This window comes from Leopardus geoffroyi, chromosome B1 (genome assembly GCF_018350155.1).
Source record: "Leopardus geoffroyi isolate Oge1 chromosome B1, O.geoffroyi_Oge1_pat1.0, whole genome shotgun sequence".
In the NCBI taxonomy this organism is placed as follows: Eukaryota; Metazoa; Chordata; class Mammalia; order Carnivora; family Felidae; genus Leopardus; species Leopardus geoffroyi.
In genome coordinates this window covers 201,555,587-202,677,852 of record NC_059327.1, presented here as the reverse complement: position 1 = coordinate 202,677,852, position 1,122,266 = coordinate 201,555,587, and the positions used below count along the sequence as shown (strand labels likewise).

The 1,122,266-nt window shown below is 58.9% G+C and overlaps 9 protein-coding genes and 4 long non-coding RNA genes across 52 annotated transcripts; 6 read left to right on the top strand and 7 right to left on the bottom strand.

Annotated features, from left to right (window-relative positions):
- Positions 1–1,438: 1,438 nt before the first annotated feature.
- TRMT44 (tRNA methyltransferase 44 homolog) lies at positions 1,439–31,509 on the bottom strand. Of its 3 annotated transcripts, XM_045474694.1 has the most exons (12): positions 30,879–31,509; positions 29,962–30,076; positions 22,892–23,111; positions 21,352–21,420; positions 20,459–20,566; positions 18,726–18,797; positions 14,383–14,489; positions 12,888–13,071; positions 10,949–11,019; positions 10,611–10,762; positions 8,315–8,431; positions 1,439–2,369 (listed from the first exon to the last, which is right to left on the bottom strand). In XM_045474694.1, the coding sequence occupies exons 1-12, from the start codon at positions 31,465–31,467 to the stop codon at positions 2,140–2,142; spliced, it is 2,034 nt and encodes a 677-aa protein (XP_045330650.1). In that variant the 5' UTR covers positions 31,468–31,509; the 3' UTR covers positions 1,439–2,139. The 3 variants fall into 3 exon arrangements, with proteins under 3 accessions (XP_045330650.1, XP_045330649.1, XP_045330652.1); XM_045474693.1 differs by having other exon boundaries at positions 10,611–11,019; positions 30,879–31,508; XM_045474696.1 differs by lacking the exons at positions 29,962–30,076; positions 30,879–31,509 and adding an exon at positions 24,673–24,703 and having other exon boundaries at positions 10,611–11,019; positions 22,892–23,082.
- Positions 31,510–40,322: 8,813 nt separating this feature from the next.
- On the top strand, positions 40,323–82,635 carry ACOX3 (acyl-CoA oxidase 3, pristanoyl). 4 transcript variants are annotated; one of them, XM_045474690.1, is made up of 18 exons: positions 40,323–40,520; positions 46,635–46,792; positions 47,090–47,323; positions 48,646–48,720; positions 49,085–49,174; positions 51,658–51,801; positions 56,182–56,270; positions 58,837–58,933; positions 60,525–60,707; positions 62,368–62,490; positions 63,997–64,117; positions 66,324–66,446; positions 66,628–66,741; positions 71,674–71,789; positions 76,041–76,215; positions 77,273–77,340; positions 79,501–79,587; positions 82,166–82,635. In XM_045474690.1, the coding sequence occupies exons 2-18, from the start codon at positions 46,649–46,651 to the stop codon at positions 82,283–82,285; spliced, it is 2,103 nt and encodes a 700-aa protein (XP_045330646.1). In that variant the 5' UTR covers positions 40,323–40,520; positions 46,635–46,648; the 3' UTR covers positions 82,286–82,635. The 4 variants fall into 4 exon arrangements, with proteins under 4 accessions (XP_045330646.1, XP_045330647.1, XP_045330645.1 ...); XM_045474689.1 differs by having other exon boundaries at positions 40,346–40,520; positions 79,444–79,587; XM_045474691.1 differs by lacking the exons at positions 76,041–76,215; positions 77,273–77,340 and having other exon boundaries at positions 40,333–40,520.
- Positions 82,636–99,549: 16,914 nt separating this feature from the next.
- Positions 99,550–103,112, bottom strand: LOC123583741. Its single transcript, XR_006704992.1, has 3 exons — positions 103,016–103,112; positions 102,238–102,439; positions 99,550–99,993 (listed from the first exon to the last, which is right to left on the bottom strand). It is a non-coding gene; the product is annotated as an uncharacterized LOC123583741 (long non-coding RNA).
- A 23,335-nt stretch (positions 103,113–126,447) lies between these two features.
- Positions 126,448–156,324, bottom strand: HTRA3 (HtrA serine peptidase 3). 3 transcript variants are annotated; one of them, XM_045474685.1, is made up of 9 exons: positions 155,705–156,324; positions 145,576–145,675; positions 142,652–142,874; positions 139,975–140,169; positions 139,308–139,340; positions 137,937–138,051; positions 129,725–129,773; positions 129,172–129,267; positions 126,448–127,573 (listed from the first exon to the last, which is right to left on the bottom strand). In XM_045474685.1, exons 1-9 carry the CDS (start codon positions 156,216–156,218, stop codon positions 127,408–127,410), a joined length of 1,491 nt encoding a protein of 496 aa, XP_045330641.1. In that variant the 5' UTR covers positions 156,219–156,324; the 3' UTR covers positions 126,448–127,407. The 3 variants fall into 3 exon arrangements, with proteins under 3 accessions (XP_045330641.1, XP_045330644.1, XP_045330643.1); XM_045474688.1 differs by lacking the exons at positions 126,448–127,573; positions 129,172–129,267; positions 129,725–129,773 and adding an exon at positions 136,074–136,838 and having other exon boundaries at positions 155,705–156,323; XM_045474687.1 differs by lacking the exons at positions 126,448–127,573; positions 129,172–129,267; positions 129,725–129,773 and adding an exon at positions 136,951–137,155 and having other exon boundaries at positions 155,705–156,323.
- Positions 156,325–159,800: 3,476 nt separating this feature from the next.
- LOC123596231 lies at positions 159,801–165,884 on the top strand. Its single transcript, XR_006711614.1, has 2 exons — positions 159,801–161,933; positions 162,395–165,884. It is a non-coding gene; the product is annotated as an uncharacterized LOC123596231 (long non-coding RNA).
- Positions 165,885–177,357: 11,473 nt separating this feature from the next.
- On the bottom strand, positions 177,358–225,350 carry SH3TC1 (SH3 domain and tetratricopeptide repeats 1). The gene is made up of 18 exons (XM_045474684.1): positions 225,227–225,350; positions 204,950–205,171; positions 200,901–201,028; positions 200,065–200,170; positions 199,171–199,317; positions 198,308–198,512; positions 197,506–197,582; positions 196,573–196,768; positions 193,901–194,034; positions 192,201–192,242; positions 191,168–191,251; positions 188,863–190,521; positions 186,673–186,853; positions 185,518–185,668; positions 183,044–183,166; positions 182,227–182,377; positions 181,251–181,447; positions 177,358–178,894 (listed from the first exon to the last, which is right to left on the bottom strand). The coding sequence occupies exons 2-18, from the start codon at positions 205,137–205,139 to the stop codon at positions 178,637–178,639; spliced, it is 4,029 nt and encodes a 1,342-aa protein (XP_045330640.1). The 5' UTR covers positions 205,140–205,171; positions 225,227–225,350; the 3' UTR covers positions 177,358–178,636.
- Positions 214,334–217,291, bottom strand: LOC123596229. Its single transcript, XR_006711613.1, has 2 exons — positions 216,826–217,291; positions 214,334–214,557 (listed from the first exon to the last, which is right to left on the bottom strand). It is a non-coding gene; the product is annotated as an uncharacterized LOC123596229 (long non-coding RNA).
- Positions 225,351–243,839: 18,489 nt separating the features above from the next.
- Positions 243,840–389,643, top strand: ABLIM2 (actin binding LIM protein family member 2). Of its 24 annotated transcripts, none has more exons than XM_045474663.1 (23): positions 243,840–244,034; positions 283,854–283,997; positions 292,131–292,314; positions 300,170–300,285; positions 306,375–306,501; positions 309,200–309,293; positions 319,481–319,568; positions 321,976–322,034; positions 328,019–328,096; positions 334,824–334,970; positions 337,389–337,421; positions 339,253–339,373; positions 342,866–342,964; positions 349,283–349,384; positions 349,827–349,880; positions 355,028–355,147; positions 356,187–356,239; positions 356,965–357,106; positions 368,465–368,526; positions 373,499–373,553; positions 374,987–374,994; positions 375,204–375,284; positions 387,843–389,643. In XM_045474663.1, the coding sequence occupies exons 1-23, from the start codon at positions 244,025–244,027 to the stop codon at positions 387,954–387,956; spliced, it is 2,091 nt and encodes a 696-aa protein (XP_045330619.1). In that variant the 5' UTR covers positions 243,840–244,024; the 3' UTR covers positions 387,957–389,643. The 24 variants fall into 24 exon arrangements, 23 of the variants coding, with proteins under 23 accessions (XP_045330619.1, XP_045330617.1, XP_045330616.1 ...); XM_045474661.1 differs by lacking the exon at positions 243,840–244,034 and adding an exon at positions 268,427–268,539; XM_045474660.1 differs by lacking the exon at positions 243,840–244,034 and adding an exon at positions 279,109–279,175 and having other exon boundaries at positions 356,968–357,106.
- An 8,305-nt stretch (positions 389,644–397,948) lies between these two features.
- AFAP1 (actin filament associated protein 1) lies at positions 397,949–545,962 on the top strand. 7 transcript variants are annotated; one of them, XM_045474654.1, is made up of 21 exons: positions 397,949–398,157; positions 429,753–430,010; positions 452,979–453,166; positions 453,444–453,559; positions 459,758–459,886; positions 461,777–461,874; positions 473,198–473,306; positions 482,565–482,776; positions 486,136–486,315; positions 498,200–498,295; positions 500,950–501,031; positions 506,263–506,412; positions 512,877–513,088; positions 517,698–517,843; positions 524,904–525,021; positions 528,410–528,667; positions 530,792–530,906; positions 535,108–535,272; positions 536,892–537,082; positions 539,342–539,503; positions 541,830–545,962. In XM_045474654.1, the coding sequence occupies exons 4-21, from the start codon at positions 453,529–453,531 to the stop codon at positions 541,854–541,856; spliced, it is 2,481 nt and encodes an 826-aa protein (XP_045330610.1). In that variant the 5' UTR covers positions 397,949–398,157; positions 429,753–430,010; positions 452,979–453,166; positions 453,444–453,528; the 3' UTR covers positions 541,857–545,962. The 7 variants fall into 7 exon arrangements, with proteins under 7 accessions (XP_045330610.1, XP_045330608.1, XP_045330611.1 ...); XM_045474652.1 differs by lacking the exon at positions 429,753–430,010; XM_045474653.1 differs by lacking the exons at positions 397,949–398,157; positions 429,753–430,010 and adding an exon at positions 448,446–449,162.
- Positions 545,963–555,168: 9,206 nt separating this feature from the next.
- SORCS2 (sortilin related VPS10 domain containing receptor 2) lies at positions 555,169–1,018,289 on the bottom strand. The gene is given in 28 exon segments (XM_045474649.1): positions 555,169–557,620; positions 560,537–560,640; positions 565,522–565,624; positions 566,233–566,332; positions 568,878–569,003; positions 569,994–570,106; positions 571,319–571,442; positions 572,363–572,496; positions 572,802–572,988; positions 578,148–578,319; positions 580,217–580,345; positions 581,082–581,215; positions 582,177–582,297; positions 587,726–587,747; positions 587,750–587,832; positions 588,679–588,770; positions 594,440–594,516; positions 598,254–598,356; positions 605,872–606,018; positions 612,912–613,091; positions 620,546–620,635; positions 623,938–624,056; positions 627,719–627,783; positions 631,787–631,860; positions 642,282–642,446; positions 735,803–735,902; positions 832,380–832,447; positions 1,017,783–1,018,289. Coding segments are annotated over 28 exon segments (3,489 nt in total). The 5' UTR covers positions 1,018,275–1,018,289; the 3' UTR covers positions 555,169–557,555.
- Positions 710,460–728,732, bottom strand: LOC123596224. 4 transcript variants are annotated; one of them, XM_045474657.1, is made up of 3 exons: positions 727,403–728,732; positions 713,807–713,985; positions 710,460–713,659 (listed from the first exon to the last, which is right to left on the bottom strand). In XM_045474657.1, the coding sequence occupies exon 3, from the start codon at positions 712,423–712,425 to the stop codon at positions 711,319–711,321; it is 1,107 nt and encodes a 368-aa protein (XP_045330613.1). In that variant the 5' UTR covers positions 712,426–713,659; positions 713,807–713,985; positions 727,403–728,732; the 3' UTR covers positions 710,460–711,318. The 4 variants fall into 4 exon arrangements, 2 of the variants coding, with proteins under 2 accessions (XP_045330613.1, XP_045330614.1); XM_045474658.1 differs by having other exon boundaries at positions 710,460–713,985; positions 727,403–727,849; positions 728,009–728,732; XR_006711609.1 differs by lacking the exons at positions 710,460–713,659; positions 713,807–713,985 and adding an exon at positions 721,982–723,184.
- A 183-nt stretch (positions 1,018,290–1,018,472) lies between the features above and the next one.
- On the top strand, positions 1,018,473–1,027,112 carry LOC123596225. The gene is made up of 4 exons (XR_006711610.1): positions 1,018,473–1,018,837; positions 1,020,697–1,020,793; positions 1,023,437–1,023,572; positions 1,024,803–1,027,112. It is a non-coding gene; the product is annotated as an uncharacterized LOC123596225 (long non-coding RNA).
- Positions 1,027,113–1,112,463: 85,351 nt separating this feature from the next.
- Positions 1,112,464–1,121,220, top strand: GRPEL1 (GrpE like 1, mitochondrial). The gene is made up of 4 exons (XM_045474648.1): positions 1,112,464–1,112,746; positions 1,115,288–1,115,450; positions 1,116,711–1,116,792; positions 1,119,578–1,121,220. The coding sequence occupies exons 1-4, from the start codon at positions 1,112,685–1,112,687 to the stop codon at positions 1,119,922–1,119,924; spliced, it is 654 nt and encodes a 217-aa protein (XP_045330604.1). The 5' UTR covers positions 1,112,464–1,112,684; the 3' UTR covers positions 1,119,925–1,121,220.
- Positions 1,121,221–1,122,266: the final 1,046 nt, after the last annotated feature.

Sequence of the window (1,122,266 nt, the reverse complement as noted above, 5' to 3'; positions counted from 1 at the left end):
GTGAGCCGGGCTCTGGAGAGGGGCGAGGGCGGAGGCTGCCCGGGCAGAGGCTGCTCTCTAAGGGCGTGACTGCCGGCCACGCACGGGGCAGAGGGCTGGGCGCCCGGCCCGGTTCACCTCCACCGCTTCTGAGGCACTCGCGAAACCCCATGTTCCGCACCTGCTGAGCTGTCCCCCTGGCGCGTCCTCGGAGCAGGCCCAGGCCGCCACCGACAGCAATCATCTGGACACATACCCCCGCAGACGCGCGTGTGGTGCGCCTGGCGACCCCACAGTGAGCGTAATGCCTGCCGCTAGTGGCCTGGGTGGGGGCACCATGGTACTCGTAGCCAGTAAGAAGTGGCAGCTGGAACCAAGAGGCTGCATCCAGGGGACGGGCCTACCCAGGCATCTGTGCCGTCCTGGGCGGCATGTAGGGAGTCTGTAAGGTGTGGTGAGTCAGCACAGCACCCGGTCTGGCAGGACCCTTGGACACCCACCTCAGGACAGGGGTCTCCCAGGGCACCCACGAGAGGGCACCCCCTGACCCCAACGAACACACATGGCAGAGAATGCAACCTTGGGATTCTTCAGGGCGAACCGTCCGTCCCAAAACTTTGGGGGGCGGCCCATTTTCCCGAGGGCACCTCACCCACTCTGGGACTGGCAGCTCCGGGGCTGGGGACAGAAGCACAGACCACAGAAACCGTGGCTGTCGTGGTATCGCTCCCTCACGTGGTAATTAAAGCGGGAGCTGCCCCCCTGGCCTGGCTGGGGCCACCCGCCTGTGCAGGGAGTCCCGGGCTCACGTCTCCCTGTTAGGAGGTGTTCTCCTTTCGAGGGGAGGGAAAGGAGGCTGCTTTGGGTCTGATCCCACGGCAGGGAGGCCGGGAAGCTCGTCTTGACGGGAATCGTCCCATACGTGCCAGGCAGCGAGTTAAGGGAAATCTCAACCCACCGGCCTCACTGACGAAGGTACCTCATCTCCGTGACAGAGGCCAGAGATGGGGAGGCTGCGGCCCCAGTGCTGGGACCCCGGGCCTTTCTCCTTCCACTCTGCCAGGCGTGACTTCCCACACCAGGCAGGCATGTCCTGCCAACGCGGCAGGAGGGGGCTCCGCCTGCACTGGCCAAGCCCATCAGAGCCCGGGGGGGGCGTCACCATGGCCGCTCAGGCCACCCAAGAACTTCACGCGGGGAGAGGCTGGGGGCGGGAAACAATGCAGCCCCCGGGGCCCACTGGACGCCCCTCCCACCCCTGGCCAGGCTGGCCAGGCACTTCCCGGGCTGCACCAAGCTGAGGCACCGCTCAGGGAAAGGGAAGAATTTACTGTCGTCGCCAGAGGCGAACTGCGAACACCCACACGACGAAAGGCCACCAAGGTACATACGTACACTGTGCGAAAAGTGAGCGGCAGGACCGTGTGTGTCGATGTGGCCTTTCACGTAAAACCAAAAATAATTTTAAACACAAACACGTTGGATTTTTTTTTCCCAGAATACAAACAATTACTAACAGCACTTGGAACAAAACCTAGCAGGGAAGGAAGGGCAGGAGCAGTTTTTGCCTTTCTGTGATAATTGTTTTCTGGCCTTGCTTTGTATTCCTTAGGGTTCTTTTTTCACATCACCTAGAGCGACCCAGCCAAAGAAATGAGGGCCGTTTCTTGCTCTCTGTAACTAAAAATAACCTGCGCAACCATGTGCTACAGCTTTTCCAAAATACCAGCGTGGTGACCGACCCCCGGGGCAGCTGAATTTCCAGCGCAGCCGGGGCGGCAGGAGGGCCACGCTCCGTGGGGCAGGCCGGCCGTCACACAGGAGGGGTCAGGCGAGCCAGGACGGGGCCCCTGAGAGGGCCGGGCGGCCAGGCACTTGCCCCACCTCCAGAGCTAGATGCGACAACAACTCCCGTACGCTCTTCCCAGGTCAAGGTGCTGGACGGTTAGGGGCGACCTCGTTCACAACGCAGACCCAGCACTCAAGACGGGGTGGCGGCCTGAGTGTCTGTGACACGGAAGGCCACGCTCCGGCGGAAATCCGGGGGCCGCTCACCCAGCCAGCTCGCCCTGCTGTCCCCAGAGGAGCCGGCGCGCTCCCCGCGCCCTGGCCCCCCCCCCCCCCCCCGCGCCAGGCCTGCACTCGCAGGGCGGAAGAGGCTCACAGAACCTGCTTCCTCCCAGGGGTCTGGGCCGGCCGCAGCTCCTCAGGCCCGTGGGCAAATGGGCAGCAGTCCGAAGGCAGAGCGCAGCCGTCAGGGTGGTGGCTGAAAAACCAGCACAGGCGGGTTTTGAAAGCTTCCGAGAACAGTCTGCGTTTCGCTTCCGGCTGCCGCTGCTTCCGGAACCTCTCCTCTCTCCAGTCGCGAAGGTGAACTCGCCCGCTCCGAACTGTGGTTCAGGACAGAGAGAGAGACACGGCCCAGGCGTTACCCTCCAAGTCCACCAGCCCACCGGGACCGGTGCTCACAGAGCCCGACTCTGGGGCGGCGGCGCCCCAGCAGGGAGGAGACCAGGCGTGGAGATGGCGAGCCAGGCCGCAGCCCCGCCCGACACCAGCAACGCAGCCTACGGGGGAGCACTGGAGGCAGAGCCCAGCAGGGAGGTGTGAGGAGGGGGCCGAGGGAACAGGCAAGGAGCGAGGTGGAGGTACGCCAGGGCGAGGGCGCCTGCAGGGGCCACGGTCAGGGGTCAGGAGCCGTCAGGAGGCATGAGCTGCTCACCGGCGGCAGGGGTCACCGGGGGCAGGGGTGAAGGGACACAGGGAAGCTGAGGGTCTGCTGCTGACAAGACCCAGGACGTGACCACGGGGACAAGCGGCGGGGACGGCAGCAGGATGGGCCTGTGGGAAAGGAGGCGGAGCACCGGGAGCCCGCGGCATGAGAGCGGAAGTTGGGGAACTACGCTGCCATCTGTCCCGGAGAACCTCACCGCTGCGCGAGAGAGGAAACGAGCAAGGTCCTTTCTGGGCAGGCGAAGAGGAGGGTTTGCTGGTGCCCCCATAACCAGAGCCCCCAAACGCAAACAGCGGGTCGGGGAACAGCGGGTGGGGGACAGCGGCCGCGTCAGCAGGGATTCAGAGGCCGGCCTGGAACGCGGGGGGACAAGGCCCCAGCAGCTGACCGGGCCCCGCACCAAGCTGCCTCCCGAGCCGGTCAGCACCACTCGGGCCGAGACTCCCCACAGGCTTTCAAGGGGCCTTTCTCCCCCAGACGCCAGCAACTCCACAGAAACACGGCCAAAGCCGCTCACTGCATCCTGGTTTTCTTGGAAGCTGTGAGACCACTGGAGACAGAAAGGCTCGGGGAGAAATAAAAGAAGCCTACTGAACAAACCTGGCTCTCCAACCGCTAATGAGACCGTGAGAGCACAAATTAAAGCTCGGATTTGCTTTCAAATCACCTCGTGTGATTCCAACATGTCCTCACAGACTGCCGTGTATGAACCATTTGCCCTTAAAGCAGAGAAAGGGCTGTGGAGAGGCGCCTGTGCATGGAGGGGCTCACTGGAGGGACTCCTCGTTGCGGGCAGCCAAGGGCACCTACTCCGGGCCTGGCACGACTGTCCCCCTCCTCGGAGCTGGCCTCCTGCCTACTCCCCACAAGGCTGATGCCTGGGATCAGTCCGGGAGCTCAGGTCAGGGAAATGTCACTGGGATCCACTGAATGCTCCCACAGCCGAATGCCACGGCCCCAAAGCATGCCCCGAAGGAGCCTTGGAGGCAAGACTCCCACCAGATGCCCGGGGTGTGGACCCCAAAAGGCAAGGAGCCCTTGGCCCGGCCCAAAGGCTCAGATGTGTTCAAGAGAAACCTGGGGGAGAGGGAGGGGCGTGGGCCCTGCCTCCACGGGGGTCCCTCCCCTGAGGACAGGCTGGCTCCTGACAGGCGCTCCACAGTGGTTTGGTGAGTTAAGAGGGCACCCAGCCGCATTTCTGGAGCAGGGTCAGGGGAAGCGGGGGCCCAGCCAGGATTTCTTTTTTTTTTTTTTTTTTACGTTTATTTATTTTTGAGACAGAGAAAGACAGAGCATGAACGGGGGAGGGACAGAGAGAGAGGGAGACACAGAATCGGAAACAGGCTCCAGGCTCTGAGCCATCAGCCCAGAGCCCGACGCGGGGCTCGAACTCACGGACCGCGAGATCGTGACCTGAGCCGAAGTCGGACGCTCAACCCACTGAGCCACCCGGCTGCCCCTTCCCAGCCAGGATTTCTAAGGCCCGAGGAGCGGGCACTGATGACAGAGGATCGGCCCTGGCACAGGAGGACGACACGCTCCCGCACACCCCCAGGACACAGGGCGGCTCCCGACACCCCCCTCCCATCCCGGGTCGGCCCGTGCGGGGCACCTGAGGGCGCTCGCGGCCCTGGCTGCACACACGCTCCAGCCAGCCCACGGGTCAGACCACCAGCGGGATTCCCCACGTGGAAACACGCCCCCGACGCCACCACGGAACCCCAGGAACAAGATGCGCTCCACCCTAGCTCACTTATCCGACGTTTGTTTCCTCCCGAAGCTTCGCTTCCTCGGAACCTACTTACTGGTCCATCCCCTCCCGCTCCTGACAAGCAGACGCTGCCGTCATCAGAACCCTCCTCCGGGGATCGGGCTGTAGACTGTTCCCGAAACCCCGTGGACGATCTACCGGAGCAGTGCCCTGTGCTCAGGCCCTGATCACACGCGCCTCGGGTGGCCAGTCCAGCCTCAACATTCAAGACTCGGGGCAAGTCCCAGAGCTCAGCTGCGGCCACATGTGCAACACGGTCGGCACCGTGAGCACAGGCCACTCAGTTGGTACCACGCCCGCGACACCCCCGGCAGGCCTTCCTGGCCCCTGACCACAGCACACACCAGGCAGGCCCCGAGGTGGCTTCCTCCCATGGCGCACGGCGCCGGAGGAACTGGGGGCATCCCAAGTTGATCCGATCCCTCAGTCCCGTAAACACCACCAGAGACTAGCCACCCTGGCTTAAAACACCCTCAAGAAAATAGGATAAAATAAAACATCCTCAGAGGTAAGACCGGCCTCACTGCATATTTTCGGCATGACTGCAAGCAGAATGTTTACTCAGAGCTCAGCCCCGAAGCTGCCTACTTGGAAGTATTTCCAAAAATAAACGTGCCCCCCGACGTCAACTGCACAGAAAGCGATGGTATGCGTGCATATTTATAATGGGAAAAAAAAGGCACAATTTCACGAAGGCAAACAAAACAACGCACTGGGAAAAAACAGGAGAGCGGCCCTTCCCGGTTACAGTAAGTATTTTAATCGACAAAAGCCTCGTGAAACAGCAGATTCCAGGCCGCTGGCCAGAGCTCAGCTGGAGCAGGAACTGCCAGTTCGGGAAGGGCCGCCCCGCTCCCCGCTTCTCCACCCCCCAGTGGGGCTGCCCGTCCCGGGGCCTCGGCTTTCGCAACCACTCCAAATATGGGGCCTCCAGCACTGCTTACGAGGCCTGATGCCATCGTGAGCGTTTCCCCAGCAAGGTCAGGCCCAAACGAAAACAGTCTAGCTCCACAAGGGCAACCAGGCCACCCAAAGGCACTGCAGGGGTGCACACCCGAGCTCTCCCATGCACACGTAGGGGCCGTGAGCACCCCAGCTCTCCTATAGGGACCTCACACGCTGGAGCTCTCGCATCACACGTAAGGGGCCGTGCACACCCGAGCTCTCGCATGCACACACACAGGCAGGGAAGAGAAGGTGGCCGTACTCAACTCCCTTAGGCTGGGAGAGGACAGAAGTGCTTCCGTCAGCTGTGGCCACCTGCCCTGAGTCGCCACCCGACCACCCTCCTCAGCAGCAGCACAAAGGTGGGGCTGTGGGGACTGGCCCGGATTCTGGGGCTCAGACAGCTGCCCGCATCCCCCTCGACAAGGCCCTAGGGCCTCCTCTCATCCTACCTTGAGCTCTGCTCAAATGGCACCGCACGGACTGGGACTCCAGGACGCAAGAGTCTGCCCCCAGTCACCACCCCCTGCGAGGAAGGATCGGGTAGGCGTGCCCTCCTCACGGGGCTACTTTCCCTTCTCCATCCTGAGACATGGGCTCCCAGCTGCCTCTCGGGCTACGGAGCAGCCGGGCCCATCCACAGGTAGCTCACGGTCTACCCAGTTGAGGCAGTGAGGTGACCGAATACGGGAGGCCGTGTGACAGAAGCTCACGCAGACTCTGGGAGCCCAGAGAGGCAGGACTGGGTGGGGCGGACAGGCAGCAGTTTAGGGAAGATGCCCGGCTATGGTCCGGAACTACGGCTATGCCACCAGAGAGGCCAGGGCCTGACGTGGGGGCGGGGAGCAAGCAGGCAGCCTTGGGGACGGACAAACACCATCGTGACAGACACACAAGCCGGGGAGCCACGTTGGGGGGGCCGGAGGGGGGGTGGTTAGTCTGGCAGAAGCGGGTGGGGCCGGGGCGGGCAGGAGGCAGGAGGCAGGCAGGGAACGGACGCCGCGTGCAGCCCTCCAGGAGCCCCACCCGGCAGGGGAAGGTGGGCCCGGGGGCACGTCGGCAGCCCCTGCCGGCCTGGTCTTCTCTGGCCCTCACGTCCTCAGCACGTGTTCCCGCACCTCCGCCCGGAGCCACCACTCTGCACATCAACCTGCCATCTGCAGCCCCCTGCACCCCTACACCCGCCTCCCAGAAAGGAGCGCGAGCCCACACCAGCCCTTCGTGGGACACCTCACGGTGGAAACAGAACAAAAGCTGCTTCCACGTAGGAAGTCCTGAGGAGCCGGATGCGGCGCCGCGGGGGGGGGGGGCCTGAACAGGGCCCCGCACTTGGCCTTGAGGCTCCGGACACGCCACAGAAGAGGCACACAGCCGGCGATGCCACAGCTGGACGGGGGGTCGGCCACGCGGGGTCACCGCTTCCCTGCCGCCACAGAGGCCAGACCCTCCCCACGGCGCCGCCTCCCCCACCCCTCCGTCATCACACCGCAAGCCTCCTCCTCCCCAACTCAGAGCCTTCGCGAAGGCTGCTCCTGGGCCTCCTGACCGAGTCCCAGGCGAGATGTCCTTTCCCGAGCACAGCCTTCCTGACTCCTCCTGCGCAAGCGCGCCCATGGCACTACGGTGGTGCGAAACGCCACCACCTTCAAGGCCACTGGCTGAGGCACTCGCAGGTAAGACAGCAGGCAGGCCGGGACGCGCTCTAAAACGCTTCCATAAAGATCAAGGGAGGAAGGAGATCTCAAAACAAAATATAACAAGGTATCAACCATCGAGACGATGGAGGTATGTTTGCAAACTCGAAATAGGGCCACCTGGGTGGCTTAGTCAGTTGGGCTTTAGCTTAGGTCATGATCTCACTGCTCGCAGGTTCAAGCCCCAAGTCGGGCTCTGTGCTGACAGCTCAGAGCCTGGAGCCTGCTTCGGACTCTGTCTCCCTCTCCCTCTGTCCCTCCCCTCACACTCTCTCTCTCTCTCTCTCTCAAAAATAAATTAAAACATAAAGAACACTCCAAATAAGGGAACTTCTTTTAACGCCAAGCACCCATGTGAACGCTTGTCTGTGTCCCCACCCACCCGCCCCGCCCCCCCGTCAGACCACAGACCCCAGGAGGCAGGGACGGCAGCTGCCCAAGTGAAAGAGCACAGGCCCTGGGCCCTCGTCCTCCCGACGGTCCCAGATGCCCAGAGCCCCAGGGCAGGAGGGCAGTGCCAGCCTTGCTCCAAGGGCACAGTGCACGCGTGCCGCCAGGGGAGCGGGCAGGAATCGGGGGCTCCCTCCTCTATCTGCCCAGGGCCCAGCTGGGACCCCGGGACGCTTCCAGTCTGCAGGCGGCCAAAGGCCAACACAATTAGCAACTCCCCACCCAGAACGTCCTCCAGTGGCACGGAGCCAGCAAGCTTCCGGACTTGGTCTTCCTTCTGTGTGAGGCGTGAGCACTCACACAGGCCAGGTAAGGCCAGGACTGGGGGTGGGGCTGCTGTGCCCGACGGGACCAGAGGGAATCAGAGAAGAGGCGTGGCTAATGTTCCCTGGGGCAGAAGACGCTGAGGCAGGCGCAGGTCATGGGCAGAGAAAACTCTGTTCTCTTTCTCCCACCGTCCTAGGAATCTCAGACTCCTCTAAAGTGAGCTTTACTTAATAGAAAAAGCAGCGGGGGGAGGGAGGCACCTGGGTGATTCGGTCGGTTAAGCGTCAGACTCTTGATTTTGGCTCAGGTCGTGAGATCGAGCCCTGTGTCAGGCTCTCCTCGCTGAGTGTGGGAGCCTGCTTAAGGTTCTCTCCCTCTCCCTCTGCCCCTCTCGCTCGTGTGCCCGCACTCTCAAACAAAAAAAAAAAAAAAAAAAAAAAGGAAGAACCGAACCTCAAGGCTCAATCCCTTTACCTTCAAACACCTGATGGTTGTTTTTGAGCAGCGTCTGCAAGCCTCCACATTCCCGCTTCAGCCTCCGCAGGGTCTCCCCGTCCAGCTCACTGGCTACATCCGCCAAGGAGAGGCTTCCTGTTGAAAAGCGGGTTTCCCCGACACCAACAGAAAGGCTGTCAGGAGCCGTGAAACCGGCTCGCCGCTGGCCCTGCTCTGGTTCCGTCCGCTCCAGCCCCTGGCGCACGTCGGAGGGAGAGACCGTGGGCAGAGCCATCGCCACCGGAGATGCGGGGGCCGCCCACCCACCAGGCCCGACACCCCGGGGCTTACCTACTCCCACCCAACGACTCTGCAGGAGCCTCCCCCACAGAAAACCAGCGCTCGGGCTCGGCCCAGCCCAGCCCTGGGCACCCAGGGGAGGCGGCCACCCTGTGGCTGTGATTCCACCTATCAAAGCCCAGCCGACCTTCAAGATGCCCCTCTAAGCCACCTCAAACCCACTCAGAGCAAGCAGGAATCGGCTGGGACAGCCCTCCTGCCCCTCCTGTGCCCCGCCCTGCACACGCTCCCGGACCCTGATGCTCATGCGCACTGCTCCGCGCTGCCTCCCAGTTGCTCATCCTCAGATGTGCACGCGCCTTGACCCAACCGTGAAGGCAGGGACCACCCCCTCCTGCCCTGTGGCCCCTCAGCCATGCCCTGCAGAGGGCAGACCCCAGACTGAGATCACTCAGGTCCAGGGGCCTGACCCACTCGTACTTCACACAGGTGCAGGCTGGAGAGGTCGCTAAATTCCAGCACCGAAAGGCGAGGGGACCACCTTGGGCTGAGAGGCCAAGGGCACACGTCCAACCTCAGCGGAGCGTGCTTCTCCCGCAGGGCAGACGGGGCAGGCACAGGGGCGGAGGGGCCACCTCAGGCCAGCCCCAGACCACGAAGACCCAAGGGGCGGGGGCGGGGGGGGCGGGGGGCGCACCAGCCCTGCCGGTGTTTCCGACAGGCGGGCAGGCCCGTGAGCTGAGGCCCGACGACCAGAGCCGCCTGCCGTCCAGCCCGGAGCCCGGGACAGAGCCAGGGTGCCCACGGCAAAGGTCCGTCCCCGGCATAGGCCAGCGCCTCCTGAGTTCAATCAAGCCCAGAGGACCCAGCAGAGGACAGGACTATCCTGGGATGGGAAGGCCAGGGTTAGGGTTAGGGTTAGGGTAAATTTGCCCGAGTGTCTCTGTGGCCCCTGCCCCCCTGCTGTGGCTCCCTGCCCTTCGAGGCCTGGCCAGAAGCACCCGCCCCCCGCCCAGCTTGCCCCCGCCTCAGCAGGGCGCACCGGGAAGTGAGGTGCGAACCCACACAACGGCCCACGGCCCCTCAGGGCTTGTGCACGGTTCACGGATGGTCAGCAGCTGGAGTGGGGAGTGGGGTGGGGGGTTCTGGCCAGGACGGCCACCTCATCCCTCGAGAGGCTCTTCTGATCAGACGCCACCAGGGTGGGGTGACCCACAGAGCAGAGGAGGCGCTCCGGGGCGCTGCCGCGTGGCAAGGTCACAACAGCCAGGGAGGCCGAGACGGTGAAGACACCAGGCAGGACGTCACGGGCGAGGGAGCCCGGGCTCGCCGCCTCCTCCCTGGCCCCCCACCCACGGGGCCAGCCAGGCAGCAGCCCCCCTGACGGGCTGAGGGAGGGCTCCTCCAGTTCCTCCAACGACCTCAAAACCTCACAGGCGAGTCTCCGGCGCCGCCAGACCCAGCCAGCTCCACAGCGCCCTCTGGTGCCGACCGCCAGCGTCCCGGTCACAACTTTACAAAAATCCTCAAAACCCACGCTTTGCTCCTTCTCTTGAACGCCACTCGAGAACAATCAGATGTCATTTTCTCCCTTTTATCATGTCTGATTTTTGCCATTTGGGGGATTTCAAAGAGAACTACAGTAACAAACCACAACATCTCCAAAACGATATCTTATATTCAAGAGGACAGCACGCTTTTCTGGCATTCAGAAACCTGCTTCTGGTTTAAATAATTTCCATAGAGGGAAAATGAGTGGCTCTACACCCAGAAGCCTGGACACTTCCGTAAAGGTTAATCATGGGTCCAAAGACTACCACTCTGCTCTCACCTCCTTCCTCTGAGGGAGCGGAGTCCCTTATGTTAAAAGGAACTATGAGAAAAAATTCTAAACCAGCGTGTAAGTGGTCTATTATCAACACCTCTTCAAAATACATGTAATCAAAAACAACCACAGGATTCCAAGTTGGTCCCAAAGGAGGGCGAGCCACTGCCCGAAACCCGGCAGGCACGCGGCAGGGTCCCGGGGGCCTACCTCCTCGGTTCCAGGCCTTCAAGCTCCCGCTCGGAGAACTTCCTGCGCACGGCCGCTCTGCATCCAACAGCAGGCGTCCCACTTGCAAAACCACCTGGTCAACAAAGTCTCGAGGGAGGGCGGCGCAATTCCTCACGCGCTCGGCTTTTTCTCTAGGGTGAAATCCAGACAGCCAGAGTCCGGCGGCCCGGGCCTCTGCCCCCTCCTCGGCGGCCCCGGCGTCCAGGGCCTGGCGCCCGTGGGGGCGACCCGCACGTGCCACAGCGGCCCGGGGAGGAGGATGGGGAGGCTCCCGGCCAGGCGGGCTCGCGGGGCAGCCCTGCCTGCTATTGATGTACCGGGTTCTCTGCTCATCCATGAGGGCTTCTCCGGTGGGGGGGTATGTTCTGCGTTTCCCAATGAGACAAACCTGCATGTGAAAAAAGCAGAGTGTTTTACCAGGATCCTGTGGCAAGTCACGTTTTCCATTCGCATCTCTCTTGAAATTACGTTCAAATTTTAGACGCTTACGGTGAAAGAAATGCTTATTTTAAAAGCCAACACCAATACCAGTGTCCCAAATAAACCGAGAGCCAAAGCCCACCAAGAGTCTCGCGGCTCGGACACTCAGAGACCTACGAGACACGTACGAGTCCACGTGCACCGAGCTCACAGCCGTGCCTGTTCTGAGCACAGCGCTCGTGGGAGCCTTCATCCGGCGCCCCCTCCCTCAGGTGCAGACACGGACGGCACCCAGAGCTCTCAAAACGGACGTCCCTCTATCGACCTTGCCAGAGGGGAGGCAGCACTTGGCACGGCACGGACGTCCGTTCCGTGCACTGTCCTTCCCGCGTGTCCACACAGGAAGAGGACGGCTGCCCGCGCACTGGAGCCCCCGGGAAGGACGCTGCCCTGAGCACGGCATCTCACGAACTACACAGCCAGCTCAGGGGCCACGAACGACAGCGAATCTAATTACACGACAGCCGCCCCTGACCGCTCTCCGGCCCTGCCACCTGCCGGAGACATGATCCGGGGCTCGTTCCCTGACGTGCCGGGCAGAACCAGTGCTCACCAAAGAGCTGCCACCTGTGGACATCTGCTCTTGTGTTTGCCCCCAGAGCCACAGGGTGACGAAAAGCTGAGGCTCAGAGAGATTAAGGACTGGCGCGTGGTCTCCAGCAACTAGTACTGGAGAGACCAGTGCAAACACCCACCCGCGTGACCCGAATTCGAGCAGTTGGCAGAATCGATCCCAGCCTCAGCAGGGCGGTTTGCCAAGGCAGAGGGCATTTAGGAGGAGGACATCGTGGCTCTGAAGCAGGGTCCCCAAGAACGCTCTCACGGTGACGTGAGCAGTGGCAGCATCGGCAGCAATGACGTACCTGCGGCCATCGTGGGCCCCTCTCGGCCACCTCGGAGCCCTTCGACGAAGGCACCGTTCTATCTAGTCTGTGAGACGAGCCCAGGAGGGCCCCCCCTCCCCCCGGACAGACGAGGGCACGGATGCAGTGTGTGATGTGCCCCGGAGTTCACGGCCAGGCGATGCCAGGGCCGAGAGTTCACCTAAACCTGCCCTGGATCCTTTGTGCCACATCGAGCGATCAAACTCACGATTTGGATGTGACGGGTTTCTGCGCTTTGCTGACGGTAAGGAGCCTGACAGCCACAGAGTCTGATAAGAGGAAGCTACCGACACGAACACAGGCTGACGGTGGCACCTCCCTCGACTTCTCCAGGGGACTGGCCCGCTGGCAGGGTCACGGGGGGCAGGTGTGCTGCGGTCACAGACTGTGGCAGGGGCGGCATCTGCCTGGGCCAATCGCATCGCAGGTACGTCGGAATTACTGAAGCGCGGAACGAGACGTCGAACCGCTCTGAACCTGGAACCAAACTTCAGGTTCGGCCCGTGACTGGGAAACCCGAGGACCCCGGAGGTGGTGAGCGGCCTCGGACAAACTAGCTTAGGACGTTCCACACGAGTCCAGCCGACGCCCACTCTGGGAAGGTCCCCTAGGGCCACTCACGGTTTCTGGGAAGGAAATGAGGATTCGGTGAGGGCTCCCTGCAGCGCTGCTGCGGGCCTGGGGAAGGAACTGCCAGAAGGCCTTCAAAGCCGGGGTCGCGGGGACAGAACGAACCCTCTGACCCCCACCAGCGTCCGAGATGCCGGAATCGGCACAGGCTTTCAAACATCACGGGGTCCCCTGTGGCTCTGCGACACGGCCCCGGACCCTCCCCCCAGAGGCCAACGCCGCACCGAGGCCACCGAGGACGCCCCAAGAGGTCAGGACGCACCCTTTTGGTGGAGGGAATGCGCAGGCAGTCCTCCTGGACGTGGAACCCGCAGGCCAGCCCCACCTCAGCCACGAAATCGAGATACTCTCGGTACTGAGTCTTCCTGCTCTGCCTCCGGGCGTATTTCCCCACGAAGTCAAAGAAGCAGCAAGGAAGGACAAAGAAACGGCAGCTGTAATTAGACCTTCAAAAACAATCCCCAAAACAAGAACACTCAGTGCAGAGCCACGTGGCCATCGTGCACCGCGGTAAAGCAGAAGCATCTGCTCCCCCTGGCTGTTCCGGAGCAGAGCCCGAGCTCCAGCTGTCCCTCACTCTGCTCCCAGAGACGACGCGGCGTGGTCTATGCCTCCTACGGACCAGGAGCCTAACTGTCTATACAAAGTGCGTTCCACTGCGTTGTTCTTACTGACTTGAAACGTAAAACTTCCCAAAGTGTTTTGGGATTTCGGCTGGGAGTGAGATCTCAGAGGCGGGCACGGGAAAGATTACGTTAAGACTCGCTCCGTGAGCTACACTGCTCCTCGAGAGCTGAAACAGTTCACCAGACGCCTGGATCAGGAGCCACGGCAACAAAATACCCAGGCCCGCCACCATAAGCTGCGTGTTCACAAGGTCCCCGCCGACCCAGAGGCACGGCCACGGGCGCAGCCCCCCTCTGTGAGCATCAGTACTGCTGTGAGGCGTCTCTGTGTTGGCAGATTTTCCCTCTGGAGACACTCACTCCTGTTATCAGAAAATAACTTTGAAAACATGACCTGTCTCCCTGGACAGAAATACTGCAGAAATGGTCAGCTTTCGTCAGCACTATTCAGATGTACTTTGATGTTTTCTAGCCATATCTCAAACGGTAAAATAAAGCAGTTAGATGGGGCGCCTGGGTGGCTCAGTCGGCTGTCCCATTTCGGCTCGGGTCATGATCTCACAGTTCCTGGGTTCGAGCGCCACGTGGGGCTCTGTGCAGCCAGCTCAGAGCCTGGAGCCGGCTTTGGATTCTGTGTCTCCCCCTCTCCCTCTGACCCTCCCTGGCTCACGCTCTCTCTGTCTCTCTCTCAAAAATAAATGTTTAGGGGCGCCTGGGTGGCGCAGTCGGTTAAGCGTCCGACTTCAGCCAGGTCACGATCTCGCGGTCCGTGAGTTCGAGCCCCACGTCAGGCTCTGGGTTGATGGCTCAGAGCCTGGAGCCTGTTTCTGATTCTGTGTCTCCCTCTCTCTCTGCCCCTCCCCCGTTCATGCTCTGTCTCTCTCTGTCCCAAAAATAAATAAACATTGAAAAAAAAAAAAAATTAAAAAAAAAATAAATGTTTAAAAGTTTTTTTAAGAAGCAGTCAGAATCTAAGCCTAAACCAGCACGTTCGGCACGTTCTCCTCCCCACAATCTGAACGAGCTCCGTGTCCAGTGCTCCACAGCCGCAAGTGGCTCCTTCTGGACAGTGAGGTTTAAGCAACAAAATCCCTCCTGCCGCCCGCCCTGCTGTGCGGGACACTTACTCACCTGGCTGCGATCACAGGTATCCACGGTGTCAGTTCATCGGAATGGTTACCAATTACCCAGTCAACGTCAGGGAAAAGGGTCTCATCGCTGGGTGTGATTGCACCTTCCTAAAAGAAAAACACAAGATCAGACCACTATTTAGTAGAGCAGCACAGAGCTACTGAGGCAAAGGCCCCAAGGAACCGCAGCTTGCTTGGGGTGACCTCAGCCCCTCGGGGCCCATGGGTACAGGCGTTCCCCTGAGCACAGGGCCCGCGTCTGCCCAGGGGGCATGAAATACAGCAACTTACAGCATCATCACTAGAGAAACTAAAAATGCTGATTACTAATCTTTTGGATCCTTAAACATGTGCTTCTCAGGGCACCTGGGTGGCTCAGTCGGTGAGGCATCCGACTCTTGATCTTAGCCCAGGTCATGATCTCAAGGTTCGTGATACACAGCCTCGAGCCGGGCTCTGTGCTGACAGCGCAGGGCCTGCTGGGGATTCTCTCTCTCCTTCTGCCCCTCCTCTGTTCTCTCTCTTTCAAAATAAATAAGCAAACATAAAAAAAAAAAAAAAAGAGTGCTTCTCTACATGAACATGCACTGGAGCTACAGGAGAGGGGACACAGGAACTGTATCCACGTGGGCAGAATACGGGGGCAAGAAAGTGGAAGCAAGTTGGCCTGAAGTTGATCTGCTGAGAACCACAACGCATCCCACAACCTCCAGACCCGTGAAAAGTGAGGGGTGAGGCCAGAAAAACTGCCAGAATTTACGTAGAAACAACAAATATGCTGCTATCATGTGATTATCTTTTATAAACACTCAGAAGCCAAGTAAAATCCCACTGAGGAGGCGTGTTAACCGTTCTGATAACCTCTGTAATTAGGCTGAAAACAACTTCATTTTGTGATTTAAGAACTTTACATAAACACCCTATTCTTTCTGCTAAGCAGCAGACCATCACCCATGATTCAAGTCCGGGCCCAATAGCAGGTCTGTTGGTAAGAGCTGGAGACAAAAAAGATACACGCGACCACTCAAAATCCTCCTTGTTTTAAAACTGAAGAACGACCCCCCGAGGGAAGTAGGCACACCTGCTACCCCCCGGCCAGAATAAAGCGGGAAGGCGTTAGGACAACACTCTCGTCCAAGGCCGTTCCTTACGACAACAGAACCATGCGCCTTTTGCAGACGTGATCTATACAAAAGTAGAATTTGAATTCTACAATCTTTCTGGTTCTTAAATTCAGCATCTGTGCTTCTATTTACACACATATTAAAATTCGTGTATTTCTGTTTAAATGGCCTGCATTAACAAACACATGGTTTACAGTTCACGACCGCCATCATCACAGTTACAGCCACTGGCCAACGGCACGTCAGACGAGGCCTGTTTCATCAACATCTTGAACACAGCAAATTGTAGCAGTTCCCCCTCCTATACAGCATCATAACACAATTAAGACGTTTTGTGATCCGTGCAACATGTTATTTAAAACAGGTGTTTTGGGGGGCGCCTGGGTGGCGCAGTCGGTTAAGCCTCCGACTTCAGCCAGGTCACGATCTCGCGGTCTGCGAGTTCGAGCCCCGCGTCGGGCTCTGGGCTGATGGCTCAGAGCCTGGAGCCTGTTTCCGATTCTGTGTCTCCCTCTCTCTCTGCCCCTCCCCCGTTCATGCTCTGTCTCTCTCTGTCCCAAAAATAAATAAACGTTGAAAAAAAAAATTAAAAAAAAAAAATAATAAAACAGGTGTTTTGGGGGCACCTGGGTGGCTCAGTCAGTTGAGCGTCCGACTTCGGCTCAGGTCATGATCTCGCAGTCCATGAGTTCGAGCCCTGCGTCCAGCTCTGGGCTGACAGCTCAGAGCCTGGAGCCTGCTTCAGATTCCGTGTCTCCCTCTCTCTTTCTGCCCCTCCTCCGCTCATGCCCTGTCTCTCTCTCTCTCTCTCTCTCTCTCAAAAATAAATGAACAGTAAAAAAACTTTTTTAAACTAGTGTTTTTTTCTTAACAGTCTCTTGCTTACAATCAAATAGGGTTTTTGGAAGAAGCTGTAAACTCATGCTCAGCCATTGTACGGACTGTCCCTGTTCGTGGCAAAGACTCACACACCAGGACGTGTATACAAACACTCATACTCGCCAACCAAAGCACGCTCCTTTCTGGCTGTGTTCCCCTGCAGCAGGTGTAACAGAAACGTGGTCAGCATCCAGCCTCACGCTGCGCATGAGAACAGGCAGGACTCAACACCACGACTGAAGGTCCAGGTGTAACAAGAAGATCCACATGAGATGAGAACCCAGAACCTTCTGAGCAGGCCTGGAATGAGCGGGCTGGGGCAGTTTCCCCCTCCACAGAAGAGTCGGGGTGCTGGGGAACCTCAAATAAAGAACTAGAACCTTCTCCCCGTTCTCCAAGGGGCACCTCATGCCAGCCAGCTCTGCCCTGGGGTCACGACTAAACAGAGGGCCTGTTCAACTGCTATTTGAACTTCTTACCCAAAGAAATTATTCTGCTTTTTCACAGAACACAGGGACACAGGGAATTCTGAAACCAACCACGTAGCTCCTGTGGCTCTGCTCATCGGCCTCACGCTAAACCCAGAGCCCGACTGACCAGGTGACGCACGGTCTGTGTGCACCTGTCTGCACGTCTGCACAGCCCCCCCAAGTCCGTTGCCCGGCTCCTCAACTTTCTTCAAACCTGGGGCTTTTCTCAACGTTTTAACCTATTTTGATGTATGAATGTATAAGCAAATGCAAATTCTTACATCACAAAGCAAAACACAAACACACAAGGAAAACTTGAGCGAAGCCTGCAATGAATCTCCCTCTGGAGGCTGATCTTTCTTATTTTTTGCAGTATTTTTTTCAATATTATTCTCAACTTTCAAAGTGAGGCAGAGAGAAAAATACAGAAATGGTGTCAGTTTTATTTCCTATTTGCAGATGGAACGACGGAGCTGAGCCCTGCCTCACGAGGGCAGCGGGGCCGCGGGAGGGCTGAGAGAGCACCCACCGAGGCCGTGAGCTCTGGGGCGCCAGGCTCTTCTCCCGGAAATCAACACACGAAGAGTCCTGTCGGCACTCTGCCCTCTGGGGAGGAGAACCCGTGTCCTGTCCCACCCTGCATTTAAGTCCAGGACGAAGGCCTTGAGGCAACCGGGGCAGCTGAGCAGAGCTGGGTGGCGGGGAGGAGCGAAGGGCGTGGACCCCACCGCTGAGCACCCCGCCGGCCGGCCGGCCAGCTCGGAGGCCTCGACCAGATGCCGACACCATCCGCACCTGACGTGGGAGTGCCGAGGGGGCCGGTCACTTTCCCCCTTGGGACACATTCTGATTGGTAGCAGGGCGAGGGAGCGACTCCAGAGCAAGGCGGGAGTGACCTGGGTTCACCCTGGCCCCACAGGCATGGGCTCAGAGCAGATGTGCCGCCCCTGTCCGCGGCCCCCCAGCCGGCTGCATTTGACCTTCTCTCCCCGGACTTCTCACCACCAGCCCTCCTGCAGGGCGGCCCTCCTGGGGCCACCACGCACACAGCAGGACCTGCCCCGCAGTGGCACCCTCGCCCTCCCCGCCCCGCTCAGGTCTTCAACACTGCTCCACACGTCACAGCTGGCGCCCCGTACCCACGCTGTATCTGGGGGCGCCTCCCACCCCCGTGAGGGCAGCACGTGCATCAACACCTGAGAGTGCCTGGCAGGACGACGGCACTCAAATATTTGGTAAGTATGCAAATCTCTAGTTTTTTCTGTTTTCCTGAACGCGTACCTTACGGCATGCGAAATTCTTCCTGAAATGAAAGTGTTTGAAAGAAAACCTTTCTGAAAACCAACATGACAGTATCATTAAAAACGTTTTAGGGGCGCCTGGGTGGCTCAGTCGGTTGGGCATCCGACTTCGGCTCAGGCCATGATCTCGCGGTCTGTGAGTTCGAGCCCCGCATTGGGCTCTGTGCCGACAGCTCAGAGCCTGGAGCCTGTTTCAGGTTCTGCGTCTCCCTCTCTCTGCCCTTCCCGTTTGTGCTCTGTCTCTGTCTCAAAAATAAATAAATGTTAAAAAAAAAAAAAAAAAAAGTTTTAAAGTTTGGCCTATGACAGATTTGTCTTAAGTGGATTAAGGTTTATTACCTAAGATTTCTGCACAAAGATTTACATAACGTAACTTGTCATCCAAAAACACAGTCGAGAACAGGAGGTGGGACAAACAGATATGCCCTGCGGGCGGCGGGGACAACAGAGGATGGACACCTGGCCCCGTGTGAGGACTGGGTAACACGCACCAGGCCCCTGGACACTCGGCAAAACAAGGGTCACCAGGGGGCAACCCGCCGGGCTCAAGCAAGTGAACAAAGCCAGTACCTCTAAGCAAGTCTGCGGTCCATACACGTCCCAGATCTTTCTTCTTCGGACATCGATCCCTCTGCCTGGGTGCTGAAATAGTTTCAGAAAGCCAAGGTTAACGGCAGCGCATTATTACAAACTGGCGAGAACAGATCCGACTCTGCAGGTACTGCCACCGGCGTGAAGCACAAGAGACCCTCAACCTCCGCGGTTTCTCGGCAATGCCAACAGACACCCGCGCCCCTCCAAGGCGCAGGTTAAGAACCTGTGCCCCGCTAAGGGTCACCGGGAGTCTTCACGAAGGGGAAATGCAGTCAAGGAGTGGGCACACGTCCAGGGCCAGGGCCCCAGAGTCAAGTGCAGACCCCAGCACGTCTGCCCCTCCGGCTTGCCGGCAGGCAAGGCTCGTCCTCCTCGGCTGCTCCTTACCAGGCACGCCGTGCCCGCGCCCACCAGCTCTCCAGGGCAACCGTGCTTATTTCCAAGTCAGGCGGAGAAGGGGATGCACAAGGAACCCCGTCCTCCTCACCCACCAGCCTGCAGTCACCACCTGATGTGCCGACATCCCACAGACAACTGGGGCACAGCTGTTAGAATTACAAACTCAGTTTTCTATTTTGTTATTAATTTTTGTTTATTTTGAGAGAGAGAGCACGTACAAGAGGGGGAGAGGCAGAGACAGAGGGAGAGAAAGAGGGAGGGGAGAGGAGGGAGAATCCCGAGCAGGCTCCGAGATGTCAGCACGGAGCCCACCATGGGGCTCGAACTCACGAACTGTGAGATCACGACCCGAGACAACATTAAGAGTCAAATTAAGAGTCGGACGCTTAACCAACATAGCCACCCAGGTGCCACGACCTTGTTTTTTTTATAGAGCAATTAAAAGTACATTGTAACAGCCCCGTTTTAAGTTCCTACAGTGGTGGACAGAACGTCTCTGAGACAGGAAACAATGCTACCCTCAGAAGAAATCAGCTCAATCAGCTCAATCAGCTCACGGGGCGGGGCGCCTGGGGGGGCTCAGTCGGTTGAGCGTCCGACTTGGGCTCAGGTCATGATCTCACAGTTTAGGTTCGAGCCCCGCGTCGGGCTCTGTGCGGACAGCTCAGAGCCTGGAGCCTGCTTCGGATTCTGTGTCACCCTCTCTCTCCCCCTGCCCCACTCACACTTTCTGTCTCTCTCTCAAAAATAAACATTAAAAACAAAACCAAATCAGCCGTGGTCCCCGTGACGAAGTGTGAAGCTGCCAAGCTAAGGCGACTCCGCTCGGCGACTCCACAGGAAGGCTGACGCCAGCCGGAAGCACCAGCCTGGGCGGGTCGTGGCTCGCACTTTACCGCTCCCGGAGGCGGCGGCTGCTCTAAGCACTTCCTGCCTTTACTTCACGGGTCCAGAAAATGGCGCAAGACTCGGGATGGCAGTGTTACATCACAGTGTAAAAACTGTCCTCCGAGCTGGACTTAAGCTTCTGGAGGGCAGAATCCACCTTGCCTTCCACTCCCTTCCAGTGTCCCGAAGAGGCACCTGACAGCAGAAACCGCCGTGCCGTGGGCTCTGTCGTTCTACAGGCGCGCCCGCGAGCCCTGTTCTACGTGGCGCGAGGGCCGCCGGCTCTCCTCAGTCACGAGTCTGACAGCCAGGCAGACTCTGGATGCGGCTCGTGCCGGCAGAGAAAGGGCTCAAGGGCCCTCGGGCTGGACCGGAAGACACTCTAGAAAAGGAGCCAAGACGGCCAGGGAAGGGCACTTTACCCCCTCGGCGCTCAGGATGTGAACCAGGAGACCGTTTCCGCATCCTAGGTCAACAAAGGACTGCTTGGCTGTCAGGCCCAGCTCAGCTCTTTCTTCTTCCCACAGAATCTAGTTTAAAAAGACAAAAAACAAAAAAACAATCAGTTCCTGATTCACTTCTTCCAAGAGTAATTCAGACACAAACCCCACGTGGGATTACAAATCACGTTTCCAAAACAGGTAGAGAGGCCTCGTCTGTGGCCCTGGGCTTCTGTGCGCGTGTCGGACAGGTGAGCGGAGGGAGCGGAAGGGGGGTCGGCCCCTGCTCTTGCCTGATGCTGTGGGGGCATCGAAGCTTTCTTCTTCCATCAAGAGTCCGCATGAAAGTGGTCACCTCTGGGCAAGAGCTTTACAGATTATTGTTTGTTGGTGTCCTCATGCTTTCTCTATGTTCTTCAAGACTATCTACTTTGATAATCAAAGCAAGATATGCTGTTTCTAAACGGGCGATGAGAATCACAGAGGAAAGGAAACTGGAAATTATCTAGTCTACAATCAAGACTGGTGAGCTAGCTAAGGGAAGATTCAGGACTGGAAGGCAAGTGCCTATCACATGGGCCCCGCCAGCAGCGAGGGCCACCCAGCGTGTCCACGGCGACGGTGAATCAAGCAGGCACCTGCTAAGCTGGAGTCCCCGCAGCTCGGCTTCGCACGACTCAGACTCATTCGACACTCACGCAAAATCCAACCGCTGCACCTGTTACCGGCCTGGCAAGCAGAACCAGACACGCCCCAAGGTAGGGGATTCGATACGTGCTGTTCCCTTCGGTACGCGCTGTTCCCCGCTGACAGCTTCTGCCAGTGGCAACCTTGCCCCGCCCCACAGGAGCCTAGATGACGACAGCGGTCCTTACCAGCAGGTAGGCAGCAATAGCCACATCTTCATACACAAACTTTTCAGGGTCAGTAACTTCAGGCCACACCTGAGAAATCAATAAGAGCGTATGTAAATTGTTCTCCCAGCACCTAGCCATCTTGCTACACTTAAGTATCCCCATAAGGCACAAGTCAAACTCATCAGGCCGTAAAACTTAAAAAAAGAAGCTCATTGCAAAGCAGACACTTATGATCACTCTGCTGCAGTAAGAGATTCGCATCAAGACACATAAAACTTGTACCCTGGATGCATCACAGGACCCGTCAAGGGCAATGCCATCCAAGGCAGGATTTTCCAACAAGGACAACACATGTAAGACATTCAGAGGAGACCACAGGACATCAGGGGAAAGCTCTCGGCCATGCCATCCCTGATGTTTATGTGGATGAGGAAAATGAGCAAGGTGCCGGGCGAGGAGAGCGGAAGGGTCAGGAGGTCAGAGCTCTAGCCCTCTAGTCTGTTGGTGACTGGCTGTCAGCTGGTCCCCATCTCCCTATCTGTAAAGCAGGGACAAAGCCTGAGGGCAAAACCTCAGCCGCCACACAGGACAACGGTCAGGTGCTCTCAAAGCTGTGCGACGCCAGCTGCACAAGCGTGACACGCCATCGTCGAAACTCGCAACGTGCAGAGGACCTCTGGCAGAAGAGGAAACACCAACGACAAGGTGACACATTCTGTCCTGTTCTGGATTCTGTTTCTAGGCATGGGCGATTAGGCAGGGCAGTCTGCGTGACTCAGGACAATTTCAAAGGCTGGAATAACAGAAGGTCCTTTCTTGAAAGAACCGAACAGTTAGTAAGATAATGAAGGCCTCACAGACCAGCAGTCCCCAGCTTGGGTCGGCCAGGTGCCCTAATGAAGGGTCACTGCCTCCAGCCTGTGACCTTTGGGGCACCCTGTTACACGACCACAGGTAACTGAGAAAAAAACCACACGTGGAAAGGACAGGTCGTGGTTCCTTCCAGGAACAGGGCCGGACCCTGGCAAGGGCACAAGAGAAGTTCAGCCCCATTAGTGACGCTTTATTTCTTCCTCTGGGTGTGAACACAGACGTCTGCTGCTACCTTCTTTTTATGTCTTCAATATGCAGTGATAGACGTGATCTGAAATGTATCTCCTTTCGGAAAATATATGCTTTCGTACTTTAAGTTTTTATATATTCTCCTTAAACATCCTTAAGCACATCCTAAGGAAATGTGGCAATTCAGTAACTAATCTTTAAGTATTTTCAATTAAATATTCCCTTTTATTCACTTGGAAAAAAATTCACAGAGCGCAAAAGAGAAGATCCTTCTCCGTAACACATCTGTCAATATTTTTGCGGTTCGCATCCCTACAAACGTCGAAGTACAGCCTGCCTGCAGTGGGGGCCCATAAGTGGGCATGTTCCGCCGTGATGTCTGCGTCGGGATAAACTGGAAGGTCTACGGGAGAAACGACCGTACCCGCCTGACCTGTTGTCTGGTCACTGTCACCCATCGGAACAAGGGAGTCACAAATGTTTTCCCCAGAGTTACCTTGACCATGTCTTTATGCTTCTCCTTAAGCGCCTGGTAAGTCTTGCTGTATTCGATGATGGAAATGAGGGACAGGGTGCTTTTAAACCCACCTTTCTTGCTCCCCACAGACCACCTGGCCAGCCTGGCCAGCAGCTCTTCCCCCAGCCAGGCGGGTTTGGGGTAAACAGTTCCGTCTGAATGCCATCTTTCTGGACAGAAAATTAAAATAGATATGAACCTTTAAAAATAAGAGAAACATGAATAAGCAGGGCTGGTTTCAAGTCCTATTTTTACGTTAACCATTTACCCCAAGAGTAGAGTGCATGTTAACACAGCTATTTGACCTTAACACAACGATTTGACCTGAAACCCAAAAATCTGGAACGAGTTGCAGAACTTTCATCCAATGGAGAAAAACACACGTTTTAAAAGCAGGAAGACTTCTTCTCCTGCCACGAAGATTAAAGATGCCTTTGCCCATCCCACAAATCCCATCACAAGGATCGACGACCAATAACAAAGCCCCTCTTACCGTCTGCCTCACACACTGACTAGCCAGCTTCCCAACGTCCAAGGATTCTCCTCCCATTCTCATCTTCCACATTTTCACAAGGGCAACTCAAATGCGAGCACGCCGGTCGCTAAAACTCACTGGCCCAAGAGCTGAGTGCTCAGTCACAAAGCTAAGCACAGGCACAGCCCCGGGCAGCTCACAGGTTCACTGTCTCCGCGTGTCTCGGGGCCCAGGCCAGCCCGCAGCTCCGGGTGCGGGGACCCACGGCACACAGGCCGCACAGCAGGCCCTCACCGTCTGCGTGAACACAGGAGCAGAAGCTCACAGTACCCCTCTGAGGACCCAACGCTGGTGGCACAATAAAGGGGAGAGCAGCACGGAGCTGGTCAGGCAGAGAGAGAAGGGGCCCCTGAGAGTGAGCAGAAGCACAGGCAGCCGGATGAGAGGGGCAGGGCTGGGGAGGGCGTAAGGGGACAAGGGCAAGCGGCCAGTTGCCCCAGAGGGAGCAGGGACCTGCAGGCTTTTGGCCAGCGTGCGCGTCGGAGGGACACAAGTCATTCCTAAGTAACAGGCCCCGATTCTCCACGACAGATGCACCCCCGCGAGGTCACGATGTGGCGAGAGCCTGGGCAGGACTCGGGCTGCACCCCTTTTCCACTCCCTTCACCTTGGAAGCTCTCCCGCTGGGGCCCGCACACCTTGTCAGGCCCTTCCCTGCTCTTCCCTGGGCCTGGGTGTCCCCAGAGTCCCCACGGCTACTCGCTCATCCGCTCAGGCCTCACGTGCGATGTCCCCTCCTCGGAGGCATTCCCCACGCACCCTGCGTGGACCGGATACGACACCGTTCCCGTGTCCCCTCGTTAGGGAAGGCAGAGACCCACTTCACCTGTCACTCAGCACTAGCTGGTGGCAGAGCGTGTAGATGTGTCGCCCCACGAGACCCGCTCACGGCTCTACCCGGTGCTGGGCACGCGGCGGGCACACGCCAACACTGCCGCGAAGGAAGGTGCCGGTGGGGAGCACGTGTGGCGGCCCCACCAACTCCCATTTAACTGATGCTCGGTATCTGGTCCCGGTGCCCAAGGGGATGTGAGGGACGGCTGCCCGGTGGGGCAAGGACAGGAAATGCCAACGTGGAAAGATGGGGAGCGGGCAGCCGAGTCCGAGTCCTCAGGACGTCAGCCCAGAACGTGACCACGACGCATCACCTGCGCTGGGCACTGCTAGGGCCGGGCCCCGCTGGGCGCCCTCACCACAGACCCGAGCAGGAGCCTTCAGTGCTCACCTAACAGCTCTGCCATCAGTACCCCAGGCGACCGCCACGGGAGACATGGCTTTCCCCGAGGCGCCCGCGCTCGCTGAGGCAAGGGCCTGGGGCCAGGTCCCTCGGGCAGTCTCTTGAAAATTCAAAGAGGCTTCACCCGTGGTTCTTGAGGAGGGGGGGCCAACGTGGCGAGAAGTAAGGGGATCCACACTTCCTGTGTCTCTCAGACAAAGAAGTGCTGAAGCCAAAGGACTTTGAACCCCAAGAGTCTGGCAGGAAAAGAGGCTGAAACTACCGGGAAGAAAACGGGGAAACTTGAGAAACGTAAGTGGGTGACTGTGAACTGGGGGAGATAAAACGGGCCGTGTCGCACGGAGGGGAGGGACCCCCTTCTTGCGAGAGACAAAGGGAAGGGAAAGAACGGCTGGGGAAGCGCAGGGCTGTATCTGGACGAGAGAGAAGCCTCGGGCTGGGACTCAGAGGGATCCCACCTCTAACCGCGGGGCTTTCATCGGACTGGGGCCGGCTCCCTGTTCACGCACCTGGGGAGGAGGGGAGCCGGCCGGGTTCGGTGTCGGTCAGGGGCGCAGTCCGCAGTAGGAGAAAGCGGCCCCCTCCCTGGAGCGCTGCGGGAAAAGACAAAGCCTGCCTGCGTCCGCCACCCCCGGGGTTCGGTGGGGAGGTTGGTAGCGAGGCCCACGGTAGGAGGCGGTCCTCCCTGAAGTGCCGGGGCACAGACACGGCCAGCCGGGACCACGTATCAGGCCGCATGGAGAGGCGCTTCCCCAGCACCAGAGCACACGAAGCGGGACTTTGAATCCTAGCCAAGCGCAGGGTCAGGGCAGTTGGCGGAGCGAGAAGGACCGCCCCATCTGCGCCCGTGGCTCAGTGAGGACGACTCAAACGGGGCCTACCAAGTCTGCGGAGAAGAGACTGGGGGATCGCCGTCCCCCCCCCACCCCACAACCACCACCACGGTGGGGCCTCAGGGATCAGTCCTGGGGCCCACGGTGAAGGCGGGACCAGCCCACACCAAACCACGCCCCTCCGCACTGGGTGACCGCGTATCTCCCGGAGCTGGACACACCCTGCGGACGGTTCCCCCAGCCCAGCGATGCAGCGTTGCCTGGATTAACTCTAGGTCACTTCTGGATATGGAGATATATTCTTGCCCACCCCCCCATTTCTCCTCATCTCTTCCCTCCCCCAGGCTGGTTACTCTGGTTATTGGTCTGTCTAAACAGACAAATTTAACGCATTCTCTTGACACGTGTTCCACGCCTCCTTCTTTACGCTCCTTTCTCTCTCTCTAGAATAATCAAGCCGTATAGTTTCTCTGTCTGGGTAACTGTATCTTCCTTTCTTTTTCCCCGCCTCCTTCCTTATTCTCCTCTCTCTCTCTCTGGACTAAGCCTTTTAGTCTCTCTGCCTGGTCAATGTTTATCCCCCCCCCCCCCACTCCTGTCACTTCTCTCTTTGTCTGTTCTCTTCCGTCAGCACCTCTACCCTGTTCTTTACTTGTAGTGGGTGTCTCTGGTTTTCTGCTTTTGGATTGTTTTTTGTTTTTGTTTACTTGTTTGTTTGTTTTGTGTGTGTGTGCGTGTTTTCGCCTCCTGTCTGTCTGTTCTCCTTTCCAGGGCTACTCCAAGGAACGAATCAAAGCACACCTGGTGGAGGGTCCAAACCATCACTATGAGTAGGAAAGAAAATAACCAAAGTCACAACAACAGAGAGCAAGTAACAATCTCCTGAAGGGCCAGGCCCCGGACGGCATGGGACCCTCCTTTCATACAGCAGTGCCGGCACGGGCAGAGGACACAACAAGCTCTGAAAAGGCAAAAGGGACAGAAAAGTAGCTGAAACGACGAAACGAAGAATTCTCCTCAAGAGAAACTCCAGGAAGAAGTGATAGCTAACGAATTGATCAAAACAGACTTAAGCAATATAACTGGACAAGAATTTAGAATAATAATCATAAAATTCATTGCTGGGCTTGAAAAAAGCATAGAGGACAGCAGAGAATCTATTGCTACAGAGATCAAGGGACTAAAAAATACTCCCGATGGATTAAAAAATGCCACAAATGAGGTGCAAAATAGAATGGAGGCAGCCACAGCGTGGACTGAAGAGACAGAGGGTAGAATAGGGGAATTAGAAGATAAAGCTATGGAAAACGAGGAAGCTGAGAAAAAGATTAAAAAATCCAGGATTACGAGGGGGAGAATTAGAGAACTAAGTGATTCAATCAAATGGAACAATATCCATTATCAAAGGAATTCCAGAAGAAGAAGAGAGAGAAAAAGGGGCTGAAGGTGTACTTGAACTAATCATAGCTGAGAACTTCCCTGATCTGGGGAAGGAAAAAGGCATTGAAATCCAAGAGGCACAGAGAACACCCTTCAGAGGTAACTTGAATTGATCTTCTGCACAACATATCGTAGTGAAACTGGCAAAATACAAGGATAAGGAGAAAATTCTGAAAGCAGCTAGGGATAAACACGCTCTAACTTATAAAGGGAGACCGATAAGACTAGTGGCAGACCTATCTATGGAAACTTGGCAGGCCAGAAAGGAATGGCAGGAAATCTTCAATGTGATGAACAGAAAAAATATGCAGCTGAGAATGCTTTATACAGCAAGTCTGTCATTCAGAATAGAAGGAGAGATAAAGGTCTTCCCAAACAAACAAAAACTGAAGGAATTCATCGCCACTAAACCAGCCCTACAAGAGATCCTAAGGGGGATTCTGTGAGTGAAATGTTGCAAGGACCACGAAGGACCAGAGACATCACTACAAGCATGAAACCTACAGACACCACAATGACTCTAAACCCGTATCTTTCTATAATAACACTGAATGTAAATGCACTAAATGCTCCGATCAAAAGACATAGGGTATCAAAATGGATTTTTTAAAAAAGACCCATCTATTTGCTGTCTACAAGAGACTCATTTTAGACCTGAGGACACCTTCAGATTGAAAGTGAGGGGATGGAAAACTATCTATCATGCTACTAGAAGTGAAAATAAAAGTGGAGAAGCCATACTTGTATCAGACAAACTAGACTTTAAAGGCTGTAACAGGAGATGAAGAAGGGCATTATATAATTATTACAGGGTCTATCCATCAGGAAGAGCTAACAATTATAAATGCCTATGCGCCAGATACGGGAGCCCCCAAATACATAAAACAATTAATCACAAACATAAGCAACCTTATTGATTAGAATGTGGTAAGTGTAGGGGACTTTAATTTTTTTTTTTAACGTTTATTTTTTATTTTTGAGACAGAGAGAGACAGAGCATGAATGGGGGAGGGTCAGAGAGAGAGGGAGACACAGAATCTGAAACAGGCTCCAGGCTCTGAGCTGTCAGCACAGAGCCCGACACGGGGCTCGAACTCACGGACCGCGAGATCATGACCTGAGCCGAAGTCAGCCACTTAACCGACTGACCCACCCAGGCGCCCCAATGGTAGGGGACTTTAATATCCCACTTACAACAATGGATAGATCATCTAGACACACGGTCGATAAAGAAACAAGGGCCCTGAATGATACATTGGATCAGATGTATTTAGAACTCTGCATCCCAAAGCCACAGAATATACTTTCTTCTCGAGTGCACATGGAACATTCTCCAAGATAGATCACATACTGGGTCACAAAACAGCCCTTCATAAGTATACAAGAATTGAGATCATACCATGCATACTTTCGGACCACAATGCTATGGAGCTTGAAATCAACCACAGGAAAAATCTGGAAAACTCCAGAAGCATGGAGGTTAAAGAACACCCTACAAAAGAATGAATGGTCAACCAGGCAATTAGAGAAGAAGTTAAAAAATATATGGAAACAAACGGAAATGAAAAATTAAAAATAGACCTACCCTATGACCCAGCAATAGCACTGCTAGGAATTTACCCAAGGGATACAGGAGTGCTGATGCACAGGGGAACTTGTACCCCAATGTTTATAGCAGCGCTTTCAACAATAGCCAAATTATGGAAAGAGCCTAAATGTCCATCAACTGACGAATGGATAAAGAAGATGTGGTTTATGTACACAACGGAATACTACTTGGCAATGAGAAAGAATGAAATCGTGCCATTTGCAGCAACGTGGATGGAACTGGAGGGTATTATGCGGAGTGAAATAAGTCAGGCAGAGAAAGATACCGTATGTTTTCACTCATATGTGGATCTTGAAAAACTTAAGAGAAGACCATGGAGGAAGGGAAGGGGGGAACAAAAAGTTAGAGAGGGAGGGAGGCAAACCGTAAGAGACTCCTAAATACTGAGAACAAACTGAGGGATGATGGGGGGTGGGGGAGAGGGGAAAGTGGGTGATGGATGTTGAGGAGGGCACGTGTTGGGATGAGCACTGGGGGTTGTATGGAAACCAATTTGACAATAAATTATATTTAATATAAAAACAAAAACCAAAAACAAAGAGGCTTCACCCAGGTCCTAAGAATTCCCAGCAAGCTTCTCTGCCTGCAACAGGTCCCCAGGAAGCCTAGGCCCCTCCTCAGAGGTTCAAGAATTATTAAATCCATTTCACAGATGGGAAAACTGGGAGCCACAGAGGCGACATACCCAAGGCCACACTGCTAAGGGGGAAACCCAGCCCTTTCTGACCTTTCTGACTGCAAAACCAGGCTTCCCACTGTACTCCTCTCCTTTCTACAAAGCCATGTGCAAAGCCCCGTCTGATGAAACAGACACAATCCTCAAGGCTGTTCTGGAAAGTATCTGTACTCTCCAGATGTGGCTCTCAGGAAAACATCAGCGGCAGAGCCGTAAGTGAATTTACCCTCCCTCCGACTCGGTCATTTAAAAAAACACCAAACAGAAGTCAACCAGATTTCACACTTGCTGGACAGGCCCAAATGCCACACGGAACTACGGGGTCCTGCCCAAGTACCACTCGTGTGAGAAGCACCACTGGGTACCCACTCCATCCCAACCATGGGGGAGCCTCAGCAGGAAGGAAAAAAGGAAGCTTATACTCACTCAAGTTACCGAGCTGCAAGAAATAAAATGAAAGGATTTGCAATTCTTTGACCTGGACGCTAAAACCGGTTGCTACTAGTTCTCAAGGCTTCACGGAACAGGAAGAACACAGACTCAGGCCAGGCGGTGACCGCCCCACCCCCACACAGGGGCCAACAAGGAACAAAGTCTCCCAGGAAGGTTCTCACACCGGAGCTGCCCCTTCAGTTCTCGAAGGGCCTGAATGTTGCAGCTACTCAAACACCCGCCTGAAAACAAAGTCCCGGAGGAGGAAGCCACTATTCAGTTCTTACCATTCTTCTTTGCTCCGACCCAGCCGGATTTGATACACGTTGCTTGTCTCAACCTTTACGTTCCCTTTGTCATCTTCTTCCAAAGGTAAAAATGTTACAGTTCCGTTGAGGACATCTGGGGGAGCGGGACACAGGGACAATCAATTAAACAGTTTGTCAGCATTTTAGCAGAAGCGTCAATAAAAACAGTAATAAATCAGCAGGCTTCTGCTCTCCCATGGCTTTTCCTGGCTCCATTTACCATAGCGCCCAGGAGGTCAGACATGCTCATATGTCCCATCCACTGCTGCATCCCGAGCCTGCACGGTGCCAGGCGCACAAGGGAGAAAGCAGTCCTAAAGCCGGCAGTCCTGGGGCGCCTGGGGGGGCTCGGTCGGTTGAGCGTCCGGCTTCGGCTCAGGTCATGATCTCACAATCCGTGAGTTCGAGCCCCGCATGCGGCTCTGTGCTGACAGCTCGGAGCCTGGAGCCTGCTTCGGATTCTGTGCCTCCCTCTCTCTCTCTCTCTCTCCCCCCCTCCCCTGTTGTGCTCTCTCTCTCTCAAAAATAACCTTGAAAAAACAAAAAACCCGGCCCTCCTTGTAGAGAGGAGCACTGCCTCTCCCCTGCAGCGAAGCCGATCTGGTAACGCTGACGTCCACATCTGAAGGCCTCAGGGGCACGGACTCACCCCAATCCTCTGTCTTTCCTTAACTGTCACTTCTCTCTCTGCGGAGCCCCCCCACCACCTCCCTACTCCGTCCCTCTCCCTTTCAAACGCCGGTCAACTCTGCACAAATGCAGGTGGAGCTCAGTTCAGGCCCCACACCTCTCCCTACTGCAATAATATATTTGTAATTAAAATCTGTATCTCTCCTTGCCGCTTTCACGCGTCCGCCTTGATCTCCGGCACCTCTCGCTACCGGAAACACTCCTACCTTGCACGACAACTTCTCTCCTCGGTGCAGCAAGCGGGCAGAGCGGGCTTGTTTTCGGGATGACGGTTCTGAGAACCACGTCGAGCTCGCTCGGCGCCTCTGGCTGCGATCCCGCACGGGCCCCGGTGAGGAAGGCCAGCAACTCGTGGCTGCCGCCGGCGAGGCTTCGGGAGAAATCGTCCCACAGAGAATCCAGATCCCAGGCGGAGAAATCGCCCTCCCCGGCTCCTGCCTTGTCGGGCTGCCAGGGGCCCTCTACGAGCAGGGGCGCCGCGGCTGCTTCCCCGGGGCCCTCCCCTTGCTGGCGCCGGTGCCGGGACTCCTCGGGCCCGCGACCCGGGCCCCCCTCGGGGGGGCGCGGACCCCGTCCGGCCGCTCCCGGCTCCTCCTGCTCGGGGCCCGCGTTGGGCCTGCGGCCGCGGGGCGACACCCGGGGCAGGGCGGCCCTCCGCCGGGCCTCCAGGCGGACGCCACACAGCCGCTTGTTGGCCACCTGCGGCTTCTCCAGCCACACGGCCACCGCCTCCCAGAAGCCCCCCGGGAGCAGCTCCCCAGGGTCGCGCACCGCCGCCCGGCCCACCTCAGCCATAGTCCAACCGCGCCGAGCTCCCGGCGGCGGCGCGCCGCGATGACGCACCTGGCGGCGCGGCCTGTGACGTCACGGGGCGGGGCGCCGGGAGCGCGCAGGGGCTAGCGCGCGGGCACGCGCCTCTTGCAGGGTTCCTGTCCTGGGCCTGCTGGGGACGGCCGGTCCTCCAGTGTCGCCCGGGAGGACCCGGGCCCGCCGAGGGGGACCCACATCTCCAGCAGAGCCTGCCGAGTCTGTCCGTTACCAGAAGCCCCAGATAGCCCTCGTCCTCTGTGTGCTTTCGTCCCTCCTGTTGGGACTTTTGCCCTTCGCTGAAGAGTCTCTGTGGGAATCCAGAAGAAGGGAACCCTGACCCAAAGCGGGTGATTTGTCGGAGACACGAGCACGTACCCGTTTCTGTGGAATTCAGTGAGACCTAAAGGAGGCATGGAACCTCGTCGACACAGCCGTTCACGCCATCCCTTTTAGTCTTGGACCGTGTGCTTGATTTTCATGCTGTCTCTATGGTCAATCTTAAAAAACGAAGAGCCCCCCCATTTTACTAGCAAAACGAGTTTGTTCGGGAAGAGCAGAGAAGTTGCAGGCCCGGCCGTGCAAGCTACGGTGAGCCAGGGCCAAGTCTGGAGACACGAAGGAAAATTCAGCGTATGTTAGGTTTTAGGAGGAAACCGGGAGGGAGTTTTAAACAAAAGTTCAGGGGAGAAGAACACGAGGTTTGAGGTTGGACAGTTTCTCCCGGGCTGCAAGCCATGCTTCCGCGTGGTTGCTGGGGTGGGCTGGGGATCTTCCTTCTTTCTCTTAAAAGTAGGAGATGGAAATCCTATGTGCAAAATGTCCTCTCTTGTTCAAATGATTCTTCTCTGCTGGTGTTCCTGGCTGCAGCCCCCTCAGGGCACCTTCAGGGCCACCTCACTCCATTTTAATGAGGCTTTCTTCCTTTCCCGGGGCTGCTGGACTTTGACATGGTTTTTCAGGCAGGACATAATACAACCCCTAACTCTTTCCCAACAGGTGTAGCCTGGTTAGAGCACCCGCGATGAATCATTACAGATCTTACCCGTTGCTGATATGTGGTGGGAGGTCTGGGGGAGGGGGGAGCAGACCTGGGTGCGCTAAGCATTGAGAATGCAGAGCTAATTAAGACCCGGCATTTGAGAAACCTTCAGGGCGACCATAGAGGCAGACCTCTAAGACGATGGCTTTGGAACATGAGAAGTGCAACATTCAACACAGGCACGGGGTTCAGAGGTTACAGGAAGAGGGAAGTTTTCTATGATCTAAGGCTCTTCCGGTCTTGAGGGGAGGATTCAAGCCAAGGCTCAGCACGGCCTTCTCAGCAAGGCAAACTCAGTCCATACACCGGCACCCACTGTAGTCTAGAAGGCAATGGGGAAGCGCAGGGGGATGGGGGGGGAGGGCCGGCCTCCCTCCTACAGGCAGTGATCGTAGCGATTTTGTTCCAGTGACGCTTCAGGTCACTTTGACACCAGGCACCTCTGACGTGTCCTGCATGTGGGACTCCACCCAGGTGTTGGGGGTGGGGGGATTTTCTTGGTAACACACCTTCACTACTTTTCTAGGAGCATGGGAGCTTCCTCCTCGGTCCCCAAGGACTCTGTCTTGGGATGCCTTTTAACCCCCTGGAAACAATTCGGGAAAGGACTAATGTCCTCGAACTCTGCGTGGCCTTAGTAGGGACCCAGCAGTTAGATCTCTTCTGCAGGGAACAGGGCAAATGGACCGAGGTACCCCAGGTCCAGGCCTTCATGCCTCTAAATCGGGGCCTAAGGGCCTCTTATTATCTTTTTTTTAACGTTTATTTATTTATTTATTTATTTATTTATTTATTTATTTTTTGAGACAGCGAGAGACAGAGCATGAAGGGGGGAGGGGCAGAGAGAGAAACAGAATCGGAAGCAGGCTCCAGGCTCTGGGCCATCAGCCCAGAGCCCGACGCGGGGCTCGAACTCACGGACCGCGAGATCGTGACCTGGCTGAAGTCGGACGCTTAACCGACTGCGCCACCCAGGCGCCCCTGGATCGATTGACTTTTAAGTGGACCCAGGTTGAACATAATTTGAATTCCATCTAATTTAAGTTTGAAATGGACACGTCGTTAGAGTTATCAGCATTAAATACGAAACTCGTGTTCTACCTAGGTTTGCTAAAGGTCAAATAAGCTCGTGATCTCCGTTGAAATTAGCAAAAGGATGACTCGATACAATGGTGGCTTTTGTCTCTAAGTTTTCATGGGTAATTGTTAGGGTAGCTTTCAAAGTCTTTGGTAACCTGAAGCTTCAAAGTTTCGTTTGGATGATAAATTGGGCTTGAATCCATTGGACATCTAAGTCTTTTGTAACTAGGATAAAATGCTAGAGCATTGATTACTGAGCTAAGGTTTATCTGCTTTTGACTCCTTATTGCAGAGAAACTAAGGATATTTGGGTCTGTTGGAAAACATGCTTTGTGCTTACGTGTATCCACAAATTTGCCATCTAAAGAATTCTGGTGTAACAGTTCACGATTGGTTACTACTTAGTTTTCCCCGGAGACTATGGTTCCTAAGCATTAAAATTCTGCCAAGTGTAATTGAGGCTGACGGAAATAAGGGAAGCAACTGTAAGAAAGATGTAAGGTGTGGAAATACATTTGTGTTGAAGGTAAAAGAAAGTAATCTTATCCTAAACGAGACCAGTTGTTGGGAGAGAAAGGGCTCCGGGCAAAATCTGAACGCAAAGGCAAGTGGTGGAAGTTTTGTGAAGGGAAATCTTTGGAAAGGAATTCTATGTGTGCTCACGACGGACTAAGGTTGAAATGAATGGGTTTTTAAAGTTTACTGGAATAGGGTTGAAATTCTGCCTTCTCTCGGATACAAAATTTTCTTAGATTGTTGGTCTGCTCTTGGTAAGAAAATGTGCGCAGAACTGTTTCCTCATTTCTTTGCCCAATTTTTGTGTTTTACTTTATCAGGTCTCTGATGATCCGTAACCTTCTTTAACAGGACACCGTTGGAAATACAAGGCTTTGACTGCAGTGCCATATTTGAGAGGGACATACATGGTGTCAGATATGACCGAACAGCGTTAGGGAACTAAGGCTGACTTTCTGAAGCATGGCACCAGTAGGGTCCCTTGGAAATGTTGGCCTGATACCTTGCTTCCAGAGTTCCCAGCAGCCTCACCAGGTGAGTACAGCATGTCACTTCCTGGCAGGTGCAGGAACCTCAGGATATCTTGGGGACCTGGTGAAGAGGAATTCACCCAAATTTACAGGTATTGCAGGCCTGTCTGATGGTAAGTACTTGGCTTGGCTTCTGGGCCAGAGAGGCTTTTAAAAGTTCAGTTGAGATTCCTTATAAAAGTTTCAGCAAAGGCAACTTTAAGAGATCTACATGGGGGCACCTGGGTGGCTCAGTAGGTTGTGTGTCCGACTTCAGCTCAGGTCATGATCTCGCTCCTCATGGGTTCGAGCCCCGTGTTGGGCTCCGTGCTGACAGCTCAGAGCCTGGAGCCTGCTTCGGATTCTGTGTCTCCCTCTCTCTCTGCCCCTCCCCTGCTCGCACTCTGTCTCTCTCTCTCTCTGTCTCAAAAAAATAAATAAACATTAAAAAAAAATTTTTTTTAAGAGATCTATATGGCCAGTCACTATTTTTGCTGAGCTTAGGTAAATAACTAGGCCACATTTGTTAAAATTGGCCTTGTTTTTGCAAACAAATTAGTCTTAATTTGACTCTCTCTGGAAAGAAGGGCGACTTGAGAGAGGAAAATCATGCGTACGTTAAGTTCTCGTCCTGGTTTGTCTTTGAATGTTTGTTGTTTGCCTCAGCTAGACAACTTGAGGTACACTTAAGAGAATCTGCCACAGTAGGTCAAGTACAGACAGTCTTCATGCTTGTATTCTGTGGGGGTCACAGGCCCCCACGGGCATATGATGACTTGAACAGCTGGAAAATGAGGTGGATTCCCCAGCAATTGTATAACTCACCTGTCACCTCGACCAACTCCGCGTAGCCGGGATGACAAAATTGCTCCTTAAAAACCAAAGCAGACCCCCCTCCGTGGGAATAACTGTGGACTTGTGGAGACAATGGATGGTTCCCCTTTCCCTGTGATTGGTTTGGACGGTGCACTCGGGAATGCCCTTATGTCCTGAGACAAGTCTCCCACTTGCCAGGGATTCCCCATAATGAGGATATTGTGAAGGCTAGCCCTCAAAGAGGCCTTCTTGATGGTCTTATCCCTTAGCCACATTTGTCCTAGGAGCCACCTCTATTGATGTAAAGTTGAAAATAGAAGCATTAGCCGAGCATACAACAGCCCTCCTGGGAGCAGAAGCCTCAGAACTCACTACAGGACCGTCCTTGCCAGTGAGGAACCCACATCGGGTCCAGGGTGTCTTAGAGACCAAAGGCCACCAACGGATGACCAGAGGCTGAGTTATTAAATACCAGGCTATGGTTATAAACACCCCTGAAATAATACTTCAAACCTGTCAGACTTTCGACTCAGCTGCCCTTGTGCCTGGGCCTGATGGTCGTACTTCTGCGTCAGAACACGACTGCTCACAGATGATTGTTTATCCTAGCCGATCAGACGTAAAAGACTCCCGTATTGAAAATGCAGACAACAGTTGGCTTAAGCGATGGCAGTAGGTTCATGGAAAAGGGCGTAAGAAAAGCTGGGCACACTGTGGCCAGTCTGCTGCAGACTGTTGTGGTCAAAGCCCTCCCAGCAAATACGTCTGCCCAAAACGCAGAGTTGGTAACGCTCATTCGTGCTTTACAGGTGGCAAAGGGCCTCAAAATTATTATCTATACCGACTCCAACTATGCCTTCCTAGTCCTATGTGCCTGCGGAACACTGTGGAAGAAAAGGGATCATAACCAAGCCCTGACTCCCCAAATAGAGGCCTGAAATGTTTACTCTTCTTGGGGTTGTATGCCTACCTAAGGAGGTAGCTGCAATTCTCAAAGGACATCAGAAGGATAGGAACGTAGAATCTGAAGGAAATTATTTGTCAGGCTATGTGGCCAAGAGATGGCACAGAATAAATATTAAGTCCTATGCCGGTCTTAAGTCCAATGAAGTCCATAACTCCAAGCTATTCGGACAAGGACATTCACGTAGCCCAGGAACGAGGATACTCAAAAAATGCACAGGACTGGCTTGTTAATAATCAGGGAAAAAATCTTTACACCCCCAAAAATAACCAAAGGAAGATAATACAGGGGTTATGCCGGGCTACTCATTTGGGTGAAAAGGCCTTGGAACAGATGGGTAACAACACCTTCGAGGGAATTAACCACTCGCACGAAGCGGGCCTGTCAATCATGTGCTACTCGCAGGCAAGCAAACCCAGAGGGTGCAATTCACTCCCCCCGCCCCCTTGAAGGCCAGTTCCCAGGCAGCAGACATATCCTGGAGACTGCCGGCAATTAGATTTTACACACATGCCATGTTGTAAACGATACAAGTACCTATTGCTTTATGAAGACCCCTTTACTAGATGGATAGAGGCCTTTCCTTGTAGAACAGAAAAGACCACTGAAGTGACAAAAACCTTGCTAAGAGAAATCGTCCCTCAATTTGGACTCCCTTAGTCCTTTGGACTGTCCTTTAAAATTTTTAAAAAATGTTTATTCATTTTTTTCTTTTTTTTTTTTTTTAATGTTTATTTATTTTTGAGACAGACAGAGACAGAATGCAAATGGGTTGGGGCAGAGAGAGAGGGAGGCACAGAATCCGAAGCAGGCTCCAGGCTCCGAGCTGTCAGCACAGAGCCCGGCGCAGGGCTTGAACTCACAAGCTGTGAAATCATGACCCGAGCTGATGTCGGACGCTCAACCGACTGAGCCACCCAGGCGCCCCAAGATGTTTATTCATTTTTGAGAGAGAGACAGGGCGGGAGCAGGGGAGGGGCAGAGAGAGAGGGAGACACAGAGTCTGAAGCAGGCTGCAGGCTCGGAGCTGTCAGCACAGAGCCTGATGCGAGGCTCAAACTCACAAACTGCGAGATCATGACCTGAGCTGAAGTCAGACGCTTTACTGAGCCACCCAGGCGTCCCATAACGGACTGTCTTTTATTGCACAAATAGCTCAGCAAATGGCTCAAGCCTTAAAAATTAATTACTATTTTATGTTTGGCCTGGCATTCACAGTCCCCTGAAAAGTTGGCTTCCAGACCCGAATGACCCTTGCTATCCTCACTGCAGCTCAAGGAGGCCCAGAACCAGATGGCTGGCTCCCAACAGGGCCCAATGGCTATGCAGCTCTAACCTGTGGCCATGGCTTCCCCCAGGCTGGATAGTACAGGCCACTGTACTCTGGGTTTTGTCTGCCCGGACCCATTATCAAAACCATTACCAACATAGCTAACCCTCCAAATTTAAAACGACAGTGGACACGCTCTGTTTCTAAGGCATGACCACGGAGCATCCAGCTTTGTTCCCTCTCTGGGACTGGAGGATGTTGTTTGGCACGTGGAAGCTCCTAATAAGTATGCAGCCAAAGTCCTAAATGACACAGAGTAGCGTTTCCCTAAGAAACACCGAGATAACACAAATGCATAAGGCAGTGTTGCAAAACAGAATGGCGTTAGATGTCTGAACAGTTGCGCGAGGTGAACTGAACTCGTACTCTCATAAACACAGAATGCTGTGTGTACATTCCAGATGGCCACAGGAATATTTTTGGGTTTCTAACTGACATGAACACTCAGATTGGCTCTTTAGAAGGTCCCTGTCTTTCTTGCAATGATTGGTTAAACTCTTGGACTGGAGAGGATTTTTATCAACTACCAAAGGACTCTTATTTGCGCTTATTTTTAGTTCTATCATTATTATTATTATTATTTATTTTAGAGGGAGAAACAATGAGGGGAGAGGGGCAGACGGAGAGAGAGAATTCCAAGGAGGCTTGATGCTCAGTGTGGAGCCCAACATGGGGCTCCGTCCCATGACCCTGGGATCATGACCTGAGTGGAAATCAAGAGACAGATGTTCAGCTGGCCACCCAGGCACCTGACGAACTTCTTTTTCCTTCTGCTATTCAAATCCTGTTTTGCTGTTATCTCCCTTGTCTCTCCACCTGGTGCTGAGACCCCTTGGCTGCCATAACTTCCAGCCTACAGATGACCCCTTGCACTCAGGAAGATCTGTACATGCGATCTCCCTTGGATTCAGCTGCCTCTGCCTTCCTTCCAAAAGTCCCTAACCCCCATCCAACTTTAAAGTATATAATCCGTTGTCTGTTGCAATCCCAGGGCAGCTCTTTTCTGCCCACAGTTCCTGTCCCCGTGCTTTAATACAACCACTTTCTTGGGGCGCCTCGGGGGGCTCAGTAGGTTAAGTGTCTGACTTTGGCTAAGGTCATGATCTCACGGTTCGTGAGTTCGAGCCCCGTCTCGGGCTCTGTGCTGACAGCTCGGAGCCTGGAGCCTGCTTCCGATTCTGTGTCTCCCCCTCTCTCGGCCCCCCCCATGCTCATGTTCTGTCTCTCAATAATAAATAAACGTTAAAAAAAAAATACAACCACTTTTTTTGCACTGAAGACATCTCAAGAATTCTTTCTTGGCCGTCAGCTCCGAACCGCAACATTTTCCACATATCCCAACTGGAAGTCTGGTTTGGATGGGAGTAACAGCTTCACAACTGTGAAGACGCGTTGTCACGGAACAAATGAGAAGCTATCGCAACGTGCGGTGGGAACAGAGACAGACTTTCCAAGTGTCAGCTGAGCATCTCCACGAAAATCGCCCACCGGCATCTTAAATGTCACACATCTCAACACCGAACTGGTCATCCTTCTCTTCCCACGACCACTCTGCCCATCTTTCAGTTCCCTTTCAACGGAAACTTTCTGACTTCTTCCTTGTTCTCTATGCGGCGAATTGCCAAATGCAGTTGACTCTGATGTGATTCGATGTGATACGGGATCCAGGAATGAAGGGTCAAGAGAGAATTCTTGAGATGTTTGTTATGCATTAAAAAAAAAAAAAAAAAAAAAAAAAAAAAAAAAAAAAAGGAAGGAGGTTTATTAAAGCTTGGGGACAGGGCCCACAAGCAGAAAGGGCTGCTGCCCTGGGATTGTGGGAGCAATTGAGTATATACTTTTAAGGCGGGGTGGGGTGGGGGCGGGGGGGGGGGTACGGGTGTCAGGGATAAAGGGAGTTTCCGAAAAGACCTTCATGTGTCCAAGGTGACTCACAGATCCTGGAGACCTGGCAAAGCTAAAGCGGTTTCTCTGCTAACAAAGGCTTTAACTTTGAAACCACGTGGAGTTCCTGGGGGAATGTCACACTCTGCCTGCCTCAGGGATTTGTCAATGGGTTCCCGGCTAGAAGGACATTTGATTCTACCTATGTTTCCTCTGGCCTTTGATCTCCACATCAGGTTGGAGCTCTATGAGGCAGGCTCCCATGCCCTGCGTGTCTTAGCTTGGACCTCCCCCCCCCCCCCGCCCCCCAAACAGCCCGGGACCAGGATTTGGGTGCAGGTGACCCGGCGGCAGGAGAGAGGCCCGGGGCAGCGAGGCGGGGTGGGGGCAGAGCGCGGGGCTGCGGACTAGCGCGCGCGGCCGGGGCGCCGCTGCCGGGGGACGCTCGCGGGGACTGGGCAGCAGGCTGGGTCTGGAGCGGTCTCGGGCACCTGCTCCAGCTGGGTCACCGGAAAAGGCGCAGGCTCCGCCCGGGGGTGTCAGGCCGGCGCTCTGGAGTCGGCCCCGGGCGCCCGCACGTTAGGCAAATACCCCGATGCAGTTAGAGAGCGGCGGGGAGGAGCGCCCGCCCGCGCCCAGAGGCCGCCCCGCCACCCTCCGCCGTGCGCCGCCTTTTCGCTGAGCCGGGAGGGCGTGGGGGCGGCGCGGGGTGATGACGTCAGGGCCGGACGGTGGGCCGGAGGCGGTGCGCGCTTGGGCCAGGCCTTGCAAGCGCTCTGGCCAGCTCGTCCAGGCTCTCGCAACCGCTCGACCGCGGACGTGCGCGCGCTCCAGAGGGCATTTATTGGGCGCCCGCTGTGTGCGCTGGACCAGCTGCCGGGAAGGCGACCGAGATCGAAGGTCGGACTCCGTGGGGCCGCGGGGCGCGCGTGGCAGGGGACGGAGTGCCTGGCCTGAGGGGGGGGTCATCCTTCTCTTCCCACGACCACTCTGCCCATCTTTCAGTTCCCTTTCAGCGGAAACCTTCTGACTTCTTCCTCGTTCTCTATGCGGTGAATTGCCAAATGCACTTGACTCTGATGTGATTTGATGTGATACGGGATCCAGGAATGAAGGGTCAAGAGAGAATTCTTGAGATGTTTGTTATGCATTTAAAAAAAAAAAAAAAAGGAAGGAGGTTTATTAAAGCTTGGGGACAGGGCCCACAAGCAGAAAGGGCTGCTGCCCTGGGATTGTGGGAACAATTGAGTATATACTTTTAAGGCGGGGTGGGGTGGGGGCGGGGGGGGGTACGGGTGTCAGGGATAAAGGGAGTTTCCGAAAAGACCTTCGTGTGTTGAAGGTGACTCACAGATCCTGGAGGCCTGGCAAAGCTAAAGCGGTTTCTCTGCTAACAAAGGCCTTAACTTTGAAACCACGCGAAGTTCCTGGGTGGGGTCGGCAGGTGCAAAGATCCGGGGACACAATCCATCCCCGCGGTGGGTTGCTGGGGACCCGGCCGCTAAGCGTGCGAGACAGTTTGAGGAGTTCGGATGTTGCCCCCCGGAGGTCACCACACAGCTGTCACCTAAAAGGAGGATGATCAGATCAGATCCGCATTTTAGAGTCACCTCTTGTGCCCCCGAGAGGAAAACTGAGCGAAGGCGGCTGTCGTTCTTGTACCGATTCCCTGCCGGGGACTGCTCCAGTGCCCCTGTGAATTGCAGCAGCCTGGATACTAGACAGCAGACTAGCGTTTCCGTGTGGTCACCCTGACACACAGAAAGGTGAGGTGACAGGCTGAGTTCACCCAACTCGGAAGCCAGCGCTGACTTTGGCATCTCACGTCAGGCATTGTGGCTTCGGAATCCTTGGTTGGTAACAGCTGCACAATCTTGTGGTGATGTTGGTGACCACTGGTGGCATGGGGACCTAGGGATCTTACTGGCTGCTTTGGGTCATGGGATTTGAGACCGGGTGCGATACCAGCTGTAGATCTTGGGCGAGTTTACTCTAACAAGCTCCAGTCTGCTCATCTGGAAAATTAAGAGTTGGAAAGTTAAGAGTACTGATAATACGTGGCGTCACCAGCACCGTTGAGATCATGTAACTTCTTTTTTTTTTTTTTTTAATTAACGTTTATTTATTTTTGAGACAGAGAGAGACAGAGCACGAATGGGGAGAGGGTCAGAGAGAGAGGGAGACACAGAATCAGAAACAGGCTCCAGGCTCTGAGCTGTCAGCACAGAGCCCGATGCGGGGCTCGAACTCACGGACCGCGAGATCATGACCTGAGCTGAAGTCGGACACTTAGCCGACCGAGCCCCCCAGGCGCCCCAGAGATCATGTAACTTCTTAACGCCCACCTGCACTCAGTGATTGCTCAATGATTGGACAGTATTGTGATCGATTTAATAGCTGCAGAGGGAAATGATTCCGTAGCCATTATAGAGGTGCAGTGGAGGGCTTGGTAACCAACTAGGTCTGGGGGCAAGCAGAGAAGGGGAGTCCAGCGTGGCACTCAGGTTTGATAGCTCCGGTAACCCGTGGGAACTGGCAGTGTGGACCTGGGTCTGTGGAAGGAAAGGCTGGGTCAGGGAGCCCTGGGTTTGAACATTCAGAGCTTGCGGAACTGTAGAACGTGAGAGGGGAGGGGTGTCCAGGAAACTGCCAAATGAGTGTGGGGGTCTCATTTCAGGTCTGTGAAGCCTCCTCCGTGCATCAGGGACAGTTTCAGCAGGTATTGCAGAGTGAGAGTGTAGCCGAGGCTGGGAGTCTGCAAGGAGCCAGAGGGGAGCAGGAAGGCACAGCGGTGTGGTGTCCTGGACCGCAGGGAGGGAGCACAAGGGAGTCGGGAAAGACCAAGTTCCCCTTGGACTTTATAGCTCGTATTTTTGAGCACTTGGTTTCTGCCAGAGCTGTGCCTTACTTTCTTTTTGTTTTTAAAAATTTTTTTAAACATTCATTTTAGAGAGAGAGAGAGAGAAACGGCATGAGCAGAGCAGGGGTGGAGAGAGAGGGCAACGCAGAATCCGAAGCAGGCTCCAGGCTCTGAGCCGTCAGCACAGACCCCGATGCGGGGCTCAAACTCAGGAAGGGCGAGATCATGACCTGAGCTGACGTCGGACGCTTAACCGACTGAGCCACCCAGGTGCCCTCGGTGCCTTACTTTCAAAACAGTCTTGCTTTGTGGAGATCTAACTCAGCATGCAATCCATCCATCTCAACTGTACAATTCAGTGCTGGATTTGCAGAGTTGTGCAACCATCATTCCTACGTAGGGATGTTGCTTCACTCCAAAAGAAGTTTCTAGGATGTTTCTTCACTCCAAAAGAACCTTGGCCCCGTTAGGAGTCCCTTCCAGGCTCCTGGCAGCTGCTGATCTCCTTTCTGTCTCGACATACGTACCCGTGCTGAACGTGAACAGTTTGCATCGGTGGTCACGGCACGGATGACCTTCTGTGTGTGCCCTCTTTCCCTTAACGTAACGTTGTCCACGTTCATCAGTTCATCGTGTTGTAGCAAAGAGTATTTCATCCTCTGGGAAGAAGACATTGTGTTTATCCATTCATCAGTTGATGGATGTAGGAGTTGTTTCCTCTTTTTGGGGTATTATAAAAATGCTACGAGCGTTCCCGCACACAGATTTGTGCGGATGTTTCTTTTCTCTTGGGCGTATACCTGGGAGCGGAGTTGCCGGGTCACGTGGTGACCGTATATTTAAACTTTTGAAGAAGGTGGATGGGCTCTAATTTCTGCACGTCCTCACCCGTCCTTGTCATTTATCCCGTGGATCGTGGCCATCGTGGTGGCTATGATGTGCTGTCTTACTATGGTTTCAGTTTGCTCTTTCCTGATGGCTCGTGATATTGAGCGTCTTTCCATGTGCTCGTCGGCCATTGTGGTGTCTTTGGAGAAACTCTATTTGAGGCCTTTAAATTGGGTTATTTGCCTTCATTACTAAGAGTCTTCGTACAGTCTGGGTACAAGTCCCTCATCAATACGTGATTTGCAAATAACTTCCATTCTCTGGTTTGTCTTTTCACTCACTCGTTGGCATCCTTTGCAGCAGAAGATTTTATTTTTGTTTTTGGATGCAGTTTAAGTTAGCTAATTTTATAGCTTGTGCAAGAAGGCTTTGGCTCCCCTCAGATTGTAAAGATTGACTCCTACATTTTCTTCTTAGAGGTTTTCGTGTTAACTTGTACATCTAAGTCTGTGTCCCTTCTGAGTTCAGTGGGGTGTGTGTGTGTGTGTGTGTGTGTGTGTGTAAGAGTTGGCCCTCATTCCTTTGCACGTGGACATTGGGGTGCTGGCACCGTTTGAGAAAAGACTGTTCCTTCCCCGTGACGTTGTCTTGGCGTCCTTGTCCCAAAGCAGTTGACCCTACATTTCAGGGTTTACTTCCAGACTCTCAGTTCTGTTCTGTCCGTCTACACACGTGACTTTCTACCGACGCCATGATGTTTTCGTCACTGTCACTTCTCAGCAAATCTTGGAATCCGGCAGAATGGATTCTCCAGCTTTGCTCTTTTTCCAGACGTTTTTGTCTATTCCGGGTTCCTTAAATTTCCACATGGATCTTAGGATCGGCTTTTCAATTCCCGCAGAACAAAGCCAGTTGGGGATTTTGACTGGGGCCACAGGGGCTCTGCAGATCACTTAGGGAGTGTCGGCTTTGCGACGACATCAAGCCCTCTGATTCGTGAACGAGGGGGGTGCCTTTCCGTTTATTCAGGTCTCAGGTTTCTTTCAAAAATGCTTTACACTATTTTTTTTTATTGAATTTATTGTTTTCGATGCTGTTGTAAGTTGAATTTTTTCTTAATTTCATTTTGGAGTTATCGCTGGTATATAGAAATACAGTTGATTTTGTAGCCTGTAAACTGAGCGAACTAATTTGTTCTAACGGTTTTTTAGTGGGCTCCTTAGGATTTTCTATATACAAAATCATGTCACCTGCAGATAAGAGAGAGGTTTCTGATTAGGAGGCTTTTGATTTCATTTTCTTGCGTAACTGCGGTGGCTAGAATGCCCAGCACTGTGTTGGTTAGGAGGGCCGAGCGGACATCTTCGTCTTGGTCCCGATGTTCAGAGAAAGGCGACGAATCCTTACTGAAGTGTGAGGGTAGGCTGTGGGTATTTGTAGACACCCTTTACCAGGTGGGGGGAGTTTCCTCCTGTTTCCACTTTGTTGAGAATTTCTCACGAAAGGGTGCGGGATTTTGTCAGATGCTTTTCCTGCACACATTGGCACAATCGTGAATGTCTGTCCTTTATTCTGCTGGCGTGGTGTCTTACCCTGATTGACTTTCAGATGTTGACCTGGCCTTAATTTCCTGGGGCACGACTCCCTTGTCTCCTGCTGGCTTCATGGGATACCCTGTTCCTGTCTTTTGGAAAACACTGTGGACATGGTATTTTTCTTTAAATGTTTGCTACAATTCACAACTGAAGCCCTGTGGCTTTTCTTTGTGGGCAGTTTATTGATTTTTTTTTTCACATTTATTTATTTTTGAGAGACAGAGCACAAGTGGGGGAGGGGCAGAGAGAGAGGGAGACACAGAAGCTGAAGCAGGCTCCAGGCTCTGAGCCATCAGCACAGAGCCCGACGCGGGGCTTGAACTTACGAGCCACGAGATCATGACCCGAACTGAAGTCGAACACTCAACCAACTGAGCCACCCAGGCACCCCTCCCTTTTGAGTTTTTTTTTTTTTAATGTTTATTTATTTTTGACAGCACGAGCTGGGGAAGGGCAGAGAGAGAGAGGGAGAGAGGGAGAGAGGGAGACACGGAACCTGAAGCGGGCTCCAGGTTCTGAGCTGTCAGCACAGAGCCCGATGCGGAGCTCGAACCCACGAACTGGGAGATCATGACCTGAGCCCAAGTCGGACGCTCAACCGACTGAGCCACCGGGTGCCCCAGAATCATTGTTGTTTCCTGAGGCTCGGTAGTAATGTCCCCTTTTGGATTGGCTCAACCTAGCTAAAAGTTTGTCAATTCTGTCAGTCTTTCCGGAGAACCAGCCTTTTGTTGGTTTTCTCTGTTGCTCTCCTCTTTTCTGTTCTGGTGATTTTTGCTCCCGTCTTCACCGTCTAACATCTGCTTGCGTTTGGTTTAGTTTGTGCTGATGCTTCTCCATCACAAGGTGGCGCCTGTGGAGGGGGACTCGGGCTTGGGAGCTGCCCTTCTGCAGCCCCGGGAGCCCCAGAAAGTGCCGGCTGAGCTTCAGATTCTCCATCCCTCAGCAGGGACGTGAGCGTGGGCTTGCGCTTTGGGGGAGGGTTCCAGAAGAGACAGTCCACAGGGCATGGTCCAAGAGGGCGCGGTCCCCAACAGCCACTCGGGTGCTCAGAAGGCCCTGTTGCCCCTCTCACGCGGAAACAAACACATAAGGTTGTTTCATCAAGAGATTTGTTTCATCAAGTTCCCATTTGCTTCTGGGTAAAATTGAGTAACTCAGAACCCAGCATCCTAGATGGCGTCCACCGGGGCGGGGGTGTCCACGCCCCGGACTCCGCTCTCCCGCCGCTCCTCGAATCCAGTGGGAATCCACGGCGGGAAAGGAGCAGTCCTCTGAGAAGACCCGGGAGGATTGTTTGGTCAGGAGGGCTGGGCTGCAAGGTGCCCGCTTCGTGGGTGGGAAGCCAGACGTGTGTCCGTCGGGAGAGTTCGGGACAAAAGGCTGTGTTCAAAGGCTCTCTGGCAGGTGTCCTGTGCCCTGGCGGGCCGTCCTGTGCGGCCAGAGTGGACTGGCCGGTGTTGGCCGGACTCCAGAGGGAGGCTTCCCGGACCGCGGGGTCGATGGCCTTCGGGGGTGCGTCCGGTGGCCCCGAGAGGGCGAGGCGTCCTCTGGCTTCAGCTGCCCGGGGCTGCCTCCTGACCTTCTCTCTGGGGAAGGGGGGCACGAGGTCTCAGGCGGTGACCGACCCTTGCCGGCCCTTCCAAGTCCATCTGTGTTAGTCCCGCTTGTCGCGCGGCTGCGGGCGGCCGAGTGGGCACGGCGGCCGACTCCGGTGTCCGCGTCCCGCAGGCTGACACGGTGCGATGGCGGCCCCGTCTGAAGGCGACGCTGCCTCCCTGCTGCCGGACCTGCCCGGGGGACCCCTGCAGGCCTACCGCACCCGCGCCTCCTTCTGCTGGAAGGAGCTGGCGCTGTTCCTGGAAGGCGAGGACATGCTGCGCCTGAAGGTGAGGCTCCAGGCGGCGCGCCGGGCGTCTGGCTCGCGGGCACAGGGGGCCGTGCGGCCCCTAAGGACCCTAAACACCCTAGCTGGCCCCCGGCCTGGCCCGTGTCCTCGGAGGCCCCCCCCGCCCCGGGCGAACACAGGTTGGTTAAGCTTCTGAGGCCTCACGTCCCCGTGCCCGCGGCCGGAGGGGCCTTCATCCGCCCTGGGGTTGCAGGGGTCGCCCGTGTCCCGCGGCACCAGCGGCCTCGGGAAGAGCCTTCGCCTTCGAGCCGGCCGTTCCCGTCTCCCGCATTTCCAGAAGAGCATCTTCTCGGCCCTGGAGGACGACCCCCTGTTCGCCCGCTCCCGCGGCCACGAGCTCTCCCTGGAGAAGCACCGAGAGCTGACCTTCCTCCGCTGCAAGCGGGTCTTGGAGCGCGCCCTCCTCCGCGTGGAGGACATGGTGCGGAACCCGCTGTCCGTGCTGACGCTGATCGCCTGCCTGGGCACGTACGACTGGTCCCTGGCTCAGAAGTTCCTGCTGCACCTGCTGGTGAGTGGGCGGCGAGGAGGCCGAGGGGATCGAGCCCTGCACGCCCCACGCGGGGCGGGGGAGGGCGCCGTCCGGGGCCGGGCGGGAGGAGGAGGTGCGAGGGAGGGTCCTCAGCGCACGAGAGGCAGGCGCTGCCCGCGGGGTGTGGCAGCGGCTGCTGTTTGCTCGCTCGTAGGGTTTCGTGGGGGGTGTGTGTCTGGGGGAGGTTTCTTTTTAAAAATTTTTTTTTTTTTCAACGTTTATTTATTTTTGGGACAGAGAGAGACAGAGCATGAACGGGGGAGGGGCAGAGAGAGAGGGAGACACAGAATCGGAAACAGGCTCCAGGCTCTGAGCCATCAGCCCAGAGCCCGACGCGGGGCTCGAACTCACGGACCGCGAGATCGTGACCTGGCTGAAGTCAGACGCTCAACCGACTGCGCCACCCAGGCGCCCCTGGGGGAGGTTTCTTTAAGAGATTACTTTCTTGGGGCTTGAACTCTCGACGCTGAGACCAAGAGTCACGTGCTGTTTGTACCCACGGAGCCAGCCAGCCGTTGCTCTCTTAAGAGATTTCTAGAAAATAATATAGGAGGGGCGCCCGGGGGGCTCAGTCCGTTGAGTGTCCGACTTCGGCTCAGGTCATGATCTCACAGTCTGTGAGTTCGAGCCCCGCGTCGGGCTCTGTGAGGACAGCTCGGAGCCTGGAGCCTGCTTCGGATTCTGTGTCTCCCTCTCTCTCTGCCCCTCCCCTTGCTGATACTGTCTCTCTCTCTCTCAAAAATAAACATTTAAAAAAAATAAAAAAATAATATTAGGAAACAAAACCAGAGATTAGAATGTGTGGGCAGATCTTGTGATGTTTGAAGGGTAAGTCCAGCTTCTTCCGGCTGTGTGTGCAAATTTGCATACGTGAGTCCTCGACGGGAGTGCCATGCAGTGAAAACCCCAGAAGAGAAGGAGCTTTGGGGGACTCTTTTGCTTTTATGCCAAAAAAACTTAAAAGAACCCCCCCCCAAAAGCCAAAAACAAGAAGGGAAGGGAGAGCAGGTCTGGGGAGACGCCAGTGCCCCCCGCTGGCACACGGGCGGAAGTGGGGAGGTGTGTGTGGCTGGGTGGGACATGTGGCCCGTGTGCACCCTTTTCCCTCCTCTCCCCGTGTCCGCGGCCCCTGGGGGCCTCCCGAAGGCATCTGAAGTGTGAAGTACCAGACGCGGATTCCATCCCCCCCCCCCCGCCCCGATTCCCTGCCACGGGTGTCAAAGCGCGTGTGGCTCCTGAGGCCCCGGGACCTCAGGACTCCTTGACTGCCACCGGTTTCTCTGATGATTCTATGTTTTCAGGTTTTTGGATTCGCGATTTACAAGTCTGGCTCCGAAAGACATTTAGAATACCTTCCCAAGATCCTCAACATGGAGGTGAGCTCAGAGTCCCGGCGGACCGTGAGCCCGTGGTCCCCAGATGTCTCTGCAAAGGGCCGCGTGCCAGAGGAGGCTCCGGGGGGCCGTGTGCGCCGAAACCCCAGCACCCGGTGCATTTCGCTTGTTGCCGTCGAAGCGAGGCCTTCCCTTTCTTTCCACGGCCCTGGCAAGGCGGCTGTCACCTCACCTAACCCGCCGTCCTCACAGGCTGGGGGACGAGGTGTCCCTAACACCCTGGTGGGTTGGGCGGGGGAGTGGGGATTTAGTGCTTTGACCTGGGGTTTTGTCCTTCGAGGAAGGACAGCAGCGGGTCCCTCCTGGAACCTTTCTTGCCTTACGTTGTTTTGTGCTCCCGCGTTAGATTTTTGGATGTTTTGCTGTGACTGAAGTAAGTCACGGGAGTAACGCCAAGGCCATCAGAACGACCGCTCACTACGACCCCGCCACGGAGGTAGGTGTTACGTGCGCGTCGCGTGTGATGCGGTGTCCTTACGCCCAGAAACGCGTCTTTAGACACGCGTGCTTCTACCGTGCACACGGAGACTCCTCACCCGGGAGGGTGGCGGCTCCTGGGGGGAGAGGTTCCTTTCTTCGTTCACCTGCCTGCTGGGGTTTGGACGCGGCCCGGTTCGTTTACAAAACCAACAGCGTGAAGAAGACTCTCCCCGGCGCCGGTCTTTGCTGGCTGCCCCTGCCCCCTGTGTGCGCCGGGCTCCGCCGGCCGGGGCCTGCCTCGTCCACTCCTGCCCCCGTGTCTGGCCCCTCCGGCCCCACCGCCCTCCTGCAGCCCGTGGCCCGCGTGCAGACGTGCGTGGCGTTTGTGCCGTTGGCCGCTGCCTCCCGTGTCCGCGTCTCCGTCTAGCACGTCCCTGTGCAGGTGTCGGTCGCACCACGGTGCACTCGCGGCTTTGTCCTCGCTCTCGGGGAGACACGTGTCCGCAAATGGGATCGTGGTTTATCGGGTGGTTGGTGGCGCGGAGGGAAGGGAGGGCAGGGAGAGGATGGGGCGCACGGGTCGGGAAGCTTCCGCCCGTGGCCTCTGTGCTGTGCCGCTCCCACCCCCTGGCCCCTCTCCCACCGCCGGGTCAGTCTCGTCCGCTCCTCCGAGGACTGCGGTCCCCGCTGCTTGTTCTGCACCTGCCCTAGTGTTCCAGGAGCCCTTCGCCTGCCCCTTGTCGGTAGTGTGGTTTGCAAGAGTCCGTGTAACGGAAACTAAAGCCCTGTGCTTGTGTATTTGCTTCTCATTCCTTCCTTCGTGCGTTCAGTGATGTGGGCTCCATGCACACTGTGTGCTGAGGGGCTGTGTGCCAACAGAGCAGAGGCATGAAGCCGAGGGGGGCTGAGGCGGGGCAGGGCAGGGCCAAGGGGAAGGTGGTCGTGGTGCAGTGCAGCGATGGCCTTGGCGTTACTCCCGTGACTTACTTCAGTCACAGCAAAACATCCAAAAATCTAACGCGGGAGCACAAAACAACGTAAGGCAAGAAAGGTTCCAGGAGGGACCCGCTGCTGTCCTTCCTCGAAGGACAAACCCCCCAGTGGCCCGTGGTCCCGTGCACCAGAGAATGGCGGGCAGAGAGCCATCAGCGACAGCCCTCTTGGGTTTTTTATTGGCCTTTCAGCCCCCAGGTACCTTTATCCGAACCCAGGTTTTGCTGGCCCGGCCCCGTCTCTTTTCTCTGCCCTCTGGTGCCGAGGGCTCTCGGTGCTAAGTGGGGAGGCGGAGAGGGCAGAGCCCACGTGGCCTCGGGGCCTGGGCGAAGCCTGGCCGTCCATGGGGCAGCCTGCTTCTGACCTGCTTCCTCTTGGCACCTGTACTTAAGTGAGCATGACGTCGGAGCGGGGGAGATCGGGAGCCCGAAGTCCTCTGTGGGCCGCTGGTTGGGCACCTGCTACGTGCCGGGCACTGCTTTCAGGGACCGGGCAGCTAGCGGTGAACGTGACACGTGAATCTTTGCTCTGGGGGATCCCTCGTGCCAGAGCGGAGACACGGACGGACAGCCGCAAGAAGTTAGGTGTGCCAGGGGGCCATCGAGACCTGGAGGGGATGGTGGCGGTATGCCACGTGCAGGGAGGACGCCCGCAGAGGGGGGAGCAGAGGGGGGACTCCAGTCCCCCATCCCCCTGCTTTTCTTCAGTGGGGCGTCACACGGTGCGCTTGGAGGCCATGACCCCGTGCACACCGCTGGGCGGCACGAGGGGGCTCCCCGTGTGCCCTTCACAGCTTCCCACCTGCGGGGAGGACACCCGCCAGGGTCTGCCCGCAGTGGCCTGCAGGTTACACGGGAGGCAGCTCGCCGTCAGACTCTGGCTTTGTCCAGCTGTCAAGCCCCCCGCCCAACCCTGGAATTGCTCACAGGCTCCCCTACCCCACCCGACTCATGGACCCTCCCGGCCCCCAGCCAGGGCCCCCGCCCCGTGTCTCCCTTGCTCGTCTCCTGCCTTGCTGAATACCCGGCGAGCCTCCCGGCCCCTCCCGTGACCCCCGGGTTCACTCACCCTGATGTCTTGAGGTGCCTTGTGCTCCTGGGCACGTGGCCCTCATGGAGCTCGTAGGCGGGGCGGGGCGGGGGGGACCGTGGGAAAAGAAGGTCTGTCGCTGGTCAGAGCCCAGGGAGGGGTCAGGGAGGAGCTCACAGAGGAGGGGCCGTGGAAGACGAGCGTCACGGTGACCGCTCCCTGGGCACCGGCCGGCTTCCGGAGAAGTTGGCGTGTATTTCATCGTCTGACCCCGGAGTGGTTTTCCGTACCAGTGTCTTCGTTACGTCACAACACCCAGGGATACGCTCCGTGTACGGGGCCCCCCCTCGTGCCACACGGGAGCTAAAGCGTGCGCTCGGTTCGGGGACTTTGAGCAGAGAACGGGGGATTCTGCACGTGTTTGACTTTTCATTGCAACTTGGACTACGGCTCTAACCTTCCTTTTCCCCTTGGCAGGAGTTCATCCTACATTCCCCGGACTTCGAGGCCGCCAAATTCTGGGTCGGCAACATGGGCAAGACGGCCACCCACGCCGTGGTGTTTGCCCAGCTGTACACGCCCGGGGGCCGCTGCCACGGCCTGCACGCCTTCTTGGTGCAGGTGAGGGGGCTCTCGGCGGGGTGGTCTCACCCACGGGCGCTCGGCTTCACCGGCAGGCGCCTTCATCGCGGCTGGGGCGGGGGCGCCCCTGGCTTCCAGTGAGCATGCGGCAAGGACGCGACGGACGCCCTGTAACGCACAGGACGGCCCGCCCACCCCCAAGAGGCAATTATCCAGCCCCCGATGGCGGTGGCCCGGGCTTGGTCAACCCTGGTCTAGACCTGAGGTCATTTGAGGCAGAGTCGTGCTGTTCCTCCGGCGGCCACGTCGCCATCTTTCCAGACACTCTTCGCAGACCTGGGCTTCCCGGCCCCGCCTTCCTGCGGTTCTGACCCAGCACGTCCGACGTGGGCTCCCGTGCCGACCTAAAGTCTGACTCCAGGGCCTTGACGTCTCCTGTTCCCGGGCCACACGCAGCAGCTACTGCCACGGGGGAGCCTGGGACCGATGGCCAGGCCTGGGCTTCCTGCCTCCCTGGTGGGGCCTGTCTCCTGACCGCCCGGGGCTGCTGCGGTGTCCCTGAACCCGGAGCTTCCAGAAGCTTGTCCGGACTTTCCTGTCCTGGCCACCTGGATCCTGACCGAAGCCCCGCTGCCCTGCACCCCAACCGCACTCTGGCATTCTTGTTAAGACCTTCCGGGTGAGGGGCCTCTCGGAAGAGAAGAAAGTAAGCCATGTCCCTTTGTCCTCATTGAGGTGAAATTCAAGTAATACGAAGTGAACTGAAATTCAGGGGCCTTTGGTGCCTTCCCAGTGTCGGGCATCCGCACCCGCGTCTAGTCCTAAAGCGTTTCCGTCTCTGGGAGGGCGCCCCGCACCCTTCCTCGCCATCCCCCCCCCCCCCGCCCCGGCAACCGCTCACCTGCTTTCTGCCTCCACGGATTCGCCTGCACTGGACGTTCCACACGCAAGGAACCCTCCAACGTGAACCTCTGTGCCTCAGCCTGTTTTCTGAAGGCCATCCACGTTGTCAGAACGTGCTCAGTATGTGTTAGAATTTCCGTGCTTTGTAAGGGGGGGGGGGGATAAGCCTTCGTGTGCATGGACCGCAGTTCGTGCACCTGGTTGCTGATGGGCATTCTGGCTGTTTCCACCTTGTTTCTGTCGTGAATAACGCTGCCGTGAACGTTCATGAGCACCTGTCCGTCTGACCACGTGTTCTCCATTCTCGGGGGTCCGCACCCAGGAGTGCAAGTGCCGGGTCCTGGGTTGGTTCCATGTTTAACTGTTGGAGGAACTGCTGTCCTGCTTTCCACGGTTCTGCCAATTTATACTCCCGTCGGTAGCGCGTGAGGGTTCGGATTTTCTCATATCCTCGCCAACACGTATCTTCCTCTTTTTCTTAAATATGCACACGAGTGGGCATGGTAGTATTTGTTTTTGTTTTTGTTTTTTAACATTTATTTATTTTTGAGAGAGACAGAGACAGGATGCAAGTGGGTTAGGGGCAGAGAGAGAGGGAGACACAGAATCCGAAGCAGGCTCCAGGCTCCGAGCTGTCGGCACAGAGCCCGACGCGGGGCTCGAACCCACGAACCGTGAGATCATGACCTTGAGCCAAAGTCGGATGTTTAACCGGCTGAGCCACCAGGCGCCCCTGTTGTGCTTTTGATGTGCATTTCCTTTTCCTTTTTTTCTTTTTGGAGAGTGCGCACAGGGGAGAGGGGCAGAGGGAGAGAGAGAATCCCAAGCGGGCTCCACACTCAGCACGGAGCCCGACGGGGGCGGGGGAGGGGGGGAGGCTCGATCCCACGACCCTGGGGTCACGACCTGAGCTGCAGTCAGGAGTCCGACATTCCACCGACTGAGCCACCCAGGTGCCTCTTGATTCGCCTTTTCTTCGTGACCAGCAATGCTGAACATCTTTTCGTGTGCCAGTTGGCCACGTGTGTATTTTCTTTGCGGAAATGTCTGTTCAAGTCCCTTGGCCTGTGGAAATAAGCCAAGACCTCCCTTATGGGAAAGGCAGAGGTTGTGTGCTCGGAGCTGCCTGGAGGGGGAGGTTTGGCCACTGTCCCTTGGGAGGTTGGGGCAGTGACTGAGTCTGGCCAGGGCAGTGGGCTTGGTTTTCTCAGGCTGGTCCTGGGTTGGCAGCAGGACAAGAGGAGAAGCTGTTAGCTCCCCGCCGAGCTAAGTGACCCCATCTCTGAGCGACCGTCACAGGCGTCTTGCTCGGCCGCCTGCACTGTTTGCTGCGGGTCGTGGGTCAGAGCTCCAGTGTCACCGGTCGGGAGGCCGTCCATCGGTGCCATACGTTCCGTCTCTTTCAGTCTCGTTTCTTTTCTTTCTTTGAGTTTGTTTATTTCGAGAGAGAGAGGGAGAATGCGAGTGCGTGCAAGCAGGAGAGGAGCGGAGAGAGAGGATCCCAGGCAGGCTCTGCACCGTCAGCCCCGAGCCCGGGGATCGTGACCTGAGCCGAAATCGGGGGTCGGATGCTCCACTGACTGAGCCCCCCAGGTGCCCTCGGTCCATTTCTGAAGTGGGCGGTTTGTCTCTGTTGTTGGGGTTTGAGAGCTCTCCGCACGTCCCGGAGGCCGACCCCTTATCCGGTAGGTGGTTGTCTCCCATTCCGCAGGTCGTCTTCCCATGTTCTTGTTCGTGTCCTTGGAGGCGCAAAGGGTTTTAATTCCAGCCCCTTTTTCCCTTGTTGGCTCGTGTCCTTATTTTCCAATTCACATCGGAGCCACTGCAGACCACGTTCGCCTCAGGCCGCCCCTGCTGTTTCTGGGTGTGTGCGTGTGTACCCGACGTGAACTTCTAGGGGGAAACTGGCTAGCTTTCGGCCCTGTTCAGTCTTTCTGTGCCGTGGTCGAGAGCGCCGTGGTGTTTTAGACTCTTTACGCACCGCGCTCTAGGGACTCAGCAGGACTGTGTCGTGCCTCCATCCAGGGGAGCATTTCCGAGGCCGAGTGTGCGTCAGGCCGGGGCTCGCGGGGGGCGGGGCGGGGTGGGGGGGCGCTTCCCTGTCCCCGTGGAGGGAGAGAGCTTGAAAGGAGTGATCACAAGACTCTTCTAGGGTTGCGACGCACCTCACAGGTCGCGGCCGATACGGCGCGATTTGTCGCAGGTTGGTTCTATACCAGGCGGGGAGCCTTCGCAGACTGTGGCAATGTGACGCGGAAATCCACGCGATCAGGTTTATTTGAGGAGTTTGACATTAACGCGTTCTGCCGGGGACTCAAGTCCGCCTCCTTTCCTTCACTGGGAGGTCAGTGCGGTATTTGTGGCCACTGCGCCATCGTAGATTTCCCCGTGAACCGGAACCCACCCTGGCGGTATTCTTGTGTGCGATGACCCGGAACTTTCTTTCCAGCGATTTTTCTATTTTAAAATGTTATGAAAAGGTAGGGCCTGAACTGTCACTGGGTCTTACCGAAGAGTCGGAAGGGGGAAGAGTGTTTGCGTTGGGGGTTCAGCCTTTGTTGTCCCCAAAATACCGTTATCGTGATGATCAGTGTAGGCAGAAGAGTGTTCCTCTAAAATAAAAGTTCCCAATAGTGCAGACTCAGTATTCCAGCTCCCAGACGCTGTTGACCTTCGGGCTGGGTGATCCTCTTGTGGTGGGGCCGACCCGTGCGCTGGATGCCTGGGGCGCCCTCTGGGAGGGACAGCCAGCCGGCCTCAGGCGCCCTCGTCCCCGGCGGTCGGGGGGAGGGTGCCGGCTCCCAGCGGGTGCGGAATCGCCCCCGTGAAGGTGTTCGGGGGGGACGCTCCGTGTCCCTGCACGGAGCTCGCCCAGTGAGGACTGTCGGCTCGCCGCGCCTGGACTTAGGGAAGCGTGTTTACCGGTCGCCCAAAGCCAATCTGAGGATGGTTCTCCCCCCGCACCCGGCCATCTTGTCATTCGCTACAGCCCGGCGCCAGCCCTGTGGCCGACTTGAACGTGACATGGATGTTCCGGACGGCCTCCAGGCTGCGGGGACTCCTCAGCTGCTGGCCCGGCACCGTGGTAGCCAAACGGCACGAACCGACGCCTTAAAACAACAGGCGGTGACGGTCCTGGAGGCCGGGAGTCTGAGATCCGTGTCGAACCCCCCACCCCCGCCAGGTTCTAGGGGACATCTTGTTCCTGCCTCGTCCCAGCCCCTGGTGGCCACACCCTCTTCTCCCCACGTCCTCCCCTCCTCTGTCTCTTACAGGACACTTGTCATTGGATTCGGGGCCCAGCTGGGTCATCCGGGAGCCCCTCGTCTCCAGATCCTTCACTTAATTACAGTCGCAAAGATCCCAGACGAGGTCACGTTTCTGAAGGGCACCACTTACCCCCTGCAGACACACGAAGGGAGCCCACGGCTCAGTCACCGGGGTTTTGTAACGTATCCTTGAGATTTTTGTGTGGTCCTAACAGTTGCCGTTTGCGGCTCTCTGTGTCTCGTACAGATCCGGAACCCCAAGACCCTTCTTCCCATGCCGGGGGTGATGGTTGGCGACATAGGGAAGAAGCTTGGGCTGAACGGCATCGACAACGGGTGAGTGTGTGCCCGGCCCCGATGGCCGCGGTCTCCTCTGCAGGGTCATTAACCCGAGGGTGCTTGCTCGGCTCTCTGGTGCCTGCTGATTCCAGCTTGGGAGCCACCAGGACCCTCAGTGCTGTCCTCACCCTCCCGGCCGCCTGTGGGGCCAGGAAAGCGTGCTGGGACGCACACGTCACCTGTCACTTGAGAGCTGCGTCACATACCCTGTGTCACACCCTCTCTCACATGCACACAGATCGTGTCCAATGCACCCTGTGTCCCACGTACCCCGTGTCATATACACATCGTGCTGCACACACTCTGGGGTCACACACCCTGTCACGCCCACACCCGCGGGCTGGCCACCATCTGTTTCTGGAACAGATTTTGTGGTCCGCACGTGCCCAGACGAGAGTGTGTGAGATTGTGCTTTCGGTCGAACTCCAGCAAATACTTGCACAAGTAGAAATGTGGCTCAGCCTTGTTCCAGCTCCTGTGGCACGACAGGGGAAGATTTTCCACTCCTTAAAAAGGGCGCTTGGAGTTTTCAGTCGTGCTCGAAAAAGCATTCCTCAGCTTTCAAGCAAGAAGCTGGAGCTCTCCGGGGGTGCTGGCGCTCAGTCTGCTCTTAAAAGGCGGATGGCTGCCCTCACTGCCCGGCGGGGGGGGGGACCCCGTCTGGGCCTCGTCTGGGCCCCCCGCGGCCTCCACCGCGCCCAGTCGGAGCCACCCCACGAGGCCCGGACAAGGCGGCCGATCCCGGCAGGGCCTCAGAGTCTCCCAGCGGGGCCCGTCTGCCGCTCCTCTTCGTCTCGTGCTCGGGAGGGGGGCCCGCGGAGGTTGGAGGTCCCCAGGGGCCGAGCATCCCTCACCTGCAGATCCCCTGGGTGCCTCCTAAGGAATTTGGGAGGGGGCCCCTCCTGCCCGCCCTGCGCACAGCCCCGTCTCTGCTCTTCCCCGGGGTCCTGGAAGGCCGGCCTGGACGCGGGGAGTGGCGTAGAGATCAGCGGCACCCAGGGGATAGCGTGTCACCTGCTGTTGGCCCGCCTCGTGGCTGTCTCAGCATCCGCCAGGTGCCAGGCCCGATGGCCCCGTCATAAGAGGGTGAATCGGACCCACAGAAACTGGCACTGAGAAGTAGGTGGCTGAGCAAGGACGCGGACAGCAGGCAGTCACTGCAGAGTGGGGCCGCCCTGCAGTGGTGCGGGGAGAGGGCCGGTACCCCCTGCAGGGGGGTGAAAGGAGAGGCCTGACGGGCCTCTGGAGGGGGTGGCGGGCTCTGAGGGCCACCTGCACGGGGACCACGGGAGAGCCTGGCCTGTTTGAGGGTCACGGCGGGCGCCCCCCGGCTCTAGGCAGGGCCCCTCTCCCCACCTCTCTCTGAGGGGCTGGGGGCTTGAAGGGACTGGTGCGGGGCGTCCCCGTTCCGGTCAGCAGTTTGGAAAGGGCCGTGCTCCCGCGTGCAGGACAGACTGAGGACGTGGCCCGGCAGAGAGCCCAGCGGTGGTTGTGTCAGTGAGCCGGGCCGGAGGGGGTGGGCGCTAGACGAAGACGGACGGAGGGAGGAGGTGGCCAGGACCCTGCTTGGGCAGAACTGGCGCCCTGCTCCCCTCCGGCTTGATGACGCCATGCTTTAAACGCCGTCTCCCGTGGGTGAGCCAGAGAGCGTTCTGGATGGCACTCAAAGTGCTCTTGGTCATGAGATTGGTCGCCGTGGGAGCTCTCGATATTCACAAGGTGGTTTGGGGTTTTTGTTCAGGTTATGGAACATCCAGTCCTCTGCCTGACCTTGTCCCTTAGACAAAGGAATAGGCTTTCCCAACCTGACAGCCGTAAAAAATAGCTTCCCTAAGTGACGTGGGAGTGAGTTGGCTCTTCTCAGAGTTTCAGAAGACACGGATTTGTTTGCTTTTGGATCACTGATACGGTAACGGTGTTCTTTTGTGTCACACGAGAGTTCAAAACCTTAAGTTTGTTGATTTTTCACATCGTATCGTGGATTCTGGTATGAAATTGAAGGGTGAGAACCTGAAAAAAATCAGTTGTCTCCTTTTTCCTTGACCGACCAGCTTTGTCCCAGCGGCGTCAGGAACCTGGCTCGTGATTCCCAGTATGCGGCCGTTGTTTTGGCCCAGAGCCCTGCCTCACGCACACCACATTTTTTCATTTAACCTTTTTAAAAAAACATTTTCTTTTAATGTTTATTTACTTTTGAGACAGAGACAGTGAGAGCAGGGGAGGGGCAGAGAGAGGGGGAGACAGAATCCAAAGCAGGCTCCAGGCTCTGAGCTGTCAGCACAGAGCCCGACTCGGGGCTCGAACCGTGAGATTGTGACCCGAGCCGAAGTCAGACACTTAAGCGACTGAGCCACCCAGGCAGCCTCTATTGAAGCTTTTTAGCTAGAAAAACTCGTTGAAATTTCCTGTCTCTGTTATCTTCTCCCATTTTCTTTTTCTTTGGGGGATTGGCACCCTTTTGGCTTTCCTTTGCTCTTACTTGACTGGGTTTCTGGAAGGAGAGGAGACTGATGTCAGGGCCGGAGCCTCGTGTCACCAGAAGTCCTGCCGTATCTCCCCACAGATTTGCCATGTTCCACAAGGTGAGAATTCCTCGCCGAGCCCTCCTGAACCAGACTGGAGACGTCACCCCCGAGGGTACCTACATCACCCCCTTTAAGGTACAGGGGAAGCTCGCGGGTGGAAGGCCCTCTGCTGCACAGGACGCTCCCGGGGCTTGCCCAGAGACCCACCCCAGCTGGGTTGGCCAGTGGCAAACCCCGCTCGGTTCAGGTTCCAGCGTCACCAACAAGGAAGGCGGCACTTGGGTCCCCTGCACCCCCAGGGCATGATGCCAGACGCTGCTCACCCCCCCAGCCCTCCAGGGCTGGTCAGGGAGGCTGCCCCCTGCTGGTGCTGTTCCCGCAAAGGGTTTAAGGGCGTGTGGCGGCCATCCCAAATGGGGGTGACAGTGTTCTCTGGTGTCCGGGGCTCACCACATCCCGGAGTCCTTTGAGTGATAGACACACAATGGTCACGGACACACTGGAGCGGTTGGTCGCCTCCCGGTGTCTGAGGTCAGGTGGGCCCGTCGGAGGAGGACTCTGTCCAAGGACACGCACCGCCTGACTGGAGTCGGGACGGCAGGATTGGAAGGAAGCGTGGCAGGGGCGCTAGGGACGAGAAATCAGCACGAAACCAGAGTCTCTTCGGAACGGAAAGAGTAACATCAACCGTTCGCTAGACGCTAACCAGACGGCGAAGGGATGGAAGGCACACGAGGAGGGGACGAACGGAGCAGGTGTGGGTCAGAGGCTGGGAGGCCCGAGGGAGGGGTCCGCGGAAGGCGCAGCAGAGGCCGAAGCGGCACGAGAGGAGGCAAGTGTGGGAGCAGCAGGGGCGAGGAGCGTCCGAGGATGGGGAGAAGACCCGACCGAGGGCCCGTGCGGCACCAGGGACGAGTCAAGGGAGCTCACGCGTCAGACACGCCGCAGAGACATGAGAACGTTTCCCAGAGACGCACCCGGGATCTCGGGAGAGGGCGCAGCTCTGGCTCCCATGGAGGGAAGCTCCCTGAGCCTCCGGGTTTCTGCGTGCGAGGAGGCGGCGGGGTGCGCGTGTGGGGTGTGGGGAACACCCTCCGGCAGGCGCGGGCCGGTTCCACCGTGGGTGTGACTGCGGAAGAAAAGTCTGAAGAATGAAAGAAGCGAAGCCGGGAGAGGCGGCAAGAGGTGAGGGAGGTCGGGGTGCCCGGAGGAGTTAAGACTGGCAGCGGGATGTGCCCACGGCACCACCACTGTGGGACACGGTGCCCGGGGCCCTGAGGTCTGCGGCGGATTGACACGGTGCCCGTGAGGCCGTTAGCTGTCGTGAAAGAACGCGTGAAAAGATGCCATCAGGAAGGTCGTCTTCCGCGGGGAGGGAGGATTCTGGGGCACCGGGGGTCACGGGAACGGGACGCTGGCACCAAGTGGCGACGCCTCGGCGCCGGGTCCCTGCTTCGTGCTGGGCATGGCTAAGCCTCGGGGGGGGCTCCAGGCGGCTGGGGGTGGCGCCCTGTGGGGCACTCATCCCTCCTCCTGCAGCCGGAGGGTCCCTGCTGGGGGCCTTATGACACCTGCACCTCCGCAGCCCGGCCCGCCCGGCGGTCCTGGCCTGGGGGTGCACGGCGGGGGGCGCCCAGGGGACCATCGGGCGCAGCCGTCTGCGTGCTGCTGTCCCCGAGGCCGCCGGGAGTCCCGCTCGCGCTCACCACGTGTGCTTTCCCTGTAGGACACCAAGCAGCGCTTTGGGGCGTCCCTGAACAACCTCTCCATGGGTCGGGCCATCATCGTGGCCATGTCCGTCGTGAACTTAAAGCTGGCCGTTTCCATAGCCCTTCGTTTCTCAGCCACACGGCGTCAGTTCGGGCCGACAGACGAGGAGGAGGTACCGGTGCTCGAGTATCAGACGCAGGTACGGCTGTGGCGGGCGTCCCGGCCTGTCCCTCCTGTCGCGGGGGCACCTGCGGGTCTCTGAGCCGCTGCGCTCTGGCTGCTGGGGGGCCGTCAGACCCCGTCAGGCAACGGTCAGGGCAACTGACTGGAAGGAGCCTGGCCGCTGGGCAGGAGGCTTCTCGAACCTGCGTTTTCGGGAAAAGGCGTGTGTGCGGTGGCCCGAATGAGGCCCTTGGGAGAAGCGTGTGCTGGTGAGGCTCCCGTGCGGTTGCGCGCAAAGCCTCCGCGGGGTCCGGCGGTGGCGGCTCATCCCGGCCCCCACTCTCTGGCTCCCTCACCACGTCCTGAAGAAGCAACCCCGCGGGAACAATCCGCCGCAGCAGCCGGGCGCTCGGGCCGTTTGTGGTGACAGCATTTAGAGTAGCGGGAGGGATGCTCCTCCGGCCCGTCCTTGGGGACGAGGCGGCCTGGATGCCAAAGGGGGCGCGGTTTTATCCCGGGAGCACGCGGTGCTTGTGCGGTATCCGCCCTTCTCACGCCCGGCCTCCACGCTTCTCACACACCTTCCTGGCGCACTTGGCCTTCACCGGGTGGGGCGCAGTTCCCAGTTCACAGGTGGGGGCATTGACGGTCAGACAGGGGGCTCCTGTCCGAGTCCGGCAGCGAAGCCCGGCCCCGTCTCGGGCCGAGCACTGTGGAAACGCAGGGGTGTTTGAGGGAGAGCCTGAGGGAACCGTAAGAGAATCTGTTTCTTCTCCTGCTTCTCACCGTGGCCGCGCGCCTGTTTTCGTAATAAGCAAACGAGGAGAAGCAGAACGTCTGGTTCACTTCTGTGTGGCACACGCCGTCCTTTCCCCGCGAGCCCCGTGGCCTTTGCGAGGTCAGCGCGCCCGACTGCTGGTCATCGAGGGTGAATCACGGTCCGGGAGCCCGCTTGGGCCACGAAGCTCGGGCTCCACCCTGCTGGCCGTGTGCCCTTGAGCAGGGCCGCCTTGTGCCGCCTCCCCGGGGTCTGGGTTCCTCACGGACCAGAACCGATGACACCTCCTCGTGGGGTGGCAATGAGGATTATATGCCCGAGTCCACGGAGAGCGGTTGGCAGGATGTGTGGCCCTCTGTTCCGTAAGCGGTAGGTGGGGGTGGTGCCCGTTTGCCGGGTCCCTTCCCGCTTTTTCCTCCACGCCCTTCCAGCCGTGCGGCGCTGGGCGTGCAGAGACCCCCTCCCTGCCCGGGCGGACTCCTGGCCCCCTGTGGGGCTCACTTTCCCAGGTGGCTGAGGGGTCATCACTTGGTCCCTGGTGGGCATTCAAAGCATAAGCGATCACCTGTGCAGCCCGGCGTGGTGGGGGGGCCGATAGTCACCCTCCCAGTGGTCCATTGGTGAGACCCCTGAACCTGCTACACAAAGAGCACCTTTGAGTGAGGCTGAGTTGGGTTCCCTGCAAGTGGGCGGGGGGGTGGGGGTCCCTGAGGGGGACGCTGGGTTCCCTACGAGGCGGGGGTGCGTTTTCTGAGGAGGAGTTGGTTCCCTACGAAGGGAGGGGTGCTGTCTCTGCCTGGGGGGGGGGCGCTCTCCGCCAAGGGGGTGGGTTCAGGAGGAGGAGGGTGTTGTCTGCGAGCGGGGGCGGGCTCTGTGGGAGGACCGTGCTGTGTTAACGTAAGCGTCTCGTCGATTTTAGCGATGGCGTTTACTTCCCTACCTGGCGGCTGCGTATGCCTTAGACCACTTTTCCAAATGGCTCTTCCTGAACTTGGCGGAGTTTCAGCAAGGCCTCATGGGAATGGACCGCAGCACCAGGCAGGTGAGAGGCGATTCTCTTTTCTCCGCGGTATCGAACCTCGTTAGCTGTCGCCGAGGTTGAACGGCACACGTCAACCCGTCTTCCCGAACGACATCTGTCCGTCCGTGGCGGCCTCGTGGGGCGAACGTGAGGCGTGTCCTTAGCCGTGCCCCGCCCCCCGGCTCAGGACCCCCAGAATCCTCGCTGTGGTGTGGACCGTTCGGGTGTGCGTCCGTATTCCTGCTCCTCAAGGACGGGCTGACGTGACTCCTAATTCCAGTCCGTGAGCTCAGCTGGCCTTCTGCTTTTGAAAACATGATGAGTTTGCACAATCCACGATACTGGCCTCTCAGTAGATTTCACAGCTCCGATCCTTTCGTAAACAATCCTGCAAAGGCTGAATCCAGCTGACTGGAGTTGAATGGACAGTCAAGGATTTATGCCAGATTCGAGCGTCCGCTGAGCTCAGGCACTGTGTAAAGTCATCCTTGGCTGATTCCTGTGTAAACAGTTTACGAAGGACTTTCCATAGTCCCTCACGTTGCCTCCCGGGCACGAGTGAAATGTGAATCACGAGAAAACAGGTTTGAAAACAGGTCAGAAATCCTGCCGATCGGTGTGAAGTCCAACACCCTAAAAAGCCTGTATCAAATTAGCACGTTTTGGAATATTCAGCGTAAACATCCGGGAGTCGGGAGGCGGCCAGCAGGGTGCACTGCTCGGCAAAGCACAGGCCCTGGGAGCACGGGGATTAAACGTGTTTTTCCCCGGCATGAGTCACTGAAGCTTCTGCAGCTGACATTGGAATCATCCCGTTCGTAACGTTCTAAAGAGTAACCACGCTTTATTCTTTCCGAAACCCAGCGGTTTAACCGGCGCACGGCAGGGCCTGGGAGTGGCCCTGACGTTTTCAAGTTGAAAACATTGGCAAAACAGACCATCTCATTTAGCGGGGGTGCGTGTTCATCTCTCTTGTTTCTGTGAAACCTCAGGTGGAAGCAAAGGGTGAGACCCGCCCCGAGACGCTGGCCGGGACACCCTTACAGAGACGCCTGTGGCTCCCTGTCACCCCCGCTGTCTCCTGTGCCCCGGGCCCGCCCGCCCCTCTCCTCAGAGGGGCGCGCCCTCCCCACCCCGCCTTCGGTTCTTCTCTCCTCCGCAAGTGCTCCGTTTCAGGTTCACGAGCTTCACGGGAAGTGAGCCGTGATGGACTCCTTGCTTCTGTGCTTTGCGTCTGTGATCACCCTTATGCCCCTGGCGTCTATTTGCTGCACAGAGCCCCGGTCCATCTGCTCGTTGCCATGGAACTGTCTGTACCACAGTGTAGCCACTCGGAGGTGAACCCCCCTTTTCAGGTTAAGGTGGTTTTGTTTTTTACTTTCTCCCGCAGCTGTCGTGTGTCTTAGATTAGACTAGGGGACGTGAGCCTTCGACGCTAGGGGCGAACTGACCTCTGACCTCTGGTCATCTCTTGATGAAAAGAGGTCAGCCTCTTTTCATCTCTTCTTGTCGATTTCCTCTCCCAAGGCAGAGCTCGGACGTGAGACCCACGCCTTGGTGTCGGGCAGCAAGCCCCTGGCTTCGTGGACTGCGCAGCGGGGAATTCAGGAATGCCGGGAGGCGTGCGGAGGACACGGCTATCTGGCGGGTAGGTCTCGAGAGGCGTGACGGTTTCCCGTCCGTAGCCCTCCTTTTGACTCAAGGGGTCCGCAGACTGCAGCCAGGCGCCCAAAGTCAGCCACCGCCGGTTTTTGCGAATAAAGTTTTATCGGCACGTGGCCACACCCATCCGCCCATGGGTTTTCTGTGGCCGCATTCGCACGATGAACGGAGTCGAGTCGTCTGCGTCGAGCCTGAGATCAGGCTCAGCGTCTGGCCTTTTCCAGAGCAAGTTTGCTGACCCCCTGGCCTAGACACATCCCTGCGCTCTCCGAGGCCTCATGTTGCCACGTCTGAGGAGAGACGGTGTGAAGGGCCCGCCGACAACCGGAGCAGAAAGCACGCGATCCGTTCGTTGAGGCGTAACTTTTCGGCGACTGACCTGGCGGTAAACTACCAGCAGGTTTTGTTCTGGTGAAAAATTCTCAAACGTAGGAAAAGAGCGTTTCGTTTGGGCAGCTGGTGTGTGGTAAGGAGAGCAGGCAGCCGACAGCCTCTGACCAGCTCCTGCCCTGCCAGTCACGAGCCGCGCGGCCACGGGCCCGCCAGCTAGCCTTGCTGTGCCTCAGTTTCCTCACCTACGAACCAGGGTCGACGGGAGCGTACCGCGACACGGGCACGTGCGGTGCTTATGTGAGTTGATACACGTAAAGCGGTTGGCACCGCGTCGGGCCTGTGGCACGTGGCCGGGGGCCACGTCACCGTTGGAACTTTCAGTACTCTCGCAGATGCCGTTATTATTCGTGAGCTTCCCGTGGGCCACTCTGAAATAATTAAAAAAAAAAAAATTAACGTTTATTCATTTTTTTGAGAGAGAGACAGAGCGTGTGCAGGGGAGGGGCAGAGAGAGAGGGAGACACAGAATCCGAAGCAGGCTCCAGGCTCCGAGCTGGCAGCACAGAGCCCCATGCGGAGCTCGAACTCACCGCGAGATCGTGACCTGAGCTGACGTCGGACGCTTAACCGACTGAGCCACTCAGGCGTCCCCTGTTCTGCAATAATTGACGGGCAACATCCAGTTACTCCCAGAAGGCCATGCGCCTCCCAAACAGCAGAACGCGACAGCCTTGTTTCAGCGGATACCTTCAGAAGCGTTGCAGGCTCTTGCCGAGCTCGAGCATGTCAGTGACGGGCTGTGGATAATCACGTGCTCTCGGCGAGGATCTGTCCCGTTCCTTGTCACGCGGCCGTCCCTCGGCTGCCTCCGCCTCCCCCTTCCCTGCTGACGAACAGGCGACCGTCGCTGTGCCGTGTCACTCACCCATGTTGTCCTCTGTGCAGCGTTCTGTAGTTTCTGTCGTTACGACTCCTGGAGTCCCTGTACACAGTTGGCCGTTTTGGGCCGTAAGTGGGATAATGAACTTGAACGTGCAGCAGTGCAGACGACAAGAAACTCCTGTGTCCGTGTCCTGTGTATAAACGCCAGCCGCAATGGGCGAGACCCGACTCAGCGGGGCGGATGTCACGGGCCCTGTCTAGGTTTAATAGCAATTGCAAGTTATTTCTCCGTGGCCTCGCCCGACTGTTTCTGTAGGGAGGTCTCTCTACGGCCTGGGGCACCGAGTCAGGGGAAAACGATCAGGGTGGCACAGGTGACCACAAGCCCGGCGGCGGCTACAGAACCTCGTGCGCCCTCTCTGGCCCTGTTCCCAGCAGCGTGTGAGCCTGGGAGGCCCCCGCTTTTCCCTCTGGCTCCTCCTGGCCCAGCCTGGCCTGTGGAGAACATTCTCCGTCAGAGGACGGAGACCCAGACGGGAGGGTCTGGAAAGCGTACCTTGTAAAACAGGCAGAGGGACGAAGTCCCGTGGTCGGCGGGAGAGACAACAAAAAAAAGCTGAGCGTTGTCTTCTGATACCTGATGTTTCTTGTGTAAAAAAATTCCACGGGGTGGGCAGCTCCCCTGAGGGGCCCGTGTCTGTCAGCGACCCTCGCGAGGCCCGCGGTCGGCAGGGGAGAGGGAGACGCGGGCGACGCCGGGCATTTCTCAAGCGCCGCACCGTGGACGTCGGGGGCCTGGCTGCGTGGCTCCGTGTGTCCCCTTAAAGGCAGAGCAGCCAGGCTGGGGGGTGGAGACCCGGCTGGGGAGGAGCGGGGCCTCGGCGGCCTCGGAGCACGGTGTCTCGGTCGGGCCGGGGGACGGTGGCAGTACCGTCCTGCGAGCGCAGGAAGTGATGAAGCGTGTGGCTCCGTTGCAGTGAACCGCCTGGGCGACCTCAGGAACGAGAACGACCCCAACTGCACGTACGAAGGGGACAACAACGTCCTGCTGCAGCAGACCAGCGGCTACTTGCTCGGCCTGCTGGAGCTCCGCCTCCAGGGTAAGGCCCCGCCCCCGCTGGTGCAGCTGGGCCGTCTGGGCCCCACCAGGCCAGCTCGTCCACCCGTGTCTGCAGGAAGGACGTGTGTCCTCAGGCAGTGACTCACCAGCTTCCGGTGGGGGGGGGGGGGTCAGCGAGGCGGGACGGCGTCTGTCACTCCAGGTCCTGGGTGTGCTTGTAGGTGGTGCTCGCCTTGAGAGCCCTCTGGGGACCGTGGACTTTCTGGAAGCCTATCCCGACATCCTCGACCAGAGGTTCTCGTGCCCCAGTGGCACCGGCTGCTTGGAGTCGTCAGGTGAGCACGCTCTCTCCCCATCTCCCTCCCCTCGTGATCCTGGGGGGCACACCGTACCGCAGTGGGGGGCTTTGGTAGGGCCTGCAGGCGGCTGGTCGGTTCCCGTGTTCACCCAGCACCTCCCCGGCCCGACTCCTGAGTCGGGTGCTGCCTCCCCCCTCTGAGGGCGAAGACGGAGAGGCTCTGGGTTCCTGCCTCGCTGGGCAGCTGGGCTCCTGCCCACCGGCTGCCCCTGTGACTGAGCCGTCTTCACAGGAAGCTGGGGCCCTTTTGCTCAGGGCCTTTGCACGTGCCGGCCACACTGGCATCACCTCCGCGGCCCCCGCCCTGCAGTGTGCCCACCCCCCTCGGCCTCTGCACAGGCTCAGCGGCCATGACCTTTGGTGCCCGTGCTCATCTTGCGTGGCCGTGACGGCCTGGCTGGGGGGTAGAGCCGGCCGCGACCGGGTTCCTGCTCTCACGCGACATTATGGTCCAATAGGGACGGGCCTGTGCAAAGGAGCAGGGGCTCTGCGTGGCCCCACACACTGGGCTTGGCTGCCCAGGACAGCCCGTCTGAGATCTCAGTGACACGGGCGGGTGGCCACGGGGCGGGGGCGGGGGATGTGCCCAGCGGAGCGTGTGCGTTGATCCAGGGCTGGGGGAAACACGGGACTCTGGAGAAGAGAGCGGCTGACTGACGGGTCTGTGTGTGCGCTGTGACAATTCACTCTGGAACGTCACCCTGGAGCGAAGGCCGCGCTGTCCGCCGTGGGAACACAGCAACACGAGAGAACATGGGTGTCCCGGACGGGGCGGTGGCAGTGCTGGTGGGAGGCAGTGTGAGGCGGAGCGGCTCTGGTCGCGTCCCCCGCTCCGTCCGGTCCCCTCCATGTCCCCACGCTCCCCCGGCACCCAGGCCCAGGAAGGTCCAGCGGCGCGTCCGTGGTGTCCGCGCCGAGCCCGGGTCAGGCCCGGCCTGTTGTGCTCCGAGGCCCAGCACCAGCCCCCCGAAGCCCCCGGAGGAGACTCCCACAGGAACAGGGCTGGAACTCGTGCCCGGGCCTGCGCCTCCCGCGGGGCCCCGCTCAGCTTTTCGTCAAGTCCCGTGTCAGACACGCGGCACTCGAAGCCACAGCAGAAACGCCACTGGTCTCACCGTCATCCGACCTGTGAGCACCGAACGCACCTGCTTCATTCGTCCCCAAAATGCCGGTTTCCGCGTCCTCGCGGACTGCCTCTGTAGGCTGGCGGCGAGGCGGACCTCGGAGCACGCGTCCTGGGGGCCGGAAAGGAGCCGCTCTTCCGCTGAGCCTCCCGGGACCTGCAAGTGCAGCCCACCCGCCGGGAGAGCGAGAGGGCGCCCGGCCGCCTGGGTCTGCTCCGGCCCTGCCCGCCTCAGCCCGCTGGCCACGCCCGGGGCAAGAGCAGCACCCGCCTCTCCAGGCTCTTCTCTTTTTTTAAACGTTTATTTATTTTTGAGATGGAGAGCAAGCGGGGAGGGACAGAGAGAGAGGGAGAGAGAGAATCCGGAGCGGGCTCTGCACTGTCAGCGCACAGAGCCTGGCTCGGGGCTCAAACCCAGGAACCGTAAGGTGATGACCTGAGCCAGAATCAAGAGCCGGACACGTAGCCAACTCTTAACCCAGCAGCCGCAGGGGGAAAGGCAACTTCGTCCAGAAGCACAGGCGTCCCCGGGTGGGCAGGGACAGGCTCTCGTGGGGACGCTGGGCACCGCGCTCCTACCGTGCTTGTGTTCGGGACCCGTCGGCCACTGCGGTAAACGCAGCCACGCGTGGCTCTGGCCTCCCCAGACTCACCGTGAGATGCCCTTTGTTCCCCTGACCGCTGTCAGCAGAGCGCCTGCGGCGTGGGAGGAGGGCAGCTGCATCAGGAGACCCCAGAGTGAGCGTCCCCTGGGGTCCGGGGGCCGCTGGGTCCTCTGGGTACAGGAGCTGCCGCCCGCCCGCCAGGGACCGAGAGCCCGAGACATCGCAGCAGCTGTGGGTGCTGGAACCGGCCGCACACTGTCCGCTTGGCCCCGCGGGGCACGCACTGCTCACGTCTCCCTAGAGGGGGCTGGGCCGGGTGGTCCCGGCCGGTCTAGCCCACGTCAGCAGCCGGGGCAAGAGTAGGACCCAGGCCGGGCTGGCTTCCCAGCTGGCTCTCCTCCATCGTCATCCAGGAAGCTTCTGCCCTAACCGCTTGATTTCTCGTTGGTCGCCACGTTCTGTCACAGCTTTCCAGACAGTAAGTGACCTACAGGTCTCCGTCTGCCCTTGTACACATGGTGGGACACGCTTGAAGATCGATTTCAGATGGTGGCAGGGCTCCCCAGCCCAGCATTGCTACAGAACGCGCCGGAAAATAACCTAATGCCTCTCGTGACATCAACGCCACCAGAATTTTTCCCCAGAAACCATCACCCGTCGTGAAACCAGATGGAACACAAGCGGTCTGCCAGCTGTGTGACGTCCCCAGGACTCCGCACGGGTCCCCCCCGCCGCCCCTCGCAGACACGGAAAGCCGAGGCAGCACCTGCGAACCCGCGGCAGGACACGTGCCCGGACAGAGTCGTGTTTTCCCTGTGACTGCCCTGGCCTGCATTTTCGGGAGGAAACAATGCAGCAGAAGTTCCTTTGGCGACAGCGCCCGACCCCGAATGCCGACGTTCCTCTCCGCGCACGGAGGAGGCAGCGTGCGGCGCGTGGCCGGCCCCTTGTCCCTGGGGCGTGTGGCCATCACATCCCACACGTGGGCCCTGGCTTGCGTCGGCTGCGTCCTTGGTAAAGAGTACGTGAAATCTTCCTGACCCTCGAGCTCTGTAGGACCGGGACACGAGACCCTTCAGTGCAGAAGCAGCCTGCCGGGAAGGTGCAGAGGGTCTCCTTCAGGGGCGGGCGGGGGTCACGGCTCTGCCTTCCACGTCTCCCCGCTTCCTCTGACCTGCAAGCCAGCGTGTGTGCCGAGGACGGGTTTCGCAAATGTCCCGGCGCCTTCGAGGACCTGTGCTGCCACCTGACACGAGGCCCGGTTCTTTCCTTTCCGGCTGATCTCCAGTTCAACCTGCGCTTCTGACAGCCGTGGGCGCACCAGGCAGAGGCTCGCCTCCTACCACCCGTTCAGCGGGTTCCGGGCCGCAGTCACGGAGCTCAGGCTCTGGAGTCCACGAGACCTACGGCTGGGCACTTGGCCTCTCCGAGCCTCAGTTTCCCCTGCAGTACACAGTCGTCCCCACGCTGCTCTGGGTGGGGCCCGGCCCACGGTGCGCTCTCACTGGGGGCCACCGCTCCAAGCCCTCCCTCGGGAGGGACGGAGCAGGGAGATCTCAGCTGTCTCCCCGACGGCCGGCTCCGCGGAGGGTCTTGCAGGTTTAGAGGAGGCCGTGTGGGAGCACCGGGTGTGGGGGCATGGACGGAGAGCAGGCCACACCCAGACCCTGCCACGCCAGCCCGGGGGCTGGTGCCAGTCAGCCGAGCCTTGCTTTCTGGGCGCACTGAGGTTGGGGCCCCACCCTGGAAGGGGGGATCGGCCAGGAAACGGGGGTCTAGCAGAGGCAGTGTCGGGGGAGGCAGAGAGGTGGTTGGAAGGTGGCTGGCCGGCCTAGAGGGGCTTGCTGGACGGAGGGCTGGGTGAGAACAAAGCCCCCCGGGGGGGGGGGCGGGGAGGGGTGATGACACGGGGCGTCCTGGTGTCACTCGTGGAGCCAAGTGCCCGGCGGGTATGTCCAGATGCCCCGGGACCAGGGGGTGGGGCAGGGCTGCGCTCGCTGCAGAGGCTGGGGGTGGGAGGTCCTTCCTGCCTCCCCCAGCCTCCAGGGCCCCCGGCACTCCTGGGCTCATGGTCGCATCACTCCGTGTCTCCTCCATGCCCTATGGCCCTCCCATATGTGTATCTCCCCTCTGACCCCATAGGACACTTGTTGGATTTAGGGCCACACTCTCCAGGGGAGTCTCTAGAATCCTTAGCTGCTCACGTCTGCCTTTTCCCAAGAAAGACACTTGCAGGCTTCGCGTCAGGACGTGAGCGTGTCTTTTGGGGGCCCCCACGGAGCCACCACACCTGGCCGGACTCTGGCACGGGCTCGAGGAGGCCCCAGAGGAACCGGGGCCGCCGTGTGCGCTCGGCGTGTGAGCTTTGTCTCGGCCTCGTGAGTGAGTTTATCTGTGCTTTCACGGACCTCTCAGTTGTGCTGAGACAGTCGAGTGTCCGCGGCAGGGCCCCGGCGAGTGCCGCCTGTCTTCCCCGGGAGTGGGCTGTGTGACGCAGGAGGAATCCCCAGGACCCTCCGCCCCGGCTTTGGGGCCAGACCCAGCGTGGCCAGGTCCCCGTGGTCCCTTCTGGGGGCCCCGCGCCGAGGGCAACCGCTGAGCAGAAGGGCTCCGGGGCCAGGGGGCGCCCTGCGGCCTTCCCTCTTCCGGCCCCTCCCAGCACGTGCCTGTCTGTCTACACTCTGTGGTGGCACCTCCTTTCTTGCCTAGAGCTCCTTGGGAGGAAGGCGCGTAGGCTGAGGCCCCGGGAGGGCCAGCGAGAAGCCCCCACTCCGCTGCCCGCTAGTCCCAGGGAGACGAAGGGCCGTGCTGGCCAGTGAACAGACACCCCTTCCTCCCGCCACTCGCCCGCCATCTGCCGCGAAGCCGTCCTCTCATCCGTGCAGATCCGTAGTGACACTGAGGCGACGTGCCCTGTCTCGTCACCCAGAACCTGCCGCCAACCCAAAGTGGCTTTGTGGCCCCATGGCCTCAGTCGGAGCCAGAACGTGCCCTCCCGGTGCCTGTCCCAGCCCGAGGCCGTGCCCTCCCAGTGCCTCCGTGTCCGTGAGCCGGGCCCGCCTCGCACTCTCGCCACGAAGATCACTGTGCAGCCTGCACCCTCTGCCCCTCCCGCCCGCGTAAGTGCTCTGCACACGTGGGTGCTCTATCGCTACTTTCTCTTCTGTGTCTTGTCTTGAAGTCCCGCTGGCGGCGTACGAGTGGCTGGTGTGTTACTTGCTCCGAGAGAGTGTGCAGAAGGTAAACCAAGAGAAGAGATCAGGAAGCAGTGACTTTGAAGCAAGAAACAACAGTCAGGTATGCTTGTTCTGAAAATTGCTTTTTGAATTTGCTTTGGATTTCTGTGCTGCCCTCTCCCCGTAAGCTGAATGTCCTGCTGGTGGCCGGCCAGGCCCTCCTGCCCTGTGCCCTCACGTGCACGACCTGTCTGCACCCTAGTTTGCTGCAGGGACCTTGCTGGATTGTGGGTGTCGCGTTTAAAGTGCTCAGTGTCCTCGGGGCGCCTGGGTGGCTCAGTCGGTTGAGCGTCCCACTTCAGCTCAGGTCATGATGTTGTGGTTTGTGGGTTCGAGCCCCGCGTCGGGCTCTGTGCTGCAGCTCGGAGCCTGAAGCCTGCTTCGGATTCTGTGTCCCCCACTCTCTCTGCTCCTTCCCCACTCATGCTCTGTCTCTCTCTCTCAAAAATAAACATTCAAAAAAAATTAACAAAACAAACAAAGTGCTCAGTGTCCAGAGCTGTCACTATTGGAGCTGGGACACTGGGCTCTGGGGCCAGGCACCAGCCCTGGTCCCTCCCAGCCGACCGGCGACAGCTTGGTGACTCACGTGAGGTCCCACCGGCCCTGCACTTGGTCGCTCTCAGGTCATGACTGCCCTTCTCAAGGAGCCTTGGGTCCCAGGGTGGCTTTGGTTCTCGTGTTCGGTCAGGGCCAGCTCCTGGGTTCCGGAATCCACGGTATGGAGGCAGCCTGCTCTAACACGCCTCCTGGCGTCAGGAGCTGGCCCGTCATGACCCAGGGTGTTGTTGGGGAGGCCATGGATGAAGGAAACAAGAAGTCTCTAGAACTGATGGCGTCCCCTCTCCTTGGTCTCACTTCGTGAGGCTCTGCGTCGAGAACTCGGCGTCCTCATCCGCGCATCTGCAGGTGCCCCCGCCCCCTCCCGTTACACTGGGACGGCGGCTTCCGTGCTCGGGTGGACGCGGCCAGAAGCAAAGCGGGTGGTGTCTCCCGGGGCCTGCCGCACACACCTGCCCAGGTGTGGAGCTCAGGGAACAGGATGGCGTCTTGATCGGAAAGGCCTGGAAGAGTAGACCCAGGTCGGCCCCAGGGCCTCAAGGCAGCGAATTCAGCAGGTGGCTGCAGTTAGTAAACTGTAGCTCGTGTCACAATGACCAAAACTGGGGGCAGGGAAATGATCCTTGTGGAATGGCTGGGGCCACGGCAGGCTTAGTCTTTTGGACAGCGACGGCAGCACGTTAGCTTGTCCCGCGTCCCTCCGTTCTCTGCCTGTCAGGCCGTCACTGTTGACATGGAACAGGTCCTCCATTTCTGGAGGGGAGGAGGGTACAAAAGGCACCTCCGTCCGGATGCCAGAGAGCTTCCCCGGGGGGTGGCTGTGGGTCTCCGTGCTGTCCCTCCTCCCCTGTGCCCGACACCCTGACGGCGGGCCCCGAGCAGGGGCGCAGCCGTTTTAGAAATAATTCACCCTTAGACCTTCACTGAAGGACCTCGTAGCAGCATTTCAGTGAGCGGCATGGCTGAAAAGGACGGAGAGGCCAGCTGGCCCAGCCTGGGTTCTGGGTCCAGCAGAGGTGGGGTGCCTGGGGAGAGCTGCTGAGCTGACCGGCACTCAGAAGCTGGGGTGTAGCACGGGGAGCAGCCGTGAGGCCTGGACGGGAGGTAATGGCCCAAGAGCAGTCTGCATTTTCCGCACCTGGTCTGGATCACGGAGCATTTTGAGAGCGAGCACTGGGTCGTTTCCGACAGCCGAGAGCTCTCACGGCCGGGGCTGGACGTTCATGTGTCCCAGAGAAGACGCCGTCTCTTCCCGTATCATGACTGGAGCAGCAGGACGGCGTGAGAAGAACGTGTCAGGGAACGCTGATGCAGCCTCGGCGTGGGGGGACCAGCCTTCTTAAGACAGGAAACCCAGAAGCTGTAGGAAAAAAAACCGTCAGACCAGACTATGTAAACTTTCACTGTTTCTACCAACAAATCGGGAGACAGACCACAGACTGGGGCAGCACGTACAGGATGACCCACAGACAGCGTCCCCGTGAGGGAAAGGGCTCCCGGGCGGGGAGCCAGCCGCTGGCCCGAGGCGGCAGGCACGACAGTTGCTTAACCTGAACCAGGGCCACACGGGTCGAAGGACAGTGACCGGCGGGTCATGGAGGGAGCGAACCTGCCGTGCCCTTGGGGGCAGACGCTGGCTGCTCTCGTGTCGTCCCAGCACGAGCTTGCCGGGACTCGGCGGGGGAGGCCGCCAGAGACCGCTGCCGTTCTGCTAACCCGCCGCCTGCCCGCTCACAGTAGGCTCTCGAATAGTTGTGTTTATTGCCTCTTTGAGCCGAGTAATCCCCTCCCGGGCTCAAAGTGAGAAAATGTGAACAGGTGGGCTGCAGAGACCCCCTCCCGGAGCCCCCCCCGCCCCGTCCAGAGCCGTCTGCCTCGCAAACGCAGATGAGCTTTCCTCCCCCAGCCACACACGGGCCCCTCGCATATTCTCGTCTCGTGCCGGCCTCTCTGATGCGTAAGGAAATCGAGGCCAAGAGCAATGCCCCGGCTCAGCTGTGCCGACGTCCACACCGGGACAGTTAGGAGTTAGTTTTTTGCCGGAAGTATCTGTCGCTTGTTAATGTGCAGATATCCTCAGTGATCAGAGCACAGCAGAAATGAACACCCGGACCCCGATTGGTTTCTACGTCGCGGGGGTGGGGGCTCGTGGGAGAGGGGAGCCCGGCACGGGGGACACTGCGGAGAGGGGACAGGGCTGGGGGCAGGGTCCATCCCTCCTGACTCTGCACGTGTGACCGGCCCTGCCTCTGAGTGCTCGCCGTCTGCAAACGGGGTCCCAGGTCCATTGCTGCGTAGTGACAGGTGACCCTCGGCCACATCGGGTCCGAGGTGTGCCTCGTCAGACTCCCAAAGGGGACAGTTAAACAGCACGGCCCTGGAGGGTCAGAAGACCGCTTGGGAGCTGAACAGCAGAGCTGTGGCCCCACCGCGTGTCCCCGGCTAGTGGAGGTTGGGGGAGCAGGGGCTCCATCCGGACCCGTCCAGAGGCAAGGGGCCCCCCACGGTGTGGACACGTGGGCAGACACTTCTCGGTGGGACGGGGGCCTGTCCTGTGCTCTGTGTGGTGCTCAACAGCGCCCCCACCTCTACCCACGAAGATGTCAACACCACCCCTGAGTTTTGAGAACCGGAGATGTGTCTGAGGTGGCAGACGTCCCTGGGGGCAGACTTAAGCGAGCAGAGGGCCCCTGACGTTGAGTGCAGCGGTCCTCGGGGGGTCTGGGGCCGCAGCCAACGGAAGCAGACCTGCCCCCTGGCCCACCGAGTCTCAGAGGCCACAGGCCTCTCCCGCTGGGCCGCGCCTCCCTCACACAGGCGTCCTGCCTCCCTGGCCATCTGGACCTAGACCGTGCGGCCCTCACATCGTGGGCTCCACAGCCGTCATTGCGCAGATTCTCAGGTGACGCGCGGGGTGGCCGACGCCCAGCCCGCGGAGCCGTCCCCGCGTAGACGCGGCCCCCCCCCCCCCCCAGGCTGCCGTGCGAAGGCGCCACCTGCTGGTTATAACAGGTCAGGTGATGCCAGTGCAGTTTTTCTGATTTAAAAAAATCCGGTCAGATGATCGAGTGGAGATGGAGAAGAAAAGCTGACGAGCAGAGCTAACAATGACTGGCAGGTACTTCGGATGCCGGGTAAAAAGGGAGACACCGGGCCCAGAGGTCTGCAGTGACCTCCTGCTCTCACAGACCCAGCCAGTATCAGCACCGCACCCGCAGATGAGACCCGGCCGGGGGTGGCCCCACGCCTTGGCTGCCTGTCAGCCGTCCCCGAACTTGTGGACAGATGTGTGAGTGGGATGGAGAAACGGCTTCCTCAGCAGCCCAGGAGAGGGGGCACAGCGTCACCCCGAGGGGCTGGCCCGGGTCGCCCGGCGACTTCTCCGTGGCTCCGGGCGCGGAAGGGGACCCACGGCGTGCCCTCGTGCCTCCTGGGGGCGCAGTTGTGGCTGTGTGCTCCAGACGGGGCCGCTGACGCCGGCTTTCCCGAGGCCTCAGCGTAAACGCCAGCTTCGAGCTGGGCATTCTGGCGTGCGGGCCTGTCCGCAGCGCTCCCGCGGGGAAGTTTCTCACGCCGTAACGCCTCCGTGCACCGCCTCGCCTGCTGTCGTCGTCCCCGCATCCGGACGTGCACCGGAGCTCAGACCTTCGTCTGTGTTCCCGAGGGTTTCTTCCACCGGAAACCGCTGTGACGGGAGCCCCGGCCACCCGCTCACGGGGGTCGGTGGCCCCGGGCCGTGCTCTGTTTTAAGGTGTACCGCTGCCGTTCCCTGGCCCTGGCGTTCCTGGAGCTGACGGTGGTGCGGAGGTTCCACGAGTACGTGCACCAGCCCAGCGTGCCACCCCCGCTGCGGGCCGTGCTCCAGCGGCTCAGTGCTCTCTACGCCCTGTGGTCCCTGAACCAGCACACGGCCCTGCTCTACCGAGGTGAGGCCCTGCGGCCGCCCCTGAGCCCTTCTCCCCGCCCTGTCCCGCCCCGGAGTGCAGCCTGTTCTGTCCGGGAGGCTTTGCCTCCTCGTCCTGAGCGGTCCTCACAGGCTGCATGAGCCTGTGGGCAGATGAGGAGCTCCAGCCCCGTGGTAAGAAAAGTGGCATCAGGACGATGTTGCCGACGTAGTTTCGCTTTCACTCAGGGTCCCTTTGAAGTCCACTTCCAGTTCAGAGAATATTCCAGAAGGCCCACGTTAGCCAGACAGGGAGTTGGTTACCCGCCCCTCGAGTCCCATAGGTCCTACGTAGACACAAGCCCAGGCTGCTGGGAGGCACCCTCAGGAACGCCCAGCCTGTGGACCCAGGAGGGCAGCCTGGAGGAGGTGGTGTGCGGGCTGATTCCCGGGAGACTGGTGAACATGGGGCAAGCCTGAGCTTCTCAACCTGTTTTCGTTATTGTCCTTCCAAGGAGAGACTTTAGACCTTTTTCCCCAGTCTCCCTCCGGACACGTTAATGCTGTGTCTGTAAGTGTCCTGTGCGTGCATCCGGGCTGGTGAGGAGTCAGCCTGTGTGCCATACTCCCCTTGCCAAGAACCAGGTTCCCCCTCGGGGCTGGTGTTGCCCCCGGAGGCCACGAGAGCTCAGGCGAGGCTAGCAGAGGGGAGGGCGGTTCAAACAGAGGGTGTGGCAGGTGCAGGGCAGGAGACTGCGTGCTTTACGACACAACTCCCAGTGACGGGCAGTTTCCATCACAAAAGGCAAAGAAGAGATTCTGCAGCAAATGTGCTCTCAAATGCACAGGCTGCATGCTTGGGCCCACTAGACGCCACCGCAAGCCGGCCACGGTGGTGGCCGCGGCCTCCAGGCTCATGCGCAGTGATGGGACAGGGACGTGGGAGCCCTGGCCCCGGCCAGCGTGTTCCTGGAAAAGGGCTGCAGCCGGGCCTGCGTGGCAGGGAGCCCTCCTGCGGCGGGGGGCGGGGCGGGGCGCCCGGAGAGGCCCATGTGGCCGCAGGGCACCCGTGCCCAGTGTGACCCGCCCTCTGCTTACAGGTGGCTACTTTTCTGGTGAGCAGGCGGGTAAAATGATCGAGAACGCCATCCTCGACCTGTGCGCACAGGTGAGTCGCGATCACCCTCCTGTGATTCACCCGCGTTCCGGGTAACCGCTGCCTGGTGACACACACACACGAGCGTGCGTGCGACTTTGGGCCAGAACGGGAAAATATGCCCGTGTCAGAAATGTTAGGCAAAGAGTGATTTTCGGGGAGCGTCTTAGAATCCGGACTCTGTAATACACTGTTTTACAACTACCTTGGTAATTCTTTTTTCGAGCCTTCCAAGGTACTCGGTGGCCAGCTTAAATTCATTTCGTGGCTTATTTACTTATTTATTTAGGTACTTAGCGCACAGGAGCGAGTGGGGAAGGGGCAGGGAGAGGGAGAGAGAGGATCCCAAGCAGGTTCCGTGCTGTCAGCGCATCGCGGAGCCCGACCTGGGGTTCGATCCCTCGAACCATGAGCTCATGACCTGAACCGTAATCAGGAGTCGGACGCCTAACCGAGCCGCCCAGGTGCCTCGTTATTTTTTTGTGTCTTGTACTCTTTGACCTTTGTCATCCAGAAAGGTCAGGTGGGTCCAGCCCCCGCTTTATGTTCGTGTGGCACCGTGTCCAGTGGGAACGTCTACGGGGGTGGACGTGTCCTGGGGCCGTGCTGTCCCCTGTGATCACCACAGCCCCGTGGGCGGCTGGCAGGTGAAAGTGTGCCCGGTGTGGCTGAGGGCGTCTGTCCTTACTTTGAACCGATTTGCAGTTAGAGGGCCACACGTGCTGGTGCTGCCCTGTCGAGCCCCCGCAGGTAGCTGCGTCCTCTGTCTTCCTGACGTTGGGCAGTTAAGTCAAGGCCCTGCCAGCATTTTATCAGACGTCTCAATGGCCGGTGAGGGGCCACCTCATTTGTCCCCTCCCCGTGCTCGGAGCTGATGTAGTTCCAGGTGACCCCTCTCCCCGGACCCCTCGTGAGTGTGGTCCCTCTGCCTCCTGGTTTCTGGATCAGCGTCTGTGGCTGCACCGCCCCGGCGTGTGGCCACGTTTACTGTTCCTCGAGCAAAACCAGCGACCACAGGGATTTCCTGTGTGGGCTCCGCGGGGGCCAGCTGCCGTTTACAAAGAGTGCGGCGGGTGTTCCTCTGCTCTCAAACAGCTGAGCCCCCCGAGCCCCCCGCCCGGTGACCGTGACCCCCGCAGGCCAGGTGGTCACGTGCACAGCGTGCAGCCGACGCCTCGTCTCCGTCCACCGCCTGGCAGGGCCAGGTCCCCATTCTCGCTCGGGGAGGCCCGGGTCAGGCAGGCGGAGGGGCGCCAGCCCGGTCCGGTGGTTCACGTGGGCATCGTGGGCGGGTGTGCGGCCTCGGCCGAGGTGCGCCACCGGTGAGACGGAGACCCCACGCACGGCCCCCGAGCCGGACCGTTTCCTTGTCTGGACGAGGGGCCTCGCTCCGCGGACGGCTCCAGGCTTGTTCATCCGAGGCCCGAGGGGCAGAGGGCACGCAGCCGCGGGGCAGACGGGCGGGGACGCTAAAGAGCTGCCTCTGAGCCCCGCGGGTGTTCTCCTTTCCTCTGCTTCGCGGACTCCGTTGTTCCGCGCTGGCCGCCTGCTTGCCTCCATCGCTGAGGCTGCCCCGCTCCAGGGCTCTGGTCAGCGCAGCCGGGACCCTTCACGGTTATTTTGGGAAAAAAACGCTTCTGCATTTCAAGAAAGCTCTTGGGAGGCTCCTCACGTAAGTTCCACGTGTCCAGTGAAAGGTGACTCGCACGAGGGGAGAGTCATAAAAGCGCTGTGCACCAACAGCCTTCGTGGGACAGCCTTCCGGGCCCCCGTAAACACCTTCCCCGTCACATTTTTTCCGGACATACTTTCCTCTGCTGTGGCGGCAGCTGCCCAGATGGGTCGGGATTCAGACACAAATCTCGGAGGACGGCTGCCAGTTAGCGAGCCCGCAGGACGCTTTTACGAGGGGCCCCTACCTTACTGAAAAGCAGTTAACACGCTGGAAGTCTTGAGTGATTAGCAACGTGGTGAAAATATTCAGACGCGCCCCCGGGGGATCTGTAGTCCAGGCCAACGAAAAGATAATGCGTTACTGGCCGAGCCGCGCGCGCCTGCTGTGGTCAGCGTTGCTAGCGGGTCGTGGCAACAGGCGGCCCGGGCTCTGTTTCTTAGGGGTCGCCATGGAGATTTGCAGGGGTTGCCAGGCATACGGACTTTGTTTCCCAACAGCTGAAAGACGATGCCGTTGCCCTGGTGGACGTGATCGCCCCTCCCGACTTTATCCTGGACTCACCGATTGGCAGAGCCGACGGCGAGGTGAGCGCAGCTGTCCCCCTGCGGCCCGGCGGGAACCGCCGTGTGTCCGAGCGCGAGCGGGGGCTGCTCTGGGGGCTGGTGGTGGCTGTGGCAGAGCCCAAGATGCTGACGTGGGCCCGGAGCGCCCTGGCGCCTTCTGGGGACTTGTCACGCTCGGGCGGTGGTGGAGGAAGCGGCCGGGAGACGTCTGGGGTGACTTAGCCATCCTGCCCCCCCAGCCCGCCTTCCTCTGAGATGGGGGCGGCGGCACCACCTTCGTCGGCCCGGGGCGCCAGGTCAGCACAGGCCCTCGTGCGGCCCTCGCACTCACACCCCCGGGGGCCTGTTCCCGTGCTGGCTCCTGGCCCCTTCTGGCCACCGGGCGCTCACCCCTCGTTCCTGCACTTCCCGGCAACCCCCCCTCGGCTCCCCGATCTGTCCTGTCGCGCCATGCTGCAGGATGATTTCTTAAAGTGATCTCGTCCAGCTGCTCTTCTGTTGAGCCCTCATACCGGAAACTTCAGGCACGGCCCTTCCCACACCTCCAGCCTGGCGGCCTGACCTCTGCCTGGTTCTCCGAGGGTCATTTTATGCCGTGCTCCTCCGGCCCTCTGGACTCCAGCCTCACCATCCCTCTCTGTTGTGGTGTGTGAGCTTTCCCACCCCAGGGCCTTTGTACCTGCTGTTCCTGGAGCACTTCCATTCATCGGGTCCAAGCAGAATGCCCCCCTCAGGTCTTCTCTGGCTCCAACCAAAGTGCCCCCCCACAGGCGTGTGACCCCCCCCCCCCCAGGCGTGTGCCCCCACCTTGTCCTGCCGTGTGATCCTTGTGCTTGTCACTGAGCCAGCTCATAACCCTGTGTGCTGGCTGATGCTCACGGGTCTGTTCAGCACCTCCCAGCACCGCGCTACCAACAGGCGGCCCCGTGTTTGCCCCTGTGTTACCGCGGGGACGTTTCAGTGTGTTAAAGTCACTTGCCTGAGGTCTCGCGACTGTGGGCAGTGGAACAGGACTGACTCCCACCTGACCCCCGACCCCGAAGACCATGTGTTTTCCGTGGGGACACGTGCCGCTGACCCAGGCTCTGTTTCGATGGAAATCGGACAAAAGGGGACAGGACCCCTGCACGTGTGCTCAGGGGAACGCTGGACTCGGTACTTTGCAAGATCACATCCGGGAAGGGGGCACGGCCCAGGCCACACGTGCGGTTGGGATGGTGCACTGGGCCCCGGGGTGGGCAGGACAGAAATCCCCCGTTGACTCAGGCTGGCAGGGGGCAGTGGCCTTCACGGAGGCCTGCCGTCCTTGCGCTGCAGGGTTGGGCGTCTGGCCCCCTCCCACACGGGGCATGTCGCACTCCCATCGTGCCGGGGAAAAACCCACCCTCCGGAGAAGCCAGGTGGCCTGCCCACAGCTGCCCCGCCAGGGGCAACGGAGCCAGGGTTTGGGGACAGATCTACTGTTTGGAGAGGAGGCAGGAGGCCGAAATGGGTCCCCGGTGTGGCCAGGGCCCCCTCGGGCTCACAGAGGAGGACGTGCCGACGAGGCCACGGGAGAGGGCTGGCCTGGGCTCGTGGGGGGCGCGTGAGGAGGAGACACGGCAGGGGCGGTGGCGTCACAGAGCGCGGGGACGTGGCCGCCCCCGGGGCCCCGAGCACAGGGGGGCGTTGGCGCTCGCAGAAGGCGCCGGTGCGGCTGCCCCACTCGAGCCCGTGCCCGTGCGGCTGCCCTGCAGAGGCAGCCAGGCTGACGGGCAGGAGAGCGACCGGTGCCCGGGGGCACGTCCCGCAGTGTGGGGGCTCCACGGCGGGAACCAGAGCCGGCCCGAGGCTCACCTGTCGGGGTGGTTTCTGTGACGCACACCGTAGCCAGGTGCTGCCACGTGAGACGTTTGTCTTGAGTGAACGAGCACAGCCGCCAGAGGTTATTAGAGACGATCGTTAAGCGAAGCCCGAAGCTCCAAGCGGCCACGGAGCCCGTGCACCAGGCGAGCCCGAGTGTGTGTGTCTGGGAGGGGGCAGAGCAGTGTCGGAGGCAAATTGCAGGCGATTCTCCAAAGTAAAATCTGTCGATCCCAGCCAGGCACAGTGTAGGCCCCTTCCTTGTCTCCGCGGGCTGGAGGTCAGCCTGGGGGCCGGGTTTGGGGTGGGCGAAGGACCAGCCACCAGCTCCCGCGACGCTCACGGCCTTTTGTCCGGGATGGCGGCCGCTCTCCTTGTCCCGCGGGGCTGCCCAGCGGGAGGCAGTTGAGTGTGGGGGTCCCGGAGGAGGCGGCAAGCCGGACAGAGGGGGACAGTGCGTGCCGGGCGCCCGCCCTGCCGGCAGCCGCGTGGGGACAGGGCATGTCAGGGCTGAAGGCTAGTGCGCGCTTGCAGAGTCCGGGCAGGAGGCGTGAGGAGCCGTCTTCGTAAACGCGTTCTACCCTTTGCTTTCGGTTAGAGACAAAGATTTCCCTGAATTAGATCCCCTTCAAGTTTTCTAAAAGGTGACAGAACGTCCTGTGTTTTCAGCAAAAGCTAACGAGGGGGTTTGCGTCTGCCCCCTCGGCCGTTCTCAGGAACCTTGCGTATCGTTCACGCGTGTGCTCCTTGTTCGCAGCTCTATAAAAACCTCTGGACCGCCGTCCTTCAGGAGAGCCAAGTGCTGGAACGGGCATCGTGGTGGGCGGAGTTTTCTGCCAGTAAGACCCACGTGGAAAGTCTGAAGTCGAGGCTGTAGGCGCAGCGGCACGCTCAGCTGAGTCTGAGTGAGCTCATCCAGCTGATGAGGACATTGACCCCAAATGCTGGTTCCGGAAGATACTGGAAATGGCTGCCGCCTTCTGAACGCTCGTCTGATGGTCCTGTGTCCGTCCCGACTCCCGACCTCACCGGGAGGGCTCAGCCCCGGAGCGTGGGGCCGGACGAGGCCGCCAGCCGCTCATTATTAGAGGTTCTCCGGTCGGATGACCTTTTGCATTCTGATTTTTCTACAAAGCTCTGCTTCACTGAACGCTTAATGATGCCAGCGTGATGCTTTTTGTTAACTCATGTGACTTTATCAGGTAATTAAATTGTATTTTAATCATACCCGGATGACGTAGTGTTAGATGTTTAAGGAGAAGAAAATCTATTTCATGACTTCCTTACGCGAACATAGAAGTTTCCATCAAGGAAGTGTTTCCAAAGAAAAAAGACGCGTGACACCGGTCTGGTCAGTTTCAAGTCCTGACCCGCCGGCCGTGTGCACGTTGCTGTCTAGCGGTCTGCTGCTCGGGGGGGGTCCGTTGCACAGTCAGCCAGCGGCTCGGAGCTCCCCACGCCGCGCGTGAGTGCGAGCTCCTTCCGGCGGGGGCCAGGTCAGAGGTTGCCAGACACCCACCCGGTCACTTTGTGTCCCGGCTCCAGGTGACGGGCTTGGGGGCCCTTCTCCGTTTCGGGGGTCTGCCCCTTGGCCCGAGCGCAGCAGGCGCACACGACCCAGGCGCCCGCAGAGCAAAGGTGGTACCAAGCGGACGAGGGCGGAGTCTTATCTTCCCAAACAGCCCAGAGTGGCCCTGAGCTCTGTTTCCAGCTTCGGAAACCCCCTGGGTGGTGACCCTGACTTCTCAAGCCTCAGCCGCCATGCCTAGGAAAGCGGGACCCCACCCCCACTCCCCGAGCCCCCAGGGCAGCCAGGAGCACATCAGTGGCTAACAGGGGCGGCTTCCGATGAACACTTACTACGTGCAGGCGCTTTGCTGTCCCCACCTCCTTGGACCCTCAGACGACCGCGTGAGGGGAGTCGTGTTACCGTGCCCGCTGACCCCCAAACGCCTAAATCACCGCCATGGGCCAAACAGCCAGGGAGTGCGGGGCTGGCCCGGGCACGAGGTCCCCTGCGTGGCCGTCCCAACGTCGTTGGTCCAGCACGGGGCTGGCACGGAGCAGGCGCTCACTAGAATCGGTGTCCTCGTTTTAAGCAGGAAGCAATCCAATGTCACCCGAATTTAATATGCCTCCCGGCGGGCGGTGGGTGGTTTTTGCCAGCAGCCCCAAAGGGGTAGTCCGGGTCGAGGGTGCTGCGTCTAAGGGCACCACACATTGGCTCTTGGTGTCACACGTGCAGCTTCTCTGAGGGTTTGCTGTGACGTCCGTCCATCAGGAATGTCTTTGTCCCTGAAGCACGGCAGCTGGCACGTCATACAGACTGGAAATCCGGCCGTGCGGCCGACACGTGGCCCTTGGGCACTGGGAACCGTCAAAGAAAACAACGCCACTCTCAGAGATAACCCCTGGCCATGTGTTCATTTACTCTGGGGCCAAAGGGCAAAGGATTCGGTCCCTCGTGGTCCTGATTGGCCGGATCGGCCCCCACCACTCTGAGGCACGAACGTTGACGGACTTGTGCCCACCGCTTGGGGCCTGGTGGGTGGTTCATCCCTGGGGCGCCCCATTCCCGAGGCCTCCCTCTGTGTTTGTGCACTCGCCCCTGTGTGTGTGATTCCCCTAACAGAAACCAGGGTCATCCTCTTGCCGCACTCCCTTTCCTGCTTAAAGCCACACCTCGGGCATTCCCCTATCCGGCAGCACGAAGGTTCAAGTCCACAAGCCTCCCGAGGGATGCGGACGTTAGGGTTTCTGCTCCAAGCAGCTCCGTGCACGGGTCCGCCCCTGGAGGCCGGCTCGCTGGGACCAGCGCCTTGAGGGTGGGGTTTGTGATGCCACGGTGGAGTCACAGATGGTGCGCCAGGGTGGCCAAGCATAGGGTGAGAGCCAGGCGGGGCCAGATCGCCTGGGCGGATCCCCGTGTGTCCCTGGTGAAACCGCACGCACCAAAGTCTGCCGGTTCTGCGGTTTGTCGGCATTGAAATGGGCTGATGCAGAAGCAGACACAGGCCTGGCCCGCACACGGCACCTGGGGTGGGGGGTGTCTCTGTGTTACCACACTGCTCCCTCGCCCCTCCCTGCAGTGTCCTCCTGGTTCCAGTCTGAGAGGTAAGGAGCCCTGACACCTCCTGGGCAGGTGCACCCTTCTCTGGCCCCCACTGAGGCTGCACGGGTCTTTTCATCCATTTAGAGACTGTTTCTATGTGTTCCGTGATGACTGTCCCTTCTTGGTTTTTTTGCCTAACAGAGCCTTTCGATTTTACGATATTTTGTTGATTTTAAACATACTTTTTACATATTAAGGACAATAAACCTGAACATATATGTGTGGTCTATATGACTCTTCCTTATTTATCATCTGCCTTTTAATTAATTTCTTCTTTTTGCTTTAACATGATGTTTAAAATAAAATTTGAAATCTTATATACATAAAACTAAGAATCTTTTCTGCCCCGGCCTTTGAGGTCATGCTTGGAAAGTTCTCTCCCACACCAAGATTGTTGCTATTTTCATTTATTTTTCTCAGTGTGCATCACAGTATTTAACTGACCAGGAAGTCACTTGGAGGTACGGTGTGAGGTAGGGATCCAGGATCGCTGGCCCCTTGCATGGACCAACCAGAACGGCCAGCTGCATCAAATGCCAGGATCATGGATGTTCCAGGGCCTATTTCTGCCTTTTCCTGGTTTATTGTCTTTTCTCACATCAGCTCCTCCTGTTTCCGTTATTGTGGCTTCCGTACTTTTCAGTATCCTTTGGAACAGGTAAAGCCGCGTTGCTCATCTTTTGAAAAACATTTCTTAAGTATGCACATTTTAAGTTTGGTATCGTTTTGTCCTTGCGAGCTCTCCCTTCCCCAGATTAATGAACCATTCTTTGGAATTCGGGGGTTTTGTTTAATTTATAGATCACTATCAGGAGAATTTATATCTTTAGGGCGAGTAGTCTTCCCACCTAAGACCATTTTTTCAGGTTTTTAATAAAAGGCTGTCGTGTTTTGGTATGTTTACTTTGTAACTGGTCCCTTTCAAAAAACCATAATTATAATAGTCTTTCACTGATTCTCTTCAGTTTTCTCTGTATGTCATTGGCAAATACCGATGGTTTGGCCATTACCTTTCCAAAACTCTCACCGGGCATTTAACCTTCCTGGCTAGCATCTGCCAGCCCTGCCGGAACAGTTTACTTACAGGTGATGGTGGCACCCTTTGTCTGGTCTCAGACGTTCAGGAAATGCCTTCAGTGGTTTGCGTTGGTGCGATGCTGGGGGGCAGGGCGGGGCGAGGGGGATGTATGGCAAAGACAGACAAAGGCAGAAGACCACGCGAAGGACCTTCTCTCTTTGCACACAGGTGTGTGCTCGTGGCCGGATGTCGGACTCCCCGAGGACAACGGCTGCAGAGTGGGGTCCTCTCTCAGACGAGGAGCCGGCCCCCTGCGGCTACGTGGGGCCGGGGGGTGGATACAAATGGAAACCACACCAGCATGAAGAAGAACCCGCCAAACCCCATCATCGTTTGTGAGAGCCCATTAGCATCCTGGGATTGAGGTCTTCCTTGTGGCCACCACGGTGGCTGTTGGGCCCTCTGTTATCGTGGGACGTGTCATTGATGTTTGGTGACTGTCACTTTTGATGTGCTTCTGATAGCCCGGCCTAAGTCTAGTCACCTTTACCCCGGTCTTTTTTATCCCGTCGGGACCACCCCTCCCACAAAGTCAGCATGCACCCAGCACCCAGCACCCAGCCGCACCTGGCACCATGCAAGGGCAACGGGCGTGCGTCCCGTCCCCAAGCCTCCCTTCCGCGAGACTTGGCGCACGCAGCCGTTTGGACATTGCCCACGCTCCATGCGGACGGTGTCCCGCCAGACGGTGGGCCCTGTCAGAAGACACAGGAGGCCACACGGCTTCAGGCAACGGCCTCCAGGCACAGGAGCAGCTCAAGGCAGGCCACCCGGGCCGACAGACCCCACGCAGGGAGCCCCGGCGTCAGACCGGCCCCCCGGTCACCTGCAGAACAGCCCTGCCGGGTGGCTCCTATGTGTGTGAGGTCCACTCTCCATGGGGGGCAGGAAGACATCCTCAGTCTCTGGATCGGGGACTCCTGGCCACGTGGTGCAGCCCAGCGAGCCCACGCAGCCCCTGCTTCGCCTTCGCATTCTCCCTACGGCCACCTGCCGTCATCGACACTTCTGTGCGGGGACTCTTCTCGGCTGTGGGCACTGATCCTGAGTCCAGGAGGTCAGGGAGGCCCTGTGAGAACCCAGGGGTCCTGCCGGCTGCCGGGAAAACTCTCCTGCCCCGTTTCCCTTCAAGCGCAAGGACGGACCTCAGCTGGTTCCTGTCGCGCCAGGCTGCCCAGCGGCCCAGGGAGGTGGCCCAGCTCTGAGAGCCCCAGAGGCAGGCAGTCCTGGCCCCGTGAAATGGTATGTGAGCGCAGTCACTCCCTTTACGCGCTCCCGCATAGAGCTAGGTTCGCCAGTCTCTTGGGGAGGGGCCCACGTTGTGCTGCACTGTTTGCTTTGCAAGAGGAAACCTGAGTGTGTGCCTACAAAGGCCAGAGGCTTGGGGCGTGAAAACAGGACGCGAGAACAGTCCCTGGGTGCGTGTCCCAAGTGCCCGAATTCAGTTCGCAAACAGTTCTGACATCTCTCGAGATCTTCCCCCTGAGCAAGGCTTGCAGAAACAAAGTCAGTTTTCGGGACTGTTTTCTCGGGTCATCGTCCTTAAACGCCCTAGCCCGATGTTCCATCTGGCAGCCTGGAGAGGCCGGTGGCAGCTTCTGGAGAGGACCAGCTTTGGAGGTGGGTCCAGGTTCAAGGCCTGTGTGGTCACTGGGTGTGGAGGCTTGGGCACACTGCTTCCCGTTCCTGAGGGTGTTTGCTCCTTTATAAGTCATAGCCCCGAGCATGTGGAAGGCCTACAGCTCACTGACCAGGACCCTTGTGACCGGGCACTGTGGCCAGTGGTGCTGTGCAGAGTCTGAGGACCCCCACCTCTCTTATGGGCCTGGATTCTGGGGAGAACGGGGTAGCCAGTGACCCTGGGGACGGGAAGAGCCGTCCCATGGCCTTTACAAAGATGCCAAGATGGGGAATGACCCTGTGTGGTCCCACCAGCTGCCCACACGCGCCCAGGGGCCAGCTCTGCCCTTGGCCTCCAGCCCTCCCACCTCAAAAGAGGGTCTTTTCCGAGAACCAGGGTGGCCACAGCAGGAACTTCCCGTGGCTCCAGGCTGGCCCTTTCCCGTGGATCCTGAACCTGCACAGAGGGCCACCCCTTGGGCGCGCCCTGGTTACGTGGTCTTTGTCTCCGTATGGGCACCCCCAACACCCGGTCATCAAGGGCCAGGGGTCTGGTGGGCAGTTCGCTCCATCCCTGGGTGCTGCTTGGCTGCCCACGTGACTTTCCAGCCCCAGGATAGCCGCTGGGCGCCGCGCCTGAGCCTGGCGCCCTCGGTGTCCTTCCTCGGGGCTTCTGTGTGGATGCGGGTGTAGGACTCGGAAGGATCTTGCTTCCCACTTCACGTGACAGCTACTGCGGCCCATTACTTTCCCTGCCCAGCTGTCCCCCTTTTCCCAAAAGGGATTACGTGACATTCCTCCTCCTCCGTGTCATAGCCCAGAATTCCCTGGAAAACACGGACTGGTTTGTGGTCAGTCTTCCCACCAGCCTGGAAGCTCATTAAAGTCAGGGATTGGATTGGGTCTGAATCCTCCATTGTCTTCACGCCCAGCACAAGACCACTCATGGGAAGTGTTTGGCAAGCACTGAAGGGAGGCATGGATGGATGGATGGGTGGATAGATGGGTGAGTGGGTAGGTGAATGGGTGAGTGGATGGGTGGGTGGGTGGATGGATGGGTGGGTGAGTGGGTGAGTGGAAGGATCGATAGAAGGGTGGATGGATGGGTGAATGTTGGGTGGCTGGGTGGGTGGGTGGATGGATGGATGGATGGGCTTGTGGATGGGGGGGGTGGGTGGGTGGACAGATGAATCAATGAGTTAAATGAAAAAGATGAATGAGTAAATAAATGAATGAAATGAATCAATGAATGAATCAATGAATGAATGAATGAATTGGGTGGGTCTAGATATTGCACAGGGAAGGAGGACCATTTTGGCCCCAAGTTCCTTAGCGATGGGCATATACAGCTATGGTCTCATCACTCTACCAAGTGGGGCGACTCACCCCTCCCCATAGGAGACATGGGCTTTCCTGTCACTAGCCTGGGTTTGTGCTGTTGCTTCGGCCCCCACGCTGACCCCTCCCCACCCCTGCCACCTTTCCAGCCCCAATGCTGGCTGCAGCTCCTGGTTAGCCGCCCCTGGGTGGGGCTGCCTCCCTCTGGACCAGGGAGGGGGTTCTTGTTGAGCCCCTCACAGGGCCCCGCCCATGAGGTGCTGGGTGGAGGGAGGGGTGAGCAGAGGGGTGGACGCGTCCTTCACCCCAAGGACGGATGGAGTCCCATCTCCAGCAGGCATACCCTGTGGACAGCCTCAAAACTGATGCTGGAGCCCAGACAGAGCTCAAGAGCCGGTGAAAAACCCGTTTTTCATCTTGCAACGTCATTGCAGTTGAAATTCTTTAAAAATCATCCCAAGGAGAAAAGCGCAAGTCGCAGCTCTCCTCCAGTCCCACGGAGCGGACAAATGTTGTTTCCAGAGATGCTCGCTTGCCAGTTGCAGTAACTGAAGCCTTTGAGGCAGGCGGTCTATTCCCGTGGAGAATATCACGTGGATGACAGGACGCGGGATGACGGTTTGTGAGCACGAACTCCAGAACTGCCCAAGGAGGCTGCGGTCGCACATGCTCAGCCCGTCACTCCGCGCAGGGTGCAGGCCCTCCGTGGGGACCCGTGCAGGAGGGGGCCGGCTGCCGGGCAGGGCGAGTGGAGGAGGGGAGCTCCGCAAGAAGGACTCTGAAGTCCCGGGTCTTGTGGCCACGGTGCTTCCGATCTCGGCTTTTACGCCCTCCTTCCCCGGAGTAACAGCCACCCGAGGTGTTATGGCCGAACCGTGTCCCCGCAAACCCATATGCGAAGCCCTCACCCCCAGCATCTCAGAACGTGACCATGTTTGGAGATGGGGACTTGACGGAGGTGATAATGAGGTCACGTGGGTGAGTCCTGATCCAGTGCAACAAATGTCCTTGTAAGGAGAGTAGGACACAGACATGCAGAGGGCCGGCCATGCGAGGACACGGGGAGAGTGATGGCCGTCAACACGCCAGGCAGAGAGGCCTCTGGGGAACCAGCCTGGATCTCAGACTCCCAGCCTCCAGAAGCGTGAGGAGAGAAGTTTGGATCTCCACCCATTTCCGAGAAGGAAACTGAGGCAGCGGGTGGCGTGGCGGCTGGCCCAGGGTCCCTCTGACAGTGGGGCGCATGCACGCGGGGTGTGTGGATTTCAATTTCTGGTTCTGCTGCCCGGAGGGAAATAAGGGGAAACGTGTGTCCAGGGAATTCACGGGGCGGGTGGACACTGGGCCACACGGATGTTCACGGGGAGGCGGCGGGAGACGTGTGCGTGACGCTGGCTGGGGAATCAGTGTCCACTTGGGGCCCGCCACACAGCCAGCGTCAGAGCGAGGACGTGGGCCCTGAGGGTGGGCAGCGGCCCACAGGCGGGAGCTGGGCGCAAACCCAACCCCCCCTCCTCCACAGCGCAGGCCCCCAGCAGTTTACCGTCCACGTGTCACCTGGTTCGAGAGGTGGGGGTCATCCCCATTCTCCAGATGAGGAGGCTGATACCGGGACGGCCTCAGTGACCAGCCTGCGGTCACCTCGGGGAGGGCTCCCTCGGGCGAGGGGCTAGTCCAGAGGAGGCTCCGGGACTGCTGTGTGCAAAAAAGAGCAAAGGGAGACTTTCTGCCCTGTGGTCTGTCTGGGTGTTCTGTCTGTGGTAAGCTCTTCCTTCTAGAAGGTTCCTTCCCTCCACCCTCTCCTCAGGCCCTTCCAGCCACACTGGCATACCAGGGGGTCACAGGACACAAGTTGGTGGTTCTTTCTGGAGCGTTTGGGGGTGGGCAGGGAGTGTTAAAGATTTAGGAAAGACTCTGTTACAGAATAGAAAGCCCGAGGAGTTTGGGATGGTCCGTCCTCACTGGACCGTGAAGAAGGTGGGTGTCCAGTCGGCATGCCCCTGGTGCACTCACTCACCTGCCGTCAGGTGAGCCCCTGGGGGTGCGAGGAGCCGGGTTTACAGCCAGGCAGACCCAACCTCCCAGAGAGGGCAGGCGGTACAGGGCACTCAGGGACAGGAGGCCACAGAACCCTCACCTCTGCGCCCCTCCGACTTCCTGTCTGCGGCCACGGTGACGGTGACGGTGACGGTGATGATGACAGCTCTGCGGACGGTGCCCGCCCCCATCCCAGGGTACCCCACCCCTGCCTGGCTGGCCTTCGGCGGGCCAGGCGGCCGAGACCTCGCTTCGCGCAGAAAGCTGTGACAGCAGTCCAGCCAGGGGGACACACGGTCCTTTGTGGGGACAGGAGGGAAGCAGGCATGGGCGTCCTGCCCAGCTGCTGGCATCAGACGGGCGTCTGGTCTGTGTTTGCTCCCTGTCTTCCCGCAGCCAGGCTGGAGAAGTGCCCCTTCCACCGGCTGCCGGGGAGCGACCATGTCCTTTTCCTGGTGTGCTCCAGGACCAGGACCACAGTGGTTTCAACAGACCCCGGCCTCCGACCAGGTACCACACTTCCCCAAGCCCCCCTGAAAACTCCGGGGGCATGGGGGTGCCGTGGCCACCAACACCATGGGTGCCTGGGCCTTCCAGTCCCTCCCACCTCCACCAGCCCCTCCTACCTCCATCTGGTCCCTCCCCCAACTTCCATCCCCGGCCCCACCTCCACCCAGCCCCTCTCATCTCCTCCAGCCCCTCCCACCTCCATCCGGTCCCTCCCACCTCCACCCAACCCTCCCACTTCCACCAGCCCCTCCCACCTCCATCCGGTCCCTCCCAACTCCACAGGCCCCTCCCAACTCCACCCAACCCCTCCCATCTCCTCCAGGCCCTCCCACCTCCACCCAGCCCCTCCCATCTCCTCCAACCCCTCCCATCTCCACCAGCCCCTCCCACCTCCATCCAGTCCCTCCCCCAACTTCCATCCTGTGCCCCACCTCCACCAGCCCCTCCCACCTCTATCCAGTCCCTCTCATCTCCACAAGCCCCTCCCACCTCCACCCAACCCCTCCCATCTCCTCCAGGCCCTCCCACCTCTACCCAGCTCCTCCTATCTCCTCCACCCAGCCCCTCCCATCTCCACCAGCCCCTCCCACCTCCACCAGCCCCTCCCACCTCCACCAGCTCCTCCCACCTCCACCCAACCCCTCCCATCTCCACCAGCCCCTCCCTCCTCCACCAGCCCCTCCCACCTCCATCCAGTCCCTCCCCCAACTTCCATCCCCTGCCCCACCTCCACCAGCCCCTCCCACCTCCACCAGCTCCTCCCACCTCCACCCAGCCCCTCCCATCTCCACCAGCCCCTCCCTCCTCCACCAGCCCCTCCCACCTCCATCCAGTCCCTCCCCCAACTTCCATCCCCACCCCACCTCCACCCAGCCCCTCCTACCTCCACAAGCCCCTCCCACCTCCATCCAGTCCCTCCCATCTCCACCCAGCCCCTCCCACCTCCACGCCCCTGCCCCACTTCCATCCTCCCACCTGCCGCCATCCAGCCCATCCCACCTTCACCCCCCTCCCTTACTTCCATCCTCTTCCCCCACCTCCACCGAGCCCCTCCCACCTCCACCCAGCCCCACCCCCTCCTCCACCCAGCCCTTCTCACATCTACCAGCCCCTCCCCCTCCCCCACCAGCCCCTCCCCCACCTCCACCCAGCCCCTCCCACATCCACCAGCCCCACCCCCCCATCTCTCCCGCTCCCGCTGGACATCCACTCGCCCCTCCCACACTCACCCAGCACCCCCACACTCAGCAAGGATGACTATGTCTTCGCTCCTGCCAGATGTCCGGGTGTGTCCTTCCTGCCTCCCTGCTCCGTCCAGCTGCTCTAGGTTCTTACTGAGCGCGTCTGTCCCAGCTGCACACCTCCCCCCTGTTCGGAGCCCATCCTTCCGGCCCAGTCTCCCCAGGTGTGTCCAGCACAAACCCGAGCCCAGCCCCAGCCCGAGGTTTCGCGGGGGTCCCACTGCCCTCGGGCAGGAGCCTGGACTCCCCGCCTGCCTCCCGCTGCTGCCTGCAGCCCCTCCTCACACCGCTGGGCCTTGGCACGGCTGCTCCCTCGCCTGGAACGCCCTTCCTGCCGCCCCCGAGAACTTCCCCCCGGCGTCCTGGACCTCCTGGGAAGCCACTGCCTCTCGCTGAGCCCGCCAAGCGCCTGTCGCCGTGCTGGGCACATGCTAGGTGCTCAGTAAACACGGGCGGAGTTCCAGACGGCTGCGGCTGGCTCAGGCCCCTGGTGAAGGAAGCCCCAGAACATTTCACCACCTGTTACCTTTGCATAGACTTTGCGCCAGGGCAGAAGCCCCCGGATACCTCTTCCGGGTGAGGTCACCACATGGGAGCAGACCCAAGCCTCGAGGACAGAGGGTGACAAGACAGCGGGCTCCAACGGTTGTGGTTTGACCAGCCCTGGGCCAGCGCGCAGACCTGTCCGGCCCGCGCTGGACTGGCTGGGGGTGGCCACGCGTGATGGCTGAGTGGTGCCCCCCCAGACGTGACATATTTGGACATGGGGTCTTTAAAGAGGTGACTAGGGTAAAATGAGGTCGCTAGGGCCGTGTCCTTATAAAAAGGGAGATTAGGACACAGACACAGGGGCACAACCACGTGAGGATGTGGGGAGAGGACGGCTCCCTGCCAAGGAGAGAGGCCTCACGCCTTGACCTCGGGCCTCTGGCCTCTGGAAAGCGTGAGAACAGATGTTAGCGTGTCGTTCTTTGTTATGGTGGCCCCGGGAAGCCAGTTCACCACACCTCCTAGGTTGGGCAGCGGGTGTCAGCGGTGGGGATGGGGCTTCTGGGAAGGTTTCGGGAAGTGATAGATTCTGGGAAGCCCCTCTGCCCTCCGCCACCTGCCCGCCTGGAAAGGCGGCGCCTGCTTTGAGACCATGGGGGCCGCCAGGGTCAGCGATGGGCAAAGCAGTGACAGCAGAAGGGCCCCTGAGTGGCCATCTGAGTCCCAGGCTGCTTGCTGGTGGGAGAGACCCGCTGTTTAGGCCCCTGCAGGGCGGGTGTCCTGTCCCTTGCAGCGCTCCTGGCTGACCAGCACAGGCCTGGTCTCTCCGTCCCCCCCTGTAAGGGGCCGGCTTCTTCCCCGTGCCCACGCTTGACCACCGGCCCATCTGGGGCGCCTGCACCGCAGGCCCCAGGCCACAGAGGCACCAAATCCAGAGGACCCTCCTACCTCTCGCCGGTCGTCAGCAATCACTTCTGCCAAGCCGACCTTCTTTGTGACAACTGTTTGGGGAGGACGGTATTGACGACTACGTGTCTGGGCTGTGACACTCATCCTGCCTGGTCCCCGCCCAGCCCCTTGGCCCCTGGGGCACGAGGCCTCGAATGCTTGTCATCGGAACCCCAGTGTCCTGTGGTGGCAGAAGGACCCAGGGCCCAGTTCCTTGCTGTGCGGTCTGACACGAATTCCTGGCCCTTTCTGGGCCTCGGTTTCCCCACATGCAGACGGTGGGAGGTCCAGGGTGCAAGTGAGTGGAGACAGAAGGGCAGGCGGCTGTTTGTCCCTGTGTTTGGAGGGCTCTGGGAGTCCCCCTACCCCAACCTGAGCTCCATCCCGGTGGACTCACGACCTTCGCTTGCAGCTGGGGAGTCAATCCTAATTAGGCTGTTCAATCTCAAGGTCGTTTCAAGCTGCGTCTCCCCACCTGTGCGCCAGGCCAGCCAGGGTCCGGCTGCCAGGAAGGGAGAGGTGGGGGCTCGAGCCGGCCCTGACACCTGCCTCGCCAAGCCCCGCTGCAGGGGTGCGGTGGGCTTGCGGAGCACGCGGAGGGCTTCTCTCTTTGCTACTGACCCCGATCTGCAGCAAACTCTACTGCTACCCTCAAAGCCCTCTGGGCAGCAAGCACTCGGAACACAGCGTGTCTAGGGCGAGTGTGGGGGTCCTTGGGGGGTGGGGGGGGTGGGGAGCCCTACAGGGCCTGGCTGCTGCACCACCCTGACTTGGGAGCCCCTGACCCTGCCAGCTCCCCGCCGTGCCCCTGCCAGGGCCTGCCTCGCACGCTGCTGGAGTCCTCCGTGTCGGTCCTCGGCCCCTCACTTCTGTTGTGACCTCTCGGCCCACAGGACGAGGAGAGCAGGCTGCTCCTGGCCACCCCACCCGACCCCCCAAACTCTCCTGGAAGGGCCCAGGAGGGCAGGGACCCACCCGAGCAGGCAGCGGCCAGGGCCCAGAAGGCCCTGTCCCGTTCGTTCGGCAGATGTCCTGAGGAGATGGGAGCCCAGAGGGTGACGGGAAAGCCACAGCCTTCTTCTCCGGACCGCAGTGCTCAGCTCTCTCTCTGTGTGACGGACGTCCGGCCAGTTGCCCGGGCAGATTCACACTGCTCCTACTGACCAGGCCGCGTGAGCAGAACCCGGCCTGCTTTGTCCCCTCCCCGCACCCCCACCCGGGTCACTGCACCACCCAAGCGTGGCCGCTCGGCGCGGACGCGACGCCTTCTGTGTCCGGCTGCGCTCACTCTGCCGTGCATCTGGGAGAAGCGCCCAAGTGACGTGTGTGGCTGGAGACCGCCGCGTCACGCCCCGTGGTCTCCGCCGTGCGGCCGCACCTCGGTTTACCCGTGCGCCCGTGGGTGGCCGTCTGGGCCGTGTCCGCGCGGCTGCCCTGAGGCCGTCCCGGGTCTCTGGGTGCACCCGGCGCGTCTCCGCTGGGAGCTCACGGCGGGGGGACCGCACGCGGCCTGCTCCTCGGCCCCCCGTCTCGACACTGCCTCCTCTCTGGCGGTGCAGAAACGTCTCGCCGCGGTTTCGGTCCGCGGTTCCCCGATGGCTGATGAAGCTGAGTGAGTCGGGGGGGGGGGGCCCCACGTCGCCTCTTCCCACAGCTGACGGCGACACCCCTGCGGAGGGCGCCTGAGCCCGAGGATTTCAAGACGCAGGCTCTGGCGCCCGGGGAGCCCAGCCCTGCAGACCCGGGGCGGGGGCGGGGTGTGGAAGAGCCAGGCAGCGCGGAGCAAGCTGGGCTCCAGCTCCTGGAGGTGGGCACTCCCCTCACCGGGCAGCGCTCCTCCCCTCCCCCGGGGCCCGGGCCCGTCCCCTGCCTGCTGCAGGGTGTTCCCAGGCTAGGCCTGTGTCCTTCCAGGAAACCCTCAGCTCCTGGCCCAGCTGGGGGCTCGAGGAAGACCCCCCAGTGGGGCCGTGCCCCGGTGCCCTGTGCGTTAGGAGGCCTCCGCCTTCCCTTCTGCCACGGAGCCTCGGGCCCCCTTCCCGGCCGTGCCTCAGTTTCTCCGGCTCCTAAACGCGCGGGTTTGAACTCAAAGCTCTAGCACAGGCCTTCCAGCTGAGAGCATCTCTCTTGGTTAAAACCATACAAACCATATAAACAAATTCCATGAGGTTCCAAAATCCGAGGACAAGCGCCTCACTGCATGGTGCTCTGCACACCCCCTCCTGCAGTGAGTCTCCCGGGCTGACCCATCCTTCCCTTGTTTCTTCTGTTCACGCTCCACTTCTGGTGTTTCCCGTGGCGCCGTGCAGCGCTCGTGCGGACCTTGTAAACGGCTGCGTACTATTCCATCCGGCCAGTCGGCCCCGTCCCTCGGCCCTTCCCCCGCCGCTGGACCCGCAGCCTGCGTTCCGGCTCCTGGCGAACGGCACAGCGAGGGTGGATGGGCGACTGCGTGCACGTCCCTCTCCTCCACGTATTTGGGACTATTTCTTTAGGATGCACTCCCAGAAGCAGAGTTTCTGGGTTGCGGTCCACGAACGTTTTTGTTGTTTAACGGCTGATCTAAGTTTCCATTTCAGACTCATTATCCCAATTTATAAAGTCAACAGCAAAGCATGGGACGCGGCAGCCAGCTCACCCCCCAGTGCCGGCTCTGCTATTCCAGAACGTTTTGACTTCATGGCTGGAAAGAGACCCCCCGTGGGTTTAGCGTGCGTGTGTGTGTGCGTCTCCTGGCAGCGGGGACAGCCCTCGGGTGGGGCCGCGTCTCGGGGGAGCCAGGCTCAAAAGAGGTTTTATTCTCTGCTCCTCGAGGAGACCGACCCTTGGAGGGAAGGTCTGCCCACCGTGGGAGAGCGCTGGGCAGGTGCCAGGGCCCCTGGGTTCCCGCCTCCCCTGGACCAGGCAGCCAGAGCCAGGTCCCCAAGAAAGTAGCTTGGCCCGGCCCCCTCCTCCCCAGGAAGGCGCATCCTTGGGATCACCAGCTGGATTCCCAGGGGACCCTCGGCCCCCTGGTACCTGGGCCTGCCGAGGCTCAGGGTGCTCCCTCCCTCTGGGGCCCTCCTGGGACCGCTACCCCCCGAGCCAGCCTCCAGGCCACCGGGCAGCTGTTGCAGCCTCCATGCTCCCGCTGCTCTGGGGGCCCAGTGGCGGCGCCTCGGACTGGCGTTCAGGGCCCTTCACGTGCCGGCCTCCAGGGACCTCCCTGTGTCCCCTCTGGGCCCTGGACCGGGCACCGCTCTGCCTCTTGGCCCTTTTCTAAGCCGGACGCAGGTACCCTGGAGGGAAGGGAGCTGGCATGTTGCTTCCGGGGCTCAGGCACATGATGGCAGGCCTGTGGCACCTCAGTTCCCCCATCTGTGAAATGGGACAGCGTCCCCTATGTGGCGGGACTCCTTCAGGATTTGCAGAGATGGTAGGCCAGGCTGGCGTTAGAGGTTCAGGAGATGCTGACCGTCACTGCTGCTGTGGCGAGCGGGGCCCCAGAGTCGGGGGGGGACGCACGGCGAGCGGGGTCCCAGAGTGGGGGGGGGGGGGAATGCACTGGGCGAGCCGGTCGGAGTGCTCCACCTGCAGGGAGGGCTCCCGTCACGGGAGGACGGAGGAGGGCCGGTGCCCTGCTGGCCTGAGTCTGAGGGACCGGGTGGTCGCCTTGATCGTGACCCCTGGAGGGGGCAGCGCCATCCAGCCCGTGCGTGGGATCGCTGCCGCCGGCCCTGCGGGAGGGGCGTGTTTCCAAGTTTCCAAGCTGGGCTTGTGGTATCAGAAGTTTCTCCAAAATACCCATTTGCTCTTGGCCGCGCAGCTGTTTTTCCTTAAAAAGAAAAACACAAATCAAACCCAAAACAACCAAGTGGGGCTTCAGTGGCGTGCTGGCCAGGCTGCTGTCGGAGAGCGAACAACGCGAACAGCTGTGCTGGCCAATTTCGGCTTAAAGGAGCTCTGGCCCTCCCTGCTGAAGTCGCTGTGTGAAGGGCCAAGCGCTGTCCACCCACAGTCCCATCAGGCCCCCCTGAGGACAGAGGGGCAGCGGGGCCTCCCGCTCGGAGCCTTTGCGCAGGCTGTTCCCTCTACCTCCAACACACTGTTCCCTCGATGTCCTCCCTGCAGCTCCTCCTGTGGGGGCTCTTCCCACCCAACCCCCGCTCCCTGCCTCTCACCCATCCGTGAGACGCATCTGCTTCCGTCCCACGGACGTGCTGTCTGTGGATGTGGGCTGGGCCACGGCTCCGTGGTTCTCCTCGGGGTCTCTGAGCCCCCTGTGCATACGACAAGCATCTGGTTACTGCTGGTTGCACGAAGGCCTTCGTGGACTGGGCACCTGCTGGTTCCCTGGGCCTCGGGCCTCTGCGATCGCCTCTTTAAAGCTTCATGCAATTAGCAGGGAGGTAGGATGTCCTTGCGGAGCCCACGCTAATGCTGGTCATTGCAACACCCCGTTTCTGAATTACACAGCCAGGCAGACTCAACCCAGCCTCACCTCCTCTAGGGAGCCCTCCTGAGCCCTTCCCCGTGCTTCCCTCCATCAGAGCCCCGCTCGGGCTGGCCACCCCCACCCTGCATCTGCCCATTCTCTGACGGCCGTTCCGGGATGCGGGGCACAGGGAGCAAAGCAGGGAGCCCCTGCTCCTGTGGCCCGGACATCTGGGGGGAGAGGTAGATTCAAACAGGAAATCATAAGGAGAAACTGTTAATGAATAAATGCATAAAATGCCAGACAGCAGCACGTTCTGTGGGAAAAGTAAAGGGGAGCAAGGGCAGAAGCAGGGAGATGGTCAGAGGCTCCCGCAGGGCCATCCCAGCTGCCGCTCGTGGCTCAGAGCAGCAGAGGTGGGGAGAAGGTTCTAGATCGTCTGCAGGTGGCACCTCTAGAACTTGCTGGTGGGTTGCACACACCATGTGAAGAGAAGGGAGTGACGGCCACGGTCCAGTCAAGTGGAAGGAGGGGCGGATAGTCCCCAGGATGGAGACCCCGGCGGTCAGTTTGACTTTGAAGGTGGTGGGGAGGCAGGTGGGCAGGGCAGGCTACAGAGGGGCTTTGCCTGAGCCCTGCTGTGCCCTTCGTGAGCCTGGCCACCTGGAGCGAGTGACAGCTCCCGAGTCCGGCTTCCCAGCTGTGCAAGGGAGACACGGCCCCGCCGGGCGGCTGTGGGAGAGCAGCCTGGCCTGCGCGGAGGAGCCCTCCACCAAGGGGTCCAGGTGGCCGCCGTCCTCCCGAACGTGTGTCCTTCACCCCGTCCTGGGCCCCAGCTTCCTGGAGCCCCGGGAGTCATTCGGGGCCCCAGCTCAGATGCCACGGGCCGACCTCATGCCTGCACATCCTCTCTGCCTCTGGCTTCGCGGGCGCAGCAGTTCCAGCCCCTCGTCCCCGAACCTGGGGACCCCTCCACAGGGACGTATGCGGGTGGGGCCCTCGTCACTGCAAGGGTGGACCTGAGGAGGGGGTGCCCGTGAGCGGGGGGGGGGGTCTGTGAGGAGGGGTGCCCCGTAGACAGAGGACAGGCCGGGAGGGACGTGCTGTGTCCACAGTGGCCTGGGACCCCTCCCGTGGGCAGAGCCCGAGGACGCGGCCCTCAGTGGCCAAACCCCGAGCCTGGCTTCACTTCTCGCCAAGGTCCTTCGCTCGGCTCTTTCTAGAAGACAAAATAAGCTGGTGGGAAACCAGCATCACTAGGCCTGGTGACTAGTCCGGCGGGTGGGTGGGGGGGGGAGGTCCAGCATCTCCACAGTCCGTGCCTGCCCTGCTGGGACCAGCCGGCCGCTGTGCACCATCAAGAGGGTCCCCTGGTCTCCTTTCCCCCCACTGGGCCCTCGCCCCTGCCTGCTCCTTTCCCCAGTGGCCTTGGCCTGGGGTGTCCTCCGGGAAGCCTCCCCTGGGCCCCCCACCCCTGGCTCCTTCTCCCTCCAGCTGAGCCTGGCCTAGCACCCTGTTTTTTCTAATGTCTGCTCCACAAAGCTAGAGAGCTCCCCCGGTAACAGGCTCCGTTGTAGGCAGCCAACAGAGAGTCGCGTGCCTCGTCCCCAGGCTTTCTCTCGTTCACGGAACAGGAAACCCAAAGCACCGAGAGGGCAGGTGCCTCGCCCAGGGTCACACAGCCGGCAGGGGTGGAGTTGGGGTTCAGACCGGCGCTGGGCTCCAGCATCTGCCGCCTTCTGCCCTTGCTTGCCCTCAGCCCCGGGCACGGTTGGGTCCGCCCACGACAGAGCGGGGGCTCCTAAGAGTATGCAAAATGCAGGAGCGCTCAGATACGATTCTCCCCACTTTCCAGGGGAGGAAACTAAGGCCCAGGCAGTTAGCGTGTCCCTTGTGTGTCCTGAGAGGCTGCGTCCAGACTGGAGCCAGCCGTCCTCTGAGCCCCAGCTGGCCCGGCCCCGGGTTTGAGGCCAAAGAGTTGACGTGTGCGTGGGCTCACCCCAGGGCTTGGTCACCCCACCTCCCTGAACCTCACCTTTCTCAACCTTGGGCGATTGGGGTGGGAATTCAGTCCTATAAGCCAGAGTGCCCTGAACTTTAACCTCCCCGGTAACGGTTGAATGCAGATCCCGGGTCAGTGGGACTCACCTTACCGTCAGGTCTCGGTGGGGGGGAAACCAAAGCTGCCTGATGGCAGCCCATGCTGTAAGCAGCAAGGACGAGACCAAGCACCCAGAGGCCCTGAGCCAGCCCTCCACCCGTGTCACTGCCTGGGGCACCCGGGCACACGGGGCTTGGGGCAGATTTAGGGCTTAGCAAACCGAGTCCTTTGTGTTGGCCATGGAGCTCACAGGGAGACAGAGTGTTCACAGCTGTTGTCAGAACTGCAGAATTTGCCAGTAATTTGGAGAGAACTGGCCCGAGTGCAAGGGACAGCTGCCCGTGAGCACGGATCCGTATCCTCTCTTCCCCGAGCGAGGAGTTGTTTGCTCTCGCGCTGGGGGCAGAGGCACCAGGCATTATATTTTTCTCGGAATATAAATGAGTCCTGGGCCTCACTCCTATGACCCTCAAATGGGAAAAAAATCGCATCGGCCCTACATCTGGTGGCAGAATCAGGAGGACAAAGCTCCAGCATGGCATGAGGGCTGGCCACATGGGCCCATAGCACCGAGCACCAGCTGGTCCCCGGGCCTGGGCCCACAGCCCCCGCACTCAAGGGACTCCAGTTAGGATCTAGGAGGAGGCAAGAGCAAGGTGCCGGAACCCCCCCGTCCCCGTCCACACGGCCTCTGCTGCTGTGACTTTCCGGCGCATCTCAGGGTGTGAGCCAAATGTCTTCCTCCTACACAGCACACGACACCGGGAAGGGGGACATGACCCCACACAGTGGCGACCCCCGGACCCATCTATCTGCTGGACTCTGAAGTCTACACCCTCCACCAGGAGCCTGTGGCCCTGAGATCTCATGCTTCCCCCTCCCCCTGCCTCTCCGGCTGGGACAGCTCCCCATCCCCCTCTGGGACACACGTCTCAGGCCACCGTCCGAGCTGTTCTTTTCCACGGCCCGCAGGACAGCTTTCCTTCTGTCTCATTTTACATCAAAGCTGTATGCGCTTGTGATCTAAGGAATTATATCATTCCCAAGGCTTGTTATGAACCCGCCCACTACACCAACTATTCTTCCCCAGAGGCAACCACTTCCTTTTTCCTTTTGAAACTAATTCTTTGGTTGTTTATGTCTGTATTCCAAAATAGCCTTCTTGTGTTGCCGATTCTTGCTTTTTTCAGCTTGGTCAATAGTACTGACTTCCTTTATGGAGGAGAGGCACTAGCTTGCTCTCATCCCTACTCCCACCCCACACACACCTTCTCATCATCCCTCCCGATCACAGAGAGTGTGGTGTGGAGTGGATTCATATGATCATGTAAATGTAACCCACAGCAGAGCCAGCAGAGCCAGGTCATATATGATGATCACTTTACCCGCCTTATGTTTTTCCCCCTATAGTTATCAATCGCTATGTTATTTTATCTGGTTTTCGTGTGTGTGTGTGTGCTTATTCCTAACTCAACACCAAACTCTTTGTCTTGTCTAAATCTCCAGACCTTTGGGGGCACCTGGGTGGCTCAGCTGGTTAAGCGTCCGACTCTTGATCTCAGCTCAGCTTTCGATCTCGGGGTCATGGGTTCAAACCCCTCGCTGGGCTTTGCGCGGAGTGTGAAGGCTACTTAAACAATAAACAAGTAAGTGCCCAGAACTTTGGACACACCAGGTGTTCTGCATCTTGCTTGGTCTGAGTTGACTCCCTCGTGGGGCAGAGGTCATGCTCTGTTGGCTTTGGCGTCTGGCAGGGACCTGCTTCCTGGTTCACAGATGGCGCCTTCTGCTTATTTCTCACAAGGCAGAGGGGGTAAGGGGGGCACTCTGAGGTCTTTTTGGTAACAGCACTGATCCCATTCTTGGGATCTCATGACCCAAGCACCCGCCAAAGGCCTCCCCCTAACGCCGTCACATTGGGGGTTACGGTTTCAACGTACGAACCTGGGGGTGGGGCTGCAGATATTCAGTCTATAGCACTGGGTAGAATTCTAGTCTGGAAATCATTTTCCTACAGAAGAAGCTGGGCAGGGGCCAACTGCATAGTACTGGCTCATCCCCTTCTTGTCAGTGTAGCCTTCGTCAAGTCCAAAGCCGTTCCCACTCCTAATTCCTTATAAGTGACCTTGCCCTCTTGTATTACCTACTGAAGAATAAAAAATAAAAATAAGTTAACTGTCGAGCAGTCTCATTTGGCCCACACTCCTGTGTCCTTCAACTTAAAAAAACAAAACAAAACAAGAAAAGCCAGTCTCGGTCTCCTCTTGTGGTCACGGGAGCTGGACTGCAAATCCAGAAATAATCAAAGGAACAAATCATGGCTGTGTTTTCCCCTCAAGCCCATCAAGTGTGGAGCTGCGGGAACGTAATGAAAACTGCCATCAGCCCACTGTTGTCAGGAATCTGGCCCGTTGGGTCTGCGTGCTGTGGGCGCTGGCCGTAGGACCCTGGGGAGTGAGCCTGGCACCAGTGGGCCCGCGGGGGGAGCGGCCAGCACTGTCGTCCCCGCACGGGACACCTGCACCTTTCTGGAACACACCTGGCTGCCCCCGCATCAGCCCCTTGGCGCTCTCCGTGGCCCTCCCTGCTGGTGACAGCTGACCTTCCAACTCGGGGTGGCCCCAGAGGCCCTCCCCCGCCCCGTGCCGTGGGCGATCCTCTGGGAGGGGAGCAGACTGTCCCCTCCTCCCACCTACCTCGGGTTTCAGTGTGATTATCTCACCTACAAGCACCGGTGGGAAGGATAAAATCACTGGGCTGCCTTCCTAGCTGTGCAGACCGAGGTTAAGGGCTTGGGCCTCTGGGCCTCAGTCTCCTCATCTGTCAAGTGGGGAGAAGAAAGCTACTTTGAAAATGAAAGCAGTTAACAAGATGCGGTTTGACAAATGCCTGGCACACAGCAGGTCCTCATGTTTGCTGCAGAACAGTCTGCCAAAAAGCCGGGGGTCCTTGGTTGGCCCAAAGGCTCGTGACAGACCCCAGAGGCTCTGCCTGGAGAAGCCCCAGGCTTGTCTGACGTAAACCGCAGCCCCCTTGGCCCCGGCCCCGGAACTGCAGCCTTCTGGGATTGGAGAGGCTCCTGCCAGGAAGGGCTGGGCCGCCAGCTCCCTCTGGTTCTCATTAGGACTCCTCACCCCCCTCCCCTGCTGGGCCGCATCCCTCCTCACAGTCGCCTTGGGACCCTCACGGCCCAAGTCCCTGCAGCTCGCCAGGGTCAAGCCAGAGGACTTGAACCTTCCAGAAAGGAGGTGGAATACAGCCAGACCCCAGGCTGGGCCGGGGATGCTGAACCAGGTGGCCTGCGGGCCTCCGGACGTGGGTGAGGACGGGCTGGGCCGGGCAGACCCCGAGACAGAGGCAGAGACTGGGAGGCAGGATAAGGAGCCGGCCCTTACCTGAGGCTCTAGGGGACCCCAAAGGGTGTGCACTCCCTAGAGGTGGGGTTGAGCGAGTGGGTGATGTCAGGACAATTTCTGGGTGACCGGGGTGGGGCAGGTGGGGTTGATCGGTTGGGTATCTAGGAGGTCACTAGGCACCTGGTCAGGCGCTGGGACAGGGCTCCCTGTGTCCCCAAGGCCTGCCTTGGTGCTCCGATCACCCTTTCCTGGGTCATGGCTCTTGGGTCTTTATCCTCAGGGTCCCCTTCCTGGGCAGGCCACGGGCGGTCCACGGGTCTAAATCACCAGGGCCTCGGGTACCGAGGCCTTTGTGGGAGACTCGAGCAGATGTTCAGCAACCTCCACCCTCTTCACCAACGCGCTTTTGCGGGTGGGTAGTTTCCCTCCGTGACAGCTCTGCCCGGCGTTCGGGCAGGTGGGGTGGGTGGGGTGCCCACGGCTCTGGCCGGCCGGTCAGGGCCGGCACCTCCGGCGGGCAAGGGCACACACAGGCCCACAGGACCCTGCATATGTTCAGCTTTAAGTCCTTTTGGAATCAGAAGGAAACGTGAAGATATGCATATGTAATATGAAGATATGAATATATAATAAGAAATACGGCCTGGGCACATTCATCTTTGGACTAACATGGCTGTAAGATACGATTAAAAAACCTTTGTTTGGGGGCGCCTGGGTGGCGCAGTCGGTTGGGCGTCCGACTTCAGCCAGGTCACGATCTTGCGGTCCGTGAGTTCGAGCCCCGCGTCAGGCTCTGGGCTGACGGCTCAGAGCCTGGAGCCTGTTTCCGATTCTGTGTCTCCCTCTCTCTCTGCCCCTCCCCCGTTCATGCTCTGTCTCTCTCTGTCCCAAAAATAAAATAAACGTTGAAAAAAAAAAATTAAAAAAAAAAAAAAAAAAACTTTGTTTGGTGTATGTAACTTATTGTCACGTCGGCTAACATACGGCGTATGCATTGTGCTCTCGGCTTTGGGACTAGATTCCCGTGATCCATCGCTTGCATACGACGCCCGGTGCTCGTCCCAGCACGTGCCCTCCTCGATGCCCGTCACCCGTTTTCCCCACCCCCATCCCCCCATCAACCCTCAGTTTGTATTTAAGAGCCTCTTATGGTTGGCCTCCCTCTCCGTTGGCCTCCCACGTTTCCTTCTTTTCCCCTATGTTATCTGTTGACTTTCTCAAATTCCACAGAGGACTGAAATCATAGGATATCTGTCTTTCCCTGATGATATGATATTTATCTATCTTTATCTGTCCCTTGCTCAGCCTAATTACCTCTAGTTCCATCTATGTTGTCGCAAATGGCAGGATTTCATCCTTTTTCATCTCCGAGTAGTATTCCATGGGCTGTGTATACACCCCACCTCTTCTTTATCCATTCACCAGTCAGTGGACATTTGGGCTCTTTCCATAATCTGGCTGTGATTTGTGATGCAAATCTTCTGATTACGACTTTCGGGCGCAGAAGACCCTCACTGGGTTCGTTTGGACCCGCTCACGACAAGGCGTCGAAACGTGACTCAAACCAGCTTAATCTAAAAGGGCAGTTGCCTGACTCAGTGGCTGATACGGGCACAGCTTGTTCCGGGGCCTGGACAGAGTTGTCCGGGCCCAGGCCCCACCTGTGGCTCTCAGACCGGCTCTCTCCTCCCTCGGCGGCCCCCTGGTGCCAGCTCAGCCGGCAGTGTAAGGAACGCCCCTCCGTGACCCTGGGAGCTCCTGGCCGGTTAGCAGCAAGTGGGGGTTTCTGTCCCTGGGGACCTCCCAGTGACAGCGCTGGGCCGGTGCACGAGGCACTCAAGCAGTGCTCTTGGGGGTGCAGACATCGGTCTTACCTGGGGGCCAGTCCCCCCACTTCCTTTCTTCTCTGCACCGTGCCAACCCCAGGTAAGCTTCAGGAACCTTCCGAGGGCAGCCTCCTTTGGTTCTGACAGGTTTTCGGGTGGGAGGTGGCTGTGCCTGCCTTAGGCCACCAGGACAGGCTCCAGTGTCCTGGTCCAATGGACGTGGCGCTTCCCGGGGGGGTCTGAGGCTCACACGCTGCTCGTGCGGGACGTGGCGGGGGTCGGAGGCAGGAGGAGGCTCCTCGGTGAGCTGGCGGGGCACCGCCTGTGCTCAGTGGCCCGCATCTTCCCGGGGCTTGGAGGGCGCGAGGTGCATGTGAGCACGTAGGTGTGAGTTCGGTCTGCTGTCACGCGCGCTGATGACCTCCTGTCTGTTCCCCGCATCCTCCCCCGCCCCCGGGGCTGCAGGCCAGCCCAGCCACGGGATGCGTCGCCGGCCACGCCTCGTGGTGCCTTTAAAACAGGAGGTGTTGACGCCTCTCTGAGCTGGTCCCCTTTGTGCCCGTGGGGAGACTGAGGCCTGTGGCCCGTGACCCTGCTTCACGTTCCGTGGCCTTCGGGGTCTCCCTGTCTGTGGGTCCGAGGCGGCTCGGACCCCACACCTATGCAGCTCGCCTCCCTCTGTGCCCTCCCGTGGGCCACAGGCCCGGGGACTTCTGCGCCCGGCTTGCTTGCGACCACGCGGCTCAGACCCTAAACGGCGCCCAGCTGCTCACAGGTGATGGGTGTCACGTCTTCGCCGTCGGAGCCTTTTGCAGACTTGCCGGCCTGTGACCGAAGGCAGCCGTCTCTGCCCGGGGGGGCCACCCATCCGCGGGACCGCGTGTGACCCTCCACGGGCGTCTCTGGCTGTAGGTGTTTGACCGTAAACAAGAGACGCCCTCTGTCCCTGTGACCTCATCTTTCCTTGGCTCTCCCAAGCCGTCCGTTGGCAGGACCCCAGGAGCGCAATCAGGGCCCGAGGACCTTCCATCGCTTCCCTCGGACCCCTGGGAAGAGGCTGGCTTGGGGTTCTCTCCTAGTGCACGGGGTGGGGCTGCGGCCCTGGGCGGGGAAGGGGCTGGGCAGGGCTGCCCGGTGCCCCCCTCCCCGTCCCCACCGCTCGCCGTGCAGAGCGTCTCCCCGTTAAGCCTGCCCTCCACACCACTTGGCACCCGGTGTGCCCTCACCGCGTGGGCACCAGACCGCGGCCGGGCACAGACAGTGCCTCATTCACCCAGGTCTGCCAGCTACAGGATCACAGCTACGGCCAGGAGAGGGCACAGGAGGTCCTGAGTCCGCCTCGGGCGGGCTGTGGGGTGGGTGAGCGTGCCCCCTTCCCACCTCAGACATTCTAGAATGGTGATCCGCCACTCACACCGGGCAGAGAGGGGGAGGGGCTTCTGCCGGGAGGCAGGCACTGTGCCAAGCACTTGACCACCGGACCTGGGCCGTCTCTGAGACCCTTCATGCTGACTCTGTGAGGTGGAGACTTGAGGACCCGTTTGACAGACGAGATGAGCTGACCAACTCAGGGTCTCACGGGCGGGGGCGGGGGGATCAGGATGCCAGGCCACGCCCCTGTGGCTCCAAAGCAATGCCCCCCGGGTCACATGGACTTTCTAAGGACAAGAAGACCCAAAGACCCCCTGAAATCCCACCAACGAGACTCAGGCTGCGCAAAGCCTGGCAGAGCCTTTTGCGTGGTGATGAGGTCCAGAGGTGACCCCAGGGGCGAAGGTCGTCCGTGGTCCAGCGTCCACGGTCGAGGCCTGCACCCCGGGCGGGGCTGGGAGGGGGAAGAGGGGACCAGGGTGCAGCCCGGGGGGAGGTACCCCCTCTCAGGAGGCAGCATGCGCTTGTGTGGCCCTACAAGGCGGCACCTCCCTGAGTGCTGTGTCCTGAGACCCCTCTCCGCAGCCTGTCCCGGCCCTGATCAGCCACCGGTTTTTGGCAGAGGGGACAGAGCGGGCGAGGCAGAGGGAGAGAGAGTGGGCAGGATTCGGGAGGCAAGGGCTACTCAGAACGTGAGGGCCACCCTAGAGCTCCCCCTGCCTCGCACAGAGGGGTCTGGGCCGTGGTTCCAAGAGTGGTTCTCCCCGAAGGGCAGCATTGTTGTGACGTTGTCCGGTTTTGATTTCTGGTTCAACGCACTGTATTTCTTTCTGATCGTAAAAGTAGCACATTCTCACCCGACACCATGGATTAGTGGGAGCCTGGGTGCTGGGGCCACATCGTGGACCCACCTGCAGTGTCAGGCTTCAGGCAAGTTATGTCTCAGTCTCTCCAGCCACACGCAGGGGCACGGGGTCGCCCCTGCCTTCTGCACGGTGACATTCCAAGATCCCAAGGTTCGGAGTTCCAGAATTCAGCATGTGGGGGGTTTTTTGGCAGGGGGTGCTATGGACTGAATGTCTGTGCTCCCCCCGAAATGACACGGTGAAACCCTCACCTGCAGCGTGGAGGCAGGAGGAGGGGGGACGATGCCCCTCGGGAGGTGATCAGGTCGTGAGAGCAGGGCCCCGTGACAGGATTAGTGTCCTTACAGGACGAGACGGAGGGGGTGATCTCTCTGGGCCACGTGAGGACGCGGCAAGGAGGTGGCCGTCTGCACACGGAGGAGAGAGGATCGTTCTGCCAGTGCCTCGATCGAGGCTTCCGGCCTCCAGAACCGCGGGGAATGGATGTCCGTTGGTAAAGCCCCCAGACCCCGGTGACCTCTTGCAAGAGCCCGAGCGGACCAGAAACCCGCCCTTTCTTTCCCACCCCGCCCTCGCTTGGCCGGCCACCTGCTCCCTTCTGGTTTCCCGGGGGACACCGATACCCAGGCGGGTCCCAGCGTGGACGCGCAGGGCACAGGGTTAACCGGGTGCCCACTCTCAGCGGTGTGCAAGTGCAGGGCTGCGCCCGTCACGGCCCGAGGCCCCACCCCCCAGGGACTGTCTCAGCCGCTGTGTGCCCGGGGGCTGCAGGGCCCAGAGAGGGCAGAGCTCTGGATGCCCAGAGCTGCCGGGCATCCTCGCCCTCGGCTTCCTCTGCCCGGCCTCACCTGTCTTGAGTGTGTGTGGAGGTCACCCACCCGTGGGGACACCCAACAGTGGCGCCTGGACTCGGGGCAGCTCCCAGGACTTTTCCCCTCACCCGGACCCCAGGTGACGGCCGGGGCCCCTGTTCCCGCACCCACATCCCAGGGCCGGCATCCCGCCTCCCGTTTTCCTGAGAAGTCACGGCCCGAGGGCTCAGGCACAGGACCTGCCTCCCCATCCCTCGTGGCCTCCCCGGTTCCACTGGCCTCCTCCCCCCGGGCCTCTCTACCCACCTGCCGCGGCTCCCCGACCTCTGGCCGCAAACGTCAGTGTCCACGTCTAACAGCTGTCCCACTTCCTGGCCGGTCTCAGCGCAGGGGCTCCTGAGGGGTACGGGCACCCCGGGTCCGTCTCGGGGTCCCGGCTGTGGGAGACACACTGCCTGGGATGCATCTCCACCCTCCTCGGTTGGGGCTGTCACCACTCGGTCCCAGAGGCTGGGCCTCTCTGTCTTCCTTCTCCCCCAAGAACCCGACCTGGGGCTGGCATGGCACCACCCCGGCAGAAAACCTTCCCTTGTTTCCCAAGGAGCCCCAGGCCCTGTGCAAAGATGGGACCCGGTGGCCTGCCCCCATCCCCCAGGGAGCGTCACCCTGATGTGGAGGCTCTGAGTGGGGCGGCATTGTGCGTTCATTCATTCGTGATCCCTAGGCGTGGCCCCAACTCGGGCGGGGTATGATGACAACTGGGCTCACAGATGGGGGGACAGAAAGGGGTGAGGGAGAACGTAAAGTCACTCAGGAAAGACCAAACGTAACCCGGTTCGGCGGCTGGACTACAAGACGGGCAGAACCAGGCTCTGCAGTCAGAAGTCAGGTCACACAAGAGAGCAGGGTTCCCGGCTCCCGCACTGTGGACCCTTGGGGCCAGATGATTTGGGGGGGGGGGTCACCCTGTGCATCAGAGGACGCTTAGCATCACCCCTGGCCTCCACCCACTCGATGCCAGCAGCGCCCCCTCGGTGTGACAGTCCAGACTTCCGCAGACACTGCCTGATGTCCCCCGGGGGTAGCTGGGATGCATGGTCACCCCCGGTGTTCCTGGGGAGCTGGCATCGTCCTCCCTCAGATCTGAGGCCGGGCAGGTGGTGCGTTTGTGTTGCGAATTCACCAAGCTGTCCGCTCGTCAGCAGAGACCCGCTCCGTAGGTACATCACAGCCGGGACAAAGTCCGGAACGAAAGGGATCCCGGCAAACAGGACGGAGAGGCCACAGGCCTTCGGGGTCTCCAGCGGCCGCCGGCTCTGAGGGTGTCGGCCCGGGACAGAGTCTCAAAGAGCCCCCAAAGGAATCAGCTCGGGGCTGCTTTGAACACGTAGCTGTGCGCCAAGGTCAGCCCCGTGCGCTCAGGCTGGGCCACGGCTGGCGGCGGGGCTCCCGTCCTGACCCCACGCTGGCAGGCGAGTCCTGTGCTCCGAGTCCCCAGCGCCTGGCACACAGAGCAGGCCTCAGCGATGACCCCAGGCGGGCGCGGCTGGCACAGGGACACGGTCAGCCGCTCCGACGTGCGCGAGCTGTCTTCTGGGCTCCCTGCTGAGCTGCTCCCACGCTTTTGCGAACAGAAGACAAGTGTCTCTTTATTGTCGTTGGCGGTGCTAAGAGTGAGCCTGGGGGGTCAGTCCTGGGGGTGGCTGGCGGGTGTGGGGTCTGCACGCCCGGGAGACCAGGCAGAATCACAGCCGTGCTTGGAGGGGGGCTTCGCTTCCGCGCGGCCCGGCAGGACAGCGAGCCCGGGAGCCACGCACAGTGCGACATCGGGGCTCAAGCCTCAGGCGACGGAAAGCTGGATAGTCGGGGCGGGGGGAGGGACCCCATGTCCGCAGCCCGGGAAGCCCCGGGACGGTCCAGATGCCGGTTCCCCGACTCGATCTGCAGATTCAGAGCAGCCCCCCGCCCCCCACGCCAGCAGGTTACTCGGTGGACCTCGGAGACGACCGGAAACCCGCACGCCTCGTCTCTGCAGGCTGACGTCAGGAGTATTTTCATCGTCTTCTTTGCGCTCTCCTGATTTTTCTGCTACGGACCGTGTTACTTTTAACACTAGAAAAGGGCAATCAGCATATTAAGTTTTTGAAGGAAGAAACGCAGAAAGAGGGAACAGGCAGGCCGGGGCCGGGGCAGATGAGTTTAGCAGCAGAGCGTTTCGAGCTGGCTGGACGGGCCGGCAGGGCCGCTGGGGCCCGCTGTCCCACGTCTCCTTCCGGCGTCTGGCAGCCCCGGGCCGCGGGCTCTGGAGGGAAGGGAGGCCCGCGGTGAAACTTGACCCGGGCTGGCCTGGGACGTGGGCCCCTCTGTCTCCTGCATCCGCACAGGCCGGGGCAGGGGGGCGGGGGGACGCCTGGGAAGCAGTCTGCCTTCTAGTCTGGCTGGGCTGCGAAGGGATGAGTTCTCCAGCTGGGGTCCTTTCTTTTCAAAGCCCTTTAAAATAGATGATGGGGCAGTTCTTCATGGTCAAGCCCCATCCTCAGGGCCCACCGTGCAAAGGGCCTGAGGAGGCCTGAGGGCAGTCAGGAGCCGGCCCCTCACACTGTGCTCGGCCTTCAGGGCCTGGCTCCCGGGCCGCTTCCTCCAGGAAGCATCCTCCCCACGTTCCTGGGCCTGCAGTGCTCAGTCCCCAACCTGCAGTCCTAATGGGCCTCACCTGCCCTGTGCCGGGTCGCTGGCTCTTTCTCCCTTTGTGGGGGAGGCTGGACGACCCAGCCGACCTTGGCAGGGGAGCCGGGAAGGGAGGACACATGCCTGGCATGGTCCCACGGAGGCACGAGGGAGCTGGTTTTATCCACAGTCATCCCTCTCTGGCCGTAGGCTGCTCTTGGCTGTTGCCTCTCCGGCACGTGGGGCCTGCCCCGGCCACTGGCTGGCACACTGCCAGGCTGGTCCTTTGGCCTGAGATCAACGTAGGCAGAGGCAGGAGTGACGGGATGGTCTGCAGGCGAGCTGGCCAAGGTGTGGGGATGGGCCCCACCACACCTACTCCTGTGTCCTCGGGCAACCGGACCTCACGCTGCACCCCCGTGGCCTTCTCGGAGACGGCGTTTGAGGAACAGCGCGTGCCCGGGACCCAGGGGGGCCGCGGGCCCCTTCCCTGAGCCCCTCTTGCCTTGGGTCTAGAGCAAGTACTCGCGGGGGTTTGATGAAGGAAACAGCAGGGAGGGTCCGTGCCAGCTCTAACCCAGTCCTGGAGCGGCCGCAAAGCAGTCACTCGCTCAACCGTTCCTGTATCTGCCTGGCCGTGAACCTGAGCCTGTCGCAGCGGCCGGCAGCGGCTCAAGAGGAGGACCCTCGGTCCCCGTAAACCGGACAAAGGCTGGGGACGGGCGGCGGCTTTGCAAGCAAGCCGGGCGCACGGAGCTCACAGCTGGACTTCGGAATCAGATAGATACAGGCCCACCCCAGCCCCGCCACCTTTGTGCTGTGTGGCCCCGGGGCAAACCCCTCTCCTCTCTGAGCACCTCTCCTTGTCTGCAAGATGTGGGAAAGAAGTTGTTGACAAAGTCACGAGAGAACAGCCCGTGCCTCGGGGGCTCAGATGCCTTCCTCGCGGTGAGTGGGCCACACAGCATCGCTGCTGTATCGGGCAGCTGGGTGGAGCTCTCGTTGCCTGGAATGTGCTTCCAAGAACAAAGCGCGCTACATTCCAACCCCTTCTTCTGTACAAAGTTTTCGATGTCTGGTTTTGAGGGAGAGTGTGCGAGAGGGGGAGGGGCAGAGAAAGAGGGAGACGGAGAACCCGAAGCAGGTTCTGCAAGGTCCATGCGGAGCCCGACGTGGGGCACGAGCCCGTGAACCATGAAATCACGACCTGAGCTGAGGTCTGACGCTCAACGGCCTGAGCCACACAGGCGCCCCTCACCCCTTCTAAAGAAGGATCCTGACCCCCTGGAGGGACACCGACCTTAGCCGTCCCCTGCTTCTGCCGAATGTGATGGACGGCGGCGGATGGATGCTCAGGAGACAGCTGGCCGGGCCTGCCATCTCCAGCCCCGGAGGAGGGGGGTGTGCAGCCCCCAGGCCACGCGAGGGGCTGGGCAGAGAGCTTGGCTCGTTTGCAGAGATGAGGAACGCACAGCTTGGCCCTGGCCCTGGTGCGGGGACCCGGGTCGGGAGCGCTGGTCCCTGGGGAGTGTGACGGGTGAAACGCTCACCTTCTAGAGCAGGTGGCACGTGGGCCTGCCCGAGAGCCTTCCCGCCAGACAAGCGGCCCCAGGGAGAGCGTCTGAGTAGGGTGACCCGTCAGAGGCAAGGGAAGTGATGACACTTTTCACCCTCGCCCCCCACCGCCCGCCCCTAATCTGTCCTCAGCCCCAAAGAGGGCTCGTTAGCCACGGACCCAACAGACGCGTCTGTGAGCACCTGTGTCTTTGCACAAGCGTGTAGGTCTCCGGGACGGGTTTCTGGGAGTGGCGTTGCTGGGCCAAAGGGCATGAGCCTTCAAACCCTTAATGGATGGACGGAGCCAGACCGCCCTACGAGGTCACACACCCATGGCCTGTGTCCCCACCTGGCCTGCAGTAGACCTCCATCCTCTAATCCGCCCGTCGAGGTAGGGTGGCATCTCATGGCTGCTGTCGCTGTCGTTGTCCTGGTCCCCGGGAAACCTGGGACCACTTTCCTCAGGGGAGCTTCGTGGACACTGTCCCCAGCCTGCCTGTCATACTTCCTTCCGAAACGTCAGGGACAGATCCCACGATCTGCATTTGACAGGGTGTTTTGAAACAGACTCAGAGGAGGTCCCTCACCCAAGGCCACACAGCCGGTTCCAGGTCCCACGCCGGTCCCACCGCGAGAGCAGCACGGACGACGTAGTGGCTGGCCATGGGCACGTGCCCGGCACATGCTTCCCTCTGGGAACCGTCACCTAGGGCCTGGGCCAGCAGGGTGAATTCTGGGAAATCTCCAAGCTCGGTTTCTTTTGGAAATCACTGATGGGGTGTTAGCATCGGGCCGGATGCATATCCTATGGGACACTACGGGACAAACGTATGGAAGCCGTTGACCGTCCTGGGATACTCTGTGGGGAAGACACCTCAGCACGCTTGAGTCAAGAAAGGCCTTCATGGCCCGCGTGTCTGCTGGGCCTGGTGCCACTGGGGGAGACTCTGGGAAACAGGACAAGGGACTTGATATTCTTTGGGGACACCTGGGAGGAGGAGAGAGCAGCATGGGCAGCTGGAGTGGGGTCAGAGGGGAAGGTGGCTCCCAGCGAGGCCCGGGGTTCCAGGAGGAGCCCACCCTCCTTGGGACTGTATCTTCACGTTGTTGCTGTAAGACTGGGATGTGATTTCCTTTCCTTCCCTGCTCCCAACAAAATAGCTTCAGCACTTCAACGTTTTCCTCTTCTATCATTAGGCAAATAGATTCTTCTTGAGGAACACTGAGGACAGTAGAGAAGATGATGGGGATGATGATGGGGATGGTGAGGATGACGGTGGCCGCAAATATTTTGGGGACACTTATTAAGTGCCAGGCAGAGGTTTAATTTTATTTGACCTGAATTGTCCCATTTAATCCTAACGAATCTTCTCCGAAGCGCACGTCATGATTGTTCCCAGCGTGAGTCCCATGCCTAGGTAGCTCCAGGTGATACACCTGCTCTTGAAGGAGCAGGAGTCTAAGGGCAGTGAGAGCGGAGGCACCTCGACATTCCGAGACCCACAATCAGCCCTGTGGGGAGGGCCTGCTGTTCTGCTCCACAGGCGCAAAAACCGAGGCCCGTAGACGGAGAGTGACTTACCCGGGGTCACAGAGCTGGGATGGCAGAGACGAGGTGAGGACTTGGGTTTCACTAAGCACGTAGGGCCGTGCCAGGAAGGCAAAGATGAACCAGATGGGCCCTGGCCTCAAGGAGCCCCGTGTCACGGGAGAGATAGGCAGGTGAACTGACAGGAGGGAAGGAGCAAGGAGGCTGCCCCCTGCCAGGTGGTCTGGAGGGCTTCCCAGAAGAGGCGGCATTGGGAGACAGGGAAGCAGGCTCAGACCGCGGGCCCCTGGAAGCCAGCAGGCAGGCTCTTGTACGTGTTCTCCCCACATTCTAAGCTGAGCCTCCATCTGAGCCCCAGACCTGCCGTGCAGGGTCCCGGCCTCAGCGGCCACCTTTCCCAAACCTATTTTTAGACCCAATTCAGTTCTAAACGCAAACACATTGTCAAGATAGTGGCCAACTTGGGTCCCATCCATGAACCTTCTCTGAGACGCCAAAATAGAAAATGGCTCTATTTGTGGATGACACGGACTGTTGGCAGAGGTGTTGACTCCCGGTGGACGGAGGCCAGATTATGGCCCAGCCCTTGGATGACCCGACACATCGATGCTTCCTACCCAAATACAGTATAAAAATGCGTGCACAAGTGTGTTGCAGTTCATCTCGCAAGGAGGCAACTTTCTCCTGGGGCAGACCGGGCTGCCAGCGGACCTCAGGGAGAGAGCACGGGTCCTACTCGCTTGAAGTGAGAGCCTACTTACTCCATATAGTTTATTTTTGCTTTTTCCAAGATAGAAAGCCACTGGGTGGGGGCTGGGAGGACCCCAGCCCTTTTGGACCATCTTAGTGATATCAGTCCCACGTTGCTTATCACACGCGCACTATGGGCGGTGGTTATGCCAGATACCTCACCTGCATCTGACCTCAATCTCCACAGCCATCCCGTGATGAATGCGTTATTATCCCATTTTATAGATGAGAAAACCGAGGCTCAGGGTGAGTTGTTTGCTTTACCAGCTAGTAAGTGGGAGGCTTTGGATTTGCATTCAGGTCTGTTGAACCGCGGAGATCCCGGGTTAATTTCTCCATGACACTGTTTCTCTCTCTTTGCGAAACTTCCTCCTCCCGTTCATCTCCAAAGGCTAGGTCAAATGTCACCTCCTCAAGGAAGCAGGTCTCACTTGCCAGGCCAGGTGGGGGACTTTCTCAGCAGTGATGACACCGAGACACCATTCCTGCCAGACCGTGAGTCCCTGGAGGCCAAGGACCGCGTGCGATCATCCCTGATCCCTGTCATGTCCTGAGCCCAGCCGGGACAACCCGCTCAGAGAGGTCTGGGGATGCAGTGAAGGAACGAATGAAGCTTTTCTTTCCACAGCGGGGGAAACCGAGGCCCGGGGGGGGCAGGATGGTGTTGGTCAGAGGGACCAGGGTTTAACGGATGCACTGGCACTTTTTAGACATTTGGTGTGGAGCCTTGGTTTCTCAAGCGTGTTTGGGGGTGATGGCGGTGCTCCCACAGGGGGCCGGGGTGGCATCAAACTGAGGATGAGCCCTCTGGCGCCCGGCACACAGCTGGCACACGTCAGGCTGCACAGATGACCGTGTTCGCTGGTGTGCAAAACCAGACCTCCATTCCACACAAGCCAGGGGAAGCTGATCGTCTTGTTTCACCCACATAAAGTTCCAGTGTGCCCGGGGGGGAGGGGGAATCTTTTTTCACTTTTCAAAACTGGGGTAAAATCTACAGAACTTAAAATCGAATGTTTTAACCACTAAAAAATACCTCGCTGCGGTAAAATACACACAACACAAATTGCCCAGCTCAGCTATGTTTTTCAGCATCTGGGTCAGTGGCGTTCAAGTGCATTCCCAGAGTTGTGTGGCTTCCTCACCCTTCATCCCCGGAGCACTTCCTACTTCCGCAGCCGAAACTCCGTCCCCCTGAGACTCTCCATTCCGCCCTCCCTCGTGCCCTGGCACCTCCCTCCCCATCTGCTCTCTGCCTCTGCGGACCTGACTCCACGGGGGGCCTCGATGACACGGGATTTGTCCTTCTGTGACCGGCATGGACCGTATTGGATGGACCCGTCCCTCCGTTGGTGGATATGGGGGTGCTTCCAGGATACGGCTTTGGGTCCCCGTCCTCTGACTCTGGGAAAGATGCACGAAGAGGTCATGACACGGGGCGCTGGGGCGTCGGCAACCTTACCGAGCACCTGCCCCGGGAGCACGTGCACCCTCGGAGCGGCCCGCGCTGGGCCCGCGCAGGCGCGGCGTGGGCAAGTGCGTGCACGCAGATCCACGCACACGCACACACGTGTGCGTGCACGGGGCACGGTGTCTGCGGGCGGGGCACGCAGAAGGGGTGGGCGGGGCACGCAGAAGGGTGGGCGGGCCGACGGCTGCCGGGGGCACCAGGCACAAGAGGTGTCGAAGCACCATTGGAAACGCGGCGCTGTATTTGTTTCACTGCACGCGCAGCAGGAACATCGAATGTGCCAGAGCTCTTCGCGGGAAGACAACTGTGTGTGGCAGCCGCCGCGTGTCTGCGGAGCCCTAGGGCGAGGACAACGCCCCTCCGCAGAGGGCCAGCCGGCCCGGCGCTCGGCACTCTGCCCGCCACTCACAGCCGTGGACCTTGCTCTGCCTCCTCCCCCTCCCCCTGCTCCCCCTCCCCCTGCTGCCAAGTACCAAAGACAGAGAGAGGACCTTAAAGCGTCTGGAGGGAAAAGAGCACTGACCCGCAGAGGAGTGGTAACCCTACGGACCCAACGCCCCCGTCACGGCCACCGAGGTGCCGCGGCTGCTTACGGTGCGCGGAAGGGCCCCCTGCATGCCAAGAAGAGTGCCGGAAACGGACACGCCAGGATGCTACAGTGTACCGGGGCTGGGAGGGAGGTCCACGGCTCGGCCGTATTTTCTATGCTTTGCTGTGCGCTGGAAATACTTCACAAATTTTTTTCATGTTAAAAATACCAGCGAGGCAAAAAGCCTTGAAAACGTGTCTTAAGGGCTGCCAAACTTCGAACCTCCTGCAGCATCTCACGTGTCTGCCTGCCCCGGGGATGTGTCCATCGGCCGCGGGTGCTCTCGGTTCCCGTGCACGCGCTCCCCCCGTGATGGTCCGGGGTGACCGCACAGCGTCTTATCACAGGTTCCTGCCACTGTGCTCAAGCACTTTGCACTCACTCAGGACACGGCCCCCCCCTCGCCGAGCAGTCCTTGGCCAGTGACGCTGGGGACTGGACAAGAGTGCCCTGTCCCTTCAGGCGGACAGTGCTGTGTGGCTCACACCGTCTTCAAGGGGTGCCACGGCAGTGACCCGCTCACTGGCCCTTGGCTTCCTTTCCTTCCCTGTCTAAACTTCGCACTCGTCACAGTGCTTCTGGAAGTCACTTCTCAAGTGGAGCACTCGCACCCGAGTCCTTGTCTCTGGGCCTGCCTCTGGGGACCCAGCCACGCTGGTGGCACAGGCAAGTGACCAGCTCCTCTGAAGATAAGAGGTCTCCAAGGGTGGGGTGGCGCCCCAGGGGAAGCCCTCCGCATTTTGTCAGTAAGCAGACGGTCCCGCCTCCTGCGTGCCCTCAGTGAAGCCTGGCAGGAGGCACAGTGCCCGGCGCCCACAGACCACAGCCCATGTCTCAGCGGGGAAACCACACGGCTGCCACTCACTTACGTCGATGAGTCAAGCCCCCGAGTCGCGTGTTTCAGCAGATAAGCAAGGACCAGCTGACACGAGAGAAGAAGCAGCCAGGAGAAGGACAGAGGTGGACCAGCAGGGCTGACTCCAAAGAAAATGAAGTTCACTCTGATTTCCGACGCGGGTGACTTGAAACCATAGTAATCGCTCCCCTGGAGAGATCTGGCGTCCATCAAACAAGAATTGGTTACTATAGAAAACAGAAAAAAGAGGCAGTCCCAGGACAAGAGCTTATGGAAAAGTTAAATAGAATCAAAGAGGGAAAAGTCAAGGAAATCTTCCTGAGTTAGCCAACGACAAAGAAATGGAGAACGGGTGTGATAGAGGGGGAAAGGCTAATAACACATTGTGAGTGCCAGGCACTGTGAAGGGCTTTAATTATTTAATCCCCAGCTGAGAATTATGACCATCTTCATTTTACAGATGAAGGAACTGAGGGATGAGAAGTCACCTGGGCGTGGTTGCCCAGCTAGAAAGTCACAGAGTTGAAATTCAGATACAGATTGTCTGGTCCCAGACTCTACACTCCAAACACAATGTGCAACATCGCCTGAAGGGAGGTCCAGAAAAAACAACCTCGATGATGCAGCTGTGTTAGGGGGAAGTTATACCTTCCAGTGCCTACATTAAAAAAGAAAGGGGGTGCCTGGGTGGCTCATTTGGTTAGGCAACTGACTTCCGCCCAGGTCATGATCTCGCGGTTCGTGGGTTTGAGCCCCGCGTCGGGCTCTGTGCTGACAGCTCAGAGCCTGGAGTCTGCTTCAGATTCTGTGTCTCCCTCTTTCTGCCCCTCCCCTGCTCGTGCTCTGTCTCTCAAAACTGAATAAAAGTTTAAAAACATTTTTTAAAAAGAAGAGACACCAATTAACCCCCACCCCCAAAAAAGTAGAAAAAATAATAAAAGAGCAGAAATGAATGAAATGGGAAACAAAGCAAGTACATGGTGAAAAGGATCAACAAAACCAAATCTTGTTTTGTTTTGTTTTAAGAGTAATAAATTTATACCCTGGCAGGACTACTCAAGAAAAAAAGAAGACAAAAATAGTGATGTCAAGAATAAAAATGGGGACATACTGTAGAAACTGGAGACAATTCAAGAAATAAAAAGAGAAGGGATGCCTGGCTGGCTCAGTTGGTGGAGAGTGACTCTTGATCTTGGGGTCGTGAATTCGAGCCCTCATGTTGGGTATAGAGATCACTAAAAAAGAAATAAAACTTAAAAAAATAAAGGAGGGCCTGGGTGCTCAGTCAGTTAAGCATCTGACTCTTGATTACGGCTCAGGTCTTGATCTCATGGTTGTGAGATCGAGCCCTGTGCGGGACTCTGTGCTGGGTGTGGAGCCTGCTTAAGATTGTCTCTCTGTCTGCCTGGCTCTCTCTCTTTCTCTCTCTCTCTAAAGGAAAAAAAAACTAATAAATGAAAAGAGGAAATTATGAATAATGTTATGCCACTACTTTGAAAACTTAGATGAAATGAATACATTCCCAGAGAAAGGTGACATACCAAGCTGACAGAAGAAGAAATAGAAAGTCAAAACAGTCCCATGACCATTAAAGAAATGGAAAACCATCATTTAAGTGTTCCCACAAACGAAACTCCAAAAACAGATGTCTATTCTTAAGTTCTATCACCACTTAGTAGAAAAATAATGCCAGTCTTATACCAACTTACCTAGAGAAGAGAAAAAGAGTAGACACTGCCCAAGTCATGTTAAGAGGTCACTGTAGGAGCAAACTCCAGTGTGAACATTAGGAAAAAGGAAACATATAGAACTATTGCACTTACGAACACAAAAATCTCAAACAAAATATTAGCACGAATACGAAAAATGATAAGACTTCATGATAAAGTTAGGTTTTGTCCAGTAAGTCAAGGTTGGTAAAATATTTCAAAATCAATGCATTTCAATACAGTAACAGAAGAAAGGAGGAAATCTTATCATCATTTTAATAGAAGCAGAAAAGTTTATGTTAGCATCAGTATTGGAGCATAATAAAACTTAGCAAACTAGGAATAAAAGGAAACTTTCCTAAGCTGACAAAGCGTCACTACAACAAACCTACAGCAAACATTATTTTTAATGGTGAAACATTGACAGATTTCCTTTTGAGATCTGGAACGAGATTAAGATGTCCATTCTCATTATTTCTGCATGACATTGAACTTGAGGGTTAGCCGGTTCAGTGGGGCGAGAGGAAGGAAAAGGTATTAGGATTGAAAAGGAAGAAATAAAACTCATTATTTATATGTGATATGATTGAGTATGTAGAAAATCCAAAATAATCGATTGGGAGAATTAACAAGTGATTTTGGCAAGAACGTTGTTTATAAGTCCAGTATAAAACATGATAAAAAAAATAAGAAGAAATCATAAAAACAAGTCAATATACCAGCAAGAGTAAGGAAATTTAAAACAAATTTAAAGGATACCATTTATAATATCAAGTGTAAGCCATTTACACAGAAAACTATACACTATTTGGAGAAATTAATGGAAATGTGAATAAGTGGGGGAATACCCAAGTGCATGTGTCAGAAGCCTGAATATCACAAATGTCGCCTCTCTCGGAACTAATCTATAGATTCAATGCCTTTCTAACTAAATTCACACGCGGTGGAACTTGGTTAACTTATTCTAAAACATGTGGAAAAGCAAAGAACCGAGGATAGGTAAGCATTCTTGATGGAAAAGCGCAGCGTGGCGGTTACCGCGCTGGACAACAAAGTAGGTCATAAAGGCCGAAATAACTGGGACCGGATGGTGTTGGGGCGAGGACACCGAGGAGGATCAGCTGGGCGGAAGGAGTCCAGAGACAGACCTACATGCACACGGGGGGCTTGGTTTATGACAAAGGAGGAAAGCAGTGCCTTTCAGAGAAATGGTTTGTGGGAAAACCAGGGGAACAAATGAAACTTGACCTCTCCCGTGCACCACACACAAAAGTCAACGCCAGCTGGATCGCGTATCTAGTGTAAAATGTAGAATAATGAAGTGTCGGGAAGCTAACCGGAAGGTAGGGACCTCGGGGTAGGAAGACGCTTTCTAGATCAGGCATGAAGACACTAGCTATAAAGGAAAAGGTTGGTAGGTCGGGCTGTTAAAACCAACCTTTCTGTTCGTTAGAGGACGCCATTTGGGGAGTGAAATGCAAACTGTAGATAGGAAGAAGGCATCTGTGGCGCACGACACAGAAAAGCGTTCATTTCGTGGTAAGAGAACTATCCAGCAAGGAGGAAAAGGCACGTCGAGACAATCAGCAGCCGGCCAGACGTGAAAGGTGCGCGACAAGGACACACGCCTGAACGGTCCACGGATGTTTGAAAAGTCGCCCGACCTCCGAGGGGTCGTGAGAGTGCCAACCGAAATCCGGAGGCACCCCGCTCTGTGCCCACAGGATGCCTCAAATTCAAGGCTGACCGCATACGTTGCTGCAAATTCGTAAAACCACTTTGGAAAGCTTGGGTTTCTACCAGAGCTGATGATACGTCCACCCAATGACCTGGTTGCTTCTCTCCCGGGAACATGGGCAACAGAGATGCTCACACAAGTCCCCGGAGACACGCGCAGAGAGGCACGCGTGTGCATGGCGGCCACGGCCCCACTCTGAAGCAGCCCGAGTGTCCGTCAATGGGACACCAGGCGTGTGCCAGCCGGATGTTGCCCCATGATGAAAATCAACGCACTACCTCCACGCGCAGCAGCCTGGACTGATGTCACAAGCACGCTATCCGGCACAAGCAGCCGGCCCCCAGTGAGTATATGCTGCGTGATTCCATTTACAACAGTTAAAGAAGCGGGCAACACCCAGCTCGTGTCGAGCGACGCACGTACAGGCGCTAGAGCCGCGAGGGAACTCAAGGGGTGTTCACCACGAAGCGCGGTTGTCGGGAGCCGCTGGCGGGGACCAGGTGGTGCTGGGGGCTGTCAGGGCTCTTGACGCGGGGGTGGCGACGCGCACCTGGTTTCTGATAATGCGCGCGACCCCCGAACAACACGGGTTGGAACTGCAAAGGTCCACTGAGCCGCAGATTTTCTTCCATAAATACAGAGCAGCGTGTAAACGTATTTTCTCTTCCTCGTGCGTTTCTCGGTAACATTTTTTCCTCTAGCCTACTTTATTATACAGTACATGGCACGTACGACATGCAAAATAGGTGTTAATCAACTTTCTTGTTATCGGTAGGGCTCTGGTCAATAGCAGACTATTAGAAGTTGTGTTTTGGGGGAATCAAAAGTTGTATGTGGATTGTTTAGGGGCGCCCCGGGGGGCTCAGTCGGGCGCCAGACTTCAACTCAGGTCACGATCTCACGGTTCGTGGATTCCAGCCCCACGTTGGGCTCTGTGCTAACAGCTCAGAGCCTGGAGCCTGTTTCAGATTCTGTGTCTCCCTCTCTCTCTGCCCCTCCCCCACTCATGCTCTCTCTCTCTCTCTCTCTCTCTCAAAAATGAATAAAATTAAGAAAACTAGAAGTCGTATGTGGATTTTTTTTTTAATTTTTTTTTTCAACATTTATTTATTTTTGGGACAGAGAGAGACAGAGCATGAACGGGGGAGAGGCAGAGAGAGAGGGAGACACAGAAGCGGAAACAGGCTCCAGGCTCTGAGCCATCAGCCCAGAGCCTGACGCGGGGCTCCAACTCCCGGACCGCGAGATCGTGACCTGGCTGAAGTCGGACGCTTAACCGACTGCGCCACCCAGGCGCCCCCGTATGTGGATTTTTGACTCAGTGGGGGGTCAGTGCCTCTAACACCCATGATGCGCGAGCATCAGATGTACATTCAAATGTCAGGCTCGGGCCCTTGTCTCTGTCACGCTTCACAACGACAATGATTCTGAAGACATGAAAACGTTTCAAGCATCTTTCAAGCATCTCAGTTCTTCAATCCCCTCCCCCGGACTCCTTTGTGAAAACAGTTACTGGAGAAAACATTTCGACCGAAATGAAAAAAAAAAAAGAAACTTGCAAACGAGGAAGAAACTGAATCCAGGAAAAGGAGGCGGAGCCCTGACGTGTGCAGCGAGAAGAAATGTCCGCAAGGGCACAGGATGCCAAAAATTGTGTGATTGAGGGCTGAGCAGTTCCACGGGCATGTGTCATGTGCACGCTCACGAAGACCGCGTGCAAGCCCGTCTGTGCCCTGTGGATGCTCACATGTGCCGTGTGCACACGCACGTCTGTGTGCACACTCACGTGGGCCGTGTGCATGAATGTCTGTGCCATGTGCGCGCTCGTGAGTGCTGTGTGCACATTCACATGGGCCGCGTGTGCACACGTGTCTGTACGTGCACACGCACGCCTGCTGTGTGTGCACACATCTGTACGTGTGCGTGCTCACACGGGCCATGCACACATGCATGTCTGTACTGTGCACGCTCACGTGGGTCATGTGCACACATGCATGAGTGTGCACGTGCACACTCACCTGGCTGTATGAGCACGCACACACACATATCTCCGTGTGCGCACAGATTCACGCGTGCTGTGTGTACACGTGAGCTGTCACATCCCGATTACGTTGACCCGGCCAGGGTCGGGAGGGCCCGGGTTTGGCGTCTGGGAGGACTGACGGAAGTGGGCCGGGGGTGCGTTTCTACAGCTGGCCAGCCCTGGTCTCTCCTCTGGAGCCGAGAGGGTAGCGGGCGGCTGCCTGGGACAGGGAGGTGCCCGTGTGGTGAGCACTGTGTGAGGACATCAGAACCAGTGTCACTGGGCTGAAGTCAAAGTGTTGACAGGGCTGGTTACTCCTGGAGGCTCCAGGGGAGAACCCTTTCCTCCAGCTTCCAGAGGTTTCCTGTGTTCCCCAGCCCCTTCCTCACATCCCCTCCCCAGCCTCTGCTTCCGTCCTACGTCTTTCACTCTGACCCTGCGGCCTCCTCTGATAAGGACCCTGTGACCCCGGAGGCCTGTCTGGTCATCCAGGATAACTTTCCGTGTCAGGAACCTTCACTTGACCGTGGCTGCAAGGTCCCTCTGGCCGCGTGAGGTGACGTCCCAGTTCCCGGGTTCTGATGCGGACGTTCAGAGGGAATAGGGCCCGCATGGGGGTGCCCAGGCAGGGTCCAGGTGGTTGGAGCGCCTTGCACAGGGCGGGGCTGGAGGAAGCAGGGGGAGTGGAGGGAGAGAGCGCAGAGCCGGCCCCCAGAAGACCTGAAGAATGTGGACCAAGAGCAGGGCAGCCAGGGGACAGGCGTGTCTACACCGACAGGGGGCTGGGGCAGTGTCGGCAGGCAGGCCCCCCGCCCCGGCCTGCCCGGGCGCTGCTCAAGCCGGGGGAACACTGCCGGGTGCCCAGCCGCCTCCTGGCATCTGATTCATTCCACAGCCTCCTTGTCTGGTCACCTGTGGTCTGGACCCACTAATCCCCTTGGGGGTGGGGAGGGGCCCCGGAAGGAGGAAGACGCGGTGACCCTCAGGCTACGCCCCTCCTGGAGACCCTGGCCCGACCCCGAGTCAGGCAGCGGATGTTTGTCTTGCTGCGGCCCAGGCCACAGCTGTGCGCTCCAGCCCGGCCCCGGGCCCCTGGTGGCCGGCCACGCGCTCATGTGTGACCCCGAGTCCTCCTCTCTGGGCCTCCGTTCCCGCCGCTGTCCGATGGGGCGTGTGGACTCAGGGACCTGTGAGGCTCCTTCCCGTCCCGTCCTGCCTGGATTCCGGGTGTTTACGAAGGGCCCCCACGGCCACGACGGGGTGCTCCTGCCCGAGGACGCTGCCGTTGCCGGCACCCCGTGCACAGGTCCCAGGACAGATAGCGGAGGGGCGGGCCGCGAGCCCAGCCACCCGGGGTGGCGTCAGGACCCTGAGGGTTGCGCAATAGCTCCAGCGGCAGCTGGCGGGCTCTGGAAAAGTTGTTTTTCACCGGGTGCAGCTGGAGGAGCGTGAGGGAAGCCAGCTCGTCGCAGCTGGGGGCCGGGGGCAGGCTGGGCGGCTGGAGGGGGACAGAGGGCCCCAAGGCCGCAGGGCCCACCCTCGCTGCACAGCCCCCAGCACCAGGGGAGAAAGTGGCCGCCTTGGATGCAGCAGCACAGGGGCCGGGCCCCCAGCAGGGTCCGCCAGACGGGGGCAAGGGCAAGACCGCAGCGCAGGCCCGGCCGACGCCTGAGCCCAGAGAGCCCCACATCCCACCTCCCGCTTCACCGGCGGACCACCTGAGGCCGGGGGTGGCTCTTGCCAGCCAGCAGGCTGGTGGCAGGGAGTGACGAGCTGTGAAGTGACATTTGGGGGCACTTTTGAGGCCAGACCCCGAGGCAGGAGCCTCCCACGTGGCATTTAATCCAGTGTTTACTATGGCACAGCAGGTGCCGACCGGCCGAGCCCGGCTCCTCTCTGGGCACCACCGCCTTGCTGCTCCCCGCATCTGTCCCCTCCCCGCCCTCCCCTCCAAAGTCAAAGGTTTCTGGCAGCGGTGGTGGGGAAAGGGGCGATGCTGACGGTTGGGGCGCCACTGATGTCCTCGGAGGCCACGCTCAGGGGGCCCGATCCATCCCGGGGGCGAAGTCTCCCCAAATGCCCAAGGTCCCCGACAGCAGGGGCTGCAGCCCCGCCCACGACCGCCACCACCTGTGAGGTCTCCTGCAGCCGCAAGGGACGGTTCTGGGCTCACCGTCGGCCCAGCTGCCTACGGCCCTCTGCCCCTCGGCCGGAGGGTTTTCTCCAGCTCTGCGGACAGCAGCTCAGCCACACACAGTGCACCGCCCCCCCCCCCCCCCCCCACCGCGCGGGGACCCAATTCCCCTCAGGGCAGACCCAGGGCCCCGGTGCGGCCCGGGTGTGGGGAGCGGCGCTCAGTTCACACGCTAACCGGAGCCCCAAGATGGCAAAACCGGGGTGCTGAACCAGACACGGCGCCCTCGTCAAAGCTGCTCGCAGCAATTTCTGGTCCTTCTGCCGAGTGCCCTGTGGTCTGATCCCCGCCAGCTCCTGGTGTGCCTGGGTGTCCTGTGCATCCCTCTAGGTACCAAACAGAATCCCGGCCGCTGCCGCGGCCATCTGAGGCCACCCTCTAGACCTGCCCCGTGGGGGGGGGGGGGGGGGGCGGGTCATTGAAACACGGGCCTGTCCAGCCCCAGGCTCCCAGAGCTGGAAAGGGCTCGAGGTCCTGCGGTTGTCCAGCCGCCCTCAGGGAAGGTGGCCGGTGCTCACGCGGCTGCCCAGAGGCAGACCCTGCCCCCTGCGAGGCTGGGACCAGCGGGGTCTCCATCGCCCCGGGCTTTGCGGCCCAGAACCCAGGCCCGGCCCCCTCCCGCTCAGACCTGCTGGGCGCCCCACCCCTCCCCCTGGTGCCCCCTACTTGCTACCCTGGGTGAGCTCCTGCCTCTCCGTCTCTTCCCGCCTCGCCCCGCCATCGCCATCGCTGGCGTCAGGACTGGTGGCAGGAACAGCTGTGGCTGGGGCCGGGGGTCAGGGGAAGGGCTGCCCTCGGCGCCCCTGCCGGCCAAGGACCATGTGCTTGTAAACTTTAATTTCCATACAGTAGAGAAACACACAGTACAAGCAACATGGGGAATCCATTGTACAGCAAAGGCCACCGATGCACCTCAGAACACACGCGCGCCCCTCCCCCCCACGCCCCGCCACCTGCCGCTTCACGCAGAACGGCACAGGGGAGGAGGAACCAGCTTGGTCCTTGGAACCCCAACCCCCGTCAAGGGGCTTCCTCTGCCCGCCGTCCCAAGGCCACCTCCAGGAGGACAAGCGGCCTTCCAGAGGGTGTCAGGTGCTCTCTGCCCCTGGCCAGTCTCTCTCCTGCCACAGGGCTTGGCCGGGAAGCCAGGGCGCCTCCGCTCGGCACCTGCTGTGGGCCGGGTCCCCACGCTTGACTCCCCGAGTCAGACACGGCCGCCCCCCAGGGCCTCCAGGCTGGTGGGGTCACAGCCCTGGTCATTCAGTGCGGTGGGCACTGTGGTGTTCAGTGGGGGGGGGGGGGGGATGGGAGGCATTCCTTGCGGAGGATGGGCTCGGGGACCGACCTGAGCAGGTGAGTCGGAGGGGAGGGAGGGGTAGGAGTAGGTTGGACGTTTGGACACAGGTATGGACAGGTGTCGAGGCAGGGGTGTAGGACAGAAGGTGGGGGCTGCAGGGAACTCCAGAGGAGTGTTCTAGATATCCCGGGCACTTGGAGGGTGGCCCTCAGGAGCATCTGTACGCGGGGGACATCCGGCTGCCCCCGTGGCACTGTGATGAGGGAGCCGACCCCCCGAAGGCTGAGAGGCAGGTCCCTGGCCAAGCCCTGCCTGCGGCGCTGCCCCTGGACAGCCAGGAGGGGGCCTCTGGCTCTGCTGAGGACCATCCGTGGTCCTTCGTCCCGACCCCGTGGGAGGCAGCGGCTCCGGACGGGACCTCTCGGCTGGCACCTGTCCTGGGCCGCAGGCTCTGGCACTCGGCGACGTGGGGAGAGCTCCCCCTCACAGGACCACCTCGGGCGCGATGCTGAACAGGAGGTCATCATTCCCCCGACGCACCTCCAGAAGCAGAGGGGACTCCGTCAGGACGGCCTCCTGCAGCTCGCTCGAGTCCGCCAGCGGGCGCCCGTTGACCTTGACGATGATGTCGCCATCTTGGATGCCCCCCCTGCCGACGGAGAGACACCCGGTCACCGCACATCCCTGCGAGGTCAGGACCCCGCTCGGGGGACGATCTGGTTGAACAGCAGCGGTTGAAGAAAAACCACTTCCGCAGGTGAGAACAGCACCCTGACTGCGGGGTTCCTACCCCAGTTGAAAACCAACGTCCTACGAGGGCCAGGGCTGTGTCAGCCTGCTTCTTCTACACGTTAGGAGGGCTGGGTCCAAGTGTAGGCTGCCACCTTCCTAGCTGGGCTGCCTCAGGCCAGGCACTCGGCCCCTTTGAGCCTCGGCTTCTACACCTGCAGCCCTATGTGGGGACACGCTTTGCAAATTGCGAGGTCCAGGCCGCGGTGAGGGTTGACTAAGGCGTTGCGTATGGAACGCTGATTCACGCCGTGGCCATCGGCTGCCACCGTGGTCCCTGGTCCCACCGCGCTGGCCCTGAGGGCAGCCGCCTGCTGAAACCCTGAATAAGGGGCCTGAGCTGGGTGCTGACTCTTTGCCCTCACGGATCTGCGTTCCAGCAACTTGTCCTGTAGGCCGGCTGCAGACCGAGCGCGTGTACTGGGGGCCCATGTCCTCCCGCACAAGCAACACGGCACGTGCAAGAGGAAGGGGGTCCTCGTGGGGTGAAGGGGCCCCGCAGGGCTCTGGGCCCGCCTGCCTGGTTCCTCTCCACTCCACCGCCTGCCCTCGCGCCCCACGGCCCGTGAGCTCGACCTCCAGCTGTGGGAATTACCGTTTAGACCACTGACGAATGCAGCCCACCCTCCAACAGCGGAGACCTGGGGCAAAGGAGGGAAGGGGCTCGTCAGAGCCCCTCTGGGCCCGGATCGGCCCACAAGCGTGCCGGGCCCGTGCCGCACCGGCTGCCTCAGCTCATGGTGTTGGGAACAGTCAGTCTTTCCCAGCACTCGGTGGTCTCAAAGGAAACGGGGCTTTATCTCATCTGAGCTTGACCAAGTCTCCTCAGGGGACAAAGAGTGGGCTGAATCGTGTCCATCTTGCAGACAAGGAAGGAGGCCCAGGCTGGCGGGAGTCAGGCCGGCATGGGGTTTGAGCTCTGGGGGGGGTCTCTACTGCTCTGTCTCCCCAGACCCAAAGGAAAGGACATTCTGGGGGCGCCTAGGGGGCTCAGTCGGTTGAGGGTCCGACTTCAGCTTAGGTCATGATCTCACGGGTCGTGGGTTCAAGCCCCACGTCGGGCTCTGTGCTGACAGCTCAGAGCCTGGAGCCCGCTTCGGATTCTGTCTCCCTCTCTGCCCCTCCCCTGCTTCCACTCTGTATCTCTCTCTCTCTCTCTCAAAAATAAATCAATGTAAAATGACAATAAAAATAAAAAGAAAAAGAAAGGATATTCCGAACCAAGGATGGTGACTGCCAATGCCCCAAGGAGAACTTTATCTTTCCAGCCTGCCCCTGGCTTAGACGACAAGCCAGAATCCCACCTGACACATCCATGCCATATCACGTGCCAGGGGGCTCAAGGTCGTACAAGGTCACCGAGGCGAGCCCACCCTTGGCCTCATGCCCACCCAACCCCACCCACCAAGATGTCTGCTGGCCCCGTCCAGCCTTCCTGCTTCCTGTAGGGCAGTCTACCTCTGAGAAGGTGAGTTTGGAACCACCTCCTGCACGTAGATCCCACTGCTGACCGATGGGAAGTCTGGGTCGCTGGCTTTCAGTTCTTCCAGCAAACTGAAAAGGCAGTTCCGCGGTTAAGGCACGTCTGCCCCCATCCTCACGTGGGGGCGGCTACAACCCCCAAGCCCCTGGAGCCCCCAGAAGCTGGGAGAGGCAAAGAAGGACTCTCCCCTCAGAGCCTTCGGTGGGAGCGCGTCCCTGCTGATGCCCTGATTTGGGACTACTGGCCTCCAGAAGTGTGAGAGAAGGAAGTTTGTGGTGATTTGCTACGGTAACCACAGAGGCTTCCTGGAGGAGGCAGCACCTGAAGGGAGCCTGAGGGAGCTGAGGAAACCTATGGGACAACCTATGGCACTGCAGGGGAGGGACCGGCCTGAGCCCAGGCCTGGGAGTGCGCGTGCGTCTGGCCCACGGGAACACCTGCAGGCAGCCAGGCATGGCTGGACAGGGTCTGGGAGGAGGAGGGAGGGGAGGGAGGGGCAGCGGGAATGCATCATCCTTAGACACTCACCTCGGGGTGATGGTCCGCATCCGTATGCCGATGAAACGCTTCTTCCAGTCTGGGAACAAATCATGACAAGACTCCGTTAGAGCCTCTGTGAAAACCTCTGCCTTCCCTGAGGGGCCATGTGAGGACTAAATTTCCCCCAGGAGCCAAAAAAGCAGCGGGAGTCATTTGTGTAGTCACAGGCCTAGAGCTGCTTCTCTCCTCTAGGCTGCTCTTGAAGGGCTGGGAGATGTCCTGCCTCATCTGGTGGCTTCATGCCCACCCCCGCCCTTAGGACCCACACACCCATATCAGCTCCCACATCTGCTGTGTCATGAGACCCACACCCAAACCCTGGTGGGCACTGGAGCTCTCCTCTCCAGCCTTATCTCCCAGATTTCCCAGACTTGCCTGCTCAGATCTGAACTTGTCACCTTCTCCTGCCTTCCCCATAAATGATATTATTAGCCGATAATGCCCAGTGAGCACTAGCCACATGCCAGGCCCTCTGTTTAGAGCATCATACACACAACTTCCCCCTGGCTGCTCCAGCCTGTGACTTAGAAGGTGTCCTAGACCCAGAAATAACATTTACTTGTCTTGGACCATAAAATATGTCTCAGTACATTTTAAAATGTCCTATCATAAAAACATGCTCTCTGACCACAGCAGAATTAAAGAAGTCTCCAAGAACTTAGAAACGAAATAACATACTTCTGAACAACCCATTTTCAAAGAAGAAGTCAAACAGGAAACTAGAAAGGATTTTCAACTAAATAAAAATGGCAAAACGACGTATCAAAACTTGTGAGATGCAGGTAAAGCAGTACGTGGAGGGCAATGAATAGCACCAAAGTGCCCATATCAAAAAAGAAAAGGGTTTCACATCAATGACCTCAGCTTTCACCTTAAGAGCAAGAAAAAGAAGATCAGATGAAACCCAATGTAAGCAGAAGAAAGGAAATACCAAAGATTGGAAATCCGTGAAGTAGAAAACAGAAACATAATAGAGAAGATAAAACTTTAAGCTTTCAGCCACACTGGTCAACCAAAAAATGAAAACAAGGAAAAAGGAAAAAGGAAAAGAGAAGATAATTATCCTCACCAGGACCGCGAGGGGTGACATCGTCACGGATCCCACAGGCATTAAAAGGGTCGTAAGACATAACAATGAATAACTTGATGCCAATACGTTTAATGACCCAGACAAAATGCACACGTTTAAGTTTCCAAACTGCCAAATCTCACTCATGAAGCAGCAGACAACCACGTAACCTCACCTCTATTGTTAAAAACTTAATTTTTAGTTAAAAATCTTCCCACAAAGAAAACTTCAGGCCCAGGTGGTCCCACAGGAAAATTCTACTAAATGTTTAGGAAGGAAATAGCACCGACTCTGCACAAACTCTTGTAGAACACTGAAAATGAGCAAATACTTCTGGGGTATCGTGATTTATAACGAGAAATATGTATTCTGATGTTCGTTTGTGGTTCCCAGCACACACCCCCTAACACTTTTGTAATCCCTGTGATAAAGGCTCTGGGGACATCTTTTGCTGTCAGATCCTGAAATGGTGACAGTGACAAATGTGAGATGGGTTTCTTCTGTTACCTACACCACAAGCCCCTTGCAACCACTCCTGAGTATACGTTAGTGAGTGATTTTGAGAAGCCCCTAAGGAAGGGGCTGGTTGCTAGGGAAACCTACCCATGTGGCCAAGGGTCAAACTTTCAGCCCCGACTCCCAACCTGCCTCTGGGGAGAGGTGAGGGGCTGGAGGATGACATAATCACCATGGCGGGGATGTAACCAATCATGCCTACACCATGAAGCCTCCATTCAAGCCCGAGAGGGTGGGTGGGAGAGGTTCCCAGTTGGTGATTCCTCGGAAGCACTCTGTGCCTCTCCCCAGACCTGCCCTGTGCGTCTCTTCCATTGTTCCTGAGTTACTCCCCTTTATACATAAAATGGTCATCTAGCAAGTAACTGTTTTTCTGAGCTCTGTGAGCCGCTCTACCAAATGATCCAACCCGAGGAGGGGCCATGAGAACCCCCAGTCTATAGCCGGTGGGTCAGAAGCACAGGTGATAGCCTGCACTTTTGATTGGCATCTGACTTGGGGGGCAGTCTCGTATGACCTTGATTGTGGGGTCTGACACTATCTCCAGGCAGACAGTGTCAGGCTCAGGGGAGAACAATAGGACAGCTAGCTGGCTTTGGGAAGCCCCTCGCATTTGGCCCCCAGGGTGTCAGAAGCGACGCAGTGTCATGGCAGAGAACTGAGGACAGATAAGAGGCACGGGAGGGGAGTTTTTCCTAAACAACTTCCCAACTATCATCCCGATACTAAAACCAGAAAACTAGACCCACACCCCTCTGGAAGACGGCTGCAAAAACCCTGTAGACATTTTCAGCGAACCAAATCCAACAATATGGAAAAAAGGATAATACCTCATGAGCAAGGGGGCTTTATCCCAGGAATACAAGGATGGTTCAACCCTCAAAACTCAGCCAACACAATTTGCCACATTAACAGACTCAAAACGAAGACCGTCGCCTCCAAAGGTCTAGAAAAAGTGTCTGACAAAATCTTCTAGCATCTGTGCCTTCTAAAACCCACGAATGGAAGGGAACTTTTTCCACCTGGGGCGGGACACCTGCGAGAGAGCTTGAATGAGCATTCTGCTTACTGGCAGAAGACTACAGACGTCTCTCCAAGGTCAGGAACAACGCAAGGACATCCTCTCTCACCACTTTTATTCAGTGTCTTATGCAGGCTCTGGCCAGACAAGAACAAAAGAAAAGCCATCTGGACTGAAAGAAAGAGGCAAAAACTGCCTCTATCCACAGACTGCAGAATAATCTGCGTAGAAAATCAGATGAGGACACCTGGGTGGCTCAGTCGGTTAAGCATCTGACTTCCGCTCAGCCCATGATCTCACAGTTCGTAAGTTCTGGGGGAGGAATTGACAAGCCGATTCTGAAATCCATACAGAGGGGCGCCTGGGTGGCTCAGTCGGTTAAGCATCTGACTTCCGCTCAGCCCATGATCTCACAGTTCGTAAGTTCTGGGGGAGGAATTGACAAGCCGATTCTGAAATCCATACAGAGGGGCGCCTGGGTGGCTCAGTCGGTTAAGCATCTGACTTCCGCTCAGCCCATGATCTCACAGTTCGTAAGTTCTGGGGGAGGAATTGACAAGCCGATTCTGAAATCCATACAGAGGGGCGCCTGGGTGGCTCAGACGGTTAAGCACCCGATTCTTGGTTTCGGCTCAGGTCAGGGTCTCACGGTTTTGTGAGGTCGAGTCCCGTACCTGGTTCTGTGCTGACAGCGTGGAGCCTGCTTGGGATTCTCTCTCTCTTCTCTCTCTGCCCCTCCCCTGCTCATGCTGCTCTCTGTCTCTCTCAAAATAAATAAACTTAAAAAAATAAATAAAATCCACAAGAAAATGCAAAGGATGCAGAAAAACCAGACCGACTTTGGAGGCGGGACAGATTGGGAGGGCTGACGTTGCCTGACCTGAGGACACTGCAGAGCTGCGGAAATCCGGACGGACAGACAGACAAGTGGGGCAAGACAGGCTCATTTTTTTGTTTTGTTTTGTTTTGACAAAGGAGCAGTTTAGGGGAGAAAAATACACAGCGCCAGAACAACAGACTATCCAAAACAAAAACAAACAAAAAAGAACGTTGATTCATACTTTGCGCTATTAAAAAAATTAATTCAAAATACACCATCGTCCTGAGTCTAAGACCTCAAAAAGTAAACTTCTAGGGGCGCCTGGAGGGCTCTGTCAGTTAGGCATCTGACTTCAGCTCAGGTCAGGATCTCACGGTTCTTGGGTTCGAGCCCCGCATCAGCTGTGCTGACAGCTCAGAGCCTGATGCCCGCTTCCGATTCTGTGTCTCCCTCCCTGCCCCTCCCCCACTCACCCTCTGTCTCCCTCTGTCTATTGAAAACGAGTGAACGTTAAAAAATTTTAAAATAAACAAAAAACAAAACAGAGTAAACTGCTAGAGAAAAAGGTAGGAGAAAATATTCCTAGCCTTTGGTTAGCAAACATTTCCTAAATACAACACCACACGCACGATCCATTTAAAAAACTTTGTTAAATGAGACGTCATAAAAATTCACAAAACTTCTCTTGGAAGACACCGTTCAGGGAACGAAAAGTGAGGCCACGGGAGGAAACGTTTGCAGCTCGTCTCTCTGACGAAGGCTCCTATCCACAATGCTCTCAAAACCTGCTAAGGACACAGACAGCCCAATCTTTTTAAGTGGGCAAAATATCTAAACAGATTTTTCTGCACACAAGATCGATGGACGGGGCCAGGTGGCTCCGGGTGAGGGGAGGTCAGAGCGGCGGGGCAGCGGGGGGGAGGGGGGGGGTGGCGGGGCTGGGCCCACGGGTCTGCAGTCCGGGCGGCTTGGGTGTTCACCCTCAGCAGGTGCAGCCTGGGAGGGCTTTGGAGCAGAGACGGCCGTGGTCTGCCCTAAGTTTGGAAAGCGCCCCTCAGCCGGGAAGGTGTGTGGGGGTGAGGACAGCGGTACATCCCAGGCTGGGGTGCCGGAGAGGGAGGAAAGGGCCAGGCTGTAAATCTGGGAGTCACCCCCTAGATGGCACTTCAACCCTTAAGGCTGGGCGGGGTCCTCAGAGGAAAGGACAAGGGCCCTGCACAGAGGCCTGGGCCCCGCATCCCGCTCCCGATATGAGCGCCGGCCCCTGGTCAGCATTGCTCAGAACCCCAAGGTCATGCTTCAAAACAGGAAGGAGCCCGAGCCTCCTGTGCTTGTGCGTGAGCAGGCCCCTGGCTGGGCAGAAGTGCAGCCCTGTCACCCGCCAGGCAGCCGCCATCGCGTTTGAGTCCTTGGTCACAACCCCGCTCGGCACCCAGCCCGGAGCCAGCGGGCCCAGCCCCACGCGGCCTCTCCCGAAACACGGGCGGTGGGGTGGGGGGCGGTGCAGGGTGGCCTGACTGGGTCCCTTTGTCTCCTCCTTCGCCGGGACGTCACCTAAATGCGAGGGTGCCGCGTGGCGCTGGGGACACGGAGGTGGGCTGGAGGTCCTGGCTCTGTGTCTTGCTAAATACCTCGTGCAGCCACTTTGGACCCAGGCGAGGCGACAGTCAGTGCAGGAAACGAAACCACGGCGGGGGGGGGGGGGGGGGGGGGGAGGGAGGACTTCGGTCCCGAGTGCTCCCTGTGGGGAGACAGGCAGCTCCCCACACCGCCCGCGTGTTCGTGTCGCCAGACGACGCACTGAAAGCCGTCGGCTGCAGGGCACGTGAACGTCACCTCAGCATGAAAACCAGCCAAGCCACGGAGAAGCGCGGGTCTGGGGCTTTGCGGGCACCAGGGCTGATCCCTGAGGGGCCCCCTGAACCCGCCTCCCGGCCAACGCCCCTCCGCCCCAGCTCCAAGTTCAAGCCTCACCGGGGACCCCACCTCTCCTCCCCTGCAGCTGCCACACCCCAGCCAGGCCGCCAGGAAGGCAGCGGGGCCCCTCGTGGTTCCCCGCGGTGGACCCCCCGCCCGGCACCCGCGGCTGCCTGCCAGCCCGCGCCCCTCTCTGCACCCCTCTCCCGACCCTCTGCCGGCCTCCCTACTCTGACGTCACCGCGTAGGCTGGCGCTCCCGTGCCCCTCCCCCCTCCCCCCCCCCGCCCCCGCCCCAGCTAGAACAGAACCCCCCCAGGGGCCGAGGCTCCGCGAACATTCGAACATTCGTCGTCGCCTCTGCTCCGAGACCCACCCTGCAGTCCAGAAAGCGGACTGACGGTCCCAGCCACGGAGCTGGGAGAGCGCCCAGCTCAGGTTCCAGGGACACTAAAGCCTGCGGCACCTTGAAGAAGCGACGATGGGTTCCAGGGCGCAGGCCCTGCCCCCCCCACCCCCTGCTCCTGCCTCCTGCCGCCTCCCCGTCTATGGCACGCGGTGCCCCGAGTCAGCCTGTGACTGCGGCCGGGGAACATGCACGGCAGTGCCCGCCCCCAGCGCCTCCCTGCACCTCTCCCCGGGCGCACGGGACACAGAGACCCCTGGGGCCGGAGGTGAGCGACGTTTCCACTCCCCAGGCTGGGCTGAGCACTGAGGATCCATCTTCCACAGTTCACGGGGGGGGGGGGGGGGGGGGGGGGGGGGGGGGGGGACCCTCAGCCAAGCAGCCCTGGGGGTGCACGCAAGTCCCAAGGCTGGCTGAACCCCCAAACCCTCGTGAGCCCCGAAGCTGAGACAGGACCAAGAAGGGCTCCTTGACATCTCCCGAATTTAACTTAAGGATGGTCTGTTTTAAAGAACTTTGGATTATACTCTGGTTTCTCTTCAGATCGTGTAAATCTTTCGCCTTTTAAAGAACTTTAGATTAACTGGGCTTACGTATTTTGAAACTTTTATTAAGAAAAAAAAAAGCAAGAGTGAACACGTCAAGCTCAAAGGTTTTAAATTATAGATTCAGTCACCCCGCTAAGAATTACTGGGCTCTTTGATTAGTCCACATGTCCTAGGGGAGGTGACAGCTCTGGGGGCAGGGGATGACTGTTTCCCAGGGTGTCCGGGGGACGGTCACAACAAAGGAATGAACCCTGGTGGCCCCCGGCGGGCTCTGGCCCGAGAGCGGAGAGGAACAGAGCTACAAGCGAGGAGACACTACCGTCCAGTTTCCCGGAACAGTCACCTGACGACTCAACCTGCACCACATGCAGACCCACCGATTTCCAGGAGGCGGCCAAGGCCAAAGGCACCACTGGGGCAGAGGGCAGTTACACCAGGGGCACTCAGCTACTAGGGAAAGGACCAAGGCTGTGACAGCTATGAAGGTGAAGCCCTGGGCTAAGTCCTGAGCTCCCCAGCAGCCAAGGAGTAAAGGGCTCCAAAGGGTTGGATGGCGCCCTGTCTAAGAGAAGAGGCCGTCAGCCTCTCTAGGGAAGGCCGGCTCTGCCCTGGCTCCAGGCCGTCTTCACACAAGGGCCCCCGATGAACCAAACGGTGTTCTCGCTCGAGAGTAGTTCTTCAGGTGACCAGCCCTCACGGCACCGGTCGCGGCTGCACTGGGTTCCGAGTGCTTGGCTGGTGGGACCGTTGGGGATGGGGCAAGCATGAAGAGGCCCCCTGCTCTCAGCGAACTGCTGGTGAGGGGGCTGGGAGGAGACAGGGGAGCAGTCTGAAGGTGGGAGTGGCGGGGGGGAGGCCTGGGCGGCGAGCAGGTGGGCGCGGGAGACAAAACGGCGGGAGGGAGGCGCTCACTTGGGCTAAAATGAAAGGCAGGAGGGTCGAGGCCGCCAGGAAAGCTCCTGAGATCAGGAGACACGACCCTACTTTGGAGAACAGCCGTGGCCACCAATTGTAAGAAGGCGCTTGGCAGGCCCTCACTGGGGAGTCACCTGTGCCTGGCCAAGGCCCACACCGAGTGGATGCCCCTGGCTGTCCAGAAGCGGGCAGGGGAGGCTGGACATCCCTGTGTGGATGGGGATGGAGAGAAGGGGCTGAGAGAACATGACTTCCAAGGATCAGGGGCTTGGGCACCACCGCTTTGGAGTCGAGGATACCTTCCCGGGAAGTCGACCCGACCAGCAGACTGAGGGGGGCAGTGTGCGGGGATGGGCGGGTGGGAGGAAGGAAAGGAGGGAGGGAGAGATGGAGGGAGGGAGAGATGGAGGGAGGGAGAGATGGAGGGAGGGAGAGATGGAGGGAGGGAGGAAGGAAAGGAGGGAGGGAGGGAGGAAGGAAAGCAGGGAGGGAGGAAGGAAGGAAGGAAGGAAGGAAGAAAGGAAGGAAGGAGGGGGAGGGAGGTAGGAAGGAAAGGAGGGAGGGAGGGAGAAAAAAAGGAAGACAGGAAGGAAGGGGAGGGAGGAAGGAAGGAAGAAAGGAAGGAAGGGGAGGGAGGGAGGAAGGGAGAGAGGGAGAAAGGAAGGAAGGAAGGAGGGAAGGAAAGAAGGAAAGAAGGAAGGAAGAAAGGAAGGAAGGAAGGAAGGAAGGAAGAGAGGAAGGGAGGGAGGGAGGACAGACGGACGAGTCTGCAGCCGCCCAGAGAAGTGGAGCCTGGGGAGCCCAGGTCACTGGAGGCGGGTGGTGGGTGGGGACAGTCTCGCGTGGTGGGGGTTGCACGTGGACAAGAAGCCCGGGGCGGGGGGTACAGAGAAGGAGGCCGTGGCTGAGCGGGCGGGGGCCCCAGGGCGCCGGGGGACAGCTCGGAAGGCCGGCGTCCCTGCCCCGGCAGCCCCGGGGTGGCACCGTACCTTTGGCGTGCCTGTCCTGGAACTCCGTGAGGAAGCGTGTGATGCGGTCCGAGGGGATGGCGAAGGAGATGCCGGCCGCAACCTTGAGCGTGTTGATGCCGATGACCTCTCCGTCCTGTGCGGGGGGGCCGTCCGAGGGGGCGGTCACCCGGGGAGCCCGAGCCCCGTGGCCGCCGCCCGGTTCCCGTGGCCAACCGGCGGTCACCGCCCCCGGAGGGCTCCCGGAAGCTGTCCGGGAAAGGTGCTCCGGGGTTCGCCTCCGGGCCAGGGACCCCTCACCTCTCCCTCCAAGCCGGACCCCTCCTCTCCCTCGCCAGAGAGTGTCGGTACGGGAGCTCGCGGTCCGCCCCGCGAGGAGGACACCCCCAGCAGCATCCCGGGAGCCCAGACGGGGGGGGGGGGGGGGTGATGAGGCATACGCACCCCTCTCTGCCTTCCTTCTAGAAGCGCGGCCGGGGGCGTGAGGTCGGGGCGGCTCCCGGCATCACCCGCCCCCTCTGCGCCCTGGGAGCTGTCCTCTCCCGCCGCCCCCACCCTGCACCCCTCGAGGCTGCAGCCGGGGCCCCGGACACACCTCGCTCTTGACACCCTCCCGGGAAGGCACTCCTCTCCATACCCAGCACGCACCCCTGCGCCGGCTTTTCTGGCCTCCAGCCTGAAGCCCACCCGCACGACTTTCTCGAACACCAGTGCTGCGGCCTTCGTCCCGCTGAGCGTCTGACCCCTCCCGCTCGTGCCGTGCTGCTCCCCGGACCATCTTTCCCCTGCAACCTCAGACCCTCGGTCTCCACAGTGCAAGTTAGATGCTCCCTCCTCCAGGAAGCCCTCTCTGCCTGCATCCCTGCAGAGCCCCCTCACTGCTCCTCACGTCACACTTGCCCACGGGAGCTCCCCAGGGCGGGGAGGGCATCCAACAATTCTCAGGGCCCAGAGCCGAACTGATTTCTGAAGTGAACTTTGGGTTGATTCTGGAAATCTCCCCTGGGATGGGAATGAGCCTGACTCTGGGGCCCAAGGCAGACCTGGGGCAGGGGTGACCCAACAGGGCTGGGACGGAAGGAGGACGCCCCCACACCCTCGCACGTAAACGCAAAGATGGGGGGCCCAGAGCCGTGACCGGCCGTGACCTGTGTCTCCCCTGCCCCACGTCCTTGATGGGCATGTGGTCCCTGCCTGGCTGCTGTTCTGGGTCACCCTTACTCAGCATCCCTGGGGACTTGGGGGGGCCGGGCAACAGGCACTTGGGGTCATGCCCTCCCCCGGGGCCCCCAGCCCGGCCACCGGGTGCGAAGATTCAAGGTACATCTTCGAGGTTCCATCCCCGCCTTGGGGCCGTGCTGCCATGTGAGTGGAGGACTTGGGGACACTCACCAGGTTCACCAGGGGTCCCCCGGAGTTCCCGTACTGCAAGGGAGGAAACGAGACGTTAGCTGAGCCCTGAGCCCCTCGCGGGTTCCTGAAGCTCTGTCTCCCGAGCCCTCCCTGTTAACCAGCACAGAAGACGGGTACTCGGATTTTACCCCCAACAGCATCGAAAGGCCTCACTCCTGCCCCCATTTCACAGGTGAGAAAGCTGAGGCCCCGGAGGCCACGTGGACGCCGTCTGGCCTGGGCCAGAGCCCTCTGCACACGCCACACGCCTCCAGATTCGCCTCACGGGGTACAGTTCTTCCCCACCCGCCTCGAGGGGTCTCTACAAAGACTAACATTTCCAGAAGAGCCCGAACCACGGCACACCAGAGAGGTGGGTGTGGGGCGCCTGGGCAGAGCGCGCCGTAAGCCCCCCGATTCGGTGGCAACACTGAGGACGAGAAAAGCGAGGCTGACAGGGTGAGTGGTTCGGGCGCGGCTACGCCTCTGTGTCCCCCAAGGGCTGGCCCGGGTCAGGAATGAAGCCGCCGACTCCCAGGGCGGGCCTGGCGCCCGCGTGCAGAAGTCACAGGGAGTCCAGGCTCCGCTCAGCGCAAAGAAGGACCTTTCTAGCATGCGGGCCGGGCGACGGGGAGCGAGCCCCAACGGAGGCCCCGCGAGGACTCACGTTGATGATGGCGTCCGTCTGGATGTAGTCCATGTCTGAGTCCCGGAGGCCCAGCTCCTTGCCGTCCCGCTGGGCCGTGCTGACGATGCCCGTGGTCACCGTGTTCTGCAGGGCAAACGGACTGCCGATGGCCACCACAAACTCGCCGGGCCGCAGGTCTGCCGAGTGGCCCAGCAGCAGGGCCGGGAGCTTCTTCTGCAGGGGGGACACGGGGAGGGAGGCTCAGCTGTCTGCCTTGGGTGAGACTGGAGCCAGATCAAGGCCGGGACGGTCCCAGGAGGGCCGGAGCGGCTGGAGAGACCCATCGGGGGTGAAGGGCAAGGCAAGCTGCCAACTCAGACAGAGGCCGGGCTGGCCTCCAGCGGACCCGTAGCAGGAGAGACCCGGGCTGGAGTCCTTGGAACAGAGCCTCAGCCGCACCAGTGACCACAGGGGTCCCCAGGTGGGCTGCAGGGGTCACACACACGGAGGAGGCCCACGGGGTCCGGCTGGGCACAGCCTCTGAGGTCATCGAGCTCAGTGGTTCGGTGGCCACAGGTCCCTCTGAAAGTCTGACAGGGGCTACGAATGCCGTCAAAAATGCACCACACACAGACTGATGCCTAGGACTGCAGGGGCTCTGGAGCCCTAGTTTTGGAATCCTTGATCCAGCTCAACCAGATCTCCCGATGTAGACACACAGGGAAACTGAGGCCCAGAGCGGCGAGGTGACTCAGCCAAGCTCTGCCATCACCCCCTGCCCAGGGAGACGCCTGCCCACTCCAGTTTCACGTGGAGCCAGCCGTCTGTCTGTCTGAGTCCACGGCTGGGCCGGCAGCTCTGAGGGCCAGCCGTGTTGGGGTCGCCTCCGTGTTCCGGAAGCTGCAGGAGACATGCTCAGAGGGGGTGCTCCTGGGGGGGCTTAAGGTGCCCAAGTGTGCACAGTGGCGAACGTGGAATCCACGGCGGCCGAGGCCCCGTCGCCAGCACCTCCGTGAATCTGGGGGTTCGGTGTCGCACGCCTTACGTCCGAGGCCACCACCGGGGAGGGGCACTGTTTCTGGGGGCTCCCGGGGGACGGCAGTCACTTGCAGACAGAAAGCTTTAAGAGAAGGTGCCAGCGACCGTCCTGTCCCGATCGCGGGGGGCCTCCCTCTAGCTCTGGACAAGGACCCCACACGTCGGACCCTCTGAGCACCCGGTTCTGTGTGGTCACTCCCCTTTCCTTCCTGGCAGTGGCCTCCTCTTTCTGCTCCAGCCACCATGCCACTTAAGGTCTTCTGTCCCAGGGCAGCTCCCAGTACAAACGGGGGGACCTGTGAACGGGGGTGAGGCGAGCCGGCAGGGCTCCACTCGGCCCTTCCTCACCTGCCCGCGTGGCCGCGGGGCCACAACCCCCCCAAGTCTGGGGGGGCCACCACACACGGGACCCAGAGGCTGAGGCAGCTCCCGCTGGGAGGTCGTGCAGGCCTTACTAAAGTCCACCAGCCCCTGGGGCCACGGACGGCTGCTGCGTGTGCCCCTCGGGATTGTGCCGCGGCGCCTGGAACAGGAGAGACCCGGCGACCGCCAGACCCACGGTCCAGTCTGGCTCTGCGTCACCCTGTGGGGGTCCTCGGCAGGGGCTGCACCCTGTGGCCCTCGGGCCAAATGCAGCCTGCTGCCTGTTTCTGTTTTGTAAATAAAGTTTTATGGGGACACGGCCACGGGCTCGTGTGGCCTGTGGTGGCTGCATCGTTGAGAGGCGTCCCCAGAGGGCCCGGACCCCACAAAGCCTCGAAGTGCTTACTATCTGCAGCTTCACCGAAGACGTTTGCCAGCCTCTGTCTTTGAGCACACCCCATGCCCCGCCCCAGCCTCAGTTTCCCCATCTTTAGAATGGAGGTGGTGTCCCCGGGCTCAGTAACTGCCGTGGGGAAGGGTCCTGTTGGGATAAGCCTCTCCTCCTCCCTGGATCGGGCAAGAAGGAGCCTCCTCACAAAAGATTCATTATCACCAAAACCACACACTTTCATTCAGAAAGAGCAGAAGCCGGACTCCAAGTCATCCAAGCCAGACTCACCAGCACAGACAGCCGCCCGGTAACCGGCCTCACGGCAGGGGCAGGCTGCCGTCACCGAGAGTCACGACCACAACACTGGACGTGCCCTGCCCCGGCTTAGCCTGACCTTGGGCAGTGACTTAACCTCTCTGACCTCAGTGTCCCCTCGGAAGCAGCAGGACACCGACGCCCCTTCCGTCAAGGGCGGTGGGGCGCAGGCACAGTGCCAGCCCCTGGCGGTGACGCGGGACGGCTGTGGCCCCACTGTGGGCCCCGCCTGGCCAGCTGGGGGGACGGGATGTGGAGGGACCGGGGCGTATGTCCCGGAGCTCCGGGCCAGCGTCCCATCAGCCCCACGGGGGAAGCTGCCTGTCCTGGAGTGAGCCGGGAGGGACGCAGGCAGCCCTGGGCCTTGGAGGACGCCCCTTCGCGAATGACTTGGGGGCACATCGCTGGCCGGCGGGCGGCAGCCCGGCTCTGCTCGCACACGGCAGCTCAGGAAGCAGGGGCGGGGGGTCTGGAGACCCCGGTTCTAGGCTGGCCCGCCCCGTGGCTGGGCCTCGGTTCCTCCGAGCGTCCCACAGGGAGGTCGGGCCGAGGCGACTCCGAGCGCTGGGGTCTGGGAAGGCGCCCCCGCCCCGCCCGCCGCCCACTCACCTTGGGGTGGATCTGGATGGTGGCGATGTCCGACTTCTTGTCGATGTCTTTGATGGTGGCCTCGTACGTGTCTCCATTCTGCAGCTGCACCTTGAGCTGCTGCCGGCCCGAGACGGCATTGGAGGTGGACACCACGTGGGCGTTGGTGACGATCAGGCCGGCCTCCGACATGATGAAGCCCGAGCCGCTGGACAGGGGCACGTTGCGGCCAAACAGGGGGTGTCTGCGGGGAGCGAGCGCGGGCGGGGGGGTGGTCAGGGCGGGCGGGGGCCTGCTGGAGGGGACTGGAGCCCCGTGGGGGGTAAGAGAACGCGGTTCGGGGCCCCCCACCCCCACCCCGCCCTCAGGCCCAGCCCTGCCAAGCTTCGTCTGCGGCCTTGGCCGGCTCACTTAACGCCGGGCCCTCTTCACGGCCTCAAGGGGGGTGGTGACCTCTGACTTGCAGTCTGCCGGGAAGGGACACGAGGCCCACGCCTGGCAGGCCTGTTAGGACAGGCGGGCACAGAGCTAGAGCCAGACAGGCCGGCACTCTAATCTCAGGGCCGTCCTGCTCATTACCTGCCTGGCCATGGGCAGGCCTCAGTCTCCCCAGCTAGGAAATGGGGCATCCACCCTGCTGGGTGTGACGCCTGTTGTCCAAAGCGCCTGGGGGCAGGAAGCCACTCAACAAACAGGGCTGGGGGACAGCGCAGCAGGTGCCGGGGTCCCCAGGGGGGTACTTCTCCGCGGAGGGGCAGATCGGACCGTGCAGGGAAGGGGCAGTGTTGGGGCGGTCGTGTTCCCACCCCGCCCGGTCCCTCCCCTGCCCCGCACCTGCCCTGAAGCCCCAGACGGCGTGACAGGCAGCGCTGGGGGCAGGCTCTGCTCCATGATGACACCAGGTGTCATCCTTCTGGGGACTCGGGGCGGAGGGGACAGCGGACGGTGCAGGGTGGGGTGTGTGCTCAGACACAAGCAGACGCCGGGCCCCGGCCTCTGTCTCCGTGACCGGGAGCAAACGGTCAGAGGTCAGAGTTCCCTGATGCGTGACCACGCCCAGCCGCCCGCAGGGCCAAGAGGGAACCACGGCCGCGGCTCAGGACCCTCTCTGGGGCGGGTCGCCTCTGGGACCCCCGAGGGGCCTGGACGGGGCAGGAGAGAAGGAACTCGAGGGTGGGGGCTGTCTCAGGGAAGTGAGGGTTGCACAAGACCCACCTCGGCGGGCAGGACCGGTGACCAGAGCCAAGGCCACCGGGCACCCCGAGCCAGACTCCCCGAGTGATTTAATGCTCACGACCACCCTACATGATAGGAGGCCTTCAGTTTGCGGGTGGGGAAACTGAGGTCCAGGACTTGAACTACTTCTCTGGGTCAGGCAGGCAAAGGGCAGAGCAGGGGTTTCAAGCAGGCAGCCTGGGCACTCGGCCCCAGGGGGACCATGGGATCTGACCACTCACACGGGCCGTTGCCCCCGCCCCCCAGCTCCGTGTGGCCCTGGGCGAGGGCTGCGCCTGGCCACACCCCTGCACCCACGGCTAGGGTCTGGCGCTTGTCTGCTGGAGGGGCCTGAGGCGGGCCCGAGGCAGCCCCGGGGCCTCCCCGCCCAGGCCGGGGTCACAGCCAAGGCTCCCAAGCTTGATGAGCATCTCATCTGTGTCTGGGATCTTGCCCGCTCGGTCTCGTCCACCCACTCACCCACCCACGTGGACATCGGCCTCGGAGGCTGATGTGGCACTGGCATTGCCACCTGGCCAGACTGGGCTACAGTCAGCAATTGGCTGGCTCGAAGCCTGGTGCCCGGAGCCTTCTGGAAATACACGGTCCTCGTCTGAGCCACTGGCAAGGCCAGGGACATACCACTTAGTGTGTCCAGTTGTAATTTCCTCAATGATATGTCTCAGGGTCTGGAGGTTGCAGAAAGGGCAGTAAGGGGTCAGCTCTCGGGTCTGAGAGCCCTGGGGTGAAACCCCGACTTGGCACTCAGCCGCTCTGTGAGCTCAGAGAAGTTTCCAGGCCTCTGCTCCACACCCAGAAAATGGGAACATCAAAGCTTAGCTTCTGGGGCTCAGCCCTGAGGGACAGCAGTCCGTCGGGGTACCGTCTCAGTCAGCACTGAGGGGTGGGCCCCCCGGGCCTGACTCTTGGGGTGACTCCTGTGAGTGCCCGGCTGTCTCCACTAAGAGGTGGGCATTCACCAGGGCTGTTTAGACAGATGCAGGCAAAGTGGCCAAGGGGCCTCAGCTTGCCGCGTGGAGCACCATCAGGGGTGAGCACTGTCCTCACCCTCCAGAGATGGGGGCAGTGACGTCCGGGAGCGAGGGCTTCCCCCGGGCAAGCTCCACGCCCAGGGAGCAGGGAGCCCCGTGCTGGGGCCAGGAATCGGGGTGTGGGGGATTCTGCCCACCCCCAGGGACCGGGTGGCCCCCGGACCCTCTGCGCCTCGGTGTTGGCATAATGGCACCGGCCGGCCTCCACCCCTTGGGACAGCGCTGCCGGGGGACGGGGCTCTGGCCCTGCATGCCTCATCTGGGCTGTCTGGAGGCCCCCTCCCACACAGGGGCCACGAGGTTAAGACAAGGAAGAGGAACCCTGAACGTGAGACGTCGCACTGTCAGCGTCTTCTCTCTGGGGAGTACAGGATGCCCCGGGAGACCTCAGGACTGCCCTGAGCGATCAGCCGTCGGGGCCCCGGAGCTTCCCAGAAGCAGCTCTGACAGTCTCAGGGCCACCAGAGCTGACTCCGCGGTGAGCCTGCTTAGCACGCCCTGGCGCTGTGAGGTCGGTATCCCCCCACCCCACTTGGCGGGGAGACCAGAGTCAGAGAGGGGCCGCCCTCCCCAAGGGCGCCAGGTGTCGGGGAGGTCTGCCGGACCCCACGTGCGCTTGGCTTCGACCGCCCCCGTGCTAGAACGGGGGTGGGGGGTGCCCGGGAGGGGTTCGCACACCTCAGGAAGAGCTCTATGTGGACCACGGCCGGCGCGATCTTCTCCACCACGTCCGCGATGAAGTTGAACTTGTACCTCGGGCTGGTCAGCTGGTGGAGACCTGCGCTGGCAGGAACAACCAGGCGCATTAATGAGGCCCAGACACCGCCAGCGGTGCCCCGACCCCCCCCCCCCGGGAAGAAGCTCCAGCAAGGACCCCCCCCCCAGGCTCAGAGCCCCTCAGGGATGCCCGACACTCAGCCCGGTGACACCCAGATATTTGGGAGGGGGCTCCCTCGTCCCAAGAATGGTTACTGTGGAGTCTCCTCACTGGATGCGATACCACCCGGCGGGCCGGGAGGCTCAGAGATGTCAGGACACTTATCCTGACGTGACACTTGAGCCAGACCTGAGCCAGCCCCCTGGGCCCTCACCCTTTCTCTCACCCAGAGCAATGCCCTGGCGTGAGGCCACCGTCCCCTCCCCCGCCGGCTCTGGCCCATCCTCCAGCCCATGCTAGTGCCGTGATCGGGCAAGGTGACAGCAGAGGTCCCCGGCCATCCCTTCGGAGCTGCCCCGGTCTGGCGCTGGGGTGGCCCCCTCCCAGGCCCCGCGGGACTCCGGATGTCTGCGTCGCCAGGGCCCCCCATCCAACTTGGCCGGACCCCAGTCCGACTTTCCAGGCGGTTCATGAACCCCCTGGAACCTTTGCCGGCTCAGATTTCTGCTGCTGTCAGCAGTGGGGGCCGCCGCCTGCCGGGACCGCAGGCCTGAGGGATGTGGGTGGCACCGGGCCCACACCCCTTCGGTCTCCCTGCTCGGGCATGTGCTGAGCTCTCTCCGGTCGCAGCCAGAGACTGGCGGTACCTGGAACCGGGCCCGCCCGGCACTGCTTGTAAGCGGCTCCCCGAATGAGCCAAGTGCTGGGAGTCCCGCAGGCCGGGCTTGGCTGGGCAGCCCCACTTCCGGCTGTGTGGCTTCAGGCAAATCACTCACCCTCTCTGGGCCTTGACTCCTAGTCTGAAAATGAGGCTGAAGGTGCCCCCCCACCCCCGACCTGTGGGAACCGGGTACGGATGTGACTTGTGAGCCTAACCCTGCACCCCGGGACTGGTGCTGGCGAGCAAAGAGGGCTCTGCCCGTGAAGTCCAGTTCTGGGAGGTGAGGGGTCATCAGGGTTGAGTGAGAATCCGGATTTTTCCGTTTTGCCCAGAGGGACAGGAGGTAAGGCGAGTGCAGCCATCATCGGTGCTGCATAAACATCTGGGGCAAATGCAGGGCTCTCCACACCCCGACTCGTGTCCCCACGTCCAGGAAGCAGCCAGGGCAGGGGGCACTGCCCCCATCTTAAAGGTGGGAAAACTGTGGCTCCCCGAGCTCAGTCCTCTTGCCTGGAGATGCGTCTCTAGTTAGAGAAGGCAGGTTCTGAGCGCAGGCCGAGGGCTCTCCTCCTTAGGGGTCCCGAGTGTCCGTTATGCCTGAACCGGAGAGAGCCTCCCTCGGGGTCCAAGGTCAGAGGTGGGGAGGAGCCCCCCCCCCGCCAGTTCTGTGATGTCTGCTTCTCAGCCAGGCAGTGGGCGCTGGGCAGGGGGGCCCAGGCCACCGTGGTCAGCCTGAATCAAAGGCTGCCTGTCCGGGGTGGCCAGAGCCTGCCGGCCACCGCGAGGCCCCTCACCCATCAAAATGCAGGTGGCCAGGGGCTACCTGGCCTGGGAGCCCTCTTCCTCCGGGTGGCAAACCCTCGGAGGGGCGGGGTGTAAGGCTCAGAGCTCACATTAACGGGGGCCCCGGGGCAGGGCCCACTGTGGGCCAGGGTTCCTTCCACGCGCCCAGCATGCCATCGCGGTCGGAGTCTGTATCTCTACGCGGGATCGCTAATTCTCCCTGACGCTCTGCGACCGAGGCCGCCAGGCAGCTGGGGGGGCTGGGCCCAGCTCTGCCCTCTCCACCTCGAGGCAACCCCCCTGGGAGCCCACGTCATACTCTGGCCTCCGGGCACAGGGAAGGAAACCAGCCACAGAGTTGCTGCCCTGTCCAGGTTCCAGTCTCTGACGAGACGTGCCTGGCCGGGCAGTTCCTGTGCCCTGGGGACCTCAGAGGACCCCGACCCAGGCCCTTGTCTCTTCCACCGGGTGGGCGTTTGGCAGGGTCTGCCGGCTTTCCCCGGCCGAGGCTCGCGCCCACCGTGCTCTGCTGGGGCGGCCAGTCCCCGAGGGCCCAGTCAAGGGTCACCCTCTCCCTGCTGTGTAACCTGTGGGGCCATTTACCCCCAGTCTCTGCTCCATCACCCACCGTTCTGTGCCTCACCTGCACAGACCATTCCCCACTTCCCCCCGCAGGACGCGCCAGCTTGTCCCGGGCACAACTCCAGTGCCGTCTCCTCCAGGCAGTCCCCCGGCAGGCTCCTTCCAGCCAGCGTGAGTCTCTCCCTCCTGGGGTTCCCAGTGTAATGCCCCACCCACGGCCCTGCCTCTCATGCGGGGTCTCTGTGTGCACCTGAGTTCAGGCGAGTCGGGCACAGCACAGCGTGACGGGGGACGGGGCACAGCAAAGCCCAGAGGTGCCCCAATCCGGGTCCCAGGGACTTCAGAGCCTGAGTCCTCCCTGACCCAGAGCCTGGGGCACCCCTCCGAGGCTCCTGGGTCAGCCAGCTGATGACTAGAGCCCCGCCGGGCCCTGTCCCTTTAAGCAGAGCCCCGCGGTGGGCGGTGGGGAGGGGGTGGTGGGGCGGGGCAGGCCTGTTTCCTGGTCCTCCTCCCTACACACAGATGAATCACCCCATGAATCAGTGGGAAGGGAGGACTCGGTTCCCACAGCCTCTTTCCACATGAAAACCGTGGGCCCCACGGCTGGAAAGCAGACTCTGTTTATTTGGGCTTTTGACAACCCCCACCCCCACCCCCTCCTCCAGCCAAAGTTCTGAAGTCAACAGTCAGTCCCCACCAGATCCAGCCGTTAGCCTTTGTCGTTGTTGTTGTCGTGTTTTGTTTTCAAAAATAAACTGTGACCCACGGGCTCTGGAAGGTCCAGTTCGTGCGGAATTTGACACGGCAAAGCAATCGAGGCCAGGCGTCCAGGGGGGCCTCCCGGGAGAGGAAGGGACACGGCCAGGATGGGACGGACTGGGGACATGGGTTGGCAGGGAGAGAAGCTGGGCGTCAGGGCTCCACCCCAACACCCTGGCGTGGCCGAGCTCCCTGGAGGGCTCAGGGACGGTGGCAAACCCCGAGAGAAGACTTCACTATGTGCCAATTCTGGAGAGCCATACTGCCACGGAACAACAGAGGGGGAGACCAAGGCCCAGAGTGGGAAAGTGACCAGCCCAGACATCCCGCCGGGCCGCCCTATAGTGTTGTTACACAGGCTGTGGACTGCACAAGCCCAGGACCATTACTGACGAAGGTCTCCGCATGACTGGCTTCCCTTGGAGTTGGGCAGTGCACAGCCCGCCCGACTACGCATTACCCCTCCAGCGCGTAACAGGCACGGAGACCCAGTTCTGGCCCTCTCTGAGGTCATTGCCTTGATTCCATCAGAAGAAGCCGCCACCTGTCACGCCGTGGTTAGCTGTGAACTGGGATGGAAGGGCCGTGGGCAGATGACCGCAAAGCCTGGGCCTATGCGTCCGTAATGCTGAACACAGCTTGTAGCCCAGATGATGACGTCTTAGTGGTGCCTTCGAGGCCCAGGTTCTACCTGCACCTGTCGCTCTCCCCTCTGGGCCCCCGGCTCCCTTCCTTTGTTCCTCGAGCCCAGGCCTGCACCCCTCCTCCGGGGAGCCTGCCCTGACTTGGCAGGCTCAGTGACCACTCTCACCCCTCTGGGTCCCACAGCGCCTTGTAACACCTCCCTTCCCGAGGCATGTCCTTCTGTCCCCATGGCCTGGGCGCCCCAATCCACAGCACTGAGCAGGGAGCAGTGAGACAATGAGTGAATGAGCAAGGGGGGGGGTGCATGGATGTTCTACAGGGACCGGGGCGCTGTCCCAGGGGACCCCCCACAGCCCCCAGCCCCCACCTGCAGGCCACACTCACCCATCTGAGGCGGGCTCTGAAGCCCCAGGAGCCACCTCCAGGGTCTAATTAGCCCCCAGAGCCAGGAACAGGAGCGTCCGATCCCACTGTGGCTCCCAGGGGCACCAGCACCGCTGTCCGTGGCCCTGGGGCCCCAGGCGCCTGTCCCTGGAATGCAGGCCTCCTCCCCCGTGGGTCCCTCCCCACAGCCGCCATCCACGGGCTCCAGGCCCGTGGTCCGGTGAACTCTCGTGGCAGTTCTTCAAGGCAGGTGTCTCTGCCCATTTTGCAGGCCAGGAGAACCCCCCCACCAGGGCCCAGAGCCAGGTCCCTTGACGCTGACCCCAGGTACCTCCTCTGTCCCGGGCTGGTCCTCAGCCACTGTGCCTGGCTGTCCTGCCCGGGGGCGCCTGACCTGGCCAGTCCTCGCCTTGGGGCCAGCCTGGCTCCTCTAATGTGCCAACATCATGGAGGAGAGGCCCTCCCACCGGCCTGTCTGGACTTTTTCAAGGTGGGTATGCAGGCCAGTCGCCACGGAAGCCAAGGTGTGCTCGGCCCCCGGCCCTCCCCCGACAGGAAGCCCTCCCGGCCCTGTTGGGTCCATCAGCGGCTCCTCTGGGCTCAGGCTTCCCAGCCGGGTCCTGGGAAGTCCCCTGGGCATGTGGCAGCCCTTCCACAGACATTGCCTTCCGGCACCTTCTCTCCCTCGACTACCTACCTCTCCTTCACCCTCACGGTTATGGCAGGAACACCCAGCCGTCGGCACTCAGTCTGCTGGCGCTCAGGGCTGTTAGCCTTTACGCTGTGCCAAGCGCTTTGGACTCCTCGCCTGACTGCTCAGTGGCCCAGCGGGAAGGACACCACTGCCGTCCCCACTTCACAGATGAGGGATCTGGGGCGCGGAGAGCTTAGGAGACCTGCAGGTGGTGTAGCTGGGACTCAGCCCTGAGAACCGAACAGGGTCGCAGGTCTGGCTCTGCCCGTCACGCGCTCCAGGGTGAAAGCATACAGTTGGGCAGGTTGGACACTGCACATCTCCAAGGGTTCACCTGCTCCCCCCTGCCTCTAGACCTGGTGTTCGGTGTAGGGCACACAAACATGCATCCTGGCCACACCTTTGCTGCACTGAGGACAAGGGACCTGCGACTTCATTCTCTTCCTCACCTGCTTATTTAACAACCTTATCAAAATCAGACAGAAAAGCCACTTCCCCAAGGCGCTGGAGGTCTGCCTCGCGTGCAGAACAGCACATGGAAAATCAGGGGAATCTGGGCGTGGGCAGAGCTGTCCCTCCCCAGCTGGGGTAGCTCGATGCCCCCGCTAAGCTTTTTCTTCTAACGGGCCATGAAAATAAGACCTCAAGAATGTGTGTTTAAGGCTTTGACAGCCTGAAGCACAAGCCCAGCGTCTCCCCCTTGACCTTGGGGAACCCGGGGGCCTTCCTCCCTCAAGGCGAGGCCCGGGAGGAGGCCTGAGACCCTCGGGCAGGACACAGTGCTCACTCCGCCAGGCGCCCACCCACTTCCTTGTCTGGTTTGTGCAAACCCCAGGCCCCTGGGGAGGCCGCGCGAGTGTGGCTGGGCCCCGTCTCCCCCAGAGCTCCTGGCAGGCGGGTGAGCTGGCGGACGACTGAGGGGTGCCCGTCAGGTGCATGGGGCCAGCGGGTGGAGCCTGGAACACCGTGGGTCCAGCTCACCCAGCACAGGGCTCGTCTGGCTGAGCTGCACAGCTCCGGTCATCCTCACGTGGCTGCGTGTCTCCCCTGGGTCCCCTCGGATACGAACCCGGAGGCAAGGACGGGGCTTCGGATCTGGGCGGGGCCCATCGCTCCACCGGCCTCACGGGTCGCGGAGGGCCACCACAGGCTGGAGAGGGCCCGCGGCCCGTCCGGAAGCGAGGCCGTGCGCGCCCGACGGCAGTGGGAGCCATGGCCAGGCTTTCAGCAGGGAGGCCCAAGTCTCGTCACTCCCCCGGGGCCGCTGCGTGCAGGTGCATGGCAAGTGGAGACGCCCGAGCGGGCAGACCCCAGGGGTTGCTGTGGGGTCCCGGCCACGCCTCTAGGCTTATGCCGGGAGCACAGGGGGTGAGGGTGCTTCCCGGGCCCAGCCTGGTCGGCGAAGGCCAGCTGCACGGCACCCCGGGTCTCAGGCTCCTCTCTGCGCGGGCTCCTGGCTCAGGAGCCGCCAGATGCTGTGTCTCAGCCCTGCCATCCAGGGTGCAGGGAGCGGGGGGGGGGGAGGGGGGTGCGGGGAGCGTCATCCTACCTGATCAACAGTGCAGAATTCCACACACAGGAAGCTGCTAAGGGGATGAAAATCAAACACCAACCAAAGCTCTTAATAAATAAAACAAGGGAGAGACACCGTCTGAACCTGCACCAGGCTCGCACACGGAACACAGATTCCTAAAGGCCACGTCGTACGCTGCCCTTGGGCTCTAGGTTTTGAATTAATTGTACGCACCAAGGCCTATTCGTCTGCAGGGGCGGGCAGAGAGGCTTTGAGGGGCAGGGACTCTGGCTAAGTGCAACAGGGAGCCTCCTCCCTCCACGGACACAAGGAACACATTTACGTCTGTGTTTATCATCCCGGCGACAGACAGGTATTCACGCCAGGGAGCGGTTCTGTCTACCGTGGAGATGGGAAAATGCAAAGCTCCCGGAAAGGTGGTGAGGCCCCATCGCTGGGGGTATGCAAGGAGGGTGGGGATGGAAATAAGGCAGATGATCCGGGTCAGAGAGGTGATGTGAGGGTCTAGAGGGGCCCCGGGGTGTGCTCGTGAGGCTAATGAGGGGGTTGCAAGGTGCGGTGATCAGGGAAGGCAGCTCAGGGGTGGGGGGTCGTCTAGGTCCAGACAGATGAGGACGTGGCCACATGAAAGTGAGAAAATGGGCACTTGGGCTGCAGCACAGCATGTGCAAGGGCCCTGAGGTGGGGAGAAGGGCAGGCTGGAGCACGGAGGATGAGGTGGCCGTGCGGGGTCGGGTGGGGGGACCAGACGGCACGGGGCCTCGGGGGTCGGGTCAGTGTCGGGGAGCTGCCGAGGGGGTCCTGCCGGTGACAGGCAGAATGGATTTACCAAGGCCATCCTGGCTGCCGCATGGAGGAGTGGCGGGAGGGAGGATGAGGGAGGTGAGCGGGGAGGCCAGTGGTGCGGGGACAAGTAGGGCACTGGTGGCTTGGGGGACGTTTCCAGGCCGAAGACTCGCCTGTGGCTTGTAGGTAAGGAACGAGGGAGGGTGACAAACACTCCTGGCTTAGACTTCCCGGTAGAGGACCACGGCCGGCAGGGATGCAGGGCTCCAGCCCCGGGAAGAGGCGGGCGCTGGAGACTGGCCCTGAGTCATCAGCGCCGTGCATCTGAGGGCGGGCCCAGCGAGGGGACAGCGGGCGGGAATTCTGTGCAGAAATGCCCGGGCTGGGCAGCGCCTCACCTGCCGTCATGTGTAGACATCACCCGGTGCCTTCTGGCTGGACCCTTGGGAGGGCGGGGGAAGGGAGGATGCTGCTCTATGGCGGCTGAGCCCAGGGGAGCTGACCTGACTCCAGGCCCCGGGGTTCCTGCGGTCCCCTGCCTGCAGAACGAAGCCTGGGACCCACGACGGTGCCGCTTTCCAAGCCAGCCAGAGCCGAGGCCTGAACAAGTGGCCTCAGACCCCCTTGACCCCTCCCTGCCTCACCGAGCGCCTCTGCGGTGCCTGAAGGGCCAGACTGGCAAGGCCCGATGAGACGGCGCTGGCCCGAGACCCCGGCGCAGCAAGGACTCCGCAAGGACGAGATTCTGCACGCGTAGCCGGCAGAAACCTGGGCGTCTGAGGTCCCTGTACCAAGGGCCAGGAGTGAGGGCGGGGCCACACTGCGCGAACGGTGCTCACGGACCCCAGCCCCGCGCCCTCCCCACCCCTCTCTTTAAGGCCCCCGCTCCCCCCACCCCGAGGCTCACAGGGTCCCGTGCCCGGGGGGACCTTGCCCTCTGCCTCTGCTGTGCTGCGTCCCTCCCGCCGCCCCCTCCTTTGCTGCGAGAGCTCCCGCTCACCGTCCACGGCTCGGCACAGAAGCTGACTCCCCGCGTGAAACAGAGACGGGGGTGGGGGCAGGAGTCCTGGCAGTGACAGTAACATGGGAACTAACACACGGTCTGCGGATCAGCCATCAGGGGCACGTGCCCACGCACCTCGGCCGTCAGTCCCCGCCCCCGCTCTCCCCGTCAGCCTCACTGTCATCAGATGGGAAGGGGGGCGGTAAGCAAGCTGCCTGAGGCCATGCAAGCGGCCGTGACCCCCGCGCTGGCAGCCGCCCCCTGTGCACCGGGCGACCTGTGCACCTGTCTGCCTTCAGGCTCTTGCCCTCTTCTCACCCTCCCACGTGTCTCCCCGACCCTCAGGTGTCTCCAGGGCAGGGCGTGGACAGGGTCGGCCCCATCCCAGCGCCCTTGTCACCAGCCGGGGGCCAGCTGGACACACAGGGAAGGTGCTTTACAAACGTGGACTCGATCAGTCAAGAAATGAGGGTTTCCAAATGCTCAGACGGCCTCCAACCTCCCTGCCTTCCCCGCCCCCAGCCCTGGAGCCTTATTCTAAGAGCATCCCCCTAAGAGACTCAGGGTTGGGGGGGGGGGCGGCATGGACACAACCACGCCGTAGTGGGCAGGCTCCAGCCCCACCCCGAGCCCCCTGTGTCTCAGAGGCATCGGCGTGGCCTGAGATGGGCCCGCCAGTCCCAAGCCCCAGGGCGGATGGGCCACCCGCGAGGGGGCAGTGTCTAAATACCCACCACCCGTCTCTGGGACTTTGCCCGGCACCGGGCTCTCATCCCTCACTCTCCTGGGCACCATCTAAACACAAGCCTGACCATATCACCCTCACCTCCCTCCAAGCCCTTCACTGGCTCCCCCAAACAATCACACTTAGGCCTATCTAGTGTTTCCCGGACTGGGTTCCTCGGAACCCCCGTGTGCCAGGAGGTCATATGTGTTCTGCTGACACCTTCTTGGAAAACGCTGGGTTTTATTATTTTTGTGTGTGTGGTGTGTGGGGAGGGGGCGTCTGACCGCAGGTGTCCCCGGAACTTCTGACAGACTCAGGCATCAACTGGGGAAGTCCGGCCTGCAAGATGGAGTCCAAGCCATTGGCACGACACTTATGGCCACTCGTCACCCATCCCTGCCGACCTGCCAGCCCTGGGTGTCACACACACACACACACACACACACACACACACACACACGCTCGTGCGCGCACTGCTCCCTGTTCCTGGAGAGCCCTTCTCTACCGCCGCCTGGAACATCCGTCCCTGGCGTGAGATTCAGTTCAGATGCTTCTCATCCCTGAAGGGCTGCAGGTGATATACTCCCCACGGGGCTCCCAGGGCCACAAGCCTGTCCTCGAGGTTAGCGTCTCCTGCCCTGAGGCTATGAAATGAGGGCCCACACCGGGCTTGACTCATCCCCCTGACCTTGGGGCTCAGCGCCCAGCACACCGCGACCCCAAGTACCTATTGGACCAACGCCTTCCTAGGAGGCGCCCCAAACAGATAAAGGGACGGCAGGGTTTTCTAGCATTTTCTTCCACGCACAGGGTCCAGCTGCGTGGCAAGAAGCAGCCCTGGGCCAGCTCCGGGTGGGGGGAGGTCGTCCTGGGGTTTGGAGGGACAGAGGAATTTCCTGCCTCAGCAGCCTGTCCCAGGAGGCCCCGAGCCAGAGACCCCACATGCTCCATCACCATTCCCAACAGCCCTCTGGAGACCGGCACTCTAAGACCAGCTCAAAAGAAAGAGAACGCTGGATGTCGCTCAAGGGAACATCCGGACTGGGTGAGATGTAAGGCCAGGAAAGACTGCCTTCCACCCAACACCCCCGGGGCGGAGCAGAGCGGAATACGGGACCCGCGGAAAGGATACGCAAGACAGGTACGTGTTGATGAGACCAGACCCCTTGGTGGTCAGGAGAGCACCGACTTTCCCCTTTAAACCACTTCTGTGACCCTGGGCCTCAGTTTCCCCACCTGGAAGACCAGGGGTCCGGCTAGATGATTTCCAAAGGGCCTGCCCACGATGCCCAGCCTGGGCCGACCTCCGGGCTCCTCGCCTCAGTTTCCCCGGAAGGGGCCTCCCCTTCCACCCCGTGCCCCCCTCGCTTACCCGACGGGCAGGCGCCCTTCTGCAGCTGGCGCACGGGCGTCCCGGAGAGCTGCAGCGCGCGCCGGCTGGCCGCCTGCAGCGCGCACACGCTGGCGTAGGTGTGCCCGTCGGTGCCGCACACGGCGTGCGCCCAGCGGCAGCGGCACACGCCGCGCGCGCACTCCAGGCTCTCCCCGCACGGCGAGTCGAGGGGGCGGCCGCACGGCTCGCCCTCGCTGGCGGCGCACACCAGGCAGCAGTTGCACTGGTCGGGCACGTAGCCGCCCGGACAGCGGGGACTCGGGCACCGGGACACGTCGCAGCGCGCGGGGCACGACGCGGCCGGGGGCTCCCGGGCCAGCGCCAGCGCGGCCAGCGCGGCCAGGAGCAGCGCGCGCGCCTGCATCGCGGCCGGGCCGGCGTCCGGCCGCAGCAGCGCGGGGGACGGGCCGGGGACCAGCGGGGGCGCCGAGGCGGTGCTGGGGCCGGGCTGCGGCCGCCTGCGGAGGGGACGGGGAAGGGCGCGCCGCCACATGCGCCGGCGGCTCCGGCGGGCGGGCGGGCAGCGGGACCGCAGGGGCACGCGGGGGCGGGGACCGGAGAGGCGCCCGCTCCTTCTGGGCCGACGCTGCGCGCCCGGGGCCCCGCCGCACTTAAAGGCGCGCGCGGCCCGCCCTCGCTGGAAGGGACGGCCCGGCCCCTCGGCCAGCCCCGCCCCGGCCCCCGCCGGCCCCCGCCCGGCCTGGCCTTCCGGGGCCTAGACCCAGCCGGCCGGCCTGGCCTCGGAAACGCGGGCGATGGGTTTGCTGGGGGGCCTGAGGGGCGGAGCCGCGGGCGGGAGGAGCCACCAGGGCACAGGCCTCTCTCGGGCGCTCCCAGAGTCCCGGTGCCAGCCGCGTCCCTGTCCGCGCCCAGGATTCCTCTCCCCGTGGAAATTGACAAGCCCGGATCTCCCTGCCCCTCCTCCCCAGCGCGTCCCCCCACCCCCTTGCCCCAAGTCCGGCTTGGAGGTCCAGCAGATGTCACCCCGGCCTGGCTCCCCACCTCCACCAGGGACAAACCCTCAGGAAGCACCGCCCTAGGCCCGGACTTCCCTCCTCAGAGCTTGGAGGGCGCGACCTCTTACTGACACGCCTGACCCAGTTCTGCCTGTCTGGGGGTTCCGGCCCTCAGCGCTCTGTGACCCTGGCAGTCGTCCGCAGCTCTGTGCCTCAGTTTCCCCCTCCACCAGAGGGGAAGGAAGAGCACTTTGCTAGCTCACAGGATTGCCGGGAGAAGCCCACGGAGGGGTCAGGGTACGGGACTCGCCTCTGGCAGGCGGCAAACCAGGAGCTGGTCACCACGTCGTGGAGCCGAGGCTCCGGAAGCAAAAGCCAATCAGCCAGAGTGGCGGCGCATCGAGCAGGGAAAAAACGCCCGCGCGCCAGCCCTGGGGCCGGAGATCCTCACCCTGTTTGTGTCGTCAGCCCCGCCGGGCACCTGCTGAAGCCTGGGGAGGCAGGCTGTCTCTCAGAAGGACGCTTTTGTAAACGCATGAGACACACTGGGCAGCATCGCAACGGAAAGGAGCTGCCCAAACGCAGAGATTAAAATAGAGCAACAGAAATAAGCCTGTGATGGACACACGGGCCTCTTTGTGAACGTGTTAAATCACAGCGTCTGGCCAGGGGCGGGGTTACCAGCCGAGATCCGCAAGCAGCGCGGAGCAGAAGGGACGCTTGGGGTGCCCGCAGCAGCCACGGTGGTCATGGAAGCACCTGTGGCTTCTCTCGGCGACGGTCACAGGCGGCTCCGTGGCTCGAGCCTACCTCGCCACGGAAGGAAACGCTGCCCTTCAGGGAGGGGCGTTGGTGACCACAGAGATGTCGGTTCTCACCCAAGTTTACGGACACCCAGGGTGGGAACCGCTGGCCAGAGGAAGGGACGCGGGGCAGGCGCTGGGGGGCCCCCGGCCGTGAGCACCATGGGGTCCCAAGAGGCAGTGGCCGCGAGCATGGATGACAACAGGGCGGTGGGGTGTGAAGGGAGGCTGGGGCTTCCTCTTCTCAAAGGGGCAACAGGGACATGTGCTTTTGCCCCCCAAAAACCGGAAATGTCTTTTTCTTTGAAGACGTGGAGAATTTCAGGCCCTTTCCTGGAATGACCCCGAACGCCAGGGGTTGGGGACTCCGGGACTGGGCTCCTGGTTTGCATCTCCTGCCGGACGGGCTCAGGCCTCAGCGGTAGAGGGAGTGGCCCGCCCAATGGGGGCATCGTGACCCAGAGCAGACCCTTCGTAGGGGTCCCATCATGCTGCAGATGCCCATCCCTCAGGGCAGTGCTTTCTGGTGCCCGGATTCTACAGGGCCCAGAAGAGCAGAGACCTCAGGAGGGGCCAAGAGCTCACTTCTTCCCACCCTTTTTTGTCTACAGATGGGGAAACTGAGGCTCCCCCAGGGCCGGCCGCTGCTACAGACCGAGCTATACGGCCCTCCATAGCTACTGCTGCTCCTGGGCCCTGGGGACTCTGCATACGTTGTTTGGCTCAATTTTCACGGTGCCTAGGAGGCTCCGGAAGGCGCAGGTCACAGCGTGTGGCAGGCTGGGACTCCAGTCTGGGTCTTTCTGCCAGTCCGAGCTCTTCCGTCCAGACCGCACTGCCCCCAACGGTCACCTATGACTTTTACAACCGCCTTGCAAAGGGGTGTTTACTCCTAGCACGGAGCGGGAAACCGAGGCCCAGAGTGAAAGGAAACATACAAGCTTCCCTCCTCCACTTGGACGGTGGGGTGTGGTTCCTGGGGTCGCCTTTGTGCGCCCCTGGCGTGGGCAGGCTGGGCTCACGTGGGCTGCAGCGAGCACGGGTTGGCCCCAGGCCCAGACCTCTGCTGGAGTCTGTTTCCAGATGTCAGGAGCCACTGCCTGGGAGACAGTGGGAACAGCGCCCCCTGCTGCTCGTGCTCCTTCCTGCCTCCCACTCAGGGAACCAGGACCCCCCCCCCCCCACCAGGAGCTTGGGGTGGGGGAGGCTATGGGACCCCTTCCGGGGCATCTGAGTCTCTCCCAGAGCCCTGCCCTCCCGTGGGTGCGTGTACAGGGAACGGGAGGCAGGTTGTCCGGCCTTCACGACTGGGCTCTGCGGGTGTCCCCGGGCACCCTGCCAGGCCCTCTCTGGTCCGCCACTGTCATCCGCTCTCCGACACTGCCCACAAATGCTGGACACTATTTTGTTGGCATAAACGTGTCATCCATTCGCGTGCATTTACTCCCCCTCACCGCTCCCATGTTTAAGGCTCTTCGTGAACAAGAACAAGAAAAAAAGAGAAAAGAGAAACAGAGCAAAGCAAATAAAGGGGGGGGGGGAAGGGAAGAAACATAATGGGAAGCCAGAAAGGAGGGTAATATGCAAACCGTTATTACCACAAGAGGATATTTTTAGTGCATGCCCATAAATTTGTCTCCGAGCTTCCTTGTAGCCAGGGCAAAGAGGGAAACGTGATGTCCATGTGATGGAAATGAGCCCATTATCCCAAGCAGCCTATTGTTTCTCACTGTTGAGGAGAGAAGGGTCCCCCGGGGAGCCTCAGAAACAAGATGCTGCCGACGTCCTGACAGCATGCTCCGCGGTGGGGCCTGTGTGGCTCCTCGTGCAGTGTTCCTCGGTGGGGACCCAGGCCAACACAGCTCAGGGATCCCGCGAGACGCTCCATTGGTCAGCAGGCGTGACCTGCATTCTCCTGGGGGTTTGCCACTCCTTCGGCACTGGGGCCTGCGCTTGGCAGAAAGTTGTAGAAGCTAAGTCGGGAGCAGGGGCTGAGATCCTGAGGTTGGTGGGAACCACCTCGCCTGCCCACTCATGAGCACACGTGCCCCACGCCAGGCCTCCGCAGGTGCCACACGGCCACAGGCAAAGAGATCCACGAACCCTTGTTCCGTGAACGGGCCGGGCTCAGCCCATGTAGTTTGGGGCACACAAGACAGCAGGGCAAGAAGGTTCTAGAAGAGGGGAGAGGGTCTGTGGGGACTGAGGGCCCTGGAAACCGTGTAGCAAGGGCCACAGATGCTGCCGTGGGACCGTCTAAGAAAACGTAGCTCAGGGACTGAGGCGTTGTCCCCAGGTCAGCGCTGGTGGGGGGGGGGGGGGGGCTGGCGTCACGACAGCAGAAGCCGGCCGGAGGGTGGTCCTGGCCCTGCACTCTGCCTTATCTGTGAGCTCGTGACAAGTGCCTTCTGGGGGACACCCTCACATTCTTGGGCAAAGGGGGATACTTTCAGTGGGGCTCTGGGTCCTGCACCTTTCAGAGGGTTCTTGCTGTAAACAGTGACCTTGCCTCTGGGGTGCAGTTATGATACGACCACCATCTAGGTCATGCCCGACCCGGCTCCAGGCGGCAGCCCCTTGCAGAGAGGGACAGTGTCTCATCTCCCCAGGGCTGGAGCACGCTGGGCGTCACACGGTGTTACCACCCACGATTGGAATGGAATTGAGTGCATCCGGGCCGGACCTGGGCTGGGCCGGGGTCTGCCTCCCCTCCCCCCCCATCCCGGGGCACCCCCTGCCGTGCCTCTAGCTCTGCAGAGAGCCGGACGGGGTTGCCGGGCCCTGGTCCTCGGGCCGAGCTGTCCAAACGCCGGGCAGGCTCTACCCCGTCCCCTGACCCTCGTCCAGGCCTGGGCTTCACATGGGGTGAGGTCATAGCTTATGTCACTTGGGGACCTCAAAGACCATCCCAGGCCACACCTCAGCCTGCGATAAGACTCATCAGCCCACATCAGTGGGTGACTCAGAGGGTGGGGTGGCCAGGGGTCAGTGACCTGGGAGCATCTGTCTGCCGTCCCCTCCCCTTGGCATCCACCACACTTAGAGGAAGCGAGTCCCTCTGAGAGGACGACCTTACCCTTCCCGGGGGGGAAGGAAACCTGGGGGCCTGGCAGGGGGCCACTCCAGGACCCGGGGATTGGAGGGCCTTCCTGAGTGGGTGGCATTCGAGAGGGGCTCCGACCACCAGGGCAGGGGCTGCAGGAAGGGGGTGCAAGAAGGCAGGACACCTGGAGGGACAAGATGATTCCTCAGCTCCCGGTCCTTCAGGGTCAGCGACAGAAAGCCCCGCTCCAACTGGCCTCAACAAAAGGGAATTGACGCGGTGGGCTGGCATCAGGTATGGCCCGATCCAGGGACTCCCAATGTCCTCCGGCCCGTGTGGATTGTGTTCCCCTGGTGCTGGCTGCATGACGGCCACCAGCAGAACCAGGCACCGTGCTCCAGGGTGAGTCCCCAGCAGCCCTGCAGAAGTCTCAGTGCATCTCATTGGCCCTGGTGGCTCTCCTGTCCATCCCTGACCTAGTCACGGAGGCAACAGAGTCCGGAGCTGCGTCCCGTCCGTGTCTGATCACCTGCGGGCTCGGCGTTCTCCAGAGGACGATGGTCCCCGCTGGCAGGAAGGTGTATCCAGAGACCGAGCTGACAGAGGTGCTGGGTGACTGCACCGGGAGACGTGAGCATCCCCTTCCCAGGCTTCCTGGCAGGGCCTCTGCTCACACACCTCTGATGACGGGGAGCTCACCGCCATCAAAGCAGTCCCTTCGGTTACTAGAATGTTCTTCCTTTGAGTTAAATTCTGCTCCTGTAACTCCCACCTTTGGACTCCGCTCGACCCCACAAGGCTGTAGAGAATACATCAGTCCCCTCATGGACAAAAGGAGGCCATAAACACCTGAGGCGGGTCCCCAGTTCTTTCTTCTCTAGTCATTTGCTAGGTGACCTGGGGCCCCAGTTTCTTACCTACTGGAGGATGAGAAGAAAGAGGCTTCCTCCTGGGGCTCCCAAGAGCCAAAGGAGGAGATGGGTGGGGTGCTAGGATGCCCCCCAAGATTCCTGCCCCTGGTATGCACACCCTGCGTAATTCCCTTCCCCTTGACTGTGGGTGGGCCTGACCTAATCAGGCAAGCCCTCAAAAGGAACTGGACCCTTCCTGAAGTCAGAGGCTTAAAGCGTAGACAGCTTGGAAGTTCGAGGGGCCCAGGAAGCGGGCCGCGGGGCAAGGACCTGGGGCAATCTCTAGGAGCTGAGCAGACCCCAGCTGACAGCCAGCAAGAAGATGGGAACCACAGTCCTGCAACCACGAGGAATGAATTCTGCCAACACCCGAAGATGCTTTCCTCGCTGAGCCTCCGGTCGGGGTGCTGCCGGCCGACCCCCTGCGAGACTTTGAGCCAGGACGAGCCACAGCGTGCCAGCCTCTTGACCCACGGAGACAGCGAGGCAATGAAGGTGTGTGGTTTTAAGCCACTAGGTTTGCGAGGATTTGTGACGCAACACAGAAAACAAATAAGGGGGAAGAGGGCTGGGTGAACATATGGCAGCGGGAGCACGTCAGGGGAGGCATGGAGGGGTGGGAGGGCAGATGGCCGGACGAGGGTGGGAGCGGGTCCTGGAGGCGGGGAGGGACCCCACTGCGGCCAGGTAGAGTGGAGCCGCCCTCGAGCTCTGCCCTGCTCACCCGGCTCTGCCCTCCTCGGAGCTTTTCCTTAAATTCTGGGAACAATGCCACCCAGGGTGCCAATTATACCCATTTCGTGGAGGCAGAAAACTGAGCTAAGAGAGTCTAAGTGGCTTTCCCAAGGCCCCTGAACCATTGGATGAAGGACTCAGGATTAGGGAATGGTTGGGTCCGACCCCAAAGTCCGTGCTCTTTTCTCAGCACTACACTTCTGTTCGTACCCGTTTTATAGGAGGAAAACCGAGGCCCGGGAAGGGCAAGTGGGTTGCTGAGACAACCAGGCTAATCGACATAAGGTCACGGGGACTGAGCCTCTCCCCTGCAGCGGCGCGAACCCTTTTACCACGTCCTCCGAAGCAGCTGCTGTTACTGACGTGCTCGTTTCACACATTAAGAAAGCGGGGCCCAGAGAGGTCCAATGACGTCCCGAGGTCACACGGCAAGCGAGCCACAGAATCCGGATTCAAACCCAGGCAGCGGGACTGGTACCTCTCGTGCGCAAGTTGGTTGGGAACTAGCCGACGCCGAGGCCCAGGCAGGGAGGCTGAGCCAAGATGGGCAGGGTAGGGGCCCGGCTGATGGAAATGATGAAATCGGGGCCCCCGGCCAGCAGGGCTTGGGCTCTTCCTTTTAAGACAACAACCCTCGGCTTTGTCTGCAGCCCAGGCCCTTCTTGGAAATCACCCCACCCTGCCCCATCCCCCACGGGGGAGGTGTTGGACGTGACCCCTCTCCTGGGAGGATACGGCCTGTCTGTTCCGTCAGGCTCGGCTGCTCTCAGGACCGCCAGCCCCACCCACCGGGCTGGTGGCCGCGGGCCTCCACCGCCTGCCTCCCGGGAGCCGTCCGGCCTTCAGGCCCCGAGGCCCTTCTCCGGCCTCGTGGGAGCCTCGGGCCGGGCGATGCCCCGGGACAGTCACTCTGGCCGTCCAGGGTGTCAGGCATGGGCAAACCTGCCAGGAGCCACGGGCAGGAGTCTGGAACCCCTTTCCCTGCGCCCCTGGGCCGAGCCGCTCTTCAGACCCCGTGAGCTGTGTCCTCCGGGGTCCCCGCGGGCCAGCTGTGTGTGAGCCAGAGACAAAATAGCTCAGAGCTGAGGGCGAGGGGGGCGCTGATGGCCGTCTGGGGCCCCCCTCAAAGCTTTCACGTGGTGACAGGACACAGGTGCCCCCAGGAGCCCCCCTCCAACGATCCCAGCGCCAAGTCATTTCTGGGCGACTGCTGTGTTCCCTGCAGTTTGAGTCCCCACGTGTCCCGGTGGAGGGTCTCCTACCATTCCCACGTCACAGGGAAGAACACTGAGGCTCAGAGAGCTTAAGTGACTCGCCCCAGGTCACACAGCGGGCCCTGATTTGGGGGGGCGGTGTGGGCTGGGGAATACCGAAGGTGCTCAGTTGGAGGCTGGGGTCACGCAGTCACAAAGTGACGTGCTCCGGGCCAGAGCTAGAGCCCCCCCCCCCCACACACACACCCAGGGGTCGTCCCAAGGGGCTTGCATACCTTCCGGGAAGGGAGCGCCTCTCACACACCCCCCGGGGCAGCCTGCCTGCCTCGTTCTTCCAGCATCTCCTCTGTCGGCAGCGCCCCACGCCCCACGTTGTCCTGCCAGGCTGGGGTCCCCACAGCTCCCTGGGCCTCTCAGCCTGGACCCAGCGCCCACCCTGCAGCCACTTCAGGTTGGGGCCGCAGGTCACGCTGTCTTCCTAGAACTGCTCCCCACTTTCCCAGTCCACAGGAGCCAAGTTTCAGGTCCTAGCGCCTTTCAAGGGTAGGCCCTGATTGGCCCAGCGCATGGGCATGTCCCGCCCTCCTTCCACGGTGATTGGTTCAGGTGTGGGTCCCCTAACCCATGAGAGTCAATTCCACTTAAGGAGCCAGTTGCCTGAGCTTCTGGCTGGAGGAGATTTTTCCCTCCAGCCCAGTCTTTTTCTTTCTTCAGATGTGAGAATCAGGACCCGTGACTCTGTAACCATCTGATGACCTTGAGGGGAGTGTCTGCCTTGGCACGAAGCCACATGAGAAGTGGAACTGAGAGGAGAGAAAGAGCAGAGCCTGGATCCTGGATCCTGGATCATGCCACGCCTGAAGCTGTACTCTGTTCTCAGTGAATTAAGTCAATAATCAGCTGGGTTGGGTGTCCTGTGGTTACCCGCAACTTAGATTGTTGCACAGAGGCCTTGTGCAGCTGGACCCCGACAGTAAATATAGATTCACAAGGAGCACTCAGCCCAGGGGCGGGGGTTATGCACCTACTGTTTACAGAGCGCCCATGATGTGCTGGGCACTGTCCCCTTTATGTGCACACCGGGCCCCCACTTTACGCGTGGGGACCTGAGGCTAAGGCCTGTGAAATGGCGGCTGGGGCTTGGCCCCTGCTTTGTCTCACCCAGAGCCTGTGTGGCTCCCCCTCCCCAGGCGGCCCGACCCCAGCGGCGGCCCAGAGCCCGGCCTCACTGGACATCTGGAACCGGGAGCATCTGGCTGCAGGCGGGAGGCCCGGGCATGGCTGGCGCCCGGAGCTCGCGGGGGGCGCACGGTGTAACCACAAGCCAGCTCCGTGACGCAGCCGGCTCCCGACCCCGCGTGCTCAGGCTCTGACGCGTCCTGCCTGCCATGTGACTGTCAGAGCCCCCTCTCTCCTCCTTCGCACGGGCACACCTGGCCTCCGTACTCTTGTGCCACTCAGAGGCTGCCAGGGCACCAGCCGACCAGCCGGCAGAGACCGGGGCCCCGGGCACTGAGTGCCCCCCTCCTTGAGGGCAGCTGCGCCCCACGCCTCCCACCCTCCTGGACGACGGTCTCTGCCCTCCGCCTACCTGTCCCGCCTTTGGCTTTCATCCACCCTCCGACCCGCCCTGCCCCTGCCCCAGGTCCTGGCTGGCAACCCCTCGTTCCCAGGACGCCTCACAGCAGGGACTTCCTCCTCTGTCCCTCTGGGGTTCCGACTGCACACCCCATCTCTGGCATCTCCGGTTTGGAAAACTGTACCGGCTTCAGTGGCACGTGATTCACACGCCACACAAAGTACACGCGTCCGTGCGTTTTCATGTGTTCACAGACGTGTGCAGGCGTCCCCACACTTAATTTTAGGACGCCCCCGAACAAACCCTGCGCCCGTTAGCTGCCACTCCCCCCCCGCCCCCCAGCAACCAGTAATGTGCCTCCTCTGTCCCTGCAGACCCGCCCTCTCCGGACATGTCAGGCACGTGGAGCCCTACAGGCGTGGCACCTGTCGGCGCTCTGTTCCCTTTCACGGCTGCACAGGGGGTCCACCGCACGGACACGCGACGCTTGGTTCATCCAGTCACCGTCAAGGAGCATTTGGGAGCGCACTCCCGGGAGCAGAATTGCCGGGGCTCGCGGACCGACCTCTGGAGGAGCTGCCAGCCCGTCTTCCCGGGTGACCGTAGTGCCCTTCGCCCCCGCCAGCAGCGCCCCGGGCTCCCGCCCTCTGCCTCCTTGCCAACCCTTGCTACTTTCCGTCTCCTAAAAATGCTTAAAAGTCACCCTAATATATGTGAAGGGCGTCTCTTTGTGGTTTCGATTTGCATTTCCCTGACGGCTCATGATGTTTGTGTGCTTTTCGGCCATTTGTATGTTCTCCTTGGAGAAATGTCTGTTCAGATCCTTTGCCCGTCCTTAAATTGGGGGGCCTTTTGAAATTATTGAGTCGCAGGAGTTACCTGTATGTTCTGGATAAAAGTCCCTTATCGAATATATGATTTGTGAGTAGTTCTCTCCCATTCTATGGGTTGTATTTTAACCGGTGTCCTTGAGGCACAAAAGTCTAATTTTGATAAAGCCCAATTCGTCCGTTTTTGTGTTTGCTCGCTTGTGTTTTTAGGTGTCATATCTGAGAAGGCCTAGCCTACCCCAACGTCACGAGGACACCTGCGTTTTTCTCTAAGGGCGATAAAACCTTGGTGCTTGTCTATGGGCCTGGGACCCCTTCGGGTCATTCTGTGTGTCGTGTGAGGTAGGGGTCCTGCTGCACCCACATGCATCCCCGCTGCACCCCTGCACCCCTGGCATCCCCTGCACCCCTGCATCCCCTGCACCCCCACATCCCCTGCACCCCTGCACCCCCTGCACCCAAAGAAGACACAGATGGCCAGCACCACGAAAGATGCTCAGCACCACTCATCATCAGAAAATACAAATCAAAACCACGGTTAGATAGCACCTCCCACCTGTCAGAATGGCGAAAGTCAGCAACTCAGGCAACAACAGGTGTAGACGAGGATGCGGAGAAAGGGGAACCCTCGTCCGCTGTTGGTGGGATCGCACACTGGTGCAGCTGCTCTGGAGAACAGTGTGGGGTCCTCACAAAGGTCAAAACAGAACTACCCTACGACCCGCTTCAGGGATGGACCTAAAGGAAGTGTGAGCGGGCTACGGAGGGTTCTCTGCGCCCCCGTGGTCTTGGCAGCATCATTCACGCAGCCGAGACACGGACGCAACCCCAGCGTCCACCGAGGGACGAGTGGGTAGGGGGATGTGGCGAGTGTGGACGATGGGGCGTGACTCAGCCGTGAGACAGACGAACTGCCAGCGCTTGCGACGACACGGACGGACCTGGGGTGCACGGAGAGAGACAAACAGCGTACGACGGTGCCCGTATGTGGGTCTACGGAGGTGGAGCTCGTCGGGATGGAGAGCAGAGCGGGCACTGCCCTGCTGAGGGCGGTGGGGGTGGGAAATGTTTCTTAACTGCTTCTGTAAGCATCATATATATATATATATATATATATATATATATATATATATATAAAATTTCCTTTTAAGAAATCCTTCTCTGGGTGCCTGGGAGGCTCAGTCAGTTGAGCATCTGACTCTTGATTTCGGCTCAGGTCATGATCTCGAGTTTCGTGGGTTTGAGCCCTGCATCGGGCTGCATGCTGACAGCACAGAGCCTGCTTGGGAATCTCTCCCCCCCCCCCGGCCCTCCCCTGCTCTCTCTGTCTCTCTCAAAATAAACACACTTAAAAAAATAAAAGAAATTTAACAAGCCTTTTTACATCCTTATGCAAAAGAGTGAAGCTGGACCCCTACCTCACACCATATCCAAACATTCACTCAACGTGGATCGAAGACCTAAACATAACAGTAAGACAATAAAACTCTTGGGAGAAAAATTAGAGAAAAGCTTCAGGACGTTGAATTTGGTGACTGTTTCTTGGATAGGACGCCAAGGGCACAGGCCTCCGTCAAAACGGAACCCCTTGTATGTCAAGGACACAATCGGTCAACGGAGGGAACAGGCGACCGACACATGCACCTGCTGGTGGCACATCTGACGAGGGGCGAGTGTCCAGAATGCACGGGGGAGGTGACCGCGCTCTGGAGATGCTGGCGGTCGCACGTTATGAATGCACTTCATGCTGCCGAACTGTATACCTAAAAATGGTTCAAAGATAAATTTTATCTTAAATATATTTCACCACAATTAAAAAGACATCACGGCTCCTTTAACAGGACGGAATGGTCCCGTGCTCTAGCCAAGGTCAGCCTCGGCCATCCCATGCGACCCCTTCCCGGTCCCCACCTCAGGCCTGTGCCCACACTGTCCTTCTGCACGGCCACCTTCCTTCCACCTGCCCCTGTCCCTAAGGCCCGGCTCAAGGTCCTGTCCTCCACCCACACAGTTGTACTCGGGACCCCAGGCAGGGAAACGCCCATTCTGGGGTCACCGGGCAGGCTGGTGCCCAGGGTAGGTCTGACGCCAGTGTTTCTCACCCACGCCCAGCCTCCCCAGCCCTCCCCGGGCACCTGCTCCCGGGCACGTAGCCGCGTCCTGGGTGGCGTTGCCCCGGGAGGGTCTCAACCGTGCCAGGTGCCCAGAGCCTCGTTCTGTGTTCACTGCGGCCACGGAGTCCACTGGAAGGAGGGTGTTATAAGGCCACGTTTCCGTGAACGCGGCCCCCTGGGGCTGCTCTCCAGCAAAGCTGCCCTTTGCAGCCCGGTGACAAGCAGAAGTGATTCAGGGTGTCCCCGTGCGAGGACAGCGGCGTGGTCTCTCGTACCAAACCGAGTGAGGCTTCAGGGCAAGGTCCCTGCCCGCTCACCCCAGCCCGCAGCTCGCTCTTTCAGGGTGGGGCGGGGAGAGCCGGACGCACAGTCAGGGACAGACTCCCCTGCAGAGAGAGCTGCTCGCCGCCGGGCTCCAGGGCTCCCAGGACCTCTCCTGAGGAAGAAGGCTTCACATAGCGCTTAGCTGGGGGTGTCTCTCCCCACGGCCCTTTCAGTCCGCCGAGCCCTGGGATCGCCTCGGAGGCCACACGGCCGTTGCTCAAGGAAGTGTGCCCCACGGGGCACAAAGGCTTCATGCTTCGTGAAGAGGGTGTCCCCGGGGTGAAAGAGACGACAATATACACGGAAGGGCCGTATGATGCCTTTTTGTAAAAATCAGAAAGGGCATGCGCCTACTCGTCCCTCCTATCTGGGTCTGGGAGGAGATTCTCCAAACTGCGCCTCTCGGAGGCGGGACTCGGGCTGATTTTTCCTTTAACGATTGCCTTTCTCTACACAGACACGTACTGAGGGTACGACGGTCGAGAGTTACTTTGGAGCCGTGTTCGCGTGTGTGCACACGTGTGTGCGGGTGTGCGCGTGTGCAATGTAGGCGTGGGTGTGCACGCACACACCTGTGTGCACATCGTGTGAGTTCGAGCGGTGTGGGCAGGTGTTGTGGGAACGTTGCTCCGTCTGGCTGCGTGTCAGTCTTTATAGGCCGGTCACTGTCTTCTCCAGCACACAGTCCTGGTCCCCAGGGCCATTCCCAGGGCCAGGAGGAGGGTTCTTCCCAGACTTGCGGTCCTGGGGTTGTTTCCGGAGGGGGGAGGGGGGCTGGCCGCCTCCAGCTGGTGGCCGGCGGGCGTCTGGGATGCTCAGAGCTCAGGACTGACCTCCGACGCCCGGAAGGCGGAAGGTCAGGTCCACCAATAACCTCAGGGGAAAACACTCACTTTCCCATCTGTCACCGCAGAGGAGCAGAGCTTGGCCGGGCTGGGAAGCAGCCGCCTCCATTGTACAGATGTGGAAACTGAGGCCCAGGGAGAGCATGAAACTGGCCCACATCACGGAGCTGGTGAGCGGCCGCGGGGCACGGACTCCTGGGCTCAGAGCTTTGCCACCACCCCAGGCTCCAGGTGGACGTGATTTGGGGGGACACTATTCAACCCGTTCCCTGTCCTCAGGCTCTCTCCAGGCTCCCGAGGCAGATTTCCAACCTCTTGGCAAATAGCACTTGCTGTTAATTTCTCGGCCCACCCCCCCATTCCCGGTGCCACTTCTGTCCCCCAGCCGCAGGCCCGCGGCCCTCATGAACGTGAAAGAAATGAGCCATTAGTAAGCAAAGTGTCAAAACAGACACGGGTGATGAGGGCGGGTCCTCCCCTCACCCCTCCCAAAGGAAAGGAAACCCAGCTCTCAGAATCCAGACCCCAGACCCAGAACAAAGGAGCCCTCGGGCGGAGACAGGGTCACACACACCGTGGAGGCCCTGAGCCGCCGGCTTCCCCGGAGGAAACCGCCAGCTTCCGCCTGGGCTCCTGCCTCCCACAGGGCCAGCCGCGCTCACACGGGCCAACCTTCCCAGGGACCCACCACTGCCGGGAAGCCGGTCTCCGGTCTCCTTCCCAGGCTCCAGGACAGGCTTCCCCCTGTCCCTCCCTCGGGGGGACTCGGGCGGCTGGTATGGAGGGGACCGGCGCCCCCTGCCCGCCTCCGTCTGTGTTTGGGGGGGGGCCCACAGCCAGGGGTCTACCTGACATTACACCCACAGCCCCGCCTCCCTCACTGCCCTCTATGGGGCAATGGAGGGGGGCTGAATGGCCCTCGACAGGTGGGAGCGGCAGGAAGACGACCCCCCCCCCCCCAGAAATGTCCACGTCCTAACCTTGGATCGTGTGAACGTGACCTCATACGGCAAAACAAGGAGTTTGGAGATGAGTTTACGTGAAGGATATGAAGAGGGGGGTTATCCCGGATTAGCTGGTGGGTCCGACCTGGGTTCGAAAGCGTCCTTCTCGGGGGTGGGGGGAGCAGAGTGTGAGCGCACACACGGGGTGGGGTGCACCCTGGAAGGTTCCAGAGACACAGCCACCGGCCCAGCAGTGCGGCAGCCCAGCCCCCGAACCGGAAAGGGCAGGAAGCCATTGTCCCCGGGCCCCCGGAGGGAGGAGCCCCAGCCGACTCCCCCATTTCAGAGTCTGGTCCCCAGACGGTGAGAGGGTAATTTCTGTCGTTTTAAGCCCCCCCCCCCACATGTGTTACAGTCGCCACAGGAAGCTAACACACTCTTACCCTTGAACAAATGAATATGAAGTTAAAAAAAATCCTGAAATACTGACTCGCAGTCCAGACCCCTACATCCACCTGCCGCGTTTCCCTCACCCCTGCCCCTTCCCCCAAAGGACCCACCCAGCCCGCGGAAGAGAGGGACGTGCCGGGACCAAGCCCACCAGCGCAGGAAGCCCGGGCGGCGGGAAGGGTCGGACGAGCGGAGACTCGGTCCCTCGGTGGTCCCCAAGACTGCCCGCTGGACTCTGGACTTTCAAAAATTCCAATGCCGGGTCTCCACCTCGGGCCAAATGACAAGAAAGTCAGGCCCCAGTGACTGCAGAGACCGTTCGTAGGGACCCAATCACTTTGGTTTTATTTGTGTATGTATTTTTACTGTTTACTCATTTTTGAGTCAGAGTGCGCAGCAGGGGACAGGGGGGGACAGAGGGGGGGACGGGGGGGACAGGGGGGGACAGAGGATCTCCGGCAGGACAGCAGAGAGCCCGAGGTGGGGCTCAAACTCACGTACCGCGAGATCACGACGTGAGCTGAAGTCAGATGCTTCACCAACTGAGCCCCCCTGGGCGCCCCTCACTTTGGTTTTAAGGGTGGCCACCTTAGGATGGGAACTTGGCCAACTGGGGATGTGCCTCCCCTTGCCCTCGCTTCTCAGGGGTAACGGTTGGCTCAGCTGCCGAGGAGACACCCCCAGCCCTGGACGCCCCTGCTGGCCGTGGGGTCTGGTGCTGAGGCGGGGTGTCCCATCCTGCCGGCCCTCGCTCACACCCTCCTCGAGGGGGCTGCCAGCCGGGTGCCCCCCGGAGGACTCTCAACACGTCCACGGCCTCCATGTCGGGGGGTCTGACAGGCCATTGCCCTCGGCCAGAGTCGCTCTGTTGCTGGAGCCGCGTCGGATAACGTTCTTCCTGCCACCCCGATCTGATTCCCTAAGGGAGTTCGGGGGCCCCACTGCAGAAGGGGCCCTTTGTAGTCAAAGTCCCCCCCCTTGGCCCAGAGCCTCCCCCACTCCCAGCGCCCCCACGAGAGGGTGCTTTTGTTAAATTGGTGAACCCGCGTGGGTACGCAGCCCCCAGTTCACGTCAAGGTCCCTCTCGGCGTGTGCCTTCCGCGGGCTCGGACACACGTGTGATGGCAGGCAGACCCGCCGTTATGGTCTCGCGCGGCGCGGCCCACTGCCCTCAACACCCCTGGGCTCCGACCTGTTCTGCCCTCCCCGGCCCCCAGCCCCCGGCCACCGCTGATCTTACCGTCCCCGCCGTCCTGCCTGTTCCGGAATGTCCCGTGGATGGTCGGCCACACGGCGTGCAGCCTTTTCAGACTGGCCGCTTGCCCTCAGTCGTGCGCGTCCACACTTCCTCCGGGTCTCTTGCCGGCTTGATGGCCTCCAGACTTTGCTCTGAGCCCTACGAGCCCAGCCCTCCCAGAATTAAAAACAAAACCCACCCGATGTCGAGGGCTGCCGAGCGGGGCCGGCACGGGGGAGGGGAGAAGGGGTGAGGGGTGCCGGGGAGGCTGCTACAGGCTCAGGACAGCCGGACAGCGGCGTCTGCTCCCAGAGCTGCCTTCAGTGACCTCGGGTGGGTCCCCGAGATTGGCCAGGCTGGGAGGGTCCCTTCCGCGGGAATCAGCCTCAAGGTGGCAAACCTCACGCAAGTCGAATCAGAATGGCGGTCGTCGGGGGCACCTTGTTTCTCCTGCCGGCGGCCTCGTGTGTTCGCCAAGGGGGCTCGGCTGGCTACGCGGAGGCCTCGGGGCTCCCGGCCCGCGGTAAGCAGCCGAGCCCTGAGCGTGCAGCTGCCTGCGTCCTGCACGCTCATGTGCAGCGGCCAGAGCCGCTCAGGGGGGAGGAGACGCCGTCTCTGCAGGGAAGACAGTACCCGACCTCCTATCACATCTGCCGACACAAAGGTGCTTCGGCACGAACCTGGACGTCTCCCGGGGCGCCTGCGTGAGGCTGGCCGGGGACTGTGTGTGCACGTCTGCTGTGGCATTTGCCCCTTTATTTAAAACGGTCCACCCTGTGTGAGTGTGTGTGTGTGTGTGTGTGGTTACATTGTATACACATGCGTATATATGCTGTACGTATCACATATAGTAAACACACACACACACACACACACACACACACACAGAGTTACCCCCGCTCGGGACACATGCAGGTGTCTTCTCCAAGTCTGTGTCTTGTCTTACCACCATGTGCGTGATGTCTTTTCATGCAGGATGACTTATCACTTCTTAAAAATGTTTATTTAGGGTCGCCTGGGGGGCTCAGTCGGTTGTTAAGCGTCCGACTCGGGCTCAGGTCACGCTCTCGTGGTCCGTGGGTTCAAGCCCCGCGTCGGGCTCTGTGCCGACAGCTCGGAGCCTGGAGCCCGCTTCAGATTCTGTGTCTCCCTCTCTCTCTGTCTCTCTCTCTCTCTCTTAGAAAATAAATAAAACCATTAATTTTTTTTTTAAGTTTACTTATTTTTGAAAGAGAGAGTAGAAATCGGGGAGGAGCAGAGAGCCCACTGTGGGGCTCAAACGCACGAACAATGAGATCACAACCTGAGCCGAAGTCACGAGCTGGACGCTTAACCGACTGAGCCCCCCGGGTGGCCCCCACTCATTTATTTTCCTTGGTTTGATGGTTTTCTGTGACCTTCAGGACCAGGTGACTAGAAGTGGGGGGGCACCACCCGGCCCCCCTTGGACCCACACGGAACCCGTTCAGGCTCCACGGAGGGGAGAAAGCCCTCGTGAGCTGGGGCGGGTCTCACTTGCTGAGGGTGTTTATCCCCGGGGGGGCTGGGAGGACACAGAATGCCTTCCTGCATCCGCCGAGTGGCTCCGGGGTCCTCTGTGGGTCTGTCCCACGGTGTTGGCGGACATTGGGGTGCAGCCAGATGAGCGGCTGAGTCCAGAGTGCTCTGGTTCCCCAAGAAGGTCCCTTCCCGCACCGGGAGGACCGTCCCCCAGGGCCAGGCAGAAGCGGGAGGCGACCCTGCCCAGGCAGGACCGTCTGGGCCGTGTCCTGGAAAGCAGATGTCCCTTTGGTCAGGGCCCCCCCAACCTTGCACTGGGCTCCAGGATCCAGGCCGAGGCAGGAGCAGGTGTCTGTCGTGCTGGACCGAGAATTCCGGGGGGCATCAGCCGTGACCGCACTCTGCAGGATCCTCCCTGCTGGCCCGCGGGCCTTGAGCCTGGGTAAGGACGGGCTCAGGGCCGGATGTGCACAGGGGCTGCCCCCATGGGGCAGGGTGGTGCAGAATGTGAGGAGAGGGGCCTGCTCTGGGCCTGTCACCCCCCACCCCCGCCCCCGCGCCCTGTCCTGCCCCAGGGGTGGGGCCTGTTCTGGAACCTGAGACAGCTTGGGCTCCCTCCCTTGCCCTTCTCTGAAAACCCCGCCCAGCCCTCCTCTAGCCTCACCACTTCCCCAAATTGATGGGTCTCCAGAGAGGTTCCCCCGCCCTGCAGACAGGCGCACCAGAGCCGTCACAGACACAGAGCCCACCCTGCGTGTTCCGGGGGGGACGCCCCTGTTTCCCGGAGACACCCCGGCCCCGTGTTCCCTCTTCCCCGGGACGCCATGCAAACCCGGCCCAAAGCCACAGAGGTTGTGAAATGCTTTCGGTTCTGGCTGGAGGTGAGGGCCGGCCTGGGGAGCACAGGCGAGGGTAGACGAGGGCCATGCTCGCAGCTGGAAACGGCTGCCCCGGGGCGACGGCAAGGCCCCGCACCGCCCCTTGTGTCCAGGGGCCAGGCCCACCCGAAAGATCCCCCTCTGCTCGGGGGACCCAGACCGTCTGGGTCCCGCAGCCGTGCGGAGGGTGGCTGAGAGCCCAGGGTCCCGACGCCCGGCCCTCCCCGTCTCTCCTTCCTTAACTGCAGGTGTGGGAGCCAGGCCCAGGCCTCACACGTGGACGAGTGGAGCCCGGAGAGCACGGACAGGTGGGCGCACAGGTGCACAGGCGAGGACGGCGCTGGGGAGGGCAGCCAGCGGCGAGGCTGAACGCGGCCCCTGCAAGGTGGGGTCAGGCTGCAGGGCCGCCTGGCCTTTGGCCTTGGTGTGTGTTATCCGAGCCTCGTAGCAAATGATCACGAACTTATCGGCTGAAAACGACACGCATTTGCTGCTTCACACTTTCTGGGGGTCGGGAGTTGGGCCCGGCTCTCTGCTCGGGGTCTCAGCCGGCTGCAGTCAAGGTGTCCGCGGGGGCTGTGATTTGAGCCGAGGATCGGGGACCCCTCCCAAACCACATGGTCGTTGGCAGAACTCAGTTCCTTGTGGTTGCAGGACTGAGGTCCCCGTGCTCGAGGGCGGCCGCAGGGGACCCCGGAGCTCCTTGCCATGTGGCCCCTCGACGGGAAGTTCACACCGTGGCTGTTTGCTTTCTCAGGGCCACAAGGGGAGCAGCTTAGATCTACTCCTTGCTGGGAAGGCTCGACCCTCTGTTAGAGGGATCGCCTGGTTAGGTCAGGCCCACCGGGATACTCTCTTGTTTGAGTAACGCCGTCCACTGATGAGACATAATTACATCCGCAAACCCACTTCACCTTTTCCATGGAACATAACCTACTTCTAGGAGTGAAACCCCATGGGTGCAGCTCACTCAGGGAAGGGGGTTCTCCAGGGCCGTTTTGGAATTCTGCCTTCCGTCTGGGGGAAAGCACACCCTGTCCTCTTTCACCTTGTCACGTCGGCCGTGGTGACCCCAATAAGCCCCCGTTTGTTACGGCACCCGTGTTTCGAAAGCCGCCGTCAACCCTCCTAACACCTTGGCACGGAACTTCTCTCGTCCTTCGCGTACAGGAAGCCGAGGCTCGCGGAGGGCAAGGCCCATCGGCACACGTGCCTTTGCCGGGCGTTCCGGGTCACACAGGCGCGGAGAGAAGCAAAGCCTGGGCTCGCACAGACCCCCCGCCCCGCGGCCGGCAGACAGGTTCCCCGAGCCGTGCAGCCGGTGGCCGACAGACCCCCTCCCAGGCCAGGTGCATGCGGCCCGGGAAGCTCGGGCTGACACCCCCCCCCCCCCAACGCAGCTGTGACCACGGGCCACGCAGACCTTCTTGTCCCCAGCAGAGTGTCAGGGCCGCCGAGACACCTCTCCTTGGCGAGGGAGGGCCCTCTGCAGCCGGGGGTCCAGGTCTCCCTGAGGGGGGCCCTCCCGTCGCCAGAGACCCGGCCTGGGAGAGCGCCCAGCCTCACACCAGGCACGCCCACCGCCCGCAGCTCCCGCCCGCTCCCTGTTCGCAGGTGATGGGGCTGCCGTCGCTCCACGGTGACGATGAGGATGACAGATGCTGTGTGTCCTTGGGACGGTCGCTATCCCTCTCTCAGCTTCAGTTTCCCGATCCAAAGCCAGGGCCCGCCTACGCTTGGGTCAACATTTGTCCCTCGTAAGAAGCCGGTGCCGAGAAAGAGGTGGTCTCCACGGAGGCAGAGACGGCCAAGCCGGGGTGGGGACGTCCGGGACCCTGAAGTTAGGAAGTGGGGCTGTGTGACCCTGGGGGGGTTGCCTTCCCTCTCTGTTAGGGGAGGTGGATGGGAGTCTCCAGGGACCCCTGGCAAGGAGTGGTTTTATCCCTGGCCCGGGGGCTCCTCCTGCAGGAGGGGCCATTTGTCCCCCCTCATCGTCCCCACGTGGCTCAGCCCTGAGCACGGCCTGCAGCAGCTGGTGATCCCGCACGCGGGTCCCCGAACGGGCCCGGTGGAGACGCCTCCTTCTACGGCTGGGGCAGCGGGGCTCCTGGGCTGCGTGCCCAGTTGGCGCACGGGTGCCAGGCACGTGCCCGTCTCACACGCGCTCTGCTCCAAGAGGGGCTCCGGGGTTACCGCCTGGGGCCCTGGTCTCTGAAGGGCCCCCCCGCTGCCCGCCCCCTCCTTGCTCTGGCCGAAAACGAGGGACTGGCCGCCCAGCTCTGTGCCTGGCACATGCTCTCTTCTTCCTCAGGACCTTGCGGTAGGTTTGGTTTTGGTGACAGATGAAGAAGAGACTGAGGGTCTGAGACGCTAAGAGACCCGACCAGTGACTCAGCCTTTGGTTCAGAGTTCGGGAGCCTGCGGTTGTTGGAGTGCATCCCGTGGTGCATCATCAGAAGGAAGCAGGCAACTCTTAGCCCGGGGTCGGCACCGAGCCCTCGGCTCCGTGAGTCCTCCCTCGACCCCCGTACGGGGGCCATCGGTCTCGTTTTACTTTCGACCAAAACTGGGGCTTCAATGAACTCACCCCAAATCCCCAGCCTCTGAGTGGGGGGGGCTGCGGGTGGAAGCCAGGAGTTGAACGACAGAACGTGCCCTCGGGGTCACCAGGCCTGTTGCCCCAGGGCAACGGGGAGGGGGGGTCCCAGCGGGCAGGGGTGGGGCGCTGGGAACCCCGGGCGGGAGGGGTGAGGGCCACAGCTGGAGGTCAGGGAAGGCGCGGGTTCTGAGGCAGGTGGTGGCCCCCGAGTGACCTGCCCAACAGTCCGACCCGACACGGGGAGGCCGCAGGCCCAGCGCGGGTCGTCAGGTCGTCCTGTTTTCAATTACAGCGCGGCCTCCTCCCATGTTCCCCTCCCAGCGACCGCGAGAAGCCAGTTTGGGGTCAAGGTTAGAAGCTTCCCTGGCTTCTGCGCCAGCTTCTGGAAGGCTCTCTGCTGCCCCCTGGTGGGAGAGGCCGGGGCGGGGCCTGCAGGCCGCCTCTGAGCCGGGCAAGGCGGGGGGGCTCCCCCAGACCCCAGGGGCAGAGGCAGGAAGGATAGTGGAGGGCCCCTGGCGGCCTCAGTTTCCCCTTCTGCTAAAGGAGGGTCGTGGAGGAGGGGAACGAGAAGTGACGTGGGCGGTGTCTGTGGGGAGACGAAAAGGTATCCGAACCAGGCACAGGCGGGTGGCTGAACCACATCTACCTGCCCAAAACGCCACTGAGTCGGTCACTTTAAATGGTTCGTTTGATCTTACGTGAATGTCACCTTGTTACCAAAATAAATTAAAGAAAAAGAGATCAGAACAGTGCCGTGCGGGTGAGAACCACTTGGGACGCCCACGGCCTCTCTGAGCCTCAGTTTCCCTGGCTGTAAGTGGAGGGTTCCTGGCATGTGGGGGCCCAGATGAGCCCCTAGACGCACTCACAGCAGCACATTCCGCACAGGGCTGGAGGCCCCCCACCCCGGCCTGGCTGGCTGGCGGGGGCAGGTGGGGGTGAGGGAGCGTGTGGGCCGCGTTCCCCTCGCTCGCCTTCGGGATGCAGGAAGGGGCAGAGGTGCAACGACGTGCTAACACCTTCTTCCAGGACACACCCCTGGGTCCTGATGCTGACACATCCCCCCGAGGTAGGCGGGGAAGGTGGTACCGTGGTTACCGCTCTGCCCCACCTACCTGCTGTGTGATGGCGGGCAGGGCACCTACCCTCTCTGTGCCTCGGCCGGAAATGGAGACAATAACAGACCCAACGGTGCGGGCCCGGTGAGGTCGGCGTGAGGGTTAAAGGCAGAGCACAGAGCCTGACACACAGTGAGGGCACGGGGAAGGGGGAAGATGCCCAAGGGATCCCACCACCGCCTTCCGCTCTGACAGGCCAGGAAATGGGTGCGAGGGGCGTGATTTGCCTGAGGCCACACCGCGCGGGGCCAGCAGGGGGACCTGGCCCGGGTCGGTCTGACTCAGTCCTTCCAGCTCACAGCAGCAGGGCGGGCCCCTGGGGACAGGGCTTGGTCCCTGGATGCTCCCCAGGCGGTAGGCCAGGGGAGGGGGCCATGCGGGCTTTGGCAGGCTGCCGCAAAATCGTTTATTGCTATCAGACCCCTACCATCCTGCCTCTGTTTCCCAGAAAATGAGCCTCCCAGAGACACTAGGAGAAGCGAGGACAGGGGACCTCAGGGCGAGGGGCCGGGGGCCAGCCGGGGCGGACAGGGGTCCTCAGGGCGAGGGGCCGGGGGCCAGCCGGGCGGACAGGCGTCCTCAGGGCGAGGGGCCGGGGACCAGCCGGGCGGACAGGCGTCCTCAGGGCGAGGGGCCGGGGGCCAGCCGGGCGGACAGGCGTCCTCAGGGCGAGGGGCCGGGGGCCAGCCGGGCGGACAGGCGTCCTCAGGGCGAGGGGCCGGGGGCCAGCCGGGCGGACAGGCGTCCTCAGGGCGAGGGGCCGGGGGCCAGCCGGGCGGACAGGCGTCCTCAGGGCGAGGGGCCGGGGGCCAGCCGGGCGGACAGGGGACCTCAGGGTGAGGGGCCGGGGGCCAGCCAGGGCGCCCGCCCCCAGCGCTGCCCCGGGGCCAGGTTGACTCTGCGGATGTTGAGCTCGGTGGCGAAGGTCCTGGCCTTCTGGTAGAAGAAGAGGGACTTCTCGCGGTCCAGGAGGAAGTTGTGGTAGATGGTGGCCAGGCGCGTGTAGATCTTCATCTGGGCCTTCTTGTTGCCGAGGTCCACGGCCGCTGCCAAGGCCAGCTGGTAGTACCCCGCCGCGTCAAAGGGGTCCTGAAGGAGGCCCGACGTTAACACGCCCCCTGGCTGCAGGCAGGGGCTGGCCGGCCTGTGTCCCCAGAGCTGCTCCGTGCCCGGCCCCCCATCACCTCCACCCAGTCCCCCCCGACGGACCACTCTAACTGGGACAAGCCCCAGTTCAGCAGCCCTGGCTCCTCCCTGCCCCCACACAGAGAGAGGATAAAAGCAGGTATGCAGAGCAGTTCAACAAACACTCCCGAGCCCCTACCAGGCACTGGACCCCGTGCAGGGCAGGAGCCACGGCTGACTCTGGGGCCACGTCGACCACAGGGGTGACCGGCAGCCGGTGGCAGCCCCGGGTGGCACCTGAGTCAGCCTGAGGTGGACTTGGAGGGCTGCCTGGAGGAGGGGACAGCTTCACTAAGGAGCTGGCCAAAGTGGGTGGTTGGGAGTTGTGTATCAGTGTGCCTGTGTGTGCGTGTGGACGTGTGGACGTGCACACCTGTGCCTGGAGCAGCCAGTGGGCGGCAAACAGGATTCACGCCCAGATCTGTCCCGTTCCAGCCTTGTTTTTTCGTCCCTGAGGCCCCGCGTACAGATGACCTCGATTCAGGGAGACCATTGGCAAAGATGCCCATGGCCCCCCAACCTCTAGAGCGGCACTTGCCCAGGCCTGTCCCCTACAGGGGGCTCGGAGGAATCTCTCGCCCTCCTGGGCACGTGGCTGACGGTGTGAAGTCGGCCCGTGGCCCCTGATGGAATTTCCAAGCCGTCGTCACGGTGAGGACAGACGTGGTGTCGACAGAGTGGCCGTGGTGCGGCTGGGAAGCTGCCTGGTCCCAGCCTCTCGGGCTCAGGGACCTGGGCTTCTCAGCTGCAGCCCTGCCCCGTGACACCGTGGAGAGATAAGGTCCCCGTCCCCACAGCCTGGGCGTCAGATCAGCTACCTCTGGGCCTGCAGCTGCCCCCGGCCCAGCCTCCTGACCCCCATCTTAGACACCTTTTTTGCCTCCCAGCCTGTTTCCCCCTCTTGTACAGAGCTGCTTAGGAATCAGTCACACGGGACCTGGGGCAGGTCCCCCCGCCTCGGATGGGCCAGGGGTCAGGGGCATGTATTGCAGACGACAGAGGGCTCTGGGTGTAAGAGCTCAGGTGAGGCTGGCCACAGTCCTGCCCCACCGCCAGGCTCCGTGGCCCCGACACAGGGGAGGGCCCGGCCCAGAGCCCAGCCTAGGACATAGACATGTATGCAGGTCGCAGGGCCAGAGGCTCGTGGGTTCTAGGATCCCGGGCACTGGAGCCCCACGGAGCTCTGCTAATCCTACCCTGGTCAACTGACCGTGCCTGGCCCTCAGCCTCTGCCCTGCCTCCAGGGGGCTCCACTCTTCTAGAACAGTAAAGCGTTCGCAGGCAGAACCAACCACACAGAGCCTGGGTCACGCGGAGCCTGGGTCACACAGACTGGAAGGTAGTGAGGCTACGTGGCAGTACCCCCCCACCCCCCCCCCCCCGCCCCGGCCGACAGGCTCCCCAAGAACCACCCAGCGGACACTGGAGGCTGCAGTGACCACTTGTGACCACCAGGTGTCATCGGTGCACAGCCAAGGCTGCCCCGGGGAAGGGGGTTGGGGGCTACCAACTGGGTGGGGGTCTTCTGGCGCCACCCCAGCTCCGAGGGGCCATTCAGTGGGGAGGGGGAGGGAGAAGTCAGCCCCTGGGCTCGGGCACCCGCCCTTCAGCCGACACGGAGCAGGGACACCGCGCAGGGACGACGCTAGGCCCCGGGTGGGGTGATGGGGGCCCCTGCCTGTGCAGGCGAGTGATGGAGAGACATCTCCGGGTTCTGGTCTGTGAGGTCCCAGCTCCAGCGCCTCCAGCCCCCACAGGGCAGGAACTGCCCGGAGTGGTGTCCCTGCTACAAACCCCCGGGGGACATGGGGACTCGGGATTCCAGGAAGGAGTCGCTCTGCCCACAGCGGTAGGCTTCCTGGAGGAGGTGCCGGGATCTGGGTAGCACCCTACAACCTGGGTCTCTGGTGGGTCTCTAGTGACTCGTCCCCCTGCCCCCGGAACGTCCTGTCCCCCTCCTACTGCCTCGGCGGCTAACTCCTGCTTGACCGTCACGACTCGGCTTTGCCGTTACCGTGCCCGGGAGGCTCCCCCGACTACACGGCCGTGTCTGCTCTGACCCAGCGGCTGCCAGGGTCCGTTCACACGTCAGCCGCCCCCACGGGCTGGGGGAGCTCCGACGGCGTCTGCTGACCTTGCCTGTGCCGCAGAGCCAGGCCCGGAGACGCCGGGGCCCTGGGGCCCGTGTGCGGTCCCCCTCCATGTGGGGGCAAGGGCTCCCGACGCGCCCGAGCCCCGCCTCCCCGCCGCCCGCGCCCACCTTCAGGTCGTAGAAGATGATGTCCCCGAGCACCAGGTACACTTTCACGTAGTACAGCGTCTCCTCGGCGAACTGCAGGGGCGAGCTGCAGAGCGACAGGGCCTTGAGGTAGAAATGCTCTGCCAGCTCGCCGTGGCCCAGCCGGTGGTGCAGGGCGGCCAGCCGGTGGTAGGCCACTCTCTCGTTCAGCCGGTCCCCTAGGGTCGCAGGGGAGGGGGCACGCGTGAGGCTACGGCTGCGGGTGGCGGCGGGCACAGGCCAGCTCCGGCCCCCAAGCCGGCCGCTTCCTGTCCCGAGACTCACTCTTCCCATCTGCACAATGGGCCTGATATTGCAGGCTCGCTGTCCGCCTCAGGAAGGTGGACCTGCCCATGGGGCCTGCTCTGTACCTGCCCGTGGCGCCTGGAAGGGGTGACGGGGAGCCCCAAAGTCAGGCAGTCGCAAACCCCGGGGCTCGGTCCACCCACACACACGACGACGCTCACCCTTCCTGGTGTATGAGCTGCTGCCCCCCCCCCACGCCCTCCTGATGTCTCCAGATCGTCCCCCTTCCAGGCGAGCACTGTGGGGTCTGCACACCCAGTCCCGTCTCCGAGGGGAAGACAGGTGGCTGGGAACAGCACAGTTAGGTGCCCGGCAGTGAGGGGATCTCGCCAGCCAGGTGACAGCGGGGCTGGCTGAGTGTGGCGAGGAACAAGGGTAAGGGACGGCACGCAGACAGGCGCGTGCCAGGGCTGGTGACAAGCCGGGGTGTCCAGACCGCGGGGCATGGTGGCCGGCCTTGGGGGTCAGCTGGCCAAGAAAGCCCAGCCACCCCGTGAGTGTGACGTGTCCCCCGGGGCATCCCAGCCCGCCTGCACGGAGGAGGCGGCTTGCAGACGGAAGCAGCCCCGCATGCGGGCCGGGTTCCATGGCCTCGGGCCTTCTGCGCCCACCCTCCAGGTCTCCCCCGCCGGGGCCGGGGTGCAGGGCTTACCCAGGGTGATGCTGAGCGCCAGGGCCATGTGGGCGAACTCCAGGCCCTCCCGGGGCGCGTCCAGCTCGGCCAGCAGTGCCACCAGCTTGTTGCACAGACGCAGCTCGGCCTCCTGGTTCCCTGTGGTGGAGGCCAAGGGCAGCGCCCGATCCTGCCACACGGGCGGGTGGGTCAGGCCTCACCCGCGGCGGCCGGCCCGGGACCAGCACCCCCTCAGAGCCCCGACCGCACGCTGGGAGCGTCCTCCCCATCATCCCGCTGTATCTGTGTTCGGCTCAGAGAGGTCCTGGCAGCCCCAGGGCACTGAGCCACCAGCAAGCTGGGATGTGGCCTGCAGCCCATCTGTCTCAGCGGCCTGGGACCAGCCCGTCCCCGGACGGTGAGAGCCTGACCAGGAGGGCCCAACCCCGTGCTCTAAAAACGCACGTTTCTCTGTTCCCCAGGGCTGAGCCGCAGGCCGTGAGCTGGGCGGGCAGGCACACGCAGACCTGGGCCCCGGGGCTGTGTGTCCCGTGATACACCCCTGTGCCTCTCTGAGCCTCAGTTTCCTCATCTGCGAAGTGGAACAGGACTGGCCTCCCTGAGGTGTGAGGTGCTGTAAGCCTAAAGCTGCCTCCGTCCCTCAAACGGCCTCTCCTTTCTCTGTCCCTCCCAGGTGAGGGTGGGGGACAAGATCATCCCAGGCGAAACCACCAAGCAAGTAAGCGGGTGCGTGGGGCAGTCCTCCCTCCTGGCGGGAGGCCTCCGCCGCCATCCCCCCCAAACTCCCATGGAAGGCGCCCCCACCCCTGAGGCCCACCCTCACCGCCCGGCTCACCCGGTAGAAGGACACGGCTTTCTCCCGCTCCCAGGTCCCGTTGAAGAAGATGTCCCCAGCCGCCTCAAACAGCTCCAGCCCCAGGTTGGGGTCCCCCGTGTACAGGGCTGCGTTCTGGGCCACCTGCGGGCGTGCAGAAGCTCTCGTGAGACCCACAGGGCTCCCCCAGACCCTCGAGGCAACCCCGAGGACCCACAACACGTGTTCCGGGTGACTCTTTCCTTTCCTTCCAGAGGGACTGGCCTTGTTCAGTCCCTGTTGCAGCTGGGGACATCATTTCCCCCTATGTCCCATGGGGAGGCCCGTCCAGCTAGGGCGCCGGGGGTCCGCAAGTGCGGGCTGCTGAGGAGTTTGGGAGCCAGCTCAGAGGTGGCCTCCGGGTCCCAGCGGTCACACCCAGACCCCGGCATTCTCTCCGCTGGGGTCCCCTCCACTGTGTCCCTCCGTGGCCCTTAGCAACACCTGCCTGTCTCTCCGAGCAGACGACTAAGACTGCTGCTTCTCTGCTGCATCTGGGGCCCAGCACGGTGCCTGGCCCATAATAGGTGCTCAACAAACACCAGCTGAGTGGACAAGAGTGGCCTAGCCCTGCCGGCAATCCAGAACCTTCCACAGTCCCATGAACCTTCAGCCTCTGCCCCTGTGAATCCCTTACTGCCGGGAAGCCCTCTTTCCAGTTGGGCACTGGCCCCACGCACCCTGCACCCCAAACCGACCGGAGCTCACCCTCCCGGCCCCTCTGTGCACAACCGCACCCCTGCCCGCAGCCCCGAGGCGCCTGCCCCCCGTCAGCGGTGAGCCCCGGGACCCTCGGCCCATGGCCCAGGGAAGCACACAGCGAGCGCTCAAAAGTGAAAACACTCATTGGCCTCACGAGCCTCTCAATCTATTCCAAGTCATGTCAAGCTTGGAACGCAACTGGAAACGGAGCTTCTGTGATAAGTGGGTTTTTTAAGGAGGCACGCCATTTGCCACTGAAGAAAATTCTTCTGTGTGCCAACGCGGTGGACGCGTCATTTGCACATTTATTGAGCGCTTGCTGTGTACCAACACGGTGGTGGCCGTGGTGAGGGGCACACGCCTCCGGCCCCTCGGGGGTATCAGATTGTTGTGGAAGATGCCGGGCAGTGGGGGTCCAGGGCTGGGAATCCAGGGCTGGGGGTTCAGGGGTGGGGGTCCAGGAGTGGGGGTCCATGGCTGGGGGCCCAGGGCTGGGGGTTCAGTGGTGGCGGCCCAGGGCTGGGGGTCCAGGGGTGGCAGTCCAGGGCTGGGAATACAGGGATGGGGGTCTAGGGCTGGGGGGTCCAGGGGTGGCGGTCCAGGGCTGGGGGTTCAGGGCTGGGGGTCCAGGGCCAGTAATCCAGGGCTGTGGGTTCAGGGGTAGGGGTCCAGGGCCAGTAATCCAGGGCTGGGGGTTCAGGGGTGGGGGTCCAGGAGTTGGGTCCAGGGCTGGGGGTTCAGGGGTAGGGGTCCAGGAGTGGGGGTCCATGGCTGGGGGCCCAGGGCTGGGGGTCCAGGGGTGGCAGTCCAGGGCTGGGAATACAGGGATGGGGGTCTAGGGCTGGGGGGTCCAGGGGTGGCGGTCCAGGGCTGGGGGTCCAGGGCTGGGGGTCCAGGGCTGTGGGTTCAGGGGTAGGGGTCCAGGGCCAGTAATCCAGGGCTGGGGGTTCAGGGGTGGGGGTCCAGGAGTTGGGTCCAGGGCTGGGGGTTCAGGGGTGGGGGTCCAGGAGTGGGGGTCCATGGCTGGGGGCCCAGGGCTGGGGGTTCAGTTGTGGGGGCCCAGGGCTGGGGGTCCAGGGGTGGCAGTCCAGGGCTGGGAATACAGGGATGGGGGTCTAGGGCTGGGGGGTCCAGGGGTGGCGGTCCAGGGCTGGGGGTTCAGGGCTGGGGGTCCAGGGCTGGGGGTCCAGGGCTGGGGGTTCAGGGGTAGGGGTCCAGGGCCAGTAATCCAGGGCTGGGGGTTCAGGGGTGGGGGTCCAGGAGTTGGGTCCAGGGCTGGGGGTTCAGGGGTAGGGGTCCAGGGCTGGGAATCCAGGGCTGGGGGTTCAGGGGTGGGGGTCCAGGAGTGGGGGTCCATGGCTGGGGGCCCAGGGCTGGGGGTTCAGTGGTGGGGGCCCATGGTTGGGGGTCCAGGGGTGGCAGTCCAGGGCTGGGAATACAGGGATGGGGGTCTAGGGCTGGGGGGTCCAGGCCTGGGGGGGGGAGGCCGGGCTGGGGTTACAGGGTGGTGTTCCTGCGTTGGGATTACAGGAATGGGGGTCCAGGGCTGAGGGCTCCAGGGCTGGGGTCCCAGGGCTGGGGGTCCAGGGTTGGGGTCCAGGACTAGGGGTCCGGGGCTGGGGTCCGGGGCTGGGGGCCCAGGGCTGGGGGTCCAGGGTCGGGGTCCAGGACTAGGGGTCCGGGGCTGGGGGCCCGGGGCTGGGGGCCCAGGGCTGGCCGCAGGGGTGGGGATGAAGGACAGGGCGCCCCAGCACCTGGAGGTACACGTCTACCAGCTCGTTCTGCTGGAGGATGTAATAGATCTTCCCCGCCTGCAGCCACGCGTGCGCCTCCTTCTCCTTCTTCTGCAGGTCGATGAAAATGCCCAGACTGCGCTTGGTGTAGTCCAGCGCGGACCTGTAGGCCCTGGGATTAGAGCGGGGGTCAGAGCGCGTGCTCCCGGGCCGGCTGTCCCCGGGGGAGCAGACCGGGCTCTTCCTGGTTCCCGTCTGTCGGCTTCGGTTTCCCGGCGAAAGTAAGGGAGGCTCTTTGGATGGAAACGGGGACGGGGAGCGGGCCATTCTGTCCTTGCCCCACTCCCCGGACACAGGTGCGACCTCTCTGGGTGCAGCGGGGAACGTGTGTGTGGGCAGAAATTGAGAGACAACCTAGGCCAGTGGTTCTCAAACCCCAGTGTGGCCGCGGGACCCTATTCCCAGGGTTTCTGCCGCAGCAGGACTGGGGTGGGGCCCGAGAATGTGCTTTTGCAGCGAGCTCCCGGGCGATATTCTCTCCCACTTGGAGAAGCAGCGATCAAGGTCACTGCCCATCGGTCGTGCTGTGAAACTGAGGCCCAGGTGGGAGGGGCAGAGGCCCCCCAAGTCCTGTGGAAACTTGGCTCCTTCCCTGCCTCTCAGTGAGTCCCCAGCCGGGAGGGGTGTTACCCGTGACGTTCCCGGGACCATCCATCTGATCGGGATGGTCAGTGTGGGCGTCACAGGGGACAGAGGACCCTGAAACCCTGCCCCGAAGAAGCAGGTGGGACAGCCAGGTATGTCCCTGCGGATGAGAACCCTTCAGGTACACGGGGCCACTGTCCTCACATCTGAGGGGACAGCTGGGAACAGACTGCCTGGCCCAGAGCTGGGCTGCCTGGTGGACACTCAGGGCAGGCAGCGGTCAGCTTACAAAAGCCACTGTGTCACGAAGAATGGCCCAGAAACGCACGGTCTGCCTCCACTGTGGTGTGTACGTGGAGACGAGGGGCACCCTTCAGGGGAACCCTGTGCCACGAGCGCTGGTGGGGACACCCCCAGGCCGGCCAGCTCGGAGCTAATCTGACACTAAGGAATGAAGTGGTCCCTGAGGAGGGGCCACCCCAGGACCAGGGCCGGGGTCCTCCCCGCCCCGCCCGCAGAACCGGCCCTCACCGCTCGGTGCCCAGGGACAGGTAGAGCCGGCTGATGGTCTCCAGGAGCTGCCCCTCCAGCACCTTGTCCGCCACCCTGCGGGCCAGCGACAGCTGGAACTCATGGTAGACGACGCACTGGGCCTCGCTGGGCATGACCGTGCTGTAGAAGTGACAAAGCCGCTGGACGGCACACAGCTGGCCTGGGCGGGGAGAACGAGAGGAAGGCATCGCCGTCACGCACGGCGGTGACATCTGCAGGGTTTGAAGGCCCCTGCCGTGTGCCTGCCTCCCCCATGACTCTAGTGGGGTCAGTGCAGCGGGGAAACTGAGTCCACACCGGCTACGCGATCCGCCCCGGGCCGCACAGCCAAGAGCACGCCGTGATGAGCCCGCTGGGGCACGTCGCAGACACGGTGCTGACCGCGTCTACACGTCCCGGGCCCGGGGGTCCTGGCCAGCCTCTCCCACCGCACCGGGCTGCCCGCTTCTGCTTCACAAAACCCCTCCTGGGGTGACGGACAGGGGCTGGCTTCACCCCACGCCGACGAGGCAGGGAGCACCGGGCTGCCCATGCCGCAGGCGGGCACACTGAGTCCGGGGCACACAGCACGCAGTGGCGCTGCGATTCAAACCCAGCTCCCGGCGTTCCGGAGCCAGCGCTCCCTCGCGAAGCCAGGCTCCGGCAGAGAACGGCCGGACGCGCTCCCCGCCAAGCGGACCACCGACAAGGGCACAGAAGATCAGAACAACACGGTGACCGGGGAGACCGCACATATCGCGTTCTCAGTCGCCAAATCACCGGGCGACGCTCAGTAAATGTGAGAGCCTGACGTCTTACAGAGCATGATCTCCGGCGACGGCGGGATGAAACCAGGAATCGGTAACGGGCGGGAGTTTGGGAAATCCACGCATACGTGGACGTGACAAACGCACTGCCAGACGGCCGGGGGTCGCGGGAGAAATCGCGACGGGAACCGGAAGGTACTCTGAGATGAGTGGAAGTAAACGCACAGCAGACCCTGACCCTGCGGGATGCGGGACGCGGGACAGCCGTGTTTAGAGGGACTTTCTAGCCGTAAATGCCTACCTTAGAAAAGAAGAAAATTTTCAGACGCCAAGTTTAAGCTTCTGCCTTAAGGAACGAGAAAGACAGGAGGTAACTACATCCAAAGCGAGCAAAAGGAAGGAAAAATAAAGATTCAAGAGTAAAGATAAAATAGTGACGTTGAGAATCGAAAAAACAAGAGAGAAACGAATGAAACTGAATGACGGATTTTTGAGAAGATTCACAAAATGGACTCATCTGCAGCCAGACTGAGAAGAAAAGGCATAAATGATCGGGATTAGCCGTGAAGGACAGGATGCTAGCACCGGCCTTACAGAAGGGTTTATGCCAACAAAGGGCAACCCAGATACAACGGATGAACCCGGGGAGACCCAAGCTGCCAAAGCCAACTCAAAAAGGAGCAGAGTGGCCCTCAGGCTCCTCGAGGTTCAGCATGGGGCAGAGGGGACAACAGGCCTGTGAGCACAGACAGGACCCGCCCGAGGCCACCGGGCACATCTGGGGACCTAGCTCTTGCTTCTTTCTGGAGATCCACAGGGTCCCCTTCCAGGCTCCGTGAGCGTCCGAGTGTTCTACAACCCTCAACGGCTCCCCAGGGCTCCCGGGAAAAATGCCAAACCGCAGTCTGGGGTCCCTGATCCCTGCCCAGCGCCCCCAGCCTAGGTGCTCGCCACCCGCCACCCGAGGCACCCACCCCAAACTCTGCATCTCCCTGCATGGCCCAGCTTTCCCCAGGGCCTTTGCACGGGCTTCACCGTCTGCCTGCCCTCCATCCTATCTATGCTTGGCTAAACCCTCCTCCACACGGAGGTCCCACTAGTCGGGACCGGGAGCCCCCGTCGTCACGATGATACCCCCTTTTGCGGCTCCCGTGACCCGGGCATCTGTTTCCCACACTTGGCGACCGGCCCCTGTGAGGACCGCACGGGTGCCGTTTGTGGCTGGAGCCTGCACAGAGCCTGGCGGGCGTGCTCCCACGAGAGCCGCCCCGCAGCCGGCCTCGGAGGCACCCGCAAGTAGCTGCGGGTTCCCGCCATTCGACACGCTCGACGGCGGGAGAGTCGAGAGCCCCGGGCGCGCCCTGGACGGACATGGGGAGAAGACGCGTTTTCCTTCCGCGAAGCCAGCGTGCCCGCCACTCACCTTCCAGGTGGTCCATCTCCGCGGCGACCAGAAAGGCCCACTCGTAGTAGCACTTGGCCTGCCGGGCGCGGGCCCTGCGGGCGCACAGGCGGCCCAGCCGCAGGAGCACGCAGGTGAAGTCCTGGCCGCCCTCCCCGCCGGGCAGCCGCGAGAAGAGCTTCACGGCCTCCCGGCAGTAGTGCTGGGCCAGGCCGCCGGCGCCGGCCCGCAGGCACAGGGCCCCCAGGTTGGCCAGCGCCACCGCCTGGTTCCTCCGCCGGCCCCGGCCCCGCGCCACCCGCAGGGCGCGGTAGTAGCCCTCGGCCGCCTGCCGGGTCCTGCCCGTCCTCGTCAGCGCCACGGCCGTCATGTTGGCCATCACGCCCTCCCGCTCCGCGCCGGCCACCGCCCCGTCCCGCACGCACTCGAGGACGCCCAGGGCCGCCGGGCTCCGGCCGCCGAGCACGTGCAGCCAGGCGAGCGCCAGCAGGTAGTCCAGCGCCAGGCGGCTCCCGGCCCCGGCGGCTGCCTCCGCGGCCTGCGCCATCAGGGCGACGGCCCTGCCGTGCTGGCCGTGGCCGCTGTGCAGCCGGGCCAGGCTGGCGCACAGGGGCCCGCGCAGCGCCCGGCCCGCGCCCGGGCCCAGGGAGGCCAGCGCCCGCCGGAGGTGGGGCGCGGCCTGGGAGGGCGGGCGGGGCAGGCGGGGGGCGTTGCGCAGGACCAGGTCCACGCTCCGGAGCGAGCCGCGCAGCGAGGCCCGGGCCCGCAGCGAGGCCGCCCTGACGCAGCCCAGCGCCAGGCGCGGCAGGCACCGCCGGCTGTAGGTGTCGGCCAGGAGCAGGTAGCAGTCGGCGGGCCAGGCGGCCTCCGGGGAGCCCCAGGCCTCGTGCAGGAGCAGCAGCCTCTCCAGGAAGGGCAGGGCCTCCTCCGGCTGCCGCAGGCGGGCGTGGTGCCTGGCCAGCAGGAAGCAGGCCCGGGCCTCGGCCTGCGGGCTCCGGCCGGCCACGGCCCGCCGCAGGGCGTGCGCCAGCAGCTCCGACCCGGCCTCGGTGCCGCAGCCGTGGCCGGGCGTCCCCAGCAGCAGGGCCGCGGCCTTGGGCGTCACCTGCGCGCACCTGTCTCTGTTCCTCTGCTTCAGGTGGATGGTGGCCAGGCTGCAGTACACGGCCGCCACCAGGAAGAGGTCGCCGAAGCGGCCCCCCAGGGCGCCCAGCGCCTCCTCGAAGTACACCCGGGCCTGGGACAGCTTGAGCCGGCGCACGCACAGCCGCCCCAGGAGGAAGCAGACTCTGGCGAGGGCCATGGGGAGGCCGGCCTTCTTGGCCGCACCCCGCGCCCGCGCCAGGAGCCCGGCCAGCTCCTCCTCGTCGGTGAGGCCACCGCACACGGCGCTCAGCCCCAGCAGGGAGAGGTCGTACAGGCCGCGGAAGCAGGCCTTGTAGCCGGGCGCGTCCAGGAACAGCAGCAGCGAGCCCAGGGCCTCCGGGTCGGTCCGGTCGGCCCCCGCGTCCAAGCAGAAGGAGGGCTCCTCAGGGTCCGGTGGGCTCGCGCCGCCGGAGGCCGCGCAGAGACCCCAGGACTCTGGCTCCTCGGGGCAGTCCTGGCGGGATTTGAATTCTTCCAGAATGTTCTTCACCTTCTGTAGGGTCTCGCGTGGCTCTGGGTCCAGGTGAGGTGATTCTGCAAATCGCCAAAACCCCCGGGTGGATGAGAGGCCGATCTGGGCCTAGGCCGGGGTAAGGGACAGACATCCCTCCGAGCCTCGGCACCCCTGTCAGCTGCTGCCCGAGCCTCCCCTACCTGAAGCCCAAGATTTACGCACAATGCCGAGCCCAGCGCCTCGCACCCGGTGGGGACTCGGTCGTGGTTATGAGAATAGGGATCGATCTGGCCGAGCTTTTTGCCGAGTGACCCTTTCCGATGCTTCCTGTTTGAGAGCACCGCTCAGCGACCAGGGTCCTTTCCCCTCCAGGAAAAGCCACTTAACGGATGGACACGTCCACATTCCTGGCTGCCCCCGCCTCTGTGGGATTTCCTTAGCACTTGGGGGTCTCCCGTCGGGTGCAGGACTCCCGTGAAATCATCATGGGCCAACCAGAGCTATGGGGCAGCACGTGCTCAGAAGCCACCCCCAGAACTGATGAAACCCGCTTCGATGGAGGACAATGTTTGGGTCCCTGGTCCAGCTCTCGCCCGGGACCACGTCAGCTAGCACCCCCTGGGTCTCCACCTTCACTCTGGCTGCTTCGAGAATCTGAGGCCCACAGTTACTAAAGGGTTAAGAAGGAAAGGGACGAGGTGCTGGAGAACCTGGGGGCACCCGTACCCAAAAGAGCCTGTGTGCGGGGCTGTTGGCTTTGGATGGGGTCCGTACCCGAAGACACAGCCAACGAGCAAACAGCTACGCTTCCTGCTGGAAAAACACGAGCTTAAAGGGGAATTTGTTTGCAAGGAAAGAACCAGAATCTAAAGACTCTTCTGTTTCGAGTTCACATAAAAAATATGTTCAAAACGAACGCTCTCTTTATTCGTCCGTAAAGTCGAGGAATAAAAAAGAATTCGGTGTGGTTCAGCAGCAAACGTCTGACCTGACTAATCCAACGTGTAGGTGCGAATGCGCCCCAACCTCGCCGCCCCCACCCCCTCCCATCCCGGCGAGTCCTGCCCTCCTCACCCAGCAGAGGCCCGGGCTGGAGGGAGGGCCCGGAATGCCCCCAGATGTCCTGAGCCTCCCCATCGAGTACCCCAAGTGGCCCTTCCCTGTTTGCGCTTAGGTGGACCCCAAAGGGTCCTCGGGCATTCAAGTCCCCAGGTTCTCCCCGATGCAGACCTTCTGTGGGGGGGTCAAGATGGAGGTGTGGAGGGAGAAGGAGGGGGTCTCCCTTACCAGCTCCCAGGGGAAGAAGCAAATCTTTGAGGGGCTTCTCTAGCGTGAGACTCCAAATCCAGCCCCCCGCACCCCCTGCGCCCTCCAAACCCAGCATTTCACTTTCTCAAAGCCGAGAGTTTCAGATGCTCTGGGTTTCAAGAAAAGAACCCATGGCCAAGTACAGGCCCAGGACCCCCACCTCAGCTGGGGACAGAGCGGGGGACAGCCACGGCCCGGGCAGTGGAGGGGATCCCCCCCTTAGCTGGAGGGCTGGTGTGTTTTCAGGGACCACGACCACAGCAGGGGGGAGCTTTGCCCTCATCTCATCCCCTCCCCCTGCAGGACGGACCCCCTCCCGCCTTCCCCGACGGAGGTGTGAGGTCCCCGCCCAGAGCCCCATCCGTACCCAGCTCTGTGGCTTCTGCCGGGCGTCATACCCCCGGGTCCAGCCCCTTGCCCGGAGGGACGCTGCCGTGGGGGGACAACCCACCTTGTTCTTCCGGCGGCTCAAAGTCGGTCTCTTCTAATCTGTCTGAGAAGGGAGAGAACAGAGGCGTCACCCTCCGGCCAGCACCTCCAGGTCGGGGCCACGTCGGGACGGGTGGGGACACCAGGACAGAAACACTCCAGTGACCTGAGGGGCTGCAGGGCTGGGGGGATCCCCTGGTCAAGAGGCCAAGCCCTTCCCTAAGCCTCAGTTTCCGCCTCCTGAAAATGGGCTGGCGCGAGTTTGCTGGGAAAAGACGTGTGAGGTGTGATGTCAACTCTGACAAATGCACAGGGTCCGGGAAGCTAAGGGGCGCCCGGCGGAAGGGGGCCCCCAGAATGTCCCCCCGAGTGGGGGGCTGACGTAGGTGCTAAGGTCAAATTTAAGTTTGCCTGTTTAGCAAGAGAGACCAATTTGTGGGACCCGGAAAGTTTAACTCTGTTACTGGTGGAAAAGTTCCCGATGTGCAAGTTGTGTCTGCTCCAGGGCCGCGAGGAGTGTGTGTGTGCGTGCACATACGTGTAACTGTGCTCGTGTGTGTGCATGGATGTGTAGGTGTATGTGCATGTGGATGTGTGTGCTGCCTTATTTGAGTGCGCGTGTGTGTAAGTATGTGCACGCGTGTAAGTGCGCGCGCGTGTGAGTGTGCACACGTGTGTGTGCGCGCTGTAAGTGCGCGCGCGTGCACGCGCATGTGTAAGTGTGCGCGCGTGTCAGTGTGCACGCGTGTGAGTGTGCGCGCATGTGTAAGTGTGTGCGTGTGTGCTTCATATGAGTGTGCTGCGTGTGTTGTAAGCGTGCATGCACATGCCGCACGTATGTGTAAGCATGGGTGCACATGCGTGTGCTGCAGATATGTGTGAGTGCGTGTGCACACGTGTATACTGTGCATGTGTGTAAGCGTGTGTGCGCACGCGCATTCACCTTCGTGCACAAGATGAAGGAACCGGCTAGATTGCACCCCCTGCCCCAGGCAGTCCCCCAGGGGGTCTGTTCCTCTGTCGCCTCTGCTGCCGATGACACGGCTCCCGCCCCCGCCCCCCCCACGGCAGCTGACAGAGGGTCCTTCCTGAGCGCAGGGCAGCACAGGGAGAGGGAGCAGCACCGTCTTTAGGGGCTGGTGGCCCTGGGGTCTGGCCCCGGTCCCTGGCGGTCAGGCAACCAGGCCAGCCCACAGCCACGCGAGCCCGGGCTCCTGGTCCTGTCACAGAGGGCGGTCACTGTCACCCAGACTGGCGGAGCAGCAGCTCGTGAGCAGCGGGCCGGGCCCCGGTGCACGGCGGGCACGCCTCGCGGCCACTGCGGGCATCTCCCTACCGCTCGCCCTGTCCCCCTCTCTGCCTGTGGCCCGCTGCCGTCCCTACGGGCCCCTCAGGCAGCAGCAGCACCTGTGTGGTCACCTTTAGGTGCCCCGGGGCAGGCCTTCTTGAAGGGACACGGGGAGGGGCGTCCTGAGCGGAGCACGGAAGCCAGAACAGTCCGCGCTCCGCGGAGGGGACAGGAGCCCGAGCAGGCCTGGTGCCGGCCGGCTGGGGCTCGGGGTCTCCCGGTTCAGCTGCAGACCCTCTTGTCCTTCTGGGAACCTGCCCACAGAAACCGTCCTAAGCACCCAGGGTCTGATGCAGGTCCTGCGACGTCCCCGCGGCCAGGGGGAGGGGAGGGAGGAGCCGTGCCCCCCGCCCCCGCGGCGCCCTCACACCTACCCAAGCTGTACACGGTGCACGTGTCCGCGCCAGACATCCTCCTCAGCAATTGCCTGGCGTCCTCGTCCGAGAAGCGCCCTTCGTTGCCGAAGAACGACCTTTCTTCCTCATCGAGAAAAATCACGTTTTCCAGCCTGGAGAAAAGAAGGTGCTTTATTTACAACGGCACGTTTCCTGCCCGAGACCCCCATCTACTCTCTGGTGTGACAGACACCCCCGTCACACCTGCTCTGTGCCCGGCGGCCAGGTCACCGGGACAAAAACAAAATAGATCCAGCCCACAAGGCCCGCCTGGTCCAGCTGCAGGCAGACGGCCAGGAGCGGGAGAGGCTGCTACAGACACGGCGGGTCGTGGCAGCCGGGGAAGGTGAGCTCCTGGGCAGCCTCCAAAGCCCCGCTTCAAGTGCCCCTTCCCCTGTGAGGCGGGTTGTGACAGCCGCAGGCAAATGTATGTATCGCACGTGCGTGTGTGTGCACGTGGGTGTACACAAGTATGTGTTACAAATGTGTGCGTGTGCACGTGTGGATGTACAGGTCAACCCCTTCGCGTCACGAGCTCCCGGGCTCCCCACGACGCCCAGCACAGAAATGGGGCGCTCCCGTCCCTGCCAAGTCAGGGAAATGAAAAACGGGAAGGGGAGAAGGGAGAGAAGGAACAGGCATTTTTTGCTCGTGGGACTAAATCCGCAGCGTTACGTGAAACTCTGAAACGCGCCTGGAAGCTGGAAGGAGCTATTTTGAGACGTTAAAGAAAATCTCAGAGTAGCGTCTGGTACATTCAACAGAACAGGCCCGTGTGCCTCAAAAACGTCAGTGTCCTAAAGGACCACGAGACGAGGAGGAGAGGCTGGTGGCACGAGGCCTGGAACTTTCTCTGGTTGTCCGGGACACGACTGGGACGCTGGCAAACCCCGAGTGTGGCCTGCAGGCCGCTGTTCCGTCACCGTCCCGATCCCGAAGGGTGCGCGGCGGTGCCCAGCCGGGCGTCCTGGCTTCAGGAGACACGCGCCGCGCCACTCGCCGGGAAAGGGGTATCCTGCTCACAACCCACCCCCGACGGCATCAGTACGAGAAGGAAAAGGGGAAGACGAATGTGACAATGTGCCAACACTTGGGTGATCGGGGGGGGGGGGGAAGGGATCAACCTCCCTAACTCTGAAATTTGGCCAAAATAAAGGAAAAGAGCAGAGGCACCAGGAGGTGGTGCATTAAACAAAGGATGAAAACCCAGGGTCTGCAACAGGCAAGATGTGCAGTCGGTGTTTGCGGAGCGAATGAGGGGGTCCGCGGGGCTTTTCCAGGCTTCCTGTCCAGGCCGCGGGACGTCAGGGCCAGAGGACCCCTGAAGACGGGCGTGGGAGGCCAGGTCCAGACCCAGTAAAGGCCCTGTCCCTACGCCCACCTTCTCTGGGCTCATGACTGAGGTCTCGACAATGATGCTTCAAGCCCAGGGGAACGGAATTGCCACCCAAGGATGGGCACAGCTGTGCCCACTGACCGCTCCCCCAAGGACACCCCTGCTGCTGCCCAGGGCCGCACCGTGGGGACACTCAGAATTCTCCAGAAGGGCAGGGGCGGGCATGCCACCAGCAGGGTGTGGGGGGGGAGGCCCACAGGGAGAGGAACAGGTCCCCAGGGATGAGCCGTCGGAGACGGGGCCTGGGGGCCAGTGAGAGCCCCAGGAAAACTGGAGGGCAGGGACGGAGGGGGTGTCTCATGTAGGGGCACACGTGTCACAGCAGACTCGTTCCTGAAGGGGCCTGACGGCAAGGGGCAGCCTTTGACATCGGCGGTCACCAGGGTCTGTGTCGTGGGGGGCCTTGAAGGCCAGGCCTAGAATCTCGAGCACCTGACTTCAGCTCAGGTCATGATGTCGTGGTCTGTGAGTTCGAGCCCCGCATCGGGCTCTGTGCTGACAGCTCAGAGCCTGGGGCCTGTTTCAGATTCTGTGTCTCCCTCTCTCTCTGCCCCTCCCCTGTTCATGCTCTGTCTCTGTCTGTCTCAAATTTAAACATCAAGAGAAGAGAGGAGAAGAGAAGAGAAGAGAAGAGAAGAGAAGAGAAGAGGAAAGAAAAGGGAGTGGCAAGGTGTATGGGGGTGAATAGTGTCCCTCAAAATTCATGTCCACCTAGGACCTCGGGAGGTGATTTATTCAACGAAGGGTCTTTGCAGATATAACCAGTTGAGGTGGGGTCACACTGGGGCAGGGTGGGCCCTAATCCAGTGACTGGTGTCCTTATAGGACGAGGCTCGGAGACACGTGCTGGGGTGAGGAGGCCGTGGGAAGACGGAGGCAGAGACGGGGGTGACGTGGCCACCAGGAGCTGTAAGGAGGGCGCCTCCAGAGGAAGTGGGGCCCTGTGGCACCGTGACTCTGGACTCCTGGCCCCGTGGGCTGGGACGGAATCTCCGCCTGCTGAGCTAAGCCCCCCCCCCCCCCGCGTGGGATGCCGTGTATTTCAGAGAACAGCCCCGGGCTGCACTTGGAGGAGGGACACGAGGGGTCCAGGTAGGAGGCTGACGGCAGCCCTGGGGACAAGGGAACAGGCGCCCGGGCGGTGGCGAGGGGGAGGGTCAGGGGTGCCATCCGGGACCTCGTCCACGTGTGTCACCAGGCTGCCCCCGGGGGTAGGGGAGCGGGCTCGGGAGAGGGCAGGGCCTCAGCCACTCACTCAGACACTTGGCCCTGCACACTGATGACACTCGTGCGCACAAACCCGACCTGGCCCGAGGCCGTGTGCCGGCCCAGGCACCAGGGCAGGCCGGGCACCCGGGCGCCCAGGACCTCGATGACGTCACCGCCTCGGAAGGTCAGCTCTTCAGGCCCGGAGCCCTGGTAGTCTGCCACTGCTGAGGCCAGGCCCACCGCTGCGGAAAGGAGGCCACGAAGTCAGTGCTGGGGGCGCACCCCGGGGCTCTTGTCCAAGAACAGCTGGTCAGGGTTGCCACGAAGCGTGGCCGCTGCACCCAAGGGGCTGGACATCTAGGGGCCCCCGGAGGGGGCGCTTCCTCCGCACAGCGAGCATGGGAAACCGAGGCCCAGAGACATGAACTAACTTGGCCCCGGGGCCGTCAGCCCCGGGCTGGCCCAGGCTCTCCCTCGGGGCCTCGCAGCCACTTCACAGGCATACAGGGCCCTGCCAGCTTGGGGCAGAGCAGAGAGCACTGGACCAGCAGCCCCAGTCAGAGCCCCACTCTGGCCTTGCGGGAGAAGACCCAGCACCTAAGCCTCCAGACCCTCATGAGCTCACACGGCAACATCAGCGGGAGCCTAGCCCACCCGTCCCAGGGCCCTCTGAGGTGTCTCAAGTGCGGCTGGAGAGAAAACAGTACTTGATGGGTGCTCTGTGAATGGGACCCTCGGGGCTCCCCGGAGGCAGCGACGGGGACGCGGCCCGGCTTCCCCGCACCCCGTGCGACGAAATCCGGGCCAGCCGGTGGACCTCTCTGAGCTTCGTTGTCGCAGCATGAGCTGCAGGGGATTCTAGCTACCCCCTCTGGCTTGGGGAGGATTCAGGGCCAGCACAGAAGCTTCCAGAAGGCGGGTGCCCGCCCCTCCTTGCCCACGCCTTTCCCAGGGGAGAAAGGCCAGCGAAAGCATTTACCCATCAGCGGAACGTCCGACGTCACAGGGCCGCTCACGGAGTCGTCGACGGGGTCCCAGGCGACCCTGAGGGCCCACCTGGAAGGATTTCAGATGTGAGGCGAGTGGACGATGCGTAGACGGGACAAGTCAGCGGCCCCCAGGGACCCAAGTAAATTTCACCACTTGCCACCACTATGCACATACAGGCACACACACACCTGCCCAGGTGGGCAGCCTCAGACCTCGGTATGTGGCCGTGCCTGCAGGGAGTCCCCTGCCCCTCCTCCGGCTGGCCTCCTGAGAAACCTCCCTCCATTAGCCCGGGGCAGCAGCCAAGCCATTGCCAACTACTTCACAGATTCTAAACATCAGGTCATCGACTTTCTCTCTTTGCTTTGGCTGCCAGGAAGCTCCAAGCCAAGTTAACGCCCCACGCTCAGCTCCTGAACAAGAACTGGCATGCTACCCAAGCTTCCTCTGCCTTGGTTTTCATTTGTACAGATTTCCACATGCCTCCTTCCTACGGGTGCACGGTAGGCAGCTGGCTCCCTCGGTGCCATCGAATGCCAGCCCTGCCAGGGAATGTCAGCGTCCCTGGGCAGCTCGCAGCCCTGAGGCCCAGAGCTGGGCTCACTGTCACGGCCACACACCGGAAGCAACAGGCAGGGTCGGGACCAGGTCTGCCCGGAGCACCGTCCAGCCGCTCTGGCTGAGGCCGGACCAGCGCCTGGGGGCGGGGGGCGCGCTGGGGGCTCCAGGAGGCCTGACGACACACAGCACGGGGACCGGCCGGAAGCGGAGACACAAAGGTCGGTACCTACTGATGAAATGGGATCAGAGGTTCCGGAGCGGCCACCGCTGCCGTGTCCTGGGAGCACGTGCCGGGGCTGGGCGCCTTAGAGTCCGCTGCCGGGGCCGCGTCTCCCTGGGGGACCCCCGCGGCTCGCCTCAGGGGCTGCGGGCCTGCGCCCCGGGGGCTGGTGGTCACTCTCACGTGGCGGTCGGGACACAGGACAAAGAAAGGGCCTTCGAAGTGACAGACAGTGGCCTTCAGTGTGGGACCCACCCGTCCCCGCCAGGCTGCACGCGTGAAGGCAGTCCTGCGGGGTCTCCCCAGCCCCGGTCTCTGCCGCCCCCCTCCCGGACTGGAAGGCCGGCGCCGGCCTGGAGTCCCAGCTCTGCTCACACCTGCCCGGGGAGCCTCGCTGAACCTCAGACCCTCGGGGCCTCAGTTTCCCTTCCTGTCGTCCCCAGGGTCCTGTCTGCCGGGACCACCGCTGGGAGCCCGGCCACAGCCGGCCGCCTTTCTTCTCGTCCGCAGCCAGGGCGAGACCGGCAGCTGCGTGTTCTGTTTGCTGCTGACCCGACCCAATGACAAGGTCACCTCGGCGCTCAAAGCAAGACCGCGTCGGGTCAGGACCCCGGGATGGCGGCGCCACTTGGCAGAAATGCTTTTTCTCTTCTTTTCTGGGGGCCTGGCCAGGTTTCTACAGCGAAGTGACAGGGCCTGGGCGCTTCATGGCTGGGGTCCCCCCCCGCCCCCCGCATGCTCCTCCCTGCACGAAGCCCCCGTCCGTCCCGGCGTGCACGCCGGGGCCTCCAGGACCCTCCTGCGGCCCGTGGCCCCTGTGGCCCCAGCATGGTGTGCCCCCGGCCAACGTCACCGTCACCATGCAGCACTCACCCTCCTGGGCCAGGAGAATCTCCTGTGTCCGTGTCAAGGCCTCCTGGTCCACGTGGACTTGGATGGTCGCCTCCTCGTCTTCGCTGGGCGCAAGCAGCCAGAAGGCCTGGTCCACGAGCAGGTTTTCCAGGCAGTGGTGAGTGAAGCCTGGGGGCCAGACGGGCCTGGTGACCGGCAGGCCCCAAAGGGAGACACGGAAACCTTCACAGGCCGGCGCGGGGGGAGCCCTGCCCTGCCCTGGGACCTCGAGGTGCCGTCTACAACCCAGGCAGCCCCAGGTCTGACCACCTGGGCTGTGAGTGGACCGGCCGTGACCGTGGGCGACACACTGGACTTCTGTGACCCTCAGTGTCCTCGTCTCTGAGAGGGGACAAGAGCCTTCAAGGTCGAGTGTGCTGGGGGGTTGGCATAGGCCCCGCTCAAGGTGTGCAAGACGCCATTGCTCTCATTGTCCACTCTGTCCGTCCTCAGACCCAGGTGGTGGGGCGAGGTCCCCGAGAGGACGCGGCCAGACCCTCACGGATGCCTCCCAGCGGGCTGGGGGCGCTTTAGAAACAGAGCGCTTTGGATGAGCTGGAAATAACCCGGTCTGTGCTCAGCCAGTCTGAGCTCAGCGTCCCCTGAGGTCTGGCCGTGCAAAGCTACCACACGGTGCAACATCAGGAGGAACTCGGAGCGCAGCCCAAATGTGGGCACAGACGGGCATGCCTCTGTGCCCCCACCCATCACGCCATTTCCCCCCCCGAGAGCAGGTGAGCGAGCCCCACTGCCCAGGCCGTCGTGAGCAACCCTAACCTGAAGCCTGATCTGTGATATAACGTGCTAGGCGTGTGACAAGTGTCCTCGGGGGGCGGGGGGTCCCCATAACCAGCTCTGGGAAGGTCACCACCTTACCAAGAGCGTGGTAAGTGGAGAACTTCCAGATCTCTTCGAAAGTCTTAAACGACACCACAATCCGGTCCTGGTCACTGTGGATAGACAGCAGCCTGGCCGATAACTCCTTATGGGGAAGAAACAGTCCCGGGGGCCGTCAGGCATCCGACGGCCCGGAGGACGGAGCCGCTCGACAGAAACATCGTGAGAAATGACCCAGGCAGGGGCGGAAGCACAGAGCCGATTCCTTGACAGCCCGAGGCCGGGGCCCTCGAGCCAGCCGTGGCTCCCCAGTGCCTCTGCCCAGCCCTGCTCCTTCCCTGAGCCCCTGGGGGCTCACACTCTGGGCCCCGCTCTCGGTGACTCCGCACCAGGGACAGCAGGCTCTCGGGCAGGCTGCGCTCTCAGCCCCGTGCAGCCCCTTGTCTCTCCCAGCCCCTCCCGCGGCACTGCTGCAGATGTCCACGCTCACCCTGCACCCGTCTCCTCCGACCCCCGTCCCGTGAACTAACTCCCCTGCTGGTGACGGGGCACTGGAATAACACCAGCAGGTACAAGGCACAGCGTCGTGTGTCCTGGGGAAGGGGAGCTCCCAGGGCTCCACCTGACACGCTGACGATGGAAGCCACTCTTGTAATCTGGAGCCCGACCCTCCGTAAGCGACCCGCGGGATTCGGCCGCTTGCCTGGCCCCACGAAGGGCGGCCAGTCCCGGGGCCCCGCGCTCGTGCTCGCGTGCCGTCTGGACCTCCCCCTCCTCCCGGGGCCACCTCTGGCCTCTGTCCCCGTTCTCAAGCCCGGAGCCCCTGCACCTTCGCTCACGCGGGCTCGTTTTCCACCCAGAGGAGCCAGACTCACCCCCAGCACGCTGGCCACTTCCCGGCTGTCATTTTCCAGCAGGCGGAGCCGGGCCCGCATTGCCCGCTGCAGGCTGGGGTCTGGAAGCCCCGTCTTCCTCCGCACGGCCAGCAGCTGCAGGGTCAGGTCTGGAAGGGGCCAGCGCCCAGCGAGCACTCAGCAAAGTCACGGGAGTCACCGTGACCTCCAGCCCCGACCTCTCCCACCGCCGAGCTCCAGACGGGGGCGTTCGAGTGTCAGCAGGCACCCCAGAACCCACCGTCCTGCCCCCAAACTGACCCTTCCGCCTCTGTCCCATTTCCAGAAGGGCCCCCAGCCTCCTCCCTGCAGACCAAGGACACCTCCCTGCACCACACAGCTCATGGGTCCACCAGTGAGTTGTAAAACCAGGCCCAGCCCACCGTGGCACCCCTCCCCGGGGCCCCAGGTCATGCCCCCCCCTCCAGACCATCCTCTGGTCCGCAGAGAGCCGGGGGGTCCCTGACACTGAGCTCTGGCTCGCTGTCTGCCCCAGCTCTCGGCACCCCCCAGGCAGTGCCATCCGGTGTCCTGAAGGGCGGCCGCCAGCCGTGCGGGGCCGTCGAGCTCTTGAAATGTGGCCAGTGCATCCGTGGGAACTAGATTTTAAATTTTATTTAAGTTAAATCAGAACAAAAACTGCGTGGCTGTATTGGCTGGTACAGCTGCAATTATTTTCCATTATCAGATAAACTAAGACACAAACCCTTCCCACCTTCCCACCAGCAGAGCCTTGAGCCTCTGGCCCTGCTCCCCCCACCAGCCTCTTCTGTCCCTCCCATCTAGCCTGAGGCCTCTCGGCTGCCCTAGGACATCAGGACATCCCCCACCCTGCCCCAGGGCCTTTGCACTCACCACATCCTCCACCTAAAGCACTCTCTCCCAGATCAAATCCTGGCCTGCCTGCCTGGCTGCCCTACAATTCAGATCTCGGCTCAAGTGCCCCAAGCCCACCCCCACCCCTGTCCTCCTAAGAGGCCTCCGAACCAGGCTACGGAGACCCCCAGGGCATGGACTGCTCCAAAGAGGTGGAGGGGGATGATGCAGGAGGAGAAGAGAGGGGGAAGGGAGAGAGAAAGGTGGGGGCGGAGAAAGAGAAGAAGGGAGGTGGGGAGGGGAGTAGAGGGGAAGGGAGGGGAGAGAAGGGCGGTATGGAGACTTCTGGAACCTGGAGTCGGCCCCACTCCCCCAGCAGGAAGCGTGGCCGACATTTCACAACTGGTTCTAAGATGTGCCCCTGCTCCCGTAAGAGGGCGGGGCTGCAAACCAGACCCAGAAATAATCTGCCGCTTGCTTAACCCGCCCGGTCGTCCCGAGTGACCACAGGCAGAGCCGGCTGCCCGGAAGGAAAGTCGGAAGAGGAGGGCGGCGAGGCAAAGGTGAGCCACGAACAGCGCTGGGGTTCCTGTGCCACCACAGCTGGGGGTCAGGAGCAGGGGCTCAGGGGTAGGGGGCTTCTGTCCGCCCCTTCCCCCCGCACCACCCAGGGCTGCCTCCCGCATTTGCGCCCCGCAGAAAGCCCCCTGGCCCTCGGGGCCCCCTCCCCAGACGTCAGTCCTCGGCCGCCGCTCCCAAGGGCCCTGCTCCTTCCTCTGCGTCCCTAACCCGGTCATGTCCCACCTGTGACGCCTCCCCAGCGTGTCACTTCCCCTGCATGTGGTCCAGCCTACTGGGCCGTGTCCCCTCCTCGGGCAGATGCAAACACAGACTCCACGGAAGCCCTTTCCAAAGGCAGACAAACTCCAGCCTTCGGGCCCCAAGTGGAAATGCAGAGTCCTGGGCCCTCCCCCAGCGGGGCTGGATGGGGACCTGGGCACGGGACCCGGCCATCTGCATCTAGGCAGTCTCCCTACCCCCACAGCGATCCTCAGGCAGGAAGTCTGGGGACCACACTTTGAAAATCACTGGGTTAGGGGCGCCTGGGTGGCTAAGCGTCTGACTTCAGCTCAGGTCATGATCTCAAACTCAGGTCCGTGAGTTTGAGCCCTGCATTGGGCTCTGTGCTGACAGCTCGGAGCCCGGAGCCTGCTTGGGATTCTGTGTCTCCCTCTCTCTCTCTCTCTCTTTCTCTGTCCCTCCCCTGCTCACACTCTGTTTCTTTCTGTCTCAAAAATAAATAAACATTAAAAAAAAAAAAAAAGAAGAAGAGAAAATCTCTGCATTAGACTTTCCTGAACCCGCAGGCCATGGGACAGTGAGGCTGGGCGCAAGGGGGGGTGCCCAGGGACCCCACATTCACGTCCCCACCCACACTGAACCCTGTGGCGCCATGTGGCATGTGAGGACATCTACCTGTGGGGCAGGTTCCCATCTAGCCGGGAGGGGTCCCAGCAGCCGGCCCAGAGCCGCCAGGGGCCGGGGAGGCATCTGTAACACAGCAGGTTTGGGGATCAAGGTCAGAACAGGCACAACCCCCCCCCAATATTTCTGGAGGAAAAGAGGTGTGTCCGCACACCTGCGAGGTGACGAGGACGGGGTGGGTGTGAGGGTCTCCCTGTGCTGCAACAAACAGCACGAGTGTTGTCTTGCTGTGCCGGAGTCTAGAAAGTTCTCACCGGCTAAAACCAAGGTTTCGGCAGAGCCGGCTCCTGCTGGAGGCTCCGGGGGGTGGGGTGGGGGGGGGGTGGTCTGTCTCCAGCTCGTCCGCCCCCCTCGATCTCTGGTTCTTCCTCCAGTCTCAGAGCCAGAAGCCCGGCAGCCTCAGTGTCTCTGATTCTGCCCCTGAGGTTTTTTTTTCCCATCTCAGGATCCTCGACTTACCCCCACCCCTAAAATCACTTCTGCCATACGTTCTGGGGATTAGGACGTGGACTTCTTTGGGGCCACCGTTCTGCTGACCCCAGAGGAGAGGTGACAGCCCGGAAGGAACCCAGAGTCCGGGGCAGACAAGGCTGTGTGCTGATCAGTCCGCACCAGTCATTGACCGAGGGTGAACCGCGCCCCCTCGGCCTCGCGAGGTGAGTAGGGCGCGGCTGACAACCCGGCTAGGGTTGTGGAGACACCCCGAAGTGCAGGGTCGGTGGAGGGGGCTCACGCGGGGGCCAGAGGGGAGGACGGGCTCTGCAACTGAGCGACAGCCAGGCGTCTGCTGACCGGGCAGGTGTCTGACTGCAGGACCCCTCCCCCTTGGGTATCGGCACCCAGGAGGGCCACCCTGGCCCCTTCCGTGTCCCTCACACCCGGAAGGACCGAGATGACAGACGTGGTGTGCCTTGTGAAGCTCTGTTCCCATCCTCCCAGCGCATCCATCATCCACTGGCCACTCAGCTGGGCATCTCCTTGGGCAAGCCCCCTTTGGGACACCCCCAACGGGCAGCCAGGCAGGGGACCGGGAGGAGGGAGGAGACGTGAGGACAGGGGAGCCTGGGGAAGGGCAGGAGGCACAGGCCGTCCCTGCCTCGGGGAGGGTCTTTCCCCTCCTTCCCTCATCTCCAGAGCCCAAGGAGGTAGACAGCGGGGTCCTGGAGATCACCTTGCCACCCCTCAGGTTCCCAAGTGGGGAAACCGAGGCTCAAGTCAAGCCAGTGACAATCAGGATTACACCAGGGCCCGGGCAGGAGCGCGGCCATGCTTCTCAGAACAGCCTCCTGAGCCCACGTCTCTGGGTTCATCTCCCCGCCCCCCCCCCCCAGAAAGAGGCCCGGCCCGGTCCTTGCCCGGTCCTTCCTGGCCACTGGGCCCCTCCCAGGGCGTTCTCCTCAGAGGAATGGGGCTGTCCCATGCTGAGTAACCCCAGGGCTTTATGTCCTGAGGACAAAGCGGGACTGCGGGAACGCAAAGGTTTGTAACAGAGCCATTCATCGAGGTGCAGCCGTTCGAGAACTTTCCCAGCCCCCTTCCCCTTCGCCAGGCCAAGTTCTGCTATCGCGGACACGCGCCCCTGGAGAAACACTAGCTGGGCCCCCGTCTCTCGCAGGGTGAGAGGGCACTCACTGGGCACGGGACTCTGTTTCCACACACACCCTGGCCGCAGACACGGCTCCGTCCGCGGGCGGCTGGACAACAGGGAGGACGGTCCGAGCTGTACTCACCACCTCTGACCACAGCCTGGGCTTCCTCGGGCCCCACGCGCTCCCAGGCGACCGACGAGCTCACGGCCACTCTCTGGACCTCGTGGCCGCGGCCACCGCCTCCCGAGGGCCCCGCAGGCCCCCTCCCCATCGGGGCCGGCCCCTCACCAGCCGCGTCCCCTGGGCCCTCCATGACGGGCGGCGGCACCATCAGCACCGGGGGCTCCGCATGCCCGCTGGCCGCTGTGGGGAGAGGAGAGGGTGGTGGTCAGCGCTGAGGCCTCTCCGGGAACACGGGTGCCCACGGAGAGGCCGCCACAGGGGCCGGGGTCAGGAGAGAAGCCTCTGCTTTGCCTGGAGGGTGTCTGCTTCCTTTCAGAGGTCTGTGCGTCACTGCCTCCCCGGCTAGAACGACCCTCCGAACCCCCAAGCCCCCAGCCACGGGCTCTTCCCGAGACGCGTGCGGCGTTTGCCCGGTGAGGAGGCCAACACCGGCCTCGCCTGCAGGTGGACAGACGGGGCCCCGTTCTTGCCGGCCCACGGGCCACCAGGAAATAGCTCAGAGCCCGACCCGTCCTGGTGCTCGAACATCCCTGCAAGCGCTGGACGGATGTGTGGGAACAGGGAGCAGAGAAGTCCTCGCGGGGCACCCGGCACCTTGCATTTGAGATGAGTCCCCCCTCATGTCCCGTCCAGCTAGCGCTGAGACGGACTCCCCCAGAGGCAGTCACTCGGGTCCGACTCGCACAAGCCTCAGTGTCGCTGTGAGTTCCCAAGAGATCCCGTTGCCCCTTACAGCGACCCCCTCGGCTCCAGCTGGCTCAGCGGGCTCGGCCTGGGCTCTCGTGGGGCCGCTGGAACGCGGTCCCATCCCACTGGTCAGGAAATGGGCCAGGTTCCGGGCCGCCGCGGAGGAAAGGAAGCAGGTGGGGGACGGCCGGGAAGGAGGAAGTGGCCGAGGCAGAACCAAGGTGGATCGGGCCACTGCTCCCCACTCCGGGCGCCCTTGGGCCTCCCAGCCCCCCTCCCCCCCCCCCCGCCCCCCCACCAGGAACTGTCATCAAGCTTCACTCGTGCCTGGGGTCAGAGATGAGAGGCTGTTACAAATGGACACACGGTGCTCCTGGGGTGGGAGCTCTGTCACCACTCAGGACACAGGGCAACACAGAGTCCCCTTTCCAAAGGAAGGGGGGGGGGTGGTGGCAGGGCCAGGGCTGAGGAAGGGAGGGGAGGACTCCCAGCTGTGGCCATTGGGACCGGGTGCAGCCAGGTCTTGGGGACACAGGTGGCAAGGGATGGCCCTGCTCGGTCACGTTTCACATGGAGGTCGGTGAAACAATGCTAGGACGCACAATTAAGGGAATCCCCCTTATTTCGAGCCTCCCTGATCCCTGATGATGAGCTATGAGATTTCAAGCCAAAGCCGGAACAGGCCGGCGGGAATCCCCTCTGCACAGAGCACACAGAGACAGGAAAACACCCCCGGCCCCCCTCTCCGGGGACAACAATGCCAGCGTGGCTTCCTCCCGGCCCACCCCCTTCCCGACGGAGGCTGGGGAGCAGGGCCCGGGCAGCAGCCAGAGAACTCGGAGGCAGCAGCGTGGAGCCCCCAGCCCGGACAGCCCCACCGGCCCCCGGCCCTGTCTCCCCACCGCACCTGCTGCCCATGGCGGGAGGCAGGACGCACACCGGGGCAGCCGGGGAGGCGCCGTGGGTCTGGGGTGCAGCCCAGGTGAGGTGAAGGCCCCCAGAGGCGTTGAGCACCCCCACGAAAACTGAGGAGCCACTGAAGCACTTAAAGCCCGGAGCAGCGGGTTTGGTTCTGTGCCTTGGAAAGTTCCCTCTGGCCCTTGTGCAGAACGAATTGAGGAGAGTGGAGACAGGGCCGCCCTGGGCCTCGGGTTTATTTCCTCCCCTCAAATTTTCACCAAAAACAAAGGGGCAGCTGGACCTTTACTAGACCCAGTGTGGAATATTTTCACAACTATTTACACAACCCCATCCGTTCAAAGCCCCTGTTCCCGCCTCCCTCCAGACTCCCCAAACCCGAGGACTGGAGAGCGAGCCGGGTTCCCAGAAAGCCACCCGCACGTGCCAGGGCTGGTTCCGGGGCAAAGAGAGCTCTCCTGACGCTGGAGGTGAGGGCAAGGGCGCCGGGCAGTCAGGAGGGGCGCAGGCGGAGGTGGGGACCGCGTGTGGAGGGGCTGACAGGTGGCCGTCCATGTCGCCAACGGCACGGTGGGGCAGAGCCCCAGAGACAGCCAGACGTCCGAGGTCGCTGCAGCCCTACTGTCCCAAGGGGGGGCAAAGCATGAGTAGCCTCACAGCTGGGCGAGTGGAGAGCGAGGGCGGGGGCCCAGACCTCAGGCTCCCACCCCCTGACCCCAGGGGACAGGCCGACCCCTCCCGCCTTGTGCTCCTCCCAAGCTGAACAGGGTCACCGGTAAGGCCCCCGCCCGCCCTCCTTCCTGGCCTTGGGGATTAGTGGTCAGGGCTCCCGCGGGAGCCCCTGCTCGGCCCCCGACACACTCAGTCCAGCCACACGTGTCCTCCACGGGCTGGGCACCAGCAGGCGTCCCAGGGGCACTGGGTAAGCAGTGGCAGCTCGGCCGGCGGCCATGCACGCCCCAGGCTCCCGGACGGTGACTCGGGGGTGGGGGGGCCTCGGCCCCCAGGGGCTTTGCCCGGCCCACTGTCCCGCGGACCCTCCGTTTCATTCCCCGAAATGCTAGAGCCACTCCTGCCGGGGCCTTCTCAGCCCATTCCAAGCCAGGATTGCCTCTACAATCCGAACGACAAAGGCGGAAAGAAGGAAACGTCGGAACAGCCACAATAGCTGCAGAGGCAGGGCTCCCCGTGTTTCTGGTGCCCCTCGTGTGGCCTTGCCAGACAGCCCCTCACTATGGAGAAACAGGGACCCTCCCCCCCTACAGGGACCAACACTCCCCCAGCAGCCCAAGGCCCCCAAGGCTTACAGAGGCGATGCCCCTGCCCCTCCTCCAACCGGGACCTGATTCCCATCTGAGGGGCACAGCCTGGGGGGGGGGGGCAGGAGGCACCTGACCCAGGGAGCAGCCAGCACCCCACCCCCCCCCCGCACACGGCCAGGCCCCGCAGCCCCTCCCCTCTCCAGGGATGCTGCCAGGGCCCGGGGGAAGAAGCCCACTGGGGTCTGCAGTCACCCAGGGCCGTCTCCCCACAGCCTCGTCACTCAGGCCCTGGTGCCTGCACCCCCTGCTCCCCGCACCGTCTCCCTCCTCGTAAAGCACGAGGCCCCCTCCGCATCTTCCTGGATATGGCTCCGCGTGCCGGCCGCCCGCCCCAGCCCCCAGCCACGTCCAAGCCTCAGTTGATTCTTTCCCTCCTCGCCTCACCAACGCTGCTCCCTACACCTGCTCCCGCACCACTGCCCGCCACAGGTGGATGTCAGGATCGGGGCGCTCAAGGGGCTTTGAGGTCAGTCCGCCGTCCTTCTGCCCTTCCATTGCGCAGCCCACGCAGGGGCCCAGGCCTCCCACCCCGCCGGCCACGTCACCCTTCAGGGGACAGGTCCGCGTCCCCACCTTGGGTACAGGAGGGGCCCCGGCAGCCGGATGTCAGCCTTTCGTTCTGCCTGCCTCTGCCCGCGGGTCAGGACTCGCCCGTCCGTGTGTGCGTCCGGGCCCATCGTCCGGGCTCCCGGCAGCCTCAGGGACAGCTTCCTGAGGAAAGGGGAGGCTTCCTGGGCTCACAGACCCTCCCCCCTGCTCAGTGATGGATGTGCCCGAGCAGGCGGGGCCCCCAGTGACAGGCCTCAGCCCGGGGTTCCTAGTCGCGGCCGGAGATGAGGAAGTGAGCCCAATCTCTGCCCAGAGTTCCCTCCCCGCTGGTTCCTATAACGGCCTTGCCTGGCCTCACAGGCCGTGGCTCCTGCCGTAGACACGGCTCCCACACTGCCGGGGCCGCTGACCTGCGGTCCTGGGGGGCTGCTCGCTGGTCACCATCAACGGCAGACTCTCCCTTCCGGCCTTTCCCTCTCTGTTCGGTGTATCTGGGACAAACCCAGGGGGCACCTGCTGAGTCCGCAGCAGCCCCCAGGCCCTGGCCAGCGCCCAGCCCAGGAGGGGGGAGTGTGGCCCCAGAGCACCGACACGTGGGGTCGATGGGCCAGGAAAGCCTGCGTGCCCCCCTCAGCCCACCTGGAGGGTGAGAACGAAAACTCGCGCCTCACGGGGACGTCGACGCAGTGAACAGATGGTACTCCAGGGTGGCAGCTGGCACTTAACAAGTGTGGGTTTAGCAGAGGGCGAGATCGTACCCTTCCAGCCCGGAACACGTTCAGGGAGGTCTGGTCGGAGCATTCACTGGGCTCGTACTGAACAAATACCTTGTGGGCCCACGCAGACCTTGTCCAAGCTCCAAGAAGCATCTCTTCACAGCTGTCTGGTCACCCCGGGACTGAGGTGACCAGTGTCCCCCAGATTCGTACCCACCAGGGAACCTCAGAAGGCGTCTTATAAGAAGAGGAGGGACACAGACAGACAGACACGGGGTGGGGGCCGTGTGACCACAGAGGACAGGAGGAGGATGCGGCCCACCGCCCAGGAGCGCCTGGAGTCCCAGGAAGAGGCGGGAAGTTCCCTCCCCTGGAGCCCCTGGAGGGAGCTGGACCCTGGAGACACCTTGAGTTTGGACCGTGGGGCCCTGGACCGCGAGAGAGTCAGGTCATCGCCGGCCGCCGCGTGTGGGGCTGCGTCGCGGCAGCCCCGGGGAACGAATTCACCTGTGACCCCCGCGCCTGCTTTCTCTGCCGGGGGCAGGGTGGAGCTCACCCACGTCATGGGATTTTGTGAGAATCAAGTCAGAACGGCCCGTACGGGATGCGTCGTGGTCACGGACAGCGGTGTTGACGTTCTGAACAGACAGCACCCCCAAGTGCTAACCAAGCACGGCCGTTTAATCTTCGTGACGACCCAGGGAGCGGGGGGTGGGGGCTGCCACTGTGCCCTTTTCACAGGTGGCCAACCTGAGGCTTACAGCCAGGGACCCGGCCCCGCCGGCGGGGCGGGGGGAGCACCCATAGGATTCGAACCCAGAGGAGCTGAGTGCAGCACCTGTCTCGGGCCCCCGCCCCGCCTCCCGCCAGGAGTCCAGCCACAGAGCTGGGGGTCCTGGGGCACCCGGAGGGGCCACTGGAAGCTGGGAGAGGGTCTCAGTTGGTGTGCTGGGAGCACGTACCCAGGGCAGGACCTGGCGTTGGAAATCCTGGGCCCGTGTCCTCCCCCACGACCGTCTGGTGGGTGCCCCTGGTCAGGGCACTCGCCCCATCTAGTTGACGGAAAAGAGGCCCAGGGTCGGTGACCTCGGAGGGGCCAGGCCACCACGGCAGAGCCACCCTGGGCTGTCTTGGGGCGTCTCCTGCGGCGTGTGCCCGAGGTGGCACCGTTCCAGGGCGGGGGACGAGACCCCTGAGACCCGGAATCCCTTATCGCAGGCCTCGTGCTCAGCCGGGGGACAGGCCAGCTGAGCGCCCGCATGGAGTGGGGTCAAGCGAGCTCACAGAAGCCAGGCTGGGCCAGCATTCCAGAGTTCCGGCTGCCGTCTACTAACGGGGACCCGGACCTCCGGGCTCCCCAGGCCACAGCTCTGCTCCCACGGTCCCAACACAGCAGAAAAGGCTTCGAGAAATCCAAAGTTGAGAGGCTGTTCTTAGACCCCGCCGTGCGCGGCAAGACCCGGCTCCGGGGCCAACACCTGCCCCGCCCGGCCCAGCGCCCCCCATACCTGCTCCCGCTGCTCAGATGCCGCTCCCCGCCCAGGGTGGGGGGGTTGCAGCAGGACCGCAGGCCCCCGGTGGCGGCTCCCGGCCCCTCGCTGGCTGGCCCCCGCAGGCTGTCTCGGCAGCCGGGCCGGCCGGCCGCCCACAGCCCAGCTGTCTGCACGGCGGCTGCCACCACCCCCTGCTTCCTGCCACACTTCCTCCCTGCGCCCCGGGCCGGTGGCGAGAGGTTGGCCCAGCGCGCCTGGCGTTGATCATTAGCTCCTCCCTGGACCAGCTCCAGGCCCGGCCGCCTGCCCACCGCCCAGCCCCCAGGCTGTGAGAGCCGGGGAACCACCCAGGTTCCAGCCTGGGCCCCGGGCTTGGGGAAGTGCACCAGCCGCTGGCCGAGCGGCCCCGCCAAACCTCAGCCCTGCTCTGTTCCTCTTCCACTTGCCCCACACGGACACACACGCACGGACACACGTGCAGCCCCGTTCCTCTGCCAGGCGCTACCCCAGCCCATTGGCCCGCCAGGGACAGATCGGGGTCGGACCACAATTCTCCTTGCTCCCTGACTTCCCACCGGCTCTGGGCCCCACCTGGGGACCTGGGCTCCCCTCACCAGGGGTGGGGGGAAGCTAGGCAGGGAATGAACTGGGGTCAGCCCGCAGCCCCGTCCTCCCGTGCGCTCACTGAGGCAGGGGCCCGGCTCCAGTCGCCGGCCCCAGCCGGGCCCCAAGAATCACGGCGGGAAAGCCACCTTCTCCCCTGTCCTGTGCTCAGACGGGCCAGGCTTTCACACCTGGCCTGGATCAGACCAGGAAAAAAATCTCCAGTTCCGTAGAAATGTGACTGTCTCACACACAGTGAAACTGAGGCTCAGGGAGGTCACGTGATATGCCCAAGGCCAGTGACGATTAGAAGAGCCCAGAACGGGTCTGACAGCTGCCAAAGCCCCGAGGCCGGGGTTTCTAAGGGCCGCACTGCTGACACTTGGGACGATCACTCTTTGCCGTGGGGAGTGGCTGCTGTGTAGACGTGGGATTTCAGCAGCACCCCGGCCCGGCCAGCAAGATGCCCGGACCACCCACAGCCCAGCTGTGACGGCCACACACATCTCCAGACATTAGCCACCTGGGGGCAACGGTCCTCACCCTCCTGCCTGCCTGTCCTTCCTCTCACCGGCTCCTAGTGTCACCCACGGCCACCCAAAGTTACCAATTCCCCTCCCTCCCTGCGGGGCCAGAGCCCAAGTGCCTCACTGGGTGGAGCCGGCCACTGAGGCCGAGAGCAGGCGGGGGGCTCCCTCTGGGGGCTCCAGCAAGTCACGGGCACGGCCATGCCCGGCACACGCCCAGCCCGGCCACCCCGCCCGCTGCACAGAGACCCCACAGCGGGAGCCAAGGGTCAGGGGGAGGCGTTTTCACAGTCTCCTTGGCCGCGGGCAGATCTGACGCTCCTCTGTGGGTCCCAGGGGCCGGAGTAGGGGGTACAGCTGCTTCCTCGGGCAACTCCGTCCCTCTGGGAGGTGTGGCCTTGTCTCCCTGGAGGGACAGCTGTGAGGGTCACACTGCCAGTGTCCCAGGGCTGCCGTGACAGAGCTCCACAGACCGGGTGCCTCCGTCCCTCCCCGTCTGGACGCCGGAAGTCTAAATCAGGCCTGGGCGGGCCTGCGCCCCCTCCCGAGGCTCCTTCCCGCCTCTTCCAGCTCCCGGGGCCCCGGGTGCCCCTGGGCTCCCGGCCACGTCGCTCGGGCTCCCCCAGCAGCACGTGGCCACCCCTGCGTGTCTCCTCTTCTCTTCCCCCAGGCGGTGCTCTGAGGTTCCCGCGGGCCACCATCCCGCCCAGGACCCCTAAACGCCCGTGGGAGTGGGGAGCAGGCTCAGGACAGGGCAGCTGGTGAACGCTCACACCCGCCTGCCTGGCCACAGCGCCGCCCTCTGGCCACGCCTCAGCCACCCGTCGTCCTTCAGGGGCGCGTCCTCCTGCCCATCTCTGGGAGGCCTCAACAAGGTCCGGGTGCCCTGTCCTGAGGCTCCTCCGGGGCGAGAGTCCTCACTGCTCCTTCCTCGCAGACGCCTGCCTCTCCGTCTCCCCACGCGCATTGGAAGTTGGATTCTCCTTGCCCCCCCTCTGCAGGATGGGTGCTCCTCCCCTGCGGCCACTCTCCGGGGCGGGCCTGCCTCCCCCATCCAGACACAGGGGCCCCAGCCCCCTTTGCAGGGCAGCTGGCCACCTACGGATGCCCACGGACGGGCCCACAGCACCCCCGGGCCCCCCTGTCACCCCTGCGGCCTTCTCACCGGAGGGGAGAGCTCCTACCACAAGGGGTAGGAGGTGGGCACCTGCGTCCGTGGACAGCACCTTGAAGGTCAGCTCTGCCGCGCTGGCCACACGACCTTGGCGTTTGGGATTCGCACGGAAGCCCCAGATGGGGTCAGATGCTATTCCGCGGTCTTCCTCTCGGTCATCACGAGGATGAAACTAGACGCAGGAATTGTTCTAACAGACCAAGTGCAGACAATTGCTACAGCTGCACGTAAATGTCTGTTCATTTTACAAATGCCCGTGTCCAGGCTCTCCGGTGGCCGAGGCCCACGGGCACCAGGGGCACAGCTCTCCAGGCAAACGAGAGCTCTCGGCTGCCCACCCCTCATTATGCCCCTCGCAGCCCGGGGCTGGCCTGTGCCACGGCCCGGGGGACCCCGGGGCCTGCTCCCGGGCACCAGCACGGAGACCTCCCTCTCCGCCCCCTGCGTGCCCCCCACACATCCCCCTGCTCCTCTCGGCCTCCACCCCAAGCCTGTGAGGTGGGACCCCCGGCTCCCCAGCCTGTGCTCCAGAACCCCACCGTGCGCACGACACCAGATGCGTGGCCGCTTCTCCCTTTGTTTTTCTGGAAATTGTGCTGAACGAGGTCTCAGATGGGCTCCACATCCATAACAGGGTCTGGACACACTTCCTCTCCTGGCCATTGTCCCCTGCTGCGGCCCGAGACCCCGCATCCTGTTTGTCTCCGCAGCTACGCTCTTGGTCCAAGGCCAGGGGTGGGGGTTTCCCAGGGCCTCCCCGGGCGTGCCCAGTGTTCGTCCACGCTGCAGAGCACTCAGACTCCACAGGATGCACCCCAATTCCCCACGGCACACCCCAATCCGGTGTCTCGACTTTGCACGGCGCGCCCGGACTCTGCTGATCGCACTGACCCGAGAATGCAGCCCTAAGCACAGGGGTGCCCGATTCTGCACCGTGCACCCCCAACTCCGGAGTGCACCCCAATTCCGCAAGTGCACCCCAGGAACCCTCCAGAGGAAGAACACGAGCTTTCTAGGTCAGGGGACTTTGCAAACAAGGGTCCCTCGTGGAGGCTGGGTATGCGGCCGGCCCACACTGCCCAGGCTGTGAGTCCCTCTGGGAGAGCCTGTCACTCCCGGGGCCTCGCTGCCCCCCTTGCAGAAGGTGGAGTCCCACGTGGAGGTCTCTAAGTGCCCTCCCCCCACCCACACATGCCTCAACGGCTCTGGTGCCTAACAAGGCTGCGGTAATAAATCCCATCACTCTTGCCAAGAAGATGCTAGATGCGTGGGTTAGAGCCCTCCTGGTGTGAGTGAACCCGGAGAGCAAGTCCGGTCCGAGGCCGGCATTTTGCAAGTCATCAGACCCCATGCTTCGAGCACCACAGTCTGATTTTAACTCTCTCGGACGGCAATTCTGCCCCTTTTCACATCACAGGGACCGGCCGATGTCTCGCTGAATCGTAAGGTGCGGGGGGCACGTCTGGAAGCTGCCCAGCTGTCCACAGACTACAGTGTCCGTAGAGCTTTTCCGAGCACCTGCCTCTGGGGCCCGCCTTTCCCCTCCTCCAGGAAGCCCGCGTGCAGGTATGAGGGTGCTGGATGGAAAGCAAACCGAACCTTGAGGGCGGCGCTTTCCCCGACAGAGGGGCGAGCACGTTTGGGAAGCGGGATGGCTCGTGTCCCGCATTTTGCCGCTCGGGACGAAGAGACACGTTTTCTAGCCAGTGTGGAAGCCATGGGCACGACTCCCCGCACCCGGGAGAGCACGCGTGTCCGCGGAAGGCCGGGGCCTGACACACCACAGCCCACGCTCAGGGTGGGAGGCTGGCCTGGCCTGTGCCCTCTGTGCGGCCTCGGGGAATCGCACAGGACTCGGAGGACACGGAGGCTCAGAGAGGGGACAGGGGGAAGGAGCCGCACGGGCAGGGCCTCCCCGAGGGGTCACGTGGACGGTTATGCTGAAGCACACAGAGCCTGGCACTCTACGTCCCTTGACCACACGCTGTCACTCGGTCCCTGTCTCCCCAGTGTCCTTTGCAGGGAAGACGGTCTAAGGCTTCCTTCCAGATGGAGGCTGTCCCAGGTGGCCCTGGGAAGTACCCAAACCGGTTATGTGTCCTTCCCTTGGGAAAGTCTGCACCACCCAGGGGACCAGCCCCCAGCCCAGCCCAGCCCAGCCCAGCGGCTGTAACTTCCAGGATGCTCTCCCAGGGTTCCTGGCGGCCCCTCTCCCGCCCTAAATCCGCCTGACTCCACCCTGGACCCCACCTTGTGATACAGGCAGAGATTTCTTTCCTCCGCGCCCTTAGGCAGCTCCTGCTGAACCCGAACCCGGGGCGCTGACTCACCCTTGCTCAGCGGGGATGGAACCCCGGGCTGCAATCCAGAGCTGGGACGCCGGGGGCTGAGGGGGCCCTGCCTTTCACCCTTCGCTTATCTCTTATTGTTTGGCTCTTGGGGCAGATAGCAACAGCTGTGGTCAAATGAAGATAAAAGGCGATTCTGAATTTCGTCACGTCCTCCTAAGGTATTTCCAGTGCTCTGGGACTGCGACCCAGGCCTCCCCCGGCCCAGCTGGGCTCCCCAGGACACCCTCCCTTGCCCGTGGCCCAGCGTCTTGCTAGATCCCCTACTCGATCTTGAGATAGCTCTGCTCTCTGGGGTTTGACGCTACCCGCCCCCCACCCCCATCAACGATCTTGGCCCTCCCATCTCCGCTCTGCCTTCCAGGCTCCCGGCCATCAGGTCCCACAGGCAAACTGGGGAGACAGACCTGGAAAGAGACTGGGACAAAGTAGCACGGTCCTTACAGGGGCAAAGGGAAGCCTGGGACGGAAAGGAGAGGAGGAGAGAATCAAGGAAGACTTCTTGGAAGTGGAGGCCTCTGGGCTGAGTCTTTCAAGACGAGGCCAAGAGGGGGTGCTGCAGAGGTCTTCCCGGGGCCAGGGCCAGACAGAAGAGCCCTTAAACCCAGCCTCCACCTACACACCCCGTATCCAGACACGTAGCTCTGCGGCGTTATGGAAGCTGGAGAGGCCAGGTCACGCTCTTGCCCCCAGGGTTAATCCACAGCCGGTCAGAAGGGTGAATCTCAGGAATGCAGAGGCCCCCAGGGGCGGTAGGGTAGGGCGCGCGACTTCTCCCTACTCCCTGGGCTCTGGGTCTCTCCAGCCGCCCTGGACGGTAGAAAACAAGACCCGCTGAGGCCACACGGGCAGTTCTAGAGCGGAGGCGACGCTTTCTCATCAGGCGGGTCCGGGCCAGGGGAGCGTGAAACAGAGGATACCACGTAGGCGGTAGGCGGCGTTCACGCAAATGGTCCACAACAGGTGCACCTTGTACAGGTGAGACCTTGTATACAAAACAGGGGTTGGATCCGGCCCTCAGAGTGGGCCCTGCTCTGGAGAATGGGTGGGGTGGGCACACGTGGAAAAGCATCTCAGGATCCCCGCCCCCCCCAACCGAGGCAGGAAGGAGCCAGCCCACAGGCGTTCCCTGCCGCCCTGGGATTGGGATGTACAAAGGTTCAAGCGGAGCGGGGGGTGGGGGCCAGTCCTGGCGCCGGGGACGGGGCACAGGCTTGGAGCTGGCACAGGGGAGAGTACAGGAAGCTGCGTCCTGCCCCCTCCAACCCCTGGTCGTGGCTGTACCTGCAAACACAGTTACATTGTCAACTATCAGCGAGAACCAGCACTTCGCGTGTAGGAGAGGAGCGTCAAATAAACCCAGGTGACTGGGGAAAGAAAGCGAGACTCAGGAAGAGAAGGCCCCTCAGCCAAGGTCGCGGGAAACAGGGTCCCCAGCGTTCCCGTGGTCCACGCTGAGCAACACCCCGTCGTCTTTCCCGGTCTCTGGCTCCCCACCTGTGTGATGCAGATGTGACCCGGCCTAATGCAATTTTCCAGACAGGCAAACAGACGGGGCAGCACGCACCCTCCGGGGCCCATGTCCCTGAGCCCCACCCGGGTCTAGGAACCCGGAAGGTCGGGCTGGACATGCCCGGGTCTGAGGACAGATGCATTGGGGAAGGAGACAGACTCCTCGAGCCTGGAGCCTGGCACCCAGCTGCCACCGGCCACACAGAAAGGGCCAGAACGGGGCCGTGCTCAGCAAGGCACCGCCTGTGTTTGTTATTTTTGGCCTCAGCGGCTGAAAATGCCCCAATCAAAGATGAGCAAAGCTCGAGTCGGCGAGATTTCAGGAACTGCTCTTTGCAAAACAACAATACTGGGACCAAACAGGCCTGTGATGACTGACGGCCACCCCGGGCCGGGTCACAGGCTGCAGGAAGCTGTCAGCAGTTCCCGAGCCTCGGCCGGGACTGATGACGCTCCCCGCCTCCTCCCCACCCTCCCCCCCCCAGGTCATGACCATCCGGCCTTCACGCCAGGGACTCGCTGACTCGGCCGGGCAGGGCGGCCCGAGAGCTGGCCGGGCGCTCCTCCAGACCACGCTCCCGCATCTGGAGCGGCCAGGGAGGCCAGGTGCTTCCAGAAACGGAGACTTAAGTGGGGTGCCCCTCCTTGCACCCCAAATAATACGCCTTGGGTCCTCAGAGGAAGCCGGTTAGAAGGCATAGAGACTATCTTCACTGCCCGCCTAGGGAGCCTGTGCCTCACGCCTGCAGGGGCACCACGGTGCCCGCCAGCTCTCAGTAGCCCCCTCCTCGACGACGGATGGGGTCCCAAGGGGCCACACGGCTGCGAGTGGCCAAGTCTCAGGAGCACCCCGGTTTCTCCCTTTGTGGTACAGGCGCGTCCTACCCCCCGGACCGTCTGGCTGTGGGCCGTGGGGTGACCCAGGGCGGGGTGCACGGAGGAGGCGGGAGTAGCGGCCCGAGGCGCCCCGGCTTACAGACGAGACCCAGGGACACCCTGATCCCACCGAACCTCGCTCCCCAGAGCAGCAGCATTCCTGACTCTGGGTGTGGGACCCCGGCTGGAATTCTGGACATTCCCCGGAGCCCAGTCACCAGGGGGCGGATCTGGAAACTCGCTTACGCAAACATTAACCCAGCAGAGCACACACTTCCCAAAGGCCTCCCGGGCGTGAAGGTGAAGTCCTCCCAGCCCCGACCCATCTCCCTGGAAACCAGGCCCAGGTCGGGGCAGTTGCGGGGGGTGGGGGGGGGGGGCAGGCTTAGGCGGGAATTTCCGCAGGACTCACTCCCGAGGCCCCCTTGGCCTGCGTTGGGACACGCAGGAGGGTGGCCCTGTCAGCCCCCAGGTCGCTGAGGGCATTCGGGGGGCACGTATTGTTTGGCTACGTCCCCTCTTCCCGCTCCCTTCCCAGCAGCGCCTCCTTCCCTGCTCAGCCCGGCCTCGCCCCCCCACCCCCACCCCTGCCTCAAAACCAGCCTCGTCCAGGCCACCGGCTCCCGCCACGTCCGCCTCCCTGTTTTCTGGGTCCAATGGGCCATATGCCCCCTCCGAAGGCCTCTTTCTGCATCTGCCCCGGCCACACCTCTCCGCCCGCACCGGCCCTGTGCGCTCACACAGTTGGGGACTTCTGGAGCCGTCTGTCTGTCTGTCCACACTGGTGGTTCCAGGGTGCCATCTCTGAGCCCTGGGGGCGGAGCTGGAGCACAAGGCACTCCTCTTGGGGGGACCTGGACACCTGCCCCCCACGGCCCCTGACCCGTGGCCATCTGAGCCCCCGGCCCCGGCCCTGCATTTGCATGTCCCTCTCCCTGGTCAGCTTCTCCACCAGGCTCTGACCGCCACTCGCCAAAGCGTCCCGCTGGCCCTGCCTCCTTCAGCCTCCCCTGAGCCCCCCCCTGCCCCAGCCCCCAGCGCCCTGAGCTCGTCCGCACTGTAACTGGGGTCTCCGTAGAGGCTGTCGCTTGGTTAACCCACGAGGACCCACAACGGGGGCGCCTCAGGGGCGTCGATGGGCTCCACACGCGCTTGTGAAATGACGGAGACACAGAGCCGCTGAAGGGCGCGGTGGGCGGCCCAAGCCCCGCAGGACCCTGAGCGCCAGCCTGGGAGCACAGATCTGCCTGCCGGGCGCGCGGAAGGGGCAGATCCCTGAACGACGCCCCTCGGAGGCCCTGAGCCCTACAGACGCTGACCTTTTCCACCTGCCCATTATCCAGGGGCTCCCTTTCTTCCTGGCCTCCGGGGGGGCAGCTGGGCGGACCAGACCCGAAGCGAGTGTGAACGGCACCGGGCGGGCCCTGGCCACAGCACTTGTGCCCTCTGACCCTTGTCACAGAGACGGGGTCAGGGTCACAGCCTCCTCCGCACGGCCCGCCATGGGCTCTGAGCCCCACACCTGTGCCTGTCCCACGCCGGCCGCCCAGCGGCGAGCTCTCATGGGCCGCGTCACGGCTTCCGCGACAGCCTAGCGGCCACCCCCAGGGTCCCCTCTCACTCGCTGTGGGATGTGCACCTCCTCCCCCTCCCTCTCCTGCGTGCGGAGAGCGTAGCTCTGGGGTCCAGCCACCCCACGCACCGGTTCCCGCGGACCCGACGCTGGCTGTGCGCAGCGTGCGGAGAGGGTCGCCCAAAGCAGAGCTGTCACGGTCATTACTATACAATGAGGGCAGGGCTCGGGGGCTGCAGCACCGCCCAGCCCAGGGTGTCAGACAGCCCCGCCTGCAGAGCCCTCAGCCTACTGGTGACAGCAGCCAACGAAACGTATGGAGACAAGACAGCACAGCTGGAGCGACGGTGACAGGGGATGCCCAGAGAGGCCGGGGCCACCACACGGCCAGGATCCCGCCTGGGGACAGCTGGGGAGGCTGCCTGAAGGAGGCGCTCGGAGTCACGCCTGGGCATGTGAGTTACATCCCCCAGCTTGAGCTAAACACAAAGCCTAGGGCTTCTTATGGCCCCAGAAAGTAGGAAGTGGGAGGGAGGGAGGGAGGGACAAAGGACAGACAGATGGATGGATCCCACCCTGGTGGGATGATGTCAAAGGGACACAGGAGCCAATCAAGAGCTCCCAATGGCCAAAGCGAGAACACTAGGAGCATCAAAATAAAGTAGAATCAGGTTGTAACCCAAGGTATAACATAGACATCCTCAGCTGGGCCTGGCCTCTCCTCTGAGTCCCCATCATCGCCCACCCCACTCACCCCATCAGGGAGGACAGGGAGCTGCCCGCACGTCACCCCTCTCGGCCCTTCCCCACCGTGAGCGAGGGCTTTGCACGGGATGCTCCTCTGCCTGGAGCACAGTCTTCCCTCCCCGGCGAACTGTCATGCCTCCTTCCAAACACGACTCGGCCATCACCGCCTCTGGGAGCCTTCCGGGATTTCTCCCGCTTGTGGGAGGGGTTGGCAGAGGAGGGGAGGGAGTGCTTTGCCTTTGCCCTGTCCACCTGGGCCCGGCCGACCCTCCCACAGCTCAGCCCTCACCGCACCCCTGCCAGTCTCCCAGAGCCGGCCGAGGGCGGACAGGCACTGCGCCCTCTAACATGGTGCCCCGTGCCTGGCGGGGGCTCAGCGACGTCCTGTTCACTGACCCGAATCCCAGGCTAACGGGCGCCTTGGGTGAGTCGTTTGCCTGTCAGCCTCAGGCACCCTATCCATGGGCAGGACAGGGTCTGGGACGGGGGCGTGGGTGCCCCATAATTACGGGAGACAGCCCGGTGACGCGGGGCCACGCTCAGGGCCGAGCGCCGGGCACCTGCAGACACAGCCTCTTTTTTTTTTTTATCTAATTGTATCTAAAACAGTTCAGATTTAGAGAAACGTCGCCCTGAAAGCACGCAGCTCCCACACACCCACACCCGGCGTCCCCTGCGGTTAACGCGTCCCATGCCTGTGGCACGCTTGTCACACTTGGTGAACGAGTCACACACTGACTCGTCATTATTCGCCGAAGTCCACACTTGGTTCAATTGCCTCCGTTTTCCCCTGATGTCCTTCCAGTCCTCAGAGCCACCGAGGGCACCACCACGTTTGAGTGTCCCTGCTTTTCATGACCTTACTTTTGGGAAGGACTGGCCACAACCATGTTTGGGGAATGTCCTTCCGTCGCGATTGGTCTGGTGTTTCCCCATTTCAAAAAAAAATTTTTTTTAATTTATTTTTGAGAGAGAGAGAGAGCAGGGGAGGGGCAGAGAGAGAAGGAGACACAGAATCGGAAGCAAGCTCCAGGCTCTGAGCCGTCAGCACAGGGCCGGACACGGGGCTTGAACCCACGAACCGTGAGATGGCAACCTGAGCCGAAGTCGGATGCTTAACCGACGGAGCCACCCAGGCAGCCCCCAAAAAAAATTTTTTTTAATGTTTATTTATTTTTGAGAGAGAGAGAGACAGAGACAGAGTGTGAGTGGGGGGGGGAGCAGAGAGAGAGGGAGACACAGAATCTAAAGCAGGCTCCAGGCTCCGAGCTGTCCGCACAGAGCCCGACGCGGGGCTTGAACTCACGGACCGCCAAGATCATGCCTTGAGCCGAAATCGAGAGTTGGATGCTTAACCAGCTGAGCCACCCAGGCGCCCCTTCTCATTTCCAACAACCAAACCTGCTGCTGACCTGTTGCCGAGTCGGGCCAGGCCTGGGCCCCGCTGCCAGCGGCTGTTTTTAGCCGAAGCGCGCCTGAGAAGCCGGCCCTCTCAATGCGGGCCCTACCCCACGCCAGAGGAAAGACCGAGCACCCCTCAGAAAAGCAGTGGGACCGGGTCCTGTCTGTTAAGACAGAGCAAATGATGCTCAAGCTCCCCAGCCAGGCGTGCAAAACGATCCCAAGGGACTCGGTCACCTCCCGGTTCAGCGAGACTGGGCCTCGGTCAGCCGGTGCCCGGGACCAGCGTGAGGGCGGGCGAGCCACCAACAAAACCGCAGCCCTGAGTGGCAGCCCCACCTCCGGAATTCCCCGGGGCACACAGCCACCCACCTAGGAGATGGCGGGGCTGCCAGGGCGTCCAGGCTCCTTACGACAGCTGCTCCTGGGGAATAGCCCGGGCGTGGGACTGACGTCGCTTCAGCCAGCACCCAGCGGCCAGCAGCACAGAACGGGAAGCTCCCCACGGCCGACTGGGCAAGGTCCCCGAGACCCAGCGGGGGGGGAGACTGAGGTGCGGGGGTCTTGGGCTCTAAAGGGGGTCGGAACGCGTCTGCGTTCGCTGGCGTTTGTGGAGGGAAACCGTGAGGGGAAGAAAGGAGCAGGGGGGTCGAGTAGGTGAAGCGAGGGCATTTTGCCGGGCGGGGAACCTCGTCACCGGATGCTCTGACACCTTGTGCACACCACGTGTGCCGATAAGGACACGGTAGGAGGTCAGGGCTGCCGGGACGGGTGCGGGGGGGCGGAGCAGGGGTCCGTGTTACCGAGGCGTGAGCCACCCTCACTGAAGGTGGCGGCGGGTGGGCCAGACCGAAGCCAAAAGGAGCCACACGTTCTCACCGGGCGCCAGCCAATATCGCCGCTCAGCGCGGGGCAGGGGTGACAAATTCTCAGACTTCTGTACACGTGCCGAGCCGCTGGAATTTGAACAATTAAGTAAATGGACGGTGGATGGTGAAAGCCAGGTTTGTCACTGTTGGAGTAGGGTTACAGAAAATCAAGGAGAGGGGCTGGAAGAATCCATACGGTGATGGATGACGGGCGGGGACGTCAGGTCTCAGTGAATATAGACACATTCTGCATACGGAAGTGCTTACATCGGTGTATGTGCAAAGTACTTAGTAGACGGGTTAGACGCGCACGCGCTGACTTGCAGATACGTGCACACGCACGGGTCAGTACACTCATACTTGCAGATCTGTGTGAAAAAGAGAAGACCTAGGTAGCCGCAAGCACGCCCAGAGTGCAGACAGATCTTGGTTCCTAAGACCATCCTCCAACTGAGGGAATCAGGACCCTTGGAGAAACGGCGGGCTCTAGGACCAGGCCAGCAAAGGGCCAGGGTGGGGCCTGGCTCGTGGCGTCACAGAGGAAGGAAGTGAACGAGTGGGTGAGCGAATGGATGAAATGCCACCAGGATGGGGTGAGTCGAGGGGACACAGGAGTCCACTGAGAGAGCTCCCAATGGCCAAAGCTAGAAAGCTTTGAGCGACAAAATTAATTAGTATCAGATTAGAACCCAAATCACAAGATATCCATGAGTCTATCCAGGATAAATCCATGAGCAAATACATAAAGGCGGGAGAAGGGACAGATCTCTCCCCTGCAGAAGAACCTCCAGGGATCTACGTGGAGACACCACCCCCGAGGAGGGGGGCCCCCTCCCCAGTCCTCAGGTGGACACCGAGCGCCGTGACCTCCCGCTAAGAGCGCAGCGCGGGACGGCGGGGAGGGGGCCGGGCGGTGGGGAAGCCCGGCAAACCCGGCCGCGGCCGGGGGTCAAGGTCAGCATCCCAGTGACGGCGGGTGCCCTTGACGGGACGCGAGGAGAGGGCACTCCGCCACCCCGGTCTTCCTCCCGGGGACCCGCGATCCCCGTGTAAGCACGGGAGACGATCAGACGAGTCCCGGCCGAGGGACCTCGCACACACCCCCTGGCCGGGACTCCTTGCAGAGATCGTCACAACATGGCAAGTCTGAGGAGCCGGGAGACGGGCGGACAAAGCGTCACGTGACGTCCTGGGCGGGCTCCTGGGCAGGGAGGGGACACTAAGGGGAAATCTAAGGGAATCTGAGCCAAGGATAGACTTTACTTAAGAATAAAATCTGGTGGCTCAGTCAGTTAAGTGTCCGACTTCAGCTCAGGTCATGATCTCATAGTTCGTGGGTTCGAGCCCCGCATCGGGCTCTGTGCTGACAGCTCAGAGCCTGGAGACCTGCTTTGGAGTCTGTGTCTCCCTCTCTCTCTGCCTCTCCCCTGCTCTCTCTCAAAAAATTTTTTGTTTATTAAAAAAACAGAACAATGGACCCATACTTGTGCACCAGCTGAGGCAAATGCACCCTTCTAATGTAAGACGTCAACGGTCAAGGAGACTGGGTGGGAGGGTATGAGAACTCTGTGCTAGCTCGGCAGTGGTTCTGTAAATCTAAAACTGTTCTGAAAGGTGAAAAAGGTGGAACACCAGGATGCGGGTGGAGAGGGAACCATTAAGACCCACACACACTGAGGGTACAGCCGGGCCTGCAGCCGACTGCCTGGGGCGAAGTCCCAGGTCCACTTGCTGTGGCCCTGGGCCAGCCCAGGAGCCTCCCAGCGCCGCACCTGCACCTTCCTCAGCGGGGCTCAAGGACACCGAGGCAGCCCTTGGGCGGCCCATCCTAGCCCAGCCGCTACCCTCCAGGGGTCTCGGCCACATTGCGGCACCCAGAGCCTCAGGCCTCTCCGTGTGAATCAAGGAGGAGGAACCCTCACGGTCGGTCCCGAGAACCCTGCAGCCACTGGGGAGGGGGACGGTCACAAGGGCCCTTGTGCCTGTGCAGAAACTGAGGCTCAGAGCAGAGCAGCACCTGGGGCCACGGAGGGGCCCCTCACCCCAGTCAGCCTGTGCCAAGTCCACAGCGGGGGTCGCAGGACTGTGGGGGCAAGGCCCCTCCCTGGTCGCGTCCATATCTGGCCCCATTCCTCTCCCCGCGGCCCTTCCCTGCTCCAAGCCTCTCTCAGGCCCACCTCTGAAGGAGCTGTCGTCCCTGGGGCCGGCAGGGCGACAGGGACTTTGGCCCCTGGGGGCTGAGATGGCGGCTGGAGAAAGAGGGGGGCAGAGAGCAGGGTGCTGAAGTCCAGGCAGGTAGGGCCGCACCAGGGCGAGGGAAAGCCAGGACCCCGGCCCCTGCCACCAGCCCAGGGCTGTGGCTCCTCTCCATGGTCATCAGCACAGACGGAGGCCGCTGACCGAGTGTGGGCCTACACGGGGCCCCCGTGACTCTCTCACCCTACAGACAGGGACACTGAGGTACAGAGGGGCAGGGTCACTAGCTCCCAGCTGCTGGGCCAGGATCAGAACCCCTGGGCCCACTGTCTCCTGAGCCCTCCCGGGGCCCCAACCTGGGGGCAGGCACATCCCCCCCTCACAGTGGCCACCGCGACAACATCCAGCGTCACCTGCCGGCTCTCAGCTCCTTTCTCAGGCGTGGGGACACCAGGCTGGCCTTTCCTTGGCCACCTGAATCCCGGCCTGAAGCAGTGCCCGCCCTGCTGCTCCCCGACCAGGCGGGATTGGAGGGCACGCCCCACGCACGCCCTCCCCTGACCCCACCTGTCCAGACAGGTGAGCCGGAGGCAGGCCAGGGGCCGCCGCGTAGGGGTGGCTCCTCCCGGGGCAGATCCAGCCCAGTGGCTGGGGACTTACCCTGCCAGGGGGCAGACGCTGCCAGCGAAGGAAGGGAGGGAGGGAGGCTGCCTGGGTCCCTCACCTGCGGCTGCCGCGGACACTTGCCTCCTGGTCCCGGGCCCCACAGGTCGGTGGGTCCAGCCGGGGCAGGATGCACACGCTTTAGGCCCCCAGGCTCCAATCAGGTGGCCCGATAGTCGCCCAGGTCATTGGTCGCGCCCACGACTACGGCCCGCCCCTCGAGTCTCCTCCCCCCTGACCTTCCTCCTCCTTATCTGCTCGGAAGTCCCCGGTCAGCATTCCCGAGCTGGGAGCGGAGGGGTGGCCTGGGGGGAAGTGCAGGCTCCAGGCCTGGTGTGCGGGAAGGAGGGGGGGGGGGACCCTCAAGGAGGAGGGAGGCCTGGCCCCTGCACGGCTACAGGGGGCGGGGACAGCCCACAGCTTAGCTGGGCTGAAGAGAGCTCGCCCCTCCAGGGGGCCCTGCTTCCTGTAGCTGGGCCTGGGGGCAGCCGGCCGGGCACTCAGCAAACACTCATTCGACACCTACTGTGTGCCGGGCCCAGCCTGAGGCCAGCTGTGGGTCAGCGAAGGGGGGCAGGGTCTCTCGTGTGGGGTCCAGAGAAGCCCATATTTGCTCATGATGAGTCACCTGCCGTGTCCTTAAATTTGGAGTCTAGACTCCAAGGTCCGGCCCAGAAATCTGGATTTTCAACAAGTTCCCAAGTGACTTTTGACACCCCCCGTCCCCACAGGGCGCGGCTACCTTCAGATTAAGCGACAGGTGGGCGCTGACCCGCCCAACCCCGTCCCCTCCGCAGACCCCTGACCGCGAAGGGAGGCAGACACCTGCCCTACCTCATCAGTGCTCGTGAGGATAAGTGGCTCGCGACTGTTGGGGGCGGGCACCCCAGCTGTGCATTTTCACCAGGCATCCCGGTGACTCTCGGCCACGGGAGGTGATTCCTGCCGTCGCGGGCGGAGGTGGGCAGGGAGTCACTGGCTCAGTTAGGAGTCGGGACACACTGGGCTGTGGGGCCTGAGCGCCCGTCCTCGTCACCCGTGGGGACGCGTGAACGAATGACCTAGGCGGTGTCTGAGGCGTTCTCCGCTTTGCGAGAGCGCGGGGTAGGGTTCTGCACGGCCCTGCCGGTTGACAGCCGATGGCCCCGACGCTGTCCAGTCTAGAGACCTTCCCGCAAAGCCTCACGGGCTTGTCCGTGTGTCCGGTGCTGTCCCAGGACGGGGCTCCTTCCAGGGAGGACGGCTGGGTCCCAGAGCTGCCACCCCCGTGAGGGCCACCCACCGCCAGCTGCCCTCAGCACGTGCACGAGACTTCTGAATTCCTCTCAAGGATCCAGGGGGTAGAGATCACACAAGGAAGCCAGACGCCCCGCTCTTCCGGAAACTCCAAGAGCCTGGCTGCATGGGGCGGCTTTCCCGCCTGGCCCACTCGGGGCCGGGGAGCTTCCCAATGCCCACGGTCACGTGGAGGCTCCACCGATTCACTAGGTGGCATCCTGCAGGGACTGAGCTGTGACCCCGCTTTTCCAGGCCTAGTGGGGGCCCAGCGGCCAAGCCCCGTGGCTCGGTCCCCAGGAACCTGTTGGGCGTCCTGGGGCCCTTGGGGATCCTCCTTTGATCTCAAAGGCTCTGAGCACCCCACCAGGTCTGCCCTGGGCCCGCTGCCGGCTGGGACAATAAAGGCCCCAGGCCACACAGCAATGTGGACACAGTCTGATCCCGAAAGTCTGCAAGCAGGGGTCCTACTGTGGGACTTTCCCCTGCTGGAGTCTTGGGGTCTAGGAGCTCTGCCCACCCCCTACCCCGGCCTCGCGGTTTCTCTCACGGGACCACACCGGGTCAGGGCCCCTGTACTTTTTTTTAGTGTTTATTGTTATTTTGAGAGAGAGAGAGAGCAGGGGAGGGGCAGAGAGAGAGAGAGGGAGAGAGAGAGACAATCCCCAAGCAGGCTCTGCACGGACAGCAAGGAGCCCGACGTGGGACTCAAACTCACGAACTGTGAGATCACGACCTGAGCCAAGATCAAGGGCCGGAACGCTTCACCGACGGAGCCCCCAGGCGCCCCAGGGGCCCTGTGTTTTTAATCCCGGCTCCATACAGACAATACACAGCCATCTCTGGGCCTCAGTTTCCCTGTTTGCAAGCTGGAAGTGTCTGTGCTGGGAGCCCTGTGGGTCAGACCACGGGGGTCACGACTCCTCCTCATCTGCGTGTGTGTGGTCCTGGCTGAGGGGCCCGTGTGGGGTGGCCCAATGCCTGTCCTGCTCTTGGAGAGAGAATTCTGTCGGCGACACAGCGGTGTCCCACAGGCCCTCTGACCTAGTGTTGATGGGCTAAGGACGCGTGTAAGAAGCCCCAGGGCCTCCTTGGTGTGGATGAGGTGGCCGGCCGCCGTCTCGCCTCGGGCACAGGCGCCAGGGGGCCCCGAACTCCCTTGAAAACAAGTCACCTAAGCCCTAAATGTATTGTCTCCGTCCTTTAGAGACCATATTAGAAATCCTGCTTATTAACAGTAAAGCCAAGGGCACCTTCCTGTCCGCAGCCGGGGCCCTAAAGGGCTGGCCCGGCCACCTGTCCCCCGAGGGGACACGACTGGACGGGGCAGCCCTGAGGGCCCATGCGGTCACACTGGAGTGAGGGAGATGCACAGAAGCCAGGAGATCCCAGGAAATGAGCGTGTGTGTGGAGAAAGGGCCGCACGGACCTGTTTTCCTGTGGGATACACAGCGCTGAGCTCCCTGCGGCCAGCGAGACAAACAGGCCGGGAACAGGGGACCACGAGGGGGACAACCACCTGTACACTTGAAAGGGTGTTCTGCACGCCCCAAGGAGCCGGAGCGTGGTGCTTCTGACGGGGCCACAGGGCTGTCCTCCCCACACCCCTTGTGCGGGGGCCGGGGACTCTCAGTGGAGGGGCGGGGGTGCTGGGTCCTGGCTGGCCCGTCACTGAGCCCAGGAGGACATTCTCCACAGCATCCTCCGGGGTGGGGCGGACCGCGGACGACTGGAGCCCCTTTTTGCTTTTGAAAATGCTCTTTAGAGGAAGCAGCAAAATCAGACTGGAGAAAACAACATTCACAACGTAACCTGAAGGTGATTATTTCTGTCATCAGGGAAAGCGATCAGCCTGAGAATGAAGACCGTCTTCTGCACGCAGGTTTGTGAACGAAGGCGGATCTGAGCAGGTCTGTGAGCCTGAGGATGCAGCAGGGACTTGAAATTCGGGCTCCTGGAGCCGGTGGCCTCAGTGGCCCCAGGCTGGAGGCCCCCGACACCATTGTGAACAAGCCCACGGGCGAGCCCGGGGAGCCTGGGGGACGGTTCTCTCCGAGTGGCTTGGGACGAATCCCCCGCACAACTGGGCCTCGGTATTCCCCGTCCAGATCCAGACATCAGGCCAGCTCTCTGCAGGTCCCATGTCCCCATGTCTGTCCAAACCTAGAGGGACGGCTCCTACTCACCACTGCCCTCTAGTGGAAAACCAGAAGACGGAGCACAGAGACCATATTGGTCACCGGCTCTGGGTCCCCTGTGGGCCACCCCCATGGGGAGGCCGGAGGCCCTGTGGTTGTGACCGCCCCTCCTCGGTGACAGCAATGGCTCACCCAGGAAGTGGCGGGCTGGGGTTCGCCTGGTTCTCTCCCCGCCCTGGATCCCCGACTCTTATCACACAACGGCATTACTAGCTTAACGACGGATGAGAATGCCCCGGCCTGGGCTCACATGGGTCACCCCACCTGTCCACAAAGCCCCCCTGGAGGTCGGGCTTCTGGTCTCACCCGCTTAAGAGTGAAGGGTGGAGAGAGGACGCAGGGAGCCCGAACTCACCCAGCTGGTGAGTGGGGCCCACTCACCCCACAGGCAGGACCCCACAGGTAGGACTCGGGACCAGCCACAAAGTGGGGATCACAGGGTCGTCAGCTGACTGCGTCCCGGTGACAGCCGCGTGCTAGCTCCAGCCGCTGGAGACGGGCAGCGAGCTGAGTGATGGAGAAGAGAAACAGGGCTTTCAGCTGGCAAACCTGGCCTGGGTCCCGCCTGCTCCAGACATCAGTAGGACACCCTGGGCAGATGTCCCGTCCTGGCCCAAGGGACATCTGTGAAGTCAGGAACCGGCCCCGCCGGGCCATGCCAGGACTCGATGCAGCGACATCCACCCATGGAGTGGCCGCAGGTCCCCTCCCTTGGAGACTGCAAATGCCGCCCCACCTGGACAGGAGCAAGCCGTCCCCTGGCTGCACCCTCCTTGCGGGGAGGGGTGGGGGGAGACAAATGCACCTGACCCTGACAACTTAGGTTGTATTTTCTTGAGTCAGACGCTTAACCTCGCTAAGCTTCCGTTTTTATCTCAGAAATGGGCTCATGGGTGAGCCAGCTCAGAAGTGATCCCCCCTGGCGGAACTTTGGAGGGGACCACGGCCCCGGCGACGGCCTGACCGCAGCCTCACGAGGGCCCTTGAGTCACAGAACCTGTGGGACAAACGTTTCATAAGCAAGCCAGCACAAACCACAGGGCCCACCCCCCACTCACCCGGAGGGTATGTACCTGAGGGAAGGCGCGAAAGGCGGTTCACACAATGGTGGTGGCACCGAGCACTCTTGGGGTTTGCACATCTATTGACGCTGACATTTGCTGGCTTCCGGTTGACCCTGGGGGCACACCTTCCTCGTGCCTCGGTTTCCCCGTCTGTGCAGTGGAGCCAGCAAGCTTGGGGCTGGAGGGGGCAAAGCGCAGGCGATGTCCACGGTGCAGGCGGTTGGCGGTGCTCCGAGGCCAGGTCTCGGCTTGCCGGAAGGTCCGCTCCCTTCCCCCACCGCCCCGGAAAGTCAGCTCCTCATTTGGAGAAGGAAACACAGGACCGCCGCAGGTCTGTTTGCACCTTGGTAGAGCAAATGACAAATGGGACCTGATTTTCTGGAAAGACGAGGGAGAGTCTCATAAATGCTCTGGTGGCCCTCTTGGTCCTCGAGATCCACTAAAAAGCGCCTGTGATCACAAATCCCTTGATCTCGGTGGTGTTCCTGGCTCCGTTGATGGAGGCCCGTGTGACTGCAGGCAGGGTGCTCACCTCCTCTGAGCCTGGGTGTCCCCAGTCGTGACACGAATTGCCCATGGACCAGTAGACAGGCAGTCATGCCTGAGTTCTCTCCTCCCCACTCCCACCTGCCCCAAAGAGTCCACCTGGGAAACCTCAGGTCCCCTCAACTGCCTTTTCATCGGAGTCCCAGAGTTTTTTGGGTTTTTTTTTTAATGTTTTATTTATTTTTGAGTGTATGAGCAGGGGGGAGGCAGAGAGGGAGGGGGACGGAGGATCGGAGGCAGGCTCTAGGCTCTGAGCTGTCAGCACGGAGCCCGATGTGGGGCTTGAACTCATGAACCACGAGATCAGGACCCAAGCCGAAGTCGGACGGATGCTCAACTGACTGAGCCACCCAGGCGCCCCGAGACTTTTGAAATCAATCAATCAAGCAATCTATCAATCAATTATATAAAACCTTCAGGTGCTGCTCATCAGGGCAGGTCCTGACTGATAGCTTAACCCCCTGCAGATTTCCCTTCTTCTGTCTTATTCCTCCTCAACCACATTGTCATCATCCCCATTTTATGGATGAGTAAACTGAGGTTCTGAAGGGTCAGGAGGCTCGCCTGGGTCACACAGTACAGCTGGGACCCTGCTGGGGCTGAGCCCGGGTCTCCAGCACTCCCGAGTGCTGCATCTTCCAAGGACCCAGGAAGGCCAGCACAGCAAGGCCACGGGTGAGGTGGGGACCCAGGAGACCCCGAGGAAAGCACAGGGGAGGGGAGGTTCCCTGGGGCATGCCGGGTGCTTTCCCTCGCTCTGGCCCGAATGCCTGGGCTGTCTTTGCCAGGCCACCCGGACCTCCGCTCTCTGCCTTAACCTCCAAGGGGCAGGCATGGTGGCCTCAGTTCTGGGCAGCTGCGGGCCGTTCTGTCCAGCAGGCGAGCTCTGCAGCAGAAGATCCTGGTCAATAAGCCACCGGGAGTGACCTCTCCGGAAGGACAGGCCCAAGCAGGCAGGCACTTCCTGCTCTCTGAGGCCCTCACGCAGTGAAGGGGCAGGGCCGGCTGTGGCCGACATTCCAGACCCCAGACTGGCCCCGTGCACCTGTCACGTGCCAGGCCCTGCAGGGCACCAGGGCGGGCCTGGGTCTCCGGTCCCTGAGCTGCCACCTCCAGAGATGTGAGCCTGGGAAGGCCTGTCTCCCGATCAGCCTCAGCGTGCTCACCTGGGCACGGGGATCATCGCACAGAGTCAGGCGAGGAATGTGAATAAAGTATGTGTGTCCGGCACGGGGAGGGCCCCTGTTTGCTGTTGTTTTTATTATTTTTACCAGTTCTACATGCGCAAAAGTGTACTTTGCTTGGGCGCACAGTTATGTGAATTTTAATGCTCACGTACTCACCCCACGGAATTCGAAACAATTCTGTCACCTCTCCAAACCAAGCCCTTTAACGATGAACTCAATGCCTTCACCAGGAGGCAGCCAGCTGGTGGCTCGGCCTGGATGCCCGCTGGCTCTGCGTGGCCTGTGGGTCCGAAGCCTGTGCAGCCGTGTTTGGATCCGCCCCCCCGGGTGCTTGATGAGGATCCTCCTTCAACGGACGGTAGCTGGGACCCTTCAAGTCCCTTCTCCGCCAGGCCCGTCTCAGAGGCGTGTCGCCGAGAGAGAGAGAGCCCTGCTGTCCGTCAAGTTCCCCGTCCTCCTGGCCCCTGGGGGACTTCTGTCCCCCGCCTGCCTCCGCAAGGAGCCTGTCAGGTGGCTCTACCCGGAACCAGAAGCAGAACCAGAACCTGAACTCCCCGTCCCGACGTTTGCTCTCAGTAACTTCCCACCGCTGGAACGAGGCTGGTGCTGCGCAGAGGCCTCTCTCCTCTGTCTCCTCACTCTCTCTGTTCCTCTGTCTCTCTGTGTATCTGTCTCTCTCCCCCTGGCCAGACGCAGGAAAGCAGATGGCTTGCTGTTTAGAGAGCGGGTCTGGCTACTCGTTACCTGCAAGAATCCCTGAGCCCCCCCCCCCCATTTCTCCTTCACAACAGCCTGCGAAGGGCCTGGAAAAAGGAGGCAACAATAATCAAGGTGCAGGTTTCAAAAGTGGATTTCAGGAGGGTGCTCTCCTTCCTCCGCTCCTGTCCCCGCAGACACCACACCCCCTCGGCCGGCACTTGGGAGGGGGGCCCGGTCTCCCCTGCAGCCCTATCACTGGCCGCTACTCACCGCTGTCCCGGGGCACAGAAGAACCGCGAGACCCCCGTGATCCTGTGCGTGGCAGACGTGCCCTCCGGCCCCCACCGGGCAGGGGCCTCCCCGGCTCCTTGGGCTGAGGGCTGATCGCGACCCCCGGTACAGTCACTCTTTGCCTTGTGGTCCGTTGGGACGAGGTCCTCGCTAGCAAGTTTCAGCTTCAATAGAGTCTTTGTTCTGTCCCCTGGTGGGATCATCGCCATCCCCTCCGACCACCCCGGGCCAGGACCGCCGACCCCACGGAGCCGGAGACCACAGAGCGGGCAGCACAAAGTCTGCCAGCCGGCCCCTGAGAATGACTGGCAGGGGCCGATCTCGCTCCCACCCTTGCTTTCCGGCCCCACGCACGGCCTGTCGGCTCGGTGCACACCCCACACCCTGGAAAACAGGAAACACAGCAGAAGGTGGGGCGCTGAGCCTCGGGTGGGCCGTCCCGTCAGCTGGCCGCTTCCCAGAGAGTGGGTCCCACGGTCTGGGGTTCCACGTCACACCTTCCATGCTGCAAAACGGGACCCTTGGTCTGAGCGCCTTCCTCGGCAGTCTGTATGGACAACGTTGTCAATTGACCCCGGTCTGTATGGTTTTCTGTCTGCCCTGTTGGGTGGAGGATTGGGGACCCAGGGAACACCTGCAGGGGCACATATCTCCTTTCATCTCTCAGCTCACCTCTAAGGGGTTTCCCTGACATACAGTGGATGATAGCCTTTTCTCCCTGCGTCTTGCCTGGAGTAGAGTTGAAAGATGTCACCTTTCTCTCCGGCTCTGACGAGGGGTCAGGTAAGCCAGAGGCTCTCGGGGATTCCCCAAGCATGCCAGCCAGACCGGGGGGGGGGGGCAGGTGAGAGGTGAGGGCCCCCAGGATGATTCTGCCGCTTAAGCCAGGACCAATCCAAACCCTGTGACATCTGGAGGGAGATCCTATCACCGTTCTAAACGTGTTTATTTCAGTGAGTCACAAACACTGTTGACTTAGGGGCTTGGGGGTATTATAAACAACAACAAACTCAAATCCAAGTACTTAAACAAAAAGGTCTTCCTTGGCTCTTGGATCTGGAAGTCCAGAGGTAGCTGGGCCTCGGGATTGGCTGGATCCAGGGGCTCTGGCCCCACTTCGCCACGATTTCCTCTGGCTGGCTTCCCGAGTAGGGACAAGATTGCAACAGCTGTCACTGGGGTACATGTGCCACCACAACATCCAGACTAGGACGGAGGGAGTCTTCCCGAGCTCTGTCTTTAGGCTGAGGACGTCTTTTCCATCATTCCTCAGCAAACCACTGCTCACATGCCATTGGTCTGAACTGGGTCACGTGCCATTCCTGGAGAAAGTCCTGTGTCCAGGGAACGCTGGGTGCTGACTGGTGTAGCTGATCTGTGTCAACCTTAGACCCATCGGAACCTTCTGAGTGGGGGCCGGCTGCTGGGAAGTCCGTGGGCTGTGTGGAGGAGGAGTGGTGGCCTCTGAACAGAAACCTGGGCACTGTGAGAAAGCAAGAGCAAGGGAAGGGGGAAGTTAGATAAACAGCAGTCAGGACACGGAGGCTAAGGAGCTCCTGACGGGCTGTCCACTGTCTCCACGCTCACATACTTAATTAGATCGTGATCACAAACTGTACAGCCTCTGACCCTGAGACCCCAGCTATCAGGAAGGGTGGGGTATGGTTAAAGGCCTGTGGGAAACTGTCCCTTCCCTTCTGTCCCTTTGTGTTGGCTGAAAGTGCCAGGGTGGTCTTTGCTGGGGGCATTGTCTGTCCACCTCTGTGGGCTGGCATAAAAGCCGGGATGGCTGGGACTCAGGACTCCTGGATGCTGTGCCCTCAATTAGAGGAATCCACTGCCGGGGCCAGTGAACAGAAACTGATGGACTTTGAAACAATAAAGCTTCCCCCCCCCCACCCCCACCGCCGCCTCCCGAACAGTATCCTGGGAAGTGGACGGTAGTGTGAAAATTAGTAAAGGAAACGTGGTTTACAATGGAGTCCGGTGGCCAGCGCGGGGAGCTCTCAGCCCTCCCCCTCCCCGTCAATTGCAGACCCAAGGGAAAGAGAAGAACCTTGCAGGCGGATTCCACCTTGGCCAGTATTTTACTAACCCAGCAGGAAGAAGGAAGGTTTCCTCCTCCCCCAGCAACAGTTCCAGCCAATGAGAGCATGCCACAGTCCAGCCAATAAGAGACTGCCAGAACCCAGCCAGTAAGGGACTAGCACAGCCCAGCCAATCAGAGACTGCCACAGCCCAGCCAATGAGAGACTGCCACAGCCCGGCCAATGAGAGACTGCCACAGCCAGGCCAATGAGAAGCCACTACACTGCCAGCTCCCAGTTTCATCCAATAGACTTTCAGTTTACAATAGTGCCCCCCCCCCTCCCCGCCCACCACTATAAAAGAGCCCCCACGGTTCTAAGGAGTCACCTGTGGTTTTAGTCTGGCCTCTTGATACGGGTTAGCGATTGTCTGCTGTGCTCCAAAGAAACTCGTTTTGCTGATAAGTTAACTAGTAGTTTTATTTTTTAAGGTGATCAGTAGCCAATCTTTTCCGTGAAATTACGTGCCACTTTCCTGTTAAAAAAATCGGCCTCTTCATGACCACAGCCAAGTTCCTTCCGGGAAACACTCGCTTCTCACCTGCCCTGTGCCAGGCCCTCTGTGCCCTGGACGCTCAGTCAGCACCCAGGCCTCTGGCCAGCTCCCCACGGGGACAGGAAGGAAGGGACGGTTCGGTCTGCTGCCGGGTGAACAGGACAGCCACACCTCTTCTCTGCAACTGTTTGTAGTCATGTAGACACAGGACGGCGTGTAACTGGCCCGTCCCTCTCTCTGCTGGGGCTCAGGGGGGACTGCCCTCGGCTGGTGTCCCCACCCGGGGCAGGGGTCAGTGGAAGACCTCAGCCCCAAGTTCCTGCTATTCTCTACCTCATTTCCCTTCACCCCACTTCCTTAATCACTGTTTTCAAATCTTTCTCTGTGAGACACCCCAAGGACTCTCCAGAACAAGTTAGGGCCCCAGGAACTGGAGTTAAAACATCGAATGAAACACAGTCCCCTGCCTGGGCTGTCCCTCCAGCCCCATCCTTTAGCTGTCCTTCCTGGTCCTTCAGATCCCAGCTTTTCTCTGAGGATCTCACAGCATCCAAAGCTCACCATCTCGTGCGGGACACGAGGACGCTCATCAACGATTTCATGTGACCAGACCTGTAATAAGAGGAGTGAAACCCAGAGGAGTACCCAGCTCAGCTCAGGGGTCAGGGAGAACCTCCTGGAGGAGGTGGTGTCTACACCAGTTCTTACGGATCGGTAGGGCCAGGAAGAGGAGGAGAGGAAGGCCTTTCAGTGGAGCCGTGGGACCCAGGTCCGGAGGTGGGAGGTCCAGAGGTGGCGGGATGCGAACAGGGCTGGGGGGTGAAGTGGGTGAGGACTGCAGCACTTGGGGAGCTGTGACCCACGGAGGCCCGAGGCAAAGGGATGGATGGATGGACGGGTGGGTGGGTGGGTGGATGGGTGATGGATGGAAGGAAGGAAGAAAGAATGCATGGACAGAGGGATGATGGGTAGGTAGGCAGGGGGTAGATATGGGTCTCTTTTAAGGAATCGGCGCATGGGATTCTGGGGCCTGGCAAGCACGAGATCCCGGGGGCAGGCTGACGCTCGGGCAGGAGTCGACCCTGCAGTCTTGAGGTGCAATTTCTTCTCCGGGAAATCTCAGTTTGTTTTGCTCTTACGGCCTTGAAAGGATTAGATGAGGTCCCACCCACGTTATGGAGGGCAATTTGCTTCCCTGGAGGTCAAATGATAACAGATGTTAACCACGCCTGCAAAATAACCTTCGCGGCCACGTCCAGAGGAGTGAGTGTTTGGCTGATTGGCCGGGAACCTCAGCCTGGCTGAGTTGACCCGTGAAACTGACCATCACAGAAGGGGCTTCCTCCCCACGAGGGTGGGTGTGCATTTGCCCAGGGAGGGAGGGAGGAGGGGGGCCCTGAGACCCCCCAGGGAGGGAGAACCCAGTGATGGACACCGGGAGGGGCGAGAGCAGGAAACGATGGAGTGTTCTGGAAAGGTGGTTGGTGTGGGACCTGCAGAGACAGCAGATCAGCTGCCAGAGGGGGCCGTGTCCACAGGATGGAGCCCCAAGGGGGTCCTCGGTGTGTGGCTGAGCGCAGCTGGGCGGGGATTGGAGGTGGTTTTGAGTGAACGGGAGGGGAGGTGGTGCAGACAGCGAGTGTAGACGCTTCTCCCAGAAACATGACCAAGATGATCATGGGGTGACGGGCAAGCTTGGTCCGGGGGGCACTATTTTGCTTTTGTTTTTAATATGAAAACACCAGAACATGCATCTTTTAGCATTGCCCCAGACAGTGGCGTTTGGCATTGTCCTCAAACCCCTCAGTCCTGTGTCTGCTCCCAGTGGCTTGGTTGGAGCCCCCCAAAATTCTAGTGGAGAGTGCCCTGTGCTGGCCGTCGGAAGGACGCTCATCGGGCCTCAGCCAGGCCTGTCCTCGCTGGTGACTTCCGCACGTCGCTTAGCCTTGGTGACCTAAGGCCCCTCGTGCGTCAAACCACGCGGTGCTCACCGTCAGGGCCGGAAAGGGCGCTGGAGCGAGAGGTGGTGAGGACAAAGCCCTTGGCAATCCTGCAGGAGGCGAGGGGGTGAAGGTCCTCCCCAAAGCCCACCCCTTGCTCACGCTGGCAGCTGGGGAGGACGGTCCTCGCCTGGGCCCTCTCCCTGCCCCAGGAGGCGGGACTGTTCCTGCGCACAAAGCCTGGGGCTGTGGTGCCGCGTTGAGAGGTGACGTGTCTTGCTTTGATGAGCCTGGGGGTCAGCGGCGGCCGGGACCGGAGGCGAGGAGGTGCCGCGTGAGGCTTTGTCGGGAGCCCTCCGCTGCCCAGAACAAGAGGTGGTCTCCCCATCCGGGAGGGCTGCCCTGGCGTCCCCTATGAGGCCACGGGCTCACCTTGTCATCAACAAGCTGGGGACAATAGTGGACTCTGGCCTGCTGGGACCCGACTCCTAGTGTGACCTTGTCCGTCTGAGCCCCTGTTTTCTCCCCTCCCACCGGGAGGCCTTAGACCTGAAGGTTTCCTCCCGGGCCCTTATGGAGCACGGTGCTGGGTTGGATTGGGCCCCCAAAAGAGAGGTTCAAATCCCAACCCTCAAGGACCTGTGAGGTGACCTTATTTGGAAATAGGGTCTTCGTGGGTATAACGGGCTAAGACACGGCCCGGCCGGATTAGGCGGGCCCTAAATCCAAGGACTGGCATCCTTGCAGGGAGCACAGGGACGGCATGGGGAGGCGAGGTTGGAGTGGGGCAGCCACACGCCCAGGAGTGCCAGGAGCCCCTGGGAGCCGGGGGAGGGCGAGGAAGGACCCTCCCTGGGAGGTTTTGCGGGGAGCACGGCCTGCCAGCACCTCAGACATCTGGCCTCCAGGACAGCGGGAGGACAACTTCTGTGTTCTGTGGTGCGTTTTGTCACACGGCCACAGGGCGTGATGCAATCCCTCTGCACATTCCCGTGGCTCCCGGGGGGCCCGGACCGCCTCTTGCCGGCTCACCTCTCCGGCTTCCAGCACCGCAAGGTGCTGGGTAAATGTGTCTCCGCGCCTCTGAGCTGCTCTCACATGCTCCCGACTCCCCCCGTCTGCTTCTGCCGCAGAGGCACACAATTTCATCAGGCGAAAGGCTATTTGATCGGCAGCCCAAACGCCAGGTCTTGCGCGGAGTCATTTCCAGGACGAGGCCCGTATCTCCGACTTCATTCCATCACCGTGACCAGCCGGCTCCGTGACGGCAAAACGTTGCCGGGTCTGCCGAACCCGGAGGTGGCGAGGGTAGAATGACTGGTGGCTGCAGTCGGGCAGTGCACCCGTGACCGCCCCCCACCCCCACCCCCAGCACACTCCTCCTTCCCGCCTTCCCCGGGAACTCAGGTGGCCGTAGGCGTGGGACGGTGAGGTTGGGCTCGAGTCAGCTGGACACTCGAGGTGTGTGATGTCCATTTGCGAGAGCAAGGCTCTTGCAAGACACGAGTCACAGGTTATTTTAATTTTATTTTTTACATTTTATTTATTTTTAATAGAAAGAGACACAGAGCACAAGTCGGGGAGGGCCAGAGAGAGACGGAGACACAGAATCCGAAGCGGGCTCCAGGCTCCGAGCTGTCGGCGCAGAGCCCGACGGGGGCTCGAACTCACAAACCGAGAGATCATGACCTGAGCCGAAGTCAGATGCTCAACTGGTTGAGCCACCCCAGCGCCCCAGTCACGTGTTGCTTTTACCCTTGGCTTCATATGGCATGGTTTTAAACTATTGAGTGCCTGGAAAGATCCCACAAATGAAAACATATTTCATTTGTTCCCCCGCTTGGCTGTGAAGTAAATCAATTTTGGGGCTGTATTTGGAGGGGAAAGAAGGACAGAGAAACCCACAGCTTCAGCCAGACTGTGCCCGGAGGGGCCCTGGGGTCATTGAGGGCTACCAGATGCTGTCTATTTCCGCTGGCCACCGTGTGACTTTGACTGGGGGCTTCTGGCACAGTTGGGTTTTCAGGGCGACACCTTTCTAGACCAGGCCCCGGGGGATCCCAGCCACTCTGTGCTGCTCTCTGTAGAAGCAACTTGTGGGAAGCCTGAGCAGACCCAGGACAAGGTCAGGAACACTGGGAGGGGGGCTCAGGGGAGTATGACCTCTTTCCTTTTGGAAAGAGCTGAGCGAGGGGTGGCAAAGGGAACCACGGCCGGGAGCGTGTTGAAACCACGATTTAGTGGCTACTCTCCTCTGCGTTGGAGACCCCAGGGTGCTCTGCGGACCCTGAGATGCTCTGGAGACCCCAGCACGTGCCAGAGACCCCAAGATGACCAAGTCTTGCCTGGCAAGCTTGGCGTCTGGCTGGGGAGCCAGACAGGAGCCAAATGGCAAGACCGGGGAGTGATGTGGCAGTGACGGGCAAGGCCGCGGGGAGCAGAGGTGGCCCCTGGCTTAGTCAGGGGGGTTTCTCCAAGGAGAAAGTCTCCATCGAAATCCAGAAGGTGAGCCTGAGTTATCCAGGTGAGGGTGGGAGCATTTCCAGCAGCCCAGGGAGCAGCGGGCCTGGCATAGTTTGGGGCCCAGAAAGGCCTGCTCCACATCCTTGGCCCAGGACGCTCAGCCTTGTCGCTTGGCTTCCCGGGTGCCAGACCTAGAAGGCACTGTCCCAAAAGCCCACAGCCTCCTCCAAAGGGCCTGGCTCTTCCACTTGGGAATAGATTGCGTTGGGGTAAGCTAAAGTCTCAGTGTCCCTAGCTGTAAAATGGGGATATGATGGTGATGCCAGTAAGGAAGGGTTCATGGGCACAGAGCTGTCCCAGGTCTTGGCTGCCCGCCTGGCCTGGCTTGGCCCTGGGCATTCTGCTCAGGGGCCGTTTCCACTGCCCCTCAGCTCCCACCATCTGAGCATGAGGCTGGTCCCATGAGGGTGAGACAAAAGCCCTCCATCCAGACTCTTCTGTCCCATAGGAGTAGCCCCCTGGCCCAGGGGTCGCTGACCCCTCTGCCTCCCAGCCCCTCCTGGGCTGTTCTCGAGAAACCCGACCCAAATCTCTACCTGACCCAGACTGTGTGAGGTCAGCCCCTGGGGGCCACCCGGCTCTCCACCCAACATGCTGTACGTCCCAAGGCCTTCGTGTGTCTCAAAAGGGCAATAAACATTTTCAGGACAAATGCCCCCAATTTTGAAGCCATTTGCAGGCCCGTGGCACGGTGACAGGTGCCTGTGCTTCTCACAGGAGCATTTATCATGAAAAGAAAAGGGCCTTTCCCCGGGGTTCTGACCATCCCTTTCCAGCCTCCTGTGCAACCCAGCACCTGCCTGTCAGCACCGGGTAGGGCGGTTCGTGGGCCCAGGTGCTCTGACATCTTGGCCCAATGACACCGCCGTCCTCCTTGGAGCACGGCCTCAGAGCAGCGTCCACACCTGAGAGCCTCCAGATCCCAAGGCAGCCGTGACAGTGCCAGAGGCAGCAGGCTGAGTGCCCGGGGCCCATCCGGGAGGGACAAAGGCCAGTGTTGCAGGCCGGAGGCTCCGGCCAGCGCTCCGACCTAGTCCACGAGAGTCTTGGAAATCTCCACCCCTTCTGCGCTTCCCCGACGTGAGGCCCGGCCAGGTTTTGTCCCCTTTCCAAGCCAATAGGGTACAAGACCACAGCCCTGCTTCAAGGGGGTGGGAAGGATTAAATCAAATGGACCATGTAAGTCCCAAGGTGGGAACGGTGAGGCAAAGGCATGTGGGGCAAGAATGGGCATGGAGCTGGGAGAAAGGGCCAGGGGGCCACTGTCTGGGGCACCTGTAAGGGGCTGGAAGACCCCAGTGAAAGCTGTGATAAGCACTTGAGGTGGGGGGGGGCCCTCAAGGAGCAGCTGAAGCCCCTTCCTTGTCTGCCAGGGGCCCAGAACACAAGGGTGTCCCTCTGTCTGCAGGTGTGAGCCCAGCAGGAGGGGGCTGGGGGGAGGAAGGCAAGCCCCCACCGCCTTATGGCTCCTTCTGTATCTGCGCCCACCCAGCCAGCTGTCCCTTGACTGTTAGCCTGGAACCTCCTTGTCTCAAGGAGCCCTTGAAGGTCCTCTGACACCCCCCCCCTTGCCTTCAGGGCCTCAGGTGGCATCATTTTCTATAATGAGTCATGTGACTTGAGAAAAAAATTCTTCTCATTTTTTTAAAACTAGAACAGTGCCCAGTACACTAAAGGTGTTCATTAAAGGTGGATAGATGGATGGATGGATGGATGGATGGATGGATGGAAGGATAGAGGATAGAAAGAAGGATGGATAGATAGAAGGATGAATGGATGATCGAAGGAACGAAGGATGGATGGATGGATGGATGGGGGATGGGTGGATGGATGGATGGATGGATGGAAGGATAGAGGATAGAAAGAAGGATGGATAGATAGAAGGATGAATGGATGATCGAAGGAACGAAGGATGGATGGATGGATGGATGGGGGGTGGGTGGATGGATGTAAGAAATACACGCGAGAAAAGAAAACAGTCTTTAGGGGAGGTGATGTGTCTCCCGGGTCTGTTTTAATAACAATGGTGATAATAACACCTATGGGGCTCTGACTTCTTGCCAGACACTTACATTACTCCGTTATTCTCCTAACAAACCCTACTGGGGTTCATACTGTGCTTTGAAAGGTAAGAAAAATGATGCACAGAGAGGGCGAGCAAGTTGCCCGAGGTCACATCTGGTTCACGGTACCAGGGATGAGAACCAAAGTGTGGGTCAGTCTATCCAATCAGCCAGTGTCGGCAGGTGCTGTGCAGGAAGAGAGGACACGCGAGCAGGCCTGCCCCGGTGACAGGTCCCCTTGCCGGGGCACCTGCTGAGGGCGGAGGGCTGGCAGCATAGCCACAGACCTGGGTCAAGCCCCTCCCTTACCTCTGATTTGCTGGGTGACTCTGGGCAGGGCCTCCTTGGGCCTTAGGTTCCGTCCTCTTGAAAGAATGTGCCAGAATCACATGACCCTGAGGTCTTTCCGGGTTGAAGACTGCTGTGACCCCCCACCCCCTTCCTGCTGTTTCATGCCAGCTCCATGGGGAGGCCCGGGGTGGCCACACAGCAGGCTGAGCTCTGGGACCAGCCAGGAACCAGGCTAACCACACCCACCCTGACTCACACCCGCATCCACACCTTGGTTTTTCCCACGGCCGAGTGGTGTGACCGCGGCCTCCCTGCCGTCCTCACCAAGCTCTGCGGAGGAAATCATATGCTTCCAGGAGGTTCCTAGGGATCGTTGGAAACACGGGGGTGCTGATGATTCTGCCAGGGAGGAAGCAGGACTGCGGGGGGCTCGGCAGAGAGCTTCCTGAGGAGGGTGAGCGGTGGCAGGGGTGCTCCCACCCTCTCCTGCCTCCATCCTTCTCCCCCTTCACTCCACAGACGTTTGTGGGGATTGTGGGGAGAGCCCGCTCTGCCACAGACCCCGTGAAAGGCACTGAGAACAACAGTAATAATGATGGCATGATAATGTCCAAGACATTTATCGATCTCAACTCAGAGGCGTGCACGGCATACATTAGCGTGCGTAATCCCCAGAACTGTCCTGTGAGGCAGGAGCTCTGTCTGGTTGGATGATGGACACGAGGCACCTTGCACGAGCAGGTGAAGCTGGGCTCCCTACCAGGTGGTCAGACCCCAGGCTCCTCCGTCCCTGCTGGCCTGCATCTGCCCGGCCAAGACCGATGACCCAGATTTCATGCTTTCAGCCGACTTCGCTCATCGGTCCTGATGCCCACATAAGGGTCTTGCTCAGGGTCGCATTAAGAGGGGAAGCCAAGCGGGGAGGGAGGCATCGGACCCTCGCACCACACTGCGCTTGTGTTCTGGGGAAAAGCCCAGAACAGGGATTAGAGCCTGCAGCTGCAGGGCCAGCCACCCGGGGAAGGCCTCCTGGGGTTGCTAGGGCGCCCGGCCGGGCCTGACCGGCCTTGCCTGTGGCCGGTTCTGCTGGGCTTGGGCTTTCCCGGGAGTCCGGGGTAGATGGGCCAGAGAATCTGCTCCCGCTTCGGTATGCCATTCAGAGTCCACGTTTTCTGCGGCCAGCCCTCCTTCCCTTGTTGACTGCATCTCCCAAGCCAATCGTCCTCCCGTCACCTCACCCCGCCGTGCCAGGCCCCGAAGCCTGCCTCCCGAATGCTCCTCCAGTCCAGTCGCCTGCACCCCAAGGGCCCCTTTTGTCAGTACCAGGCACCAGCGGGTTCTGCCCGCTCCCAGTCCTTTCCTGACGCCCACCCCTAGTCCTTCCCTCTTCAGGACCCGGCCCCCGCCCCGTGCTGGGCGTCTGACGTCACAGAGGGCAGTCGGTGACAGCGGGGGGGGGGGGGGGGCTGGGGCCGGGGACTACCGTGGGGTAGGACGCGGCCCCTCCTAAGGCGCCAGCCAGTGCAGCGCGGCGGGAGCCTGCGGTGTGTTGCCCTAGACCTGGAGTCGGGAGCCCGGCGCCAGCCCGCGCCCCGCCTCAGTTTCCCTGTCTGCACAACTGGGGGAGGCGGGGGTTGGCCCAGGTCTTCAGGCCCCCTGCAACTCCACGACTCAACTGGAGCTGCACCAAGCTCTTGTCCCTTGGCTTCTCTCCCTGTCACTCCCGGGCTCTCGGGAGCCGCCGCCAGCCAAGGCGCCAGCCAGGCCGCTTTGACAGCCCCGCAGAGACCCACCGGCCGCGGCGGGAGGCCGCAGCGGCGTCGCCTGGCTGCGCGTGCGCGGGCCGCGCTGCCTGCCGGGACTTGTAGTTCGTCCGTGCGGCGGCTGGGCCGCGAAGGCGGAGCGGCGGGGGCGCTGCGCCTACACTTCCCAGGGCGCGTCCTGCCAGCGGCGCGGCGGGGGCGGAACGGGGCGGGGCCGCGCGAGGGGGCGGGGTTGGCGGGGGGCGGGGCCGACGGGGCGGGGCCGGCGCGCCGGGGGGCTGCGGCGGCGCTGCGGGCGGGCGCGGACCTTGCCCGGGGCTGGCGGACCCGGGAACCCGCGGGCTGGCGGGCTGGCGATCGCGCGGGCGCGGCCCCTGCGGGCAGGAGCCTCGGGCCGCCGCAACGCCGGACCGCCCGCCTCCCTGCTGCCGCCGAGATGAGTGCAGGTGAGTGTGGGGACCGAGGGACCGGCGCGTCCCCGAGCTGGGTCGCGCGGCGCAACGAGGGCTGTGGGGGCATTCTGGGGCTGCACCTGCAGCACCGAGGAAATCACCCAGTGGCTCCACCCAACTCTTGTCCCGGGGTCTTGGCAAACCCGAGGGGCGGTCCGCAGCCCCCTAGCCCCTGCGCCTGCGGCGCGCGCAGCTCTGCAGCCCCGGCCGGAGACCCCTTCCCACCGCGCCGGGCCGGGTGGCTGCGCCCGGCTGTCTGGAAGGCGCCACTTTTTTGCTTCTCACGGGTCCCGGGTCGCTGCAGGTTGCAGAAAGCGACCGGGTCCGGGCGGTGGGGCGCAGGGCCGCCGCAGACCCTGCCACGGAGAGGTGTGATGACTTGGGGGGCTTTGCGGCAGGGGGTGCCGCCCTTGCGCTGCGCTCGCGCCGCCTGAGCAGGGTGGCGGGGGGGGGGGCGTCAGGCCGACCCCCGGCGTCCTGGGCTCTTCAGCTGCAGGTTTGGGGGCACAGACCCCGCAGGTGTGTGCGACCCGCGCCATCTCCCACCGCTCGGCATCTCGGGCCCGCACCCCTGCGCGTCCCCCAGGCTGCCTCCCGCCGCACCCACCGGATCTGACAGCCTCTGTGTGGCCCTGGAAAATCCCACAGCGTCACAAGCCGGCCGCACCTACTGCGCTTGGGTAAACTGAGACCTACAGCAGGGAGGCCTTGGCATGAGTCTGGTGCGCGGCCAGAGGGGCCCGGATTTGAGAGTCTCCTGTGGCCTGGCACTGGGCGGAGGGTTGGTCCGTACCTTCCCTGGCAGGGAGGGGCCGTCACCCCATTTTTCAGGGTGCGACCGAGGCTCACCAGGCTTGAGTCCCTTGCTCGGCTCACGCAGCGGAGTGGGGATTCAAACCTGGTGCTCTCTGCCTCCTGTGCTCTCTCCTCTGAGCCTGTCTCGCCAAAGACTGCAGTATGGCCCTTGGCCATGGTGCAGAAACCACCGGGACAAGCTGGGGGGAAATGGGACCAGGGAGGGAGTGTGCATTTAGCGAGTGCTTGCCCCGAGCTCTGCTCTTGGTTTAGGAGGGCTGTTTCCAGGGACCCATCTCGGCAGGGGAAATAGTCCCCTCCCCCTCCAACCAAGGAAGGAGGGACCGCACTGGCAGTGGGCGTTGGGAGAGTGGCTGAGAGCAAATGGCAGGCAGCAGGAGGCAGAATTCTCTAGAAGAGGATTTCTGAAATGGCCAACCTGTTCTCTGGAGGTGGCTGGGGAGCGGGGCGCCCTGAGACCCGGCAGAACCTGCAGACACATTTATCTAATGGCAGGTGGGGATAATGACAGGGTGCACACAGGGTAATTTTAGGTTTTCTGTGATCATAATTGATGGCTCCGTTCCCTCCTGTAATCAAGGGGAACCCTGGAAGGAGCACCGGCATTTGTGGTTGTCTTGGGAGAGGGGCTCTGTGGGCACCGGGGCCGTGCGGGGTCGTGAATCCAACGAGCAAGGGGGCTGGGGTTTGAACCGTGCTGTCTGCCTGGTGGCAAATTGTGATCTTGGCGAATGGTGGCACCTTCCTGAGTTCGGCTTCCTGGGGTGTGAAAACAATATTCCTGGTCACCTGGAGCGGATGAGATTCGAGTGGGAAACCCTGCACACAGTGGGTCCTCAGTAGCTTGTGACGGTCATTGCCAGGCGGCCACGTTCCCTTGTCTTTGTGAGTTTACCCAGCCCTTTGGAAATGCCAGCGCGCCTGCTCCCATCCACCTGTGGCTCGTGCCCCAGATGTGTCCCCGGGCTGTTACGTGCACCCCACACCGCAGTGGGGGGAGCGGTGGTCCCGCGTGCCTGGCGCCTGGCTCTCGTGTGTGGCCGCTGTGCACATCTGGCGGGTCAGGGGCTTCCATCCTCAATGAGGGCAAGTGCCCTGATGCCCTCCTCCCGCCAAGAAGACTGGCATCATCCCAGAGCTTGGTGCTAACAGGTGTAGGTGGGCATCACTCTGTCCGGCATCCAGCTGCCCAGATGGGCCCTTTGGGCAAAGCCCGAGAGTCTGTACAACCTTCCCGGGTCACAGGCTCCCTCTCCTCCATGCCACCAGGCTGCAGGCACATCTTCCTTCAGTTACATGATGTGGGTCACCTTTGAGATGGCTTGGGTATGGCCTCAGGGCCCTATGTATTTGCCTGCTTGGTTTGTGGCCTGTTATTCTGGGTGGCCAGGGAAATTGTCAGAGGCGGCATCCTGTGTCAGACCTAGATCCAGATCCCACGCGCTAGCTATGGGTTCCTTGTGCCTCAGTTTCCCTGTGGTATGGAGGGAATGCCCTTAGCTCTGCACGTAGCCTTGGCCTGCTGGCACGGGGGCCAGCAGATGAGGAGGTGTGGTGGTCTCCTGAGCTTGCAGCCTGTGGGGTCACAGCGGGCGACGTGGGGTTGAGGGGAGTCCCTGATCTGGGAGGGGCCCCAGGGCCAGCTCTGATGGATGCCAGGTCCTCGAGCAAGACCCATGCTCTGTCTGGGCCTAGATGCCGTCCCTGGCGGCTGCAGGCCTGGCAGGTGGGCATCCCCCAGCTGCTCAGAGGCTCCTGGCTCCTGGCCGGTTGGATCAATGTGCCGGGGCCGCCATAACAAAGCACCACAGACGGGGCGGTTTAACCACAGACGTTTATTCTCTCGCTTCTGGAGGCGGGAAGTTCAAGTTCAAGGTGAGGGCCTGGTTGGTTCCCGCTGAGGCCTCCCTCCTCGACTTGTAGACGGACCTCTTCTCTCTGTGTTCACAGGGCTTTCCTTAGGTTTCTGTCTGGGTCCAGATTTCCTGTTCTTAACAAGGGCACGCCACTCATGCTGGATTGGGGCCCACGTGACTGGCTTCGTGTTACCTCAATTACGCCATAGAGTCCCTCTCTCCAAAGGCAGTCCCCATTCTGCGTGACCAGGGGTAGGGCTTCAGCATGTGGATTTGGAGGGAGGCACAGTTCAGCCCCAAACAGGTGCAGGGCCAGGTGGAGAGCCTGGGCGGCCGGCTCCACTGTCCTGAGTTCATGGCTGCCTGGTTAAGACCACGCAGCTGCGAGGGATCTGGAGAATGTCGGGGAGCAAACCCACTCACATGCATAGAGGGGAAGCTGAGGCCCGGAGAAGGGAAAGCAACCGTCCAGGGTCAAGGAGAGAGTGTGGCAAAGCCAGAACCTGAGCCCCGGTCCCCTACTCTGGTTACCACAGCCCTGGGTATTTGGAACAGAGACACAGCCCTTCACCTAACCCGAGTGTGGACAAGGACCCACTGTGGGTAGCCGCAAAGGTGCTCACATCCGTGCCACAGGAAGTTAGCAGCTGCCTAAACGTGGAGGGGAGTGACGAGATACCAGCCCGCCGTGCGGTCACTCGTTCGGGGGGCCCATGCTTACCGCACGCCTGCCGTGTGCCCGGCACAGCTCCAGGCCCCCCGGGAAGAGCAGTGGACAAGAACAAACAGTCCGCATCCCGCTGGAGCGGCTCACAGCCTGGGGGTGGGGGGAGCATTCTAGTTAACAGTATGTGAGGAGGTTTTAACGTTGGGAGAAACGCTTAAGCAGACAAGTTTAATTTAGACAAGGGCGGAGGGCAGGGTTGTACGTCATCCGCGATCTCCAGGCTGCAGACACAATAAAGGAGGAAAAGCCAGGGGACACGCGTCAAGATGTCCGCAGTGGCCTCTCTCGTGGAAAGAGGACAAAGAAGGTTCCCCACGTCTGCATCTTTATATACTCTCTGCGACTTTCCCAAATTTTCTTCATTGCGTATGTTCTCCTTTTGCAGTGAAAGTGGGAAAGGAGTGCTGCCGAGTCTAAGCAGGGCGCACGAAGTCCGTGACTTGGTGGGAGTTCCAGAACATTCCGTTCTGCGGGGGCCGCTGTCCTTTGGCTGGGAGTGGGGGTGGACGGTGTTAGGGAGCTTCCCACAAGCAGGGGCACTGGTGCCTGGCTTCTCTGCATGACTCTGTCAGAATCAGGTGCAGAAGACCAATCATCCTGACCCAGAAATCCATCTGAAAAGGGCGGTTTCCTCGCCCGAGAACCAGCTGGCACGCTCTGGCTCTGCAGGGGCATCCCTGAGTCTGACCTGTTTCCTCTCGTGTTCAGGGGCACCCCCTGACCTACCACCCAGGACCTTTGGATTCTGTCGTTGAGGTTAATTTGGGGTTAGATGGCATATTTTCTGGAATCAAGTTCTGACTTTGGTGAACTCTTTTTTTTAATGTTTATTCATTTTTGAGAGATAGAGACAGAGCATGAACAGAGGAGAGGCAGAGAGAGAGAGAGAGAGGGAGACACAGAATCCGAAGCAGGCTCCAGGCTCCGAGCCATCAGCACAGAGCCCGATTCGGGGCTCAGACCCACGAACCGTGAGATCGTGACCTGAGCCGAAGTTGGACGCTTAACCCACTGAGCCACCCAGGTGCCCTTGACTTTGATGAACTCTTGGCGAGTCCGGTCTTAACTGTCCCAGAAAGGGGAGTGTCACCCTCGCTTATGGAGAAGTCACCCGTCTGGGACCCTGACTCCCCAGAGCATCACCTGGAGTGTGGGAGAGCTGAGCTGCGCGGAGGAGATGGGCGCCTCGGGGTGATGACAGAAGAGGGTGGGAAGGGCCCCAGCCGGCAGGGTGTGTCCTGGCACCAGGGTCCTCGGCGGGGCCAGCCGTGGTGGCCGACAGCAGCAGCTGCCAGGACTCTGGCCCCTCCCCTCCGCACCGACACGGGGACTTCCTCACACCCCTGGCTCTGCCCCTGCCTCGAGAGGACAGGACAAGGCCTCCGCTGAACTCCGGTGTCGACATTCCAGCTCGGTCACCTGCTGGCATTATTGATTGTGGAACCTCTGTGTGCCTCCGATGCCACCGCCCCCAGGGGTCTGGGGTAGGGACTGAGGGTGCAGGTCCTGACGTGTGGGAGAGGCTGGAGAAGTCACCTAAAATAGCCGCCATAGGAGAACACGGTGGTGTTCGGATCGCGGCTCAGTTGTCGATGACGACCACGTTGGGAGCCACGGAGGGGACCGGCCAGATGTGTGCCGACTCGCATGGGCGGAAAGCCTTGGGCCTCAGGGCTGGTAGGACGCGGGGCAGAGCAACCTGAGCGGAGCGTCTCTGTTTACTCGGGGATGTTTCCATTGCCGCGGCCTCTAGGGTGTCAGGAAGCACCATACTTCAGTGTCACCGCAGCCACGGCTCACGGGACGCTCCCTCGGGCCCCACGCCCGGCCAGATGCTCCTGAGTTCTCACAGTGCTTCTCAGGGCTGCCGGGGTGTCCCCATGACCGGAGGGAGGTGTCCCCGTGACGGGAGGGGAAGCAAATACCCAGAAGGGCCTGGTGGCCGCCTGGCGTCGCGCCACACCCGGGTTTGAACCCCATGTGCCCGGACACTCCTCTTCCCACGTGGGTGGGCTCCGTGCGCCCACCTTCCCCCCACTGCCCCCTGCGCTTGCCTGAGCTGGCTTTTCCTGCCATTTACTGCCCCCCAGTAATGCGTGGCTGAGAGTTTGGGTTGGATACGGCTTGGCCATTTGGGGCATCGTAATAATGCTTTGTAGTGACGGGGGGACTACAGGGTGCATCTTGTCCCCTGGGCCATGAAGCATATTTGCATCGTTCAGGTGTAGCACCTGCGTTCCCAGAGCCAGGGGGGCAGAGCCAGACTCCAACCCAGCTCTGTCTGCCTCCAGAGGGCACGCTCTTTCCCCTGCCTTCTCCAGGGGCTCCCGCCTGGGGTCCTGGCACCACCCAGAGATCCGCATCCACATGGCTCAGACCACAAGGGAGAATTTCACTCCATCAAGCCTGTAAGCCTCTCTGTAGCCCGGCCCCACTGGCCCTGGTTCTCCCTTCTCCCAGGTCCCCGAGACCTTCTAGAGCAGCAGCCACGACTGCCCCGCGTCCCCGCTGCGGCGCCCGGCCCAGCCCCCCTGGCATCATCCAGCCCCATGGGTCGTGCCTCAGCTCCCAGGAATCCCAGCTCCACCCACCCGGGCCGCTGTGTGACGTTGGGCAGGCTGTCTTCCCTCTCTGGGCCTCAGCGTACCCATCTGTAAAGACAGGGCCTATCGCCACCCTCAGGGATGTGACCCGCTTCTGACAACCCTGTCCCCCCTCCACTGTCCCCAGAGAGATGGTCTGAGCTTGAGGCTGAGCCAGCATCTCAGGGAAGCATGGCCCCCATCATCCTTTTCTGCCACGTAGAGCTCGTCTGACAATTCGGTGGCAGGAAGCACTTGGCCTTTACACGGAGGCTCCCTGATGTAAGGGGGCTTCTCCGCAGCCTACCAGGGAAACCACGTCTGTGGGCGTCTGCCTCGTACCTGAGCCGGGATGCCCGCGTCCTCCCTGTCCGTGGGCAGGACAGGGGAGGGCGGAACGTGTGCTTTGCATTTCGTGGCGCTCACTTTCCCTTGGCTGCAGCCAACAGCAAGCCCCGCTGGGTGCCGGGGCTGGTCCTGGGCGCCTTCTGCCTCCGTGGGCTCCTCGGCTGGTGGCAGCCCAGCCAGGCTTCTACTGAACAGGAGCTGCTGCGAAAGGACGCGTTTGGGGGGCTCTGTGCACCATTTGCCTCACCTGAAGATTTCTAAGCAACGAGAGAGGCCGTGTTGATGCCTTGGAAAGTACCGTCGGTGGCTTGGGGGTCAGGCTGACCTGGGCTCCAGTCCCAGTTGTCATCTGCTGGTTGGGTCCCGGCATCTGGGTTGCTTAGCTGCTCTTTGCCTCAGTTTCCCCACCTATAAAGTGGCGATAAGAGCACCCCAGCCTTCTCCAGTGTTTGCCAGCATCCAGAGCCTCTCTCTGACCCTCTGCCCCTCCTCGGACGTGGGCGGCCCCAGGATCCTACCGGAAGATGATGTCTCAGTTGGGGCTGCAGGTGGGTGTGAAGTTCAAGAAGGAGGAGTTGCCAGGACCATCCCCGTGGCCCCCACTTCAGGTTCAAGTCATCCATCAGGATGACTCCCCCCCCCCCCAGCCTTTGCCCTGTGATGGCTGCAGTCCACGTGCCCCTGGGGACAAGGACGTGGGTCCAGGCAGACTGCTGGGGGAGTGACCCCAGGAGGCACAGGTTGGGAAGATGAGGGGGGAGAAGGAAAAGGGGGAGAGTGGGGGCATTCGCATGGGTGGGCAGCTCCTCAGGGCAGTCCCGTGTTGGGGGGAGTGGGATGCTGGGGTCTTTGTCCTGCAGGGTGGGCGTGGTACCCCCCCCCCGTCTGGTCCAGGGCCAGCGAGCGTCCACCGTGCTGTGGGGGAGCCTCAGGTTGCAAAGCAAAGTGGTGCATGGGTTTGCAGCACGGAGGGGTCAGCCAGCTCCCGTCCTTGTCTGCCACGGGAGACCTAGGGGTCACCGCAGCTGCTGCACCCGCTGTGGCTCCCATGTGCTTCAGATATGGTCCAGCCTCAGCTCGGGGCCACCTCCGTTCCCAGCCATCAGCAGCCCCTCCAGGGCTCAAAGCCATTCCAGAATGTTCCAGAATGCTCCCTTAGTGTTCCGATGACCGTTTATTGCGCACCCACTGTGTGCAGAGTGCTGTCCTTGCTCGTGGTGCCCAGACGCCCTTGCTTGGCTTTTTCCTGCCGCTTTCTCCACCGGCCCCCCCCCTGGCCCCCGTGCTGGAGCTCCTCCCCCTCAGTCTTCCAGGCTTCCAACCAGAGCTCCAGACCGGCTGTGATGCTATCCCCACTCTCTCGGGGCCTTCGCTGCCCTCCCTCCGCAGAGCTGGTGGGCGGTGGGCAGGGCTGGGTCTCCTGCTGAGGACCTGTGTCTGGTCCCCGCTGCGTGTGACCCAGGGCTAGGTCCCGCCCCTCCCCCAACGCCTCGTCTGGGACGGTGCGGTGAGCTGAGTAATGGCCCCCTGAAATGTCCCTGTCCTTGTCTCCAGAACCTGGGCCTATGTTGGAAAGGGACTTTGCAGATGGGATTCAGTTAAGGACCTTGCCTTGGGGAGACTACCCAGTGGGCCCCTCGTGATCCAGGCCCCTCCGGAGAGGGAGGCAGGAGGCGGAGACGGGAGAGGAGGGCCGAAGCAGAGGTCAGAGGAGGGGGGACCGAGGAGGGTCTGGGAGCCTAGGCACCAGGCGCCTCCAGAAGCTGGACGGGGCGGACGAGGGGTCCTCCCCGGGAGCCTCCACGAGGAGCCGACCCTGCGGACCCATTTCAGACTCCGAACCCCAGACCTGTGAGATGACGTCTGCTTCAAGCCTGTAGGTCTGTGACCATTTGTTGCAGCTGCTGCCTGCGACTCCGACGGCCCACGTTCCCCACCTTCCCTGCTGCTGGGTCGGGAGGCCCAGGGAGAGGCAACATCTGCAAAGGGGGGATTGTTCCCGACCTCCTCAGGGGTGCGAGGCTGTGTGGTGTCAGCGCACGCACGTGGCCAGGGCCTCCTGGTCCTGGCGGTGTTTGGGGAGCACCTTCGTGAATAATGAATGTGCGAGGACTGCCCGTTGGAAGAGGAAAGGCAGGGAGGGGCCGGCGTTTACCGAGAACCTCCGGGCTCCTGCTCTGGCTCACGTGGGCCTCTCGGTGTCCAGGGCGGTGGGGTCGTGCCCCAGGCTCTGGACGCCTGGCCAGGGCGCCCGCTCACTCACCGGGCGGGGCCTGCGCACGGATGGTCCGTGCTCTGAGCGTTCCTCCTGATTAGTCCCAGCTTCCTGACTGGGTGGGAAACCGGGGCTGGACGTCCGTGGTGTGTCCCATAAGTCACCAGCCCGGATTCCAGCCTGCGAGCTCCTGGATCCAAACCCACGTCGCCCCTGCTCACGTGGCCTCGCCCCTGCTCACGTGGCCCTCTTGGACCTCAGCCAGCCTTCCTCTCTTGTGGCCAGTGTCAGACCTGACCCCCAACATCTGTGCGGTTTCAGACGGTCCACGTCTGCGGGGTCTGGAGCCAGGCATTTCTCTAGTTCTGGGGGCACAGTCTGGCACCCCCCGGGTGGGTGGGGGCAGGGGGATCTCACACAATCTGCTTTCCCCCGGTACCGGGTGAGCCTGGGTCTCGGGATGGTGCGTGAGCGGCTCTGGGGTCGGTGGGAAGACATAGGACGGTCTGGTGGAGAGGTGAGTGGGTCCTGGCTGTGGCTGCGTGCCCCCCCGCAGGTGCCTCCACCCTCGGAGGCCTCACCCCTCACGTGCCGTTGGGGTTGGGGGCGTCTTCCGGGGCCCTGCCAGCCCTGCACCCGGGTGTGGGCACCTCGGGACACAGGATTTGCTCTCAGGCAGGCAGGTGATGGCAGTGGCCGCGGTGTTTCCCACCCGGGGCCCCAGCACCCCGAGCACACCTCCCACTGCCCCTGTGACATCTGGGGCCTCTTGCCCGTGTGACCCCTTGGGCGCTGTTCAGCCCTCTGGGTCCCTGCCCACTGCCTCCCTCACCCACCCGCCTCAGGAAAAGCAGCAGCTGGTCAGACCGAAACGTGAGAAACGTTTCTGGATGCGCAGCCCTGCGCCGGACACACGGAGGGCGCTGGGCAGACCAGGGCGGCAGGGAGCCTTCCCCGTGGAGGTCACAACCCAGACAGACAGGGAACAGGTGTATCAGAACCTGGTGGGAGGCAGAATGGGGACGGGACAAGAGGAATCGCGTCCGTATGGCATCAGGGAAGGCTTCCTGGAGGAGAGGGCACGGACTTGAGTCCCAGGACCAGCACGTGAGTGGTGACTCGGGAGGCAGGAGGCTCAGCACGCAGGCAGGGAGGTGGGGAACGAGGGTGTCCGGGCATCAGCAGACCGTCCAGTGGGGCCAGAGTGGATGAGCCGCACGGGAGGGGTCAGGCCGGGCGGTGAGGAAGGAGTCAGGACGGCGACCAGGTGTGAGTGCCAGTGGTGGGCCCAGAGCCATGGCGCTGCCTAATGTCTGCCGTCCTGCCGTGGTGCCAGCACCCCCGTGTTCAAGCCCAGATCGACTCGTGGGCCTCCGAGGCCCCCCGATCCGCCTCCTTGTTTGTCGTTCTGATCTAGTGGTTCGCCTCCAACTGCAACCGGGCCTGGCCTGCCAAGTGCTCGGGGAGTAGTTGTGGGGTGCGGGGTTACACGCATCAGCTCCCTCACACACGTCCCGGGGTGCTGCAGAAATCAGGAAATGCGATATGTGTACAAGAGGCCCGGCATCCAGCGAGGCGCCTCCCTGCCTGTCCCTAATGGGGGAGGGAGTAGGCTGCAGCGTGAGTGTGGCTAAAGGGCAGGGCAGTGTGGGCGTGGCTGCAGGGCCCAGAGGGTGCTGTGGGGTGCAGCCTGGCCACGGGCTACTGCACGGGATGGGCGGGGGCCCCAGTGCCGGGTGGGTGGGGGCTCCTGGTGCTGGGGGACGAAGGGTGGCGGTGCCCCGTCTGCAGGCCACCCGGGACTCGGGCTGCCTTGATTGCTCTCCCCTGCAGGCCCTCTAGTTCCCTGCTCGCTCTGTCCCCCTGGCCAAGCCGGGCCCCCCGAAGCCTGTAAGGCCTAGGGCTGGCGTGACACGTCCCGCCACCGATGCTTTCTCTTCCCCTCCTCCCTCGGCCTCCGTCTCCTGCACCGCGGTCCCTTCTCTGTCTGTGTCCTTGTGGGCAGTGGCTCAGCCAGCAGGCTTTGAAGGAGCCGAGAGGACTTTGGACAGCCAGTGGCTTACGCGCTCGAGCCCCGGGGCGGGGAGGGGTGGGGGCCGGGGAGGGCCTCTAGGGGGGCTCGTTGCAGCCCAGCGCAGGAAGCTTTCCTAGCAGGTGATGCCGTCGGCGAGGTCACGGGGCTGGAGAAGAGGGGACTCAGCCCCCCCTCACTGGAGGGCGATGCGCAGCAATAATTTCCTCACCATTCTGGAGGCCAGCAGGCCGCTCCCCCCAGCGTCACCGGGCTGAAGTGAAGGTGTCAGCGGGGCCACCACTCCCGGGGGCTCCGGGGAGAACGCACTCCTTCCTCTTCCAGCTTCTGGGGCAGCGACCCCACATCCCTTCCCGCCCGTCTCCCCTGCCTCCCTCCCATCAGGACCCTCGTGAGTGCATCAGGGCCCGCCCGGACCATCCAGGACGGTCCCCATCTCGAGACCCTTAACTGGATCGCACCTGCGGCGGAGGGCATCCCCCAGCATCCGGCAGACGGCCTCGGTGCCCACCGCTTCTGGGACCCGCACTTGTCCTCTCCCTGTGGGGTCTCCAGCCCGGCAGAGGGTTTTCGAGGATGACTTCTCATTGGGAAAAAAAAAAAAAAATGCGACTCTTAACTTGGCTAAATTTAAACTTCCCCAAACCCCGTGAGCTGGATCCCGTCACAGACTGCCGACTGGGGCGCCAGCTTCAGGGGAGCCATCAGGCACACGCACGAGCCTTAAGTACATCCGCGCCCTTTGGTAGAGGAATCGCTTCTTCGGGACTCTTTCTGCAGAGGCTCTGGAACACAGACACGGGTCTACACCCGGGCGGTCGGCCGGCGCAGGGCGGGCACGCTGTGCACCGCGGCCGTCCCGCCCCCAGAGCGCGGGGCACGTTCATCACTGTCCGTCCAGTGGGGGCTCTCAGACCCGCTTCTAAATGGGTTGTATTTGTTGGCGTTTCCTGAGCCGGACGTCAAGATGGAGAAGATCCTAAGATATGTGCTAACTCGACGGATAATAAACAGCCCTTTGTATGTCAACGTGCGTTTTTAGTGGCCCGAGGGGCGTTGCTTTACAGTCGGGCAAGTCTCCTCAATGTCCGGCTTGAGAGGCGACGGCTGGACTTCACGTCCGGCCTGTGTCCAGCCGGTCCCGATGCCGCACGTGCCCTCGGGACGAGGTGCGAGTGGACCCGGGAAGCAGCATCTGAATCTTGTTCCGAAACTGGCTCTGACCCCGCCCCACTCCCCGACGGGGTCTCGGCCCCCCGCGCCCCGGGGCTCCCCGCCCACACTCCTTGGAGAGCCGCCGCCGGTCGAGGCGGGGTGCCCTGCAGTCGTGACGGTGGTGGTGAGGGGTCGGCGAGCCCACGCGTCAGTGCTGGCGACGGGTGAGGAGCAGGGGACGCGGAATCCCACGCGCCGCTCCGTGTCCGCGACGCACGCACGGAAGACGCGCCGGGAGAAAACGCAGCACCGCGCGGGAGGGTCGCGGGCACCTTTTGCGCCCCGGCTGACGCCGGGCTGCTCCTGCCAACCCACTTTGAGGACGCGCAAGGGGCAGGGTTCGGCTCAAGGAGGCTTGATTTGAGCGCAGCTGCCCGGCTCTCCGGCCCCAGCGCCGGCTCCGGGGACGCAGTCCCCATTTCGGGAGGAGCGTGCTCGCCGTGGGTGGCACGACGCGTGACCAGCACGGGAGTTTCACGCGGGCGTGTGCGTCGGCTGCAGTTACAGACGGGAGCGGGCTCTGCTCTGGAGCAGATTCCAGGGTGGTCCGTGAGGAGAGAGCCGGGGTGCCCGCACCCCGCCGAGCTGCAGCAGAAAAGCTAAATAAAACCCGGGCCTGTGCCGGTCTCCGCAGGGGCCCCCGCCCCCGCCGCCGCGGCCGGAGCTCGGGGGAGCGATTGATTTGTCTAATAAAAATCAATGTCTGCTGCTTGCAGGGCATCTAGTAACGCCGGGCCCGGCGGAGAAGTCGCGGATCCCCGTGGGGCGGGGGCGAGGCTCCCACGCTGCGCACAGGGCGCTCTGGCTCGGGACGCGCCACGTGCCCGAGGTCAGGCGGCTGGTGACGAGGGGGCGGGGTTCACACGGGCCTGGCCGGCTCTCGGGAGACCCCCCCCCCCCAGTGCCGCCTCCCCCAGGGACACGTGTCTCCTCGTGAGGTCTCCAGATCGTCCGGCTTCTCAGTAAAAGGTGCCGGGCGCGCGGTGAGAACGGCAGTGGCGAGAACGAGAGCAGTGGACAAGTATTGGCCATTTGGCCCCCCCCCCCGGACTGAGGGGTGGCGGCCACATGCCTGTTTTGCAGGTGGGGACGTGGAAGCCAGGCGGCGCGGAGAGGGCCACCTGGAGTCCCCGGCTGGCAGGTGCAACCAGCATTTGCCCTCGGGCGTTCTCTTTGGACTCTGGGCTCCCGCTGACCTGTGACGTGCTTCCTGTGATGTGCACCAAATGTGGGTCAGCTTCCCGCCGACGCCTCCTGAGACCCTCTGCGACCCTGCGTGACCCGTCCCTGAGCTCAGAGCCTGCGTTGGTTCTTGTGCGTGTGGGGTTTTCCTCCACACCTCAGCTGGCCGAGGCGGGGGGGCTCCTGACGCTCCGACGGCTGGGCTGGGGCTGGGCTGGGCTGGGGCTGGGGCTGGGCTGGGCTGTTGGCGGTGGCTGTCACTGCCCGGAGCCCTGGGGACGGGGTAGGAAACATTCTGAAAGGGTCTTACACAGAAACCGTTGCTTTTCTTAAAATAGGACCCACAGCCTCCAAGGTGGGTACCTTGGAAAGGGCATCTTGCCAGAAAGTGGGGTCCTGAGGGCCGTTTCTGCCCCGCCCCGGTGGCCTGGGGACCAGCACCGATGTCCTGCTCTGGGCTCTGATGCCTCCCTTCCTGGACCTCCTCGACTGACTTCCTATTTCCCCTGTGAGGACCTGCCTCTCCCTGGTGGGGGAGACTGATATCAGGAAGGACACCCCCTTCGCAGGAGACCCTTCCCTCTGCCCCAAAGGCGGGGCCCCGCCCTGGGTCCTGTGGGCGGCACGGCAGCATCTTCCAACTCGTAGCCAACCAGCCCAGTGTCCATGGGGGAAAGGGGGTGGGCAGAGGCGGTGGCTTCACTTGAGTGTATCGATCTGCTGGCCAGGTGCTGGAGGTGACCCTGAGTTAGTTCCTCCTCCAGGCATAATGAGAAAGCCAGACGGTACGTGATGAAAACACAGCATGAGAAAGCACTTCTCTGGGGACAGAGAGAAGCCGGCTAGTGAAGCTGCTGGGAGAGAGAAATCCTGGCAGGCTTCCTGGAAGAGGTGGCATTAAGCAAGTAGGTGTCAGCCAGACAAAGCCGTGGGGAGAAGGGCGCCCCACAGCAGGCACAGAGCCCTGGAGGAGAGAGTGGAGGGTGTGCTGGAGAAACTCCACTGGTGTCGGTGCCCCAGGTTAGGCCCTGGGTAAGGTGCCAGGGCCCCACAGCCCTGTCTGCCTCTCCTGTATGTGGTCTTCCTGCGCCTGTTTGGCATCGCGCTCGCAGGTGGTGTTCAGGGAGCATGTGAGGGGCTGAAGAGGCACAGGGGAGAGGAGGGGAGAGGGAGGACTTCGTGCTTCCGCAGGCACAGACCCTGCGTCTTCTGACAGGGCTGCTGGGGTCCAGGGTGCTGGCGACTCAGCCAGTGATGCCAGGCCAGGCCAGGTTTAGGGGGCTGTGGGTGTCACGACCCCTGCAAGAGAGATATTGCCCAAGAGCTGGCGTGCCCGGCTCAGGGAGGGCTTGCGGGTCCCCGTGCAGGGGAGAGGGAGGCGGGAGCAACACAAGGGACGCCGTGCTGAGGCCCCTCCTCGTCCTCCCCACCTGCTGCCGAGCTGTCTTCCGTGGCCCTTTGGCCCCTCTGGACTGGGGTTCCTCGAGGATCACGTGGGGTCAACCTCCTCTGAGGGCTCCGAGGGCGCTGTCTCGGGGAGGGAGGTGGCACCGGCCGGGCGGGAGAGAGGCTGGGCGTGCCGGCCAGCCCCTGTTCTGGAAGCCCGGACCCCCCCCTCCCACGCAGCAGGCTGACCCCGCAGCCCGTCCACAGCCCTCCGTCACCCTCAGCTCTCCTGAGAATAGCAGAAGCGGCCCTTTTTCAGGCTTTCCCCATGTCATTAGATCTGTGGCTCTGTGAAGCCAGGGGACACAGGTGACAAGGGCGCGTGCCCGCTGCGTCTGAGGTGAAGAGCCATCTCAACGGCTACGGCGCTCTCCCCGCCCGGGGGCTGCTGGGGCGGTGACGTGAGGCCCCCCAGACCCCCGCCGTCTGGAAGTCCGGTCCGGCGAGGGAGGCTGGCAGGGGACCAGACAGGCACAGGCCTTAGTGCCTCAGTGCCACCTAGACCAGCGGGACTCAGAGACCAGGGAGGGGCCTCGGGCCAGTCCGAAACCCTGGTGACAGCCGGGCCCCGGCTGTCCCGGTTCTGGAGTAGAACCTTCTCCATTCCCCACGGTGTGTCCGACTCCAGGGACCGCGGCAGTTTGGCAGTGGGCGTCTGTGGCTGGCGGTGGGTGGGGACGGTCACTGGCCTCCGTGGCAGCAGCAGGGGAGTGTTGACCGGCGGGCAAGGAGGGGCCTCCCCACCACCGCTGCCACGGAGGAGCTGGGCCCCTCCCCGGCGTCTGAGCTCCGTGGCAGGTGCCGGGCTGTTCGTACCCCTTCCTGCTCAGACACTCGTCCGCTCTCTGTCCGAGGTGATGGAACCATGCGACACATGGCCGAACATCAGCAAATTTGGAATGCGGAGGAAAGGAGGGCGAGCCAGTGCGCTGAGCGCGTCGTCGACAACGGTCCTCCTACTTAGAACCCAGAATCACGCTGGCAAACGGGGCTCCCGTGTGCAGACCCGCGAGGGACCTGCCCCGAATACTGAGCACAGCGGATCCACCCTCCCCCGCGGTGTCCTGTGCGGCCGCTGAATTATTCAGATATCGATTACTTGACTCAGCTTGAACAAAGAGACCCGAGTCGCATCCGTGGCTGGCAAAGGCCACTTCCCTGCGTGCCCGCGAGCTTCTGGCGAAGGGAAATGAATTGCAGGCAAACGCTGAACCAGGCCCCATGTGGCCGTGGTCTTGCGAAGGAGGACGGTGGGCTGGTAATTAACTGCAGGGCACGTCCGGGCCCGGACTGGCGGGTCCCCACGGGTCTTCTGTAAGATTGTAGTTCATGTTTCTTCCCAGCTCTGGGGTGTTTGTGACACTGTTAGTTTTTCCAGAATCCTCGGAAATACTCAGGGCTCTGGGGTGGAGGTGGGGGAGGCAGGACGCTGAGGCCACAGGGCCAGAGTCAGGGCTGCCTGTGCCCTGGCCCGGGCCCCCCCCCCCCCCCCCCGCCCTGAGATGGCTGGGGGTGGGGGGAGAGGGAAGGGGGATGGGTGGGGGCAGGGTGGAGGTCGGCTGAGCTCAAAGCCGGGTGGGATCACCTTGGAGGAGCAGTGCCCGCCCACCTGCCCCACAGCAGGTGACCCCAATAATTTCAATGAGAAAAGAGGCTTTAAAAGACGAGGTTCACACACCCAGGCCCCGTTTGCGCTCACGGGAAGTGTCCTGGTCCTCACCACCTCCCAGCGGCCTCTGCGCTCCCTGACGCCCGCCTGACACCCGCCTAACTGGCCAGCCGGAGCGTGCCTCTCTGCTAAACTCTGTCACCAGCCTTCCACTGCCTCCCACACGCATCTGGGTACCACTCTGGCCAGAGGGGACCTTATGGGGGGGCCCCGAGCATCCAGTTTTGCAAAAGCCGACTGATGAGCAGAAAAGGAAAAATCTGTGACTCCCAGCAACACAGGAACGCCCCCAGGCCCCGCTGCTGTATTTTCTCCTGGCTCTTGCCTCTGCGCGGACCCTCAGGTGGCACCCCGTGCTTTTCTCCTCGACCTTCCGGAAGCTTCTACGGCAAGTAGCATCGCAGCGACCGCGGGTGGCTCTGAGCGGGTTTTCTGTGCTTCGTTGACCACATTCTCTCTTTCCTTCACTAGGTGGACAGTGTTTCCCGTTTTGTTTTTTTGTGTGTTTAACATGTTTAAATTGAGATAACATAGACATGATATAAAGCCTACATTGGTGTCAAGGACATTCACATTCTTGTGAAACCTGCACCACCCTCCGTCTCCAGGGTGTCTCCATCTCCCCAACTGAAACCGTGTCCCCTGAACTGATTCTCTGTGCGCCCCGCCCGCAGCGCCTGGCGACCTCCATTCTGCCTTCGCCGGGCATCGGACTGCTCTGGGGACCTCAGATGTGCAGTCACACGGTATTAGTCTCTGCCGCTGCCTCGCTGCACTGACTGTAACGCCCGTCCTCCAGGTCCGTCCACGTGGCGGCAGGTGTCGCCAGGTCCTTCCTGCTCCAGGCTGGGAGACGCTCCATCGGGTGGAGCGCGTTGTGCTTCGCCGTTCGTCTGTCGATGGGCACCGGGCTGCTTTTGGCCACAGGGGTGCCCATACCCGTTCTCCTCCGCTTCCTCGGGCATAATCCAGATTTCGGCATCGGGGGCGGACTCCGGGGCTCGGCCGAGGGGCTGAGACCCGGCCCCTCCCCACCCCACTGCCCGTCACCTCCTCGTGAGCACCGGTGCCCAGGCCGTGGCGCTGAGCTCCTAGGGGTCCCTCCTCTCACCCCTGCAAGTTTGCTTCAGGGGCCCGCCTTCCCTTCCGCTTCCCCCCTCCATCAGCCAGCGTTTGGGTGGCCTCCAGCCGGCTCTCCCTGACCTCCCCCCACCCCCCACTAATGCACCTGTGTGTCCTCTTGTCTGGGTGCATCTGTGCCCTTTCTGTCCCCCTCCCTCGACCAGGGATTCCACGGGAGGCACTTCAGCACCCCTCCCCCACCCCTCTCCACCCCCACCGTGTTCCCCCCACCCCTCCGCCCCAGAGCCAGCACACATCTGCTGCAGCCCAGAGGCCTGAGCTTTGGGGGGGGGGGGGTGGGGGGGGCATGACCCCGGGCCGCAGCTCCCAGGAACTGGGAAAGCGTCCGCATGAGAGCAGGGTGGCCTGGGGCTCCCCGGGAAACACAGCCCCGTGCTTGGGAAAGTTGCAGGGCCCAGGCGCTGAGGCGTAAATTTATCCACACTGAGCTGGAAAACATGCTGCCCCTTCATTCCCCCGCTTCCCTGGTCCCGGGAGCGTGATTCATAGGCCCGCCCTGGTCGGCCCCCTCACGGCGCCCCGTTGTCTGGGACGCAGGGACGCTGACCCACGGAGCAGACCCCACGGTGGGCGGCAGGCGGCGGCTGGGGCCCCCCCTCCGTCGTGCTTTGGGGGTTTGCCGCCCTGGGCACAGCATCGACTGGCACGTTCTGCTTTCATTGCGTAATTAAATTAAATTTACCATTTTCACCATTTCCGCGTGTCCAGCTTAGTGGCCTAAGCGCATTCACGTTGTCGTGAGGCCGTCCCCACCCTCCTTCCCAGAACTGTTTTGTGTCCCCGGACTGACACGGGGCTCCCCGCCCCCGGTCCCCACCGGGGACCCCTCCGGCCCCTCGTGGAAGTGGGATCCTTGCACTGAGCCGAGTGTCTCCAGGGTTCATCCGCGCCTGGCGTGCGTCAGAATTTCCTTCCTCTTTCGGGCCGAACAACATTCCGTGGCGGGGACGTGCCACATGTTGTTGATCATCCACCTGCTGGTGGCCCCCCCGGGCTGCTCCCGCTTCGCCTGTTGTGAATCATCTGCGGTGGCCACGGGTATGCGGTCCTGATTTGACGGTCCCATCAGCAGCTCTGCGGCCGCTGGCCTCACGACCGTCCCGTGGTCCCGCCCTCAGCAGGGCCCGGGCGCCAGGCCCGCCCGGGGCACGTTACGCGTGGCTCTTGGGTTTCCCTCCCCACGGCCTCCCGTGGCTGGGCGCCGTTTGTGTCCCCGGTACACAGAAGACAAACTGAGGCCGGCGAGGTGCCGGGCGCTGGATGGAGGAGTGGCCGTGTGCGGGACCCACATCACCTCTTTCCCCAGAGCGCGTCCAACGGCCCGTCTGCGTCGGTCCATTCGCTGGCTAGCGCGTTGGCTCGTGGAAGCCCCAGGGGTCCCACCCTGCGCCCCGTGCTGGCTCACACGGGGGGAGGAACCGGGCCAGGGGTGAGGGGGTTCGGGCCCCGCGGAGGTGAGTGTCTGCGCCCGTGCAGACCCGACAGATGGCCGGGGCCGGAAGTGCTAAATGGAAGTAACTTCCACCAAACCGCTCTCCCCAGGGCCATCCCGATTCCTGCCTTGGCCCAAAGGAGGCCTGAGTTCCCGGTCCCGCCCCCTCCCAGCCCAGTGCCGGGCAGGGCAGCGTGTCTGTTCCTCTTTGCCGAGAGGGGGGGAAGCAAGCCCCCGCCCCCACCTTTGAGCTGCCTTCCCGGGGACTGGGGGCGCCGAGAGCCCTTTCTCCATTTCCGGGCCATTTGTGCCTCCTTTCCTGTCCCTCCTTTGCCTATTTTCCTATCGGCTGCTCATCTGTGTTTGTTGACTCGGGAGGCGGATGGGTGTGTGGACTGCGCTTTGTCAGGCCGGGGGTGGCTCCCCGGTGATGCCGGTGCAGGATGGCACCCCCACGGGCCGAGGGGGGTGTGTGTGTGTCCGGGGGTGTCGGTGGCACAGTAGCCCGGCTGGCAGAAACACGGTCCCGCCCCCCAGCTCACCCTTCTCGGTGGCTGGTCTGCCCTGCAGGCGGCTCTGGGGGCCACCGAGGTGTCCCTGGGCCTCCTGCAGCTTCCTGTGGCCCCAGGCTTCCCAGCTGCTGACCCCTCCGCCGGACCCACGGCCCCTCTGCAGCTTTCTCTGTCTCGTTCGGAAGCCGGCAGAATTTGTTTGATTCTTTGTTTATTATTTTTATTTTTTAATGTTTATTTTTGAGAGAGAGAGAGAGAGAGTGAAGGGGGCAGGGGCAGCGAGAGAGGGAGACACGGAATCCGAAACGGGCTCCAGGCTCCGAGCCATCAGCACAGAGCCGGACGCGGGGCTCGAACCCACGAGCCGCACAAACCGTGAGATCGTGACCTGAGCCGAAGCCGGACGCCTAATCGACAAGCCACCCAGGCGCCCCTCCCCTTCAGATTTTAGAGCCCAGCCCTGCTGTTGCCCTGACTCGGGAGCTCGGCCTCCCGAACGGTGAGAGCACAGGTGTCTGCCGTTCAAGCCCCCCAGTGTGGGGTCACTTGTCACCGCAGCTGCGGAAACCTGATGCCGTCACCAGCTGGGAAGGACAGACGTCATTTAGCAAGCGCCACCGCCTCCCAGGCTGGGCACCAGGTGCCTTCACCTACAACCTGTCATTTGTCTCCCTGCTACCCGGCAGGTAGGCATCCCCGTTTTACGGACAAGGAGACTGGGGCTCAGAGAGGTTATGTCTCTGGGTCAAGGTCACCCAGCTGCTCAGCGATGATGGAGCTGGTTGCACAGCCAGGGCGGCCTGAGTTGCAGGAGGGGAGGGGAGGGAAGCGGCAGGTGGACGCAGACGGGCGCGGCCTTCTCTTTTCCCGCTGTGGATTGCCGGGGGCTTCCCGGCAGAGGTGTCCAGCATGCAGCTGGCGCTGGGGGCTGAGTGCTCAGGAGAGGCCGGGGCTGGGCCCTGGAAATCCTTGCTCAGGGCCCGGACGGTGTCGCAGATCCCTCCAGACCCAAATTTTTATGCCCCTGAAAAAGCGTCGGTGTCTTCTTTCTTTTAAAGTCACCTTGAGAATCTGTGCCATCTGCTGGAAAGTTCCAGGCTCCCATCTCATTTGTTTCTCGTCTTTGAAGCAGATGTGAGTGAACAACAGAGCGGTGATTGGTGGGGACTGAAGGATCCTGCCGGAATGTGGGGCAGGGGTGTGCCGGGAGGAGGGGGAGGGAGCCCATAGGATCCTCACTGGCAGAGATGCTGGGGCCGCCTGGGACCACACACTCCTTTCCTTTTTGGTCGGAGCCCCTTCCCAAGCCGCCTGATGCACCCGACTGCTCCTGGAGTGCAGGCTGCTGTGTGGGTGGCAGGGGAGGACTGTCCACGGGGCAGGGTGGCCGGGACCACATCCTCGAGCGTGCGTGTGTCCTTCCAGGCACCTGTCAGCCCCGCCCACCCACGCTGTGCAGAAAGAGCACCTTTCTCTCTTTTCTTTCGATCACTTTGTTTCACTCGGGCCCCCCTCCCTGGCAGGTGTGGATGCTGGGCTGGAAGTTTCTACACGCCAGGTGGCGACCCATTTGTGGGCGTGAAATCAGTTCAGTGGGTCACATCGGCACTGGTTATGCAAGAAGGGGGACTGGCTAGAGAAACGGCAGCGCCCGTCGCGAGTGATAAAAGTAGGTATTGTTTGGTGAAAAACAATAGTTATATATTTACGTGCGGCATAAACCACGGCTGTGTGTGGTGACCGAGGAATGAGCCCTGCAAACTGTACCGCGTCTTTGTCCACGGGACCTAGGAGTGCGGCCGTATTTGGGAGGCGGTTTTTGCAGATGGGATTAGAGGAAGGATGTTGTGATGGGGGGATTATCCTGGATTAGCCGTGTGAGCCCTAAATGTGATCGCGGTTATTCTTAGAAGAGGAGGCGGAGGGAGGGTTAGGGACAGACGCACAGAAAACAAGAACACGTGACCGCAGAGGCAGGGATGGGGGTGATGAGGCCACAGGCAGCGAGGGCCGGCTGCCCCAGAGGCTGGAAGGGGGGCGGGGGGGGGGCAGATTGTCCCCAGAACGGCTGCGGCCCTGCGGGTACCTTGAGTTCGGCCCAGCAGCACCGATTCTGGACTCCGGGCCTCCGGAGTAGCACCCCGCGTAAAGCACCCCAGTTCCAGAACGTTTGTTACAGCCGCCGTGGGAAGCTTACGCACCGTGGAACACGCAGCCCCGCGCGCAGAGCCCCACACCCTGGCTCGGGGCCCGTGGCTGGCTGGGGCTCCACGTGGTGGCCCTGCTCTCGCTCGAACCTTCCTCCTGGGAGCAGCACGCTGGCTCGGGAACGTTCTCCTTGTTCAGAGGCAGCAGCTCGATAGGACAGGCGGAAACGTGTGAGGCCTGTAGGCATGGCTGCACGCGGTCACTTCCGTCCGAGGGTCACTGGCCAAAACCAGCCACGTGAGCAAACAGGAAGTTACCGGGCAGGAGAGTGCTCTGTTCCCCGGGGTAGACTCCGGGAAGGTACAGGCACACCTGTCCCCCGGGACCTCTGTCTGGGGGACACGTCCGATTTATGTGTTGGCGTGGGAACAGTTGGGAAGCCGCTGGCCAGTGACACAGAGCCCGGTGCATGGTGCTTGCTCCCAGGGCCCTTGATCCCGAGGTCGGGGGGTGTCACGGCCCCGCTCTGCCTGTCAGCTCAACTCTTCTGAGCTTCTGGCTGGAAGTTTCTAGGCGGGGCGGAAGCCTCACCTGCTCACCTCACATCTTCGGAGGAAAAGGGGGGCTCATCCTGCGGGGTCTGGGGAGGGGAGAGGGTGGCTCCCCCAAAGCCCCGTTGGTCACAGCCCCAGGATGGGATGTGCAAATTGCAAACTGGCGTAAGCCCGTCGGGGTCCCGGTCCCTGGCCTTCAGACCACATGGTTGACCTTGAAGGCTGAGGCCTATGCCAAGGGGTGAGACTCCCCCGCGAGGCTGGGAATCTATAACCTTCCCTCCCATTGGGCGCCCGCCACACTGCGCCTCCTGCCCGCTGCAGAGCCAGTGGGGAAGGGGCAGGGCGTAGGCACCCGCTCCACGCCTCGGGCCGGGAAGCCCACCTGAGGCTGTGGAGGAGGAAGCCACTAGTCTCTGGACCCCGGGCCTCTGTGGGTGAGGGTTGTCTCCACCCTCAGTGTCCCCGTGAACCAGGGGCAGCCTCCCGGGGACCTGACGGCCACTGCAGATGGGGACGCACGGTGCAGTGGGGCCGGGGCTCCGTGGGGTGATCGGTGCCGGGGCCCAGGCAGCGGGGGGCCGGGACAGACACCTGGAGAAGAATGGAGCCCGGGCCTGCACTAGGATTTCTGCCCGAGGGTCCCAGCGTCCACGGAGCCCCCACCGTGATGCGGCCCCCCTCTCCTGGGGGGCTGATCCGACAGCATTGGGGCAGATGGCCCTCCTCACACGTGGGCATTCTGGCCCCCGGCCGAGGTGGACTGAAGGTATGCGGCCTTGGGGGTCCCTGGGGGTGACTTTGAGGAGGGGACCCGGGGCTGAGAGGCTCAGAGAGGGCATAAGACAGAAGCTGGCCCCTGCCCACCTTCCCACTGCACCGAGCACCCCAGCCTCATGGAGCGGGGGGTCCTCCGCACTCCTAGACGTCTCCTGTCCAACCTCACGCAGGCTGTTCCTTCCCCGTGTCCAGCCACTAGCTGCCCCTCGGCCTCTGCATGTCCACCGGCCCCTTCCTCCGGGGCGCCCTCTGGGGCACCGGTCACTCGCAGAGGGCTCTGCCAGACCCCCCGACTCACAGCCCACAGCCCCCTCCTGCTCACCAGAGCCAGCTGCGCCCCACCTGTCTCTCTGCCTCAGTTTCCTCTTGAAGACGACAGGGACACGATGGCTCCTGTCTCGGGTATGGGGCAGCACGTGGGACTTGCTGGGTGCCCAGAGGGGCGCTGAGGTCGTGGTCACCATCCTCGTTTCTGTGCGGAGCGGGGCACGGGGACGCAGAGCACGGACGGCAGAATTGGGGAACAGGAAACTCCTCTCGTTTATGAGCCAAAGAGGCTATAACCCTGTGCCCCGGATGGATGATTTGTGCTCACGGGTGGGTCCCACGGGGCCCGGTAGTGACGGCCCAGACAGCCCTGGGGGTTTCCTGCGGTGGCCTGAGGGACACCAGCCCCAGAGACCAGGCGGGGAGGAAGACGCGTCAGACCGTGGCGACGGGTGGCAGTCAGATTAGGTGAGGAAAGCCCCATCCCGGCTGCCAGCACCTGCTCCTGACTCTTTAGAGCTGGTGGGATGGGGTGTTTCCTGCCGGGTGCCTTCTCAGGGGTCCCTCGGCCCGCCCAGCGCTGCACCAAGGGCCGCTGGTGTCACCCCAAAGCCTGTTAACGGTGGTTATTGATGACCGGTGTGCACACACCTGTGGGTCCCCTGTGGCCACATGCTGGGCCCAGGCCTGTGCTTAATGTGCACGTATAACTCCGGGACCGAAGCCAGCAGAGGGGCTCTGAGGACGTGCAGCGCGTCAGCTGGACCCCCCGGGGCCCCGGCACCGCCGTTCACGACCAGCGTCCTTCCCGAGCCTCAGTTTCCCCTCTGGCACGTTGGGGCCGTGCAGTGGGTTCAAAAGGTCCGCCCCGAGTCACGTCCACCCAGAAGCTTGGCCTGTGACCTTATCGGGAGTAAGGGTCTTTGCTGGTGGCATCAAGACAGGGTTGGAAATGAAGTCATCCGGGACCAGGGCGGGCCCCAAATCCGGTGACAGGCGCGCTCACCAGAGACACGAGGGGATGGGCACGTGGACACGCGGGGAGAGGCCACGTAAAGAAAGAGGCAGAGGTTGTTGTGACGTGGCCAGGAGCCCCGGGAGCCTCCAGAGGGAGCGCGTGCGGCCCTGTGAACGCCCGTCTGGGGCTTTCGGCCTCCGGAACTGCGGGAACGTAACGTCGCACGTGAAGCCCCCCGTTTGCGGGGCTGTGCCGGGCAGTCCCGGCACACGGGCCGTGGCGTCGCGCTGCCCGCACCGGGCACACGGGGGCAGGAGATGGGCCCGGCCCCTCCACCCCCGCCCGTGTCTTTCCAAAGTCCCTTTCCCGGACGCCCGGGAAACAGGTGCACCTTTGGGGGTTGGTGGGAGTCTATTTCGGTGTGCCGGGAAGGGGTTGGCCCTGCCCTTCCTCGGGCATGTGGATGGCAGCTGCCACGTGACCTTCTGGAGAGTCCGTGTGGAGACGTGCCGGCCCCGGAGACTCTTCTGCTGGTTCAGCCGCAGCCCGCAGCCTCGCCTGGTGCCGGTCCCCGGAGAGGAGGCCACGCTCCGTGGGGATGCCGGGAGGAGACACAGGTAAAGCTGGCAACTGCCCTTTTGGCCGAGACCTTCCGGGCGGAGGGGAAAGCTTGAGCCCCACCAGCAAGCTTTGGGGGGTCTGACACGAAGGGAGGCGGTCTAACGGAGCGCCGCTGTTTGTGAACGTGGTGAGGGCCAGCACTTGTGAGCGCCGACTGTATGCCAGGCTTTGGGGACTTTCCGTGACGGTGTCTCGATGACAGCCCTGTGGAGTGACCCATCTCACAGACGAACAGGCCGAAACCCGGGGAAAGGGAGCTTGGACCCCCAGGAACAGAGGGAGGCGGGGAGGTACCAGGAAGAGCTTCTGAAGCCCGGGCGGTGGGGGGAGGGGGTGCAGGGCCTGCCTCCCGCAGGTGCCACGCCTCATGGGGCCTCTGTCTGGGCACGAGTGGGCACCTCATGTCCAGGCGGCTGGGACAGATCCTTCCCCTCACTGGTTCTTCCTGCAGAGTAGGGGCCGGGACCCCCTCACCCCTATCTCCCCGTCCTCGCCTCACACTCCGGGGTAGCTCTGGGGCAGCGTGGCCCGGAAGCTGACCGGTGAGACACGAGCCCCTCTGGCCTGGCCTTGCTGCGCCCTGGACAGGGCACTTGGCCGCTCCCGGGGGCGCCCCAGCGACCCCCCCCACCCCGTAACCTGAGGTTGATTGTGGCTCCCTCCCCTGCCCGAGGTGTCTTGAGCGGACACGGCGGACATTTGACACTCGTTTCCCCGAAGCTTGTGGCTTCGCCCCCACTGGCCGTGCTGACGGCACCAGCTGGCTTGGGGTCAGGTGACGTCCCCCCGGCCTGGCGGGTGTGCCGGATTGTTCTGAAACCCACAGTGGATCCCGGGAGCCCAGGCATGTGACCACGATGTGCGTTTCTCCAGTGGAATTTCCATGCTGACGCGGGATGGGTCTCCCTGCTCAGCCGGACACACCGTGTCCTTCACATCGGACGGTGGGCGGGGATGCTGGTGGCAAAGGGCGAACAGGGGTCATGAAAGGTGGCCCAGACCCTGTGCAGTAGGGACCACTGTTCCCGGTTCACGGGTGAAGAAATGGCATCTTGTGATAAAAATTGCAGTAAAGGAAATGTGATTCTATTTATGTAAGATTATAGTAAAAGCTAGAAACTAAAAATGCTGTGGATCCCTTAGGAAAAAACAAATCAGGCTAAATCTCTGTGCTCTCAGATGAAGCGGTGCTTTCTTAGAAACGACAGCACGGACACAGCCAAAGAAAACGCAAATAAATTGGATGTCGTCAAAATTAAACATTCTCATCCCACGAAGAACATTATGAGGAAGATGAAAACAGCTTGCAGATCTGGAGACGGCTGTTGCCAGTGTTGTACGTGATCAAGGACTTATGTGTGGAACGTGCACACAACCCTTATAGCTCGGGTCTCCAGAAAGACAGCACATTAAATGGACGAAGGGTCTGAAAAGACGCTTCTCCACAAGAGATTTTCAAGTCTGAACAAGCACACGAAAGGTGTTCAACGTCACTAGTCGTGGGTATGGGCAGCTCCCACCTGCTCAGTGGCCGTGGTCGGAAAAACAAGGATGTGGGGACTCTGGATGCTCGCCCCCTGCGGCTGGTAGGGATGGGAAATGGCAGAGCCATTTAGCCAAAGGTCTGGCGGGTCCTCAAATGGCTAAACACGGACTCACCGTGTGAATGGCCACTTCCCAATTCAGACGTACCCAAGGGAAATGGACTCACATGTCCACACAAAGGAGATCGTGCCCGGATGGTCACAGCAGGCCGAAAAGTGGGAGCAACCCTAGAGCCCATCAACTGGCAGGTGGATGCGTTTGTAGGATGGAATGTTAGTGGCCGCTAAGAGCCTTCAGCCCTGACTCACGCTCCAGTGCGGATGAACCGTGGAAGCCAATCTGTAGAGACAGAAAGTCAATTATCAGTTGTCAGGGGCTGGGACAGAGGAGGGATGGGGGGTGACGGAAATGGGCGGGGGAGTCTTTCTGGGACGATGAAAATGTGCTAAAATTGATCGAGGCGACCGACACCCTACTCTGTGAAAACAGATGATGCCTGAACAACACAGGTTTGAACCGAGCGGGTCCGTTTATATGTGGATTTTTTTCAGCAAATATACATACAACACAGGAAATGTGTTTTCTCTTCCTTATGATGATATTTATTTTATTTTTTTTAATTTTTTTAACGCTTATTTATTATTGAGAAAGAGACAGAGCATGAGCAGGGGAGGAGCAGAGAGGGGGAGGCACAGAATCCGAAGCAGGCTCCAGGCTCCGAGCTGTCAGCACAGAGCCCGACGCGGGCTCAAACCTGAGATCATGACCTGTGCTGAAGTCGGACGCTTAACCGACTGAGCCACCCAGGCGCCCCCCGATGATATTTTTTAAATTTTTTTTTCCAACGTTTATTTATTTTTGGGACAGAGAGAGACAGAGCATGAACGGGGGAGGGGCAGAGAGAGAGGGAGACACAGAATCGGAAACAGGCTCCAGGCTCTGAGCCATCAGCCCAGAGCCCGACGCGGGGCTCGAACTCACAGACCGCGAGATAGTGACTTGGCTGAAGTCGGACGCTCAACCGACTGCGCCACCCAGGCGCCCCCCGATGATATTTTTAATAGCATTTTCTTTCCCCTAGCTTACGCTATTGTAAAACCCCAGCATATAGTACATGTAACATACAAAATACATGTTAATCGACTGTTTCCGTTGTCCGTGGGCTCTGGCCAATAGGAGGCTAGTAGTCGTTAAGGTTCTGGGGACTCAAAAGTTACGCTTGGGTTTTCAACTGCATTAGGGGTGGTTGGTGCCTCCCACCCCATGTCGTTCAAGGGTCACCTTTACACCAATAATCCTAAAGTTGTGCATTTTAGGCAGGTGAGTTGTGTGGCATGTGAATTGTAGCTCAATAAAACTTTTGTTTGAAGTGGACGCGGGCCACCTTCTGGAGAGCGGCGTGGGTCCTGGGCGCGTGCTCAGGGTATTGTTTTTGAAGAGAGTGCGTCTGGGACACGAGGGCGAGGCGTCGGTTCTGTCCCCCGGGAAGATTGTGTTGTTGTGTCGTATCCTAGGTCATAGCATGTCACACGTCCTAGGTGTGCGTGTGTGCGTGTGTGCGTGCGTGTGTGTGTGTGAGAACACATACGGATAACGTCTCGTTTGTGGCTCACGGGACCGCCTGCTGGGATGGTCACGGTGGCTAATGTCAGCGTAGAAGGTTAGCAGGGATTGTAATTTTTCAACTTCTGTGTGCTGTTTGGGTCACCAAAAAGAAGGTATTTTTGTTGGCGAAACCTAAGGAATTGTGGTCTCGGGGGGCGGGCAGCGGCTCCGGGATGGGCTCCCACACGGCACCGCGTGACATCAGAAGGCCACACGTCTGGGCCCGTCCGGGTGGAGCAGGGGCCCGTCACCGCGGACGGGCTGTGTGACCGGGCATTGGTGACCCTGGAGCGCCTGAGCTCAGAGGCGGGTGGGGTCTGTGGCTGTTGGTTTGTGCACCGGACCCTGTCAGTGTGCGTGAAATGCCCCGGGAGACGCCGGGGTGATGGGCGGCGTGGTGTGTGTGTCGAACTGATGTCCTGCACGTCTCAGCTTTCCCTGGGCCCCGGGCCAGCACTCTGGATGCCTGGTTTTAATTAGACTCAGGACATGCTTCCCCTGCCACGGCCCTTCCGTGGCCCAGCGAGCAGGAGGAAAGCGCAGAGGGGCCCGCACGTGAGTGGGGGAAGGGCCCGAGGAGACAAACCCCCGTCCCCGTTCCAGCTGCAGCTGTGTGATCTTCCCAAGCTGCTGAGCATCTCTGAGCCCCAGGCTGCTTATCTGCAGAGTGGGGTGGTCACAGCTCTCGGGGCCACAGCGGACGGGGGGCATCGTCACGCCCTGAGCCCGCCCGCGTCTGCTGCTATGCCGTTACAGCCCCCAAATCACGGGAAGCTGAAGTTTGCCTCTGCCCGCTTGTAGGTCAGCGCTGGTGGTCGCCCCCCGCCCCATGACTCCAAGGGGACTCCCAACCTCACCCCCAGACGCCGCCCCACTGGGCAGATGTGTCTCAGGGGCTCCCATGAGCGTCTGGTGTTATCCTCCCCAGGCCCTGGCGGTCCCACGGAGGAAGGAGGGAGGGCACGGAGGCCTGGAGGGGCACGGCTGCCCAGCAGAGGTGAGAACGGGGGCCCACAAGCCCCGGCCAGACGTCCCGCAGGCTCCCCGCCCCTCCAGGCTCACCCCTGCGTCCTGGTGGCCTGGGGTATCTGGTGTGGTCGGATTCCCCGGCCACGATTTTCAGATGCAGACTGAGACCCTTTATCACCAACACAGACCGCTAAACAGGCTGGTAACGCTCACGTTTCCTGGAGAAAAGTGACATCGCCCAGCGGGCCCCTCGCTGCCCTGGACGCTCGCCGTGGGCGGGGGAGGTGCCGCACGAGCCCCGAGGAGCAGGTTGGGGAATTTTAACTTGAACTCTGGCGTGGACCCCGCAATGTGCTGTGGGTTTTGGGGGCTCGGGCACCAGTAGCTACTTTTGGACGCAGGGATCAGGGTCTCCACGCACCATGCGAGCGTCTGGAGGGCCTGGGATGGGGACGGCCAGGCCAGGCACTGGGGAGGGGCAGGAAGGGACTGAAGACCCCGAGTAAGGGCTGCTGGCTGGCAGGGAGGAACGCAGAGGCCCCGAATCCCACCTGGGCAGAGGAGGGTCCCTCTGGGCCCGTTGGGAGCCGCAGCCGGGTCTGGAGGTTAATCGGGTGCTTGTTCCAAGGGCCATGAGCCCCCCCGTCCCCAGGCTGCTCAGTGTCGGCAAAGACGGTGAAGCTGGGAAGCAGGTTTGAGGAGCAGGGGCCCCGTGGAGGCAGACTCGACTGTCCTTCTGGAAGGCCACACACACCCGCCAGGTCCCTCGCGCGCCTCCCCCCAGCATGGCACGGTGGGCAGGGGAGACCTGGGTCCAGTCCCGGCCTGGGCAAGTGGCTTCGCCGCTCGGAACCTCTGTCTGTCCATCTGTAAAGCTGCCACCAGAGGCCGGTTCCCAGTTGTGTGAATGAAGTGACGACTGGAGGAGAGGTGGCCGGTGCTCACTGGGCCTCAGGAAATGAGCAGCGTCCTCGTGGGACACAGACAGGGAGGCGAGGTCAAGGGGGGACAGTGACCTCTCAGACCCCTGTGGCCACCCCTGCCGGATCCAAAGCCAAGGGCGCTCCCAGGGGCTTGGACTTGCCGACGGTGTCCAGTGGGCAGCTGGGCCCCCGTCCGGGCGGGGTGTCTCCGGGTCACGGCTGCAGCCCTGTCTTCTGAGTCCTGGGCTGCACAGGCTGGTGATCCTGACTGGCCGGGGTCCCGTGGCCGCTGGCCCAGCGGGAGGGCCTCGGCCCTCACAGACCTCGGTGGGAGGCCACAGCTGGGGCCGGAGGTCACGTGGCCCGCGTTCCTGTCTCAGCTGTCCCCCGTCCCCGTATCCTGCTCTGGGAGCCGATCGGGGACGGAAACCGCCCAATGCAGTGCCTGGCACTTAGCCCGGGGAACGGGAACCGAAGGATGATGTCACACATGTCATTGTCACCCGTGCTGATGCCCCGTGCAGTGCTTTGAGTCATCGGATACGTGTCCTGTTCCCGTTAGATTTGAGGAACGTTTACTGGGGCGTATGCCGGGTACTGGACCCTGGGTGTACGTTCCGACCCAGACAGAGTCGCTTACTGCTCTAGAGGTGACCACCCTGGCCTGTGGCCACGTGACCGGAGGGTCAAGTACCAGCCTAGGGGCCTGGAGACCCCAGCCCTGAGCCCGGCCTGCCCAGACTCTGTGTGACCTGGGCGGGGCCCGCCCCTCTCTGCCATTGGCCGTTCCCCCTGGGCCTGTGTGGGGACAGGACGGGCCCAGATGCCCTGACCTTCCGGAATGCCGCCCGTGAGGTCCTCAGATGCCTCTCCGGTCAGGAGGAGCCGCTCTTCCGGCAATGAAATAATACCCTCGGGGACGTGGGTGGAGAGGCCTCCCGGACCAGCTGCTTGGAGCGTGGAGCATCCTGGGAATTGCCAGGAGCCCCGGCTGAGGCCTGCGGGAGGCCCTGCGGCCAGCCTGAGCTTCCGGGGGCTGCTCACGGCCGCGTTGCCCCCCGCTTCTGCCTCGGGAAGGAGCCCCGCCCCCCATGGGCCAGCCCTGCCCCGTCGCCCTCCTCAGAAAGCCTGGCGGGGGTGGGGGGGTGGCGGGTAACATCATCGTCCCCCTGCAGATGGAAAACAGGCTCGGGGTGGGGGTGGGGCACCAGCACATCCCAGGCCTGGCTTCCAGCTCTTTCCACCCGTGGGGATAGTGGATTTGTTTCCTGGGGATGCAGTAACAAAGTCCTACCGACTGGGGCTTGTCCAGCAGATGTCGGCTCACATTCTGGAGGGGGGGGGGCCCTGAAATCAAGGTGTCGCCAGGGTGGGGTCCTTCCGACGGCCGTGAGGGAAGGACCTCTCCTCGGCTTGCAGACAATTGTCCTGTCTCTGTGTCTGCACGTGGTCCCCTCTGTGTCCTGATGTCCACTGTGCATAAGGACAGTCGTGTTGGAGCAGGGCCACCTGATGATCTCACTTTAGCTTGACCACTTGTGTAAAGACCTTGCCTCCAAGTCAGGTCATATTCTGAGGCGCTGGGGGCTAGGGGGTCAACGTATGAATCCGGGGGGACACAATTCAGCTGTCACAGACGGGCTCTTTCCGTGGCCCCTGGGACCCCCCCTTTTGACCACACACACTCTGCAGGGAGGGAGGGAGACAGGGCCGGCTTTTCATCCCTCCCCCCATCAAGTATGAGGCTCATTCCAGGCTCCGTGGGGCTGCCTGGTGTCCCCTCCCCCAGGCTGTGTGTGGCTGAGAGTGACTTTGTGGGAATGTGCTCCCATCTCCGGGCAGGAAGAACCACGGGGCAGCAGGGGTCTGAGCTCCGTCCGCCGGGATCCAGACGCCGAGCTGCTGTCACTCCGATGGAGAGTGATCTCTGACCCCTGGCCTCCCTGGGTCTGGCGGGGTTGACCCTGTGCAGCTCCCCCAAAGGGCCCGCAGCAGTGCCCTGGGAGCAAGGGGCCCACGTCGGGCGGGGTAGCCCAGGATTCACACCCACACCCAGGCCTCTCGGACGGGGAGCGTGACCCAGGCGGTCTGAGGTGAACTGGGTCCTCTGTTCCCCCAGCCCCGTGCTGGCCTTTAGGGGGCCTCGGAGACAGACGGGAGCCCCCAGGGGGGTCTCCAGCAGAGGCGGCCAGAGGTTCACTGGCCGTTTTGGAGAGGAGATGTCGCTTGTTCCAGGTGGCAGTCGGTGGCCCAGGGGGACCCCCCTGCTGCGACATCGAGAGGAGCCAGTGCCCAGAGCGCCCCCCAGGGCGTGGGGCTCAGCACGCGGGCTCCCCGTGAGCGCGTTGTGGGTACAGAGGAGGCCTGAGAGGTCAGTCGTCTTCACAGGTGAAGGGGCGGGAGCCACACTCCCAGGAGACGGCGTGGCGGGGGCCGGGGCTGGTGCTGGGACCGTCGAGGACAACTTTGGGAAAGGGTCTGGGATCAGCAAGCAGTGGGGGAGAAGTCAGGGAACCAGGTGGGCGCGGGGCGTGGAGGCGTGGGGGTCCCTCGGGGACATGGGTCCTATGGGCTGTGGGCAGGGTATTGAGCAGGTCGGGGACCCGAGCAAAGGACCTGACCTTGCTGGTGCTCAAGGCCGCCTTCCCTGGTCCTGCCACCTTGCCAGAGCTTGTCTTGGGGGCTCTGTCGTCCGTGCTGTCCCCTTGCTGTGAGCCCATGGGCTCAAGGGGACAGTCTCCCACCAGGTCCAAATGGGGACCTCCCGAGACACTTGGGACTTTGGAGCCAGGGTAGGTTGGCGGGAGGAGGGCAGACCGGGGATTGAATCTTGACTCCACCCTTCCTGGCTGTGTGGCCTTGGGCTGGTTGGCTTACCTCTCTGAGCTTGGTTTCTCACTCTGCCAAAAGGGCACAAGAGTGTCTACCCCAGGGTGGCAGGAAGGACTCCAGACAAGGTCATGCCAGACTTTGGGCATTTCCTTCCCTGAATCAAAGCAGCCAGCACATCCTCGTGGGACTTGGGCTGTGGAGGGAGGGACGTTCCTGTGTCTGGAGAGGTCTGGAGTGAGCCTCAGGCCGGCTGTGGGCAGAGGGGGGAGGCACGCCATGTCGGGACTTGGCAGGGGATTCTGGGGGTCTGGCTGTGGTTTTCTGTGGCCGAATAACACGCCGCCCCAAATCTTCAGCACCGAACGTGCATTCTGGGACATTCACGGGTTCCGAGGGTCGGAAATCCAGAAAGGGCACGGCAGGGGCGTTTTCTGTCCTCTCCACGATGTCTGTGGTTTTGCCTGGGAAGACGTAAAGACTGGGGGTGACCCGAGAGCTGGGGATGACGGAGCCCCTGGAGGCGTCGTGGCTCACGTGGCTGGTGGCCCACGTGGCTGGCGGCCAGAACAGCTTCACGTGCGTGCTGCGTGCGATCCCTCTGTATTTGGGGTGGTGGTGCTTCCTCACAGCGTGGCCTCTGGGCTCCAAGAACGAGCGTCCTTAAAAGCAAGTTTGTGGCGTCATGATCTGGCCTGGAAGCCACGTGGAGTTGTTTCCATCACATTGTTGGCCGAGGCCGTCCCCAGACGTCCACCCGTGTTCCCGGGGAGGGGTCTCACACCCCGACACTTAGTGGGAGATGTGGTAAAGCCACATTGGAGAAGAGCTTTGTGGCACGGGCATCTGCCTCCAGGAACTGCTCGGAGCGGTGAGCGTCCAGACCTCCAGAAGGAGGGGCGGTCACATCGCCGGATGCCCAGGCACGCGGTGTGCAGGTGGAGACGGGCACCTGTCCGAAAACGTTGCAGTTCAGTGTGGTGTGTGTTGATTCGTCCTATTTCTCGAACGCCTAGCAGGTGCCAGGCGCTGGGCTGGGTGCGGGGCCCCCGAGGGTGAAGGGGACGTTCAGCGCAGTGGGGTGAACAGGAGAGGAGTCTCGGCTCAGCCACCCAGCAGACACTTATCGCCGTGTCCCCGGCCCTGAGCGGGGCCCAGGGGACCCCCGGTGGCTCTGCCCCCGGACGTCATGGTGTTGGGCAGAAGTTGGCCGGGAGTGTACAGCAGTTTAACATGCTCAGTTCTGCCTGCGAACGTTTGTGCTGAGCCCACGTCCCCGTCCTAGAACCCGGTCAAGCAGAGCTGATCGCTGCCGGCCGAGTGCAGTCTGGTCCTGGGGCAGGTCAAGGGCTCGGGTGGGCGCACTCAGCCCCACAGAGAAACCAGAGGCCACATCTGTGGGGAACCGGCCGAGGGCCAGGTCACTCCCGGGGGGTGGAGGGAACAGCTTCCCACGAGGTGCCATCCCCGGGGGGACGGGGGTCCCTGCGGTCCGATGGTGTGGGTATCGAAACGGGCCTGCGGGTGGCTGCTACGGGAGTTCAGGCGTCTGGCGCAACGAGCTTCTGGGTGGGGTGTTTCTGTCCCCCAGCTCCGTGCCCTGGAGTGCAGACCCCTGGGGGCGGGAACTGCCCCGAGCTCGGCAGGGAGCAGGTACCCGCAGCATCTTCGCTGGCGCTGGTGGAGGACTGGATGAATGAATGACTTCCTGGAAGGGTCAGACAGGATCGCCCCTCTGGCCCGTCTGGGGAGCCTGCTTGCTGGGCCCAGGCTGCCGACGGCCTCGGAGAGAACGGCCAGCTCCGTGATTATAATTAGCAGTCGGCCCGTAAGTAGGTTAGCGAAGGGAGTGCTCCCGTGTGATTTGAAGTGATTTTCCGACACGCAGCACTGGGGAGGGCGGCGGGAGAGAGCGGGACCTACTCCTGACCTGAGGCACAGCCTATAAAACAGCGTTCTGAGGGCAGGGCAGACAGACCCGCCGGGGCACGGGGGTGGGGGCGTCATTAACTCTGGACTTAGAAAACCAGCGCCAAGAAACACGCGTGCCGGACGGGTGCGCAAGCCACAGGGATGCTTATGGCCACGGGGGGCGTGTGAGAGCCATCTCCCCCAAACCCGGCCCAAGGGACACACACTTCCCAGACTTGGCCCCTGGCCCTGGGGGCCTTCCACGCGGAGGGAGGCGGGCACACAGGCCGACGGGCAGGGGCCACCCAGCGTGGTCGGGACTGTGATGGAAATGAGCACGGTGCCGTGCACTTGCTGAAGACCCAGAAGGCACCTGCCTACCTCGTGTCACCTCCTCCCAGAAGTTCTCCTTGATTGCACACAGGTCCATGCCCCCTGTGTGCCTGGGACCCACCCTGGGTGTATCGGAGTCTCAGGAGTGGGTGTGCATGCATGGTTTATGAGGCTATTCGATATTAGAACACAGTCACGCAGTTTGGAACCCCGGCCGGTGGTTTGCGGGATGCAAACAGCAGAGGGGAGATTACAGCGAAGCCATCACGGCTGGCAGGGCCGTGGGGTCCAGTCAGAACCGGAGCGCACAGGGTCCCACGTCCTGTACCGAGGTGCGTGTCCGTCCGGGGCAAACCCTGCACCAGATGACCAGGGACTGTGGGTCTTTGGCCCCGCCAGGCACAGCCAGCTCGGGCTCCAGCACGAGCTGGACCCTCGGGGAAGGAACAGAACACCAGCACCAACATGAGAAAACGGAAGCAACGGCTAGAAATGTCCCGAGGATCACGGACGGCAGGTGCCTTGCGGTCTGGGAAGTGGGGGATGCATCGGGGTCCCCCATCTGGGAATGCCTATCCCCATCGCGGAGGTGGAAACAGGCTTCGGAGGGCATGTGACCTGCCCGAGGTGTCAGGGCCAGGGAGGGGCATAGCTCGCGTCAGTACGGCTATCCGGCCCCCCCCCACCCCCTCCGTCGTCTACCCCACCACGTCACGAGGTGACTGGAGCGTGGAGGCAAATCTGGGGACATCTACAGACGAGGCTGGCGTGTGAGCCGAGGCCTGGCCCTCTGGGAGCTTCCGGTCTCCCTCCTGGCAGCCTCCTCCCCGTCCCCACCCCCAGCTGCGGGGAGGCCCCTGAGATCTGGGGATGTGGGGACCACCAGGCCAGCTTTGCACCAGGGGCTTCCTCGACTTTAATGGAGTCTAAAACAATTCCTCAGGAGACCAAGCTCCAATTTATAGATGTGAAAACTGAGGCTTCTGGGGATTCGGTCAGCTCTCCAAGGTCACGCGGCCGCCCCCGGATGTCACAGCCCGCCCTGCTGGCTCCCGTCCCAGCTCCAGCAGCACACGGCTTCTCCTGGAGAGAGAGCACGGTCGCAGCCTGGAGGGGCTGCCGGGCATCGCGGGGGCTGTGGGGCCGGCCCCCGGTCAGGGCGCACTGGCCGCGTCCCTCCCCTGTGACCGCAGGCATTACGCAGTGATGGCGCCTGTAGTAATTTCTGTTCCCTGCGAGGCCCCCCGGTGCTGGGATTTCACTAGCACAGGGGGATTAAATGGCCACAGCCCTTTGTGGGATGATTTGTGCCACTCGCGTTTATGTTTTACGTGATGATCACGGCTGGGGGTCTGTAGTGCGAAGAGCCCGCTGTGCGTGTGGTTAGGGCTGCGGTGTGGCCGTTCTCTCTCTCTCTCTCTCTCTCTCTCCTTTTCGTTTAAAAATTTTCCCCGACATCGTCTCCTAGAGTGGCCTTCCGTCCATAGCAACACCCAACAGACAGCGGGGTTCCCATGGACGCCACCCCCGGAACTTTCCGCTGGGGTTTGCATCTTGCGGTGGTGGGGTGTGCTTGCCGTAGAATGAGCTGAAGTTTCCGCTGGGGTGGCTCCGGGCGGGACGAGTGTGCCGTGACAGGTGTCCCCACGGGGGTCTCGTGGCCGTAAACGCCCTCTGTGTGCCCGTTCACCCCTCCTGCCCCCACGCCCTGGCGACCGCTGATCTTTGTTTCCCGTTTCCATGGTTTTGCCTTTTCCAGAATGCCCTGTGCATGGGATCCTACAGCCCCGTAGCGGGCTCGTTCTCTTGGTAACGTGCATGTAGGATTCTCCCTGTCTTTTTGAGGCTTGGTAGCTAGTTTCTCGAGAATTCTCTTTTTTTTTTAACGTACTACCCACACCCCAGACACCAGTCCTGGCCAGAACAGCCCATCCCTGTCCCGGGGCCGAGTGGAGAAAACCCTGGGTGTCGTCACGCGCCGGGCCTGGGCCATCTCTCCGGGCCTCAGCTCCCTCAGCAGCATCAGGGACAACAGCTCACCGAGGACACATATCCCGGCGTGGTCTGCGTACGGGGGTTTCTTGCAAGTGGGCATGTGCAGGACGCGCAAGGGGTGAGTCCGTCTCGGGGGGTCAGAGGGCCCACGCCACAGATCTGCAGGATTCACGGGTGGGATCCGGGCAGGTGCCCGGCCGGAGGGAACACCTGTGCACGAGGCCCACGGCTGTCTCCGTGGCGCAGTGTCTTCTTCCCGCCACCAGAGGGCAGCACCACCGCTCTCACCGCCCCGGAGGTCCCAGGAGGCTTTAGAGGGTCCCCTCCTCCGTGGGCAGGGTCGGGTCCCCTCAGCAAAGCGTGTCTTAAAGCAGCTCTGCCCGCAGGTCAGATATATCTCCAGGAGCCAGGCAACTGAGAGTGTCAGGCCGTGTGTTCTGGAAAATGACAATAGCTATTGTGCACCCAGCCCACATCCTAGCAACGCTCTGGGGCAGGTGATTGAACGAGGCAGCCGGGCGGAGGGACAGCTGCGTGGAAGGCTGGACGTTCCAGGTCACAGCACGTAGGAGGTGAGGCTGGGGCAGCGCCCAGGCCATCTGCCCCCACGGCCTTCACTCCCCCCCCCCCCCCCCCCCAGGACTCTGACAGTGACCTTCCCTCCCTGGACTTGAGCCAGATCCCAGCAATATAAAAACTTGCTTGTCTGCTCACGGACAGACGATCGGCTGTTGTCCTTTGTATGCCTGACAGATGAGAAGATAACAGTGTCCAGTGTCGAGGATCTCAGTCCTCCCTCCACCACCCCCCCCACCGCCCCCCCCCGCCCCTGCACAGTCTCCATGGAGCCTCGGAGGAGGACAGGGTGACTCCATAGCCCGCTGGGCCATTCACTGGCTTCAAACCCGGATTCCAGCGGCTCATCCCGCAAGGGGAGTCTTAAATTGAAGCCCAGTCTTGAATTTCGAGTCTTAAATTCAAATCCTGCCGTCTGCCTTCTTCCGCTAATTTTATCAAGTCGTAGATGAGACAACTTCTGCACTCATTTCTGCAGGAAGGAGAATCACAGGGAGAGCCCAGTGTTGGCACTTCAGCTAGAGGGGGGAGGGTCGCTGTGGCTGCAGGAGGGCAGCAGAACTCGAGGGGCCTCGCCGGGCTCCGCACCCGCAGTCTGCTGTCTGGATCCCTCTGGAGGCACAAGGCAGGCACTGAGTCCCGGCCCAGGGTGCCCAGGGAGACGCCAAATTACTTTTCATGCCGCTCCCCTCCTTTCCTGCACCTGCTTCTCGTCCCCAGATAGCCGGAACCCTGCTACCCTCGGGGTGTTCACAGCGTTCTCCCCCTCAGACAGCCTGCTGTCCCCAGCATGGCCCGCTCCCCCTCTGCCACCCATGCAATGTCCCCACCTCGGGCGGGGACCGCAGCAGAGAGGAACCCTGCCCTGGTGGATGGGGGGCCGCCGGGATGCGGGGTCCTGGGGGGCAAGGGGTAGGGGGGGAATTGGATGGAGAAATGTCCTTCTCTGTCTGGCGTGACCTCCTTGATGTTTACGAGGAGACCCCGAGGTGTGGTGCTCGTTCAAAGCTGGCGTTAGACAACCGTGTTCGTGGGTGTGCGTGGGTACAAGTAGCTTAATGCTCCAACGAAGTGTGGCAGGTCCTTCCTCGGCCACCCCACACCCCTCAGCCCACCTGGGCTCTCCCGCAGGCTTCCTGCCCCAGGTACACCACCTGCACCCTGTCCAGACCAAGAAAGGAGGGTGGCATTAGAAGATGTGAAAATAGGGGCGCCTGGGTGGCTCAGTCGGTTGGGCATCCGACTTCGGCTCAGGTCATGATCTCGCAGTTTGTGAGTTTGAGCCCCGTGTCGGGCTCTGTGCTGACAGCTCGGAGCCTGGAGCCTGTTTCAGATTCTGTGTCTCCCTCTCTCTCTCTGACCCTCCCCTGTTCATGCTCTGTCTCTCTGTGTCTCAAAAATAAATACACATAAAAATAAATAAAACAAATAAAAAGAAGATGTGAAAATAAGCAAAGACCCCCAGATGAGAAAGTCAAAGCTGTCTCCCCAGCACTGGCTGGAGTGGGGGGTCGTCCCCCCTCACTTGCGTTTGCCAGAGCCCCAGAGGCGGGCAGAGCAGTGGGGGGGCTTCCCAGAGGAGGAAAGAGGCTGGGGTGGGTCTGATGGGAGGCTGGGAGGCCGGAGAGGCTGGGAGGCCAGGAGGCCGGGAAGTCCGCTGAAAGGGGTGACCACACGGCTGGTCAGGGAAGCAGGTTTGGCTTTCTCGGGTTGGTCCTGAGTCGGAAGGATCCAGCTGGCTCAGGTTCCTGCGTGGGCCATGCTCTCTGCCCGGCAGGCCTTTGTGCCAGCCTCCAGCTCTGCCGTGGCCGGCTCCTCCCTGTGTTTCAAGCGACTCTGCTGGTCCCCAGCCCCTGGGCCTCCCCCGGCATCAGCTGTGCCCCTTGGGCTGTCTTCACCGCCAGGCTGGGGCTCCTTAAGGGGCTGGCCTGCTGTGGGCCCCTGTGTCCTGTCCGCTGGCCTCCACAGGTGCTTTTGGAGGATGTGGGAGAGGAGCATATGGCCCCCCCAGACCCCAACAGCCCCAGAGCCGGGCCCTGTGACCATCCACCCCGACCTGCCCCTCGGTGGGTTTCTACACCTCCACAAACACCCCAGGCCATGGCTGGCTCGAAGGAGGGCTGCACCAGTACTCAGGGTCACGTCCCCGGGACACAGAGGGACTTTGAAGCATGCTCCAAGGAGGACCGTGGTTATTGCTGTTGCAGAAGAGAGGACTGTGGGTCTCCCGGCTGTAGACGGGATGCCCGGCTCACTGGGTGGGGGGGGGGGGGGGGCGGGCTGCTTCTGAGGCCCTGCCGGTCAACGCAGCAAGAGACCAGGATACCCTTTGGGACGGGGTCGAGATCTCCCCACCACGGCAGGCGCGCACACAGCGATGGGGGACGGATGGCCCACGTGTGGGGCGCCAGAGACAGGAGCCGCTCACTGGGGTTGACCAGATGGCCTCAAGTTACCCGATTCTCTCTGGTCCCCCAGGAAAGAAGACGGGCCTGTGCCCTGACGCCCTATGGGGCTTGAGCTGGCGGCGGGGGGGGGGGGGGGGGGGGCGAGCGCAGTCACTGGTTTACTCACCTGCGCCTGGTGTGTCCCACCCTTTAACGTGACCTTTCTTCCCCCGGCAGTGTCGGAGCCCCAGGCTGCTCACAGCCCCCTGGAGAAGTCGCCCAGCACGGCCATCCTGTGCAACACGTGTGGAAATGTGTGCAAGGGGGAGGTGCTGAGGGTCCAGAACAAGTATTTCCACATCAAGTGCTTTGTCTGTAAAGGTGAGCATCTCTGGTCTCTGTTCTTTGTCCCTGCTGAGACGGGTGAGGTCTTGTGAGGTCTGGGGGTGGGGGGTGAGGAAGGGTCTGGAAGCTTCCGGGAGGGCTTCGCAGAGGAGGCGGTGTTTGGGCTCTGACTTGGAGTGAGGAGGAGCCCGTCAGGCCAACCCAGGCGGCAGGGGCAGGTGCACAGGGTGTGGGGCGCAGGTCGGCGGTTTGACTGCGGGGTGCTGCAGGGCCAGAGGGGGATGGGGCTGGGGGCCCAGGCACCCCCCTGTGCCAGCGGCCCTGCGAGGGACCCGAGACCGTCCCTCGAGGGGGCGGCTGGGGCCTGGAGATGTGGGAGCCTGTCCAGGGCTGGATGGTGGCCTCGGATGAGTCCCGGGCAGGGTGCCGGGCGGAGTGCCGTGGGAGACTCGGGGGTCCTGCGGGGGGCCAGTGGCCCAGGGAAGACCCGAGCGCCCCCAGCGGCCCCCACCCAGGGACCTCTGGGGCGACACCATCTCCGGCAGGGGTGGGAGCGTCCTGGGACCCTCGGTCTGAGGGTGACCCTGGCCCTGCCCGTCAGAGGGGCACAGCCTGGAAGTGGTGTTTTCTGGGAAAGGACGGGGCAGCGCCGTGTGGGCGACCCTGCAGCGTCCTGGGGACACCACCTCTGCCTATGACGCGGCTCCCCCGCTGCGGACCATGCCCCCACCCGTTCTGTGGTCGGTGCCCCACCCCCGGGTGGAGAGTGCCCACCCCCCTCGCCTGAAGCTTCTCCTTTTCATCAGAGCTTCCCAGGGATTTGTCTGGGTTACTTCTCTCTACTGTCCAAAAGATCAATTTGCTGTGTCCGAAAAGCAAAATCCATTGAAATGCTCTTTTTTGACGCTGACTTTAAAAGACGGGGGAAGTGGCCGCCGTGTTTCCAAGGATGGTCCGTAAGCACAGGCCTTAGGAACGCGATAAAAGGCATCAGAACGGAGTCCTGGTTTGACCCGGGGGGGGGGTTGGGAGGAGGGGAGCCCCTGCCCTCCTACAGCGTCACCGGGGACAGATCGCTTTGTCCTCCGTGAGCGGCCCTGGAAAAGCCGCGGCCCCTTTGTCACGGCCCGCGGGCGGGTGGTGCTGGCGGGCACCCGGGACGCGCCTCTGAGTGCCGCGGCCGCTCCCAGCGCTTGCTGTGGGGGTGGCACGGGGGGCAGGAGCCCGTGGGCATGCGGGCCCCCTTTCGAGACGGCTGCCCACACGCGCAGGCAGCCACAGAGCCTCACGCTGTGCCGGGCGGCCGTGCCCAGCGGGGCCCCTGCCCTTGGCGGTGGGGGCGTCTCTGCTTCACCTGCTCAGAACGACGTGGGGCGGCTGAGGTTGCCTGCAGGCTGGAAAGAAGCTGCGTTTGTTTAAGCGTGAAGGTTACACGGCCTCCGATTGGGCTTCTATCCGGTTTCTCTGAAAGTGCAAAGCCTCTGAGTCAGTGAGGGCACTTTGGGATGAATAAAAATGAATACCCAACTCCTAATGTCTTCAACAGCATGGATACTTATCATCTGGTTTTTAACTCTTATTTAGTTTTGAGAGAGAGAGAGAGAGAGAGCGAGCGAGCAGGGCAGGGGCAGAGAGGGAGGGGGACAGAGGATCTAAAGCAGGCTCTGTGCTGAGTGGAGAGCCCGACGCGGGGCTCGAACCCACGAACTGTGAGATCATGACCTGAGCCGAAGTCGGACACTTAACCGACTGAGCCACCCAGGCGCCTCGGATGTTTATCGTCTTAACGTAAAGCCTGGAAGTGGCCCCTTTCCCCAGAGTTGGGTAACTTAACAGCTCAACAGGGTCATTAAAGATGCAGGTTTCTTCACTGCCCCACCCCCACTTTCCCTCGCCCCCCCCCCCCGCCCCCTGCATCCTGTGCATGGCAGAGGTGCCTCTCCTCATGGTCTCAAGGTGGCTGCCGTAGCTCCAAGCATCACATCCTCACAGGACAGTATCCAACTCGGGAAGAGGGATAGACACAGGCAGAGGCCTCCCTGCTCACATGATTCTCCCTTCTTTGATCAGGGAGAACCCTTTCCCTGAGGCTCTCCCAAAGACTTCTAATATGGCTCATTGGCCGGAACCGGGTCACGTGTCCACCCACAGGGCCACAGAGGACCAGGAAGGAGGATGGCGATTCACAGAGACCAGTCATGTCTGTCCCTGGGTGGGCATGTTGCCAGGCGCCCACAGCATCTCACAAGAGGCCCCGGTGGGATGGGTTCTTGCCACCTTGGCACGTGTTTGGCGTGCCTCAGTTTACCTGGGAGAGCCCACGAGATAATTATGTAATTACACTCTGCCTCATGGATGCCCCAGGCTTGGGCTTTGATGCTTGGAGGTCTGGGTTCAAATCCCACCCCTGCCACCACCTGCTCGTGTGGGTCCTACGCACGTTTCTAACCTCGGGGTTTGTGCAGCAACACTTCTCGGGCAGCTGCCACACTCAGGCGGTGTTCTGGGTGCTTGAGATGCATCCGTGAGCACGACGGACACCCTTGTTCTCATGGAGGTCACGTTCTGGTAAACGGGGGACGGACGGGAAACACTGGGCAGGGTAGACACATCTTACCATGTGCTAGAAGGTGCCAGGCAGGAAGGGAGGAAGAGGGGCAGAGTTGCTGTTTTCCGTTGAGCAATCAGGGTGGGCCTCACAGAGGAGGTGACCTGAGTGAAGACCTGAGGGACGTTTGGGAAGAGCCTTGCAGCCAGAGGGAGCGGCTGGGACGAAGATGAGAGAGCAGGGTGCGTGCCTGGTGGAAGCGGGAAAAGTCTGGAGCAGAGTGAGCGATGGGGAGGGGTCCTTGTGAGGCTCTTGGCTCTGGGGCCCAGGGACAGTGGACAGAGGAGGGCCCCGGTCCACCTTCGTTTCCCCAGACCTCTGTGCGGAGGGCCACGGTGGGCGTGGGGAAGGGTCCAGGGGCCGGAGACTGGTGTCCACCGTGCGGGGACGTGGGATTCCGGCTGTGTGTAGGGATCTTGTCGGCTCTACTCCCACACTGCAAAACGTGACCAAACGTGGAAGACACCCAGCACGTAGTAGGTCCTCAAGAAAGAAGTGAAAGCATGTTTACCAACAGCTTGAAATTTGCCTGGAGAACCCAGTGTGGTCCCCTTGACTTTGTGTGTGCGGCCAAGGTCTGCGCTTTTAGGACCCTGGTTCTTGACTGCACCCTGCTCGTAGCGCCCTGGAAACACAGCCCCGGCCCCTAAGGGACGACCACAGGAGGCCACATCCACCCGTGATGCCCAGCAAGCAGGCGTTTTCGGATCCGAGAAGCAGCAGGGCTGAGCAGGACCGTGATGGCGGGAAAGTCCCCCCGGGAGGGAAGGAGGTGGGCAGGGCAGCGAGCCCACTGGCTCTGCCTGTGGGGTCGACCGCAAGGGCACATCTCTCTGGGACCGCCACCGGAGAGCTGCTCTGGGCACCTGGGGGTGACAAGGGAGTGGTACAAAATGCCCACGTTCTCTCCCTTTGGGGTGCCCCCGGGGCATTTATGAGAAACCAACCAGCGGCTTCCAGAACCAAAGGAAAGCTTCGTCTGCCGGCCCCGGGCAGGTGTCCTTCTTCACAGCCTGCCCCTCACAGGGCGATCCAGGACCCGCGGGCCCCGTGGCAGGGAGGTCGCTCTGGGGACAGGGGCCTTTTAGTACAGATGGAGGGTCCGGGGCAGAGATCGGGGTGAGCCCTGGCTGGCAGTGGCCGTGAGCCCCGAGCCAGGGCACTCAGATCAGGCCGCGGGGCCGCCTCCGTCGTTTCCTCGTGCTCTGATGTTAGCGGCTGCCTCCTCCCTCCTCCACCCACCAGCGCAGGGAGGCGTAAGGGAGAGTGGGAACACCCCCCAGGGGCCCCCCCAGGGGACTCCTGTCGGGTTCGGGTCGGTAGGCAGCCCCTCCATCCCGTCCCTCGCGAGTCTCTTTGATTGGAGGTCTCCTAACATACACTCCTCTGTGTCCTGATTTATTCACCTCCCAGACCGTGGGCGCCCTTTCCCCATCATGCAAATCCTTCCACATCAGGTTCAGTATCTGCCCCGATTCCTCACAGGCAAGGCCAGCGGTGACCTTGGCCATTCCTCTGCTGTCGGACATGTAAGCTGGTTCCGTCCAGCGCTGAGCGAACCCTATGTTACAGGGGACGACTCGGAGGTTCAGAGAGGCTAAGTAGCTCGCCCAAGGTCACACAGCTGAGCAGCGGAGGGAGGATTCTGGCCCAGGCGTTAATTGCCTACGTCGTTTGCATCGCGGCTGCAGCCTACACTGGCCAGCAGTGCTCTGTGGGTATTCCTGGTCATTTCCTGGGAGTGAAGTCCCAGAAAAGAGATTGACGGGTCGGGGGGCAGGGGCGGTTTTCACGTTCTGTAGCGTCCCTGCTAAGTGGTATTCCGGGCAGGGCCCCCCACCCCCGTTCCCCGCTCCTGTTTCTGGAGAAGGACCACAGTGAAGGCACAGGACCGAGCCTCGGGGAGGCCTCTGCAGAGGCCCAGAAAGGTTAAGGAACTTGCCCAGGACGCACAGCCGAGGGCACAGGCGGAGCTGGGGTCCAGAGCCAGGCAGCTCCAGCGTCTGGGCTCAGCTGCTCAGCTGACGTCTCACCTCGTCTGCAGAGCTCACATCTCCTTGGAGAACCGCTCTGCTCTCCACAACTGGCACACCGCACGTGCCACCCTGTGGCCCGGGCGAGGGGTCAGGGAGACCCAGGAGAGGCCCATCACCCACCTTGTGTGGGAGATGGGAGCTGAGCTGAGGGGGCTCCCCTCCCCGCGGGGCCGCCGGAGCCCCCGGGCAGCAGGCGACGGGGCAGGTGGTGGGCACTGAGTGGGGTGTGAGCTGAGGGGGGCTCTGCGGACCGGGCCGAGCGGACCGGGCCCCGGGAGGACCCTGACTCCCAGAGGTTCAGTCTCCAGACTCCAAATTTCCGCAAATGCTCTTCCGAAACCTGAGCCCCCAAGAAGGCACCTGTCCGGAAGGAAGGCCACCAGGCTTCCCCTCGCCTCCCAGACTCCCAGGGCACCAAGAAAAGTTTCCACGGTCGGGGCTCCCTTGACCGGACACCGGGTGTTCCCCTCGGTCAACACCTTCCGTGGCACCAAGAGCTTACGTAGAAAGGTTTTCTCTGTCTCCGATGACTTATCCAAGTTTATAATGTATGTGTTACTTTGCTAGCTTTCTACTCATCTTAGTAAAAAAAAAAATAACTCAATCCAAAATAACTTATTAAATATTTAGAGCCTTGTGACCACAAGACATTCCTAAGAAATCAATGTCCACGTTGACTCTGGAATTTTTTCCTGCGGAGAAGACGAGGCGGCACTTCCGGTCTTAAAACACGTTACATTCGCGTGCGGTTCTTTGGGGAAGTAGAAGGGAACTAGGCTTTCCAGGCAAAAGGGGGACAAGGTGAAGTTTCCACTTTTACGAATGCTGGCTGTGGGCTTTGCTAGAAGATGCTGGCGGTCTCGCTCTGGCAAGACCTCCCTAGGGATGTGCTCGAAAGGAGGACGTGAGTTAAAGTGAAAGATGCCGATACTCAGATCCCCCAGAAGCAGCATCCTTTGCAATCAATTAATGTTTTGATGAAAAATTTTAAGTGCTGATGCAATACCATGATGAAGGAGGAAGGAAGGAAGGAAGGAAGGAAGGAAGGAAGGAAGGGAGGGAGGAAGAAAGGAAGGGAGGAAGGAAAGAAGGAAGGAAGAAGGAAGGAAGGAAAGAAGGAAGGAAGGAAGGAAGGAAGGAAGGAAGGAAGGAAAGGAGGAAAGAAGGAAGGGAGGAAGGAGGGAGGGAGGGAGGAAGGAAAGAAGGAAGGAAGAAGGAAGGAAAGGAGGAAGGAAGGAAGGAAGGGAGGAAGGAAGGAGAGAAGGAAGGAGGAAGGAAAGGAGGAAGGAAGGAGAGAAGGAAGGGAGGGAGGAAGGAAGGAAGAAAGGAAGGGAGGAAGGAAGGAAGGAAGGAAGGAAGGAAGGAGGGAGGAAGGAAAGAAGGAAGGAAGAAGGAAGGAAGGAAGGAAGGAAGGAAAGGAGGAAGGAAGGAAGGAAGGGAGGAAGGAAGGAGAGAAGGAAGGAGGAAGGAAAGGAGGAAGGAAGGAGAGAAGGAAGGGAGGGAGGAAGGAAGGAAGGAAGGAAGGGAGGAAGAAAGGAAGGGAGGAAGGAAGGAAGGAAGGGAGGAAAGAAAGAAGGAAGGAAGGAAGGAAGGAAAGGAGGAAGGAAGGAAGGAAGGGAGGAAGGAAGGAGAGAAGGAAGGAGGAAGGAAAGGAGGAAGGAAGGAGAGAAGGAAGGGAGGGAGGAAGGAAGGAAGAAAGGAAGGGAGGAAGGAAGGGAGGAAGAAAGGAAGGGAGGAAGGAAGGAAGGAAGGGAGGAAGGAAAGAAGGAAGGAAGAAGGAAGGAAGGAAGGAAGGAAGGAAAGGAGGAAGGAAGGAAGGAAGGGAGGAAGGAAGGAAGGAAGGGAGGAAGGAAGGAGAGAAGGAAGGAGGAAGGAAAGGAGGAAGGAAGGAGAGAAGGAAGGGAGGGAGGAAGGAAGGAAGAAAGGAAGGGAGGAAGGAAGGGAGGAAGGAAGGAAGGGAGGAAGGAAGGAAGGAAGGGAGGAAGGAAAGAAGGAAGGAAGAAGGAAGGAAGGAAGGAAGGAAAGGAGGAAGGAAGGGAGGAAGGAAGGAGAGAAGGAAGGAGGAAGGAAAGGAGGAAGGAAGGAGAGAAGGAAGGAAGGAAGGGAGGGAGGAAGGAAGGAGAGAAGGAAGGAGAAAGGAAAGAAGGAAGGAAGGAAGGAAGGGAGGGAGGAAGAAAGGAAGGGAGGAAGGAAAGAAGGAAGGAAGAAGGAAGGAAGGAAAGGAAGGAAGGAAGGAAGGAAGGAAGGAAGGAAGGAAGGAAAGGAGGAAGGAAGGAGAGAAGGAAGGAGGAAGGAAAGAAGGCAGGAAGGAGAGAAGGAAGGAAGGGAGGGAGGAAGGAAGAAAGGAAGGGAGGAAGGAAGGGAGGAAGAAAGGAAGGGAGGAAGGTAAGAAGGAAGGAAGGAAGGAAGGAAGGAAGGAAGGGAGGAAGAAAGGAAGGGAGGAAGGTAAGAAGGAAGGAAGGAAGGAAGGAAGGAAGGAAAGGGGGAAGGAAGGAAGGAGGAAGGGAGGAAGGTAAGAAGGAAGGAAGGAAGGAAGGAAGAAAGGAAGGGAGGAAGAAAGGAAGGGAGGAAGGTAAGAAGGAAGGAAGAAGGAAGGAAGGAAGGAAGGAAAGGGGGAAGGAAGGAAGGAGGAAGGAAAGAAGGAAGGAAGGAAAGAAGGAAGGAAGGGAGGGAGGAAGGAAGAAAGGAAGGAAGGAAGGAAGGACAGATAGATGTGGTTTTCAAGACTCTGCTCGGGGGCTGTGACCCAGGAGGACCCAGGACTGGCCCAGCTGGCAGGGTCTGGAGCTGCAGGGGCGCCCTCTTGGTCCCCAGCAGGGAGGGGCTGGGCCAGCCAGGGAGAGCATAGGCTGCTCCCTCTGAAACCGTGCATGGCTCCCACGTGCCCCTGGGCTGGAGGGGGAGTGTGGGGGGCGGGGAGGGGAAGGCATGGGTGTCCCGGAGGCACACGGCAGGCTGCCCTGAGGCCAGTCGCCCCGTTCCCCACCTGGCAAAGTTCTCTGAGCCCCTCCGCGGGGCTCTTCCTGGGGCCAGAAGTGTGTTTAGGGCCCAGGGGACGAAAGGATTTGTGCTCAAGTGACCATGGCCTGTGGGAGTCTGTGGGAGTCTGGCCTTGGGAGACAGACGTGAGACGTGGAGACGGACATTGGAGGGGGCGTCGGGACTTCCTCGGTGGCCTGGGGACAACCACAGGGACGCGTCTGCCCTCCGCCCCGCGGGGCTTCCCGCCCAGGACGGGGCGCCGTCCGGGCCCGCTGTGTCCCGTGCTGGGAACGGCCCGGGGAGCGGAGGGTCTCGGGGGGGGCGTCAGCGCTCCTTCCCTGCCGGGGGGCCGAGGGGGCTGGCGAGGCGGCCCCGACTCCGACTCCCGGCCCGGGTGGGGGCCGCTCTTCCGGAAGCTTCTGCAGGAGAGTCCGTCCGCTGGGCGCGCCGAGACCCGCGTCGGGCGGGGGGAGGGGGAGGGGGCCGCGCGCGGCGGAGCCGCCCCGGGGTCCCCGCCCTGCTGACCCCGCGGCCGCCCCCCAGCCTGTGGCTGTGACCTGGCCGAGGGCGGCTTCTTCGTGCGCCAGGGCGAGTACATCTGCACGCGGGACTACCAGAGGCTCTACGGGACCCGCTGCTTCAGCTGCGACCGGTTCATCGAGGGCGAGGTGGTGTCCGCTCTGGGCAAGACCTATCACCCCGACTGCTTCGTGTGCGCCGTGTGCCGGTGAGTGAGGCCGCGGGCTCCCCGCGCCTTCCCTGCCCTTCTCCCCTCCCTCTGTCCCTCCCCCTCCCTCCCCCTCCCTCCTTCTCCCCTCTCCCTCCCTCTCCCCTCCCTTCCCCCTTCTTCTCCCCTCCCCCCTCCCCCTCCCTTCCTCCTGTTGGGCCACACACAGCTGGGAGCAGAGGCAGGTCCCAGCCCGGACCTGCACGGGGGCACATCTTCGCCCGGCCCCGACCCTGCAGGCGTCCACCCCTTGCCCCCAGCACAGGACCAGGCCCCCAGGCCCTCTTTCCCGGGGGGCACAGAGTGCAGCGGGTTCTGGGCTTCTGGGAAGGAGCTCCCTCCCCGCCCTCCGCGGCCCCCTCGGTCAGCTCCTCTCCCGCCGGCACTCTCCACACATTACTTCTCTTGCGTTGGTGCCTGTGGAGGCCACACTTAGCCCCTCCGCAGCTGCCCGTGTCCTCGATCTGTGGGTGGCACCCCACCAGCCCCCCGGGGGCAGGACCCCCAAGCGTGAGCGTCTTCCGGATCTGGGGAAGGGCCCCTCCCTTGCTACGCTCTCCCCAGCCGCGACCCCCACCGAGGCTTCAACACGTGCCTGCTTGGGATCCCGCCGCGGCCTCCACGCCGGGGTCCCCGCCTCTCTGTCTGTCGCTCCCCCTCGCTGCCCCCCTGCCCGGCATCTGTGAGAAAGTCCGGGCTCCTCAGCCTGGCTGAGAGGACTTTGCAGTCTGGTCTAGTTCATTCATTCATTCATTCGCTCCTTCCTTCCTGCAACCAGTCTTTTTAAGCACCTGCGTGCGCCTGGTACAGGGCCGGTGCCGGTGACTCAGAGGCATTAGCCCAGACTCTAAGGGCTCAGCACCCAGAGACCCTGAAGTGCGAGGGTGCACCGTCAGGGCCTTTCCTACCCTGGGGGGCAGCTCCCCTCCCTCGTCAGGGCACCACTGTGCCCTGCACAGGTGCTCACCTGGGCCCCACGGCACCTTCCCAGCAGCACGTCTGTGGAGTTGCGTGCGGGCAGGGGCTGGGCCTGCTTCCTCTGTGGTGCCCTGTGCCTGGCCCAGAGCAGGGGTGAGGCGGAGGGTCGCTGGAGATAGACCGAGGGCCTGATCCTCATGGCAGGGCCACAACCGGCTCCCCTCTCTGCCCTGCACCTCAGGGGGCTTAGCAGGGAGGCCAGAGCACCCTGCCCTGGCCAGAGCACAGGCCAGTTTTCTCACGAGCACCCGGCCCCCAGACACGTGGCTCCAGCTCCCAGGAACATGTTCCATTTCTGAGAGACAAAGAATAATAATAAAAAAAACTCCCCAGAGTTAACTTCTGCTCTGTGTTCTCTGTCTCACCACACCCAGTTTCAAGGGCAGTTTTTGAGCTGTTGGCTGTAGCTACAGCCTTTGTGCCAGACAGAAGTGCCAGGGAGGTGCAGAGACAGGGGAACGATGACAAGGGACGTTTCTAATGAGAGTCACTGTGCTCTCAGGCCACGTTCAGGCCAAAGTTCCCATCAGGACTATCAAATAGTTGGTTTCTGTGCACGTAGCTTAGAGACGAGGAGACGTGGTCACCGCTGGCTGGAAGGATCACCTCTGGACAATCTCCTGTTTTGAAAACAACAGCAGACAGTTCTGTCACGCTGCATTGACTGCGTTGCACTTACCACCCTCCGTACACGACTATAAAACTGGACAAAGTACACGAAACAACTGTTTTCAGGCACCGGAGCACAGGCTGCTTGGGACTCAGCCTGGGGACACAGGCAGCAGACTCTGAACATACCCAGCTTTGTGCCCGGAGACAGTTTCTGGAGCCGTAGTACCAGGAGGGGAGACCGAGTCAGGAGGCGGTGATCCGAGCAGCAGGAGCCGTACTCTGGAGGGGAGGGGGCCCCGCAGAGCGAGTGCAGAGAGCAACGTGGGCGCGCCTCTGAGCCTTTGACTGGACACAAAGCCACCCAGGCAGAGAGGACGTTTCACCAGGTGGACAGAGAGTGACCAGATCACGGTAAGCTGAACCGTTCCCAGGGCTGGGAGACGTTCAAGTTGTGACCGGGCTGTTGAACAGCCAGGTACGCAGTGGGGATGCCAAAAGGGTCGTGCCTGGTTAGTGGGGCTAAAATAGCCTGCGCGCGAAAGCCGCAAACACCTGCTGAAGGGAAGAAGAAGGTCAAACCCACAAAAGGTCGCGCTGATCTGCAAATGAGCCTCTGCCGGAACAGACCCAGCACTCTCCATAGGAAGAGTGGGGTCCAGCCCTCGGCATCATAGAATGCGGCGCCCGACATCCGATCAAATAGTACCAGTCACAGAAGAAGCTGGAAAATGAGACCCAAAGCCAGGAGAAAAACGAGTCGATAGAAGTAGACCCAGAAATGAGAGTGATGTGAAAGTAGCAGCCGGTGGCTTGAAACACTTTGGAAATATGCTTCGGTATTTAAAGGAAAATGTGAATATCAGTGGGAGTGTTACAGGACGTATGAAAAGAAACCAAGTGGAATTTCTGCAAATGAACATTACAATTTCTGAGACGAAAATTCCTTCAAAGGAATTAGCAGTAAAGTATTGCAGAGGAAAGGCTTGGTGAACCTGAAGACAAAACCATAGGATCTATTCAGACTACAGCAAAGAGACAGAAAAGACTGGAAAACATGGGAACAGGTTCAGGAATCTGAGAATAAAGGATCTTTTTACCTGTCCAAGGGGGGGGGGGGGGTCCAGGAGGTGGGGGAAGAGCAGATAATTGAAGAAATAATGGCTAAACAATTTCTAGTTTGATGAAAACTGTTAACCCGTGGATCCAGGAATGTTGATGAATCTCAAGTAGCATAAACACAACAGAAACCTACTAAGCCCGTCGTAATCAAATTTCTGAAAAATAGTAACAAATCTAACAAGGAGCAAGAGGGGAAAAAAAACCCCGCACATCACAGACAATGGAACAAAGGAATTATTACAGACTTCTCACCTAAAACTATGCCCAACAGAAGACAATGGGCTAGTATCTTTAAAGACTTACAAGAAAGAAATCAAACAATTCCATGCCAAGCCTCCCGCCCGCCCTCCCACACACCGAAAAAGGAAAAAAGAAAAAAGCAAAACACTTTCAAAAGTGAAGGCAAGACCACTAAGGAATATGGGGTTTCTTGCTTGGGGCGATGACAAAGTCCTCAAATTGATTGTGGGGATAAATGCCCAAGTCTGAGTACCCTAGAAACCACGTTGAATGATATGAATGTCACACAGGCACCCCTCACTTTGTTGCCCTTCAGTTTATCGTGCTTTGCAGACACTGCGTGTTTTACAAATTGAAGGTTGTGCCAGTGCTGCATCGAGCGAGCGCGTCGGTGCCATTTTCCGACAGTATTTGCTCCCTTCGTGTCTCTGTCACCTTTCGGTCATTCTCACAACATGTCAAGCTTTTTCAGTTTTATATTTGTTGGGCTGATGTGTGATCAGTGACTACGACTTACTGAAAGTTCAGGTGACGGTTAGCATTTTTTAGCAACAAAGTACTTTTTAAGGTATGTACGTGGTTTTTTTTGACTTCGTGCTACTGCACATTTAATAGACCACAGTGTAAACATACCTTTTCTATGCCCCGGGAAACCAGAAGATCCATTTGACTTGCTCTATTGCAATATTTGCTTTATTGCAGTGGTTTGGAACTGAACCCGTAGTATCTCTGAGGGATGCCTGTAGTGTGTGATTAAAATGACATCAATAAATGTGTCCCCCCCCCCAAAAAAAAATAATGAAAGCAAAATAAAGACTTCTGTCAGCACACAAAAGCTAAGAGAACTTGTTGCCAACACACCCGCGTGACGGGAAAGTTAAAGGAAGAAAAATAATGTCAAAAGCTATCAATAAAGTTCCGAAGCAAGCCATCAGCTGGTAGATAATATATATCTGATGAGGCATCGGCATCCAAATATGTACAGAACTTCTACAAGTCAGCAGCAAGAAGGTAAACCAAAATCCTATGGAAAATGGGCAGAAAGGTTTAACAGACACTCCACAAAAGAATATAGACGAATGGCCATAAGCACATAAAACAGTGCAGATTGAAATGGTGAGGAACCATCAGCTAGCCACCAGAACGTCTAGAACGGAAACAGAAGGTAACGGCGATTGTTGGCGAGGGCATGAGCCTGAAGGAACCGTCACGTGTTGCTGGCGGGAATGCAAAGTGGTGCGACCTCTCTGGAGATCAGTTTGGTGGTTCATTACAAACTTAATCACAGAGTTAGCATATGCCCCAGGTACGTACCCAAGAGCAGTGAAAGCACGTGACCACAGAATGACTTGTCACTGAACATTCTTAGCAGCTTTATTTGTAACAGCCCCAAACTGGAAAGAACCCAGAGGTCTGTCAACGGTGAATGGAATCGTGTTCCTCACCTGTCCGGGGGAGCACCGCTCAGTAGTAACGAGGTGCAAGCTACTGATGTGTGCAGCATGCGAGTGACTGTCAGGGGCAGGACGCTGAACCAGACATCAGAGGCTATGTCCTGTGTGAGTCCATGTAGATGTAGTTCCAGAAAAGGCATATCCGATCCATGGCGACAGAATGCCCACCACGGTTGCCTGGGGTCAAGGGTGGTGGTGATGGAGGGTGGGGGAGTCATTACAGAAAATCACAGGGGACTTTTTGCAGTGGATGGAATGTCCCATATCATGACTGTGGTGTTGATAACATTAATGGGAACATTTGTCAAAGTATATTTCAATAAAGTTGAGCTAATACAATAATAGCTATCATTTATTCAGCCCCTCATGGTCCCAGGCAGTATGCTAGAGCTTTCCATACAATTGGTCCAATGGAGGGATGGATGGATGTGGGTGGGAATGGATGGATGCATGGATGGATGGATGGATGGGTGGTGGATGGATGCATGGTTGGGGGATGGGTGATGGATGGATGGATGATGGATGGATGGATGGATGGATGGATGGATGGATTGGTGAATGGATGGGTGATGTATGGATGGGTGGATGGATGGATGGATGAGTGGATGGATGGATGGATGGGTAGATGGGTGGATGGATGGATGGGTGGATGGATGGGTGGGTGATGGATGGATGGATGGATGGATGGATGGATTGGTGAATGGATGGGTGATGTATGGGTAGATGGGTGGATGGATGGATGATGGATGGATGGATGGGTGGATGGATGGATGGAGGGATGGGTGGGTGATGGATGGATGGATGGATGGGTAGATGGGTGGATGGATGGATGGGTGGATGGATGGGTGGGTGATGGATGCATGGATGGATGGATGGATGGATGCATGGGTGGATGGATGGATGGGTGGATGGGTGGATGGATGGATGGGGGATGGGTGGATGGCTGGATGGGGGATGGGTGATGGATGGATGGATGTGGGTGGGAATGGATGGATGCATGGATGGATGGATGGATGGGTGGTGGATGGATGCATGGTTGGGGGATGGGTGATGGATGGATGGATGATGGATGGATGGATGGATGGATGGATGGATGGATTGGTGAATGGATGGGTGATGTATGGATGGGTGGATGGATGGATGGATGAGTGGATGGATGGATGGATGGGTAGATGGGTGGATGGATGGATGGGTGGATGGATGGGTGGGTGATGGATGGATGGATGGATGGATGGATGGATTGGTGAATGGATGGGTGATGTATGGGTAGATGGGTGGATGGATGGATGATGGATGGATGGATGGGTGGATGGATGGATGGAGGGATGGGTGGGTGATGGATGGATGGATGGATGGGTAGATGGGTGCATGGGTGGATGGATGGATGGGTGGATGGGTGGATGGATGGATGGGGGATGGGTGGATGGCTGGATGGGGGATGGGGGATGGATGGATGGATGTGGGTGGGAATGGATGGATGCATGGATGGATGGATGGATAGATGGTGGATGGATGCATGGTTGGGGGATGGGTGATGGATGGATGGATGATGGATGGATGGGTGGATGGATGGATGGGTGGAAAGATGGGTGGGTGATGGATGGATGGATGCATGGATGGATGCATGGATTGGTGAATGGATGGGTGATGTATGGGTGATGGATGGATGGATGGATGGATGGATGGATGGATGGATGGATGGTTGGATGAATTGCAGCCCGATGAGACAGGTATTTTCAGTCTCACTTCACAGGTGAGAAACAGGACTCAGGGTAAGTAACCTGCTCTGGGTTACACAGCCAGAGACCCTGTGAGTGCACATGCAGGGAAGGTGAGGACCCCCCACTCTGTCCTAACACCGCACATTAGCAGGCCAGATGCAAGAGTCTAAGAGGGAGCAGCAGAGCACAGCGCTGACCACAGGTGACACAGCACAAGGCGTCAGCTGTGAAGGTTCCGGGCCCCGAACAACCAGGTCTGCAGGGCTGTCTCACAAGCCTGGGGAGATAGGCCAGCTCAGCTTGTATTTGTCGTCGGTCCCCAAAAGCAGGAACTGGCCCAGTGGGGACCCGAGAACACACCTGCTGAATGACCACCGGCTGCACAAGGTGGGGGCGATGGCAGGCTCTGTTGGGGGGACCCCTGCTGCAGGGTTCGGGCTGGCCTGGGGCCGGTGTGACCGGGCAGGCCTCGTGGGGAGGCCAGCCGGGTGAGGACGGCTGAGTTAGGCCTCCTGGGGGCCTCTGGTCATTCACTCTTTCACTCACCCATTCACACATTACCAAGCACCTGCTGAGCGCCTGGGGTGTGCCATGGACTGTCCAGCCCTGAGAAGGCAAAGTGGAGACGACACAGGTTTAACCAGAGGAAAGGGCATGTGCTGGTCCAGGCTCCTGGCCCAGAGAGTTCTGCAGGCTCCTGGCCCAGAGAGTTCTGCAGGCTCCTGGCCCAGAGCACGGCTTCTCCGGCCAGGCTGAGCTGGGGAAGGAACGTGGCCCGGGGGCTGCCAGGAGCTCAGAGGCAGCAGGTGGCCGGGATGGGACACGGGCAGGACACTCGGGTCCGTCTTCCGGCCCCTGACTGCAGGTGGCCTGTCCCTGGCTCACCAGAGAGCAGCCACCTTCCCGGAGGGGAGGTCCTCGGTGAAGGAGGCTAGTAGGCTCCCTGCTGCCCCTTCCAGCCTGGCTCAGGGCAGCCCCGGGCCATGACCTACCTCGCACCGGGGCTGGGATTCAGCTCAGCAATCCAGGTAAACGATATTTCAGTGGGGTAGTTTCAAAAATTAAACTGTCTACAGTTTACAAGGCACTGACTTTTTAGAGGCCTCAGTAGGTAAATCATGCGGCTCTGCAGCGAGGCAGGCCTTGCTTTGACTCCGGTTCTGACATGCGTCTGCTGTGTGTCCTTGGAAATGTTAACTATCCTCTCTGAACTTGGGTTTTCTCACCTAGGGAGCCAAAAATGAAGCAAACTCCAGCTTGGACAAATGTCCTAAAGTTATTAAATGAGGCATGCATGTGAGGCGTCTATGGTAAGACGTGGCAGCTGGCATAGAGTAGGTGCTCAATAAATGCTCGCCGTTGCCATTATCATTGAACTGATTTGGACACAGCATCCTGGGCGGTCAGAGGAGGCAGGGTCGAATGGAGGAGGGAGTCGCCGACGCTGCCTGGTTGGTTGCCATGAGTCAAGCACGGGGCTGGCCCTCGCTGCCCCTCACCGAGGCGCTGTGATTCTGCCTGTTTGCACAGAGAGGAAACTGAGGCTTAGGTGTGGGCGACTGGCCTGGGCTCGCAGCAGGCCAGGGGGCCCTGCGTGTCCTCAGCCTGCGGCACCCGTCTGCGCGAGGCCCCTGGGGAAGCGGTGGTATACGGGGCAGGGGGGTCTCGGTCCCCCACTCCGGGAGAAGAGCCGGAGGCAATGCTGGCCGGTCACACGTTCTCTTATTTCAGGTTGCCCTTCCCGCCTGGGGACCGAGTGACCTTCAACGGGAAGGAATGCGTGTGTCAGAAGTGCTCCCTGCCCAAGACAGCGGGCGGCAGCGTGCACCTGTCCCAGGGCCTCTGGAGTAAGTCGGCACCGAGCGGCATGTGGGGGGAGGGGGTGGCTGGCTCGCGGTGTCCGGGAGGGACCTGACCTCCCGGGGCGCAGGCCGTGGGAATGAACCCCTGACTGTGGACAAACACAGGAAGGGGACCAGGGACAGAAGTCTCTGGGGCTCCTGGACCTCCAAGCGTTCGCGCAGCCGTGCCCTCCCTGCCACACGCCACTCCTCCTTTCAGCCCGGCTCCAGCCTGCCTCCTCCAGGAAGCCTCCTGGCCTCCTCTGGTCCTCTCCCTCCAATGCGCGCGCGCGCACACACACACACACACACACACACACACACACACTGAGTTCCACCTTCTAGAGCTCAATAATGATAGATAATTCTAGACCTTCCAGAAGGTCTTTGGGGGAGCCATTAGGAGAGCACTGAACTCTGGGCTCCTGAGGTCAGGGGCTCCCGGGTTAACTGCTACACACACACACACACACACACACACACCCGCCCTGCCCAGAGCTAGGCCGGGATTTGTATGCAGCAGGTGCTCAAGGCATGCTTGTTGGGTGCGGAAGCAGATTGTAAGGAATCAATGTGTGCTGAGTGCAGGGCAGCGAGAGGGCGAGGCAGGGGCTCTTCTGCAGACCTGCAGCTCTGCTGGGCCGGACGTGGGGCGCCGGGACTGGGAAGGGGGCCCCGCACTCCCGGGCCTGCTGCTGCCTGGTTCCCTGGGCAGGATTGGAGTTTCCGAGCCCACCCTGCGTGCCACGGTCACTGTGGTGTCCCCAGTGCCTGAGTCACGTGTCCCTTGACAGAGGAGGGCTTTGTGCTGACGTCTATCACAGTTCATTCCTGCTCCCTCCCGCCCCCGTTAAGCACCTTCTTCTTCCTCGCCCACCTTGTCTGCCACGTTGAAAATCTCTCCAGGAGAGATTGTACCTCCAGCCTGCCAGAAGCTCGGTGCTCCAGGGCCTGGTAGTAATTTTACTCTGGAGGGAGGCGAAGCCCTCATCTCTTGGGGAGACAAACTAGCAGCCACGCCAGTTGGTGAGGCTGTTGCTTTGGGGCTTGCTGGGAGAGTCCTCCATTCAAAGATTTCTCTCACGCTGAGGTCTGCATTGATTGAACTCCTGGGGATTTGCTTCGCAGTTGATGCTATTATAATTAAATCTGAAATAGTAATTAAAAGCTCTAACAAGCAAGATTAGAAGGGGGGAGATTAGTTTCAACAGTTTGTCCAGAGCTCCCCGGCAGCCAGAGTAAAAAGAGAAATGTGCCTGACTACAGACTCCTTGTCTAAGAATTTTTTGAGTTGGAAAAGGCTCTGCCCTTTCCAAATATAAAAGTATTTTAAAATACCAAATTTACATTTCCAGAGAACAAATGCTCCCTTGACCCCCAGGTGATCTAATAATGTAACCTGCCCCATCTTCCAGTCCGCACTGAAAATCTCCCGCCTAGAACCTTTTTGGTGTCTGGGGAGTGTTAAACATTCACCACCAGCTCCTGCCTCCTATGTGGATATCTGCAGAATCCTCCCAATCAATCCCCGCTTCCTTGTGTCCCCAGAGCAGCCCCGTCAGGCAGGATGCCTCCTCTCCGTCCCAGAAGTGTCCTGAGTCGGGCGGGGAGGTGGGTGTGTGTGTGCCAGGAGCCGGGTGTCCCGCTAGGCTCGAGTCAAGGGCTTCAAACTCCAAAGCAGGGGTGCAGGTGGCCTTTGTTCTGAAACTTGAAACACAGGTTCCAGTGGGTGGACATCGAAAGGTAGACACTACAGGACAGGGAGAGAGCGGGCAGCCACCCGATCCTTGTGAGTGGCCCAGCGGGGGGCTGCTACGTGGGGGGACAAGGGACGGAATGAAGCGGGAGAGACGGACACCAGACGGCAAAGCCGTGCCCAGTCCCACTGCATCCCGGAGGCAATGAGGAGCCATAGATGGCTGTTGAGTGAGGGATGCCAGGAGAAGCTTGAGCGGCGGCGTGGTCGGCCCGCAGGTCGCGGGGCCGGAGGAGCGCGGTGGGCGGAAGGGGGAAGCGGCTCTTCCCCGGGCAGCTGTTGAGGTCGGAGTCCAGCTGGAGTCCCGGGGCTCTGAGCACCCCTCAGCATCCCTCTTGGCTCTGGCCCTGTGCCTGTTGCTTAGCAACAGGATAAGCGCTCTGCACTGCACGCCCACGCTGTTCCATCCCTGGAGGAGACACCACTCCTTCTGAATCTTGCACAACGGCTTCTGCCCTGGGCTGCCTCCCCCGCTGCCCTGAGGAGGGTCTCCTCCCCGAGAGCTCTTTTTGCTTTTCCCCCACCCCCCCCCCCGCTTCCCCTTCCCTGGGCTCCCCCCTCCCCGGCCTCCAGCTCCGAACTGGGAGCTGGGAGCTGGGGCTTGGAGGCCCCTCCAGAGTCAGGAGGGGTGGTGCACCCTCAGCAGGAAGGGGGGTGGGGGTGAGGGTCCACGGCCCTCCCCTCTGAGACCCGAGGCCTGTGGCCCTTGGGGCTTCCCCGTCTTCTGCCCGAAAGAGCCTATGTTGCTCAGGTGCTCAGGGGTCGGCGGTGGGGCCCTGGAACCCCAGCCCCCTCGCTGGCCCGCTGCTGCCTGGGAAACGGGGCAGCGAGGCCGTGAGGTCGCATGCCCAGTAGGGTACGGTGACGGCTCTGTGCCCTTAATGGGGTGCTTCTGTCTTAGGGTGCGTCTGCCTTGGGGGGTGCTGCGGCCCCCAGGAGTCAACACGCTCTCGCCCCCGCGCTGCCGTCCGGGGTGGGTGTCGCCAGCTCAGCTCAGAGCCCCGGTGCGTGGGGCCACACTCGGTCCGGTTTATCTTTCCCTGCCGTTGCCCCAGGCCCTTCCACTCAGTCCGGGCTTTCAGAGAAATGACGGGCCCCCTCAGGACGTGTCGGGCATTTTCGAGTTTTAGACGTCAGTCGGCTCCGTGCTTTCAAAAGTCAATCTCAGATCCGACTCTGAGCCCTTCCCTGCTCCCCGACCCAGTTTGACCTGGGGGCCAGTGGGTGACGGTGGGTCTGTCCCGCCATGACCATGACCGCCCTCCCCCCCCCCCCGCCCTGTTCACAGCCAGGCTTCAGAGAGGCCGCCCCGCACGTCCTGTGTCCCACGCAAGTTAGCGGCAGAGCTGAAGATCTCATGACCACGTCCGCTAGAGGGGGGAGCGCTTTGGGGCAGACAGGAAGCTGTCTGGAACTTTCTAGAAGGGTCATGCTGGGGCAGCGGCCCAGGCTCAGCCTGTTGCTGTGACGGCAGAGCCAGTCCCCTTTGCCGACAGCTGTTGTCGGCAGGATTCATCACAGGGGGTTCTGTACTGTCGTCTGCAAAGCCGTGCAAAGCTATGCTGAGCTGCAGTCGTGTTTGGAGAGTGGCGATTGCTGTTGCCATGGCAACGGTCCTTCCGGCAAGCGCTCTGGCCTCGGAGTTCACAGCCCACTATTAGCGAGGCTCTGCCCCAGGCTCGCTGGGGTGGGTGTGGGGGCCCCATCCTCCTGCAGACACAGCTGGCACGCTCCGGGAGCCTCTGGACCCCCCCCCGGGGCCGGACAGGCGCGAATATCATAGCAGGCGGGGTGACAATGTGGGAGATGTCCTCAGGTGGCTTCCTGCAGGGAGCTGGGCCCCCGGGTCTTCCGGCAACAATCACAGCGTTGGGCCTCTTGCGCGTTTATTCAGTCATCAAACACATCCACGGGCCTGTGGCCTCATAACAAGCGTGTGAGCCTACACTGCTGTTGGCCCCGTAGAATGCACCCCCTTCGTACTGGGCACAGAGAGGCCAAGTGACTAGCCCACAGTCGCACAGCGGGTGAGGGCAGCCAGGCTCCAAGGGCCAGGTTTCTAACCACTGCTCTACCCTGCCCCCTCCCCCTCCCCCTGGCCCTGGACACAATGCGGTGTGGCCTCCAAGCCCGGTTTCTCGACTCTGGAGCCACTGACGGTTGGGGCCGGATGACTCTGTGCGGTGGGACCATCCTGCACGCCGGAGGGCACCGAGCGGCGGCCCTGGCCTCGCCCGCCAGGTGCCTGGGGCATGCCCCCCTCCAGCGGGGACAATCAAAAGTGTGTCCAGACATTGCCAGGTGTCCCCTGGGGAGCACAGCCGTCCTCGGTCGACAGGCGGTGATATGGAGCTTACAGGGCGAGCCCGCAGTCGAAGCCAGCCCGCGGGAGTCCGGAACTGGCGAGCAGCCGTTGCCTCTGCGCTGCTGGGGACCCACGGAGGTCGAAGGTTGGGGAGGGGCTCTGGGTGCTTCCTGAACTTGAGAAAGGAGGGCGTTCTCTCGGTCCCCACTCCTTCATTCACGCGTGCGCGCGCGCGCACTCATTGGCCCAGCGTTCTCCAGCTGCCGGCCGTGCTGGGCCTCGAGGGGCCCCAGGTGAGCGAGTTGCCTGCTTCCCCCGCCCGCAGTCTTGGAGCGGGACTCTGTTCTTTGGGCGTTTGGTGCGCAGTTTGCGTGTGGATTTGGACCGTGTGATAATTTAGGAAAGCCAGAGCTTGACCAACGGTTCTGTGGGCGTCAAATGGTTTTTTTTCTGAAAACAATAGGACGCTGCCATCTGCCAAGGAGAAGAGCATTTGTGGAGCCCCCGCCGTGCGCCAGGCCCGTGCGTGCCCCCCCCCGCCACCCTGTGCCTTTGTGTTTTGTCATTCGATGGGATGGCCCCCCCACCCCCAGTGAGGACACGGGGCCCAGAGGGGACAGAGCTCGGCCCAGTGCGGCCCCGTGAGCCGTGGGGGCCAGGACCGGTAGCCAGGCCTGTCGCGCCCTGGGCTACCCTCTCTCATCTCGGGGTGCGGGGTCCCCGCTCGGCCTGCGAGCCCCTTGGCTGAGCCCGGGTTGCTGCGGGCTCCTGTGGGCCGTGGGGGCCGTTTGCCAGATGCCTTCTCCTTGTGTCTGCTCATCAGGACCCTGCGGGGCCCCCGAGGCCCATCCTGCCCCTGACACACCCAGATGCACACACACACACACACACACACACACACACAGGGACGTGCTCACACAGACATATTCACATACACACACAGACACACTCGTACAGGGACACATTCATACAGAAACAGACACACATTCCTATGTGTGCACACAGACACATACAATATTCTCACACACACATTCACGCACAGGGTCCCATTGTTTGCACACACACACATTCACACAAAGACGCAGATACACACACACACGCACCCCAGGCAGGCGATGCCGCCCGTGTCTGTGCCCGAGGCTCCCCTCGCCTGGCTCCACCCCGTCATCCTTCAGCACAGGTGACACTGGCTGGGGACCGACCCCGGTGTGGTCCCCAGGTCAGGCTTCAGAGGCCTACGCGCTGAGGGGAGGGCCTGGGACCCAGGGGCCATTGAGCAGGGAGGGGCACACTGGGAGGGGCAGCGGGGGCGTGGGGAGGCCAGTGCCCCGACGGGCGGGGGCCACGGGGTGAGGGGTGCGTATCCCCTGGGGGCGGTTCGCCAAGGGAGGGGCCCCCCAGGCTGACCGCCCCGGGCCCGGCTCAGACGCGGGCTGAGGCCCGGAGCACAGGTGGGGACAGGGCGGTCTGTATCGGGGATGCCGATGTCTGTATCGGGTACAGACAGCCGCGGGAGGAAGTCCAGACAAGTGGGTCGGGAGGGCTTCCTGGGGGGGTGGCAGGCGAGGGCCCAGAGGAAGGAATGGCAGGGGTGATAGCTCAGACCTCCCTAATGCAGTGCATTTCCTCGGGGGGCACGTTGGCCGGGTCACTTAGGTTCACTCTGCTTTAAGACAGAGGAGGACACGCTGCCCGCCCCTCCAGGCGGCCCCCACCCTGCAGTGTGGTCTTGTCCCAGGACACACCCGCTGCCAGGCCCTGGCCCCGTCCTCTGCAAGGCAGGGCCCTTTCCGCTCCCAGCCCAGGCTGCATGCAGTCGGCGCTCAACGCCTGCAGAGACGAACCTCGTGGCTCGTTTCTCGGCACTTGTGCCGGCTGGCGTGTAGCAGGGTCCCTCCAGCACAGCCAGCTGGACTGTCCCCTCTGTCCCCTCCCACAGACCGTGGGCACTTCTGAGCCCGGAGACCCGGCGGGATAGGCCCCCACGCCTCCTGGCCCACGATGGCCATGTCTGTGTCCCGTTCTTTCTTTCAGGTTGCGGGGGCTGCGGCACGGAAATTAAGAACGGCCAGTCCCTGGTGGCTTTGGACAAACACTGGCACTTGGGCTGTTTTAAATGCGAGACGTGTGGGAAACAGCTGGACGCGGAATACATCAGCAAGTGAGTGGTTGGCCCTCCCGCGTCTGCCTGTGCTGACGGTGCCTCCCGGGGCCGCGGCTGCCCCGTGGCCCGCGCGGCCCAGGCCCCTGCGTGTCTGTCCCCCCGCCCGGCGCCCCCTCCCACCAGCCTCGCCTCCATAGTGTTTCCGTGGATCGAAGCAGAGACCGTGGCCCCCACCTTAGCCTTCGTAAGATGCCTCCCTCCCTACACCCGTCCCCGGGGGGTCACCCTCCCGTGGTGCCCGGATCGCCTGCAGAGTGCATCGTGAGCGCCGGCTGACCGCAGCAGCGGGAGCGAGGGGGCGAGGGCTGACCAGCCTCAGCTGTCACCGATGTGGTGGCTCAACCCCACACTCCAGCTTGGGCGGTCCCTGGGCATTGGGCAGCTCCCCCTGGCCAGCCCGGTGTCCCCACACGTGCAGCCCGGATGCAGTGATGGCTGGTTTGCGTGGGGGCTGGAGGGTACATCTCATCAGAAGGCCGTGCAGAGGGAGCCTCTGGTGGGGGGGGGGGGTCAGCCCCGAGCAGGAGCAGCTGGCTTGCCGGGGGGGGGGGGTGCATTTGCTGGGATCGGCGGACCGAGTCAGGGAAGGCCCCACCGTGGCACAGAGTCGGGGGGAGCTGAGATGTGCAGTCTCCTTCCTGCAAGTCAGGGGGCTCTGTGGGCCGCTAACATGGGGGACCCTGCTGGCTCCTGATGCCGGAGGGAGCGGGTCCGTCACAGGAACCCACCGCACACACACCCTCACGCAGGAGTACCGGCCACACCCGGGGAATCGGAATCAGGCCGCCGACGTGCCAGCTGCTCTCGTGCTCTCGTGCTGCACGAGGCCACCCCGGGGGGGCAACGGGGCAGAGGGGGCGCGGGGTCCCTCCGTCTCCTTCCTCACGGCTGCGTGAGAGTGCACGCTTCTCTCAGAACAAAACGTTTTCAGTTAAAGCCCCCAAGCCCAGACGATCCAGGCTGGATGGGGCTGCGGGAGGTACCGGCCGTGCCTCTGTCGTAGTAAAGGAAGGGGTGACTCACGTGAGGGCAGCCCGGGAGGCCGAGCCCTCGAAGGCACCATAGCGAGCGCCCAGCCCCCAGCGCTGGCTGCCTCTGGAGCCCACCCACACGCACGCCTGTCACTCAGCGGCCTTCAGAGCTGTCCCAGAATTGTCGGGGAGGCTGCGTGGGTGTTGCCATGGAGACGTTATCTTTGAACCTCCTGGGTTTGGGGCACGACCGTTCCCAGTGGGGAATAACAGGGGCCCTGAGGTCAGCAGGCCTTTGAAAGCAGATCCTGAGGGCTCGATTTACAGGCTCCTCTGCTGGAAGGCAGCGCTTCCTCCCTCCGAGGCTGGGGGGTCGGACAAATGCCCTGTGGCCACTGCGGCCCCCGGGGCTTGAACCCCCCCCCCCCCGACCCTTCCTCTCCTGCCTGAGGCCTTGGGACCTACAGAAGGTCCAGAGCTTTGAGGGAAAGACAGCGGCATTAGCTGTGGTCTCCCCACAGCTCGAGAAGCTTACCCCTGTCGGCAGCTGGAAACCTGGAAACCAGTCACGACCACACTGGGAGGAACGTGGCAGCTTCAGCAGTGGGGGTGTCCCCGCGTGCCCGTGGCCTCCGCGCCCGACTCCCGCTGGGCGGGGCTGAGGGCCAGCCCCGGTCAGCAACGACAGCGGCCTCGGCCACCAGCCGGCGAGTGCCTGCCCTGTGCTAGGCGCTGACCACATCTTCTCTTCTTTAGACCTTACGGTCACCTCTCCCATTTCACAGCTGGGGAAGCTGAGGCTCAGAGAGGTTAAGGGACCTGCCCAGGGGCACACAGCTGGGCCTCGGCGTTTGAGGGCAAGCCTGTTCACTTCGCCGCCACACGGCCTCCCGCCGTCCTGTGTTGACCTCAAAATGGTCATTGCAGTCGCTGGTAGAGCGGCTCCCACCATGTGTCCCGTGCTGTGCCGGGCGACGTGCCTGCCCTGTGTTCTCTCGTCAGCACCCCGAAAACCGGGCCGAAGCCCCCCCCAAGCCCGCCCAGTACTCGGGAGCAGTGCCCCACACGCGGCGTGCCCCACGCCACGAACAGCACCCGCGGCAGATACGCGTGCCCTGTGGCCCTCCCGCTCCCTCCCTCGCAGCCGGATGCCTCTGCCACCACAGCCGGGGACCGTGAGGGTCGTCCCAACCCAGCCCAAGTGCCAGGCCCTGATGGGGGCACGTTCGTCACACACCCTTTGTGGCTCGTGGTTTCGTAGGGCAGCCCGGACCCCTCTCGGAGGGAGTGGGAAGCCACCTGCTGAGTAAATAGGCCGCCTCCCACCCAGATGCCGAACGAACGTGGGACAGAATGAACCGGAAGCAAGAGCCACGTCCCTGGAAACATCTTCGATGTCCCAGATACGGCTTTTATTCTCTCGGCTGAGCCTCCGGAGGCGGCTGCCAGCTCTCGCTCCGCCGCTGGGCCCAGGGCTCCCCGCTCTGTGCGCCTCAGTTTCTGCCCCTGTAAAACGGGCCCCTCTTCCCGGTATTTCTCGTGGGGCCAGGGCGGCGGTGGAGGAGGTGTGCTGGCACCCAAAGCGCCCAGGAAACGCTGTTGGTGGCCATCTGGAGTAGGAGGAAGTGGCATTTCCCCCTTTGACGCGGTCCCTGTCGTTGGCAGTGGCTGTGGGGTCTCGGGGGCCCCGGCCCCGCGCGTCCTGACCGCCCGTCTCGTTGCAGGGACGGGCTGCCCTACTGCGAGACCGACTACCACACCAAGTTCGGCATCCGCTGCGACGGCTGTGAGAAGTACATCACGGGGCACGTGCTGGAGGTGAGTGGGCCTCCGGGCGCCCTCTCGGGGCAGGTCCTGCTCTGTGCCTCGCGCGGCGCCCCGTGTTCCTGTGTGTGCGCGCAAGGATACGTGCCCCCGAGCCCTCGCCGCCTCACTCCTCTCGGCTCTGCCGGAAGACAGCTTCCTCAGCCTTCCGGGGCCTGCTCGCCGAGGGCCACCTCCTCCAGGAAGCCCTCTCCGGACACTGTCTCCCCTGTGCCCTCTGCGAGCTGATGGAGTCGGTGGGAAGGGTTGAGATCTGGGTCCGGCCCTTTCGCATCTAGATGGGGGTCTGAGACCTGGAGGAGGTCCAGGAGGCAGGACCGGGTGCCCGTAGGAAGCCTAGAGTGGTCTCCCGGCAGGCCCGGTCACACGGCAGCCACGGGGCAGGCAGGCTTTCTGGGGCGCCCACGCTGTGTCTTTTGATCCCGGTGGGGGTTACGTGGCTGTGTCTCTTTGTGAAAGTAACATATATCATGCACTTCGGTACATTTGTTCCCAAGATACGTCTCATGGGACGACCGAGCCCCAGCCACCTGGTTGTCAGACCCAGCTCGTCCCCGTATCCATTCTTCAGCCCCTCCTTGGCTGTGTCCATGGGGAAGGCACAGGTGACGGGGGGCCTCAGGGGACAGGGAGGGGGGTCACAGAGGAGCCCCCGGGGGCGGGAAGATAGGGGGCCCCCCCGGCCATCCCTGACAAAGGCTTTTGAGCCACGGAGTGCCTGGGGGCCAGGAGCAGTGGGACACGTGGGGTGCCCCTCGCGTCCCCAAGGATGTCTGCCCTGCCTGTACCCACAGCCAGTGCCTGGCCCACGAGCGGGGTCTCAGGTGCTGCAGTGGAATCATACCTGGAACTCTGAGTTGCTTTTCTCGAAATTACACCTGGCATCTGAGTGGCGGGGACAGAGTTGCTGCAGGCCCTCAGCCCCACCTCTTTCCACCCCAGCCCTCTCTTGCCCCTGCACCCAGGGGTGGGAAGGGGAGAGGAGAGAGGGGTATCACACCCACAGGCAGCAGACCTGTCCCTCTCCTCATTCCCGGGGTGGGAAACCCTGGAGGCCAGCATGGTGGGGGCAGCCCTGCCTCTGCGGAGGGGCCCGAGGATGGGTGTGGTCACACGCGTGCGGACTGGGGACAGGGTGCAGAGGACAGAGAAGGGGAGAGCCGCGGGTAATGTGATCAGGGGCAGCTTCGCTTCTCGGCTGGTTTCCTTCCGGTTTTTTCTCTCTTGACGTAATTACAGTTGAGACCAAACCGTTGATACGTTGTATTCTGATTCTGTCCGGTTCACGTTTCCTCCTTAGCAGATTCTCCTGTTTTTGTTTTTGTTTTGTAAGATGGGCTTTAAAATTTTTTTTTTTAATTTTTATTTATTTACTTCTAATCTAATTTATTGTCAAGGTGGCTAACATACAGGGTGTAGAGCGTGCTCCTGGTTTTGGGGGCAGGTGCCTGTGTTTCATCGCTTACATGCGACACCCAGTGCTCGTGCCAACACGTGCCCTCCTCAATGCCCATCACCCATTTGCATGGGCCTTTTTTCAAACCGCTCGATTGGAACATAGCTCACGTGCGGCGCAGTTGACCGCTTGAACGCGTGCCTCCGTGGCCGTCAGTTTCTGCGTGGACGCACGCACTCATGCCGTTGTTTTAGAGCGTTTCCAGCACCTCCAGGAGAACCCGACGTCCTGGCTGTCCCCGCCCCACCCAGCCCTGACACCACGTCCCTGTCTCTCTAGACTTACCTGTTCTGCACATTCACACAAATGGGGTCAGACGGCGGGTGGCCCTCTGACTGGCTGCTTTCTCACGGGGCGGGTTTTCAAGGCGCGTCCATGCTGAGCGTGGCTCCGTCTTGCATTATCTTCCACCGTAGGACTATTCCAGAACCCAGTAAGCTGATGCTTTATTGTCAGACGGAGCATGGCTTCCTAGTTTTTTTTCTTTTTTTTTTTTTTTTTACCACAATAAACAGCACTGAGACGAACATGTTTTTTTTTTGCATTTCTAATTTTTCTTAAGATTTATTCCCAGAAATGTCGAAGTTCAGTCAACAACTATGAACTTCGCAAGAGTCTTGATGCTTGCAAAGCGCTTTCCAGAAAGATCATTCTAATTTACCCTCTTACCTGCAGAACTTGGTGTCCCATCCCCCACGGTGAGTGTGGTCTCTGTGGAATCCGAGCTGGTTCGACAGCTGGGAGCGTGGGTCCTCGCTCGCTCTCGTGACTTTCTTCCGGCCCTTGAACCTGGTCTTTCCGACGGCTGAGCGGACCCCAACGCCTGCATCGTAGCCGCTTTCCACGCGCTGCCTGGTTCCACACGGGGTCTTTGACCTTCAGCTCTGTCTGGGCATGCGGGTCACGTGACGAAACTGTTGGCATTTAGTCTGAGGGCGTCTTTTACCCTGTTAGCGGGGTAGTGACCATACCTAACGCTTATACCCACACTCCCCGAATCTGTGGACGGAGGCTACGCCCTCTCTGGGGTTCCACGTGGTGCCGTAAATATTGGGGACGGGACTCCACGGCCAGCAGCTCAAACCGTTTCTCTCTGTTCCCTGCGAAGTTTGGTCCCAACCTTCCGCTCTCTCCTGGGCTCCCCGCGCATCTGTGCTGGGCTGTCGGCCGCCTCCAAGCAGGTGGCCGGGCCAGACTGGAACCCAGGCCGCCCGGGCTCCCGGTGCTGTCCAGTCCCCTCGCGGGGTGTGAACGCTGGTTTGCACTTGGTGTTGGCACCGTGCCCCACTGGGATACCTGACGGCTGCCAGCGGGGCGCGTCTCGGCTCGGGGGGTGCTCTGTGGTGCGTGTGTGGGTCTAGCCTGGCCTGCTTCCTGGCAACCGTGGGCTCCGATCACTGTGCCCTGGGGCAGGGGTGGACGCCTGGCCTAGACCCTGCTGCCTGCCCTGACCCAGAGAACACTCCGGAACCTCAGGGACTCAATGAGACGTCGTGTGCAAAGTGTTCTCCAGCCCAGTAACGGGGGCTGGGGGGCTTCCTTATTGTCCCCGGGCAGTCGGCGGGGCTCCCCTTGAAGGGTCGAGGGGGAAGGGTGACCCCGTCTGCACCGCGGGGCCTGATGCTTAACGCCGGGCCAAATACAGAACGTGGGGGCTCGGCGCCTGAGCCCCTCCGGTGCACTCCGGTTTGCCCTCGGGCAGGGGACCGTCCTCATTGCGAGGAGCAGGAGGAAAACAGGTCCGGGTTTTCCTCCTCATCGGTGGAGGATACGGGGCCTCCCAGGGAAGATTCCTGCTTTTGTTCGCGAGCTCCCTGGCGCGGCTGAGTCGGCGGGCTCTGCAAAGCTCTGAGCAGCCTCCTCGCGAGGTGGCAGCTGCGGGCGGGCAGAGACGAGCCCGACTCCGCGGAAGGGGAGCAGCCGCCGCGGCGGCGTCACCTGAACTTGGCCCAGAGCGTGCTGGCGCCCCGCCGGGCGGGCCGTGGGCTCTTGGGGGCAGCCGGTGGCGGGTGGCAGGAGAAAGAAGGGAGAGGATCCGGACCGCTGGCTGAAGGCGGGGGCTGGCCGTCCTCACGGGCACGCCGTCCGTTCCAGCTGACTGTCTGGGGCGCGGGCGCCGGAGAGGGGCCGCGGGGGCCGGCCGATCGGACCGGGCTCTGTCGCGAGGACCCCGTGCAGGTAGGGAGCCTGGCCGGGCGCTTCGGAGGGCCGGTGGTGAGGCCGGAGGAGCCACGCTGGGTTGCAGGAGGGTGGGCTCGCGAGGAGCTGGGCCACGTCGGCCAGGTGAGACCCCCCCCCCGACGCCCCTGTCGTCCCCCCACCCCGTTCTGTCTTCCCGTGAGATGCGTGTCACACTCAGAGCTTTCCTGCCCTCGGAGCCCGGGCCCCCCTCCCCGCCCGCGGGAGCCATCGATCTGTGCCGCATCTGTGTGCGTCGGGCAGCATGCCATCTCAGTGCCAGGCGCCCCAGAGCCTGCCTGTCTGCCTGCGAAGTGTGCGTTCGGTGGCGACGGTGGGGCCCTTCCTCCCCCTGCCTCAGTTACTCCCAAATATGCAGCCTCCCTTTCTGCGTGTTTTCTCGCATCCTGCGTGTCTCGGGGCGTCCCCTGCTGCGCGCTGGGGCACGGGTGGAGGAGCCTCGTGGGTCTGGTGGGGACTCGCAGGGGCCGTCTGCCCCCACCCTACTGCCGAGATGGGCGTCTGGGAGTGTGGAGAGGGCTGGGGTGGGGGGGGACCCGGGCGGTCCCCCTCCAGGGATGGAGTCGCCCCCGGGGCAGGGCTAAAAGGTGGCTGGAGAACTGCCTGCCAGGGACAGCGGTGTTAGCCAGACCAGCTAGACCAGAGTCTGATAAGGGGGTGCTGAGTGAGGGAGAGTCCCTGGCTCAGTCCTCCCCATCACCCCACCCCTGCCTTATTCTCCTTTGGCTGGAATGCTTCCCTGCACAGGTGGGAGTGAGCGGGGGCGGGGACTGGCCCTGCCCTCCTTAACCCCTGCCTTGCTGCTGTCTGAGCCCCACCTGCCTGGCGCAGCCTGCCTGTCTCCATGGTAACCAGAAGCCCAGGGTACCTCTGGGACCACTAATGAATTCCTCCCTCCCTCTCTCCCTCCCCCTGCCTGCCTTCCCGTCTTTCCATCTCCCTCAACCCACCACTCACCTACAGACCCTCTGAACATACGCTGTGTCCCCCTCCCCCCACCCACCCCGGGCTGGAGCCTGGGCTCGATGCCTCCCCGCTAGGAGCCCTGGTGGGAGGGGGCACCCTGGCCAGCTCCCACCCTGGGTCAGGCAGCCAGCTAAACGTTTCTGCACTCCACGTAAACCACCACTGCCACTGCGGGGCATCGGTTATTTGCTTTCTCTTGTCTTCCTTCGGCATGTCCCATTTTACCCTCCTAAGCGGGTGTGACTTTTATCACTGGGAGAAAATAAACCATATGTTCCAAAGAAATAAATGCATTATCTCAGGACAGAAGCAAAGTCAACTTCCCCAGGCCCTACCTTGTCCCTCTCTTTTTGCAATTTAATGACTGTGTTTATTTAACAAACATATTCAGAACGAATACCTGTTTATCGTAAACTGAAAAATCATCCGTAATAAATGACATCACCCAGACTAACTACCGTTAGCATTTAGAAATCACCATTTTAGGTTGTGCACACACGTACACAGATGAACACAGGCACACACACACACACACACACAAATATACACACAGATACAGGAGTGCATACACAGACACACACAGATACAGGGGCACACGCAGGTATAGACACACAGACATACACACGTGGATACACATAGACACACATTACAGACACACACAGATACACGCAGATACACCCAGATATACACGCGGACACAGGCACACACAGACACACACAGACAGAGACACAGTGTGCGACTTGCTCTTCGCCTCATACCGTGCCCCTGCTCATGCATCCAGTAACGCCGGGCAAGGGCACTGAGCAGAGGCCTTTGCTGAGGGCTTCTTAGAGCCGTGATACGCAGATATGCCCACGGACACACCCAAAGGTAGAAGGGATGATTCATCTGCTCCCACACTCACTTGGTCCAAACCCTCCTTTTGTCCTGTAGGGGCCACTTAGGAACAACTTGCCTCTACCAGCCCACTCCTGGTAGCTGCTCCAGGGCCTGGGGGACCGTGGAGAACAAGGGGACAGCAGTGCGGTGCTCCTGAAAGGCATGACCTAGATGGGGCTCGATGGTGGGAACGAGGGAGAGGGAGCAGGAGAAGGAGAGGGAGCGCGAGGGAGCGAGCTGGCTCAGCCCGGCGACATGCGTTCCGGGCAGAGACCCCACCCTGAGCATGAACACGTGGGGTCGGCCGCGGGAGAGTGGCAGGGGGAGACGTCAGGGCTTCCCTCGGGGGAGGGGACTGCAGATGGCCCAGCGCTTGGCCTGCCTGGCCCCGCATGGCGAGGAGCTGGGCTTCTTGTGGGGAGGTGGCTCCCGGCAGGAGGGCATTTGTGCAGCTGCCCTGGGAAGTCTGTGCGGCTCCTGCCGAAGGTTTTCATGAGCTTCGAGGTAGATTTCGTTATGTCGGCTGGTGACGAGAGGCCTTTTAAGATCCGGACTCAGTTCTAGGCAGTCAACGAGGAAACTCAGCTTTGAATCGGGCTGGAGGATGTGGATGCCTGGCCCCCGGGAGCCGTGTGGCCTGGTGGGGGGCCTCAACGAGGCACAGGCCCCGCCCTCGGCGGTCTGGAATCCAGGGATGAGGGGACGCCTGCCTCACACGTGCCGGGCATGTCACGGTCTAGGGCTGTCCCTCTGTGCTGTCGTGGCCGGGTGAGGAAGGGAGGGGCGGGGGTCTCTGGAGGCCAGAGGCACTGCCCCCAGTCCCCGGTGCTGGTCGCCCCTGCGTGCCGGCCGTGGGCTGTGCTCCAGGCTCGGCTCCCACTTGGTTCTGAGTAAGACATGGCGTTTTTTGCGTGCCCCTGGAACCAGAGTTCCTGCGTTCCTGATGAGCGTTGTTCTGTCTCATTAACGATGACAGCCGCTTGTCAGAAGGCACAAGACATCTTTTTAAAACCACGCACCGAAAAATCTCATGGGCTTTTAATGTTCTTTAAAAACACCTGAGCCATCTTGAGAGACCCACCTGGCAAGGGGCTGGGCCACCTGCCCGGCGGGGGGCTGGGCGACAGGTACTGGCGTTCGAGGCCTTTCCTGCGTGGCAACTGGGAGGAGACGCCTGCGAGAGCAGGGGTGCGGCAGTGTTCCGATAACGCGGAATGTCCGGTCACTGTGGCCGCGGCGGGGGTTGATACGAGGAGTGAGGGTGCCTTGACTTTTGACTCTATCGCCCGTCCTGGGCTGCTGGGGCTGCTGCAGCCACACTGGACCCTGTGCGCTGAGACCCCAGGCCGCGTCCTTCCTTATGCAGCAAGCCACAATTCAGGTGCCGGCCCATTCGGTTCCTGGGGACAGTTCCCCCCCCCCCACCCCCGGACCGCAGACGGCCACCAGATTCTCCCTGTGTCCTCACGTGGCGGAGACAGAGCTCTGGCGTCCCACCTTGACATCAGGGGCCCCACGAGTCAGGTCTCCTTCCCTTCTAAGGCTGGCTAATATTCCGTTGTGTGGATGGGCCACATTTGGACCGTTTGCACCCTGTGGCCTCTGAAAATCACTGCCGTGGACGTTCACACGCGGGCTGCGGGGCAGACCTGGGTTCGCTTTGCTTACCACGACCGTCGGTTTTCTCACTCCCACCAGCAGAACTGCTGGGTCACGTGGTAACTGTGTCACCTTCCCAGGCGCCGGGCGCTGCCCCAGGCGCATCCCTGCCGCAGATGCACGGGGGCCCCGGCTGCCCCACGTCCTCGCCGGCGCTGACTTCCCGCTCTGGCTCGGTTCGCTTTGACTACAGCCGCCCTCACGGGTGCGGAGCGGCCTCTCGTTGGGCTTTGGATCTGCGCTCCGTCCGCGATGGCGATGTGGGGGCATCTTCTACGTGCTTCCTGGGCGTTGGTGCATCTTCTTTGGAAAAATGGCTCTTCTGGTCCTTTGCCCGTTTTCTCATTGGACCGGTTTTCTCTTTGCCGCCGGGCTGTAAGAAGTCTTTATTCTGGATGCGAAGCCCTCGTCAGATCTCCGATTTCAAATGTTTTCTCCCCTTCTACGGGCTGTCTTTCCACGTTCCCGACAGCGTCCTCAGATGCGCGATAGTTTTAATTTTTGTGAAAAGAAGAATCTGTTTTTGTTGTTGCTGCTCACGCCTTTGGTGTCAAACACAGGGCTCTGTTGCTAAATCTGGGGTCGCGAAGATGTGCTCCCGTGTCCTCCTCTAAGAGACGTGTAGTCTCGGCTCTTAATTTAGGTCATCAATCCGTTTTGCGGGAAGAGTCTTTGCTGGCATGTCCCACAGAGGAGGGCGCAGATCATACGTGCGCAGCTTGGTAAATGCCCACAAGCCAGACTCGTGGGTGTGCCCGGCACCCAGGTCAGGAAGGAGGATGTGCCCAGCCCCCCGGGGACCCCCGGGGGCAGCCACCACCCTGACGAAGCAGACTCGTCTGCCTCATCCTGAACTTCACGCGGATGGAATCCATACTCTTCAGTGTCTGTTTCTCGACTCGCTCTCAGGGAGTCTCCGTGTTGATTGCCTAGGGCGGGGACTGGGGGGGCATGTGAGGTTGGGGTCAGCACCCTGGAGCCGGGACCACCAGGCCGGGGGCTGAGAGGCCACAAAGGGCCACACTCCTGGGCTCCACTCCCGTTCTGCCAGCTGTGTGCTGTGTGACCTTCCCCAGCTTCCTCCACCTCTCTGTGCACCATGCGGAAAACGAGGACAATAATGTGCCTCGTAGGGCTTCTGGAGGGTGGAGACATGTAGCGCGCAAAAGGGCCTCCGCTCGAGCTGCAGTAACGGTCGCCGAGTTGCCGTTATTTTTGGAGGTGGGGACGTTCGCCAGGCCGGGGACGGGAGCGCTTCCCGGATGACAGAGAGTGTGGACGCAGGGCCGGCCCCCTCACAGCGGCCCAGGGCTGCGTCTCCACTCCGGATGAGTCTCATCCGCCTGGTTGGGGTTTCGAGCCTGTTGTCTTAGAAACCAGCCCCGCATTTTTCTCTCTCCTCCTACTCAGGTGTAGACCTGACACGTAGACGCCTCGGGTACACCCCACGGTCTGTTTTCCCTGCAGGGCCAGCTTTCTCCTGCACGCGGCTGTCACAGAACTCCTGCTGTTTGAGGTCACGGAGTCTGCCCCCCACCCAGGGTGACGGCGGGGGCCCTGGGTGAGGTGGGTGTGAGGACAGGTCCAGGGGCACAATGTTTAAATCACTGCAGGGCCGCCCGGGGGGCTCAGTCGGTTGGGCGTCCGACTTCGGCTCAGGTCACGACCTCGCGGTTCGTGAGTTCGAGCCCCGCGTCGGGCTCTGTGCCGACAGCTCGGAGCCTGGAGCCCGCTGCGGATTCTGGGTCTCCCTCTCTCTCTGCCCCTCCCCCGCTCGCTCTGTGTCTCTCTCTCTTTCCCAAAAATAAATAAACGTTAAAAACATTTTTTAAGTCCCCGGAATGGCTGCTTTGCCCTGGTTCTGCCTGGGCCAGGGCTGCCGTGTGACCTGCTCCCCCGACAGACCCCCACAACTAGCAGTGGCCGTGGCGGGGTCCTGCCCCCCAGGTGGGGAAGAGGGAACTTCAGGAGCCCAGGAGGGAGGAGTGCCCGGGAGGCTTTCAGGAGGAGGCACCTTTGAGATGAGATAAAGAACGTTCAGGGCCCCGGGCAGGAGCGGGGGCGGCACTCCCGGGGGAAACAGCTTCCTGAGGCCTCAGAGCCGCAGACAGCGTTGGGGGGGGAGGGCACAGCACCTTGGCGTTTTGCCCGGAGACGCCGGTGGGCCATGCCCGTGGGCACCCCACTCGGGAGGGGAGCGAGCTCTGGATTCCTCCTCGCCCAGGGGTCACCTTGGGCCGGGCTTCCGCCGGGGGCACCAGTGATGGGGGGAGCTGTTCCTGATGCGGCTCCCCCACTCCCAGCTCCTTCAGGGAACCGGTTATTACCAGCTCACGCCCCGGGAGTGATGCTCAGCCTTCTTGCCATTCTGGGAGAGAGTGAGGCACGGGCTTTCGCGCGGCCCGCCTTCCCCAGGGTGGAGGGCATGGCCAGGAAGAGGGGCCCAGTACGCTCTTCTGGGGTGACTGCCCTGCACCACGTAGAACGAAGCCAGACCAGCCTCTATAACCTGTTCAGGTCATTCCGGTGTTAATATTTCCACCTAGTCCGATGGTGGTGTTAGGAATTATAAAAATAGTAGATGCTCAGTGAGAAACCTGAGCAGTACAGGGACCCGTGGGACCGTGCTTAATCGTCTTTCACCCCACTCGTCCTGTGCCTCCACCTGGGGAAATCACGTTCGCTCCAGCCTCCCCTCTGCCGTCCCCCACCGCCGCCCCCCTGCCAGCCTCAGAGATGGACGGGACCGGGCCCCCCTGCCTTGTGAGGATTTGCGGGGCGATAGCCCTGCTCCCCCGGGGACGTCGGGCGGCACGGCTGGGTCTCTGCTCCCCCCACTCAGCACCCCAGAAAGCCTGGGAGCACCCACGGGCCCGGACTCTCCGCGGTGCCGTCCCGAGCCCCCGGGGCGCACGGGAGGCCCCACCACACCCTCTGCTTCTCCTGAGGACCCCGCGTGCGGGCGTGCTCCCTTGACCACCCTCCCTTCAGCGGAAACACCTCTGCTCCGTTCTTCCCACAGGCAGGAGAGAAACACTATCACCCCTTGTGTGCGCTATGTGTCAGGTGTGGCCGGATGTTTGCGGAAGGCGAGGAGATGTATCTTCAAGGTGAGCACCCGACCATGCCGCCCGGTCCCCTGGGGCCGGGGATTGCTGGCGGGTCACCTGCGGTAGCTCGAGTGCTGCTTGGGAAGCCGGCCACGCAACCCGGGGCTGGGGGAGCGGAGCCCGAGCGGGCTTGCCCGGGTGACACGGTGGGATGGCGGGCAGCGTGCGGGAGGCACCCGTGGGACCTGCTGATGGCCGGGACGTGGGGGCGGGGTGCCCAGGGCTGCTCAGACCTTCCCCCAGAGGATGGGCCCCTTCTCTGCGGCCACCATTTCTTCTCAATGCTCCCTCTGTGTCCAGCGTCCCTGGAGGGGAGCAGAGCGGGGCTGGGCGGACGGCAGGGCCACACACGGGCTGTTCCATGACCTCACGCGGTGGTCCTCCCGGGGCGGTGTGTCAGACAGGCCTGCCTTTCTGAGCCGGACCTCGTGGGCTGATGTCAGCTGGGACGGCCTCGTCCCCAGCGTCCCCTCTTGTTCCTCAAGTCGCTGCTTGAGAGTCCGTGAAAGGGGTCCTTTGCGCTGCCCCCACCCCCCCCCCCCCCCCCCCCCCCCCCCGCTGCTCGGATGTCTGGGCGGGAGGGGCCCCTTGCCCCGGGCACCACCCCTGCTGTAAATAGTGCCTTCAGGCCTGCCCGACACCAAGCATGGGGACACGAGCTCGCCATCAAGGGGGCCCCAGTGTCAGGGAATAAAGATGCTCGTCATGGCTCTGGGCTGAGGCCGGCGCCCCGTGTCTAAAGCGGGCCCTCCCGTGACTTTCTGTGGGACCTTGGAACCAGTCCCACCCCTCTCCCAGCTTCAGATTTCCCGGTCGGTGTGACAAGGGGTCAAAACCCAGGTCGGAGCTTTTCAGTGGTACACTGTGGAACCCCGGAGTCCTGTGGCCAGGGGGCCCTTGGGGGGCCCGGCCCCCACCCTGCCTGGTCCGCCTGGATGCTGGGGCGCCGTGAAAGCATTGACAGGTGAATCCTGTATAGCCGAAGCTGTATGAAGCAGGGGGCCCGGTGAGCCCTGCAGCTTCGAGGATGGTGAGACAGGCCGCCCCCTCCCCACTACCGTGGGCAACACCTTTCCGATAAATATGACGGAGGGGCTGTTGAGTCCCAGGAATTGTCGGGGAGACCTGGATGAAAATAATAACGAGATGCTATTTCCCCCCATTCGATTGACAATCGAAGGGCACACCCACGTGGTGAGGAACCTGGCCGGTGAGGCAGGAATTGGGAAATTGCCTTAAAAACGCCCACACCCTTTGAGCCGAGACTTCACTTTTTGGAGTCCTCAAGTAGGAGGGACGTGTTAGGACTTGGGTGCTGTGGACCCCCTCCCCCCCAACGGGACTTAGAGAGAAAACCCCACATCCCAGATTCATCCTCTTTCCACGTGGTGGAATGCCACGCAGCCCTTAAGGGTTACGCTTCTGCTGTTTAAGTGTATGAGGGAATGTGCAGGACTCGAAAACAAAGCTCCCAAGACATAGAAATACGTACGTACAACATGATCCACATTCTGCGACCAACGCACGCGTGTGCCCGAAGGCTGCCCGGCCAGAAGTGGCTCGGAGATTATAGACGGTTTTCATTTTCTTACTTATATTTTGTTGGGGTTCTTTAATTTTTTTTAATTTTTTTAATGTTTGTTTATTTTTGAGAGAGAGAGAGAGAGGGGGGGAGGGAGCATGAATGGGGGAAGGACAGAGAGAGAGAGACACACACACACAGAATCCGAAGCAGCTCCAGGCTCTGAGTTGTCAGCACAGAGTCTAACGTGGGGCTTGAACTCATGAACCGTGAGATCATCACCTGAGCCGAAGTCAGATACTTAACTGACTGAGCCACCCCGCCACCTTATTAATTGTTAATAAGGGCCATCAATTACTCATCTATGACTTTTGTCATCAAAAACGGTTGTCAAAAATGACTGTTTTACACACACACGCACACACACACACACAATTAAATCGTGGTCTCCCTAGGAGCTCCAGGCCCATGCAGATGTTTTCCAGGGAGGGACAGTGATAAGTTCCACCCCCAGGCGTTAGCTCCTGTGACCTGGGAGGCTTTGCAAGCAGGAGATAGGATGTAGCACTTTCCTTCACATGCACCTGTCAGCCCCATGAGGTGCCAGGCTCTGTGTGCCTGGTCTCTGGGGTGGAAGAGACACCGCCCCCTCCTGGCTGGGGCACAAACCCACACACAGAGCCACAGGGAGAGGGAGCAGGGGGTCGGGCTGAGGTCCAGGGGGGCCCCGTAGGGGGAGCAAGTGCTCTGGGCCCTGGAAGGAGGGCTGACCTGTGCCGGGAGTCCCAGGGGAGCGCCGCGGACGTACAGGCGGCCTCCGACTCTCGCACGGCCCCTGCATCGCGGGAAGGGACACCGAGCGCTTCCTCTTGGGTCTGTCCGCAGGTTCCTCCATCTGGCACCCGGCGTGCCGACAAGCAGCCAGAACTGAAGACAAAAACAAGGTGGGTGGAATTTACGATCTGCTCCCGTGCGTTCTTCAGCGCCGTGTGTGGTCACCCGCTTCTGTAGACTCACCGGCTGGTCACAGCCGCCCACGGGCCAGGCAGCGCGAGGCCTGGGGGTGCTGAGGTGTGCCGGGTGGATCCACCGAGGGGCCGGCGCGAGGTGGGGCACGCCCGGGCCTCCCGGGGCCTCCCAGCGCTGGCCCGCTGACCTCCCCACGGGTCCCGTGGACTCGAGGGCCGCAAAAGCTTGGGGACAGCTCTGACGTTAGCAGGTCTCCAAATAGTCTCCAGACTGCCCACGCTTATGACACCAGCTGCAAGTTTGAGGGGCCCCAAACTGCCCTCGGTCTCCGTCGTTCGTTGGAAAGACTCACAGACACGCTGAAGGCTATCCTCGTCACGATTATGGTTTATTGCACGAGAAATCAGCCAGAGAAAGAGGGCGCGGGGCAGGGTCCGGGTGGGGTCCAGCCCCAGAGCCGCTCCTCTCCCGCGGAGACAGGACGTGGCACCCCCCCCCCCGCCCACGCGTGACCGCACGCGCCGGGTATTACCAACCAGGGAAGCTGTGTGTCCAGAGATCTTACTGGGGCTCCACTGACTGACTGACTGATTGCCACATGGTTGATTTCACCCCAGATCACACGGTGTCTCTCTGGTGCCGGCCCCACCCTAAGCCTGTTGGGTGAGGGTGACCCCCTCCCCGAGCAGACAGTCTATCAGGTGGACACAGACCACCCCTCAGGGTCGAGGGCGCAGGCCAGGGCTCTCTCTGGACAAGGCAAATCCCTCGCTGCCCAGAGGCCCAGCTGGGCGCCGGGCACAGAGGCGTCACGGTGAGGAAGAAGGGTTGCCCTCTTGGGACCGAGTTCTAGGGAGAGACGGAAATTGACTCCCAGACGAGCGATGATGCAACAGAGGCTGGTGTCGGGGGCAGGATGGATGGTCAGGCAGGGCCTCGGGAGGACATGAGATGGGAGGTAGGCCTGCGGGATGAGCCGGGGCGGCCCTGGCGGGAGGGAGCGGGGAGGGCTGCCGGTGGGCAGGCAGAGTCCCCTCGCCCTTAGCCCTGCAGCGAGGGCGGGGCTCAACCGGCAAGCCCCAGCTGGGCCCATCTGTGGGACTAGAAGGTTTTTGGAATTTCCGTGAGGCTGGATGGAGAGCCCATGGGCTCAGGCCGCTGAGGTTCACAGGGCTGTTGGCTGGCGGAGGAGACGCTCCTACGGGCCCCCGCAGGATGGGTGGGCTCCCCCAGGTCGGCCGTCGCTTGCCAAGCCTGTTCCGAGAGACCCCAGCAGAGGGAAGTGCTCCCGCATCCTGTAGAAACTGAGTCCGGTGGGTTCGGAGGCCCCTGCTTCTCACGCACTCGCTCACGGTGCCGCCTCTTTGGTTTGTCGTTCATTCAGCAGAGCTTTACCCAGCGTCTGGCTGTGCCGAGCCCTGTTCTTGGCCCGGGGCCCAGAGGTGACCGAGTCCTGCCCCAGAGTGCTGGGGACACGGGGAATGGGTGGGCACACAGGGACGCCCAGCCTGTCACCGGGACACGAGGGCAGGGGGCCCTGGGCCGGGGCAGGAGGGCTCCGTGGAGGAGAGGCGCCTCCTCTCGCGTCCCCTGGCCTCCCCTAACCCGTGACAGCCTCGCATGGTTGCTCAGCCCCTTTCCGTGGACGCCGGGCCGGCCCGAGGGAACTGCACCTCTGAGCTCTCCTCTTCCAGCCTGACGCTTCCTTCTGCCTGCCAGCTCGTTCCTCCCGATTTTCAAGTAGTGCCAGTTGCTTTTCTCTGAGTTGTCAAAGCGCCTACACAGGGCTCTGGTTTAATTCGGGTTCAGATGGTCGCCTTTGATGGCCACAGAGAGGAGGTCCACTCAGCGTTAAGCGCTGGTGGGCACAGACCTCCATGTGGCCACTGCTCCGGCCTCGGGCCTGGGGGGTGGGGAGAGGCAGGGGGCCCGGCCCTGGGTACAGGGAGCCACAGGAGTGGAGGGCGGGGTCTTGTCCCCTTGGGGAGGGCAGGTCTGTGGCCGCTGGACCCTGGCTTGGGCCACTGCCCATGTCTGCTGAGACTCAGGAGGCCGAGGGACTGATGAGCGTGCAGAGGGAAGCAAGGGGCGGGGGAGCCCGACAGCCTGGGAAGAGACCCCGGGGGCTTCAGCGGCCGGGCTCACTGTCCCCTGTCACCCTTCCGGCTAGATTCCTGGGATTTGGGCTGCGAGCCGCCCGCCTGGCCTGCCCCCTGCCCCTCAATCTCGGGGACTGAAGCTACTGTGCCCTGGGGGTTCCCCCCCCCGCTGCCAGGGGTGGGGTGCAGAGGTTGTGAAGGATGGCGCCCCTCCCCAGGCCCTGCACCGGGGGACTGTGTGAAGGTGAGGAAGGGGGACAGGCCCACATGACGGCGGTCCTCCCAGCTACAGGGACACAGAGCCGTGGAGACGGTGGCTTCCTGTGGCTGCTGTAATGAATTACCGCAAATTTAGTGGCTTAAAGGAGCACAGATGTATCCCCTCCCTCGGAGGCCGGAGGCTGAGGACAGGCCAGCAGGGCTGTGCTCCCTCTGGAGGCTCCAGGGAGAAGCCCGTCCTCATTCGTTGCCACATCTGGAGCCTCTGGGGTTGGCTCCCGGCCCCACGTCCTTCAGACCCCGCTTTCGTCGCCACATGGGCCCCGGCCCCCCAGCCTCCCTCAAACGACCCTGAGACCCCAGGGAGCCCACCTCCCATCTCGAGCTCCTTCCTCCCATCGGCAGAGACCCTTTGGTCACACGTGGGCATCCTCATGGATGTTACTCTGCTCCCACGGTGACAGGCTATGCCCGGTTGGTCTCGTTCACGGTCAGGGTCACAGTAAGTGGCGGGCACGCCCCACTGTGCACCGCATCCTCTCACATCATACAGCCCACGATTCCCTCCATAACCCGCCCCCGTGCCACCCCGGGCACATCCCTGCCCTCACAGAGCCAGCGTCCCTGACCCGGAAGTGACCGCGGGGTCCTGTCTGCGGGACTCCTCCCCGAATCCCAACCCAGAGGCCTATCGGAGGGACCTGCCGGAGGGACCCCACATGCCAAGAGGCCTCCAGGCCCGTCTCCGGAACGTGACCGGGTTAGAATGGGGGACCCGGGCCAGCCCGCTCAAGGACAGGTCGGGTGGCCAGCCCTGCTCGTGGCCTCTGGACCCGGCTGCGAGGCTGGCCTCGGGGCCTGCGGGGAGCCCAGCTCCCTCTGCTCTCAGCCCAGGGGTCCGCCCGTGATGACCGCAGCCGCCGGCCCGAGGAAGGGAGGCCCTCTGAACAGTGGACGGGGAGAAGGAGAGGGGGCAGCCGGAGCTGGCTTCCTGGGCTGTGTCTGTACAGACGCCTTGGGAACATCTGGGGCCGAGGCCGTCCCATGAGGACAGCTGTCCCCTCGGTGCTGCGCCCTGGGGCTGGCACGGCTCGGGGCCCGCCCTTCTGTGTCCTGGGACGGCATCCAGGCCCCGGCCGTGCCCTGCTTGCCCCTCACTTCACCCTCCCTCGCTCCAGCCCCTCAGAGCCTCTTCTGTCTCGCCTGAGAAATGAGAATAGACCCGGGCGGGGCCGGGCGGTGAGTGCCCGGGTGACAGGAAGGCAGAGCCCTACGTGTCCTGTGTTGCTTCCTGCAAGCTGGTCGGGGAGCACGAGCCAGCAGCCCCGGCCAGCGTTGGGTCAGCGTGGCGGAGCCAGCCCCGGAGACACGCAGCAGAGGCGGCGTGGGCCTCGCTGAGTCTCTGGTGGGGGGTGATCCAGACAAGAGGCACCCGCCAGGAACTGGCCAGCAGCCCCGTCATTTACCAAGGGGTCCGCCCCTGCCAGGCTCCGGGACCCGTAGGACCAGCTGGGTCCCGGCCTCCCAGTTGCTCTCCAGCAAGAGAGGCCGGCCCTGGGGTCCCTGCAGGGACGGGCGAGGAGGCAGAGGGTACTGTGTCCTCCCTGACCGCATACCCCGGGGGCACGGCCGCTCCCCAGGGCAAGGATGGCCCCTGGGTGTCTGCTGAGGGCACTCAAGGAAAGCCTTCCGGAAGGCTGTGGCCCTCACTGCCCGTCCCCGGCACGTCCTTGGTCATTGGGTCACTCAACACACAGCCGGCCCGTGAGTGCCCGTTGGCTGGGTGGCGGAACACAGACGCGGGAAAGACTGGCGGCCTCCCTGCCCTGGAGGCACGTGTGGGATGAGGGGGCTCCCGCAGGGTGCCCCCCGGGCGACGGGGAGGGGCGGCCCCCCTGGACGGGCCTAGGCGGCAGGGTGGGGGAGAAGATGTCTTCCTGGAGCCGAGCCTTGGCAGGTGGTGCGGGAGGTGGGTCTCGGGGCCTGTGCCTGGGGAGCCGGGGGTTCTGCAGGGCACTGAGACTGAGGGATTGTTCTAGAGCCTGGCCGAGGGTGGCCCCAGGCCTGCCAAGTCGCTGGAGAAGAGCTCCAGGGGGCCTGGAGCTGGGGCCCAGCGGCCCTGGGAGACAGGGCAGGCCCGGAGGGGAGGGGGCGGCCCCACGCCCGGTCCTGGAGGAAGCCGTACCCAGGAGCGTGGAGGGGGCGGCCGGCGCTGATGAGCGGGCGAGCGGGCGCCTCACCGAAGAGGTGAGCCCCGGCATCACGCCCTCTGCCTCTTCTCTTTCCTCCCCAGATGCAGAAGCAGGCTTGCAGTCAGGTTTCCCCGGGCACCACCCCCTGTACCTTGCAGGTTTGTCCCTCCCACTGCCGTGGTGGCCTCGCATCTGCTCCTGGTGTTGCCCTGTCCTTGCTGCTGTCCTGCCGACAGTGTAGGAGGTGCTGGGCATCCTCCAGCTGGGAGGGCAGGGCTCCACGGCCCGTGCCAGTGTCCTGGGGCCGCTGTGTACAATGGTGCAGGCTGGACCCTCAGCCGGCAGGGATTTATTCTCTCCCGGTCCTGGAGGCTAGGAGTCCTGGCTCAAAATGTGGGCTGGTTGGTTCCCTCTGAGGCCTCCTCCTTGGCGTGTAGACGGCGGTCTTCTCCCTGTGTCCTCACGTGGTCGTCTCCTGTGTGCATCTGTGTCCTGATATCCTCCTCTTGTAAGGACACCGGGCCCACCCTAGTGACCTCATTTTACCTTAATTACATCTTTAAGTGCCCCGTCTCCAAACATGGTCACACTCTGGGGTGCCAGGGGTTAGGGCTTGAACATGCGAGTTTTGAGAGATATAATTCAGCCTGTGATGTGGCCCCTCCCAGGGCCACTGCGGCAGGCGTGGGCCACCGAGAGGGATAGAGACAAGGTAGGAGGCAGCCAGCCGGAGCTGTCAGGAGGCAGGGGGAGGCCAGGCAGGGGTGGAGGCTGGACCAGGAGGGGCGAGCACGTCCTACCGGTGGGGTTGGACGGACGCCGGTATGAGTGATGGGAGCCGGGGAAGAAGGGTGTCCACGCAGGGTTGGGAGGGCCTGGCGTGCGGAACAGAGGAGGGGCCTGGGGAAACTGTTGCCTCCGGGGAAGCAGGCGATGTGGCCCAGGAGGGAGGAGGGGCAGGGGTGGGCACTCGGGGAGCAGGTCACAGATGCGGTGGCCGCAGAGTCTGACAGCAGAGGACCGGGCTGGTGGAACGAGCTAAACACGCCCCCACCCCTATAACCTAGGTGGAAAATAACATCTCCGAGCAGCAAATTCTGGGTAAAAGGGACGGCCTTGGCCTCTGGAGTGCGCAGGATCCCTTGCTCTCGTCCTCCGAAAAACAGATCATTTCTTTGCGTGAAGCGGGTGATCATCGGAGCGTTTCCAGCGGCACGGAGAACGTGCTGGTCGGCTCGGAGTTGGCGTCACCTGCCGCGTGTCTGATTATAGCTTTCCAGCCGCTCATTCAAGCCCACGTGTTTATTTTAAGAACTCTTTCAATCTGAAAAAAAAAAAAGTGTCGTTACTGGCATTTCTGTCGGAGTGTGACCTGTGATAATTGCATCTGGAAGGTTCTGGAATCAACATATTCTGCTTTCAGTCTCCTCCTGTCGCCTTCCTTTCCAGGAAACCAGGAGTTCCTCAGAGAGCATCATTTCTGTCCCTGCTTCCAGCACCTCGGGGTCTCCGAGCCGCGTGATCTATGTGAGTTGGACAGTGGGGAGGCCCGTGGTGGGAGGGTCCGGACCTGGGTCATGGCCAGGGGTGCCCTTGGGGGCCGGGGCGTCCTCAGGTGCTGGGGTGCAGAGCCGGGGCTCTCGCCGCGGCCGTGGGGTGCAGACCGGTGCAGACTTCGTGAGGTTAACTCCAAGCTTTCGGTGAGGACCATCACGTGACCCCGCAGCTCCTGGGTGAGGTGGTGGTGGTGCCCAAAGCGATGTGCTCACAACTGTTGTCCATAATGGTGTCAGCTCAACACCGCCTCCCTGTCCTGCAGCTAAGGCTTGCCCGAAAAAGTGATACTCGGCACACGGGGGACCGGGCTGGTGTCACCAATAGGCGTGCAGATCTGCACCTGCTACCTGGGAAGCGTTTCTAACGTGCTCCTACGAGAGGCCTGTGAAGGATAATCTATGTTATGCGGTCCCGTTTTCATGAAAGAGTGTACGTGTGTATGCGTGTGTGTGCGCATACGGGTATATATGTGTATGGGTGTGCATATGTGTGTGCATATGGGTATATCTCTGTACAGATGTGTATATACATGTATAAATGTATGTGTTGACATATGTGCATGTGTGCATATGGCTACATATGTGTGTGGGTGTTTGTGTGTATGTGTGTGCATATGGGTATATGTGTGTACAAATGTATGTGTGTTTACATACGTGTGTGTGCGCATATGGGTATATGTGTGTACAGATGTGTGTGGGCGTGCACATATGAGGATATACATGTGTAAATGTATGTGTTTACATATGTGTATGTGTGTGTATGGATATATATGTGTATGGGTGTGCATATGTGTGTGCATATGGGTAGATGTGTGTACAGATGTATGTGTGTTTACATACGTGTGTGTGTGCATATGGGTATATCTCTGTACAGATATGTATATACATGTATAAGTGTATGTGTTTACATGTGTGCATATGGCTACATATGTGTGTGGGTGTTTGTGTGTATGTGTGTGCATATGGGTATATGTGTGTACAAACGTATGTGTGTTTACATACGTGTGTGTGCATATGGGTATATGTGTGTACAGATGTGTGTGGGCGTGCACATATGGGGATATACATGTGTAAATGTATGTGTTTAATATGTGTATGTTTGTGTATGGATATATATGTGTATGGGTGTGCATATGTGTGTGCATATGGGTAGATGTGCATGCAGATGTGTGTGGTATGTGCATATATGTGTGTATGCACGCACATGGTATACACATGTGTGAATGTATATGTTTAAATATGTGTATGTGTGCACGTGGTATATGTGTATATAGGTATATCGTGTGTGCACAGATTTATATGTACATGTGCATATGGGTATATGTATGTGAAAATATGGATTTGGCAGGACCTAACCCAGCCCATAGTGCATCGCTGTCATTAAAAATAGTAATCGTGATAGGATCTTTCTAAATGTTTATTTTTGAGAGAGAGAGCGAGAGAGAGACAGAGACAGAGCAGAGAGAGAGGGAGACACAGAATCCGAAGCAGGCTCCAGGCTCTGAGCCATCAGCACAGAGCCCGACGCGGGGCTCGAACCCACGAACCGTGAGATCGTGACCTGAGCCCGAGTCGGACGCTCAGCTGACTGAGCCACCCAGATGCCCCAAACACGAACCACTCTTTTAAACACACTGGTGTTTGTGAAAGACCAGGTATTGTGACCGTGCAGTGAGCAGAGACACTGGTCACCGTTGTCACAACTACTTGCAAGGCTCCGCACCCGTCCACGGTGGCGCTTACTGGGTGTGCCTTCGACTGAAGCAGACGGGCCTCAGGCCGGAGCACCCCGGCCGTCCCTCCCCCATTAGCGTGGTGTCCGCTCCCAGTTGGCGCACATCCTCGACCTCCCTCACCGAGGAGGCGTGAGTCCTGCGAGACGAGCCCTTCCTATCTCGGGGCTCTGCCCTGCTTTCGCTTTCGTGTCTTTCCTGGCATCTGCTGTTGCCCTACTGTGCGCCTGACCCCGTGCTTGCTGCCGGACCGCGGGAGGGTGGCCCTGGTCCCCGTGGCGGCTCGGTGTGCTTGGAAGGATGCCAGCAGTCCGGCAGCTCACCGGTGCGAGAGGAAAGATGAATACCATTGTCACCCGCCAGTGCCCTTGTGGCCACTGTTAATATTTTGGAGCATGCCCCGTGGGTCTCTGGGTCCCTTTTCTCTCTGTGTATTTTCTTTTAACCACAGTGAGGTCACACTGAATTATTTGTTGCAGCCTCTGTTCACCATGGCAGTAAGTCAGTAACTAGGCATAGCGTAACATCAGCATTATTGCGTTATGACGTATTATTATCGACAGCGCATCGTAAGTATGATGTCCTGTGTGGCCGTGTATTGTTATTGTTTATTATGCCAGGTGGAGTGTGGGAGAGAGAAAGGTGCAGGGAAACCACATGAACCTGTACACACGCCCCAGTGGCCCTCCGCCAGTCAGAGAGCCTGTTGTCACGGCGACCGCCGAAGGCTTCGGCGGGGGAGGCAATGGGTCTGTGAGCCCTGCTGGGCGGGACAGATGCTCAAGAGCCAGGCGGAGCCACTTTCCAGGGTGGGAGCGGGCAGTAATGGTGCCATCAGGCCGCCTCTGCGGTCCCTGCTGTCAGGGGCTGACCCAGGGCAGGGCCGGCCTCCCTGACCCGGGCACCGCGGGGCTGGGACGGCCGCGGGCAGATGCTCTGATCGGGGTGGGATCCCGAGGCAGGGACTGGGGGGGAGGCACCTGCAGGCCTTGCCCCGCCCCTCACTCCACTGTCAGCTTGAATTTGATGTCCGCGGAATCCAGCGGGTGGACAAGACGTAGGTGGTGTCCCCATTTTACATGCGGAGACGGAGGCCCAGAGCGTCCTCCTGACTTTGGCAAATGCCCCGTGGATTTTAATTCAGTTCTCAAGCACGTCCCAAGGACCTTGCCGTGCCGGGCACGGAGTCAGGGAGAATGACTCCATCATGAATCAAAGAGACTCGGTGGGGCCCCCAGGAGCCGCAGGCCCAGACAAGGGGAGACAGACGTGCCCACCAACGTCCTCACCTTGACTTAAAGGAGACAAACACAAACGTGAAACCAGATGGCGGAGGGGAGCAGGGACGGTCTCCCAGACAGGGAGGCCTGGACTGGGTCTGGAAGAACAGCCAGGCAAAAGGGACTGGGATGGGCGTGGCCAAGAGACAGAGAGACAGAGAGAGAGAGACAGAGAGAGAGAGAGGGAGCGCACGGGAGTGCAAGCTCACAGCAGGTGCCAGGCCCCCGGGCTCTGGATGGCTGGGCAGCCATAAGGAGCTCCCTGTGGCAGGTAGCATGGCTCTGAGGGGCAGGTCACTAGGATAGGCAGAGGCACAGGGTCCCCTGAGGGACAGCTCAGAAGTTCTGATCAGGGCCCATCCCGACTACAGACAACAGACAGAAATTTTTAAAAAAATTTTTTTTAACGTTTATTTATTATTGGGAGACAGAGGGACATAGAGCGTGAGCAGGGGAGGGGCAGAGAGAGGAGGAGACACAGAATCGAAAGCGGGCTCCAGGCTCCGAGCTGTCAGGACAGAGCCCGACGTGGGGCTCGAACTCAAACTGCGAGATCATGACCTGAGCCGAAATCGGTCACCCAACCAACAGAACCACCCAGGTGCCCCCAGACTTAGGATTTGAACTCAGGTCCTCAGAACCCTGCCCAGGCTCCAAAGGGAAGACTCAGAGATCTGAGACCTCACACATTCACTCTCTCAACCTGTGTCACAAACAGCAGCGTTCACCCCGAGAGCACCCACCAGACTCATGAGAGCCCTGGGGTCAGGTGGTCAGGGAAGGCTTCCTAGAGGCGGTGGGCTGGGGCTACTGAACCGGGGGCTGAGCCTGGCATGCGGGGGCACAGGGAGGAGACCCCTCAGGGCCAGCAGGCTGGGAATGTCAGCAGCGCACTTGGGGAACCACAGCCAGGGCTTGCGTCACCCACCCAGAGGGGCTGGAGGGCAGGGTGTCGTCGCTGGGGCTCCAGAGACGCGGCCCTGGCAGGGAAGAGGGCGATGGTGGGGAGCACGGCTCTGGAGTCAGACAGCCTGGGCCTCTTCCCACCCACGCCTCCCTGGCTGTGTGACTCTGGGCGAGCTACCTAACCTCTCTGGGCTCTGGACTCGTCGTCGATGAAGTGGAGCGACCGTGGGTGCCCCCAGCACGGGCTCGCTCTGAGAATTTGGTGAGCCAATAATAGAAGGCTTAGTCTCGTGCCATCCCGGGCAAGAGCTCGTGGTATCGGCAGTTGCCGTTGGCGACGTTTGTTCGGAGCAAGTGTGGCAGGAAGGCCCCCAGGAGGCTCTTGCTGGGTCCAGATGTGAGCGGTGAGGGCCTGGACCAGAGCCGCCTGGGCTGGAAAGGGACAGCTAGTCGCACAGCGGACAGGAGCGTGGGGCCCGTGCCGGCCCTGGTACGGATGCTACGGGACGCCGGGGTCGAGTAGAGGGTTCTCTCCGGGTCTGGGGAGAGCCGAGCCGGTGGGGGCAGCCTGACCGCCACCTTTGCCCGCGGCCGGCAACGCCAGGCTGAGACGGATCCCGAGAGGGGAACGCGGTGGGGAGGAGGTGACCCCGTGCGTCGGCTCCAGGACGGGTGGGCACGTGGGCACCTGCAAGGGGAACGTGGGGACCGACACAGATAATCGTCCCCGCCGTGACCGCTGGGGGTCAGGTTGCGTGTTTGCTCCTGCCCAGCTCTAGCACCTGTTTGAGCCCGCCGTGTGCCCCCAGGCAGCCCCCGGAGCCAGGCAGGGGTGGCAGCCGGGGGCAATAGCCTGGGAGCAGTGGGGCGGTGCAGGGGGGAGGCTGGGCCGAGTCACAGGGGAGCAAGGGACCAGGGGGCCCTCGCCAGCGCAAGCAAGTGTCACCAGTGAGCGCCTGCCGTGGGGCGGGGCGCGGTCCTTGCCCCACTGAGCCCGGGGCCCAGCCGGCCTGTCAGTCGCCAGGCACTTTGCTGCCATATCTCAAGAACTCAAAATTGCTGCGGGTGCGTGTGTGTGTGTGTGTGTGCATGTGCGTGTGTGTATAGGTGTGTGTGCGTGCGTGTGCGCGTGCATGTGTGTGCGTGTGTGCATGTAAGGGTGTGTGTCGATGTGTACTGGTTTGGGAGGGTGCCGTTATGTGTGCAAGTATGTACTATTGCACAGGAGTGGGTGTGAGTGTGCGTGTGCGCGTGTGCGCGTGCATGTGCATGCGTGTGCGTGTAAGGGTGTGTGTCGATGTGTACTGGTTTGGGAGGGTGCCGTTATGTGTGCAAGTATGTGCTGTTGCACGGGAGTGGGGGGTGTGCGCGTGCGTGTGCGTGCAAGGGTGTGTGTCGATGTGTACTGGTTTGGGAGGGTGCCGTCATGTGTGCAAGTATATACTGTTGCATGGGAGTGGGTGTGGGTGTGTGCGTGCGTGTGTGTGCGTGCGTGTGCGTGTAAGGGTGTGTGTCGATGTGTACTGGTTTGGGAGGGTGCTGTTATGTGATCAAGTATGTGCTGTTGCACGGGAGTGGGTGTGTGGGTGTGTGTGCGTGTGGGTGTGTGTGCGTGTGCATGCGTGCATGCGTGTGCGTGTAAGGGTGTGTGTCGATGTGTACTGGTTTGGGAGGGTGCCGTCATGTGTGCAAGTATATACTGTTGCATGGGAGTGGGTGTGGGTGTGTGCGTGCGTGTGTGTGCGTGCGTGTAAGGGTGTGTGTCGATGTGTACTGGTTTGGGAGGGTGCTGTTATGTGTGCAAGTATGTGCTGTTGCACGGGAGTGGGTGTGTGTGTGTGTGTGTGCGTGTGTGTGTGTGTGTGTGCGTGTGCATGCGTGCATGCGTGTGCGTGTAAGGGTGTGTGTCGATGTGTACTGGTTTGGGAGGGTGCCGTCATGTGTGCAAGTATATACTGTTGCATGGGAGTGGGTGTGGGTGTGTGCGTGCGTGTGTGTGCGTGCGTGTGCGTGTAAGGGTGTGTGTCGATGTGTACTGGTTTGGGAGGGTGCTATGTGATCAAGTATGTGCTGTTGCACGGGAGTGGGTATGTGGGTGTGAGTGCGTGTGTGTATGAGCGAGCGTGTGGGCCCGGGTGCCGCGACCGTGCATTGGCGTGGGTGTGGGAGTGAGGGTGACCGGTGCGTCTGCAAGTGTGGTGTGGGAGAGGGTGTGGGTTGTGCAGACGTGTGTGCCAGTGTGTGGCCGGGGGCACGAGCCAGTAGGCGGCTGGGTAGGTGGCTGACTTCCACAGTCTTAGGACGTTCTCTGTGCACGCGTGTGGGTGCAGAAGCGTGTACCCGGTGTTTGCACACTTGCTTGCGTCGCACACCGTGTGCGTATAGACGCGTGCGTGCGTACGTGTGTTTGGGCGGTGGGCCGAGCCTCACGGTCCGCCGGGCTCCGCACCAGGCAGGTCACGGGCTCCGTGTCTCTGATCCCCGAGCCGTCCCTGTGGAAGCTTCCGGCTCGGCGTAGGGGGTCTGCCTGAGGGACGCTTCCTCAGGACCACGTGGTCTTCCGAGGTGGGGCCGAGGGCCTCAGGCCCACGTGACAGACACACACACACCCACACACACCCACGCCTTTGCCCCTTCACCCCGTGTCACCGCGACGTGGCTCTGGGGCGGGGCCCGCCGTCCACACGGCTGCCGGAGCACCTGCTGCGGGCCGCGTCCCGGGGCCACTGCCCTTGGGGTGTGGGGCCGACGGCGCCCTCTGCTGGCTGTCTCCTCTCAGGCGAAGCTGGGCGATGAGATTCTCGACTACAGGGACCTGGCTGCCCTTCCCAAAAGCAAGGCCATCTACAACATCGACCGCCCCGACATGATCTCCTACTCGCCGTACATCAGCCACTCGGTGGCGGACAGACAGAGCTGCAGCGAGGTAGGGCACCTGCGGGGGGGGGGGGGGGAGGGGTGCCCATGGCAGGGGCCCCGTCCGCTTCCGCCCCCTCTGACGGCCTGTGCGCCTCCCCTTGAGGGAGGCGGCAGCGGGTCCCGCCCCTAGCCTCGCGGGCCACGTGCAGCAGGCTGAAGGGCTGAGTCGAGAGGGGCCCCCTGAAACGGGAGGGAACGCGGGAGACGTGCCCGTGTGTAGCAAAGTGCCGGGAACCGAGCGACAGTCTCCTTTTCTTCGGTTCGGGACGATTCCCCTCCTGCGTGAATCGTGACCTTCTCCTCTCTCCAGAACATTCCTGGCCTGGCCGCCGTCCTCAGCGGCTGGCCTGCCCCTAAGTCTCGTGAATTCCTTGTGTTGGTTCGACCCCCTGTTTGGGGCGCAAATGACCGGTTCCCTCGTGTCCGTGGGCAGTGTCCCTCCGGGGTGACTCTGCTCCTTTTCACACGCAGCCCCTGCTGATTTTCCCTTGTCTTCGGTGGTGTTGAGGCTTGCGTGTGGCTGTGGGCGCCCGGGATAGACGAGAAGAGCATTTTGCCGGCTGTCGGCCTGAGCGTGTGTGCTGTTCGTGTGTGGGCGACCCAGACGGGCCCTCCCCTGGGGGCAGGAGAACCCGGGACCTTTGCACATCCCCCCCGGGGCCTTCCTGTTTGCTTCTCTGGGAGCGAGGCTGAGGCTCGGGGACACCATGCTCGTGGGCGGGTGCAGCCACGGAGGCAGGTGGGAGGGTGAGACGGACCCCATTTCCCTTGCTCCGCGGCCAGCAGGCACCCCTCCTGACTGGCTTCTGCCGCAGGGGACCCCTGGGACCTGAGGACCAGGCGATGAGCCCCGTCAAGAGGCAGGGCAGGGAGCGGTCATGGACCTGGGCTCTGCACGGGGCTTTGGCATCCAGCACCGGGTCCAGGCTCCAATGGACAGCGCCGGAAGAGGGTCAGAGAGGTCAACGCCCTTGGCCGTGGTCCCCCAAGTGGCGAGCCCCAGCCGAGACAGGATCCTTTCTGCCCCAGAGACCCCATTCTGGCTGTTTCCTTAACCGCCCCTCACGCCGCCTCGAAGACAGGGGAGCCAGGTCCAGAGGGCCGGGTTCAAGTTCCCCGTCGACCCGCTGGCAGCCGTGCGACACCCCGCCCTCGCTGGTTGGGGCCTGAGGTTTCCCGCGCAGACGGGGGCTGGGGAGGGCCACGCGCGCCTGTGGGCGCGGGGCGTGGTCGCTGCCCGTCCTGCTTCCACGGGTCACATGAATGTCGGCAGACACGCACACGGTCCGCGCTGTGGCCTCTGACCCTGCACCCCTCCAGTGGGGCGCGCTGTACGCGAACGTGGGTGCTACCCGCGGGGGGGCGGGGGTGGGGGTGGGAAGGGAGGTCCCGGGTCAGATGTGTTCACACTGACGCTCTCCTGCCAGATGCAGGGCAGCCCGGGGCACAGAAATCCTCTGTTCAGGGACCGGTCATGCTGTAGTGCCACGGTCCCTACTCCCCCAGGCCTGCTCACTCTGCACTGACACCGGGCTTTCCTGTGTACCCGTGGCCCGTGGCCCCACACCTCGGGAGTGACTGTCCCAGGATACAGATGAGGACGCAAGGCTCAGGGGCCGTGCGGCTGACAGAGGCAGAGCCCTGTCACCAGGGGTCACCAGCTCTGGTCACCGTGGCCCCCCTGCCGGCGTCTGCCATTGTCCTGAGGTGTCAGAGCCCCCTCACTCCCTCAGCTCAGGGCCCCTGAGGGCTCCCCCCTCTCCAGGCCCTGCCACACCCTGGCTGGGAGCCTGCTTGGTGCCAGTCTCCCCGGGGACCCTTCTGTGGGCACATGACGGGGTGGGGACTGGGAAGCCACAGGAGGCTCAGGGCACCGCGCTGAGCAGACTTGGGCCTCAGGGCTGGAATTCTCTGGAATGGCAGCCGTCCAGCCGTTGAGCACCAGTGCGGGAACCTCGCAGGGAAAGGAGAGCAGGCTGGACGCTCAGAGATCTGGCTTCACCTCTCGGAGCCTCAGTCTCCATTCTGAGGAGAAGGAAACCCCACACCCCGAGGCCCCGAATCACCCTCCTCTTCTCCGGGCCCCTTTTCTCTCCTTTCCGGAGAAGGCCGAGGCAGATGGACTCACAGGATGTTGCCACCCTGGGCCCTGACCGTCTCCCTCTAGGAAAATACGTCTTCCCGGGAGAGCAGTGGGCGTAGGGTGCACTCAGAGAAGTGTCCTGGGGAACCTCTTTCCTGGGGTGCCATTGACCCTACCTCTCCAAAAAGGTCTTGGCTCCTGTGTCGTGTCTGGTGGTGGGTTCCTTGCCCATTTGGAGGAGGGTCTGGTCGTGAGGATGTGTCTGTGCCCTGGGCTGTTTCCTCTTCCCCGCGTGACTTCCCGGTGCCAAGGCACTAACAGGCCACTCTGTTGTGTCCACAGTCCCCACAGGTACTCTCGCCAACACCGACAGAGGTAACTGCCTGCTCCCCGGCCCGCCACCCTCCCACCCAGTTTGCTCATGGTGCTTCCCCCCCTCCCCGGGTTATAAAGATAACCGCCACGGCACCCCCAGCAGGGCCTCTGTGGCTCCTGCCCGTGGGGTCTGGGGCCACGGTCCTTGGTGGCCGGAAGTGCCGTCCTCGGCGTCGGTTATTTTTATAATCCCGTCTCATCACATCTCATCTGCATGCCCCCTGTGCACCTGTCGGCCCTGCAGTCACAGACACGTGGAACATGGCTCTCTCGAGGTCTGGGTCATGGCTTTCTTCTAAATTTTTTTTAATGTTTATTTATCTTAGAGAGAGAGAGAGAGAGACAGAGCATGAGCATGAGCAGGGGAGGGGGAGAGAGAGGGGAGACACAGAATCCAAAGCAGCTCCAGCCTCCGAGCCATCAGCACAGAGCCCAACGCGGGGCTCGAACCCACGAACCGTGAGATCCTGACCCGAGCCGAAGTCAGATGCTCAGCCGCCTGAGCCACCCAGGCGCCCCATGGCTTTCTTTGGAGAAAAACCCCGGGAGCCTGGGTTAGCCCAGGGCCCATGTCACTCCTCTGAGTGGGACGAGGAGGCAGCCAGACCCTCGCAGATGAATATTCCAAAAGCGTTCCTCTGTTAGATTTATAGTGAGCGGCTCTGGGTCCCTGTTTCCCAGCCTTAGCCAGTGACGTGGACAGCCGTCAGTCAGACTTCCATCTGCACTGGCGTCGGACCCTCGGGTCCAGGAACGCGGCGACACCGGGACGGTGGTTAGCTCGTGTGGAGCTTCTACAACCACACGTGGCCGGCGAGCCCCACGGACAGGCTAGGCGAGGAGACAGGGCGCCCGTGGGCTGGAAGCCGGCCCGAGGGGCTGAGCAGAGGACGGCCAGAGATGCCACCACCCCTGGGGCGAGGGGGCCCCTCACCGTGGGTGGGGACGAGCCACACGGGCTCAGGGCCCGGCCGGCAGGTGCGGTCGCAGCACGAGGGCCGGCCTGAGCAGAGCCTGGAGGCGGGTGTGCGGGCAGGCTTCGGGGACGGCGGCTCAGTGGGTTCGGTCGGAGGGCAAGCCTCAGGAGGCAGAAGGTAAAGCCCAGAAAGGGCGAGAGCCGGGAGCGCCAGACCCACACTCTCGTCGCCCGTGCTCGTCCCCGTGCCGGCCTTCAGGGCCCAGCCAGCGGCGTCGGCCCCACGGCATCCTGGGCCGTCTCACGACTGCGGCCTTCGTGCCCTGCAGCCTGGCCGTCCCCCGTCCCTGCTGCCGGGTCATCTCATGCCGCCTGCCGCCCGCTCCAAACGGTTGCCTGTCCTGCTTGAACGGAGTCTTGTGGGCCAGTGTTTGCGGGTCCGATTCAACCGAGCCTTCGGGCCTGGGAGGGGTGCTGTGGTGCCTCCCAGGCCCGGGGGCCCCCGTTGTGGGGCAGGTGGGGGCGGGGGTGGAGAATGCAGAAGCTCAAGGTTCTCAGAGACCTGGCGGTTGTCAGGACCCCGGGTGCCGGAAAGGGGGTGGGGCAGGAGCACAGGTGCAGCCAGGTCCCTCCTCCACCTTTTGGGGAGCCCAGACACAAGGAGGGGCTGATGGGGACCCTGCCCTCTGGGATCCGGGGGCACAGGCCAAGGCGGGGTGGTGTCAGCGCCAGGTCAGGCCCCCACCTGGCCCTCCAGATGTGCCCCGGCAGGTGCAAAGGCTTTCACCCTGAGGCCACGTTGAGTCAGCCCCGAGGGTCTGGGGGGCGAAGGCCAGGAGGAGGGTGGGCGGCGGGGCGGGGCGGGGCGGGCAGTGCCCTCAGCTCCTGCGTTCACCAGGCCGCCTTCCCTCCCAGGGGGATCAGGACGACCGTTCGTACAAGCAGTGCCGGACCTCCAGCCCCAGCTCCACCGGCTCCGTCAGCCTCGGGCGCTACACCCCGACCTCGCGGTCGCCCCAGCACTACAGCCGTCCAGGTACTTTGCGCCCGCGGCTTCCCTGACCCCGGATGAAGATCTGCTTCCTATTGCCCTCCCTCTCTTTCGAATCCGTGCCTTACTTTACACACCTGGTAAAACGACGGGCCGGGCGTGCGGTTCCCGGTGGGTGACGAGAGAAGCTGTCCGTTTAACTTGCCCATGGTGGTGGGCGGGGGGACGGCAGAGGCAGCTGGTGAACCCGCGGGTCAGAGGGGCCGTCCGGGAACATGCAGGCAGCACCAAGCGCTCAGAGCCGAGCTGGTGTTTCGGTCACGGGCGGCAAGAAGGTTACGGAGCATGAGTGTTGGAGACCAGAAGCCCGTCAGTCCCGGGCTCACCTGGGGTCTGAGGGGCTTCGAGCCGTGAGGACGGCGTCAGCGGCCAAAAAGAGAGCCAGCTTTCTTCACGCGCAGCTGGGTTGGTGGCCCCAAAGACAGCCCCGTGGAAATTGGCGAGAGGCCAGGGGCGGCCCGTCCCCGCAGGGGGACGCCCGGTGCGGGGTGCTCCCCCCCCCCCCACCCAGCGCGCCTCCTTCCCTGCCTGGCGCCCGGCTGCGTATTGCTGTCCCTTAGCTTTGAAAGCCCATCGCTGCCCTCGGTGTGTCAAAGCCGCAGGATGCTCCATGCACACTCTGCCTTCGTGAGGGATTTTTCCAAGCCGCTTCCTCCGTGGCGGCTGCTGCATGGCGCCATTTCCACGTCCATGGACTCTGGCTCTTAGTTTCACAGCCTTTGTGGAAAAATCAACTCATTCGTCTGCAGTTCTTTCCATTGACTCCCTGCTATGTTCTTGGAACGTCCCGCTCACTGGGTGTCTGGAAAGTGGATGAGTCAGTGTGTGTGTGTTGGGGGGGGGGTGTGGATGAGTGTGTGGGTAGATGGATGAGGGAGTGGCTGTGTGGATGAGTGTGTGTCTGGGTGTGTGGGGGTGAGTGAATGAATGAATGAGTGTATGAGTGTGTGTGAGTGTGTGGGTGAGTGAATGAGTGTGCGTCTGGGTGTGTGTGTGTATCTGGATGAGTGGGTATGTAGGTGAGTGTGTGAGTGTGAATGTGTGTAAATGGGTGTGCGTCTAGGTAAGTGTGTGGGGGAATGTGGGGGAGTGTGTGTGTCTGGATGAGCATGTGAGTGAGTGGGTGAATGTGGGTGTGTGTGTGTCTAGGTAAATGTGTGCGTGAGTGTGTGTGGGGTGTGTCTAGATGAGTGTGTGAGTGGGTGTGTGTAGGTGAGTGTGTGGGTGAGTGTGAGCGGGTGTGTCTGGATGAGCATGTGAGTGAGTGGGTGAGTGTGGGTGCGTCTAGGTAAATGTGTGAGTGTGTGGGTGCGTGAGTGAGTGGGTGAGTGTGGATGTGTGTGAATGAGTGTGTATCTAGGTAAGTGTGTGGGTAAATGTGGGTGGGTGTGTCTGGATGAACATGTAAGTGGGTGAGTGTGGGTGCATCTAGGTAAATGTGTGAGTGGGTGTGTGAGTGTGTGGGTAAGTGTGAATGTGTGTCAATGAGTGTGTGTGTGTGTGTGTGTGGGTAAGTGTGTGAGTGTAGGGGAGTGTATCTGGATGAGCGTGAGTGGGTGAGTGTGAACGTGTGTGAATGAGTGTGTGTCTAAGTGTGGGGGGAGTGTGGGGGAGTGTGTCTGGATGAGCGTGTGAGTGGGTGCATCTAGGTAAATGTGGGAGTGGGAGTGGGAGTGTGTGGGTGAGTGTGGATGTGTGTGAATGAGTGTGTGTCTAGGTAAGTGTGTGGGTGTGGGTGGGTGTGTCTGGATGGACATGTAAGTGGGTGAGTGTGGGTGCGTCTAGGTAAATGTGAGAGTGTGTGGGTGTGTGTGTGGGTGAGTGTGAATGTATGTCAATGGGTGTGTGTGTCTAGGTGTGTGGGTGAGTGTGAGTGGGTGTGTCTGGATGAGTGTGTGAGTGGGTGGGTGTGGGTGCATCTAGGTAAATGTGAGTGTGTGTGTGTGAGTGTGAATGTGTGTGAATGAGTGTGTGTCTAGGTAAGTGTGTGGGTGAGTGTGGGTGTGTGTGTGTGTCTGGATGAACATGTGAGTAAGTAGGTGAGTGTGGGTGCGTCTAGGTAAATGTGTGTGTCTGTGAGTGAGTGTGTGGGTGAGTGTGAATGTGTGTCAATGAGTGTGTGTGTCTAGGTAAGTGTGTAGGTGAGTGTGCGTGGGTGTGTCTGGATGAGCGTGTGAGTGGGTGAGTGTGGGTGCGTCTAGGTAAATGTGTGAGTGTGTGGGTGTGTGGGTGTGGGTGAGTGTGAACGTGTGTCAATGAGTGTGTGTGTCTAGTTAAGTGTGTGGGTGAGTGTGGGTGGGTGTGTGTGTCTGGATGAACATGTAAGTGGGTGAGTGGGGGTGCGTCTAGATAAATGTGTGAGTGTGTGGGTGTGTGGGTGAGTGTGAATGTGTGTCAATGGGTGTGTGTGTCTAGGTAAGTGTGTGGGTGAGTGAGTGGGTAAGTGTGGGTGTGTGGGTGTGTCCAGGTAAATGTGTGAGTGTGTGGGTGAGTGTGAATGTGTCAATGGGTGCGTGTGTCTAGGTAAGTGTGTGGGGGAGTGAGGGGGGTGTGTCTGGATGAGCGTGTGAGTGAGTGGGTGAGTGTGGGTGCGTCTAGGTAAATGTGTGTGTGTGGGTGAGTGTGAATGTGTGTCAATGGGTGTGTCTAGGTAAGTGTGTGGGTGAGTGAGTGGGTAAGTGGGGGTGTGTGGGTGTGTCCAGGTAAATGTGTGAGTGTGGGGGGGGTGTCTGGATGAGTGGGTCTGTGGGTATGTCAGTGAGTGGGTGAGTGTGAACGTGTGTGAATGAGTGTGTGTCTGGGTAAGTGTGGGGGGGAGTGTGGGGGAGTGTGTCTGGATGAGCGTGTGAGTGAGTGGGTGAGTGTGGGTGTGTCTAGGTAAACGTGTGAGTGAGTGTGTGGGTGAGTGTGTGGGTGGGTGAGTGAGTGTGTGGGTGAGCGGGTGAGCAGGAGGGTGCGGGGTGAAGGGCAGTCAGCGTCCTCGCGCGCCCTCTCTGAGGGCCCCTCTCCTGACCCCCGACCACCGTCCTTTGGGTCACCTGGGCGTGTGGCCGTGCCTGGCCGGGTGGCCACCTCCGAGAGCTGAGACGTGCGCCTCAGCGGGGCGAGGCCGGGCGACCGTTCCCGTGCGCGCTCGCCCCGGCCTAGCCAGCCGCTCTCCGCCTGTCCTTGATCCCACGGAGCACCCCCCCACCCGGGGTGGAGTGACAGGCAGGCCTCCGGGGGCCGGTGGCAGCCATCAGGCCACGCCGGGGGCTGCCGCCCTGTCCCCTAGAGAGCGGGGCCCCCCCCCAGCGGGACCCGGAGCCGACCGAGCTAAAGCGTCCTCGGTGACTCCCCCTCAGGTGCCTCAAAATGGTGCGCTTTCTTCGGGAGAGGAAGCAAAATGTTCCTAGCAGAGCGGGGCCTAGGAATATTTTGTGGCTTTGCGGCCGGCGAGCACGGGGGGGACTCTGACTTGCTCTCTGTTGCCCGCAGCTGGTACTGTGAGTGTTGGTACCAGTAGCTGCCTGTCCCTGTCCCAACACCCAAGCCCTACATCCGTGTTCAGACATCATTACATCCCCTACTTCCGAGGTAAGGTGCGCAGTGCCGCGGGCTGTGGGCGCTCGCAGGGCATCCCGCCACGCGTCTGTGTCTCGCTGTCCCGTGTCCGCCGCATGGCTTCCCCGAGCCCTGTGTGTCCGCCCGTGCCCCTTGCTGTGTGTCTCGTGAGTCCAGCTCCGTCTCTGTCGGTGTGTAAATGTTCCTGGGAGGAGGACGTGGGCAGCTCGTGGCGAGAGGAGTGAGCGGTGAGGGCGGAGCTCGAGCCGAAGGGACGGGAGGCGAGGCCGTCCCCCGGCGCCCGGCCCCGGGGCCCATTGTGAGAGCCCTCGCCCGTTGCCCGTGTTCCTTCCCACGTCAGCTGCCAGGGGCAGAGGGACCGCTCCCGGCCGTTACCTAGAGCAAAGCACAGGAGGCCGTGACGTGTCCGTGGCCTCGGGCTCAGGGTGGCGGGGGCAGGATGCGCCCGGACAGGCTCCGAGGTCCCGCCTCCTCCCGGGGTGCAGACCGCCCGCCGTTCGCATCCCTGCACGGGCATCGTCGGACGCAAATCACGCCAGGGAGATGGCCAAGCTCTTCTCCTGCACGTTGGGAACTGAATTGCGTCCGACTCGTGTGTTAGAGCCCCACCCAGCAGCGTGACCGCCTCTGGAGATGGGTCCTCGGGAGGCCGTCAGAGTTACCCCAAGTCACTAAGGCGAGGCCCTGTTCGGTGGCCTTACGAGAAGCGGAAGGGGCACCAGGACGTCTCTCTCGCTCTCGCTGCACGTGCTCGGGGGAAAGACCGTGAGGCCACGTGAGGCCAGGGCGGCCGCCTGCGAGCGGGGAGGTGGGCCCTCGCCGCACACCAGACCCCGCCACAATTTGGCGTGGGACTTGCAGCCTCCAGAACCGCGAGAAACACGTGTCTGTTGCTGAAGCCGCCCGGTGCGGCACTTTGTCGAGAGGCCCTAGTGGCCGGAGACAGCCTAGGAAGACCCTCGAGGCGTTAGAGGAAGCAGGTGGGATGTTCTTGCTGACGCCCCCGAGATGCACGAAGTCCCCAGCCCGTACCGCGCCGGGTGGAAGACGTCCGACCCGAAGGGACCGGGAGGCGAGCCAAGCTCAGCTGGATCGTTCCACCGTGTGTCGGTCTCAGACGGGGCTCGTCGGAACTTGTGCGTCCCCCGCGTACGTCACGGGGCGTGTCGGTGCGAGCCCTGTCAGTCGGCTGGGAGGAGAGCCCCTGACCACCGCCACGGGTCCTTCCGGCGCCTGTGCCGGCTCCGCTGGTCGCGCTGACTCTCTCGAAAAGCAGCAGAGCCGGAAATGGTGCACCCCCCCCGCCCCCCCGCGTGGGAAAGCCGGAAATGGTGCGCCCCGCCCCCGTGCGTGGGAAAGCCGGAAATGGTGCGCCCCGTAGGTCACCAGGGAGACGTGTCTGCTCCCTTTGCTCACACGTCCAAAGGCCCTGGGCACACGGCTCCCCCCCCCCCCCCAACAACCACCGCCACCTGCCGTGGCCCCGTTTTGGGTGGGGCTGTTCCCCCGGGGGGCTCTGGTCGAGGCGTGGCCCGCAGACCACAGGCTGGGAGCAGACCCTGTGAGCCTCCTCTGCTCCTTTCTGACCCTCCACCTTCGAGTTCTTTCCGTGCCAGGGTGAGGAGAGCCACGTGGACCCTCGGCCAAGGGCAGCGCCCCGGGCGGCGCCTCAGACCTGCAGCATGCCTGCTCCGGGCGGGTCGGGGGGAGCAGCACCCCGTCCTCAGCCCCGTTGAGAGGGGGCCGGGGAGAGGCAGCCCCATTGTCCTCAGACAAGAGCAGCGAGGCCCTTCCCTCCATCCCGTGTGGGAGAAGACTGTGCAGACAGACCCCGCCCCCCGCCCCCAAAGTATGGTCCAGAAACTATCTCCTGGCTGGGCCAAGGGCATCCCTCACGGGCAGGGGCTCAGTCCCCGGGCGGTGCGGTGGCCGGGTGGGTGGACACAGGCACCCGCCCAGTGTGGGGCCTTTGAGGCCCGTGTCTGCCCTGGCTTGGCCACCAATTCCCTTTGTCAGAGGTCAGACACAGCCTCCCCACCCTCCTCTCGGGGTCAGACGTGGGGGAGCCCTGACCCCACGGCTCTGCCCCACGCCCGACTTCCAGGGCCATGTGTGACCTGGGGTTTGCCCAGCCTCTTTCCAGGACTCACCCCAGAGGAGCCCGAGGCTCAGAGGCACCCGGGCCCTGAAATCCCAAAGCTCCTTGGGACAGACCCGAGTCAGGCTCCCGTTCACAAGCCGTGTCCACCACAGGTCCCGGGTCCATCTCAGAGGCCACACCGAGGGAGCCTGTGCCCTCCTCCTTGATGCTCGTTCAGCCCCACGCTCTAGTGCGTCCCAGCCTATGGGCGTTCCAGTGGCCAGCTGTGCCCACGGCCTGCCCTCCTCCAGCTGGTCACGGCCCTGGGTCTACCCACAGTCCCCGGAAAAGCTGTTCCTGGCCTCTCCTCATCCCTCCTTAGCATCCCTGACTCCACTAGGTGGAAATTTCCCTAAGAATGCTGCTGTGGCCGGAGGGCTCCCCGAGGGGAGGCATGCCCTCCCCACGGCCAGCACCTGCCCTCACCCGTTGGATGCTGACAAGGGCCCCTTGCTTCCCTCCTCTTTCCCTGCTGGACGCCCCTCCCAGTCACACCTACCCACCCCTGCCTCCGTGCCTAGGGCTGCCCCTCCACCAAGACCTTGCCCACAGCAGCAGTGCTGATGGTAGTCAGGTACACTTTAGTATGAATTCCGGGCGGTGTGAGGCTTAAGGCTGACCTCTCACCTGTTAAGGAGCGGGCAGGTGTGGGAGGCGGTTGCTGCTGGAATCTCTTCGCTGGGCAGCTGCCGCTTACCGCCCAGCGAGCCTCCTCCCCACGAGGCGTGGGAGGGAGAGGAGGGAAGGGGCTTCTGGTGCAGAGCCTCGGGTCAGGGTCCTCTTCCCACCGCTTGCTGCGCCCAGAGGTACCTCTCCATCTGGCCCCAGTCCCTGGGCCATGCACCTTACTGGGTGGTCGTGGTCGAGGCTCAGGGAGCCTGTGGCGGAGCATCGCACACGCGAGGACCCGCCCACGTCTCGGCGTTCGTCCTTAACGCTCCCCGGCGCACGGATGGCCTTGCTTCTGGCCGCCTCGAGAGGAGCCAACTGGGGGCAAAGATGGGACAACTGAAGAGTGGACTGAATGAAGAGGATTGACTGTAACCCAAGGTGTGAGATGAGGGTCCGTGAGTCCACGCTGACACGAGTACATAAAGGCGGGAGAAGGGACAGATCTCTCCCCTGCAGAAGAACCTCCAGGGATCTACGTGGAGACACCACCCCCGAGGAGGGGGGCCCCCTCCCCAGTCCTCAGGTGGACACCGAGCGCCGTGACCTCCCGCTAAGAGCGCAGCGCGGGACGGCGGGGAGGGGGCCGGGCTGTGGGGAAGCCCGGCAAACCCGGCCGCGGCCGGGGGTCAAGGTCAGCATCCCAGTGACGGCGGGTGCCCTTGACGGGACGCGAGGAGAGGGCACTCCGCCACCCCGGTCTTCCTCCCGGGGACCCGCGATCCCCGTGTAAACACGGGAGACGATCAGACGAGTCCCGGCCGAGGGACCTCGCACACACCCCCTGGCCGGGACTCCTTGCAGAGATCGTCACAACATGGCAAGTCTGAGGAGCCGGGTGACGGGCGGACAAAGCGTCACGTGACGTCCTGGGCGCGCTCCTGGGCAGGGAGGGGACATTAGGGGAAGTAAGGAAACCCGAACAAAGTGTGGCGTTCAGAGAGTACCAAAGTGGCAATGCACGGCTGTGACGTGGGCCCTGAACCGGCGGGGACTGGCCAAGAGCACACAGGAGCCTCTGCACAGCCTGAAACGGCTCCAAAATAAATCACTTACTTAACTTTTAAAAGGGAGAAGCACCCCCCCCCCCCCAGTAGAGCTCAGGTTCTGCCCTCCTTCCTGAACTGCCTCCAGAAGCCACGAGCCTCCTCAGAAGGGGCTTCTGTGCCTTTTCAAAGTCACCGCCCAGCCAGGCTCTCCTCTGGGTTTCCCACATCCGTGGTGACATCAGCGGTTTGCGGTTTTTACCCTGAAGGCCCACGGGGGAAGCTGGCCCCCGGGGCATGACGGGAGCCTCTAGAGGGACCCGGCGAGCGGGCCAGAGCTGGGTCTCACCGGGGCCCTGGCACCTCGTCACCCAGGCCCTCCCGGCCCCGCCCTCCTGCAGATGGCAACTGAGGTGGTGGGAGCCCTGCAGGGCCGACGCGGGCCGAGCACCGCAATGGGCCCTGGAGGCTGACGTTGGCCGTGTGCGATCGTGAAGTGACGAAGCGAGTCCAGAGAAGGGAGTGGCCAGCAGTGGCCTGTTGTCTTCCGGGGAAGCTGGGTACTGGAGCCTTGACCCAGGAAGGGTCTTGACTAGCGGGGAAGATCACAAAGGGGGGTTCTGGCGGGGGCGGAGAGGGGAAGGAGGGCTGGGGGACGTGGGACAAGGTGGCAGAGTTTGGTGACCAGTGCGTCCCTGGATGGCAGGTGCGGGCGGGCATGACGGGCCACTGTTTCTGTGTCCCCACCTGCCTCTGGGTCTTGTGCCCTGTGAGTACCCGAGGGACGCTGCGGGCGCTCCCCAGACAGATCGGCACATGTACACGGGGGCTTGCGTGTGATGTAAGAGGGCACCGCACTGTAGGCTTGGGGACTGGGGGGACAGGAGCCCTCAGGAGCCTATGTTTGATGGCCTGGGGCCGCCTGGGCAAGAGCTGGGTGGACCAGGGCCAGTGAATTCCGGGCAGAAGGAAACGAGCTGTTCGAAGCCCCCCGGATTCTACGGGCCAGCCGGGAGCACGCCCAGCTTAGCCGTGACACCCCAAATGCGCCGTCCTCCGCTGCTCTGGAGCTCATGCAAGTGGAATTTTTCAAGCCTGTGCTTCCGCCACGTTTCTCTGCCCTTGGGGATGGATCCAGTCGCAGCCACAGTTGGTAGAACCAACCCGCGGTTTCCTTTGTGTGCGTGGGGCGTGGCTTCCCCCGGGAGCTGAGAAATGGCCCGGATTGGCGAAGAGCTCTGGAAGGCTCTGTGCCGCACACTGGAGGGGCGTGGCTCAGGAGAAGGCGGGGTTCACGCTGCGACAGGGGGCGGTTACCTGCCTGAAAGGCCATCGGCGCCAACGGGTGAAATTGGAGCCCAGGCGTGGGAAGATGCTCGAAGCTGCGGTCAGCAGCCCGTTTTGTGGTCTCAGCCCACACAGGCGTGCCCGCACGCCCTCCCCGGTTCCCAGTGCACCTGCTCCGGGCCACAGCTCGCTCTGAGCCCACGCCCGCCGCGCCCTCCTTGTTAGCCACCGTGCGGCCCCCTGCCAGGCCACTCCCAGCCCCGCGGAAGGGCTGCTTCACTTGGGGTCCTTGGGGTCCCATGCTACAACGCCCAGAGCTCCTCCCGAGGCAGGAGAGCCCCTTGCGTTCGCCAGGCCGCGATCTGAGGCAGCACAGGGTTCCTGAGGCTAACGGGAAAGGAAACGAGGTGTGCCTTATGCGTGTCTTGCTAAAACGAGCCGTAAACCTCATCATCCAAAGTGTTCAGTGCCCATCGCATTCTGTCTATCATGCCATTCCTCAAATAGGTACCTGTAGGGCGGGGAGGTTCCCCGGGGGCAGGGGGGCGGGGGGACTGTGGCTGCCTAAACTTGTGACTTGATAATCCAACCTTGTTCAAAACTCAGAAATTACAAATCCACCCGGGACAAGGAATCGGAGCCAGAATTGGAGAATTTTCGCTTGATTTGCCAAAAATAGCTTTATTCGGGAGCATGGCAGCTGACACCATCTTTCTCTTATTCTCCTGTGGCTCGTAAAAGTCTCCTCCGTGGCTTGGAGGGACAGATTCTGTGATCTTGCGCTGGATGATTAATCCGCGGGTTTTCCAAGCAAGCGGCATCTTCTTACACAAGGATACTCAGAAAGGGAGGCTTTGGTTTTGGTGACTTTGCAGTTTGCTGGGTGCAGGCATCAGCCGTGGCTGAGCAGCGGGCCAGCTGTGCACCCCAAGGAGAGTCGGGGGCCAGCCCAGAGCCAGGCCAGCCTCCCCATGAACTAGCAACCAGCAAACCCTTTGCCCTCGAGGCCACTATTCCTTCGCCACGGGGCCGTTGGACGGGGTCCACCCAGGTTGGATTAACAAGCCATGGGGCCCGGTCTGGAAATGTCAGCGGGGGCCACCCTCCTTTCCCTGTGCAGAGGGGTGGGGGTGGGGGGCCCCACCAGGCAGGGGAGAGGGCTCGCGGGGAACAAGTGTTCCTATTTGACGTACTCTCGTTTCCCTTCCCCTTCCTCCCTTCTGCCCGTCTTTGCTCTTCCGTCTGGAGGCAGTGAAAGTGGCCGGAGCACCCCCAGCCTCTCGGTGCTCTCAGACAGCAAGCCTCCCCCCTGCACCTACCAGCAGGCTCCTCGCCACTTCCACGTCCCAGGTAGGCACCCAGGACGCGTGGTCGGGCTCGCCACGCAGAGCGTCTGTTTGCACGGAAGGGCCGTGGTTCCCAAGCCTCTCCGCCCCCCCGCCCCCAATTCTGCGGGTTTGCACACCCCGCAGCTGGCGTGTGTTTGAGCTTCTCCCGAAGCCATACAAGCACCAGGGAGACGTTTTTGCCCTCCTGGAAATGTGCTGGAGGGAAGGCGCTGTCCGGCCGGCTGTGCACCTTAGCCGCCTCCCTCCCTCTGCCCCTTGAACTAGGTTCTGGCATCGGGCTGGGCGACGCTTAGCTTGCGGTGTGGGTCCCGGGCATCAGTCACCTGTGGGGCGCCAGATCCTTTCTGGCCGCTTAGGATCTGGTGCCTGAGGGCTGACGTGGGATGGAAACCTCCAGTCTGCTGGCTCACCCTGCTCTTTCTCCTCTCTCTCTTCTTTCCCAGACACTGGCGTAAAAGATAACATCTATAGGAAACCCCCCATCTACAAACAGCATGGTACAGTCAGCCCTCCTCTGTCGCTGGCTCCCTGCATGCCTGTCGCACCCTCTTGCTGTGACCCGATGGGCGATGGGGAAGGCACCGCGGGCAGTCTCGAATGTTACATGTGTTCGCTAGCGGGCTCCCCGGAGCCTCTTCTCAAATCGCTACAGAGGGTGCCCCTGAGTAAGGGCGCCTCTGTGTGTCGTAAGGCCGAGGCTGACACGCGTCGCTGGGCTCGGGGTGGGTGTTCACAACCGAGAGCGGGTTTCCATGAAAACTGCTTCGCTTTTTTAAAAATTGACTTAATGTTTATTTATTTCGGGAGGGAGACAGAGCATAAGCAGGGGAGGGGCACAGAGAGAGAGGGAGACACAGAATCCGAAGCAGGCTCCAGGCTCCGAGCTGTCAGCACAGGGCCCGACGCGGGGCTCGAACTCACGGACCGCGAGATCACGACCTGAGCCGAAGTCGGACGCCCAACCGACTGAGCCCCCCAGGCGCCCCAACCCTGTTTCACTCTGAGTGAAGCAGCCAGATTGGCTTTAACCAAGGTGGTGGGGGACAAAGGCTTCTTGGACCACAGCCCAACCCGGCCTGATTTTTGGAAAACACAACAAACCAGATTTAGTCATTTATTCCCGCGTTTTAGGAATTTCTGACGATAGAATGAATAGCTAGTTTTCAGGTAAAGAGATTGTTGCCTCAACAGGTAGGGGCTGGGGACGTCTAGCAGCGAGAAGGTCCCTCCAGCCCCCAGTTTCCCTCTCTAAGCGAGGGGACTGCCCGCCTCCGCTCCACCGGAGTCTGCCCACCTGGGACAGGTGCACAGGCAGCACGTGGCTAGAGCCACGGATCAGGAAGCAGAAGGCTCACGGTCTCCCCTCTGTTTCTTGATGGAATTTCTGGGTGATTTGGGCATGTTAGTTCACCATCCTGAGCCTCTGTTTCCTCATCTGCAAAATGGGACCGAGCCCTCCGCCCCGCCCTTTCCACAGGCCGGTTCTGAGAGCAGATGGAATAATGAAGGTGGAAATGCATTATAAACTGTGACGTGCTGTGCACGTGACGGGGAGATGGGAAGAGGAATTCTCACATTTACAGTCCTTGTCCAGATGCACCCAAAGAAAACAGCCACGTCCCATGTGGACCACTGCATCACTCACTGTGAGACGGAATCCTATAAGAGTGTGCTTTCTGTGACTTACTGCTAAATCAGTGCTCTGACCGTACAGACAACAAGGTTCTTACTTTTTCCTTGATTGCAGTAGGCCCTGTGCTTTGCACACGCACTTGTCTCCTCTTCCCAAGAAGGAAGAAGATGGATTCCACTCTCGGGTGCCGAGAGGGCGGTGACTTTCATACCGCGGCCTCTCAGCCGGGGAAGCTTGGAGCACAGATCTCCCAGAGGGATCAGAGAGGGGTGGGCTAGTTAGACGCCAGGGCTCTTAGAGATTGTCCAGACCAGCCCCCTCTTGTTACCGGTGGGGAGCCTGAGGCCCAGCTGAAGGAAGGAGCCGTCGCGTGAAGTGCCGTCTTTACATCACGGCACCCGTGTTCAAGCCTGCGTGGAAAGCGGCGTGTTCTGTTCTTGGCCCACAAGTGGGATTCACAGACTTGGCCTTTTATTAACCCCACACATGTAATTAACGCACGTGGTGTAGGAGGGTCCGGCTCCTTAGAAAGTGGAAGAGGCCGTAAATCAGATAATGAACCTGCTCAACGACATCTGAAAGCCAGTTCGGCGCCAGAGGACTTCCGACATTAAGTCCTTTGATTAGATCGCCCAAGGGAGACATTTGATTTTTACTGTTACCAGAGATAATCCTGGTGCTGTTGTTTCTAAACTGGATACGAAGGCCCCTCCTACCCAAAAGCGAGTGAATTCCAATATAACGGAGCCCCGAGCCATGACTGAAGCCCATTGATTTCGGGCATCTGGCATGTCGAGTCTTTTATGAAGGAAGCTCTGTGGACGACCTACTGTCCACTGGGCATTGGCCACATTCCAGGGATAAACACGAATGAAGTCTCTCCCTTCGTGCATGTACGTGGGCTGTGATTGGAGGGGTCAGCATGGGCACGCACTGTCCTTGACCAGGCTTCCTTCCGTAGCACTCGGAAAATGATGGTTGTGTTAGGATGCATTTGGTTTTGAACGTATTTGAGATGTTTGGATTACAAGATATCCCCCATCCAGGTGAGCGCATCCTGTCGGAAGTATGTGTGTGTGAGCGCGTGTGTGTGTGAGCGCGTGCGTATGTTGAGAGTGTGTGTGAGTGCGTGTGTGTGCACCCCCCCCCCACTATGTTGAGCAAAGTGACCACCCATCATCTCGCAGGAGAGAGGAGTGTAGTTCAGGTTTCAGAAGCCATTCTTTGACTCTCCACCTGTCTTGGGACCCTCTGGGTGATGATGTTAAGTCACTGGACCATTTAACTACTTTAAGGTGATATATCCAACCAGTTTAAAAGTCACGTTTTTTTTTAAATTTTTTGTTTGAGTTTATTTATTTTCAGAGAGAGACAGCGTGAGTGGGGGAGGGGCAGGGAGAGAGGGAGAGAGAGAGGATCCCAAGCAGGCTCCACACCGCCAGCACAGAGCCCGATGCGGGGCTTGAACTCACGAAACCGCGAGATCACGCCCTGAGCTGAAACCAAGAGTCGGACGCTTAACCGACTGAGCCACCCAGGCGCCCCTAAATATCAGTTTTTAATCAACGCATTTACTTTCCAATTCCCTGTTTCCAACCCATAAAAGGTTTTTGTCGTGGTTGCTTTTAATTAGCATCCCGCTTTTCTGGGGCTCGCGTCCCATTCCTGTTTGGGGGAAAGCGAGCCCCCAGCCTGCCGGCTGAGGACCAGGGCGGTTAGCGCCCCATCGGCCGCCGTGAATGTATCCCTGCTCTGCACAGACACTCCACGGTGTCAGTGCTTCTCCTGTTGGCCACTCTGAGGGGGGCACTGAGCCTGGGGACGAGAAGTGGCCACTCTGTGGCCCAGCTGGGGCTCACCCCCAGGTCTGCCTGACCCCCGACCTCCAGCCCCCGACCTTTCTGCTCTCATATAGCATTTAGGGCCCGACGGTATATTCTTGTACTGTATCCGTTCCAGCTCTGCTTGGTTGTCATTTAACGGCTTGAAGAAAAAAAAATAGTAAGACAGAAGAAAGGAAGCAAAAGGGAGTGAATGGAAAATAGGGGGACAGGCCAGGCCAGGACGAGAAAAGCCCTTTCCTGTACAGTCAGGGACAGACGCGGAGCAGGGCCAGCCGTGGGATGCTGAGTGCATGCAGGACCAGGGCGCTGTGCTGGGGAGCCCGGTGACCTTGGTGAGGCAGGCACGGCTCCGGCCTCGGCCGCTCCCCGTCCCCGCCTGAGAGTGGGCTCCAGGCTGCTCTGCCATCGAGCTTTGACGCGAGGCGCAGAGCGGAGCTTTCCGGCGGTGGATGCCCCGCATGGGGCAAAGCTGTGCTAGGTTTCAGACTGCTCCAAATGAATTCCAGAGGAAAACAGAACACGTTCCCCGCACCCCACCCCCCGCCACCTCCCAGGAAGCCGAGTGTCCAGACACAGGCACAGGACTTGCATTTCCCCAAATGCTGTCTCATTTGTAAGCCAACAGAGCTCTCGGCCGGCGGCCGTGGGAGTCGAAGTCCCTGCCCAGGAGCCCTGCACCTGCAGCCGCCCCGCTGGCGAAGGAAGGGTGCTCACTCCATCCTCCCGCCCGGGCCAGACAGCAGACGTGGCCCCGTGGGGCATGCGCGCTGTTCCTCTGGTCCCTGGTCTGAAACGGGAAGCGATCGCTTCTCATGCGTGTCTCTGGGATTCCTTTGTGGTGAGGTTGAGTCTCGTCTTGGGGGTTTGGGGAACGTGTCTTGGGATGAGAGGAAAGAGAAGGCAGGTGGGCTGTGGGTCCAGAAAGAGACTCGGAAGCCTGCCACCCTCCCGGGGATGCCTCCGACGGAGGGTCCCCGGGGCTGTCCCAGGAGGGCTCCTCACGGCAGACGCATCCCAGGCTCGGAGGGAACTGCCTGGTGTCTTAGGACAGACACAACCCGATTTCCTGGCCGTCTTCTGCCCACACCGTGAGACACCCTACTGCCAGTCGGCCTCAAAGCTGGCCTCTTGTTTTCTCCTGATTTTTCCAGACCTCTCCCAGTGTGTTACCGCATCCACATACGTTATCTCACAGATCCTTGCAACTTGAGGGTGGGCGTCACTTGCTCACTTTACAGATCAGGAAACTGAGGCTCGGGGTTGTTAAGGAAGCAGGCCACAAACAATGCAAAACTCTGGGTTCCTGTATTTTCCTCCCCCTGCTTCCGCATCTTAGAATCTGTCATGTGTGTCTCCGGCTGGCACACTTAGCCTTTGGAAGGCCCCCGGAGTGAGCCTGGCTCTAAATTGTGTACGCGCATCTGGCAGAGACTCGGCAGAGAAACTTGCTAAATCCTGGCGGGATTCTTCCTCGTCGGGTGGTGGGGCCATGTTTTGAACCCCGAGGTCGCTCTACAGCCGGCACGTGTGTGGCCCACCCTGTCACCCACGGCTGTGTGACCTCCTCAGGCCCAAGATGGCCTCTGGTCCCTGTGGCCTGAACTCCAAGGGCTAGGATTTCACGTCCCAAAGAGCCCCTTGGCTTTTTTTTTTTTTTTTTTTACACTCGCAAATTACCCCCACTGTGGGGTAATTTGGGGGCCCCCGAGGGCTCGTGAGGGGTGCGCTCACTGACTCACCCGTGAACCCAGCCCTGGAGGCCTTCTCTGGGCTGGGCGATGGCTGTGCTCCCAGGGCTCCAAGTAGCCACTAGCCTGATTGTCCCCAGGGCTTGCTGGGCCGCTGGCTGCCAGGAGACTTGGCTGATGTACGGCCAGACCCTCGGGGCTCTGCTACCCAGCGAAGGCCGTTGTCTGGGCAACGGGCGAGCCCTGGCTGGTGGGCATGCGTCCGCCTCGGTTCCCTGCCCCCTGCTCTCTGCCCGTCACGGTGCTTGTCACGCAAGCTGGCTGTAAATTGGCCTCCAGGAGTGGAGAGAGCAGGGTTTTCATTTTCACGCTGGAAAATCACCGTCTCTCCTGGAAGAAGGAGAAACGGGTGGCCATCAGGAGTAATGAGACGTCAGCGTATCCAGAACGCTCTTCAACTGTGACCTTATCTTGTCAAGGTCCTGTAGCCCAATCCCCAATTTCCAAGCTCTCGGGCCTGATGTCAGTCTTGTCCTTGGTGGTGCACAAGGCAGGGTGCTCCAAAAGGCTAGAAGGTCCAAGCCCTCTGCGGGCTGCAGGTAAGAAGCCCACCCCTGGCATGTCCTTCCCGTGGCCTCGGTCCCCGTGGAGGGTGGGGAAGGACCCTGGGGTTCTCCTTTCATCGTCCGTGCATGGGGGTCCGTGTTCTTGTATGGGAAGTCCCGAGTCAGATCCTGAGAACTGTCGGGATGCCCTTGTACGATTTGCTTGATCAGACGTCCTTGGAGGTGATGTCAGCCCAGTTGGGTGACAACCCCCACCCCCACCGAGAAAAAAAAAAAAAAAAAAGCCCAGTGGAGAATACAGACTCCTTCCTCCTCAGCTCCGAAGAGCTCTGTTGGTAGGCACACTACTGCAAAGTGGACTTTTGCTTGCTCGAGTCCGCTGAGGTCGCCTCTGGCTGTATGTCGTCCCTCCTTTCCTGCTCTTCGAGGACCTTCTCCAGGGGCAGAACTCACGGACCGTTGTGTGCTCTGCGGGCGGCAGGAAGCGAGGGGGGCAGACAGAGGGAGGACTTTGGAGACAGACCATCTGGGTTCAAATGTCAGCCTCTGCCACCCCCCCATCCATGGTCTTGAGCAAGGCCATCATGTCTCTGAGCCTCAGTCTCCCGATCTGTGAAAGGGGTTGCATGGGCATGAGCGGTAGTGCCTTACTGGCTGAGTCGGACACAGTAGGCGCTGGTTGGCCAAAACCTCCTCTTACTTTATGTTAACCTGGGAAAGCAGAGAATGCGTTCTTCCAAAGGCCAAGTGGCCGCATCGGAAAGCACGGCTCGATCTCTCTGTTGTGTGTGGAGGGCGGGGGATTGGCTGGAGTTTTAAGAGCTCATCACTGTGCACACCACTCTTGGTTTTAAGAATCGTCACACGTGAGGGCGCGTGGCCGCTGCCCACGGTGTCCCCGCGGGAGCCTTCTCCAGCGTGTCCTGTCCCCCAGCCCTGAAAAGGCACTCGTAGTGTTGACCTTGGCTTGATCACCCTCTGTCTCTGAGTACACTGTGGAATGGGAATGCTGTGGCGGGGAGGCGCGGCCTAGATGATGCATTGCCCTGACGAGCCGCCTCTTCCCTTCCAGCCGCGAGGCGACCGGACGGAGAGGACGGCGGTTTCGAGCAGGATAACAGGAAGGTAATACGGGGGCAGGTCTGATTTAAGGCCACCCTGCCCGGAGGGAGCCTGGTTTCGTGGGGATTCTCCAGCGGAAACCTCAGGTCCCCTCGCTGACATTCTGCTCCTGGTTGGGTCCCACGAGGCTGTACGCCCCAGGGGCCAGATTTACGAGGTGCCCCCCGCCCCCAGCCTCCTCCTCACACGCAGGACTAGCTCGTCTCCTGCCAAAGTCCCCCTTAGGTGCCCGTGTCCCCTTCCTGGTTCTATAACTGAGCAGATGTCCGAAAATAAAGGAAAATACGTCGGCGTGTGTTCTGGGGGCATCTGGGGTGATTGCTCGAGATCGGGCTCGGTGGAGTGCTCCGTAAAGGGTCCGAGGATAAATATTTAGGGCTTGGGGGCCGTGCCGTCTCTGGTGCGGCTCCTTTGCTGTGAAAACAGCCAGGGGTGGAGCGTGGAGTCACGGGCACGGCCACGTCCCGCAACGTGTCAACTACGAAAGCGGGCTGCGGGCAGGGTTTGGCCCCCGGGCTGAGTTTCCCCAGCCGCCCCCGGCTGGAGAGCCAGGGCCCTTGTCGTCAAGGGAAGGAGGCGTGTGTGGCGAGAGCCCACACTTGGCTCCCCGCCCCCCATGCACCGCCGCGAGAAGCCCTGACCTCCTCGAACCCGTTTTCTCATCTGTAAAATGGGGCAGTGCCATAGCCGATGACCTGGAAATTCACGTGACTTGTTTTTTCTCTCAGCAGAAGACCAGCTGGCTGATTCTCAAGGGGGACGCAGACACTAGGACTAATTCTCCAGACCTAGACAGCCAGTCTTTGTCCCTCAGTAGCGGGACCGATAGAGACCCTCTCCAAACAATGCAAGGGGACAACTTTTACTCACGTGAGTGGTTCTTTTGAGCAAAGAGCTGTACGTGTGGCTTGAAAGGCCTCGCAGCAAAGGGGCCCCACAGCCTGGAACCCGTCCCCCCAGATCCAAGCCTTGCTCATTAAAAAAAATTCATAAGAGCAAACCAGGTAGGAGTGAGGACCCTTTTCTGTTTGAGTTTCCCTCGGACATCGTTAGCTGGCGAGCTGTCAGCGGGCATGCTGGCTTGTCTCCTGGAACGTTCCGGAGCTGGCCAGAGCCCAGAAAGCCAAATGGGGCTCCCGGGCTCTTTGGCAAAGAAGGCGTCTCGGGCCGCCAGGCTGGAAGCTGAGGGCCTGTTTCCCAGAGCAGACGTAAGCATGGTCCAGGCAGGGGAGTCCAGACTGGGAGTCAATGACAGGGCACTGCCACCCGGTGCTGGTCCTGAGCAGAGATCCGGGGACTGGGGGCTTCCCGTCCCCAGGGAGCACAGATGACGACTGCCTGGCTCTGGGGGCCGTGAGGGCTGGATTAGGAGTGGTTTTCAGATGTAGGGCGAGGCTCCACACGGTATTCTAGAGGCTGTGAGTTCCCGGGGAAACCACGGCCAGCTACAGGGGGATGCCCCCGGAAGGTCTGGACGTGGTCTTCGGGCCCCAGAGGGGCCGTGGGTGGTGCCCGGTGGGTGAGCGTGAGGCGGAGCGCGAAAGCGAAGGATGGGGACGGGCGTGAGAAGGCAGAGAGCGCAGCGGATGCCGGCTGGGCCGCTCCTTCGTCGCGGGGCCTCTGTCCCACCCACCTGCCTGGCCGGGCGGGTAGAGACCAGAGGAGGGGACACGCACGCACAGCCAGCGCTCTGCCTGGCCCATAGTAGGTGCTCAGCGAACAGACTGTCATTGTCATCCTCACCTCCATGACTGAGCCGTAACGGGGCTGACAAATGAAAGCCTTCGCGGGCAGGGGAGGGGTGAAGAAGGCCGGGCATCGCTGATGGTTGGAAAAGAGCCCCAAGCACAGCAAAGACGCACCGTTTCGTGGATGAGTTTCGTAAGCAGACATCTGTGAGCCCACCCCAGCCCCGCCTTGCGCCTCCGGCCCTGCCTGGGGTGCAGCCTTCTAAATGTGGGGATCTCTGGGCCAGGGCAAAGGGTGGATGTCACCGCGGGAAGGCCACACCAAAGCAGTCCCCCAGAGTGACCCGTCCACCACGGGGGCACCCCTCCCGGCTGCCCGTACCGCCCGCAGGCGGGGTGCAGGCCCGGGGCCGGTCCCAGCACGACCCACCGACCGGGCACCCGCAGTCCGTCCCCCAGCCTGTCTCTCCTCCAGGCACCCGGCGCCCTGGGTGGCGCAGGACTGACACCCGGGCCCCGGGCCGTTGCTGCTTTGTGTTCCCTAGTTCCTCACGGCAGCTGTTTTGGAAGGCGGTGCCTCCAGCCGCCCTCCTGTGCCCGGGTGTCGTGGCGTTCCCGGCGAGGCCCAGGGGCTCTCAGGAAGCCAGTGTCTGGGGACGTCAGGGTGGCCCTTTCCAGCCTTCCGCCCTCTTCTTGCTGAGCGGGGCTCGGCCCCTCGCCTCCCGCTGACCCAGGGATCCCCACTTAGGCTCGCAGGCCACCCGCGGGAGGAGGGGCACCACGCGGAGAGAAGCCGAGGCAGGAGACGGGCTGCCGGTGGGGACCTCCTCGTGCCGCCCGCCTGCCGTGTGCCGCATGCATGCTGCCTTCACCCCGGGAGCGGTGTGAGCTCGCCTGCACCTTCTGCAACCAGGTGCCTGGGGGGTCCCAGAGCTGGAGGACCCCGGCTAGGCCCGAGGCTGTGTGCGCTGATTTGATCGGCCAATCACACACCCGCAAGGTCTTGTCTCGGCCCCACCCCCACTGTTGCCGCCCCATCACTGGGGCACAGGCAGGCGACCACAGATTGGGGGAGGGGGGTGCTGGTGCTTCTCATCCGGGCACACCTGGCCTTCAGGAATCACCTGGCCTGTGCCAGAATCCACCATCTAACTGGGGAGGTTCCTCCAAAGTGCATACAACGTGTGTGTGTGTGTGTGTGTGTGTGTGTGTGTGTCCTTCCCTTTACCGATGCTTGCTTCTGGCAATCACCATGGTTCTGTCATTCCTTCACTTTCTACGGTGTCCCGATGTCGGCTCCTCTGAGCAGGAAGCCCACTGTGCTGTCACACGTGTCCTGAAGACACTGCCTTGTTTACCGATGTGCATGGACCCAGGCTGCTGGCCATGCCCACATCGAGCGTGCCTTGCCAGCTGCCAGCCGATTGAGAAATTCAGGCGGGGGGGGCAGCACCCAGAATCCGAGGGCCAGGTCCCCTCTTTGCCCGGGGCTCCTTGGACTATCCCCGAGCAGCTCCCAACGTGAGTGCATCGACACCGGTCCCATTGGGAAATGACTGTTCTTGAACGAAGCAATTGCACACGGCAAGGCACGCCCAGCCGCGTCCCTGGGACACCCATCTGTAGCGCGCCCAAGGAAGGTAGGATTGTGACACTCAACACAGTGGGCGCTCAATAAATGTTTGTTGAATTGAGATGCATTAAATTCAACGGGTATTTATTGAGCACCCACTCTGTGCCAGACGCTGTGTGGGGCGCGAAGGGGGGCACCGAGAAGACGAGAGCGGCCCCCGCCCCGGAGAAGCACACAGGGCGCGAGAGAGGCGGAGACGCCGGCGGGAGCGAGCACACGTGCATCCCGCCGCCACCCACCGGGGGCCTCCGAGGGCTGACGGGGAGGGGGCACGGCTCATGCCACCCATGACACCATCGGCACATCTCACCTGGGGCTGAGCTCATCATTCAGTGCTTCATCCATCCCTCCACCAAACATTTATTGAGCACCTACCATGTGCCGGACATGGTGCTAGGCAGCGGACAGGCGGAGGGGAGTGTGGCACAGGGAAGCAGATGACGGAGGCGCAGTGACAGAGCAGCGCGGACCCCCCTCCTTTGTGGCGGCGGCTCTCCGCTCGCACCGTCACCCCTTCTGAAGAGGGTCTCGTTGAAATATGAGAGACTGCTTTTATTTTCCTTTATCCTACACCCAGGGTCCTATCTGGACCGTGTGTTTGGTACGTTGTGGCACCCGTGAAGCTGACTTTTGCACGGGGACGGGTGGCACGGAGCGCTTGTTAGAAGCAGAGGGTCTTGAGCCCCCAGAAGAACACGAGGCGACGTGAGCCCCCTTCCGCAGCCTGGACCCTGCGGACGGGCCTGCTGCCTGCCCTGGGTCCCACGTTCCGAGCCCCTGAGGTTCTGCCTTCTCCTTTGAGGTCCCCCACGACGCCCTCTGCGTGGTCAGGGGGGTGTCGGCATAAGACAAAGCCCCAGCCGGCTGGAGACCCCACCCGGAGGACTCAGGGACCCCTAGAAAGACCCCGGTGCTTCTGAAGGAACAGGCCCTTCCTCAGGCCCCAGCACATGTGAGGGACGGAGAAGGGGCCAGGGGGGCGGGGCGGGGGGGGGAAGCTCTGCTTTGGAAACTGAGGCAGCACAGATGGTGGTCCCTGTGGCTTTGGCTTTTGCGTCCCCTTCTGTGTGTCCCTCCCTGTGGAGTCCCGTGTTTGATGGGACGCGCTGGTCTTTGCCCGGGGTCCTGGTGTGGGGCCTGGCCGCGGTCGCCTCCCTGGGTCCCTCCCAGCGCCCACGGGCACGGGGGTTAGGAGACAGGGCTCTGCGGCAGCTTGCTACCGGCCTGAGGTTTGGTCAGAGATGGCCTTTCTCCCGTCCCCTGTCACTCCTCTGGAGTTGCAGGATGGCAACAATTGCTCCCACGTGTCCCAGTCCACGACTGAAAGAAAGAGACCCCGATTCGCCGTCGGCCGGTCTCATGACAGCATCTGGTTCACGTGGGCCCCGCGGCCCCCCGGGGGTGGCTCCACAAACCTCAGGACTGAAGAACAACGTCAGGGCTGTTTCCTCCCTCACGACGGGCCAGACGAGGCCCTGGGGGAGGGCGCCACCCTCCCGACCTTCGGCAGACACCTTCCCGAGCACCTTCCGTATTCAGGCCCCACCCTAGGTGCTGGGGGTAGAGCAGAGGCCCGAAGAGATGACACCCTGGCCCGAGGAGCCCAGCTGCTCGTGGGGTGGGGGCTCAGGAGCAGAGTTAGAAACTAAGTTCCATCAATGCCGTGCAGGTAAGGAGGCCAGGAGGTGCTGGGGACAGTCTTCAATACGGCGGCCGGGGAAGGGAGACCATATCTGAGCGAGACTCGAGGGGGTATAGGCTCGAACCAAGTGGACGCTTAGAGGAAGCCTGGCAGGCTTGTGGGTGGCAAGGGGGCCCGTGTGGTAGGGGCGAGGGCTGCGATGCGCGGGGTCATGGGGGACTTGGTCACCCGGGGACGACTCCAGCCTGGCGTCCAAATGGATCTGTGGCCCTGGAGGGTTCCCGGCAGAGCCCTGACCTCGCCGGGCCTGAGTGGGGGCACGAAAGACCACATGAGGTCATTGCCATCTTCCAGGTTGGGGGACAGTTACTGGGAGGGTGTCCTGTGGGTGTGCGTTCCTAGCAGAGGGTTCCTTTGGGGAAGGTGTCCTGGGGGGGTGTGTTCCTGGGGGAGAGTGTCCGGGGACAGGGTGTCCTATGGGGAGGCTGTCTTGGGGGGGTTTCCCTGGGGGGGCATCCTGGGGGATTGTCCTAGGGGAGAGGGTCCTGGGGGGGTGCTAGGGGGGTGTCCCCGGGGGGTGTTCTAAGCAGCACACGCGGCGTGTAGAAACGAGCTGAGGTGAGAAGCGGGGTGGCCATTTGGGAAACAGGAGGCCAGGGGAGTGGCAGGGGAGGGACCAGCCGGGACCGAGTTGGTCTGTCGTGGTGCCAGGAAGCTTCTCTGTCTGCTGAGGAATGGGCCAGCGGTGCAGGGGTGCGGGCAGGGGGACGAGGCAGTCCGTTCTACGTATGGAAAACCAGGACAGATGGGCAGCTTCACAGAGGGTAGAAGGGAGGCTGCCAGGCCAGGAAACGAGGGATTGGGGTGTCCACGGAAGCAGCGGGGAGCCCCTTGAGTGGTCTGAATGGCAGGACCCTGTGTGAGCAGGTAAGGCTCGTGTGGCCGGGGGGACGGAATCAGGAGTGACGTGGGGTAGATGGAGGTGCCTTTCTTCAGAGAGAGGGAGAGAACCAGGTGGTTCTGGGAGGAGCCCATCGAGCCGGAAGCCTGAACATCCAGGCCCAGCTGGAGGCGGGCGGACGGGCTGGGGGCTCAGGAGACGTGTGAGCTCCCAGCAGAGTCCCCGAGGGTCCCCAGCGCCCGGAGGCGAGTGGGTAGCCTGAGGCCCAGGCCTTTCCGCAGACGTGTGCCTGATAGACCCGTGTTCCTGAGATCGCAGCACGTTCTCCAAAGGGTCTGAGGCCCAAATTAGGTGTGGTCCTCTGGGTTTACTCCCAGCTCCCTCTGGGTCCTTCTCCTGTTTCTCGTCTCTGCTGAATCCTGGAGGAAAGGGGAGAGAAAGAGTGGGCGGGCGGGCAAGGCGCCGTGTTGGGGCACAAGGAGACCCAGATGAGCCACTAGGGATGAAGACAGCCACGGCTAGGGGAGTGGGCCACGGAAGCCAGAGGCGGGGGAGGGGGGGCGGCCACCTGATCAGCAGGTGGTTAGGTCGGCTGGCGTGGAGGCTGCTGGGGAGGGCGTGGCCAGCCGCATCTTTCTACAAGACCGTGACCTCCAGCTGCATGGACAGATGGCTCTCTTTCTCTGCTCCCGTCCAGGCCCTAGAAAGAGCAGTGGACCCGCCAGATGTCACGGAGGGGACCCTGACCCAGAAAACCCTGTTGGCCCCTCGTCGCTAGAGACCACCCCGGCTGCGAGAGTGGGGCACCCCCGGGCAAAGCCCACCGCCCTTTGATGGGGGTTGGCTGGGGACTCTTTGCTTTTAGCCAGATCCCCTGTGTAACCGCTTCCCAGCAGGCCTGCCCTCAGGGACCGGGCAGGATGCGGCGTCTGAGTGGTGGGCAGGGGCACAAGCCAAAGGCAGTGCCGTGTTCCTGGAAAGGAGCCGATGTCTCAGGTCACACCGCTCAGGGCTTCCTTTGCTCCCCTCCGAATCTGCCTTGGGGTCTTGAGACACCCCCACCCAGCTGGAAGCTGGCTCCCCTCCCCCACCCCAGGCCGGGAGCACTTGATCAATGACCGTCTGTGTCCTTTCTCCCCCGGGGACGGGGACGGTTAGCGCCTGGGGAGCGCTCGCTTCTCAGTGCTCGGCAGTGCTGTGCGCTGGGCTTCGGGGACCAGCCCCCTCCTCTCTTCGTGGGACACAGCATTGCTTCTGGTGGGGGGGGAGGGGGCATGACAGTGGCTGCCGCTGATACAGGCAACAACGGTGTCCACGAGGTCACAGGACGGGCCGGCAGGGAGTGCCAGATCCGGTGCTGGTCCACTCGGACGTGAATCCCAGCTCGTCACTTGCCTCGTGACTTCGGCACAAAAGCAAACTTGTCTGCTTTGAAAATGGCCTCGCCAATGGGGATGATCCAGTCGTCCTGGGAGGAAGCACCTGGGCTTTGGGGGCTGACGTGTGGGCACCCGGCATCCCGCGACCTGAGCCTTGGGGGATGTCTCGGCAGAGCGCGGTCAAGTCCGCGGGTCGCGGTGAGCCTTCCGCGGCCCCCTCTCGCCGGCTTCTGAAGCCTGGAGCTTGGACCATCTTCAGGCCTCCTGTTCACGGTCAATCGGGGCGGAAGGCAGTTCCAGCCGGTGCAGGACCCAAACCTGTGCAGGGCCACACAGCCGCAAAGTCGCGGAGCCACGCGTCGGTGGAAAACCCGTCGTGGTTCTGGCAGAGCTGACAAAGGTCTGCCCAGGGAAGCACCGAGAATGCCTGGAGGCTGTGATGGTCTCGGCTGCTCTCCAGCTGCATCGGGACCAGCCGCCCGCGCCCGAGATCCTCCCCTTGAGGATACTCCAACCGGTCGGAAGCCAGCCCAGAAGAGGCCCAGACCCGAGGAGACCGGGGCCCTGAGAGCGGTCCCGCAAGACGCCAGGGGCAAGTCTGACACCGGTGGGCTTCTGAGAGGAGGTGGCAGGGGAGCCCGTTTGGCGAGGACTCGGGGACGGGTGGGTGTCCAGCACCTGCAGAGCTGATGAGACTGACGACGACCCAGCTGCCGCCTCGTCCCAGGGGCAGTAGACCTGCCTTCTCTCGAGTACACACAGCGGGCACTCTTCTGGCCACCCAGTGTCATCTGACACGCAGGTGCCTGGAAGTCCCCCCCTCCCCCCTGCAAAACCCACACCAGGCAGAGCTGCTGGAGCGGAAGGGATCACTGGATCCTGAAGCCGGAAGTCCCGGGCTCTTGCCGTGTCCTCGCTGTGAGCAGACCTTGACCTTTAGGGGTCACTTGTTCTCACTAGGCTCCCGCTTCCTCACCCGTAAAGGGAGGCCATGTGTAATGGGAAGGCGTATGAGGGTCAGGTAAAGTCTCTGAATGTGTGCGGGGACTTTTTAAACGGGTGGCTCTCAACCCTAGCTGCACATGGGGTCCCTGGGACCTCTAAAATCCACTGATGGCTGGTCCCAGCCCCAGAGAGACCAAGTTTGACGGGTCTACATGGCAGCCTGGGGGGGGAGAGAGTGGACCCTCCCCTACTATCCCTGCTGGTCCCCACTACGTATAGCCAAACCCCACCCCCCCCCCGGAAACAATACAGCAGACAGATCACAGAACTCTCAAGGGTGGAAAGAGGAGGTGGGCTGGACCCCAGGACTCGAGGGAAAACACGGGACCCACGTCTCCCACCTCCCATGCAGTGGCACCAGGGGCCAGGTAGACGTCTCGCTCCCCTGGCCACACCAGCAGATGTGAAGCGGGAGGCCCGCTGGCTCCTGGCAGCCTGGAGGGTGGGCCTGGGAGGCCCTCTCCACCACAGCTGGCATCTCCCACCCCCACCTCGGGGCACGGAGCCGCCAGGGAGGCCCATCTCGCCCCCCAGGCAGTGCCGACAGGCCCCGGCTGGACTCGGCCGGTCGCAAGGGCCCTTGACAAATGTTCTGAAAACTGGCTTGTCCTCGAAGCCGCATCCCCCACAAACCCCATCTGCCAAACCCAACCAGGTGGCAACGGCCTCCGTGGGAGGGTTTCCTGGGACCCGGCGTCCTCGTCCTCTGACGCAAAGTCTCAGATGTCTGGGAGACGATAGAGGACTACTCCGAGAGCCACGAAGATGACAATTTGGGTAAAAACAAGCAACAAACACGACATGGAGAAGGACTGGCTGTTGGGGCGCCTGGTGGCTCAGTCCATCGATCCTCCGACCTCGGCTCACGTCACGACCTCACGGTTCGCAAGGTTGAGCCCCGTGTTGGGCTTTCTGCTGTCAGCACGGAGCCTGCTTTGGATCCTCTGTCCCCCTCTCTCTGCACCTTCCTGCTCGCTCGCTCTCTTTCTCTCTCGCACTCACACACACACATAAATATTTAAAAAACGAACTGGATGTTGGGGTTCCCAGACTAGGACTTTGAGTGCCAGCAATCAGAAGAACACTTCAACAAGCAAGTACAGATACTCTGGAAACAACCAAAAATTAAAAAAAAGAGCCAAACGGAAACGATAGAAATGAAAAAGAAAATAATCAAAATTTAAAAATCATCATGTGGATTCAATAACACAGCAGCAGAACATGACAGAGGAAAGCCAGTGGTCCCGTAGATGGAACAGCAGAAGGGACCCGGTCGGCACAACAGAGAGAAAACAGCAGGAAATAAACGAACGGGGCCTCGGAGACCTGCGGGGCAATGTTTGTAGCATTGGAGTCCCAGAAAGAGAGAAGACAGTGGGTTGGAAAAAGTACTCAAAGATGTGGCCGAACACTTACCAGATGTGGCAAAAGACATAAACCTACAGGTTCCAGAAACTGCGTGAACCCCGAGTGGGATGAGTCCAAGGTAATTCACTCCAGAACCCATCACAATTGAACTTCTAAAATCTAAAGACAGAGGGTCGAAAATCCTGAAAGCAGCCGAGACAGAAGACAGACTCCCTGTAGGGAAACGCCGGGCTGGAGGCAAGCATTTCTCATCAGAAACCACGGGGGTCGAAAGAAAGTTGCTAGTCCGCGTGAATTCCCTATTGGGGGAGCACGTCCTTCGGGAATGAATGGGAAATGCAGAAATTCTCGAAGGAAAAGTAAGACGTTTTCACCAGCAGACGTTCTTTCAAGAATTGTGCGCGGAAGTGGTCCAGGCAGAAAGGAAATGCTAAGAGAAGGTTGGAGCTTCTGAACAGAAAGCCCATCGGAACAGGCAAAAAATGGGGCAAACGTGATTGGCTCTTCTTTTCATGAGTTTCTGAAATCCTGTTTGAATCCCGGTGAAGCGAAATTTCTAACGTTATCGGATATGGACGCTCAAGGTAGGTGGAAGAAATAGCTGTGACAAGTGTCACTAAAAAGGAGAACAGGGTGGCCTCTGGGGAGTAGGGTCTCTGCACGAGAAGCAGTAAAATACAGGGGCTGGCACATGGCGGTCTGAACAGGGGACATTGTAACAGCCGTCCATGTGACAGCAGTGCCTCCAGGTGACGGCTAGAGGTGAGGGCATTGCTGTTCTTGAGGCCCTAAAGCCGTGCTTCCCGAACCGTAGTGCCCGTCACGATGCCCCGGAGGGCTGGTGAAAACCCAGCTCACGGGACCCCAGCCCTGGATTCTGATGCAGGAGGTCGGGGGCGGGGCCTGAGAACTTGCCTTTCTCACCAGTTCCAGGTAAGCCGATGCCGCTAGTCAGGGACCCCACTTTGAGAACCACTGTCCCGGCATCTTTGGCTGATAAGGGCCTCCTGTGTCTCGGCGGAGGGTCCCTCAGATCCTCCACCGGACAGCCCCACGTCCCCACGTGTGCCTGGCTCTGTGTGTAAATTAGGAGGGACCCCAGGACTGTGAGTCAGGAGGCCTCATTCGCATCACGGGGCTGGGCGCCCTCGGGCAGCCCCCCCCCCCCCACGATCTCTGAGCCTCGATTCGCCTTCTGTAGAATGGGCAGATAGTTGATGACCTGGAGGAGGCTTGAGAGAGGCTGGGAGGAAGAGGGACGGCAAGAGTGGGGCTGGCCCCTCGCCCCTCACCCCACTTCTGTCTCCCCTTCCCCCTGTCTCGTGTGTCAGTTCATGTAAAATCTCGCGTGGCGAGAGGGCGCCTTTGCTCAAGGAAGCTTGAGAACCCTGCCCTCGATGTGGCAAAAGGCCCTTTCTGACCCGCATCCAGGGCCTTCCCACAGGCCACCCCCAAGTCCCCAAGACCGGTTCCCCAGCTGAGGCATCGCCTACAGGCTTGCTCGCAGAATGTCTCCTCTGTCCTCACAGACTCGGCGAGGACTCCCAGAGACGAGGGCGTCTGGATAAGTATCCTTTGCTCAGAGCAGGGCCGTCCTGGAGTGGGTGGGTGGGCAGTTCTGTGCGCGGCACCCAGCTCATCCGAGGCCCTGTCCTCCACCCTTGGTCCGGTGTGCACAGAGACGTGCTCCGCCCCCCGCCGGGCCCAGCAGCCTGGAGGCTCCCGGGGTATGTTGCCGCCTGGGCTGCTGGGTCCCGGCCCGGTGCTGGGAGCCAGGACCCCCGGATGGAGCAGACGTGGTCCCTGAGCGTGAAGGGCCCACGGGGACCGGGGACAAGCCTCCTGAAGGTGCTCCCCCAGAGTGGGGGTGGCCCGGCTCTGCCACTCGTCCTCGCCTTCAGGACGCATCCCACGCTCCCGTCTCGGCCAGAAGGACGTCGCAGGGAGCCTCCGCGCTGCCCTCTCCAGGCATGTGCTGCAGGGGCGTAACTGGGAGATCTTAGACCCCGGGGCCCACGCGGGGCAGCCGGGGACGTGAGCCATGGAGGTTGAGCAGGTGTGGGGGTCCCACGGTCTCAGGCCAGCCCTTCTGTGCTTCAAGAGAAGCTGGACGTTAGGCTTTTAACGTGACCCCCCACAACTGCAAACAGCTTAAGGTCTTTTAAAAAATAAAATAGTTTTCCTGCCACCTTCTGCTGGCGGCAGGCCTCCGTGTGCGGCCTCTGGGACAGGAGGGCACAGCCCTACCCTGCACAGGGGTCCTGACTCTGCCCCCAGCTTGCCGGGTCCACCAGGCGAGGAGCGCGGCCTGGGGGACCGGTGGCACCAAGGCCTGAGGCCGTCAGAGAACACAGGTGCCCACCGGGACCAGGGCTGGGCCCCAGGGTGTTCCTGGGGTCCTCGGCGGGCTCAGGGACATCACGCCCTTGCTGGCTTCCTCCTCAGTCAGCGCCCTGGAGACAGAGGCCACGACTGAGGGGGGGGGGGGCGTGACCTTCAGGGGCCTTTCTGGGTGTCACCACCCAGCCCCGCCGGCCGGGGCTGAGCCTTTCCTCCCCTGCCTGGCCGAGCCTGCGTGCGTGCGTGACAGAGCTGTGCTGTGTCTGTTTCAGGATCCCCCTATTCCAAATCTGACCCTCTCCCAGGACACGGAAAGAATGGCCTGGACCACCGGGTAGGTACTCGACCCCTCCCTGGCTCGAGGTGCACTAACCGTCACCCGCCGTGAGCCTGAGCGCGGGGCCCACACGGCCAGAAGGAGGGGCCCGGGGACCCTGCTCGCCCACCACCTCTTGCCTGCTGTCCCCAGGGGCCCTGCTGTCGCCCCTGCAGACCAGGGCCAGACCAAAACTGGGACACCCCCCTCCCCTCTGAACCCGGCCCCCGGCTCCCAAGGAGACCTCAGTGTGGGGACAGGGGGAGACAGGGGCCACCCAGAGTGTTCAGATCCTCTGAGGCCCCTCCTGGCCCACGTCCTTCTTCTGTGACCCAGAGCCTATCTAAGGACCTTAAAGGGTCGGCTGGGTCGTGAGCAACGTGAACCGAGGACCTACATCCGTTTCGGGGGTGTCGTGACCATCAGGACCGTCACCGCTAGTGGTGTCATTAACATCTGTGACTATTATCATCCCCGTTATCGTCCCTAATGATGCCGTTTCCACCTGTGATAATTATCGGATCCCACACCATCCATGTCCTTGGCTTTCTCTGGCTGCCCCCCAGCGAAAGGCTGGTTTGACCTCCTCGCCTGGTTTTCCCAGTCTTGGGACATGGGAATGTGAGCCCGGGTAGTTTGGCACCTGCCTTGTCCCCACGGGAGGTCTGGGCTCATTTTTGTTGCTGTTCCTGTGGCTTCACTAGTCCCCAGTGAGGACTGGGGTGGGGCAGGTGTGATGGCACCAGAGGCCCCCACCCCCGCCCCCTGGCAACAGCCCCAGGAGACCCGCGGTCAGGCAGCCTCTGTTGTCTGAGGACGTTTGTCTAAAACCGAGGCAAGTCGTTCCGCAAGAGAAGCCGCTCAGAAGTCACCCCCTGTGGTACCCTGCAGTGGTCTTGGCAGTAAGTGTATAATGCTGGGGACAGCCTCCCCCGGTCCCCCAGGGCAGACCTCACATCCAGGGTCCCAGACTACGGGACAATCCAAGAACAGGGATGCCTCGGGCATTTTCTCCGCCTTCTTTGTCCTCCTCAGGCTCTGGCCCACCTGCTGCTGTGTCTGTCCTGGGCCCAGGCACCTCTGCATGGTTTGACTCTAGTGAACCCCCTCTTGCCACTAACCGCACCCGCGTTCTAGAAGGGGCCGAGTCAGGGCACACGCATGCGGCATGCTTCCCTGAATTTCCTTCTAAGGATTTCTCCAGCCTTTGTCCTCAGTGGACGGCGGGGAGGGCACAGGGTGGGCGGGAGATGTAAACCCTCGGGCTCGGGGTTAGGCGTCCTGAAGGTGGTGGGGAAACCATCCCAGAACGTTCTCCGCACACGTGGAACAGCTCGGGGGCCTACAAGGGCGGTGTGGCTCGGGGGGCCTACGAGGGCGGTGGTCACAGGCTAGGGGGCCTACGAGGGCGGTGTGGCTCGGGGGCCTTCGAGGGCGGTGGTCACAGGCTAGGCCATGCCAAGGTGCCCCACCCCCCACGCCAAGTCCTGGGACTTGCCCTCGTTAAGAGAGGAATTCTCCACACTCTGGTCTTACATCATTGGTGCCTGGGCCGTGCATCCTCTGGGGAGATGCCCTCCTTGGTACATGCTGGAATGACCCGGATTGATGCCCCAGAACCTGCAGAGAAGGCTGTGGCATCACACGCCCACCCCCACCCCAAAAGAGCTGGGAACGGCTGATCCAGATGCCCCAGCATGGATGCAATGTTCGTTCCCTCTCCTAGAGCTAGTGAGAGCAGGGGCTCCAAAGCACAGGTGCACTCAGACCAAAAACCCATGACCGCCAACCACAAGGGAGCAGAGGAGAAAAGTATGAAAGAAATTACGTACCAGAATTCTACAAGAAACAGAAGAGCCTGGTATGAGCAAAACTTCTGAAGCTTAGCTCTGAGCTTCCTAGCGGCCAGGGCAAAGAGGCAAATGGGACTGGCTGTGTACTTCTCATCTGGTGGGAAGAAGGAACTCAAGTTCATCAGGGGGAGACGGAGGTTTCTAGTTCTTGCTCTGAGAGGGATTTGTCACAAGGGGTCACCACCCCGTGTCCCAAGGCTCCTTAAAATACCCTGATAACCAGCCTGCCACAAAGCCTACCTGTGGTAGCTGCTCATCTCCGTGGAAGGACCAGGGCAGTGGCCCCTGGTGGCATTCCTGTGGCTGGCAGGGTGGCTCCCACTGTGCCGCCTGGTCTGCTATTAGGAGAACGACCGCCGGCCACCTGATGGCAACGAGGAGCGTAATTGAATTCTCCAAGTAGAAGGCAGAGGCTGTCACGTTGTAGTAACAGCAGGCAGAGGGGACGCTAGTTTGTGAGGACACACGGTATCGGGCAGGTATTGCCTTCGTACGTGAAAATGCCCCGAGCCACCCGGCAGTGCCGGAGACCCGGCTCGAATACAGGGCGGCAGGCAATTGGAACATGGCTTTTGAGCTCAGACGTGCGGATCCGTTGAACCAACAGGCACGGGAAGCGAGTGGCGCGACTGCACGGTGCAGACGGCAAGCAGCCTAGGGGGTCTATGGGGAACGCGTATCTTGCGAATCAGGTTTCCACGTGTCCATCAAGCGTTTGCCGAAACGTCTGTGTACAAGGAAAGCCTTGGCGAAGAAGTCTGAGGTTTTCCAGCCGTGACCCTGGAAAGCACACGTACCGCAGTCAGCCCTCGGTTGGCCCCCAGCTCTGCCACCGGCTCCGGGCGCGTTTTCGGGCCACCCGCTCGCATTTCCTGAGGCTCTCCTTCCTGGTCTTTGAAAACATCACCCTTGCCTCTCGAGGGCGTCGTGAGGACCCGCGGCCGTTAAAGCGGGTGGCGTCTTCTCCTCCGTGCGCTCCACGGCACGGTTCCCACACGGGGAGTCGTCATCAAGGCAGAAGCCCCCTGCCCTTTCTTGCTCCCACACGGGTGGCTGTTGGCACATTCCGACGGGAGCCTCCGCCGGAAAATAACGGTGACCGGCCACCGTTCCTTTCCTACCGCTCACAGTTGCGGTCTGATTTTTGAGAAGTGAAAGAAAGGCATGGGTTGAAACGGTCACAGTTCTGAGGATTCGCTGTAGGACCTCGGGCTCGTTGCTTGACCTCTCTGAGCCTCGTCCGTAACGTGACATGATGGTACCCGTCTCCTGGGTTGGCAGCAAAGATTGTGGGATGTATCTGGAGGGCGGCTGGCGCACGGAGACTCCAGCCAGTGGGAGGGGTTACTAACTGGTTGCCTTTAAATTCCCTGGGGCCTCTGTTGAGACCCGTAGGGGCATCAGCCAGGGACGTGCCTATTGGCATCGCGTTCCCGAGGCTCCCCTGGCCACCCCATCTCTGGAGGAGTAACCACGAGACTCCCTTGCACCAGGGAGGTCTTGAAGATCTCAGACGCTTGGAGGACCACGGGGAGACCGCTCTTCCCCTGCTGTGGACTGATCCACGGGCCCCGGCCCTCCACCCCTCTCTCCTGGGAGTCTCCGTCTGGTCTCAGAGCCTGGCAGACTACGGGGCGCTTTTGCTGCTAAGAAAGGGGGCTCTAACTGCCCAGGTCGGCGGCGGGGGCCTGTGATGCAGGGCAGTGGGCACTAGGGGGAGGCATTTCTCTTCCGCACCACAGGCCGGCCTGGCGAAGGCAATGGACGCAGGTTTGCCTTGCGTTAATGCGGGAAGAGGTTCCCCAGCCGGACAGGCGCCCCCTGGGGGTGCTTCCCGGTGTCCTGAGAAAACGTCTCAGGAAAAAACCCCAAGGAGAACTATTCTGTGATGGTGGTAAAAGGGAGTGGAGGCTAATGCACCTGGCTCAGGGTCGTGAGGCCAGCGAGGCACCCGCCCAAAGGCTCGGTCATCAAAGTAAATAATGGTCCAATGCGATGCCTTCTCTTTTTTTTAAATAGTGATTGATCACAGGTGTTATTTATTTATTTGTTTGTTTATTGAGAGAGCGCCTGCAGGGGAGGGGCAGAGAGAGAGAGAATCCCAAGCAGGCTCCGGTCTGTTAGCGCTAGGGCCTGACCCGGGGCTCGAACCCGCGAACCACTCCTATCACGACCCGAGCTGAGATCGAGAGGCAGGGGCAACCGAGCGAGCCATCCAGGCGCCCCTGATGCAGTACCTTTTAAAATCCAAATTAATTCGTGGTGAACAAAACGCCAACGGTTTCTGTAGAGACTGGCCCCAGGCCCCCACCCGTGCTCGCCTGACTCACCACCCCTGTTTCCCCTGTTGGGCTGCAGGACCGTGGGCTGGGGGCTCTCCGGGCTGGTCTCTGCCCCCACACTCCCTGGGACTGCGCCTGCCCCTCGACCGCCGCTTGTCCGCGGCAGGAAGCGGCACTGAAGGCGCTCTCCCCGTGGCGCAGTCTGGGGCGAAGCGGTCACCTTGAAGGTCAACCCCTGAACCCAATTCCGGAAGCTCCGGCCGCGAGCGCCCAGCCTGTGTCAGACCCCGCGTAGGCGCTGGGCCTGAGGAAGCGGTGCTCTTCGAGCGGCTCAGCCCGACTGGCGGTGCTCGCACCAGGCGCAGGAGGCGGGGGTAGAGATTCAGGGGCTCGGCACCCGCTTTACGGGCCCGGGCCCTGCTCAGCCGTTGCAGGATGAGTTTTTCAGGTGGGCTTGCGGGGTCGTGATGCACCGAAATGCCAGCTTGCCGATGAATGCCGCGAAGCAGGGAGGGCGGCCCGTGTTTTCCGAATGTCACCACCTGAGTGCCCCACGCAGGGCTCCGTCCAGGGGCTGTGCCGGCCCGGCACGCGGGAGCGCTGGGGCCCTCGGGGTCCGGTCTCCGTGCTGTGCGGGGCCCAGAGAGCAGGTGTGCGGGCATGGCTTGAAGGGCGGCAGGAGAGCCGGGCCAGGCAGGGTCCGCGCAGGCCTGGAAGGGGCGGGAGGACCTTCTGGAGCCGTGGCACCGGGGGCTCCTGGCTGCCCGCCCTCCTCCCACCTGGGCCAGCACCACCAAGGCGCGGCCACCCGCCCCTACAACCTGCCTCCTGCCGCCCTCTCTCTTTCTCTTCCAGAACGCCAATCTGGCCCCTTGTGGAGCAGACCCGGATGCCAGCTGGGGCACGCGAGGTACAAGACGCGGGGACCCCCGTGGGTCCCTGGCTGGGGCAGGGGTCACTTACACGGTTCCATGAGTGTCATCCTGACCCGGGCCCCTCCAGGGCCAGCTGGCAAAAGGCTCTGAGCATCGTGCGGTGGGCGGATCAGGGAGGGCGCGTGTCCACGCAAGGAGCACTTTACCTCCATTCTCAGGTTACCGAAGGTGCTCCCCTTGCTCGTAGTGCTCCCGCTCCTACTTGAGGGGCTCCCCTCGCTCCTGGTGCTCCCTCTCCTGCTCCCCTGGTTCTCTTCTCTCCCACCTCAGGTGCCCCGCTCCCCTACCTCAGGCCGTCCCTTCTCTGCATCCTTGAGAACAGCCGACCCTGTCCTGATATGTTTGTCGCTCTGGTCCCTTGGGGAGAGAGATCTGTGTTGGACTAAGCCTCCCGTACCAGCACCGAGGACAAGCCAAACACCCACTGGCAAATTTTGTGGCAGTAAGGGAGGAAGTCACAGCAAAAAGCCTCTGGGGTCTGAGCCGAATGGATGCGGGTCACCTCCTGCCTCCCACCCTTGCTGGCTGTGTGGCCTCCTGGCATTCAAACCTGGGAGGCTGCTGTTCCTGGAGTGACCCTGCTCGTATGGCAGGTGCCTGACCAGGGGCTCTGCTAAGTTGGAGCCCATCCCGCGCAGGGCCATGCCGCTCACCCCTGTCACCCCAAGAAAGACAGGGAGCGTGCCCTCAGGGGCGGGTTCACGACAGACAGAGGAGCGATGGGGTGTCACGGCCGGCCCCCTCCACGTGGCTCTCCAAGCTCCCGGGCTCAGAGCTGGCATGTCAGGACGTCGCATGGCATGCTGGGAAATTTGGGGACCGACCCCTGTCACCCAGGCCCTTGTCGGGGCCTCCCTCCCAAGACCAGCTTGTGGCCCAGGTCTGCTTTCTGTGGGTTCTGCATGGTCCCCGAGGCCCTCCTATCCATACGAGTTTGTTCTTTGACATGACGAATTTAGTCTGATGGAAAAGCCTTTAAAAAAGCGTACGGAACTCAGTAGTCTAACAGGAGGACCTAGGGGGTAGGAAGGTAAGCAGTGCCCCCGAGACGTCTGCCCCGGAATGCCCGCTCCGCAGGTGGGTGAATCGAGGCAGGCAGCTTTCTCAGGGCGGCCCGGACCGCCAGGCCGACAGAACCACGTCCGAGGAACACAGCACTGCATCCAGCTCCCAGTCTGGCCTCCAGCCTCCTGACCATGCCTCCTGCTCTCAGTTTCCCTCTGGAGAATCTGCTCCCTGGGGGACTAGAGCCCCGAGTGCAGGCCGCCGGGGGTGGGAGGCGGGCACGCGCAGCCGACTGCAGGGGGCGGGGAGGGGGGTCCCCAGGACGGGAGGCTGCTCCCACCTTTGGGATGAGTTCCCACGCTTCCTAAACCACCACCTGTGGTCTCTGCTCCTTCTCTTACAGAATACAAGGTAAGAGGGGCCGCCCGCTGCCACGCCGACCGCTTCGTGCCAGGCCGCACCTGCCCAGGTTAAAAGTTCCTTTTGTTGTGCTTTCGTATGAAATGTGTATGTCAGACGCAGACGCAAGTATGTATCTTCGCGTTGGCCTTGGGCTCGGCTCTTCGGTCCCGGCTCGCGCCTGCTTCCTGGGGTGAACCTGTGGTTTCTTCTCCCGACAGGTCTACCCTTATGACGCCCTCATTGTCACAAACCGAATTCGCGTGAAACTGCCCAGAGATGTGGACCGCACGAGACTGGAGGTAGGAGGGCGTCTCCGGCCGGGACGTTCGTTCCGGCTGGGTGATCTTGGGCGCACTCCTGTCCCTGCTGTCAACACTCGGCCCCCTCCCGCGTGTTCCCACCGCGGCCTCAGCGCCAGGGCCCCTCGTTGTCTGAAAGGCTGGAGGACGGTGGGCGCGTGCCCCGGTAGAGATGGCTTGGCAGAGGGCTCTGCTGTTTGCAGGGGTGCTGAGTCAGTAGTGCCCGTCTTTTCCCCAAGCACTGGTGTTGAGAAGGCGGTCGTAATCCACGGCCTCTCGTTTGACCACGTCCACACCGATCTAGGACAATAAGCCGGTCTGTGCGGAGCAGGTGTAGGTTTAAAGAAGCAACGGGATGTCAGCACGGGGTAGGTGTTTAGATAATCTTTGCCGAGCCCTTGCTATGAGCCGTAATCCCCACGATTGTCCTACAAAGTAATTAACGTCCATCCAGTGAATTTCACCTCCTGAGCCCTGTCACAAATGTTTTGTGGCCTGTTAATGTCCGTTTTGCTGGGAGTGCGGGGTCTGGAGGCTCCTGAAGGCCCAGGGCCCCCTGCCCCATCGGTGACCCAGAGCTGGGCACAGAGTGGGTCCCGGAAGCGTCTCAGGCATAGCGTGTGTGCTGCTGGTCCCAGACCCGCCAGACGGCCCATCTGGGAGGGAGTAGTAGGGACCCGGACGCAGCCGGGGGGCACCCAGTGACACCCGCGGGCTCAGCCGGGCTGCCAGGGGAAGGCCAGGTGGCCACCCACGATGGGACGGACGGAGGCCAGGCGTGGAGAGCTGGGTGGGGAGTGGGGACACGTCCACTGCTCAGCAGGAAACACTGAGCTGGCCCTTGAAGGAGGGACGAGATTCTCACCTGCAAAGAGGGGAGAACATAGGTCTGGGCCCGGGGACCCCAAGTAAAGGCTTCAAGGGGGGATCTACAGGATGTGCCCTGGGTAAGAAGGGAGCCCTCTCGGTGAGACTGATGGGGCACAGACCTCCGTGCACAGCCTTGACGATGAAGACACTGCTGTCCAGCGGCTGGGTCCCTGGGCTCCTTGCCCGGGGCCCAGGGAACGGCATCGCTTGCGGGGGGAATAGTGGTGGCGGTGAGGGCTACGCAGATGCTGGCGCGGCTGCAGCCCTGCAGGGAGGCACATCGTGCCGACGCTTTCTGTCACGAGTGACGAGAGCCTGCCCACGTGACTCAGGCAGAAAGGGGGTTACCAGCTCATAGGATTGATGGGTCCCTTCCGGGTGGCTCAGTCATATCTCGGGCCCAGCGTCTCTCCTGCAGTCTCTTGGCCGTATTTCCTGTGTCCTGGCCGCTAGACCGACTTTGACCTCACCTCTCCCAGGCTCAGAGTCTGCAGAGAAGAGGTCAGTGTGCTCTGTCCGCCCTCTCCTACCTTCTCTCTCTCCCTCTCTCTCCAAAGTCCTAGCCTCATCTCCGCCTCTGGGCGGGTGATCTGACCACCCTGAATCAACCAGCTTGTCCGGGGGGCTGTGATGTCCCCTCTGGCCAGGCTTGGCCGCCGGCCCTGGAGCAGGGGGACAACTCCGAGCTCTGGGACTTGGTACTTCAGCTTAGGGCCAGACGCCTGCAGAGAGGCGGGGAGCTGAGGCCGGGGATGAGGGGACAGTGAGGCCCGGCAAGCCCACGGACGCCGCAGTCGGGCAGCGCGGCGAACCCACCCAATCCTGCCGTCATCCAGGACACCGGGGCATCGTGCCGGGCAAAGGACCACAGAGCCAAATGACACACGAGCTCCTCTCTCAGGAGACTGTCCATGTATCAGGACATTTGGACCTTACCCCACAGCAAAGCAAAGACGTGTAGAAAGTTCTGACCTGTGGGGATAAGCTCAGGTGGCCCGTGGGGTCAGGGGTGGCCAGCTGGGAGCTGGTGTGTGCGTCCAGGGGAGGGGAGCCGCGGAGCCCCCAGTCCCCGATGCGGCTCCTGGGACGTGGGGGCCCTCGGAGAACACACGCGAAAGCTGCCAATGCGGGAGGGCCATCTCACGCCGTGGGGGTGCCTGCTGTGGGGAAGACAGGGTCCTGGGCAGCCTCCGCAAGGGGCTCACGTTTAACAATCCCTACTTTCTCTGCAGGGGACACGCTCCCTGGCTCCTGCTGAGTGGAGTCCTTGTTAATTGTGCGGTCACGTCCCCAACCTGGAGGGTTCCTGTTTGCTGCGCGTCTTTGCTCCTTAAAGGGCCAAGACCTGTGGGCTGGTTGCCCTCACCACAGGGCCGAGCTCAGAACGGGATGCCTGGGGCTCCTGGCTGAGCAGCGTTAGGACTAGCTGTTTCCCTCTTGGGACTGGGGTGCACTGCAAATGACGCCCGCCTCCCTTTGCTTTTTAGTAAATACGGCACGAAAGGGGCAAAATAGCGGTTGACAGCTATCAATATTTCCTTTTAACAAACTCTGAGGACTGGTGTTGAGTTTCATCATCCAGTCCCCAAGAACACATCCAAGGGTGCATCTCTGTAATCCTTGTCTTCCCCGTCTGAGCCCAGCCAGGAGGCAAACTGGAACTGTTACCACAGGTGGGGCTCGTCCCACATTCTTCGGGGCTCGGAGCTGGGAGGTGAGTGGGGAGTGGGGCAGGAGGGGCCACATCCCAGCAGGACACGGGGGACCCTGATGTTTTTACGTCAGGGGAGGGAGCTGTATTTTTTTTCTTTTTTTTTTTTTTTTTAATGTTTATTTTATTTTAGAGGGAGAGAGAGACAGAGTGAGCAGGGGAGGGGCAGAGAGAGACACACACAGAATCCAAAGCAGGCTCCAGGCTCCGAGCCGTCAGCACAGAGCCCGACGCGGGCTCAAACCCGAAAACCGCGAGATCAGGACCTGAGCCGAAGTCGGACACTTAACCCACTGAGCCACCCAGGCGCCCCGAGCTTTATTTTTAACGTAAAAACAATTTCTAACTCTTGTAGAACCTCAGAAAAATACAAAGAAGAATGCAGACATCACACGGAAATCCCCCAACGAGTCATAACTCCTATTAACTCCGTGGTGGACATGTTTCCGGAAATCTCTTTTTGCATAAACACGGCCGAGGTTGCATAAAGTTTGCATAAAGACGGCCGAGTCCTATTTTTGATGAGTAGGTACACGCTGTCGACACAGTGTGAGGTCAGCTTTTTTCTTTTAAGTTTGACGTGAACGTTTTCTCTGCCAGTTGACGTAGAGCTACTCGTCCTTTTAAACAGCTGGATGATGGTCCCACATCCACACATGGGAGGGTCCGAAGGGCCAGGCTTCTGCTCACGCCCCCACGAGCCGTGGCTCGGTCACGTGGCCAAGCGCCACGCAAGGCAGGCTGGGCGTGCTAGGTGCCCAGCGAGAGGAAAGGGTGAATCTGGTGGACAGCTGGTGAGCCCGGCACATCTCTGTAGGGTCCGTCTCTGGAAGGCGGACTGTTCCGTCAGCTTCCCGCCCCTTCCTGCCAGAGCGCTCAGCTGACTCTCTCACGCATTCGGTGAGTATGTGGCACCGAGCTGGGTCCTGGGATGTGTGTGTCGCGCAAAACCCGGCATGAGCTCTGCCCTCCCAGAGTCAGTCTGACCGGGGAGACGGAATCAATCAACCGATAACCCAAATGAGTATATGTAATTATACACCAAGATAAGGGGTTTAACGGGAAGGAATGTGGGCCCGTGAGCCTTTGAAAATGGGTAAAAGTTAATCGGATGTATAAGTGTTGTGTGTGTAGAGGTGTGTGCGTGTCTGTAAGGTGAGGGAGGCACATAGGAAGAGAATTCCAGGAAGCGCAGACTGTGTGTGCAAAGGCCCTGGGGTAGGAGGAAGCAGGGGCTATTTGAGCAAGAACTTTAAGGAGACTCAGGTGGCTGTAGTTGAGCAGGGTGAAGGCAAGGGTGGGGCCAGGCCGTTCAGGGCCCTGGGCCATGGTAAGCAGTTGGGATTTTAGTTTTAAGAGCAACGGCTTTTAGGTGGGGGAGCCACCTGATTAGGTTTGTCACTGAAAGCATCAGCGGGGCTGCTCTGTGAGGCCTGGGTTGGCTGTGGGGATGCAGGGAGACCGTTTGGGAGACGATTGCGCCCTCCAAGCAAGACATGCTGGCATATTGGTCAGGGTGGTGGCAGCGTCGTTGTGAGAAGTGGGCAGCGTGGGGATTTGGGCCCTATTTGGGAGGTCGAGGGAGCAGGACCGGGTGATGGAAGGTGCACTGTGGGGTGACGGGCGTATCTGGCGTGACTCCAGGGTGTCGGGAGGGGGTGGCGGTCACTCGGAGCGCGGTGAGACCGGACCCCGATGATGGTGGACACTACGAGGCTTGGCCGGGGGAAATTCAGGATGCTTATTAGCCCAGGAAAACAAAAGGTGCCACATAGCTGCCCTTAGCATGTAGTAGGTGCTCCATAAATGTTGGTGACGTATGCAGGGGGACGATAACCTTCTGCGGCTCTGGAAGTGCAGTCAGATGAACCGTGTGACCCCCCCCCCCCCCCCCCCCCGCAGAGGGCAGGGCAGGGGTCAGCAGGCAGACTTCCAGGGACACCCACCTGGAGCCTGGCTGAACGTCATTCCCGAGATCCAGGGCTCTCTGTCCTAGAGGGTCTGGCCCCTGGTTCCCAGTACCCGAGGGCCTCGTGCCTGGGAGGACCTCGGGCCCTTCCTGATTTGGCGGTGCCCCTCCAAGGGTCTGCTTCCAGGAGCTTCCAGTCTGAGTGGAAGGAGCTTTGCCTGTCCCTGGGAAAGACCCAAGTATCCTGAGACCTCCCCGCACACCTCTGCCTGGCACTTGCCGAATGACATCACCATCCCGTTCGTCCGTCCGTCTCCACATCCTGGTGGAGAGAGAGCTCACCCAGGGTCGGGATGACCTGGGTGTGAATTCAGTGTCCGTAATGTCTAGCTATGTGACCGCAGGCGGGTTCCTTCATCACCCTGAGCCTGACTTCTCCCCTGTCAAATGACATTGCTGTGCCGATCGTGCTGGCTGGTTTGAGCGTTTATTCTGTTGTTCAGAGGTAGTCGTTAAACACCTCCTGTGAACAGGCCCCAGGCAGGTGCAGGGTGGGCACAACTCAGTTATTTTTTCCACATCACCTCACTTTACCAACCTGAGATTGAGCCACATAGATGACTATGGATTAGAATACGCTTTTCGTGGAAACGAGGGTTACAGAGTGGCCGACACGACGGTGGCTAAGAACTTCAGAAAAAGCAAGGTGGCTGTGTGTGAAGGGAGGGGGCGTCAGCGGAGGCCCAGCCACCAGGAGGAGAACGGGAACCCCTTCCTGAGGCCCCGTGCTGGGAGTAAGTAGGACTTCGGAGAATGTATCGGGTTCGGTTTATTTAGTAAGTACTTCTCCCGCCCGACTCTGCACCGGGCTGTTCCAAGCGCGTGGCACGTTGGCCCACTGGGTTTTTACCACGCGATGCTGTGGCCACTGAGGGGGCCCCGGGGCTGGCGGGCAGCTCGAGGACTTCCCAGCCACGCTCATGACAGGCGAGCTGAGATTCAGGCTGAGGCGTAGGAGCTGGTGCCCTGTGCTGTCTTCCTGGGTTCCAGTCTGGAGAATGAATTGCTAACCTCTCTTCCGTGCCCCGACTCCCCAGCGCACGTCGAGGGACGTTCTGCTCCTCAGGGAGGGCGGTATATCAGCCAAGGTCCTCCAGAGAGACGGAGTCTGTGGGAGATAAAGGGGTGAGCAGCCAGACAGACACGGACACGGGCACGTTTGCAGGAATTGGCTCACGTAGCTGTGGCGGGGGCTGGAGGGTCTGAAATCTGTAGGGCAGCCTGGAGTCCCAGGCGGGATTTGACACTCTGAGGCACAATTTCTTCTCCGAGAAGACTCTGGTTTTGCTCTTAAGGCCTCCAACAGGCTGGATGAGGCCCCTTCGGTACTGAGGGCAAACTTTACTAAAGTCCACAGATCGTGGGTGTAAACCACATCTATAGATGTCTTCATAGCAGCCCCTAGATCAGTGTTTGGACGAACAGCTGGGCCCCATGTCTGGCTTCTCGTCTGGCCAGGGGCCTGGTGAGTCACTGGAGGGTCCCCCTGACTCAACACCTCTGGGGTCTGCAAGTACTCAGGTCCGCGGGGAGGGGGGCAGGGTGGGGGAGGGAGTGGCTCCTTGCAAAGGAGTCTTGTGGTTTCTTGACTGCCTCCACCAGACCTTGAGGCTAAATGCACACCTTACTTTGCTCCAACAGTAAGAGCCCAAGTGGGAATGTGCCTGAAAAATAAGGACCCTGTGCTAAGAATACCTCCTTTGTGTAAACCCATCCAACCGGTCTGGTGAGAATCTGATAGGCTGATGTAGACGGGTGGCGATACTCACGGGTGGGGTGCATCTGAGGGGCTGCACCAGAAGCTAGGACTCCAGGCAGGGCCTCCCGGGTCCGAGCATGAGCAGTCCTTGGAGGCCAGGCCATGGCACGGGTGGAGGATGGGGAGGGAGGAGGGAATGGCAGGGGAGAGTAGGGTAGGGTGGTGGAACCAGCCCAGATGGAGTGGAGAGGAACCTGGGAGGCAATATGACAGGGACGTGAGAACACAGATTTAGATTCAGGAGTATGCATGGCCAACATGGATTGTCCCTGGAAGAGGGTGGGAGACCAGGCTGCATAGACAGGCCCGTGCCCACCCTCGTGGAGCCGGAAGCCACGTGAGGTCAGCCGGGGCCTGATCAGCTAGGGCAGCCTAGGAGGGCCTGCTGGAGGAGGGGACATTTGAGCTGGGACCTGTAGGATGAGGAGGATTGAAGCCCTAGGGTGGCAAAGAGCCTGGAATGTTCTAGAACCCACCATGGAGCAGAGTGGCGGTGGGAGAGGTGGGCAAGGACACACTGACGGTGATGCAGGACCTTGAGGCCACCTGACAGCCTCGTCACTCTGCCCAGCATAGCTTCCGTTTCTTCCCTACGGCATGGGCTCTGGGCGAGGTCATGTGACTGCCTGTGGGGCATTTCCAGAGCCCCCCGGCACAGGCAAGCACTCCCCACACAGTGGCAGCCATTGTCATGATGATGACTGTGTCACAGTGATGGTGATGTCACGGTGACGATGACGTGATGGTGATGTCATGCTGATGATGCCATTGAGATGGTGATTCGTGATGAGGATGTCATGATGATGGTGATGTCGTTACAATGGTGACGTCACAATGACGATGATGCTGTTGCAATAGGGATGTCGTGATGGCCATGGTGCCATGGTACGACAATGCCACTAGAAGGGGCTTCCCGCTAAGGGGCTGAAACTTCAGAGTGTGGGCCCCCCTAAGCGGGACTCCCCTCTGCAGTAGGGGCCCCTCTTCTTGGAGGCTAAGCCGTGGGATTGAGCAGAACTGCACTGTGAGGGGCACCCGGGTGGCTCAGTTGGTTGAGCATCCGACTCTTGATCTCAGCTCAGGTCTTGATCTCCGGGTCCTGAGTTCAAGCCCCACGTTGGGCTCCGTGCTGGGCATGAAGCCTCCTTAAAAAAAAAAAAAAAAATGCACCTTGGAGCCCAGTCCTCCAGAGAAAAGCGGCCCACCCTCTGGCCCAGGCATGGCAGGCTGTGCAGGCCTGGGGCTTGAATCTCACCGGGTCAGCCCACACCAGTGGCCGGTGGGGGGCGGGAGGAGCAGGCGAGGGTCAGCCAGTCCCCTCCCAGGGGCACAGCCGGGCTCAGAGAAGTGAGGGGCAGCCGGAAGTGCCCTGCTGAGGGGAAGGCTAGAGGAGGGGCAGGCTGGTCCCAGCAGGGTGGGGGGCGCGGGGTAACCCGACCCTGCTGGAGCGGAGGCAGCATGGCTGGGCTACCGGCTACCGGGCCTGGTTCCAGGCTCCCGGGCTCTTAGGCCTGGCCCTGTGGCTTCCTGACTGTGCCACCTTGGGCGAGGCACAGGACCTCTCTGAGCCTGGGTTTCTCGAGGCAATTAAACGAGAGTCTCAGGGTGCGGGGGTAGCAGCGAATGTGGTGAAGGCTCTCACCACTGCCTGGCCCGTGGTCCTCAGTCAGTGCAGGAGAACTGTAGGGTTTGCGTTCCTAACCGGGGTCCCTACCTGGGCCCAGGGTGTCCACGGAGCTCCCTGGCGTGACATGAAGGGTGTATGAGTGACATGTTCCTACTGGGATGGGCCACTTCGCCAACGTCACACAGGGTCTGTGAGGCAAAACGGTTGGGGGTTTCTGCCACAAAGCGGTGGTGCGGATGTCCGGGCCTCGGGGCCGGCAGGCCTGCGCAGGGGGGCCCTTCTTCCGCTGGGGGGAAGCTCTGTGGACCTGCCTGGCTGAGCCGCACGGTGGGCAGTGCTGCGGGGGGCACACAGCTCTGGCGCCTCGGGAAGAGCCCTGGGCCCCTGGGCAGAGTTCGGAGTGCCAGCGCGCCGAGCGCGGGCTGTGTGACACAGGGGCGTCCCCTGTCTGCGGCTCAGTCTGCAGCCTCTGTGCCTTGTACACGCATACTGATCACCGCCCTCCCCTCCGTGCGAAGCAAAACGGGAGAACACGTGTGCGCGCATCAGCGGTCGCGGGCTGTTCCTCCTGCCGGGAGCAGGTGGTTAGTCCGTATGAGTCTCGTGTTCGGGAAGCCTCCCCTGGTTGGTCCAGGTCACAGAGTGAAGTCAGAGATCCATTTCCCTTAGGAAACAACCTTCTGGCCATGAGATGCCAGCAGAAACATCTTTAATGCCTCAGAAGGCATCGAGGCTTCCGGGTCATGGGTGTCTCCTGGACAAGGCCCCCCTGGGCCACCCCTAGTCCCGGGGCTCCCACAGGGACCAAACCGCTCTCTGAGCGCCTCCCCACCTGTGTGAGATAACTGTGGGGTGAGGGCGGCCTGGTCAGGTTTATTTCTGTGTCCCGGCAGCTGTCCCCACCACCCCACCGGTGAATAAAGGACAGGCCCAGAGCAGGCACCGAGCTCAGCCTGCACACACCCACCCCCAGCGATCCCGCAGCCCACTGGTGCCTGCAAATGCCCTGTGCTGGGTCCTGGGCACAGGTGGGGGAGTCCCCATCTTTCCCCGGGGTGGCCGTTACTGAGGGAACCACAGTACGGGGCGCTCAGCACCTGCCAGGCTGTTCCTACTGCTTCATTTTCGGGAAATTTGCATGCGGTGCATTAAACCCAGCCTCTACTGAAAACCAAGTGAACCTGGGATGTAATAAATTCTATTTAAAGCAAAGGTGCTAAGTACCCAAGACTCAGCCCTTCCTGGCTCCTTTAGTACATTTCCTATCACCCACGCTCTCGAGGTTACGAGCACCGACCGCACCTGTACAGGAGGAACGTCCTAGGACCCCGTGCTGCTTGGTCCCTCTTTCCAAGTCTGCACTCAGTGACGTCACGATAGCAGCTTGAACCTGGGGGTGCGTCCTCACACGGTGCAAAGAGGCCTGCGGGCTCTGGGAGCCTCCGGTGAGGGTGCCGTCAGGGGGCGCTTCCCGGAGGAGCTGAGATCCAAGGCCAGGTCTGAAGAGTGAGCGGGAGTTGCCTGGGCACATGAGGGGGGGCCGGCCTTCCAGGAGCGCATGAAGGCGCAGACGTGCTTGTTCCCATTTTACAGAATCGTAAGTGAGGCGAAGTCACTCAGCACAGCTGGACAGGGATGGAGCCGGGACGGGAATCCTGGCGTGTCCGGTTCCTGGGCTGCCGGTCTTTCGGGATGCTGCCCTGGGGGGTCAGATGCAGGCCGACCCCCAGCAAAGCGTGTAGGGCCCCCCTCCCGCCCTGCTGACAAAATGGCCTCCTCCCCAGGGGCACTTTCTGGGGAAACCGGGGTGCTCCGGGAGTGAGGCTGTGCCTGAGCGAGGCCAACCCACCCCTCGAGAAAGGCTCCGCGCCCTGGGCTTGCCTCCTGCCGGCTCAGGAAGGAGCTTGGCTAGGCCTGACCTTGGCGGGCACCTGGAGGTCGGGCCGCCCTGCCCCCTGGAGAAGCTTCAGGAGCCAGGGCCAGGGGAGTGGGCCCAGGCTCAGAAAGCTGGCCACGGGGGTCAGGTGTACCCCACATGTCCCGCCCGCTGAGGGGCACAGGGTGAAGGGGGTGCGTGAGTCTGCCACGCGGCCTGGAGCCAGTTTATCTGGTATGCCAATGAACAGGGCCCCTCAGCTCCTTGTTGCCTAGGCAACAGTGGAGACACATCCAGGCTAGCTGGGCACTCAGGACCCACAGCTGGGGCTGGGGTGGGGCGAGGGGGGTGGAGACAGATACCTGCCGGGCATTCCTCATTTGAAGCTCGGCCGGCCCTCCCGGGTCCTCAGGGAGCCAAGTTCTGTTCTCGCTCTGCAGATGAGGCTGGGGGTCCCTGCTAGCCTCTAGGGCTCTCCCTTACCCCAAGGGTTCCCCAACCCAGCTGCCACCAGCCGCTCTGGGCTCTGGGAGGCATGTGACACATACGGGCTCCCGGGTCCCGTGCCACTAAGCCTACCTGGGTAGGCAGTTCTCAGCTCTGGCGAGCACCCAGGGGGTTGCCAAGGCCTGCGGGGCCGGGGACTCGGCTGGGACCCCATGTAGCCTCCCCCCTACTCTCTCCTAATCCCACCATCATCGGGCTCCTGTCTGCGGCAGGAATGCAGGACGGCATCATCAAGGTTGAGAGCACTCGCCTCAAGCTCACCCCAACCCATCCCTGGGGGGGGCTGGCACTGGGAACAGGTGGCCTGTGGGCAGGCTCCAGCCTGGCTCCTCCCCGTCCCCCGGGGGGCCTGCCTACCTCCCTCCTGCCACTGCTCCACCACATGGCAGGTGTACAGGTCCCGAGGGTGTGTGTTTCCGTGACCACAGCGTTTCTGACTCAGTTCCCAGGGCGTTCTGGTACGGAGAGTGGAGGTGAGCCGCCTGGGCCCGCAGTCAGGGGTCCGTGGCTCCTCAAGTGCCTCCCCACCAAGTGCCCCGGCTTGGGGGAGGCTCCCAGACGCTAGGTGCACACTCGGCCCTCAGCACTGCCCTCCCCACCTTCCCAGCCAGGGTGCTGTGCCCCTCCCCGCTTCTCCCTCCCTCGTATCCCCTACCTGGCTCCCCCCAAGGGCCCTTAACCGCCTCGCCACTGGGATCCCTTCCTGCTCTGCAAGACCATCTTTGGGCACCTCTCCAGTCGCCTCAGGCCTCCCCCTGCTCATTGCACTGAGGACAGCACCGAGGAGGCGGGTCGCCTGCCCCGGCACCAGCTTGGGGCTCTGAGCTGATTCCTGTTCATCTGCACACGTGGTACCCGCCCAGCCCACTCCCCCGGGGGCCTGGGTCCAGAGCCAGTGGGTGTCGAGAAGAGTGAGATGCTTCTCCTCTTGGCTTCCTCGTCCACATCTCGGTGACCCTGCAGTATTCGGGAAGGCTGTGATGCGGTACCCGGAAGCAGGGGTGCTGTTGTCCGACGACAATCCTGTATCTCCGCGGGCTGGCTGTGGACTTCTGAGCACTCCAGGTCCACACCGTGTAGGTGGTTCATTTCTGGCAGGATCCCTTCCGGTCTGCAAGTTCAAGATACCAGCGGGCAGCTGCTGGCTTCTTCCTGGCAGAGACTTGCTTGATGGGGTGTCTGTGTGTGTGTGTGTGTGCGTGCGCACGTGTGCACGCACCCTGAGTACTCTGGGCCTGGACCCGACAGATAGGGCCTTCTGTGACCCAGCACAAGACAGAGGGTGTCCTGAGCCCCGTCCTGTGGATCTTGGCGGCATCCGGCCTGCACCCCCCGCCCCTGCCACACGATGCGGGGATCTCTGTGAAGCCGTGAGTGGTGACGACTGACGTGTATGCTCTCTGCAGGGTTCCCGACGTCTTCACATCCACTCCTCTCGGGATCATCGCAACCTTTTATATGAGTAGTTTAGTGTCAGAGTCAAGGAAAACGCGTTTGGGGCAAGAATGGGGAGAGTCCCATAAAATTCTCCGTCGTAACCACTTCAAAGTATGCAATTCAGCGGCACCTAGCCGATTCCCCACGTGGTGCGGCCACCGCCTCGACCTAGTTCTGGAACGTTTGTGCAGCGCCCCCCGCCCTGCTCCCGGAAAGGGAAACGCTGGCCCTCTCCAGCCCGGTCCCTCCCCAGCCCCCCGCAGCCGCACATCTGTTCCTGGTCCCTAAGGATTTGCCTGTTCTGGACACTTCCTAGCTATGGAGCCACACAGGATGTGCCTTTTGTGTCTGGCCTCCTTCCCTCCGCCTCCCGCTGCGTGTCCTGTTACCGCGCAAGTCAAGACTCCACTGCCGCTGATGGCCAGACAACACCCCACCGTGTGTGTGCACCACGTCTTGTGGATGCATTCGTGCCTCTGTGGGCAGTTGGGTCGTTTTCACGTTTTGGCCTCGGCGAATAACGCCGCTGTGAACACGGGTGTGCAAGGACCCGTTTGAGTCCTGTTCAGTCGGGTCCCTCAGCGAGGGTCTTTCCCTGCGCTTGGTTATGTGCACTGCTAAGTGGGAGCGGCAGGGATGCAGAGGGAATCAGGGACCTGGAAGGCCCCGGGCCCGCAGGGAGAGCCCCCTGCGTCCTTGACGATGCCGACCCTGGCTCCGGACAGCCCGGCGGTGCGGACGGAGCTGGCCCGACAGCAGAGTTGCTAACCGCTCCTCTCTGGGTCTCCCGGTTTGTTTGCAGAGGCACCTGTCGCCCGAGGAGTTCCAGGAAGTGTTTGGGATGAGTGTGCAAGAGTTCGACCGCCTGGCCCTCTGGAAGAGGAATGACCTCAAGAAGAAAGCCCTGTTGTTTTGACGGCCTCCAGCGTGCCAGCGACAGAGCGTGGGACAGCTGGCGAGAACCACAGAACCCCCTCCTTCCGCACCTGGCTCTGGCTTCTCTGTGTCCCTGCGGGCGGGCGGCGGGCCCCTGGAGAGGGCGGGGCGGGAGGCTGGGGCGGGAGGATGTTCCAGAGCGGGTGCGGCCTCTAGTTTCTGCCAGCTACGCTCCTGCCCCTAGTTCAGAGCCCAGACGCCTTGCTTCGCGCTGCACGTGTAACCCACATCACGGAGGGGCTGCAAAGATGCTCCCGGGGCTCGAGGAACATTTACCTTGACCGTGCGGCGCCCCCCCACCCCCACCCCTGTGCAGTGCTCCACCCCCCGTGATAGGCCCTGGGGGGCACGGAGGTGCCTGGGCCTTGGGATTTGAGGAGGTCTGTCAACGACAGACGCTGGCACGACACAATCACGGGTGGGTGGGCCTATGGCTCCCAGCGCCTGCTCCCCGCCCCCCTCCCCCGCTTGCTCAGCCCTGGGGAGGCACAGCCTCGCGCACAGACAGGCCAGGCCTGGCCGGGGAGAGCGCTGAGGAGCACCCAGGGCCGCTCGAAGCGAAGCGTGGGGTGCATGATGTTTGCCGCCGTTTGTGACGAGTCTGTTTTTAGGGACAACCGTCCACCGGACAGGGTACCTTCTGCCGGGGCCCTCCGTGCACTGCATTTTTCTTCCAAATCATCCCCTAGATGCCTAAATGATATCTTTAAAGTAACACAGAAGTTTTTATTTTATTAAAAAGCATAGCCTACTTAAACATAAGATGACATAGATAGAGTTCCATTTTACGGTCCCGCGGAAGGGGAGCGCCTCCGGCCTTACTCTCCAGTGTCCGGTCCTGTGTGCTTTCGCTTCCCCGTGTGCTCCTAGCGCACACGGCTCCTTGTCGGGTTTCTTTGCTTTTCTTCTTTTTCACCTGCCACACCAGCCCTCGGCCACGTAATGCCGTTTCTAAGTATGCGTGACGTGTCGCCATCACTGTTTGCCTGGCTGTTATTTTCCGCATCCCGGAGAGAAAAGATTCTCCTCTGATGGCCAAAGCCCCGGAATAAAGGATTTCCACGCACCCAGCCTAACACCCAGTGTAGCTCTTGGGGTGCCCTTTTGTGACATGGCCGGTGGTGCCCGCCTTAGCCCGGTGCGTGCGTGGTCCCGAGGCAGGCACCGGCCGCCGGGGAAGGAGGAGGGAGACACCCCCCCCCCTTTTCTGACCTGCCCGCTCGGCAGCAGAAGCCCGGCCGGGCCCCCCAGCTGAAAGGCGTCCGCGTCTGTAATCGGGTGCGGGTCGGGGCGCGGTGCCTGTCGCAGGCGGCTTGTAGAGTGGGTTGAGAGGTTCGCGAATCGGTAGGAAGGTGTCACCGAAGTCTGTCTTCCCTGTCTTCTGTGGAGCTGTGTCTTTCTGTGCGTCCTGAACGCCCGTCCGTGAGTCAGTGTTACTCAGATTCTTCCGGCCCCCGCCACGCACCCCGTCGTGCACCGGCTCCTCACCGGCCCGGCTCGGCCGGGGGGGGGGGGGGGGAGTTTCTAGCACCTAATGCACTTCCTTCCACTTAGCAGAGCCTGAGCAACTGGAAACCCCCATTTTTCTCACTAGTGCAATGTCATGTCAGCTCCCAGGGGAGCCCGGAAAAATAAAGGTCGGTGTATCCTAACTTGTGAAGGTCAAAGCCGCTTCTCATAAACGTGTGTCATTTCTAACGGCACGGGCTGGCGCCCGGGGAGACCGCCTGCTGAAAGCAGTGGCCCTGGATGGGCACAGGGTGGGGGCGGTGCCTCGAGGGGCGGGACCCCCATCCACATGGGACACCCCTGTCTCAAGACAGCAAGTCAGAGGCACTTGCCAGCCAGCACCAGGCGCCAGTGATGGGGGGGGGGGTGGGAGCTGATGCCTGTCCCTGTCGGGCTGGGGAGACCAACCAGCAAACAAAGACAAGACTGACCGCTGCCCTCCGGAGGGGCCCCCGATACACCCAGAGGTCAGTGAAGGGCATTCCAGGCTGAGGGAACAGCAGGAACAGACACAGTGAGCTGGAGATAGCCTCTGAGGTTCTGGAAAGTTCCGTAGCTGGTTAAGGCTGGAGCACACCGCTAAGGAAGGGAGGAAAATGCAGGTGGGGCTCCCTCGAGGGAGGGCCCAGCAGGTCTGCCCCCCCACAGTCGCCAATGCCACTCTGGGATGAAACGTCCCCTCATCTCTACTTTGTTCAGACGACTGACTACTCAGACTCAGTATACCGAGAGACTCCTATGACAAAACACCGTTGACTGGGTGGCTTAAGCAACACACATTTGTGTCTCGTCGTGGTGGAGTCCGGAGGTCCAAGATCGAGGTGCTGGTGAGACTGAGTAGTGAGAGCCCACTCCCTGGCTTGCTGCCACTCACCATGTCCTCCCTTGGTGGACAGAGATCACCCGTCCATTCTGCCTCATCTTCCTAGAAGGGCACGGTCCCATGGTGAGGGCCCCACCCTCACGGCCTGATCATCTCCCAGAGGCCCCATCGCACCGGTTAGGGCTTCCATGCGCTTTGGGTTTTCCCCCTAAAAGCCGGTCCACGTGTACCCGGTCGGCCCATCTTGGCAAATGGCACAACCGTATCCCCCGTGGTAAACGGCACGCTTCCCTCAGCCCCCGAGGACCCAGCAGAAGGCCTGACTCCACGGCAGGTATCCCCCTTGTGTCTTTCCGCCTCCTCAGACCCTGTCACAGAATCGTTCACGCCGGCGGCCCGTGCGGGAAGGAAGGCGGCTCCCTTACTGCCGACCTTGGGAGGCTGGTGTGCACCTGGCCGGGCCCAGGCAGACTGGGGCACGTGGTCGCCCCGACCACACTGAGCCCATGCTCACCCCTCCCTGGACGGACACAGCACGTCCCAGGGTCCCTGCTTCTTCCCCAGGCGAGGCCCTTCTCTACCTTCTGGGCTCAGCTCAGAAGTTCCTAAGTCAGACGGGCCGCTCGCCGGCCCTGTAGAAAGTCCGCCCCGGGCCCGTGCTGGGATTCGCACTTGCCCCTGTTCTGTTTATTGGCTCCTTCCCTCCACCACCGGTAAAGCCAAGCGGGCGGACAGTTTTACAGTAGTTTGACAACAGTGCCCTGCGACCCAGAAGTTTCGTTGGGCTGTTTGGTAGCGAGGCAGGAGCCCATCTGGACGCTGTACTTTGCCCCAAGGTTGGCCTTCTTAGTTCCCAGAGTAGAAACCCGTCTACTACATAAGGAGCATCGCAGAACTGGTTTCCATCCCCTTGTCTCCCGCTCCCGGACCCCCACCTTCCGGGTGCAAGACACCCCGGCGGCCGGAGAGGTGGCTCACCTGTGCTGGGAGTTCTGGGACCCAACACAGCCCTCTTGGGGGGGGGGGGGGGTGTCCCTAGGGAGCACGCTTTGGAAGAGTTTAACAAGAAAGGACATCAGTGCCACCCTAGTGGCCACCAGGGGCTGCCAGGCTAGTGGGGAACTAGGTTTCACGAATAATAGAGGCTCCCTTTCCTTCTGTCTGAATCATGAGGCCCAGGGAACGTTCTCAGCTGGACATCTTTCCGGAGAGTTCCACCGAGCAGCCCTACCTGCTGACAGCTCTTCCCGCCTCTGCCCCCCGAACGTGTCTCTACTCAACACTTAGATGCCACGTCATCCCCTCTGGTCCATCCCATGCTCAAGAGCCCATAGAAATCTGTCTGTAGCACACATTTGCCCATGAGCCTGGCTGCCTCACTGGGGCTCTGGGGCCCGTTCCCCGACTGCTTCACTGGCACCGCCTGGCCACTGACTCCCTCCACAGACTCCTCCTTCCCCCTCCCCTCATACCCTTGTTTCTCAGGCAGCACCTTCTCACCTCCCTCCCAAACACAGTGCCTTTTGCAAAGGCTCTTTGCCCCAACTAGCAAACCCCTATCCATCCTTCAATACCCAGCTGAGATACTATCTTCTCCACAAAGACGTCCATGAGATGCCCCTCCGCCCCCCATTGTTATCACTCTTCCTTCCGTCCAGATAACCTCGTTCCTCAGCAAATACTCACTGAACTGGGCATGAAAAAGACACCGTCCCTGACCCTCAAGAGGAGGAAAGGTACTGTGGATTGAACTGGGTGCCTCACAAGTTCACACACTGACCCTGAGCTGGGGGAGGGGCGGGCATACCCTCTATCCTGTCCGAAATCTCTGCTGTCATTGACCTCCTGCCTTGGACTCTATCTGATCCATCTTCCCACAAGGGGGCCTTCTTCCAGCTGCCCTGGGTCACCGACTCCAGGCTGGCTCCTGACAGGACCCCTGTCCCCAGCGAGTCTGAGCATGCACAGACCCCAGTTGTGCCAGCTTACAGTCTTTGCCCCCAGCACGTGAAGGCCTCAGGCGTGCGGGGGTTGCTGGGAACTTGCTTTACGGGCCCCCAGCACTGGTTGGGGCTAATATTGGGTTAGATGCTCCCAACAAGTCCTACGAGGCTTTGGCGACCCCCTTCCGCCAGCTGCCAGTAGCTCAGTCATTCTCGCCTGCCTGAGTCTTTTCTAACCTTCCCTGCACTAAAAAACTTGATGGTCTTTCACATGTCTCCAGGATTTTTTTCTGCCCTAGACAAGTCGATAAAAAGGACAGCCTTTCGGTTTGGGTTTATGGTCACTCTCTGGACTCAGATGTTCTCAAGAGAGCCCCGTAGCACAGTGGGCAGTGGGGAGGCATCCCCCCATTCCCTCTGGGGGGTAAGGCCATTCTAGCTCTGTGTCCATCTCTTCCAATGCTGACCAGCTGTGGCTTCCCCCAGACCCCCGGCTCTGCTGAGGAGGGGCAGCTGCCTTACAATCAAGAGGTCAATCGAGAGGTCAGCTTTTGGGGCAGTGGCTCACCCCCTCCTCTGGGTGCTCCCAAACGCACCTGCTGACCCATTTTCGTCCAGAGCAGTGCAGCTCTCTGCCTCAGCCCAGCCACCTATGGCCTATAGTCGCCTCTAACCTTCCTTTCCAGTGGCTTCCCAGACCAATACTTGTGTTTTTCTCTGGGAAAGGAATTCTGAGGTTTGCTCTTAGAGCACTGTCTCTGCCCCTCTTCCTTTGCCATGAGCTGTCCCCGGGAGAAGAGGTTGGAGGGGCCAGGCCTGGGAGAAGGAGAATGATATGGGTGCTTTTGCCACAATTCTGGGGAGAGCTGCAAAGGCTGAGGGGGGCTGTGGATTCCGGAAAGACAGCCAGCAGGACCTGGAGGTTGGGTGTGGGGACGGGGGAGAGGGTGGGACCCCACTCACTGGCAGGGCAATGGGGCAGATGCTGGAGCCACTGGTGAGTGAGAAACCTGAGAGGAACAGCAGGTCTGGGATGTGGAAGACAGGTGCGGGCCACGGCGTGTCCCGGGTGAGGTGCCCAGGGGCTGCCCCATGGAGGTGCCCCAGGCACCGCTGGGCTGACAGGCTTGAGACTCGGTGGATGGAGGTGGCAGGGCGGGACGTTTGTGAGGGATGGCCAGAGTCAGAGGCCCTCACGAGCCATCCCTGGGGACGGTGCAGAGTGAGAAGAGGGGACCCAGCGGAACACTGGCTTTTTGTGGACTTGGACTTCCTACGTCTGGTGCAGGAAGAATGGAGTGCAGAGGTGACCGAGGAGGGCAGCAGGACAGGGAGGGAGGCAGGCAGGTGTGGTACAGCTGAGGCCGAGGGGAGAGAGGGTTAACAAGAGGGCAGATGGCAAGGTGAGATGCAGACCGACGGATGAGACATGGGACGGAACCGTGTGGGGGTGGAAGAGGCAGACGGGCACCAAGGCTGGGACACAGAAAAGCACATGCTGGCCGTATGTGCCCGGGTCTGAATGCGGGAGGGACTCTGGGCAGCAGTCAGGAGGGCGAAAGAGGAGACGGAGGGCTCGTTCGCATGGATGAAGGTCTGGGTGCTGATCGATTGTTGCAGGGTGGTCAGAGAAGGTGGCAACTGAGTCGATCCAGGGGAGGCGAATCCGTCCTTCCAGGCTGCTCCCTGCTCCCTCTAGTCCCAGAATCTAGGAAGACTGTGTCAAAGGCATCATGTTGCTTACCTTGGCATAGAAATATTTCATAATCATGTTTTTTCTTCAAGAGACTTGTTACTGGAAAAGTCTGGGGGTCACGAACCCCACCAAGTAGCCCTTCGCAGTATCAGACTAGGTCAGGAGCTTCCCTAAAGAGCATTGGTGCAACTTTGGGGTCATTAAGCCCTGATTTATTTTCCTGTTGAATGAATGCTCTCTTTCTATTAGGACTGGGGTGGCAGGCAGGGATTGGGCTTATTTTCTGAGGTTCCGGGAGGTCCCAACATCTTATTTTCATATAGGACAAACCTTTCTACTAGTCAGAGCTATGAAACCTGCCCAGACTGGTTCACTGCGTGGTGAATTTCGTGTCAGTGATCGTGGGGCCCGAATAGGATGGCCACTGATGAGGAAGGAGAGAGTCAGGCTGGGTTTCTCCATGTGACAGACACGTGTCGAATGCCTATATATGTCGGTTAGGAGTTCCGTGAGTAACAGAAAAATTGACCAGCACTGGCTGACACAGCCAAGAGGGTTTGCTTTTCCTGCTCCACAGGGAATCTGGAGGCAGGCGATTCCCTATCTTGATCCAGTGGCTCCAGGATGGAAGAGTCAGGATCTGCTTCTGACTTTGCTCATGGTCAAGTGGCTGCTACGGGTCCAGCGGTCACATGTGTGTCCAAAGGTAAACGAATGAGCTCCACTGCCGAGAAAAAGCAGCATCAGCGGGTCTACCCCTTTTCTCGAAGAGGAACACCTTCTCTGGACGCTAACGGTGTGCCGGTAGATCTTCACTCATCGGCTTTCTGGGGGGTGGGAAGGAGGAAGATAGTCCTGATCTATAGTCGTTACCAATTTCTGCGGCATAAATCCTCCCACCACATCTAATTTCAAGCTACCAACATGCCGTTGCTGGCGGCAGCCATGAGAACAGATGTCGGTAGCACCACATGATATAGAATTTCTATCATACAGTAGATCTAAAATCTTCAGTAGCATAGATAGTCACAAACCACAGTAAAACGACTAGGAGCCAATTCTGGATATTTATTTTTGATTTTTTTTTTTAATGTTTATTTTTGAAAGAGAGAGACAGAGCGTGAGCAGGGGAGAGGCGGAGAGAGAGGGAGACAGAATCCGAAGCAGGCTCCAGGCTCCGAGCTATCAGCACAGAGCCTGATGCGGGGCTCGAACTCACGAGCCGTGAGATCACGACCTGAGCCGAAGTCGGACGCTTAACCCACGGAGCCACCCAGGCGCCCCAATTTTTGATTTTGATATAACTTTTGTTTTTGATATAACTTTCATTGTAAGTGCATATAATTTAATTTTTAGGTAGCCATTTTGTTTAATAAGTGACTTTGCACAATTCCCAAACGGTGAACAATCAGCTCTCAAGGCCTGCTCCAAATTGGCCCCAGGGCACCAAATGCTGGAAACCTTTCAGCCAACTTCCACCAGGTCTCACTGGCCAGGACAATGTCACATGGTCCCCTCAGGCTGCGAGGGAGGCTCGGAAGACAAGACGCTATTCAGATCTATATGATGGAATATGGCCAAGGAAAAGGGGTCAGAGAGGACAGTGGGGCCAGCCAGCAAGCTGACTGCTTGGTCTCCTCCAACCGACTGCCCTAGAACAGGACTGTGCTGGGCATTTGGAGCACAGTGGGGAGCGAGGCAAAGTCCATTCCTGTTCTCATGGGGCTTTCAAGTTCATAAGAAATAATCACAAATGTAGAAGCGTAACACAATGCACACATTTCTTTTTTTTTTAAACTATTTTTAAAAATTTATTTCCTTTTTTGAGAGACAGGGCAAGTGAGCAGGGGAGGGACGGAGGGAGCGAGAGAGAGAGAGAGAGAGAGAGAGAGAGAGGGAGAATCCCAAGCAGGCTCCGTGCTGTCAGTGCACATTCCGACGCAGGGTTTGATCCCCTGAACCGTGAGATCACGACCTGAGCCGAATCAGGAGGTGGACGCTTAACCCATTGAACCACCCAGGCACCCCCATGATGCACACATTTCGTAACTAGTTTCTGAGTTAGAGTTTGGCACGTTGTAGCTGGGTCCTCTGCTCAGGGTTCACCAGGCTACATTCAACATTTTGGCTGGGCTGCATTCTCACGTGGAGGCTTCACTAGGGGAAAACCCATTTCCAGGCTCATGCAGGTTGCTGCCTGAATTTATTTCTGCGGGCCTGCATGACATGGGGCTTAGCTTTTTGCTGACTATAGGCTGGAGAGTGTCCTCAGGTCTTACAGACTATAGGCCAGGTGGGCTTCCCCAAGGCCATCTCACCCAGCATGGCAGGTGACATCTTCAAAGCCTGTAAGTGTGACCTCCTTCCTGGGGAAAGTGACACTTAGGGAGAGACTGGAAGGGTCAGTAGGAGGTGGCTAATACAGGGAGAAAAGTGTGTCAGGCAGAGGGCAGCGTGTGAGAAGGTCTGAAGCTGGGGTGACCATCCTTTGTTGAAACTACTGTACTCCCTGGGATTTTATTTTCCTGTTCTCTGAGGACATCCCCAGACCACGGGGGGGGGGGCGGGGGGGCCCTGGTTGGAGAGGAATAGGGAAGCTTCTTATATTCGTGGAGGAATTTGTCTGGCAAATCAGCTTGGAAGTCAGGCTTTCAGTGTTGTCCGTGTGTGCGAGTGTGTGCGAGTGTGTGTGTGTGTGTTTCTGCATGTTCAAGTGATGAGTGAGTTGAGGAGGACTGAGGACAAAGTGCAAGCTAGCATACCCCCGCCCCGCCCCCCCCCCCCCAGGTGGGATGTGTGTGTCACTCCTCAGGCACTCCCGGCTGCCCAAGGACAAAGGAAAGGAGAAAACGAATGTGCAGCTGATAGAGATCACAGTCCTGCAGGACTTGGGTTTACTAAGCTCTTAGTTTAGAAACATCTTAGTAAATTACAAGAAAAAGGCAATCTTATCAACAGCCTCATCTCCAGAAACCCATAGACTCAGTTTCCTGGAGCCCCAACATCACCCTTCCATAGTGATACGGGGAACAAAGGCCGAAGGAAATGGCAGGTAAAATTTAATTTATAGCCTGCAGCCCGTTGACAGATACTTAAGGCAAATACAGAGTAGAACGTTTCTCCAGGAACCCCCTGCTGTCATAAGGTTAATGCCTCAGTAGAGAGACGACAACCTTAGCTTGACTATAGCTGGGCCTCCGGCAGCTTAGGACTCCTCGTTAGCACATCAAAGTCCCGCTGGAGGCCTCCCTTTGACTTTACTTCCCCAACTCCGTAGTGTAAAACCAGCCAATCTTCAAAACCCCAGCGCAGCTCTTCCAGCCCTTGGGTCCTGTCCCCGTGCTTTAATAAAATCCCCTTTTTGCACCAAAGAGGTCTTCGAGAATTCTTTCTTGGTCGTCGGCGCCGGCCCCCCCACCATCACCCGCAAACCTCATCACAAGGAGATGGGACTTTATCCATTTATCCATCTGTCCTATTAGCATTCGCTGAGCGCCTTAGGGCACCGCGCTCTGTTCTGTGCGCAGAAATGAATCAGAGTCCGACTCTTGGCTTGTCCTAGAGAGAGATCACGCTTCACTGAGGGTGGGGGGTGGGGTACCCACTCAGGCAAGTCCAGCTGGTGCCGTGACAGAGTGGCAATGCAGACAGGGACCGCACGAGGGAGTGAGGGAAATAAGACACTCCACGGTGATTTCAGATTTTAGCCTGAGCGACTGGGTGGATGGAGAGGCCATTTACCGAGAACGAGAAGAATGAGCTTTGGGCTCCGGCTGAGCACACAGCCTGCCGAGCAGATTCTGAACGGACTGGGCCGCGGACTCACCGGGCCGGCCCCAGCGAGACCCCCGCAGCCCCGCCCCGGCGCGGCCCCGCCTCCTCCTTTGTTTCCTTCGGCCCCGCCCCCTGCGCGTGGCTTCCTCCCCATTGGTCGGGAGGTGGGCCCCGAACGCCGGGCGCCGCCGGGGGCGGGGCGAAGGGGCGCGGGTGGGGCGAGTGCGCCTGCGCGGTGCCTGAGGCCGGCCGCAGCCTGGCGCCGGCTGCTGCTCCGCGCGGAGCCCGAACCCGAGCCCGAGTCGGAGACGGGCTGAAGCGGCGGCTTAGGCGGCCCCGCCCCGGGGCTCCATTGTTGCGGCGGCCGCGGCTCTGCGGGCTGCCCGGCTCTGTTCCGCTCGGCCCGGAGCGAGCGCCGCTGAGGCGGTGACCTGAGGTGAGGCGGCGGCGGCGGCGGCGGCGGCGGCGGGGCCGGCCCGGCCCGAGTCCGGGGTGGGCAGGGGTCTTGGGGCCGGGCGAGGGTCCGGAGCCGGTGGGGGGACGGGGGCTGGACGGGGGTCTCGGGGTCCGACCGAGCCCGGGACAGGCAGGGGTTCCGGGGCCGGGCGAGGGTCCAGGGTCGGTGGGGTCGGGGGCTGGGCGAGGGTCTCGGGGCCGGATGGGGTCCGGGGCAGGCAGGCGTCCCGGAGCTGGGTGAGGGTCCGGAGCCGGTGGGGGCCCAGGGACTGGACCGGGAGTCTCGGGGGCCGGCGAGGGTCCCGGGCCGGTGGAGGGACGGGGGCCGAGCGGCGGGGCTGGCCTGACGGAGGTCCCGGGTGGCAAGGGTCCCGGGCCCGGCGGGGGTCCGGAGTTGGGCGAGGTTCTTCCTCGGTGGGGCACAGGCGGGGGCTCCGCCGACCGGACCGGGGTTTCGGGGCCGCGCGCAGGCCCAGGGGTCGGACGGAGTCCCGGGCGGCGGGGGTCCCCGCGCCGGGTGTGGCAGGTCCAAGCGGGGCACCCGCGGGGTCGCAGCCCGAGGTGGCAGCCGCCACCCTGAGCCTCGCAGGACCAAGATCGGGACTGACCCCGCGGTCGCGCATCCGGGGCGCCCGGGCGTTGTCTCCGCCTTGGGTGGCACCCAGGGGGCTCTGCGCCTGCTGCGACCCCGCGTGGCCCCCGGCGTGAACGCCCGCGGGGCTTCTGATCGCTGAGAGCGGGGTTCCGGCTCCGGCCTGGCTCCCCCTATGGTGTGGCTGGTGCACTGTGTCGGTGAAGGTGGGTCTGCGTCGGCCCTTGCGCGTGGGGAATCCGGGACGTCCTGCGTGCTGTGTCCTCCCTCCGCCCATGGTGTGGCCGCCTTACTGTGTCTCACTGAGGGTGATGGCAGGGACTGTGAGCGTGCGGGTCCTGGTCCTCCTGAGTGTGAGCGGCGCTGTCTTTCTGCCCCCCTCCACAACTGGTCAAGTGAATGTGTGTTACCCACGGTGGCCCTGCGTGGACCCCTGCCGCCGGTGTCCTGGCCACCCTGTGAGTTGGGAGACTGCCCCTGCCCGCCCCCCCCCCCCCGCCCCACCTGGGGGCTTGCAGGGGTGTGATCCCACCCCTGTGAGTGTGTGTGTGGTGGCCTGTGCGGTGAGGGCGTCCTTGTGTGGGTGGTGGCTCCCTGGCAGGGTGTAGCGCGGTGCACGGGGCGCAGCTGGCCTGGGTAGGACAGCTGACTCCCTTTTTCATCGCCTTCGGTTTTCTTCCGCCAAATGAGCAGAAATGGGGAGCGGCATCGCAGGGCTGCCCTTCTGGAACCCACCCCTCTCCCTGGCGGGTCCCTGGGGACCGCGAGGCTGTCACTGGCCCGCCCAGGACCGCGCAAGTCAGGCCGCCGCGTTTCCTGCTCCGGTGCCAGAGCAGGCTCTGATTGGAGGGAGCCGAGCCCCTCTGCCCGGTGCTTCTTGATTTCTTCCGTTAGGATTGGGAGGGAAAAAAAAAAAAAAAATCTGGAAAGCCAGATTTAACTTTGCAGCTTTCAGCGCCTGGAGAGTCGAGGGAACTCTCACAAGAATTTGGCGGGCTGGAAAACGCATTTGAAGGAGGAGAATCCACACCCACGGAACGAGGCCAAGGCAGTTACAGTTAGAGGTCAAGTCGGCCAAGGGATAGCCAGGGTGAGGCTGTGGTTGGAGAAACTCAGATTTCAAGACTGGATGCCCCGTCACCTAAATAAAGCGGAAACACCGACAGTGTCCCCGGGATGAGTCTTTTCCCTGGGGGATGCACAGCTGAACAAGACAGCCTCTTCTTTTCTTTAAGAGTGTGGTGTTCTGGCCCAAGACAGAAGACTGAGGTGCAGGCAGAAGTAGTTCTAATGGCCGAACTGAAATGCTTTGTGGGCAAGATAGCGTGTAAATAGCAGTACTGGACGAAATTGTGCTAAAAAGGCAGCTGTTGCTTTTGTAAAACCCAGAAGGTGCAGACCCTTGTCTGTGTTCCACTCTTCCCAACCCCGCCGCCCCGCTGCTGTAGTTCTGACCCCGCCTACCCCTTCTTACCTGCCGCTTTCAGCAGCATCTCCTGTCCGAAACCTTCCCTGAAATCTCTGTCCTGCCCTTTGTGCTCCTCAGGGACAGAGTGGTGAGCCGTGGCAGAGCCCGCCGGATGCTCCGGTAGAGGTGGGCACCGTGTGTGCGCGGAGCTGAGAAGACGTGTTCTTTAAACGAGGGAGCTTCGTTTCTATACCGTGGTTCCACGTGTCAGCTCTCCAAAGGGTTCGCTGTTTCTTCCTGCTGTTTGCCGCACCGTGCCTACAGGGTACTGGGTTGGCATTTATGCCTTCTAATTCTGGCTCCAGAGTGGATACTGTTTGTTCCTGCAAAGCCACCCCTCTGGGCATCACGTTCTTCCCCTCTGAGAGTCTTAATCGAGGGAAGAAACTTCTCAGCCCTAATTTTTTAAATTATTTCAACAGAATAGAGCAGAGGAACGTTCTCTTAGCAGGAGTGTGTAAAAAGTGGAGATCTTTGAAGGCGTAGGATCCAAAGTGGAAGTTCTTTTATTTTCTTTTTCTTCGGAGGGTTTAGTCGCATGGGTGTATACTTTATCTCAGATTTGAGGACCAGAGTCTATGATGGAAGCTTAAGCAACGTTTTGATCTTTCTTCGTAACTATGCTGTCCTTGCAACATCTTCACCGTATCAGATTGATTTGATGTTTTCCTTAATGAGGTTGGGTGCAGAACTCGTGTCTGGAGCATTCAGTCGATCGTTTGAGTGCCATGTGTGCCATGTGAAGGCTTCCGTGTGTCCCGTCTCTAGCAGAGATGTTAATTTGGGGAGTTGGAAATAAGTGGAATTTGGGAGTGCCTTGAGTAGGTGTGTGTGACTTCAGGAAAAGGCGCCAAGCACAGTGTAAAATGGTTACTTGCAAGAAATTACATCCTACGTTAAATGGCCTGTAAGGAAACTCCAGTTCTAAGGAATATGGTAATTAACCCTTTCAGCTGTTAATCTCCTCTCCAATGTATCTGTTCCGTAAAATGGGAATTTGGTGTGCTTGATTCACTGAAAGCCACTTGTCTGTCTGTAGAAAGGATACACAGTTTTCTCTGATATTCTTGTGTGGACGATTCAGGGCTTAAAAATAGGGGATAGCTGTGTGGTTGCGGTGCCGCTGAATTAAGATTTCTCACTTCACGCAGTCTTCACGCAGTAGGAGTTTGGTTCCTTTTTTCGGTTTGCAGTCTTAATTAAAAAAAAAAGGTACTTTGTTACATGCGGCATGTGGTTGGTTTTGTTAGCGATTTCATTTTAGGAGGGGCCTTCAGAAACTCCACGGGATCTTCTCTGCCGTTTTCTTAGGATGCAGTCATGTCCTCACTGAAAGCTAACTGGTTAATGCTCATTTTGCTTCGAGAAGACCCATTTATTTTGTGTGTAGCTGGCTGGGTTCGTATATGGACCCAATGGAAAGGAGCCTCTCGGGAATGGAATGCCCGGGGATAGAGTTTGGACTCTGCATTTCAAAGCTGTCCTCTCTTGCTCTTTACTGAGGGAAGAGAGGACCCCTCCCCCTCCCCCAGGGGCCCCCACCCAAGGCCTCATTCATCCCGCTTTAAAGCCCTGATGGTGCTTCCTTTTTTTATGATTATGATGTTCTGTAAGTCACCTTTTGCTTTTGCGTATCACTTGGCTCAAAGTCAGCCTTTGGTCTTCAGGCCTACCCTCCACCCCACGCCCCGTGTCACCCACCAAATGGATTTTCTTCTCTCTTTTCCACTTTAAAGTCCTTACCGTACACGTGCCTGTGATTAAGCCTCGAGATCCTCGAGATCCTTTTGGATGTTGGCAAGATGTAAATCCGGGTGACGCACCGAAGGTCACTCACTTGGGATCTTTTGGACGGGATACGTCAACGAGAGACGTGCTCCCGGTGAGGCTTTCGTGACGTTCGAGTGCTTCCTGGGGACTTCAGTTCCCTCAGCTGTGAAATGGAGTTAGCCGTTAGGTTGCTTCTTCGATGTCGCTCAAGAGATTGTTCTGAGGATGAAACGAAATCAGGAATGTGGCGGAATTTGTAAGTTGTAAGATATTTTGTTGCCAAAGATTTAAAAAAAAAAAAAAAGGGCTTGATTACGAATTTAACGAATCCAAGTTTTTCAGACGTACATATGAGCCCTTATGTGAGTGTATCGGGCACCTTCATCCGGATTGTTTTTAGTCTGTAATTGGCATTGTTGTTGGACACTTCAGCATTGTGGGGAAGCACCGCGTGCAGTTGCCCCCCTTTTCCGGAAGCAAGGCTCCCGGAGGCGTGGAACCGAGCCCTTAACAGTGTCTTCAGTTTTGTGCCATCCCGTGGGTGCTCCTTTAACGAAGCATACTTTCTTGAGGTTTCAGTACCTGAGCGACCTGTTGAGGTGGGAAAAGGCGATAGGCAGTCTGAGGTCAAGGGCAGCCAGGCATTCCTGCCGTTCACATGAGAGAGCAGCGGGCATCAGTGCAAGCCTGATTTCAGCACCCAGTTTTTCTCGGGCCGCCCTCTCCATCGGCCAGGCTGCCCTGGAAACTGCAGTATCGCAGTTTGTCTTGTTCTCCCCCTGCCTTTTCTTCCTCTCCACCAACCACTCTGTGCCTCTGAGCTCCCAGGCATGGCAGTGGGAGGAATACGGAGGCTAATAAAGCACAGCACCGGTCCTCAAAGAACCCACTTTTTATGACGGTGTAACGGTCACATAGCTCAGCAGACGTTTGTACAGGTTATCTGTGACATGCCCGAGTACTGCGGTCAATGTGCAAATACAAGCTGGGGCGCGGTGACTTCTCTGGGAAGAGCTGGGGCTCCACAGTCCAGTGGGAGAAGCAGACCTGGGTGTCATTTCAGTGCGGTGCAGTTAAGTGCCGCCATAGGTATGCAGGAGAGTTTGGGGGCCGGGTTGGTGCACGCAGTCCAGCATTTATTCTCCTGCGTGGCGCTTAGAGTTTATCGGGCAAGGCAGGCATTGGGATGTTTCTAAGTTGAAGGGCAGTGAATTACCCCAAACCTGAAATCTGCAGAATGTTCCGGGCAGTTTGTAATTCCCCAAATCTGCATGTATCAGAACAGGTCCGTAATGTGTTGTGTTGGACGGCCATCCTTGCCTGTTGATTTGCCTGTTGATTCAAGTCCGTGTACTCTTGTTGAATATGTCAACAGCGTGACCCACACTCTGCTGGGTTTTCTCGCATCGACCACCGTATGGGTCTCCTGCGGCTGCTGTAACAAATTACCACAACGTTAGTGGCTTCAAACTACACGAATTTGTTATGTCATTGTTCTGTAGGTTGAAAGTCTGCCTCTGGCTTCACCGGACAAAAAACAAGGCATTGGCAGGACTGTGTTCCTTCCTGGAGAATCTGGGGGAGAATTGCTTCCAAGCTCATTCAGATTATCGGCCGAATGTAGTTCCTGTTGGACTGAGGCCCCCGTTTCCTTTCTGGCTGTCGGCCGGAGGGCCGCCCACGGCTCCTAGAGGCCTCTTCTTTCTGGTCCTTGCACACAAACCCCTGAGCCCAGAACCAGTAAGGACCACCGAAACCTGCCGCAGCTCTGCCATATCTCTTCTCCTGCCTGGAGAAAGTTCTCTGCTTTTAAGGGTCCATGTGATTAGACGGGGCCCACCTAGGTAACCCAGGATAACCTCCCCATCTAAGGCCTGTAGCAAAGTCCCTTTGCCATGTAATGCGATCTAGTCACGTTCCAGAGATTGGGTCATGGGCGTCTTTGGGGGCCATTACTCTGCCTCCCACGAGTAGCTGATCTAATTATGACAACATCTGATCAAGTTGTTGTTATCCTAGTTAATATATAAGTTAACTAAGGCACCAGAATTTTAAGCAAATTGGCAGGGCTGTTAAGATTCCTAGTATATGACAGGACAATTCTTCTGACTCGCTGTTGTGCTGGGGGTGGGGTTTTTTGCATGAGAGACAGGTCAGTCAAAAGCCAAGAAACTTTTTTGCTTTGGAGTATTGAAGTGGTCCGCTCTAATTAGAGAAGTTTTGCCAAGAAGTCATTAGAGTAATTCCTCTATTAGAAAAACCACCCATGGGGTGCCTCTATGGCTCAGTTGATTAAGCATCCGACTCTTGGTTTCAGCTCAAGTCATGATTTCATGGTTTCGTGGGTTTGAGCCCTTTGTAGGTCTCTGCGGTGACAGTGCGGAGCCTGCTTGGGATTCTCTCTTTCTCTCTCCCTCTCTCTGTCTCTCTGCCCCTGCCCCACTTGGCCTGTCTCTCTCTCTCACAGTAAATAAATAAACTTAAAAAAAAAAAAGGTACTTGTTGGGATGAGCACTGGGTGTTATATGTAAATGATGAATCCCTAAATTCTATTCTTGCAATCAGTATTACGCTCTATTTTAACTATCTTGGATTCAAATAATAAAAAAAGAAAAAAGAAAAGAAAAACCACTCATGTGGGGCATTTGGGGCCTTGTCTTTTCAAGGTTTACAGGAAGGACTGACCCCATGGGGTAGAGTGCATGAATCCACATCCATTTCTAGAATGGAAACAGCTGAGTCAACCCAACAGGGAGTCACATTCCTGAGTTTAAGAGTCTGTTTCACGGCTGAGGCAAAACCCAATAAACAACGTTTGCACTTGGATTGATAGTTGGGAATGAGGTGCCTTTTGTGGTCAGGGAAACAACTGGTGACAGTCACCAGCACGTACTCAAACGAGCATGACCGCATTTGATCGCGGAGGTGTTTTTAATGATTGTTTCATAAGGATGTTTTTTCTTTTACGATAAGTGACAAGCTCTGATTTGAAATAAGCTGCCTGTAAGAAAGAAGAATCTAGAATTCTAAGGCTTTTAGGCTGGCCTTCAGGAATTCAGGAACGGCCTGTAATCCTGGGCAAACATTTTGTGTGTCTGTGCTTCCTGTGCGTGTTTAGCGGGGAGAGGAGTTCCAGTTTGCCATTCAAAGGGGTTGGGTTCCAGACCGTTGAAGAACATATCGCTCAATGTGATATTGAGTATCAGATTTTGTTTAAAAACTTAATACTCATTTTGACCAAAGTTATACAGGCTCATAGTTTTAAGAGTCAAAAGTTCTGCGAGACTTAGAACAAAAACACAGCCATCGCCTGCTCCACCCTTCTCCACCCTGATTCCTGTTCCTCAGAGGCCATCATTTTAATGCTTCAGCTCTTTCTTCCAGAGTGTGCGTGTGTGGAACATCCTACTACTTAGAAGCCAATTTGGGTCACTTATCCCACCCCTTCCTCTCACTGCCACCTCTTTGCGCCCTGTGCTCCCTGTGCGATTATGTCAAAGGTTCTGCTGAAGTATTCAGCAGCACTTATTACAACTGTGGAAACGTTACTCACAGCTGAGATGTTTAGTCTGTTTTGATTGCATTTCCTTTCTTTTTCCTAGAGTTTGCTTTGCTTAGTTTTTTTCGTATCTGTGCTTTATTCACCCCTCACCCCGGCAGTGCAAATCTCCTCTCAGTACATCCACAGGCACCGGGGAATCATCCATTTTATCCTTTTCTTAGGATAACTCTTCTGAACCTCCCATCCTGCTGCCTTTCCTCTCCAGTGGTTGCTTGCTAGGCCTGCTGCCACTGTCCTCTTAGACCTTCCCCGTCACCCTGAGAGAGAGCTCCTTTCACTCTCTGGGGTCAGGATCCCTCCTTTTTAAGTTTTGTCTCTTACTTTGGTTTCGCATGTCCACCAGTAGCTGTCAAAAAATATACATACATACGTACATACATACGTGCATACAGAGTTGAGATCTTATATAATGTTGGAATATTTTCTTCTCTTTGTTATATTTTCCTTTCCATGTTCTTGGTCATTTGAGTATAGAGTTCTGGGCTAGAAAGCATTTTCCTGCAGAATTTTGAAGATAGTGCTCAGATCCAGCCTCCAATGTGATGGTCAGTGTGTCCAAAGCCTTTCCTTTGCATGTGACTCGCGTTTTCTTCTGCATGATCTTTTAGGCCTTTGTTCTTCCAGGTGTTTAGAAATTTTGTGATGGTAATGCCATGATGTGGGTCTTGTTTTTGTTCCTTGTGTCGGACACTTGGTAAGTCTGTCCCATCCGTGGACGCCTGTCCTTTATTCTGAGCATTGAACTCCTCTATAGGTCTGCGTTCTTCTGTTTCTTCACTTCTTTGTCTTTTGTTTTCCTTTTTTGGAAGATTTCTCAAACATTTTCTCCAAACTCTTCTATGAATTTTTCATTGTTACAATTTAAAAAAATTTTAAGAACTCCTTTGTAATTCCTGAAAAAAAATATTGTATTTATTTAGAGAGACAGACAGAGAGAGAGAGAGAGAGAGAGAGAGAGAGAGAGAGAGGAGGGTCAGAAAGAGGGAGGAGAGAGAATCCTGAGCAGGCTCTATGCTGTCGGTGAAAACCCCAACCCAGGGCTTGAGCCCATGAAACTGTGAGTTAATGACCTGAGCTGAAATCAGGGGTTAGACACTTAACTGACTGAGCTGTCAGGTGCCCCTATATATATTTTTTAAAGTCCCATCCTTTCTTGTTTCAAGGATGTGGTCAGATGTGGTTTTATTGTGCTCCTCATCCTGGAGGAAAGGTTTATTTAAAAAAACCTGTTTTTTAATGTTTGTTTATTTTTGAGAGAGAGAGCCAGAGCATTAGTGGGATAAGGGCAGAGAGAGAGAGAGAGAGAATCCGAAGCAGGCTCCAGGCTCTGAGCTGTCAGCACAGAGCCCGACGCGGGGCTCGAACTCAATGAACCTGAGCCCAAGTCGGACGCTCAACTGACTGACCCACCCAGGCGCCCCGAAAAGGTTTATTTTTAAATGGCTTCTCGGGGCGCCTGGGTGGCTCAGTCGGTTAAGCGTCCGACTTCGGCTCAGGTCATGATCTCGCGGTCCGTGGGTTTGAGCCCCACGTCGGGCTCTGTGCCGACAGCTTGGAGCCTGGAGCCTGTTTCGGATTCTGTGTCTCCCTCTTTCTCTGCCCCTCCCCTGTTCATGCTCTGTCTCTCTCTGTCTCAAAAATAAATAAATGTTAAAAAAAAAAAAGGCTTCTCAGTTGGATTATCTAACACAGCCTGAAATATTGGATAGTAGTTTCAAGAATTACCTTTCCACTCATTATCCGTTTTCCAATATGGAAAAGAAGTGACCTTTCAATCCTTGGAGGTGTTAGAACACAGCTTTTGTATGTTTTCAAACACCCTCTTCCAACGTGTTCCTTCCCTGCCCGTGTCATAGCTAAGTTGTGCCCTCGCTTTGTAAACCTCACGTTGTCCGCTCAGGTCTGTGTGCTGCTGCGTCAGTGAGTTCAGTTTTGCTTGAACAGGTGCATGCTAGTCGATGGCGCCCGTGTGTGTGGCATGCGGTGCCGCTGGAGGCAGATAGCACCGAGGAAAGCTCCTTTGGGGGTCAGTTTTTAATCATAAAAAATACTAAGAAAAGGCAAAAAGACGGGGTAATAGTGATGGGTTCTTGTGCTGGACACTAGGTAATGGTGCCGCAAAAACTAGGGTATTTTTAGCCACGGTGGGTGGAGTTGGGTTTGGGGCTGTCAGCCCGTGTGGAATGTTCTAGCAGGAGCTGTGTACAGAAATGGCTTCTTGGGAGCAGGACACAGGCCTCCTCGTGGGTGTTTGATGAAGACACGCGTAACAGATATCCAAAGAGAAAAGGGGAATGCGTTCGAAAATTGTTCTGGAATCCTGTATTTTGAATGACTCTTGAACAGTAGAGGATTTCTGGAACATTTACAGCAAGGAGTTCTCAGTTCTGGTGTGACGGTGACAACCAGGATGAATCTTTTTTTTTTTTTTTTTTTTTTTAATTTTTTTTTCAACGTTTATTTATTTTTGGGACAGAGAGAGACAGAGCATGAACGGGGGAGGGGCAGAGAGAGAGGGAGACACAGAATCGGAAACAGGCTCCAGGCTCTGAGCCATCAGCCCACAGCCTGACGCGGGGCTCGAACTCACGGACCGCGGGATCGTGACCTGGCTGAAGTCGGACGCTTAACCGACTGCGCCACCCAGGCGCCCCTACAACCAGGATGAATCTTGAGGACATGTGGCTTGGTGTTTTCTCGTTAAAATCCCCTCTTCCCGATTAACTCAGATTTGTGTGTTAAGAGGTCATACGTCACTTGATGTTTTTCTCCAGATGGGTTATTTGGATTTTCCGGTTCTTGAAGAGTGGCCCTCTGTGTCAGTCTGTTCAGGCTGCTGTAGCAGAATACTGGAGACCGGGTGGCTGGCAAACAACGGAAATCGATTTCTGGAGCTGTGCAGGCTAGAAGTCCAAGATCGGTTTGCTGGCAGGTTCAGTGTCCAGCGTGGGCCCGCTTCCTGGCGTCCAGAGGGTGTCCTCTTGCCGTGTGTTCCTGTGGCGGAAGGGCGATGGGGCTCTCTGGGGTCCCCTCTATAAGGGCACTGATCCCACTCAGGGGGGTCCACCCTCATGACCCGATTGCCTCCCCAAAGCCCTGCCTCCTAAGACCGTTCATTTGGGGGTTCAGTTTCAACGTGGGAATTTTGAGGGAACCCCCCGCTGAGAAGCTCAGACGTGCCGTATCTTTATGATGAGGCAGACGACAGGGGTGGAAAAGGAGACTGTGGTATTCATGTTGGAACTTCCGGATTCTGGAGTTCTGTGTCCCCTCCACCCTCAGGACCGCCTCGGTTGGTTGAGTGCTTTCCGGGTCCCACGCACCTGTCTCTCGCTTCATCTCTGCGGCCACTCCGCGGGGTCGGCATGTCCAAATCTTGCAGGTGTTGTCAGCGCTGGATCGCCTCTTTTTCGGTTCTCGTGACAAGAAGAAAAGCTGGCAATGCTTTCCAAATGGTGATTCTCGTGAACTCGGCTTACGGGGATCATGTCACAGGGCGTCACATCCTCACGTTGTACACCTACAACCGGTACGCTGTTATGTCTCAGTTGTATCTCAGTTTAAAAATTTTTTTTTTTATGTTTATTCATTTTTGAAAGAGAGAGAGCACAAGCAAGGGTGGGGCGGAGAGAGAGGGAGACACAGAATCCGAAGCAGGCTCCAGACTCCGAGCTGTCGGCACGGAGCCCGATGCGGGGCTCGAACTCTCGGACCGCGAGATCATGACCTGAGCCGAAGTCGGGTGCTCAACCGACTGAGCCATCCCGGGGTCCCAGTTGTATCTCAGTTTAAAGACAAGAGGTGAGGAGACGTTGAATAACTTGCTCAAGATCACAGGGGAGGTGGGATTCGGATGCTAACGCCCAAGCCTGGGCACGGCCTCTGTATGTGCTGGGACTTTCTGGTGTCTTGGCACCAAGTTGACTGGTGTGCCCAGGGACTGTCACGATGGAGCTGTCCAGGGTGCAGCTCAATCGCTCATGGCGACTCCTGCCCGGAGGCCGAGTGGCTCTTGTTGCCTTTGACCTGCAGGGCGCCCGCCCCTCGTGGTGCTGCAGGTCGTCCGTGTCCGTGCTCCCTGAAGTCCCTCCCTCAGCCGTGTGGCAGGTTGGGCACCTGTCTGTGGGGAGGATCCCAGCCCCGGGGCGCGCGGCAGATGCTGGCAGAGGCAGGAACCAGATGCTTCGGGCTGCAGGGGCGCGGATGGGAGGGCAGAGGACACGGTTCTGAGGTGGGCCGTGGAGCAGGAGTGGGACTGCCACAGTGGCACCGAGCAGCCGAGGCTCTCAGCTGTGTGAAGATTCCAGCCGGCCGGGCCCACTTGGGTGGCTTTCCCTGAGTTCTCTGCGTGCTTAGTGCAGGGAGGAAGTTATCACGGCAAAGGAGTCCTCCGGACGTCGTGACCGCATTTAGAGTTTTCGATGTTCAGCCCATTGGGCCGGCCTGGGCCGGGAGACAAGAGCCTGTGCCTCCCTCCTCGTTGGACACCTGTCCGGCGAGGCCCAGTCGAGTGTCGCCACGCCTGTGCCCCCGATGCCAGCCGCGCCTGTATTTGGGGAGTACGAAGGGAGCTGCTGTTCAGTGCGTGGAGAACATCGCACGTGGTGCTTGGTCCGTCCTCTGGGTGAGACAGCCTCACAGATCCAAAGGGTTCTTACTGCCTCCTCGACACCGAACCCTCCATCGTCCCGCCGCGGAGGGCACTTCTGAAGCCTCCGAATGCCGGCAGTCTGTCAGCTGCCTGCCGAGCTCAGGGAGAGCTGTGGGGGTGATGGCAGAGACCCAGGCCCCCAGACCCGGGCTGGCTTTCTGGCTCTGCCACTCAGGTCCTGGCCGTGTGGAATCTGGGGCTCATCGGGGACTTCTGTGAGCCTCCCGGACCACGTGGAAACACCCCTGCTTGGAAAGGGGAGCGGGGGCGCGGGGCGACGACCACCAGGAGCTTGGTGTGGGCGAGGCGTGCGGCGAGCGCTGAGCGGGATGGGACCGATCGGCGTTACCGGCTGTCGTCACGGCTCGCCTCCGGTGGGAAGGGGTAAGGAGCGTCACCCAGCCTGGGTCGTTGTGGCAGCGGTGAGGGCTGGGAGCCTGCGACCTGGGGCGTGTTGCCGTCGGCAGCGAGATTTGGAGCGCTGCTGTGCACCCACGTGCCGGCCCCCTCAGGGCCGCCTGGGCCGGTGCGGCGGGGACCGGGGGAGTTGCCGTGCCGCCGAGGCTGCCCGGGGCCCCCGGGGCCAGCGCGTGGGTGCTGCGGGAGGAGGGGCTGTGCGGCCGAGTGCCCGGGTCCTAGCTCCGCACGGAAGGCACTCGGAACGGTGTGGCCGATGAAAGTTTTGTTGTTGGTGCCGAAGAGGAGTTGAGAAGGCGTTACTGGGGGTGCGTCCGAGTTGCTAAAAGTGGAAGTAAGGGCCGACATGGGAAAATCACTTTCCGGTGACGGGCCGGGGAGTGTGAGTTGGAAGGACCTACGCCTAAGCTGAAGACTGGAAACAAATGTTGTCCTTTGGTGACCCTCCGTGAGTCTGGATGCCACTGCACGTCGCTGAATGAAAGGGGCCGGGGCGCGGGGTCATCAGCCTCGTCCCGAGGCGTCTGCTGCTCTGTCTGGGGGAGAGGTGGCCGGGGCGACGGTGCCCACAGCTGGGAGTAAGTGTGAGCTACTGTGAATACAGCGTCCCCTTTGATACAAGCCTAGTGGTAAATAGTAGTTGTATTAAACATGAAGACAGAGGCGTAGAGGTATCGGGAGGTTTTCAAGGTCACACGGTTGTGAGTGGAAAAATGAAAGGCTGACGCACTGTGGGTTTTCCCCCCAAAGCCCTCGAACTTTCCTTAACACTTGGTCGTTCCCTGGCCGTGCGGCAGCGACTGAGAAGTCCCAACACGTGGGGCTTTGCGGCAAGGACCGGGGCGGGGGGGATATGACGATGTCTGCAGACCTGGGATATGCCGCAGCGGGCTTCTAAGTTACAGAGTGCCCACCTGGAGAAAAACCCCTGCTTTTAGACCTTTTTGTGTGGAAACAGATGAAGACCAAACATGAGAAAGGCAAAAGCTGTTGATTCAGCGCTGGCTGGAGCAGGGGGTCAGCCACCCACACTTGTGTTTGGAGGCGGGCAGAGCAGTGGGGGAGCTTCCCAGAGGAGGAAAGGGCGCTCGGGTGGGCCTGATGGGGACTGGGGGGGCTGGGAGGCTGGGGAGGCCAGGGAGGCTGGGGTTGCTCAGGAGGCTGGGGAGGCCCACTGGAAGGGGGCGTCCATGCGGCTGGTCAGGGCAGTAGGTGTGGCTTTCTCGGGTTGGTCCTGAGTCTGAAGCAGGACAGAAATTAGGGAAGCTGTCCGTTATCGATCAAGTCCTGGCCGAAGGTCACAGGGGTCATTGTCTGGGTTCCTGGACTGTGATTAGAGACAGCAATCTGACTTCCTGCAGATCTGACTTACAGCTCCCTGGGCGGGTCACTGTGGGTAAGGGACTAGTTTCCTGGGTGGGTCACTGTGGGTCAGGGGGTAGGTTGTTGTAGGTGAGGGGCCGGCTCCCTGGGCGGGTTGTATCAGACTGTGGGTCAGAGTCGTGTGTATACGTGGTCTGGCCCCTTGTCTTTGTGTAGATTCAGTCTCTCATCTTTCTCTTGAGGGTAACAATATGAAATGACAGATGTGTTGGGAATTCTGTAGAAATCGTATGGTCTCTGGAAGTTTTTCACACAGACATTTAAATCAGAGCGACTGTGCACTCTGGGGCCATCACCTCGGAGGTTTAAGAGGCTTCAGTAATATTCCCCTGGTATCACTACACTTTTCATTCATTGTTAGGAAAGTCGCCTTTGTCCGCAGCTGGCTCTTGACTGTCCATTGTGTGCTGGACCCACATCCCTGCGGATGTCATCTTTTGTGCCCTTCACCGTTGGTCTTAGCTTGTCCGCCTGGCCAGTGAAGTTTAGTTTTCTAACCTTTGTTGGTACTAAAGTACGGAACTGTGGGTCAGCTCACTGACTGCACTGGCAAACTGGGAAGCGGGGAGAAGCTAGCGTGGTTTTGGTGGTAAAGCCGGGAGTAAAAGTCTGTGTACCTGCCACAGTGTGACTGAGGGAAGGCTAAATGTGCAATCTGCAGTGAAATAGTTTTCCTTTAAATGTTTCTTCATTCACTTAAAAAAAAATTTTTTTTTAACATTTATTTATTTTTTTGAGACAGAGACCGAGCATGAATGGGGGAGGGTCAGAGAGAGAGAGGGAGACACAGAATCTGAAACAGGCTCCAGGCTCTGCGCTGTCAGCACAGAGCCCGACGTGGGGCTCGAACTCACGGACCGCGGGATCATGACCTGAGCCGAAGTCGGGCGCTCAACCGACCGAGCCACCCAGACGCCCCTTCTTCATTCATTTTGAGAGACGGTGAGAGTGCGAGCAGGGGAGGGGCAGAGAGAGAGGGAGACACAGAATCCGAAATGGGTTCCAGGCTCTGAGCTGTCAGCACAGAGTCTGACGTGGGGCTCAAACCCACAAACCCCGAGATCATGACCTGAGCTGAAGTCGGACGCTCAACTGACTGAGCCACCCAGGCGCCCCTTATCACAGAAATTTTATTTATTTAAAAAAAAAATTTTTTTTTAACGTTTATTTTTGAGACAGAGAGAGACAGAGCATGAACAGGGGAGGGGCAGAGAGAGAGGGAGACACAGAATCGGAAACAGGCTCCAGGCTCTGAGCCATCAGCCCAGAGCCCGACGCGGGGCTCGAACTCACGGACCGTGAGATCGTGACCTGAGTTGAAGTCGGACGCTTAACCGACTGAGCCACCCAGGCAACCCTTATCACAGAAATTTTAAATTGGCCTTTATGGTTATCATCAATGTAAACAATATTAACTTATTTACATATAATTTACCTTTTTTCCTATTCATTTGCTGTTTCCACATGATCGAAAGGGTGTTGTTACGGGCCCCCCAGATTCACGTGGTGAAGCCACATGACTGCCAACGTGGTGGAGTGAGCCTTTCAGAGGTAGATAGGGTTAGACGAGGTCATGAGGACAGGGCCCGGTCCGATGAGATGAGGGTCCTTGTAAGAAGAGACAGCGGGGAGCTCGCGTGCTGTCCCCACGATGAACCCACAGCGAGGAGACTTGCCAGGATCTGCATCGACAGGCACCTTGATCTTGGACTTCCAGCCCCCTGAACTGTGAGGAATACGTTCCTGTCGGTCATGCCCCCAGTCTGCGGTATTTTGTTATCGTGGGCCAAGATGGTTAACACAGACATGGTTCTCGAATGCTGCGGCCTGGATTTAAGTTGGCAGTGCTATAGAAATAAATGCCTGGTGCTTGTACGCAGAGAGCACTGTGATTCCAGGGCCAGTACCCTCGGTCAGTCTCCCAGTTGTGTCTTGTCTGTATTAGGATAGCTTCCTAACCCCTCTGCAGCCTATCATGTGTCTGGATTAAATCACATACGGTATCCTGCTCTTAGCATTCCACGTCTGTACAGACCCCCTTTGTGGTCTTCCGTTGTTAAGACGCGCAGATTCCTTGGCTTGGCGTTCAAGGCCTTCATGATCTAGGTGCAGTCTACACATGTGGGCTTGTCTCTCTCTCACTGTCACCAACCTTACACTCCAGCTCGTTGCATAAGCCCTTTCCTGAAGCCCCGCGTGAGAGCCCTGCTTACGGTTGAGCTGTGAACGGCTCCCTTTCCGTGACCGCTTCTCTGACACCCCGATTAAAATTGCGCCGTCATGGGGCGCCTGGGTGGCGCAGTCGGTCAAGCGTCCGACTTCAGCCAGGTCACGATCTCGCGGTCTGTGAGTTCGAGCCCCGCGTCGGGCTCTGGGCTGATGGCTCGGAGCCTGGAGCCTGTTTCCGATTCTGTGTCTCCCTCTCTCTCTGCCCCTCCCCCGTTCATGCTCTGTCTCTCTCTGTCCCAAAAATAAATAAACGTTGAAAAAAAAAAAAATTAAAATTGCGCCGTCATTTTGTTCCTTATTTAATCAACACGACGATCCCGTGGGGTCACTATTAGTAGTCACCTTAATTGCTCTTGTAGTCAAGTCAAAAATGCTTGCTTTAGTCCTGGATTTTGAGTGTGTTGTACAGGCAGCGGGGCGGCGTTCAGAAGGGGCCCCGCTCCAGTCCCCCGTCCGCCTCCTGTAACCGCGTGACCTGCTACGTTTGCACCCTCGCGAGGTGGTCTGAGCGCAGCCAAGCATTGATGGAGAATTGTGTCTTCTTTTAAAACCACGGATGTAGGTGTAACCTAAACACTATTTCCTGCCAGTTCCCTACTGCTAGACGTTTAGGTGCTTCCCAGTCTCTTGGAAGAAGAAACAGTGGGTCTTCTTACTGCTGGATCGAGGGGCGTGCACACCTGGGGTCGAGACTGGTGATGCTGTGTTCCCTTTCATCAGGGTTGGGCCGTGTTACCCTCGCCCTGTCGGTGTTTGAGAGTGCCTGCCTTCCACACCCTTGACAATGCAGTATGTTCTCAAATGTGTGTTCCTTGCCAATCTCATAGCTAGGTTAAAAAAAAAAAAAAAAATTGGGCCTATTTTAAAGAGTAGGGAACCGAAGCCAAGAGAGATTACGTAGGTAATTTGTCTGGTCTCATATAGGTGGGTAAGCCGTGACCTGAACTTAAGCCTTCTAAATTTCCAAATTTGTTTGCTTTTGCGGCAGGCTGGCATAAAATATATATCGCCTTTCACAAGTTAATAATTATGTACCACTGTTTTGTCCTCCTCCTGGATTATAAGCCGTGTGTGTGCATGCACGCAGAAGGGAATTTTCAGAGTGAGAGAATTTTTTCATTGAGTCTAGTCAAAAGGCAGTGCAGGTGGGAAAATAATATAGGTTTTTCTGCTTTTAAATCTCAAACCGTATCTAAATTGTCTTGACTCTTCAAACCATTTGATACAGATTTGTTCTAAGGGAGAAGTCTAGACCCTTTTTCTTTTAGGGATTGTGGCTTTCTTGATAAGAGAAAGGAAACCTTGCTAGGAACCCTCTCAATTTGTAGACGTTGCCTGTGTTAATTGTATTTGCCATGTGACTTACAAGATTGTTTTGGGAAGCAGGTACGTTTAGCAATTAAATCTGCTTCCTTGATAATTAAATTCTTTTTTCTTCTTTCCTTTATCCAGTGTAGCGACAGCCTGAAATCTGTGTATAAAGCCACTGGGTTTTGCTGACATCCAGAGAAGGGTGACTCCCCCCACCCCCAAACATGGACCACCGCATACCACACTCTGAGTTTCTGCATACCAGAACGATTTTGCATAATAATCATGGTATCATCACACTTCCCAGATATGTGAACTGAGCATGTGTGTGTGTGTGTGTGTGTGTGTGTGTGTGTAATTCCCATAGGTATGGTGTGTATGTGTGTGTAGAAACGTACATTCATTTTTGTGGTGGGAATCAAATGGTACCGTTTAAAATGGCCTTTCCGACAAATTCCAGAGAGCCCTCTCACCCCACAAGTTCGGAGGTTGTAGGTCCACGGGTAACGTGGACGCAGCCTGTCTGCTGGCCCTGCACCTCGACGACCCTGTTTCCAGTGTTGTGGATCTGTTCAGAATTTGCTCATCAGACTTCATGCTTCCCCTCAGGGGGATTGTTTCGTTTTGTCTTGCTTTTTGTGTGTTCTGATGGCTGACTCATCGTAGTCTGTGTGAATTCCCTTCCCTCTCAGCTGCCTTCTCTTTCCGATGGATCGTCAGGAAGTCTCCTCCGAAAGTCCTGCTTCTCCAGCAGCCGGTGTTCGGGACTCTGGGCCGCGCAGTCCCAGAGGGAGCATACTTACCCTCTGGACGTTCAGCGCTTTCAGGGCGAGCCAAGCCTAGGAGCAGTTTTTGTGGGACTGGGTGCCAGCACCCCTCTGGGGGTCGGGAGACCTGGCCTTGTCCTGCCGCAGGCGGTGACCCGCCGAGTTACCAGAGACGTGTCGTGTCCGCTCCCGGGAGAGTGAGGATAGTGTTTGCTGAGCTGCCTCCCGGCGTGGGACTCCCCGACCCGCTGTCTGCACTGTGCCAAGCGCGGTGGAAATGAGCACGCGTGAGGCGCTTTTGTGACCACGAGGCATTGCGGTCCAATTTCAGACGCCAAGGGACGGGCCACCCGCGCTGGGCACGGGCGCACGCTGGTGGAGTTTGGAAGGGCGGTTCCAGATCCCGCAGGGTGGGTGACGGGACCCCAACCCCCCGGCCCCGACCACGCTGAGGGAGACGCGTGCCAAAAGCTGAGCTCGCGTAGAAAATTCACCACGTCCGAGTCTTGGGTTATCGCCCGAGAGAGAAGGTGGAGGGACGGTGCTCTGTGTTCACAGGAAGTTGTGCTGTGGCTCCCGGGCGCTCGTCACACCTGGGCCCGACACCCGGGTTCGCTCGGCTTCACTGCGCCCTCCTGATGCAGCCCGCTCCTTCGAAGGGTGGCGGGCAATCCCTTTGACGAACTTCACAGGGGGCATAGATGCTCACTGAGGACAATCCCAATAGTTCCGTGAGAAGGAGAGCGAAAGGTGGATGCTTCTCTCACGGCCTTTGGGGTAATAACCACTAGTAGTATTTGGGGTATTTCCTCCCGGCCCTTCTCCAGCGTACGTGCACATACAAGCGTGCCTCTTGGAGGCGTTTGTAAAAAGACATAGCGAGCACCTGACACACGCTGTTCACACCTCCACCCCAGGGGTTGCGGGGCCGTCCTTCTGTGATGATGCCTGCAGATCGGATAGACTCTCTTGCCCTTGGAGCGCTGGCCGGTAACCACTAATGATAACGACCTTTCCTGGGCGTCTGTCGGGTGCCTGGCCCTGTACGCCGAGCTTGTTTCACGAGTTGGGTCACGTGGTTTCTCACGACAGCCCTGTGGGTGCGCGTGGCTATCGTCAGCCTTTGTCATTTTACAGACGAGAAAACCAGAGTAGAGAGAGGCATAGCTGCCTGCCCCAGCTCGTGGCCTCATTTCCAAGAGAGAACGCTTTTGAAAAGGCCCCTGTTAAGTTAAAGCAACTGCCGTTTACTCATTTCAGGGAACATTCACTGACTGCATCCCGTGCGGGGTGCCTTCCGAGGAGCGGCTCCTGAAAGCGTGTTTGGGACGGGGGGAGGGGAGAGCCCGCCGGGGGCACAGGGCCCCACAGGTGCAGGGAGGGACGGGCCCTGTCAGGGAGAAGGGGTGCAGAGGGGAGGTCTCTGGGTGGTCCTCGGGACGGCCATTTCTGCCACATCCTGTCCAGGTCTTGGACGCTTTTCAGAGATTCGGTTTGGGTCCTTACGATAGCTCACCCGACACCGAGTGGCTGTGATTTCAAACCGCCTGAGTCAAGGTCAGTGCTAATGCCCCTCTGGTGGGGGAACTGTTACCCCAACCCTGTGGGAGTCACCCGGGACTAGACTGTTTGCCTACAAGTGGCTAAGTGGGTTTGATGCCTGCTATGGTGGATTAGACTTTCCTGCTCTCTCGCACTTGGGAGACATTTCACTCGTCTGTGGGTTTTGCTGAGGGGCCGTGGGGGTCAGGCTAGCAGGGCTCTGACGTTTGTGGGTTGATACACATGCTTTGCTAGCGCAGTGAGAAAGCATTATGGAATGTGCAAAGAGACAGGACAGAGCAGGGGACACGGGCTAGGGGTCCCCGTGACTGGGGTGTAAATGTTTCTGTGACCGGGCAGCATCTGATTTGTGCCCACGCTGTTGGCTTTCCGCTAGGCACTTTCTCTGCTATTTTGGCCAGTTTTATTTGGGTGTCTCCTGTGCAGAAGGCATGACCTCAGCCTCTGCCACCAAGTATTTATAGCAGTTGGTACCTCCTATGTGGGTCACTTTCTCTGCTGTGGTTTCTTTAAGGAAATTGTAGCTCTCTTACCCAAAAGCACACCCCGCCCGCCCATTTCAAGGTGTCAGCCTTGAACCCATTTCTGAACACCTGGGGAGAGGCTGTCCTGAGTTGGGGGGGGGGGGAGGCACCTGCCCGCTCCGACTGGTGGGGCCCGATGATTGCCTGAGTGAAGGAGGTCGGCAGTGAGTGCCGTCAGCGCATCTCCCTCCGCTGTCTCCCTCTCTTCCTCCTCCTCCCCTGTGTTTTGCTCTAAACGTTTCTTATTAAAAATTGAGCAAGTTTTTTGTTGTTGTTGCTGTCCTTTGCTAACCGCTAACCGCATGTGGGGTGAGCCTGGGAAAGCGAAAAAGAAAGTTTTCACTTCCCTTCGATGACCGTGATGCTAGGTCCGGAGGGGCTTACTGCGTGCCGGGCACTGTGAGGCCACGAGGCCCACATTCGCTTTCAGTTCGCACTGTTCACTGGCCGAGAGAGGTGGGGTTTATCCCCGACTGCTGATGAGGGCGGTTAGCTCCAAGGGGTTGAGGGAGCCTCCCAGAGTCACAGAGCCGAAAGTGGCAGTGCGGAAGCCAGCACAGATCGTCTGAGTCAGAGGATGTGACCCCACGGGCTCCTGACTCCTGGAGGGTCCAAGAGCTGAACGTGGGTCAGAATGGCCACGAGGTGGTCGCCTTTTCATAGCTTTGCCATTGACCAAACTGCCCTGCGGTCACTGAGTGCAAAGTGTTCTCATGTTGAGCGTGTAGACGTCAGCCCTAACGTTTCACAAGAGAGAGCACTTCAGGTTTGCGTTAGCACAGATGTTAACTATCCGCTCACGGCGTTTATGGTGAGGACCTCTTCCCCCAATAAGTGGGAAACAAACCCTAATCAGGACACACACATGCCCGTTGTTTTCCTCGCTGCATGTTTTAGCTGGTTGTTTAGGCTTCATTTGTGATATTCATGTCAATAGTATCCACCATAGGTGGAAATCAGAATTTTAAGGTAAGAATACTCAGAACTATGCTCTTTCAAACTTTGAAACTGGACACTTCACATTGCCCCGAATAGAGTTGGAGTTAAAGTTTCCCAAACAAGACTCACCTGTCTTGGGGTGAGGTCCTGGCATCGCTCTCGCTGCATCGCAGAGTGGAGCTGGTGGCCCGGAGCGCCTGGCCATCCGCGGGCCACCAAATGAGCCCTGGCCTAAGTCTCAACCGTAAACAAGAATGAACTCAAGGTGGATTGCAGACTTAAGTAGAAGATGTAAAACTATAAAACCTGAGGAAGAAAAACAGACATCCTGGAGATGTAGGGCTTGGCAGGGAGCCCTCACTCCCGCCGCGCAGTGACGCGCGGTCCGCGGAACGGAGAGCTGGTGGGCGGCTTCATCTGCGTTAAAAGCTTTTGCTCTCCCAAAGAGGAGCCGCAGACCGGGAGGAGATATTACAAGCCGTGTATATGGTAAAGGACCCTTATCCAGAATGCGTAAAACTCTCTCCAAGTTCAGCAAACAAGCAATGCAGTTAGAAAACAGGCGGAGGACATGAAGAGCCCTTTCGTCACGGAGCACGTGCAGGTGGCCAGCGCGCACTCGAAAGGTACTTGAACTTCACCAACCGTCAGGGAAACGCGAACTCGACCCCAGCGAGGTGTCACGACGCACCTGCGAGAGTGGCCAGCATAAGGGCTGGCGGGGACGCGGAGAAACGGGACCCCTCACACGTGGCCTCGGGGGAGGGGGGCGGTGATGGGACCAGAGCTGTGGACAGCAGTCTGGCAGTTTCTGACGAAGCAGAACAAGCCACCACCGCGTGACTCAGCAAGTGCCACCCCCCCCCCCCACCCGGGCGTCTGTCCCCGGGACGCGCAGACTCGTGTTCACGCAGAGCCCACCCACAGGAGTCCCGGCGGCCTTACCACACGGGAGCCAGAAACCGGAAACGCCCAGGTGTCCTCCAGGGGGCGTCTGGTCGAACAGTGGTGCAGCCACGGTGTGGAACTCGACTCCCCGGTGACAGGGAGCAGGTCACTGACACGCGTCACCACCTGGGTGAGTCTCCAGAGAATTACACTGAGTGAGAAAAAGCAATTTGCAAAGATTTGATACTGTAAGATTCCATTTATATAACATTCATGAAGTGACAAAATTACAGAGATGGTGACCAGAGGAGGGTCAGGGCTTAGGAGGCAGGGAGGAGATGGGAGGGAGGGAGGTGTGGCTGTAAGGGGGCCACAGGAAGGGTCCCCGTGGTGGGAGAAATGTTCTGCATCTTACCCATGTCAGTGTCAGGATGCTGGCGTGATGGTCCCTGTGGTTTTGTGGGACGTCACCCCGGGAGAGATTGGGTAAAGAGTACATGAGATCTCTCCGTATTTGCTGTTACAATGGCATGTAAATCTACCATTATTCCAAAATAAAAAGTTGAATTATTGAAAAGATACTGGTTGCTGAGCATTTGATTTCATCATCCATGGGAAAACTCTTCTAGAGGATATATGTATGGACTTTTTGGCCCTTTAAAAAATTTTTCATGTTCTTCCAAAAAATGTTATATGCACATTGCAAAGAAATCAAATAATGCAGAAATATACACAGATAAATGTTTTTTAAAAAATTACCCAAAACTCGCCCTTCACAAATTACCATAAATGTAAAGTTTTTAAATACACTCTTTCTGTCCCCACACATTTAATTTGTTCTTTCCTTCTGGACACTATCAGGGCAGTGCTCGCCCTCATTCTGGCATCAGGAATCCAAAGCTTGGAGAGTTTGGGGGACTCGATCAGCGTCGGGTACCGAGATAGTGTCCAGAAACAGAACCAGCCCCCGAGTGTTAATAGTGCCTCACCTGGGGCCTGCCCTGCCTCTGTCTTCTCCCTTGTCCCTCACCGTGGCCCTTTGGTCCACGTACATACCACTGTCACTCGGGGGCTTGTTGGAAATCAAACTGTCGTGGCCCTCACCTTTGGACTTGGGACTTTTGCTCAGGTGACCCCTGCATGGTCCTTGTGATGCCCTGGAGGACTGAAGGTGCCGTGCCTTCTGGACGACGTCGGAACGGTGGGTGGGGGGGGGCCCTGAACACTAGGAGATGTGAGCGACCTCAACCGCTGCTTCTGCGGTTCCCGCCTAGTCCTCGCTTCCGTCGTGATTCACGGACTGACCATTTGTGCAGTTCGCCTCCCTTGTTGGCTTTGAGCTCATGTTTAGCAGCACCTTGTGGGGGCTGATGTGGCACCCGGCACATCCAGACGCTCGGATGCTTGTGGACGAAGTAGGTGAGTCTGTGAACTGAACACGGTTGTTGATGGTGGCCCGGTTTCTGTCCCTGCCTCCGGAACCCAGAGACCCGCTACCTAATGGCCGTTTCCACCCCGGTCCATTTCCTTCCTTCCTCCTGTTGTCTCTTCCGCGGACATCCCCGAAGTGTGTAGCCTGTGCTGGACTCTGGAATCAAAGATGGTGAAGTGGGTTCCTCACTTGGTCCTCATGCTTCTCAAGTCAAATATTCCCTCATTTCTCCTCCAAGCTGCTTCTCCTGCCCTGGTTTTACTTGGTTAGCGGCGTCCGTCCTCGTCAGCCCTTTCCACTGGAAGCCTCCCCCTTCTCGCTCGCTCCCCTTCCCCCGTCCCGATGTCTAACTGGACTCCATGCGCATTGCTCGTCTGTGTGGTCCCCCCGTTTCAGCCCTGGCTTGGCACCTCGCCCGGCCGCGGCTGCACTGCCGCGGTAGCCAAGTTCACTCTCTCTCTGCCTCGTCAGAGAGCTCTCTGCACCCATTCTGCACGTTGCTGTCAGAACCCACGCAGACCATGCTGCCCTGCGTAGCCTGCTCGGGTAAGCACATGCTTTCTGATGGAAATGCTGGACTTGTCCCCGGCGTGGCGAGGGCCCTGGAGGACAGACCTGCTTTCTGCACTCCCGAGAGGAGGTGAGGGTCTCTGCCGGGACCGCGGGGGGATGCTGGCAACAGGATGGGTTCTGGAATCAAGAGACCTTGTGCCCCAGTTCCAATAGTAGCTGGGCATCCTTGGGAAAGTCCCTGAGGGTCTGTGACGTTTGGTGACCTCATCTAAAAAGTGGGCACAATGAAACGCACTCAGTGTGTCACACGAGGTTGCCAGGAGGCACCTGCGTGGTGCACGGTGGAGATGCTTTGCCGTCCAAACCTCACAGACGCGGGGACTGGCGCTGGGGGAGCAGCATTTCTGGAATTCTTGTGTGAAACTCTTTAAAGCATGTCTGCCTGGTGACCCCAGTGAGCACCTGTGTTGCACATCCTGTGTCATGGGCGGGGGGAACGTGTTCTGTTTTATGCCGAGTTAGAGATGCCCCACCGGACACCCCCCCCCCCCCACACACACACACTGACCTAGAGAGAGAAGGCTCTTTCCTGCCTGTATTTGGTGGCATTGCCCGAATGCTTTAGGGATGGGAATGCGCAGTGAATTCTGGAGAGGAAAGCTGTCTTCCCTGCTGGCTACCCAGTCCGCACTCCTGGGGAGGACCTGCGTGGAGTTGCTCTGTGGTAGTGGCCAGAGCCTTTCCTAACCCATCTGCCCACAGAAGTGAGCAGTGGGACAAGCGGGAGATCTGCTAGAGACAGATGGATGCGTTAGCCCCGTGCATCTGTGGCCCTCCTGGCCTCGGAACGACCCGTGACACTGGATAGCTGTCTGGGGACCGCTGGGCCAGCCGAGGGCGGGAAGCAGCCAGAGGAGGAAAGGGAGCCATCGCCCAGGGGGAAGGTTCCTAGCCTCCCTGTGATAGTGTTGGCCTCGTCTGTGGCGTGGCGACCGACAGCCAAGGGGTCGGTGACGGTTAGAGCCGAGGGGGCTCGCGGTAAACGGCAGCTGGGAGTCAGTGGGGTGTGCAGCGAAGAAGGTGCCCCGGGTGCCTGCGGAATGGATGAGCGATCGCTGGCGGTACCCCTTCTTTCTGATGGTGTCCCCTTGGCTGTCGTGTGCGCGCCCTGGCCACCTGGCCGGCTGATTGCTGCCTTCTCTGCTCGCACTTTTGATCCTCGGGAGAGGGAAAAGGTGCCTCGGGTACTTCACTGGTGGACGGCAGAAAGCCCTTTTTTTTAGACCCTGGAGCCTGAACTAACTCCTGCATTGATGCTTTACCCTCTCATCAGCTGCTGGCCCGACCGTGACCGGGGAGAAGAGACTTACCTGCCGGGACACTGCTCGTTGTTCGGCAGTGGTACCAGGACAGGAGTCCCCGGCCCCCTGCCCCCCGGCTGAGCTCTGCCTCTCTCGTTTCCACTCTTGATCCAATGGTGAACCCGCAGGGCAGCCGGGCACTCTTTCTGGGGGAGGGCGCACGTGGAGTGTGACAGCCGGCCACGCCCTGAGGTTCTCATTTCTGCAGCCTCTCACGGCCCAGAGTGAGTCCCCTGGCTACTGACAGGGAGGCTAAAGGAAGTTGTTTGTATGTAAACTTACACAAGAGCACTTTTTCCACTGGCAATTTATTTGGTTTGGACTGGAATACATCTCTGACGTTAGAGTCTTTATCCTAAAGGCAGAGAAAACTGTAAACCCTTTTTTTGGGGGGTGGGGTGGGTGGCGAGCACTCTTACTCAGCCTGGGTCCCTCAGACTTAAGAGTTCCAGCGAGTGTTTGGGGAGCTGAGCCGAAGCATGCGAGAATCTGGGGCAGTGGTTCCCCACCCTGGCTGCGTCCGGGGCCGGGGCTCTGGGAAGAGCTGCGTGCTCCCTGCACACCGGCTGAAATAGGCTCTTCAGGCACGGAGCCTGGGCGGCTGTAGGTCTGGAAAGCTCCCCCTGGTAATCCCGATGGACAGTGAAGGTTGAGAACCAGTGTCAAGGTTGAGTGGGCGTTCCAGGTGGCACGAGTGCCCCCTGCTTTCCCCAGCTCAGACTGGCTTTGGGTGCTGTGGGCCGATTAGAGAATATTGTGCAAATAGATGCCACGTTCTGTGAACATCTGCCAGTGATTCTGTTTATTCCGGGGTCTACCCACCCCACTTTCCTTCACAGAATAATTGGAGGTAGTTGTGCAGAATTACACCAGACTACTGGTTTGATTGGCACAAAATGGTCTCGTGTGTGAGGTGCTCTATGGTACTGATTGTCCTCGTCTGTTCCCGCTCCGTGCCACACAGCCATTCATGCGGGGACCGGGGAGGCAGGCTGCCTGGGTTTTGCTAACTGTGTAATTTGGGGCAAGTTTTAAAACTTGTGTAGACCTCACTTTCTTCATCTATGAAATGGGATGACAGGAGCCCTTATCATCTCACAGGATTGTTCTGATGTTTAAATGCAAACATGTCTTGGGACACCTGGGTGGCTCAGTCGGTTGAGCATCTGACTTCAGCTCAGGTCATGATCTCGCGGTCCGTGAATTCGAGCCCCACGTCGGGCTCTGTACCCACAGCTCAGAGCCTGGAGCCTGCTTCCGATTCTGTGTCTCCCTCTCTCTCTGCCCCTCCCCCACTTGTGCTCTGTCACTCTCTCTCTCAAAAATAAGCAAACATTAAAAAAGACAAATCAATACAAACATGTCTGAAAAGCGTATAGCTTGGTACCTCTTCCTAGCACATGGTAAGTGCTCAGTAATTTCCATGATCTTGTAATGGAAATATCAGAGCTGATAAATTGGTCAAAGAGAATTCATCCTTAGCCCTTGCAGTTCTAACTGGTAGGGTTAATTCACCACTTAAATGTCGGCCTCTAGAGTACCTTGAATTTCAAATGAGTGTAGCCACGGGAGTTCCTCATTGGAACGTTGCCCCTAAATGCTGGTTTTAGTCTGTATTCATGAGCAATCCTGGAGCCTTACCTCTTTCTTTGGTTTCTTCTCCTGCACACTGCTCTGCGGTGACTTCTGGCGCGGAAGTCCCCATACAGCACCTCATCAGCGGCCGAAGGGACGTGGTCACGCACTGTAGGACGCATGTGTTATCCGCGGACCGCCTGGTTAGGTGCATCCCTCAGCGGCCAGGGCTGGTTTTTCTCTGCTTTCTCACCAAACCTAATCTTGTTTTCATCTGTTCCCCATTAGACTCCAAGCTCCACAGGAACAGGGACTCTGGCTCCTGTCACTGCCAGGTCATCTGCACTTGGCCGTGTCTAGCACATAGTAGGTGCTCACGAAATACTTAGCAAATGAAATCTAGGAGAACACAGGATAAATCCGCACGATAAGATTTAAGCCGTGTGGTATGAAACCTCATCAACAAAACGTAGTGAATTGGTTTTGTTAATGCGGGTTTAAAATGTTTGAGTAGCTGAGTTCATTATTACCGAGTGTCGCATAGGCTGGGCATTGGGGATAGAAAGGTGATAACAGCTGATGCCTGCCTTCGCGGACTTGCGGTCTAGGGAGGCAGGTGGACATGTGGCTGTGCTATATATACGGTAAGTATTACGATGAAGGGCGCGCTGTGGACCACAGGGCGGGTTTGTGCTTCATGAACACAGGCAGCAAGTCAAAATGCAGCTGAAGTTACACGTTCATGCTCGTACAGTTGATGGGAAGTGCCTGTCTTTGAGTGAATGAATAAATAAATACATAAATACATGAAAGGTGCTAAATAAACTCTTGAGTGGCCTTCGTGTGGATGGAGTGGCTTTCGCGTGGCCCTTGCTTTACCTTTCTTCCTCAGGAAAAGAGAAAGGCAGAGCAGTGCTGCTGCAGGGGCTCTGGAGTGGGGCCGGGCCAGGGGGTTCTGGCTTCGGCTCTGTCACTAGGCCAGGCTGTCCTGCAGTCAGCTTGCTGTGCTGTAGCAGGAGGGTTGGGCCGTTCGATGCGCGTGGCCTCTTTTAGTTCTGACCCCAGACTCATCGTCTCCAGCCGTCTTCCTTGGGAGTGGAGAAGGAGTATGGCAGCCGGGGAGTTGTTTACCTACATTCACTGGGACCTCGCAGCCTGATTTGGGGGGAAAGCCCCGGGAGAAGTGTTGCTTGCCCATCTGGCGCCCAGCTGAGGGGGGCACGCAGGCGTGTTAACTTTCCGTGGTGTGAGTACAAGCTTCGGAAAGGTCAGAGCGCCACTGGAGTCAGCTGGAGAGAGGCAGAGGACAAGGTGCCACGGGTGACAGTGAGTGTGCTGGCAGCGGGGTTCTCTGGCTCTTCCGTGAATTCGTTTCTCAGGGACTCTGACGTCAGACGGTTTCTGTGGTTTAGGCCGCGAACATCTCGTATCGTCACACGACCCTTGAGTGCCCTCTGCGCTCTGCCGTGCCCTTGCGCTCTGCCGTAGATGCCAGCTCCTGAGTCGAGCCGTAGACAGCGCCTTGGTTGCTTAGCCGTGCTGTGAGTTTGGATGACTTCAGGCCCATCCGGGAAAGACAAAATGTGGTCTTGCAGCGTCAGTGGGCTCTCTCAGTCAGAGAGCTTTGTCATCCCTCAGCGGAGTGACACAACACAGGTCCTGAGCTGTCTGAGGCCCTCCAGCCCTGGATGCTGAGGTTGCCCAATGACACTGCCTGTACTCCAGGGGTGGGAGAATGTGGGAGGAACGTGTGTTGCAAAACTCAGGGGATTTTTTATATTTATTTACTTTTGGGAGAGTGCAAGCAGGGGCGGTGCAGAGAGAGGGGGACAGAGGATCCGAAGCGGGCTCTGTGCTGACGGGCTGACAGCAGCAAGCCCGACGTGGGTCCCGAACTCCCCAACTGAGAGATCGTGAGCTGAGCCGAAGTCAGTTGCTCAACCGACTGAGCCACCCAGGAGCCTGGCAAAGCTCAGTTTTACATGGTTGTTGTTAATGGTGATAATGGCTTCTTACATTTGTGTTTCACTTCACGGTTCACAAACAAGTTTACAATCCATCGTCTCATTTCACCCTCTCTGCAGTTCTGTGAAAAAGGCAGGTCAGTTTTTACATCTCTTGTTTTTCCAGTGGTTTTATTGGTGCTCCCAGAAGATCAGAGACTTAACCAAGGACTGTCATGCACAGCATGGTGACCTTAGTTAACAATACCATTTTGCATATTTGAAAGCTGCTAAGAGAGTAGATCTTGAAAGTTCTCATCCCGAGAAAAGGAAATTTTGTAATTGTGTGCAGTAAGAGATGTTAACTAGATCTACTGTGGCGGTTGGTCGTGACACATACAAATATCAGATCATTACGTTGTACCCCTGAAAGTAACATAATGTAATATGTCAGTAGCACCTCAATTAAAAAAATAAAATAAATAAAGAAGAGTCTTAACCAAGGTCATGGACCGAGCTAGGGGCCCTGGGGGCCCTGTGTCTTCCTTGCTGTGCTACCAGGGCTCTGGGCTACGTAGTCTCCTAAAAACCCGTCGCCCATTTGGGGAGTTCTTGGGGTGTTTCTGCTCCGTTTGGAGGCTTTCGGTTTCCTGTTCTCTGTTCCTTCCTCCGGATGCCTGGATGTTCCTGAAGCTCCCGGGTCGTCCCTGTGCTTGGGGGCCTTCCTCGCCTGCACGTGGTGTGTGTGTGCTAACCCCTCTGGACGAGCCCTTGACTACAGGCGCCTCCCCTGTGCCTGCCCCCACACTTCAGCTTGACCCCATGTGCACCTCTGATCACTTCTTATAGAATAAGGGGTGTTCTGGGTGCACTGGGTTCTTTTTTTTTTTTTTTTAAATTCAAGTTAGTTAGAGCCAAAGCTAAGCAATCAGCACGCTGCTTTAAAACTGTGATTGTGTAGCCTTCCCTCCCCCAGCGCGAGCTCCTCAAGGGTGTGGCCACACCACGTCCCTCTGTGTTGTCACCGGGCAGCTGGGTGGGTGTCTGGGGCATGGTCAGATTCAAGTGCCTAAATTCAAGTAAGGCCAGCAGAGGTGTGACATCTGGAAAATGACAAAGCCAAAGGAATTTTTACCTAAGATGTTCACAAAAGAATGTTTTAGAAGGTTGACCTGTTTCTTAGTGGGAGTTTTAGTTTCGGCCCAGAGAGCAGCTGTGTGCCCAGAAGGCTTTGGGGTTTCGCTGTGTGACAGGTGAAGTTAATTGTAGTGTGACCATGTTATCCTTCTGTGGCTTCAGTAGACCTTTCTCCCAAATGGAACAGCTTTTTCTATGAAAGTCACCCTTCCTGTTGGAGACGTGTCCCAGGAGTGCTGTGCAAGGATCTCCTGTTGGTTTAAACCCAGAGGTTACCTGCCGAGAAGCATACCCTCTGCTTTCGGCTCAAGGAGCAGAGTCCGGTTTCTGCCTCCATGAGCGAAGGGCAGCAGAGCATCCTCAAGGCCAGACCGCAAGACACTCACTCGTCTGCATCGTGGCCGTTCTCGAATGCTGTCTCAGGTGTCTGTGTTGGGATTTCCGTGAAGCTTTGGGAGCCGAGCAGGGATGTGCACATTACGGCGTTAATGGGCTCTGCTTGGGTCTGTTCCTCCCCGCTGACCGGCTTCTCGGAATTTGGGCAAGCCACACAGGGTCACCGAATGACCCTCCTTCTCTCTTATGCTTCTTTTGAAGGGTTTTTGCAACAGCCAGTAACGTAATATGGAAACATATGTAATTATTTTGGAAGCATGTTTAACTTAGTCACGCACTGAGCGCTTGGCACTGTTTTAATACCGCCAGAATGTGGCATCTGAAAGTTACTTGGGAATGCTGCTGGAATAAAATTCACTAGGCTTGCCGAGGAGGAGAGAGGAGTATCTGGTCAGGGAGAATCTTGCTCAGCTTACCGACGTGCAGATTAGAGTCTCATTTACATCTTCTCAAAGGCCCTAAGATTCGTATGAATTATTTTACAAAAGTGATCTCCACAGTTCAAAATATTTTCTGTGGCTGGGCATGGTTCTGAGAAAGTCACAGACATTGGTTCATTAAATTCTCATTACAGCCCCAAGAGGATTGTAATCCTGCTGTTTCGGTCCTTATCTTACAGCTAAGGAAACTGAGGCACAGGGAACGGAAGGAACTTGCCCGAGGTCACAAGGCTCTCGTGTGATAGTCCTGGGATTGCAGCCTGGGCCTCAGTCCCAGAGTCTTTTCTCTGAGCCCCCACTGGGAAGCTGCACCTGCCGTGACCACACCTTCCGCACGATTTCTTCCTTGAGTGATCAGTACACCCTCTGAGCTCTGCCGAGCCACATCTGTTTTATTTACCGCCGTACTCCCTGGGCCGGACACATATGTGTAATAGCCGACACATACGAGGCACTTGTGGAATGATTTTGTGATATCAGAGTGGTTTCTGACATTAATATCTTCACACTAAACAAAACTCTTGTACCTCTGTTTTCTCACCTGACCCTTACAGCTGTGCGGTAGGCAGTGTTTTCCCTCCCCTTTTACACAAGAGAGTGTCACCCTGTGGATGGCATCTGGTCGAGTCATGGGTTGAGTTCCTGGTTACATATCTCCCCTGCCGCCCCCAACTCCATACCTGTTTTGTTTTGTTTTTTTTTTTTAACTTTCAGATTCTTCTGAAATTCTTTCTTTGGTGAGGGTCATCAGAAGGAAGCACAGGTAAGAAGATTTCATGATCTTCAAAATTCAGTGGCGTTAAAATAAGAAACTGTCTTGACAAGAACTGTCACGCTATCTGCTGGGGGTGCTTGGAACAGAGATCTTTGCGTTACAAACAAAACAGTGCCTGCCCGGAACCATGCCAGAGGTGAACTCAGACTATCTGGCTTGTTCGATTGGGGGTAGAGCTGGAAAGCTTGAGGACACAGGTGAGTTTTTGTCCCAGCACTTCCCCCCCAGGACGCCCGTCCCACCGTGGTTCTTCTGCGTCCTCTCCCACCCTGCTCTGCTCTCTCCCTCTAGCTAATGCCAGTGCCCTGGCGTGCGTCTTCTTATGGCCTGTGTGAATATCAGAATTCCCCTGTATGTAATCTGAAAATTGATACGTAGGCGAAATAAGCGAAACAGAGCTTTTAAAAGAGTGTAAGGCACCTTCTGGATCGTAAAGGAGACACATGTTCATAGTGGAATGTTTGGAAACAAGAGGATACAGAAGAAAATAGGTCTCAGAAGCAGAAATCACCGCTATGGACGTTTCGGCCTTGTGCAGAACACTGACGTCTGGGACTTCCTCGTCAGGACGGCGCCCACCACCGGGACTGGGTAGGGCAGCTCACTGTGCCTGAGCGGTTTTGCGCAGACAGCACGGTGCGCGTCTACACGCCCGCTTTCCTCCCGGGAGTCTGGAACCGGTAGGTGCCAGGCAGAGGGGGGCCCTGTGCCCAGCCCCCGACGAAACCCCTGACGCCGGGTCTCTCGTGAGCTTCCTCGTGACGGCACTTCCCACGTGTGTCCTGTGTCCTGTGTCCCATGTGACTCTGCTGCGAGGGAGACTGGAGGCTCGCACCTGCCACCCTTTGCTCCCGGCGCCTTTCCCTTTGCTGAGGGTACTTTGTGTCTTCTCGCCCTGACGGATCTTAGCTCCGAGTACGCCTGTGTGCGGAGGCCCCTCGGGTCCTCCTGCCCGTCCTCGAACCTGGGGTGGTCTTGGGGACCCTTGACCAAGGCCTGTTTCTTGTCTGTTTCCAAGCATAACAATATGGTATATTTTTTCATAAAACGGGTTTTATTTCTTTTTGAGATCTCTCTTTTTTCCCACAAACACGAGTGAGCATTTTGTCATATGTCGTTAAATGTTCTTTCAAAACAGGATCTGCACTCAAATCGTACCTTCAGCGTCTATGCGACGTGGGATGCTGGAGTCTTGCAGTTCATGTGCTGCTGCGGGTAACGAGAGTCCTTGTTTGTAGTCAGGGTGCATCCCAGCGAAGGTTGTTCCTGGGGCGGGGTGAGAGAGGGCGCGGGGGTGTGTGTGATCTTGGCAGACACCGGTAAGGGTTCCTGAGAAAGGCGGCTTCCACCGGCCCAGGTGTCAGCCGCGCTCGAGAGTAGCCGTCCCACCAGCTCCTCTCCAGTGCCGAGTCTTAGCAGTGAAAGCAGTTTGTCAGTTGGATAAATACTAGACGGTATCCTTTTGATTTGCGTTTTTGACTATTAGTGAGGTTTCAGTGATTGATTTTCTTTTCTGACTTGCCTGTTGGTGTCTTTTGCCTAGAGAGTTTCTCATCCCGTGCTCAGGTATCTTGTGACTATTCTGGGCCGGGGTAGTGACCTCCCAGGGAAAAGCCTGTATCCCTACTCCGCTGGATCCGCCGGGGCCTCTGGCGTGGCTTCCGGTGGGAGGCGTGACTTCTGATGCCCGTTAATGAGGTGCATCCTTAACCGAAGCCCCGATGTACGCACTGGGGTTGGTACTCACCACGGGAGAGAGCCAGCGGAGTCCTGCGGAAGACAGACCCAGCGGTGGCGGTTTCTGTGGGGGAGAGTGGCAGTGAGGGGGCCCTCTGTACATTTATCACTTTCTGTAGTGGTACACACATCTCCACCAGGATGCAGGCGTGTGTATTCCTCATGAAATCTACAGCTCAGAATGTGAAAGCCTTACCAAGTGAACTAATCCCCAGTGATTACGAAAGCAACTCGAGACGGTAGTGCGGACAGGAAGGCACAGAGGGGGACCGTGCCGGCTGCAGTGGCAGTGCGGAGGCAGATGTGGGGGGAGGATGTCAGGGTCAGCAGGGCGAGGGGCAGGGGGGAAGCCGAGGAGGCAGCGGACTGCGATGCGGGTGTTCAGAGCCTCGGCTGGCCTGGGTGGTGTTCGGGAGCAGGGACTGCCCGACTGAGCGTCCCCTTTCGGACTGACGTCGTCAGGCCTCTTCCCCCCTTTCGGGGTTCAGGCTGCCGGGGGGAAGGGTGGGGCCAACCCCAGAGAGCTGGACCACGCTCCCTGCAGCACGTCTCTGCTCGAAGAGGAATCAAATACCACGTTTGTGTCTACCGGCAGCTGACCCCGCGTGGGCACGCGGAGCTGGTGGCCGGGATGTGCGTCTCGAAGCTGGGTTTGTGGGACAAGCCGAGTCTTTACTTTGATGGTTTACGTGAGGTGGCAGGGAGGGCGTGCCATGGATTGCGGTGGGTGCAGTAGCTGAAGCCCCCCAAGCCCCTCGGGCGATAGAGCAGTGATGGATGGTCTCTCACTCGTGTGTGCGCAGCGGGCTTCTTTCTACACCCATGGAGGCGGCTCTGGGGGGATGTGTGACGTGGTCAGCACCGGCTGTCTCGGAGGAAGGGGTTGGGATTGGAGATTATAGCGGAGGGAGAATTTCACTGTTTTGTATGGATCCGAATCCGAATATTTGCTATGTGATTATTTCATGAGTCTTGGTTACATTTAAATTTTAACGTTTGTAATGAAAGCAGCATGCCCTTTTGAAAATTGGGGAAAAAAGCACGAAATGGTCTGTGACCACAATCTTTCTGTGCTTCAGTTTCCTCATCTGCAAATTGGGGAATGATATGGTACTGATTTTATAGGGTTGTAATAAGAGTTCAGTGAGATAAAACTCAAAGCCTGGCACCTCCTGAGTGCGTAATAAATTACTTCAACATTCGGGGGGCACCTGGGTGGCTCAGTCAGTTGAGCGTCCGACTTTGGCTCAGGTCAAGATCTCATAATTCACGAGTTCGAGCCCCGCGTCGGGCTCTGTGCGGACAGCTCTGAGCCTGGAGCTGCTTCGGATTCTGTGTCTCCATTCTCTCTGTTCCTACCCCACTTGCCCTCTGTCTCTCTCTCTCAAAAACGAATACACATCAGAAAAGTTAAAATAAATTCAACGTTCGAGAAGAAAGAGAACGTGAGTGGGTCATCTTGGCTTCCGCTGTATCATTGTCTCTGGGCTGTGGTGGTCTGAATTCAGCCCCATGTAGAAACGCGATGGAAAAGAATTGCTTTGGGTATCGGGAGACTCTGGCCGTGGACGGGGCTCTCTCCTCGCGTGTGACCCCGTGTGCGATGGGAGCGGAGGCTCGTTCGTGTGGCTGGGGTCCCCGTGGCGGGGCTGCCGGGAGGGCCCCAGGACATGCAGCAAACACGCCAGCCGTGGCATTACGAGGAGGAGCAGGTGGACACGGGAAGCAGAAGTTTCCAGAGAACACAGCGCCGCCTGCCCTGTGCGGAGAGAAGCTTCCTCCCCTGTTCCTTTCCACCTTAAAGGAGAACCAGCCGGTCCGGATCCACCCACCCAATGCCCCCGTGTGCTGTGTGCGCATGTCGATTCGGCCCCTTGCCGTTTGCCGGATCACAGCGGCAGCCGTGGAAGGGCCAGCTTGCCTCGATTTGTGGGTCTGGGTGTTTACGCTCTTTATACACAGAAAAGGCGTGGAAGGCCGTGTGTGGCAAGCTGGCAGATCCAGCAAAACGCGGACGGTTCCGTTGGCACGGTTTGCTTGAGCACGGGCTCAACGCAGTCCCATAAACAGACACATCGGCCCGTATTTCAGAGCTTCTCTTAAAAAAAGGCGTTCCGCCATCGGCCATATGGCTTACGGGTTTTCCTTGAAATGCGTGAGTTTGATGGTCAGACATCTGAAATCCGAAGCCGTAACCGTCTTAAAACAGTTTTATCCGCCCCCCCCCCCGCCCCCTGTTTCCATTAAGAGAGGAATCGAGGGAGCACCGTGTCACTTTACATAGGCTTTTGTCAGTCTGTCCTATTCCCCGTTGACCTGTCATAACGTCAGCATCTGTGCGGGTGGGGCGGAGACCCTTTTCTCCTCTTTCCCGTTGCCTTGTCCTCTCCGGCTTTGATCCCTCCCTTTGTCTGTTCGCACCTACAGAAACGTGGGCTCGAAGACCTGGGTTATTGTCTCACGGCCGCTGCTCTGTCGGCCGTCCTGGTGCACCGACGACGAGTGTCTGTTGCGTGAACGTGCTGGCCGAAACGGCTGCTCTTGTGCCGTGTCCTGAAACAGGCTTTTAGAAGCTGCGAGAAGAGGGCGTGGAGGCCGCGAGCCGCTGGGGCCGCACGGGTGGCTGCGGGATGTGTCGTCAGCCCACATACTGACGCTGCAGGAGGGCGGGGTGCGTGAGCGGAAACGTGTAGACCACGTCTTCGGGAAATTAGCTGACGGTCACAGCTGCCACGTGTGTGCGTGTGCAGCGTTGCTGGGGCTCGGCACCACAGCCCTTTCATCCCGGTGCAGGTGGAAAATGCGGCGTGAGGCACCAGAAAGTGGCTAGGCCAGTGTCGCCTGGTTGCACGGGGGCCGGAGCCTTTCAACTGCTCACCTCACCGCCCGCCTTATAGCTCGGACCATCCTCCCTGACTCTGAATATGCAGTAATGGGGAGAAACGTACCCCGATGTCACGGGTGCAGAGAAAAAAAACCCAGCAGCCTAGAATCATGTTCACAAGTCTTGTACCTAGAGAAAGTAGTGATTTTTTTTTTTTTTTTACCATGCCTTTAAATTTCCCAATACCTTATCTTTTCTCCTAAGTTTTATAAAACAGTACAAAAGAAGGCGTTTGGGGAACAGCGACTTGAGAAAAAGGGGAAATGTCAGATAGACAATTGCCGTTTTTATTTTATTCTCAGCCTAGAAATTAAGCACTTTGGACTCCTGTGTAAGGTACAGCTTGAACTATTGTGTGGCCAGTCATTACGCATAATTTCAGAACAGCAGGTGCAAACACCAAATCTGCCCTCTAATGGCGGCCTTATTAATTTTAAATTCAAATGGCAGGAGAAGCAGATGGCGAGGCGGGCTGCGTATTTAGATGTTTGGTCATTGACAGCTCTTTACTTCCGTGCATTATGTTGGACCCGGAGGCTGGCTGAGCTCACAGAGAACTGATCGTGATCTGTCGCCTCGCCAGCTGGGCTCTTTTTCACGCTGGGTCCAGAAGGGTTGCTCTCCTGCAGTCAGTGAAGATAGGTTGCTGATTGTTTTGGAATCACGACGGGTTATTTATGCCATCCAAAATTCTGAGGCAAAGCTGTCAGATGGCTGTCTTCTGTATGTATTTCAAATCCGCATTTCAAGTGTACGTAAGCTAATTAAGGTCTTCTTTAATGGGTAATTGAGCATATTATTGATCGATGTGCAAAGAGGTGTCCGTACTCCGCTGCATGGTCCCTGGCACTTTGCACGAGGATGTGAGCCTTAGAACGTAAGCTGGACTTTCTGAATGATTACCCAGGAGTGAGGCCGAGCACCGAGAGGAACACTTATTAAAACGATATCCCTTAATTTTGTGCAAGTGCGGATTTTACAGCAGTGTTTAAAAGGCAGCAGCAGAATTGGCCCAGCACCCCCACCGCCTTGTGTAAAAATCCACAGGTGCTCTCCGGGCCGGTGTGCTCCCTGCCTTTCTCACCACAGGCTGTGCACCTGCTCTCCTGCTTACCTTCCCTACCTGTTCCCGCTCCTCTGGGCTCTCCTCAAAGGGGGCGGTCTGGCCACGGCTTCCCTGAGCTGCGTAGGACTGTGGCCTGAAAAGTGGCCCCACTGCCCGCCTGCCGTCCTGCGGGGGCCAGCCTTGCCAGCTGCTGCGGTCTGGTCACCGAGTGGCACCGAATGCACGTCGTTCTATAAAACCGGAGGCCACAACGGTGGCAGGAGAGATCGCTTCGTCAGGATGCTCTGGGCATTTTAATCATGGGGGAAAGTCATGGGAAAATATGTGATTCCTGAAATGTGGTGTCAGAGGGAAGTCAGGGACTTGCCGTGGAATGACAGCGGAGGAAGGGAGTGGAGGGGTAACAGGCGCGCTGGCATCTAGTGACTGGGCACTTCCTCCGTGTCCCTGCTGGGTGCAGGCGGACACGCGCCCACATCCCACCTGTGACTTGGAATCTGGCCTCGCAGTCACGTTTCAAGTGCCACGGTCATGTCCCTTCTCGTGTGGCAGGTCTGCAGCTGCGTTCAGCCCTGTGGAAGACACTGTGGTGCTCCTCGGGGAGGTGAGTCCTGCCACCGGGGTCCTGGACCAGGCCGTGCCACCCTTTCACTGCAGCCTCGCAGCCAGGCCGCCTTTGGACCTGCTTCTCGAGCCTCGAAGTCCTGTTTCCTCTGCGTCCTGCACATATTCAGTCCGTCATTCGTTGTTGAGTTTCGCCGAGTTAACCGCGTTGTGGCTGTGTGACCAGACTCCCGAGTCCACGCACGGCAACGTGGATGCATTTCGTGGTCTTCAAGGTCCCGCTTACAGTTTCTTGTGGGCTGTACGACAGGCTTTCAGAATCACACTCTGGGTGCCGCGTTCATGAGGGTTTACTTGTCAAGGCTACTCTGGTCAGAGCCTGCGTAGGGGGAGCAGGGCAGGCGGGGACGGGGGCGGTGGTCTGCCTGCTGCCAGTGCACTCTCCAGCTTGTTTGGCTGGGCCACTTTTCTGACCTTGTGGGGGTTGTCTCTGCATTAAGTTTGCAGCTAATGCTGGAAGAGTGGCCATTGGCATAGAGATACTAGAAGGACAGTTTGCTAAATAGACTGCACTGGAGAAATTTATTTTTATGTTTTATTTTTTAAATTTTTTGAATGTTTATTCATTTTTGAAAGAGACAGAGACAGAGTGTGAGCAGGGTGGGCCAGAGAGAGAGGGAGACACAGAATCCGAAGCAGCTCCAGGCTTCGAGCTGTCAGCACAGAGCCCGATGTGGGGCTTGAACCCACGAACCGTGAGATCATGACCTGAGCGGAAGTCGGACGCTTAACCGCCTGAGCCCCCCAGGCTCCCCTGCGGTGGAGACATTTATGCACGGGCAGCATGGGAGGCACTCTGGTGTGTGGCGTGTTCTTTACGGCCTCTCCTTGCAGCATTACAGATTTCTGGAGGATTCTGTGATAACCGGAGTCGCCAAGGGTGTCATTCTTACGGGCTGTAGGCAGTCAGGATTTATTCGGTGTTAATGTGATAGTGGCGGTGTTGTTCCTGGCCACGTATGTGAATTAGACGTTCTCCTGGCAGGGCCGCCGGAGGCGTTTGCTGTGGCTCACGCTTGAGGGGGTACGTGCACTTGGACCGGTGTGGACCGCGAGCGAGTGAGACCCAGCCAGGTGCTCTCAGCCCAGTTGTTCACCCATCACTGTTCCACCTGCCAGTCAGACTCCGGACGATGTCCCCTCCACGCACAGCCCCCCACTCACCCCCACGTTCACACCCCCTCACATGCACGCACCCCACACCCACGCACACACAGTCCACACTCATACCCACGCTCACACATACACACACCCCACACTCACCCCCGCAACCCCCACGCTGACCCCACCACCCCACGTGCACACACACAACTTCCTTCTTAACTCCCTGGGCCCTGGGCGGCCACTGTCAGGTCTCTATTTGCCTTACCTGCTTCCAGCACTTTCCCAGCCCACTGGCCCTCTTGTTCTTACCTCCCAGTTATCTGTTGTCCCCAGTCGGCCTGCTGGCCTCGGCTTCTGGTGTTGGAGGCTCTTGGGGCTGGGAGCCACCCTCACAATGATCAGGGTTTTCCAGAGCTCGTTTTATCAGGCCCCGGGGATGGGAGAGAGGCTGAGGCTTATCGGCCGTGCACGCTGTTGGATAACGATGGGACTTTGTCCTGCACAGGGAGACTTCGGCGTGCATGGTGGTAAAGAACACGTTGACTTCTGCCCTTCTGGGGAGAGACGGTTTGTGACCTGAGCCTTGCTTCCAACCAGAAAAGCATGGCTTGCACACCGTCTTGTTGTGTTACTGAGTATTGCTGGACGAGCTGTTCTTGACCTGCTCGCTCACTCGTCCACGGTTTATTGAGCTGGGCCTGTATTCCTGCTGCCCCTGGGACTGGCCCTGAGGGAGTGGATGGCCTGGGCGCACACATGTGCACAGAGCCTTGAAAGTGTGGTCACGGGGTGCCTGCAAGACACAGGACTGAGGTTCTGGGCCGCCTCGCCGAGCTGCGTGTCCCTGTAGCCCTGCGTCCCCGCCAAAGCACGCGTCACGTTATTCTGAAATTCTCTGCTTGTGTATCTGTCCTTCCCGTTAAACGGAGAGCTCTCGCAGGACAGTCTGTGGGACCTGCGTCCCCTATTTTTACACCCCCCTTGCCAAGCTCGGTCCGACCAAAGAAAGACAAGGGCTCTTTACCGTTTTCTGAAAATCAGCGGGGCTGAGCGGAGGGGTCCCCCCAGTTGGGGGGCTGCAGGGAGACAGGATGGACTCCGAAGGAGGGAGTGAGTTTCGTTTGGTTTTGTTTTTCACTCTTTCATTTGAAACAACTCGGACTTAGGGAAAAGTTGCAAAAATCACACAAAGAATTCCTGTATGCTCTTCAGCGGATTCCCCAGACATCTTAGATTTGTGCTTCCGCCCTCCCTCCTTCCCTCTCTTTCTTTGTCTTGTTTGTGTGTGTGTGTGTATATTCATTCGTTCATCCGTTCGTTCGTTCATTCATTCGTTCCCAACTGTTTCTAGTGAGGCTAGGTTGCAGGGGTGAGGTGAAGAAGTGGAGAGGAGGTGGGTTGGGAGCTCTCTCAGCAACCTGGGCTGGCGAACGCAGAGGTTGGGCCTGGTGGGAAATGACAAGGGAGGCGAGAAGCGGGTAGTCTGCTGTGTTTTCAAAGGAGACCCCGTAAGATGTGCTGACCGGTTGGGTGAGAGGCTTCGCGGGTTTTGGCCTGAGTGACTGGCAGGCCGGCGACGCCATTACCAAGATGGGGAAGGGCCAGCAGGAGCCCTCGCGCCAGGGGGTCGGTGGCTGGTGGCAGGGCTAGGACTGAGGTGCAAGCCCGAGGCCCTGGAGTGCGGGGGGCAGGGGGAGAGGCGGGGAGGAGCAGAAACCAAGACCGCAAAGAACATGAGCAATTCACATAGGATTAGCTGATTTGATTCACAAGCAAAGAGGCAACAAAGGTGTAGGGCGTCTCCCGCTCACTCCTGCGGGACGGGGCCTGCCTGTGTCACACGGTGTCCACCACGTGGACAGCAGCTGCCTCACGTCGGCAGGTACACTGAGCTCCCTCTCATGTCCCGGTTCTCCTAGTGCGCCATCTGTGTCCCCTGGCCTTCGCTTTCACAGCTGTTTGTCACCTGTCCCCTGCGCCCGAGTGTCTCCTGCATGCGATCCCATCTCTCTGGCATTCCTCAGGAAGGCTGGATTCGGCTCTGTTTCCCCACAGAGGGCAGCTGGAAGTGTGGACGGGGTCTCAGCTCAAGACGGGAATTTAGGGGCCGTGACAAATGGTAGTTAGATTCATGGAGTCGGAGGAAATCACCCGGATGAGTGTGATGATGAGGGAAAAAGCCCCGGGTCCAGGAAGATGCATGGCAGTAGCGGAGGAGGCCCGTCAACCGAAGGGAAGGAAGCGGTATCTCGGGAAACACAGGAGAAACCGTGTCCAGAGGGTGGGCGATGGGGGTGTGGTCAGATGCCGTCCCGTCGATGAAGTGAGGACGGTCCCGGGGGGGGGGCGGCGGGACGTGGGAGCCCAGCACAGTGGGGAGGAAGGGAGTTGGGGGCGGTGTAGACCCCTCTTTGGAGGGAGCTGGTGGATTAAGTAAGGTTACTCTAGATGGTTTGTCACGATGGCGTGAGCAGGACTTAGTTCATTCTGTATCCTCTGGATCCTCATCCTGGGGGGCGGGTTAACGTCCTACACCCAGAAAACTAAGTGTGTGTTAGAAATCTCTGAATTGTGGCTTATGCTGTATTTTGGACACTGTGAGGGACATGTTTTCCTGCAGGAATAGGGCCCTTTGCATCGACTTTGAAAAGAACTACTTCGAAGAGGGACACACACTTTCACGCGGAAATGGTAACGTGACGGCATAGTTTTCTGCTTTACTGAAGCCAGGATTACTGAGCTGGGGGTTCCTGAAGTTGCTGGTACTTTTACGAGGTTGCTGTGGTTACTCTGTCACTTGCGAGCCTTGTGTCTTCGAGCGACTTACCCTTCCAGGAAGCCCTTTCCTCTTCTGTGAAATAACGTCTCCGCAGATACTACCGTCATTTAAAGCAGCGTTATGACGTGTTTGGAAGAGGGGTTCTCACTAGGTTGGGGGGGGCTCTCGTGACATCTACAGGGGAGGTGAGGCTTGGTGTCTCCGGGCAGACGCCTACAGTTCACTGAGGCCGGACTGCGTAGCCGCTGCTCCGTTCTAGGCAAGTTGCTATCGTCTCGTTTAATCCTTGTACCTGCCCTTTAAAGCAGAGATTAAACTTTACAAAATGCTCTTTTACAGATAATTATACTGATGATGGTGATGGTAGCGGTCACGGTTTGCTCACGGCTTATCCGGTGCTAAATGTTTCACCAGGCACATCTCAGCAGAGCCCTGGTGGCGAGGCCCTGTCCTTCGTTCCCATTCTGCAGAGGGAGGAGCGATGATGTCGCCGTGTCCTCGAGGCCACAGCTAGGAGGTGGGGGAGTGGAATTTCAAGCCAGTGGCTTCAACTCCGGAGTCCGCTGGTTCTGTGTGTGACCACAATTTCGTCATTGCATTTTGTCAGAACCCGAATCTCATGTGTCCTGGGAGCTGGCAGCTCCAGACCCTGAGAAGCTATTGTGAGGCCAACCGTCTCCTTTAATTGACTTCCACTGACACACAGACATATGTTACCCAGCCTTTGGTGCCCACCGGCCCTCCCCATCCACACGGGCGCGGTGGGGGCCCCATCTGCCAGGGGGTAGGGGCAGGGCGACAGATGGCCTTTCAGTCCGCTTTCCCCGCAGACAGACCCGTCGGCCCCGTCCTCCCCGTGCGGTCTGAGCCTCGGTTCTGTTCCTGCTGTCAGGAGCCCCAGAGGAGCACAGAGGGACCCGGATGGAGGTAGAGCCCGCGGCCTTGGCCCTTTGCGATGACCAGACGATAGGACCAAATTCACCCGAAGCCCTAACGCCAGCTTCTCCGCTGCTGGGCTGCTCCCTCACTGTGAGTCGGGTTTCCATGCGGGGCAAGAGCAGTTGTGGGGGCAGGTGGCTCGGGTGCACGTCACGTTCGGCCGGTGTCCCCGTGAGGCCGGCTCCACACTCTCAGCAGGAAGACGTGAGCCTCAGAAGCGGATTCGGTCTTCCATTTCCGATTGTGTTTCAGCTCTTAGCAGACTTGCCTCACAAGTCCTTGCCCTGGGGGCGCCCGGGGGGCTCCGTCGGTCGAGCTTCTGACTTCAGCTCAGGTCACGATCTCACAGCTCATGAGTTCGAGCCCCGCGTCAGGCTCTGCTGACAGCTCGGAGCCCGGAGCCTCCTTCAGAGTCTGTGTCTCCTTCTCTCTCTGCCCCTCCCCTGGTTGCACTCTTTCTCTCTCTTTCTCTTAAAAATAAATAAACATTAAAACAAAACCAAATCCAAACCAAACCCTTGCCCTGTCGCGACTGCCCCTGCAGTGTTGGGATCGTATGCTGGCCCTTGGCTTTCAGGCTCACTTTTCTGGACCTCGTTTCCCTGAACCCCCTTCCCGCGTGGCGAAGATTTTAGGCTTTAGGCTCCGGTAGCCGCCCCCGTGGACCAGGGGTGAGTGGGCGTGGCTGGGTGCCAACCAAACTGTGTGCAGAGGCTTCGGGCCAGATTGGGCCCGCGGCGGGTTTGTCCCCACTGAGAGGCAGGAGTCGTTTTCAGTCTGGTTGGACCTGGCCGTTCAGAGCTTAGCCAGAGGCCAAACGTGTCTTTGGGGGGCTTCGTTCCTGGGCTAACCGTCCCCTCTCCTGATGACTTTGCTGGAGGCTTGAATCCAGTTTGCGGTGAGCGTCCCGCCCCGCTTGTGGGTGGGTGGAGGCTTCACGGCAGCAACGCTGTCCCGATTTCTTCCAGGAGCCCTGCTGCTGGCTGGCCGGTTGGTCCACTGGGTCTGCAGACTCAGTGAGGGCCGGGTTCGGGCCCGGCGGGACCGGACCCAGCAGGATCGCGTCACCTGGGAGCTCCTTAGGAACGCAGCCCCCCGGGGCCCCCTTACCTGCGGAATCAATCTGCATTTCCACAGGAACACCCCCCCCCCCCCCCCCCCCCCCCCCCGCCGGCTGTATTCCCCTGGCAGAGTGAGAGTTCCAGTCTGGAGGACAGGGAGGAAGCATTTTAAAAATACTTTTATCTCTGGTTTTTTAATATTAAAATATAATTCTGCAACGTGAGAGCTGTGAAGGCAACTCTGTGTCTTTACACACACGAGAGTCATCACGGACTGTTATTTTCCTGACAGAGAGGGGCTGTCCGGCCTGCTAATGCAGAGTGGCGTAGAAAGTTCTAGACTAGCGAAACAATACGAGGCAGAAGTTACTGCCCCCCCTCCCCCCTGGGGCGTCACTGGGCACACTGCCTTGCTCTCTCGTGCCTCAGTCTCTCCTGTATAATACGAGCCGTGGATGGCAGCCAGAGTTTGACTAAAGTTCCCCCTGGTTGCGAGAATTCTATTTGGTCTTTTTCTGGCGTGCGCTTTGATCCTGCCCCCTGCCCCTGCCGTCCATTCCCCCGTCCTCACACGTTCCCTCTCCTCCCTTCCCGCTTTCGACCGAGGACTGCGGTTCGGGCACAGCTGGCGGGGCCAGGGGAGCCATCTGAAATGCGTGGTCACCATAGAGCTGCAGAAGCGGCGCAGGGAAGAGCTTGAATTCGGGGAGGACTGCTTCGAGCTTGTGGGAGGTGAGCCGGCTTCGCCCGGTGGGCACGTCCGGAGTCTGAGGGCACTGTCCTCGGTGTCCTGGGGCCCTGCCTCCCAATGTCCGCGGGTCGTCCAAAGCCGCGTCTCAGATGACTCAGGTAAGTGTGGCTGCAGGGCTCGGACCATCTAGCTGGAAGCGAAAAAGGTGGAGCTTAGGAGGAAACATCCCTTGTCTCCGTTCCTGGAAACGTGGGCTCTTGCAGCTGGCGTGGGCCTCCCTCTCCCTCCGCCTGCCCTTCTCCCACCGCCCGGGGAGAGCGAGGTCTGCGAGCTGCTTCCCCACTCTGGAACCTCCTAGCCGCCCCTCCCCCACGAACCCTCTGTCCCCGCAGTCACTGGGGACATCTGCAGGGCCTTGGGCTCTCTGAGCCGGCAGCTGGTGGCTGCCTCGTGGGCCAGAGGCTCATCTTTCATTCTGTGTGGAGAGGCCTCGGGTTCTTTTAAAGCGACGCCTCTGCATTCGGAGGTGGTGCCCGGCCTCTTCTGTGCCCTGAGTTAGCACCATCCCCGCGGGTTGTGGAGGTAGGGTTGTTTCAGAGAAAGAGAACCTTCTGGGCAACTAGACTCTTCTGTCGGTCCTTTCTGTGCTCTTGGCCTGAAAGTCCCTGCTCCTCCCCTACCTTCAGCGTCTGTGTTCATAAAACCATAGTATTAAGGGCGCCTGGGTGGCTAGGGTGATTAAGCATCTGACTCTGATTCAGCCCAGGTCATGATCCCAGGGTCGTGGGATCGAGCCCTACTTTGGGCTCCATGCTAAGTATGGAGCCTGCTTGGGATTCTCTGTCCCTCTCTCTCTCTGTCTCTGTCTCTCTCACTCTCCTTCTTCCCCTCCCTCTGCTCATGTTCTCTCTCTGTCTCTCTCAAAATAAATAAAACTTAAAAAAAAAACAAAAACACCCCGCATAGTATTAGGTGAGATACTGCCCAGCTTTCGGAGCCTCTCCCTGAAGAGGGAACCGAGTCAGCGGGGAGACAGATGTGCCCAGAGAGGGTGGGTGGGCTCCGTACCTCGCTGCCTGCCCCTGGAACTCTGTGAGGAGGCAGAGGCTGGCGGGGGAGGCGGGGACCCGGGCTTCACGCGGCCCCTCCATGCTTGCTGGACAGGGGCGGCTGTGCGCCGCTTTTCGCGGAGCCTTGACCTCCTGCTGGAGGGCTTCGTACTTGAGCAGGAACCTCTCGCCCCTGGGAGAAGGCAGAGCTGGCTAGGGTGCGGGTTGTCCCCTGTCCCCTGCAGCCGTGTGGGCCGTGACCCCTCCGAACCTGGTCGGCCTCAGCAGTGGCCTGGGAGAGAATAAAGCCTTCGGTTGTTTGAGTCGGACCCGGCTTACGAGTTCAGTCTGCCTTTGTTTCCCCTTTTGTTTGTTTTTGTTCCTTCCGTTGACTAGAAGGAGAACGCATTCGTGAATGAAGTTCCGAGCAGCTGTATGGTGATGAAGACACAACTCCGTTCCCTGGAACTTTCTGAGTCTCTGCGCCTGTGGTTAGGAGCCCTGCTTCCCTCCTTAGGAAACTGGAATTAGCCCTTGCTGTGCTGAGCCAGTCCATGCTCCTGTTCCCTCTCTGCCGTGCGGCAGAATCTTCTCTTCACATCCCATTTACCTCGGTTTTCTCAGAATCCTGTTTGTCTGGCATTATCAGATTCAGTGTGCAGAGTATCTCCTGTTTCGTGTGGCTCCGCCTTGACTAGGTGGGGTCTTTTTCTCTGACCTTGAACTCTGTGCCTGTCACGTGATCAGCCCGCCCCCCCCCCCCCCCCCCCCCCCCCCCCGGTTGGAGCCCCGCAAATCCGGAATCCAGCAGGACAGGTCCCTCGCCCACTCAGACCAGGGCAACCCGTCCCCCTCCCCCCCATCTGCTTTCTGTCACTTTGCTTTGCTATCCTAGAATTGCATGAAAATGGGATCGTGTAGTGTGCCTCTTTGTGCTTCCTTCACAAGTGGCGCAAATGGATAGTTGGTTTCTTTTTATTGCGACCAAATACTCCGTTGTATGAACGCGTCATGGTTTATCTGGGTATTTGCTAATGATCTCTAGGCCAAGGGCAGCGTCTGGCTGTTCTGAGCGAAGCCGCTAACGTTTGTGTGCAGACACCCGCGGTGGAATTATCGGACCCCACGGGAGATGCACGTTTCACTTAGGAGAAGCTGCTAGAATGTTCTCTGGAGTGGCTGCACCACGGAGGCTCCTTCCAGGAAAGTGCCAGTGCGCCGCGCGCTCGCGGTTTTGTCTGTGCCTGATGCCGCCAGTCTCGCGAGCTCTGGTCATCGTGGTGCACGTGGAGGCGTGTCCCGTCGTGATTTTAACTAGCTTCACCCCGGTGACTGGTGGTGCCCACGTCTCACTGGCCGTTTGTGTCTTTTGTGCGTGTGGGGCTGTCGGACTCCTCTGTTGTTTATTGTTAGGTTCTCTGGACGTTCTGAGGAGTCAGTCTGTTGTGCTTTGTCAAACGTGCATTGCAAGTATTTTCTCAGTGATGTCTTTCAAAAGCCCAACTTACCGAGTTCTAAATGTTACGTTAGTATTTTGTGTTCTCCCGAGAGCTCCTGGGCTACTCCAAAGTCCTAAATAATTACTGGCACGTTTTCTTTTCTATTTCTAGATAGTTTATGGTTTTACTTTTTATCTGCAGGCCTCTGATCCATTGGAATGTTCATTTTCGTAGGCGGTTTGATGCAGGGGATGAAAGTCACCCTTCCATGGGACACCCGCTTGCTCAGAACCATTTGTTCTGAAGACCGTTCTTTCCCCATTGAAGTGACTTGGCATCTTTGTCCGAGACCAGTTGGCCATCGTGTGGGACTTTGCTCTGTTTCACTGTCCCTCCTAACAGCAGTACCGCATGGGCTTGGTTGCTGTGGGCTGGCAGTTAAGTCTCGAAGCTCGGTGAAGTCCCCCAACATGGTTTTTCTCTCCGCAGTGTTTGGCTATTCTTGTTTGTTTCATTTTCATGTACTTTAGATTCAGCATCTTTTTTTTTTTTTTTTTTTTTTCCTCCTCTTTGCAAAAGCTGCTGGGACCTTGTTTGGGATTGTGTTGAGTCTCTGGAATAACTTGGGGGAGAATTGCTGAATTAACTACAGAGTCTTGCACTCTGCGATATGGTGTTTCTCCTTTTTTTTTTTTTAATTTTTTTTTTCAACGTTTATTTATTTTTGGGACAGAGAGAGACAAAGCATGAACGGGGGAGGGGCAGAGAGAGAGGGAGACACAGAATCGGAAACAGGCTCCAGGCTCTGAGCCATCAGCCCAGAGCCAGACGTGGGGCTCGAACTCACGGACCTCGAGATCGTGACCTGGCTGAAGTCGGACGCTTAACCGACTGCGCCACCCAGGCGCCCCTGGTGTTTCTCCTTTTATTTAGATTTGCGTTCAGTTTTCTGAGCAGCGTCTCATAGTGGACAGTTTATACGTCTTCCACAACACTTTGTTCAACTCAGGTATTTCTTATATTTCAAGGCCATTATAAATGGAATGAGGTTTTTTTTTTTTTTTTTTTCTTTCTTTCACTTTTCAGTTGTTCCTTGCTAGGGAGCATCTGATTATTTGGCAGAGAAACTGGCAAGAGAGTAGACGGATGAGGGGCCTAAGCACAGGCCGGAGTGGTCGCCGTCCCCTGGGATGATCTGGGAAGGGTCTGCAGAGCGAGGTGGTGCTTGGTTTCACCCACAGAAATCTTGCTTGGGAGAGAAGTTGAGTGCTGGGGCAGGTGTATTGCAGAACACATGAGCCAAGGTCAGAGGAAGGAACACAAGAATGTTCTGGAAAGAATGAGCAGTAGCTGGATCTGGCCGCACGCAAGCACACACAGGCAGAGTGTGGAAGGTGATCCATCTGTGAGGACGCTGGGGCCACACTGGCAAAGGGTTGGCTGCCGGACAAGGCTCAGCTTCGCTCAGGGGCCGCTAGGGTGTTTGTGAGTGGGCGACATGGAGCCATTCTTCATTCATTCATTCACAGATTGTGTGATATACCTGAAACTAATATAGTATTATGTAGTTATACCTCAATAAGTAAAAAAAAAATTGTGATAAAATTGACCATTTTAACCCTTTTCAAGAATAGAAATCAGTGGCATTAAACACACCCGCACTGTTGTGGATCAGCGCCCTCCGTCTCCAGAACTTTCCCACCTTCCCACACTGACGCCCTGCCCCCATTAAACACTACCTCCCTTCCCCTCCCCTCCCCCGGCCCCTGGTGCCCCCCACCCACACTCTGTGTCTGTGGATCTGAATACCTAAGGACCTCATCGGAGTGGACTTCTACAGTATTTGCCCTTCGGTCGCTGGTTTGTTTCACTTAGCACGGTGTCGTCCGTGTGGTGGCAGGTGTCCGGATTGGATTCCCTTCCTTTTTAAGGCTGAATAATATTCTGTTCTGATGGCCCACACTTGGTTTATCTGTTCCTCCGTCGATGGACACTTGGGTGGCTTCACCTTTGGGCCACTGTGAATACAGACCCATTCTTAAGGGCAGAGGACCTCAGAGATGAAGCCGGGATCTGGAGCTAGAAAATGTGACATACAATTGTTGGCTGGATGCTTTGTTCACAGCGTCTGTCCTCATTTCTGGCTCTTTTTCCCTAACTTGAGCGTAAGAGACCATGTTTGTGTTACTTATTATTGTACACCCCACACTTAGGTTACCCAAGTATCTGTGCCATGAGGTTTTTTTTTTTTAGTAACTATGTGAAATATAGTGCAGTGAATAGAGCGCATTTCCTTCTCCATCCTCCCAGGGCTGTCGCTCAGATCCCCTGCCCCGTGGGCCTGTTCGTGCAGCAGTCTCACTATCCACTTCCTCCTGGATGCTGCTGTCAGAGCCACCTTTGCAGACGTGGGGATCTTGCAATGCACCTTTTCTGAAAACCTGCGACTCTCCCTCTCATAGGACAAAGGATCGCGAGTCCAAATGTTTATCTGCTGCTCTCCGTCGTGAACCGTTGGAAGTCGGGGCTTGCTGTTACTTCTGAGTCCGATGTCTTGCACGTGGTTGGTGTTTCACAACTCACTCCTGAAATCAGCTTCTGTTCCGTAGAATGCAGATACCGTGCTCTCAATATCATGCTGGAACCTTTGTTAGCAACCAGCTTGCTTTTATCTGTGGTCTCTCCTACCAGCCTAGGAATAGGGCTTCCGGGGGTCAGATTACATGCGTTATTATGATTGTGGAAGACAGCTCCAGATCTAGGTTTTGCTCCTCTTTTGCTTTCCACAAAATCATAGAAGGATATTTCCTTCAGCGCTTTGTTTTTTCTGCATGTGTTAATCTGACTTTTATGATGATTGCAAGAATATGCTCTGTGGATTTTTACATCGATCCCTTGGGGGGCTTTTTGCTGGCTCACTCTGACCAGAAAGGAAGCGTCTCAGGACTCAGAATATATATGCATGCACTTACTCTTGTAGAAATGCAAGCTTTGCTCTGGGATGTTGACAAATCTTATAAGGATCAGTTCTCGGTCGATGCTGAAACTGGGCCGTGACTGCCAGGGCTGCAGACCCGAGAGAGTGACAAGTAGCAACTTTATTTACTTTGACTTTTCAGAATCAAATTAAACGAGCCTGAATGGAATTCCCCTGAAGTCCCAGGCTTTTATTTATAGCCTTCTTTGGATCTCCAGCCGTCTCGCGAGGCACATAACTGTTGTTACCCCCGCGCTGTAGGGCAGGGCACCGGGAGCCCAAGACGTTTGGTCGGGTCCCGCATCCGGTCATTCGGATCGTGGTCGTCTGAGTCGTGAGGAATTTTGGACGTGGTCTAGCTGAGGCAAACTCGCCAGGCAGACCGCGTCTGAGGCTATGCTGCTTTTCCTGAGGTTTCTCAGATCGACCTTTCGGCAGCCCATTGAGATTATCTGCGGGGGCCTGTGGAAAGATTTGCCAGAGTCTGCACAAAGAGTCCTCACCGTAACCCTATAAGGGAAAATATGCTGTGCTGTGCTGGAGTGTCGGCTCCCCTGCTCCAGTGCCACACAAGCCCCGTCCCTCCCGAGCACGCTCCCAAGTCCTCCTGTCAGTGTCTCTGCTGACGGAGACGGGCATCGACCTGGCGGAGACCGTGAAGCTGTCAGAATCATTCCTTCGCCACTTCTGATCGCGTGTCCTAAGAATAGCACGGAAGACATGGCTACCGGGAGAGGACGGTCCGTGGTATTTTTCTCTGCAACTTTCTCTTCCACACGAATCTCAGGAGTTTTGTCCGTCATGGAGATGTAGAAACAAATGGGCGTGTGAATTCGCCAAGCACACTGTGCGCGTCCGTGGAGTCACGCGGCGGTCCCCGACGTGAGGCCGCCCGCCGGGGCAGACACACGGGTCCAGCCACCGCTCCTGCATCAGGCGTGGACTCTGCCGAGGGCAGGCCTGCCCGCTGGGGACGGCGCTGTCTCGCAGGGCGGCCAGGTAAGGGAGGCGTGGCCGCGAGAGGTATAGCACGACATGGACGGGCAGGGTGGAGGCCACCGTCCGCGGGCAAGAGCAGGCCCGATGGGTGTAGGAAACCGTACCGTTTGCCGCAGTGTGAGGCAGAGTGGGGGAGTGGAGAGGATGACTCTGGAAACATCAGCAGGGGCTGGTTGAGATCTGATACAGTGTCAGGAAAAGTCCCTTCTTAAGGAGGTCGGGGACAAGGGCCATTTTCTGAAAAGGAGGTTGGTCTCGGGACCAGCCATGGTTTAGAAACTGCTTCCTAACTGGAGCCTCAAATCCAGTGCACTGGTCCCGGGGGCGGGGGGGCCATGGAGGTTTCGTGCAACAGGCTTCCCAGCTCTGCAGCGACCCAGCCTCTGGAGACGGTCAGCTCGGAGAGATGTGCGCTTTCCCACAAGGCCCTGGTGCGCCGTGGGAGGCAGGTGTGAGCCCTGCATCATCTGTGTTGTTCTTTTCGGAGCCTCCCTGACCCCTGTTCTCTTGTGGCATCTGATTTTGAGTCCTAGTTAGAAAATCTTCTCCCAGGCCGGGGTTATAAAAGAATTCGCCTTCTGCTTCTTTGAGGACTTGAATGGCTTCGTCTTTGGTATTTTGATTCTCAGGTATCTTTGGAGTTTCTTCTGGTGTGTGATGTAAGTACTTAAATTTATCTTTTCTCTTCCTCCAAATGGCTGCCAGTTGTCCTGACTCCAGTTTGGGGGAGGGCCATCTTTTCCCCCTTTGTTTGCGATGCTACCCGTATCAGGTGCCACATATCTGAACGCATACAGGTCCCTTTGTTGACTTTCTGTTCTGTTGTGTTGATCCACCTGGGAACATATGTGCCTGCATCACACCTTTTTAATGGTAGCAACCTTTAATAGAGGGTAGGGTCCGTCCTTCGTCATTGTTCTGAGACATCCCCGCATCCTCGCTGGTACATTAAACTGGTTTGTGACCATGGACAGAATTAACATCTTTCTGATGGTAAGTTGTCCTCTCTAAAGGCAAGGGGGCACTTTTCTGTTTGTTCAGATTTACTTCTTTGTCTTTCAGGAGTGCTTTCAGTTTTCCTCATGGAGGTTGTGCACGTTTCTTTTTAAATTACTTCAAGTGTTCTACTTTCTGATTGCTTCTAAATGCTTGTTTGGTATAGAATTAACATGCAAAACTTTATTGAAAACTTTATCGAAGTTTTTTATTATTTGTGGTAGTTTTATCATTGGTTATCTCGGGTTTTCCATGAATGATTTCATATCAGCTGCGGGCAGAGATAATTTTGTTGTTTCATTTCCATTCGTAAGTCTCTGGTTGTCTCTCTTTTCGAATTGCTTTGGCCGGTGCTTCCAATAGAGTGTTAAACGTGGTGGAGGGAACAGGCCTCCTTGACTTGTTTCCAACCTTTCCGGGAATGCCTGAAGTCTTTCTCACTAAGTAGGTTCCTCTTCTTTCTTTGGTTTGTCTGTTAGTGTCTTAGGCCACTCGGGCTGCTATACCAGAGTAGCATAGACTAGGAGGCTTGTAAATGACCGACATTAATCTCTCCCAGCCCTGGAGGCTGGGTGTCTGCGATCAGGGTTCCAGCAGACCTCCAGCAGGAGGATGGGTTCTGGTGAGACTCCTCCTCTGGGCTGTAGACTGCCTGCTTTTCATCTTCACAGGGGAAAGGGGCAAGAGCGATCTGTAGGACCTCTTGTGTACCATTTTGTACCGGGCACCATTCCCTTTTGAGAAGGCTCCTCATGACTCATCACCTCCCAATGGCCCCACTTCTGGTACTATCACATTGGGCATTAGGTTTCAACATGAATTTGGGGGGAACACAGACATTCAGCCTATAGGAGTTTCGACACGTATTTTATCAAGCTAAGGAAGTATACATCAATTCCCATTCGTTGATTTTTTTAAAAAAATTAGGAGTGAGTATTGAATTTTGTTGAATGCATTTTCATGATCTATGGAGAGAATCACATGATCTCATTAGAGAAGATATTAATATGATAAATTATATTAGCATGCTTTCTAACACCGAGTCATCCTGGCATTGCTGCAATGAACCCCATTTGGTCATGGTGTGCTATTAATGTATTGTGTTGATTTCTGTTTGCTAATATTTTATTTAGGATTTTTGCATTGGTATTTGTAAATAACATTAGTCTTTCGGTTTTCTCTTTTTGTGCTATCTCTGTCGGGTTTAGGCATTGGTTTTGTACCAACTTCTAAAAAAGAATTTGAAAAATTTCTGTATTTACCCTCTGAAACAATTTGTGTAGTAAGGTTTGGTATATAAGGTTTGGTAGAATTCCCCTGTAAAACCATCTGGGCCTGGGGCTTGCATTCGTGGGGCTAATTCTTTGGCACGTTTCTCTGCTTCTTCTATGGAAAATTGGTCTGTGTATGCTTTCTAAGACAAACTGGTAAATTGTACTCCTTTCTGTGAACTTACGTATTTCACCTACTTTTAAATGTATTTGCATAGAGTCGTATAGGATAGTGTTTCATGGCTTCTCTTAAGGGGAGGCAGATATTAAAGGACTTCATAGTTTCGGAAGGTAAGAAGTATGTGCGTGGTGTTTACCTACTCATCGATCCCATCGATCCCAGGTCGCACAGTGAACTAGGAAGATGAGCGTATGCCAGTCATAATGCCGCCAGCCGCCAGTTGTGAGGTACTTGGCTCTGCGCGTAGAGCCCCTCCTTTAACGCTCGTTACAACACTGAGATACATGATCAGCATCTCATGTGAAGGATGAGATCGTTTGGGGGACTTACTCACTGACCTAAGGTGACACGGCTAGGAAGGCTCGGAACGGGGCTGTGGATCTGATTTGTGTGGCCACCAACGCTGGGCTCCTTGTAAGCATCGGCAGGCGAGGAGGGCCAAGCAGAGACATGGACGGAGAGATTCTGGGAAGGGGGGGTCAGGATGGATGGAATGACCAGGGTGTCTTCGCCGAGGAGGCGGGACGTGTGTTCCGCTCTAGAGGACTGGCAGTTTGGGGAGGGAGGGGGAGATGGCAGCAAGGTGATGGTGGGTGGGCTGGCCGGCAGCAGGCGGTGACCGTAGCTCCACCCGGTGAGAAGGACATGTGGAGCCTGGCAGGTCCGGGTGCCAGCTGGGGCTGGGCGCTGGGGCTGGGAAGGGGAGAGCCAGGGGCACTGGGGAAGTAGGGAGAAGCCCGTACCTGTTTGCAAGTGACCCTAGATAAGGGGAGTTACCCGCGTCTAGTTTCCATGCAGTGGGTTAGAACTTGGGAGGGAAGAACCACATGAGAGGGGTCTGGGGTGAAAACTTAACACTGAAAAGACCCCCTTTGGGGCGCTTGGGTGGCTCAGTCGGTTGAGCGTCTGACTTCGGCTCAGGTCATGATCTTGCAGTTTGTGAGTTTGAGCCCCGCGTCGGGCCCCGTGCTGACAGCTCGGAGTCCGGAGCCTGCTTCGGATTCTGTGTCTCCCTCTCTCTCTGTCCCTTCCCCCTTCAGACACACACACTCTCTCTCTCTCAAAAATAAATAAAAATATTAAAAAAAAAAAAAAAAAAGACCCCCCACAGCCGCCCTCGTGGTTGCCCGGAGACACTGACCATCACTGAGGGTGCAAACAGCACGGGTCTCGTATACGTCAGCGAAGCTTGTGGACTGAGGAGAATGTGGACATGGCAGCGTGTGCAGTCTGCCGCCGTGACAAATTGCGTGACGGGAATCTGTGAACCGTTCCTTGCCCTTCCTGACAAAGAGGAGGGAGGTTTGGGCGGCTAACCGTGTCTTCCTAGAGACAGTGGTAGTGGACGTTATTTCTCGTTGCTTGCAGGATTTGTCCTCGGCGAGTGGCTCGGTGTCCTGGGAAACTGCAGGGGGACCCCGGGAGCTCTGTCCTCGCCCCTGGAGGAGGCGTGTGGAGAAGACAGTTCCGTGCAGACCCAGGCGCTCCGGCCTGGCGGTCAGGCCGCCTGGCTCCTGGTTGGGGCCTTTTAACCAGATACTTTGTGACCTCAGCAGGTAAGTCACTTTCCTTCTCTGGGCCCCAGGTTCCTCCCATCCGTCTGGCGTTCAAATTCTGTGATTTAGGCATTCAGGTGGATAAAATTCCTTTAAAGTGGTTTTTGGGTCACGCAAACGATAGCCCATTTCTTTTCTGTTGTTGAAATAAATCAAGCCACCACCAAACCTGAGTTAGAGGTTTTTCCAATAGTAGAGGGGCGGAAGCCACTTGCTGTACCGAACTCTTTGTCTGCTGTGCTGCCCGGCCTTGCTCATTCTCTCCCTCTTTCTGTAGGACCGTGGAAGACACCACAAGAGCAGAGTCACTTGATTTAGTGCAAACATCCTTTTGCTTGGGAGAAGGGAGTTTTGCTGTTCGGATGCATAGAATGTACCCAGAAATGCCTCCCGGTGATTTCCTCGTTGCCTTGGGAATCATAAATTCTGTAGCCAGATCTTTTGTGTGGTGTGGGCATTTGGGAATTTTTTTTTTTTTTTTTTTTCCTGGAAGCTAGTGACTACACCTGTGTCCCGGTCCCAGTCGTTGTTCAGTGATTCCCATTCTGCCGAGAGGAGGGTAGCGGGTGTGAGGGTTGGGAGGTCGACAGAGGAGGCGGGAGCCCCAGGGGGCCACACGGTGGGTCGAGGGTGGACGTGGCCTTGCTCTGCTTCCTGGCCTGGATCAGGCTCTTCACCCTTTTCCTTTGATCTCTGCCACCTGTGATATTTCCAAGACAACGTGATCGTGAGGGTCAAGGGATGCCATGCATTGCAAGCACTTTGTAGAGGAGGGTGTCACTGGTTGTTATTCTGAGTGCAGCGCCCTTTGGCCTGTGTTCCGGGCACACAAACTGGGGAAGAGGAGCAGACCGTGCCCTTGGTGAGTCTCCGACCCTGTGAGCCTTCCTTGTTCCGTCAGCAAGTTGAGAACGAATTGGCCTCGGTTATAAGATTCTGGTTTTTAATATAAGCAGTGTCAGTAAGAGAGCTAGGCAAGGCACCATTTGAGCGATGAGCCAGAAGGCTGTGGTCGTGAGGGGAGCCCGTTGCCATCGTGGGAAGGAGGTTACTTGAGCGTGGACACAGAGGAGTGAGTGTCGTCTTCCGCCGAGAGTGAAAGGTACAGTCCGTGCGACGGTGCGAAAAGCACAGGCATCAACACTGAGCAGACTTGGTTCTGACTCCCATCCTGCCCCTCATGCCGAGCACTGTGACCTCGGGCCGCAACATAACCTTTCTCTGTCTCGAAGGGCTCATGTGCCGAGGAGTCTGGCACGGGGTGGGCACTTGGCGGGAGCTCTGATTCCCCAGCAGACGTCTCTAAGGAGGGACGATACTTCTGCGGGGGAAAACAGAAAAACCTGGATCATGACGAGGACTCGGGCCGGGAGTGCTGCAGGAGGTCAGGTGCACGTGTGTTTCCTGGCCCCAGAGAAGCAGCCCGGCTCCCGAGCGAAGGAGAGAGCGAGTGTCGGGCAGTGGAGAAGTCGGGTCCCGGGGAGGGAAGTCCTCGGAGGCTCGCGGAGAGGGGCCCTCGGGATCCATCTGTGGAAACCCAAGCCGAATCCCTGGACCCCGGATTGCTTTGCCTGTCCTACGAGAGCGGGCTCAGAGCTGGAAGAAGGAGTGGCCGCACCAGAGGGCACAGGGCAACCTGGTGCAGTTTGCGTCATACGATGCCACCCCTGCGTCGGGGCACGTGTCCACTAGAGCCTCATTTCTAGAGCTCCTGTGGACACTGCCCTTAGACTTCCAGGGAAAGGCGGGTCCATATCCAGAGTTTTAGGCTGAAGATTGGGTGTGGGAACTTCTCGTTCCTCCCTAGCCTTGGCGGCATGTCTGTTAGCTCTGGGAAGTCACGCCCCTTCCTTCAACGTGCATGTGCTGAGTGCGTGGTTAATGCTGGACGCTGCTGGGCACCAGAGGGAACCCAGCGACGTACCGGATGCTGTCCCTGTAGGCCAGGATGGGCAGTCCAGTGGGGGAGGTAGATGGCTCAGTACGTAATTCTGATGCCCTACAGGGCACCATGTGGGCCCCGGCGAAATTGATCACCCCCCTAATACCTCCTGGTTCTTGCTCTTAAGAAGATGGCCGTAGCGTCTCACTAGGCCGGGTCGTGTCAGGAAGCAACCATGCGATGATCGTCGTGAAGGGGATGAAGCAGGGCCCTTGGAACCAGATCTGCATTCAGGTTCTCACTGCCGCGCTCTCGCCGTGTGGCCGTGAGCAGATTATGGGCTGGAGAAGCTTAGCCACCTACTTGCCTGGTAGCCTTCGGCGACCCCTCTGAGCCTCCGTTTCGTCAGCCGTAAGCTGGGATGACAACAGCAGCTAAGCCCACCGGGGCTGCTGTCCAGGGACGAGCACAGGGTGGACACTCGAGGCTGCTGTGTGAGCATTTGCTCGAATACAAGCGAGCAGACCGGGGCTGGCTTCTCGTTCCCCCGCAGATGGGGATGATGGAGTCTCAGCAGCAGTCCCGGGAGGAGGCGGAGGAGGGGTCTTGTGTAGGTGCCTTTCACGTCGTGGGTCCTCAGAAAGTGTCTCTTCCTTACTGGAGAGTCACCCGTCACTCAGTACTCCGGTGCTTTCCGCGCACACGGTACCGCGGGGCCGGGCGTCCAGAGATGAGCCGAGCGCAAACCGTGCTCTCAACCAGCCGACCAGCTGTTGGGAGAAAAACACCAAAACAAAGCCTAGATCACTAAGTATCCGGTTATCGGTTATGGGTAGGGCCGCCGCCAGAGGAGTGAGTCTTGGGAACGAAGGCGGAGTCCCGTGGGGAGGGGTCAGAGGGGGCTGGGAGGAGGGGGACGCGGGGGAGCTTTAAGTGTTTGCAGGGGCTGCCAGGGGCGTGGTGTGGTTTGTGGAGTCTGTGAAGGTTTTCCAACAGTCACGCTCTCTGATGTGAGATGTGCCGCACCCTGCGGTGGGGAGAGCCGTGCTCCGCGGATCTTGGTTTGCAATTTCAGGTGAACAGGAAACCATACGAGGCAGCTTTTCGTAAAAAACAACGAAACGAACGTTTGTGAGCAGGCTCGGGCGTAAGGTGTGCCATGCAGCTCCACGGATGACGGAGGAGGGGCCGGGAAGCTCTCGGGAAGCCCATTGGTGTCTGTCTGTCTGTCTCTGGCCTCTGAGCGTGTCTGCCTGTATTCCAGGGTGTGCTGATAACTGAATTCTTTCCTCCTGTAGTACTGGCTTCGCCCTCCGGCACGGATGTGCTTAAACATGGCTCCTGTGTCTATGTGTCTGTCTTCTTCCACTGCAGAGATCCCAACTGCCCACGAGTTCCTAGTCTCGGGCAAACTCCACAGGAAGGAGGGAGAATCGGACTGTGCGGCTTGGTTGAGGGTGGCCCAGCAAGTTATCCTGGGAGTGGAAGGTGGCTGTAGGCTGCGTAGGGTGACAGGGATATGGATGCGGCTGCCCAGAGGGCGCTGGTCTCTTGAGCAGGGGAGTGTGAGCCAGGAGGTGCCCCCCACCCGTGGTCACAGGAAACTCACAGCCCGGAGAGGTCTGTGTGAGTCCTGCGTGGGAACTCCGTAACAGAGCTCAGGGCCCTTAGGACAGACGCAGTCTGAGGCCCCCTTTATACATTTTCATGACTCATGCTGGGACCTACGTGAAATCTTATAGGATGAATATGATTTGGTTACATGCAAGAGAGGCGTTTTTGATTAAAAAAGCATGTATGAATGAAGGCCGAGAAGGGGCTATCGTGAGTTTAACATAGACCCATGAGCATTTTTAACATTTTTGCTGATAGCAGCCCATCGATTTTTGGACGAGGTTGATTTTTTTTTTTTTATTGTGGTAAAATATACATATCATAAAATTTGCCATTTTGACTCTTTCTGAATGCACATTTAGTGTCATTCAGCACATTCCCTTTGTCAGGCAGCTGTCACCACTCTCCATCCCCAGAACTTTTTCATCTTCCCAAACGGTAACTTATCATCCCAGGCTGAAACCACCCATTGAACCCTAACTTCCCGTTCTCCCTCCTGGGCCCCGGAAGACACCACTCCACGTTCTGTCGCCGTGATTTTGATGACTGTAAGTACCTCGCATACGTGGAGTCACACAGTATGTGTCCTTTTGTAACTGGTGTATTTCACTGAGCACGAGGTCCTCCGGGTTCATCCATATTGTAACAGGCGTCATAATGTCCCTCCTTCTCAAGGCTGAAGAATATTCCGTCGTGTATAGGCCATGTCTAGCCATCAGTGGACGTGTGGGCTGTTTCCACCTTTTGAACTACGAACAACACTAGGAGCCCACCATTTTTAAAGTATAGATGAGATTGTTTTCCACTCAGAATCATCAAGACATTGTTTGACTAATGAAACCTTTAGTCAGTGTTTGACTAAGTAAATACTTAACCCATCCTCTTCATTTCATAGAGGGAAACTCGTTCAATTAGGAAAAGTGAACAGCCCAGGGATACACCTTGCCTACTTTGGACTCATTTGCCATTTCTTCATCCACGTACCTAAAATTATGAGAGCCTTCTGTAGTTACAACAGCATGGCCTCAGTTAGGATCTTTAGTCCTGAAGAGTGTTGTGGACTTGGAAAGAATCCCATAGACCAGTGGTTCTCAAACCTTTTTGCTTAGGACTTTTTGGTTTCAAAATAAGTACTGAAGATGTGTGGCTTATCTGTGCACAGTATAATTTAAAACTGGCAGATTTTTAAGGAATTTCTTGATTCATTTAAAAATAATATATGCCTATGAAAAGTAACCACAGTGACCAAAACAAGCTAATTTGTGAGATAGTGCCGTGTTTCAGATTCCTGCAAGTGTTTCCCGTATCCAGTTTGGTAAAGATGACTGGGTTCTCGTGTCTATTTCTGCACTCAGGTTGCTGTGAAGCATTGTTTTAGAGGGAGCACATAAAGAGAATCTGGCTCACACAGACCCACGGTCAGAGTACTTCAGTGCCTTTGCAGGAAACTGTCAATATTCTTCTTTGATACTACACCAAAAATTGTCAAGTGGTAGTTTCTTAGTGTGTTAGTGGCAGCGTGGAATCTGAAGCCGAATCAGACGACAAACACTTCGTCCTCCGTTACATTAGAACATTTCAGCTTATTTTGTACGTTAAATGGATCTTTGCCCGTGTGTGATTTTGTGATGTCACGGTTCACTGGGTTGTGTGGCTCTTCTAAAGGCTGACCTGCTGTGCTGTACCGTATCAGAAAGGCCTGTTGGTCAGTGTCACTCCCGTTCTGGTCGGGAAAGTCTCTGCTGAGAAGCCGTCGTGCTCACGGTGGTGGGTACAAGTGCTCGAAATTCTCACTCTTCCGTTTGGAAGCTCAAATTTTACCCTTGGCAACCGACGCTGCCGTTGTTTACCTTGGCCTGATTAGGTCATTTTGTTCCCTGTTGGGAAGATGTCAGTCATACACTCAGTCTGTGTCCTTGCAGTTCGTGTGTCATTTCTTCCTGGGGCCCCGTGACAAAGCAGCTTAGTGTGACTGGCACCTCAAACAGTGCACGCGTGCTTGCCCTCCGACCCCCGTTGTCTGTCAGTCTGCGCGGAGGGGCTGCTTGCTTGCCCGCTTCCCATTTTATCGTACAGGATGCCAAAAAGGTGCATCCCCTGGGGCGGACGATTCGTACCACTCCGTCGAAGCTCTTTTTCTTTTAAAGTTTATTTGATTTTGAGAGAGGTGTGAGTAGGGGAGGGGCAGAGAGAGACGGAACACAGAGTCTGACGTGGGGCTCAAAGTCACAAACTGAGATCGTGACCTGAGCAGAAATCCAGAGTCAGACACTCCACCAACGGAGCCACCCAGCTGCCCCCCAAAACACTCTTAAAGTAACATTTTAATTTTTACTGTCAGCGTGTGGTGAGGTATACAGTGGCCACAAGTTTAGTTCACCGTCCCTGCTTTGCTTTGTGCTAAGAGGGTGGCAGTTTAAGCCTCTTTGCCTTTGCACCATTAATGCCGGACAAGAAGAATCAAGCTTCAGTACTATAAAAACAGTTGGAGCCCCTGCACACCCTACACGGGCTTTGGGGTCCCTGAAAGGTTCACACCATGAGACGTCAATTGCTGACTTCAGCCACGTAGCCTGGTCTTGAGTCTGCCTTGATCCTATAAGGGACAGACACGGTGAGGAGTCCGCATCCAAGTCCTTCTCGGCATCGGCATCTTTCTCGTAACTGCACAGACATGCTCACGGCCTTCTTGGGGATGGAAGCAGCCCTACAAAGCAGGGTTGAGTGTTGAGTTTCTGAAACCACGTCCTAGTGGTTATTTGAAAGCTCTTTGGCGTTTCAAACTGCCAGCTCCTTCTCAACATTGAAATTTAATACGCAATTGACCCCATGATTTCGGGCTTTTGGGTCACGGCTCCATCTGTTGGCAGCACGGCTCTGGAGCTTGTCCGAGACGAAACTCGCCGCGTCAAAGCCGGGCAAAGCAGCGTGTTTGTCTAGAAGGTGGTGCCCGGATCTTCGTCTTCCTGGCTTCGGCAAACTTGCTTTGCACATGGGAACACCGTACCCAGTCCAGCTGAAATGAAACGCATTTATCCTGTGGCGTTTGCACACCACTGGGTCTGACGGTGCCTTCCTCTCTCCTTTGTTCGCAGCAATGGAAGAGTTAATAGTTGAACTCCGTCTCTTTCTTGAACTCCTGGACCACGAGTACCTAACGTCAACCGTCAGGGAGAAAAAGGCGGTGATTACCGACATCCTGCTGAGGATACAGTCATCCAAAGGTGCGTCCGCTCTTTCTTCCTCCAGTGTCTGTTTTGCCTCTGAACCTTCTTTAATACCACTATGTAAACACGATCGTTTGTTCATTAACATATGAACCTATCGATTCACCACGCTGTCCCCGAGGGCCTCCCTGTGTGCCTGGTGCTGGCGGGCTCCCCGCGTGGGAGGGCAAAGCCTTTGAGGAGCTGACGGTGACCATGCTCTACTGACTTCCTCTCTGTACACTCCTCTCCTCATCGGGAGCATCCGCCTCGGACGAATGTCATGGGAGTCAGAGGCGATGACATAAAATACCTCCAGACAGTGTCTGACATGTGGTAAACCTGCCATCACTGGCTGTGATTTTCTCCTGTTGCTTTTTTTTCCCTTTAATATTTAGTCAGTTTTGAGAGAGAGTGAGTTGGGGAGGGGAAAAGAGAGAGAGAGAGAGAGAGAGAGAGAGAGAGAGAGAGAGAGAGAGAATCCCAAGCAGGTTCCACACCGTCAGCACAGAGCCCCACGCAGGGCTCGAACTCAAGAACCGTGAGATCGTGACCTGAGCCGAAGTCAAGAGTTAGACGCTCAACCGACTGAGCCACCCAGGGGTCCCTTTCCTATGGCTTTTATGGGTGGAAGGGGCTCTGCTTTCCAACCCCACGCCCTCTGCGTGTTCCCTTTGCCCGGCTGTTCCTGACAGGCGGTCTGGACGCACCACCGCATGTGGGCCTCCAGCCTTGGGAGCTGCTGTTGGCTTTCCCCGATGCCCCTTCCTGTCTCCTTCTGCCCGGTGGGTTCCGACCCTCCGTCTCTCATGCTGTGCTCTGTACATGCTTCCGAAGCTTTCCACCTGTCTTGTTCTCCCCTCCACTCTTTAATTAGCCTTGAACCTGTCCGCTGATTATTTTCAGTGGTAGAATATCCCCATTCGTTCTTTTTCTGTCTTTTCACTGTTGCCAGTTCCGTGCCAGAATTCTCCAACGCAGCTTCTGGCGCTCAGGGCTCTGGCTTTTCACAGCCCATTTTCCTGCCTGCTTAGCACATGCAGCCCAGTGCAGGTGAACCTTGTCGAGTGGCTGTTCTTGTGGGTCTTTCTAGGTGGGTCCCGGCCTATAGATAGTCCCGTGCCCATATGAAACCCGATTCCTTCCACTTTCCTGCCTTCGCTGACCTGGTGCTCACTGTTGTTTCTAAGAGTTACTTGTGTGTAAACTTGTCTTCCCAACTTGAATACGAATCCACTGAGAGCATGAGCTCACACCAGCCATGGCACTCACCGCGCTCGTCTGTCCCAGTGTCTGACTTTAAGAGGGCACCTAATACAGGGGTGCTGGGGTGGCTCAGTCGGTTGAGCATCCGACTCTTAATTTTGGCCCAGCTCATGATCCCAGGGTCGTGGGATCCAGCCCCGTGTCAGGCTCTGCACTGAGCATGGAACCTGCTTGGGATTCTCTCTCTCTCTCTGTCTGCCCCTGTCTTCCACTCATGCTGTGTCTCTCTCCCTCTCTCTCTCCAAAATAAAAAAAAGTTAAAAAATGAGAACAAAAGAGGGCACCTAATACACACGGGCTGATTCCCAGGGAAGCGCCCGCCCCCGGAGTCCGCAGGTAATCGCTGACCTGAGGGGAAGTTCAGGCAAAGCACCTCACCTTGGCGAGGCCGGTGGCTTTGGGAAGAACATGGCTTTGGTGGCTGTTCCCTCATTTGCACCTGCTAATGTCTCCGTGAGTTCCGTAACCCTTTTTTTCCAGCCGTAGATTCCTCACCTGTGAAGTGGAGAATGACAAAATTGCGGTACACAATTAGGGAAAACAAATATTTGCAAAGCATTCACGATGGGGCCGAGGGAGTGAGAACGGCTAGCGCCCCCCCCCCCCCCACCTCAGTTCTGTGGTTTTGGTTGATGCTCACAGGTTTCGAAGTGAAAGACCATGTTCAGAAGCAAGAGACCCCCAACAGCCTGCCGGCTCCTCCCCAGATGCCTTTGCCGGAGATCCCTCAGCCGTGGCTGGTGAGTGAAGGGTCCCCCCGGGGCAGCAGCAGAGCCCCCGGGCCCCGGGCTACTCAGGGCTCCGGGCAGGTGATAACGGCTCGGGTCTGGGGGAAAGGAGGCCTCGTCTTGCTAGAGCCTCTCCTTCGAGTGGTTTGTAGGGCTGCGAGTGGGAGTCTGTTCACGTAGCTTCCTTTGGGAGGCTGGTGTTTCCTTAACAAGGGCTGGAGCTCCAGGTCCGTGGAAATCTGTTCTTAGGTCAGATTTTTTTTTTTTTTTTTTTTTTAATTAAAATCAGAGGCTTTAGCAGGCACAACAGTGGCAGCAGAGTCTAGGGACCTGACCATCTGGGTGAGTTCTGGAGTTGAATACCTTAGTCTGACACTTTAATATTCATTGTTATGCTTCTTCTGGGGCAAAAAAATACATCCACATCCCAGGAATGTGTGTTTGATTGGATTGGATTGGATTGGATTGGATTGGATTGGATGCATCCAGAATTTGTTTTGGAAGTCTTTTGCCACGTTTGCCGTCTTGGGGTGCTCTCACATGCACCTTCTCACAGGCCATTTAGCTCTTCCTGCCTTGCTGCGTTCTCGTGTGCTCACGTAGGAACGTTGGACATGCTGTCAGGACCAGAGCAAACTTGGCTACTCGACGGTTTTCTTTTTAATGTTTGCTTTCAGCAGGGACACGTCACCCACCATCTCACCCTCAGGACAAGGGCTGTGGGAGAGCAGGGTCTATCTCCGCCTGGGTCCCCGCGTCGTGGCCCGTGTCCACTAGACGCCCATCAGTTAGCATTTTAGAGGGGACAGAGGACGTTAGCACCCGTCGGCTCCCTCCTGCGTATCACACACCTCACTCGGTATTTTTCCACTTATAATTTCATGTAATCCTCACGGCTTGACCTTAGAGAACCCCTACAGCACCTGACCATGTGACTGGGACGCACACCCATTTCCAGACCAGGAAATTTAGGTCAGTGAATATATGTGATTGGTTCAACACCACACGAGGCTCAGGAAAGGCAAAAATTGTAGCAGGTTCTCTGGATTCAAATCCAGTCTTTTCTCAACGCTACTGTTTTGGGGTGTGGCCGCACAGCCGAGGCAGGCATGGCTCCCGGAGCAGAGAATGTGGTGTCCGGAACCGGAAGCCCGATAGGGTAACCGTGAGCTCGTCCCGAGATGGTAGATCTCCGGTGCTTAGAGAAGGTGCCTGGCAGGTGCCAAGCCCCACGCAAGGGCCTGCCGCTCCTGGAGAGAGCCGTACTTCCCAGACTTTCACGGCCCCGAATCCCCGGGGATCCTGTGAAAATGAACCTTCTCATCCATTGGGTCCGCGTGGGGCCTTCGGTGCTGCGTTTTCAACAAGATCACAGAAGAGAACTGGGGGGAAAGCCCCAGAAGTAAATAAAAGTCACCCACTTTTCCTTCTTCCTGGGAGAGGCGCCTTCTTCCTCCACCCTTGCCGTCCGGGCGGGGGGGCCACAGGCCACAGGTCCGAATCCCGATGTGCTGTAAGTGGCTCGTGTGCACGGGGTTACAGCAATAAAGTCAATTTCACCAGTTTCTGTGGCCACTAGGAAAGTTTACATTACACGCGGGGCTCTCGTGTGTAGCTTGCCTACATGTCGTTTTACACACTTAGCCTTTTTGCGGTCGAGAGTGTATTGAATATATGATTTTTATGCACCGTGTTTTATCATTTTAACATGATGTGTTTCTCCCTCTTTATAAATTTCTTTTTTTTTTTTTTTTTTTTTTCAACGTTTATTTATTTTTGGGACAGAGAGAGACAGAGCACGAACGGGGGAGGGGCAGAGAGAGAGGGAGACACAGATTCGGAAGCAGGCTCCGGGCTCAGAGCCATCAGCCCAGAGCCCGACGCGGGGCTCGAACTCCCGGACCGCGAGATCGTGACCCGGCTGAAGTCGGACACTTAACCGACTGCGCCACCCGGGCGCCCCTATGAATTTCTTTTTTCATTATTCGTTTCCTTTTTAAAACTCATCCCGTTTGTTGTAGAAACTGTGGCGGAACCGTAGGCCAGAAGCGTTTGTCCTCATACACGTTGTTTGTCTGAAAGAGCAGAACAGGATGGAGGTCAGCGGTTCATTCCTTTCTGGGTCTTATCTTCCGGCTCACGTGCACTTTCCTGGTCTGAGCCCGTGGCCCTCCCTACACTGTGGCTTGTATTTCATCGCTGCTGTTCAGATCGGAGAGTGGGGAGGCTTCTGTGAATGTCGTGGACTCTTCGGCTGCCACGTAAAATGCCACATACCTGGTCTGGACTGAGACCCGTGTCCCAGTCTGAGACCCGAGACCTGGTCCAGACCAGACAGATTGCCGCTTTCCGTGTCAGTTGCAGACAAAGCCTGCTCATTGACTAGCCAGCATTTCCTACCATTTTGGCCACCAAATAGTCAATCCGTTCCCCTGGGTTTTTTCTCCGATGGAGTTTGCTATTCATTCACTCGTTTGTGCTCTCTCTCTCTCTCTGTCTCTCTCTCTCGCTCCTGTTTCTCGCTGTGCCAGGCTTATGCTCTGTCCCTGCCTTTGGCTGCAGTGCTGCAGACTGTCCTGGTCTAAGGTGCATGAGGAGCCCTCCTATTGGTGGTAGCAGGGTAATCAAAAATGTTGGTTGGGGCGCCTGGGGTCTCAGTCGGTTGAGCGTCTGACTCTTGGTTTCAGCTCAGGTCGTGTTCTCATGGTTTGTGCGATCCACCTCACCTTGGGCTCTGCGCTGACAGCAGATCCCTGCTTGGGATTCTCTCCCCACCTCTCGCTGCCCCTCCCCTGCTGTTGTTCGTGCTCTCTCTCTCTCTCTCTCTCTCTCTCATAATAAACATTTTTATTTTTTTAATGTCTTTTCTAAATTTATTTTTGAGGGAGGGAGGGAGAGAGACAGAGTGTGAGCGGGGAAGGGGCAGAGACAGAGGGAGACACAGAATCCGAAGCAGCTCCAGTCTCTGAGCTGTCAGCACAGAGCCTGACACGGGTCTCGAACTCCCAAACTGTGAGATCATGACCTGAGCTGAAGTCACACATTTAACCAACTGAGCCACGCAAGCACCCCTAAATATATTAAATTTAAACGAATAGCTTTTGAGTAGGAGTCTGACCCATGGACAATTTCTCCCTGCTGGTGCCTAGAACATGGGTATCTGGGGTTTTCCCGCAGCCTCTAAGCCAGGATGTTCCTTGCTACGATTCTCCTGGGACTGTGATGTGGGGCCAGGGGCTACGCCCTGCATTCTTCTAGTCTTTTCTGCGTCATCTCTACCTATGGCAGTTAGTGATTTTCGGTTTTTGTTTCCTTAAAGTGGAGCAAAATGCAGACACTTGTGAGCTGGCCTGAGTTTGGAGCCTGTGCAGCTTCAAGCGCTGTGCTGTGTTCTTTCCCAGTCGACACGCCCTCCCTTGATTGAATGGTTTTCTTTTCTTCCTTTGTAGTTTGTCTTGACCAAACCTTTCTTTTCCTCCCTCCTTCCCTCCCTCTTTCTTCCTTCCTTCCTTCCTTTCTTTCTTTCTTTCTTTCTTTCTTTCTTTCTTTCTTTCTTTCTTCTTTATAAGTAATCTCTATACCCAGTGTGGAGCTCGAACTCACAACCCTGAGGTCAAGAGTTGTACACTCCACTGACTGAGCCGGCCAGGTGCCCCCTGACTGAAGCTTTCTAAAGAGCATCATCTCAAAGAGGCATCACCTCGCCTTTTGCACTCATTATTTCACTGGCTTATTTGTGTAATAATCACGTTACCATCAATAACTACTGTAAGGAGCGTAAGTGCCTAAGGAACGAGGCTGACTCTTGGTGCACGTACAACTCAGTGGATGGGACCCTTTGCAGGGGGCACCCTGGAGAGGAGCCTGTCGACCATGAATGTTGAGCACTTTCCGGACATCCATCAGGGCGCTTTCCAGAGGGAATGAAGAAAGCCTGTCACGTCAGCAAGTCAGGGGAGTAGAGGTGGGTTGGGATGGCCCCGCCGTCTTTTTCTGATGGTGCTTCAGTGAATTCATCATCCAGTAAGGAAGCCGGTCTGTCATGCAGTGGATTCAGTCTGCCCCTGGTGAGCTGGCTTTTGGCCAGTTGGTCATTTGCTGGTGGCAGGCTGACTTTCAGCAGAACTAGCAGGTGCTGGGGCAGAGGTGGAAAGGACAGGCAGCCGCTGGGCCACGGCCTACGGCTCCCCAAGGAAGGCGGGATGGCCTGGAGCTTGGCACGTGGCTCCGTGTGCCGGGGAGCGACTTGGCCAGGGGCCTGCCCGTGAGGCTGCCACGCTGTAGGGGTTCGTCCCGAGGCGCCCGTGGGGGTTCCCGTCTATGCCGCCCATGAAAGGCTGAAGAATGTGTCGTAGGGCAAGATATGTGATACTCCGGCCACGTCCTCTTCTCCATCTGAACAACTGTTAGAGAGGAGTTATCTTTGACCTAAAAAGGTCAGCGGTCCCTTTCCGTGCCCAGCAGGGCTTTATGCAACTACCACCGACTGACTGTCGCCTGTCATTCCGTCTCCGCAGGGGACCATGAGGGTCTATTGAACAGCAGCGGCTCCTTTCCACACTCTTCTAAGCAAGCGAAGTCTGCACTTTGCTTCTTGGTGTGCCGCGTGCTGCACAGAAGAGGCCGATGGCTTCTCAGGGTCGGGGAGCGCGTCCCTAAGTCTTGTTAGCATTGACGATGCGCCCGTGCACCGAGGGAACATCTGAGTGTTCCTTCTCCGTCCTGGGAGGAAATGTGGTGGCAGCCGAGGGCGTCCCGTGTGACCTGGGGTCCTTCAATGTGGCCGCCAGGCTTCAGAAGTGCTCGCAACAGTGTGGACGCTCGGAACTTCTCCCAAGGCCTCGAAATCGCAAGCGTGGGGCGATTGGTCGCACCCCCTTGCTCTCCGACGGAGACTAGAATGGGCCGAAGGAATGGTTTGTTTGATGAAAGCCTTCTGGGATAGAGCTGTGCTTTTCCACAGGGGTCCGTGTCGTTTGCACCACAGTGCACAGCCGTCACGCCGATGCGCTCCGTGTGTGGCCAGGGCGCAGAGCGCTGGTGACGGTGGACACGTCCACGCGGACACGGCTGCCGGCTGGCACCTGTGCTCACGGGGCCGTTTCGCGGGGGGCCGGGTGCCGCCGGCGGGTGACTCCTTCCTCCCCCTCGTCGCGGAACAGCGCTGAGCCCAAACCCGGGGACTCTCAGGTCTTCACGGCTGAGCGAGGAGAGCTGTCGTCAGTGTGCTGCCCAGTCGAGGCGTTTAGAAATGTTTTCATTCGGTAATTCAGTGGCCGAGCGCCACACGGTGTTTGGATGGGGTGTGAGAGAGCCACTGAGTTCTTTGCTATTTTAGGGCCAGAGTTCATAAATGGTGATCGCTTATTATGTCAGCGGATAATAATGAAGACCTTCTGGAGCGGTGTTAACATATTCATGACCTAAGCTCCACCATTTTAACCATCATTAGGCGTCCAGTTTGGTGCGTCAAGTGCATTCACAGTGTTGGGGAGCCCCCCCCCCGCCACCCTCCGTCCCCGGAACTTGTCCCTCCTCCCCAGCCAAAACTCTGTCCCCAGGAAGCCAGCCCCCCCCCCCCCCCCGCCCCTGGCACCCACCGCTCTGCTTTCCGGCTCTGTGGAACTGTCAAGTGTGGTCCCAGCGTCCCCTCCGCCCCTGCACCCGTGCTTCCCGAAGCACTTTCACGGCAACTTTGTCCGACAGATGAGATTACGAGGCTCCTTGAGGTTCTCTGACAAAGTTAAGTATTTTTCCAGTTGCACAGTTGAGACCAAAGCCCAAGACTTAAAACAAGAAAACCATTTATTTCCTGGTGAAATCAGATGTGATCCGCTTGGTGAACATGAATCATTTGCTCTTCTTCTCCCCCCCCTTGTCTTCCTGAGGAGTTCAGTCTCCTGTGTAATTCCTGTGGCATCTTTTAAAAATTTAACGTGTGGCCGCACTCCAGATACGTATCCTGTTTATACTCCCGACGGACCGTTTGGCCTTCCCTGCGGATGCCTTCCCGCTGGTGGAGGAGGGGGAAGAGGACACGGCCCCGCGGGGCTTCCACTCTTTGCCACGCGTGAATGAAGCCACAGGAAGCTGAACAGTGTGAATATGGTCCCACTGTTTACGCACGTGCTAAGCGGAATGCGAATCTGCAGGGTGTGACCGGGGCGAAAACTTGCCTTTTGCCAGGAGGACTCAAACTGCCTGCTGTTAGGGCCGAACCCCTTTGGCTGCTTCGACTGTAAACTTCTCTTACCATCGATGGTCACTCCACGCCAGTCCTCAGGCTCGCTCAGCAGCGCGGACACCTTCGCCACGAAGCCGTGCTGCCTGAAGGAGGTTTGCGCTCGCGCGTGGGTGCCCTGCCGTGCTTCCCAAACGCCGTGTCAGCTAGAAAAGGCTCTTGCTGATATGTAACAGACCTCGACCCTGAACTCCGATGTTCTTATTTCACGTTATGTTACTCTTGATGGATTTTAGTCACGCCAACCAGAAGAACAATCTGGATGCCCAACGTATGTATAGAATTCAAGTCAGAAAGTGATTCCAGGGGCCCCTGGGCAGCTCAGTTAGTTACGTGTCCGACTCTTGATTCTAGCTCAGGTCAGAGCCTTCTTGGGATTCTCTCTCTCTCTCTCTCTCTCTCTCTCTCTCTCTGTCTCTCTCTTTCTCTCTATTTCTACTCCCCCATCCCCCCCCCCCCCCACTGCCAAACAAACTTAAAAAAGTGATTCCAGGTGATTTCAGACTCTTGGCTAGAATCAGGGCTCTTATTGTTTCTGCCGCAGAGGCCCAAGAGATGGGTTGAGGCAGCAGGGAAGGTGGTGGGGAGCAGCGTGACAGACAGGGAGCCCCGAAGGGCGCTGGGCAGGTGGAGTGGCCGCCTTTGTGAGGAGACGATGGGAATGACCCTGGACCCAGCGCCTCAGCGGGCTGGTAGGCTCCTTCCTGTGGCGGGCATGGCAGCAGGTGCAGTGGGATAAGGTCGAGGCACGGAAGTGTCTTGCGTTGCGGTCCCCGGCCTCCAGCTCAGCCCCGGGCCTCTCCAGCCGGCCTCCAGCTCCTCCACCAGTGAGCTCCGCGTGTGTGTGACCTCCGTGTGGGGGCCTCCCCCCTCCTGGCCTCAGTTTCCTCATTAAGTAAAATCATCATCAAAATACCAGCATCTCAGTGTTAATTTCTGAACCGGAGAAAACACATACAAAGTACCCAGAACAATGTCTGACGTGCGGTAGGCCAGCAGTAAATGGCAGGTACCATTGTTTGATTGCTGCAAGGGTCATAGTAACGATGATAATTACGCTTCTGCTATACGATTATTTAAACATGATATTTATTATTATCAGTGGGAAAATAGGTCCCTGAAGGCTTCTCCTTAAATTAGCAAAGGCAGATGCTAATGGGCTTTTCCTTCCAGAAAGAGAGGAATTGGATTATGGCCGATGCGGAGAGCCAAGCAAGCCTGTAGATTGGATTTGTGTCCAGCCGTAGGTGGGGGTTCCTCTAGTAAGACATGGACGCCTCGGAGGAGAAGCTTACCTTAAGGCAGGAGAGAGTTCCTAAGCTACGGAGTAACTTTCTCTGAAGTATTAATTCGAGGGAGAAATGTTTCCGTGGATCTGGCGATGTCTAGTGACTGGTGCGGTGCCGGTCCGTTCGTGTCTGGGGCGCGGGCAAGCAACCAGGGGTCAGTCATCCCTCCAGGAGGTCGGTCTCTCGCGTGTCTCCCCAAGTCTCCGCAGAGGCTGTGGGGGTGGTTTGTGGGGCCAGCGCAGGAGACGCGGGGGGCGGGGGCAGGACAGCGGCCAGGCTCCGTGTGCAGACTGGCTGTCTTCTGTATCGAGGGCAACGTGCACGGTCCAGGTTGGCACCACGCTGGCGATTGGTGTCGCCGTTAGAAGGTGCACCCCAGAGCCCGCCCTGGCCAGAGACTAGTGTCATTACCACAAAATGAGGCCCCAAGCTCAACTCTCCCGGGATTCTCCAGACCGGTCAAGCTGGTGTTATGGCCTGCTGACCTGCAGCTTTACAGGAACGCTGGAATGAGCCCGAGAGCTGGGGTGGACGTCACAGGCGCCCTCGTTTACAAGTGAAGACAGCGGGGCCCAGAGCTGCGGGGAGGTGACGCGGCCCCGGGACGGCGCTGGCCCCACACGCGGTCCGTGCCAACGAAATGGCCTTCGTCCTCTTTGTGCTAGACTCCTGTTTCCTTCCCCTTGCCTTCTCTGGTTTTCCATGAGCCCTTTTGGAAATCTGCCTTCTGTGTTTTGTACTTAGAAAAATTCCTGTTTGTTTGTTTGTTTTTCACTTTGAGATAGAGCGTGTGAGTGGGGGAGAGGCGGGGAGGGGGGGAGGAGAGGGAGAGAGAATCCCAAGCCAGCTGTGCACTGTTAGCACAGAGCCTGACCAGGGCCTCGATCTCACGAACCGTGAGATCATGACCCGAGCCAAAATCAAGAGTCTGACACTTAACCCACTGAGCCACCCAGGCTCCCAGCCACCCTCCAAAAATTCCTGTAATGGTGATTTCAGTGAACTCTTACTATTGAAAAGGCTCAGAAAGAAGCTTCTCTTCTGAAAGCAACGATACTAACAGCTCGGGTCCCTCTGTTTAGCCTTTGCCACACTTGCTGTTACTTAACAAGCCGTGGTTCCTCTGACCGAAACCCAGAATTTCCAGGATAAGGAGTATTTGGGAGTGGAGTGTAGGCCCTTTGGGGACAGAGAGGGTGTTCCCCCGTAAGAATGATTTTTTTGAGGGGTATTTCTTCGAAGCCAAGGTAGCTTAATTTTTTACTGATTTTAGAAATGGTAAATATTACGTGGACGAGCCAAGCTACACAGATATGCAAATGCTTGTTAACACGTTGGTGAATGACCTCCCGTCTGTGTATGTGTGTAAGCCTAAACACACACATTTTCCACGAAGGGCTCCGGCGTGCCGGCTTTCTCCCACAGAACAGAGTCCAGGGAAGGTTTGCCAAGAAAGTGACTGTAGCAGGTGCGTGCTGACCTTTCTGACGTCTGCACGTGAGTGGGTCGGCACACCTAAGCGTTCTTCTCTTGGTGAACTTTGAGGTTGTTTTTAGATTTTGCTAACTAAACTTTTATTGAACATCTTTACACATTTTTGCTCTCATGACTGGTGGCCCTCTCGCCATGCGTTTCCAGAAGTGGAATTATGGATGGGGGGGGGGGGTATGCCTGCGTGGCTCAGTCTGTTGAGTGTCCGACTTCTGCTCAGGACACGATCTCACAGTTTATGAGTTCGAGCCCCGCGTCGGGCTCTGTGCTGACAGCTCGGAGCCTGGAGCCTGTTTGGGATTCTGTGTCTCCCTGTCTCTCTACCCCTCCCCCGCTCATGCACGCTCTCTCTCTCTCTCTCTCTCTGTCAAAAATAAATAAAACATTAAAAAAAATTAACAGAAACAAGACGTGGAGTTATGGGACCTGAGGGCACACCTGCTGAGAAGCTGTGCCAAACCTGCGACCAGCAGCAGCGGCTGCGAGTCAGTTGCGGGAGCCCGTCAGCTGGGAGGGGAGCCCCTCACCCTGTGCGGCTTAGCGTAGGAACGGGGCTGTAGGAACGGGGTCTGTGCTCCTTCTAGACGTCTGTTTGAGTCAGCTGTTCGTAACGCTCTCCCAGGCCGTGAATAACTGGCCTGTTCCAACTTCCAAGAGGAAGTTGAAACCCTCTCTGTTTCATGAATAAAGACACACAGTGAGGCAGGCAGCTCTTTTCCACGAGTAACAAGCAGGGATTTTCACCCGGGCACGGGCTCCTGTTCAGACCTGGCCTGGGGCAGAGCATGGTGTAGCGGGTTCCGTTTTAAGCACGGCCTTTTCGGGAGGATAGGAAGGAGCTGGGTGCCGTCCAGCAGACGACCACAGAATGACGACAGTCGGGAAGGCAGCCCGGTGGGAGGCGTGCGAGGAGACGGGGGTTGTGTAGTCCGGGGCGCAGGCCCGGGGCGGAGGGCAGATAACGGGCCTCAAGCAGATGGAGGAAAATTGTGAAAATTACCCTTCATCTGGCGAGAGGAAGGAGTGGGTTGGGTGCACGGGGTGGGGGATTAGTCATTCACAAAGGACTTCTTGGATCCGGTGTTGAGTTGCACTTTCCGTGGTGGAGTCTCACGTTCTAGAGAGTTAGTATAAACCCTTACGACTTCTTCGAAACGTGTTGTGCTTGGACACTTCACTTGGCGGATCGTCCGCCTGGGCCACTGTTCTGTTGCATTCTCAGTGACGGCTTTCTAAAGTGCTGGATGTAGGTCGTGTGAACCAGTCACAAGAGGGAGAGAGAGGATGTGAATACAAAAAGGTCTTCAGTGGACAGGCCTGGTGTCGAAAAAGCCCAGCTCGATTTCAGGGAGGCCGTTTAGACCCCCGGCCTCACGCTCCGTGTCTGGGATGCGTGAGTTAAGGTAACGTCTGCCGCGGAGGCCTCCGGAGGCGGCTGACTGAGCCACCTGTGGCCGATGCACAGGCGCCCGGCACGGCTCCGGGCGGGTAGCAGGTTTTGGCAAACGCTGGCTTTCCTTGCCCTCCCCTCCCCGCCGTCTGCCGGCGTGAGGACCAGCGAGTGAGGGAAGCGGCAAACTCCCGGGTGTCCGTGCGGAGCGAGGTGAGGACGTGCTCCTCCTCGGGCACGTGCGAGGGAAGAAGGCGGCCTCAGTCCCCGCCGGCTCTCGCGTGTTCGGAAGGTATGGCCTCAGAACCAGGGTGCCTCAGCCCCAGAGTCTGACCAGAAACTGCGGCGGGATTGGTTTCCGCCACAAGCAGACTCCTTCTCGACAGAAGTTTCTCTTAGAGAGCAGCTCGTAGGCGACTTTCTTTTATAATTCTTTAAAAGCGTCCCTGGCCGCGGGAGGGGCGTGGTGGGAGTGTGGGCCGGCCACGTTCGTCTGTCCAGCCACTGCCTACCTACTGCTTCGCGGTGGATCTGGACGGTTCCCGCGCCCCGGAGCCCTGGGGACACAGGAGGGTCAGTGCTGTGGGGGACGGGGGAGGGGAGCCCCCCTCGGCTCTGGGGAGGGTCCGAGAGAGGGCTGCGAGTCCGCCCCTGCCCCGGAAGCAGGCTGTGCCGGGTGCGAACGGCCGCTGGCCGCTGGTGACCTGGCGGGGTACGGCCAGGGCCGGGCCGGGGTGGACGCGGCAGGGAAGCAATAGGGACCCCGGCAGGGCCTGGACTCAGAACCCCTTTGTGGGACGGTGTTCTTTTTTACCACGGACTTCGCAAGGAAAGGGGGAAGTGCTGGGCAACACCTGCTAGTGCACACGACAGAATTTTCTAGCGACAGTTCTGATCTCTGGTGTCTCCGCTTCTTCTCCTCAGCCACCCGACGGCGGGCCGCCACCGCTCCCGACGTCCTCTCTCCCGGAAGCTTATTACGAGGAGGCCGTGCCCCTGAGCCCTGGGAAGGCTCCGGAATACATCACGTCGAGTGAGTGTCGGGGCTGCCCGGCCCGTGCCGGCCGCTTCATCTGCGGGGCGGGGAGAGCGCGACTCGCTCTCTGGGGAGGAAGGGGAGGAGGGGCCTACAGAGCGACGGGGAGCGTGGAGCTGAGTCACTCTGGACCCCGAAGGTAAGTGCCGGAAGGGCTGCGAAGCCTGCAGTGCCTCGCTGGCCCCTTGGGTAACTCACTCTCCGCTTCCTCTGACCCGTGCTGAAGCCTTGTCGCCGTGGAGTCCTAGGTCTCGATGGAGCGTGTCCCCTTTGGTCACAGGCAGTGACTTCCGTGGCGGCGTGTGTTTGCGGCTTCCCCCCGCGTGCCGTGATGGGCGGAGCCGCAGCTGGAAAAGCCTGGGTACAGAACCCGTGGGCGTCCCAGTCACAGGCCTTTCTTCCCGCCTGTTTCTTCTTCCTTTCATATAGGTTTTTCTAGAAAATTCTTGCCTAGGCTGGAGCCATCCTGGCGAGGCTCTGGTCTGGCGCCTGCCTGGTAGCTCTCAGAAGTACCTCTGTTGGGTCCCAGCCCCCACATTCACACGGAGCACCTTTCTCTAAGCACCTCTGGACTTCGGTCCCGGATCACCGGCTTCATCTCTCCCCCAACCCCCGGTCAGGCAGGGAGCTGTCGTCCCCGAGCGAAGTGCGGGGACGGCATCCGGGTCCCTGTGGACGAGAGAGCCGTGCTTTTCTTAGACACATGAGACGGGAAGTCAGGCGGGTTTGCTCATTTTGGTCTCGGGGCTTCCAGCATATTAATATTCGTGGCACACGGTCCTCCTTCCATCTGTCTTCTCACGGAAATGCACGCCTTCTCCCGGGGCCGTTTTCCCATCCCCCGAGGTCTCTGCCGTGCGGCACTTTGCGGTCTCTGACCTCCCTGTCCCCTGGCAGCAGGCAGGCGGAGGTGCTGCCACCGTCTCCCTGGATCGTTCCAGGAGGGCCTCCTCCCGTGGTAAGTCTTCTGCGTGAGAACCCAGCGAGCAGGACCGCTGGCCCTTTGAGGGCAGGGCGCCAGTTTGCCCAGCTTCCGGAACAGGTGCACGCTGAGGGAGAAGGGGACGGTTCTGCGACAGAGGCCAGGCCCTATCAGGCTTTGAGGTCTCTAGGTCAAGTGTTCTAATGTTTCTTTTATGTAAAAACTACTCATGGAAAATGCGTTCGAGTAATTTCTAAGTGTCCACCATCTCAGAAATCAGGGGCCTACTCAGAAAACATGGAAACAGAAACGGCCCGGTGGATTCAGGACTTCACTGGAGTCCTTGCTTTGTCACCGCACTGAGCACAGGGAAACGGGTTTTTCGACAAGGGTTGCCCAGCACTTGGAACAGTCTGGCTGTAGCTTTCTCCTACCTTCCCTCTCCGCCGCCCCCCCCCCCCCCCCCCCCCCCCACTTTCTGGGCCAGAACCTGGTAGTCATTTTGTTTGACGTCAGGGGGCCTGTCTGAGGAGCCCCCCGTCAGCAAGGTGTCCTGGCCTGTTCCTCAGAGAAGCCGTCCCACACTTACTGGCGGTGGGGAGCTTTTGTTGAGCTCGCTCCGGAAGCAAGACCAGCGGGACGCACGCTCGGGGCCGCGAATCAGCGGGGCTGATGCGCGTGGCTCCCTTGGTCCGGTGTCTGCAGCTGCACAGCTGGTGGTGAGGACCTCCCCCCGCTCCCGAGAAACCGGGCAGCGGGCTGGCTTCCAGATGGTTCCTTAGGGACTCGGCAACGGCTTGTCGAGCCCTGGGTCAGGTGTGGGTCTAGCAGAGAAGCAGTCTGTCAAGAGTGTCATGGAATGAAGGATGTGTGAGGGAACGAGGCTTAGGCAGCCGTGGAAACGGCCAGAAAAGCCCGTGGAGCAGGGCTGGTGGTTGGGAAGAAACTCTGAGGAACCGGAGGAAGGGGGAGGGTAGACGGGGACGTGCCTCCGCAGAACTGCACGCGCCTGGCCAGGCCTCCGATGACGAGGGACAGGACCTGCACGAGCTGCCCGGGCTCTGGGCCCAGCGAGGGCCAGCCGGCGACTTGTGTGCACGCTGGAGCAGCGCCCGGCCCCCGTGCCAGCCTGCGGAGAGTGCTGGCGGCCGCTCCCCTCCGGCCTTCCGGACTGCTCGCAGACCTCTCTTGTGGCCAGAGCCAGCCGAGAAAGGGACTCTGGGCAACGTCACTGCAGCCTTGCTCGGTTGATGTGGTGTAACGCTACCGCTGTTTCTCCGGCGTCCGTCTGGCACCCAGGCACACGCTCTGAACCGCGTTGGGTTTCCAGGTAGGGACAGTGCAGGGTCACGGTGCAAGGTCATGGGACCCAACTGTCCCCCATATCACAGAAAGTTCCCCGGCCCTCCACCCCAGAGGAGGCAAAGTCCCTTGCTCTTCCCGCGGGGTCTTTCTCCCCTTTGGGAGCCCGTAACCTGAAGGTTGTGATGCACGACCACCTGCCATTAGAGTTTCTGCCGTGAGATCGTAGGGAGTGGGGGAGACACACGCAGACAGCAGAGTCAGGATGAGTGGACTCGTGTGCAACTAGTCCTGTCCTCATTTCTACAACTGGTCAGTGGTCATGGCTCGTTTTTATAACTTCCTTCCTGTTCCCATTGGCTTCGGCAAGCACCTTGGCCAATCACCCGGTAAGATGACTCACCTTTCCTTCCCGAAAGGTCTGTGCTGCACTGGATGGTTCATTTACAGGGTGCGGGAGTACCGGGGCCACCCTAGAGACCTGCGCCCCCCGCCCCCCTCGCCCTGGTGTGGCCGTGACTAGTCACCCCAGCCACTGGAATAACCCCCCTCTGTTGTCTCCACTTTTGGGTTAACGGAGCAGTCACTGTGTCCTTTGGAGGGAACGTTCTGCCCTTAGAAACTAAGACCCGTGGGCTGCAGAGCCAAAATTGTCAGGGAAGGGAGGCAGAAATGTCCGTGATCGCTAGGGGTAACAGTGATAGGAGCCACTAGCGTGTTCAGCCCTAGATTCCCAGACCCGTGAGCCCTGGCTCTGGGGGAAACTGAGGCACAGCACACCCTGCCAGAAGGTATTCTCAAAGATGGCACCCCCAGTCTCCAGGGGTGGCCAGTCAAGCTGGTCCTAGAACTGGGTATTCAAAGGGTATTCCACTGGCCTGTTGGGTCACCTGCTTCAGGGGACAGCGACACAGCATGGCCAGTGGGTCTCACGAGCACAGACCCATAGCGCGGGCTGCATCTGCTGTAACAGAGTTCTCTGGTCACAAGCAACGTCGCGGGATGCCGTGCTGGTGAACAGGGCGTTCTGCAAGACCGTGGATGGGGCTTTAGGCAGGAGCATCGTGGTGGGGAGAGCAGATTGTCTTGAGTGATCTCTTCCAGTGAGAATGCATCGCTGCCCCTTCCGTGGAGGACGTGGTCCAGTTCCAGGTGGGCCGGCTGGGGCCGCGGGGCACAGGGTCAAGTGCGGGCAGGGCCCTCAGCAGGGCCGGGAATCAGACTGACCCTGCCGAGCGGAAGTCCATCCCCGGACCACGGCCACTTGTGCGTGAATGCATCTGGACGGGCAGCCTGGGGAAAGAGGCTGGCTGACACTCGTGTAACGGGCCGTGTCATGTCCCCGGTCGCGAAGCCCCTCCGCGGAGGCTTTGCCGAGAGCTCTCCCGGTATGTCAGTCTTCACCTTCCCAGCGTATCTGGGAGGCCCGTCCACACCCCTCTGCAGACCTTCTTGCTGCCAGTTCGTCTCTAGTCTTGACCATGCAGCCAAGCCGTAGGCCATGCCGAGGGGCCCCTGTTGGGAGAAGGAGCCCGTGTGGCAGGAACAGGACCACGTGCATCTGAACTACTAGCTTCTACCTGTTACGTACAGCTTCCGGGCCTGGAGGAGCCCGATGGACGCAGACCGCTGGGATGTGAGGGTCGGGTTCTCTGCGGTGGGTCAGGTGACACGGAGCCCGTGTTGGGCAGCTGGGGCGCCCGTGACCAAGCATTTAGACGCCACTAGGGTGTCCGTGAGCCAAAAGCAGTTTCTCCAAGGTAAACTAAGTGTTTCCAGAGGTTGGTGTCGCCGTGCCCCGAAATCCTAAAGGGTCTGTGCCGAGCTTCACCTCTAGGGGCCTGCCTTCCGTCAGGCTTCTGCTAGCTTCTAGAACAGGGTATGATCCGAGACATAGAGCCACGGTGACGTGGAACTCACACAGTCACCGCAGCTGTAGAAGTCCACGAAAGCCGCTGCCTGCGCATCTGGTGGCTCGGAAGTCTGGAAGAGCAGCCGGCTGGAGGTGGCGGGGCTCAGGGCCTCGCCGAAATCCACGAAGACAAGTCCATCTGCCCGTGAGTCCCTCCGCACTCGGCAACACGGGCGACGCAGAAGATGCCGGCGCTCTTGGCCGTGGCGCAGGACCGAGGGGATCCGAGCTGCCCCAGGAGGGGGCCCCGCAGCAGGGCGGGTGACACTCTCGGGACCGGGGGCTGAGCCCGGCAGCGCCTGGCACCCTCCGGTGACCTCGACCTTCCTTCAGAGTGGAGCTGCCGCCGTTCCTTCTGCCTTCCGGTCTGCGTCTGGTGGCGGCCCGTGGTGCTGGCCCTCACCCCGGCCACACAGGCCAGGAAGGCTGGAAGCCGGGTCCAGCCTGGCTGAGCTGGCGGCAGTCGCCGCGGACCTTGTTGGGGCTTTGGGTTCAGATCCACATTTCATCTTGTTTTTGGTTCCCGGTCGCCCGCGCCCCTTGTCCTCTCGCTCCCCAAGGGCAGTTGGTTGAAATGTTCTGATTTCTGGGCTATGGAGATATGTCTACGATACGCATTTTAACGTTTTTGGTTGAAAGTAATCGACCATCGGAGTGTTCTTTGGTTCCGTCACAACTGCCCACGGGACTAGTGTCTGGCCTGAGGACTGTTTCCTAACCAGCGACATCAGGCACACAGATCCACACAGGTCTCTGGCTGGCTCTTTGGGCTGCCTCCTTGCTCTATAAGGAGTGTAGACGTCTACACGGGATGCCAGGACGTGCCAGGGGTTGGGGGCTTCTAATCAGCACCCTCTCGGACTTTGCCGAAAGGAAGCCCTCCATCCATCTCCGAAACACCCGTTCCGCTTACCTCAAGGTCTGAAGGCCGGTGGTGATTCTTTCTCCTCCTCCCCCGTCCCGGGTCCTTCTTAACTTTTCACAAAGTCCTCATTGTTTCCTAATATATTCCAAACCCCGGCCCCAGACAGTGAGCTCCTTGAAGTCCTGCTGGAGCCACCGGGGGGTGCAGGGAATGAGGAGGTAGTGAGACGTCCTGCTCTCTGTTGGGGAGGCGTCGGAGAGACTTCTCAGAGATTGACTTTCCTTTAGGCTCAGACTGTGGTCAGTACCCCTGACTGCTCTGTGTTTCCTGCTAAGTTGGCTGCCGGTCTCCTAAAAAGGAATGTGCCGATTCTCTCTCAGAAGCAGGGGGGTTGGGCAGTGAACCTGCTGTCTTTCTCCGCTGGGCACCTCAGCCCTCCCCAGGACAGAGAGGGCCACCAGGGGCCCTGTTGGCCATCCTCCTCCGGGGGGGAGACATTCCAGGACCCCCGTGGATGCCTGAAGCTGCAGACAGTACCCAACCCCGTATGTGCTGTGTTTCTTCCTATACACATACTTGTGATAAAGTTTAATTGATAAATCAGGCAGCAGGAGATTAACAACGATGCAACCAGTGTAACAACCGCTGTAATAAAAGTTGTGTGAATGTGGTCTCTCTCTCTCTTTCTCTCTCTCTCTCTCTCTCTCTGTCTCAACGTCTTACTGTCCTGCCCTCACCCTTCTTCTTGCGATGATGTGAGAGACAAGTGCTCATGTGCAGAGATGAAGGAGGCAGGTGACGTGGGCGCGTGATGCAGCGTGAGGCTGCTGCTGACCTTCTGACCACACGTCAGGAGGAGAATCACCTGCTTCTGGATCATACCGACCGTGGGAAACTGAAACCACAGAAAGTGAGACCATGGCTCAGGGGGGACCACGGTACTGAGGTGTGCCCATCTCAGGGGCGGGGGCCTGGTCGCTGGCCTGGGACACCGTGGGGGTGGGGGCACGGGCCCTACGCACAGTGGAAAATCCGTGCATAACTTCGGACTCTGCGAAATCTTCGCTGCTAGCCTGCTGTTGGCTTGGAAACCTTACCGTGAGCACAGATAGTCCATCAACTCACGTTTCGTTTGTCATATGTATCATGTACTGTATTCTCACAACGTAAACTAGAGACACGAAAATGTTATTAAGAAAAGCATAAGGAAGAGAAAATACATCTTCAGGACTGTCCTGTGTTTTTTGAAAAAAATCGGCTTCTAGGTGGACTGGTGCAGTTCAAACTGTGTCCAAGGGTCAGCTGTATAAATAAGAAAAGTAATATCTGATGCATCGTGAACCTTTGGTAAATACTTGTATGAATGAAATCAAAGGTCTTTCTCCCACTTGTAAGTGTTCGTTAACGCTGTTGCTCGCTCGTTTGCTAAGTGTTTAGTGGATTCGCTATTCCGGGAAATGAGCTAAGCACTGAGGGGTTCCTGGTCCTTCAAACTGTGGTGGGCATAACCTTTGGGAAGGAAAAGTCTGATTTCGTGCATCGCCCCTCCGAGACGTCCGTGCGCACTGGGTCTCCCCGAGTCTGGCGGCCCTCCACTTACCTTCAGCGTCGTGCCTCGCCACTCCCCGCCACGTGAGCTCTGCTCTAGCCATGCTGACCTTGTAAAACCCTTTTACTGTAAAACATTGTACATTTACCGAAAAGTACTCAAAATATGCATATGGACTTACTGACTTACGATCCAGGATATCTGTGGAAGCGCCACCAGGTCACGAGGAGAACGCGTCAGCCCCAGAAGCTCCCGTGTGCCCCTTCCTCATCCCAGCCCCTCCCCACAAGCGTAACCACTAACGTGGCCTCTGTGGCAAGCATGTAGGTGCTACTGGAAAACAAGAGTCTCCGCTCTGATGTTTTCGGTGCTTTTGCTCCGCGTTCCTCCTCGACTCCTGTGTGTGGTTGGCACCGACGCATAAAAGGTCTGGATCGAGTTTTACCTTTGGTGTCCCCTGCCCCCTGTGTGCCGACCCCCCCGGCCTGTCTCCCACGGCCTGCGCCGCTCTACCTGGCACGCATGAGTCACTCCAGCACAGGCCGGACAGCTTCCCCGGTGGTGGAAACGCTCCCCATCTGCCGCTTTGCCACCGCGAGTGCTGAGCTCTGGAGATGTGGCTAGTGCCATGGAGGAACTGACACCTGATTTTCTTTGACTTGACTTAGACCTGAATTTAAGTAGCTGGTGCGACTCCCGCATTAAACAGGGCGGTGGTGTGGGTGCGTGTGCGCGTGGGGAGGATGTTTCCTTGGGGAGGACAGCCCGACCGCCAGGGGAAGGCTGTATGTCTGCGCAGGGGCAGGAATGGGCCGTTCTCTCATTCTCTGTCCGCAGCAGTTCGGGCCGGGCCCTTCTCAGGCCTGGAACCACCCTCTGCCTGGTCCTCTGGGCAGGTCCTCATCGGCAGGACGCAGGTGCCTCTGGGCTGCCGGCCTCTGCCCCCCGACCGCACCCATTCTCAGCGCTGCCCCCACAGGCTCTTGCTGGACACCCATCCCTGACCGCTTCATCGTGATTGAAAACCCAGCCGAACAGCTGTCCCCGCTCGTAGTACTGATTCTCCGCGACGACATTCGAGCGCGGGCATGAGCGCTGAGTGCAGGTTGTAACCCAGTTCCCAGCGAGCCAAGAGGCGGATTCTGCCGAGCGGAAGGTCTGCGGCTGCCATCTCTCCAGAACCGCGCGGCCGGCCGCGTCCGCTGTAGTTCGTCCACCCGACTCACGCGTCGTGTAGATGTCCATCCGTCTCTCAGACGTGTCCTGAGAAGGGAAGATGTTCCGGATGTGTCCAGGGGTGCGGGAGAGCGCAGAGGCGAAGTCGACACCGTGTCAAGGAGCCTGTCGTCCGGCAGGGCTGAGGCTGAGAAGACGGACGGTCCCCGGCACTCATTGGACTCTGCACCAGCCGTTCGTCCGAGGGCTTTGCAGGTGTAAGGGGCTCATCCAGCAGTCCGCCCTTCTGCAGACCCTGGTTCCTTGCCCCGGGCCAGGTACGTTGTCCTGTGCTGGGGCCATCGCATCCTGCAGGGCGGTCTCCCTGCCCTGGGGGGCTTGCAGCCTGACGCAGGGGGTCGACAAACAGCAGGACAGCACGGTGGAGGCTGTGGAGGCAGACACGAGGGGCGTCTCGCCCAGCGCCTCAGCCCGGGCTGCCGGAGCGAGATGCCGCAGGCTGGGTGGCCCGACACAGGACGCTTGTCTCCTCACCGTGCCGGCGGCCGGATGCCCGAGAGCAGGGTGCCGGCCCGGTCAGGTCACGGCGAGGGCCTCGTCCTGGCTCACGGACCGCCGCCGTCTCCGAGTGTCCTCACGTGGCGGACAGAGAGCAAGACCCCGCGCCTGCTCTCCCCAGAGAGACACCAGTCCTACCGAATTAGGACCCCCTCACATAACCTCGCTTAAGCATCATGACCTCCCAGAAGTCCTGTCTCCAGATAGAGTCTCGCTGGGGCGAGAGCTTCAGCATGTGAATTAGGGAGGACCGGCTTTGGCGATTCACGGAGGGCGTCGTGGAGGAGGTGCCCGTAAATTAAATCGTGAAAGGCGAGAAGGGAAATGGAGTGGGACGCACGGGAAGCGAGGCGGAAGTGCCGCGGGAGCGAGGGAGGATGTGCTGCGTTCAGGAGGCTGGACGCCATCTGATACGAAGCGTTACTGCCTTGCGGCATGAGAAGGACGGGCGCACGTGTGTCCGGAGGCCCCGAGGAGGACTCGAGGAGAGGGCCGGCCTTGGCTTGGGTCTGGAACGTCAGCAGCGAGGGCGTGGCGATGCGCACGGGGCGACGCTGGAGACCCCGGAGAGCCTTGACCTGGTGTTGCGGTAGGGGAGGGCCGCGCTCTGCGGCCGGTGGTTCACACTGCTGAACCGGGGGCCCGCTGGCCAGGCAGCGGCGGGGCCAAGACCCGACGCCGCGGGGTCTGCAGGCGGCCGATCCCTCGCTGGACAGTCTAGGGCTGCTTCTCACGGGTGAAGGATTCTAAGGCCCTTCAGTTGAAAACTTTTCCTTCGCTTCCACCGGCTGTCTTGTTGATTCTTTCCCCCCGTTTTTACTAACTGCCCTTTGCGTGGCGCACGGAACCCAGAGCCCCTGGCTCGTTTACTGGCTCGGCGCACGTGCTCCGGAGCCCAGAGCAGCGGTAGCTTCCAGATGAGGCTTTTGTCGGCAGGCGCTTTACCTTGATCGCTTTCCTCACTTTGGCAGATTACGACTCGGACGCGATGAGCAGCTCCTACGAGTCGTATGACGAGGAGGAGGAGGACGGAAAGGGCAAGAAGACGCGGCACCAGTGGCCGTCCGAGGAGGCCTCCATGGACCTGGTGAAGGACGCCAAGATCTGCGCCTTCTTGCTGAGGAAGAGGCGCTTCGGGCAGTGGAGCAAGCTTCTCTGTGTCATCAAGGACACCAAGCTGCTGGTAACGCATCGCGCACGGCTCGGGCTGGCGCGGGCTCGGCGGGATGGGGCGGCGGTCTGACGCGACGGGATCGGTCCCCGGGTGGCGCTGACGTCCGCCGGGGGGACGCGGCCGCCGGGCGGTGGGTGCGCTCACCGCGGTCGGGCGCCGGGCAGGGAGGGCGGGCCGTGGGCACCGAGCCTTGCGCGCCTTCGGTTCCGTTTCCTGCCCCCACCGGTGGGCAGAGTCCCTCCCGCCCCGGGGCCACTAACGTCTGTGGCGTGTGCCCGTGGAAACGCACGGGCTTTAACTTGCCAGACGGCGCAAGATGGGTTTTCTCGTTTGTAGTGAGTCAGTGAATTCCTCAAAGCCAGGTCATCGAGTGGGGCGGGGGGGCCAGCCACGGTTTGCGGGGAGAGTGCCCAGGAAAGGAAATTCTTTTGGAAAACTAAAGGCAGATTCTTTTCTTGTTGTTTAATCTGAGGGGCTGAAGAGGAAGATAGGCTAAGAAACAGGGAAGCCGGGGACAGGGACACGCGGGCCGCCCGCTGCCGTGTCCTTCCCACAGGGGCCCCCCTGAGGAAGCCAGAGCCCTTGAGAGCGTGTGTCACTACCCCCCCCCTTCTGTCCTTCCAGCTTTCGTAGAAAACGTGGTTGATCATCGGAACTGTGAATCGTAGAGTGTATTTTTGCATTTGCCTTTTCCTTCTCATTAACCTTGGAGAAAAGGTTCTCCCCAAATTCTACCGTTAAAACAGAACACGGGAGGATTTATGATTCTGTGTGTCACCCTTGAGTGGAGCGGGTAACCCCGTTCTTTACAGTTTCTTCTGTGAATCATGGGAATGCTTACTGGATGCTTAGGGCATTGTATATTTTTAAATTAATGGTTAAAAACAATTTTTTTAAACACTGAGAATACATATTTTTTCCACATGTGTGGCCTGAATTTCTCCCAAATTTAGAATATGCCAAAAATGATGCCATGCGGGAATTTTAAAGTACAGAATGAAAAAAAAAAAACAGATTTAAAAGATTAATATGGTCCTTATTTACAATCGGACATAATGGCTGCAAGATGTGGCCGTGTTATGTAAATGCTTCAACAACGTGCAGTGGACTCGTGTGAAAGAGGGGTTTTGAACCAGGAGCAGGAAGCAGGTGGCTGTGTGGCGGGCTCAGCAGTCAGGGAGCAGGGCCCTCGGTGCCCCACAGCCCCCCTACCCCTCCTGACCGTCCTCCTCTTCCACACCCTCCCCTCCCCTCTCGTTTCTTGCAATGAGAGGATGCCCAGGATGAAAACACCTACCATTTAGATTCGTTGTAAACATTTCAGAAGAAACTAACGGAAAAACCATGTGAAAACACTTTCTTTGACAAAATGCAGAATCAAAGTTAATTATTACTAGGATGAAGCTTTTTTTTTTTTTTTCAAAAATGACCTATGATGCAAGTGCCCAGATGACCCCTGTTGACACTGAAAAAACATCAACAGTGACGAAAGCGAATGCTTTCCAAGTTTGAACAGCACAGAAAACTGTCAGTGGAAAACAAAAAGCCAGGCCCTTCCCTAAGTGAGACTTCCTGCCCATCGGCATCGTCATCCTCAGCTTTTCGAGTAGGCACCTGGCATCTGTGACCTTCCGTGCCCAGGCGGCCCTGCGGTGGATGCCGTGATGGGCCAGACGCCCCTCAGGACGGCTCGCCCAGGTCACGGCCCCTCCTCTGGGGTCTCCATCAGGACGGCCCCGATGGTGCCTTCCAGCTCCAGAGATCCCGCAGGCTCAGCTGAGGGCTTTTATCTGAACTGCCCCCTCTTACTACCCCTCTGTCCTGCAGGCGTGGCTCTCAGGGGGCGCCCCGATAGATACCCCACACCGTCCTCTGTTTGAGAGTCTGCGTCCCCGGGAGCCCAACCCGCAGGGGTCTCCAGCCCGCACTTTTCACGTAGGGCTGGTGACACATCCCATTTTGAGACATTTAACTCGAGAAAAATACAAGCTGTCACGTTTCCCGTCTAACCCCCCCCCCCTTGTACTGTCAATTCCCTCTTCTCTGTTTCTTTCCTTTCTTGCGCTAACCTAGAATACAAGAGACTGCCGAACGGTAAGTATTCATAACAATCCAGGGTTAGGTGGATTCGGTGTATTTTTGTCCTTCCTTTTCAGACCACGGCAGCCATCAAGTGGATTTTTGTAAAAAGCGGATGTGTTCCATACCTGTGGTGCTCAACAGCCGAGGTTTTAGAACTGGAAAGTAGAGGACTCTGGAAGTCATTTCTGAAAATAGGGCTCTATTCCTCCTGTCCCTCCCCAGTAGGTAGTGGGCTTTGCACTCAGGCCATGTGGGGCTGGGGTCTACCACTTTCCAGGTGTCTGATATCGGCAAGCTATTTAGCCAAGTGACCCTCAGTTCCCTAGTCTGCAACATGGACAGCTGTGGCGATCAAATGAAATTATGAAATGCCTCATGTGATGCGACTTGGTGGGAGGTGTTATAGTTACTAATAATTTAGTGACTCCATAAAATAATGATAATCACAGCAATAGTTTGTGTTACAAATGTGGAAACAGGCTCAGAGAGCTTGAGAGACTTCCCAGGGGTCAGATATAATCAGTAACAGAGTAGGACTTGGATGCCTGAACCCTCAGACCATCTATTTCCATGAAGATGTGCACAACTGGTCCTAAGTAATACAATTAGACCCAAGGTGGGAGGAGAAACCTTTGGACAAGGTTTGATTCTAGTCCGGATTTTACAGATCCGGATTAAACACCACTGATGTGAACTAACTCCTTGTGCTCACCACGGCACTGAGATCTTTAGAGTGGATGTCTGCTGTGTAAACGGAGCCGTGTGAACTTTGGATCCTGTACTCACCTAGAAAGCAGACGTTTGCAGACATGTCGTGTAGGACGCGTTGATGGGGATGAAGGGGATAGGATGAGACAGGCGGATGCCCAGCGACGTAGGTTGTAGAATAAAGCATCCAGATTATCGTCTGCCCACATCAGGGGTGTGCCTTTCGGCAGTTCTGGTATATCACGTTCCTGTCGCTTAACGAGGACGCTCCATTGGTACCTGATCCCCATCAGAGGAGGGAGTTCCTGTTTCTGCTGAGTCGGGTCATCGATGCTCGGTAAACTTGGCTGAACCACCAGTGGATGTATTTTCACGTGCGTGGGGGGGACGTGCCATGCGGAGCGCGCCCCGTGCGGGTGACGCGTGTGCGTCTGCAGACCCAGCCCCCAGCCTCGGGGCTTGTCCGCTGCTCAGACAGACCTCCTGCGGGCGCCGGCCCCTCCGTCGTGCCGGAGTTTTATCAGCCTTTCTGCTTGCGCTTCCTTAAGCCTGATTCCGCTGTCTCGTGTTGAATGCAGTGCTACAAGAGTTCCAAGGACCAGCAGCCACAGATGGAACTGCCGCTGCAAGGCTGCAGCGTCACGTACATCCCGAAGGACAGCAAGAAGAAGAAGCACGAGCTGAAGATCACCCAGCAAGGCACCGACCCGCTGGTTCTCGCGGTGCAGAGCAAGGAGCAGGCCGAGCAGTGGCTGAAGGTGAGGCGCTCGCCTGGCCGCTGAGCCGCTCGCGTCGCCAGGCCTCTTTCCCACACCTGGGTCTCGTTTCGTCTTGTTTTTCTGTTTTGAAAGACAGAGTACACGCACGCTAGCGGGGGAGGGGCCGAGAGGGAGAGGGAGAGGGAGAGGGAGAGGGAGGGAGAGAGAATCCCAAGCAGGCTCCACACCATCAGCACAGAGCCTGACATGGGGCTCGATCTCACGGACCGTGAGCCGGGATCGGGAGTCGGACGCTCAACCACTGAGCCTCCCAGGGGGCCCCCGAGACGTGTTTTTATTTCAGTTTGTATTTTTTCAGGTGTCGGCACAAATGGGTTGACCTGAGCAGTTTTGTCTTTGACGGCAGAGTATTCTGATCACTCTGTGGTTAATCCCTCCACCTCTGGTCTTCAGAAGGCCGTCTGCCTCCGGCTCACGGGCTGTTTTACCACTTTCTCTTTGCCTTTGATTTTCTTTGATTTTTTTTTTTTTTTTTTATGTGTCCAGATGTGGATTCTTTTCTATTTATTCTGCTAGGAATTCCCTGGGCTTCTAAATCTGTGGATTGCCATCTTTCTAAGTGTTAGAAAAAAATTTTCATCCATGTGTCTTAACAAATATAACTTTGTCCCATTCTCTTCTCCCTTCCAGCTATGTTTAAATATACATTAGATGCTTTAACGATATTCTACTTGTCTTCTCTTTGTATCTTCCTACCCTTTTCCCCTCCTTTAGTCTGGCTACTGTTTTCGTGTCTCTCTCCAGCTCACCGTTTCTCTTTTTAGCTGTGTCAGAGCTGCTGTTAAATGTGTCCCCATTCACTGGGTCCTGAGCGTTGGTTATGGAACTCTAGAATTTCTACTTATTTCTTCTTCGGCCTGGAAGTACCACTTACTTTTTACAGTTCTAAATTTCCTGTGGAAACGATGGTCATTTATTTCCGTAACAAGCAGGTGACGGGTCTGGTTAGACAGGGGTTTGGGTCGCGGGTGGACCTGGTCCGCTCTGTACACGTGCTTGTTCGTGTCGTTTTGCCTTCCTGTGCGCCGGGGCCTCTGACGACCATGCTGCTCGTTCTGTGTGGGGAAAACAATGAATTCGATAATTGTTTAGAACAGCTTTATCGAAGTATAATTCACATACCATACAATTCACCCTTCCGGAGCACGATTCAGTGGCTGTTAGTCTCTTCCCCACGGTGTAATTCCAGAACATTTTCGTCTCCCCCAAGAGAAGCACCGAACCCCCTGTGTGACTGCCCCGCCCCCCGGCCCCGGGCCACCGCCGATTGGTTTTCTGTCTGCAGAGACTTGCCTGTGTTCCACATGTGATACAGACACACTGATACGGCGCGTGTCCTTCCGTGCCTGGCTGCTTTCGTTTGGCGTAACGTTTTTCAAGGTTCCTCCATGTTGTCAGATGTATCGCTCGTTCATTGCTTCTGGTTTTGCTTTTGCACCACGTCTGAGAAACCGTGGCCTGTTCCAAGGTGCTAAAGAGGTGCACCTATGTCCCCTTCTGATGGCTTTAGAGCGTCAGACCTTAAGCTCGGTCTGGGATCCATTTTGGTTGACTCTTCCACGTAGTGTTGAGATAGGGGACTGACTTCATGCTCACGTATGCTGGTGTCCAGTCGTCCCTGCAGAAATAATTCAATCCGTGGCAGTACACTTTCCTCCATCAGAGAGCACTTTCCTTTGCCTCTGCCGCGTGCCGCGAGGGCATTAGCTCTCCGACATCAGTTTAGTCTGCTTGCAGGGCTTGAGCTTTTCAGAGCCACCCGGCCTGCAGTCCATTCAAGATTGCAGGTTTATATTCATTTCACGCTTGTTTCGAGATGCACTCCCCACCCTAATTGTGGGTGTTTTGCCAGAGCCCTCATTCTGGGCATGCTGTGGACTCCAGCTTCTGACTCCAGGCCCCTGGGGCCACAGAGCCGCTGCCTGGTCTCTCGGCTGCCTCCCCTGGGGTGGCAAAGGCAGTCCCCGCCGCCAGCCTACCCGTCCAGGTTTCCGTCTTCCTCTGGATTTCGGCCCACTATTCCTCACGGTGACAGTAGCTCTCTCGTGCTCTGGGAAGAAGCTGTGTCTGTCTCCTCTTGCCTTCCCGACGGTCCTCCTCAGGAAGGCGACTCCGGGCCATCTAGTCCCTCACTGCCTGTGGTACCTGCTTTGGAAAAAGGGGTGGGAGGAGTGGGAAGTCCTGATGAAGCGTTCTCTAACAGTGGTTCTTGTAACGTGCACGTGTCCATTCACCCTCGAGCCTCACTGCCCTCTTGTCCCCTGGGAGACCACGCAGGCCAGACCGTGACGGTGCTAACAGTGATCACCTCTGTCTGCTGGTCTGAACGCACAGGTGGCTTTTCTCGTGTCTGCACCAGGAGAGACTGAACAGAGCATGTGATGTTTTGACGGGAGCCATGTGATCAGGAACTTGTGCTCTGGGTGCTTAGCCTCCCACACGGAGCTTTAATAAGGCGCATATCAACACCACCGTTAGCAGAATCTTTGAAGCCCTTCAGAGTTTACAGCACGCGTCTCCATCGTTATCTCTCCACGCACAGAGCGGCCGCCCGAGGAAGCTGTTCCGTTAGCAGTTTCGTTACAGGAGAGAGGCCGGGTCTCAGGAGGGACAGTACAGAGGCCTGCGAAGGCTCAAGCGGGAACTGACCTCGGTTTCCCCTTCACGTTCCAGCTTCCTCGTGCCGGGCACCTGGCAGTTCGCCGTTTTCCCTTTCATTCCTTCTTGCCTGGTCCCAGCACCGTCCCTTCAGGAAGGAGGGAAAGAAGGATGAAGGAAGCAAGGAGCCTCCTTTGTGATTCTGTTTTCTTGGCCTGGTCCCGCTCTGGGTGAGCTGCCCCTGTCCTTCTGCACTCGTGTGTTCGCCTGTCGCTAGCGGAGAACCCGAAGGGCCAGCCCGAGGCCTGAGCTTCCCTCTTCCCCCGCTCTTACGGTTTGTTGTGTCTAACGTGCGCGCCGAGTCGCTCCCTTCTTAACGACTCGAGAATGTCGCTGCGTTTTCCCGTCTCATCGGGCAGTGGCATTGGCAGCTCGCAAGTAGACAGCTAGAGAGCAAACGTTTCCAAGATGTCAGACGCCAATGGGGTGGAAATAGTCTCACGTCCTATCTCACCAGATGTGAGACGCCGATCGGAGGCGCTTAGCTGACTCACAGCCATGACTCTGTTGGTCAATGGAAGGAAGCTTCACCGCAAGATTTTGAGAGCGCTTGGCTGATGTTTCTCAAAAGGGAAATAAATAATAGCTGGTAAGTTACCTTCGTCTAAAGAGCTGAAGTTGATTTACGTCCGTTTAACGTTTGTGCTTTACTTCTATGACGTATGACAGTGTCACAAGCTAAGGAGTCTTTTTTTTTTTTTTTTTTTTTTTTTTAACGTTCATTCATTTTTGAGACAGAGAGAGAGAGACAGAGCATGAGTGGGGGCGGGGCAGAGGGAGAGGGAGACACAGAATCCGAAGCAGGCTCCAGGCTCCGAGCTGTCAGCACAGAGCCCGACGCGGGGCTCGAACTCACAAACTGCGAGATCATGACCTGAGCCCAAGTTGGACGCTTAACCGACTGAGCCACCCAGGCACCCGAGAAGCTAAGGAGTCTTGATTAGAAATGAGTCAGAGACAAAACCAGCTTGAGTCAGCGAGAGAGTTCTCTTTCTTTAAAGCCAACAGATCCCCCAAAGGGTCAAGTGCTTTCTCTATACTGTTACTAGATTGGCTGTCTTGTCCGTATCACCTAAAAACTTAAAAAACGTAGATTCGCAGTGACTCAGATTCATGAGGGTCCTAAGAATCTTTTCCTTTTCCCTTTGTATCTTCTTTCTCGAGATCTCAACTGCTACAGATAGAATTGGAACATGCCTCCCCATTAGTTATTTCTCCTGCCTCGAAGGTAGCTTTTATCCTAAACATTGCCTAGACATACTTTAAAAATACTTTTTTACTTATATATGTACTCGTGAACGACAAGTGATTTTTTTTTCCTTCCGTTTAAAAACGTTCACGTACATGGCTCCACACCGCACGTACCCTGAAGCTTGCTTTTTCCACTCCCTGTTTTATGTCTGTTCTGGGGTCGACGGCCACGGGGTCTGTCCACCCCGTCGCTGTCCTGGAGCGCTTCCGCGAGCGTTCTCGTGCACGCCGCTTGGTCTCGCGGGGCATGGCTTCTCTGGCGTGGATACCTATGTTGGCACGGCTGGCTTTCGTGTGTGCACATGCTCGACCTTGCTAGAACATGACACACGGTTTCCTGGGTTTGCTTGTGCAATTCTACATCTGCCAGCCATGTATGGGAGCAGTCATTTCTTGAGTGGCATCCAGGGTTTCTTTATGTGCATGTGCAGGCAAGTAGAAATGCACACTTTAATTCCCACCCCCACGGACAAGACACAGCGTTCCGCCTCTTTCCCTGCACGCCTAGAGTGTCTGGCAGATTTTTCCAATTTAGGGGATAGAGCTGCTCCTTTTTCTCTTTTCCAGTACGTATCGTGTCATGGTGTAAACAGGCCACAATTAAAAAAAAATACTCTCCTATTCATGGACATTGGGTTGTTTCAGTCTTCGGATGTGACAGACAATTCTGTGATCACGAACGCAGTGTGTGTATCACCTCGCACTCTTGTCAGCCTGGCGGCTGACGTCCCAGAGAGACTAATTGCTTGCACGGAGGTCGTAAGGACTCGTAGTCTTGATACACAGCCACGTCACTCTCCGCAGGAGGTTTGCCAGCTCAGCTCCGGCCAGCGAGATGTCAGAGTGCCTTTCTCCCAGTCTCGCCCACCGTATGTCAGCGAGCGTTGGGGATGCGCCCCGTGATGGGGAAGGGCCACCTCTCCATCTAGTTTAATCTGCATTTCGCTTCTTACGGCTGACACAGAGCAGCACCCTTTTGCTCGGTTTGAGAGCCTATAGTTGTATTAATGTTTCTGTGACCTGTCTGTTTACATCTATTGTCCTTTTTGTAAATGTCCTTCGCTCAGAAGTCTTTTCTTAAGGGGCACCTGGGGGGCTCAGTGGGTTGGGCGTCCGACTTCGGTCAGATCGCGATCTCACCGTTCGTGGGTTCGAGCCCCACATCGGGCTCTGTGCCGACAGCTCGGGGCCTGGATTCCGCCTCGGATTCCGTCTCCCTCTCTGGCTGCCCCTCCCCTGCTCGTGCTTGAGGTAGGATTTAAGATACCGGATCTGACTGGTTTTGTGGTCCGGCGGGCAGTCGACGTGAAGGGCATTCCAAAGCCATTTGGGGGAAGTTTTATTTGAGTCTCACCACTGTTTCCGAAATTCAGTATGGTGGATAGAAAAGCGCCGGGAGAAGGACGTGAGCGCCAGTGTCGGGCAGATGGCGTCACTAGAGCCCAGACCCAGGCGCCCTCGGGTTGTGACCTCAGCCGGTCCTAACTTCGCGCCTTGGATGAGCGACTTAGCTTCTCTGTGCCTCGGTTTTTCCCTCTATGAAATGGGAGGAGGGTCCTAGTGGCGCCTGCTCTCTGACCTGTGAGGATAAAATCGTACGTTAAGGTAGACACGTTCAGAACAGCGCCGAGCACGCAGTGAGCGCTTCTGTTAAGTGTGAGCTGCCGTCTCCGCCGCCGTGTGTTCTCGCTGTTACCGCGGTGCTGCCGCTTCTAGGTCTCAGCAAACGTACGAGCCCCAGCTGGAAGTAGCGTGAAAATCAGGATGAGAGCGGGATGCGTTCGAGGCCGGAGCTAGGGGCGTCCACATCACGGTCTCCAACGCTCCTTCACTCGGGACGGCAAGATGCCTCCTGCGTGCCCACAGGACATCCCCGAACCCGGCCTCCTCGCCTCCAGCCATCTGTGTTGTTCCCACATGCCCAGTAAGGGCGCAGGGGCAAGGGCTGGTGGGGGGGGGGGCAGGCTCGCGAGGTCTTGGGGGCTCCTTGACGTTTAAACCATCGTGCCGGCCCATGTACTGCTGCTCGGATGTGGCTGGTTTCTCCCCCAGCCTCCGCAGTGGGCGTCCCTGCCTCCCGCCTCCCGGCCCGTCAGGAGGCGGCCGCGGTCACTGCTTTCTTGCCGTGGGCTCTTCCCATGTGGGAACGTAATGCGTCCAGGTTATTTCTGTCCTCCTTCTCTGATGAGTGAAAACTGCGGTGGTGTTAAAAATATATCCACCTTGTGTTCTTTGTCAAGGGGAGAGTGGCGGTTACTGTCTTCAGTAACCAGAATGGAGACACCTGTGCCTTCTGTCCTTCAGCCCTGCCACACGGCCCGGCCCCCCTCTGTGCTGGGTCTCTCGAGAAGCCACATTTGGGCTCTGTTGGTTTTTCACCCTCGTACTCTGGTGTTCTGTTCTCAGTTCTCTTCTCCACGTCTTTCTTTTGGCTTAATTCTTTATACTTTTGGACTTCTATGGACTTGGTTGAATGATGAACTTCTCAGAGTTCATACTTAGATAATAGATTCTTAGCCTTTTTCTAATATACATGCATCCATTTAAAGTCTCTGCAGAGTTTTAAAATCTAGCTGCGTCCTTTACATTCTGATGTTTGTATTTAAAAAAAATTTTTTTTTTCAACGTTTATTTAGTTTTTTTGGGACAGAGAGAGACAGAGCATGAACAGGGGAGGGGCAGAGAGAGAGGGAGACACAGAATCGGAAACAGGCTCCAGGCTCTGAGCCATCAGCCCAGAGCCCAACGCGGGGCTCGAACTCACGGACCGCGAGATCGTGACCTGGCTGAAGTCGGACGCTTAACCGACTGCGCCACCCAGGCGCCCCTGATGTTTGTATTTTTATTGTTATTCAGTTCAAGATGTTTTCTAATGTCTGTTGTGATTTCTTTTTTGACCACTGATTTATTCCGGAATACGTTGCTCACTTTCCACGTGTTTGGATTTTTAAAAATAATCTATTTTCTTTTAGTTTCTAGCTGAATCTCGCTGTACTCAGAACTTCATATGATTTCACGTTGCAGAGGTTTGCAGAATTGCGGTCGGTGCTGGGAAGTGCCCTGAGTCTGTGCTGGGGGACGTGCATTTTGCGGTGGCTGGGTCCACAGGTCGACACGGGCTTTTCAGGTCACAGTCGTTAACTGTCATCTTCAGAACTTCTGATTCATTGCGTTTGCCCACATACATTGGTTTTGTGTATAGGGTGAGATGTGAGGGTCAAAATCCGTGTCCTTCCATGTGGATAGTCTGTCGTTTTAGTGCCGTTGATGACCTGAATTGCCTTGATTGGAAACGTATTGACCGTGGGCACGCGGGCCCACCGCTGGGCTCCTGTCTGTGTCGTTAGTCTGCTCGCCTGTGGTCGTGCCAGTGCCACGTCGTCTTGATGGCTGCAACTTTACACACAGTCCGGGGATTGGCTAGTCTGTGTCTTCTAACTTTGTTCTATTTTTTCCTAAATGATTTAAAACTTTGAAACAATAATTTTCTGTGAAATAAGCCAATGCTGTCGTCGTGGCTTTTTATGTCACATTGTCAAGTCCACAACTTTACGACTGAAGCAGATTTTCCCCCCGAATCAAAGAACTTCTGTCCCAAGAGGAACAGCCCTTATTTATCTGAGAGGTGGCGTGTTAGAGTGACAGAGCGTGAGCGAAGGCTCAAATCTGGAATATATTCCCGGAAGGGCTTTTGCCCATCAGGATGTTCGAGGTCAGCAAACTCTTTCCCATTTATCTGGCAAGTGGAGGTGATAGTGATCAGAATTCTCACAAAGACAGGCTGAAAAGTTACACAAATGCACACCTAGAACTGTACTCAACTGTTGGAATGTAAGTGTCACCCCTTAGGGTTCCTCGTGTAGAAAGTCTAAAACAACTTTCTGACGTGAACTGTGGCGTGAAACGGGCCGTGTGTTCATTAATATAAACCGCTGTGTTGTTGTCCCAAACTTATTATCCAGGCTTTTGGTATTTTGAAGAGCAGCTTTAATGGCCCAGCTGACGTTCTCTAGGCCGCTGTCAGGTGCGGAGAGCAGGAGGGCCGCGTGGGGTCTGCACCTGACCTGCCCCACGCCTCTTCAAGAATTGTGGCCCAGTTTGTTTCTCTTCCTCTGGTCTGCAATGTCCGTTACCAGCTGCTCAGGCCAAAACTAACTGACTCTGTGTGTGTGTGTGTGTGTGTGTGTGTGTGTGTGTGTGTGGGTGGTGTGTGTGTGTACAGATGCTGAAAACATGAGCCATTTTGTAGGGGTCAGTCAGAAGACAACAGCCAATGTTCCCAGAAACGGAGTGGTCAGGTTTCCTTAAAAAATGTGCAGAGATTATGTTTCTGGAGATGAGGGCTCGAGTTAGAAGCAAACAAAAATACCACAGAACATATAACAATTTGTTTCCTGAAGGGTTTGTGATTCTGAATTTGGATCTGGTTCTCTTAAATACCTATTGAACCTCTCGTGGAATGTGGCTCTTTAAAAAGAAACACATTAATACGAACTCTTCCTTTGCAGCTATCCGAGCAACGTGGGTGATAAACCCTTTCTTTATTACTTCTGAATTAACCATGTGGGGGCAGTTCGGCAATGAATGGAGATCAGAGCAGAAAGATAGTTTCAAAAAGGAAATCAGAAGTAATCCAGCTGGCTGGTTGGTCAAAACCGTGGAAGGAGACTGGCTTACGCCCCCCCCATCTTTTCCACAGTGCCCTTCTCTGTACCTGGGGTACAAACTTTTTACGTTGCTGTTATGTGCTCGGCTTTGGGAAGACCCACATAAGCAAGATGCAGCCCCATGTGGGAAAGCGGGCCCGGCTGAGGGGAAGACACGGGCCGGTGGGCGCACGGGGTGTGAGAGCCGTGTGCACGCGAGGACGGGGGTGCTGCTGCACACGCTGTGTGGGGCTCACACGCCAGACCTGTGGCTCCGGGGACGAGCCCCCTCCGGCCGGGAGGAGAAGCACAGCTCCCCCCACACAGTTCGGATGGCCGCCCGGGAGGCCGGGAGGGACATCGGAGCCGCGTCACGGCGCCGTGGGCCCTCCCGCCTCGGACAGAGCGAGAGTGAGAAGGGACGGTTGCTTCTGGCGTAAACGCTTTGCCAGAGGGGGCTTCCTGCAGGTTGTGTCCTGCGGTGTGAAACGAACTTGGGAGCTTCCGGCCAGTTGGCACGGTTGTCCTGTGGTGCGTCCTCTGGGGCGGGCCACCAGGATGGGGACGGGAGCCCACGTGTGCCGCTTGCCTGCTCTGGCAGAGGCGCGGCTGGGCACCTCGCGTTCTGCGGTCCTGCCTCCCATGGTGGCCCAGAGGCCTTGTGTCCTGCATGTCCCGGGCGAGGACAGTCAGCCTCTTGTATGGAGAAGGCAGTGGCGTTGGGGTTGAAACCCAGTTTCCGCCTGACCCCAGGGCCCCGGAGATTCCACTGCGTTGTACTCTTTCCCTTGAGAAAAGACAGAACCTTGTTCTTGGATCGAATAAAAATTTGCCTTGTCGACTACAGATCTGATAAAGCCGCAGGGGAGGTGTGGGGACAGAGGCCTGGCACAGGGCAGCAGGAGCGGAGTCAGCACGGACAGAGACTGGGGTGTCCGGAAGGCCCGGGTCGATTCATGTCACTTCGGTGATGCTGTCACAGCTCAGAACCGACAAGGAAAAAAAAAAAAAAACTGGCAGCAAGTTCTCTGGGCTTTTCTTTCTTCTTCCTTTTTCCTATTTTAGCCCCAAACGTGTACCTTGCTTGATAGTTTTCTCATAAAACGGCTGAGCAGGAAAATGGCTGGCCGCGGTGTCCTGGGCTCCTGTGGGTTCCTGGCGCTCATCCCGGCGTCAGTGCCAGGCAGCAAGTTTGGGCATGTGTGCTGAGATCCCGTTGCAAAACCCCTACCAGGATATCTGGGGCTTTGGCACTTCAGTTCTGCCCCGAAGGTGCTTGGGTCGGACTCAAACTGCAGTTTAGTTCCAAAAGGAACAGAAGACGTCTTGAAGGAACCGCCGGCTAACTTCTGCCTTACCAGAACGCACGGCCCGCCGCCCCGGATCCCGGTCTGTCCTGTTCGCTGCACATCCCCGGTGACCACAACCACGTCCAGCTCACTGCTGGAGCTCAGTGGTGATGGAGGGGACGGCGGGTGACCGTGGGGGCGCTGTGAGCGCTGGCGGGGCTGAGGACCACCACACCCGTCCGTCGAGGGCGGGAGCCCCTCTGAGCCGCCGGCGTCAATGGTGAGGACGCTCCCCGCGGTGACGGTGACGATGACCGGAGCAGCACCGCGTGCCGGGTGCCGGCTCAGGCATTTTGTGGAGCACGTCTCGTTTTCTCTGAATTTAATCACAGCCGTGTCCATGGCGGGACAGGCCACCCTGACCCTCCTTCCTGTGCCGGTGAGGAAACGGAGGCTCAGCGAGGTCGGGGCCTCGAGCTGGTAGCCGAGGTTCTGGCTTCACATTTCGCTGAGAAGACGGAGCCGGCCAGACAGGAGCGTCCCCAGACTCCTGCCACCAGATACGCCGGCCTCTCTGTGTCCCCCTGCCTTCTCCGGACCCCGCCCTCCTGCCGCCTCTGGAAGACCCTCTTCTGCTCGCCTCCTCCCCGGGAGCCCCTCGGTCACTCCCCGCCCCCGGCAGAGGGGCTTTCTCTCTCCTCCTCCGTGCTCCGGGGAGCTGCACGCCCCCGCTTCCCTGGCCGCTCCGGCTCATTCTCGCACGAGCCTCGCCCCTTTGGCTCAGCCCCCAAGCGCTGACCGGCTCTGGTCCTGCTCCTGGACCTGCGTCCTGCTCTGTCTGCCCTCCCTCTGGCGACTCACCCCCCACCCCCGGCTCTTCTCCCCTGACTGCCTAGTTCGCTTCCAGCTCTGTCTGGAAGCTTGCCTTTGCTTCCACTCACCCGCCTCGCTTCTCCCCCGCCCGCTGCTGCTCTCTGCCTCCCCCGTCGTCAGAGTATATGGCAGCACCCAGCCGCCTTGGAGTGGGCACCTCCCTCCTGCCCCACCCACCGGCAGGGCCTGCTGGTTCTCCAGAATCTTCCAGAGGCCACTGTTCAGCTCCTTCCTGCCATCGCCCCAGCCTGCACTGCCCCCTTCTGTCCCCCGAGCCACCGCACGACAGCCCGACTCCTTTCCTTCTACTTGTCTGTGTTCCTCCCTCTGCAGCGCGCGTGCGGCCTAGCACTTCTGCCGGGGCATGCTCCCTGTTTCAGGCACTGCCTCCGGCCATTTCAGTCTCACAGGTGGGACCGTCGCGTGTCTGCGTGGCAGGTGGGAGCACTGAAGCACAGAATAGGTCACCGGTTTGCCCAAGATGAAGGGCAGGATGAAAACCCAGGCAGTTGGGCTCTGGGGCCCGCGCTCTCGGCCCCTGTGCCGTACCGCTTCTCAGAAAGTCAATCCCGTCACCCCTGGGCTTCTCGCTGCACAAACCCAGCCCCCCTCGCTGACCTGAGCGTGCTCTGTGACCCTCCTGGTGGCCTCTCCCCCGTCTCTGCCACACGGTACTGGGTGCTGTCCTTAAACACTTCACATCTGCCACAGGGCCTTTGCACCCGTTGGTCCCTCTGCCTGGGCGCCTTTTCCGCCAGTTCCTCACGTGGCCACATCCTTCTGGCCATTCGACTCCCGGCTTACGTGTCACCCCAGTGAGGCCTCCGGATCTTACAGATCAGCCACTCCCCTTTTGTTAAACATCACCTTCCAGTCTTTGGGTCCTTCTGCTGTCTTACTTTTCCCTTCATGTTTGGGGGGTACCCATTGTTCACCGTGATCTCTCGATAATCCTGGACTGGAAGGCCCGTGAACGCAGGGCATGGCCTGTGTCAGTCCAGGATCGGAGACACGTCTGGTGGGTGAGTGAGTGAACAGATGGCATCTTAGAACTTAAAGCCACGTGCTTTCGCGCCCACGGATTTTCCTCCCACGCCATGTGTCCCTGCCTTTGCGAGAGCTCAGACGTGTCTACACCTCTTACAGGTGATCCGAGAGGTCTACAGTGGCTGCGGCGGCCCAGCGGATTCAGAGGGGCCTCCGCCATCAAGCTCCCCAGTGCACAAGACGGAGCTGGAGAAGGTAAGGGTGTGTTTCTTCCCGGGAGTGGTACTCTTGCGGTCGACGTAGGCCTCCCTCAAGGTCTTGGTGACATTCTCTGAGGATTCGAGCACTTAAAGTTGGGAGAAAAAATGCAGTTCAGCTGCTTATGCCTCAGGTGCCTACTCTGTACAAAGCCTGAGTTAGTCACTTCGTAGACCGCATGGTTGGTTTGAGGTTCCCAGCGACAGACACAGAATAGGGCTCAAGGTGTTAACGGATTGGAGCTGCTCAAGTCGTGGCTGTTATGTGGCTGCTCTGCGTGCCGCTCTGTCTGTGTGTGTCTGGAATCCAGCAGGCGCTACGCAAGTGCGCCTTCCCGAAGACCCGGCATGCGATCGTTCCCTGCAGACCAGGGTACGTTCCCTCTCTGCTCTGCGTGCGTTTCACCTGTGGGAAGGCGCCGTGAGCGCCCCGCACAGGGGCTGGAGGGTTGGCCTTTCTTGCCAGAAACGTGTAAGCCCGTCACTGTGGCGCACACGCCCAGCCCCCTCTGGCCGTGCTTCCCGTGTCTGTACACGCAGAGATCTCGTTTGCATGGAGGCCAGGCGGTCTTCTGTGGGTAGCCTGGGTCCCAGGAAGCTTCTGGGTGCCCCCTGTCTGGCCCCGCCTGTCTGGCCCCCACAGCCAGGGAATGGATCCTTCTTTGTCTCTTCTCGTTTTAGTCTGGATTCTGCAGGAAGCAGAACTGATAGGGTGTGTGTGTTATCAACACATAAAATTTAAATATAAAATGTTTTATATAAGATCATGTGTGTATGTGCACAGATATACACACATAAGTACACACTCATTTATACGTGAGGAGATTTATTATGAGGAATTGGCTTATGTGATCACGGAGGCTGACAAGTCCAAAATGTACGGTGTAGGTCTGCGGGCTGGAGATGAAGTCTGCGGGCAGTCTTCTGGAGAATCCTCCCTTGCTGGGGAAGGCTGGTCTTTCTGCGCGGTGCAGAGCTTCACCTGATTGGGTGAGGCCCACCCACACCGTAGTGGGGCAGTCTCATCCACCCCACCCACCGCCTCCAAGTTGACACTTAAAATTAACCTCACAGGCCTCACCCAGACGTTGGGACACGGCGGGCCTGTTTGTTTTTCTCCTGATAGCAAAACTAACGCCTGTTCGCTGTAGAAACTCAGAAAGGCCAAGAAATAGAAACAGGACGAAGGAAGTCACTCGTGAGGCCACCGCACGGAGGAGGAAGCGCCCCGTAGCAGTGCGTAGGTTTAGCTGGCTTGGATGGTCTGATGCATAGCATGGCTTATGCTGCTTTTCCTCCATTACGTGTGTGTTATGAGCAACGTTCCCAGTTTTGAAAGCTTGTAAGGGGCAGCAAACACGTCTGCGTGTTCAGCACGTGTCTCGTACCAAAGACCCGTGCCTCTGCTGCTGTCCGGATCGGTCCCCCGCCCCAGGCCCGTCTCCCTCTTCAGACAGATCCAAACGGCACGGCACTTGGAGTCTCTCCCACAAGTCTTTGCTGCGTCTCTGTTACCTGAGATTAGACTCCCAGGAGCTGGCCTACGAGACCAAGCGGTGGAAATCTTTTCTAAGATTTCGCTTCCTGTTGCTAAGCACGCTGCTTTCCAGACAGGCTGCTCTGGGGCCCATTCGCTATGGGCAGCACGTCAGGGCCCCCCATTCACCATCCCTTGGCCGTTCTCCTTCTCTCTGGTCTCCAAGGCTCTCCTGTTAGTGCCTGGCCAGGCCTGCCAACCCGGAGCCCAGGGGTGCTTCCTGGCCCGAGACTGGAGCAGTGCCGGCTCGCAGCCATTCTGTCCCCGGCACTCGGCACATGACCGGTTCCCACTAAATGACGCAATTCCCTCACCGCGGCTCTCCCGGGCCCCGCCGCGGGAGTGCAGACGCCTGTCTGCCGTCCTCGGGCAGCACCGCCCAGACCCCACGTTGGCAGCTGATGGTGCGTGGGCCCTGGTATCATCCAGATCTTTTCTCTGTCTCTGGCTGAGGCTCTGTGGGGCTGGGCTGTGGGGCTGGACCCGAGGTCCACTTCCTCCACCATGATGTCACGGGTCTCTGGCCAGGATGGAGATTCCAGCTCTGAACGCTACGCCTTCTTCAGATGCCGCTCAGGGTCCTGAGGACGCTCCCTGCATCAGATGCCGGACGCAAACGATTGCGCGGATGCGCGTGTGCCCTTGGGCGCTTTTGACAGCAGCTGGCCTCTGTGTGTCCTCGGAGTGTTTGTTATGAGCAGATCTTTGACCTTCCCCCATAATTGGCAGACGACAGGAAGAAAGGAGATGGGTGGTGGGCTGTTTATTTCTGGGAGGATCATGTGGCTCGGTGAGGCTTGGCGAGGGGAATGTCCTTTTGCAATCTGAATGTTTTTCAAAATTGCTTGCAAGAGTGACGTGGGTGAGGGGCGGTACAGAGCACGTGTAAGCACGGCCACCTTGGCGAGTTCTTCCCTCTTCCCCACCGTCCGGGAGCTGTAGCAGCGAGCCGGCCAGCGGTGCGCCCCGTGCTCGAGCCCCGGCTCCTTCTGGGCTGTCGCGAACTTGGCCCGCGCTTCCTCCCACTGCGGAGAGGGCTTTTGACTGACCCGGGATGCGTCGCTCGGCCAGCGTGAACCACCGTGAGCATAACTTGGTCCTTTGTGCCCTCACAGAAACTGTCTTCTGAGAGGCCGAGCTCCGACGGGGAGGGCGCTACTGAAAACGGAATCACCGTGTGTAATGGAAAAGAACAAGGTGAGTTCTGCTCGTGCCGAAAACACGTAAACCACAAAGCAAAAACCAAAGTGAGAAACAAAATTTAAGGAACCAGTCGGCTCTGTGAACTCTGAGACCATCTGCTCGGTGGCTCGGTCGTGTGTGTCATCGCCCAGAAGTGCACGGAAACCCCCTTGGACGATGCGAGCCCATGTGTTCGCCTGCCGTCCTGCCGAGCCCTGGCCTCGGTTTTTCCCCATCGTCCTGCGGGTGCCCTGCGCATATTTAAACCTTCAGGCTCCCAGACCTGATGTATCGCCAAGAGGAATTTGCAGTGGGGAGACCTGAGTGTCCGTAAGAGTGGGTGGGCAGTGTGGCCGGCAGCCCGTGGCCCGCTCCACGTCACCTGCACGTAGCCCAAGAGCCCAAGCAAGCCTTCCCGCTGCATGAGGGCCCTTCCCAGCGTCCCCTGTGCGGGACGCCAAGGCCAGGCTCACAGACTTCTGGTCATTTGAAATCAGAGGTTCCGAAAACGTCTTTTATTCACCTTCACGTAAAAACCATTTGTGTAAGCCGTGGTTCAATACCCACGACATAAAATTGACCACCTCGACCATTTTGCGTCCACCTCGGCCGCGTTAAGGACGCTCACGGACTTGTGCCGCTGCCCACCATCCCCGTCCAGGGCTCTTTTCGTCTCGTGAGACTGGCGCTCTGTCCCCAGGAAGCAGTGGCTCCCCTGCCCTCCTTGAGCCCCCCTGCCCACCGTTTTCCCTTCTGTCTCTGTGAGCCTGACAGCTCGAGGAAATGCACATGAGTGTAGCCGTACGGTACTGTCCCTTCGTGGCCGGCTTGTTTCACTCACCACGATGTCCTCAGGGTCCGTCTACATGGGAGCAGCTGTCAAGGTGTCCTTCCTCTTAAGGCTGGCTGCCATCCCGTTGTCTGGACGGACCAGGCTGGGTTTATCCGTTCCTCCATCAGCAGACGTTTGGGCTCCTCCACGTTTTGGCCGTCGTGAATGGAGCTGCTGTGAACGTGGGCGTATGGAGTTTGAATTCTCTTTTTCTAAGTCAGCTTCACAAGGCGTAAATTTGTGCAGTAAAATCCACGCTTTTTGGCACATAGTTCTTTGAGCTGAGACAAACACGGGCCTCTAACCATCACCGCAGGCAAGATGTGGAACGTTTCTGTTACCCCGAAACGCTTCCTCGTGCCCCCGGCAGCCACTGGCGTGTGTTGTGTCCTCTCCAGAAGGCCCTGCGAGTGGAATCAGGCGGTACGTGGCCTTTGGGTCTGGCCTCTCTGTCTAGCTCAGCGCCCTGCAGATGCGCCCACACTGTAGCACGCCCCACAGTCTGCTCCTCTGTGTGGCCGAGCCGCATGCCAGTGTGTGTGTGGACCACGGCTTGGGTATCCCCCCACGGCCTGGACAGCTGGGGGTTTCCAGGTTTGAGCGCAGTGAGCAAAGCTGTCCTAGACATTCGCAACAGGTTTTCGTTTCTGTTGGATAAAAATCTAGGGGCGTGGCTTGTCCGTTGTGTGCATTCTCACCACCTTGCCGCTGTCATTTTGTCTTGTTCTATATATTTCAGCCCTTTCTGTGGGTGTGTGGGGCTACGTAACTGTGGCTTGAACTTGCACTTCCCTGAAGACTAGCCATGTTAATTGAGCATTTTTAACGTGCTCGTTTGCCAGCCACATCTCACCCAAAGAAACGTCTGTCCGGATCTTTTGCCTGTATTTGTATTGGGTTTTTGTTCATATTATTGGCTCTAGAGAGTTCTTTAATGTTTTGAATATAAGTCCTTTATCAGTGTGTTTTGCATGTAGTCTCTCCCAGCCTGTGGCTCGTGTCCTTCCCGGGGTGTGTGGCCTGAGAGGAGGCTGGGATTTGTGGGTCGTGGGGACGTTTCCCTGTGCAAAGCCAACAGCCTGTGTGCTTGCAACCCCATGACCTTGGCTGCCCAGGGGAGCGGTCCGCCCACCCAGCTCAAATGCACTGTGCCGAGCAGGCGTCTCCCGGCTCTGAAAGGAAGGCCCCTTAAACCCAATAGCAATCCAGGCCACTAAGAATGTTAAAACCCAAGTAAGCTGGCCTACTGCGATACTACAAGCTTCATGCCGGAAGGTCACCATCTCTGCCTTTGCCCCTGCGATTCCCTAGCTCGGTCGTGTCTCGGTGTAATTTTAGTCTTCTCCGTCGGAAGTTACTCGGTGGAAGGTATCATCTGCGTCTTCCGTGGGCACATTATGTGTAATCAAAGCCCGAAAAGCAGTCTTTACACTTTGCCCCAAAACAGAATAACATACAATCTCCGGTCCCTGCTCGGATGTTGAGGCACGGCACACGTTGTTGGTCTCTGTCCTTGTTTGCCATTTCCTCTCCCGGGTCCCTGCTGGAAATTAGGTTCACAGAATGATACGAATGTCTGTATATACGTGTTAGAGAACATACACGTGTGTGTGTGTGTGTGTGTGTGTGTGTGTGTGTAGAGGGGGGGGGGGAGAGAATATATCTGTACCTAAGCACCCACCTTCTCACTCATGACCGATTTGTAGTCGAGAGATTTCAACACAGCTCCCCATATCCCTAGCCATCTTGTGACTCAGGTTCTCCACTGGCCGTAGGGATGTGTCTGGGCTGATGATATTTATGGCTTTCAAAATGCTGGGAGTTGGCTTTGCTTCGGTGGTCTGTCCCTCACTGCCTGCCAAGCACTGACGGCGTGTGACGTTTGGACCCTGCGCCTTTCCTGGTCTCTGAATTTATTGGAGAGTTCTGAGTCTTGGAGGTGTCTTCATAATTCCATTACATGTGTCAAATCCTGCCTTCTGTGGAGCGAGTAGCGTCAACACATTCTCACGTCCCTCCATACTTTGGCTCTTCCTTCCAGGGAGTCCCTTCTGCTTTTGTAAAAAATTAATCAGTGGTCCTCCAGGGAATTAGAAGCATCAGGTCTTTTCTTGGTGGTCAGGTACTTCCCCAGCAGGAGAAAATGCTGGTAGAATCAGAAGTAAATGTAACGTCTTCGCTTTGAGCCACAAGGAAGAACTCCGTGTGGAAGGGGGTGTTCAGGGCACGCCGGGAGTGCCTTCCTTTCAAAGCTTAGTTTGAACAGGACTGTGGTCAGAGGTGGTCTCGAGGCTCTTCTGAAACGCTTTGGTGTGGCCACACGGAAAGCACGATGACAGAGTTGTCCCGACCGCGGACGCCCACGTCTGGGGGTAGCTGGGGGGGTGGGGTGGGAATGTGCCAGTCCACCAAGATGGCAACAGGTTCTTGGTGTGTTATTTGAATAGAGGAGGGGCGGGCGCTGGGAGAGCGCAGGGGAGGCGGGGTGCTTGTCCTGTGCTCCATCCATGGGCCTGTGTCACACCAGGGCTTCACGAGGTACCACAGCCTGGAGAGCACGGATGTTCATTTCTCACGGTCCACAGGCGGGAGCCCTACCTGGACGTGCCGTCAGAGCTGTCTGCTGGTGAGGGCCTCTTCCTGGCTTGCAGACGGCCGCCTCCCGCTGTGTCCTCACGTGGCCTTTCTTCCGTGTTCAGTCTCCTATTAAGAAGGGCGCTGATGCTGCGGGATCAGGGCCCCGCCCTTATGATCCTGTAACCCCATCACCAAATACAGCTGCACTGGGCTTGGAGCTTCAATGCAGGGGTTCTGGGGGGCACCTCCTTTCAGTCTGGAACAAAGGCCGTGTTTACCCAGGAGTTTGGCTTGGCTCCTTGTCTTTCAACCGTCGTTTCTTTCTAGAGAGGCAATAACGGTGAACACAAAGTGACTCGAACTCGGGATGGTGCTGAGTCTGCCGGGCCAGGGAGTGCGAGAGCAGGCCGGGTGGGGCTGGGATGTGGGCCCGTGCCTGGTGTCCCCAGGGCCAGGTGGGATGTGAGCCTGCCCCTGGTGTCCCGTGGGTCAGGTGGGACGTGGGCCCGCGCCTAGTGTCCCCAGGGCCAGGTGGGACGTGGGCCTGTGCCTGGTGTCTCACGGATGGCAGATTGGGACTGGAGGAGGGAGAACCACCCAACCCCCTCGCCCACCCCCATCGAGAGAGCGATCGTGTCAGTCTGTGTTACAGGGGCCTTTAGGAAAGAGGCCTAGGGTTGTAATCCCTCATCCCCCAGTCCCCTGTCTCTGAAATTATTCTGTGTGTGTTTAAGGTATGTTCCTTCGGGCCCAGGATGAGCAGGAGGGGAGAGAGGTCCTCACTTTCATTACATTGTCAAAAGACCCCTTGTGGGTTACAGATTGGGAGGCTCGAGTCACCCTGGACACGGCGACACCAGGAGGGCGATGGGGAGCCCCTCTCCCGGCCCACCGCCCTCCGTAGTGAAGCCACACCGGCCCCTCCCGGAGGCTCATTGTGCTGTGCGATTCTGGCAAAGGTGCCTTTTCCCCTTGGATCCAGCACCAGGCACGCAGTGGCCGTCAGGTGAGGGGGGTGAGTGACATCTCCTGTGCACAGTTGCCGCGGGAGGAAAGGTCTTCCCTGGCCCCCGGTTCCGGGTGCGCTTTCTCACGCACCTTCCGATCTCTGCGAGATCCCAGACGGGGGTCCCGAGTTGCCAGACGTTTCTGTTTCCCAAGGGGAGCCGGAAGTCATCTTGGTGCACAGCGTCTGCGTATTTGGTACATTCGGTGCGACTTCGTGACTTCATGCCGTGCAGGCCAAAGCAGAGCGTAATGGGCTCAGATGGAAGCTGCCGTCCTGGGCGTTCTGGGGAGGGTGAGGGGCTGGTGGAGGGCTCCTGGGACTGGGGAGGACCCGCGTCCCCCTGTCCCTCCGTCAGCCCCTCCCTTCTTCCCGTCCATCCCTCCCTCCAGCCTCACAGCCTCCGTGTTCCCGATGCTCCCCCTGCCCAGAAGGCTCTCGCTTGGTCCGGCTGCTTCCTCGTCTCCCAGCTGGTGGTTCAAAGTCGCCCCTCCAGGCGGCTTGCCCACCGCCCGGGGCCTGTCCACGTCACCCCAGTGTAGACCGTGCGGGCCCGGCTGCCATCAGGCCTCCTCTGTGTGTGACTGCATGTGTGCGTGTGTACACGTGCCTGCACACCCGTGTGCATCGTCTCTAGCACATACGCTCCTTCTGAACACCTGTTTGCTGTATTCTTTTGTGTCCACGCCAGCAGTCGGCTCATGGCAGGTGCTCAATGAGTACAAATTGAGGAAAATAAAATGGACTGCGATTTATGCTCTGTCCCTGATTTTTTCCGTTAAAGTCTACAACTGACACTCTCTCTCTCATTTCCGTCGTCACTCTTAACAGTTAAGAGGAAGAAAAGTTCCAAATCAGAGACCAAGGGAACCGTGTCTAAAGTCACTGGGAAGAAGATCACCAAGATCATCGGCTTGGGGAAGAAAAAGCCCTCGACGGATGAGCAGACCTCGTCCGCGGAGGAGGACGTCCCCACGTGTGGTAAGCCGGGATTCCCCGGCCGGGAGTGGCACTCACCCCACTTGTGTCCTTCTTTCCTGGAGTTGCCTCTGCATCGCGCGGGCTTTTCCCAGTCGGGCTTGTGATCATCTGAATGGCGGAAAAGGCGCTACATTTCTGCCGCTTATAATAAAAGATCGTGCCGGGGTTTGAGACGATCTCCGAGGTTCTTTCAAGATGAAAAACAAATTCCCGCTGTGATCCCGTGAAATTCTCCCAGAGTCCTTTTAAGCATTTCTGAGCTGGGGCACACGTGCCTTGGCGAGCGAAGGAGGGAGCGTGGGGCTCGGTGCGGCGTGCGTGGGGTTACCGCTGGCGTCCCCCCCGGGCTACAGCGGTAGAACGAGCATCCTGGCGGTGCTGTCGCTCAGCCCGTCACCTCAAGTCCCTTCCGAGGGGCTGCCCTGTCCAGGAAGGGGTGGGCACCCGCAAAGCGGCCCCGGCCCTCCCGTGTGAACAAGGAGTCACGGGAGGAGACGTGCAGTGCGGCCTGGTGACAGAGGAGGGAAGCCGGCACAGCGGGAGAGCGTCACGGGGACCCTGGCCAGGTGGAGGCCCGGTAGGGCAGCCTCTGGGGAGAAGTGGAGGGTGAGGTTGGACAGGTGTCCTGTTTCCTTGGCCACCGTGCAGCCGTTCTCAGGAGAGCAGCACCGAAAGCCGGATGGCTGGGCTTTGGCCTCTATTAGGAACCGAGGGTAGGCTGTGGGTGCTCGTAGACCCGCGGCACAGCCAGTGTTCTGTCCCTGCAGGTCCCTGGTCCCCTCCCTTTGCCGACTCGCCCTGTTCACCCCTCTCTCTGCGAGCATCCATCTGCCCGGGGTATCGGGCTTTACTGGGAAGTAATGCCGCCCCAAGTGCCTGAGTTGGCCATACAGACAAGGGGAAGTTAATTCAGCAGCTGTCACATGCCAGGGCGTGAGCCGTGTGCCAGGAGGACGCTAGGGAGAGGCAGCACTGTGGCGGAGGGGCAGGCTGCAGAGTGCTGGACACAGGCACGTGCCGTACCCCGAGGGCAGGTCACGGGGAGTCCCGGCTCCCTTCTGGCCTTGACGGTCGGGGTTCGAGGAAGCCACACGCATGAGACTTCCGCGGGCCCTGTAGAGACCTGTCCTTCGTCAGGCCGGGGCAACCCTGGGTGGTGGCGCACGTGCCGTGGAAGCTGGCTGGGGAGTCATCTCAGGGAGGTCCCGTTGAGCTGCCATCTCTGGATTGTCGGGGAGCGCTCTGGTGGCGGAAGGAGGCCAAGGGTCTAGGAGCCCGTGCATTCAGGTCCCTGAACTTGGCGAATGGCAGTGGGGTCATAGGGGCGGGCTGACTGATGCTCTGTCCGCTGCCCTACGTGAAGGAGGGGGCATCACCTTGTTGAAGTTACAGCAGGGGTGGGGGCAGGGCTCTAGCGCAGAGGGGTGACACAGCCAGGATGCTGTTTCCCTTTCGCCTCTTTCTTGGTGCGGCGAGAGTCTCTGGGTGGTGTGGGACTGTCCCTCCTTTCGCACTGGCCCTGGAGGGGAGTTGGGGATTAGAGATGCAAGGATGGAGCCATCCAAAAAAGGAAATAGAAATTCTGTCACGAAAAGCAAACATTGACGTGGGAGGCGAGCTAGACCGCAGGGTCCAGACGCTGAGCTCTGGAAGGCCTTGGCCTGCGGGAGCCTCACAGCCCGTGGAGGCACAGCTGGCCCACGGGCCCGACGCTGCTCCTTCCCTGGAGCTCCCTTCTGCATAGCCCTTCGCCCCCCGGGAGACTCCCCCGCTCATAACCCCTCGCACATGGCCTCGTTGTATTGGCCATCCGGCACTGCCAGAAATCCTTTGCTGGTACTTTCTTGGAAACGCTTGGTCACTCAGAGGGCACGAAGGGTGAATCTGAAACCTGTAATATGCAGGTGGGGATTTCTGTCAAGCTGCTCAGTGGATATCTTTCGTCTCTGTTAAGAGGACCTTCTCTGACAAATTTTAGAATTGTCATTTAGATCTTCGCTGGGTCCAGGGGCCACAGAAGGGGTCTGTAGAGAGAGGCAGGAGGAAAATGACTATTCTCAATTATTCTAGTACCTCTGTAAAGTTTTACGCAGAAAATGTCAGCTGGATAAAGGCCGGAGACGCCAACCCTGCCGAGTGGTGGCCGTGCGGCCGCTGGCCCCGTGCGGCAAGCAGAGGGGAGCTGAGCCGGACGGGCCGGAAGGACCGTGCCACTGGGCGGGCAGACGCGAGCTCCCGGGAGCGATTGAGACCTGGGTTCAAATCCAGCCCTTCCATGAAATGCGGCCCAGCAGGTGGGCCTCCGGGTGCGTAATAACGATGCAGTGAGGGTAGGAGATGGTTTCTGCAGGCGCTCCACGGGGAGTGGGCAGGGGCAGTGGGTCCCGCGGCCGCTGACCAGGTCAGCCCAGCCAGCCCTGTACCGCTGCCCATTACCGCCCTGAGGCCCTGAAGTGATGGTGAGCGTCAGCCCGGTGCGCTCACATACCGCCACGCGCAGGCTGCGGCCTGAGACGTGCACCAGACCCCCCCGCAAAGAGGGATCTTCTGTTGGCCCCCTTCTGGTGCTTGCCTGTCCCTGTCTACACTCGGCAGGGGTCGGGAGACACGTGTCCCCATCCTCTCCGCCCCGTCTGTCCACTGCCGGACCAGCGTGCAAGCCCCACCTGGCTGCCGTCTCTGTGCCCTCCAGGCCACCAGGCGCGAGCTGTGACAACTCAGGGTCCTGTGCTGAAACGAGAGCTGCTTCCGCCTCCCGGTTCAGAGCCTCTGATGGTCGTGTCCCAGCCTGATTCCACAGCTGTCCCTCCCAGCCTCCTGGGTCACGTTCACACTGCCTGGCTCCCTAGTCACGCCCCAGTGCCCGGCGCAGAGCCTGGCAGACAGGGGCAGTGCAGCCCACGCCCGACTGGCTGAATTACCTTCAGCAAATTGTGGGATCTGTCTAGGCCTCAGGTTCCTCCTCTGGGAAATGGGCCCACGCTTACTTTGTCTTCTTAAGAAAGTTAAAGATGAAATCATGAAACACTAAGCTCCATGCTTAATAAGTAATGTTGTTGTTATTTGCTCACCTGATGAGCTTATTTTAAAAAACCCAAGCAGACAGACAGACCAAAGCAGCGTGAGGGCAGTACTGGGGGGAGTAGCCTGGGTACTGAGAAATACAGAAGCGGGTGGAAGGAGAGGTCCCGGGTCTAAGGTGGAGGTCTCTGTGGAGGCAGCATGACCTGAGCTAGTGAGAGGCCTTGCTGGATATTCCCAGGGTCCTTTCTACATCTAGCATTCTGTGACTTTGTGGAGTTTTCAACAGTAGGGTTTTTTGGCACGTGGGGAAACTCTATACCTCTCCCCTTCTGTCACAACCTGCCCCACAGGACATCAGGTGACCTTTAATCAAGGGGGAGGAAAGAGTCCTTGACATAAGTCGCTGCCCTGGGGTGTTGGCATCCTCGTTCTTGGACACGTGAGCCTTTGGGGGGCAGGCATCTAAGGTGGGCAGGGGAGTTCTGCCGTGGGCGGGACCGGGACCAGCCAGTGGCAGCGTCAGGACGTGTGGTCTCCCCTCCTTCCCCTGGGCGTCTCCTCCCAGCTGATTGTAAGCCAAGGCTCGCCGTAGGTGAAACCACCATCGCACCGGGACCAGAGCCCTCCCGAGAGGGGACCAGAGCCTGGCAGGCAGACGCCACGTTTCTCGCCCTGCGGAGAACACGGGACGCTCGGCCCCGCTCCCGCCTGCTCTCCCCAGCTGCTTGTGCTTGAGACGCCAGCGATCCAAACGGCCGCATGCGAGAGTGTGTGTCCGTCTCCGGCCCATCGAGCTCTCAGGGAACCTTGAGCCTCCTGCCACGGTTTCGCGAGAAACGTAGCCTTCAGAGCAAGACTGATCTCAAAACATCAAACTGAAATTCCCAAACTGTTAAGTTACACTGACGTCTCACCTGACACGATGGGTGGGATCTTATAAAAATAAAATTGCCTCCGAGTTGCCTCGTGCGGTTCCTGGAACTGACCCGGACCCGGGTGGCCATTGAGCCTGGGGGGTACGGTTCTCGCGGCAGGACCCATCCCTCCCTGTCTTTAGCGGGCCTGGCTGCGCTTGGGCACCATCTGGTGGTGGGTGTGTGCTACAGCGGAAATGTGCATGGGGCCCATCGGGATCCGTGTCCCCCCACCCTGTGACTCCAGAGAACCCTAGATGGCTGTGTGTCATTTCCCTGTGCTCCCTCCCCAGAAGATGGGATTTTTAGGCCACCCCTTTCTGGAAGAGCAAAGGGCAGCGAGCCTGGTGGTGGAGGCCTGCTGCCCGATGTGGACGCGTCACTGTGGCGTTCACTGTGTGTAGAGACGGGCCTCTCGTGCACTGTGGTTTTCCCTTTTGGGAACTGAAAACAAATCTGAGGAAGGCGTCAAATACGGTAATTTCATATGGTGTCATGCTCACATAAAATGAGGATTTGTCCAGTGTAACCATTCCATTTGGGACTCAGATGTCAAGAAATTGATAGTATTGGTGACTCTGGGCCAGATTCAGCCAGCGAAGAAAATAGCACGAGTGCGCCTGGACCTGTTCCAGAGATGACCATCGCCCTGGTTAGTGGAGCCGGGCTCCATAACCGCCCCTGCCGTGCTGCAGGGCCGTGCGCCCGCGCGAGAGTGCCCCCACGTGCCGAGTTCTGCAAGTGTGAAGGCAGTGTCGTCACTGTTCCTGAGGAGTCATCCAGCTCCTAGGTCTTGTCGCTCACATTCCTCAATAAATATCCTGGTGTCTCACTCCCCCATCACCCTGTGCACCAAGGCCGGGTTCCTGTGATGGTTTCCGAGGTTCTAACGATCCAGGCACCTCCCGTCCCCCCAAGGCCGCCCTGTCCCTGAGCTGCTCCTGCCAGCCCCAGTCACAGTGTCTGTCAGTGCCCTGGAGCCCACCGCCTCCTTGTGAAACTTGGTCACCTGTGTGTCCGCTAAGTTCCTGGAGAGCAGTCGCTGGCCTGAACAAGTCACAGGTCCAGAGAGACCCTCTCCTTCACAAAGGAGCCCTTTCAGACTCCGGTTGGACTCCAGCCTCTCTTCCTGTCCCTGCAGCCTCTCCTAGATGTGTGAGACACGAGGAGCTCGGGTCCCAGGCACTTGAGCCGATGGGCTGGCTTCTCCCCTTGTTCCCCCGTTTCACAAGTACAGCAACTTAGCCCCAAATGAAAATTCTAGTTCCAGGAGAAGCAGTGCACCTTGCAGTAGAACTGATGTCACCCTGAGCCAAATGAAGACTTCACATTTTACCTGTGCATTTTATGCGTGAATTCATCGAGCAAATGATTATATGTGATGTAGAAAGCATCGCTATGGGCCCTGTAACTTACCTGTGTGTTGGGGGTTTTGTTTTGTGATTGTCTGTATAGCATTTATCCTTTGCTAATGGAGTGTGTAAGACGCAGGACTGTGTGTGTTAGACGTGGAGAGAAGCCAAATGCGTGCTCCCAAACCCTTTGGAAAAGGCGATACAAAACCCGAATTGGAGAGAGTTTGTTTTGTTTTGTTTTTGAGCAGGGTGTGGGTGTGGGTGTGGGTGTGGGTGTGTGCACATGCATGCGTGAGTGGAAGGAGTAGTGCAATGACTTGTGAAATCCTTGTATTGTTTCTTCCTTTCTGGCCAGGGTTCTAAGCCCCACGTACTCCCTTCCTGCGTCTCAAGGGCGGGGGGCAGCCATCTCCTAGCATCACGGAGCGGGAGGAAGCAGCAGCCACCCTGTGAAATCTGGTTTTCTGCCCTGTTAGTTCACATACTGATGGTGTCTTTAGTGTCAGAGACCTATGCCTTCAGACTCCGGCGTTCCCGTCCCGTCTGGGCGCGCTCCACCAGTCGGACAAAATCCTCAAGCGCGAGGGCTGCGGGAAAGGCCAAGAGGCATCTTTGCCTTCTGTAGGACTCTCGTGCCCAGGACCTTCCATCGTTTGCTGGAATGCGTCCAGCGGCGGGGGACTCAGCGCCCCCCAAGGCCTCCTATTCCTTGCAGAGTAGGAGAATAGAGTTTCCTTTTTGGGGTAGTGTTTTTCTCACGTGATGCCAGAATCTGCCTCCCGTAACTTCTGCCCCGGCTGTGTCATTTTGCAGCTACCCGGAGTGAATCTCGTCCTTTTCCATATGGTGTCCCTTTGGTCATGTAAGACGACCACTGCGTCCTTTCCCTCCCACCCTGCAAACACCGAGGGCTCAGCTCGGCCAGCCCGACCCCAGATCGCCACGAAACCCTTAACCTTCCCAGAACCACTCCCTGGCATGCACCCCCCCCCCGCCCCCACTGCGGGCCCTCAGGGGCTTCTGGGGGGAGGGGGCGCCTGCCTTCCCAGGAGTCCCCGACTGCGTGCAGTGAGCCACTGGGTGGGGGCAGCCCTTCCCGTTGGCGTAAACTTGCACTTGCAGGTGTGCGGGGGGCGGTTCCGCGCTGACGGTCTCCGTGGTCCCCTTGCAGGCTATCTCAACGTGCTCTCCAACAGCCGCTGGCGGGAGCGCTGGTGTCGGGTCAAGGACAACAAGCTCATTTTCCACAAGGACAGGACCGACCTCAAGACCCACATCGTTTCCATCCCTCTGCGCGGCTGTGACGTGATCCCTGGGTTGGACTCCAAACACCCCCTGACCTTCCGGCTGCTTCGCAATGGACAGGAGGTCGCGGTGCTGGAGGTGAGGTGCTGCCCGAGGCCACCCTCGGAGACCCGCCAGGCGCTTTTCCTTCCTGCCCGGTCCCCGCCGCCGGCCCCGGGGCACCGTGCTTCCGGTCGTGTCCCTCGTGTGTGCCGTGGGGACCCCCTCTCTGTGATGGTGCGAGTAGCCAGCGCCCCCTCTCACTGCACGGTGCAGGCCCCCCGTCTCCAGACGCCACCTCGCTTCCTGTCGTCTGCGCGCATTGGCGCGGTTAAATACATGGTTCCACACAGCTCACTGCTTTTTCAGAGTAAAGTCACCCCTTTCTCCCCTAACGATGGTCTACCTTCGAAACAATGGTATTTCTTTCGCTTGCCCTTCGGAATGTTCTTCACAGACGGAACAGGTGTTTTTAGACAACCTTATAGACGGCGGCTCACGGGCCAGTCACACGGAAATCCCAAAAGAACACCTTTCTCTTTCAGGAGCCCTCTGCTTGGTGTGCATGTGTTACGTGCTTGCCTGCTTTTGGGGAACTTCTTGTTCGCTGACGGGAAAAGCAGTCGACACTGGTTTCTTCACTATCTGCTGACAACTTCCGATTTTATGTTTCATCTATTATACTATTAATTTATTTCTACCCCCTCGTAATTCAGACCTTCTTTTTTCTGGCCCTTGGTTCATTCACATTACCATGACTTAGACACAAAGACACACACATGCACACACACGTGTCCACAGACACCAGGCGTGTGAACTTCAGAGCACGTGGACACGGGCTGTGCAGTTGATGCTCTGGGAGGTCTTGATGGGAGACAGGTGTTTGTTCCAGAGACTCTTTTCACAGAAACTGTCTCCGACAGGGGCGGGACCAGACTAGCACTGGAGTGCTCCCTCCCACGGGGCTGCCGTGCTCCAGGCCCCGGGCCCCGTGCTGTGGAACAGCGGGATCACACTGCGTCTTTTTTCCCTCGTGGCCTTTTGATTCGCCTGTAGAACAGGAGCGTCGGGCCGGAATCTGCACTTTGGCACACGTGGGCCGAAAACCGTAGAGTGGGCGCAGGGGAGACAGCTGAAAACCCAAAGGAGGAGACAACGTCCTCGACGTAAAACAAGGCGGGTCGGGTCTCCCGTGCCAGCTGAGCCTGGGCAGCAGACCTGGGGCGGGGAGCCAGGGAGGGAAGGCGCCCTTGTGCGTCTGCAGCCCGCAGGCGGGGCGGCCCCTTCCCCGTGTTTCCTCCCTGTCCCCGTCATTAGTCACGCGCACGCACACGGCCACACGCAGGCAGCCCCGCCTCGGTCAGTCATGAGATGCGGCACGCCAGCCAGTAACTGTAATCTGTGTGCCTTCTAAGGTCACTTTAACTTTTATTTGGAGGCAATCTCAGAATTACGGGAAAGTTGTGCTAGCAGTGGGAAAATCTCCAAGCACCCTCCACCGTATCCCGCGATAGAAGCGTCTTGCCGTGTGCGGGATCTCGGGCGCTCCCCCCGCACCCCCCTTCCTCTCCTTCTGTGTAACGTTTCTCAGACTTTTACGGCCACGTTGCCCCTTTATTCCTTCAATACTTCCTTGCACATGTGCTAAAAACAGAAGTATTCCCTTACCGAAACCACAGTATAATTATCAAAATCAGGAAATGGTCGTTCACACCCTCCTGTTACCTGATTCTTCGACCTTAGTCGGCTTTTCTGATCTCCACAGTGTTCCTCGAAGGCACGAGGAAACCCCAGCCAACACCTCTTGGTCCAGCTGGCTCTTTTCCTGGCACAGAGACGTGCAGAGGTTACAGACCAGTTACTGCATGGAGGCCCTCAGTCTGGGCGCATCTCTGTCTCCTCGCTGTTAGACTGCGGGCAGGCCTCCCTGGCGGGAGCCGTGGAAGCAGGGCTGTGTGCTGCCGGCCACCTGGGCAGGCGCATCCGTCACTTGGCCCCTCGGCTGGTGGTGGTAACTGATCCCTTGGGCAGGGTGTCTGCAAGGCTTCCCCCTGCACAGTCACTGCCTTCCTTTTGTCTTTTTTTTTTTTTTTTTTTTTTTTTAATTTTTTCCAGTGTTTATTTTAGGAAGAGAGAGAGCATGAGCAGGGGAGGGGCAGAGGGAGAGGGAGACACAGAATCCGAAGCAGGTTCCAGGCTCTGAGCTGTCAGTACCGAGCCCGACACGGGGTTCAAACTCACAAACTGAGAGATCGTGACCTGAGCCGAAACCGGACGCTTAACGGACTGAACCACCCAGGCGCCTCTCCCTTTGTTTTTTTTGTTTTTTTTTAAATTTTTTTTTTCAACGTTTATTTATTTTTGGGACAGAGAGAGACAGAGCATGAACGGGGGAGGGGCAGAGAGAGAGGGAGACACAGAATCGGAAACAGGCTCCAGGCTTCGAGCCATCAGCCCAGAGCCTGACGCGGGGCTCGAACTCACAGACCGTGAGATCGTGACCTGGCTGAAGTCGGACCCTTAACCGACTGTGCCACCCAGGCGCCCCCCCTCCCTTTGTTTTTAAAAGCATCATGGGAAAGTTACTTTGAGGCCGTCTATGTAAATATCCTGTTATCTCTCAGATTTTCACCTGCTAATTTTGGCATCCATTGATGAGGCGACCATTGTAGTGGCAACTAAATCACACTTTGGATTCCCATTATTCCTTCTGTGCTCCTTAGTTAGCCTCTACTGTAAGGAAGGTTCTCCCTTCCTCCCGTTAATTATTAATCCCTTATGTACGTATATCTGTGTGGATTCACAGCATATTGTTTTTCTCAGTGATTATAATGCCTTATTGTCATGATTTACTTTGGTGGAAAACTCCCAGATTTGGTCAGCAGAAGTCCCTCTGAACTTTGCTTGCCCCTGTGGTCCTTGCTGTGTCCCTGTAATAAGATGCCATGGTCCCCTGCATTCTTTGAGCACTTTCCTTACGTTATGATACAGTAAGATGCTCCAGGCTTATCTCGTACCTTCCCTTGGCCCGGGCCTGGAACCAGCCATGTCTCCGGACAGCTCCTAGTGGAATCCCCCCGGTGGCAGTGGGAAATAGGTGTGTGTGTGTGTGTGTGTGTGTGTGTGTGTGTGTGTGTGTAGCACACGTGCACTACATGTCTTCGTGCATGTGTATGTGTTACATGTGTGGTACATATTTCTAAGTGTGCATGTATACACATGTGTGCATTCACACACCCACATCTGTATTAAAAGTTACGATCATAACCAAGACCTCTAATTTCAGTCCAGCATCACAGGGTTGTTTTTTAAAAAGCCTATTAGAAAATTCTATAGAGTAAACTATGAGGAAAACAACGAATAAACTCTAGTGTCACTATATCAATCACACATTACGTGGCGTGTGAAAACACTTTTAAAAATGCTTAGATAAAATAGTTACAGATGCCTCAGTGTAGATTGAGTCATAGATACTTTCTTGATCCAGATTTTGTTTGGGGAAGGACAGAAAGATGAAAGAGAACAACACATTTGGGATTTTTATTTACCCAAGTATTTAAATGAATTCACTTTTACTCCCCAAACATTGGTTACCTTCTCTCCCGGGGAGGCGCGTAACTCGAGTCCATTTGCTTTGTCCTGGGGCCTCACGCCCTAGCGGCCAGAAGGGAGCTGTTACTGCCAGCCAATTTTATGATCACAAGAAAAATAGCTCCTCTCGTGTTAACGGCTCTGGGAGTATTTACAATGATGTGTATTCTGATCAGCGTTCAACTTGCCAAGGCTACGAATACAAACCTTCATTTTCTTGGAGTCTTTAAGCTTAACTTAGCAGATCTGTCTTTATATTAAAACTTAGTCATTTTAGTAAAAATATTTCTTTTCTTTCTCATTCTGTTAACTTACGTGCTTAATAACTCAGCATCCCCTACCTTTTTAAACATTGTATTTTGATTAATCAAATGCTTCAAATACCGTTATAAAGTAAAGTATCTGATTTTCTAAATGACACGATAAGGAGGACTTAAAAATTTAATGAACAGGATCTTAAAGATATATTTCTGACTTGCAAATTCAACGGATCAAATTTGGGATGGGGACCATTTCGAACATCTTAAAGCTATATACCATGCACCAAGCGGGGCAATGACTGTGAAACGTGATTACGCTTATATAAAGTTATATAGACTCGTCTACACTTATATAAACTGGTAGAAACCTTCGCTGATTTTTTGTGCTATCTTAAGAGAATTAAGATTGCCATTTCAGGCCCACTTAGGAGACCCTCCAAGGGCCGCAGTGGGACAGGGTTTGGCCCCCCCAGAGGCACGGGCCCCATCGAGATGCCAGGTGAGGCTGGCCGGGGCTGGGGGGGGCTCCTTTTTTCTGGCCAGACACTTTCTAGGCGGCTTCCTTCAGCTGCGATTTCACTCCCATAGCAATTTCCACACCTTGCGCCTGCTGCCGTTCCCCAGACCGGACGGCATCGCGGGGCTCAATCTTGTTTCCTTGGGTGTGAGTCCGTGCGTGACTTCCGGTGTCCAGGCTTGGTGTGCACGCAGCGTGGGCCTGTCACTCAGGCCGGGACCGTGGCTCCGTGCTTCCTGTTCCCTTCCCTTTTCTGCCGCTCCGTCTCTGCTGAGGTTGGGAAGTGTGGGGCTCGTTACCATCACTTAAGTAAATGCACGCTTCTCCCTTCCCCCGCTAGGCGTCCTCCTCAGAGGACATGGGCAGATGGATCGGAATTTTGCTGGCTGAGACGGGGTCCTCCACAGACCCCGGGGCCCTGCACTACGACTACATCGACGTGGAGACGTCCGCGAACGTCATTCAGACAGCCAAGCAAACCTTCTGGTAAGACCCCTGGGAAGTGGCACCAAAGCCAAACAGTGCTCCGTTTCACGGATTTTTTCACTCCCTGTGTGCGTAGCCTCAGGGGGAAGGAAGACTACTAAAGACTCTCCCTTTGGCGTTACGTTGATCTGAACTTTGCTGAAATGTGTGTCATTCCCACTTTCTGTTGGAGCGCTTTCTATCGGAGCAGAGGCTGGCAGGCTTTTTCCATCAGGTGCCAGAAGTGTTTTCGGCTTTGTGGGCCACGTTCCCTGTTAAAACTAACTGCCCGGCTCTGCCATCACAGCCACAGACCCCGCATCAGCGAATGGCCGTGCTGCGTCCCGATAAAACTTTATTTGCGGAAACAGGCAGTGGGCTGGCCGTGACCTGCGGGCCGTAGGTCTCTGGCCCCTGCGCTCAGGGAACACTTTGATGCGACACGTGACTTCCATACTGCTGTCACCGGGGTGGAATTTTCAGTCATCAGTCATGTACTTTTAAAACTTAAATTGCGATTTCATTTTTAAAAAAAGGCTTGTATGTCTGAAAACATCCCTTTGATTCCTATTTCTGTAACATAATGATGACAAAGCAGCCCCTCTCAAGGTGAGGGCCCCAGACCCCTGAGGGCGTTCGAGACTCTTGCGGGCAGTTCCAGGGGCCAAAACCAGTTTCATAATAACACTGGTCTGAAAGCCTGTGCCCTGGGGTTGTGCTGGGGAGGTGCTGGGTGAGGAGGAAGGAACCCAGGCGGGTCCCGCGCAGCATTTACTACGTGGAGATTCCGGACAAGTGGTCTGTAGGCTCTCGGTGCCTCGGCTCCCTCTGGAGAGGCCAGGCTCTTCCCGGTCTCGCGTCTGCGATCCCCAGGCGCCTGCTTCTGCTTCCCTCACAGACAGTCTGTAGGGACCGAGGGTCTGCGTTTGGGGCCGAGGCGAGGTGGGTAGAAACAAAGCGGGTGATGGGCTTTACCATCCACACGTGCTGCTAAACGTGCCGGCAGCCGTGGGCAGACCCTCAGTCAGACGGTGAGTCCCTTTGAGTGCGAAGAAGATGAGCCCCCGTGTCCACACTGGCACTCGCCTGCTCCCCCCGAGTCCCGCCATCCGTTTTGCACACACGTGGTGTCTACGGCGAATTTGAGCCGTGTTCCTGCGTCCCTCGAGCGGCACTGGGGAGTGAACATTTCTTGCTTGGCTGAGATGTTCTGCGGCGAATAGAGGAACGTGGGCTCGTGTTAGGGATCGAGCCACGTGTTACCCCCAACTGAGGTGAATCAGTAACCTTGACAACATGAGTTAGTTTTGGTACAGCTTTTCCAGCAGATCTCCAGTAACGCTTAGCGGTTTTTCTCAAGTGTGGACTTCCTGTTCTTAGTGTCAAAATCAGAGTGACTCAGTCAAGTCACTGACTCACCTGACTCTTCTGTTCATATCCGTCGTTTCTCTGTGATAACACCCTGTCTAGTCAACAAAATGCAGGTGAATTGCAGTGAACCCCCCTCGTCATTCAGCACATGCAGTAATTGAAGAACGTTTAATCAAGCGGCTTTTTAAGAAATGTAATCTCACACTGGGTTTTGCAAAATCTCCATGTCTAGAGTGACATAAAAGAAAGGAGGTTATGGTTTTTAGCTGCTTCTTCGGAATTTACTAGATTCTGGAGCCTCTCCGAGTGCACCCGTGACCTCAGCTGTAATCACCAAAGTAATCATCGCGTGTCTGACAGGCCCCGAGTGGCCGCGTTTCCCCCAGAACAAAACTTGGCTTTCCAAATGAGCGGAATATTAATCTAAACCAAATGTGGGGAGGCCACACTTTTGAGAAAGGAACGTAGATTGCAATATTGAGAAATCATTTATTAAGAAGATGCGTGCAAGGAGTTTATGGCTGCAAGACTCTGGTACCTCGTTAAGATCTTTATAGATGTTAGCGATAAAGTGTATTTTCGTTTGTCAGTTTGCAAGCTAAAAATTCTTACAAAACTTGAGAGAAGACGTTTAACAAGTAAATAATGTTCAGAATATAAATTATGGCAGCTCGCCAGTACAATAAATGTCTTGGGATTAAATTAATTTTTGCTTTGACGCAAATGGCAGCTGGTTAATGAATGTTTCCAAGGTCTTGGGTGGGGGGCGGTGGGGGGGGGGAGTGTCTGTGCGTTGGTTATCTGTGAGGGGAAAGGACAATGATGTGTTTTGGGAAGAGGGCAGTAAAAATATAGTAATTTAAATTCTCCCGGGAAAAGTAGCGTATTTCAGAATATAAATAATGGTAAACAGTTGGAACCTGTTTTCCCACGGCCTAGCCTAGCTTTAAGTGAGATGTATCGATTGTATGGTACAAGAGAGACGTTCTGAATGTTCTTCCTGACGCTGATTTCAAGTCACGCTCCCTTGGAGACCCACGAGGAGGCTATGGAAGTAGTGACGACACGCTAAAAGGCTGTGGATCAGGGTGGACGGAGAGAGGGCAGTGGACAGGCCGGAAGGGAGCTGTTGTCTTGAGTCACCTTCCCGTGAACCCCTCAAAACAGGGATGCACCTTGCGGGTACGGTGCTTGGTAAAATAAGCCGGATGCGAGAGGACGCGGTCTGTCTGCCTCGCTCCCATGGGGTCTGAAGCTGGCGGATTCGTAGAGGCCGGAAGCTGACGCTGGGCCCAGGGCCCCGGGGGCAGGGAGGGAGGGTGTCATGGGGACGGAGGTTCAGAGGAGGAAGGTCTGGGGGTGGAGGGCGGTGCCGGCCGCCCAGCAGCGTGAATGGACTCAGTGCCCCAGATCCATACACTTGGCAGTCCGTATTTTACCACGGTACGCGTACTTCTGTGAGCGTCTTACGGTCTTGATTTAGCAGGTAGCGTGTGCTCTGTTATCTCATGTCCACTTTTATGTTTGGTTGAAACCCCTATTGTGGAAAGAGCAGCAGGCAGAAGACGGGGGCCTAGCACGCAGACGGGGCTCGCCTTGCAGCTTAGGGCCCGGAGACCTGTGGGGGGTGCAGGTCCCCCGCCGTAAGGCCCAGGCCTCTTCCAGCGGGGCCGTCCCGCGTGTCCGCGACCTCTCTGGGGTCTGTTCCCAGCTTCTGTCCCGCCCCCGCTGGAGCCCACTCCTTCCTGGCGACTGTGCCCCAGCGTGCCCACCGCCACACGTCAAGCACTCGACGGTCCCCGCCCTGCGTGTTCCCGACACGCGGTCCGTGACCACCACGGCGGCTGTGTGTCACAGTGCTCGCCGACCACACGTGCACACGGTGACTCCGCCCATGATGCCTTCAAATGGGACATTTAAGTTAGAAAACCTTAAATACATATCTTTGAACAAAAAACCTTCTGTCATGACAGAGTTCTTAAATTTTTTAAGTTTTTCTCTTCTTGTCTTTTTCTTTCCTACACATTTCCTGTTCCTATATGTAATTTCATAGAATCATCCTACACATTTGGGTCCGTTCTCTTCACGTTGAAGAGTGCACATGTGAGGCGGGACCACGCGCCGTGGCCTTGGCCCAGCAGAGGTGGTGCCTGTGCTTAGACGGATGGGACAGACAGATGGGAAGGGGCCCCCTCGGACCACAGGCTCCTCCTCTCCTCACAGAAAACCACAGGCTGGCCTCACTGTAAGACCTCTTTCCCAGGCCTGCCCTCACCAGTTTCATTTTCTCCCATTTTTATGCACCTGGCTACCGTAGAAATCCAAGATCCCGTGAAGAAACACAATTTTTTAAAAATACGTGTATTTTTATTCCAGACTATTTTTTTTCTGTAACTCTTTTCATAACATGATTATTTCACATTTTATTAGTTTTCATTAAGAACTTTTCCTTTTTGTAATATCACCTTAGTTTTGTATTTGGAAAGCCAATTATATAAACAAAACCAGGCGGATGATAGAGACTAAAGACTATTTTCTCACCTCAGTGATAATAAAGGTACAGCATATAGTATTTGTCCTGTGACTTGCTTAATTCACTTAGTGTGGTGTCTTCCAGATTAATCCACGTTGTCACATATGGTAGGATTTCCTCCCTTTTATTTATTTATTTTTAATTTAATTTAATTTAATTTAATTTTTTAATTTTTTTTTCTTTTTTTTAAATTCTTTTTTTTTTTTTTCAACGTTTTATTTATTTTTGGGACAGAGAGAGAGACAGAGCATGAACGGGGGAGGGGCAGAGAGAGAGGGAGACACAGAATCCGAAACAGGCTCCAGGCTCTGAGCGTCAGCCCAGAGCCTGACGCGGGGCTCGAACTCACGGACCGCGAGATCGTGACCTGGCTGAAGTCGGACGCTTAACCGACTGCGCCACCCAGGCGCCCCTAATTTTTTTTTTTTCAACGTTTATTTATTTTGGGGACAGAGAGAGACAGAGCATGAACGGGGGAGGGGCAGAGAGAGAGGGAGACACAGAATCGGAAACAGGCTCCAGGCTCCGAGCCGTCAGTCCAGAGCCTGACGCGGGGCTCGAACTCACGGACCGCGAGATCGTGACCTGGCTGAAGTCGGACGCTTAACCGACTGCGCCACCCAGGCGCCCCAATTTAATTTTTTAATTTACATCCAAATTAGTTAGCATATAATGCAACAATGATTTCAGGAGTAGATTCCTTAGTGCCTCTCCTCCCTCCCCCAACCCCTCCAGTAACCCTCAGTTTGTTCTCCATATTTATGAGTCTCTTCTGTTTTGTCCCCCTCCCTGTTTTTATATTATTTTTGCTTCCCTTCCCTTATGTTCATCTGTTTTGTCTCTTAAAGTCCTCCTGTGAGTGAAGTCATATGATTTTTGTTTTTCTCTGACTAATTTTACTTAGCATAATACCCTCCCGTTCCATCCACATAGTTGCAAATGGCAAGATTTCATTCTTTTTGACTGCCGAGTAATACTCCATTGTATATATATACCACATCTTCTTTATCCATTCATCCATCGACGGACATTTGGGCTCTTTCCGTAGTTTGGCTACTGTCGATAGTGCTGCTATAAACATTGGGGTGCATGTGTCCCTTTGAAACAGCACACCTGTATCCCGTGGATAAATGCCTAGTAGTGCAATTGCTGGGTCGCAGCGTAGTTCTATTTTTAGTTTTTTGAGGAACCTCTTTCAGAGTGGCTGCACCAGCTTGCATTCCCACCAGCAGTGCAAGAGATCCTCTCTCTCCGCATCCTCACCAACATCTGTTGTTGCCTGAGTTGTTGATAGCCATTCTGACAGGTGTCAGGTGGTATCTCATTGTGGTTTTGATTTGTCCTTCCCTGATGATGTTCATGTGTCAGTTGGCCCTCTGGATGTCTTCCTTGGAGAACTGTCTATTCACGTCTTTTGCCCATTTCTTGACTGGATTATTTGTTTTTTGGCTGTTGAGTTTGATAAGTTCTTTGTAGATTTTGGATACTAACCCTTTATCTGATATGTCATTTGCAGATATCTTCTCCCATTCTGTCAGTTGCCTTTTAGTTTTGCTGATTGTTTCCTTCGCTGTGCAGAAGCTTTTTATTTGGATGAGGTCCCAATAGTTCATGCCTCCGGAGACGTGTCAAGTAAGAAGTTGCTGCAGCCGAGGTCAAAGAGGCTTTTGCCTGCTTTCTCCTCGAGGATTTTGATGGCTTCCCATCTTACATTGAGGTCTTTCATCCATTTTGAGCTTATTTTTGTGTATGGTGTAAGAAAGTGGTCCAGGTTCATTCTTCTGCATGTCGCCATCCAGTTTTCCCAGCACCACTTGCTGAAGAGACTGTCGTTATTCCGTTGGATATTCTTTCCTGCTTTGTCAAAGATCAGTTGGCCGTACGTTTGTGGGTCCATTTCTGGGTTCTCTATTCTGTTCCATTGATCTGCGTGTCTGTTTTTGTGCCAGTGCCATACTGTCTTGATGGTTACAGCTTTGTAATATATCTTGAAGTCCGGAGGCTACTTTAGTTTAGCTATTTACTTATTTATTTTAGTTTAGAGAGGGTGCTATCTAGGTTATCTCCTCCCTGGGTATTTACATCTTTCACTTCTCACGAACATAAACTTCACGAGTAAACCGTTCACACGTGCACACATCCAGCACGTATAGGCCGAGCGCCTTGTGGCCAGATTCCTGAGGTCCAGGAATGGGCAAGAGTGACCACGGCCATGTTCTCCTGAGGCTGACGTCGTGGGGGACGAGCATAAAGACACATCGGGTGGCGATTAGCAATACGCACAAGCAGAAGGGTAGCGGCACTGAAGCCCTTACTGTGGGGTTTCGGGGAGGGGCTCTCGTGTGCCAGGGTAAATTCCCACCGGGGCTGGAAGACCAGAGGGACCTCGGGAGCAAAGCTGCTGCGCAGGGGGGCCTGCAGGGTGGTTGGTGAGAGGGAGAAGCAGGGAGGTAGCGGGCTGGTGGTGGAGCCCCGCAGGCCACGCGGCACTCTGACCGCTGTGGGAGCGTCACGGCCGCCAGTGCAGAGCAGGGGGCGGCCCCATCCGGCTTTCCCCCTGGAGACGTGTTGGCCGCTGTCAGGGAAGGAGGCGCCCGCGGGAGACGAGTGGCTTGAGGTAGCGATGCTGCATGAACACTGGGAACTGGAGAAACGCGTGCTGACAGTGCCCTAAGGAGCTTGGGCTCCACGAACATTCCCAAGAAAGGCCGCATAGTAAATACTTCAGCTTTGCCAGCTGGGAGTCTCTGCCTCAGGGCGTTCATGTTAGCAGGCTCCTGGAAGAAGCCCGCAAAGCACTGGAAAGCAGCCACAGACGGTGCGCGCCCAGCGGAGGGTCAAGGCCGAGCCCCAGCCAGCAGGCAGCCGGCCGGGCGCCCCTGCCGCGCACTGCGAATAGGAAACCTGTCGCTTGTGTTGAACAGCTGGGTCACGTGCCGGCACCGCGTCATGTCCCGGCATGCGTGATCTCTGGTCCTGGCCGCAGCCCTGCAGGTGGTGTTCCCTAGTCTTACAGGAGAGCAGCCTGTCCTTGCCGTAACCCAGCACCCCACTTCTGCCGGCATGCCGGCTCGCGCTTCTGTCCCCCGTCACCTCCGGTCTGGCCTGAGTGTCCAGCCCATCTCGGGTGAGACTCTGGGTGGCTTGGAGGGGCCTAACTCACCTCCTTTCTTGCAGCTTCATGAACAGGCGTGGCGTCTCCACTAACCCGTACCTGGGGAGCACCTCCAACGGCTACGCCCACCCCAGCGGCACGGCGCTGCATTACGACGACGTCCCCTGCATTAACGGCTCGGTGAGTGCGCCACCCGTACGGGGGTCCGGGCTCGGCTGCGTCAGAGGCGGGGCAGCGCGAGGGTTCCTGTAATCCGGGACCCCGATTTCAGGCCAGGTGCCAGAGGGCTTTTGGCCATGCTCTGAGGCGGGATGGAACCCGTGTCCCTCCCTCCCGGGCTTGTTTGTGACCTTAGTGTGCATCTGAGCAAGTGGGTACCTGGGCACCAGTACGCTGTCATTCAGTGTCCACGTCATTGTGTCTCAACACGTCCTAAAATGTGGGACGTAGGACGGCACCTCAGATATGTCAAAATAGAGCCCAGCCTCAGTTCTCAGGGAGCAGAAGGGACATGTTGCCTCGGCGTAGTGGCCGCACCTCAGACTCAAGGCGTCTTCCCCCTGGGTGGCCTTGGAGCACCCGGGACGCCCGGCCCCTGGTCCAGAGCGGCTTATCTGCCCGTAGGAATGCAGTGCAGGTGCTCAGTGACAGCTCTGCGTGGCCTCGGGCTGGCCGGCTCGGTTCTCAGTACTTTGTGTCCTGTACGCAATGAGCGGACCTCATCAGTAAACTCTTACCACGTCTCCACATTCTTTGCCGAACAGAACGGCCGTCACTGAGCACACTCCCTGGGCCAGGCCCCGTGCCGTCCTCCGGGCCACCAGGGGAGAGGCCCTCGAGAAACCATCTTACCGTTGGTCCCCGGTACTGGGTGGGCTTAAAGTTGGCATCGTGTCAGGATACGTTTCAAAGTTTGGCACAGAATGTGTTTATTGTTGTGTTTTTCAAATCTTGGAAGGTATTTTGGACGTTTTTCCTGCTGTTTTGCTCACCTGTTCTTTTCTCGGTACTTGGATGGACGTCCCCAATCAGCCCCCTCTTTTGTGTGGTCATCAAATCCACACCTGCCCAAGGCAGGCACCGGGAGATCACGGCCTTCTCGAGGGGAGTGTGGGGGTCAGGCAAGGACTCCTGGAGCTCAGAAGTAGAAGCAAACTGAAAAGAAGGTTACTGTGGTCTGGGTCAGAGGTGACCAGCTGGCTATCAAATGTAGTGATGTCATGTGTCTGTCCCCAGGGTCTTGGATAGCTTGCCCTGGGCGTTCCTCCCTCCACCCCCTTGGGCCTGCCCTGGGGTTCCTGTAGGGCCCCGTCCGCAGGCTCTTTACTGGATTCCTTATCGCGCAGTCCCTCCTCCCTGCCTGCGCATCCTCTCTCCCTCCTTCCTGATTTGCCGCATGGCCCCTAGCGCCCAGGGTCTGCACTAGGGATTGAAGACACAACACAGGAGTTGTAGCCTCTGTCCCCCGGTGGCCTTCCGACTCAGGGAGGGCTGCATGGTGGCCCCTGTGAGAGCAGGTTCTCGGGCAGTCTCTCTGCCTTCCTAGGCACTGGCTAGGGCCGGCCTCTGGCTGTGCTGGCCTCCGTTTGCTCCGTGCAGCCACCAGCGTCTGTTGACAGAGTGGCCTTACCCCTGGTGGTAGGCCCAGCCACCCAGTCGCTCCCACGCAGTCGTGAGCTTCTCTGAGCCTTGGTCCCAGGCACCCCCTGTGTTGGAAAGACAACGCACAAAACTGCCTCTGGGCCTTCCCACCCAAAGGCCCTTCTGCGTCCCTCTTCCTCCAAGGGTTTTCTGCCTTCTTCCTTACCGTCCACACAGAGGGCTCAGGGCGAGCTGGGTGCGCTGGCATGAGCACGCCCCATCCACCCCTCCATCCCTTTAGGTTTATGTCACGGGGGTTCAGCCCGTCCCCAGGAATGAGCTTTCCTTCGAGCACCCGCAGCGTCGTCCAATTCAGACATAAAAACCCACCATTCTGGAAGGACTCTGCATTTAGGAATTGTTTCTGCACGTGTGTGCAGCAGTGTGGCAACTTGAGGTCCCAGGTGCAGTATCTGTGGCTCTCTCGCTTGCTGAGGGCTTCTTGGAAGCCAAGGCCCCTCTTTAAACTGCTTCTATTTTCCGGACTCCAGCACCGGGCCGTCCCTTGTTCGGGAGGCTTCCTTCCTCGGTTTTACGAAGTTCGTGCTTTCTGACCCCAAACCTGGCGTTTTGCCAGGGTCTCGACTTCAGTGATCCTTGACCCTCAGTGCCCCCCTGACACCAGCGTAAGATAAAAGCGGGTCTCAAAAGGGACCTTCTGAGGTACTTTTAATCTAGAAACGTCCGTGGAGTATCAGTTTCTAAGTGTTCCATGTGACTCGATCCTTTGGCATTTGGGGAGGTGATGGTCCAGTCTACAGTGTTCAGATAACCCTGGACAGCTGTGTGCCGGGCTGCCCCAGCGGGGCCGTCAGCCCAGGCTCGTGCGCAGGGGCCGCGGCGTGTAGATGGCGGGCGGGTCCCCGCATCACAGAAATAGACACGTCAAAGCGGCTGCAAGAGACAGAAGCGCCCCTCCCGTGAGACTCAGACCGCTTCTATTTTTGTAACAAAAGGCTGTAATTACAGCGTGCTGCCAGAAGGATGTAAAAATAGGGTAGAATGAGCACAACCTAGGAATTAATATTTCTCTCTTTTTTGGAAAGTGCAAAGCAATTGGTAAAGACCTTTCGGTCTCTGGCTGTGGTTCTGAGTCTGGGTTTACTTCACACTTGAATGTCCTTGTTCTAAAGTGGCCCGTAGTTATTTTAGTCCTTTGTGAAAACCTTTCCTGCTAAAACAACGCCATTATGTCCGCTATATTCCGAAACGTCCTCTTTTCTGTGATGATTTGATTTCTTTCTTTCAACAGACTGTGTTTTGGTCGCTGGGCTTTCTTCAGGTAGAACAGAGTGTGGCACCCGGGTGCACACTGATGGTCACCTGTAACACCTGAGCCGCTGATGCGTGTGTGACAGACAGGCGGAGTCAGGAGGTGGTGTTCACCCTGGCACACCTGCAGCTTGGAGGCAGCGCCGTGCGCGGCTGGGGGCCGGGCTCTGTGCCGCGGTCTCCTCCCGCATCTTGAGATTCCCCGGGGGACACAGAGGGGTCAACAGTTTCGAAGCACTTAAAACAACGTCTGGGCCGTAGTGATTACTGTAAAATAAAGTGCTTTCTGGGCCGGAGCTCGAGGTTTCTGGGCCCCCAGGCTGTCACATGGCTTCCGCTCTCTGGATTAGGACTTCCAAAATTGGGGTCTTTAAAGAAAAAATGTCAAATCCTTTTTGTTTTCCCCTCTACTTTTAAAGAAAGGAACAAAACAAAAACTTCCTAAGCCAGTTACCCTGGGAATGATCTTAAGGAAAAAAGCAACCCCTCCTGAGTCTCCCAAAGTAGAAAAGTTGTCCGCTTACGTGTGTGTGCATGTGCGTGTGTGTTCTTGGTAACGGCGTGGGGTACACGTATGCGTTTTGGAGGGTACTAATAATGTCTCTGCTATGCTTTCTGTGGCCGAGGGCACTAACGACGAAGCTGTGTGTTGCAGTGGGACCCTGAAGACGGCCCTCCTGCTTCCCGTGCCAGAGGCCTGGGAGAAGAGGTGCTCTATGATAACGCAGTCCTGTACGATAACTTGCCGTCTCCGAAAATCTTTGCGCGCTACCCGCCTGCTGACAGAAAGGCTTCTAGGCCGTCTGCCGACAGACTGTCCTGTAACCATTACAAATACCCTCCCTCCTGCACTCAGTCTGCCACTAACACCTCTTCTCTGGGGAGGGCGTCTTCTGTCGGGCTCAGCTCCCAGGTACAGCATCTCCTTCCATCCTGTTCTAGAATTGTCTGAACCGCGGGCCTCCTGCAGGGCGTTACAAGGACAGTGTAGCCCCCAGCTCGCAGTGGCTGAGACCCATCAAGGGCGAAGCGGGATTTTGTCCTCAACTAGAACAGAATTTGCAAATGTAATCGATGTTTTGCTGCCCAGGAACTGATCAAACACTCCTAACTAGTTCATGGCTTAAGCACTGTGTTTCTTGGCCTAAATCTGGCTCTTTTTCTATTCTTGGAAAATTCCCCAGTGAATATTGTGCATTACGTTGACTTAAGGCAAAGGTTTCAAAAAAGGACAGGGACAGTATAACTTTCCAGAACATTCCTGCACTGCAAGCTCTTTACAATATGTTCCCATCGCACGTACGTGAGGAACACTGGACTCCAGGTACGACTTGCGTTTGGTCTTTACACATAGAACAGGACCTTCAAGATGCTACAGTATTTTCCTGCAACGAGTCTAAAGCGTACTGCCTAAAACCAAGTAGTGATGAGGATTTTGGATTACCACTGAATAAATAAGCTGGATGTTGAACTGCTGTCTGCTCTGTACCTCCTGGTTACGGCAGACGATAACATTGCAGTGTCAGTGCTAATCTGGTGTGTTCATGCATTTTCCGCCCGAGGACTTTCTGTCCTTGGCATACAGATCTAAGCACCGTGATATGAGAGTACTCTGCAAACATGAAGGAGAGGGGTACACTTTCAATTACATTCTTTTTGCTCCATTTTTGGGGTAACCGTAGGAAGCAGTGACTGCCTGGTAAGGTCCTAGCGCTTCGCGCGGCGGAGGCTGGCAGAGCTCTAACCAGCTCGATTTCACCAAAATCCCAGGGAAGGTTTGTTTGTTTCTGATTTTTAACGACCACTGCTCAGATCTGTGAAGATTCACTCAGTGAACACGAATGTGTCTACGGACTTCTCTCCTTTTATTGGCATAAAAGTTCTGTTAGGTGGAAATTGTGGGACAAGTATGCCATCTGGCACATTTGCTTTGTCCCCAGATTAGTCTGGAATGACTCGATACGTCATTTCGATGTGCTTGTTTTTATTCGTTTTTACTCTGTTTTAAGGTAGGAGACACGTTTGTAAGTCGAATAGTAGCGACTTTAGGTTTCCTGTGCTAGTTTGGTCATTTTGACCAAATAACAGGGGGCCTGTTGTTTAATAGAGAGGTCTTTCAGTTAGTGAGCACCTACAGTTTGCCGTATGTGGTGCACGTGTCTGGCATGTCGCCTGACTTTTTTAGGAACCCTGTGGGGAGGACTCGGTATATTTCTGTTTTTTTTTTTTTAATGAGCGAATGGAAGCTCCGAAAGTTGTAACGACTTGCTCAGCGTGTCCCAAATCATAGAGTCTGAGCCTGAAGCTCCGTCTGTCCACCTCCCCACCACTGGGCCCACGATAGCAGCAAACGAAGCATTGTGAGAAAGCGTGGGTCTGGAGTCGACGTTTGCCGCCACTCTGGGTTGATTGATGACATAAGTAAGGTCCACGTGTATCACGTAAGCAAAACCCAGCGTCTGTTGGCTTCCAGTGAAGGAGTCGAGGTACCGTTGAATCTTTCCCAAGAACTGACTGCATTCATACTGGTCCTGTGTCGCTCTCCTTGCTTCTGTCCTCTGACCCACCCATGAATCAGAAGGTAGTTACCTGTCCCGTGAGGACGTCAGGCAGCGGCAGGGCCCTTTGAGCAGAAATCTGATGCTCGGCCATGCTGCTCCCCTAAAGAGAATCCCCCAGAAAGACGAGCCGTTCGTTTTTAGAAACGCAAACTTTTAGGAATCTCCACCAAATGCTCTCGGATATTCTACTGCCTGTGTCAGCTTCTTGGTTAGCGTTTATGATCTCCCAATAGAAGGGTATATAACTTTCATTGCATCCCAACTGGAGACATCCAAGTTCCTCACTGGCCTCGGACCTCCGCTCCAGACCCACGTAAGCCAGAGCAGGAAAACCACAGCAGCTCAGTGTTTGGAAAGCACGCTGGCTTTCCGTCCGTGCTAGGTTATAGGAAGGATTCAGAGACTGAGACAACTTACTGAAAACAAAAAGTATTTCTTATTGTCTGTTTTTAATTTCCTTCTGCTTGTTTTGACAGCTGAAGGGTAAAAAGCCCCCGGCAGCCTCCAGTGGGGCCCCGGGGAAGGGGAAGACTCCAAGCAGTCAGCAAAAACAAGCCGATTCGGCATCCAGCGTAAAGCGCACGCCTTCAAGTAAGTTCACCGTCCGGACCCTTTCTAGTTTCAGGTGCGGTTTGCAGGGCCGGGGCCGTAAGAGCCGTCTTCTCCCCTGCTCAGGTAGAGATGCCAGGTGTGGGGGTCCGGTGGAGAGCGGGGACTGCGTTCATCGTCACCCTGCCTCCTTGAGGGTCAAAGACGGGTGGCGGTCTCTAACTCCGCTCTTCTGAGCGCTGTATGAAAGGAGAAGCAAAGCTGACCGGTTAGGCGTACAGGCGGCGTGCGACCGCTCTGCCGCTGTTTCCCTAGGACACGATTGTAGGCGCCCTGGGCTTCGGGTCAGCAGACGTCAGCTTGCGTCCCCAGTCTGTTGGTGACTTAGTGACTTCTGTCAAGCCGCGCGAACCCTCTGTGAGCTCGGCTCCCCGTGTTGGCGGCTTAGACAAGTGGCTGTGGTCTCTGTGACATCTCTGAGGTGTCCCGTGGGTCACCAGGCACGAGAGCGGCGGAAGGTTGACGGGATGCGTGTTCGTGCCCCGCCTTACGGTCTGCGAGCCGATGTTCGCGTTCCCCTGTTGGTTCGCCCGGCCTCTTTATCAGGGCAGGTGGTGTCGTCTGCGTCTGCCCCGCCGTGCAGACGCAGAAATCCTCTCCGAGAGACCAAGGGGCTCCCGCAGCATCTCACAGCTGGCCAGTAACGGAACCAGAGTGAGCACTGCCGTCAGACTCCACGTCTGCAGGGGGCCGAGCAGAGCAGAAGTAGGACACGAGGGGGGACCCAGCCCGCCCGAGCGCCCGGTGCCCTTCCCCACCTGCGGTGGATTCACCTCAGGTGACAGCGCCGTCCACGCCCGTGCAGATTTGCTTCGGCCCCGGCGGCGCTGGGCCCCGACTCGCTCGGCCAGCGGGGCAGCTGTGCCTGTTGCCCGGGCAGCACGCGCAGGGTGCTTGCCGCCCAGCTGCTCGGGTCTCCGGGGAAGCTCTCGGCCAGACCTGCTGGTAAAGGGGCTGCGGCTCAGGCCGTTACGAGGTTCGGGAGCTCCTGAGCGGGTGTGGACGTGTTAGGGGAGGAGGATGGGAGTCAGGCTCCGGAGATCGCGTGGGGAGTTGTGTCTGTACTTTCTGAATCTGGCTCGGTGCCGCTGGCTGGTAGACGGTCTCCGTGGAGGCGACGATGAGGCCAGCTGGCTCGTTAGTAACCCCTCGCAGGTGTTCTCAGCACCTGACTTAGTGACCTCCTGTTTGCAGTGTGACGGACGTTCAGAGTGTGAGAGTGTCTGGGGATGGAGAGGGCGGCCCTTTCCTTGGCCACATACGACGACGAGCCTTGGACTTGACCAACAATCCTTGGCCGCTTGTGCCCCAAGGGGGCTTCTCTTCTGTACATCAGCTTGTCTCCACTTCCTTGTCCTCATACGTGCGCTTCGAGCAGATAGGTCGGGAGCCGGTTGGACCAAATCGCCCTCGTCACAATGTTATTGTGCTGGTTAATTTTGACCTCATCTTTCTGGCAAATCTTATTTCTCTAATGCAGTTGGGTGTATTTATAGTCACTTAAAAGGTTAGCGCTCTTCATTCGTGGAGGGACATGGGGGAAGGAAATAGCTTGTGCCCCAGAACCTTGCCACACGGGACCCGACCCTTATGAGATCTCTGTCTTGATAGCATTTCTCCCAGGGCCCGTGCTCCTTTCATTTCCTAGGTGATTTATTCCTTTATGTTATGAGACCTTCTGTAGGGAACCTGTATTAACTTTGGTGACATCTAACGGTGACAGAAGAAAAAAAATAATTGCATTCAGTGTTTTGCTGAATTCAGCCAGTTGCGTTACAGGCTGCACGGGGTTTATGGCACGGGACCCAGAGATGTGGACATTTACAGGTTAGTGCATGCAGGTCTGTTGGGAAAGCCTCTCCGGTTAGAAGTCAGCGAGCACTCTAGCCGGTGCCCGCAGTTCTTTTGTTTCAAATGGCCGATTTCGTCACCCTCGGGCTGCGATCCTTTTAATATCATGCTGTGTGTGTACTTTTTCTGTCGGTCTGTCTGTCTGTAGTGAGGGGAGGTTGCCTGGGGACTGAAGATTTGCACCTGCCTTCCTAAACGCAGGGTTTCATTGCAGGAGTCAGCGCCTTCAGCATCTAGGACAGGGGCCGGCTGGGGCTCCTGGGGACTCCATTGTCACTGATGGTGACTGGAGCTGCCAGTGAGGGTCCACCCCGTCCCGGGCATCTTGTGGTTTTGTTGGGATGGGTTTTAGGTACAGATCTCAAATTTTGTTGGACCTCCAGGTGGGCTTCTCACTTCTGCTTCATGGGGGGTGGAGCTGAGCCTCGGGGAGATTCGTTGCCCAGTCCTGGCGGCCTCTCTGGCATCACACCAGACACCTGCCCAGGAGTCACTGCCAGTCCCCTGGGGCAGCAGACACACAAGCCGACGATGGCGGTGCTGTGGGGTGTGAGGCGGCGGGGCGCAGGGGTGCGGCTGACTCGTAGGAGGCCCCTGAGTCTCAATCAGGTGCAGGAGGCAGTGGGAGCTCCGAAGTCAGTGACCCTTGATCACATGTGTGGCATCTCTGTCTCTTCAGGGTGTTTTTCCAGGGAGGGTTTCTCTGAATTATTGTCCTCATAAGGCCCACATACTCAGAGGACAAGATTTAATGCGGTAGCGTTGGCCAGATCTCCGACTAGTTTCCCTAAGACTGGTTTCCTCTTTGTTCGTTCGTTCGTTCATTCATTCGTTCATTCATTCATTCCTCTTATTTAATGAGCATTTAGCAAGTGCTCATTTCATGCTTGTTCTGAGCGCTCCGTAAATCTTAAGTTAGCCCTGGTAACAGCCCTGGGGGTCGTCGTGTCACAGTTGCAGGAACCGAGGCATAGACAGGCGGGGCGCGTTGTTCCAGGTCGCACAGCTGATGTGGCATGATGGGATTCCAGCCCAGCCAGTCAGATCCAGACCCCGCTGCACACAGACTCCCCGTATTCCTGTTCATTCCTTCACTCGTTCAGTGGATACCCGTGTGCTCGGTCCAGGCCGGACACCCATCGCAGCACAGGGGACAGAGCTGCGTCCAGCCGGCCACACTGCCAGGCGGCTCAGTCATGGGGCTCGGATGTGCCGGTGTTTACGGAAGTGTTTTGAAAAATACAGAGAAGGGGCGCCTGGGTGGCGCAGTCGGTTAAGCGTCCGACTTCAGCCAGGTCACGATCTCGCGGTCCGTGAGTTCGAGCCCCGCGTCGGGCTCTGGGCTGATGGCTCAGAGCCTGAAGCCTGTTTCCGATTCTGTGTCTCCCTCTCTCTCTGCCCCTCCCCTGTTCATGCTCTGTCTCTCTCTGTCCCAAAAATAAATAAACGTTGAAAAATACAGAGAAGTGCCCACATCCGGGAGATTACTCTTGGTGTGGATTAGAGAATGCTGAGCCACAGCCTTATTGAAGATTGTTGTGTGCTGCAAAGGAAAGTGAGTTAAAAAATGTCCTGATGTTCTGTTTGTGTTCCCTTAACTCAACTCAGAGACTCCTGGGAAGCTATCGAAACTATTCGAATTTGTCCATTTTCTACTCAAGTCCAGCTTCCCATTCTTTGTCTTACTGAGCTAGCGAAATAGCTAGATTAGAGTTTCTTTTACCAAGTTGGCTGATTTTTAAAAAAATTTTTATTAAATATATTTTTTAACGTTTATTCACTTTTTGAGAGACAGAGACAGAGTGCGAGCAGGGCAGGGACAGAGAGAGAGGGCGACACAGAATCCAAAGCAGGCTCCAGTCTCTGAGCTGTCAGCACAGAGCCCAACACGGGGCTTGAACCCACGAACCATCAGATCATCAGATCATCAGACCTAAGCCGAAGTCGGACGCTTAACTGACTGAGCCACCCAGGCTCACCTCGAGTTGGCTGATTTTATTTTTTTTTATTTTTTTATTTAAAAAAAATTTTTTTTAAATGTTTATTTATTTTTGAGACAGAGAGAGACAGAGCATGAACAGGGGAGGGTCAGAGAGAGGGAGACACAGAATCTGAAACAGGCTCCAGGCTCTGAGCTTGTCAGCACAGAGCCCGACACGGGGCTCGAACTCACGGACCGCAAGATCATGACCTGAGCCGAAGTCAGCTGCTTAACCGACTGAGCCACCCAGGCGCCCCACGAGTTGGCTGATTTTAAATAGGCTTTATGAATTACCCTGTTATCTGCTTAATTAAACCTAATTTTCTTTTGTGGCTTTTTTTTTTTTTTAAGATGCTGACCAGTACAAATATGGCAAGAACCGGGTCGAAGCCGACGCCAAGCTGTTGCAGAGCAAGCAAGAGGAGCTGCTGAAGAGGAAGGAGACCCTGCGGAACAGGCTGGCCCAGCTCCGGAAGGAGAGGAAGGACTTGAGGGCTGCCATCGAAGTGAATGCTGGTATGCGGGGGTACCTCCTTGGGTTAGAGTGTGCACTTCCTGTCCTGCCCTCGGTAAGACCGCCCGTCTCCGTGCTGGTAAGCCCAGGGTGGCACAGCAGAACAGGCAAGAGGAGGCCAGGGCCGCCCCTCAGCCTGCTGGCCTGTTCTCCAGGGCCCGTGGGCGGGGCCGCCGGGAGCTGTCCCCTCTTCAGGTGCTGGCAGCAGAGACTGTTACGGGACAGGCGGGGCTCAGCAGTTTCAAGTCATGTGTATGTGAAGCAGTTGGGGCTGCTGGCAGGAGAACAGTCCACGGGGACAGGTACGATTCAGGAGCCCAAGCAAGAGGTGGAAGGAACCCTTGGTGCCCCGAGAAGAGACAGCGTCTGAACTCCTGGAAGGGAACAGGGAAACAGGCCAGGATAGTGGAAACACGCCCCAATGGCCGTTGTTGGAGAACCGAGTCAGGACCAGAGAGAGGGGTGTCTCTGGATCAGGCAGGTTTGTTCTTGCTGGCAGGGGCAAGGAACATGGGGTTCATGGTTGTGCGGATGGAACTGTTTGATGTAGGTCGCCTCAGCTCAAGACTGGTTCTTACCCTGGGGCAAGATTCACGCTTTAGGTTTCGGTTTTGCTGGCCTCGGGGTGGAGCAGAGGAAGAATGCTGTGCAGAGGACCCGGGGGTCCGAAGGGGAGACGCCTGCTTTCACACGGCTCACCTGCAGGGAGGCCTTGGCGTACCTGCACGTGAAACAGTTCATCAGCCTTTCCAGCCTTTCGGTCCAGCCTTTCCGGACTTCGGGGCCTAAATGAGTGTTGGGACAGGAAGCGCTTTTGGAGTTTAAAGACTGGGAGGTTAGATATAGGCTGAGCAAGTGAGAGCTAACCCGTAGGAGGGGCCGGACGTGGCAGCCGGCCGCCTGCCTGCGGGGAACCAAATGCTAAGTCAGAGACCTGGGTAGGAGCCTCCAGGCCCACAAGACAGAAGGAGGATTTCTTCCTTCTGTTGTTTCAAGCTTGCAGGGTAGCAAAGATGCAGACAGGTTAGACCAGCTCCCACGCGGTGAGCACTAGGCCAGGGCCACACACGCGAGCCGGGTAACCCCTTGGGATCAGTTTTCCTGCACGTCCAGTGGGTACGTTCCCAGGCGCCTTATGTCCGTGGGACACATTTCAAATAAAGTGAGTCCAGTAAATGCACCTTGAAGCGACAGGTGCCTGTTCTGTGGGGGTGAAAACTTTATCGTGGATCCTCTGGGAGGAGAGAAGGCCCAGGAATCATGGGGCGGTGGGGGGGGGATTGGGACAGGACAACCGCCAGACTCTCCAAGCCGGCGGCACCCCTGCAGGCATCTGCTCTGAGTCCCCTGTGTTGAAGTGAGTACGCTGAGCCTGGGCCCAGAATTCTGGGATTTGTGGGAATCCAGGCCTCCGGCCTCCAGGGCCACAGTCTCCCAGCTGCAGGAAAGCAGAGCAGTTGGAAATGGTTGCTGTTCTTTTAGCGAACTGTTGAACTTGAGTTTTGTAGAAGGGAACCCAGGTCAGGGCCGTTTGGCCCACAGCGCTGTGCAGAGCTCGCGCGAGGGGCAGTGGCATGTGCCATCTGTTGGCCGGAGCGACAGCGTGTCCGTGGGCTTGCAGGCAGGAAGCCGCAGGCGGTTCTGGAAGGCAAGCTGAAGCGGCTGGAGGAGGAGTGTAAGCAGAAGGAGGCCGAGCGCGTCAACCTGGAGCTGGAACTCACGGAGGTCAAGGAGAGCCTGAAGAAGGCCCTGGCCGGCGGGGTCACCCTGGGCCTGGCCATCGAGCCCCGATCAGGGACGTCGAGCCCACAGGTAAAGTCCCTGCCAGCCCAGCAAGCACATCGCCACATGCCAGCTCTGGATGGGTTCCCGGCTGTGCTCTGAGCCACTGGCCTCACGTTTTCCCCTCTTTGTGTAAGCATGGTGGACACAGCAGCCCCCCTCCTCTCCCTCCCCGGATCCCGTCACCATAGGACACAGCAGCCCCCCTCCTCTCCCTCCCCAGATCCCGTCACCGTAGGACACAGCAGCCCCCCTCCTCTCCCTTCCTGGATCCCATCACCGTAGGACACAGCAGCCCGCCTCTTCTGCTTTCCTGGATCCGGTCATGGAACACAGCTCTCTTTATCTCTTTCCAAACACGTCCTGATTGGATTCCAGCTCAGTAGCTGGAAATCTCAATCCCACATAGCAGGTTTTCACGAAGCATCCAGCTCATGCTGGGGATCCCACCAAGTTGCGGGGAGCAGAACCCTTGTCAAATCTGACAGGATGGGGGGAAAGAACTTTTGAAACACGAATTAGGGCCTTCAGGGGCTTCCTGTTCACTCTCTGGGACTCATAGTCATTGAGAAGCTACCAGCGTCCTTCTCATAACTATTCTGTCGAGTCCAGATGACCCTCAGAGTCTGATGTCACTACTTCCGTTTTACGGTCGAGGAACGTGGGACCCAGAGAAGTGAAGTGACCCCCCCCCCCCGCCCTGAGCACACGTGGCCAGCGGGGAGCCCTGAATGTGGTGCCTCCTTCTCTGTGGGAGCCTGTGACACACACATACCCCCCCCCCCCCACCTGACCCGCTTCCCAGGGCTCCTTTCTGTCCCTCTTTCCAAACTGCTTGGCAAAATGTGGAGCCTGGGTGAAGCCCCCTGCCCCTCCCCTCAGCACTGGGGTGGACCCGCGGGGAAGACTGATGTCTTTACGGATGTATGGCACAGCTGAAACCCTGCATCCCCCCCGGGGGTTCCTCCTCTCTCTAGCGGTGACCCTGCACCCCCCCCCCCAACCAAGAGTCCCCATCTTGGCCCCCGTTTATCAACTCTTCTCCTTTGGGGCTCACAAAGCCAAGCCTGTCCTTGGGAAGGCTCAGGACTGGTCTGTTTGAGCCTCCCCACCCAGCCCGCAGGGCCCGGCCACGTCCTCCCTCGGGAGGTCTCTCCTTGGACCTTGGTGCTGTCATCGGTCCCGGCACTGGCAGCTCCCGGCTCTACCCGCCCGGACCTTGTCCTGGGAATGCGGCTCGTGGGACAGATGTCCCAGAGGAGCATCACGGGCTGCCTTACAGACCCAGCTTGGCCTCTCCCAGGGAGAGATGGTGTTACTCTCTCCTTACCAACCATTCTGTCCCCCACTCCCTCCTGGCCAGCATGGCCTTTGAAAAGCATGTCCAAGTGAACCGGAACATGGCTACAGCTAGCTGCTTGGCATCCAGGGCCAGCAGACCCCGTGGGGGTTCCAAGTGACCCAACTGAGTGGTGATTGAAGCAGTGTTCTACTCAGTGGCGTGCCGTATGACCCAACCAGATGCGACCATGTGTTATGCCGCCATGATGGGGAGCTTGGTCCTGGGCCCCCCACCAGTCCTCTTCCCCAGGGAGCAGCCTGTGTCCTCGTGGGGGGGGGGGGCGGGGTGCTGCCAATTGTAGGCCCATTTGGTCACACGCTAAGCCTTTCAGAAGACGTCTTCCTTTGGTGTCCACGAGCTGTATGGGCTGCAGGGTTATCCGGGCTGGGGTCACTCCAGGGAGCTCTGCGCTGCCACCAGCCACGGTCACGGTGACTTTCACTGCCTGGTGGCACGCAGAGCTCTCTGAAGGTACAAAGCACCGTGCAAACGGACAGCTGCCCAGCTCGACCAGTCGTCCCCTCTGAAATGGCGTGTCAAAGGTGCTCTCAGAACCGGGTGCTAACCATGCAGGGCCATTGTCATCGTTGTCTCTGCCCATTTCCAAAACCCATGCTTTTTCTTTAAAATGAACAATTCTCGGGGTGCCCGGGTGGCTCAGTCAGTTGAGCATCTGACTTCGGCTCAGGCCGTGATCTCACCGTTCGTGTGTTCGAGCCCCGTGTCGGGCTCTGTGCTGACAGCTCAGAGCCTGGAGCCTGCTTCGGATTCCGTGTCTCCGTCTCTCTCTGCCCCTCCCCCACTTGTGCTCGCTTGCTCTCTCTCTCTCTCTCTGTCTCTCAAAAATAAGTAAATGTTAAAAAACTTAAATGAATGATTCTCCTGCTGGAAAGTGCTGATGGCCTGGAAACCATACCTCACGAGGGGCCTTCTCTCTGCGTTGACAGTCTCCAGTTTTTAGGCATCGGACTCTGGAGAGCTCACCCATGTCCAGCTGCGAGACCAGCGATGCCGAGGGCCCGGTGCCGGTGAACAGCGCGGCCGTGCTACGGAAGAGCCAGCCTACCGGGAGCTCCCCCTGCCGCGGGCACGTGCTGCGGAAGGCCAAGGTGAGCTCCGCCCTCCCGTGTGCGGGGGCACCCGCCCCAGGGTGTGCTGGCTGCCGTGGGAGGGACAGGCCGGTGGGGGGGGGGGAGTTGCTCCACGGGCCTCGCCGTTATCCCCACAGCCAGGGCCTCCTTTAGGGTCCTCCTCCTTTTCAAAGGCCAAGAGCCCCAGAACCTAGCTCAGGGCACCGACCAGCCGGTGTCCCTAGCAACTGTGGCTCTGGGCGGACCTGGGGTGGGGACTGGACCAGGTGACCTCTGGTTCTCAGAGTCCAGGCTGCCCCACTGCCTTGCCGGTGGTGCTGGGGACACAGGGTGAACCCCTGTGCCCACCTGTGCTCTCCAGTCTCCTGTCTGGGATCGGCCCTGACAAGCTGGGATGCTAGACCGAAAACTCAGAAAATGTTAAATCCGTTATAGTTTGTCAAAGTGCACGGTTCTTGACTGCGGTGACCCCAAGCGTGGCACGCAGAGAAGTCGGGCTGGGAGTAATTACCTTAATTCATCAGATGCATGTAATTTGCTCTGACGCGTGTGGAGGCGGGCAGCCTCCCTTTGCCGCCTCTGGGCCCTTCGTCGCTGTCAGAACCCGCCCGACCTGGCTAGAGATGCAGTGTCTCCTGAGAGGTGGCTGTGGGTGGGTGAGAGCGGCCCTCTGGGTGCCCACGGTGGGTGCTGGCGGCTGTGGCCGCGGGCACGTCCTTCCTGGCACACGCTTGACCGCTGAGAGGTGTCCCTGCCGGGTGCCCGGTAGCCCCCCTGGGGAGCGCACAGAGCCGGCCCCCCTGGTCCCGCTAGTTGTTTGTAGATGAGCTGTGCAGTAAGAGTTTGGCAGCTATTTTGTTCCCTGTGGAAGAAATCAGATTTACCACTGAGCCGCGGCAGCCCCCCATTCAGCTGTATGCCCCGGGGGCGCCCGGCGGCCCCCCGGCTTGGGGACGGCAGCTCCTGCCGCTTCTCCGTGACCTCGGCCGGTTCAGATGGGTGGCAGCACTGAGGCCAGCCCAGGCCCACAGAGGGGAGCCGCTGTCCCTGCTTGCGGGTCCCTCACTGAGGGAGAGGGGGGGTCGCACAGGGGTTTCCCGGGATCCCTGGGAGGCGACAGGGGCCTCATGGCTGGGGTCAGGGCCAGGGGTTTTGGGAACAGTAATCCACACTTAGGGGCATCACACGCGTGCTCTCAGGGGCCCACCCCAGCCCCTTTCTGAGGACCAGGACCGTCGGCTCGTTCTGGGCACGGGAGGGGTTAGCCCAGATGGCATCCCTTAAGTGACTTCCGGGTCCCGATGGGAACCCGGATGGTGGGAGGCACCTGTCACACGGGCTTTCAGCTCCAGGCCCGGTGCTCCCCCGGCTCCGTCAGGAAACCTGCACGCTGAGGGGTGTTCTGGAAGCCTGGTGCCATGGCCCCAGCGTGCCTTTGGAGCCTCCACAGGCAAACCCTTCCGGAGGTGCCGGGTGCCGGGCTGCTTCACGGTGGCGCCCGACCTCTCCGCAGACTCTCCAGCGAGGGCCTGCAGGGCTGTGGTCTCCCTTCCCACCTTGGCCTGCTTCAGTGTGTTCGTGCAGCTCTCTCTGTCCCTCCTGGCTTTGGCCACTGTGACCCACGCCTGGTGATTGCATTACCTTTGCTAAACTTGTCGGGGAGACACGTGGCAGCTTCTGTGGACAACACACACACCCGTCTTCTCTCTAAACCCTGCACAGCCCCGGGGCACATCGTGAGCCGCGGCGGGGGCGGGGGGGAGTGGTGGGGGACGTGGCCTCCTGGCTTTCACGGTGGACACCTGCCCACGTGGCCGTCTCGGGGAAGCAGCAGAAGGGCCGAGGGAGGCCGCGCTGGAGGTCGGTCCTCTGTCTGCACAGCCTGCCTGACCGTGCCCACACGTGGTTTCCTGGGCGTGAGGGCGGCTCGGTTTTGCTTCTGTTTCCGGCACGTTGGCCAAAGCTGTGCTTTTAACTGTAACTAAGCTTCGACTTTTGACCCCAGAAAAGGTGAGAAATCCCCCGTTTCATGCGATGTGCGCAGGTGTGCAGTGAACAAGCCCCGTTAGTCCAGCAGGAGTCGGGCGTGCACGTCGGCCAGCGCTGCCCCCCGGGGCGTGGGGGATGGAGCGCGGCCGCCCCACTCGGCCCCCGGCCCCGCGCCCACACACGCCCCCTCCCTGCACCTCCCGGCGGCCCCTCGCGTGGGTCTGACTCCCGGGTGGGATGGCCATTCTCCCCGCCGTGCCCGTCCCCACACTGCAGGCGGCCGGCGTCCCCGGGGTGCAGCCCTGCCTCCTGGTCCCGGCCACCGTGACCTGTGCCTTCCTCTCGCCACACTTAGGAATGGGAGCTGAAGAACGGGACGTAGAGCATGGCAGGACGCCCCGCCCGCGTGGCCGCGGCACAGGACGCGAGGGTTTGTGACCGAGCTCCGACGCCAGCGCCCACGCCCGCCCGCGCGCACTCTCGCTACTGTTCACGTCCCCCTTAAAGAGACTTCCTGGTAACACTTTGGCTTCCGCCTCCACTTGCCAAAGAGCAGAGAGGACGGGAAGGAGCCCCGTGGCGAACGGGGAGCTGCACCCCTTTCCCGGGTTCTGGGAGTGCCGGCCCCGCAGCCCCCCCCCCCCCCCGGGCCCAGACCCGGGCCCTCGTGGGTGAGTGCGGCCGGCATGGGCATGGGCAGGGGCACCGCCCTGCCCGTCTGCCCAGAGGCCGGGGTCTCCGCGTCCCTCCCCACGCGCCCGTCCCCCTCGTCACTGGAGGCGGGCACGTGACGCACCTGTGCTGTGAAGCATCTTTCCCCTTTTACCGTCTTTCTTCTGGACAAAGGCTTTTGTCACCGTGACGTGAAAAGCTGCCATTCTTTTTAAACCTTAAAAAAATTCTCCTTTTATCATGTGTTGCACTTAGCTCTAAGGGTTCTTCAGAGGTTCTGTACCATATTTTATTAATTATTTGTACTGCTTTTGAAAGGCAGCGGAATGTCTCTGCTGCTCACCAATGTGTGTCCTTGTCCCCTTCCCCGCTGTCCCCGACCCTGCCTGCCACTCAGAGCCCGCAGGTGCCTCGCGGGATTACAGTGCAACCTCCACTTACAGACGGGCCAGTCCCGTGAGAGAAGCAGGTTCTGGAAGCCGCCCGGCCACAGAACCAGAGCATCCTCGTGCAGGACGAGAGCACGGCCCTGCCTCCCGCACGCAGACCCGGAGCGCAGGGGCACTGGGCTGCTCCCAGGCCCGCGGGCCGGGGTCGGGTCCCTGCACTCGTGTGGCGTTTCTCAGAGCCAGGTAATCTGCTGTGTCTCCAGAGGGACCCTCTCAGGAATCCTCAGTAATGGGGGGCGCAGCTACCGATGGAATAAAAGTGGTCACCCCAGGACCCCTCTGCAGACAGATTCGGGGGCACGCGTCACACACGCGTGGAGGTCGTTTCCTGCGCCGTGTGGGGCCGTGGCGGCGCAAGGCTTCCATCCGCCGCGGGTTCCCCACCAAATGCGGGAACCGCAGACAAGAGGCCGTGTCCCCTGCTTTTCCCCCAGGCGCCCGCCACCGCCCTTTCTTCTTAGGGGTCCTGAGGCTGCCTGTGACCTTAGCGAGACAGTTTACAGCAGGGAGGGTGAGCTGTGGAGCTGAGCCCGAGCGGAGACACGGCTGTCGCCTGGCCTGTCCCTCAGGGCCCCCGTCACCCGTTAGCAGGTGGAGACCTATCTCCCCAGCACCCAGCCCATTCGACCCCCTGGGACATCGAGGGGGAATGCCCCCAAGACCTCAGGGCCCGTCTTCCCAGCACTGCTGTCGTCCGTGTGGGAAGCTGGACCTCCTTGCTTTCCTTCTATGAAACTGATTTTCTGTAAAAGCAAAAAGTTTGATCCACCGTAGATTTTTGCTGCCTTCCGGTCCAGTAAAGTTTCTCAGCGTAAGGCGCTGGGGCCTCTCTGCTTGACAGCCGACTTTGCCCGAGACAGCTGCCAGGTTAGGGCCATCGGGAGGGAAAGTATGTAGCCTGTGCGCCCGACCACGGACAGCACAGCCGGGGAGACCCCAGGCGGTGCTAACCCTCATCCCCATGAGTTTGCCTGAGGACACAGCCCGTTGGAGCCAGAGCCCAGACTAGGACTCGGACCCTGGTCCTCACGCTCCTGACATACAAAACTGGTGTCTAAAACGCCAGGTTTTAAATTCGCTTTCACAGCCACGAACCCTTTAAAGGGGCCAACAGGCTCAGGTGGGTCCTGCGTCCCGCGGAGCCACTCGTGGGGGTCGCGCGGAGAGCAAGTCTGCTGACGTTGGGCTCCTTTGCTGTGCGTTCCCCTCGATGTCTTTAGATTTGGTCAGAAAGTTAGGTGAAGGGATTTGCTTCAAATTAAGTTATTTATTTGTATATGTTCAATAAATAGAGTTTTTAATTTATGTCTGTATATATTAGACACACATTAGCCATCTTGTCAGAATACTGACAGCGATGTCATTTTACCACCTTCCCCAAGCACCCCAGGGCTCGGGCCCTGCCCGGCGAGGTGACGTGCGCAGCGGGCTGAGGGTCCCTCTCTGCGTGGGTGCCGGTCACGTCGCACTGGAGACGTCACCCGAGCCGTAACAGACGGTCCCGTTCATGGAGTGATGGCCAGACCATGACGGGGCCCTGACCCAAAGTGGGAGGCACGCGGGGGGCTCGCAGATGGGGCCAGCTCTGCGGGTGACGGGCCACTTCCATTACCACTTGAAGCCACACCATCAGTCTCCAGGCGCTGCCTCTGGTCACATGTCATCCACCTTCAAAATCCCCTCCCGCCTTCTGTGTTTGTAATGTTTGAAAGTCACCCACCAGCCTTTTGCACAGAAGCAAATGGTCACCTCAGTGTGGGCACAGGTGGGCAGAAAATGGTCACCTGGTGTGGGCATAGGTGGGAAGGTCACTTTTCCTTTGTTCAGAGTCCGTAGAGGGTTGGGCAAGGCCCTGCAAGCTGGCCACACCCTTGCCGGGCGTCTGGACGGTTCCACCACAGGGTAACCAGTGTGGGTCTGGGGAGCGGTACAGATGGCCGTGGAGCTTTCTGGAGTCTTCTCTGGGTGACCTTGCACGCCATGGTGTGAACCCGTCCTGCCCCCCCGCCATCCCGTTCATCCACACACCTCTGTGTTGCCAAGCCTGATCTCCCCCACATGCGTTTCAACAAACCACCCGAATGGTTTGTGGATTTACCTTTTGTCGAGTCTGGAGCGGTCTGTGCCCTCAGGCCTGAAGGCCGCACCCAGGAAGGAGACTCAGACTTGTTCACTCACAGCCACAGTCTGGAACCTGTGTGCAGCTTTGCAAGGGGACAGCTGTCAACCTGGGGGCAGCATGGGTGTCTCGGGCAGGACCCATTTGTCTGTGGTCACATCTTTTCTGTCCAGAAGGGAATGGCGACCGTCCCCGCGTGCCCTCTGGCTGGAAGCCTCATCTTGGCCACACACCTGGCCGTGCACTCGGTCTGCTGGCCGAGGCGTGTGACAGGACCTGCTGAGGGGCAAGGCGGCATCGCTCACATGGCCCACTGTGGCTGCCCTCTTTTTTTTTTTTTTCTAAGATAATTTTTTAATGGGAAAAATTTTAAGTCTGTCGTGTCGTTTTAAAGAGAGCAATTACTCTTTGTTCCTGTTGTCATTGCTGGCTGCTTGCTGTCCCCGTGGAGGGCCGGGTTGATACTGTGAAGACGTGACGGTGAACGACACCGCGTGCCCAGAGGCGGGCTCAGCCTCTCCCGCGAGCGCCCCCAGGCGGCGTGTCCGGGGCGAAGGCAGGTGGCTGCGCCCCAGGGGTCGCCGGGCTCCCTCGATTCCGCCGCCCCATCTTTTGTGAAACAGAAAAAGTCCCCTTTCCTGCAGCGGGCACGTGTCCCCAGGCGTCCCGAGCTGTCGCCATGGAAGGTATTTTCAACATGGGATCGTCAGATCGTGATTCTTAGGGACCAAAGGTGTTTTTAATTAAATAATCTTTGTATTTGATTTCTAGTGAGAAGGGAAGCAGTGACTTTAAATTTTAACACCAACTTTTGCATTATATTTAGCATTAATTGACCACGGCTATAAGTTGTAAAATGTTTTCATATTAAGATTGTAATTATTTCCTACTGTATTTTTAAAAAAAAAAAACTAAAGTCATATTTAAAATTCTCTTTGAAAAAAACAAACTAGAAGCATCATAGATTTTTTTTTAATTAAATATGTCACCGGTGCCCATTTTAAATGATTGTAAATAGATTTTCACTGTATTTCTCAATGTATTTAATTCATGAAGTAAGAACTTTTATCAGTGGAAACTGCCAATGGAGATACCAGTTTTCAGGCCGTTTGCTCCATATTGTAGTAAATCACTTGAATTTTCTGCTTTACTAACTGATTTTTCTACTGTTTTACACGGTGTCGCGCACGGACTGGCGCCCTCCGGCGTGCCTCATTTGTGTGTTATCAATAAAGCGGTACGCGTCCAGCCAGCCTCCGGGTCTCGCTCACTCGGTTTGCAGAGCAGCTGGGAACGGGGCGAGTTGCGGGCAGTCTCCATGGGGGGGGGGGGAGGAGCAGGTGGGGGCTGTGCTCTGTTTCCATCCGCAAGGACCCTCTTTCATGAAAGAGCCTTCGCTGTTGTGTTTTTAAAATTTTTTTTTTTTTTTTCAACGTTTATTTATTTTTGGGACAGAGAGAGACAGAGCATGAACGGGGGAGGGGCAAAGAGAGAGGGAGACACAGAATCGGAAACAGGCTCCAGGCTCTGAGCCATCAGCCCAGAGCCTGACGCGGGGCTCGAACTCCCGGACCGGGAGATCGTGACCTGGCTGAAGTCGGACGCTTAACCGACTGCGCCACCCAGGCGCCCCAGCTGTTGTGTTTTTAAGTGGTTCGTAGTCTACAGACCCGAACTGAAGAAACGCTTGTGCACCTGCTGCGTGCCGGGCTCCGGGCCAGGTTACGAATCGGACGAGTCTTGCTCTCGGGGGCTCGCTCGCGTCCACAGTCAGCCGGGACGTCCCCGGCGAGTGCAGGGCCGCGTGGAGACGTCCGGCATCTCCAGGAAAGGTGTGGCGGCCTTCGAGACGGTGGGGAGGGTGTGCAGGAGGGTGGGTACTTGAGCCAGGCCGTGGTGTTTAAATAGGAGTTCGGCAAGGAGCGAGGCAAGGGAAGGACGTCGCCGTCGGAGGCAGCGGCAGGAGCGGAGGGTGGAGAGTGAGAACAGGGGCCGCACGGGAAGGCGGGGGTGGCGAGGGGGATCGGTGGGAGGTGAGTCTAGACCAGCGGCTGGAGAGACCGGAGGGCCCCCCGCGTCCTGTGGAGAAGAGGGAGCTGTGGGGCACGTCCGGGGCTCCGCGCGTGGGTGCGATGGCCCCATGTCTGTTTGGAGGAAGACAGCCGCCGCCGGCCGGGACCTGAATGAGAGTGACAGCCCGAGGCCGGCTCGCAGCGGTGCAGAGAGGCAGGGATGCCCCCCGCGGGTGCACGCGCCCAGTCTGAGCCGCAGGTGGCGCCGACCAAGCCCCGCCCCCGCCAGGTGGCCGGCTCCTGCCCCCAGAGCTCTCCTTGACCTGGTCCTGCCTAAGGAAGGGCTGGCACGGGCAGGAGACGGCCCCAGCTGCGGGGCTGGCCGGTCGTTGGACAAGACGACCCTGGGGTCCGAGGAGCCGCCCCTGGCGAGGTGAGGGGGGGCCCGCAGGGTGGAAGTCCCGCTCGACAAGCGGGGGGGCCGGGTCTGACCCCGGGTCGGCGAGAGCTGGAGTCGCTGCACGAGTATCTATGTGGGACCCAGGGACGTCCGGGTGACCCGAGTGCCCGCCCAGACCCACCTTCCAGGGTGCCCCTCGCCCTGAATTGTCTCCCTGTGGTGTGGGGTGGGGCTGGTCCCGTCACAGATGGCGAAAGGGCCTTTCGTTCCATCCGTCTTAGGTGGAGGGGGGGGTCTCGGCGTGGCCGTAACCCTGTGTAACCCCACGCAGGAGCCGGGACAGAGCCTTCCCTGCCCCAACATGAGCCGTTCCCCCCACCGCCCCCGGGCAGTCTGTCCCCTGGGAGATTTGGTAAGTCCGTTGGCTGAGGCTCTTTCTCAGGTCTCGAACACAGGTCACGCCCCGCTGGGTTGACAAAGGAACAGGAAGTGCCTCTTTAATTTCTTTTAAAGCTCAGCCAGAAGACCCCAGAGACGACTCAGGATACTCATCATGTGCGTTATAACTTGGGGCGGGGGGCAGGCGACACAAAGCCTCACCAGCGTAAATCAGGAGCCCAGCTCCTTAAGGGGAAGCAGGGAAGACGTTAGCTGGTGTCTGGGATCCAGAAATTTCATGATGGGAACTTCATCGATATGATGAGTGGCTGTCTTTTCATGCAAAGGGACCAACTGGTCAAGAAGGGGGGTGAGAGACACAGGAGGGGTGCCCACCCAGTGCGAGGGGTCAGGTACGCTCACCTCTTGACCTGGGGGGGCTGGTGCCAGCCGGCCCTGACCTCCGAGAGGGCTGGTCTGTCCTCGAGCTACGCACGGGGGTGGTGGGGGTGCACGGAGCTGAGGGCTGCCTGCTTCCTTCCCGGGGGGCGGCCGGCCTCACCCCTGGACACACAGACTGCTCTCCCGGGACCAGCCAGTTCCTGGACATGGTGAAGGGCTCGCCCGCGAGCACGCTCTCACGTGCAGACCAAGCATTCTGGAGCCCAGCCCCCAACTGCCTCCCGTGTGGGGCCCCTACGCTCTGGGCCACCACCCCCTTCCCTGGTGCCCGCAGGACCTCTGTGGCCCAGAGCCTGCTGAAATCCCGGGCCTGTCCGTGCCGGCCCACCTGCTCCTTCCCGTGAACCCGGTTCTCCGGTCCCTCTGCCTCCTGACCGGCCCCGGTGCTGCCCCGCATGGCCCTGCCGGTCGGCGGTCCCCGGTTTGAATTCTGCCTCGTTCTCTTCTTTCTTGGTGTCTGAAGTGCCATCCGGCTTGTCTCTGAGGGGGCCTCTCTCTCTGCCTCGCTCGTCGGCGGGTGGACATTAGAGGGCCGACTGGTGGCCGCGGCCGCAAAGGACTCTGGGGCCCGATGCTCCGAGCCCGACGCTGCTGCGCGTCTCCCGGGGCCGGACGGAGCAGAGCAGCGGTGGGAGGGCCCGACGCCCCGGGTGGCGGTGCCTCATCCTTCCCGAGTCCCTCCAGCCACAGGAGAAGCACCTCATCGGGCCTGACATTTGGGCCCCAACCGGTTTTGTTGAACAGACTCTCCTGAGCACCTGGTCAGGCCGTCCTGGGCGCTGGGAGCACAGAAATGGGTTCGACCCGCTTCCACCCTGGGTCACAGCGGGCAGTGGCCGGCGGGGAGGGGGAGCAGTCCGACAGCCACGTCCTGCGCCCAAGACTGTTCTGGACACAGGGCGGGCGGGGGACGCGGATGGACCGTGAGCATTCCCGCTCCCGCGGGGCTGAGCTTCCCGAGCGCGGCTTGGGCAACGATAAAAAACAAACAGAAACACTCAGCCTCGCAAAGCTCCAGCATTCAGGCCGAGGGAAGCCAGGCCGCAGGCCGTAAGGCAGGAACGAGGGGCCGTCGCGGGAGAGGGCGGGGCGGGGGGCGGGGGGAGCGCAGACCACGCGGGGCCCTCAAGCCCAGGGGAGGTGGGGCAGCTCCGTGCTTTCGGCTGCGGGTCAGAGGGGACACAGTCCAGCTTTGGTGACTGGGTCCCCGAGCAGGAGGTGGGGTGGTCAGCACCCCGTCCCCGTCAAGGAGCCCAAGCCTGTGTGCAGGCACAGGCGCCCGTGGAAGGGAAGGCCCGGTCCTCCCCACAAGTGCCCCAGGGGTGACGTCTCTGAGCTGTGGCCGTTGCGGCCACCGTGGGGTCCACCCTGTGCTGACAGAGCGAGGCTCCCCTGAAGAGGGGCTCAGGGAGGAGGCAAATGCTGAATGGAGGAAAGGGGGTGCTGCTGGGTTGGGGGGCTGGGCTGGGGGCGTGCAGGGGGGCGGGGGCAACCAGCAGAGGCTGCTTCGGACGGAAAGGAGTTTCCCGGTGGGGCTGGAAGGCCCTGGAGGGTTCCAGGCAGGGAAGGGAAGTGTTTCAAGGCTCTGACGACTACACCAGGCAGAACTGGCCACGGGAGGTGGCAGAGGCCACAGGGAGGCCAGCCGGACGCACGCATGACCACGCCTTGTCCCCCAGCCCCTCCCCGCCGGCAGGCCCCTCAGGTGGGCGTCCCCCACATTGCAGGGTCGGCCCGTCTTCTCGGGGAGGCTGAGGGTCCCCACGACTGCCGTGTGTAAGCTTCGCGCTGCGATGGGAGTAAAGTCATGGGAACTGGATGCGGCTGGATGCCAGGCTGGGGGTCCTGGGGCACTGGAGGGGGCATTTCAGGGGGCCCGGGGGTCCTGGGGCGCCCAGGCGGGGGGTGTCAGGGGTCCTGGGGGGCCAGGGCAGGGAGGGTGTCAGGGGTCCCAGGGGGCTGGGGCGGGGGTGTCAGGGGTCCCGGGGGGCCAGGGCAGGGCGTGTCAGGGGGCCAGGGGGTGTCAGGAGTCCAGGGACACCTGGGTGGGGGTTGTCAGGGGTCCTGGGGGGTTGGGTGTTGTCAGGGGTCCTGGGGGGGCCGGGGGTGTCAGGGGCACCAGGAGGTGTCAGGGGTCCTAGGGGGCCGTGGGGCAGCAGTGCGGGGAGAGGAGGCAGCAGGAAGCAGCAGACCGGGCAGCTGGCCCCATCTTCCTTCCCCCACCTCCTCCACCTACCCCGCCCATGTCTGTCTAGCTGATCTAGACTCTGGATCTAGAATGTTCCACGGCGTGTCTCAACTCCTGAGACACTGTCCTTCCCATTTCTGGCGGTGGGCACGGGACTCGCTGTCCCCAGTAGGGCCTCTTCTCCCCACGGGAGCCTCGGCCTCCATATCCCACCACGCATGAGGCCACCTTGGGGAGCGACCATTGGCGCCCACGAAACGGTAGAAGGCGCCAGAGTGGCAGGGCCTCACCCCTTCCCGCCCGCCTTCTGACCCAGGACCCTGCTCCGTCGACCCTGCCCGTCGCGGCTGGCCTGCCCCACGTTCCCCCCCTTCCTCCCTTCATCTCAGAAGCGGCGCTCCCGGGGCGTCCCGGGGTCCCCTCTGTACCCGGGTGCCATACAGGTATGTGTCCCCCCCCCCCCGCCCCAGTGCCCAGGTGAGCTGCTGCCTCAAGCCACGTGCATGTGGCTCTCCTGTCGCGTCCCTCTGCGTGACCCCGACAGGATGAGCAAGAAAACCGGCAAAGCTGCGGCTCCCCGCCTGTTCATAAACGCGTCCCGGGGCTGGGGGCTCTCTCGGGGCAGGCTCTGGGCCACCCGCTTCTGGACCTTAGCCAGAAGCCCCTTTCTGGCATGGGGCTTGGCCCGGAGAAGCTGTTCAGAAACACGGGTGTGACAGCGGTGCCTCCACCACCACGGCCCGCCGTGACAATGACAGCCACACCCGTCCTGCACTTGCCTCACGCAGCAGAGGGACGGGGCGCGGCCCGTCCTGCAGCCCCTGAAGCTTTGGCCGAGCTGAAACCACCTTCTCTCCCGACAGACGCTCCTGGGCCCCCGAGGAATCATTCACTCGCGCCTCTCATTCATTCCCCTGAGGAATCATTCACTCGCGCCTCTCATTCATTCCCCTGAGGAATCATTCACTCGCGCCTCTCATTCATTCCCCTGAGGAATCATTCACTCATGCCTCTCATTCATTCCCCGGAAGAATCATTCGTTCACCCATGCCTCTCATTGATTCCCCCGAGAAAGCATTCATTCACCGAGGAAGCATTCATTCACGCCTCTCGTTCATTCCCCGTTTGGTGAGCACCCACTGCCTTCGGGCAGCGCAGACTCACGAGGAGCAAGGCTCAGAGTCCCGGCCTCACTGCTCCCCGGGCCAAGCGACCCGGGTCGACCGGGCGGGCCTAGCGCTCCGGGTCGCTAGACCAAAGCGGAGGTCGCGGGAGCCCGCTGAGTCGCCGGCATCTCGTCCCGCAGCCGCCCGGGTTTCGGACAGGTGCGCGGGGACCATTGACTTCTGGCTCTGCTTCATCTCCGCGTTTATTCAGGTGATCGACGCTCCCACGGCCCTTTCGCCCTCGCCGGTCCCCTGCCGTCAGGGCGCTCGCCGTCGAGCCCCCTCGGCTGACACGAGAGCGGGGTGGTTCCTTCTCGGAAGGCGCGTGCACCCGCGGCCTCGAACGTTCCCAGATCCCGGACGTTGTCCAAGTTCCTTGACAAATGAAAGCCAGCTGGGCCGAGCCGCGGCCGGACCCTTGGCGACGCCGAGCCCCCCGTCTCTCTGGTCCCCCCGGACCTTCTGCCTGCGAGCCACGCGCGAGGCAGGAGCCTCAGCCCCCCTGCAAGCGTTCTGTCCATTCCGTCCTGACCCTTCCAGTCCAGAAACGTGTGCGGAATCTGCTCGCTTGGGCTTTTTCAGCTCAGTCTGTGTGGACCAACGGCCCCCCGACCCCAGAGCGCTCGCAGGGTCTCTTTCGGTCTCTTCCTCTCTCCGTCCCCGTGCCTTTATTTTTCAGATGCCCGCCCCGCCCCCTCAGGGGTCACCGCTCCCTTCGCTGCCAGCTCTGACCCGCATTATCTTCCACACGAACCTGCTCGTGTGCCCCGCTCTACGCCCCCTCCGCCCAGCCCGCCCCCTTCTGTCCGGCTCCCGAGAAGGGATATTTGCTTGCGTGTTACATCCAGGCACAACGCACGCGGTTTCTAAAATTTCCTCCAGCTTCCTTTATAGGCTCATCCGGAAAATATGCCTTTTCTCTGCATCCACAGGCCAGCCTTCCAACCGCGTTAGGCTGGGGGGCTGTCCACCTGCCCCTCCCCCGTTTGTGCCTGCTTTCTGTTCCAGGTGCTTAGCCTTGAGGGAGAGCGCCCTCCAGACCAAGCGTTTTCCGGAGCCCCGGCTGCCCCGCTGCGTTCCATGACCCCCAGGATTGAGGCAGGGTCCCCCTCTGATCCCACATTCTGGTGTTGACGCTGCAAGACGAGCGTTTACTTCTGCGTCACCATCAACCTTCTGTGGTTGCCCTTTGTCCCCAGTGTAGGGGCGAACAGTGGCCCTGACTCTGGCTAGGGGTGAGGGTAGGGGAGCATGTGACTCAAGACCAACACAGTGAGCTACAGGGGTTCCCTGCGGGATGGTCATGTGACCTGATCGGCACCTCTAGACTTCATGAGATGAAGGTGCCAAGTCCGGAGCTACTGCAGCCATTTTGTGACCCGAGGACAATGATGCGTATGTCCCTAACACCTGAGCGGCGGAAAGTGGTTGGGAGAAACGGAGCCACGCCGGAAGTTTTCCACGTAACTCTGTGACTCAAATCGCCAGGGGAGCCTCCTCGCTGCTAGAAATTTTACCAACTTCCTCAGCAAATCCACTTTCTCCCTCTCCCGGATGACAATTTCACACCTTCTCCTGTTTCCCTGACCCCTTTTCCTGCCTCATTTGTCATTCCCTGGAAACACAGTGCAGTTGGAAGAGAAGCTCTAAACCCAGGTGTTTCCGTGCCTCCCTGTTCCCGCCCGGTGCAGGCCCTCTGCTCGCACTTGGGCACTGGTCCTGAGGTATGACTGCAGAGAGGCAGTCCCTTCTCTCCTGACACACCGTCCCTCTCCCCTCCTCCATTTGCTCACTCCCATCCACACCTCTTCAGGAAGCCGTCCCCCGTCGTCACTTTGCACACAGCTGCTGTCCCCCCTCTCCACTGAGTCCCAAGAAAATTCTAGAAACATTACTATATACACTGGCTTTAGTGCCTCGCCTTTGGTGACTTCCTGGACACGTTCATCATAGGCATGTGTCCTCACGCGGCCCGGAAGCCCCCTGCCTGGCGGCCTCCCCCGGCCGTGCTCTGCCCTCACCCACCAACCTCCTCTGTAGGAGCTGTGTGGTCACAGGGGGGTTGGCGGCTCCTAGGGACGCTCACTGGGGACCTGACGTGGTTTCTGGGCGCCTTGCTGCCCTCGACTGTGGGATGGGGCTGCTGCTGGCGGCTGGCTTTGCGAAACTGCACGAAAAGTGCCTCAGCGGACTTGGCACGTGGCGGAGACTAAATGGGAGCTGTCGTCATTACTGCGGTCACCTTGTCCTCGTCACCGCCGTGCTGGCAGGCACCGCCTCCTCAGCCAGGACGCTTTTGGATCGTGACCACAGCTGAGCGTTTGGGCCACAGTCGTGTCAGCCGCACACGGCGTGAATGATCGTGTTTTCCCAGCAGCGGGCCAGGTCACGTTCTAGAACGAGCGAGGAAGGGCCGTCTGCCGAGCCCGGGAACCGTCTGTGACCAATTACGACGCTACGGGGATGCCAGCGGGTCACGGGCACGCGTCAGGACAGCGCCCGGGCCGGCGCGCTCAGCGCCTGGAACTGGCGAGTCTGAGCTCCCTGGGCTGCAAAAGCCACCGAGCCTCGCGGGCAGCAGCTTGTTCCAACAGCGAGGCGCCCGGGGAGCCAACGGGTCGCGGCCCAGGAGAGGCGGGGACCGTGCCCGGCGTTTGAGCCACCCGCGGCCAGCCAGCGGGAACCAACGGCGCTTGGCGATCGTTGCGGCAAACTGAGGCTCGCGGGGCGTTTGCGCGTCTAAGGCCCGTCTGGACCTGCGGGGGCGGCTGTGCGGCTGCCGGGGCCCCTCCCCCACCACATAAGCAGGCAGTGTCGTGGGAACCGAGCTCCGGGTGGGCGGCTGAGCAGGTGAGCTCCTGCCCTGGCCACCCCGTCCCGGCACCCGCAGCCCGATCCCAGGGCCACGGCCGCGGAGAGGGTGCCCTGTCTTCAAGCGCCCATGACGCCCGGATGTGCGAGCTCGCGGTGTTTGAGGCACCTGCTCCGGGGCAAAGCCAGGGAGTCGGGCTGTCGGCTCCCACCTGTCCCCATGCTCTGTCGGCCGCACACGGCTTCAGGCTCGCCTCCTTCTGGAAACGGGGTGCGAGCACGTGGCAAATGTGCAGGGGCCTGTACGGAAGCTCGGCGTGGAAGAGAGAAGGGAAGCAAGAGTTTTCCCGACAAGAGCTCTCGCTGAAGGTCCCAAGCAGCTGTGGACACGCGGCCGGAGCACTGGCCAGGGGCCGGCCTCCTGGCCCCTCAGAGACAAGCCAGGTGGCACTTCCGAGATCGAGAGATGGTTGGGGCGTCTGGGGGCCTCGGTCGTTTGAGCGGCTGACTTCGGCTCAGGTCAGGATCTCGCGGCTCGTGGGTTCGAGCCCCGCGTCGGGCTCTGTGCTGCCCGCTGGGAGCCTGGAGCCTGCTTGGGACTCCGTGTCTCCCCCTCTCCTGCCCCTCCCCCACTCACACTCTAGCTCTCAAAAATGAATGTTAAAAATATTAAACCAAAAAAGAGAGAGGGAGACACAGCGGGCCCAGGACTGTGCTGTGTTGCGCTGTCAGCCTCCTGGCCCTCAACCTCCCGGGGCCTCCGCTCCTCATCTGGCAAAGGGGCTGATGCTTCCGGGCCCTTCCGCTAGCCTTGAAAGCTGCATGCAAGGACCTTACAAGCTGCTGGGGAGGATTGTTGCTTTGCAGGTGACATGTTCCTGAGCCAGTGACCCTGAAGGTTAACGTCATTGCCACCTGCTCCCAGCGTTAGGAACTGCTCCTGGTCCCACTCCCAGGGGCCTGGAGACCACAGTCCGAGCGGCCTGCCTGTGTGTTCATGTCAGTGTTGAATAATCGCTTCATAATAAGGCAAAAGCTGATTATATTCATTTAATCTCTGTTAAAAGCATCACAAGTGATTTATTGATTTTTAAAAAGGAAAAATAAGAAAGGATTTTTCGCATCTTTGTTATGTGCATATACCAAGTGTGGGCGTAGCCCGGTCGAATGGAGCGTTCGCTGCCCACCGCAGACCACACCTTACCCCCAGGTGCCTGTACAGCGGATTCGTAGAACCTCAGATGCATAACCAGACGATCCATAGACCTACATGTTGATCTATATGGTCACGGGGATGGAGAAGTAGAAGGTTATCTCAGATGCCACCTTATTCCCAGGCTCTCGGGTCCACACACTCAAAATACTCTTAATAGAAACAATAACATAAAATACGAGAGAAACACCAATAACTAAGGGGGAAAAAAACCCCTACCCAAACAGCAGAGAGAATGAAGTTGAGTGGTCAAGGAAGGTCAAAGGGGTGGGCACCTGCAGGCACTGGTGAGCTGGGGGTGGGGAGGGGCACTGTGTCCAGGGGACTCATGCTGACCGTGACCTTGGCTCTGGATGGTGCCGACAGGTGTCTGACCCTGTGTGATGCTCATGGGGCAGGCTGGGTGGGGGCGGACGGCAGGACACAGGGCTCCCTAAGGTGCCTTGAAGACTGCAAACAGGCTGGGGGGTGGCAAAGGTCCAGAGAGTGCCAGCCGGGGATCCCACGCCGACCTCCCCAGCGACGCGTCCCCCGGTCTCTGGGCCCCAGCCCTTCCCCAAGGAGGGTCTTAAGAGCAACTTGCAGGGTGACCTCTGGAGGGGGCCCAGGAGCCCCAGCTGGTGAGCGGCGGCCCGGGGAGAGGGACTCCACCACCTGGCGTGTGACACACAGTGACCCCTTCCTCCTCGCGGCCTCAGAGTCCCTATTTGTGACACGCAAACACTGAGGGACTCCTGTGCCCTGGGGGCTGTTGCAGGCGCGAGGGTTTGTCCCTGGGTCTCCCCTCCTGCAGGCCTTTGTAAGGGAAGTGAGTTAATGCCCCCCAGGCTTCATTCTGGACTCACCACCAGCCAGTGAGCTCCCAGCCTGAGCTCTGGTGTTCCCCATCGCCTAGGGGGAGACCCTGAGCCCTGCCTGGGAGGGGAAAGTGAGGGGAGGGAGGGGGGGAAGAAGAGGAGGGGAGGAGGGAGGGAGGAGAAAGGGAGAGGGAGGAGGGAGGGAGGGGAGAGGAGGAGGGGGGAGAAAGGGGGGAGGGAGGAGACTACTGACTTCGGAGTTCAAGGCAAAAGGTGAACACCTCCCCCCTGTATATTCACAAGTGTAGACTTAGGCTAGCGTCCCTGATTCTAGGCGTCTGTGAGTGAGTGCAGAGGGCTAGTCCCTGGGGCACCTCTGCTACTGTCTTGCTGTGTGACCTTGGGAAAGTCACCCCTCTCTGGGCCTCACTTTCTCCAACTTCAAAATGAGGGGCACGCTCCTGGACGGCCCTTCCGGTTCTGTCATCCGAAGCCTCTTCTGGTCCCCGGCTCCTACCCGGGTTCCCCCAACTGTAAGGAGGCACCAGGCCCTTGGTGCTTCTCCAGGCGGTGCCCCAGGGGGAGGAGGAGACCCCAGCGGGTGGGCGGGGAGCCCGGGGAGCGTGCCACCTGCTGGCCGGTTGCAGAAGTGCAGGCCCGGGCTCCGGGGGCAAAGCCGGCAGAGCACCTGTCCCTCCGGAACCCCGGCACTAAAAGAAGGGTCCCGAGAAGGGGGCTCTGACAAAGCAACCCAGACGGCTACCGCCTGACCACAGAGTAGAAAGTTGAACAGCCCCCCACCCCCAGAACGCAAACAGCTACCTAAAGAGGTATTTACATTATCTGCAGTTTAAAAAGAGGCGGACGGCGGGAGGCACGGAGGGCTGTGTTGGGAGGGCCCGGGGCAGGGGTGGGGTCTGGGTCACAGGCTTTCTGGACTCTGCAGGGCGGCCCCCGCAGAGGGAGGCCATGCAGGTAGGAGCCGCCCTCCCTGGGGTATTGAAGAAGAAAGCGGGGCTCCGGGGCCCCCCCGTGCGGGGACAGGGGCCGACGGTGCAGGGTGACCGGCGGCCCCGGCAGGCGCACCTCCCCGTCCCCAGGGCGGCCGGGCCTCGGGCTGGGGCCACGGGGTGTGGCGCAGCTGGGGCAGCCACGCGCGGCCCGGGGACAGAGAAGTGCCCGGTCGGGCCGGGGGCGGCGGGTGGCGCCGTGCGCCTGGTGTCCAGGGGGTCGGGGGTCAGGCCCCCGTGCGTCTCGTGGGCTGGGCGGGCGTGAGCTGAGGAGAGGGGGCATCTGTCGCTGGACGAGGTGGCGCTTCCGCAGGCCTCTGAGGGGACGCGGGTCCCAGCACCGGTGCCCTCCGGGGATGAGACGGCGCAGAGGAGAGTGTCCGGGGCGCGGGCCTCGGGGGACATCAGCTCACCAGGTAGCTGTGCATCTCTCGGGAGTTGATGCTCAGGACCACGCCGGAGTGATTCCCTAGGAAACGGACACGGCCGCCCGTGAGCACGCCCCCGCCCCGCCCCCGCCGCAGGGGGCGCCGGGGACCCGGCGTGTGGCCTCAGCAGCGCCACGAGGCCAACGTGCGGTGGGCGTCCCGCGGTTCCTGGAGTCGTGCGGGTGGTGCCTGAGCGCCGTGCGGGGCAGTGGGGGGAGGGGGGGGTCTCTCCGTCTCCTGGGTGCGCGACAGGGTGGGCTCTCCCGGTGCCGTCCCGAGCGGCGGGCCCCGGCGGGCCTCGGGAGGGGAGGCCAAGGCCAAGGCCACGCGCGTCGCGCCCACTGACCTGCGACAGGGCGGCCGGCGTGCGGCAGCAGGGGGATGCGAGAGGGGCTGCGCCCCCTCCCGGCAGCAGGCGCTGCAGGGCGCGGCGTGAGCGGCAGGAGAGAGAAGGGGCGCGGTGAGGTCAGAACCCGGGTCTGGGTGGGGGACGGGGGAGGGTTCTGTGGGGGGGAGGGCTCTGCGGGGAGGGGGAGGAAGGTTCTGTTGGGGGGGAGGAGGGTTCTGTGGAGGGGGGAGGGTTCTGTGGGGGAGGGGGAGGGCTCAGCAGGGGGAGGGTTCTGTGGGGGAGGGGGGAGGGTTTTGTGGGGGGGGGAGGGCTTTGTGGGGGGAGGATGGTTCTGGGGGTGGGGGAGGATTCAGCGTCAGTGGAGGGCTCCTCAGGGGGAGGGTTTTGTGGGGGGAGGGGAGAGGGTTCTGAAGGGGAGGGCAGGGCTCTGGGGGTGGGAGTGGGGAGGTGTGTGGGAGTAGACGGTGAGGGTTTTGTGGGCGGGAGGTGGGAGGGCTCTGCGGGGAGGGAGGGTGAGGTTTGTGCGGGGGGAGGGGGAGGGTTTTGTGGGGGGAGGTGGGAGGGCTCTGTAGTGGGAGGGTTCTGCGGTCGGTGGGGAGGGTTCTATGGGGGAGGGGGGAGGGCTCTGCGTGGGGAGGGTTCTGCGTGGGGGAGCGGGGAGGGTTTTTCGGGGGGGAGGAGGGAGGGTTCTAAAGGGGAGGGGGGAGGGCTCTGCGGGGAGGGATGGTGAGGTTTGTGCGGGGGGAGGGGAGGGTTTTGCGGGGGGAGGGGGGAGGGCTCTGCAGGTGGAGAATTCTGCGGGCGGGGGGGGAGGCTGCTATGGAGGGAGGGGGGAGGCCTCTGCGTGGGGGCTGCATCAGGAGCCGGAGGCCCCGCCCGGTGGGAGAGGGGAGGGGGCAGCCCTGGTGTTGCCCACGAGCCACCTTCCTCCACGTCCTGTGTCCGGTGCTCGGGGAGAGCGCGGCCGACGGCTCTGCGGCACCTGCCGGGCTGGGGCTCCCCGGGCTCACCAGCCAGACTTGTGGGTGAGACCCTCATCGAGGTCCGTCCCCTTGTGGCCTTGGTTTTGCCACGTGTCACGTGTCACAGCGTCTCAGCGCCGCCCTTCGAGGACCGCCTGGGGGTTCCGTGGGGAAATGCACCTGGCGCATACTAAGCGCTCCCTCAAAATAACCTGTTAGTTTTATGCTTTTGATTGTTCTTCAGGACCTTGGCGGTAAACACACGCCACGGGCCGGAGAACACGGCTCGGGTCTTCCCGGGACATCCACGCCCTCCACCGAGCTTGGGAAGCCCCCGGTCGGCTCCCAGACTCCGCAGCTGCCACTGTCACACCGGGTTGTGAGGTCACCTGCATGAAGGGGGGGGGGGCCGGGCTATGTGGGAGGCAGCGTGGAGCCCCTAGCAGGGGAGACACCTGTGGAGGGGTCCCTGAGGATGCACAGGAGAGCACCCCCAGCCTGGGGGCTGCGGTGGGGGGAGGGGAGGGCACAGGCTGGGGAGCCGCAGAGCCGGGCTGGAATTTGGTTCTTCTCAGCTAAGTGACCGCTCGGAATCTCAGCTTTTTTTGTCTGCCTCACCGAAGTCCCTCAGCCCGGCCGGGCTCAGGACCCGGAGCTGTCACCACGTCCCAGGAGGGGGTGGAGGCACCACTCCCGGGGAGCACAGATGGGGGGGATGACTGGCCGTCCCACAGCGGGGACCCTGCCGAGGTTGGGGGACGGACAAAGGTGGGGTGGCCTCCTCGGCCGCTCTAGGGAGAAACTGAAGGACACGGGCTCTGGGGTCTGGCCGGCCTGGGTTTGGATTCGAGGTCGGCCACCTGGGTTCTGTGCCGCCTGCGTGAATGACTTCACCCCTCGACCCCCGAACAAGTGAGACACTGGTTTCCGCCTGTCCCAGCTCTGAGGGCAGGACAGACACAGCGAGGGAGAGAAGGGACCAACAGTACTGACAATGTGTGGCGACAGTGACACCCTCAGGGTGTCTTCTGTGCCGCTGTGCTCCGGCTGCTGGCCTGGGGGACAGACAGGAACTGCCCTCCTGGGGGACGTGGGGGAGAAGCATGAGCGCCGACGGCCGTGCGCCGCGTGCGTGTGGGGAGCGGCCGGGGGTGACAGGACCCCCCGCCAGGCACGGTCAGGAGCCAGTGAGACCACAGGGACCAGAGCACTTTGTCCGCTGTAAAGCGCGGTGCACAGGTGGTTACGTCCGTGTGCGTGAGGCTCACAAAATCCTCAATCCTTGTTTCCGGTGAACAGGACGGCTGGGAGCACTGGGGGCCCCTGGGGAGAGGCCACCAACCCCCGAGAGCAGAGCTTCCCCGCGCAAATAGCCCCCCCCCACCAGGGGGCGCCGGATGAGGCGCTCAGGCGTTGCCAGATGTGGTGGCCGCTGTCCCCAGGCCGCCGATTTAATCTCCGGTCATCCCCTCCTCAGATGGAGGGGACGGAGGGCCACCGCCTGCCTGGCCCTGGGTCCCGAGTGCTTGGCGGCCCGAGGCCGCCAGGCAGGGACCCACAGGAAGGGGTGGGGAGGGAAGGTGGGTTTTCGGGACGGGTGTTACCTAGAGTCTGTGAGTCGAGATCACCATCTATAAATTCCTCACCCTGGATGACGCTCTGGACGCCTTGGCTGTGGCTCACGGGGCTCGTCATTTCTTGCTCCTTCTCATTGTGCATCTGGGCGTACACGGTCCTGCCGGGGCGTTTCCTGTGGGGCAGAGGTGGGGCTCGGGGTGCCGCGCAGGCCATCCGCCCCCGGGAGCCCCCAGACGGCTGCGCCCCAGACCACTCCCGCGTGTGGTGCGGACAGTGCTCCTGGATCTCGTCCCCTGCCCCATGTCTGCTCCAAACCACCTCCTCCAGGAAGCCCTCCGTCCTGTGAGGTCTGCCGCCCTGGATTTCCCTCTGCCCCGGGGCACGGGTGCTCACGGTCCGTCTCCCCTGGTACCTAGACTGAGATCACATTGCAGGAAGGGGGTATTTTACTGTCCTGTGTTTCCCAGTCATCCGGCATCTCCGGGAGACCAGCGTCCTGGGCTCTGACTGGGTTGGTGAGACACGCTTTCCCGTGAGACACAGGATGCCGACCTGGCTCTGAGAGGCACCTGCTGAGTCCTGCCGGGGTCCCAGGACCGTGTTGTCTCGATTTCCTGTGCCCCCGGGGCCGGAGGGAGAGGAGACCGTGGGCACAGCCCCCTCTGCCTCAGCTGGGCCCCCCTCCGGGCCAGCCTCCTTCCTGTTCGATACCTCGTTAGCCTGAGCGAAACCGGGGAGGAGCCCGCGGTCCCCCAGCAAGAGCAGGCTTTCTCGGACGCCTCTCCCCAAGCCCTGCCCGTTCTTCAGGGACAATCGGATGGCAGGTGACCTTCAGGCCTCTGGGCTGGGCCAGACCACGTGGCCAGTTCTGCCCACCGAGGGCGGATAAAGGTGGCACATGTCACCTCCAGGCTGAAACACTTACGGGATGGCTTGGTCCCTCCAGAACTCTCTTCCCTCCGCTGTGCCTCGGCTTCTGGAAATGGCCCTGCCCCTGAGCCACTACGGGAGGCCAGCCCCTCCCAGCCCCAGGGGACAGCCCGAGTGAGGAGTCAGCCTCTGGCGGCTGTGAGCCCCTGAGCCGTGGGGCTGCTTGTTACGGCAGCTGAGCCTGGCCCACGCTGACTGCGACGCCGCCGGGAACGGAGCCAGCTCCCCGGACCCCCACGGGCCGTGTCGGACCCTCGGGCCTCAGGACCCGAGAGGCATTTCTCTGCTGCCTGGCACCAGTCTGTCTCGCCTTCCCTGCAGGGCCTGGCGCTCCGGGAGTGGCCACCCGCCCCCTAACCGTGCTCTACTGTTTCCAAGGCAACCCCGGGCTCATGATCAGTTCAGGAACAGTCCTCAGGGTGCCAGGCAGCAGACCGGCACTCCCTCCCTCCCCCCTGTTTGGGGCACCTTCTGGGCCCACTCGGGTCCTCCCCTTCCGCCTCCTCCCATCCCCCTCCTCCGGGTGCAATTATCTGCAGCTGTTTGTGGAGCTGCTCTCTGGCCCTCAGGGGCGTCTGAGGAACACAGTTCAGGAGGCCGGAATTCTGTCCCTTCCATGGCCTTGACCCACCAACCCTGCCCTGGACAAAGTCCAAACGACCCCCTGCATCCGTGCTGACGTCCAAGGGGAAAGAAATGGGTGGGGATGTGCCCAGCCGCTGGCCTCTGGCACAGCTCCGGCTCAGAGAGGTGCCTCACCTGCCATCCCTGCAGCCTGACACTCATCCCCCCACCCCTGCAGCCTGACACTCATCCCCCCCACCCCTGCAGCCTGACACTCATCCCCCCACCCCTGCAGCCTGACACTCATCCCCCCACCCCTGCAGCCTGACACTCATCCCCCCCACCCCTGCAGCCTGACACTCATCCCCCCACCCCTGCAGCCTGACACTCATCCCCCCCATCCCTGCAGCCTGACACTCATCCCCCCCACCCCTGCAGCCTGACACTCATCCCCCCACCCCCCTGCAGCCTGACACTCATCCCCCCCACCCCTGCAGCCTGACACTCATCCCCCCACCCCTGCGCCTGACACTCATCCCCCCACCCCTGCAGCCTGACACTCATCCCCCCACCCCTGCAGCCTGACACTCATCCCCCCACGCCTGCAGCCTGACACTCATCCCCCCACCCCCCTGCAGCCTGACACTCATCCCCCCACCCCCCCTGCAGCCTGACACTCATCCCCCACCCCCCCTGCAGCCTGACACTCATCCCCCCACCCCTGCAGCCTGACACTCATCCCCCCACCCCTGCAGCCTGACACTCATCCCCCCACCCCTGCAGCCTGACACTCATCCCCCCCATCCCTGCAGCCTGACACTCATCCCCCCACCCCTGCAGCCTGACACTCATCCCCCCCACCCCTGCAGCCTGACACTCATCCCCCCACCCCCCTGCAGCCTGACACTCATCCCCCCACCCCTGCAGCCTGACACTCATCCCCCCACTCCCCTGCAGCCTGACACTCATCCCCCCACCCCTGCAGCCTGACACTCATCCCCCCACCCCTGCAGCCTGACACTCATCCCCACCCTCCCCACTCCCCCCAGGCTCCAGCCTCCCTTCGTGGGGTGGGGCATCTCAGCTAACTGCCTGGGGACCAGAGAAGGGCACACAGGAACACACCTGCAAGGGGCTGCCCCTCCCCCTCCTCCCCTCCCTTCCTCCTCTTCCTCCTCCTCCTCCCCTCTTTCTCCCCCTCTTCCCCTCCCCTCCTCTCCTCTCCTTCTCTTCTTTTCCTCCTCCCCTTTCCCCACCCCCTCCTTCTCAGTCCCCTTTCATAAATGAGGAAGCCGAGGCAGGCCCCGAGGGGAAGCCCAGGAGAATGGCCCCTGCCTCAGTGCTGGGCCGCCCTGCAGTCTGGACAGGGCCTTGCACTCAGGGTGAAGTTTGCTCCAGGATGGAGACCCAGACGTGGCTGGAAGTCTCTGCTTTTTCCTTTCATCTCTGCAAATACACAGGACACCGGGCCCCCACCCCACACGTGCGCGGCAGAGGGGGGCTGGCAGGACACCCGCTCTTCACACCCTTGGGAGAACCAGCGTGCCCATTCCACAGATCTGGAAGTCGAGGCTCTGAGCGAGTCCTACCTGGCACGGCCACACCTCTGTGGCCCGTCTTCGGGGGAACTGAAGTGTTGCAGCACTTGGCACAGCATGGGACAGTGAGAACGGAGTGTGCGGGGAGAGCAGGGACGTCCTTTAACTGGGGGGGGGGGGGCTGGGAGGCAGCCCTGTGTGCCTCCAGGTAAACATCAGGCCCCCTCCTGGCTGAGCCTCGGGGATCAGCCTGGTACCCGTGTGGACTGTGGGCCTGGGGCCAGCACCACGGACATCGGACATGGTGATGTCAAAGCAGAGCTTTGAGGCTGAGAACACTCTTGTAACGGAAATCACGGGACCCCCGCCTCAATCAGAATACAGTCAGCAGCTCTCCACCTGGCCCACGATCACACCATGGAGGCCAGGGGTGTGTGACCGGCCTCTTAAGGCTCCAAGGGCATCTGTCATGCTGGGCTCAGGAGGGGCCTTGGCCAGCAAGGGGGCCCCTCTGCCCCGGCCCGGGGGAGGGCCTGGAGTTACATTCCCTGGGGCTTTGCTGGTACCTGCTTTAGCCTGACCGTGTTTGGGGTGGGGAGGGGCCCTGCCTTTAGCCCCAGAAATCCTGGTCTCAGAGGCCACTTCCTAGCTGCGACAAGTCCCACTTTCAGAGTGGCTGTGGGTGTCAGGCCATGTCACCCAGGCTGAGGGGAGGGAGCAGACAGGGAGGAGGTGGGGTTCCTGACCCCGGCACCCGGCAGAGGGTTGTGTCCTTCGTCCAAGAGAGGCTTTTGGGGGCAAGGATCTCGAGTTTGATTTGAACTTGAGGTGCCAGCGGGGGGACACCCAGGTGGACCTGTCCACCAGAAACCAGTGCCTCTACAAGCACAGACACCAAGAAAGGCCACAGCCTGGCTCCTGTTCTAGCCCCTCTGCTCAGCAAGTTCCTACTTATCCTTCAGGATCCCCACTCAGAAATCCCCTCCTTAAGGAAGTCCTCCCAGATTCTCCAGACCAGCTCAGGTCCCTGTTACACACTCTGAGAGCGCCTCAGGCCGCCCATTCGGTGGGGACTGACAAACAGTTGGGACTGTTTGGTTGGAACAATAAAGCTGGGGACCCACACAGAGGAGTGGGGTGCACATATGGTCACCACTTAAAAGACCGACCAAAGGAGCTGGGAGGCGTCTGGAGACGGGTGAGTGGGGCGCAGGGCCTGGGGGAAAGATGCGGTTGGAGGAGGGACCCTTGGCCTCACAGGAGCACGAAGGGAAGGGTCAGCATGTCTTGGACTGTCCCGAAGGGTGACCCTGAGGCCGCTGGACCTGAGCCATCAAGACAGGAGAAGCAGTGAGGTCACAACTCGAAGCCGCCTTTTGAAGAATGAGTCTGGTGACACGTCTGGTTCATTTTGCTCATTCCCAGGTCCAGGATCCGGGGAAGTTCAGCTTCACCAGCCCCCCCAGGGCGGCCTGGAGCCCCAGCACGGTGGGTTATTAAACCCAGTTTACAGACGGGGCCCAGAGGGGACGAGAGTCCCCGCAGCCCCCACTGAGGACCACATACTACACTTGCAACCCCTCCTGGCCTCAGCAGAGCCCCCCCACCAGCTCCCGCCCTCTCCTCGCTGGGGCGCTGGGGGCAGGGATGGGGAGTGTGGGAGGAAGTCTGGGCCAGCCCACCTCAGATCCCCCTCCTCTGTTCACCAGCTGTGTGGCCCTGGGCAGGCTACATGACCTCTCTGAGCCTGGATCTCCTCATCTGTGAAATGGGCGGGGCCTCCCTCCACGTGAGATAAGGCCGGGATGTCGGCAGACAGGAGGTGGGGGTGGAAGATGGTCGTGGGGCTGTGAGCCGCTGGCCGCCTCCCCGCCTCCCGGGACCGCGGCCGCTCGGAACCTGGAGCCCGTCTGGCCTCGCGCCCTCCCTGCCACAGCCCATCGAGGATCCTGCCGGAAAGCCGCTGCCCGCTGCCCGACCCCACGCCCGACCTGCCAGAGCGGCCGGCCGGGTGGCCTTGCCTTTTGAACTTGTAGAGGATGAACACGCCCACCGCGAAGAGTCCGATGACCACGAGGACCGCCACGGCCCAGTAGCCGCCACCGCCTCCCAGCCTCTGAGAATCTGTAAGGAGAGCAGGGGTGCTCAGTGGGGCCCCACCGTCCCCCGCCCCGGCCTCCTCGGCTGGAAGACCTGGTCTGGCACATGCTCCCGGTGTGGCTGAGCGGCGTGGGCAGGCCTCGGGGCAACCCCCCCAGGGCACACAACTCCTGCTGTGTGCGCGAGGGCCCCGGCCCCTCCTTCTGGAAGGCGGACCGCATTGCTGGCGTGCGCTCAACCTGCCACGTTTCGCGATGGGCCCCGTGTCTCTACGGGGCAGACGGAAGCTCTTCACTTCTGCAAAGATTCTTTCCCAAACAGGAAAGGACACACGCGTGACCGGAGAGGACGGTCCCGTGGTGGGGGCGGGGACCCTAAATGTCCATGTCAGCTAAAGCCAGGGCTGTACGTGCCGCATCTGCGGACAGAGCAAGGCCCTTGGGTCTGACCCGCCCCCCCCACCTTGGGTTGTAATTGGAGGCGACTGTCCAGCCAGGGGGAGCTGGTGGGTGACTGGGGGGTCCTCTGCCCCCAGCCCCCGGGGTCACAGTGTCGCCTGAGGGGGTTGCACACCCCCTCGATCCTGCAGGGGCGAGCACGGGCCAGGCCAAAGGAAGCCCCCTGCTTCTCACCTGTGTCTGTGTCCCTCGTGGCCACCAGGATCCGGACCCCACCTCGCAGGAGGAAGCTGATCTTCTGTGCCCTCAGCACCTGCCGGATGGCCATGAGTCTCTGAAAGCAAGAAGAGGGGAGTGAGAGGGTCCTCCGGAAGCCACCGGAGGGAGCGGGAGAGCTGGGCAGACATCTGCTCTGACCCTGCAGAGCCGCAGGGTTGCGGGGGGGGGGGGCACTCAGTTTCCTCAGCTGTAAAATGGGAATACTTGCCAACTTTGCACTGAGAACCTACAGAGGGGCACGAGGGTGACCGAGCTGGGGCCTGACCACTCTCGTTCTCGTTGGGGCCAGAGAGTGTGGTAAAGTTGGGGAGCCCGGGGGTGCTCAGGAGGCCCCCAGACCTGGCAGTGGTCAGGGAGGGCTTCCCAGAGGAGGAAGACCAAGACGAGAACCGGATGGGGACAGGACAGGTGACCTGGGCCAGGGAGCGACCGCACCCCTGACGGCGAGCAACCCCAGGAGGTGATGCTGCTGGATCACGGGGTGGGGGGCGGCTGGCCTCTTGGAAAATGAGGGGGAGTTTTCCTGGTGTTCAGAAGGGGACCAGCTGCCCCATGTGGCTGCCCAGGTGTCATTCCTCTGCACAGGTGGGTGTACAGGTGCTGGGGAAGGGGGCCTCCCACAGGATGGTGGTCCCTGGGGCTCCCCTGCCCAGGGTGCCTTGGGTGGGACATTCTGGGGGCCAAACTCGGCCTCCACGAACAGCAGTTTGGCACCCGGTGTTCCCTGGGAATGCGGGGTCTGCGTCTGGGACTCTGCTGCAAGGGTCAATGCCTCCGGCCCCGTGCCTGGCACACGGCAAGGGCCAGGCGGATGCCCTGCGGTCAGTGACCGTGATGGGTCCCTAGGATTTTTCACCATCCTCAGGCACACGGTTTACCCTCAGCTCAGGACAAGGGGGGTGACAGTTCCCCCGTGTCCCTCCCCATCTCCTTCCAAATCTCTCCTGAGCGCCCACATCTGACTCCTGCAGGATCTGCCCATCTGCTCTCCACCTCGAGGGCCGGGGTGGGCGGGGGGTGCTGTGGGCCCGAGGGAGGGAGGTCCCCGAGGCCCGCCGTGCCTTCCCCAAGCTGTGCGGAGCCCCTGTGGTTAGTTAGCTACCTGTCTGAGAAATGGGTACACTCTCAACCCTCTGCTGTCCCACCCCCCAGAGACACGGCAGGGGCGGGGGGCTTGGCAGGCCGGGGAGCCCTCAGGTGCCGATGCGGGTGCCCTTTGGGAAACGCTGTGGGCCAGGCCCCGACAGTCACGTCTAACCAGGAGGCAGCGTGGGAGTGGTGTGGAGCAGCCACGGTGACATGGGACTCCCTGTCCTCTCCGTGGTCCTGACGGTGCCCCCCGCCGAGCCCCACTTCCCTCGCCTGTAAAATGAGACGCTATCAGCCGCCCACAGGGCTGTGCTGTGCCCTGCTCAGCGCTGGTCAGTCTTTCCAGACGGCCTCCAGGGGCATCTGTCTCACGACCAGTCCATCGGGGGGTGGGGCTTCTGACTTTTTTTCTTTTTGTCTTGAGATAACATTTACTTTCTTCAAGCGTACAAATCGGCACTTTTTAGGGTACTTCCGGTCATGTAGCTATCACCGCTGTCTGACTCCAGAACATTCTCATCATCCCCAAAGGAAACCCGTGCCTGCCAGCCGTCTGCACCCCCCCGCACCTCCCCAGCCTCTGGCAGCCGGAGCCTGCTTTCCGCCTCTGCGCGCCTGCCCCTTCCGGACATTTCCATCAACGCAGGCATCCAGCAGGCGGCCTCGGTGACCGGCTGCTTCCCCTGCGCGTCCCGTCTGCCGGGCCCATCCCAGTGGCAGCAGGTGTCAGATCAGACCCGCATCCCTTTTGACGGCTGCATAAGACTCCGTTGTGTGGACGTCTGGCTCGTGGCCACTCTGGGGCTGCTGTGAACACCTGTGTGCCTGTGCACGCGCCTCAGGGGCGGTGCCCGACGCTGACCCTGCCTAACCTTCTGGGGACCCGCTGGTCGGCTCGGCACAGGGCTGTGCAGTGCCCGGGTCTGCCTTCCGCTCTCCTCCTCCACCCGAGTTACGGTCTGTTTGGGGAAGCGTTACAGCCACCCCAGGCACCCCAGTGGCTTCGATTTATCCCTGGGTCCCCATCCTGTGCCCGCCACACGGCAGGTCGTCTGTCTGCCCAGATGAAGGCTATTCTCTGGAAGCTGTCCCATGCAGTGAAGACATTGGCTAAGTGGATGGGCCCTGATTTCCACTCTGTCCCGAGACCCACACCCTGGGTGCTCGGGCCAGTGTGACCAGCTCCGGCCACCGGAATGTCCCCCTGGGGGGTGGTCCCACCCCAGTGCCCTTGTGCCCCGCCATTCCCCAACACAGTGACCTTGGAGGCCACCAGAGTCCCAGGGGTGCGGCCACGGAGGGAGGAGAGCTGGCCACCTGCGTCAGGCAGTGATTGGTGAGATCACTGGTGATCTGGTGAGTGACACTGGTGAGTGATTGGTGGGCCTCTACGTGACAAAGAGCCCCCGAGACTCTGTGCTCGCTGTGACTTACCACCAAACCCTGGGCACTAGGCCACCAAACCCTTGGCGGTGCAGGGAGAACCTGGGTCCAGCGGCCTCAGGAGATACCTTGTCACTTGTGAGATTCCTCTTCCTCGCGGGCCCGGGAGGGGGCAGGAGCACGTTCAGGTCGGCCACGGTGGGCAGCCCCGGCTTTACAACGGTCACCAGCAGCTCCTCGGGGACGCTGGTCTCCTGCAGGGACACGGACAAGCCCCCCCTGAGCCGCCTGTCTTCTCTGTCCCCTGCCATGCTCTGGGGCCCCCAGGAACACCCTCTCTCTCCTCTTGGTCTGTCCAAGTCCTGGCCACCTGTCCTTCGAGCTAGTCCTGAGCCTCGCACCCCACAGGGATGGCCCCCGAGCCCGGTAGCCCCCTGACAGTGGCCTCCCCCAGGCCGGGCCTGCTACCTCCAGATCGTTCCTCTCACTGAGGGTGAGCAGAGCCCTCTCTGGCTAAGCTCCTCCCAGGCGTCAGGGCTCCTGACCAAATAGTTCCTCCAACCCACAAAGCTCAGCCTGCACGGGTCCCTCTGCCTCCTGAAAAGCCCACTCCGTGCACTTTTATCTGGCAAACTCCTATTCAGCCTTCAACACCCAGGACAGTATCACCAGCATTATTAACTGGTTGAGGAGAGGCACGGCCAGAGTGGGCCTCAGCCTGTGACAGCCTTGGATGACTGTGGGGGGCTGGTCTTTCCTTCACTGAGGGACCAAGGGCCCTGAGTGGCCTAGGCCCACCCTGGGGCACCGCCTCGGTCTGCTGTCTGTGGGCTCCCCAGGGGCAGCAATCACATGGATTCTCTCTGGCTCCAGCATCCGGCCCAGAATAGAAACTCCGTGAATAAATGAATATCATCCTAAGGAGCTTCTGGGCCATCAGAGGACAGTGACCGTGTCCTGTGCAAACAGCTGGTGCTCACTCGATGTGCATGGAGGACGTCGGCCTGCCCCCCCCCCCCCCCCCAGTGAGCTGGCGCTCCAGCCGCCTGTCCCGCAGAGCCAGGGCAGCGGGCCCTAGCTGTCCCCGGAGCACCGGGCAGACAGCCTGAAGACCAGGTCACCGGGACTGAGGGCAGCTCCACCCGCCCCGCCCCGCCCCGCCCCTCCCTCGGTGCTCTGGGGCCCCGCCCCTCCGAGGCGCCCGCAGGTGCTGGGGAGGCCCTGGGGGGGTGGGCTGGGGGCACCTTGGAGAGCAGCCGGGTCACCACCAGGCCGACGTCCTCTCTCCACTCAGGGGTGTTGGGGTTGTGCACATCCAGATCCGTGGAAAACCGCAGAGGCACTACCTGAAATTGGTCTGAAAAGTGGCAGAGACGGGCGAGCTGGTCAGTCCTGGGCAGCAAGGCTCCGCCTTCCGGCAGGAGGCCATGCACCCTGGATGGCCCAGGACTGCCCTGGCTTCAGATCCCGTGGCCCGCTTTGGAAAACAAGAGTCCTTCCTGCGCCAGCCACTGCCCGGGGCAGGGCCCACCTCACTGACTGGCACCTAATAATGAACATTAAAACCCCTGTGCCCACCGGGGAGGGAGGGCCCGGCACGCGCCAAGCCTGCCCTATGAGCTCCGCCCCGTTCACTCACAAGGATGGCTACACCCCATGAAGTCGGGCTCCCTTCCCCCAGGGACCCATGGACTTCAAGGGCACTGGTCTCCCCACCAGAGTAAGAGTCCCTTGAGGGCAGAGGTCCCACCTTCTCTTTCTCTCCCATTTGCCAGGGTCCCCAACCCAGAGGCCCACTCTGGAGCCCCGTGCAGGTGGTTGTGAGAGGAGCTCGCTGTAGTGTCTCCAGGTTCCTCCTGAGCCCCATGGAGGAAGGAGGCTTTGTTGGGGCTGTGTGGCCCAAGGGACAAGCGCTTTGTGAACTGGGAACCCAGCAGCTTACGGCAGGGGAGGCAGTGACTATTTCAAAGGACCCTGTGCACATGTGTTTGCGAATGGAGGAACAGCCAAAGGCAGGCCCACTAAATATTTAACTGATGGCTGCTCTCCATAGGAGAGGCTGTTGGCAAGCAAAATGAGGTTTTATCAGTGTGATGACAAGGGCAATAGCACCCTGGGAGGGGGGCTCTCTTCCATTTTTAGGATTAATCTCCTATTGTAAATGTCTCCCATGAGGGACTTGGGGCCCCCAGTGAGTGGGATCCAGAATGGGAGTCTCAGTAAAGGCTATGTTAGGGGTCCCCTTACTTTAAGCTAGAATCATGTGACAAGGGGGCAGGAGAGGTCCGGCTGCTGGGAGGCTGGCAGACCTGGTGACCCCGACAAGTCGGTCACTCAGCCACGTCCTCTTTCTGTGCCGTGTGAGGCCCATGAGGGCCACTGGACACAAAGACTCGTCTGTGTTCATTTTACAGATGGGGAAACTGAGGCCAGGGAAGCTGGGGAGCGTGAGCTGTGTTCACCCGCTCCTCTCCCTAGCCTGCGCTGCCCTGCATAACCAGATGCCACACAAACCCAGCGCTCCCGAGAAGGGCGAGACGTGCCTCCCGTCCCTGGGGAGGGGGCTCACCCAGCACGCGGACCACCTTGGAGTCTTGCAGTACCGAGTTTCCGCAGGCGGCCTGCACAGTCACACGCACGTCCCCCGTGTCTGCAAACCGCGTGGTCACAGAGTTCTCCAGGGAGAGCAAGGGCTGCGGGGACCACGAGCACGGTCAGGGCAGGTCCATGCGGGAGAGCCCGCCCGCTGCCCAGGGCCTCACCCAGAACGTTCACTCTCCCCCGCTCTGGTCGGGGCATGGGGGCAGCAGAGGGGGGGACACGGGGAGGGCCCCCCCAGAGGCACCAGCTCTAAGTCAGGGCAGCCTGGACCCAGTCTCCCAGGGGCCCCTTCCTTCCAGGCCTGCTCACAGGGCTGGGCTGGGAGTAGCGGAGTTGGGATTTGAACCCGGAGCTTGGCGCCCTCCTCAACCCCACCCCCCATTCCAGGAAAATGCGATCTGGGGCCTATGGCTCCTCCCGCCCGGCTTCTGTGTCTGGGCCTTCAGTGCTGTTGGGGTCTTTCTGCCTGGGGTGCAGGGCTAAGCTTACTGAATGAGGGAAGGACGCCCCTCTTGAGGTCTCGAGGGCTCCCAGGCTAAGGTGGGCAGCCCTGCCCGCAGAGACCCTCCAGCCCTCCTACCAGCGACTGTCTGTGGCTCCCCGCTGCTTACGGGGTACAACCCAGGGCTCTGAGACCAGGTCCGGCCCCCGTGACCCCCTCCTCCATGAAGCCTTCCCTGACCACACCCAACGCCCAGACTAGAAACGGCCTGATCTTCTGGAGCTCGCAACACCTCACCGGCCCCCTTCCTGTGATGCGTATCACAACTCGGGCCACCTGTCGTGTTCACACCTCTCTCCCCAGGAAAAGGCAGTGTCTGGTCCACTTTATCCTGCGTCCGCCACACTTAGACTCAGCCAAACACGAGCAGGTGCTCGGGAAGAAAGGCTGGTGTGTGCCCACCTCGAGTCCACCATGTCATACCCTGTGTCCTTCTGCCCAGGCCCCGGGGCACTGCCCGGCCCCACTCTCACCCAGGTGCAAGCCTGTGGGGTCCCGGGCCCAGCGCACCTGCAGGCTGTGGCCGATCCACCAGTAGAAGACGGTGAGGTTGGGGTTCAGGGGCAGCAGCACGGCTGTGAGGTTCACCTCCTGGTTGAGGCCGACGACAGGAAGCACTTCGAGGTGCAAGGCCTGCAGGGGGGCTGCGGGGTCCGGGGAAAGGCCGGGGTTAGACGGCGTCAGGGCACTGGCATTTCAGAGGCTGCCTACTGGGCACTGTCACCATCACCTTCGTCACTTCCACCAGCATCGTCACCAAACCCACCGTGGCACGGAGCACCCGGGGTGTGGACCTGAGCCCGGCCTGCCCGTCTCCCTGCCCCTCGGCCTGCCATCCTGAGGACTGGGGTCCTAGAGCAGGCCCGAGGGTCTCCCTGCATTCCCCCCAGGACCCGGGGCCCTCTGCCCCGGGGAGGGACTCTTGGCCTCAAAGGGGCGACGGACTTACAGTTGACCTGGACAAAGAGCACCGCCTCGTCGTGCCCCGCCACGTTCTCCGCCCTGACAGACACGCGGTAGACGCCGGGGCTCTCGTAGCGGTGCCGGATGGGCTCCTCGGTCGACGTGAGGTTCACGTACACGGCCTTGAAGCCATCCCCGAGGTCCACCTGGTACTTGGTGGTCAGGACATCACCCTGCGGGAGAGACCACGAGGCGATTCAGGGGGGGCCATAACACGGACGGGCCAGCAGCGGGTCTACTCACTCATTCCCTCGCTCCTTTCCTCACACGCCGTGGGCCCCGGGCCCCCAGGCACCTGCCTGCCCCCGGGAGACCTGCGGCCTGGCGTTCCGGCTGAGGAGGGCAGGCGCGGCCCGGAGCTGCAGAGACGCAGGAGCGTGGGAGCAGGGCGGCGGGCCCGGCGGGCCAGGGACACCCACTGAGGCCTGAGCCAGGGGCCGGATGGATCTCAGGGCAACGGCCAGAAAGATCCTCTGCACGAAGGCTCCTCAGGGGCCTCCCAGCAAATTCGGGAAACGTTTTCCCTTCTCTGATGCCGAGCGCCGCGGTTCCGGGGTGTTTCTTTGATCCTGTTCTCCGTGGAACAAGCATGCAGCTCGGACGCACAGGGTCCGTGCAGCGCGGGGCTCCCTGCACCTGCTGTCCCTTCCCGGTGTTTGAGCCGCTGGGGGTTGTCTGACGGCCTCCGCTCAGGACTGGGGGTGCCAGTCCCCACAGAACCACAGCCTCCTTACCAAGGCACGGGAAATCCAGCGGAAAAAAACCCTGATTTTCTCCAGCTCACAGGGAGAAAGCGTTCTTGCGTTCCGTCTCATGCCCACTCCCCTCCCTCCCCTGCCTGCCTCCCCATCCCTGCAGGAACACCCTGAAAACCTTGTCCAGGTGACCAAGAACGACACAGGGTTAGCACTGGCCGTGTACGAGCCTCTCATTTTACGGCCAAGCCCTTAAACTTACAGAGACCTTTCACGTAAATTCCTTTTGTTTCACTTTCTCCACAAATACAGTCACTGGCTTGAACAGCATCCACCCCCTCAAGTCCACGCCCCCTCCCCGCCTCGGAACTCAGAGCTTGGCCTTATTTGGAAACAGGGTCTTTGCAGAAGCCATTAAGATGAGGTCATGCTGGGGTAGGACGGGCCCCATCCAGTGGCCCTGTATTTTCAAGAAGAGGTGGGGGTTTGGGGACACAGAAGAGACATCGTGTGGTGACAGGGCAGAGATTGCAGGGACTCAATCATGAGCCAAGGGACACCGGCACCCAAGAAAGTGACGAGACAGGGAAGAACCCCTCCCCGGAGTCTCCGGCAGGAGCCAGGCTCTGCTAACACCTTAAATCAGACTTCTAGCCTCCAAAACTGAGAGAGAGGCATGTGCTGTCTTACATTTGCAGCACATGGTCACTTGTGACAATGGCCCGGGGACCTTACAAACATGCTGTTCTATTGTCCCCACAGGCTGGGCTGGAACCTGGAGGGTCAGGCCGGCCGTTCAGTGCTCCCTGTGGACAGGCGGCCTCACGGGGACGAGGGGAGCGGGGTCTCCAGCCCACCCATCCCGCCTTGGGACCCCGCGTTCCTGCCCGTGGGCCACCCGCCAGGCTGATTGATGCACATTGAACTACTCAAACATTTTACTCGGTTAAGAGGACTTGCCGTCTTTCCCCCTGATCAGAAAGGAGTCCAGCCTCAATGCCGGCAAATAGGAAACACAAGGGCAGAGAGGAGCTAGGCCACCGTAACCCCGCCCCCTGCACCTGCTGTGTGTCCTGTGCTCCTGCTTTTGTCTGTGTGCTGCTGAGCATGTTAGGAAGAGGGGACGGTGGGTTCAGAGGCAGCCCCCAGTTCCCACGCACAGACCCCGTGTGCCCCGTGCCACACGCCCAGGGCCAACACCCGCTGGAACCACAATCTCACACCCGGGACACAGACACGGTCGCAGCCGGGGTGCAGAGCCACCCAGCCGCCACGGGCACCACCAGCAGCAGCACCGCCCCACCCGCTCCCTGGTGGCCACTCATCTGTCCCCCGTCTCTGCAATCTTGTCCTTTCCAGAAGGTCCTATAAAGGGAGTCAGGCAGCACGGAGTCCCTGGGATTGGCTTTTCTCAGTGTAATTCTCTGGAGACTCACCCAGGTGGTGACGCGTGTCAGTGACCTGCTCCCTGTCACCGGGGAGTCGTGTTCCACGCCGTGGCTGCACCACTGTTCGACCGGACGCCCCCTGGAGGACACCTGGGCGTTTCCGGTTTCTGGCTCCCGTGCGGTAAGGCCGCCGGGACTCCCGTGGGCCGGCTCTGCGTGAACGCGAGTCTGCGCGTCCCGGGGACAGACGCCCGGGGGTGGGGGGGGGCACTTGCTGAGTCACGCGGTGGTGGCTTGTTCTGCTTCGTCAGAAACTGCCAGACTGCTGTCCGCAGCTCTGGTCCCATCACCGCCCCCCTCCCCCGAGGCCACGTGTGAGGGGTCCCGTTTCTCCGCGTCCCCGCCAGCCCTTATGCTGGCCACTCTCGCAGGTGCGTCGTGACGAAAGGGCCTCCGCCGGTTTTCCAACCGCGGTGTCGTTTTCTTCCCGGTACCAGCCCCGGCCGGATGTGAGCTGTGTGAGTATTTTCCCCGGAACGTAGTTCTCGTTTTCTTTACAGGGTCTTTCACGGAGCAAGAGCCTTGCCTCCCGCCCACGGCCGATGTGCCCGATTTCGTCTACGGAAGGTGCTTTCCGCGTCCGCTCCGCCTACACGTGGCCCAGCCCTAGGTCTGGACGCTTTCCATCTTCTTCCTAAAGGATTTGCAGTTTTCCGGCTTCCGTTGACCTCTGCGGTCCGTCCTGAGTTGATCTGGTATCAGCTGTGAGGTTCTGGCCGGGGCTCCTTTTTATCGGCGGTTCATCGGCCGGGGACCGTCCTCCCCTCCGCGGGGATGTTTCTCCGCCTGTGGCACAAGCAGCTGTGCATTTCCGTGCGGGTCTGTTTCTGGGTCCTTCCTCCATCAGCCCTTGTTGTTAATTCTTACGTGTGGAACTTGGCCCCCGCCCCAGATGGAGCTATTTCCACCCGCAGCTCGGCCGGTGCACGAGGATGGCCGGGTGTGACTTGTGCGCGTCAGTGTGTAAATGTGTCTGCGTGAGACGTGTGAGTGCTACACTGCATGTGTGCACGTGCAGGAGTGTGTCCACCGCGACCCGAGCTCCCACGCTTCCCCCGCGGCCTCTTCCGGACGGGGGTGTGCACAGAGAGGCCTCTCTTACAGGAGCACCTTCTGGTAACCCCCCTCACCTCCAGCCACCCTAGCCCTCAGGGTTGGGACACTGGTGCAGTGGGGCTCACAGGCTCGTCCTGTCCCGAGAATCCACCGATGTGACAAAGCTGTGAGACTGAAGGCTCTAGGGGGCAGCAGATGGCCATTTTTCACGGACGGCTGTGCTGGGACTTAGGCAGCAGGTGGGTCCACTCCGAGGGTCCAGGGACCCCACCTGGGGAGGGGACACCATCCTCCTGCCACGCCAAGATGCTGCCGTGACAGATGCCCGCTCCCCACCCCGGGCCCCGCCCCCCCGGGGCCCCAAGTGTGAATCTCAGGGCCAGGCCCATCAACACAGGGACTGGAAACAGGCAGGACACGGGTCCCCAGGCCCGGCCCAGGTCTGGGGGCCACAGACCAGATGCTGTCCATGCAGAGCCCCCTGGCCTGGGACCCAGTGCCAGCTCTGTCACTTGTCACTGTGTGGCTTCGGGCGAGTCACCGCACCTCTCTGAGCCAGGGTTCCCCGATCTACAAATCAGGTGACTGCACACCCGTGAGCCTGGGCGCATGGGCACTCACACACACAGCTCTGTGTCCTCTGGCCTCGGTTCCCCTGTTTGTATGAGACCAGAGTTACTGGTTTCCAACACCAAGGACCTCTGTCATCCTCACGGACCCCACCCTGGCCCCGTATCGTGGAGGGCGTGTGTTAATAAAGCGCGAACAGTTATAAAACTGAAGTTGCTTCATCTAACATATCTGTTCACCAGAGATCCCAACGCCCAACGGAATGGTGTGGGCAGACGGCTTGGGCTCCTGGGGTGGCCTCCCTCCAGGGGGAGCAGCCTTGTCCTCTGTGCTTTCCTGTCGTTTGGAATGTCCTGCATGTTGGTAAGTCTTTGTGATTTCTGGTTTTGAATGTTCTACAGTGAGTTTGTTACCTGTCTAATCACAAGAATTAAGCATGCTATATATTCTTTTTCAAAGGCCAGAAGAAAATACAAAATTTAGCAGTTGTTACCTTGGGGGCAACAGGAGTTTTGGTGATATTTATATTCTTGACATTTTAGGTGTTTTTCAAACGTTCTACAAGGAGCATAAATTCTTTTTAAAATCAGAATACAGGGGCGCCTGGGTGGTTCAGTCAGTTAAGCGTCTGACTTCAGCTCTGATCATGATCTCCTAGTTTGTGGGTTCCAGTCCCATGTCGGGCTCTGTGCTGGCAGCTCAGAGCCTGGAGCCTGCTTGAGATTCTGTGTCTCCCTCTCTCAGCCCCTCCCTGCTGCTGCCCTGTCTCTCTCTCTCAAAAGTAAATAAAAATTAACAAAATGGAAAAAAAATCAGAAGAATGCATAACACTTGTACTAAAGAAAAAAAAAGAAAGTAGGAGACTGGGAGGGAATTTACATATGTGTATATGTTATATAAATTTAAATCTATATCTGTCTATCATCCGTCATCTACCTATAGGCTTAATCTTTGGTTCTGGGATTATAAATAATAATTTTGTTTAACTTCCTGCATTTCTTAAGATTTCAGATGAACTAAATAAATATCACTAGAGGTTTCAAAACTTGCTGTCCAGGGGCGCCTGGGTGGCTCAGCAAGGTTACACATCTGACTCTGGGATTTGGCTCAGGCGATGATCTGGCAGTTTGTGAGTTCGAGCCCTGCATCGGGCTCTGTGCTGGCAGCGGGGAACCTGCTTGGGACTCTCTCCCTCTCTCTCTGCCCCTCCCCTGCTTACTCTCTCTCAAAATAAACTTAAAAAAAACTGCTGCCCACAGGAGCGAATACATCTCGGAAGCAAGAGTCCAGTAAGGCGCACACGGGGCCGTGCACGGAAGTGTCCCCGCCACTGCCGGCGGCACGGAGACCCCTCCCCCATACCCTACTCCACCGCCCCCTGGGGATCGTGGAGGGGATTCCTCCTTTCGACGCTGGACTGGGCCCGGGGAAGGGACTTCTGGTCCACTCAGCTCCCCGGCTTGGAAAAAACCGGCTGGAGGCAGAGGGGACGCCCACGCACGCACGCCCGCCCCCTGCTCGCCTGGCGGAAGCTGCCCTCTGCGGGGACAGCGCGCGGCTCACCTGCTCCTGCCGCACCACGAACAGGACGTCCTCTCCCGGCCGCACGGCCACCGCGTCGCCGCGGATGCTGACCCGCAGGCCCCGGGGCGGCGTGAGCGGGCACTGCAGTGGCGCCGGGCTCTGCCGCGGGTCCACGCCGCCCTCACACACATTGGACACCACCTTGCGGTACCTGCGGCCGGAGGGAGGGTCAGGGTCTGGGCGGCCCGGCGGGGGAGGGCACGGGCCCCACAGCCCGGCGGGGACTGGCTCGTGGCAAGCCGTGGCTCCTCTGGCAGCCTCCTCCCGGCCCCACCGAGAGCCACCGCTAACCCCTGTCATCGCTGCCCCTGGTGGGAGCTGAGAAGCCAGGCTCAGGGTGGGGTGACCAGGGCCTGCCTCCCTCGATGGCTGCTTCCGTGTCTGGTCACGGTGCTTCCCACGACCCTAGCACCTGCTCTCGCTGTGGCCGAGGGTGCGACTGGGGCCTTGCTGAGAATCGGGCCACCGGACGCCCCCGCTCCTTCGTGCCATGCATCTGCTGCAGAAGGGTTCCCCTCCCACGGCCCGGCCCTTGCCAAGTGGGGGAGAAGGATCGCCTCCCGCATGGCGGTTAAATCACCACTGGCAAGCTCTGGGAGTGGGTCCCTGAGAGAGAGGCTTTCAGGTGAAATCAGGAGGGTAAGCAGGAGAGGGAAGGGCATCTGGGCAGCGAGACCAGCAGGGGCAAAGGTCCTGTGGTACGTGGTTGGAGCCAGAGTGGGGAGCGGGGCTGGGAGGAGGCTGCAAAGGAGTTGAGGGGGCAGAGACCCATGGGCTCTGGTAAGCCTTTTAGGAGACCCTGGGCAAACCACCGCAGGGGTGGCATCATCTGACTTGCTGATGTGAAACTCCCTCAGGCCACACCCGGACTCGGGGCCCCTAAAACTAGCATCATTGGCAAAGTGCCTGGATATGCCCACCTCCCTGGGTCTGGTGCCCTCTCCTGCTCCCACGGCTCAGCACTGAGTACACATTCAGAGGTTTATCATGCAAAACACACGGGAGTAATTTAGAAGAAACTACACTCTAAGATCTACCCACACCCAGCACCTTAGTGCCCAGAGTGCAACCCTTCACCCTTGATGTGGGACCTGGTGCTGACCCTTCTGACAGGAGTCTCTGCTTGCCAAACCCTAGTGGGTGCACCAGAGAGGCTGGCACTGCTGGAGGGAGGGAAGGAAGGGATATGGACAGGTGAATGGACGGGGGAAGGATGGAAGGATGGAAGGACGGATGGATAGGTGGGTGGAGGGATGATGGGTACATGGTTGGAAGGAAGGATGGAAGGACGGATGGATGGGTGGGTGGAGGGATGATGGGTACGTGGCTGGAAGGAAGGATGGAAGGACAGATGGATGGGTGGGTGGAAGGATGATGGGTACATGGCTGGAAGGAAGGATGGAAGGACGGATGGATGGGTGGGTGGAGGGATGATGGGTACGTGGTTGGAAGGAAGGATGGAAGGACGGATGGATGGGTGGGTGGAGGGATGATGGGTACGTGGCTGGAAGGAAGGATGGAAGGATGGATGGATGGGTGGGTGGAACGATGATGGGTACGTGGTTGGAAAGAAGGATGGAAGGACGGATGGATGGGTGGGTGGAGGGATGATGGGTACATGGCTGGACGGATGGACGGATGGTGGAGTTTATGCCGCTGAGGCCAAAGCTTGCAACTTCCAGTCCTGCTTCCTCAAATTCTGTCCTGTCCCTCCCCTTCCCCCAAGAGTCCTAACGGGGATTTTCTATTAAGTCCACTGAGGTTCTCTTCCCGCTCACGACTTCCTCAAAGGGAAACAGAGTGTCTTGGGGCCTCCCAACCTGCGGGTCTGTCGTTTCACATGCCTGTCACTTCTCTTCTCATTTCAGAGCCAGCTCAAAGCACACTCCCTCCCTGATGCTGCCCCATGTGGGCTCTGATTGGACACCCTGCGGGGTTGGTGCCCAGGTTGAAGTCTCGGGAGCCCAGCAAATAGGACAGCCTCAGCCGACTTCTCTTTCTGTGGCTCTGCCCCGGGGAGCGACGGTCGAGGCCTGGGACACACTCACCCGAGGCTGCTGGTGTAGGTCTGGCCCAGAACACAGTCATCTGGCGGGGACAGGGGGTTAAACCAGAAGTTGGCAAAACACTTGTTGGCATCAGACCCCGAGGAGGGAGAGCGCTCAAATCCATAGTCGCTGGAAGAGGAGAGAACAGCAGTCAGGAGGCAGGCCCGGGAGGGGATGGGAGCCAGTTTGGGGGTGGGGACCTCACAGCAAGGGCCTGCTATGCACCCATTTGTGGGGACACACAGGCAAGTCCATACAGCCCTGTCCAGCCTGAAAACAGGTACGTTCCAGGTGAGAAGAGATGCAGAGGGGATTCTGGGAACTCATAAGAGAACACTGAGCCCAGCGTGGGTGTCCTGGAGGGCTGCCTGGAGGAGGTGCACTGAATCTCAAAGAAAGAGCAGCAGAACAGTGGACAGGCAGGGAAAGAGAGGGGAGGGGCACCACACAGGGGGCCCCTTCAATGCTGGTGCAGGGAGGTACAGGGCCAGGTGGCCAGCACGCAAGGGGGAGCTGGAGGGCAAGGGGTAAGGACGGCCAGGGAGGCAGACGATGGGCCAGAAGCTTTGTGAAACAGATTCTGGAAGTCGAGAAGGGCTGGGTGGGCGCCGCTCGCCCCCGGGATGTCCTCCCCTATTCCTGGCATCCCCTCCCACCCGTGAGCAGGCCACGGTGGTGGTTGTGCACACGTGCCCGTGAGTTCTTTAATGCCCTTCCGTGACGCCGCTGGACTGAGTCTTGGCTCTAACGCACAGAATAAGGCGGCAGGAGGAGCGTGACTCAGACCTGCGCTGGGTGGCGGTGGCTGCCACCGCGTGAAGCTGCTTAGGATGCCCGAGAGGCCCGTGTCGGGTGCGGTCCTCACCAGAGGAAGTCTGACTCCCGGCACCGGCACACCCGGGCCTCCAGCGCAGACGTGAAGCTCTTCCCCTTGACGCACCAGGACGTGGGTTTTCTCTTCCGGAAACTTCTCTGCTGGCCCATGATGCAGCGGTCACCCTGCAGCGGGAGCGCGGCGTAAGGAGCTGGCCGAGAAGGGCCGACCGCTCTCCATTATCTGGGGCTGCTGATCTTGTCCTTCCCCGCAAATAGCTGATTCTCAACCCCCAGGCGGCCACCAAGGCAGTGTACCCTTTCACAGATGGGGAAACCGAGGCCCAGGAGGGCAAGTGGTGTGGCTGAGGTCAAGCTGGGGCAGCCTCCCTCCCATCCCAACCCACAAGCATCCACTGAGCCCCCACAGCGTACAAGCTCCCCGTGGGGTCACAGGGCGGCTGGAGACCAGGAGAGCAGGCGTCTGTTGAGTTTCTCCGTGTCCCCCCCTCCCCACCCCCGGCCCTCGTGGTGCATGCCCGGTGCAGGAGCTCGGAGGAGCCACGGCCCTCAGGGCACAGGTGGACACACAGCCAGTCCTCAGCCTGTCCTCCCAACAGGCGCCGCCCCCTCCCTGCGACGGGCAGGGTGACGTGGCAGGTGCGGGAGCCGCCCATGCTGAAACCCCGAGCTTCCCCGTCACGCCTCGGGCAGCACAACCTGGTCTGGGCTGCAGGGGCCGTTTCCAGCCCTCATTTATTTCACTTAGTGCGACTATCCCATTATTTGTTCTAGAAACATTTGCGTGCCTGAGATTATGGGGTGGGGCTGCCCCGTGCCCCAGTGGGGCGTTGGGTGACACACGATGCAGGCACTGTGTTGCCCTCCCATCTTACGGCGGCTCCCGCATCCCAAGCGCACGGGCTCCGCAGTGGGGTCGGGGCCTGCGGTACCCCTGAGCCCGGCTGCAGACCCAAGCCCGGCGCAGCCCGGGCCCCACGAGGCGGCCGGAGAACGCAGCAGAAGGACTGGACGTCCGGGGCCGCCGGGGTTCTGGGAAGCCGTCCGGCAGGTCAGGCTCCTGGGGCCGTGCCGGAGGGGGGATGGCCAGGCAGAGGGGGCCCTCCCTGCCTGCGCCCCGGCCCACCTTCAGGTCGCTGAGGTGCCAGGAGCCATAGTCATCCTCACTGCACTGCCTGGAGAACGAGGGCCGAAAGTCCACCTTGACGAGCTCCCAGTCTGAGCGGAAGCTGATGTGGCCGAAGACGCTGGAGAGGGAGGAGGAGGGAGGGGAGGGAAATCACCTGAGCCGGCCCGTCCCGACTCGGGGTGCAAGCCACCCCCCCTGCGGGCCTCGGCGACACCTCCCGGCCCCGGCTGGGCCTTCCCCGGGGGCCAGAGTCCCGGACCCCCGCCCCCCACCAGCACCGCGCCCAGCCGGCTGCAGGCATGTGGTCCTGGCCTTGGTATCCCCACCACCGTCCCGCATCGTCTGTGGCTCCCGGATTGCACGCGTGGGGGTCATCCCACACGTCCCCCCCCCCCCGCCAATAACCCAGGAAGTGGGTGCATTGTCAGGACCCCCGGCTCCCAGCAGCCACCGGGCCCTTCCATAGCCTCCCACGGTCCTTGCTTGTGTGCTGCAGAATGACGGGAGGTCAGGTGGCTGTGGCGGTGCGTCTCCCGCTTCCGTCAGCCTCACTGTGCAGGGGGCGGTGGGGGGGGGGGGGGTCTGTGCCCCGGACCCCGGCTCTACAGAACCGGGCCACAGGCTGTTTTTCCAGGCACTGCTGGCAATCCGGAGTGAGGAGTCGGCACGCCGACTCACAGCGGCAGGATGGGAAGGACCTCGGCCTTGTGCTCATCTCCCGCCCACCACGTGGCCCCAGCCTTGGCGAGCGGAGGAAGCAGGGCAGTGGAGCACCCTGGGTGCTCTCTGGAGGCCAGACCTTCACGGGGCACCCATGATGTGCTGGGGGCTCCATATATGCTCTCTGGTCTCATCCTTGCCACAGCCTTGTGAGAGGAGTTCACTCCTATTTTCCAGAAAGGGAGACCGAGGCGCAGAGAGGTTGAGTAACTTGCCCAAGGTCACCCAGCCCGTTTGGGCCATTTCCTCTCCGTCAGCACTCAGGAGTCATCTGCTGAGTACCTACTGTGTACCCAAATCCCTCCGTCTTCGCAAAGGCTGCTATTTCAGGGGCTTCCCTGTGATACCCCACACTTGGGCTCCAGATGCCACCACAGAAGAGGGGGCCCAGCTTGCACGTCCTTGATCCTTCTGTAGTCCAGCCTGCAGCATTTGGGACATATTACCAGAGGTCGAGCACCCGGGTGGGGGAGGTGATACGCCCTGTTGGACTCAGTCCCCTTCCACGCGTGCTGACAGGGACCAGATACTTGGGGAAGGTCAATCATGATCTGAAAGGATGCTAATCCCACTCCAGAATGGCAGAGGAGAAATGTGTGGGAGTGTTTTCTTGGGCACATGATGGCTGGCTCTGAATGTCCGAGGCTGATATTTGAAGAAGGGTTTTGCTTTCACAGGGCGGCTCTGATCCAGGCCTGGGTTCATGCCCCGTTTCCTACGTCTGTGACCTTGGGCAGGTTCACTCCCTCTGTACCCCATCCTCCCTGGCTTTAAAATGGGGACGGCGGCTCTGGCCTTTTCAGGATTGATGGTAGGTTAGCAATGGTTTGTGCAGGGTGCCGGCACATAGTAGGAGCTACACACGCACACGCAGCGATTTCTCTGCTCCCCAAGACAGTCCCACGAAGTAGACAACTATTATCTTCATCTTACGGATGAAACTCCCGCCTCTCCAGGCTGGTTCAGGGGCCTCCTCTGGTGTTCAAGGTCCCTGAGCCTCCCTCTGTCCCGGCCTTGACCTTCCCCTGCGGTCAGTCCCTTGGTCTCCTGTCTCCCAAACAAAGCCTGCCTGGCGGGTTACTTAAACAGTCTCAGTAGGGAGATAATCTCTTTAAGGGAGAACCTCCCACTAACCAAGGGACAGGACAGCCCGGCCGGCCTGGGTGGGGCGGGCGGCAGTGTGCTTTCCGGGCAACTTCCCGCCAGCTTAGGCCTGAGGCTGGGGGCTCATCTGCACGGGCCTCTCTGGGGTGTTCAGAAGCGCGAGTGCCTGGCCCGTCGCAGCCAGGGGGAGAGCCGATGAGGTCGCGGCAGCGCGGGGGCCCCACCGTGAGCTGGGAGGGCAGACGGGAGTGTGAGCTGTTAATTAACTAACCAGATGCTTCCGGGGAGTCCAGCCAGGGCATCGCTCCCAGGCAGTAAATCCGTGCCTGCCACGGGGCGCACAGCCACCGCGGGCTGAGCGGGCAGGGGAGGGGTCAGGCCGCCGGGCGCTGTCCTGGCCGGGCCTGTCTGCTCCAGGAACGATGGAGCCAGGGCAGGGCCGGTCCCGATCACAACGTGGGAAGGCACGGCTCCTGCTCAGCCCACAGCTCGTCCTCCAGCCCGTGACTTAGCCATCCCGTCCCAGTTCAAGGTCAGCTGCTCCCAAACGCCCAAGACGCAGCTGGAGCCCTGTAGGGCCCTTCCCCACCCCCACCCCCGCCTGGCCCTGGTAAGCCAGCCTCCGTCCCACCGGTGAGGACATGTGCCGCTCTTCTGTTTGGTCTGTCTGCCCAATGGACCACCAGCTCCGGGGGTCTTCGGGGTCCTTGGAGCCCGGGACAGCGGGCGGCACGTTGCAGATCATGCTGGAGTGACCACGGAAGGGCTGGCCTACGTGGCTTCTGTGGTGTGCGGCCAGGTGGGCCTGGTCAGCGGGGGGAGGCGCTGTCCCTTCCCCTGCCTGTCCCTGTCCCCTGCCCCGCCTTGGGGAAGTCTCCACCCGGTCCACTGGGGAGAAAGAGGCAAGAGCTAGGGAGGCTGACTGCAGAGACTGGTGCTGACGGCCCAGGCGCCCCGGCCCCGAGCCAAGCAGGGAAGCGTGTGGGGCCCTAACCAGCTTCCACGAACGAGGGCTGTGAACAATGAAGCCTGGAAGCCACGAGTGGGAAGTTTGGGTGTCTGCAGGGTGGGGCTCCGCCACAGGCTCTGGGGGACGGTCCTTCCTGCCTCTTCCGGCCTGGCAGTCCTGGGGTTGTGGCCTCCAGTCTCCACCTCCCGGTCACACTCTCCCTGCGTGTCTGTCGGCATCCCTCCCCTCCTTATAAGGTCGTGGGGTTAGGGCCCCCCCACCCCCCAACTACTGCGCCGTGACCTCGTCCCAGCCGATCACATCTGCCAAGACCCCATGTCCAAAGAAAGTCACAGGTGTTGGGTAGATGTGCATTTTGGGGACCCTCGGTCTCCCCAGTACAGGCGTCATCAATACAAGGCAAGAAGAGGGCACAGAGCCCTGCTGTGTTGCCCCAAGTGCGGCCAGGCACACGTAGGAAGGAGGGAGCTGGTAGAAATGCAGTGGGTCAGGCCCTGGCCCGGCCTGTGGGTCAGCTCTGCCTGAACGAGCCCCTGGGAGGTCAGACTGCCCAGGAAGGAGCCTTCCAGGGCCCGACCCCACTTTCCCCGGTGTCTGGGTGGGAGCAGTCAGGCCCTGGGCACCTGTTTCAGGCCCAGCCTCTCAGATCCCAACAAGGATCACGGTGCCTAGTGCAGCGTTTGGCCCGGAGTGGGGTGAGCTCTCCCTGTGGCCTCAAGGCCCAGCCTGACCCGGGCCCTGGCCTGGCCCTGCCCCACATGGGCCCGTCTGGGCGTCAGGTCAGCTCCGCACAGCGTGCCTCTGAGCCCTTCCAGGTGCCAAGAGTTCATGATAATGACGATGGAGGAGAGGAGGAGGGGGAGGGGGAAGAGGAGGAGGGGGAGGGGGAGGAGGGGGAGGGGGAGGGGGAGGAAGGGGAGGAGGGACAAGAGGGGGAGGAGGAAGAGGGGAGAAGGGGGAGGAGGAGGGGAGGAAGGAGGGGGAGGAGGAAGGGGAGGAGAAGGGAGGAGGGGTGGAGGAGGGACAAGAGGGTGAGGAGGAGGGACAAGAGGGGCAGGAGGAAGGGGAGGAGGAGCAGAAGGGGGGAGGAGGGGTGGAGGAGGGACAAGAGGGGGAGGTGGAAGGGGGAGGAGGGGGAGGAGAAGGGGAGGAAGAAGAAAGAGGAGGGGGAGGAGGAGGGGTGGAGGAGGGACAAGAGGGGGAGAAGGAAGGGGGAAGAGGAGGAGGAAGGGGGATAAGGGGGAGGAGGGACAAGAGGGGGAAGAGGAAGGGGGAGGAGGGGGAGGAGGAGGGACAAGAGGGGGAGGGGGAAGGGGGAGAAGGGAGGAGGAGGGGAGGAAGAAGAGGGAGGAGGGGGAGGAGGAGGGGTGGAGGAGGGACAAGAGGGGGAGGAGGAGGGACAAGAGGGGAAGGAGGAAGGAGGAGGAGAAGGAGGAAGGGGGAGGAGGGGAGGAGGAGGGGAGGAAGAAGGAGGAGAGGGAGGAGGAAGGGGGAGGAGGAGGAGGAAGGGGGAGGAGGAGGAGGAAGGGGGGAGGAGGAAGGGGGGAGGAGGGGGAGGAGGAGGGACAAGAGGGGGAAGAGGAAGGGGGAGGAGGGGTGGAGGAGGAAGTGGGGAGGAGGGGGAGGAGGGAGGGGGAGGAGGAAGGGGGAGGAGGGGTGGAGGCGGGGCAAGAGGGGGAGGAGGAAGGGGGAGGAGGAAGGGGAGAAGGGGGAGGAAGAAGAGGGAGGAGGGGGAGGAGGAAGGGGAGGAGAAGGGAGGAGGGGTGGAGGAGGGACGAGGGTGAGGAGGAGGGACAAGAGGGGCAGGAGGAAGGGGAGGAGGAGCAGAAGGGGGGAGGAGGGGTGGAGGAGGGACAAGAGGGGGAGGTGGAAGGGGGAGGAGAAGAGGAGGAAGAAAGAGGAGGGGAAGGAGGAGGGGTGGAGGAGGGACAAGAGGGGGAGGAGGAAGGGGGAGGAGGAGGAGGAAGGGGGATGAGGGGGAGGAGGGACAAGAGGGGGAGGGGGAAGGGGGAGAAGGGAGGAGGAGGGGAGGAAGAAGAGGGAGGAGGGGTGGAGGAGGGACAAGAGGGGGAGGAGGGGAGGAGGAAGGGGGAGGAGGAGGAGGAAGGGGGGAGGAGGGACAAGAGGGGGAGGAGGGGAGGAGGAAGGGGGAGGAGGAGGAGGAAGGAGGGAGGAGGGACAAGAGGGGGAGGAGGAGGGACAAGAGGCGAAGGAGGAAGGAGGAGGAGAAGGAGGAAGGGGGGAGGAGGAAGGGGGTAGGAGGGGGAGGAGGGAGGGGGAGGAGGAAGGGGGAGGAGGAAGGGGGAGGAGGGGTGGAGGCGGGACAAGAGGGGGAGGAGGAAGGGGGAGGAGGAAGGGGAGAAGGGGGAGGAAGAGGGGAGGAAGAAGAAGGAGGAGGGGGAGGAGGAAGGGGAGGAGAAGGGAGGAGGGGTGGAGGCGGGACAAGAGGGGGAGTAGGAAGAGGTGGGGAGGAGGAGGGTAGCTCCAGAGGCAGCATGGGGCAGGTGGCCCAGAACTGGCCCTTGACTGGCTTCAAAGCCTCACCAGCCAGGCGATCCTGGGCAGGTGGCGGACGTCCCCCGGGATGACAGGAACAGTGGACAGTAAGAGACAAGGAGGCAGGTGTGAGGGTGGAGATGGGCGTGAGGAGGCCAGGGAGGGGGTGGGGAGGCCGGTGTCGAACGCGCCTCGGAGCAGCAAGGTCCCCTGGGGGTCGGCTGGGACCTGCCCGCCCCCTGCCGTGGGCACTCACGTCATGACCAGCGTCTCGTCCCCGGCTCACTCAGGAGCCCGTCCACAAACACGGAGGTGCTGGTGAAGTTGTGCGTGCTCCAGGTGAGGCCCTCGTCCACACTGAACCTGCCAGGAGAAGGGGCGTCACCACCGCAGGCAGGCGGGCGGGAGCACTCCCTGGGGCCCTGCCCGAGCCCAGGGGCCAGTGCTGCCCAGCCGAGGGGGCTGGGAGAAGAGGTCCGGGCCGCACCTGCACCCCTTCCCGGGGGCACAGCAGCCGCCCGCCGGCACCAAGCAGCACCCGCATCTCCTTAGTAACACTACAGCTAAGGCGTTCTGGGCGTGCCTTCTGGGTACACTGCAGCTGCTTTTCAGCCCCTGGATTGCAGTCATCTGGGCTTGGAGCATCCAGGTCAGCCCCCACCCCCACCCCTGGTGCCTGAGCTCAGCCCAGGCCAGGGACAGGGGCGTACTGCCTCCCAACTTATCATATCACGGTGCCACCGGCTTGCAATGCAGAAAACTGTTTTTCAGACTAAAGTGATACTGGCTTCCGAGCAGCTCCCCCAGCTCTGCCTTCTCTGCCTTCCGACTCCAGAGTTCACACCTGCCCTCCTTTCCCCACAACTGCCCTTAGATGTCAGAAGCCCATCCAAACCTGTTCTCACCTGGACACATGCTACCGGCTTCCTTGCCTGGCCCTGCCTCCTCCACAGGACTAACTCTTGTTGATGCTTGAAAGTCACCTCCTCTGGGAAGCCCTCCTTGCTCCCCCAGGCCGGGATGGGGGCCTCCTCCGGGCCCCTAAGCCCCAAGTCTTCCTCTGCCCCCCCCCACCCCCGCTGCGGACCCTACTGTGCCGCCATTCTCGGTTTCTTTGTGTCCCCAGGCCCAGCTGGGAGCAGCTCCCAGCTGGAGGAACCCCACCCACCCTGCAATGCCCCCTCCCCGAGCTGGGCCCCATGGCATTACTTGAGGATCTTCAAGGGGATGGAGGTGTCCTTGATGGCTGCGATCACACCGCCGTGGTCCAGGTAGAGGACGTGGTGTTCCTCCTCGAACACCTGCAGAGAGGCAGGCCACGCTCTGAGGGTGGGTCACTCTCTGGGGGCAGAGGTGTCCCCACGCAGCCCCAGGTAGCTGGCCCAGGGCTCCCGTGTCCCCCGCCCCCCCCCCATGCTCTCCGGCACCCCCCAGACTCAGTGTGCATGGCCTGAACGAACGAGCGTGGCAGTTTCTAGACCACTGATGCGAGAGATTAAGTTGCAGATAAACGCACAGGAAGCCGGCCCTCTGCAGGGAAAGCTCACGCACCTGTACGGGGACCGCGTGAAGGTGGGAAAGAAATCACGGAAGTCAGCAGAGCGTTTAGGACAAGTAAACCCCAATTTGACATTGAGACTCAGCTCAAGGGACTCCTGGGTGGCTCAGTCGGTTGAACGTCCGACTTCAGCTCCGGTCATGATCTCACAGCTCTGTGAGTTTGAGCCCCACATCGGGCTCTGTGCTGACAGCTCAGAGCCTGGAGCCTGGTTCGGATTCTGTGTCTCCCTCTGTCTCTGCCCCTCCCCTGCTCATTCTCTCTGTCTCTCTCTCTCTCAAAAATAAATAAAACATTAAAGAAAAAACATTTTTTTAAAAAGACTCAGCTCAAATGCTGCCTCCTCCAGGAAGCCCTCCCTGAAGCCAGGCCGGGTGGGGAGTGCCTCTGGGCCCACAGCCTCAGCACCAACTACACTATTTGTCATTGTCTCCTCCAGCGAGGGAGCTCCGCCCAGGCAGGGCCTGCCTCTGAGTCATCTTTGTGGCCGTTGGGGCTCAGCTCAGAGCTGGGGGCGGAGCTTGTGTGGGGGATGGATGACCGAATGAATGAATGAATGAATAAGAGAGTGAATGAATGAGTGGCCGCTAAGTCTTCAGGTGACAAAAGGCCTGGCGCCCTGGACAGGGTTCACACAGGAGGCGATTACCCTGGTGGCCCTGGGATCGGGTCCCATTTCGCAGATGAGGAAGCTGAGGCCTGGGGTGGGGCAGTGCATGCCAGGACCTCACAGCAGGCAGGTGTGGCTGCTGAGTCAGGCCAGGTCGCAAAGGGCCTGCGCTAGACCTTCTGTGATCACAGAATCCAAACGGCGAGCAAGGGTCTGGACCCCCCTGGCATCCTCTGCCCCATCATCACCCTGCACCTCTCCCAGAAGTGGCCCCATCACGGAGCCCACTCACCTCCCACCCCGTCGGCCGTCAGGACCTGTGGTTCTGTGGCGGGAGCGCAGGGAACTCGGGGGGAGTCGGGAAACAGCCGGGACCCCCCACCCCTCCCCAGCCCCTCACCTGGGCCAGCCCGCTCCTCCGTGCCAGCTGCCCAGGGTCTCAGTGAGACCTTGGCGAGGGGGCTGGCCACACTCCTGCCCGCGCGTGCAGCTTGGGAGTTGGGGACGCTTCTCCTGGGCTGGGGGAAGGCAGGGCCGAGCCGGTGGTGATACGACCCACTCAGTGCCCGGCGAGGCCGGAACAGGCTGGGCTCAGCCGGCCCCTTGGTCCCGCGGCTGCACCTGCTTTGGCCTGGGCAGACAGACCCGGAAAAACTCCCTGACTCGGGGAGGGAACGTTCTAGGACAAATGAGCGCGTAGGAACGGGGGAACCGTCCAAAGAACATTGGGCAGCGCCTTCTTCCTGCCCCTCCAACTTGAGTCTTTCCTCACGTGAAGGCTGGATTTTCCCAGACCCGGCAGGACGCGGTGGGGAGGATGCAGAGAAGATGCCCCACACGTCAGGAATGTAAAATTTTACCAGAACCTTCCAGTGGCCCGCCACGGCCTTTAGAATCCCACCCAAACCCTTTCATGGCCTCCAGGCCTCTGCAGGAGATGCCCCTGCCTACGTTCTCCTGCCCCCACACATCAGCCACCCTGGCTGCCTTTCCCTGAACACACCACAGGCCCTTTGCACGTGCTGTCCCCCTGGTCTACGAAACCCTTCCCCAGATATTTTCACCTTCTCCACAGTCCTGCCGGTGTTTCCCATTACTCATAGGAGTTCTCTAGGAAACACTCCGGCTTGAATAAAGAAGAAAGGCCCCTTGTAAGAAATGGTGGGAAGTTAGCAGATGAACCCCAGAGCCCGCGCTCTCTCCCCTACTTCATGTCTGCAGCCGGAGGATGTCAGGCCAGGCAAAATGACCCAGAGAAAGGGAGCCTACAGGGCCAGGCGTGGGTGAGCCCCTCCCTGCCGGTGACGGTTGCCACCCATCAGGGGCCTCTAGGACGCTGGCGGGCACCTTGCACGAGCGAGGCGGGCCAGGCGGGGGCCGGCTCCAAGCGCTCTGCCGAAACGTGGGCCAGCTTTTCCAGGAGAGCCCGGAGAGGGGGCTGGGTGTCTATGAACTAGTTTTTAAACACGTGTGCAGGTGGCGTGGGGGAGGGGGATGAGGACGGGCGCGGGGTGGTGGCCACGGTGGCCCCTGCTGTGCATCCAGGGTCCCGTTAGTGGCAACCACGCTCAGAGGTTATCTTCCCATCTTCCAAAGAGGGGCCAGAGGTTCAGAGACACCCGGTGGCTTGTCTGGTGAATCCAGAGTAGACCCGGGTCTCGGACCCAGCCCCCACCTTGACTCAGTCCACAGCCTCCTGTCTCCATGAGCGGGACACCCGCAGTGGGAGGGCAGGCTGTGTTTTGTGTGCAACGAGGCTGCAGGCTGGAGTGGGGGCTCACAGCGCTAACTTGGGTGCTCCGCGGACGCGCCCCTGCCGGGCGCCCTCCCTGGACTCACAGTCCCCCCCACAGGGGTCAGAGGAGTAGGTGCGCCTGGGGTCCTCAATCTTAACGGTGCTTGGGATAAGTGTGCTGCCAGAGGCCACATTAACAGAGGTAGAGTTTCCTGGATGAGGGAGGGGACGGTCTGCGGAGTTTAGGATACCGTGCGGAAGAGACATTCATACTTTTCCACCCCAACTGTTCACTCCTCCAGCAGATCCAGTGTTCCAGGTCTCCTCTGTTTGGGTGCTGGGGTCCAGGGGCAGGGATGACAGTCTGGGCCCGGGGACAGACCCCAAGGAGGCAGGTCACCGTCACAGTGACACCCACTCAGACACCCTCTCACTCGGTACTCAGCCCGCCTTCTGCCACCGCAGGGGTGGGTCCCGGGCAAGGTTTCTGGACGCATCCGGTGCAGGTCTGAGTCAGTGGGCGCTCCCGGGTGCAGGTGGCAGTGTGAGTGTCGCTTGGGCTAATCCGAGGGGGGCCGGGGCATCGTGGGGGGTGTGCAGGAGGTTCGAGAGAGCAGCGCGTCCAGGGGGCAGAGGCCCCTGAGCGGGCTGGGCAGTGAGGGCACACGTGTCAGCAGCGGGCGGGACTTCCTCCTGCAGACGGCGAGGCACCGGAGGCGTAGTCGGGGAGGCTTACGAGCAGGGCGATGGCAACACGTTTCCCTTTCGCAGCTTCCCGGGGGTGCTGGGGGGCGACGGACCAGAGGGGCAGAGGCCCAGCCCAGGAAAATGAATTCCCAAGCAGCCGGGCTCCTCCTCCAGGAGAGAGTGAGCTCCCCGTCCCGGGGAATATGCAAGGAGAAGCCAGCCTCCTCGCCGCGTGGGGACCCCTGAGCTGCCAGTCCCACGCCAAACGCATCTGTCTCCCCCAAGGCACGGCTCCTGATGCTTTGAACTTGCAGAGGCCTCTGCCCGCGCGGCCGGAACCCTCATTCCTGCTCCACTGGGGGCCGAATTCACTTTTCTCCGGGGTGATAAGGCCGTGGAGCGGGGGCATGTGGTGCAATGAAACCATCACGGGCGGGTCCTCAGAGCCTGACTGTCCCAGAGCGGGAGGCACTCTCGGGCCCACCCACTGATGCATGTGCACACCCAGCCAGTGGTTCCTCCCCGGATGACATTCCCCGCGCCCCCGCCACCCCCAAGATGGGGCGCCTCCCAGCTATCGCAGGGGACCCCCAGAGCGTCTCCATTCCCATCAGCCTGGGACTCTGCAAGAGGGGGCTCCAGGGTCCAACCCTCCCCAGTGGGGTCGCAGGGTTTTGGAGCTCCCGGTGCTATGGTTCTCTGTGCCTTGATCAGCCCCCAGGCAGCAGGGCTGGGGGCGGGGGGGGGGCAGGCGGTCTCTGGTCCCCATCTTCCCTGCCTCCCCACACCCCAGACTCGGAGGGCCCTCTTTGGACGTCTTCTACGATCCTCGGGAACTTGTGTTTTGAAAAGGTTATGTCCATTAAGCAGCTATACATGCCGTCATTTGTAATTCATATTCCGAGAGTTCTCTTCCCAGACGCATCTTATTTCATCCTTGACCACGTGCCTGCGCTGAGCAGTGCCCTCTGTGACTGTCACAGCCCGTCCCCCGCCGCCTCCCACCCCCACCGTGAACTCCAAACCCAGAGGGTCTGTCCTCCTCCGCACACGTGGGCGCCCCCCCCGCACCCCGCTGAGGCCAGACCCCCCCCTGCCCCCTCTTCCCGCCGCCCCCCCCCCCCCGCCACTGCACCAGAATCAACATTCTCCCGTCCGATTCCCGCATTCCCAAGTGTGGAGTCTCAGCACATTGCTGAATGACAGTGGCCACCATGAATATCTTGCAGTCAGTTTCTATGAAATTTGAGCACCTTGTCTGTTTCACCCTGATGACCTTTAAGAAAGTTTAGGCGTCTTTCACTAGTTTTGGTGAAGTAGAAATATTATAACTAAGTCTCTTTTGCCCTTTTCAAAATTCCTGGTTTCTTGCATATTCTGAAAAATGTCAGGGCCTTGCACTAAGGCTGTAGGTAAACTGGGTACCTTGGGGAGTACAGCATTTGTCCCGAGTGTTACCTGGGGGAGGGGCCGCAAGAGGGGCCTCAGGCACGCAAACCCTGCCCTGAAACAGAGCTTCGGACACGGTCTGGGAGGGTAGATGTACACGGAAGTTCGGTGCATTTTCGTACGTGTTTAATGCAGGGACCGTCACTCCGTGGAGTCGGGTGGACCCGGTGAGGCCTTTTGTGCGGGAAGCAAACAGCTGGTGTAGAGGCACATAGGCCTCTCCCGGGCCAGAGCCTCGGCCCTGCACTGGGCCTCGTGGCTGCACTGCCCCTGCCCGGGGCCCCTGGGACCAGCAGCCCGCCCACCCTCGCCGTCTCAGCTCTCCAGGCTGGGAATGTCAGCTCCAGACAGGCCCTGCACAAGGGCACAGGGGAGCCCTGGCAGGTTCCACCATTTCCTGCATTACTGCTGCCTCGAACCATCACCCTGGATGCCTCCCAGGCCCCCCCCCCCAGCCCAGACTCAGCCAGGCTCCCCCAAACCTGCCCCTCCCCCATATTCTCCTTCTCTTCTATGTCTCTGCCGTCCGGCCAACAGCCGCCCCTGCCAGGGACCTGGAGATCACCCCCCATTCTTGGCCCCTGGGCTCCCAGAAGAGCTCAGCCCCTGCCCCCGAGACCCCACGTGGCTTCCTGCCTGGACAGCACCTCCAGCCCTGTCCCCAGCCTTTATTCCACTGCTCAGACCCCCACGGCGACGGTCTGCCCGCGTGAAGGTGCGTGTCAGGTCTGTGACTCCCCAGCAATGGCCTGTGCACCAGGTACAACACCTGCTAAATGGAGCTCTGTGTCCAGCCGGTCAGGCTGGCTGGAAGGCCACCCCTCTGTGTGTCTCAGAACTCCTCTGGGGTGGGGGGCAGAGATCTGGCACATCGGGAGGGGGGCGTCTCCGTGGAATGGGGGTGGAATGTGCCAGGCCTCCGCATCCTTACCTGCCGCCAGGTGTGCCCGCAGTCGGACGTGATGTACATCTCCTCCTTATACTCCACCAGCTGCGAGCCCAGGTTACCTGGTCCGGAACAGGGGCAAGGTCGCCCTTGGGGTCAGCCAGCCTTACCAAGGTCTGTGCCCGGACAAATCCCCCCGCGAGAGTTACGTGTGCCCCGGGTCTAGCTCTCTCACACCCAAAGCCACCCAAAGAGAGGGTGTGCCCCTCTCTGCACTCTCCCTACACTGACCCGCCTGTGGAACCTCTATGCTTGGGCCCTGGGTCCCAGTCTGTGCAGTGAAGGATTCGCTTTGCCCAAAGCCAGCCAGCCTCACAGCTCCGGCAGGGCCCGGGTGCAGGCGGGACCCAGGCACTCGCGGCGTCCAAGGGGTTGAGTGTACAAGAATACGCGTGGGCTGCTGATCAGGGACTGGCGAAAAAGGACGTGCTCCAGGTGGGCCGGCATGGGGTCGGGGTGGCCCCCGACCGGCTTTAAGCTGGGGCAGGGCACAGCTGGGTTTGCATCTGGAGGCAGCCCCTCGGGGGGCTGGCTGCAGGGGCGACCAGAAGTCCGGCAGCGTGGGGCAGTACAGGTGAGAGGCACGGTAGGCACAGAGGAGGGGCTCATTAAATATCTGTTGAGTGGACGTTTGGAGGGTGGTGTGAAGGGGCCACCAAACCAACTGGGCCGCCAGGAAGTGCCCCTTGGCCGTGGTTCACGTGAGCCCAGTACCAGGCTGGCTGATGGGTCACCACCCTCAAGGCCGTCTACAGGCTCAGACTGAATCCTGGGGTGGTGCCACGGTGGGAAGACGCCCCGCTCAGTGTCCACGCCAACCCCAGCTTACGGATGAGGAAACGGTCCAAATGGGCTCCCACGGAGGGAACAGTATCCACCTCACAAAGCGCAGGTGCCAGGAAGGTCATGGTGGCCTCTGGGCTGAGCCCAGCCTGCCCCAGACAGTCCCCTGGGAAGGGCTGGAATGAGCAGATTTTCCAATGAGCTGGAGCTGGCAGGCCTCCGCTCTGCCCCTGTGGTCTTGGCAAGGACCAAGGGTGACAGCCCCCAAGACGATGGGGACCTGAGGTGATGCTGAAGCCCTTTGGACTCCTGCCTGGAGCCCCAGAGGCCCTTGCCTGGGTGACTCATACGTCACTCTCAATTTGCAGCATTATTTACGGGGCACTCTCGGGACTATCTCATCCAGAGTCAAGTACAGATGTCAGTGGAAAATTCCAAAGGGAATGGATTGTCTTCAGATGAGTGAAAGTGAGTCCCAACCAGAGTGGTGAGGGGTTGTTTGCTTGCTATCTTTCCTGAGGTCCAACCAAGCACCAATGCATCCGTCCAACCATCCGTCCATCCATCATCCATCCATCTGTCCGTCATCCATCCATCTGTCCATCTATCCATCATTGATCAATCAACGGATTGATCCATCCATCCATCCATCCATCCATCCATCATCTGTCCATCATCCATCCATCTGTCCGTCATCCATCCATCTGTCCATCTATCCATCATTGATCAATCAACTGATTGATCCATCCATCCATCCATCACCTGTCCATCCGTCCATCCATCCCTCCACCCATCCATCCATTATCCACCTGTCCACCCATCCATCCATCATCCTGTCTGTCCATCCGTCCATCCATCATCCATCCACCCATCTGTCCATCATCCACCTGTCCGTTCACCCATCCATCATCCCTCCAGCCTCACATTTCTCTTCTTCACCAATTCCACTCACTCTTCCATTCCTGCACTTATTTGACAGCATTTCTGGCCACCTGCTGTCTGTCGAGCCTTGTGCAGAGCTGAGGGAGGTCCGAGATGAATGAACCATGGCCCCTGCTCCCAGAGAGCTCTCAATCCAGCAGGGGAAGAAGCATGCCCTGCAACCGCAGGCTGAGCCAGGATATCTAGAAGCCCGAGGGATTGTAAAGGCAGACAGGGGACGGCTGATGGACCCGGGAAGGAAGGAGACTCCTGAAGGCAGTGGCCTCCGAGCTGTGCCCGGAGAGACAAATGTGCTCTGCCCAAGGGAGGAGGAAAGGCCGTGCCAGGCGGAGGGGACGCCCGGTCGGCAGCGTGGAGGCGGGAAGGGGCACGACGAGGGAGGGGCAGAGGGGCAGGTGCCGAACCCGGTGTCCTCCCCCGTCTGGCAAACGAACGGTGCTGAGAAATGGCCACGGGATGAGTGAAACGAGCCAGCTAGACAGATGAGCGGGATGACGGGGATATTATCTCCGCTGCATTCCAGATGCCAACAGGCGTGCTGGGACGCACGGGAGCCGCGGTGAATGTGGCCGTGTCAGCACTACTCAGCAGGCAAACCCCGGTCTGTAATTTCGGCTGTGCACGTGTCTGTCTTTCAAGGGACGCTGTCTGCTTTCCATGCTCCGTCTACCAGAGCTTTCAGGCTGCCAGTCACCTAACAGACACCGGGGACAAATAAAGGGACATTCACGGAATGTGTCCCCAGGCTGTCAGCGCAGAAGGGCCTGCAGAATCCCGGAGGCGGTGCCCTCATTTTACAGGTGGGGAAACTGAGGTCCAGGGATGTGACTAAGAGAGAGGCAGGGAGGTCGGGAGGGAGGGAGGCTGCCTTGGGCCACCCTCCTTGGGCGTGGCCTGTTGGAGGCCACCTCCAGATCCTCATTGCTTTCTTGGGCAGCCAGGAAGCTCATTCCGGGGTTTTGAGGCCTTTGAGCCACAGATACATTTAAAATTGTGCCTTTTGTATTTTGGTCAAGAATTTGGGGATTCAGCCAATCAGGACAGTGCTTTTGAGGGGCTGGGAGGCAGGAGTGCCCTGGGGGCTTCCCCTCCAGTAAGGAGCCTGGGTTGGCTTCCTGAGTGACACCCAGCAACCTGGAGCTTCCTGGGAGAGGGGGATGGGGAGTGACCTCTCAGGGCTGGTGCAGCAGTTAAGAGCTCAGTGCCTGGGTGGAGGAAAGGCCTGTCCAGGACAACTGCCAGCATGAAGAACATTCCCTCGTTTTCCCTTCCTTCCTATCAGTGGTACCCAGGGCTCCCACCCCCATGGGAGCCGGCGGGAGCAGGCAGGGCTGTCCCAGTGCTGGGTGCCGGAGGGCACATAACCCTGCACCTTACAAGGAAAATATGATGCCAGCCACTACCTGGCAATACACGTTCGAAACACATGCTTTCCATTTTGAAAGAACTCAAATAATCCTTATTTTAGGCCTTGTTCTATCAGTGCACTTGTACACATCCCCGAAGGAGGCTCTGGTTTACGGGTGTAGACAGGCATGTGCCCAGTCTATGCTTTGATTTTTTTGCTCATGTTAGTTGCATGGGTCTCTCTCCCCGACTAAACTAGAACCTTCTTCAGGGATCAATACATGTCAGCCATGACACAAATCATTCTCCCATCCATCCATCCATCCATCCGTCCATCCATTTATCCATCCATCCATCCATCCTTCCATCCACGCATGCATCCATCCATCTTTCTGTTGATCCACTCACCATTCCGTGATCAGTCCTATCTGGCCATCTAACTGTCCACTCTTTCCTCCACCCACCTATTCATTCACCCATCCTCCATGGCTCACCCGTCCCATCCTTCAGTTGGCCATCCATCCATCCATCCACCCATTTTCCCACACAGCAGCACGTATCTCGTGCCCACTGTGGGCCACGCGTTCACCCCCTGGGCTGTGCCATGATTGCTGAGCTTCCTGGAGACACTGCCCCCTGCCCCCAACAGTCACACCAAGGACCCAGGCCCATGGCCATCCAGGTCTACCCGTGAGAGCGTCCCTCAGGCAGTGATGGCTCCTCCTACCTGCGCCCATGATGAGGCCCGGGGCAGTGTCTTTGGTGTGCACGGTGCCCGACACGTAGGGGTTGTCTGCCCATCGCAGGTGCAGGTGGAGGTGGCAGTCCGGCTGTAAGGGAGGGAAGGGAGCCAAAGTCAGCACTTGGGTGGGAGAAGCGTTCCGAGGAAAGGTAGGATTGAGGCTTATCAGGTGGGAAGGCAGGGCCAGGAGCACCTCAGAGGAGGGGATGGAGGGCAGGAAGGAGGCTCTGAGGCTGATCAGGGGGTGGAGACCAGCAGGTCCGGGTTGACCCGGCTTGTGGATGAAGCCAGTCAGGCTTCTCCAGGGGAGGGTTCTCCCAGCACGAGAGCACTCCCAACATGCAGTGGGCATTCCCACGTGTGGTGCCAGGTCATGGAATGTGACTCCTGGAGCCTGCTCAGCCCATGGCCACATCCATCCATCCATCCATCCACCCATCCATCCATCCATCCTCCATCCATCTATCCATCTGTCCATCCATCCATCTACCCATCCATCCATCCATCCATTCATCTATCCATCCACCCATCCATCCATCCATCCATCCCCACCCACACCCATCCATCCATCTATCCAAACACCCATCCACCATCCATCCATTCATCCATCCATCCATCATCTGTCCATCTGTCCATCACCCACCATCCATCCATCCCCACCCACATCCATCCATCCACCCATCCATTCATTCATCTGTCCATCCACCATCTATCTATCCATCCATCCATCCACCCACCCATCCATTCATTCATCTGTCCATCCACCATCTATCTATCCATCCATCTACCCATCCATCCATCCAACCATCTGTCCATCCACCATCTATCCATTCATCCATCCATCCGTCCATCCACTATCTATCCATCCAGCCACCCATCCATCCATCCCACCCACATCCATCCATCCATCCATCCATCCATCCCTTCATCCATCCATCCATCCATCCACCCATCCACCCATCCACCCATCCACCAGCCATCCATCATCTGTCCATCTGTCCATCATCCATCCATCCATCCATCCATCCATCATCTGTCCATCTGTCCATCACCCACCATCCATCCATCCCCACCCACATCCATCCATCCACCCATCCATTCATTCATCTGTCCATCCACCATCTATCTATCCATCCATCCATCCGTCCATCCATCCATCCATCCATCCTCCATCCATCTATCCATCTGTCCATCCATCCATCCACCCATCCATCCATCCATCCATCTGTCCATCCACCATCTATCCATTCATCCATCCATCCGTCCATCCACTATCTATCCATCCAGCCGCCCATCCATCCATCCTTACCCACATCCATCCATCCATCCATCCATCCATCCATCCCTTCATCCATCCATCCATCCACCCACCCATCCATCCATTCATCCATCTATCCATCCACCCATCCACCCATCCACCAGCCATCCATCATCTGTCCATCTGTCCATCATCCACCATCCATCCATCCATCCAGAGCCACAGTAGCCCAGGCACCAGATAATGGCTGTAACACACCCTCAGCCCTGTGCCTTCTGTGAAGAGCCCACTGGCAAGCATCAGTGGGCACCCTGAGGGCGGCCCTGGGGGGTGCCCTGGCTGGAGGGGCAGTAAAACCTGTTGTAATAATAATTTCAGTGGCAACTCTCATCGGCTGACAGCTGCCTCTGTTGCCAGCATCGAGCTTAGCACCACATGAGGTGTGGGTCACTGACACTCTCCACATCCCCCACTCCCATCCCCATTTCACCAGTGGGGAAACTGAGGCAGAGAGCATTTAAGCAACACACCCAAGGGCAGTGGTGGAGCTGGGGCGACGACCCAGGCTGCTTGGATCCAGTGTCCACACTCTGAGCCTGCATTGTCTCCCCAGGGTCACTGAGCCAGGAGCCTCCCAGAAGCAGGAGCAGGAACAGACCCCTTACCCTCTCCTGTCTCCTGGCTGCCTGCACCCCAGCTCACCCCTGGGCGGGACTGGGGGTCCGGGGAGAACAGACGAGCTGAGAAGGATGTGCTCCGTGGACTGTGGCCTCCCTGAGTCTCCCCAGGCCACAGAGGCTCAAGGCCACACTCTTGCCCACAGCCCTCTGGCACCCCCATGACAGAATACAGAGCCACAGGACAAGGTCCCAGGTCTCTGCATAGCACCCTCCAGGGCGCCAGAGGCTGCAACGGGCAGTGACTTAGGCATGCACCAGGGGTTGCCTGCACAGAGGCCTCCGACATCAGTTTCCTCTCTCATCCCTCTCGAAGGCTGAGAGGTGACAGGGTCTGGGGTCTAGCCAGCTGAGCCGACCTTGACACACAGGAGACGGAGGAGGAGGGCCACCAGAGCTCCCGTCACACATCAGAACTCAAATGGGTTCTTGGGTTAAAGACTCGGGCGGCAACCTTCCTGGAGTCCCAGTTTGGGCATTCCACAGGCCTGGAATATGTGGGACCACAGGAGGGGCTGGGTTTTGAGTCCTTGTACCCCCTGAAAGCTGTGTGACTCTGGAAAAAGTGCCCAGTGTCTCTGAATCTCCGTTTCTCTACTTCACAGGATTACTGGATTAACACAGCACAGCTTTTGGAGAGAACGTCGGGGTCCAGCCCTCCCCCTGGACAAGGTTTTGCTTAATTGCTTACTTATAAGAAAAGTAATCGTTTCTTTGGCCTTCTTTACTTCCTAGAAAAATCTCCAGTTTAGAAATACCGTGGAACTGAGCACTCAGGGATCCAAATTCTAATTTAGACACCGCTAATTGGGACTACATCACCCCACCTGCTGACCTCTGTCTGAGATGCTTCGTCTCATCCTTGTATGTTTTGGGGCACTTTCTTCTGGCCACGGACTGAGCACATTTTAGATTATCCTTAGTTAAAAGTGAAACACCGACCCGGGTCAGGCGGCACCAGGTGGCAGCCCCAGGGCCCGGTCCAGTTGGGACCAGGCTCCCTTGTCTTTGCTGGGCCCTTAAAGATGTGTGAGCTGTGCCACAGGCAGCGTGATCATTCGTGCGAGATGCCCAGGCCAGGGGTCTATGGAGACAGGAAGCAGACCAGCGGCGGCCAGGGGCTGGGCTTGGGTGGGGGGGGGGCGAGGGGTGGGGACCGGGTCCTCTCTGGGGCGACGTTTGCTCTAGAATGGGCTGTGGTGACGGCCGCACGTCTCTGTGAGTAGACAGAAAACCCCTGACCCGTGTACTTTAAGTGGGTGAACCGTATGGTGTGTGAGTTATTTGTCCCCAAAGCTGTAAAAAAGAAAAGGGAAAGGTGACGAGTTGAGCGCGGGCCCCTCCCCTCTGCAGAAGTCCACTTTGGTAGCCGATCTGGTGCTGGCGTCCCTCCCGACGGAGACCCGGGGGCCCGCGCTGAAGGTGAGCGCGAGTCAGAGTCAGTGGAGGAGAGCCCCGTGCCGTCCAGGAGCGCGGGGGATGGGTCGAACGGACGAACCCGCCCCCCTCACACCAGTGTGCTAAGACTTTCCCAGTTCGGGTTTCCCCCTGACTCCTTGTGCCTGAAGAGCAGACTGGTGAGGGGGTATGGTGAGACCACTCAGTTCTCTCCCCCTCCCCATCTGGTGACCAGACACACGGGGCAGGGACATGCCTGCGACGTCTGCAGGCAGGGCGGCTCCCAGGGGGAGAAGAGAGTTCTAAGTCAGAAGAAAAAGGTGTTTCCAACGTCACTCATCATCAGGGAAGGACAAATCAAAACCACACTGAGATACCACCTCGCACCTGTCAGAACGGCTAGCATGAACAACTCAGGCAACAACAGATGTTGGCGAGGATGCGGAGAGAGAGGATCTCTCTTGCACTGCTGGTGGGAATGCAAGCTGGTGCAGCCGCTCTGGAAAACAGTACGGAGGCTCCTCAAAAAACTAAAAACAGAACTACCCTACGACCCAGCAATCGCACTACTAGGCATTTATCCACAAGATACAGGCGGGCTGTTTCCAAGGGACACACGCACCCCCATCTTTAGAGCAGCACTATCGACAATAGCCAAAGTATGGAAAGAGCCCAAATGTCCATCGATGGATGAATGGATAAGGAAGATGTGGTATATATATACAACAGAGTATTACTTGGCAATGAAAAAGGATGAAATCTTGCCGTTTGCAACTACGTGGATGGAACTGGAGGGTATTATGCTCAGTGAAATTAGTCAGAGAAAGACAAATATCATATGACTTCACTCATGTGAAGACTTTAAGAGACAAGACAGATGAACATAAGGGAAGGGAAGCAAAAATAATCTAAAAACAGGGAGGGGGACAAAACAGAAGAGACTCGGTTACGGGAGGGGTTGGGGGAGGGGGAGGGGCTAAATGTGCGAGGGTCACCAAAGAGGGCACTTGTGGGGATGGGCACTGGGTGTTATACGTAGGGGATGAATCGTTGGGTTCTGCTCCTGAAATCATTATTGCACTATATGCTAACTGGGATGTAACTTACAGAGAAATAATAACACTACTAATAAAATTCAATTAAAAAAAAGAAGAAGAAAAAGGAGCCTCACCAGGGACGTGGCAGAGAAGGGGAAGTAGCCCGAGGTTCCCCGGTGGGCCAGGAGGGCCTCGCCGGGCTGCCACCAGGCCTGCCCACGTCCCCCGAGGCACTGTGCACACAATATCACCGTGCGCAGGGAGCAGAGCGCAACGGCAGAGGCACCGTCTCGGAGAAGCCGGCTGCCTCTCCCTCCCGCCCGCCAGCGGACTACCCTGGAGGCTGGGTACTTGTCTGGGCCTAAAGGGGGACACTCCTCGGGGTTCCGTGCGGCCAGCTGTGGCCCACAGGATGCTGGCAGGTGCAGGCAGAGCTGGGGTCCCCTTCGGAGCCCCGGAGGGCCTGCTGACGAATGTCTTTCAGCCGGTCCTGGAGCTGCTGTGTGTGGGGGGGGCTCTGCTCGTGTCCGACAGCTTGAGACAAGGCCTTACAACAGCCCTCCAGCCGCGTCTGGACTGAGCTGATGGAGGGCTGGGTGGGCGGGGAGAGGCAGAACCGTGGGGGGCCGACCCCGGGGCGCTCAGACACCCTGAGGTCAGAGACGGGCCGGGGCGGGAGACTCCAAGGGGAGGCTGGTGTCACAGGAGTCCCGTTCTGCTGAATGTCCCGTCCTGGGGGAGGTGGGCCCAGGTGCCCGCGGGGGCTTGGGTGGGTGTGAGGCGGGCCACGCAGGGAGGACCATGGGGACCCCCGGCTCCCCATCCTCAGCGCCTTTCGTGACTCAGCCCCAGGTCTGAGAAGGGCTGCAAACCTACTGGGCTTTCATTCTGAATTAAGGTGTGAACAGATTCAAAACTCCTCCAAATAGGCGTTCTCCGGAAATAGATCTGATGGTGCCATCCCTCTGTGTAAGGCGTCCCCGTCCCGGCAGGGAAACCTTCCCCGCAGAGCCCTGGGATGGCCCCGGGGGCGGGGGGGGAGGGCTAGTGACCCAGAGTTAGGACAAATCACACATGTGTCAGCGTCCCTATGATGACTCTTTCACGGCATCTACGCTAAGATTGTCAGGGAAAATGCCCGATTACTGCTATTTCTGGGTGATATGGTTACGGCTGTTCCTCGTCCCTCTGTTCACACATCTCATGAAGGTGATCTCCTGGCCGCGCTGCGCAGCCGCAGACGAGACTCTATTCTTGGCAAAAACTTGCTTTGACGGATTAATATGGCTTAACTTTGCTGATGATGACAACACAGAAATGAGCCCTTCACGGCAATCCTGTCTCAGAAGAGTTTGCACAAGCGGCAGGGAATGCATCTTCCACACGGGTCCCAGGGGCTATTCTGCTCCTGTACCAGCGGGGAGGGCATCGTCGGGGGCTGAGCGCAGGAGGTGAAGGGCAGCCCAGGCCTGGGCTCACGGGACGTCCCCGCCAGGCTGAGGCTGCTGCCCCGGGGGACCTCGGGACGTCAGCGTCCCCAGGTAGAGGAAGGACCCGATTCTGCCTGGGCTGTGTCCACACCATGTCCAGTGGGGCGGGGGGCCTACCATATTCAGAGGCCCTGCAGAGATCTGGACAGGATGTGTTTGGGGTGTTGATGTCTTCTAAACAGAATGTGTCTTCAAACAGGATGTGTTTGGGGTGTTCTGTCTTCTAAACAGAACAGGGGCGCCAGGGTGGCTCAGTCGGTTTGAGCGTCTGACTCTTGATTTCAGCTCAGGTCATGATCCCAGGGTCATGGGATAGAGCCTCGCAGTGCTGGGGGCTCTGTGCTGAATACGGAGCCTTCTTAAGATTCCTTCTCTCTTTCTCTGTCTTTCTCTCTCTCTGTGCCTCTGCTCCTCTCCCCTGCTTATGCTCTCTCTCTCTCTTTAAAAAAGAATAATCATCAAATACCAGAAATGCACCTTACACATAGTAGGTACCCGTTTATCTTTGTTGAAAGAACATCCTTGTAAAATAGACACCGTCATTCTTTCCGTGCAGAGAGGACAGAGCTACAGAAGGCCTCGGGCACCCCCAGAGCGCAGTCCCTACCTGCAAAGGACCTACAGTCAGGGCCAGGGGAAGACAGAGGAGCGAGTATGCCCAGTGGAGGCTTCTCAGTGGAGGGAGTATCCGGGCAGGGTTTTCAAGTGTCAATAGGGTGTTCTTCTTGCTGGACGAAGAAAAGGAAGAAGGCATTCCAGGCTACAGGACGGCGTGGGAAGGGGGGCGGTCCAAAAAGGATGGGATGTGCTCTGCCTCTCCAGCCTGCTCCCCACCAGAGACCGTGCATTGTTCTCTCTCGTCCTCCCCACGAGGCCCAGGCACCGATTTTTATCATCTTGTTTCCTTTTTCAACAGAGGCACCGACTGACAGAGGCACCTGGCCGGAGGCTGCAGCCCTGTGCTGCTCTAACTCCAGACCGCCCCCCACTCCCCCGCTGGGGAAGGCCCGGGTGCGGGTGGCGGTGGTGAGCTCCCCAGGGAGCGAGGAGAGGCAAGTCTGCGGGGCGCCGAGCAGCCCGTCACTCAGGCCAGGCCCCGTAGCACACCATCTGTCCAGCCTCACAGACACGGGCCCGCGTGCTGCCCGCATCTCCCGGTGGCCAAGCGGGACAGCCTCCGCTGGTATTTATGGGACGGGCACCCCCGGAATAGCAGGACCGGCCTGGAGCTCACAACATCTGGGCGGTGGCCCTGGCCCACCCCCACGGGGGTGAGCTCCCCGGTCCTACGTGCCGGCCCGTCTACTCAGCAGGTGTCTGCTCACTTTCCTGCACCTCGGCCACGGCCATGAGAGTGTGCCGGGGCCGGTCCCGGGAGGAGGAGGCCAGATACAGGGAGCAGACCACCTCTGAAATCAACCAACCCCCACATTTGTGAGGGGGCCCTGCCAAGGTGCACAGAGCGCGTGGCTGAGCCCAGCCCGGAGCTGAAGAATGCAGGATTGTCTCTGGCCGCTTGTTACGCAGCCGTGTGGCACTAAGTGCTGACTAATGCATCTTCCCTCTCCGACGTCCAGCTAAGCCTCCAGTAAAACAAGGGGCTCCCCTGGCCCCTCTCCGCGACGCCCAGAGAAGCCCGTGGTTCCCATCTCTCAGATGGGGCCCTCCCCGGGACGCCCAGGGCCCCTTCAGGGACGACTTGTGCCCACCCCGGGGAGGGTGTGGGATGGGAGAGGGACTCACAGGCTCACAGTTGGTTGGTTTTCCGTTCATGTCCGTGCTGGGTGGCCTCAAGCGGTCCCAGTCGCGGCCCTTATTGTAGGTTATAAGTGTCACCACCTTCCCATTGGTTTTTTGGTTTGCCAGGAAGACTCCTTTCACCCCTCGGACCTGGGACAGCAAAACGAGAAAAGTCATGAACACCTGCCCAGAGCCCTCTGACAACAGAGCATCCACCGTGAGCCAGCCTCTCGCCGAGAGCTCTGCCCGCGGGGCCTCACTTCTCACCCAGAGCTGAGGCTGACCGGGCACGCTCCGGAGGTGAGGGGGGCCCAGGGGGCAAGGACCCAAGACCGTGGCCCGAGCTTCGACCGGAAGCCAGTTCTGTCCGACCCCAAAGCCTGGCTGCTTCCCAGCCCGGACACCAGCCATCAGACAGTGAGCAGAGCTTGGGTCTTACCACGCCTGCATATCACTGTCACCCCATCTCCACCCCAGAGCTCCTGATTTGGAGCCCCTGCCTCTCTCCCACTGGACCCGCAGGGCCTGGGCCAATGCCCCTGCTCTGGGCATTCCCCCGGCCTCCCTCCGCTCAGCCCCACACGGAAATGCCAGGGAGTGAGGACGGGGGTCTGTGCTCAGCCCTCCCGCCCTGGCCAGGGGCTCCAGTTCCCCTTGTCCCCTTTCTCAGAGTCTCCAGAGAGCCCATGCACTGGCCCAGACACACCCAACAGTCGGCTACTGATTTGGCCCATAAGGAACGTCAAATATCAGTAATCGCCTACAGTCAGCCTCCTGGCCGCACAGAGACGGCCTCTTCCCAAAAGTTCCCTGCACACGGGGTCTCGGCCCATGGCTACGGAGACCCCACACCCCGGCCCGGCGGGGTTCCTTGGAGCTTCCCGTGTGCCTGGGGCTGTTTCTGCCCATACATGTGCAGGACATCGGTCTTTCTCAAGGTGAGCCTGAGAAAACGGAGCCTCGGGGAGGCCGAGGAATACACTTATGTTGCAGTCACGACACATAGTGGGCGTCTTGTCTGTGGCGGGAGCTCGGTGTGAACCCCCCACAATCCCCAGGGTCGGCGCTCCCCCACCCCAGCGCACAGGCCCGCCAGGTGCCCCACGCGTGGGGAGGACACAGGAGGAACGACAGACGAGCGAGTGGCGGCTGCACCTCCCGCCCCTGCTGTGACAGAGCGACACAGGCTGAGGGGCTCGAAATAACTTCATCAGGTCTCGGTTGTGGAGGTCGGAAGTCCAACACGCGTCTCCCTGGGCTAACGTCAAGGTGGCGGTGTGGCCGGGCTGGCTCCTCCCGGAGGCTCCGGGTGAGAATCGAGAATCGTGTCCGGGCTTTTCCCGCTTCCGGACGTCCCTGCTCTCTGCCTCCATAGCTGGCGGTGCGGCGTCCCTGCGGCCTGCGCCCACGATCACACGGGTCTCTCTGACCTTCCTCTTCCCTGCCCCCTCTTTGGGGACCCTTGTGATTGCAGCCCCACCAACCTTAGCTGCCCCTGTGCCTTGCGCGTCTGCTGCTCGTGGCGGGACGGGTGTCTGGCCCTCGTTCCACAGACGAAGCTTCGGGGCCGGCCCTCCTGCAGCGGGGGCCCAGGGCGTGCAGACCACAGCCCCTTCTCCCGCACACGGTGCCGGCTCTCTGCCTCCCGGAGGCCCAGTGCTGCGTGCAGAGGCCTCCCCCAACACCCTGAGGGCAGATCGCACGCGGACCTGGCCAGCGCTGGCTTGCTTCATTCTGGAATCTCTCTGTCCTATCCCGCTGGTCTCCACAAGAATGCCCAGCAGTAAACAGCACGGAAACCTCACGTCCCCGAGATGGCAGATGGCAGGGACGGGCCGGGCCCGCCCCAGGCTGGGTCTGAGCAGACCAGCACCGGCTCCCAAAAGCGACGTGTCCACACCTGCGCCCTCTTCCGGGAACAACTCACTCCCGGGGTGGCTGTAAGGACGCATCACAAACAGGGGGGCTTAACCTAACAGAAAATATGTTCCCCCACTGTCTGGAAGCCGGAAGCCCAAAACCGAGGTGTGGGAGGGGTGCGCTCCCTCCAGAGCCTCCGGGGGAGGACCCTCCCTTGTCCCTTCCAGCTTCTGGTGGCTCCCGGGGCCCCGGGCTTGTGTCCACAGCTCTTCAACCTCTTCCCTGTCTTCACGTTGTCGCCTTTCTGGGCCCGTATCTCCTCTTCTGTCCCCAAAGGACATTCGTCACCGGATCTGGGGCCCAGCTGGACAATCCAGTGTGGTCTTGTCTCAAGGGCCTTCACTCAATGACAGCCGCAAAGACCCCTTTTCTAGATGGGGTCTCGGTCACACGTGCCGGGGACTGACATGGCCGTAGAGTTTTGGGGTCCCCATTCAGCCCACTACAATGGCTGCTCCCCCAACTATGGGCAGGGCTCTTCAGGGACAGGGACAAGACTGGGATCCCCTGAACCCCGTTCCTAGCCCAGCACAGAGACACCTTGGGACGGGACAGGCCGTGGAACGTGCCCCTGTCTGCGGCCCCCTGGCCCTGGTCGCCCTCCCCCTGCCACTGCCACTCGTGCTCTCTCCCCCAGCCGGCTGGGATGTGCAGCAGCTGTGAAGACGCCTTGCAGAACCGGGTCTGGGGGGGCCCAGCGGCCTCCCCGGAGGCTCTGCAGGGGAGGGACCTGGGGGGGGGGGCTCCTGCAAGTAGCTTCTAGCAAATGGCAGTGGGCCTGGGGCTGTGTTCCTCTGAGTCCTCTAGCGGGGACGTGAACCCTGACAAATGATTACAGTCATTACTTTCTCGGGGGAAAATGGTTCGTGCTGCTTGCTAACAGCTCAGAGGTGAACGCTGAGCCTTGGGTCTCTCTGGGAGGCCGCTTCCCAGGCCGAGAAACCCCACTGCCTGCCCCAGGCTCCCGCTGGCTCGCTGGCTCGCAGCAGGGACGCCCTCAGCCCTGCAGGCCTGGCAGACCCACCGTCCAGCAGTTACTGTAATTGGGGCACTTTCTCACGGGCGGGGGCTCCCCGAGGGCAAGGAAAGGAGGGAGAGCGAGAAGGTGAAAGACCGAGCTAGGGCGTGCTAGCTAGGAGTTTGGGGCCAAGCGTGGGGTGGACAGGCCCGGGCTGGTTCCGGATTCCTTGCTGATTCCCAGGTCTGTGCGGGCAGGTCGCTGACCTCTGAGCTTTGGGCTCCTGACTAGAAATGGGCTGAGTGGCCCCTGCCCAGCTCCAGTGTGGACTAGAGCAGAGGAGGGGACCGGCCGTGAGAGGCCGTCCAGGTGGGGAACAGCGTGACTGACGTCTGTGGCATCCAGGCACAGAATGAGATAGTGCAGGGTTGAGGCCCCCCGCGTGGGAGCCAGGAAGCCCCGCTCAGAGCCTCCGATCGGCCTCGGTGTCAGGGGACAGCAAGTGCAGGGGGAGACAGCTGAGGAGAGACCCCAGGGAGTGCACAGGGGGAGAGGCAGGGAGGCAGGGACGCTCGGGGGCTGAGACTGAGCAGGAGTCCCAGGCTCTGTCCCTCAGGCCAAACCCCGCCCTGCATGGGCGCACGCCGGGAATGGCTTTACAGATGGAGGCCTGCGATTGCGTCCGTGATGAGAACCGCGAACGCTGTTCCCCAATCAGCAAAATATCCCTCCCCAAAGCATCCTTCTTCTCTGTTGGTAGACCTGTATTACAAAGAAGTCATACCCCATCATTGGATTTTTAATTTCATCAGAAAGAGTAAGTCTGTCTCCTGCTCTAAACGCACCTACGTAGCATCTTCCTGGCCTGCGAAGCCTCAAATATCTGGTGCTTTACACTTTGCAGATATATCTGCAGACCTGAGATAGAGCATTAGCGACGGGGTGGGAGTAGCAGGGAAAAAGAGGGGAGGGGAGATGAGGGGAGGGAGGGGAGGGGAGAGGGGAGGGGGAGGGGAGAGGAGAGGGGGAGGGGAAGGGGAGAGGAAAAGAGGGGAGGGGAGAGGAGGGGAGATGAGAGGAGGGGAGGGGAGGAGAGAAGAGAGGGGAGGGGGGTGGAGTGGAGGGGAGGGGAGGAGAGAGGAGGGGAGGGGAGGGGAGGGGAGAAGAGAGAAGGGGAGAGGAGGAGAGGGAAGGGGAGAGGATGGAAGGGGAGGGGAGGGGAGGGGAGGGAAGGGGAGGGGAGGGAAGGGAGAGGAGGGAAGGGGAGGGGAGGGGAGGGGAGAGAAGTTGAGAGGAGAGGGGGAGGGGAAGGGGAGAGGAAGAGAGGGGAGGGGAGATGAGAGGAGGGGAGGGGAGGAGAGAAGAGAGGGGGAGGGGGGTGGAGAGGAGGGGAGGCGAGGGGAGAGGAGGGGAGGGGAGGGGAGGGGAGATGAGAGGAGGGGAGGGGAGGAGAGAAGAGAGGGGGAGGGGGGCAGAGTGGAGGGGAGGGGAGGAGAGAGGAGGGGAGGGGAGAGGAGGGGAGGGGAGAGGAGGGGAGGGGAGGGGAAAAGAGAGAAGGGGAGAGGAGGAGAGGGAAGGGGAGAGGAGGGAAGGGGAGGGGACGGGAGGGAAGGGGAGAGGAGGGAAGGGGAGGGTAGGGAAGGGGAGGGGAGAGGAGGGGAGAGGAGGGGAGGAGAGATGAGAGGAGGGGAGGGGAGGAGAGAAGAGAGGGGGAGGGGAGGGGAGAGGAGAGGGGAGGGGAGAGGAAGAACGGGGAGGGGAGAGGAGGGCAGGGGAGGGGAGGGGAGATGAGAGTAGGGGAGGGGAGGAGAGAAGAGAGGGGGAGGGGGGCAGCATGGAGGGGAGGGGAGGAGAGAGGGAGGGGAGGAGAGAGGAGGGGAGGAGAGAGGAGGGGAGGGGAGGGGAGAAGAGAGAAGGGGAGAGGAGGAGAGGGAAGGGGAGAGGAGGGAAGGGGAGGGGAGGGGAGGGAAGAGGAGGGGAGGGAAGGGGTGAGAAGTGGAGAGGAGGGGGGGAGAGAAAGGGAGGGGAGAGGAGGGGAGGGAAGTGGAGAGGAGAGGAAGGAGGGGAGTTGGAGGGGAAGGTAGGGGAGAGGAGGGAAGAAGAGTGGAGGAGACGGGAGGGGAGGGGAGGGGAGGGAAGAGAAGGGGAGGGGAGGGGAGAGGAGGAGAGGGGAAGGAAGAGGAGGGGAGGGGAGGGAAGAGAAGGGGAGGGGAGTGGAGAGGAGGGGAGGGGAAGGAAGAGGAGGGGAGGGGAGGGGAGGGGAGTGGAGAGGAGGGGAGGGGAGGAGAGGTGGAGTGGAGAAGAGGGGAGGGGAGGGGAGGGGATGGAGGAGGAGGGGAGGGGAGGGAGGAGGAGGGGAGAGGAGGCGAGGCGAGGGGAGGGGAGGGGAGGGGAGGGGAGATGAGAGGAGGGGAGAGGAGGAGAGAAGAGAGGGGGAGGGGTGCAGAGTGGAGGGGAGGGGAGGAGAGAGGAGGGGAGGGGAGAGGAGGGGAGGGGAGGGGAGAAGAGAGAAGGGGAGAGGAGGAGAGGGAAGGGGAGAGGAGGGAAGGGGAGGGGAGGGAAGGGGAGAGAAGTGGAGAGGAGAGGGGGGAGAGAAAGGGAGGGGAGAGGAGGGGAGGGAAGTGGAGAGGAGAGGAGGGAGGGGAGTTGGGAGGGGAAGGTAGGGGAGAGGAGGGAAGAAGAGTGGAGGAGACGGGAGGGGAGGGGAGGGGAGGGAAGAGAAGGGGAGGGGAGGGGAGAGGAGGAGAGGGGAAGGAAGAGGAGGGGAGGGGAGGGAAGAGAAGGGGAGGGGAGTGGAGGGGAGGGGAGGGGAAGGAAGAGGAGGGGAGGGGAGGGGAGTGGAGAGGAGGGGAGGGGAGGAGAGGAGGAGTGGAGGAGAGGGGAGGGGAGGGGATGGAGGAGGAGGGGAGGGGAGGGAGGAGGAGGGGAGAGGAGGTGAGGCGAGGGGAGGGGAGGGGAGTGGAGGGGAGGGGAGGGGAGATGAGAGGAGGGGAGGGGAGGAGAGAAGAGAGGGGGAGGGGGGCGGAAAGGAGGGGAGGGGAAGGGAGAGGAGGGGAGGGGAGGGGAGGGGAGGGCAGGGGAGATGAGAGGAGGGAAGGGGAGGAGAGAAGAGAGGGGGAGGGGGGCGGAGAGGAGGGGAGGGGAGGGGAGGGGAGAGGAGGGGAGGGGAGAGGAGGGGAGGGGAGGGGAGCGGAGGGGAGGGGAGAGGACAGAAGGGGAGGGGAGGTGAGAGGAGGGAAGGGGAGAGAAGGGGAGGGGAGGGGAAGGGAGAGGAGGGGAGGGGAGAGGAGGAGAGATGAGAGGAGGGGAGGGGAGGAGAGAAGAGAGGGGGAGGGGGGCGGAGAGGAGGGGAGGGGAGGGGAGAGGAGGGGAGGGGAGGAGAGAGGAGGGGAGGGGAGAGGAGGGGAGGGGAGAGGAGGGGAGGGGAGAGGAGGGGAGGGGAGGGGAGCGGAGGGGAGGGGAGGGGAGCGGAGGGGAGGGGAGAGGACAGAAGGGGAGGGGAGGCGAGAGGAGGGAAGGGGAGGGAAGAGAAGGGGAGGGGAGAGAAGGGGAGGGGAGGGGAAGGAAGAGGAGAGGAGGGGAGGGGAGGGGAGCAGAGGGGAGGGGCGAGGACAGAGGGGAGGGGAGGTGAGAGGGGGGAAGGGGAGGGAAGAGAAGGCGAGGGAAGAGAAGGGGAGGGGAGGGGAGAGGAGGAGAGGGGAAGGAAGAGGAGGGGAGGGGAGGGAAGAGAAGGGGAGGGGAGTGGAGAGGAGGGAAGGGGAAGGAAGAGGAGGGGAGGGGAGGGGAGGGGAGTGGAGAGGAGGGGAGGGGAGGAGAGGAGGAGTGGAGGAGAGGGGAGGGGAGGGAGGAGGAGGGGAGAGGAGGCGAGGCGAGGGGAGGGGAGGGGAGTGGAGGGGAGGGGAGGGGAGATGAGAGGAGGGGAGGGGAGGAGAGAAGAGAGGGGGAGGGGGGCGGAGAGGAGGGGAGGGGAGGGGAGGGGAGAGGAGGGGAGCGGAGGGGAGGGGAGAGGACAGAAGGGGAGGGGAGGCGAGAGGAGGGAAGGGGAGAGAAGGGGAGGGGAGGGGAAGGAAGAGGAGGGGAGGGGAGGGGAGGGAGCGAGGACGGGGGTGACACCTAACAGCCGGCTGAGGGCCCCAGGCGCCCCGGGTCCCTCCCTGGCGCCCACCTCGAGGATGTCGATGAGCACGCCGTCCTCGGCCTGCCGGGAGCTGCGCACGTCCTCCAGGACGAGCGAGTAGTGCACGCCGCGCGTGTCCGACTGGTACAGGTTGTAGGTGTCCGTCTGGTGCCACTCCTGAACCGCCACAAACACCTGGCTCTCGTCCGTGCTGATGATCTGCAGATCCTGGGGACGCGGCGGGGGAGAGCGCAGGTCAGCGGTGCAGAGGGGAGGTGGGGGTGGGGGAGTGAGCCTCGAGGGAGCGGGCAGGCCTGGGGTGCCGGGCATGGCTCTCTGGGAGCCATGCCGACCTAGGCCTTTCCAACCTGCTGCTGCCCTCAGCTCTGTGACCTTGGTCCGCCCCGGGTCTCTGTCTTCCCACCTGCAAAATGGGGGTGACGTTCCAGCCCTCCGGACTGGCTCGTGGGAGGGATGCCCTCAGGGGGGCTATCTGCCCGTCTCTCCCCGCCATGCACGCCGTGTACTCCCAGACGTCAGGAAGCACCCCGAGGGGTCACCTCTGCGAGGCAGGGGACGGGCCTCCCCTCCCCGGCCCATCCTGAGGGTCAGACCAGTCCTCCGTTGGTTCCTTTACTCAGCACATGTTCACAAGGCGCCGTTCATAAGGACCATAAGGTGCTGGTCCAGGCACTCGGGCTCAGCGGGGAGCCATGGGCGGGCTCTGCCCTCGGGAACATTCCCCCCCCCCCCCCGCCGCGGTGGGAGGACTGGGTTAAGTCACTCCCCAGTCCTCTCGAGGCTCAGCTCCAGGTTTTACAATTCAGAAGCAAAACAAAAACCCACTGATGTAAAAAGGAAGGAAAAGGGACCCAGGGCCACCCTTGGCCGCGCTTTTCTTTTCTCTCCCGGCCAGCGCCCAGTCCTGCGTGGGAGCCCCGTGAAAAGGGCCACTTCAAAGCCATAACAAGCTTTTACTCCCCGGCGGGAGCCGTTCCTTCCCTTCTACCACTCTGACTTTCATTACCCTGCTGGCAGTGCGGCTGCCCGGCTCTGCCGACGGGCGGATGAGGCCGGGTGAGGCCAGCCAGCTCCTGCAGAGGCGAGGCCGACCCCCGCCCCCGCCCAGTTTGGGGGTACACTTCTCTCTACGCCTTCTCATCTGCTATCAGGGCCGGCAGAGACAGAGGAAGCTGGTTTCTCTAAGAACGGGGGAGTCCCCGTTCGTCCACGGGACGTGGCCTCCAGTGAAAGACAAGATCTGGCCGCCCGGGGTAGGACGCAGGGCTGATGGCCCCCTGCCTGCCCTCCCGCGCAGCCCCCGAGAAGGGGCTTTGCAGAAAGGGGAGGCAGCGTTGTGAAGCATCGGGAGGTCCCCGGCAGCACGAGCTGGGGCCCTTTGTCTACACCGGAAATCTAACACGCGGAAATGACTGGAACCAAGAAGCTCGTCACCAGGCAGGGAGCGTCCATGCCACGGGACAGTGGCGGGGCACAGGGACAGACACACGCAGGACCCGGCACTACAAGCAAGTGGACCACTGCTCCCGTCTCCTGCCTCCCTTCCCCTATCTGTCGGCTCGCGGCCACAGGCCGAGCTGCACTGTGTCCACGGGGTTTGCGCAATCCGCCGCCCCAGCGGGGAAGGTGTTCCACGGGCCAGCGCTGCTGGGCCGAGCTCAGGCGGTGCTGGTGGCGATCACGTGGTAAGCGACGACATCTGCTGTGGCATTAATCCCAACCTCGTCTCCTCTGCACCTGGGTAAGCGCATTGGGGGAATGCTTACTATGATCTGGGAAACAAAGAAAAACGTAGGAAGTGGCCAGAAGTTGCCAGCAATGCCGTCCCTGGAGAGACCTGATCCCACCATTTAAAAATGTTCACTTTGGGGCGCCTGGGGGGCTCAGTCGGTTGAGCGTCCGACCTCGGCTCGGGTCATGATCTCGCGGTTTGTGAGTTCGAGTCCCGCGTCGGGCTCTGTGCCGACAGCTGGGAGCCTGGAGCCCGCTTCGGATTCTGAGTCTCCCTCTCTACCCCTTCCCAGCTCACACTCCGTCTGTCTCTCTCTCAACAATAAACATTTACAAAAATTTTTAAACAAAAATAAAAACGTTCACTTTCGGGCCTTTTCCACGTGTGATTCATAGGTTTTTCTTCCCACGTGCAGCGTCACTCAAGCATACACACTTTTTGATGACGGCATATTATCATCATTGTTGGGTGTACCACGTTTCACCGAAGCATTTCCCCACTGGCGAGCCATCCGCGTCTCCAACATTATGTGCAGGACGGTCGTGAACATCCCTAGACATAGGTCTCCGCCTCTCGGATCACATCCTGAACATAAATTCTAAGGGGAAGTTGTTGCATTGGAGAGTAAGAATGTTTTTAAAGCTCTTACACATGTTCCGTGACGTTCTGAGAGTTTATACGAATTCCTTCCCACCGGCCTGGCTAAAAGGATGCTCATTTCACGCCATGCATGCCGATATTGAGAATGGCCTTTAAAAAAAAATCTTTGCTGATTAGAGACCATGACAAAAGACCAGAGAGAAGAGATTAAAAAAAAAATGCAGTGTTTGCTCACATCTGGATTTATGTTATTCTATCTCTGAAAAGTTAGGAGCCAGAGAGACATGTGTTGACTCCATTTTCAAACAAAGGATGCGAAAAACTATCAGTTCTACGTACACGTCTGTAGACGTATTTGTAGATACATGTAGATGTGTCTGTCTCTGTGTTTGTACGGCCTGGAGAGAGACGTGGAAGGAAATACCAAAGTAGCCAATATTTGTTACCAGGTAGAATTAGGCTTGGTTGCATGTGACAGAAACTAGAAAAGAAAAGTTGGTTCAAACAAGCCAGCTCCTTCCTCCCCCATGTAAAAACGTCTGCAGGTGCACGGTCTGGTATGGAAGTTCTAACATGTCACCAGGGACAGAGGCTCCTCCTGGGTCATCATCCCGCTGTCCCACGACATGGCCCTCGTCCTCATGGTTCACGACGATGGTCAGAGTTGCGGCCATCATGCTGACGTGCGAGCAGCAGGAAGGAGGAAGGAAAGAGGGAGACAGAGGCTTGCCTTTAGAGGGGGGCTCTGAGAAGTCTCCCACGGCAACCCCACTTCCGTACGTGGCGGCCAGACGTTAGCGACGTGACCACGTGTTCGCTGCAAGGGGAGCTGGGAAATGTGGTCTTGTGCTGGGAAGCAATGTGCCAGCTAAAAGTGGGGGGTTGTTAAAGCAGAGGCTCAGGGGAAGAATGGGTACTGAGAAGTCTCTACGAGTTACACCCCTGTTACCTTGAGGGACAAAGAGGCAAGACTGTTGCGGAAACAGGGAATGGGGAGGCCAGAAGGTAGAAACAGTGTATATGCCTGTAGTGTTTCTTTAAATGGCTTTCCTGCCCCCTCTCGGTCCCCTGTCCTTCTGGGACACCCACACACATACGTTGGTCACTTGCTGCTGTCCCACTGGTGTGCCTCTCCTCAACCCATCTTCCTTCCCCTCCCTCAGACTCCGTAACGTCAACGGTCCTACCTGGGAGTCTTCCTTCTGTCTGTTCAAACCTCCCTCCGAGCCACCTCGTGAATTTTGCATTTCCAATGTTGTCCCTCCTAGCCACAGAATTTATTTTTGGTTCCTTTTCATGTTTTCTATTTCTTGGTTATTTCTATTTTGCTCATCTTTACATTGTTTCCTTGACCCGCTTCATGGTTTCCCTCTCTTTGAGCGTCTTTGGGACAATTGTATTAAAGTCTTTGTCTGGTAGGTTTGCCATCTGGTATTCTCAGGGACAGCTTCTGTCGCTTTCTCCTTTGATCGGATCGTACGTTTTTTATGCCTTGTAATTTGTTGTTGTTGAAAACTGGACACTGGAAATTAATAATGTGCTAACTCTGGAAACCAGATTCTCTCCCTTCCTTGGGTTTGGTTTTCTGTTTCTGTACCAGGGATCCGTCGGAGCTAAAAAGTTAAGTTCTTCTCAGATCTTTTGTGAGGCTGAGCCATTCCCCTGGGGCATGCACGGTGACTTTTGTAAACTCCAACAGGCGTGTGGTTGCTTGTGAGTGTCGTAGTCCCTAAATCTCTGCTTCCAAAAGGGGACAAGAGGGGACACAGAAGAGGGTGGGGGCTGGAAGCAGGCTCTGGCCCGCTGCTGGCTGCAGTGACGGCTTCCCGCCAGGATGCTGCAGCTCCGTGATGAGAAGCAGCCATCAACTCCCAGCACAGACCCCCAGGATTGGGAGAACGGGGTCCCCATGGCCATCCTGGCTCCCAGTGTCCACGCTGCTCACGCGAGCCCTGTCTCCTGCCACGAGGCTGCGGCGGGCGGGGTGGTGGGGTGGCTGCTATCACGGAAGAGCCAAAATTGCAGAAACGAGCCTGGATTCACTATCCACACGGTCGCCTGGACGCCGCAAGCCTCCGAACAGACCCCAGAGTTCCAACACAGCTGCACCATGAGATGCCCCGGAGCCACCGGCGTCCAAGTGGGAAGACGCAGGGCTGGCACTTCCGGCCCCTCCCCCGGCCCCGTGGCCTTCGTTCTTACGCTTCGTGCTTTCATTTTGTTTTATAAAGGTTATTACAAATAAAAGGCTATTTTATTTGGAAGTAAATTTGCATTTGCTTTATGCTTATGAAAGGTTGCACATAACTGATGGTCTTTTGGATTTCTCTCCTCTTGTCTGTTTATAGCCTTTGTCTATTTATTTTTTCTGTTAAGGAAGGTGGTATTTTTTTTTTTTTTTTTTTTAATCATTACAAGTAAATAATTCAAGCAAAGGGCGCTGGCACGCCTAATCAAGCCTGGTCGCCTTTTGTGGTTTCGCAGGCAGGTGAAAGGAAAGTCGCGTGGTACCAGTCACGCCGTTTAAAGTACAAGGAATGTGGAAAGAAGGGACACGACACAAAAAATCTGGCCGAGCTCTGTTGAAACCGGTCTGTTCCGACTTTGCCGGTGGCAAGGTGGAACCTTTTAGGAAGCAGCCCAGCTGCACAAATATTTAAATCCGTTGTCTAGAAGTTCTTCTTAGACTTGAACTTGAGAAAATAAAGACATACCCGCAGGCACAATAGGTAAGCATCGCCGCCTTGTTGGAAACGACCAAGGGCCCAACCACAGAAATGTGGCTTAAACGAGGTACGGTCTCCTCCACGGGCAGCTCTACAGTCACTGACAGTGGGTCTCCGGCACCATCCCGGGAAAATTTTCATGATATCACGTCGGCTGTACACGGAATGCCTGCTCTGATTCAGCTACGCGGAAGTCACTGGGGCATGTGGCCAAGGACTGTAAGAAGAACCAAACAGGGGCCAGGCGGACGGGATGGGGATGGGGGACAGGGGGACAGGATGGGGGACAGGGATGGGGGGCGGGGACGGGGGAAGGGGGACTGGCACAGGGGCTGGGTAACCGGGGAGGGAGCCTCCTCTCTGCTCTAATTTCTATTGCCTTCCTGATGTTTCTACAGCAATTAAAAGGGGGGAAAACGGAGCTGGTTTGAGGGGAGGAAACAGACAGGAGCTACAAATTCATCATGAAACAACACAATCTGATTAGGAAATTCCACTGGCCGGTTCTACAGATTGTTGGTGGGAAACCCTGGGGTCTGGCTGCGCCCCTGAATTTGGTGAAGAGGAAACAGGCCTGCTGTCTGTCTGGGCAAAGTGCTCCAACATGATACAAGGTCTTCACCCCGCAGGGCACCAGGGGGGCAGGGAGTGCTCCCTGAGGGCAACCCAGTTCACCCATCGTCCTCAACCGCCTGTCACCGGGTCCCGGGCACGGCCCCGAGGCAGCGTAGTCCGTGCCCGTGCAAAAGCCACGATGCGAACGGGCACCTGGTCTCCCCTTGAAACCGATCGCACGGAGGCACGTACGTGTCGCATTTCTGCCGCCCACTTGGGATGCGAGGGCCGTGTCTCCCATCACAGCCTCGCGATTCTTTCCGACGGCCCCTTTTCCCACAGAAATGGGGAAGAAGGAAGCTAGCAGGTAACGTTACCCTTAAGGTCCTGCGGGGGGACACGAGGACCCCACCGACGACTTTGAGAAACACACGCTTCATCACCCCCACCCCCTCCCCGGGCAGGCAAGGACTCCGAGGTCCAGGAGGCGCGGCCAGAGCTCAAGGTCACGGAGGTCATGACTTGTGGCGTAGGCTGACAACTCCTTCAGACGTGGCCTGGCTGCTGGTCCAGCCACCCCCGGCCCCGGAGAGGGTCAGAAACCGCCCACAGTCCCAGTGTCACAGGGGAGCAGGGAGGGGCCGGGCATCCACCTAAGCCCTCCTTGCCTGGTGTCCCCCTCCCCAACTCCAGGGCACAGGGCCACGACACAGGAGGCTTCTGATGCTGCTGCAGTCCCGGGGGAGGAGGGAGGAAGAGCCTCAGAAGCTGAAAAGGCCCCCTCACTCCCCAGGGACGACACCAACCAACCCATCTGCCCTTAATGAAACCATTAGCTTTTCATTTACGGACTCAGCCAAGCCTGGAGTTAATCTATGCAACTCGTTCCTTTTCGCTCTGTCTTTTCTTTTCCATTTTCCCCCTTTTCTTTTATCAAGAAGTTTGAAAAAGTTTTCTTATAGCTTAAAAAAACCCAAGTATTTTTCTCATTCATGGCTCAGGAGAGGTGTTCTGGTGCCCCGCGCAGCACAGCACAGGTGCGGAGGACTTTACAGCAATGCACAGAACCCCACAGCAAAGATCTCGTCTCCTCACCATCCTCTGCCTTACAGCCAGGCTCCCTCCTGCCCCAGGGCCTTTGCACAAGCCCAGCCCGCCACCTGGGCAGCTTTCCCACGACCTTTAGACTTCAGAGGAAATGTCCCCTCAGGGAAGTCCCCCCACTTCCTCACCCTCTGTCTCTGCCTCTCCCCCCCTCACAGTGCAGAGCACAGCCTGCAACTATGTTGGACATTTGCCTGTTTCCTCTCTGAAAACCCCACGAGAGCAGGAACTGGGGTATCTGTTCCACAGCTGTAGCATCAGATCCCAGCTTATACTTGATGCTCAATAAATACGTGTGGGAGAACGGCTGCTCCAGTCTGCGCCTCTAAATTATAAGCACCGAGGATAGAGGTCTGCGAAGCGGGCCATCCGATGTCCTCTGGGGGGGAGATGTGGCATGAGGCTGGTCTCAGACTCACAGGGACCTGGGTTGAGACCAGCTTCGGTTTCTCACCAGCTGTGTGACCTCAGACAGGTTACTGAGCCTCTCTGAATGTCAACCAGAGATTTGAAATGGGATGGGAATACCACCAGCGGGGGGGGGGGGTGGTGGGGGGGCACGGTGGAGTCTGGCCCTGAGGCAGGGCTGGGGGGGCAGGGTCTAGGCCGCCCCCACCCCCCCTCCCTGCCTGCCCAGCAAAGGGGAAGGAAGTGGCATTAACTGAGCACCCGTAGCCATACCAGGCGGCTGGAATGCAGAGGTGAGTAGAGCAGAAACTGCCCCGTGCCTGCAAACCCAGATGAAAGGAGGAGATGGGTGTGGGGGACCCCCAGCTCCCTGAGGTCGGGAGGAGGCCCTAAGACCGGGTGGAGCGGGGCGCACGTGAGGCCGGAGCGGACAGCGTGCGAGGGGAGTGGCCGCAGGAGGCACAGCCACACTGGCAGACGGGGGCAGCGCGGGTTGGGACCTGGCCACGGGGCCGGGCACGGGGGACCCCTCTTACCTGTGGCAGCGCGTACTTTGGAAGCTTCATCAGGACAAACTCGTTGCGACGGTAAGAGACGTAATATTTGGTCCGGTTTGTCGCGGTGGCCTAATGGGACGGAAGAAGACAAACCCAGGGAGCCGTTGCAGTCAAGCCGGGCCACGAGCGGACGAGTGGGACGCTCTAAATCGCGCGTCAGCTGGTGAGAACGCCCCGTGACTTTGCTCACACCTGCTCTGCGCGAGATGGAAAGACTCGTCCTCCTCCTTCAAAGCCCGACACCACACGTCCACCCTCTGGGACGTCTTCTCCACCTCCGTCTGTGAGAACCAACCTCTGTCCCCACGCTCTCCCAGCACCCGTTTCCCTATATCCAAGCGACGGAAGGTGGAGGGGGTTCTCTGCCCCAGAACTCCTCTTCGGGAGGGTGCACGGAGGGCCACCGGGGGGAGGACGGGACTGGCCAAAGGCGAGCTCAAGCCACGAGAGACGACCAGTGAAGCGCGAGGCATGAGCCGCGGAACAGGAGGCAACGCTCGCTGAGGCCGCCCGCACACTGTGCTCGTTTCCGTCTCGAAGATGAGAAAACCGAAGCACAGAGATAGTGAGTTGTCTTCCGTGGGAGACGACAGGAGAGCCAGGAAAGGAGAGGCTCTTTAGGGGATGGGGCAAGGAGAAGAGTGGGGGGGGGGGAGAGGGGCAGGGGGGGCAGCTGCCGGACGAGGGCAGAGGGCGGTGGCCGGGGGGACGATGGGTGACATCTACGTCTCACCGTATGTGCGTGCCTGTGGGTGTGCACCCATGCACGTGTGTGAGTGTGAACGTGTGACCCCCCGGGTGTGTTCACCGTGTGCATGCACGTGGGGGGGTGTCTTCTATGCCTGAGTGAGCACGAGTTGTGTGTGTTTGTGTGTGTGTGTGTGTGCGCAGGTGTATGTACATGGCAATGCAGGTCACTGCTTAGGAGCATAGGCCACCATGCGTCACTGGCCGGGCTCGAATGCCAGCCCCGCCATCTGTAAACCAGGTGGCCTTGGGAGAGTTTTTCTGAGCCTCGGTTTCCCCGCTATAAACGAGGAGGGCAGTATCAGAAACTACGCGATGGGGCAGTCATGGGGAGCAGGATCCGGGAAGCATGTGGGGCGGCCCCAAGGCCCCAGGAGGACTCAAAGAGCTACTGGAATTATTATTACTAATCAACAAACTATAACAGGCTCACAATGTGCAAAGCATCATGACTACAAGAATGAAGAGATTTCTCTAGACAATTCTATCCTGAGGGCAAGGCTCTGTGCGGTCTGCGGTGGTCTGGCCCTCAGGGCCCCCAGAGCAGGGAGTATTGGGATGGGGGACGCGTGGGGGTCCTGGGAGCTCAGAGAGAGAGTGCACTGGGGTGGGAGAGGCCAGGCGGACTTCCTGGAGGAGGAGATAGCACTCTGCTTCCTCAGAAAGAAGAGCCAAGCAGCCCAGAGACAGACCTGCTTAGCAGGTGGGGGAGGACTCTGGAGAGAGTGGCTGAGAGAGGTCGGTGCCCCTTCTCAGAGCCCTGTCTGCCAGCCGCTGAGCTCCCCCAGTGGAGCAGAAGGCAGGGCCGGGCTTGGCGGCCCTCTTGGCCTCGAGAAGTTCAGGTTCACTGGGGAGCCCTGTGGGCGGATGCTCAGCCAGCCAGGGCGGGCCAGGCCCATTTCTGCCAGGAGCTGGTGGTGAAGACAGCGGGGTCTTCTGGGGCCCCGGTGCAGAAAGAAGGAGGCCTGCAGACATGGTGACCTTCCTCATCCACCGGCCGTGGGGGGAGGGGGCTTGTGGGGCGGGCAGAACCGCCAGTATCCCTGAGATGTGAATGCGACTTTTAACCCAGAGAACAGAATGCACTAAACACAGCCACATCCTTCATACAGGAGTCTGCCCCCCGCCCCCGGGTGCCACAGCGTTTCTTCCCCAAATGGCAGGTCACCGGCCACATCCAGCAGGCCCTCTCCCACGTGAACGCAGCTGGCGTCCGTCCCAGGCCTCCAGGCGGCCAGGACCTGTCACGCCCATTTTATGGGTCAGCAAGTAGAGGCTCTGAGGTGGAATGATGGCTCTTCCCAAAGCCAGCCGTGGCACCATTAGGTTCGGACCCCCACCTGTCTGTCCCCTGCAAAGGAACCAGCACCAAGAGCCGCTCAGCACCTCCAGGGGGGACCCAGGAGGCGGACTTTCAGGTTCATCACATACTTTGTTGGTGGTGAGGGCTGGTGGGAGGGGCCGCCAGGCACCTGCCGGGTCCTCTGAGGTCCAAGAAGGCAGGGAAGAGAGTAGTAGAGCAGGGGAGGCAGGACTAGCTCAAACCCGCCCAAGATCAGTCTGCAGGGGAGCAGCGTCCCCGCGACCTCCAAGTTGGGGGTTAAGACAGCTTTTCTGGGCAGCTTTGGAGAAAGATGGGAACCAGAGCAGGACAGGAGGCAGATGGACGTCTGCGGCCCCTGACGGCCTGAGCAGGTGCTGGGGGCCACCGGTGCCCCTGTCCCACATCGACAGTGTCACCGGTCACTGGTCAGACCAGGCCACCATGACCGTGAGGAGCAGAGACCAAGCCCCAGCTGCAGTCCCGTCCGAGCTCAGGCAGAGCAAACCCCAGGGACGAGCAGGTGCCCCGACTGTGGTGAGCGGGGACTGCTTCTTCTCCCACCTTCCATGTGGCCTGGTTGAGCCCCGCTCCTTACAGATCAGATCTATCCATACGCTCGTGCGCAGCAAGCCCCGGTGTCCTTGTGTGGACGAGGCAGCTGCGGTGACGAAACGTCCCCGAGACAGGGCAAAGAGGAGGCTGAGTGCGGAGGGAGCCTTGGCATTTATCTCGTGGGGCCCCAGGGGGCAGGACAGGGGCTCCCAGATGAGAGTAAAGCCAACACTTTGTGCCAGAATGAACTTTCTAAAGGTCTGAGCTATCCAGGAGGGGGACAGGCTGGTTTTGAAGGAGTGAGCTCCTCATCAGGAGAAGGAATCAAGAAGCGGTATGATCGGTTATTCACTGGAGTTTCTGAATGGTCAGACCACATGGTTCTTAAGGGTGGTCCCAGCCGTGACCTGAGGAACCCACGTGTACGGGCAATGACCAGACAGCCCCTATCAGTCCCAAAGTCAGCGGAACCAACAGGAGCAAACTGGGCTTGGGCTCGGGGCCCCCGAGCCGTGGGAGGTTGCTGACGGGCCGAGGCGGGGAGGGGCAGGGAGCTGCATCCCTGCCTCAAGGCTGTGGCTTTGCGGGGCCCTGGTGGGGGGTGCCAGCAGCACGCGGTGAACGAAGTAGCCTTGGAAGGAAAAGAGCCATCTTCTCGCCTCCCGTCCGAGCGACTGTATCTCCCCCAGCGTGGCTGACGCTCCATGCCACCTGCTGCCCGTTGGCAGAGGCCCAGCCGCAGCCTTACCTTAAAGAAGATGTAGTCGTCCTGCACGGTCAGAGAACTGTGGTCAATGCGGCCTGGGAACAAAGCCGTCAGCGTCTGATCGGAGCAGTTGTGGATCTGGCAGGCGACGTAGCGAAACCCTGCGGGAGATAAGAGGCAGCACTCGGCGCAGGAAACCTCAAACTCCCAGACTCTTGCCGAAGGACGCGTCAGACACAGCCTCAGATGCGATGCAACGCCGACCCGTTCTTGGCTCCGTCGGATAGCACGGCTGCGGGTTTGGCTTGCGGGTCTGAGTCTCAGGGGGCCCGTCCTGTGGCTGCACCTGCCGCTGAGAGGTGGCCCCTTACGCCTGGCGCGCTTTGCATCCTCCAGACTGTGCTGTCGTGGCCCCATCTTACGGAGGAGGAAACTGAGGCAGAGAGGGAGGTTGGGGAGCGTGTCTAAAGCTGGGCCACCCGGCCTGCCGCCAGCTTCTCGGAAGGGACGAGCCACGCCTGCTCCTCTGGGGGGTCGTCTACAGACGCTTTCATGCCACAATGGCAGAAAACCCGAGGGCCGCCGAGCTGACCCCTGATGGGGAATGTCCGCTGACCCCGGGCTAAAGTCGTGCGGGCGGGTGAGTGCCCACCTTCCGCTCACTGCTTCATGCCATAGCGCACCCCCAACTTAAGTGTCCTAGCCTGCTTCTGTCTCACTGGGAGAAGGACCTCAGACTGGCCCAGACAGAGAGCCCCAGCCCAGGGGCCTGCGCTGGGCAGGTGCACTCACCCACAGAAGGGCAGCACGGGGCCACGGTGGGTACCCACAGCGCCCGTCGTGGCACCGGCCCCCTCCTGCCCCCCGGAGCCTCCCCTACCTAAACAGGGGTACGTGTGGGTGGGACTCAAGTGTCCTTTCTTCCCCTAACCTCAGGCGAACGCTCTCCTCCCTTCGCAAACGCTTACGGTCAGGCAAAATCGAACGCACACTTTGCCAGGCGGCTGCTGTTTTTACTCCGCATCCTGTTTTCCCAGGGTTTGGGGGTCCCGCGAAATGGTGCAGGGGGGCCCGAGCCTATGCCAGAGGCGCTCTTTGTTCCAACTTGCGGGGCAGGAGCAGGGTTTAACCGCGGACACCAAAGTGGAGCCCACGAGGGCGTTCCGGGTCATCAGCGCCTTTGGGGCACATCCTGCCACGGCCCTGGTGGCTGGACAGCGTGGACAGGGCCGAGGGGCTGGGCTCGGGGCCAGGAAGACCCCATGCCCGCCTCAGCAGCGGGGGTGAACTCGGTTATAGTTGCTCTGCTCCAGCAGAGCTGAGGATTAATGCCAGCCTCCAAGAGTCGGCGGGGGCCCAGGGAGACAGCGGCACACGGGGGACCCACAGTCAGCCACGGCTGTGCCACTGCCCACCCGCTCCTGAATCCCGTCCACGTCCCCGCCAAACGGGCTGGTCGCTCCCTGCGGGCGGCACTGAATTTCCTGTCCTGGACTCGCCTGCTGGACATGCGGTGGGAACACTCACCCGGGTCTGACTCGAAGTCACCACCCAGCTCACACCGCCGTTCACGGGCTCACACCCTCACCCACTCACCCACTCGCACACCCACTCACTCACAGTGGCCCTGCAGCTGCCCTGGCCGCTGGCATTTGACCATGTGCTTATTTACTCGGCAGATCCGCTGGGGACACAGAGGCGAATCAATCAGACCCACCCGGTCCCCACAGAGCTGTGACGGCAGCCCAGGCCCCGAGAAGGTGGCCGGCAGGGAAGGTGGTCTAAGGACAGTAAGAACCCCGAGATGGAGAAATGTGGTCGAGCGCTCCCAGTAGGGGCGGGGCCAGCAGGGGCGGGGCCAGCTGGCAAGGCGAGCCTGGAGAGTGACCCCCTGGTAGGGGCGGGGCCAGCTGGCAAGGCGAGCCTGGGGAGTGACCCCCTGGTAGGGGCGGGGCCAGCTGGCAAGGCGAGCCTGGGGAGTGACCCCCTGGTAGGGGCGGGGCCAGCTGGCAAGGCGAGCCTGGGGAGTGACCCCCTGGTAGGGGCGGGGCCAGCTGGCAAGGCGAGCCTGGGGAGTGACCCCCTGGTAGGGGCGGGGCCAGCTGGCAAGGCGAGCCTGGGGAGTGACCCCCTGGTAGGGGCGGGGCCAGCTGGCAAGGCGAGCCTGGGGAGTGACCCCCTGGTAGGGGCGGGGCCAGCTGGCAAGGCGAGCCCGGGGAGTGAACCACTAGTTCAGACAGGGTGGGTGACGACTTGGGGAGGGACCAGGAGGTCCGGGTGCCATGCCACCGAGCTTGGCTAGACTGGACTCTAATGGGGCTCGGAGGCTGGGGCGTGGGTGCCAGGGGTCAGGTGGGGGTGGGGGGACACACGTGGTCTTCAGTGGAGGGGACGCCACTCAGGTGCTACACCAGTTCTGGGGAGCCAGTGGTGTGGCTGCTGGGCCAAGGGTTCTCCCTCTCCCCTGGGAGGGCAGGTCGTGGGAAATCATCTCCACGTGACAATGGTGCCCCTTGTCGGGATGCTGGCCTGTCCCTCCTCCCCGCTGCAGGCAGGGTTATCCTGAGAGACAACCACCCCCGTGGCGGGTCAGTCCCCGTGTCACCCTAAGCGAGGCCCAGGGTGTTTTCAGATTTGGGGGTGGAGCATGGTGGGAGCCTGTGACCTTGTGCATGTGGGCAGCCGGGAACCTCTCTGAGCTTTGTTCTGGGGAAGCCTGACCCCGATCCAGGAAAGAGCTGAGGGTTCGGAAGAGGTTAAGGGACTCAGCAGCGGCTTCTGTCCACATCTACCAAGCGCTCGCTCATGACGTCCCCGCACTGAGCCCCACATGGGCACTGACCCATTTCACAGATGAGGACACCGAGGGGCCGGGAGGAGAGGGAACGTCCCCGGGGTCATGCCACTGGCACATGGCGGGCTGGGAGTGGACATCAGTGCTTCTGTTCTCAGCCGGGACTCTCTGTGGCCCGACTCTGAATCTGCCCCCCGCCCCCACTCCCCGCCGTGTGTCCTCCCAGGGAGCTCCCCTGCGTGGCCCTCGCCAGCTCCCACGCCTGTTACACGTGAACCTGCGAGGTCCCCACTCCAAGGGAAACCGGGCAGGAGGAGACTCAAGGGCCCCAGCGCCCAGGGGAATGTGGTCGGAGCAGCGACAGGCACCGGGGCGGCGCCCCCTCCACTCTCCTCCCCTCCTTGCTGCTCGGGCCCCATGGCTGGTACAACATGGACAGCTTCTGTGCTGTCCCCAACCAGGCAAAGGGCAGGGCTGTGGCTTGTTCACCTCTGTGTCCCCAGCAGGGTCAGCACCGGCCTGACCCACAGGGGACTCAAGTACGTGTTGAATAAAGGTCCTCTTGGCTCTGATGTTCCAGAATACCCCATGGTTCTAGAATCTTCCATACTTCTACGGCCAGTGCTCCTCCCTCAGGAGCACAGAGGACCGTTCCCAGAGCATGCAAGGCCCCCGGGCGCCCTCTGGCATGAAGCCGGCTGGGCCGGGGCGGCCAGGCCCCTGCCCCACTAAACGGGGACGCCATCGGAAGCCCCCACCTGGCCTCAGCACTCAGCAACGCCAGAGGGTGCGCGCAGAGTGAGCAGGAAACACTCAGTGCTCAGAGGCCGGAACCAATCACCCTCTTAATAGACTTTCCCACTGGAGCAGAGCGCGTGGCTTCAATTTATCCCCAGCTGGAAAACAAGCACACTTAAAGTTACGCCACATCATAACATCTCGAGGTCGGCTGTGCAGGGCCAGCCGAGGAACCGAGCAGGGCACACACCTGGTGCAGGCACATCCCCCACTCCCCTGGCCCCGACTTACCTCCTCCGAGGTCCTGGGTTTCCATGTGGACCAGGTCGGGGTCGGTGTCCACCCCAGACACGGCCCTGGAAGAGAGCGGGCTGGGGTTGGCGCTGGGAATGGGGACCCCAAGCCCCTCTCACGGTGCCTGCGTCAGTCCCTGAACCCCAGGTAGCCATGTGGCCCCGGGGGCTGGGGCCACGCTTGTTCTGTGGTCCTCCCCCTGCTCCTGGGGAGGGAGCCAGAACCCAGGGTTCGCTAGGCATCCTTTTTCAAGTACTCTTTGTAGCAGACTCTCCTTTACCAAAGACGCTCACGTTCCTTGTATCTGTGTTGTTGTTTTGTTTTGTTTTGTTTTGATGATCAAAACCCCCGTAGGAGGCTGGGCAGGCCTTGGGAGCGGCAGGGGCCCGACGAGCTGACTCTAGCCGTTAGAGCACAGACGTCCGGGCCAATACGACTATTAAAAATCCAGCCTCCAGAACGACCCCTCTCGTGGACACTCACCTTTCCCAGTGAGCAAAGTGAGAGTCAGCACAGGGAGTCCCTTCCCGCGGCCACTCCTCCCAGCAGGCTGCCTTCCCTTTGGCCCCCTCTGGGCCACCGAGCTGTCCTCCGTGGAAGGAGCACTGGGTCTCCGGCAGCCCTTCCCCAGCGCTGGTAAGCACCACGCACCACCCCCCCAAGCTGGTCCCTTCCAGTTCCCAGCCTGCCTCCCAGCTCCAGGGTCCAGGGGTCCCCAGGTGCACAGGGAGAGTCCACAGAGGGTCTGAGGGCCATGCACCCCACAGAGGCTCCGTGGCACAAGCCAGCGGGGCGTCCCCTGCGGTCCACTGATGTTGCAAACCATGGGCTCCAGCATCCATCACTGTGCCCCTAAATACTATTTCAAGGTGAGGTTTGCTTTAGGCTTTTGTGCACAGACCACTTGTGAGCTCGGAGGACCAAGGTCTCCTGCCCAACATTTCTCTCTCTTTTCTGAGTAAAGTGACGCTGTTCCCTTTTCCAGGGGCACCGACAAGTCCTCGGGCCCTCAGCCGGGCAGCTGGGATTTTAGCCTTACAGCCCTGCACCACGCTCTCCCTCCCTCCCTCCTTCATTCATCCCCTCCCTCCCTCATTCACTCACTCACTGATTCATATCCTCCCTCCTTCATTCATTCACTCACACTTATTCATTCATTCATTCCCTCACTCTTTCACTCACTCAGTTACTCACTCCTCACTGTCTCCCTCCCTCATTCATTCCCTTACATACTCATTCACTCATTCATTCATTCATTCACTCACTCCATCACTAATTCGGTCACTCACTCATTCACTCCCTCACCAGCTCACCCCTGCACTGACTCACTCTCCTACTCAGTCTGTGAGTCCCACTCACTCACCTGCCTTCTCCACTGAGCGGCACCCTCCCGTGCCCCCTGGCTCTCCCATTGGAGCACCCATCCCCAAGCCCCAGGCCCTGGACCAGGCAAGGGCCCAGTGGGTTGAGGTCCCCGCCCAGAACCCCTTGGTCATGGCTGCATGCACGTCACCTCAGACACAGCCTGGCTCCCTGCAGGGAGGGCCAACCCTGTTTTTGAGGTCCCCAAAACTGGTATGTGGGAAGGTCTTTGGTCCGCTGCCTAGAAACAGCAGCCATGTGAGATGACCCAGGGGCAGACAGGTGAGTGGAGAATACCTCGGGGACACGGGGGGTTGGTCCGCACTCCTACGGACGTCACAGGAAGCCTAACGCAGACGGTTCCTGTAAACCCTCACAGGCGCCACACCAGGCCCGTGGCGGGAAGGGCTGTCCTATCCCTTCTGCCTCCCTCCACCACAGAGGCCCTGCCGCCTGTCGCACCCCCCGGGCAGGTGCCGAGCTGGCGGAAGAGGAAGGCTGAGACTTTGTGAGTCAGCTCGGGCCTGAGCAGAGAAGCAGACATGGGAAGTCCGCGAAGCACAGCGGCCAACGGCACGGCCACGGGCCGCAGGCGGAGGGCTCCTTGCCGGCAACGTGGTCTAGGACACGTGCCCTAGCCTCTCCGGGCCTCAGTTTCCCCCTCTGTCACGTGAGGAGAAGACAGCGTCTGTGTTCTCACTTGACACGATGGCGCATTCGGTCTGGTACCTGGTAGATGGTCAGCATCCACAACGTGGCAAGTCCACAATGTGGCTGCTACGACCTCGCTCCGCGGCCGCGGAGGCCGCGGGGAGGGCAACACACAGGTGCCCATGTTGGGCGCAGGACGCAGCGGGCCTCCCACCCCTGGGCTGTGCCTGCCGGGGGCCCCATGGCCAAGCTGATGAGCTCGCTCGCCGGGTAGCCTCCCAAAGCATGAAGGGGTCCCAGCCTCAGATGGAAGGCGGGCGTCGGCCGTTCCGCTGTCGGTTCGAGGACAAAGCGCGTCTTAGAAATGCTGGCAAAACAGCATTCTTCTCCGCTTACAAGAGGGGGGGCTTCTGCCTGTCACCACATTCCGGGAAAGGTTCCTGAGCTCCAGCGGCCAAGCGTCTGGCCCGATTATCTCTCACGCATAACGGCTCAGAGCAATTTGAGAAACTTGTGGGAGAAATGATTTGATTTGCCCGAGATAATACCCTGTTTGAGTTAGCGCTAATTTACCGCGGGCACGTTTCCCTCCCCGTCCCGAGAGATCTCCCTGTGCCTGGTCTGGCCTGGGACAGATGGCGGGCCAGCACCCGCCATCCTGCAGACTTCCCAGGCCCTCCTGTCGCAGATCCTGCCTCCTTGCCCCTCCCCACCCCCTGGGAGCCCCTGGGGCCAACAGTTCCCACCAGTGACGAGGCAGGTGCTTGATGTGGCCTCAGGCTTCCCAGGAAGGCACCACGGGATGCCGTGTGGCGGGAGCTGTGACCTCTCCCGCCAGCAGAAGGCACACATACCAGCCGGCAATATCCCAGAGTTAGAGACGCGGGCCTTTCGGCCACAAGTCAGGAAACTAGCTCCTTGCTGTGATTCGCATGAAGACAGGCAGACGCGGAGGAAGGGGGTGGAGGGCTGTTTCCACGGTGCTTCTCTGCTGGGGACACAGGACTGTGGCCCAGGAGGAGGCCTGTCCAATGGTTTGTCGTACACACGAGGTAAGAAAGGGAAAGGATAGGAGTGTGTGTGCACGTACAGGTGCAAGAAACAGCAATTTGGTCGGAAGAACACGCGTGCAACTGCACGTCTCCAGAAGCGGTTTAGGCAGGAGAATGGGTCACGGCCGCGGCTGGTGGGCAGGAAATGGGGCCCGGGGCCAGCGCTCTCACGGCCACTCTCTCGGCCGCCGCCCCGCCCCGCCAGCAGGGGCTTGTCCCCCGTGGGCCTCACTCGCTCCACAGACTGACATCAGTGCAACGAGACTAGAACATGAGACGAGAACGCTGCTCAGACTGATTGCTGAGCGGGGCCCCAAGAGACAACACCAGTGCGGGAGGGGAGCCCCAGCATCTGACATCAGGCAGGGCGGGAGAGCAGGGCCCAGGCAGGCCAGGGAGGCTGCACTGGAGGGGGGCAGTTAGTCAGGGGCTGAGTTAGGACCTGGGGCAGGAGTGTGGGGGGAGGGGTGGTGAGGAGGGAAAAGGGGGGGCAGTAGTGTGGGGGGAAGGGAGGTGGGGAGGGGGAGGGTAGAGCAGGGGGAGCCGGTGGGGAGGAGAGACGAGGGGGCAGAGAAGAAGGGAGGGGGTTGGTGGGGAGGGCAGAGGAGAGAGGGAGGTGGGGACGGGAGGGGAGATGGGGTGGTGGGGAGGGGAGAGGGAGGGGAGGTAGGGAGGGAAGAGTGGGGGAGGGGGGGGGAGACAGGGGTGGTGGGGAGGGGGAACCAGTGGGGAGGGGAGCGGGGAGGGGAGGTGGGGAGGGGGGGCCAGTGGGGAGGGGAGCCGGAGGGGAGGTGGGGAGGGGCGCACGGGTGACCTGAGGGCAGCAGGCCCAGACTCTCTGCCACGTCCCACAGGCCCCAGCAGGGCAGAAAGAGCACTCTGGAGGTCCCCCTGGAGGAGGAGGTCATGGCTGGGGTCAGAGGCAGGAGAAGGCGGGAGCCCCGAGCTGGGGGCTCTGGGGAGGCAAGGGGAGCACCGGTCGCAGGTGGGGGGCTCTCACCAGAACACGTGGTCTTTGGTCACTCGCTCCCGCAGCAATGTCCACTTCTTCCCCAGGTCAGATGACACGTAGAGCTTCAGGGCAGAGAAGAGAAACACAAGTCCGGTCATACTGTGAGGGATGAGCCTCTTCCGGGCCGGGGGCCCTCTGCCCTGGACCGCGGATGCCCCGTGGGGGTCGGGAGGCCCGTCCAGCCCGGGCAGGCCCTGTGCTCACGCGGGGGCCCAGACCGAGCTCCGGAGGCCGAGGGTCAGGCACAGGGGCTCCGTGAAGAGGCCGTCTCAGCCCCTGTGCAGCTGGCAGGAACCGAGAGACCCTGGCCAGGCAGACGTCCCAGGGGAGGCGCACCTGAGCGTCGCTGGCCGGGAGGGACCTGGCAACATGCCACAGGAGCGGGAGGCCGGGACCCAGGGCGGTTTGGGAAGAAGGGGGCAGGGTCTGCAAAGGGCACGCGGTGTGAAGGGGGTCCGTGCGGGCGGGAACAGCGGGGTCCCCTCTGCGCAGGCCGCCTGGGGTCTGCGGCCATGCCAGGGACACAGGGCCCGTGCTCACAAGGGCCCCGCGCTTGGGCTTAACGCTATGCGGTCACCAACTTGAACTTCCTAATACACGTATCTTCGCATCTGAGTTTTGTAAGAGAAGCGCGATGAAACAGTGAGCTCGTGGGGGAGCTCAGAGCCCCGGCTCCCGCGCGGCCCTGCCTCCTGCCTCCTCCTGGGACAGGACCTGGGAGGCCTGAGCCTGGGCTGGGGAGGGTCCGGGTCAGGGCCCCCCCCCATGTGTGCCGAGTCCTCAGGCAGAGCCCCGGGAGCCCGGGAGGGTCCACACTCACTCTGTGTCCCCCCGGGCACAGCGCAGGGTGATGGCAAATCGCTCATGAAAAGCACCGTGACAGCCCGCCTTCCCGCCCCCCTCCCCTCTGACAACCACCTGGGGGAAGAAAGGCACAGGAGAGGGAATGCTCAATGGGATGTGCACGTGGCGACAGGTGGCAGCCACTGGGGAGCACAGCCTAACACGGACAGCGTCGTGGGATCCCTATGTTGCACACGAGAAGCTGACGTAACATCGTGTGTCCACTATGGCTCAGTTCCCTAAACCCACCGTGCCAGCGTGAGAAAGATGCAGAAGGGAGGAGGGTTTGTCCTGAGTTTTAAACATTTCTCATGTTGTACCGGCCCCTGCAGGGTACAGAGCCCACCAGGCCCCGGCTGGTAAGACGAGGCGCCGGGCAGCGCGGCGGGTGGTGGGGGTGGAGGGGCAGGTCCTGTCTGTCCCTTCCCCCTTTCTCCCGCCAGCTCTGCCCCACGCCAGCTGCACTCCTGGCTCTGGGGTGAGAATAAACGCTAACACGGAGCTGGGATGCAGCTACAGCGAAGGTCCCAGTGGGTCTTTCATTTCTGATTTTTCCAAGTTTTCTTTGCCAGCCTCCCCCGTGGGTGGGTCGGGTTCATGGGAACGCTAAAGCACCCGTGCCATTCCTGAGAGGGGGGCGGGACGGGAGGGTTTTGTATTTCCTTATTTGTTTCTAATGTTTATTTTTGAGAGAGAGACAGAGAGAGAGACAGAGCACGAGCAGGGCAGGGGCAGGGAGAGGGAGACACAGAATCCGAAGCAGGTTCCAGGCTCCGAGCTATCGGCACAGAGCCCGACCCACGAGCCGTGAGATCATGACCTGAGCAGAAGTTGGGCGCAGACCTGACTGAGCCCCCCAGGCGCCCCGGGCCGGGGGGCTTTCAAGGGATCTCTGCACCCGTGAAGCAGGACAGACACGGAAATCCTACGTGGCACACACATGAGCAAAGCGTTGTGTCTCAAAGGCAGGCCTGGGAGGGGACACTGTGCTTGTCACTCCCTGGCTGATGGGGCACGCTGTGCTTCAGGGGCGGAGACCTGGTTCCCCCGAACCCTGCCTCTCAGTTGTGCCACCATGTCACCTCCGTGCCTCAGTTTCCCCATCTGTAAAATGACACCCACAGCTGCAACATTTTGCAGGGGGGAGTCTGTGACTTGGGAGGTCGTGGGGTCCAGTAACCCTGGTTCCCAATAGACTCCACACTACACAGTTGTGTGACGCCCCAAAGCTTCCTAAACCTCGGTTCCCCACTTTCTAAAATGGGGATCCAGAGCCCTGCCTTACAGGGACGTGTGGGATCACGCTGGGCCCTGTCGCAAAGCAGTGGCACTAATTATGTGCTCCACGTGTCCCGTCAGCGTCACGTGGCGATGATCTCAGGCTGCCGTCGAGGGCCCACTGCACGCGTGTGTGCTGGGCGTGTCCTGTCTCGGACCATCCCAGGGCATCCTTGTGAATCAGATGCTTTTGTGAACCTGTTTTGTAGCTTGAGAATGGCAGCCGAGGCCACGTGAGTGATTTGCCCGGGGTTGGTCGCGGGCAGAAGCCGGGTTTGAATTCTCTGTGATTTGAGCGCCCCTTCCTTCACTCCTCTGTACTCAAGACGTGTCCAGAATAAGTCAGTTAAGCAGAGCAATGTCACGGCCAGCCCTCAAAACGAAGGAAGGCTCAAGCCAGCCCCTGGACCTCCGGTACAGCGGCCCCAGTGTCTCCATCTGCAAAATGGGTCTAAAACGCCATGCTAACGGCGGCTGGAGCTGGAGCCCACATCTGCTGGCTTTCAGGGCTGGCCCAACACGTTCTGTGCCACGTGCTCCCCGTCTGACCCAGCCTGTCCCCGTCAGGGCCCTAAGTTACGAAGCGTAAGTGAGGCCACTGGTGTTACAACTGGTGTTCACGAAAGAAGGGTTTGTGGAACCTTCAAAGGGGAACTGGGGGTTTATCAAGCATCAGCCCGGTGCCGTCCTGACCTGCGGCACAGTCGCAAGTCCATCCGGCCGTGCCCAGTGTCAATCACCCACCAGCTGCAGAGGCCGGGACCCCGGCCCCGTCCTCACCGACCCGTTGCCACGTGTGTGCTAGTCTCCTCCCCCCCGACTCATGGCTGCTGCACTCCTGAACCCTCTCCACCCCGTGGCCCCGCTGAGCCACCTCCGTGGCTTCCTGCGGGCGTCCTCCCTGCAGCCCTCAGCCCTCCCATCCTGCCCCTGCTCCATGACACAGCCACTGGGGTCTTTCCGGGACACACACCTGACCACATCACCCTCCTGCATCAGACCTCCCAGGGGATGCCACGCCCTGGGATAAAGTGCTCCTTGTACGGGCACTCAGGGCCCCTGGGCTGCCTGGCCTCCCTCTAGCTGTTGTCCCCTCCCATACATGCCCCTATACACCCCACAGCCCTGTCACACCCAGCTCCGAGCTCACGCATGACTGTGGTGCTGATGTGTCCCATGGGGTCCTCTGAGCATCCGTGTTTGCTGTTCCCTCTGGCTGGAATGCCCCTCCTTCCCCCAGTCAGTGTTCAAGACTCAGTCTAAAGTCACCTCTCGGTCAGGGTTTTGGCCAAGGTCACCTGTTCGGAGGCCCTGGGACTGCAGAAGCAGGCTCAGAACCCAGTCCATTAGGTGGAGGAGACTGCATCAGGGCTCAGGGCTCAGGGCCCAGGACCCAGAGAGAACTGGCCTTTACTGGACACCCCACTCTGGGGGTGGGGTGCCCCTGAGCGTGCCCCCTTGTGCTGTCACCCACCTGGCACCGGGGACCCTGGCACTTCCAATCATCTCCATCCAGAACCCTCCCACGCCCCCCAGTCCCCTTCCACCTCCGCCTGGGGCCTCCTTGCCCCTGGCTTCTAGCCCTACGTCTGAGGCCACAGATTCAAGCCCCCTGTTCTGGATCCTTCCACCACCCCCGCAGCTACAGAAAAAAGACCCAGGGGATCCCGCCTCAGTGCAAACGCTCTCTCCTCGCAAATACTCTCCCCGAACCTCAGCGTCCTGGGAGAAGATGCCCCACCTGAGGACGGCCGTCCCTGCCTGAGTCTCAAGGGCAGCCTCCTGTGACTCACAGCTTGTGAGCCCCGTGATTAGAGCGACCGTTGTCCCCTTTCTTAACACACGTGGGAGTTTTCTCTGTGAAGCGCCCTCCTCTGCCGTCACCGGCTTGAAGAAAACATCCAAGGCCACGAGATTTTGCTCTTTGAGGAGGACGCGCCTGCGAGCGTCCTGGGACGGGAGGGCCCCCAGAACAACCACAGACGGGGGTCTACACAGCAAAGCTTCATTCCCTCTCAGCCCTGGAGGACGGGAGTCCAAGACCCAGGTGGGAAGCTCCTTGGTTCCCTCTGAGGCCTCCCTCTTCTCCCTGTGTCCTCACGCGGTCGTCCCCCTGTGCCCGTCTGTGTCCTGCTGCCCTGTCCTTGTCAGGACACCTGCCATATTGTATCAGGTCCCACCCAGACGGCCTATTTTCACTTAAATATCCCTTTAAAAGTCCTGTCTCCAAACAAGGTCCCATCTGGGGGACGGGGGTGAGGACTTCCGCATACAGATTTGGAGGAGGACACAACCCAGCCCGTCAGGGAAGCCACTTTCGACCCCCTTGACCTCTGGGGTCCTCCCTGCCGCATCTGCGGGAGCTTCTCCGGATCCCCAGCCTCGCACTTGCTAACAGGACTCCCGGCCTCTGAAACGCGGCCGCGTTACTTCCTGCTTTTCTGCTAGAGCTTGTGCAGCTCGCTGGCACATACCCTGCCTCGCCCACCTCTCCCCCTGCGCCGCGCCCGGGACTCATCCCCGCAGGGGCTGCCAGACTTTTCTGGAACGTTTCCAGAAAATACCTCTGGCTTTTCAGGCTGTGTGGCCTCTGTTGTAGCTCCTCATCACTGCCTTTGGGACAGGAAAGCAGCCAGAGAGGACATGTAGACGAACAGGTTGCCTGTGTTCCCAAAAGACTTTATTTGCAAAAACAGGTGCCAGGCCATCGTCTGCCGATGCCTGCTCTAGGGTGCGTGCTATGAAACTGTCACCTTAATATTTTAGAAAAAGGGCTTTTTTGGAGAGCGTTCGTCCCCCGGAACGTAAGATTCCTTTGCTGATGACAGAGGTGAAGCCCAAAGAGGCAGTGCGGCTTCCAGTAGAAGCTTCCGTCTCGTGGGCCTGAGTGTGATACCCCAGTGGCTGAGGGGTCCCCCGGGAGGGATGACAGGCCACCTCTGGTCCCTTCCCTGGCCCATCTGAGCGACCAGGCCGGGGCCCCCACCTCCTGTCTCAATTTCCCCAGCGGCAAACCGGGAGACAACTGCTCCTACCCTCAGACGGTGGGCGGCCGTCAACGTCCGGGAGCCTGGTCAGCAAACCTCTGCATTAGCGGATGGCATTATCACCGCTATCCCCGCGGACGCACCGGCGTTTATGACGCCTGCCCCAGGACGTGACGGAGCCCGTTCAATTTGCTCTCGTGGGAAGGGGTTGAGGACGCGCCATCAATGGCCGCAGAAACAGAACACTCCCGCTTGATAAAAGACAGACGCCAGTAAATCAACAAGAAAAAAACGCACCAGGGACATCCCGCTTGTTACAATAAATCCTGCACGGTGGTGTCCCCGTGGAACGGCTGATTTGCTTCAGGTCACTCAGCCAAGAAGGGAGCCGAGGTGGCTTACCAGAACGCATCCACTGCCCTGACATGAACGTGATGTGCAAGGGAGTCAGAGCAGGGGAGAGGTGAAAGCAGGCGAGCCAGACGAGGTCAGGGGAAGGCCACTACAGAAATGCGTGCCCATCGGTCTCACACGGTCGTTAGAGGGCTGCCCTCTGATCACCGCCCGGCTCTCAGCGGTGGGTTGAGCACGGTGGAAGGTGCCCAGCCTCCCTCCCTCCCTCGCCGCGGGGCGCCTCGCGGCACACAGGGTGCAGAGTGGGAATCCAACATCGCTCGGCATCCCTTGCAGCTAGAGTTCTGGGGCACAGGTGCACCCGTGGGACATTTGGAGGGTGAACGTGGCACGGGGGCGCTGTCTTGCCACCTAGGGCCATGCCTGCTGGCCGGCGAGGTCGCATCTGTCCTCAGCTGCCGGGGGGGGGGGGGAGGGCGGCTGTGATGGAGCCCGCAGCCGGTCCTGCCTTCCACTGTCCGTCACTGGCTCTGCGAAGGTCACCAGGCAGCGGTGCCACAGCAGTGACAATTTCAGATGCATGGGTCTCCACATCAGCTGTGTGTCCTTGACCTTGGTAAGTCCACTGGGGCTCCTGGTCCCCCCACCCCGGCTTCCTGACATGTGAGGCAGAGGCTCCCCAGGGGGATAGCTCTGTGGCTCCCAGGAAGACCCCTGGGGGTCCAGCCTGGACCCCCGTGCCCCCCACCAACAGTTTAGAAAGCACCCAGTTCCCCATGCCAAATCCTTCTTCTGCTTAAAATATGCTGCCCTGAACCCTGTCGGACACAAGGGATCAGAGCACACAGGAACACACATCGACGTGTCAGATTCTCACCACTTACGAAATCAGAGAATCTGTTACTCAGAGAAGCCCGATTTCCACCCAATTCTGAAACCTGAGGTCAGGGAGGACGTGGGATGTTGGAGCCTGCAGCCCTGCAGGACGGCTCATCTGCTGACCCTCCCGTTGCTGGGGGCCCCCCCTGCCCGCCCCTCCCCTGCTGCCTTGACTGCCCTCCGCTTCAGCGCGGATAAATGCAAACCCGGTTCTCTGTGGCCGGAGGATTGCGGGTGTTCATTGCAGTCATCTCTGCGGTTTTGAAGTTGCATTAAACGTAAATGTACCTTGCGATCCATTCCCTATACCTCTCTTCAGAACCCCTCCACTAGGAAGGCTTCCCTGATTGATGGTCTAAGGTGACTTTTCTTCCCCAGTAAGGTTCTAGAAGGCAGTCCCAGGCTCAGATTCATTTCTCACGGTGCTGGGAAACAGGAGGTTCTTGATGGGGAGCAGAATGAAACATAACGAACAGTGGGTCTGTCACGTGTTAGAGGTGAGTGTCCCGGGCTGTGCCTGTAAGCAGGTTCCAGAGACAAGCACAGGGAACCAGGAAAGTCAGTTTGGGAAGGGGCTGCCTGGCCCTCACATCCTTTGACCCCAGGCCCCCAGTGCAGGTGGTTGAGCCTTGAGAGAAAAACCACTGCATCGGGCTCTCACCTACAAGGCTGTCTAGGCTCCAGATGAGGTGGCCCTAGACCGCCCCAAGTCACAATGTCCTGGCGAAGTGGGGGGTGAAGGCAGCGGGGCAGGGCAGTCAGAGGGTGGAGGACAGTGAGTGCTGGAAGAAGCGGCAGGCGCCTGGGAGGAAAGGTAAAGGGAGGACACTGGAAGGAGCGTCTGGCTGTGTATCTGTCTGCAAGTCCTCGAGAGCGGAATACCAGCGCCCAGCCCTGCGGACGCTGCCTTTGGCCCGTGACCTGCTTTAGCCAATGGTGTGTGGGGAGGTGATATATTCCAAGTGAAAGCAGACACGTTAACGCTACCGTGGAGGTTTCCCCCCCTGCCCCGGGGCCTCTGCCTTCCACCATGAGAACAGCATGTCCCCAGGTGACCTCAGGTCCCCGAATTAGAGATGTCCAGAGACCTGAACCCTACCAACAGCCAGGAGCATGTCTAGCCAATCCCAGCAGAGCCTGGCAGAACCCTAGCCAGCTCCCAGTCCCGGGAACAGGTAAAGAATGCTTGTCGCTGGGAGCCAATGAGGTTTGGGGCTGCGTGTTACTCAGCACAGCACCAGTCGATGCCTGATACACCAGGTCTGTCGGAATCAAGAGCCAGTGTTGTTCTACCACACCATCCTGCCTCTTAGAAGTCAGAGAGCTTTGAAAACCATAAAAACCTTGAAAAAAAAAAAGCCCAAGGCACTGTTGTCATTGTTATTAATTTCCTCAGATTCCTCACTCCTTTTATAACCACAGCTAAGCCATTTTTTGTCTCCTTTTTCTTTCCTTAGAGTCGCAGAAAAGAACCAAGGAAAATAACCAAGATTTCAGCTCCATTAATTTTTCAGGGCACCATAAATTAAAGAGCAATTGCATGCAGTCAATTTCTGCAGGAAAGTAAGTTTCCGTGATTGTGCTTTAGTCTAATTACATGGAGGGCTAAGTAATGCTATTAATACCCAGAAGCACACTCTGGCCTGAAGGAGGGTGCCGGGAGCAAGACGCAGCCCATGAGGCCAGGGAATTCGGGGATGCCAGCACGTGAGGACCAGACCTCGGCCAGGAGGCCATGGGCCTGTAGAGAGCCATGGCTCAGACCAGCCAGAAGTCTCCATTTGGAGGCCCTTGACCTGGGTGATCCCTAATGGAAAAAAATCCATCATTCACTCACTGATTGATCCAACCAACGGGCACCCGTCCATCTATCCACCCACCTCCACCATCAATCACCCCCAACCCCACCCATCACCCACCCACCCATCTACCCATCCATCCACCTCCATCAATGTCCCCCAGTCCCACCCATCACCCACCCAGCCCTCCATCCATCCACCTCCATCAATGTCCCCCAACTCCATCCATCACCCACCCACCCACCCACCCATCCCCCCCATCAATGTCCCTCAACCCCACCCATCACCCATCCATCCATCCATCCATCTACCTCCACCATCAATGTCCCCCAGCCCCACCCATCACTCACCCACCCACCCATCCATCCATCCATCCACCTCCATCAATGTCCCATACCCCACCCATCACCCATCCATCCATCCATCCATCCATCCATCTACCTCCACCATCAATGTCCCCCAACCCCACCCACCACTCACCCACCCACCCATCCATCCATCCATCCACCTCCATCAATGTCCCATACCCCACCCATCACCCATCCATCCATCCATCCATCCATCTACCTCCACCATCAATGTCCCCCAACCCCACCCAGCACCCACCCAGCCCTCCATCCATCCACCTCCATCAATGTCCCCCAGCCCCATCCATCACCCATCCATCCATCCATCCATCCATCCATCTACCTCCACCATCAATGTCCCCCAACCCCACTCATCACCCACCCACCCACCCACCCATCCACCTCCATCAATGTACCTCAGCCCCACCCGTCACCCATCTACCCATCCATCCATCCATCCATCCACCTCCACCATCAGTGTCCCCCAACCCCACCCAGCACCCACCCACCCACCCATCCATCTGCATTTCAACATCCATCCATCCAATCAATGTTGTCAGCCAGGAACTTGAGACAAAATGGTGTAAAAACTAGGCACAGTCTCTGCCCTCGAGGAGCTTTACCCAGACAGCAATCAAATACTATCACAGATACACAGGCACACTGCAATCAGCCCTGAGGAAGAGGTGTACTGGCGCCTGGACGCGTGTGGAGCAAGGGGGCCCAAGCAGGCCTGGGGGTTGCAGAGGAAGGTTCTGGAACGGACAGCTCCACTCCCACTTGCCTCCAGACTATGTTCTGCCCTTCTCCACTCTTCTCTGCCCTGGGGGCTGTGGCCTGTGTGGTGTCCACTGTCCAGCCTCACCCTGGCTGAGTTCCCTGTCCCGGGCCTGGCCTCCTCCTGGGCACCTGCCAGAGACTCTGGGGGCCTCACTTCCACAATGACAGGCTGAAAAATCCCCACACCTGTGAACGTGACCCTATAGAGCAAAGAAGGACTTGGCAGATGTGATTCAGTGAAGATCTTTAGATGGGAAGATTCTCCTGCATTACTTGGGGAGGGGCGGAGGGGGGGCAGAGGGAGATTTCTCACATTTCTCAGATTTCTCTTTCTCTCTCTCTCTCTGTCTCTCCGAAAACACAGCAGACAGAGAGAGGAAGATGCTGCCTTTGAAGATGAGTGGTTCCTTCACAAGGCACCGAATGCCAGAAGCTGGGAAAGGCCAGGTTCCCCCCAGAGCCTCCAGAGGGAACAAGGCCCGGCCGACACCTTGACTATGGCCCAGTGAAACTGACTTTGGACTTCTGGTCTCCAGGACTGTGGGAGACCACACTCCTGCTGTTGTGAGCCATCAAGTCTGTGGTCATTAGCTACAGCCCTGCCAGAAGCCAGTACTGGCCTTTGCTACTCTAGGGCTCCTTTCCTTCCTCCACCGCTCTCGCCCTCTCCGGTGGCACCTCGTCCCCAGCCCTCAAGGACCTGGGGTGGGGGCCGATCCCTCCTGGCACCTGCCCTGAGTCTCTCCTACCCCCCTGGGCCTGGAAAGAGCCCTCCGCCACATTCCCCTTGATTGCCCCCGGAAGATGCCCTCGGGTCCCTGTGGGGCCCTGGTGACACAGCCCCCGGAGGAGAAGGCACGGAGACGGGATCTGAAGGATGCCCCACTTTCCTAGTGAAAGGGGACGAGCATCCCAGGCTGGCAGAAAGACCTGGAAAGGCCCAGCATGGGAGGGTGTGTGGAATGTTCTAGAAACGGAAGAAGCCTTATGGCTGGTACACACAGAGGGGAGGCAGAGAGGAACAACCCTAATAATTACCTACTGCCTTTCCACCCTGTCTCACACACTTCACCTGTGCCAAGTGCACGTTTTGCCTCCGCCCGCTTGGTTCCCATGCAAGGCGGCCGAGCGCGGGGGCATCCAGACCACCCAGACCTCGGCGGGGACGGCTGCACTTGGCCACGACACCACCCACGCTCCAGCCCCGCCTGCTCACCGTGCCCTCCTTGCTGTAGGCCAAAACCTTGTCCTCCTCCTTGGGGTGAAAAATCAGAGTTTCCACGGAGAAGGGGACGAGCTGCTTCTGGAAGGTGGCCCCCTCGTCCGTGCTAAGGAACAGGCTCTGGTCCCTGTCGCTGAGTGAGGAGCTCACCAGGACGACCTGAAACACAAAGCCGGGAAGACGTGAGGCCTCCCCCCTGCACACCGCGGAGGGCAGGGCGGGAAGCGGCCGGTGGCCAGCCCCCGCCCGTTCGTGCTGACCCGTCACTCATCCGCTCGTTCGTTCGTTCACCCGCTCAGCAGGTGCTCCCCAGCCCGGGGTGCCGGGCAGGCGTCGTGGGGACGGTGAGGCCCCGACAGCGAGCCGGGGGTTTCCTCGGTAAACGGTCTGTTCTGTGGGGGCAGCAAGAGACGAGCCAACACGTCACCCATCGCGCGGGAAGTACCATTCCCAGGCTGACCGGTGCCCCAAGGAGACAAAGCAGGTGCGGGGAGAGGCTGGCACAGGGCTGCCTACAGAAGCGCAGAGCGGGGCCGGGTCGGGGGTGGCCCAGGACAGCGTGCGCCGGGGAGCGGACCTCGGAGGTGAGGTGGCCAAGGGGAGACGGGCCTGGAGGGGTGGCCTCCTGGCAAATTCTGTGAGGTCCTAATTAGAGGGGGCCGCAGCGGGTCGAATGGCATCCCCCGGGAGGATGTACCAGCCTAACCCTCACTGAGGACAGGCTCTTCACAGACATGATCGAGTTAAGCACCTCAGGCCTGGAAACGACAGACAAGTGACCCACGGAGCGGACCCCGCCATCAGGCGCGTCCCCTCTGCAGGTGGCCGCTGTGGGTGGGGGTCCCACAGGGCCGTTCTCAGCTCCGCCTGGAGGGTCAGGAAAGCCACAGCCCCAAGGGGCACATCCTGTTTTGGAAGCCGGCCTGTGGCCCTTTCTGGACTTGCCCACTTTTCTGCTCAGGTAAGCGCACAGGTATAAACCCTCCTGTGGGGTGTCCCATGTCTTACGGGAAGGTCAGGAAAGGCCAGCCCCGGGTGAGAACAGGTCGGACCTGCCGCCTACACTCAGGGGTCCACAGGAACCCTCAGAGACAGAGGAAAGGGGCACAGGGAGAGGCTTCCCTCCCCGCCACCCCTCCCCCAGGCCAGAGGGCATCGGCATGCTGGGGGCTGGGAAGGTGATGCGGGCACCTGGCCCTGGGAGCGGGTGGCCCCCCAGGCTACGTGGTCAGCCCCCCGCAGTGTGGATGAGCCCACCCTCTTCTGGTAGGTCCAGTCCCCACGGAGAAGCTGAGGGTTTTCCTACCCTCAGGCCTCACGGAAACTTCTGGGCTCCTCAGAGCCCCAAGGAGACTGCGAGCTCCGTGGCGGGGCCCCTCCTGGACCAGCCTCCCTCGCTGCCTCCTGCTTGTACCCTGGCCATGGCCAGGGCGGTCCACCCACCCGCAGTCACCCCACCTGCCCCCTCTGTTTCCCCCTCACCCCTGGGCCCGGCAGAGTCCCCTGCTTCAAGGCTGCAGGGGACCCGGTATTGGCCCATCAAAAGCTCACCACCCTTCCTGGAGGTAAGCTCTTCCCCCGTGTTCAGGCCTGTGGAGTCCACTGGTGCCCGCCCCCCACCCCCACCCCTGCAGGGCCTGTGAACCCCACACCCTTGTGAACGAATGAATGAGACACCACGTGCTGGTGGAGGAGGGGGCTGGGGGCACACTCAACCGCAGACAGCCCAGTTCCAATCCCATGCCTCTGTGACCTCAAGCAAGCTGACTTACCCTCCTCTGCCTCATTCTCCTTGTCTGTCAAACGGGGCAGATAATCGGCCCCTGGCACCGGGCCAGACTGCAATGCAAGTCTAACACAGCTGTGACCAGACCGTCCTCATGAGAGCTCCACGGGGCCGTTCTCACGTCTGCTTGGCTGATGGGGAAACTGAGGCACAGAGCGGGGTGCCGTGCTGGCAGGGGGTGGGACTAGCCTGGCCCAGATGAGCCCGGCTTTCCCGGGGGGAGGCTGTGGGGTGCTGAGCCCCCTTCGTGTGGCCTTCCCACACCCAGCATCCCCCTAGAAGATGATGAAACACACGGGCATAAATGTCTCTACAAATGAGAATCCAGTGTGCTCTTTCCAGGGGAACCCGAGGAGCTCTGCTAATATGTTAACAGGTCTCCTGGGCCACAGTGCCCTCCCCCCGCCCCACCCCAGCAAACGGAGGGTCTGAAGGAGGAGGGCAGGGCACTCCCGGAGCCTGGTCCCTCAGAGGCTGTGCTCCTGGAAGGTGGGGAGGACGGGGTCGGAGGGGTCCCTCCTGGCGTGGTTTCTGCGCAGGAGAAGCGGAGGGGCAGGGAGCGGCTGGGGAGCCAGCGTCATGTAAACTGGTTCCGGGAAACGTTTCATGACAAGGGGGCTTAGACCCCCCGTGGAAAGAAGCAGGGTACAGACTCAGGAGCTACTACAATTCCTGTGGATTTCACACGGGCAAGACGGTAAGGAGGCGTGTTACGATTCTGTCCACGGTACGTGTAGTTGTGTTGGTGCGCAGAAATTAGAACGGAGGTGTTATTATCCAGCCGTAAGGAAACGGGACGACATGCACGGATCTTGGGGGCGCCGTCTAAGGGAGGTGAGTCAGAGAAAGACAAATACTGCGTGACCTCACTTACAGGTGGAGTCTTAAACACAAAAACAAGGGCCGTCCGGGTGGCTCAGTCCGTTAAGCGTCCGGCCTCGGCTCAGGTCATGATCTCACAGTCTGTGAGTTCCAGCCCCGCGTTGGGCTCTGTGCTGACGGCTCAGAGCCTGGAGCCTGCTTCCGATTCTGTGTCTCCCTCTCTCTCTCTGTCCCTACCCTGCTCGTGCTCTGTCTGTCTCTCTCTCAAAGATAAATAAATATTAAAAACATTTTTAAAAAAATGAACTGAAAGAAATACAGGAGACCCTGACAGTGGTTGGTTTTAAGCGGTGGAGTTAAAAGGGCTTTTTTTTTTTTTAATTTTAAATAAAATTTTTAGTGTAGGATCGTTTTACATTTACAGAAAAGTTGCAAAGATAGTACAGAAGGTCCCGTCACGCCCCCGCCCGGTTTCCTCTGTTGGGATATCTCACATCAGTATCAGACGTTTGTCACAGCTAAGGAATCAGCATCAGCATACATGTACCCTCTGAATGCCACACTGTGTCCCACCAGTGTCCCCACGAATGGCTTTCCCCAGTCTAGGACGCCATCCGGGACCCCACGCGACATTCAGTCCTCACGTCTCCCTGAGTTCCTCTGGGCCCTGACTTTCTCAGACTTTCTCCTGGTTTTTCATGACCTTGACAGTTTCGAGGAGTTCGGGTACTTTGCCGATTGCCTCTTAGATTTCAGCTTGTGTGCGCTTTCCTCGTGGTGTCACTGGGGTTACAGGTGTCTGGGAGGAAGGGCACAGAGGTGAGGACCATCCCTACCGCAGCGGGTCCAGAGTGCACGCCCTCGAGGGGGCCCATGGCCACGGTGCTGGCCTCGCTGGCCGTGTGGTCACTGGAGACTGGAACTCATTTTCTCGCCGTGTCCACGCTGTCCCTTTGGAGGATGTCCCCAGGCACAGCCCACATCTGCAGGGGGAGGGCCGCTCCCTCTTTGAAGGCAGAGACTCGAGTTATGTGCATTCTGGTGAATTCTTCTGCTGGGAGACTGGTCTCTTCTCCCCCATTTGCTTATTCAAGCCTCTATTTACATCACTATGAGCTCATGAATATTTATGTCAGACTCTGAGTTGTAATTCAATGCTGTTCTGTTATTTTCTTGCCCAAAGGCTCCAGCTCTGGCTATTGGGAGCTCTTCTTGGCTCCCGGGCCTTTCTTGCCAGAAAACAGTCTGCTTCTACTTCCAAAGGTTCTGAGCTGCCCCTGGCCTCCCGGGATGCTTAGGAGGAGAGAAACGAATCACCCAGATCTCTCACCCTCTTCGTGGAGACTGGAGACGGCTCGGCTCATTTCAACATCCGCCCAAAGCGCGGGCCACACTCTGTGCCCCACCCCAGGGCAGCGGCCCACACGCCTGGCTCCCACGGGGCCAGGGAAGCCCAACTTCCACTCACTGAAGTGCTTTCTCGTGATGATCATTTCTAAATGTTCTTACAAGGCAACTATTTGCTTGTTTACCTCCCCCAGTAGGTCGCGATCCTTGAGCTTAGGGAGAGCGACTTAACTCCTATCTTGTACTGTTAACGTGTAGCACAGGCTTGACAAGATGCATGCCTGATGGATGCGGAATGCGTGCGTGAATGCATAAGTCCATCTCAATTTGTGGCTCCCAAGGAACTGTTTGCTTTTCTCCTTCAGGAGGAAAACATTCCTAGGGATATTTAAGAAGCCTGGAGACCCGACGTCATAAAAATTCTCATTCACTTATTTCCTTCCATTTTTCCAAGCTTCGCACATCAATGAAGGCTCGTTCGTACGTTCGTTCATTCATTCATCCATTCATTCTTTCTTCTGCAGAATCAAGCAAAGATTTAGGGATGCACAGGGCTTTGTGGCAGCAGAGCCGGGAGAACGTAGCATCCAGGTACAGGGCAAAAGGGAGGGCTTCCTGGAGGAGGTGATACCCAGATGTGCCTTCACAGTGGGACCACGACAACCCCAACCTCAACCCTGATAATTCAGAATCAGACTTTACAACTTCAAAGTGAGTCCACAAGTGATAACATTAAAACAGCTCCTTTGAAAATTTCTGAGCCCCTGGTTCTGGGCAACTTCAACAAAGCTGAATATTTCTCATTTAAGTTTGGTGTCCCTGCTTTGCAGGTGCCCCCAGCATGAGTTTAGCCTGGTTGTATGATAGGACACATTTCCTCTCACTTGTCAAACACCTCCTCATCCGCGGAGGCTCATTTCAAACACCACCTCCTCCAGGAAGCCTTCCATGATACATATCCTCCAACAGAGTTACTCCAATCCCTCCTTTGCCCCTTCCTCCAGCGTCTTGTGCATTCATTTGCTCCACAGCCCAGCATTCCTAGCGTCCTTCTCTTTGTGAGTCCGTCTTTCCATTCGGTCTGGGCCCGTGTCTTTGCCACCGTTCTACCTCCAGCCCAGGGCACAGGGCCTGGCACTGAGTGGGTGCCATGTTCCCAATAAGCGGGGGTTGGCGCTATCCCCGCACGAGTTAGGGCTGTGGGTACGGCCCACCCCTCCATCGCAGCCCTGCCTGTGGCGGCACCAAGGTGGAGAAAAGAATCGGAAGAAGCAGTTCTGGCTGGGGGCCCAGCAATCTGGATCGGGCGCTATTTTCAGCCTCAGAGTGGGACAAGTAAGCCAGGAAAGATGGGGGAAGAAAAAATGCTGACAAGGAGAGGATCAGTGGAGCAAAGAAAACAAATCAATTAGCATCGTGCAGCGTGGAGGCTGGCAAATTGCGCTTCCGAATTGGGAACCAGACTATTTTCCGTGGTGTATTTTTACTGCTTTCTATTCTGGGGAAGCATATGGTACCTGCTCTAGGTTCTGGGGGCCCACGAGGCTGGGTATTTCAAAATCTGAGGCCACACGTTAGAGAGAAATATGGGACAGCCTCATCAGACTGGCGGCCGGCCCATTTGAGCACGGGTCCCGGGACGGGCGGCATAATTTGCGGGGCCCAGGCAACGTGCAAATGGAGGCCTCGTTGTTCAAGAAGAATTAAGAATTTTGGGGCTCCTGGGTGGCTCAGTCGGTTGAGTCTCGGAGTCTTGGTTTCGGCTCAGGTCATGATCTCACAGGTCCTGAGATCGAGTCCCGTGTCGGGCTCTACACTGACAGTGCAGAGCCTGCTTGGGATTCTCTCTCCCTCTCTCTCTCTCTCTCTCTGTCCCTCCCCTGATAATGCTCTCCCTCTCTCTCCCTCTCTCTCTCTCTCTCTCAAATATAAATAAATAAATATTTTTTTAAAAAAGGAATTTTAAGACAGTGGCAGGTGAGAAACCAAGAGCTAGGTCCTGTGACGGCCCAGGTTACGCGCACACCGGAAGCCTGCCCCCATCACCCCAAAACTATCCAACTGATAAACTCTGGGACCCGTAGCCCCCGCATCACTGGAGCCTGCTAGGAGTGCAGAGTCTCGGCCCCACCCAGACCTGCTGGGCCAGACTGCATTTCCTCAACGTCCCTGGTGAGCCCCAAGCCCCCTCCGGGTGGAGGCCTGCTTTACACAGTAGCTCCGGCTGTTCGTCAGCTCTGAGCCCACTGGCCGTGTGCCCCTCAGTACGCGGGCCCACCCTGCCGCTGCTCCCCACCCAGTGACGATGACATACCAGCCTGCGTCAGGCCCCGTCCCCGGGGTTCTGTCGCTCACGGCCCCACCCTCAGCCTCTGAGATGCCGCTCTCTGATGCTTCTCCGGGCGTGGAGAGAACACGGGAGCCGGCCCCAGGAATGCAGCGAGCCCACAACGCGAGCCTGGGGGCCTGGGGGGTAGAGCAGACCCTGCAGGCACACGGAGCTGGGCTTCACGCCTCGGTTGCCCCCCTGAACTGTGCAGCCTTGGGAAAGCTGCTTCACCTCTCTGAGCTGCAGTGTCTTCCTCTCTAAGATGAAGACAGGAATCCCACTGCAGAAGCGATCAGAGAGAGGGTCCCTGGGGCACAGCCGGCACGCTGAACGTGCCGGAAGCAGGCCATACGGGATAACGGGGTTTATTACGGCGGTGGGTTTTTTTTTTTTTTTTAAACAAGTTCACCAAGCACCATTCTGAGTCAGGGTCACGTTGTGGGGGCAGGTCACAGGTGGCAGTGACAGGGACAGGAAGCCTATGGCCCCCTGCACCATGAGATCCCGGGACAGACGTGGGCAGAGGGCAGAGAGGGTACCCTGGAGGAATGACCCCTGTTGCTGGGGCAGGAGCAAGGGCACGGCCAGAGAGGCCAAGTGCCCTGTGGAGGTCCCACTGCCAGCCAGCGTTGTCTTCTCTCCCTACATTCCCCATCTGCACCAGTGGCACACATCCTGGCCAGTGACATGACTGCACCTGCCCAGGAAGTAGCAACAGACACTGGGGCTCCCATCCCGGTGGACTTGGGAGGGTCTAGAGACACCTCCCGCCTTCAGGGGCTATCAGGAGTGGCTTCCAGAAGTCTGCAGGTCGGTCCAGGGCTGGGGGGATGGATTTCTGGCCATGTGAAGAGGCAGGGTGAGGCAGGGAGGGGAGGGGGGCTTTCGGTTCCTCTTCATCCTTTTCTTCTCCCCCCACCCCCCACCCCAGGTCAGGAGACCCGCCTGAACCGGGGCCTGAAGACGCCCTCCTGGGACTCTTCGCCCTGAGCCTGTGCCTCCCAGCCTGCCTGGCTCACCTCCTGCTCGCACCTGCTGGCCTGCCCCGCCCCCGGTGGGAACCGCGAGTGGCCCCGCCCCCGGTGGGAACCGCGTGTGGCCCCGCCCCCGGTGGGAACCGCCAGCGGCCAGCTCTGCCCTGCTCAGGCCTCCAAGGCCAAGTCGCCTTCCCCGGTCCACGGCTTCCCACGGCAGGGTTTCCGGCCCATCTCCTCCAAAAGGTGGTGCCAGCGCCCCAGCCTGCCTCACAGCAAGGCTCTCGCAAATCACAGCTCTCAGTGCTCCGAGTTATAAAAGGAAACAAACAGCATCCAGAAACTATTTCTTGCCTCTGCTACAGCTCCGTTTGAGTGCGCAACAGATCTCTGGTTTCCATTCAGAACTCCAACAGGGAGAGGATTTTTTATTTTAGCCTGCCCTTTCCCAAGCGTATGGCTAAAAGGGTCCCCGCCCCAGCCCCCGGGATCCGTGTCACCTGCGGTCACCTATTTAAAATCGCCCATCGCCCAGTCTATTCCTGGCCGGACAGCTGTGCCCAGCTGGGGGACACAGAACACTTGGCTTTGACTCCAGGAGAGGCAGGAAGCAGAGACAGATAGGTAGGGCAGAGTCCTCGGGCCTTAAATTAGAAGCTGTGGAGAGCACCTTCTGCACGCCCGTGTGACTCACGAGGAGGAAAATAACTCCCCACCCCGCGCCTCACTCTTGTGGCTGCACGCATCCTGCTGGGACACTGACCACACACTCAGCGCCCCCCCCCCCCCCAGAGCGATCACTCCACACGATGCTTTTGGTTCGGGTGGCCACGAGCACAGAAGAGGTCACGGGAGCACCGCTGTGCGGTGGCGCGGCCATCTCTGGGTTCCGTGGGAAAAATATAAGCGCTCCTCGTTATTTTTGTGGTTTCTTAAACCAGAGAGAGAGACGCTATTGGAAAAGCCACGGGTGACGTGAATTAATGGAGACGCAAGCCTGCACGATCGCGTCGCTGCTGGGGACCCTTCAGGGTCTCCTCTGCCCGTGCTCCTGAGTGCGGCATTCACGACACTGCCCCATGACCTCGCCCTGTGGACCTCACGGTCACATGGCCCGAGGTCCAGCCATCCCAGATGGCCTCCCGTCCCCCAAACGCCCGCAGCAGCCTCACACTCAGCTTTAGAACGCCCCCGACTTTGCCCAGACACCCTTGGCTGTCTTCTCATCGACTGCAGTGAAGGGTGAGGCCTGGGGGGGAAGGTCTGGGGGAGGGGGGATCTCCCAGGGTCCAGAGATCGAGCCCTGCGTTGGGCTCTGCTTGGGATTCTCTCTCTCTGTCTCTCTGACCCTCTCCCCTGCTCACGTGCACACCCTCTCTAAAATAAAATCTTAAAATATTAATAAAGTTTCTTGGCAAACTATAAACTGGGGCAGAACTAAGATCGAGAGACCTCCTGACATTCGTTCTAAACACAGCTCCCGAAAGGAACGTGGAAAATGGCGAGGCTCCCCCTGGCGCTCGAGTCCACACAGCTTCTTGGGGGTTCGCGGCAAGCTGGGCAGACCAAGGCAGGGGGTGAGCGGCAGTGTCTGTGGGCTGTCCTATTCTGGGCGGGATGCCCACCCCCACCTGCCCTGCACTCAGTGCAGGGAATTTGTGAGAACGTCTGGAGGAGAAGCGTCCAGAGAAATACGCCCCGAGGCACCGAGGGGATGGGGGAAGGCACACATGGCAGAAACCTATTCGGCCTTCACTGATCCAGTCGAGGCACGTTTTCTGAGCACTGCGGCCTGTTAGGTGTGCAGGAGACAAAGTCACACAGGAAGGACGGAGCCCCCCTCCCGGGGGCCTTGCATCCCAGCGGAAGAGACAGGTGATGTTTCGGAGCTCAGGGAGTACTCTGAGAAGATGAATCGGGGGTCACAGCGGCCAGTGACCCCCAGTGTGCAGAAACGGGTGCGGAAGCAAGCGTATGTGGCTCCCAGCCTTCCACGCGTGCGTGCACAGAAAGACACGCCTGTCTCTGCATGCACATACAGAAAGGATGAATACAACAGTCCAGAAGGCTAAAACACTGTTCAGTTCCAGCTGACGGGACTCTGGGTGTTTTTCTTTCTTTAGAGTGTGTTTCTGTCCCATCCTCAGCCTGTAATGCACTCCTGCCACGGGAGAGGCACCGAGAACATACCCGCAGGATGGGCCAGGACGTTTTAAGATGGGTGTGTGCTCACTGCATAGTCAGAGAAAACGATAACTAGTATACTTTTGTGAAGACAGGAATTTGCTTGGGAATAAGAATAAGAATGTACAGGGGCGCCTGGGTGACCCCATTGGGTAGGCGACCGACTTCGGCTCAGGTCACGATCTCGCGGTCTGTGGGTTCGAGCCCCACGTCGGGCTCTGTGCTGACAGCCTGGAGCCTGCTTGGGATTCTGTGTCTCCCTCTCTCTCTGCCTCTCCCTTGCTCGTGCTCTGTCTGTCTGTCTCTCTGTCAAAAGTAAATAAACATGTAACAAAAAATGTACATTCAGTTCTCTACTGAGTAGATAAGACAGGAAGAAAATTTTTAAAAAATGAAGATTTCTAGATAATCTATGTACAGTTATTAACATTTTTAATTCAACTGTATTTCCTTCTCTCTTTTCATCTTTCCTTCCTTCCATCCATCCATTCATTCATCCGTCCCTCATCCATCCATCTTTCTAGGCAACCAATGTTCCTTCCTTCCTCCCTTCCTCCCTCCCTTCTTTCCTTCCTCCCTCCCTTCCTTCCTTCCTCCCTTCCTCCCTTCCTCCCTTCCTCCTCCCTTCTTTCCTTCCTTCCTTCCTCCTCCCTTCTTTCCTTCCTTCCTTCCTCCTCCCTTCTTTCTTCCTTCCTTCCTCCTCCCTTCCTCCCTCCCTTCTTTCCTTCCTCCCTTCCTTCTTTCCTTCCTTCCTTCCTTCCTTCCTTCCTTCCTTCCTTCCTCCTACGTTCTTTCCTTCCTTCCTTCCTTCCACCTTCCCTCGCTCCCTCCTTCCACCATCTGTCCATCCACCCATCCATCCAGCCATCCCTCTACCACCAACCTAGCCATCTATCCAAATTTCCCCCCACTCCTCCCTCTTCGACCCATTCATCCTCCATCCATGAATCCATTGACAACTCCCTGCCAAGTGGATGTAAGTGCTCATGAGGAGGGGAACATTGTACACGATGAGTCCAGTGCACGTTTTACTCGCCTCCTGCAATCATCACTGAACCCACCCTCCTTGGTGTGGGTACCAGTGGCTCATGGCTCCCCATCTTGTGTCTGCATAGACCTGAGATGCAGGGGTGGACCAGAAGAGGGAAATCGCATTCACTGAGAACCTGCCATGTGCCTGGCCCTGCGCTAGGTGCTGGCACAAGTGTTCTCATGTTTTGGTCACAACAGCGATGAGGTAGGAGATGTTTTTTCTCTGTTCTACGGACAAAACCCAGCAGCGTGGAGGGAACACTGACCCGTGCGGCCCCACGGAGGCCGAGAGCCGTGGCATTGGCCCAGCTCTGCCTGACGCTAACTGCCTCGTCCTGCCTCTGAGTCAAGACTTGAACTGACAGGTATCCAACACGATTTGGTAAAACGTCCACGCAAACACAATCGTGGAATGGATTTTCAGGCAAGGGCTGGTTCGGTTTTAATTACTGACCTGACAATCACTCAAATGCCAGGAAACATCCCCAAGAACATTTGTACATTTAATGGAGAGGCAAACCTTTTCCCTTCGGCCACAGGCTGACTCGGATTATCTTGTGTCTGATCGATAGTAACCAGATAAGGCAAACATATTTCAGGCCATAAAAAATAGCTCATCACCAATATTTTACAGCCTTGATTTATTAATACACTTGTCCGTAGCATCGTGAAATGAGAGGTCCCCCGCCGCCCCTCCCCCGTCATTATTGATGATCTCTGTTCTCTAAAGGGGCTTACGCTGTGGCTTTGGAGTGAAAACGGTTTAATTGTGTTTTGTTTGGTTGTCTGAAGATTGTCTTCAGACAAAGCTAAAAGCCTGCTTGCTTGGGCGGAGGGTGGCGGACGGCTAATTCTCCAGAGTGAGTGTGTTCTGGAAGACTGTCTTTTATCAGGACGGCTGTATTAACCGTGTACGATTAGATCTGCGAGCAATTTGTGCATTTATCTGCCCCCTCACTGAACGGTAGGGAGCGAGAGAACGTATGTCAGAACCTGCTACGCCTTCTCAGCAGTGACTCGGGCAGCGTCCGGCTTTTGGAAACAACTGTGGGATCTCTCAAGGCTTGCTCTCCAAACGTTTGAGGACAGACACCAAGATATCCTTGCCACTGCTGGTCGAGTTGATGGAAATGTCACACTAGCATCAACTAGAAGCCACTGTCATCCCCTTTCCCTTGAGGTGAGGGGAAGGCCAAGGCCACGGTCATTGGTGTCAGGACTGCTGAAGTTCTGTGGTCACAGAATCAGGCAAACGCAGAGCTGAGAGGCTTCCGCCGGGTGAGGAACCTGAATCCCCACCGGGATGAGACCCATCAAGGTCTTGTGGCTGGTGTCACCTTGAATCATGGCTCACTTGAATGAGACGCTTCGTGTCACGCAGAGTAGGTGATAGCACTGTTCATAAGATGAGTGTACGTAACATTTATTGAGCATTTACTGTATGCCAAGCATGACACTGAATGTGTTACATGTAGTTCCACAACCCTCCAGTGAGGTAGTTACCTGCTTTCCTCCCTGCTGATGGATGAAGCAAATGTGCCACACGGAGGGCAGTAACCCTCCCTGGGTGGGCAGCTGGAGCCAGGCTCCATCCAGGCTCTTCCTTGCCCCTGCAGAGATGGGCAAGGGGCAGAGAGTGCCCTTCCCACCACTGTTTACTCAGGCGCCCACGGGAACGATGTCAGCTCATGCCAGGGACAGAGCGAGGACAGCCTCGTTGCCCTTGGCTTGATGGAGCCCACAGTCACCACAGTGGTGACACGACTGAGAAAGCACATAAAGGGGCATTTATGAACTCCAAGGGAGGCCCAACCATTCCACAATGGGGGGGGGGCTCTCTAGGAGGGCATTGGCAAGACCATGAAGTCTAAGAGGGCCCAACCATTCAACAATGGGGGGGGTGTCTAGGAGGGCATCGGCAAGACCATGAACTCCAAGGGGGCCCAACCATTCAACAATGGGGCGCTGTTTAGGAGGGCACTGGCAAGACCATGAACTCCAAGGGAGGCCCAACCATTCCACAATGGGGCGCTGTCTAGGTGGGCATTGGCAAGACCATGAACTCCAAGGGGGCCCAACCATTCAACAATGGGGCGCTGTCTAGGAGGGCATTGGCAAGACCATGAACTCCAAGGGAGGCCCAAACATTCCACAATGGGGGGGGGCTCTCTAGGAGGGCATTGGCAAGACCATGAAGTCTAAGGGAGGCCCAACCATTCAACAATGGGGGGGCGGGTGTCTAGGAGGGCATTGGCAAGACCATGAACTCCAAAAGGGCCCAACCATTCAACAATGGGGCGGTGTCTAGGAGGGCATTGGCAAGACCATGAACTCCAAGGGAGGCCCAACCATTCCACAATGGGGGTGGGGGGGAATCCCTAGGAGGGCATTGGCAAGACCATGAACTCCAAGGGGGCCCAACCATTCAACAATGGGGGGGTGTCTAGGAGGGCATTGACAAGACCATGAACTCCAAGAGAGGCCCAACCATTCAACAATGGGGGGGGGATCCCTAGGAGGGCATTGGCAAGACCATGAACTCCAAGGGAGGCCCAACCATTCAACAATGGGGGGGTGTCTAGGAGGGCATTGGCAAGACCATGAACTCCAAGAGAGGCCCAACCATTCAACAATGGGGGGGGGATCCCTAGGAGGGCATTGGCAAGACCATGAACTCCAAGGGGGCCCAACCATTCAACAATGGGGGGGGATCCCTAGGAGGGCATTGGCAAGACCATGAACTCCAAGGGGGCCCAACCATTCAACAATGGGGCGCTGTCTAGGAGGGCATTGGCAAGACCATGAACTCCAAGAGGGCCCAACCATTCAACAATGGGGCGCTGTCTAGGAGGGCATTGGCAAGACCATGAACTCCAAGAGGGCCCAACCATTCAACAATGGGGGGGGATCCCTAGGAGGGCATTGGCAAGACCATGAACTCCAAGAGAGGCCCAACCATTCAACAATGGGGGGGGATCCCTAGGAGGGCATTGGCAAGACCATGAACTCCAAGGGAGGCCCAACCATTCAACAATGGGGGGGGGATCCCTAGGAGGGCATTGGCAAGACCATGAACTCCAAGGGGGCCCAACCATTCAACAATGGGGCGCTGTCTAGGAGGGCATTGGCAAGACCATGAACTCCAAGGGAGGCCCAACCATTCAACAATGGGGGGGCGGGTGTCTAGGAGGGCATTGGCAAGACCATGAACTCCAAGAGGGCCCAACCATTCAACAATGGGGCGCTGTCTAGGAGGGCATTGGCAAGACCATGAACTCCAAGAGAGGCCTAACCATTCAACAATGGGGGGGGATCCCTAGGAGGGCATTGGCAAGACCATGAACTCCAAGGGAGGCCCAACCATTCAACAATGGGGCGCTGTCTAGGAGGGCATTGGCAAGACCATGAACTCCAAGGGGGCCCAACCATTCAACAATGGGGCGCTGTCTAGGAGGGCATTGGCAAGACCATGAACTCCAAGAGGGCCCAACCATTCAACAATGGGGGGGCGGGTGTCTAGGAGGGCATTGGCAAGACCATGAACTCCAAGGGAGGCCCAACCATTCAACAATGGGGGGCGGGTGTCTAGGAGGGCATTGACAAGACCATGAACTCCAAGAGAGGCCCAACCATTCAACAATGGGGGGGGGATCCCTAGGAGGGCATTGGCAAGACCATGAACTCCAAGGGGGCCCAACCATTCAACAATGGGGCGCTGTCTAGGAGGGCATTGGCAAGACCATGAACTCCAAGGGAGGCCCAACCATTCAACAATGGGGCGCTGTCTAGGAGGGCATTGGCAAGACCATGAACTCCAAGAGGGCCCAACCATTCAACAATGGGGCGCTGTCTAGGAGGGCATTGGCAAGACCATGAACTCTAAGAGGGCCCAACCATTCAACAATGGGGCGCTGTCTAGGAGGGCATTGGCAAGACCATGAACTCCAAGAGAGGCCCAACCATTCAACAATGGGGGGGGATCCCTAGGAGGGCATTGGCAAGACCATGAACTCCAAGAGAGGCCCAACCATTCCACAATGGGGGCGGGATCCCTAGGAGGGCATTGACAAGACCATGAACTCCAAGGGGGCCCAACCATTCCACAATGAGGGGGGGATCCCTAGGAGGGCACTGGCAAGACCATGAACTCCAAGGGAGGCCCAACCATTCCACAATGGGGGGAGGGAATCCCTAGGAGGGCATTGGCAAGACCATGAACTCCAAGAGAGGCCCAACCATTCAACAATGGGGGGGTGTCTAGGAGGGCATTGGCAAGACCATGAACTCCAAGGGAGGCCCAACCATTCAACAATGGGGCGCTGTCTAGGAGGGCATTGGCAAGACCATGAACTCCAAGAGGGCCCAACCATTCAACAATGGGGCGCTGTCTAGGAGGGCATTGGCAAGACCATGAACTCTAAGAGGGCCCAACCATTCAACAATGGGGCGCTGTCTAGGAGGGCATTGGCAAGACCATGAACTCCAAGAGAGGCCCAACCATTCAACAATGGGGGGGGATCCCTAGGAGGGCATTGGCAAGACCATGAACTCCAAGAGAGGCCCAACCATTCCACAATGGGGGCGGGATCCCTAGGAGGGCATTGACAAGACCATGAACTCCAAGGGGGCCCAACCATTCCACAATGAGGGGGGGATCCCTAGGAGGGCACTGGCAAGACCATGAACTCCAAGGGAGGCCCAACCATTCCACAATGGGGGGAGGGAATCCCTAGGAGGGCATTGGCAAGACCATGAACTCCAAGAGAGGCCCAACCATTCAACAATGGGGGGGTGTCTAGGAGGGCATTGGCAAGACCATGAACTCCAAGGGAGGCCCAACTATTCAACAATGGGGGGGGATCCCTAGGAGGGCATTGGCAAGACCATGAGCTCCAAGAGAGGCCCAACCATTCAACAATGGGGGGGGGGATCCCTAGGAGGGCATTGGCAAGACCATGAACTCCAAGAGAGGCCCAACCATTCAACAATGGGGCGCTGTCTAGGAGGGCATTGGCAAGACCATGAACTCCAAGAGAGGCCCAACCATTCAACAATGGGGGGGGGATCCCTAGGAGGGCATTGGCAAGACCATGAACTCCAAGGGGGCCCAACCATTCAACAATGGGGCACTGTCTAGTAGGGCATTGGCAAGACCATGAACTCCAAGGGAGGCCCAACCATTCACCAATGGGGGGGGATCCCTAGGAGGGCATTGGCAAGACCATGAACTCCAAGGGGGCCCAACCATTCAAAAATGGGGCGCTGTCTAGGAGGGCATTGGCAAGACCATGAACTCCAAGGGGGCCCAACCATTCAACAATGGGGGGCGGGTGTCTAGGAGGGCATTGGCAAGACCATGAACTCCAAGAGAGGCCCAACCATTCAACAATGGGGGGGGGATCCCTAGGAGGGCATTGGCAAGACCATGAACTCCAAGGGGGCCCAACCATTCAACAATGGGGGGGGGATCCCTAGGAGGGCATTGGCAAGACCATGAACTCCAAGGGAGGCCCAACCATTCAACAACGGGGGCGTTGTCTAAGAGGGCATTGGCAAGACCAAAGAAACAGTGAGACAGGTCAGGTGCAGTGGGAGGATGAGGAGGCTGCAGAGGCGGGGAGAGGGCTGCAGGCAGTGTAAAGAAGGTGACAGTGGCAGGACTGGGTGCCCCGTGGGTGAGGCAACCCTGAGTCTGAGGGTCTCTGGCTCTCGCCTGCAGTATTGAGATGAAAGCAGTGAACCAAATGGACCCAGTGCCTCCTGCTGCTGGGGAAGAGCCTGAGGACACAGGAGTGAGCAGGAGGGTGAGGAGAGGACCAGAGAGGACAGTGCAGGGAAGCCACGGGCCACTGGTAGTGGCATCAATGGTCAAGGGTGGGCACTGGTGTCCCCAGGTACCACTGATCATTAAAGGCAGGCATTGATGTCCCTGGGCATCACTGATCATCAAAGGTCAGTGGGGGCTGGTGTCCCCGGGTACCACGGATCATTAGAGGTCGGGGACAGGTGTCCCCGGGGAGGGATGGTGCCATTCTCCATCCCTTCTTTCTGTCCTCTTAGTCATGTGCCATCAGTCAGCAGTGAGTTGTGTGGCTTCTACTCCTTAGGGTCAGGGAGTGGCCCTGGGGTCAGAACAGCCTCCCGAGCGGTAGGTGAGCTGAACAAACACACAGAGATAATGGGAGAGGGAAGTACTCTCCTTTGTCCATTCCTTGTCACTGTTCCACCACAAGTGGATGACGATTTAATTAATGTTCTTGGGGAGACAGCTCTGGAGAATTCCCGAGGGGTATCAGCGGTTGTGCAGAGACCGATGTGAACCGAGGCTCTGGCTTCCGGTGAGACCCATCTGTGCCGGTGTTTCCAGATGGAGCAGTATGAATAAGCTCCTGGCACGCAGGCTGCCGGGACGCCCCAACCACAGCACTCAAGGTGGAGGCTGGCCGCACGCCCTCCCGCAGGCACAGATCAGAGGAGGTGGGGGGCGAGAAGGAGGAGCGGGGTAGGTCCAGCCTCTTCCTGTCACTCGGGACACAGGGGCAGCCCCAAATAAGTGGCAGGCCATTTCAGAGCCTCCGGTGGCTGGGGTGCCGGCCAGACCAGCACAACTTTCTGATGTTGGATTGCTACAACAGTGTCCCTGCCCCTCTGCTTGGATGCTTCCAGTGATGGGGGGGCTCCCTACCTCACTGACCACGTGAGTGCTTCTCTTTATAAAAAAGCTCAGCCCTCCAAGTCACAGAAAAAAGGGCTTTGGAATCCGGCAGACGTACGCTGAATTCTGGCCATGCGCATACAGCAGTGTGACCTTGAACCAGTTCCGTGGTCCTGGGAGGCTAGACCCCGCCATTTGAGAAGGAGGGGGACACCATCCACCCTCCTGGCTCCCCGCTCTGGTCTCTCACTTCTACCAAGCCTCAGGTAGAGTGGCAGGAGGAGGTCCCGGCAGCCTGGTGAGGAGGGCCATGATCCCTGGCTCTCCTTGACAGCTGCTCTGTAGGCAGGCCCCCTCCTGGGAGCCAAGCTGGGTGAGAGGCTGCACCCCGGGGCAGGATGTGGGTCTTTCTGGGCCCTACTTGGACCAGGATGCCATGAAAATCCCACACCGTCCCCGAGTCACTGATTGACTGATTGATGACTCACAGGTCGCTGTGATGGTGTGCAGGTGTGACAGTGGGGTTTGTGCAGGACCCACCAGGCCGGGCAGTCATCATGGCAATGACACCGGTCGTGCTGGTGACAACAGCAAATGCAACAAACGCAACAAATGCAACAAACACAACAAACGCAACAAACGCAACAAACACAACAAACGTAACACTAACAGTAACAGGATGGGAAGGCGGGGCGCTCACCCCGGGCAGACGCTGCTCCGAGTGCCTTGTGCGTGTTCGCTCACTGGCTCTTCCCGAGAGGCTCTTCCGTTGTTACCCCAGCTTTCCTGAGAGGTGACCACCTCACCCGGAGGTCTGTCAGCTCAGAGGAGGCCGAGCGGGTGATGGGGAGGCTCCAGGCCCCCAACCAAGCAGCCCTTCTCTGATCTGATTTATTGATTGGGTTTCTGTATAAGATTTTGTTTGGCAAAAGGGTTTGATGTTAAAAAACATATTTCACCACCTTTGATGTCGTCCAGTCACCATCCCCCCAACACACACACACACACACACACACACACACACACCCTGCATTTTGGAGTAAGAATGTCAAAAGAAGGCTCTGGAGACCCGAAGAGAAATTCCCTCCACTCCTGATGGCTCCCGTGGACCAAGTCAGCCTATGGGCTGGTTCTGAGCTGGGCAGACCGTCCAAATCCCCTCCGGGCCTGGCCACGCTGCCCAGGGCACACAGAACCCCAGCTGCTAGAGGAGGTGCGGGTGCCTGAGGCTGACGGGGGACATGGGAGCCCCCTCCTGACACAGCCAGAGCTGGATGGGACCCAGATCTGGGTGCCTGTGCTATTCACAGCCTGCCGCCTGCCACCTCCCCTCTGTGGACTGCCTCTTGGTGGTGAATTCACCATGGGGAGCGGGGCAGACAGGCAGACAGGAGAGGGACGGCTGGAGGTGGGCCACTCAGGGTGGTCTGGAATCTCCCGCGGGGCAGTCCTCCTGCCCAAGGAGCAGGGGAGCCGGGGACACTGGCCTGCCTGCTCAGGTGGGAGACCGCAATGGAGCAGTGGGAAGGGGGCCCTGCCGTGGGACCCTCAGTCCTGGTCCTTCCACTTACCAACCCCCCAGGCCAGCACGTCAGTTTCTAATCGGCAAGAAAAGGGCAAATAACTCCTGCTGCTCCAATCAGCAGGCCAACCTACAGACACAAAGACAAGCCCGGCTTCGTCAGCAGCATCGAGCACTTGTGACAAAGGCCTGCCTTGAGGATGCTTTTGCCTCATGGCTGACACTGTGGGGTGTACCAACCCCCTATACTGTGGGCGTCAGCCACCAATATCTCACAGCTGGCCCCTTCCCCAGAAAATTGCCCTCAGCTGACAGGAGACTCTCATCTGGGAAATTATACCCTCCCCTGGTGGTCCATAGACAGTGCTCGGTGACGAGGGGGTGGGAAGGCTGGTCTCCTTGCCTCAAAGGGGCAACTCTGGTTTGTGCTCCTGAATTTGCTGCAAATCAGGCCTAGGTCTGACTCTGCCTGAGAGCACGTCCTTCCTCAGCTGCTTCTTCCCTCGGGTTCCTCCTGAGTGTTTACCCTCAGCCCATCAGCTGCACCAAATCCCTGCCTCAGGCTCTGCTTCTGAGAAACCTGACCTAAGGCTGCTTCCTTTTCTCAAAGCAGGCATCTCCCCAGTGGGGAGCTCCCAAAGAGCAGGGGCTCTGGCTGTCTCAGCCACTCCGTGTCCCCAGGGAGGACTCCCTAGTGCACGCTGTGGGAGTGGATGAGGACCCACTATGAAACCCTGGCTGCATAAAAGGCTCAGAAAGCCCTGGAAACTAGCAGCCACACCAGGCGCCATGTCACATAAGAAAGCAAAACTCTGTTCTCAGCAAAAGCCCAGGCCATTTGCCTCATGTTTTTAAGACCAGGGAAAATAATAAATAGTGATGTTGTGGGAGGGGGGCTGATCTGGGAAGGCAAGTGATCCTGTATTGTTCTTCTCTAGCAGGATCAAAACTTTCAGCAGCAAAAGAGGTGCCACGGTTGAGAAATGCCCAGTGGTCCCCAGCCCAGGACACAGAAGAGAAAGAAGAGGGGCATACAGACGCTTGCGTGTCTGCGGTGGTGGGGGAAGGGCTGACAAGATCGGGCCAAGACCGCTTTTTATTGGTGCAACATGTGGACGCGCTTTAAATCACACATACGTACGCATGGATGCACACATACATCAGCACATGTGCGTGCATGCTTATACACACACACGCAAAGTACGTTCCTCACAGCGGCCCCTAACACCAGTGCATTCTGAGGGGTGAGTGTCAGCCCGAACCTTGTTCTTGGTGGAGTCTCTTGACCCCCTTAGGACAGTGGGCAGGGAACCCGCAGACTCGGTGGCTGGTGCACAGGGAGAGACGCCATCTAGTCCAAATGCCTTACTTTACTGTCTGGGACACTGGCATCCAAGGAGGGAGAGCCAGCTCTCCACGGTCCACAGGCCCCAGGGGGCCGAGCCAGGACCCCTGGCCACCTAACACTGATGCCAGGACGGGAGACCCTCCCCATAGGAGACTTTCCCTCCCGTCCCCGAGCAGGGACTGAAGAGGTGGCCAGTCCAAGTGTGGTGTTGCCAGCCAGAAGGTTTCCGGGCTATTTTAAGAGAAGTGCCTGCTGGGAGGGCATTAGGACGGGGAGTGGCTCACACCAGGTTGCTGACCATGCACGAGGGCGGTGTGGTTGGGATACAGCAGCTCAGAACTTGATGTGAGGTCAAGAGTGACCTCCAGGCTTTCAGCCTGCCTGGGGTGTTACCTTCCTCTGGAGAGTTCTGAGTGCAGCATGATGTGTCTGGGATGCCCCTTAGTCATGACATCCAGGTGTCGTGGGGACAGCAGGAGACCTGAGTGTGGAGTCAGGGGGACAGCAGGGTTGGCAGGTTAACTTGTGTGTGTCCGTGGTATGTGACACCGTGGGACTGGGTAGGGTCATCAAGAGAGGGGGAAACTGGAGGAATTGGTGAACATCCCACCTCCTCGGCTGTGAACCCTGAAGCGGAAGTCTGAGCTAAGAAGGTGAGGCAGAACAGACGGTCAGTGGGAGGCACAGAGTAAAAACGATTCTCTCCCCTTTACAGGTGAGGAAACTGAGCTCAAAAGATAGACTCATCCCCAGAAACACAGCCTGGGAGGGTGGAGCCAGATTTTGAGCTCAAGGTTCTTGATCTTGAACTTCAGAACTGGAGGTGTTGCTTAGAATACCCTTTCCTCTTACACATGGTCAACACCTATACATCCTTCAAAGGCCAACCCAAATGTCCCCTCTTCCATGAAATGCTTCCTGTTCCGTTATGGTGACCAATCCCCCATCGCAGTCCCATTGAAGTTTACACACACCTTCACTTTGAACTTATTCCGCCATAGGAGAGTGGTTTGTGATCTAATTGGGCTGTGAACAACTTGAGGTCAGGGAATCTATTCTATTCCCACCCCAGCCCAATGCTTGCCCAGAAACTCAGCATATGAGGAGCTGTATAAGGGCCTGTTGAATGGAAGGATAGATGATGGATGGAAGGATAGATGATGGATGGATGGAAGGATGGATGGATGGATGAATGGGTTGACAGGTAGATAGAGAGGTGGATGTATGGATAGATGGACATATAGGCAAATGGGTAGATGGATAGATGGGTGGATGGGAGGATGGATGGATGGGTGGATGGATGGATGGATGGATGGATAGATGGAAGGGTGGATGGATGGATTGGTAGATGGATGGATGGATGAGTGGATGGATGGGTGGATGGATGGATGGATGGATGGGTGATGGATGGATGGATGGATGGATGGATGGATGTGTGTATATATGTAGATATGAATGGATATATGGATGGGTGGGCAGGTGTATGTGTGTATGAGGCAGCCAACAGACAGGTAAATAAACAGATAAATGGCACGGCTGGGTGGTTGGATAGATGGATGGCAGGTAGGTATGGTGGAAAGACTGTAAGATTTGTAGTCAAAATATTCAGAACTTGGTCCTGGCCTCTCTTAGGAGCTGCCTGGCAGGCACCACAAAGTCCCTATTGCTGGACCCTGGGCTCATCACCTTTAGGGGTGACCAGCTGTCTAACTGCTGGGACCCTGCAAGGCTCACAAAGGCCATGAGAACAGTTTAGGGAGCACACAGGGCTGCGTACATGCAAGGCAGCCCCGGGGAGCTTGGCACAAAATGAGCCACTGTGGAGTTCTCTTTGCCAGAAATCACCTCCAAAACGGACACCGAAGGAACATAATTTCCACATGGCTGGCTTTAAAACCAAGCAATTAAGTGGTTTTACAGTCCGTTTTTAAAACAAGCTCTTTAAGTTATGAGTATAAAGCAGTGTCCCTATAATAGCCAAGTTGTTCTGTTTTGTGATTTCTATTGCAATGGATTTTATAATTAAGCAGAAAAAAAAATCTATCCAGGGCTGAGGCTACTTTCTTGAACTCATTTTTTTTGGCCTAGTGGGACCTGTCCAACCCGTGGAGATGGGGCTTCCTTGGAACCTGGCCCAGGCAGGAGCCTTGTTGGGGTTCATGGGGTGGTGGGTAACTGATGATGCAGAGGGCAGCCCGGCTACGATGGAGGGACAGCCAGGGGCTCAGGCTGTGTGTGCGTGTGTGTGTGTGCATGTGTGTGTGTGCAGGTAGGCACGCATGGGGACTTTCAGAGGAGACATCCCAACCAGCCTGGACGGAGAGAGTGAAGGAAGCCTCTGGATGAAGGCTGTTCTCTGGTTGGGGCTGTTGTTGTGGGGCAGTGACCCTGGGGTCACCCAGCACACCTGATCTCACTTTGGAGGCCTACTCCTGGAAGCTGGGGTCCAGCTGAAGGGAAGGCTGACAGAAAACACGGGATGCCTGCTTACATTTGAATTTATGATAAACAAGTAACCTTTTAGTATAGGTATTTCCCCCATGTTGTGCATTTTTCTGTATGTGTGCGATATTTGTGATATACTAAAAATAATTCGTGGCTTATGTGAAATTTAAATTTAACTGTCTTTTGTGTGTGTGTGCTCAATCTGGCAACCTTGTGAAGGACTTGAGCCACTGGGGTGGATGATACAGGCCTGCTGGTCACCTCTGGCCAGCCCTGAGGCCAGGAGTGGCCCTTCATCGCCTACAATGAGTGGTAAGCACCTGATGTGGGTAATTTTGGGGATCTGTGGCAGCTCAGAGGAGTCACTGAGCCTCCCAAGGGTAGTTAAGGAGAGCTTCCTGGAGTAGGTGTCCTTGAAGGATGAATGAGTTAGTTGGGGAACGTTATTTTGGGACAAAGTTACCTCGGGTGCTGGAAAAGCAACATCAAGGCACAGGGACACTTGATTGGTATGTCAGGAGTGGGGCAGGGACATAACACCCTCCCTCTGAGATTGCCCAGGATGGAATAGGGCTGCTGTTGCCTGACCAAGGACTTTATGCACATTTAAAAAGGTAGAGGTAGCCCCCAGGCAAAGTGCCTTAAGGAATGGTTGGCCCCTTTATACCAGGAAAAAGATTCCCCTTCCTCCAGGCCAAGGCAGCCCACGTCAGAGCTCATAGCCTGGCAAGTAAATTTTATCTCAATTCACCCTCAGCAAAGTGTCCTTGTGCAGTGCAAAGCCCGCCCAATTTGTGTGTGTGGTGGCCCTGATTTTAAGCCGCTGCGTCTCTTGCTCAGTGCTCTATCCCCAGAACCTACAGCACTGTCAGATTAATCTCTGATAAATCAGTGTTCAATGGGGAGGGTGAATAGATGGATGGATGGATGGATGGATGGAGAGAGGGATTGGTGGGTGATAGATGGGTGGATGGATAGATGGATGGATGGGTGACAGATGGATGGATGGATGGATGGATGGGTGGGTGGATGGATGGGTGATGGCTGGATGGGTACATGGATGTATGGCTGGATGGCTGGATGGGTGGGTGGATGGTGGATGGATGGGTGATGGATGGATGGATGGATGGATGGGTGGGTGGATGGGTGGATGGATGGGTGGATGGATGGACTGGTGGGTGATGGATTGGCAGGTCATGGAGGGTGGATGGAGAGAGGGATGGATGGTTGAGTAGATGGGTGAATTTCAAGTTTCAGGATGGCAGAGTCCAGACCCAGCATTCAGGGCCCCATGTCTGCGTGCTGAGTAGTAGCTTGCACTAGGAAATCAAGGAACGGGTATGGAATTGGAGGGACTCCCATTGTCCAGTGCCTGGGATATTTCCAAAAGCAGTTTTCCTGAGGGCCATTCCTATGAAATTATGTGGGATGCATGTGCTCCTTGGGTACCCTTGGGTACCCTCAGAGTTATGGAGGTATTGGGGCTGGACTGCCCCTTCGTTGGAGGACATGACTTCCCACCTTCCTTGAGTGGGACCATGTGCCCTCTAAGGGACAGCATGAGACTACTAGACTCAGGAGCTCCACGGAGCAGCTGTCCACTGCCTCCCCTTGTCCTCAATCCTTGCTGTTCTGTCTTATTCTTTGGGTTATTCAGGTCACCTAAGAAGTCCCCTTGCATTTTTGTGTGTGTGCAGAGATGGGGCATCAATTAATACATTTTCCTCCGTCAAGTGGAATAAAGATCTATTTTTCAGGAAGCTGGCCAAGCCTGGGATCCCCAATGCTTGTTCATTCATTTGACAAGCCCTCCCTCTGCCCAGAATGCTAGACTCCCCTTCCAAGTGCAGTGACCCCACCTTCTCCAGGCCCGGCTGGCCCTGGGACCTGCCCTCCTGGTTGACAGAACCCATGGCTCCTCTCTGGGAGGGAGGGGTGGGAGGAAGGGCCTTGCCTTCGGGTACAGGGAGCACTGGCCTGAGAGCCCGTGCTGCTGGCCTCGGTCCTAGTCCAGCTGGGAGAACAGCTCCCCGCTCCCCCTCCTCCCCTTGCCCATGCTTGTCCTCCTGCGTCTTCCCCCTGCCTCCCCTCCCTCTCCCCACCCCTAGAGTTACAGCTGTCTTTTTTTGCAGGTGCCTACGGTGGGGCAGGCCCTGTACCAGAGCTTAACTTGTATTATCTCCCTCGTCCTGGCGGCTACCCGTGGGGCGGGATTAAACGGTATAATGGATGTGGAAGTCCACGGCAAATTGGAAATCGCTGTAGCGATGTGAAGGGTTATTACTGATAGCACTTTCTTCCAGCACACCGGGCCCTTGATGGAGAGCTGAGGTTGAGGCAGTGGCGGGGGGAGGGGCGGGGGTCCGGGTCCTGCAGGGACTCTCAGGAAGGGGGAGAGGACAGCACCGCAGGCCTGGGTCTCGGAAGGGCCCGCGGGCTGCCCGCCTGTGTGCACCGCTGCAGGCACAGGGGCTCAGGAGATGGGGAGAGGCCAGCCGCTCCCCTGCCCCCACACTGGCTGGACAGGGTGGGGGCGGGCAAGGGCAGCAGGGAGACGGTGAAGACATGGCTCGGGGGCCCTAGGGATGTGCAGGAGGAGGGGCATCTCACCTCTGCCTGGGAGAGCTGTCCCGTCCTGTCTCCACGCCCTCTCCCCTCCCAGGCCTGAGCCACCCCCCTTCACCCCAAGACCTCTGAGAAACCACACACACACACACACATACACACACACACACACGCAGGGCTGAGGCGGTGGGGTGGGGGAGTATGCGTGCCCTCTAAGGTCCCCTTCTCCCATAATCCCCACCGACACAGCTAACCGTGTCCCCTGAACACATTCGATGTTCTGCACTTTCAGGGCTCGAAAGATTTCCGGAGAAGTCCCGACACGGAATTTCGGTTAGCGCACCTTGCCATAATTAGTCCGGGGGCCCCGAGGAGGCAGTCTAGGGAGAGGGCAAGAGTGGGCTAATCATCAGCCTCGGATTGCAAACCAGGCCCGCGGATGACGACGGTCACAGATTTACTGGAGCTTTCGCCTCGAGCACAACAAGTAATGAAGGAAAATAAAATGCCAAGTTGCATTAGCCAAAAATAAAATACAAAGTTGGAGACAGACAGTGCTTGTCTTTGAGCCGACGGCGTCTGTCCAAACAGGCCGGTGGGGGGCATGACCAGTGATGCATAAGAGACATGGTCACCATGAGGGTGCCCGGCAGAGCCCCTCAAGCCAGCTCACCCCATCTACATCCCCAAGCTTGTCCTGAGTGGACGGGGTGGCGACCTGACCGCTCTGGAGCCCATGCCCAACCCCACGGCTACTCTGGCCCTGACGCCTCCATTCCGGTCACGTACATGCTGCCCTGGGCCGAGGACACACAGCAGGACATGCTCCCTGCCCTCCAGAAGCTCAGCATATAGAAGAAGAAAAGCCCTTGCTTGATTGGGGCGCCTGGGGGGCTCAGTCGGTTAAGCGTCGGAGTCTTGATTTCGGCTCAGGTCATGATCTCACGGTTTGTGAGTTTGAGACCCGCGTTGGGCTCTGCACTGAGCACAGAGCCCGCTTGGGAGTCTCTGTCCCTCTCCCCCTGCCCCTCCCCTGCTTGCTCTCTCTCTCTCTCTCTCTCTCACACACACACACACACACTCTCTCTCTCTCTCTCAAAATAAATAAATATTTAAAAACACAGAAGCCCTTGATGACAAAGTGGGGCAAGGATGTGGTTGGAGAAGCAGCCACAGGGGTTGTGGGTTAGAGCCCGGAGGAGCGGGATCTGAGTCCACGGGGCACCATCAGAAGGGCTTTCTGGATGTGATGACAGCTGAGTTCAATGTGGAAGGCTGGGACCTCAACAGGAGGGTCGGGGAGAGGGCAGGTGGGCAGGCAGGCGTGACTGGGGGCCTGCCAGTGTGAAGGTGCACGGGGCAGGTCATGGCATGTGCAGGGCTAGAGGGACCCCGTGCCCAGGCTTCCAGCCTCCACAGGCCAACCATCACAGTTTACAAGAATATAAGGGGGGGCCCACTAGCCTTTTATTTTTCCAAGGGATGTTGTTAAAAGAAAACTACTACCCTTAACCACCAATTCACAGAAGAAAGGACAATTTCACACCGCAATGTAGGAAGGACCCACCTTCATATAAAATGCAGATTGTCCTGGGAGAGGCCACTGGGGGGCCTCAAAGGCCAGCTCCTGACCAAGTGTGGAGCCAAAGGGGAGGCTGAGAAAGGCCAGGGCCCCTGGGCTTGCGGCAGGGTGGAGATGTGGTCAGATCTGGTCCTGGATCAGGGCTGACATCTAGGGGGTGGGTTAGGGGCTGGATTTTCTGGCCAAGGTGGCAAGGCTCCCACCCGGTCATCTCTGTCTGCACCCAGAAGCAGGCGGGCTCGAGCCTTGACCCCTAATTGCACATGGGGACCTACATTGCCTTGAAATCCTGCCTGCTCCAAAATCCTGGTGACACAGGGTGGCCCAGAGCAGAGCCAAAGAGACTTTGTTGAAATCTCACATCCACCTGTGATGTGGTTCTTTGGGGGAAAGTCACTTCCTTCTTCAAGCCCCAATTCTGTCTGTGTGACGGGGATATGAATTCTTGGCACACGGAACTGTCGTTAAGGATGACGCAAGGTGGCTTCCGTAATGCCAGGTGTCCAGGAAATGCTCGGTACCAAGGCCGGAGGGGCAGGAGGGTGGAGGGGTGCTTTATGGAGGACAGTGACATGGGCTGAGCAGGGAGGGGGGGACAGAATTCCCCCAAGTGACCTCTCCACCTCACCATGAGACACCTGCCTCCAGATCAGAGCACGTCCCCATGAACACGCACAAGGAGTTAGCTGCCTCAAATCCAAATGTTTAAGTGCTGGACAGAAGTTTTCTTTCCATTATTGAAAAGTCAACAGAAGACACATAATGATACCAGAAACACAGATCGGTTTTGAGGTTGGCAACCCACGTATTCCTAAGTGTCCATCTGTAGTCTCACTATACAGTCAATTAAAATACCAAAGGTCAGGGGGCACCTGGGTGGCTCAGTTGGTTAGGCGTCCGGCTTTGGCTCGGGTCATGATTTCATGGGTTTGTGAGTTCGAGCCCCACGTCGGTCGGGCTCTGTGCCGACAGCTCAGAGCCTGGAGCCAACTTCGGATTCTGTCTCCCTCTCCGTCTGCCCCTCCCCCGCTTGCATCTGTCTCTCTCTCAAAAATAAATATTTAAAAAAATTTTAAATACCAAAGGTCAGGGGTGCCCGGGTGGCTCAGTAGTTGGGTGTCTGACTTCAGCTCGGGTCATGATCTCACGGGTTGGTGGGTTCGAGCCCCGCATCAGGCTGTGTGCTGACTGCTTGCGTGGAGCCTGGAGCCTGCTTCGGATTCTGTGTCTCCCTCCCTCTCTGCCCCTCCCCCACTCTCACTCTGTCTCTCAAACATGAATAAACGTTAAAAAAGATTTTTTTAAATAAAAAAATAAAATAAAATACAAAGGTCAGAGCTGTCAGCACAGCTTTCTGTTGGTGACCAAGTGGCAGGAAGGTTGATTCTGGTCTTGGGGGTCTTGGGCTCTGAGCTCAACACTCATTCAAGGGAAGAGTCAGTAGGAAGTGTAGGATTCACGAGGGGCCAAAGGGCAGAGACGGCCCCGGCCGCACCCCGTCTGTTCGGGAATGCAGTCAAGGGATCCCCAGCAGCCCCAGGGCCCCCCCTAACCTTTAACGGACAGTGTGACTGGAGACACCCACCGTGTGCCAGCGAATGCTACACTTGGGGTCATCACCAACAGCTCTGTCCTCGCCTTCCTAGTGACACCGCCATGGGCTATGACACCCCCCTACAGAAGGCAGGGCGGGGGGGTGGTGCCCAGATGCGGCCCGTCCAGCAGGACCCGAGGCGAGATCCGAGGCTAAAGAACCCATCTCCCCGTCCTGGAGAACGTGCAGAGGCTCCACCTTCTTAGAACTCTGCCGCCGGGAAGAGGCACGCTGGAAAATTCCACCGGGGCAAACGAACCTTGCAGGTCTGGGAAGCAACCAGTCCCAGCGAAAAGCCGTGAGCCAAGAGTCAGAACGAGATGCCAGAACGCCAGGGAACCCTTTTAACGCTTGGGTTACAAGCCCTGGAGTCTCCAGGCCACAGAGACGATCGTTTAATAAATAGTTAAAAAATGCAATCCACGGTCACACGGGCTTGAACGGGTCTCACCCCTGGCTGAAAGGACCCGAGCCTCTTCTCCAGCGGGGTCATAAAGAGCAGCGGGGTCTGTGATGTGAAGGGGGCCCTCGCTGGTCTAACTCCTGCCGCACACCTGAGTCACCAGATCTTTCTACCTACGCGCTGAAGCCCAGCTGTGAAGAGTAAATTGTTACGAGAGGGGGCGGTGGCCGGAACGGTGGTGTGCGGGTCTGAGTTCGGCAGCCTGGGAGGAGGCGAGCCCCGCATCCCACTCACACGGCCAGGCCCGACCACCACTTCTCGCCAGAGCTCCCTGTCTCTGGCCCCGGGGCACCCCGCTCCCCAGCCCGGGTGCCCCTCATGTGTTCTTTCTGCACCTGAGTCTTGCTGGTACCGGCCCCCAGACCGTCCACACTGAGACCCCTCTCCGAGGGTTGTTCCTGGGCTTTCCAGGTGGTTCCATGGCCTGATCTGCTAGCAGCTGCCTCGCCACCCATGCGACCCAGCTGAGTCCCCCTCCCTGCCCCTCCTCTGACTTGGACCCCACCAGGACACCACCAAGAAGCACATGTGCTTGCCAAATGCACGAGGAATGCAGCTGAACGGGAGAACAGAGGCAGGTGTGAAATAACAAATCATCCAGAATTGTCCACCTGGGCAGGCTCCGTTTCACTGGCAAGAGGGCAGACTAAACAACGTTGAAATCCTTGCCACAGAAACAATAACACGGGAAGTTTCCTTAAAATGACAGCATGCCGCTCTCCACACCTTTTATCCTTTTCAAGAACTGGACTATGTGCACAATGCCTGGTGTTGCGGCAGCCATTCTGGACTGTGAGGACACCTGGGAACAGAGGCCACGCAGAGTGAAACATAAAGAAGACCCTCAGCCCTGCACTGACCACCTGACGTGTTGGTCATAAGAAAGAAACAAGCTAATAAACTTCTGTCTTAGCTAAGCCACTCTGGCTTGGGTTTTTTATGTGATTCATGGATGAAATGGACCCTTTTCTAACAGGAGATCTTGGCTCTCTGTCCTGATGACTGCATGAGGGCTGGGGGTCAGGGGACAAAGCCAAGAGAGGGAGTTTAACAGGAAGCCCTCAGCCTGAAGCTGGGGCCAGAGAGATCCATGTTTGATGTGAGAACTGGAGATAAATCCACAGTGTAGACAGAAACCTGCCTACTTTTATCTTGCTCCTGGGACTAGGTGAAAAGTACACACACACACACACACACACACACACACACACACAAGCAAAATCATTGCCAGATGGATGAAAATTTGCTAATTCAATGATAAAAGATTCAATTTACAAGAAAGATATAACAATATGTAACGTTTTAATCTTGTAATGGAATAAAGCCCTACAGTAAACAAACCAAAGGTCGACAGAACTTCAAGCCAAAAAGTCACAAAGCTGCATTCGGTGTAGAAATCTGAATACGCTTCTCTAGACAACAGTTAAGCAGACAAAAATCCGTTACAAGATAGAAGATTTGAACATCCAAGGATATACCTGGGGCGTTCTTGCCAATAGAGAGCTGAGGGAACACACATTTTCTTCGGTGCTTGGGGGACGTTCAGGATAATACACCACACACTATGTCAAAAAGCCGGTTTCTACGGACTCAGGCAGGCCACGTTCACCTGGGTAGCTGGCAGAATAATGCCCCACCCGCACCCCAGATGCCCCACAAAGATGTCCATGCCCTAATCCTCAGTCCCTGTGAATATCTTACCCTAGATGGCCAAAGGGGCTTTGCAAATGTGATTAATTAAAGATCTTGGGATGAGAAATTATCCTGGATTATCTGGTGGGCATCATGCAATCACAGGGTCCTTGCAAGAGGGAGGCGTGAAGGTCAGAGTGTGGGGAAGGAGGCGTGGCAATGCAAATGAGAGAGGCGTGACAATGTAAACAAGGGGGCGTGGCGATGCAGACAAGGGAGGCGTGACAATGCAAACAAGGGGGCGTGGCGATGCAAGCAAAGGAGGCGTGGCAATGCAAACACAGGTCCGAGTCAGACAGCTAGGCTGAGGGTGTTTTACTGCTCACCGCGCAGATGGAGAAGGGGCCACAGGCCAAGGCACGTTCTCCCCAAGAGCCTCTGTGAGGGGTGCAGCCCCACAGACACCCCGATTTCAGCCCAGTGAAACCCATTTCAGGCTGCTGACCCCCGAAATGTAAGAGAACAGATTTCTGTTGTTCTAAGCCACCAACTTCGTACTAATTTGTCATGACAGCAACTGGAAGCCGGTACACCAGGCAATCAAGTTAGGACCGCGTTAAAGAAAGGTCACACAAAACCCCTCCTACATTTAAACATTCAGGAAACCTCACCCACCTCTCACCGTGGTTCTCAGATTGCCGGCTAAGCTCTAGAGCGAAGCCCCCACTCCCTTTACGCCCTGCCTACGCCCTCTCTCGTCTCTCCCCAGGGATGCTCTGCTCCCAGGCTCTACCACGACCACAGCGAGAGGTACCAAACAGAAGGGTGAACAGAGGAGATGTGTGCGATCTGGGGGGGCGGGGGCAGTCCGGAGGGAGCAGCAAGGGGGGCAACGGGAGCCATGGCCTTTGGTGCTTAGTGTGGGGTCTAGGGTTATCCAGTTCTCCACCTGGAGGCTGCAGCAGCACACCTGTCTCCCTGGGGACTCACAGCACCTCATTTAGACCCATCTCCCACGGCGGGGCGGGGTGTTGAGATGCTGGGTGAGGGCGGTGCCATGCTCAGAATTCTCCCTGCTGCCCCCCCGAGGGAGCCGACAGGCCTGCTCAGAGACTCAAGAGCTGCCAGGACCCGGGTGAGCCAGGCTCCCGGTCTCTGCGGAGCCCTGAGCATTGCTCTGCTGCCTTCCCGGAGGACCCTGGCTTCAGTCTCATAGCCTGCAAGGGCACCGATGCCGTGCCCGTCAAAACCAATAAGCCCGCGGGCCCCCACGTCCCAGGGGCTCCACGGGCCACGGCAACGACCGTAGCCGTGGGACCTAGTGCAGCTTGACATTAACTTGGCTTGGGGAGGACGCAGCCACCGTCCGCTCCCAAGGCAGTCGCGGTCTGGGCGGACCTGCGGTGGCTTCCACACACGGCTCCTGAGAAGTTTAAGAATGTCGTGTAGAGTGGAAGAAACCATCGCACAAGGTTTTCGTGAAGAAAGCTTAAGCAAGCTTGGCAGGAAACATGTTTTGGTGCCAGAAAAGCAGAAGCCAGGGGTATCGGCACTTGGGCCGCCTCTTGCCTTCTGCTCTCCACCCCGCCAACAGCCGGCCTGTGTGCCTTGCCATATGTAGCAGGGCTCCCCGGCATGCCTATCTGGCACCCCATATCTTCGGCTCGCCTGGGGTGCACCGGGCCTGGTTCAACCCCACCTGAGACGCGGTCGCAACAGCGTGTGGAGAGCTGATCAGTCCCCAGATTGATCCGGGAGCTGCCGATGCAGAGGAAGGCTCTATGCGGTGCCCCTACTGGGGTCCCGCCGGGCTGGCTGCAGGGTGAGCCCCTTAGGAGCCCCCTGCACAGCCGCACAGCACTGCACCAGGGGCGTGGATGAGCAAGGCGGAGCCCACACGGCGTGGCCTCCGGGGGGGAACGCACAGCTCTCCCTGTGGACCCCGTGGAACCTTCTTGATCCGAGTCAGGGCAGTGGTGGCTGTGACCTGCTCTGAGTTGACAGTGTGGGACTTCACCTGAGCCCCGTGCTCTCAGCAACTCCAGAGGTTAAGTACCCCACCCTGTGCTCCAGCAAAGAGCTATGGCACGACGTCCCTGCCCTGTGGACTTAGACAAGCTGTGCCCGTGCCCCTGTTAACTTGCATTAGGCCAGGCACGGACCTCCAGGTTCCCATTCTCTGCCCATAAAAGATTAGCCAAACTGGACCACACGGACGGCTGGACAAAATGCCTGTAGTGAGCCGGACCGATTTCAGTCGGGCCTCCCCCCCCCCCCCCGCAACAGGCCCATCTGTGCCCAGCCCCGCGGTGGGCAAGAGCCCACTGCATAGCGCTCCTGAGAACCAGCGGGCACAAACCAGATGCCCCCTGCTCATGACCCATCCAGCCCTGCACCCTGTGTGCTCCTCCCTAAAGGAAACACCTTTCCCCTTACCTTGTGAGACGCTCCAAATCTTACACTGAATTAACCCCCTCCTGATATGACAGCCCCTCCCCTGTTGTAACAAGTCCTCCCCGTGCAATAGCCCCTCCCCCATATTAATAGCCCCGCCCCTGTTGTAATAGCCCCTCCTCTATATTCATAGCCTCTCCCCGTAATAGCCCCGCCCATAGTAATAGCTCCTCCCCTGTTGTAATAGCCCCTCCCCCATCGTAGTAGCCCCTCCCATAGCAATAGCTCCTCCCCAATTGTTACAGCCCCTTTCCTGCTCTAACGACTCCTCCCCCTATAGTTATGGCTCCTCCTCTGCTACAACAGCCCCTCTTCTGTTGTCATAGTCCCCACCTCTGTTGTAACAGCCCCTCTCTTATTGCAATAGCCTCCCCACCCCTGCAGTCATCTTCAAATCAAGCGTCTCCTTCCCCAGCCCTGACTTACTCTCCATCTCCTCTCCGCGACGGTGAGGGCCCTTCCAGGAGGGTGGAGGCAGGGGTCCCCTTCCAGGGTACCTTCTGAGAACAGGACCTCCCCTGCCCCAGCCCAAGGGGCTCTCAACCCAAGGGGCTCTCAACCCAAGGGGCTCTCAACCCAAGGGGTTCAGCCTCTCCTTCACCGAAAGGGCTCAACGGAGGCAGATTGTGCCACGGAGGTGCTCCAGCAGCATGAGGCAGGTTCCTGGAAAGCTGGGCCGGGTGGGAGTGGACGGCCAAGACCCTGGCCCAGCGCCGGGCCTGGCAGGCGCTCAGCAAATGCCACTGGAGCCTGAGAGACCCCGATGGGGACACTGCCATCCCCAGTGAGCCGTGAGGTGCTGAGGCAAGCACGCGGCTCTCAGCCAATTTCCAGAAGAACGCGCATTCCTCCTAGAACATCCACTTAAAATTACATTAAAAAATTAACAAGCTGGTCTTGGAGCAAAGGAATGGGTTTCAGCACAGAAGGAGAGAAAAATCGGAAAAAAATGGGTTCTTCCAGCCCAATTTCCCTCATAATTGGGTGTCTTTTTGAGCTGGCTAATTAAACAGCATTTTCCCCGAGTCAGAGAGCTGAGTCTTGGCACCGAGGACGCTGTGCAGACGGCGTGTGACACACGGGTCTGGCGAGTCTCTATAAAAAGCGACCCGGGTCGCAAGCAGGCTGTCTGCACAGCAGCTGGAGGACCGCACTCCTCCCGGAGAGACGGTAATGGGCCTCCGCCTCGCCCACCAAGCTGGCTGGGCCGCTCCCACCGGAAGCCTCGAGAATCCCTTTCCCAAGCAGCAAGCAGTCACGTCTGTGCATGTCCGTGCGAGGCTACAAGCCCACTCTTTAATAATCCTATTTCTGCTTAATCCCAAGTGGATTTGTTTTGTGTCTGCCAAGAGCAGTAGACCCCCCCCCCCCCGAAAAATCCAGCGTGTTGTGTTGCCGGGTCACGTTTGCGAGCGGGAATGCTGCCTCAGGCCAATGAAAACCCTATTTGCAATCATGCGACCTTACTGAATAACTGGCCCGGTTTCTGCACCATACCATGTGATGGGGAGGGGGCAGCTGCGGGGCGGGTCCAGGCTCCCCCACAGGCCCGGGGGGCGTAGATGCCAGGCTGTGACCCCTGCGAGGGCGGGGACGGCTGGCTGCCCCATCTTGTAAGAGCCAGGTAACAGCTGGCACCTAGTAGACGTTGAGTAAACGCCCACGAGTGCATGAACGCTACAATGAACGGAACCACATCTCAGCCGTGTAGAACGACCACCAGAGAGGGTGTCACAGAATCGTGGCAGCGAATCAGGACTGGGCACTTGGCAAGTGCCAGGCCTTAGGGCAAGGACGATCATGTAATGTGGATTGTAGGGAGCACCCGTCTGGTCCTTGCCCCTTGTTCCTGGCACACGGCCACTAAAACCCCTGAAATCTCCAGAGGGACAGGAACGTCTTTTGTGTGCTACTGGGAGGACTGGGGGCTGGGGGCCCCGGGGCTTCAGGATGGGGCCGGTGGTCAGAAAGGCCAAGGCTGGGAGGCCCCACACCCTGATCTCCGGAGGGGAGAGGGGCTGGAGCCTGAGTTGTATTCTGTATATAATGAGCCGGTAACAGTAAGTGAAGCTGGCTCTTCCAGTTCTGTGAGTCGTTATAGCAAATTGCCAAACCTGGGGGGGGGGGGGGGAGAGGAGAAGGAGGGAGAGGAGGGCCCAGCGTGCCGTCCTAGGTATTTCCTGCAGGCAGAAGTCAGTTGCATCCCACCCTGCTGATCGCTGATCTCTGATCTCTCGCCCGCCCCAGAGCCCACCCTGGAAGCGGGCAGGGCAGAAGCGTGTGAGGGGAGAAAGCCTGGCCTGGGGCCCTCAGGTCGACCAAGAAGTCTGCCTTCCTTGGGCCAGCCACCTGGCCAGGGCACCTGGGCAGAAGGAGGGACGGGCCTCCTTCATTCTGTGATTCCTGAAAATGCATTCCTGTCACTTCCCGCTCAGGGCCACGTTCAGACAGCGCATCAGGAGGCAAACACGTACGACGGCCACCAAGGTCGACAAGCACCCTTATTTTGTTTTTTTTTTAAGAGACAGAGAGCACCACGCAAGAGGAAGCCAGGGGGACGCAGAGAGAGAGGGAGAGAGGATCCCCGGCCGGCACCGTGCTGTCAGGGCAGAGCCCGATGTGGGGCTCAGTCCCACAAACCGTGAGATCGTGACCCGAGCCGAAATCAAGAGCTGGCCTCCCAGCCGACTGAGCCGCCCAGGCGCCCCGAGCACCCTTGTTTTATACACGGGAGGGAAACTGAGGCTCAGAGGCTGACACACACAGCCGGTAGGACAGCACTGGCATGGGGACCAGCACCCTTGATCTCGATAATCCAGCCCTTCTCATTCTTGTTTTATTTCCCTAGAGACCAGGGGCATTTTGAAGGCAGGCCCAGAGCCCGACGTGGGGCCCGAACTCACGCACTGCGAGATCGTGACCTGAGCTGAAGTCGGTCGCTCAACCGACTGAGCCGCCCAGGCGCCCCGGGAAGGATTTCAATAAATGCCCATTTCATTCCCGCAACAAGAGCGCTCTGGTTTACGAGCAGGGAGCCCCGAGCGGCCCTGTGTTCTGTGCAGGCTCCCGGGAGGCACAGGGGAACACGGGGGTCTGTCTCGCCATAATGACACTGTCACTCACTCGAAATTGGGCGGCTTCCGTACGAGGAGTCACAACTGCCCAGCTCCAGCGCTCTGCTACTGATTGGCAATGACAGCATCTGCCAGTCGCTGCCCACGTCCGGTCTTGCTGTCCACTCTCTGCCTGGGGCCGTTATGCAGCGGTAGGTAACCAGAGCAGCCCCTAACTGGCATTGGCTTTGGAGTAGCATTTATCGAATGCCTACCAGGAGCCAGACGTTTCGTTTGCTGGTCATTCATTCCTTCACTCACTCGTTCATTCACTCAACAAATCCTCACAATGTTGCCAACTAGGGGTTATATTCTAGGAAGGGTACGCTGGGTCTTGGGCAAGTTCAGCTGCGGCCCCAGCACCCTGACACGTCGGCGGACCCCGTCTCGCGCATGCTGTGTGTCCGCGGCAGGCCGACAAAGGCTCGGCTCCACCCGGCCCCTCGGGATCCAGGCCAACGGGGCCTTCGCGCTCTGCAAGGCTTGGCTTTCCCAGCCGTTGAGACGGTGGGGAGAGGGAAGCTTCTCAGGGTCACTTCCTCTCCCACGGGGCAGCGCCTGGGTGTAACGGGGCGGGGAGTGCATTCGCCCGCGGAGCCGCACGGAAAGGGCGCTTGGGTGCGGGTAAACACCATCGCCTTCTCCTGCTCAGAGAACTCGGACGCCCAGGCTGGAGGAGACTCAGCTCACTGCCAGGGTCACAGGGCTGGTAAGCCAGCTTCGGAACAGGACTGCGTGCCTCCAAATATACCAGCGAACTCCAGGAGAGCCTGTGCCTTTTTTTTTTTTTTTTTAAATACTAATGAGAGCGGCCACGGCCTGATGAAAGCGGCCTGTTGGTAAAGCCCCCCAAAATAATGAACACGCAGGGCCGCTGTAAACAGCAGAGCCCTAGAGGAAATGAAAGGGACTTTGTGGAGTGGCCTAAACCAGAGGGTGATCTTTTGAAACGTTGAAGGGAAAAAGCTCCAGGCTGCTCGCGGGGCTGGAAAGCCAGGCCGGCGTCCTGGTTGCTTTGCCAGTTTAAAGGGGTTTTTTTTTTTTTCCTTACCCGCGGCCTGCTGGGCTTTTCTGAAATGGCCCCATATAATCCTTTGAGGTGCCTCAGATGTGCCCCAGAGGCTGACACACAAGCACGGAGATGCGAAATCGCGGCTCACATGGGCCCCAGATAAATAGGCAGGCCGAGGAAGAACAGGGCCCATCCCCTCCCTGCAGTGGGGGCCCCCCAGCGCCCCCGCACTGGCTCCGAGGCCTCCCTAGGCATCCATCGGGGCCACAAGGCTGCTTCAGAGAGCCCCGCGGGGTGGGGATGCGTTTTCTCCAAAGCTAACCCCACCCGGTGTCACCTTTAATCCTCAAAAGCCAGACTTCCAGAGGGTTCTGCAGGCGAGAGCCTGAGAGGGGGCGAGGGTCAGCCCCGCAGCGGGCCCCTGGGCCCAGGCGTCCCCGTTTACTGAACCAGGCTGCACTCGGGCCCCTCCTCCACCTCAAGAGCCAGCCAAGTTGCACAGCCCTGCCCTTCTCCCGCACTCAGACTCCCTCTAACCAAAGCCTGGAAACAGTGTCCGCTTTTTGGGACCCACGTGGATTGGGCTGGGCCACGGGGATCACCGGGGATCATCCTTCTGCCCCGTCGGGTAGCCTGTGTGCAGGCCCTGGGCTTAGCGCCTGGACCGCTCTGAGAGGCCGTGAGCCTTCCACGAGGGGCCCTACACACCGCATGCAAACAGGAAGCCGAACGCCAAGCTGAGCGGGGAAGCCAGTCCCCGGACTCCGGGGCCAGTGCTTTTCCTTGGCCTGCAGTAACTTTTGCTCACGCCCCTGACTCACACCTCCCTGCCCTGAATTTCCACCAGGCCTCTCCGTCCAAGTTAGCGAATAACACAGAGAATCCAACTGGCAAGATGAAACCACAGCTATGAATATGCATGACTTTGTTCAGCAATCAGCCCGAACCCTTTCCAGAAGAAGGGATCCGAGCATAATTTTCTGCCACGTATTTAAATCCAAATTAGTCATTATTTAACGTTGGGACAAATCGCCCGAGAAGGTCACGTTTTCGGTGTGATGTTTTTTTTCTTAATAAGCGAGGCTGACTCCCCCGTGTGGGACGCACGCCCCGATAACACGTTTCTTTCCCTTTTTCCGCTGATGCTGAAGACATGACCCTGGAGACAGCGGTGACCGCTGTCACTCCCGCTTTCTTGCATAAATGCTCCCCTACCCTGTTCCTCCGTGTCCCCTGCAGTGACACCATCCCTCCGCCTGGCTCACAAACGGATCGGCCGAATCTTCGCGGTTGTGGGGGTCCAGGTATCAGATGAATCCAGACGGTCCGAGTTCACATCTCACTCTGCCATTTCCAAGCTGTGTGACCTCACTTTAGCCTCTCTGGGCCTCAGTTTCCTCATCTGTAGAAAGGGGGGTATAGTAGTTCCTACGACACAGGTCACTGAGTATTACTGTCTGCAAGGTGCTGAGAAGCATGCTTATGGCAAGGGCGCGTGCCCATGACAGTCCCCCGTTACTACCAACATGGCCACCGTGGCTGTCATCGCCCATACAACAGCCTCCAGCACCACCCTCTCCGTCCTCACTTTCCAGGTTGTATTTCACCCCCCGCCACTACAGTGGCCTCCTCACTGGCCCCCCGGATGGAATGCGTGCGGTGGCGGGGCGGGGGAGGGGGCTACGATCCCACCTAACCTGCCGGACGGTTCTGTCCCCCCCGTCACGCACCAGGTGCACCAAGAGTCTCGCCATCTCCCAAACAGGCCACACGCTTAGCCCTCTGTGTCTTTGCACATACTGTTCCCCAGGCCCACAATGCTTATCCGCGTTGTTCTGAATTGCTAACAGCCTCTGGAAGACCAACTCGATTTCCACGTCCTCTGTGAAGTGTCCCAACCTGGGCTGAGTCAGCTGTCATCTCCTCCGTGCTTGGAGAGAAAAATAAAAAGCAGAACAAAGAAGCCAAAATGCCAAAGTCCTGGCCACGCTGTTGTCTGAGCGTTCACCACACTGCACAGCGAGTGAATGAGTGAACGAATGAATGAACGAACCCACACGTGTCAGTCTCTGTGCCCGCTCCTCCTCCTCCAGGGCCAGACCCCAGGCTAGCTCTTCACTGAAGGAACGTCCGACCCCAGTTTTCCAAGATGGGAGATGAAATGCCTTCACAGGGACTTCTCCGCCCCGACGACGGTCGTGAGTCTGTGCACAAGGCAGGCCCGTGCAAATCCACAGACGAAGCCTCATTCTCAGTGTCGTCGGCAGATTCCCAACTGGGTTTCCGGCTGCAGCTCCCTTTGCACCAAATCGACCCTGAATTCCCTGGAAAGCTGGTTCCTCGGGTGCTCCTCAAATGGGCAGCCGACCCCAGGCTCTGAGCCCAACAACCCAGGAGACACGGAGAGATTTCCACACACTCATTGTCTAAGTTAAAATATATCCTTTCCTTCCAATAATAATAATAGTAACAGTAAAACAACCCAGAGTTGGTTCAGCATGTTCAATCGGCCTAAAGAAACCCAAGGCCAGCTTCACCCCAGACATTTCTCGGCTCAAAGCCAGCTCCAGAGTGACGGGTCGGCTGCTGAGAGAGGAGAAAGCGTGTTGGGGCCACAGGAGATGTTTTCACCAACAAGCCATTTTCTTCCTCAGGGAGACACAGCTGGGTGGCAGTCCCACTGGAATGCCTGTTCCGCCCCCTCCCTGGGGACCCTGGGACAGAGGACAAAGGATGCTGGGAGCTGTCAGATTGACAGAGAAACTCTGTCCCCAGGGGCTCTGACAAGTCCTGCAGAGCCACTGTTTACAGTTAAAGAAATTGGTTTTAAAGGCCGATAAAGTGTTCTATTGTTACGGAGAGGCGATCCATCTGTAAGTTGTTGTTGCTACTGAGGTGACAAATTGATTCTTTAAAAAAAAACACATCCCCGCACAGGCCCGGAGCTAGTCCTGCTGGCAGGAAGACAGCACTCCCTCAGCACAGGCCAGCCCTGCTCCACGAAGCCAGTTCAGGGGACAGGCCCCTCCCTCGGCAGGAAGGGAGGCCCAGCGACAGTGATGGGAGGCAGACAAACACGTCAGAGCCCAGCCTGCATCTCACCGTGTTCTGTCCTGTCCTCCCACCATGAGCACCAGCCGTGAGCACCAGCGTGGGGCCCTCGTAGAGGTGACTCCAGGCAGTGTGGGTCTCTATGGAAACCCCATGCTCAACCGCCTGGGCCCTCATCAACCCCATCGACCAAACACCTGACCGCTCGTCAGCCTCATGTCTAATCCTGACCATGATACCCCAACAGAAGGAGAAGTCCCAAGTGCGGGCTCCCGTCTGTCTCATCACTGCGCCCCCAGGTCGGGGCTGGCACGTTCACTTGGGGGGTAAAGGACAAACCGACCCGGCCATGGCAGTGCCGAGGGCGGGGAGACCCAAGCTTAGCCTGGGGTCGCAGAGCTGCTGAGCGGGTGGCAACAAGGCTGTGGCCCAAAAATGACCTGAAACCCGTCAACCTGCCGCCTCTTCTAACACAGACCGGCCCCAAGATCTGGAAACCCCGCACCTGAGGGCTCCCGGTTCACCATCTAAGCAAGACCAGACTCATTTCACTGATGTTCTACCGAGGGGTTGCTGCCTCTGTTTGCACACCCCTCAGGACGGGGAGTTCACTCCCACCCGGGACAGCCGTGCCCATCTCTGAACGTCGGCGGCTGCCAAGGTTGGTAGTTGTTCTTAATTTCCAGCCGGGCTCTGCTCCTCGACCCGCACGCGTCTGCCCTCGATTCCAGACAGACGCCCCGTAAGTCTGCGTCTGCCATTTACTGGCTGACCGAGGTGGGGAGAGTTAGTTGACATCCCTGGGCCTCGGCGTCCTCATCTTGTGACAGAGATAACAAGGGTCCCTGCCTTGCAGGGCCGTCCCGAGGACTGAACACGTGACTGTAGGTGCTCAGAGCTGGGCCTAGGGACTGGCATCCGTCCCAGAGGCCCCGTATCACACCGACATTCCTTCCTTGCCTCCAGGAAGGGTGTTCAGGTTCTTGAGAATAACGTATTTCTAAGGTATATGTCCTCAGAGGATTGAAAACGCATACTCCAAGGTGGGCGAGGAAGCCAGACACAGGGATTCCACAGGCAGATCCACAGAGAGGAAGGATCCAGAAGGCGGCCAAGCTGGCGGGAGGCGGGCTGGGAGGGGTGGCTCGTGGGTGCGGGCTCCTCTGGGGAGATGAGAATGTTCTGGCACGGAACAGAGGTGGGGGGGGGGGGTCCAAATACGGAATGTGCTACGTGTCACTGAATTGTTCACTTTAAGACGTTTTATTTTATGTTACGCGAATGTCTCCTCCCTTGAACCAAAAAGGCTACCGCGTGGGGGGATGACGTTGACCTAAGTCTAGCCTTGCTTTCCGAGCAGAAGAAACACGTGGCACTTAGGGACGGTAGAGGAAGAAGGCGAAGACGAAAATAAAAACGCGACGCATTCACAGTTTACTTTTAGAAAATTAGGAGAGCAGGTTGACGTGCATGTGTTCGGCGGTCAGTTATTCACGCGAGTTTGTTCCTGCCGTCTCCAACAGTCTTTGAAATCACCCCGTTAAGCGTTGGAAGACGCTGCCCTCGTGTGGATGCGCTGCAAACCATTTAACGCGGCCTGTGTTTAGCTCCGTGGCGGCTTTGCAACCAGAGCCTGACAAAAGCCGTCCCGTGCGGGAGTCCCCGCTGCCCACGCCCTCTCTGCCTGCGCAGGACGCGGGCTGCTTCGTCACCCACAGGGTGACCTACAAAGGAGGGAGGGAACAAAGAGCTGGCCACGGTCACCTGGGGGGTGGGGGAGGGCTGGAGGCTGAGGAGCGGGCGTGGTGGGTCCGGAGGGGTTGGAGGCAGGTAGGAGGGGTGGTCGGCAAGGTGGTCCGGGGAGGAGAGGAGCCCCCCCCGCCCCCCTGTGGAGTCCGTCAGTCCCTCCCCTCTGTTCTGACAAACCTGAGCCCCAGCCCCCGAGGTGGAGAAGCCTGAGAGGCCATTTTACCAACAGCAGGAGCAGGAGGGGGCAGTCAGTGTGGGCTTGGGTCTGCCGAACAGGCTGAAAAAGGGACCTCAAGTCCGTGCTGGGGACCCCAGGCAAGCCGTTCACTCGCCTGCCCTTTGTCGGATCTCCTGTCCCTCCACCATCTGGGGGAAGGAGGAGAGTCCGACTCTGTGAGCACCTCTTGCTGAGCACCTCTGGTCTCCAAGGGCCGAAATGACCCTGGTGAGTTTCACTTGCCGTTCGGGTTATTTTAGCTCCAAGGATGCTCTGGCCGGCTTTGGGGACATTAGCAGAAGAGCCAGGAGAGGGGTGGGGTGGGGCGCGCACTACAGATCTTCCACTGTGAGAATGACGGGGGGCCGTGGGGCTGTGAAGGAGGCCCTACTGTGTGTGTGCGGGCGGTGGGGGTCCGCCCTTACATCAGGTTGTGAGGAGGGATTCTCCGGATAACACTGCCGGTTTTGTCCTCGGAGAAGCTCCAGCTTCGTCCCGCAGCATTAGCTGATTTAGTCCCCACCACAGCCCTGGGAGGTGGGAACCGTCCTTCTCATCTTACAGATGCGGAAACAGGCACAGAGAGGTGAAGTGACCTGCCCAAGGCCACACAGCGGTGGGTGCCTGTGAGGCCACGTGGCTGCGATGCAGGGCCCTCACTGTGGAGAACAGCAGAAGTCTGCAGAAAGGGGGCCAACTGTTGCATTTTGAGTAATTCTGGCACGCAAATCAGCTTTATGGCTCGTTTCCACAGTCTTCCCTGTGATGGGGAGAGGACGTTGTGTGTGAGGAAGGGCCTGGGGACTTTCTAATTGCCTGCAATTATCCGGAAAGGCACAACACAATAAGCACAGGGAGGAAAACAGGAGAGAGGCTGATCTGGTTTTTCCTCCTTTTATTGCAGGGAAAAGAACAGGAACTGAGAAGGGGACGCCCTTGGCTTTGAGCCCCTGGTTGGCCACTTACTTAGCTGTGACTGTCTCTGAGCCTCTGTCCCTTCATGGAGAAACGGGGACCAGAGGATGCCCAGCCCTGCCCTGCCCAGCTCCCGGGGTGGTTTTCAGAGCCTGGGCGCGCACGGGCCTCAGAACACGCGAAGACGTTTTCGGATTCAGAGGATTTTGTCCTTGAGGACAAGCAGCCCTGATTGGATTATTTTCCTTCACCTTCACATCCCGGGGCAGGCCTGGAGCCAACGTGGGCAGGTTTCATGTGGTGGGAGCCTCCCACCAAGAAGCCCATTGTCCCCAGAGCATCCGTGCTCTCCCCGCCTGGGTTCTCCCGCTTCCGGCGGCAGGGAGCCGGCTTCCCCCTGTTCCAGCAGCCCTCTGTGTGCCCGCTCCTGCCCCAGGCTGCCCACCAGAGGCCTCGCCAGAGCGCTGACCGCCCTGATCCCGCCTGCACAAAGTGCTCTGTCCAGACCCTGCCCCCGCCTCCTGCGCTAGAGCCCCGTCCAGCCCACGGGTCCCATGGGCCGCATCAGCCTTTCCCAATCAGGGACAAAAGCTCCCCGTGAACATGTGACAGGGGCTGGGGGATCTGCTAAGCGACCACTGCAGCCTGGCAGGGGCGGATGGCACCCGAGGGGCAGGGCGTGCTGGGTGTGTGACTTGTCCTGACTTCTCTGAGACCAGAGCTGGAGGGCCTCATCAAGGAGACGGTCTGGCCGACACCACGTGACCGCACCAAATGCAGAGACCATCCTGCCAGGGCCACGAGGAGGGCAGGGCGTCAGGGCTATGAAGACCCACCCCTCCCTCCTTCTGCTCTGGGTGATGCTCCTCTTTGTCCAACACGGGCACATAGGAAACTAGAAGAAAAAACCAGCATGGTGCCATGAATGGGCACAGCAGCCGAGTTGAGAGGAACATTACCCTCAGGACTCAGAGAAAGGCGCTCTCTCCGAAAAGGACTTAGCCCCGAAACCTGAAGAAAACATAAGGAAACCTGTCGCCGGCACTCTCACGAGGATGTGAGAGGACACGGGCGTCCCGAGAGAAAGAGATGTGAGAGGCAGAGGTTACACACAGAGAAGGAATCGGGGATATGGCAGAAATCCCTCTGGAGCTTTCCCAGCAGGTAGCAGAAGACGACCAATAAGGAGAACTCACAGGAGGGGGAAGAAGAGTGGCCTCGGAGATGAGAGCACAGGGACCCAGCCTCAAAACGGCTAGATGTTCCCAAGGAGGGGGCACGAGCGCGACAGAGCGGTGATCAGAGGCACAGAATGAAATCTGCACAGAAGCGGCCCAGCACGCCCCACACGGAGTCCCTGAGAGGACGCCGGCCGTCGGCCCTGCCTGGTGCAGATGTCTACCGACAAGGAGAGAGAAAATCAGGCAGAACGGACCAACAACCTGACTGGCAGAAGGCACCTCCCTGATGCTAAACATCAGGCAAACAGAGCATCGCCTCCCAACAGTTTGAGAAGAAAGAGGGTGGCTCAGAAATTCTGGATACGGTCAGGGTGCGATCCGACCCTGGGGGAGTCAGAAAATGATCCCAGGGGCTCCTGGGTGGCTCAGTCGGTTGAGTGTCCGACTCCGGCTCAGGTCACGGTCTCACGGTTCGTGAGTTCGAGCCCCGCGTCGGGCTCGCTGCTGTCGGTGCAGAGCCCGCTTTGGAACTTCTGTCGCTCCCTCTCTCTCTGCTCCTCCCCTGCTCTCTCTCCCTCTCAAAAATAAATAAACATTAAAAAAATAATAATAATTCATGAATGCAAGACCAACACCCCCGGCCAGAAAAACCGGACTCTGTCCCCATTTCTGCAACAGAAGCTTTCACTGTATTACCCTCACGCTCGTGCTCAAGACCAGCCTTTGAGGATGTATCCCAGCCAAGTGAGTGAAGAATTGTGACCACTAAGCAAGAGCGGGACAGACGTATCCAACGGCGGCAAGAGGCCGTGCGTGCAGGAGGCTACGACCGCAGCAGATGTGATTATAAACACTGAGCACGCTACAGCTCGCTCTCGAGCACAGAGACCTCGGATACGAGAGTAGTAATTTAATGCCCGCAGTCCATGAATTGTGTCTATGATACCCGGAGGAGGGAGGACACGTAGGACCCGGTCCACTGACGTTCCTGCTGCTGGCTCTGGAGGTCAGCAGCCCCGGGACGGCAGCAGACGGGAGCCAGGAGAAACAAACAAGTACCCGAAGCAGAAGGGAGGGCCCCCTTTGTCTCCGGGAGCTGGGAGGGGGGCCAGGATGATGTTCCTCCTCTGGCTGCTGTGACAGCTGTCTCCCCTCCCTCGCGCTGGCCCGGACCCTCCCTTAGAAGTCCGGTGGCTTTGAGGTGCCAGGCAGAAATGCAGACCACATGCGAGGTGACAATTCGGCTAAGTGTCGTTTTCCCCAAGGGAGCCCATGCCCCCACATCAGGAGGCGTTTCGGAGGGAGACCGAGAGCCTTCACTCCCATTGCGTCTGTTTCCTGCTCAAGAAAACACGGCCCGACGGGGATGTTACAGGCTTCAGTTTTATACGATTGTCTCAGATCTTGCCTTTCCTCCTTCCCTCTCTCCTTCTCATCCACCCCACAAAGCAATTGGAGGGCCTGGTACATATCAGGCCATGATGCTCTCATCGCCTCCCTGGCGGTGTGGGCATGCCGAGCAACCCACTGGCACCAACGTTCACAACAGGATATTTACCGCCGCCTCCCTTCATGTTTTGCAACGTGCTGTCCTTATTTTGACATCCCCTAGTGCCTCGCATCAGCATCTATAAACAGAGCCCACATAATTAGGCTAATGACATCGATTTTCTCAGTTCAACTGGGTAATGGCAACGTTTATCCCACTTTGGAAATCTCACACAGTCTGTTGCGAGCTGCAGAATCATGATGCCCTTGGTACCCTGCCTGCGAACCTACCCAGACTCAGATTTACTCCCCGTAGCCGAGCCCACTTTGGTTTCTCCCTGGGGTTGGGCAGAGGAGGCAAGGGCATGACTGCCTTGGCTCCTTTTGGATCTACTGTGGAGGCGGCCACATTCTGTGTCACGGGACTGGCAGGGGGACCGACCTGTCACACGGAAGAACCCGAACTGTCCCCATTTCTGTCTCTGTACAACCTTGAGCACGTCCCTTATGACTTCCAGATCTCAGTTTTGCCTCCTGTAAGATGAGAGGGGCACCAGCGATCGTCTGAGCTCCTTTCTAGGACCAACTGCCCGTTAAGTATCTCCTTTAGCTCGCTATGGCACAGAAGCCCTGTGTTCTCCATACTGTGTCTCAGCTCCCAAAGCACGAGCCCTGCTGGACACAGATGCGGCTGCAGCGACTGGAGACCATGCCTCCAGGGTCCCTAAGTCTCCGTTTTATCTGTGCCCCCTCCGAGCCTGCACCGGGCACCCCGAGCATTCTCATTCTTGCCCATTCTCTTGTCGTTGGCAACCAGGAATTCACATTCCTTCCTATCAGTGACACTTATTGGCTACTGTTAACAACAACAGCTGATTCAACTGGCATTTACAGCACACTGGCTACATGACGGACACGATGTTAGGAGGTGGCACGTGGGGTGAAGCCAGAGCTGCTGCTGTAACACAGCACTTGGCCGGGTCAGAGTCTGCAGACCACGTCCACAGACACTATCTCAGTCCTGAGCATCTAGCCTCTGGAACAGGTCTTCTGAATCCTATTTTACAGATGAAGAGACTAAGACAATGAGGGTAAGGGCTACACAGGAGACACAGCACAGCAGAGACTGAATCCAGGCCCTCCAGCCCCAGAGCGTAGGCTCTCGGTGCTGTGCCGAGGCTGAAAGTGACATCAAGCCCATCGGAGCTTCTGGGTGCAAAGAGACCTGACCTGGGGATGAGGCCTGGGTTATAGCCCCACCTGGTCATCGCGTGGCTAGGTGACCTGGGCAGACTGAGTCTCGGAGAACAGAGGGGCACTGGGATGCGTGACCCTCAGGGTCTCATCCGGAGCAAGCCACCCATGATGCCTGTCCTCTCTCCAAGGCACGCTTTCTGGAGGCACCCCTCGCGTCACGGGAAAAGGAAGACTCTGAACAGCAGGAAGGATCTAAGGTGGGGTCGAAACGGTGAGGAGCAGGTGTGCTGGCCCTTTCTGCAAGCCCTGTACCTTCCCGCAAAAGAAGCTGCACCCAGGGCTGATCTGGGCAGAGCTCTCTGTGGGAACTGCCAGACTTGGTAAGTTTGCCAAGGTCCCCAGGAACCTGCAGGCAATCATCCTCGTGTCAAAAAACGTGTATCGAGCACCTGCCAAGTGACAGGTCCTAGAGCCACAGCCCATCCATGCTCAACAATGAGCCCAGAGTGGATGGGACCTGCCATTGGGGGGGTGGGAGTGAGGTGGGATGAAGGTGGCAGTGATCTGCTGGGCCACTTTGACTGCATTTTGGCCAAAACCATGGCTGTCATTGTTAATAGAACCTCCCGGCCCAGGTTGTGGGTTTTCAGTGCATGGGGGCATTCGAGTAGAGGCTGCACATTCTCCTGCTGGATGAGGCATGCTCATGGAGGGGGGCTGGAAGGCATCCACATTGCCTGAGGGTCCCCCAATCTCGGGCTTCTGTGATCCTTTCATTTTTAACACATTTCTTTTTGACAATGGCTTCTAAAAGCCAGCTAGATGTCCAACTTCCTGGTGATGGGTACGTAAACTGTGATAGATACACGGTTTATTTAAACACTGTGTGTAAAAGCTGCAGGAGGCAGTGTGGTGCAATGGCAAGATCATGACCTTTGTCATCAGACACCCATGCTTTCAAAACCATCTCTGCCCCTTACTGAGCTGTGTGATCTTGGGCAGTTTACTTAGCCTCTCTGAACTTCAGTTTCAACATCTGCAAAGTTGGAGATGAGAGCACTCTCATCTCAAAGTCCTCTTGCACATGAGAATTAATGTCTGAAATACCTTAATATTATGCTACGAACACATACATGCCCAATAAATGGTAGCTGACTACAAAAATGGCTACATTATCGTTAACTAAATCACAGACTATTTGAAGCCATCAAAATGTTCACAAAGCATTCTTAATAATGTGGGAGAATACTTCAGCGATGCAAATTAAGAGTATAAAAGTGTCTCAACTATGTAAGAAAAATCCATAGAAAAAAGACAAGTAAATACATCAGGACATTACAAGAGACCGTCTCTAGATGGCGGATATACAGGTAGCACTATTTTTCAGTGTTTGGGCTCTCTATAGTTAGCAAGCATTACCATAGAGGTGGAATCCAGGACTCGGGTTCTGGGCAGGACTCTGGCAGCAGGAGTCCGTAGTGGGCACAGGAAGGCCAGGCTGGAGCTCCCAAGGGCACCGACCAAGTGGCCAGAGAGGCTCATCTGGTCAGCACCACGGACAGCGTTCAGGAAAGCCAAGGTCCTGGTTTGCATGGGGGCTCCTGTCCTGTGGGGTTTTGGGGGTCACAAAACGACCAGGTCCAGCTACTATCAGGCAGCTTCCTGTATCTTCAAAACTGGTTCTCCTCTACCTCAGATGTCACACCAGCCAAGAAGATGACAAACGCCTTGTTTCTTTAGGACAGGGTCTGCCCTGACTTGTTCTAACAAAGTTATAGTAACATACGCCATCAGGCAAACAGCAGCCCATGCTGCCAGAATTCCTATTTCCTCGGACCCTTGTCGAACTGGATTCTTGCTATCTCAGTTTTTGGCCCATGTAAGAAGCAAAAGAGGTATCTACTTGTTTGGTTTGCTTTTCATTAAGAGGCTGAACATCTTTTTTCATATGCTTCATAAAATTTGTATCAGAATTTGCTATTTTTCTGTACGTTGTTTGTTAAGTGTCTTTTTCCTTTTTCCCTTAAACAATTCTTCTTGGGGCACTTAGGTGGCTCAGTCGGTTGTGTCCAACTCTTGGTTTCAGCTCAGGTCATGATCTCAAGGTTCGTGGGTTTGAGCCCCACATCGGGCTCTGTGGTGACAGTGCAGAGCCTGCTTGGGATTCTCTCTCTCTCCCTCTCTTTCTGCCCCTCCCCTTCTCTCTCTCCCTCTCTCTCAAAAAAAAAGATAAACATTAAAAAATATTCTCCTTGTAACTTTTTTTTTTAAGTTAAGTATATATGAAAGCCAAAAGGCTTTTGTGTCAGACAGATCTGGGTTCAATTCTCAGGTCTAGCTGGAAATATTTGGGTACAACCCAACATATAGTTATTACTCTAACTTGGGAGTGATCTCCCATCATTCTGCACCTCCTAAAATCGAGATTCGCCTTCTGGCCCACGCATCTCTAACTTCTGTACAATTCAGGAAGTTCTTCCTACTCAGGATCCAGGATTCCGACCCTTGGCATGCTTGGCTCTCTGCTCCAGACATGGTCCCAACCCTTCCCACATCTTCCCGAGCCCCACTGCTATGTGGGAGCATCTGCTGTTGCCCGAAATAGCTCCCAAACAGGTAGACAGCAAAGAGTGTCAGTTCCTCCCTGAGACTTCCTAGGGGAAAAATTTCAAACATCAAGAAATAATTTTGTAAAGAAGTAGGTTATTATGCAAAGCAATTTCTACCAGCTAAAAAAAGTATTGCTTGTCTATTTGTATAGAAAATGACAAGTTAATGTGCCATGAATTGGAAGGCTTTGCATTAAGCCTGGGCTTTGACTGCACAGCCAGCCGGGTGAACCGGTTTAACCAAACACCCATTTACGTACCTTCGTAAGCACACACATCTGATCGCATGGTCCCTCCTCCTTGCCTCTGCTCACCCTCTTTGCTCTGTCTGGACTCACGCCAGTCTGCCCTCCCACAAACAAATTGCACCCAGCTCTTAACTATTAGCATAGCTGCTTCTCTTCCAGGAAACCCTCCTGGATCCTTACAGGTAGAAGAGATCTTTATCCACAATCTCCCGGCACTTTGTGTCTCTGGGTTCTGGGAATCCCAGACATCCATCGGTTTGTCTCCTCCACTAGAAGGCGAGCTCCCCAAAACAGGCCTCACTCACCTCTGCATACTCAGTGCTTCACACAAGCCCAGGGCAGACCAGGTGCTCATCAAAGTGTGTCCTATTGAGGGGCCCCTGGGGGGATCAGGCGGTTAAGCGTCCGACTCTTGATTTCAGCTCAGGTCATGATCTCACGGCTCCTGACTTCAAGCCCTGCATCAGGCTCTGAGCTGACAGTGCAGAGCCTGCTTGGGACTCTCTCTCCCTCTCTCTCTGCCCCTCCCCCACTTGGGATTCTCTCTCTCTTTGCCCCTCCCCCACTTGAGATTTTCTCTTTTTCCCTCTCTTTGCCCCTCCCCATTTGAGATTCTCTCTCTTTCCCTCTCTCTGCCCCTCCCCCACTTGGGATTCTCTCTCTCTCTCTCTCTCTGCCCCTCCCCCACTTGGGATTCTCTCTCTCTCTCTGTCTGCCCCTCCCCTACTTGGGATTCTCTCTCTCTCTCTCTCTGCCCCTCCCCCACTTGGGATTCTCGCTCTCTCTGCCCCTCCCCTACTTGGGATTCTCTCTCTCTCTGCCCTTCCCCCACTTGGGATTCTCTCTTTTTCCCTCTCTCTGCCCCTCCCCACTTGGGATTCTCTCTCTCTCTCTCTCTGCCCCTCCCCCACTTGGGATTCTCTCTTTTTCCCTCTCTCTGCCCCTCCTCCATGCATGCACACGTGAGCTTGTACATGTGCACTCTCTCTCTCTCTCAAAGTAAATAAATAAATAAACTTTTTTAAAAAGTGCATTCTGTTGAGATCCAACATGACGTAGAAGACATATTGAGAAGCATGGTCCATATCTTACTGGTCCCGGGGGCCTCGGGAATACTTGAGGCCATCCTAAAAGACAGTGGGATCTAAGAGGGCAGCCTGGGGAGCCCAAAAGAATCAAGACCAGTGTTCTAATTCTGGCTCCTCCACAGATAAGTTATGTGGGCAAAATGGGTTCCCTGGGTCTCAGCTTCCCCCGCTATCCCATGGGGCTAACAACGCCCACTCCCAGGTGTCGTGAGGACGTCGTGAAATTACATATGTGTATGCATGTGGGTGTGGAGGTGGCCTAGCCAAAGCGTGTGGAGTTTTCTATGCACTTGGTGTATGGCCACTATTATAAAATTTTTTTAAAAATCATAAAGCAAGTGAACAATAAAGACACCCATGCATCATTACTCGTGGATGGGAAAAGTAAAGAAAGATAAAGGGAAGCTCCTCACTGAGGGAGCACGAACACACGTGATACAGTCTGGGGCCCAGGGGCACCCCTGGGGTACTGGTGGGTTTGCATTCAGGGCAGCTGGGAAGGGGACATGTGGACACGTTCAGGCTTCATAAGAACTGAAATCACAACCATTGAGTCCCTCATTCATTCACTCGTTGCACCGTGGGAGAGATACAGAGACTTGTGTGTGGCTGGAACAGAAACCCGTCAGTCTCAAAGAGCCCTGATATCCGCCTGCAGCCAGACTTCAGAATCAGCAAGGAGTTAACTTAGGGGTGAGGTGAGCTCGTATCCAGGAAACAGAGATGTCAGGGCTAACTCACCAACATTTCACAGAAAGCATAAAATCGAGTAGGATTCCAGGACTGGGGAAACCTGGAGACCAGATATTCTGATTGTTCCATTTTACAGATGGCAAAACTGAGTCCCAGAGAGCTTACACGCCTTGTCCAAAGTCATCAGTCATGGAGCTGGGACCCAGGTGGCTTCTGAGGGGTCCAGCGCTCTTTGTCAGCTTTGTTTGACCTGACACACACTTCAGAGGTACAGGAACTAAACCCTCCCTGAGCATATAATCAAGACTAAGAAAACTCATCAACTGGCTCAGGCTTTGCAGGACAAACTGACTGGAAGGAATCATGGCGGACACTTTGGTTGTGATTCACAAGGGCAGACACGAGCTCCTGGCAGTTTAGTAGAAAAACTCTGAAAATACCTCAGGTCATAGTCCTTTTCAAAGTGCTTTAGTGCTTTAGCCCTTACCTTGTCTGACCACTTGACTTCACCTGTCTGCCCACCAGAAAGGTGGACGAAATTGGAAGGCGCCATCTTTGAGGTACCCTGTCGCTTCCTCTTTCCCTTTCCCACTCTGGACAAACCAAGATCTCCCACCAGCTGAAGTCCACATCCTCGACTTAGTCTGCTTGCCACAGCGGCTGGGGTCTCTCCAGGGCAGAAAGCCAACTCCGCCGGCCCCTGCCTCAGCCTCTCCTCGCTGGACTCCAACAGACAAGGCAAACGGGCTGCCAGAAGAGCACATGGGTGAAATTTCATTATGAATCCCCACAGCTCTCGGAAGACAGGTGCAATGAGCCCCATCCACAAACAGAGCTGAGTAGCTGTGGGCTCTCAGGTGGGCACCCGCTCCCCTGGCACAGTCCCGGCCCGCACCACACCTGGGCCAGCTCTGTGTACTCACACCCCCTGCCCAGCCCCCATAGCCTCTTGACTCTGCATCCTCCAGCTGTCCACAACAGTCCCAACGCCTTGCCTTGATGTTCTGGGACCTCCCTTTCTGACAGTAGCTCCATTTTCCAGATTCTGTGCTTTCTTTCCACCCTCTACCTCCATGCCTTGCAGATGCGCCTTCTGTCACTGCTTGCTAGATAACAGCTCTTGAAACATAAGTTTTTGGATCTTTTCCCAGCCAACTCCTATTTATCCCTCAATGCCCAGCAGAAATGTCACCTCCGAGGTCAGACACCCACAAGGGGAGCACAGCCCTTCCTCACTGGCATAGAGCTCGGCACCCAGTAGGCACTCAATGGCTGTTCTTATCTGATTGGCTCGTTCCTACTGCTTTCTTTTGCTAAATACAAGGAGATGCTAATACTCGTCGTCTCTTAAAAAGGTCTTTAAAAAATGATTACTGGAACTAAGCTCATATTTTTAGAATGAAATTACTCACTAATAGATCCCTACTGGCTTATTACTGTGTGTAGGCAACCAAATCCTCCCCACGACCCACGGGGCCAGGAAACGAGGCTTCTCTTTGCCACGACAGGATTTTGGCTGAGCGGGTGGCTTTGGGCACAAGGGGGAGGCCACTGGTGTGGAGCTCTCTGGCAACATCAATTCTGCTTTCTAGGGAGAATATTCTGACGCCGGAGTTCACCTCCGTCCTTTCAACTTGCCACATCCTGACACACAGCTGTGCACAAGTCATTAAAATCGTGTTTGTTCATTGAGATGTGACTCCCCCCTCAACCCAGAAATGTGACAGTCTTCACTTCATCAATTCACGAACCAATGGAGCTTTTCAAAAAACTAATTTCTTAATTATGAACTCGGATCATTCATTTGTCAAATTACCGAACAGAAACAGACATCAAATAATTTATTCCTCATTCCCTCCCTAAACACCTCCCTGGTCAAACGCGGACTCCTGCTTGACTCCGCAAAGAAAAGGAAAAACAAGGGCGGCATGGATTCACCTTCCCAATTACTACGCGTAAACACTCGGGTTAATTCTGAGGCCTTGGACATCCAAGGAGCGAGAAGTGCGCCATCCAATCTGGCGGTGGCTAGCTGAGCACCTGAAATGCACCAGAGAGACTGAGGAGCCACACTTTTAATTTAACTTAATTATAATTAAGTTCACTTTCATTGTAAAGACCATTTAATTCGCATATTGGAAAACTTAAGCATCTTTGGAACAACTTGGGCATGTGGGTCATCCACTCTCCCAACTGTAAATTTCATGCACTCTAAACATCGATCAAATACTTCCAATGATATTTTAGTGGCTTAGAAATTGAGATGTGCTGTGAGACCCAAATATAAACTGGATTTCAGGGATTTGGTATGAGACTAGAGTGTAAAGGATCTCACTGGTAATTTTACTTCAATTATTTGTCGACACTGAAGGAGTTCAGAGCAAGTCTCCCCCAAACGTGCCTCTTTAGCATGCAGACTATTTTGAGCTGAAGGCAATTGAGACCTTGTGGGCTCAAGAGAAACGTTTTGCCCCTTCCTTAACTACCTAGAAGAATCTAAATTGAGGATTCTTCCCAGCATGAGAGTTATTACAGAGATAAATATATCTGAGGGACCCGTCTGTGTGGCAGGGCAAACATCGAATGACCAGACACCTGCCCCTTACCGCCCTGTGAATGGCCCTCCTCCCCTTTGCAGCCCAGGGCCCCATCCTACTCCTTAGCTCAGGATGGCACAGATACCTTATTTTACCTTTCTGTCTTGGAGCCTCTCATGTGTGAGGGGTTCCCGAATGTATAAAATTAAATTTGATTTTTTTCTGTTAATCTGCCTCATGTCAACTTAATTCTTAGACCAGCTGGAAGAACCTTTGAAGGGTTGAGTAAATTTTTTCCTCCCCTACAGCCAGCCTGGAGCCCTGGTGTGCTGGGGGCCACTCACCCGGAAGCTGCTGCAGTAAAAACAGCCTGGACCTCTGACAGCTGGTAAAGGTAAGAACTACAGCAGACTCCTGGGTCTCTACCTGCAGAGTCCAGAGGAAGCAGCGTGGGAAGGGTCCTTTTCATCCTTTTCGAAATTTAGAGTAGCGGAAAATATTGATGGAACTAGCTCCTCGGGCTTAGTGACTCTAGTATTTGGTCTGAGTACTCACAGTTCTTATCCATCCTTTCCCCCCCAGAAATGGCCATTATTTCTGTCTGCTGTGTTGTTCTATGTCCTGAGAGCTCGGCTTTTTGGCCAGTGAGGACACTGTCTCTGGTCTGCCAGCCAGAGGATGTGTACTGGCACACATCTAATGGGCAGCCCAAACGGGCTGTGGATCTGACCGTCTTCGTCCGACTGGGCCAGCTCTCAGGGGAGTTTGTCATAAGAGATCCTGGTCCATAAAAAGCTGTTGTCGTCTTTAACCTTCACTGTCAGTGCTGGAAAAATCCTATCCTGGGAGCACCTGCCCGGTGCCACAGATTAGCAGATCTGTGACTGGAGGCATCACATTTTCATTGGAGACCACAGCCACCTTACCACCTATGCAACAAAGTCCTTTGCTTCCTAAGACTGATTTTTGGGAAGGAACTTTTTGGGTCATGGAGGCTGTATCATCTGCACCCACTCCACGGGCGCCACCTGCATCCATGGTAAAGATATATTCTAAGCCTGGAAGGTTCCTCCGGGTCATTCCATGAAAAGGCTTATTGATTTGAATCACTATTGACAGATCCCACTCATCAATGGCCAGACGACAGATCCTCTGAATTGGCCATATTTGAGAGAAGAAAAAAAGATTAGAGAGCTCTCGTCTTAAACCATTTATTGGCACCTGTAGAGAGACCAAATTAAAAAGAGGACACAAGGAAATATAATGACTACCCTGAGGGACTCCCTTAACACGATGAAAGAACAGAAATTAGACTTTGAACAAAAATGAAATTCAACATAAATTCCCCTACCCATACCCGGCCCCATATGCCTGTTTCGGTTTCCTTTTTTTTTTTTTTTTTTTTTTTCTTACAAGATTTACAGAGAGCTCTGCAGCCTAGCCTCCAGGCCTAGCCCACATGGGTTACTCCTGTACATGCTGAAAGCCAGGAAGGGGCTTAGGGGAAACATGGGGACAGGCAGGAGGGCTCACAGTGCTGGGCTCTTGTCATCAGGCTCCACCAACTTCTGGCCTTCCTATGCAATGTCCTTTGCAGATATATCCTAGATCCCCACCGAAAGAGTACATTTCCCCGGGACAGCAGCAGATCTTTGCAGGAGGTTCTACCAAATTTAGAGAAGACTGAGAAAGACCATCTTCCTCCCTCCAGAGGAAATACATGACCAGAATTTCCCTTAGGCTTTCTTTTCTTTTTTTTTTTTTTTTAATTTTTTTTTTTCAACGTTTATTTATTTTTTTGGGGACAGAGAGAGACAGAACATGAACGGGGGAGGGGCAGAGAGAGAGGGAGACACAGAATCGGAAACAGGCTCCAGGCTCTGAGCCATCAGCCCAGAGCCCGACGCGGGGCTCGAACTCACGGACCGCGAGATCGTGACCTGGCTGAAGTCGGACGCTTAACCGACTGCGCCACCCAGGCGCCCCTCCCTTAGGCTTTCTTACACATGACCAGACGATGCCCAGGAGCTGACAGAAGAGGAAAATAAAATTTCACGATGCCCCTTCTTTTCCAAATCTAGACCCAATGGTTACTGATCCTTCCTTTCCCAGGGACAGCTATTGCCTTCCCGATGGTCTCACTTTGCATCCCGAGAACGTGGCTTGGTCTCTACCTGCCTTGGACATGCAGGTTGCTGGCTCTTTCTTTTGGCTACCTTTGGGAATGACTCTGGATCTTGGGAAGGTGGCATCCTTGGGAAGGTCTCTCTTTGGGGACCCCTCCTATGCCCAAGGGGGAGGGAGGGGTTGCTTAACACTGCCACAATATTTACTGTTTGTCCCAGCTGAAAACGGGCAGGATATTTAGAATATATTTTTTTAAGTAGCTCTGTAGTTAAAAGTTGGCTAGATTAGAAGCTGATATTCAGAACCTGATAGGAATTTTTTTAAGGCTTTCTCCCCCAAGTTAAAATTAGAGCTATGTACCCAGAAGGAAAAGAAGCAAATTGAAGATAATTGGGTGGGGAGATCAACCCACGATGTCATTTAAGCTTGTAACATAAGGGATTCCTTAATGGATTGAAGGCAACTGTCCTTATCTTATAAATCTTAGCAAAGCTAAAAGCACAGCCTCATAAATAATTCAAAGACCTTTAACCTGTCCTTTTTATCAATCCTCGAACCCTCCCTCCTTATCCCAAAAGACTTAAAAGTATTGTCCTTGGGAATCCAAAGCCCTTCTTGGAGAAACTTAGCTACTTTCTTTGTGCCTTTGTGATAGGGATTTTCTACTCACATCTTCTCTAGCACCTAGGAGCCATTCTTTGAAAAACAGACTTTATGGGGTGCCTGGGTGGTTCAGTCAGTTAAGTGTCTGACTTCGGCTCAGGTCGTGATCTCACGGTTTGTGAGTTTGAGCCCCACGTCTGGCCCTGTGCTGACAGCTCAGAGCCTGGTGCCTGCTTTGGATTATGTCTCCCCCTCTCTCTCTGCCCCTCCCCTGCTCTCTCTCTCTCTCTCTCTCTCTCTCAAATAAATAAATATACATTTACAAAATTGAAAAACAAACTTTAGGGAGAGATTTCTCATCAGAAAAGAGAGACAGAGAGAGACAGAGGGAAAGAGGAAGTCTTTGGAAACTGGGCAAATGAACACAACTTATGCACATACATTAGAAAGCACAAGATCTCTGCACCTGTTCGTGTACGTCTACACCCATGTGTTGTGGATGTGTGATAGTTTCCTACTTCTGGGTTGCACTACCAAAATTAATTTGTAAAAGAACTCTACACAGTTGGTTTGGGACATGATCTTATACGGCTTGGCTGTTCTAAAGCTCTCAGAAATCATAAAAAATGAACCCAAATGTTCTCCAAGTTCATGTGATCTAGGATTAATCTTTAATAAATAAAACCTACTTGGAGTGTGTTGATGTAATGAAACAGGCATGCCTTCAGAGTCCTTGGCGTTAAATACAATCCTTTTATGCTATTCAGCTTTATTCAGAGTAAGATAAGCTCTTGTTATGTCTGTTACAGGACCTGTCAGCAAGAAAGACAACTGAAGGCTACTGGTTAGCTCTTTAACACTTTATAAAATTTTCATGAGTGATCAAAACAAACCCGTTGAGAACGAGTATGTTGAATAGACACACATAAGATAAAAAAAAAAAATCTTTATGCAAATTTCTAAAAGTTTCCCCAAATCTTTTTGGTCACCTGAAACTTCAAATTTTGCTCTTAAGTTTATGATAAGTTAAATCCATTGAATATCCAGATCGATCCCAAATAAGAGAAAATACAGAAACGTTCATTGCTAAAGAAGAATTTAAACCACCAGAAATCAAAAGGGAAACATCTCCGTGTGCAGAGAATGGGATGTGTGTTTCTGGTAGGAAAAGGTAGGAGGAATAAAAATGCATTTTGCTGTGGTTGAGGCAAAAGAAAGTAATTCTGTCCTAAAGTGAATCTGGTTATTTAAAAAGGGAAAAGACAGAACCAAGTTTGAATGCAAAACGGTTGTACAAGTCTTGTGGAAAAGGAATCTTTGGAAAGGGATTTCAGGCATGCTCAGGACTGGCGAAGACAGGAATTACTTTAATTAAGTCAATGAGCTTTAATCCCCAAAGTACACTGGGTGCAAGGCCACAATTTGGTTCCTCTGGAGGCTGTTCAATGTTCAGTCTGAAGATTCCTTATGAAAAGTTCCAGCAAAACAGATTTAAAAAGAGCCTGTGTGGTCGATCACCATTCTTGCTGCACTTAGGCCAATCATCAGGCCAAGTTTGTTTCAAACCAGGCCTACTTTGCACACAAATTCGTCTCCATTTGGTTATCTTTGGTGGAAATGAGGGCGATTTTAGAGACAAAAACTGTCTCAATAACATACCGTTTTGGATACTAGAGGATCCTGGTTCTGAGGAATGGTCTCTGTGGGTTTGCTATTTGCCTATAAACTGGACTAGATCCTGAATTCTTCTGATTTCCTCAGACAACTTCCTATGACTCTCCAAACTAACATTTCCAATCCTCTCCCATCCCTTTGACTTGGAATCATGAGAACTGCCCTCTTCCCCGAGGCCCTGCAAACTGCAGCGAGGTGGCCTGATGTAAACTTGACCAGAATCGCTGTAACAGACGTGTTTAGACAACTTTCAGGCGTGTTGTGCGTGAGCCACTGAGAAGGACCACCAGGAATATTCAAACCGCAAACCATGAAAATCACCAGATGGCCACCGCCTGCCCTCCCTCCATCTGGGGATGCTTTGAGCCTGGCGTCCAGAAATCCCACTGGCAGCACTCAAGATACTGGGTTTGGAACTTGCTCCGTTAACCTGTGTTTTTCTTTGGTTTCCGTAGGAATACCTCTTATTAATTGCCTGACCGTACAATACAAGCCTCACTTTGGGAGCCCACCTGCAAAGCCGTTTCCTAAAATTAGTCACATCAGCTTGACTGACCTGCCCTATTCTCAGGACTGAGGCTGGTTAACAAGGTAAGCAGCAATCTACCAACTCAGCTTCTGGACCATGAAACTTCTTTAACGTCCCAAAGGCTCAGCTGAAGGGGTTCAGAGCAAGTTTCCCCCAAATGTGCCTCTTTAGCACATGGACTATTTTGAGCTGAAGGCAATCGAGACCCTGTGGGTTCACAAGAAACATTTTGCCCCTCTCTTAACTACCTAGAAGAATCTAAATTGAGGCTTTTTCCCAGCATGAGAGTTATTACAGAGATAAATATATCTGAGGGACCCGTCTGTGTGGCAGGGCAAACATCGAATGACCAGACACCTGCCCCTTACCGCCCTGTGAATCGCCCTCCTCCCCTTTGCAGCCCCAGGCCCCCATCCTACTCCTTAGCTCAGGATGGCACAGATACCTTATTTTACCTTTCTGTCTTGGAGCCTCTTATGTGTGTGAGGTTCCTGAACGTATGAAGTTAAATTTGATTTTCTTCTGTTGATCTGTCTCATGTCAATTTAATTCTTAGACCAGATGGAAGAATCGGAATGATAGAGGAAAATGTTTCCTCCCCCACAACGTAATGTTGCATTAAATAAAATATACTGTTGGGGCGCCTGGGTGGCGCAGTCGGTTAAGCGTCCGACTTCAGCCAGGTCACGATCTCGCGGTCCGTGAGTTCGAGCCCTGCGTCAGGCTCTGGGCTGATGGCTCGGAGCCTGGAGCCTGTTTCCGATTCTGTGTCTCCCTCTCTCTCTGACCCTCCCCCATTCATGCTCTGTCTCTCTCTGTCCCAAAAATAAATAAACGTTGAAAAAAAAATAAAAAAAATAAAAAATAAATAAATAAATAAAATAAAATATACTGTTGAGGGGCGCCTGGGTGGCTCAGTCAGTTAAGCACCCAACTTCAGCTCAGGTCATGATCTCACAGCTCGTGAGTTCGAGCCCCACATCAGGCTCATTGCTGTCAGTGCAGAGCCTGCTTCAGATGCTCTGTCCCACTCCTGCCCTATCCCTCCCCTGCTCACGTGCATGCTCGCTCTCTCTCTCTCTCTCTCCCTCCCTCTCAAAAATAAATAAACATTTAAATATATGTATATTTGGGCGTGGCTTTTAGGACACTTGACATTATGTACATGTTTACATGCTATTTCTATAGACTGAGCCAGCCTAGAACTTATGGGGAAAGCTGCATGAGGATCTTCTCACAGACACTTCATTTCACAAGAGGGTGACTATGGCAAACTTCAGGGGCCATTGCCCTCTCCCATGGTCTCCGTCTCTCCTGGTCCTCTTTCCCATGGTCACCCCCGCTATGGTCTCCTGCCACCAGCCCCAGCACGCTTACTGTGTGATGTCACAATGGAGAACCCTCATCTTCTGTGTCACTGCCACCTTCACTTGAAGGTCAGACCACAGGAACTGAAGCTTCTGGAATGGGCAAGGCAGGAGGCCGAAGGCAGAAAAGGAGTCACCCACAGTCAGGTCAGTAGGTGGTGGTGGTTTCTCCACTGGAGTAGGGGGTGATGTTCAGGTGAGATGAGCCAGCAGACGTGAAAGCCTTTTAGGATTCACTCAAGACCTCGCTGAGGATAGCCAACACCAGCATGGACATCTCCATGGATTCAGTCAAGGAAGCTACATGTTCTGCTGCCGATGTGGGCTGACCTTTAAGGGTCCTGCCCTGGGGGAGAAGGCTCACTCAGCTTCCTCGGTGAGTGGCCTGCTTCCCTCCCTCCCCCTTCCCTGTCCCTCTCTAATAAGCACAGCCCCATCTGCTGCCTGCCCAGCATTCTGTGTAACATGCATCAGAAACCAGAAGAACTGTCAGAGGACCAACTGCAGGGTGGAGGAGAGCAGACCTGCATCTCACTCTTACAGACTCAAATACAAACAACTCCCCACTTTCTAAGCGAAGATGTGCATTTGGCTCTAAACACAGCAAGCTCACGCTGTCCTTCCCAGGGAGGGGCCCTCGTCTCACCCCATGTCTTCGATGGTGAAGCAGGTCATCAAGGTCACCGTGGGGAGAAGGGGGGCGCAGACACAGGACAGAGCCTGCCCCATGGGGCTCACACACAAGTAAGCTGATTTCCCAAAGCGACAGGTGCTTTGAAGAAAAGGAAGCAAAGGAAAAGAGAAGTCCTGGGGGAGAGGAAGTGTGCCATTTTGGACAGCTTGGCCATGGAGGGAGGCCTGGGGGCATCTCTGGGACAGAGTGACCTGGGAAGACAGGCTGGGGCAGTGGGAGTAAGGCTGGTGCTTCCCAGGAACAGCCAGGAGGCAAGCAGGACTCAGTGAGGGTGCGGAGCACGGCCTCGGGGGCCAGAACAGCAGTTTGAAATCCATTCTATGTGTGTGTTACCATGAAGAGGCCAAGAGTCTGCAGCCTGGCAGGGGCCCCGACTTGGAACCTCCTGTGGATGCTCTGCGTGAGGTTCCCTTTGTCCCTCAAATTCCTCGAAGCTGAGCAGGAGCTATTTGCTCTGAAAAGGGAGCAAACTGCCTTCACCTACTTACTGGCTAGATGGACATGGCACCTGCAGTGGCCAAGGTCTTGCCACTGTGACCTGCTGACATTCACCGGCCAAAGGGCGTCCCTGGAGCAGTTGCCTTTAGAAAGACAACACCCTTCAAGAAGAAACTTCTCTAATGGGAGGGGGCGTGGCCACGGAGATCTTGAGAACCTGGTGATGGGTGAGCCGCAAGTGTCTCAGAGGTAAGGTGCTTTCAAGAGCTGTTGAACTTGAACATGAATTATGAATTTCTCTTCTCCCGAAAGACACAAGTTCCAAATGGGAACTGGAGGCAGGCTGTTATCACACGTATGCTACTCGGCTTGTTTTCGAAAAGAGTCAACACATACAACTCGTCCCTTCCGATCAAGAGCTGCTCTAATAATAAGTGAGGAAATCCCTCCTTTCCCAAGTGAAGTCGATTCTGGAGGCAGTACCCTGACAATGGATGTTTGGCGATATTTCCAGTGTTATGGCACGTGGGTCACTTACGAGATCTCTCAAATGTGCAGAACTTTAATTCTGGAATATAAAAACTTCTAGCTTGTTTTAAAATCTTCTTGGGGTGCCTGGGTGGCGCAGTCGGTTAAGCGTCCGACTTCAGCCAGGTCACGATCTCGCGGTCCGTGAGTTTGAGCCCCGCGTCAGGCTCTGGGCTGATGGTTAGGAGCCTGGAGCCTGTTTCCGATTCTGTGTCTCCCTCTCTCTGCCCCTCCCCCGTTCATGCTCTGTGTCTCTCTGTCCCAAAAATAAATAAACGTTGAAAAAAAAATATTCTAGGGGCACCCGGGTGGCTCCGTGGGTTAAGCGTCCGACTTCAGCTCAGGTCATGAGCTCACCCTTTGTGAGTTCGAGCCCACATCGGGCTCTGAGCCGATAGCTCGGAGCCTGGAGCCTGCTTCCATTCTGTGTCTCCCTCTCTCTCTGCCTCTCCCCTGCTTGCTCTCTGTCTCTCTCTCCCTCAAAAATAAATAAACATTAAAAAAAAACCTTTTAAATCTTCTAAAGGGGTTCCATATGTGTTTTTAGCCCATTTGTTAAAAATATGAAAAATGCAATACCTTTCGGTGAACTTGATGTTCAGCGGGAGACGCGGATGTGCACCCCTGTTCTGCTCCGGGGGAAACACCACTCAGCTGTCCCCCGATGGAGGGACCGCTGCCCTTCTCACTGCCAGCTGTGAGGGAGGATGCCCCATCCCCTCTGCCTCCACCCATCCAGGCTGCAGTCACCAGACAGGCACGTATGGGGCCACTTAGGGCAAGCTCTGGGGACCAACCGTGATCCAGACCAGCACAGACCCTGCTCTCGGGGAGCAAACGGGCTGGAGGAGGACACAGAAGACAGTCTTACTGACCCATCAAGAGATAGAGCGCCACGGTGGCCCATGAGAGCATGTAGGGCCCTGCATGCTGGTCAGGCCCAGAAGGCTGCCTGGAGGAGGCAGCTGGTTCTGACAGGAGACCAGAATGCATGAGGAGGAGCTAAGAAAGGGGATGGGACAGGGCTCCTGGCCCCCGTGCAGGCCCGGCAGGTCAAGGCCAGCTGTAGAGCAGAGACCTGAGTTCCGACGACGGGGATGGGCGGGGGGGGGGGGGGGGGGGGGGGAGGATGAGGCTCTGAGGCCAAGGGGCTTGAGGCTGGTTGTGGGGGCAGCGGGGAACATCGCAACGTTTCCACCCTGTGACACGTCACCACATGAGGTGCACACCTCCATGTCCCCCCTGCTGGTGCCCGTGCACCGCCTGGGGCACCGAGTGAGCGGGCCCGGAAGCCTTCTCTCTGCAAAAAGCAATTGGGTGCAGACTCCATGACCACGCTGGGCTCGGTGGGGGCCAGGAAGCCCACTAGCTGGTCTTGTTAACAGGACGCATCTGTCCCTTTCCAGGACCAATGATAATCGCCATTGTAAACAGAAATTTAATCATAATTTCATGCTGCGACATTCACTGGGGCCGAGGCATTGAAGCAGCTGGCCTCACGGGCCATTTTCCTCATGATGTGTCCCACTGGCACAGAGCCCCAGCAACGAGGGCTCCTTCCCTTCCCAGCTCCACCCCCTTACTCACATGGACCGCCCATTCCCTGTCACCTCCTTCTCCCCTTCCGGATCACACTGGACCCACTGATGGACCCGCGTCTCCCTCCTCACCTGTCTCGGGGCCGAGCCCAGCTGCCCGCACAGGCCTGGCTGCAATCAGCAAACACAGGGATGAGTGGAGGCTCCGGCCCAGCCTCCTCCCCGGACCTACCACACGGCTTCCCACCTCTGCCTGGCTGGCCTCCAGGGATGCCCTCCCCTAGTCCCCACCCAGCCTCCTCCTCCTCTGAGAAGCAAGTCTCCTCCTTCACAGTCCAGCTTAGAGGCTGTCTTTCGAGGCTCGTCCGGCCAGCAAAGACCTCTTCTCTTGTCTGCCTCTCCTGAAGCGGGGGCTGTGTCCGGGCCCCTCTGGGTCCACAGCCCGCAGCCTGAGACCCAGAGGCAATGCAAGGAGAGCATTTGCCGAGAAACCAAACAAGGAAATGCTGCAAAGGCTCCTTGCCATTGTATCAGCTTCTTGAACAAACCCTGATGTCAAGAGGCGTCTGGGGCTGGGGGACTGGATAACCAGATGTGCTATTTTAATAAATACAGGATGCTCCAGCCAAGGAGATGGGGACGGGGTGGCTAGGTTCTCATTAAAGCTGCTAGCGGATTTCCACGGAGAGCAGTGCCTGGCCTTGCCTCTGAGATCTCTCTGGGCTGACTCGGGATGAAAAAGGCGTGGCCAGGAGCTGGGGACACTGCCCCTCCTCCCAGCCGGCACAACCACATTGCAGATGAACCCACTGCATTGTCTTCTCCGGATATGATACCTGTCAGGAATTTTGTTTCGGATCCCTGAGCCATGCCCCACCCCCCTGCCCATATTTGAAGGCTGGAGTGTGGTTTCCAACATGCATGAAAACCTCCTGGAAGAAAGCTGGGGTCCCAGAGGTTTGGGGCCAAGGCACGGCCGGTGCAGCCTGTCACGGAGGGAGGGGCTAATGAGTCTGTGCCAAGAAACCACTTTGCGAGTCGAGGTCCCAGCTTGCCATCCCGACCCCCTCATCCTTGGGGCCTCAGGAAGGGGTGGCTGACCCACAGGGCAGTGGAATGTGGGGGACGTGGAAGGGCCCCCTGTTTTCCAGGCGGTGCGTCCCAGCCTGCACAGGGGGGTGGGTGTCAGGGGAGGGGGCGCTCGTGTCACTGATTGGTGATGAGTTGGGCCCTGTGGCAACCTCAGCGGCGGGTGGTTGAGGGTTCGGGTCTCAGAGCGCACCCGTGGCGCCCGGAGACGGTCCAGGGCTTCCGCACACAGTGGAGGCACACAGCGCCTGCCTGTCCCTGGGCTCCACCGGCCCCTGCTTCATGGGCCCATAAATTGGGGCTCCACAGAAGGCAGACTGCTTTCTCATCTGTTAACTGCCGTCCCCTCCACGGAGGTCACAACCGCAAACAATGGATGAGCCGCTCCCTCCGGCCACCCTTATCAATAACACTTCAGAGCAGGCAATTAGCATTTAAAGCCAGGGCTGGATTTGGGGGCCCCTGGTCTCATCTTCTGCAGCAGCAGAAACAGGCTGTTTGGCCTTGTCCCTGCCCAGCAGGCCTGCAGACAAAGCGCTTCGTTCCGCTAACAGATGGTCCCCGTTGTCTTTAAAAGCTGCATCCGTCAGTGGGGAGCGGGAGGCTCCGGAGGGGCCGCATCCATCCAGTGGCTCGGAAAGGACGGTTTCCCGGGGCCCAGAGCAGTTTCAGGATGCCTCTCGGGTTTCAAGACCCTCTCCCTCCTGTATCACCTGTTCCCCACCCCTCCATGGCCTGGGGGCAGAGAGGGGAGTCCTTTGTCCCCGCCCCCCCCCCACGGCGGGGGGGGGGGGTGGTGGCGGGGGGGGGGGGGGAGGGCTTGAGGAAGTCCGAATGCCCTTGAAGAACCTTTAAGATCTCCACAAAATAAGGAGCTTCATGTTTTTGTGTATGTAGGACACACGCATTTTACAAATGGGGCGATATATCTATCACATGCGTCCACGCGTGATGGATAGAATACCGCAAGCACGTGTACTCGCACGCACACGGGTGACGTGGGCAGGGATGGACGGTAGAGAGTAAAAATACTTTTGTGAAACGGAACCGTACGACATGGGTTCTCTAAGCTCCAGCCTCACACCCAGCAGGAGGAGGTTCCCAGCCTGACAGCCACCCTGGGGCAGGGGGCTCTGAGGGCAGAGACTGGGGGTGTCCAGCCGAGGTCAAGCCTGGCAGCTCAGGTGACCGGATGGGTGGGTGGTAACGTCGTGTTCCGAGAGGGGGTCTGATGGGGAAGAGAGTGCTCTGGTCCCCCTCCCCCTGGAGGCGGGGGCAGGTGGGCTTTGTGGAACCCTCCCCCCCAGGAGAAGCCCCACAGCTCTCACCCCTATGGGCACAGATGAACTACACCAGCCACTCTGGCAGAATCTCCCCCACCGACTACAGAGTGCCACGGTTCCCAGACTGTGGGCCAGGGCACCCCAGGGTGCCATCGTGAGCCAAGGCACTCGGTGGAATTCTTTTTTCCCCAAGGAGAACACGGTGATGTTCAACATGTTCTGAATTCCGCACAGATTTCCACCTTGGGTTGTTCACAGTTAATTTTTTTTTAATGTCTATTTATTTATTTTAGAGAGCGGATGAGCGGGGGAGGGGCAGAGGGAGAGAGGGAGACAGACCCTGAAGCAGGTTCCAGGCTCCGAGCCATCAGCACCGACCCCGACGCGGGGCTCGAACCCACGAATCGCGAGATCACGAGCTGAGCCAAAGTCGGACGCTCAACCGACTGAGCCCCCCAAGCGCCCCTGAATAGGCCTTTCAGATATTGTTTCGTTTCGTTCGTTTCGGTCCGGGTGGGCCATGCCCCCAGGAACCCGTGCCCCTGGGTGAGACGCCCGGGACACCGTGAGCTGGACGCCTGTGCTGGTGTGGGGGTCACGGTACTCCCTGCCACCCCAATCTTGGCCTTTGCTCTTGGTCTTTCACAGAGGAACCAAGGCTCTTGGGGGAAGCAGCTGATTCTGGAACCGGGCGGGGAATGCAGACGGTGAGCCCGGAGCGTCTTGTGACACCAGAAAGTGAGGAAGTGCTAAAAAGAAAATACAAACCACAGTGACGGGAGCGTGTCCCTGGGACAAGATCCAACCAAAAGAGCTCCGAGTGGCCAAAGCGGGAAGCATTGGAATGTAACCCAAAGGATAAAATAGTCATGCGTCCGTCCTCACATCAGTAGACGGCTGGACAAACAAATAAATGGAGGAGACGGCACAAATCGCTCGTGAAGAAGAATTCCAAATAATTTATGGACACCGTGCCCTCAAGGAAGGGGGTGGGGCACAGCTCCCGTCTCCCTGAGGTGGGGGATACCCGAACGACTTCTTGCCAGACAGCACAGCATGGGAAAGGGGAATAAAAAGTAACTTCACAGTCGAGAACCCTGGGAAACACCACCTTGGCCAGGGGACCGCGGTCAACGTCACGGTGACGGGTCACATGCACAGCACGTCCTCCCGAGATGACGTGATGAGAAGGACGCTTCACCTCTGTGGTCTCCCTCCCCGAAAGCCACGACCTCAGTCTAATCACAGGAAAAACATCAGACGAATCCTGAGGAACATTCTAGAAACACCTGACCGGCACTCTTCACACACATCAAGGTCACCAACAGCCAGAATGTCTGAGAACCGCCGCATTCTAGGGGAGCCTAGGGAGACAGGACCACTAGCTGTCACGGGGTGTCCTGGAGGGGGCCCCGGAATGGAAGGTGGGCGTTGGGGAAAAGCCGAGGAAGTCTGGGAATAGAGTTTAGTGAATAAGAACACGTCTGTGTCAGTTCCTTATCTGTGACAAATATTCCAAAGTAATAACAGGAAGCTGGGTGGGAGGTGTCCAGGGGCTGTCTTTACAATTGCTCCGTAAATCCAAAACCGTTGCGAAGTTGAAAACTCTAGGAAGCAGCACACGTGAGAAATAGATGCGGGTGTTGAAGTCAAGGGCTCCACGTCCAGATCGAAGCTCTGGGACTTCCTCGCCGGTGGCAGGGAAGTTGGCTCTCGCCCAATGTCCACGTGTGCCTCCGTCTCCCAGTCTCCCTCCAGGCACCGTGGGCCACGTGACCAGCTGCAGCTCCGTGGCTGAGCGAGAGCGGGCACGTCACCTCCTGACCAAAGGAGCAAGGAGCCAGGTGCCTCCCTGGAGACCGAGGGGAGTCCTCGAACTTCCCGAGGGAGAAATGACCTGCGGTGTGTTGAATGGACCATCGTGCTCACCACCATTGAGCCAACGCTGTCCTCTCCACGGCCACCACCGTCTTCTGATGAGATGGGGCCCACAGCCTGTACCCCGAGGGCGGGGCAAGCCTCCCCCCTGCCCATCAGCCCGGGAGGACGGTGGCATTTCCCGTCCGGGGTAGTCCAGGAAGCTGCTTTAAAATGCTTTTCTTCCCAGATGAGCTATTTATTTTTAAAATCGTGTCTCATCGACCCTCAGTCAGAGGAAACAAATGCACCTGAGCAAGTGTGCGTCCCCACAAGGGTGTGGAATCCGGAGATGTCTGGCAGCCCGGCTCTCCCTCCCTCCAAGCTGACGCCGTCCCAGGGACAGGAGGAGGGGCATCGGAGGTGGGGAGGGAATTCATTGCCAAAGCTGGCCGGTGCTCTGCCTCTTGTCAGACGGAGCCGTGGGCCTTCCGGAAGGCCAGCCCCCGTGATTAAATGCAGGGACACACGAGCCTATCGATGTCGGGGCCCAGAACAAGCTGGACAGCTGCCAGGAAGTTGGGTATTTTCTCTTAACTATTGGGACCATTTGCTTCTTCCTTTTTTTTTTTTTTTTTTTTCTAGAATCCAACATTTGCAATACTTGCTGTAACAGTAACTGTGCTGGGGGGTTCCCCTCCACAAAGAGCTTCCTGGGGCCAGGCAGATTAAGGCAGGGTAGAGGCGGGTTCACACCTCCGCCGATGCCCCCCCCACCCCCCAGCCCCCCTCCCCCCGTGCACCCGGACAAGCCTCCTTGTCTCCCCGAAGTCCGACGTCCTCAGATGTGAAGTCAGAGCCACCGCCCAGGACCCACGACAGCATGAGCAATGTGCCCAAATTCACACGCAGCCCTGAACCTACTGCCTCAGAGCCAGACCTTACGGGGGGGGGGGGTGTCTTTGCAGAGGGGATCAGGTGGAAAGGGGGCCATTAGGGTGGGCCCTGATCCCACAGGACAGGTGTCCTTATGAAAAGGGGACGTCCGGACACGTGCGCACAGGGAGAAGACCGTGTGAGGGCCAAGGCAGAATTGGGGGCTGTTTCTATAAGCCAGTAAGTGCCAGCACAGCAGCGCGGTGCAGAAGCTGGGGGGACGCGGGGAAGGTCCCTGCTCTCCAGCTCCAGAGGGAGCCCGGCAGGATCGATGTCTGGTTGGTGGTGGTTTATGACAGAAGCCCCAGGACCCCAGGACAGGTTTCGACGGCAAGCCACCGGCCAGGTCCGCCACCTTCCTTTTCTCCTGCCCTCTCCCCACCTCTTCCAGCTCCCGCCTGTCCCTTTCAGTCCCCTCCACCTCCCGCCTGTCCCTAGAGCTATGCCATGGGCAGGCAGTGCGGCAGGGGCGGGTGCTGCGGAAGACAGCAAGATGGGGACACAAGAAATGCTTGACCCCTTGTCTGGTGGTGCATTTAAGACCCTCCAGCCGCCTCCCCTGGGGCCGGATGACACCCTCCTCGAGGGACAGAATCCAGGGAGGCAGCCCCCACAGTAGGTGGCAGAGAGAGGCTTCCTGGAGGAGGTGATGGGGGAGCCCCGGGGCTGGTGTTGGACATCTCCTGGTGACCAGCAGGGAGCCCAGAGAAAGACTCCCAGAGCCAGCGTCCAACTCGAGGGCAGGAAGAGAAAACAGAGGAGGCCCAGGCATCGTCTCCCTGATTCACCTCCCCCCTCCATCCCTGCCGTCCAGCCCTGGCCAAGAACAGCCCCTCTCCTCTCCGCAGGGGCCCAGGGAATGAGGCTACTCTGGCATCTCCTGCATGGCAGGGGCTGGGAGCTGAGGGAGCCACTGCCAGCAGAGGCATGGAAGCAGGAGGTGACCCTGCCCCCATAGACAGTATACCCCCCCCCCCCCACAGGGGAGCTGGATGAGAAAGACGGGGCAGGACCTGGGAACTGAAAACGGGGCCTTTGCTGGAAGGGTGAGCCACTTCGGGCTCAAGGAAGAGATGAGCCGGGAGATTCTGTCTCGAAACGGGGTTGATGGTAACAGGGCCCCGGGTCCCCAAGACCTTGCCCAGTGGCACGGGGCCAGGCAGAGGGAGGGGGCCAGAGGCCCAGGGGGGCTCAGTAGGACCACCTGTTGGGGCGGGAGCCGGGCAGAGGGGGCTGGTCTCCGTGGGTGACGTGGCTGGAAAGCTGCCCCCTGCACACGACGGTCCGTGAACACGCAGCTCCCTGTCGCCCTGCGGTCCCACACCTGCTCCTTCAATCTCACACTCCCCGCGTGGCTCTGCCCAGCGGGCCTTCCCCACTCCTGTCTGGGGTTTCCTTCTCCGAGCCCTGCATGAACACAACGCCTCCGGCCCCCTGCTTTGTGACCCAGCAGAGGGCTCACGGAGCGGCCGTTCTGGGGCGTCCCCACGTGTCAAGGTGACCAACGAGGCCTTTTCGTGTCTGGCCTCCAGGGTCCCGCGGAGTCCCCTTGGGTGAGCCTCGCCTCTCTGAGCCTCGGCTTCCTCCTCTGCACGGCGGGGACACGACGTCACGGGGAGGCCAGGAGATGTGGGATGTGGCATCGACTGGGAGCAGCGCCGGGCCACGGAAGTGTGGGCACGCCTCTCCAGGAGGACCCCAGCGAGGGCTCTGCGCGTGGCACCTGGCTGTCAGCTCAGAGGCAGGGAGGTAACGGAGGGGCTGGGGCTTCCCGGGAAGGAAACGGCCGGCTGGCCGCGCTCACCTCCCCGGCTCCTGCCCGTGCCGGCCCGAGATGCAGCAGGGAGCTGGTGTGAGCGCTTCGGAAGGCTGTGGTGCCGATGGCCTGGTGCTCCCCCAACGCTCTGATGAAGGATGCGTCCATTCACTCGCCCGGTATTTACCGAAAGCCTCCCGCATGCTGGGGACGGCCCTGTATCCCCCAGGCACAGCAACGCAAAAAGTCATCGTTCCCACCGCTCAAAAGCTAATAACCCACTAACACAAAACCGAGAGCACTTAAGGAAAGCATTTGCTGAGCACCGACTGTTTAAGGAACCACACCGTGTGAGTTTTCACGGTCTCCTCTCCTCTCAGCCTCGGGCCACCCAGGGAAGGAGACAGAATGATCTCCGTTTCGTAGATGGGCACACGGCCTCGGCCGCGGGACTTGGCAGTGTCCGGGCCTCAGCCAGACATTCGGAGGGCAGAGGCGGAGGCCGGGTGTGGGCTGCCCCACGGCCCACACCGCACCCGGCCACAGCCTGGCCGCCAAGGTCTCAGAGGCGCAGGGGGACAACGGGGTCTCGTTCCCCGCCAAGAAGCATCCTCCCTGTATTGTCCCCTGGCAGGCTACCTTGTGCTAACGCGAAAGCACTCGGAAAAAAAAGCAAAAGAGAAACACGTTATCAAATAAATTAACCTGACACCTTGTTTCATAAAGGAATTTCTAACAAGTACCATTTCACTGGAATTCGGTTGTTTACACTTTAGCCAAATGGTTCCCACTTGCGTTGCTTAGCGATTGTCATAAAACAACCAGGCTCTCGTATTGCCACAGTTACGTAAATGGCTGGACCGTTTTGGAGCCTGGAACACGAAAGTGCCCACAGGTAGACAGCACTGTTTATGGGTCTGCGCTCATGTGGGGACAGGGAATACATGTGCTCTGCGTAAGCTAGACCTTGTAGTACCGAGCCCCCCAGCCAAGCTCTGCATTCTAGGCGGTGAGTCTCCCGTCAGTGGGAGGATGTAACGGGAGGCAGATGGTGTCTGTCTCCCTTCCAACCCGGAGTTCTGGGGGGTGTGCTTCTCCTCTCAGTCGGCAGTGATGTCCATCTAACCGGAAGGGAAGGACCCAAGTTGCGGAGAAAATAATTCCCCAGAAGACTTTGCTCAGCCTGAGAGCAGGGAGACATTCTGGCCAGTGGGGAGCCGGTGCAGGGTAGACACAATGAGGGACAGGATGGGGGCCACCTCCCGTACCTGCTGTTGTAGCAGAATTGCCCCAGGCAGGTCACTTCCCCCCCCCCCCCCCAAGACTGCGTGTCCTTGTTGAGAAAATGGAAATAAGGAGGAAGACTCCACTGAGGACAGTCGTCCATGGTGTTGACTGCTACATTCCTTAAGGGCAGGCCCTGACTCAGCAACTGTTTGCATAATCCCTGAAAAGAGGGATGAGAAGGAGCCCTGGGCGTCCCAGCCTGCCCTGCGTGGGCTCCCCTCTCTCTCCTCCGCACCCTGTAGTCTCATCCCTCACCCCCCCTTCCACCAATGCAGAAGGAAGGGCACCCACCCACGGCGTCCTGTTACTCTAGACCAGAGTTGGCAAACTGCCATTTGCTGGATGGATCTCGCCCGTGGCCCATTCTGGCTGGGGAACTAAGAATTCTTTTCACATTTCTAAAGAGTTGTGTATTGGGCCAAATAGTGCCCCCTAACGTTCATGTCTTTTCTGCATCCTGAGCATGTGATCTTATTTGGAGATCCGGTCTTTGCAACGGGACTGGTTAAGATGTGGTCACAATGGCGCAGGGTGGCTCTACTCCACCGGCTGGCTGTGTCCTTACAGGAACAGGCGAACGTGGACACAGAGACACGAAGAGAAGCTGTGTGATGGCAGAGGCGGGGACTGGAGAGATGTGGCCACAAGCCAGGGTTTGCTGACCCCGCCAGGAGCTGGAAGAGGCAGGGAGACTCTCCTGCTGGAGCCTTGAGGAAGAGAGCGTGCCTGATTTCAGACGCCTGACCTCCTCCCCAACACCATCGGGGGTGACCAAGCGCCGTTAATAGTTAGTGACGATCGACCAGAATCGATAGTTAACTCTAATTAATCGGTGATCATTCACTTGATGCCTGCTCCCACGCTAGGTTGTCACTCCATGGGGCAGGGGCTAAGCCATCGGTACCCACCAGAGTGCCTCATGTGGATCAGTTAAGTCCGTAGGAACAGTTGTTGCGTGAAGGAGTGAATGAATGAATGAACCGAATTTCAAGAGCTCCGTGTGCGCGGTTCTAGCCCTGGGTTCCCGCCTGGCCTCAGGTCTACGTGGCGCTCCAGCGCCGGGCCCCCGTGGCCCTATGTGACCACATCAAACCAGGGAGGGTTTGCACAAAATGGCATGAGGCCCCCACTCTGACCCAGGCCCCCACAAGGAGGAGCTGCCGTGGGCGCCCAGAGGAGGTGTTAGTGGACACGAGCTGTTACTTTGGGAGACGCCTGGGCCAGGGCTGGGGGTGGGGGTGCAGCTGGAACTGCCCAAGGCAATCGGGGGGCTTTGGGGACAAGCTGACATTCCGCTGCTCATGGGGGGAGCAGGGAAGAAGGCAAGAGGTAGAAAGAGTCCGTGTTCAAGTGTAGGGACCGTCTCCCCACCGGCCGCGGCCCGTTAATTACCGCCCCCAACGCCAACTCCGTCTTGCTTTCCGAAGCCACTAACTAGAATTCTCCACTTGCGTCTTGCACGGCAAACCTCAATTTCTCTGACTATCAAAGCAGCATTTTCACCCACACCAGCCTCGGTGGGTAGGGAAAAACGGTCCAACTCTCAGAGATTACCAACATGCTAATGGCCTCATTATCCAGTCGTAAAAGGACCCAGCTCCAGAGAAGAATGAAACGTGCAAACACTTCTCCCCTCTGCAGCAGGCGCGGGCGGCACGGAAGATGACGGGAGCTGGTGACGGGGGTTGGCCTTGGGGGCACAGCGGTCGTGGTGGCCAGGCCACGCGTGCCCAGAGCTCCCTCGCCCCCGCCATGGGTCCTCAGTGTCCTTTGCACTTGGCTGCAAGTGCGGGAGAGCCCTGCCCCTGTGTTCTCTCCATCACTCTTCCCTAGGGGGCACTGGGAAAGTGGGAAAGGTGGGAGGCTGGAGTCACCCGGCCAGGCCACCAGGGAGGGGAGACAGCCCCCGTCTGACAACAGCAGAGGCGGCCTTCTTTCTTCCCACCCACCACCCTGCCTCCAGCCAAAGAATTCCCCAGAAATCACCTTCCGGGTGAAAATCGATGCCTCACTGTCTCCACCCCCATCCCGTTAATAATGGCATGTTCTTCGCGGCTCCTCGCACAAGGTGGATAAATAGAGACCGCCAAAGCCGGGACAGTCTGCCTGAGGCTCCCCACCCCGGCCACCGTGGATAGGGAGGAGTGAAACAGCACAGGCAGATCAATGCAGGTAATTACAAGCCAAGCTGGTGGCTCGGTGGCCAGCATCTTTCCTGCTCAAAGCCGCAAGGATGGGAGCATCTGTCAGACTATTTCGTGTCCCTGGAAGTCCGGCCTCGGAAGCAGCCTCCCTGCCCTCGGCTCAGCGGGCACGTCCCCGACATACATCTAAAGGACCCTTCCGGTCAGGCTTGTACCTGCTCCCAGACTGAATGGCCGGGAACTAAGCCCCACCTCCGTAGCCCTCTGGGCCGCTGCGGCACGGCCACGGGCCATACCCCCTGACCACAGACGGCGGTGGACGCTTGTGAGAGGCCACTGGGTACAAGCTGCTGGGCTAAGCCCTTGCGGGGCAGCCGGTCTGTCTCCCGTGACCGCCTGAAGGGAGGGGACTCGCGTCATCCGCATGTGATAGGCGAGGAGACCGAGGCACAGGACGGACAGGAGGTACCCAAGACCGCACAGCAGGCACGAACTCAGGACCCTCGTACTGAGCCACTCTCTGTGGCCCCTCAGCCCCAGCCAGAGGAGCTGCTCAGGGATCAGAGCACCCGGTGCAGGTGGGGGTCGTCCAATCCAGGCCTCTGCTGACGCCATTCTCGGGGCCCCTGCCTGTCCAAGAGTGCCCACCCCACCCCACCCCACCCCACCCCCAGGGCCTGGCCTCCACGAAGTCCTGCGTGGTTCCTCAGCTGCCAGGGCTCCAGCAACTTCTGGGCGTGGCTGCCCTCTGTCTGTCCCTTCCAGGTCCCCACGTCACCGCTGGTCCCTACGGTGGCACAGGGTGTCCTCCAGACCGTCCACAGCCTCCTTCACTTTAATCCAGCTCCACACGGCCTGGCCAGGTCCTGGCTATCTCGCCGGAGCCAGGGATGAACCAGGCCTGGCCGGGTCTGTGTGGGGTTCATGGGGCTGCGGGAGGAGGCCTCTACAAAGACCACCGTGTGGGCACTGGGACCACAAGCCCTCCTGGAGAATGTCCTGCGAGCCGGGTTTGAAGGGCAGCGCAGAGGAGAAGGGGGGAGGGCCCTCCAGACAGAGGGAGCCTCTGCCTGGGAGAGTGAGGGCCGAGGGCAGGGCACCCCAGAGACCCCTTTGCCTTCACTGTTACGGGAAAAGCAAAAGACAGAGGGATACATGGCTCAGATGTGGAGCGGCCAGGATAAGTGACATCGGGAGCTGAGGAGGAGCGACGTTTAGTGGGTCAAGGCTGCAGGAGGGTGGGTCGGAGGAGCAGGGAAAAGGCCCTTGGGATTAGGCCATGGGGAGGGGCCAGCACAGCCCGCACAGGGACCTCAGGGGGTGGGCTCCAGGGGGGAAGCCAGAGGCCCCAGGACAGGCATCATTTGGCAGGGGAATCCGAGCGGGCGTGCAAGCCGGCCTCCTGGGCGAGACCCGTAGCTGCCCAGCATGAGTGCCGGCCGGCAGGGTGGACAGCGGGCACAGGCTGGGCACCGCCCTTAGGTTAGCCCGTGCCCTCACAGCACCGTCAAACGCCCAGGGTCACGGCGCCAGGCCGGGGGAGCTGGGACCTCCCTGTGGCACTCAGGATCCTTCTCCTGTTGACTCACCTGGGGCTTCCTCAGCCTAAAACCCTGGTTCTGCCTGGGGGTGGCCTGGCTCCCACGGGCACTGGCCATGTTTGGACACATCGTTGGAAGTCACAACTGCGGGGGCGGGGTGCTGCTGGCACCCAGGGTGCAGAAGCCAGGGATGCAGCCTACAGTGCACAGGAGAACCCCCTCCCCACACCACAGAACTACCCAGCCCCGAATGTCCACGACGTCACGGTGGAGAAAGCCTGGCGCAAGGAAATCTGGTTCCCGAATGCACTTGCTTGTCTGTCCGTCTCCCGTTTCAGGGTTCCTGTCGCTTGGCCGGCTGACAAAGGAGGGATCACAGCGTCCAAGACGGCCCTGGGGAGGTGGTAGGCGGGCACCGTCCTTCGCCAGCACCCACTCCGCACGGCGGATGCAAGGACGGCATATTCCGGAGCCGGGTTGCGTGACTTCATGCTCCCGGGCGTATCCATACTCGGGAGGCCCCGGAGGCTTGGCTTTGCTGTGGAGCATTTCTCATGCTTTCCCGCGTCTACAGGAAAGTCCCTCCACCTCTCTGAGCCTCATTTTCCTCATCTGCAAAATGGGTGCCGTGCCGTGAAATGTGCTAATGGATACAAAGCGCTTAGAGCTCAGGACGAGGCGGACGGTGGCTGGTCTTTACCTGGACTCCAGCCTCCGTGTTCCCAGCGAGGTTATCGCGGGGGGTGGGGGTGCCTCACACAGGCTGCCCCACCCCCCTCCAGCCTGTCCCCCCACCGACGCCCACCGCGTCCCGCAGAGCATCTGAGGGACCCCGTCGTGTGCGTTTCTCAGCAGCATCTGGCAAGCACACGGCCTCCAGTGGCTCATACGTAGAACAGACCCCTCTTCAAGGTTCTTGACCCAGGAAAAGCGCTTGGTAAGTATTCGTAGGATGAACAGGTGATTATCCGTCCGATAACAGAATCTAGCCCAGAGCAGTTAATCTGACTCATAGTCTCCACACTTGGTGATTAATCTCCATCTACTTAATAAGTGTGATAAAGAGAACGAGCCCTCGCACGGCCTATAAAACCCAAAGAAGCATTCACAGCCTTTGCTACTCTTTCGTCATCTGGATCCCACGAGAGCCAGAAGACAGAATAGTGTCACCGGCCCCAATTTACAGATGAAGTCACGGAGGCTCAGAGACAGGAACACTTTGCGCCTCCCCCCACCCCTCCCCCTCCACCCCTGCAAAGGGGCGATGAACCTGAGATCATTGTAAGAGGGAGGAAGAGAGAACAGCCCCCGGGCACTTTCTAGCAAAGGTGATCAATTAGTTATCGATTGGTTGGCTGGTTGGCCTGAATGAATGAACGGCTGTAAGGATATAAGTGAGAAGGTTAACATACAGTTTCAAGTCCCTGGGAGTCCTTTGGAAGCACGATTTACTTGTAAACAATTGGGAAATCCGTGCTGGACGGTTCTTATCCGCTCGTGGGTCACCCCCCGCCATGCTGAGCCAGACCCACACAGAGCATCGCCCCCAGGGGCTGCCGAGCACCTTTCCTTCTGGTCCGCCTTCCGCCGATCCTTCGCCCTCCCCATGCATTACCTGGGGCCCTCAGCTGAGAAGCTTCTTACCCAATCCCTTCCCGCACAGACAAGGCGGATTAAACTGCCCCCTCCTCTGTGTCCCCAGAGGAAGCATTTGCCTTGTGGCAATGGCCCTAGTTTGTGACATTTGCACACCTGTCTCCCCACTGAGCAGAGAGTGCCTGGGTGGGTACCTGGCCCAGGTGGAACGGGAGGAAAGGTAGATGGAAGGGAGGGAACACAGGCAGGTGGCCGGATGGGTGGACGGGTAGACAGCACATTCTGGAGCCCCACTGGCTGCATGCTTTCAAGCATATCTAGAGTTTTCTTGTCAGCACTGGGCCCGTGTCCTCTGCCTTTGCACAGCACCTAGTTCAGCCCCCGTGAGTGATGGGACCAACACCCCTTCTCTTCCTGCTTCTGCGTGCCCTCGGCCAGAAGTCCTCTGTGCCCAGGTTCTAGCTGACAAGTGTAGCAGGAGTGGGTGCGGCCCAGCCCCTCGTCTGAGCCCCTCACTCACAGGGCCACAAGCCTGAGCCCCACCGGGATGCCTCACGGCGCTCCGTCCCACAAACCCACTCTGCCCCCATCGCCTCCCCCTCCAGGGGGAGAGCCCCATTCTTTCTCCCCATTCCTGTAGCCCAACCATCACAGTGCAGACCTCTGTCACCCCTCACCTGGGCGGCAGGGGGCCCCCGGCTGGATCCCCTCCCACCTCACCATGTAGACCTTCTGAAATACAACCCCAGTGTTCATCCTCTGTCGGAACCCCTCTGCTAGCTCGCTTCCCATACCCCTCGGGAGTCAAACGTTAAGCTGTTGGTGGGGTGCATGATACATGAGCTGTTTCCAGGACCCCCGACCCAGCCTCCCTGCGAATGACACTCTTTCTCATCTATTTCTTTTGCATATTCCCCACCAGGGCTCTGCCTCAGCTGCCTGCCACCACGCTGGCTTTCCGCACAAGCGTCTCCGGCCCCCGGACCTTTGCACCTGCTGTCTCCTCCCCACTCTTTCACCTACGCAACTCAGACTTTCAGACTTAGGCCAGAGTGCCACCTTTGCGGGGAAAATGTCCCACGACCCTCTACCGGAGTGACTGGTAAAGCTACGCGTTCCCCTAACGCCTGGTGCATTTCCTCTGCCCAATCTGTTTGGCGTGGTGGCATGTTCCCTCAGGGGACCGGGAGCGTGGATGGCATCTGTTTCGCCCCCCTCTCTATCTCCAACACTAAACAGTTGCTCGGGTGAGAGGAAACTGGGTGCCGCTCCCCAAATGTCGATGCCGGTGGGGAGATTGGCCCGGGCCCTGCTGGACAGACTGCTGCAGACCCCCCTTCCCCACTTGACCGTGCAGCTCGCGGAAGTGTGCAGGAGTCGTGCTGGGTCACCTTGGGAGCGGCCCCCGCCAGGAAGTGTCATCGGTATGCCGGCCGTGCTAAGTCACTCGCAGACAATTTCGAAGCGGACTGAACCCAACCACTCCTTGGGAAAGCAGCCATTAAAGCGAGACAGTTTAATAGCGACCTCCTCACGCAGCCACAGTTTCTGGAAGGATCCGTCTCACGCAATTACCATCACTTTCATACACGGGGATGTTTACCCCAAAGAGGTCCTTGGAGGTCACCTGCATGTATGAGATCCGAACTCAGGCTTCCTGGAGAGGCCCAACAAGGACGCCCACCTGGACGGAGCCTCTCCCCGCTTCCTGGAGTGCTTTGCCAAGGGAACTGCCACCTGAGCGGAGGGTTCCAGGCAGGCAAGGGCGGTGACGACTTCTGTGCATTTTCACCTGAGCCTCATGCCACAGCTCCCCGAAATCTCAGCTTGTGTCCTTCGCACCTGTCCCCCACACCCTCACACCAGTACGTTTATGTCGCCGTGCTTTCTAGGGCACCCCTGCCCTAACCACCCGTCCTTCCTGCTTTCTCTCAGCGACATGCCCCTCCTCCGGGTTTCCACGAGTCTCTGCAAATCCCTACATCAGCATTTAACCTAAAATCTTTGTGTCTCTGCCAGGTGTCCAAAGTGCCCTGGGGAATCCACAAGCCATGTATAAGCAGTCAAGTTGTTCTGCCTTCTCGTCAAAATTTGATCTCTGCCTTGTTGAAGAAACCCTTCCTTATAACGAGGTCATAAAACTATTTTCCGGCTTTGTCTCCTAAAAGTTGTGTGGCTTTGCCTTTCACACGTAAGTGTTTAATCCACCGGGAATAGAACACTACGCGGTGGGGGACAGGGGTTCGGGCTCATTTGTCTTCAAGGGAGTCACCTGTTGCCCTGGTGCCATTTAAAATGGCCCCTCCCCTTCCCAGCGACCAGCCGTGCCTGAAGTCCCCACACGCATCTGGGTCTGTCTCCGGGCACTTGATTTGGTCCCGCTGGTCAGTCTGTCTTTGCCAAGTATGCCGACCAGCGTAATAATTCTTGCCGTGTTTCTGGTACAGCAAAGCACCCAACGCGTTCTTCAGTATTTTTCGTGCTTGCTCTTTGATACGAATTTTCAGATCAGCTCGTCAAGTTCAAACCGAAACAAAACAACCCCAATCCTACTGGTGCTGAAGGTAGAGAACTGCGTTGTCTGCAGATCGCTTGGAAAAGAATGGACTTCGGGGCGCCTGGGTGGTGCAGTCGGTTAAGCGTCCGACTTCAGCCAGGTCACGATCTCGCGGTCCGTGAGTTCAAGCCCCGCGTCGGGCTCTGGGCTGATGGCTCAGAGCCTGGAGCATGCTTCCGATTCTGTGTCTCCCTCTCTCTCTGCCCCTCCCCCGTTCATGCTCTGTCTCTCTCTGTCCCAAAAATGAATAAACGTTGAAAAAAAATTTTTTTTTAAATAAAAAAAAAAAAAAAAAGAAAAAAAAAGAATGGACTTCTCTGCCAAGTTGACTTCCTCACTCGCCCGTTAACACCGTACGTTCTGCATTTACTGACATCTCCTTAAATACGTCTCCGTGACATGTAATGATTCTGTTTATTAAAAAAAGTGCCCTGGGGACCAGGCAGACACTTTCACCTTCCCACATCCACATGTTCTAAGTATTCTACCTCTAACCACTTCAAAGGTGTTTGCTAAATTTACCTTGGGACCTGGAACCTTAAATGACGTATTTAGCACCAGAGTCACCGCCTAGGAAAACTCCTCTTGGAGACGGGGTGGGACCGGGTGGGTCAGCGTGGAGAGGACGTGATGGGGGGGGGTTCCTTCTCATAACCCCTGAAATAACAGCATGCTGTCACCCACTCGTGTGCTCTCCAACTGCTGCATGGACCCACCCACTCACAGTGACAAACAGCCTTCATACTTTGTTTTGCAAAGCAGTCTGGGCTCAATGTGTTCAACCCTCCGGCATCGGGAACATACGGCAGGTGAGAACTTCCGGGGTATTTTTTAACCGGGGCAATCCCTGTCTGGTGCCCACTGCCCGGTTCCTTCCTCTCCAGGACGTCGAGTGTTCCCCTCAGGACATCAGGGGCAAGAAGTGGACCTCTACTCTATGGTCATGAGTGGTTTGTGTCTAATACTTGTGACCCTGTTCTAGAAACTTCCTTGCTGTTTCGTGTACTTGTGTGTTTGGCCGCATGGCTCCAGTGCACAGGAATGAACCGAACGGGATTGAACGAAAGGTCATCCAAAGTTTCCTTAAAATGCTCTTTGACTTATATTTTTCCAACAAGGAACAAAGTGCTGTCTTTGGACTTCCCTCTATGTGTAGAGAGGAGTCCAGAAGCTTCTTCCCCAACTTCATCCGCCTCCACCCTGTCTCTCAACATCAGAGTCTTTATATTCACAGTAACCAACATTTCAAGGTGAGTTTTCCTTTCCAAAGAGTTATTTTGGACCCGTGCATTTGGTTTCCATCCATTTTTCAACAACAACCCCTACTTAAGCTGCATCTGGGACACGCCTGTCCCCAGTCCTCCCCATCAGCTTCTGCGCCAGACCTTATCCTCCTCCCCAGCACCGAGCAAAATCCATTTCTCTGCTGCCACAACACCTTTTCAAGGCATTGTCCTTTCAAGACAGGTACCTGGCCATATAGATTGGGGCGTTCTGCTTTCTGAAGATCCTCCCACGTTCCTGGAAACAACAAACAGCAGCCGCGTTGGATGTAAAACTCCGAGATCCTATCTTCCCCACACTTGTGTGCAGACCCCAAAGTCTCCTTTATTATTTCGAAACGTGATACTGAAAACACGTCTGTACTGGCCTGACTTTTCTCCTTTTACAAATAGTTTTTCTTTTCTGAGATATATCACTAGCTCCTTTTCCCATCACGAGTAAAGAAAGAAAATCCAGAATGTGAGTTCGGCTTCCGGAGGGCCCCTCTGCCATCTGGTGAGCGGGACCCGTTTTGACACTGGCTGTGGCCCGGTTCTGGTCTGGAATGGCCCGGGCTCTCGGGCGGGCTGGCTCCCTCTGTCTCCGGCCGGCACCTTCCTTCTCACCCACCCCATCTGTGAGAACGCCCCAGGTTCGCCCTCACCCCATGGATGCACTCCCCCCGCGGTTCTGCCCTCTCCGGCTTCCACGGTGGCTTTCGGCCCTGTCGCCGACACTTCTGGGGTCTTGCACCTGTGTTGGGCCCCACCAGCCCCCTGCTGCTTTCCCTGTTCTCTCAGGGAGCTGTATTCCATCACTACCCTCTCCTTCCTCCTCGTCTCCTTCCTTCACCCACTGCTGGGGGACCGCACACCTGTCTCCCCGCCCTATGGGCTGTAGGGACTAGGCATTTGGAGTGGCTGGAGTGGGGAGAAAAGTCAGTTTGCTGCCCCTGGGAACAGGGTGCCTTCACGGAGATGCCCACCCGACTGGGTAGTTCATGGACGGTCTTCCCGGCCCCTCGGGGGAGGCAGGGCTGCTGTGTCTCACGAGCCCCCGACCCAGCAGGAAGTCTCCCTTTCCGGCATGGGCTCGGCCTCTTATCTTTGCTTATCTTTGCTCCGTTGTCACAGGAACCCTGGGAGCCTTGGGGGCAGGGCTGACACCGGCAGGTCCCATAGGGGAGCCCTGCCCCGCGGCCCTCGTTGTCTGGGTCCCAGCACAGGAACCACCTGTGGCTCTGGAAAAATGCTGGTGCCCCGTGGTCCAGAGACACCATCCTGGGAATCGGTACGGAAAACCGGGTCAACTCTGAGGTCAGAAACCCAAGAGGCAAAGCTGCAGAGGACCCTCAGGGCACCACCTGCCCCCTCTCAAGTGGGCCCTCGCTCTCGGGGAGAGAAGGTGTTTACGCCCTTCCTAGTGAGGGAGATGGCCACGTTTTATTAAAAGTGTGGCAGGACTGTGGAAGGCACATTTCTATGGGACAAATAACTATTTAATTGCTCTCTAATGACATGACAATTAGAATTCGGATCGTGGCCCTGTCCTTAGGTATCTGTTTATGGGCCGCGCCTGCCACCGTTAGGAACGGCACGGGTTGTGAAGCGGGCCACTCTCACAATTACAGAGCATAATTACCCGTGTAATTATTCTCTTATACCCAAGTAATTACATGCCGGTATTATCTGTGTATTACAATTTATTCACATCCCTAATCACAGCCTCCTTTTGCAAACCGGGACCCGGCCAGGAGGCGCTCATCAGTTTTTTGAAAATGACACAAAAGTCATCTGATGAAAAGCTCGGCTTCCAGGCCGCCTGCGTTCACCGCCCCCCCGGACAGAAGGCGAAGGGCTGGGCGAGGGGGCTGGGAAGCCGCACCTGACACCGAGGTCACGAGGGCAAGCCCACCCAGCCGGGTCGTGAGGCCTGAGACACCACCTGTGGGCGCTGTCCCCACTCGGAGGGCTCCTTGCCACCGTGTTCCGTGGGCAGGGGCCTCTCTGCGTGCCGCCACCCGCGGGCCCAGCACGTGTGACCTCCCTGTGTCAGGACCACCCGGTTCTTCTCGTCTGTCTCCCCTTCTGGACCCGGAGCCTTGTGACGGCAGGACCCTCCAAGGGTCTTATTTCTATGGCTAACACCAAGGGGTGAATGCCACACCAGAGGGGGGGCTTCTGTGCACCTGCCAAACCAGCCAGGAGGGACAGGCCCCATGGAGATCCGGCCAGAGAACCCCAACTTATTACAAAGAAGGGTGGGGAGAGCACGAGTTCGTGCTCAATGACCCAGAGCAGCGATATCCGGGCTACTTTTCCTTAAGAACGGCAATCACATTTCTTGGGCGCTCGTCCAGCATTTCTTTGCAAGGCAGGCAGAAAGCAATCAGTGGGGGTGACCACACCTTCCAGGAACCAAGTGGCTGGAAAGAGAGGCCAAGTCGCCGGTAGTCAACTGTTACTGCAACCCAAGAAGCACAACTTAGTAGAAGATGCTCCACGCAGAAGAGGGGCGGCACGAAAGCAGAGCGTGGTCGCGGGCTTGTGGTCCTGGGTGGAAACAACAGGCTGACACCCAGCCTGCAGCCGCGTCCCCACCGGGTGGCCCCTGCCGGGCCTCTTGTGGCACCGGCACCTCGGCCTGGACACGCGAGGACGGCCTGCAGCCTAGGAGGCGCAGGCCAGACTTCTCATGGTCCACCAGGCAGGCACACGGGCCTCGCCAGGCTGCAAAAGGAAGCGGCCAGAAAAACGAATGAATGAATGAGTGAACGAATGAATGAAAAAAGGAAGCGCCCAGAGACTCTGAGCAGCAGGGAGGGTAGCAAAGGCTCAGACCTCCTGATGGTTCATCAACGCCCCAACTCCGGGGCGGGGGGGGGGGTCTCAGGCCTGTGGTCTTTGCTTCTCTGCAGACCCTCAAAGCCTCCTCGGGAGAAGGGGCGGGGCGGGTGACATCGGCTGGGACCCTGCTGCGAGGTCCCTCTCCCCACCACGGTGCCCTGAAGTCTCAGAAGTGTTGGGGGCAGGTGACAGCAAGCTCCAGGAGTGGGGGTTGGTTTCCTATTACCGCTGTAACAAATTACCACAAGTTTATTGGCTTAAAACAACACTAACGCAGGGGTGCCTGGTGTGGTTTAGTCTGTTAAGCGTCCGACTTTGGCTCAGATCATGATTTCACCATTTGTGGGTTCGAGCCCCGCATAGGGCTCTGTGCTGACAGCTCAGAGCCTGGAGCCTGCTTCAGATTCTGTGTCTCCCTCTCTCTCTCTATCCCTTCCCCACTTGTGCATGTTCTCTCTCTCTCTCTCTCTCTCTCTCTCAAAAGTAAATAAACTGGGCGCCTGGGTGGCTCAGTCGGTTAAGCGGCCGTCTTCAGCTCAGGTCATGATCTCACAGTTAGTGAGTTCGAGCCCCGTGTCAGGCTCTGCGCTGATAGCTTGGAGCCTGGAGTCTGTTTCGGATTCTGTGTCTCCCTCTCTCTCTGCCCCTCCCCTGCTCACTCTCTCTCTCTCTCTCTCTCAAAAATAAACATTAAAAAAATTAAAAAACAAAAAAACCAAACCAACCAAACAAAAAAACACTAACGTGCTATCTTGCAGTCCTGGACGTCGGAGTCTGCAATGAATCTCACGAGTCTAAAATCAAAGTGTAGGCCGGGCTGGTTCCTTCCAGAAGCTCCAGGGGAGAATCTGTCCCCTTGTGTTTTCCAGCTCCTAGAGGTGCCTGCCTTCCTTGGCTGGTGGTCCCTCCTCTGTCTCCAGAGCGGGCAGTGCAACAACTTCGACTTTTCTCTCCCTCGGACCCTCCCACCTCCCTCTTTTAAGAAGCCCTGGGATCACACGGGATAGCCCAGGAGAAGCTCTCCATCTCAGGATCCCTAACTTCCTCCCATCTGTGCTGGTAACACGCACAGGTTCCGGGGCTCAGGACACGGAGGCCCCGTGTTATTCAGCCCACCGCAGTGTGTGAGCACCAACACAGCCCCCGAGCACCCAAGCCTCCTACCATCCGCCACGGTTCACAGAGGGGAGCAAAAGGCCCAGAGAGGTCACACCACAGGCTCAGGGACACGCTGGCTAGTAAACCGGAGAGCTGGGTTTGAACTAGGACCCCTGGACCTCCCAAACCTGTCTCTGATTCACCACCACCCCGCTGTCCCGTCGACAGCTGCACAAAGGCGCTCGGACACGTGGACGTTTTGCTTCCCCCGTGTGGTGATGGGTGTGCGATCACTCAGCACCCACCCCCCTTTATTTCCCTCTTACACAATATCCAACCCCCCTGGGCGGACAGTCCCGTTGCAACTACCCATCAAGATTCCTGCCTTCACAAGGGCAAGTTCAGGATCTGCCTGAGACACAAGGGTGGGCGTCACCGGGGTTCCTGTTCCAGCAGCCGTGCGGCTCGCAAGGTCCCTGCAGCCCCCCTGCTTCCTGCCCTTCACCAACCGTCCTCTTGTTCCAGATTCTACCTGACAGTTTTCCAGTGAAGACCCCCTTGGCTGCTGCTGGCCTGCGGTGGTTTCTGTTGATGGCCACCCAAGCCCCTCGGCTGCAGCCCACCGTACTTTAACCGCAGCCACGTAAAGCAGTGGTGCTGGAGAATCCGGACTTCCTTTGGCAGGTGCGGAAGCCGAGGCCCAGGGAAAGTGCCATCCTCTCCAGACAGCCCAGCAAGCCAGGGCAGGGCGGGGCCGGGGCGGGGCCGGGGGCGGGGCGAGGGGGGCGGGGCGGGGGCTGGCCCAGAAGGCAGGTCCCCACGGCCCCCAGGCCCGCTCGCCTTCCGTCCCTTACGACACAGTCCACAGCTGTTCACAGTGAGAGCATCACTGTGGTCGGGGATCCAACATTTTCAGCCTCGGCTGCTCAAAGTGCCAACAGACCCGCACAAGAAACACAAATGCGGCAGCTCCCCGTGGCTGTCAAAAAAGAGCTGCTGTGGCACATTGCCTGCAGGCCCTCCCCAGCCCCGCGCAAACCGTGCCCCAGTGGATTGGTCTGTAGGGACGTGAGATTCATTCCTCTCCAGGAGCAAATATTGGAGTTTCTCTTGCTCTCCCCGAACCCATCCCGCCAACCTGGCCGGCTTCCACAAGCCCTGCGGCCGTGAGCTGATGAGGTAGGTTCTGGTCGACTCACAGCTGCCTGGGTGCAGAGCATCAGCTCCCTCTGGCCCCACCTACTCCTTCAGGAAAGGAGCCCATGACCCCTGCCCAGCCGATGGGAGCCCTCCCTTGGATCTGCATAGGTCTGTGCAGCACCTATGGGGGGCGGGGGGAGGACCCCACTCCTTCTGAGATCACGAAGCATCGGGTGTGTCTGCAATTCCCAGAGGTCAGCTTTCCAGCCCAACAGCAAAAACGTGCCTGAGATTGAAGCCAAGACATAGGAGGGCCCAGCTGAGAGATGGGGGAAGAGACACTGTCCCGTGTCACCTGTAGAGGCCCTGGATGGAGCTGTGCCTGAAGGAAGCTTCCCCTGATCGTCACGGTGACGTGAGACAATCTGTTCCGCTTCCCGTCTGAGTGGTAGACGTTACTTTTAATCCAAGGCTAACATAGCATGGGGTGTGAGGGTGGGTTTACTCAGTGGCTGGTTTGTCACAGGTAGACAACTAGAACACAGAACATTAGAAATGGAAGGTAGGTGTGATAAACCTACTTCCAACCAGACTAACTCAGAGGGAGGTGAGGTGGCCTGTCCAGCCTCCCCACTGACCCACGTGAGTACAGGAGACAATACAGTCCCTTGACTTGTGGCCTCCCTGGTATCTGACGATTTCTCCTGGTACAGCCATACCCCTTGGATACCAGGGTATTTGTATGGGAGGGAAGGACAGGGCACGGCCAGCACCTTTTTATTTATTGTTTTCAATTTGAGAGAGAGAGAGAGAGAGAGAGAGAGAGAGTACATGCGTGGGGGAGGGGGCAGAGGGAGAGAGAATCTTAAGCAGGCTCCACACTCATGGCGGAGCCCGACACAGGGCTTGATCCCACGACCCCAAGATCGTGACCTGAGCCCAACTCAAGAGTTGGATGCTTAACCAACTGAGCCACCCAGGCACCCCAGCACCTTTTTAAATTAAAGAATACAACCGCCAGGGTTCGGGCACAAACCAATGCTAAAAATATACAAGAAAGGACTTTCGGGGGCCTCCCTGCATCTCCCCGTGTTTTCTCCGAACCCTCCAAAGAGCTAGGGCAGCAGGGTGGGTAGAAACCCTCGTCCGCCTGGGGGCCCAGCCCGGCCGCGCCTCCCGCACCACCCAGACCCTGGGAGCTACATCACGTCTCTGAGCCCCAGGCAGCTCACGTGTAGGACGAGGACACCTGTGGCACCCGGCTGCCCTGTGGGTTCAGTGGGTGGCGATCAGTGACATCGGTAACGATGCCATCGGGCACGGAGCCGGCAACGGCCCGGCGCCTGAATCCACATCCGGCACCGTGGACGGCACGTCTCATTCAGCCTTCACAGAAAGCCTGTGACGAAGGCACCCATTTACCAACAAGGCAGAGGGGCTCGGGAAATTTCCGGAGTCCCAGTTCTGCCTCGTGCCAGGACCCGCATCTTCCCCGTGACGCGTGCGACCCGGAGCCGGTGGGACCTTCCGCTCGGACCTCCGCCCGGTGGCGCTGCGGCCAGCACACGCCCGCCCCACTGTCCTCCGTCCAGACTCGGACACCGCAGAGCCCCCTCCGTTCGCCAGAGAAGCCCTGCGCCCCCTGTGTTTTTCTGGCCGTGGGGGCAAAAAACAGCACGCTTGCTTCTTCTTCTAGTTCCGAGGTCTGAGTCCAAAATCAGTCTCACTGAGCTACAGTCAAGGTGCGGGCCTGGCTGAAGGTTCCGGGGGACAATCCGTCCCTTGTGGTTTCGTCTCGAGGCCACCTGCATCCCTGGCCCCCGGCGCCTTCCACAGGCACAGCCGGTAGTGGGGTATCTTCCGGCCTCCCTCCCTCCCTCTCCCACCCACACCCCCTACTCCTCCCGCCTCCCTCTTACAAGACCGCTGTGGCTACGCCGGGCCCACCGAGTGCTCAGGGACAGCTCCAGTGTCCACGTTCTCCACACACGTCTGCACGGGCCCCTCGGCGCGTGAGGCAACACCCTGGCTCCCGGCTGTGATCTCTGGGGTGTGGTCTGCACACTGTCTTCAAAGGAGAGAATCCGGGGTCTCTCGCCCCCTGCGTTGCGTCAGTTCCCCAGGCCCGAGGCCCGGGAGACCAGCTTTCTGCGAAGCTAGCCCCCTCCGTCTCCCCTCTCCCGCAACGAGCTATGGGCTGTAAGAGAGAGTCATTTGCCATGCATTAGCCGACCTGTCACAGGATCCACTCCATTTCTGAGACAAAAGCCTCCGTACATCAATAGGCCCAATTGAGCCATTTTTCTTCTGGACAGGAGAGGATGCCTGGTTCTCAAGGGGAATGGAGAGCATCGGTGATTGGGGGAAAAAGGCCCATTTAGTCCCGTGCCTGCCTCCCAGTCCCTGGCAGGGCTCCGCTGTCTGGCCGACCTTCCCGCTAGGCAGGGGCTCCCGCGCCTCGCGAGTAACAGAGGGTCAGGCCCACCCTGAGTGCTGAGCCAAGGGAGGGGTGAGGCCTAGGGACAGCAGAGGTGTTCCAGGGGCCCCGGCTTCGTTCTAAGAGAGCTGGGGACACTGGGGATCAATACCCTGCCCCATCTGCCTCCTCTTGCGTGCCGAGGCTGACCCAGAGCTCCAGAATGGGAAAGAGGACAGGGAGGCCCGTCCCAGGCTGTGGGGGAGTGCCTTCTGAGAGCCCACCCCAGGGAATCTCGGGAACACAGGGCTCTCCTGTCCTGCCAGCCCTGACCACTGCCCCGTGGCCCCACCGGGGGACTCCTGGTGTCTCCCCAGGGTGGGGTACATGGGGTGTCCCATCCCGGGCCCTTCACGCCCCACCCCCAGGTCAGCCACCTCCCCAGGGCCCCTCGTCCCAGGCAATGGCACCCCACCCACCCACCGCTCATACCAGAAGGCTGGGGGCACCAGCTACCCACAAAAGGTCTTCTGACCCTGTCCCTGCCCCCTGCCACCATATCTCTGCCCACCCAGGCTCAGACTCACCATCTCTCACCTGATGATACCCCACAGGTGTCAGATTCACACAAAGAATGGGTCTACGCCCCGTGGCACATCCAGGGAGAGGTGCCCAATGGGCAGATTGGGTCCTTTCAGGGTCCCAGTCGTGTGCCAGGCACTGTGTCCTGTATGTCACATGCGTTGGCCCTGGACCAGCGGGGCAGGGGCTCTCTAATGCCCACACGGGGGCCAGGCTGAGTCACACATCATCTCACCCCACCCCCCAACCCAGCTGCATGAGGTGCACGATGTTAAAATCCCATGTCACACCTCAGAGAGGTGGGCGGTGGGGGGGATACTGGGATCCTAACCCCTCACAGCCTGGGTCTCCCCACTCTGTGCCCGGCCCCTTTCTCCTGACATTCTTCCACACTGCTGGGGCCTGGGAACAGGCAGCTGGCTGGCCGAAACAAAGAGAAACAAACAAAACTAACCCCTCGCTGCTGAGAACACTTTCAAACATGCAAACAGATTCCGGGCTTCCCCAGACCCTGGACACGGCATCCGGGGACCCCGCAGCAAGACTGATGTGGGGCTGCTGCTCTCCAACCTGCACCTGATTGGCCAGAGGTCACTCGCCAAGGTGCTTTCTGAGCATCGAAGAGGGTTTGCAGTGGCCATGTCCATGGGACCTGGGCTAACCTCAGCTCCCTCTAGAAGGCCCCAAATGAGGAAACAAGGCAGGTGTGGGCCAAGAGGTCAGCAGCTGGAGGGAGTGGGGGCAGGACTTCCACATCAGGGAGGGGCTTCCACACCTGGGAGGGGCGGGGCCTCTACTCCAGAGAGGGGCGGGACTCCACACCAGGGAGGGGCGGGGCCTCCACACCAGGGAGGGGTGGGACTCCACACCAGGGAGGGGAGGGGCCTCCACACCAGGGAGGGGCGGGGCCTCCACTCCAGGGAGGGGCGGGGCCTCCACTCCAGGGAGGGGCGGGGCCTCCACTCCAGGGAGGGGCGGGGCCTCCACTCCAGGGAGGGGCGGGGCCTCCACTCTAGAGAGGGGTGGGACTCCACACCAGGGAGGGGCGGGGCTTCCACTCTAGAGGGCGGGGCCTCCACACTGGTTGGGGCTCAGGGCTAGACACCTGGTAGGTTGACAGGGTAGCAGGCGAGGGGAGCTGAGTGGAGGACAGAGGCAGAGAGGGAGACAGAGGCAGCAAGAGAGCTCCTGGAGCCAAATCTGAGACAGAAGCAAGAAAGGCTGACTGGTACAGGTACACCAGAAAAGACCCCCAGAGACAAGGGGTGACTTTTGTCCTTTCACACACTGTGACTGCCCGAGGAAGCAGACAAGGCACAGGCTGTAGGAGCCTGGGCCTCACCTTGGCCACAGCACGCAGGTGCACCAAGTGGGGCACAAGGGCCAGAGGCAGGCGGCCCTGTCTTTCCTGGTGAGAGCTCTGAGTCCAGAGAGCCTTGGCTGAAGGGCAGCCAGGGTTGGACTCGGCTCCCAGGCCCGCGCCCCCTCCCTTAGGTTTCCCTCCCACTGGAGGGCCACTTTGTTGGCCCCGAGGACAGGCTGTTCCATACGCAGGGGTTCAGAGGCTTCAGAGGCGGCTTCGGCTGTGGAAAGTAGAAAGGGTCGCCTGGGCCTGGGGGCAAATCCTGAGTCGGGTCCCCCCTGCTGGGTGGCAGGTGTGGGGGACCTCGGACCAGTCTGGCCCTGGCCTCCCTGCACAGATCCTTACCTGGCTGAGCTGTCGCAAAGATTCAAGAGAACACACGTGAAGCTCCTTAAACCAAAGCTGACCCGTGAGGCTCCTCGGAACTCGGCGTTCTTTATCACCACCAGCACTGCCCCCACCGAGTGGATTGCTTCCGCTCTCAGACACCCGAGCTTCTTGACAACAAGATTTTGTTTTGCTTCATTTTTCTATCCTGAGTGAAATCCTGACACACGGCAGTCCCTCGAAACGTCTCAGGTGAGGGAGCAGGTCGACACACAGATGTACTTACTGATGGGGACCAATACTCGCTTCTCAAATCAGAGACCGTGTACCCGGTGGGGACGGGGGCACGTGGTGGTGGCTGGGTCAGGGGTCTTGGTGCTTCACCTGGGAGCATTGTCCTGGGTCATCAGGTCAACAAAGGCTTTTCATGGAAAGTGGGCATGTGTGTCATTTCAGTTTTCAAACCAACACTCATGTATCATGGAATAAAATGAACATTCAGGTGAATCTTTAATACAAGCCATGACATTTGAAAGCAATCCCACGCCCCAACCAGCTCCTGCAGGCCATGTCTTGATATCTTCGGCCCATGGCCGTGGCGTTCTGTGGCCAAGTTAGAAATACACAGCTATCCAGCACTAAAGTGGGGATTGCAGACAGTAGGGAAGGCCCACAGGGGATGTTTGTGGACTGGGGGGGGGGGGGAGCAGAGCCTCAGGTCATTGCCGTGACAGTGGTACAAGGTCCTACCCGTGGGCAGCAAGGCCAGGGAGCTCTGGTTTCACTGCAGGCAAGACAAAACTAAAAGGGAATTTATTCTGTGAGACAGGTTGCAAAGTGGTCTCTTAAGAAGCTATAAAGTGCCGCTTGGCCTGTAATTGTTGCTAAATGCACTCCTAATAGTATTCACATCTTCCTGCAAAGTCTATCCATTACCCTAACAGGAGAGGCAGGAGGCTCTACAAATAAGGGCCAGACCTTCTCCCAGACCAGACTCACTGGAGGACAAATCCTCTCTCTGCGGGAGGCTGACTTTAGCCCCCTTTCTGTTCCTCCCCACAAAACACAGCATGAGAGGTTGTGCCTCAGCCCTCTACTAGACCCTCAAGGTTCTAGAAGGTTAGTGTTGTCTGTCCAGTTCACCTCTGCAGCCCCCGTGTCCAGCAAGGGGCCCCCAGCGCACAGTAGGCGTGTAATGTGGATTTGTTGCCTACAACATGGGAAGGACAAAAGGTCCTCTCTCCCCGGTAGCGAGCGCATGGCCTGGCGCACAGTAGGGCCTCGACCCACATCTGTCGAGTGGATGGGCGCTGGTGTTGGGAGGGAGCTTGGGGTCCCAGCTGAGGCACAGGATGAACCAAGCAGAGCCGGGGTTCCGCTCACGTGTGTCTCCTTCCCCAGCTGCCATTCTCCCCCTGGGAGGAGAGCACAGGAGTCCAGAACATCCTGCAGGGTGCCTGGGGAGCTCAGGGTAAGACCGAGCGTCCCAGAGCGTCTAGACGACCCAGGCACAGAGAGACACTCGGTACCTTCGTTGCATCAGTGAAAGGGGAATACTCTGCCGCCTGCCGGCAGGATGAACTTGGACAAGTCTCCCAGCCTCCCCGAGCCCATTTTCTCGTCGGGATAGCGGAGGTGACGATGTGAAGCCCCAAGTCGTGCGCCCCTCCCCACACATAAACGGGTGTGGCCGACATCTGGTTCTGGCCCAGGGCCCGGCGCACCGGGAATGATCACCACGGTGTGGCTGCAGAATCAAGAAGCCACGAATGAAGGGACGAGTAATGCAGAGACAGAAGGAAGTTTGCTTTATACGCAGGAGAAATCTCTTTCCCGGAAGGGCACCACTCCAGCTCCAGGCCCGACCCCCGCATCCACATCTCCTGATATGGCTGAGGGCCCTCTCCTGCAGGGGCAGCTCTGGGGACACAGCACCACCGTGTCCCAGGCCCCGATCTAAGTCGTTCGTATGTATCGACTCATGTAATCCTCGTTCCCCTGTTACAAGCCTACTTGACAGATGAGGAAACTGAGGCAGGGACAGTGCAAATAACTGCCTGTGGCCCAGAGCACGGGCCTCTGGCTCCCTGCCTCCCAGACCCACGGTCACCTGGAGCCTCCAGTGGGTCGTGCCCTCCCAGAGAGCAGGATCTGTCCCCGGCCTCACCCAGTGCCAGTCCCATCTCTTTGGGCAGAGAAGCTGGCATTTCATTGTTTTTAAATGTTTATTTATTTTGAAGGAGAGAGCGAGCGGAGGGGAGGTGCAGAGGGGGGTGGGGGACAGAGCATCTGACGCAGGCTCTGCACTGTCAGCATAACTCAGGGCTCGAACCCGTGAACCGTGAGATCCTGAAGCTGAAGCTGAACCTGAACCTGAACCTGAGCTGAAGTCGGATGCTTAACAGACTGAGCCACCCAGGCGCCCCCTGGCATTTCATTTTCTAAATTTTTTTTTAACGGGACTCTGGGTTCTAATCCCTGCTGTCATGATTCCCCTTTCCTGTGAGGAACCCGGTCTGTCCAACTGAGTCCCTTTCAGTGACACTCAGCTGCTTCTTGGGAATGGTCAAGCACATAGGGCCTCTCTGCCCCCGAGCGTCCTCTGACCTCGTTCTGGGGCCCTAACGTGGCCACAAAGCAGGCACAGGTGTGCAAATGGGTCCTGTCACAGAACCTGGCGGGGTGTCCCCGTTCCACAGCCGGGCGGGGGGCGGGCAGGAGACACGCTCAGACCAAGAAAACCAGAAAGTGAATCTCAGATGACAGACTGAAGCCAAGTCAAAACCAAATAAACCAAACAACCAGCAGAGGAGGGGGACTGCTCACCACTGCCTTCCGACGACCCCACACCACGGAGAGATTCTTTCCCGGCTCCCCAGCCCCACCACCCCCAGACGGACGCTGTCTGCAGAGCAGGAGAAGGCAGACACGTCCACACAGGTGCCCAAGGCTTTCTGCCAAGTCCCAGCTGGCCCTTTAGACACAGCCGTCCGAATGGATCGCGGAGGAACCGGAAAGGGTGTCGTGGGAGAGGCGGTCCCGTCGCACGTGGTGGCCGGGAGCCTGGCTGTGCTGACCAGGCAGCCGTCCCGGTGTCCTCTTACCTTTCTCTTGTTAGTGGGGCAAATGTAGAAGTTGTCGATGACCGTGGTGACACCGGGCTGCAGGGTGAGCTTGGTGTAGGACGTCCCGAAGTCTGAGGACCTGGGGGGACAGGACGACAGACAGGTGTCAGCGAGGTGTCCCTCCAGCTGCAGGTTTATCCAGCCCGCGTGGGCGCAGCGCCCCAAGACAACCTCTCCCCCGGAGCAGCATGCCGCAGGTGACAAGGGAGGAGACTGGGCTCCCGCAGGGTCGCCGAGCACGCGCTCAGGTCTGGGAGCTGGGCGGGGAGTCGGTGAATGCCAGCCAGACTCCCCACGGGTCGCCTCCTCCTTGGACTTCCGCAGTGATCTGCCCCGACCCTAAGTCTATCTTAGCCTGCTTGCTACACGTGTGTCCCCCCGAAGGGCCCCTCACGTGCCCGACAGCTCTGGGTCCTTCTGTCCTTTTGATCCCTCGAAAGCCCTTAAAGACTAGGTCACTGTGGGGGCGCCTGGGTGGCTTTGTCAGTTGAGTGTCCAACCGTTGGTTTTGGCTCAGGTCCTGACCTCACAGTTCGTGAATCCGAGGTCCGCGTCGGGCCCTGCACTAACAGATTCTCTCTCCGTCGCTCTCTGCCCCTCCCCGACTTGTTCTGTCTCTGTCTCTCTCAAAATAAATAAACTTAAAACAAAAAAGACTAGGTCACTGTGTCTCTCTTGCAGATGCTCCCAGGACGAGGAGGAGGCTCAGAGTGGGTCAGTTCCCGCCTGAAGTCACTTGGCTGACAGGTGGCCGACCCAGGATGTGCAGGCTGGCCTGTGCCACTCACAGCCGGCTTCCTGTTCGCTCTGTGGAACGTTCCTCGCCGTGTGCTGAGGCCTCACAGGAGCCCGTCTGCTCCTCCGTTTCCCTCTCTGCACCCCGGGCTCCTCCGGGGAGCCACACCCTCCCCCCACCCCCACCCCCACTGACCACACAGCCCGGAGACTGTGGGTGACAGCAGGCGGTGCCCGGGCTCCGGGAGCTGCTGGAAACCAGGCCCCAAGCCAAGCCCTGCATCGGCCGGCGAGCACCAGCACCACCACTGGCTCCACGCGGGGGACCAGCTCAACCGTGGGCCGGCCCCTCCTCGCCTGTGCACCCACTGTCCTGTCTGTGGAGTGACAGGTGCAGGGGAGAATGTGGCTCCCCACCGCGGCGAGACGGGGAGAGGTCACCAGGGCAATTTCACATCTGTTGCTTGGAAGCAACTGACACATCGGGACGTGGAATCGATTCCATGTCGAAGCTTAAAATCTCTGTGACCCTGAAACCCCATTAAAATGTGCTGGGGGGGGGGCGCCTAGGGGGCTCAGTCGGTTGAGCATCCGACTTCGGCTCAGGTCATGATCTTGCGGTCCATGAGTTCGAGCCCCGTGTCGGGTTCTGTGCTGACAGCTCAGGGCCTGGAGCCTGCTTGGGATTCTGTGTCTCCCTCTCTTTCTGCCCCTCCCCTGCCTGCTCCCTGTCTCTCAGAAATAAATAAATGTTAAAACAAAACAAAAAAAACGTGCTGTGATTGTGAAGCAGGCCCGGCTGTGAGCTGGAGGCTCACAGGCCTCAGGGTCACAAGGTCCTTCCCAGACCAGGGCAGAGAGCAAACTCTGCCTCCTGACTCCCAGGGGAGGCTGGTGGGGGCCAGTCCCCTCCGTGGGGCAGCCAGGAGAGGATCGGCTGAGCCCCTCCCTCCCTGCCCTTGGCCTCCCCGGGGAGGCCCTGCTGGAGGGGTGATTAGAGATGCGGTTACTCTCAAAAAATCAGAGAATTGGTTTGCTTTGGGAAGCAGGGAGCCAGGGCCCCAGTAGCAGAGGATTGACCCAGAGACCCAGGAAATACCAGTCTCCACAGAAACCAAACGCCGTGTTTCCAAGCTGGATTCATGGAAACCTCTGAGCCTCATGACCCCTCTGCTCTCCTCCCAGCAAGCTGGGTCTAAGACCTGCCCATTGGTTCTGCCTCCCAGAAACCTTGCCATCCATCCACCCCTTCCCTCCATCCCCGACACACACCTGCCCCCGCCCAGCTGCCTCCCCAGGATCCAGACTCCTCCCCGTCCCCACCCAGGTCACAGGAGCCTGCTGACCCCTGCTCGCCCCAGGGCACCTGCTGGTGTGGGCTGCGGGGGGAGCGGGTCTACTGCGGCAAGGGGAGGGGGTGCTAAACAGGAAACATAGCAGCAGTGGGACTGTGGTCTCAGAGGGGCAGGGAAGCGCCCTCGGGGGCAGAGGCAGGCAGGAAGGAAGAGAGTGCTTTGCGCCTGGCTGGGGGAAAGCCATTTGTAGCCGGCTAAGTAATGTCCCCCCAAAATTCACGTCCACCCAGAATCTGTGAATGCGACCTGATTTGCAAACAAGGCCTTTGCAGATGTAATTATGTTGAGGTCAAACTGGAGGAGGGCGGGTCCAGATCCAAGGATTGGGGTCATAAGAAGAGGGGAATTTGGACACACGGACACACAGACACACAGCCGAGGCCAGCAGGAGACAGCCTGAGCAGCGTCTGGCCCACACCGGACCCCACCTCTCCTACTGTGCATGGGGCCTGTCTCTTGCCAGGCCCCCACGTACGCAGGGGGAGAGAAGGGAATTCATTGCCGTGGATAAGTCTGGGAAATAGAAAATGACTTGTCTCAGAGCCCAGCTGGTCAGTGGGGGCAGGCCAGAAGCTGGGACCTCTGCAACTGTAAACCTAATGCAGCCTCCTCCTGAAGTCAGTGCAGATCACACGGTCAGTGAGGACAGCGGTCACCAGGATCATCCAAGAATCCACACCCCCAGGCATACAGCTAGTGCTCAATAAATGCTTACTGGATTCCTGTGGAGGTGCTCTGGTGTCAGAGCTGGAGGCTGTGTGACCTCTGGTGAGCAGGTTGCCCTCTCTGGGCAGCAAGGGTTTCCCAGGGAAACGTGGGGATTAGATGTGATCACGTCCCAGCACGGGCACCGGCACTCAGTGGCTCCACCCCCACGGGCCCTTTTCTCAGCTGCCCCCACGACCCCTGAACCCTTCCGTGCCAGGCCCTCCCCCAGGGTGACCTTCCTCCGCACTCTGCACCCCCACCCCCTCCAAGTCCTCCTCAAGCGCATCTGGGAACGCGGAGCCTGATTATTCCAATCTGCATTTATTCAAATTAAAAATAAAAACCCAGGCTCTGAAACCGGGCAAACAGAACAGGGCAGGCAAGCAGGCGCAGTTGGAAAGTCGCTCTTTGCAAATCGGCTGCTTAATTGCTGAGTGTTTGTACATATTCACTTTTTAAAAAATAATTTAATTGAGCCATTTTCATCCTCTATAATTATTTCATTGGCAGGGATGTATGTTCGGCTCCCACCCCTCCCCGTGGTGCAGACGAGCCCCTGTCTCCCACCCATCTGCCCCCGGAAGCCCACGGCAGGTGCGAAAGGTGGGGCCCGCCTTCGTGGCGGGGGCCCCTGCAGGGGCACGGCCTTGGGTGAGGCCTGGTCTCCGTGAGAGGCGGTTTCTTTATCTTTTAATGACCGATGCGGGTCTAACGGGCTGATGACACAGTGGCAGAGACACCTGCGTGAGATTAGAGAGGTGAGGAAAGCGAGCTGGAGGCAAGCCCAGGGTCATGGCTGTGGGGTCCCTGCGGACCTCCCCCTGGTGGAGGGTGCACTTGTGTGTGGACCCAGCTGTGTTCTCTAATGATCACGATGCTGTGCGTACGTGCTGACGGCTAATTTGCGCAGGCGCACCCCCAATGCCCGCCAGTCACTGTCGTGAGAGCGCAGACATCCTGTCCTGCCTCCACATTCCCATCAAGCAGGACGCACTGCTAATGTGTGGTTCAGCGTTCAAGGGCTCCCGGGAGCATCTCCCTTGTAACGAAGAAAGAGGGTCCGGGGGCCAGGCCTTGATCTCCCCAGAAACGCTGGCCGTGCAGGGAGGGCAGGGCCACTGCTGGTCACTGGGTTAAGTTGCTCTGATGTAAAAACTTGCTTCACGTGGATCCCAGCAGCAGATGCTCTGCCCGGTCGGCTGCTCCGGGGTTCCCTGTATGCCAGCTCCCCCCCAGCGGGCCTATGTCTCCATCGCCACCTCTCCTCTTTTCTTTGACCTCGCTAGACCCACCCTGGGCTGAGAGGTGGCTGGAGCTGCACGGGTGCTGGGGACTGGCTCTCGGTCTGCACCTGTCAGGTGGCAGGGCATCCCGAGAAGACCCCTGTCTCCGGTCCAGACGGGCAGAATTACCACCTGCACTTTATACCTGGGGAAACTGAGGCCCAGCTAGGAAAGGGATGTGTCCAGAGTCTTACAGGGGTGCAGAGGCGTCCTTCACGGGCTCTCCCACCGAACGTTAGGGGTACGATCTCGCAGCTGAAGCGGTTCTGAGCTTTGGTCGGATTCCGGCCGTGCACGGCGTCTGTGACTGGGTGATGAGAAGGAACGGACTCTGAGCCGGCTTCACCCAGGGGCCGGTCTGGTTCTCGGCACTGACAGCTCACGGGACCCCTGGCGGGCTTCGATTTGCTGCCGGGTCTCATACACGGACACAGGATCAGCAGAAAAGAATTATGGCAATAAGGGGGGCACTTCCAGGGCTGGTCAAGTCATCCAGAAAAAATCCAGGATGTGGCTCGAGATTCTGCATGTGAAGTGGGGAGTCGGGGCCCTGCTAGGGGGGTGAGCTGAGGAAGAAAACAGCCCTGGCCCCAGGGGGAGCACAGCATGGTAGGGCGGGGAGCACCCTTGTTCGCCATGGCCGCTGGCGGGATCTGAAGAGCGGGGCCCCTCTGATGGAAGGGCCTGGGGGAGGGGGCGTCCAGTGAAACCACACGCTCAACACGCACTGGATGCCAGGTTCTGGGCGGACACACGGACTCAACTGACACAGGAAGACCATTCGAACGGGAGCATGCCTTCCCATTTTACAGATGGGAAAACCGAGGCTCAGAGAGTATGAAAGGATCGCTTAACACTTAACCACAAACTAACTATAGGAAACCTAGGCTGTCCGCTGAGCGATGTCCCTGGAGGTGTTCACAGGGCACGGCACCCACTCCACGCGGCTGGACCTTCTGACTCCATTTCCCTTGCAGAGCCTGGCGGCCAATGCTCTCCAACGTGCGGGCAGTTGGACACGGGCCGCAGCCCGTCCCACCCAGGAAGCTGCACCTCTGTTGCCCACAGGTTTTCGCAGCAGCATTAACTTGAGCCCGCTGTGCATCAGCCCGGGCGTATTCCCAGCCGGCCAAGAGGGAGGCGGGCAGGAGGGGGCTTGAGATTCTCTGCGTCTGAACTCACAGCGAGCAGGGTCCCATGGCCGTACGGGGCCAGAGCCCGCCTCTCCGAGCCTGTCCTCCAAGCTTGTCCCCCAACCAGCGCGTCCCCTCGTGGTTCCCAGCCGCCTGCCACGGCACCAAGGATGCCATGTGCCCACAGGCGGCAGGGGTTGTGACGTTCGCCGGCGGATCTTTCCGGAATGAAGCTGGGCCGGGCAAGGCCTGCTCCCAGACGCTGCCCCCGCCGCTCTGCCAACACCTCAGGGATGGGAGTTGGTGCAGGGCCCGGGAGCTGATGACCCCGCGGGACAGCTCGCGCCACGCTTCTGCTCAAGCTGGCTCCTGGCCACCGCTGTTCGTCACGCCATAAAGGGGACCCATCCTTTCCAGTGAGTCCCTGCATTATCCTTAAAAATCCTGATGTGAGTGAACGCCCTCAGTTCACGAGGTCCTTTCGACAAACGTCTCCCACGCACCTATTACGTGCAAACTCTGTGCTGGGCACGGTGCACGGAAGCGGACGGGCATCTTGGGCAGCTGGCCGTGCCTCCAGGAGATGCTCTGTACCAGCCGCTCAGACCTCGAAATGATGCCACAGCACTGGGTCCCCAGGCACTGCCCCACGGCCCGGGACCATCCTCCTGCATGCCGTGCCCCTCAAGACCTCCTCACAGACCTGCGGCAAAGGGGCTAACAGATCCCATGGAGCCAGAGAAGGTGCCAGAAGCCTGCACGGAGCTCTGAGGAGGTACGTGTGTGTGCTCTCACAGAAGCCTCTAAGTGTGCCTGTGGGGTCTGGGAGGCCTCGCAGAGAATCTGAAAGGGGAAGGAGGAGGAAGAGGCACCCGATAAGGGGGAGTGGGGGCTGGCCGTCGGCCCCGAGCGCCGGCTGGGGGAGCTGGGTGCTCCGTGCAGAGGCAAGGAAGGAATAGAGACGACAGCATGGCCGAGGCCCACAGCCTCCCACAGCGGAGTCCGGGGGAAGCACCAATAACGCTCTGCAGTCCCCATCCAGGATGGGCCACCTGCGCCCCCAGGGTGAAGACACTCGGGGGCTCAGCTCATCTAATCACATCCCAGCCAGTGGCTCTCAGTGTGCAAATGAGAAACATGAGATACCAAGAGGTGAAGTCATCCGCCGGGGCTCAGAGAGGGCGAAGCCACAGGCTCTATGTGACTCGAGTTCTAAATGACGCCCACACCTTGTACCTCCTTCCTGCTCTATAGAAAGGAAGGGGACATAGGCGACACCATGGGTCTGGCTGGCTTTATTTCTGGAGGTTTTTTTTTTTTTCCTTTTAAAGTTTATTTATTTTCAGAGAGAGAGAGAGAGCACAAGTGGGGGAAGGACAGAAACAGAGAGAGAGAGAGAGAGAGTCTCCAAAGTAGGCTCTGTGCCACCAACACAGAGCCTGATGTGAGACTTGAACCCACAAACCGTGATATGATCTGAGCCGACATCAACAGTCGGACACTTAACCGCCTGAGCCACCCAGGCGCCCCTACTTCTGGAGGTTTTAACGCGGCACAAGGCGGGACCTTTGCAATAGCTCTTTTCCCAGCGGAGGAGGGGGCACTCTTTAGAAGTGGGTTATGGCCATCGGGCTAAATGAGGCCCGTGTCCCTGGACGTGTCCCACAGGTGGGGCTCACCCGGCACACATTCCTGCTTTTACAGCCGTTCTGCAAGCCCTCAGCTGGGCACATGTCCGAAGGCGGAGGCGGGTGAGCGAGCCGGCCTAGCCCAGGCCGCAGGTTGGGAGAAGGCGGGGCCGTCCGTGGCTGCAGGTGCAGGGGTGGGAGGTGTCAATTACCCGGAAGTCTCACAGGTGCAGGCAGACGGCACCCCAGAAGCTGACCCCAGGTGTGGCTCAAGGACCAGCAACCCAGGGACCAGACAGGACATCGCCGCGTCTTCAGGGTTAATTGAGGAAGTTGTTTCCGATGGGGCACTGGAGGGGCCTGGCTGGGTTTATGCCCGGGGGGAGGTGACGGTCTGATAGTCATGACCTGGTGGGCGTGTGGAGGGGCTTGGGGGGGTGGGCAGCGTGGGTCGCTCTGCATTTTGTCGGGACTGCCACACGAGCACCTCGTATGAACGGGACAGGGTAGTCACTGGCCAGGAGCAGCCCTGCCCAAGGCCAGCCCTTCCTGCCAGTGCCCAGCGTGAAGCACACTGATGTATGCACTCCCCCAGGGAACCGGCCGATTTGGGAGCGGGCCAAGCCCCTCTGAGGTCCAAAACTGTCATTTCAGACAGAAAACACCCAAACAGAATAAGACACACAATACCATGGAAAGACGTTGCTGCAGAACAGACAATGTGGCCCCGAGGAGCCATCCAGCCAGCAGCCGCCTTGTCCTGGAACAGGGTCGGTGGGGCCGCGGTGAGAAAGCCCCAGCACGGCGGGGCTTGTGTGAGCTGCTACGTCAGAGGTCCGGGCTTGGCTCTGGGGCTGGGCCAGGTTAGGCTACCCTTCTGACCTGAGTCTACCCTTTGGGAAATTCCAGAAGTTCACCAATCCACTTACAGTAACATTTCCTTCTTGATAGGCCTACACCTCCTCCACTCTTCTCGGAATCATTGAAAGATAAGAGGACAATCTGGGGCGCGTTGGTTAAGCGTCCGACTTCGGCTCAGGTCACGATCTCCCAGTTCGTGGGTTTGAGCCCTGCGTTGGGCTCTGTGCTGACAGCTTGGAGCCTGGAGCCTGCTTTGGGTTCCAGATTCTGTGTCTCCTCCTCTCTCTGCTGCACCTCCGCTCCCTCGTGTTCTGTCTCTCTCTCTCTCTCTCTCTCTCTCTCTCTCTCTCTCTCAAAAATAAATAAACACACACAAAAAAGAAAAGAAGATTCTGCTTCAACCATCGACTGGGCCCCTTCATCCCTCCATGCCCGTCCAGCCCTTGTCCACATGTGATTATATTTACAGTATCGCAATTTCAGCATGCACACGACATTCGTTCCGATTTTAGCACGAGATGGTTGGCATTTCTGTTGGCCGTGTGGCATTTCCATCCAGGCCACGCGGCATTGCTGATGGGTCTTTCATTAGCCTGAACCTACGTTAGGCGTTTCGACAGGCACTGAGTGATGCCCTGTGCTGTGCACCTTGGAAATGCAGTTGTTCCCCGTGTCCTGCCGTCCCCAGCCCTTCCGCCCTGCAGAAACAACATCTTCGTTACTTTAACCTCTGCTGGATTGTTCCCCAGGGTTACATCGCAAGAGCGGGGCTCCTCTGTGAAGGCCTGAGCTTCTGTGGCTCTTAAAAAAATGTGTTTTTGGACCTGAGAACATCATACGACTCAATACCTTAAAAATGAGGGTCCTCGGGGCACCTGGGTGGCTCAGTCGGTTAAGCGTCCGACTTCAGCCAGGTCACGATCTCGCGGTCCGTGAGTTCGAGCCCCGCGTCAGGCTCTGGGCTGATGGCTCAGAGCCTGGAGCCTGTTTCCGATTCTGTGTCTCCCTCTCTCTCTGCCCCTCCCCCGTTCATGCTCTGCCTCTCTCTGTCCCCCAAATAAATAAACATTAAAAAAAATTTTTTTTAAATAAAAAAATAAAAAAAATGAGGGTCCTCACTTATTCTTAGGGGGTCCTGGCACAGAATGACAACACTTTTCTATGCCAATCCATCCGATTATAGAATCTGACGCCTCTACATTGAGTTTTTGAATGACTGGGGAGTATACCCAGTGTGTGCCACAGGCAGCCTGAATGACACATTAAGCATTAGCGGATGAGATCCGGGCGATCTGGAAGCGAATTCCATTTCTGAATGCTACGAGGAATATTTTAATACAAAGTACAGAAATGAAGTAAGGAATAGACACAATACTCTCCACTTCAGTGAACGTCAAGGAATTTTGTAAGTCATGAAACTGGGGATATCGGGTTGAAAAACAAATTTTCACGGCAAAAAGTTCCTGGAAGGTAAACAAAGGCTGATTCGATGGCAAAACTGAATAGCCGAACCCAGGGGCCAACAGACATCTGTTTCCAGACTGGGTCCCCGAAGACCCTTCTCTGGGCCGAAGTTGACAGACCGGGGCTAGCAGAACGCCTCCACCCTTGTCCGATTTTGGACCTCGGACAATCCGTCTCTATGTGAGACTAAAGTTGTCTGTGTTATCAGATGAGATAATAGGAATGGTGACAATAACTCATCATTTCCCCATATGTCAAGCCCCATGAGAACCAAATGCTTTGCACATAACAGCTCACTTTACAGTCCTCCCAACACCCCTACGAGGTAAGGAAGGGCGGGTAGCACCCCTACGAGGTAAGGAAGGGCGGGTAGCACCCCTACGAGGTAAGGAAGGGCGGGTAGCACCCCCACGAGGTAAGGAAGGGCGGGTAGCACCCCTACGAGGTAAGGAAGGGCGGGTAGCACCCCTACGAGGTAAGGAAGGGCGGGTAGCACCCCTACGAGGTAAGGAAGGGCGGGTAGCACCCCCACGAGGTAAGGAAGGGCGGGTAGCACCCCTACGAGGTAAGGAAGGGCGGGTAGCACCCCCACGAGGTAAGGACGAGGAGGAGACGAGACATAGAGCACGGAAGGAACAGAGGAGCTGAGTGTGGCCGCAGAGCCCGGCCCAGCCCCCAGCCCGTGAGCTCTGTGCCACCCCACGTGGCCCCCAGTCCTCGCCAGCAGCCAAGGATGGTGCAAGACGAGAGAGGCATCTCCAACCTGCACTCGCAACTCCAGCAGCGAGCAGGGTTCAGGGGGAGCCGGGACCCGCTGGAGAAGACCGAGGCTTCCTGTGAATCGGGAATTGTCTCCTCGAGGGCCCAGGGCTAGAGAGGGGCGTCTCCCGTCCCTTCCGGAAGCAGCCTCTTCTACATTCTGGGGCTCCTGGGGGGCCTGGCAGCATCATGTGCACCCAGGGACGGGTCTCCCAGCTGGCAGGAAGCTCTCCGGGCCCACATCACCCGCGTTCTCCAGCTGATCACACCTGCGGAGGGTGCTGGCCAGAGGCCCCCGTTCAACCGGAGGGAGTTTCCTCTCCCCCCCAAACGATGCAAGTCTCCCTCCGGACGACCCCCACTGGGTCCCCACACCCTCGGGATAAACGCAGAGTCCCCGACAGCAGTAGACCAGTGGGAAGGCGGAGGAAGGCATACGGGCAGGGGTGTGTCAGCCCCCTGTCCGCACAGGGGGGAGGCAGGGCTGGGAAGAGAGCCAAGGTGAACTCAGGGCAGAGCCTCAAGAGGTGAAGGCACACATCGCCTGCCGGCCTCCCACCCCGCCTCGCGGTCTCCTCGTCCGCACGCCGACGGCTGCCGGGGACACCTGCCCCCACCGTGATGGACTTCCCATGACGCCCCTGAGAGCCCCTCACAGGCCAGCACTGTGTCCGACCCACTCTCCGGCCAGCCCCTTGCCCGAGGCCTGCGTGAAGCAGGGGCCAGTGAATGCGGCCGAGTGAGTGCATGGACCAACCAACCACCTAGGCCTCACCCACACGCTGCTAGCCCTACGCGGGCTCTCGGCACTTGACCTCACTGTGGGAGCCAAGCGGGCCCTGAGGCCTCTCGGCACCCCCCCCCACCCCCCCACCCCCACCTCTCCCATGAAAAGGACACCGGCCCAGAGAAGGGCAGTCACTTCCTCAAAGTCACACAGCGGCCGAAGGGCCCAGGGAGCCACTTTGACTGAGATCTCCTGGCCCCGAGCAGAGCTTTTCCGTCCGGGAGACACCAGACTGTCCCAGGCAGCCCGCTGGAGGGCAGAGGTCGCGACCCCTTCTCCCTCCTCCAACCTAGAAAATGAAACAGAACCAGACCCCTCATACCACGCAAGCGCCAAAGACGTCTTGGAAACTCATCAGGAGACTGAAAACAGTACATAAAGGCTCACGCCTACAGGATGCGGGCCCTTGGCAGCAGCAGCCGCGTCTGTCTGTACCCACGGGGAGCCGGCAGGACAGACAGACAGCCACACCCCTTCTTCCAGCTTACGGCGGAGGCAGCTCCGTGGCCACCTGGTCAACCCCGCCAGCCCACCGCACCAGGCGCCCCCGGAAGAGAGCGGGCCGGGGGCCGAGGCCTTGGCTCTCCGAGGGTCCGCGGCGGACCCCCGGGGAGCTCTCCGGCCCCCTCCAGAGCCCCTTCTAGGCCAAGCAGGTGGCAAGCCCCAACGAGGGCCACAGCTGTGCCCAGCCCACCTCCTACGAGATGCCCCCATGCCTACAGCATTATTCCAAGTCTGCCGCGTGGTCAGGTGGAGGGGGTGTGGTTACAGGTTGAAACCACCGGTGGCATGACCTTGAGCTGCTCGCTCGCCTTCTAGACTTCAGCTGTCCCTTCTGTACAGTGGGGACACACCTCCCACCCAGGGCCATCCAAGCGCTAACTGAAATGACAGACACGAATGAGCATCCCAGCACGGCGTCTGGCCCAGAGCGCCCCGACCGCCTCCCTCCTCCTTCCCCTCCGCGAAGCCGAAGGTGCTCGGCGGCTGTGCGAGGTTGGCCCAGTGGGTCTGGGTTGTCCGCACCCTCCGGAGAAAGGTTAGGCCCTTGACTGGCCCCTGGAAGTTCCCGCCTGGGAAGGGTGGCTTTGCCGGCCCGAGGCCTCCGGCCAGCCAGCCAGCGCGTGCTAACGATGCGATTGCGGTAGGGGTCTTGGGTCAGGCAGTATGGCTTTACTTCTGGAGGGGCTGGAGACGGCCACAGGGCTACATGGCCAACCTCCGTAAAAGCCCTGGCACCCGAGCTCCCCTGCTTGTCAGTACTTCCTAGGTGTCGTCACGTGTCATTGCTTGAAGAGCTCAGCACTGTCCCGGTGGCCCAGGCAATGCGGCCGCGCGTGGAGCCCGTCTCTGGGCCTTTGCACGTGCTGTTCTCCCTCCCAGATGCAGACAGGGACCGACTCCCCACCGCATCCCAGGCTCTGTTCAAATATCCATCGCCGAGGAGGGCGACCTGGGCCACCCACGCCTAGCTCTCTGCCCCTTAGCCTGACTTCCAGCCGCAGCATCAGTGCTCCCTGACGTCGTACACGTATTTTGTCATTTACCGTCTGGCTTCCCATCGAGAACATCAGCTCCTGGGAAGAGGGTGCTGGTATCGGTTACCCTCCACCCTGGGGAGCTGCACCACCTCCCCACCCTGAAGACCCCACCTCTGGCAACTCCCCTGCACTTCTGTGCCAGGTGAGGGCCAGGGTCAAGTTTCCTAAGGAAAGCCCCCTTGTGCCCTGTGCCTTCTGAAAGTCCTCCCCTCCCTACGCCCTGTGCAGCACCCTGGGTGTGGCGTGGTCCGGGCACCTGGGCTGTGCCCCAACCCCTGCAGCACCGTGGACGCGGCAAGACGCGGCCCCCACCCCCTGTGCCCCCCGCCCCCCGGCCCGAGCAGACAGTTGGTGAAAGTCTGTCACGAAATGACCCAGCGAGGCCCAAACCGTTTCTGCAACGGCACCGACAACAGCAAACACGTGGCAGGGCGCCGCCCGCAGCCCCAGCTTCCTGATGCGGTCTCTGGGTTCGGGCCGTCGCCCCGCCTGCACCCCACGGGCTCCCCGCAATAACTTTGTGCGCCTTGCTCTCCGGGCGGGAAAACCAAAGCAAGTGGAAGTTGGCAGGATATACTCTCCAACGCTCAAGACTCCCGTTAGAGGGCTAAATAGTGACGAGATGCCTTTAAGCAGGCGACAGTCATGCGTCCCCGAGGCGGCACACCAGTTAGCGGGCTCGCAGAACTGACTGCTCCCACCACAGGTCCGAGGGGCCGGGGGAGGCGGGCTGGGGGTGCTGCCGAGCGCCGGGTCCTGCCGCGATCCCCTCCTCGGGAGCATGTGGCGGTCCCCATCCCACAGGCAGGGCCTGCCTCCCCCTCCCCTGTGTCACGGCGTCCCAGGCACACAGTGCTGCCGGTTCCTGCCTCGAACCGGCCGTGGGGACGCACGTGTCCTGGCTCCCCGAACTCCGGGCCACGCGAAGCCGTGTTCCCCCTCCTGGGGGCGGTTCCGCCATCCCAGGGGGCGAGGGGGGTCCTGCCGGTCGCTGGCCTGGTGGCTGCGACTGGACTCCCCCACGTCTGCGGCAGAAGCATTTTTACAAGGTCACGTAACTACCGCCTCTAGCACGGGTCCTATTTTTCCAACTTGTGCTCCCCACCAGGAAAACAGGATCCCATGTCAGACACTGGGAAGCCAAGGCTCAGAGAGGTCCATTGACTTGCTGAGAAGCCCCCAGCAAGGAGGTGAAGGGGCAGGTGGGCCCAGGTCTATAGATGCCACAGCCCGCGACCTCCCCGGTCTGTCTGCACGGGAAGCCTGGTTCTGGTCCTCGGCGTGGCTTCTGGGCCCGGGGGCGGTGCCAGGGGACTCTCCCACACCCTCTCGCCTCGCCTCGCCTCGCCTCGCCTGCAGCCCCTGCAGGGGCCGGAGAGCCCGTGGTGGGACAGCTCCCGTGTTGGAAAAACGACCCCACCCCCAAGCCGGGGTTCTGGCCTTACAGAGATGTGGGGTCCCACACTTCCAGTGGGGCTCCCAGAAGGACAGCCACACCCGCGTGAGTGCCCGTCGGTAGAGGACGGGGTCTTCTCCTCCGTGGGAGTGTGGAAGAGGCCAGCGACCACGGGCCTGAGTGGGGCGCGGAGGGGATGGGGGAGGGGGAGGGGAGGTCCTGCCCTTGGAAAGCCAGGGGGGCAGGTACGAAGAGACCGACAGAGGTGGGGTCTGATCCTGTGGATCCCCACTCTAGACCAGTGAGGGACACCTTGTGCTATTCTGGGCTTGTTTCTGGCTGACCCGCCCCCAGCCCTCTAGGGGTCCTTCCCACCCACTTTCCTCGATGAGTCTCCGCCCATCCATCCATCCAACACTATTTCTGTCCACCGCCCACCCGTCTGTCCATCCATCCGTCCATCCATTCTTCCTTCTTTCCATCCAACCCATATGCCACACATTCCTGGGCACCTGCTGTGTGTCTGGCCCCGGGCTGGGCGCTGAGATGGGGTAACAGTGATGCTTCGGGGAGACTCCAGCACCAGGAGCACAGGGGACGTTTGATGAGTGACTGACTGAGCCTTTCGGACGCCCTCTCAACTGCCCTGCCGGTGCATGCCATCACGTCTCCTGGATCCCAGGGCCCGCTACCGGGTTGATTCCAGAATGTGACTCAACTTCTATTTTAAAAACACCAGGATGTCACCGTGCTGTCCTTCACAGGAAGCATGTAAACGAATCCTCCACGGGAGGACCCTGTGTGTGTTCCCACAACAACCTTGCAAAGACCTGCTAATGGTGAACATGAACCGTTTGGGCCCCAGGGTGATGTCAGTATCCGTTTCCCTCCCCACGGAGGGGTATTCTTCCTGAGGACAGATTCTCAGCTGGAACCGGGCCAAGCCAAAGCTTGTCTGGATTTTCTGCGTCTGGGCATCCGAGGGTGCGGCCGGCAGCTAAGGCCGGAGTTCCGGACAGAACGAAGGAGGGCTCAACTTTGCAACAACATGAAGAAACGGGCTGTTCGGGCTTTGGCCCAGCCCCCCGGGAGCACCGGCAGGCCTCCGTGCACACCTGCAGCCACGGTTACCGCGGTCCGTCCCTCGGTCCCTCTGGGCACAGACCTCCGGCTCTCTTTATGCAACTCTAATTCTGTCTCTGTCTCTTTCTGTGTTGGTGTCTCTGCGTGTGTCCTTTCGTCACCTAAGTCTCTGAGAGTCCGTCCAGTGGCAGCTCTGAACGGTCTCTCTTGGGCCCGTCTGTCTCTGTGTGAGCTTTCCTGTCCTTCATCCACCCCCTCCCACCTTCCCCATTCCCTTTCTCCTGAGATCATCTCAAGAGTAGATGACCCATGATAGAAAGTTCTGGGGACAGGGTGTGGCCATCCCTCCTGGGCCACAGGGAAAGGAGGGGACCTGGTTCTGGCTTCACCCCTTCCTGGTGGGTAACCAGATGCCAGGGCTCCTGATCCAGGGAGCTGATGCCGTGGAGGGACAGTCAGATGATAAATGAGTAGAAGAAACGTATATTGTCAGGGAGTGCAATGGATCACAGAATAAGGAGCAAAGATTGGTGGGGGGGCAGGGACGCTGCTATCTCAGGCAGAGCGGTCAAGATGCTCTCCCAGTGAGGTGACATTTGAACAGAGACTGAAACACACTGGGGAGTCAGTCCATGTGGGTGTCCAGAAACAAGAACAGCACATGCAAAGGCCCTGAGGTAGGACACCCAAGCTGCCTTTCCTGGGCAGGATGTTTATAGAACAGAACGCGGCTCCTCCCCAGCTTCCCCGCTCAGGGCCACTGGCTTCCAGCGATCTGGAATCGGACCGTTATCATGAAGCTAGGACGCTCAGCTCTCCACTTCAGCCGGTCTGGCCAACTTGGTGACTGGCAGGGCCAGGGGCCTTCCTGGGAGAAGGCAGCAGGAGGATGCCACACACACTCACGAGCTGCTGACAGCTGGGGAGGGCAGGGGCAGCTGTCCTGTCTCGGGGCCTCAAGCAGGACTCTCCCAGACAGGACTCGGGAACGTTCAGTAGGGACGGCCTTGGCCTCCTTCCATCAGCTCAGGCTCCCCTGACATTCCCACACTGTGGCTGCAGGGGAACAGAAGGCCTTTTTGTCCACATCCGTTTCAGTCTGGGGCTGTGGCCACAGCAAGGCCGCGAAGCCATCCAGCCGCTGGCGGAAGCCCCACATTGCGAGACATCTGTGCGCTCGCTTCAAACCGAGCGCCCACGCTAATAAGGCAAATAAACACGGCATTTAAAGATCAGAGGCAGCACCGCCGCAGCCTATTAAATTAAATTCACCGTCAAGGGTGAGAGAGAAGATAAACTGGGATTATGCTAGTCATGACAATTAAAAAAAAAAAAGAAAGAAAGAAAGGAACATTTAGAGAGAGCCGTGATTTCACAGTCCCTGAAGCGGTGGTTCGGGAGGGCAGCTCGGCTCCCAGGGCTGGGCCCTCTTCCTGGGACAAAGCCTGTCCCCTGGGCCACACCCATCAGGCAAGGAGCCGCACAGAACCGCATAGAACCACGTAGAACTTTCTCTCTGGCGCCCAGTGGGGCCACCGTCAGGAAGGCAGGCGCGGCTTCCCTGGCCTCCCCACGATGCCGGTCCTTGATGAGGCCTCCCCAGCCCCCCCTTCTTCCTGGGGCTCACCCCAGGTTGTTTTTTTTTTTTTAATATAAATTTGTTTTAATTTTTGTCAACATTTATTTACTTTTGACAGACAGTGAGAGACAGAGCATGAGCAGGGGAGGGGCAGAGAGAGAGGGAGACACAGAATCGGAAGCAGGCTCCAGGCTCCCAGCCGTCAGCACAGAGCCCGATGCGGGGCTCGAACCCACGATCCGTGAGATCCTGACCTGAGCTGAAGTGGGACACTTAACCTAGCCACCCAGCTGTCCCTCACCCCAGGTCTTTGAAGTTTCCCTCTTCCCACCTGGGAAATGGGTAGGGCAGGAAGCCCTCAGGGTCTCTCAAGGTCCCCCCGTTTGTGCAGTAAGAATGGCCTTGAAAATGTTTTCCCTGCCCTGCCAGCCAGTCTCCCGCCCCCACCCCCCACACACCCGTCCCCTGCCCCCTACTCTGCTCTGAGCCACGGGAGCCGGACCCCACAGGCCGCCTGTCCCAGGCCATCCGATGTCCTGCTGGGCTCTGCTGTGGCAGGCTCCGTGGGGGCTGGAGGAGGGAGGGAAAGAGAGAGAGAGAGAGAGAGAGGGTGGGGGAGAAGCCGGGGTACTTCTCCCTCTCCCTTCTGCTTCCTGTCCTGTCTCCGGCAGAAACCGAGTCGTCTCCCAGGCTCCAGCTCCCATGCAGCAGGCCCACCCCGACCCCGGCTCCTGCTGGGGGGCCTGGACCCCGAGCTGCAGGAAAGCCACCAATCCCTTCACCCCTTGGCTCTAGAGGCAGCAGTGAGGCCCTGAAGTCCTAATCCCTGGGATCAGGGTGCCTGGGAGGGCCCCTCGGCCTCACCCATCACTGTGCCGGGCTGACTTCCTGGCTGGGCTTTGACATCTGTTGCCTCCAAAGACAGGAACAGTGACCAACAACGTGTTATCGTATGGGTTCAGTGTGCTCACCGCAGCCCCTGGGTCCTTTACTGCCCACACGAGTCTCTTCCCCAGGACACAGCTTCCCAATGACTCACTTCTCGCCAGCCCAACTGATGTCAGCCCTTTCTTCCTTTTCAATGCTGTCTTCTTTCTACAATGTTCTCTGTCCTTTTTTTTTTTTTTTTTTTAATCCGTATTGGGTTTAAATTCAATCCTTTGGGCCTCTCCTCGGAGCTCAGACACACAGGACAGCCAATTTTTTCATGCAATGAAAATAGCTTTGCTGTTTTATTATATAAATCACACTTGTGTGCCGGAGAAACCCGAGCGACGGGTACATATACAACAAAGGAAGCGTTAAGAGCGTGAAATCCCACCACGCTGACGTTCTCACTCTTGTCGGCCCGTCGGTGACGGGCGATGGTGACTCCCCTTATGCGCCCCTCCCTCCCCCTCCCTGCTCCCTTTCTACAAGTTTCACAAAATTCAGTCGCCCCTCCTGACCTCCACTCACAAAGCTTCCCTCCATCCACATCCAGACAACCAACCCCCAGCCAGACATCGCAGCGAGAACGCTTTCAGACTGTTCTCTGAGCTCACGTACACGCACACACACACAGAGACCTCTGCACAGTAGTCTTATTTTTCCTGTTGGTTTGTTTTGTTTCATATTAAGCAAGGTATTATTTCTTACCCTCCATCTTGCTTTTCTCACTTAATCCAATGTATCTCAACAAAGTGGGTGTAGAAGGAAGGTTCCTCAACGTAACAAAGGCCACACAGGACAAGCCCACAGCTAACACCATCCCCTGTGGTGAAACGCTGAAAGCTTTTCCTCCGAGATCAGGGACAAGACAAGAATGCCCAGTCTCAACACTGTTTTTCAACTTAGTAGTGGAAATCGTAGCCATAGCAATTAGGCAAGATAAAGAAATAAAAGGCATCCAGGTTGGAAAAGAAGAAATAAACCTTTTGCTGTCCACAGAGAACACGATATGTATAGCAAACCCTAAATACCGCATCAAAAAAAACCTGGTAAAACCAATAAAAGAATTCAGTAAAGCAGCAGGGTATGAAATTGACACCCAAAAATCTGTGGCGTTTCTATCACTTATAAGGAACTACCAAAGAAATTAAGAAAATAATCCCATTTACAATTGTGTCCAAAAGAAGAAAATGGGTGGGAATAAATTTAACCAACGAGATGTAAAGACCTGTGTATCAAAAACTTCAAGACATTAATGAAACAAATCGAGGAAGACACAAATGCATGGAAAGAGATTCCATGCTCACTGCCTGGAAGAATTAATATTGTTGAAATGTCCATGTTGCCCAAAGCAATCTATGGATTCAATGCAATCCCTAGCCACATTCCAATGACACACTTCACAGAAATAGAACAAACAGTCTTAAAATCTGTGAGCAAACACAAAAGACCCCGCATAACCAAAGCGAACTTGACAGAGAACAAAGCCAGAGGCATCACGCTCCCTGATTTTGATCTATATTACAAAGCTACACTAATTAAAACAATATGGCATCAGCACAAAAACAGACACATAGATCCATGGAACAGAATAGAGCCCAGAAATAAGCCCATGAATGTATGGTCAGTTAGTTTACAACCAAGGAGGCAAGACTATACACTGGGGAGAGGACAGTCTCTTTGATCCATGGTGCAGGGAAAACTGGACAGCCACAGGCTGTTATAAAACCGGACCACTCTCACACCATGCAAAAAGCCAACTAAAAATCAATTAAAGACTTGAACGTAACACCTGACACCATAAAACTCCTGACAGAAAACATGGTCGGTAGGCTCCTTGACATATTCTTGGCAATGATTGTTTTGAACCTGACACCAAAAGGAAGGAAGGAAGGAGGGAGGGAGGGAGGGAGGGAGGCAGGAAGGAAGGAAGAAGGAAGGAGGGAAGGAGAAAGGAGGGAGGGAGGGAAGGAAGGGAGGGAGGGAGGAAGGACAAAGGAAGGAAGGAGAGAGGGATGGAGGGAGGAGGGAAGAAGGAAGGAAGGAAGGAGGGAGGGAGGGAGGGAAGGAGGGAGGGAGGAAGGAAGGGAGGGAGGAGGAAATGTAGGGAGGAAGAAAGGGAGTGAGGGAAGGAGGGAGGGAGGGAGAAAGGGAAGGAGGAAGGGAGTGAAGGAAGGAGGGAGGGAAGGAAGGAGGGAGGGAGAAAGGGAAGGAGGAAGGGAGGGAGGTAACCCAAGGCTGAGGGTGTAGGAGAAATGGGTGAACTGTTTTATCTTGTTTCATTTTGTTCAAATAAATTGAATTTTTAAAATAATACGACGTGGAAACCGCTCCAGGTTGACCGACGGCGTCCCTCTCACCACCGCCCAAGCGTCCCTGGTGTGGGTTCACGTGCCCAAGGTGCCCTGTCTACAGGCATCCGCTTTGCCCCCCGTTGCCCGGCTTGTTGTGGTCACAATCAGGCTGTAAAACATCCCGTGGGTGGAACCCTGAATCCTGCCGCGGGGGAGCCAGCAGCGAGGGCCGAGAAGGTTCCGTGTCCACTTCCCTCGGGGGACAGGCCAGCTGGCCCTCCTCCAGCCACACCTGCTCCCTTTCCCGGGGCTCTCTCCGTCCTGGGTCCTCGGGGGCTGAGCATCTTCTCACCTGTTCACAGGTGCAGGGCTCTGCTCTTCTGGGAACACCCACCCACCGCCCCAGCTTTTCACATCCTGCTGCCCCCAACGTACAAGAGCTTTCCAGAAACACGCCGGCGACAGTTACCGGGTATTAATCCTGCCTTCGTCAGACGTGTGGCGTTCCTCGGCAGTCCCTTCTATCTGTTGGTTTTGGCTTACAGCGTTTTCGCCTTACGCGCAGTTCTGTTTCATCCGTCAAATGTGTCTTTGCTTTCTCCTCCAGATTCTGGGTTTCCTGTCTGGCTGAAATGACTGTGTACATCCTCCCGACTTTTCTTACTATATTTGGATTTCGTTCACTTCTATTTCCTCGACATACCTAACATTTATTTTGGCACAAGGCTTCAGCCCAGAGACCCAATGTCATATCCTCCCCCGGTCCCGCATCAAAGACAGGGCGTAACCTTTCTGTTTTCCACCGAAAGTACCAAATGATCGGCCAACGGCCTCTTTTCCCCACTTTCTCGCTGTTAATTGTGTGATCTCTGTGTGCGTGGGTTTTGTCGGCTGGGGTCTAACTCAGGGCGCCCGCCCGCCTCATTGACAGACTATTTCCGAGGACAGCAGCGTCGCGGTAAGTTTTAAGCGCTTCTAAACAAATTTCCTCTCTTTGATTCCTTTTTTCTATTTTTAGAAAATTTCGCTATTCCTGAGCAGCTCTCCTTACAGGAAGTTTAAGAGAATTTTATCCACCTTCATTTTTATACAGTAAAGCATCTACGTCTCCGGTTCAATCCCCGTTGGCTCTGAAACGCCACAAACCTTGATTAAAGCAAAAATGCTCAGAAACACTTCATTCCAGCAGTCAGGACCTCCTGCCAATTACTATGGGGGATTCTCTCTTTTTTTAAAGTTCATTTGTTTACTTTGAAAGAGAAAGGGAGCTGGGGGAGGGGAACAGGGAGGGGAACAGGGAGGGGAACAGAGAGAATCCCAGGCAGGCTCCATGCTATCAGCACAGAGCCCAACACGGGGCTCGGTGTCACCTCGTGACCTGACCCGAAATCGAGTCGGAGGCTTAACTGACTGAGGCACCCCGGTGTCCCCACGGGGCGTTCTTTTGACTATTAGATGCTGGTTCATTCACTGGCTCGAGGAATCCAGTAGAAACTAACTACGCTTGGAGAAAATATTCCTCAACTCTTTACACATGTAGGTCAATACAGTCTGAGGTTTACAACACTTACCTAGACTGCTCTGTTTCCTGTGTTTGGTTTGTAACTGTGTGTTGGGGAATGAGCGTCTATTTATCCCGCTAAGATCTGTTTCAGGCTCTGCTGCCTCCAGGAAGCCCTCCCTGACCACATCAAGTCTCAGGCAAAGTTTACCGGGCTCCTACTCAATGCACACTTTGCACACCTTATAGATGTAATTCATGCCTCCCAAGAACCCCAACGAGGTCAGAAATAAGGACTCCCCTTGAGAGACAGAAGCAGGGTGGCTCAAGGAGGACAAACGACCAGCCCGGGGCCACACAGCCAGATCCCGGATTCCTCCCATTGTTCATCTTGCCACAATGGAGTAAGGCCTCAGTAGCATTAGCTGATGCATGAGGATGATGGATGGATGGATGGATGGATATAGAGAAGGCAATTCTGTCTGCAGCTACTGGAAACTTTTAAGCAGAGAAACACAAATCCACTACCGTTGGGAGCAGGAGCTAATTCTCCCCCAGTGGGACCAATACAACCATGCCGTATGGAAGTGGATGCCGCGTGCCTACCAAAGGCAACAGCCCCCACTGGTGCCATATTTAGGCCTCCATTTCCCACACGCTGTTTCCCGGCATTTGGGCAGTGGCTATCGGCAGTGCAGAGCCTGGGCTGTCCCACCGCCCTGCTGGCTTCCAGAAGCCTCTCCAGCCCCGGTGAATGCTTGCCCGGAGAGCAGGCCGCCGCACAGCCGTTGACTTCGCCTGGCACCCTCACCACAAACATGCGAGTGAGGGGCCATTCTCCCTATTTCACAGATGGGGAAATAGAGGCTCAGCGGAGTTGGGGTGTCCAACGGTCCATGGAGGTTGACTCTGGCACTAGGTGAGCCCAGGTGACACTCCTAGCCCAGGCGTCAGATGTGGGAGGACATCAGAAGGCCCGGGAGTCCACTGGGGCCAGGGGCTGACTTCGGGGACCAGCCCCAGGTGGCAGGGGAGGGTCTAGGCCAGGGGTGCCTACGGGGTCTGATCCACAGAGGGGGACCTCCTGAAACAAAGAGGCTAGGCCGGGGTCCAGCAGGGCCCCTCCTGTGTCGGGTGGACCAAGCTGTCCTCATGGTCACATGGGGATGGCAAGGCCCATCTCTTGGGGCCGATGAGACATCCCAGGTGGCCCAGTGCCTGGCACCCAACAGGTGAGAGACACATGACAGGTCTCACCTCCTTTTTCCCTTGAGGACCACCCCCTGCTGACACATTGGATCACCTACAGGCCACATCAACACCCCTTTAAAATAAAGTAGCACTTCCCACGGGGGCTGTCATGCCTTATCTTTAAATTAAGTAGATCACAACGAAAGGAAACCTGACCATCAATCCCTCGCCTCGAAGCTTCCACGGTATTAGCCTTTCTCAGCACATTTGATTCATCCTGTTTCTGTCGTGGGACTCACAGTCTGATTCTGGTGTCTTCCTTCATTCCAGATTTCCATCTTTTTGAACCTGATTTACTCGGCTTTACAGGAGAGGGCCTGGGAGTTCAGTCCTTTGATGGTCTCTGGGGTGGAATTTGTCCACTTCTAGAAGGAGCTGTGCACAGTAGGTCTATGGGAGGCACTGCCACGGCCACCAGACGGCCCCTGTGCATCCCTTCTCAGCACTGGTCTCTCACAGCCCCTGGCAGTCGGGTCTCAGCCAGACCAGAGTAAGGAGGTGGCAAATCATGACAGAAACATCATGGGTTCGGGGCCCAGGGCGAAACGAAAATGCCGACCCCTTGTTCGAAACTTACTCAGGATCTCAAGACGGTTAATGGGACATCATTGAGCAAGCACTGACCCCTGCGGCCCCGGGGCCAGCGGTCAGGTGGACGTGGGTTCAAATCCCAACAGGGCCACTTATTAACTGAATGAGGCCAGCCGTTTCTGACCCCCCACCCCGAGTCTGGCTTCCCAGTTTATAAAACAAAGGGTACAGAAGGGTTCTGGAACGGATACCATCAAAGGAGCTGTGCATCACCCAGCAGATACCAAACACATCTCCGTGCCTTCTGCTCTGCTCCCCAGCAAGGTCGGGGGGCTGGAGAAGCGCTGAGCCGAGTGCCAAGTCCGCCTGAAAACGGTCTAGGTCCTTCCAGCAAAGGTATGTGGGTTTGAGTCATGTTCAAGGACGAACGCCCGAGCACGCATTTCAATAGCACATGCAGATAGAAAGAGCCTCAAGCAGGAGCCAGGAGCCCCCACATAGCATTGCCAGCCCCCTCCTGGTGGGGGCTGTGCCCTGACAGGTGCACTGGAATGCCACCCACCCTCACCCCTGCACCTGCAGAGCAGTGAGACCACCTAGCAGGGCCCAGGGTGCGGCCTGGAGGCTTCGAGGCCAGAGGTAGAGACGCAGCATATCCCCAAGTCCTCCCTACTGCCCGGCCTGGGGACAGGTCCCACCCAGCAGAGTCAGACAGGGGGGCGGCTGGCAAAGGGAGGTCTTTCTCTTCAGGGCCCCAGAAGGCGCCAGGGGCCTCGGAACCACGTCCTTCCCGACGCCTCCAGCCCGTGGTTCTCAGAGAAGTTTAAAAAGAGAAACACTGCAACGGGGGATCCGGGAGCCAGGGAGAGTCCCAGGCACCGCATGTGAACATCCATTCTGGGCCTGGGCTGGGCCTGGGGTCGCCACCACGGAACACAGGTCATTTCTATCTGTATCTGTACCTCCCTCGACCTCCACGTCCCTCCCCCACGGTGCCTGCCTCCGCAGTGCTCGTCCGCCTCCGTCTGTCCCTGTAACTCAGTCGGCACCTGCCGCCACCTGCCAAGGTTCAGGCAGGGACAGGTGCATCTATGTCGTCACGCACCCTGCACTGTACCCGCCCGCAGCCGCCGCCATGTCCCCCCCGCCCCCACCATACGCCTGCCCCCACCACCCCCACTGTACTCCTGCCCCCTACCGTCTCCATGTACCCCCGCCCCCACCGTACTGCTACCCCACCCCCACAGCTCCCTCCACCCCCACTGCGCCCTCCTGCCCCCATTGTACCCCTGCCCCCCACCGCTCCCCCCGCCCCCCCGCTCCCCCTTCCCCCCCGTACCCCTGCCTCCCCCCCTCGTCTCCATGTCCCCCCGCCCCCACCGTACCCCTGCCCCCCACTATGCCCCCGCCCCCACCGTACCCCTGCCCTCTTCCCCCTCCCCCCCCCCCGCTGTCTCCACGTCCCCCCGCCCCCACCGTACCCCTGCCTCCCCACCACGCCCCCCGCCCCCCACCCCCACCCCCACCGTACTCCTGCCCTCTTCCCCCCCGCCCCCGCTGTCTCCACGTCCCCCCGCCCCCACCGTACCCCTGCCTCCCCACCACGCCCCCCGCCCCCCACCCCCACCGTACTCCTGCCCTCTTCCCCCCCCCCCCCCGCCGGCTGTCTCCACGTCCCCCCGCCCCCACCGTACCCCTGCTACCCCACCCCCACCGCTCCCCCCGCTCCCACCGTATCCCTGCCTCCCCACCACGCCCCCCGCCCCCCACCCCCACCGTACTCCTGCCCTCTTTCCCCCCCCCCCCCCCGCCGGCTGTCTCCACGTCCCCCCGCCCCCACCGTACCCCTGCTACCCCACCCCCACCGCTCCCTCCGCCCCCACCGCTCCCCCCGCTCCCACCGTATCCCTGCCTCCCCACCATGCCCCCCGTCCCCCACCCCCACCGTACTCCTGCCCTCTTCCCCCACCCCCCCCCCCCCGGCCGTCTCCACGTCCCCCCCCCCCCCCCCACCGTACCCCTGCCCCCGACCGCCTCTGTGTCCATCTCTCCCGCATGTGGTTGGGCTGAGGTACCTGTACTGACTAGATTTGAGTCAGGTTCCCGCTGATTTGATATTTCCAGGAGATAATAAATTTTGTACAAAAAAACCCTATCACCTCATTTCTACATAGATGGTCTTGCCACTCTGTGTAAACGGCCAGGAACCCCACGGCCACCAATACGGGTGGTAACCCGAATGGGCAGTGTTTTTCCCATTCTGCGTTTGGACTTTCCGTCTACGAATTAATAACTTTCCTACTGGGGCTTCTGAAAACATGAGACACACGCCACATGTCATACATACTATTTTGCTGTTACTTTTGATCTCCCAGCCCCTCCGAAGAGCCCGGGCTCCTACAGAGACGCGTGCCTGTGATCCGAAGGACAGGATGCCCTGGTGCCTGGACCCCTTGGGCTGGGCTGTTGGCAGTGAACCCGGGAAGAGGGCGGTGCCTGCCCAGTAAAGGCTCTGAGAGGCGAAGGAGCCGCCAGATTCTTCAAAACAACGAGGCGGCATTGAAATAGGTCACACTTGCCACCGGTCACCGACCCCCTGGTGGTCTTACAATATTCTTTTCTCCCCCAGCTGCTGAGGCCTTAGGGAAGCATATCCACGGGCACGCCTCGGAGGGAAAGGCCGGCCGCTGTCTCCTGCCAGCGGTGGCTGAGTGCAAAGGTCATACTGAGCCCGAGAGAACAGGACCCCGCTTTCAATTCCAGCTGTGCCTCTCCCAGCCCCGTGGCCTTGGGCACGCGGCCTCCGCTCTCGGTGCGTCACAAGGACTCCTGGTCCTGAAGCGGTCATGGGCCAGAGGAGAGACAGGCTGTAGGTGGCAGTCGTGGGGAGGGGGAGGTGACCGTGGGGGCCGGGAAAGGACAGCAGCAGAGGCTACCTGGGGGAGGTGCGGGAGGACGGCTCCTTGTAATAAACAGCTGTGGCCTTTCTGGTCACACTCCTGAATATCCCCGTCCCCGCCTTGTGATGGCCTTCCTTTGCAGCCACACAAACTATCCCTCTGAGAACAGAGGTCGCAGCCCAGGGTTCAGAGCGATCAGCCCCCACGGGGCCCACCGCGACCACGGAATCCTGGTCCCCACCCGGGAGAAGTCGATCCCAGACAGAGGCGTTGGTACCGTTGCCGAGCCCCCGCGAGGCCTAGCTTCGGCCTCCCAAAACTTTTTCCCTGGTAAGACCCCCTGGTTCGAGCTGCACACACATCGTGTGTTTTGATGGACACGCAGAGCTCAAGGGCCAGAGACAGCCTAGAGGCCGTCCCCTCACTTCTGATGGCTCTGCCTGTGAGATGGGACCACGAGGGACGGAGCGAGGACATGCTCAGTGACTTGGGCCACACATCCGTCTTGGGTCCACAACTGGGAATCTGATTTCAGGCTCCTCAGGCACCGTGCTCGCTGCTGGATCCCACGCCTCCTTCCGGGGAGATCAGGGGTGACTGTTCCCACAGTGTAATTACAGTGGAAATTAAGAAAATCACTAACCCTGCTGTCAGGTGCATAATTAATTTGAGAAACTTAATTGTGTCTTAGCGGGGGAGGATCTCCCTGGTCGGGACGTATGTTAAGAGAGAGGAAGAAGGGAAGATATGCTTCCCGATTCCTTCCGTCTCCAGGCCCGGCAAAGGTGCCCCGTGCCGTGTCGGGCCCGTGAGGCGTCAGGGTCAGGCTGCGGGAACCCTGGTGGGGACACTGCGTGAGACCAGGTGGCACCTGTGAAGTCTGGAGCAGTGGGTGGTCCGGAGGGAAGGACCCCCACGGTCTCCTGGAGGAGGCGGGGCTCCCTGCTGAGTGCACGGGGAAGAGGGTGGGCTCTAGACTAACCTGACCGAGTTCAGGGCAAGACCAAAGCCCCAGGCCAACGGCACGAGTGGGGCCAGATGGGCCCTGAGGGTTTGCTGTAGGGTTTCCTTCCGCCCAGGCTGCCCCAGGTCACTTCTGCTCCAGCCTCAACAGAGGCCCTTGGTGGTACGTGGGAGGTGGTGGGGTCCTCCCCCCTCTTCTCCATCGCTGCCCCCATCACCTGGGTCTTTCCTGAGTTACCTACTGAGACAAGCAAGGACCCCCGCGTGGCCGGGATGTCCTTCCTTCCTAGGGATCCCCCGGACGTGCCTCCCACCAGTCCGAGGCGGGGTCCCCAGAAGCGGACGAGGAGGAGGGAGTGGGAAGCTTCCTTGCAAGGTGATCCCAGGAGGCCTCTGCAGAAAAGCAGGGAGGTGGGGTGCGGGCAAGAGTGGTCAGGAGGAGTCAGGGCTGCGTCCAAGGGGCTCGGCCCTGCGGGGTCCCTGAGGTGACACAGCACCCCCGGAGGCTGGGGCAGGGAGGCCTCTCAGGCCTCCCCCCGGCACCCAGGTTGCCATGCTGTACTCCAGGGATGCCGCAGGGCAAGGCCCGGGGTCTGAGCGTATCCTCGCTCCCAGATCCTGTGGCTGCTCTGAGTTGATCAAGGCGGGGAGCGCGATGTGAACTCAGGCCCCGCTGCGTCCCAGACACCACACTCTGTCCACATTACGGCATTTCCTGCCCATGGTGACCATGGAGGCCACTCTCCTCCTTTTCGAGACGAGGGAAGGAGGCTCAGAAACCAGCCGGGCAGCCTTCTGCGCACCACCGCCCCCCTCAGGCCCGGGTCCCCTGGGGGCAAGACTCCGTCCCGGCCACCGGCCACCGGCCACCGTTAGGTGGGAAGTGAGGCGTGTCCCCCGCAGCTCCGTCTGCCGGCAGGGGAGGGGTGGGACCGCTGCTCCGTGGCTCCCAATTTCGGCGCTGACTCACAGAGCCCGGCAGGGGACAGGACACCTGGTCGGCATGGGAGAGCTGGCAGGGAGCCCCCGCCTCCACGTCCGTGACCCCAGACACATGCACCTGCCCCCACCCAGCGGAAGTGCAGCCATCGGGTGGAACCATGGAAGATGAAGCCCAGCGGAAAATCCCTCCTTAAAACTGCCCCTCCCCTGCGCACTTACCTGCCCTTTTCTCAAAGTCCCTGGCGGCCCTCGTTTCTGCATTTCACAGCAATACATTTTCCGGGAAGAACGTGGGATGGGGTCTTGGACCCGGCTGCCCCACTAGGCCGTGACCTGGGCAAGTCGCTTCCTCAGTTTCCCCATCTGTGCAGGGGGGGTCAAGGAAGCTCCCCAGTGAGGGCCCAGCACGGAGCAGGTGCTCACGTATGGCAGAGACGATGATCATAACCAGTGGAGAAATCCCAGCTACGGGGTTCTTTGGAGCTAGGACTTTTACGACCCTTGGCTGGGACCCAGCCAGGCGATGGGTCTCCGAGGGGTCGGAGCTGCTGAGGACACAGGACGGCCTTGTCCTTCACTCGGGGTGTTGCCCGGGCCTGGCAAAGGTCGGAGCCTGGTGAGCCTCTGTCTCCTCGTCTGACAGTAATAGCTACCCCAGAGGGCCGTGGGAAGGGCTCGGGCCTGGTGTGAGGCACACAGTGGGCCTTCCTTCATTGCCTTATCTCCATTCCTTAACGTACCCACAGACCAAAGGAAAAGGGCACGGGTGGAGACGGTGGGGGGGGGGGAAGACAGTGGGGTGTGGGGCCCTCAAGCCCGAGGCCTCTGCCACTGAAACCAGCCATACAGCCCTCCTATCTCTCTTCACCACTCTGACCCTCAGTGTCTTCTTCTGCAGAATGGCCAATATCCACCCACAGCATCGCTGTTTAGAGTACACCAGGTCCCACATAGGACGATAAGCACCCCAGCCCAGTTTCATCCTACTGTGTGCAGCCGTCGTACAAACCACACTGTAATTTTGCCCTCCTCCTGTGTGCAGGCATCATACAAACCACACTGTAGAGCCCGGAGTAGTGTGGAGAGGCAGCTCCGGCCCCCCCCCCCCCCCCCGATGGAGCTGAGCTGTGTCCCCACCCCTGGTCAGCAGGTGCGGCTCCCCAGTGGCCCCTCCCACTCACGCCTCGCTCCCTTCTGGAGCTGCGGCCTCTTCAGACGTGGCCCATGAATAATGGATCCCTGTTACAAATTTAGAAAACGTCCTTGCGCCCCACAACGTGGCCTTTTTCTTTATTTTTATCACGCTGGTTTATGAGAAAACTAATCCCCTGAAAACACATTTTGCCCTCAACCGATTTCCTGACAACTAAATTCAAGTTGCTAATTGTACAGCCTCCATGCAGAGTGTCACTGGCTCGTCGCCCTGAGTGGGGGTTCAGGGAAGGGGTTGAGGGCCCCAGGAGCTTTCCAGAAAGTTCCAGTTCCTGGGGGTCGGGTGGTGTGATGGGAAGAGGCCTTGGAGTCAGACCCAGGTGGGGACCCTCCCTCCCCTGCTCCCCGGCAGCCCAGGCCCTTGTGTGCTTCTCTTCAGGTCCTTCATCCGAGCAACAGGGTGGACATTCTCGGCAGCACCCTGGAGAGTTCCGTGATGTGAGCCTACACGGAGGAGTAGCGATGTTAGCACAAAGTGGACCCCATTGCTTCTGCCCCCCTTCTCTTCCTGCAATGACAAGGGAAAGGCACCAGAAGAACCTTCCAGAACACTCTCCGGAAAGCTCCAAATTCCCTCCCCTGTCCACTCACTCTGGGACTTCGGCACTGACCATACCCCACAAGCCCCTCGGAGTCTGGGCCCGCTCCCTCTGTGGCCGCACCTGACGCCTCCCTCCATCCGCGGGTCCCCGTTTCCTCCCTCACTCATGCAATGTCCCCGTCACCTGGTGCTGCCGGGCCCAGGCAGGTGCTAAGCACACAGAAAAGGACAGACATGAAACGCGCGGTGAACAAGAAGGTGCCCAGAGAGTCGCAAAGCCCCGAGCCAGAAGGGCACCAACCAGCCCCCGTGGCTCCTCTCTCCCACCTCAAGCCCCACCCCCACTGACCCTTCATTAACGTAGGCCCTAGCCCGGCTCTTGTCCTGGCCGAGCACGAGGTTACACGGGTCCACGGCGCTCTGCAAGGTCAGGTGCTCTGGGTCAGTTCCCCACCCCCACCCCCCACCTGCGGACGGCCACCCACCTAGGCTCCCAGATTCTCCAGGACTAAGCCTGCCCTCTTGCCTCACCACGAGGGGCCCCACAGGAGAGCTCGTGGCCAGTGCTCAGGGCCGCTCCTGGCCTGGACGCTTTCCCCGGGGCGGCCCAGCAAATCAGGGCAGCGCTCAGTTCAGAACCCTGGACCTCACAACAGCCGTCTGGGTGAGGGTGGCTGTTCCCATTTAACGGATGAGGAAACTGAGGCCCAGAGAAAGTGGGAGAGCTGCCAAAGCGCCCATTTTAGAGATGACAAAACTGAGTCTCGGGGAAGTGAGACATGGGGTCATATCGTTGCTCTCTACTCGAAGCTGGTCCCGAGAAGCTTTGGGGCCTGAATCGAAGCAAGTCTGAGGAGAGTCCCAGCAGGCTGTGCCTGGTCCAGAGCCTCATCCGGGGCAAGCAAGGTCACGGTGCTGAGGCTGGGCTTCGGATGCAAGAGCCCACGGTCTGCATGCCAGCCTCCATTTCAAGACCGATGGGTCTGGCTCTCTTTCCTCACCCCTTCCTATCCAGCCCAGCCCAGCCCAGCACAGCCTAAGAGCCCAGCAGCAAACCCTGTATTAACCACTGCTCTCCTCTACCTGCCTCTGAGCAAACCCAAACCCGGGGACCCGAGCTGCAATCAGCAGCACCCGCAAAGCACAGTTGGCCTTCACCTCAACATGAAAGGCGATGAGCTGGACCCCAGAGCCCCGGGCCCTAGGCCTCCACGCCGTGCTGCCGAAGTAGGTCCCTTCACTCAGAAAGACGGAGCCTAAGGAAACCGTCCCGAAAAGAACAGCGAGGCCCGTGGTCCGAAGCCGTCCATTGCCATGCACCGAACACTCGTGTCCCCTCAAGTTCGCACGCTGTAACCCTGACCCCCGGGGTGACTGAAGGTTAGGAGGTGGGGCCTTGGGGAGGTGATGGGGTTAGAGGAGATCACGAGGGTGGGACCCCTCACTGGCATCGGTGGCCTTACGTGAAGAGACACCGGAAAGCTTGCCTCCCCTTCCCCTCTCTTGGCCACGTGAGCGCACGGCCAGGGGGTGGCCGTCTGCAAGCCAGGAGGAGGGCCCTCACCAGAACCCACCGGACGGCACCGTGACCTTGGACGGCACCCTGACCTTGGACGTCCGGCCCCCAGAACAGTGAGTAAAGAACTGCCTGTCGCTTTAGCCTCCGGTCTGTGTCGTTCTGACAGCCGCTGACACTAAGGGCTCACCGCAGGATAGTCGAAAGGAGCAAGAAAGTGGAAACAACCCCAATGTCAAACATCGGGGCGGGGAACTAGCTGGGCAGGTTCACGGGACGGGCCGCTCAGAGTGGGGTCGGGGAGGCCTGTCATCGCACGGAAAGCGGAGCCACCAAAGAAGCAGGATTCGAGGGGCGCCTGGGTGGCGCAGTCGGTTAAGCGTCCGACTTCAGCCAGGTCACGATCTCGCGGTCCGGGAGTTCGAGCCCCGCGTCAGGCTCTGGGCTGATGGCTCAGAGCCTGGAGCCTGTTTCCGATTCTGTGTCTCCCTCTCTCTCTGCCCCTCCCCCGTTCATGCTCTGTCTCTCTCTGTCTCAAAAATAAATAAACGTTAAAAAAAAAAATTTAAAAAAAAACAGGATTCGAAAGTCCAGCTGGATGGCGGAGGGTCCCAGCTACAGAACTAACTCGTGGGCACACCTGTGCATGGGGACACAGACGTACGCATGTTGGTGGGGACTGGAGGTAAACACCAGGTGCTAACGAAAAGGGCTTGTGCCCCGTGGGAATGCACGTTACGCTTCATGGAGGGTACTATTTAAATTTCACACAAGGGCCATATGTCACTATTAAAATGATAGAAAAGAAGTTTTTTTTTTTTTTTTTAAAGAAGCTGCTTGGCCAGACTCACCCGACGGGGCAGTAACGTCTTCTGTACTTGTATCCACTCCCCAAACACTGTCCGTGTGTGCCCCATCCACCTGCCTGGGAAGGCTCTCTCCGGGAGCACACGACACCCCCCAAGTGCAGCTCAGGGCCCCTCCTCAGGCCTGGAGTGCAGGGAGGGGTTCGTCAGGCCACCTTGTCAGAGCTTTATCCTGTCTCGCCGCTTTATCTTCCAGCTGGAGAGCCTTCCAGGCACTTTTTTCGGCCATCTCCTTCAGGCGTACTTGGGAGGGCCCAGCCTCCCCGGGTTAGAGGCAAGGAAGGACTCGGGAGTTACGGTTTCACAGACCCAGAGGCACCCGGGGCAGGGCTAGCAGAAAGCAGGGCCCGGGCCCCCCTCTGACAGCCCGATTCCTTGCCACGTGCAGCTGCTTCCACGGAGGCCGGAAGGCTAAGGGAGGCAGGGGACCCGACGCTCACCATATGTGGCCCGGAGTGCCACGCTCAGAAGTCCTGCGCGGTCCCTGCTCTGGGCCTGCCCACCACGAAGGAGCTGCCCCTCCCTGACCTTCGGGAACCCCGAGCCAGCCCTGCCTCCCCAGGTCACCCCGCCCTCACGGACAAACAGGGGAATGGCAATAGGGTCGCCTGAAACGGGGGTTGTGAGAGCCGATGTGTGCTGTGCAGAAGGGCTCAGAGGAGGGAGCATGCGGCCTGCGGGCTTAATAAATGTTTAACAGACACCAGCTGTTACTGTCCTCCCCCTCCTTTTACAGATGCGAGCATGGAGGCTCAGAGAGGGTGTGATGTGCCCACGGTCACACAGCATCGGGAAGAGTCAAACGCAGATAGATCTTAATCAGGGTGGTCCCTCTGCATTATCCAGTCGGCGAGCATGCAATGAGCACCTACTGTATGCCATCCCCTGTGCTGTGTGGTATCTGGGATGCCAGCATGAGAGGTATAGCTGTTGCACCTGCCCTCGGGGTGGGGGTGGGGCGTGCTCGCTCAGTGCAGGAAGCTCTGTGACCCCGTGCAGAACTGCCATGAGAGCAGAGGTGAGGGTGCCCCACCCCAACACAGCTTCAGGGCCCCCCGGGGCCACAGAGAGCCTCTGGGGAATGCAGTATCTACACAGAAGACTGGAGCATGAGTACAAGTTACTCAAGTAAGAGGATGCAGGGAACAGCATGCGCCAAAGCCTGGAAGGGAAGGCAAGTGCCGTGTGCTCAGAGGATCTCAAGGAGGTTCAGAGTGGGGAGAACTCAGAATTGGGGGGTAGAGAGGAAGGAAACGGCTAGCGAGCTTGCAGGGAGGGATCTGGTTTATACCCCCAGGAGGGCCAAGGGAAACCAGTGAGAGCGTTCCGGGTCAGAACAGCAGCATGGTTAGGATGGACTGAAGAGGCAGGATGGGCGGCGGGGACGCTGGTGAGAACAAGGCCAGCGACCTGTCCCCATGTCACTGGATCCCCCTGACCGAGGCGGGGCGCACTGGGTACGGAAGGAAGCCAGGCTCTGAGCCGGGTTCTCCCAGCTGCCGTGGCCTCTGAGGCTGGTCCCCCCAACCGTGGCGATCCTGAGCCACCAACACAGCCCGTTTAAAAGCCCAACGTGGGGAGTGTTCCTGTGAGCGAGCTCCGTGGCCCCCTTGGGGGGCAGCCCTGGGCTCTGCCGGTCCCACGAGGAGAGCTGAGTGAAGCCTCACGCCTACACGGGGCTGGCTCTGCCATGCTGGCCAGAGGGACGCATTCTGGGGGCGCCACCCGGCCCCGAGCAGAGTCTGGGTCCCCACACAGTCAGGAGGCAAAGCGTCCACGGAGAGAAGAGCCCAGAAGGAAAATAAATAACCCAGTGTGGAGGCCCCCGGATCTTCCCGCAGAGTTCACTGCTGGAGGGCAGCCCTTCCCGGCCACAGCTCACCGCTCCCCTCCACTTGAAACCCCTCGCAACACTGCCTGTGCCGTCGACTCACCCGGCGGCCGGCCCTTCCCAGAGCCCCAGAACCCCTTCCCGAGCACCCCGAAAACAGGAACCATTAGCTCACAAGCGTTTGCCCGATGAAGAAGGTGCTTGACCGGGGTTTGAGCAGGCATTTGTGTTTTCCAGAACACTTATGTCTGGGACATCGGAAACGGAGGGGTCAGGGGCGCCGGGGAGGGGGGTGCTCAGTGGGTTAAGCATCTGACTTGGGCTCAGGTCGCCATCTCGCATCGCAGTTGGTTAGTTCGAGCCCCGCGTCAGGCTCTGTGCTGACAGCTCGGAGCCTGGAGCCTGCTTTGGATTCTGTCTCCCTCTCTCTCTACCCCTCCCTCGCTCTCTCTCTCTCTCCCTCTCGCTCTCTCAAAAAATAAACATAAAAAGAAAGAAATGGAGGGTTCACCCAAATTCTGTGCATTTATTTTTAATTCAGAGACCTAGATTTTCATACACAGACGGCATTTTCAAACCTGAAATAACACACTTCCTATTGCCTTGTTGGCCTGGAATACCGGCTGGGGATCATTTAAAACACCAACATCGGGGCATCTGGGTGGCCTAGTCATTTAAACATCCAACTCTTGACTTAGTCTCAGGTCACGATCTTACGGTTCGTGGGTTCGAGTCCCGAGTCAGGTTCTGCACACTCACAGCACAGAGCCTGCTTGGGATTCTCTCTCCCTCTCTCTCTGCCCTCCCCCGCTGCCTCTATATATCTCTCTCAAAATAGGTAAACAATAAAAAACTAAAGAAAAAAAAAAAAGAAGTTAAAAAATAAAAATAAAACACCAGCATCAACCACAGGACATCTCTGTGGTCCAGGAGGCCAGCGACACATTGTGTGGATTATTTATCACCAAGGGGAAGGTGCTGTTTTGAGAAAGGATTCAACACACTTTTGAGACATTTCAAACCCATAACACTGCCTGGACAGCAGCAATGCTCGCCTGCCAAACCCCCCTGGAGGTGAGGCGGGGCGCAGCTAGTGGTTTCGAGAAGGCAGTAGGGATTCTGCAGGCAGAAGTCACGAAGCCCATGTAGGGTGGCAGCGTGAGAGGGCGCAGGGAACTCAGGGAGGCGCTCAGAGGTGACCCCGGGCAACCCGCCCAGGCCGCCCTCCCCCACAGCTGCAGGAGAGAGTCAGGAACAGAGAGGGATCCAGAAAAAAACGCTCCCGGCTCCAATGTTTCAGGAGGCGGGGGCTCCCTCTCACTGTCTGTGCTTATCTGGTTCGCATCCGTGTCTCCAGCTGGACCGTCAGTCCCCGGAGGTGCCCCCAGCCCCGGATGGCAGCCAGCGTGCCCGAGATGGTTGAAGGGACCAGTAAAAAGTGTAGGAGCACAAGAAAGGAACCGCATCAGAGGACACAAGGCGGGCTGATCCGCACAGGAAGCTTTCGGCATCGAATTCTGTGCTCATTTCTGAAGCAGCTTTACAAACGAATGTGATATTGTGATTTATGTTAAAAAAGAATGGACATTTGGGTTTTGTCCCATTTCTGGCACAGAGCTCCAAAATCCCCAGAAATCCCTGAAGTGTCTTTTGTTATGTTAATGAGGCGACCCTGGGAAAGCGCCCCCCCACCCCAGGGTCGCGGAAAGGGGGGGGCCGGTGGAGTCGACTAGGTGAGGAGGTCAGACCCACCAGACGTCCAGGAAGGGGAGACACAGTGGAGACTGAGTTGAGTCGTTTAATCAGTTGTGCCTATGTAATAAAGCCTCCAGAAAACTCCAAGGATGGGTCAGGTCAGAGGACGTCCGGCTCGGTGAACTTGGAGGTGCAGGGGGCAGGTTCCTGGAGAGAGGGGGGAAGAAGCCCCACCACTCCTCCCGGACCTGCCCTGTGCGTCTCTCCCGTCTGGCCTTTCCCCAGTTCCAGCCTATTATCATAAGCCAGTAAGTAAGGAAGGAAGTAAAATGTTTCTCTGAGTTCCGTGAGCCACCCCAGTAAGTGAGGGGACCCGGGGACGGATGATCGGAACCTTCAGTCCAGAGCTGGTAGGTCAGAAGCACAACCTGACAGCCTGGCCTGAGCCCTTTCCCTGCAGGGGGTTCTGATGCTCTCCGAAGGGAGATGGGGTCAGAATCGAGTTAATCTGGAGGACACCCAGCTGGCATGGAGAATCGTGTGGTGTGGGGAAGGGACCCACACACCGGATTTGGTATCACGATCCTAACTAACGTAAGGTCTCCCTTCCGGTGCCCGGGGGACTGGAGAACAGGTGCATTCCGCGCTGATTACACCCCTGAGGCTTCGCCATCGGGCGGCCAGGTGACACGTGTGCCTTGCCTCAGCTCTGCCGCTTTTTGTCCCTTCCCCACACTGAGCCTCGGTTTCCTCATCTGTAAAGGAAGGAGCCGTTCCTGTCCTGGTGAGTCGCAGGGGCTCACCCGTGGGGACCGGGGCCGGGAAGTCTGGCAAAGCGCTGTGTAGAGGAAGGGGTTTCCGGGAACACTGGGTGGAGGGTCTCCAGGGGGCAAGGACTGTACCCCGAGTAGGGCTGGGGGGCCATGCGGGCGGGGGGGGGGCTTCTACACCATAGGGGGCAGGGCGGGGCACAAAGCAGGACCCAGGAGGACACCTGCTCCTTCTTCTGGCCCGATTCCTCAAACTATGAGGCCGAAGCTGGCCGCGGGCCCCACTCAGGACCCCACGACCCACTTCGGATCCCTGCCTTTGCCAGCGGTGGGAGCCCTCTCAAAGACCACAGAGCTGTGGTACCACTGAGGGTCCTGGTGAGCTCTGGGGACCGCAGACACTCCCTGGGGGACGGCAAACCGGACTCTCAGCTGCAGAGGGTGACCGGCCCACACACGGCCTCCCCCGGCCCCTCCTGCGTCGGTGGCCAATCACCACACCGGGGGCTGCGGGGACCGTCTTGATCTCAGAACACAGAGTCCAAGAACCAGAAGATCTGAATCATCTTAAATGCCAGACCCGCGGACTGTCCCCGCGCTAAACCGCCAGAGGCAGCCACAGGAAGGAAGCACTCCGCTTGCTGATGAGAGAGCCGCCCTGCCCTGGATTTCTTTCTCCTTTGTCCCTGGCTGGAATCGGGCTGTGCTTGATGTCTACAAAGAGAAATTTTAATAGAATCACGGCAAGCCTGGGAAATAATACCTTTCGCTATGACCCCTAATTAAGGTGCGGAGAGCCCACGGCCCAAACCCCGGTGCTGTAGCTGCTGGGGCTTAATTGAGAGAAAGAGACACAAAGAGGCGGATGGCCAGGCCACATGCACGCCTGGGGGTGGTGCTGAGCCCCCTCCCAGGTGGCCCTGGGGAACCGGTCCTGCTCGCCGTGGGAGTCTAGAGGAAGCCTGCATTAGCACGCAGTGTCCCTGCGGGCCGGTAATCCCCGGCAGCCCAGCGGCCGGCTGACTACAGCTTGGTGTTCCCGGCACAGGCAACGAGAGAGAATGTTAACAGCTTCGCTTCCATAGTTTTCCGTGCAATTTAGAGCGTATCCAGCAAGCACCACTCGGGCGCTGATGCTGGAGGGGATTCTCAGGGCAGCCTGGACTGGGGCGGTGGGGATGGGCAGGGGTCCCAGGCTCCGGACTGTGCCCTGTGGCTCCCCGCTGTGGGTCCTGGAGAGGCCCCGCCCCTTCCCCTGTGAGGTGGGGACAGCTGGGCCCACAGCTGAAGGTCTTTCTGGTGACTGAGTGAGCACTGGAACACAGGGGAGAGGCCGGCCACGAAGAGAGAGCCTCAAGCTGTTCTCCAGAGAAGCTTCTGCGGCTGCTGCAGGGAGAGGTGGTGCGGGGGCCGGGGGTGGGGCACGGCTGGGCTCACGGAGGGGCTTCGTGCCCTCCAGGCTGGCCCTCGGGGAAGCGGGAGACTGGGGTGTGCCGGGTACCTGCCACCCAGCCCCTTCCTTTGGGGTTTGTAGCGGGTTACAGAGTGACCCTCTGACGGGTGTGTCCACATCCGAATCCCGGGAACCTACGAGTGCAAACTATCTGGGGAAAAGCCCTTGGCAGACGGAAGGGAAGCGTCCCGCATCGTCCGTGGGCCTGGATCCCGAGACAAGTGTCCTTGTAAGAGACAAAAGAGGGGACACCGGCAGACACGGGGAGAAGGCCGTGCGACGGCAGAGCAGCGACAGAGGGCCAGGGGAACAAGGCCAGGGGCGCCTGGGGCCCCGGAAGCTGGAAGAAACCAGGAAGGAGCCCTGCTGGGGCCTCGGGAGGGGGCGTGGCCTGAAACCCCTCGATTTCTGACTTCTGGCCTCCAGACCGTGACACACGGAATGAGCTGTTTTAAGCCCCCCAGTTTGTGGTAACGTTCAGGGCAGCCCCAGGCCGGGGACACAGGGCTCAAGTCGGCGGGGGCTTCTGGCTGGGCCGGGAGGGACAGAGGGTGAGGTGGCAGAGCTGAAGCCCAGCCCCAGTGCCCCTGTGACAGAGAAGCACAGGGGGCAGCCTCCCGGCCCTGGACGGGGCCGACGCAGGCGCTCCAAAGCCGCGTGGATCCCTGGAGACCGAGGCCGTAGGCAGCCTGTGGAGGGGTGGGGGTGCTGAGCGCCAGGAAACACCGTGGGGGTGCACGCAGGTGTCAGGCAGGCCTCGCAGAGGAGTCTGTGCCCACAGGGAGGCGGAGAGGGGGGCGAGGGGGAGAGGGGAGACAGGTCCAGCCCAGGGACCCAAGCTCGCCCCGCAGGACTTTCCACTCTTGGGGTTCAGGAGCACGCCTGACGTCCCATAACGAACCTCATCTTGCTTCAGCCAACCTGTGGCAGCTCCCGTGTTGGAACCTGCAGAGTTGCAAACTAGGACACGAGCCCGGCTGCGTGATTCACACTGGGCTCTGCGCGCTCCCCAACCTTCCGAACCGTGCGCAGGAGAGAGAGACGGGAGGGGTGTGGGTCGGGAAGGTGGCATTCTGGTGTGGCCAGGACTCAGGGCGGGGGTGGGTCTGCCTGCCTCCCGACCCCCAGTCCTCGGCATTCTAGGCGTCCCTCCTGCTTGTCACGTGATTCCACGTGGTCCCTCCCCTGGGCCCCCATGCCAGGACAGGCAAGGCCACTCGGGGCTCCTTCCCCCCTCGCTCCACAGGGATGAGCACCCACGAGCCCAGGGCTCTCTCTCACACCCTCCCCTCCTTGGCTCAGATCTCAGTGCCCCTTAGCTGAACCGCTGCCCCCTCCCTGAGCCCCTGATGCCCACACCCTTCCACCCCGCCAGCTGGGGCTGCCCGCCTGACCACCCCTGTGCTCCCAGCTCGAACACTCTCCCTCCACACCAGAATCAACTCCAGCTCCCTAGCCTGGAATGCAGGTCTCTCCTAACATGACCCGAACCTGACTTTCAGGCCTCAGCTCCTACGGCCGGCACCTCCACACCCAAACAGACCGACAGCCTCAACACCCACTGGCCCCATATTCCCAGCCTCCACGTCCTTGCCCACGTTTTGGCTCCTGTCTCCAAAGACCGTAGCTTCCGTGTTGGCCCGGAGAACTCCTACGCATCCTCCAAAACCCTTCCCAAATGTCGCTTCCTCCACGCGGCTCTCTCTGAGGCTCCCTAGCACGTGAGCCCAGACAATAGCTATTGTTATCCTATCTGTCCTACATCTTAGCATAAAGCACAGCGACATTGCATGATTTGTCAACATCCCCTCAGCAGGCTGTGGACCCCTGGGGAGCAGAGGGTAAGTCTCTTGTCCGTGTCAGGGTTTCCAGGCCTCGGAGGCGGCCCTGGAATGTTGGAGGAGCCCCAAAAGTGTCGTCTGAACTAAATGAAATTACTCCGCGTGCTCCTGCCCACACGGCTAACTGTGTTTTGTTATCCCCGGGCTGGCTCTGAATTAGCTAATATAATCACTGCCTCAGCCGCCAACCCCCAGGACTCCGGGAAAGCAGCCGGGGGAGGAAGAGAAGATAAGGCCCAAAGCCCACAGCCTGGGTCCAGCACACCTTTCCTGGGAAGGTCTGTGCCCGGGGCAGAGCACTGGTTTGGGGGGCACCTCCCTGCCCACCGCCCCCCTCGCCCCGAATCTGCTTCACCCCTGGTGGTAGTTTACCAGCTGCCCCTCCGCTCACCCCCCCTGCCCAGGCACCGTGTGATAGGCTTACACGGCCAAGGCGATGGGTGTCTTTTACCCGACATGATGCAGATCAGACCCAGTCCCCAAGGATATCAAACACTGGGTTCCAAGCAAGCCGACCCGTCTGAGACGCCCTCACAGAGGCAGGGTGCCGGCTGGACTGCCAGGAGGGTGGTACGGCGCTCACCACATGACGCGACTGCGACCCTGTGACCCTGTCCCAGCGGCCCCGTCCCAGCGCCCACACAGGTGCACTGTGCAAATTCTCAGCGGGCCAACGCCATGGCTTCCCGACAATGACGGGGTTGTGGGGGCCGATGGGGAGTGGGTGTCACTGAGGAAGACTGGGCCCGGTGGGCCTCACTGTCCGCCCTCACACCTGGATCAGGGGCCTGGCACCGGGGGACGGTCTTGGCTCACTGGCCCACCGCAGGAGGAGGCTGAGTTTCCAGAAGTGGAGGGTCCAGGGAGGAGGGTTCAGGGGAGGGTCCGGGGAAGGTCCAGGGGGTCCAGGTCAGGGGGCCCAGGGAGGATCCAGGGAGGAGGGTCCGGGGAGGGTCCAAGGAGGGTCCAGGGAGGAGGGTCCGGGGAGGGTCCAAGGAGGGTCCAGGGAGGAGGGTCCAGGGAGGGTCCAGGGAGGAGGGTCCAGGGAGGATCCAGAGGAGGGTCCAGGGAGGAGGGTCCAGGGGAGGGTCTGGGGAGGGTCCAGGGGGTCCAGGTCGGGAGGCCCAGGGAGGATCCAGGGAGGAGGTCCGGGGAGGGTCCGAGGAGGGTTCAGGGAGGAGGGTTCAGGGAGGGTCCAGGGGAGGGTCTGGGGGGGGGTCCAGGTCGGGGGGCCCAGGGAGGATCCAGAGGAGGGTCCAGGGAGGAGGGTCCAGGGAGGATCCAGAGGAGGGTCCAGGGAGGAGGGTCCAGGGAGGGTCCAAGGAGGGTCCAGGGAGGAGGGTTCAGGGGAGGGTCCGGGGAGGGTCCACGGGGGTCCAGGTCGGGGGGCCCAGGGAGGATCCAGGGAGGAGGGTCCAGGGAGGAGGGTTCAGGGAGGGTCCAGGGGAGGGTCTGGGAGGGGGGTCCAGGTCGGGGGGCCCAGGGAGGATCCAGGGAGGTGGGTCCGGGGAGGGTCCAAGGAGGGTCCAGGGAGGAGGGTCCAGGGAGGGTCCAGGGAGGAGGGTCCAGGGAGGATCCAGAGGAGGGTCCAGGGAGGAGGGTCCAGGGAGGGTCCAAGGAGGGTCCAGGGAGGAGGGTCCGGGGAGGGTCCAAGGAGGGTCCAGGGAGGAGGGTCCAGGGAGGGTCCAGGGAGGAGGGTCCAGGGAGGGTCCAGGGAGGAGGGTCCAGGGAGGATCCAGAGGAGGGTCCAGGGAGGAGGGTCCAGGGAGGGTCCAAGGAGGGTCCAGGGAGGAGGGTTCAGGGGAGGGTCCAGGGAGGGTCCACGGGGGTCCAGGTCGGGGGGCCCAGGGAGGATCCAGGGAGGAGGGTCCAGGGAGGAGGGTTCAGGGAGGGTCCAGGGGAGGGTCTGGGGGGGGGTCCAGGTCGGGGGGCCCAGGGAGGATCCAGGGAGGAGGGTCCGGGGAGGGTCCAAGGAGGGTCCAGGGAGGAGGGTCCAGGGAGGATCCAGAGGAGGGTCCAGGGAGGAGGGTCCAGGGAGGGTCCAAGGAGGGTCCAGGGAGGAGGGTTCAGGGGAGGGTCTGGGGAGGGTCCAGGGGGTCCAGGTCGGGAGGCCCAGGGAGGATCCAGGGAGGAGGTCCGGGGAGGGTCCGAGGAGGGTTCAGGGAGGAGGGTTCAGGGAGGGTCCAGGGGAGGGTCTGGGGGGGGGGTCCAGGTCGGGGGGCCCAGGGAGGATCCAGAGGAGGGTCCAGGGAGGAGGGTCCAGGGAGGGTCCAAGGAGGGTCCAGGGAGGAGGGTCCAGGGAGGGTCCAGGGAGGAGGGTCCAGGGAGGGTCCAGGGGAGGGTCTGGGGGGGGGGTCCAGGTCGGGGGGCCCAGGGAGGATCCAGGGAGGAGGGTCCGGGGAGGGTCCAGAGGAGGGTCCAGGGAGGAGGGTCCGGGGAGGGTCCAAGGAGGGTCCAGGGAGGAGGGTTCAGGGGAGGGTCTGGGGAGGGTCCAGGGGGGTCCAGGTCGGGGGGCCCAGGGAGGATCCAGGGAAGAGGGTCTGGGGAGGGTCCGAGGAGGGTCCAGGGAGGAGGGTCCAGGGAGGAGGGTCCAGGGAGGAGGGTCCAGGGAGGGTCCAAAGAGGGTCCAGGGAGGAGGGTCCAGGGGGCGTCCAGGTAGGGTCCAGGGGAGGGGTCAAGGTGGGGGGGTCCTTGCCACCTCTTCCAGCTTCTGGGTGCTCCCTGGTTTGTAGACTCATGGGTCCAATCTGCCTGCATTGTCACACGGCCTCTTCCTCTCCGTCCCCTCTGTGACCCTCCTCCTCTTAACAAGGACAAGAGTCGCTGGAATGGAGCCCACCTCATCTGAATTACATCTGTAGACACCCATTTCCAAACATGGTCCCATTTCAGGGATGTTGTGTGGGTGTGAATCTGGGGGGATGCTGTTCACCCCAGCACAACAAGCAAAGTGCATTCTTAGCAGGGAAGGAGGTCTGAATGGCGGCTGGCGACTGAGTAAGGAGACACAGGAGGAATCCAACGAGACCCCTCTCTCGTGTGGCTGAATGACACCTGTCACCTGCGGCCTCTGGCTGACATGCTGTCTTTATCACGCAGACCCTTCTTTTTTTGGACGGCCTCTCATACGCCCCTGGGTCTCCCCGAAGGCCTCCACCCTACTCTCCCACAAAGGCTTAAGTGTCCCAACAGCAATTACCCAACTATTGGGGCTCAGAAGGACCCTCCCTAAGGTTGCAGAAAATCCCCTGAGCTGTGGCCCAAAGTTAACTTCCAAATATTGAAACCTGGATCTCCAGCGAGCTCGTGGGCAGGTCCTGACCATGCAGGCTGGGATGACGGGCTGCCTCTCCCAGGCCCCCAGCCCCGGGCCCTCCAGGCCTTGCCTCTGCCCCTGACTCTGCTGACCCCCAGATCTCCCAGCTGACCTTCCGTGCTGCCCCAGCCCTCCCTGACCTCCCCCTAGGGTCCCTCAAGGCACCACTCACAGAACCCCACCCACCACCCCACCTGCTCCCTCCCAGGACAGAGCGCGCCCCTGCTGGTGGCCATGCTTGTGCCCTCAGCTCCCCTGCCATGCTGTGAGGCCCCCGGGGGCATGGGGGGGAGGCCCCCCTGCAATGAAGAGCCCTGTGTGAATGAACTGTGCGCAGGTCAACGAGGGCTGTAGTCTTAGTTTCAGGGTGTGCTTTTCCTGCCACAGACGTCCTTAGGGAAGTTCACGTGGGGGCGTGGGGGGTAAGGAGGCTGGGGCTGTGGGGCTCAGGCTTGGCTCACAGGATTTCCTTGGGCAGGAACACACAGAAAAGCATCTTAGGGGCTGTTCACGGGGAAGGGCGGTGGGCCCCCTGGATGGCAGAGAAAAGGGACAGGAAGCAGAAGCTGGAGAAGCCCCCCAGGACATTAGCACCTCTCACCTCACCACTGGGGCCTCTGTCTTCTCAGTTCTTCTTCCAAAGAGCCCCACAAAGCACCTGTCTACCCAGAAACAACAGTGCCTCCATTAACAGAACGTGGGAACTGGGGTCCAGCAGGGGCAGGGGACTCTGGCCGCTCACGATCTGAATGCCCGACCTGACAAAGGCTCAGAGGGTCAGCCCGAGCCTCAGGGGCCGCGAGTTGGTCTTCTGATCCAGGGGCAGGTGGGAAGCCAGCCACACTGGCACGGTCAGTGCCTTCCCCACGGCTGGATCACCAGTGGAGTCACAAGCGTGACAACGGCCACGCGTTTCTGAATGCCACCCTGCTACGCCCCAGCGTCGGCACTGGTCACACGCCGTCCCATTCTGTCAACATACCTTCCTGCCAAATGGGTCGTCGCCCCGCTTCAGCTGATGAGAAGAGAAGACACCAGCCATGCACAATGTGGCATGTGGCCTCAGAGCTTGGTGTCCCAGCTGGGGAGCGTCTGGGTCGGACGTGGGATGGGGCTGCCGCTGCCTTGTGCCTCCCCTGGCACGTGCTTCGCGCCCGTTCCGTCTCCTGTCCCGCGATCATGGGGAGCGGGGCCCACGGAGCCCACGTGCTCCACGAGGGCACTCCCGTTCATTAACCACACACTTATCAGGCACCCACAATCGGGAAGCCCCGAGCAAAGCGCTGGGGTGCAGCGGTGACCGGGACAGACCCGGACACCCCCATGCACGGAGACGCCCCGACGGTGGCCTGCTGGGGGCCCGGCCCTGTGCTCTCACCGGGAGAGACGGGTGATGCGCATCAGACACGACGAGACTCCAGGGTTCAGAAGGCGGTCGGTGCCACGGAGAAGAAAGGCCTAAGAGTTATGGGCCCTGAGGCAGCGGGGGCTGGGATGAAGAGGGGGACCCGGAAGGCCCCCCCCAGAGGGGACGTTTCAACACACACTTCAAGGAGGGGGAGTAAGTCGAACGGAACCGAGGGACGGGGCGCAGGCACCAAGAGGAAGCCATTCCTGAGGGCGTTTGTTGTTGTCTTGAAAAGTTTACTTTTATTTATTTTGAGAGAGAGAGAGGGAGGGAGAGCGAGAGCAAGCAGGGGAGGGGCAGAGAGAGGGAGAGAGGGAATCCCAGGCAGGTTCCGCGCTGTCAGCACAGAGCCAGACGAGGGGCCCAAGCCCGTGAACTGCGAGATCATGACCCGACCTGGAATCAAGAGTCAGACGCTTGATCGATGGAGCCACCAGGCGCCCAGCATCCCTGAGTTTGTAACCATTTCTTTCTGTTTGCTAATCCCACTCACCGCACCCTCACTACGCGGTATGAAAAACTGCGTGGCTGGGGATGGGGTTCTCACAGCCCAGAAAGAGGGACACGGGTCGCAGGGAGCCTCACTCTGAAGGCCTTGGGCTCTTTCCAAGCTCCAGAGCCGTCTCATCCTGAGGCCGCATCTCGTACCCACACCCAAGACTTGTACCCAAATACCAGTCGTGCCTCAGACCCAGCCAGCTGAAACCCCTGCCCAGGGCCCGGAGGGGACCCTGAGGGTCATTTCTACTCTGTCACGGTCACTGATAGTGGCAAGGCCTCAGGGCCGGGGTGTCGGAGCCCCAGCTATGTCCCTGGGTTCTGGGTGGCTAAAAAGGGACATTTTCGTGGTATCTTAGGGAACTTGGGGGCACCAAGAGAGCTCAGCAGTGCATTCCCCTGACTCAGATCTAAGACAGACTTTCAGAGCGGGCTCTTTGACAAAGAGCTGTGCTTCCAGTAAGGAACACAGATGACAGGCAAACACCAGGATCAGGGAGGGACAAGGACACCAGGACGGTGGTGGCTCCCAGGCCCAAGGATCCACAGCGTCGTTCCGATGAGGGATTTCAGATGTCGGGCCCTTGCCTGACTTTCTGTCCGAGCAGCATGAGAAAGGTTATGGCCAAGCTATTTTCCAAAGGCCTGGGCCACACCCTGAACCTCAGCCCCACCGTCTACGCAGGGGGCAGGTATGTGTGTGACCATGTGTGTGGGCATTTAGGGCCCTTTGTGACCTGATCCTATCTTGGGTTTCCAGCCACATCCCATTGGGTTCCCTATCCTGTGACGCTACGATTTCCACCTACCAAGCTTCTAGAAAGTTCCATGGCATCCCCTAAAGCTTTGATCTGCTGCTGCCTCTGCCTGGAGCACCTGTCACTCTAGTCCCACCTGACCCCATGGGTTGGCCATTTTCTGGAGCTATCCCAGGCTGAGGCAAGCTCTCCCCGCCACGTACCTCCCTGACATATCCGTCCTGCATTGGACATATGGTCCATTTCTCTTTGTCAGTCACCCCACTGGCCTCTGGGCTGCTTGGGGACACACAGATCCCCCTTGCATCTCGGTACCTCCAGCACGTGAATGTCACCCCAGGCTGTAGACTGCTGACCCATCCCTCACGTTCCAGTTAGCGCACGCCTACGTGCTGATGTTTCACGGGCAGGACGTTTGTTCTGAGAGCCGTTTCCACGTTTACTCAGTAGCACTCACGCTCCTAACGATGTTCCTCTTTTTGATACTTTGATATCGAAGAATAGTCGAAGTCCAGAACAAAGGCTGGCCAGCATCGCGAGCCTCAAGGTCTTAGTCTAGCAAATTCTGCCGCGTCCAGCTTACAAAGCCACACACGCCAGGGGCTCAGGCCAGTTCTGCGAAAGGAACCGACGAAGTAAAATACAGAACAGACAACACTGGTCTCGAGGATGGTTTTTCTCATTAACACTCTGGCCCCACTCGGGTGTGGGTTCCTGTTCACAGTCTGAGCTGATGAAGTTTGGTTCAGTTCATCTCCCCGCCCCACCCCCTTCAATCAGGTTCCAGAGTGTGGGAGCCTCCTGGCGGGATGTTAACGGCAGGCCTGAGGAAGCCCCGTCCCCACGACTAGGCAGAGAGGCCTTCTTTTGTTTTTAAGATTTTAATCTTTATTTATTTTTGAGAGAGAGACAGCATGTGAGCAGGGAAGGAGCAGAGAGAGGGAGACACAGAATCCCAAGCAGGCTCCAGGCTCCGAGCTGTCAGCACAGAGCCCGACGCGGGGCCTGAACTCACGAACGGTGAGATCATGACCTGAGCCGAAGTGGAACGCTCAACCCACTGAGCCACCCAAGGCGCCCCAGGGAGGCCCTCTTAATGGGGCCGACAGGGCAATGAGGCCGCACCCTCTCCATGCAGCGCCCGGCATCCAGGCTGGGCTCGGTGTCCTTCTGTCGAACGTGGTGTGCAAGAAGGAGCTGTGTGTGTGTGTGGTGGGGGGAGGGGTGGAGGGACGGTGGGGGACAGCATCTCTGCCCCCTCCCCTCAGCCTTCCTCAAGGGCCCCCCTCCTGGAGGACAACCAACAAGCAACTGAGCTCGGCATCCGCGTTCTAGATCTTTCTCCATCTGGCCTGCCTCATGCTGCCTCTCCCCCAGCCAGCTGTGGGCTCTCTGGAGGCTCCATGCCCCCTCCTCCCCCTCAGGATGGAGAGACCACTGAGCTCAGCCCCCCTGCTCCTCTCCCCTTCCCCACCCAGCAAATTCCAGCCCGGCCACCACCACCACCTCCCAGCGCCCTCCCTGAACCTTCCCCCACCCAGCAGGCGAGGGAGGTCTCGCCACCAGCCCCGGGCCCTTCCCTCTGTCCCAGCGCCACCCATGAGTCTGTCTCTGTGCGTGCAGCAGCCAGCACAGGGCGGCCCCGGGGCGTAGGGCAAGCTTCCGGAGCATCCCTGTGTGCCCAGGCTACACGCTGGTGTCACAGGCACCCACAGTAGCGTCACTCACCCCAGCTCCACAGATGAGGAAGCCACACTTCGAGGATACTAGGGGACAAGGACCCTTGGACGGATGCCCCAGCCTCTGGAGGCTCCAAGCTCGGGGAGGGACGGAGCTGTGATCACCTGGCCCTGGCCCAGCTTAAGCAACGTCAGCAAAGGCCACCCATCAGGGGCCATCCTGCCTGGGCACGCAGAATGGCTCAGTTCACAAACGTCACCCGAGAAGCAAGACACGTCTCTAGACCCAGAGGAAGGTGATGGGCTGCAACCCAGGTGACTGGCACCAAGGACCTGCCTGGTCCACACACGCCCACCTCTCTGGGACAGCCTTCTGCCGGGAGCCGAATGCAGCGGAGGGGACCCTGTCCGTCTGTCCTTCCCCGCGGTTCCCGGCCAGCTTGCTGTGTGATGGTGGGGTGCACGCGGCCAGCGAGCCTCCCCGGGGGCCAGCCCACCTCCTGTCATTCACAAGCGCCATTCACAGCACACTGGGGCCCAGACGGCAGCCGTGGGCCCGGAGGCGTTTCTTATGAATTCGTAATGGAGCCCCCCACACTGTCGGGGCTCACAGGGGAAAGATACTCACAGGGGAGCACAGAGGCTCTCTCCTCATGAAGGGAGAAGGTGCTGGATTGCTCTGGAGAACCTGTACTTGTTCTGTGAATCCCCAAGATAACCAGCAGGTGCAGGGGGTGAGTGGAGGGGGGGGGTGGCGGAAAAGGAGGCCGATCGGACTCGCCACGGAGGTGGGCCTTTCTCTTCTGGGCTCATCTGCCCTGGGGGCCCCAGCCGGGGGCCACAAAACGATGCCCCCAGGTCTCCAGCCTTTGCCGCAGCTGTTTTTCTGCCTGGAAGTCTCTCCCCTTTGATCCCTCCGGGCCTGGCGTCCGCCCTCAGTAGGGCTTGGCTCATGAGGTGCCTCCGGGAAGAGGGCTCCCCGCACTGTCTCCAACAGCACCTCGGTGACCCCTGGCCTCCGCCACCCGCTTCCTAGCACTCCCCCTTCTGACATCGCATGACTTCACACGCTACGTGTTTTCCGAGACCCCAGGGGGGGCCGCGCTCTGTCGTGGGCTCTGGGAACAGAGCAGGGGCCACCTGGATCAGCATCCAGTCTTTCTTGGCATATCGGCTTGTCTGTCTCCCACAGGGCACATGAGGTCCACGGGCGGGGGCTTTGTGCCCACGTGCCCGGTCCTGACACTCCTTCCATGGCTCCTCCCCAGCCTCAGGCTCCCCTGGGGGTCCCCGATCATAGTCTCCAGACCATGACCACAGCTCCCAGGATCGCTCTTCTGAAGCAGCCTATGGCTCCCCTCGGCCCCAGGGCACAGCCAACCTCCCCCAGCAGCCAGCGCCGCCCCCCCCCCACGGAGGGCCAATGCGCCTGTCCAGCCTCACCCCACCTGCCCTCCTGTTCTCACTGTTCTGAGGACTCAGGACAGCCCCAAGTGCTCTTGCCTTCTCATTCACGCTCATGCTGTTCCTTCCACCCGGGATCCCCTTCCTGCAAACCTATCGAGACTGAACTCAAATGTTGCCTACCAGTGGTGACCTCTGAGACCCACACGGGGCAGAATGGCTTAAAAATATTCAACTGCCATTTAATCAGGACCTACAATAATCACATCGGCTCTGAATTCACCCGCGACGGATCTGCTGTAGCCTCACGATGGCCCAGAGAGGTTGAGCTCATGCCCAGAGCCACACAGCCCTGACTGGCGAGCTGCTCTCCCACAGGCTGTGTGCTCCTGGCCTCACTCTCTGCCCTGGCTCCCTGCCTGGATGCCTCCTGTTCTGCATCTAACTGGCAGCCCTGGTCACAACCACTCTTATGCCCATCAACTGATGTCTGCCCTTTCCCGGCCACAGCTATAAGCCCCTTAAGGGCTATGCCCTTAGACTCCCCTTAAACCCCAACAGCACCCAGTCCAGGGGCCAGGATAGGGCACAAGTGCCAACAAACGGGATGCCCTAAGGGGGCTAGAATACAGGTGTCTTCTACCCATACTAGACCTCTTCTTCTTGGTTTTCTTCTCCTATAACAAGGCTGGGATGGAAAGTGGGTGGATGGCGGGGGGGTGGGTAGGTGGAGGGATAGATGAATGGATAGGGGAAGGACAATAGATGGTGGATGGGTGGATGGATGAGTGCATAGGTCGATAGTAACTTGCTGTGTGATCCTGAGAAGGTGTCTTAGCCAATCTGAGCCCCATTTACTCATTTGGGGAAAAGAGGAGCTAAGGCTCAAGGGGCAGAAAGAATGCTTCTTCCTTGACCATGAACCTGCCTGGCAAGACTAGACTCCCTGGTCCCATGATTTCAGTACACTTCTCTCCCTCCTTTGTGACCTCTGACCTCCTCTTTTTTCTTTTCAATACGGCCGGATGGGAGAACCCAGTGTCTGAGAATAGCTGCCTCCCTCTTTCTGATGACAGATTTCTGACTGTGCCACTCATCTCACTTTCCCATGAGATGCCAGGTGGGAGATTGTTTTTAAACAGCTCTGTAACGAGAAAGAATGAACTCACTTGCAGGGTTCTCAGCCCTGGCTGCAGATTGGAGTTGCCCGGGGAGCTTTTAAATAGACACAGGGGCCCCACTGTAATCCAATTTAATCAGAGTCTCTGGGCATGGGGTCCCAGCTCATGATTTTCACAGCACTCCAGGAGACCCATGAGCCACCAGGACTGGGGACCAGTCCAGTAGAGACCTAGAAGCACTTTGTGGTTGGAAGAGAGCGGCAGATTCAACAGGTATTGTCGGGGCACGATCTTTCTGGATAAACAACGCTCTGTTTGGAGGTTCCGATCTGTCACCTCCTGCTCTCAGTCATCCAGGGAGCACAAAGGAAGAAAAAAGAACCACACAGCTTAGAATCAGGGTCTCCATCAAGCCACCCATGGGCTCTCAGAGCGCCGAATTTCTTGGAGAAATAATAGTTGTCCAGGAGATTAATCCTATGATCCCTGTCTCTGTATTTTCAGTCCTTCTATGACCTTCGTTGTCATCACCATCAACATGAACATCATTGCCACGTCTGACATTCACGATCAAACTCTGTGCTAAGAGCTTTATGAGTGTTGCTGATCTCTGCTCCCCTTTAGAGAACTGAAGTTTATTTTCCTTATTTGCCAAAGAGGACATTGTAGCTCAGAGAGGTTAAACAACGTGCCCAAGACCACACAGCCACCAGGTGGTGACATGGAGATTCCAATGCAGGTCTGCCTGTCATTAGACTTGGTGCTTTTAATAGGAAGGGGAAGGTAAACACAATGTCTAGACCCAAACTCCTACATGTCAGAGGACAGCCAGGAGGGAAGAGCCAGCCCCTCGGACAACCTGTCGCCCTCTCCGGTGATGGGGGCCCTTGGGCTTGAGCACCAAGGGTGAGGAGTTGCCCAGGAAGGCAGAAGGATGGCCATCCTCCAGGGTCACAGCAGCCAGGGTACCACGGTCTCCTTACCCAGGGTCCTGAGAGAAAAAGGAGCCCTCATCCGACTGGAGGCCTCAGGGAAAATTCCACCATCCCCAGCCAGGGTTCGTGTGGACAAAGGTGGCGATGCGGGGGGCCGTGGATGACGTGGCACGTCGCTTGGCCACGTTTGGCAGCTTCTAACAGCAGCTCAGAGGCCCGGTCGATGCCCAGACCGCCTCCCAGATACTGAGGACTTCACGTGACCTGCTGTGGCCGGGAGACCTACAGCTGCCAGGCGGCGGGACAGGAGCCCAGGGGGCCAGGGGCGGGGCCTCCACGTGGGGGCGGAGTAAGCCACGTCTCTGCACCAGCCCTCCAGACACCATCCCACGCGGCTGCCACTGACGCCCTCACACACAAGCCTCGTGAACTTCAAAAGGGAGAGGCCCCTGTGTCCTTCCCCGCCAGACACCTGTCCGGGCACACTGCACACACAGGTCGGGCAGCCGTGTCTGCCCTCCCAGGACCCCACAGCACAGCCCCGACCCCGGGCCACGGGTCAGGCATCACCCAGACCTGGAACCGGAAGTTCCCCTGGAGTCGCTTCCTCCCTCACCCCATAGCTAACGGGTTGGTCACCCCCTGGTTCTGCCTCCTAAACAGGTCACGAATCTCCCCCGCCTCCTGTCCCCTGGTCCCCATCCAGGCCTCGCGGAGCTCATCGTGATCCATGGTAACCGCCTCCTGCAAAACCCCTGGCTGCTACCCTCACCCCTCTAAGCTGTCATCCCCCGACGGCCAGGGGGATCTTACCCACACCATTCAGCGTCTGGAAATGGGTGGTGGGTGTGTCACAGCAGATGCATTATCCCTAATCTGCTTTCAGATTCGTGTCCCTTTGCCCGGAAGAAGGCGCCCCATGCTGATAGTGGGTGTCTTCCATTTGTAAAATTGGGGGCCACTTTTTAAAAATTTTCTGTGAAGCTGGTGCCCGCAGTCTACCTGTGTTCTCACCCCCCCCTCCCCCCACCACTGGCTGGATGCTCTCACACGTGTTGCTCGGCCTCTCTGAACCTCAGTCTCCCCATCTGCAAAATGGCAGCGATTCTAGAACCTTCCTTCCAAGGTTCCTGTGATGTGGACCTGAGAGCACTGAATACATAAGTTTTCTACCTGACCCGATCGCTGCTTCTGTCTACAGAAAGTATACCTCAATCCTGCTTAAAAGTGCCTTGCTTAGAAGAAGGAATGGAGCCCTGCGAGTGGGATTATTCTCTTTTTTTCTACATTTTCTAGAATGACTGTGTGCGTTCATAAGGGAGGGAAGAAAACAACGGCAAAAGTAGTGAAGGCATGTCTCTAACACAACCCCGCGGAGATGGCAGACGGGTCCCCATAAACAACAAAATCAGCAGAAATGAGAAGAGGCCTCACCCCGGCCGCGCTCGGGCCCCGCGGGGCTCCGGAGTGAAGCCAGAATGCGGCACACTTTACATTGGAGAGAAACCTCCAGGAGTTGTAGTGTTCTGCTAAATTTAAAAGAAAAAGAGTGTTAGCAGCGCAAAGGAAAATCGTATCCACTCAGATTAAATATTTATGCCTCGGGGACTCTTCGGGGCTAAATGTCTGCTGAGCAGAAGAGTCTCCGACTCACCGGCCGCCCACCACCCCCCTACCCCGGGGCTCCACGGACGACCCTTTCTCTCCCCCTGACTTCAGCACAGGGATGCTTGGCCTCCCTGCAAAAGTTAATAACTAGCCTCATTTCACCTTCCAAAGTCCTGCGAGGGGGAACTGCTTGTCCCTTTAGTGTGAGGTTAAGTAACCTGGCCAGGACCCCCAGAGCCCAGGGCCAAGCCCCGGAGGGCTCCTGGACCTCAGCCCGAAGTGGAAGGGAGCCAGCCAGGCCCAGCAGCCTTTAGACGGGAGGCCCCAGCTGCCAACCTGTCCCCTTCCCCGTTCACGTTCCTTGGGCCCCCCTCCTCCCTCTGGGCCAGGCCCCGCTCCTGGGGTGTGGCCCCCACACACATCTGACGGTGCTGGGGCTCCGGAAAGTCCGAGCACAGAGGAAATTTAGGCTGGGCTCTTGGCTGGTTTCTCACATCTCACTGGTCTCCATGGGAACGGTCACAGTACATGTTTCTTGGGGTTCCCAGAGCGGGGGTCCCCCGGTCCTGCCCCCACCACTGCTGAATGGGTACAAACATCAACCCCAAAATTATCCCTTCCCGACGTACCACATGCCTTCCTAGATGATAGATTTGACCGTGGCGCTCCTCTGCGTAAATCCCTTCCATGGCTCCCCTTGCCTTCAGGTCCTGCCGGAGCTAGTCAGCGCGGCATTCGAGGCCTCTTACAGCTGCCTTCGACTTCTTTCTGCCCCCCAACCCGTCCGGCTGACTCTGTGCCCACGTGCTGCATCCGTTTCCCTGAAAAGGACACAGCCCCTCAGGGTGCCCCTGAGCTCAGGCTGTGCCCTGTCCTACTGCCCTTTCCCCCAGTGGACTTTTTAAGTTTTACTTATTTATTTTGAAAGAGAGAGAGGGTAGGTGGGAGAGGGGCAGAGAGCACGACTGAGAGAGAATCCTAAGCAGGCTCCACACTGTTAGCTCAGAGCTTTATGTGGGGCTCGAACCCACGAGCCGGGAGATCCTGACTTGAGCCGAAACCAAGAGTCAGATGCTTAACCGACTAAGCCACTCAGGTGCCCCTCCCCACCAGTGAACGTCTATGCATCCTTCAAGGACCAGTATGAAAGCACCCACCTGTCCCACGCCCAGGGACCCTTCTCTGACTCCGCCCCCCCCCCCCCACCCCCGCACCCTGGCCCCTTAGCGGCTCACCGCTTGGTTGGGCAGCTTCCGCGAGCCGGATCCCCACACGAGGCTTTCGCAGGACAGTGCAGCTGTGTGGGTCTCTGGCCCCTCCGATCGTAGGGCTGTCGCATCCCCAGCCATCCGCCCACCCCTGGCCCAGAGTAGAGGCCCGACGCATGCTTCGGCAGCGAGTGATTGAAGGAATGAATACCGTGGCTCACAGTTGCTTCCCAAAGCCGAGTGGATGAGCCACTCTCGCTGCTCCTCGATTCCGTACCCACGGCCCACCCGCGTGGGCGCTCGGCGTTGCCCGTTTGAAATCACCGGCCTCCACGCCGAGGCTCCCAAGGTGACGACTCGGAAACCGACTTCAGGCCAGCCTGCCGCGCATCTGCAGGCACGCTGGGAAGGGCTCCCGCTGCAAAGTTAATCGGGCCATTTGTATGCGCTGCTCTGGGCTCCAGGGCAGGGCGCGAGCACCCCGCCACCGTCGCCCCAGATCGGCTCAACTCTCCTCCCCACGATTTCCAAATCCAATCGGCACAAATCACTCATCTAGTTTTTTTCCCAGAGTTCAACAACAAAGTGCTTCGCCAGCCTCCAGTGTCTGTTGCTTTAATGGGACGTAGAGAACAGCAAGCAAGGCCTTTCACGAGGAGCCACTTTGTCCCCAGAGGCCCTCCAGCCAGCCTCCCCCGCCCCCCCAACCCGCCGCCAAACAGGCGGACTGTGTGTAGGATTCAAAACCAGGTCTCTTGACATCAGGGCCCCGTTTCCTCTCCGTGAACAGACGACAAGCCAGCGCTATTAACGTGGGACTCAGTGCAACAGAGGCCCCATTCATTCTTCCACTCTCCATTCAGGAAGGCTCCCCGGCATGGTGGCCAGAGCTGGGCTTCGGGGCCAGGCTCACCGGCCCGGCACCCCGCCTCTGCCCCACCCTCCCTGGGTGACACACTGTCGGGGACCCGGTTTCCTCGCCTGTACAGTGAGGAGAAGGACCATGAACCGGCCCTGGAAGGACTGTCATAAGAAGAGAAGTTACAAGACGGCCCAGCCCCCAGGGAGCATCGGCACAAGCAGCCTGCAGCTCCTCACCGGGTACCTTCTGTGAGCCATACAGAGTGGGCACCACCCCCAGCAGGCCTCCGGGCTTTCACTTTCACCTTCTCTGTGCCAGACCCGGAACTGGTCCTGAGGTCAGAGCTCCGCCCCTGGAGAAGGCCACTCGGAGACAGACCACAGCCGCGCATGTGCTGACAGTGGGTGCAGCCGCTACGGTGGGGCCATAAGCACCTGGAAGGCAGGGGCCACGATTCCGAGCCCACCGACACAAACGTTTCCAGAGCGCGAGCACGCTCCTCTTTTTATCTGGTTTCCTGTGCACGCGGGACCCCTGGGTACATGAGGCCACATCTGTGGCTGGTGGCAGTCCAGCCAGCCAACCTGCAAGGACCAGGTAAACCCCTGACCTGCTCGCCCCTCAGCTTTCTGTGCCGGGTGACGTCCCCTCCCTCCGAAAGAGGACACAGGGCCAACCCCTGTCGGCTCCCACTCGGCGGGGCAAGGCGAGCCCAGGCGCGGCGCGTGTGAGGAAGGCGCACCGGGCTCAGAGCCCCCGCCACTTACCCAGATGCGTGACCCCAAGCCAGGTGCTTCGCCCCCGCTCGCTGCCCTCACCTGTGCACGGGGAACCAGAACCCCCGCCCCTGGTCCCGCGCAGAGAAGCTGACGATACAGATGGCCTTTCATAAACTATGAAGTGCGGTGCCCCAGCAACAGAATAACAAAAACGCTCGGTCCAAAACTGGGCCAAAGACTTGAATAGACATCTCTCCGAAGAGAACATACAGATGGCCAAGGGACAGGTGAAAACGCGCTCGACATCTCTCACGATCAAGGAGGTGCAGATGTCAATCACAGGGAGGTACAGCTCACGCCTCCGGGCCAACGCCCACAGGAAACGTCTAGAAAAGTCTAGGGCACCGTTCAGTGGGGAGACAATGAGGCGGTCTCACAAGGGGAAAGGTAACGGTGTCCCACCCGGCAGGGACGGGTGGGGGCCAGGCCACTGACTTCTCTGTGTCTGCTGCATTTCACGGTGTGGACAGAACATGCAGGTGACCCTCGCTCATCCCGAGGGGCCAGAAGGCAACCCCCCCCCCCGCAACCGGGCACCCACGAGAGGCTCAGGAACATGGAGGACAGATGGTCATGGGCCTCCGTCCCCCAGGCTTACTCCAGGCCCTCCTTCCTCCCGGGCAGGGCAAATGGAAGGCTCAGGGACAAGGGGGACCCTGGGACGGGCCAACCGATGCCAGCCCACGGCTCCCTCGAGCCCCCCTCTGCTGGCTGTCGCTCCCCCTGGACTCAGATGTCACTGACCACACCCCCTACTCCTCGCCCGCACGACGGGATGGTGTAAGGATGGCTTACAATCCCACATTGCTTACGATGGGGTGTAAGCCCGTCGGAGTAAGGACTGCCGTGTGAGGAGAAGCAGAGAGCCTGTTGCAGTGCCGACTGGGGAACACGCTGTCCCCGACCTCCAGGGACCTCCACACACCCCCATCCACGAGTCCACAATGCACTCTGGTGCAGCGACGGTCCCTGTGCTCAGCCAGAAGAAACCGCGGTCCAGACCCGATCGGGAAATCCTTGGCTCGTGCACAGCTGAGGCCGCGTTTGAACCCAGATGTCTGATCTGGAGCCCAGGGTCCCCACTGACCAATGCGGTGCCTCCCGCAAAGGTCACACAATGACACCTGTGCCCGACTCCCAAGGAAGGGGGGCGAGGAACAGAGATCAAATACTCTTGAGGAAACTTCTAAGCCCCCAGTGAACTCTCAGGATTACTGGTCCCCGGGCCCAAGCAGGAAGGGCAGGAAACGGAGCAGTGGGGACATCGCCTCCTTGTCTTGGGGGCCTGGCGTGGCCTCCATGAACTCAGGACCTGCAGTGGTCTGGTCACCCCTTCCCAGGCCACCGCTACCGTGCAGACAAGCAGCGGGCTCCCCCCAGGCTGGGACGCTCCAACGCCTTGCCACACTCAGACCCGGATCTCCGAACACCAGACAGCGAAAAGCCACGATGAGGGAGCAGAGGTGCGTTGTCAGGGCACCTGGGCACGCGGCTGGCTCAGCAGGCCACGGTGAAGTGCCTGGGACCCAGTTAGGGTCTCCGAGGGTGGGTTTCCCCCCTGCCGATTACCAAGGCCGTGGCCTTGAGCACACCACTCAGCCGGCAGATGCGGCTCTAACAGCAGGGGGGTCGAGGGGACTGGATGAGAGCTTGGGCATCAGGGGCCAGCCCAGGGCCCAGCAGGTAGGAAGCGCTCCCGAACGCTGGGCATTATCATCACGGCGCATTGGCTGTGGTCAGTCAGCTCCCGGCTGGAGCATAACGGTCCTGCTGTCACAGAGCCCCCCCAGCAGGGGGACAACCGCCTGGCCAGCAGAGGAAGTGCAGGGGGCTTGAGGAGGGTGACCCCTGCGAGAGCGGGTGGCCATCCATCAGGGAAGCTTCCAGAGACGCCTGGGGGGCAATCGGAGGGGACTTGGAAGGGCAAACTGCGGGACCGGATGCACAACCCGGCCAGGGCTGACCAGCAGGGGTGAGGACAGGCCGGGGCAGGTGAGGAGGGGCCCCGGGACCACGCCGTGAGGGGTCCAGAATCCCCGGAGGGTCTGGCCACCATGCAGATCCAGGCACAGGTCTGGGTGGGGCTCCGTGGTGCACGTCTGGGGTCGTGGGAGCTTGGGCAGGTGAGCAGGGGTCAGAGGCCGGCAACTTTGGCTCTGTCGCCGGGGGAGGACCGTGGGCCCCAGAAGAGACTGAGCAGCGGCATCTCATTACCAGGTCTGCCCTCCCACCAACAGGTGGTCAACGTGACCTCCGGTACGGAAACATGAGAGCTACGGTGCACACCCTCTCACGCTTGAACGTGGCTGTTCTGAGCCCGGGTTTCTACCTGCCGCCCAGAGCACGAGTCAGCCCACGCTTCCTCACTGGCGGGCGGACAAGCATTGGTGTGGCCAGGCCAGGCTGGCCACCACGGGTGGTGGGCGAGGCCCCATGGGGAGGAGAGGGTCAGGTGCGGGGCAGAGAAGAGGGGCGCGGGGCAGGCTGTGGTTCTGGGGCTGGGGTCCTTCCCGCAGACACCGAGCGAGCCCTGCCTCAGTTGGGAACAAAGGCGGAGACCTTCAGGGAGGACCAGGGAATGGGGAATAAGTTGATGTGGGGAGAGGGCCGCACCCCTGAGGGAACCACTCCCTCAGGCCTGACCGCACCGGCCCTCTTTTCTTTCAACATCTCAGACAGGGCATCTGGAGGAAAATTCCGGCAAACCTCAGCTGGGCCTTCAGCCTGGGCGTTTCTGACACCCTCTGCGGGAGGTGGCGCGAAGAATGTGAAAAAGTGGAGGGGGTGGGGGACAAAACCCCTAACAGAAACGCGGGGCCTTTTCTCAAATGCGGTGCCATAAAGAATTCGAATAACAAAGGCAGCATGTGCACCAAATGCGCCGTCCCAGCCCTCGGGTCGCGGCCGCAGATGTCAAAATGCCTCACCAGGCTGGGCCACGACCGGGGGACACATCGGGTGACTCCCCAGATCTGAACATCCAGCGGAGTCCTCTTACATTTACCGCCAAACTCCCACCTGCAGACGCTCATCTTGCCCAATCTCGATTTCGCGGCTCCGCAGCTAACGCGGACAAAGTGGCAGCTGTCCCCAGCGACGCGGAAGCACACCGCGTGGCCCGAGCTGTCCAGGCTGCCGCCAAGGGGCTCTGGGTGCCGGGGCCAATGGCGCTTGGTCAAGCCAAAGGGGAAAAGGCTATCATGTCACCCCCGTTATGGGTTACTCCATGCCGCACACTCAGGCCGCTTTCCCACCAGCGGGGGGCCCCCAAGATGGGGCTGGCGCCCAAATGTCGGGGCCTCAGACGTGCGCATGGGGGCCTCACGGCTGCCGGGCGCGGCCTGGGACTGCTCTTGGTGCCAGGGGCGTCCCCGCAGAGGAGAACTCGGTGCACCGAGTACCCTAGAGCGCCCGGGCTGTGCCTCACCCCATCTGGGGGCCCGAGACTTATTGGACCCACCGGGTGAGCGGGAAGGCAGGCCCCCCAAAACAAGTAGGATCCAGAGTGGTGGCACCACCCACCCAGCTGTGGGAGCCCCGGGGAGGGCACACCCCCTCCCCCCGCCCGGGCGGGTGGAAGGGAGGACAGAGGGCAGGCTCAGCCGAGAGAGCCCTTTCCTTCCATCTTCCTGCACAAGCGAGGGAGCCTCTCTGAGCCTCAGCTTCCCCTTCTGTGAAATGGGCATGATAACCGTATGTCTTACTTGTTTCTGAGGCCCAGCACAGCACACCCACAGTAGATGTTTGTTGAATGAATGAACGAGCGTCGGAAGGACAGGAGAAGAGGCTCACTTCCAAATGAGCCTGGTTCGGGGGAAGGCTCTGAGAAAAGCCCCCGGAATCGCACGGCGGGCTCCCAAGGGCGTGGTTCTCATCAAAGACGGCAGGGGGCCCAAACCGGAGACGGATAGGAGAGCGAGTATATACTGGAAGGTTCCACAGAAGTGGAGCGTGTGAACCTGCTCTCAGCAGCACTGAAGGCTTCAGAGCACCTCCTAGGACCCCGAAGGCGTGTGCTGAGCAGAAAGGAAGCGCCTCATTTGCCTGACTCCATTCATTCGTCCGTTCATTCGTTCGTTCATTCACCTCACCAGTATCAATGAGCATCTGCTACGGGCCGAACTGTGTGCCCCGAAATCCAGATGCTGAAGCCTCAACCCCAGCACCTCACATGTGCTTGTAACTACAGGTGAATGAGGTGGCTGGGGGCCCCGATCCACTGTGACCCGTGTCCTTCTAAGAAGAGGCTGGCACACAGACACACACAGAGGGACACAGAGGGACACGGGGAAGGACAGCCGTCCACATGCCAAGGAGAGAGGCCTCTGAAGGCACGGATCCTGCCGACACCTTGGTCTTGGACCCCCAGCCTCCTGAATGTGGGAAAACCGGCATCCGTGCCACGCGGCCCATGTGCTGTTACGGCAGCCGCAGGGAATTAGCGCCTGACACTTCGGTGTCCAAGCCCAGACACGTGCCAGCCGCCTCTCAGGCAATCCTATGAGATGGGTCCTGCAGTTAGCCCATTTTGCAGCAGTGGAAACTGAGGCACAGAGCAGGGAATCCCCCCGGTAGGCACTGGGAATAAAGAGACGGCCATGGCATTGCCCCTGCCCTCGAGGACCTCAGTGTGCGGTTCAGGGCTCCAGCACGTGCACAAGCAGCCGGCAGGGGCTCAGCGATGGGGTCAGAAACCGCACGGGCCGGGGACCCTGTTTGGGCCGAGCCAGGAAACACATTTTAGCTCTTGACAGGCAGAGAGGAGGGGCGAGCGGAAGAACCTTCCGGATGGAGGCAACGCAGGAGCCGAGGCTCAGCGGTGCTGCGTGTGGAAAGGATGCGGGAGGGAACCCCAAAACTCAAGTCCTGGGGTCAGCTGAGAAGGACCAGGTATGCGCTCACCCAATCACTTCAGAGGCTCCCTTCCTTGTCCGCGGGGAGGAAGGCGCTGCGGTGTCCCAGGGTCTCGGCTAGGCCGAGGCCACGATGCAGGGGAGGAGGGGTGGGTGCAAGGGTCAGAGTCGAGCAGGAGACGGAGGGGAAGGGCGGGGAGGGGGGGGCTCTATGCTGGCACCACGGTCCCTGCGGGGGAGGAGAGGAGGAGGACAGTGGAGCACAGTGTCAGAGCGGGCAGCGCCTTGCAAGCAGCTCCCTCCACAGGCTCCTCCAACTTAAGGGATGGGAGGCTCAGAGAGGCTGAGTCACCTACAGGAGGTCACACAGCATTTGGTGGCAGGGCCTTCTCACTGCTGCCTGGTGAACCGCTTCTCTCCTAAGGAGGGAGGGACCCCCAACGGCCCCCACACCATCTGCGCTGCCCCACTTGGGTATCTCTGGGACCTGGGACTCTTCCCTCCCTGATGCCCTGCCTCTACCCCCACCTCCAGGCCTGGAATGTTCTCAGGCCTCTGGGGAAGAATGGGTCCACCTCTGGTTAATGTCCCCACCCTTCAGTCCTTGCTGTCATGCTGCTGGCTCCTTGGGGAGAGTAAAAGGGGGGTGGCCATGCATACCAATCTGAGGGAGGAGTCAGAGGCCTGGGCAGAGGGGAAACCCAGACTGACGGCCTATCTGCAGATAAGGCCACCTAGGTGTCCAAGTGGGGGCCCTGGCATGAGGGCAAGATGCCCCCAGCTCTGGCAAGCTTTTTATGCACGGGGCTGGGGGGCAGGGGGGGGCGGGTCCTTTTAAGTTTCGTGCACCTCAGTGCCGACCCATTGCTGCCCCTTGGGAGCCTGCACTCCTGGGAAAACACCCCCATGTCCCAATTCCTAGGACCCTGACAACCGTGACCATGAGAAGAACTGGTTTAAGCCAAACACAAAATCGAAACGGGCCACGCTGGCCGACCTGACCCCGGCCCTGGGAGAGCAGTTCCACGGGCCCATTTACAGAAGAGCACAGTGAGGCACAGAGGGACGCAGGACCTTGACCCAAGCCCACCGGGCTGTTCAGAGAGGAGGGCAGGAGCAGAGAGGGTGGCCAGCGCCCCCTGTCGACCGAGAGGCAAATAACCCCAAGCCTGGAGGCACGCTGGGCTCCAGACCCGGTGGCCTCGCCTGTGAGGCGGGATCACGGCTTCGCTCGGCGAACGTGCCGCGAGGCCAGCCGTGCTGGTGCCACGTGGACACTAGGGGAGAAGTCCGTTTTCTCCCAGCCACCCCCTGTTCAGCCGGAGAGGCAGAAGGTCTAAGGGCTCGGGGTTCTCTGGAGGCCACACGGGGTGATGGGCTGCCAGGACCGGTGGGGGCCCTCACCTGCTCCGTGGGGGGGACTCACAAGCACGAGGCTCTTAGGGGGCCCCACTTCTGTCCTCTCTCTCTCTCACGCTCTCTGTTCCATCTCCGTCTCTCTGGCTGCCGCAGGCACACGTACACCCCACCCAGACACCGTACCCCCAGCAGGGCCTTCGGGCCTGGTGACAGACAGGCCCTCCCGTGACAGGCAGAGTGCGCACGCCCAGGCCGCCCACGGCCCAAGGTGCTGTGTGCTGCCTCCCTATCTCCATGGCCTGCGCTGGGGCCTCACCACCATCTGGGGTCCCTGCCAGGCCTCCCCACTGCCTGTGCAGCCTGGGCTCCGGGACCCACAAGGCCGGCCCCGCACACCCCTGCTCCCAGCGCCTCCCACAGCCCTCACTGCCCCGGAGACAAAGACCCGGCTCTCTGCGATGCCACTCCAGACCCCTCCTAACCCGGCCCGCGCCCACCAGCGGCCTCGCGCGCCTTTCACCCGTCCAGACCTCGGAGCGCGTGCCATTCTGTGCGCCCACAGCCCTACGCCACCCGTGGGGGGTGCCGGGGGTGCTGAGGGCTGGGTGCCCTCACCGGCTTGCGCTCTCAGGGTGGGAGACAGGCCTGCAAGCTGGGGGTTCCCAACACCCTGCCCTGGGCCAGCACACAGCATACCCTGTGGACACCTGCCAGAGGTAGAGGGGATGAGACCTGGCAACTACTCCCTATGCCTCGTAGGGAAACTGAGGCCAGTGCAGGCAGTGGCTGGATGTCAGGGCTCCCAGCTGGTTTGCGGGGGGGCCTCCCGGTTGCCGGGCCGGGCCCCCCCCCCCTTCTGCTGAAGTCCCGGGTCTGAGCGGCAGGACACTTTGGTCATTCACACCCACGCTGACTCCCCCCGATCACTCATTGCTCACGCACGCGGTGGCTGATGACCTTGGGGAGGGAGGGAAACCACAGGGACCACGTCGACCTGCACCACACCGGCGGGCCCTGCCTCAGCCGTGGGCAGAGGGTGACATCCGCTAATGTGTCACTGGGGGACCCAGTATCTCCAGGAAGACTTTCCTCCTGAGTCAGAGAAGACCCTCCCATCAAATCCCTCCAGACACATATGAGGAAACTGAGGCCCGGGGAGGGGGAGAGAGGCCTGACATCATAGGAGCTGGAGCCCAGATCTCACACACACTGCGGGCTCTGTCCACATCCGTCACTAGAGACCCTGCAACATCACGAACGGAAAATGTACCCACCCTGTGTCCCGTGAGCCCCATTCTTTGGGCTATTTAAAGGGGGAGGGGGAAAGTGAACAGTATTTATTTGCTAGTGTTAAGGATCAAGAATTTCCAGACGTTTCCCCAGCTCCTGCCCATCCCTTGTGCCCGGCCCCAGGTTCCTTTCCAACCAACTGACTCCTGGGGGACAGGGGGTGGCTCCCGTGGAGACCCCCGGGTGTGGGGGGATGTCTGGCTGGCGAAGGCCCGTGGGGAGGAGGCCGCTGGATTCCTGGAAAACTGGAGCGATTTTCCAGGCCAAAGACCGCAGGAGGCGACCCAGAGTCACCCCCAAGAAGCCTGACCACGGGGCCAGCTGAGGAAGGGGAAGGAGGAGGAGGATGTCGGGGAGGCTCCAGCGGGCCCAGCACAGAGCCCGCCCCCGTGACCACCAGCGGCTCCACGAACAGATTCAACGTGTGAAGAAATGACGGCACGGAGCACTCGCCGAACCCCGTGCCTCACGCATCACCCCTGGAGCCAAACTCCAGGCCGCAGGACCCCTGCCAGCTGGGAATCATCACCCATCTTACAGGCAGGGATCAGGCACAGCGCCGGGCAGTGACTCACCCCAGGTCACCCACAAGTAGGTGGCATTGCCAGCACGTGCGTGTGGCCAGTGGGCTCGGATTCCACCCTGTGCTACTGCAAAGGTGCCTGGGAGGGGGAAGGAGGGAGGGGAGGAAGGCAGGAGGGGAGGGAGGGACGGGCGGAAGGCAGGCAGGCGAAACCTCCCTTCGAGCACATGAACTCGAAGTCCACTCCTGTGCCATGCCTGGCTGGCTCAGGGCCCTGGGGCATACGCTGGCCACACCTAGTGACTCGGGACATAGTCCCAGATCCCAGCCGCTGTTCCGACTCCGGGGGGAGGCGGGGGGCTCGCCAGAAGCACACCCGTTCACTGGACCCCATGCACCGGGCGACGTCACAGGGATGTAGGCTGTGGGACAGGCTATAATAGCAAAAAGGTCGGTGGGGGGGGGGGGAGGGGGGCAGGACACAAAGTGCCCCTCCGGCACTGTGGGTCATTCGTACAGTGGAGTCGCACCTGTCACTAGGGATTCATTCCATGAACACAACACAGCGGGGAAGAGTGCCTTCGCGGCACTGTTCGCGTAGATTTAAAGCACACGAGGGGCGCCTGGGCGGCTCGGTGGGTTAAGCATCTGCCTTCGGCTCAGGTCATGATCTCGTGGTTTGTGAGTTGCAGCCCCGCGTCGTCGGGTTCTGTGCTGCCGGCTCAGAGCCTGGAGCCTGCTTCCGATCCTGTGTCTGCCTCTCTCTCTGCCCCCTCCCCCCACTCTTTCTCTCTCGCTCTCAAAAATAAACATTAAAAAAAAAATCTTTAAAAATAAATAAAAGTCCACGGTTTGTGGACACAGACAGACGTGCCGAGACCACGCAAACACGGGGGAGAATGGAATTCGTCAGTGTGAGGACCGACAGCATGGCAGGGAGGGGCGGGGCGGGGAGGGTGCAGGAAGTGCCTCTGCTGTATCTGTAACGGTTCGCTTCTTTCAAAGATCACGAACACATATGCCAAACGACAACCTCTGTCTAATCTCCCAGGGTGTCTAGGGATCAGTTGCACTGTCCCCCAGTTTAAATAGTTCCACAACTACAGCTTTTTGACCATCGTCCTTCTGGCAGGTGGCAGGAGCCGGGTCCGTGTCCTGGCCTGCCACCACCCCCCGCTGCAGAGCCCGGAGGACCCCAGATGCTCACTCTGATTGCCGTGTTTTCAGGCCCACATTCCCTGGCCTCCTCCACTCACGGGCGGCTCTGACGAGCGCACCGGGCCTCTGTGCTGCAGGCCCCAGGCCTGGCCGTGGCCGGGTTCAGCCCCGGGGCTCCCCGGCAGGCTGGGGGTGGGGGGACTCCCCCAAGGAAGTCCTGGCCCACCTCAGGCTGCCCCACCCAGGCACCTCCCTGGGGGTTCCCTCTCTGCCTCTCTCTCTCTCTCTCTCTCTCTCTCTCTCAGACCATACAGCAACTCTACTTGGGAAAGCCAGCACCCACCTTCACAGAAGCAGCAACAGCTCCTCTGAGGGTCCCAGTGGCTCAAGAAGGCTATCCAGCCGCACACCCTCGAGGGGCTCCCACCTCCCTGGCCTCACCGCTGCACGGATGGAGGGACACTCTCACCACAGGGCCTTTACCCCTGCTGTTCTGCCCTGTGCTCCCCCCTGGGCACCCACTTTATCCAAGGGCTCTCACGTCACCCTCCCAGAGGGGCATGCAGTTCTCTCAGCTGCCCGAGCGCCCCCTCCCCACCCCGAGGTAGGCCTTAGCCTGCCTTCTCTCACTCCACAGACTCGTCTTCGCCTGGCATTAGAATGGTGACTTGGTACTTACTCATTCACGGTCTGTCCCCCAGAACAACACAGCCACTCCTTGTCTGTCTTCTTCCTTGCTGAGCCCCCAGCTCACAGCAGGGACCACAAAAATGGGTGTGAAATGAGCAGCTGTGTGAATCCCAACACAGCCAGGCGGCTCCGACGGGTCCTGGGCAGGCGACAGGAGCATCACCCAGAAGGACAGAGAGGAAGAGAGAGGCAGCCCCAGGAGTAGGGGTGAGGGAATGTCAGGCATGAACACTGTGGAAGGGTCAGGGTCAGGGTCAGAGCTAGGGACAGAGCTAGGGTCAGGGTCAGAGTTAGGGTCAGGGTCAGACGTAGGGTCAGGGTCAGAGTCAGAGCTAGGGTCAGGGTCAGAGCTAGGGTCAGGGTCAGAGCTAGGGTCAGGGTCATGGTCAGGGTCAGAGTTAGGGTCACAGTCAGAGCTAGGGTCAGAGTTGGGGTCAGGGTCAGAGCTAGGGACAGAGCTAGGGTCAGGGTCAGAGTTAGGGTCAGGGTCAGAGCTAGGGTCAGAGCTAGGGTCAGGGTCAGAGGTGGGTCAGGTTCAGAGTCAGAGCTAGGGTCAGGGTCAGAGCTAGGGTCAGAGTTAGGGTCAGGGTCAGAGCTAGGGTCAGAGCTAGGGTCAGGGTCAGAGCTAGGGTCAGAGCTAGGGTCAGGGTCAGAGTTAGGGTCAGGGTCAGAGCTAGGGTCAAGGTAAGAGCTAGGGTCAGGGTCATAGTCAGGGTCAGCGTCAGAGTTAGGGTCACGGTCAGAGCTAGAGTCAGGGTCAGAGGTGGGTCAGGGTCAGAGCTAGGGTCAGGGTCAGAGGTAGGGTCAGAGCTAGGGTCAGAGTCAGAGGTGGGTCAGGGTCAGAGTCAGAGCTAGGGTCAGGGTCAGAGGTAGGGTCAGGGTCAGAGCTAGGGTCAGAGCTAGGGTCAGGGTCAGAGGTGGGTCAGGGTCAGAGTCAGAGCTAGGGTCAGGGTCAGAGCTAGGGTCAGAGTTAGGGTCAGGGTCAGAGGTGGGTCAGGGTCAGAGCTAGGGTCAGGGTCAGAGCTAGGGTCAGAGCTAGGGTCAGGGTCAGAGGTGGGTCAGGGTCAGAGCTAGGGTCAGAGCTAGGGTCAGAGTCAGAGGTGGGTCAGGGTCAGAGTCAGAGCTAGGGTCAGGGTCAGAGGTAGGGTCAGGGTCAGGGCAGAGCTAGGGTCAGGGTCATAGTCAGGGTCAGTGTCAGAGTAGGGTCAGGGTCACAGCTAGGGTCAGGGCTAGGGTCAGGGTCCATGCCCCAGCAATCCCTCCCCACTACCCACCCAACAAAAACACACATGCTGTCAGCCTTACGACGTCGCCCAGAATGGACAGAGCAGTGATATCTGAACAACACCGAAGTGGAAACTATCCATTGCCAGCCCAGAGAGGAAAGTTGGATCGTGGGAGAGCCGCACAATGGAACACAGCCCAGCAGGGACGGCAAAGGACAGCTACAGAGAGAGCAGGGACGGATCTCACACGGTGCATGAAAGCACGCTGCTGGGTCCCCGTCACATCAGGTTCAAAACAGGTGACCTGAGGCTATGGCAAAGACAATCCGAAAGGCGTCTGCTCTGGGTGAAGAGCAAAATTAGGAAGAATTTCGGGGATGTTCCGCATCATCATGGGGCGTGGTTTACACGGTGGGCGTATTTGCCAAAATCCACTGAACCGCACCTAAAATGTGTGTATTGCGTATGTGTAAATTTTATCCCAGGAGAATCAAGAGAAATATACACAAAGACAGAAGTCTAGTTGGCAGGTTTTGCTTTTCACAGTGGTACGAGTCAGCATTTCTGAAACTACTCCTTTCGTATTTTGGGGCTGAGCAAATGAGTAAATACATCTAGGATAACGGAAGCTAGGCTCCTCCCTGTCGAGCAGGAGAGTCATAAATACGGAAAGGGAGAATATCTGACCGCACTCCAACATGTTGGAAGCATCAGCACCAACTGATTCTTACAAAGACGTGGATGGATGGATGTCTGACTGCACATATGTGTCTACACATACATACGTGTTTGCTTCTATATCTGTGAACATCTGCTTCTCTGTGTCCTTATGTATACATCCTTCTCCTCCCTCCTGCCTCCTTTCCCCCTGTCAGTAAGAGGTAAGGTTTGGGGCGCCTGGGGGGCTCAGTCGGTTGAGTGTCTGACTCTTGATTCGGCTCAGGTCATGATCCCAGGGTTGTGGGATTGAGCTCCAACGTGAAGCCTGCTTAAGAGTCTCTCTTTCTCCCTCTGCTGCCCTCCCCCACTCACATTCTCTCCAAAAACAATTTTTTTTGTAAATGTTAAGAGGTAAGGTTTTCCCTGTGCTGTTCTCCAGGATGGTGCAGAAGTCATGACAGCACGGTAACAACAGACACATCTCGGGTCTGGGCTTTGGTTTCTAAGCACCATTCCCCTTGGAGAGCAGGCTGACCCCAGGGCTGGTTCGAGGGACACAGAGGAGGAGCCTGGAACCAATCCTGTACCAGAAAGCATGGAAGTGTTCCAGGAGGGACGGGCACAGGTCCAAGAGACACGAGGCCAGCTCACAGGGGCTCCTGCTGATTACATCCGGAGTAACTTAGGCACGAAAACAACTAACACACAGTAGTGTATTACGATCCGGTAGATAAAATAAAAACGACCCCTGAGCCCACATTCATGAAAGAAAGGGAGAAAGAAGAGAGAGGGAGGGAGGGAAGGAAAAGCTCTTTTCCACCGAAGAATGCCCACCGACACGTTCAGAAAGAAGAGAGTGGGCCAGCCCTCAGCAGACGCTCCAAGGAATCGGTTACCACTTGATGAAATCAGAACATTTACCTGTTCTCAAAGTCCCCTCCTACAGATTACTTACTAATCACAAGGAGGAGACAGCCACTTTGCCGGGGTCTGCCAGAAAGTCACCCGAGACCGGGAACACTGGGCTGGCCCGCCCCACGCCTCCTGATAGGAGGCACCGGGGACACAGCGCTCCCCCGTGGGATTCCTGCCGAAACCACTCAACAAATGTCAGTACGAGCAACCCCAGGCCGACGCAGGGTGACAACATGCGCCCGCACTCCACTGTCAACAACAGACTGAGGAAGGCAGTGGGGGGAGCTGTGTACCTACAGCGTGTGCCGGACTGGACCGGAGCCGGGTCTGGGAAGTGGGATCTGGACCCAGAGCAGCCTGGGGCTGCCGTGAAGTTGAAACACAGGCTGCGGGTTCGAGCTGCAGGATGGCATGGAGACTGAAGTTCTTGATGTAGACACACGCGCTGTGATTAGCCCAGACGGCGTGCTTGTCCTCAGGAAACTGGGTGGAAAGGGACACAATGTTGCCAACCTACTCTCAACCCGCTAGCAAAAAACCATCTGTAAGTATTGAGTGTGCGGGTGGACGGACAGACAGAGGAGAGCAGAGGGGACCAAGAAGCAAACACGCACAGGCTTCTAAGTGGAAAGGGCAGAGGGGGCTCCCTGCACTATTTTTGCAACTCTAAGTTTAACATTATATCAAAAGAAAACATTACTCCTCCCCCACCCCCCCCCACCCCCCCACCAAGAGACGCGAGGCAACCAGAACTCAAATGTTGCCGAGGGCTGTGAGGACTGAAACGGCCACTCTGGCAAACAGTCGGTACCTATGCGACATCTGCACGCTGCCCCTGTAAAGTCCTGCTCCTCGATAAACGCAGCAGAGATGCGTTCCAAGAACGCATCAGCCCCCAGCCGTGTAGACAGGGGCACCCACACGCCCAGCCCCACCTTTGCGGGCGAAGTCCAGCCCCAGACAGAGCCCAGCGTCTAGAGCCCTTTCCACACCCCCCACTGAGGCTGCTCCAGTCCCCGGGGGCACAGAATGCTCCCTCTCGTGCTCCGAGCCCCAACATCTGAGGGTGCCACGCGAGGGGCCCCTGGCCCACCCACCCCGGGGAGGACCCAGCGGGGGTGGTGAGTGGGTGGAAATCAGGCCAAAGGCAGGCTGGCCCTGAACCTCAAGACGCCTGTGCACGCTCGCCCAGAGGTGCGGGGCCGTGGAGCGCTGCCTGAGAACGGTCCGGAGCAAGCCCACCGCCAAGTCCCTGCCCCGCCCCCTGCGCCTGGAGGCGGGAGCTGATGCCAACGATGGGCTGAATTCCATGCCACAGAGACGGAGGTCCTGGCTTTGGGGCACAGGACCCGTGAGGGGCTTTCCAGCCAGAAGTCCGCAGCCACAGGCAAGGCTGGTGGGTGCCCACGGCCTGGGAGCATCTGCGCGGGGCCCCAGACACCTGCGTAGCGCGCTTACCCGCTGCCAGCCACGGCTGGAGCCCCCGGCCACCCAGCCGCCACCCTCTGAGGACAGCGTCTCCAAAGGGGCGGCCCCTCGGCTTCTGGCCTCTGCCGATTCCCATGGGTCCCGTATGCCCGGGCAGCATCCGTCTGGTCACCGGGCTCCTGGGCGGGCACTGCCGGGTCCACCCTGTCCAGCTTGGCAGAGGTGACCCCAGAGGAGCATGCGAGTCCCCGAGGGTCCCCAGGGCCCATCTCTGCAAAAACTACATCCTCCACTTTCTCTCCCCCGCTGAGCAAACACTGACGCTGGCCGCGCCGTCGCAGATCTGTGGGAGGACAGCCTTCTGGGACGGGCTGAAGGGACCCAGCCACCCAGCTCGCGTGGCTGACGTGGACAGGGCCCGTTCCCCAAGGCAGCCGGAAGACCCGTGGGACCGCAGACAGCGTCCTGTCCGTCTTCGGGAGCTGCTGTGATATCCTGCCTCTGATCTCCCCGGGGACACTTCCTGGAACGTTGTCACCGAGTGCAAGCCAGTGCTTGTCAACAGCCTCACAGACACGATGGACCCTGGGACCCTGTGCGGGATGTTTTGTGACTGTCACACCACTAAGAGCTAGCTTCCGGGCCCTGACCAGTGGGCCGCGGGCCTGAGCGTCTGGGGCAAGAGCCAGGCATCAGCCCTGACGTGTAGCCCCGTGGGGTGTGGCCACACAACCGTGACCCGCGGAGGTCCGTGCCCGCTAGAGCTCACCGGGGGGGCCCCTATCTCCTTGCAGCGCACAGGGACCCTGCGAGGTGGGCGCTGCCCCCACCCCCATTTCGCAGACGGGAAAACCGAGGTTCTGGCTGGGAAGGAGCAGAACTGAGATTCTGACCCCGCAGAGCTAGGTCTTAACCACACCGGGTGGCTTTGCCCTCGCCAGTGTCTCTGTGTGTGCTACCCCACCCCAGCCCGCCGGCCCGGCCTCCGTCACCGCGACACTGCTACCAGGAAGACAAGCGTGCTGAGCCTGGGTGTCTGGATCCCTCGATGTTGGCGCCCGCTGATGGCAGTGGCCTCTGGTGCCCCTCCCGCCTCACTGGTGAGCACCCCAGCTGCGAACCAGGTGGGGTCCTGGCTGGAGTGAGCAGGGGCGAGGACAAAGAGCCGGCGAGGGTGGCCATCACGGGCAGGGGCCTGTGCCTCTTGTCGGACATATTGGGCGCAGGGGACTGGTGCCATCTACAGTCCCCATCACTCACAGGCCAGGGTTTCTCGACCTGGGGTCCCCGGGGGGGCCCCACGGATGCACGTGAAGCGTGAGTGTCTGTAACCTCCCTGGGGAGGAGGCTGGGCTTCGACCGCATTTCCGAGAGGTGGCCGGGCTTCAGTCCTCCCGAGGCCTCTGCCCGCTGCAAGGACCTTCTCCCTGCACCCCAGACTCTCAGCCACTCTGCTAATGGGCAGAGGGGAAGCCTTGCCCTAATGAGAGCAAAGTGTGATAGCGCAGGGGTGTGGTGCGGCTGCCGGGGATCGTGCCGCAGCTCGTCGGCCAGAGCCTCAGCTTTTTAATCTGTACAATAAGGGTGACCACACCTGCCTCCTGGGGGCATTAAGACAATTCCAGGAGATGTCCATGAACCTCTTCCCCCGCAGAGCCCAATCGGTCTGCTGGGACCAGCCAAGCCCAGCTCAGGGGGCCCCAGAGGAGTCTAGCTGTGCAAGTCTTGAATAAAGCCAAAGCATTCTCCAAATGCTGTTTGCTGTGTTTTCATTCTCGTGGAAGTCCTGGTCCACGAGCTGCTGTAACTCCTGCCCTCCTTCTGGCCCCACCCAGAGGTCCCCTCCCACAGGAAGCCCTCCCTGATGCTCTCAGTATGATCCGGGAGCCTGCTGTGGTTTCTTCTCCCCGTGCGTTGTCACTGGGGCCTCCCTGGTACCACGAGCCCCCTGGGGACAGCCACGGGACACGGTCCCTGCTATGTCCGGGGCCTGGCACGGGGTGGCACGCAGTAGGTGTTCGAACATTTGTGGGACACATGTGTGTGTGTGTTTCATACGAGGCCCGGCTGGGCGAGACCCAGCAGGCACCTTCAGATGAATCCCCTGGAACAGGAGGAGCATCCAGACCTGGGTTTGCAGGGACCTGAGTGGGTTCTCTTTTCCAAGAGGCCACACCGGAGCCCCAGCCATCGCCCTAGGGAGACAGGCATGCTTAGCCTGGTGCAGCATTTGCGAACTGCACAAAACGAGGTATGTCTGTGTGGCCACGTGCCCCACCCCAAGAACACTGGGCACCACCCCCCTCTGGTCTGCTGGGACGTGCGAGAAGGCTTCCCCAGGGACTGCCCCAGGTGGACACCCATGCCCCTGCCGGTGGGTGCTGGGCGCCCCTCCAGATGTCACCGTAAGTTAGAGGGACACCTACAGATGGTGACCCTCAGGCTTTCCCATCCCAGCTGGGGTGAGAGGGGTTTGGGGGAAGAAACGGGTTTGGATGCTTCCCATTTGAGACTCAGCACAGAAGCGATATATGGGCAGACGCTTTGAAGCAGATGTCAATACACCCGGGGTGCCCCCTCTTTTGCAAAGACGTAACTCCTACAATTTGGGGGCTCTCCTGGAAAATGCAGAAGACCAGTGACAGCGGACAGCCACCTTCCCTTAGCGGGAACACGTGCGGCGTGGGCCCAGAGAAGGCGCGTGAGAGACCCACGCGGTCCAGTCTTTCCTTCTTCCTTTTCTCTTTCAACTCCAAGTGTGAAATTCAAATAAGCTCCCTTATTCTGGGAAGGAAGCCAAGAAAAGCCTCCCCACCACACCTGAGTACAGCATGCCCCCGCAACAAGGACAGTGGCCACTTCCTACCCGCCCCATCAGGCACTGCCCCAAGAGCTCTGCTTGGCATCACTCCTTACCCACCATGACCACCATGAGGCAGGCATCGTTATTATTCCATTTCCTAGAGATACAAACAGAGGCCAGAGAGGTTCAGTAACCGGCCCAAGGTCACACAGCCGGCAGGCAACGGACCAGGAGTCCAGGGCAGGCAGGAGCGGGTCCCAGGGCCTGTGCTCCTGACCTTCTCACCTCCTGCACCCAAGAGGCCAGAGCTCAGGTCCTGACTCCACTGCTCCGTGGCCTCTGCCTCATTTTCTCCATTCTAAACAGGATGATCCCTACCTCCCGGGGTCCTCAACAGGGTTCAAGACCTCGCGTGCAGGGGACAGCTCAGGATGCACACCATCAGTGAGGGGCCTTTAAAAGTCCTCTCCCTTTTGGGGCGCCTGGGTGGCGCAGTCGGTTGAGCGTCCGACTTCAGCCAGGTCACGATCTCGCGGTCCGTGAGTTCGAGCCCCGCGTCAGGCTCTGGGCTGATGGCTCGGAGCCTGGAGCCTGTTTCCGATTCTGTGTCTCCCTCTCTCTCTGCCCCTCCCCCGTTCATGCTCTGTCTCTCTCTGTCCCAAAAATAAATAAACGTTGAAAAAAAAAAAAATTAAAAAAAAAAAGTCCTCTCCCTTTCGACATCTCTCTTTCTGCGTTTCTGCCTCTTAAAGTACGTTTCCACGGCTCTGCTTTATTTTTGCGAATCTTCCTCTTAAGACATACTGTGATTTCTCGGTCTGATGTGGCTGATTAACCAGCTTTCCCTGGGTGAGCGTCTTAACCACTCTGCTGCTGTTTCCCAGTGCTTCCCTCCCCAAGTGCCTTTCAGATCGGGAAGCTGGGCCGGGTGCGCTGGCTGGCTGCCGGAACCGAGGCCCTGGGAGAGTGGCAGGGGCCCCTGGCCACGAGGCTGCGGACGAGGGGAGGGCATCGGGGAGCCGCTGGCTCAGCGGAGTGGAGATGGCCAGACCTCCCAGGTATAAAATATGGACCCTCCGTGCCTCCATAAAGGAAAGCAAATTGGTTCTGCTTAATTCCAACTGCCTTCCCTGGCATGGTGTGCAAATGAGGAGCCTCCTGGCCTGGGCAAAGCCACGGCCCGATGGGCTGCGTCCGAGCACCCACAGCTCACGGCTGGCCTGGGCCTGGGTGTGCAAGGCATCTGCCGCGTCCCCAAACAGCCAGGCAAGCAGAGCCCGGGCAAGCGCCTCTGGACCCTTCCCCACCACGGCGGTCAGCCGTCCAAGGCAGAATCACGCCCGCTCCTGAGTCACAGGCACGTCCCAGGAACTGGGACCCCCCTCACCCCACTGCTGTCCCCACTCAGGCACTCTGGCCCATCCTGGCCCCGTAGAGGCAGGCGCATCCTGGGGACCAGAGGGCCAGGATGGTTCTTTCTGCTTCACTCCCAGCCGGGCATCAAACACTGGTGAGGAAGGGAGGCAGGAGACGCCCAGCCCAGCAGGCTCAGGATGTGCCAGACCTCTGCGGCCCAGACAGGGACAGCATCTTGCCTGAAGCCCTGAGCCCCAGCTTAGATTACACTTAGGGTCTGGCTGCAGTACAACGGATCGGGGCGGGGGGAAGCGGCCAGCCACGTTCGATCACTCAGAGACGTGCAGGGGCCTGAGCCCGCCCTGTATAAGGCTTCGCTCTTCCCTCAGCAAGAGGCCCCGAAACAGTGTTGTGTGCACCCCACACCGATACAACCAGCTATCACCACCCTCGAGACTCAAGCCGTGCCAGAATTCCCCTCGGGACATCCAGAAGTCCCCAAACCCAGGCTCTAGCACGGAGGAGCCATCCTGGAGGCAGCCAGGGTCAGCTAATCATCGAACCCATCACATCAGGCCCAGAAACGGCCCCTTCCCACCTGCTGCCACCACTACGGCCTCCTTGTCTGCACGGCCCGGCTTCCATGCCCCCCCCCGGGAAGGCAGCCCTCATCACCCCATTGCTCTGAAACACCCCAGATCCATCAAGACCCCCACTGCTACTAACAGGGGCCAAGCCGGACTCCACACGATGGGACCTTTCTGGAACAGAGTCTTGGGAACCACGTAGGAGATCCGAAAGCATAGGCTTTGCACACAGGTCCACTTGAATCGGGCTTTGCCACTCACAGCTGTGTGATCGTGGGTAAGTTACTTAATAACTCTGAGTCTCGGTTCCCCTTGCATATAACGTGGATAATAAAGGTCCCTCCTCCCGTGGGATCTGTCCAAGGATCAAGCAAAGTAACCATGTCGGAGCTTGTCCCTGTGCTAGGCACATTCAAGTGCAGAATACCTGTGTTATCCTATCGATTGGAGAACACCAACCCCCTCCCTCCGCTGACCACCTGCAGCTTCCTGTAGCTCAGAGAACCCTGGAAACTTGGCCCAAGGCCCACCACCCAGAGGGAGCCCTTGACAGCCCGAGTTCACCAGAGTGGCCAAAAAGAGCCTCCTGGCCGATCCCCCATAAGCACCCACCTGCTTCATCCAACCTACATTAGGAGGTTCACTGGGAGAGTCTGATAGGCACGGGCACGGGGGGCGGTGGGGAAGAAAGAAAGGGAGAGAGGGCATCTTCCCCCCCTCTGTCTGAAGCAGCTCTGAGTTTTCCCTCCCAAAGTGGCATCTACAGCCTTTGAAACCGTGGTGCTTAATGACGGGCCCCCAAGAGCCGCCCTCGGCTGAGCGCTGTGTGCTGGGAAGGCTGCTTCCAGAGCTGGACGCACACCCCTGGCTGGGCGGGCCAGCACAGTCACCCGGGCTTCTCCGCCTGGCTCGGGGCCACCAGCCAGCCCCAGGATCCAAGTATGTGCTCGCTGACTGTGGGAAAGTTGTCTCGGGTGGAGCAGGCCCCCGGCACAGGGATTTCTTCCCAAGACAAACCCAGGCCCTGGCACACAACTCCAGCTCCCTGACTGTCCCGTCGGGTCGCAGCCGAACGCAGCAGCCATGGGAGAATCCGACGTGTGATGCTTCCGGAAGGACCCGTGATGGGTAGCAAGGTGCGGCGGGACAAAAGCACACGCTTGCCGCTCCCGAGTCCCGCGGGGGAAGAGCCAGGGGCCTGCCTCTGGAGGCGGGGGCCCCAGGCTCGACCGCAGCACTGGACCGCCTCTCCCGTGCACCTGTTTCCCTCCGTAACCAGAAGAGGCTGGGCTAGATGGAGGCCCAGTGCCAACAACCCAGGGCCCGGGGGTCGTGCACAACGATGGAACCCGGGCCCTCCCACTGGCCAGCACGGTGGCCCTGGGACATCACAGCCCTCTGCCTCCCCGCCCCCTCCTTTCTCCCAGGCTCAGAACCCCAGGTTGCCGCTGGGAGATCCCAAAATTCGTCGATGCTGGCAGCTCAGGAACACCACCCTCAAGTCCCCTCTGGCCAAACAAAGCACGCCCGGAGGTTAGGCCTGACAGCAGGCTCCCAGCACGTGATCTCTGCAGGCCTCGTGTCTCCTCCCCAAGCCCGGGGGGGCACTGGACTCCCTCTGCATTCAGCTCCCAATGCAGTGGGACAGGCCCCATCTTAGTCCCTGGGAGGGATCGGTGACTAAACCACCAGCAGAAAGCGGAGGGTGCGCTGGGCCGGCTTCTCGTTTAAACGTCACCAGAGCCTCCGGCAGGGGGCTTTCCTGCACGTTTTGTGGCAGCAAATGGCCACTGGGGCCTGTCCTGTGGGACTCCACGGCCGGCAAGGGACAGGGCTTGGGGGCATCCACTGAACTGGAAACACGAGGCTCTGGCGTCACCGTGCGGCTGCGGGCAACTTCAGTGTGGAAGAATCCCACACCCGGGAACGTGCAGGGAGCGGGAGACGGTCGCTCACGGCCTCCAGAATCTGGCCCGAGGAGGCCTCCACCTCCACCTGCCCACGCGGCCCCCAGGCTCCCCGAGCTGAGCCCACCAGGGTCTGTTCCACCCTCCCGCTGACCCCGCACCCAGGAGGGGTCCGGCGCCCCTGGCGGCTCCCAGGACGGAGAGCCTGGCCCAGCAGGAGGTGGTTAGAGCAGCCACCGGGGGGGTCTGAGGTCCCCCTACCCCGACTTCAGGGCTGGCTCCCACACCCTCCAGCCCGGCCAGGTGACCTTCCCGGGGCAAGTGGAGGCCTGCTGTGTGACGGGGTGTCGAGCAGACCTGCCAGGACCTGTAGGCTCAAAGCCCCTCCCGTGGCCCCCCGCCCCATAGTGACCGGAAAGCAGTGGTCCCTCATCCTGCTCCTGCTGAGCACCCCTGGGAAAAGCCAGCTCTGCAGGGACAAATTCCTGCCACCACGAGGGGGTGCTACCAACATGCCGGGCCACTCTGGACAAGCCTCGGCATCTTTCCGAGCCTCCCAGGACCACCTGACTCGGACGGCTGTGTCGACCCGGAGTTCGCAGCCAAGAGGCAAAGCTCTGGGTCCACACTGGGCAGAGACAGTGCGGCCAGGAGAGCAGGCACATCAGACGTCCCCAGTGCTCGGGCCTGTATCTCCCGGGCTCTCCGGGCTTCCTCCCCGTGCTCCTGCTTCAGAGGGTTTGAGAAGGCGGCTGTGACCATCGTCTAGTGCTTCGAAGAGGAACAGAGGGCTCTCTGACACCTCAGGCCCCACCATCTCCTCCTCACAAATGGCCAGGAAGAAAGTGAAGGGCAGGGGACCAGCGGCCACCCGTGCCCAGCGCGTGGCACGTCTTCACGCCGGGAAAAGCTGGCAACCTCCAGACCGCTCTGCTTGGCCGGGAGCATCCTCTCAGCCAGCTGGTCCCAGACCCCAGTTCCAGAAGCCTGGAGGGCTTGGGAATCTTCCTGAACCACGGTGGGCTGTCACCAGCTCACACAAGCTCACACTCGTTCACGCCAGCCCACACGAGGTCAGACCTGCTCACACTGGCTCGTACTAGTTCACACCAGCTCACGCCGGCTCCTACTGGCTAGCTAGAGCCCGTGATGCACACGTCCTCCAAACTCCTTTCTAGCTTGAAGCTGGCCACGGTGGGAGAATTTACACCACGGACATTGGTAAGAACTACACATTTGGGAGATTCTCTTGAGGTGCTGACTGTTACCCATTTACCAGCACACCCTCGTCCCTAAAGCCCCAGAGTCTAAGACGCTAAAGAAAGCCTCACGCCCCTGAGAAGGCAGCTTGGGTCTCCCTAGCCATGACCCTGCCTGAAGACTGGGCACCGGTCCCAGGCAGGAAACGGACCTGTCCCAGCCCCGGAGCAGCTCACAGACCAGCCAGACAGAATGTCCAGCCTCTGCCCCCAACTCCACGGGCAGGCCTCCTGTGTGCCAGGCACCGTTCTAGGCCTTGGGGCCAGAACGAGGCCCCAGACAAGGACATGATCCTTCCGGCCCGTGCCTAGTGGGGTGCACAGACACACCCCAAATGAAGAAACGGTACCGAGGCTCGGGAAGGAAAACTTGATTAACAGCATCACAAACAATGCATGGACATCGCGAGAGGTTAGGAAAAATGCGACGCAGAGAAAGTAGCCTGGGGAAAATGACATCTCACGGGCAGGGTTGCACGACACGAGGTCGCCAGGATGGTGGCTCTGAGGACACGGTGCTGAGCTGACCCCTGACGAATCGGAGTCTGGCGTGGCATCCAGGTAGGGGCAATGGCAGCACCGACCGTCACCCGGGTGGGGACAGGAGATGGTGACAGAGCCCCCGGCCCCTCCAGGGCCAGGCCTGTGGCACAGTCACTCAGCTGTCCCCGGTGCCCGGTGGAGAAAGTCGCTGGCTTGTGGCTTAGAGACCACAGTTGCTGCACAAAGGGCCTCAGACCAAATTCAGTGACCCCAGCCCCCAGTGCCGTCCCCGAGGGCAGCTGTGCTGCCTGAGAAGGGTGGTGACGGTGACGCGGTCACATTCCCTGACGCTTCCGGTAAGCACGGTGCGGGTTCTATACTTCCTCCCACCCAGGCAACACCGTTATCCCCATCTGGCAGATGCCGAGGCTAATAACCTGAGCTCAGAGAGGGGGAGTGACTTTCCCGGGGCCACACAGCTAATAACACGGAGCCAGGGAGGGCTCCTCATGGCTCTGAAAAGCCTGTGCTCTCAGCCACCTGTCACGCTGTCTTTAGGAGAAGACAAGAAGCGACGAGGGAGCTGGGGGGCCTTTGGGGACGTGCGTGATGTGGCGCCACAGGGCGGGGTGGCGACAGGAGCCGCTCCCTCTGACACAGCAGAGCCCAGCCCCCCCCCCCCCCCCCCCGCCACCATGCACCCTCAGCCAGCAGCCTGCACAGGGTCCCAGGCAGAATTGTCAATTCAAATACCTACCACGGAGGCAGGGGAAGGACGCAGGGTCCACAAGCCGCGCAAGAGAACCGGGAACGTGACCCGGGGCTCCGTGCGCGAGGACAAGAGCGGAACCTAACAGGAGCGAAGGTGACCACCAGCCCGGGCCCCGGGCGGCTGCCGGCTCCTCCTGCGGCGGATGGCGGGTGGCTCGGTGCCATCGCTCACGTCACATGGGCTCGGGCTGGCGGCTGCTACTGACAGGGCCTGAGAAGAGGCCGAGGGCCACACGGCCCCTGAGTCCCCCCCAAGCCGCCCCCTCCCAACAGCCACCGCTGCGTCTTCAAAAGCCACACCGTCCAGTCTAGCGCCCGGGCCCTCGCTCCGCCTCCCCAGCAAGGCCCACACGGTCTTTGCAGCTACCCCGGTGTCTGTGGCCACGGAGTCCCCACGAGGGACCCCACCGTGGGAAGGCCCTCCCTGTGGAGTCCCAGATAGATCCTAGGTCCGGACCCTGCAGCGTCGCCTCGTTCCTGAGCCCTAGGGCGGCGCCTGGCAGTCTGGAAACAGGCTTCAAGCCCTCCCTCAACCTCCTCTGCTCCAGACTGAGCCCCCTGTTGCCAAAAATGGCCACGGTGGCGCCCTCCCTGTAGCCACGCCTCTTTGCAAAGGTCCCCCCCCCCCCCCCTCAAGAGGCAGAGTGATTTCCCTCACCCCTGCATGGAGTCTGGTCTTGTGACTTCCTTTGGGCCACAGAATGTGCAGAAGTGATGTTGTGCGATTCCCAGGCCCGTGTATGTCCACTCTTTCGCAAATCTCTGTCCTGCTTCCATGCGTGCAAGCCAGGGCTAGCCTGCTGCAGGATGATGGACAAGCGGCCTCCAGGACAGCCAGGCAAGCCCCAGAAGCAGGTCACCTAGAACCAGCCGCTAACTACAGACACACGAGTGAGTCCAGCCAAGAACAGAGGAGCCCATCTGAGTCCAGCCCGTATCATTGAGCCACAGAATCATAAACTAAACGAACGGGTGTCGTTTGAAGCCACTGATGTTGGGGATGTTTGTTACGCAGTGAAAGCTAACTGATATACACCAGCCCTGCTCCTTCATTGGTTCATCCTGTAGAGGGTATGGTTTCCAGCTCCCCAAATTTCTAAGCTAGACTTCTTTGAGACATGACCTCCGTTTTAGAAGGTTCCTGATAGAATGGAGATAATGGCCTACGGGCCTCCACCTCCCTGCCTCCCTCCACACCCTACCCTGCACTCAGTGTCCCCCCAGTCCCATTTCTCAAATTCTCCCCACTCTCTCCCCTTTTCGGGGCTTGGCATGGATCACCACTCTGTCTGAAACCCTCCCCCTGTTCATCAACGTGGGTTCACCCTGAACACTCAATCATGACGCATATGCCACTTCCTCCAGGAAGGCCGGGCTAACCCCTCACTCAGCTGTGCTCCCTCCCTGAGCACTCTCAGACACTTCCTTCTTGGGGACAGCTCCTGTGTCACCTTATGGCATCACCTGGCCCTGGTCTGCCTCCCCGCCAGGACAGGAGCCCCGTGAGAGCAGAGGTCGTATCTCTCTCATTCCACTGAGTCCCCAGAGCCGAGGGGCACATCCAGGATGTGCTAAGGGCTCAGAAAAACTTGATTGAAGAGAGGGAAGGAGGCAGAGGACAGGAGGGAGGGGACAGCAGGGAGGAGTGACAATGTTTCAGAGTGGCAAGGGTTCCGGCCGATGGCACCAACTCATGTCCGATTATGTGACACCAGCTTCTTCAAGGGTCCTTTCCACCATCCACATGCTTATCCCTGCACGTTCCTGCGGTATCGGCTGAAGATGTGCTGAGCACCAGAGCCCTTCAGAGGCTGCTCCCTTCATCCTCTCCCACCTGCCCTGGGGCACCTCTGCTGATCCCCTGTCACCCCAGTCTGGCTCAGGGGCCGCCCTCCGGCTCACTCCCCATTGAACCAGAAGACGTCCTTCCCTCTCTGAATCCTCTAGGACTGCAGCAAGGCGCTCCTCCCCCCCATCTCCCCTGCTCCAGTAACGGCCACCCTCCTCAGCACAGCTCTGGGAGGAAACAGACCCATTTTACAGATGGGCAGACAGCTTCAGACATGGCGAGTGACTGGCCTAGGGTTGTTCATGAATGGCAGAGCTGAGACATCCAGAATTAGGGTGCCCATAATTCTCCCAAATATAACAAACATTAGTGCCTACCTCCCAACCAAAGTAACGTGCGTGGCAAAATAGAAACAACTATGTCTTTGGAGCTCAGCAAACTTCAGGAAGAGAATTGTGCTCTATCCTGCAGCTCCTTCCTTGTGGGTGAGGAAAACAGGGCTCAGAGAAATGGACTGAGTGTCCCTGGCACCGGCTAATAAATGGCAGAAGCGGAGAACCCCCGGATGCCACGCGGCCCCCAGCACATTCCCTGGATGCTGTTCGCCCTGTAAACGGGTTTATGACTCCACCCTTCAAAGCACATTCGAGCGAGGTTTATTACATAATAGAAAACAAAGATCGTTTTCTCATATGTTTCCCACTCGGGGAGTTTTATTAAAATGCAATAAATCTCCAGGACAGAGCGTGATTTTAATGCAAAGGGCAGGGGGTCCATCTGTGTTCTTCTATAGACCACAGGGAAAGGCAGGGGGGAGGGGGAAGGAGCATAGGATCCGAGTGGGGGAAAGAATGGAACGTCTCTGTGAGACTCTGTCCCTCCCAGGAGCTGGGGCTCTGCCCTCAACGGGGTCCTGGAGGGCAAGGACGGATGAGGCTTTGGGGTGCCAAGGTCTTGTCACATACAACTTCTCCTTCTGCATTTTCCACTCTGCCAGCTGGCCTCCCCAAACCACGTGATTGCCTTCCCACCGTCCCCGCCAATTCTGCAGCCATGTGCTGGATCTAATCCACAACCCCATGCATAGCTCCCCACTGCCTAGAGGACAGAATCAGAGCCTCTTGTTTGGCACACAGGGCTGCTTGGTTCAACCTCGCTGGGCTCACCAACCTAGTCTCCCACAGTCCTCTGAACACCCCCACAGGTTAGCCACTGCTAACATCTTGGGATTCCTCCCACCAGGCTGGTTCATGCCTCTGTGTTTCTGCAGGTAATGTTTCCCCTGTCTAGAATGCCTTTCCTGCCTGTCTGCCTAGAAAACTCCTATTCAGCCTTCAAAGCCCAGCTCAGATATCACCTCCTCTGAAATGCCCAGCTGCCCTCTCCTGTGGCTTCCTCAGCAGATGTCGGTTCCCCCGTCGGTCGTTTCCTCCCTAACAAGGCTGGTGTCTCGTTCGCGGCCAACCCTAAGACCTGGCAAAGTGCTGGTACAAAGAGGATGCTCGAGAAACGTTTCCGGAATTTAATTATGGGAAAATGTGTCTTAGTATCTTATGTTCACCAGGATGCCCCAGTCAGGCTTTCAACTGAGCAGAGACACCGAGACAATCTGAGGGCCACCACCCCTGGTGTCCTGTGTGGGCAGCAGAATAATGGACCCCCCAGACACGCCCGCATCCCAGAGCCCAGAGCTTGAGCAAACCCTACTTTACGGGCAAAACCGACTGTGCTGATGTGACTAATCGAGAACTTTGGGACGGGGACATCGTCTCGGATTCCCCCAGCGGACCCCGTCTAATTACATGGCTCCTTAAAACGTAGGACCGGGGCGCCTGGGTGGCGCAGTCGGTTAAGCGTCCGACTTCAGCCAGGTCACGATCTCGCGGTCTGTGAGTTCGAGCCCCGCGTCAGGCTCTGGGCTGATGGCTCAGAGCCTGGAGCCTGTTTCCGATTCTGTGTCTCCCTCTCTCTCTGCCCCTCCCCCGTTCATGCTCTGTCTCTCTCTGTCCCAAAAATAAATAAACGTTGAAAAAAAAAAAACAAAAACAAAAACGTAGGACCCCCGTCCAGGCTATGGTCAGGGAAAGAGACGGCAAAACAAAAGACGGGCCAGAGAGAGGCCATGCTGCCGGCAGTGAGGACAGAGGAGGGGCCACGAGCCAAGGCATGCCGGTGGCCTCTAGAGGCTGCAAAAGCCCAGGATAAACATTCTCCCCTAAAGTCTCAGGAAGCGAATGCTTGATTTTAGCCAGTGGGACCCATATCGGACTTCCGTCCTCCAGAACTCTACGGCAATAAATCTGTGTTGTTTAAAGCCACTATGTTTATGATACTTTGTTGCAGCAGCGAAAGACAATGGATGTATGCTATGCACCAGCCTCAGCCACTTGCTGGGGGCTCTCCCCCGCCCTGGGCATGTCCCAGCCTCTACATCGTTCCCTGCCACCCCCTACCACCTTCCTTCCCACCCCCTTCACCTACCCTTTGCAGCGTGGCGAACTCCTATCCATCCTTCAGAACCCGTTCCCAAGGCCTCAGCACGTCCCACAAGCCCACATCCCCTGAGGCTCAGCCACGCCTCACAGCACTTTCACACACCGTGGTCGGTGAGGCCCCGGACAGCAGATGTCTGTGTCCCATTCGCTCTGAGTGCTTGAGGCCTAGAACAGTGCCTGGCACTGTGGCAGGGCCTCGAGAAGCACCTGGGAAGTGTCGGGGCTGGGGGTGGTCAAGGTCAGAGGCCTCCGCCCACGCGTGGGGGTCTGGAGGACAACAGTGCACCTTGTGACTTGCCTTGCCTGCAGGTGCATTGGCACCGGGACAGCAGGCGGCCCTCCTGATGTTTCTGCCATTTCCTCTTGCCTACACGGTACTTTGGTCTCTCCCCTGTCCCAGTAGGACGGCCTCAGAGACAAACCTGCACACGCTCAAACGGGCGTCGAGGTCCCGACCCCCTGTAGTCCTACATGCGCGAAAGGAGGCCTGACCTTAAGAACTGATCCCACGAACGTCACCAGAGATGCGGGAATAGCACACAGACAAGGCCTCTCACGGCAGCCTACTTTACATCTTTACCTTTGGGGCAACTGGAAACAACACAGAGGTCTGAAAACGAGGATTTGGTTAAATAAATAGTACCTCCTTCAGCTGAGAGTTTATTATGCTGCTACTAAGAACAGCCGTTCTGAAAATATGCAGGAGCATAGGAAAATGTTTAATACATAATATTAAAGTGGGATCTCAAATTTATAGAACACGTATGTATTGGCATCTTGACAAGACGAGTGAGAACCCTCATCTCGAACGTTAACAGCCATGATCTCATAAGGTGGGTGGACACGGGATGGGTTTTATGCCTCACCTATCTTAGAACTTCCAAAGTTTCTATGATAATCACGTATTATAATTTTCTTTAAATAAGTTTTTTTTTTTTTTAGCGAGAGTTTTCTGGGGAGGAATTTAGCAACATCTTCAGCAAGATGGTGGCATCACACGGCCTCCTGTTTGAGGGAATGTGAAGCGGCTACCACGGAACCCACGAGCAGAGCTCCGTGGGCGGTGATCTTGCTCAGTGACACCCCCCCCCCCCCCGGGGCCTGTGTCTGTGCCAGAGTTTCTGCCCGGCAAAGGGGACACAGGAGCCCTGATCCCAACAGGAGGCGGGCAGCAGGCTGCCGGAGAGGGTCTGGGAGAGCCCAGCGGAGGCACCTGGCCTAGCCGGGATGGGACACCTGAGCACCGAGGGACAGGGCCGGGGAAGCAGGGCGGAGGCCTTGAGCGGGGCTGCCCCCAGGGAGGCCAGGCGGGGTGGCAATGGGGGCAGAGGGGGCTCTAAAGGGAGAATCTGCAAGTGTCCTGAGGGCCAAAGAGACGGCCCTTGGCTAAATGCAGACCCAAGAATCAGATCAGGACCCAAAATTCACAGGCTGCCCTTCCCCACTGAGCACCTGTCCCCCATTTCTCAAAATCACACCTGAGAGGGTCACAGGGACCGGAAGCCGCGCTGTGGGCTTGTACTAATGTTCAGGGTGGCTTACGCGGCCCGCGTCACCTCTGCTGGCAGAGCCCCACTCAGAACAAATCCTCCGCCGGGGGCAGTCGCTGCAAGGCCTTCCCAAAGAAGCTGGGGGCCTGGGTACTTTCTACTCACATCTGCTTTTTCCCTGGCCTCTCCGGCTGGCAGGAATGGAGTCAGAGGAGTGGGATACAGGAGAGGAAGGGAGGGAGGAAAGCAGGGGAACAAGAGCTGTGTGGGTGAGCCGGGATGGGAGGCCAGGGATGCCCTGAGGCCAGGGCAGGCCCCACCCAGGAAGCCAGACTAGTCTGGAAAAGACCAGAATGTTCCTGTCGCCTGCCAAAGCCACCTCTGTGTTTCCCCAACGCAGCCTCTGGTTGCAGAGGGACTGCTGGTAGGCGTTGTGCAGGAGTGACAGCACTCAGGGGGACGGGGAGGAGGACCATACGTGAGAATTCAGTGGCCTCGCCAACACGGGAGGCACCTTGCAGGGAGAGCCGTCCTGGGAGAAAAGGGACACCATGGTGGTGCCCGAGGACGGGATCCTTCTCCAGAAAGTCCTCCTTGACCACCAACTCCCTCCGCTCAACTGAGTGTGGGCGTCTCACGCTTCCCCGGTTCTCAGCTTCATCACAGTGCAGATTACACACCATGACCCCAGGTGTTTGCCTGTCTGGTTCCTTCACTCCACTGTGAGACTTGGGGGTCATTGACCATGCCTTACTCAAACCCAGAGCCTGGATGGTTGGATGTGCGGACAGGGGATTAGTAGACATGGGATGGATACATGGGGGGTACAGGGTGGATGGATGGATGGATGGATGGATGGATGGTGGATGGATGGGTGATGGATGGGTGATGGATGGAAGGGTGGATGGATGGATGGATAGACAGATGGGTGGATGGATAGATGGATAGATGGATGGTGGGTGAATGGTGGATGGATGGGTGGATGGATGGATGGGTGGATGGGTGGATGGATGGAAGGAAGGATGGATGGATGGATGGATAGATAGATGGGTGGATGGATGGATAGATGGATGGGTGGATGGTGGATGGATGGATGGATGGGTGATGGATGGGCGATGGATGGAAGGGTGGATGGATAGATGGATGGATAGACAGATGGGTGGATGGATGGATAGATGGGTGGATGGTGGATGGATGGATGGATGGTGGATGGATGGATAGACAGATGGGTGGATGGATGGATAGATGGATAGATGGATGGAGAGAGGGGTTGGTGGGTGATAGATGGGTGGATGGATAGATGGATGGATGGATGAATGGATGGATGCATGGATGGATGGAAGGAAGGATGGATGGATGGATAGATAGATGGGTGGATGGATGGATAGATGGGTGGATGGATAGATGGATGGATGGATGGATGGTGGATGGATGGAGAGAGGAATTGGTGGGTGATAGATGGGTGGATGGATAGATGGGTAGATGGAAGGATGGATAGATGGGTGGGTGTTGGGGGGTTGGTGGGTAGACAAGAGATAGATACATGGGGGGATGGAAAGATGGATGGATGGATGAATGGATGGTGGATGGATGGATGGATGGAGAGAGGAATTGGTGGGTGATAGATGGGTGGATGGATGGATGGATAGATGGGTAGATGGAAGGATGGATGGATGGGTGGGTGTTGGGGGGTTGGTGGGTAGACAAGAGATAGATACATGGGGGATGGAAAGATGGATGGATGGATGGATGGATGGATGGATGGATGGATAGGTGTTGGGAGTTTGGGGGGAGGGAGTGGATATGCAGGGATGGATAGATTAATGGATGGAGGATAGACAAAAAGAAGGGGATGGATGGGTGAGTGACAGATGGTGGGGAGAGAGGGAGAAAGCAAGGGAAGAGCCTAAGGCAGGCCAGGGAAGGAGGAGGGATGTGCCACAGGCAGAGAAGACAGTCACCACCAGCTGGGAGGTGTCCTCAGGGTGTGTGGGACAGGGGAGCCAGGACCTGAGTGAGGGCAGAGGGAGGGAGAAGAGGCTTGGGGGCTGGGGACACTGAGGGATTGCCTCAAAAGTGCTTGACCTTTCAGCCACCCAGATCTTATTCCAGAGTATTTTAGAGGCACCTCAAGGCCTAAGAGCTGACCTCATCAAACTGTTGATTCAAATCAAGTCAGCGCCTGTCTTGATCCCTATCTGCTCTGGGTCTTGATTAAATCAAACTCAGACCTCCACGGTGATGCTGGAGCACACATGGAGAGAGGCCAGCCAGGGAGGGACGGAAAGTCCCCCGGGGAGGAAGAAAGCAGGCCTGGCACCCACTACGTGCCAAGCGTCCACAGGGATTAGCTGCCGTCCTCATCAGAACAGCCTGGGACGTTGGCACGGCCACAATCTTCTGCTTGGATTACACAGGAGAGGATGCGAGGCAGGGACGTCTCGGCCCCCGAAATCAGAGCATGATCTCTGCAGGGACACAGACCACCCAGAGCTCTGGCCCGCGATTAGCCTACAGGTAAAGCCCATCGATGTCTAAGACGGTCTCTCTAAAATCCCCACTCTTTCCAGGCCTCCAAGGGGCAAAGCACTTCCTCTCTTTATAATTTTCCCACTGCAGACCGTGGCTATAAGCCCTCGGCACCACCCACCTAGAGGGACCTGTCAGCGCAGCTGGTCTTTGTTGGCCCTGACACTCAGGGCCCCAGGGGGCCGCCGTCAGCTCAGGAAGTGCACTGCACACAGTCTCTGTCCACCCGACCCTGGGACAGTGGAGCCACGTGGACGTCCCCAGGCCTGGCCATTATCCACCTCTGCAGGGAAGGACCTTGATGATGCTTTGTACCAGTGCATGTCAAGAGGTCCTTGGGTGGCTGGGGTTCACTGCTCCAACTCCTGAGGCCCTGCATTCACAACACAGAACGTGAAAAGTCTGTGCATTAAAAATGGAGAGGGAGGGGCGCCTGGGTGGCGCAGTCGGTTAAGCGTCCGACTTCAGCCAGGTCACGATCTCGCGGTCCGTGAGTTCGAGCCCCGCGTCAGGCTCTGGGCTGATAAGCCTGGAGCCTGTTTCGGATTCTGTGTCTCCCTCTCTCTCTGCCCCTCCCCCGTTCAGGCTCTGTCTCTCTCTGTCCCAAAAATAAATAAACGCTGAAAAAAAAAAAAAAAATGGAGAGGGAGACGCCAGAGGGCCACGGAGTCAAATCTGATTTTAAATAGAATGGTGTAAATAACACAGTAACAGGACGGGTAAACAGAAGTGATCTGAAAATCTCAAACACCAGCTCTACCAGAATACAAACTCTATAAAGCAGAGTTTCCCAAGGTTTGTTCCAAGGAAAACCCATCCCGAGAAATGCTCAGCAGAACAAAAATAAGAGAATATGTAAATATTAAAACGTAGAAGGAAAATAAAATGAAAACTAACTTAATTTTAATTTAAAATGAGATAACATTTACATAAAATCAAAACGAAAGATTACGGGCTCAGAGGAGATAGAGAAATGCCACGCAAGCTTTCCCGGGAGATGTGTGATGTGGGTCGGCATGGCAGGGACTCCCAAAGTCCTACTGCAAAGAAACGCGGGTGATTTTCAACCTCGGAATGCTCACCAGACTTCTGTGACCGCAAAACATGTATTTTCTGGAAACACGTACGACCTGTGTGACGCTTCCAACTGTCAACCAGCAAACCCTGACTTCGCTCCTCTCCCGTCCCCTGTTGGTGTCGGGTTGGACCCCGCGAGTTGCTTTGCTCAACGGAACTCGAGCAAACGTGGCGGAAGCAGAAGCTTTAAGTGTGCTTGTGGGGTTGGCTTGGTTCTTGAGCCGCAGGGTGGTGCCTGGGAAGAACCCGGCCCGATGGCCTCTGCCCCCTCAGCGTAGGTTCCAGAACAAATGCAGGTGGCCCAGGCCACGCTCTCCAGCCTGCAGCCTGAAGTAGGGCTCCCCGGCCACGCCCCGTCCAAGGAAGCCAGACCAGTCAACCCAGGGGTGTGAGCATAAGTGCACGGTACACATCACCGAGTTTGGGGTGACTCATTCCACAGCATGATTGTCACCATAGCTGACTAATACCCCATCCCACAGAAGTACCCTTTTAAGACTGGCACACAAAATAACATGGCAAAGAAAAACATTATTAAGAGGAAACACTCTTAGAAGCTGTTGGGAAAGAACGAACAGCACAAGGCGGGAGCCGAAGACGCACTCAGAGGACGCGCATCTTAAAATCGAGGGTCCTCGAGAGGACCTGGGCTATTGGCAGTGGAGAGGCAGGGTTTAAGAAAAAGTCGAGCAACCCAAAAGAACGAGATAGAAGACACAAGCAGGTAAATCCCAGGGGAGGAAACATGACTAGTCAACAAACAAAGGACAGTATGTTCGACCTCACGAGGAATCACAGAACTGCGAAATTAAACAAGAGGGGGGCTACGCTCTCACATCTGCTCGAGTACAGACGTATGAAGTCTGCCAACTCAGAGACGCGGGCGTCACTCCACAGACAGGCTGGCAACAGGGAGAGAAGAAGGAAGCTGGAGACTCACGTGTGGGCGCTCGCTGCAGCCCTGGTGGGAATCACAAAATGCGGGGGATAAAACTCCTCGTGCTCCCACGACAGGGGACACATAAGTCAACCAGATGATACGTGCCACGTGCAGAAATCACCAAAACCGAGGTGGGAGCACAAATCAAATTACAGAAGGTGAAATGATGCCACTTCTACCCAGTTTTTAAAAATTTTTTAAATGTTTATTCATTTATGAGAGAGAGAGAGAGAGAGAGAGAGCAGGGGAGGGGCAGAGAGAGAGAGGGAGACACAGAATCGGAAGCAGGCTCCAGGCTCTGAGCCATCAGCACAGAGCCCGACATGGGGCTCGAACTCACGAACTGAGAGATCATGACCCGAGCCGAAGTTGGACAATTAACCGACGGAACCACCCAGGCGCCCCTGTAATAGGACATTTCTTGAAGAGGAGAAATCCCAGACAGGAAAAAATTAACATCTATTACAGCCAGGGAATTGGTCTTGGGCTAGCTTAGGCTCTGTTATGATAACAGCTAAAGCCCTAAGTTTCAGTGGCTCACCAGCCACTGGCCCCCAAACTTAATCAGATGACCCCAAAATAACTACAAGGGAGGCTGGGGAAGGAAGGAAACGCTTGGATTATTTGGTGAGCACTAGATTAGACTGTCTCTGACACACGGTACCCAGTACATTCTACAATTCATGTATACATTAAAGATTTCATGATTAAATTCAAGATAGGAGGAAGAGAATCACCCCACAAAAGGGAGGGGATGCCAGCAAGGCAATCTGGGAGAAGACCTGAGATCCACGCCCACCCCCAGTATTCCCGAGGTTTCCCCTGTGGAAGGTCCTGCCCAAGGTCATATGTGCCAGGGGAAAGGTAAGGCTGGTGTGGCTCTCATACCGGCTCAGTGATGGCACAGGCACAACGCCAAGTGGGCTACGGGACTGAGGCTGCCATGCTCAGTGTGAGGATGCAGGCAGTCCCAGCAGAGAGAGGTGGGGTGGGGAAAGGTGGGCCAAGGTCCACTTTCTCCCCAGCATGGGGATGCCCCCAGTCCCCTCGCGCTCCACTTGACAGCATCAGAGCCAACTCTGTGTTCCTGGCCCCCACCCCATCCCCTAGGACGGCCTCATAGGTGTAAAGGGTTCTCTAGGTCATGTGAGCATCTCCTAAGAACAATGTCGCCATCCATCCATCCACCCGTCCATCCGTCATGTGTCCATCCATCCATCCATCCATGTGTCCATCCATCCATCCATCCATCCACCCATCATGTGTCCATCCATCCATCCATCATGTGTCCATCTATCCATCCATCCACCCATCATGTGTCCACCCATCCATCCATGTGTCCATCCATCCATCCATCCATCATTGTCCATCCACCCATCCATCCATCCATGTGTCCATCCATCCATCCATCCATGTGTCCATCCATCCATCCATGTGTCCATCCATCCATCCATGTGTCCATCCATCCATCCATCCATCCACCCATCATGTGTCCATCCATCCATCCATCATGTGTCCATCTATCCATCCATCCACCCATCATGTGTCCATCCATCCATCCATGTGTCCATCCATCCATCCATCCATGTGTCCATCCATCCATCCATGTGTCCATCCATCCATCCATGTGTCCATCCATCCATCCATCATTGTCCATCTATCCATCCATCATGTGTCCATCTATCCATCCATCCACCCATCATGTGTCCACCCATCCATCCATGTGTCCATCCATCCATCCATCATTGTCCGTCCACCCATCCATCCATCCATGTGTCCATCCATCCATCCATCCACCCATCATGTGTCCATCCATCCATCCATCATTGTCCGTCCACCCATCCATCCATCCATGTGTCCATCCATCCATCCATCATGTGTCCATCCATCCATCCATCATTGTCCGTCCACCCATCCATCCATCCATGTGTCCATCCATCCATCCATCCACCCATCATGTGTCCATCCATCCATCCATCATTGTCCATCCATCCATCCATCCATCATGTGTCCATCCATCCATCCGTCCATCATGTGTCCATCCATCCATCCGTCCATCATGTGTCCATCCATCCATCCATCCAATGTCCAGCCTGTGGCAGATCTGTGATGGGTTCTGGGCATCCAGTGATCACCAAGGTGGACCTGACTGGTCTCCATCCCCAATAAGTACATGTTCTGCGTGGGGCGACGGGGGATAAACCATACCCAAGAACTCCCACACTCAAGGAGAGATACAATAAAGAATGCCTAGGGGCTACTTACACTGAGAGGAGGGGTGTCCTCTTTGAAGAAAAGAGGTTTATACTGAGACTAAGTGTCCACAGGGGCCAGTACCTGAGGGTCAATGCCGAGCGCATTCCAGGCAGGCGGCCCCAACAGACACAGCCCCCTTACAGGGACCAAGCTGGGCATGGTGGAGGCTCAGGCAGCAGGCTGGCTGGACACTGAGCGGCAAGAGGGGCTGGGCTGGGGAGTGGGGTAGGACCCGGCACCGTGGCTTTTATCCAGGTCCCTGGGGAAGCCACAGCAGGAAGCTAAGCCTCACTCCTAAGCAGCCGAACCCCTGGCTCCTCCAAGTGTGGTCTCTGGACCAGCCCCGATGGCAGCATGTGGCCACCTGTTAGAAATGCAGACCAGGAGACCTGAGACCGTTGAAGCCAGAAAGGCAATGCCGGAAAGACCCCTCTTGGGTCTGCTCTCACCTGGGGGGGGGCTCCTGGGGCGGGGGGGTCTCCACACTGAGTCTGCATCTTCCAAGGCATGGCCCGAGCAGCAGTAGTTTTTAAGAGATTTCCAAGTGACCCTTACATACCTCCTCCCACCGAGGACCCATTTTCTACTATTTGCATGTGGCTCAAACCTCGATGGCTTGGAGTTACCTTCCTGATGGTGTTTGTGAGGCAGCCGAGCCTCACCGGCCGTTTGGGATTCAGCGGTGGTGACACCAAATGGGCCTCCCAAGACCCAGCCCAGGCTGGACACCGGAGCCGTGCCTGCCGTAGCCCAGACCAGGCCAAATGCGGGCCCAGGTCGGGCACAGACATCGGGCGATGCGGAGGCCCCCAGGTGACCCCGGAATGAGCCAGGGCCCTGCTACTCCAAGTGTGTTCAGTGGGCCAGCATTCGAGCATCGCTAGGGGCTTGTTAACAATGCGGAGCCCCGGGCCCCACCCCCGACCCAGGAATCAGAATCTGAATTTTAACAAGACCCCCTCCCCCCTGAGGCTCTTCTTCAGGATGTGGATTTTCAACCAGGGACAAAATTGCCCTCAAGGGGCAAAAACTGGTTCTCGAAGGGTGTGAAGGATCTTACGTTTTTATGTACAAGGCGCAGGTCACATTGAACTTCAACAGAAATACAGTCGTGGGCGGACGGGCACCTAGGAGAACAGTGTCTCAAAGGCTTCCTGCGGGGAACGGGGCCCATCAAGCAGACAGTTGAGGGTCCCCAGCTCCAGGCCGCAGGGGCCGGGCAGCACCAGCCGGGGACTTTGCCTCCAATCTGTATCAGGGGTGCCCGTTCGTCCCTTTGCCTGGGAGTGGTCTCAATTTTCCAATGGATAATGCAGTGTCCTGGGAACCCCCAAAGGGTTGCCCCTGGGAACCTGGAGGGACAGCCCTGAACCAGGGGAAGAACCAGGTGACATCCTCCTGCAGGCAGGGTGTGGGGGCACAGGAGCATTTACAGATCACGTCCATATTAATTCCAAACGCTCTTTATCTTTACCTCGCAACCGCTATGGCCCCACCGTGGAGTAGATACAAGTTGCACATCAACTCTCAGAGGGACCGTGCGTGCCCACGCTCTTCTATACTTGCCCCTACAGCCTCTGGCTCTGCCCACTGGATCCCCCACCCCTACACCTGGACAAGGAGGGCGGGATGCACAGGTATCAGTCTTGGGAAGCCACCAGGGGACAAGGGAGCGGGGCAAGACCGTGGACGTGTGTGCATCTCAAATCCCTGGGGCCTTGCAGGGGCGAGGCGTGGAGGGGCGGTGAGGGGCAGCGGGGGAGGAGCTGGGAAGGGGCTACAGGACCCCACCAAGGATGAAGAGGCAGCAAGGGAACACAGGTGAGGATGGAGAGGGGGCGACAGGGGCAAGAGCCATTTAGGAAGTCAGATCTGGGCAGTGCAGCCCAGGGGTGAGGACCGTGCAGTGAGCTGAATGACACAGCCAAGCAGATGTGTCCACGACCTACCTCCAGAGTCTGTGCACGGCCTTATTTGGAAAAGGGGTGGTTGTGGATGTCATTAAGTCAGAGCTCTAGAGATGAGATCCCCCCGGATCACCTGGGTGGACCCTGAATCCAACAATAAGTGTCCTCATAAGGCACACACACAGGGCGGACACACACAGAAGAGGCCGTCTGAAGCCAAAGCTGGGGGCAGGGACTGGCATGTCCCCCCACCCCCACCCCAGGGGCTGGAAGAGGAGTGAAGGGTCCTGGGGGAGCCCGGCCCCACCCACACCTTGATCTCAGACTCTAGCCCCCAGGGCCATGAGAGAGCAAATTCCTGTTGCTTTCAAGTCCCTACTTTTTGTCCTTCGTTCCAGCAGCCCCAGGACATTCGCACAGACTGGACATCGGGCAAGCATCAGGCAGGCTGGTCTGGGTGAGTGTGTTCCTCCTGTTGCCATCAGCCCTGGGAACCCAAGATGGGAGGTGCCCGCACAGGACCAGCTCTGAAGCCAACTGCAGGCTCTCTGGAGGGTGGGGGGCAGCCTCGCTCCCTCCCGGTGCCCCTTCCCCAGAGTGGAGAGCACGGCCCCACCCTGAAGACCGGACAGGGTGACATGGGGCCCCTGAAATGCAGGACAATTAAAAATGCACTCGGCTTACATTTCAGAGAGCCATTTCCAGAATGTAAATACCATACCTGTCCTTAAAAATGGATTCACGGGGGGGCGCCTGGGTGGCACAGTCGGTTAAGCGTCCGACTTCAGCCAGGTCACGATCTCGCGGTCTGTGAGTTCGAGCCCCGCGTCGGGCTCTGGGCTGATGGCTCAGAGCCTGGAGCCTGTTTCCGATTCTGTGTCTCCCTCTCTCTGCCCCTCCCCCGTTCATGCTCTGTCTCTCTCTGTCCCAAAAATAAAAATAAACGTTGAAAAAAAAAAATTAAAAAAAAAAAATGGATTCACGGGGACCGCACAGGAGAACCCTGGGGAGGCTCAGGGCGTGTCCACCGAGTGACTCTCTAATCCGCGTGATCCAGGCACGGGCTCTGTCAGCCCCCATCCACGTGGGCCTTGACCAGCAGACGGAGGCGGGGTGGCATCCCCACGCAAGACCAGCGGCAACCTTTCCACTTCTAAAGACACTCACGCAAGTGCCAAGATAGAGGGGACATGGGCTGAAAATGCTCGCAAGAGGAAAACGTGATTGGCAGTCGAACACAGACGCTGCTCATGCTCCCCGGGAACCAAACGGGAGCGGCCGCTGGGGCCTAGACGGTGCGGGCCAGAGTGCCGCCCGCTCGGGGGCCTGCAGTGGGCCGGCCGGCCATCCGCTCACTCTTCGGCTCGGTCGTTACCCCCCGGGCTTCTGCCCAGAGGACAGAAGGCGAAGGACAACCACACGCCTACATTTTTTTTTACGGCAGCACAGCAGCGTGGCCCCGTGTCAGAACGAACCCACCAAGGGCTAGTCCGCGGCCACAGGAAGCGCTGATGCGGACGCGGTCCAACCTCGAGAAACTGGAAACAGATGCGTGAAGAAAGGAGAACGCAGAACTTTCTTCCACGTCTGACTATATAAATACGTCCGCGAGAGAAAGCTACACAGAGGATGTAATGGCTCCACGCCGGAAGTAACGGGTGGGGCTGGGGTGATCCTTCCTGACATGACTAACGCCTTTGCGTGTATTTTTAATAAAGGAGAGGAAATGCCTGCGCAGAGACAGTGATGAGAAAGAACATGGAGAATTGGTCTGTTGATCTGCTTCGGAGAAAAACTAAATCGAGACCGTGTACCGTTCTGGGGACCTTTCGTGTCACCTCGCCGGGCCCTCATGCTCTCCCAGGCGGAGACAGAGCGGACAGAGCCCCCCGCTGGAGCAGCCCTGAGGTGGGTGGTTGGCCTCCCTCTCGGCTGCTGTAGCCACGTCTGAAGAATCGGGAGTCTGGAGCCCTTCAGCAAAAATTCCCGGCCTCCGTGCCACGGGGTGGCCCAAATGCACCCGTCCCCACCACATCCCCCATAAGGGTGGGCAGCAAGCCCTATGTATACCCCACAGCTCTGTCCTGTGGGCACAGATGGCAGCGGGAAGGACTGTTCCAGCAACATTTATGACCTCCCGTTTCCGAGCGCAGCCCACGGAGACGCTGGAGGGAGCGAGGGAAACCGGGCATTCCGGATGGTCAGCGAGTACAGCCGGTGCAGGGAGAGCCCGCCCGCCCATCAGGACGCGGCTGGTGTGCAGCATTTGGGGCCAGCGAGGCGGCTACTCTGGGATGCTGCCCAGAATTCAAGGCCAAGAGAAGAGCCAAGTGCCCCTGTTCACTCTGCAGCCCCGGGGGGACCTCCTTGGACCATCCACCTAGCAAGAGACAACGCCCTCCATGGGCCAGCCCGTCCCAGGGTCTCGCCCTGAAACCCTCAGAGGGCCGCAGTGAGAGGTAGCGGGAGCTTGAGCGGTCACGCCATGGTCCGCTCTCATCCCAAATGCTGAGCTGCCTCCCCGCCACACTGAGCGGGACTTTTGAAAGCAAGCCTCGGACCTCTCCTCGGGGGTGAGCTGCTTCAAGGCACAAGATGAAATGACGAGGGGGAGCGTGGCAGGAAAACAGCTGTCCTCTTTGTAGGATGCTGACCCCTCTCCCTGAGGCCGACAGAAGGACTGGGGGGCGGGCTGGGGGGGGGGGGGTCTGCAGGGCGAACCCGCGAATCCACGGCCGGGAGGAGCCGGCTAGGAAAAGGCTCTCTGGCTGGGAGGGGGGGTAAGAAAAACGCAGGGCAGTAGGAGGCTTGCTCCCCAGGCTTGGTCCCATCAGCACCGCCGGTGACCAACCCGGCTGCCCCAAGACGCCCCCATTCCTTATACAAGAAGGAAAGGACCCAGCTGGAGGTACTATTTCAACACCTTCCCAGAGCATCACGGAAATCCCCCAGCAAGAACCAACAGAATGAATCATCAAGCCTCTGCCCCAGAAGCAAAGCCAAAAGCCAAAAATAAATCAACTCAGGGGGGCTGCACACATACAGGAGTCCTGATGAGCGGGCAGAGGTGTTTTTTTTATGGATTTCAAATAGAAAAAATGAATTAATTGGTACTTGAGAAACACACCTTGAAAAACAAAACGGTCCAACACACCCAGGGAACGTGGGAGTGGCGAGCAGCGTGTGGAGGAAACACAATCGTGGCCCGAGGACAGCTTTTGAGACGACAGCCCCAGCCGCCCGGGAGCCTCCCTTCCCCCTCCCTGGGTGAGCAGGTGTAAATATTGAAGATGATAGTAACCGAAATGATTTCTCCAAAACCTCCTTCTCTCCCACCTCATTTAAAACATCAAAGGGGCTGCTTAATGTTCTTGGACTGAATTCACATCTCACATAGAAAGAGATATCCCCCGTCGCCAGTGGGTTATTTATTTACCAAGCTCTTCGGCTGAGCCAGGAAGAAAGAAAAACGTCTGAACAATGAGGATAATCGGCATACTTGGTGGACTCCAGGAGCCTCGTCTGAAGTTCAGGGCGTGAGCGGAGGGAACGTGTGCACTGACCTGAATTCAAAATGCAGACCCTCTTCCTCGGGGGAGGAAAAAAAAGGCAGGGGGAGGGGGAGGGGGAGAGGAAAAACAGAAAGAAAAGAGAGCGAAGGAGCTTTCTAAAGGGCCGTCTTTTCTCCGGTGCCGTTTGTGCCCACTGACGAAACCCGCCGTCGCTTTCCACCGTGTCCTACGTGTGTTTTGTAGCCAAAGAAAAGTTGCGAGGCCGCCAACTCACAGGGCTGCTCCAGCTGGGCGTCTGGATCTCAGCCCTCAGTCTCGGGAGTCGTGCGGGTGCACAAGGAGAGAGGCCCGCCCTCGGCTTGACTTACCGCCACAGAGAACTTTCCAGAACCTTCCCCATGTCGGCGTGGTAATACTTCGTCAGAATCAAGATCACCTGTGGTGGCAACAGAGAGACAAAGGCAGAAATCAGGCAGTTTCGAGGCTCTGAAGGAGGGATGTGGGGACGTTCCCTGACCCAGTACACATCAGGGGACGGGTCTTTCTGTCGGCTTCCCCGGGAGGCCCCAGCCAGCCTGCACACAAGGCCGGTGTCCGCCCTGAAACCTCCCAACCTCCCTCCGTCCTCAGAGTGACTTTGGGACCATCCCCATCCTGCCAGGGCCACCAGGTAGCTGGCACTCAGCAGGAAAAATTCTTAAAAGTTGTTTTAATGTTCGTTGATTTTTGAGATGGAGAGAGAGAGATGGGGTGTGAGCGGAGGAGGGGCAGAGAGAGAGAGGGAGACACGGAATCCGAAGCAGGCACAGAGCCCAACGCGGGGCCCCAACCCACGAACCGGGAGATCGTGACCTGAGCCGAAGTTAGATGCCTAACCAACTGAGCCACCCAGGCGCCCCTCAGCGGGAAACTTCAAACTCGGCCCCAGACAATCTCAAACCATGGTCAGAGGGTCAGCCGAGCTAGTGTCCCAGAGTGCCGGGCAGAGGACGCGTTTGGCAAGGCTTCGGGAGATGGGGCCTCATCCCCACCAGGGCCTTCGAGAACACCTGCTGGGGCCGCCCCAACACACGGGCAGGCCCCGGAAGCTGGGGCCTCTGCCCCTCTCCTGCCAGCGCTGGAGGATGCCGGAACCAGCGGAGGAATGGGGAAGGCGCACGAGGGCGGCCGAGGCGGCAGGCGGCCCGCACATCATCGACGGGGCACACGCTGCTTCGCGGCCCCTCAACTATCATCACGCACGTGGGACCCCCCCCCCAACGAGACCGTGTCCCCTCAGCCCTGTGCAGAAAAGGGAACTGTTAGGTAATAACAAAAATAAACGTGCTCAGAAGCACCCGAAAGTTCCTCCAGACGCACGGACGGATGGACCACCACAGAAAGGAAGTGAGGATTGGCCTGCCTGGCGGGAAAAGCGCCTTGTCCCCAGAGACTTCGCTGGCCAGTGCATTTTCCCACACATCACCTTTCATTTCGCTCGCCGCCAGTCTCGATTAGCTGCTCCCGGTTGCCATGGGAACCGGGGGGGGGACCCTGGGGACACCCCCCCCCACCGGCTCCCAGCAGAGCCGTTAGCCCGGTTAATCTGGGGTCACCACACTGGCCGACTCCGGGTTTGGTTCCTTCCCGCCCCGCACGGCCTCCTCTGTGTTGGGGACGTGGCTGCCCCAGACACCGTCTGGCTGAGCTTGCCCTGCCCGGCGATGAAAGCAGGGAAGACACGAGGAGGGGGTGCCAGCCGAGACGGGACGGCGCGCATTCTGGAGGCAGCAATGATCAAACGCAGACCGGAGGCCTCGGCAGCGGGGGCGCGACGGCCCCGCCTCTCGCTCAGGAACAAAGCCACCTTCCCCTGCCTGGCGCTGGGGCTGCCGGAGACAAGCGGGAATCCTCTGAAGACCCGGGGAGGCGGGCAGAGTGACAGGGCCTGGACAAGCAGGAGACAAGCGTATTTTTAACCTATTGATTTATATTTTATAGCCTCGCTGCCCCCGGAGGGGATTTCGAGGAGCCAGAGCGTGACAGCTGGAAGGGACCTCAAAGTCTGCTTCATCCAGCCCATCCAGGGTGAAATCCTTAAGCCAACATCCTCATCAAGCCCCAGCTAGCTGAGCTCTGCCCACACACCTCGGAGGGTGGGGAGCTCACCCCCCAGCACGGCGTTCGGACCCCTCCTGGATGGGTCTCTCCACTCACACCCACCCCCTTCGTTCTGAGCGCCAGCCCCACCGGGCCTCTGCACGGGCTGTTCCTCATGCTGGGACCCTCTTCCCGCCCCCACTCCTGACACCTTGGGTGCCTCCCAGACCCCTCCTCTGGTTCAGTGCCCCCACACCCTCCCAGACCCTGCGCTCTCCCCTCCAGCACGGCTCACGGGGTCTCTTTCGAACATTGGACGATGAGCCCTTCGGGGGAGGGGACTGTGTCTCGTTTTATGTCCCAGCACTGGGCACGGCACCTGCTGTCTAACACGACTAAGGCAATGAAGCCAGGGGAGGCGAGGGCCCTGGGTGAGGGTCTCCTCCCCTGCTCTGGCCCCCCTCTGCCATCAAGAGCACACACCGTCTACCCTTCGTGCGACGGACAGAATCTTTCTGCTGGCACCACTTAACCCACGGGAGGTTTGGGCTCCGGAGGCCAGGGCCGGGGGCCATCCTTGCCCGGCGCTCAGACAAGGAGCCACCCAAGAGGGGTCAGCCCTGGGGGAGCCCGGCAGGCACCCCTCTCTCTGCGGCGGGCAGCGGAAGGCGGCCTCTGCTTTGGGGTCAGCCCCTCCGAGCCCCGGGGAACCTCAGTTCCCCGCCCTACAGCGAGGAAGAGACACCCAGCTCCCTCCGTGGGGGTGAGGGTGCCGAAGCCAGCAGCCACGCTCTGGCCCACGCTCGCTGGCATCCGCTTGTCCCCTGGGCAGGGGGTTGACTCGGCTCGTGCACATCGACCCTCTTTACACCCGGGACCCACATGCAGCTCCTGTCATTATCCCCACCTGCAGGCGAAGGAGCCGAAACAGAGAGAGCCTAGGGGTGCCCGGGTGGCTCGGTCGACTGGGTGTCCTACTCTTGATTTCTGCTCAGGTCATGATCTCACGGGTTTGTGGTTCGAGCCCCACATCAGGCTCTGCACTGACAGTGCTTGGGATTCTCTCTCTCTCTCAAAATAAACAAATAAACTTTTAAAAAAGGAAAAAAAAAGGGAGACCCAGGTGGCTCAGTTGGTTAAGCATCCGACTTCAGCTCGGGTCATGATCTCATGGTTCACGAGTTCGAGCCCCGCGTCGGGCTCTGTGCTGACAGCTCAGAGCTTGGAACCTGCTTCCGATTCTGTGTCTCCCTCTCTCTCTGCCCCTCCCCTGTTCGTGCTCTCTCTCTCTCTCTCTCTCTCAAAAATAAACAAACATTAAAATATTTAATCAAAAAGGAAAAGAAAGAAAACAGAGAGAGCTTAAACGTTGCGGGAAAGCATACAGCACCCAGCACCCCAGCAGGTTCTGAACCTCTGAGCTGAGGTTGGGTCTCCACCGTCAGCTCTGCTGATATTGTCCCCCGATTCTCACACGTGCTTGAACAAGGGCCCCACGTTTTCGTTACTTTTTGAAAGTCGTTTCAAAGAACTGAAAAGTATGGCACGCCCTTCTGGGGGTCCCAGCTAACAGCTTTGGAAATGAAATATGCCAGGAACCACTTTCCAGTGGCTGGTATGTTAGTACAGCTCTGGCGTGCTTTGATCTGGGCGGGAGACGAATCTGGAAGGGCCCTGGGGCTTCTGCGTCCCAGCCTTCGCCAACGGTCTCCTCCCGCCCCGAGGTTGCCGGAGCCCCCCGCCCGCACGACTCCTTCCGGACAGTCAGAAATGCCCTGACGAGGATTGAGAGCCACCCCTGCCCAAGGAAGGACAGACCCCGCAGGTCCTAGGTCACCCTGTGTCTCCTCTTTTCACTCCTGGCCCCCCCCCCGACCCTGGAGGTAGGCGGGCTTCCCCCTGACTCCCCAGATACACCGTCACCCAGGTCTAGCCAGCCGTGACCCCGGTGAGAGAAGCCAAGCTCTCTGGGCTTCCCAGACCTGCCTGTCCTCGATGCTGCTGGCTGTAGGTTCCACCACGGAAGGGACGTGGTCCACTTGGCTCCGCCCTGAACTCCCAGGACTGAGCACAGAACGAAAGCTCACAGTATGTGTTGAGCGAATGAAGGAACAAGTCAGAGAGTAATTGAATAAATACTCCTTCCCAGAAGCAGATCCGGAGAGGACACCGAATCTGTCCTTCGGGCCACTGTCACCGCCCATAAGTCCCTGCTGCCTAGGGTTCCCTCCCGAGCCCACTGCCTGGGCCACCCTCTCCTGACCCAGGAAACGCCACCCAAGGGTGCAGAACATGGCCCGTTCTGGAGGCCCCCAGCGACAGCCACCCAACCCTCAAGGGACAAGCTCGGGACCCCCGGTGGGGTGAGCCCACCCCCGTCCCAGTGACGGTGCCCACGAGGTGGCCCCAACTGGGCAGCCAGGGCCAGTGGGATGTCGTGCGACCCAAGCAGCCCCCCAGGGCCCCCCCATTCAGAGAGACCTGTGCTCGGTTTCATGCTGTGCTGTCACTGTCTTGAAATTCTTAAAGAAGTTTCAACGAGGGGCGTGTTTTCGCTACACATTGGACCCCGTGAACAGCGGAGCTGGGCCTGAGGCAGGTGCCCACCCCTCTGACGTCCCCAAGTTTCAATCCCCCTCCAGCCCCTCGAGGTGCTGGAAAGAGAGTATCTGCCCGACCCCCAGTTCCACCAAGATGGCGAACGCTGTCTCCCAAATCAGGGAGACAGGAAGCCAGGCCAAGATGGGGGCTGGAAGGAGGCAGCAGACTTAATGCCGGAACCCATGGGAACCTGGGACAGCTTCCAATGCCTGCCCTTAGAAATGGAGAAACAGATTCAGAGAAGGGAAGGCGGGTCCAGCAGGGATAGGCCTGGTCCCCAGAGATCCCCAGCCAGGGCCCTGGGCCAGCTCCCACTGGCCCCGGGCACTATTCCAGGGACGGGAGCAGTGGCCTCACCAGCCTGCTCCTCCACTGAGAGGCAGCCGAGGGCTCTGAAACCATGACGTCCACACTCAGTCCGTGCAGAGACCCTCAAGTGGGCAGTGGAGCCCCCACCCGGGCCCCGAGCAGCCTGCCTCCTGCCCAGGCCACAAGCCAATTCAAGACCCAGATGGTGAGTCTCTGCCCCCAGGACGCCCGACATGCCCTTCTGTTCCCCAGGGAGCCTATAAAATCCACTTTTTAAAAGCTCCCGAGAGGGGCTTGTGGAAACAGCCCTGCGGTTGGAGCCACCAGCCGAGGACCCCGAAGTGGCATCAGGGGTCCGCCCCTGTGGCCAAGGCTGGCTCGGGGAGGTCTCGGCGCCCAGGGCGCACGGAGGCCCGCAGCACCGAAACAAACACCGCCAGCTGCAAATGTGCTGGCCGCGCTGTTCACATCGTCTTTCATCAGGTGCCCCCGCACGGCTGGCACGCTTCTCGGATGGAATAAAACCAAACGAGGAGGGTGTGGCGGCATCGGGACGACCCCGGCCCTCTGAGCCTCTGTCTCCTCCTCTGTGAAATGGAGCGGATTCGGGTACGACCCCACAAGGCTGCCGGGGGAGGGGGCGATGCCCACCCACGCGAGCCTATGCCTGAAATCAGAGCACAGAGGCCCGGGGGCGAGGCCCTCTCTCCCTGAGTGGCCACTGGCACGTTTCTAGGTCAGCTATTTCTGTTTCCTGGGGTGTGAGTCACAACAGCAGGGCGACAGGACGCCCCGGAGGGACCCGCAGAACGCTAGGCCTCTTCCCACGGTCGGCACGCAGCCGGGCCCCATGGGCAGTGCAGTGATGAGCACAGACACGAGCCCTTCCCGAGCGCGGCCCGCGGAGTGGGGAGCCTCCTGAACTGCCGCCCGGCCCGCGTGGGTTTCGCAGAACCCTCCCCGCGCCCAGAACCCGCAGCGCTCAGCCCTCTCACCTCCCATGGACATCTCAGGACTAGAAGCACGCAGATCACCTCCGGTTGGAGGTCCCAAGCCTTTCAAGGAGCCAGTGGGAAAGGATTTTGAAGCAGCCTTATATCTGTGTGCCTTCCAAGGGCTCAAGGGTAATCCCCAAAAAATAACAAATACGCAGCACAATTCAGGAGTCAATCGCACACACACACACACACACACACACAGCAGCAAGAATTCAGCACCAGCTGCCAACTCAGAAATGAACTTCCCATCAGAAAAAGGGAAAATGCAGAGGTGGCCCGTGAGGGTCAGGCCTGCGAGGCCCCAGAAGGCGCCCCTGCCCACTGATGTCCCCCAGGCCAGTCGGGACAGGGCCGGCCCATGGCACGGTGAGTCGAGGTTCTCGCTGCTCACAGTGGGGCCTGGGACCAGCCATGCACACTTCGCACGAGCCCCTGGAAACGCAGAACCTGGGTGAGGCCCCACCCCAGACCTGCTGACTCAGAATCCGCATTTTTAACGTCGACGTTTCAGAAACCACACTGGCGGATCCCCGGGTCCTTATCCGCTCACCCCCATCAGAAGCTGAATTTCCTTCTAGCACGCAAGAGGGCCCCGTTCTCTCCATCCTCATGCAGCTGTTAACCAACAACAAACACACACCACCCTCAGGCACACACCACCGTGAATTTCAGTCACCCCAGGGCCTTGGTACATGCTGGTTCCTGCACCTCTGCCTTCCTCCCGCCCCTCTGCTCTGCCTCCCTTCTGCTCATTCTTAAAGCCACCTCCCCCCTGAAACCTTCCCCAGAGGCTGTGGGCTCCAGGAGGGCAGGAACCAAGGCCACCTCTATCAGCACCTTCTCCCGAGCCTAGCCAAGTGCCAGCACATAGTGACAGTCTGATAAATAACTTCCCAGTGAATGAATCGGTGGCTAACTGGCTCCAAAAAGCCAGGAATGACTCCTGGTGTGGCTCTCCCCGTTCCCACACCACCTGTCCACTTTCACAGGTGCAAAAGTTGACGCGGGAACGTGTACAACATTTTATCATCGCAGAACACCAGAACACGTGGGTTTAGAAGCCCACCGAGGGCTGAAGCCCAGAGAGAGGAAGGCTCCAGACCGGGAGCACCTGCAGAATGCCACTCCTGGCTCTCTGCACCACGACGCACTGCCTCCTGGCGGGAGAGATGCTGAGGCCAGGAAGGAGGTCAGGGCCTCTTGGCATGTGCCAACTGTGCCCATTACACAGATGAACAAACTGAGGAACCAAGAGATAAAACAATGGCTCCAACAGCATACAGCTAGCCCTTCGATGTGGGAACACAGAGAACAAACGAGACCTCAAGTGTTAGAGAAAAGGGAGGTCGGGAAAGAAGGCAGAGGGTAAGATGTTTTGTGGTGACTTCAAGTATTCATCCAACGAACAGTCTTTTTTGCTCCATACGGCAGGCGTGAGGGTCCACAGAGAGGAAGCCGCCAGGGTCCCAGCAGCCACAGGCACCGCTGTCCCCTGATCCCATCAGATGATGGCATTCCGCCTGCACACAGGCCTCCAGGATGCTCCAGAGAGCACCACGAAGGCGTGTTTCACGGTCTAGGAACGCGTGTTCACACGCAGAAAGGGTGGAAGGCTATGCAGGGATCTTCGCGTACAACCTCAGGAGAGGCTGGGACATACACCCACACACGCCAAGGGACGCTCCTGTCCTGAGCTGTGTGCCAAGGCACCCTCCTGGGTGTGCCCTTGTGGGGGCCGGTCCAGTCACACAGCTTATATCCCGTTCCAAAAGGGACAAGATTCTCAGAGAGGCCCCAGCAGGAGAAGCCTCCCGGCTGCGGACTCACCAGCCCTGAGGGTGGTCACGCCCGCTGCTTGGGCGAACCCTCCGTTCCCTGGAATCTGTTCACTCGTCTAAAAAAGCGCGGGAAAAGTCCCCGCGCCATCCTTGGACTGGAAGGTGAAGGCGCGACAGGCAGCAGGTACCAACAGACTTTAAAACCTGTAACGTGTTCTCCCAGGGGAAGGGGCTGATTACCAAAGTCACTGGGGGGTGGGGGGGGATCACTTCTATTCCATTACCGAAAGGAAAAACCACCCGAACAGTCACAGGGATTTGGCAACTTGACCAGTTTGTCCTCTGCAAGGAAAAGAGCTCTGTGGCTACACCTGTTCTCAGGGGACGCCCCCCTGGGTCCAGAGGGACAGGGCACAGCCGACTTAAATGGAATGAGGATGGGGCTCCTGGGGGGCTCAGTCGGTTGAGCACCAACTTCAGCTCAGGTCATGATCTCGCCGTCCGTGAGTTCAGGCCCCGCATCGGGCTCTGTGCCGACAGCTCGGAGCCTGGAGCCTGCTTCGGATTCTGTGTCTCCCTCTCTCTGCCCCTCCCCTGCTTGTGCTCTGTCTCTCTGTGTGTCTCTCTCTCCCTCAAAAATAAACATTTAAAAAAATTTTAACGGAATGAGGTCCGTGATCTGGCCCTACCGAGAGGTCGTGACTCTCAGCACAGGCTCGTCAGTCACGCAAACATCCCACGCTGGACAAGGAGGCCGATTTGCAGCCAGCAGTGAGACAGGGTGAGGGACATCGGGATGACCTCCCTCCCATGCAAATCGGTGCTGGCAGAGTCCCTCCCGGAGGCTCCCGGGGCGGCCTGGCCAGGGCACGTCTGTGAGATGGCAGCTTGCTGGCTGGCCTTGGTGTGAGGCCTGCGGGCCTTGAGTCTCGGGCCCTGAGCCCCGGTGTCCTCATCTGTCCTACGGGAGAGATCACAGCCAACAGCAGGGATGACCCTGGGGTCACATCTTGAGGATGGAGACCTCCCACCAGACAAGCCACGATGGGCCCTGGGGTCAGTCTCCACCTGCATCTGGAAGGATGCCAGTCCGGGGTAGGCAGAGCTGGCTCACAAAGGAGCCTGTTTCCAGGACCCGGGACACGCGGCCGGTGGCGGCATAAGGGACACACCCTCGGTGAAGCTAATGCACGACGAGTAACAAAACCACAGCCCGCCGACCCCTTGGCCTGGCCTTCCCACTCCTGGGGAGCTAGTCTATCGACGTCCTTGTGTGTACGGGGTGATGGATGCCCCAAGTTCTGTCCTGTGACGCGGTAACAGCCCAGGACCGGAAATTAACCAGCTCGCCCAGCAACAGGCCGCATACACAGCCTGCAGCCCAGCCGCCCTCGGGAACACCACACGGCTGGACTCGAGAGGCCTGGCGAGCCGCAGAGGGCGCGGACGGGGCTCCAGCGTGGCGCGCTCGGTAGAAGGAGCCACGTGCAGGGCAGCCCCGTGTCACTTCGTGTGAACCAAAGGGAGGGGTCAGCACCCCTGAACCAAAGAGGAGGGTCTCCCTGCGGACCCACAATGCCGGCCTTCCCTTCAAGCAGCAGGTGGCGGCTGGTCCACACCCCACTTCCCGGCCCCCCGGGAGGGCAGCGGGGCTCAGCTCTGGGCACCTTTGCCCAAGAGGCCTCCTCTACAAAGAAATCTGTTCCAGTTAAGGAACTGATTCTGCATTTATCTACCAGGGAGAGGAATCCTGTGTCTCTCTGACCCCCCGGGGGAGGGGGAGGAAATCTGCTGGGCTCAGAAAGCCACGTGGCAGGTGCGGGCTCTCCAAGGGCCAGGCCTTGGTCCGTCCCAGTGCCATCCTGTAGACGCCAAGGGCAGGCCGGCGGCCCAGCCTCATTCACTCCTGCCACCCACCCCGGGAGCCTCACCCCCTCTCCTCTATGGACTAGAGGAGCCTCCGTCATTCTCTAAGCTGGCGGGATTCCCCACAGGCCCCGGGAGCTCCCGGAAGGTTCTCACGCCCAAGTGGGCCAAGCGAGTCCGTGTCAAATTTGCTGCTAGCATGAGGCATTTCCCCCAACACCGTCTTCTGCAGGGCACAGAGCCTGGCTCCCGCCACTGGCCAGACCCCTCCTCCTGGTGCGGCACCCCCGCCCCCCTCCCCAGGCCCCTCCGCAGAGCCTGGAGGACTTCGCGAGGGACGACTGTGTCCGGGAGTCTGGAGGGCCTTGTCTGAATCCCGGCTCTGCGGCACATGAGCTGTGCAGTCGGCTTAATCTCTGGGCGCCTCGGTTTCCTCATCGATGACACAGGGATGATGACGCAGGCTTCCAGGGCTGGAGAGGACACGAGTTCGATGTGTCCGTGGTGAGCGCGCCGCTCGGGGTTAGGGTGGCGGTTTGGGAGCGCTCATGAGACATGCACGTGAGAAACACGGTGGGAGGCCGCCTAGGTGAGATGCCGCTGTGGGTACTCGTGTCCTGAGAAGCTTGTTCAACCTAGGGACTCAGGACCCCAGGCACACCTGTCCACCCCTCGGGGGTCCTCCTTACCGGGTCAGCCTAGATGCCACCTCCTCCAGAAAGCCTTCCAGGATTTCCCCGGGCTAAGCTGCCAGCATCTGATTACGCACACTTTCCCTGCAGCAGGCATGAGCTCACGCGTTATGACTTTGGGGCCGGGCCCCTTCCCCTCACCACCCGCTGCGCCCCCGGGCCCAGCACCAGAACGAGGCCCCAGAATGGAAGGGGAAGGCGCACGACCTTGGAGCTGGCTCAGCGTGAGTGTGAACCCCCCCACACCGTGTGACGTCCCCCCCCCTTGGGCTAGCGTCACCTCCTTGTCTGCAACGCCGGCGGATAACGGCCGCACATCCCCGAGAGGCAAGGATCATAAACTATGCTAATGTGTTCAAAGGGCCTGGCACCCTGCCTGATGCTGAGGAGGGCCTGACAAATGACTGTCCTGTCCCTCCTCCACGACTCGGGTGACGGCCAGGCTGAGGCCGTTGGCTGGAGACAAACAGACCTGGCCGCCCTGAGTGATGCCGTGTCACGCTCCGGATCCCCCCGGGCCCTAGTAGGACCCCTTTCTCCCACAGAGCCGTGACCCCCATCGGGCTGTTCTGCCGGGACCGCCATGGCCCTGGAGCTCCCCCGCATATGACAGGAGGCCCTGCCCGGGTGTCCCCAGGTCGTGGGGACCAGAAATGGGCTGGGATGTAAGAACCCAAAGAGGTCGTGGGAAGTAAGAAGGAACATCTCACGAGAACCACAGCCTTGAACCCGTGACCCTGCCCCCCTAGGGGCCACGGCCCTTTCTCCCTGGGAGAGGACGGCCAGTAAGGTGCAGTGTCCCCAGATGGGTCGGGGGGCATTCTCTTGGTTCCTGTGGTGTCCTCGCTGGGGGGACAATTGGTGCCCAGAGCAGCTGAGGTAGAGACGTCCACAGAGGCATGTCGCCAAAGCCCCATCCCTTCGCCCAGCTGGCCTCGGCCTCCCCTGGCAGGTGTGGCTTTGAGGCCAAGTCCTGGCCCCCCAGAATCCACAGGCCGGGGTAGGAGCACCGTGTGTCACTCTGTCCTGGGCCTGCGCCACGAGCCTTCCAGACATTGTGTCGTGTAAGCCTCCCAACAGCCCTGGTCCCTGGGAGCCATCCCGTCCCCATTTTGCAGATGAGGAACGCGGAGACACACAGAGGGAGGTTATCTGCCTCAGGTCACGGAGCTCAGATGTGGCAGGGTCGGTGTGCCTCAGGGGACTGGCCGGGGTGGGGTGGGGGGTCACGGAAAGACCTTCACCCCGTGCACCCCAGTTTAGTACGACACAGCGTGGGGCTGCATCCCGGGAGCCAGACCCCCGCCCCGGCTCTGGCCTCCAGAGGTGCCCACGGCCGCCTCCCCTCACAGCGGGCCGGCAGCCGGCATACTCAAAGCCGGCAGGCTGTCCTTGGCCTTGGCGGGTCCCGCCCTGGGGCCAGTCTGCGGCACCCCTCTCCTGCCCAGCGCTCGCTGCGACCGACCATCCATCCTGCTTGGCCCAGGATGCTCTGCAGTTCTAATTTGAGCCCTCGGCCTGGCCGTATGTCACCACTCCTCCGAGAGCCCTCGTCCAGGCAAGTGACTTATTCAAAAGGACTCGGAACCACGGCACACACTGACTGACTCCCAGGAGCGGGCAGGGTTCGCAGAAGGAAGGAGCGGACACATACGGGGACGCGGGGCTCGATAGGGCGTGACGGACAGCCGCGCAGCTTGGACAGGCCCCGCCCACTCTGCACCCCTTGACCCCGCTGTCCCTCCACTCGCCCTGCAGCTTGCTGTTCCCGGGACACCCTTGGCCTCCCCCGTCCTCCTCTCATCGGGCACATCCTCCCTCCTAGAGGGATTCGCCTCAGGCACGCCTGTCTGGGGAGACTTCCGGAACCCTCTGCCCACCTCCGGTGAAGGCTGGTGCCCCCCTCGGGTCCCCACAGCCCCTGGATGCGGTGAGGTGAACGCTGTCCCCCAAAGTGGGTCCACCTGGAACCTCAGAATGAATGTGACCTTATTTGGGAAAGGCGCCTTTGAAGACGAAATTAAACCTCAAGCGGAGCTCATCCTGGAGCGGTCCTACACCCAGTGACAAGTGTCCCCACAATGAGGAGAGGGTGGTACAGGGGGAGGGGGCCAAAGGAAGATGGAGACGAGACCGGGTCACGTGTCTCCGAGTCCATGAACGCCAAGGACTGCCAGAAGCCGGGCAAGAGGCCTGGGGCAGATTCTGCCTGAGATGTCCTCCCCGGTCCCCGCCCTGCAGGAGCACCTCAGAGTCCGCCCCCCGGGCTCCCGACCCCGCCGCTCTCCTCCGCTCTGCCTCCACGGGGGACACCGCCTGTCTTCGTCTTTGCCGTGGGTCGAATCGCAGCTCCCCAAAAGGGGCTGAAGCCCGAACCCCTGGTACCTGTGAACGCGGCCTCAGAGGCCACGGAGGGGACCATTCTCCCTCACAGGGAGCCAGCCTGTGGCACCTCACTCCAGGACTTCCAGGCTCCAGAGCTGTGAGGTGCTAAGACAGGCACGTGCCCATTCTCCAGATGAGGACACCGAGGCTCAGCGTGCCCGAGGTGACACAGCCGGGAACTGGTAGGGCTGGGGTCTCCACCGGGGGCCCACCTGACTCCACACTTAGGTGCCCTTCTGCCGCCCCGGACGGAAGGAGGGATGGGGAGGCCCCCAGGGGCAGCGGGGCTGCTGCCTCAGAAAGCACTGGGTCCCGCCCTGGCTGTGCCAGCTCAGACAAGTGACAGCCCAGCGCCCCCATCCATCAGGCACCTCGCACAGGCACCAAACCTAATGTTTAAAAAAAAGGGAGTTGAGACTTTAGCTTCGAAAGGGCCCCTATAAATCAAAATCAGTCAGCAGAAAATAAATGGAGAACGTTGCTGATCGGTGGAAAGTGGCATTTTACATCTAAGCCATTTAAGGGATGATGTGTATGTTAATAGATGGGTCTTAGTACACTTTCCCAGCCCGCCGTCCTTTGAAAATACTATTTACTCTCTATTTCTAACAACCCGATTGGATTTTAATCTCCCCTATCGCTCCCTTCTAGGTCGCTGTAGGGAAAACGACTGATAAAATGACAAGGTTCGTAGGCACTCATTCATTCATTCGTTCGTTCGTTGATTCGCTCACTTCTGCCGTTGCTGTTCGGAACAACACTCTTGCGTTTCTACCTGGCGGACTGTTTGTGGCGATAAAATGTCATCGGAAACGCGGCGATGTTGGTACATCTTCTCTCAACATAGAAAGTGCCCGGGGTGTCTCTGGAGGTGGGTGGAAACGGCTGGTCCTCGTTTTAAAACAGAAATCCCTCCCCAGGCAGGGCTCCAACGCTCGGCCCCTCCTCCCCGCCAGTCCCCAGCCGGAGAACCATATGTTCGATCCTTCCAAGAATTTCTCCTTGGAAATGATGCTGTCACTTCAGAACAGAGGTGCCTGGAACAAAGGAAGTGGGGGGGGGGGTAGGAGGGGAGCCCTTGACCTCATCCTCCTGGGAACGCCGAGATTTGGGCCACAGCAGCCCCCCGAAAATGTCGCTTGGCTTTAAGGGGAGCAGGGAGGCCGGTCACCCCCAAAGGCCTGTCTCAGGAAAGCAGGGGGCCTGCTGGGCCAGTTACCAGCTTGGAGAGCGGCCACTTGGGACCCATCTGAGCTCTGCAAAGACTAATTTATCTCCCCGAGAAAGCTGGTGGGAGAGACCGGCAAGGAAACCCGGTCCCTGTTTCTGGAGCCCGCCCCTCTCAGCCATCTGGGGTGCAAAATGGCTTGTGGGGGCCTGAGGCGCTTCGGCATTTCATGGGCCACTTCCTCCATAAAAAAATATTAACAGTTATATTTTATGGCTGCGTTCGTATAAAGCAGAATGGATCCGTATTCTATATCAAAACATTTCCTTGACCTAAAAACTTGCCTTTTCTTCTTCTGATTTTAAAGGAAATTAAAACATTTTTGCGGGTGCCTACACGTCCCGGGGGCCCTGGCACGGAGCCCTGAGTCTGCAGGAGACGCGGCCTCGCGGCCTCCCCACCAGCCCGCCTCCTCCCCTCCCTCAGCCTGGCCGCGCTCGCCCCTGCTCGCCTGACCTGCGGCCTGGCCCCCCAAGTCCCCCCTTACCCGCCGTTCTCCCACGCAGATGGATCACGATACCCCTCCCGCACCCAGCACCCTGACACGTCCCCTGGTGCAGACCCTGTGAAGAATCCCAGGAAACCCGCAAACGTATAGGCGCATTGGCAGACTTTTCCACCCCACCTCAGGGTTTACAGACCAGCCTGGGACCCAACCGGTCTGTGGGGCCAATAAGCCATTCCCATTCCCCCAGCAGGGTAGGAGGAAACGCAGGTCAAGCTCATCCCGGTGGGACTGCCAGGCTTGGGTCCTCTCCAGAGGGGTCTTCTCCAGTCTCTGGGCCTCTCTAGGCCATTCAACCTGGATTCAGGACGGAGACGGCATTTGGGAACTCACTTTACAACTTCAGACGTGTGAGGAGCATAACGCCCACCCCCAGGCACCAGCACCACGGTGTCTCCTGCCCCACCAGGCGCCCTCACTGGCCGTCAAGACCTGGGGACCTCGACCCCCACCCCCCACCCCCCTACCCGGCTCACCCCACTCCTCGCCCTGAAATTCCTCCCCCGACCCCACGAGTGACACCACCTGCCCCCAGGGGCCCCCGGAGGACTCAGAGCCCCTCCTACGTCAGGCCCTCCCCATGACTCGGCGACCCCTAGCTGGGGCCACGTTCTTCCCTGTAACCCTGACTCCTCATTCACCTGCTGCTTTTCCCCCGGAGACCCCTCCAGGGCCAGCTGGGAGCTGGCACCCACATGTCTGCCGTGGGGAGGGGCTGGTGCGGCGGAGGGGGCCCGTCCCCATCATCACCGCCGACCATGTCGCATCTTGCCTCCTCCGATGACTCACAGTCGGGGTCTGTCTCCTCGGCGCCCAAGCTCCCTGGAACACGAGGGCTGGGCACCCGCCTCCCCAGCACCTAGTGCACAGGAGGTCCTCAGGCCACAGGCCAGAATTTGTGCATTGGAGTCAGGCTGTCACTGCAGAGGAGGGCAGGAATGACCTTGACCCTCCCAAGGGACATCCGGGGAGGCTTGGAAGTAGACGTGTCTGCTGTTCTGGGACAGAGGAAGGAGGATGAGAAGAAGGGGGAGGAAGAGAGGGGGGAGGAGGAGAGGGGGGAGGAGGAGAGGGAGGGGGAGGAGGAGAAGGAGGGGGAGGAAGTGGAAGAGGGAGAGAAGGAGGAGGAGGGGGAGAGGGAGGAGAGGCAGGGGGAGGGGGAGGAGGAGGGGAGGGGGAGGAGGGGGAGGGGGAAGGGAGGGGGAGGAGGAGGGGAGGGGAGGGAGGGGAGGGAGGGGAAGGAGGAGGGGAGGGGAGGGAGGGGAAGGAGAGGCAAGGGGAGAGGAGGGGAAGGGGAGGAGAGGGAGGGGAGGGGGAGGGGAGGGGGAGGGGGGAGGGGAGGGGAGGGGAAGGAAGTGGAAGAAGGAGAGGAGGGAGAGGGGGAGAAGAGGGAGGGGAAGAAAGAGGAGAGGGGGAAGAGGAGAAGGGGGCAGGAGGAGAGGAGGGAGGAGGAGGGGGAAGGAGGGGGGAGGAGGAGAGAGGAGAGGAGAAGGGAGAGGAAGAGGGGTAGGAGAGGAGAGGGGGGAGGGAAGGGGGCAGGAGGAGAGGAGGGAGGAGGAGGGGGAAGGAGGGGGGAGGAGGAGAGAGGAGAGGAGAAGGGAGAGGAAGAGGGGTAGGAGAGGAGAGGGGGGAGGGAAGGGGAAAGGGGAAGAGGAGGAGGAAGAGAGGAGGAGGAGGAGGGAGAAAGGAGGGAGAGAAGGAGGAGGGGGAGGAGGAGGAGAGGGAGGAGAGGGAGGAGAGGGAGGAAGGGAGGGGGAGGAGAGGGAGGAGGAGAGGGGGAGGAGAGGGGGAAGGGGGAGGAGAGGGAGGGGGAGGAAGTGGAAGAGGGAGAGAAGGAGGGGGAGAAGAGGGGAGGGGGAGGAGAGGGGGGACGGGGAAGAGAGGGAAGAGGGGAGGGGGAGCAGAAGGGGGAGGGGGAGCAGAAGGGGGAGGGGGAAGAGAGGGAAGAGGGGAGGGGGAGAGGGGGAGGGGGAGGGGAGGGAGGGGGAGGAAGGGGAAGAGGGAGAGAAGGAGGAGGAGGGGGAGGGGGAGGAGGGGAGGGGGAGGAGGGGAGGGGGAGGAGAGGGGGGAGGGGGAAGAGAGGGAAGAGGGGAGGGGGAGCAGAAGGGGGAGGGAGAGGAGGGGAGGGGGAGGAGGGGGGAGGGGGAGGAGAGGGAGGGGGAGGAAGGGGAAGAGGGAGAGAAGGAGGAGGGGGGGAGGAGAGGAGGGGGAGGAGAGGGGGGAGGGGGAAGAGAGGGAAGAGGGGAGGGGGAGGAGGGGGAGGGGGAGGAGGGGGGAGGGGGAGGAGAGGGAGGGGGAGGAAGGGGAAGAGGGAGAGAAGGAGGAGGGGGGGAGGAGAGGAGGGGGAGGAGAGGGGGGAGGGGGAAGAGAGGGAAGAGGGGAGGGGGAGGAGGGGGAGGGGGAGGAAGGGGAAGAGGGAGAGAAGGAGGAGGGGGGGAGGAGAGGAGGGGGAGGAGAGGGGGGAGGGGGAAGAGAGGGAAGAGGGGAGGGGGAGGAGGGGGAGGGGGAGGAGGGGGGAGGGGAGGAGAGGGAGGGGGAGGAAGGGGAAGAGGGAGAGAAGGAGGAGGGGCGAGGGGGAGGAGGGGAGGGGGAGGAGAGGGGGGAGGGGGAGGAGAGGGGGGAGGGGGAAGAGAGGGAAGAGGGGAGGGGGAGGAGGGGGGAGGGGGAGGAGGGCAGGGGGAGGAGGGGGGAGGGGGAGGAGAAGGGGGAGGGGGAAGAGAGGGAAGAGGGGAGGGGGAGCAGAAGGGGGAGGGGAGGAGGGGAGGGGGAGGAGAGGGGGGAGGGGGAGGAGAGGGAGGGGAAGGAGGAAGAGAGGAAGCAGGGTGGCTTTGAGAAAGGGCTTTCTGCAGAAGGGCTCTTTTAAGTGGAGCTGCCATGGGGGAGCCCTCGATGTCACCTCCTAGGAAAGGCTGGCCTCCGATGCCCCGCAGCCTGGGGCACAGCCTGCTCCCCTGGGGACTCATGTCCCAGCTGGGTGCTCTGTGTGTCTGTCCAGAAGACCTGTGTCAGACCCTCTCCGCAGGGCTCCAGGTCCATGGTCATCCTATCCAAACAGGGCCAGGAACCACTGTCAGGTCAGCAGCCAAACAGCTCGAGAAACGCAGTGTCCATCGCTCTGGGCCCTGCTGTAGCATCTGCACCGGAATCGCCCATCAAGAGGCTACGTTACTGTTTTCCTAAAAGAATTCGCTTCCTTTACTTAAATAGGAAACTTCACATGGTTTCCACAAACGGAAAGCGGGCATCACTTACCCCGAAGTCATACGAGGGGCAGCAGGAGGAAAACAGTTCATTCTCTCCTGCCGCACACACGCGGTCTGCCTAAGACCAGTGAGCCGAGGGCCTGGGGCCTGCCCTCGCTTTGTTAAAGGGACCCACAGAGCATGTCAGAGGCATGCTCACCACCGGTCAGGCTGCTGTCCTTATTGCCAAGCGTGGAAGAAGATGGAAACAACATCGGCAGCCCTCCAGGCCCCTGGGGTCACTGGCCGCTCCTGTCCTGGCCCCTCGGGGCCCCTGGGGTCACCGGCCGCTCCTGTCCTGGCCCCTCGGGGCCCTGGGGTCACCGGCCGCTCCTGTCCTGGCCCCTCGGGGCCCCTGGGGTCACCGGCCGCTCCTGTCCTGGCCCCTCTGGGCCCCTACGGTCACTGGCCACTCTTGTCCTGGCCCCTCCCTAGGAGCAGAAGTGCCACACTTTGGAAAACATCCAGCTGCTCTGAATGCAGAACACCCCACCTCAGCTTCCTTCCCACCCCCCAACAACAACCCAGGGATCCAGTGACAGGGAGCTCACTACCTCACAAATGCAACTCCAACACGATCGGAAGCATCAGTGAGATTGTCGAAAGCTCTCGGCAACTCCAGCTTCTGTACAAAACCCAGCTGACGACGAAAGCCCAGCCCCTCCCCGTGGATGCTATTTCTATAAAGCCAAAAAGCCACGGGGCTCACAGCCAAGATCCATATACATGGGCAGCAATTGTCCTCAAATAGAGCCAGGCTTACGTGGGGCTCGGGTTAAGCCCTGGATCCCAGGCAAGTGTTAAGTCGTCTTTGAGATCGGTGACCGTGGCCTCCGCAGGCCCTGATCTGGGCTTTCCGACACAGAAGCAGCCATGACTGCGGCCGCCTTGGAGGGGGTGCCCTGGAGGGGGTTCTCCCGGCGACATCTCCAGAAACCGCTTCCCTGAGCATTCTCAGAGGCTGTCGCCTCTTCTGGAAGTGGCCATTGGGAGCCATCTTTGGGGACCTGTGACAGGTGTGTCTGTCCCCGGCGGGCGGCGGGACCCGGCCCGGAAAGAGGCCAGTCATCACAGCCATGCTGTGAACCTCTGAATGAAGCACTTTCAGAAAGGCGCTTTAAAAATAACATTTGGCAATTTCTAAAAAGCAGATTTCTGCAGCTGCCGTCACCGTGTTTTCTAACCACACCACCATCTGGGCGGGGGGGGGGGGGGACTTCCTGGAGATCTTCTTGTGAATCTGACACAGCGACATATTCCCAGGGAGTCCCTCACGCCTGCTTAGAAAGCGTCCAAAAGGCCTCAGGGGCTGGGGGGTTCAGCCTCACCTTCCAAAGCCCCCCGCGTGTGTAGCCGAACCTGGCTCCCTGAGTCCGTCCCAGCTCTGCCTGGTGGGACCACACAGCCTGTGTCGCCCCCGTGGCCACCCTGCAGACCCAGCAGCAAGCTGACGGCCCTTCCCCCGCCCAAGGTCGCGTCACCCAGCTCCCGCTGACCTTGTCCAAACCAGTAAAGCAAGGGGTAAACCGTAGCCCATGGGCAATTTCTGGAAGAATCCTTATTTTTACAGCTAGTCCCTGTGGAAAGCTGCCCGTTCTTGGATCTGCTCCTCCAACCTGGCATCCTCGGCCACCACCCGCCTCCAGGCACGGGGTCCAGGGGGCAAGAGAATTCTTCTGTTTAAATGTGTGTGCCTCACACACCGATGGCACCAGGTCAAAGACAGGCTGTGTGCGCTGCTGGAGAATTGAGGGGGGTCGGCCAAGAAGCTCCCCTTTGCTGCCTGTCTCACCCAAAGGCAGTTAGAAATCCCAAAGAAGCAGGGGCAGCCGGCTGGCTCAGTCAGTTGAGTGACCAACTCTTGATTTTGGCTCATCATCTCATGGTTCATGGGATCGAGCCCCATGTCTGGCTGCTCACTGACAGCACAGAGCCTGCTTGGGATTCTCTGTCTCCCTCTCTCTGCCCCTCCCCACCTCAAAATAAATAAATCGACATTAGAAAAAAAAAAAAAAAACAAGAATTCATCTGTATCCATGGTGAACAGTGGGGCAAGACGAGATATACGACCCATCCTCTGAGATCGTCACAGAACAAGCCCGCGCTCGGGTCAGACAGACCTGGGTTAATTGCCAGCCGCCAGGGACCATCTGAGTGGGCCGTGGGACCGACAGCAACCTGGCAATGACATGGGCAAAGCCTGGCACACAGGGGTTCTCCTGGTGGTAGGGAGGGAGGCACCCCATAAGGTGCTTTAAATTATCCCAGCGGAGCCCTGCAATGACAAACGTTGGGCGGGAGGGAGGTGCCTGCGTAAATTTTAACAGAGGTGCTAGTTTTCTTCAAGGTTACTCTCATCAACCAAATTGGTTGCACTGTCACGGCCATCAAGAGTCCCCATCTTTGCGCATTTGTGTTTGATGTAAATACACCTGTAATGAATAAACGTGACCCTGACTGCCCTGAAGATTTCATGCTGGCCTAAGAAATCATAGCTTAAAGCAGAGGAGAAAAAATATATCTATCCTTCATCCTGAAAACGGGGGCCCATCTGTCCCTCGTTGGAGAGAAGAAGATAGCGGGAGGGCTGGATTCCTGGACAGAAAATAAGAAGATCTCCGTTTCTGAAATCTCCGTGCAGAAGCTCTCCCCAGGGTGAAGTCGCCGCGAGTCGCCCCAAGGACCAGGATGGGAATGATTTTCGCTGGTACCTTCAGGACATCAGACAGGATGCTCCCTTCACGGAGCAACTTGTTCTAAAACAGACCTGTCAATGCTGGCTCCACATGTAAACTCCCCAAGCCAGTGTAGCTAAATCACGCACTTGGCATTTCATTACCAGCTGCGGCGGAGGGCATCCTGCCGTCCTGGGTGAAGGGGCGCCCGCGGCCATCACGTCAGGCTGAAAACAGCCCCGTCTCCATCAACTTGACAAAGACAAAAAACGTGAATTAAGAGCACTGTCTAAAATTAACAGTGATTGAAAGTTAATGATGGCGCAAATTTGGCACAACTATTTCAACACGCTTCGCGACGTGGCCCCGGCTTTCAGATGGGACGCCGGCGTGATCAATGCCTGTCCAGATCCAGCTGAGACCACAGCCGTCCCCCTTTCCTCCAGAATCAGACCCTTGGCAGATGGCCTGACCTGTCACACCCCCCCCCCCGTCTCTGTCCCCGGTTCTGGGGCTGGGCTAACACATCTGCTTGTCAACCTTCAGAGCTCATCTCGGCGCTGTTTACTTCTAATAACAAGCCTGGAAGCGATGCCTGTTGGGCGAATGTTTGCATAAACGGTAGCGAAACCATCTACGTCAATCAGGAAACACAAAGCACTGGGGGGCGGGGGAAGACAAACGATGATCTGGGAAAATACGACACGATATTACATGAAAAAAATATTTGAAATTCTATATAGAGCAGGTCCTCCCCTCCAGATGACAATGAAAATCTATGCGTATTTATTTCTTCCATGAGACCACAGAGGTTTCTTTTTTAATTTTTTAGTGTTTATTTCTGAGAGAGAGAGAGGGACAGAGCATGAGCGGGGGAGGTGCAGCGAGAGAGGGAGACACAGAATCCGAAGCAGGCTCCGGGCTCCCAGCTGTCAGCACAGAGCCCGATGCGGGGCTCAAACTCACGAACCGCGAGATCATGACCTGAGCCGAAGTCGGACGCTCAACCGACTGAGCCACCCAGGTGCCCCGAGAGTACATACGAGCTTTTGAGGCCCACAACCATGAGTCACACCCACACTCGTACCCCAGCCCGGGGTAGGGCCAGCATCCCACGGGTAAGCAGCAAATACCTGATACACTAATTTGGAATGGTTCCCGTCGACTCTTCTGTTGTAACTGTTAAAAAGTTTATACACACGTGTGTACGTATGAACCCGCACAGACACAGACAGATCACAGACACACAGACACATGTGCAGGAAACCAACCAGACAGAAACCGTCTGAATGTAAAAACAGGCTGTACGGGCTGTTTTCTTTCCTCTTTGGCACACTGGTTGATTTTTCTGTAACAAGAATGTTTCATGTTTACAAGCTCGGGGGGAAATTCTACGACAAAAGAGGTCATGTGTGTTCCAGCTGCACGCAGTCAGAGCTCCGTCCAGATGGGCTTTAAGGCGTGCAGACACTCAGCTAGCCGTCCTCAGCCGCACTCCTACCACGTGCCCCGTGTCTTCTTGTGCTGAATCTCGTAATCACCCGGCTTAGGTGTTTACATCCCAGCGCTGATCCAGAACTTTCTAAGTTAGAAGCATTCGCCTGGTTTGATCTCCAGAACAAGCCTGTGATCAGGGACAGTTACATCTTCCAGCCGAGGCTCAGGGAAGTCCCGTAACTCGTGCACAGTTGATTGGCGGACAAAGATGGGAGACGGGCTAGCACGAGACAGCGGAAGGGCCAGGCCTAGTGACACGAACCAGACACGTTTGTTCCTGCCCAACCCCCTGCAGACACCCTGTGATTCTCGCCGTTATTCCTGAGCGTTCTTGGGCGGGTGGGGGTCCATTACGGCATGGCACAAGCTACCTGGTGCTTGGTTTTTGTTCTTGCTTCTGGTCTGGCCACTATTCCCAGTCCCACGAGGCTGGCCTGGTCTGGTTCTGCGCGGCCCAGCCTGAACAGAGACGCTCCTCCCGACAAACCCAGGTCGCGGGGGCGGGCCTCCCACTCATGCTCACCATTACAGGTCACAACAACAGGACACATTTGAGGCAAGGATTCCCACTGGCCGGCCCGGCCAAGCCCCGCTTGGGAAACCCCTCGGCAGTGCCCTCCTGACGGTTCCATGAGGGCACAAGGCCCCACGTAGGAGGTAAGAACGTGACGGTTTTCGCGCCCCACGATAATAGCTCACAGAACTGGCCTTGGTGCTCCTGGAATTTTCCATTTATCACCTTAGTAAGACACTGATCTATATGCCCTATATGCTTATTTGATAAGTCTGCATCCCACACTTGACTCAGGAGTTAGAAAAGGCACAGACATTCCATCTGAAGCTGAGTTTCCCCTTAATCAGAGTAGTGAGCTCCCCGTCACTAGGGGTGAGCAAGCAGCGGGGGATGAGCTGGTTGGGGTGTTGCAGGGGATTCATGGAAGCCCGAGCTGGACAAGGCAGCCTCGTGGGCCCCGACTCTTCTCATGCTCCACAAATTATCCAGCACATTCCCTTTCCTCATAACTATTCCGGGAGCCCTAAGGATGGGTGCATTTAGCCAGACGTGGCTTTTTGAGGACCACCCCGTTCCCAGTCCAGACTGGGGATTTGTCAACTGATCGGCCACAAAATCCCAAGCGAGCACAGGAGTCCTCACCGCAAAGGTGAGCCCTGGGTGGGTTTTCCCAGTTCAAGCCCTTTCCCACCCTTGTGTACTGTCACCCAGGCAGAGAGGCAGGCAGGGGCGCAAAGTGGCTGCAGAGTCAGGGTGACACTGCAGGACTTCAGCCTGTGTCCCCATCGGGGACGTGTCACTGAGCTGCAGGGACCACCTCCGAGTACTTCCTGCAAATGCGTGGGCTTCTCAGTGGGTAGAGGGGCCTCGGCCCTTGACAGCCACCAAGATGGCGGCCGCGGCCTCCGTGGGCCCTGGGCTCTGCAGGGGCAGAAGTGAGTTTGGCCAGATGGTGTGAAAACAGCAGTAGAAAGCGGGCGGGTCAAGCCGCTTCGTCTGGAAACCCACGCCCGGGGCTCTGGGAGGCACCCCACTGCTACGGCCTACATGGCAACCGGTTGGTATTGCAATGGAAGGATCTGGGCGCCACGAGCCTGCCGCATTCAGACCTGGAGCCCGTGAGAGCTCACTATCCTCTGCTCTCTCCCCGCCCGCTCTCTCACACCACCCGTCTTAATGAGCCAACTCCAACTCCAGCCTTCTCCCAAGAAAGTCCCCCTGACCTCTTTCTACTCCTTTAAAACTAATCATTATGGTGTTTTCGACAAATGGTGCTGAACCAATAGGACATTTGCAAAGACACAAAAAACAAAACCAAACCTCAACCCTTACCTCACACCATAGACAAAAGTCAACTCAAAATGGATCCTGGACCTAAATGCAAACCCCAAATCTATAACAATTCTTGAATAAAACAGAAACAAAATCTCTGTGACTTTTGGTCAAAGATTCTTAGATAAGACATAAAAGAATGGACCCTAAAAATAGAGATAGATAGATAGATAGATAGATACGTAGATAGATAAAATGGACTTCACAAATATTAACAACTTACACCCGATTGACCCTGGTAATAAATGGAAAAGGCAAATCATGGACTAGAAGAAATGTTTGCAAATTACACGTCTAACAAAGAATTTGAATCCGGCCCATAAAAAGGGCTCCAGCAACTTGATAATACAAAGAGAAACGAGGCATTAAAAAATGGTCAAAAACGTTGAACGTTCACTTTACCAAAGAGAAGATATGGATGGCAAAGAAGCACATGAAAAGATGCTCAATATCATTAGTTTTTAGGGAAATGCAAATTAAATCACAAAGAGACACGGCCACCCTCTTATGTGAACGGCTAAAATTTTAAAGCTGACAATCCCAAGTGTTGGCAAGGACGTGGAACCACCGGGACCCTGGCACCTTCGCGGGAGGGATGCCATTTTGCTCAAAAAGCGGAACATCCACTATCATAAGGTCCAGCGTATCCCACTCCCAGGCATCCACTCAAGAGAAATGTAAACACGCATCCACACAAGGACAGCGCGCCGACCTTCATCTTCCCTGGGGAAATGACAGCACGCACCGATTGTCACTGAGAGGCACACGTGGCAGGAACGCAGGACGGAAAATCAACAGGAGAAGCCAGAAGGGCACTGGGGGCGGATACGGCGCAGACATTCTCCTGGGCGGGCCCCAGAGGCCAGGGGAGCAGCGGTTCTCAAACAGGAGGCATCTGGCAACGTCTGGGGATTGTTTTTTGATCGCCACTACCCGGCATCTAGCGGGAAGAGGTCCGGGGGCTGGTAAACGCCCTGCAGTGCACCAGCTGGCCCCCACGAGGTGACAACGGCAGAACGATCTGGTCCAAAAAGTCAGCAACGGCCAAGGTTGGGAACCTCCCCCCACCCCCGCCGGCTAGGGCACAGGATGGCTTCTTAAAAGAAAGACGGGTGACGGCTCACTCAGCAGCTGTCATACGTAACGTGCTTTTACGTCCGTCCCCGTGCTGGGCTCTCCTGCTCAGCCGCCAGCCTTCTCTGAAGCTCTGCAAAGTAGACTCTATTTGAAAGATGAGGAAATGGAGGCTCAGACACTGACGGGCAGCGACCGAGTGACGGGCCGGGACGAGGACCCACAGCGAGCTGACGGCACCATGCACTTCCCATGGCCCCGGGGTGGGGGGGTGTCTGTGGGCAGGTGATCGTCCGAGCGGCTCCGTTCATCCACAGGTGACTCGAATCTACAGCTGCAGAGCCCATGAGGCACCACGGGAATTCCAGGTCACCGACGCCGGCCTCTCAGGGGGCACCGGCTCCTCTCTGAGCACGGCAATCCTCGGCCCCGGGAGAAGGAAATAACCAGGCACCAACTCGATTCGTTTCTTCCCCATCAGATCATAAATGAATCGAGTCCTATCAAGACTCCGGAATCAGGAAGCAGGAGGCAGAGTGCAAGACCTAAGTATGAAATAATGAATTTATAATCCCTCTGAAGAGCAGTCAGAATGGGAAACTGACATCGCCATGGAAACCAGGGAAGTGTCCTGAGGTTCTCAAGGAGGACACTGGGGAGCACGTTAGATGTGCTCCGAGTTGGAAACAGTGAGTGATCAGCCCCAACGCGGGCCACAGGTGGCCCGCTGGGATGGGACCTGCACGGCCTCAGATTCCGGGTGGGAACAGACAGCCTCTCCAAACCCGGGATGGGGGCCCCTGCACCCTCAGAATCTGCGGTTGGTATGCATGTGGGAGCCCTCTGCAAACCTCCCTAGAAATGCAATGAAGAGTCCGAGGGGGGACACTGTGGCCCCCCGGACAAATAGCCCCCATGCCCTGAGTCTGCACAAGCAAACAGCCAGCTCCCACTTGTGCTGGAGAAACCTGGTCCCTGCCCTCCAGGAGCCCGCAGAGCCAGGAGGGAGAAAGACAGGATCGTATCTGTGCCAGGAGGCCAGGGGAGGCCTGCGGGGTCCCACCAGCATCCAGTGCAGGTTCCTGGAGGCTCAAAGCAATGGCCGAAGCTGCTTAGGAGACACCGTGGGGTCCGTGCCCTCTGGGGGGTGGGGGGGGGGGTCCGTGCCCCGCAGGTGTGCCCGGAAGAAAGAACAAAGCACAAGACGATAAGCAGGAAAGTGACAGGCCAGTGAGTGCCAGGCAGGGACTCACCTGCGTGAAGAGCCCAGGGCAGAAAAGGCACAACCCGAGGGTTTCAGCCAGAAGGGCCACAGTCATGCGACTGCCTATTGGAAACGTTTGCTAGTGTCGATGTGTAATTTTTCTTTTTTTTTTTTTTAATTTTTTAACGTTCATTTATTTTTGAGAGAGAGAGAGAGAGAGAGAGAGAGACAGAGTGCGAGCAGGGGAGGGGCAGAGAGAGAGGGAGACACAGAATCGGAAGCAGCTCCAGGCTCCAAGCTGTCAGCATAGAGCTGGACAGAGGGCTGGAACCCATGAACCCATGAGATCATGACCTGACCTGAAGTCAGATGCTTAACTGACTGAGCCACCCAGGGGCCCCAATGTGTAATTTTTCAATAATACATTTGTCAGCCAAACTGCCAAGGACCCTAATTTTAAATAGTTCTACTGGAGTTGTTAATTGTATTCTCAGCTTTGTTACAATTAAGTGTCGAGAATCCTAACGACAAAGGTCCCAGATGGACGGGCCTGTCCTCTGCCTTCTCCTCCTCACACAGTGCCAGCCTGCACACACAGGGCAGGTAACTCGGGGGCCCAACACCCCTCCTGCTCTGCCCAGGCTCGGACGTCGAAACACAAGGAAAAACCCTGCCGAAATCCTGAGCGTTTCCGGGCCCTTCAGGTGCTGTGAACACAGCTCTGGCTGGAGGTCAGGGGCTCCCAGCCCAGCTCCGGGATTAGAAGCTGGGCCCCTCGTGGCCAACGTGTTCCCGGCCCTTTCCCGGGGGTTGAGGGGATGATCGGAAAGGAGGTCCCACCTGAACGTCCTGGGAACTGGCACAGGCCGGGGACAAGACACTTCACACGTGAGCAGAACACCTGGGCTGCCGCTGCTCACGCTGGGCGAGCTGAGGCTCTCCTCACGTGACCCCAGCGCTTCCGTGGGTTATCGGTATTGTCACGATTAGCCCAACTTCACAAATGAGGACACTGAAGTTCAGAGAGGGGGGTTAACTTACCCAAGGTCACACAGCTCCCGTGCCTCCTTGCCTTCCAGAGCGGAGGGGCCAGAAACACGGGAAGGGGGCGACAGTGCTGGACTCCTATCCGGGAACAGCATGTGCAAATGCCCGCTGACGTGTGTGAGGAGCTGGGGGCTGCCCTGGGCGCACACGTCGGCCGGAGGCTGCAGGTGAGCTGCTAAGAGCCACAAGGGCAGATCTGTTCCTTGGGGGCAGAAACCGCAAAGCAAACCAGACCTGGGGGCAGAGGGCAGGCAGCCCAGGGGCTGAGGAAGAGAAGCACAGGGGGCCCCTGTCTCTCAAAGCCCCCCACTGAGCCCACCTTTCGGGTCCCTGTCACTCTACCCGAGCTCTCCATCCCCAGAACACCTAGAAAGATGTTGGAGGCAGACCCCGCCTCCTCGTCAAGCCTCTTGGTTCAGTAAACAAACGCTGCGCGCTCTGTGCCTCAGTTTCCCCATCTGTGAACCGAGGCAGCTGTGAGGAGCGGACGCAGACTCGGGACACACAGCTCGCGGTGGGCACTTACTTAAGGATTGCATTTCGTCATGCACTCGGCCAGTTTCACCCTCACAAGCTGCCTCCAGGAGACCAGAGTCACGTGTTTCAAACCACTTGGGGGACATGGCTTGGCCCATCAGGAACCAGGGGGTCCTCGAGAGGGGGCCGCCTTCCTAGAGGCTGCACCCGGGGGTTGTGAGCAGGACCGAGCCCTGAAGGTGAGCCTGAAAGCTCAGCCCCAGCTTGTGGAAAGGGCCCCCTCCCCCCGACGTGGGGCAGGGGACACGGAATCGGGGTGGGCAGAGCCAGGGCTCCAGCTCACGAGCCCTTTGTAGAAAGAGGGCTCCGGTGGTACTTAAGCCGCTCTCCAAGTCCTAAAGGCTTCGTGCAGCCCAGAGCGCAGGATTTAGGGCCAAAGGCGGCTCAGCCATTCAGAGCAGCGCTGAAAATCCAGCCGCCGCACAGCCCGGGCTTTGTGGGCAGGCGGTAGGTGGGGGGGGCGGGGGGCGTCTCTCAGCGGCTTGCACCCTGGAGCTGGGATTTGGGGTCAGGTTTGGGCCCCTGCCAAAGCCTGCATTATGCCTGGAGAATGCTCTTTTCAAATCGTCTCTTTTTGTTTTCCCACTCCCCCAAATTTATGTAAAAATAAACCGCGTGAATTCAATGCGGGCTTTCAGGGCCCCTTAATGAGCAATTTCCTAGTGAGTGTCAGAGCTGCGGGGACCCCGGGCTGGTGGCTCACAGCTGCTCTGCCTGAGCCACGGGGAGTTGGGCCAGCTCCGAGGACACACCCTGTCCGCTGTCACTGGGACAGACGCCCCAACAAAGGTCGGTATTTAATGCTCCCGACAACCAGGCAGCCAGCACAGGTGCTCCCATTTCCCAGAGGAGGGACTTGAGGCTCAGAGACGTTCAGGAACTTGTACGAGGTCACACAGCTAGCGAGTGGCAGAGCAGAAACTCAAGCCTGTCAGAGTCCATCGCTCTGTAGCACAGCGCTACGCTCGATGGTGAATCTGCCATTTCTGCATTCTGGCCACGGTGCTCTGGACATACTGAAGATTACGGACGCCCCTCTTAAAGGGTGACCTCACCGGACCAGTATTCAAGGTGCGGTTGGGCCGCTGCAAAGTACGACAGACTATCACCTCCGTTGCGTGGACCCTATACTTCTGTTAATGCAGCCTGAGGTGGTGGTGTCGTTGCTAGGTAGTGTCACACGGTCCCCCATGGGGAGCCTGTACCCCACGGAGACCCTGGGGCCCTCCTCACACCTGCTGCTGCTAGGAAAGGGCTGGTACCTGCTTCTGGGGCGGCTGGTTTAGGAACCTCGATGCACAAGTCACACCCATCCCTGAAAGACTGCCTCTGTGACTCAAGTCCCTCTAGCCGGGTCAGGCCCTGCCACTAACCTGCCCACGAACTCAAGCTAGGTCCTCCCCTCATCTCCCAATGGCCTGGGCCGTGGTTTCGTCCGCTGAGTGGCTGCCCAACCGTGGCCAGTAAGTGCCGGGAGAAGAAATGAAGGAGTAAAGCAATGTTTTCGTCCAACAACAAAATCCCGAGGATGGTGTTGGGGCCACAGCGGGAAACAAATAGCTCCCTGCCCCTGAGGAGCTGGCCTTCTCCAAGGAGGCGGGCAAGAAACACAGCCCATTCATGGTGGCAACCTGTGCGGATGCCTGGGTAAGGGGCATGGACCTTGTCTCAGAGACAGGGAGGTGAAGGAGGAGGGGAGGGGAGGGGAGGAAAGGAAGAAGAGGAGGGTGGGGAGGAAGAGGAGGGGGAAGGGGAGGGAGAGGAGAGGAGGAGAGGGGAGGGAGGGAGGGGAGGGAGGGGAGGGAGGGAGGGGAGGGAGAGGAGGGGAAGGGGAGGGAGAGGAGAGGAGGAGAGGGGAGGGAGGGAGGGGAGGGAGGGGAGGGAGAGGAGGGGAAGGGGAGGGAGAGGAGAGGAGGAGAGGGGAGGGAGGGAGGGGAGGGAGGGGAGGGAGAGGAGGGGAAGGGGAGGGAGAGGAGACAGGAGGGAGAGGAGAGGAGGGGAGGGGAGGGAGGGGAGGGGAGAGAGAGGAGACAGGAGGGAGAGGAGAGGAAGGGAAGGGAGGAAGAGGAGGGGAAGGGGAGGGAAGGGAGAGGAGAGGGGAGGGAGGGGAGGTAAAGGAGGGGAGGGGATGGAGGGGGGAAGAAGAGGGGGGAAGGGGAGGGAAGGAGAGGAGGGGAGAGGAGGAAAGGGAGGGGAGGGGATGGAGGGGAGGGGAGAAGAGGGGAGGGGAGGACGTGAAGAAGGAGACAAAGAACACAAGGAAGGCTCCCGCCTTTCCTTCCACATCAGGGGACAGAAGACGCCCAGGAGGACGGGGTACAGGGACGCTCAGAGCAGCCCCCCCAGGCCCATCCCTCTGCACCTGCCCCGGGCACAGCCGTGTGTGGCTGTGATGAAGAGTGTCATCGGGACAAGGGACAGAGCCCACTTCTTGTACCTACAGACGCCACGGCAGGCCGGCAGCTCCGAGCAGGGGTGGGGCAGGCCGGGCATCGGCACCTCTGGTCCCTGCCAAGAGAGGCCGACTCAGGGGCGGCCGTGAATGTACCTGACACTCGGCACAGAAGGTGACGGGTCCTCTCTCCTGGGGGACCCTGGAGAAAGAGCACCCGTGCCGTCCGTGATCATCAGCGAGGGCCGGCTGCAGGTCAGTAGTGGGCACTCAGGGGTTTCCCGTCACCGCCCGGGGAGGCCAGGGGCTCCGCACCCACCAACACGCGCCAGGGTGGGCGGGCCGTGGCAGGGGCAGCGTCTCTCAGCACCCGCCAACCAAAGGGACGCTGCTCGTCCGTTTCCTACATCAGGGCTCCGTCTGGGATCCTTTTTGGAGACACGGGGCTGGGCCTCAACACCATCTCAAAGGCCGCTGACCACCGCTCCCACGAAGGAACCCACGAGGGCAGCGGATGTCCCCGGCCGGACCGCCACCCACTCAGGTGCCCCCAACAAAGGCCCCTGACGCACACCCACCCCCAGCCACCGCCAGCTCCCGTGGAGACTCTACTCCCCCTTCCCTCCCCTTCCCTCTGGCCGGCGGTGCTCCTGCCTGGTCCTCTGGGAGCACCTCTGGGTGCCGGGGGCGGGGGGGGGGGCTGTTGCTGGAGTCTGTGTTGGCAGGAGCATCGAACCAAAGTCTGCAGTCGTTAGCATTCACCCTGCTCCTCTTTTCTTCCCCAGCCATCGTGGGAAGGTCAGTTTAATACGAGCCCCGCAGCTGCCTGCAGCGGCCCGGCCCCCCCGGCCCCCCATCACCCCCCGCCTCCACGCGGGGGCCTCTCCTCTTGTTTCCGAACGAGGCAAGCAGCTTCTATTTTTTCCTTTATAAACGAATGTTATTCATAATCACTGGCTCCCCGGGATCGTAATGAGAGAGGCGGGCGGGCTGAGCGGCGACGGCCGTCGGGCCGCGATCCTGGCTCTGCCCACGGCTGCGCCCGGCCCGGCTGCCACCGTGCGCCCGAGGAGGCGCTGCTAATTTGGGCGAAGGCCGTCGGCGGGCGAGGCCGCTCAGTCCAGATCAGACCCCACCGCCCTGCCTCCCGCTTCTTGGCAAGAGGCCACAGGAAGCGGGCAGCGGCCATCAGAGTCGCGGGCTCATTGGCAAACTCATGGCGTTGACGGCACCCCCGTGAGGAAACGCGCGGGCCGTCACCGTTTCTCGAATCCGCGTGGCATCCACGTGGCGCCATCAGGCACCACGGGGTCACCTGCACGTTACGTACGGCGTCCACTAAAATAAGGGGGCCGCTGACGGCCAACGTGGGGGGCAGAGCGGGACAGGCTGGGGCCCCTTGAAGGGTCTGACGAAACTTCGAAGGAGGAAGGGAGGAGGCCTTCCCGAGAGCCCCGGGCTGCAAGGCGTGCACGGATCGCCCGGCTGGGACCACCCGAGAGGGGACGCGAAAACAGAAACCGGGACGGGGCCACGATCTGTGCACCGTCTCCAAGCTAGAGGATGTTTAACATCCCGGAGGGCAAGAAGAAGGGCCCCTGAGAGGACAAGGAACAAGCAGGGCCCCCTGGGGCCCCAACTCGGTCGGCCTGGCACCAAGGCCTTCCAGCAGAAGAGGGGGCAGGAAGCAAGGACTCTGGAGGACACGGGACGCACCCCGATGCCATGACAGATAGAGGAGCCACGGTGAGCCACGTCAGGAAGAGAGAGACGCGCATCTGTAAGCCGCCACTTGCCCAGGCTCACGGAAGGCTCCCCCGTCCACCCTGAGGTAGGTGATGTTGGACCCGCGTCACAGATGGGGAAACTGAGTCTTGGGGCTCTCGGTCCCGAATCAAGTGCTCTGGGGCGTCTTACTGGTTCTGGCTGGTTTTAGGGGCCATGTCACACCCTTCCAGGGAGTTTGGGGGGCTGCTAAAGCCCGGAGAGGGGTAAACGTCCGTCCCCGTTTCTTAAAACAAAGAGGAAACATCTGAATCCAGAAAGAACAAAAATAATAACAGAGCCCTGGAGCTGTTCAAGAGATAATCAGTGGGCACCAATACGGCTCCAAGAATATACCATGCCCTCTGAAGCGAGTCAGGGGACCACGGGCTGAGTGGCCGTCAGCGTCCGTGGCATCAGATGCCCTTGGAACCACATCCACAGAACCTGCTCGCGGCCTGAGCCGTGGCCACAGAGGCACAGATCTGTCTTCACGTCTCTGCCATCTTTGTCTACCGTGTGGCACCTTGCACAACACGAGTGTTCCAGAAAAATCCATGAAACCAAGTATTCACTGTGGATTCCTGGCCACGTGGCCCAGAGGACCCTGTATCTGCCACTCTGCGGTCCGAGGCAGGACCCAAAACGAACACGGTGTAAGTGACTCAGCAGGCAGGGGCGCTGAAGCCACACACACCTGAGCTCTCATCCCAGCTGCGTCCCCTAATTCACTGGCTCACTCATCCGTCCATCGCTTAGGAGCTGGGTGACCTTGGGGAAACCACTTAACGTCTCTGAGCCTCAAATTCCCCAACTTCACAAGGAGACAACAAAATCACCTAGGACAGGGACTGGCATATTCTAGGCCCTGGAATCTTCTTAATGTTTATTTATCTATTTTGAGAGAGAGAAAGAGAGCTGGGGAAGGGGAGAGAGAGAGAGAGAGAGAGAGAGAACCCCAAGCAGGCTCCCCACTGTCAGCGCAGAGCTGAGCATGGGGCTCAGACCCACGAACCGTGAGATCATGACCCTAACCAAAACCAAGAGTCAGACAATTAACCGACTGAGCCCCCCAGGCGTCCCTCGGCCCTGGGAGCTTTTCAATCTCTTCTCTGTTTGCTATTTTTCTGACCCGCAAACGGTTCATGAGACGCGGGCTTGCTGTGAGGCTTCAGACAGCACGGTCTGGTCCAGTCCTGACGGCCACCCTGGGGGGCTGCCCCCAGCCCTAACCTATCTCCTATCGAGCCTGGAGAAGCTTTGCCTATAGTGTTGCTGGACACGTCAGGCATGATACATCTCGGTGTCCCATTGTCTGACACCTTCCACCCAATGGCGCCCCTGCAGGAGTCCCTCCCTGCACGTGGTCCCCTGAGCAACCAGAGACTACTGCGTCTCTCCTACATGGCGGCTCGCACCCACCGGAGACACGCGGCCCTCTGGATGTGGGACAGCTCTTCGTGTCACAGGCCCCGCCACGCTGTCCCCATGGGCCGTCCGTCGGGTCTCGGGAGGACGCAGAGGGCCTGTGCCCGCCATCAGAGGGCCCTCGGGGGCTCCTCCCCTGCAGGCAGGCTGGAGCTATAGCTCTACACGATGCTATGGACCGGTCCCCGCGCCAGCCAAGGGCCAAGGCACGATGTCACGGCCTTGTCGTGGATGTGAGAACCGGTCAGTCATCAGCTAGTCTGAGAGGCCACTCCCTGGGGCATCCAAAGGGAAGGGAATAGGCCTGGTGGGACCACACCTGGGGACCCTTGGGGACTGGGCTTGCCCTCTGCAGGTGTGTGAGGGGGAGGGTGCAGGGGAGGGGGAGGATGAAAGCAGCCAGGGAGGGGCGGCCAAGGCCAGCAAGCCTGCACGCTGTCCTGGGGGGAAGGACGCAGGTGTCTCTGCGGGGGGCGGGGGGGGAGCCGCCCTGGGATGGACAGCCTCACGGGGGTGGGGGGTGGGGGGCGCGCGGCACAGGACCGCCCGGGAGAAAGGCCTCGAATCCTTCTCCCACTGCTGTCCTGCTGTGAAACTCGGGCCAGGTCACCTCACCTCTCTGAGCCTGTTCCCTCATCTGCCAAGTGGAAATCACATAACGACGATGCAGAGAAAATAATGCTCTGTATTCTGCCGAGCAAACAGGAGGCAGATCAGTGGTATTCAATATCCAGTGGTAAGAATATTAAAAAGATAATTAACCACCTCATGGGGCATTAGTTATAAAATCACGCCCGTGGTCGTCGTCATACGCCGGCCGCCGTAGCTCTCAGGACGACAGCCACCGTTGCTCGTGCTCGGCTGTGGTTGTGGTTGTTCTGGCTCCTTTCCCAGCGGTATCGACATCAGCAGACCCTCCCTGCCTGTCCTCCATCGTCTCCTACAGCGCTGTCCCTTGGGGACACCACCTTGACCTCAGAAGAGCTGCCTCTCGGCCGAGGCTGGTCCCTCTGCGGCCTATCTGTATTCTTCAGGTTAAAGTGCTATTTATTCTCAGTGCTGTTGACCTGATTTTAATCCCAGCTACATTAATGCCTGCAGCCACCAAATGGAATACATTCAGTGGAAAAATAAATTCACTCGCACAGAACGATGCTCTAACAGCAGCCGGCAAAGGTCAACGACGGAATGCATTTTCCGGCAGCTGTTGGGATCTCCAGCACAGGGCTTTAGAAGCTCGATGGGTCCTTCGGATGCGGGAGCATAGATGAGGGGCTCAGCCTGGGTATTTTTAGATCCTCCCGTGGCCCCTGTGTACACAAAGCCAATTAAACAAACAGCAGCGTTCCTGAGCACACTTCCTGAGCGGTTTTTCCTAAAAATAAATTACCTGGCATTGCAGAGCCTGGCGTTCGTGGTGCCAGCAGCTGTCAGATAAAATATCTCGGGGGGGGGGGGGGGCGGGGCGGGGAGACACCAACATGTGCATTTGCAAAAGGGGCCTCTTCCATGGGATGCACTGAGCCTGAGCCTGGCTCCCCGGTTCTCCATGCCCAGCCAGGGGCACGGGGCTGTTGTCATCAGTGACACGACCTCCATGCGCCCCCAGCGCCAGCTCGTGTGACCCCACCCCCACGGGTGAGGGGTATGGGACCTCCAGGGATGCAGCAAGGAGCCTCCAGAAGGTTCTGTGATGCGCTGGAGGTCAGCCGGCTGTCACGTGGGTTGGCTAGGATCTGAACCCAGATCTGTCGGACCCCAGACCCTGTGTGTCTTCAGCCGGTGCCCAGAGGTCACCGACAGGGATACATCGCGGGGGTCTGTGATGGTGCCCGGCATGGCTGGGACTTCCAGGATTTCACGAGGGTCCAAGAGTATCTGGCACTTTTTAAACGTTGGTGACTGTGATGGGTTGAAACCCATGTGGAAGTCCTGACCTCCTCCCGGGAACCTCAGAATGTGACTTCATGTGGCCATAGGGTCACTGCGTAGGGGGCGATGGGAGCGGGTGCAAAAGTGCTTTCGAGGCTCCTGGGGGGCTCAGTCGGTTGAGCAACTGACGTCGGCTCAGGCCATGATCTCGCTGTTTATGGGTTTGAGCCCTGTGTCGGGCTCTGTGCTGACAGCTCGGAGCCTGGAACCCGCTTCGGATTCTGTCTCCCTCTCTCGCTGCCCCTCCCCCACTCGTGCTCTGTCTCTGTCTCTCTCTCTCTCAAAAATAAACATTAAAAAAAAGAGAGAAGCGCTTTAGAAGGGGAACCTTGTAACTTCCTACAGAAGAAAACAAGAGAAAATACAGAAGAGCCCAAAAGACTTCAGTGTTATGAAAAACACACCATTAACTTATAACGTAAAGCAAAATAAACCATCTTTTCTATTGCCCATCGGACAATCACAAAAACCGACCACATTTTTGGCCATCAAGGAAACCTCCCATCATTCCAAAATTTCCTTTGAGAGAAACTAACTTCACTGTCTTCGAGCTTCCCCTGACCCTCTGTAGACGGCCAGACGGAGGCACGGACTTCGGTGCCTCTGAGAGGGTGTGAGCCCAAAAGCACTGGCCAAATGGCTCAATACTTAAAAGGAAATAGTCCAGGGACGCCTGGGTGGCTCAGTCGGTCGAGCGCCCGACTTCGGCTCGGGTCATGATCTCACAGCTCATGAGCTCGAGCCCCACGTGGGGCTCTGGGCTGACGGCTCGGAGCCTGGAGGCTGCTTCCGATTGTGTCTCCGTCTCTCTCTGCCCCTCCCCCACTCATGCTCTGGCTCTCTCTCTCTCTCTCTCTCTCTCTCAAAATAATAAACATTAAAGAAAACTTCCTCTCTGGGGCCCTTCCTAAGAGAACACATCGCACACCAGTGAGTGTGCATGTTGTATCTTCTCTCTGACCTGCCCAGGGAACCCAAGCCTGCTCACGCCCCTCCTTGGGAACGTGAGATCACCCTGGGCCACAGGGCTCCCTCGCACAGAAGGAGGCTTGTGTGTAAGTGCACAGAATCCCAAGAGGCCCGCCTGGAAATGATCCCCAACCGGAGGAACCGCATGCCGCTGGCTAGTCTTCACCTGAAGCCTCTGCAGAAAGCAGTGAACACAGAGCCCCCCACCCCACCCACAAAGGAAGCGCGGGCCCGGGAGAGGGCCCACAGGGGCTGGGATTTCAAAGAGGAATCCGCCCCGTCCCCCAGCCGGGCCTGGAGCTGAATGGCCAGTGCCAAGCCAAAATTAAACCCCTCCTCCCGAACCAAGAAAGAATTTTTATTTCCATTTTCCCCCAACAGAGCCGTGCTGTCTCACGCAATCTCTGAACGGCTAAATCACCTTGCAGGGGACGAAATTATCGCTCAATTAGCACTGTTGAGATTAGAGATTATTAGCACCTTAGGTGTGTAATTAGCACCTCCTCAAACTCAGTCCTCAGCCAGCGTCCCACCCCCAGGGCGCGGCTGGAGCCAGCTGGCTCTAACACCAGCCCAGGGCCCTCACAGCCAACAGCTCTCAGCCCAAGTTTGAGACAAGCTTCCGGGATGCGTGAGTCTGTTATCTGCTCTCTCCCCTCACCAGACAATCCACAGTTTCACAGCTGGGATTAGGAACCGATAGTCATGCCAAAACAGTCGTATTTTACCGTTTTTAATCAGGTTCTTCAAGTAAAACAGCGAAGGATGAGCCCTTGAAGCAGGTTTGAGGGGGCACCTTCCCAGGGGTGCTCAAGGAGTCCCAGGGGGCAGGCAGGCAGAGACACACGGCCGGCCGGGAGCACCCACGCGGAGCCCACAGGCGAACGCGCGAGGCCGAGGACAGAGGGAGCTCGGCAGCGACCTCTGCACCAGCCGCGGCTCCAGCCAGATCCTGGGGTAAATGAACCTGGGCCAATCAGCAGGACGAGACCGGAGGCACCTTCGGAAATGCTGGGATTGTCCTTTCACGGATTCATTCATTTATTCAGCAAATATTCGCGAGGGACCACTATGCGACAGGAGCCACATCAGGCCCCGACAGCGTAGCTCTGAACCACGCGATCCCTCCCCTTGTGGATTTTTCATTACAGGGTGCAGAGAAGGGGCTGCCACGGACCAGATGTTTGTGTCCCCCTAAAATTCCTATCCTCAAGCCCTAACCTACAATGTGAGAGCGCAGGAGGTGGGGCCTCTGGGGGGCGGGGGGATGAGGTCATGAAGGCGGGGCCCCCATGATGGGATTCGTGTCCTTCTAAGAAGAGGAAGGGAGGGGCGCCCGGGTGGCTCAGCCGGTTAGACATCCAACTCTTGGTTTTCGGCTCAGGTCCCGATCTCACGGTTTGTGAGTTCGAGCCCCACATCGGGCAGAGTTGTGAGTTCGAGCCCCACATCGGGCTCTGCGCTGACGGTAGGGAGCCTGCTTGGGATTCCCTCTCTCTACCTGTCTCTCCGTTCCTCCCCCGCTTGCTTTCTCCATCTCTACGTCTCCTTTCAGCCCTCTCGCCTCCAGAACTGCAAGAAATCAATGTCTGTTGCTTAAGCCCCAGGTCTGTGTGATATTTTGTTAGAGCAGCTGGAGCCGACTGCGAACGGGGCCTGAAAGAAAACAAACCAAATAAAGAAGCAGTATGTCCTGTGTCAGATGGTGATAAGCCACGGGGGAAAATAGAGCCGAGGAAAGGAGAGCGCCCTGGTGGGTGAGCAGCCCCAAGGCCCACAGGGCAGGCCATCAGAACCTGCAGAAAGGAGCCGGCCCTGTGAAGACCAGTTCCAAGCAGAAGAAAGGCAGTGCAAAGACCCTGGGGCAGCAACAAGCTCAGGCACCTCGGTGGACAGAACGAAGGCCAGAGTGGCCAGGGCCAAGAAACCAGGGGAGGGTGGAAGAGAGTGGGATCAGACAGTGGGTGGGGCATGGAGGGATCCCGGCAAAGGAAGATTTGCCTCCTGCCGCCTGGTCTACAGCTCAGCCAGGAAGCCCCCAAACCCCGGGATTTCTTGATCCACCCCCCGCCTTCACCAGGCAAGAACTGACTGGCAGCAAAGAAATACAAGGTATTCACCACAGGCCATTTCCTTTTCCCCCGGACTGACAACAAGACCACATTTCCAGCCCCCTTGAAGTGGAGTCCTGACGTGCTCCATGAAGTGTTCCATGCACGAGAGCACGGCCCTGGTCTCATAGCTGCTATCCCTTTGATGCTTCGAGCCTCGTTTCAAACCTCCACACGCCTGTGCTCCCCCCTTCCCACCCACGCAGGGGAAATGAAGGACCCCACGGCCAGCGGAAAGGGCAGGGCCACAAGGCACGGGAGCCCGGGGTCCCCAGGTCACAGCCCACAGCCCCACCTCCAGAACCACCTAGTTTGGCTGCCGCATGAGCAAAAAACTAAGCATTTATAGTGCCAAGTCATGAAGTTGGGTGGCATTCTTGTTATAGCAGTGAACCTCCTCGGGCTGACACGGATTGTGGAGCAGAGGTATTTGTCCAAAGATGTTCCGAGGCTGCTCTAAGCCCGAGGGATGCGTCCTGAGGCCGAGGGAGGGCTGGGGACACCATAAGCCAGAGGGGCACGAAGTGGTTAACTAGAAGATGGGTCTGGAGAGGAGGGGGGGAGCGAGGAGGGCCTTGTGGGGCTGCCTCCTGGTTTCTCCAAATGAGCCCAGGGTCCCTTCCCAATTCCAGAATTACACCAACAAATAAAAACATCGCTAGCTGGACCGATAAATAGAACAGATTGAGCGTTGTCAGTAAAGTGTGGGTTGTGTTTGTGTTTTTCTAATCACTTGATATTGTTTGGAAACACAAGATGAGGTTTGGATAAGCAGAGCATCGATAAAAGCCACATCACATCGTACGAAATCAAAGATGTGCCAGAAACCACCCCGATCACATGAACAGAGCAGATCGGAACAGAGCAGATCGGTGCGGGGCCAATTCACGAGGTCAAATCCTGTCTCCGCCTCCTCTGGAGCTGAGATTTCCCACGCCGGCCCCCCCCCCCACATGCGAGGGACCCTGTGTGAGGACCCGCCCCACCCCCACCCTGGCTTCCCAGCCGTGTCTGCCCCCCCTTCCCCCCCCACCGAGGTCCTTCACCCACCAGCTCACTCCATTTTCAACCCGTGTTAGGCCCACTTTCTTATTTGATGGGTGCCTGTTTCCTCCCTGCTCCGTTTGTAAAAATGCCCCTGGTGCCCCTGCGGAGGCTACGTGAATAGAAATCAGGTCTTGCTTTATCACAGGCCGAGATGGCTAAGGTTTGCCCTCCAATCAAGACACGCGTGTGGCCCCTGGCCGCCTCCCCTCACCCTGGGGCGGCTGAGCTCTCTCGCTCTGCTGTCCGGCCCTGTCCTGTCGGGCCACTGCAGCCTGGGCTAGGAGGCAGGCAAGCTTTTGTTCTCTGGTGCCTGAGGAGCTCTGGACACAGGACAGGCCGTGCAAGATCAGGGCTTGGCCCAAGGTCATCGCAATGTCACAGGGTGGGGCCTATGCAGAGAGTAAAACAGAACAAGGGGCCTCAACTCATGCCACTAATGGGGCGCAAAGCCAGGGCCTGGAACCGTGTTTTCAGCTGGACGTTCGGAGCCATACATTCCGGAAGTGGGCGGAGAGGGCCACGGTTCCAGTAAGACCCGCGTGCACAGCAGGGAGAGCGGGTGCTTCCACACCACTGTGATCGGCTTCTCTGGGCTTTCGAGACGGATCTTTGAAATCGCTAGGCCTCCCCAAGAAGAACCTCACCAGCCACTGGGCCTCTGTGCTAATAAAAAAAATTCATTACCCGAAGTTCTGCTAAAACGACAGAGGGGGCCGGACTTGAACTGCCCAAAGCAGAGCAAACAGTAAGCCCACTTCCTGCCCGCAGCCCCCAGCCAGCCCGCAGGCACCCCCCAGTCTCGCCCGCAGGGCCCATAGCACAGCGGGGCCGCCCTCCCACAGCTGTCCCGGGGACTTGGTCTCAGCAGTACGATCGGGGCGGGGTGAGGAAGTCTCAGGGTGGCACCCAGACAGGGATCCTGGAGAGGAGCCAGCACCAGAACCCTGCATGATTTACTGGGCAGGGTCTCGTGCGGGACAACAACGGCCATGACAGAACCCAAGGCACACGCTCCCCTCCAGGCCCCTCCGGATCCTGAGCGCAGGCCTCTACACCCGCGGCTCCGGGTGGATTTACCCGGCCCTCCTCGGATCACACTACGGGCAGAGCTCCCTCTGGGGAAACCCAGGCAGCCCCCTTGAGTCCCGGCCCCTGTGTGGCCAGCACCTACCATGAGACGCCATGAGCTGACGGTCACCCCGGGCACTCCCCCACACCCCCCTCCAACGCACCTGCGGGAACTTCCCTGCTCCAATGACCACCTTGGCCACCACCCTCTGGGCCCCTCGCTCCCCACTCCCACCTAGCATGGCGGCCCCGCCCCCTGCACCCCACTGCTGACGAGGACTCTCATCCCAGGAGCTGTCGCTCCACAGGAGCCGGTAAAGAACTCAAGAATGAGAGAGGCACAGCTTTCGACGCGCGCGTTGGAGCCAGAGACCCTGCCTCCCCGAGCCTCAGTCTCCCAATCTGGAAAAGGACGTCACACAGGGATTCCTTCCCTGCCTCTGCCCGGGTGGTTGGAAGCCGCCCGGGAGCCACGGTTACAAGGTTCAGCCCACGGGTGATCAGCCCCGTGCCTACCCCCGGATGACAAAGGCTGGCACTTCACCGAAGTTCTATCTGCGAAACACACAGAATCCGTGGCCCGCGAGGCTGTCCGTCCCGGCCCTCTCTGTCGACAGATCCCTCAGGCTGGCCTTCCCGACACTCGGGCTGGGGCAAGTGTGAGTCCTGGGGGCTCACCTGTCCCAGCCTCACGAATGCTCACGCAGCCTCCTGCTCACGACCCCCTCAGAGCCGGCCAGACACCTGCGGGCAGCCCAGCCCCCTGGCTTTCTCCCCTGAGACTAGGCCCAAGCAAACGGTCCTCCCAGCACACCCCCTCCCCAGCTCACAATAGAAGAGACGGCGACGTGCAGAAAAAGCACCAGAATCGGGCTCGGGGGGCTAGGGTGAGCCCCGGCCGCACCCCAAACCTGCTCTGAGGCCCTGGTGAAGGCCCACGACATCCCACATTCACGTCCCCATTTGCAACACCGAGCAGCTGGACCAGATCATTGCTTCATTCATTCAAACAAACTAGCATCCGTCCAAGTCCTGCGCTACGCCTGGAGCTTCTGTGCCCGGTTCTGGGGACAAAGACATAAACGGGACCCAGCCCAGGCCCCGGGAGCACTCAGAGCCTGGCGAGGGAGACAGACATGTGGATGCACAGGAGACTTCAAAAAGCCAAGAAGAAGGAGCAACCAACACCACCTGACTTGCCCATCACTGTGTACCCAGCACCTCGCACGGGGCAGGCTCAGTAAACGCTCAGTGTGTGGCTGGGTGGGTGGGTGCATGGGTGGGAGAGAGGAAAGGAGAGAAGACAGACGGAAGGTGAGCAGATAGAAGGATGCACAGGGAACTCCGTGACATCTCAGAGGAGTGTGAACTGTCCTTTCCTCTGTGGCCCCACAGAAGCTCACTCAGCAAGGGCCTGGCCGAGAGAACTATTGTCTAGGACCCACTTAACAAGATAAGCTGGAGGCCAAAGGAAAGAAGAGAGAGAGAGAATGAGGAGGGAGAGAGACAGATGGACAGGAAGGATGGAGAGGCAGAGCCGCACACATGATGGAGGGCGGACAGCACAGAGACGAAAGGAAGCGGGGAGGGGGAAGGTGCCGGTCGTGTGCGTGTTTGGGGGGGGAAGGGGGCAAGGGAGAGGGGACGGGGACAGCACGGGCATGACTGAGCCGATGATAACCCAGGACGCCCGGCTGATGGCCGGGTCACGTGCTGAGCAGGCCACAGGCGACCGTGAGCTCAGTGAGACAGCACCCCTACTTGTCAATGCCTTGGACACACACACTCTGATCACAGTGGCCCCAGAGCCGCTGCCCCCAGTGCCCCCGTCGGTGCTCCCGGCCACACCCCAGACACCGCGGCAAGGGAAATGTGCGTCCGTGGGCCCTGGCATTCAGAGCAGCACAAGGGACAGAAGCTGTAAAGAGCCAACACGGACGAAGGCGGCAGACCCCTGGGATAGTCTCCAAAGTGAGCCCGACTCCAGCAGGGAGATCGGTGATTACGGCTGGAATTAACAGCAGTGAATTCTTCAGCGCCGGTTTAAAACACAATTGTGACCGAAGGTCCTGAGTCAGTCTCATAAAACACAATTGTGACCCACAGTATTTTATCGCTAAGACAGGAGAGCAGGGATTCTGCGTGGCCGTGGCAAAAGTCTCTGCAGCCCGGCCGTCCCCGTGGTACCGGCCATGGCACAGGACCCTCCCCACCTGCCTCTGGCGGGGGGGGGGGGGGGGCGGCCTTCAGGTACCCACCTGACAGCCTTGGGGTCCCCCCCAGCTCCACACACTCATGGATCCCAGCCGCACCCTGGCGCTGAGCTGGCTGCTGGAATCTAGGCCCGCCAGCGCCCCACCCCCACCCCCCACCCCCGTCAGGCTTGCAATGCCCAGTAGGGACGGTGACAACCCAATGCCCAGGGACGCAATTCCCAAGCGAGGCATCTGACGCCCTCCCTACCAACCCCACCGAAGCGCTCCCCTCCTTGTCCTTGAATCCTTAAGCTCTTTTCTTCAAGTTGATCGCTTTAAATTACTGCATCTCCATCGTAATGAGAAGTCACCTGGTTGGCCCGGCAACAGCCCCGTGGGGCAGGCGCGTCTCCTAATGGTTGCCCTGTAAACAACACAGCCCCAACACCTTCAAGGAGGTGTCTCCCTGGCTGCGGATGATCCGCTGGCTTCCAGGAAATTCCCTCGGAGTGGGATTCTTCAGTCACAGAGCAAGTGCACTTCTAACAAGACAGACCCTGTCGGTCTACGACACGGCAGGAAAAGACCCTTCTCCTTGCACTTTCGCCAGACGAGGCACCGTTCCTGGTTCAGGCGCTCACCACCCCGTTTTTTAACATTTCTTGGTGCCGGTCGGGGCCCAATGTAGAGTCGAGTCCCAGGCCCTGCAGGGGGGACTGAAGTTGTCCCAGGACGGGGCACGCCGGGGAGCAGGAGGTCAGCGTCCACGCATCCAGGCAGCGCGCTGCTGCTGACCTCAGAGCGACGCTCGCTCGGGGGGTTGAAGGAACCACCAGGGCAAGTCCAACCTGCCAGCCGCGGCCCACGTACGAGGACCACCCAGGAACGCCACCCAAAGGCCGGACCCAGATGCAGACGTGTTTCAGAAGCCTTGGACCCTCACGTCCATCTGGTCGGTCTGGGGCCTATTCAGCTGGGACAAGAGCCTGCCTTCTGAATCCCACCTGAATGCTCCTCTGCTACGTCCTCCTGCCACCAGGTCGATGGAATCAGTCCCCGGCCTCGCCCAGCCACAGGGAACCAGCTGCTGTCCCCAGGAAGCCCGACGCCTCGACTCAGCACCCTGCTGTCCACTCAGGGGCCAGCTCCCTCCTCCGGCATCATGAAGCCTGGCCTGCCCCCTGGCCAGCCCCCTCCTGGACCCGCAGGGTCTGCTCCTGTCCCGTTGCTGCCACACCCTCCACACCTCAGTCCTGCACATCCACAGTCTTTGCTGCCCTCCCTTCCCTCCCCTCCCCAGTGAGGCCGCAGCCCCCGAGCCCAGCCCAGAGCCCCGGACGAAGCAAGGGCAGAGAACACGCTCACAAGGCAAGGAGGGACGGACGCAGGAGACGCCGCCAGGGCATCCAAGGAAACGATGGGGTGTTTATAAAATGCGTGTGGGGAGGACAGAGGGACTCGCTGTGGGTTTGCAGAGGCCCCATCGGAGGCGTTTAAAAGGGGAAATGCCGAGGCACTGTCGCCGGGGCAAGGTGGCCCTCGGCACAGTGGGAGCGTCAGAGAGTTACAGGGAGCAGGCTGGAGCCCAGATCCCAGCATCTCCGCCCAGCTGCCCCGACCCTGGCCTCAGCCTCCTCACACCCCCACCACCCGGAAAGCTTGCAATGAGGGCCCGGCATGGACTGTGTTTCCAGCACCCGGCTGGGGACCTGGCACGTGAGGCAGCATCCACGAAACCGGGCTCCCCCTTTGGAGTCCCGCGCATAAGGGAGGCAGTGTCTCCCCATCGTCCGTCTAGAACCAAGGAGACCCCAAGTGGGTTTTCCCACAACGTGAGGCCCCTCGTAGGATGAGAGCAAAAAGGCAGAGGAGACAACCGGTAAAAACAGGGGACTGAAATCCGACCCCCGCTAGCCCGTGTGACGTTGGCCCAGTTGCCCAGCATCTGGAAACCTCAGCGTCCCCTCCTGCGAAGTGGGGGTTGGTGGCAGAAGCCAGGCTGTCAGGAGAGCTGAATAAATGAACGCATGACGGGCATCTAGTAACAGTGCCTGACGTGTCACAGGAACGCAGGAAATACGAGTTGTTTTATTATTCCTCACGTTCACGGAAGGCTTCCTCCCACAATTTGCTTTCTCTGAATGAACTCCAGCTTCCTGATGCCTGCGAGAAAGCCAGCGGCACTGGAAGAACGAGGTGCCTGAAGGACGGGCACTTAAGGGTGAGTAGTTTGCCCAGGACGCCCCCAGGAGCACCGGGAAGGCATCCACACGGTGGCTCCATTCACGCCAGCAACTCGGGCTCCTTGGCCCTGTACAAAGGACTCTAGAGTCAATGAACTCCATCTCCGCGGCTTAATCTGAGTAAATCGTTAGCCAGCTGCAGAAACCATCCGCGTGTCAGTTGTCGGGTCTGTGGCTGCCTCTGCCTGTTCATTTCACAGGATTCACAAAAAGTTGTCCTTTTGAACTAGCATGGTTTCCGGGTGTTGATCGCAAGCCTATTAGCACAGACACTGTAATAATGAATTGAAATTTACATCGTGTGTAATCTCATTAATGGTGCGATCATATCAGGTTTGACAGTTTTAATGCATTACTAAGGGAAAATCGTCTAATACGTGACATTAAAGATCTTATCAAGGTTAATTTGCCTTAAAGTGTAGTTACTACATAATTTTTCATTCTCCATTTTAGATGCTGTGGTTTAAACACATGGTGCTTTGATCTGGGAGGAAGGTGTCCACAAACACCCACAGAGTCCAAGAGACATTCCTCCTCTCTCAGAGGAAAAGGGAGGGGTGGAAATAAACATGGGATTTGGAACCACTCAGATGAATGTTTCAGCTCTGCTCTAACGTACTGTGTGGCCTTGGGCAAAATGCTGAACCTCCCTGGGCCCTGAGTTCCTCATCTGCAAAGGGGTTTGGGAACCTCACTGGATTGTCGTGAGTTTGAAACAGGTATATAGACGGTCCAGTAGAATGTCTGGCACATAGTAGGTGCTTTTTATTCGCATTCACAATCCCATCCCCAAGAGCTAGCATGAGGTCTGGCACAAGGGAAATCCACCAGAAATGGATCCAGGGTTGCCAAGGACACCACATGTGAAGAACTGGATGGACGACACCAACAGATAAGCCAATTCCAAATCAAATCCAAAGAGTGGGGGAAATTGGGACACATGCCCCACGTCAGACAGGTGATCCTGAGTGGTCCCAAACAGGGAGAGACGTGGAGGAGCTGTCAGGACATTTCCCTCAGGTCAAAGTCTTATCCTAACTCAATTCTGTTCAAGAAGCATTTATGCAGCACCTAGCCGGGCTGGGTCATTGCTGTCCACAGGCACTAAATTTTTTTCCAATGTCTATAGGTAAAGACAGTGCTGCATGACAGGAATAACAATAACTAATATTAATCTAATATTCCTCACAGGATCTTATTCATTCAGCCAACAAATATTTGCAGAGCACCTACTACTCTGTGCAAGCTCTGTGTTAGGTGCTGGGTGTGATGAGCTGAGTAGGTTTGACATGATCCCTGTTCTTATAGAACTTTCAAGCAGTTATAATCTAGTTTGATAAATGTTATGATGGGAAAAATACAAGAAGTCATAGGAACCCATGACAAGGGAAACTAATGCCATCTGAGATCTGGGAAGACCTCCCTGGAGAAGGGACATTGAAGTGAGGCTGAGGGAAGAGAAGGAGAGTCCATCCTTCTGGAAGATGTAACAGGCACAAGTGTATATGCACCTAACAACACAGCCCCAAAATACATAAAGCAAAACTGACAAAATTGAGTAGAAAAAAGACAATTCAACAATTACAGTTGGGAGATTTCAATGTCCCACTCTCAACGTTTATTTATTTTTTGGGGGGACAGAGAGAGACAGAGCATGAACGGGGGAGGGGCAGAGAGAGAGGGAGACACAGAATCGGAAACAGGCTCCAGGCTCTGAGCCATCAGCCCAGAGCCCGACGCGGGGCTCGAACTCACGGACCGTGAGATCGTGACCTGGCTGAAGTCGGACGCTTAACCGACTGCGCCACCCAGGGGGGGGCGGATCCAGGCGTATGTGGAAGGGGGTTTGTTAGCTTGGCCATTTTGGCCTCATTTCCAAACCCAAACCTGTTCACCCAACTTCCCATACAGCGTGGTGCCTCCTCCTTACCTGCGACCTGGTCTGGAAAACTCGCTATTCAAAGGCACATTTCTGCCCTCACCTCATACGTCCCCCCACCTCCTGCCCATTGAGGGGCAAGGAGCACCTGTCTCGGCCAACATCTCCTTGCCTGCTGCCCCGGAATAGCATGCTGACCCTCCTCCTTCCAGCTACTGTGCGGTAAAAGCCCAGAGGTGCTGAGCAGGTTGCTCAGTTTTCCTCCATTTCTAGAATGTTCCACGGGATAAGCACCCCCCCCCCTCCCTGGGCGGGGGGGGGGGGGTGCTGTGGCTCTCCTCATCCTGTGTCTCCTGGAGGATGCTCAACATCTGCTCTGAGGACCCGATGACTTAGGACTCAGCACGGAGGGCCCCCTGAGACCTCAGATCCCAGGCGTGTGGTGAAATCCACACGGCCGTAGACCAGAGCAGCTGTCTTTATGTGCGTGGACAGGGCAGGGCAGGGGGTGTCAGGACCCCACGTCCAAACCGCACCGCCCCCAACACTCTACTCACAGGCCCGGGGAAATGAACACTGAGGGTGTCTGTCCTGGGGCCTTGCTACATCCATCACCACCTGGGAAAGACACATCATGCCCATATACGCTACGGAGGGCCACTAAGAGGATCCTGGCACGGCCACCTCCCTGCTGTGGGCCTTGGGCCTTCCACTGAACCTGGAAACCTCAGCATCCCCCCAAGGAGACCTGTCTACCCCTTGTGGGACACGGGTGCGATAAGGCAGGTGCTTTATAAGCGGAGAGCAGCCCTCACTGGGTACTTACTCTGCGCTGTGTGTCAGCTCACCGAATCCTCCGGACGCCCTGATGAGACGGGTACTACAGGTATCAGCCCTATTTTCCAGATGGGGAAATTGAGGCAGTCAGGTTAAGAAACGTACCTAGGGTCACCCAGATGGAAATGGCCGCGCTGGGCTTTGACACTGGAACCTGAGCCCTCAATCACTGTGCTTTGCCGCCCGTCACTTATGTAGGTCAAGTCCTCCTGCAGGAGAAGCAAGGAGTCGAGAAGGCAACACTCACCGACACCCTTCATCTGCCAGACACAGGGCTATGCAGGCCGTGTGGCATTACCCCTGCCCGCTGTTGGGACCACCACGTCTACCTGACATAGGCAGAGGCTAAGGCTGAGACGTGGCACCTGCTTTGTCTAGCGTCACTCAGCTGAGCACAAAGTCCCTACGCACCCTGCTGCAAAGTCCCAAGTGCCCTCCTGCGGCATCCGCCGGCCCGCCACCCACTCAGGAGCCGTGGGTCTTCTGGATCCCTCGGGGCCGCCATCAGCCAGTCCACTAAGTTCCTATCACACCTGAGCATGTCTGCAATGGAACCATCAGACGCGGTTCGCGCCTGGCACTGTCGTATTAGCTGCGTGAGCCCGGGTCCCACTTTGGGCTTCCTCAACTTCAGTGTCACGGTGTCCTAAGGGCACAGGCATGTGGCCGGAAGGGCCTCGGAGGACAGCATTCTGTCCCCAGGCCCACCTTCCCTTTCGCACACCTGTCCTCGGCATCCGCCCCGAGCTGAGCAGAGACCTTGGCAGGCACCCAGGAAGCAGGTGCCCGTGGCTTCAAGGTAACTGCCTCTTCTCTCCGCCTTGGCGACTGCAATTTACAACCGGAGATACCAAATTAGCCGGGTCTCTCTGCTCACAGCTCTGAGGGTTAACGACCATCACAATTACTGCCCACGTCAGCGGCCAATTACCCCGCTCGGACCATTCTTCAAGGCAGACGAGTGTTTGGGAAACTCTACAGGGCACACTTCGTTACCCTGGCCTCAGAAACCCCGAAGGGAGGCATCTGGGCAAGGGGGGCCGAGAATAATCTCGCACGGCCCGCCCTGGGTGCTCGGCTCAGGAATCCCAAGGGAGCAGGCCCCGCGATCCCCTGTGGAAAGTGGGGCACCTCGTGGCCGAAAGGTGGCCCCTCGACATGGGCCCCCCCACACTGCCTCTCAGCTCTCGTTTGCTGGAGGACGACAGAAGAAACGGAAGTCGCTCCTCCCCGCTGGATGGATCAAGGGCCGGCTACAGGATGTGTGAGGCCAAACGCAAAATGAATCAGGGCTCCTGGTTCAAAAAGGATGAGAAAGTCAAGGCAGCAGCAGCAGGGATGAAAGCAAACGTGGGGCCCCCTGAGCTCAGGGCCCCAACTGCACCCCATGGGCAGCCCCGACAGGGGATCAGGAAGTAGTCCCTCGAGGCCAGGTCACCTAGAGCAAAAGCTTTGGGTCACAGTGCTTTGGCCCACCTGGGGTGGCCCTGCCTGTGCCCAAGCCTGAGAAAGTATTAAAAATCAGTGGAAGATGCTTAGGGGCATGGAACAGGGATGGGAGGGGCCTGTGGCGAGGGACAGGCCCCTCGGTCCGCGACCCCGAGGAAGCCTTCCACGGACAGTGGAACAGGAGAGAGCGGCCCAGGGCGTCGGCCTGCCATCGGCCCCATGAGAGCAGTGAGCCCTCTGCTCCCAGCACGAGGCTGGCCTGGCACACAGTGGTCACAGAATCCATGCACACAGGAGCCCCTCCAGACCGGCTAGATGGAGACCTCCTTGTCCTTTCCTTCCCTGTCCCTCCTGAGCCCTGGGACCCCAGCTCTGCCCCAGCTCAGGTCCTTGCAGGCCCCACAGAAGGGAATCTCACCCCCGCTCCCGCTGCTTGGCGACCGTGTGCAGGGGCAGTGAGAGAGCCCGTGTGAGGACCAGGGGAGGCCAGGCGCCCGCCAGCAGGACTGGTAGTCTGAGCAGATGTCCCTGGGCCGCTCAGCACCTTCCGGCCATTTTCCCTGCACGGCCACACTGCCGGCCTGGGCCCTGCCCCTGGTGCACGGTCGGGCCGTGCAGGGAATCTCTACCCAGCTGCTCTCGGGGTTCGGCTGCCCAGACCCGAGCCGGGGGGCCCGTGTCAAAGGAGCCAGGACACCTAGGAGACCCCTCCGTGGATCCTTTGTTTCTCAGTTTGAAAATGACTTTCCAGCCCTGAAAGCAGCTCCTTCCAAAGAGAGGGGTGGTGTTTGAGCCAGTGGGCTCTGGGCTTCTGTCCTGAGGCCATGTGGGAGGGGTGGGGGCCTTCGCCCTGGCCGAAGACTTGTCCCCAGAGCCTCGCTGAGCTTCGCGGGGTCAGAAGCCACACCGACACACGTCCCCGCCGCTCCCAGAACCGCCCTGGGGCCCAGGCTCACCTGGGAAGAGCTGGGCCGGCCTCTCACTTTTGGGGAGGCTGAGCCATCATGCGTGTGACCGGGGACACCCCCCACACAGGCTCCCCGTCAGGCCTGCTGGGCCCAGCTCCAAACGTGAAGGACGCACGCACCCGCCTTACAGACCGTGAACCCAGCACGCTCCTTCCCCAAGAGTCATCAGGGAGGCTGACGGCGAAAGATGTGCCCTCCGCGTGAGGAGCGTGGGAAGCTTCCTCACGGTTTCGCGGACCCCCAGCCACCCCCGCGAGAGGGAGGGCAGTACCTTCCCGAAGCCTTCCAGCACCCACCCCTCCGGCCAGTGTGTCCCCCTCCCCTCCTTGGGGCTTCACCCTCCACGGGACCCAACGCCTGAGGGCAGAAGCCACAAGCCCCACCATGCCCGGGGCGGGGCGGGTATACAGCAGGAGCTAACAAAGGCCCTCGAGCCCGCTGATGACCAGGCCTGAGAGCCCCCAGCAGATGACGCTGCCCAAAGTCACACAGAGGAGACCGGCCCCAGCTCAGCTGCTGACCTGGGACAAGCCACCAAACGCCTCCGAGTTTGTTTAAAGAAAAAAGCTCCACCACAGGTGACGAAAGGTGGGAACAACCCAAATGTCCATCAACAGATGAACGGATAAACCTCGTGCTCTCTGTCCGCGCAGCGGAAGGGGGCTCCGCCAGGGCGAGGCAGGACGCACGGACACGCACAATGGGGTGACCCCCGAACACGCGATGCCGAGGAACGGCCGGGCACAGAAGGACACACGTAGGACCCCACGCACATGAAATGCCCAGAACGGGCTGATTCTGGAGACAGCTGCCCTGTGGTTGTTGGGCTCTGGGACGAAGGGCATTCCGTCCACTCGGGCTGCTAAACTAACCAGCACCAGACCAAGTGCCCCAAACAACAGACGTGTATTTGCTCACAGCTCTGGAAGGTGGAAATGCCTGAGTGAGATCCAGATGTGTGCAGACGGGGTTCTCGGTGAGGACGCTCCTCCTGGCTCGCGGAGATGGGGTCTCGCTGGGATCCCACATGACCCAGAGAGACGGGGCTCTGGTGTCTCTTTCCTCTTCTGATGAGGGCACTGATGCCATCATGGGGGGGTCCCACCCAAAGACCTCATCCAAACCTCACCGTTCCCAAAGGCCCCACCCCCCAAATACCCTTCAGCTGGCGGTTAGGGCTTCAACGTAGGGATTTGGGGGGTGGGGAGGACACAATTCAATCCACAGCAAGGGGGACCGGGGAGTGGTTGCTTAATGGGTACAGGTTTCCTTCTGGGGAGATGGGAATGTTTTGGAACTAGAGACAGGTAGTGATTGCCCAACACTGTGAACGCACCTAATGCCACCGAATTGTCCCCTTCAAAACGGTCAATCGTACTTTATGTGAACTGCGGCACAGTAAGGTTAACTGCGTCGTGCGTGGCCCTCTCTGGGGCGTGGGGCGCGCAGGGAACAGGGCTGGCTCACGATCGAGCCCTGTTGCTCCAACGTCAGAGAATGGCCATCCATTCAACCAGCATGCATATACTGAGCACCAGCTGTATGCCAGGCCCTCTTGCAGAATGATCAAGTGGGCAGAAAAATGAACTCTAGCTCCAGGAAGCTCGGAACCCAGCTGGAAAGACAAAACAGGTCCACAAATAGCCACCATGAGAAGAAGGGCAAAATGCTGTGGGAGTTCAGAGCAGGGAGAGTCACTTCTAATCTGCAGGATCAGGAAGACTTCCTGGAGGAGGTGCCTCGTACAGAGAGAGGGGGTAAGGACACTCCAGGAGAAGGACCACCTGTGCAAAGGTCCAGAGGCTAGAACAAAGCAGTCTATGTGGAAGAATTCACCGGCTTCCCACAGACGTTCCCAGGGGTCAACCCCATGCCACTGACATGTCTCCATCCAGCAAACATTTCCTTTGCACAGGCCGCACACAGGGCCAGGAGCCAGGGACTCAACCCAACAGTCGACAAGACCATCCTCCCGAGCTGCGCATTACTTTCCTTTCTGAGAAGTGGGAAACTCCCTCCTCACTCTTCCCAGTTCCTTTGTTGCTCATGGCTGTGGACTGCAGGCAAGGTTTGTTCCAGCTGCTCTGACCATACCGTAGGGATGAAGGTAGCGATTGGCCAGCTCTGTGGGGGACAGGGTTCGGGAGTGAGGGAGGAGCAACTCCTCTCGGCCGCCGACCTCAAACCGCATCGTCCCAATCACCTTTACCAATCATAAAGCCGTCATCTGATGTAATGTTTGCCTCCTGTGTCCTAGTTCTCCACTGGCCCCGAGCTCCGGATGGGAAGGGGGTATATGGCTGGATGCCCGGGACCACATGTGTCCTGTCGATCGCCACAGTCACCTTTTCTTGTCTGGCTTCTGGCCCCACTATTGGCTCCGAGTTGGATGGACAGGCTCCGGGAGTTGGCACCCACAGCGCTGGAGGGAAAGGTGCGACGTGCCCGAGAACAAGGCCGCAGGAGAACAGTCAGACCCGTTTCTTCGGAAAGAGTTTGCCTTCGGGCCCAGCAGCACATAAGGAGGCCCCCGGTGAGACCGAGCAGATTCACGAAAGCCACGTAGGAGACGCGTCCCGAGGAGGAAGCCCGTATGTTTCTGTGCAGATGCACCGCAATCCGGGTTCTCTCACCAACCCCAGGAGACACAGAAGCTCCGCCCGGCTCGGCGACCGTCCCTGTCTGCCCATCTTGCCTCCTGAGAAGCGCTCGGTCCCAGACAAACGCCCTCACCGCAGCCCAGCCTCCCCCAGCTGCACGGACGCCAGGCCTCACCGTGCCGTGCGGGGCTGGGTCGGAGGCCGGCTTGCGCTCTCGCCAACGAGGAGGCCTTGGGCATTGCAGACCGGCTTCCCCCAGCCTTAGTTTCCATATTTGTCCAGGGAACATACGGAAACCCGTCTCACAGGCCCGGCAGGCCCGGCATGGCGCCCAGGGCCTATGCAAAGGGCCTTTGGTAAGTGGCCAGCCCAGCAGGCAGCCCAGTGGGTCCCCCGGCCCTGTGCTGGCCTCGCACACAGGGCGCCTCCTGTCCTCTCCTGGCCACCCTGGTCTGTCTCCAGCCACTGCTCCGTGGCCCAGCCCTGCTTCCCCGCCCCCCATCTTGTTACCCACTGCCACACTGACGGCCGGGTTGGAATGCAGACTGTGTTGTCTGTAGAACGGGGATAACCCTCCCTTTCTGGTGAGTCGCGGTGAGAAGCAGCCACAGTACCCGGTGACCGCTGGCTGGTGCTCGGCCTCAGCTCGGGGTGGGGCCTCCCTGAGACGCTCTGCTCTAGACCCCTGGGCTTTGGGACATGTTCACCCCAAGACTTCCCAACCCCCAGACTTGCAAATGGAGCTCGTTCTTGATTTCTCCCCGTTAGGGGTTCCACTGTGTCCCCCCGACAAATAGCAGTGAATTCCTAACAGGTCTCCTATTAGACCCCCAGCCCCTGGTCCCACAGAATGGGAGACAAGGTCTTACCAAGGTTAATCAGGTTCAAGTGAGGCCATTAGGGTGGCCCTGTGCCAACATAACTGGCGTCCTCGTGAACGGGGGGAACTTGGAGACAAACACACAGGGCAACACCAGGTGCAGACGGAGGCAGAGATGGCATGACGCTTCTACGAGCCAAGGGACACCAAGGTTGCCGCTCGGGGACAGGCCGGTGACAGGTTCGCCCTCATAGCCCCAGAGGGAACCAGCCCTGCCGAGACACTGACCTTCGGCTTCTGCCTCCAGACCCATGAGGCGGGGGATGTCTGTTGTGTAAACCACCCCATCTGTGGTGCTTTCTTACACGGATACACTCCAGCCACGCTCTGGTCCAGGGTCGGTCGGCGTTCCTGGGTCACGTGACAGCTTCCCCGCCACCTCCCCGCCCACGGGATGCCGCTTCTCGGAGAGGACATCCGCAGAGACCAGGCGGCGCGGGCATGAGCGGGGGGCTGGGTTTTCTCCCCAGTGGTCGGAACCCTCCTCCAGCCCCCAGCCCCACGCGGCCCACAGCCCACGTCCAGGCCACAGCAAGTGACCGAAGGCCCCCAGGGTCGTGCCCGACACATCCAATTCACCAAAGGTAAACGTGCCGCTCCATGAACTTCCAGACGGGACGAGGGGCTGGCCGGTGGGGGGGGGGGGGTGGCAGGTGCCCCTGGCGGACCCCACCCTGCAGAAAGCCCGCCGGGCTTGGGCGGGACCGGGCGCGTTTACGGTGGAGACACAGCTCCCAGTGCGGTACCGGCTGCGGGGTCCCGCACCAGCCACGCGGCTTCGGAGGGGCTGCCACCCCCCCACCCCCCCCCCCCCCGCTCCTCGTTCTGCTCACAGGAGCCTTCCCGGCCCGGAGAAGCGGCCCCAGACGGGCCGAGCGGGCCAGAGGAGTTTTGACCAATTACAGCAGCCGTCTGGCGTCCTGCCACTCGGGATTAATTAAATGGATTCCAACTGTGATGGAGGCGGCACATACAATATTTCAAAATTAATTTTTAAAGAATAAATGAGGTCATTAACATTTTATGTGCTAACTGAGGGAGGGGGACTGTGGGGTGGGCGGCGGGGACCAGGAGTTCCAGAGCCTCCCATCTGGCCCCACCTGGGTCCTGCTGGTGACCTGGCCTCAGTTTTCCCACCAGTACAGACGGACTTGGAACAGACAACCTTAGTCCGTGAGTTCTGTGGAGCACAGGTTAGACAGCCCAGCAGGCTCCTTCCTTCTTCCTTCCTTCCTTTTTTCCTTCCTTCCTTCTTTCCTTCCTTCCTTCCTTCCTTCTTTCCTTCCTTCCTTCCTTCTTTCCTTCCTTCCTTCTTCCTTCCTTCTTTCCTTCCTTCCTTCTTTCCTTCCTTCCTTCTTTCCTTCCTTCCTTCCTTCTTTCCTTCCTTCTTTCCTTCCTTCCTTCCTTCCTTCTTTCCTTCCTTCCTTCTTTCCTTCCTTCCTTCCTTCTTTCCTTCCTTCCTTTCGTCCTTCCTTCCTTCCTTCCTTTCTTCCTTCCTTCTTTCCTTCTTCCTTCCTTCCTTTCTTCCTTCCTTCTTTCCTTCCTTCCTTCCTTCTTTCCTTCCTTCCTTTCGTCCTTCCTTCCTTCCTTTCTTCCTTCTTCCTTCCTTCTTTCCTTCTTCCTTCCTTCCTTTCTTCCTTCCTTCTTTCCTTCCTTCTTTCCTTCCTTCCTTCTTTCCTTCCTTCCTTCTTTCCTTCCTTCCTTCCTTCTTTCCTTCCTTCCTTTCGTCCTTCCTTCCTTCCTTCCTTCTTCCTTCCTTCCTTCTTCCTTCCTTCTTTCCTTCCTTCCTTCTTTCCTTCCTTCCTTCTTTCCTTCCTTCTTTCCTTCCTTCCTTCTTTCCTTCCTTCCTTCCTTTCTTCCTTCCTTCTTTCCTTCCTTCCTTCTTTCCTTCCTTCCTTCTTTCCTTCTTCCTTCCTTCCTTTCTTCCTTCCTTCTTTCCTTCCTTCTTTCCTTCCTTTCTTCTTTCCTTCCTTCTTTCCTTCCTTCCTTCCTTCTTTCCTTCCTTCCTTCTTTCCTTCCTTCCTCCTTTCTTTCCTTCCTTCCTTCCTTCCTTCCTTCCTTCCTTCCTTTCTTCCTTCTTTCCTTCCTTCCTTCCTTCCTTCCTTCCTTCCTTCCTTCCTTCTACACATACAGTGTCCCTGCCACGTGCCAGGCTCTGTGCTATAGCTAGTGACTCAAAACCCAGCAGGGACCCAATTACAAGGTGATGGGAAGGCACAGACAGGACACCTGCAGGGACCCCAAAAACATGATCCCACGAGTGGGCAGTGGGCTCAGGAAGTGAACCCTGACGTTATAGGGGAAGGAAAGGTGTTTCTGGCAGGGGAGCAGCACTAGCACAAATGCAGATACAGCTGCTCTGGACACGCAGAGGAGCCCGGGGTGACCGGAGGGGAGGACAGGGGGAGAGGCTGCGAAGCCAGCTCACAGGCGGCCACGCAGACCCTGCTCAGGGACGCGGACGTCAGCACACGTACTGGCTGACGGCACCGGCATCCCTCATCCTCTATCCGCTTTTCCACCTTGGCAGAAAGCCTGCCAGGCTTGGCCGGGACTGGGCGTGTTTACCGTGGAGACACAGAGTTCCATCCTCCACATCGCAGTCAGCGTGCAAAGCTGGCCCCGTCGCTGTCTCCAAAGCCCCATCCCCACTGGCCAGCTGCCTGACCTCCTGCTGAGTCCTCCAAAGAGCCAGGTTCCCTCCTACCACAGGGCCTTTGCACTGGCAATTCCTACAGCCTAGAACACTCCCTCCCAACTCGGTTCAGACCACCAATTATCCTCCTGGATGGTGTTGCTGGCCCTTCCCACAGGTCCAGCACAGAGCACACTTTAATACATTCTCATGAGTGAATGAATGCAGGAGTGAATGAATTCATTAGCTCTAAAGTCCCTCTGTCCCCAGCGCCCTGAGACTCTAAGGTGGGATGTCTTCAGGCTGGGAGGGAAGGCCCGACACGGGCTCCAATATGTAGAACTATATCTGGTCAGACTAAACCAGTCCCCTCTTCTTAGCCATGAGTACTTATTATACTCCTACTGTATGCCCAGCCCCCTGACACATATCATCTCAATAAATCCTTGTTACTGTGCTACGTCGTTAAGAGTGATGATTCCCGTTTCTCAAATGGAAACACGGGGTTCAGGGGAGCCTGGCAATGAGTCCAGTGTCCAGGGCCTTCTGTCCCCAACCCCATGCCTTTTCTGGCTCGGCCAGCTCAACCCTGAGCCCAAAGTGCAAAGTTCCACGGAGCTCTGGAACTTGCCACACACCTCGGGTTTCGGAACAGCCCTGGGGCATGGCTGGCTGGAGCTGCTCTTGGCCTTCCCCAAAGATCCAGGAGGAAGTGCCATAGCCGAGAAATCCAACCTCGGGGACAAGAGCCCTTTATCCACCTGCTGGTCTGGATCCTCCCAGCCCAGGACAAGGCCCTGCAACCCATTCCCACCCTGTGCTGATGGACCCCAAGAATGAGGGATTCCTTCGGTGGGAGGACAGCAGGTAGTGGGAGGCGGGCTTAACCCCCTTGGGAGAGCCCCCCCCACCCCGTCAGTGCCAGTGAGGGTCACTGAACTCCCTGCAGGATACACTGTCACCTCTCTTCTGTCAACAGAGCAGGGAATTCACAAAAAGCTGGGTGGGGTCTCAAGCTGTTGTAGTCTCTTCCTGGGGGGAGGGGGAGAGGGGGAGGGGCATCCTCTTCAGACCTGGAGGACTTTTGAGCTTCAGAGGCTTGCTGTCCACTCCGAGATTACAGCACAGACTGGGACATGAGCAGGCGACTGTCACCCCTCTGAGACCCTGGGCTGCAACGTGGACCCACCGCCCAGCCCCGTGGGAAACTCACCTCATCAGTTACCCGAGCCTCACCGGCCGTGCCTTGCAGATGAGGCAGCCAGGCGCACCGCCAGCCCGGCCAGCAGGGGGCAGAGCTGAGACGCGAGCCAGGTCCCCGAGGCCGCCAGGGCCCCACCCCCACCCCCTCCCTCGTCCTGAGCCCCTACCCCAGGCCCGGCACCCTCCTGGCAGCAGACAAGCCGCTCCGCCCACGCCCACCCGGCTGGGAACCCCCCCCCCCCCCCCCGCCTCTCGGCCTCCTCGTGTGTGCGCCGTGGGCTGACACCAAGCCCAGAGTCCAGGCAGGACTAAGGAGCCCCAGGGGCTGCTGTGCTCTGGCGAATGGTTGCTGATCGACAGTTCTGGAAACTCCGCCTCTGCCCGCCTCGGGGGAAAGACACAGTTGCTGTCCAGAACCGCCAGCCTCCCATGTGCGGAAGACGACAGACATGTGAGAACAGGAGGGAGGCCCAGGGAGGCCCCGGGAGGCCCAGGGAGGGCAGCTCGGGGCAGGTTGGGGTCTGAGGGGGCCTGGAGGAGGAATTTCCCTCACGTGCTCTGGTTTTCTACAAAACGTTTAGGTTATCAAAGCATCCCCCTCCTTAAATTCCTGTCCCTCCCCAGGGAAGGTGCAGAATAAAAACACGTTTCTTTCTTTTTCTCTCCCACGCTAAGTGGAGATCCGTACAAAGACGACTGTTGGGACTTCCGGGGGTAGAACTCCAGAGCACGGAGATGCGGGGGAGGGGGGCCTGCACAAGAATTTCCAGGAATTTTGGAATTTCCAGCAGGAACTTGGACCCGACCTTGGCACCTCCTGCCAGCCCCAGGCGGGTGCTGCAGGATCAGAGCCCAAAAGGCGTGGGTGCCTTTCCGTGGAAAACCCCCCACGAGGTTCCCGCTGCCGCCCCATCACGTGCAAAGCCCCTGGCCTGGCAGATTGCACCTCAGGCCACCTCCTGAGCCTTACTTCCCTCGCCCAGCACCCCCTGCTCCTAGCCTCCAGCCACAGAGCACTTCTCTCTGTTTCCCGAAAATGCCTGATGCTCTGACCCATGTTATTCTCTCTGCCAGGAATTCCCAGCCCCGCCGGCCGCACCGGCCAAAGCCCACTCGTCCTACAAAGCCTGCTCAAACGTCACCTCTTCCGTGAAGCCTTCCTCAGAGCACCCTGAAGAACAAGTCCCTCCCTCCGCGTGCCCCGGGGCGCTCTGTCTGTGCCACCATCGCTGCCCGATCATAGTGGGTCTGTCCCTGCCTTGTCTCCCGCAACAGATGGTGAACTCCAAGATGGCAGGCACGTGTCCAACTCCACTCTGTGTCCCCAGGGCCTTGGGCATATCTCAGCTCTGAACCCCTTACTGTGGCCCTAGGCCATGTGGCCCTCCTGCAAAAATCCCCAAGGTCCTGGCTGAGCCCAGGACTCCTGTGCATCTGCTAAGGGCTTCGGATTACCCCCAAATAAAGGTTCAGCCATGAGATTGTCACCCGCTCACCCATCTACCATCCATCCATCCACCCGCCCATCCATCCATCCTTCTTCATTCCATCCATTCACCGACCCATCCTTCCATCCATCCACCCACCCATCCATTCACCCAACCATACATACATACATACACCCATCCACTCATCCATCCATGCATCTATCCATCCATCCGTCATCCACCCACTCACCACCCACTCACCCACCCCACTCATCGACCCATCCATCCATCCATGCACCCATCCATTCACCCATCCATCTGTCATTCATCCACCCATCCATCCATCCACCCATCCATCCATCCACCCATCCATTCACCACCCACCCATCCATTCACCGACCCATCCTTCCATCCATCCATCCATCCATCCATCCGTCATCCACCCACTCACCACCCATTCACCCACCCTACTCATCAACCCATCCATCCATCCATCTATCCATCCATTCACCCACCCATCTGTCATTCATCCACCCATCCATCCACCCATCCATTCACTGACCCATCCACTCATCCATCCACCCATCCATCCATCATCCACTCACTCACCACCCATTCACCCACCCCACTCATCGACCCATCCACCCATCCATCCATCCATCCATCCATCCGTCATCCACCCACTCACCACCCATTCACCCACCCTACTCATCAACCCGTCCATCCATCCATCTATCCATCCATTCACCCACCCATCTGTCATTCATCCACCCATCCATCCACCCATCCATTCACTGACCCATCCACTCATCCATCCACCCATCCATCCATCATCCACTCACTCACCACCCATTCACCCACCCTACTCATCAACCCATCCATCCATCCATCTATCCATCCATTCACCCACCCATCTGTCATTCATCCACCCATCCATCCACCCATCCATTCACTGACCCATCCACTCATCCATCCACCCATCCATCCATCATCCACTCACTCACCACCCATTCACCCACCCCACTCATCGACCCATCCACCCATCCATCCATCCACCCATCCATTCACCCACCCACCTGTCATTCATCCATCCATCCATCCACCCATCCACTCACCCAACCATCCATCCATCCATGAACCCCGCCATCCTTCCATCCACCACATACCTATCCATTCATCAACAAATGTTTCTTGAACACGAACTATGTGCCAAGCCCTGTGCTAGGCCCAAGGACACAACAAACACGACATCCCAGGCCCTCACGGATCTCACAGCCTTGAGCATTTGACAGACACCAAACAAGGAAGTCAGAGTGTGATGAGAGTCTGGTGGAATCTGGTGAATTAGGAGCAGGAGTCACAGTTGGCCAAGGGAAAGGGAAGGAAGGGGTTCCAGATGAAGGAGCCAGCATACAGCGCAGAGCAAGGCTGAGCATGAGCGGAACCCCCGAGTGGCTGCCACAGGGTTGTCGGGGGAGCAGGGCTGGGTCTGGCACTTGGAGAGCAAGACAGCTTGGACACAGCATTTAAGGACAGCTTCACTCTCAGGAGCCATCCAAGTGAGGACCTGCTTAAATTTTGTGCCCTGGATGCCTTGGCCTGGTCAGGCTCTGGGAGGGGGGGGGGTGGGTAGTGATAGGAATAAGGTAATTGGGGGGGGGGTCTCAAACCTCAGTCCAAAGATAGTTGGGAGCCACAGAAGGTGCTGGAGCTGGACCGTGTCCCGTCACCTGTGGTTTTAGGACTCTCCCTGGCTGTGTGGAGGCCGGAGCAAAGGGGCAGAGATATGGGGGACAGGGAAGCAAGGATCAGTCCTGCCGTGTCCCCTCCTGAGGTGTGGAGCTGGCCCCTCTGTGAGTGTCTAGTGGAGAAACGGGGTCTCCTCGGCCCTTCCCCCAGCCCAGCGCAGCAAGGAGAAATGTTTTGACAGCAAGAAACACTGACCGCAAGATACAACCTCATGTTGAAGGCATTTCATCCATAAGCTGCTTCCTTATTGCTTTCAGATGGTCCGAAATAGCGGGCACGGAGCCATCTGTGGGGAAGCCTGGGCCGCAGGACGCGGGCTGAGGCGGGGGGAGGACTGAATCCGGGTCTCAGGAAAGCGTGGGCACACGGTCAGGGGCCTGGCCAGTCCCCGGGCAGGGTGGGGGCCTGTGGGGCCCTGGCCCCCCTCTGAGCCTCAGTGTCCCCATGTTGAACGCAGAGGCCGGAGCAAGAGGTCTCCAGGCTCAGCTCCTACCATGTGCCAGTCCCGGGAGAGCCTCCCACCCAGACACGGGTCCCAGCAGGCCCCCCAACGGCGCAGAGGAAGACGTCCCACCCTGGGCTGGGGCCCCAGCCTGCTTTTGGAGGCCTGGCAACTCAGGAGAGCGGGTGTCGCACACAGGAACTCACTTAACACCTTCAGCAACCGAACGGGTAACTGGAGAGGGGCCCGCAGGCAGCTGGCAGGCTGGGTGATCTCCTTGGGTGTCGGAAGAACAAACAGAAGGGGAAGGGGGACTCCGATATTCCAGTCGCTCCAGCCCAGGGGGCAGAGGGAGCCGACGCCCGAGCCAGACGCAGGGTACTCGCCTGGCCACTCCCTCGATAGCCAAAGCAAGTTGGAAGTGGGAGCCCCTGGTGGGGGTCCTTGGGTTGGGGGGAGGGGGGAGACGGGAGCCGGGCTGCCCTCCCACCCGCTCGGCCTTGGCCAGCCCCATCCCCTCTGCTTCCTGTCCTGGCGTGACAACCACGGTGGACAAGAGCGTGACGAGAACCACTTCCCTAGCACTGCTGTGAGCTGCATGCTTTCCACGCGGAGCATGTCACCCCGGCCCTCAGCGCCACGTTGCCACCCACGTGTCACTCTTTCCCTATTGGATGTAGAAGCTTCATCTGGCCCACGGGCCACGTGCAGTAGAAAGCAGAGTGGGGACTTGAACCCAGTGCAGCAGAACCCAAAGCTCCCGGTGTCCAGCGGCCGGGGCCCTGTGCTCGGGCGAAGGCAGAGGTTCTGAGTCCACGGGCAACCGGGAGGGGGAGGGGCCGTGTCTGGGACCGCGTGTTCCCCTAGCGGTGCCAGCCCCGCCCCTGGTACGACTCCTCCACCTGCCTCCCTCCGCTCGGGCCCCACAAGTGGGCTGAGCTTCGAATCCTTCCTTCCAGCGGGCTCTCCCCACTGTCTGTCTAGACCTTTTGTGGGTGGCGGTCTGCCCTCGAGGGGCCCAAAGCCACGTTCCACTACTGGATCACAGATTGCGCCTCCCAGGCCCGGGCCAGAGGGCAGGTGGGAAGCCAGCTTCTCGAGGCTCCTCGGCACCCCGCTTGAGTCCAGGCGGAGGCAGGTTGAGCGAGAGAGCTGGCGGTGACCCTCTCCGCGTGGACAACAGCCTTCCACTTGGTAAACAGACACCGTCGCGGGGGCCGGCGGGCGCCCATAAGGTGCTGCTTCGTGGGGAGCTGTTGAAATGCCCGGACCGAGCCGCCAGGGCTGGGGCCACGTCCAGCAGGCACTCTGGTCACCCGGGGCCTGGCTGCGAGATGCCCCCCAGATCAGCATGACAGGTCTTTCCTGAGGACCTGCTGTGTGCCGAGTACTGACGGACCGGAGAAAGGTGCTGTCCCCGTAACAAGGAAGAATGGGGCAAAACAGGTGCCTGGAGCCTAGTAGGTGCTCATTAAGCACCAGCTCTCCTCTCTCTCCTTCTGAGCCATGATTAGCCTGTGCATGTTCGTTCACAAGGAGGCCGCATCCCCCCAGCTCCCCCTCCCCAGGAAGGAGACTGGCTGTCCACCTGGGGCAGCAGTGACCCTCAGGACGGCCCGGTGCAGGGTGGATGCTGGAGACGGGTCTGCGTCCCAGCCCCCACCCTTACCTGTGAGATCTTGCCGAATCATTCCCCTCCTGGAGCCTCAGTGTCCCCATCTGTCACACGGGGCTCCTGACACCCGCCCAGCAGGGGTCTGGAGGTTGGTTCATTCCAGTGAAGTGAAGGATGCACGCCCTTGACCCCTCTGCCTTTCCCTCACAGAGCTCATTGGTCCGCTTCGCTGGTCTCCTGGGAGCTTGTTAGGAATAGAGTCTTGACTTCACCAGGGTCCACTAAATCAGAACCTGCATTTTAACAAGGTCCCAGGGGGCCGTGGGCGTATTAAGATCTGAAAAGCGCTGCTTTAGAGGATCTTAAAGGTGGGCCCTCCCCTCCCACGCCCTGCTTGATTTTTAAACCAACCCTGGACTTGCTCCAAAGCCCCTTGCTCCCACCAGGGTTTGGACGGTGGCCTCTACCAGGGTCTCTCAAGAGCCCCCAGCCCCCACCTCCCTCTCCTGTGGATCCTGTCACTCTCCAACTTCACAAAGGCACCCACTGCAGATGCCAACAGGCAGCCTGGGACCCAGTGGACACTCCTAACTGCAGCTCTGAGCGGCCAGGACCCAGCACCACCCCTCCATCCCTGGGCCTTGAAGAATAAGACCCCGGCCCACTCCTGTCCTGCCCGGAGAACCTTCGAACCCAAGGCCCAGAGAGTGTGATAGGGCTCGTGTCACACGAGTCCCACGCTGACCCCCGGCAGTTTCCAGAACAAGGAGAAGGGAACCCAGAGCACTCCCAGGGGGGTGAGGGGCCCCCTCCTCCCCTGGCCTCCCCCTGCCCTCCCCCTGCCCCTGGACCACAGTAAGCACGGAGTCTCTTGGGCCTTGGCATAAACGTGGCGGGGGAACCTTGGGAGGGTCTGGGCGAGCACCCCAGCATGCCGGGGACTTGCCAGGAGGCCTCTGGAACCTTCCTTCCTTCTGAGTCTCGGTTCCTCCATAATATGGTCAAGGTGAGATCTGTCTCAGGGCAGGCGGGAGGCCCCAGGCAGTGTGGCACACAGAAGGCGGTCGGCGGCCTCTCTTCGTATCCAAATTCTACATTCTATTTCCAAATTTCTAAATTCGGGGGGGTGGGGGTGCGCCACACCAAGTGGAAAGGGCTAACCCACGTCCTGTCCCCCGGGGGAGAACACAGACGCCCGTATAGCCGCCCCGACCTGGAAATGGCCAAGAGGCTCCTTGTGGTCAGCTGACTCGTGTCCCCCAAAAGATAGCCACATCAACCCCCAAAGTGTCAATGTGTAGCCTTAACGTCGCAAAAGCAAAGTGTACGGACGGCCTCGGGGGGAGGATCTTGCCGTGCGGGAGGGGGGCTGTCCGGGGTTATCAGGTGGGCCCTGAGCCAGCCACAGTTGTCCCAACAACGTCAGGCAGAGGGAGGTTTGTGTACCGAGGGCGGGGGAGTGGGGGCGCCGAGGGACAGCACGTGTGACAGGAAGCAGGTTCAGGATCAAAGGAACACAGACACTCCAGAAGCTGGAAAAGGCCAGGAAGGAAGGAGCCAGCCCTGCAACCACTCGGGTCCAGACCCGTTAGACTCATGTCAGACTCCGGCCTCCAGAACTAACCACAGGAGAACAGATTCGTGCTGTTTTCAGCCACTACCCTCGCGGCCGTTTGTTAGAGCAGAAACAGGAAACGTCACGCTCCTCTCCAGAAACGAGTTTGGCAGGAGAATTGGCTGGAAGGTTTTCGCTAAAGCAAGCCTGGTGTGAACTGGGCTCTCCCACAGGCTGAGCCCCGATGGCTGCTGTTCAGGGCAGGGGTCCTGGGTCCAGGGACTCGGGTGACCCCTCAGCTGCATGTGTGATCGGCAGTGCAGATACTGAGGGTCCCTCCCGAGGCTCACGGAGCCGGAGGGAGCTGTCCTCCGTGGGCCCGAGCACTTTCCTTTCAACATCTGGCTGTGCCTAAAGCCGCTGGGGCTCCCACAAGCTGCGGGCCCAAGCGGGTCTCCCAGGTAAGCCGAGCGTTGATTCCACTCTCCCTGCATGGACAGACAGACAGACTGCCCTCAGAACCCAGGCCCTGCCCACGGCGGAGTTCTGTGGGTCTCTCAAAACCTCTGTTCAGTGGCAGCGTTTGACGTGGTGCCCCTGCCCAGGAGGGCTCTGAGCCACAAGACTTGGAAGGAGTCCCCAGTTCCTTCCCAGAGCCGGGACACAAGCCCAGAAGAGTTCCAAGCCTGTGACTTGGGGAGCACACACCCCAGCTGCCCACCGCTGTTGGCCCAGGGTGGTCCGTGTGGGGCCACCTGGGGCCCTGCCCTGAGCTGACCAGTGTGCCTGGTGAGCAGGGCTGCTGGACACAGAACACTCATTCTCAGGCTGGAAGGGCCCAGAGAGATGAGCTGCCTGCCACCTGCTAGGTCCCTAAGGCAGAGCACATAAGGTGCTCAAAAAAGCCAAATCCAGACTCTTGCCCAGGACCAGTCCTTGTCAGCCCAGGAGGATCACTCACTGAATGGACCCAAACGAATCCAAGCCTCGATCCCCCGGGGAAAGCAATTTAACCTCTCAGAGCCTCAGTCTCTTCATCTGTAGAATGGGAATGATCATACGCCTGCCTCCTAGGGTGGCCAAGAGGATTCGGTGGTAAGCCTATGTCAAAAGCCTACCCTGACGCCTGGCACAGAGTAGACGCTCCTCCTCTGAGGATGGAGAGAAGAAGGAGCCAGAGGGAGACAAGCCCAATGGGCAGGGCCCTCGGGGTGCCTGGGAAAGGAAGGGGGCTTCGCGGAGAAAGCCACATTGAGGCCGAGCCCTGAAGGGCAGGAAGGGTTGTGAGGGGCCAACCTGAGAGAGAAGGCACCCCAGGAGGAATGCACGGACAGAGATGTGGAGGAGATGATCCGGGGGCCACGGGAGCAGCTGGGCCCGGGCCAGGGTGCTGATGAGGGGTGCTACCTGGAGTCAGCTGACCAGCATCCCCCATGACTCCTGTGCACCCGGAACCTCAGAACGTGCCCTTATTTGGAAAAAGGGCCTTTGTACGTGTAATCGAGGCCACGTGGATTTGGGGGGCCCCTCAGCCAATGACAGGCATCTCAGAAAAGGAAGGAGAGGCGGTTTGGGCATAGGGACACGCCGGGAAGAAAGCCTTGACGAAGTCACAAGACAACGCACACCGAGCGTGGCCGGGAACCACCCGAAGGTGCGGAGACGGGGCAGGTTCTCTCCCAGAGCCGCAGAGGGAAGCCAGGCTGGAACACCTGCGTCCCCGACTTCTGGCCTCTGCACCTGCGGAAGAAGGAATCGTGCTGGCGTCAGCGCCCGGCTGTGGCGCCTGGAGACACGGCCCTAGGAAACCCCGCAGGCCCGCCAGCTCTCCAGTGGGCCAGGGCAGAACAGGGACAGGGGACTGCCGGCCCCGCGTCGTGGTGACGGAACCCTTGCCAAGCAGCTGCGGGCGGCGCGGAGGCCCGCAGGCCCCTGGACCACGGGGGCCGGGGGGCAGCAGGAAGGCCACCGCATCCTGACTGCCCGCCACCCACCTATCAATGGGGCCCTTCGGAGCGAGGGGGCGCTGGCCCCGCGCCAGCCCCTCCCTGCCCCCCAGCGCCCTGCCCCTCTACCTCCGTGGACAGCCCTTCCTGCAGCCGGACACTGGGCCCGCGGAAGCCCGGCTGGCCTCTGGCCAGGCTAGTGGGACGGCACTTCAGCCCCCCTCCTGTCCTGAGCTTGGGGGGTGACAAGGACGGCAGACTGTCACCACCGCAGGCTTCTGGCTCCTGTGCAGCCACAACAGCTAAGCGCTGAGAAGCGCCTGGTGGAGAAAAATGAGCGAGGCCGGGCTCAGGCAGAGGGGCGCGGAGGGTGACGGCCAGGGGTCCCCACAGCCGAGGGGCCCTGGACCCCGGTCCCCTCCCCCGTGGACTGGGAGAACAATCCCTCCCTCCAGGGTTTCTAGGAAGAGAAGAGACAGCATGCATTCGGGGGCCTCCCTCTTTTTCTTCCATGTGCCTCAGTGTCTTTACTTGTAAAGCCCAAGTGGAGGGGACGGGATGATGGCCCCAGGGTTCCCGTCCAGATTTCAGCTCCAGAAGTCACAAGCTCACACGCACTATGTAGCTGGACTCCCGGGTCCAGAAGGCGGGTGCCACGTGCTAAGAACCGTGAGTCTGTGTTTGGGGCCGAACGTGTGCCCTGGGAGCCCCAAACCCGGCCGCTCAGAGCATACGGACTCTCAACCTGGGGCCAGTCGTGTCTGGCAAAGGTCTGACACCTCACTCAGACCCAGGGAAGGGGCAGTGGTGACCATAGGGACAGGGACACAGGAGTGACTGTGGACACCTGACTCTGAAGCCTCGAAGGCTGGGCACGTAGTTCCGGGAGCCCCGGGGCCCGGCATGGCGCCTGCACCCCGTTCCTCAGCCCCCCCACTACCCCCTTCACCAGAGGCAGAGTGTAGACATCATCCACATCCACCCGCACCGTGTCTCAGAGCCGGGGCCCGTCGGGCTGGGCCGGGAGGGCCCCTCTGAGCCTCGGTGCCCCTCAGGTGGCTGACCGCAGCTCCAAACGGACCTGGACAAAGACATTGGGGTTCAGCCTGAGAGAAAAGGCTGCACAGGGTCGGTCTATGCAGCGATTTCGGCAGTGGTGTTTCACACTCAGGCCTGGGGAGGGGAAGGAAAATCAAGGGCCGTCAACTCTGGGCCTGCAGCCTCATGACAACGGGGTCCCCCGATGTCCCCCCGGCAAGTGAGGAAGCTGAGACGGGGGTGGGGGGGGTCTCTGCCCAGGGTCTGCTCAAGAAGCACTCTGTGGAACTGACCCCGATACCCCCCTGCTCAAGACCCCTGTGACGGATGCCATGGCCTGCAGGACAAGAGCCCCTTGTCTGACATCCTCCTAACCTGACCCTAACATTCCTGGGCCTTCCAGCCCCCACTGTTTATCTTATGATTCAAACTCTGCTCCAAAAGCTCCAGAACAGCCCGTCATCACCTGCCTCTGAGCCTCTGCCAGTGCTGAGCCCTCTATCCAGAACACCCTTCCCTGCTTCCCCATCCCATGAAATCCACTTGGCTGTCAAAGAACACCCCCTCTGAGAAGCACTCCCTGTCACTCTCACGCCCTCTACTCAGGGGCTCTGGGCCTCCCCCTCCCCCCCACCCCCACGGTAAGCCCTCTGAAGGTAGCACCTGGCACCCAGTAGTTTGCTCAGTAGATGCTTGCAAAATGATGAGTGGCCCATCCACATCTCTGTACCAGAGGAGCAGGGAAGGCCCGGGGGGAAGCCCCGAGTTCAGCCTGGGAGGGAACTCCACAGTCACACCATCTATGACCGTCTGGTCCCCCAACCAGAGGAGGAAGGTGCCTGAAAAAGCCCTGCCGAGTGGCCTTCCAGAACTGTTTGCACGCCCCCAGGGACGGGGAGCACACCCTCTCCAGGAAAGCCTGGCCCACGGCCATACAGTTAAGGCTGAAATCCTTGCTCAATGGAGCTGTCCCCCAGCCCCACCTCCACTTTCGGGGCGCCCAGCAGAGGCCCCTTGGGAGTCCTACAGATTTGTGAGGCCACCAGGATCCCCCGAATGTCTGCTCTCGGAGATACGGATAAGCAGCCTTCTTCCTCCGCAATTCCCTCCTGCCTGCTCTCTTCCTTTCGTTCATTCTCTCGCTCACTCGTCGATTCATTCACTCACTCATCTGTTCTTTCACTTCCTGGGCGCCGGGCACCACTAGAAGGTCTTCGCCCACATCATCTCATTTAAACCTCGCGCCGACCAGCCGCAAGTCCCATTTTACAGTTGGACACACTGAGGCCCGTGGAGGTGAAAATGGGCTGCCCGCTAGGAGGTGCTGGAGCCACACGTGAAGGGCCTGCTACCCCCATCTCACCCCCGCCCCACACCCCTCCCCACCCAGTGCCTCTACTGGCCTCCGACTGAGGGAGGGGCCCAGGTAGGAGGGCCCCTGCCAGGTCCCCACCCTGGGCCTGCTCCTGTGTAAGCGCAGCTAACGCCAGCCCCACCCGGAGGGCTCGCAGAGGGAGGGGGGAGGGAGGAGAGAGGATTCCAGATCCCACTTGTCACGGGCTTGCCCTGCGGCTCTGAGCGGACATCCTCGCCTGACAGCTGGGCGGGCTGGTGGCGGAGGCTGTCAGCCCTCCCGTCCCCACCCCGCCAGCCCCCCCCCCCCCCGCCGCCCCGCAACATCGGAGCCTGGGGGCTCCTGCCATATGCCTGTGGGAGGGATTTTCAGCCCTTCTCACCCCCCCCCATGAGGCCCCAGTACTTCTGGATCCCTCCCCGCTCTGCAGCCCTGCCTCAGCTCCCCGCAGCCACCTGCTTCACCCCGACCACCCACGTGATAGGCCATCACTGCAGAGACACCCGGGTGGGAGAGGGAGCGGAGCAAAACCCAAAGCCATCTTGCCGGGGACTCTGCCGAGGCAGCCTGGCTTAGTGGAAAGAGAATGGGCTTTAGAGCCAGACTGCCTGGGTTTGAATCCCAGCCCCGCCACCAGCTGGCTGTGGGGTCCGGGTGCCCACCTCTCTGAGCTCGGAGTACGTGTCCGTAAAACAGGAGATTCCTGCGGGAGAAACTGCACACCAGGAGGGGGTGAGCCTCAGAGGACGGGACCTCGGCAGAGCACGTGGCACACAGGGTCGGTCCCTGTCCCCGCCCCCCCCCCCGCCCCCACGCAGGGTTGTGGTGTATACGTATGTCAAGAGTGCAGCCCTTCCAACAACAACCTAGGCTACAAGATGCTTTCCCGTCTCCTCGAGCTTTATAAACATTGCCCCCCGGGCTCCCATGAGAACAGGGCTGTGCTCCTATCTCTGAGATGGTGAGATGGGATGGACACCAGGAGGGACACTGGCAACACACCTTCTCACGGCTACCGGGACGCCATCCGGCCCCTCAACCCGAGACTGAGCTCTTACCAGCCCTGTTTCTCTTCCGTGGAGCTGGGCGCGGCCACCCCTACAAGCAGCTCCCCCAGACCCGCCGGGTCTCCCCGACACTCAGCCCTGCTCACCTGCCTTCAGCTGCAGGGCCACGCAGGTGGGAATCTGACCCAGCCTCCTCAAAGTCAAGGACTATATCTTAATCCCTTAGGCCAGCAGTGCAATTCTTTGCCAAGCTGCCGTCAGGAGGCCCATAGGCTACATTTCACTCAGTCCCTGGACCTAAAGAAATCTGTGACTCCCTTGAACTGCCACCTTGATTCATCTATGGGCCCAGGACTGTTGTACCTAATCCAGTTTCCCTTTTCACTTTGGCTGCTAGGATGGTCATCTTACATGTAGCTTTATTCTCTTCTTACCATGAAGTGCCCTTCATATTAATTCCCTCAACGATTAGTTATTTTAGTTAAGTATAAAAATACATACTTTAAATCCCCTAAAGCCATTTGTGGAACGAGGCAGTTACGAACATATAAACAACATTCGACATCACTGCTAAGTGACAACTGTGTAATCATGCAAAATTTATAGACTTTTCCTACCTGTTACAATGCCTGGCAAATGCAGTTATGGGAACGAGAAATACCAGAACAGTATGAAAAAAAAAAAAAAAGAGGGGGCTCCTCAAGGATATGGAAGATTTCAGGAGCAGCTAAACCCTTGGCCTTAGGGTGGAGTGGGGGTGGGAGGCAGGCACCAGGCTGCAGCTGGCCAGCCCTCTCCAAGCCCGGGGTGCTCTCTGCAGAGGGCACCCTGGGTTCCAGGATTCCAGCCCCTCCTTTCCATACCTTATTTGAAAGTCAGAACGGCACCTCCCGCGTCTGAATCCAGATGGTCTGCAAGGTTCTGCGCTCAGTGGAGGACGTGGGGAGCCCCTGTGACTTTTGAGGGGCTGGACAAGCAGCAGGGGGGAGTCACTGCCTCTCTCAGGGCACCCCTGCCCCTCCTGCATTTCCAACTTCTTCCGCACATTAGTCATTCGGCGACGTTTGTGCAGCGGGGCCTCGTGGGCACAGCTCCGCACCCTGGCAAAGCCTGAGGTGAACCAGACACGGGCCTTCTTCCCCAGAGAAGCCCAGGGCGCAGTGGGGAGCCTGGCACATCACAGACACAGACCGAGAGAGTGAGGAGGGCAGGGGCAGGGCCGCACGGAGCCGGGAGCAGCTGGGCGGAAAGAGGGAGGGAAGGGAACACGTCTCATCCACAGGGAACAGCGTGAGCCGGGGCCAAGGGCAGGAGGGTGTGATGGGGCACAGGGACAGCACGACAGGGAGCGGCAGAGGGCTGGCCGGGCCGGGCCGCTCCACCGAACACGAGCTTTATTCCGTAAGCAACAGAGAGCCACGTTTTAGGCAGACCAACGATGTGGTCAGAGTTCCTCCCCGTTGGGGCCAGTTATAAAAGGCCCGGCCTCGCGGGCTCGCCTCGCAAAGCCCCCTGTACGGCCCCGCCCTCTGCAGGGCCCAGCACCTTCTCTGCTCCCCGCGTCCCCCTCCTGAGCTGCCCTGCGGCCCGCCAGTGTCCAGCACCCCCTCCACCCTCACTGTCCCCTCTGCTCCCACTCCTGAGCCTGTGCACTCACGTCCGTCCCTGCCCGTGAGGACAAGTGTCAGGTCTCGGGGCCCTGGCCATCGGATCCCGCCCCCTCCGTACCGCACAGCCCGCTCGGCGCCCGGCCTGTCTGATGGCATAGACACTTCGTGCCCCACGGCTCAGGGAGGAAACGGCCTGTTTCTTGGGGGAAACTCACGAGGAAGGGGCCAAGGGGCCCCAACTGCTTTGTCATTTTCACCGAGAGCAAATAAAGGTCAAAAGGGCGGCCGTGTGAAACGTGCATCAATTCTCACCACTCCCACACGAGACCCCATAGAACCCTCCTCACGCTCGGGCTCACCCTGGCCCTGGACAGACACGTTCCCCCTGCCTGGCCTGGAATGTTCTTCCCCTGTACCTCCTGGCTCTGCTCCTCCTGCTCTGGGGCACTTGCGGCCGCCTGAAATTACCCAGTTGACAGGCTTATCGACTTCTTTATGGTCCCCTTCCCGTGTTGCAGTGTCGGCCCCGTGAGCACAGGACTTTGCTTTGTTCACCATTATGCAAGAACGCTACGCACCAGGCACTTTCTTTAAGTGATCAGGTAAACTGAGCTAGGGGACGTCAGCGCCACCCGGGATGGGGTGCTCATGCTGGCCATCCCAACCCGACCTCCTCCAGCCTTCTGTGGGCACGTGATGGTGACACAGGGGCCCCATCTCCACGGTGCTCAGGGTAACTCTGGCCAACATCATCAAAGAGTCATGAGGCCCTGCCCTTCCATCCGGAAACAGCGGCTCATCCAAACGTGCAGATGTGTTTGCGTTTCTAAATCCCTGGTGAGTAGCCGTCTGGCGAGCGTCAGCCGCCGCCCCGGCCATCTGGCAGCAGACTCGGAAAGCCGCGTCCTCTAAATAAACTGTCAAATGGGAATCTTCCCCCCAGGTGATATCACACGCCCCAGGTGGAGGTGAAAAAGCTGGGCTTCTCCGTGTTCATTGTTTCCAGGCGTCAGTAAAAAGCTCTCTCTTCTAGGGGGATCCAGCGTCCACCCCTAAAACCACAGCTCTGGATGGCACAGGGCACAGGAGCCCCTGTGCTACATACCACGCAAGCCGACGAGGGATCACGAAAGGTGGGATCTTCCTCTAGCCACCACTAGTATGGAAAGGAGTGCTCCCTGGAGGGAGTTTCCTAAAAATCTCCAGTTTTAACCATTGGGGGTAGAAATCCTCTTTGAAGTAACACATATATTTCCCTATTTTTTTTTAATGTTTGTTTGTTTTTGGGAGAAAGAGAGTATGTGTGTGTGTGTGTGTGTGTGTGTGTGAGAGAGAGAGAGAGAGTGAGAGAGAGTGCATGTGGGGAAGGAGCAGACAGAGAGGGAGACACAGAATCCGAAGCAGGATCCAGGCTCTGAGCTGTCAGCACAGAGCCTGACGGGGGGCTCGAACTCACAAACTGTGAGATCATGACCTGAGCTGAAGTTGGACACTCAACCGACTGAGCCACCCAGGCATCTCATATTTCCCTATCATTTTAAGAAGACATCACTCAGTATCTGACTCCACAAAGTCAACCATCTGTAAGAACCAGGAAGATAACGTTAAGGAGAAGCATGGTAGGGGTGAAGCTTTAGGGAGTACGGGGCCTGCAGCCAAGTGGAGAGAATACCCCCTTCCCCCTGCCAACCGGAGGCAGGGTAGCCACTAGTCCATGCCAGATGAATGCTGGAAGGTGGCAACATAAGACCAGGGTTACCAAAAGTTTGATTTTGCAAAAGAAGCTAGAATTCAGATTTTTATATTAAACTTCATGCCTTTTAAATGCTGGAAAATGCCATGTGAGCCAGGTAAGACAAGTCAGGGGTCTAATTTGATCTTTCAACAATAAAACCCAAACCCAGCTCAATTCATAGGAGGACCAAACACTCCACACTAGCAGCCTGATAAAAGAGGAGGACAGGCTGTTTCCAGGTGTAATACTATTTACCGCCAGGCTTCACACCATGTCTAGTAATCAATCAAAAATTACAAGACACATTGAAAAGAACAACAACAACATAACCCAGACGGTGTATGAAAAGGCACGGACTGTGGTCCACCCACACAATGGAACACCACCCAGCCACAAAACAAACCGATAAGAGCTACAGTGCGGATAAATTTCAAGTGCTTTGTGCTAAGTGAGAAAAGCCAGACTCGAAAGGTTACAGGCTATGATCATACCTATAATCGTGTAGTCACTTACAAGGCCTTCTGGAAGAGGCAACAGCATAGAGACAAAACCAGTCGTTGTCAGGGGCTGCAGGAACGAAGAAGGCTGGCTGCCAAGGGGACACAAGGGAATTTGGGGGACAATAGATTGTTCTAGGTCCTGATGGCAGTGGTGCTGATATGACCAGACGTGTGTTGAAATTCATAGCACTGCACACCTAAAAGGGTTCACTGTACAGAATGTAAATTCTATCTGAATAAACCTGGAGGGAAAAAAGAACAGTCAGGCCATGGATGAGGGGCTCTGTTAGAAACAGTTTAATAATCACACCCACTGAGTAAGTACCAATTACGCACCAGTTACTGAACTAATGGTTCATCTTGTCTCCTCGCAACCTAAAGGGAAGATTCCATCAACATTTTATAGACCGAACCAGGCACTGAAAAGACAAGAGGAGTTGTTGGAGCCGACCTGGCAGTCAGCGGGAGAACTAGGGCCTTCCAGGCATGTCTGACTCCCCAGCGTGCGTTCAGGGGAGCCAAGGCCAAGCCCTAGACCCTGAAATGTGAGGTCTGTGGGCCCCTGAGGGCAGGCTGGGCTTCCCCACTGAACCTCCAGCACCAGCAATGCCTTGCTCCCATTGAAGGCCATACACCAAACAGCCCCATTTAGCACCAGCACCTTGGGACCAGATGACCACAGTACAGAATCTCAGCCGCATACCGGGTGGCCGGATGGTCCTCAGTGACCTACCTCCCTTAGCCTCAGTTTCCCTATCTGTAACATGTAGACAGCACCTACTGTCAGGATCGCCTAAGGACCCAAAAACAAAAAACAAACACAAAACTGTATAACCAAAATGAACAGCCAGTGTGTGGCACATAGTAGGTGCTCAGTGAATGTGGTTATGGTTCCTGCTGCTATCAAATCTAGCCTGGCACCAGCCTCTGTCCTCCCGTATCCTTCACACCAGTCTGGACACGGCTCTGAACCCGTATCCATTGTTCCTGCCCCTGAGCCTTCGTCAAAACTTTCTTCCACTCAGCATGCCACCCCACCAGCCTTCTCCACTTTTATGTACACTTCAAGGCCGGCTCAACCAGCACCTTCTCTCCTGGCCGACACCCAGCTCCACAAATCAGACCAAGGAAGGGAGGGGGCAGCGTGGTGGGTGGGAGGTGACCTTACCCTTCACACCCAGTGGGCCAACCGTGGGAGCCGAAAGTGAATCCCGGGCTCCAAAATCCTGACATAGGGCTCTGTGCTGCCTTCACCAAGACCACCGGGCTCCTACGTACATGCTCAGAACCCTAGAAACCTTAAACCCCAAGCAAGGACTACACCATGAAACCCGCCCCCACCCCTGGGGTCAAAGCCTTGGGAGGCAGGCCATGGAGGGAGAGTCGGCCTGCCCGTGAGACCAGAGCCAGGTCTGACACCATGTGCTTGTGGGAGATACTCCCCACCCCGGCTCCTGGCAGCTCTGGGACAAGAGAAAGGGAGCTGGACAGGGCCCCAGAGATCTGGGTTTGAATCCTGCCTCTGCCACTCCAGCTGGGAACCCAGCATGCATGGCAGGCCATCTCGGGGATGTTCTGTCCTGTGTGCAACGTGGGGAGCTGCTTGCAGAGTTAAGGTGGTAGGAAGGAAGAGTGTTAGCACACAAAACTACCTGAACGCCTTCCTGACCCCTAGGCTCATGACCCACTGCCTGGCCATCCACTTCCTGTCCCCACCTGCCCTCATGCCCTGCCCTGCCTGTCCACCCCACTCCTTCCAGAGTCTCCCTCTTACGCACTTATGCAACAAACTGTATATTTATGATGCTTGTCTGCTGACTGCCTGCCTCCCCACTCCCCGAATATCAGCTCCGGGAGGGCTGGGTTTTCCTGATTAACCGTCTGCTGCGTGCCCAGAGCCGAGCAGAGTCTGGCATGTAGTAGGCGTCCCATACATACTTGCTGAATAAATGGCTGGTCTTCCAACTTCTGTATTTGGATTCACTGATTGGGCATTTATGCCAACCTGGGCTTCCGAGCTTTGTACAGACACAAAAATTCCAAATACTTGACGCCCAAGGCCCTAAAACATTGAAGACTGGGACAGGGACATGACGGCTAATTTCCCATAAGGGCTGAGACAGGAGAGAAGCCGCAGGACGGCGCGAGTCATGCTAGATGGCCATGACCTTTCATCCTGAGCAGTAGCACCTCCGGAGTCAATTACCCCAGACAGGCGAGCCGCGTGCAGTCTTGCGTGTTTGCAAACTTAGAAATAACGGCCCCTCCCCGCTCCCGCCAGGCTGATGCCAGCCAGACAGCTCGTTCTGGGTCGGTGGGCAGATCAGGTGTGGCGCAGAACCCCATCTCTGCCAGGTCCCCGGGGCCTCCACCTTCCGCGAGGCAAAGGCGTGTGAATCCATCTATGGCGTTTACAGGGCACCAGAAGCTGTCCTGAAGCCAAGACAGACGGCTCTCCTGCACTCAGGGAGCGCCCACCTGCACCGTCCGGGCTCCAACCAGGTGCCAGGGCCCTCCCTCTCCTTACCCACGTTCTCATGATGGCACATGAGAAGGGGAGGAAAGGCTCCAGACCCACCCAAAGGAGGTCCCGCCCTCCCGGCAGTGTCCAGCCTGATCGGCCAGGCCATCGTGGACTCAGGAGTGGGCGTGGGGTGGAGGGCGGCAGGCTGGAGCCTGGGACAGTGGGCTCCAGTCTAGGCTCCCCTGCTCACTGGCTGGATAGCCTTGGGCAAGTGACTCAACCTTTCTGAGCCTCAGTTTCTCCCGTGGAGAAAGGAGAGAACCATGGTAAAGATCTTAGAAGACAGGCCGGGGCAGAGTTAGGGAGCTGCCCCTGCCAGGTCCCACTTTGGTCACAGGTAAACTGCTGTTCTGGCCCAGGAGTCACATGAGAGCCTGGCCTGGAGGGGCCCCGATGCTACAATAAAGTGTCACAGACCCGAGGCTTCAACAACAGACGTGGACTGTCTCCTGACTCTGGGGTCCCAAAGCCCAAGACCCAGGTGTGAGCGGGGAGCTGGTTCCCTCAGGCCTCCCTCCTTGGCTTGAAGACGTTCGCCCCCTCCCTGTGTCCCCACGCCGCCTGTGTGTGTCCTGCTCTCCTCCTGTCCTACGGACGCCCGCCAGACTGGATCAGGGCCACCCAAACGGCTTCATGTTATCTTAATGACCTCCATGAAGACCTGATGGTCACATAAGACCACATTCGGAGGAACTGGGCTCAGGGCTCCCACAAATGGTCTCGGGGGGGGGGGGGGGGGTCACCACTCAGCCCGTATATGCCCCGAGTTTCTGTACATCCGTTTAACCAGCTGAACCGTGGCGGGTGGGTGGCGTGGGTGGTCCCACGACTTTTGAGAGCCCCGCCTCGCCCTCACAACATGGCACCCGGGGAACCTGCAAGACACTACCTTCCAGCAGGCTTAGGACAAACAGGAGAGTTGAGCCCCCCGCCCCCACCCCTGCCTTCCCGGAAGTCCTAACCCTCGGCCCTGGAAAATGGGGGTGATCATGCACCGCCCCTACCGTGTGTCTGGGAGACAGCCGCAAAGAAGCACCCCGCGCAGGGGAAGATGAGGGCTAACGCAGAGGGGGCCGCAGGGACGCTGCCGTGCCCCCGAGGAAGAAGTGACAACCGGGCTGGGGCAGAGGAACGGGCCTGTGTGGACGCGCTGCAGCCACGCCCCCCGCACCAGCCCCACCCAGGCGGGGACCAGGGCCTGCGCCTGCGCAGACACCAGCTGTGTGAGCACGCCCAGCCAGCCTTCCCAGCGTTCCGCTCTCCGCACCCCCAAGCGTGAGAACCGTGTGCTGTGCCAGCCCGGCCCCTGCCAACTCCTCACTCATCGCTGTGACCTCACTTCAGAGGCCCCTCCTCCAGCCCCCACGCACCGGGCAGGCTGTACGTTACGACTGCCCCAAGCGGCTGTCATTTCCGGGTCCCCGGTCCCCAGCACCGGGCCAGGCACATAGTAAGTGCGTTGATATTTGTCGAATGAGCAAGTTGATCTGTAAACATTGCTTCCCACAGGGCACTGGGGATCCCCGAAGCTTTGCTCTGGTGGCCCTAAGGGTCTGTGAATCGGTGGCTGCGTGGGGAGAGTGACAAGGGGTCTCCGTGCAACCTCCCGACTCCTGGGGGCTCTCCTGAAGGGCTCGTGGAAGTCTGTGTACTTTGGGGGGAGTCGGTTCTAGTGATGAAAAAGCAAGCCTGAGATATCGAAATGCCCTCATCCAAAGCCTCAGGAGCCTGGCAGGTGGTGGGAGGGGGCGCTCAGGGTCCCCTGGGATCCTGCCCCTCTCCTGGAGGAGGTGGGTGCCTCTCTTACTCAGCTGTGATCCCCCCCCACGGAGGCGATGGGACTAACTTGTTTGGAATGAATGGCTGGAAACCGTACAAGAGCACTGCCTCTTCGTTCCCATTTATTTCTTGTAAGAACAGAATATTCTGTGCTCTCCCATAATTCACCCCGTCATCCTCAATAGCTAAATACAAGAGTTAACATTTTGTAAGCTAAGCACTTTGTATTCCTGACCTCATTTAATCCATGTAAAAACTTAGGAAGGTTGGACACCTTGTCCAGGGTCATGTTGCAAGAACCGGTCAGGCCAATCCTTCCAGAGCAGTTACTAGGTACCGTCCTAAGCCATTAGTTTATAGTCACACATTTACCCCAGGCGTGGTGTGCTCAGGGCTGCAGCTACACCGGCATAGAGTAGGCGCTCAACAAGCAACAAGAGCTGACCCAATGAACACTTCTGTGTCTTTTTCACATACTTAACACTGGAGATACTCGATAAGTATTTATTGTTTGGGTGGGTGCAAGAATGAAGGAATGAAGGAAAGGAGGAAGGGAGGACAGGAGGATGGAAGGATGGAGGGATGAAAGAGTAGAAGGACAGATAGATGATGGCTGGATGGACAGATGGGTGGATGATGGAAGAATGGATGGAAAGAAGGATGGATAAAGTTATGGATAGATGGGTGGGTAGGGGGTGGGCGGATGAATGGATGGATGGATGGGCAGATGGGTGGATGGATGAGTAGATGGAAGGATGGGCGGATGGATGGATGGATGCATGGATGGGTGGATGGATGAGTAGATGGAAGGATGGGCGGATGGATGGATGGATGCATGGATGGGTGGGTAGGGGATGGGCAGATGGATGGATGGATGGATGGGCAGATGGGTGGATGGATGAGTAGATGGAAGGATGGGCGGATGGATGGATGCATGGATGGGTGGGTAAGGGATGGGCGGATGGATGGGTGGATGGATGGGCAGATGGGTGGATGGATGAGTAGATGGAAGGATGGGCGGATGGATGGATGGATGCATGGATGGGTGGGTAGGGGATGGGTGGATGGATGGATGGATGGATGGGCAGATGGGTGGATGGATGAGTAGATGGAAGGATGGGCGGATGGATGGATGGATGCATGGATGGGTGGGTAGGGGATGGGCGGATGGATGGGTGGATGCATGGATGGGTGGGTAGGGGATGGGCGGATGGATGGATGGATGGATGGGCAGATGGGTGGATGGATGAGTAGATGGAAGGATGGGCGGATGGATGGGTGGATGCATGGATGGGTGGGTAGGGGATGGGCAGATGGATGGATGGATGGATGGGCAGATGGGTGGATGGATGAGTAGATGGAAGGATGGGCGGATGGATGAATGGATGCATGGATGGGTGGATGGATGAGTAGATGGAAGGATGGGCGGATGGATGGATGCATGGATGGGTGGGTAAGGGATGGGCGGATGGATGGGTGGATGGATGGGCAGATGGGTGGATGGATGAGTAGATGGAAGGATGGGCGGATGGATGGATGGATGCATGGATGGGTGGGTAGGGGATGGGTGGATGGATGGATGGATGGATGGGCAGATGGGTGGATGGATGAGTAGATGGAAGGATGGGCGGATGGATGGATGGATGCATGGATGGGTGGGTAGGGGATGGGCGGATGGATGGATGGATGGATGGGCAGATGGGTGGATGGATGAGTAGATGGAAGGATGGGCGGATGGATGGGTGGATGCATGGATGGGTGGGTAGGGGATGGGCGGATGGATGGGTGGATGCATGGATGGGTGGGTAGGGGATGGGCGGATGGATGGATGGATGGATGGGCAGATGGGTGGATGGATGAGTAGATGGAAGGATGGGCGGATGGATGGGTGGGTAGGGGATGGGCGGATGGATGGATGGATGGATGGGCAGATGGGTGGATGGATGAGTAGATGGAAGGATGGGCGGATGGATGGGTGGATGCATGGATGGGTGGGTAGGGGATGGGCAGATGGATGGATGGATGGATGGGCAGGTGGGTGGATGGATGAGTAGATGGAAGGATGGGCGGATGGATGAATGGATGCATGGATGGGTGGATGGATGAGTAGATGGAAGGATGGGCGGATGGATGGATGGATGCATGGATGGGTGGGTAGGGGATGGGCGGATGGATGGGATGGGCAGATGGGTGGATGGATGAGTAGATGGAAGGATGGGTGGAAGGAAGGATGAAGTGATGGATAGATGGGAAGATGGACAGATGAATGAATGGATGGACAGGACCCCTCCTCAGTGCTGGGGAAGACAGTGAGGTGAAGACACAAAGCCTGCAGTAAGTTTTCGAGTACAGAAGCTATGGACGTGAATGACCAGAGCAGAGGACAGAAGCAGCTGTGGGTCTAAGGGAGGGGAAGGGCCTTCAGAATTGAGAGAGAGTCCCTTCCACTGTGGAGAAGGAAAGGCTCCATGGAAAGAAGGAAAGGCGGCATTTGGACTGACCTGTGAATGGGACAGCTAGAGAAGGGTCCTCCTGGAAGGAAGGAGGGCACGAGCAAAGTGACCAGGTGGGAGAGAGGCAATCGATGTGCCACCTTGGATTCACCCACTGCATCTGGCCAGAGCCCAGAATGTGGCAACGTGAAGGAAAATAGAAACAAGTATGTCTTCAGCACCCACTACATACCAGACGCCCGGCACGCGTGATCTCAGTAACCCCGGAAACTATCTGGTCATGGTCACAGATGGGGAGATTGACCTGCCCAGGGTCACACAGCCAGGGGTCGGCAGAGACCGGGATCGAGCCCAGGCAGCTGGCTGGAAGCCCTGACTTTCTACATCAGGGGCAGGAGAGGAATAAGGAGACAGGGTAATGGTAAGACCCGGGGCAGGAGCCCACACACTTGGCCTTCACACAGTCCATTTACAAGATCCTGGGGACCCCGCTCTCCACTTAACATTTCTTAACGATCAGTCAAGATGCATGAAGAAAATCCACAATTCTCCAGGGATGCTGGAGGGAGGGGACATGTCTGGTGCCTCCCCTCACCCCACAGGCTGGCTCAGCAGCCGTCAGCCCATCACCCCGCAGTGGCTGTATGAAGGCATCTATCCGACTCCAGGCAAAAAAAAAAAAAAAAAGAGAGAGAGAGAGAAAGAAAAAAAAAGTCACTGTGACGCAAGAGGGCCAGCCTCACGGGGGAAGGATGGGGGCTCTGAGGTTTCTGGCTTCCACATTAGATTCTGGAATCTTCCTGGATAAAACCCCAGCTGCTACCCATGTGTCCCCCAAATGTCACTCCTTCCTTCCTTGAGTGCGCGCTGGGTGGGGTCTGGAGGAGGTGAGGACGCTGCCGTCCTCTCAAGGGGGTGTCCTAGGCCAGTGGAGCCATCACGGCAAAAACGCCACCACTGGGGCTCACACTACAAGCATTTGTGTCTCACAGTCCCGGAGGCAAAGTCCACCATCAAGGAGCCGGCAGATTCAGCATCCAGTGAGGGTCTGATTCCTCGTGGATGGCCCTCCTCCGGCTGCCTCCTCCCACAGTGGCGGGGTGGGGGGCTCTCTGGGGCCTCTTGTACGAGGGCGCTAATCCCATTCGCAGGGTTCCACCCTCATGACCTGAGCGCCTCCTAGAGGCCCTGCCTTTTCATGCCATCGCGGTGGGGGCTAGGGCATCATTCACCAAGATTCATCAAACGTGAATTTGGGGGGAGGGGGGGCCGGTGACAAGTCAGAGACTCACAGCTGGCCTCAGTGATTTGTGTGTGGAGAGCTGTGTGGACTCATCCCTGGGGACGCAGGGAGGACCCAGCTAGGTGGGGGGAGGACATCCCACGGAGAAGACACTGCTGGACCCCGGTGGGAAACACCTGCCGGGGTTTGCCGGCTAGAAGAGGGAGACAAGGGGATCAGGGCTAAGGGAACGGCACGGGGGCAACTTCCGGGGAGCTCAGGGGCTGAGGAGGGACGCCCCAGACTCTGGGAAGCCACTGAAGGCTTTGGAGCAAAGGAGTGACATCTCAGACCCGCCTTCCCACCTTGGCAACGTTGTTCCAGGACGGCGTGAACGTCAGGGGAGACTAGCGGCCGCAAAGGCGGTGGTGAGGCTGCTCCAAACAAACGGACGAGAAGAGCACGCGTGTTTCCAGAAGAGAGGCCAAATACAGGCCGGTTTTGTCTGCTGCCCTTCCGTGACCCCGGGCTTGGGCCACAGCGGTCTTTTTGTCTGTCTTCACGCCTCACCTCCTTCCCTTTCCTCTCTGTCTTAACCCCACTGTCCCCCCGGCCTAGGAGCCCCTCTCCCCACCCTCCCCAGCAGGTGCACCCAGGGCGTCCGCTCCTCTGTCTGCTTCCCCCGGCACACCCCTCGGGCAACACTAGCCAGGCGGCCTGGCGTCTGTCCCTCCCACTACAGGGCCTGTTTCCTCCCTGAAGAATGACTGTCTTGACACCATATGTTTTCCACTCTTTGGTGGATCCTGAGAAACTTAACAGAAGACCGTGGGGGAGGGGAAGGAAAAAAAAAAGGGAGGGAGGGAAGCGAACCATAAGAGACTCTTAAAAACTGAGAATAAACTGAGGGTTGATGGGGGGTGGGGGGGAGGGGAAAGTGGGTGATGGGCATTGAGGCACCTGTTGGGACGACTGCTCAGCCGACCGTGACCGTGGTTCAGCCCAGAGGCCCGGACACTGGGGACCGTCCACGGGTGCTGGGGGTCTCATGATGCCGATGACACTGAGCACACTTCGCCTTACAGAAAAGGGGCTTCTGACCTGCAGCGGGGCCAGCTCAGGAGGCCAGGGGCTTCGGACTGAGGCCGATAGCCAAGCAGGGGCTCTGACTTTGCCCCGTGGGGTCTCCAGGCAGCCCAGAGTGCCTGGTGCCCAGGAGGGTGTCTGTTCCACAGATAATCTGTTCAGTGGGACAGTCGTCACCCCCACAGACGCAGGGGGCACCCTGCGTGGGCTGAGCACCCACTCCACGCCCTGCCTGGGTTAGCTCATGTGATCCTTAGAGTATCTGCACGGTCTTCATATCGTGATCTCAGTTTCTGGAAACTGTGGCTCAGAAACGGAAAGCCACCTGGCCGGGGCATGTGCAGCCAAGAAGCGGCTGTCGCAAGCCTGGCTTCAGGCACCGTATCCCTTTCCCGCAGCTCTCGGGCCCGAGCACCGCGAACTGTGGGCTTACAACGACTGAAACTTCTTCTCTCGCGGTCTGGAGGCCAGAAGTCCCAGATCAAGGTGTTTGCAGGGACGGGCTCCTTCCCGCCTCTTCCGGCTCCTGGGGCTCTGGGTGTCCCCGGGCTTGCAGCCGGTCCTCCCTCTTGCTCCGTCCCCGTGTGGCCTCCGCCCTGTGTCTGTGTCCAAATCCCCCTCTCTGACGGAAGGACACCATCACTGGATTAGGGCCACCCTGACCAGCATGACCTCCTATTAACTAGATGACATCTAGGAGGCCCTGTTTCTAAATGAGGTCACATACACAGGTTCCAGGCGGACACGAATCTGGGGGGAACGCCGTTCACTCCCATTCAGGCCGACTCCAAACCCATGCTGCCTCTGCCCCTACGCCTTGAGCCCCTGCACAAACGCTACGCCTTCACTTCCCGGCAAGGGGGGCAGAGACAGCCCTGCTCCAGTTTTGGGCTGCTCGTGTGGAAAACAGAAGCATCTCCGTGGCCGCTGAGCTCATTTCAGTCATGCTTGATGAACTCCCCACAAAGATTTTCCGTCTGTTCCCTCCCAGAGCTCAGCTCCAAAGGCTGCCTTTCCGGAGGTCGTACAGGCTCCTACGGAGAGCTGGCGCCTCTCGGTGGCATCCACGTCCGCCCAGGGCATCTGGAACCTTCCGGAACATCTGGAGGGGAGGCACCCGGCTGGGGAGGAAGCAGCTCAATCTGTCGTTCTCGAGGTGCACCTCACCACCACAGCCGGGCCAGCTCCGTGAGGTCACGTGGGATCCAAGCCGAGGCCTCTGGCCGGCCCTTCCGCAGCCCCCCGGAGTCCCTCAAACAGATACAGGGCTTTGGGGGTAAATTCGGGAGCCCCTTTACCCCAGACACGTAAGCCCAATTCCAGCAAGTTCTTCTTGGGTGGACCCCATCCACCAGGCCAAGGGCTGCAGCAGTGACGGGAAGGGGAGGGGCTTCTTGACAGATGGGGACCCTCTCCCCATAACCCTCTCCACAAACACCCTCCATCATAGCACAGACGAAAGCACAAACTCCAGGCATGGTGGCCCCCCACGCTGGGGACCTTAACACCCAAGAAAGAAGGCCGGGGTCTTGCTAACGGCTGGGGCAAGTACAGAAGTGAAAAGAAGGAGGCAGGAGAAGAAAGGACTTAGGGACCAGAGGAGAGAAGGGAGAAGGGTGTCTGAGGGGTCATCCTTCCACGTCCCAGGGAAAATCCTCGTGGGCACCCCAGCTCTGGTGGTGTGGGCCCAAAGTCCACAGGCCAGAGTGGGAATTTGTCAGGTATCCCACGGAGTACTGTTCAGAATGGGAGCGTGAGGACAGGATTTCTTAGCTATGCCACCAAAAAGTACAACGCATAAAAGAGAAAAGTGACAAATTGCACCCCATCAGAATTAAATCCTTCTCCTCCTCAAAAGATGCTGAAGAGAATCAAACGGCAAGCGACAGACTAGGAGAAAACGCGTGCAAATCATAAAAACGAGTATGGTCCTGCATATATTAAGAGCTCCCACAACCCAATAACAATCACAAAAGCAACCACTTAAAAAAATGGACAAAGGATTCTAATAGACACTTCCCCAAAGAAGACAGATTTAGAGATAGCAAATCAGCCTAAAGAGATGTGGGACGTCAGGGGTCACCAGGGAAACGCAAACCCAAACCACTGTGAGGTACCACCGACACCTGTCAAATGGCTAGAATTAAAGAGACAGACCACACCAAGTGCTGGCGAGGAGCAAGGAGCGGGATTTGTTTTCACTGTTGGTGAAAGTGTCAAATGGTACAGTCTGGCAGTGTTTTCAAAAGTTAAACATGAGGGGCGCCTGGGGGGCTCCATCGGTTGAGCGTCCAACTTCGGCTCAGGTCACGATGTCACGGTTCGTGAGTTCAAGCCCCGCGTCAGGCTCTGTGCTGACGGCTCGGAGCCTGGAGCCTGTTTCGGATTCTGTGTCTCCCTCTCTCTCTGCCCCATCCCCGCTCGTTCTCTCCTCTCTCTCTCTCTCTCTTAAAAATAAACATTTTAAAATTGTTTAAAGGACCAAACTATTGATCGACACGTGACAACACGGGTTCATCTCCACACCCTCTGCCGGGTAAGAGTGCAGAGAACATGCTGTGCGATGTCACTTACATAAAAGTCAAGGGAAATCTCTGCTCTACAGTGACAACAGCCACGACCACCTGGGCAGCATGTGGGGGGCTGTGGGGGAAGGGGCCTCAAGGGAACACAGGGAAGGAGTGGGGGGATAAGTGTGTTCTTCCTTCTGGTAACAGTTTCTCGGGGATTCACATCGGTCAAACCTTAGCAGACTGTACCCTTTAAATACATACAATTAATTGCAAGTCAGTAATACCTCAATAAAGCCTGTTTCCAGCGGCCTAAGGCTGGCGTATGGCCCCAACTCGTGCTGAGCGGTTTACTGAAGGATACACTGCCCAGCATTAAAGATTCAGGGGAACGGTTCACCTCTCTCTGTACATTGCCAAGCCTCCCGTTAAAAGTCTGTCTTTGCAGCCTGAGATCTTCCCAGATCAGGCAGGGCAAACTCAGGTCAAAGGTCGAGGCCGTGGAGAAGCCCTTCCCCGGCCCTCCCCCCCCCCACCAGCTGTGTCTGCCCCCTCTGCCCCTGACCTGGCGTGAATTTGCAGGAAGTCCAGGGGTCCCACGGGCCACATCTCTGCGTTTCTGGAATTAGACTCTGCTCCAGTCCAACCAGGGTCCTAGTCCGATGGTTCCCAAACCACTCTTGGAATGAAATCTTTTGCAAAAGCTAACTTGCAAGAAGCTGTGCCTGGTTGGCATGCAAGTTTACAGAGTAAATTCCGTTTCTGAAGCCAACCGAGATGGTTGCCCCAACGCACATGCATCTCTGAGCCTGCCTGCAGCACCCCCGCCCCAGGGCTGCCTCCATATTTGGGAGAAATCCTGCTCCGGGGGAAAAGCCGCTCCGAGAGCCCCACACAGGCCTGGAATCTCCACTCTCTTGGCCGAGCAACACATTCACAGGGGCTCAGACCCGCACCCCAATGGCAGCAGGGAGGAGCGCTTACGCGGTCCCCACACAAACCAGGCAGCCCGTGCGCATATGTCTTCATTAGCCTTTACTCAAACGACTAAACTGAAATTCGAACCCAGTGTCGGTGGCCCCTGAAGTCCCCTCAGGGAACTGCAAGCCTCAGGACCCACGAGTCCTCTGCAGATCCGAGGTGGTGATGGGCAGCGAAGGCCTGGAAGGGAGTGCCTTCCCCCGGGACCTGCCACACGTCCTGGCAGCAGGAACAGGAACCCGGCCTTAGAAGGGGGCCAGGGCCCCTGCCTCAGCCAAGCAGACCCCCACCTCCTCCAGGAGGCCAGGTTCAAAGCTCAGTCCGTCGCTTAGCGTGTGACCTCGGACGACTGATTTCACCTCTCTGTGACTCAGTTTCCTCGTCTCTAAGATGGGTGAGACAGCACCGACTCCCGTGAGTCGTGGAGATTAAATGTGACACTCCAGGCACACTGCTGAGCCGAGGCCGGCCAGGGGCGGGGCCGGAGAGCTGTTAGCTGTGCATGCCCTCCACCCCCCTCCCCGTCCCTCTGGCCCCTGGCCTCCCACTATCACCCCCGTGGCCCCCTGCTCCTCCTGAAGCCATTCTCCCCAGCCCTGAGTTCCCCAAATCCCCACTCCCTCAACCTTCTCTAAGGAGCCTTCCCGGCTTCACAGGGTGGAAAATCCATACGTTCTGAATTCGAATCCCACCGTTTCCTAGCTCTGTGATCTCGGTCAACTCAGCCACCGCCCCGGAGCGCCGGTCCCTCCTCTGCCCTCGGGAGGGGACATCCCCGGCTTGCAGGGCTGCTCCACAGAGGACATAAGGCAGCACCACAGCCGCCTGCCTGGCGCCCAGCAAGCGTGGACCCAGGCAGCGCTCGCGGGTAATCTCTCCCAGCCTCCGCCCCTCTCCCCCCCCATGGAGCCACACAAGCGGCTGGTTCTCTGCCTCCCCGGGAGCCCAGCTCAGAGCCCAGAGGAGAGAAGGTGCATCGTAACCGGTGAGTGGACAGAATAATTCCTATTGCCTTGCAGCCCCATCCCAGGAAAACTTTCGAAAGACGCAAATATCTCAAAGTCATTGAGCAGCAGGCCAAGGCCACGTGCCTATGCGGGAGACTCGGTTCATGCCCCGGTTTCAAATGCTTCAGAAAAAGAGCCCCACGTCTCCGTTCCCTGGAGTCAGTGTGAAGTCCAAGCTGGCTTCCGTCCAGAGCATCGTACCAGGAAGATGCCGGACCTTTGGCTGCCAGGAGGATCGAAGCTCCCGTGTGGCATTCAGGTGCACAGAAAGCACCCTGAATCCAAGTCCCCTGTTGCTAGGACATGAGCCCTGAAGTCCATCACCCACACGCCTCCAGTTTGCTGTGTGACCTGAGACAAGTCACTTGACCTCTCTGGGACTGCTTCCACGTTCGCACGCAGGAGATAAGCACCCACAGTCCAAGGGAGGCCGTGGCCGTGCGCCAAAGCCCACGCACACGGTGCTCTAGACCCTACCGGGCGACGGCGATCCATGCCATCGAGGGCCCCCCGGGCTGGCAGGGTGCTAGAGCCAGACACGCACAATCCAGCGTGCGGGGGTCAGGCGGAGGAGGGCAGTAGAGCGAGGGAGGCTGCAACTCACCGGTGTCCCAGGGAACAGGCTAGACTGACGTCGTGCTGGCAAACCCAAGAACAGAGTGGGCTCCCACGAGGGCCGGCCTGGTGCACGGCATGCAGAGAGCCCAAGCCCGCCCCTGGCTTTGGCGTCCACACCCGCAGGCGCACGGGGCTCGGCCTCGCGAACCCCACGTGTGTGGGGCAGAAGGGCCCCCAGCTGCCCGTGGTGCCCCCTAGCAATGAGCAGGAATTGCTGACCGCAGGGGAAACACCCAGACAGAGCCTGAGGCCGGCACAGAGAAGGGGAGAGGTGAGGTGGGGCCGGGGGGTCCCCAGTGCTCGCCTCTAACCCGGGGTGGGGAGCACTGAGCCCCTGAGGACTTCGAGCAGGCGGGCAGGCAGGGCCAGAGTCCAGGAAGAGGCCTGAGTGGAGGCGCGTGAGAGAGACCAGAGGGGACCCGGACCCCCCGACTGGCTTGAACCCTAACTGCACCAGCTGCATGACCAGAGGGGCCAGAGGGGACCCGGAGATGGCTGTGGGTAAAGAAAAAAGGCACAGCCCTCTCCCCAGTACGTGGTGCACACTTGCCCCTGCCCCTGCGGTCCCTCGCTGACGCCGTTCTCCTCGCCTGCGGTTTCCAGAACAGCTGTCAGCACCCTCCCTCGGCCGCTCCCTCCAAGGAAGACGCGCAAACAGGGACAGCCGGCGCTGGCGGAAAGGGGAGGAGAAAGCCCGGCGGTGTGAGGCCCAGACAGGCTCAGCCCGTCGGGGCCAGGCAGGGCCTTGGCCCCCAGGCCTCCGATTCGGCATCTGTAACACAAGACAGCGCTGCCCCCGCCCTGGGCTTAGCACGGGAGTCGTCTGGGAGAATGGACAGGAAGTTGTGCACATCCAAGTAGCTGCCTTCTTCTTTTCTGGATGAATTAGTTACGGAAAAAAAAAAAAAAAAAAAAACAACGTCCAGGCTGCCTAGAAGTGAAGGAGAAGAGTCATGCGTGGAATCTTCCGGAATCCCCTCCCAGGCGGGGCCTGCGAGTGTCCTTCTCGGGCACAGGGCTGCCTTTGTCTGGCTCTGAAAGTGGTTTGGGGAGGGCAGGGGAGAGGAGGGAAGGGGGCTGCAGGGTTGACAGGGCCTGGGACTTGGCCAGGCCTGGCCTCTCTGCCCCTTCCTGGGAATCTGGGCTCAGGCACGGAGCCTCACCCGCCTCCAAACCCCCCAAACACAGGAGGTCCCCCAAGAACTGGGCCTCAAGAGAGCCAGTGGACGGTGCGAAGCTTCACATTCTCCCAGGCGCCGAAACAGCTCTGATCTCCCAGGAGGTGCAGGCTGAGGACACCTCCCCTTCTGTGTCAAAGGTCCCCCAGCCCAGCCGCCCCCTCCCCCACCTCCAGGGTCCCCTACAAGTTCTCCTGCCCCTGGGCACTTGCTGCTTGCCAGTGTGCCCACAGCCCTCAAGGGTCAGGGCCACCAGCGGCCTCCGAGCAACAGGACATATTACACCAAGCAGAGACCCCCTGCAGGAATGACCCCGGCCTGGCCCAGGCCAGCACAGAACATGTCTTAGCCACCTTCCCCAGCACGAGGCTTTGGGAACTCAAGGTGACTCCCACACAGCACCCAGCCCCTGGGAGCCCCCTCCTGAGGGCTGGGAGCCTCCGTCCTTGGAAAATTCCTTAATTTTTTTTTTTTTTATGTTTATTTATTTATTTTTTTTTTAATGTTTTATTTATTTTTTTTTTTTTGAGATGGGGAGAGACAGAGCATGAACGGGGGAGGGGCAGAGAGAGAGGGAGACACAGAATCGGAAACAGGCTCCAGGCTCTGAGCCATCAGCCCAGAGCCCGACGCGGGGCTCGAACTCACGGACCGCGAGATCGTGACCTGGCTGAAGTCGGACGCTTAACTGACTGCGCCACCCAGGCGCCCCTTTTGAGAGAGAGAGAGAAAGCCCATCGAGCACAAGCAGGGGAGGGGCAGAGAGAGAGGGAGACACAGAATCCGAAACAGGCTCCAGGCTCTGAGCTGTCAGCAGAGAGCCCGACGCGGGGCTCAAACCCACGAACCACAAGATCATGACCTGAGCTGAAGTCAGACTCTTAACTGACTGAGCCACCCAGGTGCCCCCCCCCTTTTTTTTTTTTCAATTTAACAGAGTGGGGTAAGGGGGAGAGGGAGAGAAAGAATCTTAAGGGGCGCCTGGGTGGCGCAGTCGGTTAAGCGTCCGACTTCAGCCAGGTCACGATCTCGCGGTCCGGGAGTTCGAGCCCCGCGTCGGGCTCTGGGCTGATGGCTCAGAGCCTGGAGCCTGTTTCCGATTCTGTGTCTCCCTCTCTCTCTGCCCCTCCCCCGTTCATGCTCTGTCTCTCTCTGTCCCAAAAAGAATAAATAAAAAAAAAAAACGTTAAGAAAAAAAAAAAAAGAATCTTAAGCAGGTTCCACGTTCAGAGTGGAGCTCGACACGGGGCTCGATCCCACAACCCTGGGCTCATGACTTGGGCCAAAATTAAGAGTCAGATGCTCAACCCCACTGAGTCACCCAAGCGCCCCTCCTTGAGCGCTCTGAAATGACAGTGACAGATGCCCCCATCCGGCCCTTCTGTTGTGAACCTGCCTGGCTCCAACCATATCATCTCCAGAAATGAACACAGCGGTCATAGCACATCCCTACTCCCTGAGGCCACCCTTCCTGCCCTCCTCTCCCCTTGCCCTGCTTCCAGCACTCTTCCTCAGGGTCGTCTCACCACCGGGCCACCTGCTCCGGAAGGGCTCAGCCCAGGGACGCCTTTGCACGCTTCTGCACACCTCACTTCCGGCATCCACCACATGGCAGCGAGAAGGACCCCAGGACCTGCAGGGAGGTGGCGCCTGGGCCCCCCCCCCCCCCCCCCCCCACCGAACCACCTGCGGAAGCCACCGAACACCAGCCATTCACAGGAACAGGAAGGGAGCTGTCTCCTGCTAAGTCCCTGAGGCCCGGGGTGCCTTCCCTAACAAATTGCAGCCCTCCTCCTGGTCCACCCCCTGCTGTGTGACTGCAGGGACCACAGGAAGGGAAGCAGGAAGCAGGAAGCCAGAGCCCCAGGCAGCTGAGCGCAGCGTGTGAAGACTGGCCCCGTGTCTATTTTCAGAACTGGCCAAGCATCCCTCCTTAGCAGGACTGTATTCCATCAGAAGGGTGTGCTGAGGGAAAAAAAAAGATCAAAGTGGGAATGGGACCAAGAAGGAGGAGTGGGTTATTGTGAGTAAAGGAGCACCTGCCTGCTGCCCCCCGTGGGGCGCCCTGATCCCCGCCAGGAGCACTGCCAGGGGCAGGAGCCCCAGGGCCCCGGCAGGAAGCTGCGTTCTGACTGCAGAAGTTTGTAACATTCTGCTTCACTGCGCTTCTCCTTTAAGCAGAGGTCCTGTGAGTTTTGCAGCTGGAGTCCTCTGCCGAGGGCTGTCCCCTGCATCCAGGCCGTGTCCTGCCCTGCCCTGCCCTTACCCCTGTCCCTGCTCCCTCCCAGGCTCACACTCTCTACGCTGCCCAAGCCCGGGCTCTTGGAAGAAGACGAGCAGGCCGAGAGGGGACCGGCCTGTGCGGGACGCTCCCTCTGTGTCACCAATTCCACCGTCCCGGAGGGTAGCAGTGACGCCATGTTGCAAGCCAGCCCGAGACGGGTCTGCTCAACCAGCACGCTGGCTGGATGGGAGAGAGGAAGGCCACCCGGCCACCCACCCATCTCCCACCTCTTCTCCACCCGTTCTCCCACCCGGGGCCCCCGAAACAGGTGCCAAGTAGCTGTTTGTGAGCCGATGCAGGAGGGAGCAGAGGGAAGGTGGACAGAGGGACCTGCCGGGCTCCTAACAGGAAAGGAAGTCAAGCTGGGTGTCCCGCTCTTGGCTGCAATCTATCTCCAGCCCGGGGACCATGCCTGGCATACAGTAGGTGCCTCATACGTATATGGGGATTGATTGATTGTTTGATTGAAGCCTTGGAAAAGAAACTGATCATTGGTTTTCCATCCGTAAACTGAGCCTGACAACCACGACCTCCTAGAGTCCTGAGGGCACCCATGAATCCACGCGGGGGCAGTACCGGCTCAGTGGGCGCCCAGCTGCAGGGCCCTCCCTCGCCCTCCTGCCTCTGGCCTCCTCCCCTCAGGACACTCCCCCAATATGTCCCACAGCAAACGCCACTGTCACCCGCCTAGATGCCAAGCTCCGTGGCAGCCGGACAGAGGCCTGCCTGAGGTCTGTGCCCAGCACTCTGGCTGGTCTGAGATGGCGCTTTCCTTCATCCGTGACTCAGCAGATGATGGCCGAGCCCTATCTTCGCGTGGGCCCCGTCCATCCACGGCCAGAGGAAACAGAGCAGGTGGCGGGAGACTCACGGGCTGAACAGATACTCAGACATCAGGACAAGAGACCCTCGGTTCCCAGAAGAGTTTGTAGGGCACTGGGGCCACCCCAGACACGGAGTGGAACTCTTCCTTAATAAAGTCTCGTTAAACTTGGCAGTGGAGATTACCCCAGCTTAGATTTAAAACAAAACAAACAAAACAAAACAAAATGGGCCCCTGGGGGGCTCAGTTGGTTGAGCGTCTGACTCAGGTCATGATCTCGCGGTCCGTGAGTTCGAGCCCCGCGTCGGGCTCTGTGCTGTCGGCTCGGAGCCTGGAGCCTGCTTCGGATTCTGTGTCTCCCTCGTCCTCTCTCAAAAATAAGCAAAAATAAAAAATAAAAAAAACAACAACAGATAAAGAGGAGAAGTGGCCCACAGAATCCGCTCGCATTCTGGTCGCCAATTCACACCTACCGCATTTCAAGAACCGGGAAGCCGTGCAGAGGAAGTGAGGCCACGGAAGACACGTGGGGAGATGTGGCCGTCCTCTTGGACGAGACGGAACCGGAGACCACACGAAAGACGCGCCCCTACGAGGCGTCCTCATCGCCGACAGATACGACCTATTAATAACTCCCTGAAGCCCGAGTTCCCGACACAATTAAAAAGGTGCCGTAAGGTACTTAATGAAGTTGGGAACGCCTCATCGATTGGGATATTGTGTGTCCCTGGGGAATTCGCTTCCGGCGCTGTGACTGTCTTCCCCCTGACCCCGTGCCTGCTCCTTTTTTTTTGAAAAGGTCCTCCGGGGGCACTAATTCTGAAACATCAAATTAGATTTGCTTTTTATTACCCTGTCTGAGCTCTGTTTTGCCCACATGCAGAAGCAGCCCGGAGTGCCTGCCTGCCGTCTGCGACATTAACATTCCATCATGGACCTGGCGCCCCAGGCTCTCAGGGACCCTGGACCTCAGGCCTAAAGGTGAAGTCGCTGCTTGGTGGGGTGGGGGAGGGGCTCACAAACCTAACCAATTAACGCACGATTGGGGAACCTCTGACGTGCTCATCAGATGATATTCTGATGTTTATTGGCACAACAAAATGCTACTCAATATCCTGATTCTAGTGTTTAAAAGGATACAAGCAGACACGCACGCATATAGTCAGTCACACACACAATGCATATTTATTGATTACCTACTACGTGCCAGATACTGTTCTAGAAGCTGGGGATAACAAGGGCAAAAGAGCTTACTTACTACTTACGCAGGGAGGCAGGCAGGAAACAAATAAGTAGCTAGAATACATGTTATAACCTACTTTGGTAAATGGCCTGGAGAAAGATAAAACCAAGTAGGCGCAGAGAGCGTGTGGGGTGGGCCTGGGTTGCAATTTTAAATAAGATGGTCAGGGCAACCTTGCTGAGAAGTGACAGCGGTGCACAGCCGGGAGGGGGTGGTAGAGAGCAGACATTTTGTGAAATGGTAAGTGCAAAGGCCCTGGGGTAGGGGCGTAGTAGGCAAGGAGGTCTGTGTGCTGGAGCGAGCTGTAATAGGAGAGGAGGCAGGGAAAGGGGGTGGTGAGACCATGACTGACCCCCAGATGCATCCTCGTAAGCCTGCCCCATAAATACTGGGCACACAGGACGTTACCTGCAGTGGTGCCATGGAGATGAGACCAGAGGCAAGAAACAGTAAACAAAACCGTGTCATTAAGTGCTGAGCCGGGAAAGATGGGCCGCAGGCGTACATGGTTGGCCTGCCCACCCACTGTCTCAAATAGGCCACAGAAGCCACCGCAGGGGAGGGGGAGGGTGCAGTGATGGAAGGAGAGGACAGGTCTCACAGCCACCTACACGGAGCTGTCTACTGGGTTTGTCTGAGAAAGAGTGGGCAGGAAAAACGGTCCTAGGCGTTAACCACATCCTTCCAGATCAGCGAGAACACGATCCCGAAACACGTGCACGGTGACAAACCATCTGGGAGACCAGCCCAGCTAAGAACCGCGTATCTTCCCCTGATTGCGGTGGTTTCAGGAAACACGCTCTCCTCTGGGGCTGTGAGGCCCCCAACGCTCAGAATGGGCAGTGGAGGCGGCTGAGGGGGCTTCCGCCAGCCCCGGCATCTCAGGTGACAGCATAGCCCCCCAAGTCCCAGACCCAGGCCTCTCGAACCTAAAGACCAGCTACGGAGAACGAGAATGCGGAGTGATACTGAGCCAAGGCCCCTTCACAAGCTCACTCATTCACGAGTTCACGCAGGATTCTCAGTAGTCCTGTCTCTGCAGGGGGCAGTGCTCACGCCCCGCGAGTGTGGACCGAAGATGTGCACTTGGCACTTCCTCCCTGACTCCCCACCAGACTCTGAGCTCCACTAGGGCCCGGTCTCTCCCTTTTGACCCCTGCTGTATTTTCCATGCCCACCACGGAGTCGGTGCTAAACAAACATCCGTGGGATGAATGAATGAGGTGAGCAAGAGGACAGGGGATGCCCAGCTCTGGGCTACGCTGTGGGACCCAGAGGCGAACCAGACCATGCCTGCCCCAGAGACAGAAGGACACGGGGCTGGGCAGAGGGAAAAACAGAGGGACCATACCAGCAGGGGTGGCACCAGCCAGGGAAGGTTCCCCAGGAAGGCGATGCCAAAATGAGTCCTGCAGAGAGAGGAGGGGCCGGCTCCGCCGGGGAGGTGGGGAGCATGTTGCCTGAGAAGGACGTCTGGACAGAGGGAGCCACCTGTGCAAAGGCACTGAGGCACACAGGAGCACAGCGGGTTCAGGCAATGAGATCTTGCGGAAGCCACGGGGCGGGGGGGGCGGAGGAGGTGTCGGGGGGGTGGTGGCCAGACGGACCAGTGCGAGGCTCCTCCCCGTGAGTGGGTGGAGGCCGCATGCCAGGTCCGTGCGGGAGGCAGCAAGGAAGCTGGCAGGGGGTGGGCCAGGGAGGGGCCCCTCGGGCATGTCCGTGTGGTGGTCTAGGGCATGGATGCTGGCCCACCTGGATTCAAAGGCTGGCAAGTTAGCTCCCTTCTTTGTGCCCCGGGTCCTCACCCATCAACAGGCGTGGTGCCAGCACCCACTCAAGAGGTCAGAGTTAACACGGGTGCAGCAGCCCGCGTCGGCACTGAGATGCTGCCACGGAAATGACTTGGTTCTCAGGAGTCAGAGGCGGGGGCCTCACTTCCAGGAGGATCTCAGCAGCGTTTAAGGGAGAGTGACGCTAAGGGACAGGAAGGAAGCGAGGAAGCCCTTCTCTCCATGCCCCGGGGCAGCAGACTCACAGAAACCCCTTTCTCTCTCCCCATGCTGTAAATCCTAGCCCCCAGCTCTCAGACTCTGCTGGGTCCCCAGGAAAGGCGCCCCCACTTTCCACCCAGAAGGCTTCCTGCCATATTCCTTGAGGAGGACCCTGTCCTCCCTCCAGGGCTCCCACTCCTGGGCCCCCTCCTCCAGGAAGCTCTCCGGGCAGTGACTACGCCCTCACTGTCCACTCACCACAAGAGTCCACTCAGCTGCGACTCGGCCAGCTTATCAGTGGCTCGAAGGGCAGGGCAGTGCCCCTCACGTGGATCTATCTTGTCCTGATCCTGCCAGCTTGTAGCTGTCTTCTCAGCCCCAGCGAGAACGGCCAGTTCCGTCGGACTCCTTCCCTTCCAGCTCAGAGGGCGGCCAAGTCAGGCAGGGCTGGTGTCTGGGGACTCTGGGAGGAGGACAAGTCAAGGTCAACGCCAGCGCTCTGGCTTGTGCACCTGGCTGGACAGCGGGACGGGACCCTGGAGAGCTCAGAGATGCGTGTGCCTGGAGCTCCGGGCTGCAGAAATGGGCCGGGGGAGGACGCGAGTGCTGCAGGGAGGGGTGGGAGCCTGGCCCACACATCCTGTCCCTCCTGGCCTCAGATGCTAAGACAACCAGGAGAAGGCACAGCCTTTCAGAACCAAGACTCTCAGTTCCCTTCCCTTATACCTTTAAGAAGAAAAAAAAAACAACAAGAAATCAACCGGGTAGAAAATTCTCCAGGATCTAACATGCGCTCACTTCATAGACAGACGTGTGGGTGCTTTTGCCCTGTTTTAAAAAGAAGGGAAAAAAGTTATCTCCAGCTGTTCTTTGATGCTCCAGACCAGATGGTCTCAGAGAGATTTATTCGGGCCGCTCAATCCATACCAAGAGGCACTTAGCATTGCAGAGAGGGAGAGCCGGCTCAAGGGGAGACAGCAGCACCCGGCTGATTGGGGTCCGGGGCCCCCGGCTGCCGTTCTGCAGGCCACGCCTGGTTAGCAGCCACGATGCCTCATTAGGGCACAGCCTGGCCCCCGCTCACCAGCCTCCCAGCAGCCCCCCAACCCTGGGCCAGGCCGCCCACTTCGCAAACCGCCAGAGTGAATTCCCACGGCACTGCTGATTCCCCCTCTCCCTTCTCTCGTCTGCCTACCTCCCCTGCACGCCTCACCACCATATGTGCCCGGCCGGGGAGCCGGAGGGCCCAGAGGGGCCAGCGGGGGCCAGGGTGCCCCTCTTGTGAGGTCTCCCGCTAACGCCACTCTGATCCCACAACTGCACCACCCTGCGGCGTGGGCCACTTTCGACAGTCTTCCCACGAGGCCCTTCCCAGAGGCGGATGAACTGCGTGAAGAGAGGCGGGCTTCAGCAACTGGATCCAGACTGGTTCCTCCGGAGTCTACACAGCAGGGCTCCAGATGCAGGGCACGGGTCCAAACGGCGTGGGGAGGCCAGGGTCAGGGCCTGGGCATCTCCAGCTCACAAAGCTTTGCATCTGGCCCCAGCTGCATCTGTGGTTAATGACGACATGGCCCCTGGTCCCTGTCGCTCCAGTGAGCTGGCCTCCCTCCCCCTTCCTCCTTGTCTGTGATACGGGCAGTGCGGACGCCGAGGCTGGAGATCACCCCGGCCATCGCCGTCCACCGCGGGACCGAGTGACCTACGGCCTTCGTGGCCACCAATGGCTCTGAGAAATACCCCCCACTAAGAACCCAGCTCCACAACTGCCAGGGTGGCCTCCTGGCCAGGCCACTGATCCATCAGGAACCCGGGGAAGGTTCTGGCCGGCCTCCCCAGAAAAGTCTGCGTCGTTGCCCACGATTTCAAGCAAGGCATCACCCAAGAAGCCAGATGGAGACCCCGGAAGAGACCAGCCTAACCCTCTCGCCTCCTGTGACACCCCCTCCACCCTTCCTGGCTCATCCCTGCCGGGTCCCCCCCTAAAGTCTCGGCCAGCACGGGCCGAGCCCAGAGTTTGAATTTGGGATGTCCCCAAACTGCCCCTTCCTGGCACAGGCCCATCCTGGCCCCCAAGAGCCCCTGCACGCATGCGTGTGTGGGTGCCGCTGTGCTCATCCAAGGTCCATTCCCCTCCGGTTGCCAGCCCTCCAGCTTCGGGGGGCCACATGCCGGCCACACGCCCTCTGTGGGAGGGCAGACCAAGAGAGGAGATTCCTCAGGCCCAGGAAGCAAGCTCAAGACATCTGGGCACAGAATTACAGGGTCCCAGTATCCAGAATGTGGCCTGGGTTGGGGGGGGGGGGCTGTAGGGCGCCAGCCCCCGGGGGGGTTCATTCCCTTGGCCCCACAGACTCTCTGGGCCTCAAGGCAGGCCATGGGTGAAGGAAAGCCAGAGCTGGGTCCTCTGAAGTGTGGGGCTAGGCCAGGGCCCCCAAGCAGCATTAGGGGTCCTCAGCCGCTCTTACGGTCACGCTGGATATGTCCACTCCCCTTCCACGGTGTCTCTTCCGTCACTGGGCCTCACCACAGAGCCTAACCTTCCGGGAGCCTCAGACATGGGCCTAGGAAAATGCCCGTGAACGCCAGGGAGGAAGAGACCTTGAACCATGTAATACGATTCCCGCCCAACACCCAGCCCAGGGCAGTGACCTGCCCGGGGGGGGCCCCAGGGCCGCTGGTGGGGGGCCGAGGGGGGCAGCAGGCACAGGGCCAGGCTCCTCGTTCTGGAGCCAGAGTTCCCACCCGGCAGATCCCGGGGAGGGGCCGGCCCGGCCGGGCAAACACAAAAGTGGCATTCATGCAGGGAGCTGGGCTGCAGCCTGATGACAGGACAGGGGCCGAGGACGGCCTGGCTTCTGCTTCCAGCCCGGCTTGGGGGGCCATTCCCCGATGGCTCTCACGACCGGTGGGTGCCACACGGCACTCAGCGTGACGGGCACTGGGGATGCCTGGCGACTCAGGGCCTCCGCCCTCCAGGATGCATGTATGAGAAACTCCAGAGGCCCAGAGGGGGGGCCCACACAGGCATCCAAGGAGGTGGAGACGGCCCCCCAGGGCAGCAGACCAGCTGACCAGAGCAGGGGAGGCCAGCAGAAAAGAGTGGAGCAGGGGCACCCTGGATGGGCATCTGCACCTGTGAATGAATCCAGAGGTCGAAGACACAGACGTCTGGCTAGGGAGTGGCCACCCAGCTGGTCCCGGGCACCGGGGCCGCGAGGCCAGGCATGTGGACTTACCCAGTGGGGCCCGAGAGGCGAAAGCCTGTCTCTGACAGACGGGCTACCAAGGCCACCACGGGCACACAGAAGGCTGTCCTTCTAGAAAGTTAGCTGTTTTCCGCGCTGGCCTGCAGGAGGGGGCCTGCCCCTGGCCTAGTGTTTATAGATACTAACTCGTCCACCCCTCCCACAGTCAAGTGGCTGTGATACTGATTCCCATTTGACAGGTGGGCAAACTGAGACTCAGAGAAATTCAGTCATCTGCCCAAGGTCCACACTCCTCAGTGCGGAGAGGGGGCCGCTCTGGGTTCCAGGGTGGGGCTCCCACCTCAGGGTCTTTGAAGAAGAGGCTACCGGGGAACCCGATCGTGGCTCATAAATCCCCACTAACGCACCGTGCTCCCTGCACACAGGCTCCCCACTGACACCATCGAGAGACAGAAATAGTGTCTGCCCGAGGAGAACAGAGGCTGCTGGCCCCTACAGGCCCTGAGAGCAGGGGGTGGGCAGGGCTTTGCCCGGGGGGCCAGAGGGATGGGGGCACATGGGAGGGAACACCCCGCCCCCCCCCCCCGGAAGGCCGGGCAACGGGGTCAGCCAGCAGGTGTCGCTGCAGCCGCAGGGCTGGGTGCTGGGTTCCAATTCCCCCGCAGGTGCCATCCCCCCGGGGCTCAGACCGACCTCAGGGACCCCCACCCCGGGACTCATTTCTCCATCTGCAAGCTGGGAACTGCGCTGGCCACAGAGGGCGGGTCATCTTGGCCTTGGTCCTGACAGAGCACCCGCTGTGTGCTGGGCACCCTGCACCGTCATCCCAGCCTGTCCTACCACAACCCAGTTTGGGAGGCGCGAGGAGGCCCATTTGACAGGCGAGGAAACTGAGGCTCAGTCCCGGGTAGTGTTCATCCGAATGGGGGAAGGGGGTGCCACGTCCCACAGCCACAATAATAAAGGGCGACAGCAGCATCCCGTCCGGAGGCAGGGAACACGGCTGCTCTCCGGGTGTCCCCGTGCGCACGGCCAGAGCCCGCAGCCCCTCACTCGAGGACACCCACAGATGCCCGCCAAGGGCTCCCGGGGTCCTGGCCACCGCCCCCCGCGGCTGGGCCTCTGGCCCCGGACTGCCCCACCCCCACTGCCAAGGCAACGTGGCGCCCAGCCAGGGGCTATTCATCCTCAGACAAAGCCCCAGAGCCAACCGCCCGGCCAGCCGCCCCGGCTCAGGTTGCCGCCCGCAGCGGACCTGGCTGGGAGTCTGATTATTCATGGAAATCAGGCCTCCGCCATGTTCCTGAGCTGCAGTGGGGCTGCCTTCACAATCGCCTCATTGTGTGGGTGGCCATAATGGAGTCTCCGGAGGGGGAGGGGGAGGCAGAGCAGGAGGGGAGGGGGGAGAGGGGGAGGGGCACGGGGGGAGGGGGAGAGAGAGGCGAGGACCCGGAGGAGGAGGAGGAGGAGGGGTTGGACGTGGAGGAAGCAGCAGGAGGGGAAAGGAGAGAGAGGAGGGGGGAGCAAGCAGGAGCCCCCCACCCCCACCCCACGCTGGCCGAGGGTGGCGGACGGGCCACCAGCAAAGCCGCTCCCTGCGCGCTGGCCGAGGCCACGCTGATGATCCGCAGGTCTTCATCCGCACCGCCCCCCTTCCCCGGGAGTGCCTCGGTGGTACATCCGGGGTCTCCGACCTGGGGGGCTGGGGGGTGGGAGACCCGGTGCCCCGCCCTGCCCGGGCTTCTGCGCAAGCAGCGTGGTCCCTCCCGGGCGGCTCACGATCAAAAGCCGAAACAACTTCACGCAGCCAGAAAGCCCAAAGAACCCAAGTGATTTTAGAGGATAAGTAACAGAGAAACAGGGTGACGGTTGATTTTTTTTTTTTTTTTTTTTTTTAATGAACATCTGAGGAATGAAATTCAATCAGGCCAGATGGCCTTTGACACCCGCAGGTGACTTCCGAGACCCCTCTGCCCAGAAACCGTGGGCGGCTCTCTGGCACCCAGAGGACAAAATCCCACCCCCGACCTGGCGTTCAGGGCTGTCAAACTCTGGTCCTAACCCCCCTCCCAGCTCTGGGATGGAAAGACCCCCCAGCCCTTCGCCTCCCAGCCCCTGTCCTGGCCGCCCCAGGGGACACCCCAGGTCAGTTCTCGGACTCGTCACTGCCCCACATCCACAGAGACCGCAGCCTCTGCAAGAAACCCCCACCCCACGGCTGCCCCCTCAGTCCTTGGCTCATGTGCTCGGCATCCAGACCAGCCCCACCCCCCCGCCCCCGCCGCACGGGATCTTAGCTGTCACGTACCAGTGACACGCCGACGTCCCTGTGTGTCATGCTCAGAACTTCTAGGTTAGTGAGAATTTAAATTAACCCCAGCCAACCTCCCTCAACCGCCGCGTGCATTTGGCTCGGGCCTGACAAGCCTGATGGGAAGGCAGAACTCTGCACTAGGGCCCTGGAGAGTTCCAGAAAGCATGAACAAAAACAAAATGGTAAATTAGCAGGAATAATGAAGACACGCGGAACGCCTTTGGAAGGAAGTAAAGGTCCCAGCGGGCCGGGCTGTGCCACATGTGACCTCCTCGAGAAGGCTCAGCCCCGTGAGACCTGACCAGAAAGTACCCACGGCACTCCGTGGGAGACACCTGTTGGAGACGAGCCAGCGCAGGGGTGCCAAAGAAAGCAATCGCGGGCGGCCTTCGGGAGCACCACTCGCTGACCCACACCGCCGTGGAACCCCTTCTGACGGCTCACGTGAGGCACCTGTTACCCCAGCAGAGACCCCGAAAGCAAGAGGTCAGCGTTGCACAGACCCAAAAACACGTTCACCCCCTTGAGGAGAGGCTCACTCCTAAGGGAAGAATCCTAAACTCCAAAAACAGCTCATGAAGAACTGAAAATAACCAACTGCAAAGGAGCAGTGGAATAAATTTTGGAACATCTGCTCGGTGGCAGTTTAGGCCACTATTAAAAAGAGCATGTAGGGGGCCCCTGGGGGGCTCGGTCGGTTGAGCGTCCGGCTTCGGCTCAGGTCACGATCTCACGGTCTTTGAGTTCAAGCCCCGCGTCGGGCTCTGTGCTAACAGCTCGGAGCCCGGAGCCTGCTTCCGATTCTGTGTCTCCCTCTCTCTCTCTGCCCCTAACCCACTCGCATTCTGTCTCTGTCTCTCTCAAAAATAAATAAATATTAAAACAAAACAAAACAAAACAAAAGAGCACGTACCAGGGACACCTGGGCGGCTCAGTTGGCTGAGCATCCGACTCTTGATTTCCGCTCAGGTCGTGATCCCAGGGTCGTAGGATCGAGCTCTGAGTCGGGCTCTGTGCTGAGTGTGGAGCCTGCTTGGGATTCTCTCTCCCCCTCTCTCTGGCCCTCTCCCCTACTCACGTATGCTCTCTCTCTCCCCTCCCCTCTCTCTCAAATTAAAAAACAAAAAACAAAACAAAAAAACCTGTACATCCGAGGGCTGTGGGAGAACATGAAAATGTGCGTGACGAAACACTATGTAAGAAATACATCAAGACACAACTGCGTGTGGTCAGGAGAATCTCACCCACCCTTTTCAAGGTCACAGACTCCTAAGCAGAAAAAAGACATAAGGGAAATTCACCAAAGATGCCCAGACAGGGATTATCCCCTGCCCTAACCATGGCAATCCTGCTTTCTGCTCTTCTGTATTTTCCAATGAGCACACTCTAGTTTTTTTTTTTAATTAATAAGTGTCTTCTGGAAAAAAAATAATAATAATTCAGCACGTTGCCAAACTTCACGGCCGGGCACGGGCCCTTCACCAACCTCGTCTTCCTCGACGGCAACAGGACCCCTTCTCCAGGAAGAACGTGAGACCACCAACCCAGGACCCCCGTCTGCCCCCCGCCCCAACAAGCCCAGGCAGCCCTGAGGACTCAGCTGGCAACAGACACATGTCACCGACATCCCTAACACCTCCCGTCACGGCTAGCGGCCCTCAGGCCTCTCCTTTCACTGGCTGCTGGGGAAGTTAACAGAGGAAGTACGCAGGACCGTGGACTGACGCTTATGCACATCCGGGAGACACATGGGCCCCCTGCCAGGCCCAGTGAGCCGGCCTGTCGCCGAGGCCTCATATCTGGCCCTCTGGGTTCTTCTTGGCCCCGGGCTCCCAGGTGCTGGTGTGACCGACCACAGGCAAGGTGGCGAGCGCTGCCCCCCCTCACCCACCGCCTCCCGCCCCTTCCCTCGGCCCTGCGGAAGCATGTAAGGTCAGGTGGCCTGGCCCTCTCTGGGCACGAGGCCTCCGAAAAGCCGCATGGCCTTCCTCCCCGCAGAGCGGCTCCCGAGACTATAAAGTCGGAACTCAACGCAGAATTCTCTGGGCTCTGGGGAGAGTCACGTGCAAGGGCGTGTGATGGGGTTGGGGACGCGGGACCTTGCAGAGCGACACAGCCCCTTCCTGGGCTCAGCTCACCGAGCACGCTCGCTCACATGGGGGAGCCTCCATGGCCCCCCAGGAGAGATGCTGGCCTGGGTCCCTAGGATCCCAGGCCCTCGACCCCCACCCGACATTTCTCCCCCAGGAAGGGCACCACTACGTACCCGGCATTCGTCCAGAAACAGGAGTTGCTCTGGAAGGCCTCCTCCTTCGTCAGTCCCAGGGATTCTCTGCCCCGCCCACATCTCCCCAGACCCTGAGCCCCGAGCCTGGTCCCGGCCCCAGCACTGGCTGGACAGCAGTGGCCACCTCATGCACAGGGCTCTAGTCCCCTCTGAGGTTCCAATTTACCGGTCCTGCATCTGGCAGCCAGGGGGGGTCTTATGAGAAGCAAGGCTGATCATACGCCCTCTCCTGTCTTCCTCTGTTTCCGCTCAAAACCCTCTCACCGGTTACGGGGGCCTCGTGCTCTGCCTGTCCCTTCTCCTGCCCCGTCTGGGCATATGCCCTGCTATGTGTTCCAGAGCCTCTGCCTTCAACAGCCATGCTCGCTCGCACCTCAGGACCTTTGCACATGCTGCCCGTCTGTCTGGAACACTCCTCCGACCTTCACTCAGCCGTCTCCTGTCCGGCCCTGGGACCTGGGCTCAGAGAGGCTGTCCTCGGCCGGCAGGTGAAATGCTCTCCCAGTAACAGTGAGCAGTAACAGTGAGCTCACTGTTGGTATAATTAAGTCACTAAGCATGAGATTAGATCCTTAATGCCAGTGTCCCCTGCCAAGCAGGCTACACCTTCCTTGCTCCTTCCTTATCATCTCCTCGGCACCGCCGGGCTCAGAGCAGGCCTCGACTTTCCCTCAGGGAGACATGTTCACACACACAGACATGCGTGCACACTCACACACGTGTGCACCTGTGTATGAGGACATGGGAGGAACACAGGCTGGGGGCCACAGACCTGGGCTCAGGCCTCCCACCGAGTCACCGTGGTTCTCAGCACATCCTTCTCCTTTCCGGGCCTCAACTTCCCCATCTGGGCAATGGGCGTCGGAGCCAGCAGACCCTTCCAGGCCTCCCAGCTGTCAGTGATGCTAACAAGTCGGCACACGCACAGCACTCGGGGACCTCAGTGGTCCCAGGAGGACACATCCTGCCCCCAGGAGCCTGCGGCCCCAGGAAGTGGGCACAGGGGGGCCGGCCAAGCAGGCAGCCACGGAGAAGTCCTAGTGAGGAGAGCCCACTGACCCACGGGGTGAGTGCTGGTCGATGCCCCCTCGCACTGATGAGGAAACTGAGTCTTGCTCTCCGGCCCTGGCCCCTCTGCCCCCCAGAGACAGGAGAACAGGAAGGGGGGCCAGAGGTCACACAGATCGGAGGAAATAAAGGGAGGACTCTGCCGGCCGGTGTGGAGAAGAGGCCAGAAGAAATCCCGGCGGTGAGAAATGAGCCACGCAGGCGGTGACGGGGGCTGTGCGAGCCCTGGCAGGGTCAGGTGACAGCCCGCAGCCCTGAGCGCCCCAGGTGAGAGTGGGACACCTGGGGACAGGGGCTCCTTCCCTCCTGTCCAAAGGCTGAGGTGACGGCCGCGAGGCAGCAGAGCGCACGACGGGAGAGGTCGTGGTCACTCCCCACCCCCCACGACAGCCACGTACGTGGTCGCTGTCTCGACACAGCGAGGCGTGTTTGTGACGGCAGCTGGCATCCGTGTCCTCACAACAGCTTTGCCACGCAGAGACTATGACCTCTGCTGCACACGTGGGGAAACTGAGGCTCAGAGATGCTAGTCCCGCGCGGTATGCCTGGCCATCCTTGCCCCGCCATCTGGGTGGGGGAACGGACGATATTGTCGGGAGTAGGATCCAGGTTGGAGACGGCAGAGCCTCCCCGCGCTGTCCGCGACGCTGGCACGGCCTGTGGCCCCAGGGGCTGCCAGCGTTCGCACATCGAGGGCTGTCGCTGCGAGCCCCGCGCCACGCCGGGAACGAGCAATCGGGGCGGGACCGCTCCAGCCTGGCCAAAAGTCCTTTGTCAGCAGGATGTGACACGCCCCATCCCACACCCCCAAACCGGAAAGGCCTGGAAGGGAGGGAAAGGCCAAGGTGTCGACGGCGGTGGCCTCGGCGAATCGGGCCCAGAGGACGGCCACCTGCTTCTCCCTGAGGCCGGACCTCACGGCTTTCCCACAGCGAGCAGCTACGGTTTTCTCGACGGCAGGAAACTATAGACATTTTCCTAAGTGTTCAGTCACGGGAGAGGGGCGTTCTGGGGAGGGGGTAAGTGTTCCAGCTCACGCCCTGGGTCTGCAGGTCTGTGGTCGTGCTAACCTCACTCCCCGGGACAGCTGGGCTCCCCGGTAATTCCCACCAAATCCAGACAACCCGGGTCACGATGCTGGGCCACCCGGCCGCCCCCCGGGGTCAGCCATCAGCTGCCCAGTTCCAGCCGCTCTCCCCCACCCCTGTGCGCTGCCCTCCCCCGGCTACGCTCCCAGGAGCCCAGCCGCCAACTCCAAAGGCTGCTTTCCCAAGCAACTGGAAGAGGGCTCTTGTCCCTTCCCCGTCGCAGTCAGGGTGAGGAGTACGGTAACTTAAGCCCCTTGCAGGGGGGAGCACAGCAGGCCCCGCATCTGGGCAGGACGGCCGTGCCCCGATTTCCATCTCTATTCGGGACGTACAAATAGCCTGTGTTTGTTCTCCGCACCTGCCTTCTGCAGCTCACAGCTTTTATCCTTGAAGTGCTGCTGATAACAGACTCTGAAAAATGCTAATACTGGAGGAAACTCCCCGCAGAGTTATAATGAAAAGCTTTACATAAATCGTGATATTTTACTAATGTCCCAGGTCTGGGAGGGCTTTATTAACTGCGGCTCAGTCTTTTTGGCAGCTGCTGCTGATCTGCGTTGCTGACTTCAATGAATTCAATTCATCAAACATGTATTGAGTGCCCACTAGGCATCCGGCACTGTTCCAGGTGTGGGGGGCCCACTTCGTTCTCAACAAATATTTACCGAGCACCCTCTCAGTGGTAGGCACCGAACAACAGCGGGCAGGAGGGCCAGGCCTCGTCTGCAGGGCACTGAAGACAGCTAGATGGGCTGCAAGCTGCGCACTTGGAAGGCTTCCTGGAGGAGGAAACACCAGGCCAAATCCCAAGGGGAAGCAGGCCAAAGAGAGGAGAGGATGCGTGTTCCAGGCAGAGACCTGCATCAGCAAAGACCAGAATGGACGGAACCTCACGGGTGTCCGGAGCATTGCAGAATCAGGTTAGTTTGATTGCTGATCCTGAAACCACCCCAAATCTCCAGAAATACTCCCCAAACCGCATCTGGTTCCCTGGATAGAAGGCACTGGTTTGTCTCCCACACTGGATGGATGGTGTTTTCCCATTGTTAGCCCCTCCATAGAGTCCAACCTTAGTGCCGAGCCCAGAGGGCAAAAGTCTAATTGTCCATCACTCAGGGCAGCACAGGGCTCCCTGGAACCCGAGGGGAAAAGGGAAAGCTTCCTGGAGGAGGCAGCCCTTGGGCTGGGCAGCAGCTGCCTTCAGCAAGAGGGGTCCATGCTAACAACTCTGCGACAGACTGAACTGTATGTCTCCCCAAAATTCACGTGTGGAAGCCCTAACCCCCCATGTGACTGTACAAAGCTATTTAGGTTGAGAGAAGTCAGTGCGGGGGCCGGGGGGCCGGACCAGTAGGGCTGTACCTTTATAAGAAGCGAGATCTCTGTCTGCCATGAGAGCACCCGGAAAAGTGTCTGCGGGTCAGGAAGACGCCCTGCTGGCACCTTGATCTTGGACTTCCCGCCCCCTCGCTGTCAGAAGCGCGCGTCCGTATTGTAAGCCACCCAGTGTGCGATGTTCTGTCACAGCAGCCCCAGCCGAACAGGACGGCCCCTCACCTCCTCTGCCCCCCGATGTCTCCAGAACAAAAGGAGTCTCTCCAGGGAGGGGCCACAGTGAGGGGCAATGAGGGCAGACCTCCCCCCCGCCGGCTCGCCGTGGAGGGGGCGCCTCCCGGGGCTGGAGGCAGAAGGTTCAAGTTCTCACGGCCCAGTGGCCTTTCCCTTCAGGTGCTCATCTGGAGAACGTGGGCGACGATGCCGGCTGATTCATCGAGCTTTTCCGCGGATTAACTCGTTAATTAATCTACTGCTCTTGTGAATTTTTAAGCACCACATCAGAACCCCAGGGACCGCTGTCTGAAATCATCAGGTGGAGCCGAACGGCATGAATTGGTCTTTATAAAGGCCCCCCGCTTCCCTGAGCTGGGTCAGCGAGCCCCCAGCCTCCTCTCCTCCTCTCCACGTCCAGAGCAGCGAAACAAAGCCGCCAGGAAAGGCTCAGGAGGGGGATCTGGTCGGGCTTTCCCACAGCCAGTTTAAACCCTTGCCTCCAAAACCGGTCTCAAACACAGCGGAAGAGGCGGCCTGACCGTCAAAGCGAAAACCCCCGTAAATAAATCTACTGTGTCCTTCGCCGTTTTATTCCTGAAGACAGGAAGACCGCATACCGACCTCTTCCTGCAACACGGGATCGATACTCCTGAATTCCTAAGAAGCTGCTTTCTCCCCCCTCTCAGTCAAGTGTCAAATTAAAGACAGTCAATACTAGTATATTGTAGTGTCTTTCTTAAAAAAAAAAAAAAAAAAAAAAAAAAAAAAAAGGACAAATAATCTATCGCACGAACTCTACACCTGCAAAATCTGACGTTCTCTCCAGAGGCTGGCAGAAAGCAGTCTGCACGAGCTAAATGCCACGTGGACGTGAATTTGGGGCTCCTGTACCACTGTTTTCTCCGGAAGGAGGAAAGGCTCGTGTCTCCCCACCTGTCCGTGGACAGTGTGCCCCCCCCCGCCCCCAATCACCATCTTCCAGCCAGGAAATGTGTGCAGATGAAGTCCACGCTGAGACCCAGCATGGCAGCACAGCCAGCCGAGGACCCAGAGGAGAGAAGGGAAGGCTTCCCGGAAGAGGTGACTCTCAGGCTGAGCCACAGCTGCCTCCAGCAAGAAGGGCTCGCCTCCTCCGGAGGCCCCAAACTCCTCTCCCTGCACCCCAATGGACCAGGCTTTCCTCAGTGGACCTGCTTCCAGCCTCCAAGTTCACCTCCCCAAGCTTGTCCAGAATATTCTGCCCTCACAGCCTTGCATGGCTCCAGAAGCCTAAAAAGCAACACCCAAGCGTCTGCGGCCTGGGACCCGAGGCCCCTCCCAGCCCGCCTAAATGATCTCCTGCCCTGCCCAGGCCTGCTCTGCTCTGGTCAGCTGAGGCCCGTGGGCGTGTGCCAGGCCGAAGGCAAGAGACCGAGTATGAGTCCCAAGTCTGGGAGCTGTGCACCGGTGAGCGAGCCCCTCTCGGGGCCCGAGTCCTCCACCAGTCAAATGCGGGGCTGGCCTGGGACCAACAGGCGGCCACGCCCCCGTCTGGCCCTGGCACCTGACCCAGCTCCAGGCCAGGCCCGCCTGCCACCCTTGGTCCAGCCCAGACGCGCAGGCCCTCGGGAGGAAAGGCAGACGGCACAGCCCAAACGTCAGGCCTCTCGACTTGTTCTCCAGGATGAATCTTTTCTCCGGCGGCCCCTTCCTCCGCTGGGCCCACCTTGCTGGCCGGGCCCGAGGGGGTGGGCTGCCCCCTCTTGTGTCCGGCCTCTGGCACAGGCTGTTTCTGCTGCACGCACGGGCCTGTCCTCTCCTGCAGAGTCCCCCTGCCTCCACCCGCCGGGAGGCAGGGGGATGCTGGCCCACTCCACAGACAAGACTGAGGGTCTGAGTGGCCCAGCCGGTCACATCGGGAGACTGTTTACGAGCTCGCCTGGTGGGGGAGGGGCCGGAGGATGGAAAGACGGTAAAACCCACCCAGGAGGGGTGCCAGGAGGATGGGTGGGGACGGTGGGGGGAGGGGGGGGCAGCTGGCTCCCGGTGGGGCCTGTCGCAGCACCGGGACCCCCAGCCCTGGGTCCTGGAAGCGCCAGCCACGGCCCCCACGCTCCTAAATCGGGGCTGTGCTGCACGTCTGAGCAATTCACCACCTCAGCGGGAGAATCTTTAATTTGTTCTCAGCTTCGTTTTAACAGCCAGTGGCCCACATGCTCCCAGTCCCCTTGGGACTCGGCAGCCCTGAGCCAGACCAAACGAAAAAGGGATTTGAGTCCGGAAAGGTCTGCTGGAGGCCTGGCCTCCCATGAGGAAGGAGGGCCGGAGCCCCCCCCTCCGGGTGATACCCCCTCACCCCCAGCCCCACCCCTACCTCCACCAACCAGCAGGCGCTTCACCCCTCCCCCAACTTGGCCGGCTGTCAGGACCTGGAGCGTTGGCTGCAAAGCACACAGAAAGCACCAGAAAGGGAGGGACGGCTCCCTCCCCCCCCCCCCACCCAGGCCCTCCGCGGAGCCCCTGCAGGGTGTGTGAGCTGGTGCAATGGTGTGGTGGCCGAGTGGTGGCCCCCAAAAGAGACGTCCGCCTCAAACACCAGACCCTGCAGCATGACCTTATTCGGACACAGCATCTTTCGTGTTCGGGGCTCCTGGGGGGCTCAGTTGGTTGAGCGTCTGACTCAGGTCATGATCTCGTGGTTTGTGAGTTCGAGCCCCGCGTCAGGTTCTGTGCCGACAGCTCGGAGCCTGGAACCCGCTTCGGATTCTGCGTCTCCCTCTCTCTCTGCCCCTCCCCTGCTCACGCTCTGTCTGTCTGTCTGTCTCTCTCAAAAATAAACATTAAAAAAAATTTTTTTATTAACGTCTTGGATGTTAGATGTTAAGGATGTCGAGGTGAGATTATCCTGGATCATCGTAAGAGACACGGCGGAGGGGACAGAGGGCAGATGGAAAAGGCGGCCACGGGCCCGGGAGCACCAGGTGCTGGAAGAGGCCAGAAGCACCCTCCCTTGGAGCCTCCGGAGGGAAGGCGGCCCTGCCCACACCTTGATTTTGGACTCTGGCCTCCAGTCTGTGGGAGAATCCACTTTTGTTGTTTTAAGCCACCGAGTTTGTGGTGATGGGTCACGGCAGCCCCCTAAGCCAACACAGCCGGGAACCAGAAGACCTGGGCTCGAAAACCATCGCTGCCACGAACACGCTGCGTGATCTCGCAAAGGCGTGGCGCTCTCGGGACTTCAGATTCTGCATTCAGTCCTTCCAGCTCTGTGTCAAAACCTGTCCCTCCCTCCCCACCACGAGATGAAATGACACGTCGAGCTTGCCCCCAAGGCCATTCAGTGAGAAATCAGAGTTCCCACACGGTGCCAGGCATACCGTCCCACCCCTTCCAGCTAATAGCCACTCTCCACTCCCCTCTACGGCAAACCCAGAACAGAGGCGTCTCCACTGCCTTCCTCCCCAAGCCGCTCATCGGGCATTTGTACTCAGACTCCTTATGACCCGCAGCTGCCTTACATCATATCACACATGTTCTCGCCCGTTACCATCTCCCCCTCCAGACCACGAAGTCCAGAGGTGCGAGGACCTTGTGTCATCGATCACTCAGCGCACACCCACCTGGGTGTGACCCCAGACCGCCACCTGCTGCGGGACGAGCCCGCCAGGGATGGCGTTTTCTCTCTCTCTGCCTGGTTTCCTCATCTGTCTACTGGGGACCAAAACACCTCCGACTGGGGGGCCTGAGGCCACCGACGTCACTGGCACCGCGCCCGGACCGGCACCGCTGCTCTTAACCTCCAGCTCGTGCCCAGGCTCGCCTCGTAATTAGCGGGGGAGCCGAGAACAGATTCACAGACTCTGGCTGCCTCGGTGATCCCTGTTACGCAAAGCCACATCCTCATTAAGCCAGAACAGTAGACCAAGCTCTTAGCATCCAGAATTAACAAGGTATTATATGGGCTTATGCGTCCAAACTTGTATATTTTCCCCCAAACACCAGAGCAGGATCTACTTTTTATTTTTTTCATTTTCATTTATTTTTCAGAGAGACAGAGACAGCAAGCAGGGGAGAGGCAGAGGGAGAGGGAGACACAGCACCCGCAGCGGGCTCCAGGCTCCGAGCTGTCGGCACAGAGCCCAACGCGGGGCTCGAACTCACAGACGGCGAGATCATGACTGAGCCGAAGGTGGACGCTTAACCGACTGAGCCCCCCCAGGCGCACCCTCGAGTAGGATCTACTTTTTAAAGGGGTGGAGGGGGAGACTCTGTTTCATGTACGTGTCCATAGTGCTGGCAAAGCTCTAAGCCCTCTAGAAAGGGCATGAATAACTCTATGTTGGTATTTAAACATGCACCGGCAGCCAGAGGCCTCCCAGGCCAGAGACGGATGTGGTAGCAACCTTCGGTGATCTCACGGCCCCGTCTGCAACATCGCCCTCCATCTGTGGGCCGTCCGCCCGGCCCGGGCACGGAGCCGTGAAGGTGGCCGGGCAAGAGGGTGCTGAATGATGTGGGGGACTGAGCAGTGAAACCAGACTCTGACGAGAACGAGTGTGGAGCAAAGGAGGGTTCCCCTCCCGACAGGAGCTCCTGGGCACGGCCAGCTGTCCCTGTGCCGAGCAAGGAGGCGCCATCAGGGCCTGGGGTTCTAGAAGGTTCCATGCAGCCTGCAGCAGGTGCTGGCCTCCAAGTCTCGGGTCCCCCAGGATGGGGCTCCTCTGCCTTGACTTCTGGGAGGTAAGGGAGTAAGAAGGAACCAAATCCCCACCCCCAGGAGCAGACAGCACCCCCACCCGAGTCCGCCCGATTAGCACGCTGGAGGATGGAGGCCGGCAGAGCTGGACGAGCGGGCAGAGGGCAGAGGAGCCCACAGGATCCTTCCCAGCAGAATAACCTGCCAGGGACCCGCTGCTGCCGTCACCATCGCCGAGGCCCAGCCACTCGCCCGCCCGTGTAGGTGGCTTGGCGGGGGGCTCCAAATGCTCCAGGCGTGAAACAAGCCTGCGTGTCGGTGGCAGGGAGGGGGTGCTTATTTGCTCTAGAAGGAGAACAAGACAACCAGACCCACAGGCAGCCAGGAGGCCGAGGGGAAGAGGGACAAGGCAGGAGGGAGGGACGACGTTTCCCGGGGTGGGGGGGGCAGCTGGCGGGTTCAGACCTTCGAGATCAGCGATGCCCGAACGCCAACCAAGGAGCCACAAAGCAATCAGAGAGGTTTGCAAACATGTCCCCGGCACTCGGCTGACCAGCAGAGACAGGCTGGCACGCCCCCCCCCCCCCGAAGACATAATGCTTTGCCACCAAAACAGCAGTCCTGCTCAGGAGCAGGGCCCCGGCTGGCAGGAGACGGACCCCCACGCTCCAATCGCATCAGCCTGACGCACAAGCAGGAAGAGTTCTGGGCGGCGCGTGGGGCTCCGATGGCGGCCGGTCACTCTCCGCTGGCTGTCGCCGCGTGTGTCTCCTTTTCAGGGCCGTGTGGGGACTTCGGAGACATTCCGCACGGGCCCAGGGGGCGGGCGGTTCCACTAACGCTGAACCATTTAGGCTCTTGCACGGGGCTCTTTGAGACGTGGGAGAAAAGGGCCCGGACTATTTAGAGGTTAATGAATTTACGACGCCCAGTGCACGCACCAGGCGCCGGGCTGAGCGCTGTATTTGGGTTAAATCATTCACTCCTCCCACAATGGCGGGCAGCGGGCACCTGTCATCTCTGCGTGTTCCAGAAGGGGACGCCGAGGCATGCAGCTGGTAACTGAATCAGGTGGGACTGGATCATGGCCCCTGTGCCCCCTAACACGCTCCAAGATGCTTCCACACGCGCTGCCCCGTCCAGGCAGGTCCCACCATCACACCCAACACTGGCCCTCCCAGAATGGCCAGCAGTTTCCACACACACACACACACACACACACATACACTCTGGACTTCAGCTCAGGTCATGATCTCACGGTTCACGGGTTAGAGCCCCGCATCAGGCTCTGTATTGACAGCACGGAGCCTGCTTGGGATTCTCTCTCCCTTCTCTCTCTGCCCCTCCCCTGCTCATGTGCGTGCACACACACACACACACACTCTCTCTCTCTCAAAATAAATAAACGTAAAAAAAAAAAAAGAAGGATGTCACTCTTTCAGATTAACTCTGGGAATGCCAACCACAGTTCCAGAAGCCTGGAATTTTCCAAAAGCCGCTCTGGTCCAGTCCCCCGTGCTCACTTCCAGAGACCAGTCATTTTGAAGGATGTGTTTTCACTACTGGAGAGCCCAGTGTCACACTCCCTCTTCCTAAAGGGGCACAGATATTAGAAAACGTCCCCATGCACAGCAAGTTCCTATTCTCCTGTTCTCCGCGATTACACTGCAGCAGGAGGTGTGGCCAGCACACCGTCTTCGCCCTTTAACTGAGGTTTGACACCTGCACCCCTAGGGAAAGTGAGACACCCCCAACACGGAGGCAAGAGCCTGAATTCCAGACCCACAACCTCACAGCACATAAATGCTGCAAAGGTGCCAGCGGCTGCAGCAGACCTGAGTCCAGCCAGTTTTCAGAAAGAAAGGACGGAGGTATGTGTTCGTTAAGGACATCCGGGCATGCAGACGTCACCACGGTGATTAAACCCTCGAGCTGAAGGTTACAAAAACGCAACACGGCGTACTAATCAGGTGGGGACAGGGACCCAGAAATAGATTTAAAAAAAAAAATTTTTTTTTAACATTTATTTATTTTTTGAGAGACAGAGAGAGACAGAGCACGAGCAGGGGAGGAGCAGAGAGAGGGAGACACAGAATCGGAAGCAGGTCAGCACAGAGCCCGACTCAGGACTCGAACCCATGAACCACGAGATCATGACCTGAGCCGATGAGATCGTGACCTGAGTCAAAGTCAGTTGCTTAACCAGCTGAGCCACCCGGAAATAGACTTTTAAACCCAAGCTTTATGTTGAGTTTCTACATTAACCATAAATACCAATGTTACCACAACAGGGTTTTCAGTGCACAGAACACTCCCTTCGTCCGTTTCTCCGAGAGCAGCGGGTCCATATCCACAGACAAGGGATCCCTCAACATCCCTTCTGCCTTCCCTTCCGTGTCTCCCTGCGATGCGGGGCTGGACAGCTAACACCCACGCCTCCTGTGCCGTACGGAGCCGAATGCCTCCTCGCCCCTTAACGACGCAAAGAACGGTGCCCTTGAACTGGCTGCCTTGGTTTGGGACGGAGCCACTCGGGTGAAGCGAGTTTGGAGATTAAGCCAGCATTCCGGGTAGTGGCCGAATGGACCGACCGTGGACTGAGGGATGTGGCCCAGGCCTCAGCTTGCTCGCAGCCAACTGGGGAGGGGGGGTGGCGTGTTCTAGAACCTTCACCTTGGAAACCCAAGCTTCAGCCTGCTGTTCGAGCCTTTCCGTGGTTCTTGAGAGCAGGCAATTCCTGTTAGAGCCCCTTGCACGTCAGCCAGCCCGAGGGCTGTCCTTTCTCTGTAGCGGCATCCTGACTGATCTATTTTGTTTGAAAAGAGGGAGACTTTGGAGGCAGAGCAAACGCCGGCCTGACCTGTGTGCTCTTGTCCGTCCCCGGTGAGGACAGCTGCCCCAGGAACGTGAACGCAGCCTGCCCGGCGGGCCATCGATGCTGCCTGTGGAAGGGGGCGGCGGGGGGAGTTCGTGGATCCACGAAACAGATGTGTTCGGAACCTCGAACATCACGAAGCCAGACCTTGCCCTGTTGAAAACATTATCCAGCAGACGGACGAGGCCCGCGGGAAGGGAGGGCCCGGGGGACCCTGGCTGGCTGGCGCCCCTTGGAAATCGCCTTCCTGGCGAGCAGCCACCCCCCTCTCTCTCTAAAAATAGAAGCAAAGCCAGCGTGCTGCCTGAGAAGTTTGTGATTATGAAGACCCCGTCATGCCCAGGGAATTAATTCCCAACCAGATAAACACCGGTATTGGCAAAGCACTTAGACTCCGGGCTGCTCGGGGAGGGAGGGCTGCTGCGGAGGCAGCCGGGGTGCGGGTGAAGGCGCCGCGCACCCGGGAGAGGCCTGGCCAGGCTGCCCGCCCAGAGCGCCCGGCGGGAGCCGGCCCCACCTCTTCCGCACAGCCTGCAGGGGACCGAACCACCCCGGTGGGGAGCTTCCCAGGACGGGCCGTGCAGCTGCAGACTGGCACGTCTGAACCTCTTCAGGAGCCAGGCCGGCCGCGATCCCCACCGAGACACTAGTCCAAGCCACCGTGTGGGTAGCTGGTGCCTCTGCCGGGGGCCAAGGAGCGTGAGGGCCCTAAGTCTGCAGGGGACAGAGCGGGGCCGTGAGCCGGACAAGGCCACCTGCCACCTTCAAGCTGAACGACCCTGACTGAGCCTCAGTCTTCCCATCTGTGAAGTGGGGCTGTGTGACCCTCCCAGAGGCCCCAGTGCGAATGAAAACGACCTAGGGCGTGAAGGCAGACTCCTAAAGTGCTCCATAAGTTCATGGAAGTTTCTAGAGCAGCTATGGGGCCCTGCGGGTGCGGTGGGGCACAACGGCTGCCTGCAGTCATTTCCTGCCCTTAACACTTGCTTCCTGGTGACCTTGGGCAAAGCAGTTTAAATCAGTCTCCTGGCCTCAGTGTCCTCATCCCCGAAATAGGGGGGGGGGGGGTGCTAGACTCTCGGGGCTGGGTGGGGGCTCAGGCCCGCCGGACTCTTCCAGAGAGCCCCGTAGATCAAAGAACAAACCTCTCCGGAGAGAGGAATCTCAGAGAACAGGCTCCTTCAGGACGGGATTGATTCACCGGCCCCAGGAGGCCGAGGGCATCAGAGAGCGGCCGGCAGGCCAGGCCCAGCACCCGGGGTGGTCAGCAGGCTGCCCGTGGGGAGTGGCGAGGGGACAGTTTTCTTTCCGGAAGCTCTGAGCCGGGAGCTGGAGGGAGCAGAGTCTGGAACACAGACTCCTCCAGATTCAATCTCACCACCTCTCCCCCAACCTGCAAGCAAATCAAGTTTCCGCGGGCAGATCAAGAGGGCTCGGTGCACCCCAGAAATTCCAAAGCCCAAAGGGCATTTCAGGTCCCTAAAGCTGCACACGCTCCTGGGGCTCCCGGTCACCTTTGGGGGCTATTTTCCTCGCCTTCTTTGTTTAGAATGTGTCTATCCGCCAGGCAGGGCTGTGCCCACGTAAGTACCAGGACACGGAAACCTCTGGCTCTAAAGCTTCTCCTCCGGCACAGAACGTCTGCATGTACGAACAAGTGCAGCCCCCCCCCCTCCCCCGCCCCCCGCCACCTTCTCTGCCTCTCCTTCCCCGAGTCTCCCGTCCCGGCTCCTTTCTCAGGGCAGCCAAATCAGAGCTGAGCTTTGGGCAGCAAAGAAAGGTCTCCCCCGGCCCACACACCGACCACTGACCCACCCCTGCCCACCCCACACACGGCCAGGCCTCGGGGGACAGAGAGAACTTCCACAAAGAGACACCAGCTGAGCCGGGTCTGGGCAGAAGCCATTAGCACAAATGAGGTGTTTAAAGGCCCAAAGCGGGTGCCGGGCGGTGGCCGCTCCAGTCTGGGCAACTGCAGCCCAGTGGCCGTGGTACACAGAGACGCGGGGCTTCCCTTCCAAGCCCGGTCCCACCGCTCGCAGGCGGGGTGGCCTGTGGAAGGATATTTCACCTCTCTGTGCCTCCGTTTCCCCTCCGGGCTGTTCTAAAAATTAAACGCATCCACACACATCGACGCTTACGACGATGTCCGGCACACCGCGGACGGAAGCTCCTTTCCGCCGGTGGTGCTGGAGAGAAAGTCCCGAGGGGACGTGGACGGCGAGACCAGCCTTTGGGGCACCTTCTCAGCCACATCCAGGAGCCCGGACTCCATCCGGCAGTCAGGGGGCTCGAAGGTTCCAAGCAGGGAAGGGGTTTGAGGAAGCTACGTGGGTGCAGAGCAAGTTCTGTGGGTGAGGACCAGGCCCGTCTGAGTCCCGCTGTGTCTCCAGGGGCCCGCAGGAAACAAGGCCTCCCCAGACGCAGAGGCCTCGTCCACGTCAGGGCGAAGGGGCTGGCGCGCGGCAGACGGCTTTGAGGAAGGCGGAGTCAGACGCGACCGGTTCGGGGGACGGAGAGTGACAGACAGAACGTACACCCCCTTCCGGGGGTCGCAAAGACCCTTGGCACTGAGCGGAGCTAAGGGCTCACCCTCGCCCGCGTCCACCGGCCAGGCAGCACGAGAGGGCCCGGGCCTTCCGTGTTCCAGAGCCTTCCACCCTTTTGCACCTCGAAGCCAGGGATGGCAGCAGCGGACGTTCCCGTGCCCTGGGACATCTCAGCCGCACTCCAGAAAGTTCTCCCCCCGGCCCGGCACGGTGGGGCCGGCCTCTGGGGCGTGACAGCAGCTGGAGGAGTCACTGCTCAGCACATGCTCGGTTCATGGCAGAAACTCCCTCCGTTATGTGGAAAGAGCGAACGCACCCTCGCCTGACCTCGCGCTCTCCAAACCGTGCTTTGTGCACCTGTGCGGATGCTCTGGCTCTTGCGTTCTTGTATTGGGGTGCCCGACGCAAGTCTGACGAGTGAGTGAATAAACGAGACCGGACAGGAGAAGCCCCACGTCTGTCGTGGAGATGCCACCACATCCACACCAAAGCCGACGCCCCTGCATCTCGGGAGAACCTCTTCGGCCGCTCACTCGGAGCCCGTTGATTCACACTTTGCTCACAACACCAGTAAGTTCAGCAATCGAGACTTCCAGAACATCCATAAAGGAGCCTCTCCACCCAGGCCAGTCACCCCGACAGCATCGCAGAGCAGAGCCGGGTGACCCCACCAGCGTGCCTAACACAAGCTAGCTGTTCGGTACACGACTGGTGACGAATTCACTGCTCGGCTCTGTTTGGAGTCATTTGACCTGAAAGTGCCCTTCGATCTGACCCATTGCAGAATCCGTCGTCGTGACGTTCCCAGCCTCCTTCACGAGGACCTGAGCCACAGAGAAACACGAGCATCCTATCCGCAGGGTACCCGCTGGACGCCAGGCTCCACTGCCCACCTCGTGCTCACCATGGCCCACGGGCTGAGCCCCTGATCCCCCCATTACAGATGAGGGATGGCAGGACAACTTGGCAGCCGACAAAGATGCCCCTGTGACTCCCAGAAAATCGCAGGACACATTTTGGAAAAACTCTCATCAAAAATCATAGAAAGAGAAAAAAAAGAAAGGAAGGGAGGAAGGAATGAAGAAAGAAAGAGAAAGAAACAAAGAAAGAAAAGGACAGAGGGAAGGAAGAAAGAGAAAGAAAAAGAAAAGAAGAAAAAAGAAAAGAAAGAAAGAAATGAGGGAGGGAAGAGAGAAAGAAAGAAAGAAAAAGGAAGAAAGAAAAGGAGGGAGGGAGGGAAGGAAGAAAGAAAAAGAAGAGAAAAGAAAAGAAAGAAAGAAAGAAACAAAGAAAGAAACAAAGAAAGAAACAAAGAAAGAAAAAAGAAGCAGAAAGAAACAAAGAAAGAAAGAAACAAAGGAGGGAGGGAAGAAAAAGAAAGAAAGGAAGAAGGAAAGAAAGAAAGAAAGAAAGAAAGAAAGAAAGAAAAGAAAGAAGAAAGAGGAAGAAAAAAGAAAAGAAATAAAGAAAGGAGGGAGGGAAGAGAAAGAAAGAAAGAAACAAAGAGACAGAAAAAAAGAAAGAAAACAAGAAAGAAAAAGAAAGAAAGAAAGAAAGAAAGAAAGAAAGAAAGAAAGAAAAGGAGAGAGGGAAGGAAGAAAGAAAAGGAAAGAAATAAAAAGAAGAGAAAAGAAAAGAAAGAAAGGAGGGAGGGAAGAGAAAGAAAGAAAGGAAGGAAGGAAGGAAGGAAGAAAAAGAAAGAAACAAAGAAACAAAGAAATAAAGAAAAGGAGGAAGGGAAGGAAAAAAGAGAAAGAAAAAGAAAAGAAGAAAAAAGGAAAGAAAGAAAGGAGGGAGGGAAAGAAAGAAAGAAAGAAAGAAAGAAAGAAAGAAAGAAAAAAAGAAACGAAAGAAAAGGAGGAAGGGAAGGAAGAAAGAGAAAGAAAAAGAAAAGAAGAAAAAAGAAAAGAAAGAATGAAAGAAAGGAGGGAGGGAAGAGAAAGAAAGAAAGAAAGAAAGAAAGAAAAGGAGGGAAGGAAGGAAGGAAGGAAGGAAGAGAAAAGAAAGACTTCAGCTCAGGTCACCATCTCATTGTGTGTGAGTTCGAGCCCCGCGTCGGGCTCTGTGCTGACACACAGCTCAGGGCCTGGAGCCCACTTTGGATTCTGTGTCTCCCTCTCTCCCTGCCCCTCCCCTGCTCGCACTCTGTCTCTCCCTGTCTCAGAAATAAATGAACATTAGAAATGATTTTTAAAATATTAAAAAAAAAAAAAAAAAAGAAGGCCGACTGGGCAGAAAGTGGGCGCCAGGAAGGGAGGGGAGGGGGGCGGAAGGTCGCGGAGGGAAGAATGTCAAGGGGCAGCAGAGGAAGAGTGACTTTTGTCGGAAACTTGGGGTGCAGGACGTGAAAACGCGGGGTGTGAGGGCGGGGGGCTCTGCGCTGCCTGGGAGCAGTCCGTGGTTGGCCAGGCAGCGTAGACGGGGCGCTCCCTCTGCTCCCCTCCCCAGGCACCAAGCCCACTTGTGACCAAGCGCCCGGGGGCACTCAACACGTCCAACCTTCCCAAGCAGCCTGGGAAGGAGCCTCTGCACCCAGGCTCCCTCCGCAGGCAGGGCACCGAGGTTCAGAAGGGCCGGGGCCGTGCCCAAAGCCCGACAGCTTTCCAGTGACAGAGCTGGGGCCTGTCCCAAGACGCGCACGTTGTCAACCCTTTGACGCACGGCCACCTGGCCTGTCCAGCCCCCGAAGCAAACCTGAATGAACCAGGGGCAGCCTTACTCTCAGCCAGGTGCCAGAGAGCACAGTTTGGCGGGAGGACGCCGCCACCCCCAGCCCCCGGGTCTCGCCGGGTGGCTTCTGAGGTTCTCAGAGCCCCTGGCTTTGCCCCTCCACCACGCATGCGGTCCTGGCTCTTCGCTGCAGGACGCTGCAGGGGTGGGGGGAGGGAGGGGTCTCTGCTGACCCCGCCACTTACGGGAAGCCCTCTCCTCTCCACAGAGCACGGTCAGGGTCAACACCGCATTTAGTCTTCCCATTTCACAGGCGGGGAAGGGGCGAGGCCAGGAGGCCAGGTGGGGACCCGACTGCCCTGTCAGGTCACCAAGGTGTCAGCAGAGTGTGACGGTCGGTACCGGAGGCTTGGCTCGCCTCTCGGTAGAGATGCCGAGACACGGGGCTGAGCACAAGGCGTCCCGCCGGTGGCCCCCAGCATCACCCCACCCGCTGCAGGCTGCTTACTGGACACACTGGAGTCTCACAGGCGTGTCCCATGCTGTCCCCCCCGGGGTCCCCAGAGGGACCGAGCCCCAGGCGCCCACAGGGCCCAGCCTGGCAGTACGCACCGCGGATGCGGCCCTCATCTCGATTCTCATTCCCGAAAACAAGCGACGCACGTTCCGACCCTTGTCTCGGGGTGTTTCTGGGGGAACCAAACCCACATGGGGGAAAATGGGCAGGGACGGGGGGCTCAGCTGGGTTTCCATGTGGGTCGCTGAGGCAGGGGAGGGCAGGGCAGGGCAGAAAAGGAGTTGGGCTCCCTGCCTGCCGCAGACCGAGGGCCCCGATTCTTCCTCCCCCCATCCACCTGCCGGCCTTTCACGGACAGGCCACAGCTCCGACCCGGCCACGTTGTCGATTCCTCTTTGTTTTCGGCCTCGCGTGTCTCCATCTGGTGTGTGTCTTCCTAAATGCCCCGAAGGGATGCTGGGGGATGACGTGGGGAGCTGCTAGCCGGACGCTGCTTGAAACCTGTCCCCCCCTCCACCCCCGAAAGCTCGGCTCCTGAAAGCCATCAAGGCACGCCAGGAACACGGCTCGTCCCGCACCCCCCCGGATGGGAGCCCGCTGCCTCCCCCCTCCCCCCGTGGCTCTGCTCCGCGTGGCGCCCCTCCACCCCTGCACTCTGCAACCCCGGAGAGCCTGGGCCCGCACAGGAAGGTGGAACAGCATGGCTCTGGAAACTTCTGCAGGCATCTATTGAGCAAACATTCCTTCCCGCCTCCACGGGGGTTCACGCTCACGCCCCGAAGCACAGGATCTGCCCGCGACTGTTACAGGCTGCTTGGCCGCGGGTGGTGTCGCTGCATCTTCGACTGCCCATGCCCCGGAGATCCCCGAGCCCCACTTCCCACCCGGGGGGGCTGCCCAGCTCCTCCCCGGGAGACGCTTCCCAGGACGGCTGTCTGGAATGCGCCGGGAGGTTTCGCCGGAGGAAGACGCCTGCTTGCACACATGCTGAGTGATTTACGGCACGTCCTGGCCTGTTTGCTTTGGTTCTCCAGAACAGAGATTTGACTGCATTTACGAAAAGAAACTGGCACGCTATCGCATAAATCTGCCCATCCCATTATCACCATAGCTCACTGATTCTAAGACCTGTGATTTTTTTTTTTCATGTTCTAACATCTTCGAAATTGGAGTATGGCTTAAAATCAATGACATTCCTTAGTGGTGAACAAAATGATGGGGCCACGTGGAACACACCTAAGAGAGTTTCTGGGGGATGAAATACCGGGTCTGAAATTGTTACGAACAGCAAGGCGAAGACCACACCTCCTTTTATCGCTGGCATCCTGCCTCTCCCCTTCCAGACCTACTCACCCGCAGGCTTTCAATATTATCTCACGGTGACGCACAGAGTCCTTTAGAGTGGACTCACACTGGCGACAAGAAATGGGGCTTCACGGTTAATAAAAGGGAGGGGAGGTGCGCCGGTAAATCATCAAGGCGCCCGCCCTCCCCCAGCCCCCTCCACGTGTCCTCAGGCGCGCACCTGCTCACGCCTGCGTGCACACAGGCATCCCACGTGCTCAACTCCCCAGAGACCTCCCCGTCGCCTCTAGGGAAGGTCACGACTCCTCAGCAAACACGCGGAGCCCATCACCCTCCCTGGCCCCCCTCTGCATCCTCGCCCACCCAGACCCTTCCCTCTCTGCAGGGGTTTGGCTTGTGGTCGTCGTGCAAACGCCCAGTTCCCTCGGCAAGAACCCTGCTTAACTCTCCCATGTGCCTGCCCCGTGCGTAGCACCGTGTGGGGCACAGGCATGAATGAATGAATGAATGAATGCCGGAGAGGATATCATTCCTGCGAACAGGCCTTGGTCCCCGTGCCCCCAGAGAGGCCAGCCGAGCTGGGAGCGTCAGTGCCAAGGGGCCGGGTCTCCAAGTATGCCCTTCAGGCCCCAGCGGGGTATGCGGCTCTAACCCACAGCACAGTCTTGATGTCCTTTCAGTCCTGAGGTTTCCTCCTACCCGTCCGACGTCTAGAGCCACGCTTCACGAAAGCAAAACGAACTCTCTGCTGTCTTCACCTCCGCGACAGCGGCTTTCAGGGGGGCTGCCAGATCTCCGAAGCATCTTTTTTTAGTGGAAAGGCACATGGTAATTTTAGGCTAAGCGTTCTGAGCCGTTCTCAGTTCTCTGAGCAGCGAGAATTAGTCCCTGGATGTGACTCTGAAAACATCCGACTTCGCAAGGCTGGGGGGGGGGGGGGGGGGGGCTGCGAATACAGGGGCAGGACCACCGAGCTCCAGCCGCAGGGAGGGAAGGACGGGACACCAGGCCCACACGGTAGTCCTGTGGCCTCACGCGGTGGGGACGGAGGGCCTGGACAGGTGGCTTCTCGTCATCCTCCCGCGGGAGTCTGGAGTGAACCCGCTCAGCTCACCTCGAGGTGAACGTGCCAGGAGCCGGGGTTATTTCTGGAAGAGGGTGGGTTCGTTGAGCTCCCACCCACGCCAGTGTTCTCCAGCACCCACGCAGCCTGCCACCCCATTTGCAGGTGGAATCCTGAGCACCACAGATGTCCCTGGATGAGACTGAGATTTAAAATCCACATTACGGGGGCTCCTGGGTGGCTCAGTCCGTTGAGCGTCCGACTTCGGCTCAGATCGTGACCTCATTGTTCATGGGTTCCAGTCCCGCGTCGGGCTCTGTGCTGACAGCTGGGTGCCCGGAGCCTGCTTCGGATTCTGCGTCTCCCTCTCTCTCTCTGCCCCTTCCTTGCTCGCGTGCTCTTTCTCTCTCTCAACAATAAATAAGCATAAAAAAAAACTTTTGTAAATAAAATCCACATTATATTAGTTTCCTGTGGCTGCCATACAAATTACTACAAACTGGGTGGCTTAGAACAACATTGCTTTTCCTCACAGATCTGGAGGCCGGAAGTCTGACATCAGTATCTTGGGGCTGAAATCCAGGTGTGGGCAGGGCTGGGTCCTTCTGGAGGCTCTGAGGGAGGCTCCGTTCCAGGCCCCCGTCTGCTTCTGGGGGCTCCCGGCCACCTTGGTGTTTCTTGGCATCTGGACGCACCCCTCCCGTCTCTGCTCACCCTCACCTGGCCTTCCCCCTCTGCGGGTCGGTGTCCCAGATCTCCCTCCTACCTCACGTGAGAACACCGGCCACGGGATTCGGGGCCCCCCTAACTCCAGGAGGACCTCATCCCGGAACCCTTAACTCCGCACTTCTGCAAAGACCCTCTTTCCAAAGAAGCTCACGTTCGTAGGTACCAGGGGTTAGTGTGGACCCATCTCACCGGAGGGGCCACCCTCCAACCTACAATGCCCAGCAGGCCAGCGTGCCACGGGCCCTTGTCAACACTGGGCAGCTACTCCCCGCCCCCCCCCCCCCACACACACACCCAAGGGACTCCAGGCCCCTTGCACAATCCTCGAATCTCCCAGTGCTACTGGCTACTTGTCTGTGTCACCGACTGAGGATCTTCTTCAGAGAACGATGCCGCCAGCACCCTGATATCACCCGGCTTTGCCCAGCTCCACGGGGCCAGTGGGCCTGGGGCTCTCACCGGGCCTTCCCGGGGCCTAGCAGAGGCCGATGCCGAATCGTCTGCCACCGGAGCTTCTGGGACCTGACCGCTCACCTGGCCACACCCCCACCTCCCCTCCACCCACTCCCAGCCTCCCTGCCAGGCCAGGCCTCCTCGTCCCCCGGGCACTGCACTCGCCCCTCCTGGAGCCCCAGAGTCAGTCCTGCCACCTCTCCTTCCCTCCAGCTCACTGACGCCCCCGCCCCCCGGCCCGCATCCTAACTACCCAGGCTACCGGCCTCTTCCGCCTCTCTTCCCCAGCTGGCCTTCATCTCAGCAGTGACCTCCCACCCCCACGCCCCAGGCTGTGGTCTCCTACGGGCCCTTCCTCACGCTGACTGACCCCCCCCCCCACCCCGGGATGCCCACCGGCTTGCTACCTGCTGCACAGGTTTTAACATACAGCCCCAGCATCACCTCCTCCCGGAAGTCCTCCTTGATTCTTCCCCAACACCCAGACTGGGCTGGCCCCTCCTTCATGCTCCCTCAGCTTCCTTCGCTGGCAGCCAGGTCACCAGGCGCGTGCCATCAGGGAGACCCCAAGGACAGCAGGGGGCCTCATGGGCCGCACGGCCTCACGGATGGGCAGCAAGGGGGTGCCTGACACGGGCCCCCAGCGATGCCGTTGCCACTGACGGGAACGCCTGACTCCAATGCCCAACGGCGGTGTGGGAGGGTGTGACCGACAGGCAAACAGAAGCTGTCTATCGGAACAAGGTAAAGCCTCCTCCCCGAGAAATAACACCGGAAGAATAAGGAAATTTAAAGGGTTCCGGGCAGGGCGGGGAGGGGGAGGGTGCGTCTGGGTGGCTCAGCCCATTGGGCATCCGACTCTTGATTTCAGCTCAGGTCACGATCTCATGGTTCATGAGACCGAGCCCCATGTCACGCTCTGTGCTGGCAGCATGGAGCCTGCTTGGGATTCTCTCTCTCTCTCTCTCTCTCTCTCTCAAAACAAATAAACATTAAAAAAAAAAAACAATTAGGAGGGAGGTACTCGTTCAGGCCCTCCTGTCACCCACGTGTTAAGAAACCGCTTGGTGCTTCGCGGGGGCTGCGGGACCCCTGCCCGCGCTCACCAGCTCTCCCTGCATGGACGGGCCTGCCACGCCTCTGCCTCCCAGCTGGCCACAGTGTCTGCAGGAGGGAACGGAGGCTCGGGGCGGGGGCGGGGGCGGGGGCACGTCACGACCTGGGCTGATGCCCCCACCACAAGCCGTCAAGCTGGGACTCGGGGACGGGCAGCCTGGCTCCAGCGAGACGGTAGGGCACGAGCCGAGGCACAGGCCAGGGCCTCACTGACACCCCACTCACAGAGCGGGAGGGGGTGTTCCCAGGGGCCCCGGGGCCATCAGGGGAGGCCTCCTGGGGGAGGCGGCATCTGAGTGTTAATGGAGCGAATGAGAGAAGGCCCGCAGTCGGGCTGCCGCCGAAGGAGAGAAGACGGGGGGCCTCACGTTCGGGCAGGAATCGTGTTTCCGCGTCATCTCTAGACGCACCCCAGGGGAGGATGTGCGAGGATACTGAGACAGCTCAGAGCACAGGGCGGCCAGGGTGGGGGACAAAGGGTTCTTGTAAGAAGGACGGGGTAGGAGGAGGGATGCCTCTGTCTCCCGGTTCATTCACAGCTGGTCCCAGAATCGAAGCCAGACCTCGGACAGGAAGGCCCTCAGACGCTTCGGCCGAGGGGCCCAGAGCCCTCCCCGACTCCCACTGAGGAACCGAGAGCCAGCCCCCCGCCCAGGCCAGGCCCCCAGCTCCTCCTCCGCCCCCCCCCGCCCCCCCCGACCCCCGGCTCCGGCAAAGGAGTGACACACAGGCTGGGTCCCCCGCACCAGGCTGTGTGGCAGGGAGTGGGGGCGAGGGTAAGGAGGGCTCTGTTTCCACCACAGCAGCCTGGGCCCCCGTCCTGGGCTAAACTGGGGAAGTGCAAAGACAGAGTAGAACCAGCCCCCACCCCCGGGGGAGGCAGCGAGGCCCCCAGATGGGTGAGTGGCCCCCAAAGCAACAAAAGTCCTAGTACCCAGACCCTGCAAGGTCGCCTCATTTGCAATGAGTGCCTGCAGAAATGATTAAGCGTCTCAAGGTGAGGTCACCCTGGATGCCCCGGCCGGACCCCCCAGATCCAGAAACAAGTGTCCTCATAAGAGACCCACAGAGGAGAAGACTGAGGAAGGTCACACAGAGTCGGAGGCACTGGTTAGGGCGGTGCGGCCACAAGCCCGGAGCGCCTGAGCGCCAGGAGCTGGGGGAGGCAAGGAGGACCCTCCCCTGGAGCGTCAGAGGGAGCACGCACCCCCCACCCCTGGTTCCCTCTCTGGGCTCCAGCCTGATAGTAAACGTCCACCGTGCTCCGCCCTGCGTTGGCATTTGTTGCGGGAGCCCCAGGGGCGGGGACAGGGACGCGGGGCAGGGATGCTGCAGAGAGCCACAGCAGGCTGAGCATTTGAGGAAGGGGCGAATCAGGCGGGACCCTGGCGTGGGAGAGCAAGACGGAAGCGGACCCCGGAGTGGCCAGCGCCAGGAGGTCGGGCTCCCCCTGTGGTCCCGGGGCCTCCTGTCCCAGCAGGCAACAGGGCCTGGCGGGCCGCACCCCGGGGGGCGCTGAAGGGAAGAAAGTTGCAGAAAGCGGCCAGCCTCCTGAGGCCAGCTTGCCGTGCGGGGAAGGGGTCCTACTGCCCCTGTCCCCAGCCTGCTCCCCACCCCAGATGTCCGCGTGCCGGGAGCCTCCAGCCTCCCCTCCAACACGGGAGGAGATCGACACCCTGGACCAAGCGTGTCACACGAGAACTGTGCCCCCGCGCCCTCTGTAAACACAGAATGTGCCCACTTCCCAGGAAGCCATCTGTACACGGTGTCAGCACAAGACACAGCCAAGGACCAGAGGTGAAGACAGAGGGGGACAGGGGACAGTCCCAGGGGCTCATACACCCCCACCTGCAAACTCTCACACCCACGCCCCTGGACCGGCAAATGGCGGGGGCCACTCATCCAAACCCCTCCCTTCCCAGATGGGCAGAAGGGCATCGATCTGGGCACCGGGGAGCCTCAGGGCACGGGCAGCACGGGGAGCCAGAGCGTCCCCCATCTTTCCACCTACCCGCAAAGCAGTGTGGTCTTGAAGGTCATGCCCAGCACCTCCCTTCTGGGCAGAGGGCTCACTGGTCCTCCTCCAGGTCCGACAGCCTCCACCCAGCCCCTTTACCCCGGCCTCCCCCGTGATTCAGCTTCCCCAAGGAGCCTACATGCGGCCTGCCACATCGCGGGTCCTCAGGAACGAATGAACACACAAGTACACGAAGGAAGTGCCTGCCGCCCCCCTGGCATCCCTGGTCAGCAGTGCGAACGAGACAGGACGAGGCTGGACAGGCTCTGCGAACGTCCTGTATCCACATCCAGGGGCATCTTGACCATGAGGCCCTTCATCCAGGCCTGGAGGGATGGAGGGAGGGAGAGAGGAAGAAAGGAAAGGAGGGAAGGAAGGAAGGAAGGAAGGAAGGAAGGAAGGAGAGAAGGAGGGAGAGAGGAAGAAAGGAAAGGAGGGAAGGAAGGAAGGAAGGAAGGAAGGAAGGAAGGAAGGAAGAAGGAAGGAAGGAAGGAAGGAGAGAAGAGAAGGAGGGAGAGAGGAAGAAAGGAAAGGAGGGAAGGAAGGAAGGAAGGAAGGAGAGATGAAGAAAGGAAAGGAGGGAAGGAAGGAAGGAAGAAGGAAGGAAGGAAGGAAGGAAGGAAGGAAGGAAGGAAGGAAGGAGAGAAGGAGAGATGAAGAAAGGAAAGGAGGGAAGGAAGGAAGGAAGGAGAGAAGGAGAGAGGAAGAAAGGAAAGGAGGGAAGGAAGGAAGGAAGGAAGGAAGGAGAGAAGAGAAGGAGGGAGAGAGGAAGAAAGGAAAGGAGGGAAGGAAGGAAGGAAGGAGGGAAGGAAGGAAGGAAGGAAGGAAGGAAGGAAGGAAGGAAGGAAGGAAAGGAGGGAGGGAGGGAGGGGGGAAGGAAGGATGGAGGGAGGGAGGAAGAATTGTCAGCATCTTTCACTCTTGGCAAAGATGAACACCAGAGGTCTCAAAAGGAAGAGTGCTTCTTGGAGGAGGCGGCCTGGAGCTGCGCCCCGAATGCAGGGCACAGACGGGCTGGGTGCAGAGGGGAAGGTAATGTCTGATCCCGCCTCTCTGCCCGGCTCTTCGATACCGCCTTGCCGCTGCATTAACACCATTCTTATAAAGCTAATTCCCTCACACACACCTCCACTCCCCGGACACCTATATATCTGGCTCGCATCTATTTTGTATACACATAAAATGTATTTATCAATATTGTTTGTGGGTTTTTTTTTTCCTGGGATGGAATGCAAATTGCCTCTCATACATAATGCAAATCCTTCAATCCACACAAATCAAATGAAAAGGACCTTGGTTGGCTGGTTCATCAATTTCGTTACAATGTCAGGACTGGCGCAGGGCCGCGTCCGCGGGGACGCTGGCTTGGACACAGCCTCTGCTCCGTCTGTCACCACCAGGAATGCTGCTATAAAGGCAGGTTCAATGGGTGTTTTCTTCCCTTCACGATTTCCCAACCCAGTGTCTTGGGCAGTTTGCTGAGGAGTCTGATTCCTGATCCGCTGTAATTGAATAATCAATTGCTCCTTCCTTAATAGCTGAATTTATTAAATGCAGAATATATACAGCTGATCACTCAAGGAACTAATTTGCAAGTCAGAGCTTTTGAGGGATTGTTTAAAGAGAAGGTCCATATGTTTCATAAATCTGGGATGTGGGGAAAGGAGGGAGAACAGCAAGACAGGGAAATAAATTTTTCTGGCGTGATTTGCATTCAATAAATATAATCTCGCGCCTTGGCTGTGGCGGCCGTGGCGGACAAGTGGGGTGCATTTACGGACGAAGCACACGGTCTGCCTGGGCCAGAGCGAGGTGTGGTACATCACGGCCCCCACAGAGCCCCGTCCGAGCTGCCCTGGGACTCAGCTCCTCCCGTCTTAGGAACCTCCAAATTCCACTTGAAGTCGTCTGCGTGGGAAATGCCAGCACCCACGGCCTTCAAGGGCCGGACCAAATGCCCGCCTTAAAAATGTAATGTTAGGGGCGCCTGGGTGGCTCAGTCGGTTAAGCGGCCGACTTCGGCTCAGGTCATGATCTCACGGTCCGTGGGTTCGAGTTCTGCGTCAGGCTCTGTGCTGACAGCTCAGAGCCTGGAGCCTGTTTCAGATTCTGTGTCTCCCTCTCTCTCTGACCCTCCCCCGTTCATGCTCTGTCTCTCTCTGTCTCAAAAATAAATAAACGTTAAAAAAAAAAATTTAAAAGAAATGTAATGTTAGACAACACAGTGGGTCACATTTGCCAATTATGTGAAATTATAAGGTGACAGAATGTAAGAGAACCCCCAGCTGGTCCCAGCACCTGTCACGGTGCCATGCGGAGGGCCATGGGCAATGAAGGGACGTTAGGCCGCTCTTCTGGAAGTTGGCTTTACCCAAATACGGTGCTGACAGATGTTAATAGGTGCCCCAAGGTAAACACACAAACAAAAGCAGAGTTCCATGACCAAATAAGTTTGGGAACACTCTGTTAATCAATTTCTTTACTACAGGACTTGTCAGAGCCTTTCAATGCTGCCAGGCAAGCTGAGGCTGCGAGACACCCCTCCAGCCTCTCCTCTTCCCTTCCCGAACCCGGAACACTACCTGTTAGGAGACTCCAGACCCACTGCTCCCCGGATCTCGGCTTAGGGAATATGGCTGGAGCTGGAAATCACCAGGGACCCACCTCGTGATGGCCTCTCCTTTCTGCGTGGGCCACAACCAATGCCGGGCGAGCGGTCAGCGCTGGCCGATTCCAAGCACACGCGAGCTCTCCGAGGAGGAAGGCACCAATGGCAGGGCCAAGCCAGGAAGCCCTCCCGGGGCCTGGGGGCAGGTCTGGGCAGCACACGGCTGACGTGAGCTCGGGGTTGGGGGACGTCACACGTGAGGCCAGCCTCTCCGGAGGGTGGGAAGTGCCCACGCTCATAAATCCTGGTAAACCCTCGAAGGGCACAGAAATGAACAGTCAGCCCAGGGCTCCTCCGTTGCGAAGGTCATGCTCTGGATCAAGCAAGGGAGCCCCGTCAGGGCCGGCCTGGCCGGGACACTGCCAACACCATGGTCTCCTCCGTGGCATTCCTGGTGTGAGGGGTGCCGGACAAGCTCAGGGGCGGTGACCACACTCACAGTGGCCCCGCTGTGAGCGGGGCTGGGATGGGGGAGGGAGGCAGAGAGACAGGGGCTGTGGAAGCTCAGAGGTGGGGCCTGACCCAGGCATGTAACCCAGGGAGGCTTCCTGGAGGCCATGTCAAGGGCAGAGGTGAGAAGCCCAGGGCCCGGTTGAGGAGACGCAAAAGAAATTCTGGGGCAAGGTCTGTTACCTTGAGCTTTTTGCCAGGTGAGCAGCCTGTCCTAATACACAGGGACTCTGGGGCCTGACACCCGGTGTCCCTATTCCCACCGCACGCCCGGACATGGGAGCCCAGCCAGGCACAGGCTCGCAGATGTCACCTGGTCTAGTGCCCTGCTCTGCTCCAACCTTGCACAGCCCCAGTTCCTGCTCTAGCCACCTGTCCCCTGCACACACCACGGCCAAACCAAGCCACCTGTCACTTCCCCCAACCCCCACCCCACACTTGCTCTGTCATCGCCTCAGCAGGAGGTGCAGTTCCACACATGTCAAGGCTTCAAGGCCCTGCTGAAATGCCACCTCCTCTGCCTGGCCCCACTCTCTCCACCACCCTGTCTCCTCCTTCTGAGCGGGAGTGACCTCCCCTAAACCCTCCTGATTCTCCCTCTCTGTACCTCTCTTCGGGGTCAGAGTGCTTTTCTGTCTGGTTTGGGGTTGCCATATTGGTGCATTGCCTCTAGAACAGCCCATGAGCATTCTGGGTGGTCATCAGCCTAGCACCCAGCCACCCACTTATCCATCCATCCACCCACTCACCGATCCATCCATCCATCCATCCATCCATCCATCCATCTGTCCACCCACCCATCCATCCATCCGTCTGTCCACCCATCCATCTACCCCTCTATAGATCTATCCACCTACCCATCCATCCATCTATACATCTGTCTACCCACCCACACATCCATCCATCACCCACTCATCCATCCATCCACCCACCCACCCATCCATCACCCTTTCATCCATCCATCCACCATCCATCCATCCACCATCCATCCACCCATCTATCCATCCGTCCATCCATCCACCCATCCATCTGCCCCTCCATCGATCTATCCACCCACTCATCCATCCATCTACCTACTCATCCATCCATCCATTCATCCATCCACCCACCCATCCATCCCTCCATCCACACACCCATCCATCTATCTACCCACCCATTCATCCATCCACTGATCCATCCATCCATCCATCCACCCACCCACCCAGCCATCCATCTACCCATCTATCCATCCACCCACCCACCCATCCATCCACCCATCTATCCACCCATCCATCTATCTATCCACCCACACATCCATCCATCCATCCACCCACCCACCGATCCACCCACCCATCTATCCACCCATCCATCCATCCATCCATCCATCCACCCACCCATCCACTCATTCCACAAACGCCTGCGGAAAACCTGCTGGGCTGGGACACAGTGGTGAAAGTCAAGCAGGCATGGGTGACATGGTTTCCTACCTTGCTCCTTCCATCCTCACCCCAGGGGCAGGATCTCTGATCCTTTTCACAGAAGTGGACCGCGGGACCCAGAGAGGTAGAACTCCACCTGTCAGCCCTCAGGGTGCAAGTGGAAGGTTTGTTGAGTGACTGCTACACCAGCCCATCAGTCAATCCACTGACGGATCAGTCAAGGCAATCGGTTCCTTATAACTCTGGGAAGTGGGGCCTGGAGCCTCAGAGAGGAGGGCCGGGACGGAGGGAGGCACCTCCATGACCCGTGTGTGACAGAGCTCACACAGCCCTCCCAGAGCAGCCGTACAGAGGAAGAAAGCCAAGCTCCCGTGGGGCGGCCAGCTGGGAGGTCCTGGGGCAACCAGAGAGGTGACCCCTCTTCCCAACTCTTGGGGAGGGGCAGGAGGGGGCTAGGAGGCAGCAGCAATGAGCACAGATGGGGGTCTTCTGCTTTTCCTCCAAACACCCCTCAACCCCCATCAGCCCCAGCCGAGGCCCTCAGGGAAACCCTTGTCCCACCCGACAGGCTGGGGAGCACAACGGTGACCATGCAGGTTTGGGAGTCATCTCCACCCGGGAGCAAATCTCTGCCCCATCCTCAACGATTCGGAAGCTGGCTGTTCCTGAGTCGTGGGTCCCTGTCTGCAAAATGGGAAAGAGACTATAAAGCCCAAGGGGGCATGAGGACTGCAGGAGAGGACCGCCGGGAGCACTCCAGAAGTGGTGGGACAGGGACGCATACGAACCCCTCCTCAGATGCCCCGGGGCTCCTGGAGCACCTCCCGGGGACCAAGGGATCAGCCTGGAGGACGGACGGGCCTGGGCGGGGCACCGGGGCGAGAGGGCTCCAGGGACGGGCAGCGCAGGACCAATGCCCCATCTTCTCCCTGCTCCGCGGGCCAGAAACGGGGGCAGGAAAGCAAGCGTAGCCCCCTCCAGGGCATGGAGCAGGGCGGAGGAGGGCCAGAGGGTCCGGGGTGGGCAGGCAGGGACAGTGACTCACATAAAGCAGAGATGACCAAAACCTCACAGGAGCCCCCAGCGGATCCAGCCCTTATTATCACCTCCTGGGGCAGGTGACAGACCCGAAGATTGGGATGGGGGGGAGGGGCAGGGGGCTAAGAGACTCGTCCAAGGACACACTCCCTCACTGTCAGTGAGGGCAGGACACCAACACAGGCCTCCCTGACTCAAAGGGCCGCTCTCTGGACAGTGCTGAGCCACCCAGCTGCCTCCCCGCTCTTTCACGCAAGGTTCCTGCTGGTGGGGACTCCAGGCCCGGGGCCCGCGGGCCTGACCTCCGGATTCGTCCATGGGCTAGGTTACTGCCATGTGTGAGGGAACAGAGAGCTCACTCCTTTACACGAACGCACCTCTCTTGTCCTCTGGCCGGCTGCCGGGCCCCCAGGCCTGGAAGGACCGCGGCCAATGATGTGCACATTTCGTAATACCCAGCCCCACTCCGCCCCACAGGCCCCAGATGCTAGAATACCAAAACCCGCTCTGTTCCAGAAGGACTGAGAAATTCCCACCGAACTTCTCAAATCACCAGCAAATGCCCCAGAGCCATAAATTAATGGCGACACCGTGAGATGGGTGACAGACCCAGCTGTCTCCATGGCACCCACGACACCCAGGTGTGCGGAACGCCAGAATGAGTGGCCGGGGCGGGTGCCCACGCTCTGCCAGGGAATGCTGAGTGGCAGGGTGACACGTGGGCACCCGTCAGGGACTAGCACCAGGCAAGGCTGACAAGGATCCCCTAGGTGAGGACACAGCACAGGCAGGGCTCTTCCTGATTCCCCTGCCCAGCTGCAGGTGCAGAGCCCTGGGAGGAAGCCTCTGCCCAACCCGGAGGCCTCGGTGCCCACCACACGGAGGGCCGACTGGCCCCCTGGACACAACCATGGCCTCAGAACCAGATGGGGTTCAAAACTCAGCTCGGCCACTGGCTCGCTGTGTGACTTGAGGCAAGTTACTTAGCCTCTCTGTGCCTCGGTTTCCCCCATCTGTGCCCACGGGCATATATAATGGCACCTGCCCCACTGAGATGGTGTGAGGACGAAGCGAGTCTGTTTGCCATAAGGCCTGGCCCACATTATCAAGGGGTGTTAGCCATCAACAGCATCTTGCCCCCCAGCCTCTTGTAATCACAAGCGAGGCAGAAAGAAGTCTGCTAGAAAGATGCCGTTGCTGGCGGTTCTCAGCCAGGACCAGGCATCCGCCAGCGTGGCATGCTTCTAGAACAACAATCCTCAGCTTTCGCACTACTCCCTTTCGACGTGGAGAGTTCCTTGTTGTGGGGGGGCATGGTCAGATATTCAGGGGCACCCCTGGCCTCCGCACACTGGATGCCAGAAGCACTCCACTCCGCGCAATGACCGAAAACCACCCGCGATCGAGAACCCCCTCCCTGATGTAGGTGGAAGAGGGACATGTGTCTGTCTTCTGGGGGACAGAGGGAAAGGCAGGGAGGAGGGGGAGAGGAGGAGGAGGGGAAGGGAGAGGGGGAGGGAGAGGAGGAGGGGAAGAGGAGGAGGGGGAGAGAGGGGGAGAGGAGGAGAGGGGGAGGGGGAGGGGGACAGGGGGAGGGGGAGGGGGAGAGGAGGGAAAGAGGGGGAGAGGAGGGAAAGAGGGGGAGAGGAGGAAGGGGAGGGAGAGAAGGAGGAAGAGAGGAGAGAGGAGGGAGAGAGAAGGGGAGGAAGAGGAGGTGGGGAGGAAGGGGGGGAAGAGTGGGAGAAGAGGGAGGAGGGAGAGAGAAGGGGAGGAAGAGAAGGAGGGGGAGGGGGAGAGGAGGAGGGGGAGAGCGGGAAAGAGGGGGAGAGAAGGAAGGGGAGGGAGAGAAGGAGGAGAGGAGAGAGGAGGGAGAGAGAAGGGAAGGAAGAGGAGGAGGGGGAGGGAGGGAGGAGGGGGAGAGGGAAGGGGAAGGGGAGGAGGGAGGAGGGGGGAGAGGAGGAAGGACGGAAGAGGAAGAAAAGAGAAGGGGGAAGGGAAGAAGGGAGAGGGGGAGAGGAATGGAGGAGGGACAGAGGAGGAAAGGGAGAGAGAGGAAGAAGGGGGGAGGAGGAGGGAGAGAGAAGGAGGAGGAAGGGGGAACAGAGGAAAGAGGGAGGGGACATCTGCCAGGACTACATTTCCATTCTCAAAGGCCAAGTTCGCATCATGCGGCCATCCTTTGGCCGGGGAAGGGGGAGTTCTCTGGTGGGGATGTGAAGGACTCTGATGTGGAGGGCGCTTGGCTTTGCCCTCGGACCAAGCATGGAAGGGATTGATCTGGGTGTCTTGCCTTATATAAACCGTTTATGTTAGCACAGTTCTAAATTCCCAGGAACGTTGCAAAGACAGCTGGGAAATTCCCATACGCCCCACCCCAGTGTCCCGTTAACATCTTACACCCCAGGGTGTATTCATCACCACTAATAAAGCAAGACAGATACCTTAATATTCACGAAAGCCCACACTTGGTTTGATCTCCACGACTTCCCCTAACGTCCCCTCCCTGCCCAGGAGCCCGCCCAGGACGTCACGTGACGCTTTGTCCGCCCGTCTCCCGGCTCCTGGGGCTGGGACGGCTCCTCAGACTTGCCATGTTGTGACGATCTCTGCAAGGAGTCCCGGCCAGGGGGTGTGTGCGAGGTCCCTCGGCCGGGACTCGTCTGATCGTCTCCCGTGTTTACACGGGGATCGCGGGTCCCCGGGAGGAACACCGGGGTGGCGGAGTGCCCTCTCCTCGCGTCCCGTCAAGGGCACCCGCCGTCACTGGGATGCTGACCTTGACCCCCCGGCCGCGGCCGGGTTTGCCGGGCTTCCCCACCGCACGGCCCCCTCCCCGCCGTCCCGCGCTGCGCTCTTAGCGGGAGGTCACGGCGCTCGGTGTCCACCTGAGGACTGGGGAGGGGGCCCCCCTCCTTGGACAAGGAGAAGCGTCTACATACATCACTGGGGATTCTGCCTATGTAGGTTTGCCTCTTCCCTGGTCTGGGTGTTTATGAGCTGAGTCCCTCAGGATGACCAGCCTGACCGAGTATCAACCCACCGTGCCCCACACCAGTGACCTCGAGTCACTCCTGACGAGGACAGAACAACGCACAGCGGCTGAGCCACCTGGGGAAGAAATCGGACCCCGGGGCACCTGGGGGGCTCAGTCGGTTGAGCATCTGACTTCGGCTCAGGTCACAATCTTGTGGTTCGTGAGTTCGAGCCCCATGTTGGGCTCTGTGCTGACAGCTTGGAGACTGCTGGGGATTCTGTGTGTGTGTGTGTGTGTGTCCCTCCCCTACTCGCATTCTCTCTCTCTCTCTCTCTCTCTCTCAATAATAAACATTAAAAAAAGAAAGAAGTTGGACATCATGACCCTCAGCCATAGCCCAGCACCGTCCATGCCCTCTGACCCCAACTGTCCCTGCCCCCCTGTCCACGCCCTGCTGTGGCACCTGTCACATTGTCTGGGAGGGAGCTGGTGGTGTCCTCACCCAGAGTCCCCACCAAATGGGAACTCGCTCCTGCTTCCCCCGGTTTCCTCAGCCTCCAGCGCTCAGTGGGGGCTCAGCACACGCCCAGGGAATAAAGGAATTCAGGAAAGGTGGTCTTTGCGAGCCCCAAGGTGCCGGGGCTCCTGCAGGCAAAGGGTCCTCCCCTCCGTAGCTCGTCCGGCCCAGCTCTGGAAGGTGCTCCAGACCGCTGGGGAGGACTGGACAGCCCAGGGCCACTGCCCGTGCCAATGGACCAGGGGGCAGCACACAGGGCCACAGGTTCAGGATGGAACCCCAGGGCCCTCACCCCCAGAGCAGTCCCTCCGCAGCCCAAGGCCCACACGTCCGCGGCTCGCCTGTGGGCAGGGTCCCCAGGGGCAGGCAGTAGGATTTGCAGGGGGGGGGTAATGAGAGTAGCTGCGGAAAGCTCACAGAGCGGGAAGGTCATGGGCTTTGCTGCTTAATTAGAGTCACGACCCCCTCAGTTTTCCAAGCCACGGGGGTCACAGGGGGCCCACGCTGGGATCTTCCCCCTGAATGCTGGCACGAAAGTGGGCCCAGCCACCCCCTATCGAGGCTCCATCTGGGAAACGGATAAAAATGGCCCAGGATCTGCTGGGGGGGATTTTCCGTTCCGCCGTCTCCAAAATTGCAAACTGAAATGCTGTAACTACTTTGGGTTGCCCCCCTTGAAGCAGCAGGCTGGCTGGCGGTTCGTGTCTATCATGAAGCTTAGAAGACTTATCTAGTTGGGGTTTAGTGGGAGCAGGGCCATCCGTTCCTGCAGGGACCCCCGTTTGTGCCTGTCGTCGGTGCGATCATGAATCCCGCCCCCCCCCCCCCCGCCGTCACCCCGTCCTTTCTCAGAAGTGTCCCGGTCCAGCCGGCATGCTGTGCGGTCACTGAACTTCACGAACATGGGAGCAACAGAGACACTGGGGGAAATATTTAGAGCCCTGGGGTTTGCTTTTTCAAAAGTAAAAATCAATTTTATTGGTGTTTTCATTCTAAAAGCAATGCATGTTCAGTGAAAAAGCTCCCCCAAGGGAGGACTATTTTCCAAAGGAAGGGGGGGTGACGAATGCCCTCCTGACCCAGACCCACAGGTGCCTGCACCCCGAGCCACAGTGCCCTTGGTCCCCGCCCCGCCCCCCAGGCCTTCCAGCGTGCTTCCTGTCTCCCAGATCCTTGAGCTGCCCACCGTTTCCTACCTCAGGGCCTTTGCCGAGCAGTGCCCTCTGCCTGGAAGGCCCTTGTCCCTCCGGCCCTGCGGCCTCAGGCCTCACCTGGCCCCCCCCAAGCCCCCACCCCCAGCCGCCCCACCTGACCCACCCCCACCTCCCCCAGAGCGGTTCTCAAACAGGCCCAGCACCTCTCAAACGAATTCACAGCACATTCCCAGGTGATGCCAACCCCACTTTGAGAACCACGGCCTGGCAAGCTTTCCCGCTCCCTCCCCACCTCCATCCCGAAACAGAAGAGGCCCCGTGATGGGGCTCGAGGCCCACGCACCCCTCCACTCTGCCAGACCCCAGCAGCAGCTCGCCAGGGCCCAAGGGCTCTGTGCGGCCCAGGTTGTGCCTTTCCAGGACCAGGCATGGTGCCGGGCACTGGGGTGGGGGGGGTGGGGGGGGTCAGCAAATACCCGCAGACCCGAGCAGGTACCTCACCACGGTTCCACGAGGATGGACCAGGGGTGACAGGAAGGGTCCTGCCCTCACAGGAAACAGAGCGTTCAGTTGAAATAAGCAGTTTCTTTACAGGACTTCTCAGGGCCTTCAGTGGCCAGTGGACCCTGAATATCTCAAAGGGGCCACAGGACACAACCCCCACACGTGCATGAGCAAGGATCCTGTTTGACAAAGAGCAGCTGGCGGGATTCTCGTCCCAAGGAACCCTCTGCTTGCAGGGCTCAGGGTACACATTCAACTCACTCACGCACACTCTCACACACTCTGACACACACAGAAACACAATGTTACTGAAAAGAACAAAGCTGTCCCAGCTGCCGAGGACCAGCAGCGCCCCAGGCGTGTTCCCCGCACAGAGAGCCCCCCCCCCACCTCCGGGCTGCATCAGAGCGTATCCCCTGGGGGGTCAGTTTCACCGCCGGAAACAATTACGACAAGTGTATTCTTCTAGGTGTATGTTTGGTCACCGGCCCAATTATCAGTGCTTCTCAAGAACTCCGTGACACTGACAAGTTGTGACCTCGGACGGGTGGTGGGTCGGGACACGAACCCATCACACCAGGTGCTCTGCAGGCCTGGGTTCCTAAAGCTCACCGCTGGGCCTCACCGCACCCCTGGGCCCCGACACTGTGTGCAGAACCTCAAGAGGGAATCCTCAAGGGAACTTGGGGCCCCCAGCGAGGAAGGCTCGCCCTGCGCCTGCCCCCGGTTCGGCTCTGCCACCCGGCCACCAGCTGGGTCACAGACAACAGTGAGGGGGACAATGTTCTCGGCCTCACAGGCCCCACCGTGCCCGAGAACCAGGCTGGCCGTGCTGTCAGCTCAGGGAAACGGGTCCCCAGGGGGCGCGTGCCCCCCACCCCGTCCTTGCCCTCCCCATCAGCGGCTGGCTGCAGAAGCAGCCAGGGGGGACCTTCCCGGATGCGTTCAGGCTTAGGGGGGCTTATACTGGGCTCACAACCGGAGCCCAGGCCCGGAGCCTGGGCACGCACGGCCTCGGGGGCCTCGGAGGCTTGGCAACAGGCTAATCTGCACACCCGCCCCCCAAACCTTTCCCGTTGCACACATGGGAAACTGAGGCCCAAATGTCTCACGACGTGAGGGGCATCACGGCCGCATCCCTATAGGGCCTACTACAGAGACTTCCACCTGCCAGGGGCCCATCGACGCCAGCCGGCTGGCCCTCCCTGTGGCCCCAGTGCCCACGCCCTCCACAGGGGCTCGAGAGGTGGTCATCTGTGGCGAGCCAGCAACTGGACAAGGCAAAGTCCTTGTCCCCCAACCCACCCTCTATGCTGTTAATATAGGTGTGCACGCTTCTTTAAAACAACAACAACAACAACAACACTAGTTGATTCAATTCCCTAGGAAAATTTTAGGATGACTCTTCACAGAACAAATTCCTGCACTTAGCAGAACCCAGAGACAGAGCAAGAGAAAAGGACAGAATTCAGAACACATTGTTTGAGCCCCTGGATCAAGCCATGCCTGAAGCTGGAGTTCTATCCCTGTAATCTTCCATCGTATAAAATCACACGTACCTTTTTTTTTTCTTATGCTAGTTCCAACTGGACTTCTGTCATCTGAAAATGATAGGATATTCCCCTAATATACCCATTTCACAGAGGAAGAAACTGGGGCCTAAAGAGCTCTGTCTCACCCCCCCCCCGGCCCCCCTCACTTAGCCTTTCGGTGACCTGCTCCAGCGTCCTCACCAGTATTCCGCACCACCTGCGGCGGCCGGCTCTCAGCCAAGCAGCCAGCCTGCCCCGGTGCCATGCCGGTTCGGGCAACAAGTCTACATTAAAAGGCCCCGTTCTTTTTGCCCTCGGGGAAAGCCTGAACTCCTCTTATTAGGAGGCCGAGCAAAAGGAAACCGTGTTCTTGCCAGACACACGTCAACTTCGAAACAGCCCAACTACAGATGCAACGACACCGTGCCCAGATGTTTCTTGGCCTTGCCTCTGCATATACCCTGACACCACACACCCCTCAAATACATGAAAGACTCAGGCCGGCTGCTTCCATTCTGTCTGTATTTCATACACAAATATCCCCAACATCTGCCTCCCGGCCGGGGACACCTGCAAAATATCAGGGGACATTTGGAAGATAATTATTCCATGGGTTCCAAAGATATGCCTCGGGGACATAAATCTTGGGAAGTCTCTATGGAAACCCGCAAAAATGCGTGTTGTTTTTATTAACACTCACAACAAAATGTCTCTGGAATCAGCCGGCTTCCTTGAAACGACACCAGAAGAACCAGCGTGGTTCCCATTAAAGAGGATCTGTGGGGTTTTTTTTAATTACGGATGGAGCAGCCTACAGAAAAGAAACCTTCAAAGTCAGGGAGGCCCAGGTGATGGGATAATTGCTGGGTTAGAACAGACCTTCACCCCCTTTCTTATATAAGACGCGCTCTTGCCTGAGCCTGCCGAGGGCCGCCCTGCGCACGGGGGCCCTGCTCGGGGAGACCTGTCAGGTGATTAATGCAGCTCTTACCGGAGAGGAGGGATCTGAAGGCTCCAGAATCTTGTTGTTGTCGTTTACACGCATCTCACTGCAGCGGGAAGGGAGTCCTGGGTTCGGATCCGGATCCCCCCACCCGCTCCCTGCGAGGCCCTGAGCAAGACACTTCCCCTCCCCACCTTCGCTTCCTCACCGGTAAAATGGGAGCATAGCAGCACCTGTCTCCCAGGATCCCTTGAGGCTTCGAGGAGCTGAAAAGCCCTTGCAGGAGCCTCTGGGACACGGTCAGCTTTCACAAACGGTGGCTGAAGGGTATCAGGGATGACCACAGACTCACGTCCCTCCCGTCAAGAGGCGGGAGTTCTGTGCCCTCCTCTGAACCCGGGCCGGTCTGTGACTTCTCTGACCAGGGGGTACGGCGGACGTGACCCCGTGCTGGCGTCTGGTCCAGGTCTCAGAAGGCCGGCGGCTTCCACTGTTGGTGCGGAGGGAGCTCGCACCGCACGCAGAGAGCGAGGCACCGGTCAGCCCCACGCCCGTCCAGCCGGTCCGGCCCGGGAGGCGAGAAGCCTCGTCCCCGACGTCCAGCCCAGCCGAGCCTTGGGACGACTCCAGCCCCAGCACCCTCTGACTGCAGGCAAGCGGGAACCCGCGCGACCGTGAGCGATGCTCTCAGCTTCAAGCCCCTAAGCCTCAGACGGCTCGTCACTGCAGCGTTATCCCAACATCCTAATAAACCCCCTCCTCCCACACCCCGCTCCCAACGCGACTGCCAGGAAAACCCAAGGGACCCAAGAAGTCGGGGAAGAGGGGCCGTCAAGCCTCCAGCCCCCTGGTGGAGACGCGGCCCTCAGGGCCTCCCCCACCCAACCCCGCCACTCCACGGCCTGGCCTGACGCTGGCCGCCAGGGAGACTCCCCATCCCTGTCACTTCCGCCGTCTCTGCAGGGGACGAGGTGGTTTTGCCAAACTCTGACTGAAGCGTAAGGCTTCAAATGTTATAAATAGCACGGAAGAATTATCTGCCCGGAAAGAGGAATCAAATTAAATAAAGGACGGGGGCCTCTGAAAGTCAACTGGTCGAGTCTGGTCCTCTGCTAGATGAGAAAACAGGACGGGACAAGCCTGGTGTCCGCCCGGGGCCACACAGCTAGCGACGCTGATCGTGGCCACCACTTACGAGATGCCACCTGCCTGCCTGGCACCCTGGAGTGCCGTCTTTCATTGTCACGCGAAATCGCTGAGGAAAGGTCACCCCTTTTGCACGGGCCTGGAACTGAAGGCCCAGAGCGGTCAAGTAATGTGCACAAGGTCCCACAGCTGGGCCACAACACCTGCTGCTGGGACTGTGAAGCCTGCAGAGCCCCACTGTGGCCTGTATGTCACCCGGATGAGGCTCAGGCTGCAAGCTCACCGGAGGGCATGGGGTGCTCCCCAACCGGCAGAAACTCCTCCACGCACTGCCTCCCGTCCAGCCCTACCGCAGCCCGTGCGGTCCCAGCGTCACCCCCACTTACACACAGCCTCCTGGGCTCGGGGAGGCTCAGGACCCTGCAGCCACTGACAGAGAGCTGGCGTTGGAGCCCGGGCCTGGGGGCACCTCTCCCCGAGCCCGTGGCCCCCAACTACACGGAAGCTGGGGCTCAGTAGCCAGGTCTCCCAACACCCCCGCACGGGCTCCCCCTTCCTTACGAGGCCTCTTCATGTGGCACAGGGACTGAGCAGTTCACTTTTAGGTGACTGGGGTGGGGGCCTGCAGATACAGGACGCAATCGCGTCCCCCTGGAATACGGCAGGTTCTAGTTCCGAGAATGAGAGCCGTCAACAGCGCATACGAGGCACTCTCTCGGGCCGCCGTCCTCGACCCCTCGGCAGTCCGGGGGGGCGGGTCCCCGCTGACATCACGGGCACCTCCAACTTTAAGATGAGGACGCTGAGGCCCAGCAGAGGAGGAATGCTGGCCGTGACCCCTGGCCGGCCGTAGGGGGCAAGGCCAGTCCTTGGCCCGGACCTGGCGCCCGGGCCTCTGGGCCTTGACTTATCTGTCCGCACAGAGAGATGGCTGCCTCGCCGGCCCCGCACACTCTCTCTGCTCACGCCCCAAATCCCCCACGGAAAACAGATAGGAAGCATCTCCGCGAAGACTAACGAACTGGCTTCCTCGTTCCTTTCTACGACGCCGTTTAGGGCCGGCCAAACAACCCCAGCTCTTCGTGGGTGGAATGGTTCTCATCGCATTTTAAAGGAACGTTTCGGTGCAAATACCGCATTGTTTATTCATTACCATAATTTTCTTTTCTAAGTATTCCACTGAAAATCAGATCATGGATTTCATTACCCAGAAACATTAAAGCTCCCCATAAACGCAAAAAGCACTGAGACAGAGAAGTCTGCTTAGGTGTATAATTCTTACTCAGCCACCGCGGGCTCCGTGGGGAGAGACCGGCAGGAGGAAGTCTTCATGCTTCCACGTCCAGGCCACACAGCCCCCCACGGCTGAACCCCGCTGGCCCGGCGCCTTCAAGACAAGTGCGAACCGAACTGGGGGCGGGGCGGGCACGCCGCCCCCCTTGCCGGACATCCCCGGCTTTCGGAGCAAGGTTCTTGCCAGGGTTTGCTCGGCACACGCGTCCTGGGCGCCGGCTACGTGGCTCCGCGTCCCGCGGAGAAGGCAGGGACGGGGGCGACCAGAGCAGGCTCCCTGGAGCAAGAGGGCAGAGCCTGGAGGGGTGGGGGGTCCTGCCTGCGGGGACGGTGGGGTAGGAGGTGGAAGGAATGCCAGATGCTCACTGTGGTGGCCTCGGGGGCGCTCAGTGTGCAAGCCCCACACGCCCACGCTGGAGGCACAGAGTGGCACCACATCTCTCAGAGGGAGGCAAGGCGCCCCCCTGCCCTGAGGAGCCCTGGCCCGCGTGTGCACAGCCCTGTCCCCAGGCACCAACACCTTGGCATCAGGCCACTGATGGGGCCCGCGGACTCACTTTCTAATGACACCCCAGAGGGACCCAGAAGTACTTAGAGTAGCAGAGAGGAGCAGAAAAGAGCAGGGTGCTACCCGTGACCTTTGACCACTGGACCCTGAAATCTAGGGACTGGACACAAGAATGCAGGTGAGAGGACAGGAAGGGGTGGGGATTTCCCGAACTGATGTGGCCAGGAGCCTGGAACACAGATCCGGGTGTGTGCGCGTGCTGGGGCACCGGGGACTCTGGCTGCGGAACCTTCCGGCACGTTATCTCGGCATTTTCCGCACGGCTGTGGCTGCTATCTGGATTCGCCCAGGACTCAGACTACACGGTGTGGAACCCTAAAAATGGAGTTTCGGGGAGTCGTTGTCGACCCCAGGGATTCGGCACAACCCCTGACTGACAGAGCCAGGCAGGAGGTAACGTGCGTGTCGGCCGCGAGGTCCGAGGTCCACATTCCATCCGCCCGCTGGAGCCTCCCAGCCCGCGTCTAGAAAAGTCAGGCTGGGGTCGGCGTCCTGGGCCTCTAACACCACCTCTAGGGGAGTCCCCTAACTCCATCAGGGCTCGCCTCCCTCCTCCGTGACACGGGACAGGGACGCCGCCACCCGGCCCCTCTGGGCAGGTGCCTGCCCCCCGGCCGTCGGGAGGTGTGTCCACCTCCCGGATCACACAGCACGAAGGCAGAACACTGCACTTGTCAGAGCATGCACACACACCATCCACTGTGGCCGTCACCCTCTCTGCCGGACAAAGCGGGAGTCCCAGATGCAGCAGGACTCGAACCCTGGTCTCTCGGACCCTGAGGGTGGCCTCTCTCTCCGTGGCATTGCTGGACTCTTCTGGAACCCTGATACTGAGGATCCCTGGGGGCAGACCGGAAGCAAGGCTGACTGTGGCCAAACTGGGCCTCAGTGTCCTGCCTTCGACAGGCCCAGGGCCCTGGCGGGGTCGCCCAGGGACACGGGTCTCCCCAGGAGTCAGAGGTCACAAACTGGGGCCCACAGGCCAAATTGGACCCACCGCTGGCTTATGTTTGGCCAATACAAGGTCTTAACGTGTTACATTTGGGTTTGAAATCTTCAGGCAGGGCCTGTTCTGTCCAGTTTGGCCCCTCCCCTCCCCTCCCCTCGAGCCCATCACTGAGTCTCATCACCCGCCTGGCCCCTGCCAGCATCTCATGGGTGAGGGCCCCAGTCCTTCAGGAGCCGGGAACCAGGAGGCCACAGCGCCACTGCAGGTGGCCGAAGCACCTTTCTCCCTAATGTGCTGCTGGGTGGTTTCACTTTGCACCTATCGCTCAGGGGATAGGGAGGTCCCTCTGTATCCTCTACACATCTTCCAGGCCAGGGAAGATGCCCTGACCATGTCCCGAGTTCAAGTCCTGGCTCTAGCACTTACCATTTGCAAGTTTCAGCAAGTGGGCCTCAGTTTCCACATCTGTAAAATGGGCACAGTACTAGTTCCTGTTGCTTTAAGCTGCTATGAAAATAAATGAGCCCATGCTTCTGCTGTTCCTAGATTCGCACTTGGCACACAGGAAAGTACCAGGTAAGCATCCTCTGACCCTCTGGTGTTTGCGGTAATACCGCACCGGGACGCATGTCCCAGCAGAGCAGGGTCTTTGTACCGTGCACCTCGGGATCTCAGGAAGGCCTCTGTGGTTGCCCCAGCCCTTCCTGACGTCCATGTAATCTGGGCTGTGTGACCCTGACTTGGGGCCTCACCTCTTAGCGCCTCCGCCTCTCCGTCAGTAAGTGGGGGGCATCTCTTCTCCCGGAGCAGCCTGAGGACTAGAGGAGATGTTACTTCAATGTTTACAGGCCTGTGCTGAGCTTACAAGTGGGAATCAGAGCACGTTTCCCGGGTGACTTTCCAAAGTCCTTGTTAAAAAAAAGAGTCGGTTTATAGTGAGGAACTTGAAGCCCCCCGCACCCCTTTGAGCCCCCAGTGGCTTGCCAGGAATGTCTCAGGGAGGTCCTTGGTCTTGGTCAAGGCCAAGAGGCTCAACCACACCTGGGAGGGAACAGCAGGGCCTGAGGTCAAGGCTGGGCTCTGAGCCTTTGCTCAGCATCTTCCCCAGCCCTGGTGGGCACCAGGGACTCGGGACCAGGCTGACCAGCCCATGCCGGGCACCAGGGACTCGGGGCCAGGCTGACCAGCCCATGCCGGGCACCAGGGACTCGGGGCCAGGCTGACCAGCCCATGTCGGGGTCTAGGGACTCGGGGCCAGGCTGAGCAGCCCATGATGCAGAGGCGTCTGGTCAGCTTCCTGCCACCCCACTGGCGCTTTCAAAAACACATCAGAGTCTCTTGAACTCATTATCCTCCTCGATTATAGTCTCCCAGGTCCCTGTAACAGGTTCCATATATGGTTGGGCCCTGTGCCGGGGAGCTCAGTGGGCACTGCTCCGGCCCCCCGACTTCCAGAATGAGTCCCGGATTTCCAGAGCAGACTGGACGCCCTCCAGAGACAGCACCCTCTCCAGGCCACCCGCCTCAGATCGCTCGGCCCACCAAGCTCCAGGGTTCCCCCAGAGGCAGAGAAAGCCTGAGCCTCATCTTTTTTTGCTGCCAAATGTGTAACCCAGTGGTCTTTGGATGCGTCCTCTGGGCAACTGAAGGAAAACATCCATGGGAGACGCCATCGCAGGAAGCCGGGGGCTCACTACTCTCTGGGATTTGAGGACACCCTCAGAAAGGAGGGCTTGGGAGTCCACAGGGGCTGTGGGCTGCAGGCAGACGGTGAGGTCACCCCAAAATTCCCTGAGCTCCTAGGGGGCTCTAAGGGATTCCCCATCTCAAAGATGGGTCGCTTGCAAGCAGAATCCCAGCCCCAGGCCTGGCCCTGGGGCCCCGGGGCCTCCCCGGCACCTTCCATGCGCCCCCACACGGCTGCCTGGCTCAGAGCCGGTCCCCTGGCCTCCACACAGCTCCCAGGCCTCTCTCGACCCCACAGGCTGGCGCCCGGACCCTCCCACCCGTGAGACCGCTATCCCACAGCCTCCTGTGCCCGGAAGATGCTGGAGCCCACGTGCAGGCCACACACAGGCCGCCGGTTCCTGTTGAACTGACGGGGGTTGCGAATGGTTTCCGAAAGGCAAGAAGAGAACATTCTGGGCCACCCTTTGCCCAGTTTCAGATGGGAAAGTCTGTGCGGTCTCCCAGTAAGTGCCTTTCGGGGATCTCAACTAAGCGGCTTCGTACACATCATCCGTGACAGCGAAAGCGGGACGCTGTCACACAGCCGCGGTGGCACTAACCGCTACTAACAGTCGGCTCGTTATTTATTGACTACCTGCCGGGCGCACGCTCTGGGTGCCGAACGCCGCCAGCCCCACCGCGTACATCACCTCCCTCGGCCCTCGGCACCGGGAGCCGCTGTGACCGACCGTGACAGGGGACTCGCTGTCTCCGAGCATCCGTCTCCGCATCTGTAAAGTCGAGGGGTCCTGATCCGGACCCCCTCCCCCTGCCCTGGCTAGGACATCCGTCTCCACCCAGCTCAGGGTCAGCCGCTCAGGCCAGCCCGGCACCTGCTCTGGGCTCGGGGTCGGGGGGATACCGCCAATCACAACAACAGCGGCCCCCGCTGCTTGCAGCCAGGCCCTCAGGCACGCTGCGCGCGTGCGAAACCCTCACCACAACTGAGGGGAGCTGCTGACACCCTTCCCGCTTTCCAGATGAAGAAACAGAGGCTCGGGGGGGGGGGGAAACCGAGGCCCCGCACGGGGGGAGAGCCACAGCTGAATCCGGGCCTTTCTGAGTCCAAAGCCTGAGTTCTTTCAGAGGGAAACGAAATCAGACAGAGATCGTGATGGCTCTGCACCCAAAATCTCACATCAGTCCCCGATCGGGTGCTGGAGGAGCCCCAGGCCCCCTTAGAATGCTTATTACCGCGTCCTAAGGGGCCAGAAGAGACGTGATTCCAGGCTCCTGCAGAATTCCAGGGGGAGGGGGTCAGGTCCAGCCTCCTGCCCTGATTCCCACCATCCACACCTCTTTGCATGCTCCGGGGCCCCCCTGCATCCCTGTCCACACCGGCTGGAGCCTGAGTTCCCTGGGGCTCCCGCGGCTGCCTCCTCCCCTCCCCCACTTCCCACCCAGTTGGCCAAGAAGGAGCCACTTCCCACTGGCTGGGCTCCGTGTCCCCGGACCTGCTGACTTGCATATTAAGGCACACGGGTCCCCCCACCGACATTCTGGAAACCTTCCGCTCGGCAGAACAAAATCGGCCGGAGGGGCCCGTTTGGGTTGCAAGTGCATCTCCTAATTGCCTAAAAAGGATCTCCCCTAATTGTTTCAGCGAGGGTTTGGAGGGGGCCGAGCGGGAGTGGGCGGGCCTTCCCAGGGCCCACAGTCCCGGGCGGGGGGCTCGCTGGGGCCCTGGGTGCTCAGAACCAGGGATACGGTGCCGAGGCCTGACCGCGCTGTGCCTGCGTCATGCCCTTCTCCCCCCCCCCCCCCCGAGAACGCAGGGGCCTGAAAAGGGCCTTGGGAGGCCTGCTGGGCACCCTGCACTTAACATGCAGCAGGGGAGAACGGCCAGGACGGCGTGCCAAGTGTGGAATGTCATCAGCTCCGAGAGGAACAGCGTGGTGTTGAGGCAGACGGGCCGGCGGCAGGGAGAGACCAGGCGGCCGCGTCCGGTCTTCACGCACGCATCTCGAGAATGATCTTGGAGATGAATCACGGTGTGGGTTAGCGCCTGGGCTTAGAAAAACACTCATTCCCCCCAGACTCGCTCCTCTGCAGCGGTGCTGGGGTTTCAGCCAAGCTGGGGCCTCGCGGGCTCCGGTGGAGAGCTGGCGGGAGGTGGAGGAGGCCAGGTGCCCGGGGCGGGGGCGATGTGGGGGGAGGGGGCGGGAGGACGGCGTCCCTCATTCCTGGCACAGCCGCCCTCTTCCCAGGTGCTTCGAAAACGGGAACTCTCCCTTCTGCTCTGTGCGGGAAAGGCAGGAGCCGGTCAGGGATAGAGGCCGAGAGGCCAGAGGTGAGCCAGCAGGGCAGGGAGGTGATAAATCAACCATGAAGAAAGATGAGTGTTTTCCTCCCGGCTCATCGGGTCCACCCCAGCCCCCAGAAGCCCATCGCACAGTCCGCTTCCTGTGCGCCCGTGAAAGGGGAGTGAGTCAAAAGAGGGGAGAGCATGTGGGAGGCCTGGGCCTGCTACTCTGGGGGTGCGAACGCAGCAGGCTTCCCGCTGTCCTTACTGAGGCCCCACCTGCCTGATGGCATCTGTGAACTTGGACGTCCAGAGCGTTCCCACCACCCGAACTGATAAGAGCGGCTCACGGGGCCTCAGCTCTGTGCATAGACAGTGTGCTCTGTGCTGGCACCCACCTTCCTCCTGGGAGTCTGAAGTTTTGGAAAGTTCCGGGCAGAAGGGACCCATGTGGCCAGCCCCCAGCAAATACCTGGGACACCAAGTCTCAGTGGGCTTTCCTGGGGGGCATTTCACGTGGTGTTATAACCAGATGTGACCACTCCAGGAGATGACCCTGGGAACCCACAGCTGCCTTTCTCCAGACTCCACCCCACACACCTCTTCCCTTTGCATTGTGGCCTTCCCTGCAGTAAATCCAGAACAGGACTACGTGCCCAGGCCCATGAGTCATCCTAGGGAGCCACCAAACCTCGGGGGGGGGGGGGTGGTCTCGGGGACCCTTTCTCTGGACCCTACTCCCCCAGGTAGGCCTAGCAAGTGGGGAGGACGGCTGGGGTTTCCTTCCTCCTGGCCCCACCTTCGCCCAAAGTCCAAGACCTACATCCAAAATCTGGCTTTTGCCAATTTCTACAGCTCAGAGAGCAGCCTGAGTGCTGGTGAGAGCAGAACATTCTATATGATGGCCAAGAGTGCAATTCTCCAGACCTTGTGCAGGAGGGTGAGCAAGTCGAGGGGGGGGCCCTGGCAGGCTGATTCCAGGCCCCCTCCCACATGAGAGAAAACCCCTAGGGAGCATGCCCAGAGCTCCAAATTCAAGGTTGGGAACCCCAGAGACAGCCCTCCAGAACCACCATCATGGACTGCAGCCCACCTGCTCCTGGGCTCCCGGGGAGCATCCCATCTGGCCAATATTTTCCAGGCACCGGGATGTGGGGGTGACAATCGGCTGGGCACAGAGACACATTCACAGCTAAGTCTGGGACCAGGTCCACCAAGTGTCACCTGACATTCTGGGGGGAAAAATCAAGAAGTGGAATCTGGAGTGGGGAGGGGGAGGCATTGTGTCTGGGTGGCCAGGGAAAGCCTTTTACAAGAGTAGGCATTTGCACTGGGTCTTGAAGGAGGAGGAGGCTTTAGAAATCAGGGTGAAGGGGGCGAAATTCATCCCGGGAGAGAGAGCAAAGGGTGGGGAAGCCCAATTGGCTGGCTGGGGTGGAGAGGAAAGCCAGACCGGGGCCAGCGGGTCAGGACAATGCATGATGAGCTGAAGATTCAGGGGTTGATTCAGAAGGCAATGGAGCCTCCAAGGTTCCAGAGCAGAGCATCCAGACAGCCCTCATTCAGCCATTTCCGCAAGGACAAGCCTGACTCTGGCTCCCCATAGAGGGTGGGCGGAGAGCCTGGCTGAACCAATATGGCGGCCAGGAGGGTCTGGGAGGCTAAAGCCCAGCAGGAGATATAGCCACCGAGAGAGACATCCCCAGTAGGTAACCTCCTCATTGACCGAAGTGGCAGTCCCTCCCTCATGCCTCTGCTGTTAAGCTGCACTGGGCTACAGCCGGAGAGTCTCTGGCCATGTTTGCGTGCCCGTCACCTGGCACGGAGAAGACGCTTGGCTTCTGTCAACTGAAGAACCAAACAGTCAAGGGTGAACATCCCAAAATAACCGATGTGGCCCACACACTCAGAAAGACCTCCATCCACCTCTCCGCCCCTCACGGCACTCTCGGCAAGGCGCCCTGGAGTATTCAGACGGGTGCATCCCAGTGACGAACGGAGGACAAAATAAAGCCAGAGCAAGTGAGGAAACAGTAGGAGGCAGCACCAAGGGCTGTGACTTTCAGACTCTCTGATCAGACCTCTCACGCCAGCAAAGGCAGGGAAGGAGGTGTCTGGGTGGTCACCGCCGTGGCCCCAGAGCCGTCACGGTGTCTGATGTACAAGACGGGCTCACAAAACGTGTGTTGACTGCAACACCGAGTGCGTGACCGGTACAGGGCCCAGCCCCTCGCTCCCATGTCGAGGTGAGGAAAGTGAGTATGAACGTGGCCTGGCCCAGGACCACTCAGAGAGTTCGTGGTAGACCAGACGACATTCTGAGCCTGCCTCCCCGGCCACTGTCTGGTACCTTCTCCACAGTGCCAACCAGGGTCCCGGGGGGACATGGAGAACGGCAAGGCCTGGACAGAGGGGAGAAGCTAGAACCTTACAAAAGTGGGCGCTCTCGGCCCACCAGCCAAGCTCCCACGGGCCCCCCCCCACCTGCCTCGCGTCAGGACCTCTAGAATGATCTTTGAGGCTGACGAGCAAAGGGCAAGGGACGGCAAGGGTGGGCACTTAGAGGTCCATGAGGGGTCACTCTGCCTCCCTGGTTCCAGCCACAGTAAGCAGTAAACACAGCCAGAACTGTCGCCCCCATCACCTCAAAGAAGAGAGGAGACGTGGGGCCGTTCTACAAGGAGCCACGGTCCCAGGCTGCAGACTTAGCAAAGGAGACTACAGACCCACTGTTGGGTTTCAGATAAACAACAGATTACTCGGATCGTTTCTCGGAAGAGGTACGTCCCAGGCAACACTTGAATGTGAAGTTCAAATACACAGCAGATAATCTTTCGTATAAGTATATCCCAAATGTTACCTGGGCTGCACTTACATTACAAAAAAGCATTCGTTGTTTACTCGAAATTAACATTTCGCTGAGCATCCTGTATTTTACCCGGCGACCCCAACCGAGGCCAATCTGCCGGCCACTGTCCACAGGGCCGCACACGGTCACCATCCTGACCATTCTCCCTGCCTCGGCAGGAGAAGTCTATCAGTCATGGCTTCAGGATTCTAACAGGACCCAGGCTGAGAAGGTAAGGCCGCTTCAAAGGGCAGGGCCTTCGTCACGCACCGTGGTCCAGCCCCAGAAAAAGCAGCAGGACAGAGCGGGGGCAGGGCTCGGTGCTTCCGACCTCTGCTCCGCTCTGACCTCGAGAACCAGGAAGGGAGCAGGGATCTGGCAGAATCAGGAGCAGATAATCGCTTCTAATTACCATCGCTCCAGCCTCTGTGCTCCCCAGAAAATTAGAGTATATCTTTCATTGCAGCTGACACCCTGGATGGCGTCGCGTTGGGCATGAAACAAATTATGAATCCCCAGGAAGGGCTCCTCACGGTAATTTGCTGGTAAAACATTTTTGCAGAAGTAAAACCCGATTAGAAGGAACGGCTCCTCCAGAGCAGGTGAAATGTTAGTGCTGCTGTTGGGGCCCCAGTGCTGGGGCCCAGGGCCCAGGGCCAGGGACGCAGAAGCCTACCGTCCCGCCAAGAACGACAATGCACGGACATGCCTACATACACTCAGTCTGCACACCCAGTGCTTTGCTCTTGGCTTTACCTCGAGCTCACCGTGACGTCCCCGTCCTGCACTGCTCGCAACAACCCCACGGCACTGGGATCCTTCTCACAGCCCACCTGTCCAGGCCCCACACCCTGGAGGGGCTGGAGCTAAAGTCAGAACCCACTCCCACAGCGAGGAGACCAGGCTCCTTTCTCAACGTGCATCCTGCCCACAGGTGATGCAACCAATATGGCGGCCCTTGGGCCCAATGACCCAAGAAAGAGCGTCTGTCTTCCCAAAGCAGTCCAACGAGGCGGATTGAGGGAGCATCAGGCCGTTAACCATCTCTGACAAATTCTTAGGCTTTTACCTTCAAAGACAAAGAAATCAAAGGGTTGCTTCTTTTCTTTTTTATTCCCTTTGCTAACATCCAAAAGGGCAAAGCAGTCTTTTGAGGATTTCTCATCCAGAACCCCTGCTTTCTCCTTCATAGGAAGGACGTGGCACGCAGAGGGCTCAACCTGGTACCAAGTTCGGGTCTTGCCCACAGATGGGTCAGGCCGGGTGCTGCTCCTGGACGGCCCTGCTTATGGCCAAATTTGTCCCCTTTAAGTCCCTGAACCAGATGCCACGCTCAGAGTCAGAAGCTACAACCAAGAAAGCCACTAAGGACATCCCGCAGGGGGACAGCAGCCTGCGGCCGACTCGTATTTGGAGAAGGGCACGGAGGTCAGGAAGATTCAAAATGAGAAGCCGAAGCCCTCCGGGAAAACAATCAGAACAGACACAGAATGAGAAGGGCTGCTCTATGCCAGTCACCAGGGGGCAGCCCGTGATGGGCTGAGGGCTCCTGCCGCGAAAAGGAGGCCGGGGCCTCTGGAGGCCACAGCCCTGCCCCGGTCCCGTGTCACTGGCCTCCGTGCCCTGAGCAGCCCGGGAACTACCAGGGTGTCCATGCTGGGGCCCTGAGGTGACGATGAGTAGGGTCCCCTTCACTGACCACAGCAGGTGGAGCACGAAGAAACGCCCCCCCCCACCCCGGACAGTAGAGGCCAGAGCGGGAAGGAGGAAAAGAGGGACGGGAGGTCAAGAGACTCTCCGATAAGCAAGGGAAAGGGCCGCCAAAGTGGAGAGGATGCCAAAAAGGATCCTGCAGACGAAGGCAGAGAATTGTGTCCCGGCCCCGCGGTGAGCCCAACACGGATACGGCGATGTGTGTGTGAGGTTCCAAGAACCAGGAGCTGCCGTGGCAGGTGCCTCCCGGGATACGCAGCGAGAGCCTGTGGGGGGGGGGGGGGGGAAGGAAACGCGGCCACACAGCCAGGACGGACGTGGGGTGCTCGGCTGCAACCCGGGGAGGCAGTGCACCCAGGGCCAGGGGAGAGGAGAGCACCAAGCTGGTCTCCAGCAGAGGAGGAGCTGGATTCGAACGCAGACCCCACACTCGTGATCCCACGCTCCTTCACACAAACACGACAATGCGCGCTCCTCCCGGAGACCGTTCCAGGCCCAGCTTCCGCCACCCCCCACCCCTGTGCGTGCGTGCACGCGCTCACGCCCACCCCCACGCACACACAGTCCCCCTCACTCCCAAGAGCGGCCAAGCTGTTCCGTGCCGACAGCGCCCCTCAGTGCCCAGTAGAAGGGCTTCTGACCTGACGCCTCTCCAAGCCCAGCCATCTCCCTACCCAAGGGCCTGAGAAATCTAACAGCGGCACAGGCCACAGACCCACACTTATTTTTTTGATTTTTTAACGTTTATTTTTCAGAGAGAGAGAGAGAGAGAGAGAGCACGAGCATGAGAGAGGGGGGCGGACACAGAATTTGAAGCAGAATCCAGGCTCTGAGCTGTCAGCACAGAGCCCAGCACGGGGCTCAAACCGTGAGAGTGTGACCTGAGCTGAAGTCGGACGCTTAACCGACAGAGCCACCCAGGCGCCCCCAGACCTACGTTTTTAAACAGGATGGACTCAGTCTGGATATGGTAACAGCACTGGTAACACCTAAAGCCTTCTGTGGTACCCAGGCGGCCCCTTCCGACCCCTCGCAAAGCCCCCTTCTACCGCCGTGGCCTCCTCTAATTAAATCTGGATTTTTTCCTCAAGCACCAGCTTCCAAAATTGATAAAATCGTTGTTTATTCTTTTGAGCGCATCTGGCTCATTGAAAGTCATATTACAGTCATTTCATTCTGCCTCTGCAAACATAGCCTCCTCGCTCCCACCACGAGTTGAAACGAACCCTGTCTCTCTCTTGCCAGCTCATCCGAAAGAGCATCGTTGCCGAAAGAAAATGCACATCACGTTCTAGATGACAGACATTCAACAACACCCTCAGTCCGCGATCCATTAGTGTCTTTAAAACTTCTGAACGTTCTGGCGTCCTGTTCCTTTACGTGTTTGTTCTCTAATTTAGAAGTAAAAGAGACCAAAAAAAAAAAAAAAAAAAAATCACCTTTCAGATGGATCGCGGCACGAATCTGAGCGAAGCGAAACACAGCTCTACAAAACGTTCACAAGGCAGCACATAGACGAATAAGGGGACAAAGCCCCCTCCCTCGGACCCAGGGCTCTTTGGGTGCCAAAGAGTTTTCTTAACGCGGGATCTGATGTGAACTCCCGCAGCAGCCCCCGGCCAGGCGTTCCCATCCCCACTTTACAGACGGGACAACAGAGGCTCGGAGAGAACGAGACACAGGACTGAAGTCTCCAGGACGTGGAGCCGGTGCTGAAACCAAAGGCTGAATAAATCATTGAATACGTGAAAGAGACAATTATCAAAATGCCAGAGTCGGACGCGGGGGGGGGGGTTCCCGCCAGCTGCTCCCATGAGGCAACCCTGTTGAGACAGACATGCGTGGGGTCCTCTCTGAGGATGACCAGGGTCGCTGCTGATGCCTGAGGGTCAGCAGGTGCCCCCTTCTAGGGTGGCTCGGTCGGTGGAGCATCCGACTGTCAGTTTCAGCTCAGGCCGCGATCTCACGGTTCGTGAGTTCAAGACCAGTGCGGGGCTGGCTCTGCAGGACAGTGTGGAGACTGCTTGGGATTCTCCCTCTCTCTCTCTCTCTCTCTCCCTCTCTGCCCCTCCTCTGCTCACTCTCTCTCAAAATAAATAAACCATAAAAACATTAAAAAAAAAAAAAAAAAAAGGAGGTGGTGTCCCTTCTGAAGGAGAGTTCTGTACACGTGGCCGGAAAGCCAGCGGAAGGACGCGGACTTTCTCCGGTAACAAGATAAAAACGGTTTTAAGCAGGAACCCCTGGATGACGAGCTTTCACCGGATTCTGAAAAGACCATCTATTTTTATTGCGATCAATGTTGTCAACGCTGGATTTCCTACAGAAGAAAATGAAAACGGCCCACGTTACCTGCCGCCTGTCAGAAACTTCACATTCTGTTTCCGTTCTCGGCTGGACTCGAGGCCCCCACTCCTCCCACGCCTGCACCAACGGCTAAAAATAGCCACCACGACCAAGGGGACAGCCGCCGACGGCAGAACCAGAGCCCGGCCGGCTCGCCCCAGGGGAGCCGGCCCACTGTCCCCAGACCTGGGGCCTCCAGCTAGAAAACACCGCTGCCTCTCACTCCGGGGGAACGGGAGACCACGTGAAACAAGCTGAGGACACGGGTGCCCCCTCGCCCACTTCTGGCCCTCCACCCCACCGCCTCCCAGCCTCCTCTCCTACCAACAGACTCTGCTGGGCCTTGCGTGTCACACACACCGACACGCTCCTGCCTCAGGGCCTTTGCCCTTGCTTCCTGCCTGGGCTGCTGGGCCCCAGATGCTCACGTGGCTCGGTCCCCCGATTCCCTCACAGGACTTCTCAAGAGCCACCTCTGTCCTCTGGCCACTGCCCTAAAGTGTCAGCCACCTCCGTCTCCAGACACTCCCTCCTTCCCCACCCACCGCACACCGTCCCACAGGTGGATGTGTCTGAACGCTCTTTCGGGGCCTGGCAACACTCACAGGAGATGTGTCACAGGGGCTCCCGCCGGTCTGCGCGTCAACCCCCGGCACGGCCACACGACGGCTCGGGGCCCACCTGCCTTGAGAATCTGCCCTTGGGATCCGGACAGGAGGGGTCTCTCACCTTGGCAGCAAATCCAAGGGGCTCCCCCCGCTGAGTGCTCACGAATACGGCCCTGACTGACCCCAAGGGGAACAGTCTCTCCCTGCCTGCCTGCCCCCAACCAGGACCTGGCCTCACAACAGCCACTCGAGCAGCCAGCATGGACCCGATGGTCTGGGGGCTCGCCCAAGGGCTCACCGCCGCCCTCCTCGGAAGCTGAGCCCTCGGGGGCCCGGTTACCCAAGCACACCTCTCGTCTTCCCGATGGGGGGCTCCCATGCACCCCACCCTGAGTTCACAGCACCGGAGTCTTCTCTGGGCCCCTCCCTCCAGCTCTCCAGGCCGACCGTTCCCTGCTCCGGCACATTCCAGACCTCCTGCGTGCTGTTCCTGCTGCCTGGGGTGCACCGTCTCCTGAGGGCGCCGGGGGAGTCTCCCCTCACCTCGGGGGGCGGGGGGCTGGGACCACACCTATCTCTGGCCTGTTCATCTCCACCAGGGAGCAGTGGTGAAGTGCAAGTCACACACAAGTCTCCCGCGTTCAGATCCCAGCCTTGCTGCTCTCCGGACGGGGAGCCTCGGGCGAGATCTACCCCCCCAGGTCCTCAGTTTCCCCACGTGCACACAGCTGACCGCAACGGTAGTGCCGATCCCACGGCGGTGGCGTGCGGATGAACTGATCTGGCGCTTACCGCCGCAGCAACCCCCACCCCTCCGCCCCACCGGGCCCTGCCATGGCCACACAGCCGTGTCCCCGTGGGACCCAACGCTCCCCAGGGGCAGAGACGTTGACAGCCTTGCCCAGGCCTGCCCCCGACGCCCAGCCCCCACCCCCACTGGTGCTGACAGTCCTCCATTAAGTGGGATTGAGCTGAGTCCCTGCCTACAGATGGGGGGGGGGGCCCGTAGCGACCCCCCGGCAGGATGAAGGAAGGGCCGGCTTCGGCTCGGCGTGGGGCCTGCCACCGAAATGGCAGCAGCTGGCGTGGGCAGGGCCCCCCACCCCCATTATGCACAGCCCCGCTGCCGAGGGCTCGGATTGAAATGTCGGAACTGAGCGGGAGTCTAAAGGTCACGGACCACGAGGCTTGGCAGGGAAGCAAATTAAGAGCTCGGGACCAGAACCCCGGGGGGCTGTAGAGATGATGAAAAGAATAAATCCGCCATCCCGGGCTGTCGCGGGGAGTGACATAATGAAGCCGGCACGCCACGCCCGGCTCACTGAGCAGGGCTCTCGGGTGCCAGAGCGCCAGGCCGCGGGGCCCCAGGGGCCTGGACGGCACCTGCAGAGGATCTCACCCGGAACGGGCAGGGCGCTGGCTCGGACCTCTGCAGCCTCTGCCGGGACACCCCTCTCCGCACTGTGCTCCGGGGCGGGGCGGGACGGTGATCCCTCCCGCCGCCCCCTCCAAAGGCCGCCCGAATCACGGCTTCCCAGATTTAAGCCGCCTGCCAATCCCGGGGTCTGGTCAGGGTCCGGAAGGGCCAAACGTCCTCATGTCTAACAGAGCTGGCTGAGGCAGACCCTGTGAATAGTGGGGCTGCATAAAACCAGCCCCACGTGCCTCGGCTGCCCGTGATCCAGTCCAAGCCCCTCTCTGGCATCATGCCCCACCCCAAGAGCCCTGCGTGCCCACGCTCCGCCTGCCTGGGTCTCTCCCCATCCCCCGGGCACCACACGTCGCCCATGCCGTGCCCTCGGCCTGCAGCACCTTCTCTGCTGACGACCCAGACTATGGGAGTCATGCCCACCCTAAAGGTGGAAAGGCCGCCTCCACTATGAAGCCTTCAGATCCTCTCCCACTAGAAGGAATGAAGCTCTCCGTCTTCTGTGTCCCCACCAGATGCTGGCTGGCCACTTTTGCAAGATGGTTCACTACCTGCATGGTCACTTCGGGCCTTTCTCCTTCATTAGGCCGTCCTGGACACCGGATATCCCCAGTGCACAATACAGTACAGGGGTTCCATAAATGTTTCCTGAGTGAGTGAACAGAGAAGTGGGTGGATGTATGAATGAAGGAACAGGAGAACAGATGGAGGATAGATGGATGGACGCATGAATGGATGGAGGGATGGATGGATGGTGGCCGGATAGATAGATGGATGGGTGGGTGGATGGAGGGATGGATGGATGGATGGAAGGATGGATGACAGAGGGATGGATAGATGGATCGATAAACAGGTGGATGATGGATGGACAGAAGGACAAATGGTTAGATGGACCGATATTGGATGAATGCATGGATAGATGTTGAATAGAGGATGAATGGATGGATGATGGATGGGTGGATGGATGGGTGGATGGATGGATGAGTGGGTGGGTGGATGGGTACATGGAGGGGTGATGGATGGAGGGATGGGTGGATGGATGGGTGGATGGGTGAGTGGATGGATGGATGAGTGGGTGGGTGGATGGGTACATGGAGGGGTGATGGATGGAGGGATGGATGGATGGATTTTGGATAGAGGATGGATGGATGATAGATGGATGGGTGGGTGGATGGATGGATGAATGGGTGGGTGGATGGGTAGATGGATGGGTGATAGATGGAGGGATGGATGGATGGATGGGTGGATGGATGGGTGGATGGGTGAGTGGATGGATGGATGAGTGGGTGGGTGGATGGGTACATGGAGGGGTGATGGATGGAGGGATGGATGGATGGTGGTCAGATAGATAGATGGATGGGTGGGTGGATGGAGGGATGGATGGATGGATTTTGGATAGAGGATGGATGGATGATAGATGGAGGGATGGATGGATGGATGGACGGTGGGTGGGTGGATAGATAGATGGATGGGTGGGTGGATGGAGTGATAGATGGATTTTGGATAGAGGATGGATGGATGAATGGATGGACAGATGGATAGATGTTGGATGGATGGAGGGAGGGAGGACAGGTAGGTAGGTGGATAGAGGACTAGACGAATGAAGCAGGTGTCTGTTTCCTTCCTACATGAGCATGATGACACTGTTCCTGCCCTAAGTCATCACACACTTGAGCATGAGAACATCATGTAAATTTAATGCTCGCAGCCTTGGCAGAAGCTCTTAGTACATTTCTCAGCCCTCGAGTGACCAGCAGCTGCCCTCTGTGCCCTGAAGATGAGCCAAGTAAGGCTTGGTTTGGATTATGACAGGAGGAACTCTGAGCAAGTTATGAGAAAAGGAACTTACAGACATCAATGCTGGGAGGTGGTGACCTTCCTCACCAGGGACCTTCTCTGGGAAGAAAGGCCAATTCTTTTTTTCTTTTCTTTTTTTAGAAAGAGAGAGAGAGGACAGGGAGGAGGAGCAGAGGGAAAGAGAGAGAGAGAGAGTCCCAAACAGGCTCCATGTTCAGCATAGAGCCTGACATGGGGCTCAATCCCACGACCCTGGGATCATGACCTGGGCTGAAATCAAGAGTCAGACAGATGCTCTACCGACTGAGCCACCCAGGCGCCCCAGAAAGGCCAAGTCTAACAAGATGGCAGCTGTCTTTCTAGAAAGGCTCTAGAGCCACTTGGGTAAGAGGGTGGATACCTTGAGGCCCTTCTGGTTCCAAGACGGGGGGGCGGGGGGAGGTGGGGCAGCTAACAGATCACTTCAGCCAGGTGTCAGGGAAATCTTTAGGGAGTCAGGCACTGCAGGGTGGGAAGGATTTTGCTGTGTGAGAATAAGGAGAAGGAGAGCATATTCTGGAGAAAGGAAACAGTGCAAGAAAACAGGGCCATCCTGGGAGGAGAGGCTCTGAGCAGGACAAAACACCCCCGATGCCCAGAAAGCAGAAGGGACATCCCACAGGCAGAGCCAGCACGGGTCTAGAAGTCGAAAGGGACAGAACTATGGGAGCCACAGGGCCTAAGGAGCTCTGTCACGGACAAGGCCACAGCGAGGGGCAGGCCTCACCTCAGAGCCCACTCAGGGCCAAGGGCAGGCAGCCTGGACTGCAGGCGCGGGTCGTTCCAGCCCTGACCTGACCAGCAGTGTCCACGAGGGGAACTAGCAGCCTGCCGAGTGTGTGCAGGGGCCACAGGACCCTCCCTTGTTCTGGTGGTCGTCATGACCCCTGGCACTAAGCAGGGCAGTGTTTTCAATGTCTAGAACTCTGGCGACAGCCCTGTGCAGTGGGGACTGTCACCCCACCCTAAAGATGAGAGAAGGGAAAATGCAAGCCACGGGCCCCAGTTACAGAACCAGTCTGTGGTAGAGAGTCTGAGCTGGTTCTGGGCTGCCACTGGTCTCCGAGTCAGGGGCTCCCCACAGCACCTGCACCCAGCTGGTGGCTGAGCGTGTCCCCCCTAAATTCACGTGTCAGAGCCCTGACCCTCAGCCCCTCAGAACATGACTGTATTTGGAGATGGGGCCTTCAAAGTGGTAATTAAGGTACATGAGGTCACACATGTGGGTCCTTATCCGATCTGACCGGTGTCCCGTAGCAAGAGGACACAGACACACACAGGGATGACCACGTGAGGACACGGGGAGAAGACAGCCATCTACACACCACAGAAGGAGGCCTCTGCCCACGCCGGGATCCCGGACTTCTGTCCTCCAGGCCCAGGAGGGAATACGTGGCGGGTGCAAGGCCCCAGACAGTGGCACTGGGTTACAGCTGCCCCAGCAAACTAATACATATCACCCCTCCTCTCCCCCTGCTGGCAGTCTCCAATGCCCCCTGTCACCCTGTTTCCCTGCAGAACCTGTGGCCATACCGCCAAGAGGGGCACCCAGCCACGGCACGTCTGCAGGGGGTGACGGGGCCCACTTCCCTGTCAAGACACCTCCAAAAGTGAGGTTTTCTAGAGAAATCGAGAACCAAGCGGAGTTTTTGTTTTAATTTTTTAATATTTATTTTTATGATGTATTTTGAGAGAGAGAGAGAGGAAGGAGCAGAGAGGCAGGGAGAGAGAGAATCCCAAGCAGGCTCCCACCGTCAGCACAGAGCCCGACACGGGGCTCGAGCTCACGAGCTGTGAGATCACGACCAGAGCTGAAGTCGGGACGCTTAACCCGCTGAGTCACCCCCGGCGTCCCTCACCATGGAGATTTTCAAACACGGCCCCAAATCATCCCGCTAGATGGCCTAGGTCCCCTCCCCTGAAATCTGGACAGGCTTCTGACGGCTTGTTGGTGTAAATGACCCGGCGAGACCCCTAAGGCTGTGTTCCCAACGCCGAGGCCACCGTGCCTGGAGGGGCTGGGACAGGCCCACGGGCAAGGAACACGGGAGAAGCCCCACTGTCCCGGACCACCACAGATGGCGGTGCGCCCCGTCTCTGCCCCCTCCCGGGACCAGACCCAGCACATGCAAGGTCCCCCCCCGACCCCAGATGACTCCCATGCTGGCCGGGCCACATCCAAGAACAAGCAGAAAGAGGTTCAAGGAGACAATGCAACATACACCCTGTCTCCTTCCAATTCAGCAGACCGTGGTCACGGCCCATTCTGGGCTGAGAGCAGCGTCAGGTGTGGGGCACACGAAGATCAAGACACGTGGGTCCCACCATCCAGCGTCCCCGAGCCTGACAGGCTAGACGCAGGTGGGTGGGGCCGACCCGTGATGAAAATGTGTCTGCAGCAAAGCACCAGTGTGAGCAGGCAGTATGAGCGACTCTGGCTGGGGCAATCAGGAAAGGCTTCACGGAGGAGGCAATAATTTTAGTAGGGTTTCAAAGGATGAACAGGAGTCTGCCAACGTACTTCGTATAATTGGATCATATTCTCCTTCTCTCCCTGCCTCCTTCTCTTTGAATCATTTTAAGGAGCGTAGCACTCAAACACCATTCCCCGTAAGGTGGAGGGAAGACTGGTCTCTTTACCATCATTTAGAGGAAACCTCAAAGCAAAGAGGTCAAACGTCTTGCCCGAGATAGAGATGCCACTGATGAAGTCAACACGTAAAGAAGCTCAGGGCCCTGGGATCTGCCCATCTGGCCCCCTCAGGTTGGGGGACGGGATCGGAGCCTCAGGACCGTCCTGAAGAGGAAGTGGGGGTGGAGGGGACGATCCCCAGTCCCCCCGCCCCGATTTCACCCCTCTGCCTCCCCCAGCCAGGACCACCACGATCGATCACCAAGTGTGAGCGGAGGAAATGGATCAAAGCCAAACACCGGAAAGTAAGGATTCTCAGGCCAGCTTCCCTCCTCACACCCCACCCCGCTCACCACAAAATATTAAAGCTAGTTGCATGTTCCTGTTTGCGGCCTTAACGGTGCACTTGCCTTCACACTCGAGGCTCAAGGAGGCAGATGTAGAGGAGAAGACTAGACATCGGCAGACCTGCCTTCCCAGCCAGGCTCCCGGGGCCGCCCCTGGGGCTGAACCCCTGCAAGGTGAGGAACCATCCGGCCACAGCCTGGCTTCGCAGGAGCTTCCGGCCTCCCAGCAGGTGGGGCTGAATCAGCTTCCTGCTGGCGGATTAAAACAAAAAAGAACGTGGGGCGCCTGGGTGGCGCAGTCGGTTAAGCATCCGACTTCAGCCAGGTCACGATCTCGCGGTCCGTGAGTTCGAGCCCCGCGTCGGGCTCTGGGCTGATGGCTCAGAGCCTGGAGCCTGTTTCCGATTCTGTGTCTCCCTCTCTCTCTGCCCCTCCCCCGTTCATGCTCTGTCTCTCTCTGTCCCAAAAATAAATAAACGTTGAAAAAAAAAAATTAAAAAAAAAAAAAGAACATGACTCCAGAGTGAGGTGGCCGCGGTCAAATTTCAGGGCTGGCCACCGAGCTGTGTGGCTTGCTGCAAGTTACTTAACCTCTCTGTGCCTCGGCCCTTCCATCTGCAAACTGGGTGAGAACAGTATACCTGCCTCGGGACCCAATGAGTTCGTGGAGCCCTAGCCCAGGCCTGCGGCAACAAAGCGCTGGGGCCTTGTGTGCTGGGGGTGGACGAGGAGAACCCCGCTCCGCCTCGGGATGCCCCACGTCCCTCCACCTGCGGACACCCCGCTTTCCGGCCCCCCTCTGGTGGGATCCTCTCCTCCCTTGCCCAAAGACCCTCCAGGGAGGATCAGCTAAACCTTCGCTGTAACAAGCCTTTCGAGCCGCAGCCCGGGGCCGAAGGGCCCGTCCCGCCAGAGGCCACACCTGGAGTCTCACACCCGGCAGCCCAGCCCGCCTGCCAGGCCGCCACCGCGTCCCTGCTCCCCCACGGGCAGGCACGCAGCTACGGGGGGCGGGAGCAGGGGTCCCGCGTTCCCGCCCGCCTCTTCCCTGCTGCCAAACGGAGTTGAGTTGTCCACGGAAACCAGGGGCCCACGCAGGGGAAGCCTCGGGTCCCACGGAACCACGGTCGCCCCAGGACACTGGCATGACGACGCCTGCCCAAGCCTGTGCCTGTTTAGGGGGAGGCGGGGGGCCTGGAACCCCGGTCCCTGAAGTCCAAGTCACTCCTGCGTCAGCCCCGTGGCCCCGCTGACCACGACACTCAGAAAGCTTCCAAACACCAGAGAAAACAGCGTGAAGGCTCAGCAGGACAAGCAATAAAAGCCTTAGTTAAGCAGAGACTCCTGGATTTCTGTTGTAACCTTTCAGCAAAACCCTGGCAAGGATGCGGGCAGGAGGAAGGCCACCACAGCCGCTGTGAGATCACAGAAGCCTCTCCGGGCTTCGTTCCCTGCGGAATGGCCTCTTAACACACTCGGGCCGCAGCCCCAACAGCTTCGCCCACACCCAGAAGCCGTGCAGATCGAGGCCCCAGGAGCCAGAGGCAGGAGTCTGCAGGCCGTGCCCATGTGAGATTCCCCGCTCCGCCCATCCCCTGCGGGGACCACTCAGCTACCCCCACCTCCCCCAGACAAAGCGTCTGCCTGCTTTCCAGCCACTGGGACTTCGCACCCAGCATTCCAGAGCGGGCCACGGGCCACGCACACATCCTCCAGAAAGACCTTCCAAGCCCAGCCCTTCCTGGGAAGGGCCCGCATAATGCCTGCGCTTGTCGCTTAATCACACGCTAGGCATGCCGTGGTTCTGGGATGCACAGTGGATCTTTCTGGAAGACGTCCACATAACTAGTATGTTGGAGGCTCCCGACTTTGGACCTGGTGGCTCCCTCTCAGCAAATCTGTCCTCGAAAACCATCAGATACACGGACAGAGTTACATCCGAGGGCGCCGATTTGGTTAATGCGTGAAAATGTAATCATTTATAGTAAAAAACGAGCATCTTTCCAGGGGTACGATTGGAAAATGGCAAATGGTGGTAGTTTCTTTCTTTAATGTTTATTTTTGGGAGAGACAGAGGCAGAGACAGAGAGAGCAAGCGGGCAGGGGCAGAGAGTCGGGGGGCAGGCAGAGGATCTGAAACGGGCTCCAGGCTCTGAGCTGTCAGCACAGAGCCCGACGCGGGGCTCGAACTCGTGAACCGTGAGATCACGACCTGAGCCCAAATCGGACGTTCAACCAACTGAGCCACCCAGACGCCCCCAGTCACCTCTAAAAGGACTTTCACCAACGTAGGACAACGCTTGCCACTTAATGTTAGTTGCGCCGAGAGCTCCAAACTCCAAAGCACGGTTCTCATCCTCACACAGAAGCAACACGGGAAGGGAATGACCAGAAGGTTAGACGCTTACCTCCGAAATAGGAGATTATTGGTAAGGGTGGTTTTCTTTTTTCTTAGACCTTTCTTCTTGCAAGGTCAAAAACGAGCATGGGTTCCGTCCTGAATCAGAACACACACGGTCTTTGTGTCTGGCCCTCCGTGAGCGCCACGGTCTCAACGCCCATCCATGTGGCGGTATGTGTGAGCAATTCCTTCCTTTTTATGACCCAACAGTATTCCTCTGTGTGGACATAAACCGTGCTGCTTCTCAATTCACTGGCTGATAGGCATCGGGGTTGCTGCACTTTGGGAAATTACGAATAACGTTGCCACAGACATCAGCGTGCAAGGGTGTGGGGGGACAGAGGTATTCCTTTCCCTGGGGTGCGCACATCGCGGGAGGGACGTGGCTGGGTCACATGGCACTGCCCTCCCTTCTGTCCCGCACACGTGCCACACTCGTTCCTGGCTCAGACCCGCAATGCCCCCCCCCCCAGGTCTTGCCTGGCAATTTGCTCAAGCATCCCTGACCTGCCCCCAACCCCCATCACCTGTAGGTCATTCCTTGTTTGAGGTTCTCCGTAGCACTTAGCACTGTCTGAATTGATTTAGCTGTTTTTTTAGGCTTTGTGTCCCTCTCTCCTGCTAAAGTATATGCTCCATAAAGGCAGTAATGATGGTCGCCACCACCTAGCACAGGGCCGGAGGCTCAGAGGATATTTAACACAGACATGCTTAATCTGACTTGATTAATTCCTCAAGTCTCTGCGAAATGCCTTCTCTTCCAGGAAGCTTGCCCTAACCCTCATACGCTCCTCTACTCGGGCAACCCTGGTGGGTATTTACCTATCCAGCTGCTCCCTGGATTGGGGGCTTCTGGAAGGCAGGGCTTGTGTCTGTGTGTCCCAAAGCCCACACGAGCCTGGTCCACAGTGGATGCCCAGTGAGTTTTGCCCATGATGCCGCTCTGCCTTCTAACAGTTCACACACACGCTCGGAGAAATCCGGTGATTCCCGCCTGTCCTGAGTGCAATCCGCACTCTTGCACACCTTACGTTGGAGGGGCGTGCGGGGTGGCCCCAGCCACACGGGAGGTCACTATGGAGCTCTGTGACTCCTCTGGCCACACAGCCTGAGACAGGACTCTCGCACGGAGGCGCAGATCACACGAGCCTGGGGAGCTCATTCAACACGCAGACGCCAGGCCCACCCCGCTAACCCCCACCCAGGACACCCGAGGTAGGTTGCAGCCTGCCTTCCTACCAAGCTCCCCCAGGAAGAGTCTGAGATACACAAAGTGTGGGCGTAACTCTTCAAGGATATCAGTTCAGCAGCTCAGAGGAAACCAAAAAGGTGGTAACATGTGCCCATAAGGGCCTGCAGACATCTGGTCGACCCCAGGGGTGCATCCAGCTCTGCGGTGTGAAAGAGAAAGTCAGTGTGATCAGACGCGTAAGCGGGCGCCCCCATCGAGCTGACGCATTTGCCCACGTAAGTAATTATGATTTATTGAACAGCATTCTGCTTATTAAAGCCTTCTTCTCTCTCCCTTCCTCTCTCTCTCTCTCTCTCTCTCTCTCTCTGACAAATCACTGGGGCATTACTCTGTTTTGAAAAATCATTCCTTTTTTTAAAAAAACTGTGTGGGTGCTGCTTAATTAATCATTTACTTTCTACAGCAACTTGGAAACATAAAAGAGATTAAATGTGCAGTGTGCTGAAACGATTTGTCGGAAATTTCACGCCAACCCACCCCCTAAATCACTTCCCACAGCATCCAAACGTGCGCTTGGGAAGGAGCCTGAAAACAGAGCAGCGTCCGGGCTCCGGGAAGGCCATAGGAGCATATGACTCGAGTGTCTGCACAGGGGCGCCCCAGACCGGGGTGGGGGGGGGCCTCCACTGGGCCCTCTCCTCCCGAGCCGGACAGCAGCCCACCCCTTGCCGAAATCAGTCCCTTCCAGTCCCTTCCCAGGAAGGGCTGGGCTTCGGAAGGGCTTTTTGGAGGTTCTGTGGCTTGGCCTGTGGCCCGTGGCCCACTCTGGAATGGCGGTGGGGGGGTAGGGGTGCTGCTTGTGCGAAGTCTTAACGGCCGGAACGTAGACGCCGAGTAGGTATTTCCAGAACATCGATCTGAAGGGACACCAGCGTCTCGGCCTGCCTGGGACGTGTCTCCCCACGTGCACTGCGAGGCCCCGGATGGCGTTTCACGGACTCAAACCCGGGCAGACGCGTTCTGCATCAGAGAGGAGCCGTGACATTTCTATCAGGATTAATATTCACACGATCAAAGGGTTGCCTTCTCGACCTTTACCATCGTGTCCCCACTGGTTTCCGAGATTTGGAAACACACACAGAGTCTGGAATCAACCTTTAGTTAAATACGGACAAGGTATGAAATCATTTTTAAATTCCCCAATCTCATATTTCCATCCCACGCACCGAGCAGCAAAATAGTAGAAAGAATACGCATTATGTTTAACAAGGGACAGCATTCTAAAAGTCTTCAATCTCTTGAGAGAGGAATTATTTCAGTGGGCTGAAACCGGTATCTATAATTAATATCCATGAAAAGTTGAACCCAAGGAAAAAAAACTTTTTCAGGCTAAAAATGCTCATGTGATTTCTAGGTAATTAACAGTTTGGTCTCCACCATGGTAAAAATAGGCTTCGCCCTGAAACTAATTTCCTTTCTGGCTACCAAGGCCATTCTTGCAGGGAGGGAGGAGAAGAAAGCTATTAGAATCCATTTACGGAGTGCAAATAGGAGGCGAGGCAGGGCCGAACGGGAGGTGAGCCCGCCAGGCACCATTAGAAGCCGGGGATCTCCTTGTTCAGATTTCCTTAATTGTTTAATCCGACCTCCTGCCTCAGCCAAGTCGTAGGGCTCACAAACCTGCAAAGATGACTTCTGCTCCTGGGGGGCCCTCCTGGGGGCCCAGGGGCTCGGCCGTGCCCGCCATTCACACACGTGCAGGTGGGGAGGCCAGGCCTCCAAGAGATGCCACGGTCCGCCCGACATCACTCAGCTACCCAGCGGGACGGGCAGGCCGGGGACCCTGTTCACCACGACCCCAGCTCAGCTTAGCTGTCCCCTCTGCAGGGCCCTCAGCCCTCCCCCAAATCCCTCAAGCCTCACCATCGTAAAACCTGTGACCGTCGAAAAGCCTGGCCCCCCGCATCCCCCGTGAGCCCTGCCTACGCCCTCCAGGCTCCTGCAGGCAGAAGCACCCCCCCCCCCCAACAACAACCCTCTTCCTTCTCGTTCATTTATGCTGTCACACGTGCACATGCACAACTCAGTAACAGGTCACCTGTGAGCAGAAGCCACAGGCCCTGGGCAATTTTCTCAGGGGTGTGCAGAGCTCCCCTCCCCTCCCCTCCCCACCCTGGGGAGCCACCTTCCATTTGCACCTGCTCCGTAGACATTTACTGATTTCGTATCGTTCGAAGTTGGCCAAATTTTGCCTCCAAGCGAAATAAAAACCTTTGTCTTAAGTAAAAGCACGCAGACTCAGCCGCATGGCACCCCCCAAACAGGTCTACAGACAGAAGGATGGGCCCAGAGGCCCAGCATCAGGCAACCTGGTTAGATGTGCTCGAAAAAGAGCTTTCCTCTCATTTATCTGCGACTCAAGTATGGACGCCTCCATTCACCCGTCCGTTCCACAGACGTTCACTGACACTCGCTGTACCTGAGGGCCACGGTGTGAGCAAGGCTGCGGGGTCCTCTGGGCCCCAGGGCGGGTGTCCTGGGAAGATGATGGAGGGCAGAATATCATGCACATCATGGTGGGGCCAAAGCAGGGGAGGCCCGTGGTTAGGAGGCCGCGCTGGAAGGTTCCAGGCCAGGTAGAGAGGGTTCCAGGTGCAAAAGCCAGAGACAGACGGGGAGAGGGGGACCTGAGAACAGGTGGCCAGGTCTGCCGCATAAGGGCCAGGGGAGGCCCATGGGAGAGGAGGGCGGTGGCAGCTAACACCAGCCCCAAAAGATGCTCCTGAACACAGAAATTGTGCACATGTTATCTTACAAGGGACTTGGCAGGTGCTGCTGAGAACCTTGCATTGGGAGGTTGTCCTGGATGATCGGGATGGGCCTGTAGAATTCCAGGTCCTATGAGAGGGAGGCAGAAGGAGGTGTGACCCGGAGGGCCGTGTGACCCGGAGGGCCCTGTGACCGAAGCAGAGCTCGGGGGGGGGGGGGGGGGGCGGGGGGGGAGAGGGTAGCCATGCACCAAAGAACACCAGACACAGTCAGAGTCAGAGTCATGGAGATTTGACCACAGAGCAGAGGCCATGGGACACAAGGAAGAGGCCACCAGCCAAGCAGTGTGGGCATCTCCAGAAGCTGAGGAACCCAAGGGATCAGATCCCCTCCCCGCCTGGAGCCTCCAGAAGGAACCAGCCCTGCTGACACCCTACCTGCAGCCCAGTGACACTGACCTTGGACTTGTGACCCCGAGAACCATAAGAGAATACACCTGTGTTCTCAGCCACCAGGTGTGTGGCTCTCCCGTTACAGCAGCCACAAGAGACATGGCCTTGAGCAAAGGGCCCCAGCCATAGACCCCGGCCCTCTGTCCCCCGCCCACCACCAGCCGCCAGATAGACCCGTCCTGGGTGGGGTGGTTTCCCCTGCGTGGCCGAAGCCTCCCTCACCCCTGCTTTCCAGTGTCTGCCGTCAAGTGCAGGCAAAGCCTGGCCCCTCAGCAGGACCTCACCCCTCCCCACTCTCGGAGCAGAACAGACTCGCAGCCCAGAAACCCAAGCAGCAAAGACAGGCGTCCTCACATCCACCAGACAACCCGCTCCGCCTGGGGCAGCATCGTCTTCTCACTGCAACCCCAGCGCGGTGCTGACCTCAGCCACTCTCAGCAGCGACCAGACACCCTGGAATGTGCTGTCTCAGCAAGGGGTGAGCCTCCCATCCCTGGAGGGATCCCAAGCACCCTGGAAATGCTGAGACCCTGCGAGTCTATCCCAGGACTCCTCCTCGGCAAGATTCCGCTCACAGTAGGTGCCCACGTGAACGAATGAATGAATGAGTCCACACAAGAGCCTTCCCACCCGACAGCTGTCTTCTTGGCAGAGGAGCCGTAAGCAGGGGCTGGCTCCCTTCTCCGAAGACCAGAGGAGACCATCTGTGACTCACCTTCCCCTGCAGCTGCTTCCAGACACCCAGGGCTGGAGACCCCAAAACAAAGACACGCAGCCAACTCCCGAGAGGGAACAGGAGCGCGGGCGGCCCCCGGCTCGCTCCCTAGACGCAACTTCCCAGCTTGGGTAGGAAGGTGAACTAAGAGCCCCAGAAGCCCGCGCCAGCCACCCCAACTCCTGAGATCACAGCCAGGGCTGGCTCGGGCATCAGACAGCCTTTCCCAGGGTCAGAGGCCCCAGGCTCTCGGGGGTCTCCATCCGGAAAGGGCGCAGGCCTGAGGGTACGCAGACCCCGCTCTGCCACTCACAGCTCTGGAGTCTGTTCCAACCGCTCAACCTCCCCAGGCCTCGGTTGATCCATCTGCAAAATGGGGCCGCCAGGCTCGAAGATTCCTCTCAACACCCGCATTAGGTGATTTCACTCAGTGGCTTTTGACTTCTCTGGGATGAGACTCTGGTGGCACACCCAAAGGCCCTGAAAGACGGAGATGACCGCTAACGGACAAGACCACTGGAGCCTCTGTCTCCAGGCCAGGACAACCGTGCTGTTCGGACCCCATTTCCCTGACTGCGTTCAGTCCACGTCACCATCAGGTGCGGCCGCCTCCAGCCCTGCTCAGGCCGTCCTGTGGCTCGGGTCCAGGGCTCTAAGGCCTCTGCTGGGTGATGTCCACCTGCCCTGGCATTTCACCCCACGACCTGTCGCCTCAAAGCTCCGGCCACCAGCCCCGCCACAGTGAATCCACGGGGCGGGCATTGTGCCCGATGACGCATCCCACACAGGATTGTCACAGGCCACGGGTCAGAGGCAGTGGGGGCCTCTTTCACTCATGAGCTCTGCGGAGAGGACATGGCCCCAGGCAGGGCTCAGCGGCCTTGGCCGGCCAGGCTTGGGGCTTCAGCAGACAGTAAACCATAAAAAGCGAGGTGAGGGAGGCTGTCTCAGCCTTGCCCATGTGAACGGAGACAGCTCTGTCACCTTTTCCGGTGGACATCACACTGCCCAGAACAGACGCCTCTAGGAGTCCCGGCTTTGGGGGGTGGGGACATCATTCACGACGCTGGGTGTTCTCCCGAGGTGGGAGGAGGGCCCTCTGCCGACAAAGCCAGTCGAGACCCAAGGCTGCAGCTCGGCCCCTTCCAGAGCTTCCCCACCTGCCCTCTGTAGGGACCCACCCAGAACTGCTCCCCCTGAGTCTCAGGCTGTGTGGGTCGAGGGTTAGGCTCGGGGTCTGGGCCTGGCACTCAGCATTTCAGCCCTCTGGCTGGGGTGAGGGGTGCAGGGCGGGCACGAGGGCCCCGGTAAGCGCCGGCAGCCTCGGTCTCCCACAGAGCCACGACCCGAGTGGGCTGTCGGAGAAGGAGGCGACCACACGGGGAAGCAGAGCCCAGAGGCAGAGCCGGAGACGGAGGGACCGTGCCTGGTGCGGGCGTTAGGGCCCCTGGAGCCAGAAGTGAGCACCCTGGGCTTCCCGTGAGCCTACGAGTCTCCTTTTTCACTTAAGCTTCTTGGAGTCAGGTTACTAGGACTCGGAATCAAGAATCCTGCCTAACACATGCCCTTCCGTGCACAGCATCATGGGAGCTACGGGGAAAGACAGGAAGCAGGAACACGAACCCTCACAGAACCTTAAAGCTAAGCAGGAAGGTCTGACCTGGAACAGTCAGGGGGGACCACATGGTGTGGACAGTGTGTCCCAGCAGGGGCCAGGAAGAGAAGAAGCCCCTGGGCGGCCAAGGGGTAGCAGGCAAAGACCTGAACGCTGTCACCCCTGGGTCCCCGCACCCTGCCCCCCCCCCCGCCCCCCGCTCTGCCTTCGACCTCCTCCTCGGAGGTACGGGGGAGCGGGGGACAGGACCTCCAGGCGGGGAAGCCATGGAGATTCAGGCCTCCGCACACAGAAGACCGGGAACGTGCTTGACGGAATTATGCAGAAACAGACACCCTTCACTACCCACTTGAACCATGAAAGAGACGTGCCATTATCCTTTCTTCCAGGCGCAAGGAAGGGACTAAGGATTAGCCAACAGACTCTTAGCCACTCACCTCGCCCCTCCCCCCATCGCACTGCCTCCTTCTCGATGGCCCGGTGGGTGGGACGTGGGTGCACTCTGGGCAATTTCAAGAGGACGACCCACAGATCCACGCCTTTAAGTAGGCGCCACGACAACCTGGGGAAGTGACTGACCTGGCAGCACCTACAGGCTTGTAGGCTCTTCCTCCCATTCCCAAGCCACCTGGATGCCCTCCCTCCCTCCTCTCCTTTCCCCACTGCCACCTCTGGGAAGCTCTCCAAGATTTCTCCAGGTGGGGAGACTCGGGGGAAAGGTTTGCTCCGTGCAGTACGAGGCAACCCAGAATTTACTCGCTGGAGAAAAGAAACGCAGACCCGAGAAATTTCCCGCACAGGTGAGTCTGCGGCCCCGACTCAGCCCTGCTGTAAACTTCCGGGCCTGCGGGAGAGACAGGAGCTCCCAGAAGAGTCCTGCGGGCACCGAGGTGTTGGCAGAGGGCTGACCACAGCCCCCTCACCCGGTGCCCCAAAATGCCGACGTGGTCAGCAGGCGGCGGGTCCTAGGGCCCCCTTCCTGGAATAGACGGGCCCTGGGTGCCAGGCCTGGCGACCAGCGTTTGCTCGAAGTGTCTCAACACAGAGCCGTGACAGCGTGATGAGGCGGGCACCGTGTCCCCCCGTCTAACAGAAGGACTCGCCTAGGAGAGGACGGGCAGCCCCAAGAACTATAGCCACCTTCCCGGGCACCCCTTCGAGGTCCAGAGCAGGACAGGAGTCCCCGGCAACGGAGAAGTCACTGGATAAGCACCCAGGAAGACGGGCCAGCCGGGAAGCTCTCCCTGAGCACCCCCTGCCACACGCAGCCCTGCAGAACCCCAACAGACCTCCGGGGAAATGCCACCCTCCTCCAGGACACCCTCCCTCACCACCGACCCACATGTGCCCTTGCTTCCCCCTCCCCACTTAGGGACCCCCTCGCCATGCATCCCTCCCACCCGTTCCTGCCCTGTGTCCCCAGCTCACCATCTGCCCCCCTCACTGGGCAGGGACTATGCTGTGTCCCCAGGTCATCTGTCCTCCTCTGTGGGAAGGGACCAGGCTGTGTCCCCGGGTCATCATCTGTCCCCCTCACTGGGCAGGGACCAGGCTGTGTCCCCAGGTCGTCATCTGTCCCCTTCTCTGGGCAGGGACTATGCTGTGTCCCCAGGTCATCTGTCCCCCTCTGTGGGAAGGGACCAGGCTGTGGCCCCGGGTCATCATCTGTCCCCCTCTCTGGGCAGGGACCAGGCTTCGTTCGGCCACCTCACCCCACCCACCTGGCATAGGTACGGCCTGGACAGGCTCTCAATTCCTTGCTGTTGAAGCAGCGAATCAACTATTCCAAAACCGCTCTCTCAAACGCCCTGTACAGGAAGTACAAATTCAGGCCGAGCCCCACGGGTGTCAATAAAACTCTCAGATTCGAAGACGAGCGGGGGGTCATCCTGGCACTCTGCCTTCCTCCCCTCACGCTGGAAACAAAGTCTGCCGGCTTTGGCATCGCGGTGAGCTTAGGGATCCAGCAAATCCCAGACTGGAAATGATCCCAAACTCACGCATCCGTCCTCACATGCCAGCCGGGGGTGAGGCTCGGCCGCCACTCTCGGGGGGCTCCACGACTCCGAACATACAGCCGACCTGGGCCGAGCCCGGGGCCTGTCTCAGCCCCGCGAGCCGGGCTCACAGCTGACCCCACTCTCTCTAGGGCGGCCTCTGGCCCGCTGCTCTGCCCGGGCTCAGCAGACACCCCCTGCACCCCAGACAACACCCCAGGGTGGGCCAGCCAAGCCGGGAGCTGGGAAGGGGTTAGAAGCCCTGGAGAAGGAGGCCAGTGAGGTCCAGGGTGAGGGAACGTGTCCCTGAAGGATGGGGCAGTGTGGCAGGGGTGAGGAGGGGCACCCTGAGCAGAAGTCGGTGACAGCACCCAGCCCAGCCCTTTCCGTGTGCTGACCCTCTGCCCACAACAAGGTCAGGGACAGCCTCATCACCGCTTAAGGATGAGAAAGACAAAATTCCGTGAGGTGAGCAGCCGGCCGGGGTCACTCGGCCAGGAGGCAGCAGGGCAGAGGGGACACCCCAGGGGAGGGCCATGGCCTGAAGAGGGCCTGAGTGTGTTCGGGCAGGTGGGAGCCATGGGGCAGGTGGGGGCCAGGCCGTCAGAGTTGGAGGGAAGGCGGGGGGACAGGTAGGCCCAGCCCCCACCCTGCCCTTCCCAAGCCTGGGCAGGCGGGCCAGGTGGGTCCACACAGCCGCCCGGCCTCTCAGAGCCTGCCCGTGCTCACGAGACCCCAGCCCGGGGCTTGGCCGCAAGCTCGTCTATGGGACTAGAGAGAGGCCGCCGATGAGCAGGGGGACGAGGTGATTCATCCCCACAAAAATTCCAAGGACGCTGGCTTGAGATCAAGCCCAGCCCCCGGGTCTTGCTGGGCCCCAGAAGGACGCAGAGATGACAAACCTCTTGGGCCGCGGGGACTCAGGAGGAATAACGCACACGAGGGCCCTGTGAGAGCCACAGGCTCTCAACAGGTGGGGCTCCTGCCCCTGGCAAGTGACAGGTGCCTCACCCAGCCTGGGCCGCGTGCTGGGAGGCCAGCGAGCCTGGAGGCCAGCGGCCAGCCTCTGACGGCTGGGTCAGGAGAGTGGCAGCCTGGGTGCAAAGTGAGCAGGGTGGGTGGGCACAGGGCAACGGCTAGAGAGCCTTATCCCGGGGTGGGGGCCTCTGGGTACTCACAGGATGTGAGCACACCCATCCCCGGAGCCACTGCACCGCCCCCCCAGCCGCCCTCCCCCAGCCGCCATATTCCCACGGCTGGCGTCCTTGCCCGTGTGCCCCTGTGAGGCTGAGAGCCAGGCTGGGCAGGGGGTTTCTGCTTCTCTGGTCCTGTAAGCCTAGAACAAAGCCTGGCACACGGGGAGGGGGCCCAGAAAATGTGTCTGCAGGAGAGAGACGGGGGCAGAAGGCAGAAGACCAGCCATGCCTCCAGCCCCGGCCTGCCAAGGCCCTGCCCTGACCCTAACTCCCTGAGAGGCCATCTGCAAATGTCCCAGAAGGCAGGACTCTCCTATGGCCTGGAGTGCTGAGGGCAATTTGCTTCCTTCCCAACACGCGGCGCGGACGACCCCCAGCTTGCCCCTCAGCTCAGAGGCCAAGGTGGCCAGCACCAGACTGTGGCAGATCCCCCTTCCCCACACCCCAGAGGAGAGAGGCGGCCGGGCCAGGCAGACAGGGACAAGGCCGCCTCGGTGTCCGGGGCTCCTCCTTCTGGCTTCGGCTGTGCCCCAGAGGATGCTGGGGACTGTCCAGGGCCGGCCAGGACGGGGACGGGAAGCAAAGGCATCTTAGCATCTTAGGGAAGGGGGCCCGAGGCTCCCTTCAGCTAGACCAGCGGGTTTCGGATTTCCTTGTGCCGCCCAGGCCTCTGGCCGCCCGGGGCGGGATGGACAGGAAGCCTTGATCTGAAGAGGCGAGCATTCCGGGCAATAATTCACATCACGAAACTTGTGAAAAACCGGCCGTCGTCAAGAAATACTCTCTCATCTGCTGCGCAGACGCTCGGAGCCGAGTGTTGCGTGAACACCGCTGGGCTTTGCTGTGCTGTACTCGCCGTCCAGGGAATCGTAGCCGCGCAAACCCCCACAGGCTGCCGGCTGGGGAGCTGGCGGCTCAGTGAGCTCCGGGGCCACGGGACCAGGCGTGGGGACGTGGCCCTCCAGCCTGCACTCTGGGCTCTCCTCCTGCACCCCAGGGCAGGGGCGGCTCCTGGCAGCCCCTGTGGGGACAAGGACACCGAGGCCCAGAGAGCCCAGTGAACCCTCCTCCCCGTTCCAGGCCCCATCGTAAGGGGGGGGTTGATGGCACCCCAGGCGGCCCCCAAAGACGGCACCTTCTTGAAGGTGAGCCACGATGCAGAAGGAGGGTGACTTGGACAGAGGCCACTCCTCCAGGAGGCCACTCCGAGGGGCCGCTGGGCATGGGGCTGCCGGCAGATGACCAGACCCTGCGGGACCGTGAGAAGGACGCTTCCTCACGAGCCGGTGCCACCCCTCCGGGACGGCCTCGCTGGTGGCAGTGCCTCAGCCCACCCGGTCGTCTGTCTTTGTCTGAAAAAGCTCAGCAAGCCATCTCGGGGCGTGGGCGGGGGCGGGGGCAGGGGGGAGGGGGGAGGGGGAGGGGGGAGGGGGGTAGGTGTCTCCTGTAAGTGAAATGAGGCTGGAAACGGGCGAGCTATCGAAGAGCCCCAGCTTCACTTTGGAACAGGTGTTTTCTCACCGCTGAGTGCTCTGACTCCCGGTCAAAGGGCAAAGGGCAAAGGCCAGAGGGGTGGCGGTGCTGTGGCCTGGCCGCACAGCCACCACCACGAGTCAGAAGCTTCTGGATGGCTCTGGTCTCTGACAGGAGATCTCTCCACCTCTCCGGGGAACCAACATGACCCTCCCCGCTCTGTAGTTGCTTCAAAGAGCAGGCTGGACAGGGAGCCACGCTCTGTGATCCTCCGGCCGTGCGAGCGGCAGGGGGGCGATGCTCTGGGCCTTCCCAGACCCCCAGCGGACAGGGAGGTGGGGCTGGAAGTGAGCTCTGCAGCCCTTCAGGACCAATGGCCACCTCCTATCCTACCCGAATGTTGCACGCATACTGCTAGGCTTTGCTGTGCTGCACTTGAGCGGGCGTCCAGGGAAATGTAGGCACACCTCTTACTGAACACCTACTAGGCACCAGGCTCTGGGGGACAGCAGAGATCAGGCAGACAAAAGCCCCCACTGGGAGGCCTGCGGGGCCAAGGAGGGGAGCCTAGGGGACACAGTGCACGGGGAGCAGGGGCTGAGGTGTGGGGGCGACAGGGAAGAGAAATCATGCCCGTGGGGTCCGTCTGTCCCCTCTCTTCCCACGGGCCACGTCCCACCTCGCGTTACCGTTATTTCTACACGCGTACGAGTCTCTGCCTTCTGCTGGCCTCCTGTTGATGTGTCAGTAAAGTATTTCGTTTCAGTATTTTGATACCTCTGTTGCCACAGAATCGGTTTCCTTTTAGTCCCGTATGTTTTATCTTACGCTCTTTATAAAAACGACATCCTGATAAAGTTCCATGGGCTTCTCTGGACTTGGGGTGGGCGAGCCCACGGCACAGAGAGAGCTGGGAACCCCCATGGCGGGTTGGGACGGTCCCTGGGGCCAGGAGACCTCTCAGGGTGCGTCTGGGGGGGGGGGGGGTGCACCTCGAATCACAGAGGAAGAAGCATTATGGGATTCAAACACCCAGAGGCCCCATTCGACGGTCAAAGGATAAATGAGAAAATAAGCCTGGATGGGGTTAAGTGGTATTGACAGGAATAAATTGAGAAAAACATGAGATTTTTTATGGAGTGCTTTATTTTTTACAGAGGCAAAATTGAATTACTTAACTGGTCAATGAGGCAGTCAATAGGGAAAAGCCCCTAAAAGCAGGGAGGAAGGGAAACGAGCTTGAACTTGAAATGCACACGCTGCCAGCCGGAGGAAATGCGGCCGCCCCTGCCCCGCGTCTCCCCGGACGGCCTCTCTTCCACCCTCGGCCGGGCATCAGACCAACCAGCCTCCTTCTGACTTTGCAACGCGGGCAGACCTGGGTTTCCCGGGCTCTGAGCAACCACCCCTCCCTGGGGTCACCGGCAGAACCCGGGGTGATCGGACGAAAACAGAAACAAAAGGCGCGCCCTCACACCGTCTCGCCGCCGGGTCCTCTCTCCACGCGGGATCGCCTCTGACGCTGTCAGTATGTCTCCTGCAAAACCACGGGCGGTGGACTTCTTTGGGGACTGCAACCCTGCCACTAACTGGCAAGCCGGCCAAACTCAAGGCAGACACGAGAGCAATTTCTGCGGTAGCCGAGACCTCAGGCTCAACCGGAAAATCAACATGGGATTCCCACATGACTCAGCAATCCTGCTTCCGGACACACGCCCAAAGGGAGTGCAAGCAGGTATCTGTTCACCCGTGTTCGCAGCAGCAGGATCCACAACAGCCACGAGAGGAACATCTCAAGTGTCCGTGGACGGACGGGTGAGTAAAGAAGACGTGGTCCATCCAGACAACAGAACATTACTCAGCCTTAAAAAGGAAAGGCATTCTGACACCTGCCACCACGCGGATGAACCTCAAGGACACTGTGAAATAAGCCCGTCACAAAACGAGCCTTGTGTATAATTCCACTTACCCGAGGTCCCCAGAGAAGTCAAAGTCACAGGGACAGAAAGGAGAATGGTGGATGGGAGCCAGGGCTGGGGGCAGGGGACGCGGGGAGTTCGTGTTTAATTTTTTTTAATGTTTACTTATTTTTGAGAGAGGGAGGCAGAGTGCGAGTGGGGGAGGGGCAGAGAGCGAGGGAGACCCAGAACCCGAAGCAGGCGCCAGGCTCCGAGCCGTCAGCACAGAGCCCGACGCGGGGCTCGAACCCACGGACCTGAGATCGCGACCTGAGCCGAAGACGGATGCTTAACCGACTGAGCCACCCAGGCGCCCCTGGGACGTAGTGTGGAATAACGGGACGTAGTTTCCATCTGACGGACAAGTTCCGGAGATGGACGGATTGTACGTTGCTTGTATTCATCACAATTCCAAACTAGCAATAAAAGACAAAGAAAAACTGCACTACATTAAAAAACACTCAGGCTTAAGAGTAAAAGGAGTCAAGTCCCAACGAGGACCCCATGTCAGCCCTGTGGCTTCGGACAACCCACGCTGCCGTGAACCTCACGTTTCTTATCCGTAGAGTGAACGTCATCACCGTGTGGACCTTGCGGGACCGTTTCCAGGGGTAACGCCTGCGAGGCATCCGGTACGGTAACGGGCGTAATAAATGGGGACCGAGCTTATTAACTTTCATTATTACTCGTCAGGAGCGCTCTGTAAATGACGAGGAATTGTTTTTACGAGATCAGGTGACCTCAGAAAGGAGGATATTCCAGCTGACCCCAGCCCCACGAACGCCAGCTCCTGGCCCAGGCTGGCGAGATAACTATCTCCGCGTCTTGACGCTTCGGAAAATAGATCCGCGGCGCAGAAGCCTCATAAAGAACCCTTTCTGAATTAAAATTGATCTGAATAGGAGCAGCCACACTCGGCCGGGCTCTTTTCTTCCTTTAATTTGAACTTAATTTATCTCCGAGCATCAGGAAATGGCACCGTGCGAGAGACGTGCCCTGTCGAAGACAAGGCGAGCTCAACATTGCGGGAAATTATCTGCGTTGACTGAGGAAGGAGAGGGGTGTTATTTTAAGATCTTCGAGGTGGTGTGAGAAGAAACTAATTAAAAGATTGTAATTTTCTGTGCAAATACAGTAACCGACTGCTACAGAAATGCAAAATGAGATGGAACTTTTCTACCTCCCAAGAGCATCATCTGACTTTTCCTTTTTCCTTCGGTCCTCCTGTGAAAGCTCACATTCAAGTACTCTATTAATTTTTTGAGACCACAAACGGAACTTAATCAGGATAAAAATGACGGGCGCAAGCCACGTTGTGTGGCGTGGCCCCGAGCCACACAGCTTCAGTTAAAAAGACTTTGCTGCATGGGGCGCCTGGGTGACTGCGTCGGTTGAGCGTCCGACTTCAGCTCGGGTCAGGACCTCACGGTTCATGAGTTCAAGCCCCACGTCGGGCTCTGTACCGACAGCTCAGAGCCTGGAGCCTGCTTCCGATTCTGTTTCCCTCTCGCTCTGTCCCTCTCCCCCTCGCGCTCTCTTTCTCTCAAAAATAAATAAGCGTTTAAAAAAAATTTAAAAAAAAAAAAAAAAGACTTTGCTGCCACCCTCTGCGGGCGCGTGTCACAGGTTGAACACAAGCCTCAGAGTCCCCTGCAGAAGCCGGAGCAGGTCAGGGCCCGCGTGCACCTGTGCCCACCTGCCGGGGACCAGCCAGCACGGGGCAACCCCAACCCCCGCCATCCACTTCTGTGGCACTGGGACCGGGCGGCCCACGGGTCTGGGAAAGTGTCAGCGTGCAAGGCAGCATGTCATACTTGGGGGTATGCCAGCCCCGGACACGTCTCACGTTTATGTGGCATGGCTTCTATGCACGGAATCCCCCCTTTCACAGGATTCCCACGGCAAGAGCAGGCTGCAAACGGTTCTGCGCATAAGCCTTCAACCCCTCAAATGCAGTGGCCAACCCGGCCCACCGGGCCGGCCCGGCCTCAGGAACCGGGCTCCCCTGTTCCCCGGGGCTTCTGAACACAGGGAAGGCAGCAGGAACAGTGGGCAGCCGGGCGTCTCGGGTCATCAGCGTCCCTGTGTGCTCCTCAAAGCACCCACACGATCGCCAGGCGCTGGGAGGGGGGTGGCTGAAATAAGCCGTTGGTAGGAATCTATAAATAGCTAGGTCTTTGGAGGCTGAAGAGGGAAAGAGAGGGCGCCCCCAAACACGAGGCCATTTTCAATCTCTTCGTCAGGGTCCTCCTAGACGGAAGGAGGCACGGGGACGTTCGGTATTATCCAAGCCCGTCTTCTAACCGCTCCAACCCCGCGCTCCCTGGCGACGTCCTCCAGGGTCTGAGCCTGCCTCCGACAAATATAATAAATAAAAATTAAAAGCAACAGCAGCCCTTCACAAGGCCTGTGCGCCGGGCGGCGTGCTTCTCTGAAGGGACGTGCGGAAGGGGGGAGTTAATTTACGACCTCTTTAAAATACTCTCAGGAACCCTCGCGCAACTACAAATTAAATAGCCACTTTATTAAAGTACGAGTAGATTTGTGCACCGGGTTCGGGAACTTTATTAATGGGGCTGTTTTTCTGCCTTCAAGCCAGGCTGCTTGACTGACGGATGTCCTCTCTGCGTCCTAGTGTTCCGGGCTTTTCAGGCCCCCGTGCCTCTCCTTGGGCCTCCGTATTCCCACCCTCTCACTCTCCACCTCAGCCCAGGTGACAGTGACTCTGCTGGTCCTTCAGAGCCACCTCACTACCACCTCCTCCAGGAAGTCCTCCCTGACCTCCTCAGAGCAGGTTTTCACGGCGCCAGGATGCCCTGCGATGAATTCCCGTCCAGACCAAGCATCTCACCAGGACAGGGGCCGTGTTTGACCTTGCCCCTCACTGTATCCCGTAACTGTCTAGAGAAAGCAGCTGATTTAAGGGCTAATATGAAGCCTCTTTTCGCCTGGGGCTCTCCAACTCATGGGGTCTCTCCCCACACAGCAAGAAGGCAGAAGACCCTAGGTCCCCCTGGGCCACCCCGGGCAAAGGGCGGGTGTCTCCCTACGGATGCATAGACTCTGCTTACCCCGTGCATGTATCTCCGTTTACCGTCACCTGTCCTAACACAGGCTTCCCTCCCTCTCTCCTTGTTCTCAGCCCAGACACCAGGCCCAGGGTCCCTGACGGGTTTGTCCAGCCCTCATCCTGACAGCAAACGTGACAGGCCTTCAGCACGGGTCACCGTGTCCCTTGACCTCGGTCTGCCTCGGCCTCTCCCTAGGTGGCCGCTGGTCACCCTTGGCGATGGCTGCCACGACAGAGAAGTACTTCATCTGGGCAGATGCCCACCATCAACACGCTGACCAGCCACAGCCCAGCTCCCCCGTGAGCCAGAACTCTCTCTCCAATCCAGTCCCCACCCCGAAACGCCGGGAGGCCCCGCACTGTGGTGGCCTGCAATTCCAAAGCATCACGTGGAACGTTCGGCAGACTAGACTGTAAGACCCTGTGCCCTGGGGCCACCAAACTCACCTCCAAGAACGCAATGGAGCCTCAGCACGAAACCACAGCCATCGGATACGAGGCTACACGTCAGCTTTGTCGCGGGACTTGGACCCGTTCGTCCAAGAACCACAAGAGCTGCATGAGGAGGCCTTTATGGTGTCTGTGCGCCGGAGTCCGGCCAGGAGCCGGGAAGCCAACGGAGCAGGGGGCAGCCACGTCCCGTCCGTCCCCAGCTGGAAACCTCTCTCACGGGCAGTCCTCTCCCACCGCCCCTCCGGGGTCCGGCCCAGGCCTCAGTATCGCAGCAGCCTCCTCGAAGAGCCTCCATCCAGAGGCCTCACCTCCGAGGCCCCTCAGCAGCCCCATCGGCAGGCTGCGGAAACTCAGACGGGACCCCGACCTCGTTTCCTGAGCGCTTGCTGGGGGCCTGGCTCTTGTGCAAACAGCGCGGGGATCACCCACCTGCACGGCAAGCCGCGAGCCTTCACACCCCAGCCCCAAGACGGCGAGGCCCAGGGCAGCCAGTCTGCCCAAGGTCTCCGAGCCAGGAAGGATCCGGCCAGCTACAAACCCAGGCCGGCAGCTCTGAGGCCTGCACGTCGATCGCCACCACCATCCGCGTGATGAGCCAGACCGGCCCCGTCTCTACGAAAGCACGCGGACGCCCGAGAGGAGAGAAGGCAGGAGTGGGGGGCATCCTGTGGAAGGACCTGGGATCACCCACAGCTTCGACCTTCCCTGGGCACCACCACCAGCAACCGGCTTGTCTGCCCGGAGGGCCGGGCTCTTGTCTGGAGCCCAGCCACGATGGGAGGGAGCCTAAGCCATAATTCTGCCTGATTCCGTCTGAGGTCAGAGCTCTGTAGACAGAACAAAGCGTATATGGTGGAATCCAGCTCTTGGGGGATATCAAAAGGGAATTTTCAAGTCATCTCTTGGACAGCCTAGCTGTTCCAATTAGCATACAATCTTTGCAGCCTTTCTAAATAAAAGCTGTTAACCTTAAAAAGCAAAACCACCACCCCGCACTGCCACGTTGGGCTCTCCAGCCTCACGGTCCGGTCCACTAGGAGCTGACGTCGACTTTGTTTTTCCAAACCTCTTCCCTCTGATTTGTCTCCCTGCACAACGCATTCACGGTCTCTCCTCACAACATACACACACCTTTAAATTCCCACCTCCCAGAGCTTGCCCACGCTGTTCCTCCCCGCTGGAAGGTTCTTCTCCATCTCCCATATGCTTCCCCTACTCATTCTTTAGGCCCGCCCTGACATCACCTCCTCCACGCAGCCTCCCCTGATTTCCCCACCAGGGAAGACGGTACTCGTCCCTTATAGTCTAGCTTTGATGTCCCGCCCTTCTCTCCCACTGTACCACTCTGAGCTCCGCTGCATGAAGGTCAGAGAATGAAAAGGTGAGGGGGGCCCCTTCCCTGCTGCTATGAGCTGAACTGTGTCCCTTCCAAAAAATGCACATGAGAAACGTCCTGACCCCCAATACCTCTGACTATACCTGTATTTGCAGAGAGGGTCTTTAAAAAGGTTAAAATCAAGTTAAAATGAGGTCCCTAGGGCAGGCCCTAATCCAACCTGACCGGGGTCCTTATAAGAGGAGGAGATCAGGACACAGACACAGAGGGACAGCCATGTGAGGACACAGGGAGAAGAGGGCCACCTACACGCCCCGGAGGGAGGCCTGAGAGCCTCCCAGCCTCCCAGCCTCCCAGTCTGTGAGGAGATACACTTCGATCATTTAAGCCGCCCGGTCTGTGGTGCTTTGATACGGGAACCCTAGCATGTAACACACCTGCCCTCAAGGAACTTGACATCTGGCAAGTTGTCACAGCCCAATTCACGCCCCCGAAAGCTCCATTTGTCTGATTTGGAGCCCTGGCTCTCGGGATGTAAAATACACACATATACCAGGTTCCTCAAGACTCCGGAACAGAGAAGGTGGATAACGGGTTCAGAATTACCTTTGCACACGACTCCCCTCGACATCCCCAGCCCTGTAGACACAGCATGGAGTGAATGTGGAAAACGAGAGGGGGACGGAAGGGGAGGGAGGGAGGTGCCGATCGGCTCGTACACGTGACACCCCTGAACAACCCAGATCTGGTTGCAGGAAGCTCACGTTCAAGGGAATTAATGCATCAAAGCGGAAGTTCAAGGGCGGCGAGGGAAGGCACGCAGGTGAGCTAGGCTCAAAATAAGCAGACTAAGCACGCGATTTTCACCTTCAAATCGCACCTCCGCCTCTGAGGGCGCCTCCAAGGAAGCCACACCCGGAAGCGTGTGTGCAAAGCCCATCCCGGATCCCTCAAAGGTGATGCCCAGTGGTTTCCACGAAAGATGGATTTCACACATAACAATTTGTTTCTGCAGCTCAACAGACAGAAAGGCAGTGTTTGAACTCCCAAGCAAGTCTGCTTCCCTATCTATCTCCATGGGAGCAGGAAGAAATCAGGCCGTGGGAAGGAAAACGCACACATGTTCCCAGTGCTCAGCGACCGAGGGCTGGTCTCTTGCATCCTGCGACTCCTTCTTGCAGATGCTCTAAAATACTATTCCCAAAAGCCTCGCCCTCTCAGCAAATGCATTGTTTTGTTTTGTTTTTTTTTAATTTTGAAAACATGTTCTCTGCTCAGGTGGGCCACATCTGCAAAATGCACTTTCTTGGGTCTCGCCACGCGGACAAATTAAGTGAAATAAAATGTTTTGAAAGACTCCCCTCAGCAAATTGGCCTCAAGTTAGTGCCTTCCCTCCTGTAGCCCTAAAAGGTGGCGCCTTCAAGCAGAGGTAAAACCAAGCACGGCATCCCGGCTAAAACCTTTGGCCCCACAGCTGCCAGCAAAGCACGTTCCCCAGAACCCTCGTGTGCCCAGAAGACAAGGCCACGCGTGCAGCGTGCACTGAGCGCTGAGAAAGTAACAATTAGAACAGCGTCTTCATTTAGTACCGGGAGCAGCTTCACTCCCCTCCTGAGCACTCCCCAGACAAGGTGAAACTCTTAAGGCATCACCCGTCCCCCAAGCCAGAAGATGATCTGCTTTTTCGGGGAGAACTCAGTCTGCCTCAACGTCCCATTCCAGAGGATGGGTGAGCGGGAGACGCGACGCAGGAGAAGGGACTTGTGCCAAATGCCTGGGTCAACGTTCCAGCGCTGTGTGCCTTCTCTCTCTACCCCACAGTCAACAACACTTGACAGAATAAGATACTTCTGGCTTCCGCCTCTGAAGTGTCCGCTGAGTGCCAGGCTCTGCCCTGCTCTCTGCACGCTATCTATCCCTGCCCTCCCCTTTCCAGGGGGCCAGAGGAGAGATGCACCCTTCGAAGCTCCTGTCTGCTTCTGGACCTCCTGTCCCCCACCAAAGAGAAGCCAGACCCCCCACCCCATCCCAGGTCCCCTCTCCAGGAATTCTCCTGCCAGCAGCCAGGATACACTCAGCCACTGTCCTCAGGGAGCAAACCCGGGGTGGGGGGGGGGGGGGCTCCTCTGATGCCCCCCCAGCCCCGCCCCAGGGCCGCAGCCCCGCTGACCCAAGCTCCCTCCTCGCTCCCTCCAAGGAAGAGCCCTCTGGCTCTACGGTCCGGATGGCATGGGTGGGCTGGGTGCCGGTCCCACTTTGAAGGCTGGTCTCCACCTCTCAGTGCCCCTCTCTCCCTTCTTCCACCCCCACCTCCCCCACCCCATGAAGCGAAAATGACCAAGGGACGGAACAGGCAGCTTGTTCGACCACCTCAGCAGGTGGGGTGGGGGGCTTGGCTGGGCGAGTCTGGCTCCACCGGATGACCTTAGATGCTCACTTCCTCCTTGTGCTGTCGGTTCTCTGCCAGTCCCTAAGTTACAGCATACAGCACAGGGGACAAAGTTTGTTTACCAGTGACCCCTCTGTCAAGATTCAGACAGGGAAGGCCTCCTAGGGAGCACCTGCCCCCACCCCCACTCAGTCAGCACCCTGAGCGCCCCCTGCTGGTGTCCAGAGAGTAACTCACACCCCCACCCCCACCCCCACCACCCGCCAAAGCTTCTAGTCTGATTGGAGGTGGCAGAAAGGACCCAAGTCTAGAGACCAGGTGTCTTCGCCTGTGCAGCAAAGCAGGGGGTCAAAGTGCCCCCAGCCCTTGATACACCCCCTTCCTGGGTAGGGAAGCACATAGATCCCCACCCCTCCACTCCTAAAGCATGCAGGGGCCCTGGCCCAAAGCTGCCTCCCCAGAACTTGGGAGAGCAGCAGCGATCAAGGAGAGGAGCTGGGGAGGGGTAGCCACGGGGGGCGACCAGAGCGAACAGCGATGGAGGGGGGTAAGCGGAGTCCCATCTCTACCCCACGCACAACCAGTTGGCCAACAGCTGCCACCTCCCTGCGCGCTTCCGAAACTGGAGATGATCAAGTAGGGCTGCTGGGAGGTGACCCATGCGTGACCATTGGTCATCTGCCCAGGGTAAAAGCGAGGCCAAGGCAGCCCGCAGGGAGGAACGGGAGGGCATCCCCACACCCCCCGCAGGCGACACACACACACACACACACACACACACACACACACACAAAACAAGAACCGGCCTCGGTCCGGAGGAGTAGGAACCACAGCGCTGCGCTGGAGGAAGTAGGCGCCGAGGACCCTAAGAGATGTGGCGAGGCCGGTAGAGCCCAACTTCCAGAGCGGCAGGGAAGGTGGAGGGAGGCCAGGGAGTTTGCCGGAGCGGGTGGAGAGCGCGGCGCCCAACTCCGTGGGTACGCAGATAGCCCCGGTCACATTAGTGGAATCCGGAGCGGGAGGAGGGGGTGGGGAGGGCGTCCCAGAATCAGACGCCGAGCTAACCGGGGAAATCCTGGGGCCCCTGGAGCGAGCTCCGGGATAGACCACGAGCGAAGTCCCGGACAGACCAGGGCGGAGAGGGTCCCGCAGCCAAAATCCCAGAACGCAACGCTGAGCAGACCGGGTGGAGTCAGAGCGGTCGAGGCGCAACACCGAGTGAAGGTGGTCCTAAAGGACCGAGGTGACCAGCGCCCCGAAGCCGCGGGAGACACCCCCTCCCGCGTAACCCGGGCTCTGGAAGCTACTAGGGGCGCCTCCGAGGTGGCTCGGGTCCTGGAAATCTGTCAGGCGGGGCGCTCACATTATCTGGGGACCTCTCTCCCCCAAGGAACCGGTGGCCAGAGTCCAGTAGGGGCGCCGCCGCGGAGGTGACTCGCGTCCCCAAGTCGCCAAGAACGCCCGGGGTGACCCCGGGGCCGTCCGGAAGTGCGGGCTCGAGGTGGCCGGGGCAGGGGCCGCGGGGGGCGCGCGGAGGTCACTTACGCTGCTGTTCTCGCCCGTCCAGTGCACCATCGCCTGGTTGTGCGTCGCGTCCCCCTTGAGCACGAACGATGTGCTGATGAGCGAGACCTGCGCCCGAGAAGCCGCTCCGGCCACGGGCGCCGCCCGCGCCCGGCGCCCCTGGCCCGCGGCGGGGGCGCCGTCCTCGCCGGGACCCGGCGCTGGACCGAGCCCCGGGGCGCCGGGCTCCGCGCCGCGCGCCTGCCGGTCCTCGCCGCCGCCCGGCAGCGCGCGCCCCGCGGGCGGGCTCGGCGGCGCCCGGGTCAGCACCGCGCGGGGACCCAGGCGCCCGGGCTCGGGGGAGCGCCCCGCCGCCCCGCAGGCGGCCAGCAGCAGCAGCAGCAGCAGCAGGAGCGGCCGCGAGCGCGGCGAGCGCGGCGGCGGCGGCGGCGGCGGCGGCGGGGCCCCGGGGCTCGGGGCTCGGGCAGCGGGGCCGGGGCCCTTCGGGGCGCGCGGGGGCCCCCGGTGCGCCATGGTCGCCGAGGGGCGGCGGCGGGGCGGCGCGGGCGAGGGAGACCGCGGCCGGGAGAGCGGGAGGGCGCTGGGGAGCGCGAGCGAGAGCGCAGAGAAAGGAGCCGGCGAGGGGAGGGAGCCGGCGGGAGGAGGGGACTCGCGGCTCCGCCGCCGCCGCCGCCGCCGCCGCCGCCCGCGCAGCCGAGGGCGCACCGCCACCTGCCGGCCGACCCCGCGCCGGCCGAGCGAGCGCCAAGCGCTCAAGGGCCTGGGCAGAGGTCCCGGGAGCGCCGAGCCCCAGAGCCCTTTCCTCCCTTCCTCGGCCCTTCCCTGCGCCTTCCCTCCTCTCTGCCCTCTTTCCTTCCTCCCTCCCTTTCTTCCTGAACTTACTGAGCGCCTACTCTGGGCCAGCCACGGTTCCAGGCCCGGGTTGGGGGGGGGGGGGGGGGCGGGGCACAGGGGTGAACAACAGCCAGGCGCCAGGCCCTGGAGCCGGTGGTCCGCAGAGGGAGACAGACCTCACCCGTGCCAACACCTTGACAGACCAAGTCACAGAGAGCCACAAGGAGGACAGAGCGGAAGTGGTGAGGTGTTCTGCGGGGGCCTCTAAAGAGGTGGCAGTGTAGACAGAACCTAGGGGACTTTCTAGGCACTGCAAAGGCCCTGTGGCTGCCGGGACACAACCTACTCCTGGGCAGCCACGCCTGTGCCTTAGGCTTTGGGACGTCCTGGCAGAGCAAGGCTGTGCTCCAAGCCCAGGAGCCACCAGGGGGGCAGCCCCGAACATGAGGACAGACACCTGGGTGTGGAAGCACTTAGAGGTGGGGGTGGGGGGTGCGAGGTCCCATCCAGGGCAGAGCCTGCCGGGCGGAAGCGAAGAGTGGGGAAACTGAGGCTCAGCACACAGGAAGTCGCCGTCCAAGATCATGGGCTGCTTTAGACAGACTGAGTACCCACCACGTGCTACATACAACTTGGCCTCAGGAAAATATGGAGTCCGGGTGCTGGAGAGTCTCTGAGGGGAGGCCAGCTTTGCAGCCTCTGCGGGGCCAGGGGCCAGCCTGCCTCCACCCCTCCCCCAGAGGCCTCTGCGTCAGGTAAAAATCCTCAGGGGTCTCTGTCACTCTTGCCTCCCGGGCGCGTCTCATTGGTCCAGAGCGGGGAGAGACAGACAGCGAGGGAGACAGAGAGGGAGCCTAACAGGGCAGGGGAGCAAAGCCTCAAACACCTGGGAAAGAGAGAGGGGGTGCAGCCTCCAAGAGCAGCAGCCCTCAGCACTGTCTTCTGCTGTCTTCCCCCAGGCGGAAGTCCTATCCAGTAACAGCGTCCCAGGGGCTCACGCTGTCTGTGCCCAGGCTGGGGGTGGGGGGGGCCAGACGTCTAAGAAGTCTCCCCCCTTGGAATGTGCCCTCGCCCTCCCCTCCATGGTGTAAATTCCCAACCTGACAGATTCTAAATCTCAGGCTCAGGCCCCGGGTGGGGATGGGAAGCAGGAGCCATCGGCTGTGGGAACACGTGGTCTCGCACAGGGAGCAGGGAAGAGCAGAAGGGGTCGGTGCAGGGCTGAGGGAGGCGAGACAGGCAAACGGGGGCCTAGGAAGAGGCTTACAAACAAAGCACGCTGCGGACGGTGGCCGGCAGTCAAGAAAAGAGGTGGGTGGTGTCCCGGGTTAGACGGTTCCCGGGGAGCCCTTCCCGACACCCTGGTCTCCACTCCCCTCCCCAGCCGTAATGCGAAGGCGGGGGCCGCACAGGCTCTGAGCTTCTCCCCTTGTCTGTCCGCTTGTTTTAGTAGAAGAGCCCCTAAGCATTGTCCCCAAGAGAAGTTGACTGTGACAAATGACTGAGCACCTACTCCATGCTGGACACTTTCCCAGGGACCCAGTGCATCCTGGGGAAGAAGACGGGGTGGGGGTGGGGGAAGGGGAGGAACCTGCTCTCGGGGACAAGGGGCGACATTGCAGGTAATTGTATATAATTCCCAGAAGCAGGCTCTGGGGCTCGTGTGACGGTCCCCTTTCCACAGCTGAGGAAACAGACTCCAGGCAGTGATTGCCAAGTTCACCGAGCCAGAGCGTGTCAGGCTCCAGACTCCAGCCCCGGCTTTCTGGCCCCAGGGCAGCCTTCCTTCCCCCATCCCGTGTAACTTGTGGTCTGCGTGCCGGGTTCATGGGTACATTAGTCACTTGGAGGCACAGACGAAGCCTCTCGGCCAGGGGCACATCAGCACCACCACCCGGGCTCAAACTGAGGCCCACGTTATTGGTGACTTGGTTAAAGTCCTCGAGGACGTGGGGGGAGGCCCCAGGCCTGAAATGCAGGCAGGCTGGCGGATGCCTCCCCGGTGCTTTTTCCAGAACAGTCGGCTGGTTGACTCTGCCCCGATAAGGCTGCAATGCTTTCAAAAGAGCGGGACTGATTCACCCCTTCTCCGAATCCAAAGCTCAGAGACGTGGGAATCCCCAAGGTCACGCAGCTCGCGCACACTGCTGGACACGGGGACACAGTGATGGCGGAGACAGACAAGTACCCCTGCGCTGGTGAGGAGCCCCTGTCCTAACGCAGAAAGTTCTTTTCAGACAGTAGTAAGTACCCAGGAGAAAATGCGGCAGTCAGCACACGGAGATGAAGGGGTCACTAAGGGGCCGGGGAACTTTGAGCGGAGAAGGAGCCAGCCACGGGCAAGGTGGGAAGAGCTGGGGGGCAGGGCGGAGCATGAGAGCCACCGTCCAGGCTCAGGGAGGAAGGCAGCCGGCTTGATTTGTATTCGCAGACCGGTACCAAGTCGCTGGGGGCTTTTAAGCAGGGGAGTAAGACCAGAGACATTTCAGAGCCATCTGTCCCCCTGTGAGGACACTACAGGAAGCTAGCTCCCTAGGAGGCCCCTGTCCAGAGTCCAGAGAGGCCTTGGTGGCTGGGCCCGGGGAAGGCGGCAGGGGACTTGCGGGGGACGGAGGAAAGCCCGCACCCAGCACCTGTTCGCCCTGTGCTCACCCTCGTTAGTGACCAACTCGGGGACCCTGGGGGCTTCGGTGCAGGAGAAAGACATGGGGACGGGCGGCAAGGAAGGGCGGCAGGTTGTAGTCAGGCATCCTGTCTGACATCCCGACGGGGAGAAGTCTCGGGAGACCGCGGGGACAGCGTCTGCGGCGCCGCCGCGGTGGACGTGCGCTCAGCCGGCGTGGGCGTGAAGGGCGACGGAAGCACCACGTGTCACCCTGAGACCCTGAGACGCCGTGAGACGGGGAAGCAGCCCTCGCCATCTCCCTCACCGCCTCCTGGTTCCCAGCTCCGCGCGGGGCACTGGGCTCCAGACCCGATCACACCCGGCCGCTGCTCCTGGGAGGGGGGAGGCGGGTGCCTCAGAGACGCTTGGCCCCCTCGGGAAGGGGAAGAGCCGTCGGGGGCCGAGGGAAGAAGGCTGGTCTTCAACCGATCCTTCAGGAAACAGGAACAAACATAATCCAGACTATAAGCTGTTGGGCCTACTCTGGCAGGGCATTGTTCTAGAAGAAAGATCTCGTTGAACCTCCTATCTACCTAGTACCTATATAGCGCCTACATAGAGGGCGTTCCCTTCTCCCCGACCTGGGGTTCAGCAATCTATCCGAAGGGTTCCAAGGCCCACGTCCCCATGTGCCAGTGGGGTGTCCTAAGTGACACGCCTCACCTCTCTGTTTCTGTAGTTGCCTCACCAGCACGACCCCGACCCCCTGGTTCTCTGTGTCATCCCAGGACCAGCAGCGTCGGCATTACTGGGAACCGGTTACAGATGCCGATTCCCAGGCCCCCCACCCAGACCCACCGAACCGGAAACTCTGGGATGGGGCTGAGGGATCTGTGTTCTAATGTGTCCCCTGCTGGTTCTGACACGTCCCCCAAGTTTGAGAGCCACCGTGCTGACCCAGCGGTTCAAGGCCTGGGCTCCACGTGGGAATCACCTGGGGGAACTTCAGACAAATGCCAACGATCTCTTGACCTGAGACAGTAGAGATTCATGAAAAAACAGACGCCAGGTGCCTGGCACATGGCTGGACCCACTAGACGGTGCTTTTCCTGAGAGGTGAGTGGGGGCCCCACTGAGCCCCGGTCCAAACCCTTCAGCTTCAAGATCCAGACCGATTCCTCCCGCCATTGCAATGCGTCCCCTTCAAAAAGGAGCAGAAAGACTTCTTCTCTCCAAGTTTCAATCAGACCACTTACTCATTAAAAGGCTCAGGGTTTTTTTTTAATTATTGAAGGTCTCTAGTGATAGTATTTTAATTTATCTTTATCAATGCGACAGAGCTCAGCTTGGGCAACTACCCGCATGGGCCTGATTGAGAGACGGTCCAGGAACCCATGAGCGATGCTCTTGGGGACACTTGGGGACCCAGCAGGAAGGAGACTGAGGAGACAGGCTGTTGGGGTGCCAGGTTCTACAGAGGGGAGACCCTCCCCTGCGCCGTGCTCCCAGCCGCCCCTGGCCTGGCCTCCAGCAAAACTAAGAAGTCTGCACCTGCTTGGTGGGGGGGGGGGGGGGGGGGAGGGAGGGAGAAGCTGCCAGGTGAGGAGAGGAAGCTGCGGGGGTGGAGGAAGATGCCAGGTCAGGAAGGGAGGGCTTCTAGGTGGAGGGGGGAGCTGCCAGGGGCAGGGGGCAGAAATAAGCCGCAGGGTGGGGAGTTGGGGGGTGGGGAGGGGAGCTGCCACATTTGGGGGGGGTGCGGTGCCTTGCAGAAACGTCTCCTAATGACTTTCAGCAAATGACAAGGGGTTGAGGTGAGGGCTTTCAGGAGAAAGATCGAGCACAGCCATCCCATTATCAAGTTGTCAAGGACGCCTGGACGGGACTTTAACTCAGGCCAGGAACAGAAGTCTGACCCGGAGATTGAAGGGAAACGAGTCCAGATGGAGAAGGAAGGAAAGGCCCCACAGGGAGACAGGGGTCTGGCTGCTCCAATCCCAACAGAGAAGGGAGACGGTGGCGGGGGCGGGGGGGGGGGGAGCTGGCAGTTCTTTGGGCAGCTGGGGTGGTGGTTGTGGGTGCCTCTTGGTGGAGGCAGGGATCTCTTTGCCCAGGGGCACCACCGCTGTGGGCCAGCCAAACCCCTGGTGTGTGAGAAGCCAAGCAAGCAAGAGCCCAGAGCCCGGCAGAGACCAGGGTGACAACCGTTTTCAGCCATCCGGGCTCCTCTTTCTCAAAGACGCATAGATACCGCAGTGCGACAGGTGTGTTTCCTTCTTCCGTTCATCAAGTGTTTGCTGAGCACCTACTCTGTGCCTGGCTCCAGGCCCCAGGGAGACAGCAGGAAACAAACCAATCTCCGGAAGGATAAACGGGTGGAGAAAACAGAAGAGCGCTCCTGGCAGAGAGGCCAGCGTGGGTAATGACCTGGGGGAGGGCACTGCGGGGGACAGTGGAGAATCCGGACAAAGAGCTTCGGGGTGGCAGGGCGCAGGGTAGGGTGGGCAGGGCGAGTGAGAGCGGGGGCTTCCTGGTCCCTCCATGGGGACCGGGTGATGACCAGAACCAGGGGCTGGCCTCAGGGAGGTCAGCCATAGCGCACCGCTCCCCAGCTCTCCGTGTGCATGCATAAAGCACCATGGGGACAGAGAGTGGGGCAGCGACCAGCTCCGACCAGTGCAGGGGCCACCCCTTCTTACTGGGTTGCAGTGTGGCTTAAAAGTGCACCCTCAGCTCCCCGTAGCATGACGGTACCTCATCATCTAACGGGCGCCAGGGAAGGCCCCAGAAAGTGGCCCCTGGGCGCCCAGGGAAGAGGGGTTTCCCCATCAGTCTGTAGGGGCAAGAGCCCACTGTGGTCATTCTGGCAGGCAGGGTAGAGGAGAGGAGGGCTGGCCTGCGGAGGAAACGCACAACCAGCCAGAAAGCACCCTTGGGGTTCCCAGGAGCTGGGAAAGACGGCAGAGGCCAGGAGTCTTTCCCCTGAAGCCAAGTGCACGGGCCCGGGCCCAGTAGGAGGCCAGGAAATGCGGGAAGGGACGAAAGAAGGGAGGGAAGGAGGCTTGCAGCAGCTGCTCTGGGGGCCCACTTCTCAGACTGGCTCTCGCCGCCTCCCGTCCCCCACGTGCACCATACGAGGGGCCTCCCATGTGCCCAGTGTTTTGGGGGCACCGTTATCCCGACTTTAGAAGCAAGGCATCTGAGGCCCAGAGAGGCTAAGTGAACTGCCCTGGAGCGCACAGCTAGAGAGTGGCGATCCCCAGGACAGGGCGCTGCTGGTCACGTTTCAGAAGTGGCTGCAGGGCCGTCAACAGTGCCCGCCTCAGAGGCGGTGCTGGAAAGCACCCGCCAGAGCGTGGTGAGTGCTTGGTGGGGGGAGAGGAGCCCACGGTGGTGGCCGCGAGCGAGGCGGGAGCCTGTACTCCGGTCCCGGCCCTGCGGGTCACCGCAGAAGTCACTGCTTTCACTCTGAGCCTCAGTCTCCTCGGGGTCACTGAGAACGGCCATGGCACCTGTGAACAGGTTGTCGTGCAGGTGAAGGAGTGTCTGTAGGACTCTCAGAAGAGCATCTAGACGGCGGTGGCTATTTTCTTCTCTTGTTGCAGGAAGAAGGTCTTCACATGGGACAGTGACAGACAACCCACAGGAGGTCCGTCCGCATGACCACGCCTCACCCATCGATGCAGTGATGGTCCATGGCCGTCCCCGGGGAAGTCCCCCCCAGTCCCCCAAGTGCTCTGGCCAGGGAGCAGCGTGGACCCTCCCTAGGGAAGATGCTCCCAGTCCCCCAAGTGCCCTCCGGCCGGGGCGCAGTATGGATCGTCCCCGGTGAAGTCCCTCCCAGTCCCCCAAGTGTCCTCCAGCCGGGGGGCAGTGCGGACTGTCCCTGGTGAAGTCCCCCCCCCAGGCCCCCAAGTGCCCTGGCTGGGGCGCAGTGTGGACCATCCCTAAGGAAGACCCTCCCAGTCCCCCAAGTGCCCCCACCCTGGGGCGCAGTGTGTCTGCATTCGCAGGGCAAGGGCCGGGAGCAGCAGGCGCTGGCAGGCAGGTGGCCTGACGGGAGGCGCAGTCCTCTGCCAGCTGCCCAGCCCCCCCGCCCCCCGCAAGCACACGCCCCCACGGCCTGCAGTTCTGTTCTTCCACTGTCAGCCTGGCCGCCCGCCAGCTGCGTGCTCTGGGCCTCAGTCTCCCCGTCTGTGACGCGAGGGCATAGATAACATGACAACTTCCCCAGGACATGAGCCCCACGAGGTGCCCCCCAGATGCTCACGTGCAGTTTGCGATGTGGGGCTGGTCACGCCTCTCAGAGTCACGTGCTGTTTGCATTTAACAACGTTGGGTTTTGACTAATTCAGTTTCCCCCACCCCCCCCCAACTTTTTGACCCTGCGGTCCTTCCCTCCCGCTTTGCCTGCATAACACCCAGAGAACACAGGCTGCTCTGGAATTATGTGCTGAGGACAGTGGAAGGAAGAAGGGAGAATTTATTCTGCCCGAGGTGTTGGCGAAGAGAAAAATACATTCAGGCGGGTGTTGAATGACGAGCTGGGACCCAGACGAAGTAAAACAGACGGCAGCATCTGCAAGGGACAAAAGACCAAGGTGCACGGTGCGCACGGGGAGGGACAAGCGGCCTGGCCACGCAGGACGGACTGTAAGACTTGGGGGGGAAGCCAGGCCGGTGCCTTCTTCCAAGGTGACAGAGACCCTTCCAGGGCTTTCAAGAGAAAGAGCGGCATGATCAGATTTGTGTTTCAGAATGGCAACACTGGCAGCTCCTGAGAGCCGGAGCTCGGGAGAGAGACCGGGCCAGCGGAGGTCATGGTGTGGGTCCAGGTGAGAGACGGCAGGTTGTGAGCAGACGCGGTGGGGAGGAGGAAACGCAGGCGGGCCCCTCCCGTGCGAGGCGACACACGGAATCCAAAGAGACTCAGAGGCGTCTGGGAGAACACTGATGTCACTCCATAGTTAGGGAACAAACTTGAAGCAGATGGCTGCTCAACTCTGGACACGTTGTCTCCAGGGTGCCTGTGGGACATCCTGGAGATATCAGCCAAGCGAGGGTAGGCTGCGCTGCCGTGATAAATGAACCCCAAATCTCGGTGGGGAAACCCAAGAAAGGGGCACTGTATTCATTCACAAAGTCTGATGCAGGTCAGGCGCGTCCTTTCCGACCTCTATCTCCGCCCTCTGGAACCTCTAGCCTGCAAGGTCACTGTGGCAGAAGAGAGAGCCGGGGGACACACAGAATATTTCCTGGGGTTGGACCTGGAGGTCACCCCACTATCACTCACATCCCATCGGCCAGAGCCCGGGTTCATGGCCTGACCTTCCTGTAGGGAGGCTGGCAAAAGCAGGAGCCCAGGGACATTTGGTGAGCCCTCCTCATCACTGGCACGCTGGCAGGAAGGCTCTAGAGGCCTTTGGAAATGGTGCCCGGGAGAGGATCAGGGCTGGAGACAAGATTTGGACATGACTATCGAATGAGATCACCCAAGGGGAAAAAATAGAGGAGGACGAGAGAAAGACGAGATTTTAAAAATTCCATGAATCCCTCTGGGGTTGTATTTAGGAATCCCCAGAGGAAGACTCAAGATACAGTCCAAAATCTCATTTCCAAATATCCAATTATTTGTTGTGTGGACAAAGCATCCAGATTCTTTCCTGAATTTTTCAGTTCCCATATGGCTCTTTGGAATCACACAGGCAGCCGCAAGCAGCTGGCAAGTGTCTTAAGCCGTGCTGTTTCCACCACATTCCGCCACATTCCCTGTGTCAGGCCAAGGGCTTCAGGGTCATACATTCGTCTAGAGGAGTTGTTTTTAGAGCCATCCACTCACTAAATATTTTGAAAGAGAACTCACAGTAAGCTTGCCTTTGAGATTCATTCCAGAAATGAAATTTTTTGCTACCAAACTATTGAATATGACAATTGATTTTTTTTTATTTAAATGCCTTACACACTTAAAACTTTTCCATAAATAAAAATTTTCCACAAATTTTACTTGGTTGAAATCACAGTTTGAAGGGTTTCAGCTCAGAAGTTAATTAAAACTCATTGTTTTCCCTGGAAAGGGGAACTGCCTTAATTAAGACTAACAGAGAAGTGTGGGATATTTCTTCAAAATGGATCTTGCAAGGTCCTTTCCTGAGGCTAGTGCCGCCACTCTGAGACTACGAGGATCGTGACACTGGGGTCATGTCAGTTCTTGTTCTCTACTTATCCTCACAGCACAGTGCTAGGCACACAGTAAGCACTTAATAAATATTGGACAGATGGAAGGATGGATGGAAGGGAGGGAAGGAGGGAGGGAGGGAGAAAGGAAGGAAGGAAGGAAGAGGATGGATGCATGGGTGGATGGACCACAGGAAGGACAGAAAGATGGAAGGATGGAAGGAAGGAAGGAAGGTGGATGGATGATGGATGGATGGATGGAGGGATGGACCAAAGGAAGGACAGAAGGATGATGGGAAGAAGGAAGGAAGATGGATGATGGATGGATGGATGGACCAAAGGAAGGACAGAAGGAGGGAAGGAAGGAAGGAAGGAAGACAGATGGATGATGGATGAATGGATGGATGATGGATGGATGGATGGATGGATGGACCAAAGGAAGGAAAGAATGAAGGAAGGAAGGAAGGATGGAAGGAAGGAAGGAAGGTGGATGGATGATGGATGGATGGATGGATGGATGGACCAAAGGAAGGACAGAAGGATGATGGGAAGAAGGAAGGAAGATGGATGGATGATGGATGGATGGATGGACCAAAGGAAGGACAGAAGGAGGGAAGGAAGGAAGGAAGGAAGGAAGGAAAGAAGGAAGGAAGGAAGGAAGGAAGGAAGACAGATGGATGATGGATGAATGGATGGATGATGGATGGATGGGTGGATGGATGGATGGACCAAAGGAATGAAAGAATGAAGGAAGGAAGGAAGGATGGAAGGAAGGAAGGAAGAGGATGGATGCATGGGTGGATGGACCACAGGAAGGACAGAAAGATGGAAGGATGGAAGGAAGGAAGGAAGGTGGGTGGATGATGGATGGATGGATGGACCAAAGGAAGGACAGAAGGAGGGAAGGAAGGAAGGAAGGAAGGAAGGAAGGAAGGAAGGAAGATAGATGGATGATGGATGGATGGGTGGATGGATGGATGGATAGATGGATGGACCAAAGGAAGGAAAGAAGGAAGGAAGGAAGGAAGGAAAGAAGGAAGGTGGAAGGATGATGGATGGATGGATGATGGATGGATGGATAGATGGATGGACCAAAGGAAGGACAGATGGAAGGAAGAAAGAAGGATGGAAGGAAGGAGGGAAGGAAGGGAGGAAGATGAGTGGATGATAGATGAATGGATGGATGCATGGACCAAAGGAAGGGCAGAAGGAAGGAAGGGTGGAAGGAAGGAAGGAAGGAAGGAAGGAAGGAAGGAAGGAAGGATAGAAGGAAGGAAGGAAGGGTGGAAGGAAGGAAGGAAGGAAGGAAGGAAGGAAGGATAGAAGGAAGGAAGGAAGGGTGGAAGGAAGGAAGGAAGGAAGGAAGGAAGGATAGAAGGAAGGAAGGAAGGGTGGAAGGAAGGAAGGAAGGAAGGAAGGAAGGATAGAAGGAAGGAAGGAAGGGTGGAAGGAAGGAAGGAAGGAAGGAAGGAAGGAAGGGTGGAAGGAAGGAAGGAAGGAAGGAAGGAAGGAAGGATAGAAGGAAGGAAGGAAGGGTGGAAGGAAGGAAGGAAGGAAGGAAGGAAGGAAGAAGGAAGGAAGGAAGAAGGAAGGAAGGAAGGAAGGGAGGGAGGGAGATGGATGGATCTGTCACATTGAAAACTCCTAGGGATTCAGACTTCTAAATGACAACCACTGAAGCAATTTGGCAGAAGGGAAAGAGCACTGAGTTGGGAGTCAGGAGGGCCAGGTTCCAATATCAGCTTTCCACTGATTGAGCTTCAAGAACTTGGGAAAATCCCTTTCCCCGTGGGCACCGCCATTTTCCTCCTCGGCGAAATGAATCTCGTCCGTCCCAACCAACCTTCACATCCTCACATACGGCGACTTCTCCCCTACCTCCGACCCTGCCCTCCGACCACCCTCAGCTCTGCCCCACGTTTCCAGTCACAAGTGCACTCCAGGGAGGCAGAACTTCGACTTGTAGCCAGGTGAAGAGGTTGGCAAATGCTCCTCCCAAAAGTCAATTATGAAACCGCGCAAACTGACGAAAACAGCCATTTCCACACGCTGGAAATCATCCAAGAACAGGCAACCATCGAAGCAGTGTCCGTCCTTCGAGCAGTGTGCGTCCTTGAAGACTCCTGCACTTCAGGTACGAACCGCGAGCGTCTGCACCACGCGGGCCCCAGGCTCGTCCCTTAGCACCCTCCCAGCTGGGAAGGCCGAGGCTCTGCAGGGAGGGGTGGCCATGGGCACAGCAGCTGCAGTGCCCGGGGTAAAGGGACTCGCTCAGTTTGGAGCAATGGGTGGCATCCACGCCCACCAGCAGCGACAGTGGAAATGACTGGCCGGGGGGCCGTATAGAATGGCTGAGGCTGTGTGCCCCTGGGAAGGGCCCAAGCCAGCCACAGACTTCTGACTGACCCTAAGGCCATGTGCGTGGACAGAGGAAGTATGAACAGCCCAGTGAAAAGCAAAAGCCAGGCAGACCTGAAAATGCCTAGATTTTGAACGTGCTCCTCTGCCCACACAGAGGTCTTTGATCGAGGATAGAAGGTTTACGAACTCACGGTGTTTGAGAATACTTCTGATCAAATACTGGCCGATCTCTAAGTGAGGCAGACACGGGTTCAAAGGTCATAAATTTAAAAACAACAACAACAGGGGCACCTGGGGGGCTCAGTCGGTTGAGCTTCCGACTCCAGCTCAGGTCATGGTCTCACGGTCCGTGAGTTCGAGCCCCGCGTCGGGCTCTGTGCTGACAGCTCGGAGCCTGGAGCCTGCTTCGGATTCTGGGTCTGCCTCTCTCTCCGACCCTCCCCCGTTCATGCTCTGTCTCTCTCTGTCTCAAAAATAAATAAACATTAAAAAAATTGTTTTTAATAAAAATAACAAGCAACAACAGAAGCAGCTACATACAGCGAGGGAGATAGATTTCAAAGACTTAGCCCAGGTAAGCTACTCACAAAAACAAACAAATGAATAAGCAAAAATCAGAAATAACCTGTGGAAGAAAATAAAAACCCGGGGGCACCTGGGTGGCTCAGTCGGTTAAGCATCCGAACTCAGCTCAGGTCATGAGCTCACAGCTTGTGAGTTCAAGCCCCATGTTGGGCTCTCTGCTGTCAGCACAGAGCCCACTTTGGATCCTCTGCCCCTCCCCGCTCTCAAACATAAAAAAACATTTTGTACAATTTTTAAAAAAGAAAAGAAAAATCCAGACTTGATGCAATTTACTGCTAAAATGTCCAGTTTTTTTTAACTTTTTAAAAACTGTTTATTGGGGCGCCCGGGTGGCTTGGTCGGTTAAGCGTCCGGCTTCGGCTCAGGTCATGATCTCACGGTCCATGAGTTCGAGCCCCACGTCGGGCTCTGTGCTGACAGCTCAGAGCCCGGAGCCTGTTTCAGATTCTGTGTCTCCGTCTCTCTCTGCCCCTCCCCTGTTCATGCTCTGTCTCTCTCTGTCTCAAAAATAAATAAACGTTAAAAAAATTTAAAAAAAATAAAAATAAAAAATGTTTATTTATTTTTTATTTATTTTCAAGAGAGAGACCTCAAGAGGAGAAGGGGAAAAGAGAGAGGAGGACACAGGATCTGAAGCAGGCTCTGTACTGACCGCAGAGAGCCCAACAAGGGGGCTCGAACTCACGAAGTGTGAGATCGTGACCCGAGACGAAGTCAGACACTTAACCGAATGAGCTACTCAGGCGCCCCTAAAATGTCCAGTTTTTAACAACCAGGAAAAGTGAGAAATGCAAAGAAACAGGAGAATATTACCTAGAGTCAAGGACAAGAAAAAGAGTAGTCTTCAGTCTCCAGAGATCCCCAGAAGTTGGACTTGATAGTGAAAGACTTCAAAGCAGCTGATATATATATAGTGTGTGTATATATATATATATATACACACACACTATATATATAGTGTGTATATATATATATATACTATATATATAGTGTATATATATATGTATATGTATAGTTAAAGAATTAAAGGAAAGTATGACAATAATAAATCAACAAAAATGGAAAAGAAATAATGTATCAAATGGAAAGTCTGGAGTTAATGCAACCATGAGTAAAGTTCACTGGAGAGGCTCAGTTGCAGACTTGACATGGCAGAAGAATCCATGAACTTGAAGACAGAGTAATGAAAATTATCCAATATCAAGAACCGAGAGAAAAAAAAATGATTGAACAAAAATGAACAGCGCCTCAGAGGTGTGAAGAATAACATCAAACACAACAATATGTGTGATGTGAGTCCTGAAAGAGAGACAGAAAGGGGCTAAATAAAAAACTTGAGGGGCGCCTGGGTGGCTTGGTCGGTTAAGCGTCCGACTTCGGCTCAGCTCATGATCTCATGGTCCGTGAGTTCCAGCCCCACTTTGGGCTGTGTGCTGACAGCTCAGAGCCTGGAGCCTGCTTCCGATTCTGTGTCTCCCTCGCTCTCTGCCCCTCCCCCGCTCACACTCTGTCTCTCAAAAATGAATATATATTTTAAAAAAGCAAAAAAAAACCTTGGCCAAAATGTTTCCAGATCGATGAAAATCTTTAACCCAAATATCCAAGAAACTCAAAAAGTCCCAAGTAGGTTAAATACAAAGAGATATACGCCTACAAACATCATAATCAACCCATAGAAAGACAAAGAGGAAATCATGAAAGAAGCAAGAGAAAACCAACTCTTCGTGTACCAAGGAGCAACATATTAACAGATAGCTTTTCATCAGGAAAAAAACAAAGCAGAAGGTAGTGGAATGACATGTTCGAAGTGCTAAATGGATCAAAACGGCAAATTAAAAACTCTATATCCGGCAAAACTATCCTCCAAAACTGAAGGTGAAATAAAGACATTCCCAGATAAACAAAGATTGATAACATCGATAGCAAACTTGTCCTGTGAGAAATACTAAAGGAAGTCCATTAGGCTGAAAGCAACTGGCACCAGATGACAACTTAAACCCACAAGAAGAAATAAAGCAGAAATGGTAACTATGAACGTTAACATAAAATACTCTGTAAATACATTTTCCTTATATTTTCAATTCTTCAAAAGACATAAGCAGTCAAGGGGCACCTGGGTGGCTCAGTTGGTTAAGCATCCAACTCTTGATTTTGGCTCAGGTCATGATCTCACAGTCTTGAGATCGAGCCCCACCTCGGGCTCTGCGCTGAGCACGGAGCCTGCTTGAGATTCTCAAGATTCTCTCTCTCTCTCTCTCTCTTTCCTTCTCTCTCTTTCCCCTCTGCCCCTCCCCCCAACAAAGGAAGCTAGTGGTAATCTGAAGTGGATTTAAATAAGCGAAAATGCATTTTTGCAGTCCCTAGAATAACCACTAAGAAAATAATTCACAGTATACGATTTTTAAAAAGGGGGGATTAGGGGCGCCTGGGTGGCGCAGTCGGTTAAGCGTCCGACTTCAGCCAGGTCACGATCTCGCGGTCCGGGAGTTCGAGCCCCGCGTCAGGCTCTGGGCTGAGGGCTCAGAGCCTGGAGCCTGTTTCCGATTCTGTGTCTCCCTCTCTCTCTGCCCCTCCCCAGTTCATGCTCTGTCTCTCTCTGTCCCAAAAATAAATAAACGTTGAAAAAAAAATTTTTTTTAATAAAAATAAATAAATAAATAAAAATAAAAAGGGGGGATTAAAAGGGGCCACTAAAGGGGCGCCTGGGTGGCTCAGTCAATTAAGCAGCTGACTTCGGCTCAGGTCATGATCTCGCGGTCCATGAGTTCGAGCCCCGCGTCGGGCTCTGTGCTGACAGCTCAGAGCCTGGAGCCTGTTTCAGATTCTGTGTCTCCCTCTCTCTGACCCTCCCCTGTTCATGCTCTGTCTCTCTCTGTCTCAAAAATAAATAAACGTTAAAAAAAATTTTTTTTTTTTAAATAAAAGGGGCCACTAAAAACATTTATTAACACAAAGAAAAGCAGTAAAAGAGAATCAGAAGGACCAGACAGAACAACGATAAAAATTCAGGAGACATGGGGAAAACAGTACAATGGAAAATGTCAATATCATGTAAACGAAGTTTTAATTTAATTAAGGTAAATTAATTTATCTAATTCAACTTGTCATTAAATGTGAATAGTCTAAGCACTCGGATCAAAAGGAAGAAATGGGCAGACCGGGCAAGTAAGATGTGAATACACACCATCTACAAGAGACAAATCTCCGATTCAGAGACGTAACAGGATGGAACAAAGGACACCCTGCGAAAACGATCACCATGGGAGAGCCAGGAGAGACCACCTTAGTATCAAACGAAGCAAATGTTAAGACAGGAACTATTCCCAGAGGCAAAGAGGACCATTGCCCAATGATAAGGGCGTCAACACATTGGGCAAATATAAAAATTACAAATGCACACACTCCTCATAACAGAGCCAAAATACAAGAAAAGCAAAAACCAACAGAATTAAAAGGAGAAACAGACAATTCAACAATAGCATCAGAAGCCGTTGACACACCACTCCTGACGACTTCTAGAACAAGACTGGTGATTTTTTCAAATCCCCAAAGATGCAGGAGACTGGAGGACATTACTGACCACACGGGGTAAGGGACCTGGTGACTTCGGGACATGCCTTCCTTCCAAGCACGTGTGGACCACTCTCCAGGACACGGCGTGGGCCAGGCCATAAAATGAGCCTCAATAAATGTAGAAAGACTGAATTCACAAACAGCATGATCTCTGACCACGACGGAATTCAATTAGATAGTAACCACAGAAAGACCTGTGAAAACCCAAAATATTCTAAAGTCGTGCCACACGCTTGTAAGTCACTCAAGGGTCAAGAAGAAATCACAAGAGAACTAGAGAATATTTCAAAGCAGATGAAAATCCCCACAACGTATGAAAACGCGTGTCATGCAGCTGACACAGCGCTTAGCGGGAAGCTGAGGACTTCGAATGCCTAAGTCAGAAAAAAGAATGGTCTTGAATAATCTGTGCTTCCAACCAAAGAAGCTAGAAGACGAAGAGTACACTAAGCCCAAAGCAAGCTGAAGAAAGCAAATAAGAAAGATGAGCCCATACATTAGCGAGATAGAAAACAGAAAAGCAGCAGCGGAAATCGATGAAACCAAAAAGCTGGTTCTTTAAAAAAGTAATTTGACAAGCTTTTAGCTAGACAGAAAAAGCACCAGAGAAACAGAAATTACTGAAATCAAGCATGAAAAAGGCGGCATCATCACCAATCATCCTCAACTTTAAGATTGTAAAGGAATACCACATTCCTAGAAATCCTAGCATTCCTAGCATCATGGCTCAGGTCATAATCTCACAGTTCGTGGGTTCAAGCCCCACATCAGGCTCCGTGCTGACAGCCTGGAGCCTGGAGCTGCTTCGGGTGTCTCTCTCTCTCTCTCTGCCCCTCGCTCGTTGGTGCTCTCTCTGAAAAATAAACATTAAAATAAAATTCAAAATGAAGACATCAAACTATGTTTAGTCACAGATGGCACGATCCTTTACGTAGAAAATCCCCAGAGATGCTCAAAAACACTATTGGAACTGATAAACAAGTTTAACAGGGCTGCACGATGTAAGATCAATATACGAAAAATCAATTATATTTCTATATACTAGCAACAAAAATCTAAAAATGACATTAAGATAATAATTTCATTCACAATAGCATTGGGAAGAGTAAAACGCTTAGAAATCAATTTACCAGGGGCGCCTGGGTGGCTCAGTTGGTTGAGCGTCCAACTTCGGCTCAGGTCATAACCTCACGGTTCACAGAGACTGAGCCTCGCATCGGGCTCTGTCTGTGCCGACGGCTCGGAGCCTGGAGCCTGCTTCGATTCCGTGTCTCCCTCTCTCTCTGTCCCTCCCCAGCTTGCACTCTGTCTCTCTCTCTCTCTCTCAAAAATAAACCTTAAAATTTTTTTTAATTAAAAAAAAGAAAAAAAAGAAATTTAACAGAAGAGGTACAAGACCTACACTGAAGTCCACCAACGTGGCCACAGGAAATTAAAGATGATGTAAATGAATGCAGGAACATTCCCTGTTTGTGGATTGCAAGACGCAATTCTGTCAAGATGACCCTTCTCCACAAATCGATCTACAAGATGAATGTGATCCTTACCAAAATCTCATCGGGCTTTTTTGTAGAAATTTGCCAGCTGATCCTAAATTTTATACGGAAACGCCAAAGACCCAGAATTGCCAAAACAACGTTTTAAAAGAAGAACAAAGTTGGAAGACATACACCACCCAATCTCGACTTACGGCTGAGCTTCAGTAATCTAGACAGTGAGGCCTTCATGGAAAGACAGACGTATAGACCAATGGAACAGAATGAAAAGTCCAGAAACAAAGTCTTACGGTCAAGGGTAATTGATTGTTGACAAGGCACCAAGACAATTCAATGGGGTGAAGGAAAGAGATCAGAATATATAAACAACTCTTAAAACTTAAGAAGAGTTGGAGGGCCCCTGGGTGGCTTAGTCAGTTAAGGGACTGACTCTTGATTTCTGCTCAGGTGATAATCTCACATAGGGTCTGTGCTGGTAGCATGGAGCCTGTTTGGGATTCTCTCTCTCTCTCTCTCTCTCTCAATAAATAAATAAATAAACATTTAAAACTTTTTCTTAAAAAAAAAAAAAAGAGAAAGACTGGGGTAGAAAAAAGCAATTAAAAAATGGGCAAAAGGATTGAACCAGACCTTCCACCAAAAGAAGGTGGACAAGTGGCTATCGAGCGCGTGAAAGGCTGTGCAACACCTTTGGTCACCGGGGAGATGCAAATCAGAGCCACAGTGACAGACTGCTATGGGCCCACTCAAGTGTCCACAACAAAGGACAGATGGAAGGGACAAAGAGCCAGAACTGCCCACACCACTGTGGGAACGTCCAGTGGCACGGCCACTCTGGGGAAGAAAAAGGTGATGGCTTCCGGAAAAGTTAACATGTGCTCTGCACCACACTCAACGTCCTGGAGCCTCAGTGTCCTCGTCGCTAAGATGGGCACGGCGGTAAGAGTGCCCACTTTGCGGAAAACCACACATTGCCAGAAACCCCCAGAAGCTGGGAGAGACGCCCGGACACGTTGCCCGTTCAGAGCCTCCGGAAGGAGCCAGCCCCTGATCTTGGACTCCTGACTTCCATAACTTCCTGTTTCTCTAAGCCACCCGGCTTGTGGTCACTTGAAATGGCAGCCACAGAAAACTCACCCAGCGTCCACACCCCATTTACTGCACCAGCACAGGGCTGGCCCCTTCCAGATAACCCAGAAGCGTGGTGGAGTCCAGACCTCCTTGCCTGTCGGATTCGTCATCCGGAGCCCCTCCCTGACACGCTCAGAGCTGTCCCAGCGAGGACTGGTTTCATCTTTTCTAGAAACTCTGAGGTCGCCCCAGCGATCTGCGGGCTCTCTCTGCCCTTCTTCATGGCAAGTGTCTCGCCATGTTTAGAGCAAGAGGCTCTCAAGGAGAATGAGTCAGTCCCCTGGGATTCAATCCAGAAGCCAAATGTCCTGGTAAGTAGTGGGGACAGGGTGGGAAAGGACTTGAAAACAGTGGTGACACAAGGGGGCTTTGGGAGGGGAACGCGCTCTTTCTTGCTGTGGGGGCAGAAACCCTGGCTAATACGACAGAACCACCACGGTGGGTCCTTTCTGCACCTCATCTGATCACTTCTTGGGGAGCCCGCCTTGTGCTCACCTTGCCAATTCCCTGTTCCTCCCCGGCATCTTGTCAGGCCCCTCAGGCCTCGATGGTTCCACCTGCTAAATGTCAAGAAACTCTGCCCCTTTGCCGGGAGGGACGGCTTCCCCCGCTGTCTGTCTACATCATGCTTGCCGGATTCGGGAACAGTCCCGCCATCAGCAGGTCACCGGCCAACACGCGCCTGACAAGTGACGGGGGCCCCGCATTCAGACAGGACGGCGGTGGTGAGGGACCACCGTGTACGAGGTCAGCTGCCCTAGATCCCAGGGCCGCACCACAAAGCCCCACAAACCAGAGGCGTAAAACATTCTCTCTCACTTGTAGGGGCCAGAAGTCCACACCGAGGGGCTGGCGGGGAGGCCCTTCTGAGAGCTCTGGCGGGGAACCCGTTTCCCATCTATCTCTGACCTCTGCTTTCGACCTCGAGTCTCTCTCTCGGGCCTCCTGTCTCCCTCCCGTGTGGCCACGCCTGGATAATACACAGCCACCTTCACCTCCCCACCCGGCCACCCCTCTCTCCTTGCTCTCCCCTAACTTCCTGGAGCCCGGTCCCCTCTGCCAGGACTCCCTCCCTCCCTCCTCCGGCCACCCTCCCGCCCACACCCTGCAGCTCTGCGTCAGGGACAGCTGTCCACGCTCAGAACAGAAAGATTCGAACGCTGACCAATCTCTTCTTTGCCAGGCGGCTTTGAAGGAGGCACTGAACATCTCAGAACCTCTATCCCAGGGTCTCAACGATGGGTCTCACACTCCCTGCGGTGCCGACTGTGGAAGGGAAACTCACCTCTCTCCAGCCCCTTCTTAGCCACCAGTTAGGGTACAGGCAGGCGGCTGGGCCACGTGGACAGGTGAGCCCGGGACATCGAAAGCCGTGCAAATCTGCCTGTGGCTTGTGCTGTCCAGGCGGTGCGTGGGCAAATGGCCCGTGACTTGGTTTCCCCAGATCCGTTTTCCTCCAGGGACCAGCCACGAGGGTGGTGAGCCCAAGACTTGGACGCAAGAGTAAGAAGGACCCACAGGGGCGTAGACTCTGAGGTGCACGCAATACCCCAGCGTTGACGAGTGTCCCACATCCCAGTGCGGGGCATTCATGCCACGACAATAAAGTGGGTATGGCGCCCTCGGGAGCCCCGAGAGGAGGAGAGGGCTTGGCAAGTCCGGAATCGTGCATTTCTGGATCCCGGACCGCTCAACAGCCTCAAAACCCAAGTACTGTTACTCCTGACACCCACCCAATAGGCTGTTGTGGGACTGAGCGTGACGTGGGGGGCTCTTCAGGGAGCACAGCTGAAGTGCAGAAGCGTAACGGACAGAGCGGCCATCGAGGGACGGACGGACAAGCGAAATGTGGAAATGCCACACGGTGGAATACTACTCTGCCTTGAAAAGGACAGAAATTCTGGGGCGCCTGGGTGGCTGAGTCAGTTAAGCGTCTGACTTCACTCAGGTCATGATCTCACAGTTCATGAGTTCGAGCCCCACATCGGGCTCTGTGCTGACAGCTCAGAGCCTGGAGCCTGTTTCAGATTCTGTGTCTCGCTCTCTCTCTGCCCCTCACCTGCTCACACTCTGTCTCTCTCTCTGTCTCTAAAATAAACAAACAAACAAAAATTTAGAAAAAAAACAAAGGACAGAAATTCTGACCACACTAGGACGTGGCCGGACCCAGAGGACACGGTGGGCAGCCAAACCCCACGAGTCCAGGGACACGAGGAGTCCAGAGTTGTCAAACTCAGAGACAGAAAGTCAAGGGGCCGATGCCAGGGGCTGGGCTGGGGAGCGGGGGGAACGGGGCGATGGCTGTTTCATGGGGACAGGGCTGCCGTTCTGCAAGACGAAAAGAGATCTGGAGATGACCGGGGTGACAGTTGCATGACGTAAATGTGCTTAATGCTATTGGACTGGAAGCTTAAAACCGGTTAAGGTGGCAATTTTGACGTGATGTGCATTTTGCCACAGTTTATTTAATTTTGTACACGTCGTGGGTTACATCCATCACCTTCCTCTCCCTCGTCCTGGTCTTCTTCCCCACCAGGGGTTCAGGTGGGGGTGGCTGCCGGTCTCCACCCACGGGCTGACTCTGGTCGTGGGGGCGTCTGCCTGGGGCCCCCGCCGGAGAGCAGGCTTAGTGGGCGCCGAGCCTGATGGATTAGGAACGTCCACCCCGGGCTCAGGCGGGGCCAGCGGCCGAGTGGCCCGTGTGCCAGTCCTGGTACACGGCGTTTGGCCTCCCGGGAATATTTAACTTTCACAGGAGGACTTGGGTTGTGTGTCCACTGGGGGGTGGGGTGGGGGGGAGGGAGGGCCGTTCTGGGGAGGCACAGGCGAGTGGAGAGGGGAGTCCCCCCACCCCACGGGAGCCCCCCCACCCCATGTAACCAGGAGAGCTCTCCCCAGGTCCACACAGCGTGGGTCTGCCGTAGAGCCCCTCCCCCGGCTGCACAGTCGTGGGCGGTGGAGTTCTCCGCTCCCTTTTGGAACCGGTGAAATCAGATACGGTTTGAGTGGAGGGAGGAAGGCAGGCCGGTGGGCAGGCCCGTCGGGGGAATCACACGGAGGTCCCCGTCGGTAAGTGTGCTGAGAGGTGACTGACCAGATGATTGAACGCCACCCGTACTAAAAATATTTTTAGAGCCCTTCTCTTGATTTATACCCAAAAGAAAATACCGCAAAGGAGAATGAGTTTTCAACTCGAGTAGCACTTATGCCTGACCTAACTAAATTAGCTCTTTTAAACTGGTGGTTTGCTCTGATGCCTGTAATAAAAATAACAATAATGTGCATTTAGAGGGTGTTTTATCCTCTCTGAAGCACTGGGCCTTCTGCGGTGGACATTCCCCTTAACTGGGCTGGAGACCAGCAGGGTGACGGGGTGGGGGGGCGGGGGGGGGGGCAGGGAGAGGAGGGTTGGGCGGGGGCAGGAGTAGTTCCCCAGCGTCTGATCACGTTTGGTAAAATCAGCAGGTTTCAAACACACGAGACAGCGGGGTTCGCGGTGCCCTGAGAAGAGAGAAAGGGGCCGGGAGTCAGGTCTTTCCCTCTGTCAGGAACTGGGTTCCGTCTCCCCAAGTTCAAATGCGGAAGCCCTGCCCCCCAGTGTGGTGGTCTTTGGAGGCGGGGCCTTTAGGAGGTGACGGGGTCCTGAGGTCATGAGAGGGGGCCCCCAGGACGGGATCTGCGCCCTTCTAAGAGAGTATGCTCCTGTCTCTGCCGCGTGAGGTCACAGCAAGGAGGCGGCTGCCTGCAAAGCCAGGACGAAGAACGCTCCTAGGCCCCTGCGGCTGTGACCCGGTGACCTGGGACTTCCCAGCCTGAAGCTCTGCTCTTTAATCCGCACCCCCCCACACACACCGCTGTGTTGCTTCGTTATGGTGTCCCCAGCTGACACCCCTCTTCTTTCAAGTTTGAGTGTGGGCTTTGCTCAGCCTGGAGGGATGGCTTCGGGGGCCTGCGGTGACACCGCGGCCTCAGCCTCGGGCCCCCCGCGGGCCACTTCCACCAAGGTGCCGGAGGTTCCCACCGCCCTTCTCCCGGCACTCCACACCACCTGCCCGAGTCTGTAGGTGACTCAGTCTACGCTCCCGGGCCCCTCTGCCCTGCCAACTCCTTCCCACTCCACTGTTCAGTTGAAGCTGGTTCACTGCCACCTCCTCCAAGAAGCCTGCCCTGACCACCCACATCCTCAGGAGGGTGGCGATCTCCGTCCTCCCACAGGCCCCCCCTCACTCCATGTTGTCACTGTCCGTGAGCACATCAGCTTCCCCCACTGGATGGCAAGCTGTCAGGGGCGGAGGCTTCGAGTCACGCCGCCGTGTCCGGGCATCCAGCACAGAACAGATTCAGTGTGGGGCTCCCTGCTCGCCACCCGCAAGCCCAGCCCCATCACAGGCTCTGGCAACAGACTGTCCCCGAATCTGGGGAGGCCGGAGGAGCCGGAAATTCATGCCAGGTGGTCATTCGCTCGCAGCCCAGCCTCCAGTCCAAGAACCCTATCATCACAACTTTGTACAACAGGTCCCACCCCAGACCCGCCTCAACACAGGTATCCCAGCGGAGCCCCAGCCCTGAACACCAGCCCTAAAGTCACAGCCAGGGCCGTTTCTGGAGTGAGTCCTGTGGGCCACCCGCGGGCCAGCTCTTTCCATGAGTCACCTCCTTCAGCCTTGTGCGACGAGCATCCTTACCCCATTTCCCAGATGAATAGACTGAGGGACTGCCCAGAGCCCCACGGCTAGCAAGGGGCAGGGCCGGGACTGGACCCCACGTCTGCTTGACTCTAAAGCCAGAGATTCCCACCCAGGACCACCGTGGGGGCCATCGGGTCAGTGGGAAGAGGGCGGTGGGCTCACAGCCAGAAAGAGCCAGGCGTCTCCCGTTGTTCTGGGACCAGCGCCTTCCCTGCAGAAGCTCCCGGTCATTCACAAAGGAGTCAGCTTGTCTTCGTTTTCACCCCGGACATTCTTCTTCATCTCGAGAGGCTTTCGACTGCAGGCGACAGCATCCCGGGCGGAGAGCACAGCCTGGGCGAGGGTGCAAGCCACAACTAACTCGGGGAGGGTTCTGCCGCACGGTGGGCAGGCGAGGAGCACGGAGGCGGTGAGCTGGAGGGCTGAGCCGGGACACGGATCTGAAGGCCTCAGACCTTATTCCCCCAGGCAAAGGGGGTCACTGTGGGGCCCTGAGACAGAGGGGGCCCTGGCCCTACTGCCCCTTTGGAAAGCATACGCTGGGGGCCACTCTGCAGGTGGACTGGCGGGGGGTTCTGTGCCTTTCCCGTTTGAATTACGAGCTGGTGCCTCTCCTCTCCAAGGGGTCACCACGCTCACCCCCACCGCAACCCCCTCGGGGGTCACACCCGGACTCACCGCCTTCCCCTGGGCTTCTCGGCCTCCTTATCCTCTGGCAGCTTCTGCCCCGCCCTCCTCATTCAGTGTGGTGATACAGAAAACCCAGGTAAAGAAACCTCAGGCCGGGACACAAAAGGGCATTCGCTTTCGTTACAGAAAACCAACCAGGCCCAGAAAGCCAGGCAGCTTACGCCTACGGCAATCCCAAGACTCCCCGGATGAATAATATATGAATAATCATATAACTTTGCATTTTTAAAATGCTTTAGTCCAAGGGCTTTGGGCTCTTTGAAAATCATGAATTCGATTCGGGGAACGTACCCTAAATACCTCCTCTCTAAGCTGGGCATAGGGTCATTCCAGAATCACGGGCATTCGGGAAGGATCCACGAGGTACATGGGAGCCTTACTCAGAGGGGAACAATGGGGTTCGAGGAAAGGGCTATTGCACAAGCCTGGGCTGGGTTTGAGGAACACACAACAGAAGGTGTTGTCCTCCAGGGTCAAAAGCAGGAAACGGACTTCATAGCTGAGGGAGGGGCCCCCGGACAGGATCTGTGACCCAAAGAGGAGGGCACAGCCCCTTCCAGAACCAAGGCCAGGCAGGGAGGAGTGAAGGAGAAGTACCCTGGCCTCTCTCGGCCACCCTCCAGTCTCCTGCGGGCGCCTCCCAGTGGCTGAGCCCGGCAGCAAGTCTGAGGCCAGCGTGGGGGAGCAGGTCCACAGAGGTCAGCCCTCCGGGGCCGGAGCAGGGTGGGGAAGGGCAGAGAAGGGGTCAGAGAGTGGCAAACGGGCCTGGTCTGCACACTCAGAAGATGCCCTTTCTTGGACGCTCAGAAGTTAAAGGATTGCACGCGGTCCTTGGGACACCCGTTAGGACACCGATGGCATTCTTACTGTCCTTTTACGGCTGCATGAACTACAACTTAAAGAGTTTATGGGCTGAGTTGTGTCCCCCGCCCAAATTCACATGTTCAAGCCCTCACCCTCAATATCGCAGAATGTGACTGTATTTGGAGGTAGGGTCTTTCAAGAGGCGATTAAGTTAGGGGTGCCTGGGTGGCTCAGTCAGTCGAGCATCTGACTCTCGGTTTTGGCTCAGGTCATGAACTCACAGTCTGTGGGTTCGGGCCCTGCATGGGCTCTGCACCGACAGCCCAGAGTCTGCTTGGGATTCTCTCTGTCCCCCTCTCTGCCTCTCTCTCTCTCCCCGCCTCTCAAAATAAATAAATAAACTTAAAAAAGAAAAAAGAGGTAGCCAAGTCAAAAGGGGTCACCTGGGTGAGCCCTGATCCAGTATGGCAGGTGTCCTTGTAAGAGGAGATCAGGACATAGAGACACAGAGGGACGACCACGCGAAGACACAGGGAGAAGACGGCCGTCTACAGGCCAAGGAGAGAGGCCTCAGGAGAACCCACCTGCCCACGCCGTGGTCTTGAACTCCCAGCCTCCAGAACGTGAGAGAACAAACGTCTGCTATTCAAGCCCCGGCCTGTGGTCCCAGGAGACGAACACAGGGCACCTGTAAGTGGTGATCTGGGGTTGTGGCCAAGGGTCCCTGCCTCCTGAACCTGCAAGTCTCCCCCCGCCCGGGGGCCGAGGGACGGCAGGGCTGAGCTAGTGATGCCCCCAGCCCTGACCCACGAACGGTTGTAAAGGGCACTGGGAGGGGTCCACCACCACCACATCCTATGCACCTATTTCCTGCCAGACCCCAAGGCCTCTCTCCCACCAGGCATAAAAGGCCCTTGTTAGAAACGATGTCTAATCCCACTCATGACGCAATCAATGCTAAGCAGACGCCCCTGGTCTCACCAGGAGAGGGAGAGAGACAGCAGCTTCTGACCCCCCAGAGCAGAATTCTGGGTGGCCCTGAACCCGGAGTCAGCCCTGAGGGTTCCTCTCTGAACCCACCGTGGCCCTTCTGTGGGGAACAGAGATCTCTTCTGGGCTTCGCCAACCAAAATAGGTGGCAGAGAGAATGACACGAGGGGTTTGGGTTGGGGGTATGGGTCCTCCCGTCCACCATGACCTAAATCAGAAGTGCTGTGGCCCAAGACTTGAATGCAAGGCTTCTTTTCCTCTTTTTCCTTTTCTATGACACGTTCGTTGGTTTCCTAGAGCAGCCGTGACAAAGTGCCACCAACTGAGGGCCGGAAACAACAGAACTCGATTGCCTGGCAGCTCCGGAGGCCGGCGGTTCCGGAACAAGGTGGCGGCAGGTTGCCTGCGTCTGCGGGTTGTGAGGGGGAACGTGTCCCAGGCCTCCCTCCCCCCGAGGACGGGGTTTGCCGGCACCTCCGGAGACCTCTACCGTCACCTTCCCGGGGCGCGCCCCCTGCGCCCGTCCAGCTCTGCGCCCAAACTTGCCCTTTCTGCAACCACACCAGTCGTGCAGGATCAGGCCCACCCCGACGACCCCGCGGCAACGACCCTGTCTCCAAAGGAGGTCACGTTCCGAGGCCCTGGGGGTTAGGACTCCCAACGCATGAACTGGCAGGGGCCACAACTGAATCCAGACACGGTAGAATCTGCGTGCACAAGAGTACGGGGAACAGAAGTACCACCACCAGCATCAAGAGGCAGAACAGGGCCGGCCCCCAGAGGCCCCTGTGCCCTCCCTGCTGATAGCGCCCCAAGGGCACCAGGATCCGGACCGTGAACTCACGGCGGCTGGCTGCGCTGAGTGCTTCTGTGCCCACCGCGCGTCCTAACCCGGAGCCGTTGGCCTGTCGTCTGAACGTCACAGAAGTGGACGCCGACCCCCGAGTCTGGCTGCTTTCACTCAACGCCGTATTTACAAGGCTCACCCCTGTTGTCACGCATGGGTTCCCATCGCAACAGACGGCCAGAGGGTCCCGTTGTGGGGACACGGCCCCGCTTACATCCGTTCCCACTGTGTGGACACGGCATCACCCCCCCCCCCGGGCTGTCCCCACGTGGACCACTGCAGACAGGCCTCCGGGAACAGCGTGCGTGTCCCTCCCTGCCCACGGGGAGCAGGAGCATCCCAGCGGACCTGCTAAAGCAGGGGGGGTGTGGGTCTCTGACTTCCCTGGAGCCCGGCGCGCCGTTTTCCCCAGCGCTGACGCTGACTGAGAGCAAATTTCGGGGAGAACGGAAAAGGACGCCCAGAAGAACTTGCACTCCGGTTCTCAAGAGCATGGCTTCCAGCGTCCCCGGGAGGGCTGGACGTTTCTGGACGCCATCCCTGCGCCGGGCCCTCGTCGACTTCACTGACCATCATCGCCTAACCCCCCGAAAGATGCTGTCCGGCCGCCGCACCTCACAGGGGAGAAGCTTCACTGGCAACTGGGGACGAGGTGACATACCCAAGGTCACACACTCGGAGAGAAGCTTTCCAATCTCACGGCCTCGTTGAGGGCAAAGGCGCGGGGCAGCGCTGGACAGGCTGGCTCGGCACAGGCAAGAGATCACTTAATTCTCCCCGGCCCGCATCCCTCACTCTATTAGCTCCCGGACGTTAGGGAACCCGTGTTCTGACTCCGACAAGCTGTCTCGGCTGTGTTAGAACCTCGGGGCAATTTAAATGTGTTTCGTGTTTCATGACTTATAGATGAGGCCCCTAAGAAAGCCTGGTCAGACAGCGACAGCAAGCATGTTAATAGAGCAGCAGTTACGTGCATTATTTCTGGTCTACTTAGCAAGTGGACCGCTCTTCTCCCTCCTGGAAACCTTTGTTTCGAGGCGCTCCTCTCTCTCAGCAGAGAAATCTCGGAAAGTCTATTCCTGGGAGGAACATGGGCTTTGTCCCCCGCCCTCCTGGTCTTTGGTCGTGCGGCCATTTCAGAACCGTCCAGAGCCGTGAGATGTGCCCGAAGTCAATCCGCAACAGAATCCTCCCGAGACGCGTCTTCGGCTGGAGCCCTTGGCGCCCCACGTCTGTCCCTGTCCCTGTGGGCCTCCCCCTCTCGGTGACCAAGGTTCTGGCAGCTTCCAACCCAGAATGAGTGACCCACGGCCAGCACGGTTGGGGTCCCTAAGCCCATTCACAGTGAGAGGACACTCGGGGCCGCCCCAGGGGACAGGAGGCGGGGCCTGGCTCCCCTTACACCTGTTGAGAGAGGTGAGGGTCGGGCCAAGTGGCCCCAGGCGCAGTTAACAGCAGGACCAGCGCTGGGGCCCCGCCTTGCCCTCCGTCTCTCATCCCCCTGCTCTGGCCACAGAACCAAGGAGGACATCCCCGTTTCCAGTTTGCATAAGGGATCGGTGCGATGGAGACGAAATTCAACGGAACAGTGAGGTTAATAACAATAGCACTGCCCATGATGGGTTCACTTGCGCCCCCTCAAAAATTGTAGGTTGAAGTCCTAACCCCAGGACCTCAGGACACGACCTGATTTGGAGACAGCCGTGGCAGGAGTAATCAATAAACTGAGGTCACCCTGCAGCAGGGGGGCCGCAACCCAGTACGACTGGTGTCCTTACAGAAAGGGGACAGTTAGACGCACGGCAGGTACAGACGGAGGCAGAGACGGGGGTGATGCTTCCACAAGGAGCGCCGGGGACACGGGTGAGGCCCGGGACGGGTTCTCCCTCAGGGCCCCCGGAGGAACCAGCACTGCCCACACCTGGATTCTGAGCTTCGGGGCCCAGAACCGCAAGAGAATACCTCCCGAGTGTGTGCGTGGCGTTATAGCATCCCCCCGGGAACCAACGCTCCGCCCCCTGCTCGGCAGGTACGTGCGACAGCTTTAGGCCGGGGCGCAAATGTGGGCCACCACCAGCCGGCTGCGTGGGACCGTCTCCAACCTCTCTGAGCTTCAGAAGCTTTGTGAGTTACGGCTGCCTTTGACAACAAATACTTACATCTCAACTCAAAATGACTCACGCCGTAAAGAAAAGGTACTGTCCTCACCGAGTAACAAGTCTAGGGGTGTGGTCACTCGAGGGTCACTCCAGAGAGAGGTCACTGGGACCCTGAGCGGTGAACCCAGCTACCCCCTGCGCAGACCCCCAGCCCGCAGGGTAATAAATAACAAATGGGCCGTGAGAGAATACGTGGGTGGTGTTTCAAGCCGCTCCGTGTGTGGGGATCTGTTCTGCAGCGACAGGAAACTAACACAGCGAGGATCAAGGTGAAAATGAAATCCACCTACCGGCCCCTCCGCGCGGCTCAGTCCAGCCAGATGAACTGGATGAGCGAGCTGGGTCCTCACGCACCGACAGGGGCAAGTGTCAAACAGCAGCCCGTGTAGCGAGCTGAGCAAGTTGCTAGAGGAATAAACTACGCAGCCATCTGTGCAGACGCGGGACAGCGTAGCGTAAGAACAGAGCCTCGTGGGAAGGACGGTCTTCAACATGGGGACGGCAATGGGGTGCCTGGGTGGCTCAGTCGGTTAAGAGTCGGACTTCGGCTCAGGTCATGATCTCGCGGTTTGTGGGTTCGAGCCCCGCGTCGGGCTCTGTGCGGACAGCTCGGAGCCTGGAGCCTGCTTGGGATTCTGTGTCTCCCCCCTCTCTCTGTCCCTGTCCCACTCATGATCTGTCTCTCAAAAATAAATAAACATTTAAAAAAAATTTTTTTTTTCTTAAAAAACATGGGGACGGCAGTTACTTGTGGGGCGGAGGGAGGGGGATGGGCAGTGCCCGTTCTGCATCAGCAACATCACGTCTCCCGTTTGTTTTTGGAAAGAAAGAAACCTACAATTGTAAACACTGTCAATGGTGGGTACGCGGGTGCTTTTTAGTCACTTTCTGAATTTTTCTACATGTTTTAAGTATTTTTAAAAACTTCTTGGGGCGCCTGGGTGGCTCAATCAGTTGGAGCGTCCAACTCTTGGTTTTTGCCCAAGTCGCACACCGTGCTTCACGCTGAGCATGAAGCCTGTTTCACAGTCTCTCTCTCTCTCTCTCTCTCTCTCCTCTTCGTGTACACGCGCACTCTCTCTCAAAAAAAAGATACATAAAAATTTTAAATTTAAAAAAATAAAAACTTCTTAATTGGTTCTAATACGTAGGCCTGACGTTTAAAATCCAAGGATTTGACACAACTTTGAGAAAGCCGCCATCCGGGGGGTCCAGCGCCAGGCTCCCTCCCTCCCACCACCCCACTCATGCGACCCCCCCTCCCCCACCGAGTCCTAGATTCCCCAAGGGCTGCAGTCCGAGGCCCCGAGGACACACGATGCTGCCTGGCGGGGTCTGGTGAGGTTTACGAGGCACAATCCACGGCACAGCCGGTTGTGACCCGTGACCAGGGCCAGTTGTTCCAACGGGTAAAGGCGTCTGACCCACCTCATCAAGGCAGTCAAGGGGCAAGACCAAGGTTGGAGGCCCCGCCTCAGCCCGAGCTCCCCCAGAGGGGGTGGGGTTCCATATTTGGGCCCCACCCTGAGCCCCCTTTCCATGTGTCTCTTTACCCTCACCCCCCTCGTCCCACCAGGATGGCCACGGCCTGGCCTCTGCCTCTGAAACACCTCCAATCCTCTGGCCCCACTCCCCGCCTCCCCCACCTGTCTGGCTATGCTTGAATCAGCTCAGGCGCCGTCTCCTCCAGGAAGCCCACTTGTGGGACTCTGCCCCCTCCCCCCATCCAGAGCAGAGCCTACACACTGCCCACCTACAGGAGACGAGCATGGAGTGAACAGCTCTTGGCGTGACCCAGGTGTGTGTCTGTCCCCCCCACTAGCCTGTGAGCTCCCTGAGGCCCACAGCTCTGTCCTATTCATCACACACGAGGCTCAGTGCAAAGCAGGCCTGCAGGCAGTGATGAGCCAGTGAACAAACGAATGAGTGAAGTGACTGGTCCAAGGTCACACCTGCTCTACCTCGAGCAGCGTCCTGATCGTCTAAGTTCACAGCAGGAGCAACAGACAGAGTGGGGAGGCCGTCAGCCGTGAGCCATGCAGAGCTGAAAACAAGCTGGCCTCGGAGATGCCCCTTCCAGAAGGAAACGGAGCTCTGGCCCCAGTTCCCCGGGCATGCCCACGGGGAGGACGTCTCCAGAGACGCCCAGGGCCTGGCCACTCTGCCCAGGGCTCCCCACAGCCTCTGACCCCAGGGGCCCCACCTGGACTCAGGACTGAGGGTCATTTTTCCAGATCCTCAACTGGCCTTTTTTTTTTTTAATTTTTTAAAATTTTTTAAATTTTTTAAATTGAATCTAGAAGGAATGCATGCTTGTTAAAAAAAAAAAAAAAAAAAAAGACCCTGACAGTCCAGAGGCAGATAAAGAAATACATACAGGAAACACATAAGGGCTCCCCCCGCACCCCCTGTCCAGACCAGCATCATGAACAGGGCGTTGATCCTTCCAGACGCCGGCCCTCCCCGACACACGCACATTTGTTTATTTTACAATGGCTCGCTTTAAACATTCACATCCTGTCGCCTGGACCCAGCGAAGCCTCGTGCGCCTCGCCTAGAGGTAGGTTCTCGAAGGCGGAGTCCAATACTCCGCGTCCGTCACGATGTGATTAAATAAGCATCATCCACAGCACAGAATCAAGAAACGGTGTGAGACTCGGGGAAGGAAACGTGATCCTATGGCATTAAAACTACTACTCAAAGACACTCTTCTTTGGGTCGATGAAACAGAATTGTCTTTTATTCCTTCATTCAACGAGTATTTGCTGGGGCCCTGATGGAGCGGGCGCTGGCCTCACCGGTGAGAGACAGCGGCGGTAGGTCCCGCCCTCTTGAGCTTACCGTCAAGTGGAGGGAGGGGGACACTAAACACAGAAATAAATAAAGCCCCAGAGTGCGTCAGACTCCTCGTCCCAAGGGAGCAGCAGAGAGCAAGGCGGGGCCAGGGCAGGGGTGAGGGTGTGCCCACCGCTCCAGCGTCCTGGCCCCGTCTCCTGCCCCTGCCTCCCCGCTCGCCCCGCCCTGTGCCCGGGCCCTGAGCTTTCAGATGTGGAGAACACATCACATGCTGCAATCTGGGCTCTGCCACCCGAATGGCCAGCAAGGGGCTGGGCGGGGAGAGTCGGACCTGTGAGTGAGCCAGCTCCCCGGGTGTGGGCCTTGACCGGTGAGAAGCAGGAGGGGACAGCCGAGCGGACACGTGCCACCCCCACCCCCCACTCGCACCTGCGGACCCCTGCAATGCGGCCCCAGAGGACCAGAGCTCAAGCAAGGTGCCCTCTTAAACGCTCCACGAGGCACTAGCCTCACTAAGCAAGGGCACTTGACAAAAACCCCAAAGAGGTGAGGGAAGAAGCCATGTGGCTATTTGGGGAAGGAGCATTCTAGGCGGAGGAAACAGCAAAGGCCCTGAGGCAGGAGTGTGTCTGGTGGTTTCTCGGAACGGGGAGGAGGCCAGTGTGGCAGGAGCAGATAAGCTAAGAGAGGAGAACCAGCCATCAAGTAAGTTGGGAGGAGGGAGGAGGAGGGGGAGGGGCAGACATTCACGCTCATACGCGCAGAGTTTCGAGTGCCCATCACACAGGCCAGTGGGAGGCCGCACAAGCAGCGGGACACGCGAGGCTGGGGCCAAGGGGGGCAACCTGGGACAGGGACTGCCAGGGGGGCACCCGTGCTCATAGAAAGCACTGGATGAGATCTCAAGGCCACATGCACCGAGTAATGAGGGGAGAGTCCGGGAACTGCTTCCGGGGCACATGAGAGTCCTCGAGTTGGGAGAGGAGGAGGAGAGACCCAGGGCGGTCAGCAAGGCAGGGGACAGGCGGGAACGCGGGTGGGCCAGGAAACAAGAGAAAACTCTTTCAAAGGGCAAAGTCAAAGGCAGCACATTCACGGAGCAAGGTGCAGATCAGGACTGACCGTGGTACTCGGTACTCAGCGAGGAGGCCATGGCTGAATCCAAGGCACCAGTTTCCCCGGGGGGGCAGCGGGGGGAGCACCTGACTGCAGGGGAGGGTGGTGGCCAGAGGGGGAGGAGCAGAGCACAGGCCTCGAAAGGGGCTGGTGCTGTAGGCTGGGGCCAGGAGAGTTTTCTGTGAGGATGGCAGGAATAAACCGCCTGTGCTCCTGTGCTGGCGGAAGGATCCAGAAGGGAGGGAGGGAGGGAGGGCGGGCACCAGCGCAGAGAGAAGAGAGAGTTCATCCTCATAACAACAGGAAAGGAGGGGTGACAAGGACAGACGCTGGTGAGTGTGCACAGGTGGCGGCCAAAGAATGAGGGGGAGCTCTTCTGTTCTTACTTCCCAACGAGGTAACAGGCAAGGCCACCCCCGGAGACTGAGCCGGGGGGATGTTCAGACAAGTGGAGAGATGGACGGCTGAGTGGGTGGGCGGGTGGGTGGAAGGAGAGACACTACAACGGATGGGTATTTGTGGGACAGATGTATACGTGGACAGATAGATGGCTGCGTGATGTCATAATGGATGGACGTGGTTGGACGGGTGGGTGGTTGAATGGACAGGTGTTCTTAACTTGCGCGTACCCAAGAAAGGCCATTCATCCCCCTCATTGCTCTCAATAGAGACCTCAAAGTCGGGTCATCATTTTCGAAAAGAAAGGATTGGACTAGGGTATCTGATTGCTCTCGGGGACGGACCCGGAGGCAGCTGGTCAGAGCCCGAGTTAGTTGAGCACGAACCTGTGCAGGGTGGTGAGTGAGGCACTTGACATAGGATCGTCCCAACGTCCCTGTGACTGGGATGACCGACCTTCACTGTCCAGACCAAACAGGGACACTGTTGAGATGAAAGCCAGAAGCATCGGTAATAAGCCACGAGCACAGGCGTCCAACAGGCGTCCTATGCTGTAATGTCTGTTAATCCCATTTAAAGATGGGGGACCTGGGGCGCCTGGGGGGCTCAGTTGAGCGTCTGACTTCGGCTCAGGTCACAATCTCGAGGTTCGTGAGTTCGAGTCCCGTGTTGAGCTCTGTGCTGACAGCCTCTGTCCCCCCTTCTCTCTGCCTCCCCCCCACTCTTATGTACACATTCTGTCTCTCTCTCAAAAGTAATAAACGTTGCTAAGTGAAATTAGTCAGAGAAAGGCAAATATCATATGACTTCACTCATGAGGACTTTAAGAGACAAAACAGATGAACATAAGGGAAGGGAAACAAAAATAATATAAAAACAGGGAGGGGGACAACATATAAGAGACTCTTAAATATGGAGAACAAACAGAGGGTTACCAGAGGGGTTGTGGGAGGGGGGCTGGGCTAAATCGGGAAGGGACACTAAGGAATCTACTCCTGAAATCATTGTTGCACGATATGCTAACTTGGATGTAAATTAAAAACAAGACAAAAACAAATAATTTTTAAAAAGGGAAAAGGAAAAAAAAGTAATACACATTAAAATAAATAAATACAGGGGACCTGAAACTCAGAGAAGTTCAGTGACACTGGGGTCACCTTCCTTCCCGTCATCCCCAGCCACTAAATGTCCCACATGAGTGGGCAACACCCTTGCTAGGGCCACCCTCACCACCGACTTCAGACACCCCTGCCCATCTGGGGGGCTCACCCATGACCCTCCACTGCAGACTAAGGCTGGCAGTGACCCTCCGTGGCCCCAAGACCCTGGCCAGAGTGCACCCGCACTTCCGTGTGGGACAGGCCCGTCCACGCTGTCCCCCTTCCGTTCTCAGCTTACACTCTGGCATCTGTCCTGCGGTGGGGGGGGGGGGGGGGGCGGGAGGGGTGCAGAGCCAACAGGGGTCCCCCCACGGCCCCCAGGCCCGCACTCGGGGAGCAGCTGGGAGGGAAACTGAGCACAGACATCTCTTCTGCAACACCGGGTCCTACTTTTTCCCTGAAGTTCAAAAATTGATCACGAAGTAAATACCGACGAAACTACAATCCAGGTCAAAAAACAGGGCGCTCCCAAGGCCTGCGGAAGCGCCCCTCCCAGCACAACCCCTACCAGAGGTCACACACTGTCCTGACTTGTGTGTGAAACACTTCCTTCCTCTCCTTTATAAGACCACCAGTAAGCTGCATCCCTAAACACCGCGCTTTTCCTCAACAGCGTGATTGCAATGAAATTGACGCACAATAGGGGCGCCTGGGTGGCGCAGTCGGTTAAGCGTCGGTCACGATCTCGCGGTCCGTGAGTTCCAGCCCCGCATCAGGCTCTGGGCTGATGGCTCAGAGCCTGGAGCCTGTTTCCGATTCTGTGTCTCCCTCTCTCCCTGCCCCTCCCCCGTTCATGCTCTGTCTCTCTCTGTCCCAAAAATAAACGTTGAAAAAAAAAAAAAAAAAGAAATTGACGCACAATAAAAATGTTTATTTAAGGTATAAAATTTGCTAAGCTCTGACCCTATCTACGTGCCTCTCCCTCCTCCCCATCCCGTTCTCTCTGGAAACCACTGCTCTGCTTTCTACAGGGGGTTCCCACCGGGCCACCGTCCCTCTCCAGGCCCCCCCCCCCAGCACGGCTCTCTTGCACCCCAGACCCCCGCCCTCTCTGGACAGCCGCCCTGCCTGCTGCTGACCACTGACTGCACTCCGGGGGGTGGCCGCCTGCCCGAGGACTCCAGACCGGCTCCCATCTGGGAAACCCGGCAAGTTCTCCACCGTCTGGCGGGCTGAACCACACCTTCTCCAGTACGCTCTGAACCCTGCCTGGGGAGGCCCCCTCCAAGTTCTTTCGTCCATTTCTCTCTCCATATGGTGCCTAGGGTACCATACAGAGTCCTTGGATATTACAGTCACAAACCAGAGTTCAAAGGTCCTTCACTTTTTTTTTTTGAACATTTATTTATTTCTGAGAGACAGAGAGAGACAGAGCGTGAGCAGGGGAGGGGGAGAGGGAGAGGGAGACACAGAATCCGAAGCAGGCTCCGGGCTCCGAGCTGTCAGCACACAGCCCGACGCGGGGCTCGAACTCACGAACTGTGAGACCATGACCTGAGCTGAAGTCGGACGCTCAACGGACTGAGCCACCCGGGCGCCCCAGTGGTCCCTCACTTTAAACTTCCTGTTTGACCCACTGCATTTTCTCCCTCCAGGACCCAGGCTGCTACGGGGACTCTGGTTGAAACTGAAAGGACATCCTTGGTGTAGAAGTCCGTGCTGGCATGTCCTTCTTCCCGCTAGGTGAGGATATTGTTCGCTATTTCCTGGCTTCTGTAGTTTCTGTTGAGAAGTCAGCTGACGTCCTAGTGGCTGTTCCCTTGAAGGCCAACCGAGCGTTATCTCTGGTTGCTTTGAAGACTTCCCTGTATGTTTCGGATGTGGCAGTTTCGCCGCGGGGTGGAGAGACGTGGGTTTGCTTTATCTGTCCCGCTTGGGTTCACCCAGGTTCCTGAATCTATGGCTTCCTGTCTTTGCTGTGGCCTGAACTGTGTCCCTTCCCCCAACGCCATCCCCCAAAAATGCCTATGTTGAAGCTCCTACTCCTGGGACTTCTGGATGTGACTATTTGGAAGTAGTGTCTTTAAAAAGGTGATTGGGGGGGGGGGGGCGCCTGGGTGGCTCAGTCGGTCAAGGGTCCAACTTCAGTTCAGGCCACGACCTTGCAGTCTGTGAGTTCGAGCCCCGCGTCAGGCTCTGTGCTGACAGCTCGGAGCCTGGAGCCTGCTTCGGATTCCGTGTCTCCCTCTCTCTCTGCCCCTCCCCCGCTCCACTTTTTGTTTCTCTCTTTCTCAAAAATAAATAAACATTATGAAAAATGTTTTAATAAATAAAAGTTAAAAAGTAAATAAAAAGGTAATTAATTTAAGGCTTCTGGGTGAGCGAGCCCTAATCCAATCCGATGTCCTTCTGAGAGGAAATAACGGACGCACAGAGAGACACCAGGGATGTGTGTGGGCAGGGGACGGCCACGTGAGAACACGGCGAGAAGCCCACCTCTGTGAGCCAAAGAGGGAGGGCCTTGGGAGAAACCAAACCCACCCACACCTTTGGCTTCCAGAACCACGATAAAGTAGACTTCTGTCGTTTACACTGCGCAGGCTGTGGGATTGTGTTACGATGAACCCAGCAAACTACTGCAGTCTAGCCTCAGATCCCAGCCCTCACCTCAGATCCCAGGCATCACATCAGATCCCAGGCGTCACCTCAGATCCCAGGCGTCGCCCCAGATCCCAGCCGTCACCCCAGATCCCAGCCCCAACCTCTTCAACATTGCTTCTGGCCCATTTTCCTTCCTCCTGTTCCAGAACTCCAATCTCACGTGCGAAAGATGTCAGACTGTACCTCACCTCCTACGTTCGTTACTCTCTTTCAGGGGCTCTCTGTCCTTTGAGCCTGCACTTGATCTGGGCTTCTGAACTCTGACCCTTCTCCCGAGTCACTGGTTCTCCCTTCCGCCGCGTCTAACCTGCCGACAAACCCAGCCACCGGCTCCGACTCCCACCTCTTGTGCTTCGGAGGCCCCGAGCTTCCGCTCGGCTGCTTTTTATACTTCCCAGTTCTTCGTGGAAACCCTCAGTCCTGTCTTCTAATCTCTTTGGACACAGGAAACGGTCGCTTCAAAGTTCTCGTGTGCTGACCACCATCCGGACGTCCCGCGGGTCTGTTTCTATAGCCTGTTGTTCCCGTAGAGCGTTCACGCTGCCTTGTCTCCCTACGTGCCCAGTGATCTGTTCTCGTGCACAAACCCCGGATTTGTGAAACAGAAGTTTGGGATGACGCTACCCCTGTCCAGAGAGGACTCACATTCCTGTCTGTCGCGTCTCTGGGGCACGAGTCGTCCCAATTTCAGAGGTCACTGCAATTTCAGAGGTCAAGGTCACGTGAAGCTTAAGCACAGTATCCACGAGGGTCTGTCTGCTTCTGGTTCAGCCTCACTCACAAGGTGCAGCCGCTGCAGTCCTAACTCAAACAAGGCAGGACAGGTTCCCTGGGTGCGTCCCTGGATTCGTTCCCTGTGGCCGCTGTCATAACTCGCTACCAACTTGGTGGCTGACAAAAACACAGATTTATTTTCAGACAGTCCTGGAGGCCGGAAGTGTGAAGCTGGTTTTACTGGGATAAAATCCCAGCAGGGCTGCTCTCCTCTAGAGGCGCTAGGGGAGAACCCGTTTCCCGGCCTTTTCCAGCTTCTAGAAGCGGCCGCGTTCCTTGGCTTGCGGCTCCTTCCGTCTCCAAATCCGGAAGCCCGGCATCATACGTCAGTGGTCACACGGCCTTCATCTTCTGTGTCAAATCTCCCTCCGCTCCCTCTGCGCTTACATTTAGGGCCAACTAGATAATCCGGGATAATCTTCCCATCTTAAGATCCTTAATCGTATCTGCCAAATCCCCATGCAAGGAAGGATAACACAGGATTAGCACCTGATACCCTTGGGGCCGTGGTTCCGCTGACCACAGCCTTGGACCCCGGTTCTTGTCCCCTGGCCATACGAACCCGTCAAGGCACTGCTCGGCATCTCAGAAAGCACGCTCCAAGATAACCGTGGCCCCAAGGGCTGCATTCTGGTGCCCGAGCCTCTCTCTGCCGCCCTCCCTGCCCCAAGATCTTGCCCAGGATCCCCCGATGGTCTCGTTACTTCTCTAAAGCCTACAAGCATCATCATTACTATTGCATTTCCCCGCGGTGCTTGTGGGAAGGTTAGTTCCACAGCCTGGGGAACAGAGGCTCATCATGCTCTCTCTGTGATGGACAGACAGCAGGCAGGGGTCAGGCCCCAAGTCGGATCCTCCCGAGGGCTGGGGGTCAGGTTCTCTAAGTGCCAATGTCGAGAACAGACTCCCGTAGGTCCCCTGACCTTTAAGATTATCGACTCCAGGAGCGCCCGGGTGGCCCTACTCTGTGCCCAGAGCACGCACAGTGAGGCCTGAGTGCGGTGGCCCGGAGAGTGCGGAAGCCAGGCTGCCTCGCTTCAGATCCTGCCCTCCCTGCTTGGGTTCTTCCCCTTTTAAAATGCTTTCGCTGGTCCAGGTGAGTCAGAAGTGGGTCCTAGAACTTGGAAACAAGGCCAATTCCATCCACCTCTGAGACAGAACTGCTTCTTCCACAAGTTTCCAGAGAGCTGCTCACACAAACCCCCTCCGTCCCCAAGTAAGGAGGAGACCTGCCCCGGGACAGAGACAAGGTGGGGCCGCCTTGGGTGGCCTGGGAGTCCCGGAAGCCTCCGCACTCAATCCAGGGGCCCCGGCGTGGCTGTAGCCTAACCAAGGATCATCTCTACTCACTTCCGGAAGGAGCAGATGGGAAACCAAATGAAAGACAGACGGCGTTAATCCAGCCACACGGCTGCCAGGACAAGGGGGACCTGCTTTTAGAAAGAATCCCTGGGGAGAGGAGGATTTGGGCCCGAGCCTGACAGAAATAGCTGCTGGGAATGGCTAAGTGCGTACGCTCTCATTCTGGCACTTTGCCGCGAGAAAGAGGGAATCGGCCAGTAACAGATCAATCACCGTAGCTTCACATCTTTTGATGAACGAGCTCACCTAATACCAAGACCTGGTTTCAAAACACCGTCCTCTAGGGGCGCCTGGGTGGCTCAGTCAGTTAAGCGGCCAACTTCAGCTCAGGTCATGATCTCGCGGTCCGTGAGTTCGAGCCCCGCGTCGGGCTCTGTGCTGACAGCTCGGAGCCTGGAGCCTGTTTCAGATTCTGTGTTTCCCTCTCTCTGACCCTCCCCCATTCATGCTCTGTCTCTCTCTGTCTCAAAAATAAATAAAGTTCTTTAAAAAAAAAAAAAACCATCCTCTAAAAAGAATGAAGCTGCTAGGGGGAAAAAGCTGGTTCCGGATCTGGGGCAAATGTAACACCTTGTGGTGTGATGGAGTAATTGATGAGGAAAGTCTTTAAATGGGGAGGAGAGGGGCGCCTGGGGGGCTCAGTCGGTCAAGCGTCCATGATCTCACGAGTTGTGGGTTCGAGCCCCGCGTCGGGCTCTGTGCTGACAGCTCAGAGCCTGGAGCCCGCTTCCACTCTGTGTCTCCCTCTCTCTCTGCCCCTCCCCCGCTCCACTTTTTGTCTCTCTCTCTCTCAAAAATAAACATTTAAAAAAATAACAAAAAATTTAAAAATTAAAAACAAAACAATGGTGAGGAAAGGCTCTCACTGGCCAAGCTGGGGTCGTTTCATCACTAAAAAGAACAGGGACTGGGGCGCCGGAGGGGCTCAGTCAGTTAGGCTTCCGACTTCGGCTCAGGTCATGATCTCACAGTTCGTGGGTTTGAGCCCCCTCTCAGGCTCTCTGCTGACCGCTCAGAGCCTGGAGCCTGCTTCGGATTCCGTGTCTCCCTCTCTCTGTCTCTCAAAAATAAATAAACGTTAATTAAGAAAATTTTTTTTAATGTTTAAAAAAAACAGAGACAAGGACGGATTATACCACACACTGGGGGGGACAGGAATCCATACACGTGCGGTGGGGAGGGCAAGCCCCAAGAACAAGGGTCAGTATTAACGGCAGGCAGGATAATCTCATTAGAAAACCAGCATTTCACTACACCCCCCATCCCACGGATGCACCCCCAAACCACGGCGTGGCCAACGGAGCCTCGGAGCCCCACCCCACTGACTGGGGACCAGTTACTGAATTCCTCGGGGTGTCAGGGAGACGTATCCATGCACCGAGAACCCTGGCAGAGACCTCCTTCACCAGGCAACCAAGACTAGCCTCACCCACAGGGACAAACGGCTTCGCGCCCTTCCTTACACCACGTGCGGAGAAAGACGCGGCAAATGTCTAACTGGATCCCCTGGGGAGGAAACCACCGGCGAATCCAAAAAGACACTCTGTAAGGTAAGTGGAATTCTTCTAAAGTGCCAACGTCATAAAAGTTTTTCAACAGGGGGGCTGGGAGCTATTCTAGGTTACAGGGGACTAGAGGCCATGGCAGCTAAGTGCAGTATGTGACCCTTGATTGGATCCTGGCTTTGTCAAGAGGAATGGGGATATCTGAATGCACATTTATTTTAGATAATAATATCGTATCAATGTTCAATTTTTTCAGGTGATCGCTGTTGTGATGGTTAATCTGATGTGTCAACTTGGAGGGTGTTTTTAGATAAAATGAACCCTTAGGAGCGCCTTGGTGGCTCGGTCAGTGAAGCCTCCAACTTCAGCTCAGGTCAGGATCTCACGGTTCGTGAATTCAAGCCCCGCGTCAGGCTCTGTACTGATGGCTCAGAGCCTAGAGTCTACTTTGGATTCTGTGTCTCCCTTTCTCTCTGCCCCTCCCCTGCTCACATGCTCGTTCACTCGCTCTCTCTCTCTCTCTCAAAAATAAACATTAAAATTTTTTTTCTTTTTCATTTTTTTTAAAAAACACTTAAATTGGTGACCTCTGGGTCAAGTAGATCGCCCTTCGTAACATGGGTGGGCCATGTTCAGTCAGTTAAAGGCCTGGACAGAACAAAAAGACTGGCCTGTCTGAGCAAGGGGGAATTCTCCAGCAGACAGCCTTCAGACCTCACCCACACCATCAACTCTTCTGGGTTCCTGGCATGGTGGCCCACACTGCAGATTCCAGACTTGTCGGCTTTCATAATCACGTAAGCCAATTACTTACAATACGTCATACAAATTTGACATAAATCATACGTAGAGAACATACTGTATGTATTACACATGTTGTATTTAATATACGGTTTATGTTACACATGTTATATGCACAACACGTATTTACGTATTAAATATATGTAACATACCCCCCTCGTTGGTTTTGTTCCTCTGGAGAAGGGTAACAAATACACTGAAGTGGCGGTTATGCAGGAAAACACTGTTGTCCCTAGGAAATGGGGCTGAGGTGGTGTGGAGTGAGGGCGCATGTCTGCAACTTACTCTCAATGTCTCAGCCAGCAAAAAGGTGTGCGGGACGGTGTGCATGGGATATGTATTCTACATGTGCTCTGGGTACACGTGTCCCATGTTGGGGGGCAGGGGTGCACGCGTACATCTGAGGCAAAGAGGGAGAGAGAGCGCACGGCCGTGGCTGAACGCGAACAATCCCTAGATTCTAGCGAAAAGGACAGACACTTACATTTTTACATTTTTTCCATCTTCCTATAGGTTTTAAGTGTTTCAGAATAAAAACACAGGGCGTGGGGGGGGGGGATCCTTTGACGACCTCCCACCGCCTCTGGGTCAAGACTCGGAGCGCCTTCTGGGAGGCTGCTGGGTGCCGGGGTGCCAGCGAGCAGCACCCCACTGTGCCACCGTGGTTCTGGGCCAGCCGAGAGGACGTAGGAGCCAGCGGGTGGGAAGCAGGCACCAGCCCTGTCACGGATCTCTGGCGCTGGCAGGGGTGCAGGGAGAGCCATACGGGCATCCTGCTGGAACAGCCAGCCTAGGAGAAGTCTGGGTGTGTGGAGTAGCTCTGCCTTCCTGGGTCACTGCTCCGGGCGGGGGGGGAAGGGGGAGGCCCAAGACTCCCCAGCCCGGAGCTTCCATACTAAGGACCAAAGAGGGACACCAAAGAGGGTGCAGGGAATCCCTCCACCTCTGGGGAGGAGCCTAGGACGAGGCAAGGCGCGGGAAGGCCCCAGCCAAGGCCTCTGTACCCGTCACACGACGGTGCCTCCCTGCGCTCTCTGGTCTGCTCCTTCCCCGCTTCCCGGCGGCCCAGTCCGCCTCCGCCTCCCTCCTTAACCACCCAGGCTCCTCTCTTCCATCTGCTACATGGTGCCGTTCCCTCTGCCACACCCCATGGCTCCCAGCCACCGCTCGAGGTGCCCCCGCCCGGCGGACGGCTGTCTCAGGAAGACCTGCAAGGTGGCTCGAGCCCAGCCACCCTGCACAGTGTCTGTCCTCTTGGCCACAGAACACTCACCACCTTGGCAAAGGAACGCCTCCGCCCCACGATGCCAGCTAAAATGAGCACGAGGGCCGCCCTAGATGCACAGACACAGCCAGACTGAGTGTGTGTGATAAGGCTGTAACAGACCAGGGTATAAAGCTGACATCAGGGCCGAATCAACACCTGCTGGGTGAGGGCTCCTTACCTCGGGAGAGGCCCGGGGTCCCCATAGGTCTGCCCAGTTGCAGACGCTCTCTGGAATTCCTACGGTGTTTGAGGTCCTGGAGCCCGAACTCTGACTCCGGGACAACGGGGGGCACACCCTGCTCGGCGGCTGTGCTGCGGCGAGAGGAACACCCAGGAGGGCTCCCCGCGGAAACCACTGGAACCTCTGAGTGGTGCCAGGCAGCCACGGGGGCTGCTCTGTGACGGGCAAGCCCCCCCCCCCACCCCGGTAGCAGGAGGTCAAGGAAATTCTCACACTGGACCAGGAGGGGATAGTGTGCACCTGTTCCCTTCGGCACCGTTTGGGTCGTGGGAGTTGGAGGCAACCTGGGCCTCCCTGGGGTCCGTGGTGGGTTAGACCAGGAAGCAGGGAACAGTGAGAAGCAGCAGAGTAGATGCTGAGAGACTATACAGTGGCCAGACCACATATAAAAACAGAACTCTGACCTGCAGCCCACAGCAACCTGCCCAGGGAGCTGACCCCTGACCCACAGTGACCCATCCAAGGAGCCAGCCCCTTACCCACAATGACCTGCCCCCTTACCCACAGTGACCCGCCCAGGGAGCTGACCCCTTACCTACAATGACCCGTCCAGGGAACTGGCCCCTTACCCACAGTGACCCGCCCAGGGAGCTGACCCCTTACCTACAATGACCCGTCCAGGGAACTGGCCCCTTACCCACAGTGACCCGCCCAGGGAACTGGCCCCTTACCCACAGTGACCCGCCCAGGGAGCTGTAAGTCAGATCTGCAGGAAGTCTGATTGCTGTCTCTAATCACAGTCCAGGAACCCAAACAATGACCCCTGTGACCTTCGGCCAGGACTTGATCGATAACGGACAGCTTCCCTAATTTCTGTCCTGCTTCAGACTCAGGACCAACCCGAGAAAGCCACACCTGCTCCCCTGACCAGCCACATGGATGCCCCCTTCCAGTGGGCCTCCCCAGCCTCCTGAGCAACCCCAGCCTCCCTGGCCTCCCCTCCCCGGCCTCCCTGGCCTCCCCGGCCTCCCAGCCTCCCCAGCAGCCCCAGCTTCCCATCAGGCCCACCTGAGCCCCCTTTCCTCCTCTGGGAAGCCCCCCAACTGCTCTGCCCGCCCCTGGGGCTCTGGCAAACGCCAAGTGAGGGGGCCGACCCCCCTGCTCCAGCCAGTGCTGGGGAGACAGCTTTGCCTTTCTCGTTTGGGGGGGGGGGGGGTCTTTGCTTATTTCTGCAATATACGGAATAATAGGGACAAAGCTTTAAAAGGACGCAACTTAGTGAAAACCACGGACAGTGGGGGTCTCATCCCCTCGGTGTGAACCTGACCCAGCCGTGGCCAGCCAGGCCCAAGGCTCGGCGGCAGATGCGGTTCTGGGACACTATTTCCAGCTTCCTGTCCAGAGTCCGTTCCTGCAGTTACCCGCCCCCCGCCACCCCCAACTCACTGCCACCACTCCTGCAGTCCAGCCTCAGAAAGGCCTGGGGCCCATGTGAGCCCGCGGGCCATCCACCTCCGAGGGTGCAGGTACCGTGAGGGTGAGGGTGCTGGGGCCGATCACCCCTGTTGAAGCTGAAGTGACAGGCTCTTTGGTTTCCTGCTTCTGGCCGTGGCGGTGCAGTTCCCCCGGATCTGGAACACATCCCAATCCTACCTCCTGCCCCTCCTCGCCTAGCAGCCCCGTCCTCACCCCTCAGAACTCAGCACACACAGCACTGTGGTGGGCGTGGAACCTGCAGCCACCTCAGCCCCCGGCCTTTACTATCTGGGTTGTCACTGGTCACTCGTCCCATCATACAGGTCAGGGGCCCCCATGATGGGTAATGGCGTCAACTCAGCTGGTTATATTCATGCTCAGATGTGAGTATTGAAAGAGGGAGGGAAGGGGGGTAGGGAGAAGGGGGAGCGGAGGGGAGGAGGAAAATAGGGGAGGGAAGGGGAGTGGAAAAAGGAGATGGGGAGGGGAAAGAGGAGGAGAGGAAGAGAGGGAGGAAAGGCGGAGGGTGGGGAGAAAGGGAAGAGAAGAGGAGGGGGAGGAGAGAGGGGAGGGAGAAGGAAGAAGGGATGGGAAGGAGGAGAGGAGGAAAAGGGGAGGGGAGGGGAAGGGAAAGGAGAGAGGAAGGGGGGAGGGGAGGGGAAGTCATCCGACAGGCCACTGTGTGCCTCTCCGCCTTCCCTCTGAACCCCGGCTGGCTGGTTGGTCCCCAATTGCCCCCCGATCCTCCTTTGTGCCCCGTCCTGTGCAGAGGCTGGACCTCATCCGAGGATCCCATCCCACCTCCCCGTCCTCCGCTTCCAGGTGGGCTCAGCCAGGGGGAGACAGGAGGCAGGAAAGCTGAGCGGGGGTTCGTCTGCCACCTCCCAACCTGCTGCAGACCGGGGTCACTGCACCCACTCCCCTCTTCTGGAGCCTCGGCCACCACCCGCTCAGGTCCCGCCTCCACCCCTGCAGGCCGTAGTGGCTCCCCGCCCTGTGCCTCACCTGCCCTGTGGGTCCCCCACCCCCGTGCATGGGGCCTTCCTTAGTGCCCTTCCCGCCGTGCCCCTCTGGAGTGGGTCAAACAGTGGCCCCAAAGTGACAGGCCCACAGCCCGACCCCTGCAACCCGTGATTGTGACCTTCTCAGAAATGGGGTCTTTGCAGGGTTAGGGAACTCGAGATGACACCATCCTGAGTTTAAGTCCCCGAATCCAACCCCTGGGAACCCTATACAAGAAGGGGGGTCTGAGACACAGACACACAGAGAAGGCCACTCCGTGATGGACGCAGAGACTGGACTGACGTGGTCGCAAGCCCAGGAGCGCCGAGGAAACTTCTGGAAACTGCTGGCAGCCGGGAGAGGGGCCTGGAACAGATCCTCCCTCAGAGCTTGCAGAATGAACGACTCTGTCAAGCCCTGGAGCTCAGACTTGCGGCTTCCTGAGTCGCAGGTGGATAAATTTCTGACCACCGGGTGTGGAAGAGAGCCCGCTGGCCTCCTCCGCACTGGGCCTTCGACCCAGGAGAAATCACAGCAGCATTCGGCATCCCCTGGGCTTGCTTTCCCCAAACTCTGCCGCCTCCCGCAGGACAGAGGACAGACACAGGGACACACGGCTCAAAGGAACCTGTCTCTCCAGGGGGTGGGGCCACCGTGCCTGCCGAGCAGCAGCGAGGGGACCCGCGGGTCTGTCTCAGATTCCCGGGAGATGAGCCCACCTCATCCGTCCGCAAACCCTGCTGCAGCCGCCCTGGGGGAGCCCCAGAACCTCACGGCCGAGGCCAGACCGTCCAGCCACCTGCTGCTGGAGGGGCCATTCGGGGACCGCCAGCGCCCCAGGGCTGGGCTCCAAGCAGCTCGTGCAGGCACAGCCAGAACCCGGGGACCGGCGGTTCCAGGCCGGCACCAGGACACCCACCCCGGCGCCTCCAGGTCCCACTGAGCGCGAAGCTGCGTCAGGAGACACACACCGTAATTTGGCAAAAACGCTGTTCTGCGCGGAGGAAACGCAGCTGGTGCTCCTGGCTCCGGCCAGCTCCCGGCTCCGGCCTTCTCCACTCTGGTGCCTCCTTCCCCGTCACTCTGCCCTTTGGTCTGTCTTGGGTCAGCCCGGCCCGCGGCAACAAGGGCCCCTGCTTAAACAACAGACTCCTACTTCTCACAGCTCTGGGGGCTGGGGGCTGAGATCAGGGTGGCGGGGCGCCCGTTTCTGGGAGGGGGGGGGGGCGCTGCTGCAGGTGGGACGGCTGCCTTCGGGCTCTGTGCTCACTCGGTGGACAGCCAGCGAGCTCTGTCTCTCTTCTCATCAGGGCGCCCACCCCATGTGTCAGGGCCCTCCCATGACCTTTCTAAACCTCACCACCTTCGTAAAGGCCCCATCTCCATATACAACCACACCCGGGGCTTTGACACAGCAACTGGGGGCACATTCGGCCCAGAGCAGGTGGCCCTTCTCCTCTGTGTTTAGCCAGTCCCGAGGCCTCTTGGGATTTCAACTTTTGCGTCCGGTCGAGTGCGCAGCAGGCCCTGGGGACGCATACTGAGGGGCCCTGTGGCCAGCAGAAGCCTCTCCCTACCCCCGCCCCCCAAACCAGGCCTCACCTCCAGGGCATCCCAAACGCTAACCCAGCTGGTCTGCCCGACCAGACTAGGGCCTCATCGCATGGTTTCCACCAGCCCAGAGATGGCCCCAGGACCCCCGAAAGTGCCTGCCCGAGCAAGCTCAAGGCTGCCAAAGAACTGATGACAGGCCGCGTCCTGCAGCGAATTCACTAGAACTGACTGGCTTACACGGCAGCCCCGGGCAGGGCAGAGCGGGTGCTGTGAGACGCGGTGGGGCCGGCAGGGGCCGGGGGGTGCAGAGGGCCAGGCCACATGTGCCGTATGGCACAGGGACCGTGGTGCACAGAGGTCCCTGGGCACAGACACCAAGGCCCCGCATGCTGACCTTGCCTCTCCCCTGACAGACGCTGGCCCTGTTCCAAGGCTCTTCTCCCACCCGGACAAGCTGCCCTCCACACCACAGCCAGAAACCCCGACTGGCTCCAGAAAGGTCCAGAACGCCTCGGAGGGCAGCAGCACGCATGAGCCTTTGCAACAGGACCACACCGTGTCTACTGCCCCACCGTGTGGGGTTCCCACGATGGCCGGGCGACGGTAATGCCCACAACTGCCTCTGTGGGCCTGGCTCCCCAAGGCCGGAACGCGTGTGAGAGCTGGGTGCCAAAAAGGGGGCAGGTTCAGAGGTTCAGAGCCCGACCCCAGGCCCGCATCCCCTGCGGAGCACGTCCACGGCCTTGTGTCTGGGCTTTGCTCACACGCTGTGTGCCCTGGGTGGGTTGTTCAACCTCTTGGAGTCAGTCCGTGCACCGGGCCGCCAAGCCGGTGTGGACACACGTGGTCGGCGCGAATCAGTGCGCCTGGACCTAGCTGGACAGCGTCTTTACCTTTCAAGGGACAGAGCCTGCTTCTCCCAAACCTGGGGGCCGGCTCTGGCTCACGGGGAAGGGGGTGGCCGGTGGGGTCACAGCTCTTTCCTCACAGACCGACCATGTGGGTTTTGCTCAGGCCACCCTAACAAAGTTCCACAGACTGGGGCGTGAACAACCCTCGCGGTCCCGGGGGCGGAACGTCCACGATTGAGATGTCGGCCAAGTTGGACCCCTCCCCGCCCCCAAAGCCTCTCTTCTTACACGTGGCTGGCGTCTTCTCCCCGTGTCCTCGTGTGGCCGTCCCTCTGTGCATGTGTGTGTCCTGATCTCTCATAAGGACACCAGTCAGATCGGATCAGGGTCCCCCCTAGTGACCTCATTTCACCTCAGTCACCTCTGTAAAGACCCCGTCTCCAGGGGCGCCTGGGTGGCGCAGTCGGTTAAGCGTCCGACTTCAGCCAGGTCATGATCTCGCGGTCCGTGAGTTCGAGCCCCGCGTCGGGCTCTGGGCTGTTGGCTCAGAGCCTGGAGCCTGTTTCCGATTCTGTGTCTCCCTCTCTCTCTGCCCCTCCCCCGTTCATGCTCTGTCTCTCTCTGTCCCAAAAATAAATAAATGTTGAAAAAAAAAAAATTAAAAAAAAAAAAAAAAGACCCCGTCTCCAAACACATCACGTCTGAGGTCCTGGGGGTAAGGACCCCCACGTACAAATTCTAGGGGGGGACACAATTCATCTCCTAACACTGAACATCTCAATTCGCTCAGCAGGGTGGGGACAGAAATGAGCATCCTATGACAGAGCGTGTGGCCATCGGCCCAGAACATTCTCACGGTAGAAAAGGCTCATGCCCGTCGATAACCACACCTCTACCCTCTCTGGGCAAAGAGGCAACAGGGCAGGGCTGGGCACCTGGGTTCTGGGGACACACCACTCGCCTGGCCGAAGAACGCCCCAGCAGGGTCCACCCTCCCCACCCTCTCCATCCTTCGTCCAGAGCCCAGATCCTGGGTCACTGCCTGGAGAGCACCCAGCCAGGAACTCCCACAGTGGACTTCACTTACTGAACCCGCTGAGATGTGGGAATTTTACCGCAGCACATTCTTGCGTTGCTGACCCTAATGCCGTCCTACACGCCCCCGGGTCCCTCACTCGTTCAGTAACCTTGCCCTCAGCGGTGCTGACGGGCCCAACACCGCTGACCTCATGCAAAGCCATCCATCAGCTCGGCCGAAACTCCTCTCACCCTCCGAACAAATGCTTCCTGAGTGCCGACGACGTGCCAGGCTCTGCGGCTATAGCCATTCGCAGATCGGCTCACAGATCAGCAAGCAAGAGAAGTAAACAGACGAGGACACAGGTGTGGCTGGGCCCATCACAGAGGGCAGCTTGGGAAGAGCCCTGCCCAGGCCCTGGCTTCAGGGGAGCTCCCGAAATGCACTGGTCAACAAGGCAGACTCCAGATCCGGGCAGACCCGGTTTGAAACCTCAGCTCTTCAGCTGAGACCTACATCGACTCACTTAACCCTCTGAGCCTCGGTTTCCTCACCTGTATAATGGGGCCCAAAGTCACACCAATCCTGTGGGGTGTGTGAGAGTCAAAGGAGAGGACTATAGAGTGCTTGGAAGGCACGGCTCCTGGCTGGGGAAAGAGGGCAGGAAAACCCAGCAATCACCGTCCTAGTAGGAAGGTGAACCAGAAAAAGGAGCATCATGTGCAAAGGCCCAGAGGCAAGAGAGAAGGGCGGCACCCTCCAGACCACGGGGGCTGATCCGACGGGAGCAGGGGCGCGCAGGTGAGTGACAAAGACAGTCCTTCAGAGTCAAGACAGGACGTGGCCCTTCTGAGTGCAACAGGGTTTTGAACGGACGTGACAGAGTCAGATTTCCTGTGAGTGGCGTCACTTCCGCTTAAGTGTGAAGGACACCCTGGGATATGAGAGGCCCGTGATCAGGCATGAGACGGTGGATACCCGGGCCCGGCAGGCACAGGGGGAGATGCTGCAGAGACACGAGCCACGTGAGAGACAGAAACAGCAGGAACAGACCCCTGCCAAGCCGGGTGCGGTGAGGCCCAGGGGGAGCAGAAGCACTGGCACCCCCCCCCCCTTCGTCATCCAGGGCGTCGGGAGGCACAGCCTCGGCCTGGCAGAGCGCTCAGGCTGACACACGAGGTCGCCACCGGCCACGGACGTGGGGGCCACGCCTGCACCAAATCCCAGGCGGCCCCGCCGAGCCCGCGGCCGCTGGCTCTCGCCTCCCGGCACACAAATGAACATATTCAGTCTCCATCTGGGGCAGGAAAGGGGGAGGTTGCCACCCACAAGAGAGATGGAAGGACCTCTCTGGAGACAGACGTGATCAACAGCCAGGGGCTTTGATTCACGAGGGAAGATGTAAAAACCTGCATCTGGATAGCTGGCGGGGGAGGGGGGTGAAAGGGTCAGAACTGAGGCACGAGCACAGAGGAACACGAGGGCCCAGAAGCTCCGCTTGGGGCTGACCTCTGGGCTGAAGCCAGGAGAAAAGCTAACAGGTGAGCACGCAGTTTGAAAGGAAAGGAACTTTCCAACACCAAGAGGGGCTTTCCTGCCAGCTCGCAGGGAGTCACCCCCAAGACGCAGAGACGAGCGGCCCCCGCTCGGGACGTTCGATCAGCACGAGCACTGGCCGTGCACTTTCCGGGGGGGCAAGTCAGGCCCGTGGTGTCCGGGGAGGTGGGAGGGGGTACAGGACGCAGGTCCTGATGGAGGCGACAGGTGGTCCTGTGACCCGACCCTCAAAAAGGTCTGTAGCAGTCAGGGTTCTCCAGAGAGAGAGAACCAGTAGGCTGTGAGCATGGGTGTGTGCATGGAGAGAAAAAGATTGATTCTAGGAGTTGGCTCACGGGATGGTGGGGGCTGACAAGTCCAAAGTGAAGAAGGGTGGACGGGAGACCCAGAGGAGGGTGGGTGTGGCCGCTTGAGTCCCAAGGCCACCTGATGGCAGAACTCCCCCTTCCTCCAGGGACTTCTGTCTTTTTTTGCCAAAGCCTTCGATGGATTGGGTGAGGTCCACCACCCTTATGAAGGAATCGTCAGCTTTACCGAAAGTCTGCTGCTTTAGATGTTAATTCGTTTCTTAAATATCGTCACAACGACATCTAGACTGGTGCCTGACCAAGTCTCTGGGCGTCGCGGCCCAGCTAGGTTAATGGACAACATTAACCATCGTGGGGTCCCTGTTGGTGCACATTTGTTCTCAGGGTCCCCCGTGCGCCTGGTCCTGGGTAGGGGACGCGGTGGCAGAGAACACAGTCCCTGCCCCCACAGAGGCCCTGACGTGACGCGGGCCTTGGGTCAGCAGACGGCCCCTTCTCCCTGACCCAATGAGAGCTTGGACGCAGGGTCGAGCCGCTCCTCGCTGAAAACGTGGCCCTCGTCAGGATCGGGCCGAGAGGGAGGAGGGGGCTTGCTCACACTCCCCTCGGGGTTAGACTCACTCACAGAGTCCCAGAGTCCCAGGGGAGTCACAGGCCCCCCACACCCACCCCACCGGCCGGGTGTGGTCCAGGGCACCATCTCGCTCTCTGTGCCCGTGGACAGACCCTAAAGAGCCTGAATGGCAGTTGCCGTGTGCCGGGCAGCATCCTAAGTCCCATACAGACGATCCACTGAATCCTCTCAGCAATACGACGCCCATTTCACAGGTAAGTAAACTGAGGTAGAGAGGCGAAGTTGCCCAGGGTCACAGCAGCGGCCCGGCCAGGATTTGGACACAGGCTGTCTGGAGCTCGGTCCCAACCCCCACACACTACCTTTCAAAAGGAAAGAGGACAGGACTGAGAACACCATTCCCTGCTCCCAGACTCATCGTCTGGGGCTCACCCCTACTCCCTGGGGGCCATAAAAGAGGGCTGGTGAAGGGGCCTTGCCATGAGTCCAGCATAGGGCTGCCAAATAAAATACAGGACGTCTGCTTAAATCTGAGTTTCAGGGGGCACGTGAGTGGCTCTGTCAGTTAAGCGTCCAACTTCGGCTCAGGTCATGATCTCGTGGTCCGTGAGTTCAAGCCCCGCATCGGGCTCTGTGCTGACAGCTCAGAGCCTGGAGCCTGTTTCAGATTCTGTGTCTCCCTCTCTCTCTGCCCCTACCCTGCTCATGCTCTGTCTCTCTCTGTCTCAGAAATAAATAAACGTTAAAAAAAAATTTAAAAAAAAATCTGAGTTTCGGGTAGGCAACAAGTTAATTTTTTTAGCATGAGTATATCCCAAATAGTGCATGGGACATACTCATACCGAAATCCCACAATTCCCTGTTTACCTGAAATCTGAATTGAACTGGAAGTCCTGTGTTTCTATTCACTAAATCTCTGACCCTTGTCCGCCAGGATCCCTCTGTGGGGACACAGACGGCATATGGACTGTGCCCCCGCCCCACGGTGAAACACCAATGTCAAGTGTGCGTGTGCGGAGTCTCTGATGGAAGGGAAGGTCATCGGGGAAAGGGTCCCAGGCGGTGGCTCGTCACCCATCACCCTCCCCATGTGAGTGCTATGACACAGACGGGTTCACGAGGGGCACCGCAGACCACAGCCAGGTGACGAGACGAGGGGAACCCACCTTAGGCTCTGAGAGGCCACGAAGCCAGCTCAGCCGGTCCGTGAGGAGGACCACAGGGGGGCTCCCACAGGGAGTGACATCGGAGCCGGTGCGCCGACCCTGGAGGACCCGGGGGCCCACGCGGCAGAGGGGCCGGGCTAGAGACTGGAGGGACCCTGGCGCGTGACATGGCTGACCCTCAGTTTCCTCCCCTGTAAAATGGGAGCAGCGATCCCTCCTTGCAGGGGAGCAAGGCACGCGCCTGGCCTGGGGGAGCCTCCGTCTTCGTGCTGCGGAACCTGCCCTGTGACGGGGGTGACGGGAGCGCGGGCACAGGCCCCCGCTCTCCTCCTGGGCCAGGGCTGCGTTGCCAGTGGCAGAGGGGGTTGCCAGAAGGGTCTCCCTCGGGAGGCGGGTGCTCGGGGCACAGCACAGGCAGGAATAGGAGGGTCGGGGGCTTGCAGGTGGGAGACCCGCAGGGACGGGGTGGGCTCCAGGTGCGGGAGAGAAAGTCCGGCCCAGCAGGCAGACCTGGGCACCAGTAGGGAACGGCCAGTCCGGGAGAAGCCGGGCTCGGGCGTGTCGGCCACAGGGGGCAGGTCACCTGATGGCTCTCTCTCCCTGACACTGGGTTGAGACCCCAGCTCTGCCACTTACTGGGTATGTGATGTCTGGCAAATCGCTGAACTGCTCTGGGCCTCGGTGTCCTCGCCTGTAAATGGGACAGTAACAGTGCCAACCAGGAGAGATGTCACGTAGCTCAAAGGAGATCCACACACACCGGCACCAAGACCTCGCTGGAAATGAGCGACCTCTCCTGCTGCGTGACCAGGCTGCCCCGACACCGCTCTTTTGCTAAAGAAGACCTAAACGGTATATTGGCGGAAACGCACGGTGGTAAGTCTCACCAGCTGGGGACTGGTGCGGGTCTATTTCTTCTGGAGGTTTTCAATTCGTAATTTTTCCACACACACACACCACGTGGTATGCGTAATCTTGCCTTTTGCTTTTTTCACTTAAAACGTAACCGTAAGCGTTTCACCCTCTTATTAAAAGTTTTCATCACCAGCATTTTTGTTAAGAGGATACAAAATTTTTTAACAGGTCGATACAGAAGAACTCATTACCCTCAATTTCTGGATTTTTACTCTCGTACATGATTCTGATAAACATCTCATCTATTTACCTCTTTGTCCAAATTCTTTTTCCCGCCTCCAGTCCCCAAAGTGGAATTCCTAAGACAACTGAAAGGCTCTTGACAAAAAGGGGTAAGTCACTTCCCAAATTTGCTGAAATTCAGCTGCCTAAAAGCCAGGCGGTGGCCGTGCCCACGGAGCTCCACGTGGGACCTCGGGACCGAGGTGTGGACACCTTTCAGGGGCTGCTCACAGCCCTAGTCTCCAACTCCATTCTCAGTGTCCCCTCAGCTCTGACTCCCAAGAAGCCACAGTTGTGGAAACTTCGGGTGGAAACTTCCGGTCACAGGCAGAACAAGATGGCGGATGACAGAAAGCATAATTCTGCAACTTGCTCCTTCCCAAATGTTGCGTCAGACCAAAGCAAAACACAAAACAAAACGATACAACAGCTCTTCTGAGGCCTCTTAAAAGCCCTGACAGGGCCTGCATCTCCTGCACTAACAATACCATTTCCCCAATTTCTCTCTTCTAGAAAATGGACTTCATCTCCCAGGGCCAGGAAGAACATGGACGCTCTTAATTCCTGGGATCACGGGCTCCGCCAACCAAGGCATTTGCATCCCCAATAGCAGGGATGCCTGGTTCCCAGCCCACTCCAGCTGGGATCCGGATGGTCCCCCGGGGAATAAAGGACCCCATGCCCAGTGCTCCGCAGGGCCTCAGCGCCAGGTGGCCGGCAGCTGGGCCTGTCCCAGAGGAGCCCCAGCGGGCAAGGGCCAACCCCACTCACACTGTGTGCCCTGCAGCCAGTGAGGCAGTGGTGGGGCATGAGGGTTAAGTGTGTCACTGGTGGGGACTGGGCACCCCGAGGCCTCCACGCAGGGAACTTTCCACTGTCTCCTCCCAGGACGGCCGTCCCTCCACAGGTCAGCCTGTCAGGCTTCTATCTGTGCTCAGACTCCTCTGTGCTCCCTGGGGATCCTACAGCGCTGAGTGGTAACAGCCAGACTCCTTTGGTCTCCCCAGCTAGATCGCAAACATCTCCAAGGCACGAGACAGCTGGCAAACCCCGTCTTCCCCACTTCCTCGCTGTGTGACCTCGAGCAAGTCTCTTAACACCCCTGTGCCTGTTTCCTCATTCATAAAATGGGGCTAGTGACAGCACCTTGCTTATATGCACTTGACTTCAGAAGATTAACGGAATGGATAAATGACATGTCCCCAGTGCCGAGGGATTCAGAAACACCTGCTAAGTGACTGCCTGGGGAGGGCCTCTCCTCTGTCACCCCGACACGGCTTCTGTCTAGTACTAAAGCAGTGATGCGGAGTCTGAAGAGCACAGACCACGGACCGGGCTGCCTGGGTTCAAACCTCAGCACCCCTGACTCCTTGCTGTGTGACATCGGGAGGCCCCTCAACCTCTCTGTTTCTCTGCATGCTCATGCCTGCCCCGTAGAACTGTCGGGGAGGAAACAGATGAGCCCTTGAGAAGTCAGTGCTATTATAACCATTAATAAAAATTCCTTTCCTTCCCCTCGGGCTCCCCTTCCCTCACCGGGAAGGCTGGAGGAGACGGGGAGCAGGGAAGCTAGGACAGGAGAGTGATGAGGCCCTGGTCAGCCCCCGTCAGACAAGGCTGACAAATGGAGCCTGATCCAGGAAGGATTTAGCAAGCCCCTCAAGCCAGCCGTAAATAAAGCACTGGCGGCTGGTGGGGGGAGGGGGGGGGGGCAGGTGGCAGGACAGAGACAAATGAGCGACAGATGGCCAGCCACCCATCGCCCTCCTGTGGTGGCCAGAGCCCCCAGCACGGCCCACCCAGCAGGTGGCCTGGGAGGCGGGTGCCCAGGTCGTGTATTTGAGAGGCTGACTGCGGACCTATCAGTGGGCCCTGAGGGGAGGGGACACTGCACCCCAAGGGAGCCAGCTCTGTACCCACGGGCCGAGGTCCAGGCACTTCAGCCTGGAGGGCAGCGAGGTGCCAACTGCGCCCCGCCCTGGGCCCGGACGCCAGGCTCAGCAAGGCTGACTTCTGGGAAAAGCCCACTGATGTCTTCATCCATTCATCAGTGGGCACCTACTGTGGGTCTGGCAGTGGGTGGGTACACAGCAGGGACAGAGAGCCCCGGGCTCTGGACCCTGCCTCATGGAACACGCGGACAAAGGCTGCGTCAGACACAACCCCCCTCCCACGTGCCAAACGGCCTCCCAACAGTACCAAAGACGATCGCAGTCAGTCCTGCAATTCTGGGAAAGGTGGCACGTCCCGCAGAGCCCAGGACAGAGCTCAGAGCCACATCTGGACGCCGAGAGGATGCCCAGCCCTCTACCGCTGGGCCCAGGAGGCAGGGCCATTGGGGAGGGGCCCTATCCTTAGGTTCCCAGCCCAAATCCCCCAGCTGTGGGGACTGGGAATGCCGGTGGGCTTCCGGGAGGCTCAGAAACACCCCAGCGGGCACGCCCTGAAGATCAGCAGGGCCGAGCCAGGCAGGAGGAAACAGGCTCCCCAAACAGCGCGGGGCCAGGCTAGGAGCAGAGAGAGTAAAGATGAGTATGTGGCAGCCCAGGTCCCCCAGGAGCCCACGGTCTGACAGACACAGATGGCCATTCGGTGACAGCCACGCACAGGGGCGGCGGGTCTAAGGGCAGGAGATGCCTGGCCGCCCGCAGGGCCGGGACACTTCTTGGGACAGAACCGAGCAGATGTTTGCAGGATGCATTGGGCTCAGGCAGACAAGGAGAAGGAGAAGGCCGGCAGAGGGGACAGCGGAGGGGGAGGCTGGGCAGAGCTGAGCACGGGCAAGGGTAGGGCCAGAAGACCTCGGCCTCATCCGGAGTGTGAGGAGGCGGGCGAGGAGGGAGGCTGGGGAGGTGGACGGGCCCCAGGTTAGGCCCAGACGTGTCCTGGAGCTTCACACACACGTGTACTTGACCTGCCAACACCTTGAGAGCTGGGTGCTCTTATCTCCCTGGACAGAAGAAACCGAGGCACAAAGAGACTAAGAAACTTGCTCAAGGCCACTAGGCTAATACACTGATCGAGCCAGGATTTAACCTCCCACCACCACCAGCACCACCAAGCCCAGGCCTTAATGCCTCTCGGGCGATAGGGAGCCACGGGAGGTTACAGAGTGTGGGAGTGGCTGGGTTCTTGGTGTGGGGCTGGACAGAAAAGGGGTGGAGGACGAGGCTGGGGGTGGGGTCCTGGCACAGCCCTGACCCACTGCAGGAAGGAGCAGCACAGAGACCCCAGAGCCAGGCCATACTCGGGGCCCTGCTGCAATGGAGGCAGATGTGCCAGCCCCAGATGCGGGGGTCGGAGAGCCTCCTCCAGCAAGTGGCTCCCCCCCTTCCTCATGGGGACAGGTGGCCCGCAGGGCCCACTGCCCTGCCCAGCGTCCCTTCCTCCCCAATCCCCAGAGCCCCTGCCTCCATCCAAAGGCCAGGCCTTCGGGCTGCTCGGAAATGCGGGTGGCATTGGTGAGGCTCTGCCCGGACACCCCATTTCAGATGCCCCCGCTTCACCTTTGCTGGGGGAGGCTGGCCCCAGTCGTTCCACCGTTCTGTTTTGTGGCTTACCTGCAGGTGAAATATCCAGAGAGCAGCCGTTCTCCTGCGAAGCCCCCCGTTCTAGAGCGCGGGGGGCCACGGGGGAGCAGGAGGCGGGCAGGTGTTGGCGGGGGAGCCTGCGGCACCCCGGGGCCCGGCCGGGCAGAGACACGGCTGGGTCTGCGAGAGTAACAGAACACGAAATTCATATTAATTTTCTGTGTAGCCAGGATTTGAATTTCAAATCAGGCCCCAAGTTGATTCAGATTGACTGCAGCCGGTCTCCCAGAACCCGTCAATCGGCGCCCAGCCACTCGGGCAGCCAGGAGACTTTCTCAGAGGGGCCTAGCGCCTCCAGCCGGGGGCAGGGGCTTTGCACCCAACAGGCAGGCTGACCCGCCCCAGGCTCTGCCTCCAGGGGCCGGGTCCAGACCGTCCCCTGGCTTTCCATGCCAGCATCCCCCCCAAAATCTCCACTTGGTGGGGGGGGGGGGGGGGTTTGTTCGGCTTTGCTGAGATAGGACCGACAAAATGTAAGATACTTAAAGCATAGGCTATGATGACTGGACATACAGATCCACTGTGGAAGGGCACCCCAACTAACTAACCAGCTCATCAATCACCTCCCCTTTTCACGGTGTGTGTGTGTGTGAACACGTAAGCTCTACACTCAGCAAATGTCAGTGGTACAATATGATGTCACAACAGTGTGGTCAGCTATAATCACCAGTTTTTAAGTTTTTTTAATGTTTGTTTATTTCTGAGAGAGAGACACAGAGTGTGAGTAGGGGAGGGGCAGAGAGAGGGAGACACAGAATCCGAAGCAGGCTCCAGGCTCCGAGCGGTCGGCACAGAGCCCGACACGGGGCTCGAACCCACAAACCGCGAGGTCGTGACCTGAGCCAAAGTTGGAGGCTCAACCGAATGAGCCACCCAGGCGCCCCTATAATCATTTTTTTGTAGTAGTTCCTCAGGCCTCATTCATCTTACAGCTCACAGTTCATGCCCTTGGACCACCGGCTCCCTACCCCCACCCCTGCCCCTGGCACCCACTAACTGAAGGCTCCCCGTGCACTGGGGCACCAAAGGCACGGTCACCCGTGACCTGTTCCTGGCACCCGCTACCCACGCGCTTACCTGCGGCAGGCTCCGCCTTCCGCAGCCTCATTTCCCTCACCTGGGAAATGGGACAACAGCTCCCGCTGGCTCTGCAGGGGATCTAAGAAGCATTCCATTCACTCGGCAACACTCTGCAAGCATTTAGCACCCCCCAGGTTCCAGACCCTCTCCTTGGGGCAGGGGCAGAGGTGGACACCTCAGTGAACAAACCAGACCAAACTCCCTGTCCCCATGATGCTGAGGTCCCAGGGCCGTGGTTCTCAACCGGGGGGGGGGGGGTGCCCCAGAGGACAATTGGCAATGTCTGGAGACAGTTTTTCCATAACCCTGGGGTCAGGGTGCTACTGGCAATCCAGGGGGTGGGGGTCAGGGTCGTCAAGGCACAGGATGGCCCCGAGCAGGCAGTTTACCTGCCCCAAAGGCCAGTAGCGCCCAGGGTTGAGGAGCCCTGTTCTAGGGGAGGCAGTAAGATAAATAAGTAAGCCGAACAGATTGCTAGAAAGGGCTACGTGACAAAGAGTTCAAGTCCGCACAAAGAATCAAGAACATAAGTTCCGTCTGCCTCGGCACAGCAAGAATGAGGCTCGGTGGGGAGGGGACGCTTCCAGCCCTGAGACCCAAAGACAGGCCGCCCGCTTGGCATCAACCCGGGCCAGAGATGGCCCCCAGAGGCTGCCAGTGGGACCCAGAGATAAATGGGGCCAAGTGCCTGCCCCCAGGGCCCCCGGACGGCCTCCTGCCGTCCACAGCCGTTGCCGATAAGGCACGCGCCCCCTCTGTTTTCAGATTTGTAAGAAACAAGCATGTTTCTGGGGCGCCTGGGTGGCGCAGTCGGTTAAGCGTCCGACTTCAGCCAGGTCACGATCTCGCGGTCCGTGAGTTCGAGCCCCGCGTCGGGCTCTGGGCTGATGGCTCAGAGCCTGGAGCCTGTTTCCGATTCTGTGTCTCCCTCTCTCTCTCTGCCCCTCCCCCGTTCATGCTCTGTCTCTCTCTGTCCCAAAAATAAATAAACGTTGAAAAAAAAATTTTTTTAAAAAAAGAAACAAGCATGTTTCTGCACTTCAGGCTCTTTTACACCTACTTTTCGTCTCTTGCTGCCACGTCGTCGAGGTGTCCCCGTCCCGGCGCGGGGCTGTGCGGGTGCGCCTTGCCGAGGACCTTCCAGAGCTGACCCCTCCACTCCCCAGGTGGTGGGCACTGGGGTGGCGTCCAGGCGCAGCGAGTGAGCCAAGAGCTGCTAGGACACTCGCCGCGGGGTGGGACCGCCGGCTCCCGAGTCCCCACACCACCGCCCGCCTCCCCGAGGTCTTGCCAAACCGGCTTCCCCAGGGGTGCACCTGCAAGCCCACCGGCTACAGACAAGCCTTCTGATTGGCCCTCATCCTGCCCGTGATTGGGCGACGCGTAGGCACGTGACGCCCGTCTGGCCAATGAGAATGAGAAGAGGGCTGCCCAGGGGATGGCGGCAAATTCTCTAACTCCCGGGACTGGCTGACCTCTGCGCTGAGCCCTAACCCGAACCCCGACTCACAGGGCTCGACGGGCTCCCCGACGCGTCCGGACGCGACGGGACGCGCCAGCCACCTTTGCGAGCACCCGGAGACCGCGCAGAGCAGATGGCAAGCCTGGGCCCTAGGCGTCCATCACAGAGCCCCTGAATGAACACCCACCCTCCAGCCCCCCAGGCCCTCCCCTTGGCCTTCAGCTTGTTAACAGGGAACTGAACTTCTTTTCTGACTTCGAGTTGGGTTTGCTGTTGCTTTCAGCCCAAGGTGCCCCGACCGCCCCCCAGCCTGGTTCTCCAGCCAATTCCGTGGCGGCTCACCCGCCTTTTTATCAAACTCATATTGTGCTTAAATCAGCCAGAGTTGATTTGGGTTACTTAGAACCCTGATGATCCAGAGGAGAGTCTGAACCCAGTCCTGTCTGCCAATGAGCAAAGGTGCCAAGACAGGAAGGAGGGAGTGTTTGGAGACAGAGATGAGAGAGAAGGTGGGGCAGAGGCTGGGGCTCCAAGAGGTAACCACCCCCTCGTGGGTGGGAACACCAAGGTCACAGGGCAGGAGTACCGCAGGGGTCAGATCCCAGAGGGACTTCAATGCCAAGGAGAAGAATGTTGATTATATTTTTAAAGTCCTGAGATTTTGACCAAAAGAGTCACCTAGTAAAGTTGGCACTTCGGTGGGGGCACCTGGGTGGCTCAGTCGGTTAAACGTCCTGCTCTCGGTCTCAGCTCAGGTCATGATCTCAGGGTTTGTGAGTTCGAGCCCTGCATTGGGCTCCACACTGTCATCCCAGAGATTCTCTCTATCTCTTTCTCTTCCTTTCCCCTACTTGTGCGCTCGCTCGCTCTCTCTCTCTCTCTCTCAATATAAATAAACAACAAAAATAAATAAAATTTTCTTTTTAAAATTGGCACTTTAGGGAGTTCACCCGGACCAGGTAGTTAGGGGCCCAAGAGAGGGGTCTGGCATCCTCGGAGCAGCCAGGGCCCACACCATCTCAGCTGGTGCACACAGCTTCCCCTCCCCAGGGAAGCGACCACCACAGCCCCCCGCTGGTCAGGGCCACAGCAGGAATTCAGACAGACACCAAACCCAGGGCTGTTTCGCTACATCCTGCCACCCCAAGTGTGAGAAGAGAGTTAGCACCCGGGTGCGATCCGGCCGGAATCATCCCTGCTGAAGGGAGACACCTGTACGCCCACCAGCAAAACCCGGGGAGCGGGTCACTAGCTTTAAGGCCGTCTCGTCTCACGGCTGCCGAGGCTGGGGAAGTGACATCCCATCTTTTCATGGGACATTAATTTAAATAAAGCCTTTGCCAGATGACGATCCTTGTCTGTGGGCAGTGAAGTAAGCTCTCTGCAGGAGCAGGGGGAGACATAAGCCAAGCTTTCCCAGGGTCTCAGGGAAACCACAGGGTAGGTCTGAGACCCTGGCCGGGGAGGCAGAGCCCAGAAACTCCTGCGTCCGCGGGTGGCGGCTGCCAGGATACCCCCTTCCCCCAAGCTGGGCTCACTACAAGCCTCTCCTCAGCCTGAGCAGGCTGCTAGGGGTGTGGAAGGGCATGAGGCATTTGCAGAAGCCCTGGGACGGCCGTGGAGAAGCCACGGTCCCTGGCACCTGCCACGGCCAGGCCCTCCGGGGTAGGTGTGGTTGGGTTCTTCCAGTGACCCCCGAAAGAGGTGCTGCTCGTACCATGCCCGTTGTGCCGGCAGGCAAGTGAGGCCCAGGGGTGCTGGGGGACCTGCTGAAGCTCACACAGCTGGCAGGGCCTGGACTTGAACCCAGTGCCGTCCACACTCATTTACTCGCCCCTCACCAGTGAGCACTGAGGGCACAGAAAGGCTGAAGGGATCAGGGAGGCTTCACGGAGGAGGAGCCATTGCACTGAGCCATGAAGGGTGAATCGGAGCCAGGGGCCTTTAGAGCAGGGAAAGGTCTTTCCCTGAAAGGGGAAAAGTATGAACCAAGGCTCAGATGTGAGGGCAAAGGTGCAGGTCAAAACAAAATCCCTTCAAGCCCCTGAAGAATCCCCCTTTTGAATGCGTCCAAACTGGGGAGCTGGAGAGACTCTAAGTTCCAAAGGAAGACTTGCTATTCGCTGTCTCCTTGAGCAAAACTCTCAAGCCAAGATTTTAAAATCCTCTTTCTTCTTGACAAAAACATCTCTGGTTTCCAGCCTGTGTTTCTGGCAACCTCATTCCCCGAGCCTCGGCATCTGGGAGAAATGATGCACTCAGAAAAAGAAGGCGTGTGGCCGCCAGCAGGGAAGAGGCCAGAGCAGGGGGTGAGCCAGCAGGGAGGAAGCAGAGAAGGAAACGAAGGGAAGGGGGCCCTGGAGGGGTTCTGCTCCAAGGGGCGCCGCCAGAGGGAAGGAAAGTGACCCCGCTGAGCGCCTGCCTTTCGGTTGGGCCAACACTGATAAAGCACCTGCTGAGTGTGCCATGCCACTGTGTCCTGGGACAAAGGAGTTAAACTCTTGGGACTCCTTTCCACCTCGGGAGGATGAATTTGCTTTCTTTTTTTTTTTTTTAATTTTTTTTTAACGTTTTATTTATTTTTGAGACAGAGACAGAGCATGAACGGGGGAGGGGCAGAGAGAGAGGGAGACACAGAATCGGAAGCAGACTCCAGGCTCTGAGCCATCAGCCCAGAGCCCGACATGGGGCTCGAACTCACGGACCGCGAGATCGTGACCTGAGCCGAAGTTGGACGCTCAACCGACTGAGCCACCCAGGCGCCCCTGAATTTGCTTTCTAGATCAGACAGGTAGTCTACCAGAGGGACTCAATCAGTTAGATGCACAAGGAGGAAGAAACATTACTTAATTAAAGACGTCCCCAGCGGAAGAGGTCTTGTGTGGATGGCTCCAGGACTGGCAAGGACAGCAGCAGCCAAGCAGGTGCTCCCAGGTGGGGGGCTCTGATCCTCACAGACTCTGAGCACCCACTCTTCACTGGCATTCGGACCACACAAGACTCAGACACAGGCCTGGAGGGTACTTCTTGGCCCGCAGACCTTGGCTGGGGACAACGGTGTGTCAGAGGCTATCATGCGAGCAGAGGCCTTAAATACACTTGCATTTTGAGACTTGGCCTCTTGTGCTCTGGTGATCCGCCGTGAGCCAAGCACCCAGAACAAGACACGTGAAGGGGACCTGAAACCGACCCAAGGCCTGGAGCCAAACCCTGCTGGCCCACAGCCTTGGCCAGACTTGCTGCAGCCATCCTGAAGATCTAGGAGTGACAAAACAAGCATTTCCTGTGGTAAGCCAGCAAATATGGGGGTGATTTGTTACACAGCATCACCGCAGCAATAGCTGACTGATACAAAATGACCACACGGTACAATACCTGCTTGGAGGTATACTCAGAGCTCAGAGGAAATCCTAAGGAGCTAGAGAAGGCTTCTGGGAGGAGCTGACATGTGGACTGAGCCTGGAACAACACCTATGAGAAGAAAGTCAGAAGACGCTCGGGCAGATAGCGTAACCACGGGAAAGGAACAAAGGCAGGGATGAGCCGCACTGCAAGATAATTGGTGTCACCAGAGCTTGCTGTGGGACTTGTGGTCACGGTAGCAGCCCCACCTAGAGCCCACCAAACAGGAAACTCACACGGTTCATGCCAACCGTCGAGCCCAAGCGGTAATACTTCCTCGTTAGCCAATCTGGCCCCCGCCGTCCTGCCCCTGGGAGACAAGCCATTGTCCGTTGTCCTCCACGGCCCCAGTCCAGTGCTCGCTGGAGAGGGGAATCTGCTGGCCCACAAATCTCCACGTCCACCTCTGGGTCAGGCATTGGAGAGAATGCCGTTCATTCCTGGGGGCCGACCCCCTTCACCGCCCACCTCCTCCTGGTGCAACTGGGGAGCCGGGGTCAGCCTTAGGGGCTGAACAGGTAGCTCCAGGGTTTCATAGCAATCCAATTCCCTCAAAACTCTAGCAAGCTTCCATTCCATTCCATGTGCATGTGTCCACAGTGAACATTCTCGTCCAAGCTTAGGCTCAAAGCCTCAAGACTCTGAGTGTCCCCTGCCCTGTGCTCTGCCCACTGCCCTGGCCCTGGCCCAGTCACCTTTGTCCTGAGATCATTCAAGACGCCAAGTTCCAGAGAGAAACGTCTCCTCAACCAGATGGTTACTGGCGGTTCTCTCAAGAGCCCCGGAGAAGGACCAGACATCAGCCCCCCCCCCCCCCCCCGTGGCTGTCCACACCGTGTCAGCTTGGGGTGGAAAAACATTGGCCCTTTCGGCTCTGGAGGGCCCTAGGTGCTGGGATGTTTGGTCACATAGATGCCAGCTGGGCTTTCCATCTCCTCAGAGACAGGCTGGGTCTGACCCCAGTCCACACCTCTCGGGCGGGCCTTCTCTACGATCCCCAAGGAACCAGCCAACATTCTGAACCTTTCCGTCCACGTCCCCCACGCTACGACCCCAGACAGCACGTGGCCGTCGTCCCAAAGCACAGCAGAGGACAGTGAGCTAGAAGACCTCACCGCTGCCAGGACCTGGGTCACCAGCTTTCCCACCTGTGATGAGTCCGCATTGCACAACACCCCCCGCCTTTTCCATTCAGCCAAGTCCACGTTTCTGGAGGTGTCACTTACGACGTCCTGCTTCCGGGCCCAAAAATCTGCCTCCGGTTTTTAAGCAGCTGCACGGAAGGGTTACCTCATTTTCCACGCTCAGAGCCCCCAAACGGGCCTCAGTTGTGCTGGCTGCTGCTTCTCTGGACACCCCTAGGCCCTGGGGACCCTCGCTGGGAGGCAGGCGGGCCCTCAGAAGGGCACAGGGGAGGCGGGGGGAATGGTGGACTTTCTGCTCCCACCAGAGGGTCGAATCTGCCGAACCTGCTTCCTTCCCTCCTTTCCCAGGAGTTGGGTCCCAGGGAGCACTCCCCAGTAACCCTCTGGCACGCCATACTCCACCTTGGAGTTACCAAGGCATGTATCACTGGCACCCCAAGGAAGGTGGTGGACGTTCTTCACTGTGAAGGCCGGGCGGCGACACAGATCCAAGAAGAAGTTCAAGGGCCACACAAGGGAGCAGCAGGCCTCAGGGGCCAGAGCTGCGAAGCCCCTCCAACATCCAGGAAGCTCAGGTCCCAGGGCCAAGGGGGCAGCCAGGCTGCGTGCAGGGGGGAAGGGAGGGGGTGCCTGGGGCAGAGGCATCATCTGCAGAGCGTACAGAGAGCATGCGCACACCTGTGGCCTGCGGCAGTGTCCCTCCGAGCCACGGGTAAGTCCTGTCCGGGTGCAGGGATGAGACACAGAGGCAGGCTGCCCGGCGTTTCAGTCATGGGGTGTTTGAGCAGCAAACCTTCACCCCTACCTGCCTGGACCACAGCCCCTGGCCCACGGGAGCCCCTGGGCAGCCTGGAGACACTGGGGGCCTGGGAACCCTGCGGCCCCACAGTAAATGCCCACCCACCCCTTCTCTGGGCAGCTGCCGTGCCCTGGAGCCAAGAGCCTGCACACCCAGGCAGCAGCCGAGGGGGCAGAGGCTTCACCTCCACTTGGGAAGAAGAGAGGAGTCAGAGGGGTTTCAGAGTCATCACAGAGGCTGGCGGGGCCCTCAGGGTCACAGAGGGGCCGGAGTTGGAGGAGGGGGCTGGCAACAGGAGGAGGGTGAGGCCGCTCTCTCCCGAGTTCATCCCGGAGTGCTCCCTCAGGGAAACCAAGGGCCAGGGGGAACAGAGCAGAATGCCTCAGGCAAAGAGGCAGAAAGAATACGGGACGCATCCCATTCCCCAGACTCTCTGGCTATGTTCTGATGTCCATTCCTTTTCACAGGCCGTTCCCTACCCTGGTAGGTTCTGGGAGGTTCTCCCACCACCCTTTCAACAAGCAGGCTAGATAGCAGCAGTCCAGGGCTCATCAGGAAGTTCCAGAATTTGTTCAGAGACTCAGGCTTTTCCTATTTTCTTGCTCTGGGATCCGCAGCATGTAGTTTCCGCCCGCCACCACCATCCCTTATAGTCACAAGATGGCTGCCAGAACACCAGGCATCATATCACCATTCCAGGCAGGAAGGAAAAGTCTAAGTATGTCCCAGAGGCCCCGCCCAGAAATGCACTCAGAGGTCTAGGGCAGCACTGGGCCACATGGCCACCCAAAGCACAAGGGAGCTTGGGAGTCTGTCCTTTATTGGGCCACAGTGCTGCCCCGACACAAGGGAGCATCAGGGTTCTGGTTGGTGTAAAGAAGGAAGGGAATGTTGGATAGGCAACTCATCCTCTTCCAACTGTGTGGAGGGTGGGCAGGAGGGATCAGAATGGAGGCAGGAGCCCAGGGAGGGGCTGGGCAAGGGTCCTGTCGGAGCTGAGAGCGCCCTGGGCCGGGAGGACAGACCGCACAACACAGCAAGGTCTCCCGCCTCCTGATGTGTGAGAGGAAAAAGCTGGACAAAGCGCCCGGCCAGGGCAGTCAGCTTCCCCGAGGTCCATGACCTTGTCAAGCCGGCTGCGTGGGGCCATCGGCCCCGTCCACAGCGGCCTCTCCCCGGTCACCCTCACACAGCGTCCACCACGTCCCTCTGTCCTCCACTCCCCAGCCTCCCTGGCTTCCTCCAGGCCCGGAGGAGGGGTCCGGTGGGGAGGGCGGCTCTGCGGCTGGTGCTGAGGAACATTCCTCGGGCAGAAAGTCTACCACCCACGCCCTTCACCACGGCCTCAGACCGGAGGGCCGTGGCGGGCGGGCTGCTTCTTTGATATCCTCCCAGGCTTAAATTCCGAGTGGCTGTTTGCCAAGACCTCTGCCTCGCGAGGTTTTCAGGGCCCCCCAGAAGGCGGCTCCCACAGCCCGCCTCCTTCCCTGGGCGGTGCCCGCACCCGCGGGGAGAGGAGCTGAGCCGTCCTCTCCCTCCAGAGCCCTGTCCTGTCTGCCCCTCACCCCCCTCCCCGCCACCATCCCTGAGATCCTAACATGGCCACTTGCCTGAAGCCTGCCTCCGTTTCCCCGGCTGCCTCGCCCACCGTTGCTCCTCCAGGATCTCCCCTGCAGCCCCGCCGTGTCGGTGCCTCTGTGTTCACCTCCTCTGCAGGCCCAGCTCACATGCAGCTCACACGCGTGTGCACATGCACACACACACCGCACACACTCCCACGGCCACCACTCCACCCCCCCCCCGGGACGTCCTGGCTGCAGGCCCGTGGCCCTGTGGGAGCCACACCAAGCGGCCAGTTTCTCTCCTGACTCGTCATGCAGGGCAGTGCAGGGCCGGGCAGGCCTCTCCTCTCCCACTGAGCCGCTCCCCCCCCCGTGGGCCCTTGTCCCCATGCGGCACCAGGTCCCGGCCAGTGACTCCAGCAGCGTCCCCGGCAATCGCTCTGCCCCAGCAACGCGCACACAGCAAAACCCTCCTCGGGCCCGTGGGCGTCATCAGACTGCCTCTGCCTCTGACCAAAGGTTCTAGTTGTGTTTGGGGGTCCCACTCGTGACCCCCACATCTCCCACCTGCAGGGCCCTTAGGTCAAGGTCAGGACTCCGCCATTGCTCTCTCCCTGCTCTGGGCCCAGGGTTCAGCCTCCTGGGCTTCCTCTGCAAGGCCTCCCTGCTCCCAGTCTAGCTGTGTGCCTTAAGGGAGGCCGCTTAACCTCTCTGAGCCTCATATCCACCTTAAGAGGAGTCACGTGGAAAGGAAGGGGACTCCCAGAAGTCAGGGAAGCTGGACAGACGAAAAAGGAACAGATGAGCCCCTGTCTCCCCGGCATGGGGGTCGTGGGGTAACGGGTCGGTGACTCGGCAGCGCGTTCTGTCCCTAAAGCGAGACTGGAAACACCACCACTTAGCCCTTTCACTTTTCTGAGAGAACAGCCACGCCCTCCCACACGAGAGCCGTGGCCGTGGCCGTGGCCCCAGGCTGCCTGCTGGCTGGACACGTCTTGGTTTTCACTTAGTCTCCGGAAAGACTGGTTTCTGGACCCAGGTGTGGGAGGCAGTGTGGACCAAATGGAGGGAGACGGGCCTGGATGGGACCCCAAGAGAACACAGCCTGTAAAAACCCCACCCGGCCTCCTTCCTGCCAAATTTCTCGTTTCTCCCAAGAGCCCCCCTCGTGCACACGCTTCGAGGTGCCAGTCGCCAGCTTCCGGCCGAGAACACGCCGCTGACCAAGCACTTGGCGGCTGGCCGGGGAGGATCCCGGCGACCTTGTGTTGACCTCACGCGGAGGGGCAGTGCTGGCGGCCCTTCTAGGACATGTCACGTCGTGCCCACGACACGGTCTGCATCTCCGCCGAAATCACGCGCTCCACGCACACGCGGAGAATGGCCGCTCTGGCCCCCCCTCCCCACCCTGCCTTTCTTCATGGTCCACACACGCGGGAATGTGAGGCAAGGGCTCAGCTTCAGGATCCAGGACCCCGCGCAGAGACCACTGCCCCCGAGAGGGGCGGAAAGGCGGAGAGAACCCAGGAGGTATAACACCTTCAGGGGGCCATGATGACGTTTGCCTGGAAGAGATTCTGGAACCCCCCCCCCCCACCATGCCCTGGGCACAGCAGACAGTGTTCACAGACAAAATGACAAGGGACTCCATGGGTATCGCTGGGAGACTCAATCTAGCAGAAACACATCTCCCCTCCAGTGTATCCTGTAAAATTACCCAAGAAAGGGGTGCTTTGAATTGAGCAGCACTCCCCCATCACCGTGCTGCGGTTGCGGGGCACTGCTCACGCTCCGTGCACACTTTCAGGGTCACTTACTTACCAAATATCGATTGAGAGCTTGCTCGTCCTAGAACTTGCCCGGGATACAGCAGTGCCTGGGCACACGGGGCGCCGTCCCAGGGGCTGACACTTCCGGGGACGAAAACGGGGTGACCGGGGAGGCGCTGTTCCACGGGCCTCTCAGCCCCGTGGGAAGAGCGGGCGTGGGGCTCACAGCCAGCACACAGGAGGCCTCTTGGGTTGAATAAAGGAATGAACCAATGGAAAATAAGACAAGATACGTAGACACCATTTGCTAGATATGAGTAGAAGGACCCAAACGAAAATCCTCAGGAACACAGCCATGGCCCAAAAGCGGCTCTGCAGGTGACTCCCTGGCTTTATTCTCGAAGCAGAATCTCTCAGGGGCCTCCTTCCTTCCTTGCCAGAGTTGCCAATTTTAGCAAATAGAATTCAGGACACCCAGTGAAATTTGGATTTCGGATCAAACAACGATTTTTTTTAACATAAGTATGTCCCATACATTATTTGAGATATACTTATACTAAAAGTATTCACTGTTTATCTGAAATTCAAATTTAACTTGGCGTCCTGTGCCTTACCTGGCAACCCTATTCCCAGGTAAGGGCAAGAGGCAAGGTCAGAGGAAGACCTGGAACTGGGGCCGTGCCAGCCTCCCAGGAAGAGCCTGGACAGGGGAGGCTGGTGGAGAGGCCAGCCTGTGAGGACACACTTTTTGTGCGCTCTGAATTTTGTGCTATGTAAGTGAGTTACTTCTTTCTTTCTTTTTTTTTTTTTAATGTTTATGTTTGAGAGAGACAGAGACAGAGCGGGAGCTGGGGAGGGGCAGACAGAGGGGGAGACACAGAATCCCAAGCAGGCTCCAGGCTCCGAGCCGTCAGCACAGAGCCCGACGCGGGGCTCGAACTCACGAACCGCGAGATCGTGACCTGAGCCGAAGTCGGACGCTTCACCGACTGAGCCCCCCCAGGCGCCCCTTGGTGCCCCAATTTCTAAAATGATTATTCCGAAAATGAGAGTCGATGTTAACGTCAGGGGAAGTTGGGGTTCAGCTCTCCTAAGCCATTTCAAAGTTAAGCAGGGAGCTCAGTGAGGGTCAGGACGTGCCTGAGCTCCTCCAACCACGCCAGCCGCCTGGCTTCCCTTTTTGAATTTAGGGCCCACGCTCCCTTTCTCCTTCACCAACGTGAAGAAAGCATGAACTTTAACAAGAACCGCTGATGCGCCCCCCTCGAAACGGCCACACGGCAATCTGCACACACATGTTCAGAGCAGCACCGCGTGCAACAGCCGAATGGACGAATGAACGAGCAGGCACACGAAACATCTACGCCGTGGAGCGAGGGAGAACACGACGCTCGGTGGGAGGAGTCGGACACAAAAGGCCGCGTACCGTGGGATTCCGTTGGCGCCAAACGTCCAGAACGGAAATCCGGAGAGACAGGAAGGAGACTAGTGGCTGCGAAGGGCGACGCCGGGGCCCGGGAGAGACAAGGGTGACTGGTAGCAGGTGTCCCTCTGGCAGGATGCAAATGTTCTAAAATGGGCTGTGCTGATGGCTGCAGATGCTAAAACCCACTTACTTGCCTATAAAATGGGAGGATTAAATGGCGTGAGAATCACAGTAAAGCCCTTGGAGAGCCTGAGTGGCACCGTCGGTTGAGTGTGTGACTCACGATTTCAGCTCAGGTCATGATCCCACGGTTCATGAGTTCGAGCCCCACGTCGGGCTCTGTGCTGGCAGCACGGAGCCTGCTTGGGATTCTCTCTCTCCCTCTCTGTCCCTCCCCCACTCATGGGCATATGCTCTCTTTCTCTCTCTAAAATTAAAAAAAATAATTGTTTCAAAAGCTGTTAATTCTTTGAAAGATCCAATGGTCCCTTCTTCCCCCAGAGGGAAGGCAGAAGTCCTGGGAAGCTCTGTGTGGCCCCCCCACCCATGCCTTCCAGCGGGCCAGGCCTCCCAGCCTGGTTTCTCACAGCCTATCCCCCTCCTGGACCTCGCTTCCCCAGATGGGTAACCCCTGCCCCTGTCAGTGGGGCCTGCCCACCCCCCTACCGTTAACCTAGCTCATTTCTATCTCTTTCCTCCCTTCCGCACAGTGCCCAGCCCCTCCCCCATCGACCCAGCCCATCTCCTCCCTCCCTCCGCACAGCCCCACGTGTCACAGACGATGCACTCACTTGCCCCCGCTGGACCACACGCACCGCTCAGCGGGCGTCACACGGATGCGTCCCCAGCACCTACGACAGTGCCTGCCACCCACTCAGAGCTTAAAACCTATTTGGGGACTGGAGAAGATGGGGGGTGGGCTGGTGGGAAGAGGAGCGGGGTTCCTGAGCCACCCCTCCCCCCGAAAGGAGCAGGGCTAGAAATGTCTGAGGGCCCCAGAAATAAAACAGAGCAGCTTATAGATCTGACGGTCCCCTGGGCTTCCCACGGGCGTCCAAACTTGGCGCCTGCAGCTCAGAAAGGGGAGTCTATTCCCTCCCCTACACCAGCTTCCCATCCCCTCCCCGTGTGGCTCAGCCAAGGCACCCCCGCCCCCAGGTTCTGCCTCACTCCGGGTCTAAACCACAGCAGCCCTAATACGGTCCCGGATGAGACCTGCCTCCATCCAGGCCCCCCATCGAGGCTGCCTTCACCCCAGCTCCTGTCCTCACTCGGATGGTGCCTGTTTGCAGAAGCCAAAGCCACTGGAGGGGGAGGCGGAAGCTCCTGCTGGAAGAGGAGGAAGAGACAGATCCCTCCATCCCTCCCCCTCCCCCTCAACTCCTGCCCGCAAAGCGTTCTTTCTCCCTGGCATGTATCTAAACCTCGCCCAGAGAACTGTGCGCCATGCCATCCCCCCTCCCCGCGTCGCAGGCGGACCAGCAGCCTGGGCACACAGCCCGTGCGGGCCTGGCTCGGGTCTGGGCACCATCCCGGCCCCGGGGGGCTGTGGGTTTGCCGGGAGGAACGCGGCCGGCACAGCCTGCCGGTGACGCCCGGTGAAGTGGGAGGGCCCTTCTGCTCGGAGAAAGACTTGGCAGCCGTCTGTGTCTGCGCACCGAGGAACCGGAGTTAAAATATTGTACCCAAAACATGAGGCGGTTTCCATACAGAAATCCCTGGGGATGATCAACTTTGGCGCGGCACCTGAAAAGGGGGCTCTTTCTACTCCCGCCCGTGTTCAGAGCGGGCTCGCACACGCGCAGGACGAGAAGCCTGTGGGCCTCTGCTGCCCACGGCAGGTTTTGGGGTTCCGTGCTCCGGGCCCAATCCTGTCTGGGCTCTGCCGCCAAAGCCCACCGCGCCCCGTGAGGACGTCCGAGCCTTTCGCTGGGACCTCCGGGCTGTCTGTCCTTCACGGGCCTGAGCCCGCAAACCCAACCTCTGTCTTCTTGGCCCAGGACTGGGCCCGAGAACGACTCCAGGGATCGGCTGCTTGGAACCAGGGGGGTGGGGGGAGCTCTCTCTTGCCCTGGGACCTGAGTGCTGAGGACACAGAAGCCTGGATCTTGGGCACCCAGCTTCCCTAGCTGCACAGAAGAACCACAGAGTAAAGCCAAGGCCAAGAGAAAAGCCAGAGCTGGGAAGTGGAGAGAGAAGCGGGGACACCCGCACCCCCAGATTCAGCAGAGCCCAGAGCCAGGAGTCGCCTGGCCTTCCTAGTTACAGGAGCCCCCAGCTCCCTCTCCGCTGCAGGTGCAGACAAGAATGTCCACATGAGGGGTGCCCAGGTGGCTCAGTCTGTTAAGCGGCTAAGCGTCTGGTTAATCAAGCGTCTCTTGATTTCAGCTCAGGTCATGATCTCACGGTTCACAGGATCAAGCCCAGCGCCGGGCTCTGTGCTGTCAGCGCAGAGCCTGCTTGGGATTCTCTCTCTCTGCCCCTCCCCTGCTTGTTCTCTCTCTCTCTCTCTCTCTCTCTGTCTCTCTCTCAAAATAAATAAATAAACTTAAAGAATAAAAAAGGAAATCCTGAAATCCTGACATCTGTTACGACATGGCTGAAACATTGCTCAGTGAACTAAGCCCATCACAAATGGGACAAATGCTGGGGTCCCAGAGTATGTCATTTCACGGACACAGAAAGTGCGATGGGTAGGTGGGTGGGTGCCAGGGGCTGCAGGAAGGGGTGCAGGGAGTCAGTGTTTACTGGGAACGGCATTTCCGTTAGGAAAGGCAGAACGTTCTGGAGATGGAGGGTTGGGGACAACTGGATGACATCCTGAATGCACTTGGTGCCGCTGAACTGGCCGCTCAGCGGTGGTTAAGATGGCTTCGGGTTATGTGTTTGCACCACGGTGTTTTTTTTAAAACCTGGAAAGCATGACCTGAAACATGCTGAACGGGACGCGTTAAATGACTTGGGCAAACGAAACAGGGAAGCCCGACACAGCTGTTCGCAAGCCCCGAAAGCCACTTTTGGAACCATGACAGGAGTCATGATTTTTTTTTGGTGTTTGCAGAACACTAGCCAGGGCTCACGCCTGCTCAGCTAGACACGTGTCCTGGCTGTGGACCAAGGCCACGGGACCGGCTGACGTTGCCCGTCGTCAGGAGGGGCCCAGCCGAGACCATTTAATCCCCGCACACACACAGAGCGCAGAGACCCTTTCTCATCCCCACATGAGCTCAGCCGAGCTGAGGTTCCAAGAGCTGTCGGAACGCATGGCCCCCGTGTGGCCACAGAGCAGGGCCACGCCCAGCCTCTCCGCCACAGCTTCTTACCTTCTAGATGTTTCTGCGTTTACGGCACATACAATGTTCACAGCCGTGAATCTTGGGAGTTGAGAGAAACCCTTCACGCTCTACATTCCACACTTGATCAGCGTGTGGTTCACCTTTTTTCAATCACATGTTTCCATGTTGCAACTTAAAAACACATTTAAGAAGACGGGGTCCCTGGGTGGCTCAGTCGGTTAAGCATCCGCCTTCAGCTCAGGTCATGATCTCACGGTTCATGAGTTCGAGCCCCGCATCAGGCTCTGTGCTGACAGCTCGGAGCCTGGAGCCTGCTTCGGAGGCTGTGTCTCTCTCTCTCTCTCTCTCTCTCTCTCTCTGCCCCTCCCCCACAAAAAAATAAACATTAACAAATTTTTTAAAAAAACAAGTTTAAGAAGAAAATTTCCTTTACGTGGGAAGGTAGGATTCTAAAAATCAAAAATGAGTGCAGGGCGTTGTATTTAGAGAGAGCTCACCCAGCCAATGATTTTATCTGGTCTTCAGAATGACCCCAGGATGCATCCGTGAGACAGGGAAGAGGTGCTGATAACACTTAGGTCGCCATCCAAGCACAAAGGGCTGAATCTGGCACAGCCCGGGGGCCTCCAACTCCACGTTGAGCAGAGCCCCAACCAGCTAAGCACCTGTGTTTCCTAATTCCCACAGCCAAGGCCGGCCTCTCCCCTTCCCCCGGCTGCCTCTCTCCCTCCTGGCCTGTCTTACCTGCCTCTCTCCCTCCTGGCCTGTCTTACCTGCGCGGTCACACCACTCTGGTGCCCGCCTTGGAAGCCAAGGGGAATGACCTCTCTATGACTCGCGGTCCCGGAAGGCAGGGCACAGCTCCTTCACTTCTGAACCCTGAGCGCCTAACACCAAAACCAGGGCTTAGATCAATGTGGAAGGAAGGGAGGGGCGGGGAGGGAGGGAAAGGGGAGAGGGGGAAGGGGAAGAGGTCAAGATTAGGGGGTCGATTGTCAACATAGTCTCTCTTGGGTAGGAAACGCCAGCAGGGGCTTTGCACATAACTCACTAATTGCTAATCCTTCAGGCAAAATAAAGTCATCATCAAAAGTATTAGTTCATGGCCATGGCAGGAGAGTGGAAATAACACTGCCTGTGCGGTTACACAGGGAATTCTACCCTCCAGCGACAGCCGGCAGTGAAGCGGCAGTGTGGACAACACTCCTCCTTCCGCGTACATTTCCTGGCCTCTGGGGACACCGTGGGTGCAGGCAAGTCACAGCCGGGCCTTCCTCAGAGCTGGAGTCTGGACGCCTGCAGCCCAGCTCTGAAACCGTCCTCCCCTGCCACCTCCCCTGGGCATGCAGTGGGGCCTGATTCAGCCTGGGGAGGGGGCGGGAGAGGGGCGGGGAAGGGGGAGGAGAGGGGGAGGGGCAGGAGGGGCTGGAAGGAAGTAGGAAGGGGGCGGGGAGAGGGGAGGGGTGTGGAGGGGCGGGGAGACGGGGCGGGAGGGACTGGAAGGGGTGAGGGCAGGGAGGAGGCAGGAGGGGGCGGGGGGGCGGGGAGGAGGCGGGAAGGGGCGGGGAAGGGGGCGGGGAGGGGTGGGAAGCAGCAGGAGGGGAAGGGGAGGGGCGGAGGAGGGCGGGGAAGGAGGCGGGGAGGGGCGGGGAAGGGGGAGGAGAGGGGGAGGGGCAGGAGGGGCTGGAAGGAGGTAGAAAGGGGGCGGGGAGAGGGGAGGGGTGTGGAAGGGCGGGGAGAGGGGGCGGGAGGGACCCCTTCCAAGGGGTGAGGGCAGGGAGGAGGCAGGAGGGGGCGGGGGGGCGGGGAGGAGGCGGGAAGGGGCGGGGAAGGGGGCGGGAAGGGGTGGGAAGCAGCAGGAGGGGAAGGGGAGGAGCGGAGGAGGGCGGGGAAGGAGGCGGGAGGGGCGGGGAAGGAGGCGGGGAGGGGCGGGGAAAGGGTGGGAGGGGGCGGGGCGGGGAGGCGGGGAGGCCTCCCAGACAGACAAAAGTTTTCAGGTGGAGTCCAGAGCAGGGAGGGTCCGGCGTCCAAATCCATTCCCTGTGTCTGGCATTGAGGGAGCAGGGCAGGGAAGAAGCGAGCCCCGAGGAAAATAAGGGCAGCCCCCAAGCCCCATAACCCGAGTTCAGCAGAAAGATTTGATCCTAAAGGCCGTGAGGAGTCCCGGAAGGGTTTAGACAGGTGACTGCCAAGGTCAGAGTTTTATCCCAAGGCCGTCTTTTGGGGAACCCAGCCTCAGGCACCAGAAAGACTCTGAGCACAGCCCCCGCTGGCCCAGCAGGGGCAGGGACTTGATCAGAAGTAAGCCTTTGCTTCAAGCCCCTGGGGTTGGGGAGCCCTTTGTCACAGCAGCATGACTTAGCCAAGCTGGAGACCATAATCCCGTTCGGAGAAGAGGACATAGGGCTCAGGGAGGTAGGTGGCAGTCTAGATGTTCCCAGAGCTGTCCCACAGCCACTCTGCGCTGCAGGGAAGAGGGAAGGAGGGAGGTGTCCCCGCTCAGCCTTAAAGGACCAGCAGGGGCTGTGGCTGCAGCCCACGGCTCCTGTCCACGCTGGGAGCTGGCTCTCTGACATCCCATGGGCCTCTGCCCACCTCCCGGCCACTCCTCAGTCCGCTGGCAGCCGTTTCAGCCGCTGCCATCAGACCTGGGGCCCCAGGGGCTGGGAAAGGTGACTCTTCTCTCTGGTGTTTGTGTTCTGTCCCCACGGAGTCACACAGCCTTTCTCAGCCTGTTGGGGCGGGGGCGGGGGGGGGAGTAGGGCGGTGACCTCAGCACACAGGCACCCACTGAGGACAGCCCTGGTGCCCCCACTTTGCACCTTCCTGGGGGCCGGGTTCTGTCTTTGGTATGGAGTCAGGGAGGAGGTTGTGGGTGAATCAGACCCTCCTTGGTTGGGCTGAAGGATCGTGACCATCTGTTTATTTTCCAGAGTCAGCAGGCCCTGGAAATCCTCAAGGTGCTTTTCGTTAAGTGTCTCCTAGGGTGTTAATGAGAGGAGGAGAGAGAGACAGAGAGAGGGAGATGTTCTGAAGACCTCTCAGATCTGACTCACCCCTCGCAGCCGAGGGTCAAGGACACGCCGGGGGAGGTTGGGGGGGGGGGTGTATTGAAGAGATTTTTCTCTTTAACAACTTGAAAGCCGGGTCTGGGCAATCCAGCCTCTTGGCCCCTGGATAGGGCTTGCAGGCTTCTGTAAACTGTTTTTCTGCATGCCACGGCCGGGGTGTGGATGATGCCTAGAACTCTCCTGGCTCAGCTTCCATGGTCCATTTGCCTTCTGGTCTCCCCAGGGACTGAGACATCCTCTCTGTGCCCACAGTGGCTGGACAGGTAGAGAGCTCCCCGCCCCTGGGGGTGTGCAAACCAGAGATGCCACCGATGGTTCGAGGGCCCTCGAGGGGGACCTCCCTGCCAGTCTCAGCTCAAGCATCTGCCAGGGGAATGTGGGCAGGCACAGGCCACGCAGGCCCAGGAGGTGGCAGCCAGATGCGACCCGCTGCTTTGCCTCGTCCTCCTTCCTCTGTCGTTACAGGGGGATGTGGCCAGCTCCTACCCGGGTAAGGCACGTGTGCAGACTTTGAACTCCCTTCCCCCAGCCCCCACTGCCCGCCACCACCCCATCCCTGCCCTCACCCCCCCCCCCCCCCGTCACAGTGCTTCCTTCTTTCCTCCTTCCAGACTTCCCTCCTGTCTCCACCAGCTCACTCCGTCCCTCAGACACGATGACCCATGCCACTCAGGTTCCTGTCCAGAGACCCGGGGGCTGCTGGGTGACCGCGGCCATCCAGCTCCTCCCCCCTCCCCCATGCGGAACCACAGCCCACAAGCGAACTCGGGCCCCACAGAATCAATCCTGCGGTCCCCGGATGTGGTCCCCTTGCTTACAATGGGGTAAGTTGAGGGAGGGGACGGCCACCACACTGATGGATCGTCACGCACCATGTGAACACAAGGCCTTTCCAGGTCACTCGACATCTTCCGCCTGAGAGTGGGCCAGGGGCCCCTGCTCAGGGTCGTCGGCATGATGTCAGATCCCTGCATGATGGTCTGGGTGTCCTCACTTCCTTCTTCCCTGACTTCCTCTCTGGGCTGTAGCCCTGCTGAGCTCTCATTTTTATTTTATTTTATTTTACTTTTTGGAGAGAGAGAGTGAGAGAAAGCGAGAGCAAGCATGAATGGGGGAGGGGCAGAGAGCGAGAGGGAGACACAGAATCCGAAGCAGGCTCCAGGCTCTGAGCTGTCAGCACACAGCCCGACGCGGGGCTCGAACCCACAAACCGTGAGATCATGACCTGAGCCGAAGTCGGTCGCTTAACCCACTGAGCCACCAAGGTGCCCCTGATTATCGTCATTAATAAAATGTGTCTGAAACAGCTACCCCTCCGAGTGTAAGGGTTCAGGGATGGAACAGCCCGCATGGTCACTGTACACACTTTTCCCCTCTTCCGCACTGGCAGGAAGGCCGCTGTGCCCCGCACCTGGGCACGTCTCCCCTGCAGCCCCAGGACGATCAGGGGGAAATGAACTTTCCAGAGGGAAGACCCGGCTTCAGAGAAGCCCCACCGGCCCCTGCCACGGGGCACAGTGTCCCTCACGCGTCACCCTATGCCACGCTTGCACCCTTCTCTCTTACGGCCTCAAGATCACTCCATCTCGCAGGTGAGGAAACCGAGGCTGGGAGCAGTTAAGCAATTTGGCCAAGGCCACACAGGTAAGAAGAAAGAGAGCGCGTTTCAAATACAACTAGTCGAGCCGGCCTTCGCGCTGTCTCTGCCACCCCCCGCCAGACTCAGTGGGTCACCGAACGTGGGGGCTGGCAGGGCAGCAGGGGTCCACAGCCCACCCGCGTGCTCGCCCTGCTAACTCCAGGGCTGCCGAGCCCCGGGGCCGCCTGGGACAGATGGCGAAGGGGACGTGAGCTGTCCAGTGAAGCCCCCAGGAAACCATGACGTGGAAACCCAGAGGGAGGCTGAAGGAGGGGAAGGATGGGATGGCTCGGCTAGACAGGACGCACACTTGACATTGGAGAGAGCATAGTCGCTCGAAAGTGTGCTGGCTTCAAGCACGCTTCATCCCGTACAGCCAAGCATCCGTCCATGCATCCATCTGTCCGTCTACCCATCCACCCACCCACCAACCACACATTTAACCATACATTTAACCTTTCACTGTCCATCCATCCATCCATCCACCCACCATCCATTCCCTCCATAAGAATTTACGATGAAGCCCCTCCCCTGCGCTGGGAGCCTTCCTCAAGAAGCTTGGTCCTATAGGAACAACTGCAACACGACGAAGGTTGGCGGGGCTGTGCCCGAGAAGTCCTGTGGTCTGTGGGGTCCCGGGAGGCACCTGACCCACATAGGGCTTGTCCAGGAAGGCTTCCTGGAGGGGGCGGTGCCAGAGCCAAATCTTCAAGGATGAGCGACGCGCCCAAGCAAAAGGAATGGGGGTTCCCCCCACAGCACCAGCACTGACGCAGGGGTGGGGAGGGAGAGGGTGGAGAAGAGGGCCGTGTGGAGAGATGGGGCCGGCTGGGGAACGAACCCACCCAAAGGGGCTGGCCCTGCACACCCCGGTGACTCTGTAGACGAGGTTTCGGGGGGAGGTTTCTCCCTCATAAATGTCTCTTCTAACTGTCGCACCCATGGACCGTCGGTGGCCCGAAGGCAGGGGCAGGCCGTCCTCCAGCGCCAGCACCCACGGCAGCACCGGGCACAGAGCCGACAAGGTCACACGTCTGCCGAGTGGGTGTCGGCGCCGATTCAGGGCCTTCCCGGGAGGGGCTGATTCCCAGACGCTCACAGCCACTGTGCACAGAGACCGCTGGGCCGAGACACAGGTGCCGGAAGCCGGGAGTCAGGCCGGCACCAGGGTCACGGCCAGAGGCCCCAGGACTTCCAGCTGGAGCCCTCCGCTCGGTGCCCCAGGCAGCCCTAACCCTCCCCCTCATCTCCACAAAGTTACAATTTTGCTAAATCAACGTAACGTCTCGCCTTTTCGAAAGTCATAGCCAGCGGGGCGATGCGGCTGATAGAGAATGTTCCCCGTGGGGCTGCCGGATGCTCTGCGCGCTTTTCTGTGGCTCCTGTGCAGGTGTTTTGTGTGGTCTGTTCTGTCGCTGCCCCAGTGGGCCCGCCTGCTGAGGGGCATTCGGGCACAGGCCTGTCCCGGCCCCGACCTGAGCTCGGCGTCCCCGGGGAGGGGGGCGTCTGGGGGCATATGTTCGCACGTTTCGCTCAAAACACCCGTGGGCCGCACCCGCTGATCGGGTCTCCTCCTCCTCAGCTGTGGAGAGACAAATTCCAAAGGCCTCCAGTCCCTCTCGTGTGGGGACTCATCTGCCACAGGTGCCCTCCCTATCGGCAGGAACAGAAATACGGGACGAAGAGAATCCCATCCTCCCTGGCCGCGGAGTATATCGGGCGCCGTTCGGCACATTGATTTTTCTTTTTTTTTTTTTATTTTTTTTATTTTAATTTTTTTTTTTCAACATTTATTTTTGGGACAGAGAGAGACAGAGCATGAACGGGGGAGGGGCAGAGAGAGAGGGAGACACAGAATCGGAAACAGGCTCCAGACTCTGAGCCATCAGCCCAGAGCCCGACGCGGGGCTCGAACTCACGGACCGCGAGATCGTGACCTGGCTGAAGTCGGACGCTTAACCGACTGCGCCACCCAGGCGCCCCGGCACATTGATTTTTCAAAACACAAATAGTGTGTGCTAGATATTTCCAGGAACGAACAAAGAAAGCCTGGGGACAACTTATTTCAGTCACCTCTCTTGGCTGAACTCTGCAGAGGCGGGGAAACAGCAGGGCAGCTGGGGACTGGGCCCCGGAGCGCTGGCTGGGGGCCGAGCCCCGGTGAGCCCCGCTTATCACCTTGAAGCAACCGCTTCCTTCCAGACAGGGCCGGGCGCCTGGCGAATGAGCCCAACATGTCCAGTAAATCGAGGCTGACGCAGGGAACCGAAACAGGGGCGGCCCAGAGAGAAGGCCTCCGAGGTGGGGGGGGCCCCGGAAGGAGCCTCTGCACGGTGGTATCACTATCCCGGCACGTGAGGGAATCCACATGGTGGAGGAGGACGAAAGGAACCCAGCGAGGAAGGGAGGGGTGAGGAGGGGGCAGTGATGGGGGAAGGACAGAGGGAAAAACAGTGCCTTCAGACCTCCCAGGGCAGTAGGAGGTCACTCTGGCCTGGTCAACAGCCCCCGAGAGGAATCAAGCTCAGCCCTCCTCCTCAGCCCAGACAAGAGCTCAGACCTCTCGGTGTGGCCAGGGCCCCGATGGAGGAAGGCACGAAGGAGACGCCTGAAGCGGCTTGCGCAATCCGGGAATGCTGCCTGGTGGAGGTGACAGCCAAGTTGTCAAAAGGTAGCTATCAGCCAGGTAAAGGGGCTTGGGGTGGGGGGTTCAGGTGGAGAGGAAAGAATGTTCCAGGCTGAGACTCTAGAGAACACAGGGTCTCTGCGAGATACTCGGTGTGCTGATGGGGGCTGGGGGCTGGGGGCAGGGACTGAGGCCGGAGGTGAGGGGTACCCCGGGCCGGCCTTCCAGGCCGTGAGGATGTGAGCTTCCTCCCGGCAGCAGCAGGGAGCCACCTGGAGGTTATGAGAAGGAACTACCTGATCAGGCGTTTGCAGGGGCCTGGCCGGCGACTCCTCCCTCTGTTCTGACCCAGGGAAGGAATCAGGAAAACCACTTGGCAGAGGGGAAGCCAAAGTATTCCCTTTATTGCTGGGGAAGTTGATTTGGCAGAACGTGGCTTCTATCTGCTGGCCAGTGGGTCTCCAAACACTGAGCCCCAGGCCTCCCCAGCGTGAGCACCCAGAGAAGAAGGTGGGGTCCCCGCTAGCCGACCTCCTGCATTAGCTCTCTTCCTCTGAGCAGGGGGAGGGAGGCCGGCCAGGTTATGCTGGAGTCCCCTCCCCAAGGGAAGGACCCGTCAGGAGGGGCGGCATCAGCCGCTCAGTCCCGGCAGAGCTGCAAGGCCGGGCTGAGGAGGTTTGGGTAGACAGAGGCCCAGAGCCCCCCCAGGGACGCAGGGGCAGGGTCTGTCCCACCGTGCCTGCAACTCACGCGTGGCCAAGAGCCAGAATGGGCCCCGGCCCCCATGGAGCCCAGGGCTGTGTGTTAGAACACAGGAAACCAGAGCCCAGAGAGAAATAGGTCCCGTGCTTGGTCACACAGCGAGTTAGGGACGGAGGCCGTCTGGGCATGCAGGTCCCGACGCCCGGCTCACAGCTCTGTCCCCTACAGCGCTTTCTACCTGCGGGTGTCCCTGAGGATTTGCACAGTCTGGGGCTCCGTGCACGCGGCGGGTGCACTGCCAACGTTGGGAGAATGTCACCAGCAGAAATCCTGGCATGTAAAAACCAGATGCCATCAGCCTCCCGCCTGAACCCCTTTTACAGATGGGGCAAAAGAGGCTGGCCTCAGAGGACCAGGCGGCCTGACCGGCGATCCTTGGCTCAAAGAAAATCCCTGCACCCCGAATTCTGTGCAGGTCCCCGGGAAGCAGGCCGGGGACTTCCCAGCCAGTCCTGCCGTCGGCTCAGAGCCAGTGCTGCGGAAGACGCCCAGCCCAGAAGCAGGGGCCCAAGTCGGTACCAGTCAAGGCTCCCCAGAGGAACAGAACCAGTAGGATATAGAGAGACACATCCAAGAGGAGTTTTGTCATAGGAATCCGCTCACAAGGTCACGGAGGCCGAGGAGCCCCACGATCTGCCTTCTGCAAGCTGGAGACCCAGCAAAGCTGAAGGGTGGACGGGTGGAGTCTGAAGATCGGAGGGCGGGGAGCGCCCGTGTCTGCGGGCGGGAGAAGGTGGATGTCTCAGCTGGAGCGCAGAGAGCAAATCCGCCCCTCCTCCCCCCTCAGTGGAGGTGGACTGGGGGGTGCCCCCCACATCGGGGAGCACAGCCCTGCTTCGCTCCGTCCACCGCTTGAAGTGCTGATCGCTTCCGGAGACACCCGCACACGCACAGCCAGAGAGTGTTCCACGAGCCAACCGGCATCCCCGAGCGCAGCTGGGAAGACACACGAAATTGACCATCACGAGGCTCCGACTCTGACTCTGTCACAAAACACCATGAGCCCCGAGGCGGTCAGCCGCCGGTTCCAAAGACCTCACGTGTGCCCAGCCCTTCCTCTGCTGGGGGTGGGGACCCAGCAGTGAAAATCAACGACCCTTCCCCCTTCAAGGACCCCGCAGTCCAGTGGAACGCGCGGGTTAGTCCTTCCCTCTGGGAACACTGCATCAGGGTCAGCGGGGTTGTGGCACAGGGCTCGCACCTGTCACCCTCCCCCGCCGTGGCGGCAGATGACATCACAAGTCCACTGGGGGCCCCCTCCCCTCCCTCCAGGGGGCCCTGCAGGCAGCTGTGGTCACATCTGCCAAACCTACGTGCCGTCCTGACGACTTGGAAGGTCTGCCCAAGATCCCATGACTTTGGGGTAGAGTTCAAGTCCCACCCAGCTGACCTCTTTGTCACTTTGCCCTCACTCTCTGGGCCTTTCCTCCCTGTGCTCACTACATGCCATTATCACCTCGGATTGTAATTGTTAGGTCAGCCAGCAGCCGCCTGATTTCCTCCATCGACAGCAAGCTCACTGCCTCTGGTGATGAAGTTCTTTATGTTGGTCCCAAATCCCTCCCAGGCCCTGGTTCATGACGCACGCTTGACTTGAAAGGCACAACGTCAACCGATAACTACAGCTGTTTTCTGTGGACTGAGACCCCACTCCCCTGGCCCTCAGCATGGCTCAGCACACGACTGAATGAGTTAACTAAAGCCTTGGCGGGTTCTCTTTTCCCTGTTTCACAGAGAAACTGAGTCCCGGAGAGTCAAGAGTCTGCAGACCATGGCAGAGGGGATGTTGGAAGCCATGCTCCCTTCTCCCGAGACCCTTGCTCCTTCTGAGAGCACGTTCCGCAGAGGCAGAAACAAACACCCACCCCTCCAAGCCCGTCTGCCCCACGTGCACACATGCTCTTCCTTCCAGAACCTTCTCTGTCTGCTTCCTCCCTTCCCACCATCTGGGATGGAAGCCTGCACTTGAACTGCCCGTTCCCATGGTTGTTCCCCAAAGACAGTGGCCTGACTTGGTGTTGACACTCACAGCACATGATAAAGGATAAAAGATTTGGAGCCACCCTTGAGGGCCAGCAGGGGGAAGGACTCTGTGAGAACAGCCATCTGGAGAGAGATAAGGGGAAGGCACAGCAAGAAGAGACAATGCCATGAGCTCCTCAAAGAAGAAAGACGGCATTTCCCTGCAGGTGCTCAGCAGCAGCTGTTGAAGCTGTTATTCCGGGCAGTGCCAGAATATCTACAATCGAAATGTCAGGTAACGGCAAGCGTTGGCGAGGGTGTGGAGAAATCAGAGCCTTCACGCACTGCTGGTGGGCACGTAAGTGGTGCACAGGTGCTCCGGAAAGCAGTCAGGTGGTGCCTCACCTATAAAACAGAGTTCCTGTGCAACCCAGTAATTCTAGTCCTCAGGGTGTGCCCCAGAGAAATGCGAATGCGTCCACATAAAAACATGCACGTGAACCTTTATAGCAGCCTGATTCATAATAGCAAAATGTGGAAACAACCCAAATGTCTGTGGAGTGGCGAATGGATGAACAAATGGGCTAGACCCATAAGATAGAATATAATGGAATATTCTCAGCCATAAAAAAGAATGAAATACTGATACATGCTGCAAAATGGTTGAATCTTTAGGACATTCTGCCAAATAAAGGGAGCCAGTCACAAAAGACAGAATATTACATGGTCCCATTTATATGAAATGTCCCAGATAGGGAAATCAATAGAGATGAGACGTAGTTTAGTGGATGCCAGGAGCTGGAGGTGAGAGCTAATGGGTATGGGGTTTCTTCTGGGGGTGACGAAAATGTCCTAAAACTAATTATAGTCATGGTGGTACACATCTCTGAACATCCTAAAAACCACAGAAGGATATACTTTAAAAGAGTGAATTACATGGTGTGCAAATCATATCTCAACAAAGCTGCTTGAGACAAAAAAAAATTTAAGGACAAAGGGAAGGTCAGTTATTGACTCCACCTTCTACTTTAAGAAACCGGACAAAGGCAAAGCCAAAGTAAGCAGCGGAAAAGAAAGAATCAGAGTGGAAATCAGTGAGGTAGAAAACAGAAAACAATAGAGAAAACCAGTTAAGTAAAAAACTGGTCCTTTGAGAAGGCTGATAAAATTGATAAACCCTAGTTAAACCAACCTGGAAAAAAAAAGAGTGAGAAGGTACAAATTACCAAGATCAGAAACGAGAGGTGGCATCATTACAGATCCTACAGATGTTTTTTTGTTTTGTTTTGTTTTGTTTTGTTAATTTTGCTCAGTTTGTGTCCAAATCCCAGACTTGTAATGAAAAACACTTTTCAGTTCTGTCCAGGGACATGCAGTCTCTGCAACAAGAAACAAAAAGCCCGTAGAGACAGTTTCACTTTGTTTTACAAAATGCAATCTCCTGCATTTTTCAGGTTGTTTTAGGTAAACAATCACAGATCACTGTGATAAGCATCTCGAAGGAAGGAGCCAAGTTTTCCGTTTTATCCTGATCATGAGTTTCTGTCTTACGCCTCCCTCCAGGCTCGGGGATTCCAATCCTGGTCTGATTGACACACTGCAGGATCCCAAGAGCAGCGTCCGCAGAAGGGCAGTGAGCAGTGAGGACGTGAGTAAATGCTGGTGGTGGTGATGGTGGCAGTGGTTGCTCTACGCTGCACTGAAGCAGAGTGCCACAGAAGCTGGCTCCTGGAATCGGTGTAGGGTTCTGTCCTCTCCACCAGGCTTTCCCTGAGTGTGTCCCCCGTGCAGCCTTGGGCACAGAAAGGAGTAGAGATCCGAGCCTGACTTGATGGGATTTAGATGCTGGAATGGTTAAGACTTTGGGGGATATAGGGATAGTGTGAATGTACTTTGCATATAAGAAGGGCATGAATTTGGGGGGCCAGAGGGCAGATTGTTATGGGTTAAGTGGTATCCCATTGAAAGATACATTGAAGTCCTAAGCCCCAGTGCCTGTCAAAGCGACCTTTTTGGGAATGGAGTCCTTGCAGATGTTAATTAGTTAAGATGAGGTCATACTGGAGTAGAGTGGGCTCTAATCCAATATGACTGGTGTCCTTAAAAGAAGAGGAAATTTGGGACACCTGGGTGGCTCAGTTGGTTAAGCTTCTGACTCTTGATTTCAGCTCACGGTTCATGAGCTCGAGCCGCATCTTGGGCTCTGCACTGACAGTGTGGAGCCTGCTTGGGATTCTCTGTCCCTTTCTCTCTGCCACTGCCCTGCACACACACTCTCTCTAAATAAATAAATAAATAAACTTTAAAAAACAAAGAGAGAGGAGGGGAATTTGAACACAGACGTAGCAGGAGGAAAAAAATGGTTTTTCTAAGCTTATTTATTTATTTAATTTAGAGAGACAGAGAGAGAGAGCGTGAGTGGGAGAGGGGCAGACACAGAGGGAGAGAGATAGAACCTAACATGGGGGTCGAACCCACAAACTATGAGATCACGACCTGAGCTGAAACCAAGAGTCAGATGCTTAACTGACTGAGCCACCCAGATGCCCCCCAAATATCTGTTGTTTTAAGCCAACTGTATGAGCTTCCTAGGTACATAACAAAAGTACCACAAGTTGGTAAACAATAGGAATCTGTGGCCTCACAGTTCTGGAGGCTAGAGACCCAAGATCAAGGTGTCACAGGGTTGGTTCCTTCTAGGGTTGTGAGGGAGGGTCTGTTCCCTGCCTCTCCCTGCCCCCGCCCCCCAGCTTCTGGGGTTTAACGGCGTCATTGGCACTTCCTGGCTTGTAGACATGTCTCCCGATCTCTGTCTCCTCTGTGTCCAAATGTCCCTTTCTATAAGGACACCTGCCATGTTGGACTAGGGCCCACCCTGATGACCTCATTTTAACTTGATTACTCTGTAAAGATCCTCTCTTCAAATCAGGTCACATTCTTTTCTTTTCGTTTCTTTTTTAATGTTTATTTATTTTTGAAAGAGTACAATCGGGGGAGGGGCAGAGAGAGGGGAAGAGCCGGATCCGAAGAGAGCTTTGCACCGACAGCAGTGAGCCTGATGTGCGGCTTGAACTCACGAACCATGAGATCATGACCTGAGTCAAAGTTGGACACTCAACCGACTGAGCCACCCGGGTGCCCCAAGGTGACATTCTGAGGTCCTGGGGGTTAAGACTCCAACGTGTAAATTTTGAGGGGGCCCCAGTTTAATTTATAACACCTGTTCAAGGTTCAGGGCCTGGGCTTTTTTTTCTCATGCTAATTGTAGATTTACAGTGTAAATGTGTCATGAATTTTATCAACCTTGTTTTTGTGAGAAGTATTGAATTTGTTGGTCTCGTATTGCTACGTAGAAGGAATTAAGAGTACCCAAGCAAGAGGCGTCGATCTCTGCCAGGATTTTCCTAAGCACGCCCGTTCCTGCTTCCAGCAAAATGTTTCCAAATCTATCCCAGGTGTTTTTTGACATTATTAATTTTTGTAATTGCGGTAGAATATATACAACACACAATTTACCATTTTAGCCACTTTTAGGTGTACAAGTCAGTGACGTTAAGTACATTCAGTTTGCTGACCAGCCACCACCACCCTCCGGTCTCCAGAACTTTCCAAACAGAAACCCTGTCCCTATTAAGCACCCGCTCCCCGCTCTCTCCTTGCCCAGTCCCTCGTAACCGCCTCTCTACTTCTGTCTCTCTGGATTTGCCCCTTCTGGGTATTTCCTCCACGCGGAATCATACGATATTTGTCCTTTTGTTGTCTGGATTGTTTCACGGAGCACCACGTTTTCAAGTTTCATGCACGTTGTGGCAGGTGCCAGCACCTTCTTCCTTGTTAGGGCTGAATAACATCCCATGCGTGGATGGGCCACACTGCTCACGAGCTCCCTCGCCAAGAAGGCCGCGTCCCCTCTCGGCAGCCGGGAATGGGGCCGTTTGGAGCACGAGAGTACAAACATCTCTGCATCCCTGCTCTCAGTTCTTTCAGGTGAATACCTAGGAGTGCAATTTCCCGTTTAACTTTCAAAAATCTTGGGGCGCCTGGGCGGCGCAGTCGGTTAAGCGTCCGACTTCAGCCAGGTCACGATCTCACGGTCCGTGAGTTCGAGCCCCGCGTCGGGCTCTGGGCTGATGGCTCAGAGCCTGGAGCCTGTTTCCGATTCTGTGTCTCCCTCTCTCTCTGCCCCTCCCCCGTTCATACTCTGTCTCTCTCTGTCCCAAAAATAAATAAACGTTGAAAAAAAAAAAAAAAATCTTTAGGACCATGTGCTTGCATCTTACCTGAGCGTCTGACAAGTCGGTAGAAACCCAAACATTCCCGCATGGGTTTCTGGTGGGAAACTCTACTGTTCCCTGGAGAGAAGGGCAACCCTGTTGGGGAAGGGACCCCGGGGTGAAAAGTGGCAGCAAAAATCATAGCAGGGATCAGATGTCCTTTGTATTTGAAAAACAGAGTAATGCCAGGATTGAGGCTCCCAGAGCCAGAACGTACATGTGCACACACACCCGTGTACACGAACATGCACACATAGATACACGTGCGGATACACAGACACAGCTCTGGCTTACACGTGGGCCCCGGGCTCCTCATCCAGCTTTTGGTGAAATTGCCACACTGTGGGGGCCACACGGTACTTACTCGAGAACAGGGTGCATGGAAAGAGTGTGAGGTCCAGAGCGCAAGACGGTGGGCCCTGGGTCCTGGACTCTGCGCAGCTCCCTCCTCCGTCCACTGGGGTTACGGTGAAGCCTGCCTCCGACGTGACCGTCAAGAGCCACTGTAGTGACCACAGTCCATCGCAAGTGATAGAAGACCAACTCAGAGCAACTGAAGCAAATGGAACCGATCTGTACTTGGTTCCTCACGCTGAGAGGAGGGCTGACGTGCCTCAGGAGTGAAGAAATGGCTTCCAGAGTGAGGATTTAGGCTCTGGGACAGGGACTCAGACCCTCAGACCTCCCTCCCCGCTTGTCTCTGGGGCATGGTGGGCAGGGACACAGGGCGCCAGACCCCCATCTCCCTGTGTGGGGACCCTGGCAGGGGGAGACCCACTTCCCCTAGCTTCTATAAAGCACGTCCAGGGAACAATCTGATTGGCCCTGCCTGGGTCACGTGCCCTGTCTTTGGACCAATCACCTTTGCCAAAGAACGGGATCTTATCAAAGGCCTGGGTCACAGGCAAGCCCTCAGGCTAAGAGTGGGTGGGGGCCCAGTCTGTCCAAAGAAGGGAATCAAAACACATGCCAGGAAGTTCAAACAAACAAACAAACAAACAAAAAAGCAAAACAATTACAAAACAATAGAGAAATACCACGGTGGCCGAGTAAAGATACGTGACCCCCCTGGAAGAGCCCCTGGCACAGAGCAGATCCTCAGCATCCGACGGCCACTGTCCTAATAAAGAACAGGCCAATACAAGTTCCCTTCCCCCACCCATCACCACCACCACTAGTGGGGAATCACCCTGAAAAACCACTTTAAAACATTACATGTGTTTTCATGACCCAATTTTTGAGAAGGAGGCTCTGGGTTGAAGTTGTTTGCTTCATACCCAGATGCCGCCTGTTCCAGAAACAGAGCCCTGCACCGGCCATCTGTAACACCACCTGGGGCTTCTCAGATGCCCTTTGCAGCTCACGGTGGGGGAAGATGGGCCGAGGCCCAGCAGGAGGCCGGGTAAGCCAGGCAGGGGCATGGATGGGCTTCTCCCTAGGGTCGCGGCCCTGGCCAAGCTCCGATATGCTTTTCTGTGGCCTTAGGGTGCTGGCTTTGTCTCTGAAAAGAACATCTTTGGCTTCAGAAACTCCCTTTGGGGAAGGGGAACGCCCCTGAGTTTCCACACCTAAGGGGAAACCGTCCAATCTGCGAAGCAGCGATGATTTTAATCCTGCCACGGAGAGGGACGACATTCTGATCTAGTCACCAAAGAGCCTTCTCCTACTCAGACTTCCCAGAGGCCTTCACCACGCATCCGCTCAGCCGGGCCCGCACTGAGCACCAGGGGCTGTCGTGGGCCGTCGAGATCAGCAGTGGGTAAAACAGACCCTGGGCCGCCCCCACGGAGCTCACACTCCAGCGTAAGGCCCACTAGAAAACAAGACGGACAAGAGACACAGATCCACACCAGGGTGGACGGGGGAGGTGCAGGGGCGAGGCCGGGGTGGAACAGCGGGAAGGAGCAGGCTCACAGGCTGCACCCAGTGACCCAGCATCCCAGCTTGCAAACCTCCCCCTCCACCCACCCCCGCGCGGAACGTCCATAAGAGATTGCTGCGGTGTGGCCTTTCCCCTCCCCCAACCCCGCGGGTCTGCCCTTTGGGATGCTGCAGTGATGATGGCCTTTGCTCCACCCCAATGGTGAGGACAGGGCCACACGGTGGCGAGGGCAGAGCCGCGGGGGGAAGGAGTCTGGGCCCCCGAGAACCTGGGCGCGCTGCGCACCCCTGGACTTCCGCACGCGGGGAAGTTGAGGTCTGCGGTTTGGGCTACTGCTGTTTGGCTGATCCAGGAGGGGTCAGTGTCCTGTGTGGGCCCCGCACCGGCGCAGCTGTGTCCTGACGGCCAGCCCAGGCTGCCAGTGGCAGGGGGAAGGGACAGCGGGTCAGGAGGCTCCCCGGCACCCAGCTTCAGACACAGCCCCCGGGAGCCCCGCGGCTCTCCAGCACTGCCCGTGGGAAGGCACCGCACGCATCACCCATCGCCATCACGTCACCCGTCCCCTGAACACTGTTGCTGGTGGCAGCCGCGGCCACTGTCACCGCCACAGATCATCTGGGGGATGTGCAGCCCAGCCGCGTGCTTCTCCCAATACCACGAGAGTCCTTAGCCTCATTACTCAGGGGAGAGACCCACTTCACCCCTGTTCACTGTGGCCCCGCAGGGTCACAGCCATCACCCCAAGATGCCTCTGGCTCCAGTTCTGGGCTTGTGATCAATCCAAGGGCAGAGTCGGGGGGAGCCGGACAGCACAGGGACTCGGCTTCCTACTGGGGACGAGAGAGAGAGAGAGAGAGAGAGAGAGAGAGAGAGGCAGAAGGTGGGGGAAGGCTGATGTTGCCTGAGCTACCCCATGGTTTGCATCTTCCAATGCCTCTATAATAAGCTCTATTATTTTTCTAATGAGGAACCGTCCCTCCTGCCAATCCTCACCCACAGAGCTTTTCATGGTTCTTTTTTCTGGCCGATGATGGATTTGACCAACACACAGGAGGGTTCGAAACGCAGTGGGCTTGTGGTGAACAATTTAATCAGCCTTAGATTCAAATTATCTCTCACGTCCACAGGCTCTGTAAGGAGCTCTCCCCGGGATTCGAGGGGCTCACCGCCTCCTCCCTCTTTTCCTGTCCTTCGGGCAAGCCAAGGCCACCCTCTGCCTACCTCTGCGGGAGAAAAGAAGGCCACCCAGGCGGCCACCTGAGCCCCACGTGGTCTGAAAGCTGCAGGTATCTTTACAATGTTCTCGGGGAAATGCTGTGAGTTAATGGTGCATTCACTGGTTCCCCGTGCAAATGGCGGGGCTCTTTTTGCAGAAAGTTATTTCAGCTTCAACGGCTGTGGCCCCTTCTGGTGGCATGTTCTTGCCAAGCACATCCTTTCTGCTTGGAGCCAGTGTGCTAGGGACAAGGGGCAGTGAAACTTGCTGCCAGACCTCAGGTACCTCATCCAGGCACGTCTCGGGCCTGGGAACCCCCGCTTCCTCTGGGCGGAGGGTTCAGCCACCAAAACAAAGGAACAAGCAAAAGTGGGCCAAGAATGAGCCACAATGATGAAAAAGGGAACGAGGTGTATGATTAATCCATTCTGTGTGCTGAGATCCAAAACATGATCAAAGATGGGGCGCCTGGGTGGCCCAGTTGGTTAAGAGTCCGACTTTGGCTCAGGTCATGATCTCGCAGTTCATGGGTTCAAGCCCGCGTCGGGCACTGAGCAGAGGGCTCCAGCTGGAAGTCCTGGGGCCTCTGGCCGTGACCCTGGTGCCGGCCTGACTCCCGGCTTCCGGCACCTGTGTCTCGGCCCAGCGGTCTCTGTGCACAGTGGCTGTGAGCGTCTGGGAATCAGCCCCTCCCGGGAAGGCCCTGAATCGGCGCCGACACCCACTCGGCAGACGTGTGACCTTGTCGGCTCTGTGCCCGGTGCTGCCGTGGGTGCTGGCGCTGGAGGACGGCCTGCCCCTGCCTTCGGGCCACCGACGGTCCATGGGTGCGACAGTTAGAAGAGACATTTATGAGGGAGAAACCTCCCCCCGAAACCTCCTCTACAGAGTCACCGGGGTGTGCAGGGCCAGCCCCTTTGGGTGGGTTCGTTCCCCAGCCGGCCCCATCTCTCCACACGGCCCTCTTCTCCACCCTCTCCCTCCCCACCCCTGCGTCAGTGCTTGTGCTGTGGGGGGAACCCCCATTCCTTTTGCTTGGGCGCGTCGCTCATCCTTGAAGATTTGGCTCTGGCACCGCCCCCTCCAGGAAGCCTTCCTGGACAAGCCCTATGTGGGTCAGGTGCCTCCCGGGACTCCACAGACCACAGGACTTCTCGGGCACAGCCCCGCCAACCTTCGTCGTGTTGCAGTTGTCTCTACAGGACCAACAGCCTAGAGCCTGCTTTGGATTCTGTGTCTCCCTCTCTCTCTCTCTGCCCCCCCCCCCTCGGCCCCACTCATGCTATCTCTTTCTTTCTCTCTCTCTCTCAAAAAACAAACATTAAAAAAACATGATCAAAGAAGGCCTAGACAATGAACGTACGGCCGCCTCCCGGGCTTATGCTGTGGCTCATTGCACGGGGCTGGGGTCTCCATTCTGGGCCTTGGAGCCACACCCTTGCCTTGTCTCTCACTCGTCCCCTCCATCTCCAAAGCAGCCACCCGACCCATTCTCATGCTTTGAAAAGCTCTGTGACGTTGCCTGCTGGGGCAAACTCTCCACTTGTAAAGGGCTCACCGAGGCCAAGGCCGCGATATGAAGGCTCAACTTCATATCGAAGTTGAGAAAACTATGCAAAAGCTCTGCCTTTTCCCGCCTCTGTGACCTTGAACGGGTCACCTAACCTGACTGGGCTCCGTGTCCTCCTCACCATATTGTGTGCTGACCCAAAAGAACATCTGCCCAGAGCCTGGCACCCACGGGCGCTATTATGAGGATCACACCCATGGCCCACACGCTATTGGGCCGTCTGCCAGACCTTCTCCCGAGGACGCCTTCTTAACCGTCATCCCATCTTTGTTGGGGGCGCCACGCCCATGGTATGGCTTGCTTTTCCCGCATCGCTGTCCGGGGCACCCATGACCTTTGCTAAAAGTGTGTTTTGCAGGCTGACCCAAGAGTCTTCCCATACAAGCAGCTTCGTCTCCATGGAGAGGACTTGCACTGAAGATCTCGGGGAACTACCTCAGCAGGATCTCAAGAGCAGTGGCCAATGGACATCTTCCCAGGCGTGAGCCAAGCTCCCTTTGGAGCAGTTCCCAATGTGGCCACGAGGTGGCAGCACAGGCAGACTGCTGTTCAGGGAAATTCCAAGGGGCAGGATACAGATGGAGAGGGCATGGCTTCCTGGCAGGCCTTGACCAACTGGTGGCCGGGTCTCCGGTGGGGCATCGCCCCCGCCACAACCTGTGCTTGTCTCTGTCTCGGGACACAGTGGCTGTAACTCTCTGCTGGTTGCCCGCATGCCGCGCTACAAGCTATTTAGGATGCCCATTTGATTTCTTCTGAGTTTGACAAAGTTAGGAAATGAATATTTGTATCTCTTTTAAACTTCACAATAAATGAGACGATCCCAGTTTTATAGGTGAGCAGATCAAGGATCAAGGCCAAGACCAAGTAAGTGGCTTGCCCAATGTCACAGCCAGTGAGAAATATCACATGACCATTTTACATTTTATCATAGAAAATCTCAAACACACAAAATAGTCATAACTCTGACGGTGTTCACCACCCAGCTTTAACCATTATCGACATTTTGCCACCGAGTTTTTCCTATCCTCATGATTTCCTTACAAGAGTATTTATAAAGCAAATTCCAAACACTGGCAATATACTGTAGATGCTTCTGTTTGCATTTCCAAACAATTGGGACATTTTTACCTAACCATCGGGCCATTACATCTCCCTAACAAAAGTGTCAATAACTCCTTAGTATCATCTGATACTGTTTATACTCAAACTCCCCCACCTCGTGTCACACAGGTCTTTTTTACTAAAAAAAAAAAAATTTTTTTTAATGTTTACTTATTTTTGAGAGAGAGACAGTGCAATCAGGGGAGGGGGCAGAGAGAAGGAGACACAGAATCTGAAGCAGGGTCCAGGCACTGAGCTGTCAGCACAGAGCCTGACACGGGGCTCAAACCCACAACAGGCAATCATGACCTGGGCCAAAGTCGGACGCTTAACTGACTTGAGCCACCCAGGCTCAGAACAAACCAACTATAAAAAAGACATGTATAGTTCCTTTGCTCTAGGATGATCCAAATAAGGTCCACACATCCATTTAATTATGCTTTTAAGCTTTTATTCTCAACAGTCCTACTCCCTTTTTCCCCCTCCAGCCCTTTAATTAATTAATAAACTGGGTCCTTTTTCCATAGAACAGCACACATTCTGAATTTGGCTGTTTGCCTCTCCCTGCAGGTGTCACAGGCTCGGGCACAGCGCACACATTCATTCAGCATTACCAATGCTTCTAACGCGGGCAGAGCAAAGAATAGAGGCTTGGTCCTCACAAGTGTGAGGACCCCCTGGGAGACCACAGGGCCAGCCCTCCAACTTACGGGGTGCCTGCAGGCTCCGGCCTCCCCTCTTGGCAGACAGGACTGCGGGCCAGGAGTGCAGGGGCAGGAGCTGAGCCAGGGCTCCTGGGGGGCCCCTCGCTGGAGGGACAGCAGCCAAGGGGTGTAAGAAAAGCCGCACCTCCACTTCAGGGCATGTGATAAAGTACCAATGGCCTTTGTCAGGCTAACGACAACGTTTGGATATATGAGCTTTAGCGGAGTCCCCAAGGTATTCCTAGGTGCTGTTCTTATTGTTATAATTTGTGTTTCGTCCCGAGGAAAGCGAAGGTGCAAAGAAAAGCAACATACACGCGTATCTCCGTCCTCCACCGTCCACACGGTAACGCTGTCACATCCGCCTCCCAGGTTCCGGCACCCGCCCCACCAGGTGTCCGGGACTGAGAGTGCCCGCCAGCCCGCCCCCGGTCCTGCCCGCCATCCCCACCACGAGTCCGCAAACGGCGGGTTTACGGCGGCCCTCACGTCCCCGCAGGTGCACAGACTGCGCCCCGGCCCTCAGGTGACGTGCGCGTAACGAACGCCTGACACTCCGGAGACCCGCACCGCGCTGCACCCGCCCCCGCCCCCGCCCCCAGGACGAAGGGCAGCGGAAGCACCAAAGGGCTCGCGGGTGGCTAGTCTCTTGGGCTTGAGCAGTGCGCTTCCGGAGCCCCGCCCCCCAAGGCCTTTTCCCCATTGGCTCTGCCCTGGACCACGCCCCGCCCGCGAGCGTCTCCTCCCACAGTTCCCTTCACCTTTCACCTCCTCACCTTCTGCGGCTCCGTAAAGCCTAAGACCCCGCCCACCGAGAGGGGAAGCTGAAGCGTGAGAGAGCACTCAGCAATGACCCACAATTATTGGTTAATATTTTATGTCCATCAGGGGAGAAGCGGTTACGGACTGGCTGCAGGGAAGTAGTTGGGCGGGAAAGCAGGCCCAGAATCTACGCGAGTGGCCAGGCCTCCGAGGGGGCGGGCCAGCGGCCTCTACGCCCGCCTGGTGCGTGCGCAGTGACGACGGCGGCGGCGGCGGCAGTCATGGCGGCTCGGTGCGTGAGGGTGGCGCGGCGTAGCCTCCCGGCTTTGGCACTGTCTCTTAGGTAAGGGGCGCCCTGCTGCGGGTGGCTGAGGAGGGGCGTGGTCCCCAGTGCCGCTCCTTACTCGGGCCGGGACCGCGCCCCCGGCCCTGCCCGCCTCTGGCCCGGGAGCTGGGCGTGCTGGGCCCGCGGTTCGCCGACGCGGCGCGCGGACCAGCCGCGCAGGGCCTTCGCCTCGGCCCGGCTTCCGGCGCCGATCCCCAGCACTCGCGGCCCCGGCTCTGGCCCTGCGCCGGAGGCCGGGTCGCTAGCAGTATCGGGCGTGCGTGCCCGGGAAGCGCCAGGCCGGGCCCACGGGGGCGCTCGGGGAGTTTGGTGGCGGTTCCCGGGCTTTTTCCACTCGGCCCCGAATTCCTTCACCTCCGCCTTTTCCGGAGTCTCAGGTCCGAAGTGCCTCGAAGCCCGCTCCGTCGTGGAGCGAGGAATGTATTCAGACAAGTGCAGTGACTCCGCAGGGAAGGCCTCAAGAGTCGGTGCGCTCGCCTAGTTCATTATTGTTATTATTACTTTTATGTGTATTTACTTGGAGAGAGAGCGCGAGCGGGGGAGGTGCAGAGAGAATCACGAGCTGGATCCTTGCAGAGCCGGAGGCGGGGCTCGATCCGACCAACCGTGAGATCATGACCTGAGCGGAAATCAAGAGTGGGGAGATGAAATGACTGAGCCACCCCGCGGGCCCTGTTTTCTCTTCTCCTCATCCTGCAGCTGCTGTTTCTTCAGAGTCCTACCTCATAAGTTAGTTTGGGAAGTAGTTAGCATCTTTGCTGTAGGAACTGCTCAGAACCAAGTTACTTGCCAGAGGAGCTGCTCTGGGCCAAGTGGAGACTGGGCAGAGCAGGACCTGCACTCTTCCTTGGGGGAGCTTTTGCACATGGATGGGAAGCCCCGCGAGTGGGGCGAAGATTACCTACAAGGAAAGGGGATGAAGGTGTGATTGCCAGCCTGATAAATTATGTAAAACAAAACAGGGGAACAGAGAGCGGGGACCCACCTGGATTACCTGAGTAAAAAGGCATTTCTTTTTCTTTTTCTTTTTTTTTTTTTTTTTTTTTTTTTTGCTCACGTAGTTTGCGGTTTTGTATCTAAATTCATGGCCAGGAAAGCGATCAGCAAGGTAGAATTAATTGCTGTCCTTGAACTACTTTTGTGGAAAGAGGCTCACATGGGGGTGGGGGTGAGAGCTGAGGAGCCTTCATGGCTCTAAGAGCAACTAAGCTCCCTGAGGCTCAGTCTCGCTGTCTGGAGAACCGGATGGGCACGGACTCTTCCCTGTCGTTCCCCTGCCACGCTGCTCCCCGACCCTGTGTGGGCTGAGCCACAGGAATCGGGACTGCGGAGCAGAGCGGAACTGCAGAATGACTGCGACTTTCCCACCCAGGAATCCGCGCCACGGAAAAATAAGACCGGCCTCACAGCAGCACACTGAGTGTTTAGGTTCTGAGCTGTTTTAAATCACAAAAATAAAACAGAAAGAAAGGTTAGTGCGGTCCTCCCCCTGGTAACTGTGGGTCCTTCCATTCTTCTCAGGGCCTGAGACACAGGGTATATACACAGGATTTCCGGTTCGTCCTTAGAAAGGGCGTCACGTTTTGCCGGGTTCTCCACGTTGCATCTGTTACCGCACAGTACGGCTGTAGCGTGTCCCAGGGGAGAGAGCCGGACGTTGTTTTTGGGGGCTGCGGAGTAGTCCATGTTGTGGAAGCACCAGCTTATCCAACGATGTCCCCTCTGACGAGCGCTCTGTTCCCAGCCTGTTGCTGTGCTGCCGGAAACCTCCTTGTACGTGTGTTCTGCGTACTGACAACTCTCCGGTTCATTGAGGCCGTTAATCTGGGAAGAAAACTGACTAGAGTGTATTTTCAGATTGAACTGCGGCATAATTAAGAGCAGCTCTTAAGAGAAATCTGTGTTGCAAAATTTGGGAAGAAATCTGAGTTTTAAGACCATTCTGTGATTCATTAAAAACTTCGTGACCTTGGGCTTATGACTTAACCTTTTTCCTGTGGGGGTCGGATTGGATAAGATCTAAAGTCACTTCCAGTATTCGTTTCAGAGCTCTTTGTTTCCCCCTGTATATCCCTCCGCTTTCCTACCTCCAATCCAGACTCCTCATGTGTAACTCTTATCTGTCCTTTAGAGCCCCTCTGCACAAAGCCTTTCACGGTCTTCCATTTCCCCAAAGATAGAAACATTCTACTCTGAGCCTTCCGGAGCACATGGTTCTTCTTTTATCATGTTTAAACCCAAAATTATAGTACCTTGTCTGAAGATACCTTTTTTAAATGTTTCTATTTTGAGAGAGGGTGTGTGTGCACATGTGCAAGCAAGTGAGGGCAGAGTGGAGAGGGAGAATCCCAGGCATGCTTTGCACTCTGAGCGCAGAGCCCGATGCGGAGCTCGATTTCACGAACAGTGAGATCATGACCTGAGCCGAAATCCAGAGTTGGGCACTTAACCAACCAAACCATCCGGTTGCCCCTCACACATCTGACTTTTAAGCAAAAACCCACAGTCTTAATTCATAGCGTTGTGGACTTATCTTAGATCCTCTCCTCGGCTGTTGTGCACGGCTATGAAACAGAAGAACAGTGGCCAGAACCTGGAAGAGGACGTGGGTCAAAGTGAACAAAAGACAGATACTCCCTCTACAGAGAAGATACTCCTGGACGAGAAGGCCAAGCTAGAAGAGCAGCTGAAGGAGACCGTGGTAAGGTGGCGCAGGCTCTTGTGGGGAGTGTGGTCTGTTGGACTGCAGGCGAGGTTCTCTGGATAAGTTTGGTCATTTGCCCGTTGGGACCTATAGCAGCTTCTTGCTGAAGAAGGGACTAGAACCCAAATCCTGTGTGGCTCTGGTTCTGGCATGAGAATCATCTTCACGCGCCGCATAGATTATACTGAATTAATAAGACTTGAGATGGCCTTTAGAGGTGAGGAACACTCACTTTGGCACTTGAGCTGGGTCTTAGGGGAAGACCAGGGTTGGGGCCAGAGGTGTGGTGGTTGTGCTCTTCCAGGGAGGGAGGGAGTTTCATGAACTAGTTAGAAGGACTGATTGTTACTTCACATGAAGAGGCATAGGTGGCACAAATCTGGACCTTTGAGGATTTGCAAATGATAATATCAAACACTATATACTGGCTCTGTTCTTACCATCTTGCGTATATTAATCCTCACAACACCCTGTGAGCCAACCGTTAGACCCCTGGTTACAGATGGGGAAACTGAGGCCAAGAAAGGTTAGGTGAAGTTCCCCAGGTCGCTTAGCTACAGAGTGGCAGAGCCAAGGTTTCAGCCTCCAGAGCCGGCTTCTTAACCACGGCACTAGAACCGCCTGCAGACGGAAGACAGGTGAGGGTAGAGGCCCCAGAGTAACTGAGCCCACGTTAAAGCAGGAGCGCTCAGTAGACGAGCGCGATGACGGGGAAATTGGAGAAACGAACAGGGCGCCAGTGTTCAGTGATCGCTACCCAGCGAATGTTGGGATGGAGCCACGTCTGGGCAACGTTCAAAGTATCGAAGGTTCGCAGATGGGGTTTTATCCCCTCGGTGGGCTGTGGTTCTCCTCAACCCCTCCAGGTGTGGAAACTGGGTGCGTCAGCCCCAACCAGCCTTCTAGGATCCCCTGAGGTTGGAAATTGTGCCGAGGAAGTGAGTGGTCCTTCCTTGATGGGTGATGAAACCATCAGAGCCACGAGAAAGTAGATGTTTTTCCTCGCCCTTTCCCAGCTGTGCACACGGGGGCAGTATAAATGCGAGGCACCTTGACATTTTCCTCTCCACGCATTGAAAATAAGGACACAGGTGGAACTTACTTCTGCGTATTAAGCTGCACTGCCTGTGGTCTAAAATCCCAAACATGATAAATGTTATCTGTGTTTTGACTTGGAATTTGCTAATGTCAGATTTGCTCTCATGAATTTGTTCCATGATTCATTCATGTACATTTCCTGTTTTTTTCTTTTTTTAGGAAAAATATAAGCGAGCTTTGGCAGATACTGAGAATTTGCGACAGAGGAGCCAAAAATTGGTGGAAGAGGCAAAATTATATGGTAACTTTAAACACCGTATGATATCAATCCTAGAGAACTGTGAGGTGGGGAAGGTGGGCGGTGTGAGTCTGTGGGTATCAGACAGCAGAATCCGCCAGGGTGAGGCAGTGGAGAGGCTGCTGGGTGCATTCTCTCTAGTTGAAATGGGTCAGTAGTAAAGTTGTAAGGAGCAAAAGTCACGGTTGTAACTCGCACTAGAATTCTAGGTGTAATCCCTCCAGTAAGGAGTGTGCTCACTGCCCTACTGCGTGCAGACCTTGGCTAGCCTGAGGTTGTCTGAGCCTGCAGATAATTCCAGCAGGTCGGCCTGCCTGATGATCTTTCTTTAGCTACTTCAGCAGTAACCCATTAGAAAGATCTAAGCTGTCTGCATTGTCAGCATTTACATACTCGTGTTACTGTCCTTCCCATTTTACACTCGAGGTCATTGAGGCTTAAATGACTCTCCACGCGTCCCGGAGCCAGTAAATGGTGGTGGTGTCCGTTGAACATAAGGCTGCAATTTGAGTACTCGCTGAACTCTTTTTACGGAACCGGCAGGCAGGCATCATTCTCCCACATTCTAGAACCACCTCGGGCTCACAGTGAGACATTAAATACTTTGCTCAGGGACACACTGTAGGTACACAGTCAAGTGGACACCAAGATCCAGATCTCGTGCTGCCACACCGAACAGATAGCAGATCTCTTCTCAAAGTATTTTTTATTCCTTTTGGTGGTAATGCCGTTCGTTGACTTCTTATCTGCCTGGCCTTCAAATGCCTGGGTCCTTCAGGGATTGGGGCTTGGCCTCCCCTCCTGTCGTCGTGCTCCCCAGGAGACTCGCCCTCCAGTAGTGGGTCTGGAAGGCATCACGCACAGGTTCCTTGTGGCTCAGACATTTCTTCTGAGTTCTACTCCTGTGTGTCCTGTGTGTGCTCCCCGTCTTGACCTGGATGTCTCACAGGTATTTCGGTTTTCCCTCTATCTGTGCTTTTGTTTCTCATTTTAGTAGATGATTCTGTTACCATCCTAGTGCTTGTTTAGATCAGTAATCTGAAGTTACCCTTTGCTGTCCCTTGTCCCCACGCGCATCCCGTCCCACGAGTGGTGAACGGCTGGTCTCTCATCCGTCCACTTCCCTCTGCCGCCTGTGCCCTGGTCCGAGCCAAAGGGATTTTAAAACACAGGCATACCTCACTGTACTACGCCTCGCAGATAATGCAGTTTTTTACAGATTGAAGGTTTGTGGCAGCCCTATGTCAAGCAAGTCATTTTTCCAACAGCATCTGCCCACTTCACGTCTCTGTGCCACATTTTGGTAATTCTCACAACGTTTCCACCTTTTTATTGTTATGTTTGTTATGGTCTATGGTTACAACCCGCCAAAAGCTCAAATGATGGTTAGCGGTTTTGGGGAAAAAAATATTATTTACGGTATGCTGTTTTTTTTATACATAATGCTATTTTACACTTATAGATTACAGCAGAAGCATAATTTGATTTGCTCTGAGAAACCACAACATTCATTTGATTCTCTTTTTTGAGATGTTTGCCTTACCGGGGTGGTCTGCAGCTGAGACCGAAGCGGGCCTGTGCAGCTGGGACACATGTCCACCCATTCTGCTAACCCATCTGGAACCTTCCTCTACTCTGGGCCCGCCTCTTCCCTGTAGAGTGGCCGCTCTTCAGTCCTCAGATGTTTGGATAACTTCAGGCCTTGGCTCACAGACCTCTCCCCTGACTCTCCGGTCTAAATGTAGCCCCTTAGTAGGATCTTTCCTCAGCGCCCTGGAATGCTCCTTCTGGGGGTGTGGTCTGTAATTGTACTTGTCACCTGTGGGATTACCTGGTGCCGGTCTCAGACCGTCCAGTCCGTGAGGGCAGGCAGTTCCCCAAGAACTGGCACGAGCTTAATCCACGATAGATGCACGTGGATTATTAGGTAGGAATTTTTAAATTCCATTTTACTTATTTATTAAGAGTTTGAGAGCGAATGCGTACGCGAGGGCGTGGGAGGGGCAGAGAGCAAGGGAGAGAGAGGATTCTAAGCAGGCTCTTTACTGTCAGCACAGCCCCGATGCGGCGCTCAATCTCAGAAACCGTGAGACCAAGACCTGAGCTGAAATCAAGAGTCAGGACGCCTAACCGACTGAGCCACCCAGGCGCCCCTAAATTCCATTTTAAAGCAGGAGGGAAAGTGACAGGAAGTCAGACACAGGTGTTGTCTCCTGTAGAGCCAGGCACGGGATGCCGCGTCGTGCCCTGTCAGAGCCGTGGGGGAGGGAGGTCCCCGCTCGAGCGCTCCGCTCACCCCCAGCTTCGCTCAGCATCTGACACGTCGTCCTGAAACCGCACACCACCCGCTGGGATACACCGCCTTGGATTTTGCATGCCTTTTCTCCTGTGTTGTTTTTTCTGTTAGGTGACGTGAGGTTAAGGCCCGGGGTGCGTCTGGGGGACTTTGACCCAGCGCAGCCGCCCCCGCCCCACTCGGCCTGCGGTTTGCGGGCAGCAGCGGTGACTTCCGCGGGGTGATGTGTGCGAGCGCAGGGTTTCTCCGCCCGGGCAGCACTGCGGGGGGGGGGGCGGTTCTGCATGTCGTTAGCCGTTTGCCTTCGTGCCCGGTTAGCTCTGGTCCAAACCCAGAAAAGGTTTTTGGTTTTTGTGGGGTGGGGTTTTTTTTTTCCCCTAAACATACCACGAACATTCGAGGACAGGTGAACGGTTTGCAAGGCTACTGTTCAATAGCTTGTGCAGCAGTGGGCGGGGAATGCAGATGACGAGGTCTTTCCACCTCACCTAGGTATCCAGGGCTTCTGTAAGGACCTGCTGGAGGTCGCAGACATCTTGGAGAAGGCGACGCAGAGTGTCCCGAAGGAGGAGGTTAAAGACGACAACCCGCACCTGAAGAACCTGTACGAGGGGCTCGTGATGACGGAGCTCCAGATCCAGAAGGTGTTCACGAAGCACGGCCTGCTCCGGCTGGACCCCGTGGGGGCCAAGTTTGACCCCTATGAGCACGAGGCCTTGTTCCACACGCCGGTGGAGGGGAAGGAGCCGGGCACGGTGGCGCTGGTCAGCAAAGTGGGTTACAAGCTACACGGGCGCACCCTGCGGCCCGCCCTGGTGGGGGTGGTGAAGGCGGCGTAGCGGCCGCCGCAGGGCTGCCCTGGGTCCTGTGAGATCGTTTGCTGTAACTCCTGAAAGGTTGGCTCATCTCTTCTCTACTTTTGACCCTTTCCCAAATCTTGTTGGAAAACTGTAGTAACCAGCGGCTAAACAGAGAATTCAGCCGGTGGCACAGATGTGTGAATGACCTCTAATTCGGGAGTCTGTTCATTGATTTTTCACACCTTTAATAGCCCCACATGCTTACGGAACAGGCCAGCGGGACGCTACTGGAGCCTAGTGTCACGGATGACACGAGCTCGATCTGCTCACGGCCTGGCGATGTCCACGTGTCGTAAGCCAAGTAGGTGTCTTCGGGAACCACACTGGCCACCCGGCTGCCCTGTGGCGCACGCCGTCCCCTGTGCTCAGCCCGCTGCCTCCATCCAGTGAAGGGAAGGCGAAGGTTTAAGCACGTTCCTGCTCGGAACAGTTCCACGATGCCCTTGCTGGAGTACGTGGGTTCGTTTATAGTTGGTTACCGTGTAGCTGCCGTGAGCGGCCTCCGGCTTTTCTCTGGAGACGGGAAGTGAGCACGAGCACCTGAACAGCCCTCACCACCTTATTTTGCCAGTAACTGAATTTGACAAAATCGGTCACTTTTGCCCTGTTTCTTTCATCTATTTGTAGAAATGTCCAGATCTGTATTAGCTAGTTACTGATGGCCTGGAGGTTATTTTCCCTAGTAAGGTGGACTTTCTCAGAATCTGACCGCTGCATGCTTGGTATATTTGAAATGTTAATGTTTAATTTTTAAATTTTATTTAAGAGGATTAAAGCCCTAATATGTTTTATTTTCCTACTTTCTGATAACTGTTTTGTGTACTTTGGTGGAGGGGATCCACCTACTAAGTGTGACTTAGTTCTCCCATTCTCTGCTCAAATCCCAAGGCCATGTACTTGGCCCACATCTGCACACAGGTCAGCTTCCCTCTGGTGCAGCCACAGGCTGGCATGTAACTGGGCCTCTGCTGGGGGCAGATGTCTCCACCCACAGACCTGGGAAGGGGACCAGGAAGGGGACTGCAAACACACAGGAGCTGCAGCAGAACACCTCCCCTCCATTCCTCATTCACATGGAGAGAAAAGTGGAGCGAGCGACGTTACAAACCAGAGAGGATCCAACCTTCCACTGCCTTTGCTATTTGTAGGAGTCAAGGTCAACACTGTTAAATTCATTTACTGCATATAAAGGTGGGGCAATTTATTTTGCTTGTAATTTTGAAAGATGGAGGTAATATTCCCATAATTAAAATTTTAATTTATACCACTTCAAAACATTCTCTTTTCCTTTAAGCACTCTTAAATTACTTGGTCAAAAACTTGCCCCAGAACTGCAGTCAGTGTAGTGCACTGAGAAAACCCAGCTGGGGTCACAGCTCTGCCCTTTAGTGTGTGTAGCTGGGAATATCTCGGGTCACCTTCCTGGAACTCCCCTGTAAAACCAAAGCGGCATAAGTGACTCTCAAACGAATTTCTACAAACGAGTGCAGCCCCCTCCCTTGTCGACTGGAGCTGGAGCTGCCGCTGCTGAGAGCTGAGGCCGAGAGGTGGACGGCTGGACTGCGTCTCACCACAGTGTCGCCACCAGTGGGGACACATTTAATTACATGCCTGTTTACACTGGAAATCAGATCGGTAACTGCATTCTCCTGGGGTTTGCGGAACTGCAGGCTGGACGCGTTCAGGGCAGACCATCGAGCCGGCACAGTCTGCTCACGAGCTTTCGCGGCCTGGCTCCGGGCTGGACGCACCTCATGGCTGAACCGCCACCTTCAGGGAAAGAGGGCCGCCTAACAAAGCAAAGTTAACACTTTGGCGGGAAAACTGGTCTGACACAAGTGCTGAGCTAAAGCCTGTCCCACGCTGTCCCCATCCTGACTCTGTAAGCTGTCTCACACCTGCAGCTTGAGGAGCACTGACACCACTTTGTTCCCAACTTGTGAATATGTAAAAGGTGATAAAAATTGTAGAGTTCGGGGTTTTACACATTCCTGGGATGTCGGCCATCCGGAAAACATTCTTTTGAATAACTGGATTATCTAACTTTCTTGGCTCAAAGTCTGTTTAAATTTTGAAAGCAAACCAATTCCATGGGATTATGGGGGCTAATTTTTCAGGAGCATTACATATGGAAACTCAAGGACTCTGAGCCAGCAGGAGCAGTAAGGACTAGCGTGACCGTAATAGCTGGAGTTGATGGGGTAAGAGGCAACCCATGATAAAGTCACTTTTTCTCGTAACACATTGTTGTGTTAGTACTTTAGCATAAGTTAGGCATTCACCGTGTTTTAAAACAGTCAAGCCTAAATAAATTCTTACTC

Coding starts and splice junctions, on each gene's coding strand:
- TRMT44 (XM_045474693.1), bottom strand. CDS start 31,467: ATGGCTGAGGTGGGCCGGGCGGCGGTGCGCGACCCTGGGGAGCTGCTC. Junction 23,112..29,961: donor GGTCGGAGCAAAGAAGAATG/GTAAGAACTGAA, acceptor TTATTTTTAAAG/GTTCATATCTATTTTAATTT. Junction 21,421..22,891: donor AGCATAAAGACATGGTCAAG/GTAACTCTGGGG, acceptor TTGATTTCTCAG/GTGTGGCCTGAAGTTACTGA.
- ACOX3 (XM_045474689.1), top strand. CDS start 46,649: ATGGCGGCCCCGTCTGAAGGCGACGCTGCCTCCCTGCTGCCGGACCTG. Junction 56,271..58,836: donor CTGAACGGCATCGACAACGG/GTGAGTGTGTGC, acceptor ATCTCCCCACAG/ATTTGCCATGTTCCACAAGG. Junction 76,216..77,272: donor CACGGCCCTGCTCTACCGAG/GTGAGGCCCTGC, acceptor CTCTGCTTACAG/GTGGCTACTTTTCTGGTGAG.
- HTRA3 (XM_045474685.1), bottom strand. CDS start 156,218: ATGTGGCGGCGCGCCCTTCCCCGTCCCCTCCGCAGGCGGCCGCAGCCC. Junction 140,170..142,651: donor CCATCCAGATCCACCCCAAG/GTGAGTGGGCGG, acceptor TCCCCCCTGCAG/AAGAAGCTCCCGGCCCTGCT. Junction 129,268..129,724: donor ATGCGGACCATCACCCCGAG/GTGAGTGTCTAA, acceptor CTGCCTTTTCAG/TTTGCTGGAAGAACTGAAAG.
- SH3TC1 (XM_045474684.1), bottom strand. CDS start 205,139: ATGGTGCCGCCGCCCGTCATGGAGGGCCCAGGGGACGCGGCTGGTGAG. Junction 197,583..198,307: donor CCTCTGATCCCATTTCATCA/GTAGGTACCGAC, acceptor AAATCCTTCCAG/GTGGGCCCTCAGGGTCGCCT. Junction 191,252..192,200: donor TGAGCCGCCGGAAGAACAAG/GTGGGTTGTCCC, acceptor TTTTTCCAGCAG/GAAGCGTAGCTGTTTGCTCG.
- ABLIM2 (XM_045474659.1), top strand. CDS start 279,124: ATGAGAAAACGGAAGCAACGGCTAGAAATGTCCCGAGGATCACGGACG. Junction 334,971..337,388: donor ACAGACAGAGCTGCAGCGAG/GTAGGGCACCTG, acceptor TTGTGTCCACAG/TCCCCACAGGTACTCTCGCC. Junction 349,881..355,027: donor CCCCATCTACAAACAGCATG/GTACAGTCAGCC, acceptor TATCTTGTCAAG/GTCCTGTAGCCCAATCCCCA.
- AFAP1 (XM_045474650.1), top strand. CDS start 409,022: ATGGTGATTCTCGTGAACTCGGCTTACGGGGATCATGTCACAGGGCGT. Junction 498,296..500,949: donor ACAAGACGGAGCTGGAGAAG/GTAAGGGTGTGT, acceptor GTGCCCTCACAG/AAACTGTCTTCTGAGAGGCC. Junction 513,089..517,697: donor AGGAGGTCGCGGTGCTGGAG/GTGAGGTGCTGC, acceptor TTCCCCCGCTAG/GCGTCCTCCTCAGAGGACAT.
- LOC123596224 (XM_045474657.1), bottom strand. CDS start 712,425: ATGCCACATCCCACATCTCCTGGCCTCCCCGTGACGTCGTGTCCCCGC.
- GRPEL1 (XM_045474648.1), top strand. CDS start 1,112,685: ATGGCGGCTCGGTGCGTGAGGGTGGCGCGGCGTAGCCTCCCGGCTTTG. Junction 1,115,451..1,116,710: donor AGCAGCTGAAGGAGACCGTG/GTAAGGTGGCGC, acceptor TTCTTTTTTTAG/GAAAAATATAAGCGAGCTTT. Junction 1,116,793..1,119,577: donor GGAAGAGGCAAAATTATATG/GTAACTTTAAAC, acceptor CACCTCACCTAG/GTATCCAGGGCTTCTGTAAG.